The sequence below is a fragment of the Emys orbicularis genome, chromosome 1, assembly GCF_028017835.1.
Source record: "Emys orbicularis isolate rEmyOrb1 chromosome 1, rEmyOrb1.hap1, whole genome shotgun sequence".
NCBI lineage: Eukaryota > Metazoa > Chordata > Testudines > Emydidae > Emys > Emys orbicularis.
The window spans coordinates 89,284,365-90,327,006 of record NC_088683.1 but is presented as its reverse complement, the minus strand read 5'-3'; the positions used below and the strand labels follow the sequence as shown (position 1 = coordinate 90,327,006).

The window sequence follows — 1,042,642 nt, the reverse complement described above, 5'->3', positions numbered from 1 at the left end:
AGGAATTCAGTTGCTCCGTCCTTACCTCTTCATTGGGTGGTGGGGGAAATGGGGCAGGGGTGGGGGAAGCAATCAGCAAAGTCTTTTGTCCTCATGTTCCACAATGGTTCATCTGCCGCTGATGGGTCTTTTTTTGTTGAATAAGAGATAATGCCTCCTGTGGCAAACTAGTATTTCATACTTGATATTGCTTCCCTTCTGACTGGTGATTTGCTGTTATGGAGCAACAGTCATGGAACAAACATTATTACCTTATAACATCGGATACAGATGATATAAGTGAGATAAATACATACAGCAATTTACAAGTATTCCATAAAGTCTAAACACTAAGCAAATTTTGTAACTCTAATACTTATTTTAACAATACCAACACAGAAGTATGACATACTGGTTCCAGTTATGTATTTTCAGTGTTCAGCTGAGGCCTAGGGGCCTTGACATGAGCTGGCACCTGGTCTGCCAGCATTACACAGGCTTTACTTTATCAGGGCTGGATGTGTACAGTTGTTTTCTTTGGCCTCTGCTGCTCTGGAACAATCTTTCAACTTGGTTAACATTTAGCCCAGAGCAGCAAAATTAAGATAGCATCAAAGGGGTAAATACTGTGCAGTAATTAAATCCTTGACACACAGTGTAAATCAGGGATTCTCAAACTGGGGGTCGGGAGCTGTCAACCTCCATCCCAAACCCCGCTTTGCCTCCAGCATTTAAGATGGCATTAAATATATTTTAAAAAGTGTTTTTAATTTATAAGGAGGGGTCGCACTCAGAGGCTTGCTATGTGAAAGGGGTCACCAGTAAAAAAGTTTGAGAGCCACTGGTTTAAATGAATTTAGGTGAGTTGCAGCTTGCAAAAGGATGACAATTTTAGATTGAAGCAAAATATATTTTAAGTGGTTTCAACAGAGGGAATTAGTATGATAATGATAACAGAAGTGGCACAAAAGTCAGCACTGTTTCTGGGTGCAGTCAGATCTGCAATATTAACTCCTTCTAGCACAAGATGGTATGTCTACGCAGCACATTTTACTGAGTGGGAGCTAGCCTACCAGCTGGGGTCAACAGACAGGCTAGTGAGACTTCTGCTAGTGCTCTAAAAATAGCTGCATAAACAGTGCTTTGAAGTTGCACCTTGGGCTCTGAAATCCAGCCAGAGTCACAATGTCAAAGCACTGTCTACACAGCTATTTTTAGATGGTTATCACCAGCCCAGTTAGCCCAAATCTGTTTACCTGGGCTAGGAGGCTCTCTCCCACTTGCTCCAAAATGCCATGTAGACATACCCTGACAGTCTCCAAGGCCAGGGCTGCACTAGAAACTGTTGCCAGTACACTAATGAGAGTCAGGGTTAGGACTTTGTTTTTACATTTCTATATCTGCAAAACCCCCTAATGTAGATGCAATTATATTTGTCAATATACCTTATTTCATTTGAGGAACCAGTATAAGTTTGTCTCCACTAGGAGGTTTTGCCAGTATAGCTATACCAGCAAACCTTTTCTAGTGTAGACTAGGCCACAAACAGAATTTATATCCCATAAATTTCAATTGCCTGGCACATTCAGTGATGGAAAATTTAAAAGAAACAATAATGAGGAATATATAATGTAAGGCACCTATGTATTCCTTATAGCACTTTGCTTTCTATAGTTTATATCTGAAGCTCATCAAGATCTTTATATGGTCCTTTTCCCCCCCCCTAAATAAATTTTCTCATCAACAGTAGTGTTCAGTAACCACCTTAAAAATCATGTATCTCCTGTAATATTTAGAAAGCACTAACTAGAGAGAACTATCAAACAATGAGTGATTAGGCTATACAAATAGTAACCAAACAGAGTCTTGTTTTGAGGTAGAGTGTGAAGATGAATCCTTTTGACCATTTGGTTATACAATTATTACCACAGACACGAGGAGATAGATTCACAAAAGGACTTAGGTCCCTAACTGCATAGACAACTAAATCCCTCAATCAGGCCCCACTGAGATTCATAAAACCCCAACTTAGCTGCCACTGAATTCTGTAGGTGCCTAAACTTGCTCAGCACCCAAGGTTTTGCAGCAAAAAGTTCCCTAGGCACCTATGGTTATGCCCCTGTACATGTGCACTGCAGGCCCACTGTAGGTGTCCAGATGACCAAGCCCCAGAGCGATGCATGAACCAAGGGAAGATAGGGGTTTCTCCATCTAATTCATCTGCAGGGCCCAATCCGATAAGCATGCTCACAGCTTATCTACCAGATCAGTCCCAGACATGAACTTGCACAAAACAGGTGGAGTGGGGAGGGAAGGGGAGGACCCACCTCAACAGTGTTTAGAGCATTCATCTGGGATGAGGGAGACCCCCAGTTGAAGTCCCCACTTGGGAGAAGGGATTTGAACAGTGTTCTGTCACCCCCTCAGGTGAGTGCTCTAACCATTGGACTAGAGGATATTCTCATGTGAGGCTTCCTCAGTCTCTTCTGTTGAAGCCATTCCACTAAAAATTAACAACTAAAAAGCCATTGGAGCAGGGGAACTAGATCGTGGGTCTCCCATGTGAGTGCTCTAACCACCAGGCTACAGAGTCATTCTCCTGCTTGCAGTTTCTCATGCTCTCTCTGGGCCAGTGACTTTTTAAATTATTTATTCACAGTGGAACAGCTTCCACAGAAGAGATAGAGGGAGCCCCCCTCAGAATATCCTATAGGCCAGTGGTTAGAGCACTCACATGTGACATATCCCTTCTCCCCCTCAGGTGGAGGGGGGACATGAACTGGGGGGTCTCCCACATTCCAGGTAGAGTGTCCTAACCACTGGACTAAGAGTTACAAGGGTGCTACCTTCTTCCAGACTTCACTTCGAAAACAGCATAGGCGCCTAACTCCAAGAGCTCAGGAGAAGACACTTTCCTGGAGCCTGGACTTAGGCCTGGTCTGCACTACACAGTTAGGTCAACATAAGTTGCTTTGCATTGATCTATTTGTGCATGTGCCTATGCTCAAATTTGTCTCCAGTCAATGTAAGTGCCCTGTTATGGCAACCCAGTAAAACCAACTCCCTGAATGGCATGGAGCCATGATTGACACTGAGGTGAAGACAGTGCAAGCGTAGACACTGTGACCTGTTTTGACCCTAAAATTCCTCCATCACCTGTCCCACAATGTCCAAAAGTGACCGATGTGCTCACAATTGTGAACTCCACTCCCTAGCGGTCACAGAGATCAGAAGTGACATACACCCCGTGCATATTTTTTAAGCCTTTTCCTGGTTGCCCAGCTTGGTGAGCACACCTAGGAGCTTGTCCTTGTGTGCAACTGCGCAACCCAACATGCCAGCTCAATGCACTAGATGTGCTCCTGCCTGAAGTGTACAGGAGGCATTGGATCTCCTGGGCCTGTGGGGGAAAGAGGTTGTGCAAGCACAGCTATGGACCAGCTGTAAAAACATGAACATCAACAAAGAGATTGCACAGGGGATTTAGGCAAATGGGTACGACAGGGATCAGCAACAGCGCCACGTGAAAGTGAAGGAACTTCACTAGGCATACCATAAGGCCAGGGCGGCCAAGAATAGATCTAGTGCTGAGCTGTAGACCTGCCACTTTTACAATAAGCTGCAGCCATACTTGGCAGAGAGCCCACCAGCACCCCCAAAATCACTGTGGATACCTAGGAGAAGCCCAAAATAGAAACCCCAGCTGGGAACAGTGAGAAGGAGAAGATGGGAGACACAGAGGTCCAGCCATATCAAGGCTCTGGTGGAGCCAGGACCTGTTCTAGACTCCACCAGAGTCTAGCCAGTCCCACCAGCCAAGTATGGACAAGCCTGATGAAGGGGAAAGGGCCTCAGGTAAGGGTGTGCATGCAGTTTTCTTTACAATGTTTACATTTAAAGATGTAGCCCAGCCCAGCCCCAAGTTAACAAGACACAGGTACTGACTTTTCATTGTTTTATGAAAAGAGTTAGAAGTACAACAAACAGAGGTAGAGTTATCTGTTTTTCGTTCCCCTGTTGGGCTAGGTGGATGGGAGGGGGCATGCAGATGACTTTGTTTATATACATAGGGAGGTCCCTTTTATCCTGCTGAGAGATCTCAATGAAACTCTGCAGTCCTCTCCCAAAGGTTTCTAGGGCTGGCTGCCTTATTTCTTCCTCTGCATAGGATGCTATCTCACATCATTCCGTGATCATTTTGGCTGGCACCATTGCCATAAACAGGCTAGTGGTATACTGGCCTGGGCTGCTTCAGGACGCCAATAGCAGCTGTGGTCTCTGTAAATTTGTTACGGTCAGACGTGAGAGAGATCAGCAAAAATCACCACCACCTGTGAAAAACAGTGCCAATATCCAGTGCCATTGCCCTATGCTCTTATCCATGGATAGGGAATGAAATTTTGTTGCTGCATGCAATAGAAAATAATTTCGCACTCCTCACCCCTGGTGGGCCATACTCACCATGGCTGGGGTTAGAGAGTGGTGCTGTGCCGAGGTGCTCCAAGGCTGAAGTGTCAATAAACATTTCCTGTTAAACATGTTCATGGGAATAAGGGACTGGAGTTTTGAAACTTATTTTTCTCATTCTGTTGTGATTATAAATCTAGTGGTATATCTGTCTGTTTTTACCATCAGTTTCTGGCATAGTGGCTTTGAAGGGTGCTCCTTCCACACCTGCAGAAAATCTGACCGTGATGAGGAGGAGAAAGAAGTAGAAAGAGTAGGGAGGACATGTTCAGCAAGATCCTGCAAGGCAGTGCTGCATTGGACCATGAACAAAGGGCCTAGAGGGCGAATATGTCAAGAACATGAAAAAGGAAAGAGCAGACAGGAGAAAGGCCTAGGAGTCCCAATAAAACAAGGAGAGGACATGCATTAGGACACAATGGGTCTTCTCATGCAGCAAACCCCAAAGCTGCAAGTCCTGGCTGACCTGCAGGTCCAAAAATTCCAGACTCCCCACGCTTTGCAGTCCTTGGAGAATTCCATGGTCACTTCTTCCTCCCCACCCCCAACATACCATGTGGCATCATGGGCTGCATCCTTACCCCTACCACTCCATGCTGGGGGACAGCAAGGAAAATCACAACTTCATATACACTGACCTGTGAAAACCACGGTTGGTGTATGTGTAGCCATAATGGACTACATTTGTGCACTGAAATGTCCACCTCTACCTAGTTCCTAGGGCTCAAGGCATAACTCAGTTAATCTAGGCATCCCCACCCTTTCCCAGTTCCTAGGACTCCAGGTGAAAGGCACCTCACTTTACCCAAAGAACTTCCTTTTGAACCCCAGTTTATATACCTTAACAAAGATAAAACAATAAAGAAATGAGGATTTCACAACCACAACTGTGATAAGTGATTTTTTTGCCAGACAGAAAGCTATCAAACTAAGTTTTCTTTAACCATCTTAAGTTCTGTTTCTTTATCTGGTGATAGTGGGTGCTATTAGAACAGGACCGTCTTCTTAGCAGCCTGATATTACATTGTTTTAATGTAATTTAGATGGAATATGAGGATGTGACTTCCTGCTTCTTAGCTAATGGCTGCTGCTCTCTTAATATGGCTACAGGAAAAGGCCTTATCCTTACAGCACCACATAATTCATAGCTTCAGGAAAACACCCAATCATACTTATAAGTGTTCAGCAAGTACTACACAGTTCCTAGTAGCACCCAAAGCTCCACACCCATAGAACAGCCATAATTTTGCACCTATTGAGCTGGTAATTGAATCTTTCTTTGGTGCTGTTGAGTTGGCCAGTGTATGGCTTCATGAGCTGGGGGAGCACTGAGCAAGTGGTAGGCCAAATCCCCCAGAAGCACTATTGGCTTTTCAATATTCTAATGATAATCCCAGCCATAGGCGTGCGCAGCACATTTCTTTAGGGTGTGAACCCAGGGAATTTTTTTTTTTTTTTTAAAGGCGAACATCATAAAGGTTGGGGTGTGGGAGGGGGTGCAGTGTGCAGGAAGGGGCTCAGGGCAAGGGACTGGGGCAAAGGAGGGGTGCGGTGTGTATGAGGGGGCTCAGGGAAGGGGGTGCAGGGTGCAGCATGGGGCTCAGGGCAGGGAGTTGGGGGGCAGGAGGGGTGCAGGCAGGCGGATCGGGGCGGGGGGTTGGAGGGCAGGAGGGGGCTCAGGGCATGGGGTTAGGGGGGCGGGAGGCAGGAGGGGGCTCAGGGCAGGGGCTTGGGGGGCAAGGAGTTGGGGTGCAGGAGGGTAGGCTGTTTGCAGGCGGGCCCCGGGCTGGGGATGGGCGCTTGGGGCCAGGCCAGGCCGGGCCGAGGGGGCTGGGATGGGCGCTTGGGGCCAGGCCAGGCAGAGACAGCCGGGGCGGATCGCAACGGGGCCGGGCTGCTCCCGGAGCTGGACTCAAGGCCGAGGGAGTCGGGCCAGAGCCCCCGAACAGCGCCGGGGAGCTGAGCTCGCAGCCAGGCTCCAGGGGCCTGTGGGCCGGGCTTGCCCCCTGCTTCGGACCCGCTGGCTCCCGGGCCCCACTTAAGGTGGGCTGACCCCCCCGGGCAGTGCCCGGGCCCGTGGCCAGCGCTGGGAGCGCAGACGGATTTGGGGCCCTGGGGGCTGGAGGGGGGCAGCTGCCTTGGGGGCGGGGGAGGCTGCGGAAGCACCCCCGCGAGCCCCACGGGCCACCTTAAGCGGCTGTGTTGGTGCTGCCGGGTGGGAGGCAGCCAGCGAGCACATGGGGCTGTTAAAGCAGCCGGGCCCGGCCCTGGGGAAGGGGAGCCAGGTTCAACAGGAGGCAGGCGGGGGGGGGGGGGTGCAGGAGGGGTTCGGACTCCCCCGGCACCGCTTACCCACAGCGGCGCACTCCCTGCCTGCCTGCCCTGGCCCCACGCCGCACCGCTCACCACGTCCCCGCTCAGCCCCAGGGGAGGGGGGGGCAGCATAGGGCTCTGCACGCTACCCTTGCCACGCCTCCAGGTACCTCCCCCGAAGCTCCCATTGGCCGCAGTTCCCCGTTCCCGGCCAATGGGAGCTGCGGAGGGTGGTGCCTGGAGCAACCTCCCCGCCCCAGGGACATGGTACCCTGCCGGCTGCTTCTGAGAGGGCATTAGGGTGTGCCCAGGCACAGCCGGCACACCCCGTGTGCACGCCTATGATCCCAGCCTATATTGATATCAGAGAAGTGTCCCCGGTGATCTACCAAGGTTTACACAACCACAGAGAAGTAGCCCTTTCTACTGATGTACTCTGCGGTGAAGTGGACTCATACCAAAATAGACATATGCGTGCCCCACTGCAATTTGGGAACCCCACTGCTACAAATCCATCCACTGTATCCTTCACATTGCCAAGAGACACAGTCCTGTGTAGCCTGTCATTGTATGCCAATGGCCCCCATTTTGGATTTTCCAACTTCAAAATGATTTCCAACTGATCCAGAATGTGATTGCCACTTCCTTGTACACTGTCAATATAGCTCTCATTCTGTTGTCCCTGCACTGGAAGGCTGGGGCGAGCTTGGCACACAGATCCAGGAATTTGGCCTTTTGCATCTGAAAATCTGGCAGCCACTGCTTGTCGTCCCAAACCTGCATTATGATGCGATCCCACCAGTCACTACCCATTTCTCAGGCCCAGAAGTGGGGCTCCACCGGCTGCAGCTGTGCCACGAATGCCATCAACAACCTTGAATTGTTCCTGCAGCAAACTGTCTTTAAACAAATTGCCATATCCCACATTGTTGCAGTACTTCCTGAAAATCTGCAAATACAGGAGAATCATGCGTTCCATATTTGCAATGTTCATGAGAATAGTGCAGAGATCTGCAGCCTCCATGCTTCTGTCAGAGATGCCCGATACCAAAAAATGCTGCAAGGATTAGTGGGATTTAAAGAAAAGGCATAAAAATTGAAGGATATGGATAGCATTATAGAATGGAGAAAGTCGCATGCTGGGAATTTGACTCCTAGCTCCCAGAGATCCCTGAGCAAGTCATTTATATTAAACACCACATTGCCTTTTGGGAACTTTTTGCATTGTGTCGGATGGCAGTGCGTGGCACCTTGGGATATCTACACTGCACTTTGCATTGACACAAACACTCCTGGTGAGTACACACAGAGCCAATGCAAGCAGCAAAGTATTCACAAGCACGAGAGATATATAAACTTCAGCATCTGTACGCAGACATAACTTGCATCGACCAAAGTTTGTAGTGTAGACGTGGCCTGAACTGTGAGATGGCTGGGGCTTAGGACATGCTCCAGCACCTTGGCATCTCCCTTTGACTAGCTTAGGTTGGGCACCGCCTAGCATGCTGGTTTCTGTGAATCCCATTCTGAGGGACCTATCTTTCCCCATTCATTGTATAGGGATCCTAGTTGTCTAATCTAGACATTGTGGATCCCAGTGATTTTCTAGGTGCCTCAGTTTATTTGTGAGTGTGACTGGAGTCCTAAGGGGCCACACTGAGATTGCTCAATTAGGGCAAACTGAAAAGAATGGATCAGCTGATCCCCAAAACTGGTGGTTATTCTAATAGTTAAATTCACCAACCCAGCAACAAAACATCTTCTACAATACTTTACTGATTACACAGAAGCCAAAACACAGTGCCCTTAAAGCAACCCAGTCTATGGACTTCCTCCCAGACAGCCAAGTCAAATATGATGAAGATTACTGAAAATCTTGTTCACTCATATAAAAAAGTTCTACCAGTTCCCAAAGATTGCACATATTACCTCCTAGGTCAATGAATATTTCAGATCTTACCCAAATACACGCTTACAGCCAATTCTTATTAACCAAACTAAGACTTATTAAAAAAGAGAGAGAGAGAGAGAGAGAGAGAGAGAGAGAGAGAGAATGAATATTGGTTAAAAGATCATTATTCATTCAGACTTGAATATAATTCTTAGATCAGTTTCATAGTAGAGATGGTGGACTTCAGAGTTGCATAGAGTTCTTTCAGAATTAGTCCATAGGTTATAGTCCAATGTCCAAATATTAAATATCAGGGCGGTCCAGGGTGTAACTGGAGACCACAGTCTTGTGGCTCAAACTTCCCCTGACTAAGCTTAAGCAGATATGAGATAAAAAGGATCAAGTCCCAAGTGTTTTTATAGAGATTTTTGCAGTCTCTTGAAAGCACGCAGTCCTTGGGTGAACAATAGGCTTTTGAAGTAACCTTCTATTTCCTAAGCATCACCAGTAATTAGTTGCATTCATTAGTATAAGGTAATTATTCATTAAGCAGTTTATATACAGTTTACTACATACTGTAGTAAAAGTATAGACAATGAAATTATTACACTCAAGTTTCATCTAAATGTTAATATTTCCTTTTGAACTTTGAATTAACAGATATAGTAACAAACAGGAACCATCTGTTTACATAGTTAACATCTAACAAGATATAAGTAAACACATACAATTAGTATTACCTTTAGTTCTCTAACAATACAGGTTTGCATTTCAAAGCTCTAGTCTATTTAACAAGGCTATGTTAACTAGTGATAAGAAATAGCCCTAATTACCATTTATATACTTCTCTAACATGTCTTTAAAGGTTGAATTTGGGTCATTTAGCCTGCAAGGTGCTTAACCCCTTCTGACCCTGTGTCACAGTGAGTCTAGCCTGAGGTGTCTAACTGTAATTGTAAATTTGGAATTTTGAAAGAAAGTTACAGACATTCTAGACAAGTCATAGGTGGGGTGCATTTTTATAGTTTTGAATCAGCAATACTATATTAGAAATAAACACTTAGAGAATGATAAAAACATAAATTCCATTTTTAATTCTCTGTCTTTTCCTTTTTGTTCTGCTGTGCAGATGTGAGAAGGGCAGAGAGAGGTATATCTAGTTCTAACAGAGGTAAGTTCTTTGTTCTTGGTAACTGACGTTGCACTCCATATGCTTTATGGAAGTATGCTTATGAATGACGTAACTGGAATATGCTTTACGCTAAATACCCCTTGAATGGTGTCATTAAAAAGCTTGTAATCTACTAAGTGTGTTCATCCTATTTGTTTGCATGTATTATTTCTATGTCTGGAGTTAGGAGAATAAGATATAAATTTGTATCACTGATGTAAACATATTAAGTGGAGGCCATTAAGGGTGCCCCAGAAAAAATCAGTTATAAATGGCCTTAGTTACTTGAAAGCCTTCCTGTGTACGTGTGGGGCCAGCCCATGAGGAATGGAGACTAGGGGTCTTATAGTGACATGTCACCTGGTAATGAAATCCATCTTAAATCTGGTACTTTTCCATTTAGAAGGAGGGTTGGGGACCCAGAGAGACAAAAGATTCCTGTCTTGTGCCAAAGCTATAAAAGGGGGTGGAGCAGGACAAAGGGTGACTGCCAGTCATTAGAAAACCCCTGCTTACCACCTGAGATATCTGCTGGAACTAACAAGGACTGTATCAGGGGAAAGGATTGGGCCCAGACTAGGAAGGAGTCTAGTCTGTGAAAGAAGCTTATTGGAACATCTCCGAGGGTGACATATTACCTGTAATCAGTTTCTTAATGTATTAGGCTTAGACTTGTGTGTTTTTGCTTTATTTTGCTTGGTGACTTACTTTGTTCTGTCTGTTAGTACTTGAAACCACTTAAATCCTACTTTTTATACTTAATAAAATCACATTTGTTTATTAATAAACCCAGAATAAGTGATTAATACCACGGGGAGCAAACAGCTGTGCATATCTCTCTATCAGTGTTACAGAAGGCGAACAATTTATGAATTTACCCTGTATAAGCTTTCTACAAAGTAAAACGGATTTATTTGGGGTTTGGAGCATATTGGGAACTGGGTGTCTGGGTGCTGGAGACGGGTAATCTGCTGAGCTGTTTTCAGTTAAGTCTGCAGCTTTGGGGGCGTGAACCAGACCCTGGATCTGTGTTGCAGCAGGCTAGCGTTTCTGGCTCAACACGGCAGGGTTCTGGAAGTCCCAAGCTGGCAGAGAAAACGGGCTCAGAGGTAATTTCAGCACATTAGGTGACAGTCCCAAGGTGATCTCTGTGACCGAACCCATCACAGTAACCCAAAAGTGACACAGATAGAGACACAGAGCAACAATATTAACCCTTTCATTGCCTACAAGCAGACTATTTACCCCAAATACTGTAAGAACAATGGTAATGCCATTTCTTGTGGTTGGCAATTGACCAGATCTTGTTTCACTGAAGTCCATGTCAAACTCCCAGTGAGTACAATCCCAGTATGATGGATTTTATATATATATATTTTTTTCTAGTTTAACATAGTTTGCATTTTTGTTGTTATCCAGTAATGTAAGAAAAGCATTATAATATTCTCATCCCTCTTTAATATAACTGACTTTCTTGCAAATACTGGCCTTAGAAAATGATTGATATAAAATGTTTCCATATGATTCACAAATAGAGATCTCTTCTCTCAAGCCAGGATTGGCAGCAGAATGCAAGACATTCTGGTTTTAGACCAATCCTCTTTATGTGCTCCAGGTCAGTGACTTAATGACAGCATACTTAATCCTTGCTCTAACAGATCTACTTTTTGGTTCTTGAAGGGAGGTCACTGGAATTATCAGAAGTCTATTTTCCAGTTCAGCAGTTTCTGGTTTCCTCTTAACATTAAATGAAGGGCACTTTAAAATGTGGGTTGATTTCTTAACATGCCTCTCAACTGCCAAAGTAATATGTGCTATCAAAAATAATTAATTTAAAAAAAATCCAGAAAACAGAAACACACAAATGTTTTTTAAAATTATAATTGTGACATATTTTAGGTCTTTAGCATTCTTATACTACAGTCCAAACTTTCAGCTACCCATTGGAGTTCTGAGTATACAACAGATACACGTTATCATTCCCCAGCTTTGTCATTATTATATCTTATTGACAATATTCAGTACTTAGACTAGTGGCAGAGGGGCAAAATGTCAGAATAGCTATTGCTAACTTTTCTATGCTCACACTATGAAATGGGAAAAACGCAACTTAGTTAATTTAATTTAGACTGGCACGGTCTGGCTGTTTTATTAATGTTTTCCTTCCTCTCTCCTCACACAGCCAACTCAATCACTACCTCACATCACATATGCTTATTTGGTAGTGTTATACTGAACTCAAACTTATATTTTCACTCCTTTTTAGGACCTACAAAAATTGCAGTTTCGTCATCAGACTAGCAATTCCACCTACTTCAACCAGAACCTGTTACTCTATCTAGATTTCCTAAATTTCTAGGAACTAAAAGAATGTGATATATTTATTATTACTAATTAAAGACTATATACATTACATGACACATATGATAACCTAGCAATTTTAGTTAATGGAGTACCTATTAGAGACAAAGTAGTCTAGCAAGAATAAATACATCGAGAAAATAAATATAACTCTCAAATGGCTGCACCATAACAATCACCTATATAGCTACTTTGCTCACCAATGTTACCATAACCAGCAGAAACCACTGAGCAAACATCAGTCTCTAATTGAGAAAGTATGAATAGAGATGTATGAGCAACACACAATTCATCCCCACCTTAAAGACCGGTTAGCCTGCAATGTGGTATTCATTACATGACATTATAACTGACCAATCCCTATATGCTTGGGAAAAATCAACTGAAACCTTCTGTTTCCATGGCCTGTTTATTAAAAGAAGCCGTATTTATCTACTGCTGCACACCTGGAACTTCTCTCTAAAAAATGTAATATGTTGTAGGGTCTTTTCAAGTACACCAGTAATTTATTATGTGTAGTAACAGTAAATAGAGTAAAATGTCTCCAATAATTCAGGATTATTATTATTGAGATTCCTGAACATTGTAGTATGATGTGTGATAAAACTGATCTCTGCATTCCTAGAATATATTCTAGAAGTGCCATCAACCATTGCTGTGGTACTGTGGTTGCACTTCTAAAACTTGCCAGTTTTGCCATAGACAACTTTTGTACTGAAAAAACAACAAGGAGTGCTTGTGGCACCTTAGAGACTAACAAATTTATTTGGGCATAAGCTTTCGTGGGCTAGAACCCACTTCATCAGATGCATTGAGTGGAAAATACAGTAGAGAGGTATAAATACACAGCATATGAAAAGATGGGAGTTGCCTTACCAAGTGGTGGGGGGTCAGTGCTAACGAGCCAATTCAATTAAGGTGGAAGTGGACTATTCTCAACAGTTGACAAGAAGGGTTGGAAATCACTTTTGTAGTGCTAATGAGGCCAATGTAATCAAGGTGGACCATTTCAAACAGTTAACAAGAAGGTGTGAGTAGCCCACTTCCACCTTAATTGAATTGGCTCATTAGCACTGACCACCACTTAGTAAGGCAACTCCCATCTTTTCATATGCTGTGTATTTATACCTCTTCTGTATTTTCCATTCCATGCATCTGATGAAGTGGGTTTTAGCCCATGAAAGCGTATGCCCAAATAAATTTGTTAGTCTCTAAAGTGCCACAAGGACTCCTCGTTTTTTGCGGATTCAGACTAACACAGCTACCCAGGGGTGAAAGTAGAAATAGGGACTTACCGGTACCGGGCTGGGTTGGAGCCAGCTCTGGCCCCCAGAAGGGGCGGGAATGGGGGGGTCGGAGCCAGCCCCGGCCAGCCCTATACCAGTAAGTGCCCTTCCCCTCCCCCGCCGGGGTAGCAGCAGCAGCCGGGGGCTCCGGCAGCAGTTTAAAGGGTCCAGGGCTCGGCCGCCACTACCGCCCCGGGCCCTTTAAACCGCTGCCGGAGCCCCCAGCTGCCGCTGCTACCCCAGGGCTCCGGCGGCTATTTAAAGGGCCCAGAATTCTCCTGCCTCTACCGCCCCGGGCCCTTTAAATAGCTGCTGGAGCCTGCCGGAGCGGCGGCGGGGCTCCGGCAGCTATTTAAAGGGCCGGGGCCGTAGAGGCAGCGGGAGCCCCGGGCCCTTTAAATAGCCCCCGGAGCCCCGCTGCCGCTACCCCAGAGCTCCAGCAGCGGGGCTCTGGTGGCAATTTAAAGGGCCTGGGGCTCCAGCCGCTGCTGGGAGCCCCAGGTCCTTTAAATTGCCCCCTGGGGAGGCTGGGCCGCCTGGGTACGGCACACCGACTCTTGCCGGTACGCCGTACCGGGGTGTACCGGCTTACTTTCACCTCTGCAGCTACCACTCTGAAACCTTTTGTACTGAGGTATTCTTATTTAGTTAACTAAGGTGTTTCCCAAGGTCATCAGGATGTCTTTTTGTATATTTTTGAATGGGGAAGCTCTAGAATGAAAAGATGGGTTGTTAGAGAGACAAGGTAGGTGAAATAATATATTTTATTGCACCAACTTCTGTTGGTGAAAGCTACAAGCTTTGGAGCTTACAAGAGCTCTTCCTCAGGTCATATGGATTGTAGACAGATGGCTTGTTGACAGAGTAAATAAAGCGGTTAGAGATCACCTAGAGATTAACTATAATTTTAGGTGAATTGGCCTCCAAAGAAAGGAAGTAATCTATCTGTGTATTTAATCTCATTGTGTAGAGCCTCAGTAAGATTAAGAGAAGATCTTTTTTTAAAAGTCTGGCACTTGAGTAATTGTTGGGAAATTCAGGTTATCAGAGGCACAAGTATCTATAAGTGTTGAAGTAGTTTCTCCTTTAGTAGTTCTTTAGTGCAAAGTTTACAGGTTATAATTTCTTTGGGCCTTGCATATATTTCTTTTTCTTTTGGCATGGTGTTCCTGGTGTAGATAATTTTTTTTTTTATTTGTATGTTTCCAGTTGGAAAGGAATACTGTTTGTAAATAAAGGGTCTAAAAGCTTCATTTTGGTCCATTACTGAGATAAGCTGTATTAAAAACAGAACTGGAGGAGTATGAGGAAATTCCATTTTGCCTTGAAATATAACAAAATGGTGTATTGCTAGTGTGAATGAAATAAAAGAAAGTTTTCCTGCTCCACCCATGACCAATCATCAGGGCATTTGTGGGAGATGACCATGATAATATATATAATCATGGGCATAGACCAGGGGTCGGCAACCTCTGGCATGCGGCTCGCCAGGGTAAGCACCCTGGTAGGCTGGGCCACTTTGTTTACCTGCCGACACAGCAGGTTCGGCCGATCGCGGCCCCCACTGGCCGCGGTTCGCCGTCCCAGGCCAATGGGGGCGGCAGGAAGCGGCGCGGGCGAGGGATGTGCCCCATTGACTTGGGATGGTGAACCGCGGCCAGTGGGGGGCGCGATCGGCCGAACCTGCCGCGTTGGCAGGTAAACAAACTGGGACTCCTGCCCCATCCAACCCGCCACGTTCCTTGACACGCCCCCCACCCCGGGACCCCTGCCCCATCCATCCCCCCCTTCCCTGTCCCTGACTGCCCTCTGCCGCCCCATCCAACCCCTCCTCATTCCTGATGGCACCCTGAGACCCCTGCCCCATCCAACCACCCCTTTTCTCTGTCCCTAACTGCCCCTAGAACCCCTGACTGCCCCCCACCACCCCATCCAACCCCTGCTCCTTCCTGACTGCCCCCCGGGACCCTTGCCCCCATTCAATCCCCCTGTTCCCTGCCCTCTGACTGCCCCGACCCCTATCCACCCTCCCACAGCCCCCCGAATTTCCCAGCCCTCTTCCAACACCCCCTCCCTGCTCCCTTACCGCGCTGCCTGGAGCCGCTCGGCCGGGTCCGCTGGGCCGGAGCCGGGCCAGAGCCACTCGTCCGGGACCGGCGCCGCGGGACCCGAGCCGGGCCGGGGCGCTCGGCCGGGACTGGGCCCGGCGCCGCAGGACCCGAACCGGGCCAGTGTAGCGACGCAAACAGACCCTGCTCCCATTTCCCTACTTTGGGTGTAGGGTCACGCCGGAGCTGAGCCGGCGCCAGAGGCGCTCGGCCAGGCCAGAGGGAGCCGCGCTGCGCCTGCCTGAAGCCTTCCCCCCGCCCCAGCTTACCTGCTGCAGCTTGTTTTCAGGCTTCCCGCACTCACGGGAAGCAAGGGAAGGGGAGGAGTTCGGGGGAGGGGGGGTGAGCTGGGGGCGGGGCGACAGCTGCCGGAGCTTTTGTTTAATTTAAAAGCCCTTTTAGAACCGGTTGTTCTCAACCGGTTCTAAAGGGGTTTCTAAATGTAACAACCGGTTCCTGCAAACCGCTGGGAACGGCTCCAGCTCACCACTGTCAAGATGGCGGCGGGAGTGTGAGCGGAGGCGGCTCCGCTCCCTGACCCCGGGAGGAGGCAGCGCAGGGATGAGCCGCGTTCCCGGCCCCGTTTGGTTCCCGTGAGGCTCGCAGGGAGCGGCCGGCGCCCGGGCCATGGCGGGGATTATCAAGAAGCAGATCCTCAAGCACCTCTCCAGGTGAGTGCGGGGCCGGGGTGTGCGAGGCCCGCCGGGTTCCCCCTCCACGCTCGCCTCGCTGGGACCGGGCTTCGCTCAGCTCCTGATGGCGATGGGGTCTCATGAACGCCCCCCTCCGTGGGAGGGGCTGGGGGCGCTGGCAGCTGTTTTGTAGGATGGGTTTGAAGTTCTAGCGTAAGAAAAAAATCTCCTTGCTGGGTGCCAAGGTGCGGGCTCCTGGGAAACACCCGCGCGAGAGAGAACAGCCCTGAGGGGGGAGAGGAATTCGCGTTGGCTGGTAGGAGAGTCAGGGGATGAGTTACACTGGCGGGGTTGGTTCCCCTCCAGCCACCCCCAGATCCCTGAAGCATCCCCGTCCCCTCTCCTGAGTGCTGCAGGATACAAGGCGGCCGCGCAACCAGCCTGGCCAGTTGTCGCAGAGGACAAAGATCAGTCTGTGCCCCTCTGCTCCAGCATCAGTGTGTAGTTGGAAAAGCAGAAAGACACAGTGAGTGAGGTATTATCGTTAATTGGACCAACTTCTGTAGGTGAGAGAGACAAGCTGTTGAGTTTACACAGAGCTCTTCTGCAGGTCTGGGAAATGTCCTTACAGTGTCACAGCTAAATACAAGGTGGGGCAGATTGTTTGGCATAAATAGTTATTACGGATTTCAAGGGAAGTAGTTAGGAAGGTGACTAACTGAGGGATGTGAGAGGGAGAGCTGAGCTAGTCACTGGCCAGGAGAAGAGGGAGCAGCCGGGTGGGCTGTAAATTGTACTTGACACGTTGTATGTGGGAGGAGCAAGCAACAGCATGGCTGATGTCATGGAGTCCAGTGCGCACAGTCTTTGCTGCCTATTCCAGACAGCTGCACAGACACACCACATTTGTCTCAGATGACAAGGAATCCAGAACAGTGGTGAAATTTTAGTAGGTGCCGCAGCTCATGGGGCAAGTGAGTAATCTGGGATAAAAAAGTCCCTGACATAGAGAAGGATGACTATACTAGGGAGCTGGTTGAGTGAATAAAAGAGCATTTTGAAATCCGATGTTGTTAAGATGCAAAACACCTTTGCTGGTCTGTTGAACCCTTGACTTATCACAATCAAAACAATACATGTGTAGCCCCACATGGGTGTGAAATCAAATTCTTCTGCACATTTGCACAGCGCAGGAAGATGCTTTGTAACAATTCATGCCCTCTATGCCAGGCAGTCCAAAGGTTACAATTTTTGTACTGTCTCTGTGATTGTTGTTTAATTCACTTCATGGTAAAGACCAACTCTGTTGTAAAATATGCACTCAGTCCTGGGTGTGTACATGCATATGTACACAAACTTGTGTGTGAAAGATAAAAACTAACCAGAGGTGCCAGCTGTTATAGAATGTAGTGAGGCGATCTGATTAATGGGAGGGTTTTTTAAAATTCAGTTGAATAATTTGGTTTCACTGTTTTAAAAGGGGGAACCAAAAAGTTTCACTATGTAGTCAGAATCTGTGGTTTCAGAGTAGCAGCCGTGTTAGTCTGTATCCGCAAAAATAACAGGAGTACTTGTGGCACCTTAGAGACTAACAAATTTATTAGAGCATAAGCTTTCGTGGGCTACAACCCACTTCTTCGGATGCATATAGAGTGAACCATATATTGAGGAGATATATATACACACACATACAGAGAGCATGAACAGGTGGGAGTTGTCTTACCAACTCTGAGAGGCCAATTAAGTAAGAGAAAAAAAACTTTTGAAGTGATAATCAAGATGGTTCAGTACAGACAGTTTGATAAGAAGCAAGTGTGAAAATACTTACAAGGGGAGATAGATTCAATGTTTGTAATGGCTCAGCCATTCCCAATCCCTATTTAGCCCTGAGTTGATTGTGTCTAGTTTGCATATCAATTCCAGCTCAGCAGTCTCTCCTTGGAGTCTGTTTTTGAAGTTTTTCTGTTTTAAGATAGCCACCCGCAGGTCTGTCAAAGAATGGCCAGACAGGTTAAAGTGTTCTCCCACTGGTTTTAGAGTATTATGATTCCTGATGTCAGATTTGTGTCCATTAATTCTTTTGCGTAGAGACTGTCCGGTTTGGCCAATGTACATGGCAGAGGGGCATTGCTGGCACATGATGGCATATATCACATTGGTAGATGTGCAGGTGAACGAGCCACTGATGGTATGGCTGATGTGATTAGGCCCTATGATGGTGTCACTTGAATAGATATGTGGACAGAGTTGGCATCGGGCTTTGTTACAAGGATAGGTTCCTGGGTCAGTGTTTTTGTTCAGTGATGTGTGGTTGCTGGTGAGTATTTGCTTTAGGTTGGGGGGTTGTCTGTAAGCGAGGACAGGTCTGTCTCCCAAGATCTGTGAGAGTAAAGGATCATCTTTCAGGATAGGTTGTAGATCTCTGATGATGCGCTGGAGAGGTTTTAGTTGGGGGCTGAAGGTGACAGCTAGTGGTGTTCTGTTATTTTCTTTGTTGGCCCTGTCTTGTAGGAGTTGACTTCTGGGTACTCGTCTGGCTCTGTCAATCTGTTTTTTCACTTCAGCAGGTGGGTATTGTAGTTTTAAGAATGCTTGATAGAGATCTTGTAGGTGCTTGTCTCTATCTGAGGGATTGGAGCAAATGCGGTTATATCTTAGAGCTTGGCTGTAGACAATGGATCGTGTGGTGTGTCCTGGATGGAAGCTGGAGGCATGTAGGTAAGTGTAGCGGTCAGTAGGTTTCCGGTACAGGGTGGTATTTATGTGACCATCGCTTATTAGCACAGTAGTGTCCAGGAAATGGACCGCTTGTGTGGATTGATCTAGGCTGAGGTTGATGGTGGGATGGAAATTATTGAAATCATGGTGGAATTCCTCAAGGGCTTCTTTTCCATGGGTCCAGATGATGAAGATGTCATCAATGTAGCGCAAGTAGAGTAGGGGCACTTTAACCTGTCTGGCCATTCTTTGACAGACCTGCGGGTGGCTATCTTAAAACAGAAAAACTTCAAAAACAGACTCCAAGGAGAGACTGCTGAGCTGGAATTGATATGCAAACTAGACACAATCAACTCAGGGCTAAATAGGGATTGGGAATGGCTGAGCCATTACAAACATTGAATCTATCTCCCCTTGTAAGTATTTTCACACTTGCTTCTTATCAAACTGTCTGTACTGAACCATCTTGATTATCACTTCAAAAGTTTTTTTTCTCTTACTTAATTGGCCTCTCAGAGTTGGTAAGACAACTCCCACCTGTTCATGCTCTCTGTATGTGTGTGTATATATATCTCCTCAATATATGGTTCACTCTATATGCATCCGAAGAAGTGGGTTGTAGCCCACGAAAGCTTATGCTCTAATAAATTTGTTAGTCTCTAAGGTGCCACAAGTACTCCTGTTATTTTTTTGAGAATCTGTGGTGACACACAACATTGGCAGCCCTTCAGAGTGTGTGTTTATGATTAGAAAAACTGCTCTGGAAAGATAGCCTTTATTACTCTTTAGTTGCTCCTTATGTGTCTTTCAAGTCATATATGATTTACAGAATATGCGTTTACTGCTGCCAATAGTAATAAATAGCAAATAAAAAAAAAGAGAGAAAAACAAATATAGCTGTGGATGACAGCTGAATTCTCTTGTGCCATATGCATCAACAACAGATTTGTTAGCTAAACTCTGATGCAAAATCTTGGTTCTGTCTACTCCTCAAAGATTAGTAGTTGTAATGTACGAAGCAGAAATGATACTTTATTTTTTCTGATTTTTATAATTGCATTGATGATTGAGAAATCTTGTTATGACGTGAACATAATAGAACACTTTGAGAATGGAAATGGAATACCAAGATATCATTTGTACAGAATCAGCTCATTAACCATGAGCATACATGATATTGCAGGCCTTCATTTAGGGCGTGAGCCTCTGTGGTGCTTGGCTTCTTCAACTTCAACTGAAGTCAGTAGGAGTTGATGGAGTTCAACACATTGTAAAACCAATCCCATAATTTTCCTCAAGAAGCTGTTGTTCCATATGTAAAGATCAAGAAGTTTGTTGTTCAAAAGCTCTAAGTTCCTGTATACAGTAGAGGTATATTCTTTTCATAATACAATATTATATCTCCTGTTAGTGATGTGTTAATAAATTGTATGCACCATGAAAGGAGAAATAGAACCACAATCTTTGTATTTTACATTAAGGTCTTGTTTGTATTTGATACATGGGCATGCCTAAAATCAGCTGTGTGCACAGTAGTTGGTTTTATAATATAAATCCACATCCACATGCTAGGTCAGAATTGAGCCCCTAGATTATTATTTTTTTTTTTACTGTTCTATAATTTGCAGTCAGTTTCTAGTGGTTTGCAAAGATACTTATTGGAACACAACAGATCATTCAAACCTTAAAAGTTTGGGGATTTTTAAAAACTCTCTGATAAGGTATAGCTGACCATTTTAAATTTGTACAGATATGGGTTTTTTATTGCCCACCTTACACTTACAATATAGTAGACATATTGTTTCACAAAATCTGGACCCCATTCTCTCACTTGTACTAATTTGGAAATCAATAGGACTACTTGTGGAGGAAGACTTTGTTCAGCGTGTGTAAAAGGAGCAGGATTAGGCTTCTACTGAGCTGATACAGTTAAATATAGAGATCTGTCACGTCAATAAAATGGCTGATTTGAAATGTCAATAAAATGCTCAATGGAGAATAAATAAAAATTTCCATTAATATCAGAAATGTTTTCCCTAGGAAATTAAAATTTGTATATAGTGGGGTATGTATATATGATTGGCTATATAGCTTTATATAGGCTTTATAGCAAAAGTGGAATAAATTGTCTTATGAATAGTGATTTGCAAAGCAAATGCTAATTATCTGTCAGTCTCTAACTCTTAAAACTGTTTTCTGAGTGTGTTCTGTTTGTGGTTTTGGGGTTAATTAGAGATGTTCTAGCACTAGCAGTTAGGTGCACTAAACTTCAGGCTTCTTTCTCATAGCAGTTCTCAGTACTTCAGAGTTCTTTCTCACATATAACATACTAATTTGTTTGCTTTAAACGTAGGGAAAAAATTGCAAGTTACAAATCAGTATTTCTTAACCATTTTCTTAATGTGTTACAATAAAAAATTATTGGCTTACAGAGCTGTTAGGGTTGTCAAATCAGTTTTCCAAACCAGACACAGATAAGAGTAGACACAATGGGGCCCTTCTCTTGGCTGGAGCCCCTAGTCACTACCATAATTGCAATAAGGGAAAAGGAATCAGAATAGGTGCTCCTTTTACAGTTCTAGATGAGATGAAATCGCTCCTCCCTCTCTCTCAAGGTATCAATTCCAGAAGAAACAGAGACCTTGTCAGCTCATAAAGTATCCCAGATTGTCCTGTCGGGCTTAAGGAATAATGTGATTTGAGGTTCAGTAAGATTTATGCTCATTCAACCACTAACTTGGAGTGGAAAGTAAAGAAAAGTAAAAACCAAAACCAAATTTAAACTGGGTAAATAAAACCAACCTGACAAAAACAACCCCTCCTTTTCCAGTTAATTCTGAGTTTTATACAGTCTTAGCATAACTTTGGTAAATGATTTTAGGCCTTTTTCTTCAGAGTCCTCAGATAACAGTACCCTCATAAATAGGTTGTTACCGTCTCCTTTATTTTATTTTTTTTTGTAAATAGGCTGGGCTTGTTTGTTCCATTGTTGACTGTTTTCATTGTTTCATGTATTATACGGGAAGCTGGTAGTGACTTCTATCTGTATTTAGCTTGCTTAACACTTTCCATTATTACAAAAAGTTATGTTATTATTTTCTTTGAAAAGCTTTTGCAGCAGATCTTTGATATTTCGTAGGAGAATAACCCTCAGGCTACACAAATGCCTCTTCTTTGACCCATAAAATTCTATTCAGCTTTTACTATGATATAAATTTAAAGATTGCCATTTCCCTTCTCTCATTTGTGTTCCTCAGGAAAATGTTGGCAGAATGTAACAATAAAAACTGAATGAGCACTCTAAGGCTGGACCATGATGCTGCAACCTAGCAACATACGCTATTGGGAATGCCTGAGAGGTGCTAGAGAAGCTATAGAGGAGGAGGGCTGGGAGGAAGAGATCTGGGCACCACATGGGGCTGGAGCTCCCTCAGCCCTCCATGTTGGGTGGAGAGCTGATCTCGACCTTCTCTCACCCACCTTTTCTCCCAGGCCACACTCCAGACCCAGCATCTAGACCCAATAGTCCATGCCTCTTCTGGTGTTACCATATGGGTCAGGAACTCCCCCCCTCCTAGGGGTGGTGAGAGAGCTGGGCTCACCCCACCCCCAGTCTCAGAACGCACACACCGTCTCCCTCTAGTTGGTAGCAGGAGAAGGCTGTTATCCCAATGTAATCAGTCTCGTAGAAGTGGTAGAAGTTTGTGCTGCAGTTTTGAGAACTAAGCAGCTTTAATTATGCCCCCTGCTCCATATGCATCCTTAATTACATGTTCACATGCTGTGGTGTTCGCAGGACCCGTGTTTCATTCAATGCATAGGATGGATGCACAAGATGACAGAATTAAGATGACATAGGAAATACCAGATTTACAGTTGCCCAACTTTTGAGTGCTTGATTTTGCAACCTAAAATAATATTAATTTAACATTAGGGGGTTTTATATGAATATATTATGAAGATAACTGACCTAAATAGGTTGAAATAAAATGGTGAATGCAGACCTGAAATCAAACATGCAAGAGAAGTCTGATGTGGTTGAGGAAAATGAAAGAAGGATTGCCTTTGGGTTGCGGCTGTATTATTATAATATTATACCTTCTCTCTGCATTCAGATTGCTTCTGAACTGTAGAAATGTAGAGCTGGAAGGGACCTTGGGAGTATTAGTTCATTTCCCCCCCACCCCGCTCTCCCTGGTGCAGAGGCAGGATCAAATATACCAAGAAGACTCGTTTCTGCTGTGACACCCTTAAGAAATTAGCTGACTAATAACAGCAAGGTTGGAGACTCACTAGGGATAGCCTATATCTGATAAGGGGACAGTGTGGGGAAAATATCAACACTTAGCCAATCATAATCTTGACTACTTATATATTTTTCTCTTTTCTCATGTCCTTTGTCTGTTGATCATGCATTTGTTTTATATTTATACAATGTCTACCACATTATGGGTGCTACAAGGAATAAATAGTAAATAACTTAAATTCTCAGTTTTAATTATAAGGAAGTAATTTCCCTTATTATAGTACTACAGAATCACCATTGAATTCACAATATTTTCCTATGAAAAGTGTCGGAATTACCCAGAATATCCATCTGTGTCTTAGGTGTAATTAATTTGTCTATCATTGTTATCTAGATGCATAAATTGGAAAGCATAAATTCTCTCTGCAAGTACCTTAATTTCTTTGTTTATACTATTATTTTCATTGAGGTGGGATGTGCTTTAGCTCAATGAAGGAAACTCTTGGCCATTCTATAGCCACCCTTACTGAGGTAAATGAGATGAGTCTTCTGGTACAGTCTGAAGATAGTAAAATTTTGGACCAAATGCAGCTTCTGTATAGCCTTCACCATTGTTTCAATTGCTTTTCTCCAGCGTGGAAGCAATTAAGATGAAGATTGTTTACTAGGTCAGCCTATGAAAGGGCTGCCATCTTCAGGCTAGCTAAAAACGATAAAAAAAATATTTCTGGCTACACCTGTGATTTTCATATAATGGATTAGTGATACTCTTTGACTTAGCTTTCTCACAGTCACTTTATTGCTTTTAATATAAAACAAACTCCATTTATGCAGGGTGAGTTACTCTTCCCAATGGGGAAGGAAGAAAGTGGGAGAGAGGGAAGGAAAGACACACAGAGAGAATAAGCTAGACTGCTCTTTTTGTTTTTCTAATACTTATGAAGTCCTCCAATCCTATGGTGATAGGCATGGTATAAGAATCTAGCTAGATAAAGTCCAGTAAGATTCAGACTGCACACCACCTTGATCATGAGAGCGCAGATAGGCTCAGTAGTTTAGGCTGCTGCTAATGTTTCAGTGTTGGTCTCTTCCTATTGGTATCACTTCTCTTTTACTTGCATAGAACCATCTGCTTGACCGAACTCATTTTCTTTAATGTACTTACCCTATTAGGTCACTGAGACATCTGAGTAATGCCATTATCTACCCTTGATAATGAGGTGGAGAGCTGGCTGTCATCTACATGCTGCTGGCATCAAAGACCATATAATCTTAAAGTCTCCTCTGTTGGTTTGAAATATATGTTGAATATATGGGGAAAATCTTGATCTTTGTGTGATTCCACAAGTAACAGAGCTCTCAGGCTACATCAGTAGATCTCCTTAACAGATCTGGGTCTGAAGCTTGAGTCAGATGTGTCCAAAATACTGACAAGGGTGAGGTGTTGCTGAAGTTGGTTTTCTACCAGGTTCTCTATAACTTTTCCTAGAAAGGAAAGTTTAGTCATAGGGTGTGGTCTAACCCAGGCCCCCATCTTCTGTTGTTATGTGACCATATTAGTGCCTGCAAGATCCAAATCCTTTTGGGGAATAAGCTTTCATTTAAAATAAAAAGTTCTAGCATTTTGAAGTATGAAGAAAACCTTCCAAATTTGAATCAATGCTGTATTGTCTAAAGCAGTTCTGCCGCTTGTGCAGGGAAAGCCCCTGGCAGGCCAGACCGGTTTGTCTACCTTCCGTGTCCGCAGGTTCGGCCAATCGCGACTCCCAGTGGCCGCGGTTCGCTGCTCCAGGCCAATGGGGGCTGCAGAGGGCAACAAAAATGATTAGGTGACTGGAGCACATGACTTATGAGGAGAGGCTAAGGGAACTGGGATTGTTTAGTCTGCAGAAGAGAAGAATGAGGAGGGATTTGATAGCTGCTTTCAACTACCTGAAAGGGGGTTCCAAAGAGGATGGATCTAGACTGTTCTCAGTGGTAGCAGATGACAGAACAAGGAGTAATGGATATTAGGAAAATCTTTTTCACTAGGAGGGTGGTGAAGCACTGGAATGGGTTACCTAGGGAGGTGGTGGAATCTCCTTCCTTAGAGGTTTTTAAGGTCAGGCTTGACAAAGCCTGGCTGGGATGATTTAGTTGGGGATTGGTCCTGCTTTGAGCAGGGGGTTGGATAGATGATCTCCTGAGGTCCTTTCCAACCCTGATATTCTATGATTCAAAACAAAACTAAAAAGAAAAGGTATTAGCACACATTAAAGTGTGCTAAAATGCCTTTTACCCTATCTGGGATATGCAACACATAATTTTACACTTCTTAGATTTAAAAATATGTTTGCACGGTACCTTTAAAATCTTGAAAATATTAACTAATTATATTAGTAAATACATAGTGTGACAGTCTGTATCTCTATGTTCACCCTTTCTACAAGACTATGATAAATTTGGTACAAAATATGCCTTGTGAGGTATCAATTGAAAACTCATAATCTGCTGATCATTATTGTCCTGGTAAAATATGTGTGGCAATATTGTATGCAAAGATACAGTCGAATATTGTAAAACATATGTTCAAAGTTTAGAAAAGCAAGCAGTATCTAGTTCCTCAGAGACAAAAGGCAAACTGACACCCCAGCCAGGTGTCAACAAAATCAAATGGACTAGCACCGGTTAAGTGGTTTGACAGGAAGAAGGGAGTGAACGAGAAATTAACATGTTGACAAAGAAACAGCTGGAAGTTCCTGTCCCACAGACTTCTTGTTGCCTGAACCCCAGCTGGAGATGATTCTCAAAGAAGAGAAATACTATAAGAAAGGGGAGCAAACGCCTCAGATTACCTTTCTCCCCTCATCTCTACTCATGGCATCAACAACACTTGAAAGAAAAAAGGAGGCGGCATTGAACTGGGGAAAGGGTTTTGGCTGAAGGAATCTAGCCAGATTGCTATAAGCATGTGGTGAGAGAAATCTTTTTGCTTTAAATTCATTTAGCTTGTTAAGCTAGGTAGTTGAGATTTACCTTTTATTTCTTTGTAACCAATTCTGACTGTTATGACTCTTTCTTGTAATAATTTAAAATCTATCTTTCTGTAGTTAATAAACTTGTTTTATTGTTTTATCTTAACCAGCGTGTGTTTGGATTGAAGTGTTTGGGAAACTTCTCTTGAGATAACGAGATTTGTGCATATCATTTTCTATTAATGAAATGACGGACTTTCTATGAGCTTGTATCGTCAAGGAGGGTACTGGTCAGTACAAGACTCATGTTTCTGGGGACAAGTCTGGGACCGGGAATTTGTTGGTATCACTCTTCAATATAATTCATGGGTGCCTGGCTGGCTAGCTATAGCACTCATACAGTATAGCTGGGGGTGATTTACATGCTGGAGGCTGTGTGATACAGACCAGGAGTGGTTGCTTTCCCAGTGAAGCAGTGTAAAAGGGATCCCAGGTTAGAGAATTGTGGGGACACAGCTGATCAACTGTCCAGATTGTACCCTGGGTAATGTCACACATAATGTGCCTGCATTTTTTTAAATTCTACATCAGCTTTTTGTTTAAATGTAGTTGCAACTGTGTAGCATCAGTACAGTGATGGATCTTCTCATGACCGTCCTCCCTTTACACTTTATAAAAATTTGTCATTTCATTTTACAAAATGTCATAATGTGTAACGCCATAATTATAGTTCTCTTTATTTAAAATTCTCTCATTATTGTATCATTCCTCTTCCCCTTTAAACTTGCTCCCTTGTGTGTCCCCTGTGTCCCATTCCCTACAGCGATCCCTGCTTCCTGTGGTGGAGATTGATTTGCTGTGAATATCCTTACTACCAAAATGAGTGCCAGAAGCTCCTAAGAAACCATGGGAACTGACCACTTGCTTTCACCTGGAATAGGGGCCTTTTGCCTGACTTTCTTGCCCTCAGGTAATACCCACTTCCCCACCTTTTTTAAAAGAAATGTTAGAGGTGGTTATACATTTTTTTTTTTTAATATATAGTCTGTTTTGGGGAGAAAACTGTAAGTTACTAGTTGGATGCCTTTTGTGTGCCATCTATAATTCTGTGAAAAGCAGTAGTTTGTTATGCGTCTAGGTTTCAAAGAAAGATCCAAGGGTAAATCTGCAAAACCTGTTTGTGAACTAAACATACAAAACCACATAGCAAGTAGGTTTTATATGCCTACTTTCTGAACATAATTTTTTTCAGATGTTCCCCACACTTTAATGGTATTTTGGATTACTTTCTAATGTAGACTTTGGGTATGTCTACACTACGAGAGTAGTTCGATTTTAGTTAAATCGAATATGTGGAATCGATATTACAAAGTCGAACGTGTGTGTCCACACTAAGGACAGTAATTTGACTTTGTCAGTCCACACTAACGGGGCAAGCGTCGACATTGGAAGCGGTGCACTGTGGGCAGCTATCCCACAGTTCCCGCAGTCCCCGCTGCCCATTGGAATTCTGGGTCGAGCCGCCATTGCCTTCTGGGTAAAAAAATTTGTCGAGGGTGCTTCTGGGTAACTGTCCTCATCCGTCCGTCACTACCGCCCTCCCTCCCTCCCTGAAAGCGCCGGCGGGAAATCAGTTTGCGCACTTTTCTGTTCAGTGACAGCGCGGACGCCACAGCACTGCGAGCATGGATCCTGCTGCGACCATCGCTGCAGTTGTGGCCGTTGTCAACGCATCGCAGCTCATCATCGACCTTTCCCAGAGGCAGATAGAGAGAAATGAGGCGAGGAGGCTACGGCAGCGGGGTGAGGACCTGAACTCCGAGAGTAGCACACGCCTGTCTGAAACCACGACACCCAGTGCCGAGGACATCACGGTGGCAATGGGTCTTGTGGATACTGTGGAACGGCGATTCTGGGCCCGTGAAACAAGCACGGACTGGTGGGACCGCATAGTGCTTCAGGTCTGGGATGAATCCCAGTGGCTGCAAAACTTTCGCATGCGGAAGGGGACTTTCCTTGAACTTTGTGAGTTGCTGTCCCCTGCCCTGAAGCGCAATGACACCCGGATGCGAGCAGCCCTGACTGTCCAGAAGCGAGTGGCCATAGCCCTCTGGAAGCTTGCAACGCCGGACAGCTACCGGTCAGTCGCGAACCAGTTTGGCGTGGGCAAATCTACCGTGGGGGTTGTTGTCATGCATGTAGCCAAGGCAATCGTGAAGGTACTGCTGTCAAAGGTAGTGACCCTGGGAAACGCGCAGGCCATCATAGATGGCTTCGCCGCGATGGGATTCCCAAACTGCGGTGGGGCTATAGATGGGACTCACATCCCTATCCTGGGACTGGACCACCAGGCCAGCCAGTACATCAACCGAAAGGGCTACTTTTCGCTGGTGCTGCAAGCACTGGTGGACCATAAGGGACGTTTTACTAACATCAACGTTGGATGGCCGGGCAAGGTTCATGACGCTCGCGTGTTCAGGAACTCTGGTCTGTTTAGACGGCTGCAGGAAGGTATTTACTTCCCGGACCACAAAATAACTCTTGGGGATGTGGAGATGCCTACAGTGATCCTCGGGGACCCAGCATACCCGCTAATGCCCTGGCTCATGAAGCTCTATACTGGCGCCCTGGACACAGAAAAAGAACTGTTCAACTACCGGCTGAGCAAGTGCAGAATGGTGGTGGAGTGTGCTTTTGGCCGTCTCAAGGGGAGATGGAGAAGCTTACTGACTCGCTGTGATCGCAGCGAAACCAATATCCCCAGTGTTATTGCAGCTTGCTGTGTGCTCCACAATCTCTGTGAGAGCAAGGGGGAGACCTTTATGGCGGGGTGGGAGGTTGAGGCAAATCGCCTGGCTGCTGATTACTCCCAGCCAGACAGCCGGGAGATTAGAAGAGCCCAGCGGGACGCACTGTGCATCCGGGAGGCTTTGAAAGACAGTTTCCAGACTGAGCAGGGTCACCAGTGAATTTTAAGTTTGTGGACACAGAAGCTGAACTTGCCACCATTTCTTTACCCAGTTACCGTTGACTATCCTCTCCAGTTACATACCCCCTTCACCCCCTTCCCAAAAAATAAAATCTGTTCTGTTTTGTTAATGAACACCGTTGTCTTTATTACTGTTTTCGCGGGAATGTTTTAAACCTGGGACGCAGACTGTGGCGGGGTGCGGGTTTAGTGTTGTGAGGCAAATGATGCTTCTAAACTCCAGGAATGACGGGTTCCGCAGTGGTGGACTGGTTGTTTCAACAGAGCCTGCCAGCCCTCCTGGGCGGGACAGCGTGTATGTGTCAGCTATGTGACTGTCTGGCAGGGGGAGGAGGGTTACAGCTCCCCTGCTGCACGGCTCTGTGATGCATTTGATCTGTAACTGCCCTCCCCCGCCACAAAGTCACAGAGCAACCCCCCCCCCCCCCCCAGAACATGAAAACCACCTCCCAGATTGACCAGGGTCACTAGTCACTGCACTGGGTATGTGTCCTGATGCTGGACCTTACCCCGCCTCTGTACCCTGGTAAAGGTGACTGTCCTGTCCAATTACCAAGCCCCTTCCCCTCCTTCAGACAGACTGTCCTCCAAAAGAAAATCATGGAAACAGTAATTAACAGAAACGAATATTTTATTATGAACCACACAGGAAACGCGGGGGTTGAAACTTGCACGGGGGCTTCTGTGAGGTGTGTAGGAAAGGACTTTTGAAATTTTGGGGAATGAGAGTCTTCTAGTGCTAGAGCAGTCTGCAGGGGTTGACTGAAAGTTTTAACGGCCCTTGCCGCCCCTCCTCCTTTGTACTTTGGGTGAGGGGGGTGTGGGACTTGGTGGCGGGGGAGGGCGGTTAGAGATAGACTGCAGCGGGGCTCTGTCCTCCTGCCTCCGGTCTTGCAGAACATCCACAAGGCGCCGGAGCGTGTCCGTTTGCTCCTTCATTAGTCCAAGCAGCTTTTCAGTAGCCTGCTGGTCCTCCTGACGCCACCTCTCCTCCCGTTCCATGACTGCTCGGTGCATTTGTGACAAGTTCTCCCTCCACTGTGTCTGCTGGGCTGCCTGGGCTCGGGAGCAGCTCATTAGTTCTGAGAACATGTCCTCCCGCGTCGTCTTCTTCCTCCTCCTAATCTGCGCTAGCCTCTGGGAGTGTGCTGACAGGCTGGGTTGGGAGACAGTCGCAGATGTGTCTGTGTGAATGGGAAAAATGGAGTGAATTCCTGAGACAGATAAATGAAGTTGTGTACAAAGAACCTAGTCTTTCTCTGTGAACAAGACCATGCACTGCACCTCTCACATGCGCACTCAGGACAAGGTCGAATTTTCGGCCCTCGCCTTCAGTGCCTGGGGTCTTGCAGTGGTCTTGCAGTTATCTGAGAAGCGTGGCAGGACACCTGAACTTCTGTAGCGTGCAATCATGGTAAGCCGTAGACTTCTGGCTGCTTAACACTGTACTAGTAGCACTGGCCTCCTTTCACATTGAAAGCAATGCCAGTCTCTGCTGCCAGCAATCAGGACAGCATGAACTATGCCCCTGTCCCACCCCCTCGCGGCTGTCCCAGGGAAAGATCCCTGTATGCTGCCCCTCTCCCTCCACCGCGTGGCTGTAAAGCAGTCCCAATACTAACATTCCCCTCCCTAATTCAAAGCAGGGCGTCATGAGCGACATCACCCTGCTGAGGATCTCGGAGTCCCAGAGGGAAAGGATGCTTCGAGAAAGCCTTCAGAAACCAGGGCCGTTTGCCGCCATGCTCTGCAGGGCAATGATACCAGAGTACCTGATGGTGTCGTGGCGCGGAAACGTGTCCTACCACGGAGGGCCCAATAAAATCGCCCTACCCAGGAACCTGATGAACAGGGTGGAAATGTACCTTCATGAGACCTACGAGGAGTTCTCCTATGAGGATTTCGCCTCTATCCCCGGCCATATTGACCGGATTTTCGCGTAGGTGCACTGGGACTAAAGAGTGGAACGTCTTGGGCAGCAGAATCATGACTTACCGGACATTGTAAAAAAATTTTTAAATACTTGGGACTAAATTGTGAAGAGCCTAAGGCAGACAAATCATGAAAAACCCTTTCTTACTATTGTAAATATTCCAGTTTTTTTGCAGATTATTGTTTACATGTTTAAGCACTTTAGGAAAAAGCCATTGTTAATATTATAAATATTTCAGTTCTTGTAAAAATAAATGTTTAGATATTTAAAGCACTTATTGCTTGATCCTTCCCCTGATTCTGTCTCCGGGGTAAGGGATGGGGACGGTTGGTAGGGGATCTCGGTAAGGGTGATGAAGAGCTCCTGGCTGTCGGGGAAATCAGCGGTGCCAGCGCTGTCGACTGCCTCGTCCTCCTCATCTCCTTCTTCATCTTCCCCGTCCGCTAACATGTCCGACGAGGAACCTGCCGCGGACAATATCCCATCCTCAGAGTCCACGGTCAGTGGTGGGGTAGTGGTGGCGGACGCACCTAGGATGGAATGCAGTGCCTCGTAGAAACGGGATGTGTGGGGATGGGATCCGGAGCGTCCGTTTGCCTCTTTGGTTTTTTGGTAGCCTTGTCTCAGCTACTTGATTTTCACGCGGCACTGCGTTGCATCCCGGCTGTATCCTCTCTCTGCCATGGCTTTAGAGATCTTCTCGTAGATCTTTGCATTCCGTCTTTTCGATCGCAGCTCGGAAAGCACGGACTCATCGCCCCACACAGCGATCAGATCCAAGACTTCCCTATCAGTCCATGCTGGGGCCCTCCTTCTATTAGATTGCACGGCCATCTCTGCTGGAGAGCTCTGCGTCGTTGCCAGTGCTGCTGAGCTCGCCACGATGTCCAAACAGGAACTGAGATTCAAACTGCCCAGACAGGAAAAGGAATTCAAATTTTCCCGGGGCTTTTCCTGTGTGGCTGGTCAGAGCAGCCGAGCTCGGACTGCTGTCCAGAGCGTCAACAGAGTGGTGCACTTTGGGATAGCTCCCGGAGCTATTACCGTCGATTTCCATCCACACCTAGCCTAATTCGATATGGCCATTTCGAATTTAGCGCTACTCCTCTCGTTGGGGAGGAGTACAGAAGTCGAATTTAAGAGAGCTCTATGTCGAACTAAATAGCTTCGTGGTGTGGACGGGTGCAGGGTTAATTCGATGTAACGGCGCTAAATTCGACATAAAAGCCTAGTGTAGACCAGGCCTTTCACCTACTTGTGTCCTTTGTATTACTTAATGCTCATAGACTTCCTGTAGTTGGTAGCAGGGATGCATTTAGCTATATTGAAAGAGGAATTGACACTGGATCTCGTTTATATTGGTGGAGATTTGATGGGGTAATTTAATTTTGTTAAAGAAATTAAAGTTAACTCTTAATGGAACAGTGTAGATATAATGGTCTGTTCAAGAGAATTCTTTCATTAATAAGCAAGATTTGGTGCCTATACCTCCAGTTAGCATGAATTAGTTATCTGTGTAATACAGGGGCAGGCAAACTTTTTGGCCCGAGGGCCGCATCGGGTTTCGTAAATTGTATGGAGGGCCGGTTAGGGGAGGGAGTCGTGCCCCGGCCCCCACCCCCTATCTTCCCCTCCCCCCCCCCCCGGACTCCTGCCCCATCCAACCCCCCCGTTTCCCGACAGCTCCTCTGGGACCCCTGCCCCATCCACAAACACCCCGCTCCCTGTCCCCTGACCGCCCCATGGACCCCTGCCGCCCCATCCAACCCCTCCTCTAATTCCTGACGACCCCCCTGGGACTCCTGCCCCATCCAACCACCCCTTATCCCTGTCCCCTGACTGCCCCCAGAACCCCTGCCCCTGACTGCCCCCCGCCCTCCCCATCCAAACCTCCTCTCCTTCTTGACTGCCCCCCGAGACTCCTGCCCCCATTCAACCCCTGTTCCCCGCCCTCTGACTGCCCTGACCCCTATCCACACCCCTGCCCCCGACCACCATCCCGAACTCCCCTGCCCTCTTTCCAACCCCCCCGCTCCCTGCCCCCTTACCGCGCTGCCTGGAGCACCGGTGGCTGGCGGCGCTAAAGCCGCGCCGCCCGGCTGGAGCCGGGCTATACCACTGCTACCATGCAGCACAGAGCACCTGGTCAGGCCGGGCTCTGCAGCTGCCCTGCCCCAGGAGCTCACAGCCCCGCTGCCCAGAGCATTGCGCCGGCAGCGGAGCAAGCGAGCTGAGGCTGCGGGGGAGGAGGGACAGCAGGGGAGGGGCCGGGAGTAGCCTCCCGGGCCAGGAGTTTAGGGGCCGGGCAGGACGGTCCCGTGGGCTGTAGTTTGCCCACCTCTGGTGTAATGCCATATATGGGGAGACTGCCTCCCCACTTCCTCCAAAAGTGAACTTATTTGAAACTGTCATGCTTTAAGGACCTGAAGAGAATGTATAATGGAAACCATAGTGAAACAGATAGTCCTAGTTGCTTTATTACAGTGAAAGAATGGCAGCAGTTTAGAGGTAACACATGCACATGCTCACACTCAAACGCATGCCTTTTATTTTTCAGTGTAGAAACACAAGAAGCTAGAATTTTTCATCAGTGAAAGAGATGAAGAGATGTATCTGGAATACAGCTGGGCAAATTTTTTTAGCCAAATAGTTCATTCATCAAAAAATGCAGTATTGGATCCACCAAAACTATTTGTGAATTTGACACACGTTTGCTTAATAATTTCAGCACACCTCTCTTACCCCTCCCCTCCAAAAATTCAGGCTAGATTCACAAGGGTACTTAGGTGCCCTCCTAAAAATTTGAGGAGGTGGTGGTGTCCCCTTACACTCTGTAGCTCAAAGGTTAGATACTCGGGATGTGGAAGACATGGGTTCAAGTCCATAACATGCCTCATTTAGAGAAGGAATTTGAGCTTCGGGGTCTTATGTTGTTGGTGAGTGCACTAACCACTGAGCTTTGGGGTATTCTGGGTTAGGATTCTCTGTCTGTTCTGTTGAAGCTGTTTCACGTTGTATAAATTAAATATGCATGGCAGCAGGGACTGGAGCCCAGGTGAGTGTGCTAACCACCAGGCTATGGGCCAGACAGAAAAAATGACCCTAATGAATATTTAATTATTTATACAGAATGGAACAGTTTCAACTGGAGAGCTTGAGAGAGACTCTACTCTAATACCCTATAGCCTAGTAGTTAGGGCATTGACCTGCAACATGGAAGACTGTAACAGTTGGCCCACCTCTCAAGCACCACCTCTGTTTCCCATCTTCAGGGCTCCATAAATAGACTCCACTGTTCCTGAATCCTTAAAATAATACTTTTGTTCGTCTAATTTCTTTATATATAATTCAAAAATAACACTCAGTCCTGGGGCTTCTCTCAAAAGAGAATGCTCGTCTCTCCTCAGCCACTCCCAGGCCTTCCCACTTGGAGTCTTTTGTCCCTAGTACCTCAGTCAGTCCTGGGGCTTTTCCTCTTTTCCCTGGAGGTGATCCGAGCCTTCCAGATTCACTTTGGTTTTCCCCTGCTTTTTGCAGGCCAGTCCTAGCCCAACCTGGCTGGAGTCTCATTCCTCTGGTGTCTCAAACTCTCCTGCATCCTTCTGCTTTGCTGCAGCTTCATTCTGGCTATGTCTACACTTGTGAGGGTGTGTAGAGTACAGGCACTGCACATGTAGCTTCATGCTACAGTGAAAGGCTGGCTGTATCCAGACTAGACACTGTAATGTGTAGCTAAAGGCCACAGTGAAAACACCTCCAGCAATGCAGGGAGGCAGTGGAACACTACTCTGCTAAAAATAGCAGTGTAAACATGGGAGGTACTGTGTGGGTCTGTAGAGAGCCATGTAGGGTATATATCATGGGGATTCAGGAGTATAGGGCACTCTGCTCTACTTGCCTAAACTGCGTCTCATTGTCTACACTGCTATTTATACCAGGGTTAGCTGGGCATGCAGCATCTGAACTGTACACGCTGTTATAAGTGTAGGTGTACCGTAAGCCACAGCTTCCTCTCATGTTTCGTGCTGCTGTCTCCCCATTTATAAGGCCCAGATGCCTTCCCTTAAGCCCTTTGGGCGGCAGGTAATAAATTACAGGTGCTTTGGACCCTGTTCACTCTGTTCTGTGACAGACAGCCAAGCTCAAATCCCTACTGGCAAAGTGGGAACTTGAATCTGGGTCTTCCACATCTCAGGGCTATAGGATGTAGGGGCAGCAGCAGCACCACCACCACTACTGTTTCTTTCTTCTCGTTTGGTTTTGTGTTTGTCATTTCCATATTTCCCTTGCTTTTAATAAATAAATAATGGAAAAAAACCCTTAAAATGCCTTAAAGCAAAATGAAGCATTTAGGGTCAAACGAAGCATTTCATTCAATACAAAATGATTTTTGTCTGTTTTTTGTTTAGTCAGTGAACCAAAAAATTCATTATTTACACAGCTATAGTCCAGAATCTATACACAGCCCATCTTCCTCAGATACTGCTGTATCCATCTGAATCACTTCAGCACTGTCTTCATCATGATAGGCAGAGAAGGGGAGAAGTAGTGTTGCCAACACTTAGGATTTTATTGTGGGTCTCACAATATTTGTTGGGGTTCTTTTAAAGCCCCAGCTCTTGGAGTCTTCTGGTTACATGAGACTCTTGGCTTTCATTTAAAAAAAAAAAAAAAAAAAGTTCCTGGTCTTCATAGCTATGGAGAAAAGCCTGAAAGTGGGAACCATAAAGCAGTGGCTCTCATCCTTTCCAGACTATTGTACCTCTTTCAGAAGTCTGATTTGTCTTGCGTACCCGAAGTTTCACCTCACTTAAAAACTACTTGCTTACAAAATCAGACATAAAAATACAAAAGTGTCACAGCCACACTATTACTGACAAATTGCTTATTTTCTCATTTTTACCATATACACCTCTACCCCGCTATAATGTGGTCCTATATAACGCAAATTTGGATATAACGCGGTAAAGCAGCGCTCCGGGGGACAGGGCTGCTTTACCTCGTTATATCCGTATTCATGTTACCGCAAGCGGTTCCTCTGTGCCCACCTGTTACTTGCTGCGGCCCTCACCGCCCCCCCCCCCAAGCTCACCTCCGCTCTGCCTCCTCCCACGAGCGCTCCGCCTCCGCCTCCTCCCACGAGCGTGCCGCAGCTCTGCTTCTCCTCCCTCCCTCCCAGGCTTGCCGCACCAATCAGCTGTTTGGCGCGGCAAGCCTGGGAGAGAGGAGAAGCGGAGCTGTGGCGCACTCGTGGGAGGAGGCAGAGTGGAGGTGAGTTGGGGGGAGGGGGCGCAGAGGAACTGCTCCCCGCCCCAGCTCACCTCCGCTCCGCCGCCGCCGCCTCCTCCTCCCACAAGCATGCCGCTCAGCTCCGCCGGGAGGGGAAGGGGCAGCAGCGCAGCCCCCCAGCGTGGCAGGGGTGGGGGGGCTGAGGAGCAGCAGCCCCATTGGCCCCCTGCCCCAGCAGCCCCATGCAGAGTGAGGTTTGCCTGGCTCCCCGGGGAGGAGGAGGAGGAGGCTCCCCCCCGCCCGCAGCTGCCTGGCTCGCTAAGCTGAGCCTCGCTTGGTGCACGCTGCCCAGGCAGGGGTGGGCTCTGCTGGGAGGGAAAGGGGCAGCAGCGCGGCGGGGGGCGGGGCTGAGGAGCAGCAGCCCCGTTGGCCCCCGGCCCCAGCAGCTCCATGCAGAGTGAGGCGGCCGTGCGGCGGGGAAGACAAACACCTCCTGAACCGTCCTGGGTCTGGGTGAGCTCTTGCTCCTGGGCTGGTGATGCAGGAAGCCGAGACCTTCCCTCAGAGTCAGTATTGAATCAGCGCCGAAGCATGACGCTCAGGGGACACTGTGCCACCATCTCTCAGAGGAAGCTTAAAACCAACGTCCTGACCATGTGTGATCACTAAAGAGTCCCTTTCCTCACTGCTTAACCCTCCTGTCCTGGCCAGTGTGGGCGATTGCATCCTGCTGACCCATCTTGCCCCTGCAGTTGTGACAGGAGGAGACATTTTTTCACTTTGTCGCCTCTGTCACACCGTTGTGGTGCAAATTGGCTGCCAAGTTCCACCCCAGAAGCAGCTGCATTTCAGGCTGGGATGAATGGTCTCTCTGTCTGTACGTATGTATTCTATAAAGCACAACGCATGAAGTGCATCAATGGCAAGTACTGGTATCCTGCTGGCATGATAGCCAGGGCACCATGATACTGTGTGGCACTGTTTGCATCTTTAGTTGTGATGATGCCTCACTGCAGGACACTATTGTGTGTCCTGGGGCACAGTCATTATGTGACACCATCACAATGCACTACATTAACATGCAGCTCTTTAATGGCTCATGCTCATGGGACACAGGACATTTACAACAGTAGAATCATAGGACTGGAAGGGACCTCAGGAGGTCTTCTAGTCCAGTCCCCTGCACTCGTGGCAGGACTAAGTATTATTTAGACCATCCCTGACAGGTGTTTGTCTAACCTTTATTAAAAATCTCCAGTGATGATGATTCCATAACCTCCCTGGGCAATTTATTCCAGTGCTTACCCACCCTGACAGGAACTTTTTCCTAATATCCAACCTAAACCTCACTTGCTGCAATGTAAGCCCATTGCTTCTTGTCCTATCCTCAGAGGTTAAGAAGAACAATTTTTCTCTCTCCTCCTTGTAACAACCTTTTATGTACTTGAAAACTATTCTCATGTCCCCTCTGTCTTCTCTTTTCCAGACTAAACAAACCCAATGTTTTCAATCTTGAATCATTTTTGTTGCTCTTCTCTGGACTTTCTCCAATTTGTCCACATCCTTCCTGAAATGTAGTGCCCAGAACTGGACACAATACTCCAGCTGAGGCCTAGTCAGCCTATTACTGTCCTGAGACCTCCAGGTGAAGCGGCAATCCAACTGTATGGAAGCAGGTGACATGCGTTCAATTCCCAGCTCTGCCAGTGACTCCCTGGGTGACTTTGAACAAGTCACTTAGTCTGACTGTGCCTCTGTTCTCCATCTGTAGGTACGTCTACATTGAAGCTGGAGGCGTCATGCCCAGCTGGAGGAGATATACTGGTGCTAGCTCGGATCAAACTAGAGTGCTAAAAATAGAAGTGTAACGGCATGAGCACCAGGAGGGGCTAGTCACCTGAGTGCTTATCAAGGGTCTCAGGTGGGATCACACTCAGGATGGCTAGCTCCTTGCACCACTGTGGCTCCATTTCTATTTTTAGCACACTAGCTTGATCAGTGCTAGCACGGGTATGTCTACACAAGCCGGAAATTACACCTCCCTTTTCCAGTGTAAACATACCCCAAATCATGGGGATACTTCCTTTCATCCACCCTCTGTAAACTCTTTGTACTCTATATGTACAGCTTCTAGCATAGCGGGGCCCTGATTTCACGTGAGGCTTCTAGGCCCTACTGGACTTGTTATTAATAATAATTAATATGCCACCAAGAAATAAGGGAACCATTGGCTGGAAACCAAGAGTGCAGCACTACAATAGGCACCTGTCACTTGGAAGTTAACACGGCTTCCAAGCTTTCAGTTTTCTTACGTCAGGACATCCAAGGAGACCTCGACAGAACAGTACAAAAGCCACAATCTGGTGGGCAGAGCTCCTGGTGGCTCTGAAGCCCAGCTGGTGCCAGCGGAGGAGGTGGAGAAGGAAGGAAAAGTGGGGAGGGGGGGAGAATGTTTTTTTCTCGTTGTCTCTCTTCAGCGGCATCTTTTCTCCATGAGCAGCGGCAGCCCGGGGAATGACTCTGCCACAGCCAAGCCGCCGCTCTGCTCTGGGGGCGAGGGGTGACAATTACAAACTACTGTATTCTGTGATTTACTTTCTAGAATCTAAAGTATATCTAAGTATAATCTAAAGTTCTCCTGTGAAATGCCGGCTGTGCAACCCTTCCATGGCTGGATCATTCTTGTGTTTTTATTTTAAGTACAACTAAATATGTATAACAAATTTAAAAGTATGTAATTAGTAATTTGATATGTCGGGTGGCACCTTTTTTTATGTGTTCGCTCCCCCTGATGTTAGAACCTGGCTACGCCACTGGAGCTGCAGCGCGCTTGTGGGAGGAGGCGTAGCGGAGGTGAGCTGGGGCGGCGGGCCCCGGGGAGGGCCGCAGCAAGTAACAGGGTGCACAGAGGAACCTCTCCCCGCTCCAGCTCATCTTCGCCTCTTCCCCTGAGCGCGCCGCCGCTGCTCCGCTTCTCTCTCCCCCCCCCCCCCCCCCAGGCCAAACAGCTGATTGGCGCAGCAAGCCTGGAAGGAAGGGAAAAGCGGAGCGGCGGCGGCGCACTCAGGGAGGAGGCGGAGGCAGAGCGGAGGTGAGCTGGGGCGGGGAGCGGTGCCTCTCCGTACCCGATATAACGTGGTCTCACCTATAACACGGTGAGATTTTTCGGATCCCGAGGACCGCGTTATATCGGGGTACAGGTGTAATTTTAAAATAAATCGGAATATAAATATTATACTTACATGTTAGCATATAGTATATAGAGTAGTATAGACAATAACTTGTTTATGTGAAATTTTAGTTTGTACTGATTTTGCTCATGCTTTTTATGTAGCCTGTTGTAAAACTAGGCAAATATCTAGATGAGTTGATGTACCCCCTGGAAGACCTTCGCATACCCCCAAGGGTATGTGTATCCCGGATTGAGACCCACTGTCCTAAAGGTTCAAAATCCAGTAGGTAAACACCCCCCCCCCCTCCACACACACATTTACTATTTCTTAATAACTTGTGATTTGGGGGAGGGAGGGCTGATGCATTATTTTTGAATACTTAGGGTTGGCAATAATGCAACTTGGACACATGGTGTGGGAGCCAGGAAGGAGGAGAAAAGAAATAAGGGGGAAAAAACCCAAACCTACCGCATACACAAGAGAAAAGAGTGTCAGGGAAGAAAAACATCCATCCTGCCAGAGGCATATTTATGTAATAAGATTCTAGTCATGTCACTATGAAGCCTGTTATGTCTGTAGAGTCAGTGTGAAGAGATGGAAAAATATGCAAGTGTTGGTGAGAGCTCTCTTTGTTTAGAATATCACCAGATTCAATGATCACTTGCATTTGTGGTCTGTTACCATCCAATTTTTAAGTTCTCTGCCATTTTCAAATTTTTATACACATGCTTTTAGGAATTACACCTGTACAACTGCACAGGCTTTCAGCTACTACTTCTCCAGTAAGTCACAGACAAGCTTGCTATCTGCAGAAAAAGCCAGTGCTTCACCGTTCTCTTATTAATTATTTCATAATTTTAAATTCTTCAGACTTTCCCCACTATCAATCCTTTTCTGTGTGAAATTGTGTCTTAGCTTTAGTTCAGGAATGTTATATTTTGAGCAGAAGTTAATAAACCTTCAAGTACAGTCCAATTGTCAAAATGTGATCAGTTTATTATTTTTGCAGTGCCCAAAGGTGCTAGCTGTATTACATAAATTATATAAGTTTGGTAAGGTATCTGTTTTTGTATATAGGTGAAACTTAATGTTCATAGTGTCCTGTAGTCATTGTGTTCATTAAGTTCCTTATCTATAGGACTACTATATTTGTAACAGCCCAGCTGGATTTGATAACATCTCTAACAATTTCCAGGCTTTCATAAGTGAGCTGTGAAAAGACTATTGTGGGATAGGAAGGACAATTAATATGCTTGTGTGAGGACTTCACATTAAACGAAACAAAAAGAAGTAGATTGAACAGTGTTTTATATTTTTAAAAAGTGATTCCCATTCTTGTAGTGTAAGTGCCTCATTCATGTGTAGGCATTGGCTGGTATCTTGGAGATCTGCAATGTGACAATTAGATTATAGCCATTGGTAACAGCAGCTGTTTCTGCTCCATCTATTTGTATCTGAAGAAGAACCAATATAGTTTTTCATATACAAACCATTCTACAAATATTACATGGAGAAGTGGGGTTTGTTGTAATGGGGGAATTGATATTTGCACTGAAGCCAAAAGATGTGGGAGGGAAGTCAGAATATATTAAGCATGGGGACAGGACTCCTTATGCTAGGATGTAAATCTGAGGGCAGTTTGGATTAGTTAGGTCTCCAGAAAGTAAGTTGAAGCAGCAATCTACATGGAGGCCTGCTCTGTGGTAATTAAAATGGAAGTGATTATTTGAAAAGGGTCAGTTTCTTTGAATGTAGAAACAAAGGATGAAACTATGGTCCCATTGACATCAGTGTTTTGCAACTGACTTCAGTGGGGACAGGCTTCATCCAGTGTGTGCAAAATTGAAGCACAAGTTATTTTAAAGGAAAATCATGGAGGTGTAACCCACTGGCTAGCATATGTTACGTATCCACCTGAGCACCTGATTCAGAGTGGATATGGTTCTCTTATAGCTCTGGGATGGAGGGACACATACTTTTAGCTTTGGAGGTACCCAGTTCAATCTCTGGGATGTTAGGATGGCAGCCATCATAAGCGAGACTCAACTTGAATTCAAACTGTTGTGGGCATTAAACTCTTGAGACAAGCTACCTCCTGTCCAGTGTAACCCACTGGTGAGTGTGTTTTATTTCTGTGTCTCTGTACCCAGTTCCCAGAGAATGTGTCTCTGTTACAGCTCATGGCTACAGAGCTTGGCCCTTAGGAGTTTCAACATCTTGAGTTAGCTTTCAGTTCTAGAGGTTCCCTGTTCAATCCTTGGCAGTTGGCCAAGACGGTGGCCATCTCAAAGGCATTTACCCTTATTGACATTAATGTAACACATTTATATTGCATGACAATGTGATACATTTATTAATAAATTGGCCTCCAAAGACCTGCCAACATTTGAACTTTATCAATCCCTGTTCCTCTGGGGAATGGAATTTTTTTTCCATTGCCTGTAGACGTTCCCAACTGTACATGAACATAATGAGAACCAGGAAGTCTTACTATACCCAGAGCACGTAAGTGTGCCATGGTGTACCAAGTACCCTGACACACATGTCCATTCCTGACACTCTTCCTGATCAGTTTTCTGTAGGGTGGATTTTTTAAATGTAAATTGGATTTTTCAATTAAATTAAATAACTTTTTCTTTTTTTTAAAAAAAAAAGCCTATTTAAAATTAAATTTGAAATTATGACAACCAATGCTAAGGCCTAAACTAAGTATACTTAGGCTTGGTGGAATTTATTTTTTTATTTTTTTTCTAATTTCAACAACTTCATTTTAAAGATTTTTTGATTTATTTATTTTTTTAAATTTTTTTAAGCTGTGAAGGATAGGATTGGGGTTAGGGTCAGGGCAGTGCTGACAGCAGGATTGAAGGGGGCTCCTTGTGCAGCAGAGATGCCCAGGACACCGGGGCGCAAAATGCAGGGGTTTCCATTGTATACAAGGTTTTACAATTTGGTTCAATTGCTCTCAGCACCCCCACTGTACAAATTGTTCCACCACCCCTGGACCTCTCTCTCCGGAGTTTCAGTGCACAATCACAAGGGAAGAAGGAAAAGGTGTGGCACATCTTTGATTTGATATGGGCCCTTAAGATTTGTTTAGACAGCACTGAACATTTGTGTAGAGTGGACTTGTCATTTGTTCTATCTGAGGGTCTTGATCTATCTGGCCAAATGGATCAGATCATGTATTCAGCAGGTCTTCAGAGTAGATGAGACTCAGATGCCCAGATGTGATCCAGGCTCACTCCACTTGGGCAGTCTCCTTATTCAATCTGGAAGGTGAAGTTTAAATTGATGAATTATGCAAAGCACCTGGCATTCTCTCCAGACCTTCACTAACCACCAAAATCCACGACTCTCTACATCTAAACATCAATTTTGATGGGTTGGTTGAGGGCTTAAGTTACCACCCCCATTCTTATCTGTTGTAACAGATCGCATGTCTCCTTTGCTTTGGCGACTATCTTGCTCTTTTTCGTCAAAACTGGGAACACATAATTACGGACAAGTGAGTGTTGGAGCTCATTCTACAGGATATTCTATCCATTTTACCTCCCTTTCCACCTCGCTCCCTATCCCACTTCAGGGACCATCTCACAAGCACCTTCTATGACAAGAAAACAAAGCTGGGTTCTATAGAACCTGTTCCCACACAGCACAGAGGGGATTCTACTCCAAGTATTTCATAGTACTGAAAAAGAACAGCAGTTGGAGACCCATTCTAGATCTAAGATCACTGAACAAATTTGTAAAGGTTCAGCAATTCAAATTGGTAACTCACGTAGCAATAATTCCATCTCTGGACCCAGGGGACTGGTTCTGGGCCCTAGATCTACAGCAGTGGTGGGCAACCTGCGGGCCACGTGTGGCCCATCAGGGTAATCTGAATGCGAGCCACGAGACATTTCGCTGACGTTGACTGTCTGCAGGCACAGCTCCCTGCAGCTCTCAGTGGCTGCGGTTCGCCGTTCCCAGCCAATGGGAGCTTCAGAAAGCAGCGGCCAGCACATCCCTGCGGCTTACCACTGATCTATAGGATGCTTACTTCGATATTGTGATCCACCCAACCTGCAGAAGGTTACTATTCATTCTGGGTCAGGATCGCTTTCATTACAAGGCGCTCCCATTCGGTCTATCATCCATTCCCAGAGCATTCTCAAAGGTCCTTTCTGTGGTAGTGGCACATCTTCGCAAACAAGGAATGAATGATGCTCTTCCCATACTTAGCCAATTGCCTGCTTAAAGCATACTCCTTCAGTGAGGGTTTGATGGGCACACAAAAGGCCATGGACCTATTCCTCCGACTGGGATACAATTGAATGTCCACATTAATTCCAAAGCATTCCTCTCCTCACACAGGTTCAACACTATGGTAAATTTGACCTGGACTGTCAAGATCAGCCCTCACACGTCGGCCAGAAATTGTCTCCAGCTACTGGGACACGTGACTGTGAGCACCTTTGTAATAAATCACATGAGACTTCACATGCACTGCAGAGTGGCTCAGAACAGTCTACTTATCAAGCAAACCCAGCTTAAATAAACTTCTCTCGATGCCCTCGATAGTCAAAAAGTCCCTCAACTGGTGAAAAGACCCTCACAATGATCGTTCAGGGGTTCCCTTTGCTAATCCCCTCCCCAACATTGGCATTAACATTGGGTGCATTCTTATTCGGATGGGGAGCCCACCTGAGCATCCACGCTATTCAAGGCAGGTGATCTCCACTCGAGTCCACTCTACATATCAATTTGCTGGAACTCAGAGCAGTCAGAAATGATTGCACGCATTTCCTCCCACTGACCGGGGCAAGCATATAAAGAACATGATGGATAACATCTCATCTATATATTATAGAAACCACCAGGGAGGAGAGAGATCACCTTCCTTCTGTGCCGAAGCAGTGAAATTTTGGAATTGGTGCATTCGTCACCACATCAACATCTCAGCAGTTTTACCTTCTGGGTATACAAAACACCATGGTAGATACTCTCTGCAAACACTTCTCCCAGGTTCATGAATGGGAAATAGACCTCTTCATTCTCCATCACACATTTCTGTGCTGGAGCATCCCAAAGAGATTTATTTGCCACAGTCAAAAACAAGAAATGCTCACAGTTCTGCTCCAGAGCCAGTTAGAGTCACCACTCTCCTGGAGATATCTTTCTCCTGCAATGCAACAGAAGTCTCTTGTATGCATTTCCACCAATTCCTCTAATACCCAAGGTCCTGATCAAGATAGAGGGAGAAAAAGCCAGGGTTATACTTGTAGTTCCCACGTGGTCAAGACAAACATGGTTCTCCTACCATACTTAGCTGGCTGTTTGCCAGCCAATCACTCTGCAACCTGTTCCTCATCTCCTCTTTTAGGGTGCTGGCCAGGTCCATCATCCCAATCTCCAGGTTTTCCAGCTCAAGACATGGCTGCTCAATGATTTGAGGGGTTAGAAATGAGGATGTAAAGGTGGTGCTTTTACATAGCAGGAAACACACTACTTGTGACACACATACATATCCAAAAGTGGAAGCGATCCAAATTCTGGAGTGACTCGAGGCACATTCCTCCAACATCCTTTCCATTGTCATTTGTGCTAGATTACATTCTAGAACTAAAAAGGTCAGGATTGTTTCTGAACTCCGTAAAGGTGCACCTTGCAGCTGTCATGGCCTTCCATCATAAGATAGAGGGTTATTCTGTTTTTGCTCATCCCACAACAAGAAGTTTTCTCAAAGGTCTGGGTAGCCTTTTCTCAAAATCAGCTGCCCCACATTGGCAGGGGATCACAACTTTATCCTCAGGTATCTTACAAGACCTCCCTTTGAACTCATGGCCACCTGCTCCCTTCCACACTGCATTTCTAGCAGCAATTACTTCTGCTCAAAGAGTGGAAGAGATAAGGGCTCTAATGGTGTACCTCCCTTTTACAATCTTTTTAAAGACAAGGTCACACTATGACCACCCCCCAAATTCCTACCAAAAATATCTTTGGACTTCCACATAAACCAATTAATCCACCTCCCAGTTGTCTTTCCGAAGTCACGAGACAAAAGAGATGCGACATTTCACACACTTGATGTCAGGAGCGCATTAGCCTTTTATTTAGATAGGGCTAAGCCCTTCAGGAAATCTCCCAGACAATTTCTCTCCATTGCGGACAGATCTAAGGGATCTCAATTTCCAAAGAGACTCTAGATGGATATTGAGCTGCATTTCCTACCACTATTGGTCTCACAGGGATATTAGAGGAATTTTCAACCTTCTTCTAGAGTATGAACTCACTCCACGAGATTCCTTGTCCCTTACATAGCCTTCCTCCAAAATGTTCCAGTCACAGAAATATGTAGAGCCACAACCTGGACATTTGCTCATACATTTGCTGAACATTATGCAGTTACTCACGATTCAGCATCCAATACCATATTTGTCTCTAATGTCTTATCCTCAATTCTTAACTTAACTCTGAAGCCCCACCCCTTCATTAGGGGTACTGCTTCAGAGTCGTGTAGAGTGGAGCATCTATAGGGACACTACTCGAAGAAGAGGAGAAGGTTACTCGCTCTGTGCAGTAACTGTGGTGGTTCGAGGTGTGTTCCCCGTGGGTGCTCCACTACTCGCCCTCCTCTCCTCTGCTTCCGAGTTCATTCCAATGAGTTTTGTGGTAGGAAAGGAACTGAGGGTGGTTCGCCCGTTACAGCGCTATATAACCCTGGTGCAGGGCATGAGACGGGGACAGCGCATGTGCAAGCCGAACGGACACTTCTACCTAAAATCTCTGCGCTGAGGCACGGGATGCAAGCATGCCTAGAGTGGAGCACCCATAAGGACACATCTCAAAGAACCACAGTTACTGCACAGGGTGAGTAAGCTTCTCTTCATAACCTTGAAAATAATTGTGGTCACCTTTACAGTAGCTCCAGGTTTTGTTTCTGAATAATAGTTATTAAATAACTAAGAAATAAAATTATAATTCAACCAGAAGCAATTTGTCTAGGTTTATCTACATTTAAAAAAAATGAAGTTGCTAGGTAATCACAAACTTGACATATTCAGAAAAGAAATCTCTTTTAAAAAATCTTTAAGGAATGAACAATCTCTCTCTCTTTAAAAAAGAAAAAACAAAACACATCTCTGTAACTAAATGGGTTTCAGTTGGAGCACTGGGGAAGTTCCAGAAGACTAGAAAAAACTAATGTGCCAATTTTTAAAAAGTGTAAATGGGATGACCTGCGTAATTAAAAGCCTGTCAGCCTGATATCTATCCCAGGCAAGATAATGGAGTGGCTGATATGGGACTCAGTTAATAAAGAATTAAAGGAAGCTAACGTAATTAATTCAAATCAACATGGGTTTATAGAAAATGAATACTGTCAAACTAATTTGAGATTTTTTGGGGTTGAGATTACAGGTTTGGTTGATAAAGGTATTAGCATTGATGTAATATACATAGACATCTGTAAGGCATTTGACTTGGTAACACAAGACATTTTGATTAAAAAATTAGAATGATATAAAATTAACATAACACACATTAAATGGAATAAAACCTAGCTAACTGATAGGTCTCAAAATGTAATTGCAAATCTGGAATCATCATCAAGGTGTGTTTCCAGTGGGGTCCCACAGGGATTGGTTCTTGGCCCTACACTGTTTAACACTTTTATCAATGACCTGGAAGACAACATAAAATCATCAGTAATGTAGTTTGAAAATTACACAAAAATGGGGAAGTGGAAAATAACAAAGAGGACAAGTCACTGCTACAAAGCAATCTGGATTGCTTGATAAACTGGGTGCAAGGAAACTGTGTTTCTATATGGCTAAATGTAAAAGTATACATCTAGGAACAAAGAATGTAGGCCATATTTACGGGATGAAGAACCCTCACAGGAAACAGTGACTATGAAAAAGATTTGAGGGTCATGGTGGATAATCAGCTGAACATGAACTCCCAGTGTGATGCTATGGCCAAAGGAGCTAATGCGATCCTGGGATGCATAAACAAGGGAATCTTGAGTAGAAATACAGAGGTTATTTTATCTCTGCATTGGCACTGGTGTGACTGCTGCCAGAATACTATGTTCAGTTCTGGTGTCCACAATTCAAGAAAGATGTTGATAAACTGGGGTGGGGGGTTCAGAGAAGAGCCATGAGAATGATTACATGATAGAAAATATGCCTAATAGTGGTATATTCAAGGAGCTTGATCTGTTTAGCTTTACGAAGAGAAAGTTCAGGGGTGACTTGATTACGGTCTATAAGTCTGTACTTGTGGAACAAATGTTCAACAATGAGCTCTGCAATCTAGCAGAGAAAGGTGTAACTTGATCCAATAGCTGGAAGTTGAAGCAAGACAAATTCAGACTGGAAATAAGGTGTACATTTTTAACAGTGAGAGTAATTAACCACTGGAATAATATAGCAAATATCGTGCTGGATTCTCCATCACTGACAATGTTTTAATCAAGATTCGCTGTTTTTCTAAAAGATGTACTCTAGGAATTATTTTGGGGAAGTTCTACAGAAGGTCAGATTAGATTATCACAATGGTCCCCTCTGGCCTTGGAATCAGTGAATCTAAAACTGTTTTTTGCATTCTTCTTAGTCTTGAAAATATAAAGTTGTGCTTAAACTGGTAGGCAGTGGTGGGATTCTATGTGGTTATGATGTCTGGTTGAGTGACATGATGTCTGGTTGAGTGACATGACTGGTTCTTAGCCCTATGCTGTTTAACACTTTTATCAATGACCTGGAAGACAACATAAAATCATCAGTAATAAAGTTTGCAAATTACACAAAAATGGGGGTGTGGAAAATAACAAAGAGGACAAGGATTCCTCAAGGAATCAATTCTGAAGCACTTAGAGGAGAGGAAAGTGATCAGGAACAGTCAGCATGGATTCACCAAGGGCAAGTCATGCCTGACTAACCTAATTGCCTTCTATGATGAGATAACTGGCACTGTGGTTGAGGGGAAAGCAGTGGGCATGTTATTCCTTGATTTTAGCAAAGCTTTTGATATGGTCTCCCACGGTATTCTTGCCGGCAAGTTAAAGTAGTATGGGCTGGATGAATGGACTATAAGGTGGATAGAAAGCTGGCTAAATCGTCGGGCTCAACGGGTAGCGATCAATGGCTCCATGTCTAGTTGGCAGCCGGTATCAAGCGGAGTGCCCCAAGGGTCGGTCCTGGGGCCAGTTTTGTTCAATATCTTCATTAATGTTCTAGAGGATGGTGTGGACTGCACCCTCAGCAAGTTTGCAGATGACACTAAACTGGGAGGAGTGGTAGATACGCTGGAGGGTAGGGATAGGATACAGAGGGACCTAGACAAATTAGAGGATTGGTCCAAAAGAAATCTGATGAGGTTCAACAAGGACAAGTGCAGAGTCCTGCACTTAGGACGGAAGAATCCCATGCACTGCTACAGACTAGGGACCGAATGGCTAGGCAGCAGTTCTGCAGAAAAGGACCTAGGGGTTACAGTGGACGAGAAGCTGGATATTAGTCAACAGTGTGCCCTTGTTGCCAAGAAGGCTAATGGCATTTTGGGCTGTATAAGTAGGGACATTGCCAGCAGATCGAGGGACATGATCATTCCCCTCTATTCGACATTGGTGAGGCCTCATCTGGAGTACTGTGTCCAGTTTTGGGTCCCACGCTACAAGAAGGATGTGGAAAAATTGGAAAGAGTCCAGCGGAGGGCAACAAAAATGATTAGGTGGCTAGAGCACATGACTTATGAGGAGAGGCTGGGATTGTTTAGTCTGCAGAAGAGAAGAATGAGGGGGGATTGGATAGCTGCTTTCAACTAACTGAAAGGGGGTTCCAAAGAGGATGGATCTAGACTGTTCTCAGTGGTAGCAGATGACAGAGCAAGGAGTAATGGTCTCAAGTTGCAGTGGGGGAGGTTTAGGTTGGATATTAGGAAAAACTTTTTCACAAGGAGGGTGGTGAAGCACTGAAATGGGTTACCTAGGGAGGTGGTGGAATTTCCTTCCTTAGAGGTTTTTAAGGTCAGGCTTGACAAAGTCCTGGCTGGGATGATTTAGTTGGGGATTGGCCCTGCTTTGAGCAGGGGGTTGGACTAGATGACCTCCTGAGATCCCTTCCAACCCTGATATTCTATGATATCCCATGTCCCTAACAGGAAACTTAAACTGTTGAATGTGTGTTGGGCATTTTGGTTTTTGTTAAGCAGGGTAGTGTGCTTATAAATTTTGATACCCCCAGAACATGATGTAACAATCAAACAGGGAAAGTGACTGCCAGGTATTTTCAGCAGTAATTGGAGATTGGTGGGAAAAAAGCATGAAAAGAAAAACAAACAAACAAAACCCTAGCTTAACAGGGAACCTGACAGTTTTCTTAGGAACCAGTCTCTCCCTGTTCAGAGAAAACATATGACCTGTACCTGGCATGGACACAGCAGCGAAGTGGTGATTCCTAGAATGTTTTCCCCATCCTTCTGGCAAAGTCCAACAAGTGACAATCTGCTACTGAAAGGACCCAAAACACGTTCAGTGGACGTGGTGATGTACTATCTGAAGCTGTAAAATGAGAGTCCAGGTTGTGAATCAAAAACAAACTTCTATGGCAGAAAGTTAGGCACTCAGGCCCTGATCCAGCAAAGCAGATAAAACGTGCTACGTGTGATATAAGAACTTAGGTAGATAGGTAAGTTTCGCCAAGCACCCCTCGGCTTTGCCATTCATCACTAGGCTATGCGCTGATTGGCACAATCACATGGGCTGTTATGCTGATTTAAGTAAATTATTATGCCTTTTAATAAAATAGTAATATGTACAGTATGTGTGTCATCTTTGAGATTTCTCAGTTTTAAAAATATACAGAAGACCTTGCAGTGTAGTCGGATCATGACACTTCAAAGTATACTCTGACAAAAAAGCACTTATGGTAGGATTTATAATCCTGTCTTTGAATTGCTACATTGTAAATACACCAGAATCCTATGCAACAAAACAGTTTCTACCATATGTTTTTGATAAATTCTGAAATTAAACCCTAATGAATGTTTTAAGAATAATTTATACAAGATTTTTGTCAAGCCTAAAGTGCAAATGAAGTCAGAAAAGTGACTTTGTAAAAATAAAACCTTCTTACTCTAAAGATCTGCCACCTGAATTTATTCATAGTCATATCTGCTTATTTAAGGAAAAAATACATTTTCACTCGTTTTTCTCCTGTTAGCCCTACAGAGCCAAAACAGTTCAAAGGAGAATGAGCTGGATTCTGTTCTGGCTCATACAACATCAAAAGAATTGTTAGCTAAATTCTAGGTACAGAATCTTTATTCCTGATGACAGACAAGCCAGAAAGAACACATCTTAATTGTTGAGTCCATTTGTTTACTTGTAAATGAGCAGATTTGATATGGAAGTCATCGAGGGACAAATAACAGTGAAACCCCCCGGGCCATTTTTACCATGTCAATTTTAAGGTCAAACTGTACTTTGAAGCCTGTTCTTTTCAGTTTATTACTTTGCTGATTTATATAAATTGTGACCTATGACATGGATAACTAATTGCTTTATGTGACATTAACTTAAGCTTTAATGCATATTCTCTTTTAGGTTCACCAAAAACCTGTCACCTGACAAGATCAATCTGAGCACACTAAAGGGGGAAGGTCAGCTGACCAATTTAGAGTTGGATGAAGAGGTGCTTCAGAACATGCTGGATCTTCCAACATGGCTTGCTATAAACAAGGTCTTTTGCAATAAAGCAGCTATTAGGGTGAGCATTTTATTATGTTGAAACAGTAATTAAGGAAGACTTTCTCCCTTTTTCGTCTTTTCTGCCTTCTTAAAACTTATTTTCAAGAAGTCTGAAAATTGCTAATTCTGAATTTCATAATGTTAAAAATTTGTTGTAGGGGTTTAACAGTTTCATAAAAAGAAGATGGAGGCATTAGATGATAGAAAATTTTGTTAATTGTTATCCCTCGTAAGACTATGACCGAAGCAATGAAAATGAGCAGTGATTTAATTTATTTTTTCTTTATCCAAGTGGAATTTTCCTCATACACACTTTGAAATGGAGCAAGGGAGTATATATTTTTGCAGAGAAAGCTACTGGAGTTTCCTTTGGCTATGTCATACCATCTGCTTTAATTGTTCTTTGTTCTTTTGTGTGTTACAGTAGAACCTCAGTTACGAACACTTCGGGAATGGATGTTGTTCATAATTCTGAAATGTTTGTAACTCTGAACAAAACGTTATGGTTGTTCTTTCAAAAGTTTACAACTGAACGTTGACTTAATACAGCTTAGAAACTTTTCTATGCAGAAGAAAAATGCTGCTTTTAACCATCTTAATTTAAATGAAACAAGCACAAACCGTTTGTCAAATCTTTTTTTTTTTAAACTTTCCCTTTATTTTTTAGTAGTTTATGTTTATGTTTAACACAGTGCTGTGCTGTATACTATTTGCTTTTTATTGCATACTTCTGGTTTCCAATAAGGTGTGTGATTGACCGGTCAGTTCGTAACTCTTGTATTTGTAACTCTGATGTTCTACTGTATTTTTTCCTGCCACTTTCTTTCATCTGGTATCACTTTTTTTTTTTTTTTTTTTTTTAAATCCTTTCCTATCCCTCAGAGGCCATATATTATGGTGACATACTCTGGCTGAAAACTGGACATAACTCTGGAGCCAGTGGACAATGCTCCTTCAGTCTTTCTTGCTAGGAAGTGATGTGATACACAACCCTACTACTATCCTCTCTCCCAAACCATGCTAGAATGGGAATTGAGAAAGCAAGCTATCGTGATTTATATCGTAACATAGCAAATGTGGGGTTTTGTTTTTAAGGAAGGAATGTGAAAAATGGTTGGACTTTTCTTGTGTCTGGCAACACAGAATTAAAGAGACAGATTAATTTTTTTGGTCCTTTTTCCTTTCTGCCACCAGTAGCTCCTAAGCTACCTTTCCTTGTGGCCACACGACTTTGTGTGTTATATGATGTATATTTCTCACATAAAATTATTTATTATTTGTACTAGCTTCAAAAGATCATATGCAAGTCAAGCAGTTCAGTGTAAATTTTATGTTTATATCTAGAAAATAAAAATGATAAACAGATATCTTGATTACTATGTATTTTCTTCAATGTTTGTTTGATTTGCTTTAGCATAATGTTTTATCTTTCAGATACCATGGACAAAATTGAAAACACATCCAATCAGTCTGGTAAGTTCTGAAATCAACCCAAAAAGTATATATAAGTTTCCAGGAATCACATTCTGTATGTCACTCTGAAGCCTAAAATGTCTGAGTCATTGTGAAGTGATGGAAACAGCTACAATCATAGTTGAGAACTTCTTTTGTTCAGCACAGCACCAGGTTGAATCATCACTGGGTTTTGTGGTCTTTTACTGTCCAATTTTTAAGTTCTCAGCCACACACCTCTCCCACCATAACACAAATCATATACAAATAAACACAGCCACCTACAGAACAACACAACCAGCATGCACAATAACCTCAGACATCACTCTGAAGACTAGAATGTCTGTTGAGTCAGTGTGAAGTGATGGAAACAGCTACAAGCATGGTTAAGAACTCCTTTTGTTTAGAATATCACTGGAATTTGTGGTCTGTTACAATCCAATTTTTAAGTTTTCTGCCATTTTCAGCTTTTTGTACACATGACTTTGCAAATAATACCTGTCATGCAGTACATGTACCCCACGCGGGCTCAGCAGTCAAAGGGTTAATAGTGGTACTGTTGGCCAGTGCTAATTGGTAGCCTCACAGCATCTGGGAGAATAAAAGGTCTGGGAAGCAGAAGGGCACGGGGGCCACGGGAGGAGTGAGCAGGCTGGAGAAAGGAACTCCTGTCAGCAAACTGCTAAAGAGCCGCCCAGAAACAACACTCCAACAAGGCATGAACAGACCAACAGTTGAAGAGCCTGCAGAGGCCCAGGAGAAGGTAGGAAGGAGCTCAGGCCACTGTCAGAATCTGTGACCCCTGGTCCTGCTTTTCCGGCTTGAGGGCCTTGAGCTGGAACCCAGTGGAGTGGCTGGGTTCTCCTACCAACCCCCGATGGACCCGAGATCAGAGAGGATTTTCCAGATTCTGGGATAGCCAGAATAGACTGACAGCCCCACTGAGCTGAGTGGGCTGGGGCTATGCCCTGGTTGGCCTAGAGGGGCACTGTTGCACTGACAATACCGACTCACAATACCTTTTCGATAGCGTGGGCTTACAGATAGTAGTTGTAAATACGTTCCTTTTTAAAAAATGTTTTACAGTTTCCCTGAGGTTATTTAGAAATAATTTAAACCTTAGCTGGTGTGTACAGTGTGTCCTTTGATTACCAGCAGATGGAGATGACAAAACATTCTGCTCTAATAAATTTGTTAGTCTCTAAGGTGCCACAAGTACTCCTGTTATTTTTGCGGATACAGACTAACACGGCTGCTACTCTGAATTCTGGCGACTGTATCCCTATTCTATAAAAGATGAGGGTCTCTAGGTTGTTGCTTGATTCCCATTAGAAAAACTGTTTTTTCTATAATTTCAGCTTTACCTGAAATATGGATATTTGTCTTTTAGTCTCATTGCAAGTTCCTGCCTTCTTCTTGTCTGACTTTATTCTCTAAGGCCCTTTCCACACTACGACTGTAACCTAGCCCTGGGACCCAGTGACAGCATGGTTGTCCCCTGACCCAGTTGCAACACAGTTAAAACATGTCTAAGGCTTTAGCCTGGTTTTTAGTTGTAGTCAGAACCCAACAAAATTAGGAGATGCATAGAACTGGATTGCTGCCATTTGTCAGTTCTCCATCTCTTTTCTTACAAGCCTCTCAGGAGACATTGGAGAAGCCAGAACTAGACTAGCTGACAGTCACTGGTTCTCATTATTCAGTTTCCATCTGAGTTTATTAATAGAGGTACTTCTTCAGTATTTGTATAAGTTGCCTGCAAACATATTTAATGAATGGGAATTGGTAGGAAAAGTTAATAATTCAATGATAGAATGTACCAGGAACTCACTGGTTCTTCTAGAAAGCAATGTATTCACCAGGATGGGACACTTCAGGCTATTGGCCGAATTCTGCCCTCAATTACATCACCACAACCTCATTATCTTTGGTGCATGTGTGTAATTGAGGGCGAGTGTCACTGGGCAAGGCTCCTCTCTTGCTTTCTCCCCTCAGAAACTGCACAGACTCCTGTGGTTGTGCCTTCACCATGTCCTTTTATTTTAAGTTCCCGCCATTCTTTTCACAATGATCCCCGTGCAACAGTCTATTTACAATGTTAACCTAGCTTTTGGCCCTCTCGCCAGGGCCTAAGGGAAACAGAGGTATCCCTAGTTTGAGCCTCTGTGTGGCTAGGCTTGGCTAGCTCTGTTCCTCCCTCTCCCCTCTTGCACTTCCTTCTTGTGCCTCTTCTTGTCAGCCATGGGCTTATGAGGTAATTGACTCAGCCAGCCAGCCTGATTGACTAATTACCCCTTCAGCTTTTTCCAGGGGAACTAATTAATATCTAAGTGATCAGAGTGCAGGCTCACCTGTTTGCACCCTGCACTCTGTCACAGCAAGGTTGAGCTTAAGTAGCCTTCATTTAGTTGGCATACTCTGTATACATGATTTAGGTAGCTCGAGTAGTTAGTGGTGTGCTTGCCAGAACTCAATTGTCTTTTGTTAAAAACAAAGGCTTTCAGGAAATCAATCTTTTAATATGGTAGCAAATGTTTTAAGTGCCTTTGCTCACGATTAAATTGCCCTTTCTATTTGTACTTGTTAAGCAAAATAATTTCAAGGAGGACTCTTGCACAGACTCTGTGTAGCAGTTTTCTGTTCTAAAATAAAAATGATTACCAGCCCTTTTAGTGGAGAATGGGGAGGAGGCATCAGGCATCTATTTGAGAAATCCCATAGTCAAGCTCTATTGTTTATTTGTATTGCAGTAGCCCAATCAAGTCGGGGCTCCATTGGGCTGTGTACTATACAGGCATATAGTAAAATGCAGTCCCTGTTTCAAAGATCTTATTACCTTATTTTAAGAAAAGGCCTAAGAAATTAGTGAAACAAACAGAAGGGGCAGGGAGGCTGAGTTAGATAATTATGTTTTTACTTTTGTCATAAAACGATTGTGTGTGCATTAGGAGTTTCTTTTGTTTTTGTGGGGTTTGTTTGTTGTTCATTGAGCGAGGTGAGCAATTAGCTGTAGTTTCAGCTCACCAGATCAGCTAGCAGCACACTGTAGGCATCATAGTAGATGAGTCTTAAGGAGGAATCAGGTAATAAGCTTATGAATTTTTGGGGAGGAGGAAAGGCATTCCATGTATAATGGGGAGCATGGAAGAAAAGTGCAAAGGTGTGAGAACTGGACAAGTGGGAGATAGAAGCTGATGTAAGTGTGAAGGCAATGGCTGATTGAGATAATTGAGCCATTCGGTACAACAATGCAAAAATGTGAAGGAACCTGAAGGTAAGGGCAAGATGTTTATATTTGTGGTGGAAATGGCGAGCAAGTGGAGAGACTTATAATGGGTGTGGTGATGTCAGAACAATGGGCCAAGAAGATAATCTTAACAGCAAAGTTTTGAATGGATTTAAGAGGAGGCAAAGTTACAGTAGCCAAGGCCAGAGGGAAAGAGGTTGCAGGAACCGAGTTTTAAAAATAGGGATTCTCCTTAGCCGTTATTATAAATTTAAACCATGACCGTTTTTAATGTCAGGGGGCAAAGAGACTGCTTCTGCATTTAGATGGTCTCTTCCTGGGAATAACTCATTGTGGGTTTGTTTTTTTATCATTTGTTAAATTATTTGGCAAGGTGTAATTGTGCTATTTTATTATATCCTTCAATATCAATGGGATTTGAGTGCCTCACTCCTTTAGTCTCCTTTTTGAGAAGTCCAGCCTCAATAATGAAAAATAATGGCAAAGATGACCGTTAATCTTAAATATTTTATTCTCAAAAACTACCCATTATAGCAAATTTATTGACAATTCACCTCTGTCAATTTTCTTAGATACAAAATGTTTTAAAGATATCAACAAAACGTCTAGCGGCCACTGATACATTTCAACAATAGACCAGCTTCAAACACTTTCCAATAAAAATGTCTGAAAAGAAAAACACACTATAGAGAAAATTCAAAGGGCATAAAAGCTAATATTATGTGAACCTTCACCCTGAAAGACTGACTGTATAGAGAAAATCAAATGTCTTCCTCATTTTATACTCATTCAGAATTCAGCCTTTGAGAAATATACTACAGTGTGATGAATAGACTATTTCCCTGACTAGAAGTCAAGAAGTATACAAAGTTTTTATATATGACCGCAAAAGTTTAGGAGAGTTGGAAAAAAATGATATCTGATATAAGCACTGTATAAACAAAAGTCCAAAAATGTAAATGGTTATGTATTCTATTAAAGGTTTTCTAGTAAAATGCTATGGACAGAGAATATTTATGAAAGATTTTTACTTAATGTTCTTACTACTTTTTAATTATGAGGTATCTAAGTTATCTATTAATCTACTGCAGTAAATTGAAATTTGTACCAAATTTCTTTGGTTTTTTTCAAGTCTCTGGATAAAGTAATAATGGAAATGAGTACTTGTGAAGAACCACGTGCCCCTAATGGACCATCACCTATAGCAACTGCATCAGGACAGAGGTCAGTTGTAGTTTTTAAATATTGACATGCACTTGATACAAAACATTTAAAATTATTGGATCTGTTCTCGTGAACCAGCGCAGGTTGGAGGATGTATGTGCATCCGAAAGCTGGTTAGATCCATTCGTCTAAAGGTAAAGTATAATAACCTTTAAAAATATAGAGTCAGGGCCTGCTTGCTTGGCACCCCTAAAATCAGGCCACTTATTTAGGTGATTTAATGTAGATTTAGATGTAAAATGTTAGGCACCCAAGCTTGAAAATTTATCCTAAATATATATTGCATGTTGTAGTTCATAGGATTGTTTAATCCGCGTAATGCATTTTAGGATGGAGGAATAAATCTCAAGCTCCATAAGAACAACATACTTTTGGATAGGCCCAAGGCAAAATGGCTTTAATTATTTGGAAAACAGATATGCTGCTTTCAAAATATTAACTTTTGTCTAATAGATAGCATTAAAGACCAGATTCTCAGCTGGTGTGATTGTTCATAGTTCTGTTTTCTTCAATGACTACATCAGCTGAATCTGGCCGAAGAGATTTGATGTATAACCCAGTCTGACTAAAATATCAGATAATTGGTGGGACAGGGAGCCCCAAACTTGTGGGTCTCATAATTTCTAAATCTGCCTGAAAGAGGAGACTGTAGTAGAGCTCATGGAAGTATTCCTTGAGTCTTCATGTTAATATGGCACCATTAGAAGGTAAAATAGAGAGTAATGTTGTGGTTACTAAACTGCATAGGCAGTTATATTGAGCAGAAAATGTCTTGACTACACAAGGGGGTAGTACAGGGTCTAATCTGAAAATGTTCTGACTGCTGAACATAATTTGAAAAGGGCCAACAGGGTGAAAGTGTTAGAAACTCAATTAAGAGCTAGAACTAGTTAGATCCTCGGAGTACATTCAAATAAAGAAAAATTGAATAACAGTCTATGAACTCAGCCTATTTGATTTTGACATTGAAGATTCAATCCATGCAAAAAAGAAGGAATGACTAATAATGGATGTGAAGGGCAGGAACTTAATTGGGACTCTTCAACATCTGTGACAGAATTATTGCAACTGCCAGGAAAAGAGACCTACGTTTTGAGAGCAACAGAATAGATTTTAAGGCCAGAAGGAACCATGACGATTGTGATGGGTTCGGCCCGGGGTGCCACCTGAAACTGGGGTACTGCTGAGCCCTCTGACCCGCCAGCCTGGGCTCCCTTTCACACTGTGCTGCTGTGACAAGCTGCAGACCTGCTCCTGGTCCTACACTTCCATCAGCATTCCCACAGGCAGGGACATACCCAGCTGCAGTTACATGCAGGCTTCCTGACCAGCCACTGCATGAACCAACAACAGAGAGGTTAGAGCCAGGATAACCACCAGCTTCCCAGGCATGCACTCCCTTCTGGAGTATAAACCCAAAATTATACCATCTTGCTCTGCACAGGGAACTGTACAGCGTAAGCTCCCAGAGTTCATCCCTCCCTCAATGTGGAGAGGAAATGCAGCAGCCCCTTGAGCTAAGATTCCCAAGCACTTCACTCCAAACTTACTGGTTTAGGTTAAAGCATAAAATAAGTTTATTAATTACAAAAGATAAATTTTAAGTGATAGCAAACAAATCCAAGCAGATTACCTAGTAAATAAACAAAAACACAAACTAAGCTTAAGATACTAGAAAGAGAGGATATGAATTAACAAATTCTCATCCTGGCTGATGATACAAGCAGGCTGGCAGATTCTCAAGGTACAAGCTGCTGTTGCTTTGCAGCTTGAAATCCCCAGGTTTTTCATACACAGGCTAGAAATCCCTTTAGCCTGGGTCCAATACTTCCCCCAGTTCAGTCTTTTTACTTAGGAGCTTCTCTGAGGTGTTCTGTTGTGGGCAAATGAAGAATAATGGATGATGTCACTCCCTGCCTTATATAGCTTTAGCATATGGCGGGAACCCTTTGTCCCAAACTCAGTTTGTGGAAAAACACTGACATCCCAAGATGGAGTCCACAGTCTTGTGGCCTAGTCACATGCCCTGGCATAACTTGCTGAGTCATAGCAGCCATTACTTATAGGTTGTCTGGGGAGGTTTACCGGAAGGCTAAGTTCTTCGAGGAGCCATTGTCTTTGCTGTTGGCCCATCAGCACTGTCTGGCTTCTTCATTGTTGTACCAGAAAGGCTAGTTGTGGGTGTCACCCAGAGTAAGCACATTTGAAATACAGTTACATAGTCAATATTCCTAACCTTAGATACAAAAAATATGCATGCATACAAATAGGATAATCATATTCAGCAAATCATAACTTTTCCAATGACATCTCACGTGACCTGTCTTGTGCAAAATGCATCATAATTATGCCATAATAATATCACTGTGAAGAATATGGGATACAGTGTCACAATGATCATCTACTCTGACCTCCTATATCCCACAAACCATAAAATGTCATAATTAGGAAGAATCTGGGAAAGATAAAATAGTCCTTCATATATGAAAACGTGGAAGCCATAGTTTTGTATCTTAGCAACTTCATGTGACGCCAAAAAGGGAAACATCTCACCCAGAGGGTATGTCTACACTACGAGAGTAGTTCGATTTTACTTAAATCGAATATGTGGAATCGATATTACAAAGTCGAACGTGTGTGTCCACACTAAGGACAGTAATTCGACTTTGTGAGTGCACACTAACGGGGCAAGCGTCAACATTGGAAGCGGTGCACTGTGGGCAGCTATCCCACAGTTCCCGCAGTCCCCGCTGCCCATTGGAATTCTGGGTCGAGCCCCCAATGCCTTCTGGGGAAAAAAATGTGTCGAGGGTGGTTTTGGGTAACTGTCGTCATCCAACCGTCACTCCCGCCCTCCCTCCCTGAAAGCGCCGGCGGGAAATCGGTTCGCGCACTTTTCTGGTCAGTGACAGCGCGGACGCCACAGCACTGCGAGCATGGAGCCCGCTGCGACCATCGCTGCAGTTATGGCCGTTGTCAACACCTCGCACCTTATCATCCACCTTTCCCAGAGGCAGATGCTGAGAAATCGGGCGAGGAGGCTACGGCAGCGCGGTGAGGACCTGAAGTCTGAGAGTGGCACAGACCTGTCACAAAGCACGGGACCCCGCGCCGAAGACATCATGGTGGCAATGGGTCATGTTGATGTTGTGGAACGGCGATTCTGGGCCCGGGAAACAAGCACGGACTGGTGGGACCACATAGTGCTGCAGGTCTGGGATGAATCCCAGTGGCTGCGAAACTTTCGCATGCGTAAGGGAACTTTCCTTGAACTTTGTGAGTTGCTGTCCCCTGCCCTGAAGCGCAAGGACACCCGGATGCGAGCAGCCCTGACTGTCCAGAAGCGAGTGGCCATAGCCCTCTGGAAGCTTGCAACGCCGGACAGCTACCGGTCTGTCGCGAACCACTTTGGCGTGGGCAAATCTACCGTGGGGGTTGCTGTGATGCAAGTAGCCAACACAATCGTCGAGCTACTGCTCTCAAAGGTAGTGACCCTGGGAAACGTGGAGGTCATCATAGATGGCTTCGCCGTGATGGGATTCCCAAACTGCTGTGGGGCTATAGATGGAACTCGCATCCCTATCCTGGGACCGGACCACCAGGCCAGCCAGTACATTAACCGAAAGGGCTACTTTTCAATGGTGCTGCAAGCACTGGTGGACCATAGGGGACGTTTTACAAACATCAACGTTGGATGGCCGGGCAAGGTTCATGACGCTCGTGTTTTCAGGAACTCTAGTCTGTTTAGACGGCTGCAGGAAGGTATTTACTTCCCGGACCACAAAATAACTCTTGGGGATGTGGAGATGCCTATAGTCATCCTTGGGGACCCAGCCTACCCGCTAATGCCCTGGCTCATGAAGCCCTATACAGGCGCCCTGGACACTGAAAAAGAACTCTTCAACTACCGGCTGAGCAAGTGCAGAATGGTGGTGGAGTGTGCTTTTGGACGTCTCAAGGGGAGATGGAGAACCTTACTGACTCGCTCTGATCTCAGCGAAACCAATATCCTCATTGTTATTGCAGCTTGCTGTGTGCTCCACAATCTCTGTGAGAGCAAGGGGGAGACCTTTATGGCGGGGTGGGAGGTTGAGGCAAATAGCCTGGCTGCTGATTACACCCAGCCAGACAGCCGGGCGATTAGAAGAGCCCAGCAGGACGTGCTGTGCATCCGGGAGGCTTTGAAAGCTAGGTTCCTGAGTGAGCAGGGTAACCTGTGACTATTAAGTTTGTTTACAGAGAAGCTGAACCTGCCCCCGTTTCTTTACCCAGTAAATGTTCACTATCCTCTCCAGTTACATACCCCGTTTCCCCCCTTCCAACACACATTTAAAAATAAAATCACTTGAAATTTGTTAATGAACACCGTTTTCTTTATTACTGTTTTCGCGGTAAAGTGTTGAACCTGGGACGCAGACTGTGGTGGGGAGCGGGTGTAGAGTAGTAATGCAAAGGACGCTTCTAAACTCCAGGAATGACTGGCTCCGTACTGGTGGACTGGTTGTTTCAACGGAGCCTGCCACCCCTCCTGTTTGGGACTCTGTGTGGGGGGGCTATGTGACTTTGTGGCAGGGGGAGGACGGTTACAGATCCCCTGCTGCGTGGTTCTGTGATCCAGGTTAAGGACCGCTGCATAAGATCTCTAACCGCCCTCCCCCGCCACAAAGTCACATAGCCCCCCCCCCCCCCCCACGAACATGAAAACCACCTCCCAGACTGACCAGGGTAACTAGTGACTGCAATGTGTGTGTGCCCTGCTGCTGAACCTGCCCCCGCGTCTGTACCCTGGTAAAGGTGACTGTCCTGTCCAATTACCAACCCCCTTCCCCCCTTCAAACAGAGTCTCCTCTAAAAGAACATGATGGAAACAGTAATTAACAGAAACGTATTTTTTATTAGCAACCACACATGAAACCGGGGGATGAAACTGGGACGGGGGCTTGGGTGAGGCGGGAAGGAAAGGACTTATCAAATTTTGGGGAATGACAGCCTTCTGGTACTTGAGCAGTCTGCAGGGGTGGAGTGAGAGTTTTCACGGACTCTGCCGCCCCTCCTCCTTGGGACTTTGGGTGAGGGGGGTATAGGACTTTGTGGCGGGGGAGGGCGGTTAGAGATAGTCTGCAGCGGGGCTCTGTCCTCCTGCCTCCAGTCCTGCAGAACATCCACAAGGCGCCGGAGCGTGTCCGTTTGCTCCCTCAGTAGTCCAAGCAGCGTTTGAGTCGCCTGCTGGTCTTCCTGCCGCCACCTCTCCTCCCTTTCCATGTGTGATCGGTGCATTTGGGACAAGTTCTCCCTCCACTGGGTCTGCTGGGCTGCCTGGGCTCGGGAGCAGCCCATAAGTTCCGAGAACATGTCCTCCCGTGTCCTCTTCTTCCTACGCCTTATCTGCGCTAGCCTCTGGGAGTGTGATGCCAGGGTAGTTCGTGAGACAGTCGCAGCTGTGGGATGGGAAAAAGGGAGTGAATTCCTCAGAAAGATAAATTTTTGGTTGAACAAAGAACATAGTCTTTCTCTGTGAACAAGACCATGCACAGCACCTATCACATGCGCACTCAGGACAAGGTCGAATTTTCGGCCTTCGCATTCAGTGCCTGGGGTCTTGCACTGCAGATCAGACAAGCGGGACAGGACAGCGGAATTTGGGTAACAGGCTGACATGGTAAGCCGTAGAGTTGTGGCTGCTTAAAACTTTAATAATAGCACTGGCCTCCTTTCACGTTCAAAGCAATGCCAGTCCCTGCTGCCAGCAATCCGGCAAGCATGAACTCTGCCCCTGTCCCACCCCCTCGCGGCTGTCCCAGGGAAAGATCCCTGTATGCTGCTCCTCTCCCGCCTCCACCGCGTGGCTCTAAACCGCCGGTTACAGTTCTGTAAAGGAACAGGCAAGCAGTCCCAATACTAACATTCCCCTACCTAATTCAAAGCAGGTCACCATGAGCGACATCACTCTGAGGATTTCAGAGACGGAGAAAGAACGGATGCTTCGGGAAAGCCTGCAAAGACCAGGGCCCTATGCCGCCGTGCTCTGCAAGGCGATGATCCCCGAGTACTTGCTTGTCTCCTGGCGCGGAAATGTTTGCTACTATGGAGGACCCAATAAGGCCGCTCTCCCCAGGAACCTGATGCAAAGGCTTTCCAATTACCTCCAGGAGAGCTTTGTGGAGATGTCCCAGGAGGATTTCTGCTCTATCCCCGGACATATAGACCGGATTTTACTGTAGCTGCACTGGCAGGGACTAAACAGTAGAGCGCCTAGGGCAAAACAATCATGCTAAACCGGACATTGTTAGATTTTTTTTTTCAGTAGTTGCACTGCCAAGGACTGAAACGTTAAGCGCCTAGGGCAAACTAATCATGCAAAACCCATTGTTAATATTGTTAATATTCCTGTTCTGTTAAAAATAAATGTTTACATGTTTAAAACACTTACTGACTGATCCTTCCCCTGATTCTGTGTCCGGGTTAACGCCTGGGGACGGTTGGTAGGGGATCTCTGTAAGGGTGATGAAGAGATCCTGGCTGTCGGGGAAATCAGCGTTGTAAGTGCTGTCGACTGCCTCGTCCTCCTCATCTCCTTCCTCATCTTCCCCGTCCGCTAACATGTCCGAGGAACCGGCCGTCGACAATATCCCATCCTCAGAGTCCACGGTCAGTGGTGGGGTAGTGGTGGCGGCCGCACCTAGGATGGAATGCAGTGCCTCGTAGAAACGGGATGTCTGGGGCTGGGATCCGGAGCGTCCGTTTGCCTCTTTGGTCTTCTGGTAGCCTTGTCTCAGCTCCTTGATTTTCACGCGGCACTGCGTTGCATCCCGGCTGTATCCTCTCTCTGCCATGGCTTTAGAGATCTTCTCGTAGATCTTTGCATTCCGTCTTTTCGATTGCAGCTCGGAAAGCACGGACTCATCGCCCCACACAGCGATCAGATCCAAGACTTCCCGATCAGTCCATGCTGGGGCCCTCTTTCTGTTCTGAGATTGCATGGCCATCTCTGCTGGAGAGCTCTGCATCGTTGCCAGTGCTGCTGAGCTCGCCACGATGTCCAAACAGGAACTGAGATTCAAACTGCCCAGACAGGAAAAGGAATTCAAATTTTCCCGGGGCTTTTCCTGTGTGGCTGGTCAGAGCATCCGAGCTCGGACTGCTGTCCAGAGCGTCAACAGAGTGGTGCACTGTGGGATAGCTCCCGGAGCTATTACCGTCGATTTCCATCCACACCTAGCCTAATTCGACATGGCCATGTCGAATTTAGCGCTACTCCCCTCGTTGGGGAGGAGTACAGAAATCGAATTTAAGAGACCTCTATGTCGAACTAAATAGCTTCGTGGTGTGGACGGGTGCAGAGTTAATTCGATGTAACGGTGCTAAATTCAACATAAACTCCTAGTGTAGACCAGGCACTAGGACATACTATCTGCTTCCCATTTGCTCAGTAAATAGAATATCATTGTCAGGAATCAGGGTCTGTAGCAGAGTCAGTCTTCGGGCAAGCTAATGAAAGCACCTGGGTTATAGTAGTCTGTCTAACTGGTTACACTACCTGATTGGTTGGAATAGTCAGCAGACCGGCTCTTAAGCCCAACAGCAGCAGCAGTTCAGCAGCTGCTCAAAGCATTCGCCCATGGCTGAGATAGTTCCTGCTCCTGCCTTGTTCATAGTCCTGCTCCTGCCTTGGACCCAGCCTTGCCTCATTCCAGGTAACCTGGTACTGATCTTCGGCTCCAATCCTGACCTCTAACTCCAGCTCTGATTCTGCTTCTGATCCTGAGCTCCTGACTCCAGCTCTGACCTTGGACTCTGATGCCTGCGGTAACCACTAGGTCCAATGCCTATGTCAGGGTTCCTTCCCCACTCTGAACTCTGGGGTACAGATGTGGGGACCCGCATGAAAGACCCCCTAAGCTTATTTTTACCAGCTTAGGTTAAAACTTCCCCAAGGCACAAATTCCTTCCTTGCCTTAGTATCACTGCCACCACCAAGTGATTTAACCAAACATTCAGGGAGGGCCACTTGGAGCTCTACCTTCCCCAAATATCCCCCCAAGCCCCTATACCCCCTTTCCTGGGGAGGATTGAGAATAATATCCTCACCAATTGGTACAGGTGAACACAGACCCAAACCCTTGGATCTTAAAAACAATGAAAAATCAATCGGGTTCTTAAAAGAAGAATTTTAATTAAAGAAAAGGTAAAAGAATCATCTCTGTAAAATCAGGATGGTAAGTACTTTACAGAATAACAAAAGACTCAAAAACACAGAGGATTCCCCTCTAGGCAAAACTTTAAAGTTACAAAAACAGGGATAAACCTCCCTCTTAGCACAGGGAAAATTCACAAGCTAAAACAAAAGGTAATCTAACGCATTTCTTTTCTGCTATTACTTACTATTTCTGCAGACTAGATGCTTAGTTCAGCTATAGCTAGGGAGATGTATTTTCCCCTGCCCTGTTTCCTGGCTGGCTCCGAGAGAGACAGACACAAAACCTTCCCCCACAGATTTGAAAGAATCTTCTCCCCTTATTGATCAGGTGTCACGCAGGTTCATAGAATATCAGAATTGGAAGAGACCTCAGGAGGTCATCTAGTCCAACCCCTTGCTCAAAGTAGGACCAATCCCCAGACAGATTTTTGCCCCAGATCCCTAAATAGCCCTCTTAAGGATTGAACTCACAACCTTGGGTTTAGCAGGCCAATTCTCAAACCACTGAGCTATCCCTCCCCTTTACAGGTAAAAGAGGAATTAACCCTTTACAGGGTAAAGAGGGATTTTATGCTACCCTTAGCTGTATGTTTATGACAGCCTGCTCTAACCACTAGGCATGACCACCCATGTCCTGGTTTCTGACAGTTTGAGCAGCCCCAACACAGACAATAAGAGAACTAGAACTTATACCAGGGGTGGGCAAACTTTTTGGCCTGAGGGCCACATCTGGGTATGGAAATTGTATGGTGGGCCATGAATGCTCACAAAATTGGGATGTGGGGTGCAAGAGGGGGTGAGGGCTCCAGCTGGGGGTGCGGGCTCTGTGGTGGATCCATAAATGAGAAGTTCAGTGTACGGGAGGGGGCTCTGGGCTGGGACCGAGGGGATCAGGGCCGGGGCATGGGAGGGGGTCGGGTGCAGGCTCCGGGTGGCGCTTACCTCAAGCAGCTCCTAGAAGCAGCGGCATGTCCCCCCTCCGCGGAGGTACAGCCAGGCAGCTCTGCATGCTGCCCCGTCCGCAGGCACCGCCCCTGCAGCTCCTATTGGCCATGGTTCCTGTCCAATGGGAGCTGCGGGGGTGGCGCTTGGGGCGAGGGCAATGTGCCGAGCCCCTTGGCTGCCCCTATGTGTAGGAGCCAGAGCGGGGACACGCCGCTGCTTCCGGGAGCTGCACGGAGCAGGGCAAGCCCCCACTCCCACTCCCCGACTGGAGCGCCAGAGCGGGGCAAGCCCCGGACTCTGCTCCCTGGCGGGATCTCGAGGGCCAGATTAAAATGTCTGAAGGGCTGGATGTGGCCCTCAGGCCATAGTTTGCCCACCCCTGGCTTATACAGTGTACGTGGATTCTTCAAAGGTCAATATCTCTATGGTGGACATAGTGGGAGCCCTATAGACATTGCAGGCCCAAGTTGCTGCACTACAGGCATAGAATGCAGTCCTGCAAGTTCAAGCCGTGGAGCCTTCAGCTCTTACCCCTGCTCCCCACAAGGCCAAAGTCCCCCTGCTTGACAAGGTTAAGGGTGATTGCAACAAATTTTTGGGGTTCCTAAATCAGTGTCAGCTCCTATTTCTGCTATGCTCGTAGTCCTACACCACTGACCATGACAGAGTGAGGTTATCCACTTTCTTACTGGGGAGGCCCTACTTGGGCATCTCCACTCCTGGAAAAATCATGTCCACTTCTGGGACAATTTGAGGCTTCATTCAAGCTATGGCAGTGGTTTTTGATGACCCAAGTGGCAAGCTCCACAGCTACCATTGGCCGGGAACCACGGCCGCAGAGCCGCCTAGCTGCGGCTCCGCCTAGGAGCAGCAGGGACATATCGCTGCTTGCGGGGAGCTGCCCGAGGTGAGCACCGTCCGGATCCGGCACCCCGAGCCCCCTCCCAGAGCCTACACCCCCTCCTGTGCCCCAACCCCCAGCCCTGAACCCCCTCCCATACCCAACTCCATCCCTCTTAGTTAATCAGAATGTTTTACTTACCGACACCCCCATTCCCGCAACGATAAAGCTTTTATTAGAGGGGTAGCCGTGTTAGTCTGGATCTGTAAAAGCAGCAGAGAGTCCAGTGGCACCTTATATACAGGTATAATTGTGGTCCCAGTCATTTAATTGGATCTGCTTATGTCAACTCCTTTAGGGTGTGGCTACACTGAACCTTGGAATGGGCCTCCCAGCTTGGGTTGACAGACTTGTTTGAACATAACTCACCTTAGGGTGCAAACAAAAGTCGGTGGACCCAGCTTGGGAGGGTCACTCCCAGAAGCATTAGACATATCCTTAGAGATCCGGCTTACCTTGACAGGGGATTTGCCTGCATCAATCTGGTTGCAGGGCTGGGACCTACATTAATAACCCTTATAGGTTCTATTTACTATTTAGAGCACTGTAAAATAATAAAAGGCTGCAAACTACTTTCATTGTCTGAGCTGACTGAAAGCTTTTGTATTTAAAAGGAAAAATAGTGAAAAGTAAATTGGATTTTTAAAATTCTTTAACTTTTAGTAATGCAAGGCATTATTCGTAACACAAATAAGAAAATTTCCTTTAAAAACAAGTTTTAACAAAAGTGTCCCTTTAATCCTGAAATTCAGCTGCTTGAGTATATGCACTTAACCATTTTAATATATAAATTGTGCTTAAAATATATATTTTAAGCACAATTTGCCTATATTATGCCTTCCCATCCTCACCTCACTCAAAAAAGCATAATATATAAAAGTAATTATAGCTTTAATAAGCTTTGTTGTACAGATAAATATTAGCAAGGCTAATATGCTATTGTGGTGGAATAATGTTAATTCATTTGACATTAATTTTTCCTTAAATATACATAAATAGAAGCTAGGTTGGTGAATAATCTGAAGACTACTGTAATATTTAAAATGGAAACTTGCATGCGTTATACTTGATTGAAGTTCAACTGCATGAAAAATTGTTTCGTCGTTAATTTTAGATTAGGACCATATAATAGAGATTATACTATATTACAAATTTTTCAGAGTTAAATATTTTTAATGAACATTTATAAATGGGATGGGGTGCACTACAAGTTTTGTATTGTATGGTATGTTTCATGTCTTATTGCTTAATAAGTATCACTTTATGCACTAACATTAGATCTGTAATTTAAATCTTGGCATTTCACTTTCCAGCGAATATGGCTTTGCTGAAAAAGTGGTAGAAGGAATTTCTGTTTCTGTGAACTCCATTATAATCCGGATTGGAGCGAAAGCTTTTAATGCTTCATTTGAACTTTCACAGTTGAGAATATATAGTGTAAATGCAAACTGGGAACATGGTGATCTAAGATTTACTCGAATACAAGAATCTCAGCGTGGAGAGGTAAAGAATACCTTTTGCTATTTGCTTCTGTCAACTTTGTAGTAAGGAAGGTAATTAAATTGTGACTTTATGATTTTAAACAATCAAAGGAATGTGTCCTGGGTGTGGCTGGAGCGCTTGTGCACTCCAGCTAGTCTCAGCTGCTCCCAGTTACCCACAGTCCTGGGGGCAACCAATTGTAAACTAGAGCAGCCTCTAGTTTATAGAAGCCTCTAGTTTATAGGTTGTTTATAGAAGAGTGGAATCTATCTGTGAAGGTAGTGAATATGAGATATGGGGGTGTGCTAAAGAAAGATCTCTTAATTGGACATTTCCTTGCTTTTAAGGATTTGCATGGGTGAAAGTTCTCCTTAAGCAACCTTAACTCATTTCTAACCAAGTTATTTCTTTGTAGGAATTTACTAGTATACTGTACTCTTAATAGTCAAATTAAACCATTCCAATATCTCCTAATTGCTAGTTCAAGTAACAAGGTATTAGAATTTTTAAAAATTATTTGAGTACTAGATTAATGGATACCCTTCTTGTTTTCTGCCCAGTACCCAAAATAATAATGTGCAATTGAGCTCAAAGTTAGACTAAGAGTAGCAACTTTATATTGAAAGATGATTGTTTCTGTAACGTATGTTTGGTTATAAGTCAAGTGGACTTAATATTTTGAACTTTGACCATATTGTTTTATTTAGAGTTGGTTATTCCCAGCTAAAAAACTTTCAGTCAGAGTTAACGTGACTGATGTCTATCATTTACCTAAGAGCAGAAACCCAAAGTGAACATAGTAATGATCTTAAAAACCCAACAAATGTTATCTGAGAAGATCAAAATTAGTCATCCAGACAAATTTTAACTCCCCTTTTTTACTCTTTACCCAGTGTACCTCTTGTAGCTTATATGTAAATTAATTACCTGTTAATGAGAGTTTGTATCTATATGTGTGGATGTTTGAAATCCACATTATTTGCTTAAAATGTATGCTGAGCTGAGGAATTCTTTAGTACATGGCTTTTGTTGTATATGAACCTTATATACACATGTACACTACTTTATAATCCTAGTTTGTAGACTACCTAATTTTTAGTCCAGGCATTAAGAGGTTCATAACACTGAACAGGGGTTTTGAATGTATCATTCCTAAGTCTCTCCGTATGAAAACAAACACTTTTACATTTAAAATCCCTTATACTTACGGGGAATTGTCCTGAACAAAATTACTTGTATGTAAGCAATGAAAATGCCTGTCTATTCCATTTGCTCTAAGTGTTCTTAAAGAAGGTAGGAGTAGTTTTCTGCATCTTCATCTGATTCCTTGCCTGCTGTATCCCTCATCAACTCAGAGTTATACACTCAGTGGGATCCATAATGTATGTAGTAATTCTCTTTAATTAAAAAAAATTCTGCCATCAAACCTCTCCCCTTCCCCAAACTAATCAACAGCACTAGAATTGAACATTTTGAGACCACTTGAGGAGTCCAATCCACAGAAGAAACCAGCATAAGGCCTTTAAAAACTAAATGCTATAGAAGTGAATGAACAGACTTTATAATTAAATTCACTATGAAAAATATAAAAATAATCCCTGATCTTAGAGGTGACTGTGTTGGTGGTTGCAAGGGAGGGATAGCTCAGTGGTCTGAGCATTGGTCTGCTAAACCCAGGGTTATGAGTTCAATCCTTGAAGGGGCCATTTAGGGATCGGGGGCAAAAAAAAAACCTGTTAGGGACAGTACTTGGTCCTGCTAGTGAGGGACTGGACTCAATGACCTTTCAAGGTCCCTTCCAGTTCTATGAGATGGGTATATCTTTTCTTTTTTTCTTTTTCTTTTTTTTTAACTTGAAGGGTCAGAGCTTTAATTACCAACAGTTTTAGTCAGAAAATGGAACATGTCTTTTCTGTTGCTACTAAAACTCCATGAAATGTTCTTGTTCTTACTGGCAAATAAATTGGCATATTAAATTAACAGGCTTTGTTTTGTTTTAGGTATTAACTTTTAAAGAGATCAACTGGCAAATGATCAGAATAGAAGCAGATGCAATCCAGAGTTCTCAGCATGAAATAATGAGTGCTCCAGTTCGACTGATTACTAACCAATCAAAAATCAGGGTTACACTTAAAAGAAGGGTAAATTTGAAAACTTGTGAATCTGTGATATGTTTATAAATTCTTTCATTTGTTTTTGTATTTGACATTTATTTTTACAAAACACTCTGTATAGGTAGGCACACAGCAGAGATTCTGCACTTGGACTACATAAAATATGGCACTCTATAAATTTAAGATATTTCATCTTATTTTTCTGAGGAAGCATCATCAACAGAATAGTTTACCAAGCTCTGATTACAGTAGTTAGACCTATGCAATGGACAAGAAATAGAGCAGGCAAAATGCGAAGACCATGGGGTTATATAGGTTTAGCTAATGGTCTAATTTGGCCTGTATTGCCTTTATTTGTGTTGATGCGTAATGAGGAAAGAATTCAGCTTTACTTCTCAGGGTTTAGGTTGAGTATGCAGGGTAGGCAGTTAGAAAACAGCATCTTTTTATTTGTAAATTGAGCATATTTGATATGAAAATCCTTAAGAGACAAACATAGAACTTCATAATACTATTTTACAGTCATTTTTACTTAGTAGGCAAATCACTCTTAAAATGAAATATTAATGTAATCTTATGGGAAAAGTGTCACATTTCTTGTGTACCACGTCCTTTGCATTTTAACTTATTTCTTTTCAAATACTCATTTCTTGCATCAAATGCAGTATTCCCATTTAGTTTTTAAAATTCATTTTCATTTATTCAACAGTTAAAGGATTGCAATGTAGTGGCATCAAAACTGGTTCTAATACTAGATGATTTGCTATGGGTTTTAACTGATTCCCAGTTGAAAGCTATGGTACAATATGCCAAATCTCTTAGCGAAGCAATAGAGAAATCAACTGAACAAAGAAAAAGCTTGGCTTCTGAACCCACACAGGTAAGCTAATTGGTTGACATAGTAAAGTTTTTTAGTAAATACAGATACTCTAAAACACCATAATAAACAATTTGTTGGTTTAATTTATTTTGGAGAGCTCTTAGGTTATTCATTTTTGATCAAGAGTATCAGATTTTGCATCTTAAATCATGCTAAAAGTTATCGTAAGATCTGTCAATTCTGAGTATCATGACAAGGAAGTAAATTCTATTTATTAAATCATGTATATGGAATATTTAGACTTCTGTATTTATTTCAACGGTTGATTAAATGTGGTGTATAGTGTTGTGTTTACAATGGGAACCATTTTCTGCTTTTGAATTCCAAAATATGTTTAAAGAGAGACTTACACACTAGAGCAAATTTTGAGAGAAAGGGAGGATACTTACACAAAATTGAAAAGTACTGGTACAGTTTTATTTCTCTTTAGTGTTAGTGAAAAATTATGTTTTAATACGAGCTTTTCCTCTAGCAACCTAGCCTCTCTTGTTTGAACTTGGAGTGAAATCATAAGTCTATATTTGATATCGTAATCTGTTACCATGGAAGTGATAATGATGTCACAAATAGAATATTGTATTATGCTGAAAACCTCCACATCCTATAACATACATAGCAAGACAGACTAGCTGGGCTTTGGAATCTTTTTCCCTTCTTTTGCTGTTCATGAAGAAGCAGAGAGACTTCTCTAACACCACTACTGTGGTCTGAGGTTGAAGTAGCCAAAGTGTCCCTCAATGAAGAATAATGGCCAGTGAATCTGCATACTGACAAATCCACATTCACGCTCTTCCATCCAACCTTACTGCATGGACATGTAGCAGGCTGGCACAGGGACGAGTTGGGGAACACGCTCTGTACACCAGCTGCATTATTCATTTATCGCCCTCTCTCACCATCATACAGCAGAAATCCTGCTGAGTTGGGGGCCTTCTCAAACAGAGTAAGATTTGGCCAATCAGCTGTGACTGCAAAATCAGGTAGTAGTAGATGTGCTGTAAGAGAGCAAGCTCTCAAGCATAAGTAGCACTGATAAGTGGTAGACGTGATAAGAAAAAAAAAAAAAAAACATAAAAAGATGTTACTATGAAGGCTGTTTAAATGAAGTTGCCGGCATTGAGTACTTGCAGGAAATGCAGTGCCTTAATCAGTAATTAGGGGTGAGATTTTCCAGGGCACATACAACAGTTGGGCATCTATCTCGCATTGACTTTCAGAGGGAGTTGGGAACCTAACTGCTACTTGTGCTAGTGAAAATCTCCCCCTAGAATTGTTTTTACATTTCAGTCTTAAAATGTTTCAAGTTCATGCTTTAAGGAAGAGTTTCTCTAAAGTTATGTGACTTAATTTTTTCAGAGTTCCACCCCTGCACCCACCTCTCAGCAAGTGAAAACACACCAGGCTTCAGCAGCACTTGATCAGAATGATGCAATTGTAAAACTGTTCAGTGATTTTGATGTTAAGGAAACTTCGCATCACTTAGTAATTTCTCATTTGGACCTGCATATATGTGATGATATTCACTCTAAAGAAAAAGGTAACAAAAATTTCCTTTTCCAAAATTGTTTATATCCTCAAACTTATTGTAAATTAGAAGACAGATTGAGAAGTCTATTAATGTTTGTGTTATTTAATGTTAAATAACCAGAATAAAACTATATACAAATGTACATCCAAAGAGCCACATAGTCATTTTTTCTATTGTATAGCAGGCTGCTTTATATTTAATGAACATAGAAGAGATTAATAGTAATTAAAGAATCAGGATTTTTCAAAAGTATTTCCTTGATAGTAGCACCAGAGTTTCCAGCTACAAATTTATTGGCCTTATCTTAGGCATTGGGAGCCCATCCTGGCCAGTTAGGCCAGAATACGCTCCTGCAAAGTTATTTTTGTGATACCTCATTTTTTGATCCAATACTTTTGGCCATGGTGATTCACTGTAATGAAAAAGTGAAAATTTACTGATGTAGGTCAGGCATCTACATTGCTAAATATTGCCTTCTTTTACAGAATCAAACAGAAGTATTACAGGAGGAGCTATGCAGATTTCCTTTAGCCATTTAACTGTGGACTACTATCCTTTTCACAAAGCAGGTATGTGAAATATTTATTAGTATATTTATTAATTGTATTTTGGTTTTAAAGATAAAAATTAGTCAAATGTACAGAAGACATGGGCAATAATATTTCTACATACAAGTATTTGAAATATATACTTTTAAGGTCAGTTCAGTACATTCATATCCATTACATATGGAATAAAAATACTGAGAACTGAACCAAAATTTTATACACTAGCTATTTAAAGCATAACTCTTTTGTTTAGTTACTGTAATCCATTTCATGTGAAGAAAGACGACACCAGGATTTGAATGTATTAATTTGAAATTTAAGGGAGAGCAAAGTACAATCTACTAGATGAGCAGTTCTCAAACTTTTTGTTGTTGATTCCTCACTTGATTCTACAAATGTGGTACAGAGATTCCCCAGAATTTCTTTAGTGCACTTAATTTTGTTAGTGTGCTCCTATGGAAATGCAATGAGCTTGCCATACAGCCATCATATTAAATCATGGAAGAATTGATTGACTGGCACCAGAATTGAAGCTTGACTTGCTAGTAGTAAATTCCAGACTAGGATTTGTTGCAAATCATTTTTGGCTAATAGATTTTTCCAGAAATCTAAACATTAAAAAATCATTTTTCTTTAATGTCCATTGTTAAATTTTGGCCAAAAGTTACCTTTAAATTTGGGATTAGCTACAGTTTGATATAGTGGACCTTCTTACATGGACTAGGGCAAGCCGTTCTTTTCTATTGTTTGTCTTGGAGGAGAAGAAATTGAAAAATTTCTGTCTGAGCTACAGTTATATTAAAACAGAAATTCAGTATAAGCTGCTGGATAAGAACTGATACTGTTGTGTTGGAAGGTGTTAATGGCCGCCATCAGTCACAGACCTGGTTAAAGTCAATGGATACAGGAAGCATCATTCGTTCAGGCTAGATGAAAGAGGAATTAAATGCCCCTACTGAAACAGTAGAAGCCAAGACATTGACCAACATGGCAGGTCCTGAGCAAAAGCTAAGCCAGAAGTTGGGGCAATTGATAGGTTGTAGCTGTGTGTCAGAGGTAGAAAGGGACCAGAACAAGCCAAGAGAGAGTAAACTGACAACAAGAGAAGCAGTCGTGAACATGTCCCTGAGAGGGAGCAGCGACAGTGCTCCTTGGGGCACAGGAGTTGTTGGAAAGGCAGGCTGGAAATCAGTGTTCCCTCTAATTTTTTTCCATCTATGTGCGGAATGAATTTTGGTATGTGCACCATATTGAGGTAATGTGCGGATGTGCGCCACCAGTAGAAACAAAAAACCTAGATATAATATGTATTTTTAAAAGTTACCATAGGGATAATTACTCCAGCCAGGACAGGTTAGGCATTTTAGAACTCACTACTCAAAGAATTAAATTTAAGCGTAAGAGAGAAATAAAAATTATGAAATGCATAGACAAGTCAAAAAACTAAATCAAGATACTTTGAAAGAAGTATCAAGTAACAACAGCAATCATGCCAAGTATGTGTTGGGAGGTGAGTGTGAAAGAGTGTGTGTGTGAGAGAGAGAGAGAGAGAGAGAGAGAGGGACACACTGTTTGTTTGTGTATGTGACAGAGAGAGAGACACACTGCCCCTTTTAAGTATGCTGCTCTTTTAAGTAGACCGGCACTCAGCAGTCTGAAGCCTTCTTGTTCAGACACAGCAACAGCTGCCAGCAAGCTCTCTCCGTCCTGAGCCCTGTCATGTCCGTCTGCCCTGCTCTATGGAGATGGAGTGCAAGGGAGGGGGACACCCTGACTTCAGCGCCCCTCCCCCTGCTCTGCACAGCAAGCAGGAGGATCCCGGGAGCAGCTGGCCCGGGGCTCCAAGGCAGAGGGCAGGAGCAGCGCAGCAGTGGGGGGAGGACACCTGAAGTGTACGGCACTTGATAGCCTGTTGGGCGGCTGTGCAGATTAGAGGGAATTTAGCTGGAAATTGTGATCAAGGAAACAGCACTTTGTGTACATTCTTTGTAGATGGCACTAAAAAAATGCCTGCCTCATATTATCAATCTTTTCTCTTAATGGATACAGTCTAGCAAGGCCCTGAATATTGCCTAACCGCTCAAGTCAAGGAGCAATTCTGTTCTTGAGGTCAGTGAGGAGTTTGACAATTAGTGCTATTACTTGCCATTTACATTACCGAATAGTCACAAGATTTAGTGTGATCACATTCTGAAGAAAATCTGAAAAGTTTTCAAATGTTTTTTCAGTTAGAAATATATTTCAAATGGAAACTTTGTATTAGTTTTGGGCCACATATGTCTCTCTCTTGTAGAAGACAACTGCAGTCACTGGATGCATTATAGTGATGCCACCAAAACCAGAAGTGGATGGGCCCAGGAATTATTACATGAGTTCAAAAGCAATGTTGAATTGCTTAAACAGGCTGTGAAGGATCATAATATAGATACTTCTACTAAATCCCCACCTCATGGTTCTCCTCCAAACACACAAACAGGTACTTTGTCTCTGGTCACAAGTTTTATTGCTTACGTTTAATGTTCACTGGAGGCACAGTGTATCCTAAATTAGGTTGTTATTTTAAATGACTTTGCCATTCTTGTTTCCTACAGGCAAGGAACACCAGATACCTAAAGGAACTTCTAGGGCTTCTTCTGTATCTCCCCAACAACCAAAGGATAAACTCATGTCTAGTCCTGTTGTTGTTAGACTTGCAGATTTCAATATATACCAGGTATGGTTTTTTTCCCCCCAGTTGGTGAATTTGGGGTCGCTTTGTCCCTTGACTGCTTTACCTCTGATGTATATTAGCCATAATTTTTAAGGGCCTGATTCAAAGTCCACTGATGTCAATAGGACTCTCTCCATTGACTATATCGGTTATTGAACTAGACTCTTATGGCTTGCTCTTGTTTGATATTAAAATATGAATATCAATGGAATTTTTGTCATTGATTTAATGAGAGTAAGACTTTGGATCTGCGAGGGATCTGCTGTAATATAAAGACATCACCTACAGATGCTGTAGTTTAGAATCTTATCCTTTCATTGTGTCATGCGGAGTATTCAAGGGATTCACTGTTTTAGCATGTAGTTTTAGATTTCTCATTTTTAGGGTTTCATATTCTCTGTTTAAATATATGCTGAATTGATTTTTCGGTGTAATGTTTAAACTGATTTAACATTTCATTATTAATATTTTACTTCAAGTGATATCTTTTTAATGAACTTCTTGACATTCATTTTTTTTTTTGTTATTTGCTGCTGTTTTAATTACTCTCTCAGGTCCAGATTCACTCTCACAGGCATAGGAAGGGGGCAGCTGCACCAGAAGAGTACTTATCTCCAGGAGGCAATGGTATTGGGGCGGTGCTCTGCTTGGGAAGGCGGCTTTAAATTTCAGCTGAAGTCCCATAGTAATCCTGCCAGCAGAGGATGCCTGAGGCCTGGTCTACACTAACCCCCAAATTCGAACTAAGGTACGCAACTTCAGCTACGTGAATAACGTAGCTGAAGTCGACATACCTTAGTTCGAACTTACCGCGGTTCAGACGCGGTCCACACGCGGCAGGCAGGCTCCCCGTCGACTCCGCGGTACTCCTCTCGCCGAGCTGGAGTACCGCAGTCGACGGCGAGCGCTTCCGGGATCGATATATCGCGTCCAGACCAGACGCGATAAATCGAACCCGGAAGTTCGATTGCCAGCTGTCGAACTACCGCGGTAGTGTAGACCTGGCCTGAGATGTGTGCTTCGTGAATGCATCTTCCAGCCACTCTAACCTTGCCCCTTTCCAGGCTTTGGGTGCTATGCCCGCTCTAGTCTCCCTGTTAGAGTGGAGGTTGCAGCTTGCTACCAGAATCTCACATTTGGAATTTAAATTTTTTTATACACTTCAGTAATTGCATAATTTTATGAAATGTTTGTTTCTTAGTTTGATAGAAGTTTTAAATTTAATTTGCTTCTTTTCAGTTGCTTTACTCTCTCTTTTTGCCCTCTCTCTATTATTACTTCACATTGTTTTTGTAGGACAGCTAGGAAACTACTTATTTTAAGTTGATGTATTTGTGAAAGTTAAGTTTTGTATTTATGAAATTGTATTTTGCCATGGTATTATTTAGAATTATTATAGGTATTAATACAGACGTGTATGAAATTTAAGATATCTGAACTGGGTGAGAGAGGTTTATACAATTTTACTTGTGTATAATTTCCAACTATACTTCTGCAAAATCAATAAAACAGAAACCAACCAGGATTCTATATTTAAACACTTATTTTGAAGCTATTTTGAAGGTAGGAAGCTGACATACAAAAGCACTGGATGCGAGCGTTTTTAGTTTGGCAGACATTTCTTAAGTTAGTCCACACCCAAATCTTAAGCAATCAGAAGAGCCAGATAAATTATGTACCAAAAGTAACACTTTTTTATTGTTGCATAATTTACTTTGGAGGCAATTAATGTAAAGTTTGTGTAACATTTATATTGTTAAAAGCACAAGTGGAGAGATGTCGTTCTACTAGGACTTGATTCTGCTACTGTGTGGACCTCGGGGTGTTGCTGAGCCCAAAGAATCCTGCAGTAGCTTACTGAGCACCCTGCTGAGCAGCATGTGATCCAAAGCTTGTCCCTGGAGAGATGGTGCACAAGCTGCAGTGCACATGGCTCCAGAACAGTGCAGAGAGAGGGGAATTTTGTCTGTAGTCGCCTCTCCAGCTGGCTGAGCTGGGAACACCAGGGGCTGGCCATCTTTCAGGCAAACCCCTTCTCTGGCAGACCTGCCTGTATTTTGGTCCGTGGTGTTCTTGGTGAAGCTGCTGGGTCCCTACAGGTCCTTGCCTGATTCTTGTCTGTGGATATCCCCTTGTCTGCTGCATGCACCTGCTGCTTCCCATACACACATGCACAGGGACTATAGTGCCATGCCCTGACTCCATCCATCACCATGCCCCTTCTGGCCTCTGTGTACTCTCTTGGAGATGAGTGTATGCAGACTGCCTCTATTACATGATAGTCATGTATGCATTGCTCTCTGTGATGGGTGCAGTTGGGAATCTACATCAGTGGGGTTACCATGCCAGTGCTCAGTGTGTTGCAGATCCCGTCTGTGAGGTTGCACTATCCCTTGCACCACTGGCAGAATCAAGCATTTTTAATGACTCACAAAAATAGTTACATATTGAAAAAACTGAACATTTTGTCATTTGTCTTTTGCAGGTCTCTACAGCAGACCAATGTCGTTCTTCCCCTAAAACTCTGATTTCTTGCAATAAAAAGTCACTTTATCTTCCACCAGAAATGTCAGCTATTCATATTGAATTCACTGAATACTACTATCCAGATGGAAAAGACTATCCTAGTAAGGTTTTTGTTCTGAAAAATAAATCTCTTGCATTATTTTCCCTTTTGCGAAGCCTAATGGTAGCTTGAGACCTAATGGAAATATTGATTCAAGTTTGACATTCAAAAACGGTGAAAAGCTTTTTGCACTGAATTAATTATAAAATTACTTTTGTGAACATAACACTTCACCATTTTACTGATGTTTGCATTGATTTTTGTAAATACTACGTTTTAAGTACAAAAATGTGCATGACATTTTTACCAAGAAATAAAATACTGATTCTACAATATATATACATTTTTTGCACTCTTCTGCTGTACAAAAGAAATCAAGCTATTGCAGACCTACCAAAGATGTAACAAAAGGTCTGCTAGAGTTATTTTAGTAACATGTGACAGGGTTCAACATTCTCTCATGTAAGGAAATCCCAACAGGCTTCCTGGGGATGATGCTCGGGACAGAAGCTCTTCTTTGGCCCTGCCATTTTCTTTTAACTGTGGTGCCCACCTCCTTTTTATTCTATTTTAATTTAAGTTTTTACATGCAGTGATTGGGACATCAGAGAGAGTTAGGAGTGATACACTTAGGCTCCTTCAGTCTACCCTTTCCCATGGCCAAAGGAGTGGGTTTTCCATTTCTTCCATGGCAGAAAGTAGAGGAGATATCGCTCTGCATTATTAAGCTAAAATAAATGTTGTTTGCTGTAATTTTGTTTTGTCTCTTCCTTAGTTCCATGTCCGAACCTTTATGTGCAACTGAATGCTCTGCAGTTCACTCTGGATGAAAGAAGTATTCTTTGGCTAAATCAATTTGCGTTGGATGTGAAACAAAGTCTCAATCAGTTCATGGCCATGTATAAATTAAATGACAATTCAAAATCTGATGAGCATGTTGATGTTAGAGTGGATGGACTTATGTTAAAGGTACTGTATGGAAAGAGTATTTGGGGATTTTTTGGAGCAAAATACATTCTCTTTATCTCTGAAAAGAGTTATTAGCCAAGTAATGAAAAAAGGAGAATATGCTTACAGAGTATGATGGTCTAAGGAAAGATGTGTGAGGCAGAACAGAGGACATGGTGTAGCAGACCACCATTGCTTCTGGACATAGCCCCTCGATGCAAAGTAGTCAGTAGGTTTGGCTAAACGTCCCATTGGCAACAGGCCATCCTGGCATTGCTGAGAGTGGAAAGTATGCTTGGATCACATACTTACGGTTCAGATCTCTGTGTGCGCAGTTGTACCTCTAATATGCAGATAACAGTAGTAACTTGCCATCATTTTTTAGTTGTGAGATCTACAGCTTTTTGAGGGGTGTCATATGTTATAAGAGTGTCTTCTTGACACGTGTCTGATCATGCCTTTTTCCTGCTCTTTGTAGAACTGCAGCTGTTTGACGGTGATCCTTTAGCATTGTGGCTCTTGAGGGGAGAGTGCAGGTTAAGCAGTTTTGTTATGCACAGTGAGAATTTTTCCTTTTTTGTAGTAAGATACTACAGACTGTACTCCCCTCCACATCATGAAGCTGTAAAGGCCTTATGAAATTGATGTACTAGAGAGATGAACTCCTGAGATATAAAGATATGATCAGTTATCAGTTTGACTGTGCACTTTTGAAATTCATTTTAGTTGGCTTTCAGCTGAGAAACAAACAAGATTTCAAAATGCAATTAAATTGTCAGAAATGGCACCGCATAATAAGTTTATCCCTGTGAATGGCAAGGAAAACTCAAAGAAAAGGGGAAACAGACTCCATAACTGCCATTTTTACAGATATTGCAATATTTAAGGCTTATCCGAATGGGGAGGTAATGCGCTTTACCACGGGGTGATTTCTAAAGCATGCTAATGTGTTGCACTTTAAATTGTTCTATGTAGACCCTGCTAATGCGCTTTAACATACTGCTATTTCAAACAATATTACATTAAAGTGCACTAGGGAACCGTTAGTGCACACTAGCAGGGTCTACCCGGACCAATTAATGTGCAACACCTTAGTGCACTTTATAAATCACACTCCTGTAAAGTACATAACCCCACCATGTAGACAAGCTCTTAGTATGAAAGTGTGATGCTTTAAATGAAACTTCCTAAATATGCATTTAATATGTATATGTAATAATAGATATTGTAAGTTACACAAATACTGATTATGAAAATGTACTTGTGGCGTAATGAATACTTAGATCCCAAATTTGTAACCCAGCATCCAGTTAATTACATGAGTAACTTTACCCACATGAGTAATTCCATTTAAGATAATAGGACAAGTTACTTATGTGCTCCACTGTATGATTCCCTAAGGCCTAACGTTGCAAATGGATTCAGCCATAAAGATCCATAAAGTAAAAGCTGTGTTATCTGGCACTTTACCAGCCGGAAAGCTCTATAAACCGGCATTTCTGCTCTTCATTGAAAGTTTGGTTTATAGTCTGGGTGGCGCCAGGCTGGCAGGTTCCCTACCTGCCTCCACGTGGCTCCCCAGAAGCGGCAACATGTCCCTGCTGCTCCTAGGTGGAGGAACAGCCATGAGGGGTTTGGAGTGTGGGAGGGGGTGCAGGACTCAGGCTCTGGGAGGAAATTTGGGTGTGGGAGGGGGCTAGGGGCAGGGGGTTGGGCCAGATCTGGGCAGCGCTCACCTCGGGCGGCTCCCCGCAAGCGGCAACAGGTCCCTGCTGCTCCTAGGTGGAGGAACAGCCATGAGGGGTTTGGAGTGTGGGAGGGGGTGCAGGACTCAGGCTCTGGGAGGAAATTTGGGTGTGGGAGGGGGCTAGGGGCAGGGGGTTGGGCCAGATCTGGGCAGCGCTCACCTCGGGCGGCTCCCCGCAAGCGGCAACAGGTCCCTGCTGCTCCTAGGCGGAAGCGTGGCTAAGTGGCTCTGCACGCTGCCTCCGCCTGTAGGCGCTGCCCCCACAGTTCTCATTGGCCACCGTTCCTGGCCAATGGGATCTGCGGAGCCAGCGCTCAGGGTGGAGGCAGCGCGCAGAGCTGCCTAGCTACACCTCCGCCTAGGGCAGTGGCTCTCAACCAGGGGTCTGGGGCCCCCTGGGAGGGCCGCAAGCTGGTTTCAGGGGGGCCGCCAAGCAGAGCCAGCGTTAGACTTCCTGGGGTCCAGGGCTGAAAGCTGAAGCCCCATCACATGGAGCTGAAGTCCAGGGCCCTGAGCCCCAACACCCAAGGCTGAAGCCAAAGCCTGAGCAATGTAGCTTTGTGGGGCCCCTGTGGTATGGGGCCCCAGGCAGTTGCCCTGCTTGCTACCCCCTAACACTGGCCCTGGCTTTTATATGTAGAAAACCAGTTATTGTGGCACAGGTGCGCCATGGGTTTTTTATAGCATGTTGGGGGGCCTCAGAAAGAAAAAGGTTGAGAACCCCTGGCCTAGGGGACATGTCATCGCTTGTGGGGAGCCACCCGAGGTGAGCGCCACCCGGATATGGCACCCCGTGCCCCAACCCCCTGTCCTGAGCCCCCTCCTGCACCCAAATTTCCTTCCCCCTTACTTAACCGGAATTTTTCACTTACCGGCACTCCCCACTACCCCAACAGGCCAGATAACAAAGCTTTTACTGTACCTAGGTGGTGTCCCATTGATCCCACTGGGATTATGTGTGGTGTCAGGGATCTGTGTTAGCAGATCCTGATGCAAGATCAGGGTCTAAAATATTATTTCCTTTTTTACACGTGGACTGTAAAGATGTGCAATTCAAGATTATTCTAGCACACTGTGGAATACTTCAAGGTTTAAGAGTTCTAATAAATTTACTTTTATAATAGCAAAAAAAATTGTTAATGCAACATTAAGGCTGAGATGTTCAGCTAACTTTAAAACAATTGAACAGATTTTTCATTAAACTGTCTAGGTTAGCTCAGAGGTGATTTTGTAAAGCATTAGAAACTTCAGCCCAGTGTAACCATCCTGCATATTTCAAAAAAGGAAAGCCAGAGGCCCTGTCATGGACATTGCATGGACATTGAGATTCATGGCAATTTTCTTATGAACAGATTTGTGTGTCATGGCCTTGGTCGAAATTTGGGAAACCCAGATGAAAAGCTGCAGAACCAGGAGCCTGGCCTCTCCTGTTCTATATTAGTGTACATGTCATCCTACAAAACTTTAACTTCATTCATTTATTTTACCTCACATAACTATTGTTTTCTTTAAAACTGTGTGTACCTTTATAATCTACTTTGTAACTAGATGAATATATTTTCTATTGCAGTTTATCATTCCCTCTGAAAAGAAACCTGAAATCCATAAAGATCAGCCACGTGCAATTTCTATTCAGAGTTCTGAAATGATTGCTACAAACACAAGGCACTCGCCAAACTGTAGACATTCTGACCTGGAAGCCTTGTTCCAGAACTTCAAAGATTGTGAATTTTTCAGTAGAACTTTCACCAACTTTCCCAAATCTCATGACAGTTTTAATCTTCTGCACCCAATCTTCCAGAGACATGCTCATGAACAAGATACTAAGATGCATGATGTTTATAAAGGTTATATCACCCCAAAGCTAAATAAATATACACTAAAAACATCTGCTGCAACTGATGTCTGGGCTGTGCATTTTTCCCAATTTTGGATAGATTATGAAGGAATGAAAAGTGGGAAAGGCCGACCAATAAGCTTTGTGGATTCATTCCCACTCTCCCTTTGGGTTTGCCAGCCAACGAGATTTGCACAGTCACAAAAGGAACTCTTTTCTTATTATCGGACACCTTTTAACATTCCAAGAAGTGACTCTAGTGACCTAGCTAATAGACTTCAGCGCAAAAAACGTTTGAGGGAATATTATAGCACTGAGACAGAGCCCTTGACCAATGGCATTCAAAAGCTTCATCCTTCAGACAGCACTTCGGGAGTTCTATCTGCAAGTTCTTCCTCTGATGCAGATGTACATGTCCTTGTTCATATTCAAAAACATGTGAGCATGCAAATCAATCATTACCAGTTCCATTTCTTATTGTTGCTCCATGACTCCCTTGTATTGCTCCTGGAAAACCTAAGGAAAGATGTAGAAGCAGTGACAGGCAAACCTGCCCAACAAACAGATGTCTGCATTGGGATCTTACTTGAAAGTGCAGAAATAGCTCTATTGCTCCATCCAGTGGCTCAAGCAAAACCCTGCAAGTCTCCAGTTTTGGAAGAAGAAAGTCTCATGGCAGAAGATCTTTCACCTTTGGAAAATGAGGAAACTCTTGTATCAGAGAGTAAACTAATAACTAATGATATAACACAGACTGATAGTGTGGATATTAATTATGTAACTGAGTCCGCGAGCACCGAGGTTAACGAAGTCATTTTGATGGACCCCCTTCTTTTTAAATCAGATAGTGATATGGATTTTCAGAAGGGAATATCATTTTCAGATGATGCATTGGATACGTGTTTGGGGAAAACAAATGAAGATGATTGTAGTGGACTTTTTAGTAGGAGTGATTCAGAAGAAGTTTGTGTAGCATTAAGTGACAAAAGTAGCTTGTATTCTAGGGATTTGGTGAATGTTTTAAATAACAGAGAAGATTGTATTGAGTTATTCATTGATAAAGAGGATGACAAAAATATTTTTTCAAATAAGTTATCTGATCAGAAAAGTGGAACTGAAGGCTCTCCTGTTAAAGTGGCAGACTTAGAACCAGAAACAGCCTTGCAATCTGAAGAGCTTGAAATCAACAAAGAAAAAGTGTCTACAGTTAGAATGCTTGCAACCCAGTCTACATTAAGGTATAAAAGATTTTATATTTTAATTAGTGAGTTCACTCTTTATGTCCCAGGAAAAGTTAGTTGATAGTACAAGTCAAATAAAATTAATAATTGCCAGAGATCAGGGATCGGCAATCTTTGGCACGCACCCCGTCAGGGAAAGCCGCTGGCAGGCCGGGATGGTTTGTTTACCTGCAATGTCCACAGATTCAGCCAATTGCAGCTCCCACTGGCCGCAGTTCGCCGCTCCAGGCCAATGGGGGCTGCGGGAAGCGGCGCGGGCCGAGGGATGTGCTGGCCGCTGCTTCCCGCAGCCTCCATTGACCTGGAGCAGTGAACTGTGGCCAGTGGGAGCTGCGATCAGCTGAACCTGCTGATGCTGCAGGTAAACAAACCGGCCCGGCCCGCCAGTGGCTTTCCCTGATGGGCTGTGTGCCAAAGGTTGCCGATCCCTGCCATAGATAATAGAACTGAGAATTTAGTAGTTCAAAACAGATATCATTTTAAGCATTAATAAATTCTGTAGATATGCAGTGACAGTGGAATCCCCCAATAAATTAGGGTTAAAAATTGAACATTCTGTTAACTAAACATTTAATTGTTTACAGAATACTGTATTTTCATATTCTTGAATAAATAGTTGTGAAAAATATAAATAATTGATGCATGTCTACAACATAATTTATAGAGCACGGTGAATGAATGCTCTACTTTGTTTACCTCTATTTTTTTTCCCCCTAAGGCAGTGTTTCCCAAACTTGGAATGCCGCTTGTGTAGGGAAAGCCCCTGGTGGGCCAGGCCGGTTTGTTTACCTGCCCCGTTTGCAGGTTCCGCCGATCGCGGCTCCCACTGGCCGCGGTTCGCTGCTCCAAGCCAATAGGGCTCCAGGCCAGTGGGAGCCGCGATCAGCGGAACCTGCGGACAGGGCAGGTAACCAAACCGGCCCGGCCCGCCAGGGGCTTTCCCTACACAAGCGGCGTTCCAAGTTTGGGAAAGACTGCCCTAAGGATTACAGAATTATTTTGTATTACATACCAATGTTTCTTTAATTTTGTTCCTGTGTTGGAGGATTTTGATTTCTTTTCTAGAATTCTTTTCATTTTAAGTAATAATTTCCTAATATCTTTATATTAAAAAGTGGAAAGCCTAAGGATCGCTGCCAGTCCAACCTCCCTGCATTCTCTGTTTCTTATAAGAACATGAAGAGAAGTCCATCACAAGTCTCTTTGGATACCATTTCTATTGATAGTACGATGTTAGAAGAACATTTGCTAGAGAGTGATGGAAGTGACAGCCAAAGCTTTATGGAGAAAGGTAAACAAATTTAACAAAATAATTACATACAATACATGAAAGTATTATCTAATAGTGTGCTAACAGGATATAGTGGGCTAAATCCTGTTTGGTTTACTCAAGCAGTTCTATTTACTGCACCAGTTGGTGGCACCAAATATTTTCCTACTTAGATGAAAGATATAATTTAAAAATAAACTGACAATTGACTCGGTTATTACCTCTTTCAAGGATGGTGGTTGTGGTGGTTTTTGTTTTGTTTTGTTTTTTTTGGAGGAGGGAACCAAATTATAGTGCTGTTTGTAGGACCAGGAATTCCTTGGAACTACTCCTATTAGTGGACTGTAGGCCAGCAGTAGATGTTTGCAGGATTGGACTCTAAATTATGGTGTTGTTTTACCATTGCAAATGTGTATCAAGATATTTGGTTTTAAAAATGAGGGGATGGGTAAGTGGTTTTCTTTGGCATTAACACCAGCAATGCTAATAACCAAACAGACAGATTTGACTCTCTCCTCATGGTGCAGTTTGTATTTATTGGCTGAATTCTGCTATCAGGTGGATGTCCAACTTCTGATTATTTCAGTGGGAGCCATTTGTGGGTATCTGAGGGAAAAATTTGGCCTGATGTTGAATATCTGTTAGTTTTAGATAATCTGTAGTACTGTGGGGTTATGTAAATTATGATGAGCTTCTAAGAGAAGGCCGATGAAATAATTTAGTTAAAAAGTAACACATACAGTAGCAAGACTCTAAAAAAGTCAGTTTCCTCTGTACTCCTATCTTCCATCTGGATAGAAAAGTATTCTCAGCCCATATGTTCTTAACAAAATAAAGCTTTAACAAAAGAAAATAATATAGCCTGCCTGAGTATTTCTATAAACAGAAGAACTGTAGCCACTTACACTAAAGGCTTTGAAAATGTATCTATACATATTTGGCAGATCAGTAACTTTTGGAGGACTTTAACAAACTTCTCACAGGGTGAAATTCACTTCTGTTGTGGAAGACCAGAGCAGGGCCCTTCTCACCTCTCTAAGGTCTGGCCTACACTAGAGGGGGGGATTGACCTAAGATACGCAACTTCAGCTACGAGAATAGCGTAGCTGATGTTGACTTATCCTAGTTCGACTTGCCTCGCGTCCTCACGGCGCGGGGTTGATTGCCGTGGCTCCCCCGTCGACTTTGCTTCCACCTCACGCCGAGCTGGAGTTCAGCAGTCGACGGGAGAGCGATCAGGGATCGATTTATTGCGTCTACACTACACGCAATAAATCGATCCCCGATAGATCGATCGCTACCTGCCAATCCAGCGGGTAGTGTAGACATACCCTAAAAGTACATGAAATGGCCATATAGGGGGCTTGTACATCCCCTCTGCACTGTGAAAGATCTCTATGCCAGCCCATGTATACTGGCATGGAAGCCACAATGAATTGGCTGCATTAGGCAGGAAAGGGGTCATATGTTCATGTGGATCCAGTATCCTGTGTAAAAGACATGGAAGAGCTATAGGTGCTATTCCACCCTACAGGCTGGAATAGCAAGCAGTCCACACCATGGCTGCATGGGTTGAAGGGGTGGATTTCATCTCCCTTATTGCTCCACCGTCATACAGTCTGAATACTTGGACTCTGTGTAGATGGAGTGGATTTCACCCAGAGAATATTTTGTGTGTGAGAGATAGATAGATAGATCAATAAGAACATAGACAAATTAAGAAATTTCCTTTTGTGTTGCCAGTGCTAACTAACAATCAGTTTGCCACATGAGCTTAGTGACATGACAAAAATCAGTATACCTATTATTTGACTAATTTATTTTATTAATTATAAAGTTTTGTTTATTAATAATTATCCAAATAAAAACTTTTATAAAAGGTTTAAATATTATTACACATAGTATCTTAATATTAATGCATGAACAATTCAGATTACATTATATTGACCTTTCATATTTTTCTGATGATATGCATATGGAAGCTATCACAGGCATGAATTACCAAAGGCCAGCAGAAAGCGTGCAAGACGAAGTCACAGGAGTTGACAATTATGGTGGGTCATCTCCAGATGCCATCAGTGCAGCTTCAGAGAGTGCTCAAGAGACTAATGAAGAAATGGTAATGTTATTGAAATTCATTAAAGGAGCAAGTTTAGTAAATTAAACAGTAACTGACATTAAAGTGGTGCTGAAATATTTGTTTTTTATTTTAAAGGTGACTTGAAAATAGTTTTTAAAATTCATTAGCTATGTAGATTTATATTCTGAATGCTCCAATAACAAGTAAGGGTGAATGTAAACACATAATTGATTTTAGATTTTTCTTCTTTTTAGGGTCTCTGAAGTTGAAGATTAACTACTTCTGTTCCAAGTAATGCCCAGTATGTACTATGCTGGTGGCATTACACCCACTTTGGAGACCTGGAGTATGGAGATGTCCTCTTGAAAGGTCAGTTAAGTGGCTTTTTTCTTTTTTAATATATGGCATGGTTTTGTGAATTTTTTTAACATGAATATATATATAACCCAAAGTGTAGAACTTATTTACTGTAATCTTTGTGTCACCATGCCCTGTAGTTTAATTAAAAAAAAAAAAAAAAAGCCACTTTTCTAACCATCTCCCCTCCCAAGGCAATCTCCATGCACTGATAGAGTTCCATGGTGGTTGCATCTCCTCTTTCTATTTAGCTGTCCATTTATACCATGCTCATCACTGTGGTTATCTGAGTTTCTTGCATAGTAAATTATTATCATAATTCAGAGTAGTAATCTGAGGGTACAGGACACCTAAAAAAGAGAAACATGCTTTTGAAATCAGTTTTGTGCAGACTTCCCTCCTACACTCCCTTTGGAGACATTCAGCATATAACTCTACAGTTGCTGAGTTTTTAAAAAACATTTGCAAATTATCTTTTTAAAGAAAACCTTACTTAACAAATGATTAGATATATACACTTATGAGTAAGTAGCTTTTTGGGTCTGTTTTCAATAATAGTCTTGACATTTGTGCATGTAAATAATAAAGAATGTGTGAAAACAGAATCTGTGTGTGCAAATTAAGTGTGTGCAAATTCCATTTTAACTTGTAGTTTTCTATTTGTAGAAGATGAGTTGAGGCCCCTTAGAAAACTTGGCCCATAATAATAAAAATAATTAGCATATATTTCAAAAAGTGGCACCAAGACTTGACGTTTTGAACCTGTTGACTACATTTGTTGCTTGACAACAAGGTATTAAAATTTAATAAAATAAGAGGAAAGGGCAGACTAGTAGAAGAGCACAGTGCATTACTGTGCAGTGTCAGAGTTTGGGACTCTAGCTAGGGTTCCTCTCTCTGGCTTTGATTCAGCATTTGAATGGTGTCAGCTACTCACATGCTTAATATAAGGCACATGCTTAAGGTACTATAGGTTGTTGTGACCCTTCTGGCTATTTCCAAATCAGTATTGATGGGCTGCAGGGGGGAATAGCATCTGCTTTTCATTGTGCATCAACTAGTTTATTATAGGGTGGAAGGTAAGGAAATAAAAAGAGAAAAATAACTGTTCTTTGGGTCTCTGAGTACCTCTCTGGTGAGTGGGGGGAAAAGTGGGTGAATAAGGAGCTTGAATTCCAAAATGTTTGTTTGAATTGCATTGATACGAGTTTCCTTTTGTAATATTTGAATGTTGTAATTTAAAAAAAAATAATTTATAATCTCAGTTGTATCTTAACTTGTTGATAGATGTCTGTTGTGGTTTTTAAAATCTTTGGCGTTAATGGTGAAATTGACATCAAAGGTGAAGACACAGAAGTATGCCTTCAGGTGAATCAGGTGATACCAAGCCAGTTGGGCAATATCAGTGTTCGACATTATCTTTGCAACAGAACTGTGGGTAAGAATTAACAAGAGATTTCAATTCCACTCTCACTATTGAATTTGAGTTGAAAAAACATTTGTTTTTACTATGAAAGTTATTGGAAGTTTTATGGTTGTCTTCCCTCTAATACATAATCATATAAAAATATCTGTATTAGTCTCAAACTTAAAATACCAAAAAAGCCTTGTGATTCTATTCCAATTACCTTCTTTCCTAATTATCAAGCAGTGAGTGGGAAGGGAATAAAAATAGAACTGCTCAGGATGGTGTGAGTAAAAAAACAAAACAAAAACCAAATGAATTACATTGAATTCTGCTGATTCACTTTTTATCAAATATCCTGCATTAGATTGTTGATATTTTATAAAGCTGGAACTTCATTATTATCACTCTCTAACTTTTTTTAATTTGAGTATTTCTTGGTCTGGTGAGCCTTCAATGAGAGCAGATCATTCTTTACTTCAAAATAACTTTAAAAATTCTAGTCTATGGAAATACATCTCAACACCCACACTTCATGTTAATTTTAAATTTCTTATTTAAGGAAAGTTACTCTCTAGCCCTGTACCTGGAGGGATGAGGTGCAATTATATGATTTTCTTTTTTTTAAAAAGCTTGATAAGATTCTGATGCTTAAATGCTGCAGCTATGAAAGATTATTATAGTATTGCATTGCCATTTAACAACACATTAATCATGCTTTTGCAATGAATATGTCTACCTGGTCCAGAATCACTTTTGCAGTAGGTCCAAATAGGTCTCTATATCTGGAGCTGTACACATCAAAATAAATAGAACTCTGTAGTGGTATGTATCTCTTGAATGTATCATGTGATCATCATTGGTACCTTATTTCAATTGAATTCATTGCCTCTGTCCATAAATCAGATGCACAATTCCATAGAGATCACTAGTTCTGTGGAGCATGGCTTTGCTTCTTTAGAGGCATCCTCGGGTACATTGCAATGAAGGAAAATCCCGTGGAGCTCGGGATATGTATGAGGGTGTAAACCTTGATAAAAGCAATGTAGCAGAATGAGCTGGAAGATACTTAGAAAGTTACTTTCTTGGCAAATGCATAGTCAAGTATAGTTGGGGAGAATAAGGGATAGCATAAGGAAAGGAAATGAAAATAGAAATAGGAAAATAATTATGATCCAAAATCTGGTTCCTGGTTAGTCGTACTTGAATGACTTTAAATTAAATCCACCTGTAACTGTTTCTGATTTCCCAGTTTGAAATTGTTGGAATGTGCCTAGAGAACTGGGGAGGTTTAATTGAAAACATCTAAATTAATATTAAAAATAATCCCTCTGTTGTGAAAAGGATAAATTTGAAGTAAGGGCCACAATCTCTGCATAGTTCAATTGACTTCACTTGAGTTATATCAGTAAGCATACTTCAATTGACTACCATCTGAGCATCTGGCCCAGTAAGTCTACTCTTTAGTCATGATACTCAATGTGAATAGTATAGTACAGCTTAAAAATATTTGAGTGCAAGCCTTACAAGTTATAGCTACATAACAATCAGCCAGTAAACTGATTCAAAAGGATTTTAACTATTCTTTTTGGTACTAGTTATTTTTAGTATGTTAAACCTGAAGAGATAATAAGTAAGGAAAAGATCTATTTCTTTTGCATAGCAAATGGATAAATAGTGAAATTTTATCTAATATTTCTGACCATCTTCCTCTTATAGAAATGCCCAATTCAGAGTGTCAGTTGCCCTCTAGTGGGTAGAGATATTGAGACTAATAATCAGAAACTGCTGCTCTATTTTATTAGTACACACTCCTGTTCCCACTGAAGTAATGGGAGCAGCATCTGGCCCTTTATTCTAGCTATTAAATTGTTTCAGTTTTCTCAGTACCAGTTACTTTCTTTTTTACACATTAAGGCTTCGATTCAGGAAAATATCCCTTCTTCAAGTGGTTGCACACTTGTATTCCACTCAGATTTATTCATGCCCAGCACACCAGAGCCAGAGAGTTTTCTGTAGCAGTACCTGTTGGGGTGGCACACATGCCTGGCACATCCTTGTGGCCTCTCCTGAGGCTATATAAGGGCTCTATTGCCCCGACCCCTCTCAGTTCCTTCTCACCATCTGTGGCCTGAGTCAGAGCTACCTGTGAGGTTTACCTCACATTTTTTTTCTTTTGATGCCTCATACGCTTGTGGTGGCGGTACAGCAATAATGCTGGTGCTGGAACTGTGTCAGCGAATTCAGCTTTCTGCTTTTCCTGTAAATAGTTAGAACCCAGTAGTTAGGTTTCCTTTATTGTTTTAACTAGTTATGAATTAGTTTTTGGTGTGATGCACCGATGGCATGCAGTGCTCACCGAGCTTTAAGCACTGCTTGTCTTGAGAGGTGTCTATTCACAATAGTGACCCCTCCATGCTCTGCCTTTTGTGCCTCAGTAAGGAACATATTAAAGAGAGGTGCAGTATCTGCCATTCTTTTCAAAAACAGAACACAGATATCCAAAAATGTAGGCCTCAAGCAACACTTTATGAAGCAAGCACTGAAACCTGCCTCGGAGTCAGGGCCTTCAACTGCACACCCTGCCTCTTGCATGTAATCTGTTATGGAGGCTGCAGTGATCTCTGACAGATCCCTGGACTCAGACTCTTTTCCTTGGAGAAAGAGAGGTCAGTTGTCTTCAGGGCTTCCCGGAAAGAGGACCCATAAAACATATTGGAGCCCCTCCAGACTGAAGAAATGTGGTGGTGGTTCTTCTTTCAAGAAGGACTGGAAACATTGTCGGGACTCCTTGGGTACTCATGTACAACTGGGCCGTCAACCTGTCTCTCCCCAGCACTGCAGCGGGAAGGTATTGGTACTGTACCATCAACTCTGGTACTGGCTATGGGATAGCTGTTGAGTCCAGTACAAGAGAGACAGTTCCAGCACCAGCATTATTGGTGGTACCACCATCACAAGTTTATGTGGCATCAAAAGTCTGTCTCTGTCTTCCTCTCATGGATTCTTCCTGTGGTACAGGAGTCCTTTGAAGTGAAGGCATCTCCTGCGGCTCCCAGCCCATCTGGATCTTTGGCTCCAGTACAGAGATTTAGTGGTATCAGTGCCGGTATCAGCCAAGAAACATGACAAAGACTAAATCCTGGCATCATCTTCAGCATGGATGCATATCGTGTTGGTACCAGTGTGATCTTCGTCTTTGGCATCGGCCTTCAATCAACAAGTCACCTACTTCCATGTGTAAGTGTTGACAAGTGACAAGATTCTGAGATTAGTAGTGGCAGGTCAACATTATCAATACACAGTACTTCCTTTTGTCCTGTCCTCAGCCCCACACATATTTATCAAGTATATGGCAGTGGTGGTGGCCTACTGAAGGAGAAAGGGGATTTGTGTCTTCCCTTACCTAGATGATGTGTTAGTGCAAGGCAGATCCAAGCACCAGCTTCTCTGCCATGTCCAGCTTATCTATCTTTTCCGTCGTCTAAGACTCATGCTGAACAAGAGAAAGTCCACGTTAATTCCCACAGAAAAAATCAAATTAATTAGGCTCTACTCAATTCTACATATTCGATGGCTTTTCTCCCACGGGACAGATTTCAGACTATTTACCAGTTATGCGCCTCTCTCAAGTTATACCCCACCACCACAGTCCAAGAATGTCTAGCGTTATTAGGCCACATGGCCTCATATACTTAAGTGACCCTGCATGCCAGGCTATGCGTGTGCATCCTTCAGGGGTGGCTGAAGTTAGTCCATTGACTGAACAGACACCGGTTGTACAAGTTGATCCAGGTTCCTCCTGGATTCCCAATAATGGTGGATGGATAAGAAAAACATATGCAGAGGTGTGGTGTTTGCTTGCCGCCACCTGATCAAGACAGTCATTACTAATGCCTCTCTGATAGGGTGAGGTGCTTTCAGAGGTGGGTGTAGAACCCAAGTTTTATGGATAGAGCAAGTAGCAGCTCTTCATTTCAATATCCTCGAGCTTCGAGCATTCATAGTGCTTGCTGTGCTTTTCTCCCTCACATCAAGGGCTCACCGACAATACAACTGCAATGTACTGTCTGCACAGACAGGGAGGGGCATGATCTGAACAGCTTTGTCAAGAAGCGATGAAATTCTGGCACTTTTGCATCAGGTAGGACATTGCTCCCATTGCTGCTCACTTACCTGGCTCCCAGAATCAATTGGGTGACCATCTCAGCAGGACATTCTCCTGGAATCACAAATGATCCCTCAAGAACAGAGGGCTGAGGACCATCTTCAAAGCTTGGGGTATTCATCAGTTGACCTATTCACAATGAAAGACAATAAGGAGTGCCATCAATTTTTCCCTCAAGTGTGGGAGCTTCAGGCTCTAATGGCAGGACCTCCATGTGTGTTGTTTTCCAAGATAAAGAGCCTTGAGGCCTCAGTCTACATTTTTAACCAAAGTAGTTCCAGTGTTCCATCTCCGCAAACTATACTTACCTGTTTTTTTTCCCCCCTGAAGCTGCACTCAAGTAGTGATGAAGAGCGACTTCATACTTTGGACATAAGGTGAGCCACTGGCCTATTATCTGGACAGAACCAATCCTTTTAGGTTATCTCCTTGGCTTTGTGTCTCATTTGCTGACAATAGGAAAGGTAAGGCAGTTTCAGCACAGTTCGTTTCCACGTGTATTACTTCCATGACGGCATTAAACACTCCTTTCTGGAGAGACTGTTAGCCTGAACCCTCATTGAATGGGCCATCTCAGCAGCCCTGCAAATGTCCAGCATGGAGATGGCCCTAAGAAATACTACCATTTGGTCCTTCTGTGCATATTTTCATGCATTGTTATGCCATCATGACTGCTTCAAGATCTGATGCAAATTTGGGAGAGCAATTCTGCCATCACTATTTAAGTAGACTCCAAGCCCCACCTCCTAATAGTACTGCTTGTGAGTCATCTGAGTGAAATACATGTCTGCAACCACTTGAAGAAGAAAAAACGGTTACTTATCTTTATTGTGACTGTTCTTTAAGATGTGGTTTGCATGTATATTCCACAACTGCCCATCTCAAAGAACAAGAGTTACGATACAGGTAAGTAATCATTTTGTTCAGGAGAGCACTTAGTTAAATGTGTTAAATACTCTCCTGAACATGGATAGACTTAAGTGCTTTCCTGAATCATAGTCTTAAGTAATTTATTAAAAACAAAACAAAACAAAAAATAGCTTGCGATGGGCTTGGTTTTGTATTTACTGTGCATACAGATCTCCCACTGAAGACAACACAAGTTTTGCATGCAGAAAGAATGCAGGATCCATATATAATAGATATATATATATAGTTATGTCTATTACAAGCTACTTGTATGTACCGTTTATTGCTCCTTTTACTACTTTTAAATTATAAATTAAGAGATGAGGGGAAAAAGGTGATAGAAAATTGCTCACAATACATTATGCGTATGCACTATTATAATTCTGATTTATCTCAAGTATGGGGTTTTCTGAATAAAAAAATGAAATTGGTTAATTTGTTGGAAAACTAGTTATGTTTCTATTCCTCTTGTGATTATGTAACTACAATGCAGGTAGAAATGATTGCATAATGATTGCTTATTGGAGTGCCTTTTGTGTGCTCTAAAATTTTAATCCTAATTTTGTTTTCTTCTACACTAGGTTCAGATCATAAATCTGTGGCTGGACCAATTAAGTCATCACCTGAAATTAATTTGAGATGGGAAAATGGGCCAAGTGCTGTAGTACACTCTCTGCTGGCTGTAAAAAATGGCTTTCTACAGTGTCATGTGGAGAATTTTAGTGCTGAATTCCTAACATCTTCCCTCATGAACATTCAGCATTTTCTAGAAGATGAAACTGTTGCAGCAGTAATGCCTATGAAGATTAAAGTTTCTAATACAAGGATTAATTTAAAAGTATGTTAACTAAGAGCCATTTTGCTTCTCTTAACTGTTTAGACTGTATGTTCTTGTTTCTTTGCTGATAAGTTAGTAATCTGGATATAGTTAACTTCAAAGAAACTCATATCGTATTCTTTAAAGTCTTAATTGGATATTTACGATTAGATAACACTAAAGCAATTTTAAAAATCCATGAACTGGGTTAGCTCAATGGCTTGCCTAGAGGTAAATTTGGTGCATGACCAAACTGGTTATAGGAATTAATGTTTTATACTTTGTGTCTTTTTTTCCTTTACCATGTCACGGTCCCCAGAATAGCAGCAGCTGGGAATGTAACAGATAAGGTGTTCCAATTTCCCAAGGGTAGAGTGAGCCTTTTGTTGCTTTGCAGTAACACCTGCTTTCCAATCAAAATCAGCATTAACAGAGAAGTAGGCTATAGGCTCATCAGCCCTCCTTCGAGGATAGTTGTGGTAATGAGAGCTTAGCATAGAAGGAGGAAAGATGTTATGAGGACTCAAATTCAATCCAGCTTGCCTACTAACGAGCCCAGATTTCATGTTTTACCCTACCTAGAAATATTTACTAAATAATACAAGCCTTTTGCACTAGTGTAGCTTAAAATAGCAACATTAAGAGAACACTGCAGTGCAGTCTCCTAGTTTTTCCCCTAAAACACTTAAAGCAGACAATGATTTCACTGAGGGGCAGCCAGAAAGGCTGTTATAAGTGTAAGGAAGTTTGTTGTTGCTGGGTGTGGTTTTTTTTTTTTTTTTTTTTTTTTTTAATAAGAGATTTAGGGTTATAGTGTCACTGCTGCCAAAACCCAAAATAAAAAACCCTCAGACACAAATGGCCTTGGAAATTTTCAAAACAGTGAGAGATGCAAGGGACTCAATTCCCAAATTTGGGACCCAAGATAGGGGGTGCCTAATTCTACATTTGGGGCTCAAGCCTAAACTGTGCCACAGTCAGGCTTAAATTTAAGCGCTGCTTTAAGTTGCACCAGCTAGGGCGGTCTCCATTCTGCCAGCTCAAGGGTGCGGCAAAGTTCTGATTCCCACCCTGTTCCAACAGCTCCTTGTATGGTGGCCTTACACTATCTGAGGATTGTCTGTGCTAGGGAAATTTTCAACTGCTTGCTTAGGCAATTTTTAAGTGCCATTTGTGCCATTGGAGCAGCACAAAGGGCACTTAGTGAAGGCTTTTGCAGCTCAAATTGTCACTTAAGCACCAAGTTGAGTGCCCAGATTCAGGAATGACTGCTTTAACATATATTCCCCTCATTTTGAAAACTGGGCTTCTGTATTTTCCTGGCAGGGAGGGCAGGCTCAGGCAAAGGTTTTTTTTTTGACAAAATAGTCAATTTTGTAGGTAAAGACTGTACATTAAGCTGTTATTAATAAGAGGTTATGGGCAGTGAAGAATTCACTGTATGTGCAACCCTCACCAAGTCACCATGAAGTCAATCAGTTCTTCACTTTATGGCTGGATTGCCCATTTAGTGGGATATTTTCTTTGCACTGAAGTTGGCACACTGTTTCCTGAGTGAGTTTTGAGGGTTGTTTTTTTCATACTGCAGTCTGTGCTCTTTGAAAGAGCCGTCACACTTTAACAATTTGTTTTTGTTATTTATCTACTGATGCTGATAATGCTGTTGATATGTTTTCTTTCTGCTGGCATTAGACAAGTTACTCTGCTTGACAGGAACAGTGAGCCGTAATTGAGGAGAAACCACCACAAGCAGTTTGTGAGGTTTCTTTTGTTTTTTGGCTGCAGTGGTATCGCTGAACTATGACAGCTATCATCCCAATTTAAATTCTTAAAAAAAAAAAAAAAAATCTTTCCCCAAAGTATGGTAGGTGCAGCCCTACTGTCTTTAAAGAGTTCAAGGGACAATCAGATGAGAGATTATATAGCACTGGTTTGTTAACTCCATTTCTGGTGAGGGCTCCTGTACTAAAGAATGTCTTGCTTTGCTTTGTTCTCATTGAGGTTTTCTAGTCAAACTATATATGCTGACTTCAGTGGGCTTTCATCAGACATAAATTTGTCTCTTTGTGTTTCTGTAGTAATTTTAATGGTACTGACGTTTTGTAGATATCTGATTAGAAAATTCTGTCTGAATGCACTTCTAATGAGAGGGGTTTGGGGGTTTCATTAAGTCCGTTCAAATATGTTTAATTGAAGTTTTTAATTAGCTGGTTTGATTTCCTACCATTGATAAAGAGAGACAACATTAAAAATCCTATTTTTATTACTTTTATTCTGTAGGATGACAGCCCACGTGATAATCTCTCAGCTCCTGAACCAGCCCCTGTAACACTGCATATTGACCTACTTTTGTTAGAGAGGAATGACGATGGCTCTTTTTGCATCAGAGGTGTGTATTGATACATTCTCCCCAAAATCTAACATGTTAACAATTGAAAGTACGTGCTGCTATATTTATGTAATGTTTCTACTTTGTGTGAACATTGTTTTGAACATGTAGCTAGTAATTAAAAGTGAGTTACCCCACAGAATTGCTAATTGCACTGTGGCTATGTCTACGCTATGAGCGAGGGGTGTGATTCCTAGTTTGTGTACATGTACTGGTACTAGCTCAGAGCTAGTGTGAATATAAGAGGAATCACACCCCTTGCTCATAGCTTAGATGTAGCCACAGTGTACATTGTACATTAAAAATGAAACTTAATACAGTCTAGCCAGGGAAAACAATCCCTAATAGCAGTGTTTTGACTGTGGCCCTGGTCCTGCAAGTCAAACCAATGGATGCATAGTGGTTCATATCACTTCATAGTACATGTATTCAATTCCAGATTCATTCAGAGATGACTAAACACAATTTAACTGTCTAAATGTTGCAGAGAAGTGGTGACTTGTTATCTCAGCTATTTCTTATACATATATATTACAGGTAACTACATAATGAACAGCTAAGTACTGTTATTTATTACTATTTATTTGCATTGCAGTAGCACCTAGAATCCACAGCCCCATTGTGCCAGATTCTGTACATATAATAAGGAAATAAGTTAAAGCATTGTATGACAGAATGCTGAACCAGCACTCTCATCACTGATTAACCTGTTACCCTTCTGGGAGGGGGCTGATTAAGGAGAGGAGTCCCTGATTACCAGATCAGTTTGGAGCTCACAAACTAATTAGCCCATTAACAAGGAGAGTGGATAAAAGAGCACAGGAAGAAAGTGGGAGACAGAGAGAAGCAGAAGAGAGAGAGGGAGGCTGGGCCTGACAAAATGGAGTTCTCTGGGAGGAGGAGACACCTTTTCTCCCCCATCCCTTTTGGAGAAAGGACAGTAAAACTGGATGAAATTGTAACTGCTGTGACTAATTGAATGTGGAAGGTGGTAGAGTAAAACACTAAATAAACTTAACGGTGGTATCTACATGAGGGAAGACCTCTGAGCGATCTGTGTGAAGCAAAGAGGACAGGAACAATAGATACCTTATCAGATGTAGTTTAAAACAAAAAAAATTCTCTATCTAGAACAAGTATCTGCTTGTGATTCTGTGTATTATGGAGGTACCATAGCAGATTCATAGGAAGGATTGCATTGAGATTTGCATCTAAAACTGGGATTTAACCTCTCTGTTACATATGAAAAACATACCTGTGTGCATACACTCATTTGTGTGCAAACACGTAGTTTGTCTGGGTGTGTGGACATACACTATATACACACAAATCATACTGCATAACAACATGCAATAAAGACTTATATTTAGAAGATGGGTCTTCACCACTTACCTTGCACAGATACTTAATGAATCCACCTACACAAAGTGAGGATAGCGTGCATATTTTTGTTTTGTTATACATCATCTGGTACATTAGAATTATGCTTCTTAGTCATCTTAGATGCTTCAAAACTGAAAACTGTGAGTGTTTATTATTGTATGTGCAAATATACAATTCTAAGGTCTCTTTCAATCATTTTGTATTCTTCTCCCCATTCGGTAAAATGTATTTAAGTTATAAAGTGTTCTCATGTTTCCCTATTCCTTTGGTATAGACGCCTCAGGTGTAGTGGATGCCAATGTGGAGGTCAAGTACCTTCAGCAATGAAGAGATGTGTGTATCTGTATACATAGTCATGAATCCTGAAGTATGTTTTTTTTAATACAATGGCAAATTCATATCATTTAGAGAGAAATGTTTATGAAGATTTAGATTACTAAAAAACTGCACCTCTCATTTTGCCCTGCCTGCAAGTACGTTAAACACACGAGTATATCTTTAATCATATTAAATAGAAGAAAGTTTCTTTAATGTTAAACTTGGAAATATTTAAAATTGTCTTGTGTTAAGGCCTGGTCCAGAAGGCTTTTCACATCATGTCTTCATATGTAAGTACAGGCCCCATCCTGACTGGAACCCTTGGGGTATGTCTACACTTCAGTTAAACCCCCACGGATGACTTGGGTTCATGGGGCTTGGGCTGCGGGGCTGTACAATTGCAATGTAGACACTCAGGCTGGAGCCCAAGCTCTGGGACACCATGAGGCAGGAAGATCTCAGTCTAGGCTCCAGCCTGAGCCTGAATGTCAACACCACAACTTTATAGCCCCGAAGCCCAAGCCCCAGGAACCCGAGTCAGCTGACATGGACCAGCTGTGGGTGTTTAACTGCAGCCTAGACATACCCTTAGGCACTATTGTAATACTGTTATTATTAATAAATGTGTAACAGACAAAACTCCCATTGACTTGAGTGCAAGTTACATGCATGTGACAATCCCAGTCTAAAATATTATTTAGATATACTTTTTGAATAGTTAGTTTCCTTATGTTTAGTTAACTAATCATTTAAAATAATTTTTCCATTATGATGATTTTTGACATTGTTCATATTTACTATTTCTTTCTTTAAGCTGCCGTGTGTGTGTGTGTGTGTGTGTGTGTACACACACACACACACACACCTTTTTTCTCCCTTCTAAAATATATACCTTTTATTTTAATGTGATATTGACAAGAAGATGTAGGTATACTTATACTTAATGTTAAAATTGTACTTGTTGGCCATTTTAATTCAATATTAACAAGATTAAATAAAAACTAAACATTTCAAACTTCCTGCTGTGTGTCTATGAAACAGATAATCAACCACTAAGCAATGATGTGTTGAACTACAAGAAATCGAGTGCTACAATGCAGCAAGTGAGTGGCGTTACCAGAAACAAAACGCAGGATTATGTGTCTCAAGCCACACAGACTTCTCCAGAAATCCCCAGACCTTCTACATCAAGATGGGCTACAGCTGATTTCCTCAAAGAGGAGGTAATGATAAACCTAAGTTAATTTTATTTTAACTTTATTAAATTGCATTGTAGTAATAAACAATCAAAACTGTTTAATTGTTACAGATTATATATTTTGACTGTTAGAATATCATTTTGCTTGAGAAACTTGTTTTTGTGTGAACTTAGAAACAACAAGGCATAGACACCATACTATGGTTAAATGCAGAGGATGCAACTTTATTTAAAACTACTGTCTAATTGGGTTACCCATCCCAAAATAGCCGACAGAGTTGTTCCAGTGTGGATCTCAACTGGTACCAATGTCCCAGGTATACCACAAACCTTAGGGGGAGTGTGAAGGCCATTGCCCCCTCTATACCCTCAAGCCTGCCCAGAGAGTCATCCTTCACACCAGAGGTAGGAGGGTTAAAATGAGATTGAGCTTCACCATGCAATATGTGTGCCCAAGACTCATGCCCAAACAGCTCAGTCACACCTTTCCTAATCCAGCCACACCAGAACCTGCCAAAGTTGAAATTGTGATTTAAACTTCCCAAACCAGACCTCTTGGATGCTGGGTGGCAGGTGAGAACCCACTCAGCAGTTTGCCATATTGTAAAAATCCCTTCTTAGACCCCAAAACTGGCAATCAGCCTAGCCCATGGCGTCACCAGAGATCCAGCTACTAGATTAAGAGTGGGACTGACACAAGGAGCCCACAGTGGCCACCTTTCCTTGGCAGCAAACTGTTGCATCAACCCCCCTCCTGCTGCACTATCAGCAAATGTGAGCTAATCTTCTAGGTCCAGAACATGTCTCCACTGCATCCTACACCATCACAGCTGCACCTCAGCTAGCAGGGTGAGCATCTGCGCCCAGCATTTGTAAATGTTACTCTGACAGGAGAAAGTTGCCAGTACACAGAAATACTAATACCTTTCTTTTTCAATTTAATAATTTCAGCTTATTGAAGAAAATGAATGCCTTAAACAGGAACTAGCCAAGGCTAAAATGGCTCTGGCTGAGGTCCACATGGAAAAAGACACTCTGCTTCATCGTATAAAGAGGATGACTATTGAACATCAACAGTAGTGGATAATGTATTCCAAAGATTGCACTGGAGTAAGAAGGGCTGTATTTAAATACTGTTTGTGAATTAGTGGAAGAGTCTTTTGACATGAGCATAGAACAACGTATTTGTGGAATAAATACTATTCTGAGAATTTACGAAGGATTAGGATTAGACACTGCAGTTGTGTTTTTCTGTTTAGCCCTGTTTAAACTGCAGTGATGCAGGAAAAATCAGTTTATACTGTACTTTACTAATTTTCCTAACAACAAGGATATGATTCTCTTAATTTTAATAATATCGGAGGAAAGTTATCTGGGGAACAGATCTGATAATGAGATAGTTCAATGGGCAAGGGAAGATGTTTACATGAATAATTGAGTAAAATGTGTGCCATGCATCATTGATATATGGTATCTTTATTCGCTAAGATAAAATGATTTTTACTGTTAACAAATATTTTAAAGGAGATTACATTTGCACTATAAACTGAATGGAACCCACTCTCTGGCCATTAAAACTTAATATAATTGGCCTCAAACTGGCCTAAAGTCAGTGTAACTGGCCCAGGCAGGATCACCAAGTTTAAGAGTAATCTTCCTGTGGCATAGAGACTTACACTGCTCTCTTCCACTGCTGGTATACCTGAGTAAAGGATTGGGACCTTAGGACAAGGATCGTAGTATTGGATACCCCTACCAGGCGAGTCCTTGGCTTTCTTGTGGATATTGCAGTCTGGTGTAATTCAGATCATCACTTAAACTGTTCTCCCCCATGCAGAAGGACTTGTCATGCACAGCGACAGCAACGGATCAGGGGTCTGTGCAAGATGAGCTTTAGCCATCTTTACACACACCCCTGACCCATGTGCTGCATGGATCAGCCACGCCCAATGTATTTAAATATGTAACTGTTCATTTGTTAAAACAAAAACTTACTAGGATTAATAAATTGTATATTACTGTGTTTGAAAAAAACTTTAGAGAATCATTAATTACCCTGTTGAACTTGTGAAGTTACATGAAAGTGTAATTATGCAGTTTAAACTGTGGGTGATTTGTACAAATTGAACTATAATTTTCTGCTAAAAGAACTGATACAAATGTATAAATAAAAAAGCACAGAATACAGACTTTTAGAGTGTGCTTCTATCAGTTTTAACAACAACAAACAAAAACATGTACATTCCTTTGAGTCTTTGTTTTTGCTAGATGTAATTCACTGAATAATGTAACTAGTGACCTTGTTGCATCTGGCAACTGAAGACATTTTAATTGATACTACACTTGTTGTTTCTGCACCATAGGTTATTTGAGGGAAGTTTTGTTTGCAGATATGCAAACAAATCTATCATAGTCTTTAATATCCTATGGTTTGACTTTGCATATTCAGACTATTGAACTGTTTTTAACTAAAGTTTAATGTAAGACATCTTGGAGTCACTGGAAACATCTGTTCAGTGTGCAGTGGCAGTCATAAAAGCTAGCAGAATGTTCGGAACCATTAGGAAAGGGATAGATAATAAGAAAGCAAATATCATAATGCCACTATATAAATCCATGGTACGCCCACACTTGAATACTGCATGCAGTTCTGGTTGCTCCATCTCAAAAAAGATATATTAGAATTGGAAAAGGTACAGAGAGAGGCAACAAAAATGATTAGGGGTATGGAACAGTTTCCGTATGAGGAGAGAGTAAGGATCAGGATTGTTTAGCTTGGAAAAGAGACATTTAAGGGGGGATATGATAGAGGTCTATCAAATTATGAATGGTGTGGAGAAGGTGAATAAGGAAGTGTTATTTACCCCTTCACATAAACAAGAACCAGGGGTCACACAATGAAATTAACCGGCAACAAGTTTAAAACAAAACAAAAAAGGAAGTACTTCACACAACACACAGTCAAGCTGTGTGGAACTTGTTGCCAGGGAATGTTATGAAGACCAAAACTATAACTGGGTTCAAAAAAGAATTAGATAAGTTCATGGAGGATAGGTCCATCAATGGCTATTAGCCAAGATTGTCAGAGATGCAATCCCATGCTCTGGATGTCCCTAAGCCTCTGATTGCCAGATGCTGGGACTGTATGAAAGGGAATGGATCTTTCAATAATTGCCATGTTATGTTCATTCCCTCTGAAGCTTCTGGCATTGGCCACTGTGGGAACACGGGATACTGGGCTAGATGAACCCTTGGTCTGACCCACTATGGCCATTCTTATGTTCTAATACAGAATTTGCACTGATAAAAATAGTTGGTTAGAATCTATGATTTTTACTAGGAATTTTTAGGAAAGGGGTACATTGTACACTATTTAAGAGCCCACCTCCTGAAACCCTTAGCTGGTGAAGCCTCCACTCTACAGTGGAAGTTTTGCCTGAATAAGAATTTAAAAATGAATTCAAGACTGGACACTAAAGGAGAAACTAAATATAAATCACAGGATATGTATTAGGATAATGAAGTGTTGATAGTATAGTCTGAGACTCAACTCACCAGCTCTTCAACTGGTATAACTCTGCTTAAAGTTAATGGAGTTAGGCCAGTTAACACCAGCTAAGGATCTGGTCCAAATATCTGAGAGAGAGAGAGAGAGAAATGTAGAGTGCTTGCTAACGTGCTGCTGGGTTTTGGAGGAGTACTTTTCTGCATTAAGGTATTGTTAATTATAAACCATAAGAAGGAATAAACCAGCAATACCAAACACATCCTTGCTAGCACAAGGCAATTTCTTTCACTTTAAAAAGCTACTTGTGGCAATACTGAACATTGGCACTCTGGCCCTGTTTCATTTGCATTCCAATACTGAATATTTAGAGCTAGTTCACAGTAATGGTCAGTGTCTGGGAACAGTTTAAAAGATATGGGTATTGTTGTTTGTGGTGCATTCTACAATGTACTTGATGTTAGAATCATAGAATATCAGGGTTAGAAGGGTCCAACCCCCTGCTCAAAGCAGGACCAATCCCCAGACAGATTTTTACCCCAGTTCCCTAAATGGCCCCTTCAAGGATTGAGCTCACAACCCTGGGTTTAGCAGGCCAATGCTCAAACCACTGAGCTATCCTGTTACTGGAGAAGGATAACATCCTGCCATTTAAATCCATATTTTCTACTGAAATCATGTATAGGGAAAGTTAGCTTGTTAATTTTTGAAATGACAAAGTTTAAAAACCTAAGCCTTAATATGTTAAATTATAAATGGCAATTGATGGCCTCAGATTAAGTACAGAACTGTAATTCATGCTCATGCCTCTGCTACCATTCGTAAACCACTGAAGTCCTAGTCTTAAAATTTGTATCAGCAGCAGAGCCTCTTGAGCCTTTTATTCATTGAAGGACCATCTATTATCCTTAATGCAGGCGATGGGGGTGGGCGGGGGGGAGGGGTGTGTGTGAACAAAATTCACACTGAAAATTGACTCCAGAAGGCTCATGGCTGAAGTGTTGCCGCAACTTTATTTGCTGTTTTTCATGTGAATTTAAATTGGCCTCAAATAAATTTAATGCTAATCCACCATCTTTAGAAATAGTGTTGAATGCCCAATAACTAGGCTAAGAGTTACAGCTTAACTCACTTTTAGATCCCATGCCAGCTGAAAGAACCATCCTAGCATGTACTATGCTTATGATATTCACACCAACCATGGCGCCAGATCATTGATAAGCAGCGATTTCAAACAAACAAACAAAACAAGTCTTGCAGAATTCCTTGCAAAGAGGCACACCAGGAATGCAGCTTCCTGGGTCCACCCACTGCCCCACAGCTCTCCAAGATAACTCTTTCCTTTACTGTCCCCTGAATTCATGCAACAACCCAGATTGCCCTGCCACCCAACTCCTATGGCTCTTCCAGTCCTCCCTAACAACTTCCATGACTCTCCCCATAAATCCTGGGTGGTTGGCCCTGCTCCTTAAATCCACACCTGCTGTTTGCTGCAACTATTCCAATCCTTTGCTGAATTTGTAGTGCTAACAGGTAGACCTAGCTTCTGAGGGCCTCATAATTCTCTTGGAATCACATATTTGACCTCTGTTGGCTAATTCCAGATGACAGCAGGTTTCCTCTGGCTGATGTGACATGTCCTTTAAATTTATTCACTATTAGTCTCATTGAAGTCAATGATAATACTCACATGAATAAACATGTCAAGTATTTTCAGGGTTGTGGGCATAGCACATGTGAAGAGATTACAGGAATCAGGAGCAAACAAGCCACAATGTGACCGGATTTGGTGGGAACTAAAGTGAGTAAAAGGACTTTCCTTCTCAGCCTGGTCCTTTAGCACAGAATGCTAAAGAACAACTTTAAGTACGTTCATTTACAGCCAAGTGCTGATGCATTAACTCTCCCTTTTGAAAACAATGTCTGTTCCATATTGTACAAGTTGAAAATGGTCTTAGTAACATGTCAACGAATAATGAAGAGCAATCAATCAGCTCTAAGTATTTGCTGAAATCTGTAAATCCATCCACCTCCAGCTGGGGCCATGCAGGGCTGGCTCCAGGGTTTTTGCCGCCCCAAGCGGCGCAAAAAAAAAAAAAAAAAAGCCACGATCACGATCTGCGGCGGCAATTTGGCGGGAGGTCCTTCGCTCCGAGCGGGAGTGAGGGACCGTCGGCCGAATAGCTGGACGTGCCGCCACTCTCCGGAGTGGCCGCCCCAAGCACCTGCTTGGCAAGCTGGTGCCTGGAGCCGGCCCTGGGGCCATGGTGTGGGGCTGTACCACAAGACAACCTTACCCTTTCCCACCCCTAACCTTACAATTTGAGTTGGAATAGCAGCCCCGGGTCTTTTGCATCAGTTGTTAGAACCCCTATAGTCACAGAATCATGGACTTCGTAGCAGAGCTGTGAGGTGCTGAACTGGAGACGCTCTCCAGTCCATAGTATAGAGACTGATCCATCGTGAGGATTAATGATGTAGAACAAGTCTGCACTAGTGTAAATTTCACCCTCTGTGGTTTTGTACCAGTGTAGGGCCTGATCCTGCATTCCTTACTTAAGTATAAAACTCCTACTGAAGTAAAGAACCAGAGTTCATACACATGATTACCACACAAGGAAATACATTTAAATAGGTGCTGTATTTATAAAGAAATGTGTAGCCAAAGGCTAAGAAGATTGTTCTCACTTCAGCTGAAGAAGAGGATCACAGGGAATCAAGCCTAATTAAAACATGCCTGAATGTTGATCCTGGAATTAACGAGAAAATACGCTTAAGTTTGAGCTATATATTGCATATATACTCTTATATTCATAAACTGCTATAAATCAGCAGTAACTCCATTAAGGGCAGTGGCGTTACACTAGTTTTCCTCTTGTGTAAGTAAGAAAAGGATCAAACCCTGTTTCTTTAATTTCTCTTGGCTGTTAAGTAAATTCTGGGTATCTTAATGGACAAATTATTTGCCAGATTTGATGGGAAAAGTTCACAATTTTAATGATAAAAAAATATTTTAAAAATATTTTAAAGGTGAGGATAACTTTTTTTCCCCCCCCAACTTTCAGATTCCGCCAATCTTTTAGTGCAAGTTTCAAGAATGTGCTATAGTGTTCTTTTGGGTAAAACAAATGGCAGAGCTAAATTGTCCAAAAACATCCTTCTGTCAGCAGGTGCAGTCTCTCCCCAAACAAAGCATTCCAAAAGAAATTAAGGCTATAGACAGGTGTGTGATACCAGACTGTAGAAAGGATGGTTCATAGAGAATAACTAAGTTACCCCAAAACATACCCAACCTGATCCAATCCCAGCAAACCTGGGCAACAACATAATCCTATTCCTATTTTGCTGCTTGTTGTCGTCCTGCCATATCCCCTGCCTTTCCCTCTGCTTTCACTCATTTTTATATCTAAACTTAGCAAACGTTAAAGCATGTACTTACCACATCTTTAACCAGCAATAATTTCAGTGTTAAATATTGTGTTGGTTAAGAAAACTTCACAGCATCATTTGGGAAGCAAAAAAAAGGGAAACCCCACAATTAATAGACATTTTAAAATGGTTGGAGTCCATAGACAGAGCATAGCAGTTACTACATATATCTTAGGTGGTGAGTAGCACAGCTGAGCCATCTGTTTGCACAGGAAAATGGTCTTGGCAGGAAAAGAACAAATATGTGAACTGGTTGGTTCATACGTTCACCCAGCACAAAGTACTTTTTGAACCACCATGACTTGATTCAGTCGAACAATTTGTTAGTATCTCATAAATTGACCAGGAGGCCTACTGAAGGAAGTGATACTCTGGTCCAGTAAAAGCTAAATAGGGAATACCACCTTTAACAATTTGTCTTGGGGAACAAACTTGCAAGTCATGACATTGTCATCATATCTCATTGCAACGTCATCATGCAATGGCCCAGTGTTACTGTTGTGAAGCAACCTCATCACAACGTAATGACATTGTACTGGTCAAGAATTATGTTTCAGAACATTGGAATGCCTTGTTGAAACTAGAATTATCATGCAAAAATTTGGACACTTTTGAAGGAAAAATACAGCTAGACCAACTAATTCTTAGCAGTAGTGACTGTATTAAGGTATGCTTCTCCCCACGTAACACCCCCAAGTACACATAAGTACCATAACCTACAAGATATCCTATCTGAAACCCCCACTGGATGGTAGTACAAGAAATCATGTTGTATTACTGCTTCATTTACTTATGGTTACCATATACTGTCACTGCTTGACTTCTTGTCTTGTAAGCAGTCTTGTTAAATCCATGAAAATCTTAGCATGCACATTTTGAGTTTTTATCTTGTGGCGATGATTAATTTTTATGGTAATATTTAAAATAAGGACATTTTTATATACGCTTCTTTTATTTCTACTTTTTCTGATATGCTCAGTTTTGCTCTGCTCTTTAAAATATTTTGCCAGTTCATATGGGTTTCTAAGAAAAACTTCAGTTCTTCTTCGAGTGCTTGTTCACGTCCATTCCACATTAGGTGTGTACGCGCGCCGCGTGCACGAACGTCGGAAACTTTTTCCCTCAGCGGCTCCCGTCGGGCCCGCAGGGTCTCCCTTCCCGCCAGAGCGGCGCCCCGCCCCAGCGTATATATACCCCTGCTGGCCCGACCCTCCCTCAGTTCCTTCTTACCGCCCGAGGCGACGTTGGAACAGCTCTTCTCTCACTCGAGAGTGTCCCTTAGCATAGTCATTAGCAGTAGTTATCAGTTAATTGTTTAGTAAGTGTTAGAGTTAAGTAGTTATTTAGTTGTTACAAAGACCAACCAAACTCTTGGTGATAGGGGTTTGGTCGGCACCGGCCCTGGGCGGCGGGGCATGCCGCATGCCCAAGGCTTCAAGGCTTGTGCCGCGTGCCGCAGGCCCATGCCAGTGAGCGACCCGCACGAGTCGTGTCTCCGTTGCCTGGGGGAAGCTCACCAGAAGGAGCGCTGTAAAATTTGTAAGGCTTTCAAGCCCAGGACTCAAAAAGAGAGAGACTTTTGCCTGAAACAGCTCCTCATAGAGATGGCGTTACAGCCCTCCGCTCCCACGGCACCGTCGGCATCGGTCCGCGACCCGACACAGGCGGTGCAGACTAAACCTACGGTGCCGCCTCGGCCAGATCACGCCCGGCACCGGTCTGCTTCGCCGGCCAAGCCCAAGAGCCAGCCCAAGGCCCGGGGTCGCTCCCCGCACAAGAAGGTGGCACCTACGAAGACCACTAGTGCGCCCAAGGCCGTACCGGCCCCGGCACAGGTCCCGGTACCAGTGGCTCCGGCGCCGAAAGGCCCGTCGAGCCCCGGGACAAGCGCGTCGAGTGAGGAGGAGGAGGGGCTGGAGGAACTGTTGGAACAGCCCTCCACCCCGGACACATTTGAGGCGGCGAAGGACCTCATTGAATTGTCCTCCGTCAGCACACTCCGCGCCAAAGACATTCCGCCGAGGCTGCCTTCCAAGGGCAAGCCGGCGATGATGCGCCCATCGCGGTCGCCATCTCGGCACCGCTCCCGGCGCCGGTCCCGGTCGAGCTCCGCCTCGGTGGACTCCCGGCTTCCCGCCGCGCAACGGGCCTCCAAGCAGACGGGCCCCGGCGCGAGCGAGGCACCGTCCCAGCAACCCGGCCCGAGCAGGCACCGGGACGCTTCGACGGTGAGGACCCCAAGACCGTCCTCCCGCAGCCGTTCCCGGTCCCGCGGTCAACGGTACCGTTCTCGCTCCAGATCGGTACGGCGCTACTCACGGTCCCGGTCCCGACGGCACCGCTCCCCGACATCGGACCGGCACCGCTCCACGGCACCGCCGTGGCCCTCCAGGTCACCGTCGCTGGCGTCGGAAGAGAGCTCGGGGCTGTCGAGATACAGTCGCAGAGGGCATGCCGCTACACGGCACGAGGCCTCTTGGCCACCGCACTGGAGCCATCCGGGACAGTGGCCGTTCTGGACCCCGTGGGCCTATCACCAGCAAGGCCCGCCATCCAGAACTTCGAGGTCGGGCCCTTCAGGGGACCGGTCCCGCTCCCCACGGTGCCGCCCCACCTCCCGTGCGGAGGCGACGGTCTCCAGACCACCTGAGGCCGAGAGGGCGGACTCGGCACCGAGCCCGGCACCGTCCGTGACCCAGGGCAGGGGACGCACCCCGGAGGGTCAGCCCGCCGAGGAGGACTTACAGGAGGATGAGGACGCTCAAAAGGCCATGACCTCCTCCTCCTCACCAGATGAAGCCGTGGTGGGCACAACAGTGTCCGGCCCTCCCCCAATTGACCACCGGGCACACCAGGACCTGCTCCGCCAGGTGGCCCTCAATTTGGGGTTGCAGGCGGAGGAGACGGTCGAGCAGGAGGACCCCATGGTAGACATTCTCAGCCCGGAGGGTCCCTCCAGGATTGCTCTTCCGTTAATAAAGACTGTACAGTCGAACTATAAGACTGTGTGGCAGACGCCAGCCTCCTCTGCGCCGACCGCACGGGGCGTCGAGAGGAAGTATTTTGCCCCATCCAGGGGGTTTGACTTCCTCTTCTCCCATCCGGCCCCATGCTCGCTGGTCGTTTCGGCGGTCAACGAGAAGGAGCGGCATGGCCAGCAGGCCCCGGCCCCCAAGGCCAAGGAGGCGAAACGATTAGACCTATTCGGCAGGAAGGTCTACTTGTCGGGAGGCCTCCAGTTGCGGATCGCGAACCAACAGGCGATCCTCAACAGGCATAATTTTAACTCCTGGGCGTCGGTGTCTAAGTTCAAGGAGGCCTTACCTCAGGGATCGCAGCCCGAGTTTGCGGCCATTGTGGACGAGGGAAAGGCGGTGGCCAAGACTTCGTTACAGGCCTCGCTCGACTCGGCTGATGCGGCCGCCAGGACTATCGCGTCCGGCGTGGTAATGAGACGCTCAGCGTGGTTGCAAGCGTCTGGTCTTCCTCCAGAGGTGCAAAACACCCTCCAAGACCTTCCGTTTGAAGGGACGGGGTTGTTTTCGGAGCAGACTGATGCCAGGCTCCATGGCGTCAAAGATTCGCGGGCTACCCTCAAGTCCTTGGGGATGCATACCCCTGTGACGCAGAGGAAACCCTTTAAACCACAGCCTCCACAGAGGCAGTACCAGCCTCGCCCTCGACACGAGCCTTACCGTAGGCGGGGCAGAGACAATAGGCGTAGGCGCAACAATACGCCTAACCAGGGTCAAGGCCAGGGCAACAACAACAACAAGCCACGGCCGGGCAATAAACAAGGATTTTGAAGACGCGATCGAGGACAGCGTACCGATCTCTTCCCTGGATCCTCCCCTGTGTTTCAGGGACCGCCTATCCCGTTTTTTCCGTGCCTGGTCCCATATAACATCAGACCATTGGGTCCGCCGCACGGTAGAGTCAGGATATGCCCTCCAGTTTTCCTCGCCCCCCCCCCCGTCCCTCTTCAGGGACCCCTCTCACGAGCAACTCCTTATGCAGGAGGTACGGACCCTCCTCGCTGTAGGGGCGGTGGAAGAGGTTCCTCCAGACCTCAGGGGAAAAGGATTCTATTCCAGATACTTCCTCATTCCCAAGGCAAAAGGGGGCCTCCGTCCTATCCTGGACCTTCGCAAGCTGAATAAGTACTTGCAAAAACCACGTTTCCGTATGGTTTCCCTCGGTACCATCATTCCCTCCCTGGATCAGGGGGATTGGTACGCTGCCCTCGATATGAAAGACGCTTACTTTCACATCGCTATCCGCCCGGCTCACCGGCGGTTCCTGCGCTTCACTATCCAGCAGCGCCATTTTCAGTTTGCGGTCTTGCCCTTCGGCCTCGCAATGGCCCCACGTGTCTTCACGAAATGCATGTCCGTGGTGGCGGCCTTCCTTCGAAAGCGACGGATGCGCGTCTACCCATATCTAGACGACTGGCTCCTAGCGGGCCGGTCAGAGGCAGAGGTTCACGCCCATGTGACATTGGCGCTACAAGTGTTCCGCGATCTCGGCCTGTTGGTCAATGTGCCCAAGTCCTCACTAGTCCCCACACAGAGACTGGAGTTCATAGGGGCAGTCCTGGACTCGGTGGCAGCACGGGCGAGTCTTCCCGTATCGCGTTTCCTGGCAATCCAGGAGGCCGTGACCTCCATTCAGAGATTCCCCACGACTACGGCCAGACGTTGCTTACAGCTCTTGGGGCACATGGTGGCATGCACCCACGTGGTTGGACACGCCCGCCTCAGGCTCCGGCCTCTGCAGCTGTGGTTGGCCCAAGTATATCGCCCCAACAGCGACCCATTAGACATGGTTGTCACGATCCCGGCTCGGGTATCGAACGCCCTCTGTTGGTGGCTCGACCAACAGCGGGTCTGTGCGGGGGTCCCGTTCGCCGCCCCACAACCAGTTCTGACGTTGGTGACAGACGCGTCGGACCTGGGATGGGGGGCGCACCTAGGGGACCTACGCACTCAGAGCTTGTGGTCCAGGGAGGAACAGTCGCTTCACATCAACCTGAAGGAGCTGAGGGCGGTTCGCCTCGCCTGCCAGACCTTTCACGCCACCATAAGAGGGCACGGCGTGTCAGTTCTGACGGACAACACTACCGCTATGTTTTACATAAACAAGCAGGGCGGGTCCCGGTCCTCTCCCCTCTGTCGCGAGGCGCTCCTCCTCTGGGACTTCTGCATAGCCCATTCAGTACACCTCCAGGCTGCATATCTCCCCGGGGTCCAGAACGGATTGGCGGACCGTCTCAGCCGGTCCTATCTCACACACGAGTGGAGGCTGAGGCGGGACATCCTCCGTTCAATCTTCCTGAGGTGGGGGTTTCCCCAGGTGGATCTGTTTGCCACCATGGACAACAGCCAGTGCCCACAGTTTTGCTCCTTCCAGAACCGCAGTCCGGGCTCTCTGGCGGATGCCTTCGCAATCCCGTGGGGCGGGAGCCTGCGGTATGCCTTCCCCCCGTTCCCGCTCATCCACAGGGTCCTTCTAAAGACCCGCAGGGACAGGGCGAAGGTCATTCTCATCGCCCCGGCGTGGCCACGTCAACACTGGTTCACAACTCTCTTAGAGCTGTCCGTGGCCCCTCCGATAACCCTCCCCCTCCATCACGACCTCATAACACAAGATCGAGGTCGCCTACTCCACCCGAACCTGCCATCGCTGCATCTCACGGCATGGCTGCTCTCTGGCTAAATGAGGCGGAGCACAGATGCTCCCAGGAGGTCCAGCAAATCCTCCTGGGTAGTAGGAAACCCTCCACAAGGGCAACCTACCTGGCCAAGTGGAAGCGCTTCTCCCTCTGGGGTGAGCCTCAGCGCGTCCAGCCCTTGCGGGCCTCGATACCGATGATCCTGGATTACGTGCTGAGCCTTAGGCGCCAGGGCCTGGCCCCCGCTTCTATTAAAGTGCATCTAGCCGCCATATCGGCGTTTCACCCGGGGGAATTGGGGCTGTCCGTGTTTTCCAACCCCACGGTGGTCCGATTCCTCAAGGGGCTGGATAGGATGTTCCCCTACACTCGCCCACCTATACCCCCGTGGGACCTCAACCTGGTCCTCACTAAACTCATGGAGCCCCCCTTCGAACCCCTGGCCTCGTGCTCCCTCATGCACCTTTCATGGAAGGTCGCGTTCCTCGTGGCTGTCACCTCGGCTAGGAGGGTGTCGGAGCTGAGGGCCCTCACCTCAGAACCTCCTTATACTGTTTTTTATAAGGATAAGGTGCAACTTAGGCCTCACCCTAAGTTCCTCCCTAAGGTGGTCACGAGTTTTCACATGGGGCAGGACATCTGTTTGCCGGTGTTCTTCCCCAAGCCCCATACGGACCCTCGCCATTGTAGCCTGCATACCCTCGATGTGCGGCGGGCGTTGGCTTTCTATCTGGACCGTACCAGGCCTTTCCGCAAATCGACTCAGCTATTCGTGGCCATTGCGGAATGGATGAAGGGCCAGCCTATTTCAACGCAACGCCTATCGGCGTGGATCGTGCTTTGCATACGCACGTGCTACGAGCTCGCCAACGTGCCTGCACCTCCGATCCGGGCTCACTCTACTAGGGCCCAAGCGTCCTCGACGGCCTTCTTGGCGCAGGTCCCGCTTCAGGAGATCTGCAAGGCAGCCACCTGGTCGTCGGTTCATACCTTCACAGCCCACTACGCGATCCACCATCAGACCAGAGATGACGCGATGGTCGGCAGGGCGGTGCTTCAATCTGTTATTCCTTGACTCCTACCCTCCTCCAATGGTAAGCTTGTGAGTCACCTAATGTGGAATGGACGTGAACAAGCACTCGAAGAAGAAAAGACGGTTACTTACCTTCTGTAACTGTTGTTCTTCGAGATGTGTTGTTCACGTCCATTACACTTCCCACCCTCCTTCCCCTCTGTCGGAGTCACCGGCAAGAAGGAACTGAGGGAGGGTCGGGCCAGCAGGGGTATATATACGCTGGGGCGGGGCGCCGCTCTGGCGGGAAGGGAGACCCTGCGGGCCCGACGGGAGCCGCTGAGGGGAAAAGTTTCCGACGTTCGTGCGCGCGTACACACCTAATGTGTAATGGACGTGAACAACACATCTCGAAGAACAACAGTTACAGAAGGTAAGTAACCGTCTTTTCCTTTGCCTAGATTTATTTAAAAATATATTATCTTATACATTATATTCTTTCTTACAATAAAATATTCATATTTACAGCACTTCATCATCTCTGCTGTTGAAATGCAAAGTCTTGGAAACTTGTTCTCCTTCCTTTCTCATTGCATAGATAAGCCACTTTGCTTATACATTTTCAGTTTCTTTGTTTAGCTTTGTAGCTAGCTGGAAAATCTTTGTTTTTTCATTCCACTCAATTCTAATGGAAGGTATGTGTGTAAATCCCCTATGCTACTTTGAAAATGTCAGACACATTAACCTTATAACTGACTACACTCACCACCACTAGATGGCAATATAATAAGGTAGTTTACTATTAATATGAGCATGAATGGAAAGTTATGTGGGGGTCATTTCTTTCTAGATCATGTTTGGTGTCTCAAGAACTTCCAGGGAGAATGACTAAAAAGGAATAAAAACAGCCCTTGGGAATAGTGTCTAAAGCAATCTCCATGAAATTTACCAAAAAAAGTCATAATTTCAAATAATAAAAAAAATTTAATTCCCACTCCACCACAACCCTATGCAAGTAGCTGGAGAAAACAGTATAAAACGCAGATGCATTTTCATCCAGGTTAGTATTTAATCTGGTTGGCTCCTTTCCTCTAATCTCTTTAATAACAAAAATATCTCTGGTCAAGACGCACACAACAGTAATAATCTACCTAGTAGCCTTTAAGGTCATTGTAACTGGAGAAACATCTTGTAGATACAATTTCCGATATCTTGGGAGACGTGACGGGTTTGGTCACAGAGACCCCCTTGGGACTGTCACCTGACCTGCTGAATTTACCTCTGAGCCCATTTTCTTTGCCAGTTTGGGCCTCCAGAACCCTGCCTTGTTGAGCCAGACACGCTACCCTGCTGAAACACACACCCAGGGTCTGAACCACACCCCCAAATCTACAGACTTAACTGAAAACTGCTCAGCAAGTACTCCTCTCTCCAGCACCCAGACACCCAGCTCCCAATGGGATTTTACCCCAAATAAATCCGTTTTACTCCGTATAAAGCTTATACAGGGTAAACTCGTAAATTATCCACCTCTATAACACTGATAGAGATATATGCACAACTGTTTGCTCCCCCGGGTATTAATCACTTACTCTGGGTTAATTAATAAACAAAAATGATTTTATTAAGTATAAAAAGTAGGATTTAAGTGGTTCCAAGTAATAACAGACAGAACAAAGTAAGTTACCAAGCAAAATAAAACAAAACACTCAAGTCTAGCCTAATACATTAAGAAACTGATTACAGATAAATCTCACCCTTAGAGGTGGTCCTATAAGCTTCTTTCACAGACTAGACTCATTTCTAGCTGGGCCCAATCCTTTCCCCGGTACAATCCTTGTTAGTTCCAGATCAGGTGGCAACTAGGGGATTTCTCATGACTGGCAGCCCCCTTTGTTCTGTTCCACCCCCTTTTATATCTTTGGCACAAGGCGGGAATCCTTTGTCTCTCTCTGGGTTCCCACCTCTCCTCCTCAATGGAAAAGCATCAGGTTAAAGATGGATTCCAGTTCAGGTGACATGATCACATGTCACTGTAAGACCACCTTCATTACCTAATAACTGGAAGACACGTACACAGGAAAGCTTGCATGTAAAAAAACCCATTCACAGTTCATTGATTCTGAAGCACCCTTAATGGCTTCCACTTAACATGTTTACATCAGTAATACAAATTATATCTTATTCTCCTAACTCCAGACATAGAAATAATACATGCAAATGAATAAGATGAACACACTCAGTAGATCATAAGCTTTGTAATGATACCTTACAAGAGACCTTTTGTATGAAGCATATTCCAGTTACATCATATTCACACTTATAAACATATTTCTATAAATCATATTCACACTTATAAACATATTTCCATAAAACATATGGAGTGCAACGTCACAGGAGATATTGCAAAATACACTGGACAACAAAACAGCTGCAACTGTTGACATAATTATTGAGTCGAGCTTGCTAGAGAAATCAGGCATTTCAGGCAAAATGCATCATAATATGATGAAAATCCAGAAAAATCTGTTACATCTAAAACAAGACAAATGCACCATCTTATAAGATACTTCTTGGTGATAAATGAAATAAACATTTCACCAGAAAAAAAATCTATTTAGAGAATTCTTGAGTTTTTTAAAGATGACCTTGTGACATTGCACCCCATAATGCTTCATGGAAACATGCTTATGAATGTATATATGACATATCTGGAATATGTTTTATGCTACATATGCCATGTAACATATCTCTGCAAAGGTTATGATCTACTGAATATATTCATCCTATTTGTATGCATGTATCATTTTTGTATTCGAAGTTATGAATATTAGCTGTATACATCTCTACCTCGATATAACGCTGTCCTCGGGAGCCAAAAAATCTTACCGCTTTATAGGTGAAACCACATTATATCGAACTTGCTTTGATCCACTGAAGTGCACAGCTCCACCACCACCACCACCCCCCGGAGCACTGCTTTACCGCGTTATATCCGAATTCATGTTATATCGGGTCGCATTATATCAGGGTAGAGGTGTACTTGTTTGATTTTAAGTAAGGCATTTGGTCAGCTTCTTAAGAAAGGAATTTGCAAGTTAAGTGCCCAGTCAAGAAACACTTAACAGACAAGGGAACCTTGGAAGACTCCAATCCACATAAGAAGTCTACCTGGGGACGTTCAAGGTAGCATGTAAGCAATGGCTGCCACTTGTAAGGAACTGAGTCATGCGTGGACATGTGACTTGCCCATGTGACTCCAAAACTCCATCTTGGAGCTGGATTCTGCATAGGAGAGAGGAGAGGGTCTCTACCCACAAGAGAGTCTATTTAAGCCCCTGGAAGACCCCTCCATTTTGTCTTCAGCTGGCTCAAGAGATAGCCTCTCCACCCCCAAAGGATACCTGAAAGAAACTGGAACAAAGGACAGTAATCACAGGGGTGTGAGTGATTGCTGGACCCAGACAAAAGGAGGCTAGTCTGTAAAAGAAACTTACTGGAACATCTCTGAGGGTGAGATTTCATCTGTAATCACTTTTTTACTGTATTAGGCTTAGACTAGTGTTTTATTTTGCTGGTAATTCACTTTGTTCTGTCAGTTATTACTTGGAACCACTTAAATCCTACTTTTTGTATTTAATAAAATCACGTTTTACTTATTAATTAACCCAGAGTATGTATTAATACCTTGGGGGGGGGGGGGGAACAGCTGTGCATACCTCTCCATCAGTGTTATAGAGGGCGAACAATTTATGAGTTTATCCTGTATAAGCTTTATAAGGGTAAAACTGATTTATTTGGAGTTTGGACCCCATTGGGAATTGGACATCTGGGTGTTGGAGACAGGAACACTTCTTAAGCTGTTTTCAGTTAAGCCTGCAGCTTTTGGGGGATGTTCAGACCTGGGTCTGGGTTTGTAGCAGACTAGCATGTCTGGCTCGAACCAGGCAGGGCACTGAACCCCCAAGCTGGCAGGGAAAACGGGCTCAAAGGTAGTTTCAGCACATCAGATGGCAGTCCCAAGGGGGCCTCTGTGATCTAACCCGTCACAGACCTAGACGAGGGCTTAGCTACCAGGTCTCTAAAAGCGTAATCACCAGCTTTTCAGTGTTTAAATGGTGAGTACAACAAGGATTCTGGTGAGTTGACAACTAATTGCTGTGAAAGTCCTCAAAGCAGCATATTAAACCTATTAATCATCTGTGGAGCTTTAATTTAATCCTGAACCCTACTGGCCATGTACAAACCTTTTCACTAACATCTGACAGTTTACAAATTCAAATGAGGACCTGAGTCAAAAGCTTTCAAACCATTTCCATCTGAAGAAATATCTCAAAGTGGTGATGACCTGAGAAGTGATGTGAAACTTTTCTCTTGCAATTATCAGAAGCATTTTCAATTTAGATGACAGAAAAGGTGTCCTTCAAAATTATAATGTTAACAAGAATTGAAGAGATTCCTTGAAATGGGAATGGAGAAACTGTTTCAATGGACAAAGACAACAGGGAGTTAATCTCATTGCCTTTGAATTTTACAGCATAACGTGCCATATAGTTGTCTCTTGGGAGTTAATGCCCTCAGTAAGGGGCATAAGTGGAAAACATAGAAAAGAAGGATTTGAAGTTCTTCCAGTGGCTCCATAATCCCACTGATGGGTATTGCGCTGACTTGTGGGGCCTAATGGTAGAACCTTCTCCAAGCAGCATCCATTAGACCATCTGTGCACTCCCTCCTACCTCTCCCCTCAGCATCTCCAAATGTTTTGACTGCTAGACTTTATAGGGAGGTGCAGCACTCTCGACCAGCTCAGTTCCTTCCAACCGCTGTGCAAGAAAGAAGTGAACTGTTCTGGTCCCTTCAGATCCGTTTTCTTCAGTTCTTAGTGTCTTTATAATTGTTTTAGTATAGTTATTTAGTGATAAGTATAAGTTAGTTAACTTAGTGGGTTGTGGGTTATGGCAGAACAGAATAAAAAAGAGGCTGGGTATAGGTGGATGGGCCTAGTGGGCAAAGGAGTGGATGGCCAGGCCTAATGGACAGAACAACGGGCAGCCAGGCCTTGTGGTTGGAGCCAAAGTTAGGAAACATGAATTGGAGCCAAGGGTCAGAGATGGGGGTCAGGAACCAGGAGTCAGAGCCAAGGGTCAAACCCAGAGTCAGGAACCAAGCGGGACAGGAGCAAGGCAGGAACAGGGTTGGAGCAAGGCTGGGAACAAAGCAGGAGCAGGATTAGAGCAAGGTTGGTAACAAGGCAGGCACAAGAGTGATTGCAATTATGGTAATAAGTATTGAGCAGTTGTTGATTTAATGCTGTTGCTGGGTTTAAAAGCATGTCTGTTGGTTCCTCCAGGCAATCAAGCGATCTGGCCAATCAGGTGATTCTGCTGCAAGCCAACTGTGATTTAGCTGTGAATCCTCTTCTGCTCAATAGTGAGGTAAAGCCAGCTGGTCCCAGGCTCAACTGTAAGCTCTACATCCTGACACCAGGATTCAAGAGATATGCTGCATGTCCAGCTGTCTTCCTGGTGTTGGAAGACCATGTTAGATGCCTGAAGTGCTGGGAAGAGAACCATTCTCCTTCTGGGTGTTCCATCTGTCACACTTTCATACCCAGAACTCACAAGGAGAGGAAGAACATTTTGCAGGTGCTTCTCATTAAGGAGGCCCTTAAAGCTAAACCTTCCGATTCTGGGCATGCTTCACATCCAAGGTCTAAGAGGCTAGTCTTGGCTCCTGTGACTTCCATCAGAAAGCTGAAGCAGCTTAAAGGTTCAAGGAAACCAGAACCTTTGTCAGGTCCAGCTCCAGATTCTGCTACTCAAGCACACAGGGCTTTGAAATCACTGGTGTTGGAGAAGGGCAGACTGCCTGCTATGGAACCGAGAGCCACGTTGTTGGCTCCAGCTGTGTCAGTTCTGAAGAAGATGGCAAGGGAAAAGACGGTCACTGTTAGTAGTGCCAGATCCTACACGTCAGATTTGTTAGATCTGACTAATTCTGACAGGGTCTCTACAGTTCTGGCTCTGAAACCTGGGCCAGCTCCAGTTTCAGCTTCGAGGATCAAGAGGGTGGATCTGAGTAGTTCACTCAATCCTGCGCTGTTCTGATCTTCAGCTCTGGTTTCAACCTCTGCTCCAGTTTCGGGTCTGTTTTCAGACCCAGAGAGGATTTTTATGTTGTACACAATTCAGCTTCTGAGTGTTTCTTGGATCTGAGTGAGGGTCTCAAGGAAGAGATAGGTTTCATTGGTTCCAAGGTTGGCAGCATCTTCAACTGAAAGGAGAACAGATTATTAGTTTTTCTCCTGATCCTTCTTTACCTCCTCCAAAGACTCCTACAGGGTCTCTATAAAGGCTCTCCCAACCATTTCTCGCCACCCTCCAGGTCCATTGCTATCTTCAGTGCACTCCATCATGGATCCGAGGCCAGATCCAGGACTAGAGGAGGACAGAGGAACAATAAAGAAACTTGTTTCCTCCTGGTTCATGCTCCCTTTTGCTCCTCTTCCTGCAGGTATGTTCCCAGATCCCAGTTGCTGGGGAGACTGGCAGTGTTGGGCTCCATGGCCTTATTGGATGCTGCCACAGGAATTTTTCAGTTGTCCTCCTTATGGATGGAGAGGTGATGTTTCATCTGCAAAGGATCTGGTAGTGGAAAAATCCTTGGATCCAGTTCCAGTGGATCCGGTCTGCATCTCAGACAGTGGTGCCTGATAACTGTCTGAAGAGGAAGATGAGGATATAGCTCCACTTTTTGAAGAAGACCATGCTGACACACACTACAATCCTGATTTGTCACCAGATGAGCTTGTGAGAGTGGCTTCTGCCTCTTCCCATTCTGAGGATGCTCTGCAGTTCCATGGCCTGCTGGATCACATGGCTTCCACACTGAACTTACCTTCAGTAGCTGTGGAGGAAATCTCCTATCTGGTGTTCAACATTCTTGGGGCTACTCCAAGAGCAGGATATTGTTACCAATTCTTGGTGGTCTGCTGCAGCCTTAATGGTCTGCAACTTTGATGGTCTACTACAGCTGCAGCCCACTCCTGCCTCTTGCCAGCCTATTTCCAAGAGGGCAGACAAATTATATACCCTTGGAGGGGTTTTCATATTTTCACAAACATGCTGTACCTAATTCACTGGTAGTGGGGTTTAAGTCTGGACAAGCACCTTCCATTCCTACTGTTAGAGAAAGGAAGATTTATTCTCTTGGGAGAAAGGTGTTTTCCTCTTCCTCTCTTGATATTAAGGTGCCAAATTATCAAGGAGTTATAGCCCACTATCAATTTAATCTATGGGAAAAGATGGCACTGTTTGTGCAGGTTTTGCTGGATTACAAAAGGAAACTGGAAAATGGAATTTTAATGGAGGATCAAAATCTGACAAAGCACACTCTCAGGGTTTAATTTGAAGCCTCAGATTCTTCTGCCAGAGTGTTTACTTCTGCAGTTACTCTGAGACATGCTTGGCTTCACTACTTTTCTCTGGCTCTGGATAAAAAAATTAAAGTAGATGCTCTCCCCTTTGAAAGGGAAAGACAGATGAGTTGCTGGAAAAGCTGAAGGAGAGAAGATCAGTGGCTTGCTCTTTGGTCTTGAGTTCTATCAGGAAAGAAACCTTCTACTCTTTCTTTTCATTATCAGAGACAGTATCATCTGCAGTATTCCTTGACTTATTTTTGTCAAATCAAAGACATTGGCAATGACACCAGCAGGCTATGACTTTCCAGAGCCAACAGAAGAACAGGTCTTTTAAATCAAGGCCTAAATCTAAACAATCTGCTGCTTCCATGTTGTCTTTGTTGAACATAAGGCCTCAAATTTGATGGGAAGATTGAGAGTCAAGAACTAATCAGCAAGTATCCTTCTCTTTCTCTGTTTGGAGACAGGCTAGTCCATTTTATCAACAAATGGGAGACACATTACATCAGACAAATGGATCTTAGAAATTATAGAAAAGGGCTAAATCATTCAACTGAGAAATGACCCTCTTTCAATTCCCCCTACCAACCCCTTTTCAGAGAACCTTCTTACAAGGCTATTCTACTTTCAGAAGTGCAAAAATTGCTGCTGCAGGTGCTGTTGAGAAGGTATCCCATCACCGGAAGGGTCAGGGGTTTTATTTGAAATACTTTCTGGTACAAAATAAAAGATGGGGTGCGGGTGTTTGTCCAATTTTAGATTTAAGGAATCTGGACAAATACATTTGGAAGTTTTGATTCCCTATGTTATCTTTGGCCCCCATAATCCTTTCACTTTCAACTCTCTGGATTGGTTTGTGACTCCTGTTTAAAGGATGTATATTTTCATGTTTCTATTTGACGAAGTCATCGAGAGGACCTTCATTTGTGGTAGCAGGATGCCATTTCCAGTACCAGGTGCTCCCATTTGGTCTATCCATAGCACCAAAAGTATTCACAAAGTTTCTCTCTATGGTAGCTGCTCATTTGAGAAAGCAGAGTATTTTTTGTTTATCCATATTTAGACAATTGGCTGTTGAATGCTATTGTTTGTGAACATCTAGTAAGCCACATTGCCTATACAACCACTCTTTTTTCAGCCCTGGGGCTGCTTATGAATGTCAAAAAGGTCAAATCTCTGAGTTGGACAGAGAATTTTATTCATAGATTCCATATTGGACTTGGTAGCAGAAAAAGTCTTTTTACCAGAGAACAGATTTTTTAAAATAGTGCAATATGTTTTAAACATTCAAATATGTCAAATTCAGAAAGTAATTTTCTTCCTGGCTCTAATGGCAGCTACTACTTATGTGACTCTATTTGCACATCTCAGAATGGGGCCTGTGCAGCTATGGATGTCTCAGGTCTACAGGCCAAACCTGGACAAACCTCAAATATGCTTTGAGATATTCTGGACTCGTTGATGTGCTGGTCAGTCAGAGCAAATGTCCTCAGAAGCATCCACTTCAATCCCTCTTCACCATTTGTGAGGGTAAAGCAGATGCATCGAACTGTGGTGGGGATGGGTGGGCAGTGCATCTGAGTCATCATACAGTTCAAGGTCATTGGGCTTCTTAGGACAGGGGCTTACATATAAACGTCTTGGAGTTAAGAGCCATTCTTCTGGCCCTCAGATCATTCCTCCCATACATACACAGGAAGATTGTTGAAGTAGTGATGGACAATACATCCTCTATAGATTACATCAACAAACGGGAGTGCTCACTCTGCTCAGCTATGGTGCAGACAATCAGACTCGGGACTGGTGCATCCTCCCCTACCTTTACCCAGCTCCCTGCAGTTAGCAGGACAGAACAACATGATTGCAGATCATCTCAGCAGGGACAGTTCTCAAATAAAGGATCAGGGCACCCACTGTGATATGTTCACTACGAGCCTTAAAAAGGAAATGTCACCTCATCTCTTTGAGAGCAGGAAGAGACAATCAATCCATCTCGATGCTTTCCTTCTGCACTGGGGAAGGTGCTTTCTGTATGCTTTTTCCCCCCTTTCTGTTGATCCAGAAAGTGGCCAGCAAGATTCTTCAAGACTGAGCAAGGATATCTCTGATTGCCTTGGGTGGGCCACATCAGTAGTGGTTTATGGATCTGCTTCAACTGCACAATGGGGTCCTCATTACATCTTCCTCTGTCTCAGTAGCTGGGCAGGATTCTTATCCAGATCTGCAGTCCCTTCACCTGACAGCTCGGGCAATCGGACTTCGACACAGTCTACTCTTGAACACACACATTCCTCCTTGGTGCAGAATGTGCTACTTAATTCTAGAAAACAGTCTACCAGAAAGTGTTATTTTTTGAAATTGTCCAGTTTTCTGTATTGGATGCAGAGACAATCAAATTCTTGCGTAACATGGTTAAAAAGTTTATGAAGGGATTATCTAATATATATCCCCCTATGATGGCATATTTTCCCAGCATAGGCCCTCAGTGGTAAATCAGATGGAGAAGTAACTATCAGAATTAGACATGATCTGATGAAAAATACTAGCATTTGAAACAAAACAAACTGACTCAGAATCTAGAGCAAGGACAGCAGAAGAGAAAAACAATGGCAGCAGGATAGAAAAACAACAGAGCACTATTCTAATTTAGGGATCTAATTTAGTAGCCAGGGAAGCATAAAGCAACCACTGGGGTGAAGAAGACTCTGGTGGTGCACCCTGAAAGATGGGCAGGATTTGAACTGTCAGGGAGAGAGTTCTGTGGTGGAACATAGTAAGGGAAATAAGAGACTTAAAAGGGCAAGGCTGAGGAAGGCGGAAGTTGATTTAAGTTCATACTTTTATGCTAGGACTTTGTTAGGGCCTTCCAGGGGAGTGCCCTAATGTAGGGATAATACACCCTTTTTCTTTTTTTCAATAAGTTAATTCCCTTGTTTTCCATGAGTTGCCCCGTGTAACTTTTGGTTGTCCTATGATATTTATTCTGCCTTTTAACAGAGAGAGAGAGAGACCCCACCCTTTTTGGTGCCATGTGCAGCCCAAGAAGTGGGCTGGGTGCAAAAAGTCAGTTGGCTGTCAGGTCGCAGATCGCTGCTCAGGGACTGCTCGGGTGGAGCAATCAAGATGCTGCTGTCTATTCCACCACTTCAGAGGCAGACTAGGCCCTTGAATTGTACTTATCCATACGCACTGCCCATTATAGCGGCAGCATACTGCACTCACTCTGCCCAACTGGGGTAGTTTGCTCAACCTCTGGAAGAAGAACAGAAGACTAGGAGAAAAAATTATCTTGTGAAGGGATGTAGTGCAGCCAACTGAGGTCCACCGGAGGAGCCGGAGCCTAGCTGTACCTAGATATTGAAACGTCCGGAACTTGGAAGTTGGGTGATTGTGAAACCTTATCTCCCCCCCCCCCCCTCTTTCTCTCCTCTTTTATTCCTGCCACTATCATTTGCTTGTTAGGGACTTGGTAACCGCCAAACTTATTATCTTTGTTATTAAGGTGTTAGTTAATAAATGTTATCTGGTTTACGTTATTTACCTGTCAGTTTTGATTCTAAATACACCCGGAGACAGATACAAAAGGGTTTGATCCTGTAAAAAGGGGTGGGATTTGGGGCCTAGGTTTCATTTCTCCCCTGAATGTTATACATTTTAAGTAGCCTGTCTGTAACACTACAAGTCCTAACCCTGAAAGAAGGATCAATGTAGAGAGGTTGTGGGGAAGAAGTCTGCCAAAGGCTTTGTAGGAAGGAGCCCAGGAAGATAGTGGAGATGTTGACTGCTGTTTATAGGGTCCCTGGGCTGGAACCTGTGTAGTGAGATGGCCCAGGTTTCCCTACCAGCCACTGGCAAGTTGGTATGAGTCCAGAGAAGGGTACAAGGATGTTGAAAGCCCTGAGGCAAGAGTGTGAGAACCAAGGGCCCAGAGTTGGGGTCACAGACCATCATGTTGAGGATATTGGACTGTTTTATGTTGGATTTTCTGCTACCCCAGAACGGATGGACTAAATCATTACATACCCAGAGGGACGAGTTAAGGGAAGAGAGACCAATTCAGTGATGATACAACTGTCAGCAGGAGTGCCATACAGGGGACAGAGCCACCATGCCACACCTGGCCACAAGGATGCACTCCTCCAGTGAGTGAGCACCTTCACAACCTCTTTGAGGGATCCTGTCCCTCCTTGGGATCTTAATTTGCTGTCATTTACACTCAGAAAGCCGCCTTTTGAACCCTTGGCTGAGTGTTGTTTGTATTATTTATTTATTGAGGTAGCTTTCATTATTGCCATAATATCAGCCAGAAGAGCAAGTGAGTTAAATGGCTTGATGGCTGATCCACCATTTACATCTTTTCATAAAGATAAGGTGGTTCTTAGATCTGATCCAAAGTTTTTGCCAAAAGTAGTTTCTGAATTTCACATCAGACAATTAATTTGCCAGTATTTTTTCCCCAAGGCCACATACTGAAAACATGGAATCTGTTTTACATATTTTGGATGCAAGAAGAGTTCTTGCATATTATTTAGACCGAACTACAAGTTTTTGAAAATCATCTGGATTGTCACTTATGCTAAGAATCACATGGGTCTTTCCCTAGACTGTTTCTAGATGGATTAAACAATGTTGAATGTGACACATTAGCAGAAACTCCTGTACCTACAATGGTATGATCTCATTCCACCAGAGCTGTGGTCGTATCTTTTGCTTTCCTTAAGCAAGTCCCTATTGCTGAGATTTGCAGGGCAGCAACTTGGAGTTCTGTCCACATGTTCACTAAACATTACGCTCTCCATTTGGCTTTAAGGACTGATGCTAGATTTGGTATGCAATCTCTATTCGGTTAGGACTGTGTTTCCTCCTCCAGCTCATTTTCGGCACTGCTTATCAAACTGCCCATAAATGAGAATATGCAGAGCCACTTGAAGAAGAAAGTAAGGTTACTTACTTTTAACCAGAGTTGTTTGAGATGGCTCTGCATATTCACAGTTCCCTCTCTCATTCCCCTCTCTCTCCAAGTTCTTTCTCTGGGTTGGCAGTGGATGGTGGAGGACTCTGTATTCCCTTATATAGTCTTGCCCTCACAACATTCAGAGATGCTGAGGGGAGGCATAAGAAGGGAGCACAAGCACTCTAATGGATGCTGGTTGGAGGTTGTTCTACTGGTAGGCACGGCCAGGTGGCGAAATACCCATAAGCGTGAATATGCAGAGCCATCTCAAAGAACTCCGGTTACAAGTAATATTCATATAATCTTTCAACAAATTTTAAATCACTTTACGCAAAATAGGAAAAGGGTATTAAACAGCTCAGTCAAAAGTGCACAGTCAAACTGTACACCAAATTCTGAGGGCCTCCCTCAGGAAAACACATTTCTATCTATCTGTCTAGGTTCATATATGAGCCTCATCATCATTGTATCTGAATGCTATTAAATCTGTGAGAGTTTGCCTGAGTAAGGAATGAGTAAGGGCTTCAGGATTTTACCCAATGACAATAATCAGTGATTTAAAAACAGTGTCATCTCGTACCTTATGATGAATGTATGAGACACACACAATCTACAACTCGTATAGTAAGCAGTAGCCCACTCCAGAACAACAAAAGCTTCAGTGAGCATATCACTGCCGTGATCCTCACTTAATTGGCTCTCCAGTCACTTTGGCACCAAATGCAAAGTTCTGGTCCTAGTCATCAAGACCTTAAATGACGTAGGACCTACATAAGTCAGAGACCACCTTCCTATCGGTGAACCCCATCCTCACCAAGCATCCTGCACTTTACAAAGATGGTACAGTTGGAGAAGCTCTGGGTCAGCCTGTTGGGCATTGGAGGCAGAGCATTCTCATTGATAGAGACCTTGCCTGAACAATAGCCAAGACCCACCTTTTCACTAAACCAGTGTGCTTGATTGAAGTATTTGGGAAATCTCTACTCAAGTCAACAGGGCTGGTTCATATTCATTACCCTTTGTTGGAATGACAGACTAAAATTATGAGCTTGTACCATCCAGTGGGCTACTGAACAGTACAAGATGCACATTATTGGGGGGAAAGGCTGGGACTGAGGGATATGCAGGTGTCTCCCTGTATTTATTCATGGATGCCTGGGCATAGCATTCATGTATTCAGCTGGGCATGACTTTACATGTTGGTGGCTGTGAGTGAACAGATCCAGGAGGGGTTTGCTGTTCTCTAGCAAAGCAATGTAATGGCCATGTGATTATATGCTATGCAGATGTGTACTAGGGACTTTATAGAACAAGTAAAGCCAAGGTGCCTTCCCTGAGTAATTTAACATCTAATTTTAGATGTGAAGAGATTAAACTTTCCTCTTATCTTACTGGCTAGAACGTCAGGTCAAGATGAAGGCATATTAACATGGTGATGAGGAAAACTTACACTGCTATTGCTTGTGCTGTGTATCTCCTCTGTACATCCATAGCTAACCTTCAGTCTCCATGATAGGCGGCCAGATGCTCAATGCCATTAGGCTTGCTGCACACCGCTCTGGGGGCCAGATCCTCAGATGGTGTAAACTGTCATAGTTCCAGTGAAAGAAGCTATGACAATTTTCACCAGCTGAAGATCTGCCCTACTAGCTGTACAAAGCAGATTTAAAATTAGCTTAAGTAGCCAGCTGAGGATTTGCCCTGTGTAGAGGAATCTTCTAGTGATGTAGAGCCATCATAGCCAGCTCTATTCCATTTTCCCAGCCATCTCCCAAGTATAAGGGCGTGTCATGGGCATGGCTGAAACTCTGGGGGTGTGGCCAAAGTGCATCTGTGATCCAGCAAATGTTTACTTGCCAGAACAACAGGACTAAAGCAGCCGAGTGTCACTTAGAGCAGTCCTGAGGCTTTTTTTAAATTAAGGTGCATGTTGGACTGACCCTAAGATCAGGAGTCATAAAGGTGACTGAGAGTCACACCTCTACACAGGATACCATGCCAAAGAGAGCTTGGCCAGGCCCAGGAATCTACTCCAGATTAGCTAGCTTCTACATTCTTGCTCTTTAAAAAAAATTGCAGAAATTAGAAAAGACTTATTTGATCATCTAGTTAATTACACAATCCGTGTAGGATGGTTCCTTATTGAATATTTGCTATTGCTTTGCCCATGCTAGTTTTGAATACTTCAGATGATGAGATTTCTACCATTTCCACTGAAAGTCTATTCCCAACTCTCACTGACACACTTTTGGAAGTTTTCCTAATTTCATTTTGCATTTTTTCCTATTTTAGATTTTTCCCCATTATTCCCAATTATACCACCTTATACCATGTAGAGAGTTATGTCCCTTCCTTAATCAACATTAACCAAAATGTATACTTTTGAATCTTTCTTCATAAATCAACAGTTCCCTCACTCCCAGTTCCTGACTCATTTTGGGTCAAGTGATGCCCATAAGGCACAGTCTTGCATGTGGTGAGGTATCAAGCCACACCCTCTGCAGTGGGGGCTTTAAAAAGATTCTGCCTCAAGGGTTTGTGTACAGAGAAATTTGGTGTACTAACCACCATTTGATCATCTAAGCACATGTCCAGACATTCAAGTGCACCCAATGGCGATCACTCCACCCTGTGTATTAGACTTGATTTGAGCAAGGCTAATAACCATGTAGTTTTCCACTATCTAGTCTCCACCAGTGGAGAGGCAGTGAGGATGGGAATCACTGGCAAAATAGCCCTAGCTGTGCAAAGAGTCCTTTTACTACCATCCCACAGTGCACCAGTTACTGCTTAGGTGGCTTGTCTGGTCTCCTTTGAGTACTCTGCTATGCAGGTATCATGTTTGTCCAAATACATTTCTACAAATAGTGCCGCACACACAAAGAATCTCATGTGTGTTCTGTCTTGATGGTAATCTATTTATTCAGCTCTGTTCTATGCCATTCACTGCTAGCATGTCTCATGGAAGGCTTTCCTCTGAATGTACATCCAGCTGGCCAAAAGCTGATGTGTGGCATGGGTGCACAGATTTAAAATGGAAGACAAGCCGGGGACAAAATGTTTTTAAGTCACATAGAAACTGCAATGTACCAACTGAAAATATAGGAGATTTGTATTGCAATAAGCTACATATTGGGTAAGTTTTTACAGTATACTGTATGTCAGCCCATGTGCTGGACTGAGGCTTTTAATCAGCATGCTGCTCTTACCTACCAGCAATCACATTTCATTCTGCATTTCCATTTAATGCATGAAAAATTGTCAGGCATATTCTGAGAGCAATGTAATGTAAAACTAGCACAGCACATGAGGGCTGTGGGAATAATTATACTGTTCATTCGACCCGCTACAATACACCAAATGCATGTAAAGAAATCTAGTGGATATGCTCATTAATTTTAGCCTTTATTATTTAGGCAAAATTGCATAAGGTACAGCATGGCTGATGGAGACACCATTGCTACTTACATCAGTGTTACCCCATCTGTTCACTTCCCAGTGGTTCAATTCTCTAGTGCAGGCACAACCATGGAGCTCCAGGGCATGCAGGAACAGCAAACTCACTACTATTAGAGCCTTATAAGGAATGCAGCACATTTCCCATTGTATGTTTAGCCAGCTCTGCTCGCCAATATTTGAGGAAACAGGGCCCTGACCCTTCCCCTTTGGGGTGTCTTGAGCCACAATGGGCACACACAAAGAATAGCCTGCAATTGCATCCTGCTGCTGTGTAGGGTTACAAGGGTAGGGGGGATAATTTTCTTACATGCCTTCCTTGCTTGTACACCTGGAGGAGGGCATAATTTGAGCTGTTTGTTGAATTCCCTCCACCCTTCTGATAATGAGGTGCCCAGAACTGAATGTGAATTCAAGGCATGGTCTAATCAGAGCTGTATAAACAGAAACTATTATTTCCATGCTCCATTATATAACACTTCTGGGTATACCATCAAAATGGCATAGTTTTTTCCCCATATGGTATTGCAAATTGTGAAGGGACACGCCCTCACTCTGGTGGAGAGGAGTCTAATGAGCTCTTCTGGGCCTGTTGAGCTCTAAGAAGGCACACCTGCAAGGCTTGTTCTGCCTGGAGGGGGGTGAGTTTAAGAAGGGAAATTCTGCCAGCTGAAAGGAAGACAGAAGCAGGCCTCACTTATCCTGAAGCCACATGGTGCAGCTGCACTGCAGTACTCCCCAAGAGGCGGGGCTGGAGGTATACCCCATTAAAAGACAATAAACCTGCTGATTGACTAAACCCAAAGGGTGGAATCCAGGAAGACTGCCTGATAGCCAGACTTTCTTTGTTTTCATACTGAGCCCCCTCTCTCATAAGGGAAAGAGAGAGACGAGGACCTCTCTTTTGTCTATTTGTTTTATTCAGAGAAGCCCTCGTGTGCTACGAATCTGGAGGGGGAACATTATAAACAACTGGAAGCAGGGTCTGCAGGGAACCCAGGAAGCCCCTGACCCCCATAAATGGCAGAGAATGCTGGCATAAACATGCCTTATACAAAGGGTTAAAATAAAGCCTTAGAGGGGATAGAGCTCAGCTGCTACATGCAAGATGGAACCGGAGTGGTGGTAAGTGGTTAGTGGAGATGCAGCAGCAGCAGCAAGCAGTTCAGCAACAACAGTTCCAACAGCAATTCCTGCAACAGTGGACCACGCAGCATTAGATTCAGACCACACAACAACAGCTACTGAAAGAACTGATGGCCCAGCAGCAGGAGTTTCAAAAGGAAAGCAGATAGTGACGGCCCTATGGCCTCAGGGTGGCCCAATGGGTCATGCTTCCGCCAAGGGGGTTCTCCCGCCAGTGCCAGTGAAGCTAACCAAGATGGAGACAGATGATGACCCTGAAGCCTTCTTAGTTACATTTGAGAGGGTGGCAGTAACAGACTGGTAGCCCCCAAAACAATGGGCTTTGATTCTGGACCCATATTTTATGGGTAGTTTTTATGGGTCCAGTGCACGTGGCCTGTTGTGATCTGGACTTGGAGAGGGAAAACTACTACAAACAAGTAAAGTCTGCCATTTTGGATTATTTGGATATTTCCAAAGAGACCCACCATCAACAGTTTAGGGCTGAGATCTACCCCAAGGGGGCAAGACCTCTTTGTAGCACAACTCTTGAGAGAACACTGTTGGAAGTGGCTCCATTTGGAAGAACAATCGAGGCCCTCAGTGGCCAAGACCATTGTGACAGAATAATTCCTAAAGATATTACCCACAAAAGGCAGAAAGTGGGTACTCTGGCAGCATCCGGGAATGTTATCAGAAGCAGTAAGACTAATGGAGTATTTTGTAGAAGCCAAAGGATCACTAGAGGCAGAATCACCCAAGCATCAGCAAGGCAGGGGACAGAATGGAAAGTGACCTGGGAGGGTGAGCCAGCATCATTAACAGGGGCCTGACCCTGAAGGAGTCCTTCCAGATGGTCAGACCACCCCTTAAACCAGAAGTAGCCCCAGGGAGGCAAGGCAGTCGGGCACAGATACAACACTGTCGGTGGGCTGGCCAGGCACCTCAAAGGGAGCAGGACTCACAGATCAGGGTCCAGCTCACCCTCACCTAGGAAAGGTGCCAGCAGTGCCAGCCCATTAATGTGCTATTCCTGTGGACAGACAGACACATAAAGTGGGAATGCCCTCTTTTGAAATGTGAATATGCTCAGGGATGGATGGCAGAAATCTGGGCATGGAAAGACTTTCCTTAAGTTGATGGTACTGGTGAGGGTCCAAGGGAAGATGGTTCAAGGACTCTTGGATTCTGGCTGCAGTCAGACGGTGGTTCAGGCCTCCATTGCATGGGGTGACACCATTCATAAGAATACGATCCACCTGAAATGTATACATGGTGATGTCAAAACATACCCGAGCCAGCATCTAAAACTGACAGTGGGAGCCCATGCTGCAGTGGTAGCGGAGTCCTAGCTGAAAAATTGGCCTACCCCATAATCAGAGGCCAGGACTGGCCCTTTTTCTGGCAAGTCATTAATGCACAAGCCTGGGTAGTGAGCGAGAATGCAGGGCCATTGTACAGCCAGTGCCCCAGAGCTTGGTGAGCTTTGGGTAAGCCGATGACCCTGAAGGAATGTCCTGAGCAATGTCACCAGTGACTACCCCAGGGAAAAAAGAGGTAACCAGTCGGGACTTGGAAACTCTCCTACAGAGTGGGAATTTTGTCCAAGAACAGTGCAACAACCCTACATTGAGCCATACATATGAACAACTGGGCTTCATAAAAGATGAGGTAACAGAGCCTCACTAACGAGCAATATCTGCACTTTTCACTCAAGAAAGAGTGCTTGTGTCAAATTGAAAGGGATAAGAAAACTGGGGTGGTGAGGGCCAAGTTACTGGTGCTGCATGGCTACCACTGGGCTTTATTGCAGCTTGCGCACAATATCTCATGTGCTGGACACCTAGGGAGAGAGAAGACATTGCCTTGGATATTATCCCAATTCTACTGGCTAGGCATGCCTCATGAGGTGAGAGAATGTGGTTCCTCCTGCTCAGCTAGCCAGAAGTAAAGGGATCCCTAAGGCATCCTTGGTTTCTCTGCCCTTGATTGAGACACCCTTCAAGAGAATCAGAGTGGACATGGCTTGGCCCCTAACATTGGGGCATCAATACATATTAGTGATTGTCGACTATGCAACCAGGTACCTGGAGGCTGTGCCTCTGCTCTTCGCAAAAGCTATGGTGATAGCTCCAGAGTTCTTGAAGCTCTTCTCACATATGGGATTTCCCCGCAAAATATTAACAGATCAAGGGATTAACTTCACCTCCCAGCTGGTAAGTGAATTATGCTCCCTTCTGAAGGTCGAGACCCTGAAAAACTCAGCGTGCCACCCACAGACCGACAGCCTAGTTAAGCAGTTTAATAAGACGTTGAGACGCTTTGTCAGTAACAATCCCAAACAGTGGGACTGGCTACTCCCACCACTCCTGTTTGCCACAAGGAAGGTCCCACAAGCCTCTACAGGATTCTTCCCATTTGAGTTGCTTTATGGTGACCAACCATGAGTAATCTTGAACTTGTTGCAAGAAGGCTGGGAGGAACAAGATGTGGGGGCTTTAAGTGCAACCCAGTATGTCTTACAATTAAGGGAACAACTCATAAATATATGGCTATTTGCCAGAGAGAATTTGAGAAAGGCCCAACACACACAGGAAAGAAATAATAGAGGAGCATGACAACGGACTTTCCACCTGGCTGATCATATCCTTCAGCTACTACTCTCAGCTGAATCTAAATTAATGGCTCTATGGCAGGGTCCATTTGAAGTGGTCCGGCAGATAGGGCACATGGACTATGAGATAAGACTACTAGGAGGAGAAAGGAAACCAAAATCTATCATGTGAATCTTCTCAAACCTTGGAAGACATGGGAAGCTCTGCTGATAACTCCCTCTCCGACAGGCCCTGAATTAGGACCCCAAGTCCCTGCAGCCAAGAACCAACATAGTACCAGGGGGTGAGGGGCTCTCCCCCATGCAAAGGAAGCAACAACTTCAATTGACCAAGGACTTCACAACAGTATTCTCCACCTGCTCAGGGAGAACGCAGTTGGTCCAACATCACCTAGAAACCACCCCATGCCAGCTAATCAGGGAGAACCCTAGACCACTGCCACAGAGGATGTGGGGTACAGTCTGAGAGGAAGTGCGAGAGATGCTGGAGATGGGAGTAATTGTAAATCCAAAAGTGAATGGAGGAGCCCCACCAAACGGTTTGGTTCGGTTCTGCATTAGCTTTAGGAAGGTTAATTCCATCTTGAAATTTGACACATACCCAATGCCAATGATAGATGAGTTACTAGAGTGGCTGGGACCAGCAAAATGCCTGAGCTTTGTCAACTTAATAAAAGGTTACTGTCTGAACCCTTTATCCCATTGTTTGAAAAAGAAAACAGCTTTTTTCACTCCTTTCAGACACTTCCAATTCAAGACTATGCCTTTCGACCTGCACGGAGCTGCCAAGACTTTCCAACAGATCATGAATAGGATCCTCAGCCCCCACCATCAGTATGCCTCAGCCTACATGGACAACTTTGTCATCTGTATTTCTACCTGGGAAGACCACATGCAGCAAGTAAAGGTGGTGTGAAAAGCCCTGAAAGTGGGACTAATGGTCAGCTCTGCAAAATGTAAGTTAGTAATCTATTTGGGGAACTGTGTAGGAAGCACCTGTATGAAACCAGTGGTCAACAAGGTACAGGCCTTAAATTACATTCCCCACAAGAGGCAAATGAGGCGTTTTCTTGGCCTTGCAGGATATTACTGGAGGTTTATCCCCAGTTTCACCTCAATCGCAGGCCCTCCTTATGGACTTCATAAACGGCAACAACTCTAAGGGTATGTCTACACTTACCGGGGATCGACACTGCGGCAATTGATCCACCGGGAGTCAATTTAGTGGGTCTAGTGAAGACCTGCTAAGTCAACTGCAGATTGCTCTCCCATTGACTCCAATACTCCACCGGAATGAGAAGCGTAAGGTAAGTCGACAGGAGAGTTTCTCCCATCGACCCAGCACAGTGTAGACACCGCAATAAATCGACCTAAGCTATGTTGACTCCAGCTGCGTTATTCATGTAGCTGGAATTGCGTAACTTAGGTTGACTTAGCCCTGTAGTGTAGACCAGGCTTAAGAAGATCCAATGGGATGAGAAATACAAGGAAGCTTTTGGTAAATTGAAAACATGTGCTCTTCAGCCCTGATTTTTTCTGGGGGTTCACACTGCACACAGGTTTCTCGGATGTTGGACTCAGCGCTGTACTCTCACAAGACTTCAGAGAAGGAGAACACTCAGTCCTATATGTAAGCAGAGTCTGGATGAGCTCCCCCCTGACATCTAGTGGTGAGCTGTGGAAAAAGACTTCAGTAGCTGATCTCTTTTGCATGGACACACCCACAGTGCCTAGGTACTAAGCATGATGGGACTGCTTGCCCAAATGATCACTTGTAGCTGGTGTTGGATCCCCAGTCTCCTTGTTATTGGGGCAGGAGTAATAAAAGGTTGCTATCCTTGTTGTGTGAACCGAGGGCAGCAGAACTGTACCTGGCATACCTCAATGAAGGGACTCACCCTCAACTGAACAGCACTTGCTAGGCAGGGGACATGGGTTCCAAAGCCCAATGAGTTGAGAGAGGGCGGGGATAGGTACTTGCATCTGGTGGTATGGGCCCTGGACACCATTTGACTGTTCCTCTCTCCATAGTATAATAAAAGAGCTAATTTAGACTCAATTGAGGGTCTTGTTATGTGCTGCAAAGCTGAAATCACTGATACCTAGCTCTAAGTATTAGACCTATGTTGGAACAGTGTCTCTATTGCAAGAGACTGCCCCACTAACAGCTGAAATCACTGAGAGCTGTGTTAAGTGTGTGTGTGGGGGGGCCCTGAAGACATCTTGGCGAGTGGGCAGAGAGGTGTGACAAGTGGCTAGTGGGGGGTTAGTGGAGAGGTGTGACCAGCAGGGAGGCTGGTGGAGAGGTGTGGCAAGAGGCCAGCAGAGAAGCTGATGGAGAGGGCCAGAGCAGAGCCCCGCAGAGGCGTGGCAGGCGATGAGCAAGTGCCCAAGCAGTGCAGCATGTAAGGTGCCTCCTTACCCCTCCCCCCCCACACACCTTCCAGGGTGGGAGGTGAACTCTGCAGATGAACCTCTGAACTCTGGGGCTGCACTGGCCAAGGACAGCAACTGTGACTAGGGTACAGAGAAGGGATGGGCACGTTAAGGGGACCTTTGGGTTGCTGGACTTAAGACCATGAGGGGAAAAGGACACTGCCTAACTTACTTGAGGGTAGGTCTTTTGCTCATGGTTTGTGTTTATGCGCCCTAGTTGCAGTGTTTTCCCAAATTAATGCTGAGTTAATTTCTTTCTTTTATTAAAAGGTTTTGCTACACTCAGACTCTGTGCTTGCGAGAGGGGAAGTATTGCCTCTTAGAGGTGCCCAGGGGGTAGTGTGTAATTGTCCCAGGTCACTGGGTGGGGGCTCGAGCCAGTTTTGTGTTGTATTGTTGAAAAGGAAACCCTAGATACTGAACCCGGCCCTTGTTGCCGCTGGCTTCATCTGGCAGAAGGGTTACATATACTTGAGTAGGAAGCTGTTTCCTAGAGAAAAGGCTTACTCAATTATTGAAAAGGAGGAATTAGTGATTAAATGGGCTGTGGTTTCCCTCAGGTATTACCTGTTCGATAGCCCTTTCTCCCTCATCACAGATCATGCTCCCCTATATTGGATTCACACCATGAAAGGCATAAACGCACATATAATGCAATGGTACTTTGCACTACAACCTTACAATTCCGGAGTACAACACTGGGCAGGAAAGGACCATGCTAATGCTGATTTCTTTTCATGGGAGATCAGGGATGGAGACAAACCACCCCAGAATTCCCTTTCCAGCTTGAGGGGTGGAGTATGTGAAGGGAAATGCCCTCACTCTGGTGGAGAGAATTCTAATGAGCTCTTCTGGGCCTGTTCAGCTCTAAGGCACCACCTGCAAGGCTTGTTCTGCCCAGAAGGGGCGGGCTTAAAAACAGAAACCCTGCCATAGGAAGGGGGAGTGAATGGGAGGAGAGCTGCTCCACCTCAGAGACTGCTGACAGCAGAGACCCACCCGCCAAGAGGGAGACAGCAGCAGGCCTCTCTGCTTCCGAAGCTGCATGGCCCAGCTGCACTACAGTACAACCCACGAGGAGGAGCTTGAGGTAGACACCATTAAAAGTCAATAAACCCACTGACAGACTTAGCCCAAAGGGTCAAATCCAGGAAGACTGCCTGATAGCCAGCCCCTTTGCCTTTCTTTGTTTTCATACAGAGTCCCTTATAGAGAGAGTTTCTCTCTCGTAAGGGAAAGAAAGGGGAAAGGACTTTTCTTTTATCTGTCTGTTTTATTTAGAGAAGCCCTTGTGTACTACAAACTGAGGGGTAGAACATTATAAACAACTGGAAGCAGAACCTGGAGGGGACTTGAGGGAGCCCCTACCCCCATTTTTATCTATGTCTGTTGCACTCAACCACCTGCATGGTAGGTCTCTTAAAACTATTGCTTTCTAAGTGTCTCCCTTTAAAAAATGGTTGTGGTTATTTTTCTCTAGCTGTATTAGCTGCATGTGTCTAATTTTAATTTAATCTAATTTCTCTAGGGGTCTGATCCAGCAAAGTGCTAGGTGTCTTATCCTGAGAGGTGCTGACCATTTTCATTTATTTTCTCTATGGAAGACAATCCAGCCATCTCATGGCACTTTCTGTGTTCTGTTTCGAAACCTGCTAGAAGAGCAGGGTGTATATACAAAGCTAGGCTTTGCTCACTGCGTATGGTGGTCATTTGGACCTCACTGTGCCTGTTTGGTTCCTTCATATTATGCTTGTTGTGAAGAGACAAAAACACACAATGCTTTTCAAAGTCTTTGGGGTGATATGCACCACCTTGGGACTGGAAGTATTTGGGGAGCAGCACCTTTAATACCTTGGGCACAGGGGCAGCAATTGTCCCTGACCTCATCCAGGGTATGCAATGTTGGGGAGAGGGACAACAATAAATTTTTTTTCATTGCCAAAATTAACTTGATAGGTTGTTTAATTATTTGTAGCTGTCTTTCATAATGGCTGCCAGCACTCCTGATTGAGTTCTTTGCATTTCTTTATATAATCTTGTGTTGGAGAATTGATGAGACCTTACCTATTGAATCGTTAGTTTTAGTGATATGCTTATGTATTTTATGCAACTGTTTGTTTGATTTTATGTTATCTATAATTTTGCTTGTATATAAAGGGGAAAAAGGAGGGAGAGAGAGAGAGAGAACCCAATTTAATCTGCCTTCAAATTGATATATTAAAGGAAGAAGGGGAAGTCAAGGAATTATATTCTGTCCTGATGAGATAACAAAACTGTGTAATCGTGGCAGTGTAAAAACAATTAATAAAAAAAAATGCCCCAACACACTTGTAACAGTGATATAATATATGGAGATATACCTATCTCATAGAACTGGAAGGGACCTTGAAAGTTCATCAAGTCCAGCCCCCTGCCTTCACTAGCAGGACCAATTTTGCCCCAGATCCCTAAGTAGCCCCCTCAAGGATTGAGCTCATAACCCAGGGTTTAGCAGGCCAATGCTCAAACCACTGAGCTATCCCTCCCTTGTACCCACCAGCCTCTGGCCCCAGCTGCCTCCTCCTTCGGCCCCCAAATCCAGGGCTTAATGGATCCTGGGGCTTGCTGAGAAAGGTGGTATTAACAAACATGCAAGTATCACTTTTCACAGTAGACTTACTAGCTGTCTGTGAAAAGTGATACTTGTATGTTTGTTAATATCACTTATCACTTTTCATAGCCTCCCAGGTAGCTACTAAGTATGCTGTGATATTAACAAATATAAAAATATCACTCCTGAAGGGGAAGGCAGCATTATTTTGATTACTGAGTCTGCCAAAAACCCCTACAAATATAAATTACAATGATTTGGATGTGTATATTTCATTTTTTTCCCTAAAGTTAATTAAGTATTTTAGGGAAAAGTGTCAGTGCGGCCACCAGTGAGAGTTGGTGGCCGCAGTTTAAGGCCACCAAAAGATTTGTTGTGAGAACCCCTGCCCTAGACACTTATCCATGTGTAACCCTTCCATTACATAATTTGGCCCAAATTCCTTATCAACTTTTCTTTCTAATTTTTAGAATAATTATTTTATATTATATCTGCTAACACAACCTAATGCTCTGTTTGGATTTTTTTAGTGCTGCTGGACACTAGGCTGATGGCTTTAATGGGGCACATTCTGAACTCAGTTACATCCAAGGAATCGCATTGAATTTGCCAGTGTCAATGAGGGCACAATTCGGCCCACTGATATTTCCACACTTGTCCTCTATTTTTTTCCTGATCAGTCTCATGGATGGTATTTTCCCTTAGCACATAGTCTGGGGGGAAATAAAATCTTAGGACTAATTATGTAACATTTGTTTACACTGAGTCATATTTGCCATCTGCTGGTTCAATCACCTAAACAATCCAAATTCTTAAAATCTGGTTGTTCCTTAGTATTTGCTCTGCTTCCAATCTTATTATTATCTGCAAACATGCACATTTTGGCCCTGATGTTGCAATGAGCACCACACAGACAGACCTCTGAGCCAGTGTGGAACCCCATTGACTTCAAGAGAGCTCAGCACAGATGGAAGAGCCTGCCAGTGCAGAGTTTATTGCAGGGTCAGAGCCTTTGTTTTCAGTACCTTCATACACATCATGTGCCACATTAGCCACTCAGATAGATGCAATCCCATTGCCTAATGGAACTAAAGGCTACATTTGGCCAGCCGTGTAATGGACAACAAGCCTAGATTTAGATGCTGGAATATGGGAGTTACTCCATTTATAATTACTTTCAATGTTGGAACTGGATGACTCAGGTGTTTGGTAATAAGCTCTGCATTTTATTATCTCTACTTCAGATTGATGGTTCAAATGTGACCCAGATCAGTTGTGACTAAGGGCTCAAACTGTAAAGCTTAATTCATGTATTTATTTATACAAAAATAAACTTTAATGGAAACACTGTCCTGAGTAAAGGCTTGCAGAATCAGGTCCTAAAATGTATGTTGTTTATATCAAACAATGGTATGTATTCAGTCAGGAAGGCAAGAACTATAGCGAGTCTCCACACCTAATAATTAGATGCCCTATTAAGTGTTCTGCTACTATTCTGGGGGAAAACATGACTCATCATTTCACATCCTAAAAAATTTAAAATATGTAAGATTCATTTTTTGAATAGAAACTGGATTGTATTTGTTTAAATATGCTGTGAACAGCTATATTTGCAGCATTATGGATGGGCTGTGATTCCAAATGGTATATTTTTACAGTTACTGGAGAGTTAAGCAAAGATATAAACTTAAATTCATTTTTTAAAAGTTCCAATGTAATTAACTAAAACATATGAAATAAAACAGTTATATGAGCTACTATATATGGGGAAAAAACATGGCTTCCTCGAAGAGCAGTATTCCCCACCAAGGATTTAATCTAACTCCTTTTGAGGTCAACGGGTAAATTTCCTTTGACTTTAACAGAAGCTGGATAAGGCCATGAGTACTTAATATGGTCTCCCTCAACATACTAACTTAATCTCTTGCCTACCATGATATGTTATTTTTGGTTGTTAACTAAGGCCTTGACCCTGCAAACACTTGCATGCATAAATTTACTCATGTGAGTTTACTGGATCAGGGCTTAATTTATGACCTGATCCTGCACCCATTGTTAATGGGTGCTTTGCCATTGCCTTCATTGCAGGACTTCTAAGGGGCGTTGTCTTATTTGCCTGTAACACCTGTGTTGCTACAGAAATAAATACTGAAGGTAATCTACTAAATCAGTTGGGGGTGAAAAGGCTATTAATTGGCTTTTCATATATAAACAGTATCAAAGAGTGCATTAGACAAGGATGAGCTAATGATTTGGGCAAGAGAGCAAATTTTCCATGTAACTCATAAAACTCACTGGAGTTGTGGAGAAAAATTACCCTAGCTGCCAAGGCGGGAGAAAAATCATCATCATGGAAGAAGCCTCCCATTAAAAACACTCAGTGTCAGCTCCACTAGCACCAGGACAGTGGAAGATCAAGTCCAAAGGGGCCCCAGTTCCATCAGTGTTCCCCCTCCTTTGACAAACGTGAGACAAACTCAGTGGACCCCTGCTGACTCAATGAGAGAAATCCTGACCCCAATGAAGTCAGTGGGAGTTTTGCCATTATTTACCCCCCACCCCAATCTGCTGTGTGGCTCATAGCTATAGTGTCCCCCCCATGGGCTCATGTCTGAATCCCAGCGACCCCTCTGTCTGCGGTGTCTGGCAGGGAGCTGGATGTTGCCACCCCAACTCACGCGCTCCTTACCGTCGGTCCCATTTGCAATCCTGAGCCCCTTGCTCTCTCCCTCTCCCCACACAAGCGAGGCAGCCCCGCCCCACCACTGGGGGGGGGGGGGGAGGTGATGCTGCCCTCTGCCTCAGCAGCACCTCGTCCCCCGCACTCCAAGCTCCAGGACTCACCCAGCTGCAGTTATCCCGAGGCCACAGCAAGAACCACCGCCCCTTCCCCTGACTGAGCTGCATCGGGAACACCTGCTTCTATCACCTCCGGTAGCGGTCACCACACAGAGCCACTGCCTACCGCTGTCTGTGACCCCTCCCCTCCCCTCCTTGCACGCGCAGCGTCTTGTCTTCAGCAGCCGGTAACGGTCCCGCCGCGCGTGGCCCCGCAGTGGAGCGCGAGGAGCTCTTGCTCTTGTTGCTGGGCGGGCCGCGCCAAGCGGCTGAGGGGACACAATCCCCAGCGCATCACTGGTAGCGGTACCAGCAAGGCGAGGCGCTGGGACTGAGGATCCGGGGAGGGGGTGGGACCAAACCCAGCCAGCCACTCAGAGAGAGAGATCTGTGTCTCCCCAGCAACGGGCCTGGCTGGCCAGGGCTGCGCCTCCTCCCTCCATCCCTCCCTGCTGGTCATTATCTCGTATCTTCCTCCCCCCCACCCCCATAGGCTCTGAGCCCCCCCTCACTCACCCTGCAGGTTGGGATTTGGTGTGTGTGTGGGAAGGTCTTTTATTGGCCTAATTTCCTCCCCCTTAGTCCCCCCCCCGCTTTCCTGCCACACTCCACCCAGAATTGAGCTAGTGTAACTAGGAGGTGATTCTCCTGCTCCCTCTTGCTGCTGCTCTGTAGGGGCTGCAGGGGTCTCCTCTCTGCCCAGATTTGAGGCAGGGCTTTTAGGCAAGGAGGAGATTATCTGATCGAGGGAGGGAATTTTTTGAAGGGGTTTAGCTATATCTATAGTATTTTGCGAGGGGGGAGGGAGTGTTTGGTTACTGACCATGGGGAAGGACCAGGAACTGCTGGAAGCTGCTCGCACTGGGAATGTGGCTCTCGTGGAAAAACTCCTGTCGGGGAGGAAAGGAGGGATCCTGGGCAGTGGATCTGGAGCTATTCCCCTATCCAGCTTACTGAGGTAGGGACATGATTCCCCAGCAGCTGCTAGGGATATTAACCTCCTCCTCCTCCTCATCACCATCATCACCTCCCTCATCCTCATGCCTGTATTCTTCATAGTAACCATAAATTGTTCACTCTTGCTAACAACTACAATGTGTCAGTGTTTAAAGTCACAGCCATTCATTATATTAAAATAGTAATTTTGAATTCCCTGCTTTCAATGTGTCAGCAGGGTACTTGTTTCTGATATATTACTAGCATTGGTGCAGAATTTATGCATTTATTGGGTGGATTGCTTTGCACAATGGTGTAGTCACTCTCACGTTTCCTTTAGAATGTTATCTTTTCTTCTTTGAATGCTTTTTTAATATGTGATTCAGTTGTTAATAACAGAGAAGCTATTGTGTGTTTGTAGTTATATGGAAAAAGCCACAACTTACCCCACACTTTCACCCATAGTTATTACTGTCACATTTAGAAGAAATTAACCATACCATGATAATGAGTCTATAAAATGAAGAAAGTGAACCTTTTGATGGGAGGTCATCAACACAGAGTAGGTGTAAAACTTATGGAGCAGGTTAGGTAATAGCAGTGGTACTTTCAAGGTATCTGGATTTAGTGGAGTAAAATTGGGATACTGGTCATATCTAGCTGGAGTCAACTTTAGTCTTTAGTCATATGTCATGCAGTGTGTAACAGGGCTTTTGATGTTAAGTTTCATCATGTTGCAAGTGAGAAGTGCATTATCACAAGCATTTATGACATTTGACATTTTTCAAATAAGAAAAGGTCTGCAGCACACAATCTGCTGCCAGTGCTATACACTACACTAGACACAGCACAGCAAGGTAGAATGAATTGAAACACTATTGACCTAAAACTTGAACTAATCATTAAATGTGCTCTACTGGAAGAAAAGAAGCAGACCCAGATTAATGGAAATTCTTTAAATGAAAGGCAAGAAAGGTTAACTTACTTGAGATTCTATTGCCAGTACATCTCTATTTTCCAGGGCCCAAGCCACTTTATTTATATTACATGTGATATTCTCCATAGTAGGAATTGTAATATTCCTGTCAAATTATACCAATTTAACTCTATTTTAAATTTATTTTAAAATTGTTATGGCAATAAACAACAGTTTAGATACCCACACAGTTTATCAAAGTTCTGTGATGCCATAGTGGCCATAGCACAATTAACTTTTATTTAATTACTACTATGTTGGCCAAAGTTAAAATACATTTGTACAATTACTTTTGGTATTGTAATTGAATAGCCTGCTTAGCAAGAAAAATGTGAGACAATTGGTTGAATTTAAATGATACGCATCACTTATTAAAATGTGATACATATTTCTTTGTAACAACATCATTTTTCCCAGAATGAAGTTCATTTCAGTGCAATGATTATCCATTTATGAACCACTTCAAATGAATATATTTATGTAGTTAATTTTTTAGAGCTGTCCCCTCTGCACTTCTGTTGCACTGTTACTTTCTTATTGTAAATCACAAGTCCTATAAATCTCTGCAGGAAAGTGTGTTTGCTTGTGTTTTTCTGATTATAGAAAATGGGTATATTAGGTTCATTTACAAAGTGGTTTGTGTAATGTACAAATGGATATAATAGAAAACTGGTTAATGGGTTATGGTAGTAATTGATTATTAGTGACAAAGTAAACATTTCATACTGTATAAAGTAAGAAATGTTCTTTCTCTACAGTAACAACAAGGAGTCTGGTGGCACCTTAAAGACTAACAGATTTATTTGGGCATAAGCTTTCGTGGGTAAAAACCTCACTTCTTCGGATGCATAGAGTGAAAGTTACTTTCTCTACAGTGGGCACCTTGGTTTGTTTTACTGTAATGAAAATAAAACTAGTATATTATTGTGACTATGAAACTTATAATGTTATGTCTCAAAACAAAGCAATGGATAAGCATTTTAAATCTTTAAAAAACAAATAATTGTAAACAGGAAACTTTAAACAATTTCAGAAATAAAAATACAACATACAACAATTTAAAAAAAATTATGAAAGAATTAAACAGTGAACTGATAGATACAAGTGCAAATCTATGGACTCAATCCTGCAATCACTTACTACTGGGCATAGCATTTTCTACAGTGAATAGTACTATGACTTTGTCACCTGGACTACTCATAGTACACCTCTACCCCGATATAACATGACCCGATATAACACGAATTCGGATATAACCCGGTAAAGCAGTGCTCCGGGGGAGGTGGGGCTGCGCACTCCGATGGATCAAAGCAAGTTCAATATAACGCGGTTTCACCTATAATGAGATAAGATTTTTTTGGTTCCCGAGGGCAGCGTTATATCGAGGTAGAGGTGTAGTAAGTAGAGCTGAGCAAAATTTTTCAACCAAAACTTTTTTTGGTGAGAAATGTAGATTTGGCAACATAAAAACATTTTGCAAATTTGTGTCAGTTTTGCCACGTTTTGGTTTAAAAAAAACAACAAAAACATTATTAAAATTTTTTTATTTCAACTTTTTTTTTTAATGAAATGTTTCAGTTTTTTAATTCTAAATGGCTTTTTGTTTAGATTTTTATTTTAGAAAAAATTAAAGTGTAAAAAACGCTCCAAATCAAAATAAAATATTTCAGGTCAAATGAAATGTTTTGTTTGACACAAAAATAATTTTTTACAACTTTTCAATTTGCCAAAAGTTTCAAAAAAATGCTGCGGGACCCCATCAGGCACTTACCTGCTGGGTTGCCCGGTGGAGCCTGGGGCCCACAAGTAGCAGCTCCGTGGTCCAGCCAGTCCTACTGTCTCCAGGGAAAGCAGAGAACAATTTGAATCAGCTCTGCCATCTGATTGGACTGCAGAGTGAGCATGTGACATCCCATCATCACTCCCTGATTGGAGGGGGAGGGTGTAGTGGAGACACATTAGGCTGCCCACAGAGGGGTGGAGACGTCCCCCCGCAAACATCGCTGCTCGCCCCCTCCATCCCTGCACTACAGCCGGTGGAGCTGAGGCTGTACAAGCAGCCGCCCAGGGACACACTGTGCCCCACACCCCAGCCCAGCTGCCCACCCTCTGCTGGGGGGGGATCCAGCACTGGGAAGCGGGCATGGTTCCAGCCCTGGATCAGCTTCATGGTCCGCCTATTGACTACCCCTGCTTTAAGCCATCTCAACATGTTTTTATCCACATCTATCTAGAAATGGGGTCCAATTTTCTTCTAATTTGTATGATTGCTCTCTATGTGATAGGCTATTCTTTCTTTTGGCTGCTAACTCAGACAGTTCCGAATACCACTGCTATATTGTAGGCATAAGCCTACTCTTCCATTTTTTGTAGAAGAATGTGCTTGGTGATCATTGCAGCCCTCAAACACCAAAGTCTTTGTGGTGGAGCTAAACCCAGTTTAGCAGGTAACTAACCGAGGGTATAACTTTTGACTGAGGTGTGGCTGCTGAAATTGAGCACTATTTTAACTCTTGTGTCCACTTCTTTCCACACTTGCCTGGCTGTTGGACAATCCCATAGGATATGTATCAAGGTTCCTTTTTCTTTCTTCAAGTGCCAACAGTCATCAGAGGATAAGGCCTTTATCTTGTACAACCCCAGTGGCGTCCAATTCATTTTGAAAAAATCTTTTGTTATAACAAGAATATATTGAGATCCACAGAGGTATTTCTAAAATTATGTAATATGCCGTTGCACTGGGATTCTTTTAAGGGCTGTGATAAAGCCCCTTCCCATGCTTTCACCAAGAACTCCAGACTAATGGAGTTTCTCTTTATTAACAAAATATACATAGTGGACATGGACCTGGGGAGTTTATAAAGTGTTTCTAAAGTTCCTAGCAGTTCTGGGGCCTCTGGACAAAATGGATAAATTATCAGGTGTCTTAGTTGTAAGTACTGCAAGTCCACTTAGGAAGGCAGGTCATAACATTGTTTTAGCGATAGAAAAGGGACAAAGGCCTCATTATTGACCATCTGGGAAATCTACATGATGCCCATACTCAGCCAGTTCTTCTAATTTATAGGTTTGTTCCCAATTTGCAAGTCTGGGTTGAGCCAAATGGGTGCTTTTGCATGACTGTGAGGGTGAATTTGGTACCTCATGGCTGGGACAGCCCAGACCCTTGGTGCAGCCACCAAGGTAGTCACCTTATTTTTCTCCATTGGACAAAAGAGAAATTGAGGGGACCAGCAGGGGGAATAAGATGTATTAATGCATGTTCAGTTTCCACCCACATGGGTGTAAGGGTATTCACATGCTGGAACCGGTTTGACGTCTATGACATCATAAAAGTTGAATAGTAATTTTGTAGGTTGGGAACCCAAACTCCCCCTTCTCTATAAGAGTTGGAGTGTTTAAAACAATAGGCATGGGAGTTGACCAGGGCTCCACAGGAAGGCTCTAATAATGCTATTTAATTTTCTAAAATAAGATTGTGATACTGTGGGTCTCAAACCCAGGTCTGTGAGTTCCTACACAGCAATTACATCCTGGCCTCCACCCAATGGCTACTGGAACCTGGTGGACCAAGGAGCTAGTAGGACTACAGCCTCAGCCAAGGCACCACACACAGGATCCCTGATTGGAGGATTGCCCAGCTTCACCAGTTGGTCCAACCATGATATTTAAGCCAGAAGGAGGAACAGGAAGTTGTCTGTTGCTGCTGTATTGGGTCCTGTTTGTGCCTGCATTCTGCCCACAACACTGTTCCTGATTCCTGCTCGGGTCCTATCTTACCCCTGCCTTTGCTCCTGGTTCCCACCCTGCTCTGTGGCTGTGCAGTGACCCGGCTAGGCTAGGCTATGGTAATTGTAAGAAGAGTCAAACAAAAAGGATTATTTAAAATTTTTAGCTCTTTATAAGGGAAAACCCAAAAGTTGTACCAGGAGGTTAAATAATATAGAACATTACCAAGTACTTGCCACATATATTAATAAACTATAGGTTATGAACACAGTAACCTTTGCGAGCTTGTACAGGCTACTCTTCCTTGTTCTGTGCAGTTAATACCAAATACATTGTTATTAACAAGAACAAAAGAAGTTACTCAACAATATACCAGGTCACTTTAGAGAAGCATGAACTTTTCCTCCCCTTGGTTGTAAGTCCAGCTCTACTCTTGCTGTCTGATTCTTTGCTTCTCTTCAGCTGGAAGTGCTCTGCAGATTCAGTGTTTCTGTGGCTGTACCTCTTTGCACAAGTTTATCCACAAGCAGAGTTTCTTCAACCCAGGGCCAGCTCCAGGCACCAGCCGACCAAGCACGTGCTTGGGGCGGCACCTTAGAAGGGGCGGCCAATATTGAGGTGGCGGGGGGCGCTCGCAGTGTTTCTGTTTTTTTGTTTCGGCTGGGCAGCGCAGCGCTCGGAGGGGTGGGGGTTTGGCCAGCCTGGTGCGGTGTTCCGGGGGTTTGGGCGGCCTGGTGCGGCGCTCGGGGCGGGGGTTTGGCCGGCCTGGCCCGGTGCTCGTGGGGGGGCGGGGATTTGCGCGGCCCGGCACGGCACGGCGCTGATGGGGGGGGCGGCGGCGCGGCGCTTTTCTTTTTTGCCTGGGGCGGCAAAAAAGTTAGAGCCGGCCCTGCTTCAACCAGTAGCCCTCCTTTGTCCTATTAGGCACCTTTGACCTGTGTTCTTTCAATAGATGTTCAAAGAGTCATTCTCTCTGTTTGTTTACTTTAGGTCCTCCGTGAGGAGCTTCTCATTTACTGTTTTCAGGATCTGTTTTCATTTTAACACAGCTTTTCGAGCAATTTGCTTTTTCACCAATTATATTTCCTTTCAGTTTTTCCACTTGATACTCTCTTGGCAAATCTGTAGATTTTATTTCCCTCTGCTTCCCTTCTTTAATAGTGTCTGCTCATGTACCCAGGTCTATTTTTTTTCTGCTTCTCCTGACATGAAACCTTTCCTATTTTCTTTCTTTCCATCTTCTCACTTCCCAGTCCCCTACTTTTATTCTCCTATTCTTTTATCACCTCAGCTCATACCCGAGCTCTGGTTCATCAGCCAGCTCAGCATCTAGATTGTTCTCCTTCCCTCCTTCTCTAACAGCTTTTTCCAACTGTCTCCTTCGGTTGGATTCCCAGACCCCTACCCAGCTTGAGCTGCCCTCTCATTGACCATCTCTCTCCCCAGGATATCATTATGTGCTGCTGCATCACAGCTGCCGCAGGTGCCCATGCCAGGGTTACTACACCTGATCCTTGCCTCTCCTCCAGTTCCTGCCTTTTATGCCTCGCTTCCAACCATTAGTTACCAGTCCTGGTTCTGACCTCTAGCTCCGACTTCTGACTCTGGCTTGACCCTTGACTTTGTCGTTTGGTATCTGATCCTGGTTCCAACTCTCAGCTTCGATTCCTGGCTCTGACTCTGGCTTGACCCCTGGCTCTGGTAATCAGCAGTTGACTTCTTTCCCCTTCTTGAATGCCTGCTCTGTCCACTAGACCTGACTCCTGCTCTGACCACTAAGCTACACCACCAATGTCCCATTCCCTAACACTTTGCTTGGACTGCTGTTGCGGAAGGCCCTGCAGAATGGAACCAGTGAGGCTTTCTTCCCAAAGGGAACCTGAAAACACCGAGTTGGTAGCCTGCCTCCAGGCGGACTGCCAGGCAACACAGGCCCATTTTACCCAGTTGATGCAGAGAATCAGGTTGTATACCGTGCAGAGAAAGCTGGCCTCTGGACTGCAACTCCTCGTGCAGGGACCTGTGACTCTGTTGCTGGAACGTTTCAATGGGCGTGGCGTGAAGTTCTGTGGGTTTATAAAGCATTGTTGTCTCCAGTTCCTACTTCAGCTGCAAGTGTACTCTTCCGACCAGGCCAAGGTAGGCCTGGTACTCAGCCTGCTAATGGGGGAAGCACTGGATTGGGTATGCCCCCTATTAGAGGGCAACAGCCCAGTACTAACCGGTTGGGATGCCGTATGGCAGGCAATGTCAACATTCTTCAACAACCTCATTGTGCCTGCATGGCTGAGGATGTCCTCAGGATGCTCTGGCAGGGGCAGGGTACTGCTGCTGCCTATGTAGCTTACTTTCGCCCACTGACATAGGACACAGAGTGGAATGAGGCAACCAGCTATTCCATTTTCGATGGGGTCTGAGTGACAAGGTCAAGGATGTTCTGGCTCCAGTGGAAACTCCAGCAAGCCTGGACACCTTTATCGAGCTGATTGTACAACTTGACAACCAGTTGTGGGAGCTGTGCAAGGAGAGAAGGGGGTGGTTTCACATCCCCTGTGTCAGCCACAACCATGTGTCAACTACAACCATGAAACTCTGTTCAGCGTGTTAAGCGGATACAGATGGACTCTGCTCACTGGCAACTTATCCCAAAAGAAAAAGACAGATGGTGACACCTCAGTCTATGCTACTATTGTGGTGAGCCAGGCCACTTTATCTCCATCTGCCTGACTTGAAGCCCAACCCAAAAGATCTGAAGGACAAGCCAACCCAGGTCCAATCTTCACATGAAAGTAAGGTATAACCATGAGTCCCAAACACAAGTCCTGAGAGGGACACGCACTGGATGCCACCAGGAGGTGCCACAACTCCAAGTGCCTGTTAGGCTATGGATCCTGGGCCAGCATCGGCAACTGCCCATGCAGTGAGCCCTCATTGATTTGGGCACTAGTGATAATTTTATGGATGAGACAACAGCCCTGACCATGCAGGTTCCCTTAAAATCAAAGAGATGAAAAGAAAAATGCAGACTCTACCTCCCCATCGGGATTATGATTGTCCTATAGACTTACAGCCCAGGGCAACAGTCCCATTCAGCCAGGTTTATGCCATGTCTGAATCTGAGCTAGTAACCTTATGTGCATACCTTTGAGAGAATTTGGCCACAGGTTTCATCTGTAAATCCACCTCACCTGCTGGGGAACCTGTTCTCTTTGTGAAAAAGAAAGATGGCAGCCTCCTTCACTGTGTTGACTATTGAACCAGATAACAGTTAGAAATCTGTACCCGCTGCTCCTGATCCAGAGCTGTTGGACTGAGTAGGGGGCCACTTGAATATTTACAAAACTAGTCCTTCAGGGGGCATATAACCTTGTGCGCATTAGAGCTGAAGACGAGTGGAAGGTTCTCAGACCTGCTATAGCCACTTTGAATTTTTAGAGATAAGGCCTGACAAATGCCCCTGCTACATTCTATCACTTCATTAATGACATGTTCTGGGACATCCTACATCAATACATAGTAGTATGCCTTGATAATATACTTATTTTTTCAGGCAATCCCAAACAGCACACAACTCATGTTTGAACTTCCTGGAGGGGCATCGCCAACATGGACTGTATGCCAAATTGAAAAAAGTGAGCAGTACTCTGAAACATCTGCAAACTGCAGTGCTTTCAGGGCTTTACAAATTTCTACCGCTGGTTCATCTCAAAATTCTCAGGGCAGATCGGCCCTTGAACCCGTTCTGTAAGAACACCCAGTTCAATTGGATTCAAGAGGCCCAAAGAGTCTTTGAGCACCTACAACTTGCATTTACCATTGACCCTTACTAGCTCAACCTGGTACCACATAAGTCTTCATTGTGGAAGCAGATACCTCCAACCTGGCAATTGGAGAAGTGCTCTCCCAGAGACCTGGGCCCCAGCAAGTGATGCACCCATGTGCCTTTTATTCTAGAAACGTCATTCCCATTGAGCAAAATTATGAAATCCTAGATAAGGAACTCCTGGCCATCAAGACTGCCTTCAAGGTGTGGTGACACTACCTCGAAGAGGCCCAACACGTATAATAATGCCGAACACACCTCTTTGGGACAAAGCCTATTTTTTGCGAACTAGGAGTTCCACCCGTTTCCATCCTGAACTATGCACAACTTCCCCCAACCTGGCAACGTCGGAATGGGTACAACTGATCCATTGTATTCAGGGGGAGCTAAAGATCCACATGGAGGAAGCAAATAGGAATACAAGAGGTATGCAGACCAGTGATGACAGAGAGGCCCCAACTTTGCTGTAGGTCAGAAAGATATGGCTCTAAGCAAGACATCTCCATACTGACAGACCATCCCATAATCTTGAGCACCAGTTCTTTGGCCCATATTGAATCTGTTGACAGATCAACCCTGTCACCTTTGAACTCCTCCTTCCTCATTCTCTCAGAATTCACTCAGCATTTCATGTATCCCTGTTGAAGCCATATGTGGCTAACCCTTTTCCACACAGGACCCAGCCACCTCACCTACTGGTGCCTGTTCAGGACCACAATGAGTAATAATGTTCACAAAGTCCTTGATTCTAAAACTAAGCGGGGAAAGCTGTGGTACTTGATTGATTGGGAAGGTTACAGGCCTGAAGAGCATTCCTGGGAGCCTGCTGAAAAAGTCCATGCCCGCAAACTGTAAAAACCTTTCACAAGAAGCATACTGAGAAGACCAGCCCATTGACATCCTGAGGGTGTGTGTGTGTGTGTGCTGGGATGTCCTGGGTCTCAAACCTAGGCCTGTGTGTTCCCAGACAGCTGTCACATCCTGGCTTTCACCCAATGTTTGCTGAAACCTAATGGGCAGAAGAGCTACAGGAACTACACCTCAGCCCAGGCACCACCCATGGGATCCCTGATTGGAGGATTGCCCAGCTCCAACCATGCTATTTAAGTCAGAAGGAGTCACAGGAAGGTGTCTGAGTAACTAGGTGATTGTCTGCTGCTGCTGTATTGGACCCTGCTTGTGCCTGCATCCTGCATTCTGCACCGAACCCTGTTCCTGGTCTGTACCCAACTCCTGCCTTTGCTCCTGCTTCCCACCATGCTCCTGCTCTGTGCCTGATCCTTGCCTCTCCTTGGGTTCCTGCCATTATGCCTCACTTCCAACCATCAATTACCAGTACTGGCTCTGACCCCGGCTCCGACTTCTGACTCTGGCTTGTCCCTTGGATCTGGCATTTGGTATATGACCCTGACTCTGACTCTCAACTTCAGTTCCTGGCTTTGACTCTGACTTGACCCTAGCTCTGGTAACCCGCAAATGACTCTGGTGCTGATCATCAACTTCATTCCCCACCCTGGACCCATGCTTTGTTCAGTAAACCTGACTTCCTCAGAGCTCAGTCCTGGGAACTCAGAGAAATGTCTCTTTTACTATGGGCCACAATATTAATAGCTTTGGGCATTAATATCATGTCATTACCAACCAACAAACCAGCTGGTAACTTCTCAAGAAGCCCCACTTTCAAAGTACCACTTAAAACTTCCCCTTCCAATTCAATGTAGGCTAAAGACACCATTGTTAAATAGTCCTAAAGCTGGCAGGTTTACTTCCTCTCCTGAAATCAAGGGACTCTTCTGATTTACAATTCTCCTGACCAGGGAAACCTGAGCACTAGAGTCTTCCCACCCCTGGCACACTTTGCTAATTACTTTGGCCATTTTTATAAATTCTTTGTCTACCTCCAAGAGGTCAGACCTGACAAAGTTAACCAAAGTTCCCTTTGCCACTACTGAAGTCTCTGACTCAAAGGTAGCTGCATTAACCTGAACAGATCAGGGAGTGAAATTGGACATCCCTCCCACATTCTTAGGGCATTGCTTTTTCATGTGATCGAGGGACCTACATGACTCACACTTTCTTGAGCTCCTTTCTTGGGCTGGGGTCCGATAACAGGGTTATTGGGAAGACACCAGTACTGGGGTGGGGTAGACTTCATTCCCTCACCCCCTCCCTATTCCCAGGGACAAACCAGGAACCCACTCTTACTGCAGGGTTTTGCCCTTCCTTTTGGGGCTTGCACGCCCTGTATAATCTCATTTGTAAGTACAAGTCAGCTATTTTGGCAACTGCTTCCACTGATATTGGAGTTTTCTCCACAGCAGTTAACATGTCCTCAGTGCACACTTTGCCCATACGTACGTGCACAAGAGAGAGAGAGTGCAGACCTCAATGAACTGCTTCCGAGCAATTAGATCTATCAGCTAGTCATGAGTGTTTGTCCCTTTACTCTTTATATATTTTTTCAACTAATCCACCATTTAATGCACATGTTTTACAGGACCTAATGTATCAACCTTCTTGAGTTTCCTGAATTTGAGGTGATATGCCCTGGTGTAATTTGAAACTTTTTAAACAGAGACATTTTAAAAATGTAGTTCATAGCCTCATTTACATCCATATCATTAAACATCTGTAAAGTTTTACAGTTAGCTTGGAGATCAAAACAGTCATTCTCCAGACAGCAGGGATGTTATGTACACTGGAGATCCTTTCGAAGGTGCTTAAATATTCTTCAATGCAATCAGTCTTCCTGTAATTTGGGCACAATTTGTCTCAGTCGTCTGGTCTTTGGAGTGGAGGAGTACCTGGTGCCTGAGGGATCTCTCCTTTTTCCAGTATGCTTATGGCATGCAGCCTCTCCTTTCTTGGGTTTCTGCTTCCCGGGCTTTGCACCTTTTGGCTTCCAGCTCCAAGGCTCTCTGATATGCAGCTATCTCTGCTGCCTGTTCTCTGTCTGCTGCTGCCTGTGCTCTCTCCACTGCTGCCTGTTTGTCTGAAGCCACCCACATCTGGTATTCCTAGTTCTTTGATGCTTTAGCCATCTCCAAGCTGCTCAGCTTTATCTGCAGAGCTCTTTTCACTGCGGGCAGTGCCTGCATTCATCTTATCTTGCTTCATAAAGGAAAATCTCAATTCCTCAATGTTTTTCCCTGCAGTGACTAAACCCTGATCTGTGCATTGCTCCTCTAGCTGCTGCTTATTCAGTTTGGAGTATGTTTCTGGTCTACTCATTTTGGGGTTTTTCTTCATTCTATTTCCCTTACCCAAAATAAACAAATAGAAAATACCTCACTTTTTCTTTGCCTGTTCCCAGTTGTCTCACTTGTGAAACTCTTAGGCTTTGTCTACACTGACAATTGAATGGCAAAATTTTTGTCATTCACAGGTGCTTAAAAAAAGCCCCCACCTCACCCCCGAAAGACAAAAGTTTTGCCACGGCAAGTGGCAGTGTAAACGGCTCATTGTCGGCAGGAGCACTCTCCTGTTGACAACGCAAACCCTGCTCGTAGGGGGTGGAAGTATTTTGTTGGCAAAAGTGCCGACAAACAGCGTTTACACTGCCCGACTTTTAGCGACACGGCCGTGTCGCTAAAAGCTGTGTAGTGTAGACAAAGCCTTAGACTCTAGTTTACAAGTGCTTGGAGTTCTGATCCTTAGCTAATCCGCAAAGTGGATGTAAGATCCTGTCGACTATGCCATTGTGACACTTCATAGGTGTACCCAGTGTTATGAGGCACCTCACCAGCACCATCCCTTAGCGTGAGGGAGTCTTGTCTGTGCCTGTTGTGGATCTGCTCCCAGCACAAGCACTATCTACCAGGCCTCCACAGACCTCATTCTCTTTGTACAGGTTAGCGAAAGGCAAACACCAATCCCCAAGTCCTCAGAGCGTTCCCTGTCATGTGCAGCCCCTTATGCACTGAATTACTTCTGGGGGAATTCTGCACCAAAAAATTAAAAAGTCTGTGCACAGTATTTTAAAATTCTGCTCATTTTATTTGTCAAAATAACACTATATAATCATGCCAGTTTCAAATATTTTTGTAATTTATTTCAAAATACCTATCAGCAAGTATGTCTGTAACAATACAGATACACACAAAAATTCTCTCAGGAGCAGTGAGTTAAAGAAACCTGTAGGCCAACCCAGTTCTGTTTCTCTGCCCCCCTGCTCCCAGAGCCCAGTCGGGGGCCAGACACTCATACCCTCTATCCTCCTAGTGCCCAGGGATCCAGAGGGAGAAACAGCCTGATGCTGGGTCCTGGGCTTGCACGGAGTTTCCTGAGTGCCGCTGTTTCCTTCCTTCAGGATGTGCTGGGAACTGCAGCTGCCGGGAACCCTCCAGCTCCCTCCCCCTGGCAGTGTCTTCTATTTGTGAGCTGGGCTCTGCCAGATCCAGCAGCCCCTAGTGGCAGCCAACATCTCTGCAGCCCATTTCTTTGGGGAGAAAAGGAAATTCTGTGCACACAACATTAGTTTCTGCAAAATTCTGCATTGCGCAGTGGTGCAGAATTCCCCCAGGAATAACTGAATGCTCACAGAATTAGTAGGCCTGCTGTTCCTGAAAGGACAGTACCTACCAGCTTGTACGATTCAACTCATGATCACCACTTTAACACCACGACACTTAGTTATATGTATAGTGAAAACAAGAATACGTTTATTTTTAAGGCTATGATTTTTTCACGGAAGTTGTGGAAGTCATGGAATCTGTGACTTCCAGTGACCTCTGTGACTTCAGCCCGTAGTGTTCGGGAGCTGCAGGGTTCTCCTGCCACCTGTGGCAGCTGGCGCCCCCACACCCAGCTCCCGGCTGCCGCGGCCGGCAGGGCCCCCCACAGCTCCTGGCCAGAGGGGCCCCTCCGTGGCTCCTGCAGCTCCTGGCTGCCACAGGGCAGCGGGGGGAACCCTGGAACTCCAGGGGCCCCCACTGCCTGTGGGGTTTGGAGCTCCAAGCGGGCCTTCGCAGCTGCTTAGCCACTCCGGGCGGTGTGGGGACCCCCAGCTGAGCTTCCCATTTTGTCACAGATATTTTTAATATAAGTCACAGAGTGGTCACAGGCAATAAAGAAAAATGCATGGAACCCCATGACCTGTCCGTGACTTTTGCCTATGACCTCTCTGTGACTTTTACTAAAAATATCTGCGACAAAATCTTAGCCCTATTTATTATCAAAGAACAGAGATTCAAGTGATAGTGAGAATATTGGAAACAAATGTTTTTTCTTCAAGGAGTGTCCCTGTGGGTGCTCCGCTTCAGGTGACACTGCATCCCCGCACCTGCAATCGGAGAATTTCAGTAGCCGTACTCGTTTGGGACTCACATTCGCTGTCCCTGCCTTGCCCCGTCTCTCGCAGTTACATAGGGCTGTGCGATCAAACCCCCTCAGTTCTTTCTCTACCATCCTTGGCTTGAGATGGAATAATCAGCAGTGCCTCTGAGTTTGCCTTTATCTTAAAAATTAGATTTAGCTTTAGTAGTTTTAGAGCCCAGTTAGTCAGTTTAGCCATCCTTCTCTTTCTTGTTTGTTTATTTATTGAAAATTTCTTAGTGGATTAAGTATTATTTCTTTATTATTCCCAGTTACCCCCTGTAACAACGCTGGTCCTGGTGGGACCCAACTGAGTGTGCCAATTCAGGACAAATTGCTTAAAGCAGGGCAGTTACAGCCCAAGGCTGGGGGTTTTCCACCTCTAAGGCAAACCAAACCAGCCAGACAGAGAGGACTTTGGTTTTGCCCCACTGGCTAACCACAAGTCACACAAGCAATTCCCTTAGACACTCCAGTTTCCCAGTATCACCACCAGTGCCACTCGTTATGGGGATGAATGTTTATGAAAACCAATACCCCAGTAAAAGAAAAAAGGTTCTCTTGATCCCAAAGGACCAAGCCCCAGACCCAGGTGTGACGAAGTGGGAATGTCCTTAATGTTTTCTTTGAATACCGAGTGGGGAGTATTGACCTGGGAAGGTTGCAGGGGAGTTTTGCTGGACTGTCTGCATTGGGGATGGGAGACTTTCCTTGAGGGAAGATACCTGAGCACGTAACATGAGAACCCAGGAGGGGGGTTGGAGGCCAGGTGACACCTTTGCCCGGGAAACTGGACAAAGGCTAGGGGGAGGAGCCGGGGGGAGGCTGAGTGAGATGGCTGGAGGGAGTTTCAGTTTGGAGCTGGCTGGGAAAATGGAGGGGAGCCCAGATGGGGCTCTGGCCTCCCAATGGGGCTCTGGCCTCCCAACGGGGTTCTGGCCTCCCTGCCTCCCCCCCAAGATGGACCTAACTGAGGGGGTCCTGTTGTCTGTACCTGCAAGACCTGTCTTGGACTGTGTTCCTGTCATCTAAATAAACTTTCTGTTTTACTGGCTGGCTGAGAGTCATAGTGAGTCGCAGGAAGCTGGGGGTGCAGGGCCTTGTCTCCCCCAAACTCCGTGACACCAGGTCAATATACAAATCAGATCTTACCCACAAATCATGCCGTTGCCAATCCTTTAGAATTTAAAATCTAAAGGTTTATTCATAAAAGGAAAAAAATATAGATGAGAGCTAGAATTGGTTAAATGGAATCAATTACATACAGTAATGGCACAGTTCTTGGTTCAGGCTTGTAGCAGAGATAGAATAAACTGCAGGTTCAAATTAAGTCTCTGGAGTACATCCCCTGCAGGGATGGGTCATCAGTCCTTTGTGTAGAGCTTCCATTTGTAGCAAAGTCCCTCCAGAGGTAAGAAACAGGATTGAAGACAAGATGGAGGAGCTGCAGCAGCTTTTTATATTCTCTTGCCATGTGGTCTTTCTTTCTTTGTTCCAAAGACAAGCATTCCATCACATGGCATGGAAAAACCTCAGAGTTCTGTCCATAGGCAGGTCCCTGCATACCTTGCTGAGTCACAAGGCATGTCTGCCTTCTCTCAATGGGTCAATTGTATATCTGATGGTCCTTAATGAGCTATCAAGCAGGCTAGGCAGAGCGGACACCAACTTGTTTGGGATGTCACCCAGAAGCATAGCATAAGTTTGAAATACAGACAGTATAGATCCAATATTCATAACTTCAACTACAAAAATGATACACACATACAGAGAGCATAATCATAACCAGCCAACCATAACCTTGTCTTAGACACCTCATTTGACCCCCTTTATACAAGATTTGGTGCCATTACAGGACCTTGGTTGCAACCATGTTCTATATGGTCCCAGTTCAAGTCAATAACGACACCCCCTTAGCATAGTATAGATACCCCCCTCCTCCCATGGGGGAAATGTTATTTTTAGGGGATCTTCAGGTTTTAAATGCTGCCTAACTTGCCAGGAGTCAATCCTGATCTCCAACGGACACTCACAGTGTGTCTGCTGTCTCAGCGAGACACACATTCCACAAAAGTGCTCAGATTCCCATAATCTTAAAACCTGCACCAGAAAAGCAAGGGATCTTAAGCTAAAACTTCTTTGGATGGAGAAGTTTCTGCGCCCGGCTTCCAATCCAGGATCATGGATCCCTCCTGGACACTAGTCTTCAGCGACAGCATCTGACAGACGTTCCTCATCACCCTCACAGAGGAAAGAACACTCCTCTAAAAAAGTGACAAAAAATGGGCTACAACCTTTCTGGGAATCAACTAAAAAGAGACGATCCCGGACTCGTCAGGCATGCTGGTTACAGACCGGGGCCCTCTGGGACCATGACAGACAAAGACCCTAAATGGGCAGGCTCAGAGAGGAGTGGCAAAGGGAACTTACCCTCCCTTTCATGGTACTTCTGGAGCCGCTCAAACATGCAGCACTGAGAAACTCAACAGCGCTGCTGTCTATGGTGCCACTTTCTGCCTCGATAGCGCATAGCGCTCAATCATCGGTACCGACAATCGATACTGCAATTTCATCGGCACCACCAACAACGTCCTCCTCAGGACCAACGTTCTCGGTACCACAACAATTTCTCCAGCACAAAGACCTACTAGTCTGTTCAGCACTGGAATCTACCCTCCTCAGTACCAATGTTACTACAGCATGCTCGATACTGTGCCAAGTTACACCACCATCCAGATCAGCTCCTTCTTTCTCCAGCGATGAGGATGATGAGGAGGAAGGGGAGATCTACTCATCATGTCAGTCCACGCCTATCCAGACAGCCACCAGACTGGGTTCACCAGAACAACCTGGATACCAGCCCAGAATCGAAACCCATGGATGGTATAGACATCCATGGATACCACCACCAATGCCATTCCCCACACAGTGGCCCTACTGGGATCCATGGGCAGTGTACCAACAGCATTACTCTAAGTCTGCCAGTACCCACAGGGAGAGAGTGAGACAGTCTCCATTACCCTCAATACCTGGACCCTCTGAGCCTCCAGAAGAGGCACTCAAAGGGCTGGAGCAGACTTCAGATCAGGAGGTCACTCCAGGTACCAATTTCTCCTCCCCCCTCCGTGATGGGTGATGATTTTAAACAATTCCAAGAGCTATTTAAGAGGACTGTGAACTCATCAGAAATATCACTGAATGAAGCTGCAGAGTCTCAACACAAACTGTTGGACATTTTACAAATGTCAACTTCATCCAAGATTGCTCTCCCTATAAACAAAGCGCTTGTGGACCCAGCCAAGACCATCTGGCAGACCTCAGCAACAATTCCACCCGCTTAAAAAAGCAGACAACAAATACTATGTCCCCTCCAGTGGAATGGAATTTTTGTTTTCACATCTCACAACAAACTCTGGTGGTAGAGGCTGTGAATGAACAGGGAAGATAACATCACTCCAGATCCACCCCATATGATAGGGACTGGAAGCGGTTAGACCTCTTTGGATGTAAGGCCTATTCGTCAGTGACCCTACAATTCAGGATTGCCAATTACGAGGCACTGATGGCCAAATATAACCATTCAAATTATTCAAAACTGTCTGAATTAATTGATTATCTCCCTGAGGACAAAAAAGAGCAATTTAAAGCAGTCATCTTGGAGGGTTTCCTTCTTGGCCTTACAAGCCTCACTGGACATGGCAGACACAGTGGCAAAAACCATCACTACGGCTATAGTCATGCGATGGACTTTCTGGCTCCACTTCTCGGGTTTCCAAAGAGGTACAATCCACTGTGGAGGATCTCCCATTGGAGGGACTGAAGCTGTTCACAGCTGAGACTGACGAGTTGCTTCACACTCTAAAAGATTCTAGGGTGATTCTTTTATCTTTAGGTATCTATACACCTACACAAAGAAAGAAGAAAGGGAAATATTACTCATTACAACGAACAATATCTGCACCATATGTACAATCACAGAGGCAATATGACCCACAGAAACATAGAGGCCTACAAGACGTAGACCACTCCCATCTCAGCGATTGACATCCCAGCAGCCCTCCTTGAAACAGCAATTTTGAGGGTTTGGTCGAGGACCTGAGATGCCTCCCCCATTTCCAAGTGCTGGAACCATCTATAACCATCCATCCTTTTGGAGACAGTCTGATCCCATTCCACCCAGCATGGTAGACTATTACGTCAGACAACTGGGTATTAGAAATCATTGAGACTGGCTATTCAATCATCATGTCCATCTCCCCTACCCACTCTCCCTCCCTGTCCCTATTCAGGGACCCTTCTCAGGAGCACCTACTACGACAGGAAGTAAACCATCTCCTGCACTTGGGTGCCATAGAACCAGTGCCAACACAACACAGAGGAAAGGGCTTTTATTCCCATTATTTCTTAACCCAGAAAAAAACGGAGGATGGAGGCCCATTCTTGACCTATGGAAACTCAACAAAGACACAACGGTTCAGGATGGTCACGCTAGCAACGATAATCCCAGCAGTAGAACAAGAGGACTGGTTCTCGGCTCCCAACCTCCAGGATGCATATTTTCACTTTACAATACACCCATCACACAAGAGGTTTCTCAGATTTGTTTTGGGACCAAATCATTACCAATACAAAGTACTTCCTTTCAGCCTGTCTATGGCTCCCTGGGTGTTCTCCACAGTTCTTGTTGTGGCGGCGGCTCACCCCATATTGCCCTACTGGATGACTGTTTACTCAAAGCTTCCACCTGAGAAGATGCCTTAGAAGCTACCCAAAAGACAACAACTCTCTTCACACAACTAGGTTTACAAGCAAATAAGTACAAAATCAATGCTGACACATGTACAGAGACTAGAATTCATTGGGGCTGATCTCTATTCACTGGAGCCACCGCCTCTCTACCTGCACACAGATTTGTCAAGCTAGTCAATCTGATCACTACAACACAAACCAGCCTGCAGACATCGGCCAGGACCTGCCTCTAACTATTGGGCCGTATGTCAGCAACGACATTTGTCGTGAAGCATGCCAGGTTACACATGCGTTGCCTTCAGGGCTGGCTCAGGACAGACAGTCCACTCAGACACAGTCTAAACAGGTGTCTTACAATGCCAATCAAAGTAAAAAATGCTCTACACTGGTGAATTCAACCCCACAATGTTTGTGTAGGAGTTGCCTTTGTACAGACCCCTCCATCAATTATACTTACAACGGACACTTCTCTGCTAGGTTGGGGGCACACTTTCACTACCACACAATCCAGGGCAGGTGGTCTCCCTCGAAGTCAACATTGCACATCAACTTACTAGAACTACGAGCAGTCCACAATGCATGCTCACACTTTCTGCCCAGGATCAGGAACAAGACCATAAAAGTGTTGACAGACAACTTTGCTTATATGTTTTATATTAATCGAGAATGGGGGGCATGGTCACACTCCCTATGCACAGAAACGGTGAGATTATGGAACTGGTGCATCCACCACAACATCAATATCTCAGCTTCCTAGCTGCCAGAATGCCAGAACACCACAGCAGACGTGTTGAGCAGAAAATTCTCTCAGAACCATGAATTGGAAATAAACACCACAGTACTACAGACAGTATTCAAATCCTGGGGTTTCCATCTATAGACCTTTTTGCTATAGGAACACTAAGTGCCAACACTTCTGCTCAAGAGCAGGATTGGGACACTGATCTCTGGGCGATGCTTTTCTCCTCAAATGGGAGGTGACTCTACTGTATATGTCCTCCTCTATCCTTCTCGTATCCAGGGTCAAACACAAGATAAGGACCAACCAATCCAGAGTCATCTTGATAGCCCCTATGTGGCCCAGACAAACCTGGTTCCCTTACCTGTTGAAGATGGTGGTATGCCACCATGCACTCTTCCCCGTCTTCCACATCTCCTGTCTCAGGGTGCAGGTCAGGTCCGCCACCTGAACCTGGAAAGACATTGTTACTCCATGGTTCCAGGGCAATGAAATAACCTGTTCGGAGGAGGTAAGGGTCATACTATTAAACAGCAGAAGGGCTACTACACAATATACTTACCTGCACAAATGGAAGAGATTCCGCATATGGTGCCAGAATAGACAAACAGTGGCTACTACCTCTGCTTTACATTAGTATTAGATTATATACTGGAACTCAAGAAATTGGGCCTATCAATGAGATCAATTAGAGTACGTCTTGCATCAATCATGGCTTTTCATTACAAAGTCAATGAGTTCTCAGTCTTTGCCCACCCTACCACTAAACAATTCCTCAGGAGTATTCGTAATGTCTATCCTGAAATAAGAGTCCCTACTCCACCCTTGGATCTTAATCTTGTGCTATGTTGCCTTATTGGGCCCCCTTTTGAACCTTGGCAACGTGCTGACTTATGCACCTCTCAGTCAAGGTGGCTTTTCTCATCACCATCACATCGGCACAACAAGTAGGAGAACTTGGGGCTCTCATGGCACACCCCCATACACAATCTTCTTCAAAAACAAAGTTACTCTAAGACTACATCCTAATTTTTTACCTAAAGTATCTTCCTCATTCCACTTGAACCAACTTATCCATCTTCCATCGTTCTTCCCTAAACCTCATGGGAACAAACGAGAAGCGATGTTCCAGACCCTGGACATCAGAAGGGCACTAGCATATTACATTGAAAGGACTAAACCCTTCAGAAAGTCGACAAAGTTCTTCCTTTCTATTACTGAAAGATCTAAAGGAGATGCCATATCCAAGCAAAGGCTCTCAAAATGGATTTCTGGATGCATTGACCTTTGCTACCATTAACAGGAACTACAACCGCCACCAGGGACCTGCAAACACTCCACCAGATCGCTTTCCATGTTGATAACCTTCCTCAACAATGTATCTATCATGGACATCTGCAAAGCAGAAACCTGGGCATCAGCCCAGACGTTCACAGAACACTACACAGTAGAGCAGGACTCGACATCAGACACTTTGCTGGGACTTACTGTCTTATCCTTCAGAAATTCAACTCCGAAGCCCCTTCCTTCCAATGAGGGGCACTGCTCTAGAGTCACCTAAAGTGGAGCACCCACAGAGACAACCATCTCGAAGAACCTCAGTTACCGCACAGGATGAGTAACCTTCTCTTACATATAAAACAAAATCATAATGTGCTTTCCAGAGATAAAACTTAACTAACAATTTACTCTCCTGTCTAAAGAAGCTTATTTCACTCAAAGTTCTCTCCAGAGTTTTCAACTGGTTGAGAACTGGCCTGGTTGAGACCCCTCTTTCATGAAGTAAACTTGTCCATTTACTTCCTAGGTGAAGGGTGCCAGGGTCCTTCTTTGTCCCCCAAATATACTCAAGCCAACCTTTGATGTGCACTTCAACCTAGGTTGCCCCCACACTGCTTGTTTTTCCTGTTATTTTTCTCTTTTTGAAGCTTTCACAATGCTTTGTTGGTATTCGGTTTAGACTGGTGAGAAGAGACACATTGTGAAAGATGCAATACTTAATTTACATGTAAACATCCAGATAAAATTTCTTTTCTGACAGACAACCAGTTTTTCATGTTTGCTTGTGAACAGCCCCTAGACACAGATTTTGATAATATAATTTTCAGTGTAGATACGTAACTCCTTACACAGCATCCGTACATGCATTTTGCAATAATATTGATGACCAGCATGACACCAGCTTTTATTTGAGACCTCACATGATACTCTTTAGTGAACTAGAATGTACATACTTGGCCCAAGAGTTTCTTATAAACCCTCTGCTCCCCTTTACCAAATTGCATTAAGAGGTTCTTGGGTCACACAGATCTTGTTACATGTTTTTAGAACTTAATTCATGGTGACAGTAAACATAACTTGACAATACCCACTTCACTGTCTCAGGTTCCTTTTCCCTTTAAGGATTGTGTTCTCCTTTCTCCCTCTTCCTTGTGGGAGCTCAGCCTTCTCCTAGATGTAGGTAGGAGGGACAGCGGGGAAGAGGGCTTCCTAGCTTATTGGTTGGATTGCAGGTTAGAAAGGAAGGCTTATAGGCTTCTGTGCACCCAAGGGGAGGGTTATAAGCTCTTTCCCCTACCCAGGGTTCCATTCTGCTCAAAAGTTTTCCCTACTCTTCCTGCCATCTTGCAATAGAGTAGGTGATATCACACTAGTCACCTTTTTGGTAACAGAGGAAATGTCACGCTGTCTGAAGTGGCTTACAACTGTGAGTGCCATCTTAGGTCAGACAGTCAGAAAACAGGGCAGACACCCCAAACTGGTGGTATATTCTATAATTAGATTTCACCAAGCCAGTAACAAATGTGCACTCCTGGACCACTATATTAGTCTTACCATAGAGTCACAAACAGTTCCCTTAGGCTCTCCTGCCTGCCTTGCTGATCAGACAAACTGGACTTAGTGATACTGGTCGCTATACCAAATAGCGCATCACATTAGGTTACTCCCAACCCCAAAGGGTCAGTCACTTACCCCAGGTCAATGGATACTCTCGATCTCATACCAAAGACAATGCTGGCAGCCAATTTCTCTGGTAAACTAACTAAAGATTTATTAGCTAAGAAAAAGAAATGAGAGTTGTTGAGAGTTTAAAACAGGTAAAATACATTAACAGGTGAGTCTAAGTTTGTAAGTCCAAAATGATAACAGAGATGTAGTGATCTGCTAGCTTTCCAAAAGTCTTTTCAGGGTTACACAAAATAACTTTGTGGACCTCTGTCTTGCATCTGGAACATTACCTTGTGCATGTCCAAATAGCTCAGAGATACAGGATCGATCTCTGGATCCATTCTTATAGCCCCTTTCCACAGAAGGCAATTTGGCAAGTGTTTTTATTCACACCATGGGCACTTCCTTTGTTGATTAAATGCAAACAGAGTCTATGAACTTCTATTGTCGGACACAACGACCCAGGCTTTGAAGTTCGCAATCTTTTACATTTTCAAGGCTCCAATCTCGTATGATGGGTAAACATAATGTAAACACAATGTGATAGTCAGAAACAATCCTCCATTAGTTTTCATGAAGTTTACACATCCAGTACATTCACATCTTAACACTAACACACACTTTAATCTAGGGTTATCCAATTATCGGGTATACATAATGTAATGTGACAGTAAACGACAGATTATAGATAAACAAAGACAATAACATTAACATTTCTTTGATATTCACCCACAAGTGAATTAGTCTATGGCTTTGATCTGAGTTGGCGTGTCAGCATCACAGAAAATACATGACCTTTTGTCTTTGTGTTACATACATCTTTATAAACCAATGTGTGGGATAATCTATTATGTAACAATCTTTCAAATTATCGGTCATATCTATGGTAATAAAAGGTGTGCCTTATGAGAGTTTGAGAACCACTACAATATAACTGTAGAATGAGGAAGGTGGTTCGCTAAATGAGGTGGATAGGTACCTAACTAGGAGGTGAACTTTTGAAAATCTGGAACCAGTTGAGGATGCTGAGATCTTTTGAAAATATGGTCCTGTTTCCATTGATTTTGAAGTTCTGCTGAATGGTGTCTTCAATGGTGGTCTAAAGATGCAAAGACTTAACAAATAATAGATAGCTATAAGGCCAAAGACAAACCAATTGCAGGTTTTATTTTCAGAGTAATGCAGTTAATTGACTTTCTCCCTAAGAAAACTGAAGACTGTCTACAATGAGAGGACTTACACTGCATACTTTGGGATACATATTTTTTCCAACAAAGAAAAAATTAGTTAAAAAAAATGTTAAGGTTGCTTAAGAGGAAGCCCTGGCTTTAAAAGCCCTTAAGTGCAAGCAAATATCCACTTAAGGTACTTTCTTTAACATAACACACACATTTTCACTGACAGACTCCATCAATCTGTAAAAAATGTTCCAAATATCTCCAACATGTACAGCAGGGATCGGCAACCTTTGGCACGCGGCTCACCAGGGTAAAGCACCCTGGCGTGCCGGGCCGGTTTGTTTACCTGCCGCAGCCACAGGTTTGGCCGATCGCAGCTCCCACTGGCCATGGTTCGCTGCTCCAGGCCAATGGGGGCTGCGGGAAGCAGCACGGGCTGAGGGATGTGCTGGCCGCCGCTTCCCGCAGTCCCAAAGGTGCCAAAGTGTGCCAAAGGTTGCCGATCCCTGATGTACAGTAACACAATACATACATTACTTTCCTCATGATCACACTATAATTCAAAACACTTTCAATACAGAGTACTTCCATTTGGTCTCTCCTCTGCTCCCAGAGTGTTTTCACAGGTTCTATTAGTGGTAACGGCTTACCTTTTCAGAGAAGAAATCCTGATATTCCCATGCACGAACAAGTGGCTGCTGACGGGACACTCCTACAGCAAGGCCTTTGTGGCCACTCAGAAGGCCTTAGATCTACTTTTCAGGCTGGATCTGCAATTAAACACTGAAAAGTACACCTTGACCTCAGTATAAAGATTGGACAGGACCGAGCCACTTTGAAAGTCTCCCAGATTGTTTGTGTCTATTGCAGACAGATCTAAGGGATCTTCAGTTTCCAAGCAAAGACTCTCTAGATGGATATCTGGCGGCATTACCTGTTGTTATCAGTCTCATAGTCTCCAATGTCCTTCAAGAATATGAACACATTCAACGAGATCTCTCTCTACTTCAATAGTCTTTCTTAAGTATGTCCCATTGCTGAAATATGTAGAGCTGCAACTTGGACCTCGATATATACCATTTTTGAACATTATGCAGTAACCCATGACTAAGCTTCCAATGCTATGTTTGGCTCTACTGTGCTATCTTCAGTTTTGGACTTAACCCCTAAGCCCACCCACTCTCATTACCAGGGTGCTGTTAGGAAGTCATCTGAAGTGGAGTATCCATGGAGTCCAGGGGCGACAAATTCTTCCTATAAGTGGGGGTGGGGAGGTGGGCATGAGGCCCCACCCTTTCCATGGCTCCACCCCTGCTCTTCCTCTTCCCCCATGAGGCCTTGCCCCCCCGGAGCTGGGCCGGGCAGCCTGGGCCCTCCACTTGTCTGGGATGGGGGGGCCTGAGAGCAGCCCCCGGCCCATATCCCCGCCCCCCAGGTCCACTGCCAGGGCACACGGAGGGTCTGCGGCTCCCCACAACTGCCCGTGTGGATCTTACCCTGACTCGGCTCTGGCATCCAGTCTGGTTGGGGGTGGGGCCTCGGGGGCTGAAGAGCCACAGCTGGGTCATGGTAACAGCCACCCCTGATGGGGTTACTACTTGAAGAAAAGCAAGGGGTTACTCACACTGTGCAGTAACTGTGGTTCTTCGAGGTGTGTCCCCCTATAGGTGCTCCACTACTTGCTCTCCTTTTGAATTCTTTACTGTGGAGTTTTGCGGTAGAGAAGGAACTGAGGACGGTATGTCCATGCAGCTCTATATAGCCATGATGCTGAGCACAGGGCCAGATATGGCATATGTACAGGCTGAATGGGCATTATTATCTAAAATCTCTGATGAAAGGCACATGAAGTGCATGCACCCTGGAAGTGGTACATTCATAAGGACACACATCTCGAAGAACCACAGTTACTACAAAGGGTGAGTAACCCCTTTTTTGTGCTCCAGAGAGCTTTTGAGATCCTACAAAGCCTGAAGCAACCCTAACTATGGAACTACTGTCAGTGCCTCCGTAATTTTACTATAGAGTCATTTATATTTTGAATTAAGAAGCTGGAAAACAAGGGAATACTATTTTTATTTATATATAAACATATATATATAAAATAAAATAAATAAAATAAAGAAGCAAGTACATTTTCTAAAGAAGCTGTCCAAGTGTTATATAGGAAGAAAAAGTATAGATAAAATGTACTGAATGCTTTTTACTTATTTCCAAGTATTTTATGACTTTTACCTATACGCATTTGTTGTACAACCATACAAGCTACCAATATATAGGATATGAGACTGTACTCTACAGATGAATGATAGTTCTGAAGGTTAAGAGATTATGATTAAAATTCTTTTAAATGTAATTGCTGCCTTGTTAATGTTCATTGGTTTCCATTTTAAGGTACCACTAAATATGACTAGTTGATCTTTACATCTAGGTCAGTGCTGTAGGTAAAAACAAAACAAAACATTGGAAGTACTGACCCCAGGATCCCAATTAAATCTGGTTTTCTCAATATCATCACTGTCACTTATTTTTAGTGTTCTATTTTCTCAAGTAATTATTTATCCACTTCCATATCCTGCTTGGCATCCCTGTAGCTAATTTGTCAAATTATGCACATAAATAATTTGCAATCGCTTTGCTTCCTGTATTGTACACATATATCGCAGTGTAATATCATATGTAGTCAAGTGGCCAAGTGATCATTCAGGGACTTTCTTGCATAATGGAGATAAGTAACATTTCAGTGCACCAAATATAAATGTTATATATAAACTAAATTAATTATATTAATATATGTATATGTTATCAATCAACCTTCTTTCCTGTTATGAGAAGGTTTCCATTCTGAGCTAGATTGTGTATTGGACTATGTGCCTGTGTAAGGGAGTAAGTAGTCCCCACCCCTAACTTGTGTGCTACCTGGATATTGGGTCCAGGAGCATAGGAGTAAGTGGGGCTACTCACCCACTTACTTCCTCCCTGGAACAGGTGGATAATGTGTGGGAGGCAAGGAATAATTGTGTAATCTACATTGGTGCTCCTCTTCCCAACTCTCTGGCCAGAGTAGCTGAACCAGCATATGTGAAGGGGATGAGGGAGGTGAGGGGGAGAGGAAAGGGGAAAGAGTAGCTGTTGGTTCAGGTAGTAATTTACTGCTGGTATAGGCCAACACTAAATTACTACCTTCCCAAAGCAAGAAGGAAGCCGGGGAGGAATTGTGACTCAGAAGTGGGTGTCTCTGAGTCACACTAACATCTGGGGCTACTCCATCGTGCTTGCAGCTTAAGGCTGATATTCAGGGCTGGGAGCACCACCTATTATTAAGGTTCCCTGATACTTTCCATTATAAAGATGCTGTTTTCAGTTGCTGCTAACTTTGCTAAACTTTAACCCATTTGGGTTGAAATTTCCATGCTGGGTGTCCGCCTAAGTCTGTATTTTTTGGAAAAATTTCAACCAAAAGAGGTCAGCCATTTCCAATAACGAAGCCAGGAAAAAAAAATTTGTTTTGCCCAAGTTAAAACATTCTGGCAACCTTTTCTTTGGGAAGCTCTAGTGATATGCTTTGGATCAAGGATCTGAAACATGGCAGGGGGTGGTCTTTGTATCAGGAATGTGCACTTTGCCATCCCTGTAAAAATCTGCCTAAATGTGGCCAACTTAAAAATCATAACAAAAAAAAGAAAAATTAGTTTGGACATGCTCAGTAGAGACTTCTTAAATTTTATTAGCTAAATTCCCCAAAGATTCTGCCTGCACTGGGCATTCTCTAGCTCAATAGTCTCCAACCTTTTTATGCCCAAGATCACTTTTTGAATGTAAGGGCAACCCAGGATCTACTCCGCCCCATCCCCAAGGCCCCGCCCCCTCACTCCATTGCCCCCTCTCTCGGTCGCTCGCTCTCCCCCACCCTCACTCACTTTCAGCGGGCTGGGGCAGGGGTTTGGGGTTCAGGAAGGAGTGTGGGCTCTGGGCTGGAGCCGAGGGGTTCGCAGTGTGGGAGTGGGCTCCGGGTGGAGCCTGGGGCAGGGGTTTGGGGTGCAGGAGTGGGTGAGGGAGTGCAAGCTCTGGGAGGGGGGTCAGGGCTGGGGCAGGGAGTTGGGGTGCCGGAGAGGGTTTGGGATGCAGGAGAGGGTATGGGGTGTTGGCTCTGGGACTGGGCTCAGGGCTGGGGTATGGGGTGCTGTCTCCGGGAGGGGGGCACTTACCTCAGGTGGCTCCTGGTCAGCAGCACAGCAGGGCTAAGGCAGGCTCCCTGCCTGCTCCAGCCCCACTCAGGCACCTCGGCACCTCCTCCCCATCACGAGCCAGGTCACCCTGCCAGCTAGTAGTGCCCCACATGGCCACGCCAGTCCCGGAAGGGGCCAACGCACCTCTGCGGCCCCTGGGGGCATGTGGCTCTGCGTGCTGCCCCTCTCTGCAGGCACCACCCCTGCAGCTCCCATTGGCCACAGCTCCCTGTTCCCAGCCAATAAGAGCTGTGGGGGCGGTGCCTGCAGGCAGGAGCAGTTCGCAGAGACCCCTGCCCCTCACCCACCCCACCCCCTGCGGGGCCATGCTGGCTGCTTCCAGAAGCAGCGTGGGGCCGTGGCAGGGAGCCCTGCTGCACCACTGTGGCCAGAGATTGTGATTGACTGGGAGAGTCTCCAGAATCGACCAGTCGATCGTGATTGACGGGTTGGTGACCACTGCTCTAGCTTCAAGCTGAGCAGAAATTTTCCCTGCAATTGTTGCACGCTGTTGTGGGCTGTGCAGGATCTGGGGATCTGAATGGGGAGCCTGTCCCTTCTCTGCACTCAGTGCCCACATGGCTGGGTCCAAGCAGTGTGTAAGAGGGAGCTGCCTGAGTTGAATGCAGAGTGGAGAAGAGCCAGACCTGTGGGATGGGGGCAGGGAGAATAGCTTGGGACAAGGAGTCTGGGGAGGGAAATAGATTTGGAGTTGGGGTGAAGGACGGAGACTGGGAGATGAGGTGGAGAATGGGATTGACTGGGCAATTAGTATGGGACTGGAGGACAGGCAGACCTGGGGAGCTGGGAGGGAGACTGGAACTTGCTGGGCAAGCAGATTGGGGCTGAGAATCAGTAGGGTAGGGAGAGGAAGACAGACCTGATGAGGAGTGAGAGTGTGGGGGCAGGGAAAGAAGTGGGGCTGGCTAGGCAAAGAGACAGGACAGGCAACCAGGGCATGAGATACTGAGAATATGTCTACACTGCAATCAAAGGTGTGATTATACCCAGGCTAACTCTAATCTAGCTACTGTGGCTAAAAATAGCAGTGAATACTCAGTGGTGCAGGCTTTAGAATGGGTTCTAGAAGCCTTCACAGAACACTGTGTATATTCATGTTCGTAGTCCATGCCAGGGTCCATGCCAGTGCATCTCCACTGCTATTTTTAGCCATCTGTAGAGTGGTCACAACTGTCCCTCCATCCATCTGTGAGGGAGGCCACACCCCCTCGCTACAAAGCCTCTGGAGGAGCACAGTTCAGGGGGAATTAGCACTGAGGCCTCCACCACTCAGCAGAGTAGAACAGTCAGTAACCTCAGCCCAGGCCCTCAGGCAGGACAGGGGACCAAACAGAGGGCTCTGGCCTGCAGTCATGGCAGAGCAGTAATGAGTCTAGGGGCCCAGGCCCTGGGGCAGGGCAGCAAACAGTTAGGAGGCTCTGGCCTATAGTCAGGACAGAGCAGTAATGAGTCTATAAGCCCAGTCCCTCAGGCAGGGCAGGGCACCAAACAGTTGGGGGTCCTGGCTCTGGCGGACCATTGACAAACACAGGCCTTTTGGCCTAGAGTGGGGAGCCTGCCACCTCCGGGTGGGATGGCAGAGGGTAGGAGGATCTGGGCCCACCTGCCTCCACCGGGTCCAAGCCCAAGGCCCTAACAGTGGCGGACTGGTCCGCCTCTGGGTTAGCAGGTAATCCGGCTGCAACACGCTGGCCAGCTGTCAGTCAGCATCGCAGCCAAACTATATTCAGCTTCCCTGGGCCACTTCCTACACTCTCGCTCAGGGGGGTACCTGGGTTCTGGAGTCGTTGTTTGTCTCGCTGGGGTAAATAGCTAAAGGCAGCCCCAACAGGTCCTCAGTTTCTTCAGTGACCAGCAGCTCCAGCAGTCCCTTCAGGTCTCGGGTGCTGAAGCGGCCATCATTGCATCTGAGCTCCAGCAGCAGATGGGGGACATCCTTCTCCTCTGGTGGCTCCTCTCCAACTGAGCTAGAAGGCCCACCTTTTATATTTCTGGTTCCTGTACCACTCCTCTGCTTCCAGAGGGGCAGGCGTGGATGTCCTGACTCTGCTCACCAGGGGGCGGTTGCGTCTATCCCTTTGTATGTCTGGGAGGGAGGCCACGCTCCCTTGCTACGCCATGATAGCTAGTAGTTTAAAACTAGCACAGGTATGCATACACAAGCTGCAAGCACACCTCCAATTGCAAGGAGTCCAAGGAGGAAGACTGGGACAGGGAGCCAGTGGGGAAGGGAATGTGGGTGAGGTGGGCGGTCACTAGTGGTCAGGGTGGAGATGAGAAACTGATTAGATGAGGAACTGGAAGGGGAGGAATTGGGACTTGCTGGGCATGCAGACTGGTGACAAAAGGCTGGAGGGAGCGGGAGGTTGGGAATGTCAGAGCAAAGAGACTAGCACTGAGTGATGGGTGGAGGAGTTTGGGAGTCCAGAGGGGTGAGAATAGGACTTGCTGGATAAGGCAACTTGCACTGGGATGAGAAGCAAGAGGAATAGAGACTGGGACTGGCTAAATTAGAAGAATGGGACTGGGAGGAGGAGCCAGGAGTTGGGAAGAGACAGAACTGGGACAAGGACAGGTTGGAGGGGACAGGTCATATTTATAAGGGGGCCACTTTAAGGTTACACAGGCAACCTTAAATCTCCCATTTACTAATTTTTGAATACTTGACTTTGCAACTTTAATAATGTTCTTTTAACATAGATTTTTGTTTGTAATATATATTTATATTGCAAATATGGCTTAATTATATGGAAGCAAGGTAAAGAAATGGAACATAGTGTGATGGATTTGGAGCTGCCTGTAATAATGTATGAATACTGTATCTTGCTGCCTGCCTCTAGCCAAAATCTCTGTAGAGACCAAGGAGGACTTAGGAATGTTGATAATGGGAATATTGGAGTGTATTCCATTTGATATTTTGTTGGGAAATAATGTTACACAATTGAATCAGACTTCTGTTCTGTTGCCTGAGAAAGCTAAGTTGGGGTCAGAAGATCAAGTGCTGATTGCTTGTCACAGCAGAAGGTCATTTGTCAAAATGCAAATGATGGAGCTCGAAGTGTGGGGGTCTTTTCCCCCCCTGCTTGTGAAAAGAGAGGGAATAATTTCTGGGGAAACAGCAAAGGATTATCTCCAAGAGAGAGGATGGTTCTTCATAGTCACACAGCCCAGACACCCTGAGGCAGTGGTCCCCAACCTTTTTCGTCTGGCGGGTGCCAGATGGTGAGCCACGGAGGACCGTGGTGGCGGACGAGCATCCGCCAAAATGCCGCCGACAAGCGGCAACGTCAATAGGCGTCGCCGCCAAAATGCCGCTGACAAGCAGCGTCATCCAGAGGCGTCGCTGCCGAAAATCGGCAGCATTTCGGCGGCGATGCCTCTGGATGACGCTGCTTGTCGGCGGCATTTCGGCGGATGCTCGTCCACTGGCCAGTACGCGGGCGCACTTAGACGCCCCGGCGGGTGCCATGGTGCCCGTTGGCACCTGAGGCATGCCAAAGCTGGAGAATGGGGAGGCTAGGAATTACTGCTTGGTTAAAACCATCTTTAGCAGGGATTAGGCCTGTCCTGACCAAAGGGAGAAAAAACCCAGCATACAGTCTCGATAGTTAGCACATAAAGCATAAGTGATCAGTGCCCACCTCAATCTCTAGTAGGTGAAAGGAAGGGGGAAGTGGCCAGTTCAGGTCCCCGCTGCAGAATCAGAAATTTTGGGGTAATGCTGGTATGCAAGGGCACATAAAAACGTCCCATGTATGCCTAGAAGCATATTCATCCAGTTTGATTTAAAGAGGGGAAATATGTGATGGATTTGAAGCTGCCTGTAATAATTTATAAATTTATGTTGACTGGGTTATTCTGATGTTTAGTGTATTTATATTTAATTATATATCCGTAAATGAGAGCGAGAGAGAGAGAGACAGACAGACACAGACAGAGAAAAAGTTAATTCAGTAGCAGGAGTATCAGGAAATGCAATCAGGAAGGGGACGGTAGATCCAGATATACTATACTTTTCAGCAAACACCCGAGAGACAACGTAAGTGCCATTCACTTTGATACCCTGTCTCAGTCCCCTGTGGAGTTCACCAAACTGGTTTTGGCAGCACATCTAAGCCTGGAAAACTGGTAACAAAGAATTCTACCTTTATTTAAAGATAGGGCTTCTAGGACAGGGGAGAGAGAGTTGAGGGGAACAAACAGACACAAATCTCAAGATTGTAGGGCTCTGGGGTAAGATAGGTCTACCTAAGATTCTAGGTAAGAGACATATATGTAGACCTCTTGTTTTAAAATCATTTTCTCTTATGCAATGCTTTGTCTGTATGGTTAAATAAACAATATATTAGTTTTAAGAAGGCTGTTTGGGGTCACTAACCCACTGGTCACTGGCTCTTAAAAGAAAGAACTGCAGGTTCCAAATCCAGGTGGACCTGCTGGGTGAGCACAGTTGATAGACAGGGTACTGTACCCTGGGACCTGATCTAAGAGTGGGGGAATTGCATGATTCTTCTTTGAGAGATTACACATATGCATTCCATTCTTGGTGTGCATGTAGGGTGACCAAACATTAAGTGTGAAAAATCGGGACAGTGGGTGGGTAATAGGAGCCTATATAAGAAAAAGACCCCAAAAACGGGACTGTCCCTATAAAATTGGGACATCTGGTCACCCTATGTGCATGTGCTCTGCACACAGTCATCAGAAATTTTCCCCTCAGTGGTACCCATTGGGGTGGGTTGAGTGTGGTCTTTTGCCATGCGCCACTGCATGCTAGTATAAAGGGCTCAGCAGCCCCCGAGCTCCCTCAGTTCCTTCTTACTGCCCGTGATGGTTGCTGGAATCATTTGGCTTGTCTTAGCAAATGCTCGTGGTGTGTTCATTGTAAATTAATTGTAGATAGTTAGTAGTGTAGATAGTGTAAGTTTTCTTTTCTGGCCCCAATTAGGGTTCTTTTCCATTACTTGGTACCAAAGGATGCCTCGATTACTGGTCTTCTGCAGTGGCCACGCACAGGAGCTCTTGGCTGCAATCCTCAGGGCTTCCACAAGAGGTCCAACAAACTTTACAGGACCTGCTGTTTGAAGGGTCTTTGCTGTTTTCAGAGCAAACTGACTAAGCTCCACTGCTTGAAGGACTCTAGGGCAGCTCTAAAATCTTTGGGGTAGTACACTCTAGCCCCATCCAGAAAGCACTTCCACCCATAGCTGACCACTGTGACTCTACCCTTTCTCCTTGGCAGAACCTGCAGAGAAAGAAGAGCAGGCATTATAGACATACAGACATAGACCTCTTCCTTCTTCTGCCTCTGCATCAATGCTTGCTCCATCTAGACACCTAGGAGGTGCTAAACAAGAATTCTGATAGAACGCTCAAGGTTGCCATGCTTGTTTCCAGGATGCGAGATTCCATTTTCCCCAGGTTTGGAAACTGCATTTCCCACTTCCTCAGTGTTTGGCCTGGATTACCTCAGACTACTGGATATTAAGCACTGTGGAAATGAGATATATCTTTCAATTTATTTCTACCTCTCTCTCCCAGTCCCTCTTCAGGGACCACTCTCACGAGGCGCTCCTAATCCATGAGGTTCAGTCTCTCCTTCAGGTAGGAGCAATAGAAGAGGTTCCACAGTATCAGAGGGAAGGGGCTTTATTCCTGTTATTTCCTAATCCTGAAACCAAAGGGAGGTGGTCTCAGACCAGTTTTAGACCTGTGCCAGCTCAACAAATATCTCAAAGAGATAAAGTTTTGCATGGTCACACTGGCTTCCATTATTCCCTCCATGGATCCTGGAAACTGGTATGCTGCCCTCAAATTAAGAGACACCTACTTTCATGTGGCAATTTATCAAGGTCACAGAAAGTTTCTCAGGTTCATAGTGAAGCACTCTCATTATCAGTTCACTGTATTGCCTTTCGGCCTGTCAGCATCTCCTTGGGTTTTCACAAAATGTATGTCTGTGGTAGCGGCATTCCTGAGGAGACTAGGAGTATAGGTCTACCCTTACCTGGATGACTGACTAATCAAGGGCCAGTCCAAGGCTCAGATTCTCTCCAGTGTTAAACTCATCCAGTCAACCTTCAAAGTTCTACGTCTACTGATCAACTTAGACAAGTCTACCCTTTGTCCAGTGCAGAGGATAGAGTTTATTGGAGCAGTCCTGGACTCTACTCAGGCCAGAGCTTCCCTTCTGGGTACAAGATTCCAAACAATTTGATCTCTTGTGGCAGATCTCAAGGTTCACCCAATCACAACAGCTCAGAACTGTATGATACTCCTGAAGCATATGACTTTGTGCACATATGTTGTCAACATGCTGGGCTGCACTTCAGAACTCTTCAAAGTTGGCTGACCTCCATTTGTTCACCAAATTGCCACCATCTGAACACTGTGCTCACTGTTTCCTTGCAGGTACTGACTTTGCTAGAGTGGTGGACAGACCCACTCAATGTTTATGTGGGCATTCCCTTTGTCCGCCTTTGGCCTTCACTGACACTGGTGATGGACGCATCTGTCCTGTGGGGGGGGAGCTCATCTGGGCCCCCTCTGAACTCAAGGCTTGTGGTCTTCAAGTGATCTCTTTCTTCATATCAGTGGCAGAGAGCTAAGGGCTGTTTGCCTCGCCTGTCAGGCCTTCCTATTGCACATCAAGGGGAAAAGCTTGTTTGTTCTCACAGACAACAATGCAGCAATGTTTTACCTCAACAGGCACTGGGGCGCTCACTCTTCCTTGCTTTGTCAGGACACAATTCACCTATGGAACTTTTGCATTGCTAATTCAAACAATCTTAAGGCCTCTTACCTTTCAGGGGTGCAGAATGAGCTCGTGGATCGCCTAAGCTGATCCACCCGGGTATAGCCAGATGCTTTTTCCAGCAGTGGGGGATTCCCCAGATAGGCCTATATGCAAGCAAGGTCAACAGGAAATGCCAACAGTTTTGCTCCTTAGAAGGCCACAGTCCTGGTTCCATCACATATGCTTTCCTGCTACCCTGGATGAACAAGCTCTACTATGCTTTTCCCGCAAGCCCACTTCTACACAGAGTGCTGCTAAAAATCAAGCTGGACCAGGCCAGCGTTATATTAATGGCCTTGACAGCACTGGTTCTCCACTCTATTGGATCTGTTTGTGGCAGCTCCAATTTTGCATTTCCCTGTTGGGCTAACTGATGGCACATTCCACAAGATTGCAGGAACCACAATGGCATTCCTTGCGCAAGTCCCTATCCAGAACATTTGCAGAGCAGCAACCTGGTCTTCAGTTAACACCTTTGCATCCCATTATACCATTACTCAATACTCAGAAATTATGCTAAATTTGGATGATTTGTACTCCAGTCCTTGTGCAAATGAACTCTGATCCCTCCTCCTGTGTTATGGCTTGTGAGTCACCAAGAGTGGAATGCATATATGCAATCACTCAAAGAAGAAAAAACAGTTACTAACCTTTTATAACTGTTGTTCTTTGAGATGTATTGCACATGTCCATTCCTCGACCTGCCCTCATACCCCTCAGTATCAGAGCTGTCTGGCAAAAAGGAACTGAGGGAGCTCGGGGGTGGCTGGATCCTTTATAATGGCACACAGTGGAGCATGGCAGCCGAGGGCACTCAAGCCACACTGACAGGTACCACTGAGGGAAAAATTTCCAGCAACTGTACACAGGGTGTGCACACCAAGAGTGGAATGCAAATGTACAACACATCTCAAAGAACATTTACAAAAGGTTAGTAACCATCTTTTCCACTCCAGGGCAGGTAAAGGTATGTGGTCTAAAACTCTGTAAGGGTCAGAGATGGGTCAGAGATGCAGCTAACTTTATAACTATAGCACATACCTTGAAGAAATGTATGATATGTTTTGAATGACTATGAATACATGCAAGGATTAATATTAATGTTCTCATTTGAAAATCTATTTATAAATTATATAACATTATGAAAATAGAGTCTATACTGGTAATAATTACTCATTTTTTACAAAATTACTTTTATGAAGAAGATGCAGTAACCTCTTCATAGTTAAGGTTGCAACCAGTTTTCTTGATAAAATCTCTTTGTAACTCTGGCAGGAGGACAATGGGGGAATGAAATAGGGATTCACAGAAACCATTGTCCATAAATTTGCTCCTTTCTGCCATTTAAATAAGGGAAGGAGGTAGAATCACAGAATCATAGAATATCAGGGTTGGAAGGGACCTCAGGAGGTCATCTAGTCCAACCCGCTGCTCAAAGCAGGACCAATTCCCAACTAAATCATCCCAGCCAGGGCTTTGTCAAGCCGGGCCTTAAAAACCTCCAAGGAAGGAGACTCCACCACCTCCCTAGGTAACGCATTCCAGTGCTTCACCACCCTCCTAGTGAAATAGTGTTTCCTAATATCCAACCTAGACCTCCCCCACTGCAACTTGAGACCATTGCTCCTTGTTCGGTCATCTGCCACCTTTGAGAACAGCCGAGTTCCATCCTCTTTGGAACCCCCTTTCAGGTAGTTGAAGGCTGCTATCAAATCCCCCCTCATTCTTCTCTTCTGGAGACTAAACAATCCCAGTTCCCTCAGCCTCTCCTCATAAGTCATGCGCTCCAGACCCCTAATCATTTTTGTTGCCCTCCGCTGGACTCTTTCCAATTTTTCCACATCCTTCTTGTAGTGTGGGGCCCAAAACTGGACACAGTACTCCAGATGAGGCCTCACCAATGTCGAATAAAGGGGAATGATCACGTCCCTCGATCTGCTGGCAATGCCCCTACTTATACAGCCCAAAATGCCGTTAGCCTTCTTGGCAACAAGAGCACACTGTTGACTCATATCCAGCTTCTCGTCCACTGTGACCCCTAGGTCCTTTTCTGCAGAACTGCTACCTAGCCATTTGGTCCCTAGTCTGTAGCTGTGCATGGGATTCTTCCGTCCTAGGTGCAGGACTCTGCACTTGTCCTTGTTGAACCTCATCAGGTTTCTTTTGGCCCAATCCTCTAATTTGTCTAGGTCCCTCTGTATCCGATCCCTACCCTCTAGTGTATCTACCACGCCTCCTAGTTTAGTGTCATCGGCAAACTTGCTGAGAGTGCAGTCCACACCATCCTCCAGATCATTAATAAAGATATTAAACAAAACCGGCCCCAGGACTGACCCTTGGGGCACTCCGCTTGAAACTGGCTGCCAACTAGACATGGAGCCATTGATCACTACCCGTTGAGCCCGACGATCTAGCCAGCTTTCTATCCACCTTACAGTCCATTCATCCAGCCCATACTTCTTTAACTTGGCAGCAAGAATACTGTGGGAGACCGTATCAAAAGCTTTGCTAAAGTCAAGGAATAGCGTTATGACATGAACAGATATTAATGCTGCTCAGCCTGAATTAATTACCACAATCTGAAATACTCTTTTTTATCCTGAAATAATAAGCTAAGAACAAAGACTATGATATGTTCTCAATACATTGCAACATATTTTTGTCTCAGGCTCAATAATTATATTAGCAAGGTTACAGCACTCTGCCATTTAGGGCGAAGAAGTAAATGTTGTAAATTAAACCAGTATTCTTATTCTTATCTAGTAAAACAGTGGGATATTCAATAGAACAGATGAACAAATACACTTGTAGAACAACTAGCCAAACATCTGAAACATTAACCCTATAACCATGTAATACTTTAGACCCCGATTCAGGAACGCACTTAAGCTTGTGCTTAACTTTGTGTGTTTAAGTCTCATTGAAGTTAATTTGTATATAGAGCATCAGTGAAAGCTTTTTATGCTAGATGTGCAACTATTATCTTATTTTTATTTTTTATTAATTTTTTAAATGAAGAGATGTGTCATTGGGTATCATGATTGTAGTGTGCTAAGGCTTAGGCTATGTCTACACTACATCTTTTACAGTGGCGCAGCTGCACTGCTGCTGCGGTGCCGCTGTAGCACTTCTGGTGAAGACACTCTAAGGCAGCAGGAGAGAGCTCTCCCGTTGGCTTAATAACTCCTGCCTCTGTGAGCAGTGGTAGCTATGTCGGCGGGAGAAGCTCACCCATCAACATAGAACTGTCTACACCAGAGTTTAGGTCAGTATAGCTTACCGTCACTCAGCAGTGTGGATTATTCACATCCTTGAGTGATGTAAATTATACCAAAGTAATTTGTAGTGTAGACATAGCCATAGAGATTTGAATTGTGCTGGGTCTCAATGTTATCTACACTTTTTATTGACTTGTCTGTTAATGTTTGCATAGTAGTGAGGAAATACCTTGAGCAAACTTAACTTCACTTAAAGTTTTTGGTGGAGGAATTAGGTTAAGTGAGCGATTAACACTGTCCAAGATAATATAATTTATAAATCACTGACTTTAAAAAAAGGAAATGCTTATTTTATAGCAGTTATGATACATATTTTCTTTTATGTCTAATTTATTGAAAACTGATAGTTTAAAACAACCTGGACTTTTATAGATAGGAAGAGCTATATCTTAATTTTCTATACTGAAAGTGTTATCAACTATAACATCCAAATATTGGTTAGAATTTGAAGAAGAAGACTTCTTGAGTGTTGACTTCTGAAAAGAAGATCTAGAAATGCTGAAGTGAGAGAACTAGCTATCCTCACCAAAGTATCTTCATCAATACATTAGGTTCTGTTCTCCTGTGCATAGGCCAGATACTGTTAGGACTAAGACTTGCATGCTTCTCTAGCTGGAAGAATACACTCATCTCCCTCATTCTTTCTTCAAAATTTTGCACTTCTGCTCAGACAGAGCTTGGTAGTTTTAGTATTCTTGCTTCTCTTAAAGAAAATGAATTTTACTGTACTTACATTTCAGCTTTCATTGAAATTGGCCTTCAATGAGTTCAGGTAATTGAGGAAATTCTTTTTAAAAATGTTATTTTCAGTTTATTTTCTTTTGATCACAGTGCGCAGGAGTGTTCAACTAGTTATTAAAATCTTGGGAAAAAACAAAAATAGACTTGTCTACATTAGTGGTCAAGAACACTGATCTTTAAATCCACTCTGAAAACTGACAGGGAAAAGCAGTAATGGCCTGATTTTATCACCTGAAAGACTGCACATCTAACAGTTCAACTAGTATTGCATTGCAGTGCTAGCATTGGCTATACCTAATATATATCTACTTTCCTTATGTCTAAGTGGTTCTTTGATTTAGTCTGGAAAACAGAAGACTGAGAGGGGACATAACATTTTTCAAGTACATAAAAGGTTGTTACAAGGAGTAGGGAGAAGAATTGTTCTTCTTAACCTCTGAGGATAGGACAAGAAGCAATGGTCTTAAATTGCAGCAAGGGAGGTTTAAGTTGGACATTAGGAAAAACTTCCTAACTGTCAGGGTGGTTAAGCACTGGAATAAATTGCCTAGGGAGGTTGTGGAATCTCCATCATTGGAGATTTTTAAGAGCAGGTTAGACAAATACCTGTCAGGAATGGTGTAGATAATACTTAGTCCTGCCATGAGTGCAGGGGACTGGACTAGATGACCTCTTGTGGTCCCATACAGTCCTGATTAATAGATTTTTTTGGACAATAAATGCCTACTGGCTCGCAGTGTTATACTGAATATAGATCTAGTTTGTACCACTTAAAATTGGCTGTCAGGCTTTAGCTAACACCATATTTCTTTAGCACAGCATTTGAGGAGTAAGGCACTATTAAACAATTCACATTTCATTCATACCTATTGTTCTTGTTAAGTGCTCTAGAGTGGCTCACAAATGTGTGTGCCAACCTCAGCGCAGACTGCTACAAACCAGGGCACAAACCCCAAATTGACTCTGTGTTCTATAATTAGATTTCACCAACCAAGTATCAAGTGTGAATTCCTCAAGCATTATGACAGCCTTAATATGGAGACCGGAGTGCCCATGGGGACTGTCTATCTTGCCACCTAGGCAAGCCTGCCTGTGTGATAAATGGTCCCTTACACCAAAAATCACAATAATATTCAGGTTACTCCCAGTCCAAAAGGACCAGTCACTTACACCAGGTCAATTGTACCTTAGATCTCTCACCAAAGACAATGCTTGTAGCCAATCCTGTAATAAACTAACAAAAGATTTATTAACTAGGAAAAAGAAATGAGAGTTATTTACAAGGTTAAAGCAGGTAAGTAAACACAAACAGATGAGTTACAGTCTTAGGTTTCAAAAAGCAATAGAAGCTGCTGTAATGTGCAAGCTCTATATGTCCTTAGGACTAACCCAGACTAAGCTTGCTTATGCTTAGAAATATTGCCCTCTCCAAATTCCAAGCAGCATAGTGATACAGTTCCTTCTGATCAGTGATTTTTATTCCCTTCCCTCAGAGTTCAAACTGTGATGGGATGAAGGTTTGTGCATGTCCCCTCCTCATGGGTGTGGGGGGAGCAATCAACAAAGTCTTTTGTCTCTGATGTTCCACAATGGCTTGCCTAGTGTCTATAGGTCTTCTTTTGTTGGACAAGAGATGACACCTCTTGTGGTAAACTAGTATTTTGCACTTGGTTAGAGGGGGGGGGGCGGGGAGCGGGTTCCAATTTCATAGCAAACATTTATATAGTTACAAAGCAAATACTTAAATATTAACTTATAACATGGGATACAGGTATTATAAGTGAGAATAGTGCATGCAGCAACTCACAAGCATTTCAGAAAGTCCAAACACTTAAAACTTTCTTAGAAACTTTACAACTATTTTAACAGTGCTAACACACAGGTGAGCTAGACTGGTTTCCAGCTATGCATTTGCCAGTGTTCAGTGAGGCTTACGGGCCATGGCACGAGCTGGCACCTGGTCTGCCAGCGTCACAGTACTCTTAGAATATATTTTTGTGTACTCCTTTTGTTCACTATACTTTTGCTTTATACACTTCCTAATCCTCTGAGAAACTTTATGCAAGAATTTTCTGATTTTTTTGTTTTTCATATACTTGGGCCAACTTCCCTCAAAGTATTAGTATTAAAGTATTAGACTTTAATATTAGCTCTTATAGTCCAGTTGAACCACTTTCAAAGAAGACTAGCAATCTTTTGAAGTTATTGAATTCTGTAATGACACTGTTACTGCACCCATTTGGGCTAAATGTCACATCAATTTTTTTATCCTTTACTTTGATCGTTAAGTTCTTTCTTTTTTTAAAGAGCTCTGCCAGTTCCCTCATGTATTCCACACTTCATAGTTAGTAGTCAACTGTCCTGTCAGTTCTTTGATAACATAGATTTTCCACTACAATTTGAGTTCCTTCTTATAAAACTTCCATAAAAAATTTGCAGCATTTACTGATCTACCTGTTTCTTTGAAGCACTGATGTCACTTATATGTACTCATGATTTAAGGCTAAATGTCCTTCCTGAAGAAAACTAGAGCAGGAGTAAAAAGTGCTTAGAAAACATTGCAAATGAACTTGAATAGGTCGCTTCCTTGTAGCAGAAACCATGCTGCCTTTGGGGAGGGGTGAGGGCATGACCATGAAAGCATGTGTTCCTCTTGTGGATTCTGGAACATCAGTGAAGAGAGCCAGTCCCTCCCCCAAGAGCATAGCTTCCTCAAAAGCCATGATGCCATTGGCTCTCCCTGATATCCATATGCCCAACCTTCTCTCAAGGGGTGTGCATGCATGTGTGTTTAAGGCACTAGAGAGGGAGTTAATTCTGGTCTAACCAGTATTAAAATCCCCTGGGTTGTCAGGGCACTATCCTGCAAAGACTATACTGTTTTCTGGCTCCATCGCTCCTGCTCAAACTTTCAGTTCTTCTTGGAGTGATCGTCCATATATATTCCACTCTCTGTGTGCATATGCTCCAGCTGCTTCAGATTGGGAAATTTTGGTCAGCAATATCACTTGAGTCTGAGGAAGTGTCTTGAATGTCCTTGTGGTCTGTACCAAGGGCATAGCAGGCCCAACTGCCCCTCAGTTCTTTCTTACCACTTGTAGCTGCTAGATTGAACCCTAGGGTCTGCATCTCACTACACTTTTTTCTGAGCTTTAGTGTAGATATTTGTATATTATAATGTTACTTAGGTTTAGTAGTTAGGGTAGCTTGCCTGCGGGCAATTCTTTCACAGTTGAAAGATTTTTGCTGGTACCATCGTTTAGCCAGGTCCAATCCTAAATCCATGGGATTAAGAACTGTGGGTAGCTCTCTTAATGATGGTCACATTGGATGCCTTGTCTGCCTTGGGGAGGGTCATATCCCTGATACATATTCTATTTGTAAGTCCTTTTTCAAAATGCAAGAGAGGTGTGCTATACACTATTACTGTTAGACTGCTCCATGCAGCGTGCCTCTGATCAGGGGAAAGTAGACCGCCTGGACCACCTCCATCTAATTCCAGAAATGCCCCCATGAGCTCCAGATCATCATCTATCTCCCAAGCCCAGTCTTCTAAGACTGCTACAACTGCAGACTCAGTAGGACTGTTAAACCTTGAGAGAAAAAGGAGCATTGCTCCTTGAGAAATACAGGGAGTCATCCCTGTCAGAAGTCCACAGCAAGAACAGGTTCAAATCACCTCACTACTCCCACTCTAAGGGGACTTCATGACCCAAATTGGGTACTACTGGAGCCCTGTGGGAGCATAGTACCATATCTTCAGCACCATCTTGGGAATCGAGACTTCCTGGCGTGGATACTGAGTTCACTGTACAGATCTCTACCTCAACACCACCCACTTGTGCACCAGTCCCTACGGTACCACTCACCTCGACACAAACTACTTTGGCATCATTCATTTTGGCACCGCCCGCCCCAGTGCAGTGTACTTCTGCACGGAGGTTTACTGAACTGTTTTTCTCTGTACCAAGGACCTTTGTGGTAGCAGGAGAGCTCCTTGTGAGGAAGAAAGCAGAGTCTCTTGTGCTCTCCGTGGTGCTGAATATTTTCACCAAGGCAATAACTACCACTGCTGTGGTAATACCAACTGCCTCTATAGCACTGACTAAGACTCCTGGCATGGCACAATCAAGTCCCCCATCTAGGATTGCCCATCCTTTGGATGAAGAGTGTTCCTCCTCACCCGATTTTAAACAGAGTGGTGAGGGATCCCCTATAAATTTCACAAATTTCATTTTATTCTTATGGGTTGGAAAGATGGTCAAGGGATTCCTGTATGTCCCAGTCGTATAGGGTAATAGAGATAGGCAAGTGTCTTGCTAACCTTCTCCCTGGCCCTTTTCCATACACCATTCAATCATGGCCCTATTGGAATCTTTGGGATTTGCACTACATGAGACAAAGTACCTTGCACTTTCTAAAGTGAGAATTTACTGCCCTTGACCTGCCCAGATAGCATGGGTGTCTCAAGTGGCGATCTACCAATCTGATCAACCAGAATAGCTGTCTGAAAAGGGAGCACTCTCAGATGGAAGAACAAACCAGGCTAGCTGCTATATTTTCATCCCTGGATGAGGCAGTGGTTCCAACTATACAGTCTTATCCCAGTGATTATGAGAACTTTCAAGATTTGCTCAGGTGTATAGCGGATTCTCTAGAAATCCCAGTGAGGTGGTAGAGGAGAACTCCCACAGACTTTTGGACGTACCCCATACCTCCTTACTTGGTTGCCTGGCATTACCCATAAATGAAGCCTTGTTAAAGCCAGCACAGTTTATCTGACAGAATCCAGCATCAGAGACACCTACCTCTAAGAAGGCAGACTAGTGGTATCAAGTATTGGTTATAAGTACCTGTATGCTCATCTAAAACCAGTCTTGCTGATGGTTGCAGTGGCTAATGAAAGAAACAGGCAACCACCAAGAATAATACCAAAAAATAGAAAGCCAAAGTGACTCAATTTATGTGGAAGAAAAGGCTATTCATCAGCTACCTGCAATTTAGGATCTCTACATACCAGACGTTGTTAGCAAGATAGGAATTATCATGAATTCTTGGATTTTGTTGAAAAACTCCTGCAGGAGTGCAGGGAGGAATTTAAGTCTTTGATTTTGGAAGGAAAGTTGATAGCCAAAACACCCATCCAGGCAGCTCTAGATGCCTTTGACACCACATCCCATTCTGTGGCAACTTGTATCATCATGAGAAGAGCATCCCGGCTCCAATCTTCCTGATAGAGGTGCAGTTGATGGAGGAAGATATTCCCTTTGTGAGTCTGGATCTTTTTAGTGCAAAGAGGTATGAGGCTTTTCATTCACTCAGGGACTTCTGGGTCATGCTTTATTCTCTTGGAACACACACACACACACACACACACACATACACACACGCAAGGAAAGCCTGCATCAGGCAGAGATCATCACCCAGTATCTTTTACAACCAGAGGTCCACTGAATGTCCATGAATGTGGCAGTGCTTTCAAAAGAGGGAGATATTCAGCCACAATATCATCCAATCTCATGCTGCAACTACCTCAAAACATTCATTTTGATGGGTTGGTTGAGAGTCTCTATACAACCATGCTGATAGATCTTTACCCCACCTTCGCTACATTTGAGGACCATCTTTATTTCTTTCAGGGAACATGGAAACTGATAACATCAGTTTACTGGGTTCTAGAAATAATTTCCCTGCAGTCCCATATTGCTCCTATCTCTCCCTGCCTTCCCTCCCTTTTCACAAAGTCTGTTAGAGCAGGAAGTGGAATTGCATCTCCCTCTGGGAGCAATAGAGGAAGTAGCAATCCAATATAGGGAAAAGGGGAATTAGAAAATAATTGGAATAAAAACCAAAGAAAGGAGGATGATCCCCTATTCTGGAGTTGAGGGGACTCAGTGCCTTCATTCATCACTTCAGATTCAGAATGGTAACCATAGCCTCCATAATTCCATTGTTGGATCCACAGGTCTGGTTTGTGGCTCTTGACCTGCAAGATGCTAACTTCCATATCTCCATGCATCCCAGGCACAGAAGCATCTAAGGTTTCAAGTAGGACAAAACCACTATCAGTACAGGGTGCTACCCTCTGGGCTGTTGTTCTGTCCACAGCAGAGAATTTTCACCAAATACAGAGTTCTGGTGGTAGCTCATTGCAGAAAATAAGGAACAACAACTGGCCAATCTAAGGAATGTCACATAAGCAAGTGGAGAATTATATTAATCAAATTCTCCATCTTTTCAGTGAGCTAGGCCTGAAAAAAAGAGAAAAAAGAAAAATAAATGTTTGACTCCAGCACAAAGAATAGAATTCATGGATAGACACCACCACAATCAGAGCTGATTTGCATGAGGACAGATTTGAATCCATGACCACGCTTATCAGCCAGCTGCAGCATCAGCCATATACTTCAGTGAAAAGGTGTTTGAGTCTCCTCAGGCACATGGCTTCTTGTACATACATCACACAGCAGGCCAGACTTCACCTACACTGTAAAAACAGCTGGCTGAAGTCAGTGTACCTACCAAATAGACACCATATAGACATATCAATGCTAGTTCTTCCCGCGGTCCTTTCCTCCCTGAATTTATGGAAAAATCCCAATCAGGTATGCAAATGAGTACCATTCTCCCCACCTCTTCCCACCAAGACCCTAGTGACCAACACATATCTTGTAGGGTAGGGAGCTCATCTGCACCACCAATAGGGTTTGGGTCTATTTACCTATGAGAAGAGATTGGACATAAATGTATTAGAACTCAGGGTATTCATTGAGTCTTCACGGCATTTCTTCCAATGATTAAAGAATTCAGTCATCAAATTATGATTGACAACATAGCATTTGTGTTTATATACACAGACAGGGAGGAGTTTGTTCAACCTCTCTATGCTAGGAGACTGTTCTGGAATTGGTGGATCCACCATCAAGTCTCTCACATAGCACTCCACCTCCCAGGTCTACAAAAAGCTCAAGGAAATTGCCTGAGCAGACAGTTCTCCAGGGGCCACAAGTAGACTGTCAATGAGTCCATAATATGAAGCATCTTACAGGAATGAGGTCAATCATCAGTAGACCTCTTTGCGATAGACAGAAACAAGAAATGTCACAAGTTCTATGCAAGGGGAGGCCTAGCCCCCAGATCCCTATCACACGCATTTCTCATTTCATGGTCTCCAGGTATGATATATACTTACTCTCCAATCCCACTGATCTTGAGAGTATTGAGGAAGATCACATGGGATTTAGCCACAGTCATCATGATATCATCAGCTTGACCATGGCATTTTTGGTACTCGGAGCTGATGATCTGATCAATTCGTTCTCTTTACCTTTTCTGTCAGACTTAATCTCTTAGGATGATGGGGACATCCTGAACCCAGATCCTGCTTCCCTCCACCACACAGCCTGGATATTGGATGGATTACTGACAGACAGATCCTGCTCTGTAGATGATCAAAACATTTTTATTCAGAGTGGGAAGGATTCCTCCAGGCTAACATATGCTGCCAAGTGGAAGATATTCTCAGTATGGGCTGAGCAACATCACCTCCTATGAACACTCAACTCCCAGATATCCTGGATTTCTTTGCCAATTTTAAAGAACTCAGGACAATCTGTTTGTTCTGTTTGGGTGCACTTAGCTGCTGTTTCAGCATATCACCATCATTACCCCAGGATGCACAATTTTCTCCTATCCAAGTGTGAGCATTTTCCTCCCTGGGACCTCAGTGTGGTCCTAGTGGGTCTGATGGACCCGTTTGAGTTCTTGGCAACTTAATCTGTTACATTTATCCATAAAAATAGCATTTTTAGTAGCAATTACATCTGCACTGAGAGTTGGGGGAAATACAGGCTCTTATGGCATTCAGCCAATAAACTCTGCACATACATGACTGCACAGCAATATTATATATACTGCACAGGTCAGACACTGCTGCTCATATCTCCACTGTGCAGCCCCAGCAGCAATTTGGCATGGCCCTTTAAGAACTTGCTGTGTTCTGTTCCCTCCTCCCCACATAACAGAGTGTGTGGCCTCACCTCCTCAGTGGAAGCACTTCCGGTCTCCGGGTCACACACAGCACAACTGGTAAGAGGCTATGGCTCTGGGGTGCCCCTTGTGCAGGAGCTCAGGTAACGGAGCTGAGTGGGCTCTCCACTGCCATCAGAGGTTCTAGAGCTGCAGCCTGACAGGGCCAAAGCACCACCCCCACCCTCTGCCCAGCAGGGGGTTTCCAGGGGGATGGACATGGACACTAGGGTGACCAGATGGCCCGATGTTTGGGTCTTTTTCTTATAGAGGCTCCTATTACCTCCCACCCCCTGTCCCGATTTTTCACATGTGCTTTCTGGTCACCGTAATGGACACACACACCATTTTGTGTTTGGGCAAATGTAAGCCCAAAGAAAATTTAGAGGGAATATTGACTGCAGGTCCTCCATATACAATTTTCCATAAAGATAAGGTCACCTTTAGGCCCCATACCAACTTTTTCCTAAAGTACTTTAATTTAAACCAAATGATAAATTTATCAGTTTTCTTTCCCAAACCACATTCCAATCAGGGGAAGGCTAGATTAGTCCTTTGTAAATAATAATAGTACTCTGAGAAAAGTAGACTCTATAGCCTATGCAGACAGGTTGAAGGGGCAAGCTATTTCAACCCAGAGACTCTCAAAGTGGGTGTCTAGCTGCATTTGACTATCATGAATAAGGCTAAGATTCTGTCATGGATATTTTTAGTAAAAAAGTCATGAATAGGTCATGCGCAATAAAGAAAAATTCTCGGTAGCCTGTGACCTGTCTGTAACTTTTACTAAAAATATCCATGACAAAATGGGGAGCTGTGGAGTCCCCACACTGCCTAAGGTGGCTGAGCAGCTGCAGGGGCCCTGGCTCAGTGCTCCGGGGGCCCCCGCAGTTCCCAGCCACCGCAGGCTGAAATCATGGAGGTCTCTGGAAGTCACCGATTCCATGACTTCCACGACCTCCGTGACAAAAATCATAGCCTTAAATATGAACTAGCCAGTTTAGATGTGCCAGGTCAGATTAGTACTCGTTGTACTTGAGCTCAGGCAGCACCTGCAGCTTCCTCGAGAAGCATACCTATCTCAAAAATATACAGAGCCTTTACCTGGGCTTCAATCCATATTTTTTACAAAACACTATTCCCTACTTGCAGCATCAAGATCTGATGCGTCTTTTCACAAAGCTGTAGTGCAGTCTTTGTTTAGGTAGACTAATCACTCACTTCCACCTCAGCAGGTCACTGCTTGTGAGTTGCCAAGAGTCGGATATATATGGATGATCAAAGAAGAAATGATTACTTACCTTACAGTAACGGTGGCTTTTTGAAATGTTTTCCACGACCCACATTCCACAGACACCATATCTCAAAGAGCTATGGTTACTGTAAGGTAAGTAACTATTTCTTTCCCAACTACATGATGTTTGGGCCTTGGGGCTTTTGTGGGCTCTCAGGAAACAACATGTTTCAGAACCATTCTGCTACCTTCAACTTTAGCACAATTTGAGGTGGATTTTCCACTTAATTTCCCCTCCCTTTGTAGTATGGAAAGGAGGGAAGCATGGGACCCTTAACTGCTCTATGTATCTAAAGTATTACTACATCCTTATGGAATAATCAAGGACTTCACAATATTAGGTGCACTGGTCATAGGCTTGAGTTGGTCTGGCAATGAACAACACTCGAGATAGTGCTGAGATGGGATCAGTCTATCAATCCATTCTTGTTCATAACAAGGTTTTTATATTTATACAGTAATTTTCATCAGCTTAAATGACTTGTGTCACAGTGTGTGTGCTTCTTAATAGTCAGGAGAAAAGTATTTGTTTCACCAAAACAGCTTAATGAAGCATTACAGCAGAGAATTGCCTGTTAAGTATTTCTAGCTCCAGTTTTCTTTTTTTCCCTACAATCTCACCACTCTTATTTTATTTCATCAATATTTCAACATTAGCATCCAGTAGCACTAAACTTGTATGCAACGTATTGCCATTTTTTCTAATTTCAGTTTAGCAGACCCCCAAAAGGGAGTGATAGTGCTACTTTGAGTCAGTTTCTTTATGGATTAAATTGTTTTTCGTCTTACTTGCAATGAGCTCTCAGTATTGTCACATTATAGTATGAGGATATCCTTATGTCAAGCACAGTTACTTAAGCTGAAAATATAAGTACAACATTTGCAGCTAAAGTCACAAGGAGCATCGTATGAAACAAAATCAGAGAAGGAAAAAAAGCAAGGAACATTGTCAGTTGAAAGAATAGATGATCAAGTAAGTAGGAGGAAGAATATGGCAACAAGCAGTAATAAGAGAAGGTGAAGCTTTTGTCTAGTTACAAAAAGATTGGTGTTTTGGCCTTGGAGAAACAGATAAGTATCGTCAGATTGAAAATAGGTCAAAGCCAGACATTAACCCTACCAGTAACCAAGGAGAATGGCGTGAAATGAAAGAAAGAAGGGGCAAGTAAAACTTACTGGCGACTTCATAGTGTTGAGTTTGGATGGAGAATTTTGTGTGATTCAGACTAAAGAAATATATTTGGATATTATATTGTCCTCTGGGGACCAGAGCTGCTATTATCACAATCAGTGGAAAATCCCAGGAATTTTCCATTCTTATTATACTAAAGTTCATGAGGGAACAAAATCCAATTAAGAAAGTTGTGAGAGGAACATAAAGTATTTCAGACATTTGAAAAGGGAATTTAAGAACAAAATGAGACAGTATCTGATGACAGTTGCAAATCAAGAAAGAAGAATACTGACACTATGAATTACTGATAGTGAAGAGGAAGGTTTGGATATGTAATCATTAGAATGTCTTTTGTGACATAAGCTTGCTTGCATTAAATGGGCACCATCTAGGTTCAGAACTGGGAAACCTTGTTAGTGTACTATAGGCAAAGACGACAATAAAAGCCTTCACTTAACTGAAATGGTCTGGTGTGGACCTTGAATTTATAATGGAAGCAGGAAGATGGAGTAGTTTTGTTCCACAACATGAAGAATATTAATGTGCTAAAGGGAAGTGCAGGGAGCATGGGGAAGAACAACATCGATGGCGATTATAATCTAGTGGGCTATAAAAAAACTTTCAGTGATGATTCTGATAGCTAGGATGGAATATAGATAAATTAATAGTTTATTTAAACCCAAAAGAAGCTTTATGCAGGGGTGTAATGGCCCTCACTCAGGGTCTGGTTGGGGAGCATGGCCTAGTGGTCACGGCCACGACCCCTGAGTGCCAAGGGGGTTGTGGGGAGGTGGGGAGCCCAGGCTACCAGTGGTCTGACAACCAAAGCTGCTTAAAGCTGTCCTCCCTGGGCCTTTTCCTCTTGTCTCCTTTCCCCCCCCCGCATCAACTTAGTCCAAGACTTTCCTCTGTTGGGGCAATCCAAACTGAAATAAGTAAGAGGGGGTTACCAATGTCCAGGGTCCACAGGCGGGGGAGAGGGAGATACGTCCCTCTCTGATTGTCTCTGGGGTGGGTCCAGCTGTGTCAGAGTCTTTAGGCTCGGCTATCTGATGAGTAACAAATATGAATGATCATAGAGGTTCCTAATTTATATAGAAGATTTCACACACACAAACTATATTAAAATAATTAAGATTGCAAATTAAAGCATTCAAAAGTTAGGAGATGCCAGAATTAAGGTTGCCTATTGCACAGACAACCTTAATTTGCCCCTTTTGTGTGTATGCTTTATGATCCAGTCTTTAATTACATGATCACATACTATTTTTTCCACAGGACCCAGACATCAGTCAGTGCACAGGATGGAAGGTGCACACTCAACGAGCAGCTATTCAGTATTTTGTTCTCTTGTTGTTCAGTGTGTGGCCCTATGCCGTATTTACTCCACACTATTTAAACCCTGCTCTGAAAACTAACTTATTGATTTCCTCATTGGCTTTTCTGTGGTGCTCATCACTATAGTATCTGAGTGCTTCACAAACATTAATTTATTTTCACAGTAATCCCTGTGAGATAAGGTGTTATCCCCATTTTACCGATGTGGAATTGAGGCACAGAAATGTTAAGATCAAAAGTATTACTAATGTTGGATGCCAAATTTGAGACTGGGACCTGATTTTTCAGCGTATTTAGCATTATATAGTACTCTGTATGTTCAAAGCACAGCTCCCATTGACTTCAGTTGCAGATGTGAGTTCTCAATACTTCTGCACATCAGACCCCAGGGTCTCAAGTCAGGCATTCAAAAGATGAGGAACACCACTTACTACTTAAAGTCATTTGCCTAGCATCACATTGGAACTCAGTGACAGAGGCAGGGATAGAATCTAGTTCTCCAGGGCAGAATTCAATAGCCTTAACCATGAGACCATCCTTTCTCTTCCAGCTCTCCCTTGCCTCATTCAGTACACACATTCCAACTTGGTCCTACATACAGCAATCTTCTTCATAACCCAACTGTGATACTTCCCTAGAGCAGGTCCTGTGCACTGAATGATGCAGGGGTCCTGTGGAAAAAAATAGGAAGCAATCCTGTCCTAGTTCCCCAATGCCAATCTGTTGGAAGTGGACTCAACCACTGGATCCCTTGCGCTGCTAACACCCTGGGTCCTGGTGGTGACTGGTCTCTGTTCGTAGCTCTGGGTCTCTCAAGCACACTCCTAGGTGCAGACTCCAGGAGTGACACCCTTCTAGATAGTGCGACACCATAGTCTAGCCACCTTAGACCCCTGAACCAATGCCACAGCCCTCCCAAACCCCTGTTTGCTTAGGCATGTTTCCACAAAGAGTGCATCTGGTTGTTGGAGCTCTGGTTTATAAACAAACCCTTCAGGAAAGCAAAGAACACGGGATTACCAAAGGAAATTCTTAGCCACATACAATTTACTCTTGAAAGCCCACTAGAGAGTTACAGACCTTTGAAAAACAGCAAATTAGTGAATGCAACCTCCTTGGTCTAATCTCATCCCTTTTGTGAGTTTAAGGTCTGGTCATGGGTGATGGGTGAAGCTTCCCCTTAGGGAGGCTAGCTCCCTGTCCCACCTCTTCTGGCCAAGGCCACATCCCCATTAGCTGCTCTCAGCCCCTCTTTGGCCCTGGCTGGGGGGGTGGGGCTGAGAGCCCAGTCAGGGCCATGGCAGGGGGCTGAGAGCTCAGCCCCAGCCAGGGTTGAGCTCTCAGCCCCAGCTGGGACCGCAGCGGAGCTCTTGGACCTGGCCAGAGCTTTGAGCCTGGAGACCTCTTCCATTCTGCCCCTTCTGCCCGCGGTCCCGCTCATGGCCCCACTCCATTCTGCCCCTTCCCTCATGGCTCTGCCCCCATTCTGCCACCACTCTACCTCTTTCCCAAGGCCCTGCCCTCCGCTCACTCTTTTCCGCCCTCCCCCACCCCCCGCTGCAGCCCTGAGACTGGAAAAGCTCTGTGGCCGTAGCAGGGAGAGAGCTCCTCCAGCCCAGGGGCTGTGGTGAGGGGAGACTTTTTTGGGGACTCCAAATTGGCTGGTAATCTGAGGCTGCCTCCCCCCACCCTCTGGCGGCGTGAGGTTTGGGGAGGCTTAACTTCCCCAGCCTCCATTACTTGGTCTGGTCAGTGTCTGTTGCTTGGTCTCCCTACCCTCACTCACTCATTTTCGCTGGGCTGGCTCAGGGGGTTGGGGTGCGGGGGATGGGGAATTAGGGATCCAGCTGGTGGTGTGGGCTCTGGGGTGGGGCCAGGGATGAGGGGTTTGGGGTGCAGGTGGGGGCTCCAGGCTGGGTGGTGGAGCCAAGAGGTTCAGGGTGTGGGAGGGGGCTCTGGGCTGGAGCAGGAGGTTTGGGTGCGGGGGGGTGAGGACTCCAGCTGGGGGTGCGGGCTCTGGTGTGGGGCCAAGGATGAGGGATTTGGGATGCAGGAGGGGGTTCCAGGCTGGGACCAAGCAGTTCGGAGGGCGGGAGGGGCTCTGGGTTGGGGCAGGAGGTTATGGTGTGCAGGGATGAGGGCTCCGGCTGGGGGTGCGGGCTCCGGGGTGGGGCTGGGGATGAGGGGTTTGGGATGTAGGAGGGGGGTCCAGGCTGGGATCGAGGGGTTTGGATGGTGGGAGGGGGATAAGGGCTAGGGCAGTGGGTTGGGGCGCAGGGGGGCAGGCTCCGGGCGGTGCTTACCTCAGGCAGCTCCCGGAAGCAGTGGCATGTCTCCACTCCGGCTCCTACGTGGAGGCACGGCTAGGCAGCTCTGTGCGCTACCCCATCCGCAGGCACTGCCCCCGCAGCTGCCATTGGCTGTGGTTCCCGGCCAATGGGAAATATGGAGCTTGCATTTGGGGCATGGGCAGCACACAAAGTCCCCTGGCTGCCTCTATGCCAAAGAGCCGGAAGGGGGACATGCCACTGCTTCTGGGAGCCTGCCTTAGTCCTGCTGCACTGCTGACCGGACTTTTAATGGCCTGGTTGCCTTGCTGACCAGAGCTGCCAGGGTCTCTTTTTGACTGGGCATTCTTGTAGAAAACTGGACACCTGGCAACCCTACTTAAATATAGTCTTTGACCCCTTTGGCCATATGTCCAGGCTGTGGGACTGCCATCCCTTCTCCTTGACAGTTATGTTTAGATAGTCATTGTTCTTGTGGATGGGCTGGTAATTGAGAGACAATCGGAGTTGATGGCCCTTGATGGCCCCCTCATTGGCAGCCCTCTCCCAGGATTCCTACACCTTAGCATGAGCACAACATGGTCTAGAATAGACTGACCTTATCAAGATCAGATTGGTTTTCCACAGTATCTTGGTATTTTTAACCCAACATGGAGGTTACAACACAAAGTGAAAATTACAGTGAAAGATACAATCAAAATGGCAGTCACAAAACATAACTTAGTTCACATATATTCCCAACTTGTTACCCATGTAATTAAAGACCACATCATAACACATATACAGAGGGGGCCAAATTAAGGTTACAATGGCTCCTTGTTCCCAGTCTCCTTTTCTAGACCATTTGTTTGCCCCAACTTGTTGTCTCCCAGTGTCCCCTGTTTCCCTTCCCAGATCCCAGTCCCAGTCTCCTTGCCCAGCCAGTTTGTCTTCCCCCTGCATCCCAAGTCCAAGTTTCAATTCCCTCTCCTCCTGTGCCAGCCTCCAATCCCAGTTTTTGTCCATCCAGTCATGCTCCTCCCTGCCTTTCTACGTCCATCACAGAAAGGTGTAGTTCTTACCCTCTCTGCATACAAATCAGGCAGCTTTCTCCTCCACAGTATCTGGGCCCAGCTGGGGGATGATTGAGAGCACAGAAGAGATAGATGTCCTGCTCTCAATTCAGATGTCTGGACCTGGTATGGTTCACAGCAGCTGAGAGCTGCAATTACAGGGAAAATCCTGCTCTGTCCCAGGCTGGAGCATGTTCAATATGCACAGAATCTTAAGGGAATTTAGGTGCTAAAATCTAAGAAATCTCTTCTGAGCATGTGCAATCTACAATTCTCATAAGGTTTTAACTTGGCCAAATTTGTGCCAATTTTTCATGGGAAAATTAAAAGGCATGTCACTTCTACAAAGGCCAATTTCAGGTCCAAAGCATGGTGGTACTAACGCTTCACAGAAAAGGTTTCCAGAATTTTGTAATATGGGCAAAACAATGTATTTCCCTTATTTTCTTTCTTTGATTTGACAACCATTTTTCCAAATGTGTCCAAAAAGAAAGACACCCAACATAGAAAATTTCAGCCCAAATGATTGAAGTGTGCCAAAATTATAAACTACTGAAAACAGGGTCTTAATGGGAAGTGTTGGTCAACCTTGATAATAGGAGCTACCAGCCCCACTTATGATGACTTTACCATCCAGAAAGTAGACAAACCAGCTAGAGAAGTAGTATTCTTGAATCTACACCTCTACCCCGATATAACGCTGTCCTCGGGAGCCAAAAAATCTTACCACGTTATAGGTGAAACCGCGTTATATTGAACTTGCTTTGATCCGCCAGAGCGCGCAGCCTCCCCTCCCCCCGGAGCACTGCTTTACCACGTTATATCCGAATTAGTGTTATATTGGGTCGCGTTATATCAGGGTAGAGGTGTACCTTTTATGGGTAGGGAGAAATTGATTGAGAAAATGTGAGATATCTTAAGAAGGTTGGCCCAAGAGACCATGAACTACTTGAATTCAGTATAGTAGGATGAACAGATTCACAGAGCAAAGTAATATATGGGTATTACACTCAAGGAAAACAAATCCTGGAGAACAAAAAAATCTGGTGAGTAAAGTGTAATAGAAAAAGTCTTAAATTCAACTAGTGTGGAAAAAGGCTGTGGAATCCTAAAAACATTGTTAAATGATGGACATTTCAGAAACGGAATAATGCAAGATGCTTCCAATATGGCTTCACAAAAAACCCTCAAAACATTGTAATAGAAAAAATGAAGAACCCATAGAAGACTACTTAGCCTGTAGAGGCTAGCGGGAGAAAGTTAAGAGCAGCAAAACAGCAATAAGATGATGGTCCACAAAAGGATTTAAGGAGGAATAAAAGGACACTTACAAATGTGTCAGGAGGGAAACAAAGAAGGTAGAAGGGAGAAAGCAAATCCATCAATAAAAGAAGAGGAGAATTTAATTAATGTTGACTCAGAATGGCTGAGATATTGAATTCCTTTATTAAATCAGACTTTAACATGAAATATACATTTTAAAAGTTTTTGAGCAACTGATAAGGAAAGAAGATACTGTAGAAATATCCGTTGATAAAGATGATGTAACAGAATACAATATTTGAATATTTTTTTATTCTGAAGGATAAGCATCCTATGGTATTAAGGCATTAGCTAGGAAACCTACTCTGACATTTATTTTTGAAATATCAAGGAGAACTGGGAAGATACTGAAATATGAGAGCAGCAAATATGATACCAATTTGCAAAAAGGCAAAGAGATCCTAGAAGTTGCTGTCCCTAGAATAAATATTCAATTAGATTTATTATTATTAGGATTATAAGAAAAATAATCACTAATTTTCTACGGATTGAGCAATTAGCAGCAGTGATTTATGAAGAAAAAGTTGTGCCAAATTTGGGTGCATGTAAGGATAGAATTATAAAATTAGAGGGGGAAGAGTATACAGCAGGTATAATGTATTTGGATTTTAACTTATAGTGATGCAGTAGCTCCACTATAGTTAAGGTTGCATCACGACATCTGTTTCAAGGTCAGCCTAAGTCCTCTAAAGTTGACAGTCAGATTTCTTTGAAATTTGCTATGCCTAAGGAGGGTGCAGGGCAGGGATAGTGACCCATATTTGGAGTCATCTGAGCCAATGGTTCCAGAGATATAAGCCCACCAGAAAATAACCATTTTAAAAAAGTTTCTAGGTGGGGTTTTTTGCCTAGAGCCAGAAATCAAACTATTGGTGCAGGTCAAAATGGTCTCAATCTGTTGAGTTTTACCCAAAGTAGTGCATGGTGCCCACTAAATCTCTGGGGAACCCAAATTGAGAACAGTATTTAAGAAAATGTAAATTTTTACACTGTGCTTGTGCCAATACAGAAAAAAAATCTAGAGTGTTTCTGTTCCTGCCAATTTATATTCTTTAAACTTGACACTTAAGAACTCTAATATCAGATTGGTTACTCAGATTGCTTTGAAATTTGGCGTGCCTCATGGGGGAACAGAGTAGCATTAGTGATCCAAATTTGGGATCATTTACAGTCTTCCTAATAAAACAGTTTCCTTTTGCTGCCTTGTAGTGTTAAACTGGGGCTATGTACACACTATAGATTAGGTCGGTATAAGTTACGTTGCTCAGAGGTGTGAATAAGCCATCCCTCTCAGTGACCTAAGTTACACTGACCTAAGTGCCAGTGTGGACAGCGCTATGTCGACAGGAGAGCTCATGGGGTCTGGAGTAATTAGGTTGATGGGAGAGCTCTCTCTCTTTGGCTTAGAGTGTCTGCACTAGCAGCACTAGAGCGGTGCAGCTGTGCTGCTGTAAGCTCTGTAGTGTAGCCATAGCCTGAGAGGTACTAATAATGACTGGCTGAATCACAGACCTCTTGATGGTTGTGCAGAGGCACCGACTTCCCCAGTTTCTAGTGGGTGCTTGACACTCGCTCTGCCTCCACTCCACCCCTTCCCTCAAGCCCTCACCCCTCGCCCTGCCTCTTCCTGCCCTTGCCCCGCCACACCTCTTCCTGCCCCTGCTCTTCCCCCTCCCCCCAGCACCTCCTGCACGTCATTGAACACCTGATCGCGGCAGGAGGGAGGCACTGGGAGGGAGGGGAAGGAGCTGATTCACGGGGCTGACAGTGGATGCTGAGCACCCACCATTTTTTTCCTGTGGGTGCTCCAGCCCTGGAGAACCCACATATATAAGGATAAGTTAATCACCATACCCTACATAAGACTAAAGGAGTTTTGAACTGAGTGGCTGGAGGATGCTACAATTTGTGAGTCATGAGTGGCAATTTCACTTTGGGAGGAATGTAATCAAAGTATTTGGGGGGAAAATTAGACATGTGAATGCTTCCTGGGAGGGGAGGGTATTAGGAAGCAGAGTGGGGAAATAGGGCAAGAGGGACTTGGGGCTGCAGTGAAGGAAGGGGGGGTTATGGTAGGCAAGAGAGGTTGGAAGCACTCCAACTTCCCAGAACTCTCACCTCTGCCAGTGTACCGCACCCTCCTGCTCCCCAGCCCCTCTGCAATCCACAGCTAGGCCAGTGCACCCCAAAACTGCATGAAAGCTATTAATGAGCGTTGGAAGAACGTTAATTGGGAAAGCAGCCTTTAATGCCTCCAGTGAAGGTGGAAAGCAGCATATTCATTAGATTTTCAGACAATGCTAAATTGGCAAGTGTTGTGAATAGTAGCAAGGAAAGAGAAATGATAAACATACATTGAGATTAAGAGCATGGGATGAAACTAGTAAAGTGAGATATCTTGGCAAAATGAAAGCTAATGCATCTCTGGGAAAATAATCTGAAATACATTTTCTATGGGAGGCGTAAACCTTGAAGGCAATAATGCTAAAAGAGATTAAGGGATGATATTATACAATTGGCTGCAAAAACAGTCAATGAAATTAACTGCGTATGCAACGGTATCATATCATGCAGAGGAAGGTAAAATAGACACTCATTTTATATCTCTGGTATGACCACATGTGAAATGCCATGTAGAGCTGGCAAAGTTGACTTAGTTCAGGATAAAAAATAATTGAGAACAATTTTAAGAAGTTAAATATATATTGCAAAGAGATGCATACTGCACACAATATTTGAAGCATGTGAACCACAAGGATGGAAAGGAATGACTGATAATAATACCAGGGGATATGACCAGAGGTAATGAGAGTAAATTAAGAAAGAAAAGTTAAATATCATTAAGAACTTTGTGAGGGTGACATTTATTAGTCTGTGTAAAGTCTTCAGAGGGAAGTGGTGGACCCTGTGTAGTGTAGGATGTTTAAAACTAGACTGGACAAAATACTAAAAAAGGTACTATGAAGAACATGGAGTATATGACTTAAAATATCTTTTCCATGTGCAATCTCTATGCTAAAACTGTGATGGTATACAACAATCAATGACTTAATGAGAACCTCTCTCTATAAGTATAATTTAAATACCTGGTAAATTTAATTAGATCAAAACTTAACCAATATGTATGCACCTAGGGGGAAATAATTTGCTAAATAATAGGCAGTCATTGTTCATTAAACAAGAATTCCTAGGTAATCTAAATATATTATTTGATAGAGCAACAAGATTAGTGGATAAAGATGTGATGAACATAGCATAATAAATATCTTGGTGTTAGTCAATTATTTTATACTATTCCATATGGCATTCTTCTAGGGAAACTAGAGAAATCTATTTTCTGGGTATACAATTGGCCGGAGTCAGGCAGCTTAGAAACCTAAGTCGTTTTCTTGTCAGAATGAGTTAGACACCTGCCTTACTCCACACAAAATGGCTGAAGGAGGAGGCAGTGTTGCTGGTGCCTACATTATAGCTTTTTACCCCAGTGACTAGAGCACTCACCTGAGCTATGGAAGACCCAGGTTCAACTGCCCTCTTTTGCCTGATGGGGAGATAGGATTTGAGCTGCGGTCTCCCACCTCTCAGGAGAGTGCTCTAACCACTGAGAAAATAAATAGAGCTGGCTGGAAAATGGAAATCCCTTCCTGCAAGGGGTTTTTAATGTTTTGTCCCAGTGTGGAATGAAAAGAATTACAAAAATGCAGCACTTTTGTGGAAAAGGATTTCCATTTTCCAACCAGCCCTACTTATTTATTTATTTTGATTGATTTAAAGTGCTGTTTTACACTGAAAAGTGCCTCTGTATAAATGGCATTGTAAAGTAGTGAGCCTTGCACCATGTCGTTCTCTGTTGTGTTGCACCATGTGTAGCTTCGAGCTCTCTGGCTCCTCAGAGAGGCTGAGGGACAGAGTCAAAGAGCTCAGCCTTGGTACTGTGCCTGCTCCTGCCTTGCCCCCAACCTTGCCTCTGTCCTGCCCCTTTTTTCAATTTCACTGCTAGAAGAAGTTGCAAGTGGGTTGTGTTCTTAACAAGGGCTAGTTTAATGAAAAAAACAAAAACATATACCCTAGTTTCTAGCAATATCTTCCTTACTTTAATCTACATTACCTGGGATCTAATTAAAAAGATAGCGATACTGAAAGAAAACAAAAACATCTCAAAGTTCAATTTTCATTTTGTATAGAATACAAGCTAGTCCTGAAATGTTTTGCACCCTCACTATTATTATTATTTGTATGACTATAGTGCCTAGAAGCCCTAGTCATGGACCAGGACCCCATTGTCCTAGTGTCAGGAATCAGGGCCTGCAGCAGAGCTAATTTCTGGGCAACCTCAACAGTACAGCTGCAGCAGACTGCCTGATTGGCCATGCCACCTTATTGGCTATAAGGGCCAGCAGGCAGCAGCAGCAGAAGCTTGCTGGCTTCTCAATGCTCATGCCCACCACTGTGCCTGCTCCTGCCTTGCCCCCAGCCTTCCCTCTGTCCTGCCCCTGCCTTGAACCCCTCCTTGCCTACTACCCAATTTACTCCAGTTCTTGCCCTCTGGTTTGACCCTTGGCTTTGTCTCCTAACTACTGACTCTGGCTTGACCCTTGGCTCTGGTACCCAGTTCCTGTCCTCTGGTATGACTCTGGCTCCAGGTATTGACTCTGACTTGACCCTTGGCTCTGGTACCCAGTTCCTGCCTTCCACTTTGACCCTTGGGGTTGGTTCCTGTCTACTGACTCTGGCTGTATGGAGTGTGATGCCTGACTCTAGCTCTGGGGCCTGAGTGCCCTCACCCTGGTTGTCTGACACTCCAAGTAAGGCGTTTACACTGGCTTGTTTCCAGATGTTGAGAGTAGTAGGCAGTTCTGTGCCAGAAAGGATGGTTAATCTAGATACTGCCTTACCCTGCCTTTGATCTGCAGCTGGCTTCCCCTCCTCCCTGTCCTGAGTAAAAAGCTAATTCCAGTTCCCATTGCTGCCCGGACCTCATTTCAGGAAACACCAAAGGTGGGCAATTCTGAAAATCTGCAAGGAAAATGATGAGGCAGAATAGGCATAGAGCCCAGAGTACCTTTGCATGAAAGAATTCAGCCACCAGGAGAGTGAAGAAAGGTGAGGAGCAGATGCATCTCCTCCTTCCTTTTTTGATTCTTGCTGGAGGAGGTAAATTAGTGAGGCAGTAGGCATCTCTTTCAAAAGGAAAGGAGATTAAGAGAAGAATAAGATTAGGCAGAGATAGTATGTGAGAAAAAATTGGTAAAAGGGATGGGAGTTGTGTTAATATAGAATTCCAAGAACAGATACACTTGTCCTTTGGGATTTAAGGGTTAAAGAAACAGACATCATCACTGCTGTCAGACTTCAAACCTAGCAATTATCCTGAAGCCAGCTGTCCATAAAATTCCATTCTAAATTTAATATCCTCTAGAAAATGTTATCTTTCTGAATTAAAATGATTTGCAAAAGACCTGGTAAAACATAGCCAACTAATATATCCATACAGTCACAAAAAAACCCATCATCTTTACTACACCATATCATGCATTAGCCCTCACAGAGTATTTATAATTGTATTGACGATATTCTTGTCTTTTCTCCTGCACCCTCTTCTTCCTGCTCTGTTTCCCTTTTTAAAGTTAAATCTAATCTAAGTCTCAACCCTACAAGCACTGGGCATGTGTTTTAACTTTATGCATGAGACTAGTCCCATTGACTTCAATTACATTACTCACATACATAACTTTATAAAATAAAAGTACATTTGGGTGCCTACAGAAAACTTGTTTTGAATTTTCAAAGTTCTTGCTTTACTGTATAGTGCCACTCCCCCACCAGCATGACCTACTCTCATTCCTATATATTTTGTACCATGGTATTACTCCGTCCCATTGATTATTATTCCGTTAAGTTTCTTTGATGCCTATTATGTCAATATCCTCATTTAATACCAGGCACTCAAGTTCCCCCATTTTAGTATTTAGACTTCTTGTATCTATATACAAGCACTTATACAATTTGTCAATATTTAATTGCCTTCATGTGATATAATTGAATGGGACTCTTTTTTGTTTGATTGTTTCTTTTCAGTTCCTACCTGTACTTTATCAGCTCTCTCCCCTTGACTAGGATATAGAGTATCCCCTCCCTTTAGGCAGGGGTTCTCAACCTTTTTCTTGCTGAGCCCCCCCCCTCAACATGCTATAAAAACTCCAGGGCCCAGTGAGGGTGGGGTGGGGAAAACTTGGGGCTCCGGGCCAGGGATTGGGGGACCCTTGGGCATAGGCATAGTTTTACTTCTATTTTGGGGGGGCAAGGGCTGGCAGGGCTTGAGCCAGCTCTACATTGCGGGGTCCAGAGAGGAAGCGCCACCTCCACCCCCTGACTCACTCAAGAGGCCACCCAGCCTGTCTGAGCTGTGGGAGGATGCAACCAAAATATAACTCAAAGGAGGGACTCAGTTCAAAAAGTTTGAAAACCGCTCAGGGTGCAGGGAGGGAATAGCTAGGGGCTGTGTACGGGTCGTGGGGGGAGCTCCTAGTGCAGCTCCAAGCTTCAGCGGGAGGGGGGAGACGCTGAGGCTCCTCTTCAGCCCCCCCCCCAGCCCCTCTCCCTGGTGGAGGGGGGGGGCTTACCGGCTTCAGCCCCGTGCCGCTCCCAGCTTCAGGGGGGCTGGCGTGTGTGTGCCGGTGTAGTGGCACAAACTGCTACACTACACTGGCTTCAGCCCCACGCCGCTCCTGACTTGGGAGGGGGGGCACCGGTTTAAGCCCCGAGCTGCTCCTGGCTGGGGGTGGGAAGGACGCCGCCTTCAGCCCCGCATGGCTCCCAGCTTCAGCGCCGGGGCACCGGATTTCAGCCGTGGGGCCCCGCAACTCCGCTGAAAGGGCTCGTGGACCCCCAGGGGGCCACGTAACCCCGGTTGAGAACCGCTGCTCTAAGGGATGTCTCTGTTCAAATCTCCATACCTGTTGGCTTTCCCCCAGCCCTTAGTTTAAAAACTCCTCTCTGATCCTTTTAATTTTACATTTCAACAAACTGGTTCCATTTTGATGTAGGTGGAGCTTATCCTTCCTGGCTCCTCCTTTCCCAAAAGATTCTCCAGTTCCAAATAAACCTAAATCCTCCCTGCCAACACCATCATCTCATCCACGCATTGAGACTCCGCAGTTAGGCCTGTCTAACTGGCCCTGTGCATGGAACTGGAAGCATTTCTACCATGGAGATCCTGAAGAGATTCAATCTCTTACCTAACAGCCGAAATTTAGCCTCCAGGACCTTTCTCCTACCTTTCCGTATGTCATTGGTACCTACATGTACCACGACAACTGGCTCCTCCCCACCACTGACCATAAGTCTACATAGATGTCTTGAGAGGTCCGCAACCTTTGCACCCAGCAGGCAATTCACCATGCAGTTCTCCCACTCATCACAAACCCAACTATCTATATTTCTAATAATCAAATTCCCCATTACTATTACCTGTCTCTTCTTAATAACTGGGGTAGGTATCCTCAGTGCAAGAGTATATCATGACATGATCTGGAAGGAGGGTCCCAACTATGAGATCATTTCCCTCCACTGCAGTTTGTTCTCCTTTCCTGAGACTTTCATCCTCTTCAATAGTGAAGAGGCTGTCAGACTGTGTCCTGGAAAATCTCATTTATGTACCTCTCAGTTTCCCTTAGCTCCTCCAGTTCAGCCACTCTGGTCCCAAGAATCCATACTTGGTCTCTGAGGAACATGAGCTGCTTGCACTGAATGCACATATACACTTCCTGCCCCCACTCGGCTGCTGGACTTCTGCTTGCATTACTTTTACTCTTGCAGGGTTTTTGTTTGTTTGCTTTTATTCCTTGTTTTTTTGGGGGAGGAGTGTGTGGGGGGGGGTATTGCCCTGAATTTAGAGTATGTTTGTTACATGTATCTGGCTCCCTCTCTAAACTCTCTTGCAAAACTCCCGTTTGCTGCTCCTGGTCGCTAGCTCCTCTGGTTGCACAGGAGCTGGCTTTTTAAACCTCTGTTCTCCCAGAATTTCCCCCCCCCCCCTTGTCAAGGGATACTATAGGGATTAGGGATCAAAGGACAGCAGGCTAGAGCCTCATTAGTAAGATCTCAGCCTAGCCTAGCAGGCCACTTGGCTCAGCACACAGCCCTCAAAACAGACCACACTATAAACTTGAATCAAGCAGGCACATGGCAAGCAAGCAAGCACACAACAAACTAAGAGATACAAACTCACTCCAAGGGTCATGTAGTTACTCCTCCTTCCCCTGGAGAACTCCTTCACAAAACTCCCGTTTGCTGCTTCTGTTCACTAGCTCATATAAGAGTATTGCATTTTTAGAAGGAGTGTGTGCACAAATTTTCTGTGCATCCACATCACATACCCACTCTTCTGATATCTTTGCATTGATCTGTTTTACTGGTATTTTTCTTGATGTGGATGGAAGATCAGTCCATCTGAAGAGGTTATGAAATGGTTGAACAGAATGAGTGAGGGAGTCAAGTTTGAGTTTAAATATAACCATCATGAATACTTTCCGAAAGTGAGGCAAGCTATGTGAGTGGCAGGTATTTTTGGATAGTTAATTCTAGATCTGTTGTGAATAAGCTTTAATAGTTTTGAATTGTCTGGTCTCTCTCAAATCTAGCATGTCTGATGTCACTCAAAACTAGCATGAAACACTGAGATTACTTTCTTATCCCTTCTACTTCATTGCCTGACACAGAAGACATAAGATCTCTACTCACATTTTTCATAAGTTTTCCATCACACACCAGCATAAATGTATTCTACAATCATCTGGATGGAAACAGACCTGTAATATACCTTCTCATCCATTCTCCTGCATTATGGATCCAATTCTGAAAAGCACTTAAACACGTGATTAACTCTAAGCATATGCTGAAGAACAACACTATTCAGCCAAGCATTTGAGCATGTGCTTAAATTCATTGAAGTTAGTGGACTTCAGCATGTGCTTAAAGTTAATCTTGTTTATTGAGGTTCATAACAGGATTTCAGTAGTCTTATGCCATTTCCAACTGACAGTTCTCAAATTTAGCCTTGAATACCTCCAGAGAAGGTGCTTCGGTAACTTCCTGTGATGTAACCACCAATGGAGGAAAGATTTAAAAGGACAACGGTAGCCCAGGAACCTGCAAATGGCACCAGGAAGCAAGGCTGATGCTAAAAACTGTGTCAGGAACGGTAATGCCTTTGTGAAGGTTGCTTTAGCAGCAGTGGTTTGGTTTCCCCCCTCTCTTTGGGAGCTGAAAGCCCTAAAGAAATTGAACAGGACACTAAGAGACAGAGGAGAGTCTGCTAAGCCAGTGACCATGCCCCAAACTGAGGAGCTCCATTGGGCTGGATGCTTTGATAAACCCCTTGGGCCCTGGGACAGGACCTGGTGGAGTGGGTGGGCTGTGGTCCCCCTACTTTGCCCCTCTCCCCATTCTTCTGTAGTGACAACCTGGGGGTGATTGAGGCTCTAGTTGGGCCCCCCTCTGGAATGACTAGGCTGGCAGAAACCATAAGGCCGTGATCTGACCACTATGCCAGCTGGTCATCAGACCTTCCCTTTCCCTTGACAACTTGTTTCACTAGAAATGGGGGGATTTTGTTTTTGGATTTTTTGGGAACACAACACATTAATATTCTGTGTGGCTGATCAAGACCTATGTTCTCATTTATTACCTGATCTGTTTACTTTATTAGTAATCTCTTCACTGTGTTTGTGCAGTTAGCGATCTTCCTTTTTCTTCTTAGCAGACAGAACATGCCCAGTTTTTTCATCCTTTTGTCATAGGTCTTATTTACAGACCTTCTGTCATTTGTTTGTTGCTCCTATCCTACTTTCAATTCTATTTTTAAAAAAAATAAGGTATCTAGAACTGAATATAATATTCCATTTGAGGTCCAACTATAATTTAAATCTACTAAGTAATTATTGTGATTATTTTACATGTAATAATCCAATTAGTACAACACCCTTTAGGCTTTTTTTTGGCAACAGCATCATGTTTATTCATATTTATTGTATCATTAAAGGAAGGATAGGTCTGTTGTTCTCAAACTCAGAAGATCTGTCAGTTTGTACTTCTATCACTGACTTCTTTTGTAGTCTTGGGCAACTAACTTAATTCCTCTGTGCCACACCTGTAAAATGGGGATAATTTCTTTCTCACTTCCTTTCTCACACCATTCTTCTGTCTTGTCTCTTTAAAATGGGAACTATTTTATTGGGAGTAGGGTGATGTAATAGGGTCATTGGTGGGGTAGTGCCACCTCCCTGTGGGCAAGTCTTGCAGTCCAAACCCTCTTTTAATCAGTGGTGTGGTGAGGTGGTCAGTGGTAGGGGAGCCCTGGCCTGCCTACTCCACCATGCTCTGACCCAGAGCCTAGGAGGGTCTCCAATGGCTACCAAAAGTGCCCTCCAAGTTACCCTCCTTGGATTACTTCCTACCATCTGCTTTTCTCCTCCAGCTACCAATCCAAATTTAAGGTGAAAAACAAAAGAAAAGGCAATGAAACCATCAGCCCCAACCAGACTCAGCATAGTCTGTGTCCCTCAGGGAGGCTTCTCCAGCACCCTTGTCAGGAGCCTTCAGGGTAGATCTGTCCTCCTCCCCATTTCTGAGTTGGGTTGCTCCCTTTTCAACCTTTCCTCCAATTGGAGCATGCTCTGCAGGGCTGGAGGGGTGGGGGTACCTGGGCCCAACACTATCCTTTAACCCCTTCTAGCCTAGGGTGGGGTTTGTATACCCATCACAGGGTGTTTCTATTATGTGTATGTGAAGTATCTAGCACAATGGGATCCTGACCTTGGCTGGGGTCTTTAGAGACTATTATAATACAAATAAATTATAACAATTATAACCCTTGGATGCTTCTGTGTGGTAACTACTGCCTAGTCAGTACTCTTTCCTCATTCTGTATTTGTGCATTTTATTTATTCTTCTTATGTGACCAGTTTTACAGTTTTCTTTATCAAATTTCATTTTATTGATTTCAACCCATTACTCTAATCCTATCCACTAATAATTATTTTCTTTGTTTGATTTTTTTTTAGCCAATTGTATACCCAGCTAAAATAGATTTCTGTAGTTTCCCTAGAAGAATGCCATATGGAATAGTATAAAATAATTGACTAACGCCAAGATATTTATTATGCTATGTTCATCATATCTTTATCCACTAATCTTGTTGCTCTATCAAATAATATATTTAGATTACCTAGGAATTCTTTTTTAATGAACAATGACTGCCTATTATTTAGCAAATTATTTCCCCCTAGGTGCATACATATTGGTTAAGTTTTGATCTAATTTACCAGGTATTTAAATTATACTTATAGAGAGAGGTTCTCATTAAGTCATTGATTGTTGTATACCATCACAGTTTTAGCATAGAGATTGCACGTGGAAAAGACATTTTAGGTCATATACTCCATGTTCTTCATAGTTCCTTTTTTAGTATTTTGTCCAGTCGAGTTTTAAGCATCCTACACTATACAGCAGCCCAGACTTAGGTGCCTAATTCCCTGAGAGAGGCAGGGTTTAGGATACATCCCTGTCATGGGCATCTCCCATTGGCTAGCATGCTGGCTTTTGGGGATCGCATTCTTAGGCCAGATCTACACTACAGACCTATATCAGTATAACTATGTTGCTCAGGGGTGTGAAAAATCCACACTCCTGAGCGATGTAGTTATACCAACCTAGCCCCCCATGTAGACAGCGCTGTGTCAACATAGCTACAACATCTCAGGGAGATGGATTAACTATACTGGCAGGAGAAGCTGCTGTAGCACTGTACATGAAGACAAGCTCTTAGACACCTATTTCTCCTCATGCATTGTATAGGGAGCCTAGGTGGCTAACTTAGGCTTTGGTAGATCACAGTGTTGTTCCAGTGATTTTCTAGGTGCCTAAAAGCTAAGCGTTGCTGTGCGTCATAATGCCTAAGACCCTTTTTGGATCCAGGCCTTAGTAACCAAGGAGGATGTTAAACAGCATGTAACTAACGTGGATGTTAAGAGTTCAGTGACGAGATCTCTGGCACTCTGACGTTAATTTTTAATGAATCATGGAACACTGGGAGAATTCCAGAAGACTGGAAGAGCGCTCATTTTGTATCAATATTCATAAAGGGCAAGCAAAATTACTTGTGTTAGCCACAGAGAGTCCTGGGGCACCTTTAAGACTAACAAATGTATTGGAGCATAAGCTTTCGTGGGTGAATGCCCACTTCGTCGGATGCATTCACCCACGAAAGCTTATGCTCCAATACATCTGTTAGTCTTAAAGGTGCCACAGGACTCTCTGTTGCTTTTTACAGATCCAGACTAACACGGCTACCCCTCTGATACTTGTGTTAGCCAGTTAGCCTGACATCAGTCCCAGGCAAAATAAGGGAAAAACTGATATGTGATTCAATCAGTAAAGAAATAAGCATGGGAATATAATGAAATGCCAGCCAATATGGTTTTATGGAAAATAGGTCTTGTTGAACAAACCCGATTTCATTCTTTGATGAGATAAGAAGATTTGTTGATAAAGATAAGTGCATAGATGTAATATATTTAAAACTTTGTAAGATGTTCAACTTACTATGCACTACATTCTGATTAAAAACCAAACACTATAAAACATCAAAGCACACATTAAATGGATTAAGAGCTGGCTAACAGACAAATCTCAAAATGTAGTTATCACTGGGGAATCATCATCGAATGAGGGTATTTCTAGTAGAGTTCAACAGGGATCAATTCTAGGCCCAATGCTATTAAATATTTTTATCGATGATCTGGAAGTAAATATAAAATCACTGCTGATAAAATTTGTGAATGATAAAAAGACTGTAGGAGTGGTAAATTTATGATGAGGACAGGGCAGTCATTCAGAGTGATCTGGATCTCCTGATAATATGGATCTATTCAAAATATGTGTTTTAATATAGCTAAATGCATGGCTGTACATGTAGGAAAAAAAGAATGCAGGACATATCTATAGAATGGGTAGGGTGACCAGACAGCAAGTGTGAAAAATGGGGACAGAGGGTGGGGATAATAGGCGCCTATATAAGAAAAAGCCCCAAATATCGGGACTGTCCCTATAAAATCGGGACATCTGGTCATCCTAAGAATGGGGGACTGTATCCCAGAAAGCAGTGACTCTGAAAAGGTTTTGGGAGTCAGTGGATAAGCAACTGAGTATGAGCTATTGTGATGTTGTGGGGAAAAGGGCTAATGTCCCTTTTGGATGTATAAACAAAGGAGTAGTGAGTAGGAGTAGGGAGGTGATTTTGCTCTTATATAACACATTGGTGAGACCAGTACTGGAATGCTGTGTCCAGCTCATGTGTCCACATTTTAAAAAGAATGTGGAAAATTGGAGGAGTGCAGAGAACAGCCAAAAAAACATTTTGAGGGCTGGAAAATATACCTTGCAGTGAGAAACTTAAATTGTTCAATCTGTTCAATCAGTTGAGCAAAAAGAAAATCAAGTGGGGTAAGTACCTTCAGAGGGAGAAAATTTTGGGTACTCAAAGGCTCTTTATCTAGTGGAAAAAGGCATAATAAGAGCAATGTCTGGAAGCTAAAGCCGGACAATTTCAATTTAGAAATAAGGCACAAATTTTTTGACAGTGAGTGTGATTAATCATTGGAACACCCTACCAAGGGAAGTGTTGGATTCTTCATCTCTTAATATCTTCACATCAAGACTGGATGCCTTTCTGGAAGATATGCTTTAGTGAAACACAAATTATTATTAATTCATTAAAGAAGTAACTGGGTGAAGTTCTGTGGTCTGTGATATACAGCAAGTCAGACTCTGGATGTGAATTAAACTAAACCAAATTAAGGCCTCTTTAATTATGAATGAGAGTGTTCATATTGGTTTACAGCAGTTTAACAAAAGCACTTTCAATTTACACCTTTAGTTTATTCAGATTAACTTTCCTGAGTGTCCCCATGTAGACAAGTCCCTAGCTTTGGTTAGGTAAATGAAATTACATCCTTAGTTATACTTGAGCTGTCCTATTGAAGGCAACCTGGATTTGCACAAGTTGAAGTGAAGACATTATTTGGTCAGAATAACCTTGTATGCAAGAAGCTCAACTCAATGCGATGTCATCCATATTCTGTACCAGATTTTTCTATGTAGTTTTAAGATGTAGCTTCAGGTACAATATATTGCAGTAATCCAGCGTAGAAGTGATAAAGGCATGGATTACTCTAGAGAGGTCTGCATCCAAAAGAAAGGGACACGGCTTCACTGCCTGTATTATTAACACTCCAAAGTACAATTATTTCAATAAATGAAAGAATGGGCAAAATAATTTTGCCTGATTTTGAGCCCACTTGAATATTATGGGAATAAACAGAGGAACAGAACTTGTACCTTTTGGAAGTTCCATTGAGAACTAACATAACATCACTTCTGGCTGCGGCTGAGAGCTTTGCACAGACATTTCACCTCCTCCTCCCAACCAAACATGGACTGGAAGACAAAAATTCTGACTCTGAACATTCACTCACACATGTGTGCATACATCCATGGCCCTCCACGTCATGCTTCCATGAAAATAGGAAGGGGGAATGTGAACAGGTGGAGTTATTGAGCTGCTCTAAACCGATCTATTCACACTAGACCAAATCCTCATCTAGCATAAATGGGTAGCTATTTACACTAGCTGAGGATCTGTCCTACTATATTTAGTCCAGACTTAACCTCTTCCTATGATTTGGCTTCAGTGGTAACTCAAATAATAATGACAAACAAAACTTAAAACTCATCCTAAATTATCTCCCCCAAAGGGTCACTCAGATCTCTCTTATGTCCAAGATGGAATTAATGTGCAAGGCCTGTCACAATGAGTCAGTAGGAAACATCTCCATATAGGATTCCAACTCCAGCTAATAGGGTGGTTTAACGGAAGAATCCTTTATGCTTCCCCAAATGTTTAGTCATATTTTAGGGTAACGAAAATGGATGAGGCAACTAATAACTCCAGAAGATGATGGATTGGATGGGGTATTAGTCACCAATTCTTCCCCCAAATGACAACCAAAGGCAAGAGTGTGGAAAAACAGAATCTGTTTGAAAAGGAAGGTTTGGAGGGAAGAGATATTGGCATTTTCACCTGTCCCTCACAATGGAAAGAAAGAAAGAAAGAAAAAGAAAGAAAGAAAAATGGATCTTTGTTCATTCCTTCTTCTTCTGAAAGGGGGTAGAGAAGGGAGTTAGGAGGAAAGGTACGTGAGGAGAAAACTAGAAAATTTGCAAGTCTCTTATTTTTTCCCTAAAGTTTTGAGTTTCATAAACCTCAAACTCATTTAGTGCAACTTCAAAAAATATTTTTAATGGCTCGACAGGCTTGTGAACCTTGACGTTTTCATTTATCCCTATTTTAAAACAATCCAGTAAGTTTCTTAGAAAGATTATATTTGTTTCTGTAAAATTCAGTTAGCACTACAGATGAGTGAAAGTTTTCTCTGAGAATTTTGGCAGTAACAAAGTTAATATTTTTAGATATATTTAAAGTGGTAAAACTAACATTTGAGCTCCCTTTTTTCTGAAAAAAAAAATCTTTGTTTAAAGGGGCTTTTCCCCATTATATAAAAAAGAAAGACCAGACATACATCTTCATTGTGTTACTTACTTCAGAGTTATTATTTATCCTCAGATTATTTCTGTGTTCATGTAACTGTCAAAAAGAACAAAGGAAAAAGAAAAAACAAAACATTATTTAGTCAGACTGGTCTCATGCTGGTCTGGTCTCATATCTGTACTAGTATCTTCTGTTCTTGAATTATCTTGAACCATAGACAAAGTAAATTAGCTGATTCAACTTCAATAGTATATATAATTTACATCTGGTAAGATTGTACCAAATGCTGTAGTAAAATGCAAAAGAAAGCCTTTGTAGTATCCTCATGTTGAAATCTTGAAGTGTTGTTTTCTATAGTAGATATATTGACCTTTATATTGTTTCGTACTTGTAGGAGGTTTGAGCTATTTATGTCCTGGTTAGTAAGTCTCTGAATGGGTTCCTGTACAAAAGTGAAGTACCAGTATTTTCTTCTGGAGGAATTCGAAGCTTTTTACCAGAGATGTTAAGAATGTAATTTCTGTTTGGCATAGCTTAATGTCTAGGGACAAGACTGATTTCCAAATACAGGTAATGCACTTTTGGCCTTAGGAAGAGACAAATAAATAAACTTACTGCCCATTTATATTTATCCAATTACAAAGTCTTCCACAGAATGTAATATACAGAAGATTGTCACACTAAATTTGTGGGTGTGAGATTTTGTTTATAGCATCTACTATATTTAATTAAAATGAAGTTTAAGATAGAGTCACATCATATAGTTAGTATGCAAGGAGAGATGTAGTTTCCAGTTCTGAATTGTATGTATATGGGCTAAATTGCTGTCTGTGAGCTGCTGTTTTCTTTTTCCTTTTAACTTTGATCCATGGGCTGTTGTATAAATTTAAGATTACATACTTCCCTTAACACTATCTTTTATTATTTAAGTGCCTTATTGTTACGTTCAGTATCACTCAGTAGGACCACTACTCTTTTAGTTTATTGCTTCTTTTCCTTCCCCATCTTTCTCAGTTTGTCTCTTCTTTCCTTGTCTTTGTATGTCTTCCTCCTCCTTTCTTTTCTTTATATTTTCCTTCCTGCATCAATGTTCAATCCCACCCATATGGGCTTCACTTCCACCGCAGTCTTCATTCCGTGTGCTAAAATGAGCAATAACATATTAAATATTGGCTTCTATGTGTCATCTGTTGGCTTTAGATTGTATTGAGTTGAATGAGGAGTTTGCTCCTCTCAGAGCAATTGTTTCACACTGTGTCCAGGCTCAGGGAAGACAACACAGCATCAGTTTACGTTTGGTTCAAGTGTGGAAGGTTTTCTTCCTAATCATGAGGGCTACACATTTTTTAAAAAAATGAAAGCTTAGAGTCCACATAATCTGAATATGTCAACCAGGTAACATAAAGACATCAAGCAGCTTGGCTAGCACTTCATCTACTAAGCAGGTTTTGTTTGTTTCTGGATGTTGTGTTTTTGGATGTTGTGCTAGGGGGAAAAAAAGAGTGTTTACCTGGAGGGTTTCAGATACCTCACTGCTGCTTCCTTACTCAGTGTCCTTCCAAGCTTCTCTACCACACATTTAATGTCTGTGGCCTCTCTTAGATTTAAAAGGCCCACATCTTCCTTTTCTATTTTAGATTTAGTCGACCAACTTCACCGCTGGTACAAATGGGTTATTTATACTTATTTCATGCCTGCAGTGAGTTTTGCCCAATAGCTAAATTATATAATGTCTCTGAGCCAGGGAGCAATAAATTGTGCTTGAATGGCCAGGTAACAAGAATGATCATTAAGAATTGTCACACTCTCACCTGAGACTGGCAAATGAGTTGATTAAACCATCAGTCAATAGGAAGGAGATCATTATCTCAATTGTTTAAAACAAAAAACAAAAAAACAACAAGCTGTCAAGAAACAGATGATACTCTGAAACAAGCAGATCAGCCTGGTGGAGACTCCTGTTGAATAGAATGGAAGAAAAGTCTCTAGATTGAGATCTTCAGCAATGTTATGAAGCATTGGATTGTAAATGAGTTTGTAGTCATTTGTTTCACACAGTTATTACATATATTTGAATTCTCAGATATTTTAAGTGAGCTCACCAGTTGCAGCTGTTAGTCTTTGGAGAGAAAAGCATGTACTAGCTGTATGGTTTGTCTTATCCCAGTTCAATTTTAAGCCAAATACTTTAGTTTAAGTTACACACAACGTATCAAAGAAAAGGGAAAGAGAAGCATGAGTTTTGCTATATAAATAGGATGATATTATGCACAAACTGAGATGTGAAGTTTCTAATCTGCCCATTTCCATTGCCTAACCTTGTGGGGACATTTTTTAGCATTTACGTCTAAAATTCCTCTTGACATTTAAAAATAGCCCCCAAACCTTCTTCTTAAATCAATTCATTTTGTGTCCTGAGTTTGATATTAAACTTGTGTCTCCTACATGACTGCACTGTACTGTCAAAGAAATATACAGTTGCATGTCTCTGTCCTGGGAATCCATTGCTCCATCAGCCTTTGAACTGCTGTTTTCCCCCCATCTTTTCCTAATGTTAGAGGTGGGCAAGAGATATTTTGGGTTGGCTTGTTTTTTTCATTTCAATGTGGTTTGTCTGTCAGTGCTTTCTGCCTTTCTATAACCACATCTGGTGAATTGCACAGACTTTGCATCCCTTCTATTTCCATGCTCAAAGATGAGTTAGCCTCAGTAGCTCTCTCTGCAGACTCTTTTCCTGGAGAAGTGTTTGTCTGTTCTTTATCTGTCCACACTGCTCTCCATCTGGCAGGGTGAGAGTCTTTGGGGGAACACTTTGATGAAAGCTGGGAATCCTATCCCTATCCCTAGCTGCTTCAGGGTCCCAGCTAACAACATCAAAAAGCTCCTGTTCTGTTCCCATGTACGGCTCCTTTCACCCTTTCACTTCAGTCAAGAGCTCCCCCCAGAGTTCCTCAGGGTCTCCAGCTCTGGGACAATCCTCCTCCGCCCCTCAGTCTATAAGTGGTTCACTAACTCAACAGCTCATATGAATCTGAGGATGAGCCTGATTAACCCTTGCCCCCAAACTGCTTAAGGTGCCAGCTCCACCTAGACACCCTCAAATCATGTCACACTGTGTTCATATAGCTCCCTGCAAATCCCCACCACATGGACATCCCTGGTTATTGGTTCTTTAGACAGTTCCCCCTTTTGCCTGTCTCCTCACTTAAAACACCAAGGATGGGCTCTCTTTTTTGAGACCCTTCATGTGAGGGCCATAAACACCATCCTCAAAGAATAAACCAGTTTTCTGAAGATTCACCTAGATAATACAAATATTTGTCCTGATTCTCAGCACATGAAGGGAAATTATTCTCCTACTCTAAGCATCCGAATCATTCAGGTGATTCAGGTTGCCTATTGCCAAATGCAAATGTGGAATTCTTGGTTGAACTGAACTATTCTGCTCTCAAGATACCTGAACCAACAACCCAAACTCCCCTTGTCCAGGGCACCCTCAGAATGAGATGTAGGAAAGAGATCTTTTTTTCCCCAATATTGCAATCCAAATGAAAGGGCCTGTATTATTTCCCTCTGAATTCCCCCAATAATTGCTATCCAGCCAATTATCTTTTCCATCTCCTCCTTCAAATCCCTCCTCAAAATCCAACTTTTTCAATAGTTTTTCAAACAATGACCACTCTCCTGTATGAATGCTCTCAATTTAATACCCTTTAAAATAATAACAAGAAATGCATATTATATAAATGTTTTAAGAATAGCAGGAACTAATGTGAAACCTCCCATCCCACCCGAGCAACCTCGTAATCTTATTTTGGGTATTGCTTCCCTCTTGCCTCTCATACTCATATGCACTTGGAGAGTGGATTGTGAAATGGGACCTGCATTTTAATACTAGCAAATGTAATGTCTCGAAGTTATAAATCATAAAGCAACTATTATGTATCTTAGATTTTATCCTTCCCATTAGCCACATACTATCAAAAGTCATCATTCTTTGACATGTGACTTTTCTGATTGTCAGTAGCTACAAGAACTTTTTCAAAATATTCCCTATGGGATATTTGGTTTTTGGAACCCCAAAGACATGAGTCTTCTCTTCCCCCCCCCCACCCCCAAAGAAAAATTTAGTAAGAGGACTGGATCAGAGCTGGTCATAGTATTTCAGGACAGAATCATGTACTCTTTTCTGTAGCCTCTGGCCGCTGCCAGACAAGATATTTCTTCATCAGAATCACACCATCCACAATCCGAAAGGTACATGTAAAAACACAGTATTGCATTATATCCTACCTCGTCATACTCAGTTTAGATTATAAACTCTTTGGTCTAGGATTGCGCTACCATATGTAAAGTGCTATGAATACATATGGGACTACATACAAATGATAAATACAAATAGTAATAAGGGCTTCATCATTTCTTCAGGAGCTGTGGGGCCAAGAGTGGAGGTTGGAAAGTAAAGTCCACAGTGCCTCCAGGATGGCTTCTGTTTCATTGTGTTAGTGGGCTCCTTGCTCTATGGTTTCTTAAAATCAGTGGGATAGAGAGGGAGATATGCCTCCAAATTCCAGTCCCCCAAACACCTCCTTCAAGAAGAACACTGTGACATTCCTCCCTTGCTGGCTGATTCCCACAGACTTTTTCACAGATGGGAGTCTGATACAGACAGGCTTGTGAACTGTCCTACCAGTTCTGCTTCATATGGGAGCATGGATACAAGGTAACAAGAGCACTAACAGTCTATTTGATTAATAGATTAGACATAATCTAAAATTTTGTATAACCAAATTTACCATGTATCTTCTGCTGGATTGCTGATATGGTCATGGTCAATAAGACTACAATCTAACAGAGCATTTACAGTAGTTATGGACTTGATGGTCTTGCAGTATTATTTGGAGATATGCAGTAATAATGGGTTCAGCATTCATAGTTCACCGTTTTTTTTGTAGACCCCAAAAGCAGGGTGTTTATTATAATACATTTATTCAGTAATTATACGTTCAGCATTAGTTCATAATATTTTTACAGACCCCAAAAGTATGATGTTCTTTTTAGATAAATTTAGTAATAAGCCATTTGTAGGCTTTGTTTCAGTCTGGGGTGGTATTATCTCAACATGAGCCAGATCTCTCTCTTGTAGTACATACTGCTGTGCCATTTGAACATCTGAGTCTTGGCTTTCATGCCTACATTTGATACGTGTTTTTTAATAGAAAAGAAACAATAACCCATAATGGATCTGAATGAAAAACTTGAATGTTAATTGACTGCAAAGCAGATTCTGTGAATGTTTCCTGCTGCAATTACAACATTTTGCCTTGCAAGTTGTATTATAAATTTGTTAGTTTAATAAAAGACATTATTATCTACATTTGTCTTTTTCTGGGTCATCCAAATGGTTATAAGCATTTTATGCACAACATTTTATTGGTGATTTGACAGCTTTGACCTGCAAATCTTTCATTAAACAGTACTGTATTATTATTTTAGAGAATAAGTTATGAGACATTTGTGAAAGTCTTGTAAACCACCCAAAATACACTGAAGAAACCTAGTGACACCTATAAACCTTTAGTTTCTCCTTTTAACTTATATTATTCAGCTTTGTTCTTAAAAGGGGTTTTCTGCTGGTAGGATAATCCAAATCATGCTCACTAGAGTAATAAGAAACATGAGGCTCTGGGTGTCACTGAGCTGCCTCTGGCCTCTATGGATGATGCAAAAGCAGGTCAAGCATGTGCTCTGTAGCATCCTTTTGCCTCAGCAGTATTCCAAATATGGGATATGGCTCACTGGAGAGATGGAAGAGATCTATCCTACACTCGTTATTCAGGGAAAGCTCTCTTTATCTGCTCCCTTTTTCAGCTTGAGTATGGAGTATAGGATCTGGCCCCAAATTACCCTAGTTTATTACATTTCATGCCTGGTGTAGTGAATACTTTTGTCATAGAAGACACTTTGTGCTCTATGCGGTACCACCGTGAATTTACCAAATTATGACTATTTGACATATTAAGGAATTACATTTTGAAAATTTTTGTGGAGATTGTAAAGATGACATTTTAGCTTATGCACTATGTCTGATCTATTTTATAGCTGGCAGATTGTAATCTGATATTCAAGTCTCTTAGAAAACATGGTCAATGACTTGGTTTAGATCAACTCTAAATGATTGTAATAATTAACTTCACATAATGTCAGTTCAATTAAAAGAAATGAACAATGAATTATTAAATTAAGGATGTCTGATTAGGTATTATTTGCTATTTTATGCAAGAATCATAACTTGAATGCCGAACTGACGTACAGATGCAATTATATCTACTGAATTGTCATTTATTCAACATTAATTTCCATTATTTTGATGTGTCATTTACTATATCTTTCTGTTTTACAGATGCCTGTCCTAATTTTCTTTGCTTAGGAATGGTGGTGTGGTGTTAATAAAAGGGAGCGAGGGTTAGCATTGGTTGGGACCACATACGGTGTGAACATGTGCTGTGAACTTTTCCATACAGTTTTTACAATGCACCTGTAATATGTAACACTCTGTTACTCCAGAGAAGACACTACTAATTGTGGCAAATATTGTAGTGTTTTTGCATCATGGTTCAGTGTTAAGTCAGGACTAGTTTGAGACCATTCTGCTCAAGGGCCATTTTGAATTATTTATAGCCCTGGCAGTGTATTCCTTAGTAGGCTACCAATAAGGTCTGCTCAGCTGTGGCTCATGACCTCCTTGGGGCTACAGAGGCTGAATAAGTGGGGAACTGTTATTGGAAAGAGTAGGAAAGCTCACATGCCACTTGTATTTTAATAGATTTCTGGTATTGTGGATCTTGAAGCCTGCCTCAGGATTCTTATATAGGCAATCAACTTCCGCGACTTCACCCATTCATTGTCCTCTTGGGCAACAGGCCTAAGCAACACTGCTTTAATTAGGAGATATGGAGGCTTGGGCATGAGGTACAAGGTTGTTGTGGGTGCTTGAACTAACATCCTTCAGATTTAAAAATCTGGGGTAAGACTTTCATCCCCACTCTGGTCCTTGTATGCTAGATAAAGAGAATTTCCCTGATGTAGGAATTAAATGTCACAGTCTGTTTTCTGAAGACCCCTTTGCAAACCTCAAAATAAAGGGTGCCAGGTTTGGAGCTGGAAGTGGGAGGGGTGCGTTGGGTGCTGGAGGTGGCAAAGGGTATTTAAAGCCAGCTTAACTTCACTGCCCATAGGCTGCAAGTTATGTGCTGTACCTTTTAGTGTACATTGCAGTCACATGTGATTGCATCTCATGTAGACATACCTGAGTTAGCTTTAATCTCGCTAGCTCAGATAATGAAGCAGTGAAGCCATGACAGCATGGGCTTCAGAGCTGGGTGTCCAAGCACACCAGGAACCCTGGGTAATTACTTGGTCAGCTAGCCAGAGCAGAAGCCTGAGATGCCATGGCTTCACTGCTCTGATAACCAAGCTAGCTAGATTAAAGCTAGCTTGGGTATGACTACATGAGCTGCAATCGCATGCCATGATTGCAGTGTAGACATTCCCTTAGAAGCGTAGCACAGAATCTCACCCCTGTAGTTTTGTGTCAGAGTAAAGGGCCATTTACTCTGGAATTCAGTTACTCCACCCTTAGTCCAACAGTGCCACATTTCTTCTTGGGTATTCTGAGGGAGCAAAGGAAAAGCCCTGTCCTACACAAGTAGTTACAGGATTGAGTATCCATTACTTTCTGAAGAGTGCTAAACCTCCTCATAACCAGAACCTCAGGATTCTAGGCCCCGTCCAATCAAATAGCATAAATGTTCCACAGTTCTTAACTAGCTATTTGGAGGATATCCTTGTGGAAGAAATATTAACATTTTCCTGTCCCTGATGGACCTAATCATGAAAACATGATGGTTCAACATTATACAGTGGAGCTACAAAATCATGTTTTGAGAAAGCCAAACATAATTCTCTTCATTGAGCTTTCAAATGCATCACTATTAGGAAGTCCCATCCCTTCTAATAAAAAATAAATCAAGCCTGTGCCACTGTGAGAAAGAGGGAAGGGATTTATTTCAGGTGATGTCTGATATGAAAAATGTCAGAAGGCTTATGACTCATTCTGGATCTTATCTATGTGAACCATGTGACGGGTTCAGTCACAGAGATCCCTTTGGGACTGTCACCTGATATGCTGAAATTACCTCTGAGCCTGTTTGCTCTGCCAGCTTGGGACTTCCAGAACCCTGTCTTGTTGAGCCAGACACACTAGCCTGCTGCAACACACACCCAGGCTCTGGTCCATGCCCCCAAAGCTGCAGACTTAACTGAAAGCAGCTCAGTAGGTTACCTGTCTCCAGCACCCAGATACCCAGTTCCCAATGGGATCCAAACCACAAATAAATCCATTTTACTCTGTATAAAGCTTATACAGGGTAAATTCATAAATAGTCCATCCTCTATCTCACTGATAGAGAGATATACACAGCTGTTTGCTCCCCCAGGTATTAATCACTTACTCTGGGGTTTATTAATAAACAAAAGTGATTTTATTAAGTATAAAAAGTAGGATTTAAGCGATTTCAAGTAATAACAGACAGAACAAAGTAAGTCACCAAGCAAAATAAAACAAAACACGCAAGTCTAAGCCTAATACATTAAGAAACTGATTACAGGTAATATGTCACCCTCGGAGATGTTCCAATAAGCTTCTTTCACAGACTAGACTCCTTCCTAGACTGGGCCCAATCCTTTCCCTTGGTACAGTCCTTGTTAGTTCCAGCAGACATCTCAAGTGGTAAGCAGGGGTTTTCTCATGACTGGCCACCCCCTTTGTCCTCCTCCACTCCCTTTTATAGCTTTGGCACAAGACAGGAATCTTTTGTCTGTGCTTGTCCCCACTCCCGCCTCATCAATGGAAAAGTACAAGGATTAAGATGGATTCCAATATCATGTGACATGGTCACACATCACTGTAAGAGCCCCGTAGTCTCCATTTTTCCTGGGTTGACCCACACATACACAGGAAGTCTTACAGGTAAATAAACCATTTACAACCAATTGTCCTAGTCAATGGGAGCCATCAAGATTCTAAACCACCATTAATGGCCCATACTTTGCATAATTACAATAGGACCTCAGAGTTATACTTCATATTTCTAGCTTCAGATACAAGAATGATACAAGTCTTGCATCTGAAGAAGTGAGGTTCTTACTCACGAAAGCTTATGCTCCCAATACTTCTGTTAGTCTTAAAGGTGCCACAGGACCCTCTGTAGTTATCTGACAGAAATTTAGGGAAGTCAATATTTATTTATTGATGTAATTACAAAACTAATACATGTATATTAAAATGTACATAGTCAAATATATTGGATTGCCTCAGTCTCTCCCCACCCCGGTATGTTTCTCAAATGCCTGTCTTTTTAGCTTGTAAAATGTTGATGGCAGGAACTATGTTTGTATAGCATGTGGCACAATGAAGCCCTGAACTGGTTGATGTTTTGGGGTGTTACTCTAATAATAATAGTAGTACCTGGTAATATGTATTTCAGACTTCTGAAAGATGAATATTGTGACCAATTCAAGTTATTGCCTGTTTGGTCTGGCTTTGGCACTGCATGTTTTTACAAAAAGGTTAATAGTTGTTGAAGGTAGTTAACATAGAATAGGAGTTAACATTTCCCCCTATCTGGATGACTGGATGCTCAAGGTCACCCCTCTTGAATGGATCCAAGGAACTGTCTGACTCATCACTGGCAAACTGGAGTTACTAAGGGTTACTATAAACTGAGCAAATTCCCAGCTTGTCCCTACAGACAACTGGAATTTGTTGAAATCCTTCTGTCATGGCTCTGATGAAAGCCTACCCCCTTTAGTCATTCAGGGTATATTGGACTTGACTTTAAGACTAAGACAAAGCCAGCAGATATTATCCAGAAACATACTGTACTATGAATATTGGGTATTATAGCCACATGGTATCTAACAGCCATGCTTCCTGTTGAGACATCCGTAAATGTCAGAGGTCATACACAAAGTTACCCTATCTGTGTGACAGAGTTCCTTTAACAAAATATGACTTTGTGGGATTTCCTGCATCTTCATGCTTATTTTTACATAATTCAGCTAAACTGAAAATGTGCCTCTTTCATTTTACCTTTAAAGGGCCATATTTTAATCTCAGTTACACTGATATAAAGCTACTATAATTCCACTACAATGGAGTCATATCCACCTAAATAAAGTTATTCCTGAGTTAAGGTACACTGGTCTAACAGAGTTCAGAACCAGACTGAAAATATTTGCAACAACTTTTGTCCAGACTTCCATTCATTAGTTTTAACTCTATCTCAAGTACTAAATTAGAAACACCAAGTTTTCTTTTCTTTTCTCCTCCTGCCCCCTTACCTTGCTTGCCATTTCCCCAAGCAGAACATTTCTGGATTTAAAAAAATACCTATCAATACGTAAGCTTTCTAATTTGTTGACTTGTAAAACACAGCTCAAAATTGAATACAGTTCTTATATTGCTGATGTTCTAAGTTCAGATTTGTCATGTAGGCAAAAAGAAAAAAAATGCAGCTTCTGCGGCAGTGTACTATACATTTTTTAGACTGCAGAGTTTAACCTTCATGCGGATAGAGACAACAGATTCTTGATTGACCAATCATATACTGCAGCTGTCTTTTGCCTTATATAAGTCTATTTTGCTTGCCAATAAGAATGACAGCTCTGATTGATTTTAGGCTATGTCAACTGAACTAGCAAAGTGTTTACAAAAAATTCTGTCAATTTCAATAGATTTGCAAGTGTGTGTAAGTATTTCGTTTTAAGGTGGCTACATGAGAGCTAGTAGATACCAGTTGTTTCTTTTTGATTTAATTGAGATTGCTTTCCATTTTCTAATGGGATATCAGTCATTTTACCATCTTCGAAGTTACAACATCGTTAAGAGAGAAGATTCACAGCAGAAAGTTTCCTGAATGTTGTAAGCCATTTAAACCTATGTAGTGTTGATTTTTTTGTATTCTGTAAACAGATCTTAAGCAATTTAGACAGAAAATTTAAATACAGTGATGTTCTTCTATAATGAAGGCTTTTTTTTTTTTTTACTGAATAATTAGGATCTCTAAATTTAGGGATGATTGGTGGTATGCTCCACAAAGAACATTTTTGAGATTTTTCAGGAAGATTGATGTACATAGAAAAGACCAAACATTTTTTGAACGATAGTCCTGAATTCTGAAATCAAGCACAACAGGTATGGCAGGAAGATTCTGTGAATATTAACAAGGTTATTTTGTAGATAAATTAGATTAGAATGATCTGGCTAAAGCTGGGCAAAATTTTTCAGCCAAAGCTATTTTTCACCAAAAAATGCACGTTCAGGTTGACCGAAATATTTTGTGAATTCATATCAAATTCACTGAATTGTTTCAGTTGAAAAAAAATTAGAAAAATCTTTAAAAGCCTAAATGTTTCATTTTGACATTTTCACAACAAAACCTTTTAATTTTTCACTTTTTTTCCCACTTACATTTTGAAATTTACTTAATTTTATTTTTAAAAAGTTTTACAAAAGCACAAAAATGAAGCACGTTGTTCAACTGAAACAACTTTTTTTTAATGATTTTTGAGAACAACTAGCAAACTGAAAAAATCAGTTATTCGCACAGCTCTAAATCTGGCCCCATTTGTTTAATTTGTCTCTCTACACCCGTGGGACCCTCCTGTCCAGCCCCTGGGCCCTCGGCCCCTCCCCTGCTGTTCCGCCTCCCCCACAGCCTCAGCTCACTGTACCGCTGGCACAACGCTCTGGGCAGTGGGGCTGTGAGCTCCTGGGGCAGCGCAACTGCAGAGCCGCAGCCTGACCCGGTGCTCTGTGCTGTGCGGTGGCATGGCTGCCTGTCCTGGTGCTCTGGGTGGTGCGGCTGTAGTGCCGCCAGCCACCCGTGCTCTAGGCAGCGTGGTAAAGGGGCAGGGGAGTTCGGGGTGGTGGTCAGGGAGCGGGGGTGTGAATAGGGTCAAGGCAGTCAGAGGGCGGGGAACATGGGGGCAGGGGTCCCTGGGGGCAGTCAGGAAGGAGAGGGGGGTTGGATGGGGCGGCGGGGAGCAGTCAGGGGCAGGGGTTCCGGGGGGTGGTCAGGAAGAAGGGGTGGTTGGATGGGGCAGAGGTCCCAGGGGGGGCAGTCAGGAATGAGAGGAGGGGTTTGATGGGGCAGCGGGGGGCAGTCAGGGGCGGGGGGTCCAGGGGAGGTCAGTGGACAGGGAGTGGGGGTGTGTGGATGGGGCAGGAGTCCCGGGGGGGCCGTCAAGGGGCGAGAAGCAGGGGGGCTTGGATAGGGGGCATTGGCCAGGCCACACCTGGCTGTTTGGGGAGGCACAACCTCCCCTAACCGGCCCTCCATACAATTTTGGAAACCCAATGTGGCCCTCAGGCCAAAAAGTTTGCCCGCCCCTGCTCTACACTCTTCTGTTCCTAATGAGCAGCTCAAGTAAGTATGTTGTGTGCTGGAGATCTCTATGGAAGCTGGGAGGAAGACAGTATCTCCTGTGAGGGAATGGTTATTGTATCAGCATAATGATGGATCAACTGGCTCTGTCCTTCTTCCTTTCCTCATCTATCCCTTTTCCTCCTCCAGGTTCCTGCTACATATTGGAATGAAGTAAATCCCACTGAACACAGATCCATGTTGGGAAGGGGATGCAGACCCCTGACCAGTGTCAGGTTATCATATCTATCCACTGCCCAGTGGAGCTGGATAATTTCCTTTGGCATCAGGGACCTCCATGGCCAAAGAAATGGGGAAGCAGGATTTGCCTTTTAACCATTAGAGTCAGGGTGTCCAATTCTGCTCTCATTTACACCAGTAACTTCATTTACTTCAGTCAGTATACACCAGTATATCTGAAAGCAGAATTTGGCACAGGGAATATGTGGCCATATCAGCAACTATTTTTAATAAATCTTGGTAATATTTAAAACCCAAATATTCACAAAAAAATACAGTGGGAGCTGCAGAACCTTATCAAAATCAAGCACTTTATTAAGTTAACACTTTAGGTTAAATTGTACTCTCTTATACCAATCAGGGCCGGCTCCAGGCACCAGCAAAGGAAGCAGGTGCTTGGGGCGGCCAATGGAGAGGGGTGGCACGTCCGGGTCTTCGGCGGTGGGTCCCTCACTCCCTCTTGGAGGGAAGGACCTGCCACCGTATTACCGCCGAAGTATAAAGCGGCGCGGTAGAGCTGCCGCCGAAGTGCCGCCGATCGCGGCTTGATCTTTTTTTTTTTTTTTTGGCTTTGCCACTTGGGGCGGCAAAAAATCTGGAGCCGGCCCTGACACCAATATAAATTAACTGAAGAGTTGCGCCGAAATCAGTGTTCTAACAGAACAGTGTTTTGCCCCTTCCATCCAATCCTGCAATCCTTACTCTGTCTTTACTCAGGCAAACTCCCATTGTCTTCTATGGAAGTTTTGTCCAGGTAAGCTCTGCAGGATTTAACTTACCTGACCATATCTCTATAAACAGAAAAAACAATCTACAAAACATATTCTTGCTGAGCTCTTTATGGCTTCATCATGGGCAGTATACACGTATGATTAAATTCATGCAGGACATTCACCCATTCAAGGTGCATCAAGAGAACAGTCCCTGGATCCAAGAGCTCAGAGTTCTTCTCAGTTGTGACAGGCTTTTACATAGGCTGCACAAGGAGGGGATTGGTGGCTTCCTGCACACTCCACCTCAAACATAAGCCCTGCGTTAGGGTCACTTAGAACATGATCTTTCACTTTTTAAAATACTTTGATATTTAGCATTCTTAGAATCATATTAAACAGAATTTGTCTAGCAATCAATCAGACATCCCTCATAAATAACAGTGGTGTCCTCTGATGTCCCACCCTTAAACTACATATGACCAAGGATTGTAAAGAAATCCAGACTGGAGGAAAGTAGTAGATCAGGAGACTATTTTGTGACCTGGATTTGAATGATATCCTTAATCCAGTAATTTATTTGCAGACACATTTTTTTGGTATTATTGTTACTGATACAGCTAGAAAACAGAAATCAAAACAGACTAAACATGTGCCACACACACAATTAATATTAATTGGACCAATAATGACCTCCCTTAGAAAAATCCAGGCCGGGGAGCGGCAAGAAATTGCTGGAGAATCTGTTAGATTCACCTCATTGAATTTCCCTCCCATTCTACCCAGTGAAGGAGGGAAATTCTAACCTAGTACTAGTGTGAAGTATGTTATAGAAATTATTCTAGTCCCTAGGCTTCTAGGGAAATCCCATGATTGTAGCACAGAGAGATGACCACTTTCAAGTGGTCTCTTTCACCACTGGTAGCACAACCTTTGGTTATTGGCTTTCCTACATGTGGATATAGTCATCCTGCCTTGAGCAAAATTATCACTGCAAACAACATTATCTCCCAGGTGGATTTTAAAGCCCAGATCAGCGAGCTTTCCTTTCCCTCTCCTAGTATAGATTGAATGGGGCATCTGACTCAATATTTCCTAATAGAAAGGCTGTGATATTACAATCAATACTTTGTTCCAGTTATTTCTTTTACTTACTGCCTGCAGGATTTCACTGAAAAATGTTCCAAAAAGAGGAAAATAAAGAAGAAAGCATAATGTCAACAGGGACAAAGTATTAACTCTGAGGGACTGTCCCTCCCTAAGTGCACAACTGCTCTCTGAGCTTTCCCTAGGGAGAGTCAGCACTTACAAGATAGCTGGTTGGGAATTTTTGACCAAACTTTTTTTTTTACACAAAATGCTGCATCATTGAAACCAAAATGGTTTATGAAACAGGATTGATTTCAACTAATCTTCCTACTCGAAAAAATATTGGGAAAAAAGTTTTGAAATTGTTGAAATGTCCTGGCTTAACATTTTCAAAACAAAAATTTGTAGTTTTTCATTTAGAATTTCTATGAAATGTAGACTAAAAAAAGTCTAAAAAGGGGGGAAAAGTTGAAATCTATATGAAATGTGTCAAAACTATCAAAACAAAATGTTTCAATTGACCCAAGCTAAAAAAAATTTTGGTTTGTCAATTCCCAAATTTTTTTGAGATTGTGTCTTTTTGTCCTGATTCAAGGCATGAAATTTTATCAAAATCTCAAAAATTCATGTGGGATGGGAAACCTTCCTACCATGCCCACTTTGCACTGTACCACACTCAGGGTAGTGCTTAAAGCAGAGGTGGGCAAACTATGGCACGCGGGCCACATCCGGCCCGTGGGACCCTCCTGCCTGGCCCCTGAGCTCCTGGCCCGGGAGGCTAGCCCCCGGCCCCTCCCCCACTGTTCCCCCTTCCCTGCAGCCTCAGCTCACTCCACCGCCGGCGCAATGCTCTGGGTGGCGGGGCTTCGAGCTCCTGGGGCAGCACAGCTGCAGAGCCCGGCCTGACCCAGTGCTCTGTGCTGCGCGGTGCGTGGCTGTAGCGCCGCCAGCCACCAGTGTTCCAGGCAACGCGGTAAGGGGGCGGAGGGGTTGGATAGAGGGCAGGGGAGTTCGGGGTGGTGGTCAGGGGGCGGGGGTGTGGATAGGGGTCGGGGCGGTCAGAGGGCAGGGAACAGAGGTTGAATGGGGGTAGGGGTCCCGGGGGGGCAGTCAGGAAGGAGGGGGGATTGGAGGGGGGGGCGGGGGGCAGTCAGGGGACAGGGAGAAGGCATGGTTGGATGGGGCAGGGGTCCCAGGGGGGCAGTCAGGAATGAGAGGAGGGGTTGGATGGGGCAGCAGGGGGCAGTCAGGGGCAGAGGTTCTGGGGGCTGTCAGGGGACAGAGAGCAGGGGGTGGTGGTTGGGGCAGGGGTTTCAGGGGGGCCATCAGGGAATGGGGGGGTTGGATGGGGCAGGAGTCCGGGGGGGGCATCAGGAGGTGAGAAGCAGGGGGGGGTCGGATACGGGGCGGCAGCCTCCCCTAACCGGCCCTCCATACAATTTCTGAAACCTGATGTGGCCTCAGGCCAAAAAGTTTGCCCACCCCTGGCTTAAAGGCATCATATAACCTGAAAGTAAGAAAGAATTTTAAAAATGTAAAACCATAAAGAAATAATAAAAAACTTAATTTAGATTTCAACAGGTGACAACAATATCACAACAAGAGGCTAGAGTGGTGTCTCAATTTCAAAGAGTCCCTTTGTCAATCTATATTTTGGTTTGATGATGATATATATTGAAATAAGGAAAAACTTCTAACATTTATCTTTTGGACTGTTTTCTCAGTTTTCAGTTATGGTTATTTTTGATTCATTTGGCTTTTTAACACTCTATCTGTGTGTGCAGCAGCCCTTTACAATATTTCAGTGAAGATTTAAAATAAAAAGGATATTTTCTGACTTTGTCAGTTCAAAACTTCTAGTTGAGCTTGCCCACGAAGAATCGCACTATGCTTTTCTTTTTTTTTTTTGGTCTCTTGGCATGCACAACTTTTGAATACTCTGCATTGTGTATAAAAACATGTTTATTGGACTATATTGTATGTGAAAATTGTAGCTTGTCCAATTTCATTCACTAATGGCATTCATTAAAGCTTTTAAACCTACTTTCTTGGGAAGCAATTTGAAAAAACACCCCTAAAATTAAATGAAGTAGTCGAATTATATAGAGAGCTATGAGAAAAAGAAAGAAACTAGCTATTCTTTATGAAGAATAATAAATTTTATTTAATATTGGATTTCTCAAAGCTGCCACTGAAGGAGGAACTCTAAAAAGTTTAAAAGACATTTAAACTTTTTGAGCACTTTATCTGGTAACAATTCATAAAAAGAAACTTTGAAAAGACTCATATATAATGGACTAGAAATTGAAAAAGTGATATATTAAAATAATTGTGGATAGGGTGACTAGATGTCCTGTTTTTAAAGGGACAGTCCCATATTTAAACCCTCCGTCAGGTGACCTGACTTTTTCTTAAAAATGAGCAAATTGTCCCATATTTTCTATCTCCCCCCATCAGTACTGGTGGGTCCTGCTGCTGGCTGGATCCCTGCTCCCTAGCCGCCCTCCCATCAGCGGGGAATCCAGTGGCTTGGACTCCCAGTCCAGTGGGTGTGCAAGTCCAGTGGGTGTGCAAGGCTGGTGGCGGAGTGAAGATGCAGCGCGTGAGGCTGGCCGCTCCCCCTGCTGGTCTGTCAGCGTAGTCCCTGCTGCATGCTGGCTCTCAGCCAGCAGTGCCCCACTCCCCATCCCGTTTCCGGCTGGCACTGGCTGTTCGTTGCGAGCTGTGGTGGCTGGTGCGTGCAGGCAAGCGCCAGGCAGCGGCCAGTTACATGTCGCCTCTGTTGCCCACCCATCAGCCCTTTATGTGCTCCCGCTTTCACTGTCCTCTCCCTGCTTTGCCCCTTCACTACCCCAGCCCCTCTGGTCCTCCATATCCCTACTGGTCGGGCTCGTCCCGCTCCCAGCGCTTGGCGGAGAACCAGCACCTGGTCAGAGCACTCAACTCACCAGCAGCCTGGCCAGCAGGCTCCTTCCTTCCCCCACTGCCACTGGGCAGGCACCCTGGGAAAGCCCAAGACAACTCCAGCTCAGGGCGCTGGCCATGAGGTGCTGAGACCTGCATGCGCCAAAGCCCTGCACAGCGCTGGCACAGGGAAGCCTCTCCGCCCCTCAGCTAAGCTCTGGAGTGGCCGGAGGGAGGGGTAGCAATTTCCAGCCGGTTCACGCCCCGAACCTGCAGGCTCCACAGCAGCCCCCAGGGCAAGAGTTTACCACCCTCTTCACCCCCCACCCCTCCGCCCTGGGTCCTGCCCCCAGGGAACGTGGGGCAGCTCTGTCCTCTAGGCACCCTCCCCTACTGAGCCACCTCTCTGGATAGTTTGCTGAAGCCCCTGCAATCAGGTTCCCTGGGCCCTGGTGCACAATGCATTCTTAGAGATTAATCCCTTCCTGCCCACACTGTAGCCAGGGGTGACACGAGGCAGCTGGCTTATGTTGGTGGCCAGCAGTAGCCTGGAGGTGTTAGCTGCCTTTTGACACTGTGCGGGCAAGAAGGAACAAGTTGCTTCCAGCCATGGGTGGGGATGGGGAGAGAAAAGAAGAGGTGAGCTCTGCAAAGACACGGGCCAGGTCATCCCTTGCCCCACTCCTTCTCCCCTGTGACTGGAAGCAGTTCCCATCCCTTCCCTCCACACAGTGCCAAAAGGCTGTTTCTGGCCACATTCTGGTGTGAATCCTGGGAGAAATCTGGGGAGTAATGTGACTCTGCATGCCCCCCACGTGTTGCCTCGGGAAGACGTGGCACCAGGTACCAGGAGAGGTGGGTCTGTCCCAGGGGCCCAGGCAGGCATGGAGGGCGGAGAGCGCTGGGCAGGGAGGGGAGGATCGGTTGGTTGGTCAAACCCCTGTATGAGAGAGGTGTATGGGAGTGTGTGTGTGTCACCTCTCCCCATGTGTGTGTGGGGGAGAGGGGTGTGTGTGTCAGCCCTCCCTGTGTGAACCCTAAAGCCTTAAAGATAAGAAGAACAATGAGGAGTCCGGTGGCACCTTAAAGACTAACGTATTTATTTGGGCATAAGCTTTCGTGGGTAAAAAACCCACTTCTTCAGATGCATGGAGTGAAAATTACAGATGCAGGCATAAATATACTGACACATGAAGAGAAGGGAGTTACCTTACAAGTGGAGAACCAGTGTTGACAGGGCCAATTCAATCAGGGTGGATGAGGTGTCAATACATAGGAAGGGAAAATTGCTTTTGTAGTGAGCCAGCCACTCCCAGTCCCTATTCAAGCCCAAATTAATGGTGTTAAATTTGCAAATGAATTGTAGCTCTGCAGTTTCTCTTTGAAGTATCTTTTTGACGTTTTTTTGTTGAAGTATGGCTACTTTTAAATCTGTTATAGAATGTCCAGGGAGATTGAAGTGTTCTCCTACTGTTTTGTATGTTACCATTCCTGATGTCTGATTTGTGTCCATTTATTCTTTTACGTAGAGACTGTCCAGTTTGGCCAATGTACATGGCTGAGGGGCATTGCCGGCACATGATGGCATATATCACATTAGTAGATGTGCAGGTGAATGAGCCCCTGATGGTGTGGCTCATGTGGTTGGGTCCTCTGATGGTGTTGCTAGAATAGATATGGGGACAGAGTAGGCAATGGGGTTTGTTACAGGGATTGGTTCCTGGGTTAATGTTTCTGTGGTGTGGTGTGTAGTTGCTGGTGAGTGTTTGCTTCAGGTTGGGGGGCTGTCTGTAAGCAAGGACTGGCCTGCCTCCCAAGGTCTGTGAGAGTGGGGGATCGTTTTCCAGGATAGATTGTAGATCGTTGAGGATGCGCTGGAGAGGTTTTAGCTGGGGGCCATACACGATGGCCAGTGGTGTTCTGTTATTTTCCTTGTTGGGCCTGTCCTGTAGTAGGTGACTTCTGGGTACCCATCTCGCTCTGTCAATATGTTTCCTCACTTCCCCAGGTGGGCATTGTAGTTTTAAGAATGCTTGATAAAGATAAGGTAAATAAAAAGAAGCCAACTATGCAGTATTTCTTTTTAATGGGGGCTCAGTCAACTTGATGTTAATTTGAACATTTGTACTGCATAGTTCTGATTGATTGCCATTGAACTTGCTTGAATATGAGTAATTTTACCAAGTGTCCCACATTCAGCATAGGGAAATGTGGTCACCCTAATTGTGGACAATGTGGTATCTATGTATCAAATAAAAGAGGGATGAGAGCTAGTGGGCTGCACCACCTTATCCCTCCATTTAAGGTCTTAATTGGGACTCCAGGAGCAGCCTCAGCAGATACTACAGTATTAGGGGTTAGGGACACATGAGGCACAACCAGAGCCATCCCTGCCACATAATAAGCTCAGACCCAGTAACGTGCAGGGGCATTGACACCTGAAGTGCCACCTTCCTCGTCCTAGCCATGTGGGCCAGAGAAGAAAGTAATTCCATGGAGGAGCTAGACCCAGGGACCAGAGAAACTTAAGCTGGCAAGAGCAATCTAGTGAGCAATCTTAGCAGGGATCACTGGCTACCGATGATGTCACTTGACTGCTTTCTACAGCATTTACTCTGGACATTTTTATTCCTGTGCTGATTGCCTGTTTGCTCCAGCTATCTCACAGTCTTTTCACCTCAGCCTCACTCCACCCGCCCTCCATGTTCCCCTCTTTCCTTCCTTCCCTCCCTCTTCTCTTCTGCATTAGTCCAGTTACAACCTCTGTATTCTAGGTTTCCTCTCCCTTCCTTTGTCTTTCTGTTTACCTAATTCCCTCCTAACAAAACCCCAGCCAAAAGAATTATAAAATAAAACAACCTGCTATCAAGCTTCCTGCCTCCCCTAAAAAAACCCAGCAACATGGAACTAACATGATTTTTGCAAACCTTTACTCTGTAATTCTGCTTATCTCTTTATATCCTTTTCTCTTACCTTTTGTGTAGTCTATTTAGATTGTAAATATTTGAGGGCATGGACTATCTATAATTCTGTTTGTACAGTGCTTAACTCAGTGGGGGCTCATAAGCTTTACTGTAAATAATAATTAATAAAGTGGTGCATAGGTCCTTGTTTGGGTCCTTTCCACAAGGGTGAATGAAGTGACTGTCTCTAAATAACAAATAAAAGCAGTGAAAAAACTGCTATTCACTGTGGGCTAACCAATTTCTTTCATACTTTTATCTCCAATATGATCTATACAATGTATTCATAGTTGGAAGTACATTGAATTTGATTCAGCTGTAACTCATAAAGGAAGTGAGCAACTTGGTGAGAATAGTGAGTTAGTAAGAGTGTAAGTCATGTGTCAGTAAAATGCTGCAAACATCAACATACCCATGTGAAACCCACAGGACTGGTTGTGATCATGATTTTCAAGCTGTCACAACATCTTTCAGTGAAACTGTAAAAGCTTTAGCAGTCAACTGAGAATGAAACATGGTGAAAGACACAGCTTGAAATCCAGTTCCATTCTACTCTTATCAAATGACAGTCTCTAAAATATTTGGACATTGTGAAGATTAGATTAGTGCCAGAGTTGAGAATGCCAACTTGCAAACTGTTATGATATTGAAGGATGTGGGCACTTTCATTATTTTATCACTCATCTCTGAGAATTCATTTACTGTCCACATTTTAATACGACCTCTTTCCCTGCAAGTGTAGCTGTGCAAGTGTAGGGCCTTATGTGGACCTAGAACTCTCTTGAATGCTAGCTGGGGGGTCCAGCTAACATGAGAGAGGACATATCTCATTGTTGTCGTGATCCCCTGGACACTAGGGGGAAGTGTACACTGTTTTGTTTTTGTTTTTTGGTGTAGGTTTATAGATTATAAAACCAGAAGAGACCATTATGGTAATCTAATCTGCCTGCTGGAAAGCACAGGCTTCTCTGAATTAATTCCCATTTGAATTAGAGCATATCTTTTAGAAAAAACATCCAATCTTAAATTAAAATTTTCTAGTAATTAAGAATCTACCAGAACGTTTGGTAAGTTGTTCCAATATTTAATCACCCTCACTGTTAAAATTTTTCTTTATTTTACTTTACTTTATTTTATTGTAGTCTAAATTTGTCTAGCTTCAACTTTCAACAGTTAGTTCTTGTCTTCCCGATTGAAGAGCCCTCTATTATCAAATTTCTGTTCTTATGTAGGAATGTATAGATTGTGATCAAGTCATCGCTTAACTTTCTCTTTGATAAGATACATAGATTGAGCTCCTTGGGTCTTTATCATTAAGGCATGTTTTCCAGTCCTTTAATCATTCTCAAGACACTTCTCTGAACCTTCATCAGTTTTTCAACATCCTTCTTGAAGTGTGGACACCAGAAATGGACACTGTTTTCCAATAGCAGTTGTACTGGTGCCAAATATAGAGGTAATATAACCTCTGTACTCCTACTCAATATAACCCTGTTTATACATCCAAGGATCACATTAGACTTTTTGGCTACTGCATCACACTGAGAGCTCATGTTCAGCTGCTGATTATCCACCATGACCCACAAGTCTTTTTCAGAGATACTGCTTCCCAAAATAGTCTCCCATCCTGAAAGTATGTCCTGCATTCTTTGTTTCTAGATGTCTGACTTTACATTTGGCCTTGTCAAAATGACAATACAATGTAAGAATATAAACAGAATAATTCCCTCTCAACCACATTTAGTCATTTTGTTCTTCACAGGAACTCTCTGCTCAGCCATCCAGTCCTCCAAATGCACCTCATAGTTTAAGGGGGAAATTTTGTCCTTTGTACAGATAGTAGCTAAAAATTGCAGTACTATACACCACAACCATAACTGTCCCCCTAGGAATGCCAGCCTTTCATCATTGTGTTCACCAAACTACCCACTCCCAGCACACCAAACTATTACTCAAAGCACCCACAACTACTAGAGTTGGGAGAAGTTAGTATAGTTAAGGGGTTTCTGTAGAGGGGAAAGTTGAGGGGGACAGCTTCATGCTGTGATGTATGGTCTGTACTGTATGGTAGGTTGTGGTAATGGTAATTACTCCTGGGAGAATTCTGCACCACTGCGCATGTGCAGAATTTATGTCCCCTGCAGATTTCTTTGCTTCCCTGCAGAAAAATGACTTTCTGATGGGGAAGCAAAGGGAAGACACAAGATCAGTCATACAGCCCTCCCCAGCAGTATGTTTTGGGTGCCCAGGACAGCCGGCAGAGATGTAAATCACTGTGGGGCAGGGGATGGGACTGGGGAAGACCCGACTGGTGCCTCCTATCCTGCGCTGGGCTCATCTGCTATTCCCATCTGGGCTGGGGAGGACAGAACTTTCTCTTCCCCTGGCTGCACAGTATCCAGGTCTGTGTCAGAACCACCCCAGATTTCTCCCCTGGCTGTAGGAAGCTCTGCAAACTGCCCTCCTGCACTTTCTGCATCTATTGCTCCTCAGCTGCAGGGGGAGGGATCACTGTACAGAGAGCTGCTCCCCCATACACCCAACCCCCTTGCATCCAGACCCCCTCATACCCAGACCCTCCCGCTGATTCTCACTCCCCCCACACCCAGAACTCCTCCTGACAAGCCTCACTCCCCCTGTACCTGGACCACCCCAACAAGCCACCTGCACCCGGATCCCTACCCTAACGAGCCCCAACCGGCTGCACCTGGATCCCCACCCCACTGAGCCCTACTCCCCAATATCTGGAGCTCCCCACTGAGCTCCCCATGCTGAGACCCCCCTGCCAAGCTCTATCCCTTCACATCTATACCCCACCTGCTGAGCCCCAACCACCTTCACCTGGACCCCCCTGCAGAGTCCCATTACCACTGCACCCAGAACTCCACAACAAGCCCTTGTGCATCCAGATCCCCCCCGCATCCAGATCCCCCACTGAACTGCTCACACCCAGAATCCCCCATACAGAACCCTCTCAACCCACACCTGGATCCCCCCACACAAAGCCCCTCCACACTTGTATCCTGCCTTGCTGAGCTTGCATGCAAACACCTGGTGCACCTGGCACGGAGGAGCAGGGCCCCCCGTGGGGTGTTTCTGGGGCAGGACCGGTCCTTGCGCTGTGTCAGGGTTGTGTGCAGCCTCACCGCTGAGTCCGTGTCCGGGGGGGGGGGGGGGGGAGCTGCACAGTGATCTCCCATCTCTGTACAGCCAGTGGTCTGTGCTCTCCAATGCCATGATAGAGCCTCCACATTTATTTGAGAAATAAAATTTGCAGAATTTTGCAGAATTTTAAAATACTGTGCGCAGAATTTTTAATTTTTTGGTGCAGAATTTATAATTTTTTGGCACAGAATGCCCTCAGGAGTATGGCAAGGTGCAGGCCTGTGTGTGGAGGAGTATAGAGTATAGTGTTAATTTCCTTGCTTTTGTGTTAGGTATGTTGCATGTGTAGCGACACTTACTTCACAATGAAGATTTTCTGGTGTATTAATATATACAGGATTTGTGATATGGCTCAGTTAAAATGGTTAAATCAGCTTTAACTTTTGGAATTTCCTATCGCAAATGCTTTTCTTGCAATTTTAACATTCTAGAAATGCTGGGTTGTTGGGTTTTGTTGGTGTTGCTTATTTTAATTTAATTTATTCAGCCTTAAAAAAAGCTTTTTTGGTTAATATTTTACATCTGCTTGAAAAGGTCAATTCTGTTTACACTCAGAGTAAATGCCATCAAAAGTCTTCATATTTCTGCCAATGCAGTTGAAGCAGCACAAGAAACACAATTAAGTTCCTTTTTGCTTCTCTTCAGGAAATAGTTAATAGGAGAAATTCATTGTTGGATTCAATTACACCGTTTTTATTCAGCATCAATTAAAGCTTTACTTCCTTGAAAAAAGTAAAGTCTTCAAAAAGGAAATTTGCTTCATAAAATAAAACTACAATTTCATTATATTTTAAAAAGTATTAGGACAGGCTCAATAAATTTCATAAAACTCACTCTTAAATTAGTTAACAGCAAGATTTTCCAGACTTTACTAATGTTTATAAAACCCTGTGAAAAGTTTCTGTTTGCTAAATGCACAGAAGAAATTTGGAATAGCAAGCTTGAGTAGTATTAAATACAAACACACTTAAAGACTCATTCTTCTGTCAAGGAATATTCTTTCCTGGAGACTGAATGGTAACTTGATTTGTTTCACATTCCCTTTAGAGACAAAGAGTTGTCTTCCATAAGACATAAGCTATTAAATGCTTCTCATATATAGGTATCCACTGGTTTTATCACTATTCATGGGTTAGACTTGCTAATTTCACAAGGAAGGCAATTTGTGCTCCTCCCCTTCCTTCTTTGAAATAGGACTTCCTCTGCGGGACTGCTGCAGCACTGCTCTCCTGTACCGTTTACTCTAACCCTGAGAGCAGTTTTAAACTAACTACTGGACACACCAGAGAGCTTTAGAGTGTGAGAATTTCCACTCACAGACTGCTGGAAACTTCAAGTGAATTAGATTTTCAGTAATTGGAGCCTTTTGATCTTTCTTTTAGGGCAACCTGAAGATCCTCTGTGCTGAATCTGCACTAATTCTGGCTCCCTCAGTATCTATGTGTGTCAGTGCAGTACAGCCTAAGCCAGCCTGTCATGTCACCACACTTCCCTTGGGCTTCCTTCAGCAATATAGCAGAGTGGTCTGACCAATAGCGACAGCTGGCCTGCGCCAGTAGACTACATTCTTTCTGGCTCCCTCCAACAGTGTGGCTCAACCCAACCCACCATGTTATCACATCTTCCATAGGCTTTGTACAGGAGTGTAGCAAAAGTAGTCTAGCCATCACACTAGCCTACCTGTGCATACAAATGACTTTAAGCCTGCAGCAGTAGGTCAGTATTAAGGGAGAAAAGTGGCCCAGATATGACATAGTTGTAAAGCCACTGTAGCATGCCTATCTGAGCAAGGGAAGGTTTCCAAACACCAGTGCTACTGCACAGCAATTCTAGTCTCTCAGTCTTAACCTCCCCTTTGTCAGAGGATGTTCCTCTCTTAGTTCAAGGTGTGCACGGATTGTGTTAGCAGCAAACTGCTGTAGTTGTAGAGGAGTTTAATCTCATTAGAATGTTAGTCAAGACAAAGACCCCAAGGATTATTAACATCTTGTCCTTGAAGAGCCTTCCACCCATGAGGAAGGAGAAGTAGGAGTTTCTCCCAAATATTTCATGCCTTCTGCAACTAGTCGAAAATCCTATGGGAAACATGAAGGCCAATAGGCTTGAATCCAAGCTAATTCCTTATAGAAAGATAATTCTATTTTTAAGAGAACCTTTAACCAAAAGGGGAAGGAATCTATTGCAGATTATTTTAACTGCTGCATTATTTTCAATATTGCTTTTCAGAAGACCAAAGATAAATCAATCAATAAATAACAGCATTTGGAATGAACTAGTTCAGATTGTAACCATTTTCCTTTTTTCTCAGAAGTGATCCTGATAGACCAGGGGAAGGAAGAGAAAATATATACTTCAGAGGTGCCAGCCCTCCCTAATTTTCCACAATCCCTGGTGTTGCTCAATAACTGCCCTATGTGGACCCTGCTGGACTACGTTAACATGCTCTAGGTACCTCGAGTATGCCCCCAAGGTCCACAGGGGGCAGTTAGAGCACAGGCTAGTAAAACCAGCAGCCCAAGCCACACTGACAATTGCCATGGCTTGCTTCCTGTCAGACCCTCACTGTGCAGTCTGCAGGAGAGGAGAAGCCAGAGGGGCAGGAGGAGACAGTGGCAGAGGAGAAGAGTGGGAACATGAGAGATGAGGGAGAAGAGGATTAGGATCATCGCAGGAAAGTGGCCAAGGCCCAGGACTGGCCAAAGAAATTAAGGTCCCTTGGTGGCATAGGAGAGAGGCTTTCCCAGGGCCGATCCTCCCCTTCTCCCTTTTTGGGGGTGGGGGTCGGTGGCACAATAGGGGAGGTGATCCAGACCTCCCCCCCCCTTGGCAACATACAGGGAGGGGAGGGGAGAGGAGCGAGGAGAAATCCTGGTTTCTCCAGGGGCAAGGGAAGTGAGAGAGGAGGGGACTGGGGCAGAGAGGTCCTGGTTTCTGCAGGGGGAAAGAAGGGGAGGAGGTGGGGGGAGAGAGAGGTCCAAGCCACCTCCCTAATTCCTCTCTAATTTTTTTCTTAAACAGCCCTAAAAGTTTCAGAGTAAGGTTGGCATCTCTGACATCTAAAGTGTCTGAATAATTTACTGCTGAAAATGTATTTAAAGAAAGGGTCTCTCCACATAACCTAGTATAGTGGTTCTCAAACTTATTTGATCGTGTCCCCCTTCTTTGTGTCTGTAGTCGTTTACATCCCCACCCCGCTCCTGCCACACAAGTACATATACAGCCACCCAGCTCTGAAGGCAGAGTGGGGAGTGGTGGTGGCTGTCTGGGCACCCAACTCTGAAGGCAGTGCCACCAGCAGCAGCAGCACAGAAGTAAGGGTAGCAATACCATACCATGCCACCCTTACTTCTCTGCTGCTGCTGGCGACAGTGCTACCTTCAGAGTTGAGCGCCCAGCCAGCAGCTGCTGTCCTCTGGTCTCCCAGCTCTGAAGGCACTTGGAGAGAGAGAAAGAGAGAAAGAGAGAGCAAGAGACGGTCTGAGACCTGACTTGAAAACGTGACCTTTTCAATCCAAAACCAGACTTTTTGATACAATTTCATTTCACAAAAATGTTTGAAAGGTTTTGTTTCAATTCCATTCCAGAACAAAAACAAAATATGTAACCTTGAAATCATTGCAAAATGGAATTATTGTCCTCTGGTCAACTGTACTTTTGAAAACTTTAACTATGGCCCTTGGTACACAGTCTGGCCTTAACAACATAGGCCCTGATCCTACAAACAAGCATGTGCTTTACTTTTAGCATGTGAATAGTCCTATTGACTTCAATAGTTTTGTATTTAAAGTACATAGTTTGTACAATAGTTATGGATTTCAAGTACTTAAAATACATATGTACTTAAATATAGGACATGTTTAAGTGTTTTCAGAATAAAGGCCTTAATAATAATTCTAGATTTAGCTGTATTTTGAATATGATCTTTCAGTGTTGCGTAAAAAAACTAAAAACAGTAAAATATTAAATACTATATTCATAGCTGTAAAAATACAGTTACTAATCATCCCCCACCTTTTAAAGGATATATTTGGCCTAATGAATATGTTGATTTCAGAGAAGAGAAATTAAATGGCAAGAATTTGTTTTTAAATTATTCCATCATTCATCAGTTGTCTCTAAAGCAAAGTAATAAGCAATGAAAGATAACCTTTAGGGAAAGTAATAAAGCAAAAAAGAGGAAAAGTTAGTATCCCTTGAACAACTATTTATTGAATTGAACCATAAAAATAAGGAATCAAATAGGTTGAGATGAAAACAATTTTTGGAATTAGAAATACTCTCTCTTTTTTTCTATTGAATGGAAACAATTTTTGTTCTTTGATTTGTCTGGAGGCTAAGCCTAAGTACAGCCATCAGTGACAAATCAGTGGATATGTCATCTTTAGAAGAAAAGAATTAGCATCTAATAATGTTTCTTTTGTCAAATTTTTAATATGCCAAAATTCCTTTCAATTCTTCCTTCTTCAGGAAGCTGAAATTAACTATTTTAATTGACGGGTCCAGAGATAAAGGTGACTCTTATAGCTGCAAGTTGCTCTCATGACATATTGAGTAACATTTTAAAAGTGGCTGGAGTTCCTATTATTGGACACACAGTGAGAATCTCTGGGTAAAAAAGAATAGACATAGTGCTTTGTATGTATAATGTTAGAACACAGGAAAATTGAAATACAGTTTTATAATTCTTGAAAGACACCAAGAAATATATTTTGCTTCGTAATAACTTCCAAGAAGACATTTAAAGCCTGAACCTGCAAGGGGCTGTGTGTCCTCAATTCCTATTGATTTCAGTGGGAGGTGAAGTATTTAGCACTTCATAGAATCAAACTGTCCATAATGTATGGTGCCATTTATACAGAATGGCTATAATATTCTTCTTGGAAAAATACAATTATTTATAATTCGGAACTAACTAATCATTCAGGCACAAATACTGGAAAAAGACTGAAATATGGAAATAGGTAATCTCTAGTCAATAAATACAGACCTTAATATAAGAGTATTAAAAAAAATATTAGACATATCTAGCCATTTCTACAGCCATGTCTGGTGACTTTGATCATAGCAAACGCGGAATTTGTTTTTTTAACTGAATTGCTTCAGACCATTTTCTTTGAAAACACAGCACATAATTCCCTAAGGAAATAAAGCAAGAATATTGTTTGTCTATGAAGGCTGAAAATTATGTTCATACTCGGTATGAACCAGGACAGCTGCTTAAGTCTCATAATTCCATGCACTGAAAGTTAAAACATTAATTTTTGAAAAGTCTATATTGGATAAAGTAATATAGTACTAAATGCTTCCACAATTTAAAGGGACATAATTTGAAATTTAATCAATTAAAAATGAATTGAAAGTACTTTCGGGTACTGCATTGATTTTTGTAGTTTTACAATCATATTTTCCTACTTTAAAAAAAGTTTTTTCCCCTCCATGTTGTTTTTTGAATAACGGAGGTAATCAACAGGGAAACTGACTGTAAAGGACAAATAATGAAGCTGACTATACACAAATTACTGTCAAATGCACAAAGTTAGCATGCTGAATAAATAGAGAAAATATTTTTTACTGATTTTTTGGTTATATAATCTTAAGAGTTATTTGTCAAAACAAGAAGTACATATAACAGGCAGAGTGTGATTTTTAAATTGACAGTATCTCTTTAAAGGAGGTTATTGGCAACAACTAATCTCACACTAGTATAAATTAGGAGTAACTGAACTGAAGTCAACAAAGTTATACTGGTGAAAAACTGGTGTATATGAAATCACAGTGTATCTCAATATATTCAGTAGAGAATTCCAAGTAACAGAACCTTATTACTGGAAGAAGAGATCTAACTGGAATTACAGAATAGTCATTAATCTTTAAGAATTGCCCTACATGAAGTTCAAGATTGCTATAAAATGAACATATGCAAAATGATTTTTATAAATAAATATGTCATCAATATGTCGCTTTCCACATACAAAGCATTTCTAGATAATTTGTGCCTGATAAATTAGCCACTTACATTGCAGGAATCTTTACATTCATATTATAATTTCACCTATCTTCAAACATTTTTGTTTGCCATTACGAACAATAACTTCACAATTGTGTTTTATTTGCAGCATCTGGCGAGGCCCAAATATAAACTGCACAGACAGTTCGGGTTACACTGCTTTACACCACGCAGCTTTAAATGGACACAAGTAAGTGCCATGTGCCCAATATTTATGACCGTATTTCTCTGGGTAAACTTAAAGCTTGTAGCATAACACTGACTTCTTCTTTGAGTATTGTCCCTATGGGTTCCATTTCAGTTGTTCCTGTACCCCATGTGACTTTGATCAGAAAATTTTGGTAGCAGTGCCCAGTGTTCCCTCTAATTTTTCCCACCCATGTGCGGAATGAATTTTGTTATGTGCACCAATATCGAGTATATATAGGGCAGTGTCAGACGAACTGCCCTCAGTTCCTTCTCAATAGCTTCAGCCTCACATGGAGCAACTTGCAATATGCACTTCTTTACAAGTCTGATTTTAGAACTAGTTTTTCCTATAATTTAGTAATTATATATTGACCTCCTTAGTTTTATTTTTTGTTAGTGTTTGAGGGGATTTTTTCCAAGATAACTTTCATCTCCGCCCCATGCCTGCCCTTGTTTGAGGTCGCCCCCTCCAACTCCCTGAGGGGTTTCTCCTTCTTCTTTTGAAGGAAATTATTTTCCTTGCTTGGGTTATGCCTGGATCCCAAGGTTTTAAGCATTGCCTAAGTTACCAGCAGTGGGTATTACAGCACCAGCCAAGGACCTTCTCAGATCCAATGCAGTTAATGGAGAGCTTTCTAGAGGCCAAAGGGTTGCTAGTGGCAGAATTTCCCAGGGCCTTGACATCACACAGGTCGGACCTGAGAGAGACCTGGGAGGGCAACATCTAGTCAGTAACATGCACTCTAAGGAGTCCACCCCCAGGGAAGTCCTCCAAGATGGTCAGACTGACCACTAGGCCGTGGGAAATCCAGGGGGCAACTTGGTTGGGCTTGGACATGAGACCACCAGTGAAACAGCCAGTTATCTCAAGCAATTGGCCGCTACTCCATGGCCGAGTTTACCCCAAGCTAGGAAAGATACTGTCAGTGCCAGCCCCATAGCTTAATAATCCTGTGGGCAGACAGGGCACATCAAGAGAGATGCTATCTTATGGAATGTGAATACATCCAGGACTGGACTGCAGAAACCCACCTATTGAAAAGGGTTCTCCCCAAGTTGATGGTGCCAGTGATGGTCCAGAGGAAGGGAGTTCAAGGACTCTTGGATTCCACCTGTAGTCAGACAGTGGTCAGTGGTCCAAGCCTCCTTAGTAGGAGATGATGGCACTCCTAAAAGTTTGATTCACCTATAGTGTATACATGGCAATGTGAATACTTACCCCGACCAATGTTTACAACTGACCGCGGGGGGACATACCAAGGTTATAATCTTAGCTCTGGCTGAGAAATTGGCCTACCCTATAATCATAGGCTCGGACTGGCCATTTTTTGGCAAGTTATTAACGAACATGCCCACCGAGTGAACATGGGTCCAGATTGGTCATTGCAGAATTAACCCCAAAGCCTGGTAAACCTTGGGAAGTTGGAAGACCCTAAGGAGGGCACATCACAAGCAACATGGTCATAAACCCTGTAGGGAAGGAAGGAAGGAAGAGGTAATCAACTCCCAGGGTGGGAGTTTTGTGGAGGAACAGAGGAATGACCCTATACTTAGAGAAAAGGAGGCATTAGCAATTAAGTGGGCCATGGATTCCCTCAGGTATTTCCTGCTGGGCAGTCCCTTCTCCTTGATCATTGATCGTGTTCCTCTATGCTGGCTCCATACCATGAAAGATCTGAACCCGCATATAATATGGTGGTGTCTCATGTTACAGTCCAACGGCATCAGGGTGCAACATCAGGTGGGAAAGGACCACACTAGAGTCAATTTTTTTTCTGCGGGAAATCGGAGATGGAGGTGACCTGCCTGGAGACTGTCCTTATCACTTGAGGAGTGGGATATGTGAGCTGGCATGCCTTCACCCTATTGAGGAGGAAGCTAACAAGCTCTTCAAAGAAGGTAGCTAATGAGCTTTTCTGGGTCCAGGCAGCACTAACCAGGCACACCTTCAGGGCTTGCTTGGCCTTAAAAATAGGGAAACCTGCCACAGAAAGGGGTGACAACTCGGGGAAGACTCAGAGACTGCTGGTTCTTCTTTGAGTGATTGCTCATGTCCATTCCATTGTAGGTGTGTGTGCTCTCCACATGCATTGGTGCCCAAAGTTTTTTCCCTCAGTGGTATCTGTAGCTACTAAAAGGAAGAGGGGTGTCTAAGGATCAACTCTAACCCTGATCAGCACAATAAAAAGCCTGCCAACAAGCTGGGCTCCAAAAGGTGAATGAGAAACTGCCCAAGAGACTGAACACTTTTCTCCCCCTTTTTCCTTTCTTTACTTTGATCCCCCCCATCCTTGGGGAGGCGGGAAAGACCTTTATTTTGTCTGGCTATACTCTTGTATACCCCAAGCAAGGGAAGGACTCTGTGAGTGCCAGAGAAGGGAAGCAACCCAAACCGTGGTCTGGTGGGAACTCAAGGGGTCTCCACCCATCACATGGACAAGTGTAAGACTTCCTAAAGACAGGCGTTCTGCTCTGCTGACAGGACTCATTCAGTAACAGCCTCTAGACTTGTTACAAGTATGGGGAGCTGTAGTGAGTACCCACAAGTGGTATCTGGCTGGGAGAAAAATGTCAGGCAGCACTGGAGGGGACAGACACAAGGGGTTTTTGCCTCTGAGCAACGTAAGTTATATCGATATAAGTGGTAGTGTAGACATGGCCAGCCTCTGTTAGAGATCATTTAGAGGTAATTACAGCTTTCCATTCCATGGTCAAAGGACTCTCAATCTTTGCTCACCCCACCACTTCTTGATTTATTAAAGGATGATCAAACCTTTTACTGCATCTTAGACAACTGACCCTGGCATGGGATTTAAGCTTGTTCCTCAGTGCCCTGATGAGACTTCCTTTTGAACTATTGGATCCCTTCTACACCTCTCTAAGAAAATTGCATTCATAGTGGCTATTATATCTGGTAGGAGAATTGGAGAATTAGGAGCTTTAATGACTGACCCTCTACACCACCTATTATAAAGAAAACACCCTTGCTTTTTACCTAAGGTCACTACATATTTCCACATTAACCAGGTCACTCAGCTGTTGGATTTCTACCTCAAACCTCACCAAACTAAAGATGAAGCTTCTCTTCATATCCTAAATATCAAAAGAGCATTAGCCCTTTATTTGGAAAGGACTAAACTCTTTAGGGCCTTCCCCAGATTGTTTGTCTCTTTCACACATAGAGTTAGTGGAGCTCCTGTCTTGACCCAGAGACTTTCTAAGTGGTTCTCTCAATATATCCTCTCTTGTTACAAGGCTACTAATATCCAACCTCCTCCTTGGGTCATAGCCCACACCACTAGATCACAGTCTACCTCTACAGCCCTATCAAAGAATGTTTCAATTGCAGAAATATGCAAAGTTGCCACATGGGCTTTGATTCACACCTTTTCTAAATATTATGTTCTAGTTCACACCAGGGTATTTGTTGCCTGTGGTTCCGCAGTTTCCAGTCAGCCTTAGATCTGTCTCCGAAGCACCTATCTCCTTAGAGGGTACTGTTTGGGAGTCATCTGTAGGGACAATACTTTAAGAAGAAGTTACTTATCTGGTACAGAACTGGAATTCTTTGAGATGTTTGTCCCTATGGATGCTCCACCACCTACCCTCCTTTCCCTCTGCTTCAGAGTTTTTGCCTTATGGACTTTGCAGTAAATAAAGAACTGAGGACAGTTTGTCCGACACTGCCTTATATATCTTCGGTATGGGCCACAAAGATAGCAAGGGCACATGTGCAGACTGAATGGATACTGCTACCAAAAGTCTCAAATTAGAGGCACATGTGCACCTAAATGGAACACTCATTCTCAGAGAACTCCAGTTAATGTACTTCTCCGTCTTAACGTGGGTGAAAACAGTCTAATAAATTGACTTAACAAAAATATTTGAATTAAACTCCTTTCCCAAGTGGCATATATACAGAAGAATTTCTGAGAGTATATGATTGGCGCTGAAGAGACAATATCATGATCAAACAATTAGAACAGGAAAATGAGAGTCAGAATCAGAGTTTTGGATTCTGTTTTGATTGTTCCACTGTCTCTTGTTTGTCTTTGAGCAAATCTCTTAGCCTCTCTGCATTGATTACCCCATTTGAAATTGGGGCTATTAATACTGTCATGTCTTTTCATAGTTTGAAGAAGAGTTGGACATCAAGACTGGAGATAAGGGCCTGATCCAAAGCCTATTGAAGTTAATGGAAAGACTTGCATTGACTTCAGTGGGCTTTGGATCAGACCTAAATAAAATAACATAGACCCCGAATTATTGTATTCCTAAGTCTATTTTGTTCACAAATAGTTACACTCTTGGCTGAAGACAGGTGAAGTAAGATAGGAAAGACAGGGTATTTATTATGTGTGATTAATTGTATTACACAAACCTGCCATTTCTCTAATATTACTATAGATCATATTCATCTTACAGTCCATAAGTGCTAATTTTATTTCTAAATTAACAGACACAAGAGAAAATAATGCTAAGGTCAGTATTGAGAATCCTCCAAGTTTCACTCCTGGAGCTAGGTTCAGAATAGTCAATTACTGTCATTTATCTCCCTGGAATTAGCCCAAAGTAATTAATGTAGTCCACTAAACTTTGAAAAAACAGAAACATCATGGGCCTTTCCTTATGATTTATTCCTTGTGCAACTGTGTATTCCCAGTTGTCAGAAGACCAAGGCTTAGCTTGCAAAAACTGCCCAGTTTTTTTAGTGTAGCTGTGAATATTTCAGAAAATATGGGAGTATTGAACACAAACCATCGCTTTGCTACTTTAAAAAGTGAAAATCTGAGCAGAAGCATAAATGTTGCAATGATATGCAGAACCAGCCATAGACTTCAGGCTAATCATAATAACATATTAGCATTCTCCAACATAAGGAGGGTATGATGCCTCTTTAGGTCTATTTACATTATCTATTTAGTTAGTGTTTTCATATATTACACTATTTTTTCTTTCAGAGGTTAGGATATTATTTTCAAACACAATCATTGTTAACCTAACTCTACTTCCATTGAAGTCAAAGGCAGGTTTAGACAGGATTTTTTAAAAATAGGATTACAGCAAAAATGGCTAGAATTTGAAACTTGAAAGTTGGTATAGACATAAGGCACAATCCTATGGGGTATAAGTACCTCCTGACAGTTGCAGAGCATCCTCAACTCCGACTGACTTCAAAATCAATTCTGAGCATGCTCATTATAATTTGGTAAGAGTTAGGAATACCTAATGAAGCCTCAGTTTCCCCGTGACCACTCTGAGAGATCACAATGCACATTTATGCTGCCCATTTTGACAGGCAAGAGGACAGCTGCTTCCTTGAGCAAAGGGATGAGCAAAGCAGGAGCGTCTGCTGGGAAAATGTATGTGAGGGAAATTGTAAATATCACACTGGTACACACAGGTTTCAAAATTGTCCAAAAACACTGCCTGTCTTATCATCAGGGACAGAAAACAAAACAAGAGTGCATTTTTTCTGAAGATCCTGTGATTGGGTATCTGCATATTTGTTACATTCAATAGTATTTTCCAAATATCCAGCTTTTACTATTTTTTCAAAAAAGGAAATATCTCTCTGTGTTGAAACAAAAGAGTTGTCACAATGTAAACCTGTTAAAAACAGTCTCCAGCCAAACAAAAAACAACCATTTGCAAGTGTGGAAATTAACTCTTCCCCCCTTCCCATTCACCTCAATAAATTTTTTTGTGAATTTCACATGTAAATGAAAACAATTTACAGTAAAATTAAACAAAGACAATGTCTTTTTTCCCTTTTAATTTTAAATAGTAAAAGAAATGAAATGACAAAAGGTACATGAAAATGTTAGGGTTGCAAATTAAAATCACAAATAGTCAGAAAATTAAAAAAATAGCATTTTCTACAGCAACATTAATTGGCTGTATTGCAGATATATTGCATTGTCTGTTCCTGCCTTTTTCTGGTTAAGCTTGTAGGTTATAATAAATATATTAGTATTTACTATAAAATATACAGGATGCACAATGGAGCCGAATCAACATTGTTACTGGAGTCTTAATTTTGACATTTTCTGATTGTTTGTTTGTGATTTTAAATATGTACCTTTAACATTGCTTTAATGTGGTTATTCACATTTATATAGAACATTTCTCTTAAACTCCTTTAAAGCTATTTTTTTAGCTTTAGTCCATGACCTCTGATTCTTGTGTCCTATCAAAACAGCTTTTATCCTATCAGTTTCATGGCATCCACAGTACATACTCTTCAAATGAGCTGTTAGAAAGACATCCATTCTTTACATTTTTGATAGATGTCTGTAGTAAGTTAAGGTTACCTTGGCACTCTTTGAAAGAGTAGAAGATAACAAACAACCTTGAACATCAAAGTCTATTTTAGTAAAAGAAGAAACGTTGGCCAGAACATAGAGGTTATTTACCACCAAATGCGTAATATGCTATGTTAGACCTCACAATAACTGCCCTATCAGTAGCAAACTCAGTACTTTGTAAAGTGCTGTGGGAGACCTAGATCATGAAAAATGCCTTCAAATCAAATTCAGAACTATTCTAATTACACTTTTTTACCAGTTCATTCTATCATTTCTATCATTGTTCTATTCTGTACCTTTTATATCTCACCAATCATCTTTTTTTACTGCCAGTGTTCATCATTGTGTACTGCAGCCTACTAGTAGTCTAATAAGTTATTCAGGGGATGATATAATACATTCCTTTAAGATGTCATTTATGGCCATCCAATATTTCTATTGTACGTCCTTATTTTCTATTTGAAATCATTCTTGGTTATGTTTGTTATCACTCCCAGGTCTTTTTATTGCTTAGTGTTCAGTTAAAAGTATACTCTTTAGGCAACTTTTACCCCCTTTGACTTCATTAATTTGTATCTGCCCAAACTGCAACTTCTGAGCTATCCATGCTCATAAACACTATAGCTTTCCCTGAATTTTGATTTCATTGTTCTACATCATTTGCTGGTTCATCTGATTTGGAGAAAACAAAAGTATAAAATATGTATTTATTTACTACTACATCTTAGTTGTATTTTGATCAAAATATTTTGTTTATAGAATAAATATTGAACCTAATCCCAATTGCTGCAGTACTCCATTCATTATCTTCTATGTTTTTTAACTTTTTACTAGTACAGTATGCTACCCTTTAAACAGCGTATTATATTTTCTCAGTCGAGTGGCTCTACTGTTGTCCTGAAGCACAACTCCTAGGTTAACTATGCCCATCAGCCACTTGAGGCAGTTCAAGACACATTTTTGTTGGATGTCAAAGTGTTGGCCTCCTAAGAGCCCACATCATGCCAAACCTCTCAGCCATTTGCTTCCACCAGGAAGTAGTTGAAACACAGCAGTGATTGGACTTGTTTCTTGGGTCCACCTCTTTTGGATCAAAGAAGTAGTAGGGCTAACCTTGCTTCCTGTGGCCTTTTTTCACAGTTTGACCTTCTCAGTGGTAGGTAAAGCCCAGCTTAAGATGTCACTCAAGACTCAAGTGCAACGGTCCATTAGACTGCACAGCCTTTATTTGGCCTCCCTGTGCCAAATTTGTCATGTCTTCTTCTGAAGGCAGCAGTGCTCTTTCAGTGGCAAGATATGGGTGTATCTCAGTCACTGGTAGGTTTTCTCCCTCCTTCGTCCAGTCTCTCTGACAGTATGCCATTGTTCTTATTGCAGTGTTTGGGACAGATTTAGGGACCACAACTATTTCCTCAGGGTTTACATTTGCCTGTATTTTTAGTCAAGTCCTAAGTTCTTAATGTATTAAATAATGTTTTTTGCAGTCTGCTTTGAAAGTACTCCTAAGATTTTTGATACTGCCAGTTCTTAAAGACAGGGCTGGCTCAGGGTTTTTTGCCGCCCCAAGCGGCGAAGGGGGAAAAAAAAAAAAAGCGCGATCGGCGGCACTTCGGCGGCAGCTCAATGGCGCCACTTCATTCCTCGGCGGCAATTCGGCGGTGGTTCCTTCGCTCTGAGAGGGACCGAGGGACCCGCTGCCGAATTGCCGCTGAAGACCCGGATGTGCCGCCTCTTCCCATTGGCCGCCCCAAGCACCTACTTTGTTCGCTGGTGCCTGGAACCGGCCCTGCTTAAAGAGCCAGTGTTTGCTTGCCAAGAACTGCCTCTATTAGCTTATGGGTGTAGTTAACTTATTAATTATTCAGGGCTGTCAGAAGATCATTCCATCCATGAGAAGACAAATTTAAAGGTAGGACACAACTGATTTATTTTTTTGCATACTTGCTAACTGTAGCTCATACCTTACTATCATTTTTAAGCAGAACTTCCTATTGAAATCAATATGGAATTTTGCTCAAAAACCAGTGGCTTAATATAGCACCTTCTATTTAATCTCTTATTATAAAGTATGGTAAATCCCTACAAATTACAATTTAAAAATGCTAACAGGAACAAGATATAGATGAAAAAATAATAAAGTTGTTTTGTTCCTCATTGATCTTGGGACATGGAGAGTAAGAAGCCAAAAATGAAAACAGGATTTCCAGGGAGATTAGTAAATACCCAAGTGTGGTATCGTTAGATGATCTCTTGCTATGGGACTCTGTGGAGGCAATGTCATGAAGAAGAAAAAGGGGTTACTTACCAAGAGTAACTCTCGTACTCTAAATAAACTGCCTTCCACTCTTGCACTGTGCTTCAGAGCTCAACTGATAGCAAGACTTCTGAAGGGGAAGAGGAACTAGGGAGTGGGATTCTTATACCTTCATTCTGTGCAATATAAGTCTGGAGGGACATGCATGTGCTCTCTTACTGTCAGCTACTGTTTTAAAAGGTTCAGTGACTATGTGGATAGGCTCATGTGTCTTACAGTGTGTCTCTGTGGAGGCAATGCATTAAAAGAACCAGCATTACTGCCAGTGAGTAACCTCTTTATTCAGTCAATAAAATAAAGAAGAAACATGAAATTCAGCATTTTGGTCTATGTTTTGCAATCTGTATTCAGCTCTTAGGCAAATTAATTTCAGTAGGTTTGCATGAATGACTGTGGGATTTGGCTCATCTGTTATTAAGAATAAACATTTTGACAATGTGTACAAACTTTATAAAACAAGCTGTCCTCTCAATTTTTAGCTTTTTTCCTTCCTTCCCCCCTGTTTTCCAGGGATATAGTTCTCAAATTACTTCAGTATGAAGCATCAACTAATGTGGCAGATAACAAAGGTTATTTTCCTATACACTTGGCTGCTTGGAAAGGAGATGTAGATATTGTGAAGATTCTCATCCATCATGGGCCATCACACTCCAGAGTGAATGAACAGGTGAAGTGATTAAAAATCTTTGTTTATGTCATCAGAAAATAAAAGTAAGTATTGTTTAGGTTTGACAGAGTTATAGCCAGATTCAGCAAAATATGTCTGTTTTCCATGCAATTTAATGCTCTAGAAACTTATTTTGGGTTTGGTAAAGTCTTCCATGTTGCATGTGCAGAATATATTTTCTGCTGAGTTGGGCATAGGCACTAAAGAAACTATATTTAAGGAAGATTGAGACATTGCTATTTGTTTCTAGAGTCCTTTTGAAGGCAAAACTTAAGCTTTCACAGTACAATCAAGTATAATAAGCAACATACTCACTTATAACGTATTCACTTCCCTAAAAACTTTTATGCAGTAAATTACAATATTTTCCTATCTATTTGGAATGTAACATAAGACAAATTTATTGTGCATACATATACTACAAACAAATATGGTATGTGTATATATATGTGAGTAACAGGGGCTAAATGATCCATCCCTTCAGCTGCATGGCAAATGCTGGCAAAAAAGATATCATAGTAGGTAGGGGGCAGGATCTATTCAACAGGCTGTTAACTGGTGATATAGCTGCTGCAAGACCCTCTGTGGCTGTTATGCATGTTTCATAATAGTTGCACTTGTGGGATTAGTGGCCAGACAGCAGACGATCCTTGAGCAGAAACCATATCAACTGACCCCCAGGCTCAGGTATTTTCCTAATCCCACCAGAGCTGTAAATTAGTCTGTCTAATGGCACTACCTGGCCAGGAAACCTCTCAGTGCCTTACAGTATAACAGATTCTCTAGACTCCCAGCCTGCTCTGGAGATGGTTCCTGTTCCTGCCCCAGCCTTGCCTAGGCCCCATTCCAGCCTTGTCCATGGGCTGTTCTGATCGTGCTCCAGATCTGTTATACACCTGCTCCAGCTTGCATCTGCCTCCTCACCCCCAGACCCTTGGACTCTGACCATCCATCTTTGACTTTTGGCATGTATCTGGACTTCAGCTACAATACTCATTTGGCTTTGTCTACGGACTCTGATTTCAGTTTTGACCCCAGCCTGTGCCTGGACCCTGGTGCCAGCACTGCCCTTATCCCAGTCCGGACCCCTATGTCTGGCTTCAATCTCTGCTCCATCCACAAGGCCTGACTACCTGGAACCAGCACCTGACAAGGACAAGACTAGTTGAGTTACAGGATTATCACACTGTCAATGTGATGCACTCTTCTGCAGTGTGAGTGCTGCTTCTATGAAAGAAAGAAGCAAGGCAATCTCTATGGCTAAACCTGGCCACCATCTTGAAGACTTCTCAGGCTTCCTTATAGTTCCTGGGTTCTTTGTCAGCACACTTTGAGAAGTAGGGCTGGTTGGAGAAGATGTTGATTTTTTTCATGAAAAAATTAGAAAGAAATGGAAAGTTTTCATTTCATTAGAAATTTTGTGTTTTTTTCATTTTTAAGAAAAACATTCAAAATGAACTAAATGAAAATATTCATTTTGCTTCAAACTGAAAAATTGCATGTCTTTTTTGGGGGAGGGGGAATTCCTTCCTTTTCTGAATGAAATAAAAATTGCATTTAATTTGTTATTAAATTTTTCATTACAAAAATCAAACCAAATGAAAATTTTTCATGCCAAAAATTTTGACCAGCTGTACTCTAAATCTGCTTCCTGAAGTAATGATTTGCCAGGAGCTGCTGCCAGTGCACAAAGGAATAATGAACAGCTGCTGGCCTTACTGAGGCTCTGCAGGTCCCTGCCAAAGGGCAAACCATCCCTGTTAGCCTGCACAAAGGCAAGAAGAACTCACTTGCTAGAGAAGAGGCCTCCCTGAAAGAACAGATGAGTCAGAAGATGAGGTAAGAGTTGTCAGCCCCTTTCAGTCTATGTCCCTACCCCCAGCAGTCATTAGGTGAAGTAATAAATGCTTCATGAAGGCTTATGCTTTTTAAAAATTATTTTTTCTATCCTCCAGAGAAAAATCCTAAGAGTCTGGCTAAGACCTTCCTTGGAAACTTCCGTAACTTTGTTCAGACAATTATTTGCCTCAGCCCCTAAGACTAAATTCATAAGTATACGTGCTCAGGCTTTGGCACTCCCTAAGTCTTGTTGTTTTGTTGTGCCACCAGCCTCCCCAGTTTCCTCCTCAGGAAGGTGAGGTGTCAGATTGAGCCTGAGGTGCAGCCTGCTGATTTAGCAAGGAATCTCAAATGAAGACTGGGAAAATGGACTGAGGACTGTCTGAGCCTATGAGAGGAAGGCCAGAGGAGAAACTGGATCCTTCAGAGCCACCCTTTTCCTGGGGATGGAAAAGCAAGAAAAAGCTTGCCCTGTGCCTGAAATTTTATGTAGACAGCATTTACCTTCATGGATGACAAACAAGATTGTTCAGAAGATGTAACTGTCACAATGCCTGGAGTGGCTCACAGCTAAGAATGCCAAACTCAGGACTGACTGTCAGAAAATAGGGCAGACACCCCAAAGTGGTGGTATATTCTATCATTAGATTTCACCAAGCCAGTAACAAAAGTGTACTCCTGCATCACTATATTAGTTTTACCTTGGAGTCACAGACAGTCCCCTTAAGCATTCCAGCCCCCTTTTACCATCCAGACAAACTGGACTTTATTAAGAAAGGTTATTAAAACCAAATTCACCACGCATTAGGTTACTTCCAGCCCCAGAGGGCCAGTCACTTACCCGCAGGTCAAGGTATACTTCAGATCTCACCAAAGACAATGCTGTAGCCAATCCTTAGTAACTAAACCATAGATTTATTAGCTAAGAAAAAAGAGAGAGTTATTGAGAGGTTAACGCAGATAAAACTACATTACAGTGGAATCAGAGTTGTAGTCCAAATGATACAGAGATGTAGTGTCTGTTTGCTTTCCATAAGTTCCTCAAGGTTTCCCAAAATAATTTTGGGGTCCTCTATCCAATCACATAAGATTCCCCCGTCAGAACCCAAGCAGTCTAGAGATGAACAATCTCTCCCAGGATCTAGTATTTTATAGATCTTGCTCACAGCAAGACAAGCTGAAAACAGTTTGGCAGATGTTCCCAGCATAGCATGTGTCCATAGATTTCCCAGTGTGGGACACTCAATGACCTACTCTTTGACACTAACCTTCTACTTCCCATGCATATACATGTAATCCAGTTACACAGATTTACATAAGGTAATTGCCAGCCATTCATTATAACAGAGATAGATAAGTGAAAACAATACAGGTAATATTCATTGTTTCATGCAGAGTATACACATCTTTGATCTTAAGGTTAATTAAGTACAGGATACAGACAGATGAAAACAATACAATCATCAATACATTTCCCTTGATTTCTTATCAACATCAGGGAATGGGTTTATGCCTACCAATTCATTTAACATCTCTTTGATATCCACTCACAAGTGAATGGGTACAATTAACACTTCTTTGGGGTTGTGACCTGGGCCGGCTAGCTATAAGCGCCACAGTAGCTCCCTCAGGAATTTACAGGTTCTTCTTCGAGAGATGTCCTTGTGGGTGCTCCACTCCAGGTGTTGGTGCGTCCCTGCGCCTTTGCTTGGAGATTTTTTGCAGCAGTACTCATAGCGGCCACGCATGCTCAGAGGCTGCCCCCCCGCTGTGAGTCTAGGTTGATAGTACGCATGCGTGGCCGGTCTCCTCAGTTCCTTCTCTACCGTCCCCGGCCTGAGACGGAGCTCAGCAGACTCGTTAGGAAATCCCTCACTCGTGCTACAATTACCCTTCTAGTAACTAGTTTGTTGTCAGTTCTTTGTTAGTGTAGTTAATTACCTCGTTTATCTGTTACAAAAAAAACAAAAACAAAAAAACAAAACAAAAAACTTTTTTCTGTCAGCCGCAGCCGCTTCGGCCATGCCGGGCTCCACAGGCTTCAAGCGCTGTTCTACATGTAAGGAGGCTATCCCGCTATCAGATGGCCACTCAAAGTGTATAAAATGTTTGGGGGAAGCCCACATTCCCCCAAAATGTGCCCACTGCTGTAAACTCAGTTCCAGGGCACGGAAGGACAGGGAGCTTAGACTTAAACTGCTCCTCCTGCAAAAGTCTATCGGGTCAGTTTCAGACCCAGGTGCTGAATCCGGCTCCGCTACCCGCCACTGCCCCCCCGCCTCAAAAAAACTGAAAAAATCTACAAAGAAGGGACAGCCTTCTGCACCAAAGAAGGTTATGAGGCACAAGGTTTCTTCAGGCAGATCAATGGTCTCCCTGCCTGTGTTTCCTCGCCTCAGCAACTTTGATGAGCCGGGCTCCTCAGGAACCGCGCGAAAGCCGCCTGAGGCTGCGGCGGCGGCGTGAGGCTCCGGTGCCGAGGCATCAGGCTTTCAGTTGCCTTCCTCTATTATGGCACTGTTCGGCACCGCGACGGACGCGGTGCTGACATTTTACAACATGCCTGATCCCCTGCAGGCTGATGTTGCCCGCCCGGCACCGACCGCGGCACCGACAACCGCGGAGCAGACTGACAGGGAGATCACAGGCAAAACCCCTGCTCAGAGAAATGTTCCCGCATGGCAACCTCCCCCTGCACAGCTTTCACCTCACGCAGAAGCCTCACCATTTCAATTTACTCAGACAGCAGATCTATTGGTATCACCTATCCTGCAGTCTCCCCTGATGAATGCCTGTTCTTCTCCAATGCCTGAGTCAGGATCTGAGCAGCCTTCCTCCAGTGAGGAGGAAACTGATCCACAGGGAGTTTTTTCTCCATATCAAGACTCCCACTCCCAGACCCCAGTCAATAGATGTTATAAGAAAACTACCTCATCCTACTCTCAGGATCCTGCCTCCTGGGGGGTGAACCCCTGGATGGCACCACCTATGCTCTACCCACCACCATGGCAATATTGGACACCATGGGCATCGTACCCTCGAGAATACGTGCGCTATGGCAATTCGACCAGGCGCAACACCGGTCTAGCACCACCACCTGACGAATCTGCCAGTGACACGAGACACCTGGCAGCACAGTCACACTTCCAGGATAAACCTAGCCCTGCTCCTATTCCAGCAGAGCCGGAGCTAACGCCTGAAGAAGCCTTACTTCCCCTTCCTCCAACACCGTCGGATGACTACGCAAAATTCCAAGACCTCTTTAAAAGAGTTGCCAGTGACTTGAGAATTAACTTGGAGGTAGTCACTGAACAACAGCATGAGCTAACGGACATCCTACAGCCCTCTTCTTCCTCTAGGGTGGCATTACCAATCAACGTAGCCCTTTTAGAACCCGCTAAGTCCATCTGGCAGACTCCAGCTACAAACCTACCTACCTGTAAACAAGCGGACAGGAAGTACTTTATCCCTCCAAAGGGTTCTGAATTCCTTTTTACCCACCCGGCACCAAACTGATTGGTAGTAGACGCCGCGAATCAAAGGGCCAAACAGTATTCCCGTTCCACCCCAGCCAACAAGGACAGCAAACGCTTGGACCTCTTTGGTCATAAAGTATACGCATCCTCGACCCTACAATTTCGTTTAGCTAATTATACTGCAGTCCTTGCAAAATGTGACCACAAAAACTATAATAAATTAATGGATTTTATTGACGACATTCCAGAACAGAAAAAACAACAATTCACAGCTTTGGTTTCCGAGGGACAAAGCATATCACGCACCACTCTTCAAGCGGCCTCGATGTAGCCAACACTGCAGCAAGATCGACCGCCACAGCAGTAGTCATGCGACGGGGTTCATGGCTCTCCTCCTCTTTCTTTCCTCGAGAAGTTCAGAGCACCATTGAAGATCTTCCCTTTGACGGTGACAAACTTTTTGCTTCTACCATGAACGACGTGTTTCATTCAATGAAGGACTCAAGGGCAACCCTCCGGTCTTTAGGTCTCCAGACACCTATGACCAGAAGACGGCAATATAGATACCAACCGTACCAACGTCCACGCTATCCCGCATTTACACAACATCCCCATAGACCACAGGAGCAACAACAACAACAACAACGTCAAAGACCAAGATTCCAGCGTCGTCATCCCAATTCTGCAGGGGCGCCTCAACCCCCTCCAACTAATAGGCAGATTTGAAGCCTTGGTCGAGGGTTTAGAAAGCAGCGTTCCCACTTCAGCCAACACACCTATCTTTGGACACCGCCTACGACCATTCTCCCACCAATGGAAGAACATTACCTCCGACAAGTGGGTCATAGAGGTAGTTACAATTGGATACGCCATCCCCTTCCTCTCCTTGCCTCCCACCCACCCACCCTCCCCGTCCCTCTTCAGGGACCCCTCTCACGAGCAGCTACTCCTCCAAGAAGTGCAACATCTCCTTCATCTGGGAGCAGTAGAAATCGTGCCAGAACGACACAAAGGGAAGGGTTTTTACTCCCATTATTTCTTAACAGAAAAGAAAAATGGGGGATGGCGACCAATCCTCGACCTCAGGCGGCTCAACAAATTTGTCAAAAAGCAAAAGTTCAAGATGGTTACCCTCATCACCATAATCCCAGCGCTGGAGCAGGGCGATTGGTTTTCTGCCCTCGACCTACAAGACGCCTATTTCCATGTCACTATACACCCGGCCCACAGACGCTTCCTTCGATTTACCCTCGGCTCGACACATTTTCAATACAGGGTTCTCCCCTTTGGACTGTCCACAGCCCCCCGTGTCTTTTCCAAGCTCCTAGCCGTAGTCACTGCCTACCTCAGGAAACAAGGGGTCATAATATTCCCTTACCTCGACGATTGCCTCCTCAAAGCCTCGACGTTTGACGAAGCTCTCCGGTTCACGCGGCTCACCGTCGATTGTTTCCTATCTCTCGGCCTACAAATAAACAAAAACAAATCCACATTACGCCCCACCCAGCACCTGGAGTTCATAGGAGCAGACCTCGACTCCCGGACGGGGTTGGCATCTCTCCCACCCGACCGCTTCAACTCCATAAGCCAACTGGCCACAAAAATTCGCAACAGTCCCCAGGTGACTGCCCGAGACTGCCTACAAATACTAGGTCACATGGTCTCGTGCACTTTTGTCGTCCAGAATGCACGCCTCTACAAGAGGTGCTTCCAAGTGTGGTTGGCCACGGTTTACAGACCGAATGTGCACCCTCTAAACAAGACTCTCTCCCTACCTGTCCGAGTCAAAGATTCTCTACACTGGTGGACAGTTCACTCCAACCTCTGCTCTGGAGTCCCTTTTCTTCAGCAGGCTCCATCACTCATCCTGACCACTGATGCATCTCTGACAGGCTGGGGTGCACACATGTCTCACCACACAGTACAGGGGCTATGGTCGTCAACCGAGACCTCCCTGCACATAAATGTCCTAGAACTTCGAGCTATTCGCAATGCGTGCCGTCACTTCCTGCCACTAATCAAGAATCATCACGTACACATAATGACAGACAACATTGCATGCATGTTTTATGTAAACAGGCAGGGAGGAGCTCGATCCCATTCGCTGTGCACAGAGGCTATGAAGCTCTGGAATTGGTGCATTGCGAACAACATCCGGGTATCGGCTGCCTATCTTCCCGGAGTAATGAACACCTCAGCGGACGAACTAAGCAGATGCTTCCCATGGGACCACGAGTGGGAGATAGACGAGAAAATCATTCACAACGTATTCAGCACTTGGGGTTACCCAACCATAGACCTTTTTGCAACTACAAAAAACAAGAAATGTCCCAATTTTTGCTCCAGAGCAGGACTGGGCAAACATTCCCTGGGAGATGCATTCATGATCCCATGGCACCGAAACCTACTCTATGCGTTTCCCCCGATACCGGTTCTCAACAGGGTCCTGATAAAAATACGAACAGACCGGGCCAAGGTGATCCTAATTGCCCCGTCGTGGCCCAGACAACCGTGGTTTCTGTTCCTCACCAGAATGTCAATTCAACCACCAATCTCCTTGCCTCTCATTCCGAACCTCCTATCACAACAACATGTCCGCTTTCTCCACCCCAACCTATCCATGCTTCACCTCAAAGCCTGGTTCCTACATGGTTTTCCCAAAGCGAACTAGATTGCTCTGAACAAGTTCAAAGGGTGCTCCTACATAGCAGAACACAATCTACTCACACCACCTATCTACGAAAGTGGAAACGATTCACACATTGGTGTTCCGCTAAACAACTTTGTCCCACGTCAGTATCTCTTTCGCTCATACTTGACTATCTATTGGGCCTTAAGCAATCCGGCCTTTCTTTCAGCTCCATCAGGGTCCATTTAGCTGCTATTACAACTTTTCATGACAGAATTGATGACACGTCTGTCTTTGCTCATCCTATCACCAAGCGTTTCCTCAAGGGACTCCAAACCCTATACCCAGACATTAAACCACCTACCACCCCATGGGACCTTCATCTAGTACTGTCTTGCCTAACTCAACAACCATTTGAACCCCTAGCCACGTGCTCCCTTTTACACCTCTCGATGAAAACAGCATTTCTAGTGGCAATTACCTCTGCCAGACGGGCAGGAGAAATAGCAGCTCTTATGGCAGACCCACCATATACGCTATTTTTTAAAGACAAGGTTACCCTCAGATTACACCCCAAATTTCTTCCAAAGGTGCACTCGTCATTCCACATTAATGAGCCAATACACCTACCGACCTTTTTTCCGAAACCACACGCGAACTCGTTCGAAGCCTCAATGCATACACTAGATGTACGCAGGGCCTTGTCCTTCTATTTGGATAGAACCAAACCTTTTAGAAATTCTTCCAGACTTTTTGTCTCCATTGCGGAGCGCTCCAAAGGTACGCCTATTTCTACCCAGAGACTTTCGAACTGGATTTCTCAGTGCATCCGGTTGTGCTATCAGATGAAGAAAGTTACACCTCCAGACGGCATCAGAACACACTCCACTAGATCTCTGGCTGCCTCTGTAGCATTCTTACGCAAAGTTCCCCTGGCTGATATCTGTAAAGCAGCCACCTGGTCCTCTGAGCACACATTTGTTAAACACTATGCCCTTACTCAAGGCCCTCTATCTGACATATGTTTGGGCAGGGCTGTACTATCCATGGCGTTCCTATCAGATCCGAAGTCCCTACCTCCTTAAGATACACGGCTTTTAAGTCACCTGGAGTGGAGCACCCACAGGGACATCTCTCTCGAAGAAGAGGAGGTTACTCACCCTGTGCAGTAACTGACGTTCTTCGAGATGAGTGTCCCTGTGGGTGCTCCACTACCCACCCTCCTCCCCTCTACTTCGGAGTTGGCGGGCCTCCGTTGTAGAGAAGGAACTGAGGAGACCTGCCACGCATGCGTACTATCAACCTAGACTCACAGCGGGGGGGCAGCCTCTGAGCATGCGTGGCTGCTATGAGTACTGCTGCAAAAAATCTCTGAGCAAAGGCGCAGGGACGCACCAACACCTGGAGTGGAGCACCCACAGGGACACTCATCTCGAAGAACGTCAGTTACTGCACAGGGTGAGTAACCTCCTCTTATTTGACCTGTCAAGTGGATTTTATAGTCCTGCACTGGTCAGAGATAGATTATTTAATCTTGGATTCCAATGTCTCCTTCAAGGATTCCTTAGATAGAATGGTGGTGGAAGTTACCAGAAAGATTTTTTTTTATCAAAGTCCCATTCACTTCTTGGCTCCTAATGATTCTTCCTACGTATTCAGATCTTCCATCTACTGGTTGATCAAGCGGAATCTAGAATTTTGTGCCACTATCCCTAAAAATGATGGGAAATCTCTCAAAGATTTTGCTTGCAATTAATAGTTTAAATGAAATCAAACACCCTGCTCTCCTTCTGACAGCTAACACATTAAGCTCGTTCCTGATGGCATAGGTGGGGAGACCTTCCCTTCTGGAATCATGGTCCTCAAAGCATCCACTTTTGGGGTAAAATATTTACCCCACTCTTGGGGTAAATAAAAATATTTTATCCTCTCAGAAAACAAGGTTTCCCTCCCATGTTATAAAACTCAAACCTTCTGGATTTTACACTAAGGGTTACTACTTTTCCATCCCTGAACAAGTGACTTATCCAGTATTAATATCTTGTCCCTTAGTGCAGTAAATGACATGGTAGACGATGGGACAGTGAGCACTTCCCCTCTAGTGTCTAGTATTCTGAAACATTCACTTATTGAGACTCCCATTTGGTCCTTAGTTTCTCCCTCTTGTACTAGAGAAACTAGGTAAACCATCATTTTAAGCCATTCGGTGCAACAGACCAACATCTTTTTACCTTGGAAGTGGTGTTTCTAGTACCATTTAAATAAACATATTATGTGCATTATTATAGTGCCTCTGGACCCTGATCAGGATTTTGCTAGACACTAAGAAGACACAGTCCAGACCAAAAAATCTTACAATCTAATTAGAAACAACTTCAGCTATGAAGGTTGTGGAAACTGTGGCCTTATCTTGCCATCCACCATAGTTAACTTTTCACAGGGTTAAGGTATTAGTTAGGACTTACTCCAGTTTTCTTCCCTCAGTTTTGTCCCCTTTTCATTTGATATTTCCTTCCCAAATTTCTGACTCTGTCTCCAGGTAAAGATAAAATGTGGCACAACTAAGATTTGAGAAGCAGCCTTAAGTTTTACTTAACCAGGAATGAATACTTCCATAGTGTGGACTGACTGTTTGATCTTTTATTAGCTGTCTAAAGAGGGAGAGAGGGTGTAAAGCTATGTCATAGCCAGCTGGAACAGATCCGGTTTTCAAGAAGCCTGTGCAGCAGCTGAGACCCTGTGCCAGATCAGAATTTGGGCCCATTCCACTTGGGTTGTTGCCATCCCCTGCGCAGAAAGAGGAGAAATGATAGTTGATGAGCTGTGCAAAGCAGCAACTGAGCATTCTCTTTCCATACCTTTACTAAGCACTAACAGCATTTTCTCACATCAGTCAGGCCTTGGCTACACTTGCAGATGTACAGCGCTGTGAGTTAAACCTGACTTTATGCAGCTGAGTAGGGAAAGCGCTGCACTCTGTCCACACTGACAGCTGCCCAGCGCACTGTCGTGGCCACATTTGCGGCAATTGCAGTGCTATTGGGAGCGGTGCATTATGGGCAGCTATCCCACAGAGCACCTTTTCCCATTCTGGTGCCGTGGGTTGTGGGAAGGGGCGTGGGTGCGGGGGATTCTGGGTCCTGTCCCAATGCCCCATGATGCATCGCTTCGCATCCCAGAAATCCCTTTGTTTCCGTCCACCTTTGGCGCCATCTTTCAACGGTTTCTGTGCAGCGCAATCTGTCTGCGGGAAATGGAGTACGAACTGCTGAGGCGTATGCTGACGAGTCTTGCCAGCACGTCACGTTTGGCTGTCGAACTATTCCTTAAGATCCAAAGTGACAGTGAGAGTGAGGGTGAGGAGTCTGACGATGCTATCGAGCCACGTAACGCGTACGACACGAAATTGCTTGTGGCATTCACGGACATGCTCAGCACCGTGGAATGCCACTTTTGGGCTCGGGAAACAAGCACCGAGTGGTGGGATCACATCGTCATGGAAGTCTGGGATGACGAGCAGTGGCTGCAGAACTTTCGGATTAGAAAAGCCACTTTCATGGGACTGTGTGAGGAGCTTGCCCCCACCCTGCGGCGCAAGGACACGAGATTGAGAGCTGCCCTGCCAGTGGAGAAGCGGGTGGCTATTGCAATCTGGAAGCTGGCAACTCCAGACAGCTACCGGTCGGTCGCAAACCAGTTTGGAGTGGGAAAGTTGACCGTTGGAATCGTGTTGATGCAAGTTTGCAAGGCCATTAATCGCATCCTACTCAGAAGAACCGTGACTCTGGGTAACGTGCAGGAAATAGTGGATGGCTTTGCACAAATGGGGTTCCCTAACTGTGGAGGGGCGATAGATGGGACGCACATTCCTATTCTGGCACCACCCCACCTAGGATCCGAGTACGTTAATCAGAAGGGGTATTTCTCTATGGTTCCCCAGGCGCTTGTAGATCACCGTGGGCGTTTCATTGACATTAACACAGGCTGGCCCGGAAAGGTGCATGACGCATGCATCTTTCGGAACACTTGGCTGTTCAGGAAGATGCAGGCCGGGACTTTTTTCCCAGAGCGGAAGATCACGGTAGGGGAAGTTAAAATGCCCATTATGATCCTTGGAGATCCCGCTTACCCGTTAATGCCGTGGCTCATGAAACCCTACACAGGGAGCCTTGACAGCAGCAAGGAACGGTTCAACTACAGGCTGAGCCGGTGCCAAATGACTGTGGAGTGTGCCTTTGGCCGTTTAAAGGGCCGCTGGCGATCTCTGTATGGGAAGCTGGACTTGGCCGAAAACAGCATCCCCGTGGTTATATCCGCGTGCTGTGCCCTCCATAATATTTGTGAAGGGAAGGGTGAAAGCTTCACTCAGGCATGGACCTCCGAGGTTCAACACCTGGAGGCTGAATTTGCACAGCCAGAGAGCAGGGCTATTACAGGGGCCCAGTGCGGGGCTGCAAGGATTAGGGATGCCTTGAGGGAGCAATTTGAGGCTGAAAACCAGCAGTGATATCTGGTGCCCTGCATGGGAGTGAAGTGCAGTAGTTCCAATCTTTAGGAATCAGTGTTTGCTAAGCAGACAAGCAGACTTGCAGTGCCTGTTTATTTCCTGGGCTAAGGAGCCTTTTACTTTATGCAATAATAAAGAATGTTTTCAAAGCCAAAGAATCCATTTATTGAAAAGAAAAAAAAATTATTTATTGAAAAGAAACAAGGGGGTGGAGTGGGGAACAGTACAATCACAGATTCGTGTATGTCCTGTCTGGTGTGCTGTGCAGTGAGTGCTGCACTTCAGGACAGCTATACTGCATGGTGAGGGGGTTGAGTGCAGAGGGTAAGGATCGTGGTTTTCAGGGCTGGGTGGTGAAGATACTGGTGTTGGAGGCAGCGGATGGTGTGAAGAACACGGAAGTTGGGGAAAGTGGGTTGGAGGTGACAGTGGGGCACAACGGAAAGAGTTTTGGGACAAGGGCTGGGGGGGGGTGGCGTTTGCGTTTGCGGTACTGCTCCTCTTTCTGCATGGCTACCAGCTCCTGGATAGCGTCTGCTTGGCACTCCAGGATGCTTATGAGCCTATCAGTGCTTTGCTGCTGGTGCACGGTGCTTTGCCGCCGGTGCGCTGCGTTTTCCTGGCGGATCCTGCTTTCTCTCTCCCTCCAGTCCTGTGCTTTCTCATTCGCTTTAATAGATTGCCGCATCACTTCTTGCAGCATGTCTTCTTTGCTTTTTCGCGGTCTCTTCCTGAGTCTTTGCAGTCTCTGAGCAGGCGATAAGAGGGACGGCTGAGGTCTCAAGGTTGATGCAGCTGTATAGGCAAAACGCAACATTTAACAGAGGCAGCATTGTTTATACCAGACAGAGTAATGATTCCCCCCGCACTTAAGGAGTAGAAAACACACAGGGTCTACACAATAGCATAATTTTCCCGTCCGAAACAGAGCACACATATCCCACGGGAGCCTCAAAATGGTGAGTAAGTGGGACTGATTGTTTCAGGGGTGCACTGTCCTCTGGGTTTCTGTGCCTTGGGGAGAGCCAACAGCTTCAGGGGGCACCTACACTGAACACTGTCCCAACATTTTCCACAGGAGTTCGTCCTGGACGATATCTCGCTGCTGAGGGTGACCTGGGAAGCAAGGGAGGGTCTTCTACTGCAATGCGGCTTCCGCCCTGGCCCATATGCAACTTGCCTGTGTGCAGCAATGGTCCCCCCGCCCCTCGCGGCACAGTGGCGCGGACACATTAGCCTGGCTGGGACAAGGACCACGGTGGCTCTCCCGATAAACCTGCGCAAGCGCATTGCACACGTTCTGGAAGAGACATTCGAGGAGATTACCGAGGCCAATTACCGCGATGTGATAAACCACATCAATGCACTATTCCGCATCTCAGCATTCATGCCTAACCCTCCTATCCCAAAGAGCCCACACCGAAAAAATTCCTTCCCGAAAAAAAACTCGCTTACCGGGAACGTGCTCTTCTGTTTGTCCTCCACCAAGTACCAGCCGCTGTGACTGGCTACCGTCCTCCTGGCTCGAGAAGAGCTCCTGGCTGCATGGCTCCAGGGATTCCTGGGTGTCTCCATCTGGCCCACCACCATCACTCCCGTTTTCCTCCTCCTCCTCCTCTTCCTCCCCCCCCCCCCCACACCGGCTCTGAAGTGTCCATGGTGGTGCTCGGAGTGGAGGTGGGGTTAACCCCAAGTATCGCATCCAGCTCTTTGTAGAATCGGCAGGTCGCGGGGGGAGCACCCGAGCGGCCGTTTGCGTCACGGGCTTTGCGGTAGGCACTCCGCAGCTCCTTTACTTTAATCCTGCACTGCAGGGCGTCCCGGTCATGGCCCCTTTCCATCATGTCCTTTGATACCTTCCCAAAGGTATCGTAATTCCTACGGCTGGAGCGCAGCTGGGACTAGACAGCTTCCTCCCCCCAAACACTGATGAGGTCCAGCAACTCGCCATTGCTCCATGCTGGGGCTCGCTTGGCGCGTGGAGGCATGGTCACCTGGAAAGATTCGCTGATAGCACTCCACACCACGCCGGGCTGAGCAAACAGGAAGGGGATTTTTAAAATTCCCGGGGAATGTAAAGGGTCGGTCACATGGTTGGTTACCTGAGGCCAGGGCAGTAGAGTTTGAACTGATGACCAGAGTGGCTAGAACAGGCATTGTGGGATACTGCCGAATAATTCTGGAGGCCATTCACAGAGCATTGGGCGGCCACACTGGCACCGCAGCGCTGCAGCGGCAGCGCTGCACTTGCTATTCCTCTCGGAGAGGTGGAGTCCGTGCAGCGCTGCAACCACGGAGATACAGCGCTGCAAATGCCTTGCCAGTGTGGACGGGGAGTGAGTTATAGCGCTGGGGGAGCCTTTACAGCACTGTAACTCGCAAGTGTAGCCAAGGCCTCAGAGTGCTTAGAGCTGTGCTTCCATTTCTTTCGGGATGGAATGGGAATGGAAACGCAGTCTTCCTATTCTATGTCCCTCCCCTTTCCCTGTGCCCTCTGCTCAGATTAATTTTAGGTGTCCTGGCTGGCCCTCCCCCAGGGTTTGTGGTATGCTGCTATATGGAACCCATGGTTTGTGTTGTTGACTACAGAGAAATGAATTTTAAACCCATTTAGATGATTATTTGTGTGTGTGTGTAGTCTGTGCCATCACAGAGGCCCTCCCTAAGGAACATTTATTGCAGCAGACACTCACTATTAGCAAGAGTAGGCTAAGAACTTTTCTTTCAGATAGAGACGAATCAAACTGGAGGGGAATGGGGGGCCTAGAGAGTTCAAAAAATCCTGTAATTTAGTTGTTCGTTATTTTGTCTACACCTAACAATCATGGAATCCCATGCTGTCTTGGCCAAATCACATACAGCTAATTTATAGGTAACTGGGATTCAAATAGTTATTAGGCCTCACAAACTAATGCTCAAACATATGAAATGAGATTAAATATAATTCTGGTGCAAATGGCAGGTAGTAACAAAATAAGAATACTTAGGCTTGTGGAGGAAAAATAAGATTTTGAAAAACAAAATACCAAGTGGGATACATGATATCTGTTTAGAAATTCTTGATAGGAGTAACAAGGAGAGAGACCAATTTTTAATGTGGTACAAAGGGATGTAATTAGAAGTAATCAGGTGAAAATAAGAAAAAAAATCATGGTGCGATCGATCTGTTAACAGTCCCCCAAGGAAAGAAGTGGAAGCACTATAGTTTGACAGGTTTTAAAACTGATTGGAAGGAGCACTAGATAATATACTGTAGGGAACAGGCCCTCATTGGCAATGGATTAGACTTGACAACCATATACTGTAGATCTTTTCCAACTCAAATATCTATGCGTCTATGGATTTATATGGCAAATTGCCATATTATTTAATGTTCCATGCAGCATTAAGTCTTCCATGCAGCTTCTTCTTCCCTTGGAAGGAGAAGTAAGGCACAATCACAGCCAGGTAGCCAATGGCAGTGTGGCAAGGCAACTGATCTGGCTATGCTGTCAGAAAGGTAGGGGTCTGAGTGAAGCACAGAGAGGATGGTATTTCACATAAATGCCTCAAGATCTGTGGAGTTGAATATATAATTTCCCACACATCCTCAGACTCTTCCTTGTTTTATAGCCATGCTCTCTGCCACTTCTTGGCCATCACATATCTCACCCACCCACCCAAAGTCAGTTTTTTGCATGGCTTACATTAATATTTTCTCTTCTCTGGGTTTTTCTGCACAAAGGGATAATTTTGCCCATGATTAAAAATTGTTTACATTACTTTTGTAACATACCCTTACTTGTTACATAGTTTATTGCAATGTTATGTAAAATAAATATTTTTGAAAAGAAAACAATATTAAAGAACAGAGCAAGAATCAAAGATGTACAGCAAATGAGAGCAGCATTTCCTACATAATAGTATTACATGCACAAAACATATCAATTAATAGATTTCATATATGGTATTATAAGTAAGCAGAAGTATTTGCTACAGATTTAAAATATAAACTGCTAATATTATAGAATCATATCCAGCATTTTAAGCTCTGAATGCCCCCTACTGTTCCAGTTATATAAAACTATGTCTTAAAACCAGTAAGGAGGCCAACAATTGCATGACAATCATGGGGGAGAGGGAAATGTAGACTGACAACTCTCCAAAATAAACATAGATCAAATACTTTAGGGCAAATAATATATGATTAAGATTAGTGAAGGCATTATTTACATAGATATATTTTAGCTAATGTGAAAGGTATGTAGATTGAGTTACAAAATGTAAGAGGGTTGATATTGCAAAACAGAAAAATGTTTAAACCAAACTGATGTGGAATGCTGAAAATGTTTAAACTATAATTTGGCTGTAGACTGACAAATGAGAGATCTGGATTAATTAATAAATTAATGCATCATATATCATTTAAAACTATAGGTACTATAAATTATATAATTGTCAATATATGTTCAGGCTAATACTTTCATCAATATAGTTCCATCTATGCAAGCATTTCTTGTGGCGATTATAATTTCTCATAAAAATATGTACATATATTCAGAAGCCAAAATATATTTTAAAAAAAGTTAACACGCACCAAAGGACAGCCACCAGATGGCTCAATATGTAAATGTGAGTAGTGCAAGAAAAGCATGAAAACATAATCAGGTATAAAAAATGAAAGATATGGAGGATGACTACCTGGTTCAAAATTGTGATCTTTCTACATTCTTTGACAAAATATGAATATTAACACATTTAAAGAAATGATTTGGACACTGATGATGCTTCTAGGTAATTTTCCTCTCTACAGTCTGTAACTGTCTCTGCCCTTTTCTCTGCATCTGACACAGACTTTTCCAGAACTTTATGCATTTAATTTAGAGCAGCATGCTTCAGTGCATCAGATTGTATTTTTTATTACAAAAGTCATCTTGTTTTATATTTCTGTAGTGCCTCTAGTACCTGTTCAAAAATTTGCTATAAGGTGAGGAAAAGGAGTGCTGGATGTCCTTATTGCTGTAATAACATGTTAATAATTAACTTTTGATACATTTATTGGGGCCCCTGAATCATCAGAATGAGGTATAGGTATTACATGTTCTTATTAATGTCACTTCAGTGACTTTAGTGGGTGCAAGGATCAAGCCCAAAATAGGCTAAGAAAATGTCTTTTTTGAATTCTGTATTTAATAAGAAAAATTCTATTCTTCCCACCACCCTCCATTTTTAAATGAAGATGTGGGTTGTCTTCTCCAAAGCATGACCTCTGCTGCATTCAGGGTATGCATAAAGCAACTTGAACTGCACTTACAAGAGCTAAGTGTCATTGATTAAAAAAGCTCGGTATCTTAATATGAGATAGCTGCTGCCCTAAAGGAGAGAAGTGAAGAGAAACAAAATATCTTGTAACAAGAAGAGTAAATGGCCCTCGGCTCTTAATTAAATGATTATTTAAACATATTTATCTTCTTGCAACTGGCATTTGTAGCATCTGGTAGATTATTCTGGAATTTTACTACATTTCTGTTGTAAACATACTTAGTCTACAGATACTTAGTTCTCTTAAATGTCCTTGTGCTGGTTTGTTTGATCTTCTATTCTGGCTAACCACTGGACTTAGGTTTTCTTACTGGGAACTGTCCAAGGCTAGTTTATGTGAAAACAACCTTTCACCATTCTCTCATGATCTCTAGATAGCCCAAATCATCCCTTTTCCAACCCACCCCACCCCCGATTATGTTCTCCAGAAAACTATGATAAGTTAATGGAAGCCACATATATGCATCCAAGAGCAGAAAATAGTTGTGGAAATACAGACATTTTCTTAATTGAAGGTTAACATTATTCTCATCTCTGTATTTAAATCACCCAGTGGTTGATCTGTCATAAAATATTTGTAGTTTTCTGGGCAGACCAGGCCTTAGCAGGTAATGGAACCCTATTCCTCGACAAAGCGAGATAGTCAGCAGAAAGTTCAAACAGCTATGGAAGCCCCTAAATAAACAAACTGAAAGAAGCACACAAATCTTTGTAAAAATGTAGACCTCATATTAGAGAGCTCAAATAAGCAAGCTCTCAAGGTCCCACTTTCACAACTCTTTACATTTGCTCTTGGCTGGAATAGTTCGGTGAATGAGAGTTATTGGAGGAGTGAGGAGAAGATTGGGTCTTTAGTCTGTTTTAAAATACTCTGGATTTTTAATTAAAAAAAAATACTTGACTGTATTGGGCATGGGGTGAGTTCTGATTTATGTTTGTTTTTGGATAGAGGCGGGCTGTTTGTGTGGAAATACATGGGCTGTACATGGGCCCTTTCACTGCTCTTCCTTAGTTTACTGGTCCATTCCTGAAGCAAGGAAAGAAGAAGGGCAGGTGTCTTTCTAAACTTACTGTAAAACAAAGTCTGCACACCAAAAGAGTCAAAAACAAATACCTTTCTATGGCATGGCTTTAACAAAGAAATTAACATCAAACTTAAGAGTTCTCTCCAGTCATAGCTGCCCAGAGGGTTCCTACTACAGGATTAATCAGCCATTACCCCTTTTTAGAAAGACACTCCCGACTCCATTATAACCAGATAGAGTAAGAAGCCCTTTGCCTGAGTGACTCAGAAGGACCTGCTTAACTTTTTCCAGCAGGATCAACACTTGATAACAGGGTGGAGTGCTCCAAGCAAGCACTGTCAGCCTGTTATATGGCAGGAGGTGAATGTGGTCCATTTAGGATCACCCATTTATCTGTCTAGTATGTGTACCAACTCATGCTTTTGATGTCTCTAAGTCCTTGTTGTCACGTGCCTCAGTGGTTCACAGCCATGTTAGATTTTTACTTACCATTCCTATGGTAAACATGAGGGGTCTCTGGGGCAGGAAGTTTGTAAGGATCCCCTTGCAAAGTTCCTTCCCATTATTTCACTGGAGAGCAAGGTTTGTCCCACCCTGCCTGGTGGATCTCAACAGTTTGGCACGTGTCATAGAAGGTCAGGGCTGTTTGTGTGGATACCCAGTGCTGCTTCACTGGCTCGAGTTCCTGGTCTCCTCCCCCCCCCCCGCACTCTCCCCCTTCAACCACATCCTGGCAAGGCTGTTCTCAGGATCCTCAGGAGGGGGCTCAGTGGAAAATATAATACAGACCCAGGCTGTATTATTTTTTCCACCTGAACTCCATGGGGCTGGAAACAGTAATCCCCTTTCCCTCTGACCTTCCCCCTGTTTCTCTTCCAGCCAAACCAGTCTCTACACCCTCCCCAATATCACCTCGTAGAGTGCATTCTCTGGCATCCAAATGGCAGGGAAACAGTGCTGTAGAGGTGGATGACCACCCCCACCTTTTTTCTTCAATGCACAGATCTGGTGGGATGATTCAATCCTTGGTGATGAGCATGCCATTGCCAGCATGTTTTCAAATACAGTCCACACCTTATGTAGAGTCCAAACTCCTTCCTTCATGGGAGTTGATTTTATTAACACAGAAATGAACAAAAATACATTAAGTTCAGCTCAGATCTTATCTCCAGGATGGGCAGACAAGCTGGGTGGAACTACTCTATACAAATCCTGTCTTCTCTCTCTAGAGAATCTCTCCCACCCCTCCTACATTCAGAGTATTCTGACTCTGTAAGAACCCACTTAATGTTCCCCACTAGCAGGGGCGGCTCTAGCTTTATTGCCGCCCCAAGCACGGCAGGCAGGCTGCCTTTGGCGGCATGCCTGCAGGAGGTCCACGGTCCTGCGGATTCGGCGGCATGCCTGCGGGAGGTCCGCCGGTCCTGTGGCTTCAGGGTACCCGCCGCCAAATTGTTGCCGAATCCATGGGACCGGCGGACCTCCCGCAGGCATGCCGCCGAAGGCTGCCTGACTGTCGCCCTCGCAGGGACCGGCAGGGCGCCCCCCGTGGCTTGCTGCCCCAGGCACGCGCTTGGAGCGCTGGTGCCTGGAGCCGCCGCTGCCGACTAGTATCACTATTTGCTTGCAGGATAGAGTATTTCAGGGAAATACTGAAGTCTGTCAAATTAGATAGATATATATTGTACAGGGTTCCAAAATAGGTTGGAACTCTCTCTTTAAAATGTAATTATTCTGTCTCTCATTCATGAATGACTCCATCCGCTGATATTTTTTGGTGGGGATGGGGGGTTATTTTGTATTATTAAGGTTAATTAAAGGTATAACACAGTATATATATTACCTGTTCTGTCAGCAGATATATATTGTTTAATTAATATCAGATCTTTTCCAAATTGGATCTATTTCTAGTTCAGCAATGACTATTTTTTTAAATTTCAAAATCAGTTTGTTTTATCTTTAATCCAAGTATAGTTTTACTTTTGCCAGTGGGCACATGGGTGTTTATGCAAAAAATGTAGAACAATATTTTTCAGAGAACTGTGGTTTACAGAAGCTCTTATTTAAAACTAGTGTTTTAAAATCTATTTTTCTTTAAATATGTTCTCATATAACAATTCAGGTCAGGTATTCATTATGCAAAAGGAGTTAATTTTCATCCCATCCTACAGTATTAGGATTTTGGACTAATTGGTATCTTTAGATACCTATATGTTTGCCGCTGAACACATTTTGTTTGAATCATCCTTAGGAAAATATAAATAGCCAGATCATTAGGGATGTGTGAACTGCAGATGATTTAATGAAAATGGAATTGAATTGTTTTCAGACAAATATATCAAAATATTGACATGAGATTCCAGATTCTTTTATATATCATCCATGAATGACTAAAAAAGTTATAACCCTTCAGATTAAAAATTCAATTGTATATTTGATGGGTAGCTATATCTGATTTATAATTTTATGTTAAACTTCTGAACCTTTATAAAATTTCTAGGGCCCACATTTTTAATATTATCCATACAAAATGTGGATGCAACTACACATCTAATTTCTATGTGAAACTACTTCCATTGCATATGCAAATAAGGGAATTGCATGCACAATGTACTATAATTGGCTATTTTATTGCAATTATCTGAAGTGCATACATAATTGCAGTAAGTGTGCGTGAAAATTAGGCTTCAATTGCCTGTTTATTTTAGTGCAGTTTTGTTCACAACGTTTTGAAAATGTAGGCCTGTATGAATAACTCGTACTTGTGGTTTGGGGTATGATATTGGGGACAAACTGTTTACAAAGGTTTTCTTAACCGAGACTTGTATCACCAAAGATGCACAGGGAGTCATTAGAGAATACAAAGGATCTCAAAAATCTCAACCATTGTAGTTTGTCCACAAGACAGGAAGAGTGCAGTCAAAGAGGATATTGCTTATTCTCTATATTGGTTAGGAGGTGGACCCAAGAAGGTGTTTGATCCAAACTGGTTGTGGAAGACGAGTCCCCCAGTTATCAGCTCACTTTAGCATGCATGCTCCACCTAGCTTGCACACCAGATACCTGCTTGGGGTAAAAATAAACAAAAGGTTTATTTAATAGACAAACCACATATTCAAAGATGAAATAGTAAGGGAGAGCTAACATATACAAGTTGCACAGTAAATAAGCATAAAGACGCAGCCTCAGGCTTTGCACTTCTATATTAGATAAAATCCCTTTTCTAATACAAGTTGCCTATTGCCTTTGCACATTTTGCCAATCTACCCCCTAACTGTAGGGTGGAATCTAGTGTTTCACAGACAGTTTCTGGATAAAAGCTTCAGTTTCTATTCTCCTTTTTGAAAGGTTTCTCCCCCCCCCCCCCGCCCTTTCTCCCCTCCCCCCCGTCTCCTGGCATGATGACTCATGGTTATTCAGATTGGGGAGAATTCCCAGTTGTCTCAATAACTTTCCATTAACTCTAATGGCCCATCATTTGTCTTTTCTTGGATGGTACAATGATAGGGGCTTGGAGCTAGTCTTGTCTCGTTGAAAAGGCCGCCCCTCCCTGCCTAACTGCCCACCACCCCGCTGTGAGATGCGGTGAAGCTGCACTACAAATTATGAGAATGGTTTTCTGTAAACACAAATACATAAATCATAACCACAGTCTGTATACATATCTCATAATAACCATTACGTTTAGAACATTAAATGCATTCATAAAAGATCTTACTCCACATATTTTTATAGCACAATAACATTATTGGGTTCAAACCCCCTGTTCTCCCCTGGGGGTGTCTGGACTCTGATTATCACACAAAGATCTTGCCACAAAGGTTTATAGTTGTCTTTAGCAGCAATATTTATAGTGAGATGCTAAATGATTAAAATGTTATTTAAACAATTTTCATTTTCCAAGTTTTCTCTGTATTTCTCTACTATCTTAATAAACTTTGGTTTTATTTCAAATGACCCATTGTGGCAGGGCAGACTATTAAGTTAGTGTGCTGTTAGAGCATTTCTCAGCAAAAGATCTTGAACTGTAATTTCAGAGGAAGCTGGGTCAAGAGAGAGATAACAGGTCTCAGCAGATGGTCAGGGGCAACATGCACTGAAATTCCTTCCACTAGCAGTGTGGTAAGGAAGATAGCTGGGGCCAGAGTGAGCAGAGCTGAATTGCTGGAGGGTCACCAGACTTGGTTAGAGACATTCTTACTAAATTAGTAACACTTTGGTAGATTTGTTTCCCAGTGTTTAAATTGAATCATATTTCAAACCTTTTATTTACAATGGGTTAGTAAAGGCAGAGTTAGCATTCTGTGTTGTTGAACATGAACTTCTTAAGATTTTCTTTTTTAACAGAACAATGAAAATGAAACGGCTTTGCACTGTGCAGCTCAATATGGACATTCAGAAGTAGTTGCTGTTTTACTGGAAGAACTAACAGACCCTACAATAAGAAACAATAAATTAGAAACTCCTTTGGATCTGGCAGCACTATATGGGCGTCTGCAGGTAGTGAAGATGATCATCAATGCATATCCAAACCTGATGAGCTGCAATACTAGGAAACACACACCTTTGCATCTTGCTGCACGTAATGGCCACAAAGCTGTTGTACAGGTGCTACTAGAGGCTGGAATGGATGTCAGCTGCCAAGTTAGTGTCCTATTTTCTGCCAGTCTTTATATATAAATGAAGCTCCCAGTCATTTCTGTTTTAAAATACATTTATGTGGCATTTTTAAAAGAAATCATGAAATTCTGCAAGGTCATGTATAAAATAGACTAATATTTACAATCTACTGCATGTACTTAACTGGATACTATAGCCCTGATTCAAGAAAGTGTCCCTTGCTTAAATCCCATTATTTTAAAGTTAATCATGTGCTTAAATGCTTCACGGAACCAGGGGCTATGAAATTAATTATATAGTATGGGCCAGATCCTCATCTGATATAAATTGGCATAGCCCCATCCTCAGCTGGAGTAAATTACTTTACCTCCCTTGGCCTCAATGGCACTATGCTGATTTACATCTATTGAGGCTATGGTCCTTTGTGCTAAACAGAGTATGGAAGCTAGTCAATAAGTTTGCCTGAGATTTTGCTTTAGATATACAGATAATCAGTTTATTCAACATACATAGATATGAAGAATATATAAGAATGCTAAAACACAACTTAAGCAGAGAGCTGTTGGCAAGTTCAACTGCATCCACTGGTTTGCCTGCTTCACTAGACCTCTTTGGTTGTCACACGTTTCTAACTCCACCAGTTAAGTGAAGGTTGCCTTGGAAGCTGTTTTGTTTTGTAGGAATGGTTAGAGCCACATAGCTTCAGTTTCCAGTGGTCTATCCAGCTCTAAAGACAAAGATATGGATGCTCAGGAGTTGAATTTTCTGATTTCTTATTACATAAGCCTAGTACAAAGCAATATTCACTGCACCAAAATTGTACTGCAACAGATTCCTGAAACTTCTGACTCAACATAATTATTTCCATATTTAATAGGGTGCCAGTTTTAAATAAAAAACTACAGGGAGGCATAATATATACAATACTGTAGCAATAAACCATGTACATCCACTCTTCAATGCGGGGAAATGATCTGGCTTCTAAGTTAAAGAGTAGGAGTAGAAATGTACTGTTTGACCCTGTCTTACCTAATATATGTGATTTCTCTTGTTTTGTATGGCTGGACTACGTTTGGGGTAAAAATAATGTTTTTATTTCAAATATAAAATTGCTTGCTGGCTGCCAGGATTATCCTTTTTAGTTACACTATTTGAAAGTAAGAAAGCTAGAGCAAGGAGTAACACATCCCTCCAAAAAGTATTTCTGATTATATATCTCCTTTTGCATCTCCAGAAAATGAATGGGGAAGAAACAGACTGAAACTGCATTAATGCTGGCTTGCATAAGAAATAGTATTTTGCTCTGAAAATCATCCCTGTTGTAGAGCCATATATATCAACAGAGTTACGTCAAGGATGAATTTTTATCCAATATCTCTACAAGATATGGGATATTCCCTTGTTATATAACTGGAATAATTTCACCACTGTTTTGAATTCTCCTAAGTCAATTTTATACAGTTTCACCATCAATATAATACGTATTCACTTTCATATAAATATCTAATTATAATGTATAAAATACTTTATTGAAAACATTCTTCAGTTTATGCCTACTTCACCCCTTGACTCTTACTGTTGCTGATTCTCAAACAAGTTAATTAAATTTCTTAAATGTGATCTCTCATTTTAAATCAGTGCTGTTTTTGAGCATTTTGCAGATGTTGGAGTGTTCTACATGATGTCATACTAGAAACACTGATGACAGACAGTGTTTAAAAGACTTTAGTTTCTTAGTTTTGACACTGATCCTCTTTTAAATATAGGTTTTACTTTAGTTTCTTGCTAGCCTTTGTATAATAACTCACCTGTTTTTAGTGAGGAATGAAAAATACTCACTACTTTTTAATGTCATTTTGTTTGCCATCTATGTTAGAATCCTACAATTGCCTTTATCTTCAGGTGCTCTAATTTTTCTTAACCAGTTTTGAAGCTACCCTTAGTTTGTTTCACTTTCCACGTTATGTGCTGGGTCAATTTCTGTTTCTGCCATGTTTGCTCTTCTCTCCATGGTGAAGCATTTATTTATTTCCCCAGCAATATCCATCTTCTCTGTCAATAAATTCCCTTCATTCTGCATCCTGGTGCATTGCCAAGTTGGATCTGTCTATATTCTTAACGTATTACTTCTGTAACCTCTGAATACTTTTTTGTTGATAATTACTATCAGATCATTAAACTGAACAGAGCATACAATACCAGTCTGTTACTTAAAACTGAACTCAGCTGTTTTAGTATTCATTAAATTGCTCTGCATCACTAATTGGGAGAGAACAATATAAAAAATGTAACCCCGTGTGGTAAATTAAATTGTACATGTTCATACTCTTTAAACAAATTCAGCTTTATCAGCAGTAAAGAACTCTCAGAATGTAGAGACGCAATTATAGAAGTATCTGCAATCTTCTTTGTGTTTGTAAACATTTATTTGTGTAAATGGAAGGTTTACTTTAGCCATTTTATTAATCTCTTCTGTACTCCCTGACCACTTTTAATCTTAGCAAATATTTGGGCTAATAATAGACAACATTTAATTTTGGATTGAATTAATCACACATTTTATTCATTTCCCAGGTCTTTCCAATGTCCTTCAGTCTGAAATTATTTAGAAGTGGGCAATACAAATCTGCTTCAACTGTTTATGCTTTGAAGTTTTCATTTTAATTGAAACATATGAAAAATACACAGGTTTTGGTGAGTGATAGACTTTGGGCCCTTAGTCTTAAATGACATTGCACAGTACAATGTGTTCCATGCAAGGATTATTTGCATAGTTGTGAAGGCCCTTCACAATTTAACTACCTCTGTTTATCCAATCTGTTTTCACCTTCCCACTCTGTTTCATTAATGATGGCAACGTCCATTGCCTGTCAGTCCATTTCTCCCACAAACACCTATGACCCAGCCTTTTTTCTGCCACTTGTATGTGGAACACACTCCCTGAATCAACTTGCAAAGCTACCGCCCTGTACTTTAAATCATCTCCTCCAAACCACATCCATCATGAACTGCCTAATGATAAGGACTGGGCACGTTGCCTATTAGAGATTCATTAAAAAATCTCTTCTTTACTTATATATTAAAACTAGGGCTGTCAAGCGATTAAAAAAATTAATTGCGATTAATTGCGCTGTTAAACAACAATAGAATACCATTTATTTTAAATATTTTTGGATTTTACTACATTTTCAAATATATTAATTTCAATTACAATACAGAATACAAAGTGTACAGTGCTCACTTTATATTTATTTTTGATTACAAATATTTGCACTGTAAAAAACAAAAAAAAATTATTTTTCAATTCACCTCATACAAATACTGTAGTGCAATCTCTTTATCATGAAAGTTGAACTTACAAATGTAGAATTATGTACAAAAAAACCTACATTCAAAAATAAAACAATGTAAAACTTTTGAGCCTACAAGTCCACTCAGTCCTACTTCTTGGTCAGCCAATCACTCAGACAAACAAGGTTTGTAACAATTTGCAGGAGATAATGCTGCCTACTTCTTGTTTAGAATGTCACCTGAAAGTGAGAACAGGCGTTCGCATGGGACTGTTGTAGCTGGCGTTGCAAGATATTTACATGCCAGATGCACTAAAGATTTATATGTCCCTTCATGCTTCAACGACCATTCCAGAGGACTTGCTTCCATGCTGCTTGATAACAATCCAAAGCAATGCGTACTGACACATGTTCATTTTCATCATCTGAGTCAGATGCCACCAGCAGAAGGGTGATTTTCTTTTTTTGGTGGTTTGGGTTCTGTAATTTGCGCATCAGAGTGTTGCTCTTTTAAGACTTCTAAAAGCATGTTCCACACCTCGTCCCTCTCAGATTTTGGATGGCACTTCAGGTTCGTAAACCTTGGGTCGAGTGCTGTAGCTATTTTTAGAAATATCACATTGGTACCTTCTTTGCGTTTTGTCAAATCTGCTGTAAAAGTGTTCTTAAAATGAACATGTGCTGGGTCATCATCTGAGACTGCAATAACATGAAATATATGCAGAATGCGGGTAAAACAGAGCAGGAGACATACAATTCTCCCCCCAAGGAGTACAGTCACAAATTTAATTGGCGCTTTTTTTTTTTAACGAGCATCATCAGCATGGAAGCATGTCCTCTGGAATGGTCGGTGAAGCATGGAAGTGGCATACGAATGTTTAGCATATCTGGCATATAAATACCTTGCAACGCCGGCTACAAATGTGCCATGCGAATGCCTGTTCTCACTTTCAGGTGACAATGTAAATAAGAAGCAGATAGCAGTATCTCCTGTCAATGTAAACAAACTTGTTTGTCTTAGCGATTGGCAGAATAAGAAGTAGGACTGAGTAGACTTGTAGGCTCTAAAGTTTTACACTGTTTTGTTTTTGAGTGCAGTTATGTAACCAAAAAAAAATCTGCATTTATAAGTTACACTTTCACGATAAAAAGATTGCCTTATGGTACTTGTATGAGGTGAAAATTGAAAAATACTATTTCTTTTGTTTATCATTTTTACAGTGCATATATTTGTAATAAAAATAATAATATAAAGTGAGCATTGTGTATTCTTTATATTCTGTGTTGTAATTGAAATCAATATTGAAAATGTAGAAAAACATCCAAAAATATTTAATACATTTCAATTGGTATTCTATTGTTATAAATGTGATTAATCACAATTAATTTTTTTAATCTTGATTAATTTTTTTGAGTTAATCACATGAGTTAACTGTGATTAATTGACAGCCCTAATTAAAACACTTAACTAATAAAAAATCTTGCAGCTCACAAGTGAGCCTGCAAATTGTACACCTAGGTGATCTTTGTATTGTGTTCCTGTAAAAGTTATAAAAGTTTTCTTTTCCGTCCCTCCCGCGTTGTTTTCCATGACCACCTGTTATGTATTCTCTCTGTTTAGCTATAAACTACTTGGAGCAGGGACTGTCTTCTACTATATACCTAGTACAATGGGGTCTCAATCCCGATTAGGGCCTCTGTATTTACTGCATGGAAAACTGAAATCAGTGGATTCACTCCAGATTTGAATGATGTAAATGAGAGCAGAATTTGGTCCATTGTGCTTATGAAATATGATTGGCATCCTTTGCACTAGATATTACTTTAGGAGGATTTCTAGCCACACTAATAGCGCTCACTTTTGGGGTAACATATGCTCCAAAAGGATATAAAAGCCTGCAGGGAATAAGACAGAGAAAGTTAACTGTAAGTCTTGACTTTACTTGCTATAACATCGAGAATAAAAGTGTGCTACTATATTTGCATTATCAGCTGTAAAAGAAAAAGGTCTTCACATTTGACACTTTAAAAAATTCTGTTTTATTTCAAAATAATGCGGTAGCAAGAGATATTTCCAGTTTTTGCCATTTATGTGGAACTAAGTTTCTTGCTATTGCAAATCTGAGTAACCCTCAGTGTTAAGTTTCATGCTGTGTTGCACCTGAAAGGAATATGGTTTGTGTCACAAGACTGGTACATTCTTATAGTCAGGAATAACAAAAGTCAGTAGTTTAATGCACAGAATAAACGTATTTTTTCATTGAAAGTCTTTCTACCATAGCATAAGAGAAACTCACAACACTGATACCCCCTTCTACTCAAATACACCCCTCAAGAAAAGTAAAAAAGAAACAACAACAACAGATTTAAAACACACACACAAACAAATCTTTCCCTAAGTAGAGTTTTTACCTTGAAAATGGAGAAGAACCAGAGATTCCCTGGGGTCCACTAGGGATTTCACTATTGCTATTGATTTTGTATGGAAGGCACCCAGATACTTTTGTGATGGGCAGTTGTATGAAGATAGATTAATTTACTTACCCTAAGTTTTGTTGTCAGACCTGCAATTTTTACTCAGGCAAAACTCCCAGTGATTTCACTAGGAATTTTGCCTAATAACTGCAGAATCAGGGCCATGTTTATTTACTGCATCTTGTTTATATATGGTTATTAAGTGATCTTTATCATAGAACTTTCTCTACTCTTGTATGTTGCAGCCCTGTATGAATGATTTTTAATAAATATTATTGGTAATTATTCTTGCCCAGACAACAGTCTTTTAATATAGTTAAGAGAGCAAAAAGTAAATGTTCTTTGTCTAAATATATTACTTTTTGAAAGGATTCCTTGGTACGTTAGTGTTTTTAATGCATCAATATTGTTCTATTCCAGACAGAAAAGGGGAGTGCACTTCATGAAGCAGCCTTATTTGGAAAGGTGGATGTAGTACGCATTTTGCTAGAAACAGGTATACCACATTTCTCATGTGATTTCTAGACTATCAAGTGTCCTTCATATTTCTGATTTCAAAAAGTGCTTTCTTTTTGATCTGCTGTGCTAGCCTAGATGCTTGGGTATAGTTCCTCCTTGCCAGCAGGTAGAGATTGTATGTATGTTGAGACTTTTTGGTGATGTCAACTTTGCATATTAGGGGCTCATCAGCTTCCAGAGAACATGGAGTAGATCACCGAGACATGGAAAGTTTCTAGCTGCACACTGGTGTTCAGGTGCTGCTGCAGCACTGTGTGATGCACTAACTGCCTACTCATGCAGTGAGCCAGCTCTCCTGCTCCAGGGCCAGGAAGTGACCATTCTATCTGGCTTCCACATACAAGACAGACCCTAAGTCAGGTTCTTCACCCATCCAAGTGGGTAGCAAACCAGGAAGTAAAACAGGTACAAGGTTAGGCTGAGACCATCTTTCCTACAAGAATCCCTCAATTGTGAAGGAGTCCCAAGAAGGGCAGATTCCTGAGACCCCCTCAACTGTAAGGAGATTTAGGCAGATCAAAGCAGATCTCTCTCCTCAGAGGATTCATGCTTCCTTCAGATGGATTGTTAAAGAGTTTCCCCCTGCTTTTTCAGGTACCTCTCACCCTGGCACCCTACCTGCCCCAGGGATTCCAACTCATCCTACAAGCCCCTCAGTGTCTGAACCAAGAAATCCCCTTGTGCAACCTAGCAACACTACCTATGCCCCTAAAGCTCAGAACTGTTTGCTTATGAAATATGATTGGCATCCTTTGCACTAGATGTCACTTGAGGAGGATTTCTAGCCACACTAATAGCGCTCACTTTTGGGGTAACATATACTCCAAAAGGATATAAAAGCCTGCAGGGAATAAGACAAAGTTGACTGTAAGTCTTGACTTCACTTGCTATAACATGGAGAATAAAAGCCTTCCTCAACCCTTGTATTTACATATACACAGAGTGAAGCATGTATGACAGTCTAAATTAACTTTATTTTAGATTAAGCAAATACTACAGACAAGAAGGAACAAAAGTAACATCTCCACTCAAAGACTCAATGTTTGTGTGACTCAGTTTATATCAAACTAGATGCAAGTTTGAGAACAAAATGTCTGTTGTGCTGTACACACAGGAAGAGAGCCAAAAATGTTTGGATTCAGCACACAAAAAATAAAGGACATCAGCAACAAGTCCCCCATCCCTCTCCATCCACAGGAGCTCTGATGGTCTGAAATCTGGGGTGGTTTGTGTGGAATAGGCTCACTGTTTGAATATAGCCCAGATATAGGTAGCTCTATTTTGCTATGCCACCTAAACACAAGTTTAGCCTTAGCAAAGAGAATGTGTTTGACTTTGTTCTAGTGCTCATGTGCTTGGTACCCAAAGTGTTTTGTAATTTCTGTAAGGGTAGAATGCTAGTATATTTGTTGTTGATGTGTTGGGGCATCATTCAAAGAGACCAGAGATAAGGTATACACAATGTAACCTTATATACCTTAACTCTTTGTATCCTGATTTTCAGAGGTTTAAATTTAGTAACTCTCCACATTCTGGAAGAGTACAAGGCACCATTGGGAAACCTTAACTTTGCATTAACAAAGTTTTTGGGTATTTAATTTGTATGTGTGTGTGTGTGTGTGTGTGTGTACTACAACCCAACTCTCCTTCTCCACTACCTCTCACTACTTGGTAACAGTTACTCTGACCACAGCATGCAGTGGTTTCATATTAATTCCATCATTCCTCCTGCATCATCTCCTCATTGCTTGTCTCTCTGACTATCCAGCATAGCCTGATTCTCCCTTCTCAGCTCTCCTCCACAGGGAGAGACAGGTGTTAGTAGCCATTTTGCAAAGCTTGATGTACTACATTTATAAAGTGAGACATTTTGGGTTATATTTTTCTCTTTCCACAGTACATCGTTTTTTTATTTCAGGAATTGATGCCAACATAAAGGACAGTTTAGGTAGAACTGTTTTAGATATCCTTAAAGAACATCCATCTCAGCAGTCACTACAAATTGCTACACTACTTCAAGGTAAGTCATGTTAAATCATATACTAATCATATGAGAGATAAATTAGAATAAAGTTACAGGTAAATTAAAATGTATACTATTCTATTCTTGTGTTAATCATGACTTTCTTGTGATTAAAAAGACTGCAGTTCATGGTTATTGTTTGGAAAGCACACACATTTCAATGGTCACATTTTGTTGTACCATGTTTAAAATTTCACCTTTTTCTCCCTCTGATAACAAAATGTAGAAGTCACACTTATTTGATATATCATTTGCACTTAATATTACATTAATATTTGTAAAATTAACTTTTGGTAATATCTCACTTCAGTTTTATTGTTTGTAGTGTTGTAGCCGTGTTGGTCCCAGGATGCAAGACAGACAAGGTGGGGTAATATCTTTTATTGGACCAACTTCTGTTGGTGAAATAGACAAGCTTTAGAGCTCCACTGACTTGAAGAAGAGCTCTGTGGAGCTTGAAAGCATGTCTTTTTCACTACAGAAGTTGGTCCAATAAAGATATTAACTCATCCACTTTGTCTCTACCAATTTCATTAAAATTTATTACTTTAAAGTACTGCAGAACTGGTTGGTCAGTACATTAGTAGTAAAACTGATTGAAAGATGAGGAAGCCAGGCCCGTGCCAGTGTATGCAATGCCAGCACTGAGTCGGGGCAATCAGCAGTCTTCACCAACTCAAGCTTTATCTCTGAGAGTTTGTGCTTCACAGGATTCCTGGCTGGCTTTGTGCTGGACACTGAGAAATCTCAATGGGGTGCATACAGAGGGTCTGAAGGTACTCCTCACATTTCCTCAATACACAGGATGACATCTGCAGGCAAATTTGGCATCCTTGAACATCACTGTTGACCCTAAGGCAGGCAAAGCAATGAACATAGCTGCCATTATGGGCATAGTTGTTACACACAGAAAATTTGAAGCCTCTGAGCAGCCTTTGCTCCTTTAAAGACATACTTGCCAGAACAGATTGGATGGCAGAGCAGCAAAAAAACATTAAAACGGATTTCATTCTTTTTGGTGTTTAGAATTCAGAGCAGGCATTGATGCACCGAAAGACATGAGAGACACTGGAATGCCTTTATTCAGGGGCTGATGTACCAAGTAAAACAAGGTTTCATAGTTCAGGAGCACTTTGAAGAGAACTGGCTCATGCATGGAGCTGAGGTTACAAGAATATGGTTCTAAGGAGATGAGACAGGCACCAGGTTTGACACCAAAATGCCAGAGAAAAAACACAGGAGTGAATGTGCCAAGGTATGCACTGGGATGCTAAAGCATAGGCTGAAGTGCTTGAGGCAATCACTTAATAAAAAAATATATGCAACCATACTGAATTGAGCATGTATGGGTAAATATGAAAAGAATATACTGATCTTCAGTAACATAGTTGGAGCAATGCAAAAATGAATTCTCCAACAGGGAACTGCTTTGCCAATTACAATCAAGAAATGAATGGAACATTCAAAGGTCAATATTTATACTTGGCAAATGATAGTCTATAACATTCAGTTGCAGGGTCAAGCTCATGTTCCACCCTTCTACAGCCATCCTCTCTAGGGTCAAAAACTTAAATAATTGAAGGAGTTCCATCAGTCTCATTCTAAGGAACTAAGATCCAAGAACAAGAATCCTGCCCAGATGGTATCTTAAAAAAATTATAATATCACTGTCATCAGCACAATTACAAAATTTGCTGCTAATTAGAGATGGTCGAAATTTGAAATTTCAACAAAAAATGGAAAGAAAAATGTAGATCATTCAAGAAGAGGATTTAGGTGGCATGGGACCTTCACGTTAAACAGCACCTGCTTGAACTGGCCTTGAGGCCTGAGCCAGTACCGAGGCCTTCTTCGGGCTACAAATCGCCCTCCGGTTCAGAAAGTGCTGCTGCCTCCTGTTCTGAGGCAGGGGCCTCTCTGAAAAGGCACAGGAGTCATTCTTCATTGTCGCAACAAAGAAGAAGTTGAGTAAGACCAATCGGGAGCACTATCGGTCCCATGGAAACCCTTCTACCTCCCATAAGAAGAGCATGGACTGGCACGGAGCAGCTCTGACATGTGGGATGGCACAAGTGCCTCTGAACCTCCCTCAGTACAGAGCAGGGAAGGCAGATACCCCATACCGTCAATTCCAATTCTGGCCTCTGGGCGTCCGTTGAGTCCAGTACCAACGGGAATGATGCCAGTGCTGACAGTGTCAGTGACATCAGTGTATCAGGTTGCAGAGGACCTACTCTGCCTTGGTCCCATCCTCACCATTCTGGGCTTCATCCGCCAGAGTGGAGAGGTCGGGGCTTGAGCCCTGTGGGGTGGAGGGCTTGTGGCTTCTGCCCCAAGTGGCAGGAGGTGGGGCTCAGGGCTCCAGGATTCAGCCACTGGATTGGGGAGCGGGGCTCGAGGCTTCAGCCATGAGGGACTGGGGACTCAGGACTTTTGCCCCGTGGGGCATTGGGGCTTGGGGCTTCTGTCCCGCAGGGTGCCAGGGCTTGGGACTCCGGGCTGCCAGCATTAGCCCCGCAGGGTGCAGGGACTCAAGGCTTGTGCCCCATGGGGTTTCGGGGCCTGAGGTTTCTGACCCATGAGGTGGGAGGGCTCCTGCTTTAGCCCAATGAGGTGGGGGGGGGGGCTTGGGGCTTAGGGTTCCCGGCTTTAGCACTGCGGGCTAGGGTGGCTCAGGGCTTCTGCCCTGCGGAGTACCGGGGCTCAGGGCCTTCCACTGCTCTGGCAGTCGACTTTGCTGTTCTTGTTCCCTCCTATCCTGATCCTTCCCCAGTTCATTGCCCAGGCATGGCCAAGGCAGCACTAGTTCTTGGACCTTCTTGCTCTGTTGGTTCAGTTTCACAAGCCAATTCCTCTCCTTCCCGACCTCCTCACACAGGACCGTGGCCACACCCAGCATCCGGCAAGCAGCTCCCTGTACCTTACGGTGTGGCTGTGAATGACTGAATGAGGAGGAACAGGATAGCTGCTATCCAACAGGTCAAACTTAACAGTAGGAAGCCTTCCACTAGAATCGCCTACTTGGCAAAGTGGATAAGGTTTTCTATGTAATCCTTGGCCCGTGGGATCCATATGATGGGGGCTTCCATCCTGGATATCTTGGAGTACCTGCTTCAGCTGCAGGAATCAGGCTTGGCATGCAGTTCTCTGAGAGTTAACTTGGCAGCGATATTTACGTTTCATCCTCCGATGCAAGGGAAGTCGCTTTTCTCCAACATCAGGGTGATGAGATTTCTGAAAGAAGTTCTCTGTCTACATCCTCCAATCCAAGAGCTGGTCCCCTTTTGGGATCTGAACACTGTGTTAACAGGTCTAATGGGGCCTCCACTGGAGCCTATTGCATCCTGTCCGCTGCCCCTCCTCTCTCAGAAAATTGCATTCTTGATAGCCTTTACCTCTGCCAGGAGCGTGTGTGAGTTACAGGCCCTGATGGTGGGGCCTCCTTAATATGCAGCTCTCCAGGGACAAGGTTACACACCAGCCATACCCAAAGTTTGTATCCAAGCAGGTTTCTCAGTTTCATTTAAACCAGGCAGTGTATTTGCCTGTATTTTTCCCCAAGCCACATTCTTCCCCACAGGAGCAACATTTCCATGTGCTAGAGTATAGACACTGTCTAGCCATCTATCTGAACAGGACTGAACAGATTCATGCTTCGCCTCGCCTATTCTTATCATTTGCAGACTGCATGAAGAGACAAATGATCTCTGCACAGATGGAAAACGTCTTGCATCAAGACTGCATATGAGATAGCATCGGCTGTGTCTTGCAGCAGATATGCATGAATTCAGAGAGACTGCAGACAGCATCAGTGGCATTCCTCAATAACATTTCCATATTGGACATTTGTAGGGAAGCCACATGGTCATCCGTACATTTACGGACCATTATCCAATCATTCCTTCTCCCAGAGTGGACGCTAATGTTGGAAGAGTAATCCTGCAATCCTTACTCAAATAGACTCCGAGCCTGGCCTCCAGTGTGGATACTGCTCACTAGCCACCTACTTGGAATACACATCTGCATTTACTCGAAGAAGAAGAAATGGTTACTTACTGTAACTGTGGTTCCTCAAGATATGATGCAGACGTGTGTTCCACAACTCCCCCTCTGTCCCCTCTGCATTGGAATCTTCGCCTGGACATTCAGTGCCAAATAACTGAGGGGAGTCAGGGCGGCACCACCTCATATAGCCTGGGGAGGTTCTACTGGCATGAGGTGTGAGTGCCTCCCCTCTACGGGTACTGCTAGTCAAAAGTCTCCACCTCCAGTGTGCGAGGCATGCACACACCTGCTTGGCATACACTCTACATCACATATTGAAGAACCACAGTTATAGTAAGTAATCGTTTCTGTTCAGGAGTGAAAGTCTTACAAGATGTTCTTCCAACAAGTGAAAATCACTTATCTATAATACTGCTTCTCAAGGAACGTAATCTTGAAGGATTCTCACATACTCATCCACCACCCTTCAGGGTCTGGAGTTTATCTTATTTTTCAGCTGTCTTGATACTTGCAGAGATTTTGATTTTTTTTCTCTGAGGCATATTTTTAAACACAAGTTGATCATTTTACATTGGCTTATCATTCTGGGACCATCGCCTGTTGAAGGAACATGCAGAATAACACTTGAGAAAAGAGCAGCGAAAGTTCTCTTTTTAAGGATTCTATTATTATTATTAATATAACCTAGAAGCCCAGTTATGGACCAGGACCCCATTGTGCTAGGCACTGTACAAACACAAAACAAAAAGATAGTCCATACGGTATCAAAAAGAGCAGTGTCAAATCTAAAGACAAGAGACAACAGTTGCATATAGACAGATGGGGGAGTACCAGGAAACAACGAGATAACATGGGTCAGCATGATAGGCAGTGGTCTCAGCACATCAACAATGTAGCCATTGTTAAGTGTTTTGTAGGCATCACAGAAAAAGAGTTTTAAGGAGGACTTTGAATGAAGATAATGCATTACTTTTACAGACATCTGCAAGGTGCTCCTCCCAAGCTGGAAGGGCAGCATGGGAGAAAGTGCAAAGGTGCTTATTTGAAAATTTAACAAAAAGATGATTGGAGGCCAGCCACACCCATATGTCTCTTAAGCTATGTCTACATTATGAGCAAGAGGTGTAGTCACGGGGTCCATTCCTCACTGCTGGACCTGTTGCCTCCTTCTGGTTAGTCTGGGGATTAGCTCAAGGCCAATGCACACCATGGCTCTGGCTCTTTGCACACCATGGCTCTGGCTCTTCTTCTGTCCCACAGCCCCTCTTTCAGCCTCAGGAACTGCTACATCCTTTTCATTACTCAGCCCTCCATCTAGGTTGCTCTCTGTTTCCCCCTTCCAGGGTGGGGGCATATAACTGTTCAATAGTCCAGCTACTTCCTCAGTGGCGAGTGTGGAACCGGGCCTGCCCACTACTCTGGGTCCTGACCCAGAGACCATATGGATAGCAGTCTCTTGCTTCGACTCTTTAAATTCTCCCTATGCTGCTATGTCTCCCTTTGCCACTTCCCCATGGCCCCCGTACCTTCTTTGCCCTTGCCTCAGGGCATTCAACTACCAGTCCCAGCAGCCAGCAAGGAGCTCCCTGGTTCCTGCCAGTAGTTGCTCTGTCCCAGGTGCCGCAGGTCTCTCAGCCTGCTAGAGACACAGTCCTCACTCCTTGACCTCTCAGCAGTGACTGACTCTGCTCTGTCCTGCAGCTCTTCTTATATGGGCCTATTGGCCCCAGATCAACTGCTTCGTGCAGACCTTCTCTGATTGGCTGTGCTCCACACAGCCTCTCTATGGTACTTGGAGGACTCACCTCCACTGCTCCTTTCTGGGGCATGGTACGGTAGGACCCCAGGGCCTCCCTTAACCCCTTCCACTCCTGTGTGGGGTGGACACCCCATCAGAGGTGTGATTCACCTGCTTTGTATGCACATATTCATGCTAGGAACTGTAAATTGTGCTAGTGTGAATGTAAATAGCAACATAGTGTGAGTGTAAATAGCAGCATAGCCGCAATAGCACATTTAGCAGGAGAAGAGGCAAGGCAGAGCTGAACCACATACAAACCCACCTGAAACCGGTGAGTATGTACTTGGCACAGCTCAGCCATGCCCCTGCTGCTGCTTCCTATGCTACAGAGGCTACACTGCTTTGTATTTTAGCCAGTGTGAGTATGTGTACACAAGCAGAAGAATCACATCCCTAGCTCATAGTGTAGATATAGGCCTTCTCTTACATGAATAAAGAGAAGGCCTGTCATTCTTGACAAGATCATGGTACTCCTGCAAGAAGGTCTCCAATATTTGAAAATCAAAGACGAAAGTTTCTGTGGGCACGGTGCCCTCTGTTATCATGCAACCGTTCCCAAAGTGGCTTTTGAGAATTTGTGTGTTTAAAACAAGTAAAAGATGTTGCATATAAGAATTTGGAAGAGATTCTAGTAGTGGTTGTGATTTTTTTACCTCACAGTCTTTTCTATCATCTTGATTAGTTCAAGCTCTTGCAGTGATAGTTTTATTGTGTCCCTCATTTGGGGTCTTTGTTTCACTTTGTGTTCAATATTTGAGGCTTGGGTGGTAGAAGAGTCTGCCCACATCTGCAAAAACGTCTGCCCATTTTGTGCTAGAAAGAAAACTGATTAAATCACTTGCAAAAGCAATCAAATACAAAATGACCAAACTCCACATCTGTTTAAGTATTCTGTTGTAGTTATTAATCCTAGATGGATTGATTAGAAATGACAGTTCAATTTTTAAATATTTCTCATATGCTAGATGGAGTCATTTTTTGTGGTTTGTATAGATGTGAGTTGCATAGAACTTCAGAGTTAAAACAAAAATTGGAACTACTTATTGCAGTTTAGTTGTCTTCACTTGCTGCTGAACAAATGCCTTTGTAGGCATTCTCCATTCAAACAATAAAATATCAGGATTTGCCAAGTAAGGCCAGTTTACTGGATATTTATTCAATGGATATAGAAAAATGATATCATTAAATATTGAAGTAGTTAACAGTGTTGGCATTTAGGGAATTATAATTAGGCTTTGAAGATGAAAGGAATTCTGCCAAGGCTGGGAGACCTAAAATTAAACCAACCAGCTGTGTTTTAGTTTTAGCACATGCTAATATGACGCAGGTGCATGTTGGACCATCCTTTAACTCTTCTCTGCAGCCTGCCCTATTCTATATTAGAATCCTTCTCTTTGACTAATTCAGGCAACAGGATTCTTGCTATTATGAAAAAAGGAGAGAGTAAGCAGGCAGATCAGAGAAATGACAAGAAAAGAATGTGTTTTCCCACAAATGCAAAGAAAATCAATTTTCTTTGGCTTGGTGTAGGATTATACAGTACAACAGTGAGGCTTATTCTACACCTCTTACCCTTTACTCTCATTGTAAACAATAGGACTGCTTCCAGAGTAAGAGACTATGCAACATGAGCAATGGAGGGCAGAATGTGTTCTTGAAATTGCAGATTTCTTTAAGTTGCAAATTCTATGTATTATTATAATTATTATTATGGTGATATTATGGGGATAGCTATGCTTACCTTGTTTTATAAGTGCTTTGAGATCTACTGTGCTACAGGAGATAATAATAATAATAATAATAATAATAATAATAATAATATCTATTTTCTGTAGTGCCTAGGAGCCCCAGTCATGGACCAGGACCCCATTGTGCTAGACACTGTACAAACACATGACAAAAAGACAGTCTCTGCCCCAAAGATTTTGCAGCCTAAGAACTTGTCTACATGAACAATATATTTGCGGCACACTGGGGTGTGAATCTACTCTGCATTAGCCTCCCGTGATCTAATTGTCCATGTGCACCCTGCTGATGAGCATTAATGTTTGTTAATGTGCTTTGATCTAGTCCCATTTCAAAGAGGATTAGCTTGACAATTCTTTTTTCAGCCTCTATGTAACATAATGTGTGTATGTATGTGTGTTTATGTGTATACACACACACATATATACAAGTATCGGGGGTAGCCGTGTTAGTCTGTATCCACAAAAACAACAAGGAGTCCGGTGGCACCTTAAAGACTAACAGATTTATTTGGGCATAAGCTTTCGTGGGTAAAAAAACACTTCTTCAGATGCATGGAGTGAAAATTACAGATGCAGGCATTATATAATGACACATGAAGAGAAGGGAGTTACCTCACAAGTGGAGAGCCATATATACAGCAAGCGAGAGAGAGTTGAGTTCTTAGTGTTGTTAGGATAGTTAATAAGTTTAAGTTCTGTTAAAAAGGATTTTCTTACTTGTCGTTTCCCTGTTTGTGGGTTTTCTATTCACGGTACTGAAGTATACCCTGGTCACTGGATTTCAAGCTTCTTCCTCCAGGCCTGTGCAAGTGAGCAGACCTGCTCAATAGCTCCTGAAATGCTTGAGAGAGGCAAACACAAACGACTATGCCAGATTTGTAAGCTGTCCAAGCCTAGGACGAAGGATAGGGAGGCTAGGCTGAAATTCCTGTTAATGGAGATGGTGCTCAGGCCATCATTGGAGCCGTCCCAGTCTAACTCAATGCCAAGTGCTGCAGCTTCAGTATGAAGTTCACCTCCAGGGTTAGCAGAATCACGGCACCATTCTCCCTTGCCTGTACCAAGAAAGAAACACAAGGCTTCCAGATAGGCACTTTCCAAAGGAAGATCTACACCCTCTAAGTCTGGTAAGAGAATCAAGAAGGAGTGGAGTAGAGTGCACCTGCAACCTAGGCACTCCTCCTCCAAATCTGTGCCTACGTTGGCACAGTTGGCTCTAGAGCCACAAGGGACACTGTTGAGTCCAGTGCCGAAAAAGGTACCATCAACTTCTTCAGCACCGCAACAAGAGACTATCTCAGTGCTGATTACCACTGAGGCTTTTGTGGCAGCAAGAAACCTGCTTCGTCTCAGGGTCAGGTGATTCCACCTCTGGTACCACAGTTGCCTGCTTCTTGGACAAGCAGTCTCTCAGTACTTTCCAAAGGGAAGCCTGCTATGATGGCGTCCCTCCGCCCATCTCCTGGCCCCTGGCACCAACTGGATCTGCTCCACCATGGTCAGATGAAGGGGAATCCTCCTCATCATAGTTGAAGGTGGGGTCATATATATCTCAACCCCAAAGCAGGACCCACCCGTCTCCGCACAGATCCTCTCTTCCCAGTTACCACCATGATCCTTCAGTGGCACCTTCTATGGGAATGAAGCCTGGGCAATGAGGTCCTGCCCTTGGGGGTTTCCCTGAACATCCAGATCTTTCCCACATCATTCATACTCACTGGCCTCATCTAGAAGGGCCGAGTCTACTCACTGAGCAACTCCGTCCCCAGAATCCAGTAATGGTCATGGTACAGAGCATCAGGAGGAGGTTCCAGAGTGACAGCAACAGCTGGTAGAGGAGATTTTACCTCCCTCCTCCAGTCTTGGCTTCATCTTTGTCCTCGCCAGACAAGGCCCTTTCGTCTGGCACAACTTCACCTCCTCCTCATGATTTTAAAGTTTATCAGGAGTTGCTAAAAGAGAGTGGCTGCAGACCTAGATGTACAGGTCAAAGAGGTTAGGGAATCTTCACATCACCTTGTCACGTCACATCACATTGACATTTTATCATTGTTGGGTCCCTCCAGGATAACTCTGTCAATTATTGAGGTGATAGATTCTATAAGGCTCTATGGCAGTCTCCAGCTTCATTGCCTCCCACCTCAAAAAGAGCAGAAAGAAAATATTATTTGCCCTCCCAAGGTTTTGAGTACCTCTGTACTCACCCACCAACAGGCTCATTACTCATGATGGCGGCTAATGAGAGAGAGTGTCATGGGCACCAGGCTACCACCCCGAAATACAAGGATGCTAAAGAACTGGATTTATTTGGCAGGAAGATTTATTCAACACAGCAGTTGTGTATCACTAACCAACAGGCTTTGCTGGGGTGGTACAATTTTAATTTATAGGGCTCCATGGAAAAGTTCAGAGAGCTGCTTCTGGAGAATGCTAGACAGGGTTCTCGTCCCTAGTCAGTGATGGCAGGCTAGTCAAGAGAACATTGCTGAAGGTGGGGCTCGACGCTGCAGAATCAGCAAGTAGAATCATGGCTTCTTCTTCGAGTGCTGTCCTGTGGGTGCTCCACTCTAGGTGACGGTGCATCCCGGCACCGTTGATCGGAGATTTTCAGTAGCAGTGTCTGGTCGGGACGCACGCACTCAGTTGGTATCTCCCGTCTTGTTGGAATCTTCCTGAGTGCGTGCGTACCACACCCTCCTCAGTTACTTCTCAACTGTCCTTGGCTGAAGACGGGACTCGGAGCAGTGCTGCCTTTTCTTCCCTGGTATCTATAGGAAACAGTAACAAAGAACATAGAAATAGTTATTAGTTACATCCCAGTTGTTTCCCTTCCCTTAGTATAGTTACATAGTTAGTTACTTAGTTTAAAAAAAAAAATTCGCCTCAGGCTTGTCTCCCGTTGAGACACTCTCCCCTACCATTTCTAATTCACGATGCCAGGGGTTTCAGGATTCAAAAGGTGTGTTTCCTGTCAGGACTCCATGCCAAGGTCAGATGTGCACTCACGTTGTGTAAAATGCCTCAGAGAAACTCACGTCCCCGCAAAGTGCCTCCATTGCATGAGCCTCAAGTCTAGGGCTCGGCGCAACGGACCTGTGGCTTAAAATGCTGCTGATGGAAAAATCCCTACAGCTGCTTTCGGAGATGGGGAAAGGTAAACCGGCTCCCACATGCTCCCCAGCGAGATCTGAATCAGTTGGGGGCATTGCTTCACCCTCCCTGGAGTGGAGGAAAGAAGCACAACAGTCTCAGAGGAGAGACTTTAACAAGGTTAGGGGCTCTCCCACGAGATCCCTACCCTCTGTGCTGACAGCGCCAAAGGCAGGCGCCTCAGCCTTTTCTAACACCTCAGCCGCAGCTCTGACAGAGCGCAGAGGCAGGGACCTGACCTCCCGTGCCGGGAAGGTTCCCGTGGCACCGGTCCCCTCAGCACTGACAACGGATGCGGTGCCGACAGCATGCTCCTCCTCGGCACCGAAAATGGACACGGTGCCGACAGCGTGCTCCTCCTTGGCACCGAGAAGAATGTTGGCACTGAGCCTGTCTTCCACCCAGGCACCAGCAGCGAACCCCCTGCAGGGCACCTCCAAGCGGTCCGCGGCACCGCTGTCAGTTTCACTTTCTCTCGATAATGCACTAGAGCACAGAGCAGGCTCAGCGTAGCCCAGAGAGCAGGAGCAACAGTTTCTCACTCAACGTGACCTCTCAGTGCCACCTGAGCCTAACTCTCCGCTCCTAGGTACACAGGGCTCACTTTTTGAACAGCCGCTCTCTCCACCTGAACTGGCTACCTTTACTGACAGCAAGCTTGATTTACAGCAGCAGGCGGAGTTCTCGTCTCCTGCTTCTCCTCCTCCACCGGAACCTTTCCCACATCAGGTCACAGCTCAAGGCCACCAGCCTCAGTTTCCCTACTTCACCCCCCTGTCGGCGGCACCTGGGTTCTCCTACCCTATGCCTTGGCCTCAGTGGTACCCTTGGCCACATCCTCCTACCAATCATCCTCCTTCTATGCCTTAATCTCCAGCTCTGTCCACTTTTAGGGCGCCTGAGCACCCTTTTGAGACTGCGAGCTACGCACCATATCCTGACTCACCGACCCCTAACTCTCCATCAGCCCCGGACGGAGCCCTCTTCCCTCCGCCTCCACAGAACGTGGACGACTGTAAACAATTTCAAGAACTTTTCAGGAGGATGGCACTCAGTCAAGATATCCCCTTAGAAGAGGTTCAGGAGACACAACACAGACTCCTCAGAATCCTTCAACTGTCTGTGCCCTCAAAGATCGCGCTCCCTATAAACGAAGCACTCCTGGAACCAGCTGACACTCTCTGGCAAACCCCAGCTTCTTTAGTACCAACTTGCAAAAAGGCAGAACGTAAATACTATGTCCCGCTAACTTCCTATTTTCTCATCCACCACTGAACTCTCTTGTCATGGATGCAGTCGCACAGAGGACGAAACAGTCAAAATATCGGCCCACCCCGCAAGACAAGGACCTTAGACGCCTGGACGTCTTGGGTCGCAAGGTTTATTTGTCTTCCAGTCTACAATTCAGAATTGCAAACTATTCTGACCTCCTCGCCAGCTACGACTTTGATAATTACAATAAACTGTTTGAATTTGCCTCCTACATTCCAGAGGATAGGAGAGCAGACTTCAAATCAGTCCTGACTGAGGGCCAACTGATTTACAGAACGGCCCTACAGGCATCTCTAGACACGGCGGACACAGCAGCCCGTACTACTGCAACTGCTGTGGTTATGCGCAGATCTTCATGGCTCTCTGCATCCGGCATCCCTAAAGAACTGCAGACCAAAGTGGAGGACCTCCCCTTTGATAGGGACAAACTTTTCTCCAAAAAACCTGATGAACTCCTTCACACCATGAAAGATTCTAGAGCGACACTGCACACCCTGGGCATTCACCCATCTCTTCCCAGGAGACAACGATACCAACCCTATCAAAGACTATGCACACAACGGTATTATCGTCCTCAACCCAGACCATACGACATAACTAGGAATCACGCTAGACCCCCTAAGCGCAGACAAAATCAAACTCAAGCAACGATCTCCCGTCCATCGGGGAATAAACAACAATTTTGAAATGTTGGTCGAGGGTCTGCACGACCACCCCTTGATTCCACCGCCTACTTGCTCATTTGGCCACCGCCTCCAGAGTTTCCAACATGCCTGGCAGCGGATTATACAGGACCGCTGGGTCCTCGAAATAGTTCAGTCCGGTTACTCTATCCCATTTATATCCTACCCTCCTACCCTTATCCCTTCCCTGTCGCTCTTCAGGGACCCTTCCCACGAGCACTTACTTCGCACAGAAGTGGCGCACCTTCTACAACTAGGTGCAGTGGAACCTATGCCGACACAACATCAAGGAAACGGTTTCTACTCCCATTACTCTCTGATTCAGAAAAGGACCAGGGGATGGAGGCCTATACTAGATCTAAGCCGACTGAACAAATTCGTGAGGATACAAAAATTCAAGATGGTCACACTGGGCACAATAATACCTGCACTGGATCAAGGGGACTGGTTCACAGTCCTCGACCTACAGGACACTTATTTTCATATATCAATTCATCCAGCTCACAGACACTTCCTACAATTCACAATCGGTCACAACCATTATCAATACAGAGTTCTTCCTTTCGGACTCTCCACAGCGCCGAGGGGGAGGGCGGAGGAGAGCGCGCCGGGGCCCCTTTCAACTGTGGGCCCGGCGCCATGGCGCCACTGGTGCCATTATAAATCCGGTATTGCCACTTCAAGCTACCCGTTTCGCCATCTCCCTCTTTCACAGCCTAGGCCTCCAAATAAACATCCAAAAATCCACCCTGACACCTACACAACAGATCGAGTTCATCGGAGCTCATCTCGACTCAATCCAGAGCAGGGCCTCGCTCCCATATCACAGATTCCTCACTATCACACAGCTCATACACACGCTCTCTATTCGTCCCAGGACACAGGCAAGAATCTGTCTACAGCTCCTTGGTCACATGGCAGCCACCACATTCGTGGTTCAGTATGCCAGGCTACACATGAGATGTCTTCAGGGCTGGTTCAATTCCAATTTCAAACCCAACAGACACACTTTAGGGACGCTGCTAACTCCTCCTCCCAATGTTATAGCTTCCCTACATTGGTGGACAAGACCAGAAAACCTCTGCACGGGGGTTTCCTTCCAGCAACGATCCCCAATGCTCATGCTCACCACGGACGCTTCCCTAATCGGTTGTGGAGTGCATCTAGCGGGACGCAGAGCACAAGGCCGGTAGTCCACATCAGAGACGCACCTACACATAAATCTCTTAGAGCTCAGAGCAATGAGGCGAGCATGCCTTCACTTTCTTCCCCTCCTAAAGAACAAACCTATTCGGATCTTAACAGACAACATAGCATGTATGTACTACATCAACAGACAAGGGGGATCCCGATCACATTCCCTTTGAATGGACTATGGAATTGGTGCATACAACATCAAATACAAATCATTGCTTCCTACCTACCAGGCTGCCACAACACTACTGCCGACGCACTCAGCAGGCACTTCTCGACAGAATACGAATGGGAGCTGCACCCTGCAATACTTCAACAGCTCTTCTCCCTCTGAGGCACCCCGTCAATAGACCTCTTTGCCACAACCCAGAATCGAAAATGTCCCCTGTTTTGCTCCAGAGCGGAACTCAGGACTGCATCCCTAGGAGACGCGTTCCTCATCCCATGGAACAACTCTCTCCTGTACGCCTTCCCACCAATCCCTCTGCTACACAGGGTTCTTCGGAAGATCGTAGACGACAAGGCCCGGGTCATCCTTATTGCCCTGGCTTGGCCGAGACAGACGTGGTATCCCTACCTACTCCGCATGTCCTCCCGTCATCCACGGGCTCTCCCCAACAGGCCAGATCTCCTTTCCCAGGACAATGGATGGGTTCTTCACCCCCAGCTCCAAAAGCTCCACCTCACAGCCTGGTTCCTTCATGGTTCCAAACCCATGAACTAGCCTGTTCCGAGCAAGTCCGATATGTCCTCCTGCACAGTAGAAAAGACTCCACTCATAAAACTTACCTGCAGAAGTGGAAGCGTTTTGCCCTCTGGTGCTCACGTAATCACTTAATGCCAAATATGGTGACTCTCCCTAACATTCTAGGCTACCTCCTGAAACTAAAACAGGACGGACTTTCGCTCAGCTCCATTGAAGTGCACCTGGCAGCGCTTACCACCTTCCATGACCTATTAGAAGGTTATTCACTCTTTACCCACCCCACCATAAAACCTGAAATTTACCCAACGGCGGCTACATGGAATCTTAACCTTGTTCTTCACACTCTCATGAAACCTCCATTCGAGCCCTTGGCTACCTCCTCTCTTCTCCATATGTCCATGAAGGTAGCTTTCTTCAGTTGCAATAACATCGGCAAGGAGAGTAGGTGAAATAAGCGCCCTGATGGCCCATCCTCCCTACACAATCTTCTCCAAAGACAAAGTCACTCTGAGACCACATCCTAAATTTCTCCTAAGGTGGTATCTACCTTCCACCTCAACCAACCTATATACTTACCTACTTTCTATCCCAAATCTCACAAGACTCCGCACGAGGCAACCCTGCATACTCTCGACATCAGGTGACCAATCGCCTTTTATTTAGACAGGACTAAGCCATTTTGTAAGTCCCCACGACTCTTTGTCTCCATTACCGAAAGGTACGGCTATCTCTAAACAACGTCTGTCCAAGTGGATCTCTGACTGAATCAGATCCTGTTACTGAACGCAAAATATTCAACCGCCCAAAGTCATTAGAACTCATCCCATTCGAGCTATGTCGACATCTGTTGCCTTCTTACATAATGTACCCATTCCTGACATCTGCAAAGCGGCTACATGGTCATCTGAACACACATTTGCCAAACACTATGCTCTCACGCAAGACACTACGGCAGACACCATAGTAGGCCATACAGTACTATCTACAGTACTCACTGCCGCATCTCCAAAGTCCCACCAACCATAGTTGCTACACATTCACCTAGAGTGGAGCACCCACAGGGACAGCACTCGAAGAAGAAGAGAAAGTTACTCACCTTGCAGTAACTGAAGTTCTTCCTCCCCTCTACTTCAGAGTACTAGTATGATTCTCCACAGTAGAGAAGGAACTGAGGAGGGTGCGGGATGCACGCACTCAGGAAGATTCTAATGAGCCAGGAGATACCAACTGAGTGCGTGCGTCCCGACCAGGCACTGCTACCGAAAATCTCCGATCAACGGCGCCGGGACGCACCGTCACCTAGAGTGGAGCACCCACAGGGACACACATCTCGAAGAACTTCAGTTACTGCAAGGTGAGTAACTTTCTCTTCTGCAGCGGTCATATGTAGATCATCCTTGCTGCAGTCTTCTGGTCTTTCCTATGAAGTACAGAGTACTATTCAAGACTTGATATTTGAGGGTCCTTCTCTGTTCTTGGACTGGAGGAACAGCAAGCTCTATGGACTTAACAACTCTAGAGTCACCCTGAAGTTCTTAGGTCTGTACACTCCTGCCCCAGTCAGGAAACACTATCAGCCACAGCAGACTCACCGTTTTTTTTGCTGATCCTTCTCAGCGGGATCTATCAAAAAAGAGATCATAGGGTAATAGGTGTAGGCCTCCCGCTCCTGCTGCTTCAGCTCTGGCTCTGGGCCCCTGAAGACACCTGGGAACTGCAAAGCAGCCATTTTGATGGGCCAGTCAGGATTGGCAAACCAGTTTTCATATGTTCAGACCCAAACCTCTCATTTTTTCAAATCGTCTGTCCCACTTCCACAGTGCTTGGTCTTTGGAATCCGTGGGGCTTTCCCCACCCTCCAGATCATATTTCAGGCACTCCTATTCAGTGGCATCAGAAAGGCATGTGGCACCAACCCACTGGGCAGCACCCACTACTGACACCAGTATTGAGCCGGGTACTGGACTCCAAGAGCCAGTTCAGGACCATTAAGATCAAGAAAGGGAGGAAGATCATCTGCAGCCAGTGATGGCCTCTTCCTCCTCATCTGACAAGGCAGTCTCAGGAGGGGCATGCTGCCTCCACCAGAAGACTATAAGGGCACCAAGAATTGTTAAAGAGGTTTGTGTTAAGTCTGTGCATATTAATGGAGGAAGTAAAAGAATCCTCTCACTGCTTGGTCAATATTTTAGCCACTACAGGTCCTTCCAGAGTGGCCCTACCTTTCAGTGAGGCCATTATGGACCCAGTTAAGAGGCTGTGGCAGACCCCTGCATCCCTTCCCCCAACTTCAAAAAGGGCTGAGTGCAAGTATGTACCCACCCAACGTTATGTATTCCTTTACTCCCATCTCTCCGTTTCATCATCTGCTGCCAATGAGAATGAAAGGCAATGGCATTAGGGCACAATGCTAAAATCAAAAGACTCAAAGAAGTTAGATCTGTTTGGTAGGAAAGTTTTATTCTACCCAGGGTTGCAGCTCAGGATTGCAAACCATCATGCACTTTTGGGCAGGTATGATTTTAATGTATGAGACTCCATGCTAAAATTTAAAGGCATGCTCCCAGAAGAGGCTAAGCAGGAGTTCTCCTTGCTAGTGGATGAGGGATAATTGGTGGCAAGGTCCTTGCTGCAAGCTGCTCTGGATGCTGCTGACTCAGCTGCTATGTCCATGGCTTCGGCAATGGCCATCCATAGGAGCTCCTGATTGCAGTCCTCTGGGCTCCTCAGGAGGTCCAACAGACTGTGCAAGACATGCCCTTTGAGGGATCCTCGCTTTTTTCGGAGCATACAGATGCTAAGCTCCATGATTAAAAGGCTCGAGGGCAAGCCTAAAGTCCCTTGATTGTACACCCCAGGCCCTTCCAGGAAGAACTTCTGTCCTCAGCAACCCCTCTGGTATTCTGCTCCAGCTGTTTGTGAAAACTTGAAGAGAAAGAAGAGTAGAGATTATTGCTATAGACCACCTCCTCCTTCTACCTCTGCATCGATGCCTGCCACACCTAGAAATTCAAGGGTTTCTAAGCAGGTGTTCTGAAGGGCTAGTCAAGGATGCTGTATTAGTTCCCAGGATACCAGGCCCCATTTTTCCTTTGTTTGCAAACCACCTTTCCTGTTTCCTTAGTGGTTGGTCCCGTATTACCACGGACTGTTGGGTATTGAGCACAGTAGAAGTAGATACACCCTCCATTTTATTTCCGTCTCTCCTTACCACCTCCCTCCCCCCCATCCCTGTTCAAGAACCTGTCTCATGAAGAACTTCAGGTCCAGGAGGTTCAATCTCTTCTTCAGGTGGGAGCCATCGAGGAGGTTCTGCAGAATTTTAGACAGAAGGGTTTCTACTCCCGTTATTTCCTAATCCAGAAAGCTAAGGGAGATCTCAGACCTATTTTAGACCTGCGTCAGCTCAACAAATATCTCAAAAAGATAAGTTTTACATGGTCACCCTGGCACCCATTCATCAGTCTCTGGATCCTGGAGTCTGGTATGTTGCCCTCCATTTAAGAGACACCTACTTTAATGTGTCAATATACCAAGGGCATAGAAAGTTCCTCAGATTCGTAGTGACACACTCACATTACCAGTTCATGGTGCTTCCATTTGACCTATCTGCAGCAACTTGGGTGTTCATAAAATGTATAGCCATGGTAGCAGTGTTCCTCAGGAGATTTAGGAGTGCAGATCTACCCTGAAATGGATGACTGTCTAGTCAAGGGCTGGTCAAAAGCTCAGGTTATATCCAGTGTTCAACTCATTCAATCAACCTTCAAGGCTTTAGGCTTACTGATCAATGCAGACAAGTCTAACCTTAGCCTGGTGCAAAGGATAGTGTTCATAGGGGCTGTCTGGGACTCTATCCAGGCCAGAGCATTCCTCCCAGAGTCGAGATTGCAATCTATTTGATCTCTCATATCAGACTTCAAGATTCATCCAATCACAACTGCCTGAAACCATATGAGTCTCTGTGATGATCTCTGCTCGGGGGTTGGTTGGCAGGATAGCATCTCCTAGTGGTTATGGCTTAGGCCCATTACTTGCAGGGGCGGGTTTTGGTAGGGGACCCCGGGCCCTCCCACCCCATTCGACTCCAACCCAGGGCCCTTTGAGGGCTATCAGTGATCTGACAGCTGGGGATATTTATGGTCTCCCTCACTGGGCCACTTCCTATCACCTTCCCTTTCCCCAATCCTCCCACCGCAATTGTTCAAGAGCTGCTGTCTGGGTTAAGGTGGTATGAATGGTATTCGCTCATCACAAGGCACCTTCTGGTGGCTGTGTGTAGCATGGGTAGCTCTTCTTCTTTCTCAGATGGCACTGCTTTCTCCCGCAGTATGGCCCACCCTCCTGGGCCAGATCAGTCCTATGGCTTTCCCTCATGGGGGTAGTACAAGAAAAATAAAGAGCATTAATAAAGTCTGGAGTTTGTATGAGAGGGACAGGGGAATTCTTCCCTCTCAGGCTTTTTCTGTAGTAGGTCCTCCCTTCCATCAGGGTGGGACCTTTGCGCAGTTGTCTTAGGAAGAAATTCTGCCTTTCCTCAGCTGTTCTCTGCTGGAGTTGCAGGTTGCAGGTCTGCTCTCTTCCCTGGTCTGCCACCAAATGAGCTTATCCCCTGCCTTTTTAACTCCTCCTCCAGTTAGTGCATTTCCTACAGGTGTGGTGGGGACAGGGCTGGCTGAGCCCAGAGCAGTTGCTTAACCCCTTGTTGCCCAGTGTGGGGTTTGTACACCCCATCACAGGCTCCTAAGACATATGGCCTTGTGCACATATGTAGTACAATTCGCAAGGCTGCACCTCAGACCCCTTCAGACACAGCTGGCCTCAGTGTACTCACCACTGTGCTCATGGTACCTTTGTGGGTTCTAATTTTGCTGAATTGGTGGTTGGATCATCTCAAAGTTTGTATGGGCATTCTCTTCCTCCACCCTCAACCATCAATGACTCTGGTCTCAAATGTGCTGGCTCTAGAGTGGGGAGCTCACCTGGAACCCCTCCGAACTCAGGGACTTTGATTCTCGACAGAGCTCCCTCTTCATATCAACATCAGAGAGCTCAGGGTGATTAATCTTGCCTATCAGGCTTTCCTACCTCATATCAGGGGGAGAAAACTGTTTGTCCTTACAGATATCACAGCAATGTTTTACCTCAATGGGCAGGGAGGAGCTCAATCATTCCTCCTGTGTCCGGAAGCAGTTCACCTTTGGGAATTTTGCATAGCCCATTCAGTCAACCTCGAGGCTTCTTACCTTCCAGTGGTGCAGAACAAGCTAGCAGACTGCCTGAGAAGGTCATTTTCCAGTCATGGTAAGTGGTCTCTTGGTCCATATGTAGGCAGATGCATTTTCCCCAAATAGACCTATTTGTGAACAAATGCAACAGAAAATGCCACCAATTCTGCTCCCTCACGACCACAGTGCAGGCTCCATCACAGATGCCTTCCTGCTACTCTGGACTGGAATGCTTTACTATGCTTTCCCCCCAATTCCACTCCTACAGAGAGTGCTACTAAAGATCAAGCGAGAACATGCCTGGGTTATATTTGTAGCCACAGTGTGGTCCCGCCAACACTGGTTCTACACTCTACTGGATTTCTCAGTGGCAACTCCCATCTCACTCCCGTTGCACCCAGATTTGATCTCTCAGGACCATGGTTGGCTGCTCCACCCAAACCTGCAATCCATTCATTTAACAGCCTAGAAGCTTCATGGTTAAATCCCAAAGAACAGGCTTCATTGGAGCAAGTTTGCCAGTTCTCACTGAGCAGCAGAAAGCCCTCCACCAGAACTACCTATTTGTCAAAATGGAAGCTGTTGTGAATCTGAGCTAGTCAAACCAGAATCTCACTGATGCATTTGTCTATCCAACAAATACTGCTGCACCTGAAACAGCAAGGCGTAGCAATTTCCTCTATCAAGGTTCACCTGGTAGCAATATCAGCTTTCCACCCTCACGTGGATAACTGTTTTGTAGACAAATAGAGTCCTGGAACGATTGTACCCTCAATTAAGGAAGCCCGTTCCCTCTTGGGAATTGAACTGGTTTTATCTAAACTTATGAGACTACTATTTGAGCCATTAGCAACATGCTCCTTACTACACCTTTCATAGAAGGTGGTTTCCTAATTGCTATCACTTAGGCGAGAAGGGTCTCTGAGCTGCATGCTTTCACATCCAAACCACTGTACACTGTCTTCTTTAAAGACTTATTCTCTCATCCGAGTTTTCTCTCCAAGATAATTTCAAATTTTCATAACAATCAATCAATATACTTATCTGTGTTTTATCCAAAACCTCAGACAAATAGAGATAAGCAATGGCTACACACATTGAATGTTAGATGACCACTGGCATTCTATATAGACATTATCAAAACATTTCGGCAGCTCACCCAACTGTTGGTGGCTGTAGCGGACAGAATGAAAGGTTACCTCTTGGGTAACTTTTTGTATCTGTGCTTGTTATGAACTGGAAGGTGGTTCACTACCAGAAAGCAAGGTGCTCACTTCCAAGGTGGCAAGCATCTTCAATGGCATTCCTAGCGCAGATTCCTCCCCTGGACATCTGTAAAGCAGCAACCTGGTTGTCAGTGCACACTTTCTCCTCCCTTTAGGCCGTCACCCAATACTGAAGAGATGCTGCCAAATTTGGTCAAGCTGTACTACAGTCTGTGTGTACATGAACTCCAATCCCTTCACATATTTAACTGATTGGGAGTCACCAAGAGTGGAATGCACATCCACAATCATTTAAAGAAGAAAAAACGGTCACTAACCTTTTGTAACTGTTGTTCTTCGAAGTGTGTTATTCATGTCCATTCCATGACCTGCCCTGCTACCCCCTACATCAGAGTTTCCAGAAAGAAGGAACTGAGGGGTTGGTTGGGCCCTTTATCCCGGTGACAGTGGCGTGTGGCAGCAGAGGACACTTGAACCGCCCCTATGGGTATCATTGAGGGAAAAAATTCCAGCATGCACACCAAGAGTGAAATGGACATGTGCAACACATCTCAAAGAAGAACAGTCACTAAAGGTTAGTAACCATTTTTTTCCACGTGGCCTCTGAGGGAAGGTGTTTTATTCCCAATATTTCCTAATTCCAAAAGTGAAGGGGTGTGTGTGTGTCTAAGACCAATTTTAGATCTGTATCAACTCAACACATTCTTAAAAAGGATAATGTTTGCATGGTCACTCTAGCTTCTATTATCCCTTCCCTGGATCCTGGGGACTAGTATGCTGCCCTTGACTTAAAAGATGCCTACTTCCATGTGGCAACCAATTAAGTTCACAGGAAGTACCACTGACTTCTGGCAAATCAAAACCATTACCAGTGCACTGTACTACCTTTCAGCCTGTTTTTACAAAGGTCATGGCAGTAGTAGCTGCATTCCTTCGAAGAGCAGGAGTGCAGGTTTACCCCTACCTAGATGACTGGCTTGTCAAGGTCTGGTCCAAATGGCAAGTGCAGAGCAGTGTTGCTGTGATGCAGTTAACATTCAATGCTCTGTGTTACTCAACACAGAGAAATCTCTTCTGTCCCCAGTCCAGAGGATAGAGGTATAGGAGCTGTACTGGACTCAGCTTAAGCCAGGGTCTTTCTTTCACACTCCAGGTTCCAGGCAATTTGTTCAATTGTCATTGGTTTGAAGGCTCACCTGGTCACAACAGCATGCTGGGTCATATGGCCTCTTGAACTTACATGGTTCAATATGCCAGACCACAACTCTGCAGGGCTGGCTGGCATCAGCCTACTCTCCAAGCTGCCATCAATTTGACTCTGTGGTAAGAGTGGCCTCTCATGTCCACACCTCCCTAGATTGGTGGACACATCAACCCACTGTATATGTAGATATTCCATTTGCCCGCCCACAACCGACTCTCATGCTAGTGGCAGATGCTTCAGCCCTGGGATGGGAAGTCCACCTTGGTTCTCTAAAGATGTAGGTTCTATGGTCCTCAGAGGTCTTAGCTTTATACATCATTGTAAGAGAACTGAAAGCTGTCAGACTGGCTTGCCAGGTATTTCTATCACAGATCAGGGAAAGCAGCCTGTTAGTCCTCACAGACAATGTGGCGGAAATGTTTTACCTTGATAAGCAGGGGAGAGCCTGCTTTTCTCCATTCTGTCAAGAAGTGACTCTACTCTGGGAGCTCTCAATTGCCCACTCAATATATCTAGAAGCATCTTACCTGCCAGGCATACAGAATGACCTAACAGACTACCTGAGCAGATCGTTTATGAGTTATCACAAGTGCTCTCTTCGCCTGGTTGTGGCCAGATACATCTTGGGTTTTTCCCCAAGTAGACCTATGCGACAAAGTCCAACAGAAAGTGCCATCAGTTCTGCTCCCTATGGGGCCACAGTCTGGGTTCCCTGACAGATGCTTTTTTACTGGTGTGGTCAGTCATGATCCTCTAAGCTTTTCCACCAATCCCACTCATTCATAGAGTATTGCCAAAAATAAGACAGGACTAGGCCAGAGTCAGACTTGTAGCCCCAGCAGGAGCCCAACAGCACTGGTTCTCCACTCTCCTGATGCTGTCAGTCAAACCTCCAATCACTTCCACTGGACTTGGACCATAATCTCCCAGGATCATGGTTGCCTTCTCCACTCAAGCCTGCAATCCCTTCAGTTAACAGCATGGATGCTCCATGGCTAGATACTAGAGAGCAGGCTTGCCTGAAAGGCATTAAAGACATCCTACTAAATAGTAGAAAGCCTTCTACAAGAGCGACTTACCTTACTAAATGGAGCATTTCTCCATCTGGGCTCATCAATATGGGGTATTAACATCCAGTTCTTCAGTTCAACATATTCTGGATTACTTGTTATACCTGAAACACCAACATTTGGCAATTAGTTCTATCAAGGTACATCTGGCTGCTATTTTGTCCTAAGGTGGACAATTGCTTTATTTTTTCCAATGTCCATAAGATTTTTAAAGGGCTTAATCAAATTATACACTCATGTACAAGACCCCATTCCCCTTTGGGTTCTAAACTTAGTATTGTCAAGACTTATGAGTCCCCCATTTGAACTGTTGGATACCTGCTCTCTGATGCTTCTACCAATGAAGGTGGCTTTTCTGGTAGCTCAGCCAGAAGTGTGGGAGAGCTGCGGCCATTAATGTCAGGACCTCTATATACAATCTTCTTTAAGGATGAGGTTTGCCTACATTCTCATCAGAAGTTCCTCCCAAAGGTGGTTTCCTCTTTCCACATCAACTAGCTAATTTAAGAACATCAGAATGGCCATACCGGGTCAGACCAAAGGTCCATCCAGTCCAGTATCCTGTCTACCGACAGTGGCCAATGCCAGGTGCCCCAGAGGGAGTGAACCTAACAGGTAATGATCAAGTAATCTCTCTCCTGCCATCCATCTCCACCCTCTGACAAACAGAGGCTAGGGACACCATTCCTTACCCATCCTGGCTAATAGCCATTCATGGACTTAACCTCCATGCATTTATCTAGTTCTATTTTAAACCCTGTTATAGTCCTAGCCTTCACAACCTCCTCAGGCAAGGAGTTCCACAGGTTGACTGGGCACTGTGTGAAGAACTTCCTTTTATTTGTTTTAAACCTGCTGCCCATTAATTTCATTTGGTGGCCCCTAGTTCTTATATTATGGGAACAAGTAAATAACTTTTCTGTATTCACTTTCTCCACACCACTCATGATTTTATATACCTCTCATACCCCCCCTTAGTCTCCTCTTTTCCAAGCTGAAAAGTGCTAGCCTCTTTAATCTCTCCTCATATGGGACCCGTTCCAAACCCCTAATCATTTTAGTTGCCCTTCTCTGAACCTTTTCTAATGCCAGTATATCTTTTTTGAGATGAGGAGACCACATCTATACGCAGTATTCAAGATGTGGGTGTACTATGGATTTATATAAGGGCAACAAGATATTCTCCGTCTTATTCTCTATCCCTTTTTTAATGATTCCTAACATCCTGTTTGCTTTTTTGACTGCCGCTGCACACTGTGTGGACGTTTTCAGAGAACTATCCAGGATGACTCCAAGATCTCTTTCCTGATTAGTTGTAGCTAAATTAGCCCCCATCATATTATATATATAGTTGGGGTTATTTTTTCCAATGTGCATTACTTTACATTTATCCACATTAAATTTCATTTGCCATTTTGTTGCCCAATCACTTAGGGTATGTCTATACTACCCACTGGATCGGCATGTAGTGTTCGATGTATCGGGGATCGATTTATCGCATCTCATCTGGGTGCGATAAATCGATCCGCGAATTGACGCCCGTACTCCACCTCGGCAGGTGGAGTAAGCGGAGTCGACGGGGGAGCCGCAGCAGTTGACTAGCCGCCGTGAGAATGGCAAGGTAAGTTGAACTAAGATACTTCGACTTCAGCTACGCGAATAGCGTAGCTGAAGTTGCGTATCTTAGTTCGAACCCCCCCGCTAGTGTAGTCCAGGCCTTAGTTTTGTGAGATCTTTTTGAAGTTCTTCACAGTCTGCTTTGGTCTTAACTATCTTGACCAGTTTAGTATCATCTGCAAACTTTGCCACCTCACTGTTTATCCCTTTCTCCAGATCATTTATGAATAGGATTGGTCCTAGGACTGACCCTTGGGGAACACCACTAGTTACCCCTATCCATTCTGAAAATTTACCATTTATTCCTACCCTTTGTTCCCGGTCTTTTAACCAGTTCTCAGTCCATGAAAGGATCTTCCCTCTTATCCCATGACAACTTAATTTACGTAAGAGTCTTTGGTGAGGGACCTTGTCAAGGCTTTCTGGAAATCTAAGTACACTATGTCCACTGGATTCCCCCTTGTCCACATGTTTGTTGACCCCTTCAAAGAACTCTAATAGATTAGTAAGACATGATTTCCCTTTACAGAAACCATGTTGACTTTTGCCCAACAATTTATGTCCTTCTATGTGTCTGACAATTTTATTCTTTACTCTTGTTTCAACTAATTTGCCCAGTACTGATGTTAGACTTACTGGTCTGTAATTGCTGGGATCACTTCTAGAGCCCTTTTTAAATATCGGCGTTACATTAGCTATCTTCCAGTCATTGGGTACAGAAGCTGATTTAAAGGACAGGTTACAAACCATAGTTAATAGTTCCGCAATTTCACATTTGAGTTCTTTCAGAACTCTTGGGTGAATGCCATCTGGTCCCGGTGACTTGTTACTGTTACTGTTAAGTTTATCAGTTAATTCCAAAACCTCCTCTAGTGACACTTCAATCTGTGACAATTCCTCAGATTTGTCACCTACAAAGGACGGCTCAGGGTTGGGAATCTCCCTAACATCCTCAGCTGTGAAGACTGAAGCAAAGAATTCATTTAGTTTCTATTGGAATGAAAGGCAGTCAGGAGTGCCTGTCTTCATTTTCAGCTTCTCATTACAGGAAAGTCTATCAAAATCATGTCAGACAATGTAGCCTGCAAGTTTTATATTAACAGGCAAGGCAGAGCAAGATCCACCTCTCTGTGTGTCAAAGCAGTAAAGATATGGAATTGGTGCATAGTCCATCACATTCACATTTCAGCAATATACCTTCCCAGAGTGCAAAACTCCCCTGGCCAGTGTTCTCAGCTGGCACTTCTCCCAGGACTACAAATGGGAATTGGATCCATGAATACTGGATGATATATTTTGAACAAGTGGACCTCTTCGCCACTGCCACAAACAGGAAGTGCCATCTGTTCTGTTCAAGAGGGGATTGAGACCCCCATTTCCTGGGGGATGCCTTCCTTTTATCTTGGTTGAAGGGTCTGTATTACATGTTTCCCCCAATGCCTCTAATTTTAAGGGTGATGAACAAGATCAGGCAGGATAAAGCCAGGGTTATCCTAATAGTCGTAACATGGCCAAGACAAACATGGTACCCTTACTTGTTTAAATTGTCTCCTTGTCTGGCAATCAATCTTCTGTGCATCCCTTGTCTCCTCTACCAGGATGTCAGCCAAGTACTTCATCCCAACCTATACATTCTCAGTTTCCAGGTGTGGCTCCTCAGTGGTTTGCAGGGATAGAATCTACCTGTTCTGAAGAGGTACAGCAGGTATTTTTAAACAGCAGAAAAGAAGTTACCCATAATATTTACTTTCAGAAGTGGAAAAGATTTAACTATTAGTGTGAAAATCAGCAACTTGCACCTGAATCTTCTTCACTTTCACTTATCCTGGATTAGCTGCTACAACTGAATAAAACAGGTTTATCAAGTAGCTTAATCAAGGTTCATTTGGCTGTGATAACAGTTTTTCATTCTCTAGTGGAAGGGTTCTCAGTGTTTTCTCACCTTACAACTGTAAGATTCATTAGAGGACTGAAGAACCTCTTCCCTTAAGTAAAGACTCCCACTTCAGTTTGTTATCTTAATCTAGTTCTCAGAGGTTTCACAAGACCCCCATTTGAACCAATGGCAATCTGTTTCTTACTGAACCTGTCTGGGAAGATTGCCTTGTTAATATCCATTACATCAGCTCTCAGAGTTAGAGAAATCAGGGTGTTGATAGCTGATCCTCCCTTACGGTATTCTTTAAGGACAGAGTTTCCCTATGTCCACACCCTAAATTCCTACCTAAGGAGTCTCCTAGACTATTTATCTCCATTGTGGACAGATCTAAGGGATCCACTATTTCTACACAGAGACTATCAAGATGGATTTCAGAGTGTATTATCACTTGTTATGTTTCACACTGTGATGGTCTTCACTTGGTCAGGCCTTAGGCCCTTTGATATGCAGAGGGAGGGTTTGGTAGGGGAGCCTGGGCCTCCCACTCCATCAGGCTCTGGCCCAGGGCCCTGTGAAGGCGACAGGCAGGTCTAACACCCAGGAGCACCTTAAAGCTGCCCTCCCTGTGCCACTTCCTACCATCCCCTATTGTCCAAAGTTCACAATCTGTAACAGGAGGCTGTGAAGGGGGACAGCTGATCACTTGGCACCTCTGAACATCCGGGCATGGCATAGTAGTTCTCTCCCTCTTGGGGTGGTGGCTGCCTTCTCTCATGCCCTGGCCCTACAGCCATATCAGTTCCAAGTCTCTCCGCTACTGGGGTATTCCATAAACAAAACACAGGAGGCCAACACTTGATTAGTAGATGGGGCGGGGGAGGAATGCCTCCCTCTCTGGGCATAACAGAAGCAGGTCGTCTCTTCCATCAGGGAGGGACCTTCAGGCAGTTGTTGAGGGGAGAGCTTCTGTCTTCCCTCAGCCCTTTTCTCACAAGCTGCAAGTTAGATATCCTTTCTCTTCCCTGGTCTGACCACAAGTGAGCTTTTCTGCTCCCTTTTAACTCCTCCTCCAGTTTGTGCATCTCTTGCCAGTGTGACAGGGCAGGGCAGGCTGAGCCCAGAGCAGCCCTTAACTCCTTGTTGCCCACTGCAGGGTTTGTATACCCCATCACACCCTCATTCTATAAAGAAAGGGGAACATATGACAGTCCAGCTAGTCAAGAGAGTTTATAAATGTCAACCAGGAAACATACACTTGTAAAAATCTTCAAAGAATTCTGAAAGATAAGATGCTTTACTTGGCGTATATTATTTCCTTGCTAAGCCCAGTCTTTGCCTCAGAGGGTTACTTTTAATGTTGGGTTTTATTATTTATATTATTATTGTTGTTGTTGTTGTTATTACTAAATTTCATAACCAGGCTAAATTAATATGTTGCTGACAATGGATTTTAAATAGCTTGGGAAGATTTCACTGTCAAGGAAATAAGCCATTATTGATTTACAGAATAACTGCCCACATTACAAGTGAGATGCCAGTGAGTTAACTTCTTGTGGTTCTCTTCTATATGTTACAATATGTGTAATTATCTCCTCTTGTTATTAGTGTATCTGCATAAGCAGATAACATGAAACCAAAAGGGTGAGGAGTCAAAATATCTTTGTCTAAACTAAGTCTAAACTATCTTTGTCTAAACTGAATCACTTAGAAAAATGAAGTCATGTAGCACAAGTTAACTTATTATGTATTGTTCTTATTTAATATTTGTATTACAATAGCACAGAGAGGCCCCATTCAGGATCAGTATCTCATTGTGCTAGGCAGTGTACAAACATGTATTAAGACAATCAGATATATACAATTTGTACATTTGCACATCTGATCATCATTCTAGCTATAATAAACTGGCTGATCTCTCATAAGCATTGCAGCAGAGTTGAGTCTTGAGGAGAGATTTGAAGGTGGAAAGGGTATGGATCAAATCAAGGAGTTAGAATACTGCATTTTCTAGACTGCCAGCTAAAATAAAGTTTAGGAGGATGTTGTGCATGCATGTGCATGTAACATGGTATATTTGATCCCCAAAGTGTTAATAAGCAATAATTTTTTTTACATTCATTAGCTTATTTTAATAAAAACAAATAGCAATTTAAAAAACAAAGATTCAAAAATGTCTTTCAACAATAATAATAGAATAGAGCATTTGATGTGTGCATTTTAAATACAGAAAGAGAGGGGGGTAAATCATTGCAGAAGCCAAAATTGATTAATTCTAAAATGAGGTTTTAATATTTTCAACAAATTAAATGAGGTGACTGGTTGGCCATTATGATGCTTTGCCAGGGCCGCTCTATGTATTTTGCCGCCCCAGGCACGGCAGTCAGGCGGCTTTCGGCGGCATGCCTGGGGGAGGTCCGCTGGTAACGCGGATTCGGCGGCATGCCCGAGGGAAGTCCGCTGGTCCCGCGCCTTTGGCGTACCCACCACCGAATTGCCGCCGAAGGCAGCGAAGAACCAGTGGACTTCCCGCAGGCATGCCGCCGAAGGCAGCCTGACTGCTGCCCTCACGGCAACCGGCAGGCTGCCCCCCACAGCTTGTCGCCCCAGGCACGCGCTTGGTGCGCTGGTGCCTGGAGCCGCCCCTGTGCTTTACAATATTTAAAATAAATAACACTGCACAGCAGTTATTTGTGAATGATTGTGCATGGGAAAATGAAAAATAGAAATACCTTTTCATGAGAAAAAAGTTAACATATTTTTGGTTGGAAAAATTATGAATTTAAGAGTTGTGGTGTGTGTGTGTCTTTTTAATTACAGAATACATAAAAACAGGAAATGCAACCATTTTGGAGGAACCCACACAGGAATGCCTAGTGCCAGAACATCAGTCTTGCATTTTATCCCCAGAAGTTTCTCCATCACAAACGACTAAAAGTAAATATTTCTGTTTTATGACTGCAGAACCTATGCCAAAGATTATCTCTCTAATAATTTATTTTATACTACTAATAAGAGTTTATTTTATACTAATATACATTAGAGAGAGAGGAAATAAAGGAAGATATTGACATTAAGAAGCTTTATTCCTCAGGGAGACTAATGAGCTTGCCTCCACACTCCAATAAATAGAATAGCTGATTTTCTAATATTTGCAGTATATACCATAATGAGTGTTATGTAGGAAGTAAAGAGCTACTAATGGACCATAATACATTATAATGAGTCTGTCTTATCTCTTTTTAATTTGTTTAATGTTAAGTTACACCTTTCACACCAAAGCAAAATAGAAACATGCTCTCTGTGCTACAGGGCTCTGCTGGCACTTCCCCTTTAAGTGCCCAACACAGTTTATTCTTTCTCTCCCATACAGCTAGCTTCCCCTTTATTCCCCCCCTCCCCGTAAAGATCACTTTTATATGATGCACTCCCATTCTCCATGCAGAGAACTTTTACACCATGACTTTCTTGTACCATAACCATTACTGTGGTCCCTGGGTGCTTTCTCCTCAGGTTAAACACTCACACACACTGCACAGGATCAGAGTTTAATACTTCCCTTCCCCCTCATCCTCTTCCACAGTTAAGAGCTCTCCTGTTATGATGCCCTTCCACTCTCTGTTTAGAAATATCCCTTCTGTAGATGCTCCCCATAACTTTGGTAGAAACAACCCTAAGCCTGGCTCTTGTCACTCCAAAAAGAAACATTCCCCTAAGTGAAATTCCAAAGTACTCTCTAGCAATAAAGCTTCATCTTTTCACTTTTACTGCTTTCTTCCCCTACAAGAAGGATCTAGACCCACCAGAAAACTCAACTTACTCCTGAGGGCCAGATTCTGATATTCTTAGTCATGTTGAGTAGTACCTTACTCCACAAGTAGCCCCTTTGACTTCAGTGGGATCATTCCTAGAGTAAGGTTCTATTTAACAAAAGAGAATATTAGAATGTGGCCTGAAATTAATTAATACAAATTTAAGCATAAAGTTTCCTTTCTTGTTAATAGTAAGATCTTGGTCTTACATTTTTTGTTTCCACATTCAGGATGTGAATAATGTAAGAAAAAATGATTCATTTTGTTTGTTTAGTTTTCTTTAACTGGACTTTTGAAAAAAGGCACAGAGACATGGTTTTAAAATGTTTTTAATAGTGATCTCTCTAATCTTCATCTTATTTTCTTTATTACAACATGCATTTTTATTAACTTCTGTTTTCTAATCAGAAAGCGAAATATGAAGGATTAAAAATCCTGATTCTGAACCATGTTCTACCCATAATTTTGTTGCAAAAAATCCCATTGTAGTTAATGGGAGTTTTGAATATAGAAAGTCCATGGATTTTCAAAGCCAAATGGGAGAATTTAACATACAGCTCCTGTATGTACTCATGCTGAATAGCACCTTACTCTGGAAGCGGTCGTACTGATTTCAATGGACTACTTTCAGAATAAAGTGCTATTCAATGTGAGTAAGAATATTAGAATCTGGCTGGCCCTAATTAATTCATGGTCCCCATTGCCTCATCAGCTGTGGACCTTGCATCACTAAAGGCAGCCATTAACAAAGGAATAACATCTTCAAAGTAAAGAATTTAATAACCAGACCCTTAATCCTGCAATACCCTGAAACTCACCAAATTTGGATTTTTGGTAGACTGCTAGAGGGAGCAGGTTCTAGTATTATTTGTTTTTCACTGAAAACATCTTGTCACAAATCCCAGAGAGTTTGATCCCAGGGACAGACAGATGGAGTCTTATAGAACCTAGCCAACACCTTAATTGCCCACAGATATAAACAGGTAAGCAATGCAAAGCATTTTGTGTGGTTATAGCAGGTTCCCCATTCTAGAGATGAATGTTGGCGTTCTTCACTAGCTGCAGTTTTTCAGGTTTAGAGGGCAGAGAGACGGTGGAGTCATGGCCAATGCCCCATCCACCCCATCCACAGTGGCACACAGTGTACAGGGGAAAGCAGAGGATGAGCTAAGATGTGAAAAAATTATCTAGGTTATATCTGCCTCTCAGTGCTCATCTGATGGCTCCATTACACTATCCTTTATTCAGGGCTGTCTGTCAGAGTCAAGATATAGACTATAAGGCATGCAATGTAAGGAATAGTCTTAGTACCATTATATCTACCCCAAGATTCAAAAGTTTTGCATTACTTTTTAGCAACAAAAATCCCCCTTAAATTCTAATTATTCTGACTAATTCTATCTATTTTTTAAAAGGTGAAGCTGTGACTGGAGAGTTATCAAAGCTCTTAGATGAAATCAAACTGTGCCAAGAAAAAGAATATTCTTTTGAAGAACTGTGTCATACAATATCAGACCACTATCTGGACAATTTTAGTAAGATATCAGAAGAAGAATTTATGAGCAATGGAATCCAAACTAAACTTATAGTAAGTAAGATGGGATATCAAATTAACTTTTTCAATTATATTTTACATTACTTATTGTACATTTAAGAATTAAAAAAAGGAAGTAATATAAAGAAGACTGATATAAGAAACCTAAGTATCTGTAAAAGTATATAGTGTGTGTGTCTTACAAATATAGGACCAGATTATGAACTCCTTACTGGTGAGCAGTTACTCACACAATGACTTCAATGGCACCGTTTTGGTGAGAAACTGCTCGCCAATGTGAGTAGAGGGTTTATAGTCTAGCTCATAGGCTGCATCCTGCAAATAGTTACAACAGAGCATAGAGCTTTCTATTGTGAGGAATACCTCTGAAATCAGTCAACTATTATACCTAGTACTAAGTGCTCACAGGACCATGCACAAAGTACTCAGTCCTGTAAGATGCTGAGCATCTTCAACTCCATCCTCATATAGGATTAAAAATATATGGGTATGCAAAGGAATTAATAGCATTAAAGGAATAGGATCTGGTACTGTACCTCTTTATTGACATTAGTAGCCATTGACTTCAATGATTTTAGATAGGAATTTGACTTAAATAGGACTATTCCTGTGAATAAAGGTTCCCAGGATTAGTTTCTTATTGTACAGTAACAAGATTGCTTCCTTTAAACCTGATTCTGCCACAGTTATTTATGTTGAATTGTACCCTACTCATTGAGTAAAATCAGTGGGACTACTCATGGAATAAGGTGGCTGAACTAGGCCATTTGTGTTCTCAAAGGAAACAAAGTCAGCTGCCACCTTCATATAATACAGTTCTAATATAAGAATTTTAACAGCTATGGTAAATACAAAGGTAAATACAAACAAAATATACTGAAACAGATTTTCTTTCACTTTACTAGGCAGTGGTATCCCTTTGATGGGCTAATTTGATAAACAATATCATACCTTGGAGGCAGGAGGCTTTGGAGGACGTAGTGGCTGTTCTATAATACTGCCCTGCTTCAGTTTCCTGTGGGAAAAAGTCTCTTTACCCTAATGGGCTGCTGTTCTCTCTTCAGCTATCAGTTCCATTTCAGATTCATAACAATATAAGAATGGCCATACTGGGTCTGACCAATGGTCCATCTAGCTCAGTTTCCTGGCTTCCAAGAGTTGCAAGTGCCAGATGCTTCAGAGGGAATGAATAGAACAGGGCAGTTATCAGGTGATCCATCCCCTGTTGTCCACTCCCAGCTTCTGGCAGTCAGAGGTTTAGGAACACTCAGAGCATGAGGTTGTGCCCCTGACCATCTTGACTAATAGCCATTGATGGACCTAGCCTCCATAGACCTACCCAATCCTTTTTTGAGCCCAGTTATACTTTTGGCTTTCACAACATCCCCTGCAATGTGTTCCACAGGTTGACTGTGCATTGTGTGAAGACATACTTCCTTATGTTTGTTTTAAACCTATTAATTTCATTGGGTGTCCCTGGTTCTTGTGTTATGTGAAGGAGTAAATACATTTTCCTATTCACTTTCTCCACACCCTTCATGATTGTAGAGACCGCTATCATATTACCCCTTAGTTCTTCTCTTTTCTAAAATGAACAGTCCTAGTCTTTGTAATTTCTCCTCATCTGGAAGTGTTCTATACCGATAATCAATTTTGTTGCCTTTCTCTGTATTTTTCCAATTCTAATATATATTCTTTAAGATGGGGCGACCAGAACTGCACACAGTATTCAAGGTGTGGGCATACAATGGATTTATATAGTGGCATTATGATATTTTCTGACCTAGTATCTATCCCTTTCCTAATGGTTCCTAATACTCTGTTAGCTTTTTTGACTGCTGCTGCACATTGAGCAGATGCTTCCAGGAAACTATCCACAATGACTCCAGTATCTCTTTCTTGACTGGTAACAGCTAATTTAGACCCCATCATTTTGTATGCATAGTTGGGATTATGTTTTCCAATGTGCATTACTTTTTATTTATCAACATTTAATTTTATCTGCCATTTTGTTGCTTAGTCACTCCGTTTTGTGAGATCCCTTTGTAACTCTTTGCAGTCAGCTTTGAACATAACTATCTTGAGTAATTTAGTATAATCTGCAAATGTTGCCATCTCACTGTTAGCCCTCTTTTCCAGATCATTTATGAATATGTTGAACAGCACAGGTCCCAGTATAGGTTCTTGGGGTACCCTGCTATTTACCACTCTCCAATGTGGAAATCGACCACTTATTTCTACCCTTGGTTTCCTGTTTTTTAACCAGTTACTGATCCATGAGAAGACCTTCTCTCTTGTCTAATGACTGCTTACTTTGCTTAAGAGCCTTTGGCGTAGGACATTGTCAAAGATTTTCTGAAAGTCCAAGTACATTATATCAACTGGATCGCCCTTGTGCACATGCTTGCTGACATCCTCAAAGAATTTTAATAATTGGTGAGGCATGATTTCCCTTTACAAAAGACATATTGATTTACCCCAACAAATCATGTTCATCTATGTTTCTGATAATTCTGTTGTTTACTATAGTTTCAACCAATTTGCCTGGTACTGAAATTAGGCTTACTCACCTGTAATTGCCAGGTAATTGTAATTCATAAGGTGTCAGTCCACTCAGTCTCTCCCTGGCTGCCAATCAGTCTGGGAGTACTTTGTCCCCAGTGTTCATATAGATTCATGGATTCCAAGGTCAGAAGGGACCATTGTGATCATCTAGTCTGACCTCCAGTATAACACAGGCTGGAGAATTTCCCCCAAATAATTTCTAGAGCAGATTTTCTAGAAAATCATCCAATCTTGATTTTAAAATTGTCAGTAATGGAGACTCTACTGTGGTAAATTGTTCCAATGGTTAATTACTCTCACCATTAAAAACCTATGCCTTATTTCCTGTTTGAATTTGTCTAGCTTCAACTTCCAGGCATTGGATCATGTTATACCTTTCTCTGTTAGATTGAAGTGCCCATTTTTAAATATTTGTTCCCCATGTAGGTACTTACAGACTGTAATCAAGTCACTCCTTACCCTTTGTTAAGCTAAATAGATTGAGCTTTTTAAATCTGTGAGTATAAGGCATGTTTTCTAATCCTTTAATCATCCTTGCGGCTCTTCTCTGAATCCTCTCCAATTTATCAACATCCTTCCTGAATTGTGGGCACCAGTATTACAGCAGCAGTCACGCCAGTCCCAAATACAGAGGTAAAATAACCTCTTTATTCCTACTTGATGATCGGATTAGCCCTTCTGGCCACAGTATCACAGTGGGAGCTCATGTTCAGCTGATTGTCCACCATGACCCCCAAGTCTTTTTCAGAGTCACCTCTTCCTAGGATAGAATCCCCCATCCTGTAAGTATGGCCTACATTCTTTGTTCCTAGATGCATACATTTAACCACATCAAAATGCATATTGTTTGCTTGCTCCCAGTTTACCAAATGATCCAGATCGCTTTGAATCAGTGACCTGCCCTCTTTATTATTTACCACTCACCCAATTTTTGTGTCAGTTGCAAACTTTATCAGCTGATTTTATGTTTTCTTCCAGGTCATTGGTAAAATGTTAAATAGCATAGGACCAAGAACTGATTCCTGTGGGATGCCACTGGAAACAAGCACCTTCAATGATGATTCCCTGTTTACAACTACATTTGAGATCTATCAGCTAGTCAGTTTTTAATCCATGTAATGTGTGCAGTGTTAATTTTATATCGTTCTAGCTTTTTTAACAAAATGTCATGCTGTACAAAGTGAAATGCCTTAGAGAAGTCTACGAATATTACATCACCACTGTTACCTTTATTAACTAAATTTGTACTATTATCAAAAAAAGATATCAAGTTAGTTATATAGGATGAGTCCCCAATTATCATTCACATTTTTTCTGAGTAAATTCTTCCACACAGCTTATTTGGCTCATAATTGTTTTCAGCTTTGTGAAATTGGCCCTCTTAAAGCACCATATATAATTCAAATTTGATCAAGTCATGATCACTTGTACCTAAGTTACCATTAATTTTCTGTGATAATTTCTTCTTTATCTGTTAGAACAAAGTCTAATATAGAATTCCTTTGTGTTGGTTTCAACACATTTTGAGTTAGGAAGTTGTCATCTATTATGTTTAGAAATTCCAATGATATTTTAGTACTGGCATCATGAGACCTCCAGCATATGTCACTCAAATTTAATTCCCCCATGATCACACAGCTTTTTATCCTATATGTTGTAGATAGATGTGCAAGGAAGCAGTCACTCTGTTCCCTAGTGAGATTTGGTGTTCTGTAGTAGACACCAACTAGTAATCTTCTGCTTTATTTATTAAGACATTGCTCCAAAAGCATTCAAGATAATTTTCTTCAGAGCTATAAATGATTTGGAAACAAGTAATGCCACTCCTCCTTCCCTTTTGCCCACTCAATCCTTCCTAATTAGGTTATAACCATTGATTTTAACAGTCCAGTTGTGCAGATCATCCCACCAGGTTTCAGTAATCCCAACTAGATAGAATTTATATTCATAAATGAGCAATTCCAATTCCTCTTGTTTGTTACCCAGGCTCCTAGAATTGGTGTATAGGCAATTAAGGAATTTCTTCTCTTCATGTCCTTTGGTTCCTTGATTAATTTTGTGCTTAATTAAAGACTGTATCACAATGCATACACACAAGAAGGCCAAATTAAAGTTACAGCTTAATTCTAGATATTCCCAACTTTGAGTGCTTGACTTTGCACCCTTAACTTCCTTTTAATGCAGTTTTTTGGATTTAATATTAGTTAAAAGTAACTATTAAAACAACTGATTTGTTAATCTAAATTCATCTACCACAAAAATATCCATAGTACAAGTTGTTGCTTGCAATTCCTTGCTAGCACTCTTCACCTAGTTAATGGCCTACCTGAGCCTTTATTTGAAACCCTGGCTGTGGGATGTTGTTCAGATGAGCCTTTCCAGGAGGAATTGCAAAAAAGAATTGTAACTCCAAGGCACCCTTCTGAGTCACAGTTCCCCCTGAGCTCCTGTGTTGGCCAAGGGAGGGGAAATATGTTGAGTTGGCCTGTTGTCAGACACAGCATACTCCCTTCTCTATGTGTTGTGATAGGTGAAGTCATGGCTGTTCTTACTCTACACTGCTTTCTGCTCATTTGTTCACACTGGGGCATTGCAGCCCTGTTGAGTATACTCTCACTCCACAACCCCACATAGACTCTACATCTAGGTAAGCATTGGATGGCTGTGCAGGTGAGTTAGAAGGGCTTTATACTCCCTTACTGCCCTACAAAGGCACCTAAGTCCATGTCACAGTTATCAGATAACACAATGTTTGCATCGGAAGAAATTGCTCAAAGAATAATTGAGATTGACTAAGCAACAAGGAATGAAAGGAACACTGGACTGATGCTTATTTGAAAATGTATAATAGAAATTTGAGTAGAAAAAGACATAGGGCAAATCTTTCACACTATGTGTAGCCTAAGTAAACAGGTTTTGCATGTACAAGCATTCCTTTTAGGAGAAAATCAAGGCTATCTTAAGCATGATTGAATAGATTGGTGTCAGTGACAGCCTTTGACAATGAGATTTCCTAGTTTCTGATGTATTTCACTTTTCCTTAGAAACAGTATAATTTTAAAAATCTTTATTTTCCAATAGATGGCAGTCTGGCTCAGTATTTTAAAGAACAAAAGCAGCCATCTTATATAAGAATTTTTCAACTTATAATTTTTTTCATCACTGTGTTAAGGTGATAGGTTTTTAAACAGAATTTGCTGGACAAATTGCTTAGAAATAAAAAAATCTTTATTTCTTTTAATGAGAAACTCTATTGAGGTAGTAAAAATGAATAGCATAGGTATATAAGAAGCAAGCTAAAATCACAGGGACAAATTTAGGGGTGTTGTGTACAGTAACTTACATATCAGTAAGTGGATGCTAAAGGAGTCTAAATGAATCCAAGGGAAGCTAAGGATGTCTACTTGTATTCCAGGGAGCCAGAAGAAAGGGATGTAGCAAGAGACCTAATACAGGGATGTAAACCCACACAGGCACACCCGCAACATTTTTTCCCCCACCCCTTCTGTATGTATATTGCTTCAGTTTAGATGCCACTTTCCTTAAACTCTAATATATAGCTTACACCAATACAAGTTTCTGTGCAGGCTTGATATTGCTGCTCACATTTTTAAGCTCCAGAGTCAAAATAGAAATGTGCAGTATTTATAATAATGGATTTGTTTAGCTATGCTTATGTGAGAGCAAGAGCAGAGAAAAAATACAGAGGAAAGGAGAAACAGTGCAATTTTGTCCAGACCAAAAATAAGTCATGTGAGTGCCCTGGAACTATGTGTGTACGTTTTGTTTGATATGGGTAGCCTATAGGGTTACCTATTGAGGTCCCTCAATCAGGGTTGGAAGGGACCTCAGGAGGTCATCTAGTCCAACCGCCTGCTCAAAGCAGGACCAATTCCCAACTAAATCATCCCAGCCAGGGCTTTGTCAAGCCTGACCTTAAAAACCTCTAAGGAAGGAGATTCCACCACCTCCCTAGGTAACCCATTCCAGTGCTTCACCACCCTCCTAGTGAAAAAGTTTTTCCTAATATCCAACCTAAACCGCCCCCACTGCAACTTGAGACCATTACTCCTTGTTCTGTCATCTGGTACCACTGAGAACAGTCTAGATCCATCTTCTTTGGAAGCCCCTTTCAGGTAGTTGAAAGCAGCTATCAAATCCCCCCTCATTCTTCTCTTCTGCAGACTAAACAATCCCAGTTCCCTCAGCCTCTCCTCATAAGTCATGTGCTCCAGCCCCCTAATCATTTTTGTTGCCCTCCGCTGGACTTCCTCCAGTTTTTCTACATCCTTCTTGTAGTGTGGGGCCCAAAACTGGACACAGTACTCCAGATGAGACCTCACCAATGTCGAATAGAGGGGAACGATCACGTCCCTCGATCTGCTGGCAATGCCCCTACTTATACAGCCCAAAATGCCGTTAGCCTTCTTGGCAACAAGGGCACACTGTTGACTCATATCCAGCTTCTCGTCCACTGTAACCCCTAGGTCCTGTTCTGCAGAACTGCTTCCTAGCCATTCGGTCCCTAGTCTATAACAGTGAACGGGATTCTTCCGTCCTAAGTGCAGGACTCTGCACTTGTCCTTGTTGAACCTCATCAGGTTTCTTTTGGCCCAATCCTCTAATTTGTCTAGGTCCCTCTGTATCCTATCCCTACCCTCCAGTGTATCTACCACTCCTCCCAGTTTAGTGTCATCTGCAAACTTGCTGAGAGTGCAGTCCATGCCATCCTCCAGATCATTAATGAAGATATTGAACAAAACCGCTCCCAGGACCAACCCTTGGGGCACTCCGCTTGAAACCGGCTGCCAACTAGACATGGAGCCATTGATCACTACCCGCTGAGCCCGACGATCTAGCCAGCTTTCTATCCACCTTATAGTCCATTCATCCAGCCCATACTTCTTTAACTTGGTGGCAAGAATACTGTGGGAGACCGTATCAAAAGCTTTGCTAAAGTCAAGGAAGAACACATCCACTACTTTCCCCCCATCCACAGACCCAGTTATCTCGTCATAGAAGGCAATTAGGTTAGTCAGGCATGACTTGCCCTTGGAGAATCCATGCTGACTGTTCCTGATCACTTTCCTCTCCTCTATGTGCTTCAGAATTGATTCCTTGAGGACCTGCTCCATGATTTTTCCAGGAATTGAGGTGAGGCTGACTGGCCTGTAGTTCCCCGGATCCTCCTTCTTCCCTTTTTTAAAGATGGGCACTACATTAGCCTTTTTCCAGTCAACCGGGACCTCCCCTGATCACCATGAGTTTTCAAAGATAATGGCCAATGGCTCTGCAATCACATCCGCCAACTCCTTTAGCACCCTCGGATGCAGTGCATTCGGCCCCATGGACTTGTGCTCGTCCAGTTTTTCTAAATAGTCCCGAACCACTTCTTTCTCCACAGAGGGCTGGTTACCTCCTCCCCATACTGTGTTGCCCAGTGCAGCAGTCTGGGAGCTGACCTTGCTTGTGAAGACAGAGGCAAAAAAAGCATTGAGTACATTAGCTTTTTCCACATCCTCTGTCACTAGGTTGCCTCCCTCATTCAGTAAGGGGCCCACACTTTCCTTGACTTTCTTCTTGTTGTTAACATACCTGAAGAAACCCTTCTTGTTACTCTTATCATCTCTTGCTAGCTGCAACTCCAAGTGTGATTTGGCCTTCCTGATTTCACTCCTGCATGCCTGAGCAATATTTTTATACTCCTCCCTGGTCATTTGTCCAATCTTCCACTTCTTGTAAGCTTCTTTTTTGCATTTAAGATCAGCAAGGATTTCACTGTTAAGCCAAGCTGGTTGCCTGCCATATTTACTATTCTTTCTACACATCGGGATGTTTTTTTCCTGCAACCTCAATAAGGATTCTTTAAAATACAGCCAGCTCTCTTGGACTCCTTTCCCTCTCATGTTATTCTCCCAGATTGACAGCATCCTAATGATAGGGCCCCAACAGCTGGGCAGAAAAGCAAGAGGAAACTTGGGGCAAGGAGATTGCTTTTTGCAGGATCTTTACTGCCTGACAACCATGGTTTGGGCAAGGGCTGTACCTCTTTCCTCATGCAGCTCTGAAACTGTATCTCACTCCTGAACTACATCACTTTTCCCTATTCCAATTTATTACTTTCTTGATAAAAGACTGCCTTTTGTTTCAAATATTGTAGTAGCTGTCTGATGGGTAAATGGGGATCTAATATGGGACAATCTTTATTATTTTTATTTATCACATAACCTAAGTCTCTATAAGTGAAAGACTAATTCATTAATCTACTGTGCTACCTGATCCTGCCACATACTGCTTTTGAGATAGTCTGCTCCAATCTGTCCTTAATTCTTTCATATCCATGCCGTCAGCTGAAAAGTGGGGTGTGTGCACACACACAAATTAGAATTTTAACCACTGATATTGCAAACTACTCAATAATGCATAACCTTGATGTGTTTTTATGTAATGTGAAATTCCATAAACAACACAATGACGGACTGTAATATTATGGCTGATTGAATTATTCATAGTCCCCTTAAATATATAGGCTGTTCATATCTCTTGACCCCTCATTTGAACTCGACTTTGGTGGTTCTTGGCTTTTTCTGGGGGCTATATTTAGGCACCTCGTTACAATTAGCCAGATTTCCAGAAGTGTTGAACATTGTAGTCAATATAGCTTCCTGGGCATGATGAAATTGCAAATCAGGAATTCTTTTGCAGGTAAAGGACACCTGTAATAAGAACAGGACAGTGGTCAGACACAGACTGGGAAAGAGTACAATTAAAATAAATAAAAGTATCATATTAACAGAGATACAGAATTATAGACGTTAGAGCAAGAAGGATCCTATTTGATCCTCTAGTTGACTCTGCGGCCAGGTCAGGATTATTCCTTGCAGTATGTTTTCTTATACTGTGTCCAGTAATGTGTCCCAAGAAATGAAGTTCCACTACTTCCCTTGAAGGCATTCCATGGTCTGATAGATCTCATTTTCAAGCATATTTTTTGATACTCAGTCTAACTTTCCCTTTTCTTAATTTCATTCCATGATTCTAGCAATACCCTCCTCTTTCCCCATATTACCCTAATAATTCCTCTTCATCCTTGATAATTATACTCTTTAAATATTAGCAAACTGTTAGGTGACTAATTGTCACTTATTTAAGCTTTTAGCTCTATTTATATTATTATAAATGTATACACACACACACACACATAAATTATATATATATAATAAGCTTTTAGCTCTATTTATATTCTTTCTGTAGCTAACCAGGCCATGGGCAGTCAGGCCTAGTGGTTGAAACATGAATTTGGCCTACTAGTTAGAGCTGGGTGTAGAGTGAGCAGAGTCCAGGAAGAAGCCAAGGGTCAGTATTGGAGGGACAAAAGCCAAATGCCAGATCTGGAGGGTAAACCAGAGTCATAAGACAGAGGCAGAGCTGGGAACCAAAGCCAGAAGTCAGAGGGGATCATGGGCTGGAACAAGGGTTGTAACAAAGCCAGAGCAGGGACTGGAAGCAGGATGGAGCAGGAGTTGGAACAAAGCAGAGGCAGGCAAGGGCATAGGACATGTTGAGCAGTCACTAAACTGCAGTGAGCGCCAGGTTTAAAAGTATAGCTGCCAAACCAGCAGCCAGTCAGGAGCTCTGGCTACTCCATCAGTTCCAAAGCAGTGCAGCTGGGCTCTTTGGTTGCCTAGAAGCAAAGTTAGTTAGGGAGCAGGTCAACAGCTGGTGTGGCTCCTGACACTTTTTTCTTAAATCAATCTAATTTTCTAATATTTTTTGTTGTTCTTCTTTAAACTCACTTTACTTACCTGTATTTTCTGGTTCTGTGATATCTAGAACTTGAATGCAATATTCCAAGTGTGGTCTCATCCAGCTCACAGAGAGAAAAGGACTATCTTCTCCCTGTTATGTGTCATAATATCTCTACATTTGAAGACCCAAATAGGGCTGATAGTGGTGGTTTCCTTTTTGCACAGTCAGTCTGATTTTCATCTACATGAATGCCACTCAAATGGTAGGTCTACACTGCAATCAGAGGTGAGACTTGGAGTATTCATAGACATATCTGAGCTAGCTTTGATCTAGCTAGCATGAATAATAGCAGAAAAGTCACAGCAGCACAGGCTAGCAGCTTTAATACATGCCCACGGTCCTGAGCAAGGTTGTTCGGCCGATACTGCTCCTGTACTGCCATAGTTTCGCTGATATTGCCTATGTCTATACTGGCGCTGGAGTATAATTTTTCTGAGCTAGCATGGTAAAATAGAAATGTAGCCACAGCAGCACAAGCAATAAGATGGGTTAACCGCCCCAAGTATGATCCCATCTGAAATCCTAAAGATTTTGGTATCAGTGTCTGTTCAGCCTACACATATCCACCCTACATATCCTCATACCCCGTAACAAGGCTATATAGGTCTGCACAGGCGAACCGCTCTCAGTTCCTCCTCAACCACCTTTGGCCAGAGATAGAGTTTAGTGTATGCCTGTTTGCTCTTTATATTAGTAGTTAGTATTAGTAGCTAGGTCTTTATTAGTAGTAGGTTTAGTACAGCATGTCAGACATCTGAAATTCAGGATGGTGTCCCTAGCATCTATAATTCCCTACCTGGAATCTGGGGATTGGTTTGAGACCCTTGACCTCAAAGATGCCTACTTCCACGTAGTGATTCATTCCTCTCATGTAAGATTTCTTTGTTTCACATTTCAATCATAATCATTACCAGTATTGGGTACTACCCTTTGATCTGTCTTCCGCTGCAAGCATGTTCTCAAAAATCATGGCAGTTCTAGCTGCCTACCTCCAACATCTGGGAATAACAGTCTTTCCTTACCTCGACAACTGGCTCTTCAAAGATCAGTCTTATCAGGAAGTGTCATTGGCAGTTCAAACAATAACTTCATTATTTTGAAGTGTAGGCCTTCAGAAAAATCTTGAGAAATCAATCTTGACACCTATTAAGCAAATACTCTTTACAGGACCGTTTCTGGATTCTATAACAGGCAGAGTGTATCTCTCTCCCAACAGGTTCCTTGCTCTAAAGAACCATATGCAAATAATTCAGCTTAGTCTTGAAGTTCCAGCAAGGACATGTCTGCAACTGCTGGAAGTCATGACAGATTATGTTTTTGTGACACACAATGCCAGTTGCATCTTTAATGTCTCCATGGGTGGCTCAGGACACTTTATGTATCCAACAAACACAGTCTGAACAAACAGATGTCTGTACTCCGAACCAATCCTTGGCTGTGTCTCAGGATGCAGGTCAGACACTTCATTCCAATCTGAACATTCTGCAACTAGAAGCATGTTGTTCTCAGCACTAGAAGCATCCTATTCACTGGGAGTACAAAATGTACTTTTAAATAGAGGAAAGGAATCTAAAAGACACACTTACCTTCAGAAATGGAGAAGATACATCTGTCCAGTTGTCTCTTTGAAAAATCTTAGATTACCCATTGGAATTGAAAAGTTCTTTTCTATGTGTTCCATTCAAGGTTCATTTAGCAGCAATAACAGCTTTTCATGTACCAATAGAAGGTTTATTGATATTCACTCATCCATCTACAACGAGATTCCTGAATGTGAATCTTTTTCCACAGATTAAAACCCCTATGGTGCTTTGGGATCTCACCCTTTTTCTTAACCAGCTCATGAAACAGCCACTTAAACCCCTAGGTATGTGCACACTGCTACATCTGTCTATGAAGACAGCCTTTTTGGTGGCCATCACTTCTGCTCAAAGCGTTGAGAAGATAGAGGCGCTAATGGTGGGCTCTCCATTTACTGTGTTCTTCAGGAGAAGGTATTACTCTGACCCAACCAAAATTTTTACCTAAGGTTTCTTCTGAGTTTCACATTAACAAAACTATTCACCTTTCAGTTTTCTTTCCTAAGCTGCATCAGTATACACAGGAATCTGCCCTCCATACACTACATCTTAAGAGGTCATTAGCTTTTTACTTGGACAGAACTAGGCCATTCAGGAAGACCCTAAAGTCTTTGTTTCTATTGCAGATAGGTGTAGGGGAGCCTCTACCTCCATGCAGAGACTTTCTAAATGGATTGCTGGATGCATTATTGCTTGTTTTGGGTCTTCTGAGGTTCCACTTCCTTTAAGAGTGACTGCACATTCTACTATACCACAATCTACATCTGTAGCCCTACTCAAGGATGTTCCAGTTGCTGAAATCTGCCAGGCTGCAACATGGTCCTCAGTGTATGTTTTCCACCCATTATGCTTTTGTTCATCTTGCAAGATCAGATGCTGTAGAAAGCTGTCCAGTTCTTTCTTCTGTGATAGACTCTGTTCTGAAACCCCCACCTCCTAAGGGATTACTGCTAGGAAGCCACCTGAAGTGGAGCACCCACAAGTATACTACCCTAAGAAGAAGGAGAGGTTACTCACTTTGTGCAGTAAAAGGAGTTCGTTGAGATTTGTGTTCCTGTGGGTGCTCCACTACCTGCTCTCCTCCCCTCTGCTTTGGAATTTCTTTTGTGGGACTTTGCAATAGAGAAGGAATTGAGAGCGGTTCACCTGCGCAGCCCTATATAGCCTTGGTATGGGGCACAAAGATATATAGGGTGCATGCATGGGCCAAATGGGCACTGCTACCAGAAATCTCCAATCAAAGGTGTATGGTGCATGTGCACCTGAAGTGGAGCACCCACAGGAACACACATCTCAAAAAACTCCAGTTACTGCACAAAGTGAGTAACCTCTCCCTATCAGAGCTAGCTAGATCAAAGTTAACTCAGGTATGTTTATGGCTATGCCTACACTATGAGTAGTGTTCCGCTTTTTCAATTTTTACTGATTTTCACTGATAATTTACCAGTTTTTTTATTAAAGGAGTTTGTTTTTTACTGATTTACACCCATTTATGAATCCACTCAGTATTTTTGGGGGTGCTTATTTTTGTTAAATGCTAATGCTTTACGCGATTGTTGTGTCCTACAGCTCTGAGATTGAAGCAGTTCCGCAGTGTAAAACACAGAACACACACATGGCGGAGGTTGGAAAATCAAACAATGTTAATATCGCACTATGATTGCTCACAAGGAGATGCTGCTCACCTATTTTTTTGCATCTGTTTAGTGCAGTGCTGAATTTAAACTATCCATTCTCTACAGATAAAGATAAGGTAAACATGTGGCAAAAATGCAAATCTATGCCTGAATACCAACAAGAAAATCAGTGCTTAGAAATTTTCAAGAAAAGTAAAGACAGAAGTGAAGAGGGCGCATTGTGCTGCAAGTACTGCAGCACTGAGGTCAATGCTTGCGCTGACAGAATAAAGGAGCATGTTGAGAGCAAGCGACACAAGAAGCTTAAAGAAGAAAGTGAGCTTCAGGATAAACAGTCAATATCAAGAGCTTTTGCCAGGGCTTTAATGAAAAGAAGAAACAGCACAATTGTGTCAATGAATTTGTGAATTTGTCCTAATGCAGACAACCTCACTCGTAAGTATCTGAAAGAAAATGATGCTTTAGTATCTAAACTGATGGAATGAATTGATGGAAATATGGCATCTAGTCTAATTTTTAACAAGTCTCCTGATGCTTTGGACCACCCAATTCTTGGTCTTTTGGTTTTGTTTCTTGATCTCAAAGTGAACAAACCTACATTGTTTGTGCTGATGTGACATTCATCTCCTTTGCTGACACTCGTTTTGTCAATGCAGCAATAACTGACATGTTTGAGGCATACCAACAAACTTGGGAATATGTGGCCACAACTAACACAGATTCTGCTTCCTACATGGCTAAGTTTGCACAGGAGATTAAACTCAATCAGAAACCGAAGCTGCTATATATTACCTATCCTGCTCATCTGATTAACGTTGCGCTGTCACCAGCTACTGCTACAGAAGAAATGAAAGATGTGAAATCTTGCATCATTGGATTCAGGGCCATTTTCAAGCATGCAAACAAGTTGAAGTCTTTGTTTTATAGAGTGCAAGATGAGTGCAGAGCTGACAGACGATTACCTATCCCTGTTGTGCTACATCGGTGGATGAGCTTGTACTTCACTGCCTGTCATGTAAATAATGCGTGGACTGTGCTAATGTGGACTGTGGATGATTTCCTAGATCATCCTGAGTTTGTTGGTTCTAAACTGTGAAGAGACTGGCAAATAACCAAAATGACCACCAGATTTTGCACACCAAAGTAATATTCATTGTTGAAAATACTGGAGTTTTCTCTGACTACTGCCAATACATTTGCCAATACAGATGTTTACTGGATCCTGGTAACCAAAATCTCAGCTGAAATGAGTACAAAAGCTGCAGGAGAAACATACAGTGAGAAAACCCAGCTGTTTCTGGAAATCCTTCCAACCCCGGAACATGAGAAAACCAAAAAAGTGTTCAAAATCTTCAACACAATGCTCAGCAAGAAATGGGAGACAACTGTGGCCCATAATCTGAACCCTGAAGTGTTTGGTGCTGAAGTTTCCTTTTGGAATGTCATCCAAGTGTAGCACCCCTTCCTCAAGGTGAATTTTGTGGCAGACTATGACCATTATGCCAGAGTGTTTCAACCATTTGCCATTAAAGATGAAATTTCAAATCTGAAAGGGGAATTTACTACTTACATGCCTAACCCTGACAATGTGAAACTGGATGTGCTGGCTTTTTGGAACAGTCATCAGAACACACTTCCCAACTTCAGCAAAGTGGCACTGTGAGCTTTGAGTGTAGCCCCTGGATCTATTGATGCATAGCACTTATTTTCAAAGTTGGACTACCTCCAAGACAGCAAGAGGCTCAACATGAGTGAGGATACTTTGAAGAAAATTATGCGAGCGTACGCAAACCAGGATTTCTGGAAAACTACTAGCTCTAAGAGAGATTTAAAAAAAACTTTGTACATAAAAAAGGTTTCAATTATACTGTAGTAAACTGTGTATATTGTGAAAGGATTTTTTTCTTTTTTCCTGGATTTTTCCTGATTTTCTTTATTTTTATTATTTTTAACCCAATTTTATCCCAGTTTTAATGTTTGGAAAATAAACACCAAAAGATTTCAGGATTTTTTTTTTTACAAATAAAAACTGAAAACACAGACCGCTAACTATGAGCTACGGGTTTGACTCCCTATCACTGAAGTAGTGCAAGTATAAATAGCAGTGTAGATGCAGAAGCACTGGTAGAGGTAGCAGATGCACAGTTGCCACGTCAGTGGTTTGAGTATTGGCCTGCTAAACCCAGGGTTGTGAGTTCAATCCTTGAGGGGGCCACTGAGGAATCTAGGGCAAAAATCAGTACTTGGTACTGCTAGTGAAGGCAGGGGGCTGGACTTGATGACCTTTTGGGGTCCCTTCCAGCTCTATGAGATAGGTATATCTCCATACTGAGTATATACCAACTGGTTTCAGGGTGGTTTGTACTTGGCATGGCTCAGCCATGCCTTCACTGCCCCTATGAGTGCTACTGGAGCTACACTGCTGTTTATACTCATGCTAGCTGGATGAGCTTCAGTGCAAATGAGAATCAGGCCCAGGATCCTGAATAGCTAACCAGATCAAAGACTATTCTACCTCTAATAATTGGAAATGAACCAAGAAGTATGGTTGAATTAGAAGAGCATCAATGCTTCTTCTCACTTCACTAAAAGTAAATGTCTTATGAATATATGATTCATAGTAAATCATCTCTTCTGGCCTTAGGTCAATCTTCTATCTCTATCTTCTATCAATCTTCAGTCACTGCCAGTGCTATGAGCGTCCGTGGAGAGATTAGTAAAATATAAGTTTTGGAAATAAAACTGATTTTAAAATAATTCAAACCTGAGATGTACGCTGCTGAAAACTGCAATTGTACAGACACATTCTTTTCTCTGCCTCCTTCCTAATCTTATATTTGCATGTATGTTGTGCCCACAAATTTAATTTCACTGAAACTCTACTGCATATACAAAATGCTAGGTACTTAGATTTGCACACCTAACTGCATGAAAAGTCACTACCTTTAGATATGTGAAATGAACTCAAGCTTTATAAAAGTACAGCTCTATGGAAGATTTTTGCCCTATAAACAATGAATTTTATAGCAATTAAAGGATTCTATATAATGATCTGGAATATAAATTGACTAGTGAGCTGCCCAAATTTCCTGGTTACAGAGTAATATTCAGGATAGTAAAAAATGTAAGATTATAAGACCTACAGAAGGATTTAATGGAAGTGGGGGATTGTGAAACACAATAACAGATTAAATTGAATGTGGTTAAATGCTAGGTAATGAAGATTGGAAGCAATCATTTAAACTACTTGTACACAATGAAAGAATCTGTAAATTCTCAGGAAAAATGTTTAGATTTCATGATAGATATCTCAGTGATTATGTCTGCTTAATATACAGCAATTCAAAAAAGGGAATCTGATACTGAGATGTATTAAGAGAGAGAATTTATGATAACGTTGTTGTATACATAGATCATGCACTTTCACTTTGAATACTCTTTCACTTTTAGTTCCCTCATCTCTAAAAGCAAAGAGGTGAAATAGAAAAGGGCCAGTTAAGGGCATTGAAAATGATTAGAATCAATGTGTAGTTCACATCTAAGATGAGGTTAAAAAAGCAAGGATAATTTAGTTTTGAAAGCAAAAGATTAAGAAGCGATATGATAGAAGTGGATACAAATAATGGATGGTACTGTACTGTGAAAGCCAATTGGTGACTCTCGTTCAATCTGCTCTATAATACAACAAGGAACTTTTGATGAAGTTAAAAGACTACAAATGTAAAATGAATACAAGGAAATAGTTTTTTTAAAATTATGCAACGTACAATCAGCCAGTGGAATTCACTGAATCCACAGAATCTGATTGAGGCAAATGGTTTAGTGATATCCATTAAAGGATTCAATATTTTGGATGATTAGGAATAACAGTTAAAATAACACTAGCCAGGCTAAAATGTCACAAAGTCCATATGTGTCACAGAATAAGGTTATTACGATTTGGGGCCTGTGCCAAGGTGAATAAGGTTGCCATCTGGCTGGATTTTAATTTGCCTGGCTGGTTTTTGTACTGCCTTGCAGGTGCTGGTGAAGATGTGCTGGTTCTGTTTTGTATTTTTTTTTCCTTCTCCCTACCTCCCATGATCCCAAGGTGAATGGGGAGGAAATGCATTGTAGGGGCTTCCCATGGGCCGGTCCCTTTAAGAGTTAGGCCTCCCTTGGAGGACTCAGCTGCCTTCCCTTCCATCCCAGTATGCTCTAGGGTCAGCCAGGTACTCCAGCTTCCATTTCAGTAGGAGAAAGGAGGTGGGTGGGTTTGTTGCTGTGGGTTCCCCTTCCTCTCTGGCTGCTTGTGAGTTTGTCAAGGGTCTGGAGCTGCCTGCCTCCCCAGCAAGACAGGGGCCAGAGTGGGGCAGGAAAGGTAATAACCAAAGAGGCCTTGAACCACCCTCGGCTCCCCACCTGAACCACTGCCTGTGTGAGAGGGCAGAGGAGAGTCAGGCTGGTGTGGAGAGTGGCAGTAGCCAGTTTTTCTGTGTCTCAGAGGTGGCAACCCTACAGAGGAAACTGAGACAAAAGTTGCTGCAGTGCCACAGCCAGTCAGGAGGGGGTGTGTTGGGGCAGCAACTTTACCACAATCTGACTTCCATTTAAGCTAAACTTTTCTTGTCTCCTCCTTCAAACCTTGTGATTTACCTGTGAAGATCAGACTCTATAAACTGTTTGTGCTATTCCGGGATGCTTGTGTTATCTAGATGTCTCAGCACGTGAAATTATCCAAATAGATATGCATTCAAATGCATTGCCAGGTAGGGATCCAGCAACAAGAAGGCGTCACTAAACTAGGACTACTTTAGGACTGAATCTATAATGGAATTTGCGAAGTGGCTGCTTGGAGCTTGATTTGAACACAATTCTTTTTATGTTGGAGTCTGGAGATACCCAATTCAGGAGAACAGTCCTTCAGTCTCTTTTTCTCTTAATGTTCCTCAAACCTCTTTCTAGGGGATTGACACTGCTATTCTTAATGAAGGAAGACAAAAGGTTAATTTACAGTAAATAGAATTCTCCACTAGCGTTGCTTCAGCAGTTCCACACTTGTCTTCCCTCTTTCCGTGTTTCTTCAAGAGTTTAATGAAATTCTTTCAAAGGACAAGAACTGAAGGGCATTTGGTAAACCGAATTCTCTTCATAGCCTCCGTTTTTAATATACTTGGACCCATGACAAAAGCACAAACCTATGCCCCAACTGCTTTGAATGGTTCTGTGGCATTATGTGTAAGCTAACACAGGTGTATAGATTTGCCAGTCTGCTGAGCTAATAGAGTACCTTCAGACAACTCAGGGTCAAGAGAACCTTCCTTTCTCATCTCCTTCTCTCATCTTTCCTATTTTAGAAAAGGTCTGAGATCACCTGGTATCTTCCCTTGTCAGTGCAAGATTGTGCCCTATAGTATGTTTTCTGGTGCTTTGGTCAGCTGCATTTTAAATTTCTCAAGCAATGGGGTTTCCTCCTCTGTTGGAAGACCATGTGACACTCTAATTGGTCTCACTGTTTATTGAGAAACAGTATACATTCAAATTTCCATTAGTACATGGCATTATCATGAGAAACGTGAAATTGATTAAACAATACAGTTCTGCTGTGTTTTGGTGGAATTCAGAATGGATTTCTTTACCCAAAAAATTGTCAGAGAGAAGGTCAGTGTATGCAATGATATTACCAAATGTAATCTCCTTTTATTACTTGGGACAAATTCTATATACGCTATCAGATTTCCGCCCCCCCCCCCCCCAGGGCAAAAGGACTGCTCAAGAATAATGTATTAGTTTGGTCTTTTATTCTGGATTCCAGTTCCGGTTTACCAATAACAGGTCTCCTTCTACAGGCATATGCTGATTATCATTTCCACTCAAAATAAAAATTATGTCCTTCCCTCCCAAACAATGGAAACGTCATATTTAAAATGCTTTCCTCATATGGAAAGGTCTATCCACTCTCAAAACATAAGACTAGTACTCTTAAAATGATATTTTTTAGAAGATACCACCTAATTACAATTCATCTAGGAGTCTCGGTTTCTAATGCACATGATATTCCCCCATAGAGAAGAGTTCTGTGTAAAGTCATTACAATATAAGTACTTCAGATCAAAGAAAATGTTTGTCTTTATGGTTGTAAAGCACCATGTACCTTTGGGATGCTTTAGAAATGATTAATAATATTTTATGTACTCAATCCTATTTGTTTTTATTGCTGCATCCTACAGGGCAGATATTTTTATTAAGTTAATTACTGTGGTTCTTGCATCTCTTTTCAAAGAAGATCCCACGTTTTCAGAACCTTACAATAATGCATATATATGCAGTAGAAGACTAAGCTCTGCTCTTAGTTACACCTGTGTAAATCCAAAATAATTACACCAACTTCAGTGGAGATCATCTAGATTTTCACAACTGTAATGAAGAGCATAGTTTGACCTGAGATTATTTTTGCCAATATGCAGTATGTTTGTCTAACTGAGATGCCTTATATTGCCCAGTCCACTCCTTCATAACTGCTACTAACAGAAATTTTGCATCATTGGCAAACTTCCTTCCTTGTCTGAGAAGTTTCCATTTATTATGATTCTGTTCACATTCATTTAACAACTTTTTATATACCCTGCAGACTTTGCCCCTTATTCCATGCTAATTTATCCATTTTCAGACAGTAGGTTTAATTATGATAGTTCTTCGAGTGTCATCTACATATTCCCACTCTTGATTATGTGCTGACCAATCCTGTTGAATGGTGCAGCCTTCTACTAGCAATGCCTCTCTGAGCATTCATGCATCCCCATTGGGTTCCTCCCATTAGTGCTTGAGCATGTTCTGAGGGCAGGGCTATAAAAGGGAGTGCAGCAGTGGTTACTGCCTCAGTTCCTTCCAACTACTACCACAGACAGATGTGAGCCTTCTTCAGGATTCAAGATCCTTAGCAAGTTAGATAAGTGTCTTCTGTTTTCTGAAAAGAGTTAGTTATCATAGTTAGTATTCAAATTAGTTTAGTGTTATTCTTAGTTAGAATGGTAGATCTGAAGAACAAGAAACAGGGATTTATGCCATGTGCATCATATGCTGCAGTTTTTCCAGCATCTGACATCCACACTCAATGCCTGAAATACTTAGGAGAGGGGCACGCACATTTACACCATGAGCCAGAAAGAAGAGGCAAAACAGATTCCAGGCCCTCTTTCTACAGGAAGCCCTGTCGGCTAAAACCTCTGGATCCAAGGCTCCGAGTAACAGAAATAAGAGGCTTGGATTGGCTCTGGGACCTTCAGGTTCCAAGAAGTCCTCTTCATCTAAGTCTTCAGTTTTGGCTCCAACCTCAAGATCTAAAAGGACTGACCAATGAGCAACATAAACCTTGGACCTGCTTCCTAATAAGGGTACAGCTGGTAATGGAAACAGGCATAGACAATATGCATTCCATGCTTGAGGCCTCTACGGAATCAGGAGCTTCAATTCCAAAGAAGAAGAAGAAAGCCAAGACCAAGCATGTTTTTGGGCCTGGCATTGTCTCCTATTCAGGAGACTCATCGGATTCTTCTGTCTTGGATCTGCATGCTCTTGATCTGACCAGAGCCTGATATCTCTCTATTTGGTCAGGCCCTAAAAAATCGATAGATCCCTCTATTGTATCAGCACCGATACCTTCAGTGGTGGTTTTCACTCAGGTATTTGCAGAACCGCATTTATTGGATCTATTTTTCACTTCTCTGGCAGAAAAAGGAAAGGTTAAGATAAGGATCTGACATAACACTTTTTCTCTCTGACAAAAACACAGCATAGATATCTCATCACATGGATCTTCTGTGATGCTACTGCTTCCTCCCCAAACACCCACACGTTCATCTAGAAAAGCTATCTCACCCTTGTGAGATAGGGAGGGATAGCTCAGTGGTTTGAGCATTGGTCTGCTAAACCCAGGGTTGTGAGTTCAATTCTTGAGGGTGCCACTTAGGGATCTGGGGCAAAATCAGTACTTGGTCCTGCTAGTGAAGGCAGGGGGCTGGATTCAATGACCTTTTGGGGTCCCTTCCAGTTCTATGAGATAGGTATATCTCCATATATTATTATTTATTGTCACTACTTGTGGATCCCTACCTCTGTGGTATCACAACTGGTCCCTTGTCAGATCCTGACTTGGATTCACATTCAGAAGAGGAGATGGATACAACAGTTTACCTGGAGCATCAAACACAAGGCTGTTTTCATGACACAGGCAAGTTCACGTTTCCTCATGAGTATGAGATGGTACAAGACTGGCCATACTCCAGGGTTTCCATTTCAACCTCCTTCAACTGCGATGACCTTGGGTTCATATCAAGGCAAGGAAGCTTCAGAAATTCTGAGGCATTCAGATCTGAGGCATTTGGAGCAAAGCAACTTTTCTGAGAAGACAAAGGATTTTTGTGTATCCATATTTAGACAATTGGCTCCTAAAAGCAGATTCCAAACACTATCTGGAAGTGGACACTTGATTCACATGCTGTCTGTTCTGGAGGTTGTAGTTTTGGATCAATGAAAAGAATTTTCTAAGAAAGCCCTGACAGAGTATCCCTTTCATGGGAGCATTTCTAGAATCCAGAATAGTAAGGGCTTACCTTCCAGAGGAATGTTCCTGAAGATGTCAAATATCATTCAGTTTTTGCTTCAGAATCCATCTCAAAAAGTGAAGTTCTTCCTTTCTCTCTCAACCATGTGTGTCACACCCTATGCGAGACTAAAAATGAGACCTCTTCAACAGTGGGTGGCAAGAAACTTGAAACCTGCAATAAATGACATGAAGCTAATAATTACTATTCCAAACAAAATCCTGAAAAATCTCTGGTGATGGATGGATTGGGACCATGTAATGAAGGGAGTGAGGTTCAACCCTCCCTCTCCTTACATGATAATTACAACAAATCCCTCAAAAACAGACCGAGGTGCACATCACAGCAACCTTGTAACAAAAGGACTTTGGAATCAGCAAGAGTCTTACCTTCATATAAGTGTTCTGGAGTTAAGACCAATCTGGATGGCATTCAGATCTTTCCTCCCCCAGGTGAAATGATATGTGGTTCAGGTAGCCTCAGACAATATGACAGCAAACAGGAAGGAGCCTGCTCTTCACAGCTTTGCAACGAGGCAGTAAAGCTTTGTAAGTGGTGAGTGGTCACGAGGTGTGTATATAGCTCTGCATGTGGTATCATAGCTCTGCATGTGGTATGCCCTCAACCAGTTAGCAGACCAACTAAGCAGAGAATCCTTCCAGATGCACAAATGGTCCTTGAAAGACATAAATCTAGGACATATTTGCTCTGTGGTGTATTCCAAATATAGACCTATTTTGGCAAAATGTTCAACACCAAATGATGTCTGTTTTGTTCAAAGGCAGGTGTGGACCCATGGTCTCTAACAGATATTCTCATCCTCAGTTGGGGTACAGATCTGATGTATGCTTTCCGACCATTCTCTTTAATGTTGAAGGTTGTGAAGATCAGACAGGACTCAGCCAAGGTGATACTTATCACCCCAGTATGTCCAAGACAGCAGTGGTACAAGGACATGCTCCTTCTTTCAAAGGGAAACTACAAAGTACTACCACCGTGACTGGACCTTCTGTCACAGCAGCAAAGGAATGTGTACCATCTGATCCACTCTCATTACATCTGACAGCATGGTCAATAGGCATTTGAAAGAACTAGAGAAACCTTTCTGTGTACATTTTCACAGTATGTGTTACTAAATGCAAGAAGATTTTCAATTTGAAAATGTTATAAGTTGAAATGGAAAAGATTAGCATTATGGGTAGCTAATAAGGATATTGATCCTGTGTCAGCTCCTATACAATCCATATTAGAGTATTTGTTGGTTCTAAAGAACAATGATTTATCTGGTATGTCAATCAGGGTACATTTAGATGCAATTGCAACATTTCATATACCAATAGGTAAATCTGTATTTCCGCATGATATCATTAAGAGATTTCTAAAAGGTTTACTAAGTCTTTATTCCCCTATTAGAAAGCCTGTTCCTGCTTGGAATTTAAATGTAGTGTTTTTACAGCATATGACTCCTCCTTTCGAACCATTATGTATGGTGGGACTCGGGCCCACGTAATGCAATGTAGACACTGAAGCCCCAAGTTGGGACCCAGGAATCGACAATTCCTAACCTGGAGTTCAAATGAATGTAGATGCTCAAGCCTTAAGTTACCAAACTCAGGTTCTGCTAACTCAAGTTGTACTAGTCCCGGGCTTACATTGCAGTATAGATATACCCAAAGAGTTTACAATCTAAGGAAACTCAACAATTTCAACAGACCGTCAGATTATCCATGGATATTTTACAGGTCCTGGGGACAGTACTGTATTATTTGTTCATCTGTATTTTACTGTACATTTGAATGTACTGTGTGATCAAGTGGCTGAAAAAAGATGTTGAGTATTAACCCTCCAGTTTCCCAAGAATCCATGACAACCAAAATTACTGTGAAAGCTTATATAGTCTAAAGGGCAAATCCTGCCCTCTCTGTTGTTCTTCTTATTAAGGTCCTTATTTATCACCTACATTCTTTTTATTTTAAAAGTATGTAGTATTGCTAGTTCTTACAAATTGATTGAGAGACATAGATTTTTTGAAGCCTTCAGAAGGGGCTGTCATGATGTTGCAAGGAGCTCTTCTGTTCCCGTGATTTTCAGGGCTAGGTATGCAGGCAGAACTCTGTGCAAGAGCCTCGGGGCAGAGGACATGACTGCCTGCCTCTATGTATCTGCCTTAGCAGAGAGCAAGCTGAGCAGCAGGAGGTAGGGGAAGGGGGAATTGTAGAAAGTTGCTGCTGGTCCAGGCTCAGGTTGCTGCCTGCCATCCCATTGCCTCAGAACTTCTCCTCTACCCAGGACCAGTAGCACCACTAACCCGAATCCTCTGTGACCACGTCAGCAGGGGAGAAGGGGACTCAGGGAAGTGGTATTGCTGGGACCCAGGCAGAGGAGGAGCTCTTGGGCAGTGGGACAGAAGAATATTTAAAATAATAAAGAAAGAGAATAATTAAAATAAAAATTATTTTAGCTATATAATTTGGACAATTAATTATAATGGGATTTTTAAAATTATTTTTGTAGTAACTACATAAATATATATTATCCAGTAGTCAAAATTATAGGAAGAAAGTAGAATAATTATATATATATATACACACACACATGTATAAGGATTATAAATATCATCACTGCACTGAGATATAGAAGCTCTGCGTGGGTTAGAGTTTTCAAGCAGTTAGCCAGGTGATTTGATTGATTTGATGGTGTAAAGATCTCACATGTAAAGGTCTCTGCAGCTCACATAAATATTTATTAAAAATAATTGGAAAACTTGGTACACAAAGAGAGTATTTTATGTTTCTTGGATGTTCATTTTCCAGCTCCATTCTATAGCACTTGTACAGTAGATTTTAAAATAATGATAATTTAGGAAATTTGTGGCAGTTCCCCTATCTATGGGGCGAGGAGAGGATAAGTGGACTCTTCATCTGAGTAGCCAGGGAGAGGTGTGCATTTTTGTATGCATTGGGGATTGACTTTTCAACCTGAAATTATCATACACACATTGTCAGAGATGTGGAGGGGAGTTAAAAGTCAAAAGACTGAAAAACATGATTAGATTTTTTTAAAATCATGATTTTTGGCATCCAAATCATGGTTTTTGATCGCTTGAGATTGTCAATAATGCATTACATAATACGGTGATGAGAGGGTGCTGTGAGCGTTAGGCTGCCAGTGTGTTTTGTGCTTCCAGTCCAGAGCTCCACTTTCCAGAAAGGAGGAGGATGTCTGGTTTTCAGTAGCCTTACTCAGCAATCACAGTTACTTCTCAAACTCACAGGATTTAGGTACCCCATTACAGGGGGTAGACCTCAGCAGTAGTGGCTGCAATTGACGCTGTGGACCAGCAGGTACTGCTCTGTGGTCTGTGTAGTAAGCAAAGGATTCCTTCCTCTCTCTAATACTGTGGAGAAGCCTGAGACCCCAGCCTGTTTACTGAGACAAAAGGCTGGGTTAAGAATTTGGCCCTGGGCATCATCCTTTGCTAGTTACACTTTCAGCTACCTTACTGTGCTGGGCAAATAGTGAGAGCTCTCACTCAACTGATTCTCAGTTGTTCCCATGCACCAATTTAATATAGTCATATTTATCATGTACAATACAACACAGCAAACCCCAACCAACGTGTCACTAATGGAATCAGAGTTAATACAGCATAAGTGTTCTTCAAAGTCTTTTTGACTATCCATTCTTATCCAGCCTTCATCTTCAGATGACTAACCTGTGACTCTTTTGAATAGCTTTGCCCATTCAGACATGATTTCTCCGAGACCTTTATTAGAACAAAGACTTCTTAATCAAAAACAACTGCACTTTCAGTAGCACATTTCTGTTGAGAATATGTATTTTAATCCAAAAAATGTGTGAGCAATTAGGAGAATAATAAAATGGTGACTGCTGCCCACTCACTTATCGCATAATTTTCCCCTGCTTCTTTAATTTCTGTTCCCTGCTGCTGTATTTCATGAACAATAATGCATTTTCTATAAGCTCCGTCATTCTGCCACCCACCTATCCATCCTTTCTTTCACAACTTAAAGCAAAGGGAAAATATACATTTTCCAGCTAATTTGCTTTTAAGCTGTGTTGTGTTTTACAAATGTTTGTATGAGGATAACACTCAGATATTATAGTGATGGGGGATATATAGATACATTCTTAGGTGTTTTACATGAAATGTTTTGATTTTTTTGCTGGGTAACTGCATTATAAAAATATTATAATTATGTTGACCCCAAATTATTTTTTCTCATATGTACTAAAACTAAACAAGCTTCAGTTTTTTCCTCACACTTGATTAATATTTCAAAAAATATTAACCCTTGATTTCATTTTTCTTTAGGCCCTGATACTCTTTATTGCTAGTCTCTTTTTTATGGTAAATATTACACTGGTTCCACACAGTGAGTCAAATTTTGGCATGATTCTTTCAGAGTGAACACTCAGGCCTTGATGCAGTGAGATACTTAAGCTAATGCTTAACTTCAAGCACATGAGAAGTCTGATTAACTTCATTGGAACTAGTCATGTACTTCAACAGAGTCCCCTACAAACACTCATTTTCTACTACATGTGTGGGCACTTACACTGTGCTTATGCTTGCTAGCTGAATTTCACCCCAGGGCTTGGTCTGCAAGGTGCTGACCGCTCTGTCATTGATCCAGCAAAGCTTTTAAGTATATGCTAACATTAAGCATGTGAGAAGTCCCATTGACTAGAATGGGACTACTTACATGCTGAAAGTTAAACATTTGCTTAGGTATTTTGCTGAATCAGGGACAGTGCGCAGAACATTACAGGATTGAGCCCTTAATACTTAATCCTGCTTTTTCAGATCTGAGCACAAATGGAGTATCTCCTTCCCAAGATACTTACGAAAGAAAATTCCACTGACTGCACTCACTATGTCATCCTTAACCAATACCTGCTTAATATAATCAAAAGATAATTACTTTACTAAAAGCACTTCAATGTGCCACCCAGAGATAAATCTTCACATTGTTTATTAAAATCCTTCTTAAATTCTTCTAGCGGTTGAAAATCTTGAGTAACGTATTAGTGCACCCACATCAAGAATTCAGAAGCTTCCTTTTAAAATTCTCTTCTACCATACAACAAGAGATTCTGTGCAGGTTTACAAAACTTAGAAAATGTAAATAAAAGTTATTCTGGACAAGTACCCTAAACAGTTTATCAGCAGTCCTTCAACTTTGGTACACTGCAAATTTCTTTCTGTATGATCTCTCATACTTACTGTATCTTAAAACACTTTTGGAGTGTTAAACAAAACATTTGGAGCCAAACTAATGAGTAATAGAGGAAGTGAAAAATTAAGGAGAAAAGATTTCTGCTGAGATATATTCATGTGCCCTTAGCATTTAATACACAATAATAAATCAGCACACTAGAAATCAATTTCATTGTAGAAGAATTCATATATGAGAAAAAATAGTGTTTTATACCAAATTTAATTTTACTAAATTGATACGCTGTCACCTTTAGAGAAAGGACCATGGGCCAAATTCAGCTGTGGTGTAAATACATGCATCTCAGACTTCAGTGGTGTTAGATCTGCCAATTTGTCCCTGCATTTAGTTTTTAACAAATAAAAAGTTGTTCTCTCTTGTAAATGTGATAATTGATTTGCAGTTTAAGAAAAGGAAACTCTTGCATTTTTACACTTGACATTTCCCCACAATGATTCAGTAACAGTTTGTCCACTAGGCTTTTTAATAGATGAAGATTTTGTCACCTTGAACATATCGTTTCATACCTGCAGTAAATAGATTCAGAAATGTTTTCACTTTCACTATATATTACACAAACTACATTAAAATATGACATTAGGTTAAGGTTGAAAAGTCAAGCACTCAAAGGGCTTGTCTACATTACTCACTGGATCGCCAGGCAGCGATCGATCCAGTGGGGGTCGATTTATCGCGTCTAGTCTAGACATGATAAATCGACCGCCGAGCGCTCTCCTGTGGACTCCGGTACTCCACCAGGGTGAGAGGCGCAGGCAAAGTCGACGGGAGAGCGTCAGCCGTCGACTTACTACAGTGAAGACACCATGGTAAGTAGTTCTAAATATGTCGACTTCAGCTACGTTATTCACGTAGCTGAAGTTGCATAACTTAGATCAATTTCCTCCCCCTCCCCCCAGTGCAGACCAGGCCAAAGTTAGGAAATGCCAGAATTAAAAATGCCCATGCAACCTTTATTCATCCTTCTTGTGTGTATGCATTATAATACAATCTTTAATTACATGATCTCTTACTAGTTTTTCCATAGAGCCCATGCCTCATTCAGAGCACAGGTGGATGGTGCTTGCTTAGTGAGCAGCTATTCAATATTTTGTTTTTTTCCTGATTGTTCAGTGTTTGGCCTTATTTACAGCACACTATTAAAATTCTGCTCTGAATACAGAACTAATAATTTCCTCGTGGACTTTTTCTATGGCACTTACCACTACAGTATCTGAGTGCTTCATAATAATGCATTTATTTTCAAAACACCTCTCTGGGGTGAGGGATTATTAATATAATCATTTTACAGATGGGGAACTAAGGCACAGTGAGATTAAGGTAAAAAGTGTTCACTAATTTTGGGTGCTTAATTTGAGATGCCTAGGACCTGATTTTTCAGAGTACTTAGCATTATATTGTATGTATACGTTCAAAGCTCCCACTGACTTCAGATTGCAGCTGTGAATACTGAGCACTTCTCCAAATCAGACCCCAAGGTCTCAAGTTGGGCGTTCACAAAATTAAGAACACACAATTACGGCCACCTGTGAAAAGTTTCGTTTAAGTGATCTCTCCAGCATCTTCTAGGAACTCTCTGGCAGAGGCAGGGATAGAATCCAGTTCTCCAGAGCACCATTCAGCTCCCTAAACCATGAGAGCATCCTTTCTCTTCATGCAATCCCTCGCCTCATTCCCTGCATGTGTATGGCTCTGTGTGGGGAGCTTACCATTGCTGCTGTGATGTTGCTGGAGGAGGAGGCTGCTGCTGCTGCAACTGAGCTACCCTTGCCTTACTGCTTGGGAGGGGGGGAACTATGTGGAGCCCCTCCTCCCCCATCCACTCCCCCTCTGCTCCTGCTCCAGCTGTGGAAGTCCATCTGCTTGCTGGACTGCAAGCCTGCATGCCTGCCTCCACTAACCTTCTCTGGGACTGTTGCAGCAGACTTTTGCAAGCACATGTGAGTTCACATGACCCCCACCCCGGACTTTCCCTCCCCTTCAGTTTGCCTCCTCCTCTTCCCCCTGCTTGCCCACAGCCCCACCCCTTCATGGTTTGCCACCCCCCCCCAGTTTCGTGTGTAGCCCCTTTCCCTTGCAGTTCACTGCTCTTCCACCCGGTTTCACATGGTCCCCCTCCTTTCCTTGCATTTGCTGCTGACCCCCCTCAGTTTGTTACATGTTTGTTACCTGCGTCCTCTGCCTCACCCAGGACTCCCATGCTTGTTTGTTTGCCTGTCTCCCCCACCCCAGCCGGGCCCCCTATCTGTTAGCTTGCCTGCCTTCCTTAATGTGCCAGGCTCCACCTGGTTTGTTCCCTGTCTAGGCCCCTTCCCCATATTGTTTGTTCCTTGCTTCCCATGCCCCCATCTAGCCCCGCTTGCCCCCATGCACCTGCACATCTCTGTGCTTATGAATTCCCCCCCACCCCAATTTTGTTTGATACCCCATTCACATCACCCCCTCACACCTACATCTGTCCCTCACACCCAGTGCAGCCAACGGAACTGGTTTACCCAAAACTGCTGGTTGTGGTCCCCACCTTCTTTTGTTTCACTAATTCCCCTCAGTTTCTGTTTGCACCCTTCTCCCCCACATGCAGCTCTGAGGGGAAGAGCCTCCAGACTCTGTCTTCCCTGACCCACTGTTCCATTTATTATTCCTATCCGCACCCCCTCTGGGGGCTGTATCCATCACCTGCCACATGTGAAGCTTCTGCTCCAGTGCCGTCATCCATAGAGGGAAAATGGAGACTGCAGGAGGGGGATGATTTATTTGGGGATTGGTCCTGCTTTGAGCAGGGGGTTGGACTAGATGACCTCCTGAGGTCCCTTCCAACCCTGATATTCTACGATTCTATGATTCCATGACCCTCGGCCTCTGTTGTTGCCCCACCTCAGCTTTCTCCCCCATCTGCCCTTGCAGCAACACCACTGCCAGTACCATCAGTGCCTCCAGTGGGGTGGCGGCAGCAGGCACAGGAAGGGATTCCACTGCCAAGCCTCCTAATACCATCAAGGGAGACCCCTTGGCCAGAAGAAAGGGCCAGTGGAAGAAAAAGGGCAAGAGCACAGCCCAGAAGGCTATTTTCATGGTGGCGGCCACTACTGTAGTGACCACACCATCAGCCATGGCTCCCCTTTCCTCACCATCCTTTCCACCTCAACCCCCAGAATGTGTGACCAGGTTGCCGTGGCCCTTCCTGCCACAGCATTGCTATCTGTCATGGCTCTTCTGCCCACCCCTGCTGCTGTTGCCACTGCTGCTGCCTCCTCTGTCATCAATGACAACCAGGGCCTCTTCCCCACCCTGACCAGGAGGCACAGCTGCCTCACCCTATGTTGAAACCTACATGTGGGCATTGGCACAGGTGGGGGAACCCTCAGCCATAGTGGTGGCCTCCAAGGTGTACGGGAGGTCATCTTCTTCCTGACATCAGAGGTCACTGTGCAAGGAACAGTGAAGAAAGACATCTTGATGGGGAGCCTCTTTGTCCCTCTTGAGACCCTGGAGGATCTGGGAGTACAGGTGGTCCTTACCTCCATCCCATCCTTCCTCTCCAATGCTGCCCTTCTGCTTCCTCTCTCCATCTTGGGGAAGTTGGTCTCCACTATCAGTCCTCTCCTGCTGGGCTGTAAGGACCCCGCCCTCTGCTTTGTCCTCTTGTTCTGCTAGCAAGTACCATCCAGCTGCCGGTGGTGGTGCATGGTGGGAGGGAGACTGGAGGGCCCCTTTCTAGTGCCCAACCAGGAAGTTCTGTACTTGGTTCAGTACTCCTCGGGGGAGGCTTGGTGCTTCCTTTACTGGGCTTTGGTGCAAGTCTGGAGAGACTGTCCCTCAGCCTGGCAAGGAGGGATGCTGGCTGCCCCAAAACCCAAGAGAGTGCCAACCTTGCCACCACTGGTGATCCTGCCCACCTGGTTCCCTCTCCCTCCAACACCAATCAACAATCCTATTCAGGCACCAGGGATGCCCCCCGCCCATCTCACCCAGCTGAGCGGACAAAACCTGCTGCTAATAAAAGCCATTGGTTGGGACCATGGAAGAGGGGGTTACTGTGACATCCTGGAGCCCTGGAGAGGGCCCATCTCAGGGAGAGACCATACCTTTCCGTTGCTCCATGTTTGCCTCCCCAGCCCCCAACCCCATTGCCCTTGCCCCCTAAATTCACCCTCTCTGGCCAGCCACCGGGGGAAGAAGTGGCAAAGATAAGTCATGGAACCAGCACTTCCCTCTTGAGGAGGGGGAGGAGGCTTCCTGTAAAACATCTAGGGGGCCCACCACTGGACCTACTTCTGCCCACTCCCCCCACCCCAATAAATTTCAGCAGGTGGAGCTGGTTGAGGAGTCTTTGGCAGGGTGATGTTGCCCTCCTCCCCCATGGAGTCTTTTATGGATGAGGTCTCAAAGGGAGTCACCCACTTCTCTGTCATCTGTCCCTCCCCCCCCCCCCGCCACATTGGAGATGAGGTGGAACTCCCAATGGATGCTTATGGGAAGGCCCCCATTTTGGATGGTGGAGGCCTCCAAACAATCTTCAAGGAGCTCAAGGCTCTGGGTCTGATCTCAATGCAGGTAATATTCATATGAAATATTATGCACAGTTTTGTAATTGCCCAATTATTTTGTCAGATGCATACAACTCCCACTGACTTCACTATCAGTTGAAAACACATAGCTGGTGATGTTGTTTGGCCTTTAATGTATTTTGCTGCTTGTACACTGCCATCAAACAGGAATAATGCAGTCTTCAAGAGGCAGGGATCTTTGTATCAATGTTACTGTAGTTTCCAAGGGGTTAAATAAAATAATGTAGAAATACTGGCAACTTGGGGGAGGTGGAGAACAGAGTTAGAGGACAAATGTCTTATAGCTGGATGACTCTTGCAGCCCAACCTCCAGCTCTGAAACCGTTGGTACAACTGAGTAGTCAATCATTGTTCCTAACATGGCATCTGTTGCAAATATAAGTTAATAAGTAGGCATCAGAATTATGTGATGAAAAATGCTAAAAAGCTCTAGTACCAAATCAAACATTTTTGCTGACACTGAATTTTTCTGATGGATACTGATTTAAAGTCAACATATTAGCCATGCTTCTACAGACTGAAGGTAATTATGCTAAAATGGAGATAATATAAGCAGAGAGACAGTTTACTGTTTGGTTTTAGATCTCAGCTGTGTGGCATGCATTGCCATATCTCTACTGTGTACACAGTAGCAGATTCTTTTTTAGCTACAAAGTGGTCAAAGATCAGAATTTCATGCTGACTATTTTGAGGGAAGCAACAGAGAATCAATCTTTATTATAGGAATTTTAACTGAATGTGATAGAGTGAATGCTGGACTAAGATAAGGAGTTAATGGAGTGCCTTGGAACTAGGTGATTAAATCAGGTCTGCCCACCAACACCTGCCACAATTATCAACCTAAGCAGGTGGGACCACCAGCTGTAGTTAATAACTGAGGGAAAGACAGCACATAAAAGGGAGTAAAGCAGACTTATGGGTAATAGATACTTTTTCTTTGGAGAAGTTCTGTCTAAGTAGTGAAGTAGATATCCAATGGCTTTGACTAATATGAGAGAAGGTCCAAACTTTGGACTGTTATTATACAAGGTGAGAAGGATTCATAGATTCATAGATTCTAGGACTGGAAGGGACCTCGAGAGGTCATCGAGTCCAGTCCCCTGCCCTCATGGCAGGACCAAATACTGTCTAGACCATCCCTGATAGACATTTATCTAACCTACTCTTAAATATCTCCAGAGATAGAGATTCCACAACCTCCCTAGGCAATTTATTCCAGTGTTTAACCACCCTGACAGTTAGGAACTTTTTAGAGTTCCTAACTAAACCTAAACCTAAATCCTAAACCTCCCTTGCTGCAGTTTAAGCCCATTGCTTCTTGTTCTATCCTTAGAGGCTAAAGTGAACAAGTTTTCTCCCTCCTCCTTATGACACCCTTTTAGATACCTGAAAACTACTATCATGTCCCCTCTCAGTCTTCTCTTTTCCAAATTAAACAAACCCAATTCTTTCAGCCTTCCTTCATAGGTCATGTTCTCAAGACCTTTAATCATTCTTGTTGCTCTTCTCTGGACCCTCTCCAATTTCTCCACATCTTTCTTGAAATGCGGTGCCCAGAACTGGACACAATACTCCAGTTGAGGCCTAACCAGCGCAGAGAAGAGCAGAAGAATGACTTCTCGTGTCTTGCTCACAACACACCTGTTAATGCTTCCCAGAATCATGTTTGCTTTTTTTGCAACAGCATCACACTGTTGACTCATATTTAGCTTGTGGTCCACTATAACCCCTAGATCCCTTTCTGCCGTACTCCTTCCTAGACAGTCTCTTCCCATTCTGTATGTGTGAAACTGATTGTTCCTTCCTAAGTGGAGCACTTTGCATTTGGCTTTGTTAAACTTCATCCTGTTTACCTCAGACCATTTCTCCAATTTGTCCAGATCATTTTGAATTATGACCCTGTCCTCCAAAGCAGTTGCAATCCCTCCCAGTTTGGTATCATCTGCAAACTTAATAAGCGTACTTTCTATGCCAAGGAGAGACTGTAGAGGCTGCCCTGAGAGGATGGAAGACCTGGGTTATGAATCGAGGGGAGTGTTTTTATTTTTATTTGGACTGACTGTAAATTATAATTGAGAGAAGTAAAGAGACTGTTTTGTTGAGTCCAGGGATGCAGAAGTTTGGATAAGTAAAGAGTATTTTTCTCCTTCCTTCCTCTTCCCACTGACCTTTGGGTGCTGGTTTGTGCTCTTAGGTGCTGGGAATGGCCAATTTCTGTGATGATCAGTGTGCACACTGGCCAATATAAAAAAAACTCTCATGGAGACAGAAAACCATGCTTATAACTAAAACACACATGTTTAATGAAGCTATGGCTTCTCTAGTATGTTGAAGAGGATGCAGATGAGCTTCCTGGTAGATGGACATTCTATGCCTACCTTCTGGAGGAGTAATTCTGGGTGCTCAATATCTGAGATGATCCGGAGTCAAATTCTGGCCCCATTAAAATCAATAGTAGTTTTGCCATTGATTTCAGTAGGGCCAGGACTTCACTCTAAATATTTTACTGTTATGAATATCCAATACTTATTTCATGTATTGGTAATCAAAGCAGCTGGCTTCTTTGAGGCTTTTATTAAACCTTTGTACCCATTAATCTCTTGTGGTTTTCTTTCTGGCTATTCCATTCTGGGCATCTTGTACAATTTCTCAAGGTTTTTCATTCCTTTATTTATTTTCTTTATTTTTTTAGTACATATCCTCTTCTGATCCTGATAAACCTTTTAGGTTAGGATGATTGGTCTTCTGGAATTTCAGCATTTCTATTTAGGATATTAACAATAGGTTACACCTTAACTCAATTAATTTAGGATCCCTGACCTAATGGCTTTACATTTTACTAATTCTTTTCTGGTGGTGACTGCTATGTATAAGAGTCTCCTTCTTGTTTCTATTTTAATCTTTTGTAATTCAAAACTATCCTTTATGAAATGGAAACATTTATGGAGGACTTATGCTTCACTAAAGATACCCCCCCCAACAACAACTATCTGGATAGTTGGAGTCACCCAAGAGCACTAATTCATTTATTCTAGCCATCTGGCTAGTGTCCGTTAGACTCTATTTGTCATTATTTGCTCTTTGATGGGGAAGTGTAGAAACAATCTGCCTAGAAAATATTTTCCATTTCCTCTGATTTTTTTTTATCCATAGCATTTAATTCACACTACTATGGGCCTGACTTACCTCAATTTCATATTTGTTTTACATAAAGTAAATCACCCCTCTCCTTCCTCTATTATATGTAAACAATTTATATTAATCTGTGGTTCATTAGCATTTCATCTACTTGTCCCACTGTATTTCTGTAATGGCTAAGTGATCATATTCTTTCTCTACCATAATTCCCATTCATCCAGTTTATTATGCATATTCCTTGCAGGTATGTTAAAGGAGCCTCTCATTTTATATAGTCTTTATATTTTTTATTTAGATTAGATTATGTTCTGTGAATTACTTTCACTTGCCTATGAAGTTAGACTAGTTTGTTGCATTCTTTCTAGTTATCGGGTGCTGTTACAGTTCTTTGCCACTTACTATAGGGGGCATCTTTAATTTTGGTCTTTGGGCTGGGAATGCTTAAAATAACTTATCCCCTTTGCATGTAGTAAACCACAGTTATTTTAGTAGTGCAGATAATTGGGCACATCGGTGGGCTTAGACTGCCACCCCCCTTAAAGATCAGTGAAAGATGTAGAATCATAGAATATCAGGGTTGGAAGGGACCTCAGGAGGTCATTTAGACAACCCCCCTGCTCAAAGCAGGACCAATCCCCAACTAAATCATCCCAGATAGTGCTTTGTCAAGCCTGACCTTAAAAACCTCTAAGGAAGGAGATTCCACCACCTCCCTAGATAACCCATTCCAGTGCTTCACCACCCTCCTAGTGAAATAGTGTTTCCTAATATTCAACCTAGACCTCCCTCACTGCAACTTGAGGCCCTTACTCCTTGTTCTGTCATCTCATACCACTGAGTACAGTCTAGATCCATCCTCTTTGGAACTTCCTTTCAGGTAGTTGAAAGCAGCTATCAAATCCCCCCTCATTCTTCTCTTCCACAGACTAAATAATCCCAGTTCCCTGAGCCTCTCCTCATAAATCATGTGCTCCAGCCCCCAATCATTTTTGTTGCCCTCCGCTGGACTCTTTCCAATTTTTCCATGTTCTTCTTGTAGTGTGGGGCCCAAAACTGGACACACTTCTCCAGATGAGGCCTCATCAATGCCGAATACAGGGGAATGATTATGTCCCTCGATCTGCTGGCAATACCCCTACTTATACAGCCCAAAATGCCGTTAGCCTTCTTGGCAACAAGAGCACACTGTTGATTCATATCCAGCTTCTCATCCACTGTAACCTCTAGGTCCTTTTCTGTAGAGCTGCTGCCTAGCCACTCGGTTCCTAGTCTGTAGCAGTGCATGGGATTCTTCCGTCCTAAGTGCAGCACTCTGCACTTGTCGAACCTTCACAGATTTTTTTTTTTGGCCCAATCCTCTAATTTGTCTAGCTCCCTCTGTATCATATCCCTACCTTCCAGCGTATCTACCACTCCTCCCAGTTTAGTGTCATCTGCAAACTTGCTGAGGGTGAAATCCACACCATCCTCCAGATCATTAATGAAGATATTGAACAAAACCGGCCCCAGGACCAACTCTTGGGGCACTCTGCTTGATACCACCTGCCAACTAGACATGGAGCCATTGATCACTACCTGATGATCTAGCCAGCTTTCTATCTACCTTATAGTCCATTCATCCAGCCCATACTTCTTTAACTTGCTGGCAAGAATACAGTGGGAGACCGTATCAAAAGCTTTGCTAAAGTCAAGGAATAACATGTCCACTGCTTGCCCCTCATCCACAGAGCCAGTTATTTCATCATAGGAGGCAATTAGGTTAGTCAGGCATGACTTGCCCTTGGTGAATCCATGTTGACTATTCCTGATCACTTTCCTCTCCTCGAAGTGCATCAGAATTGATTCCTTGAGGACCTGCTCCATGATTTTTCCAGGGACTGAGGTGAGGCTGAGTGGCCTGTAGTTCCCTGGATCCTCCTTCTTCCCTTTTTTAAAGATGGGCACTACATTAGCCTTTTTCCAGTCATCCAGGACCTCCCCCGATCGCCATGAGTTTTCAAAGATAATGGCCAATGGCTCTGCAATCACATCCGCCAACTCCTTTAGCACCCTCGGATGCAGCGCATCCGGCCCCATGGACTTGTGCTCGTCCAGCTTTTCTAAATAGTCTCGAACCACTTCTTTCTCCAAAGAGGGGCTAGTCGCCTCCTCCCCATACTGTTCTGCCCAGTGCAGTAGTCTGGGAGCTAACCTCGTTCGTGAAGACAGAGGCAAAAAAACCTATTGAGTACGTTAGCTTTTTCCACATGTATAGTCCTCTTAACAATATAAGTGAACCTGCTTTGCTGCAAATTCACTCTCCCATCTTTTCTACTCCACACCCTCAATCTTGTTCTTCACTCTTCTTTTATAGCTGAGCAGTATAGCTTTGGGATCATCAGCTGCACTGTTTATGCCTTCATTTCCCAATCTAAGACTCAGAAGTCAAGTCATTAATGATTTTGCTTAGTGTGTTACCCTCTTATTTAGAAGTAGGTAGTGATTGGAGATAAGGAGGGGGAGAGTGTTGCACAAAGTTCGCCTTATTGGTTCAAGTTTCTTGAACTCAAACCTTCAAGCAAACCTGCAGGTATCAGTCAAATTTTAGTTCTGGAGCCAAGTGGCAGAGTAATTGGCAAACACCAAGTAAAATTAATTGTTACACCATATTTGGAGCACAGTGTCCAGTATTAGTCACCTTATCTGAATCAAGAAATGAAGTTGGAGAAAGTAGGACTCAGATATGAGAAGTTGAAGATGAGATGTTATGATTAAAGCACTTAAAGCTGAGTAGTTATTAAATTAATTTTGACTTGTCTGAGGTCAGTGGACAGGCTGGAACTAGAAGACTAGAATTGGACACAGTTATTTTATTATGCCAGCAGAGGAGGGAGCTTTTTATTATATCTTCTAGGGAATATTTCTATATTTTTGGAGTGGCATAAGCAATCTGCCATAGTTATGAAAACAAAAGCAAGTGTTCCAAAGCATGTGATAGGCATTGTTTATTATATAAATCTAAATTTTTGTGATTAGAAGTAGATTGTCACCTTTGGGGAATAGGGGGCAAGCTTTGTTTGTTTTTGTTTGTTTTTAAGGGAGTGCTTTGTTCTTTGTCACAATGGTTAAAGTTTATATATTTCCAATGTAAACATATAGGATAAAATGACAGATGGTGGCATAACAATTCTAGATAGCAAGGCCCCGGGGGCTGTTTCTGATCCTGCACAACTATATAACAATAGAATTCCTTCATGACCCAAACCCTGCAAAGTTCACCCAATCCTCTTAATAATCCATGCAAAAATGCTGTTGCTATAGTAACACATTCTGTAGCACTACTTGACTGTCAAAATAACCTCATAAAATAACAGGTTTAGAAAATGAATCTTAAAATGCAAAGTAAACAAACATGCGCTCTTAAAAGCTCCCTTCCTCTTCCCAACCAACCAATAAACAAAAACAAAACCCCCCACCCAGAGTGTGATGCTCTAGTCTTGTAATGGGTGATACAGTGAATTTAAACCAAGGGAGTAAAAACTGGTGGAGAGCAATAAATTCTGAATTTAATCTTGTGTCAATGGGCTGGAGTCTGAATTTAGGATTACTTACTTTCTTTAGGCTACAGTGGAACTCCCATTTGTGTTTTTGGGAGGTTAGCATATAAAGCAAAGGTTGAATGATACTTAACTAAATTTTTACTTACTGTATGACATATATTGGTACAGTACCTTATTGATACTCAATATCAGTCAGTGGGAAAAATAAGTTCATCATCAGAACTACTGCTATTTCTGTCCTGTTTCTTTTTTTCCTCCATTCTTTCTCTTGCTTTTTGTCAGTGATCCCTCTGCATTTTCTTCCAGAGAGCAAGTCCCACCCATTTCCCCTTTCTGTCTGCTCAAATGATCTTCAGTGAACTTGTCAATGTTGAGATTTGTATCATCTCTCACCTTTAGAGTTGATATCATGTGGGGGTGTGGGAAGCCATACTTGTCAGTCATTGTCTCAAGCTGCTTGCAGACTCAGGCAGACAGACTTACATTGGTTTACACTCTGGTCCAACTCGCATTTGGAAAGTATTTTTGCAAGCGTGAGAGCTCCAAACTTTTTTCTGCTAAATGAAAGTTTATAATCTGAATGCTAGTGGGGCCACATAAACATATCCTGCACGCTGGAACTGGTCCAGGGGCCAGGTATTCTATACACGTGAGTTAGACATGAGCAAAATAACCACATGGGGCATGGAATTAAGATGGAAGTGTGATTCAGGAGAGTGCTCTCCTGTCAATGTAATTACTCCACCTCAACAAGAGGCCGAAGCTATGTTGGCGGGAGAGCGTTTCTCACTGACATAGCGCAGTGTAGACACTGCTTTAAATCAATGTACTTATGTTGCTTGGGGGGGAGGGTTTCAAGTTACATCAACTATAGCAGTAGTCTAGATAAGCCCTTACAACTTTATTTAGTGTAACTTTGTTCTAAGGGTGGGATTTTTCAGAAGTGTTCAGCATTGACCTATATCATCTACTGAAATAAATGATAAAACTGTGATTCACTTCAGTGGGATCAAAGGTAGGCTAATACAGTATAACTTTGAAAATCTACCCTACAACCCCTTACTAAGGAAGTGGGCAGGAGGTAGGATCACAATCAAGAAAAGGGGGATGATCTGTGTAAATAGAAAAATGCCCACCTTTTCTCACAACAACCATTATAGAATCATGACAGAGTTTAAAATGAAAACATACAATGTGTTACAAATATCCTCAGTGGCTCCACAATAGGCATAATTTTGACTCTGTGTGCAACAAGAACTTGAAGCAGGAAACAAAATGGTAAAATAGAATCACTTTCCCTGAAACCCCTTGCCCTTGCTGTTTAGGGCAAACAAACATAGCAGGTTTTTTTAAAATGAAAAATCAATAAGTATTGTTTACCATACATAACAAGTTACCATTTTTCATCATTGGTAAACATCAAACTAAAAATGAAATCCTAAATTGTTATTAAATTTCTACTACTTCTCTGCAAAAGCCACTGGCCAATCCAAGCTAAAATGGTTGTAGTTATATATATTTAATATTTGGCTATAGAAACAAGATCCCATTATCTTGTGGTGTTTCTGCAATATTCTACCTACTGTACAATTTCTAAGAGCAGTAAAAATTTAATAATGTTAGTTTTCATTCTCTGCAGGCTATAGTGAAAAATAGTAATGTAAAAGCTAAAATTTAAATTAAAATATACTTTATTTTTCAATTGAAAAGTCTGGTGCTGTACATTATACATAATCTGAATATTTGTAGACTGAAGGTGAGTAATAAGAGTCTCTGTCTCTGAACTCCTATTTAAAATATAGCTTACTGTAGCTCATCACATATCTTTTTTCTTTAGGTAATATACTATGTTTTACTGATTATTGATTGAATAGATGCACTATATTAAGTTGAAAATGCAGTATATTTATCAGTTTCTGGAAATGTGAAGTTTCTCAATCAATCTTAGCATTTTTAACTATGGTAAAATAAAGCAAAATGTTTCTGCATAATGTTCTAGTAAACTTAATTTTCCACAGAGGCCTTCATCAACAAACCTCTCACCAGGGGAGGAGGAAGAGGAAGATGCCCGGGAAAACAGTTGTGGTCCTGCAGGTTTATGGGAGGCACTAACACCCTGCAATGGATGTAGGAACCTTGGATTCCCCATTCTTGCACAGGTATTTATCTTTCTATCTTAAAATCTGTAAGCTATAGAGCAGTGGTTCTCAAACTTTTTTTTGCGGGCCACTTGAAAATTGCAGAGGGTCTTGGTGGACCACTTAATGATCTTTCCAAATGTTGTTTGTACCATTAGCTAACAATTGTAAAGCGCTTTGGATAAAAGCGCAATATAAAAAAAACTTAATAATGAACATTTTTTGTTCTACAAATAAAAGCACACAACTCATATTTTAATATCAGTAGTCTTACCTTTCTAATGTGATGGATGTGCCCTTTCTCCCCCGCTGTGGCAGCCCCCAAGCTGGGGCTGTGAAGGATGGGGGGTCTCTCCCTCTCTCCCCTGCCGCGGCAGTCCCTGAGCTGGGGCTGGGAAGGAAGGCCATCTCTCCCTGGCAGCTGCAGCCCTGGAGCTGGGGGAATTGCCTCTTTCTCTGGCCACCGCAGCCCTGCACGTCCACATCTTTCCTGAGGTGTGGTGCCCAGAACTGGACATAATACTCCAGTTGAGGTCTTATCAGTGCTGAGTAGAGTGAAAGTATTATTTCGCATATCTTGCTTACAACATTCCTGCTAATACATCCTAGAATGTCTGCTTTTTTTGCAACAGTATTACATTGTTGACCCATATTTAGTTTGTGATCTACTATGACCCCCAGATCCTTTGCTGCAGTACTCCTTCCTAGACAGTCATTTCCCATTTTGTATTTGTGAAATTGATTATTCCTTCCTACGTGTAGTACTTTGCATTTGTCCTTAGTGAATTTCATCCTATTTAATTCCCATTATTCTAGTTTGTCAAGATCATTTTGAATTCTAATCCTGTCCCCACAAAGCACTTGCAACCTTTCCCAGCTTAGTGTTGTCTGCAAACTTTATAAGTGTACTCTCTATGCCATGATCCAAATCATTTATGAAGTTATTGAATAGAACCAGACACAGGAAAGATCCCTGCAGGACTCCACTCAATATGCCCTTTCAGCTTAACTGTAAACCATTGATAATTACTTTCTGAGTATGGTTTTCCAAACTGTTGTGCTCTCACCTTATGATCATAAGACCCCTGCACCCCAGACAGCTACCGGTCAGTCGCGAACCACTTTGGCGTGGGCAAATCTACCGTGGGGGTTGCTGTGATGCAAGTAGCCAACGCAATCGTTGAGCTACTGCTCTCAAAGGTAGTGACCCTTGGAAACGTTCAGGTCATCATAGATGGCTTCGCCGCGATGGGATTCCCAAACTGCGGTGGGGCTATAGATGGAACTCACATCCCTATCCTGGGACCGGACCACGAGGCCAGCCAGTACATTAACCGAAAGGGCTACTTTTCAATGGTGCTGCAAGCACTGGTGGACCATAGGGGACGTTTTACAAACATCAACGTTGGATGGCCGGGCAAGGTTCATGACGCTCGTGTTTTCAGGAACTCTGGTCTGTTTAGACGGCTGCAGGAAGGTATTTACTTCCCGGACCACAAAATAACTGTTGGGGATGTGGAGATGCCTATAGTGATCCTCGGGGACCCAGCCTACCCGCTAATGCCCTGGCTCATGAAGCCCTATACAGGCGTCCTGGACACTGAAAAAGAATTCTTCAACTACCGTCTGAGCAAGTGCAGAATGGTGGTGGAGTGTGCTTTTGGACGTCTCAAGGGGAGATGGAGAACCTTACTGACTCGCTCTGATCTCAGCGAAACCAATATCCCCATTGTTATTGCAGCTTGCTGTGTGCTCCACAATCTCTGCGAGAGCAAGGGGGAGACCTTTATGGTGGGGTGGGAGGTTGTGGCAAATAGCCTGGCTGCTGATTACGCCCAGCCAGACAGCCGTGCGATTAGAAGAGCCCAGCGGGACGCGCTGTGCATCCAGGAGGCTTTGAAAGCTAGGTTCCTCAGTGAGCAGGGTAACCTGTGACTATTAAGTTTGTTTAAAGAGAAGCTGAACCTGCCCCCGTTTCTTTACCCAGTTAATGTTGACTATCCTCTCCAGTTACATACCCCGTTCACCCCATTCCCCCACTTCCAACACACGTTTAAAAATAAAATAAATGGAACTTTGTTAATGAACACCGTTTTCTTTATTACGGATTTCGCGGTAAAGTGTTGAAACTGGGACGCAGACTGTGGTGGGGAGCGGGCGTAGTGATGGAAAGAACGCTTCTAAACTCGAGGAATGACAGGCTCCTGCTCCTAGAGCGGTCCGCAGTGGTGGACTGCTTGTTTCAACGGAGCCTGCCACCCCTCCTTTTCGGGACTCTGTGTGTGGGGGCTATGTGACTTTGTGGTGGGGGAGGACGGTTACAGATCCCCTGCTGCGTGGCTCTGTGATCCAGGATAAGGACCGCTGCATAAGATCTCCAACCGCCCTCCCCCGCTACAAAGTCACATAGCCCCCCCCACACACAGAACATGAAAACCACCTCCCAGACTGACCAGGGTGCCTAGTGACTGCAATGTGTGTGTGACCTTCTGCTGAACCTGCCCCCATGTCTGTACCCTGGTAAAGGTGACTGTCCTCTCCATTTACCAACCCCCTTCCCCCCCTTCAAACACACTCTCCTCTAAAAGAATATGACGGAAACAGTAATTAACAGAAACGTATTTTTTATTAGCAACTACACAGTTAGGGGATGAAACTGGGACGGGGGCTTGGGTGAGGTGGGAAGGAAAGGACTTATCAAATTTTTGGGAATGAGAGCCTTCTGGTACTTGAGCAGTCTGCAGGGGTGGAGTGACAGTTTTCACGGCCCCTGCCGCCCCTCCTTCTTGGGACTCTGGGTGAGGGGGGTATGGGACTTTGTGGCGGGGGAGGGCGGTTAGAGATAGACTGCAGCGGGGCTCTGTCCTCCTGCCTCCGGTCCTGCAGAACATCCACAAGGCGCCGGAGCGTGTCCGTTTGCTCCCTCATTAGTCCAAGCAGCGTTTGAGTCGCCTGCTGGTCTTCCTGCCGCCACCTCTCCTCCCGTTCCATGTGTGATCGCTGGTATTGCGACATGTTCTCCCTCCACTGGGTCTGCTGGGCCGCCTCGGCTCGGGAGCAGCCCATAAGTTCTGAGAACATGTCGTCCCGTGTCCTTTTCTTTCTCCGCCTAATCTGCACCAGCCTCTGGGAGACGGATGCCGGGGTAGGTCGGGAGACAGTCGCAGCTGTGGGATGGGAAAAAGGGAGTGAATTCCTCAAAAAGATAAATTTCTGTGAACAATGAACATAGTCTTTCTCTGTGAACAAGACCATGCACAGCACCTATCACATGCGCACTCAGGACAAGGTCGAATTTTCGGCCTTCGCATTCAGTGCCTGGGGTCTTGCAGTGGAGATCAGACAAGCGGGGCAGGACAGCGGAATTCGGGTAGCAGGCTGACATGGTAAGCCGTAGACTTTTGGCTGCTTAAAACTTAAATTATAGCAGTGCCCTCCTTTCACGTTCAAAGCAATGCTCCTAGCGTTGGCCAGTTCCTGCTGCCGGCAATCCAGCAAGCATGAACGCTGCCCCTGTCCCACCCCCTCGCGGCTGTCCCCGGGAAAGATCCCTGTATGCTGCCCCTCTCCCGCCTCCACCACGTGGCTGTAAACCGCTGGTTACAGTTATGTAAAGGAACAGGCAAGCAGTCCCAATACTAACAGTCCCCTAATTCAAAGCAGGTCACCATGAGCGACATCACTCTGCTGAGGATTTCCAAGAGCTTGTTAGATAATCTGTGCCCTGCTGTATTTCCCAACAAATGTCTGGGGAGTTGAAGTCCTCCATCACCACTAAGTCCTGTGGTTTTGGATGATTTTGTTGTTTAAAAAGTCTCATCCATCACTTCTTCCTCCTACTTAGGTGGTCTATAGTAGATCCCTACCATGATATCACCACTGTTTTTACCCTTTTATCCTTACCCAGAGACTTTCAACTGGGCTACCTCCCACTTCTCTATCTTAATCTCAGTGCAAGTGTATACATATTTGATATACAAGGCAACACCTTCTCCCTTTTTTCCCCTGACTGTCATTCCTGAACAATCTGTACCCTTCTATACCAGAATTGCTGTCATATGAATTATCCCACCAAGTTTCTGTGGTGCCAATTGCCATATTTGTGATTATTCAATAGTATTTCTAGTTCTTCCTGTTTATTTCCCATACTTCTTGCATTAATATACAGACATCTAAGATGTTTATTAGATTTCCCCACTGTATTTCCTCTTGTGTCTCCTTTGTCTGGGCTGCGATTTTCCGTATTGACCCCCAGATTCTGACCTCTCACCTAAGTCTCCATGTTTTGGATTTACCTCTGGGCTTTTATCTCCTGCCCCCATTAAACCTAGTTTAAAGGTTAGCCAGTCTGTATCCGAAGATACTCTTCCCCTCCTTTGACAGGTGGACCCCATCTCTGCTCAGCAGTCCACCTTCTCAGAACAAGGTCCCATGGTCAATGAAGCTGAAGACCTCCTGTCGACACCATCCGCACAGACAAGTATTTACCTCTAGGATGTGTCTGTCTCTGCCCAGATGATTTGGAGTGATTTCATAATTTAAAAATAATAATTTTCCATGCCTATTTTTAACATAAGACAAATGTAAGGGCTATTATAGTAGCAATGAAATTGGTTCAAGATTGTTTTCCAGATATGGGCTGGTCCCTTTTCCCTTTTAATAGAGAAGGTTCAGTTCAGGATTTACTTAAACTGGAAGACAGTAATTTCCTGAACTAGTTTGCTTCTTTTACACTTAAATTGTAAAATATTAAGCAAATTCTGTTTTACTAAAAATCATCTGTCACTCACTAAGAGGATTAAAAGGCTCTTTAATTGTGTACACTTAACTCTGTCTCCTTATTTTTGCCCAACTCCTCCATTAGGTCCCAAAATATGTCTAGACAAGTATTATATAAAAATGAGCTTTTGTTTCTTCTATTTTTTTTCCTATCGGACTAGAGGGGGGAAAGCCAAAGGGTAATAACATTCAAGAAGATACAGGGATGAGATCTGTGGTTGAAATGACAATATACTGTATCTCAGTATCACCACAGAAATGTCTATGTTGGTATTAATACTGCACCTCTCTATCGGAACATCTGTAATTCTTATCCAAATGTTTCCATGCTCTAAATAGGGATCAGCACTGCCTGTGCACAAAATTCATAAAAGGAGAGTGTTTATCAACAGAAGAGGCTGATTGCCTTGATAAACCCCTATTCTAAATTTGGCCAAACTAAAGCCCCTGTCAGACACAAAAGAAACCACATCTCTAGTGTGTAATCAGCTACCACAGGTAAAGAGCCACTAGAAAGATTGATGGGCATACATTTATTGCTACAGATATGGGTGTCTGCTGATGGCAATGTTGCTTACCACATAATGACTGTGGACACTTCCTGAAAGGTATGGCTGTAACTCTAGAGAGATGTGCAAACCTTGCTCCAAGTTAAATGTTTGTACTTTGTATCTTTGACGTATCCTTTGTATGCATATCCACAATTGACATGGCCCAAATGAAGACTATCATAATTCACACGCTTATAGTGAGCCTGGGAAAACAGATGGACTTTGGAGTGTGACTTGGTGTGCAGATCTGGGCTCTGGAAAAACAAATTCCAGAATTGAGGATTCCTCACTGAGAATTTAGAGCTGTTAACTTAGGCACCCAAGTTGATTTAAACTATTGCAATAGCTAATGAAGAGAGAAAGAAACTGTATCCAAGGTATCCAAGACACAAATCATTGAAAGTTTTTTAGATTTAAACTAACACCTTGATTTGGTTCCTCAACTTGTGATGGGTTCAATCCAACTCCTATATTTCTCATGTAACACTGCAATAAGAAGTGTTCTTACTAGTCATGTCAGCACATTTGACATGTCAAAGATTCAGATGTCATTATGAAGGCACATACAAATATAGGAATAAAGTATTTGGCTTCATCCTTTTAAAAATGCACACTTTTTTTCCAGAGAAGCCAAATAGGAAGAATGGTCTGTCAATTACTAAACACCATCAGTTAGTCCATTTTGCATTTCTGTTCTAGCTGGGAATAAATCTTAACTGTTCTAGAAACACTGTATTTATAGATTAAAAGGGGAATGGCATATAAAAGTTGATTTCTACTTTAGATAGGCAGTTGACAGAATAATTCTAATTAAAAAGGTAAATCTTGAGTGAGATGAAGACAGTGTTTGTCCCTGACCTAATGAGCTAGCAGTATTAAGGGAAAAGGATTGACTTCCAAGTTCGCGACTTGTTTGGTTTCTTTACTGTATTTGTATTTTAATGTAGAAAAAGAGTTTGGCTGGCTGTAGTTCTGAGCATGCAATAGCTAATATCATATCCATGCAGAATTCTGCTGCAAAGATCAGTTTCCTAGCTCAGTTTGACCATGTCACCCCTCGCTTTGAATCCCTCAACTGGTTCCCCCTTCTCTATCGCATCAAACATAAGCTACTTTTATTCACTTTCAAGGTCCTTTATATTCAGTCCCCACCTATCAGCTCTCATTTGCTATCAATCTGTCGATGCTTGCCTCCAGTCAGCCTACGATGACAGCCTTCACTACCCACTTGCTCAATTTCAGACAAGCACCTTTGTGCTTTCTTTCATGCTGCTCCACATGCTTATGTGGTGCTCATGTAAACATCTGCAAAGACACCTAGTTATCCACCTTCAAATCCTTCCTCCAAATTCTCCTGGAGTCAGGCTGTTGGTATGCAGGGACCATTACTTGTCATGCTGACCAGTATTATCACATTGTATTCTTGTACTCCCCAATCTGTTGTCTTTTATTTTAGACATAGGTTGCAAGCTCCTGGGGCAAGGACCATCCCTTTGTTCTGTTTTAGCACAGTGCCTAGCAGGGTTGTGGTCCATAACAAGGTGTCATGGGTGCTACAGTAATACAAATTAATAATAATAATTTCTGTTGTACTATGTATAGGTTTTAAAAATATCTGACAATAATAACTGAACTCTCATGAAAGTAGCTCTTGTGCCACTAGCATGGAAATCTTGCAGTAGCAGCGATGTAGTTGTCTAAGCACTTCTCTGCAGAGATGTTTAGTCAGTGAGGACATAGCAGCTCCCTACCCACTCCAGTTCAGTGCAGGAGGGGAGGCCCTTATCCCCAGCAGTGTATCTGCATAACAGAAACCTTCCTTTACCCCCTTCTAGACCCTGAGATAATCTTAAATAAAATAAAACCCAAATTAAAAGTTGGCCAGAGGATGAATTCAGCTTACAACCCAGAGCTCTCAATCCCCACAGCACTCTAAACCTCTAGTCCCAAAGGGTTTGTTGGCATTTGTTTACCCTGATGCAAGTTTTTTGGTATGTTAGTACCAGCCTTTATACAGGTACAGCACTGATAGCATCTCTTCCTGCTGCTAGTATGGAGCATCTGTAATTAGAGTACTCTCTAAAATAACTCTTAACAGTTTAGTGATTGAATTTAATACTGGCTCTATCTAGCCTTCAAACAAAGTATGGCACTAATGAAAATTCTGCCTGTCCCAAGAGCCAAGCTTAAAGAGAAAGGTACTGTACACAGAGTTCTGTGTTAAAATTGACTCAAAAGTGGGAAATGATAAAGAACTTTTATTTTTTATTATCTGGAGAAATCTCACTCCACTAGATCAGTGAGTGAAGGAGAGGACACTGGAAGGAAACCCTAGTCAAATAACCATGAACCATGTGCCTGTTAATGTTTTGTACAATTGAGAACAAAGTAGCCAGCTGAAACAGGGAATCTTAAATCAAGAACATGCGCATAAGTGTGTTAAAAATGTGGCAATATCTATTGGCTGAACTGTTCCCAAATATAGGGAAATATAGAACCCCAAAGTGCCTTTTCATACCTAGATTAACATTTATATTTGATCAATAGGAGTATTTCCAAATGAGAGACAACTGGTCTGCTGGCTTGGTCCCCACAGGTAATGGGTTAACTTTGAGACTATGGCCTATTTTTCAGAGGTACTGACTACCCGTGGTGCTCCCATTGACTTCACCTGATGTTATGGGTTCTCAGCACCTTTGAAAATCAGGACTGTTGTCTTTATATTGGAGTGTACAACACAAACCCTTTTCTTCTAAACTTTTTTGTGAAGAGACACGTTTTTTCACCCAGCTGCCCTTCCAATAGAGCTGCAGTGAAGCGTTATTCAGGCATGTAGCAACAACCCAGCTGCACTAACATGCCCTTCCAATAGAGCCTGCAATGACTCAGCCCTCAGGCATGTGGCAGCAACCTATCCCTGAGTCGAGCCTGGGTCAGATGACCCCCAGGCTCAGGTATTTCCCCAACCCTGACAGAGTTGCAAATCAGTCTGTGTAACAGCACTACCCAGCCAGGAATCTTCCTGCTGTCTCGGACTGTATCAGACTCTTGAGACTCCCAGGCTAGGTCTACACTACAGCGGGGGTCCGACCTAAGATACGCAACTTCAGCTACGTGAATACCGTAGCTGAAGTTGCGTATTTTAGGTCGGCTTACCTAGCGGTGAGGACGCGGGAAAGTCGACCGCTGCCGCGCTGCCGCCGACTCCGCTGCCGCCTCCTGCCGAGGTGGATTTCCGGAGTCGACTGCAGAGCGATCAGGGATCGATTTTACCGCGTCTTCACCAGACGCGGTAAGTCGATCCCCGATAAACCGATTGCTACCCGCCGGATCGGCGGGTAGTGAAGACAAAGCCCCAGTCTGCTTTTGCTCCTGGTCCTATTCCACCCGGCCCTTACCTTGCCTGAGCTCTCTTCCAGTATTGTCCTTGCCATATTCTGACCTCACTCCAGCCCTGTTACTGACCCGCTCCAGCCTTGCCTCTGTTTCCTGACCCTCCCCGGACTGTCAGACTCTGACCACCTGGCTTCAACTTCTGGCTTGCACCTGGACTTCAGCTATGGCACTGGTTGTCTATGGACTCTGATCTCAGTTCTGAACCTGGCTTGTCCCTGGATTTTGATTCTAGTGCCCCACCCTTGGCCCAGTCACAACACTACGTCCAGTTTTGACTTCTGCTCCAACAGCTAGGCCTGACTGCCAGGAGACAGCGCTTGACAATCCTGCTCTTAACCATCAGTGCAAAGTGTTCGTAAACAAGCCACAGATTTACAGCAAATAATTCTTCCTCTGTAGGGAGAACCTCTGCTGGCATAGAGCTGGCAGAAGCAGTATAGTCACCTCCTACACTGGCAGCTCCTCCACCCCTTGACATAAGGGAGAGGAGAAGATGCGAGGGAGTGTGATGGAATTGAGTTCTGCTAGGATCAGTCTTCCGCTGGTGTAAGGGACCTTACACCAACAGCATAAGTTAAAGCAGGATCCCTGTAACCACACAACTCAGAACATAGGGTTCTTCTTCGAGTGCTTGCTCATATTGATTCCAATTAGGTGTGCGCGCACCGTGTGCATGATCATCGGAAAATTTTTACCCTAGCAACACTCGGTGGGTCGGCTGAGGTGCCCCCTGGAGTGGCGCCCTTATGGCGCCGGATATATGCCCCGGCCAACCCAGCGCCCCCTCAGTTCCTTCTTACTGCCCGTGAGGATTGTTGGAACTGTGGAGCGCAGCTTAGCTGATCTCCACTCTCCCTAGCATTCGCTTTAGTACCTGTTAATAGTTTCTGATTAGTTGTTAATAGTTTGTTATAGCTGTTAATAATTACTTAGTATAGTTAGTTAGTTTAATTAGTGGGAGGGAACGGGGTCTTCTCCCTTCTCCCCTATCCCAGTACCCAGGCCCATGCCTGGGTCTCCTGGCTTCAAACCCTGCTTGGCTTGCCAGAGGCTGATGCCAACGGGAGACCCCCACGACTTTTGCCTAAGGTGTCTGGTGGAATCCCACCAAGCAGACAAATGCCGCATTTGCAAAACCTTCAAGCCGAGGACCAGGAAGGAGCGGGACTTTAGACTGAAGCAGCTCCTTATGGAGGCGGCACTTAGCCCGGTCCCTTCCTCTGCGCGCCGAGACTCAGCACCGTCGTCCTCAGTGCGGAGTGCCTCAGCGGCACCAACTGGTCGAGCACCGCGTTCGGACTCTACCAAAGACTCGCCGTGACAGAACTTCCCGGCACCTCCACCACCACAGCGCAGGTCTCTATCTCCGAGCCAGAAGAAGAAGCAGCCCAAGCAGGTGCTGGCCACTTCTTGTTTGTCGGTGCAGCAGCCGCCGTCGCTTCCCGCACCGCAGTTGGAGCCACGTCCATTGCCGGAGCGCATAGGACAAATATTGGCTCCTGCACTGTCGACTCCGGCGCTGCAAGGGCCGTCGAGTCTGGTGAACGTAAGCTTCCCGGTGCACACCGCAGTTGAGCTGAGACTACTCTCCACACCGGAGACCTTTTCAATGGCGCGGGACTTGATCGCGCTCACAGAGCCGACTCCTCTGCAGCCGGCAGCACCTCCGGCACGGACGGTGCTGTCGAAGGGAAAGCTGTCCCTCATGCGACCACCGTCGCTGAGTGAAGAAGGACAACACCGGTCCCGGTCCCGATCTTCTTCCCGGCACCCATCACGGCATCACTCGCAGTCCCAGCACCGTTCTCGCTCTCGGCGCCGGTCGTACTCATGACGCCGCTCCAGCTCGCGGAGATCCAAATCGCGTTACGGCTGGCACTGATCAGACTCCCGGCACCGCTCCCGGTACCGGTCAGAGCAGCACTCGACCCAGAGCTGATCCCGACGCCAATTTCACCGGAGGTCGCCATCGAGATCCAGATCAGGCTCCTGGTACCGATATGACTGCAGGCATTGATCGACATCTCGGTACCATTCTGCCTCACGGCACCAGTCCCCAGCACCATGGCACCGTACAGCACCGGGCTACTCGGCACCGGTGCGTACAGCACCACCTTGGCCATCTCACTCTGCCTCTGCGTCGTCGCACTCTCAAGATGGCTACCACGCCCAGGACCAGGGCGAGGGCGGTACAGGCCAGTGGCTAGAAGAAGGCCAGGACTCGGGGCACAAACCCCCACAATGATCCTTTTGGACCCTCTGGGCATACCATCAGGACCAGGGGGCTCCTTCGGGGGCTTCCCGTTCCGCCCCTTCGGAGCCCCAAATACTGGAGGCCACTGTGTCTCGCCCCCCGCCCCCGGGAGGCTCTGAGGCGACTGCTCCAGCGCCAATGCAGGCCCACGCTCCTAGCGTGATGGACCTTGAGCAACAAGATCCTCCACAAGAGGACCTCGTGCAGGATCCCTTAGTCCCGGGGGTATCTTCCTCGCCCGATGAGGCAGTGGCGGGGACTACGGTTTCGGGCCCTCCTCCTATGGACCTCCGCGCCCACCAGGAACTGCTCCGCAGAGTGGCGCTCAATATGAACCTCCAGGTAGAGGAGGTGGTGGAGGTAGAGGACCCTGTGGCGGACATTCTGTCCACGGAGGCACCATCCAGAGTTGCCCTCCCCATCATACAAACCATACAGGCCAATGCCAAGACAATCTGGCAATCACCAGCCTCTATTCCACCTACGGCCAAGGGGGTGGAAAGGAAGTACTTTGTCCCTTCAAAGGACTACGAGTACCTCTATATGCACCCCCAACTGTGCTCCCTTGTCATGGCTTTGGTCAACGAGAAGGAGCGGCACAGTCAGCAGGCCCCGGCGCCTAAATCGAAGGACGCTAGATGCCTAGACTTGTTTGGGCGCAAGGTGTACTCAGCCGGAGGCTTGCAGCTCAGGGTGGCCAACCAGCAGGCACTCCTGAGCCGACATGACTATAATTCGTGGCACTCTATGGAGAAATTCAAGGAGTTGGTTCCACAGGAGTCCAGAGAGGAATTTGGGGATATAGTAGAGGAGGGCAAGAAGGTGGCCAGAACCTTCCTACAAGCCTCTCTGGACGCGGCAGACTCGGCAACTAGGACCCTGGCCTCAGGCATAGCCATGCGCGCCGCATCTCGTGGCTGCAGGTCTCTGGCTTACCACCAGAGTTACAGCAGACCCTCCAGGACCTGCCCTTTGATGGCCAGGGTCTATTCTCCGAGAAGACAGACTCAAGGCTGCAGAGTCTGAAGGACTCGAGAATTATCATGCAGTCTCTGGGAATGCATAACCCAGTAACGCAGAGAAGGCCCTTCAGACCACAGTCTCAGAGGTCATACCTTCCCCCTCGGCCGAGACAGGACTTCTTTAGAAGACGTGGCTGAGGTGGTAAAAGGAAACTGGACACCAAGCCAGCGAAGGCCAGGGCCCTCCCAAGCCATCGGCAGGGCCTAAGCAGAATTTTGAAGGTGCGCCCAAGGACGGAGGACCAGTCTCCATTCAGGATCCTTCCCCGCCTTTCCAAAATCGTCTCTCCCATTTCCTCCATGGGTGGTCCTACATAACATTGGACCGTTGGGTCCTACACACGGTGGAAAGGGGATACTCCCTCCAATTTGCTTCCCCCCCCTCCTTCCCTGTCCCTCTTCAGGGACCCTTCTCATGAGCACCTCCTTCTACAGGAGGTCCAATCACTCCTGGCTTTGGGAGCGATAGAGGAGGTTCCGGGAGAGTCAAGGGGCAAAGGCTTTTATTCCCGCTACTTCCTAATCCCCAAGGCCAAGGGCGGGCTTTGGCCCATCCTGGACCTACGTGGACTCAACAAATTTATGGTAAAGTTGAAGTTCCACATGGTCTCACTAGGACCATTATTCCTTCCCTAGATCCTGGAGACTGGTATGCCGCCCTCGACATGAAGGACGCATACTTCCACATTGCGATCTACCCTGTGCACAGATGCTTCCTTCGCTTTGTGGTCAATCAACTGCACTTTCAATTCACTGTCCTTCCTTTCGGCCTATCCACGCCCCCCAGGGTGTTTACCAAATGCATGTCTGTGGTAGCGGCCTCCCTTCATTGACAACGGGTCCAAGTGTTCCCATATCTCGACGACCGGCTTATTCGGGGTCTCTCCAGGGATCAGGTGCAGTCTCATGTTCAGCTCACCATGAACATGTTCAATTGGCTGAGTCTCCTGCTCAATGTCGCGAAATCCACTCTGGTATCAACCCAGAGGATAGAATTCATAGGAGCAGTATTAGAATAGCAGTATTCATAGCCTAGCCCGGGCAATTCTGCCGGAAGCACACTTCCAATCCCTGGTGAACATCATCCACAGCCTGCAAAGCTTCCCGAACTCGACCGTGAAAACATGCCTATGCCTCCTGGGACACATGGCCTCTTGCACGTTTGTGACCAGGCATGCCAGGCTGTGACTACGTCCACTCCAAGCCTGGCTATCAACAGTATACCACCCAGGTCGGGTCAGCTTGAGCACGGTGGTTACCATCTCGCCTGGGGTATTAGCCTCTCTAGGCTGATGGCTGGGCCCCAAATCAGTGTGCGAAGGGGTACCATTTCATGCCCCGCAGCCCTCTGTGTCCCTAGTCATGGATGCGTCATCCCTCGGATGGGGATCCCACCTCGGGAACCTCTGTACACAGGGGCTATGGTCGGCAGGAGAGTTATCCCTGCACATCAATGTACGGGAACTCTGAGCAGTGCGCCTGGCGTGTCAAGCATTCTGAGAGCGCATTCAAGGCCATTGTGTTGCAGGCCTCACAGACAACACTACGGCCATGTTTTATATCAACAAGCAAGGGGGAGCCTGGTCATCCCCCCTCTGTCAGGAGGCCACTCGTCTGTGGGAATTCTGCATAGCCCACTTGATCCATCTGGTGGCGTCGTTTCTCCCAGGGGTCCAGAACACCTTAGCCGACCACCTCAGCAGATCATTCCAGGCTCACGAGTGGTCGGTTCACCCGGATGTCATCCACTCTGTCTTCCTGAAGTGGGGCTTTCCCCTGATTGACCTATTCGCCTCTCACGAGAATCGGAAATGCCAGGTGTTCTGCTCTCTCCAAGGGCGCTCTCTGGGTTCCCTGTTGGACGCATTCCTAATTCAGTGGAAGGATCACCTGTGCTATGCCTTTCCTCCATTCCCGCCAGTCCACAGGGTCCTAATCAAGCTGCGCAGGGACAGAGCCTGTCTGATTCTGGTCGCCCCAGCGTGGCCCAGACAGCCCTAGTATACAACTCTCCTAGAGCTGTCGGTGGACACCCCGATTCCACTCCCGCTGTGGCCAGACCTGATCACTCAGGATCACAGTCGACTCTGTCATCCCGACCTGCAATCTCTCCACCTCACAGTGTGGATGCTGCATGGCTAAATCAGTCTGAGCTGTGCTGTTCTCACTCGGCCCAGCAGATCCTTTTGGGTAGCAGGAAGCCCTCTACCAGGTCCACATACTTAGCCAAGTGGAAGCGTTTTTCCTGCTGGTGCGCCTGGCATCATATGACCCCCCTATAGGCATCAGTACCTGTCATCTTGGAATACCTCCTATCCTTAAAGCAGCAGGGCTTGGCAATATCTTCCATCAGGGTGCACCTGGCAGCTATTTCGGCTTTCCACCCAGGCGAAAACGGTCGCTCGGTCTTCTCCAATCCCTTGGTCAGCAGATTTCTCAAGGGGTTGGAGCGCCTGTTCCCACGAATTCGACAACCGGTCCCTACGTGGGATCTTAACCTGGTCCTATCCAGACTCATGGGTGTCCCGTTCGAGCCGATGGCCACCTGCTCGCTCCTGTACCTTTCCTGGAAGACAGCCTTCCTCGTAGCTATCACCTTGGTGAGGCATGTGTCTGAGCTCCGGGCACTCACATCGGAACCACCATATACGGTGTTCCACAAGGATAAGGTACAGCTGCGACCCCACCCGACCTTCCTCCCTAAGGTGGTGTCTGCCTTCCATGTCAACCAGGACATATTCCTCCCTGTCTTCTACCCGAGGCCTCACGCCTCTCGACAGGAGCAACAGCTGCACTCCCTAGACGTTCGCAGGGCCTTGGCCTTCTACACTGAGCGAACGAAACCCTTCAGGAAAACGTCACAGCTGTTTGTTGCTGTGGCAGACCGGATGAAGGGCCTTCCGGTCTCCTCCCAGCACATCTTGTCCTGGATCACATCATGCATCCGTGCGTGCTATGACTTGGCTGGTGTCCCATCTACACACCTTACTGCCCACTCCACGCAGGCTCAGGCTTCCTCCTCTGCTTTCCTGGCGCATGTGCCCATTCAGGAGATATGTAGAGCAGTGACGTGGTCATCGCCGCCCACTATGTTATAGTGCAGCAGTCCAGGGGTGATGCTGCATTTGGTTCAGCGGTCCTTCACTCCATGACATCTCACTCCCAAGCCTTACCTAGGCTATGGGGTCGGAGTCACCTAATTGGAATCGATATGAGCAAGCACTCGAAGAAGAAAAGACGGTTACTCACCTTTGTAACTGTTGTTCTTCGAGATGATTTGCAGAATTGCTGAGCACTCACAGCTGCTACTGAAGTCAATGAGAACTGTGCTTTGAAGATATAAAGTGCTATATAAAGCTGAGTAGTCTGAAAAATCAGGTACTAGATGTCTCAAATTGGGTAGCCAAAATTAGTGGACACTTTTGACTTTAATGCTGTAGTTCCTTATCTGTAAAGTTGGAATAATAATACCCTCTCGTCTCACAGAGGAGTTGAGAAGATAAATTCATGAATGTTTCTGAAGCACTTGGTTACTATAGTGATGAATGCCATTAAAAAGTCCATAAGGAAATTCAGAGTCTGCAGACAGAATTATTAATAGTGTGGAGTAAATAAACATGGCCCACCTATGGAACAGTGAGGAGTAAAAATATTCTGTAGTCAGAGGCGGCCCTAGACTAGTTGCCAGTAACTGGTGCTCTAGGCGAACCATGCAATCGGTGCCCCCAAACCCCAAGGGCAGATCTAGGCTGAGGTTTTTGGTAAACTGGGAAACATTTTGCCCCATTTTTCCTTTTAATGTTTTTGAAGTGTTTTTTTTTTTAAACGGAGGCTTAATTATTCAGTTTGTCTGTCCGTCCGTCTGTCCAACCAATGTTTCTGAGATCACATAAAATAGAGACCCAACATTTTCAGATTTGTACACGACAGCTAGATGATATTTCAGTCCGATTTCAAATAAAAATGCATTAAAAATGTTAATTATAATTTTTATTATTACAAATCCAAAATCATCATTACCACCACATCCAATATAGAAAGAAATAAGAAAACTCTTCAATGAACTTTAACCAGTATTTACAAAACACTCTGAATAAAAAACACTCTGTGCTCGTAAAACATGACTTTTCTTGCTTTAAGTTTTGAAAATTCATCACTACTTCTTTTAGATCCAGTTTTCCATCTATTTCATGCTCTATTGACATTGTGGCAAGTCCAACAAGTCTCTCTTGCACCATTGTTGAATGCAGATATGTTTTTATCAATTTTAAGTTTGAGAAGCTACATTCCCCCCTAGCTACGGAAACTGGCAAAGGTAAAAGAATGCGTAGAGCTATAAAAATGTTTGGAAAACTGTCTGAGAGTTTATTTTCACAAACAAACTTTATTACTTCTTCAGGAGTGGAATGTTTCTTAAGTCGTCTTGAAAAAGCCTGAAGCTCACTACACAAATCTGTAGTATCAATGTATTTTGAATTTTCATGCGTCAATGCCGACTCCAGTTTTATACAAAATTCTCTTATCTGTTTTGCTGTTTTCTTTTGCAAGCTGTGGATATCATATAGAAAGCCAAATACTGACGCAAGCTGCTGCATTTGTTGAAATCTTGTCAACCGAGTAAATAGCAGTATCAAGGACTGAGAAGTAGAAATTCACTTTGAACCTTTTGTTTTGGGTTCTGAATGGGTGTGTCTCGTCCTTCATACGAAAACTGCTGTTTCTTTTGCTGAATGTGAACTGGCTCTGGTTCAAATTCTGTCGGAAGTCTATTTCTTCAGCAAGCTCGAGAGAATCTACTAGTGTTCTTTTGAACCCTTCATCACTTCTGAATTCCTTCAGAATATTTTTAGTTTGCTGCAGTTTTTGAATAGCAGAATGTATGTTCAAGTTCTTTTCCTGAAGCTGCTTACTAGTGAGGTTAATCTTGAAAAGGATATTATACCACAAAATGAGTGAAGTCACATATTTGAACTTGGAAAGGCCATTTTCAAGAGCTTCTGCATCTGAACGTGCCATATTGCCAGATGATCCAGTAAAGGTAGTATCAGAAATTTCAATTAGGGCATCATAAATGTTTCCAAGTTCATAGCGAAGAGGCTTCAAAGCATCAATGCGACACTCCCATCTTGTCTGACAGTTAGAGAATTCACATGGTGAGTCAGAATCTCCCAACGGCGTGTTGAGCCTGAGAAAAACACATAAACACATTGCACCAGGTCAAAGAAACTGCTTGCCTCCAAGCAGCATCATTGACAACCAAATTCAGAGAATGCACACGGCAAGGAATGAAAAAGGCCTTAGGATTGATTTCCATCATTCTCCTTCGCACACCATTGTCTTTACCCTTCATATTACTACCATTATCATAGCCTTGGCCACGTAAGTTTTCAACAGATAATGACATTGTTTCAAGCTCTTGTAGAATAGCTTCAGTCATAAATGCTCCAGTCGTCTCCTTCAGTGGCTCCAAAACCCAAAAAATGTTCCTTTGAGCACTTCAAGATTATCTTCATCTGCAGACTTTTCCATATCCACAAAACGAATGATCATCATCATTTGTTCAACACGACTCACATCTGGTGTACAGTCCAGTATTATTGAAAAGTATTTTGCAGAATGGGCAGCTTCTACAATTTTCTTTTTAATGGCATTTGCTAGGATTTGAATCAGATCATTCTGCATATTTTTTCCTAAATAATGAACCTGTGTTTCATGATCAGTTATTTTATGTAGATGCTCCTTCATGCTGGATCAAACAAAGCTAGGTATTCAACAAATTTTAAAAAGTTTCCATTACTTGGAGTGTATAATTTTTCATTTCTACCGCGGCCGCAGAATGCTAAATTTTGCCCACCGAGAACTCTCACTAAAGCAACCAGACGCTCTAATATTTGTTGCCAATATTCTTCTTTTTCCTGGACCACGCGTAAATTTTCTTCATCGATAGTTTTTCCTTTTTTCAATCGTAATTCAAGTTCTTTCCAATTTTGAAAACATTCCAAATGTTCTGTTCTGTTCTTTCATGTGAAGAAAGAATTGAAGATATGTTTTTCCAGTCCTTCGAACGATTTTCAGTAAGTGATGTACCAATTGCTTGATTTCTAAACAACATGCCGCAAAAGCAAAAACACAGAGTCCTTTGACACTGAATATTGTAACTAGTTTCAATGAATTTCTTCCCCATTAATGAGTTTCCTCTTGTAATGCTGAGCAGAGAATTTTCTTTTATTTCCATCTTTAAGGAAGGGAAATTCATGAACTTGTTCAGGTCCATGTTCCACGAGAATTTGCTGCACACTGTCATCACATCTAGGCCATGAAGTGGAGTCCCCATACTGTAACTTGTTTGTAACTTCCTCATCCTTTCTTCCTTCTATTTCATTTACTGCAATTTCTGCATGTGTCTCTGAAGGTGAATAAATTTTCTCCACTTCCATATCAGTCTGATGCTGTGAGCTGCCTTCATCTAGAAGTAAGCTTCCATCATCTTGAGTTTCCAAACCTCTTTTTTGTGGATGTGAGCTACCCTCATCTCAAAGTAATATATCTTCATCTTGATGTTCCAAACTGCTTCCATGCGGATGTGAGCTAACCTCCTCTCCAAGTAAAATTCCTTCATCTGGATGCTGTGAACTGCTTCCATGTTTATTTGGATTAAAGAGAAGATATTTCAGGAAGGATCCCTGCTGTTTTGCCTGGTCCTTTTCCTTTTCAGCCTTTCGTTTACGATACTCAGCTCCTCAGGGTTTTCTTTTTCCTCTTTCTGCCATGGGGCATTTGAATATTATGTACTGTGTGCCTGACTGCAAGCATTATAGTGTTAAGGATGGCTGACACACCACATGTTTGGCGATTTAAATCACATTGCAGTCATCCCAACATGTCTTTTCACTGCTTAAAGGTTCAATGATTAGTAACATACTCACTTACCTATTAAAACAGTTAGTTACAGTGTTTACACGGAAACAAAATGACCTTTTTCAACGTTATAACCTGACACCGGTTGTTTGGAAAGAAATCCCCTACCCGTTTGGAGTGTGACGTCATCACTTTCATAGCCTATTAAGCGTTAACGCTGTTACTTTTCTTTTATGGACCTTATTTATTATAAGTGAACCAGTTATAACAAAGAAAAGTTCATAATTATACAGCCCGATAATAACGCTAAGGTTTAATAATGCTTAAAGATACTCACATTTTGGATTTATAATGCTGAAAGACGTTATTCTTTATTCTTTGGTACCAAGAAACACAATTTTCCACAGTATTCACTCAATTCTTAACCATCTACCTGTGACATGTGTTAAAACGACCGTTTGACATGTATCAACTCGCGATATCTCCACTCTACATGAATTTCTGGCTATACGACCTTGACATATATTCGAGTTAGGTATCACTAGCATTGCAGCTCTTGCCGCTGGCATATGTGTTTCATTGTGGCTGAGTTATTGCTTATCAAAATTGTGGAGTGGGTCATCTTGACCCTATGTCGCAAATTGAAAAAAAAACGGCTAAAATATTATTTATTTTTGCAGTAAATAAAAGATTTGACATATTAATAAATTCTCATAAATGTAGAGAAATGAATTATAATTCATATTCCCTCCATATGCGCACAGGAATTGAAATAATGATATCTTCATTATTTTATTTGTATTTTTTTCATCTTTCATTTTTTTTCATTTTATTATTTTTTTAATTTGATTTTTTCCTTGAATTTGGTGCCCCATTTAACTTGGTACACTAGGCAACCACCTAGTTCGCCTATATGGACGGGCCGCCCCTGTCTGTAGTTGCTCATTGAGTACCATCCATTCTGTGCACTCAACAAGGAAGGGATCCTGTGGAAAAAATAGTATGTGATCATGTAACTAAAGATTACGTCATAATGACATGTGCACAAAAGGGGCAAATTAAGGGTGCAGAGGCAACCTTAATTCTGGCATTTCCTAACTTCTGAGTGTTTGACTTTGTGCCTTTAAAGCTCTTTTAATGTAAGTTATTCTTCGAGTGATTGCACATGTGCATTCCACTCTTAGTGCATGCACAATTAGTGACCCCCTCTGAAAAACCTGATTTAAGTACCTTGCCTAGTATCACATAGAAACTCTATGACAGAAGCAGGGATAGATTCCCATGCATAGTCGCCAGAAACTTTTCCCCTCAGTGGTACCCGAATTTGTAGGGATTTTAAGCCTCATAAAAAGAAAGATTGTGAAGCCAGGCTAAGGTTTCTACTCCTTGGAAGCAGCCTCGAGACCTCCATCTGAGCCAGGTCGGTCAGACTGGGTACTAAGTGCCTTGGCGTTGGTAAGGGGTGTGACTCCTACCGTACCTCAGTCCCAACACTGCTCACCATCCCCAATGCCTAAGAAGAAGTATAAGAAGCAGATTGCCAAAAGGGGAAGATCCCTGGCACCAAAATCTGCTAGACATAGGGATAAGAATAGAGTGTGGTCTAAGTCTAAGCACTCCTCTGCTTTTTTACTGCAGAAGACTGCACCGTTGACTCTGGTGCCTAGGCAGATTCAGTTGAATCTGGAGTGAGAAGGAGCTCCTTCCATATTTGAGGCACTGCATCATACTGACACTGTCTTGATACTCACCATGCTGAAGATGTTTGCACTGGTAGGGACCTCCTAACTGTTGATGCTGGTATCGCTGGCAGTACAAGAGTCAACACTATCGATACCAAGGGAGAACCAGCAGGATTGCTACAACACTCGGTACTGTGACAGCCTCATGCACCCCTGACAGCTCGGCCTTCAGTACTGTCACAGTGGAAAACCTTGATGGTCACTTCTCTGTAGGCTTCTCCACCTCTGCTCCACTTGCTGGCACCATCTGGAACTGCACCTCTGTAGTCAGTGGAAGAAGATTCGTCATCTTTGAATCAAAGGTTGGGTCCTACATTTCCCATTCTTGGAGTCACTCTCACTACTCTTCCTCCAGACATTTCCACCGTTCTATGGATCCGGTAAGAGGAGTACCATTGAGTAATAGGGTAGGAGGTCCCTGGGGGCCTACACCCATTTAGTGACCTTTTTGAAATCTGTGGGGTTTTCCCCCTGTTTCCAGATAATTTTCCAGGCACTCCTATTCGGTGATCTCAGAAAGGCGTGTGGCACCTACCCACCAGGCAGCACTCATTCCTGATTCCAGTACTGAACTTGGTTTCGGTCTCCAACAGCTAGCTCAAAGGACCCTGCAGATCAAGAAAGAGAGGAAGAGCATTTGCAGCCAGTACTCTGGCCTCCTCTTTCTCCGCCCCGATGAGGCAGTCTCGGGGGAGGAGAATATATCACTTCCCCCAGACTACTATAAGGCTCACCAAGAATTGTTGAAGAGGGCTGCCTTAAGTCTGGGCATACGGGTGGAGGAAGTAAAATAACCCTCTCACCACCTGGTTGATATTTTAGCCACTGCAAGTCCTTACAGTCCTGTCTCTCAGTGAAGCCATTATATGGACCCAGTTAAGGGACTGTGGCAGATGCTTACATCCCTTCCCCTAACTTCAAAGGGGGACCAAGTGGAAGTATTCTGTAACCATCCAGGGCTATGTGTTTCTTTACTCCCATCCCCCGCCCCGACCCCCTGGAGTCCCTGGTGGTATCTGCTGCCAATGAGAGGGAAAGGCAGAGACATCAGGGTGCAACCCCAAAAATCAAAAAACTTAAAGAAGTTAGACCTGTTTGGTAGGAAAGTTTATTCTACTAGTGGGGCTGCAGCTCAGGATTGCAAATCAGCAATCACTTTTGGGCAGGTATGACTTTAACCTATGGGACTCCGTGCTGAAATTTAAAGATGTGCTCCCAGAAAAGACTAAGCAGTTATTCTTGCTAGTGGATGAGGGAAAATTGGTGTTGAGAACCTTGCTGCAAGGTGCTGTAGATGTGGCTGACTCAACTGCCAGGTCCATGGCTTTGGCAGTGCCATGTGTAGGTTGCAGTCCTCTGGGCTCCCACAGGAGGTCTAACAGACTGTGCAGGCTCTGCCTTTCAAAGGATCCTCTCTTTTCAAGCAGATTGATGCTAAACTCCAGGTAAAAGGGCTTAATGTCTGTTGGGTTGTATACCCCAGCCCCTTCTAGGAAGCACTTCAGACCTCAGCAACTCCTTCAGTATTGTGCTCTAGCTGTCTGTCAGGACCTGCAGAGAAAAAATAGTAGGTGCTATTAGCATAGACCACCTCCTCCTTTTACCTCTGTTTCAATGCCTGCTCCATCTAGACATTTGAGGGTTCTATGAGTACATTTTTATGGGAGTTTCAAGGATGCCATACCAGTTCTCAGAATGCTAGATCCTGTTTCTACTTTGTTTGCAAATGACCTTTCTCATTTTCTCAGTGCTTGGTCATGTATCACTATGAACCGTTGGGTGTTGAGCACTGAGGAAGTGGGATACAACTTTCAATTTATTTCTACTCCTCCTTCCATTCTCCCTCTTCATGGACCCCTCTCACAAAAGACTTTTGGTCCAGGAGGTTCAATCTCTCCTTCAGGTGGGAGCCTGTAGCAAAGCGCAGACTCACCCCCGCAGCGCCTCCTGCTGATCGTCCTCGGGAATTAGCTCTTTGACCCAGGAGCACCCTCTGCAGGCCGGTGATCCACTTGCCGTTGGCCCCCGTGTCTCTCCCAGGACCCCGGTGCCCTTGTCTTGGGTGCTGCCCCCTGGCAGTAACCCACAGTCTTACTGGCTTTCCCCACCCCAGGGGAACCCCCACTCCCTATCCTCACGTCACCTCAGTCGTGGCTACTGCCAGTCTCAGTTTTAGACTGCAGTCCGCCCCAGGGCGCGGGGGCTATCAGCCAATCATCACAGTCAACAAGGGTTTTGAACTGGCTGCCTTTACCCACCCTCCGGCTGCCCCTCTGCAAGCCCAATACCTAGGAGGCCTAGAACTAGGCCCTGCAGCGTGGGGAGTTGCTGGCCTAGGGCTTCCCAGCTCCTAAGGCCTTTCCCCAGCCCTGCCTCCCTCTAGGTCCCCTGGGTGAGTTCCCCAGCAGCCAGGCCTGTCTCCCTCACAAGTCAGAGTGAGACTGCTCCCTCGGGCTTCCCTGGCCTTCTTATAAGGCCCAGTTCCTTAGTTTGGGGCATGGGCCCAGCTGCAGCCACTTCCCCCAATCAGCCAGGGTTTTACCTTGCCCAGTCCCAGCCCTCTGCTGGGAGCTTTTCCAACCCCTTCAGGGCTGGAGCGGGTGCTCACCCCGCTACAGAGCCATAGAAGAGGTTCCTCAGAATTTAAGAGCGAAGGGTTTCTATTCCCATTATTTCCTAATCCCAAAAGCCAAGGGAGGTCTCAGGACTATTTTAGACCTGCGTCAGGGCAACAAAATCTCAAAAAGATAAAGTTTTGCATGGTCACCCTGGCATCTATTAGTCCCTCTCTGGATCTGTGGAGACTAGTATGGTGTCCTCCATTTAAGAGAAGCCTACTTTCATTTGTCAGTATACCAAGGGCACAGAAAGTTCCTCAGATTCGTAGTGAAGCTTTCGCATTACCAGTTACGGTGTTTCCATTCAGTCCATCTGCAGCTCCTCGGGCATTCAAAAAATTTATGGCTATGATAGCAGCGTTCCTCAGGAGACTAGGAGTGCAAGTCTCCCCTTACATGGATGACTGGTAGTCAAGGGCCGGTACAAAGCTCAGGTTATAGCTATTCATCTAATTCAGTCAGCTTTCAAGGCATTAGAACTACTGAACAATGCACACAAATCTATCCTTTGCCCAATACAGAGGATAAAGTTTATAGGTGCTGTGTTGTACTCTACCCAGGCCAGAGCATTCTTCCAGACTCAAGATTCCAATCTATTTGATCTCTCAAAGAAGACCTCAAGATTCATCCAATTACAACAGCCTGAAACTGTATGAGGCTCCTAGGGCACACGCAAATAGGAACGAGCACCAGCTGCACACACTTTGGATGTTAGATGAGTTCTGGCATTCTGCACAGACAGGACCAAATCATTTCAACAGTCCACCCAACTGTTTGTGGCCATAGCAGACTGAATGAATCAATGAATGAATCCAATCACTGCACAGAGAATTTCATCTTGGATATTTTCTTGTATCTGCACATGTTATAATCTGGCAGGCCTCTATCCTCCAGACAACCTGACTTCCCACTCCACAACATCGCAAGCATTCTCAATGGCATTCCTACCCTGGACACTTGCAAAGCAGCAAGCTGGCCATTGGTGCACACTTTCTCCTCCCATTACATCATCATTCAGTATTCAAGAGATGATGCCAAATTTGGTCAAGTTGCACTGCAGTCTGTGTATACATGAACTTGGATCCCACTGCCTTTTTAACTGTTTGGGAGTACAATCACATGCAATCACTTGAAGAAAAAATGGTTACTAACCTTTCATAACTGTTGTTCTTTGAGACGTGTTGCCCATGTCCATTCCACGACCTGCCCTCCTATCCCTCGGCATTGGAATTTCCAGAAAGAAGGAACTGAGGAGGCTTGGGGTTGGCTGGACAGTAGCAGAGGGTGAACGAGTTGTCCCGACGGGTATCACTAAGGGAAAAAACTTCCAGCAACTGTGCATGGGGTGCATGGGCACCAAGAGTGGAATGGACATGTGCAACATGTCTCAAAGAACAACAGTTACAAAAGGCTAGTAACCCAGGTTTGGTTTGGTTTGGTTTCATTGCATGTAATTTCCTAGGTTTTTGAAAAAACAAAGTTAAAAAAACAAACCAGAAATTCCACCATGTGGCGTTATTTTGACACTTTCAGGGGTCATCAGCTGGTTTGGAACATTTGATCCTCTGACACTTGAGTTAGCAGAGTAATTGATAGAGGATGACAACCTACTATTGCTGTGTTGACCAGCACTGGAGGGGGATGAGACATAACTGTGAAACTGAGTGGCAAAAGGTATTTACTGACAGCAGAAGAATGCTTACACTCAACCATCTTGTGTTCCATTCCAAGCTATAGAACTGAAAGTGCTCCAGTGATTACAGATCCTTTTGCCTGTTCTCCCCCTGCTCCAAAATTTGACCCATTTTGCCCCAAGCCCTCCGATCTGTCCTTGACCCGGTCCTGTCTCTTCCTCACCCCAGCTCATTGTCCCAGTCACATTCTTCTTGCCTACACAGTCCCAGTCTCTATTCCTCAACCTTCTTGTCCCAGTCCCCATTTCTTTGTCCAGAGAGTACTAGTCTCCCCATCAATGCTTGCTGTCTCAGTCCAAATCTCCCATTCTGTTTTCTTGCCCAACTAGACCCAGTTCTCCCCCTCCTCCATCTCTGCTCCTTGTAAGATTTCTGTGCCACAGCACAACTGGTTCCCAGTCCCACCCAACCTCTCACCGACTCCCAGTTTCATTGCCCAAACAGTCCCAGCCTTCCATCCCTCTGGTTCCAATCCCCATTTCATTGCCCAGTTAGTCTCCAGCTCTGTCTCCTTGTCCCACTAGTCCTAGTCCTTCCCAAATCCCAGTCAGTTTCTCTTTCCCCCTCCACCTTGGCCTCCACTTCCAAACTCCTTGTCCTAGTCTACTCCTTCCACCACCCTTCCCCATCCCCAGTCTGGCTTTTGTCCCCTCTACATTTGTGAGGTGGCTTCCTTGTCCACATTTTCTGGGTACCAGCAGGGGGGTAATTGAGAGCACAGCTGAGATAGTTGCCTGGTCCCACCCCAGTCTGGAGAACTTGGAGCAGCAAGGGAAAGTCTGCCTTTATCCCATAGCCCTGGGCTGGACCATACTCAGTTGTCCTGTGGGCATGGTGCATGCTCAATGAAGACAATCTTCAGAGATTTTTTAGCTGCTACATTTTAAAGTCTCAGCTGAGCATGTGAAAACTAAGATTTTTCAAAGGCTTGTAATTTGGTAATAGCTGGACATATTTTCACAGGGATGTCAAAAGGCACATCCTTGACAAAAGATCCACCCCCTGCAAAATTTCAAGTCCCTGCTTCAAAGGATGACGGTGTGCTAGAGCTTCTATTGAAAACAACGTATTCTTTCCTAACCTCATTCTCAGAAATAGATTAATATTGTGGCTTAAAGTCCCCCCACACACACACCAATCAGCCTGAGGCAGACACTCAGCATGAAAAACTTCATCCCAAATGGTTAATATTTGACAAAGTTGTGCGCAACTGAAAATAGGGTTCTGTAATAGGAAGTGTCAGGCAACTTTAACTTTAACTTTACCAGCCCCACCTATCATACATATTCTCTACAGTTTTAGGGGCTTCTGTGTAGCCTTTTGTATTTTCATTGGGTTTCACTGTCAACATCTAGTATATCTTTATTGATGTAGGGCTAGATTGTGGACTTTAGGCACAGTCTGAGTGGGGAAAGGCAAGTAAAATGCACCACTGTAGGAGGAGTGCCAGAAGACACTATGCCTAAGAGACATGCTTCTGAGGAACAATTTCTGCCAGCTTCCCCTTGCTCCAGAGAGTATTAATTTGCTCCTGGCCAATACCAGCAGCAAATGTCGAAACCTCACATAGTGGCTGGCACGTGGAGAGGGGGAGGGCATGGCTAATGCTCTGACTGTCTGTCTTGATGTGCAGGGGAATAAGTAGGTGTTATGCATCTGGACTCAGGCTCCAGGAAGCCAATGCTTTGCTGTAAGATAGGGGTTCTTCCTCTGCCTTATTCTTCTACTCGGGTATAGTCCAAGTTATAAACTAGCCCTTAGTCCTTTTCTATAGGGTCTCTAACACATGCATTTTAATAATTTAGTCATTAGATTCATAGAGATTAAGGCTAGAAGGGACCACAGATCATCTAGTGTGACCTATATATTGCAGGCCACCAACACTAATTCAACCGAAATTAGACCAAAATATTAAGCTTGCAGGAGACTAGACTATTTATTGTACATTTTCTTTTGAACCAAGCAGCACAGCTCTAAAAAGCTTACATGCAGATTTCATTTCTTTTTCTTGATTATGAATAGTTTATAGTTGATGTACTTATACCCTGGTCTGGTGAGCCACACAAACATATTATGCTAATTGCATGAGGAGCTGGGTTTGACTGTTCAGTGTTGCACAAACTGTTTGTTTAGAATCTTGGTAGATCAACCTTATTGCAATATGTTCATTGACTGCGCTGAATTAAATACTGTACATTTAGCTTAAAAAATTTGACACTTTCCCCCCACATTTGATGTGATATGCAAGTATTAAGGTCCTATTTGTTTAAATGTAGCAGCATGAACTTAATGCTTCTCTAGAACACAACGTCTATAGTAGCTGCTGTTAAAAAGCTGAATTTAAATAGAAGTGTATAGATCAGTCATAAACTACTTCTGAGTTCACCATAAACAGATACAGCTGGAAAGTTTACCTACATATTTTTATTAAGGACTATACATATGTAAATGTCAGTTTTACATTTTTCTAAGACATATCTATATGGTGATTTGGTGAGCAGCAAGCTGGGGTATAAATCTACAGCGCTCACCTTCCATGCATTAAGTGGCAGCGTGGCCCCCGCTGCTGTGCAGTAAAAGTTCTGTAGTTTGAAAAATCAGCAGATCAAGTGCACTACAAAACTACTAGCATGTGGCAGCAGGGGCCACACGGTCACTTAGTGAGTGGCAGGCTGATGCGCTGCAGATTCACACCCAAGCTTGCTGGGCACTAAATATCACTGTATAGACAAGCCCTTAGATGAAGTGCTATTATAAGAGAGCTTTACATAGCTTTTATCATTAAGACTAATAACAAAGCTGTCTGCTTATATAACTGTTTCATTCCTTAGGAGCAGTAATACCTGAAAATTTTGGCGCAAAGTTAAGATGTGCTACACTTTCATATATTTTGCCATGGAAGTGGAATTTGCTCCAGGTGCCTCATTCTTGGATTTAGAGGAAACAATAAGATAAAATGGACCCTGACTTCATTACCAGGAAATAACAGAAGTCATGCACAATACTTCTCCATGCATTTCTGTATAGTTACAGGCTGTGATGGGGGAGAGTGATGCTGACAAATTTATGGCATTGGGAATATTTAGACTTCAGAGTTTGAGGCATTAATTAATAGGCTTATGTCTCCTGTCCTACTTTATCAAGTCTGTGTTTTCATTTAGATCACTGCAAAAAAAGGGAATGGGATTTCCTCTCTCCAACTGAAGCAAATCTCCCCCTCCCATCCCATATCAAGATACATCTCTTTCCATACTGCTAGGGTTAATGCTGGCACTATGAAAAGTGTGATATTGATAATGATTGTGTTGCAATTTTTCCATTCTAAAGACATTTCAGTTTACATGGAAAATGATTAAGGAAACCAGGTCAGAGGATGACTCATTTGTCACATATCCATCAAATCAACTGATGTATGTTGCTGGACTCTAGGGAGTATCAGTATAAGGGTGATTTATTGGTTGGTCTTCATTCTTCTTGTTTACTTTAGCATATTCTTCCACATTAAGTTTTTCCCCTTACTATTTTCAATTGCATTTAAAATAATTTTTTAAAGATTTGATTTGTCTGAGCCTCCTAGCCATCTCCTTGTTAGTCTGCTGAGGTGCACTGGGTAGCATAAGAGTTGAATGGGTTTTCATGGTCCTCAGTGAAAGCAGAAATAGAGAACACAATAATTGATTACTATTTTTGGCTAAAGTGCTTGAATGGATTGTACCCTAGCAATTGTGTCATCACGCTACTGACACTATCTCTTAGTGTATTTAATAGAAACACACTTCGGGTAGATTAATACAGAAACAACTAAGACTAACATTTCTTAATGCTGATGATCACAGAAGTCAGAAATGGAAAAATCGCACTACCTGGGAAAATATATATTAACTAATCAGGAAATCTCTCCTCTTGTTTAGTGAGCCATACAACTAATACCAGCAGCAGAAAACTTCTGTGGGTGTACTTTATATTCTTGATTTGACAAAAGAACAGGAGGAGTCCAAGTGGTACTGTAGCTAAAAAGCCATCATTACCTATATAAGGAAAACAAAGTTCTGAACAAAGACACTTTCTAAAACATTCCCAGGCTATTTCCTAATCATAATAGCTCTGGTTGAGGCTTACTACTTATGCATCCCCAGGAGAGAATGTCAATTGCAACTTCCCGAGATTCACTTCTGGAGGAAATCACTTTCAATACCAGATACTCCCTTTCTGCCTCTCCTCAGTTCTTCGAGTATTTTCAAAAGTCTTGATACTCTATGGGACCAAGAAACTCACAAATTTTCTGGATCACATGCTTATTGTGTCCATTGTTCCAGAGAGGAGTTTGCAATCTAGGGACACTAGACATTTTCCTTACTCATGGCTTCATCATAAATTTGAAAGAGCTTCTCGCAAATACCAAGAGACTGAGAGCGGAAATCACAAATATTTGCAGTAATTTTGTTAATTTTCATGTGTTTCCCAACTTTGAATGCCTATCTAGAATTGCAATGACACTTTTTCTCACTGCCGCATCATGCAAATGCAACCGAATAAAAGGGTTTTGATTCTGTATTTACCATCAATCTGATCAGTTGCCAGAATGTTTATTTTTAGTTGAGGTATGAATGAGAGGTCACAGTCCCTGCATAGAAAAGGGGAAAAAAGGGATTCACGTCTAAGAGTGCCAGGGACCCACTATCCAATATTGAATATTATGACTGATTTTCTCAGGTTGTCAGCCTGTTGCTGCATCATTAGTAATAAAGATTCCACAATCTGAACACAGTTACCCATTCTGTTGATGATGTGGGGGAGAGAGGAGAATCCAGTTCACCTGTTCAAAGCTGTATTGAGTCTGCAGTGTTAGTAAACAAACACAACACAAACTTAACACACATGACACCAAAGACACACATTTCCTTCAACCCAAACTAAGCTATTTGTCTTTCTGACTTCTCATGGATGTCCAGCCATCAACTTCAGCTCAACATGGCCAAAATAAACACTTTCCCCTTTCTTAGTCACTGGGGACAACACCACCAGTCACCCAAGCCTATAACCTGGATGCCATTGACTCTGCCCTTTCCTTTCTCTAGTTCCACATATTCAAGTCACATCCAAAATTTTGCAGATTCTTCCTACAGAACATCTCAAAGATCCAGCTTTTCCTCTCCATCCACCAGTTAAAATTAGTCATTCAGGTCCTCATTATCTGATGTCTTAACTAATTGCAGTTTCTTCCTTTCTGGTGTTGACAAATTCTATCTTACTTTCTTACATTTGTTCAGACTACTGATGCAAAAATAATCTTCCTGACTCATTACTTTGACCACATTACTATCTCTCTTGCACCATCCTCTGGCTTCACCTTTTCCATTTCATTAAGCACAAACTGCTTGTCTTCACTTTTAAGGCCTTTCATGGCCTACACCCTCCCCTCGAAGCATCCCTTATGTGCTATTAAGCTATTGACCTCCTGTCTCTGCTCTGCCAATAATACCATCCTTGATCATCCATTTGTGAATTTTCCAACAACTTTGGACTTTCTTCTATGCCACCCTTATGGATCAAAGGAATTCCTGTAAAAATCCTCAAATCTCTCCTTAAAACTCACCTCTGCCATGATGCCTGCAAAACAATTACAATGGCTAAGGAGCTAGTGTGCTGTGACTCCTGCTTATTACATAATCATATCTGTCTCACTGTTTCCTTGTACTCACTCCATCTGTTTTCTCTTTGCTGGTCCCTTTCCCAAAGAGCTCACACTATCCTTTCATTATCTATGCTCAGCCATGTAACACAATGGTCCCCTGATATCAACTGGGGCTTCTAGGCATTTCTACAATATAAATAACCACTGTAGTAAATGTTTTTGCAAAGTCACTTTTCTGACAGTAATTGCATTTTAAATTGATCTCCATAATGTCCTACCTTTTCTAGTCTTCATCTAAGGAGATGCAACCCTATTAGCTTAACTGAGTTTGTTCTAGAGTCAGATTTTGTCCAAAATCTTTACTCCTTTTTTCTTCAATTGATAACATGTTGTTGGCTATGTTGTATTTAAGCGTTTGGGGATATAGTTTATATGAAAGATGTGAGAGGGTCAGATCTTCCACTGATGTAAATTAGCGTAGCTCCATGGAATTTGGGGCTATGCCATTATAAACCAGACAAGACAATCTGGCCCTAAGAAGTTCAAGGTACAGTATAGACTTTAGATATTACTCTTATTTTCAATTTGATGCCATGGATTATGATAGTTTGTCCAGCTCACAAGAAAAAATGAATAAATGGCTGCTGGGCTGTCTAATTCACAGAGAGATCAAATGAGACAGGAAGACATTTATAGGAGTATAATTCTTCACTGTCTTCTTTCCCTGCTAAATTGCTAGTTATAGCTTATTAAGATAATTATACCTATTACACTAGTGTTGTATCTGCCAGTTCATGTAAGTAGCCTGAACTACTTATCATGGTAGGGAATGGAGACAGGTGCCAGAGAGTGGTGGGATTAGTACAATAAACTCTTCTACCTAATGGTGTTCTCATTTGCTGCAAGCCAGTTGAACAATTCTTTCTAGCATGCACTTAATCTGCCTTCAACTTGGCAGGTTCTCCATTAGCCTTATGAAAATTGTTGCTAAACTAATTGTGTTATCTTTGTAATTTTATAAAATTAGTTTATAATTTTATTTAAATGAATTTCATCTGGGAAACTACAATATCCATAAAAAATTAAGATTATTTTTTCGTTGAACTCTTGCCTTAATGGTGTTTCTTCTACAGTTCAAATTAAACTGAAGGTAATTTCAAGAACATACCACCCACACATTCAAGCAGCTACTGAAAAGTGCAATATGTATTCTGCGCAGAAAGAATCAGCAGGTGATGATTATACCTTGCTGAACAGTGATGTAAAATCAGCATATTGAAGAAAAAAAGTTGTGGCTTATTTTAATGCTACACTACGTTGGTTGTACTTTTTGAAAAAAGAATGAAACTAATCACTGACTCCTTGATTTAAAATATAAAAATCCAGTTGTATATGCTTTCTGATGTACTGTAATATATGCATTCTACTGTAGCAATTAAAAAAAAATCTATGGGACATTTAAGACACAAATTGAATGCAGAAAATATTCTGCAAGATTTTGTAAAACACAGTAACCATTGTCACTGAATTATAAATACACTCACTTCAGTCATCTTGTGTAAAAAATCACATGAACATTTAAGGTCTAAGTTAGAGCCCTGCAGTGGGACTGGGATTCTGCAGATCCCGCAGGACCTGTTGCCATAATAGCAGGAGCAGGATAAAAATTCAACAAACAATGTGGGAGCAGGTGGAAGTGGTAGTGGGCATTGTGGGGTGGGATGGGAGCAGAATTAAAAAAATAGTCCCATGCAGAGATCTAGTCTAAATTGCCCCAACACAAGAGCATTTGTAGTAGGCAGTAATGTGGATGTACACTACCCCAGCAGGAGCTCCAAGAGCACTGTGCCTTCAGAGTAGAGAGCCAACATGGGCACTGCACTACCCTTGGTTTGGATACAGATAGCTTCCTCTCCTCTCTTGTCCTCTCCCCATACTGACTGTTGCGCAGGGGCTGGGCTTTGGATCTGTTTCCTTCCCATCACTTTTGAGAATGCTAGTGATGGTAGCTGTGCTGACCTTAGAAAAGTACAAGAACAGCCAGTGTGACCCTCCCCCCCACACCTTTGCACTCCTACACGGGGTCTGGAAGGCTCATTATGCCCTCTCACCTACACAGAGGCCGATCACAATCTTGACTCAAATATAAAGGTCAAATCTTGACCACTGGATTTGGTTCACAGTATGATCACAATGCTAATGCAATATCAATAGATAAAAGTAGCCAAAAAATATATGGGAGATGAGGTCAATCTCATGGAGGCAACTTAGTATGAGAATATACATATAACTTAAAAAACAAGTTGAATTAAACTAAAACGGTCTTATTTTAGGTATAAAAAAGCCAAGTGAACAAATAAGCACCAGGACTGTGAACTATTTCAAGTAGGTCAAGCGTATACACTGAAATTAGAATGCGATGAATCTCTAATTCTTTCTAATTTTTGTGAATTACTGGGTGTTTAAGAGTAACAGTCAGTGTTCAGCAGATATTAAATCTGAATCCAGATACTGACGTGGCATGGTATAGTATATAACTGTAGTGGTAGTTGTATGGGGAGGATGCCAAAGTATACTTTAAATGTCCATTTTCATGTGTCGGTAGTTATATTAAGTACTGGTTGTTACACAGAATTTTAAAATTAAGTTACATAAGTATAAATCTACGAAAGTAGCCATATTTCTTCTCCACATCAATTCTGAATCACAAATTGTCATGTTTGTAACTGAAATATGATAAGGCACTCAACTTTGAGGATATTCAATATTGTAATAAATATGTTTTATTTATGATACTGTATAATTTGCAATTTTGTGGTAAACAGAATGAAATGTTTTCATAGAATGTTTTTGCTTTCTGTACAGTTTTTTGCCTGACAAGTAACGGGAAAAAATCTACATTACATTTTAATATTGAAGGTTAGAGTCATGGATAGAAAATAATTTTGTATGCATACCACTTCCACTTTGTACTTAACACTTATGCTTGAATCCCAGCAGCTCAGATTTGGGGCTATTAAGCCATCAAAACTGTCAATTGGAGCACTGAAACTTCCTTAGTGGTTTGCTGGTTCAGCTGCGCAACTTTGGCTAATAATTAGTTTACAATTCTGATTTAAGGTAGAGGTATCTTGTAGCTATTGCTGCTGACTGGATACTGACGTGAGTGAAGAGCCACTGGCCAAGAGACTAGCATTCTGGGTAGTTGGAACTGCGAGATAGCTGAGGGTGCTGGTACCCAGGCAGGAGTAGCACTGAGGTTACTGAAGGTATTGATAATTAGTTTCTGGTCCTATTGGGCTATTGGAGATGCTAGTGTAATGGTTGCAGATACTGAGCAGCTCCCAGTTAATCAGCATTGGATTTTTTGGACATTTTAACACTTTTGGGTGTCTTTTTTTGGTTTGGCAGCGTTCCTTTTTTTGCTGGTGGGGCAAATATATTTGAGAACCGTTGATGGGGAAATATTGAAAACTGTTGGGTAGTTTGTGTTTCTTTTTTCAGGAATTATCAGGATTTGAGGGATCCTGGCTCCAAACAGCAATAAGAATAAAATCCCCGAGAAGTCCAAAAACTGACTGGAGTTGGTTGACAATTTTCTGGTTGCAATATTGATGTTTAAAGAGGACACCTTTGTATTCTGGAACTTGCTGTAGATCCTGTTCTACTGTGCAAAATGAGCTGTCCTCTGAGGGGTTATTGCTATTCCTGCCTTTTCAATTTCACTAAAAACTGTTCTCACAGCTTTTATTACTAGAGACAGCTATTCTGACACTAAAAATTGATGACTTAAAGTAAAGAATATGCTTAAGCATTGTGCTGATTTTGGGGTGTCAAAAATTTCTAGAAGCTTTTTTTATGTACTAGAAATTGCAAGGACTTTCTAAGATCAGAAAATGATTCTGTTAAATTAGTTTCTTCCAGTGTTAATAAATGAAATATTACATTAGCTCATAAATTAGAAGTTACAGAAAACTATATTGAAGTCAAGAATCTTCCAGATTCGAGATGTCAAAGAAAATTATGGGCGCCTACTTTGTTGTTTGGTTTTATATTGAGGTATGTTTGGTCTAATTATTGATTCAAAATTTGATCCACTGATTCTAATGGGGAAAAGTCTTTTGAATTCCAGGCTCTCAGCCCTATTTATAAAGCTGATTCAGCAGGGAAATCAAGGTGGTGCTTCCAAAGATGAATGTTATACTTAATTTTTTTTTCAAGCTATGATGGTGATTTATTATTTATTAGGGCTGTCGATTAATCACAGTTGACTAATGCTATTAATGCAAAAAAATTAATCGCGATTAAAAAAATTAATCGCCATTAATTGCAGCTTTAATCTCACTGTTAATCAGTAGAATACCAATTTAAATGTATTACATATTTTTTTATATTTTTCTACATTTTTAAATATATTGATTTCAATTACAACACAGAATACAAAGTATACTGTGCTCACTTTATTTTATTATTTTTATTACAAATATTTGCATTGTAAAAATGATAAACAAAAGAAATAGTATTTTTCAATTCACCTCATACAAGTACTGTAGTGCGATCTCTTTATGGTGAAAGTGCAACTTACAAATGTAGATTTTTTTTTGTAACATAACTGAACTCAAAAATAAAACAATTAAAACTTTAGAACCTACAAGTCCACTCAGTCCTACTTCTTGTTCAGCCAATCGCTAAGACAAACAAGTTAGTTTACATTTACAGGAGATAATGCTCCCCGCCTCTTATTTACAATGTCACCTGAAAGTGAGAACAGGCATTCACATGGCACTTTTGTAGCTGGCATTGCAAGGTATTTATGTGCCAGATATGCTAAATATTTGTATGCCCCTCCATGCTTCAGCCACCATTCCAGAGGAAATGCTTCCATGCTGATGATGCTCATTAAAAAAATAATGCAATAATTACTTAGTGACTGAACTCCTTGGGGGAGAATTGTATGTCTCCTACTCTGTTTTACCCACATTCTGTCATATATTTCATGTTATAGAAGTCTTGGATGATGACCCAGCACATGTTTTTCGTTTTAAGAACACTTTTTCACAGCAGATTTGACAAAATGCAAAGAAGATATCAATGTGAGATTTCTAAAGATAGCTACAGCACTTGAACCAAGGTTTAAGAATCTGAAGTGCTTTCCAAAATCTGAGAGGGACAAGGTGAGGAACATGCTTTCAAAAGTCTTAGAAGAGCAACACTCTGGTGCAGAAACTACAGAACCTGAACCACCAAAAAAGAAAATCAACCTTCTGCTGGTGGCATCTGACTCAGATGATGAAAATGAACATGCATCAGTCTGCACTGCTTTGGATCATTATAAAGCAGAACCCATCATCAGCATGGATGCATGTCCTCTGGAATGGTGTTTGAAGCATCAAGGGACATATGAATCTTTAGCGCATCTGGCACGTAAATATCTTGTGACGCCAGCTACAACAGTGCCATGCGAATGCCTGTTCTCACTTTCAGGTGACATTGTAAATAGGAAGAAGGCAGCATTATCTTCTACAAATGTAAACAAACTTGTTTGAATGATTGGCTGAACAAGAAATAGGACTGAGTGGACTTGTAGGCTCTAAAGATTTACATTGTTTTGTTTTTCAATACAGTTTTTTTGTACATAATTCTACGTTTGTAAATTCAACTTTCATGATAAAGAGATTGCACTACAGTACTTGCATTAGGTGAATTGAAAAATACTATTTCTTTTGTTTTTTACAGTGCAAATATCTGTAATAAAAATATTAAGTGAACACTGTACACTTTGTATTCTGTGTTGTAATTGAAATCAATATATTTGAAAATGTAGAAAACATCCAAAAATATTTAAAATAAATGGTATTCTATTATTGTTTAACAGTGCGATTAATCATGATTAATTTTTGTAATCGCTTGACAGCCCTATTATTTATATTGCCACAGAGCTTGAAAATGTTGTAGGAACTTTCCAAACACAGAGGAATACTCATTCATGCCTTGAAGAGCTTACAGTCTTAAAATGAGTAGTAATAATGAAAATGAAAGATAGTATTAGTTTTAGTGTGACAAAAAAGGGGATGTTTTCCTTTTGAAACGGATCCATGTTTTCCTTGATATCACCAAAACAACCCACTAAAGAATTTGTGGACTCCTTACTATAAAGGAATATTTATGCACTAGTTAAATTGTCGTTCTAATTAAATTTACTCTTGATGATTTTAGATGGTTGCTGTGCAATGCCTTTCTGCTGGAGCTGGTTGGAAAATTTTCAGTAGAACAAAATTTGAATGAGAAAGAGGGGAATTTCATGAAAATGTTGGTAATTTCCCCCCCAATTTTTCTGACCAGCTCTACTTTCTCGCTATGGAACTATGTAAGGCCCAGATTTAGTAAAATATTTCAGAACATGAATAACCCTATTTATTTCAATTTAGAAACACATATGCTTAAAGTTAAGCACATTCTTAAATTGCATCACTGAGCCCAGGCTTAAAGCTACAAAATCATTAGCAAACTAGTTACTGGTATTTTAATGTGTTCTCTTTGTCTGGGAAACTCATACGGTACTCATGGTCACCACCTATTTGAATTTAAACGGAGATCTCTCAGCTTTAACTCAGAATACTTGACTATAGTCACAGCACCCAGTACTCTGCAGCAAGTGGGACCTAAATTCTGTGACAAGATTGCTGGACTTTAATGCAGATAGAGAGGAAATTCTGCAGTAGCTTTATTTAAACTTTAAAATGTTCAAGACTGGGATTTTTTAAGGGAGTTTTCAGGAGATAGGCACCCATCCCCCATCAAATTTCAAAGGTATTTGGGTGCTTAACTTTCTTAGGCTCCTTCAAAAGTCCCATCCTTTTCTAATTAAACATACAATATTAAAAATATACAAATACAAATTATTTCTATTCAAGTCTTCTAACATTGTTTCCCACATTTTTATTTTCTGCTATGAAAAAAAACACATAACTGCATCATAGGAATTATCAGTGTGAAAATGAAAGTTTTGTTATTTGGGGAGTCATGGGAGACAGTTTGGGATTGTGGGGTATTCGTATTAGTTGGATGTTTCTGTTAAAATGATGAGCAGTGAAATATTTTAACAATGTTAACATATATAGTCATCTTTAAGTTTCAGATTTAACAGCTTATTGAGGTGAATGAAACAGTTCACACCTAAGAACATAAGAACATAAGAACATAAGAAAGGCCGTACTGGGTCAGACCAAAGGTCCATCTAGCCCAGTATCTGTCTACCGACAGTGGCCAATGCCAGGTGCCCCAGAGGGAGTGAACCTAACAGGCAATGATCAAGTGATCTCTCTCCTGCCATCCATCTCCATCCTCTGACGAACAGAGGCTAGGGACACCATTCTTACCCATCCTGGCTAATAGCCATTTATGGACTTAGCCACCATGAATTTATCCAGTCCCCTTTTAAACATTGTTATAGTCCTAGCCTTCACAACCTCCTCAGGTAAGGAGTTCCACAAGTTGACTGTGCGCTGCGTGAAGAAGAACTTCCTTTTATTTGTTTTAAACCTGCTGCCTATTAATTTCTTTTGGTGACCCCTAGTTCTTGTATTATGGGAATAAGTAAATAACTTTTCCTTATCCACTTTCTCAACATCACTCATGATTTTATATACCTCTATCATGTCCCCCCTTAGTCTTCTCTTTTCCAAACTGAAGAGTCCTAGCCTCTTTAATCTTTCCTCATATGGGACCCTCTCTAAACCCTTAATCATTTTAGTTGCTCTTTTCTGAACCTTTTCTAGTGCTAGAATATCTTTTTTGAGGTGAGGAGACCACATCTGTACACAGTATTCGAGATGTGGGCGAACCATGGATTTATATAAGGGCAATAATATATTCTCAGTCTTATTCTCTATCCCCTTTTTAATGATTCCTAACATCCTGTTTGCTTTTTTGACCGCCTCTGCACACTGCGTGGACATCTTTAGAGAACTATCCACGATGACGCCAAGATCTTTTTCCTGACTCGTTGTAGCTAAATTAGCCCCCATCATATTGTATGTATAGTTGGGGTTATTTTTTCCAATGTGCATTACTTTACATTTATCCACATTAAATTTCATTTGCCATTTTGTTGCCCAATCACTTAGTTTTGTGAGATCTTTTTGAAGTTCTTCACAATCTGCTTTGGTCTTAACTATCTTGAGTAGTTTAGTATCATCTGCAAACTTTGCCACCTCACTGTTTACCCCTTTCTCCAGATCATTTATGAATAAATTGAATAGGATAGGTCCTAGGACTGACCCTTGGGGAACACCACTAGTTACCCCTCTCCATTCTGAGAATTTACCGTTAATTCCTACCCTTTGTTCCCTGTCCTTTAACCAGTTCTCAATCCATGAAAGGATCTTCCCTTTTATCCCATGACAGCTTAATTTACGTAAGAGCCTTTGGTGAGGGACCTTGTCAAAGGCTTTCTGGAAATCTAAGTACACTATGTCCACCGGATCCCCCTTGTCCACATGTTTGTTGACCCCTTCAAAGAACTCTAATAGATTAGTAAGACACGATTTCCCTTTACAGAAACCATGTTGACTATTGCTCAAGAGTTTATGTTTTTCTATGTGTCTGACAATTTTGTTCTTTACTATTGTTTCAACTAATTTGCCCGGTACCGACGTTAGACTTACCGGTCTGTAATTGCCGGGATCACCCCTAGAGCCCTTTTTAAATATTGGCGTTACATTAGCTAACTTCCAGTCATTGGGTACCGAAGCCGATTTAAAGGACAGGTTACAAACCTTAGTTAATAGTTCCGCAACTTCACATTTGAGTTCTTTCAGAACTCTTGGGTGAATGCCATCTGGTCCCGGTGACTTGTTAATGTTGAGTTTATCAATTAATTCCAAAACCTCCTCTAGTGATACTTCAATCTGTGACAGTTCCTCAGATTTGTCACCTACAAAAGCCAGCTCAGGTTTGGGAATCTCCCTAACATCCTCAGCCGTGAAGACTGAAGCAAAGAATCCATTTAGTTTCTCCGCAATGACTTTATCATCTTTAAGCGCTCCTTTTGTATTTTCATCGTCAAGGGGCCCCACTGGTTGTTTAGCAGGCTTCCTGCTTCTGATGTACTTAAAAAACATTTTGTTATTACCTTTGGAGTTTTTGGCTAGCCGTTCTTCAAACTCCTCTTTGGCTTTTCTTATTACACTCTTGCACTTAAGTTGTGCACCTCAGAATTATCAGACTGCCTGCAGATTCAGTAAGATAAAACCACATCCATTTACACTTAGTTCACATTTTCTATATATTCTTCATAACTATAAGGCCTAGAAACATTTTTAATGGAAGCTTGGATTCTGGAATAGAGCTCTGTGGCAAGGGCTGGTTGGTAGCAAATTCTTTGGTCAAGAAATTGCAGAATGCCTAAGGTATAGTTCTGAACAGAAATGATCAGACTTACGCATAGTGGGAAAATACAATGGATTTCTTGTAACAAAGAGCAAATGTGTTAGAATGCTATATGAAGATCTGCCTACTCTAATGCCTACACTTCTGTTAGTCTTAAAGGTGCCACAGGACCCTCTGTTGCTTTCTACTCTAATGGTGCAGCTCTCATTGACTGTTGTAATAGCCCATCGCCCCTACTTATTTGATAAATTGGGAATATTGATTCTACCTTATAATGTGTCTTTACTCTCTCTGTATTGTATTCATCTCTGACTGCTAGATTAATTTTTTTAAAAGTTATCATAAATATTCACCAAAAATATTGTGTTAACGGCAGACATTTAAATAAAGATCTGTGCTGTAATTTAGGGATTTCATATACATTTTAAATACCCTGTAAGATGTTTAGAGGATAACTTCAGGATAGTCTATTTCCATCCAATTTGCATCTAATTGTCTATGCAATAATTGAGTATAAATTAAAGGTATTACTCATAACAAATATGTTTATTCTCATGTTACTTTTTGTTTGACTTGACTTTCAAAGAATTAAAAATTTTAGTACTTGAAAGAAAAATATTTTGGAGCACATCCTTGTTCCTGTTGATTCAGTGTGGGAGCATGTGTAGGAGTAGTTAATTTAAAGGAAATACCTTGTTATGCTTGGCTACCCTATTGCAGTACTAATTTGTTAAGCTGAATATAATTAGATTTGCATTTCCTCAAATCAAACTGGAAAAGTAATTAATGATGGGGAATCCCTCTTTCTGAAAAAATAGTTTTTACTTGCAACTTTTAAATCCAGTGACCATATCATCAGTTTGTTGGTTGCTGAGAGTGAAAGAATTTATAAAATACTAAGGTTAATTGAGAACAAGCTGTACTGTTTCCCCACACAAATGCAGACATTTATACAGAGTAACAAACGATGGAGTAACAAACTTTGTGTTGCAGAATGCTTGAAGGAACAGGGAAGTGCTTCAACCATCCCTCACTACTGAGGTCATCTGCCCTTCTTAGAAGCCCACCCCAGCATTTCTGGACTGTTTATCCAAAGCCCAAAAATATATGAAGAAAAGCACATATATTTGTAGCAGTCCCTCAGAAAATGAAGAGTAGTTTTTCTCCTGACAGCAGCAGCCTTCCTAAGAGACTGCCCTCTTTATGTGTGCTTTTGAAAGTTAGGTGCAGCTGCCCTTTAATCTTTATGTGTGTGTGCGTGCGTGGGGTTGGGGGGAGCGGGGGGAGTCCTCCGGACCTTAGCTTCCTAATGCCCAAACAGATGTACTTCCATTCACTAGAGAAATTGGCTCGTGCCCATACCATGTTTACAGGGTCCTCGTTGATATCCCAAAAGATATGTACAACTTGTCAGAGCGCCATCTAAGTACTTGTATAGATAGACAGGGATTAAGTTACTGTATGTATTCCTAGTTTTCTAAATAAACAGTAATATGTAGGATTTAATAATTTTATTCTAAATCTTTTTCTGTATACTGATGAGTGTATTTTATTTATATTTTCTGTTAGGGAAAATATTGCACGTTTAAAGATTACAGAAGAATAAACAATTACCTGAAATAAACATTGTTATCCATTTCCATGGAACTAATATTTTAGTTAATCTTATCTTTTCAAGGTCTTACTTAATCTTTCCATACACTTCTCTATCGAGTGATCTGCTTTTTGTTTAACGTCCGCTAATGAAAACAAATGCAAAAATGCTCAGATATCTAGTTTGGAAATGCTATTATTGCTTTTTGATAGCCTAAATTAAGAATTATAGTTTGAAACCAGTTGCTGTATTTTGCAACATTAATATACATAATCATCAGCATTTGCATGAAAAAAATTATTTAGAGTTTTAATAATATATTATTTGTAACAGTAAGTTATTGCAGAAAGCTCTTTTTCGTTGTCTCCTCTTTGTATGCATGAGGTGGCATGTAGGAGTCTACAAACAATCTAACTGAATTTTAACATTTATCAGTTAGAATTATGAAACCTCTACTCTCAAAATGATGGGGTCTGTTCTATAGAGATCACTCCTCTTCTGTAGTTAAAATTGTACTGGCATTTTCAGAACTCACTCCTGTTTTCAGATACTTATAACTAGAGCTATGCTTTTGTTTTGTTTTGCAGAGGTTTGTGCAAACATTCTTTGGTTTTAATTTGCAGGGATTCATCTCCACGTAGTTTTGCTTTGAGATGTTAGGTTTGAATGAACTTAATACCTCTAAGAAAACTCACTTGTTTTCTTACATGTTGTGGCATAGAAGTCAAGTGCAAGCATGTTTTGGAGTGCTATATAAATAATCTTCAGTTTTCGAAAATGCAGAGTCATGCGTTAACCCAACTTTTTGTGAACAATTTATGAACACTTCTATGAACATGATCTGAATTTCAAATTTATAACAATCTGTAGCAAGATGAGTCTTCTTGTTCAGAGTTTTGCTGGGAACATTTCTCTCAGCTCTTCAGAAGCCAATGTATATTTACAAAGCCTGCTCCAAGTGTGGGAGAGGAAGAAAATTCATTTCAGCTAATCTTTGGGCATTAATTCAGTTTGCTGCCTGTGGTGTGGCAATGTTGGTTGGTTGCCCCTTCTTAGGGTGCTGTCTTTGTGTAATTTCTTAGCAGTTTGCTGGCAGGAGTTCCCTTCTTCAGCCTGCTTGCTCTTCTGGCAGCCACCCCACCCCTCTGCTTCCAAGCTCTTTTATTCTCCTAGTTGTGGTGAGGATGCCAGTCAGCCTTGGCCAATGGTACCTGCATTAACCCCTTGATTGCTGGGCCACCATGGAGTACATACACTGCCACAACAAATCCAGTGGTTCAGCCCTTATGCCTTTCCTGAAACGGGTATGACAAACTCTTTTTAAACGAGTACTATGAATTCTTGCTGCAAGCCAAAAGCAAATCCTGCAGTCCAAGTGATTGCCCCTAACTGATGCCATATCACCATCGGGGTTCTCTCAAATTCTGTTATACAGCAGGAAATGAACCTTATTACCAATTCTGTGATAAATTACATATTCATGTAGCTAGCTGTCATAACAAAGTACATCTAACATAGTTTGACTCAGTTATAAAAATGGTTCTAATTACAATATTACAAAAATTACTTGCATTAAATTACTAACAATAGATTTAAAAAATTCTTGTTTTTACTATCCATAAAATTACAGCAACTCTGCTACTTTCAGATGAATGGAAAGCCACTCATAATGAATTATTTGCTATCTAATTATGTTCTTGGGTTATTTTGAAATTGGAAATATTTTATATCATTTTTACTTCTACTATTATAACCATTTAAAGGTTTAAGAAAAATTATCCTGAACATCATTGTAACTGGAAAACAGATTTTCTAAAGATATCATGTAGAATGGATTCCTACTCTTGGGTCTTGGCTCCCTAGCAGGAGTTATGCTAGCACGTGTGTGCAGGAACATTTAACACCCAGAAAAAAGGGAACCTTTCTCAGATGAGTAATTCTGATCTTCTTCTAATTATATTGTCTAGAACTAATCAATATTTACGACTGTATCTCTAATTTAATGCAGTCTTAATTATCTGATAATATAATCTAAAATTAGTATTTTACCTGCTTTCCCATTCTAGCCCAATGACATCCCTCACCAGATAAGAGTATCGTCATGCAATAGTATTGTTTGCAACTACTTCTATCCCCATAAGTTCTTTAATTAATTTCCAAGTTAAAAACATAATGAGGAAGATTCTATCCACTCCTTATAGAAAAACAAATCTCTCCCCATATTTCTGCAGTAACTGTGTATTGTGGCACTGATAATCCCTGAGAGATATGCCTAGACACTTTTGGAGCCACTTCTCCTGACAGAGAATTTTATTTGTAAATTTTATTTTGTAAATATGTTGTCTGGGTAAAGTGTAGGCTATTGATTGATAACGCTCATCGAACTGTGCTGCTTGTGGATTCCAACAGCAAAGAAGCTCACCTGACATGTAAGTTAAATATTAGAAATGGCACTATCAATCATTATAAGAATTTTGGCCAGTAGATGATAGCAAGTGAAGAAATTTTTTTTGAACTCAGTGACATTTTCAAGAATAAACATGGTTAAGAACATCCACACACCTATTTGTAATGCTTTCTAGGAGTACCCAGGGCTGGGGCACCTCGCTATCACCTGCCTTTAGTGTGAGGAAGCTTTGTCTATGCCTGCTCTGGGTTCAGCTCCCCAACTCCACCGGCCAAGGGCAACACAAGCACTCCCCTCTAGGCCTACTCAGTCCCCTCTCTCTTTCTCTCTCTACAGGTTAGCAATAGGCACTCTCCAACCCTTGAGACCTCTAAGCGTCTCCCTGGAGCATAGGTGCTGGAACTAGGAGTGCAGGGGGTACTGACGCATCCCCTGACTTGAAGTGGTTTTCATTATATACAGGGTTTACAGTTTGGTTCAATGACTCTCAGCACCCCCAATATACAAATTGTTCCAGCACCCCTGCCCTGGAATGTCTATCCCCTGTTCCAAGGGACATTCACAATAACCACAGATTTGCTGCTCCCAAAGAAGCAGTACACCTCAGTTTACCAGTTTCACCTCAGATCACCTCTCTGTTTAACACACAGCATGTGGATATGTTTATAGTGAAAATAAGCAAAAGTTTGTTTAACAAAGAGGAGAAATTCAAATGATAGAAAGTAGAAATATTGGAAACAAATAAAAATCTACCTATAAAAATCATAACATGTATTTTAGAACTTAGATTACTACTTTGAGTGATTGTACATGTCTGTTCCACTGTAGGTATGTGTGTGCCCTGTGCACAGACACTGGAGATATTTTCCCCCTCAGTGGTACTCATCACGGTGGCTTGGGTGCCCTCTGCTGCCACATGCCACTTCATGCTGGTGTAAGAGAATGGAGTTGCCTCTGATCCCCCTCCATTTCTTCTTATTACCAGTGATGGCAGTTGAAGCGATTCCAGATTTGATTAATTCAGGTACTTTCCTCACCGCTTCTTTATATATGTTTCTAAATTAGTAGTTTGTTAGTTATAGTTAAAACTGTCTAAACTGACTAAAATTAAAGCTAGGTTTCTGGGGAGGGGGGTTGGTCTCTTTTTGACCATTTTTTCCTCTTTCAGGACTGGTATGCCTTTCTTGCTGGCATTTAACTCTGATTGGACCTACACAAAGCCTATGCTGGTCAGGGACCTGCATCCAACCTGCCTGAAATGTTTAGGAGAATCCCACATCAGTGACATATGTCCCATCTGTAAAGGTTTCACGCCCAGCTCAAAAAAAGATAGGGCAATGAGCATTAAGTACTTGCTTATGAAAGCAGCATTTCAACCCCCATTGGAGTCGTCACAAGGGGAGAGTGTCCCAATTGTATGAAGCGCCCCACTGGAGATGTCTGCTTCTCCTTGATTTCGTTCTCTGCTACCAAAGAAAAGATTCAGGCCTTCCTTGTGTTCCACTTCTTGCTCTTGTGTGTCTATACCAAAGCAGGCCAGAGGCAGGGACACCATGAAGTGTTTGGGAGAGAGGCCATCCCTAGAATGCTCATCACCTATCAAGAGGGAATGGCTGCCTCTGGAGCCTGACAGGTCTGTCAACGCTGTCCCCTTGTGGCAGGGTGGAGTAGGTCCAGAGGCCCCCTGCTGGAAGCCTCACGGCCCTGCATCACCCTGTCCCAGAATAGAGCAGCAAGAAATCCTCCAGGAAGCCTAGAGTGGCTGCAGAAGAGCGGCCAATCAGAGGGGCTGATGGAGCTCGAGGCGTGAAGACTGGGAGACTGGCTGGCTGAAGGACAGCTCACTGTGGCGAGCTCACTGCGGACAGGACTGAAGCCCAGGGAAGGCTGCTGAAAACTGGGCGCCTGGCTGGCGGGAAGAGCAGGAGGACCAGCGGAAGGTCAGTGCAGGCAGGCTGAAGCCCAGGGGTACTGAACCCAAGGCTTGGCCAGACCAGGTGAGGGTACTGAGATGGGCTCTGCTGGTCTGGTTGCAGCAGGACACCAGCTGAGGGTACCCAGCTGGATGGTTGAAGAAAGCAGTGCCTCGGGGAAGAAGCCTTAGAGATACAGCCCCATACCAGGGCCGAGAAAGAACTTGGACTATATACCCCGGAATGGGGGACAACGTGTGTGGCTCGGCCGGAGGGATGAGCTGCCAAAGATCAGGTGAGAGAACTAGCGGCTGGGAGGTGGTGGTGTGTGCTTGCAAGAGGCAGGTGCCACCCTGATGTAAGACCAAAAAAGAAAAGCAGGCTCACACCTAACTGAGAGAAAGGGGGCCACCACGAGAGGTGGGTGTCTTCCCTCTCCCCCCGTGAAAAGAACTGTGATTGCAGGTATATTGGCCAGAGAAAAGGGGGGCACACACAAGAGGTGGGTGCTGACCCCATTACACCCCTTAAAGACATTTGTGGAGCCAGAAGACAGTGCAGATCCCAAACACTCCAGAGGCATGTGCACCTGCAAGAGATTTGCTTAGCCTCTCGGTACCGCTATCACTAGCAACTTAAGGCCTCCAACCAGTGCTGATGCCTGTGGCAGATACCTCACCACACCAAGATCCTATGGTACCACTACCCAAACCTCTGCAGAAGCCTGTCTTGTTGAAAGGAAAACCTTCCATGATTTTCTTGGTACTGCCATCCCCGGGCTCATGTACCTTTCATCAGTCCCATCTGAATTGGGCCCTCCTCTCTCAGAAGCATCTGAGTTCTCCTCAGACAGAGATGAGGTTCTCTGTATCCAGTAGAGGACATGGCACATACCCCCCAATCAGAGTCAAGGCCCTGGGCCATGCAGCAATGCCGACATTGGCCTCCTGCTAAAGATCAATGGCCCAGACAAGGATGAATCCTAGGCCCATATCAGTCGCCATTGTGTTCACTGTCAGGCATTCCCCTTCAACCATCTCGGGCACAGCTGTGGCGGGCACACTGGAGACACCAGCACCGAGAGCACCATCCCCCAATAACCAGTGCGGAGACCAGTACTGGTCACTGAGAGGACCATTCTCTTGTGCCCACTACCGAGACTGGTACTGAGTATCCAGAACTCACTCAGGCAGCCTCCCACTGCAAGTTATGGACCAGACACCACCTCAGATGCCTGTTGTGTTCTCAACACCAGATGAGGTTATTGAGCCGTCAAGTCATTTACCACCACTGGAGGACTTCAGAGCCCATCAAGATATTTTAAAAAGAATGACTTCTGTACTTGACATTCAGGCAGAAGTGGTGTCCAAAATCTCTCTCAGGTTGGTGGACATCCTGGTTCGGTGACTCTAGCTAAGGTGGCTATGCTAATTTAATGAAACTCCCATGGAGCTGGTCAAGGCTTTTTGGCAGACACCCATCTTCCTGCCTCCACCTCCACAGCAAAACAAGCTGAGAGGAAGTACTTTGTCTCCTCTAAAGGGTCTGAACATTTTTACTCTAACCCCCCTGCCTGGATTCTCTTGTGGTGGCAGCCACCAATAAGCGGGAAAGATCAGGACGAGAAGTTTCCACACCAAACGGCAAAGATTTGAAGAGGCTGGATCTGTTTGGTTGCAAGTTTTATTTTTCAGGAAGCCTGCAGTTCAGGATTATAAACTAACAGGTGCTCCTGAGTAGATATAACTTCATCTTCTGGGAGAATGTGACTGAATGCACCCCTATATTCACACTTTACACACTATTGTAATAATCTTTGTACTAAATATGCCTTGTGAAGTATCATTTGAAAACGAATAATCACTGGTTGTTAATATCATGGTGAAATGTATGAAGCAACATTATATGTACAGTTATGAACATAAGCTGAAATAACTGAAATGTTGTTACCAGACAAGCCTGAGGAGTGGATAAACCAGTTTCTCAAAGACAAAGGATAAGCTGATACCTTTAGCCAGGTGTCATCAATATTGATGGGTAATCACCTGTCAAGTGGCCATTCTTTGGTAAAGAAGGGGGGGCAGTAACAAACTGATCTGCATTTTAGCCAACAACAACATGAAACCTTTTTCACCATGAGACTCCTTGTCTCCATCCTCACAGCAGGAAAACTTTATCTAGAGGTAACCCTCAGGAAAATGTGCTGCAAAAGGGGACTGGCGTGTAAAGTGAGGGGCAAAACACCCCAAAGGAATCTCTCCCTTTCCACCCCTCTCTCACTCACTTAAGAAGACAAAGGAAGAAGACATCTGACTTTGGGAGAGATCCTGACCTGAAATTTGGTCAGCCCAGTTGCTGAGAGCATGTGGTAAGAATTTTGTCTTGAACCAAGTCTAGTTTAAGTTTTAGCACTAGAAAGCACTTTTATCTTTTTCTCTTGTAATCATTTCTGCCTTGTACTTGTACTCACTTAAAGTCTGTCTCTTTGTTGTTAAATAAACTTGTTTAATTCTTTAATGAAATTAATCCACTGCTGCATTCAAACTGAATTGTTTGGGTAGCTCCATTTAAAATAGCAAATTGTTGAATATTGTTCCCTAACAGGGGCAACGGATCTAAAATATCTGAACTCTCCAGGAAAGGGTTGGATAGTGAAGAACACACATTTTGGGGTAAAATTCAGGACTGGGAGTGTGTTGGAGTCACCCTGTAAGTGTTAACCAATGCTGTGAAAGCCAAAGTGTGATTGAAGTGTTGCTGGCAGGCTGCAGCTATACACAGCCACTCAGGATGTGACCTACATGCTGTTTGTGAGGGGGCCCAGGTTGGCAGCTACAGCAGCAAAGGATTGTGAGGCACTCCAGCTTGCAGGGCAAGTGGTGGCGCAACCCCTCACTGGTCTGGATTGCACCCCAGAATGTCAGAGAACATTTAAAAAAATTCAAAGACCAGTTACCAGATGACTGTAGACACAAGTTTTCAGTAATGGCTGAGGAGGGCAAGCTGGTCATTAGGATTGACCTCCTAGACAGTTTGGATAGTACAGATTTGGCTGCTCAAACGATGGTATCGGCCATTACTATGAGAAGGTGTTCATGATTGCAGTCATCTGAGCTACCCCAAGAGGTCCAACAGACTATCTAAGACTTCCCTTTCAAAAGCATCTCTCTGTATTCAGAGAAAAGTGATGACAAGATTCATAGCCTCAAAGATTCCAGGGTGATACACAAATCCTTTTGGATCCCCCAGAGATTAAAAGAAATCAATTTCATTCATAGCAGCCATATAGAGACCAGAGTTTTACTCCCTGATACCAAGTTCCAACAAGAAAAAAAGGAAGGGGTTATAGGAGGCAATCTCTACAGCCCTCCTCTTCAGCATCTGTAGGCTCATCCCATCCAGCTGCCTCTTCCAAACAATCATTTTGACAGGACAGTTGAGGACAGCATACCAGCTATCTACGTTCCATCTGTTCCCCATCTTTTATGTACCAATCACTTATGAAGTGGGATAAGTGCCTGGGCTCACATAACGTCAGACCAGTGGGGCTTAAGCATGATAGAACAGGGGTATGCCACCCAGTTCATTTCTACCCCCCTTTCCCATCCCTCTTCAGGGACCACTCTCACTAGTTTTGTCATCCCTAGATTGGTGGATGGACCCTCTGAAAGTTTCTGTGGGGGCTCCCTTTCTCCCCACGCTACCAACCTTCATGCTTGTCACAGACGCGTCTTCTCTATGTTAGAGAGCTCATATGGGGTTACTCCAGACTCAGGAGTCTCACTCTTGAGACTCCTTAGGTCATCTCAAGATCTAGAATCTCACAAGTATCAAGAAGTTAACTGTGGTACAGATAGCCTTCTTGGCCTTCCTCCCCACATAGTGGTGAAAAAAATCTATTGATTCTGACAAATAATTTGGTGACCACGTTTTACATAAACAGACAAAGAGGAGAACAGTCAGACCAACTCTGCCAGGAGGCAGTCTGCCTCTGGGATTTCTGTATCACCCACTCAATCTCAAAGCTGCTTACTTTCCGGGGAAACGGAACATGTTAATGGATCAGCTTAGCAGATCCTTCTTCCATCAACACGACTGATCATTATGTCTAGACGTGGCCAGGTTCATCTTCCAATTATGGGGGACTTCCCAAGTGGATCTTTTTGCAGCAAGAACTAACTGAAAAGACCATCAGTTCTGTTCCTGGGGAGGGTTCAGCACAGGCTCACTTGACAGATGCTTTTCTCCTATCCTAGAAGAATTCCATCCTGTATATCTTCCCTCCAATTCTTTTACTTCCCAGAGTCATATTCAAAATAAAACAAGACCATGCACTCCTCATCCTTATAGCACCAGGGTGGCCTTGTCATCACCGGTACTCGACCCTACTAACCTTGTTGATTGAGCCTCCTCTGCCCCTTCTGTTGGATGCAGACATAATCTCCCAGGACCATGGGTGCCTGCTCCATCACAACCTCTGAGTTCTCCATGTCACAGTGGGTATGCTTCATGGCTGACACCCTTTGAGAAGTCCTGCTTTATGGATGTCCAAAACATGCTTCTGATAAGCAGATAACCCTCAACTAGAAACATTTACCTAGCTAAGTGGAATTGCTTCTCCATTTAGTCTCATAGGAAAGGTGTATCTCCAGAGTGGGCACCCCTGGACCTCATGCTGAACTATCTTCTAGATCTAAAACAGAGTTTGGCTATTAGCTTTATAAGGGTGCATCTGGTATTTATTTTGGCCTTCCATGTCTGGATGGATAATAGATCTCTTTTCTCCAATCCCATTTTTACCCAATTCCTAAAGGGTTTTGTACCCTCAAGTAGAAGATGCCATCCCTCCTTGGGATCTGAACTTAGTCCTAGCAGAACTGATGGGACCTCCCATCGAACCCCTTGCAACTTGCTCCCTCCTTCATCTCTCTTGTGGCAATTAACTCAGCCAGAAAGGTGGGTAAGTTGAGAGCTCTGGTGTCAGAATCCCCCCATACAGTTTTCCATAACGTTTATCTCTGCCCTCACCCAAAATTCCTTACAAAAGTAGTGTCTAATTTTTATATTAACCACACAATTTATTTGCCCACATATTTTCCAAAACCCCATATGCATAGTGATGAGGAAAAGCTTCACGCACTGGATGTCAGCTTTCTACCTGCAGCGTACTAAATCTTTCAAATCCTCTACACAACTGTTCATAGCAGTTGTAGACACAGTTAAGGGCCAATCAGTCTCCACTCAGAGAATCTCTTCTTGAATCTCTTCATACATTTGCTTATGCTCCCAACTGGCTAATACCATCCCACCAGCTAGACTGTTGGCACATGGAGCTTGGCCAGCTGGAACATAGCCAGCTTCTGCAGCTTTCCTGGCCAATTGCAGACATTTGTAAAGCAGCAACTTGGTCATCAGTCCACACGTTTGTTTCTCATTATGCCATTTCCCATCAGACCAGATACAATGCCAGTTTCAGACAGGTTATCTTACAATCATTGTTCAGATAGACTCTGAACCCACCTTCAAGGATGTTTGCTTGTGAGTCACCTACAATGGAATTGACATGTGCAATCACTCAAAGAAGAAAATGTGGTTAGTTATTTTTCCATAGCTGTTATTCTTTGAGATAAGAACATAAGAATAGCCATACTGGGTCAGACCAAAGGTCCATCTAGCCCAGTATCCTGTCTTCTGACGGTGGTCACTGCCAGGTGCCTCAGAGGGAAAGAAAAGAACAGGTAATCAAGTGATCCTTTCCCTGTCGCTCATTCCCAAGCTCTGGGAAACAGAGGCTATGGACACCATCCGTGCCCAACCTGGCTAATATCCATCGATGAACCTATCCTCCATGACTTTATCTAGTTCTTTTTTGAACCCTGTTATAGTCTTGACCTTCACAACATCCTCTGGCAAAGACTTCCATAGGTTGACTGTGCATTGTGTCATTTTGTTTGTTTTAAATCTGCTGCCTATTAATTTCATTTGGTGACCCCTAGTTCTTGTATTATGAGAAGGAGTAAATAACACTTCCTTATTTACTTTCTCCACACCAGTCCTGATTTTATAGACCTCAATCATATCCACCCTTAGTCGTCTCTTTTCCAAGCTGAATAGTCCCAGTCTTATTAATCTTTCCTCATACAGGAGCCGTTCCATATCCCTAATAATTTTTGTTGCCCTTTTCTGAACCTTTTCCAATTCCAATATATCTTTTTTGAAATGGGGCGACCACAGCTGCACACAGTATTCAAGATTCATACCATGGATTTATATAGAGCCAATATGATATTTTCTGTCTTCTTATCTATCCCTTTCTTAATGATACCCAACGTTCTGTTCACTTTTTTTACTGCTGCTGCACATTGAGTGGATGTTTTCAGAGAACTATCCACAATGACTCCAAGATCTCTTTCTTGAGTGGTAACAGCTCATTTAGACCCCATCATTTTATATGTATAGTTGGGATTATGTTTTCCAATGTGCATTACTTTGCATTTATCAACATTGTATTTCATCTACCATTTTGTTGCCCAGTCACCCAGTATTGAGAGATTCTTTTGTAGTTCTTCGCAGTCTGCCTGGGACTTAACTATCTTGAGTAGTTTAGTATCATCTGCAAATTTTGCCACTTCACTGTTTACCCCTTTTTCCAGATCATTTATGAATATGTTGAACAGGATTTGTCCCATTACAGACCCCTGGGGGACACCACTATTTACTTCTCTCCATTCTGAAAAACTAACCAATTATTGATATGTTGCACATATCCATTCCACGACCTGCCCGCCTTCCCCTCTCTCAGAGTCTGTCCAGTATGAAGGAACTGAGGCTCCATTCTGTCATACCAACATGCAGAAGTGCACAGCGACAGAGGGCGCTCGAGTCACCCTCATGGGTACTACTGAGGAAAAATCCATGTGAACGGGGCGTGCACATACCCACTGTGGAATGGACATGTGCAGCACATCTTTAATTAACAACAGTTATGGAAAGGTAGGTAACCATTTTCTTATTTAACTAGATACTGTTATGTCATATAGAACAAAGCTCACCCCAAAGTCCTTCCAGCGTTTTTCAGCAAAGTCTGTCTATGATCCTTTTTTCATGGGACAAAACACACTGCCAGCTTCTGCTCTAGGTAAAGGATACTGTATGTTTCTTTGCAACCCCAGTTATATCAAAACAGTGCTTTGATCTTTATTCATAGACTGCTGTAAGGGACCGAGGCATAGGCAGTCAGGCCACGTGGTTACTGCTGGGCTGGTGCCATGGAGTCAAGGGGTGATCACGAGGCAGTGGTTGGTTAGCAGGGGTCAGAGGAGTTGTGACAGCTGAAATCAGTAGGGAAGAGTCAGGATCAGTCAGGCTGAGGTTGGAGACCAAAGATCAGAAATAGCTACTAGGCTGGAGTCAGGAGATAAGAGTCAGGATCAAAGTTAGGCTCAGGTCAGAGATCAAAGATGAGAAAGTGCGGCGAGGCCTGGAGCATCAGCAAGCCAGATATCTGCATGGTTGCCTCTCCAGTGTTAAATAGTAAGCATGGGCCAATCAGAGGGCCACAAGGGGTTGTTGCTTTGGCACCTTTTGGGTGGTACTTTCTGCAGCACCTAATCTCCAGAGTGCTCCTGGGGGGTGTTTCTGCATGGCCTCCCAGAGGCGATGTGGGAATGTCATCTGTCCCAAGCTCCGCAGACCCAGGATTCTTACAAACAGACACGCTCCTGTTGTGTGTGTTCCTTCCTGTAGATTTTGCAGTTTTGGTTAGCTGGTGGCTCAGTATGCATATAGACTTACATTGTGGGAGACACAATAGACACAAACCAGACAGAGAGAAGCGTTTACTACCCCCTGGCTGAACAGAACCTGTTCAAGGCATATCATCTCTGGTGTCCTGCCTTTAACTTCAAGGCTTTAAGAACATAATTTCCAGTATTGATATATTACTACTTAAATATTATCCATACACACATTCCCCAATGATTATGATGACCAGTGGGCTCCTGTTTCTTGGTAGAGAACTTACATGCCACTCTTTGGTGAATTATTGTGCAAATACTTGGCCCTGGGGATCCCATAAAACTCTATCCCTCCTTGTGCTCTCTGCCAGTTGGCACATATTGGTTACTGTGTCACACTATCCCATTCCTACAAGGATGTCTCAAGGCTAAGTGAACTATTTCCTTTAATCTTTGATTTTTATTATGTGTCATACGTAAAATATGGAGGCAACATTTAATTACATTGAAGTCATATATCAAAATAGAGACTTATGCACGTGTTGGACTAGTCAGTTTTCAAATGACAGAGTATGCTATGGCCTTCAATGCCTAATAATCTAGAAGGAGTTGAAAGTAAGTGTTCATAAATTTAGAGTCCATAAATTATAAATAAGATATTATATGGTGACTCACGACATAATTATGTGAATTAACATTGTGTAGAAATTGTGAATGAGTTTTAATACCACATTTTTAGGAAGGCAGTATATCTGCTATTACTTTCCTGGTAGTAATTCCTGATTCTACTATTTCCCATGTTCCATAAGAGACTAAAGAGGCTTCAATTGGCTTGACTTCTATAGGATAGGAGACAGAGAGTATAAAAAGCCTACCGCCAAATGAAAAGTCTTTCTTAATGTCAATTCAGACTAGAGGCTCCTTAACTCTCCACAGTTGGTGGTGGGTTTTGTTTTTAAGGTCACTTTTTAAGAGCACTTGACCTTACCCATGGTCCTAATTCTGCAGCCCATAAGCATATAAAATTTGTATTATTAAAATGGGAGTTATGTGCCCATAAAGAATGCAGGAGAGTACAGTTTGCACTGAACATCTAAGCACAAAGGCATGACAAATATGGAATAATGAAGTCTTAACTCCAAATTTCCTACTTTGAGGATATTACCTGAGTTGTATAACATTATTTTTTGCATTTTTATGTGTTTAATTTGCCTTGGAAGGGTTTTATACAGAGTACTGTCAAGTGAACCTGTCCTAAACTTACATTTTAAAATATTTTATCTCCTGATAATGTTCACAGTATCAGCCCTCCAGAACAAGAGCTGCCATGTTTAATATCTCATCTTCACAGTGGCTGATCCGTTACCATAGATTTAAGTGAAAAAAATTCACTCCTGGAATATACTATGAAAAAATAATGTTTTTAATGGATTTATTAACAATTTTGTCTTTCCACACCATTTTGTACTGTCAAAAAAGCAGTTTTCATAGGTAAAAGCTACATATTCTACTAAAGATGCCAGCTGTGAATGATGCAAAAGTAAAAAATCCTTAAAAGTGGAACAACTCTGTTCTCTTTCCAGTTATCATTTTGCTTTGTACCCTCTTCCATGCATGTTATGAAGTTTTGAGCCCACCGGCTCACACAAATAGAAGCAACAGGTGAACCAGAAAGATAAGATAATTTTCACACATGTCCAAGAACTAAAACAAAGCTGACATGATATGTATGATTTTAGATAACTTTTAAGGATCAATCAAGAAGAAAATCAAGGAAAGTGTGGGCCCCTTACTGAATGAGGGAGGCAACCTAGTGACAGAGGAAGTGGAAAAAGCTAATGTACTCAATGCTTTTTTTGCCTCTGTCTTCACAAACAAGGTCAGCTCCCAGACTACTGCACTGGGCAGCACAGCATGGGGAGGAGGTGACCAGCCCTCTTTGGAGAAAGAAGTGGTTCAAGACTATTTAGAAAAGCTGGACGAGCACAAGTCCATGGGGCCGGATGCGCTGCATCCGAGGGTGCTAAAGGAGTTAGCGAATGTGATTGCAGAGCCATTGGCCATTATCTTTAAAAACTCATGGTAATCAGGGGAGGTCCCGGATGACTGGAAAAAGGCTAATGTAGTGCCCATCTTTAAAAAAGGGAAGGAGGAGGATCTGGGGAACTACAGGCCAGTCAGCCTCACCTCAGTCCCTGGAAAAATCATGGAGCAGGTCTTCAAGGAATCAATTCTGATGCACTTAGAGGAGAGGAAAGTGATCAGGAGGATGGCATGGACTGCACTCTCAGCAAGTTTGCAGATGACACTAAACTGGGAGGAGTGGTAGATACACTGGAGGGTAGGGATAGGATACAGAGGAACCTAGACAAATTAGAGGATTGGGCCAAAAGAAACCTGATGAGGTTCAACAAGGACAAGTGCAGAGTCCTGCACTTAGGACGGAAGAATCCCATGCACTGCTACAGACTAGGGACCGAATGGCTAGGCAGCAGTTCTGCAGAAAAGGACCTAGGGGTTACAGTGGATGAGAAGCTGGATATGAGTCAACAGTGTGCCCTTGTTGCCAAGAAGGCTAATGGCATTTTGGGCTGTATAAGTAGGGGCATTGCCAGAAGATCGAGGGATCATTCCCCTCTATTCAGCATTGGTGAGGCCTCATCTGGAGTACTGTGTCCAGTTTTGGGCCCCACACTACAAGAAGGATGTGGAAAAATTGGAAAGAGTCCAGCAGAGGGCAACAAAAATGATTAGGGGGCTGGAGCACATGACGTATGAGGAGAGGCTGAGGGAACTGGGATTGTTTAGTCTGCAGAAGAGAAGAATGAAGGGGGATTTGATAGCTGCTTTCAACTACCTGAAAGGGGATTCCAAAGACGATGGATGTAGACTGTTCTCAGTGGTACCAGATGACAGAACAAGGAGTAATGGTCTCAAGTTGCAGTGGGGGGGTTTTAGGTTGGATATTAGGAAAAACGTTTTCACTAGGAGGGTGGTGAAACACTGGAATGGGTTATCTAGTGAGGTGGTGGAATCTCCTTCCTTAGAGGTTTTTAAGGTCAGGCTTGACAAAGCCCTGGCTGGGATGATTTAGTTGGGGATTGGTCCTGCTTTGAGCAGGGGGGTTGCACTAGATGACCTCCTGAGGTCCCTTCCAACCCTGATATTCTATGATTCTATGAATCTTGACAATATCTCTTTAATATGTCTTTAATATAAACATAGATTTTTGACAGGATATTTAGACTATATATGCTTTCTAGAGTCATTTCACTAAAGGCAGGTTATTCAGTCTAATTAAAATGAGTTCTAGAAATAGCTAGAGAATTTTTAAATAGTGTTATGCATTTGATGTGCTAGGTTAAAACCAAACATATTTCTGAATCTGAATTGATGTACAAAACTGTCTGCAATAGTAGCAGAGAACAGTAAAATTGGACTGCTTTTTTCCATAAATGAAGTAGATGGATAATATAAACCTCTGTTGTTATGTTATATTATCTGACAATGAGATTTTTGTCAACATGCAAGTGGGAAATAATATTTTTGTGATATTATGGGTTCAGCTTCATGGAAGAAACAGGAACTCCTGAGTTCTAATTGCCTTCTCCACCCACTGACTGATGATTGAAAAATTGAGCCTCTATGTGACTCAAAGGTGGTTTTTAATCCTGGATACCTCAGTTTTGGGGTGCCCAGTTTTAAACATCTAGAGCCTGATTTTTCAGAAGCCCTGAGTGCACTCATCATTCATTGGGAATCTCAGAAATTGAGGCCATGTTTGGAAATATGTGCCTTAATTTCTGTGTTTAATTCCATTTCTCTAAAATAGGGATAATGACATGTACTTCTCTATGGTGGTTTCCATTTTAAAAACATGCAGTATTTTTAAGTTTTCCTATATTCAGAATAGGAAATAGTGTGGTAAAGTAAGAAATAGCTTGGAGACATGTGTGAATTTGTGAATATTTGTAAAATGCTTTGAAGCCCTGAAAGCACTGTAAACAGACATGACAAAAACTCACTTTTCAGTGGTCAACAGCTATCACACACAGACCCAAGAAGATACCTAAGGCCCACCAGATCCATGGTGGAGGACTAAAGATTATTATGAAAGCCTACCAAACCATTGATCAAGTAGTCTGTAAAAGGAACAATTCTATTTCTGTGAAATGCTCAATTTTCACCAGTCTGACATAAAAACAGGTAGTTTGACCCAACAAGAAAGGTGCTACCTAACCTCAAACCACAGCAGATAATGGTCAATCCAAGACATGGATAAAATATTTTATTTCCTCAACTTCCAGTCCCAGTCCCATCCCTAACCCTAGAATATGAGTGTGGCCACCCAGGTGCGTGGTATTTGTGAAATTTTGAATTGACTTAGACTCATTGCCTACATGGATACTGAGCACAACTAGCCTCAGCAGCTACAAGACCAAGACAATTGAGGAGCACCATCAGTTCATTTAGGGACTTTGCAGTGCATTGGGGTGACTTGTATATTATTACTCCCAGGAGTCACATACAAGATGGACAGTCTTTTGCAGTGGGAAGCCTCTCACTTAGCTGAAAATTGCCTGGCAATACTACCTCCATAATTATTCTGTTTTGTTTATACTGAACTGACTATCCAGATGTGCAGCAAGTTGCTGCATATCAGATCCTGCAATACTGTTCAAGCAGCTTTCAGTGATACATGTAAAGTTGAGGGCCCCTTAGTTAAATCAAAATTATGGAAACCTTATTCATCACTAATCTTTTGTTAATCCATGTGAATCAAAGACTGGGATTCTGGTCTTCTGACACCTCAGCAGTTCCCAATAAAACTGAAATTAAGCCTATTAGGACATCACTGTCTTTAGGGGGGGTTTTCCTAGAGGATTGAAGATAATTTACTTACACAGTAATGTAAAGATCAGACATCTGCAGTCCTATTCTTCCCACACAGGTGTAAGTAACTCCAGTTGATTTCAACAAGGTCTACTCATCTCATGTGACAAGAGAATAAACTTTCAGTGAGCTTCCCTTTTCTCCAGTTTGTCATCTGTGTTCGTAAAAGCAGTAATAAGTGCAGTGTCTAAGTTCAAACTGAGACAGTAGCTAAGGCTGGATTTGAGCCATAGTTGCTTCTGACTTTCAGTTCTTGAGCCAAATTTATATAAGTGAGTACAACTGCAGCAGCGATTTGGCTCTTTACCGCTAAGCAGAAGGTCACACAGTCAGCCTTCACATTGGTGTAATTCTAAGTAATGCCATCTCCAGAAAATGTTACCGCTGGCAATGATGATTATGTGATGAAGATGCTGTAACATCACACACCTAAATATAGTGCATATACTTTGAGGTAGTACTCCTGAAAATGGCATCATAATATGATAAATTGACAGTAGAATGAATACAAACAATTGAGCTTTAAAGAAACAAAATGGGGATGGGGGTGGGGGTGGGAGGGAGGGAAATAAGCACAGTTAGAGATAAACATTTTGTGTACCATGCTTTGAATTTACTCTAGTGGATTTCAATTCTCAGATCTAGTCAAAGTGACTGGCATGCAGTAAGTTGTATAGAGGAGGTAGGATACTAGCTTTATAGATTAGTACAGGGACGGAGTTCCATCCATAAGGGCAGCATGGAAGAAAGCACAAAGGTGTTGGTGGTATATGTGGAGAAACTATCATTGATGCCAGACTCAATTGCCAGAGTATATGGGCATAGGGCCAACATGATAAGAGATAAGTGGATAAGTATATTATTTATGAGTATATTTTATGTATGTTATATTAACTGTGAGGGGCATGGTTGTAAAGGGTCTGGAAAGTGGAACAAGAAGCATGAACTGGAAACAGTAACGAAAAGGATAGTCAGTGAAGGCATTCAAAGAGAAGAGGTACTGTGTTTAGATCTATAGTTATGAAAGGTTATCTTGGCAGGTGTACTTTGTATAGATTATAGGAAGTTATGTGGGTATGAAAGAGGCCAGAAAGGATGCCATAATACGACTAGGAAATAATGTCCTGAAGTGGTTTTTGAAGTGTGGACAGATAAAAGGTTGGATTTCAGAAAATTGTATGGAGGATGAAGTGGCAAGATTTGGATGCAGTCTAGATGTACAGGAATTGGGAGGAATGAAAGATGACACTAGGTTATTAACCTGAATGATAGGGAAGATGTCAACAATGACAGAGAATGGAGTGAGCGAGTAGAGTTTTGACCATGTTAATTTTAAGAAGAGATGCTGAAGAGATTGGACAAAATGCACATTTGGATGGTAGGAGACAGGTCAAGAGTGAAATGGTAGATTTGTGAATCATCATCAAGACGATAGCTGAAATTACGTGAGTGGATGAGATCACCAAAACAGAAGGTATAAAAGGGGAAGAAGGAGCCAAGGATTGAGTCCCTTGGACACACCAACAGGATGGAGCGGTGAGGCAGATCCACCAAAGGACACACTAACACCTTCTTGTGTCTAGGATTTAAAGGTGCAATGTTATCTAGCTCTGTCTACCACAGTAATGGGGTCAGCACCCACCTCTTGTGCATGCCCCCTTTTCTCTGGGGGATAGTGCCTGCAAACACAGTTCTTTTCACTGGGGGGGGGGGCACCCACCTCTCGTGGATGGCTCCTTTTCTCTCAGTTAGGTGTGAGCCTGCTTTTGGTTTTACATCAGGATGGCAGCTGCCTCTCGCAAAGACCGCCCGGGCCGCTGGTTCTCTTGGTTGGTCTTCGGCAGCTCAGCCCTCCAGCTGAGCCACACACGCTGTCCCCCCTTCCGGAGTATACAGTCCCGAGTTCTTGTCACATCCCTGTTATGGGGCTGTAGCTCTTGGGCTTCTTCCCAGAGGCACTGCTTTCTTCAGACCTTCAGACCCCCAGCCAGGCCCATCTTGGTACCCTCGTTTGGTCTGGCCAGGTTTTATGCTCAGTCCCCCAGGATCAGCTGCCTGCACTGACCTTTTGACAGCTCTGCTGCTATTCTATCCAGCCAGCCAGGCATCTAGTCTTTGGCAGCCTTTGCTGGACTCAGTTCTGTCTGGTGAGCTCTCTGAAGTGAGCTATCCGCAGTCCTGCTATTCATCTAGCCAGCCAGGCACCTGGTCCTCCCTCATCAAGCTCCACACAGCAACTGAAGGTTTCTGTTCTGCTGCTTGCCTTTTATCCAGCCCTTCTGGCCCCTTATTGGTCACTTTAGCAGCATCCGGACCTAGTCTACCCTGCCACAAGCACCTTTTGAATGTCTAGTCCAGATCAGGAAAGTTGTGCTTTAGCACATGCTAACCTAGTCAAGATAACGTATAGCAGGCAGCCTAGCCTTTAGCTCAACCAGCTAAACAACAGTCAGCCTTTAAAATGTGTCTGCATTTAATCCATAATATCTTTTAAACCTAGTTAAGGCAGGAGAATCAGGAGAAGATGGAGCCCTGAAACTCAAGGCTCTACAGTGTCAAGAGCAACAGAGGTTTGGTTTGTATGTTGATATGATCCTATGAAGCATTGTTATTCACAAGACCAGAATTTGGGCCATAATTTTCCAATTGAGAGATTCTCTTAATATAATATTTCATTGTTCTGTTCTTTTCTTTCAATAGCATATAGTGATGTAAATTAGATAGTCTATCTCCTTCTTCATGGCTTCCTAACATTGCTTTTTTTATTTCTGTCTAGGAATCTATTCCCACATATCCAGGGCCGGCTCTAGCGTTTTTGCCGCCCCAAGCAGCAAAAAAATAAAATAAAATAAAAAGTTGCGATTGGCGGCAGGTCCTTCGCTCCGAGAGGGAGTGACGGCCCCTCCGCCGAATTGCCGCCGAACGGCCGGACGTGCCGCCCCCCTCTTCATTGGCCGCCCTGGGCACCTGCTTGCTACGCTGGTGCCTGGAGCTGGCCCTGCACATATCTCAATCTTTTTTCCTGTTTCTGCTCTTCACCCATCTTGCGCTCTTGGCCTAGATATGACACTTAAATCATGTAGTTGAAAAAAATGAAACAGCTAATCAATTGATGCTTAGAACCGTGCAAATTGTTTGGAGGTCTTCCAGTCAGGGGGACTGGTGTGCCCCTGGCAATCTTACAGCAAATGCAACACAGGACACTGCTGTCATGACTAGGAGCATCAAAGGCCAAATATGGTTGCTTCACTTGCTGCACCGCACTCTTGCTAATGCTTTTCCCACTGGTTGCAATATTTTTTCTATTATGTTGTTTATACATGTTCATCCTCTCTACTACACTACTAACTACAACATGTTGCTAGCTCACATAGCTTACTTTAGAACTTTATGAAGTTCTTATTCAAAATTAGAACTAATTCTGACAATAGTTAGCTACTAAATAGCTGATATGCAGTTATGTATATAGCTTTTCTATCAAATCCTAGACAGCTCTGACATTTCAGATTAGTTTATAGAGATTCAAGATTGAATAATCTCTAACTGGTTAAAATTCAACCCAAATACAAGTGAGATTTTGATTCTATGTATTAAAGATTACTCAATAGTAATGTGACTATCATTTTAATGGGATTTATTATGTGCATTTGTACATTTAGGAGGTATGTGGGACCAGTGTGGACTTACTACACACTAAAATTCCATGGGGGATGGGGGTGGGGAAAAGGGAAACAAAAGCTCCTAATACTTAAGATTACTGCACACAGCTTTCTATTTTAGAAATAAGTGAGGATTAAATGCTTGGTGCCTGAGACTTGAAAACAATTTTATGTGATTTGCTAACATCTAGCTATTTAAACTGTATGTAACTATGCAATTTCAAGAATGGACCTTGGCACATACAGAAAGGAACATATTACACCAACCATGAAGTCTTCCCATTGACCTCTTGTTTCAGCAGAAATTAATTTTATATTTGCCTTTTTATCTACATATTAATTGAGTTGAGGCTTAATTTTTTGAGTGAATTACTCATCTGATACTATTCCAGATGTCTTTGGATATTGGTTAAAGATGAATTTTTGCCTTTCCATATGTAACTTACACTGGCCTTTTTATTGGCATTATTTATACTATTAGAATATTAGGGTGAGTTTACTTGTTGGTAACTCAGCTTCCACCAACTTCACTAGTAACCCTACCACCTTTAACAATTTTTGCCTGGCACTTTATAGCAATCTTGCAACATGAGTTGCACATATTTGTCCTGAAAGCAGAATTTGCAAACTGGAAATGGACATCTTGGGCATCCCCAGGCACCTTAAGCATGGCCACTCTCCAAACAGTGACAACAACTTTTAGAACAGTGTTGGTGCCTGTGGGCCCCCAGGTAGCTTGTGCTGCAATCCACTCTAGGCAGATTTGTCATCACCATGCGCCCTGCACCCTGTATTATGCCAGCAGCAGATGTCATGTACAAGGGCTAAATTGAGCTCTCCTATTGTATTTGGTTGCCATGGAAAATAAATTTGTGCTGTCTGTCATTGTAAAATACAGTCATAAGCACAAAGGGGCAAATCCTTCCCCAGAGGTCATGGGAAAGAAATCCTTTCCTTTGCTATTGAGTAGGAGCATCTGATAACCCTCTGTGAAGGAGCAGTGGCCACTGGGTCTGCAATGCATCAGAACCATCCACACTAACCCCCTCCTCCTTCTTCAAGTTCCCTTGTGAGACTACTTGCAGGGAACCTCTGTGGAACAGAATGCCAGGGGACGCACACCCTTGGAATGGGCTCTCAAAATCTCCACCTTCCAGGAAAGCGGAATTACACGGTCTCGGTTGTCTCTGAGGACTGTACATCCCTGTGTAGGAGGGAAGACAGAGTACAAGCTTTATCTGAAAGTCAGGACAACAGTTATTTCTAAATTCAGAAGAAACCGTGTTGTTTGCATCCCTACACTAATTTGAAAGATTTCTTCTCTTCTGTCCATTCATTAATTTCATATTCACAAAACAAAACAACAATAATCCATTAGGATGGGAGTTAGCATAGGTAGAAGAGGTATTCTGATTGAAAGAAAGGAAACACTTTACTAGTACATTGCTATCATTTCCATAAGAACATAAGAATGGCCATACTGGGTCAGACCAAAGGTCCATCTAGCCCAGTATCCTGTCTTCCGACAGCAGCCAATGCCAGGTGCCCCAGAGGGAATGAACAGAACAGACAGTTACCAAGTGATCCATCCCCTGCCACCCACTCTCAGTCTCTGGCAAACAGAGGCTAGGGACACCATCCCTGCCCATCTTGGCTAATAGCCATTGATGGACCTATCCTCCATACATTTATCTAGTTCTTTTTTTAACCCTGTTATAGTCCTGACCTTCACAACATCCTCTGGCAAAGAGTTCCACAGGTTGACTGTGCATTGTGTGAAGAAATACTCCCTTTTGTTTGTTTGAAACCTGCTGCCTATTTTCATTTGGTGACCCCTAGTTCTTGTGTAATGAGAAGGCATAAATAACACTTCCTTATTTACTTTCTCCACACCAGTCATGATTTTATAGACCTCAATCATATCCCCATTTAGTTGTCTCTTTTCCAAGCTGAAAAGTTCCAGTCTTATTAATCTCTCCTCATACAGAAGCCATTCCATAACCCTAATCATTTTTGTTTCCCTTTTCTGTACCTTTTCCAATTCCAATATACCTTTTTTTGAGATGGGGCGACCACATCTGCACACAGTATTCAAGATGTGGGTGTACCATGGATTGATATAGAGGCAATATGATATTTTCTGTCTTCTTATCTATCCCTTTCCTAATGATTCCCAAGATTCTGTTCGCTTTTTTGAGTGGATGTTTTCAGAGAACTATCCACAATGACTCCAAGGGCTCTTTTGTAAACAGCTAATTTAGACCAAATCATTTTATATGTAATGTTGGGATTATGTTTTCCAATGTGCATTACTTTGCATTTATCAACATTGAATTTCGTCTGCCATTTTGTTGCCCAGTCACCCAGTTTTCTAAGATTCCTTTGTAACACTTTGCAGTCCCTTGTGCAAAATGCAGGATTTTGCAGGGTCCTGTGTGAGCCAAATCTAAGGCACCAATCCTGCAAAGACTTGTCTACGTGCTATATTTTTCTCACTGTGAATAATCCCTGTGACGTTGTGCAGTCTATATGGTTTTATAAAAACATGATAATAAGTAAATATAATGTAACTGGGATAGTTTTAGAAAAATATGGTAATAAGTGAATGTAACGTAACTGGGATATGCTTCATGCAAAAGGTCTCTTGTAAGGTATCATTACAAAGCTTATAATCTACTGAGTGTGATCATCTGATTTGTATAAATGTACCCCTCTTGTATCTAAAACTAGAAATATAAAATATAACTCTGAGGGCCTATTGTAATTATGTAAAGTGTGGGCCATTAATGATGGTTTGGAATCTTGATGACTCCCATTGTCTGCAGATGGCTGTGTTTACCTGTGAGTCTTCCTGTATGTGTGTGTGCTGGCAAGTGAGTAATGAAGTCTTGCAGTGACATGTGATCATGTCACCTGAACTGGAATCCATCTTTAACTTGGTGCTTTTCCAGTGAGGGGGGGTGGAAACCCAGAGGGACAAAGAGTTCCCGCCTTATGCAAAAGATATATAAAGGGGTGGAAGAGAACAGAGAGAGGGAGAGGAGCCATCATGAAGAATCCCCTAGCTATCACCTGAGCTGGAACAAGAGCTGTACCAGGGGAAAGAATTGTGCCCAGGCCTGGAAGGTGTCCAGTCTGAGAAAAAACTTACTGAAGCATCTCTGAGGGTGAGATTATCTGTATTCAGTTTGATTAGGCATAGATTTGCGCATTTTATTTTATTTTGCATGGTGACTTACTTTGTTCTGTCTGTTACTACTTGGAACCACTTAAATCCTACTGTCTGTATTTAATAAAATCACTTTTTATTTAGTAATTTACTCAGAGTATGTATTAATACCTGGGGGAGCAAACAACTGTGCATATCTCTCTATCAGTGTTATAGAGGGCGAACAATTTCTGGGTTTGCCCTGCATAAGCTTTATGCAGGGTAAAACGGATTTATCTGGGTTTAGACCCCATTGGGAGTTGGGCATCTGAGTGCTAAAGACAAGCACACTTCTGTGAGCTGTTTTCAGGTAAACTTGCAGCTTTGGGGCAAGTGATTCAGACCCTGGGTCTGTGTTGGAGCCAGACGGGAGTGTCTGGCTCAGCAAGACAGGGTGCTGGAGTCCTGAGCTGGCAGGGAAAACAGAAGCAGGGGTAGTCTTTGCACATCGGGTGGCAGCTCCCAAGGGGGTTTCTGTGATCCAACCCGTCACAATCCCATTGTCCTCAACTGGACATTTTACCATATTTAAAGCTAAGAACATGTGTAAATCTTGGAAGGAGTGGTATCAAAAGCACCATTTTGTATGTTCTTCATCTGGGGAATGAGACCATTCTGAGTTTAAAAAAATCATACTTGACAATTCAGGAGGCCCAAATGCAAAACTTGCCCAATTCTTTATTTATACGTGCCCTAAAGTGCGTTAGGCACTATACAGAAATATAAACAAGGATGCTATCCCACAGAGCCTACACTCTGAATAGACAAACATACCGACAGGATGGAAGGGTAAAAGATGTAACCGTTTTTTTCTTCCCCATTCATTGTTTCCTTTTCTAAATTTTATTTTGAACCCTATTTGCTTTTATTTCTCAATGGAAATTATTAATTTTTAACTATTAATGCTAGCCTGTTTGTTCTCTTGCATATATTCTATTTATTACAAATATATATATTTATTTTCTCTGAAAACCATTTCCTATATTCAGTTTATAGTTGTTTAATCCACCATTTTCCATGATGCTGCTTTTCTTCCAGCTTCTTCTTTATACTTCTCTTCCAATAATCATCTCTTCCCTGAATCTACAGCCCCCTTCTCCTGTATAAACAAACAGTTCACTGAAATTTGGTTCTGCTAATGTTAGTATGTGGAATCATGAAGAGGCTATGAAGGTACTCACGCTGCTCTTGCCATGACGCTGGTGCCGGAGTCTCTGCCTCCCAGTAGGTTCAGAATTATAATTTGCTTTTGAACTTCCATACGTATCAGGCAGAACTGAGTAAAGTAAAAACTGCAGAAGGTTCTAATAGTTTAAAGGGACAATCGATGCACAAATCTTCCACAGCAGAAATGGTCTGGTTATCTACAGCCATCTGTTTGCCTTGAGCTGGATGAAATATTTTTTAGTCTATGGGGAAATTGGTATGCCATGACCTCCTCTGTGTGGCACATTCTTACATTGTTTGCTGGGAAGTATTTTGCTTATGTGTGACTCTTATGAACACATGGTGTTTTCTGGCCTGTTGCATAGTTTCGTGTCATATCAGATTTATATGGTGTCTAATTTCTACATGCATCCATAGGGGTGACACAGAATAGCCAAACATTGTGTTCCTGTGAGAGATTGTCTTTGAATACTTTATCATATTTTGCTGGATTGCAACCACGAAATTAGAGAAATTCCTGTACCAGACTGCTATTTTCACTCATGTTCTGAACCAGCCAAGCCCTACTTAATTTAGTGGTTTTGAATACTGAGACCAATCTCATGATTTGGCAGAGTGAACATGTCATATCTTCTATCTGTTTGCTTCTTTCCAGCATTAGCAAATGTAGGGAGCTCATACTCCTAGAATTCATCACTAATATTTAAATATTAATTTAAGGCACAGCCTAACTCCCCTTGAAGTCCAATAAGAATCTTTTTATTGACTTCAGGGGGATTTGAATTGAGCCGGTAGCCTATAGATATCAAGGGATGCCTCCTATTTCTCAGGAAATCACAACCAGTAAGTATCCACTTCTAATTGTTTCTGTTCACAAAAAAAACCACACACATAAAAGAATAACCAAAGAGAGCCCTAGTGCCCATAACGCTAGCCATTCAGGATACTCAAAGGAAACTAACCTCTTCTGGGTTCTGCCATCAAACAATAGATCAAGTTATCCATGTGTTATATGTATAGTATAAACAAACTCACAAAATCCCTGAAAACAAAGAAATTCCATTTATTAACTCTATATAATTCTGTTTCTTTCACAAAATACACTTTTAAAATCTGATCAGGATGTATACCTGAATCAGAACTTAACAAAAAAGGTACAGTAAAAGCAACTGCATTAGAGCGCTTGCCATATGTCAAATGAAGAGTTAAAGAAATCCATACACAATCATCACAAATAATAAAAAAAATGTAATATTCAACAGTGAACTTTATTTATTTATTTATGATAGACTATAAGTAACCCCTTCTAGTGACTAAATTTAGGGTTTCAATAGGAAGTCATTTATTTAAACTGTTGAATTTTAAGTTCTATTTTTGAAAGAGTTATTGAATCATTTTCTTTTTTCCAGTTTTACTGCATCCACAAAGTCGCTTTTTATCATGTAGTTGCATTTCTACTTTTCAGGAGTCTTACCGAAAGAAAAGGAGCTATACACTGGAAGTAGTACCTTCTGCGTCTCTTGATGCTCATCCTTCAGAAAATGAAAACAACCTTTGTGATTTCATGGACATAGCAGTTACGAAGAAACCTTGTTCGTTAGAAATAGCAAGAGTACCTTCCTCAAGGACAGGTAAATCACCACTATTCTCTTATCTTATCACTGGTACAGTCTGATGATATGTATAATATTTCACTGTTGACTTATAATATTTGTCACTACTATAATGCCTTCCATCCAAGGATCTCAGGGTGATTTATACCATTAATGAACTTCTGTGAGGGATGTAAATATTATCCAAATTTTATAGAAGGAAAGCTGAGTCAAGGGTTAAATGACTTTCTAGATTCCCATGGGAAATCTGTGGAAAAGCCAGGAATAGAAGCCAAATTTCTAGAGCAAATTTCCCAGCCATGTGCAGTAACCTCCTCACCATCCTATTTTTACCATGTACTTAACACAAATCTGTAATACAAACAACAAAATAAATTTAAAAGGTTCTGAATATCTAACTACTTAACAATTAACAAAATAACCACCAGAGAATCAAATTAAATAAAGTACCTTTGAATTAATATATACGTATACAAAATAAAAGCCCAAAGCTCCCATTTCATATAGATGCAGTGAATAAAAACTGAAAGAGACATGAAATGACAGTCTAAAATATTTTTAATTTGACAAATTACTATGTGGATTACAAAGTTCTGAACAGCAGTGAGTTATGTTTACAAGATAATAATTATACTGAGTCATATGAATAATATTATAAACAAGGACTCTGTTTACATTTTCCAAAATTACATACTTCTCCCTGTTGCCCTTGTTTTGACTTTTCCCGTGTCACCACTTTGTACCCATTTATACCAGATTTACAAGGTATAATCTTCTAACTACAAATAATTGGAATGAGAGCATGTTTTGACAAGTAAGAAACCACAACAGTATATGGAACTATCGGGAACAACACCATTGACTTTTTGATAATCATAATCTTGTTCATGAATCATGGTTTTGAAAATACTGTATGTATGAATGTCAGATTATTAAGGGCTAGATCATGAGTTAATTATCTACTCTGAGCAAAGGGCAGCTCCTTCTTTTCCCTGCTGTTCCACTATGGATAAATAAGGCAAGAGTGATTGGAGCAGGTGGACTGGATCTTGGGGCTCCCACTTCCTAGCTGGGTGCCCTAACCTATAGTCCCTCTCTCACTCACTCACTCTCGTATTTATCCACTGTGGAACAGTCATCAGGCCAGAGAGAGAGAACGACTGTCATTCAGTGGGGACACAGGGTCCAGTCCCCATGCTCCAATCACTCTTTTGTTGTTTGTCCACAGTGGTACAGCTTCAACAGGAGAGATGGAGGGCGCCCCACACCCCAGGTGAGTTCTCTAACCACTAGGCTAAAATTGGACACCTCTTCCTTCACCATTCTGTGTGAGTGAGGCAGGTGTCTAACTTATTCGTATAAGAAAAACTTGGGTGCCTAAACCTCTGGACTCTGGGCGGCTGGCTCCCAATTGTGGATTGCTAAACAGAGATAGGCACCTCACTGCAATCCAGATGTAGGTGCCTAACTCCAAGGCCTGGTCTACACTACGACTTTAATTCGGATTTAGCTGCCTTAATTCGAATTAACGCTTGACCCGTCCACACAACGAAGCCATTTAATTCGAATTAAAGGGCCCTTTAATTCGATTTCTGTACTCCACCCCGACGAGCGGAGTAGCGCCAAAATCGAATTTGTCAATTCGAATTAGCGTTAGTGTGGCCGCAATTCGATGTTATTGGCCTCCAGGAGCTATCCCACAGTGCACCATTGTGACCGCTCTGGCCAGCAATCTGAACTCGCATGCACTGGCCAGGTGGACAGGAAAAGCCCCGGGAACATTTGAATTTCATTTCCTGTTTGCACAGCGTGGAGAGCACAGGTGACCACAGAGAGCTCATCAGCACAGGTAACCATGCAGGCTGATAATCGAAAAAGAGCACCAGCATGGACCGTACAGGAGGTACTGGATTTGATCTCTATATGGGGAGAGGATTCAGTGCTAGCTGAACTGCGTTCGAAAAGACGAAATGCCAAAACTTATGAAAAAATTTCCAAGGGCATGATGGAGAGAGGCCACAATAGGGACACAGATCAGTGCCGCGTGAAAGTCAAGGAGCTCAGACAAGCCTATCAAAAAGCAAAGGAGGCAAACGGTCGCTCCGGGTCAGAGCCGCGGACATGCCGCTTCTACGCTGAGCTAAATGCATTTCTAGGGGGGGCCGCCACCACTACCCCACCTCTGACTGTGGATTCCGAGCTGGGGATAATCTCATCAGGTACACCTGATGATTCCGTGGAAGGGGAAGAGGAGGAGGAGGAGGACGAGCTGGCAGAGAGCACCCAGCTCTCCGTTCTCCCCAACAGCCAGGAACTGTTTCTCACCCTGACTGAAGTACCCTCCCAAGCCTCCCAAGCCAGCGCCCAAGACCATGACCCCATGGAAGGGACCTCAGGTGAGTTTACCTTTTAAAATAGAAAACATGGTTTAAAAGCAAGCATTTTTAATGATTAATTTGCCCTGAGCACTTGGGATGCATTCGCAGCCAGTACAGCTACTGGAAAAGTCTGTTAACATGTCTGGGGATGGAGCGGAAATCCTCCAGGGACATCTCCATGAAGCTCTCCTGGAGGTACTCCAAAAGCCTTGCCACAAGGTTTCTGGGCAGTGCAGCCTTATTCCGTCCTCCATGGTAGGACACTTGACCACGCCATGCTAGTAGCAAGTAATCTGGTATCATTGCCTGACAGAGCCTGGCAGCGTATGGTCCCGGTGTTTGCTGGCATTCAAGCAACATCCGTTCTTTATCTTGCTGTGTAATCCTCAGGAGAGTGATATCGCTTAGGGTAACCTGGTTGAAATAAGGGAATTTAATTAAGGGGACTGAGGTGGCCGTTCCTACTGGGCTGTTTGCCTGTGGCTGAAAAGAAATCCTTCCCTGCATTTAGCCAAGTGCAAAGGGGGGGGGGAGGATTGGCCCAGAGCTTTTCGCGTTTTGCTAGCAGGGATCTTCCCTGATACCAGCCACGCGGTGGGGGGAGGGAGAAAGCACTCATCCCAGAGAATTCATGGCGGGTGGGGGGGGGTGTTAGTTTGGTTCCTGCAGGGATCTTCCCTGATACCAGCCACGCGGTGGGGGGAGGGAGAAAGCACTCATCCCAGAGAATTCATGGCGGGTGGGGGGGGGGGTTGTTAGTTTGGTTCCTGCAGGGATCTTCCCTGATACCAGCCAGGCGGTGGGGGGAGGGAGAAAGCACTCATCCAAGAGAATTCATGGCGGGTGGGGGGGGGGGGTTGTTAGTTTGGTTCCTGCAGGGATCTTCCCTGATACCAGCCAGGCGGTGGGGGGAGGGAGAAAGCACTCATCCAAGAGAATTCATGGCGGGTGGGGGGGGGGGTTGTTAGTTTGGTTCCTGCAGGGATCTTCCCTGATACCAGCCAGGCGGTGGGGGGAGGGAGAAAGCACTCATCCCAGAGAATTCATGGCGGGTGGGGGGGGGGGGTGTTAGTTTGGTTCCTGCAGGGATCTTCCCTGATACCAGCCACGCGGTGGGGGGAGGGAGAAAGCACTCATCCCAGAGAATTCATGGCGGGTGGGGGGGGGGGTTGTTAGTTTGGTTCCTGCAGGGATCTTCCCTGATACCAGCCAGGCGGTGGGGGGAGGGAGAAAGCACTCATCCCAGAGAATTCATGGCGGGTGGGGGGGGGGGTGTTAGTTTGGTTCCTGCAGGGATCTTCCCTGATACCAGCCACGCGGTGGGGGGAGGGAGAAAGCACTCATCCCAGAGAATTGGATGGGGGGGGGGTGTTAACCTTCAGCAGCAGAAAACAAGCTAACAGGAAAACTGCAGCACAACGGGCTTTGCTTGGTATGTGGGAAAGCAGGGCGCAGAAGCCTAAAGACAGTGGCTTACCATGGCAGCATGCAAGGTGAATTCTGTTGCCCCGACCTGCGTCTGTGATCTCTAGCAGCAAAGCCACAGGCACTCAATATTAAGAGGCAAAATGCGACCTTGCACAGAAATCACATGTGCTATGTAATGTGAATAGTATACACCGTGAAAGAGTATAAGCATTGTTCTGAAAAATGTATCTTTTAAAAAAATTCTCTCCTTTTTTCACTCCCTCCAGCAGGTGCAAATGTTTCAAGCCTCCCTCCTCCTTCCCGAAGGCTATCCCAGATAAGGCGTCGTAAAAAAAAGACGAGAGAAGAGATGTTTTCCGAAATCATGCAATCCACCAGGAATGAAAGAGCTCATCTGAATGAGTGGAAGGAGACGGTTTGCAAGTATAGGAAAGAAGCCAGTGACCGTGAGGACAGAAGGGACCAACGTGAGGAGAGGAGAGACGCTCGAGATGAGAGGTGGCGGCAGGAAGATCAGAGGAGTCGGGAAGCAACGCTGGGGCTGCTGCGTGAGCAAACAGACATGCTCCGGCGTCCGGTGGAGCTTCAGGAACGGCTGCTGGAGAACAGAGTGCCGCTACAGCCCCTGTATAACCCCCCTACCTCCTCACCATGTCCCATAGCCTCCACACCCAGACGTGTAAGAACACGGGGGGGGAGGCTCCGTACACCCTCCCATTCCACCCCAGTGGACAGCCCAAGCAAAAGGCTGCCATTTTTTTAACCTTTTTTTACTGGGCTTTTCCTTCCCGCAGATCCTCCTCCCAAACCCCACTCAGGTTCTGTGCCGCTACAGCCCCTGTATAACCCCCCTACCTCCTCACCATGTTCCATAGCCTCCACACCCAGATGTGTAAGAACACGGGGGGGAGGCTCCGTACACCCTCCCATTCCACCCCAGTGGACAGCCCAAGCAAAAGGCTGCCATTTTCTTAACCTTTTTTTACTGGGCTTTTCCTTCCCGCTGATCCTCCTCCCAAACCCCACTCAGGTTCTCTCCCTCTTTTTATAATCAATTAATAAAGAATAAATGATTTTTAAACAATGGTGACTTTATTTCCTTTGAAAGCAAGCTGGGGGAAGGGGGAGGGTGGGTTCCTTACAGAGAATGAGTCAATAAAGGGGGCGGGTTTTCAGGAAGGATAAACAAACATAAATTTCACACTGTAGCCTGGCCAGTCATGAAACTGGTTTTCAAAGCTTCCCTAATGCGCAGCGCTTCATCGTGTGCTCTTCTAATCGCCCTGGTGTCTGGCTGCGAGTAATCAGCAGCCAGGCGATTTGCCTCAGCCTCCCACCCTGCCATAAAGGTCTCCCCCTTGCTCTCACAGAGATTGTGAAGCACACAGCAAGCAGTAATAACAATGGGGATATTGGTTTGGCTGAGGTCTGAGCGAGTCAATAAGGATCGCCAGCGACCTTTTAAACGGCCAAATGCACATTCTACCACCATTCTGCACTTGCTCAGCCTGTAGTTGAACAACTCCTGACTCCTGTCCAGGCTGCCTGTGTATGGCTTCATGAGGGGTAGGCTGGGTCCCCAAGAATAACAATTGGCATTTCAACATCCCCCACGGTTATTTTCTGGTCCGGAAAGTAAGTCCCTTGCTGCAGCCGTTTAAACAGATTGGTGTTCCTGAAGACGCGAGCGTCATGAACCCTTCCCGGCCAGCCCACATGGATGTTGGTGAAACGTCCCTTGTGATCCACAAGTGCTTGCAGCACCATTGAGAAGTACCCCTTGCGGTTTATGTACTGGGTACCCTGGTGCTCCGGTGCCAAGATAGGAATATGGGTTCCATCTATTGCCCCACCACAGTTAGGGAATCCCATTGCAGCAAAGCCATCCACTATGACCTGCACATTTCCCAGAGTCACTACCTTTCGTAGCAGCACCTCCGTGATTGCTTTGGCTACTTGCATCACAGCAGCCCCCACAGTAGATTTGCCCACTCCAAATTGATTCCCGACTGACCGGTAGCTGTCTGGCGTTGCAAGCTTCCACAGGGCTATCGCCACTCGCTTCTCAACTGTGAGGGCTGCTCTCATCTTGGTATTCTGGCGCTTCAGGGCAGGGGAAAGCAAGTCACAAAGTTCCATGAAAGTGCCCTTACGCATGCGAAAGTTTCTCAGCCACTGGGAATCGTCCCACACCTGCAACACTATGCGGTCCCACCAGTCTGTGCTTGTTTCCCGGGCCCAGAATCGGCGTTCCAAGCCTATAACCTGGCCCATTAACATCATAATCTCCAAAGCACCGGGGCCCGCGGTCTCAGAGAATTCTGTGTCCGTGTCCATGTCCTCATCACGCTGGTCGCTGCGCTGCAATCGCCGCCTCCTCCTCCTCGCCTCTTTTTTCTGGTCCTGTGTAAGCATAAACTCCACAAGAAAGCGCGAGGTGTTTATAATGTTCAAGACTGCGTTCTGGAGCACAACGGGATCCATGCTTGATGCAGAATGGAGTCTGCAGAGTTCACTCAGGAAAAAAGGCGCGAAATGGTTGTCTGCCGTTGCTTTCAGGGAGGGAGGGGGAGGCTGTACCCAGAACTACCTGCGACAATGTTTTTTGCCCCATCATGCACTGGGGTCTCAACCCAGAATTCCAAGGGGGGTGGAGACTGCGGGAACTATGGGATAGCTATGTAAAAGCTACCCACAATGCAACGCTCTGGAAATCGATGCTACTATGGTAGCTTGGACGCAAACCACCGAATTAATGGTGCCTAGTGTGGCCGAATACATTCGAATTTATAAAATCGGTTTCCTAAATTCGAATTATATAAATTCAAATTAATCCTGTAGTGTAGACATACCCCAAGAGAGGGGTGGGATTTAGCACACATCTTTGTTGTCACCATCTCCCATTGGCTAGCCTAGGTGGCTTAGCGCCTAGTGTGCTGGCTTTTGTGGATCTCATTGTTAGGTGCCTATCTCTCCCCCATTCATTGTATAGGGAGCCTAACTTGGCTTTGTGGATCACAGTGTTCTTCCTCTGATTTTCAAGGTGCCTAAAACTTACACAGTTTGATGCTCAGCATTGCAAGATCTAAGTCCTTTCATAGATCCCACCCTCTGTTCTGTTCCTGACTCTGCAACAGGCTTGCTGAATGACTTAACCTCTCTCTGACACACCTTTCCCACATCTGAAATTAAGATAATACTTACCTTTCTCACAGCAATGTTCTGAGGCATTCATTAATTTTTCCAAGGATAATTTTGCAACTTTGGATTGAGGAGAAGTTCTATACTAAACAAAGTTTAAAAAAAGAATTCTTTCAGGCAATTTTTTTTTTTGTTAGGTAGACTGCAAATTGAGAGTTGAATTGCCTTTCTCATAATGGATCAGAAAGGTTAATTTGACTCACCTACTTTGGCTTTTTTCCTGAGTAAGACCTGGATTGCCTGTACTAGACACTTTTATTAGGCATTTTAATTTACTTATTGTCTATCTTTAAAAAGATCCATGTATGTGACATACTTAACCTTGTGAAATCATAAAATCATAATAGTTAATAAGGCAGACATTAATATTCTCCTTCTGATCTTAAGGCTGTAGTCAAGCTTTGTGAACTTTTATCAACATCCATTGAAAAGGTGTAAAAGTCTAATAAATCTCTAAGAGGCCTCAGGCACTGGATAATTGTGTTGCTAAAATAGTAAGTACTAGGCACCTGCAGTGATGTAGAGTTTGCCCATTTTACATAAAAATCAATTAACTGGTGTCTAAAATACCAGTAAAAGGTGTTAACTGTATTGTGTGAGAAAATGTAAATATGCTAAGTTCTGCTAGTGTGCTAAATGCTGTGTTAAACACTTTAAAAAGTCCACACTGTAAAATCTCAAGACTATTTAGCCCAATAGCAACATTTTATCCTGTAACAGTGGGCTTTGAGGATTTGTCAATTTATATTTCATAGCAATGGGAAGTTGAGTTGGGCCATTTGATTTAAAGTAGGGGATTTTTTTTTAAAAAGGTCACACCCAAACTCTGTGTTCTGCAGTAATGAAGATTGAGTCTGGTCTAGTCTCAAAAGGATTACTGTTTATAATTTTAGTTAGGGTGTGATTTTTTTTTTTAAACAAAATAGTTATATCAGGAAAAAACCTAGTGTAGGTGCAGTTAACTGATAAAAAGGTGACATATACTAGTATATTCCTATACTATATATACTAGTATATAGTGTGTGTATGTGTGTGTATATATACATATATACACACACGTATACTATATATTATATACACCTTCATACAAAATCTAGTTGCATCCACCCTAAGGTCAGTTGTACCATGTTAACTATACCAGAATAGTTAAAATGTTACAGGCTTTCTAATATGAACAAGCCCTGGGTGTATGCAGCAGAGAGGTGCCATCTGCGCTAGATTGCTGAGCATTTGAAAGACTACTATTTATCATTGTTAAAGCATTTTTGTATCCACATTAGTCTATCTCTTAGGACTCTCCCATACCGTACTGCAGGTGATTGGAGAAAACTGGTTTTGAAGGTAGAGATGGCTGCCCTGGGTCATGGGACGGCTTGATGGGCTTGTTGAGTGATGGAGACATGCATCTCTCTCTGAATCCTACACCGGGGATGACTCTGAGAAAGGGATGTCAGAGCAGTGACCTGCTGCTTAAATACATAAGATCTTTCTTTTTTTCTCTGTAATTATTGCTGAGAATGTCATATCTAGTTTATGAGAAGTGTACATCTAGGTATGTTAAAAACAGTTTATTTTGATTTAGTTCACTATTTCTGCTTTTAATAATTCTTGGTTTGGGTAAGATCACAGTTTGGGTAATTTCATGTAGTCCATCCTTGGAGAAAAGAGAACCTTATAACCTCCTAAGGAGAGGTGCTGAAGAGGGAAGAGTTTCTGGAAGTTACATCCTCCCTTTCAGTTTCAGTAGGAGACAAAGATGCCTGCTCGCAGTGCATTGTGCTGCTGGTAGGCTGCAGAAAGGAAACACAAGGAGAGAGGTTGAAGGATTAAGCAGGAAATGAAAGTTGGTGGTGGTATTGGTCACATACCCCAAAAATGTGTTTTTGGAAGAACTTTCTGTTCGTTGGTCCTGATAGACTCACAAGAATTTTGGAAATATATTTTAGAATTGTCTTTAGATGGCAATAGCTTGCATGAAGAGCCATTAATGAAACAAGGTAATGAGGTAACTACAACCAAGTAAATTTTTTGCTTATTTCTCATCTGTTCATAATCCACATTAGAGAGACTCCAACAAAAAAGCTTATGATCCATTGCTTTTAATGGATTATTAAAATATGTTAGGCCTGCTCAGGTGTCTATCTACCACATCAATAGTTCTAGTTGACTCTAATATCTGTAGATTATGTCTTCCTCATGCTGTTCAGTAAAAGTGAATCTGGGATGGGTTGAGAGCTAGCAGTGTATCTAATCACCTGTCTGCTATTTGTTTCTGTGCTCATTGCACAATACTGTGCTCACATATCTCTGTTGTGATCTAGGAGATAGCTGCTTAGAGACCTGGATAAAAAGCAGGGCCGGCTCTAGCATTTTTGCCACCCCAAGCAGAAAAAAAAAAAAAAGCCGCGATCGCAAGCGGCGGCAGCTCTACCGCCGCTTCATTCTATGGCGGCAATTCGGCGGCAGGTCCTTCGCTCCAAGAGGGAGTGATGGCCCTGCCGCCAAATGGCTGGACGTGCCGCCCCCCTCTTCATTGGCTGCCCCAGGCACCTGCTTGCTAGGCTGGTGCCTGGAGCCAGCCCTGATAAAAAGATAACCTAGCAGCATTAACTTTGTTATCCAAATTAAAATACTAAGCTCCTATATGGTTGCCAGAATCATTAAATAAACAGTGCCCTGACAAATAGTGCCATATATTGGTCAGACTGCCAACTGTCCTAGTATCCTCAGGATCAAATCCTCACAGTATCTGTCTTGAATATTTGAGCTTTGTAATCCTTTGAATGGAGACCTAGATAGTAAATACACATTATTAAAATATTAAGGAACTGATATCTACACTAGGTGGTGGAAAAAGTGAACCTGAAACAGGGGATGCAAAAAGCAATTCTCAGAATTCTCAGTGATCATAAGAAGGAATAGCACATTGCCAGAGATACAAATAACCCCCACCCCATATGGTCTGTTTTAGAGAACCTATGGTAAAGTGGACACTCTTAATCACCCATGCCAGGCCATTATGAAACAGCGATCATTCAAAAGTGTCATGCACTAATCTGGTTAGTAGCTCACTCCTCCAAAATGCTCCAAAGAGATTAGCTACAAATACAGCACCAAAAAGCACTTTGTTCCACTTGAACTTTCTAAATCAGTGATAGCAAGACATACAGAACTTGAGTAGATGAGCTGCTGTGTATTGCGACTCTCAACCGTGGACACCGGCTGACCTTCCCTCCAGGGGTCAAGAAAGTCCATCATGGTTGCATAGACATAAAAGTCAAGTTTGGCTATGATAGGTGAAAAAATGATAATCCCCAATCAAGCAGAGTAACTACCTAGTGTATCAGCTGCTCCAAACCCACCTTGGAATGAAATTGCAGGAAAACTAATTTGACATCCAGGTTTCTGAAGCAACTGATTCCTTCAGGAAACTTTTAGCTAATATGTGCCAATACTCCACAGATGTTGCAGCACTGCTGAGAGTTTCTTGGCTGCTACCAATATCAACTCTGAAAACCTGTCCACCTGGAAATTGTAGAAAGCATTAGCACTGCTATTACCATGCCACATCTTGATAAGAACAGCAGGTTTAACATGTCTAACTCCATTTACCACACCACAAGTTGTCACCAACCTTTTATCGGTCAACCAATTGCTTAATAATTGTGTGAACAATATCCTACTTCTCCATCCATAGGCGCTGACATTTATTTTTCACGGGAGGTGCTCCACCCCTGCTCTGCCCAAGACCCCGCCCCCACTCCACCCCTTCCCCCAAGGCCCCACCATTGCTCTGCCTCTTCCTGCCCCCACTCCTCCCCCTACTTGCTGCTCTCCACCCTTCCTCAAACCCCTCCCACAGCTGCCAAACAGCTTTTTGGCGGTGCTGCTGATCAGCTATGGGTAGTGGGTGCTGAGCACCCACTATTTTTTTTTCCCTGGGTGCTCTAGCCATGCAGCATCCATGGAGTCAGTGTCCATGTCCAGAATAGTTTGTCTGTTGCACAGTTAATCCCCTTACATGATCACTACTATCAGAATTGGAAAGAACTCCTAAGAGCATGTCAGTAACCACTGCATCCTTCCAAAACAACAAGAAAAATGATATAGCTCAGAATACTATGCACCTTGGAAGCACATGCCAAAACCTAGGCTTGTGTGCTGGTTCAGACTGAGAGTTTCCCATTTGACCCAACTGCAGGGTCAAACAGTATATCTTCCAATGTAAATAGTACCATTTCTCAGATTGCTCAGTGCCTAGCCATAAGCAGCAGCTTTTGAAAGTGGAACCCAGGCAAGACTGAGGTGGAGTAGGGGGGAAAGGAGTGCTCCAAAGAACTTGCCATTTCTGCAACATTCCTCGCCCACTCCATCCCCCGAAGGCACCTGCCTTCATATTGTTCAGTTGGTCTGCAGCCTTGGGGTCTGCAGAATAAGTGCTTCTGGATACCCCAATAGCCATGGCAGCAAAACACTCACTTTCATTTGTGACTGATCAGAAGGCCGCACCGCATCCACTCAACTGCCATGATGCACTATTACATGAACTATTTTTCTGGGAGTAGGTAGAGCTACTATACCTCCCATAACACCTTGAGCTTCTATGCTTGTACTTGCATGTGGACTGAAAGTGATGGTCTTAGTTAAAGACCTAGCAAATGAATTTAACTTTAATGACTACAGGATGGCTGAGGGACAAAAACACACTATATTTACAGAAACACAAGGCATTACCCACTCTGTCCATGTCTGTGGATACTGCAGATGCAAAGATATAGATGAGTCATCTGTGGCTCCAAGCCTAAATTCAGCATCACAGCACACCCAAAATCTTCTTTTCTCTTCTTTTTGTGTTTCCATGTGTATTCATTTCAAGCATAGTCTCTGTAGAAGTCAGGGAGATAATATCCATGGAATTATTCCCCACCACTACCATATTTTAATTCTTATTCTCTTAAGCAGATGGAATCCAAGATGGTTTATGAGACCCACATATGCTTTTATCTGATCTTGATTAGCCCTTTGAGCAGTTTCTGAGCTCTGTAGAGAGTATTTTGGTCTTAACAAAGAATCTCACAATTTACTTGTCCTCAGAGGTTAATTTATAAAGAGCTATGCTCTGCATTCAGAGCTCCAAAATATAAATCATCAGCAGAACACAATGTAATAGATTCCATACTAAACTCCTCCTAACTGGGTGACAACGATGGCACACTTCATTTTTGATCATGCTCACTACCATAATATAGAGTGCACATTTCCATATAAAAATATCCTAGATTAATGCACCGGAATTTGTTTGCAAGGAGAACTTTTAAAAATTCACACTAAATGTTAGTGACATTTGGTGGAGGTTGGGGATTTTTCCCATGAAGTAGCATTGTTTCTAAGCACCTATTCTCCAATAATATAACAGGTTTTCTGAATGTTCCCAAAATGATGCCTCAAGAACCTTTACTGGTCAGATATTCCCTTGAGTATATAATTTTTCTCCTTTTAAGAATTTGCTGACATTTGCTGAAATTGTTTTTCTTTTACTTTCTCTCACATTATCTTCTCTTATTTATAGGAGGCAGAACATCCTAGGGTTGCAATTTCTCTTCACTAATCATCTGAAATCATCCCCATTTATTTTGAATCATATTTTTTCAGTGCAAATACAGATTTTGTAATGTATCCTTCTGTTTTATTTGCAATGGTTTGTCTCTGGAATGAGTAGTATTGACTTTTCTGTGTACTTCTCAAGTTCTATAAAATCTCATATAAATTGTAGTGAGTAGTAGACAAGAACTGAATACAGATATACTTAATATTGTTCAAATACAGTAGAATCATAATGTAACTTTCACCTTGCTGTCTTCTCACATGCTCTTTACTTAAATTAGTGGAGTGTTTAGAGGAATACTGGCAAACGCTAATTTTCTTTGTCTTCTTGCATTATTTTATTAATTTTAAATGGTAAGTATTCTTATTCTGCTTTATTCCTACAATACAATTAAATGTCACTAATCATATTAACCAGCTTTTATTTGATCTATATGAGCATCCTTGCTATTGGGCTTGCAATTTCATCTGCCAGTTCCTTTAATATTCTTGGATGGAGATTATCCAGCCCCGCCCTGATTTAGTCCCATTAAGATGTTTGAGTTTGATATCAACCTCAGATGTGGTAATTTCTACTTCCATATCCTCGTTCCCATTAGCCACCCTGCCACTACCCCTAAACTCTTCATAATCCTTATTAAAAACTGAGGCAAAGAATTTGCTTAGGTGCTGGGCCATGCATAGATTATTTTTAATCTCCACCCCATCCTCAGTATTTAGTGGTCCCATTTCTTGTTTTCTTGTTTTCTTTTTATTTATATGGCTGTAGAACCTTTTAATATTGGTTTTAATTTACTTTGCAAGGTCCCAATCTGTCTGGTTTTTGGAAGTTCTCACTTTATCCCTACACTTTCTGACCTCCAGGAGGTAGCTTTCCTTGTTGATCCTTCCCTTCTTCCATTCCTTGTAAGCTTTCTGGTAAGACAGTTGGCAAAATATTGGGATCTTACTTGGTAACCCTTCCATTAAGTTACACAGAGAAAATGACAAAATTTCAGTTATTTGAGTAATGTCCCTGTGGGCACTCCACTTTAGGTGCATATATGCCCCTATGCCTTTGCTCAGAATTTTTGGTAGCAGTGCCCATTTCGCCCACGCATGTGCCCTTCACATCCTCATGCCCCATACTGAGGCTATATAGAGCTGCACAGGTGAACTGCCTTCAGTTTCTTCTCAACTACCTTCTGTTAGAGACTGAATTTAACATGCCTCTTTATTATCTGTTCTGTTCATTCCCTTTGAAGCACCTGGCATTGGCCACTGTTGGAAGACAGGATACTAGATGGATCTTTGGTCTGACCCAGGATGGTCGTTCTTATATTATGTTCTTATATTCTCTTTGCTGTGTGCCTGTTCCCTCTCTTATTAGCATTTTAGCTTTGATAGTTAGTTCTTAGTAGCAGTAGCTTTAATATCTTAGAGTTGTTGAAACGTTTCTTCCCCTTTTTCTTTTTTCTTTTCTTAAAAATATACATATATTTGGTTTTTCTTTTTCCCTTATTGAGGGGCTTGAACAAGTTTTCTTCTGGTGCGGATGCTGGGATCCCTGGGGTTTAAAGCTGCCTCTGATGTTGAGATGCAATCCCCATTAACAATGGGCATTCCCAGTGCATTCATTGTTTGGGGGACTCTCGTAGTCCCAGCAAGTGCAAGATCTGCACTTCTTTTAAGGATATACTCTTAATGAAGGAGCAACCCTTCTCTTAAGGGTACAGGCTCTTACTGATGGAGCAAGCCTTAAGACTGGCTTCTGATCATGTGCAGAGAACTCCCCTGACAGGTACCCTCCACCTCTGTCAATGAATGATCACTGAGAGCTTCCAAGGGGAAGATGGCATTGAAACCCCAGTCTCAAACACTCTCCACGAGTGAGGTGGTGATAACCATACCAGCAGTACTGAGAGCTTCCCACTCAAAATCTAAGGAGGGGGGTAAGAGGAGGAACAGAGAGTTCCTCATCAAAGAAGATCCAGTCAGAGGAGACCTCAGGTCCCAAGAGGAGTGCTAGTGAGGCTCTGAGCACTTTGGGTACCATGAAGCACACTAAGACTTCAACTAAGTCCCATACCTCAGTGGTTAAAGGCTCGGTACCAAAGACTACAATGACCAAGGGAACAGCTTCAATAAAATCTTTGGTATAACCAGTGCCTCTTTCTCCTATCCAGTCATCTCTTTCCACAATCTTGGATTATCTGTTGGAATTGAAAACATCAGGCCTTTCTATGAGTTCCATCAAGGTTTTTTTTAGCGGCAATAACAGCTTTCCATGTGCCAGTAGAAGGTTTGTCAATATTCACTCATCCGACCCCAACGAGATTCCTAAAAGGCCATATGATTTTTTTCCACATTAGATCCTCTACACCACTTTTGGATCTCAACCTGGTTCTTAACTGTCTCATGAAACAGCCCTTTAAGCCACTAGCTACATACTCACTGCCACATGTGTCTATGAAGACCTTTTGGTAGTCATCATTTCGGCTTGAAGGGTTGGGGTGATGGGGCCTCTAATGGCAGGTCCTGCATTTATTGTGTTCTCCAAGGAGAAAGTATCACTATGACCCATTCGAAGTTTTTACTTAAACTTACTTCTGAGTTTCACAATAACCAAACTATCCACTTTCTGTTTTTATTTTCCCTGAGCCACATCAGTTTACACAGGAGTATGCCTTTCATATGCTAGATGTTAAGATGGCCTCTTACTTGGACAGAACTAGGCCATTCAGGAACACTCCCTAGACTCTTTGTCTATTGCAGATAACTCTAGGGGAGCCTCTGCCTCCACATAGACCTTCTAAATCGATCTCTGGATGCACTATTGCCTTGTTATGGTTTTGCTGAGATTCCACCTCCCCTGAGAGTGATTGCACACTCTGCTAGATCACAGTTTGTCTGTGGCCCCACTCAAAGATGTTCCAGTTGCTGAAATCTGCAGGGATGTAACATGATCCTTGGTGCACACATTCTCTGACTACTGTACAAGGGAGTCACTTGAAGTGGAGCACTCACAGGGGAAAACCTTTCTCAAAGAACTCCAATTACTGCAAAAGATGAGTAACCTCTCTTATGCGTCAGAGTTCCTGTGGTACCTGCACCCCTGATCCTTTCATGGGCTCCTTGAGGGTAACTCACTTATGTCTCAGGACTTGAGCTGTCATGTTTCTTGGTGGGGAGTCCTGTGACGCACTGCCTCTAGATCTGAGCCTTAAACTGCAGAATCCTGCAATTTACTGTGATTATCTCAGCAGGTCTGACTTTAATTCAGCACCTGCACTCATGCTCTCTTAGGGTATATCTACACTGTGATAAAAGACCCATGGGAATGGCTGCAGCTGTTGACTTGGGTTTGCAGGGCTTGTGATGTGGGGCTATAAAATTGCAGTGTAGACATACAGGCTCAGGCTGGAGCCCAGGCTTTGAGATCCCAGAAGGGGGAAGGGCCTCAGACCCCAGGCTCCAGCCCAAGTCTGAATATCTACACTGCAATATTTAGCCCTGCATCCCTAGCCCAATGAGGTCAAGTTAGCTAACCCACGCTCTGAGACCCAGTGCCATGTAGACATACCCACAGGTATAAGGTTAACCAGTGATCACTGCCACCTTTCATAAATGAAAGAATTTATTCACAACCCAAACATTGCAGAGAAAACATGTTTTAAAAACAATAAACAGATTGTATGCAGGTCTAAGCTCATCAGGCATTCACCCATCTTCCATATGGAGACCCTGATGGGGTTAAAAACTTCAAGTAATTTCTGAGGGCCCTCTCTCTCTTTTCCATAGTTTCATTCAGTCATTGGACTGAGAGAGAGTGACCTCCCTCCCTGTGTCAGAATGATTGCTTTATACCGTTTACAGTTCTTTGAATGTCAGGCCTCTTGAACGAGGTCAAATAATTATATGTTGTTCTCCCCAAGGGGTGAAACTTCCAGAGGCTTGTTACTAGCATATGGATTTGCATTAATTCCCTTCCTCCCATCCCACTTCCTGAGATTTTGGTTGCTATCAGTAGAATAGTTTAGCTCACCCATTTAGCTTGGAATATAATCACTAGTCAGCGCATAAAGATACATATTAACATTTATAAATCCGATACAATAGTCTTTGAATACTCCATGTGTTCCCAGCATCATATCTGTCACACTGTCACAAATATAAGCACCTATTTCACTATGTGGCTCAGTCTACATATGTATTCTAATAGCAAATGGATGAGAAAAATCAAATTATAAAGAAGTCCAGGCCGAGGAATAGAAGACAAAGCCAACAGTCTCTCCCATCTGCTGTTCTCTGTTAACCTGCATTTTAAACACCAGAAGTAACCTGTAACTTGGACAAAAATTTATCATGTGAAATGTGACTGAAGATCTGAAATCCTCAAATTATTCTATAACTAGAGAGAGGCAAGGAGCTGCGAATGCAAAACATGATTTGACATTTTTAGTTCTTTGCTGAATTTGCAAAAAGGCAAAACCGTTTTTTCTCTGTTTCACTTAGCTATTTCTTGCCTCTAGATTAAAGCAGCATTTACCAGTTAAACTGTTTTGCACTAAGCAAAAATGAAACTTACTTGTCACAGCTGGGGTAGCAGTCAGTGGAAGCTTTTGATTAATACTGCTTCTTGCTGTGTCACATTTTCATGGGCTGAATCTTACCCATGTGATCAGTGATGCTCAAACTCCCAACAAAAAGAATTTGAAGAGGGAGAGAGCTCATGTAGGCTTCTTGGAAGAAAAGCATAAAAATCATGTATAGAATTCATGTTCATAAATTGAAATGGGTTAAAACTGTCTGTAATTATTATTTTGTTTTCACCATATTTATGTTTCTCAGGTTTCCTGAGAAAGAAGGGATAGTATGCAATAAGAAATAGTGGTGGTGATGGGTGCAATTACAATCTTATATAAATATGGAAACAGACCCATTTTTTAAATCACTGCAGCTGCATGCACAGATTATGTAAATGTGTGTGTCAGTGGCCATGTGTGCATTGTGGCCCCAAATTCAGCAAAACATCTAATCACATTCTTAGGTCCCAGTGAAATGTGCCTAAGTGCTTTGCTAAAAAATATTTAAATAGAATAGGGCCAGGAACCAATCCCTTTGGGACCCCACCAAGAACACCTGCCCAGTGAGTCTCCACTTACAATTACATTTTGAAATCTATCATTTAGCCAGTTGTAATCCATTTTGTGTGCACCATTCTGATTTTGTAACATTCTAGTTTATTAATGCAGTACCAAGTCAAATGTCATGCAATACCAAGTCAAATGCCTTACAGAAGTCTATTAAATCACTATTTATTTTTATCAAGTTAGCTTGACAATATCTGTTTTCCATAAAACCCATGCTAATTTCCATTAATTATACTACCCTTCTTTAGTTCTTTATTAATAAAGTTGCATATCAACAATTCCATTATTTTGCCTGGGATAAATGTCAGGCTGCCAGCCCTATAATTACTCAGGTCATCCTGCTTTCCCTTTTTAACTGTGCCAATATTCATTTTTTACCAGTCCTCTGGAATTTCCCCAAGTGTTTCAAGACTTATTAAAATCAGTATTAATGGTCCAGAGAACTTTTGGCCAGCTCTTTTAAAATTCTTGGATACAAATTAACCAGACCTGTTGATTTTAAATGTGTAACTTTAGTTGCTACTGTTTAATAGCCTTATGAGTTACTGTTGGAATCAAAAGTTTCATTTTCATGATGTGACTGTATCATCTGTGTGATAGGGTGCTATCAGCCACACCCTGATCACTGATAATGCGGCAGCCTGGAGAAGGCTGCAGGCCGAGCTGAGGGCAATTATATACTTTCTCTTGGGGGATTGTGAGCACCTGTGTGTCAATCACTGGGTTAACAAGGTAATTGGGGAGACTATCAGGAGAGGAAACAGGAAACAAAGCGGGCTGAGGAAGGAATCTCAGAGGGTGAACGTGGGCTGGGGAATGAGGGCTGCAGGGAAGTTTGTTCTTGTTATAAGTCTGTGTTGCATAATATGGGGATGTAAGAGAGAAATAAATGCACACCTTGGTGAAGGATAAACAGCCTGGCATGTGTTTGACTGTGGAACTACCTGAACTAGTTAGGCAGTGAGGTTCATCAGGCAATGGAGGTACCCTGTGACAATCTATTTTTTCCCCATTGCCATCTAGTAAATGGACCAGTATCATTGTTATAATTCTTTTTGTTCCTAATATACTTAAAAACTGGTTTCCTATTGTCCTTAACTCTGCTGGCTATAGAGTTCATCTTGTGTCCTTTTGCTTCTCTTATAAATTTTCTATAATTACTAGCTTCTAATTTCTATTCATTATAATCAGCTCCCCCTTTCCCCATGTGTGTTATATTTTTATTTTTTTAAATGCTGCTTTCACGTCCTCACTAAGCCACGTTGATTTTTTGTTTTGTTTTTTAAACTAGTGTACCTTCTTTCACAATAGTTGGATTTTGGCTTTTGGGTATTTAGTAAATTGTTCTTAAACAGTTCCCAATTTATCATTCACATTTTTATGTTTAAATATTTTCTTCTACCTGATTTGGCCCATAATCATTTTCAGCTTTGTAATTGGCCCATTTAAAGTACCAAGAGTCTGTGTATGTGTGTATATGTGTATATATATTGTGACAGACCCAGACCAGTGGGGGTACAGGAGTCTGGTAGAGGGCAAATATACTGGTCACTGGATGAGTAGTTTTCTGTTCCCTGAGTGACCAGAGCAGGGGCTGCACTAGAGTAATCAGGAACCTGCTAGAACCAGTTAAGGCAGGCAGGCTAATTAGGACACCTGGAGCCAATTAAGAAGAAGCTGCTAGAATCAATTAAGGCAGGCTAATCAGGGCACCTGGGTTTTAAAAGGAGCTCACTTCAGTTTGTGGTGCGAGTGCAAGGAGTTGGGAGCAAGAGGCACAAGGAGCTGAGAGTGAGAGGATGTGCTGCTGGAGGACTGAGGAGCACAAGTGTTATCAGACACCAGGAGGAAGGTCCTGTGGTGAGAATAAGGAAGGTGTTTGGAGGAGGCCATGGGGAAGTAGCCCAGGGAGTTGTAGCTGTCATGCAGCTGTTACAGGAGGCACTATAGACAGCTGCAGTCCACAGGGCCCTGGGCTGGAACCCAGAGTAGAGGGCGGGCCCGGGTTCCCCCCAAACCTCCCAGTTGACCTGGACTGTGGGTTCTTCCAGAGGGGAAGGTCTCTGGGCTGTTCCCCAACCCACATGGTGAATCTCTGAGGCAAGAAAATCCGCCAATAAGCGCAGGACCCACCAAGATAGAGGAGGAACTTTGTGTGTGTCTCTCTCTCTCTCTCTCTCTAAAATAAATAAAAATTAAATAAATAAAATTACTAGTTGGGACTTCATTCTGTTTCCTCATAACAAATATATCGAGTCATGATCACTTGCACCTAAGGAACCACTGATTTTTTAGTTATTGTGATTATAAGAACATAACATAAGAAAGGCCGTACCGGGTCAGACCAAAGGTCCATCTAGTCCAGTATCCTGTCTACAGACAGTGGCCAATGCCAGGTGCCCCAGAGGGAGTGAACCTAACAGGTAATGATCAAGTGATCTCTCTCCTGCCATCCATCTCCACCCTCTGACAGACAGAGGCTAGGGACACCATTCCTTACCTGTCCTGGCTAATAGCCATTAATGGACTTAACCACCATGAATTTATCCAGTTCTCTTTTAAACTCTGTTATAGTCCTAGCCTTCACAACCTCCTCAGGTAAGGAGTTCCACAAGTTGACTGTGCGCTGCGTGAAGAAGAACTTCCTTTTATTTGTTTTAAACCTGCTGCCTATTAATTTCATTTGATGACCCCTAGTTCTTGTATTATGGGAATAAGTAAATAACTTTTCCTTATCCACTTTCTCCACATCACTCATGATTTTATATACCTCTATCATATCCCCCCTTAGTCTCCTCTTTTCCAAGCTGAAGAGTCCTAGCCTCTTTAATCTCTCCTCATATGGGACCCGTTCCAAACCCTTAATCATTTTAATTGCCCTTTTCTAGTGCCAGTATATCTTTTTTGAGATGAGGAGACCACATCTGTACGCAGTATTCGAGATGAGGGCATACCATCGATTATATTATTGCCCTTATATAATTCTCAGTCTTATTCTCTATCCCCTTTTTAATGATTCCTAACATCCTGTTTGCTTTTTTGACCACCTCTGCACACTGCGTGGACATTTTCAGAGAACTATCCACGATGACTCCAAGCTCTTTTTCCTGACTTGTTGTAGCTAAATTAGCCCCCATCATATTGTATGTATAGTTGGGGTTATTTTTTCCCATGTGCATTACTTTACATTTATCCACATTGAATTTCATTTGCCATTTTGTTGCCCAATCACTTAGTTTTGTGAGATCTTTTTGAAGTTCTTCACAGTCTGCTTTGGACTTAACTATCTTGAGCAGTTTAGTATCATCTGCAAACTTTGCCACCTCACTGTTTACCCCTTTCTCCAGATCATTTATGAATAAGTTGAATAGGATTGGTCCGAGGACTGACCCTTGGGGAACACCACTAGTTACCCCTCTCCATTCTGAGAATTTACCATTAATTCCTACCCTTTGTTCCCTGTCTTTTAACCAGTTCTCAATCCATGAAAGGACCTTCCCTTTTATCCCATGGCAGCTTAATTTACATAAAAGCCTTTGGTGAGGGACCTTGTCAAAGGCTTTCTGGAAATCTAAGTACACTATGTCCACTGGATCCCCCTTGTCCACATGTTTGTTGACCCCTTCAAAGAATTCTAATAGATTAGTAAGACACGATTTCCCTTTACAGAAACCATGTTGACTATTGCTCAACAGTTTGTTTTTCTATGTGTCGGACAATTTTATTCTTAACTATTGTTTCGACTAATTTGCCCGGTACAGACGTTAGACTTACCGGTCTGTAATTGCCGGGATCACCTCTAGAGCCCTTTTTAAATATTGGCGTTACATTAGCTAACTTCCAGTCATTGGGTACAGAAGCCGATTTAAAGGACAGGTTACAAACCTTAGTTAACAGTTCCGCAACTTCACATTTGAGTTCTTTCAGAACTCTTGGGTGAATGCCATCTGGTCCCTGTGACTTGTTAATGTTAAGTTTATCAATTAATTCCAAAACCTCCTCTCGTGACACTTCAATCCATGACAGTTCCTCAGATTTGTCACCTACAAAAGCCAGCTCAGGTTTGGGAATCTCCCTAACATCCTCAGCCGTGAAGACTGAAGCAAAGAATCCATTTAGTTTCTCCGCAATGACTTTATCGTCTTTAAGCGCTCCTTTTGTATCTCGATCATCAAGGGGCCCCACTGGTTGTTTAGCAGGCTTCCTGCTTCTGATGTACTTAAAAAACATTTTATTACCTTTGGAGTTTTTGGCTAGCCGTTCTTCAAACTCCTCTTTGGCTTTTCTTATTACATTCTTGCACTTAATTTGGCAGCGTTTATGCTCCTTTCTATTTGCCTCACTAGGATTTGACTTCCACTTTTTAAAGGAAGTCTTTTTATCTCTCACTGCTTCTTTTACATGGTTGTTAAGCCACAGTGGCTCTTGTTTAGTTCTTTTACTGTGTTTCTTAATTTGGGGTATACATTGAAGTTGGGCCTCTATTATGATGTCTTTAAAAAGCACCCATGCAGCTTGCAGGGATTTCACTTTAGTCACTGTACCTTTTAACTTCTGTTTAACTAACCCCCTCATTTTTGCATAGTTCCCCCTTTTGAAATTAAATGCCACAGTGTTGGGCTGTTGAGATGTTCTTCCCACCAGAGGGATGTTGAATGCTATTGTATTATGGTCACTATTTCCAAGCGGTCCTGCTATAGTTACCTCTTGGACCAGCTCCTGCGCTCCACTCAGGACTAAATCTAGAGTTGCCTCTCCCCTTGTGGGTTCCCGTACCAGCTGCTCCATGAAGCAGTCATTTAAAGTATCGAGAAATTTTATCTCTGCATTTCGTCCTGAAGTGAAATGTTCCCAGTCAATATGGGGATAATTGAAATCCCCCACTATTATTGAGTTCTTAATTTTGATAGCCTCTCTAATTTCCCTTAGCATTTCATCATCACTATCACCGTCCTGGTCAGGTGGTTGATAATAGATCCCTAATGTTATATTCTTATTAGAGCATGAAATTTCTATCTATAGAGATTCTATGGAACATGCGGTTTTGCTTTAAGATTTTTACTTCATTTGATTGTACATTTTCTTTCACATACAGTGCCACTCCCCCCCCCTGCATGACCTGTTCTGTCCTTCTGATATATTTTGTACCCCGGAATGATTGTGTCCCATTGATTGCTCTCAGTCCACCAGGTTTCTGTGATGCCTATTATATCAATATCCTCCTTTATCACAAGGCACTCTAGTTCACCCATCTTATTAGACAGACTTCTAGCATTTGTGTACAAGCACTTTAAAAACTTGTCACTGTTTATTTGTCTGCCCTTTTCTGATGTATCAGATTCTTTTTTATGTGAATGTTTCTCGTCTGATCTGGCCCATACTTTATCCTCCTCCATCCTCTGCTCCTGACTATAACCTGGAGATTCTCTATCATTAGACTCTCCCCTAAGAGAAGTCTCTGTCCGATCCACATGCTCCTCTGCAGCAGTCGGCTTTCCCTCATCTCCAAGTTTAAAAACTGCTCTACAACCTTTTTAATGTTTAGTGCCAGCAGTCTGGTTCCACTTTGGTTTAGGTGGAGCCCATCCTTCCTGTATTTCTGATTAATTTCTCTTTATCTGTCAAGCTGAGGTGTAATAAAAAAATTCCCTCATATTGGATGCAACACTTCTTGAATTAGTTAACCGTTTTCTATTTTCTTCTTTTTCCTTTTTGCCACTTTTCCTGGTGAGGGTCGTGGCAGCAGCATGGAGAGTAGGGACCAGACCTCCTTTTCCTCTACTGCAGGTTCTGGCTTCTCCTGGGGATTCCCCAGCATTCCCAGGCCAGCTGGGAGATATAATTCCTCCTGCATGTACTGGGTCAGCCTCTGGGCCTCCGCCCAGTGGGACGTGCCTGATAGAGTTCCAACAGAAGCCTCCCAGGGGGCATCCTTATCAGGTGCCCTGGGGCCAGTTTCCTTGCAGAGGACCAGTCTGTTGTGGTCTGTCCCTCCTGCTGTCATTCTGGCATCACACCTGACCCTCACCATTCACTTCGTGGGTAGTGAGCCCACGAGATGGGTCCATGTCCACTTTTCTGGCTGTGCGTGGCTGGGTTACGTGGGTGGCCCAACCCCAGACACTCACCTGACACCACCCCCAGGGGTAGGTCCCGGTATCCCTAGCCCCATTTTGGGGCTTTTATGAGAGTCTTGAGGTGGATTGTTTTTAGTATGGAACCTCTCCCCAGACCTGTTTGCCTAGGGTGACCCTACCAGGAGCACAAGGCTCCAGATGACATAGCCCTAGGGTTCATCGGAACATGCAAGCCCCTCCACCACCACAAGGTAATGATCCTCAGAGGGATGTTAACTATAATCTTTAGAAATTCCAAGGACGTTTTTAGTACTGGTAGCATGAGATCTCCAGACTGTGTCACTCAGATTGTAGTCCCCCATAATAACAGCTTTCCCCCCCACACACATTATAGAAGGGTGTTTATAGAGCCCATCATCCTATTCTCTAGTGTGATTTGGTAGTCTGTAGCAGACATCAAGTATCCCATCTTGTGCTTCATATGTTAGAAAATAGATCCATAAGCATTCAAGGTCACCTGCTTCTGAGTTATCAGGAACATGGAAACAGGTAATCCCATTTTTTATATAGACTGTCATTCCCTTCCCCTTTTGCTCACTCATTTGTTAGGTTATAACCAGTGATTTTAATGTTCCAATCATCAGAATCTTCCCATTAAGTTTCAGTAATACCAACTATGTTGAATGAAATTTGCTCATAAATGAGCAATTTAAATTTCTCTTGTTTACTACACAGGCTCTGAGCATTGGTGTACAGGCAATTTAAATAATTTCTTCTCTTCCCTTCCCTTGGTACCTTAACTAATTTTGTGCTTGAAATCTTCATTTTGTACTAAATAAGTGCTCATTTGTTACTCTTTCTCACCTTCCACTGAATGCATTGAATGAGGCAGGATCCTGTGGAAAAAATAGTATGTGATCATATAATTAAAGCCCGTATCATAATGCACTTGCGCACAGGGACCAAATTAAGGTTGCAGAGGCTGTTTTAATTCTGGCATTTCCTAACTTTTAAGTGCTTGACTCTGCAACCTTAACATTCTTTTAATGTAGTTTTGTGTGTGTAATTAAGATGTGTTATGTTCTAATGACTCTGCTTAACATGCTCCTCCACGTATGTGCTACGCTGCACAGAAAGAGTTATTCCTAAACGTACTGTAGCATTTTCCCAAAGGTAATAAACGTAGAAATGAAGTAAGAACCTTTAATGGCACTCATACAACCAATTATCAAAACACGTGGGTGTGCATCTATCCCAATGTGTGCCCATAAACATAGTTTTATATGGGTAGAATGATCATTCCATTTCCATAGTACTGACAGTCTCTTTCTTTTACCAACAAAAATGTCAATCTGACATATTGTTAAACATTCCATTATGATTCATTATTTATTATTATTATCCATTAAACAACAATCAAAGGAAACATAGCTTTCAGGGTAGATTTGAACAGTTTTAGGCACTAAGTAGTGAAAGTGTAATTTTTTTCCTCATCAACATGCATAAATTCTGACCAGAACTGGGCTTCATTCACCAAAGTGTGATTACTATGCAGAATGATTTTGTTGTAGAGTTGACTGCACTGTGTTCAACGAAGCCACTTTTTCAAATCAAGGAAGTGATTCAGAGACATATAATTGTTTTTGAGGTTCTCTATATTTTAGAGTTTTTACATAAATGCTTTTTATCAGATTTACTTTTTTGTTAAATAACTATTAGTTAAGTTCTTTTGCTAGTTCATTTTAATTAGGGATGAAATGCACAGAGGTAGTATACAAACCAGTTTAGTGTATTCAATAACTGCATTTTTAAAAAGCCTCTCAACCATTATTCTTTCTGTAATTTAAACAGATATAAAACTGATGGTTAATTGTAAGTTAGAGCAGGTATATGGAGGATAATGTTGTCTTAAAATCTTATCTGATTACCATGCTTAGTAACAGTAGTAAAACTCTGTATATTTTGTCTCTAATTTATTTTAATTTAACAAGGTTCCAGTTTGTTCTGTTGGGGCCAAAATTGTGTAAGGAGGAGGGGAGTTGCATAGCTGGTGCATCCAAGAAGAGCCCCAGGAGGCATTTGACCTGAATTATCTATGTTTCCTGGGTACCCCAGTTGTGCAGGGAAGGAATAATTTGCTGCAGCCCTTTTCAGAGTGCAGGTTACTCCTCATGCCTGTGTACATCCAGCCAGCACCACTGGCTGGTGCTTAGGTGTGGCAGCATTATGTCCCTGTACACTGCTCCCATCACTTCTGCCTGGAGGGAGAATCTGCCATGTGGTTACTGTGTTCCTTTCACACACACCCCCCGAGCTAGGATACAGTTGCATTGACATGACTGCATAGGTGTGGTGAGTAGTAACTATATTTCTGCTACTTCCCTGCGCAGTTGTATTAGAGCCAGTCACAGTCTAACATTAAAAAGTTAGGGCCCAGTTCTGAACTTCTTACCCAGACAGATTTATTGTAAGTGTTCTCTGAGTAATGGCAGCTCAATTGGGCCCTCATTGTTTTAGCATAATTCACTAATATAGCTATCAATAATGTTAACTTCCATTCCCTGCTGATCTGAGTCAGTTCTGAACTAGTAACCTAAGGGTGAAATGCTTCATATCTCATTACCAATCTTTTCATTATCCAGACGCCTACAATTAAAAATGTTAATTTAGGATTCGTCTGAATTGTAAAGGAGATTGGCCTCAAAGGGCCACAAGATTTGGCAGTTAAGAGTGAAAGAATTTTCATTGTGTTATATCAGGAACTGACTTCTTACATTAGCATAAAAGACATGTTAGTAGAACTCTAAAGTCAACTTTTCTGTAACTTAGAAGGCAAAAATCTTGGCACAGTTTGCTTTATGGTGTTAAATTCAAAATATTTGTTAAAATATTTACTAATTACAGCAATGAACCACTTCTGTACATAATGAACAGATTTATTTGTTTTGTCTAGTGTTGGTGACTTGGTTTAAAAGCACATTGGTTCCCAGTGAAGGAAATCAGTGTTATATCTTGTAAAAAAAACTATTTTATTTTAAGTTCAATAATAACAAATCTTGTTTACTTCCATTTTCTCTGTTTCTCTCTCCCTTGCTGCATCTGCTATTCCTGATGGCAATGTGCAGTTTGCTACCAGAAAACTCTATTTCTTCCATTTCTTTCCCTACGTTTCATTTTTATTTTTATCACTTTTATTTTATGCAATAAAAAGTCATGAACCAGATTTTTGCATTTATTGCACACCCAAAACTCCCACTGAGTTCAGTGGTAGGCTTAGGTGTGCAAAAAATACAGGCTGAGGCCACCTCATGTGGAAATTTTGATTGCACAAGGAATATCACGCTGAAGGGATAGCACTGGGGATGCTACTGCGTTATTATAGATGCAAAATATTTTTACTAGATGGAATCATTAGCAACTTCAGACAGAATAACAAGTTAATCAGCATCTCCTTTCTCCCCAGAATGTCTCTCTAAATAGTGCTAATGTGGGAGAACTCTTCTGACAGCACATCAGAGAAAATGTGTTTTTCAGGATCTTCAAAAAGATCATTCCCTTTACTCTGCACCAGTCTGTACTACCATTTACATTGGGGTGGGCAAACTTTTTGGCCCGAGAGCCACATCTGGGTATGGAAATTCTATGGTGGGCCATGAATGCTCATGTAATTGGGGCTGGGGTGCAGGAGGAGGTGAGGGCTCTGGCTGGGGGTGCAGGCTCTGAGGTGGGGCCAGAAATGAGGCATCCAAGGTGTGGGAAGGGGCTCCAGGCAGGGGGTTGAGGTGTGTGGGGCGGGGAGCTGAAGTCTCCGGCTGGAGTTGTGGGCTCTAGAGTGGGGCTGGGGATGAGGCATTTGGGGTGTAGGAGGGTGCTCCAGGCAGGGACCGAGGGGTTCAGAGGGTGGGAGGGGGATCAGGGATGGGGCTGGGGCATGGGAAGGGGGATGAGGGCTTGGGGTAGGGCCAGAAATGAGGAATTCAGGGTACAGTAGGAGGCTCCAGGCTGGGGCAGAGGGTTGGGGTGCGGGGGGGGGGGGGTGAGGGCTCCGGCTGGGAGTGCAGGCTCTGGGGTGGGGCAGGGGATGAGAGGTTTGGGGTGCAGGAGGGTGCTCCAGGCTGGGATCGAGGGTTCGGAGGGTGGGAGGTGGATCAGGACTGGGGCAGGGGGTTGGGGCGTGGGAGGGGCTCAGGGGTGCAGGCTCTGGGCAGCGCTTACCTCTAGCAGCTCCCGGAAGCAGCGGCATGTCCCCCCTCCGGCTTTTATGCAGAGGTGCAGCCAGGCAGCTCTGCGGGCTGCCCCATCCACAGGCGCCGCCCCTGCAGCTCCCATTGGCCGCAGTTCACGGCCAATGGGAGCTGCGGGGGTGGCGCTTGGTGCGGGGGCAGCGCACGGAGCTCCCTGGCTGCCCCTAAATGTAGGAGCTGGAGGGGGGACATGCCACTGCTTCTGGGAGCTGCATGGAGCCACGGAACGCATGGAGCAGCGCCCGACCCCGCTCCCCAGCTGCAGCTCGAGGGACGGATTAAATGAGCTGGTGGGCCAGGTGTGGTGCGCGGGCCATAGTTTGTCCACCCCTGGTTTACATAGTACATCATATCACCCCATGCAGTGGAGCCCACCCTTCCGGAGAGGTGGTACCTAGAGCAGCCAGTAATAAAATAATTCTAGTGGAGCTAAGCAAACCCTGCTCCTCCCTTTCTCATCCACATACCATTCCCCTCCACTTATTGGAAGAGCTTTGAGTGATGTGTGTGTGTGTGTGTGTGTGTGTGTGTGTGTGTGTGTGTGTGTGTGTGTGTGTGTGTGTGTGTGTGTGTGTGTGTGTGCATGCAGAGAGTGACGCAGATGCTGGCCTGGCAGCCACAGTGCGCTAGCAGCTGTGACACTTGCAACAAGAGTTACAAGATTACTGCACGCACAGCCATCCAGCCACACAGCAAAATAATACCTGGCAACAGTGCAAAACAAACAACAACACATAAACCAACTGGCATAAAACATCTTTGGACCAGCAGCTGGCAAGGCCATAAAAAAAAAAAGCCAGCCACACCAGTCAAAAACCACCAAGGTGGCAACCCTAGTTAAGAAGGGAAATAAACTATAGTGGCATGCCACCTTTTTATCTGTACAATTGTGCCCACACTAGATGATGTAATGGTATAACTCTTTCAGAAGAAGTCACTTCCCTAGCTGGAATAATTCTCCTGGTTGAAAAATTGTATGTAGAGCAGGCTAAACCTTAACTAAATTGATATGCTAGTCTTAGACCCATTTAGTAATGTTGAAGAAAAGTGTTGCACTGGACATCTGCCCCACTTCTATAATGAGTTGTGACATACAGCCTACCACCCTTCATGCCATGCCAGGCATGAACAAAGCCCTTCCTGAACCTGCTGTGGGGAAGGCGGAAAAAACCCAACTCCACCTAAGCCAATCTGGTGGTAAGGGAAAAATTCCTTCCCAGTCCCACTAAAATAGGGGCAGCTAGCGCAATGCCCACAGCAGGGCTTGACCAAACCTGGTATTTCACCACCTAAAGAGAAATAATAGTTTCTTTATAGTCAAGGTTGTAGTTAGCTTTTCATTATAAGCTTGATTTGACCATCTTCTCCTTCCATTCTCTGTGACTTTGACAGAATTCAAGTGGTCTATCTGAAATTTCTGATGTATGATCCTCTGGCAAAGGAGAAATTTTTGGTAACGTTGGGCAAAATGATAAGATGTGACAGTTTGAAAAAATCAGAGGCATTTCATTTTGGTAAAAAAAAATTTTTTTTTGCAACATTGTAAACTAATGTCTCTAGTCTGGCTAAACTGTGCAAGGCCAGAGGTTTGGAGGGGATACGTATGCTTCCTCTGTCTTGGGGGACAGGAACACTCCCTATCCTGGTAACTACATGTGGTGAGTGGATAGGATCTGCCACTGTGGCTCTACATCACTGGAGGATTCACCTATGATGGGGGAATCTCTGCTCCCTGGATCCACCAGGTTTAAGTACCCTTTGCTTCAAGGAACCAGGCCCCCCGCTGGCAAAGCAGCCTTAACAGACTAAAGAATCAGGTCATATAACTCAAACTTTTTTTTTAATCTAAGAATTCTGCATTTGATTTAATTTTCTGTCACTGGAAATGATGCCTTTGAGTATTTTGCAGGTTTTGAAAGTTAATTTTTAAATTATTTGCTGTAGATTTTTGCAGCTCTTAAAAATCCCTGAGCTTTATGCAGACTTCATATAGTCTGCAACCTCAGTGGGAGACTGTAAGCTCCACTAGTTGATGTGAAGAATTTTTAAACGTCTCCAAGGTTCACTTCTAGATTTTAGTCTTTTAACTTTCTTGGTTTGGCTTTGAACTTTACAAAATCCACTGCTACAGCCTACAGAATTCCTTAAATCTGGAGCTTACTTCACTGGGTTGAAGGACTTAAAAGATTCTGAAGACCTAGAGTTTAAGAAATTGTGCTGCTGTTCTACCAAGCAGAAGATAAATTTGACGAGAGTACAGCAATGTTAGCTAGTATATGATGTTGTTTAATTTACATTTACTAACCTGGTAGAGAAAGTTATACATTACATGGACTGTTTTGTTCTTGGCATATCTATAAAAAAGAAAAAAGACTAAGGAAATTCCCAGGAAAAAAATGTTAAAACAGAATTAAAATTGTAAAACCTGTGAGAAAATCTTACTAGATGTTAATTATAAAAATACTTAAAATTCTAGATATTTTAAAAAGCTTGTGTATTTAGATAGGTAATGCGTACATCCACAGATACATTAGATATTTTTTATCATTGCTATAAACACTCATGCTTTAATATCATAAGCCGACAACTAACCGTATTTCTTTCATCTTCCTCTGAAGCATCTTGTCCTGGCCAATGTCAGAGAGAGAATACTGAGCTAGATGGACCACCGGTTTGACCTGATATGTCAACTTATATGTTGCCATGAAATTCATAGTACAGAATCAACAAATTATGTTAATTTTGACCATGTATCAGTGGCTATCCCTGTACGTGTACAACAACCCCTTACACTTAACCAGTATACCAATGCACAATTAACCAAAGTACCACAAGACCCCTTATGCATTTTTAATATGAAACAAAACCTCACTGTGAATACTTATACAAAAAATATTAAAATAATGATATTAAGGTTGTAAAGTCAAAATCAGAATTAAGGTAGCCGACACTTAACTATAACGTGAATATCTCAACCTTAACCAATAGTTACCAGACTTTGAAACGCTTAGTTGTTATTAAATTTCATCCTTATTTTAGAACTTTCAAGCTTCCAAATGTTTGGTTATTTTATAATTGCAGTTCTTTTTAGAAGGAGTTTTATTCGGTAACTGATACTTGTTAACACAGAATGAAGGTTGTACATATGTAATGTTGTCTGGAAACTACATTGCGCAGTTATACAGCAGACTGGATATAGGCGAATACTTCAGACTCTTACTTTCAAGACTGCTGAAGTTTGCTGATTACCAAGAGCAATCATTGGAGGCTACTATCAACTCTGCTAAAGTAGATTAGGATGGCTGACTCAGATGACATTTCTCTGGTTGCGTTCTGAAATGGACTGCAAATAAAGCATACCTCATCAATGCTTTCAGAACAACAAAGTTTGTCTATATATGCACTTTGCAAAATATTATACTATATACAGGGTAGAATTCAATGGCCCAGTCCTGCTCCCACTGCAGGAAAGGGGAGTTTTGCTATTAACATAAATATGAGCACAATCAGTCCCCAGTAACATCCTAGATTGTTCTCTTTGGGGGACGTTTTGCAATACAGTATCAATAGGATGTTCTATTTTTTAATGAATTACTGACGTAATCGAACATTTTGGCATCTGTAACCACATTCTGTGCTCTTCATTCACCTTCTAGAAAGCTAAAACTAGAATACCGAGACAAGGAAAATGTGCAAGGTTATAAAATTTCAGTTGTAGACACTGCAAACATGCCATGTAAACATGCAAAAGCCAGTGCGAAACACTCATAATTTTGAGGTTACAAAAAACAAATATAGGATAAATAACTGTAGCATTGTTTTGGAAAGTTCTATTAGGCATCTACTGCTTGCAAAGGCAGAGTACCAAAAGATTATTCAGGAAATAGTGTAAATGAACAATCATCTCTCATTAGTACTTAATGAGAGAGGTCTTTCCAGACCGTTGTCTGGCACTGCTAGGGTTATGCAAATTTGAAAAAATTGCAAGGTCTATTTTTGCAGGTGGGTGATGAGAGGAAATAAAAAGTTGATAATCATCATACCCAAACTCTCACAGATGATGCAGAAACAACTAACCAGACTCCCTGCTGCCACTGGAATGCACTTCACTAGTAATTAATTCCAAACACTATCTCAAAATAGCTACCAGATCCAATACCAAGCTGGTTATAGCTACAAGTGCTTTCAACAAAACAGTTGCAGCTATATATTTACTATCCAACTAGGAACAATGCTAATTCAGGTTTAAGTACATAGGAAACAAAAGAAATTCAAGAGAACAAATACATATAGTTTGGCGCAACCTGTTCTTCCCACATATCAAGTTTAGCTACTCACTGATGCTATGCCTGAGTCTTCAATGTGCTCTTTTTGCATTTTCTTGAGTAATGTTTCTGGCGTCTTTAGATCCTAAAATATGTAATTTGTCCCTGTCTTTAATTCTGAGTTTTGTATCCTGGGGATAGCTATGCATTGATGGTGTGTGTGTGAGGGGGGTGAGGATTCACCTATGGGGTTCTGCTAAGGAAGGACAGCTTTTAAGTCTGAAGCCCCGCACCAGTGGAGTCTGCCTGGAGGAGGTCCTGAATCAGTGAAACTTCCACCAGTTTGGGAACTGCTCTGCCCAATTTTGGGCCTGTGCTTGCTGGCTCCAGCATCTTCAGTGGCTTGGGCCACTGTGCCTCCATTCCAGGGTGTTTACTATTGCTGGAAACAGCAGTCTGACTTGCCTAATGGATCCCAAGGGATAAATCAAGCCCATGTTTTATGGGACTCCCACAATTTTTTTTTTTTTTTCAGGTAAAACAAATTTTTAAGCATAGCTTTGTCTGAGTGCAGAATCCTGTTCTTTTTAATCTCTGGTGCACTGAAGTCATCATTTTACTCATTTTCCCTTCGTAGCTGAATGTGCAATTCATTGATGTCTATGGAAGCCTTCATTATTGAAGGGAGTGGTTTCATTTTAGCATTCACTGTGCTTTGTCAATGACTTCATAAAATAGTGGTAATTTTTGTACTCAATTCCTATAGCACTGTACAGATAATTGTGTTGCAAATCATTAAGGCGAAAGTTTGTGATAAAATCTTTTCAGCTCTAGTGTGGTTATTTTCTTTTTTAAAATTTTTTAAAAAATCTTATGACTGCCTTTGTTCTGCAACATGCTGAGTATCAGGAATATGTAATTTCTAAATCTAAAATTCAGATGCGATCTAAAATGTAGACAAAACATATATGGCCAGATTCACCAATATACTCTAGTTGTTTTATACAACTCCAGAGACAGTGTGACACAAAACAGCTGGAAACCTGCTACCAGCTAAACCATATTTACATCTGATTTGTGTCACCAAAACAGCACACCAGTTTATCTGGCCCCAAGATGCTATATTTAAAAACATCAGTACAAAGCTGTGGAGAGTGTCTGATTTTAGCAATGTTGTTTGTCAAATATTTACTGAATTGGTTAGGCATTTTTTTAAACAGTATATTCAGGAATACTCAAGTGCAGCATTGTGTTTTAGAAAGGGCCTAGCTTTCTGCTTGGTACTGGCATACTTGTTGCCTACTTAATAATAATAATTAACAATATAATAAATAGGCACTATATGAGTGCAATGCTATCTGTCATTTAGTTATCTTGAAATACTTGGCAAAGATGAGAATGACCTTCTGGGTCAGGAGATTTTCAATGTACAGTTGTTCCCTCAAGTACATGAATAATGGGATGAAAATAAAAAACTGCTTCTGTATAAATTACATTAATACTTTGTGTACTACTGTTCATACAATAAGTTTTCTTTCTTCTAATATTGTAGCACATAAAAGGACACAGGCATCAGTGAATTCATGTTTTAATTGAAGTTGTAAGGTCTGGTTTCCACTTGCCTGATTTCTTTATAATTCTAATTAAACCATTAATGTGTTGATGTTTTCTTTTCATGTGTAACAGTTCATTTACATAGCAAGGGGAGAACAACATAGTTTGCAGCTGTAATAAAGAAGGCAAGCTATTTTTGATTTTTGTCATTCTGCTTTTTATAATTTTTGGGGGACAAATGTAAATTTTCCTAGATATAAGCAACCCTAGTAGGTGTAAACACTAAGCAGTCACCACTAGTATGAATGAGACCTCCATTCCCTCCCATGGCTTTTATTTCCTGTTGATCTCCTGGTAGCCTGTAAACTCTAGAAAAGGGTTAGAAATATTTCTCATATTGTTTATCATTGTAGTAATAATAAGTAAGTTCCATCTTCAGTTAGACCTTTGGAGATAGTGGCCAAGATTTTCAAAAGACTGAGCACCTATATCTCAGCTCCTAAATTACTCAAGAATATGAGAGCTGATGGGTACTCAGTACTTTTGAAAACCAAGCACAACTTATTTAGGTACCTTAATATGAACATAGAAGCCCAACTGTAGGCATCCATTTTGGCTCCCAAAGAAACATCCAGCTAAATATTAAATGCTATTAGAAGGGCATTTAATTAAATACACCACATAATCCAAGTTTTATTTTATCCTAAAGGTCATGGTGTATTTGAACGGATGTTGCAACGATTTGAATCGCTTTGGGTATTTATCTTGCAATTGTGTAAATGAAAGGTACAGATGAAGAAATTAACTCCCAACCTTATTTTCTTATGAAAAGATTAATTATGGTATTAATTCTTGTATGTTTACTTTGTTAGAGACGTGTTAGTGTATACTGAGAACTAAACAATTTTTTTACATGAACAAGATATCTGGATGACCATATTAATTATGTCTCAAAACTGTGAACTAGGGAGCAGAGAAGATTAGTGTCCCCACCTTTCTGCTATTACATAGAACAAACTGAGGTTATAAGGTAACTGTGTTGCCATAATACACTTACACTTCTGTAACACTTAGGGTCACAGAGGCATTTGACTTAGTCCTTCCTGACATTCTGCTTTAAAAAAAGCACTATTCAAAAATCAAGGTAATCCAGATTAAGTGGATTAAATACTGGTTAACTGACAGATCTCAAAGTAATTGTAAAAGTGGAATAATCATCCTGTGGGAGAGTTTCTAATTGGGTCCCACAGGGATTTGTTCTTGGTCCTGTTCAATATTTGTATCAATGATCTGGAAGAAAATATGAAATAATTGCTGGAAAAATTCCCACATAATGATGGAGAGAGCTCAGTTATACATATAGATCTGGACTGGCTGGTAAAGTGGGTTTATTTGAACAACATGCTTTTTACCACAGCCAAGTGCAAGTTGTATATGCAGGAGCAAAGAATGTAGGTCATAATTAATTGAGTGGAGACAATATCCTGGAATGCAGTGACACTGAAAAGGATTTAGGGATAATGGTAGGTAACCAACTGAATATGAGCCCCCAGTGTAATTCTGTAGTTTAGAGAGCAAATGTAATCCTTTGGTACATAAGCAGAGGAATATCAAGTAGGAGTAGGAAAGAAGCATTACCCCTATACATGGCATTAATGAGACCATTACTGGAATACCATGTCCAGTTCTGGTATCCACACTTCAGAAAGGATGTAGAAAAATTGGAAAGGGTTCAAAAAAAAGTTGCAAGAATAATCTGAGACATGGAAAATGTGCCTCATAGTGAGAGATTTAAGAAGCTCAATCTATTTGTTTTTGTCCAAGAGATGGTTAAGAGGTTATTTGGTTATGGTTTACAAGTACTTAAGTGGGCAAGAGATTTCTGAGAATAGATGGCGCATTAATGTATCAGAAAAAGACATAACTAGATCAGGTGGTCAGATGCTGAAGCTTTCTAAAAGAATGCTATATCAAACAGAAGTTATGGACTCAATGCAGAAATTAGAGGGTGAGATTCAATGGTATGTGTTATGGAGAAGGTCAGATTAGATCACAATGGTCCTTTCTCTTCTTAATCTCTGAATCACACCATATGGCTAAATTCTGTGCTGACATGCACCCCTGTGCAACAGCTCATTGAAATTAATAGGACTGCCTGGGATGTAAATCAGCAAAAAAAAAAAAAAATTAGTGTCTTTGATTGTTTTTTAATAATTTTGGTTATTATTTTTAATGTAAGAAAATATCTTATGGGGCATATTCTCAGCTGTGCTTCTCTTCCTTTGTTCTGCTCATGTGTCACAAAGGGAGCAAAAAATTACCACAAGCCCCTAACATGGGAGAGTTCATAGTGGGCACTGAGTCAGAAATGGCTTCTATGACACACTACCTATGACAGCTAGTGTGTTAGGGAAAGGGACAGAACATGGCTGGAGCATGGATTATCCACTGGAGGTTACTGGAATGCATGCTTGGGGACCATTAGCAGCTGGTGTGTGCTAGAACAGTCCCCAGACTACTATAACTTTTCCTGGAACTGGCAGAGAATCAGAGACCAATAACTGGCTCACTGTCAGTTTACTCTCCGGCTGCCAGCCCACTTTCCACTGGATGCAGCAGAGTCTGGCCCTACTGTTTCAAGGGTAAATTGCTTCCTTTTGTCATGAATTGCTGCACTGAAATTTATATTAGTTTGAATGTATTTACAGTTAGGGCTTTCTTAAAAAATACAACCTTCAAATATTTTCTTTGGTCCTATTCTCAGCAAACAGAAAGGGAAAGGAAATTAGAGCATTATAATTATGCAATAATTTATATTACAAAAGAAAATTAATTCAAGGCTTTTTATTATTAATGAAACTACATATCATATACTTAAACTTGAAAATCCCTTTGCTACAGTTGAATTGGTAATGATTCTCTCTCTCTCTCTGATGGAGAAAACCCATGTGGTACATTATTATTGGTCATCTGATGATTGGTCATACAGTGAAAATAAAAAGCTGTTTACAATAAGGACATTGTTTATAAGAAACAGCTACATATCTGATGCTTTATTCCCCTGAGAAAGGACAGAGGGTCTGAAATGTTGAGCTGTTGGGTTTTTTCAGGGTGCTTGTATAATTGAAATACATTGTTTGTAGAATTTAGTATCTAAGAATATAAGGTATTCCAATAAACACAAAAGGGCCTGATTCTTATCTACACTACTTCCAATTTATGCTGCTCTGGCAGCATGAAGAAGATTTAAAGTGGAATACTATATTTTTGCTCACTATACTATACTATATATTTTTGCTCATGCCCCTTGCATGACTACAGTGGTATAAACTGACTTTATTGGAAGTGAAGAATCAGACCCTAGAGACTGCACAGATTTTACATATACTGTAGGCCTGAAGATTGCTTTTCACTGCTCTGGCCCTGTAAAGCAGATTTTAAGTAGGGGTAAATTACGTTTACACTCACTTTAAGGCTTCTATACACTGCCAGAGCAAGGTAAAGGTGTTTTAGTGTAATTAAGAATCAGGCCCTATATGTATTTATCTTCCTAGAAATGTGTTATTATATCTCTCCCCTACTCCTCTTAACAGGATTCATACTTCGATGTGTGTATTTTCAGTGGTGAGTCTGTAACATTAATATTCCCTAACCCACAGGAGCATATGGGCCTCAGTCCAACATAGCACTTAAACATGTGCCTAATTTAAAGCATGTGAGTAGTTACACTGACTCCTGTGGGACTGCACAAATGCTTTAAATTAGGCACATGTTTAAGTACTTCACTGAATTGGTGCCTTGATGACCTTATTACAGCAAAGCTGAACAAAAAGCAATATGACCTGCAGTTGATATTTAGCCTTAGATTATTCTGATTATAAAAGCAGTATTAGGAACTGTAATGGGTAATTCAGAAAAATGAATTAAACAATATTTTTTCATTTTGTGTGCACTAATATTTAGCTACCATAGGGGGTGATATACACCAGCTTAAATGGAAATAAAGCATGTACTAAAAATATAGGATAAATATGCAGTATTTTCCTCACTGTCTGTGCTCAACAATGTTAATTTTTCAAAGTTGAAATATTGCTCTGTTTTCAAAAGTATTTTCTGATTTTAAAAGACATACTGAACTAGAATAGTAGTATCAGAGTAGGTTCATCAAAATGCTATTTTTATTCACAGATAATGCACCTCAGGTAGCAATTACTGCACCAGGAACTGGTAACCATAGAAACAGCTCTACAGGCCCAACACCTGACTGCTCTCCTCCATCACCAGACACTGCACTTAAAAATATAGTAAAAGTTATACGCCCTCAGGTAGGTCATCAGAATAAACTCTCTTGTTAATTGTTTCTGATTCTGTGAACAGTTGACTGTGTGTGCGTGCACATGTATGTATGCATGTACTCTGTCTCTAATAAGGACCTTTTGAATATATAAATGTAGATAATTAAAAAATGGAGAAACAGAGAGCTCCAAAACATTTTCTGAACCCAGAAAAAGATCTTGGTTATACATGGTGAAATTAAAACCTCTGGTATGATGGTCAGAGAGATGTACAATGTGTTAAAATAATTATACAACTATTTCTTGTTATAGAATTAATGACAAATAAAATCTTTGTTTAATGCTAGCGCTATATTTGGCTGCCATTCGTTTTCCTCCAAGTTTTTGTTCTCTTTTCATCCTTTTTCCAGGCCTCTTTCCCTCACTATATTTCTGTCCTCTTGATTCCATAACTTTTTGTACATTATTTATTTTACTTTCTCTTATATTATTGTTGAGTCTACATAACTTTAAACTTTTCCACATATTTCTAATTCTGTGTATAGAATAGATGAAAGGGTCTTATACCTGCTTATCACTACAGTACCTAAACATCTTCCAGTAGGGCATTAAGCAACATGACTAACATATGTCACAAGTTGTTTGTTTGTTCTCTCATCCTTTCTTCAGGAAGAAAAGCATGTGCAGTGATGTGTCTTGCTTTGGTTGTTTTAATTTTTTTTTAAGACACATGTTGCTATGTGTCTGTTACAGAAGGCAAGGTCAAAGAAATGTCTTCTATTTTGAGTAGAAGATGATGAGGTTTGTGATAATCTTTTAGTTTCTGGAGAATTCACTCCACAGGCTGGGATCAGCTCCTCCCCCCCCTCCCCCCCCAAATTCTGTCTCCCACATGAATGAGCTTTGCCCTTATTGTAGAGAATTCTGTTGTGCCAGACAGCAAAGTTGTTGAGTACAGTCTTCATCTCAGAGCTTTAGGTGGTCTATTAGCTAACCTGGGCCCAGGCAGTGCAGTGCCATGAAAATAAGGACCTAGACTTTGAACTTGATTCAGTAGTCCATGGGAAACTTGTGGAGAGAGCAGAGAGGCTGAAGACTTCATGCCAAGGTATATCATCACATTGCTATAGTCCATCTGAGAGATGACACAGACATGAATAACTGAGTCCAGGTCATCATCCACCAGGATGAAACTGAGTCTCCTAACCAACTGCTGCTATGTGAGATAAGAGTTTAGCATCAGCAAGGAATCCAAGATTATTCTTAAACTATGGACTGAACTGATCAATTGTGACTTGGTACCTTCAACCAAAGGAGATTGTACAATAGCTGCAGACTTTGCAACATGTTTTCCTCTATCCGCCAGCATCACCTTTTTTCTTGCTTGGGTTCAGCTTCAGCCAGCTGCTCTTCATGCATGAGTTGATGCCAACCAAACATTGGTCCATCTTGGTGGTAGTGGTGTGGTTGTATGTGATGAAAGATAGGTAGAGCTGTGTGTCATCTGCATATTGCTGCCACTTCAGTTGTCCTACCAATTCACCTAGTGGCTGCACACAAGGCTGGCGCTTCCACTAGGCGACCCTAGGCGGTCACCTAGGGCGGCAGGATGTAGGGGGTGGCATTTCGCTGCCCTCTGCGGAATTTCGGCAGTGAGGGGCTTCTTCGGCTCCGGGTCATCACTGGAAATTCGTCGGCGGGTCCTTCACTTGCTCCGGGACCCGCCGCCGAAGTGCCCCGAAGACCCGGAGCGGAAGGACCCCCGTCGCCGAGAACGCAGCTTCAGAGGAGGAGCTGCCGCCGATTACTGTGGAGGAGTGCTGCCGCCTAGGGCAGCAAAAACCCTGGCTTCGCTCCTGGCTGCACATAGATGTTGAAAAGAACTAGAGAGATAATTGATCCTTGTGGGACTCCATGGTGAGGATCTAGTGGTAGAGGTTCAGTTTCTCATCAGTACTCATTGGGTGCATGCCTCTAGGAATGACTCAAACCATTTTAACACATTACTCTGCACCATTGCCACCTCTCACATGAGAAGCAATATCTCCTGGCTGACAGTGTCAAATGCTGCAGATAGGTCCAGAAGGATGAGAATGGATGTCTGTCCTCCATCCATTGACAGCTGGAGATCATCTATTAGTGCCGCTATCGCAGTTTCAGTTCCATGTTCTGGCCTGAATCCAGATTGTACTATGTCTAGAATATTATCTTCTTGTCCTTTTTTGCCTTTTCCCAATTGTCTCCCCATTTTTCTATTTCTGTAGGCTCTATTTCTTTCTCTATCTCTCCCCCTCTACATCACAGTACTATTGAAGTACCTTCTTCCCTCTTAGTTGTTTTTTCTAGTAGGACGCAGGCAGACAGGCACTGGAAATACTGTTGGAACAAGTTGTTGTGTGATAGTTCATTGAAAATAGCATTTAAAAATCTGTTTTCATCATGATATTGCCAACAGATGGACCCAGAACATTGAATGGTGATGTTCTTGTGCTAGTTCATCTTGAATAGAGTTCATGGGGACTCAGGGGAGGAGTTGTTTGGAGTTAAATCAGAACCATTTACACAATCTCAGTGTATATGGTATCAGCGCTGCTCTCATCCTTCTGCAGAAGAAAAGGGACTATGGTCAGAACTTCACCATTCTTGTTAGAATAGACAGTCAAAATAACTTTAACATGACATTTAGCCACCCTTTTTGCTATGTAGAACACTTCAGTAGTGGGAAGTATGTAACCTATTGGTCAGTGTGTATTTATGTATCTGCCTCTGTGCCCAATCCATCGTGGAGATGGATCTGTTACAGCGCTCAGGTCCCCTTTCTCTTTTCTTTCCCCTATCTGCATTAGATCCCTATCTGCTATGTCCCCCCACCCTTCCTTTATCTTTCCATTTAGCTAATCTCCTCCCAACAAAACCCTTCCCTAAGAATTTTTCAAAAAGAAATTGTGGAACAAACATTATGTTTGCAAAACATCACTGTTAATTCTGGTTATATGTTTACTCCCTTTCCCCTGCCCTTTGTCTGTCTTGTCTCTGAAGATTGCAAGCTGTTTTGAGCAGGGACTATTACTCTGACTGTACAGTGCGTGCTTAGTACAATGGGGCCCTAATCTTGGTTGGCCTCTAGGCACTATCATAATACAAATAAACAATAATGATAATATATAATACACACAGATTAATTCATTTTAGGAGTATATTTTGTTCCCTGCTAGGGCTCCTTTACACCATTCTGACAGAGTAGAGAGGTTTTAAGGGGAACAGAAATAGCCTGCAGGGAACAGCCCCAGCACAAGAGTGGACTAAACTGCTATGCCACTTTTTTCCTCTTCTCTATCCAGCATAGGGACATAACAGGGGAGTGCCTGGATGGGGCGGCGAGTGCCAGAATGTAAAGCTCTCTGGCTGTTTTGGGCTATCAAGCTCCCCCAGCCCCGGCACTCAGAGCTGCTTTGTCCTTTTGCAAAGGCATACATCCGCCTCTGTCCTCTAGGAGCCCACTTTGCCACCTCCCCACCCAATCCCTTCTGGATCCTCACTTCTTTTATATTCCACTGCCTTCCCGAGTCCTCCATTCCCTCTAAAATCCCCCCCCTCCTTTAAGGCTCTTTTATTTCTGTTAGACTCCAGGCTACAGACAGCCTCCCTACGCAGAAAGTTAAGAAGCTGCCTCTGATATGTGTAGGCAGCAGAAGACAGCCCCCCACGGATTCCTTTGCCTGCAGACCCAGGTGCTGTGGAGGCCCTGATTTTCCTCTGAATCAAGCTTTTCTGGTTTTCCAATTTTCACCATAATCAATAGGCTTATGCCCATTGATGTCTAGAACATTCTTTGAAATTGATTCAAAGTTATCATGTTACATACAAACAAACAGAAAAATGGTATGAAGTTCAGCATATGACTGAGTGAAGATGAGAGCTGTGATTTTTTTCCCCATCTTATTCAGACAAATTCTGCCATGGTCTAACTCCATCAAGAATTACTTTGATGATTAAACTTTAGCCTGGAAAAGGAAGTACAGCTCCCGTTCATGAGTTATGCTTCTATGAAACACCAAGCTGTCACTCTGGAGTGTTCCCCTCAGTCTGGAGTTACTCACAGTCCTTTGTGCTGAAAGGAATGATTGGAAACATTTTGTATAAAATGCCATGTGACATCAGAGTTTTGAATATGAATGTTTCATATTTGTGTGTTTCATAGCACATAATTGCTGGTTTCCAAACACTAGCAGCGTGATTCTGTAAATGAACAAAGTCCCACTTTTGGAAACTGCCATAACATAGCTTTTCGTTTTGTCTGCTTGATTTTATTTGAACCCCTTATTCTTTTATTTTCAACTTTGGTTTTGTTAGAGTGATAGGAGCTCATTTACACTGAGCCCCCCTTACACTACTCTGGTAGTGTAAGAGTCCCTTAAAATGTAAATTACATTTATGCCCACTTTAAGACTTTCTAATATTGGCAGAGTGGTGTAAAGGGGCTCTGTTTAGACTATGATTTAAAGGTGTGTTGTTAGATTGTGAAAGATAGCTTGATCTAAGTAACACCTTCTAAAACTCTAGAGTCCCTTTTGAGCTTTATTTTGACCACTTACCATGTAACTAAAGTACATCTTGCCTTGTCTGCACTAGAGCTGTAGAAGGTGTTAGTTAGATTGATATACCTTTAAATCGTAGTCTAACAGAAACCTAAATGAGACTAAGCCCACATGTAAAGTCTTATGTGCATTAGTCAGCACACTGAACAAAGTACTCTGGATTTACAACAAGTCATTTGTTAATCAGCATTTGAATAGAGGTATGTCTACACTACAATTAGACACCTCTGGCTAGCCATTGCCAGCTGCCTCCCAGGCTCTTGGGGCTTGGGCCGCGGGGCTGTTTAAGAGCAGTGTAGCCTTGCAGGCTTGTACCACAGCCGGAGCTCTGGGACCCTGCAGCTCGAGCACTGAGAGCTTGAGTCAGCACTAGCCAGCTGTGGGTTTTTAAATGCCGTGTAGACATACCCTAGGTGAGCCACATTCTCTTGTAATGATGTCTCTATAATGTTCCAAGACACAGATGTAAGGATCAACCATCTCAGCATCTCCTTTTGTGAAATTTTTTTTTTCTTGGCCTAGCCATTTACTTATGGAGTCTTGGGCAATAATCATGAATTTCAATTCTGAACTCTCAGAGAAACCTTTTAAAATTCTTCATTTATTAATTATAATGTATTGACTGCTTTTTCTCTTCATATCTTGCTAAGATGGGTTTCACGTGGCTACCTGCAGTTTTGGTTTTTGGTGTCCAAAGTGTGGACTATTTAAAAATGTCTCATTATCTTCCGTGAATAAATGCTCATTTCATTTTATGTGAACAAGACTGTCCCTTGACATTGTCGTAAGTGATCTGGTATTCAATGAGTGGGTTTTTTGTTTGTTTTTTGAGGGGGATGGGAGGGTGGAATGAATTTCAGTATTTGTGACAGGTCACATTTGGATGCAGGGTGTTTTTATCCATCTGAATATTACTGGCTAAAATGGCCTTCCTCTCACAGTTGCTGTTTATATTGCTCAACTCCCAAATGACCTCCTAGAAGAATTCTTTTTAACATCTGTTCCACTGATTTTGGAAGTACTGTATTTAAAAGAATGGTAATCTCATACACTAGCAGCACATGGTGAACAAGTCTGAGTGCCAGCCATGGTCCGTCACAGCTGGCAGGGCTAGGAGCAAAGTGGAGGTAGTTTAGCTCTTTAGAGGAGAGAGCAAATTATTTCAATCGTTGTAGAGCCTCTCTGGCTGACACAATGAGTGGCACTGATTTACATTTGCAGAGGAAATTGGATCCAAATGTTGTACAGGTAGATGTGAGAGATTCTTCCCCACTCACACAAGCATGCTGTAGAAAGGTCTTTAAAAATGGCCATGGGTAAGCAAAAGAGACATTAGTATCCCAGACGACCATTTTCCCTCAAAAAATATGGCTAAAGACTAAGGACTTGATCATGCTTTATGACACTGCACATATTACCATGTATTCTGGGAAATGACTTACCATGCTTTTCCATCAATATGTGGTAAGCCATTTTGAAGATGCAGCAATTATCATTAATCTGTGTTACAGTATAGCTTAGAGGTCCAAACTGAAACCAGAGTCCCATAGAGCTATGTGATAGAAGAAAGGAACTATTATTTACCCTATTTTACAGATTGGAAACTGAGGCTCAGAGAGATTAAGTGACTTGTCTAATGTCACACAAGTAGTCTGTGGTAGAGCATATGACACTACCAACATCTCAGCTGAAACAGTATGGGTTGTATCTGAAAGATTTTTTGACATGTTAGCAGCCAGCTTCACAATTTTATTAACAGATAAACCACAAAGATCAATGTCACTATCTCCCAGCACCTCAAAAATTCCTAGTAAATGTGTAATCTAGCTATGATTTTTTTTCTATTTGTCTGACATTGAGTCGGGATTACTTGCAGGCAAAACTGCTGCAGAGAAAACTGGTGTTTACATTTAAATTTTTTGCTTGTTTCTTGCACTTTTTAAAAAAAATAACATAATTTGTTAGATACTGCTCTGTTGCCGCAGGCTGGTCATCCCATTCTCAGCATTACTCATCTCCACTGATTTCAACTTCCTTTAAGAGATTGACCAAAAATCATAACAGAATAGCAGGGAACAGATAAGAAAGCTTTGTGAAATATCCAGTGGAACAGCACTACATGTGTGGAAATATTCTACTGCCAGAAGATCCATTTTCATAGCATTTCATATCACAAGAAAGAAAGAAAGATATCTACAAAGGGCCAAGTTCTGTGAGATTCCCATTAAAGTCAAGGTACTTAGCACCTTGCAAGATAGACCCAAAGCCTAGGCATGGATTTAGGGTACATCTCCACTGGAATAAAAGACCCACAGCTGGCCCAGTTCAGCTGACTTGGGCTTGCGGGCCTAAAAATTGCAGTGTCACATTCAGGCTCAGGCTGGAGCCTGGGCTCTGGGACTCTTCTCCTCACAGGGTCCCAAAGATCGAGCTCCAACCCAAACCCAAGCATCTACACTGCAATTTTACAGCTCCAGAGCCTGAGTCAGCTGAGTGTTTAATTGCTATAGACATAGCCTTAGTTCCTGATTCTCAGACAGTCGTATATGTTTATGTGGAATTATTTTTAAACCTAAAGTGTTTACCCAAATCTACTGGGAATAGTTCAAAACCTTCCTTATGCTAGTAATACTGAAAGCAAGAACGCTTTCTGAAATAGTCAAAAAAGAAATAACAGGTATGCTATTAATGTCTATTTAAAAAGCTAACAATTCGCATACATATGATTGCAAGTAGAACAAAAAAAACCTTCCGTGGTATTCCAAAAATATGTATACGAGTCATACGTGTTTAGAAATAAAAGTATACTTTATAATATAATTAGTGGGGAGAAGGCTGATAATATCTCCAGAGCAGAATATTTAGAAATCCTTGTTTAGATACTCAGTGACTACTTAACACCATTAACTAAAATATTATTAATTGTGCATATTGTAATAGACCTTATCTTTTGACAACTCATTACAAAACATTATTCCAATTAGATGATTTTAATTAGAGCTGAGCAAATATGAAAATAAAAACATCTGTTCAATACACAGTAGTGATGAAAAAAGAAAACAAGCTGTTTGAGTGCATTAAAGCTTTGATCCATCCTTGGTTCAGCAAGGAACTTAAGCACGTACCTAAATTTAAGCAAGTCAGTAATCCTCACTATTAGTAGTGATCTGTTTACAGAATATTGCTTCTAAATAATACTTTCCTCTTGTTGAAGCTGAATTGCCTCTCCGGAGCTATCCTGTAGTTTTAGTTTTCTAATTCAATGTGTACATAAGAGTCAGTTATTCATATCTCTACAGTATATAGGCCCAAGCTTGTGCGGTACTGAGCATCCTCAACTTTTTGGAGTCTGATACTTGAGGATCAGGCTTGTTATAGGTAAATGGTTGAACAGTGGATCACAGAATATGTAAAAGCCTCAATGAATAATTCAGTAAACATTTTTCAGTGAGTATAGTGCATATAAAGTTTGTGAATGAATATGGCACTTTCCATAATCTCAGAGGCTAAAGATCCACTGTTAATCCTAATCCCATCCTTTACAAAGGAACCAATATCCACAAAAATGCAACACCTTTAGTGCATCAGAACAAAGTGGGTGTTGCCGGAGGTATAGATAGTACAACCTAGTGGTTGGAGCCAGGAGTCTATCTTAGTGGTCAGAACAGCACCAAAAGGAAGAGCCAAAGGTATGGCCAGGAGGCAAAGCAGTGGTCAGAGCCAGGAGTTCAGACATAGGCAGGGACTAGGGCTGGAGCAGAATTAGCAAGAATCAGAACAAGGGCCAGCCAGGAAGCAGGCCTAGTACAGATATAAACGTGGACTACATAGAACAGTCAGTGTGCTGCTGTTGCTACAAGGTTTAAATGATGATCTGTTGGCTCTTCTGACCAACTGGGGAGCACAGTCACTTAGAGAGCGTTTACTGGGCCCAGCTGAGCTCATTGGGTTGCCAGGTACCTGGCAGTAGGTTGCACCTCAGAACTCATTGCTGCTCGCTGGCTGAAATTAAAAAATGAGAATTGGGGGCCAAGGAAGAGGAGAGAAGCATCATTCGTACCCTACTTCACTCCCAACCACTCGTGTCAAACAAAGTGGTGGTCTGAGCAGGGCCGGCACCAGCGAAGGAAGCAGGCGCCTGGGGCGGCCAATAGAAAGGGGCAGCAGTCCGTCTGTTGTTGGGGCAGCACATCCGGGTCTTCGGCGGCGGGTCCTTCAGTGCTTCGCTTCCTCTTCGGCGGCACTTAGGTGGCGGGTCCTTCAATCGGAGCCAGCCCTGGGTCTGAGATAAAGCAGGGGAGGAGGGAAGAACAGCACAGGTTGATTGCTGACACTTGCTTACCTCATCCAGCAGAGGAGTCAGGGAGAGGAGGTAGGATAACAAAGAGAAGAGGCACTGTGAATGCAAAAGAGCAGAAAGCACCGTGGATGCACAATGCACACAAAAATACACAAAGGGACAATGGCAGCTGTGCCATCGTTGTGTGTGTCAATAACTTTCAGATGTCCAAGGAAGTATGCTAACACACTGTCAGGCCATCCTGAGGACTGAGGACGTGTGGACCAGCTGACTGAGCAGCATGCAGGAGGTCACACTGTATTAATTCAGAATCTCTTTAGTAGAAACAGAACTTACTAGGAATCTTTTGATTAGCAATAAAATTAAATAAATTTAGTTTGAGTTTATTGCCCTTATAGTAGAGAATAATTTATGGTTAAAGTAATGCAAACATTTATTTATCCTTCTTTCATTTTTTAAATTCCCATGATGTTATGAGGTCTCTCTTGTAGCTTCTTGGGACATATTTGCTGCTAAATACAGTATAATTACTGCCTGCTGCTCTGAATTAAGATATTAGGCGGCAAAAAAATCAAGATTATCAGTATGAATGCTGAAACTTGCTGCATTTTTATCTTTAATTTTTGTCATATTTATAATTTGAGATAAGGTTATATGAAATTGTAATATCCATAGCCATGAAAACATTAATGTAGATAATTAAAAAGACAGTGTTTCTTCTACTTGTTCATTTATTTTGATGTGTGAAGAACTAGTTATCTTGGAAGACTGGTAATAGGACAATCAAGTCTTTTCAACTCTAGGTTACTAGTTTGAATCAAACTCAGTTCAGTAGTGACTAAACGTTGTTGCCATCTGATGACTATTTGATGCTCTCAGTCCAGATCCTGATAAGCAGATGTACAATTAATACACAGCTCGCACTCTGTTGCTGCTAATCTCAGTAATTAGGTGAGAATGAAACAGGCATGTTGAAGCTTCCAGGTCAAAATTGAGGTTCATGGGAAGGCACAGGTGTGAAGCCTGAACCATCACTGTCTATGTTGTACCTGTTCTTTGGATAAACAGGGGTATTTTCTAGCTTCTGTGGTAATTCTGCACCTTTCATGAGCAAAAATTTCATTTTCTGATTATTTACTTTGTATTTAAATGGCAAGATTTACAATCTACCACTTTTCTCTATTTTTCATCTTACAAAATGCACATCTTTTTATAATGTAAGGAAATATGTGACTGCTATTTAAATAGATGAGTTGAGAAACCATTACGCCTAGAATACTTGCCTCTTCCAAGGGATCATAAACCTATAGATGGCTCTAAACTGAGAAGGGAGAACCAAGTTAGATATCTGAATTTGTAGTTGTTCTGTGTTGCTATTTTTTAGCATGTGAAATGTTGTGGGTCAAAAAGATACAGAAAATTGACTTGCAATGACATTGTTTCATTTTGGACTGCTGTCTTTATCAAGATTGTGATGTGGTACATATGAAAAGGGGTGTCTAGACTTTCATTGTTTCTCCACCACTGGCAATTTATAAATGAAAAAATACTTCTTTTAAAAGATATACTTTAGTTCACACAGGAACTAATTCAGGGAAGTCCTATGGACTGTGTTATTCAGACTTTCCCCTGAGACCATGCCTCATGACTCCAATATTTTGATCCTAAGCTCCTGCAGAGAAATATTACAGAGGATCTCAGTTTTCTCATAAAGAGAAATTTTGGCAGTTCTTAATCGCAGCAGATAAGGCTACCCTGTCAATTTTCATTCTCAGTACTTCTGCTGTGACTTAACTTTGTACTAGGTAGATTTGTACTTCTAGCCGCAATTAGCAAATATTAATGAACTATTAGCAGATTGTAATAGCTTGACGTTTTCTAGGACCCTGGATAAGAATCCTCTATTGTGCCACTATACTAATTGCTGCATGCTGGCAGGCGGTTCTTGTTAGCTCCAATCAGTATATAACACTTTTGTACTGGTGACCCCTTTCACACAGCAAGCCTCTGAGTGCGACCCCCCCTTATACATTAAAAACACTTTTAAATATATTTAACACCAGTATTAATGCTGGAGGCCAAGCGGGGTTTGGGGTGGAGGCTTACAGCTCATGACCCCCCATGTAATAACCTCGCGACCCCCTGAGGGGTCCCGACCCCCAGTTTGAGAACCCCTGATATAACAGAATTAGACTGTCTGCCTGCCACTCTAGGGAAAAGGGAATTAGAGGCTGAGATAGAGAAGGTTCTGCAGAAGAACCCTAGGATTAGAAACAAATCTTGTTAGGTTTAGGTTTAGTTGATTTAAAGAATAATGTCAAAGCCCAGGAAGAGGGTAAACTTGAGCTGTGTGTGTGTAGACTATATTCAAAGCAGAGTAGGAATGTTACCTGCTTACCCATCTGTTAGTATGTTAGGTGGATTTGCAATCCCAATGTTCTGCGTGCACAGGAATATTGAAGGAGTTCCAAAAATCAGTCCTTTGTGTGGCTGTACTGAAAGACTCCTAGCTTAGATCTAAGTGCTCAGGCATCTTTGCCACAGTAGGGTGAAAGCACCTACAGAGAGACTACTGAGGCTATAGCTACTATCCAGCTGCAGGTTAGGCCACCTTATGAAAGTAATCAGATTTATTATTAAATGGTTATTTAAAGCAGCAAAAAGTGTTCCCTAAAACCAGGAAAGCATCACCTGTGGTTCCCTGCCATGCGGCTGTGCCCATCCTTCCCCAACAGTTGTATAATGTGACCAAAAGGGAACCCTTCTGGCCTACTGTAATATCCCCCCTCTCCCCTTTCCCATACCCTTCCTTTGCCAATTGGGATTAATGATTGTGGGCCCTTAGTATCAGTGTGTGGGGAATTTAGGATGAGGACAAATACTAGGATCAGCAAGAGATCACTTCTTATCAGGTAAATCCTGGAGACTTAGGGTACGTCTATACTTACCTCCGGGTTCGGCGGTAAGCAATCGATCTTCTGGGATCGATTTATCGCGTCTTGTCTAGACGCGATAAATCGATCCCGGAAGTGCTCGCCGTCGACGCCGGTACTTCTGCTCCACGAGAGGAGTACGCGGAGTCGACGGGGGAGCCTGCCTGCCGCGTGTGGACCCGCGGTAAGTACCTTGTAGTTTGAACTAAGGTACTTCGACTTCAGCTACGTTATTCACATAGCTGAAGTTGCGTATCTTAGTTCGAACTGGGGGGTTAGTGTGGACCAGCCCTTAGTTGTGCAAAACACTTAAGTGCACGCACCCATCCCTTTGAAATTAATAGAATAGTTTTTCAAAGATTTGTGCATGAGTTTTGCGCTGAAACCTTCAAAGAAAAGCCACTGTAGTGTATGTTCTTCTAGACTAATACGTGGTAAATCAGCTGAGCAGTAACAGGCTAGCTGGTGGCAGTGTGGTGAATCTGCTGCTGCTCTTCTGACTGGCAACTGATATAGGACAGCCAGGAGGGCAAGGTTCCATGGCAGCTAGGAGGATGACTAGAGGCCTGGAAGAACAAAGATGGAGGTGGCTGCTCAGGGTGACTGAGTTGGAGTTTCCAGAGCTGCCTATGTGGGGTTGGCAGGGCCGACGCTTCCACTAGGCGACCCTAGGCGGTCGCCTAGGGTGGCAGGATTTGAGGGGTGGAAATTCGGTGGCGGGGGGTCCTTCCGCTCCAGATCCTCGGTGGAAATTCGGTGGCGGGTCCTTCACTCACTCTGGGACCCGCCGCCGAAGTGCCCCGAACATGTGGAGCGGAAGGACCCCCGCCGCCAAAGATCCCAGGCCCGCTGAATGCTCAGAGGAGGAGCGCTGCTGCCTAGGGCGGCAAAAACCCTGGTGCCGCTCCTGGGGGTTGGGCCTGTCTCAGTTTAAGAGTAACTAGAGTCCTGTATCTCATGTGAATAAACCAATTACACCAGACATAACTCCATGACATCAGTTTCTCTCAACAGAAGAAACTGACCTACTGCAAGGCCCCCAAATCAACCCCTGGTTGGACACGGGGCAAGAATATTTATCTGATGGATGAGAAACCTTCTTGCAACATATCCCTTTTAAACATAATTATGTCACTGGTGAATCTTATTTTAGCAAAAATAAATGGTGCACTTTTGTTGTATTTTTGTCCAGATCAGTAGTTTGGCTAAGACCCATACCATACCAGTACCAGCTATTTGATGCGGGAGTCTGTCCCCCTTCATGAAAATCTTCACGGCAATTAGTAGTCCTAGGAATGAGCCTTGCAAGCCATAAATTATTTTTTGGATTATTAAAGAAGTTAATTCCCCTCCAAAGACTGCAAACGAGTCCCAACTGGGTGCCTGTCCTTACCTACTCAACTTTTTCAGTTTTAACAGGACACAGTCAATTAATATTATGCCCAAAATTTTGCTATTGCACAAGAAAACTTTTACAAAACCTGAGCCAAATTACGTTTCAAGATTTTTTTTTTTAACATTCCAGTGGAAACAGTTGCTTTTTTGCAAAATACATTCTGTTTTCTGTATTTGTAATACAAACATTTCAATATTAATAACATCAAAATGAAATGGGCCATAAACAAAAGTGAAAATTACTTCATTGGGCTAGATTGTACTTTAGCATTTTGTGCTGAGTAAGGGGTCTGAGTAGCTACATGGCCTCAGGAAGAGCCATTGTTTCCTAGGGATAATCATCTGCTACTGGCCCTCACCAGGAGCAGATTCTTTTCTTCAGATGATCTCTACATATGCTGTGCTACCCTGGCATGTTGAGAGGCTAACCAAAGCTCCAGCTCCATTTTTGTACTTTCAGTTTTAATAATATAGAGTATTATGAAAATAGGGGAAGGAATGAGTGTTTCCAATATACGGCTTTTAAGCTGACATTGTCTCTTTAGTTCTAAATAAGCTTTTAAAACTTTGAGAGTCTTTGACTAATTAAGATCAGCCTTGCCTGTATGAATAAACATCAGAGGGGCTGCCTGACCATGCTGAGTGGAATTTATTTACTATTATTACTGGTTTGCTACTTTCTAGACATCAGTGAGATAGATCTAAATGTTTTGCAGAGCAAAAGTTCAGAGCCAGCTATCTAGCTGCTGAAAGGAGTGCACCTCTGTGTTTTAAAAAAGGATTACAATTAATATAGGCAAACCTGTAGAGAAGCATGTTATCTTCCTAAGGAAAAATGTATTCTGTGATTAAGGTGACAAGTATGCAAAACTGCTGTTCAGATTTTGGAGAAAAAGTTGGATCTAAGTCACCACAGCTTGTCTTGTCTTTGGCTAAATAAAATTTTTAGGAAGAGATGAACTCCAATTATGTGGGGGTGAATGTCAAATAATGAAGATGCGGGAAATAATCTAATGTCTGGGGTTACATTAGTTACACTTTGCACTCTTATTTTTTCAGCCCAAACAGAGAACATCAATAGTATCTTCTCTGGAATTTCACCGACTAAATCACAGCCATGACTATTTTGAAATCAACTCATCCATTGGATATGCAAGCTTTACTTCCAGTCCTTCAATCAGTCCAGCTAATTTTTCCATTGGATCAATTGAAGAGAATGAACTTTCAGGTACGAAAACAAATAATTTCTTATGAAGCTAGGGAAAGGAGAGGCATTGGATACTAAATCAATTGAGCAAGATTTCAGTTTTGTACTTGGAAAGGTTTTCATGAGAAAATAGAATATAGCTTGTTAATGTTCCATATAATTTTAAGAGAGTACAAATTGGCAATATTTGTACTGAATTTTTTTTCACAAAAGAAGAGTGATGCAGCATCTAGGTTTGACTGGTGGGGGGTGGGGAGAAAGTTTGACTGTGAAAGGGCGAACCTGTGTCTGACACTTTTCATGCAACTCTACAAGTGATCTCACAAAACCCTGCCACTATGATTAAAATATATTAGCTTTTCCTGGATTTTGTTTTTAATAAGCCTAGATTCTTTTTACATAATTGCAGAAAGCATTGGTATTATATGTGTGGAAAATACATTTAAGGTTTACAATTTCTGTTTGCATTGGAATACTCTGGTTCCAGAATATGAACTTTAGGTTAAGGGGAAATAAATTGAATTAGAAATGATAAATTTGCCTCAATAAAGATGGTGAAAGGAAGGCAAATTTCTTATTTCTACTATTGCAATAGAGTAATACTTCATTCTGTTTTAAATATACTGTAGAGAGGTTTGTTATATATAATGTTATTCCATAAACAAAATCTTTATTTAAAAGGGATTGAGGTTGGTTAAGTGTGAGATCGCCCTTCCTCCCAATGCAAAACCTAAGAAGCAAAGAAACGCCAAGTTATGGGATGTTTCTTAACTGTACACCAATGCCCGCAGAGCACATTTACACTGATAGTGACAGACTCTGTGTTATCATAAGGAACTTCCTTCTGCTTCTAACTGATAAGGAATCACACTACAGGCAGCACATTAATCTCCCTTGCAAGACCCTAATTATAAGTTCATGCTTCCCCCACAAACACATATCCATTCTAAATATTTTCTTATGTTACTGAAACTGTGATTAAGGTTTCACATTATACTGTGAAGACATTTTGAGTAGGGGGATGTTGTTAATATAATGGAAAGGATATGAACAAACAATCATTAAAAACTTTCTTTATCGCAACCTAATTCATTCAAATGTACATTTAATGATAGCTGACAATGAGTTGTTGTAATAAGAAAAGTTTGAAAGATAGGAAGCCAGACACTTGTTAGTAAATGGAGGTTAAAAAAAAAAAAGGTCAGATACAGGACATTTAAAGGTCCCATTTTTAAATCAGTTTCAATTAACTCATAAACTAAATAACGATTCTGTTGAAAATCCCTAGGGAACTGAATCTTTACTCATAGATTGTGTTGTAAATTACACTATATTTTCATACAAAACAAAGGGGTTGAATCCTTGCTTTAAGTTAAAAGTTGAACCCATTTTTAATATGTACAGCTGCTACCCTATCTCAAAAGTGTACTTAACATGCAATTATTTTTGTCTTACACCTATTCTGTGCATATTATATCAAAGTAGCAGATACTGACAGGTTAGCTTAACAATATAACTGAAACAGTGTACTGTGTTTTAGGTTTAAAAAAAACAACTACCACCATCACTCTGCTTGAGCTAGGAGTAGAATTTTAAATAATTTCATACACAAATTCTTACATCAGGAACACTTTCAATTAAACTAAAAATTGTTTTACTTTGTACTGACTAAAAAGAGAACAATACTTGGAAATGTAAATGTATTGGGGAAAATCTTTCTGATAAATGATCTACTTTCCCTATTAATTGGAAGTGCTTATTGTAAAGTCTTATTGTAGTTGAGTATTGTATAACTCATTTTTATAAGCTTCTTTTGTTTTAGACATATATCTGCCTCTGCTAATATACATAATTTAAAATCTTTGTGGTTTAAACTGTCTTTCACTTTACTAGCTTTTATAAAAGTGCATATCTTAAAATTACATTTTGGTTTAGTTAAGTATATTGGAATGTGGGAATATAACTAATATATAACAAACTGTCAATATTAAATAATAAAAATATACTGACTTCTAAAGGGAAAATGGTATGAGTCAAACAACTCCAAGATTTAAAAGCACAACAGTATTTGGAACACTATTAGTTTTGAAGTTGCACATCAGCCTATCACTCCAAAGTATCATAACTACTGTAACTGAAGGTCCATCATACTACAGGATGCAATATTGATACATTTCCATGTCCAATATTTTGTTGTTATATTTTTCTATTTCAGAACTAATTTAAGAATTTGTTGTTCTCAACTCATAGCAATAGTAAGAAAATGAAATTCTTTCCGTTTCCACCAACAGTTGTAACAGAATGAGAGATTCAGTCAAACGCCATTGCTGAACACTAATGGCATATAATTTATGTCTTTGCTAAGGAAACTCACACTTTGGTGAATTTACATGAATTGTTAACAGGGCCATTTGGTCACCAGTTGATCTGAAACACAAAAATAGCTTTTTATAACTGCAGGTGATGAGCTTTTGATTTAGTGTATGGCACATCTAGAATGATGCAGCACGAGAAATAACCTTGATGGTCAGCCAAACGTACATTTTATTATAAGGATGCAGGTGTTTTCTCTCACTGTCACACAGTTTACTCACCTGTCTATCGATATCTTTCTATTTCTTGATATATTTAAAAAGCCTTATACACCCACAAACAGGGCTAGATTCAGCCTTTGATTATGCTAACTAAAGCAGGTGTAATACAAAGTGTAGGCCCTCTGTCGATGGAAGAGCCCAAAACTTTCCCCCTCAAATGGAAAGGCCTGCAGCTAGCCAGTACAGATGAAGACCGTTAGAACTGTATAGTGCTGGCCAGGGGTATTAGTAGTATGGGTGACCGAAATCAGTACTGAAAACTAGGTCTGGCAAGAAAACAAGAATTCCATTTAATAAAAAAAAAATCATAAATTCCAACGCTAGAAGGGTCCACTGTGATCATCTAGTCTCACCTGCTGTATAAGAATCTGACATTTATTTTTATTACGTATTGGAACAAAACTGAGACCTTTTGAATTTTTTTGTAGAAAAAACAGTCAGAGAGACTGGCAAACCCACCCCCAGAATAGCCAGTATCCCAGTGGTTGGGCACTCACCTGGGATGTGAAAGACCCCAATTTAAGTCCCTGCTCTATCTGGCATCCCAGTTGAGTGCCTGAAGCACTGGGCTATTGGCTTTTTTGGGCTTTCTTTCTCTGTCTCTGACCAGAAATTCTATCCTGGACCTGAAACCCTTCCTAACTAAATTTTAATTAAAACTGTTACATTTTCATGAAGTTTTGTTTTTGAATCAGCATTGTCCAACAAAAACATTTTGTCAAAAAATTCCCAACCCCAATTTACAGAAAACCTCTAAGCACTCAATTATCATGAGTCAGGTCTCAAACTTCATAACATTGGTTTAAAAATCATAATTTTTAATCATAATCAAAAAGATATTTATTGGTTCTTTTTATTTGCTTTCTCGCTTTGTTTTAAGGTTTTCTCCACAACCATGACAACTAGAAATTTAAATTTTATTAAATGAAAGCTGAGAGTCTCATGCATTCTTGTGATTCCAGCAGCTGGGATCTAAGAAAAATTCCAAATATCATAAACATGTGACAAAATCGCGGGAGTTGGCAGCAGTGGGATGTTCTGATTCAGCTTGTCCCTTGGACAGTTTTTGCTCTGTTGGCTACCACAACTGCAACTTACAGCTCCCCTCCCCTGACAAAACCCTAATGGTGGGCACCAATGTAAACACTTCCTGCCTTCCCTTGAGGGTGACTTCTTCTCTCCATGGCACAATAAAGAACTCTCCATCCTTAGACACATCCTGGCACCTGTGGGATGAACAGAACCCATGTTGTTGAAACCTCAATACCCCCCTCTAAAAATAACAGATCTTTAACAAAATACAGTACCTGATTAGCAAGTCATAAAAAGGAAAATATTCCACAGGAAAGTATTCTTTGAGGCTCTAATTAACTTTTTCCTAAACCAGAAAGTTTTAGGATAATCAATAACAGGATCCAGCTCAACTTTAAATGCAAAGAACATCTTATAATATATTTTGTTGCTTATTTTTTCCTACTCAAAAACGTCAGTTATTCAGAATAACCAGGGAAAAATCAGACCTCTGTTCTTTTAATAACTCACCCTGCTACCATAAGTGAAATGCAGATTGTTCTATGGAGATTGAGATGAAAAGGGTTGCTGAGGTATAAAAGTTAAATAGATATTTAATCCTGTGTTTACAGGATTATGGGACTATCATCAACTGGAATTTATGATGGGTAGATAGACTAGATGTGACAGATTTGGTGATTGCTGCTGGCTTCCCCAGCATCTTTTTCCTCTGACAAATCTGTCTTAATCAAACACGAGTCTATTAAAATCTTCTGAGTACCCTTTCTTTCAGAAAATCTGAAAGATAAAGAATTTGTTGCTGTTAAATTGTCTTTTTTAGATAGCAATAATTGATTTGAAAAAATTTCATCTGTCTAATACTATAGACAAATAAAAATAAATGTTTAACCATTTTTACACATCATTGGACAAAAGTCTCCTAGCACCAAACAAAGAATGAGAGAGTTAGTCCAGTGGGGGGAAAAAATGGACCCTTTCTGGCAATCATAATTCTCTCTGTCTCCTTGAGGAAAAGGACAAGCTTACATATTCAGTTTTGAAAAAAGGACGTTTTATCAAACCAAGTGCATACATGCATTCATGAATATAGCAAGTCTATTCAAGCTCAGCAGAAAATATTTACTTTAATGGTATTTTTCAGTTATTAGTGTTCTTAAATGTTTTACCCCTGCCATACTACAAATTCTTTCTAATGATCAGAAGTTTGTGTACAACTGAAATGATGCTAAGCATGTCTCGAGTACTTGAAATAAGAGAGAAGAAATACAAAATTAATTAGAGTTGGATAATGAATTTCTGAAAACTTCTTGTTCAATGCTTTTAACCTGAATACTGTAGTTGCTTTAACTTTGCTTAGGATGTTTGTTTTATGTAGGATAAACTGTAATGTTACAGGTTGATTATAATCAGTACTTTTCTTTTAATATAGATTATTGTATAGTTTTATTTGCTGTAATAACTAAACTATATGGAGCTATAGTACTTTTTGCTTCTTTATTATGCTTTCATGATGGTACACTTCCTTTTAACCAGAGAACTGTATGGAGATTTTATGAAGGCTATATTTCTACATTTATCTCCAGTTATTTTGTTTTTTTAGTTTAGATTCATAATACAGGCCAAATGACCTTATGCTAAGCTCTAGGCATCTTTGACAGTTGTTTTAAAAGCACAATTGAACATATAAACAAAATCGGTAACACCCAATGGAACCTTTTAAATAAGATCTCCTTCCTCAAATACCCCCATTAAAAAAAAAGATTAGCTTGACTATTTGGGCTCTTTTCTACCATTAACATTTAAAATTGTTTATGCATTCATTAAATGCATTCAAACAATAAAATAAAATAAAAAACATCTGAACCATTCCTCATCCCAGATGGAATCTGAATATTTTTGAAGTTAATGAACATACATACAAAGTCCTTAACCCAAATCTCCTTACTAGATGAGGAAAAAGAGGAAAAGGCCCAATCCAGTCTTTTTTTCTTTAGGGCTAATCTGGTAGCCCACTTCCTCTACCCCACATTTTACTGCAATACACCATGATATTTTAATCCCTCAATCAGGCCATGCTAACTTGAACCTTTTAATTTGTAAATGCTGTGTGCCTTTCCCTCACAATTTATTCCCAAGAATGAACTGAGTGCCCATCTAAATCCAAGTATTCTCAAAATCTCCTTCTCCCTTCTCACACAGAAGCCACTAATCTCAAAGGGCTAAACTGTGCCTGATAGTAGCGGATTGTGAGGGGCACTATGGAGAGACACTACCTGAGGCAGGCATCATTTGTCAGAGTGGCAATGACTCTCCAAACACTTTGTGACGTCCCTTTTAAGGGCCTGTCAGGGTTCCCTCCCCACTCTGAACTCTGGGGTACAGATGTGAGACCCGCATGAAAGACCCCCTAATCTTATATTCTACCATTTTAGGTTAAAACTTCCCCAAGGTACAATTCTTTTTCTTGTCCTTGGACAGTATTGCTGCCACCACCAAATGATTTACACAAAAATTCAGGAAAAGGGTCACTTGGAGTCCCTATTCCCCCAAAATATTCCCCCAAGCCCCTTCACCCCCTTTCCTGGGGAGGCTTGAGAATAATGTGAGTACTGACCAGATCCTTTGTCTCTAGGACACTGAAAATCAAACAGGCTCTTAAAGGAAGAACTTTATTTAAAGAAAGTAAAAGAATCACATCTGCAAAATCAGGATGGAAGGTAACTTTACAGAGTAATAAAAAGATTTTAAAACACAGAGGATTCCCCTTTAGACTCAGCTTCAAAGTTACAAAGATAATCTAACGCATTTCCTTGCCCTTACTTACAATTTTTGTAATCTTAGATGGATCATTTCAGGTATGTTTTCAGGAGATGTTTTACCTGCCTGGTCTCTCTCTCCATCCGGAGAGGGAACAAAACAAAGAGAGCCCAAACAAAACCTCCCCTCTCCCCCTCCCCGCCCCCCAGATTTGAAAGTATCTTCTTTCCTTATTGGTCCTTTTGGTCAGGTGCCAACCAGGTTATTTGAGCTTCTTAACCCCTTACAGGTAAAGTGATTTAGAATCCCTCCTGGGAAGCTGTTCTATGTTACCCTTATCTCTATGTTTATGACAGGGCCCTTTGTAAAGATGGTTGGGAAGAGATACTCCTGGACTCTCTTTATATGGGCTTCATACCCAGCCCCCTGCATGTGTACAGCCATGTAAAGCAGAGGCACAGTCTAGCCCATAGGATTAGAGAAAGTGGGGTATCTTTGAATGTTTGTGACAGTAATACTTAACAAATGGAAATTCATCATTTTAATTACTTATTATTGCCTTCAGATCCTCCAATTTGGTAAGAACATCTTTTTGGCAAAGCAGGATATTATTATTTTTAAGGTCAATATTAAATCTAATTTTACAAAGAAGAATGTCAGGCAAAGCTCAATCTAGTAAGAGACTGCAAGATCCCTGAAGAAAATCTAATAGGAAGTCTGGTCTCATAAGTGAAGGAGGGTTAGCTCATTTGGAACTGCAAGATTCAATTCTCTCCTAAGGTGATATATTAAGCCTTTGCAGGAGCATTTTGCAGTATTATTATTTTGCAGTAGGTTTTAATTAAAAAGTTACTTCCTTTAGGTCTATAAGTCCCATATTTTTGAATGTCAAAAGAATCTTCAGTATCTTTTGGGTGATACATTAATATTTGTCTCCCACATAAAGTATATAGTAATTTATTACCTAGCTCTTCTAGTAAAACCCATAAGGTGAATTCCTTCTGTCAATGCCTTATATTCTTATCTCTGACTTAAATGAAGTCTGTTGTGAGCTGAGCTGTGTAACAGTTGCTCATGATTCCTCTGCACTGAGTATACTTGTGACCAGATCCATACATCTGTTCTGATTGTTAAACTGGTATTAAAACAGGTTGGTTTACAGCAGGCATATTCAAGCAGTGAAAGTATACTATCATTCGGTGTTTCTAATACATTTATCGCAGTTAGGGATGGGTGTGTAGATAAAACAAAAACTGGTATGAACATTTGACATTTTCCCAGATCAAACTCCTGAACCTTCTGACCATTGGTTCGCCTACAGTTGGAGCTGGGGGTGTGATTCCCGGCTCGAGTAGACACACTCAAGTTAGCGCTCAGTGAGATAGTATGCTAAAAACAGTAGCGTAGTCATGGTAGCACAGGCAGTGGCTGCCCCAAGCATATATACACCTGGGGTTCAGGTGGGTTTGTACTCGGGGTGGCTAGCCCATGCTGCTGCTCACTGCTGTTCTTGCTTCCACAGCAACACTTCTAATTTTGGAGTGCTACCTCGATGAGAGCGAACACAAGTATGTCGATTCAATCACCCCCCTAACGCCAACTATAGTTGTAGTCCATGTGAAGGTCACAGTCATGTTTTAAGTAATGTCAGTGTAGTTATGTTTTACTCAAACTTGCATGTTCGAGCATGCTTGATCTTTTTTCTTCATACTTACCATGAACCAAGTCAATCAGGAATCAAGGGCTGGCTACCCAAGTAAAAACTCCTAATGAAATGAGTGGAAGAACATTTCTTAATTTTGAAAGAGTGCCATGATAGATTCCAGGCCTTCATCCTAGGACAAAAAACAAAAGACCAGATTAGACAATGAAATATAGCATATAATGATGCAGGAGACAGTGCTTTTTCAGGGGCAGCTCAAGACTGTGGAAGAACTCCCACAGGAACGATGAGCCATCACAACCCTCACTACCTTCCACTCTAAATGCAAGGCCCATTTCTTTGACCTTGCCTCCTCTAGCATAAACCATAGCTCCGTATGTGTGTATTATATAAAAAAAATCCAAAACAAAACACTCCACTGCACACACTTCTACCTTGAGGAGAGTATAAGAGAATAAACCACATGTGACAGATAGTGGCCACATGGAATCACAGAAATGTAGGTCTGGAAGGGTCTAAAGAAGTCATCAAGTCCAGTCTCCTGCGCTGTGGCAGGACCAAGTAAATGTAGCCCATCCCTGACCGCTGTTTGTCCAACCTGTTTTTAAAAACCTCCAATAATGGAGATTCCACAACTGCCCATGGAAGCCTATTCCAGCACTTAACTATTCTTATAATTAGAAAGCTTTTTCTAATATCTAACCTAAATCTTCCTTGCTGCAGATTAAGCCCATTACTTCTTGTTCTACCTTCAGTGCATGGGGAGAACAACTGATCACTGCCTTCTTTATAACAGCCCTTAACATATTTGAAGACTGTTATCAGGTCCTCTCTCAGGAGTAAACATTGCAAGCTTTTTTATCTTTCACATTGCACTGCTGGAAGATACTCAGATACTACAGTTAAGAGGGCAATAAAAGAACCTATATAGAGCCTATGGCTACGTCTACACTACAGGGGGGATCGATTTCAGATACGCAAATTCAGCTACGGGAATAGCGTAGCTGAATTCGACGTATCTGATCCGACTTACCCCGCTGTGAGGACGGCGGCAAATCGACCGCCGCGGCTCCCCCATCGACAGCGCTTACTCCTACCTGGGCTGGTGGAGTACGCGCGTCGATTCGGGGATCGATTATCGCGTCCCGACGAGACGCGATAAATCCATCCCCAAGAGATCGATTTTCTACCGCCGATCCAGGCGGGTAGTAAAGACCAGCCCTGAGTATATATGGACACAATTATTATTATAAGAATCTCAAGCAAATACTTCAGTTGTATATGTATCTGTAATGCACAACTTCTACAATGAAGAAAAGAATAAGAGAACTGAGTTCAAACCTAAACTTGAATCAATTGTTAATCATTTCCATATTCCGAGTAGCTATGTACAATACTCAAATTTCTCCCTGTTGTTGTCTCAGTCAACTCTCCACTTGCTGCTCTTCTTGTCAAGCTGGAAGTAAAATAGCCCTGTAACTAGGTTGTCATGGAGTGGGAGCACTGCAGAGACAGATCACTCAGTCCAAAGGCAGCCAGCCAGCCTGCCTTGCATTGTTCTCTTACAATCCCTGTGGCCATTTGGGGAAAAAGATTGACCAAGCCTAATGAGGGAGCCTCATCTTAATTTCCTCAGCCAGAAGAGTTGTCAATGTGAAGTGAGGGCCTCAAGAGTGAAAGCTGCAAAACAATTAGGGTTTTTTTCAATTATTAACAAGTGTAAAGGCATAAAAGAGCCTCAGAGAGAAAAATAACCTTATAGTAAACAGTCTCAATTTCTCCACTATTGGTATGAGTAGATCAGATTTCCCTCTCCTCTTGTTTGTTGTGAATACATTTGAACAACCTTTCATTATTAGTTAGAAAATTCTATGGAATTTATATTCAATATATATTTTTCTCTAATTATCCTGCCTACTTATTCTTATTTTGATAGAATTTCTGATTCTTCCCATTGCCAGATTGTTTATAACTTTTTAAAAAGCTTTCTGCTTATCAGTTATGTTTGTGTGGCATATGTGAGATGACTGGACCAGAAAGAACTGGCAAAACCTGTTAATTTTTTTTTTTAAACACAAAACTTCAGTAGTATTTTTTTCAGGTGGTCAACAGAATAACTCAGAAAATCATATCCATCTATCTTTACATAGACTAACCAGTACTGAAACATGTTACTCTCGGTTCCCTTTTACTCTTAGTCCTTTTGTGGAGGAGAGCAAATCTTTCCTGTTCTTTCTCCCAACTCAGCTACACTGTTCTCATCATCTTAATGACCATTCACTGGAATCCTTCCAAGGGTAATGAATATGACTGAGGACTTTCATTTTTTTTTTATTGGTACATGAGTCAACCCCAAGGAGGGAAACAATTTTTAATGAACCTAAATAAGTGAACCAAAAGCTTAGAATTTCTTTTTAAAGGCCATAGAGCATTAGAGTCCAAAATTAAGTCAAACAGCTCACTACAACTTCTGTGCTTAATATAATGTGGGATATCAGGGCAAACTATATAGTACTTTTCTTGCACGAGCTTAATCCTTTTTTGAAGCACAGACAGACTTCTGTCTTTTCAGGACTTTTCAGAAAACATTACAAAGTCAAGGCTAAAGTTCTCTTTTGAGTGACTGTCCATCTATATATATTCCATTTATGGTATGCATGCACCTGAGATCAAAGTCTTTTGGCCAGCAGTGTCCATTGTGGCTCTGCATGTGTTCTGAGTATCTTCATGCCCCTCACTGAGAAGATAAAAGGTAACTTAGCACCTCTAGTTTCAAGATGGAGATGCTTGCTGACCATTCTTTATGTAGTGCTGTCTTTTGTTTTTCTTGTGTATAGTCCACCCCAGTTAGTAGTTAGTGTAAGAGAGATTTAGGTTAGTTATTTGTCCATTGGCAAAACTTTTTAATAGGTTTCTTTTTGAAAAACAGGAAGAAAATATATATGAGACCTGTCGTGTGACTGTTGCATTTCTTAATTTATTTAACATATGAACCAGCATACTCTGGCATGCTAATAAACCTAGCTCCAACTATAAGAGCCATTCGCATTGAAAATTTTTACAGACAACTACCAAACTCAGGCCAGCCATGCCAGTTTTCCATGAAAGGGAATATTGCTTCCTGACCCCAAATAAAGAGATCAGTGCTATCTAGTACTTCTGAGCTCAGATCTTAAATGTATTCTTCTTGGGTGTCACCTATATACAAGCCCATGAGAGAGGTCCATGAGGCCTCTCCACCTGCTTGCTGGCCTTTTATTTCTCTCCCCCCACAAGATGCCAGTTAGCTGTTACCAGCTTACATACTCCTCACAGGCCTGGATCAGGCAGGAGAAGAGAGGTTTCCTTTTGACTAGGAAAATTTTATATTTGTTATTTCTTGGTACCAAGGTGTAGGGATAGCGATTGAAATATTGCCCCTCACGAAAGGCTGCTATGTTTGTTAATGATGGGGACACAAGATGCTCATTTACTTGGGGAAATTATACATCCCTGGTAAAATGTGTGATGTGTGTCCTTTTCAAAAAGGATGTTGAAATCCCGGGCAGCCCACCTTCAAATGTTTTTAATGGACAGATCTATGAGATTGGCATTAGATCCCGGTGTGTATCACTGCTTGTACGTGGCATGCCCCTCTGCAGGAGTGCTCCTATCAGCACAAGGTCTACCAGCTCCCAAGCCTCATCAGTCAAAACTTCAGCTCCAAGCTCAAGAAAGTCCAATATGAAACTTTCTGCCAAAAAGGCACATAGCTTGGAGAAGGTTAGAGGTAGATCCCCAACAATTATGTTCTTTGATAGGATGGCTTCCCCATACCATTTGAGATCTAAGGAGACTTTGCAGTTCAGTGTGGTTACCATTGAAGATCTCGGTACCGAGGCTTTGGCAGTGAAACAGTATATGCAGACTATGGCTGCGCTGGTACTGACTCATACTGTCACCTCCGCTTAATTCTCAATACTATCAACCTCCAGTGTAGTTTCTTTGGCATTCCTTGGGACTGCTACTCTGATACTGATTATATCAGTACCAATAATAACAGCATTGCTGACCCTTCAGCTCCACTTTTTGCCCCACTGCACTGTACAGTACTGACAACATACATGGTACAAGGGGACCTGCAAGTCAGGCAAGAGCATGAGTTCCCATTGATTTCTTGGACTCTAACATCAATGGTGTCAAGACCATCTTCATCTATGGTACCAAGTACGTTTAGAACTGTGTTTCAATGATTGATACCTTGCTCCATTGCTCCACTGCTAGACCTAGAATGCTCCTTTTCATCATTGTCTTTGTCATCATCTGAAAACAGTATGAGATACTCTCATATATGCTCTTTCACAGGACGCTCTGATCTCTGATATTTTAGACTACTTAATCAAGCTTAAACTTCCCAGTCTTTCGATTTAGTTGTGGTTCACCCTGTGGCCATCTATGTGCTTATATATGCTGAGTTAGAATAATTACAGTTTTGCTGCGCTTTTGCTTTGATAGAATTTATAAATTCAGTATTAAATTTGAATGTGACTCTAAACTTGAGTCAAGTCTGATTATATTTATTCAAGTACTGATGTGTATTAGATTCCCTAATGTAACTTCCAGACCATTGACATGTTTGGTCCTATTAATTTTCAGTTGAATCTTATTTTTCCTATGTTTGCTATAATTTTACGTCATCACTTTTTTGATGGAAATACTAAAAGAAGTCAGTGAGTGTAGCCATAGGTTTTTCTTAGATTTAAACCTGTAAACTTTATTCTGTCTTTATGTTCTGTAACATATAACAGGAGGTATCAAGTGCTTTATTTTCTGAAAATATGTAAAACCAATGTGATGTGTGTTATGATGAGGCCCAAAATTTGCAACACATCTCTAAGATCTTTGTGAAAAGTGTCTCCCACTCTTTGCATTGATCTTGCATGCTCTAATTTTAAAATGATTGGTCTGTCTCATCTTTGGACTTCACAATGGGTTCTGCAAGGCCGGGATCCATACAGCAGGTGTGGGCAGAGACTGAGTTGGCCAAGTCTTGAGGAGAGGACACATCACCTCTCCACCAGACCCACAGAGATTCCCAAGGAAAGGTAATACTCTCTGGGTTATATTGTTTTTTCCTGCCCCCTCGACCCCCCACAAGGGGAAATCCTTTAAAAGGTGGCCTTTGCCTTTTGTGGATACCCCACACCTGAGAGTCACTCTACAAGGAGGCAAACCCCATCCACAAAATGGAAGAACATAGGGAAAACACCACAAACTCTTCCAGGTTTTATGGTGGGAAGGAGAAACTGTGGCCTTTGCTTTGGAAGGGTCCATGCAACTCCCCTGCCATCCCGCGTGAGATTATATTTCCAAAGTGGGGGTGAAGAAAACAGAAAAAGAAAAATGGAAGCAGCTAGCCCCAACAAGGATTGTTACATGTTTTCATTCCTTACCTTTAAAAAAATAATTGGATGCCCCAGTTAAAGTTTCCCCTAATCAGCTTTAATTTGTGTGACTAGCATCTGGCAGATTGTGACAGCAGCTGATGTTTATTGGGGTCATTTTTCATTGTCATAGTATTTTAATTTCTCCACTGCATTGGGCACAAGCAGTGTTTTCTTTTCCACCATAAATTGGTTTTCCCTTTCCAACTATTTTTTTTTTCTTGCACAACCCTAGCTGTTGTAACCACTGAAATACAAATTCTTCTTTCTATTACTGTTGGTGTTCTCTTGTGCTACTTCTGCAGATCTCAGTGTTGATTTATGACTGTTCAGTACTTGGAAACTTAATGAAAATGAGAGCAGTGAAACTAAGAGACTTACAGTACTACTGAAGTATTCATGTAGTGTTATTAATTTGTATTACAGTAATGAACAAAGACCCCAGTTAGGATTAGGGGCCCCATCATGTGTAGGCACTGAACGAACAAACAAAGGGAGATATTATCTCTACCCCAAAGATTTAATTTTGGAGACGACATCTTTTGAAAGTGTAATTCTAATCTTGGTAGGAAGATCCAGAGTTTTTCTTCGTCCTTGTTCCCCAAATTGTACACTGCCAACAATAGACGATAATACGAATGTGGTATTGGTTTTGTATGATCATGGACAGAATGTGCAGAGGCATACCATCCATTCCCCATTCATTAAAGAACAGTTTGCATTACTTACTAGTGGAGGTGGTCTTTCAATGATCTTGGGGTTCATTAAGTAACAAAGTAGTAAATGAGAAAGTAATAAAACAAACTGGAGAGTTACTGTGGTGAACTGCTGCACACAGCCATGCCCTGTTCCCAACCCCTGCCTCCAGGGCACATCTCCAAATTCCAGCACTCACATCACTGTCCCTTATGAGGGAGCATCTCCAAATCACAATCTTTCAAAAACGTATCTCTATAGTCTTCTTGAAATAGATTATATATTTTGTCATGTTGAGAACATGATTTCTCCCTGAAGGCAGCTCTTCTGCCTATTGGGCACTGGCACCCACATGGGCTCCCATTGAAGACACTGTGGCTTTGGGTGGGTGCATGGGCATCTACCCACACAAAACAGCTACAGGATTGGGAATCCTCTTGATTAAGTTGAAATCTGTTTTGGAAAATTCCAGCAACCAGATCTGTATGGAAAGCTAGTGCATTGTCCCAATTTGATTATCATAATTATTTAACTGAGTCTGGTTTAGCTTAAATTCAGTTAAATTGAATAAATTGTGGTTCAGTAAGTTTGAGAGTTATGACTAATTTGAGTATAGGAAAGTCTGTTTTAAGGCTTAACAATCTTAACAGATTGAGATATTCTTGCTGGCTCCTTGGGGGGAAAAACACACACACACTCTTGCTCATTTAAAATATATATATCAGACCTGTCTTGTTACTCTTGCACTTCTTAATTCATTTAAAATATAAGCATTAATAAATCATCCAGGAATAAAGTGGATAGATCGATCACAGTTTTAGAATAAACCAGTAATACAGTGCATTTTCTGAGACCTGCTACTGCTCAAAATAATTAAATGTACAATGTCAATTTCTTTTGATATTTAGTCTTCAGGTCTCTAAACTATATATTTCTTTTGATAAATTGATTTGTATCTAGAAAAATGTTGTCATATATGGGAGAAAAGTGTAACTGTTATCCTAGTTCTCAGTAATTACTTTACTAAAGCCATTAGCATCCCAGGCTGGCTTCCTAATGGATTCTGCTTGTCACTTGCCTTTCTGGATATTCAATGTTTGTGTCTAAAGGGAACAACAAGGAAATAGATACCAACTTTGCTTCACCTGGAGGCATATTAAAAAAATTGATAGGCAAATCACTAGTACTCTTCACAGCAAAACCACATTGGTGGGAGTGAGTTAATTTCTGTTGTACTATAGGGTGAGTAATAAGCTTCTTCCAGTGGGCATACTTCTCTTTTATTCTTCCTGTCAGCTGCACTGTATTCTAAATGATACATGGTTGTCAAGTGCCACTCCAGGCTTATGCAACCCACACAAATAAATACACTGAACACAGGTGTTTGGATTTAAGGTCACTGGCTGCAATACTTTTTCAAAATCAACTCCTTTAAAGCAAATTGTTAAAACAGTAAATAGTATCCAGCTTTGTCATAGCTAGCAAGGGTGGTGGTACCAGGGCTGGCCTTACCATGAGGCGAACTGAGGCGGCTGCCTCAGGTGCCAGACTGGGGGGGGGATGGGGGGTGCCACTAGGACCCAGAGGGTAGAAAATTGTGTCTGCTGCTGGTGCATATGTATTCTCTCTGCTCTAGATGCACAGAGATGGTGGAGTGCTGTGCTGGAGGAAGGAGGGCACAAGAAACATAACAGGCAGGTAGGAGAAAAGGTGAGAGGGAATAACAGAAAGCAGCAGGAGCTGCAGGGAGAGAGAGGAGGAGGAGCCTCTTATGTACCTCTCTAGCACCCCGAGGAGCCTGGACTGATTAACACCAGCTTCTCAGGGAGCTTCCTGTTTCCTGCTGCTTCCCTGAACCCACTTGAGGAGAACAGGTAGTCAACTGAAGTAGTAGGAGCCAGTTAGGCCCTTAAGACGCTGATATCTTTCCTCACTCAGGCCCTGCTACCAGCCTGTTTATTTGTCCCCTTCAATTGAGTGTTGAGAGCCACTATAGCTGGCACAGAAGAGCAGTCATGAATGAAAGAAGAAAACGCCCCCTGGGGCAGCATTCAGAAAAAGAAAAAAAGCAAAGGAAGCTTTTCTATCTAAGCAGGAAGGAGCTCTCCTGAGATACATAGACACAAATGTTCACAGTGAGACTTCCGGCCCCAGTGAGGATGTGAGTGGTGAGGAGATGCCTGATCTTCCAGTCAGTCAGAGTGCAGGTGACCTGGCAGCTACTGCAGCATCCATATCTCCATCTCAAATGGATGTAACCATGCACATTCCTGAAGAAAAGTGTAGATCAGAGAAGAGTGTGGTGGAGGCGCAAGAAACAGCTGCTGCTGAGATTAGTTCCTTAAGTTTATGATCCAGGACTGTGGACCCACTTGAGCAGTAGCCTGAGGGACTTCCTTGTACTCCATGGGCCACAGCAAGTGAAAAACTTCATGTTCCCCAAAGACAATGAAAATAGAAGTTTCCATCCAACACATTACTGGCGTGAAATCCCCAATGGCGACAAAGTGGAGAGGCCATGGCTTATGTATTCAAAAATCCAGAATGCTGCATACTGTTTTTGTTGCAAACTCTTCCAGTCTAATGTTCCAGCCACATTGGGTTCTACAGGAACAAAGGACTGGAAAAATCTGGCTAGAAATCTGGCATGCCATGAGAAGGCAGCAAATCACCAGAGAGCATTCCATAGGTGGAAAGAGCTTGAGATGAGACTAAGGTTAAAGGCCACCATAGATGATCAGCATCAAGAAAAGATTGCATCAGAGTCTCTTTACTGGCAAAATGTTCTGAAAAGACTCATTGCCATTGTGAGAATGCTTGCTACCCAAAACCTAGCACTGCATGGCCCTTCAGATCAGCTGTATGTGCCAAACAATGGAAACTTCCTTAAAATTGTGGAGCTGATGGCTGAGTTTGATGCTGTACTCCAGGAGCATCTAAGAGTCACCACCCAAGAAATGTACACACACCACTAACTTGAAAAAACAATCTAAAATGAGATCATACAGTATAGGCAACAAAAGTCAAACAGAAGATTGTGGCAGATCTGAAGTCAGCAAGATATTACTGTTGTTCTGAACTGCACAACTGACATTAGTCATACGGAACAAATGACTTTAATGGTGCATTTTGTAAGAACAACAGAACCTAGTGAAAATGTCCCTGCAATGGTGACCGTCAGAGAGCATTTTCTAGAATTTATTGACATTGATGATACTACAGGAGCTGGTATGACAAATGTGCTTCTTAAAAAGCTGGAAGATATGGGAATTGTGATAGCTGACATGAGAGGTCAGGGCTACGATAATGGTGCCCCCCCTTCACTCTGAGGCACCCCCCCGTGGCAGCTTCCCCCCCCCCAAGGGAGCCATGCGGCAGCTCCCCACCCCAGCTCACCTCTGCTCCGCCTCCTCCCCGAGCACGCTGCCCCCGCTCTAATTCTCCTCCCCTCCCAGGCTTGTGGTGCCAAACAGCTGATTGGCGCCGCAAGCCTGGGAGGCGGGAGAAGTGGAGTGGCGACCACGCGCTCGGGGAGGGGGCATAGCAGAGATGAGCTGGGGTGGGGAGCTGCCGCACGGCTCCCCGGTCCGGGGTGGTGGTGTGTGCCTCGGGGGGGGGGGGGAGCTGCTGCAGGGCTCCACACCCCAGCTCATCTCTGCTATGCCCCCTCCCCGAGCACGCCGCCCCCGCCGGCAATGACAATAATTGCATGGAGCGGCCGCTACGCAGGAGAGGGAGTCTGAGCCGCAAGTGTCAGCGCGCCGCCGGCAGCCCAGCCCAGGAACGCTGTAAAAAAAAAATTGGGGGCACCGCTTTTTGGCACCCCCAAATCTTGGCCCCCTAGGCAACCGCCTAGTTTGCCTTAATGGTAGCACCGGCCCTGGTGTTGACCTTGATATATCTGGAGCAATGGAACAACTGGACAAAGCAAAGTCATACCTACAGTCTTACCGGTCAGATGAGGGATTTCAAAATGTTCTGAAGAGTGCACAGAATTTGGCAGAGGAACTTCACACTGCAGCTATTTTTCCACCCATTCAAAAATACAAGAGTCACCGAAGAAGACATTTTGATTATGAGGCATGGGATAATCCCATAAGAGACCCCAAACAACAAGGTGCTAGATTGTGCAATACAGTCAGTTGAAGAACATTTCCTGTAGCTCAAGGAACACAGCAGTATATTTGGGATGTTGTATGATATTCCAAAACTCCTCACTATACCTGAAGAAGGCCTACACCAGCAATGCAGGGCACTAGAGACAGTGTTGAAGTCCATCCCGCGAGAACAGCTGTCTGTCCCCGAACGCCTTCCAGTGGCCATACATCCCAAAGCCCTCCTTATAGCACCACTCCCTCACCCAGCTATTTATCCTCACAATTCTGTCTGCCCTTTGCTGTCCTTCTCTAGGAACAGGCAGAATCCCACTGAAGATAATCTGGGCCTCAACTTCCTTAAGCGTCTTCCCCAGCCTGGCATAATCTCCCTTGATTCTCTCTAGCGAGAACCTAGCCGTGTCATTCGTTCCTACGTGAAGGACGATCAAGGGGTTCTTACCTGCTCCCTTTAGGATCCTTTTCAACCGCAGGTCCACATCCCGTATCTTAGCTCCCGGCAGACAGCACACCCTTCTGTTTTCTGGGTCCGCCCTGGTTACAGGCCTGTCTAACCGCCTCAGTAAGGAGTCCCCAATCACATACACCTGCCTTTGCCTAGGGGCAGCGCAATCTACCAGTCTATCCCCTGTTCCCTGCGGCCGTAAGTCCTGTCTGTCTCCATTTACCCTTATAGTCCCGCTATTGCCACCCTGTATCCCCCCGGGGCTGAGTATTGATGCTGTCTCCATCAACTCCTCCCCCCTGTCTATTGGACTAGCTGCCCTTCTTTTCTTCCTCTGCCTCCCACCATCAGTTACCACCTGCTGCGTCCCCTCCTCGTTAGCCAAACACCCAAACCTGTTCCTGAGTTCTATTTCCCCCTCACTAGCCCTCCTTTTCCTTGGCCTGCTTCTCACGGTCACATGCTTCCACTGCTCTTGTTCTCCCCCCGACATTCCCCCCTCACAGACCATAGCCCCGGCTTCCATCTGCACCCTTGAGCATTCCCCTTCAATTACCCCTTGCCTTTGCTCCATTAGCTGTTCAAACCCCCTTCTAAACTCTACCAGGGTCTCTACCTGCATCTCCAACCCCCGAACCTTTTCCTCTAACAGAGCAAGTAGGCGGCATTTCATACAAACATACCTCTGATCCGTTGCACCTGCTAGGACTATATACATACCACAGCTGCTACATGCTTTCATCTGCATTGCGTCCCCTGCTGCCTGGCTCATGGCTGCCATGGTCTCTGCCTGCAGCCTCTGGGGACACAAAGCACACCGACCACCGCGCCCTCCTGCCTCCCCTTCCACCTCCCCCTGTAAACTCCCACTTAAACTCCCCTGTTAGCCGCCCTGTTTGCCGACCGCTGCTCGCTGTTGACACATGATGACATGCATGATATTGATGCGAGTGATTTAGGTGATGAACTGAAAGCCTTTTCAAGATACATTTCAGCAGGATCAACTCCAAAGGCTGTTCTGGAATATATGTTCAAAAATAAGATGACCCATCCTCTTTCCAAATGCTTTTGTTGCTCTGCGCATACTTCTAACACTTCCTGTAACAGTTGCCAGTGGAGAACGCAGCTTCTCCAAGCTGAAGTTAATAAAAACACATCTACGCTCCACAATGACACAGGAGAGGCTGGTCGGCCTTGCAACCATCTCAATAGAGCATGAGCTGGCCCAGACTGTGGTCCTTCAGGAAGCAGTTCAAATCTTTGCAACCAAGAAGGCATGGAAAGCACCACTTTGATTATTAAAACAGATAAAAATGCTAGTGTTTACTATGCAGACAAGAAAAGCTACATTTGCTGTTCAGGCGTTTGAAAGTTAAGTGTTACTTAAAATTTTTGAACAAGGCATTTTAAGTTGTTAGTTCTCCTTTATTGGGGTAGGTAGCAGAGTAGTACCATGAGAGGAGTAGAATAGGAAGAAGGCAGAATTGAGACCTTTCAAAGTTTTGGCAAAAGCGAGGAGGCATGGGGGCATCATTTGAGCTCCCCGCCTCAGGTGCCAAAATGTTGTGGGCCGGCCCTGGGTGGTACCCCTATTTCCCTGCCTTTTGTGTGGAGAAAAATGGGCATGTTAAGGGGAGGGAGTTCTCAAACCTGTGCCACCACTGAGGCCTGTCATTCCCAGTTCGAGGCTGGCTTTGTTGTGCTGGGCTAACTTCCGTCATATACTGCAACGTGGTCACTGCTTTTTAAGTTGTGACCAAACATGAACAAACCACTTACCTATGCCCAATCACTCCATTCAACATATGAACCAGCATTCTCTCACATGCTAATACATCTAGCTACATCTATAAGAGCTATTCCCACTGAAAATTTCCTCAGACAACTACCAAACTCCGCCCAGCCATGCCAGTTTTCCATGACAAAATATTGCTTCCTGACCCCAAATAAAGTGATCAGTGCTATCCAGTACTTCTGAGCAAAGATCTTAAATGTACTGGATATTAGCCACTTTAAACCCTGCTTGGGCGGTACCCATTGTGACCTGTAGACAGGTGCATGAGGGAGATCCATAATGTCCCTTCACTGCTTGCTGGACTTTTATTTCTCTCCCCTCACAAAGTGCCAGGTATCTGTTACCAGCTCACAAACTCCTCCAAGGCCTGTGCCAGCCAGGAGAAGAGGGACAATAAAAGGGAAATAGATGGATGTCGAGCCACAAAGGAAAGGTAGCACTGAAATATCTGGTTTCTGGAGACCTGGAAAAGCCCTCCAGTCTCTGTAAATTATCAGGGAGACTTCTAAAAGTGGTAAAAATCCATTTGATTTTCATAGAGCAACCTGGGCAAAATACCATCCATTGTTTTTGTTGTAGTTTTGCAAATAGTTTTGTGTCACCCTTAAGGAGTGATCATAGAATCATAGAATATCAGGGTTGGAAGGGACCTCAGGAGGTCATCTAGTCCAACCCCCTGCTCAAAGCAGGACCAATTCCCAACTAAATCATCCCAGCCAGGGCTTTGTCAAGTCGGGCCTTAAAAACCTCCAAAGAAGGAGACTCCACCATCTCCCTAGGTAACGCATTCCAGTGCTTCACCACCCTCCTAGTGAAAAAGTTTCTGTCTGGGGATTGGACCTGCTTTGAGCAGGGGGTTGGACGAGATGACCTCCTAAGGTCCCTTCCAACCCTGATATTCTATGATTGAGATTCCACCACCTCCCTAGGTAACGCATTCCAGGGCTTCACCACCCTCCTAGTGAAATAGTGTTTCCTAATATCCAACCTAGACCTCCCCCACTGCAACTTGAGACCATTGCTCCTTGTTCTGTCATCTGCCACCACTGAGAACAGCCGAGCTCCATCCTCTTTGGAACCCCCCTTCAGGTGGTTGAAAGCAGCTATCAGATCCCCCCTCATTCTTCTCTTCTGGAGACTAAACAATCCCAGTTCCCTCAGCCTCTCCTCATAAGTCATGTGCTCCAGACCCCTAATCATTTTTGTTGCTCTCCGCTGGACTCTTTCCAATATTTCCACATCCTTCTTGTAGTGTGGGGCCCAAAACTGGACACAGTACTCCAGATGAGGCCTCACCAATGTCGAATAAAGGGGAATGATCACATTCCTCGATCTGCTGGCAATGCCCCTACTTATACAGCCCAAAATGCCGTTAGCCTTCTTGGCAACAAGAGCACACTGTTGACTCATATCCAGCTTCTTGTCCACTGTGACCCCTAGTGAATGTTGAGCATTCAAAACAATCTTTGTTTTATACAGTAAAATAATCACCAAATTATTAGGGCTTGGTTGACCCCAATTTAGCCCTCCCCTACCCAGTGCTGAGAGGATTATGGCCAAAGTGAGCTGTACAATAACAATCCCTGAAGGTAAAATGGCCTCTAGGGTGTCATTACAAGTCAGTGAAACTTACAGTATCTTCTAACTGCTATCCATGGACAGAGAAAAGAGGTATTATTAACCTCATTTTACACATGGAAAAGATAGTCCCAGATCCTCAAAGGTATTTAGGTCCCTAGCTTCAATGGAAGTTAGGATCCTAAATATTTTAGAAGATCTGGGCCAGAGAGATTATTCTTCTCAACCATGGGCAAGTCACTTAATGGATTAGAGATCTCCTGAGTCCCAATCCAATGCCGTAACCACAAGACAATCTTTCAGGAAATGCTGAACTGTTATATTGTATCTTCTTTCACTCATCAAAATTCTTCCGTATTCTGCAGCATATCACAGAGATTTCAATATCACCAATAGCAACAGTAGCCTAGGGGAAACAATTTTCCTTTTCAGCAGTGAAAGCACACCATTGTCACAAAAGCTGTGCTACGTCAATATTAGAACAATAGCATTTTGCCATCGTGCATTGCTGTAATCTTGACCAGGTATGCTCTATTACTGCACAACTTAGCTCTTTAGATTTTAGAGGGCATCTCTGTAAATTGAACAATGTCACATATATTGGACTATGGTACACTATCACTTCTTACTCTATGGATGATCATGGGTTATATTAGTACCTATTTCAATTATAAAAATACTCAGTGTAATTGCCTCTGGAAGTATTATAAAAAAGTTTCCTTTCTTCACCTTATGGGATTTGAATAAATCAGAGCTGCAGACCCCCTGAATCATTTTTGAGATTTTCAGTATAATTAAGCATATTGAGATTTTTCTCTGTATTGCTTTTATTGTAATGGTTCATGGAAAACTACTAGATTTGACTTTTATGGGAGTCCAAAGATGGAATTTGGTTAATGGCTATTTGTCAGAGCTAGCTAGCTATTCACTTTCGTGTGCTGGTGCAAGTGTGTAAAGGGATCAATCGTGCACTTAGCACTGGGCACAGTTATTACAAGTAGTCCCATTGCAACAAATGGGACTACTCAAGTAATAAGCACTACATTCGGGGCTGATAGTCAGCTGCTGAAGTCAATGTAGCTATGACAATTTACACCAGCTGAGGATCTACTCCTTACTATTTGCAGGACCAGGCTCCAACTCACTCTAACTCAGATTACAGCCACAGTGAGCCCTGCAAAGCTAAGTTGCTTAGGCTTCAGCCCCACATTGCAGGGCTAGAGGCCCTGGGTTGCAGTCCTGTGTGATAGGGCTTTGACTTTCTGCCCTGGGCCCAGCGAGTCTAATGCCAGTCATGCTTTGCGGACCCCCTGAAACCTGCTCGCAGCCCCCCAGGGGGCCCCAGACCTCTGGTCGAGAACCACTGCTCTACTTGATCCAATGCTTCTCTTGTACTGTTTCTGACAAATTTTTGCATTCTTTTATTTTTCATGTTCAATTTTATGTAGGCAGTGGAAATCAGAAAAGGTCCCTATGGTACTTGAATGGATTTCAGAAACTTCATTGTGTACCACCTCTGATGGACTGGTTTGTAGACTGAAAACTATTAATGAAATGTCTCTAAAAACTTTGATTAGATACAATGCTCTACAACACTCTGTTCCTTGAAGGCAAGAGGACTCCCTATGGGTGGATATAACCAACTATCCAGATGTTTTAGATATGGGCCTATGTTTGTGCTATTTATATTTTTAAGTCCTGGTAAATGTAACAGAATCTTTGACAGAACCTATATATTCTATTAAATTTAAAAATTATTTAAAATTCTGATTACTAGTCAAAACATATTTACTCTTTAGGGTAAAGTCCACTGAAGTCTATGGAAAGACTTCTACTGAGATGTAGTGGGCTTTGGATTGGATCAGACCTAGCACAATAAAATTACATGGGTGACAGTTTCTTTATCAGGTCAATTTTTTTCAGTAAAAAGTACTTAGAGGCAAATGTATGCATTCAAAAATACTGGGGGCACAATTCTAAACCAGATTGATATGTGAATATATGTTTGAAAAATTACTTAAAATTGGGTTTTGTTGGACTGGAATTGATGAGCCACAGGATTCTGTCATGCTCTATAAGTGTTTAAATCTGCATGCTTTCCATGTTTCTGAGGTTAAAGATCAAAATGGGGCATTTTAGCACAAGATATCGCTTCGGTTTCATATTCTAAAAATTGCTTTGAAGTACATGCCAGAAGCAAAAATTATTTCTGACCTTAGATGAAATAACTCATTTTCTGCAGCTTCGTTAGATGTGAAGTCAGTAATTGCTCAAGAAAAAATATATTTGTAAAACAGTAACATAAAAGCCCTAATGCCAGCTTTAGCATTCAGAACATTATGTGCTAAATTGCGGCATGTAGTCACAAGTCCTGCCCAAGGAGGAACATCAAGGACATTGTGTCTCAGGCAGGTGCTGTCTGCTCCAGTGCTTCTTTCATGTTTATGGGAGCAGAGGGCTGGTACAGAATGTTTCCTCTGGCAGGCCAGCCCCACTGTGCAGGTTGGTGCTGGAAAAACACGTAGCCATGGCCTCATCCTCCTGTCCCCAACCCCTTTTAACTACCTTCTTGGTAGCGGTGGGCGGGAGAACAGGAGCAGTCAATCTCTGCATTACCAAGAATACAAGGAGCAAGGGACTGCCATTGTGTGCTGTCCTTGAACAGCTGCACAAGCTTCTATCTCTGAATAGCTGAGCAAAGGCAGCACTCAGTCTGGCCCTGTGTAGATTTATAATGATCCCTGAAGATCTTTGAGTCCATAAATTTTGTTGGCAGCTTTTGGCAAGAGTAGAATTAAATGCTATTTGAAAGGAAACATACTAATTTTCCTCAGATCTTCACTCTGAAATACCAAGCCAGCATCTCTACTGCTGTGAGAGGCAGGGGTAAATTAGATCATACTGTGCTAGCAAGGCTCACTTGGAGTTTTCACTAAAAGGGAGGCCAGGACTTATCAGAATCCTGGGGGGGGCGTTCTGCTTGGGGATGAGGAGGCAGTTTTAGTTTTGTCAAGGTTTCCAGAAAAGCCCCACCAGCTGCTTAAGTTGGTGCTCTGAATCAATGCATCTCTCAGCCATCCTGAATACAAACCAGTGATGTTCAATATTTAGCTTACATTGGCCACCTCTGGCTTCTGTTAAAAAGTGGTTGCTTTTTGTCCTGACTCTTCATTGGAGTTTTTGCCATCATAAGCCCTGGATGAATCAGCCAATTATAGAATCATATAAGTGTGAAAATGTAGGATCAGAAGGGACCTCGAGAGGTCATCTAGTCCAGTCCCTTGCACTCAAGGCAGGACTACATAATAACTAGATCATTCCTGAAAGGTGTTTGTCTAACCTGTTCTTAAATACTTCCAATGGTGGAGATTCCACAGCCTCCCTTGGCAGTTTGTTCCAGTGCTTATTTACCCTGACGGGAAGTTTTTTCTATTGTCCAACCTAAATCTCCCTTGTTGCAATTTAAGTCCGTTGATTGTTGTCCTATCCTCAGAAGTTAAGGAGAACGATTTTTCTCCCTCCTCCTTGTAACAACCTGTTATATACTTGCAAATTGTTATCATGTCCCCACTCAGTCTTCTCTTCTCCAGACTAAACCAACCTAATTTTTTCAATCTTTCCTCATAGTCATGTTTTCTAGACCTTTAATCATTTTTATTCTGGACTTTCTCCAGTTTGTCCACATCTTTCCTAGAATTTGGTGCCCAGAACTAGACACAATGCTCCAGCTAACACCTTGTCAGCGCAGAGTGGAAGAATTACTGCTTGTGTCTTGCTTACAACACTGCTGCTAATTCATCCCAGAATGGTTTACTTTTTTTGCAACAGTGTTACAATATTTACTCATATTTAGCTTGTGATCAACTATAACCCCAGATCCATTTCCACAGTACTCCTTCCTAGGCAGTCATTTCCCATTTTGTATGTGTGCAACTGATTGTTCCTTCTTAGTGGAGTATTTTGCATTTATCCGTATTGAATTTCATACTATTTATTTAGGACCACTTCTCCAATTTGTCCAGATCATTTTGAATTTTAATCCTATCCTCCAAAGCACTTGCAACCCCTCACAGCTTGGTATCGTCCACCATCTTTATAAGTGTACTCTCTATGCTATTATCTAAATCATTTACAAAGATATTGAACAGGGCTGATTCCTGTGGGTCCCCACTCAATATGCCCTTCCAGCTTGACTGTGAACCATTGATAACTACTCTCTGGGAATGATTTTCCAACCAGTTATACACCCACCTTATAGTAACTCCATCTATGCTGTATTTCCCTAGTTTGTTTATGAGGAGGTCATGTGAGACAGTATCAAAACCCCTACTAAAGTCAAAATATATCTGAAACAAAAAAATCATTTAGCACTTCTGCCATTTACACACTTTCTGTTATTGTCTTTCCCCCCCCTCATTGAGTAATAGGTCTACCCTGTCCTTGGTCTTCCTTTAGCTTCTAATGTATTTGTAGAATGCATTCTTGTTACCCTTTATGTCTCTAGCTAGTTTAATTTCATTTTGTGCCTTGGCCTTTCTGATTTTATCCCCCCATGCTTTTGTTGTTGTTTTTTATACAGTATTCATCCTTTGTAATTTGACCTAGTTTCCACTTCTTGTAGGATTCTTTTTTGAGTTTCAGATCATTGAAGATCTCCTGGTTAAGCCAGGGTGATATCTTGCCATACTTCCTATCATTCCTATGCAGTGGGATAGTTTTGCTCATGTGTACTTAATAATGTCTCTTTGAAAACTGCCAACTCTCTCGAACTGTTTTTCCTCTTAGACTTGCCTCCCATGGCATCTTACCTACCAACTTCCTGAGTTTGCTAAAGTCTGCCTTCTTGAAATCCATTATCTTTATTCTGTGGTTTTCCCTCCTACCATTCTTTAGAATCATGAACTCTATCATGCTGAAAATAATCATGCTAAGAAACATGGAAATTAATCTTGATCCTCTTTTTGAGACTCCAGATTTCTAGGATGAGCAAAATGGACACAGGGTTCTGCTAAATGATTTAGAACACCATGTATGAGAGAGTAAAATAGAATAGAAACTGCTTATTCAAAATGTGAGAGGCATTTCTGTTTTGTGGCATGTGGCATTCATGTCAATGAAATGAAAGTGTCTAGGATAGTCTGTTATGGAATTATCTTTTTGATAATCTTTTTGTTCTTTGATCTATCAGCAGAAATATGCAGGTAATATCTGCTTCAGATTATCTTTATAACTGGGGATGACAACATGAATGTGCTTTAGAAAAGGTAATTACTAAGGTTGTGTATGGTAGTTGAATCCTTGAATAAACAAAACACACTTAAGTGTAGTCCCAAATGTGGTCCAAGTGTAGTTCTGCAAATATTTCTCATAACTAGATCAGCAAATTGAGAATACATATTTGTGATAGAGAAGGATTTGGTAAAAACTGTGCTTTCCTGATAGTGTGCAGAGTTTCTGAAAATCAAGTTAAATGTGAGACTCTCCCAGATGGTAAAATTTCACTCCAAGGAATTTAAATTGGTACTCAAAATGTCATTGTGTTCAAGAAGATTCTTTTGCATTTCTAAAGTGAAAGCTGCAATGTATTCTAATCACTACCACTTATTAGAAAGAAGAGTAAATGTGCACAAAAATTGCAGATATCAATTTACCCTCCTCCTTTAAAAAAATAAAAAGTGTCCTGTAACGTCTCCTGCTTTTCCTGTGTTGTAACCTACATAATGAGACATTACTTTCTTCTGGGAAATAGTAACAAATAAAAAAAAAAAAAATCTCTGAGAGACAGACATCAGCACTGTTCCGTTATGGACAGATTTCTTTCCCCTTAAATACCACGTGTCACAGTCTCTAGATGTAGGTTTTGGTCCTAAGAAGTATTTTTTTTTAATCAAACACTTTATTACATGGTTTGTAGCACCGAGTGAACATTTGATTACCAATAATCATCAAAATACCATTTAAGAGTATGATGTAATAGCTAATATTTTCTGTTGCCTTGAGGTCTTCTGCCTTTCTTCAGATTCCTTGTCATTTTAATACTTATTTAGTAAGTACTCTGTTTCGATATATTGTGTTATAACCAGTGCAATTTTCTTTTAAGTTTTGCATAATTTTTTGTTATCTCAAATTTGATATATGCATTATGCTATCTGTGAGTCAATGCAAAGTAAGAAATGCTTACTTGATTAAAATATTGAAATTTAGAACTTTGCTATGTGGTATGCAGTATTGACAGCTAATTCATATAACAGATGTCACTTCTTTCTCAAAATCAAGCTAATTATGTTGAAAAATATTAAATTATTTTTCAAAATTGAAATCTTGACAAACTCTTCTGAAAGAAAAATGGAAACGATTGTTCTGACATTAAACAGATATTTTTGTGTGCCCCTACATTAATATGCACCATTGTCTCACATTTGTTGCATAGTTCATTAATGTTTTGTGAAAAACAGTACTATATGGATATTCTTCTGTGTCCCATATTTTGGGTATGTAAAGGGAAAAACTATGAAATGATCGTGCTTAAATAAAAAAAGATACAAATTAGCAATTAAATTTGAGACCAAAAACATAACAGATAGTGCATGGGTCCTCAAACTTTATTGTAGTGTGTCTTGTGGACCACCACACCTCCCATTCAGAATTGTATAATGTTCCATGGCAGCTCCAGTAATGTCTTAGGTGGAAAGTATTGTGAAAAAACTTGGTTCGTAATTCTGTGTAATTAAAAAATGCTCTTTAGTTCATGTGTCCCTCCTATCTCTTCTGTTCCTCTCTTCTTCTTCTTCCTGCTTATGTTTCCCTGTTGCCTGGTCCTTCTCTCCACTGCACATGACTCCCTGCCACTTGGTTCTCTTGTTCCCTAGATATTTCTTCCCTGACTAGACCTCTTCTCTTCTTTGCCCTCTGCACACATTGCCTGGCTGCTTCATTCCTTTCTTTACTGTTCTGGTGGACTTTTCTCTCCTGATGGTCACTGGCAACTCCAGTCCCACCTGAGAGCAATTCCTGTTTCCTCTCCTCCTTCTCCTCGTAGTTGTTGCTGCGGCAACTAGTGGAGGCAGCTAGGGTAGATTCTCCCCTTTGTTTCAGGCTGCTAATACAGAGCCCCAGGCTCTTTTTTACAATGAAGAGCCAGGACACTTGTAGAAGCAGTTAGAAACGAGAAGCGCTAACACCATATGAACTGCTAGTTCTCAGCTGCCTGTGAGTGATCATTGTTACCAGCTCTTGTGATTTTATGGCAAGTCTCTCAATATTTCGCCCCAGCTCCTGGAGTCAAGTGATTGTGAGAATCTTTGCTTTCATTTTTGAAAAAAAGTTTCTAGCCATCATGCTTGCAAAGAAAAACTTGAAAACGTGACCTGAGTACACCCTAAAGCAGGGGTGGCCAACCTGAACCTGAGAAGGAGCCAGAATTTACCAATGTACATTGCCAAAGAGCCACAGTAATACATCAGCATCCCCCCATCAACTCTTGCCCTTCAGCCCCCAGCGCCTCCCACCAGTCAGCGCCTCCTGCCTGCCACAATCAGCTGTTTCCAATGCACAGGAGGCTCTGGGGAGGAGGGGGAGGAGCGAGGGCATGGCAGCCTTGGGGGAAGTGACGGGGGGAAGGGGTGGAGTGAGGGCAGGGCCTGGGGCAGAGCAGGAGGTTGAGCAGTGAGCACCCCTTGGCACACTGGGAAGTTAGCATCTGTAGCTCCAGCCCCGGAGTCAGCACCTATGCAAGGAGCTGCATATTAACCTCTGAAGAGCCGCATGCGGCTCTGGAGCCACAGGTTGGCCACCCCTGTCCTAAAGGCTCAGAAAACAAAAGAAAGGAACTGTTTTCTTTTTGATGTCTAACTTATGATTTTAGAGTACCTGGGGTTTGCAGTGCTGATTGGTACATTGACTACAGTTTGGGAATTGCTGAGATAAACTAGCCTGCAGTGAAAGAGAGAGAATCCAAAATGTAGAAGTGGATTTGTACTAGGATAAAGATCTATACCCTTGACTTTTGGAGAAATTCACTTCCAGAATTTAACTTAATGGGTCAGGCCAATCTCCACCAAAAAGTAGAGCTATCCCATGTTTCACATGACCACTGACAGCACCGCATTCTGAATGGAACTCTCAGACCAATGTAGCTTTCAGTATAGTTTCCCATGAACTCTTCATTTTTGGAAACAATCATTGAAAGATTTTAAGAATAGTAAACTGTTCAGCTGGGAACCTACCGTATATACTCGTTCATTAGCCTGTTGGTTTATAAGCTGATCCCCCAAGATGGTTAGGTAAAAATAGCAAAAACTGTATGACCCTTTCATAAGCCGACCCTATATTTCAGGGGTTGGCAAACTTTGGCTCCTGGCCCATTAGGGTAAGCTACTAGCGGGCCTGGACATTTTGTTTACCTGGAGCATATGCAGGCATGGAGCCCCTCGGCTCCCAGTGGCCGCGGTTTGCCGTTCCCAGCCAATGGGAGCTGCAGGAAGTGGCACGCCACTTCCTGCAGCTCCCATTGGCTGGGAACGGCAAACCGCGGCCACTGGGAGCTAAGGGGCTCCATGCCTGCATATGCTCCAGGTAAACAAAATGACAATGTATTAGATATTCAATTCAATGATTCCATAGAGTTTAAAATCATCAAATTTTGGTGTAGACCCGTTTATGAGCCGACCCCCCACTCTTCGATGCGTCACTTTTTTACCAAAAATATCTGGCTTATGAACAAGTATATACGGTATTCACTTTTTGGAACTGTAGCATATCCTGGCACCAAGTCACTGTGAGCTAGAAAATTAGAGATATATATTTTTGCAGAAATGAAACAATTTTTGCAAAATAAATATATTAGAGAAACATTAATTACCAAGAGCCCAATCTTCTTCCCGTTGAAATTTGGCCATTATTTAAACAGGAACTGGATCATGCACGAAAATAATACTTAATATGAAAAATAATTTACTGTACAAAAGAATTTCATCACTATCTGTCTCTCAGTAGTACAGATATAGTCAGACAGCCAGCTCTAAAAGGCCAGTTTTAAAAAAAGGATTAAAAATCCAAGACTAGATGTTGCCCTTGTCTTATGTATGAAGAGAAAGGAAAATGACACAGAACTGGGGAAAGGAGTGAAGAGCACGGGCAGGAGCAGGAAGGGAGAGAGGGGAGGAGAAATGATGGCTGTTGTGGCTTACTTTCTCCCATTCTGAAAAGCCACCATAAGAATAAGTACTTCCAAAGTACTTCCCCAATGCACACATTGAGCACAGACACTGCTCCGTCGAGCCCCCTCCTTGCCCCTCTTCTTTTTGGAGTGGTTAGAGTCATGCAGAAGAGCTAAAGGACATGAAAATTAGTTGCCTGTCAAACAAAATTATTATTTTGTTGTCAGGTACCTTTTTGTGGCTATTTTTAGTTAAATGTAGATGCATTTCTAAATGAAACATCATTCTGAAATGAAAAGCTGCCACATTGCTTTTTTTGGAAATTCTTTCCTGTTGTCTTTTTTTTTTTTTTTTTTTTTGAGAGGGGCTGACACTATTTGCTGAATTTGGCCTGAATTTTCAAAAGGTTTCAGTCAACCTGAAACTGTTTTTCAGCAAATAAACTATTAGATGAAAATTTCTTTGCCCAGCTCTAGTTGTGACTGATCTCTACACAGAGGACTCAAGGGGGGAAGCTCCTAGTACCCTCCGTCCTCTCATGCACCAATCCAGGAGCTGGTCACAGTCAAGCCTATGTAAGTAATTATGGTTTGCCTATCTAAAATTTCTGTTTATTGTAACTGAAGGTGGTATATTCTTCACTTTCTGTCCAGGACTATTATGTAATTAAATGGCAAAAAATGTTATCATATAGTTAAGGTTGTTCGGGGATAGCTTGTGCCCTTCCAGAATGTTGAGTTCAGCAAAATTCAAACCTCAGAAAACCAGAAAATATGGAGTTAAGGTAAACATCCATGTAACCTTAACTCTGCCCCCTGGATCTGGCAATAGGAATACTAGGAATTACCTGCATGCTCTTGAGCTGCATTTTCTGTGTGTGAGTTGTATCTGTATTGAATGATTTGAATGGGAGAAGATGGAGATTACTTTGAGGTGCATCTGTAAGAAACTGAGACGTGTATGGTCAGGCCTAGTGGTTGGAGCAGCGGTTGTCATTCCTAGTGCTCTGGCTGGACTCGAGCCAGGGGTCAGAGCAGGAATCAAGGACAAGCTAGAAAAAGGATGGATCAGGCACAGGCTGGGCTGGAACAGGAGCAGTCTGTCAGAACCACCAAGCAGAGGGGGATGCTCCTGGCAAGGTAGCGACGATGAGCAGACTGGAATGGCTGCTCTCATTGGGAGCTTATATCCCTGGCCTTGGGGTCACCTGGATAGAACTGTACCTCTGGATTGTCTGAGCCCTAGTTGATTGACAGTGCCCTCAAGTAATCAGGCTGAGTGATGACTCATCAGGCTCAGAGAGCACTCATCAGGATCAGAGATGACTCATTACAGCATCACAGAGCTGTGGTTGTGATATGAGGAGAGCAGGGTTTGTGCCCTCCCATGTGTGTAAGTAAAGGAAAGGGGAGTATGTTCATTGCCGGGGATGTTCTAAAGGCCAAAAGTATAACTGGGTTCAAAAAGAATTAGATAAGTCCATGGAGTCCATCAATGTCTATTAGCTTAGATGGTCAAAGATGCAACTCCATGCTCTTGGGCTCCCTAAACCTCTGACTGCCAGAAGCTGGGACTGGGTGATGGGGATGGATCACTCAATAAATTGCCCTGATCTGTTCACTCTCTCTGAAGCATCTGGTACCGACCCAGCCACTGTCGGAAGACAGAATACTAGGCTAGATGGACCACTGTTCTGACCCAGTATGGTTGTTCTTATGTATTTTAGCATATGACAAAGGAATTGGGTTTAGGACTTTATCTTCACTTAAATTATTGATGTAAACAGGGCTTTCAGGCATCGTGAATATCCATCCTCACTTTGACTCACTCTCCAGTATCTAATAGTTTTAGATTGTCAGAACATTAGCATAGCAGTGCAGTTGCTTATTCTGATGTGGGGTTGCTGGGATATTGTGACTGATTCCACCACTAAGTTGCTTACTTATATGGCATATCTCCCTCTCTAAAAGGAAATAAATGCTCTTACCCCATCTAGGCTTGCCAACTTTCTAATTGCACAAAACCAAACATCGTAGCCCTGCCCCTTCCCCGAGGTCCCTTCCTCAACTCACTACATTCCCCCTCCCTGGGTGGCTTGCTCTCCCCCACCCTCACTCACTTTCCCTGGGCTGGGGCAGGGGGTTGTGATATGGGAGGGGGTGAGGGTTCTAACTGGGCGTAAGGGTTCTGGGGTGGGGCCAGAAATGAAGTGTTTAGGGTGCGGGAGAGGGCTTTGGGCTGGGGCTGGGGTTGAGGGGTTTGGGGTTTAGGAGGGGGCTCCAGGCTGGGGAATGGGGCTGAGGGATTCGGAGTTTGGTAGGGGGCTGCAGGTTGAGGCAGGGGATTGGGGTGCAGGCTCTGAGGTGGGGCCAGGGAGGAGGGATTCAGGGTGCAGGAGGGGGCTCCGGGTGGAGGGGGGGCTCAGGGCTGAGGCAGGGGGATGGAGGGGGCTTACCTCGGGCAGCTCCCGTTCAGCGGCACAGCAGGGCTAAGGCAGGCTAGTCCCTGCCTGTCCTGGCACTGCGCTGCACCCCAGAAGCGGCCAGCAGCAGGTCTGGCTCCTAGGCAGGGCGGGTGGGGGCAGAAGGCTCTGCGCATTGCTCTTGCCTGCAGGCACCGCTCCTCCCTCCCCCAGCTGCCATTAGCTATGGTTCTTGGCCAGTGAGAATGCAGAGCCGATGCTCAGGGCGGGGGCAGCGCGTGGAGCCCCATGCCCCCCCCCCCCATGAGCCGGACCTGCTGGCTGCTTCCAGGGTACAGCGCGGTGCCAGGACAGGTAGGGACTAGCCTCCCTCAGCCCAGCAGCACCGCCGACCGGACTTTTAATGATCCAGTCGGTGGTGCTGACCGGAGCTGCCAGGGTCCCTTTTCAACCGGCCATTCCGTTTGAAAACCGGACACCTGGCAACCCTAACCCCCATCCTGTGGCATTCTAGCATGCAACTGCTTCACTGAAGTATACTCAGTTCTTGCTTCTTCTTCAAGTTGTGTCCCTATGGGTGCTCCACTGTAAGTGTGCTTGCATCCCTGTACTGCTGATCGGAGAACTTCGGTAGCAGTGTCCATTAGAACCGCACATGCGCTGTCTCTCCTTGTACCTTGCCATGAGGCTAGTCAGTGTGCTCAGGCTAACCTCCTTAAGTCCCTTCTCAACCACCCCTGGCTAGAGATGGAGCTATTTGCAGTCAGTTACGACATTGCTTTCAATTTTGCATTTCTGTAGTTCGTTAGCCTCCTAGTACTTAGTGTAGTTATAGTCATAGTTTTCCCTTTTTTTATCTTTTCTCTCTTAAATTAAAAAAAAAAAGACTTTATTTTCCCAGGTTTTTTACCTCATAGGCGACCCTTCCTCTAATGGGGTTTGCCTGATTCACTGGCTTCAAGTGCCTCTCTTGCAAAGAGGCGATCCCTATCACAGACAAGCACTCCCAGTGCATACTTTGCCTCAGAGAAGGACATATTCAACAAAAGTGTTGTTTCTCCTAGCAACTCAGGCCCAAATTTCTTAAGGATAGAGAGCTCAGTCAGAAGATCGTCTCCATGGGGGCGGCTCTCCGACTCTCTCCAGACCTGCTCCACAAGTCACCTGGCAGACATGAGTCTTCCCCACAGCCCTCAATGTTTAAAGGCTGTGGGTAGAAGAAAAAAGCCGCTGACCCCCCTCAGAAATTGTTGAAAAGGCAGAAAGCCTATTCCTGTTATGAGGGAATCTGAACAAGAGAAAACCCTGAAGTCAGAAGGATCAAGACCTTGAGTTCCTCAGCCAGGGGAGGCCTCGAGCGCCTCACCTGACAGATGGGGCTACCCTTTGCTGGAATCTATGTATACCCCAAAATGGATAGGCGTAAATGTGACCTGGCTGGAGGGCGGAGTCACAAGACAGTCAAACCAGTGCAGGCCCAGAGTGGCTGTCCATAGGGAGTGCCTGGAAAGAGGAGAGGATTTGATTTCGAAATGTTTTATAATATGATTATTCTGGATGCTGTATTTTGTTAGGACTGAGGACATTTTCTGAAAAGAATAAGTGTGAACTGTAGTGTGAACTGTAGCTTCTTGAACAAATTGATGCATTTTGGAAATAATATTTATATAATTGTTTAGTGTTAGTTCTTTTTCAGCTTTATTGGTTTAAAAATGCTTAACAAAAAATTGATAGTCTGATCTTCTAAATAATTTTGTGGTAATAGTAATCACCAATAAGATGAATACTTCTCGATTGCACTGGCCTCGTTAGCACTAGAAAAGTACTTTTCCCTCTCTTGATATTCACCCCTTCTTGTCAACTGTTAAGAATAGGCCACTTCCACCTTAATTGAATTGGCCTTGTTACCACTGATCCCCCACTTGGTAAGGCAACTCCCATCTTTTCATATGCTCTAATATTTATACTGCTTACTGTATTTTTCACTCCATGCATCTGATTAAGTGGGTTTTAGCCCACAAAAGCTTATGCCCACATAAATTTGTAGTCTCTAAGGTGCCACAAGGACTCCTCATTGTTTTAACATGGCTTTGTTAGCTATTTATAAGGAATGGCCTTAATTACGATTTATATACTTTTCTAATATGTCTTTAAAGGTTGAATTTGGATCATTTAGCCTGCTGGTTGCTTAATCCTTTCTGGCTGAGTGTCACAACTTAAATTTGAGTTAATGCTGTATTCTTTTGATGGTAATTTAAATATCAAGATTATTATATGGTCCTATCCTGAAAACACTGGAGCAATGATTTCAATGAGACTACTGAAGGAGGTAGGGTACTACTGAATGGGAGTAAGGGTGGCAGATTATGACCCAAGATAATCAAAACATTTGACAACCAATGGTTTCTCCTTTGTACACATGTTATAAAATAAATATGAATTTTAAATTAAAATGTATTCTGCACATTTAGAAGAGGCGCTCCTTCCAGAGGGCCTGATCTTGCTAACAGTTATACAGGTGTAACTTCACTCACCTGAGTTGTTCCACTGGAATTAATTTGGCTACTTGTATGCGTAAAATTACACACATGTGTAACTGTATGCTGGCTTGGGTCCCTATGCAGGAGATATGTCGGAATGCATTGTTTTCTCTTGGAAGAATTAACTAAACATTTTTTTCTACATTTTAATACTTTTGAAAACAGCAGTGATTACCATAAGAAAAATGCTGCCTGTTTGAGAGGTAATTATAAGGATATGGAACTGACAACAAAATTAGTGCTCTTAGTTTTTATCACATTATTAGCATCATCTACATGCAGACTGAATAAATCTGTTTTGTGCTGCTGCTGGCTAATTAGAAATATTAATATATTTATTGCAGGGAAAAATACTGATTGATCATAAATAAACCCCATTAAAAATTATTATCAGTAGTCAAATATAAACATCTAAGCAGATGGATATACCTGATGTATTTAGTTCCTGTTGTCTGAAAGTTTAACCAATTACATCCTAACCAGTGTTAGTCAAGGGTTTTGTTTCTGAGCAGTTTCATTTTATAGTCTGTTTTATAAAGCACTGTGTACATTTACAACACTGTTAATTATAATAAATAGGCAGAAGTCTGTGAAGAACTTTTCCATGCTATTAGTATATAGATGTTACAGAATGGTAACCTGACATTTCCAAAATCTAAACGGTTAAACTACCATATATCCAGTGCAGAAAAACAATGCTAGATAATTCTGACAGTTATAATTGCTTATTGCTAGAAACAAGTAACTTGGATCTAAAAATACTTTGCTTTACAGCACTTTGACAATCCATTTTATTTATAATTATTGAGAAGTAATGTAACCAGTATTAAACTGTGAAAGATGGTTAATATGTATAGCAAACGTAATAATTATAAATATGAAAGCAGTTTATCATATAAAGAAACTGATCCTCTTTAAACTTTTTAATAGGAGATTAAGGGCCTGATCTAGAGCCAGTCAGGAGAGTGTCCATTTTCTTCAGTGGGTTTTGGATCAAGGCCTAAGTGAAAATGTTTAACTTCAGGGCATTTATCAGTATTTGAAGTTTTCTCAAAAGTAGAATTATAAAAGCATTGTCTATACACACATTCCCCATCTCTCACCACCATTCATATCATCCCAAACTCATGGTCACAAAACCCCGATATCACACTCTCATGTATTCCTTCAATTCCCTTTTCTGTGTTCCTGCAACAATCGCAATGCAGACCCTTTTACCTGTGTTCTATATTCTCAGCCCCTTCGCAGTAGAAGTGCTATATTTTCATTGTATTTTGGGCCTTGCATTCTCATAGAGGGCCTGGACAATTTGGCTCAAGGAGAATACCAGGCACCATCTGTCTCTGATTTAGTTTCATTGTGTTATCTGAAGAGTAAAATCATCTGTCTTTTTAAAGTAAGTATATCCAAATGAAAAGAAAAATGTGTATTGTCTGCACACTTTAATTTAACCCCATTAAAGGGACACTTTTGAATAATTATATATCTGTCTGAAATATGTATATCTACTATATTTACAAGTAACACTTGTAATTACTAAAACTGAAAGGAGTTAGCAAAACATTTTTTCTAACTTCTCAGTTCACTTTGTACATTCAACAGCATTTTGTGTATTAATTTCACAGTTTTCCTTTTATAGTCAATTTCTTGCATGCAAAAATGACTCTTACAAACATCAGCATGGGAGCAGAAAAAGTCTTTAAACGTTTTTAAAAGAATTTTAGCATTCATGGCTAAATCGTCAGCTGATGTTATTTATTCCAGCTGAGGGCCTGGCCCATTATTTTTGGAAGAAAATACCACCTACCTCTTATATAGCACTTTTCAATAATAGATCTCAAAGCGCTTTACATAGAAGGTAAGTATCATTATCCCCATTTTACAGATGGGAAAACAGAGCGATACAGAGGTGAAGTGACTTGCCCAAGGTCCCCCAGGAGATCAGTGTGGAAGCCAGAAACCAAACTCCTGCGTCCCAGTACAGTCCTTTATCCACTAGGCCACACTACTGCCTTCTGATACTGTATCAGAAATTGGATTTCAAAAAAATCTGTTATAAACATTCAGCTTGACAGTGCCCCTGTAAGATAAACTACCTGGAAACTGTAATAATCTAAGTTGTTGTTTCTATCACATAAGGATTTTTAATTACAAATATGTATGCTGGTTATGCATCTAACTCCCTTTGAAAGTCCCAGTCATCATTTTAACCGAAACTGTGTCCCTCTAAGAAGTGTTGGTTTTGTCCCACTCACTTTTTTATCATCCATCATTTTCTTTCTCTTGTCGTGATTCAGCTCTGATGTTGAATGTTAATGAGTAAGAACTCGGTGCAAGCCAAGCATTCATTTTTAGTTTTGATAAACTGATTTCCACTGTTTTTTTTTTTTCTGGTTTTGAGACAGTTCTTTAGAAGGGATAATGTTACAGTTCATATAATTGGAGATTTTCCTGTTAGTGTACACTAGAAGGGATTAATACTTACAAGAGAGAGGTATTTTCTTCTTAGTATACCTTCATTTTAATCACTGGGTCTACTTATCTCTTCCACTTATGACATGACCTGGAGACTCCAACAGCCAAAAATATGATCTGTGATCAATCATGTAATGTTTGAAAATTTGTGTGGCAAAGCTTAGGTTGGTACCTAATTTAAGTTCCTTACCCCTCCGCTCAGTACTTCATTGATAGTGTTCCTTCAGGAATAAATGACCTTGGTATTGACCTTTTGATTGCTAGAATTCTTGGATGTTTGCCAAAATATGATAGATAATTGCTGTCTTCCAAGCAATTTGACTCCACTTGTGTGAAATGTGTGCAATCAACTATCTTTCTAAGACCTAATAGCTTCCTTCAGTTGTTGCTTGGACAATTGTTGCTTGATTACTGTTCTTACAAGGAAAAAATTAGCTTAGCTGCATTTTTTCTTCCCCTAGAAAAAGGGGTAGATGAATTTCTTCATTCTGGTGAAAGTAGAGTTGAAAGGAATTAATTACTTTATTTAAATGATCGATTTGTTTGATACTATAAAAGAGAGAACTTGCAGGAAAGCACCTATGGGTTTCTTATTCATCAAGCAAAGCAAGCTGTTACTCTTAAGGATGAGGTTAAATCAGGGGAATGGAAAATTGACATGACAGATTGAGGAGAAAGTTATATCATAGTGAGTGACAGAAATGCATTACGGTAGTCACCCATTGAAATTGTGGAAGGGGAGTTTTTTGTCAGAAGGGGACAAACACATAGATCTAGATATAATATCCGTAACAATAGCAACATGATTATTAACACCCTGAACAATATACATAGGATGTAACACCAATAGACCCTGTCACTGGTGGGTGGGATTGAACCTGAGATCTCTAGAGCTTAGTGCATTCGCCTCTACTGCGTGAGCTAAATGCCAACTGGTTGTTAACTAGAGCAAACTCATTAATCTCTCTCTTGCACTCTCTCTGCCACTATATGGGACAGAAGACCACACCAAGGAGGTGTGTGGGTTACATAGTTCCCCTAGCTGAGGAAGCGTGTCCCAAGCTTCAGAGACTTCCCTTGAAATCCTGGATGAGCTCCCACTTGTAACACTGACAGACCTTGGTCGTCATCAAACCTGGGGCCTCTGGAGCTTAGTGCATGAGCCAAAAGCCAAGTGGCTGTTAGCTAAGGCTGTAAAGCACACTCATTTATCTGTCTCAGTGTCACTAGATGGGACAGAACACCACACCCAGGAGGTGTGTGGGTTACAAGTAGACTAACCTTCACTGCATATTTAAGGATAAAAGCACGGACAAATTGACTGGAGTGGGCCCAGTGGTAGGACCTAGCATCCCATAGCACTGATTGCAGTGGAATTAAGGAATCCCTTCCTCACCTACCTATAGAAGAAACTCACTCCAGGGATGGACTAGCAAGTAGCTGTGGCAACATCTTTTCGCAGTCACAAAATTCTCCCAGATAGTAACTCCCCTAACTTTACTAGAACCAACTGTGCATATATTAAGTGCACATATGCTGGTAAATGGAGGGGTCTTGTGATAATGCTCTGTGGATTGCACCAAAGATACTTCTTGCATATAAAACAAAACATTGTATTTGTAATATTTTGGCATTAAAATTGGAATAATGATTTCAATTTGCGTTGTCTTCCTATGTTTTTGTCTTTCTTCCTTTTTCCATTTTGTTTTTTAGTGTTTTATTTTTCTTTCTAGAATCCACCATCTTTCTTCTTCTCCACTATCTGGTTCCTTTAACAATAATTTTTCTCCCCCTTTTCCCTCTTGTTTCTCTCCGTTTTCTCCCACACCTTTCTTTTGTTCATTGCTGAGAACTCTTCCTTCTGTTCAGTCCCCACTTTCTTCTTTCTTATCTTGTCTCAAGCTCTTTCCTTCCCTTCATCTAATCCTCTTCTCTCTCCACTGCCTGCCCACAACCTTCAATCACTAATTGCAAACAAAACATCTCAGGCACCCATGCACACTCTCACTGGACCCAACTACACTCTCAGGGTGCATCTTCACTAGGAAAAAAATGTTTGTTCTTAACTTGTGTTAGCTAATAGGAAGTAAAATCCTTGTAGACAAGGCAGTTTGTAGTTTTCACATGAGTTAGCAGATGAAGGTAAACTGTAGTCTAACTGGACCTGCTAACTAATGTGTAAACTAAAACTGCCTTATCTACACTAGGATTGCTAGTTACCTCGGGTTAGGAACACACCTTTTTTTCTAGTGAAGAAAAGGCCTTAAGTTATGTCCTCATTGCAGGCTAATTACAAGTTGGGCAATTGTGGGTAATCATCTCATAGTAGTCTCATAGGCGCCGACTCCGTGGGTGCCCTGGGGCTGGAGCAGCTCCCTGTGGCCCCGCCCCCCTGCTCCAGCTCGCCTCCGCCTCCTCCGTGAGCACGCCGCCGCGTCCTGCTTCTCCCCCCTCCCTCCCAGAGCTTGCGCCGCAAAACAGCTGATTCGTGGGGTGGGGAAGAGAGGGAACGCAGCGTGCTGGGGGAAGAGGCGGGGCTGGGGTGGGGATTTGGGGAAGGGATCCAATAGGGGCAGGAAGGGGGCGGAATTAGGGCAGGGACTTTGGGGATGGGGTTGGAATGGGGGCGGGGATGGGGTGGAGTCGGGGCAGGGCCAGGGGCAGGGAAAGGGGTAGGGGGGCGCAGGCACCCACCGGTGCCAGAGAATGTTGGTGCCTATGAGTAGTCTAACTCACTAGTTAGTTCTGTCTAGTTCCTCATGCTGCTGTCACACCTGTATCTGCACTGGTGATGTATCTGGGTCATGAGAGGCAGTACAGATACCTGGGTGCATATTTTGTGTTTCATAGTACTACAACTCACTATCCTGCTCCATGTGTGCTTTTGTGGGACAACTTGTCTGCCCACTCTGGGGATTGTGAGAGGAAACTATCTAGGGCCAGGAAATGCATTGGGCATATGGGTAAGACCTAAAGTGCTGTAGTGGTGTGCATTGTGTCCTAGTGCTGAAACTATAGATCCCGCTATCATAAGATCTGGGACCAACCGCTGCTGACTTTCATGGAGGAAATGTTTCTTTGGCATGTTTCTGCAGAAGCTGCTGCCAAGATACAGTGGTGGGTGTTTCCGATGCAGCTTTTTGCCCAGAGAGGGCAGAGGTAGTGACTTGCAGTTACAAGCAGAAGCGCAACAACAACAGACTCTGGTGGCATATTCATGGATACCCACATAGGATGTGCTGTCCAGGTGCATCGTGCCAGGGTGATCTCGAGGTCTGGCCTGTTTCGACATGGAAAAGCTGATACGTTGTTCTGCCTGTAATGACACTGTCATTATTGGGATGTCTGTGAAAATTGTGATTTTAGATGATCCAGTCTTATTTTCTGTTACCCTGGTTTGATGAAGGCTTATCCTGGGCAGGAGGCAGTTTAACTATATGCTGAGAAGGTGCAAGATGGTGGTGGAAAGTGCATTTGGCCACTGAAAGCAATGTGGCACTGCTTATGGTTTTGTAGTGTATATAATCCCATGCATGGGATGGGGGCTTGTTGTGTGCTTCCCACTATATGTGAGGACAGTGGTGGTTTGGGGGTCTCTTAGGGCACGTCTTCACTTCCCGCCGGATCGGCGGGTAGCAATCGGTCTATCGGGGATCGACTTATCGCATCTAGTGAAGACGCGATAAAATCGATCCCCGATGGCTCTGCCGTCGACTCCGGAAATCCACCGTGGCAAGAGGCGGTAGTGGAGTCGACGGCGGCGCGGCAGCGGTCGACTTGCCGCCGTCCTCACAGCCAGGTAAGTCGACCTAAAATACGCCACTTCAGCTACGCTATTCACGTAGCTGAAGTTGCGTATCTTAGGTCGACCCCCCGCTGTAGTGTAGACCTAGCCTTAGAGACTATCGCCTTGTGCCTGCTGATGCTGGTGCAGGGTCTGTTACAGCAAAGGACATAAGAGATGCCTCATGCACTCACATTCCTGCACTGAATAGAGAGTACTCAGAGGATAATTAATGGGACTGGCAAACTGGGGCTGTTGCCTTGAAATCAAATGTAGTGTTTGAACATGAATTAAAGAAAGAAATATGGTTCATTTGGCATTTTTCTTTTTCTTTACTTACATTCATTGAAGGTAAACATATGTAGGCAGTCCAGCTGCCCTAACACAGTTTAAAAATGGGAGAGGAGGAGGAACAATTGCAAAACAAACCTCCCAGACATAACACAAAACCTTGATGCATCACAAATAATGAAACTGCACATCATCAGTGTATCTGTTCTATTACCCACATTGGAATGGGCATGAGTGCAGCAGATACTAGTGATGCATTTCCATGGCTTATTGATTGCCTCAGTGACTGGCTCGCACAGCCATTGTTGTCTATAGGTTAGAGGACATGGTAAAACGGCTAAAACCTGTCCACATATTTTATAATATTCCAAATAATAATACAATGGCTGCACCCATCTTACTCAGCTGAGATGCTGTGTTCTCCTCTGGTTCTTCCATGAGGATCCCCTCAAAACCACTGTGCTCTTCCTGGTCCGAACCTCTTAAAAGTCCCTGTGACTTGGACTGAGGTCTTCTTCCAGGGGGGTTGCTGTTTGGAGGGATGGATTCTGTATCCTTGAAGACATCTGGGTTTCGAACCCACTCCTGTACTCGTTCCACAAAGGAGTCCATGCTGTAGTGGGGCTCTATGCTCAGGGATCTGCTCAACATGCAATCATCTCCTCATAAAATGGGGAGCTCATCAAGGCAGAACTGGACTTGTGATTGTTATCGTTGGCTTTCTAGTAGCTCACCCTGATATTCTTAATCTTCTCCCTTCATTGTTGTCTGGTACAGTTGACCCCATGATCAGCTAGTGGTTGTCAATGCTCATTGTTATACAGTTGAAGTGAAGGTTCCTCTTCAAGGATCCAAATCATGGGTTTTGCATGCTTCAGCCCAAAGATCACCCAAGATTTGGTGTCAGCCTCCAGCCAGATGACTGCATGCTGATACAGGGGCTTGTTAGTAGACAGTCTTCCAGAGACCAAAGATAACCAAAGCAGCAGAAGTAGCATGGGACTGAAGACCCTAAGCAGAGGCAGATGAAGGTAGTTTACTTCTGGTCAGCGCACAGATAGATGACAATACTGTACCCAAGATTAGGCACACACAGGGCTTGTGAGCAGGGATTGGTGAACCGTCATCTACCGATTGTTGTCATTGATCATATATTTTCACTGCAGTTTCTTTGGGTTAACAAAATATGAGAGAAGCTAACTCAGGCTCTGCCCTATCCCTCAGGGCATGGTGGCTGCCTTGTCACGTGGCACAACTATGGCATGACTGAGGGGTGTTGTATGAATGGGGAGTGCGTTAAAGAGAAAATTCCTGGTGGGAACATAATTAAATTTCCAATGAAGACAAAGCCTCAGAGTCTACAAAGAGAGCTACCCTTTGCCTAGGGAAAGAAACCAACGCAACATATCGCTAAGTATCCAGAAAGTCTTGTGGTTCTCCAAAAACATGTTTTTAAAAGAACCAGATACCTGGTTTTGCAAAAGTAGTTTAGCTGCTACAAAACCTTTCTATGACTTTTTATAATTTTCCCCAGGATTCCCAAGAGCTGTGATATTGACAATGTTATCATGACTCATCCACAAAATTGTCCATGTCAAATCCACAGCCTGAATTTATGGCAGATGAAATAAAATGGAATACTGAAAATAATGCCATTATTTGAAAAGAAAAAGTTGCATAATAGCATAATTAAACATGTGCAAGGTACATAGTGAAACTAATGACCCCATGCAATGCACTTCAGCTACAAAGACACAGGCGGAGACTGACTATTAAACAAGTATTTGAAAGCCTCGGTTTGCCCCTAGACAATGATTTACAACAGATGTGGGAGATGATGGAGGAGAGTGGCTGAAAGAGTCAGTGACTGCTAATTTCAATTTTTGTTAATCAAATGAGTTACTTAGCAGGAGATATAAGTGTAGTAGTGCTAAAAGTATGTGCAAAGTATACAAGTTTTGCTTGAATGCAGCCTAGTATATGGATAAAGTTCTTGATTTATCCCTTGCTTAGATGAGAGCCAGAAATATGTATGGATGGTTAGGAATAGGAATTTAGAATCCTTTAAGAGTCTTCCTTAACTGCTATTTTTGAGTTCTTCCACTTTCAGCTTCTTATATATGATACCCTATGCCTGGAATGCCGTCTTGATTCTGATGCACCAAACAATTTCAGTTTCAAATCCTTCTTTATAATCCTCTTGCTTTGCAAATTCTTCCAACGTTTCTCTTTAATAACATCTGCTTTGTAGAATTGATATCTGGTGTATCATAGAAATGTGAGTTACATTGTAAGCCCCTTCATGTAAGTGTCTTTAATACACTTTTGAAGAGCTATGCAAACTTTGAGGTAGAATGACCTAATATTAAAGAAAAAAACTGTAAGTCAGAAGACAGAGATTGTGTTCCTGACTCTGCCACTAGCCTGCTGTATGATCTTCAGTCTTAGCCTCTGTGTGCAGGAAGACAATACTTAATCACCTTTGCAATGTTCTTCAGAGGATTCTTTATATTGCAAAGGTGCTATAAAAGGACAAAGTATTATTTGTTATGTAAATAATGTGTTGTATATAAGTGGCATTAGCAGAAATACCACCTTGATTAAATCTTATAACTTGTTAATAAAGTAAGGTCTGGCCTTCTCAGAATTTGAGTGATCTCAACAACAACAACAAAATAGGGTCCTCCAGGAAGTTGATATTCAATATATACTCATCTTTCCTGTGAGTCAACAGTAAACTAAGGTCACAAAGTGGTTATGAGCCACTGTGCTGCTGAAGGTGCCATGGTTCAAATTTGGATGACCTCTTCTAAGCCAGGCTTATGTTTCAATGAATTAAGCCTAAATTAAGGCTAAGGATGTAGTTTCATTTCAAATCTGCAAAAGGTTTTTCATTGAAATGAATAATTTGCAATAAGTATGTCCGTCATCTTTTGGTACGCTACATTGGCTCCATGCTCTCAGAAGCTTGATCATTATTCCTTAAGTCTTATAAGGTCATCCTTGTTGAGATGTTTTCTATATCCTCCCACAATGCTATTAAACAGCTGTTTTTAGCGGTTAGAGTGATCTAGATTTGTATGGCTCCTAATTTCAGATTCCATTGAAGAATTAGTATGTTTTCTGATAGGTGAGACCTGTCTGAGAGGACATTTCTTGTCAATATTTGAGTGACCTGTATCGGAGTGTGAATTGCCCTCTCAATCTTCTCTTAAGAGTTCAAGAGTGCAGGGATTTGTCAAAGACTGCCCCCAAATTTACTCGTTAGAAAGGAATCAACTCACTCATATCTGGTTTATTACAAACCTCAGGTTAGACCATAGGTCCATAACATTCTGAGTCTCTGACAAGACCACAGCCATAATGGTTTATAAACACCTTGGGAGCTCAGGGGAGGGCAAAACAGCATATTTGAAAAACAGTTCATCTCCCACTACAGCCACAGTATTTCTAGGCAGCAAGAGAGACCCTCAGAAGTAAAGCATCAGGCCTGGGAACTTTGAGTCATAGAATCATAGAAGATTAGGGTTGGAAGAGACCTCAGGAGGTCATCTAGTCCAACCCCCTGCTCAAACCAGGACCAACCCCAACTAAATCATCCCAGCCAGGACTTTGTCAAGCTGGGCCTTAAAAACCTCTAAGGATGGAGATTCCACCACCTCCCTAGGTAACCCATTCCAGTGCTTCACCACCCTCCTAGTGAAATAGTGTTTCCTAATATCCAACCTAGACCTCCCACACTGCAACCTGAGACCATTGTTCCTTGTTCTGTCATCTGCCACCACTGAGAACAGCTGAGCTGCATCCTCTTTGGAACCCTCCTTCAGGTAGTTGAATGCTGTTATCAAATCCCCCCTCACTCTTCTCTTCTGCAGACTAAACAAGCCCAGTTCCCTCAGCCTCTCCTTGTAAGTCATGTGCCCAAGCCCCCTGATTGTTGCCCTCCACTGGACTCTCTCCAATTTGTCCACATCCTTTCTGTAGTGGGGGGCCCAAAACTGGATGGAATACTCCAGATGTGGCCTCACCAGTGCCAAATAGAGGGGAATAATCACTTTCCTCAATCTGCTGGCAATGCTCCTACTAATGCAGCCCAATATGCCATTAGCCTTCTTGGCAACAAGGGCACACTGTTGACTGATATCCAGCTTCTCATCTACTGTAATCCCCAGGTCCTTTTCTGCAGAACTGCTGCTTAGCCAGTCGGTCCCCAGCCTATAGCAGTGCATGGGATTCTTTCATCCTAAGTGCAGGACTCTGCACTTGTCCTTGTTGAACCTCATCAGATTTATTTTGGCCCAATCCTCCAATTTGTCTAGGTCACTCTGGACCCTATCCCTACCCTCCAGTGCATCTACCTCTCCCCCCAGTTTAGTGCCATCTGCGAACTTGCTGAGGGTGCAATCCATCACATCATCCAGATCATTAACAAAGTTGTTGAATAAAACCGACCCCAGGACTGACCGGCTTGATACCGGCTGCCAACTAGACATTGAGCCGTTGATCACTACCTGTTGAGCCCGACAATCTAGCCAGCTTTCTATCCACCTTATAGTCCATTCATCCAATCCATACTTTTTTAACTTGCTGGCAAGAATACTGTGGGAGACCGTATCAAAAACTTTGCCAAAGTCAAGATATATCACATCCACTGCTTTCCCCATATCCACAGAGCCAGTTATCTCATCATAGAAGGCAATCAGAGTCCACCCTACTGTCATTTGGGATGGAATTTAAGGGCCATTCTTGGGTCCAGGAGGTCTCCATGCCACTTCCTTCCAAGAAGGCTAAACCTTCTTATGACCCTGTTCCTGACGCTCCAGTTGATACTCCATCTCCCTTGACAACTTCTTTATCATGGGGACCCACCCTATCCTTATGGTGCATGAAATTGGCTAAATTTTGCAGCCAGCTTGAATATAGTCTCTTCAACTTCTGCATTTGCCATTGGATGCCCATCTGATTCAGGAAGACATACCTCTCCTCAACTTCATGCTTCTCTAAGAAGGTGATCAGACTAGATAATCATAATGGTTCCTTCTGGCCTTAAAATCTATTAATCTAAATGATTAGCTATTGAACTTTTTTTAGACATTTTTCTATTTATTTGGTATCTTAGAGTTCCAGCAAAAGAGCAGATTGGCTGTTCCCCTGAATCTCCTTTCACCAGCTGGGACCCTTTAGCTAATGCCTGCCTTTATCCTGCTCATATCCAAATATGTGCAGAGACTTCACCAGGTCCACTACGATGATCTGATAACTGTTTATACTCACTCCAAGTCAGGCTTTCTGGTTGTTAAGGTAATTTAATGAGTAGTCAAACCACTAAAGGGTTAGTTCTTCACCCTCAACAAGGATTTTAGGGAGAAAATTATATATCTCTGCCACACTTCAAATGAGACTTGAAAAATTATCAGCAAGTACTGATGTACAGTTTCTTGTCCTGGGACAGACAGCTTTTATTACTGAACCAGCTTCCAGAATTGGCAAAAAGACATGACAACAAGCATTTGAATTCTATGGGTTTAGTTTACACTAACATTTGTCTTTACATTTTCCGCCACTGTACTACCACTGGTGCAGCTCCACCAAAAGTAGCAAACAGCAGGAACTCTACTGTGGACAAGCCACTAGGATTCTAACCACAATCATCTGGACTTGGGTTTGGGTTTGAGGGACGTGGTGACTAAAATGTGGGCAGGTGATTTACATTAATGTTGACACCATTGCTAAAATCAGTAGAGCTGAATCACTGGAAATGCAAGGTGGAAAACTGGAAGAAAAATGCTATGGAAAATACAACATTAGTGGGTCTTAAATAATATTGTGACCTGTATGTCATGGAGGTTACTATTAAAAACAAAATGTAAATACTTTTGCGATATTTCTTTGCAACATTGTTCAAAATCCTCTTTGAAAGTCATGTATTTAATTTCTTGGTGATTGATCTTGTTTTGCTTTCTCTAATTAGGGTGACCAAACATCCCGTTTTTAAAGGGACAGTCCCATTTAAGCCCTCCTGCCATTGTCCCGACTTTTTCTTAAAAACGGGGAAATTGTCCCATATTTTCTGTCTTCCCCTCATCAGTACTAGCGAATCCTGCTGCTGGCCAGATCCCTGCTCACCAGCCACCTGCCCACCAGCAGAGAGTGGGGGGGGGCAGCGTAAGACAATGGGGGTCGGTGTGCAAAGCTGGTGGCAGGACGAAGATGCAGTGCACAGGGCTGGGCACTTCCCCTGCTCATCCATCAGTACAGCTCCCTGTCCCATTTCCAAATGGTGCTGGCTGCGAGCTGCGGCAGCTGGTGAGTATGGGCAGGTGCCAGGCGGCAGCCAGTTACGTGTCACCTCTGCTGCCCACCCATCCACCCTTTACATGGTCCCCCCTCGCTGTCCTCTCCCTGTTTTGCCCCTTCATCACCCTAGCCCTACTGCTTCTCCATATCTCCTCAGTGGGATTCATCCCACTCCTAGTGCTGTGGGGAGAACCAGCCCCTGGTCAGAGCGCTCAGCTCACCATCAGCCTGGCCAGCAGGCTCCTTCCTTCCCCCCCTGCCTCTAGCTGAGCTGGCGTCCTGGGAAAGCCCCAAACCCTCCAGCCCAGGATGCTGGCCAAGAGGAGCCAAGCCCTTCATGTGCCAAAGCCCCACACAGCACTGACACAGGGAAGCCTCTCTGCACCCCTCAGCTAAGCTCTGGAGTGGCAGTTGGGAAGTGATTTCCAGCCTGTTCGCACCCCGACCCTGCAGGCTCTACAGCAGCCCCCTGGACAGGGGCTTAGCACCCTCTTCACACACAACCGTGCCCTGGGTCCTGCCCCCAGGGAGTGCGGGGTTGCTCCATCCCCTAGGTACCCTCCCCTGCTGAGACACCTCTCTGGCCGGATTTTCTGAAGCCCCTGCAGTCAGGTTCCCTGGGCCCTGGTACACAAAGCATCCTTAGGGCTTAACATCTTCCTGCCCGCACTGTAGCCGGGGAACAGGAGGCAGCTGGGTTATGTCGGTGGCCAGCAGCAGCCTGGAGGTGTTAGCTGCCTTTTGACACTGTGTGGGCAGGAAGGGACAAGCTGCTTCCAGCCACAGGGGAACGTGCAGGGGCATGGGGTGGGGAAGAGATGAGCTTTGCAAAGACACGGGCCAGGTCATCCTCCCGCCCCCACTCCTCCTCCCCGGCGGCTGGAAGCAGCTCCTGTCCCTTCCCTCCCGCACAGTGCCAAAAGGCTGCTGCTGGCCACATTCTAGTGTGAACCCTAGAAGAAATCTGGAGTGGGGGGTGCATGTGACCCTGCGTGCCCTCCCACATGTTGCCTCGGGAAGACGTGGTGCCAGGTACCAGGAGAGGCAGGTGGAGAGCACCGGGGAGGGTCGGGTCAGTCAGTCACCCTCCCTGTGTGTGTGTGTGTGTGTGTGTGTGTGTGTGTTTCACCCTTCCCATGTGAACCCTAAAGCCTTAAAGATAAGAAGGTAAATAAAAACAATCCAAGTACACAGTTATTTTTTTTTTTAACGGGCTCAGTCAACTTGATGTTAATTTGAATGTTAGTACTGCATAATTCTGATTAATTGCCATTGAACTCGCTTGAATACGAGTAATTTTACCAGGTGTCCCAAATTCAGCATAGGGAAATATGGTCACCCTATCTCGAATACTACATAGTCTGAAATGTGTTCATAGTAGCTTGATAGTAATATTAAATATTACTTATTTTCTGTTATTCCAGATACAAATCTGAAAGGATAATAAACAGCAACATGGGTTTAAAATTAGGGATGTGTGAACTGATTTGGATACAATCAAAATATACCACAACCTCAAACCTTCTCCCATCATTATTATTATTATTATTATTATTATTACTTTTTTCGGTAGTGCAGGCAGGCCCCAGTGACGGTTTACGTTATATTTTGCTGGGTGCCTTACAAACATTTTAAAAATATCTTTCGCACCTGAGTGTGTAAAATATTAAAAACTCAAATCAAACCTAAACCCAACCTACTTTGTGGTCTAAAAACTTCAGCTACTTCTCCCAATTGTGTGTTTTTGGTTTTTTTTTTAAATTTTTCCCATCACATCTTTGTAATTCTGAGTTCTGGCTTGGAGCAAAAATGTTACTATACCACAAGATGGTGGTTCTTACAGTGTTTCTGGCCTGAATGGAAATGAAATAGACTGGAGACCTCATGTAGAACCCTCCCTTTGTGGACTCTGCAACCTATAACTGCAGAACTAGGAGCCATCAGCATTTACCAACAGTTAACTCTTAGTGTATCCCTAAGGACAGGGAATAACTATGATATCTCTGATGCTGTTTGGTCAATGTTAACATTGTAATGGTGACCACTGTGTGCATGTTCAATCTTATTGGAGCCAGTGGGAGCTGCATTTGTATATCAGAGGGGTAGAGTTCGACCCCAAGTTTGGATTAATGGTGAACATGGAAATGAACAAGTTATACTGAATCTTTCTTTGCAAGTAGTAAAAATGTGAACATACAACATTTGAATCGGATGGTATTCGAATAAGACCAATTACATTTTAGTAGAAAAAACTTTAGAAGCAGTTGCATTGTTTGTGCTTTGATGCAGGGAGCTGTCTTGTGTTATGCTCTTTGATGTGCCTAGTACACATCTGGGTGCTGTAAAAAATAATAAATAATAATGAAAGCTCAGAATTGGGTAGAAATATTTAGATACCATTTACAAATTTATTATATGCCTGCTTTTTCTTTATGCTGCCAAAATTTCTTTTAATCAATCTTTAAAATAAAGTTCATTTCCTCATGGAAGCATGTGGCATGTTCACCCCATAAAACACAGACTGCTAAATTTATATTTTTATATATGTGACTCTCATTAGAAAGTTTTCATTGCCACACAAAAGACTTATTTATGAATAACTGTTATTATATAGAACCATTGGAGAGAGGTACATTAAAGACCTCTAAATAACTAATGCATAGCTGGTTTAATCCTTTTTACAACAACATCAGACTCAAATGTTCTTTTTTTTTTTCAAATGTCATAGTTTGAACTAGTGATTTTGAATATAATAAATATGCTGTTAACCCAGTCAGTGTTATCTATAAAAGCCCTTAGGGATTTATTATTGGAATCTCCTCTGAAAGGTCATCAGCATCCTTGGGATTACGTTGTGTCTTCAGCATCCTTGGGATTACGTTGACTGTGCTCGATCAATTAGGTGATATACAAAAGAGGCCAAAATTAGGTAATTTCTTAACACTGCCATTATAGTATTACTCAGTTAATGTTTGATATTTGGAAATGCTTTTGTCTATTCAGAAATAGTTCTGTGTTTCTAGTAAGCAAGTAAAAAAGCAACTGCATAATGCCACTTTAAATTATCTATGTAAATATAACAGATTGCACTTTTGTGTCTGAAATACAACTTTAACTGCACAGCTTGTTTCATAATCAACATACCATGATGTGTGCAAGAATACAGACGGCATCTTACCTCCACTTGTTTTGTAAAGTGCTTTGAGTTCTATACATGGAAAGAACTATATAAGAGTTTATTTATGTTAGACAACTGCCATTTTCAAGGCCAAACTGGCATGTTCAAATGTTCTAAGTAAAGTTTTTTAAATCTCAAAGGTATAAAGTAATTTGTATAGGAGAGAGACAGCATGGCTCAGTAGTCCAAAAGATATCAAGTAACTTGCGTAGGGTGAAAATTGTTGGTATCTTTAATGCACCAGAATGCATCAGAGACTTTATAAACAACCGCTCCCATCGCCTAACCATGCAAAAACAGAATGGGAATAGAGTCTAAACTAGATACTCAGTCCAGCCAGGTCAAGGTTGATGTACAGTGACTTTTGTCTCCAAGGTTGTCAATCCTGCACTGTGGTTGATTAAGTACTTACATGGAAAAAAGAACTTCTGGTTTGCCATAGTAAGGAGTACAGAGAGAGTTCCTGGCTGGTATAGTGATGACTTATAGGTTGGAGAGAGGTACATCTGGCTGCAGGCTCAGAAAATAACCTTATTCTCTAGAAACCTTGAAAGATGCTGCGAGATGTTGATTCTTTGCTTTAGGGAGGGAGAGGAGAGCTGCATCATTCCATCCTCAGATGTGGAAGTGATGCTGAGTGCTCTCTGGCTTCTCTTGAGAAAATATTGCTGCAGGTAATTTCTTGTAGGCTTAATTTGCACATCCATCTATTGTGTTAACAAAATCTGTATTTGCATGCTCAAACAGCCATTTAAGGTGCTCATACAAGTGTAATTGCTTAAGCATTTAGATATTTAGAGGTATTGTACATGTTTTCACATGCAAGGATGTCATGTTTACAGGGCAAGCTGCGTCTTACACCCCTTTTCACAGTTTGAAATGTATCCCTCAGGTGACAGACTTCGCTTCCCTCATTTCTCTCCAAGATGGAACCCCACAGTTCAACCACTGTGGGACTGGATTTCTGGGTTGCATCCCCCCTGTTTACCAGTCATGTTAATACAGCGGCCCTAACTGTATTTGGCACTTACAGGAAACTTCTCTCCGGAGCCTGTAACTCCAAACCAAAACCACTGGGTAATTCCAAACAACTTTTTCAAACAGAAAAACAGAAGATTGTTTATTCACTTATGGTTACATAGCAAATAAAGAGAAAGTTAAAACACTGCAAGCCAATATGTGTCTGGTCTCACCTAAATGTTATCCTTTTCTTGCAAGTTTTGGTAAACTTCATTTAGCCCAGCTACCTCCATCTGTGGGCTGAGAAAGGCAAACTGCCCTACTGCAGTTTCTCTCTCTCTCTCTCTCTCTCTCGCCGAACAGCTGCTGCCTGATCACCACCATTCCTCTTACTATCCAGGCAGGAGTTACTAACAGCTCAGTGTTCATTTGATTTTAGGCTCAGGCCTTGGAAAAATAGCCTGTTCACCTGGAAAGAGACAGGCAGGTAGGCATGTCCCAATTAATAGTTCCCTCATTGTTCTCTTATAGACCCTTGGTATTTTCTCTATCATTGTTTCATGTCCTGTTTGTTTCCTCTTAATAGCCTCCTTGGATTCCATGCAGTCTGGCAAAATAATATCAAAGAAGTAAACTTAGGTACAGATAATATTCATACAAAATAATAGATATCTACCTTGTTCTCCACAAATGACCGTATGCACAAATTTGTATTCATTCATTTTACAGTGGATGCCTATATATTAAGATTAAATTCTCAAGGTTCAAACACATGCAGAATACTTAGAATCACAATTTTATAGGTTTGTTAGTTTTGCATAGAACTATCAAAAATGTAAAACATTTTTGTGAAAACTTGTCATTTCAGTTCCATTGATTTTTGAAAAGCTTTTTTCATTCATTTAAAAATTTTGATTTTAGGAATTTCAGGCAGTTTTTCCTCCACTTCTACCATCCTTACCTTCTTTTTTCTTTATTCCCCTTTTCCTCAATTTTTTCTTTTTTCCATTTGCCACTGAAAAGGGGAGATGGGGCAAGGGAGGGGAAAGAAAAATGATAAATTTAGAAAACTGCTATTTTTTCCAGTTTTATCCAGAAACTGGTTTATTTAAAAAAAAATAATTTTCAAAAACACTTTTGATTTTTCTTAAAAGGCCATTAAAAAAACTAGATGAAAAATTTCAGCCAGCTCTAGTTATGTATTGGTGCCCATCACTGTGGTATCTGATGAAAAAGTAGCTTTTGTGAAAGATCTCAGGAAACTGCGATCATATGATTTCCAATTTGTTCCAAGTGAAGAAAATGCTAATTAAAACAACTGTAATATTATATCTGCAATTATTTGTTAATTATGATTGATTCAATAAACTTCTGCCACATGCTCAATCTCTCCTACACGTTTGGTAGGTTAGAGCAATTTGTCAGAGCTAGCAGTTCATGTTCGGTTCAAAGAAAGCATTGGAACAGTTAGTCTCATTCAGGGCCGGCTCCAGGCACCAGCCCACCAAGCATGTGCTTGGGGCGGCACCTGGAGGGGGGCAGCGCAGCACGGCGCTCCGGCCCGAGAGCGGAGCCGCGGCGGGCTCTCCACCCTCCCCCCGGCGCTCTGGCCGCCGGGGAGAGCGGAGCCCCAGCCGGGCTCTCCGCCCTCCCCCTGGCGCTCTGGCCGCCGGGGAGAGCGGAGCCGCGGCGGGCTCGCCGCCCTCCCCCCGGCACTCCGGCTGGTCGGGGAGAGCGGAGCCGCGGCGGGCTCGCCACCCTCCCCCCGGCACTCCGGCTGGTCGGGGAGAGCGGGGCCCCAGCCGGGCTCTCCGCCCTCCTCCCGGCGCTCCGGCCGGTCGGGGAGAGCGGGCCCGCGGCCGGGCTCGGCGGCCGGGCTCGGCGCCCGGCGGGGGGGGCGGCGGGAGGCTTTTTTGCCCGGGGCGGCAAAAAAGCCAGAGCCGGCCCTGGTCTCATTTCAAAGCAGAATGATCCCGAATCGCTGCAGCAATAGGTTATAAAATCTGCAATAAAGGGTAAGTTTAACCTAGCTATAGATGTAGAGAGTTATTTTTTCCACAGTTATTTGAACATTCAAAATTAAATTTTAAATAAGCCATTTGAATCCTGAAGAAATGGACAGGTTTAACACCTTAATGGATTTCATCAACCAGCTGCAGGCTCAGCTTCAAACATTGATAAGAGTTTGTCTCAGACCTCTGGGTCATATGGCCTCTTGTACTAATATCAAACAGCATGCCAGATTTCACCTGTTTTCTTTGCAAGGGTGGTTGAAATCTATGTATCTGCCAAACAGACATCACATGGAAATGAGAATGCAGGTCCCCAGAGAAGCCTTCTCTCTCATTGTTAAATTGGCGTAAGGAACCCTCTCCAGGTATGTAAAGGGGTACTGTTTTCTCCACTTCTACCTACCAATACATTAGTGACCAATGCTTCTATGCTCTGATGGAGAGTCCACCTGGACTGGATCACATACAGACTCAAGATATCTGAACTCACAAAGAGACTCACCTTCACATAAACTTTCTAGTGCTCAGAGCTATTCATTTAGTGTGCACTGCATTTCTTCCCATGCTATGTGGACAAACAGTACAGGTCATGACATACAACACAACAACATTTTATGTCATGGACAGGGAAGACCCCAGTCATCCCTCTTTAAAAAGCAAAACAAAAAACCTGTCCCTAGAACTGGATTTGTCACCAAATCTCACAAGTAGCTCTGCACCAGCCAGGCTTACACAATGTCCTAGCAGACCAGCTTAATAGGCAATTCACAAGTGATCATGAATGGACTATCAAGAACTCAGTTCTGCAGAGCATCTTCTCCAGGTGGAGATACACATCAACAGACCTGTTTGCTACAGACCAGAACAAGAAGTGCAGAACATCCTGTTCAATGGGTGTGTGTGTTGGGGAGGCGAGGGGGGGGGGGTAGAATCCTGAGCCCCTGAGCCCAAGTTCTCTGTTGGATGCTTTCATCATCTTGTGGAGTCCAGGGATAACATACGCCCACCCACCAATTCCTTTAATCCTGAGGGTCCTGAGGAAACTCCGACAGAACTCTGCAATAGTGGTTAGAGCTGGTCAGAAAATGTTTTTCCTGTCCCATGAAAAATCTTGAGATTTCAAAAACCTTTCCTGTTCCACATCAGGCTGAAATGGCAACCTTTCAAATTTGTCATGAAAGAGAAGACACACACACACACACACACACACACACACACACACACCCAATGGCCCAGTGGTTAGGATGCTTACTTGGTATGTGGGAGACCCCTGATTCTTAATTATTCCACATGAGTGCCATAACTGCTGTGCTATTGGCTATTCTGCAGTGTCTCCCTCTCTCTGTTTTTTACCAGAAATTCCATTCTGGACCTGAGCAACTATAACAACAAATGTGGGTTTTTTTAAAGCAGATACATTTCTGTGAAAATTTTTAGTTTCAACAAATCTAATTGTCAGCTTAGCCCCAGATAACATTCCTGGTCTTACCCAATGTGATCGCCCAGCAACATTGCTTGTGACAGCATGGACACTGGCTGGTTAACTCCCATTGAAAGAAGCAGCTGAAGTTCAGAATATATTAGTGTACAGTAGGAAGGACTCTACTAAGCTGATCTATGCAGCTAAATGAAAGAGGTTCGGTGTCTGGGCAGCACAGTACCACCAGTCTTCCTTTCAGACTCCAATCCCTGTTGTTCTGAACTATTTTCTATCCCTAAAGAATGTACAGTTATACATCAGTTCTATAAGGGTATACTTAGCAGAAATATTAGTGCACAATCCCCCCATTCAGGGACACACCATATTTGCTTACCTTACAGCTGCTAGATTCCTTAAGGACCTAATTCATGTTTTCTCCTGGTCTGGGAAATCCCCCCTTCCTGGGATCTTAATATAGTTTTAGCCAATTTAATGGGTCCTGCTTTTGAGCCACAAGCAACATGCTCACTGTTTCATCTATTCATGAGAATGACCTTTTTTTAAAAGTAGGTATAACATCTGCCCAAAGGGTAGGAGGAATTCAGACACTTATGGCAGATCCACCTTACACAGTGTTCCATAAAGACAAAGTGACTCTTAAATGTCATCCAAAATCCTTTCCTAAGATTGTTTCAGATTTTCATTTGAAACAGAAGATTCACCTGCCAATGTTCTTTCCCAAGCCCCACTCCAACCAGGAGGAAGTCAGACTGGATACCCTATAATGTAGTTAAGGCTTTTTCATATTACCTTGAAAGAATTGAGCCATTCAGCAGCTTCCCTAGGCTATTTGTAGGGAAAGGTCAGGCAATATCTACCCAAAGACAATCTAAATGGATTTCTAACGGCATTACATCATGCTATGCGCTAGCTAGATTAGATCCATCCATGTGGGTTACAGCCCATTCCACCAGGATTCAGGCAGCTTCTGTGGTTTCCCTGAGAAACATACTGTCACAGTTACAGGGAGACCTGCCTCTCACCCCCCTCTGCAGTCACTCTCAAGTACACCCCTCAGGTGACAGGTTTTGCTACTTTCATCTTTCTCTGGGTGGAACCCCAGAGTTCTACCAGTCTTAGTCTGGTTCACATGGTAACAGACCCCCTGTTTCAACCAACTCTATTTGGCACCTGCAAGAAACTTCCCTCAAGGAGCAGTTGATTAAAGTGACTCAAAACAGCTTCTTCAAAACAAACACAATGTTTATTCACATAAAGATACGTAGCAATCAGAGAAAAGGATTAAAACAACCAAAGTCTATACACATCTGAACTTGTGTAAATCTTAATCCTTCCTTGCAAATTTTGGTAACAAACTCCCCAGCCATAGTCTTTGCCTCTGTCAGAGGCTCCCCATCAATGTCTCCCATAGAGCAGCTGCTGACAACTCACTCCTCCTCCTTTTCTGTAGGGGGTCCTTTCTATCTGGTGGCTCATCACCTTGGCAAAGCAGCTGTGTCATTTGTGTTGGATCCTGGAAGTCACCTCTTCACAGCTGATAGTATGGCTATTGTCTCTCAACTGTTTCTACTGCTGTTCCTTGTCTGAGTTATTGTGTTACCTTCCTGCTTGTTGTCCAGCAGGCCACTATTAAATTGAACCAGTACATTCCAATAACCCATTATAGCTATGGACTGATTATCTTATTAGCAAGATCCTATGTTCTCCACACATAACTGTTTCGGAAATTTGTAAGGCAGCTAAATGGGGATCAGTGCACACTTTCACCCAGCACTTAGTTGAAGCATGAAGATCTGATACCCAAGTTGGTAGTACTGTCCTGTAATTATTATTTGAACAGATTGCAAGCACCCACTTCCTGTCTCCGAGGTCACTGAGGCAGCAGAAGTGGAAATTTATAGACAATCACTCTAACAAAGAACAGTTACTTACCCTACAGTAACAGTGTCCTTTGAGATGTAGTTCCACATGTATTCCATGACATGCGTGCCTTCCTCATTACTACATAGTCCTATGACACCTGGATTCTGTGGTGGCAAAGAAACTGAGGGCCTGTTCCACCTTTTGTGCCCTTTGGTGGGGAGACATGAGGGCCTCTAAGTGCACAGGCATGGCCCCAACAGACACTGCTGGCTAAAGGAATCTAATCTTGGATGCATGGGATGCATGCATACCAGGAGTGAAATATATATGGACAACGCATCTTTAAGAACCATAGCCACTGTGGGTAAGTAACCATTCTTTTAGAGAACTTTACTCTTTTTGTCCAGAGAATCAATATGTTTTAGCCAGTTCCCTGATAATATATTTATGTAGCTTGATGGATTTTTTTTTTAAGGTAGATTAGAATTTTAACCATCTTTAGAGAGGGTCTGCATAGTTTTTCACATTAAATTTCATTTTGTCTTCCCTACACAATGCTTCATAGCCTAGGGGAATGTGCAGTGAGCAGCAAGTCAAAAGACTGTGATTTCCACTCCCAGCTTTTCCAATGATACATTTAAGCTAATGTTTATGGATATATGTAAATTAGTTCATTAAATTTGCATAAAATATCACATGGAGTTGCACAAAATTTGCAGCTATGGATACTGTGAAAAATGTTGGAATTTTGGTAATATTTTTATGATTCATATGCACACCTCAGTTTCCCTCTGTGCTTTGTACTGCTATGTACTGAGTGTAAAGGGAAGGGAGGAGATATTTGACTCACATATCCATCTGTTTGGAGATCAGAATCATTAACAAACTGAATAGAGCCTATGAATGTGAATGGAGGATTTGGAAAAGACAATAAAAACCTCAATGGCTGGGACATTCACATCTAGGAACAATAGCCAAGAGGAGGAGGTTCCCTCTACCTTTCTGCAGGGAAGCAGAGCAAAGGCCCTGAGCTAGAAAACAAAGGCGGAAGGTGTCAGGTGTCTGTGTTAAGAACTGGGCTCACAGAGGCATTCTGGAGACAAAGGGGACAGAGACAGTAGGGATGGAGCACAAGGAAGCAGGGAATGAAGAATGCCCTGTGTTGCACCTGGCTTCTGCCTTTCTCCTGCTAACCCAAGGACTTTCAAATTCTGTATTCCAGGTAACTAATTAATTGTTACCTTGTTTTTAAAAGGCTGACTGGTGTTGCTGCAGATACTGACTGAGAGCATCGTGCCCTGAAAAGGTGGGAAAAGTCTCTTGCAGGAGTCTGGGGTGGCTGGACTTGCTGCAGGGAGCCACAGAGAGAGACAGGCATTTCTGGTGCCTAAAGGCCCTGTTCTGGTGTTGTACAGGTCATGGGCCTGTCCCTGTGGGGATCCTTGGGGTCCAGCATACTAAAGGGGTACTCCCATGAGACTGGTTAAAGGTCAGGGTATAGACCAAACCCTGTGAATTCTGAACATGTAAGGGAGTATGTAAGACTTCTAGACCCCAGTCTGAAACCAGTTCTGAACACTGTTGGTACAGAGACATCTTTTGTGCTGATGGCTTTATTTCCTGCTACCTACCAAAAATCAACTGGTGAGAGAAATTTCTTAATGCTTCTTGGCACCAGAGAAACCTCAAGTTAATGAAGCCTTTTGGATTTGGGGCCTTATTTGTTTCTAGCTCTTAGAGGGGGCATTGATTCTTCTCTTGCCTGCCTTGTAAACATAACAGTAAGAGGAAACAGAGCATGAGGTGAGAGTCCATGTCTCATTGACCAATCACACTCTTGGAAAACTTCAGATGCTTCATAAACCATGGATCCAAGTCGCACCTGGGCTGATTTGGAAACCTTAGTCCTGGCTTCATCAGCTCCCATAGTGTCACCAGCTGTCCAGTCCCTAGGACCGTGGGAGGCTCTCTGTCTTTTGAAGGTCATATGAGATCATCAGCTTTGCCATAGGCTCCAGCTTCCTCAGGGTGTTCATTATTCATTGGCGTGATCTGGTAGAAACCCTCTTTTTGATCTGGAGGGATGAGCAAGACTCTTGTTCAGTAACTTGGTTCTGGGAGCCATTTAGGTGGGCCTTGTCACCATTTGGGATGTACTTTGGGGCTCAGCTAAGCAGCTTTTGGAGACAAAGGAGCTTCAGCCTCCAGACGGTACATGTTCTTTCTATTCAGAGGGTTCTCATGCCTCTTGTTGCAACCCTTAGGAGATTCTTTACTTGCCTTCAGATTAACCTTTGGGGTATGTGACCATATTAACAAAAGCCTCTCAACACCAGGAGACCAAAAGAGGCCAGCTCACAACCCTGTTGGAACTCACTCTGCTGACCCTTCCCAAATTGCTAGGGAGGAATGACCACTTTCTTCATTGCCACCATCAATTATAGACACTGTTTTTCTCTCTCCGCTCTGGTTACTTATCTGTTTCAGATGAAGAAGAGGTAATGACAATCAATCTTATGTTGGTCAGGATGGTACAGCATCTACCACTTTTCATTAAAATAACATCATTTTCATTAAAATAACATCTATTATCAGTGTAGTAGTCCCCTCCTGGTACCTACAGGCTATTTTATGAAGTGTTATAAAATCCTTGGAGCCAGACAGCACCATGATTCAAGAGAAGACACATCATCTCTTCCATATTTTGAAGACTTAATAGCAAGGGAAGGCAACCCTTCCAAGAGCTTGTTGTACCCTGCTAGTGATTTCTGGTTTACCCCACCATCTGCACCTGCAGTTGTCATGAAGGTAAATAACTTAAACCAGGTTCGTCAGCAGGCCTTTCAGTATTTCTTCACTCACCCCCCTTCTAGATCTTTGATGCATTATGAAGTCAATAAGTCGTCTCACAAACTGTCCCATCTGAGAAAGAGATTAAAAAGATTGATTTCTTAGGGAGTAGAGTCTACTCCTCAGGTACTCTGGGAATCAGCTGAAGTACACGCCTGAGTGGAAAATTTCCGTTTTGATGGAAATTTCCTTTTTTTTTTTTTTCCCCCCCCCCCAATCTAAAGCTGATGAGAGCCTTGGAAAGATGAAGGAAGCTAGATCTACTGAAAGGTCTCTCAGACTGACTCAATCTATTCAGAGGAAGACAAGCTTTACTTAGTCTTCCTTTAGATACCAGTTAGTACCCTTCATTGGATATTTTTTATCCTTCTTTAGAATTCTTAATATTACCAGCAGCAGAGGAGATGGGGTAAAGAGAAGGCACTTCAAACAGAGATGGAGTTATTCTGCTTCTAAACAGCCAGTCTGACAAGTTGCCCAGGACAGAAGGTTCAGTTTGTCTCTAATACCCAACCTTCATTTTGGAAACTGTTTCATCCATTTACTAGCTTCATGGAGTGGAATTATCACAGATTTTTAATTGTTGAAAATGATTTAGTTCAGATACCCAATCCAGTTGCATTCCATGCCATCTTCCAACTAACCCTCCACCCACATCTCCTTTTCCAGGGATTCATCTCAGGAAGCACTGGTCAAATCAGAAGTGGATTCCTTATTAAGCATAGGCTGGACAGAAGGATAGGCCTGGAGCAGTACAAAAGGAAGAGCTGCTTCTGAGTTACTTTTATTTCTAGAAAAAAATAAAAAAACCTTTGCCTCATGATGAACTTAAGGAAATTGACCAGTTACACCAGAAAGCATTCAAAGTTTGAACTTATTCTTGCCTTGAAAATGGTTCTGGACTCACAAACTAAAAAGTGCATATTTTCATACTGTAGTCAATCAAGACCACCTAAAATATTTTAAGTTTTTGCCTATGAGCTGTCATTACTAAGATTTACCCTTTAGTCTTGCTACAGCAGTAGGAGTGTTAACCAAGTGCTTGGCAGTAGTGGCAGCATCTCTCACATGTCATGGAATCCACATGCACCCATATCTGGACAACCAACTGTTTCAAACTCAGACATATCGAGTCTTGGGAGGAATCTTTGAAGCAAATATACAGTCTGTTTCAGTCCTTAGGTCTGCAGAAAAACGGGAAAATCTACCCTAACCAGAACATGTCCTTGATTGGAGCTATCCTGGAATTTGTAGAAGACAAGGCTTTCCTTCAAGATAAGACTTGTGGACACTGCTTAGCCATACTCTTCCTTAAAACATGGAATGTGTGAAACCCCCCCACCTCACCACCACTAGTTTCTAACCTCTATTTTGCCCATGGTGGTGGTTAATCTTGGTATCTACTTGGAGGAAGACTTATTCTTTATTTTCATTTGTTTTGTGATGATGGGTTATCAGTAAAGGGGCAAATTCATTGGACTTCACTGGAGTTGTTCACAGAAGAATTTGGCCCCAGGAGCACAAGTTGTCCACACTGGTATGCATCATTGGATTGATTGTTAAGTGCTACTGACCTTTCTTCCTCCATTCCTCCATTTACTACATAGTAAAGAATAAACTGCACTCTCTGAGCATAACTGCTTCCTACTCAACCTTCTCTCTCCCACAACCAAGACAAGCTGACAGAACTTCTTAATGCATTTATACTGTGTATTAACTTTCTGCAATATGCATAATATTTTGCAACAATTTTCACTCATTTTGCAAATGTTCTCACAAATTTGCAAAGAAAAAAATAAATGTTTCCACTTGCTGTAGTGCAGAGTTGAGTTACTCAGTCAGAACTTTAGCATCAGCAAGTTATTGAAATGTGTATTTCTCATGGGTGATATTGTGCAATATTTCATCTATCTGAAATGATGTGAGCTATGATGTGAGCTGTGATGAAATCCATGCACTGGATATCCAAAATCAGCTTTATTTCTTTATATCAGTGCTTCTTAAACTGCACTATAATGTGCTTGTTCATGATCTGCAGAATATTACATTTTCAAAAGTAATAAATGAGGGATTGTGGTGCTGGAAAATGAGATGGGGTAAAATACATTACAGGGGCATTGTAATTATTCCAGAAATAAACATCATAAACCTAGGAAATTTCAGAGTTATGTTTAAAAGTAAGAAATACAAACATATTACAATATGGAAATTCAAAGTTGGGATGCCCAAGCAACCTTATTCTGCCCTGTAGTGACAGGCAACAGACCATGACACGGGGGGAGAAGACCAAAGGTGTCTTTAAAAATCAGTTTACTATAATTCAGGACCACAAACACTAAAATGCCTTAATCATAATCATATGGTTATTGCATGGTATCATTAATTTATTAATGACAAATCATTTTTGCATCAATATTGAGGTTTCATATGTGCACGTTACAGGGCAGACTGCCATGTTGCCAGTGTTGTGAACTTGTAGGGGGAACACCGATACACAGATTCCTTGGGAACCGGCCTGTGATTGCTGTGAATCTTAGCCCATCCATATACTGATCTTTGCAGACTGAAGGAGCTATTGACCATGACTTTTGGCTATTCCATAGTGACATTGAATTTTGCAACCAGCAGGGTTGTGTAGTTTTTAATCTTTTGCCAGCATGCACACCTTAAAGATGTTAATCTTTTACCCTCTCTGTAACATTAGGGCTGCATGCTTTGACCAGCATTTGTCCGTTTCATATAAATGCATCAGTGCACTGTGACATGTAAGTGGAGTTTTTGTGTGAAGTCCTGTCCATCCATTATCCTTATGCTGCTGCCCTTATCCTTCCCCAGTCTCTCCAGGGAAGATTTACTACTTCATGAACCTGAACCCCAATTCTGAGCCCCTTTGGGAACTGTGTAAAGTAATTCTATTTTTTGTTTGGTTGGTTTACCTTCAAGACCATCCAAGGCAATTTTCTCGTTAATATTTATTCACTGCATGCTCCAAAGTATGGTAGGCTCTATAAATGGGACCACAGTCTATGGTCTGTAAAGGCCACTTTGCACTTTATGCAGCACAAAGTGGCTCTAAACATGCCAGAGATTTCCAGTAGAGAATTCCTACTCTGTTGGAGAAATCTCCACTGGCATAGAGCTGGCAGAGATAACATAGCTGACTTCTTCATCAGCCATCCTTCCATCCCTAATGTAGAAGAATCAGGGCAGGTTGAGGGTGTATCCACGATGGGAAGGAGCATTGGAGAGCTGAGCTCTGCTGTACTCAATCTGCTACAGGATCTTTGCACTCTAATTTATGCTGGGACTGGGCAGCCCTGAGTGAGTCTGGGTAGAACTCGAACATATTGGAGAATCAGGGTTATGGTCTGTACCCCAAAAAGCAAAGTTTAGAGAAGACATGACTAGGAGAAAACAAATAATAGGGAGGGATTGTGGGAAGAGAGGACAAGGGTTACTAAAAGAAGGGCATTGAGCAGCTTTCTAGAAGAGATGATCTAGTTCAACCAGAAATTATGTTCTTAATGCAGGAGTTACTGGGTGAAATTCTATGGTCATGTTATGCAGGAGGTCAGATTAAATTATTATAATGGCCCCTTCTGGCTTTGAAATCTATGACTCTAGGGATGTCATGAACAGATCTTGAAGATGAATATAACTCTACAGCACCTTTTTAACTGATTGATTTTATCGGTAATTTTTTTTTTTAATGACTGAGTTTATTTTCTGTAATAAGGGAAATGATTTTTTTGTGTGGAGAAGAGAGGTTACTAATTGGTTGGATTAAAGAGCAGGAGACGCAGGGAAGGATAAACAGGGAGGTCAGTGATGCAGAGAAGATGGTCATGAGTAGGGCCCTACCAAATTCACAGTCCATTATGGTCAATTTCACAGCCATAGGATTTGAAAATTGGTAAATTTCATGTTTTCAGATGTTTAAATCTGAAATATCATGATGTTGTAACCGTGGGGCTCCCAACTCAAAAGGGGATTGTGGGGAGGTCACAAACCTGTTGTAGGGGGGTCATGGGATTGCCACCCTGACATCTGTGCTGCCTTCAGAGCTGGCAGAGTGGGGAGGAAGGGACGCGGAGCTATCTGCAGCTGGGAGAGATACCCAAGAGCAGCCCTGCAGGGAAAGAGCAAGTCCTGTCCTTCCACAGCCCTGCCTGGACTAGCAGGTAGGAGCCCCCTTTGCTGGGGCGCTCCCAGCAGCACAGGGAGGATCGGACCCAACTCCACAAGTCTCCTCCAGCTGCAGGAGCCTCTGGTTCTGCTGCCCAGTCCCAGAGCATCCTGCAGCAGGTGGAGGCACCCGGAGGTGGGTCTAGTCCCTCCATCCCCCCAAGCGGCTGTGCAGGGGATGGACAAGTCCTGTCCCTCCATAACCCAGCCAGAGCTAGGAGCCCCTTTTGCTGGGGTGCTCCTAGGAACACTGGGACATTGGATTTCATGGGGAAGGGCTTATTTCACGGTTGTGATGCGTTTTTCATGGCCGTGAAATTGGTAGGGCCCTAGTCATGAGTGATGAAAAAGAGTACTAGTACATACCAGAAGGACAAAGACAAGGATCAAGATGAGGCACGAGAGAAAAATGGTGGCAGTAAATGCCGTTAGATAGATGTCAGTAGTGAACCAGTAGTTAGGTGGAGGAGTCCAGTCAGGTGCCAAAGTGCATCTAAAATGAAGGCTAAAATGATGTGGGATGGAGCAAAACAAAATATTATTGGTGGCTCAAAAAATCTGGTAGTGACCTCTGGAAAACTTAAGGGCTTCAGAAAGGCTTGTGCTGTCAGTGGCATTTGATGTTTGTGTATATAGCATTTTGGGGCACTGAGAGCAGATTCCCTTGGAGTCAGGTCCCTTTGGTTCTAGTGGGAGAGTTTGAGGTAACACAGCTGGACATTGCTGCTCCTTATTTGTGTTGCTATTGGTGACTAGAGTTTCACAGTAGAGAAAATACAAGGTTGTGCAATATCCCATGTTCTTGATAAACTGCTTAATAATCACATTACTACATCTCCCATGCAGATCCAGTGTACCTAGCTATAACATTTACTAGAGTGAGAACATACTGCAGCACCTCTTTAAAGAAATCTGCAGCTACCACATTGCCTTCCAGTAGCTGGCACTTGTTCAGAGCACTGTTGTCTGCCGTATGAAGTAATGGGTTGCTGTTCTATTGATTTTCCATTTCAGAGCTAAAATACTGGAAATTTGTGACTTTATCTGGCTTATCATCATGTTTTATCACCTTGAAAATACAAGTGATATCATTGACACGCAAAGTATCCCAGTATGTCAAAGCCATTTTTTTTGCCAGACAAGCTGCCATCCTCCTACCATCCTCCTAAGCAGGTGGCTCCAACTTGCATAAATATGTAAGAAAGCACAAGAAAAGCTCACTGGATACGCTACTAATATCACTGAAATTGGATTGCCAGGTTTGTCAACTGAGTGATTATGTGGAATTCAGTGCTGAGGATACAGTTTTGGATAGCTATTACACATGTGCAGAGTATATTGCTAAAAGCATCTTTCCAGATCAAACACAAGCAGAATTTGAATAGATTAGAAGCACAGGTGTCATAATTTGGTTGTTACCATAGCTATGCACAAATCTCTAACAGCAGATTTTTATTCTACATTAGAAACCCTTGCCATGGCAACAATAGTGCTTGTTAAAGATGTAACTTGGTAGACAGAATTTATCCATTACATTTTTGAACATTTTCCTTTCTCTTCACCCCTATTAATAGGCACTACTCTTTTGCTAAGTCTACTTCTGTTCTGAAATGGGCATCTCTTGGGATGCAAGTATGAATAAGTCAGTTATAATAAGTCAGAATAGGAAATTCACATAATGTATTTGAATTTAGAATACTCCTGAACTTTGTTTAATAAATTCTGCAGTCTCTGAGTGAGATTCAGAATGTCGCGTTAGTCTGATGAGGTATTTGTAAGTTACACCACTCAAGCAGTGTAAGCAGGAAATGGTAGTCAGCCAAAATCCATATTTGTACCACAGGAGGTGTACTGTGGTGCACCCATGTGTAAATAGGTGTTTAAATTGCAAACTGTTGTCTAAATCGAAAGCTGGTTGTATATACCCTAGTGATACCAGCAAAATAGCAATATGAGGCTGTGAGATAATGGCAAACCTAGATTATTCAGTGTCTGTAAATGGAAATATGTTCTAAAATGTTTTACATGCACTGCGCACACAGTAATATCATGGACACTTCCATAACAAAGGCAGTCAGATAGGCAGGCAATACATGCACTGCACCCAAGAATAACGATGACATCAGAGGTGCTGAAATAAGTACACCTATATCAGTGTTTCTCAAACTGGGGTCGCCGCTCGTGTAGGGAAAGCACCTGGCAGGCCGGGCCGGTTTGTTTACTTGCCCCGTCCGCAGGTCCGGCCGATCGCGGCTCCCACTGGCCGCGGTTCGCCGCTGCAGGTCACTGGGGGCTGCTGGAAGCGGCAGCCAGTAAGTCCCTTGGCCCGCGCCGCTTCCAGCAGCCCCCATTGACCTGCAGCGGCGAACCGCGGCCAGTGGGAGCCACGATCGGCCGGACCTGCGGACCGGGCAGGTAAACAAACCGGCCCGGCCCGCCAGGGGCTTTCCCTACACGAGCGGCGACCCCAGTTTGAGAAACACTGACCTATATGTATTTTTGCATTTCAGACATTGTTCATGACTGTAAGCTTGTGGAATGGCACAGCAGCATTAAAAACAATATCCTCTTCATAAGCAAGATCTCTTCCTCAAGGTTTTTTCTTCAGGATTAGAAAGAAAAGAAAATAGTTTAACATAAACAGAATTCCTCCAGGTGAGATTCAGCTGAGGAACTCAGCCTTCTCCAAGTATTCTCTTTCTTGGGTATCCCAAGGACCTGCTCGTATAGATCTTCCTCTGAGTTACCTGTGCAAAGGTAGGGAAGGCTGGGCTGGTGATGGTAACCCTCTGACAAAACAAAGCCCTTACTTCAATGCCAATTAAACAGGTTGAAACAACAATTAAAGATAGTTATAAAATACCGAGTGAAGACTGAAGAGCTTTAGAGGGGCCTAAGAAAACTAGGGCATTGAGCACATTGTGAAGAATAATTTTAACAGTTCATATGTGATGGATTTAAAATTAACTGTAACCATTCAAGAAACAATTCTAGGCCTCTATAGACAACTCAGTGAAAACACCTTTTCAGTGCACAACAGCAGTCAAAAAGCAGGGTGGATTGATTTAAAGCAGCAAGCAGGAAACCTTGATTTAAATTGCATTTGTACTTTTAAGTTATTTCCCTGAAGTAAGGTTGATTATCATTGGTTGGAAACCATTAAAACATATTGATCTGCAACTAAACATAGCCTTCACACAAAAGTTGGTGCTGCTTTTTGCTAACCAGGAGGATACATTATTTCTGTACACATTTATTTACGCAATTACATGAATTTAAAATTAAGAATCTGAATAAATGTAAGTTTGTTTATATTAAGTTAGAAAATAGTGAATGATGCATTTCTTATTCATAATGATTAATTTTTACTTGTGATTTGAAGTCTGCTCTGTTTGGAAACTCAAATGCAAAGTAAAAAGTACAAAAATAGCATATTTTTAATTAAATAAAACTACTTTAACTATGCTGGATACATATGTTTAAAAATGTTTTGCATTTAAAATTGATTTATTAAACAAAGGAAGTATTATCTGTAGTTAGTAAATTGAACTGATTGTTTCCAGTCACCATATTCTTCAAGCTTTTAAAACTAGTAGATCTCATCCTCTCAAACCCAGTTTTTATTCACAGACTGGAAGAGGAAAACAAGCGTTTCTGATTTTTCAACTCCCACTGGTATCTTAACTTTGAATCAACTAATCATTGAATTGAACTACATGCATTAACTGAAATGAAGAAAATATTCTCTCTGTACCTGCATAACAAGCTACTGCTGTCAAATCTGGTTTAGCACTTCAGCAAATTCTGGTTCCAAATACGTAGTGATTTCCATCAGTTCAATGGTTTGACTTTCTTTAAAACTTGGTTGCAAACATGTATTGCTTAATATTATTTTTGTATTTAATTTAAATAGATTATAATAAGGGTTTAGGTCTTAACATAAGTTGTCAATTTCAAATTTATTTTTAAATGGGTTAATTTAAAAAATAAATAAATCTGTATTTAAATTTAAAAATCAATTTTTAAATTTTTTTTTAAATAATCGATTTTATCCATCCTGAAGAGGGGCAAGCAAAATATTGGTATGTATAAATAATGGGATAGGAAATAATATGTAAAATATCGCATTTTGAGCATCCTTTATAGGTATAGTCTAGAATACTGTGTCCAATTTTGGTCATCCATCCAAAATATGATTAAATAGAAATAGGAGGGCTTTCAAGACAAATGATAATTATTAAGAACTATGGAAAGACCTCTTTCTGAGAGTGTTTGAAAAAAATAGGACTGCTTATTTTGGAGAGAAACAGAAAAGAGGGACATTATATAGGAGTATTTAAAATAAGGGAAGTATAGAGATGTTACATCTGGCACTCCTATATACCTTCTCTCATAATTCAAGAATATGGGGATGCACAATGAAGCCAAAAGGTAAAATTTAAAATTGATTAAAGGAAATACTGTTTTGTAGAACATATGATTAACCAGTAGAACTCTTTGTGGCTAAATATAATTGAGGCCAAGAGCTCAAAAAAGGGATTTAAAAATCAGACATTAATATGGATAATGAGAACATCCACAGCTATATTAGATGGAATAACATTTAACGATTTATATTACACCTCATGTTTCAGGCTAATGACTAGCTGTTTTGCGTTCCGAAGAAACTTCCCATATGGTCAGGTTATTCTGTGATTATCCATTACTTGCTTTCTTGTGCTTTCCTCTGATGCATCAAGAATCGGCCAGAGAGAGGATATTGTACTAGATAGAGCACTGGTCTAGTCCACTGTTGAACTTCCTATATTCCCTCAACAAAATGGCACTAAGCACCCACAATACTGATGCTATAGCAAAATAATGTATTACACACAAAGAACTGTGTTAAAAGATATATAAGGTTGAAAGTCAAGCTCTCAAAAGTTAGGAAATGCCAGATTTAAGGTTGCCTGATCAGACTGCTTCTAGTCTTATCTGTCTTTACCCTCTTTCCTGGCCTCAAGTGGTCTCTCTCCTGCTCCATTCCACCCCCTACTGTTTACCAGTCCCAGTTTCCTTGTCTGAGCAATCAGTCTCCTCCCCCCCAGTCACAGTTTCTCTCCCCCACCCACTCTGTCTCTCTCACCTCTTGTCTCAATCTATTCTCTTCCCTTCCCCTAGTTCAGCTCTTATCTTTCCTGCATTCAAGTCAGGCAGCTTCTTCATTCACACTGCTTGGGCACCAGGAGGGTGTTCTTGATAGCATGGGAGAGACATGCTCCCCGCTCTCACTGGTGGTCCCTGGCCCCACCATGGCCCAGAGCTGCCCAGAGTAACAGTTACAGAGAAAATCCAGCATGATCCCTACAGCCCTAGACTGAAGCATGCTCAGTTCCTCTGTGTGGAGGGTGCATGAGCAATCTGGTCAGCGTTAGGAGTTGTGGGGGCCTGAAGCATGCAGTGAGGATGAAATCTTCAGAGATTTTAGCTGCTGAAATCTGAAATGTCTCTACTGCATATGTGCAAACTAAGATTTCTTCAAAGGCTTTTAACTTGGCCAAATGTGGGCTGATTTTCACAGGAACAACAAAAGGCACTTGCCTGGCACAAGGGCCACTTCTCTGCAAGATTTCCAGGCATGGGGGCACTAGAGCTATTTGAAAAAGGTTGTTACATGTTGTTAAATGTCAGAACTTATTTTTCCCCTTGCCTTGTTCTTGGAAACAGTTGAATCATTTTGGCTTTAATATTAAAAAAAAAAAAATCAGCCGGAGGCAGACAGCCAGCATAGCAAATTTCAGCCCAAATGGTTAAAGTTTGGCAAAGTTATACTCATCTGAAAACAGTGTCTTATCATAGGAAGTGTTGCAGAGTCTTAACGATAGGCAGTGCTACTATCCTTGCTTATAATGCACACTACTAAAATGACATCCAGGTGAAGCTGTTATATTAAATATTCACATTACACTTCAGTAACATCAATGACCATAAGTGGTATGTAAAAACAAAAACAAAAATCTGCTTTTCAGTTCCTCTCCCATAATAAATCTTCATTGGGTAAGAAGTGAGCACTCTTCCACCAACGTTTTATGTACCAGTAGTTTTACATACCAGTGTGGCCGCCCCCCATTGGCTACATCAGATACGGACCCTGCTTTGATCTTTTGACAGACAAATGCAGATATCTACATGTGTGCATGAATGTAGTTGCTGTTTGTTTCTGTTTCTTTTGTGTTTGGACTTCATTAGTGAAAGATGGATGCATCAATACTACCAATGCTTTGCTAGTCATCAAAAAATTTACATAAAAAGATTCACATGTGAGGGAAATTCCCTACCCTCTGACAAAAGGAGTGGCTGTAAGAAGATTTGAATCTTATTCCTAATCACTCAGCTATTTTTAACCTGTGGTACCCCATACCCTTTACATTTGGGAAGCTATGTTCAATAATTTTGTTATTTGGGTAAACCTCACTAGAGGAAGTGTATGAAGGCTAAAATCATAGAAATCTTCCTACTTTTCTTGCACTTTGTACTTGAAAAGTACAGAGAAAAGAATTCAATGCTCAATACACAAAAGCACTTGTCAGGGCTTGTCTATACTGCCGCTTAAGTTGATGTAACTTATGTTACTCCGGGGGCTAATAAATCACACAGACTTTGGGCCTGCTGCGACTTCAGACATCTTTTCATCTCCTGATCTCCAGCCTCCCATCCTAGCCTGACTCTGACTCCAGCCTGATCCTGACCCTGATTCCAGTCTCTTACTACCTCTGATCTCCAGCCCTGGCCTGATTTTGATCCGGATTCTTGCTTATTGAACCTGGCTCTAGTGATTCCTTCACCTGCTGCTCACCAACTACGTTCCTGACATGTGGACCCCAGCCCAACTGTGACTGCTAAGCAAGACTGTCTAAGCTCCAGTCCCTTACATTTTACCCAGACCTACTTCCAACCCCCTCTGTGGGAGCCCTTTAACAGGTATATGAAAGGGGCAGGTCTACCATCACCCACTGGACCCCATGGGATACTAAATCTGCAGGAGCAGATCATGTAACTCCAAACTGTGAACCATCTGCTGTGGTCCCAAGTAGCGCAGCTCTTAGCAGAAAATCAGACACTTCACAAACAGCTAGCACAGTCCCGGGAAGAGAATACCATGCTCCAGGCTCAGGTTGGGCCATTGTCCTCTGAACAGGACCCTGCAGTACCACTACATGAACGTTTTGATGGGAACTGCCTGAAATTCAAGGGGTTTCTGGACCAATGCCATCTTCTTTTCCTGCTCTGCCCTCAAATGCATCCCACCGATGAGGCCAGGGTGGGACTAGTTATCAGTTTACTTGCTAGAAAAATGCTGGATTGGGTTTCTCCCCTGCTGGAGCAGGACAGCCCAGTGTTAACAGACTGGAATTCCTTTTTGCAAGCATTTTCAGCCATTTTTTATTATCCTCATCGCTCTCGCTCAGTGGAAGCTGCACTATGAAGGCTCCAGCAAGGGCCAGCTGCCTCATATGCTCGCAGTTGACATTGAATCGAACGAGGCAGCCCAACTGCATCATTTTCAGTGTGGACTTAGTGAGGAAGTAAATGATGAGCTAACCCATGTTGAGACCCTGACCCGTTTGGATGCATTCATTGACTTCTCTCTCTCTCTCTGCATTGACAATTGGCTGAGCGAGCAAAAGGAGGAGAGGAGGGGCACCCTGCCACTGCTTCACCCACACCAAAATCCCCAGGGTCCAACCATGAACTGCTGCAGGTTGATCTGGTCCACCGACACTAGATCCTGGAAGAAAAGGAACGGTGACAGCACAATAACCTGTTTGTTTGGCTTTTTTTTAATTGCAGAGCACCAGGACATGCCCTCACCTCATGCCTGTCATGGACCTCGACCTGCAAGCAATCAGGAAATGAGTGAGCCTAGGACATATGACAGGTATAGCCTTCCCACCACCATGGCACTATGCACTGAAACCACCCCCAGCCCTCAAGAGAAATCCAATATAGGACATGCAGGTCCTCCCCACACTTCCAAGTAGGAATAGAATTATGTACCATGGATGGGGCCAAGCCAATTCCCCTCCTCTGAGTCCTGATTGATTTCAGGGCTATTGATAACTTAATAGATGCCAAAGCTGCTTGAGCACTACAAATTCCCCTCCGTTTAAAGCTCACATTGGTTCTCATAGAAATGATAGAGGGGTCCCTCCTGTCCTTGGGGCCAGTGATACAGGAAACAATACTTCTAGAGGCCGTAATCTAGGGCTATTGAAAAGTGCTACAGTTCAATGTGATGCATTCTCCATGTTTCCCCCTAATTCTTGGCATCACCTGGCTGGAGCAGCATGGATCCTTGCAACTCCTGGTAAGAAAAGAAGATCAGCTTCTCCTCTGAATGCTGCCCCAAGTGGCCTCACCTGCCTATGTGCAGGTGGCCCCAACCCCCTAGTCCAGGACTCCTGCAGCCGATCAGAAGTGACAGCACCTGTTTGGGAATGCCAGATGGCAGCCGCTAGCCAGAAAGAGTCACTCCCAAGCCTGAGTCCCCATCTCCCTGAAAAGTATGGGGATTTATGTGGACGTTTTTGGGAAGAAGAGCGCAGACACACTACCTCCGCACAGGGACTATGACTGCCCCATAGACGTGGAACCCGGGTGAAGGTCCCTTATGGATGGATCTATGTAATGTCCAAGCCCAAGTTAGGAGCCCTTCATGCGTGTATCCAGGAAAACCTGGCCTAGGATTTCAGCTGGCACACCATCTCCTTAGCAGGGACTCCAGTCCTTTTCGTTAAGATAAAGGATGAAACGCTATGCCTTTGCATAGAATATCAGACCCTAAGCCAGGTGACGGTCTGAAACAGGTATCCTCTCCACATGATCTTGGAGTTTCTGATCTGCCAGAATTTTCACCAAACTGGACCCCTGGGGTACTTATAACCTAGTGCGCATCAAGGCAGGAGACAAATGGAAAACTGCCTTTCAAACCCACTTGGGCACTTCAAAAATGGAGTTATGCCATTCCGGCTGACCAACACTCCTGCAATCTTTCAACACTTCATGAATGACTTAATTAGAGACATCCTGGACCAGTATGTAATCAGCTATCTTGATGACATACTTGTCTTTTCAGATAATCCTGAGCAGCATTGTTACAATGTTCATTCCATCCTGGAAAGATTATGGACAGAATTCTTGGGTTACATCTTTTCCCCAGAAGGCATCAAGATGAATCCCCAGAAGGTGGAGGCTGGCTGCAGATGGGCCATGCCCAGGACCCGCTAGGAGTTACAGTGCTTCCTGGGCTTTGCAAATTTTTACTGATGGTTCATTCCAGGCTTCTCAGGACAAATAGCCCCCATTACCAACCTCATCCGCAAGGCTGCCAAAGTTGTTTAAACACCCAAAGTTGTTTAAACACAATTCTTTCAAATAGCTCAAAGTTGCCTTCACCACTGCTTCCATTCTAGCACACCAGCACCCAGCCCAGGTGTTCATAATGGAAGCTGATGCCTCCAAGGTGGCCACTGGGGCCATACTCTCTCAGAGGTATAGTCCACAGCAAGTGTTGTGCCCCTATGCTTACTACTCCTGAAAACTCACCCCTGCCAAACAGAATTATGAAATATTAAATAAGGAATTACTTGCAATTGAATTCGAAGAGTGGCACCATCGCCCACCCAGTGCAAGTTTTTTCTGACCATGAGAACCTTGAATATCTATGGAAGGCTCAAGCCTTGACCCAAAGGCAGCTCAGATGGGTGTTATTCTTTTCTCCATTCAATTTTGTCATCACCTATTACCTGGGAACCAGGAATGGGAAAGCCAAAGCCTTATCCTGAAAGGGGGAATTCCACCAAGGGAGCAAGGAGCAACCAAGAACCATCCTTTCTCCTAAAACTTTGCAACTTCCTTAGTGCCATAATATGCCAAGACCTGCTTGATCTAATCTGATCCACTTCACGGCGCAATCTGTTATCTCAGGAGGTGATGGAACAGCCTGAGCAAATGAGAGCCAGAACAAAAATGCAGTGCTCCACACAGGATGGGATCACCAACATCAATGAGTGCATATATGTTCCACCAGGGCCCCCTTGCTAGAAGTGCTCCATCTCTGCCATGACACTTCATGGCAGGCCACTTTAAGACTTTCCACATGGCTTTCTATTTCTTCTGGTGGCCCCATATGTGAACTGAAGTCCAGGACTATGTTGATTCCTGAGCTGTGTGTGCCCACTAAGATATCAAGTTTTAAGTCTGTTGGTGCCCTAGCACCTCGGAGAGCCCGCCTAGATTCTGGGCTTCAATCATGATGGACTTCATAGTGGAAGTCCTTGACTCTGATAGCCACACTGTGGTCTTGACTGCTGTAGACCAACTGACCAAAATGGTGCATTTCATTCACTGCGACAGCCTGCCCTCTGCTGAAACAATGGCTCAATTCCTGGTGGTTCAAAGGATCCATCTTTGTGGGCTTCCAGACCAAAGCCCACAGTTTGTTTCACGCTTTGTGCATGAAGTGGTCTGGCTCATGGAAGTTCGCACTTTTACCTCCTCCTTTTATCTTTCACCCCCAGACAGATGAGCAGACAGAGAGGGTGAACCAAGAATTAGAGCAATGCCTAAGATGTGTTTTCAACTACCATCAAGATAACTGGTTCTCCCTCCTTCCTTACTCCAAATTCTCATACAATGCCAACCACACCTCCATGGGGCAGAGTCCCTTCTTTGCTAATTATGGGTTACACCCTTGCTTCCACGCAGCCTTGCCAGCAGCTTCCCTGAACCCAGCAGCTGCTGACTGGATCCAGCAAATTCACCACATCCAGGAGGAGCTTAAGGACCACCTCAAAGATGCAAAATGGGACTATAAAGTGGTACACAAACCATCGACTCCAGGAAGGCTCAGCTCTCATAGTAGGCCAAAAGGTCTGACTTGCAGCAGAACACCTCCATACAAACAAGACATCTTGCAAGTTAGACCACCAATTCAGCAAATAAAACCCATCACCTTCAAATTGAAGCTCTCTTGAGCTCTTAAGACGCATTTTCCACATATCCCTGCTGAAGCGTTATACAGAGGACCTCTTTCCCAATCAGTCCCAACAGCTACCCCGCCAGTCCAGGTCCATGGATGGGTATGACGAATATATAGTCCATGTTATCCTCAACTCTAAACTGCAGAGAGGCAGACTGTACTAACTAATTGACTTGGGGGAGGAGGGGCTATGATCCCAAAGAACATTCCTGGGAGCCCACTGCCCAAGTCCATGCCCCTGACCTAGTAAAAAGGTTTAATCTAGACCACACAGATAAACCAGGCCCAGCACCCACCTGGAGGAAGGGTGCCCCTGAAGAGGTGTGTAACTAGGATGCAGGGATTAGAACCTTGGTCTGGAGAGCCTGGGACAGTTGATAGTCCCACAGTGCCCCCAGGTGGCCATGCCAAGTCACAGACAGTGAGTATTGTAAAGAGTAGGCACCACAGGAAGCCCAAGAGATCCAGAGTACCTTGAGCCTCTGATTGGCCAAGTGCCCTATTTAACCCTGGAGTGTGCCCCACAAAGTTGTCTTGGCAACCACACAGACTTTGGGCCTGCTGCGACTCCAGACTTCACCTTGTCTCTTGGTCTCTGGCTTCCAATCCCAGCCTGACTCTGATCCTGATTGCAGCTTCATACTACCTTTGATCTCCAGTCTCCTATATCAGACTGATTTTGACCATGACTCTTGCTTATTGAACCCAGCTCTAGTGATTCCTCCAACCCCTGCTCACCAATTACTGTCCCTAACGTGCGAACCACAGTCCAGCTGTGACTGCTAGGCCAGACCACCTACGCCCAGGTCCCTTACACTAAAAACCCTCAGAGTGAGCAGTAATAAAACCAAGCAAATATATACGTATTGGATTTATTTAGAGACTATTCAGTGTTCAACTCAAACGGGGAAAAGAAAGGATTGTATACAACAAACTATTAGAATATTCTATTTAAAGCAAACTATAGAAAGGAAAATGCCTAAAAAAAGAAAAGGCAAACTACCAACTAACACTTCTAAGTAAATTAGACAAAACCAGAGAGAGAGATCTCACTGTCATGGTTATTAGGTGCACAGTCAGAGTGTTCCTGCTCTCTCAGTAGAGTCAAGTAAGTCAGCTTATATACAGCTGCCACCTTCCGAATTTACCCTCCAGGTGACACCCCCACAGAACTCACCCAGCAAATTTCAAAAGTTGAAAGAAAATAAGGGGTTTGACCTCTTTTTTTATCCCCCAAAACAGCCTTCCTGATGTCCTTGATTCTGCAAACTCTATCACATCCCACGTCCTCTTCTTTGCCATAACATCCTACACCACCTCTGTTCCAAAATGCTCAGGTCTGCCTAACAGATATATTTTAGGCATCTGTTTTTCAAAGGAGATAAGACCCTGTTAAAGAACAAGTACTTATATTCTTTCTAGTTCTGCTTAGTATTGTGCAATAGTGTTGAGCAATGTGCTTGGAAGAGTAGTTCTCCAATTTTTTCAGACTATTGACCAGTGAAAGAAGAGGGCCTCTTGTGTTCAATCTCCTCTACCAACTCTCTAGATCTCCCACTGCTTGTTTCTCTAATTTTGTTTCATTTTATGGACCATCAGGAAGGTTTCTATGGACCATAGTTTGAGAACCATGATTTATGACAAGTTTTAGCAAATTGTAGGAAACTGATCGACTTTCTTGCAATTTATGATATGGTGATAAATTTTATTCCTTCTGATAGCTTCACTATGCGCAAAATCAAATTGACTTTTAAGGTTTTTACATAGTTTTTACGCTGATACAATTATTTCCATTAGGGGTGTGATATTTGGTTTGTTTTTTAACTGAAATAGTTATACAGGTACAATCTTAGTGTAGCCACAGTTATACTGGTATAAAAGCACCAGTAATAATAAGGTGCATCTTTCACTGCTATAACTGCATCCATACTAAGGGGGTGGTACTGCTTTAACTTTACCAGTATAGTGAAAGCAGTACAACTTTTGTGTGTGAAGAAGCCCTCAATTCTTTCTCTTGGCCTGTGTAGATACAGGTTTACAAGGGCAAATACATTCCTAGTGGTTGCTAAAAAAGTATGTTTTGTACTAAATCATACAGAAAGCTTATTGTTAAAAGAGAAGAGACATGGGATATTTTGGAGACAATAAAATGTATTTGATTTCCTATTCTTTTTTTACAATCGCTGCTGTTACTTTGAAACTCTTCTTGCAAATTTGCAAGAAATAAAAACAAAATCCAGAACTGTTCTTTTGCTGTTGTCAGGAAAAATGAATCCTAGTTTAGATGCAAAGTTATTAACTAGGCTGTAGAAAGAGTAATTATTGACAGTACAATATCTGTGTCAATCATAGTTGCACATGCATTTTACCACATAAAAGTGTACCCAAATAATTTAGTTTATACCAGATTGTATAGTTTGTACCTATTTCTTCTCAACAGCAAATTTAGAGAAACCATCAAGTTAATAGATTAAAATGACCATTAATACCTTAACAATTCCCCTTTCTGCTAGCTGTTATTTACAGCACTCCCAAGGTGCTCATGTTTATTTTCCAACCAAAGCAGACCAATTAATCAAATTTATCCAGAAAAAAACAAAGTGCAACTTTCTAACAGATTAACAATAAACCAGTGCATGACTGCTATTATAGGAAATATCAAGCTTCTGTTTCCATACATATTTAAGTACCAAAGAGCATACCAAAAATATTCCTGTGTTCAGACCAGTATGATATTTAAAGGTATTTGATGAAAATTATAAACAAAAAAACCCTTACTATTTTGCAGAGAATCTTTGTCAGCAAGAAACATTCACTGAAAACAAGCTTCCCAAAGGACACCCCGCTGAGCAATTTGCTGGTCTACTTCATGGGTCTTCACCTGCATGTGACCCACCTGAAAATCCACTTCAACTGTATAGTAAAGCAAACCATTGCAGCAATCCACAGGAAAGCAGTTTAAACAAGAACACAGTACAACAGGGACAGCTACAGCAGGAAAACAACCCTGATCCTCCAGCTAAGAAAAAAAAACCACAAGTTGTAAACAGAACTATATTTCATACTAAAATTAATCCATTAGAAAATCATACATTGGTTGGCACAAAAACAAGAATAGGCGAGCAATGGATTATTACTACTGGGGGATTTGTGGAGCGAGCGTGCACACTTGGGAGGATTCGATCTTTGCCAAAGACGCTGCTTGAAATGCATTTATCCAAAAATGTTTCAAAGTCTGACTCTAATCTCATCTCCTATCCACCTAATGGGAAAAAAGCAAGAAGCAACTGGAGTGAACCCACACCAAGCCAACAAAATTCTAAAGGAAATTCTGAAAGAACACCATCCTTCACTTCAGAATGGGAAGAAGTAAGTCTTTGATCACTTTACACACAAACAAATGCATAAAATTGTGAAGAAACTATTCTCTTATCAAAGTTACTGGGGGAAGAAATTATGAAGTGAATATGCCCAACAACAAATCCTCAGGGAATGTGTATCGTGGGGGTAATACATAGTGGTTTGACAGCTGGGACAAAATGGAATCCACTTTTGCTCTCAGTGCCAAACACTTAGTGGAGTCTATTGTTTCCATAGGAAATTAAGTCAACCAGAAGTAATCCTGTAACTTTCTGTGTTGTTCAGGAGAAAGCACATATTATATCCTACTAAACCTCTTCACTACTGGAATTTATAAACCTGATAAAATACTTTCACATTGATGCTCCTTGTTGCTATTTCTATGCTTGTTGATTATTTCCATTAGCCTCTTTAGGGCACCAGTGAATGCTCACAAGGGACAATAGAAAATGGCAGATATGAAAAATCTGTAGATCCCACTTTAAGTGGAACAAAACATGTTGAGTTTTCACAAGCCCTTGATGTATAACACATCCTCTGACAGTCAATCGCCCTTGTACACAGCACTTCATATATTCCTAGTCCTTACAGGAATGAGGGGTGTTGGAGGGGAGCTGTTCCTGGGGCTGTTTTGATTTGGGATGTGGGTATGCGTTAATGCTGCTTTTGTGGTGCGTTTGAAGGACATTTTTCTGTAGTTTCAGAATTTGGTTTAAAGTTTTCAATATTTTTATAGCGTCTTTACTCTAATTGAGTTTTTTCCTTACTGCTGTGACAAATGTTAAGCATATAACTTGTCCCCAGTAGACACTGAAGTTCCCATCTTATTGTGCTGAATGAGTTGGTAGAGGGGGACATTTGAAACTTTGCAACTGTTGTGTAGCTTCAGTCGCCTTTCTTTAAGGGTAGTATCTCTCCCCACACATACGCCCCCCAATTAATGACCTATAAAGAAGGCATGAAAGGTGTGGAGGGGTTTGGGGGTTTGGTTTGTTTTATTTTTTACACTTGTTTTTCAAAATTAGAAATTTATGTCCTATCTTTCCTGGAAGATTCTCTAATGACTAGTAAAGTGATGATATCACAAGATTCAAGAGGGTGAAAACTGAGCAGTTGAGAGGGGAAGGCCTTTTAGTCCCTGTTTAAAGATTCTTTTAAAAATAATGTTATCACCTATTTGATGTCAATGACTGACTAACATTATAGAGAGAGAACATTTTAGTTAAAGTTATGCCACCACTTCTTTTCAATTAAAATGTAAAAACTAACAGTGCATACCCTCAGAGATACCCATTAGCTTCTCTAGTAAAACCAAGGACAACAGAGATTGATATTCTAAAGCTTGTCTACATTCAGGTTTTATTTGTTTGCTTCTTTTGCATACAAGGGTTTGAAACTGGGCTAAGCCATTTTCTGGTGCAGGTCATTTTTTACACCAGTGCACCTCTATCATCTACCCTCACTGTTTGCACTGTAATGCTACTACATGAACTAACTCCAGTGGAGACAAGCTCCAGGGTATTTAAAAATATTAAAAAGGCAAAAAAAAAAAAATTGAAAAGAACCCCAAAACTTTCACACTCTCCTTTTGTCTCAGAAAAAAACTCAATTTTTAAAAAGGTTATTGCAGGTCACTTTTACAGCTGATTTAATAGGGTCCCAACAAGGTGGCTTGAATTGTCAAGGCTATATCTTCTCAATGAAAAGATGCTTAGAGTCACATTATAATCTCAGTCACTGGTATACATTTTAGGGAAATCATGAAGTTACTGAGATCAAAATTTGACCCTTTAAAAATGAAAACTTCATTTACCAAAAATTGTGTAGTGGTTCTAAAATTGCAGATGCTGGGATTTTTATATCATCACTCTGATTTTTCTCCTGTCACTGGTATTATCACATAGGAAAAAGTAGAACTCTTCTTTCCTAACATTAAATATATGAACAAACAAACAAAAAATTATTCTATTTCCAAACACTTTTTACTTATTGTCATCATGCTTTCTCACTTATTGTACCATGCCAGCCCTTGGACCCACTTTTTGGTTTTATGGTCTTTCTTGGAAGGGGGCAGGAGGAAGAATATAGGATTAAATTAATAAAGAATTCAAGGAGGGTATATAGTTAATCAAAATCAACATGGGTTTATTAAAAATAGATCCTGTCAAACTAACTTGGTGTCTCTTTTTTATGAGATTACAAGTGTGGTTGAGATAGGTAATAATGTTGATGTAATATACTTCTGTAAGGGGTTTGACTTGGTGCTGTGTGACATTTTGTTTTAAAAACAACAACAATTTAAAATTAAAATGGAACACATTAAATGGATTAAAAGCTGGCTAACTGATAGATCTCAAAATGTCATTTAGCAGGCGTGTTTCTAGTGGGGACTGGGTCGTGGCTCTATGCCCTTTAACATTTTTATCAATGATCTGAAAGAAAATATAAAATCATCACTGATAAGATTTGCAGATGACATAAAAATTGGGGAGTGGTAAATAATAAAGATGACAGGTCACTTATACATAGTGATCTGGATTGCTTGGTAAATTGGGCGCAAGCAAACAAGGTGTGCTTTAATACTGCTGAATGTATACATGTAGGAACAAAGAATGTAGGCCATATTTACAGGATAGGGGACTCTATTCTGGGAAACAGTGTCTCTGAAAAAGATTTTGAGGTTATGGTGGATAATCAGCAGAACATGAGCTCCCAGTGCAACGCTGTGGCCCAAAGAGCTAATGCAATAATTGGATGCATAAATAGGGGAATTTATGCATAGGAGTAGAGAGGTTATTTTACTGCTAGAATATGTCCAGTTCTGGTGCCCACAATTCAAGAAGGATGTTGATAAATTGAAGAGGATTCAGAGAAGAGTCACGAGAATGATTAAAGGACTAAAGAACATACCCTATAGTGATAGACTCAAGGAGCTCAGACTATTTAGCTTAACAAAGAAAAGATTGTTACAGTCTATAAGTACCAACATAGGGAACACATATTTAATAATGGGATTTTCAGTCTAGCAGAGAAATCTATAAAACAATCCAGTGGCTGGAATCTGAAGCTAGACAAACTGAGACTGGAAATAAGGCATTTTTTTAACAGTGAGAATAATTAATCAGTGGAACAATTAACCAAGGATTGCCATCACTAGCAATTTTTAAATCAACATTGGATTTTTTTTTTCTAAATGATATGTTTTTGGAATTATTTTGGAGAAATTCTCTGGATGGCTTGTGTTATACAGGAGGTCAGACTACAGGATCACAATGGTCCCTCTGGCCTTGGAATCTATGAAACTAGTAAAAACTTATAAATTAACAAATGTGCAAAGGCATCTTGCGAGGAATGCAATATGGCCTCACAACTCATATCACGCCACAGCACAATTATATTTTCCATCAGTAGGCTTGGAAAAACAAACAAACAAATAAATAGAGGATTCAGAAAATTACCCTACAATTTTAAATGAACAAGCAAGGTGATGCTTAATAACCCAAACCAATATCTCTATCCATTAGTGTGACAGATATGTCAATTTCCTGCAATATCTTTGGGAGATCTTACTGTATTAAGTTTACATATCATTGTGGGCCAGGGATTTTTTTTTATTGTTTTTATGTTTTCTGTGTAATGCTTTTTACCTTAAGAATACCTGTGCTTATTTATACTGGTCAATGAGGTGATTTATAACCACTGTCAATTACACTGTTCATAAGCCTTCAGAGAGAAAGCAAAGCACAGATGCTGGCCTCTTTAGGCATTCTGGCTTGCTGAGAATATCACAGTGTAGGCAAGGAACTGTACAGTCTGGAATAGCCACAGCGAAGTGGGAAAGAGAGGCAGGTCTCCACGCAAGAGAGGTGACAGCTGAGGAGCCAATAGCCTATAATGGGTGTCATGGACTAACAATTAGCATTGCTGTTTATATAGTGCACTAATGGTTTACAAACATCATCAAACAACTCGGAGCTTCATTGCAGCCTACAAATTAAGTTCCCATTTCATAGATTATAAAGGCAAAAGGGGCTATTGGGTTCATCTAGTCTGACCTCCTGTATAACACTGTTCATAGAACTTCCCTGAATTAATTCCTTAATAAATTCGAGCATATTTTTTAGAAAATATTTAATGATTTAAAAATTGCTAGTGATGGAGAATCCATCTTGGAAAGTTGATCCAAATGGTTAATTATTCTCACTGCTCAAAATTTGTGTCTTATTTCCAGTCTGAATTGGATCTTGTTATACCTTTGTCTGCTACACTGAGGAGTCTATTATCAAATTTTTGTTCTTATAAACTGTGATCAATTCACCTCTTAGCCTTCTGTTTGTTACGCTAAATTGTCACCATTTATATATCTTAACTTATTCATTATTTATATTACATACATCTAAAGTATGACAAAGTAGTTGAAAATATACTGATACGGTTATATGTGAATAGGAGTTTGTGAATAGGAAAATAAAAAGGAAAAATAAAAATTCAACTGTGAAGAAGTTGGCCTTTACATTTTTCTTTGCGATCTTATTGATTGTATTATTGTTTTTTATAACAATAATAATGCCCTAGTTTCTCTGCTTGAAAAATTGTAATAAAATACAATAGATGAGTTTGAGATATTTTTCCTGCTTTCTCTTTTGCAGATTGATAAAATAATGAGTTCCATAGATGCTGGAATTAACACTGGGCTAGAGGAGATGAATGATGATACTGCAGGTAAGAAAGAAAATCTTTCTTTTCTTTTCTAAATAATTGCTTAATAAGCTTGCTTTTAGGACCCCTAGGAAAATTGGTGATAGAATTCTGCTAAGTAACCCAATATGTTGAAATCATCTTATATTTATTTTAATACCAGTGGACAGAATTCATTTCATTCACTTTCACAGATGCAGTATGCCAGCTATTCCAGAATCATCACTGTAAATGGCATATTGGAATCATTAATGTTGTTTTGAAACCTTAGCAGAGAAAAAGTTATTGTCTTCAATAGGGAAAACATTTAAAACTCATTCAGATGAGTCTGTTGTCGACAATGTTGGGATCCCTAGTGTAGACAGCCCGCCAGCTGGTGACACTGTTTTAAGCACCATGTTATCTAACCCTGCTTGAAGCAAATCTTCGACACTGCCGAAAATGGTGCTGACAGCTTGTGCTGACAGAGACTGGTGTTAGCAACAGTGGGAAATTTTTCAAACTTTTCCTAGTATAGACAAACCTGAGGTATCTAAGTCATAGCTACCATGTTGACATGTCAGTATAAATCTATGTTACTGAGCTGAGAGATCAGATTTTAGAAATTATTTATCATTTCAACTCCCAATGCTGGTGGAAGAAAGAGTTGCATGGGGAGTAATTTGATCTTTGGGAAAGAGCTTGGTGCCACACCACTGTTGGAAAATCCCTGTTAGCTCTTTCATGGCATAACACGTGCCTATATTGGGCAGGGATTATGCATTTTATCATTTAGGTAAAATAAAACAGAGTATTCCAATAGCTAGCTATTTCATGGAGCAATACTGGTGTCTATACTAGAGAAGACTATGCAGCTTATTAATTAGGCAGAAGTAATTGCTAGTCAGTAAAAAGGAAATCTGGGAAAATAACAGACTTGAATGCAAATATGGTTACAAAAAAGTACATGGCACATGCAGATTTGTTTCTGGAAGAGAATGATCAGTATGGTGGGAAAACCAGGAAGGTGAAATTAAGAGAGACTGAAAAAGCATGTTGTGCTGACTTTCTAGAATTTGTATTGCTCTTAAGCAGAATTATGGGTAGAGGACCTCTAGACAAGGAATTGTTTCTTAAGCCATGGTAAGGCTTCTCCAGCCAGGATGACAATGATTGTTATTAGTTTGGACTATAGTAGCACTCAGAGACCTCAACCAAAATCAGAGCCTCAATATGAAGAAACACAAGAAAAGGGATGGGGGTGGGGGGGCTAGGGGAAAGGGAACAACAAAAGAAATGCTAAAAGGCACATAAGGTTACATAGCTTCATTATATGCAGATAGGCTCCCATCACTTCTTGTGACCAGACGTTCATTTTCCCTGTGATTTTTTTTAAACTGTCAGGTAAGCCTCCCAATAATTCTAGCCATCGAGCACCTGTGCTTTATGCCTTATCAGTGGCCATTATGTTCCATACTCTTTCCTGACACTCACATGTGACATTTGGTTCTCCAGCCCTTTCAACTGGCAGGAGATCTACTGTGTTGTTCACTCTTCTGTTCCAAAAGAGCCTCTGTGGGTCTCAGCTTCCTTCCTTTCAGTTTGCAGCTGGCTGACAACTCAGCTTTTCCTGTACCACCTTTTCTTTATCAGTGTAAATTCAGCTGAGCTCCATTATATAATTCCACCATCAGTGAAGAATCAGAAGTATACAAATGAACAAAGTAAGACTATATTTTTCTAATCTAACCATCTTTAATGCAAACAAAGCTCCCTTTAAAGAAGTGCCAGTCTCTTTCAGAGCTTGCTACAAACAGCATCACCATTACAATTTTCACTTTATAAGAATTCTCTGTAGTAACTGAGAGCTTTCTCCATCTAATGTCCCATCACCAGCTGTTAGCAGTTGCAGATCAGCTACATGTCATAGGCAGTTGCATCATACCATCATCTCCTTAAACTTATCATGCTCAGTCTTGAAGCCAGGTGGGTTTTTTGCCCCCACTGCTCTCCATGGAAGGCTGTTCCAGAACTTTACTCCTCTGACATTTAGAAATCTTTGTCTAATTTCAAGCCTAAATTTGTTGATGGCTAGTTTATATCAATTTGTTCTTGTGTCAACATTGGTGCTCTCCCTCCCTGGTATTTATCCCTCTGATGTGTTTATAAAGAGGAATCATTTCTCCCCTCACTCTTCTTTTGGTTAGGCTACACAAGTCAAGCTCTTTGAGTCTCCTCTCATGAGGTAGGTTTTCCATTCCTCGGACCATCCTAGAAGCCTTTCCCTGCACCTGCTCCAGTTTGAATTCACCTTTCCTTACACAGTACATTTGAAAAAGACTTCAGCTAGATAAGGTTACGCTTTTTAAAACACATACACAGAAAGAACATTGCTTGATTTACCTGCATCTTAGAGGGCTGTGATAATGGCACCTTTTCAAGAAATACCAGTGTACAAGACAGAAACTCCTCTAAAATCAAACAGCTGGCTTTTATTGTCATGCTTCAAAGAATGCATGCAGGGAGAGAGCCATCTAAAAAAGGAGTAAAGGGGAAAAAACTAGTTTAGCAGGGAGAACTCATCACAGAATCATCTTGTATATCCAAAAAGCATATAAAGAAGCAGCAAGATCTCAGTGATATTAAATAGTTCTTATTACATACTCTAACATTTCCAAGATCTTTCTTTCTTACTTTTACTTATTTTATTTATTTATTTATTTATTTATATTTGATATGATATGATTAAATCTTTTAAAGCTATTATATCTGAATGAGATTTAATTTGAATGCTAGCAGTATCTTCTACTTTGGCCTGTCTCTTTGCTCTGTTTTGTGTAGCTCCGATCACAACAAGGTGCTGGTCTGTGGCTGGGGCTACTAGGCACAGTAATACAGTAATACAAATAATAAATAATTAGAGATGAGTGAAAATTTTCAGACAAATAGTTTATTCATCAAACAATGCAGTTTCAGGTTGACTGAAACTTTTTGCAGATTAGTGTCGAGTTTGCCAGATGTTTGAGCTGAACCAAAAAAGTCAAATTTTTTCAGTAATGTCAAAATGAAATGTTTTGTTTTGACCCCAAAAATTTAGATTTTCAGGTGTTTTGACAAGAACAAAGCAAAGAATTCCCAAAACAGCTGGAGGAAGACGTGGTGTTGCAGCTGCTTTCCTTATAAGCTTTACAGCAGTGGATCGAGTGTGGGAATATGACTCTACAGCTTCGTAGTTAGGGCACTCACCTAGAATGTTGTAAGAGACCCAAGTTCAAGTCATGCACAAAGGTAGAAGAAAGCCATCATGTCTTTCCTCTCCCACTCCCAGATCCTGCACTGAACACAGCTCAAGCCTATATTTATATAGGAAAATTAATATAATACTAAGTGACAATTGTTTATATAATCTCATATTTTAAAATAGTGAATTTTCTAAATTTCATTGATATAGCAAATCTCTTGTAGTTTTATTTAAATGTCTTTGTAAGAGAGTTATAGAGATGCAGACTGAAAATGATGAATTACTAATTAGAGTTCACTGTAGAAGTCAGAAAGATTTCTGCGAATGTTACGTTCATTTGTTTAAAAGTGGTTAGGTTATTTTGTATAATTTTCAGGAAACATCAGTTTTCTTTTCTAGTAATTTAACTTAACAATCAATAAACATTCAAATAATATACACTCTGAAATGTAATATGAAATGGTACACTTCATTTTTATTTGTCTTCATTTATTAGTATGATATGGTATTTTCAATATATGTTAGTAGAGACAGCAGTTAAATGAAATTTACACACACATACACTTGGTTTAACAAGTATGAAAAGGTTTTTGATATTGCATAGTATCTCACTTTCATTGAATGATATTTTTGAGTATGAAATATATGACTTGCATTAATAATAGAAAGGCTAAATATAAATCTGCGCTGTGATGATTATTATGATAACGTGAGTTAACTGCAGCCAATCTAGAGGTGGAGTTTAATCAACTAAACAGCTGTTTTTTATTTTTGGCAGACAAGATACTTAAATTTGATTAGTAATATACATCCTGCAAGTCTTTAGAAAAGCAAATAAGCTGAAATATCAACCATCTGCATTTCCCTGTAAAATAATAATAATAATTAATAATAAGATTCAAATTCACATTTTCTTTTGCCTGATTATACGCACATTTTTCTACATAATTTTTTCTTTCAAGGAGTGCAGAGTAGTGTTTCCAGATTAATGAGAGATTCATGGTTGCCCAGCAGCAATGCAGAGATATGGGGCTCAGAGTTTGTTTATTTCTGAAAGTTACTTGAAAGGGAATAACTAAGAGACTTAGCCACTTTGGGGAGAAATGACTCTTGAACACAAGGAATAGGAAGTACATCATACTAGAAATTAGAATGCTTCAGGGATCTAGTATTTAAATGAGTGATGAGTTAGGCTAATCCTGGATGGTTCCACATCAAAGCAAGTTTGAAGAACATAAGAATAGCCATAGAGGGTCAGACCAGTGGTCCATATAACCTAGTATCCTGTCTTCCAACAGTGTCTGGTGCCAGATGCTTCAGAGGGAAGGAACAGAACAGGGCAGTTTATAAAGTAATCAATCCCCTGCCATCCAATCCCAGTTTCTGGCAATCTGAGATTTGGGGACACGCAGAGCATGGGGTTGCGTCCCTGACCATCTTGGCTAATAACCATTGATGGACCTATCCTCCATGAACTTATCTATTTTTTTTTAACTCAGTTATGGTTTTGGCCTTCAGAACATCCGGTGGCACTGAATTCCACAGGTTGACTGTATGTTGTGTTGAAGAAGTACTTCCTTCTGTTTGTTTTAAACCTGTTGCCTATTAATTTCATTGGGTGACTTTTGGTTCTTGTGTTAGGTGAAAGGGGTAAACAACATTTCCCTATTCACTTTCTTCGCAGCATTCATGATTTTATAGACCTCTATCATATCCCCCGTTAGTCGTCTCTTTTCTAAGAAGACCAATCCCAGCCTTTTTAAATCTTTCCTCATATGGAAGCTGTTCCATACCAGTAATCATTTTTGTTGCCTTTCTCTATTTTTTTTCCAATTATATTATCTTTTTTTGAGATGGAGCAACCAGAACTGCATGCAGTATTCAAGGTCTGGGTGTACCATGGATTCATCTAGTGGCATTATGATATTTTCCATCTTAATATTTATCCCTTTCCTAGTGCTTCCTAACATTCTGTTTGCTTTTTTTTGACTATGACTGCACATTGAGCAGATGTTTTCAGAGAACTATCCATGATGACTCCAAAATCTTTCTTCTTCATTTCTTTGCATTTATCAATGTTGTATTTTATCTGTCGTTGCCCTGTCACCCAGTTTTGTGATATCCCATTGTAACTCTTCGTAGTCCGCTTTGGACTTATCTATCTTGCATAATATTGTATAAACTGCCAACTTTGCCATCTCATTGTTTAACCCTTTTTCAGATCTTTTATGAATATGTTGAACAGCACTGGTCCCAGTACAGATCTTTGGGGGTCCCTACTATTTACCACTCTCCACTCTGAAAACTGACCATTTATTCCTACCCTTTGTTTCCTATCTTTTAACCAGTTATTGATCCATGAGAGGACCTTCCCTCTTATCCCATGACTGCTTACTTTGCTTAAGAGTCTTTGGTGAGGGACCTTATCAAAGGTTTTCTGAAAGTTGAAATATGCTGTGTCCACTGGATCACCCATGTCCACATGCTTGTTGACCCCCTCAACAAATTCTAATAGATTGGTGAGGCATGATTTCCCTTTACAAATGCCATGTTGCCTCCCCCAACATATCATGTTTATGTATGTATCTGATAATTCTATTCTTTACTATAGTTTCAACCAACTTGCCTGGTTCTGAAGTTAGACTTACCAGCCTGTAATTAGAAGGACTGCCTCTGGAGCCTTTTTTAAAAATCAGCATCACGTTACCTGTCCGATAGTCATCTGGTACAGAGGCTGATTTAAGCAATAGGTTACATACTACAGTTATCAGTTCCGAAATTTCATATTTCAGTTCTTTCAGAACTCTTGGGTGAATACCATCTGGTCCTGCTGACTTATTACGGTTTTATTTATTGGTTTGTTCCAAAACGTCCTCTATACCTCAATCTGGAACAGTTCCTTGGATTTGTCACTTAAAAAGAATGGCTCAGGTTTGAGATTCTCCCTCACATCCTCTGCAGTGAAGACCGATGCAAAGAATTCATCTAGCTACTCTGCCACAGCCTTGTGTTCCCTGAGTGCTCCTTTAGCACCTCAGTTGTCCAGTGGCCCCACTGAGTGTTTGGCACTCACAATCATCTTGGGGTCCACTTGGACATTTGAGGGACCTACGTGTGTAGAATAGGTCCCAGAGGTTGTGGTTCATTTGCAGTTTAATAATCATAAGTGTTATTGTGTTTGCTCCTGCCTAGATGTATTGAAAGAGGGTGTGAAATGGTGCAGGAAGCTTCTCTCTCACATTCCATGTACCCATACGAGAGGCATCTTCCCCTTGAGCATTAAACTTCTTGGCTGGCTAATGTGCTAGGTGGTGCTCCTTACTGCAAAAAGGCATATCCATAGCCACATTTCCCCACTACCATTTGCACCTGACAGAGTTAGGCTGTGGGTGTTTAGAATAGCACACACTATTCTTTTTTAAAAGTCTGGATTGCTCCTAGTCAAATGGGTGTGCTGCAGGTGAGGAAAGATTGCAACAAGCCACCTTTCCACTCTGCAGGGACCAAACACATTCTTGAGCACAAGGAGTGGGAGAGTAAAGTGGAGATAGTAGCACTAGGTTCTCCCATTGGGAAGGAATGGAGTGTGAGGGTGGGACCATGGCCAAAGAAGCTGAATGAGAGCAAGAAGAGCTCATGCTACATTCTATAAGACTGTAGCCTGTAGGTGAGCTTTTCAGACCCATGCTTCCCAGAAGCTAGGAGTCCAGCTTCCTCTCCTTCCCCCATCTGTTCTGCACATGCTAAATGATGGGATACCAATACTCAAACATGGAATCTTCCCTTCCTCCAGGGTGCTTCTGCTCGTAAATTCTGCTAGAATTTGGCTTAAAAGACATCAAACTTTCTTTGTATGAAGGAAGACTTGTTGGGCTGGCCCTTTTCTCTGTTTGCTGCCATATGGTTGCAGCTTTGGCAAAGCAGTCTTCCTCCAAAGCTGTTAATATTCTCCCTCCTCAATGGCAGAAAACAGATAAATTATAAGTACTTAATTAAGGAAGTATTTTAATTAGATATGTGTAGGCATGTTGGCATAAGGCTGTTTTCACAGTGGTTAGTTATATATCTGTAATGCTATACTTTAATTGTAGTTTAGTGTGTTTAGGTTATAGCAATTGCTTCCTCTCTTTAACTGACAGCATCGTTAAACTTAGCACCTTGATATAATGCATCCAGTTCATGTACTTTAATGAGAGGTGCTCTGCTCATCTGTATTCCTTTGTTTAGATTTACCATAACTGTCTGCTTCTCCCATTAGAGGGACAAGGTGGATGAGGTAATATCTTTTATAGAATCATAGAAGATTAGCGTTGGAAGAGACCTCAGGAGGTCAGCTAGTCCAGCCCCCTGCTAACAGCAGGACCAAAACCAACTAAATCATTCCAGCCAGCTGAGCCTTGACATGAGTCAGACCAGCCAGGTCAGAGCAATGTGAAATTCAGTCAAACATATCGTTAGATGTGGTCCTCTTGTAGTAATAGCATTGCCTGATGACTAGAAGAAACAAAGACAAATAAGAGTTAGGTGGACTTTGAGTGATGCTAAATGTTCAGTGAGCTTATAAACTTATGGAGAAGAGATTCCACAGGAACATTAAAATAATCTTGGCAGGACAATATGTACTTTAATTTTAGAGATGAATCTAGGATGAAGTCACGGTACCACTTTATCCTTATAAAAATGGGTATAAGGTGGACCAGTAACTAGGGCTTAAAGTTCATTTACTTGGCGAACTGAAATCATTGGCACCATGGAAATTATTAGTCACGGACCAGAACCCATTGGACTAGGCACTGTATGGACACAGAACAGAAGGACAATCCCTGCCTGAAAGAGCTTACACCATAAGTATAAGACAAGAGACAACAGATGAATACATACTGATAGATGGGGGGTACAAGGAAACAATGAGATAATATTAGTCAGCATGATAGGCAGTGGTCATAGCACATGAGCAGCCTAACTGTTGTCAACCTTTTTGTATGCATCAACCAAAGGAGAATTTTGAGGAAGGATTTGAATGAGGATAATGAGGTAGCTTTGTGGATGTTTATAGGGAGTTCTTTCCAAATACAGTGGGCAGCATGGGTGAAAGCCCAGATGTGCTGGTTTGAAAAATTAGCAAGTGGTCAATGGAGGCTTTCTCATTGGCCAATTGGAGGCAGGAGTTGACAACTCGATAGTGAATGAAAGGTGATAGGTAGGGTGGGGATAGACAGCAAAAGTGAAGACAAACAGCTTATGTTTGATGCACTACAGAACTCATACTAACATATTAGTTTGAGAGCGGTAACTTTGCAGCAATCTGCTGTCCCATTAAATAAAACACTAGACTATGTATAGTTGGGTTTTGAATTAATTCTCCCTATGTTTAATTTGTCTCAAATATATAAATATATAATTTCTATAATGTTTGGGGTTCCACCTAAATATATTAGTTCAATAGCAAATTTATAGTGGCATCTAAATAGATGATGATAACCATCATGAGTCCAATACTAATTTTTGTTTTACTGATATTGGGCATATGCATGACATGTATGTGCTTTCCTTTATGGGCTGAATTCATTCCAGATGTAACTTTGCTCTAATTTAGTGGCATTTCACCTGAGATTAATCTGATCTATGATGTCCAAAATGGGTTTAGGATGGCTTTCATTTACCTCGAAGTACCTGTGTGTTTACCATTAGAGGGTTTTTGAAGTCTGGATTTGTCACACTTAGAAAAAAGATTTCTTTCTTAGAGGTGTAATTTTATTCTCCTAGGAGCAGAGATTTTCCCCTTTTTCCCCAAGTATATTACACCACCATTTCAGCAAATGTTTTAGGAGGTTGTGGATTTATTTTTAGACATATGGCCCTGTCAGAAAGGTTTATGCTATCGCACACAATTCATTGATATAACATGAAGAGCTCCCCTGTAGGCTGGTTGCCTCTTCTTTTCATGCAGCTTGTAACTGGGAAGTTCTCCCAAAGTTTAGCAGCTCACTTGAAATGAGTTTCCTCCTGAGTAGTTATCTTTGGTTTGAGATTTTTATTTTATTATTTGCCACAGAAATGCATAGGTAGTTCATAAATATTTTTAAACGGGTAATGAAATTAGAACAAAGAAAACAGGGTAGATGGGTGAATTAATAAAGAGACTAAAATAATAAAAAGCTTCCTGTAGTATATTAATCAATGATATAGTATTTTCTGATTTTGAATACTCTGTTAATTTTTGGTCACAGCACCTTATAGTTTTATATTTTATATATTTTTGAGAGTTATCAGGCATACTCAGTGCTGTACAAACAAGAGAAGACCCAATTCTTGCCCCCAAAGAGTTTGCAGTCTGTCAGACACAGACAATAGTTCAGATGCTCATGGTACATATACTGAATGTCTAATCTCAAAGCAATTATTTTTTTTTTTTAATCTGGTTTTGGATTATACTTGAAAGTCTTTCCTTGAAAAAGCTATATCTCAGATTTAAAAGATCCCGAGAAAAGAAGAAAAGATCATTAAATATATGGAGGGGCTCACATACAGTATAGGGAGATATAATGCAACCATGAATTAAGTAAGCTTGAAAGGAGAATACATAGAATTTATGTGAGGGGTGTCATAACTATAAAGGGAAGGGTAACAGCTCTCCTGTGTACAGTACTAAAATCCCTCCTGGCCAGAGACTCCAAAATCCTTTTACCTGTAAAGGGTTAAGAAGCTCGGGTAACCTGGCTGACACCTGACCCAAAGGACCAATAAGGGGACAAGATACTTTCAAATCTTGGGGGGGGGAAAGGCTTTTGTGTGTGCTCTTTGTTTTAAGGGGTTGTTCCCTCTTGGGACTGAGAGGGACCAGCCATCAATCCAGGTTCTCCCCATCTTTCTAAACAAGTCTCTCATATTTCAAACTTGTAAGTAAAAAAGCCAGGCAAGGCGTCTTAGTTTTACTTTGTTTTCTCAACTTGTAAATGTACCTTTTACCAGAGTGTTTATCTTTGTTTGCTGTACTTTGAACCTAAGACAGAGGGGGGTCCTCTGAGCTCTTTAAGTTTGATTACCCTGTAAAGTTATTTTCCATACTGATTTTACAGAGATGATTTTTACCTTTTTCTTTAATTAAAAGCCTTCTTTTTAAGAACCTGATTGATTTCTCCTTGTTTTAAGATCCAAGGGGGTTTGGATCTGTATTCACCAGGAGTTGGTGAAAGGAAGGAGGGGGGAAGGGTCAATTTCTCCTTGTTTTAAGATCCAAGGAGTTTGGATCTGTATTCACCAGGGAATTGGTGAGAGGTTTCTAAAAGCTTCCCATGGGTAGGGAATGGTGGCAGCGGACCAGAACTAAGCTGGTAGTTAAGCTTAGAAGTCCTCATGCAGGCCCCCACACTTGTACCCTAAAGTTCAAAGTGGGGATACAGCCTTGACAAGGGGTTTAGTAAAAATAAATAAATCCCATGCTAAGGCGGGGACAGGAGATGGGCTGGAGCAGTACTGGGCTAGGGTGGCCCTGCACCTTAGGCACTGCCGAGCATACTTCTGAGGAGAAAACCAGCATAAAGGGAAGGAACTTCATCAGCCCCAGGCAGTGGGGAAGGACAGAGGCCATTTACTAGAGAAGCCCCACTCTGCATTAAGGGAAGAGGAAGCTTCTGCCATGAGACCTGGCTGTGAGTCCCCCACTCTTAGACACTCCCCAAGAGGGAGGGAGAACAGGGGTAGGGGCTTGAGAATGCCACGGGCATCGGCCCTAGAACGTGAGGATTTTGAAGCAAAGACTTTAAGTCTACAATGACCACACTCCAAACTCAGATGAAGGGGTAGCAGGAAGTGGCCATGGGGAAGGTGAGCAATTGGAGTGGTTGTCCGTAGGCCAGTGCACAGCATTTCACTTTCAGGGCCCTGGGTTGGGACTCGGTGGAGTGGGAAGGCCCAGGTCCCTCTATCTACTCCAGACTATAAACCCTGGTTCCCAATAAGGGCAGAGCTAGGGGTTTCCATCAAAAAGGTCAATCCAGGCAAGACCTTATCCAGCAAGCTGGGACACCTTGAACTAACAGAAATACTGGGGTCAGAGGCCTAGACCACTAGGCCTGCTGACGGATCCAACCACCCCGCTATAGGTGCACTCAGAGTTAATGGCAGGTAAATTTAAAACAAAAGGAAATACTACTACTTAATCTGTGAAATTCATTGTTTTAGTCAAATGGCCAAATTCTACTCTCAGTTAAACCAGAGTAAGTTCAAAGGAATCTATTGCAGTCAGGAGAGTTATTCTGTATTTGTAGTGATGTAACTGAGGTCAGAATTTGGCCTATATACTGTAGCTGGATTTTAAAAGGAGCTGGGATAATTTTATGACTAGTAATAACATTGATAATTAATGCTAATAGTAAGAATTCTTTGCTTTTATTTAGCACCTCTCATTGGAGGGTCTCAAAGCAATAAGACGGGGCTACTCAGTAGTCAAGCCTTAGGGTATCTGCTGATCACTGCAGACGAAGGAAGGAATTTTTTCCTCCCGTATTGAGCATTGCATGATTTATCAGGTGCATTATGGTGTTCCTTCACCTTTCTTCAAAGCATCAGACAACATAGGCTACTGCTAGAGACAGGACTTCAGACTTTTCTTGCCATGTCAGATCTGTTTTGATAAAGGTATCCCAGATACAACAGATGTACTGTAAGTTACATTTAAGTTTTTAATAAAGTGATTGTGTTAGTAAAAACAACAAGGAGTCCTTGTGGAACCTTAGAGACTAACAAATTTATTTGGGCATAAGTTTTCGTGGACTATAACCCACTTCATCAGATGCATGGAGTGGAAAATACAGTAGGCAGGTATAAATATACAGCACATGAAAAGATGGGAGTTGCCTGATCAAATGGGGGGTCCATGCTAATGAGGCCAATTCAGTTAGGGAGGATGTGTCCCATTACCACCAGTTGACAAGAAGGGGTGAATATCAACAGAAGGAAAATTACTTTTTGTAGTGCTAATGAGGCCAATTCAATCATGATGAATGTGGCCCATTCCCAACAGTTGACAAGAAGGTGTGAGTATCAACAGAGGGGAAATTATTTTTTGTAGTGACCCAGCCACTCCCAGTCTTTATTCAGGCCTAATTTGATAGTGTCCAGCTCTGCAGTTTCTCGTTGAAGTCTGGTTTTGAAGTTTTTTTTGTTGAAGAATGGCCACTTTTAGGTCTGTTATTGTGTCCAGGGAGACTGAAGTGCTCTCCTACTGGTTTTTGAATGTTACAATTCTTGATGTCTCATTTGTGTCTGATTTGTGTCTCTAAGCAAAAGAATAAATGTAAGAATCAAGGTAACAGAAGCAGAAATCTACATATATAGGAATTAATTACAAGAACTAGCATAGAAATACTGGGTGCCCACTAAAACTATTTAACTTGGTCAGACAATATATGAAAAAGGAGACCTCCTTATTGAGACCAATAACTTAATGATCTCCTTTTTATACTTGGTTTAAAATTGAAACATAAATGGGAATAAAAACAAAGCTCCCCCCACCATAATTACAGAAGAGGTATTTCACAATTTCTCCCAGTATTTGGCAAACAACAATTTAAATATGAGAATGTGAAGGTTATAACAGTGAAATATCATGAGATGCTTGTTACAAAGTATCTTGCCTAGCTCCTTTTTATTTTTAAATTTAGTATATTAAAATATACTGCCATTGTCTTTGAGACATGGATGAAGGTCAATGATACAAAACTGAGCAAAAGTTTTATGAGAATTTTTAAGAAGAGTGAGGTAGAGCCAGGGAGCATAGTCTAGTCATGGGAAGTGAGGGTATATAAGGAAAAGTCTAGGTTCCAAAATTGTTCTGTTATCTGCATGCATTTGGAATAACTCAGTTGGAAGTCAGTGGAGTTACTCTGGATTTATATGAGAGTAAATGAGAGCAGGATTTTGCTCATGCAGTCAGGGGGACTGGAACAATTTTTATAGTGGGCGTGCTGAAGGCAGAAACCATGTATTTGGGTTATTACTACTTCAAGGCAGTGGGCGAGGCAGCACCCTTAGTTCCAGCACCTATGCATGCAGTCAGTAATGTGAATAGAAGGCTAGGGGAGTAAAAGGTCTGCCAAATTTAGAGAATATAGGGCAGGGGAATGTTTGAGAATGTGGAGTCTGAATATGTTACAGATGGCAATCAAAAGCCAATACAAACACTCAAGGGGTGACACAGTTGGGATATGAGGCAAGAAATACGGTTTGAGCAGCAGTAACTTGGACAGACCTGAGGAATGCAATTTGAGATCTGAGAAGGCCAAGAAGCCAGAGATCAAGGTTGCAGAAGTGATTGCAAAAGATGATCACGCCATAATTGTAGCAATAGAGGAAGGGACGTATTTTGGGGATAACTTAGAGGAAGGAACTGCAAAATTTAGCAACAGCCTAGATGGTGGTGGTTGAGAAGAAGAAAGAGAAGTGGCATGTGGCAACAAGGTTGTGAGCCTGAGTGACAGGAAAGATGGTTAAATGGTGGGAGGAAATAGCGTGTGTGGGAAGGTAGAGACTATATAGTCAACTATTAATGTTGGAGTCTCAGAGGCTAATAAGTAACGTAAGAATTCCCAGAAGTATTACTGTATATCCAGATTTTATAGTTTTCTTCATCTAGAGATAAGCGAGTTGTACAAATAAGGCATGGGATGAATATTGCAAAGTATTCAGCATGTATCTCTCCAGCTTAGCTGTACATTGTACACAGATAGCTTATGTCACTTATTTATAGATAAAATATCCATATGAGTTTTCCAATTATTTAAAATGTGGGGCTATGAACTCTTCTCTTTATCACCACTAATATTTAGGAATTGGCCGACATATATGGGCCTGATTCTCCTCTGCTTTACATCTAGTACAGGGGTTCTAAAACTTCATTGCACCACGACCCCCTTCTGACAACAAAAATTACTAAATGACCCCAGGAGCGGGGATGGAAGCCTGAGCCCTAGGTGGGGGAGGGCCAAAGCCCGAACCCCACTGCCCCGGGTGTGGGGACCAAAGCTGAAGCCTGAGGGCTTCAGCTCCAAGCAGGGGGCCTGTAAACTGAACACAGCTGCCCAGGGCTGAAGTCCTCAGGCTTCGGCCCTAGGAGGTGGGGTTTGGGCTTCTGCCTCGGGCCCCAGCAAATCTAAGCCAGTCCTGGTGACCCCATTAAAACAGGGTTGTGATCCACTTTGGGGTCCCGACCCACAGTTTGAGAACCGCTGATCTAGTATATTCATTTACACCCATGTAAAGTGAATGTAAAAGTCTACCATATCAGAATTGCTACATTTTACCTGTTTTAGGTGTAAATGACTACACAAGGTGTGAGGCAATGGAGAATTAAGTCCATATGTTTGTAAATTACATGAGATAAAGTGTGGTCTTTGACATTCTTTGCAGAGAACATGACATGCATAATATATTGTATGCCCCTGAATATATCATTAGGATTATATAAATTTGATAGAACAAATTATAAATAATTGGACTATTGTGCTGCTGGCAAGTACATTGTAGAAGCCATGCCATCAGGGGCTCGTTCACCTGCACATCTACCAACGTGTTATATGCCATCATGTGCCAGCAATGCCCCTCTGCCATATACATTGGCCAAACCGGACAATCTCTACGCAAAAGAATAAATGGATACAAATCTGACATCAGGAATCATAACATTCAAAAACCAGTGGGAGAACACGTCAACCTCTCTAACCATTCAGTGACAGACTTGAAGGTGGCAATTTTGCAACAAAAAAACTTCAAAAACAGACTCCAAAGAGAGACTGCTGAACTTGAATTAATATGCAAATTAGATACAATTAACTTAGGTTTAAACAAAGACTGGGAATGGTTGGGTCATTACACTAATTGAATCTATTTCCCCATGTTAAGTTCTCCTCACACCTTCTATAGGTCATCTCGATTATCACTTCAAAAGTTTTTTTTTCTCCTGCTGATGATAGCTCATCTCAGTTGATTGGCCTCTTACAGTTGGTATGGCTACTTCCACCTTTTCATGTTTTCTGTATGTATAAATATCTTCTTTCTGTGTGTTCCATTTTATGCATCCGAAGAAGTGGGCTGTAGCCCACGAAAGCTTATGCTCAAATAAATTTGTTAGTCTCTAAGGTGCCACAGGTGGATACAGACTAACACGGCTGCTACTCTAAAATGATCTTATTGTCAGTCATGCCCTTCCTCTACCTCTTGGCCATTTGTGACTCTCACTTGTGTCATCCTAAATTTAGACTGACTTCAATGGGACTCTGTATGGGCAAAAGGGATTTCTGCCCACTCCGCGTTAATTGAAGGATTTAAGGCTTAAAACTGCATGATTTCAAAAGTCATTATTCTACTGAAGGTGTCATTTTTGGAGGAGAACTAAAACAGAGGTCCTTACCCACTTCTGGTCATCATTTAACTTTTCCCAAAAGAGAAGGTAGGGTAACTCTGGTGCCCTAGTCAATTGTATAATTTTTTAGCATCCAAAAGTGTGTTAAATGCCTCACAAAACAAGTAAAAACATGGATTATTTGCTGAAGAGCATACATTAGTACTATGTGGAGACATAAGGATCTACCAATAGGAATGTGATTGTAAGACTGAGTCCTTACGGAGAAGAGCACTGTCTACTACATCAACATATGTGGAGCTGGGAAGGAATTCTCCCCAGGCCAGATTGGTAGTGATCTTGCGGGCGGCTTCCCTTCCTCTGTAGTGTCGGGTGTCATTTGCTTGCCAAGGTAATCTGGGGATATCTCACTTAATAAGTTTCCTACCATTGCAGAGGCCTTGGGCATTCGTGTACCTCAGTCCTTCCTGTTCTCTGCCTGTGGCACATAATAGTTTAGTTTCCTGAGGGCTGTAATACTTTGGTCTAATTTCAGTTGTTGGGTTTAGTGTGAGGGTGCTGGTTGCCTGTGATATGCAGGTGGTCACACTAAATGATCTGGTGGTCCCTTCTGGCTTTAAAATCTATAATTCTATGACCCAGATCGTTAACATAAGAGCATGTTCATCTCATTACAATCAGCAGTTTACTGACAGTTTATTTCTTAATAAATCCTTGCAGCTGAATCCCCTAAGGTCCTGTGAGAGTTATACTTGCTGTGCCACTTAATGTCTCTGCTTCATAACCCATGGTGCCACAAAAACTACCAGAACTTTGCTTTTCTGGTAAATGTCACCTGATGCTTTTACATCTTAATTCAAGTTAGAACTGGTTGCATTATATAAGTCCTCCATAGTTCTTGTTGAATTATTCATTGCTAATAATGTTGGTGAAAAAATTGTGAATTATTCTTGAACCGAATTTAGTTTAAAAATATATATTTATTATTCATGACTAATCACTGGATAGTTTGGATGGATAAACTTTATTTTATTGTTTAGGAACTGTCCAATCTGAGTATTTGCTAGTTGTTGTGTCTCATTAGTTATCTGAGTTACTTAGTTATTTCTGTTTTCTGATTGGATGTCTGAAACTTTTTAAAGAGCATAATTGCAAAGAATAAATTCTCTTGTTCAGGCACAAATAACCTTATTTGCATGTGATTATGGTATTTGTATAAAGAGCAGCCATTCCCCCCAAAATTTATGCAAACACAAATCCATTCACCAGGAATGTTTGCAAACAGTTGAATAATAAGGGAATATGAATGTGGCTGAGTTAAACAGTGGCTCAGAATTTGAGTGAATGTCTACGAATGCTGATTTTGAGTACCCAACCAGCTCTAGTCTTGGGGTTTGTTTACATTAGAAGATAAGAATGGCAATACTAGGTCAGACCAATGGTCCACCTAGCCCAGTATCCTGTCTTATTACAGTGCCCTGTGCCAGACGCTTCAGAGGGAGAGAACAAAACAAGACAATTTATTAGTGATCCATCCCCTGTCATCTCTGACTGCTAGAAGCTGGGACTGGGTTTGGAGATACCCAGAGGATGGGGTTGCATCCCAGTCCATCTTGGATAATAGCCATTGATGGACCTATCCTCCATGAACTTATCTAATTCTTTTTTGAACCCCGTTATGCTTTTGGCCCTCACAACATCCCCTGGCAATGAGTTCCACAGGTTGACTATGCATTGTGTGAAGAAATACTTCCTTCTGTCACATGTTAATTTCATTGGGTGACCACTGGTTCCTATGTTATGTGATGGGATAAATAAGACTTCCTTATTAACTTTCTCTGCATCATTCATGATTTTATAGACCTCTGCCATATCCCCCCTTAGTTGTATCTTTTCCAAACTGAACAGTCCCAGTCCTTTTAATTTCTCCTCCACTAATCATTTTTGGTGCCCTTCTCCATATTTTTTTCAAATTCTAATATATCTTTTTTGTGATGGGGTGACCAGAACTGCATGCAGTACTCAAGATGTGGGTGTACCATGGATTTACGTAGTGGCATTATGATATTTTCTGTCTTATTATCAATCCCTTTCCTAACATTCTGTTAGCTTTTTTGACTGCCTTTGCACATTGGGCAAATGTTTTCAGAAACTCTCCACGATGACTCCAATATCTCTTTCTTGAATGGTAATTTAGACCCTATCATTTTATATGTATATTTGTAATTATGTTTTCCAATGGGCATTACTTTGCACTTATCAACATTGAAATTCATCTGCCATTTTGTTGCCCATTCATTCAGTTTTGTGAGATCCCTTTGTAACTCTTCGTAATCTGCTTTGAACTTAACTATCTTGAGTAATTTTGTGCCAGCGAACTTTGCCTCCTGTTTACCCTTTTTTTCAGATAATTTACTGGTCCCAGTACAGATCCTTGGGGGATCCTGCTATATAGCTTGCTCCACTGTGAAAACTGAACACTTACTCCTACCCTTTGTTTCCTATCTTTCAACCAGTTATTGATCAATGAAAGGACCTTCCCTCTTATCCCATGACTGCTTACGTTGCTTAAGAGCCTTTGGTGAGGGTTCTTATCAAAGGCTTTCTGAAAGTCGAAGTATGCTGTGTCCATTGGATCACCCTTGTCCACATGCTTGTTGACCCCTCAAAGAATTCTAATAGACTGGTGAGGCATGATTTCCCTTTACAAAACCTTTGTGACTCTTCCCTAACATATCATGTTCATCTATGTGTCTGATAATTCTGTTCTTTTCTATAGTTACAACCAATTTGCTTGGTACTGAAGTTAGGCTTGCCAGTCTGTATTTGCCAGGATCACTTCTGGAGCCTTTTAAAAAAATTGGTGTCACATTAGCTGTCTTCCAGTCATCTGGTACAGAGGCTGACTTAGTAATAGGTTACGTACCACAGTTAGTAGTTCTGCAATTTCATATTTGAGTTCCTTCAGAACTCTTGGATGTATACCATCTGGTCGTGCTGGCTTATTATTGTTTATGCTACAGACCTTACAATTGCTGACAGTAGGTGTCAACAATGGGTGCAACTAACTTGTAGATTTTCACCATGTTTTTTGAAAAGTTACTGAAACCAGTTTATCCATGCCTACATTTGGAGCTAAACTGTGTTCAGGACCAGTTTGGCTGTTGCTAACACCCATTGTCAACGAGGGGTAAATTCTACAGTGTGGCCAAGACTGTAGGGTCTTCGAACAATAAGCCAAGTTTCTGTATTTCAGTCTTGACTTTTATACCTAGTTCATTATTATTAGAGCTGGTCTGAAATTTTTGACCACGTTATTGTTTTTCATTGAAAAGTGCTGATTTGTTGAACCCAAAACTGTGAAACAGGTTTAGGTTTGACAAATTTCTCAACTGGAAAAAAATGTTGGGCAAAAAAAAAAGTTTCAAAATTGTCAGACTGTTTCATTTAGACCTTTTCAAAATGAAAAAAATGAGTTTTTCAGTTCAAAATGGTTTTTCATTTAGAAATGTAAGCTAATTAGACTGAAAAAAAGGTTTTTAAAAGTCTAAATCAAAACAAAATGCTTTGAAATTATCTAAATGAGATGTTTCAAGTAACCCGAAATGAAAAAAAAAAGTGTTTGTTTGTTTTTTATTATTTTTGAAATATTGACTTTTCGTCACAATTTGATCTTTTGGAGCCTAGGATTGACTTTGACCAACTAAATCAAGGTTAAATGTGCTAACCTGCATCTACACTATGAAAAAAGATGAGGATAAATTGGGATTAGCTCAAACATGTTAGCAAAACCCAACCTGAACTTGACCATCTTTCCTAGTCTAGACAAACTCAGAAGTGGGTTAGCTGCCTTGAGGTAGCTAGCTCAAGAAAGGGAAAAAAAACCTAACTCACTCCTTTTCCCCCTCTATTCTAAAAAAGGCATGAGAAAGGAGATGAGAGAAAAAGGAAGAGGGCACATATAGATGTGATAGATATTGTGAGCGATGAGACACTAAAAATCTAGGGCATGGCAGAAAAGGAGCCAGTGATAAAAGCTGTTAAATTGAGAAGGTGGAAATAAAAACAAATGAGGAGAGGTAGCTGAAAGAAGAGAGGGAAGCATAAAATTCCATTTGAAAGAACCGGAAGAGGAGGGGTCCTGAAAATAAGACAAAAGGAAGGTGTCCTTCCAAACTGACATAACACAAAAAAAATTCATTAGAAATATCTAAACGTTCCATCTTGTATAGATTTAAGATTCAACACCGCTAGACATGAAGTTGGCTACAGTGTCATACAGGCCTTTCTGCCAGTGCCACTGGACCTTATTAGAAACCTAAGCAGCTTTCAAGTTCCTGAATGTTAAGGCTACCATTTATTTTACGGCCTTGCAAACTTTCAGCCTGCATGCTTCACTGCTTCAGAAATTCCTGTGCAGGAATCATAGAATATTAGGGCTGGAAGAGACCTCAGGAGGTCATCTAATCCAATCCCTTGCTCAAAGCGGGACCAACCCCAACTAAATCATCCCAGCCAGGGCTTTGTCATGCCGGGCCTTAAAAACCTCTAAGGATGGAGATTCCACCACCTCCCTAGGTAACCCATTCCAGTGCTTCACCACCCTCCTAGTGAAATAGTGTTTCCTAGACCTCCCTCACTGCAACTTGAGACCATTGCTGCTTGTTCTGTCATCTGCCACCACTGAGAACAGCCGAGCTCCATCCTCTTTGGAACCCCCCTTCAGGTAGTTGAAGGCTGCTATCAAATCCCCCCTTACTCTTCTCTTCTGCAGACTAAATAACCCCAGTTCCCTCAGCCTCTTCTTGTAAGTCATGTGACCCAGCCCCCTAATCATTTTTGTTGCCCTCCGCTGGACTCTCTCCAATCTGTCCACATACCTTCTGTAGTGGGGCGACCAAAACTGGACAAAATACTCCAGGTGTGTCCTCACCAGTGTCGAATAGAGGGGAATAATCACTTCCCTCGATCTGCTGGCAATGCTCCAACTAATACAGCCCAATAGGCCATTGGCCTTCTTGGCAACAAGGGCACACTGCTGACTCATATCCAGCTTCTCATCCACTGTAATACCCAGGTCCTTTTCTGCAGAACTGCTGCTTAGCCAGTCGGTCCCCAGCCTGTAGCGGTGCATGGGATTCTTCCTTCCTAAGTGCAGGACTCTGCTCTTGTTCTTGTTGAACCTCATCAGATTTTTTTTGGCCCAATCCTCCAATTTGTCTAGGTCACTCTGGACCCTATCGCTACCCTCCAGCATATCTACCTCTCCCCCCAGCTTAGTGTCATCTGCAAACTTGCTGAGGGTGCAATTCATCCCATCATCCAGATCATTAATAAAGATGTTGAACAAAACCAGCCCCAGGACTGACCCCTGGGGCACTCCGCTTGATACCAGCTGCCAAGTAGACATCGAGCCATTGATCACTACCCGTTGAGCCTGACAATCTAGTCGCCTTTCTATCCACCTTATAGTCCATTCATCCAATCCATACTTTTTTATCTTGCTGGCAAGAATACTGTGGGAGACTGTCTCAAAAGCTTTGCTAAAGTCAAGATATATATCATCCACCGCTTTCCCCATATCCACAGATCCAGTTATCTCATCATAGAAGGCAATCAGGTTGGTCAGGCATGACTTGCCCTTGGTGAATCCATGTTGACTGTTTCTGATCACCTTCCTCTCCTCCAAGTGCTTCAAAATGGATTCCTTGAGGACCTGCTCCATGATTTTGCCGGGGACTGAAGTGAGGCTGTCTGGTCTGTAGTTCCCAGGGGTCTCTTTCTTCCCTTTTTAAAATATGGCCTTTCTGCCAGCGTTCTTAATTCTTTTTTGAGCATTTTGTTCAAAAATTCCTCTATGGTCCACTTCTACTACTTTGCAAGACAAGTGGTCCTGAGGACAGAGCCATACAAAAATGCTTTTAAAAATGTGTTTTAATTATAATGTTTTATGCTGCCATAAACTATAGTATAAAATGTTCTTTTCCTAAAAACAGTATCTCAAAATGCTTTACTGAATTAAATAATACATTCTGAATCAGGTTGTCATACCAAATTTGAAGATTTTTTTCTTAAAAGTAGTTAGAAGCAATGACAATAATTACTCATAGGTGGTGGGCATACTGTTACTATTATCCTTAAGAACTTCCTGAGAATCTCATGCAAGCAGCAGGAAAAACATTCTCAGTATTGCTTTAATTGCTGCCTCACCACAGCACTTTCTGAGAAACAGTCTCTTTCTTCCTCTGAAAAGACTATGGTTCACTTTCACTGAAGCTGGAGCATGAAGAAGTAAATTATACCTCCTATGCCCCAAGGAAGATTTCTCACAAGGTTGGCAGGTAGTTATGCTGCTGCCGCCCTTCTGCAGGGATTTCTATTAGAGGGAAGAATTTTAAGTTACACCTAGGGCTCCATTAAGACATGATCCTAGTGTTCCATTCCTCAAACCCCTGGGAGAACAACATGGGGCATGACCTCCACCCAGGAAAGAGCTGAGCTGGACTTCAGCTGTAACCTCTCTGGACCCAACACATGGTCCCAGCACATGGTGCCAGCAGCCAATCCTACTACACTGGGATAAAAGCCTTCTTCCCATTGTCAGCTAGTGTCCTCACGAAGCAGCAGTTTGTGTTGCAGCGCTGAAGGCTCAGAGTTCAAACCCATTGATGAAGCGTTATGAAATGGTTGTTAGAACTGTAGTAACAGAATTTGATTTTACCTTTGTTCTTAAAACACTCTCTCTCAGAAATTACAAACAAAAAACTACATTTAAAATAATATTATTTAGGTTGCAAAATCAACTGCTTGAAAGTTAGGAAAACATCAGATAATCTGATATTGCCAAGTATGCTTAATTCACCCCCTTTGTATGTATGCATTTTGACCTTTATTGCAGGATTACATACTATTTTCCCATAGGACCTTAGTCAGGGCAGAGGATGAACACACAAGGGGGCTGAATTAAGGTTGCACTCACAAGTGTAAATCTGGCATTTCCTAACCTTTGACAGTTTGAACTCACAGTCACAATCTTCTGTTAATGGTTTATGTACGTAATAAATATATATTGACATGATAAACAACAGTTTCAAATGAGTTGTTGTTTGGGTAAATAATATCTGAACAAAAGCAGTTCATATATACAAAAAAAGCCAACTAGAAAAAAGTACAATTCAGTCAACCTTTGACAAATCATCTAACAGGTTCCTAGCCAAAAGATTAATTATCCTAACAACTCATGCATGTAGGGGTGAAAGAAAAAGGAGAGCCAGAGTCCCTCATTTCTTCATCCTGGGTCAGAAAGTCCCAGGATGGATTGATTTAAATAATTGATTTTAATTGTTTTGCATTTGTGCGTTTTAATTATTTTCCTAAAGAAAGACTGGTTCTTATTGGCTGGTAACCATTAAAATGTATTGAATTAGTACTAACTATAACCTTTGCACTATATTTGGTTCTTATTTTTGCTAACCAGGATGATACACTATATCTGTACACATTTATTTAAGCAATTATATAGCTTAATTGATATTTATTCAGATTCTTAATTTTTAATTATGTTAGAAAATGGTGAATGATGCATTTCTTATTTACTAGATACCTAGCTCTATTTGGCCGGAAATTCAAATTCAATTAAAAATGCACAAAAACAGCATTTTAATTTTTTTAATTAAATAAACTGCCTTAAATGTGCTGGATACATAAACATTTTTCCTCATCAAAACAAGTTTTTCATTAAAAACTGATTTTATTAAACAAAAGAAATATTATCTGTAGTTAGTGAATTGAACTGAGTGTTTCTGGTCACCATGTGCTTCAGGATTTTAGAACTAGTAGATCTCATCCTCTTACACCTAGTTTTTATTCATAGATTGAAAGATGTGCTGTATTAATTTCAATGGAATATATGGGCCCAAAGAGTAAAAGGTGTTAACATGACCCAGTCACTGTGCTGGTCCAGATTGATCGTCTCGTATATGAGCCTGTCCCCTGTAGGAGCCTGCATTGGCCCCGCACCCTCCTTCTTCTTCCTCTCTGGATGACTCTACAGTACTGGCCTCTTCCTCACCTGTGCCCAAGGATTGTAAGTCATACCAGGACCTCCTAAGGCCTATGGCTTCCTCCTTGGGCATTAAGCCTGAGTTCGTGCAGGAGAATACACAAAAATTGCTGAGTATTCTCCAGTTATCAATTCCAGGGAGGGTAGCTCCCCTGATAAATGAAGACCTTTTGGACCATGTGGAATAACCCAACTTTATTATCTCATACAGCAAAGCATTCTGAGAAACAATATTATGTTCCTATGCAGAACTTTGAGTACTTTTACTCCCGTCCAGCCCCTAACTCTTTCATGGTAACAGCAGTAAATGACAGGTCACAGCAGGGGAGATATAAATCCACCCCAAAGGACAAAGAATCTAAGAGGCTGGACTTGATGTGAACAAAAAGTTTAGCCAATTTCTCCATTGCAGATGGATATTGCAAATCAGCATCTAAGTATGATTTCATCAGTTGGGATGCTATGTTCAAATTCATGGATAAGTTGCCAGAAACCTCCAAGAAAGAGTTTAAGGTGTTTATTGCAGAGGGCCATCTTATGGCCAAAACTTGCAATAGGCCCTGGCTGTGGCGAATGCTTCTTCCAGAATTACCGCATGAGCTGTGACCATGAGAAGGGCCTTGTGGTTGCAGAATGCTGGTATAGATCCTGATGTTGAGCAGAGTATTGAGGACTTACCTTTTGATGGTTGGTTTTTGTTTTCAGAGTAAACTGATGAGACTTTACACTCATTTAAGAACTCTCAGGTTACTTTGAATTTGTTGGATGTTTATATCCCAGCCACAAAGAGGCGTCACTTATGCACATTAACAGCTATGGCAGCAATACCTCTCAAAGCAGTTTTTCCAACAGTCATCCTTTTCTGTAAGGCAAAGATTTTTCCAAGAAGGGTCATAGGTCACAAAGGAGGAGAGCTTCTGGGCCCAATTTCAACCAGCCAGTTCGCCCTCTTCCAGTGCTGAGGAAGCAGCCATTTTGACTTGCATGTCTAGGACAGCATTCCAGTTGACCTCTCCATCCCTGTCTCTGTTCCGGGACAGGCTGTCTTGCTTTTCCAGTACTTGGGACTCAGTAACCATGGACAAATGGGTCCTAAGCACCATGAGATCAGGTTGTGCCATCCAATCTCCCCTTCTCATCCCCCTTATCACATCTCTCTTCAGGGATCCCTCTCACAAGCCACTTATCCTTCATCGGATATCCTGTGTGCTTCGGGAGCTATCGAGGCGATCCCTCTGCAGCATTGAGGGAAGAGAGTCTATTCCTGGTTCCCAAATCTAAGGGAGGAATGAGACCTATTCTCAATTTCTCCAGACTCAACAAATACATCAAATATGTGAGGTTCCATACAGTCACTCTAGCAATGATTCTTCTTCAATTAAATAACAATAACTAGCTTGCTGCCCTGGATCTTCAGGATGCTTACTTCCATGTAGTGATTTTTCCCAAGTCACAGGAAATTTGTAAGATTTGTCCAGGCAAGTCAATATTATCAGTACACTGTGCTTCCCTTTGGCCTCTCCTGGGCTCCTTGAGTTTTTACCAATGGTAGTAGTGACTACATATTTTAGGAAGAGAGGAATTCATGTCTTCCTGTACCTGGATGATTGGTTAGTGAGGGGCAAGTCCAAAAAAAAAAAAAGTCCTTTTGCGTGTTCAGTTCACATTCTGCCTTTTCAATCATCTGGGCCTGATCTTGAACAACAGGAAGTCAATGTTAATACCAACTCAAAAAAATTTAGTTCATTAGGGCCCTACTAGATTTTATGAGCTCAAGTCTTGTAATCAATCTTTAAGTAGACTCTGAGTCCCACCTCCTTCTGATACTCCCTGTGAGTCACCTGAGTGAAGTATAGATCTGCAATCACACAAAGAAGAGACGATTATGCACCTGCACTATAACTATTGTTCTTCAAGATGTGGGTGCAGACATGTATTCCACAATCCACTCTCCCTTCTCTGCATCAGAGTCTCAATTCTTGATGTTCAGTGCGAAGGAACTGAGGTGCTTCAGGGTGGCACTGCCCTTAAATATCTAGGGGAAGGGCTAAGGGCCACAGGGCATAAGCACCACCCCTGTGGGTATAGCTAGGCAAAGTTCTCTGGCTTTGATATGCTCAGTGCGTACACACCTGAGTGAAATATACATCTGCACCAACCTCTCAAAGAATAACAGTTACAGTACAGGAAAGTAATTGTCATTTTTTAACAATTGAATTGATTTTTCTATTTTGGGTTCTTATGCTGTGAAATGTTTAATCAGGTATTGCTTTTTAAATTTAGGAAAGTGGTAATTAATCTGTAATAACTATGATGGAAAAAATTAATATACATTTTAATAAATATATACCAACAAAAATACTGGAAATTTAGGCTACTTCCACCTTAATTGAATTGGGCTTGTTAGCACTTCCCCCAACTTGGTAAGGCAACTCCCATCTTTTCATATATATACAGCTTACTGTATTTTTCACTCCATGCATCTGATGAAGTGGGTTTTAGCCCACGAAAGCTTATGCCCAAATAAATTTGTTAGTCTCTAAGATGCCACAAGGACTCCTCGTTATTTTATGTAGAGTGGCTGTTATCACCTCTTAATGCCTTCAGGCACAACCTTTACCAGAGCCCCAGTCCAGCAAACTAGAGACAGAGCCCCAGCTCCACAAAAGTGCTTAGGCACCTAAACCCTAGACTTAGGCACCAAAGTCCCAGTTTTAGGCATCTCTCCAATCCATAGAACTCCCACTCACCTGCTGCCTAAGCATGTAGGTAACTAAACTCACTCAGCAACTAACTATAAAAGTTACCTAATTACCTATGTTTCTGCCTAGTGGTGTGGATCACTAGCAGAGATAGGCTCCGGCCTGCAGCCTGGACTTAGGCACCTATATCTGTGATAGGGGTGAGGCTCAGTGTATGCACCTCTCATTGGCATCTCCCATTTGCCAGTATAGGTGGTTCCCTGCCTAGCATGCTAGCTTTTGTGGATCCTAGTCTTAGGCTCCCATCTCTCCCTATTCATTGTATAGGGAACCTAGGCACCTACCTCAGGCTTTGTGGATTGCCATGTTGTTCCATTGATTTAGTAGGCACCTAAATGCTTAAGCCCCTTTATAGATGTGGGCCAGAGATATTTCCACAAGTTCTCAGGAGGAAGACATAGTGCAAAATTCTGTGATGACCTCAGTCCAGCAGTTAAGTCTCTTGGTGGACCCTGTACCTGGACAGAGCCAGTTGCAGGATCAGGAACATATTGAGCGATGTAAATTAGTCATGAGGTGCAAGATAGTCAGGAAACAGATGGATGTGGCAAAGATGCACTGATTTGACATTCTGCAGTACTGCAAAATGAGTCATAGGTTTTATCTATACTAAAAGAGTCCCCTGGTTCAAGGACATTGATTTAGTTAAACTAGTGCAAACCCCTAATGAAGACACACTGAAACCAGTTAAACCCTCACTTATAACAATTTAGTTTGTGTTGTTAAATTACCAATTTAGGTTAAATTGATATGAGCAAGGGTTAAGTGTGTCTAGATTAGGGATTTGCACCAGTGTAACTAGGCCAGTTTTTAAATCTGTTTAGTTAAACTGATCAACTTTTCTATTGTAGTCAAGGCAATAGCTCCTGTTACACAGGGCCGGCTCTAGGCACCAGCAAAACAAGCTGGTGCTTGGGGCGGCACATTTTTAGGGGCGGCATGGCCGGCGCCAGAATGCCGCCCCTAAAAATGTGCCCCGGCCGCCCTAGCTCACCTCCGCTGCTGCTGCCGCTCGCGCGCCATGGCGCGCGAAACAGCTGATTCGCACGCCGCTACTTGCCCTCCCTCTCAGGCTCTCAAGCCTGGGAGGGAGGGGGAGCAGCGGCGCGCGAATCAGCTGTTTCGCGCGCCGCGGCCGCTCGGGGTCTCCCCCTCCCTCCCAGGCTCTCAAACCTGGGAGGGAGGGGGAGATCCCGAGCGGCCGCGGCGCGCAAAAAACAGCCGTTTCGCGCGCCACTGCTCCCCCTCCCTCCCAGGCTTGAGAGCCTGGGAGGGAGGGGGAGAAGCGGCGTCCGCGCCGCGGCCACTCGGAGTCTCCCCCTCCCTCCCAGGCTCTCAAACCTGGGAGGGAGGGGGAGACTCCGAGTGGCCGCGGCGTGGGCGCCGCTTCTCCCCCTCCCTCCCTCCCTCCTAGGCTTGAGAGCCTGGGGGGAGGAGGCAGGGCTGGGGATTTGGGGAAGGGGCGGAGTTGAGGCGGGGCCGGGGGTGGGGTAATTAAAAAAAGGGGGGGGCGGCCAAAATTGTTTTTGCTTTGGGCGGCAAAAATCCTAGAGCCGGCCCTGCTGTTACAGAAGGAGAAGGCAGGTAATAGGAAAATGAGGCATGACTAGTAAAAAAGAGGGTCTGCCCAGTGAGAAAGTCCCACTAAATCTAAATTATGGACTTGCAAATGTCCGGAAGTCAGTAACTGGAGGGTGTAAGATAAAACAGCAACCCCAGAGACAAGCTGTAAAATCTACCTGCACCACTGTAGATCTCTCTAACACTCCAGGCAGCACACACAATGGACATGGACTATCTGTGTGAGCCTCTCTATGGTTCCTTTGTGCAGTGCTCTGAGCACAGGTAGTATACTAATGTACACCTTCCACTGCAGAATTGGTATTAATTTGCATAATGGCCATGTGAATAATGACAACAATTTGTTTAAATAACTTGAACTCCAAAGGCCTTTATTTATGTTTCCTAGGTCATAACTAGGACTACATGTGCACAAAATATAAAAACTAAATTTTATTGCGTTTTTCTTCTTCCACAAAAAGTAAGACAGACCAATAAAAAAGATTTTCGCCAGCCATTTCTATACAAATACAGCAAAAATTAAAATAATCAAGTTCAGTCCTGCCCAGTAGTGCAATTACTATCATATATTTTGAGAAATACATTCACAGTGATATCAAGACTTCTATTAAGAATTATAAAAATTGTTGTTTGTACTATTGTTGTGTTTCTCCCAGCATCATTAGTTCCAGGAGTCCAGCTAAAGAGATTTTAGAGAAAGAAATTAGAAGAAATTCCTCTGGATAAACTAGTTCAGAATAAATCAGTGTGACATCATTATTGCTAGATGCAAATGCTGTATATCATGGAGAGAAAGGGGATTTTCTACTGTGTTTCTAGCCCTGGAAGGTCATGAGATATCGTATCTTGACATTTGAATGGGTCAAGGAGTGAAACTTGTCAAATGAAAAGTCATTGGTTTAAACACACTTTTTATTGGATTGTATAGCTAACAACACCTTTAACTGTTAAAATTCAGAGATGTTAAAATCTAACCAACTTTTTAACACATATGGTATAGCTTACTTTAGCATTTAATTAAGCTTGGATGATGAAATTAGATTTGGTCATGATCTGGCAAATTAATGCATTGGTTCAAATGCTTATGCCTGTGCATATTCCCTCTGTTCTGACTTACACAGTTGTGAATCAGCTGTAACACCTTTGGAGTCAATGAAGTTATTCATGTGCAAAGCCAGAGGAAGTAAGGTGAACCATTATTTTCAATGCGACTCTGTATGAACATAGGTGTTAGCACCAGTATATCTGTCTCAGGACTGGAAGTTTGAGGGTGCCCTTTGTAATCAATGGGTGTCTTCCCATTGACTTCTCTGGATGCTGAGTTGGGGCTTTAGTTTATCGTACTTTCTGATTCTCATACATGAGCAAAGTGCTGCAACATTTAGGTTGTAAATGCTGCAGGGGAATGTTTAAATTCAAACTATTTGCATTGATTTTGTTTGTGTGTGCGCCATGAAAACATGTTGGTTTAATATTAGGTCTAGTAAAAATAATCTCTAACAAAACCTAACATGGTCATCCAAAGTAACAGAAAGCTAACCTACTGGCAAAAATTGTTGGGTTTAAATAATGCATCTGGTTAGTTCAAAGTTCAATGAAAGGAGGAAAGCCAAAGTCTAAGCACTTGAATAATGTTGTTCTTTAGCATTCAATTTATCATTTGTGTCTTTGACTTTTCCCTTGTATATTAAGAGAGAATACACAACCTCTTTGCCGTTCATTGAGACTCACATCTGTTATCATTCAACATTCATTTTTTGAGAAAAGATCTGTACTTTCAATTTTACTTTGTTAAAAATATCCCTTTAACTGTTAATTTGAAATGGTAACCTTTTCATGTTGAATCATAAATAGGCTAGAATGAAGGGTTTTTTCTGTCTAATAATATTTTACAGTTGAAAAATCCTGGAGATAGTAAACTTATTATTTTGACTAAAAGGTTGTTGCACAGTTTATGTCTTGTGGAGGGTTACAGGAAAAACATTCTAAAATGTATTCATTTGTTGTTGGTTCAGTAAAGAAAATGAATGATTATTTTCAGAATAATGTAAGTTGATCTACAGACCAGTATTTATGTTGTATTTAAAAGGGAACATGTAGTAAACCATGCTATATAGACTATGGTTAATGCTTTGCATTTCCTGATGTCTTTTGAAACGTAAAAAATCTACAACAAACAGATCTGTAATGCGTAACTGGTATGAAGATTCTATTCAGATTTAAGAGCTTTAGTTTGCTTTTGAATCTTTCTATTTTCTGCATTTGTTTTGACTGCTCTCATCATTCAAGATTGGCACTTGGATGAGTGTGTAGGAGGAAGCAGCAGCAGCAGGCTTACAGCTTGCAGACAAAAAAAATCTGCCTTATCTGATGGCTATTATTGAAAATGCGAGGTGTAGCCTAGGCTGGGTAATGAAGGGGAGCGAGCGAGGGGGAGCAAGGAGCATGGAGCTGCATACTGATGAGTGTAGGAGTACTTGATAAAAAGAATTCTTGCTGCTGGCAGTGCATTGCTCATTGTGGAGTATTCCAACAATCACATATAACGGCAAACAGCTTAGCTGACAGCTTGATATGCCTTTTTTTTCCCCACTGTATGACGTTATGGTCTATAGTAAAGATTAATAACTAAGAAATGTTGAGCTAGGATCAGATCATACTCTATAGACTGCCCTGTAAACTATGTTTTACTTCTGACTTTCTTCCTTGCTGAAAACATTAATCTGTCAAGCTGGCTGGCTCCTTTGATAACAACTTTTCCAGGAACATGATGTGGCAATGCCACCTCTCAGCCCAGGACTACCGCTACTATCCGGTGGATGGCTACTCATTGCTTAAACGCCTCCCTCTTCACCCTCTTACAGGACCCAGATGCCCTGTCCAGACAGTGGGACAATGGTTGGAAAATATTGGGCTACCTCAGTATGAGAACCACTTGCTGGCTAATGGATTTGACAATGTGCAATTTATGGTAAGAATCCTTCTCTGTATTGCTGTGTATAGGCACTGTAGCTGCTTTTTTTCTCTCTCTCTCTCTGTCTGTGTTTCTTATGTGATCTTAAATAGCTTAGAACTATTCTGCTTTGCACTGAAATCTGGTAGTGCTTCAGTTTTCTACATACAGCTGAATCAATATGTAAGGTGTTCTCAGGATAAACTTCCAAAATATACATGTTATGAAATAATATCTATAGCCAGGGACATGGCCAAAGAGAAGCTGGGGGTTAAAGTTCTCTCCCTCCCCCATATCAATCTCCAGGTTTTTTAAAAAAGTAGAAATGCATAATACTTGTACACCATCATTGGGAGGGGGCAATTCCCCCGTATGTAAAGGTTTGGCCACACCCCTATCTGTAGTACATCACATGATATTACTTTTATTTAAACATTAGCACCAAGTTAATTAAATAGTATGACATGCCATTGTTACAGGAAGATGTATTTTAATTATGGATAATTATTGAACAAATTATGCCAACTCTAACTAATTCTGGATGTCTTAGTAAAGTGGGGTTGTTTGGGGGGGTTTTAGGTAATCAGTTTATGGGATTCACTTGTTTGAACAGGAAAGCAAGAGTATTCCTTTAAATGGATACCAAAAACTTTCCTAGCTTAACTATAAATATTTCATTGAGATGAACAAAAGGACCAAATTATTTCAGATACCTTAGAATCTAGGGTATCCACATGTGGTATGGATGACAAACCTCATGTATACAATCTTTCCACTTGAAATTAATATGGCTAAGGGAGGAAGGTAATCTATAAAATTGCTACATAACCATGAATATACCTCTTCCAATTTTTATAATTTTTATTTGTGGTAAAACTATTCACCATACTTGTTGTACAGTACCAGATCTCATCACATTATTCTTTGTCCCTAATTAAGGTATTTTTCTCTGTAAATATTTTCATCCTTGGATAGCTCCAGAGCTACTACATTAACGAACAGCTTACATACAGTATGTAAGATGTACAAGTGGACTTTGGCATGAATATGTTATGATTACAAAGGCATATTTGTACATCAGTCATATTTTCCCCATTTCACATTTTTTGCCAGTACTAATGTACACTTATGGGTTATTGATAAGAAAATTGTGAAAGACCCATCTATTTTTATTTCCATATGTATTTTTGATTTTTCTTCCTGCCTCTACATGGCTGCTGTGTGTTCTTTTGCTTATACCAACAAAAATCTTAGCAGTTTTTGCTCCTCTTTTAAATGTTCTTGATTTTAAAAGCAAAAAAATTAGACCCAAATAAAAAATAAAATAAAAAAACCACAAATGTAATTTGTAGGCTTCATCCATCAAATACAAGTTCTTAAATGTATTTCATTGTAGCGAAACTTGCAACCACTAGTATCTTACATATTCTGTAGCTTTAGAATGACTAAAGCAGATGAGCATAAGTCATAAAAAGATTACAAAAGGGAAAATGTTCACAAGGGGCAGTAGATGGCATAACAAATGTGTAAAGATGCACCCACCAGAAGTAAACAGTGAGCCGGTAGGAGCTAGAGAAATTGACTTGGATTGCTTTCAAAACATTTACTAAAGCTGTAGGGGCCTGATCCAAAGCCCATTGGAGTCAATGTGGACACTGTCATAATTATGTAAATGTACCTGTTTCGGTATGAAGTTCTTTTAGTAAATACCCAAACCAAACTTTTTCAGGTACCATGTGGGTTAAGTTATGGCGTGGGTGTCTGTATGGTAACCAAAGCATTCTGGTCAGCTTAGTCTACTAGTTCTTTTCTAATTTAGTTTCTTCTTGAATACATATTACATGTAAAATATACAATTTCCACTGATGTTATTTGGAGTTCGGTGCATGTATGAATAAGAGATTAGACCCCTACATTGAATCTAGTAATTAAACATATTGCTGTGAAATAATATTGCAATGAAACAATAATGATATAATAACTTCTCAGTATTTACAATAATTTGATATGTTATGGTTTAGGCCACAATATATCAAATATTTTATTGCAGCAAAAAGTGATCATAAAATCATAATTTGCTGGTTTACATATTATTCTTTTGCATACATCATCATTACATAATGTAAGAGGTTTCTCCTGGCATAATTCAAAAAATGTTTATTGTCACTAAAATACTTTCATTTCTATCCAAAATTATAGAAGAAAATTAAACCTGGAATATAGATATTTAAATTGGAGAATAAAGGTCTGTTAGGGTAATAGGAAAAATTTGATATCTGTTAACCTTAAATGTGCTGTGTTACATTTTTCTATAATATCAGAAAATTGGTTTTTTTAATCAAAATTGTTTACATATTCATCTATTTTATGTAAGCTTATTTATTCAGTTGTAGACTTGGCTAAAATCGGTTGGCTGTCTGCTTTTGAACAATATTATTGTTTTAATTCAATGAAAAATCAGTTAGACATGTCTGTTCTTCATTCTGTACCATATTTCTGCTTTTGTTTTTCTGAAAGCACATTCTGACCTGCATTTATTCATCTGGTTGCCTAAGCAACAGCCACTGCACTCCTATTATATATGATGTAGTAGTACAAGTCTTACTAAATGTTTAGAACAAGAAAGGGAATATCATGATATAATTAAAATGTTAGAAATATCATACCATATCTGAGAACAAATATATTATATTTAGGCAACTCTCAGCAGCAAAATTCTACTAATTAAATTAACATTCTGGTAACTAAGGTAATTTTTAGATAAAAGGATTTCATGCTAAATAATTCATTAGATTCATAGAAATTATATCTTTAGTTTTATTCTCCCTTCAGCATGCAGGGAAGATAGGCACTTAACTACCATTAGAATTAAGAAGATTTACTCGCTCAATATTCTGTGCATTGACTCAAGAAATAAACTCTTTACCTATAAACTTTACCGTCTGAATTATTCTTTTACAGTAGTTGTCAGTTCACGTAGGAGTTGTTACAATTGTTTTAAAATGTAGCATTTAAAATCAATATTTGAAAAATTGCTCTTGCTTTTCTTACCAAACCTGTTTCTATTTTTAGAGTATTTGTGCACACAGCAAGCAAAATTCCTGTCATATTATTATAATAATAATAGAGCAGCAGCCATGTAACATTTAGTGGGACATACAGAGGTTCAGTACCAAGACTTGGCTCATAGCCACTTGTAGAGATAGAATCATGCTCAAACATATCCAGTCATTATTATTATTATTATTATTGTATTGTAATTTGTCAAACAAAGGGTTGTTGTATCTTTTTGGATGTACAAACTTACAGTAAAAGTTTGGTGCAGTGCTGTGGAAGTGTGGTAGAGACACTGATGACAGAGAAAATCTGACAATGTAAAGATTCATTTGCAATTAAACTGACTCCCAGACAGAGGAGGATTTATATCCTGACAATTAGATCAGTACAACTAGTTGTAAATTAGAATATGTTGTCTAGATCTAAATGATGAGGAAACCAAATGAACTAATGGACACCCTAATGAATGGATGAAAAATAAAATGAGATCATAGGGTAGTTGATTGGTTGGTGTCCTTGCATATGTCTGTTTATAACTTTGGAGATGGATCATAGACACTTTCATTGAGGATTAGGGAGATGGATGCCCACAGACAATTGCAACAGATCAGATCACAGTATCTATTGGGGACTGGTTCTGACTGAGGGGTTGCATATGACCATGCATTTATATATTTTCCTAATAATTTAAGTTAAGATGTTTAGATCATATCACTTGCATAATATTACAATCTGACCAAATTGAGCTCTCTGAGACCTATAAACATTATGTGAGAGGAAAGTGGACCAGACCACCAAAAAGAGGCAGAGTTCACAGAAAAATATGGGACATTTGATTTGTTGGACAAATTATTTTTATCTTCCAACACTTACTGTTCACTAGTATCCAACATTTAACACTCCATTAACTTTAATTGCCATTTTGACACTGGAACAATGGTTTGCCCAACATTTTATCCTTCCACTACATACATACATGGGCCCCTATTTGTCCAGGTACTTACATGGCCTCCAACACCATAGTATCTGACATCTCCCAAATATTGATACATTTATCCCCATTTCACAGATGGGGAACCGAAGCACAGAGAAACTGAGTGACTTGGCCAAAGTCACACAGGTTTGGGAACTGAACATGTATCTCCTGAGTACCCATTAAACAACAAGACCCTCTCTTATTATGCAGGAGCACAGGCATCAGCATTGTGACTACCTCCTACATATGTATATTGGGGGCAGATGAGAGTCACTGCATCCTCTCTTCTTCCTTCCCTACCCACAACAGATACCTTAGATCATGCTTCCAAATAGAGTTTATAGAAACTCCAATTAAAATTAATGGGATCTGCACCTCTGAAAATCAGACCACTTTACTTAGGTGATAAGATTCATGAACCCAAGCTTTAAAAATGTTTTCCTCAATTCCTAGTCACAACAGTTCAAATTACATCTAGATGCATCTGCAAATTTGCATTACACCTTTAACTTCTCTGTCACCTTTTTCCTTCCTAATGGCTGATTTACATGGGGGCTGAGTTAACTGCTGGAGTTATATTTTTGTTGTATTAAATGGTGTCTTTTTAAAATATTGTCAGGCTGCCTAGAACCAGACAGATGTTTTTAAAATATATTTCTATAAATCAAATAATTTTATCAGGTGTAAATGCAATATATTCTCTCTTTACTGTTTTCAACCCTTGCTCATTTTCAAAGGAGTAAAAATCAAGCATATCGAGATTAAGGAGATTAAGGGGCGACATGATAGTGGTCTTCAAATACTTGAAAGGCTCCATAAAATAGAGGGAGAAAAGTTGTTCTCTCTTGCCACAGAGGCTAGGACAAGAGACAATTGGTTCAAACTACAGCATAGCAGATTTAGATTAAATCTTAGGAAAAACTTCCAAACTGTAAGAACAGTAGGACAATGGAACAGACGGGCCTAGGGAAGTTGTGGAAGCTCCTTCACAGGAGGTTTTCAAAGGGAGGCTGGATAGCCATCGGTCTTGTATGGTTTAGACACAACAAATCCTGCATCTTGGCAAGGGGTTAGACTAGATGACCCTTGCAGTCTCTTCTAACCCTATGATTCTATCTGAATAATCTAACTCAGTTTTAGTGCAGTTTGCAATATGAGATAGTTAATTTTAGACACAGATTGCTTAATATACAGTTACTCTCAAAATATGTAACATCTAATGCAATTATTTAATGGGTCTACTTGTGTGACTAGGAAAATCAGGATTGGGCACTAATATCATTACTAGTTTAGGTAATGTGCTACAAGAGTGCATTGAGCTAAAAATATGCACTACTCTAAGAAAGAGGGATACACACACTTCTGTGTGTAAGCACAATTAGGTGTCACCATTGTGTTGATTAAAAAGAGTGAAAAATTTGAGACCACATGTTTAAAGAATTTTCTTGTTGTCCATAAGTATTAGTGTACACAAAATTAGCAGCAAGTATTTTCTGTGAAAGCTGAGTTGAAACAACTGAAATTCAGTTAACATGATACATTCAAGCAAGACTCTCTAGAGTGGCAAAAAGAACTGGAGACTGATTCTGCTCCCATTAGGTAATAACAATACCTAGCTCTTATACAATGCTTTCTGTAATAATAGGTTCTAGAGCAGTAGTTTTCAACCTATGGTCTGCGGAATGTTGTTGATACCATAAAATGGTGGTTTTCAATCTGTGGTCTGCAGATCCTGGGTGTCCACAGACTGTCTAAGATTTCCAAAGGGGTCCACGCCTCCATTTGAATTTTTGTAGAGGTCTGCAAATGAAAAAAGTTTGAAAACCACTGATTTAGAGTATTGATCAATGAGACATCAAATCAGGCCCACCGACTGCAATTCCGGGCCCCAGGGCAGAACAGTCAATGGGCCCCCAGCCCGCGCAGACGTGGTCCGCCTGACGTTTGGGTGGTGCTGCGCCTGTGCTGGATGGGGCCCAGTGAGTTGCCGTCTGCACTGCTGGGCGCACCCTTCCGGCACAGCCAGGGCTTCCACATGCCTGCCTGGCTGCCTTTGCTGCTGCCGGTACCATCCCGCATGCGCCTAGGAGCCCTCCAGAGGTGACTACTAGGAGGGACACAAAGGGGGGACACCAGCTAAGGGGGGGAAATGTGACCCCTCCTGTGTGACCTCTCACATGACTCCTCCCCGCCCCGAGCCCGGGGCACCTGCGCTCTCCCCATCCCCTTCTCCCCAACCCACATTACCTGGGCAGGGGGGCTCTGTCTTCCTGCTGTGCCGGCCCAGCTCCCCCTGGCTATACGGCTGCTCTTCTGGCAGCCAGGCTCTGGAGCCACTCGCGGATGCTGCCCGGTGCAGCACAGCAGCTGCCTGGGAGAGCGTCTGGCTGCGGCAGGCAGGGCTTTGGAGCTGTGCTCCGGCTCCGCTCCAGCTCCAGGCAAAAACCTGCAGCTCCACTGCTCCGGAGCTGCTCCAGCTCCAGGCTCTGCTCCAAAGCTCTGGCGGCAGCAGCAGGCTGCCTCCCCAGGCTCAGCTTCTGGTGACAGTGGCCGAGCAAGCCGGAGCCAACTCCCAATCCTCCTCAGCATGCTCAGAGTCGGCTTTTGTCCCCAGAAGCTGAGCCTGGGCAGGGAGAGGGCTGCCACTGTTGCTGCTCCCTGCCTTGCCCAGGCTCAGCTTCTGGGCACAGGAGCTGACTCTGAGCATGCCAGGGAGGGCTCCGGCTCGCTTGGCCACTGTCCCTAGAGAAGCTGAGCCCCAGGGCAGCTGTTGCACTGCACTGGGCAGCGTGGCCAGAAGAGGAGAGGCTCTGGTCCTGCCCCTTCCTCTCCCCAGCCGGGGCTGGCTGCTGGGTCGAGTGCCCCGAGCAGGCATCTGGGGAAGGCAGGCAGACGACCCTTCCTGCCTGCCCCCTGGCATCGCCTCTGAGCCCTGTGGCCTGCCTGGGCGATTTAAAAGGGCCCGGGGCTCCTGGCTGCTGCCGCCGCTACAGTGGCAGCGGTGGTGGCTGGGGGGCCCTGGGCAATTGCCCCCTTTGCCCTCGCCGTTGGCGGGCCTGCATCAAATGGTCAGTCTCAACTGGTTTATTAATCAAAGATTAGACATCTAGGATTAATTAGCATGAATACAGAAAGGTAGTATATACCGATTCGGGGTCCAGGCTTGTCCACTTGCACTGGTCCACATTGTTAACATTTTCATGTATATTTATACATTACTTGGTAACCTCATATTACAGTTTGTGGTTGGCTGCATTACTGAGCATTATCCAATTATTATCAAAGGTCAACATATTCCATTATGCTCTAAATTTCCTTTTACAAAGAATCATAACAACTTTTAGCCTATTTAACAAGAGCTTAACATGGGTTTAAAACAAGTGTCTTAACCAATCATTTCATTTTGCTCTTTGCGGTTGGTTACGTACTCAAATTTAACATTTTCTGCAAGGTGATTAACATTATTTTGCTAGCAGTTTCCCATTTCTCCTTTTACAATGTGTCTACCTGCTTCTCCCTTTCTTGTGGTTTTGGTTAATTTGTTATTCACTTAGCAAAAAAACAACCTTAAGCAGCTGCAAAAATAGGTTATAAATGGGTCATGCCCTTAGACACATTTCTGTTCTGTCAGTAGTATATTTTACGTGCATTTATATACCAATACAAAGTCAAATATATCTTTTAGTTCTTGTGACAAAACTTATGAGGGATTCTGGAAATGCTTAGGCCTACATGACATTTTCATCTGTAGCTCTCACAGCACTTTACAAAGGCAGGGAAGAACCATTCTCCCAATTTTATAGATAAGGAAACTGAAGTACAGGGAGATGAAGTAGCTTGCCCAGTGTCACCTAGCAGGCCAGAGACAGGAACAGACCCCAGCTCTCCTGAATCTCAGTCCAGTGTTCTTGCCTCTAAGCCAGCAGTTCTCAAACTGTAGGTCAGGACCCCAAAGTGGCTGGCATTACACTTACTAACTGGGGACCAAAGCCCAAGCCCCACTGCCAAGGGCCAAAACTTAATCACGAGCCCCACCACCCAGATCCGAAGCTGAAGGCCAAGGGTTTCAGCCCTGGGCGGCAGGGCTCAGGTTACAGGTCCCCTGCCTGGGACTGAAGCCCTGGAGCTTCAGCTTCGTCTCCCCACCACCACCACCTGGTGCAATGGGACTCGGGCAGGCTCAGGCTTCGGTCCCCCCTCCTGGGGTCGTGTAGTAAGTTTTGTTGTCAGAAGGGGGTCAAAGAGCAATGAAGTTTGAGAACCCCTGCTCTAAGCCACACTGTCTGCCACAGTGACATATTGTCATTGAAGTCAATGACAACATTCCCAGGGCTCAGAAGTGACTCTACCTGGAATAATGTGTGTGATGCTACTCCTTAGAATTTAGGAAGGATACAGAAAAACAGATGAAAATATAAAGAAAGACAACAAACATGAAAGTTGACAGAAGAGTTAAAACTGAGGGAAATAATGTATATAGTTCAGAAGACTTGAGGGACACATGGTGACTGTATATTTCAATTTATATTCTAGAATATAGATGAAAGAAGAGAAGTATTTACAGTGTAAGTTGCCAATAGGAATCTAAAGGAAAAGTTTGGCTATTATGTAACCTATCGGGGGAAGGTCTTACCATCAAGAAAAATTGCGCATTGTAGGAGATTTCAAAGGAAGCTGCTCAAAACACCATTATGGAAATATTCTAGAACAATATTGCCTGATAGGAAGGAAATAGTTGGGAGCTTGGGCCTACAGGTAAATTCATCTCACGCAATGATTAACTGGTAGTATTCACAGGCTACATTAAGGATGCAGCCATTAGGAGACAGCAGTACAGAGGGACTTGATTACAAGTAATTGCATTTTGAAAAATTAAAGGAGTTAATAGGTAAAGCTTAATGGCTAGAGGTTCTATAAGATAACTGGACATGTGCATAAGATCCTGAGAGATACTGTAATCAAGGCAGAGCAGATAACTATCCCCATACAAAATAAAATTAGGTAATATGAGGGGAAAGCTGGGTATACCAGCTGCTGCTTAGGGAGTGGAAGTGAAAAATAAATTAAATCTAAAATAAAAAAGAGAGAATACAAAGCATGAACAGGTAGTAAAAGCAGCAAAGGATATTAAGAGAAAAATTAAGCAAGCAAAATGATGTCATACTAACTAGGGAATTAAAATGAAATAAGAAAAACTTTATAAATATGTCAAGGTTAAAACAAATATTAAGGAAAATATGTGACTGCTGCTAAGTTGAGATAATAGAAGACACGGAGAATGTTCTGAAATACTGGAGAGTTATTTTGCTTTTTTTTGAATAAAGAATAAAGTAGGAGGCTGAGTGAAATACAGTAAGTGTTAATGAAGACCACTGGGATATTAGGGACACAGAATTTATAGGAGACAGATAAAAGAATACTTAGATAATTAAAACATGAATCATCAGGGTCAGATGATATTTCATAGATTCATATATTCTAGGACTGGAAGGGACCTCGAGAGATCATCGAGTCCAGTCCCCTGCCCGCATGGCAGGACCAAATACTGTCTAGACCATCCCTGATAGACATTTATCTAACCTACTCTTAAATATCTCCAGAGATGGAGGTTCCACAACCTCCCTAGGCAATTTATTCCAGTGTTTAACCACCCTGACAGTTAGGAACTTTTTCCTAATGTCCAACCTAGACCTCCCTTGCTGCAGTTTAAGCCCATTGCTTCTTGTTCTATCCTTAGAGGCTAAGGTGAACACGTTTTCTCCCTCCTCCTTATGACACCCTTTTAGATACCTGAAAACTGCTAGCATGTCCCCTCTCAGTCTTCTCTTTTCCAAACTAAACAAACCCAATTCTTTCAGCCTTCCTTCATAGGTCATGTTCTCAAGACCTTTAATCATTCTTGTTGCTCTTCTCTGGACCCTTTCCAATTTCTCCACATCTTTCTTGAAATGCGGTGCCCAGAACTGGACACAATACTCCAGCTGAGGCCTAACCAGAGCAGAGTAGAGCGGAAGAATGACTTCTCGTGTCTTGCTCACAACACACCTGTTAATACATCCCAGAATCATGTTTGCTTTTTTTGCAACAGCATCACACTGTTGACTTATATTTAGCTTGTGGTCCACTATAACCCCTAGATCCCTTTCTGCCGTACTCCTTCCTAGACAGTCTCTTCCCATTCTGTATGTGTGAAACTGATTGTTCCTTCCTAAGTGGAGCACTTTGCATTTGTCTTTGTTAAACTTCATCCTGTTTAACTCAGACCATTTCTCCAATTTGTCCAGATCATTTTGAATTATGACCCTGTCCTCCAAAGCAGTTGCAATCCCTCCCAGGGAAAGCAAAGGGCATACCCCTGACACAAAAGTCAACTCCTGCCAAATTTCTAGTTCCTGCTTCAAAACACAGCAATGCTAGAGCATTTCAAAGAAAAGGTCTCAAGAATTAATATGGGCAAAACAATGAATTTTTTCCAAACCTCATTCTCTGCAATGGCTGGATCATGGTGGCTGAATTTTCCTCCCTTTAAAAAGGTCAGCCTGAAGCAGATGCCTAGCATGGAAAATGTCAGCCCAAACAGTTAAAGTCTGGCAATATTATAAGTAGCTGTAAACAGGGTCTTATAATGGGAGAAGGAGCAATCTTAATAGGTGGTGCTACCAGAACTTCCTTTGATTTAACTCAAAATTATCTGGGTACCCAATCTTATTAATATTCATCCTCCCTCTGCCATTTCTTCTAATTGATTTTCTGACTGGCAAAGCCCCAGAGTCAAATTCACTGCTGGTAAATTCATTTGGCTTCACTAGTGTTGCACCTGCTTATACCACTAGTAGCCAGTTTGGCCTCCAGTCTTTTACTTAATCCACTTTTTATGGTAGTATAGTTTCAAGAAACAAGTAATGCAAACAATTTTGCAAAATTCAGGTTCTTTAATTATTTGCTAAGAATTATTTATGTATTCTTACCACTGAGACTTATTAGCGTCCCTTGTATAACTCCAGTTAGTGTACAGGTGAGATACCATCTCTTAACAACAATAAATTGTATTTCTCTTATGTTGTTTCTACTGAAGCTGATGCTAAATATAACTGTTAATAACATCTAACCCCATGTCTCAGTTGAAATCACAAGTTCCTGACTTTTATTAATAGTCATTTATGCACTATGGTACTGAATAATTGAAATCCAAGCAGACTATATCTACCACTTTTATTCATGTTAGCTCCTCAGAGAAGTTAATCAAATTTATTATATACAACTTCCCCTGCTTTAAAGTCATGTTAACAGTCTTTGACTGGACAGTATCAATTCAAAAGTTGTTATTTTGACTCCAACAAAAAATCTAGATGTGAGTTAGGCAATACCAGTAAAAAACAAGCATCTCATCAGGAAACAGCTTGGAGGAATAAGTTCAGTGCAAATACAAATGCCATAATAACAGATGCAAAACCTAGAGACATATCTTCATTGCTATGATGATCAATACCTCCCACAACACACCTTTCAAGATCCATGGGTCCTTTATATGCTTATCACAACATGTGGTGTTCCTCATCCAGTGCACTAAATGCCCCAATAACAACTACATGGGTTACATAAGACAATCACTACACTCTCAAATGAACTCATACATAAAAAAGATAAAAGACAAAAACTCCATGTTACCCAGGGGTGAACACTTCACAAAGCGATCTGATCTCTCAATCTTCATCCTCAAAGGAAACCTGCACAACACCACACCTTCAAAAGATGATCCCGGGAGCTTAAATTCATAACTTTGTCAGAAATTAAAAACCAATAAAGACACTGGGTTTATGGCTTATTGCAATAGTCTATCACCCACTAACCCTCCTTTGTTCTACAACTGCAGAGGTGTTATCTGCCCACTTCACCTTGATGGTCTCTTACAATTGTGGTTCTCAACCAGGGTTACGCAGAGATCTTCCATGGGGTATATCAACTCATCCAGGTATTCATCTAGTTTTACAACAGGCTACATAAAAAGCAATAGTGAAGTCAGTACAAACTAAAATTTCATACCGACAATGACTTGTTTATACTGCTCTATGTACTATACACTGAAGTGTAAATATAATATTTATATTCCAATTGATTTATTTTATTATTGTATAGTAAAAATGAAAAAGTATTTTTCAGTAATAGTGTGCTGGGACACTTGTATTTTTATGTCTGATTTTGTAAGCAAGTAGTTTTTAAGTGAGGTAAAACTTGAGGGTATGCAACACAAATCAGACTCCTGAAAGGGGTACAGTAGTCTGGAAAGGTTGAGTGCCACTGTCTTACAACATGCTAACTCCTCATGCTAAACAATCTGTTCCATCTTGTATTTAGCTGCGACACTGAGTACCTTTCCTAGACCTGAAGAAGAGCTCTGTGTATGCTCAAAAGCTTGTCACTCTCACCAGCAGAAGTGAGTCCAGTAAAATATATTACCTCATTCACCTTGTCTCTCTCATTGTTAGGTTTATATGTTAACAGTATGTTGATGTTAACAGTTAACACACTTCTCAGGCTGTCTGTTGTCTCCAGACAACACTTCATTAGATACATGTGATTCATGTTTTCAAGACTCTCTTCACTAACATGACGGCAAGAAATTGTATATTACCTCTTGGGTTTTCCTCTTCAAATCTCCATTATAAGTAGACCAAAATGGCATACCCTTAGGGAAGAATAGAAGTGCTGTGAGGATGTAGGCTATCTCCAGGTTATGTAAGGTATGAAACAAGAGAGAAAATGATAAATGCCTTTTAGGGGATGAGAAATTACTGAGAATAGAATTCTTGAATTGGAGGGAACTTTTCTTCTTTCACCAGCAGTGAAGGACTAAGTCAGTCATGACACATGTATGTAATTTGCACAGCAGCATAAAAAGTCGTGTCAGGTAGCTAATTTCTCAAATATTTACAATTTCCACGTACCTGAACTGCTCACATATGGGAGGAGGGCCCCACTTGTAGTGCAAAGGACTGAGGTATTAGTAGTGACTGCTGTTTTCGTGGTATATCTGAGATACTAGATACAGGAAATATGTGTAAAGGGGTGGAAAATTGAATACTGTGTGGTTGTGAATGAAGGGGAAAATGTGGACAGAATGAGGGGTTAGACTAACTGAACCAGGTGTGGAAGCATGATTTGGATTGGGAAGAACTAAGTGCTATAGGAAGAGAAGTAGATGTGGGAGTGGGGTGAGAGAATTGGAAGGGAGGAAAGAGTTTAGTGTAATGGGCACCAGGAATGGCCAGGAGCCTAATCAGGTATTCCTTCTCACATTTGAAAGTCAAAAGATTTATTGCTGCTGGGCTAGATAATTAAGACTATGAAAAATCTGTTTTGATGCTTGTAATAGTTAATATACTACATGAGATCAACTTAATAGCTTGTGATTTAGTTTACTGTAGGTGATGCCATGACACTTGACATTTTATTAAAAACAATGTTCTGGCGCAACAGTGAAACAGTAATACTATAATCAGGGTCCAATTTGTAGAGGAATTTGCTGCAGAATTCACCTCTCACCTAGCCCTTGCCCTAAATTGTTTTCCAAAATCTAACCTTTCATTTTTAAATAAAGTCGTTCTCTGATTGATGTATCCCATTCCAGGACTCATTAAGCAAGTCTATCTAGTTTGCTTCCAATTCTTAACCCTTGGATGTACATCATCCCAAAGAAGATGGGAAGGGAGATGGGAAGGAGGCTGAGCCATGGCCCAGCCACCCTAGGCCAGTACAAAGAGCAGGCCTAGCAGAACAGGAGACAATATGTTGCAAGCCTGAAGGGGTGCGATAGCTGCAAGTTCCCTCTGAGCACTGGAGAGTAACTATGCTCCAAATAACCAGCAGAGCTGAGCAGGAGCTATGTCCCTGATGATTATGGGCTCAGTGTTGCAATGCGTTTAACACTCAAGTCCCAGTTCCACAAAGCTGTTAAATAAAACAAGTTTAACTTTACTGACAGGGGCGTTGGAACAATTTGTACAGTGGGGGTGCTGACAGCCATTGACCCTAACTGTAAACCCTGTACATGATGGAAACCACTTCAAGCCAGGGGCTGCTGCTGCACCCCCAGCACCTCTAGTTTCAGCACCTATGTTTACTGATATCAGTAGAGCAACTCATGTGTTTAAAGTTAACCATATATTATGTACTTTGCTGGATCAGGATCTGACAACTAAGGATCAAACCTAATAGAGAGAGACGGTCAACTGGTTAGTGCTCCGTACATGCTACAAGGCACGTATCTACCTTCCTGGAGTCTCCTTCTCCAATGGCTGCTAGTACAATGATGTGGCCCGTGCACCAGTCAAATGCTAATTAATCTTTTATCAGAATGTGGAAAGATAGTCTCAAAAATATTATTGGAGAACAATAGCACGGTGTATCGACATAAAGCTCATGGGATCATATTACAGCAACCTTGTTGTTGCCACGGTAACTAGAGTGGGCCAGCAAAATGAGCCACTCAGCAGCTGAATTGGAAAGAATAAGAAAAACACAGCCCACTTCCTGTGTGAAATGAATTACAATAACAAGTAAAGAAAGAAAAGAAAATTGTCAACCCTTAATCAAATGTTCTTATATTTTTAGAAAGAGTATGGAGGAAATAGAGATCATCTCCATTTACCCCTTGGGTTTCAGGAACTTGGAAGGTAAAATTTCTGCACACACTGTGAAAGTAAATCACACCAGATTGTATAACAGAAATCTCAGGAGTGTGCAATATTAGATGGCAGCTCATTCAATCATACTATGTGTTGTGTCTGCCTTTAGGAGCAAAGGCCCAGATTTTTAAAGATATTTAGGTGTTGCTTATGCTCAGCATTGCAGCACCGAACTGATTTAGGAGCCTGAGTCGCTTCTGAAAATGAGACTTAGCCAAAATTCTGCTGGCTCCTAAGCCAAACTGAATATTTTTCCCATTGACTTTCATGTAAATAAGAGACAGCATTTCTCAGTTGCTTTGTGGCAGCTCTGTTGTGCTTGCAAACGTGATTATCTTTAATTTCTGTTTATTTCTTTAGTGTCAATGTTACAGATTACTGTAGGCATAGCAGAATATCCAGGAAACATAATTAAACATGCTAAATCAACTATACAGCAAAAGCACATTTTTGTTTCTAATATTTCTCATTTTCAGAGTTAATTTATCAGATTGTTTTTAAAAGACCTAAACATAAAAGAAAACAATCAGTTCAGTTACTAAATTCCTTACTGATGCTTATTATTTTTACTATTATACTATGGAACTCAAATTTGAGCTAGCCACTTTTAATAAGACATAGTCCGTACCCCAAAGAGTTTACAGTTTAAGTCCTTTATCTTGTGTTGTGATCATCACAAATGGACTGCTGCCTCTGCATGTATCACAGTGAGTTATCAGGGTCAACATTTTAGATCTGATACAACAAATTATAGCAAGGCCAGAAAGGACAAGTTTGATAGAAATAAAATGTAGTTATCTTAAAATGTGCACGTGAGTAATACTGTGGGACTTTTCTAGAGGTGAGGGGTGGTTTAAATTTATTACAGACACACTAGTCTCATCTTTATAGTTGAATTCCATTTTTCACTTAAGGCAGGGATTAAACATCTTTGTTATGTGTGAAAAATACAGTGTTTTCTACCCAAACTTACAGCACTTCTGAAATAAAGAATATTTTTTCTGAGAATTTGTTTATTAGTTTAACTTAAAATTATTTTAAAATGGGTCCTTTAAGAAACTTATAATCTAATTCAACCATCTTTTCCTTTGTCTCCAATTATCTTAATTATGTAATATTACAGACTCTTCAAAATTAGTTAAAATTAATTTAAATCTTGTGCATAATCTACTTTTGAAGAAATTAGGCTGTAATTAAACTAAATTATTAATGTTATAGCTAATTATTGTGATTATATAGGCTACATATAGCGTTAGATCAACAGTTCAGGTAATTCTTAAGTGGGTCACTGTGACATCAAAAGTAATTCATCTTTTCTTTATAAATAATTTACATGGAACAATTCTGTTGGTTGTAATGAGGAAGAAGTGTCAACGGTTCTCATTGGTTGATTACTTGGTCCAACTGTCACTGCTGTTTGAAGGTTTCTGGTTGATGCTAGTTTGGGCATCTGTACTTTGAAAGGCTCCTGAAGGCATTGCTGCCTCAGCTCCTGTGAAGAAACTTTGTGGGGGAAACCCTTAAAGCACGGACAGATTGGGACTCAGGAGCTACTGGGCTCCTCTCATCCTCCCTTTCACGTAGTGCTGACCTCACCAACATAGCCCTCTAAAACAATAAATTCTCTGCAATTGTAGGGCCAGATTTATTAGTAAACTTTGGTTGCTTGGAGTTGTTCTACTGGTGAAAAAAAACTAGAAAAACAGTTTAATTAGTCAGTGCACACTGGCTGCTTTGCACGGCATTGTATACAGGTGAAAATGCCCTGAAAAATATTTTTTTTTTTAAATGAATGTTGGTAGTACATTTCTTTAAACCGTTAGAAATATTGCCTGGTAACATGCTCTTCAGGTTTCTTATTTAGTGTTCATGAATGAATTTTTAAGAAATAGGAAATCCCAAGACAGAAAACTACAGTAAGTTGAAGTTAAGGTAGAGAGTATGTATCAGTATTGGTAACTTAAGGGTACAAGAATTACAGGTATGTTGTAATTATTCCAAAGCCAAAAAATTACAAAACCAGGAAAGTCCAAGTTAAGATTACACTTAAAAGAAATCCAAACATATTGAGATATAGAACTGTACAGTTAAGTCACCTGAAAAACCTTAACCTGCCCTGTAGTGACAGTATGGAAGAATATTTTTTTTAATCGGATGTCTTTATTAATCAATTTAATCTAATTTAGGACCACAAATGTTAAAATGCCTTAATCATAATCAAATGGTTATTGCATAGCATATTAAATCCATTTTTCCTCACCACATTTTACGTACACTCCATCTTTTACTCACAGCTAAGACAAAGTTTCATAGTTCTTCAGGAGGGTTTCTCATCAGCAAAAATTTCTATAGTAGCCCTAGGGATCTGATAAATCTTGACCTTCCAGTACAGGTCAAGCATTTCATTTAATAATGATTCTTACAGAGATCGTTTTCTATTAATGGTGACACTCTAGAGAGATGCAAACCTTTTTTCACCTACATTGAAACAAGCAAATTTCTGGTTGTTTGCCTGTTCTGATTTTGAAATGAATGAATGACACATTGTGTGAAATCTTCACATTAACAATAAGCAGTTTTGTGACTGAAAACTGCATTTACCCATCTCCTGCTCCCCAAATAATCTTTTCTGCCTTGTGGAAAAACTATGCCATGCCTGAATTTTACAGGCTTTCTGACAGAGGACTTTGAAAATGAAAAAGAAACAGGTGTTGAGTATTCAGGACATTCCTAAACATTTTGTGAGGTATCTACTGTTTTCCATCCTTGGAGAGTCAAAGACAGCACAATTCCCTAGGAGATTGTGCTTTAACTTCAGTAAATGTACTGTATTTGACTTAATAGCATTGGTGGCTGCTAGAAACTGCAATACAAGGTCAGGGGCTTACTAAAGAGTCAGTGTAGAATCCTAGGATGAGGCTAATCTCCTCTTCCAGTAAAGGGATTTAAAAAAAATAGCCCTTTGCCAAAAGGTGAGGAGTTTAGGGTCATGGTTGCATAATCTCTTAATTGCTCAATGTACTCCAGCAATATATATGTAGCTGGCGGATAGTCCCTTGGCTACTTGACTTTCCCCTCTTTTTTTCTCCCTGTGCCCAACATGAGCTGGGCACAGCAGAGAGTTTGTCCCAATGTATTTGCCCAACTATATTTGGAACCTTCTGTTTCTTTTTTCCCCATGTCTAACAGGCTTAGGTTTTACAACCTGTTCTCCATAATCCTCCATAAGGTCTCCAAGGACCTTAAGATCTAAAATGTCAGATACAGAGTTGTCTTTTGCTTTTTATTCATCAAGTTTCTGCCCACTTTTCACAAAGTGATGCATATGCATTTATCTTTGCCTCAAGATTTCTTTCTAGAGTTGTAATAGCATTGAGGACATTTTTATAGACTTATATCAGATGGAACTCTGTTAACAAAGGTAGAACAAGAGTAAGACCAAGAAGCTTCTGCAGGTGATCTACACCCATCCACCCAGTCTCTTGCAACTTCATTGATTCAGTATTCAGATGGCATAATGATTTCTCTGGTTGCTGTCTTTAAAGTTTCTCTGCCATTTTTATTTTAACTAACAGGACAGAACCAGACATAAGGAATGTTTTACTAAAATATTTCCATCAGAGAGAATAAGTGAAGAAAGATTAAAGATGCATATTCAAATTGAGCGGCAATGAAAAACACACACCCATGCCTGCCATTCTGAAATGCCCTCTTAATCATCATGTTCTGATGTCTTAAGAGGCAAATCTTCAGAAGGTTTTTATTCCTAAAGGATATAGTGAACATAAACTGCTGTACTGGTTCAGACCAATGGTCCATCTAGTCCAGTATCCTGCCAGTGACATGCTTCAGAGGGAATGAACAAAACAGGGTGATTTTGAGTAATCCATCCTCGCTTGTCCAGTCCCAGTTTCTGGCAGTTGGAGGTTTAGGAACACTTGGTGCATAGGTGGTTGACAGCCATCAATGGACCTATCATCCATCAACTTATATAATTCTTTTTTGAACCCAGTTATAGTTTTGGCTTTCCCAACATCTCCTGGCAATGAGTTCCACAGGTTTGCTGTGCATTGTGTGAAGTACTTCCGGCTTCCTATTAATTTAGTTGGATGACCCCTGGTTCATGTGTTTCATGAAGCAGTAAATAACACTTCCTTATTCATTTTCTCCACACCATTCATGATTTTATAGACCTCTAAAATATCCCACTCCCTTAGTCATATCTTTTCTAATCTAAAGAGTCCCAGTCTTTTTAATTTCTCCTCATATGCAAGCTGTTCTATACCCCTCATAATTTTTGTTGCTCTTCTCTGCACTTTTTCCAATTCTAATATATCTTTTTGAGATGAGACGACCAGAAGTACACACTGTATTCAAGGTGTGAGCATACCATGGATTTATATATTGGCATTATATTTTCTGTCCTATTATCCATCCCTTTCCTAATAGTTCCTAAAGTTCTGTTAGCTTTTTAGACTGCTGCTGCACATTGAATGGATATTTTCAGGGTACTATCCATGATGACTCTGTCTTGAGTGGCAACAGCTAATTGAGACCCCCATCATTTTATATGTGTAGTTGGTATTATGTTTTCCATTGTGCATTACTTTGCCCTTATCAGCATTAAATTTCATGTATCATTTGCTTGCCCAGTCACCCGATTTAGTGAGATCCATACGCAACTCTTCTCGGTCAGCTTTGGACTTAATTATCTTGAGTAATTTAATATCTTCTGCAAATTTTGCCATCTTGTTGTTTGTCCCCTTTTCCAGATCATTTATGAGTATATTGAACAGCACAAGTCCCAATACAGATCCTTGGGGGATCCTGCTATTTACCTCTTTCCATTGTGAAAACTGACCATTTATTCCTACCCTTTGTTTCCTATTTTTTAACCAGTTACTGATCCATGAGAGGACCTTCCCTCTTATCCCATAACAGTTTAGTTTGTTTAAGAGCTTTTGGTGAGGGACCTCGTCAATGGCTTTCTGAAAGTCCAAGTACATTATACCAACTGGATTATCCTTGTCCACATGTTTGTTGACGCCCTCAAAGCATTTGAATAGACTGGTGAAGCATGATTTCCCTTTACAAAAGCTGTGTTGACTGTCCCCCAACATATCATTTCTATGTATGTGTAGCAGGGTGCTGGTGCCAAGGCACCTAATTAGCCTCTGCTCAGCCAGCCACAATCAAGGGAAATAGATTGGGGCTGGGGAGAAGCCTGGTGCCTGGCCTTTAGAATTGGCTGCACCTGCGGGCCTGAGGATTCAAGGGCTATAAAGGATGGCTGGCAGCCAGAAGAAGGGGGAATGACCAGAGGAAGGTCAGTCTCCAGGCTGAGGGCAGACTCTGTTTAGGAGAGGAGATTATCAGGCCTGCAAGCTCTGTATATAGCATAACACTGGTGGTGGGAGAACGTTGTGGAAATAAAGCCATGGGTGCTGCATAACTAGGAGCCTCTCTGAGCTTTATTGGGGCAGCCAGTGGGCCCCAGGAAGAGGGGTGGGCAGAGGACTTGTCACAGTATGTATCTGATAATTTTGCTCTTTACTATAGTTTCAACTAATTGCCTGGTACTGAAGTTAGGTTTACCAGCCTGTAATTGCCAGGATCACCTGTGGAGCCTTTTTTTTTAAAAATAGGTATTACATTAGGTATCTTCCAGCTATCTGGTACAGAGACTGATTTAAGCAATGGCTACATACCATAGTTAGTATTGCTGCAATTTCATAGTGGGCATATTGTTGTTTAAAAGGAATCTTGAACCTGTTTGGTTTGTGTTTAAAGTGAATAAATACTGTCTACAAACCTAGAAATCTTTTGCTTAGTCTGGATCTTAGAGTATCTTTGAGCTGTTTAGTGCATTAAAGGTAGGCCATTACTGACAGAGATGGTGCTTTATTGCAACTCTACTGACCTAGTCTAAGTAAATTTATGTTTATAGAGCATATATACATATATTATATCCACATATATCAACCCTGGAATAAAGGGACATATTTGGAATGGCTATATTAACCATGGGTGGAGAATGTCATAATTGATATATATGGGTCCGTGATGGGGTATATTCAGCCTTTGCAGCTCCCTGTTGCGGGCCCACAGTCCTACTACGCTGCACCCCAAGGAGGAAAAGAACAGAGAGTGAGAATCCTCCAAGCTTGCCTAGAGTGGACTCTCCAGAGTGGCCATTTTTGAAACCAGAGAGACCTTGTCCTCCAAGGGATAGAGGGGCTAGCAACAGCCAGTCAGGGCCCTGCTGCCCTGACCTTAGCAGTTTAGTTCCTGGCTGTGACCTGAGAGGCAAGGAAGGGTATGCCTCTCTTGCCAAAGGAACTTGAAGGATAGACAGAGTTTGTTTTCTGGCTGCATTTTGTATAGCTGGGTTTGCAGGGAGAGGGAGGACGTAAAAACCTTAATGCTGAGATGAGGGTGAAACTAAAGGGGCTGGGTAGGAAAATGCCAGGAGAGTAGCCCCTCTGGACCTAGGCTGGTTGCTGGAGGCTCCATCATGGTTGGCACCTACCCTCCTATCATGGAGCAGCAGCCCAAAAATACCAAAGAGAAGAGGTTAGGCAGACCATACTAACAACCCGGTGGTATGTTTTCACTGTGGGAAGCTGGGGCACTTCAGTCGGTCATGTCATGTCATGGAGTATGATTTCCTAGATTGTGGGGTTACAGAACAGTGCAAAGCTCGGATCTCAATTTTGACCTGTGCCATAAGGCATTTGTAGCCCAAGTTGAAATCAGGGGGAGGGCACTGTGCCCAGTTTGTGGACTCAGAGTGTTCCCACAACCTTGATTCAAGAGGCCTTGCTCAAACCTAGCACCTTCCAATATGATGACAGTGTGAAGGTGACATATGTACATAGAGTTGTCCACTTCTATCCTACAGGTTGGTTGCAACTGAAGGTCAGTGACCACAAAGCAAAAAACCATACCTTTAACAGATATGCCCTTTGAAAGGACAGGGATCAATATTGTGGTCCTCTAGAAAAAAGCTGCATGGGGACAATATATTGGTCACAGTGGACTATGACACACAATACCCAGAAGCAGTCCCTGTGTGCACAGTAATGGCACATTCTGTAGTGAGGGAACTGCTGCAGCTTTTCTTTTGGGTAGGCGTACCCACTGAGATCCTCGCGGATCAAAGGATGAACTTTATGTCCTGATTATGAAGGGAAACATGAGCACTCCTAAAGGTTAAACCCCTCTAGACCTCCGTGTACCATGCCCAAACAGATGACCTGGTGGAAAGGTTTAATCCAATCCTGAAAAACATGTTAAAAAAATTGTATCTACGGAGACCCTTGCAATTGGGTCCAAGTCCTGACATACTGGTATGAGAGGTGCTGCAGGCATCAACAGGTTTTTTTTCCTTTTGATTTACTTTATGGTGGGAAACCCCAGGGAATCCTGGACCTGTTCAAGGAGACGTGGGAAGAGCAGCCTTCCCAAGACCAAAATGAAGTCCAATATGTGGTACAGATGCATGAATACCTAGTTCTTCTTCAAATAATGTCCCTATGGGTGCTCCACTCTCAGTGCGCATACACCCCTTGTGCCTCAGATGGGAGATTTTAGGTAGCAGTGTCCATTCAGCTTGCACCTGTGCCCCATGCAGCCCTGTGCTCAGCAGCGTGGCTATATAGAACTGTACAGGCAAAACACCCTCAGTTCCTTCTCAATTGCCTCAGCCTGAGACAGAGCCTCAGAAGTGTCCAAGTTGAGCTTACTTCAGCTATATTTTTTTTCTCTTATCTACTAGTTAGTTAGTACGTAGTGTTAGTTTTCTATTATATATATATATATATAGAGAGAGAGAGAGAGAGAGAGAGAGACATAATAGTTTAGCATAAGGACTGTTGTCCTTTTGTGTCCCTTTTTCCCCTCAGGGGAACTTAAACGCTGTGAGGGCATACCCAGTTCTGATATTAAGCACTGCCTTTCATACCAGAAGGCAATCCCGGTGAATGATTGACACTCCCAATGTGTCCATTGCCTTGTGGAGTCACATGTTCCCCAAAAGTGTAACTTCTGCCTGGCATTAAAATCGAGAGTCAGAAAGAACTGGGAATGTAAGTTTTGTCTCCTGATGACTGAGAGTTTATGCCAACTGGCTTCTGACCCCAGCCATGGGACCCACCCCATACAACAGTCTCTGAGCAAGTCAATTTCCTCAATTTCCTCAGTGCAGCCCTAGAGAGAAGCCATACGCTGGGCAGTAGTGGCACTATTCTATTACCTCCTGAGAGCCCCATTTGAACTACTCACGGACCACACTCCCTTGAAGTAGATACAGGAGATGAAAAATACCAACTCACGGATTACACAGTGGTAGCCGGCACTTCAACCTTATGTCTTTCAATGATGGTATCGCCCAGGAGTCCAACATGAGATCACAGATTTCTTTTCCCAAACAGGAGTGTGATAAATAAGAGGGGGGTAGCTCCTTTTTGTGGACACCCAGCCAGCCAGTTAGCTACAAAATCCCTGTTAGTAGCTATTCTCTACTTGCTTTATCTGTAAAGGGTTAACAAGCCCACAGGTAAAAGGAAAGAAGTGGGCACCTGACCAAAACAGCCAATGGGAGGGCTAGAACTTTTTAACATTGGGAAAAAACTTCCCTTTGTCTGTGTGTTGTGGTTCTCCGGAGAGCAGAGACACAGAGGAGCAATGCTGTAAGCAACTTTAAGCCAGGTATGATCACAGATCATCAATTCTTACCTCGAACCTACATATCTGAAGCCTCAGATATGTAAGTAAAGTAGGGAATGTCTAGAAAGATGCAATTAGGGTTATTTTTTTTATTTCTCATTGGCTTGTGGACTCCTCTGTGTTAACCCCAGATGCTTTTCTTTGGTTTAACCTTTAAGCTGAACCTCAAGAGAGCTATCTTGATGCTTAATTTTTGTAACTGTTTCTTTTAAGATCTAGCAAAAAGCCTAAGTTCCAAATGTATTTCCTTTCTTTTTGAGTTTAATAAAATTTACCTTTTTTAAGAACAGGATTGGATTTTTGTGTCCCTAAGAGGTTTGTGCATATATTGTTTAATTAGCTGGTGGCAACAGCTGATTTCCTTTGTTTTTTTGGGGGGGGTGAAAGGGTTTGAGGGTACCCCACAGGAAGGAATTCCCAAGTGCACCTTCCTGGGTTCTCAAAAGGGGAGGGGGGTTGCACTTGGGTGGTGGCAGCATCTACCCATCCAAGGTCAGAGAGAAGCTGTGACCTTGGAAGTTTAATACCAGCCTGGAGTGGGCCAGATTAATTTTTTTTAGAATCCTTGCGGGGCCCCATCTTCTGCACTCGAAGTGCCAAAGTGTGAAATCAGCCTTGACAAGGAGGGAACCCTATCCCTGGGAAGAGCCCCAAATCCTTACTACAGTGGGAGGTATGTGCTGATGGGTGCCCCCTGGACCTACTACACAAGGGGTTCTCAAACTTCATTGCACCACGACCCCCTTCTGACAACAAAAATTACTACACGACCCCAGGAGGGGGAATGGAAACCTGAGCCTGCCTGAGCCCTGCTGCCCTAGGTGGGGGAGGGCCAAAGACCGAACCCCACTGCCCTGGGTGGGGGGCCCAAAGCCAAAGCCCAACGACTTCAGCCGCAGGCAGGGGGCCTGTAACCTGAGCACTGATGCCCAGGACTGAAGTCCTCAGACTTCGGCCCTAGCAGGTGGGGCTTGGGCTTCTGACTTGGGCCCCAGCAAATCTAAGCCAGCCCTGGTGACCCCAATAAAACAGGGTCTGGACCCACAGTTTGAGAACCGCTGTACTACACCCTGCCCAAAGAAGCAGCAAGCTGAGAGGAAAAGAGCAGTGAAGGTAGGTCCTCCAAACTTTTCTAGAGAGGAGTCTCTAGATCAGCCATTTTGCAAACCACAGAGACCTGGTCCTCCAAGGGCTAGAGAGTCAGGACCACAAGAAGAGCAGGGGCAAACCTGAGGCTGGGAGTAGTGGAGGAGTTCACAGTGAGGTTCCAGGCCAGGGTCGATACCAAGGGTCAGAGTCTGAGTCAGATTTCAGGATCTGACTCAGGAGATCTGCACTGTTGCTTGTATGCTTCCTGGAATGCCCTTTGGGTTTAGATAGGGTGGGGAGCCAACCAAGAGCAATGAGGCTGCTGCCTGTCAGACCTCTTGAGACAGGACTGCCCATAGTCTTTCTCCAAGCAGGTCATGGGCAATGGAGCGTAAGCTGGTTCTAGCTGCTACTGAGTGGCAGCATAGAGCTGTCTGCTACCTGGCAGCTATGTAAGCCTGGGTTCTAGACTTGCTGAGCCTTTTATTGAGGGTCTAGCAACAACTAATCAGGGCCCCACTGGCCTAAATGAAAGAAACTGCCTGGCCTTAACAGGTCAGTTGCTGGCTGGGACCAGAGGGGCAAAGGAAATTGAAGGATAGCCAGAGTTTTTCTGGCTGCATTCTACATAGTTGGGTATTCAGGGAGAGAGAGGATCTAAGAACCTTAACCCTGAGATAAGGGTGAAGCTAATGAGGCCCAGGGAGGAAGCAGCAATGAATTGAATCAAGTAGTACATGGCTGATGTTTATAGGGTTCCTGGGTTGAAACCTGGAGTAGTGGGTGGGCCCTGGTTCCCCTACTGGCCACAGGTAAAGTGGCATAAGTCCCAAGTGGGGGACAGACCTTTGTTTGGGAGAACATAAGAACAGCCATACTGGGTCAGACCAATGGTCCATCTAGCCCAGTATCCTGTCTTCTGACAGTGGCAAATGCCAGGTAATTCAGAGGGAATGAACAGATCAGGTAATCATCAAGTGATCCATCCCCTGTTGCCCATTCCTAGCTTCTGGCAAACAGGGACACTTCAAAGTATGGTTTTGCATCCCTGCCGATCCTAGCTAAAATTGTTCAGGCTAAAATTCAGCCCGAACAAATGGCTGAATTTTAAGGGCCCAGAGTCAGGGCTGATGACCCTAGCAAGGGCAGAAAGACTGTTTATTTATTGGACTCTTTAATACCGTGGGAAGGAGTTCATTCAGACTTTGTGACTTGCTTGAGGGCCAAACCACTAAAGATCCACCAAAGCCAGTTGGTAGCCTACAGGGGGCATCAGAGGGAGAAAAGGACTGTGAGCATTTAAGAGGTGAGTGCCCTATTACAAGGTCATCCTAAATGAATGCCAGTAAAATCTTTATACTACACTATCGTGCCATTTGTTTATTACTTATTTACAGAAACTATTTTAGAATTTGAAGTGGGGATTAATATGATTTTTCATACCTCTCCATTTGAAAAGCCAGATTGTCTTTGTCATGAGTCCAACTGCTGTGTATAGAATCATAGAATATCAGGGTTGGAAGGGACCTCAGGAGGTCATCTAGTCCAACCCCCTGCTCAAAGCAGGACCAATTCCCAACTAAATCATCCCAGGCAGGGCTTTGTCAAGCCTGACCTTAAAAACCTCTAAGGAAGGAGATTCCACCACCTCCCTAGGTAACCCATTCCAGTGTTTCACCACCCTCCTAATGAAAAAGCTTTTCCTAATATCCAACCTAAACCTCCCCCAAAACTTCAATTGACCCTGACATGATTTGAACACGCAGCCGTCTAATCTGGAATCAGACGTGCTACCGTTGCACCACAAGGTCCTGCCTTATTCAGGACTGGAACTGTCTTACTCAGCAAATCTTCCTGTGTATTCAGAGTTCTATTGGCTTACTTCTGTGGAAACAAGTAAGATCTTACTACTGACAGGTATGCAGAACCAAAAGAGCTCTGGGAGAGTGAACTGCATTCTTTCCTGGCCTATGCATCATTAATAGCTGAGGCTAGACAAATTTACACTGGAAATAAGGCATACATTTTTAACAGTGAGGCTAATTAACTATTGGAACATTTTACCAAGGGTTGTGGTGGATTCTCCATCACTGACAATATTTAAATCAGGATTGGATGCTTTTCTAAAAGTTGTGCTTCAGGAATTTTTGGGAGAAAGTTCAATGGCCTGTGTTATACTAGATAATCACAATAGTCCCCTCTGGTATTGGAATCTCTGTATAGAATTGCTGTCCAGAATTCATATGCAAGACCTCCCCTTTGTCTTCAAATTCTGATCTGTTATACCTGGGTAATTCCACTGAAGACAATAGGTTTGCACACATGTAATTAAGGCATAATTTGAGGCTAGACATGGGACTGCCAAAAATCAGCATTTCAAACCTGATTAGACAGAAAAGCAACCTCATAGGAAAGGCTGTTCTCATAAGATTTCCAGCCCAGGTGCAGATTTAAAATGAATATCCAAGCCTTATGAGATTCATCCATCACTAATAATGCATATTCAGTGTGTTCACAGAAATGCTACAGTAAGTCATGAGTAAGTAATGTGTTTGCTTTATTGACGTGTTAGCAGCTTTGCTTGAAACATGTACTTCCTTCCAACACTGATTCACATGCAAAAAGTGTTTATTGAAGGAAAATGCAGCATAATATGAAAAATATTTGATAACTACTTTAATTGCAGGGAACTGTAAATAACTAATTTTACAAGTCTTACAATGCCTTAAATGTAATTTTAAAAGAATAATTATCAAACAGGAAATTGCTATCTTGATAGTTTGATGCAGATTAGGCCTGAAGGAAAAAGTGCAGTTTGAAAGTTTATTGTAAGGTGAGTTTTACGTTTTTAAACTTTGGATGGTTTATTTAGCAGTGTTTTATCTTAACTGTTAAATTAACTGAAGAAATATTTTTAAAACAAGAGTAGAATTTAACTTACATAAGCTTTAAAGCATGCTGGACCTTAGCTGGTGTAGATCACCATAGTTCTATTAAAGTCAATCACGAGGAAATACGTTAAAGGGAATGAGGTCACATTAATGTAGAACTGGAATAAGAGGGATCTGAATCTGGCCCACTACAAGCAGTCTTTACAGATCTTTCCTACTTCAATTCAAAGCTGACTATAGAACAGACATAAGAAACCTACAGCATCAAAGCCTTTGGTGTTTTCATTGAAGGTGGAGCAAATAACAATACCAATAGTTAAGATTGATTGCATATGTCTCTTCCAGTGTAGGTGTGTGCACGCCTTGTGCACAGTTGTCGGAGAACTTTTTCCAAGCAGTACCATTGGGGCAACTTGAGCACCCTCTGTTGCCACACACCTCTGCATGCTTGTACACCTCTACCTCGATATAACGCTGTCCTCGGGAGCCAAAAAATCTTACCACATTATAGGTGAAACTGCGTTATATCGAACTTGCTTTGATCGCCCCGGAGTGCACAGCTCTGCCCCCCTGGAGCGCTGCTTTACCGCATTATATCCGAATTCGTGTTATACCTGGTCGCGTTATATCGGGGTAGAGGTGTATAAGGACAGAGCCGCCCCGACACCCCTCAGTTACTTCTTACAGCCAGTGATGGTTGTTGGAGCACTTCCAGTCCTCTATCGCAAGTTTATTTCCCTCACACTTGTATATAGTCTTTTTGTCATTTAGTAGTTAGTTAGATATAGAGTATAGCCACTGTTAGTGATAGGTTTCAGTTTTTAGGTCCTTTTTGGACCAAATTTGATTCTTGGTTCCACCTTTTGCTCTTTATAAGAAATTGCCTGACTCCTCTCAGATGGAGCTCATTCTGTGATCAGGGTTTTGCCCCAGCCTCTCCAGCCCAAGGGCAAGCCATTTTACTAACAAGGCATTTTACTAACACATTACTAAATAATTCTATCTAACTGCATCCACTGTGTTGATCTTATTGTATGTGATGTTTTTTCTAACTTGAAGAAGAAAAGGTATGGGGGAGGGGGAAAGAAACAGATGAGGCACTGTATGCATTTACAGTAGTTACATTTTATGATTACGTCCTTGTCCTCAATCAAATGACAGAGGGTAGAGGAGAAAGTTTCACTTATGGGATTTGTTTTTAGTGGGAACTGCAGTTTCTCCATTGGCAGCACTGTCAGCACACTAGTAATTGTCCAGGAGTTCAAGGTCCTTTCACATTTTGTAGACCTGGAAATCAATGCAATCATCAGTAATTTATTATTCTTGTCATACTGTATGTTAAATAAAGTTATTCTCTTTTAAACACAGTTTAAAGGTTTGTTTCAGGATCTTTCAGATTTGAATATCTCCTTTTTCAGGGAAGCAATGTAATGGAGGATCAGGATCTGTTGGAAATAGGAATACTTAACTCTGGACACCGGCAAAGAATTCTACAGGCAATCCAGCTCCTTCCAAAGGTACAGTTTCTTTTATTATCTGGATTCCAGTAGTATCACCAAGAGCTTTTAATTCTTAAACACTTTATACCATTCTTAAATAGAAATGTGGACATTGTGAGCCTAATTCTCCACTGCCTTATGCTTTTCCTAGTCAATTACACCATGCAAAGTGGGTGTAAAATGCTACCATTCTGGTTTGGTAGTGATTTACGCCCACTTTGCACAGACTTAAATGACTACACAAGTGCAAAGCAGAGGACAATCAGGTCCCATATTCATGATGCTAATTATTTTAGAAATGATTATAGAAATGTTTGGTTTTTCAATATGTTAACACATAAAGCCAAAAACAAATTAAGTGGGGCTAGGGATGTAACTTAGGACAGCTTTTGCTTATAGATTGTTGCGTCACCTCCGTAAATAAATTTCTGTCTAAATCCCAGACCAATTTTTCTTAATATAGAGGTAAGATTGGAAATACAATTAAGTAACCCTAGAAACTCAAGATATTCCATTATGGATGCAATACACATCTTTAATATGTGGATTGGAGACTATCAGTAGTTGCTATATTTTATTTGTTTGTCCTGCTGAGTATATGAATTCTGCTCTTCTGATGTGCGATCCTGTAACTTGTACCCATTTTTCCAACGGACTTACGGTGTAGGATGCAACAGAGGGTCCTGTGGCACCTTTAAGACTAACAGAAGTATTGGGAGCATAAGCTTTTGTGGGTAAGAACCTCACTTCTTCAGATGCAAGAGGTGTTTAAGGTGTAGGATGGTGTTCGTTGCAGATTGAGAGTGTGTCAAGCATGTTAAGAGACTATGCTTGTATCTTTGGGATTTAAACTACATGCTAGATAGAACACCAAAATTTGCCAATGGGTAGTTCACAGCTGATTGCTAATACCTGCTTTTTGCTAGCTTTGCCTTGTGTGAGAAGATGCACTGGGCATATTGTGACCCTGCAGGTTGTCACATGATTTGGGAAGCCACCTAAAGGAATGATGTCAGGCAGAAGCTGGAGTTGTATTCTGACTGAGGCCAAGCAGGCTGCCAAGCAGGGCCCACATGCATATTGGCTCTATAGAAGATAGAGCAGGAACAAAGCCCATTGTAAAGTGTATGAGTGCGCTGGAGTCTGTGGACACCATGTATAGAATGATCAAGGTAAAGATGGAGCTCTGTATCCAGTCTCTGACCCCTACGGGGAATGTGTGCAGAGCAAATAAAAGATTTTTGCCGTCTGTGCAATGAAGATGAATTAGGTGAAATAGGCTTTCTGGTGCATGGATAGATAAGGAGGGGTGTGGTCTTGGGGCTACTTGTGAAGATAAGATGATCTGGCCTGTATTGAGAAGATGGACTGGAAAAGTGAGCTTCTGGTGCATCCTTGTATGTAGATGGTTACAGTCTGTATGTAGTGCAGCATGGTTAAAGATAGTGATATATATTCCATGGACTGTATTGGGAATATAGACGGAGGTAAGGAGGACTAGGAAATAGATTATTTTAGTTTATAGGCAGAGGGTTTGTGAGGTGCTGAATTAAGTTTGGTGTTTAAATTTTAACTGTGAATTTCTTGAGTTTCTGGCATTTTTTTAGCTATAACATTATTTTAACTTCATTTTTTACTTTTATTGTTAGCTCTCTACATTGAAATATTTTGTCTATATGTTTCCTTTTTTTTAGTGGGGGGGCATGCTTTTTCTTCATCTAACTCAAAAAAACTAACAGGATTTTGTAATATTATATGTTAGTGAGATCTGCACTTAATAAATGGGACTCATGAAGATTACAAGCTCTGAAGGCTAGACTTGAAACAGTATACAAGAAATGCCAAAATTAATTCCCACTATCCTGGTTATTTTTATTATTCAGCCCTAGATGTGCATGAAGTTCCTATGCTAAATCCCATCATCTGTTCCATATTTGCAAAACAAATTTGACAAAAAATCCACAACTTGCACAAATACAAAAAATGATAAACGTCCGTTTCTAATTGTGCTTGCTGTATGTGGAGCTAGAGATTCAAAGATTCTGCCACACATACTCCCATTGAGTAGTTACCTTACTTTAGAAGTAGGGACTCCCTGAGGCATGAGGTACTACTCAGTATGAGTAAGGATGGCAGAGTCAAGCTCTAAAGGAACCCTCGAAACCAGCTGTTTCTGAGAACAATGAGTCATGCAATTTCCTGGTAGAATCCACATTCTGTAAATCTGAGATAGTTAAATTCCTTTGAATGACTGGAATCAGTGCTGTATAACAGTCAGAGGGTGTTTAGAGGTTGCCAGCTGAGGCAAAAAATAGTCCAAAAAGATCATGTTCTTAATGCATCTTTAATGCAGAAATATTATACCAAAACGAAGGAGGATGGAAGCAAAAGCTATGCATCACAACTCTTTATTTAAATGACTTGGCAACACAAGAGAGCTTATACAGAAACAGTACGTCATTTTCTATTCAAAACCCAGGTTTTTTTAAGACAGAGCTGCCAAGGAAGCTATATGACCCATAAATCAGTATTATAACAACTCTTCTCTAATAGAGCTCATCCTGGTTATATTCTCAATAGCACACTGCAAATTTTGAAAATCCTTTCACGTCCTGCAGGGAAACGTACAGCGCTAGTATATTTGTTAATCTGTTGATGAGTCCAGCCCCATCATATTTTCAAGATAAGTATATACATTTTTAAGTGTTTTAAGATACCCAACCATGTAAGAACAGTAGGACAATGGAACAGACTGCCTAGGAGGCTGTGGAAGCTCCTTCACTGGAGGTTTTCAAAAGGAGGCTGGATAGCCCCCTCTCTTGGATGGTTTAGACCCAACAAATCCTGCATCTTGGCAGGGGTTTAGCCTAGATGACCCTTGCAGTCTCTTCTAACCCTATGGTTCTATGAGTGATGATAGATAAAAAGCTTTTAATTTAATTTACTTTTAAAACTTCCCTACTTCCATTCACAATTCTTTTAAAACTTCAAGGGGTTCTTGTGGGGCTTTTTTGTATTTCTCCTCCTGTGATTGTCTATAACTAGAACACCGAAGGAAGGGGAAGTGTTTTTTGAGAAACTCTTATGTCTTGACACTACTTCAAACCCAACTTCTTGCATCAGAAACTACTGGATAAGCTTAGAGAGTAAAATAACAAGTGACAAATCTAATGTTAGACTTTGAAAATGTTGTTTTTTTAAAAGCTTTCCTTTACCTGATCCAACCTTCATTTTTGTGGAAATAGGATTGGAAATGCATCAGAGAGCCAGTAGTGCAAAATGAAAACTGTCCTTTGATGCTTAGATGCTGGTTGCCTGCTGAGTAATGAAACTTTTGCATTTCTGACACCAATGAAAGATTTAGGAACTTACCTGCTAAAGTTTATAATACACCTCTACCCCGATATAACATGACCCAATATAACACAAATTCAGATATAACTCAGTAAAGCAGTGTTCCGGGGGGGCGGGGCTGTGCACTTTGGCAGATCAAAGCAAGTTCGATATAACGCGGTTTCACCTATAACACGGTAAGATTTTTTGGCTCCTGAGGACAGCGTTATATTGGGGTAGAGGTGTATTTTAGAATTGGAAAAAAAGATTTTTTTTTTTAAATAGACAAATTTCATTCTGTACTCCCCTATACTGTATTTATACCAGTATAACAAAGAGGATTTAACCTAGAATCTTTAAAATATGTTACTATTTTTCCCTTAGTAATGATTTATCTAACGAGAAATTGGTTGAGAGACTAGAGTATAGTATGGATATAACAGATAAACATAGTTGGAATCATCCAATCAGATTACTGCTTTCATAATGCCATTTTTTAATTATAGTGTTGGGTTGGAGATACTGGACCAAATTCTGGTCACTCACTGATGTACATGTGGAGTAACTCCACTGAAGTTAACAGAGTTACTCAAGATTTATGAGAGTCTAAATGAGAGCAGCCTATGGCTCATTACTATTAGTTTAGGGTGAGAAGGAAATTTCTGTACAATTATAACTTGTGAAATTATTACTTTACAATTGAAATATATCATACCTGGTCCTAGCTTGAGGGCAAATTTCTTAACAGAGTTTGACAAAATCTGGGCATTTGTTTCAGAGTGAAGGGAAATATATTAAATAAAGGGCCCAAAGAATTAAAGGTGTTAACATAGCCCAGTCACTGTCCAACTTTAAATAGTTTTAAACAAGTTTGGGGCTTGGTATACAGAGACCTTAGCCTGCTTAGCATGATGGCAAATGCACCATTAAACATTCTTTTAAAGTTTTATTAAAGATACAGAAAAGAAAGAATAACAGTTAAAGCATTTGAAATGCAAAGTATTAAATACAGTTTTTATTTTAACGTCTCTTGTTCCCTTTCCCTGAAGAGTTTTTTAGAAAGAAAGGCCCCTTGTTCAACAGTTTCTTAGATGGTATTAAAGATTGTAACTGCTGGCCTTTCTGGGGAAAGGAGAAATTAGTTGAGATGGGCTGGAGCTGTGGATGATGATGATACAGACCAGTCCTGTTTCCTATAAAGACAAAACAAGACAGTCACACACAAAAGGGGGTAGAAAAGAATAGCAAAGATAGAAAATGCAGCTTCTGTCTCTGGTGTTGCAGCCTCACTGCTGGAAAAACACAGGCCAACACATAGTCTTATCACTGATCAGCCACTCTGGCAAACTTTTACCAGCTGTTTTAGGGCATTGTTTTTAGTTGCCTCTTTAGTCACAGGCTTACAGCAATGTTGCCAGCTAAGCCAGACTCTTATTACACAAAAGAAGAGAGATAGGAAAGAAAAGAAATGAGGTGGGGAAGGGAAGGGAAAGGACACACAGGAGGGAGGAAGGGAGAAGTGGGAGATGAAGTCCCATCCCAGGTAACGTTTGGGATTTAACCAGTGCCAGTGGAGGTGGCGGTGTCATTTGGGTCCTTCTTTTTGGCCCAGTCTGGTCAAGACATTTTTCAGGATTAGGACGAAGAAGGTCCCCGGAGATAGTGGAGGTGGCAACCCAGATGATAAAGCTTGCTGCAGTGGTTATTGGCAGACAGTTGCTTCTGCTAATCTTTCCCAAAAGTCTTTTCTTTTTAAGAACCCCAAAAGGAAGTGTTGGGTGGAAGAGTCTGTCCTCTTAGTATTTTGTCCACCAATAGGCCTAATTTCTGACATACCGACTTTGGTCCATTGATTTCTGGTCTTCTGTTCCTCTTGATTACCAGTCACAATTTCAACACCGTTTTTGTGGGGTATTAGTAAAACCCTTTCTGTTTAAATTATTCAGTCTTTCTATCTCCTCCTTACATCTTTTCTTAATGATCCGTTATATAAAATTGTGACCATTTATGAATTTTTGCTCACTTTTTACAGTTTAGTTTACAATTAGGGTAAATTTGTAGGTCCAATTATCACAACATAATTACAAAATAGAAGTTAAGTTTTAGGGGTGGAATTTTCAAAAGCACTTACTAAGTGAATAGGAAGTACAAGTCCCATTTGAAGAGGGAATTCACACAGTGCACAGGTAAAAGGAAGCACAGACAAGTATAGAGATATAGCGGGACACCTAGTGCACAGCAGGCTACTGTGGGTAGATCTACATCCCAGCTTGCTGCAAACTAAATGTCAGCGTAGAAAAGTCCTTAATTAGGCACTTTTGAAAAATTTACCCTTAGGCAAGAATGGACCTGTCCAGATCCTTGATGGTTGGGACAAGTCATTTGATATGGAGAATGAGAAGCTAATGAAAGGGTTTGAAGGAACATTTGGAGGAACAGGATAGTCATGTGATTTTTTTTTAACTCCATTCTTTTGGACAGAATGGAGAGTGAGGTGAGAGGTTACAGCTGTCTTTGTTGGTAGTATCAGCAAGAGGCTAAGGACCAGCTGTGTCAAATTGTCCTCTTACTCTTAGAGGTGCTCCCTGCAGGTCAATGTTTGAGGCATGTTGGTGGTGCAGTGTGGGGAAGCCTGCCCTGCTACTGTCCTTACTATACCACTGTCCTTTCATGACCACTACAATCACATGGAAATGCTTTATAATGGCCACTAAACATTGAATCATAACAGTAGATCTGGAATTAACGTTCAAAACTGTTTGCATCAACAGCAAAACAACAAGTTTTCTCACCACTGTCTATTCACATCACTGCTAAAAAACACACTCACATTGTATGAAAAACAAAACAAACAAAAAGAACCTCCTAGCTGCAAAGACGCTGTTTGTAGCTTACTGTATTATATACAACAGGAATGGTGTTCATAGCTATCTAATCAAATTCAGTTGTATTTTTTAATGTGTAATTCCCTTAAAAAGGCACACAATATGTCCAAAACTAACAACAAAAATTGCAAATAAGTCACATAGCCTCTTAAATCAAATCTTTATTTCCTATGTTGTGTTTGGCTATGCCTTTGGGGAAAATACTGTTCTTTAAAAGACACCATACACACAGGATTCCTACTTTTGAGTCTTAGCTTCCTTGGGTAAGACATGTTGGAACTCCCCTTGTTCTCAGATTTTTTTGTACTCCAAGGACATCTGTAGTTGGATATGAGCCCTTTCCTGTGACCTATTCCAGCTACTATTGGCTCATTTCCCTTCAGAATCTTCAGTCATGCCTTTCTAACTGCAGTTAGAAGTTGTGCCCCAGATTTTTCCCAGTGCTGCTCCAGCTCTTTCTAGGACACTGTCTTACTTCAGGCAGTCCTCTTTATTCTGTATTGGTCTCTCTCTTCTCAGTTGTTCCAATTAATCAGCTTTCAACTGGTACTTAACCTTTTGTCTTGAGTTTCCTTTGAAGCTTCAGTTGTTTTTTTTCTTATTGAAGTCTGGGGTTTGAAGCAACTGCTCTTTGTCTGCCTATAGAAGTTCAGAACAGTTGCTTCTTCCAAATACTCTGCCTGTGATAGCTTTGACCAATGGCTTTGTCTTCCACTCTTGGGAGGTTTTTCAGGGAATAATCAGCAGGAAAATTCTCTCCATCTCCGCCTCACCACATAGAATGTGAGTTTTCTTTTGTGCTTTTTGGATAATAGACTTCCAGTCCAGAGACCCCTGCCACCAGATCCCTGGAGACATAACTCCAAACTTGGCCTAATTTGTTAAGGCACATTCTCCTGATCGATGAGTGGACTCCAGAATCTCTATAGGGTATCTCATTTATCTGACTGGAAGGATATGTTACAATTAAAATGTGCAAGAGCACTTAAGTCCTGAAGTATAGAGAATTGGTGGTAGTGAAGAAGAACCCAATATACCAATGAAGATTGCTGAACACTTTACTACCAGTCAGGAAAATACTCTGGTGCTCTGGCACCTCTGCCTTTGTGTGCCAGGGTTAGGCAGGTTTAGTGCCCTTTGTATCTGCCTCAGTGCATAGGCACCAAGCAGAAGCACTCCAGAATCTCTGCCTAGGTGCATCACTGTATTAGTGAGGAGATATCTAACTATAAGGGCCCCATAGAGATGAGGTGCTTCACGCTCATTAGAGCCATAGAAGTAAGTTGCACCTCTGTGCAACCACACCAGAGAAGTGAGATGCCTTGAACTTGGGGCACAGGCGTTATGGAGGTGAAATGCCTCTGCACTGGAACCTCAGCTTTGGAACATAAGTACTTTGGAGCCTCCATCTTGGTGCCGCGGTGCTGAGGTGCCTCAGCACATTGACGCCTTTATATTAGCACATCAGTACCACTGCAACTGGGTTGCCCTGGCTCTCCAGTAACTAGACTCTGGTGTGCATTGGCTTCGTGGTGATTAGGTAGGCTGGAGCTTCACATTGTATCTTGAGGAGGAGCACCTTAGAGTCTAGCAGTCAGAGCTTAGGTACCATGAATAAGAGGTGCTCCATCATGAAGCTATATTATATGACAGCAGTGGTGCCCTTCTATCCCTAGACATCAGATAGCCCAGCACAGTACTGGAGTACTAGTGCCTTTTCAAACTTCCCTAGTATTGTGTGCAGGAAAAAATGTTGTAGCACTAGCCATGCTTGAACTTGCCTGGTGTGTTCTGCTCTAAGGAGAAGTTTTGGAACATTGGCATCTACTCTCAATTCCCATATATCCTCAGTGCACAAAATTTGGATTGATGGAATATTATGAAGTTGTTTGGTAGGTGTGCTTAGACCTTTTTTATTATATTAAAAGAAACACATTTCTCCATATCAGAGTACTCATCCATGAGTTACCTTCAGGACCTTATTGGCATTAAGGCATAGTATCCAAGGGTGAGTTTTTGATGCTCTGACAAATCCCACATACAGTGACTCCATTAAATGCCCTATCTGACATGGGAGCCAAGCTGCTCTGCTCAACATAGATGCCTTGTTTCATTGCCTAGTTGCTAGCCCTAATTCAACTTTTCCTTCATTAGTCCCAGCTCAGCATATTAGAGGTGCCATTTTCTTCTTCGAGTGCTGTCCCTATGGGTGCTCCACTTTAGGTGTCGGTGCATCCTGGCACCGCTGATCAGAGACTTTTGGTAGCAGTGCCTGGTTGGGATGTGCGTGCGCAGTAGCCGCCTTGTGGTACTATTGGCACTCACGCATCCCAACCCCTTCAGTTACTTTTCAACCATTCTTGGCTGCAGGCGGAGCTCCAACGGCGGTGTCTTCAAATGACCTAAAATGGAGAAATAGAACAATTTAAATAGCAATTAGGGTTTAATTAGTTATAGTTAGTAGGTAGTGTAGAAATAGTCTTAAGCTTCAGTTTAAAACAATTTAGACTTCAAAAAACAAACAAACACACAACTCGGAGAGATCCCTCGCCTTTATTTATCCCTCTAGAAAATTAGAAAAAGATAATGCCAGGTTTGGCTGGATTCAAAAGATGCACTTTGTGCAACGACGCGATGCCCCTCTCAGACGGCCACTCATAGTGCGTCCGTTGCTTAGGGGAAGTGCACATTCCCCAGAAATGCACCCACTGCAACAACCTCAAAGCCAGAGCGAGGCGAGACAGGGATCTTAGAATAAAAATGATCCTAACGGAAAAATCCCTTACTCCTCCATCGGACACTAGCAAGCCCACAGGAAGAGAGTCTCCAGGCACCTCCTCCCTGGATAGAGCAAGTACCCTTTCCTCTCAGTCACCTCTTCGAGTGTGATGTTTTGGCTTTGTGCCATCCTTCTAAACAATTCTTGGAATTGTTTTGAGTTGTCCACTACTGTGGGTGGGCAGGGGGAGCATGACTGACTCATTTGGGGATGAAGAGGAGCTATGTTCTGGTGAGAGTTCCTGTGTAGTGTCTTCCAACTCCTCTATTGTGTCCTCAGGTGCCTCAGAGGGTCCCATGGCCATCTCTGTAGGGGGTCGTATCTGCTTTCTTTGAATCATAGAAGATTAGGGTTGGAAGAGACCTCAGGAGGTCATTTAGTCCAACCCCCTGCTCAAAGCAGGACCAACCCCAACTAAATCATTCCAGCCAGGGCTTTGTCAAGCCAGGCCTTAAAACGTCTAAGGATGGAGATTCCACCACTTTCCTAGGTAACTCATTCCAGTGCTTCACCACCCTCCTAGTGAAATAGTTTTTCCTAATATCCAACCTAGATCTCCTCCACTGCAACTTGAGACCATTGCTCCTTGTTCTGTCATCTGCCACCACTGAGAACAGCCTCGGTCCATCCTCTTTGGAACTCCCCCCTTCAGATAATTAAAGGTTGCTATCAAATCCCCTGTCACTCTTCTCTTCTGCAGATTAAATAAGTGCAGTTCCTCCGCCTCTCCTCATAAGTCATGTGCTCCAACCCCCTAATCATTTTTGTTGCCCTCCCCTGGACTCTCTCCAATTTGTCCACATCCTTTCTGTAGTGGCGGGCCCAAAACTGGATGCAATACTCCAGACGTGGCTTCACCTGTGCTGAATAGATGGGAATAATCACTTCCCTCGATCTGCTGGCAGTGCTCCTACTAATGCAGCCCAATATGTCGTTAGCCTTCTAGGCAACAAGGGCACACTGACTCATATCCAGCTTCTCATCCACTGTAATCCCCAGGTCTTTTTCTGCAGAACTGCCGCTTAGCCAGTCAGTCTCCAGCCTGTAGTAATGCATGGGATTCTTCCGTCCTAAATGCAGGACTCTGCACTTGTTCTTGTTGAACCTCATCAGATTTCTTTTGGCCCAATCCTCCAATTTGTCTAGGTCAATCTGGACCCTATCTCTACTCTCCAGAGTGTCTACCTCTCCCCCCAGCTTAGTGTCATCCGCGAACTTGCTGAGGGTGCAATCTATCCCATCATCCAGATCATTAATGAAGATGTTGACCAAAACTGGCCCCAGGATAGACCCCGGGGCACTCCGCTTGATACCGCCTGCCAACTAGACATCGAGACGTTGATCACTACCCATTGAGCCTGATGATCTAACCAGCTTTCTATCCACCTTATAGTCCATTCATCCAATCGATACTTTTTTAACTTACTGGTGAGTATACTGTGGGAGACCGTATCCAAAGCTTTGCTAACTTCAAGATATATTTATATATAATGAGGAGTGTGAATCCTTTGCAATTGTGATCTGTATGCCGACCATGGATCCCAGTGTGCCCATTGCATCAGAAATGGAAAGCATGGGAACATCCATGGGTTAGCCAGCCATGGTGGTATGTCTCTGTGAGGACGGTCCCTGGTACCTGTGTCGGATGGCTGGGGTTCGGTACTGGAAGGGGAGGAGTGTCTGGAGTAGAATACTCCCTCCTCCATGTCGTCCTCCTCATCGCTTGAGAAGTGTGGCATGGACGTCGAGTCCTGTTTTTTTCGGTCCTGATGGCACCGGGAAGCCGTCGGTGTTGAGAATGGGAGATCCTGGTATAGCGGTTAGCGGCATGTCTGGAGCTGAGGTCGTTGGTGCCGAGTAGATATGGTCAGGCACCTGCATCGGTGCCGCCCTCTTGTGAGTGGCTTTGGTTGGTGCCGATGATGGCAGTTTAGGTCTTGTGGATACTTGCTCCATAGGAGGCTGTATCGGGGGTGGCATTGTTGTTTTCGGTGCTATCAGCACCGTGTCCTTCCTGGGAGTGGTCAGTGCCGTGGAAGAGGAGGCTGTCTTATGCCTGACACTCAACTCCTTGTCTTTACTGTTCATACTCCTGGTGCTGGCAGTGCTGGAGGTGCCCAGAGCATTGAACGTGCTCACCCTGCTGGCCATCAGCACCAAGGGCAGTGATCTCGCTGGAGACCGTTTTCTCTTTAATGGTTCTCCCTGCGTTGGTGATGTTTACCTTTTCCTCCATTTGTTGGAGGAAAGGGTACTTGCTCCATCCAGGGAAGAGGTGCCTGGAGACTCCCTTCCTGGGGGCTTGGTGACTGAGAATCAACACCAACTATTAAAGATTCTACACCCAGCATCCACAATGAAAATAGTACTACCAGTGAACAATGCACTGATGGAACCAGCGGAAACAGTATGGCAAACACCAGCCACCATACCACCTACAAGCAAAAGAGCTGACAGAAAATATATGTCCCTATAATGAGGTGGTATGGTCCCCCGCCACCCCAGACACCAGAGTGGGCGGGGTCAGAGAGCTCCGAGCCTGCCTCCCAGAGGGTCAGGGGCAGGACAGGAAGTAGAAAAGCATGGACACCAGATGCCTCCGGCCTAGCTCCCGGCTGGGATACCCCAGCAACTGGCAGCAGACCCAAAGACTGGCCTGCCCGACCAATGCCTAACACTGACCGGAGGAGCTGTCAAGCAGCAGCAGACAGCCCAGCTTCAACAGCAGCAGCAGCTGGTCCAGCAGTTAGGGGCACAGCAGCAACAGCTGATTTTGGAGCTGGGTTGCCAGAACCGGGACCACCAGCAACAATGCCTGCAGCAGTTGGCGACTCTGCTCCCCCATCCTGCGGAACCCCAGCCGGGAGACGCCGCTGGGCCATCCAGTGTAGCCCTTCCGACCTGGCTTACCAAGATGGGCCCCAGCGATGACCCCGAGGCCTTCCTCGTGACCTTTGAAAGGGTGGCATTAGTTGCGGGATGGGTCCAAGACCAATGGGCCACCCTCCTGGCCCTGTATCTGACCGGGACCGCCCAAACCATGTACTGAGGGCTCTCGATGGAGGAGGCATGGGATTACACCCGGGTAAAGGCAGCGATCCTAGATGCCTTGGACGTCAGCCTGGAAACCTTCCGGCAGCGGTTCCGGAATCTGACATAACCTACGGGCGCCTGACCCCGGTTGGTGGCACAGGAGCTGAGGGAGGCATGCAAGCAGTGGCTACAGCCCGAGAGGCAAACCCCAGATGAGCTCACTTAGCAAGTTATTCTGGAACAATTCATCCACATCCTCCCGCCGCGAGGAAGGGCCTGTTTCCTCCGCCATCAGCCTGCGACGCTGGCCGCTGCCGTCACTCTGATGGAGGATTTAATCGTGGCTAAAGCCCCAGGGGGACTGGCTATTTGAGCCCACCCACCAGGGCCCGAGCGCCCTAACCTAAAGAAGAAGGGGAGCACCCGGACTGAACTGCAGAACCCTTCACGGAGCCAGGAGCCCCAGTATAGATGTGCCAAGGTGCCAGTTCAAGAAGTCCCAGCACCTCCTGAGCCTGGGGTCAGGGGGACCAATCAAAGCCCCCCAAGGGACCCAGTGGGAGCGTCCAGACGGCCTGGGCGTCCAAAGATCGGACCATGTTTCTCCTGCGGGAAATACGGACACCTGCAACGTGACTGCACTGAGATGGACTGCAGCTTCGGTCATGTTCTGAATTTCCACGAAAGCTTAGGCCTCCCGGCTGATCCGCACCTGGGGATGATCCGACTGCAATGCATCCACGGTGATGTACGGCCCTACCCCAGTGCCCGAGTCCGGCTAACCATGGATGGAGTCACACAGCTGATGATGGTCGGCCTGGCTCCTTGACTAGCCTACATGGTGATTCTGGGACGTGATTGGCCCGAGTTCCCAGAGGTCCTTTGCTCAAATTCCGAGAGAGGCCCTGAGGTCACCCCAGCACTGGAAGGGGGCTGCCCCGAGACCCGCTCCGAGGAGGGGGAGGAACCAGACCCCAATGACAGGGAGGAGCGTCCGAGGACCCCACACTGGGGCCCACTGTCGAACCCATGCTTAGCACCGACTTTTTCCAGGACCAAAGGGAGGACCTCACCCTCAGTCAAGCATATGAGCGGCTAACGGCCGTCGATGGGACCCTGATCAATCTGTACCGGGCAAAGCTGTGACCCCATTTCGAGTTGCACCACAACCGTGTCTATTGGGTGGAATAAGACCCCTGCACTGGAGAGCTCCAGACCCAACTGCTCATACCTTGATGTCACTGGCGAGCTGTAATGAAACTCGCCCACGACATCCCAGCTGCAGGGCACTTGGGCCATGAAAAGACCCTCGCCCGAATTCTTCTCCCAGTGTGCAGCAGGAGGTGAGGAACTATTGCAGTTCCTGTCCAGAATGTCAGCTAGCTGCTCCCCCACGGACACCCACGGCCCAGTTGATCCCCATGCCCATTATAGAAACGCCATTCGAGCGAGTGGCCATGGACTTGGTGGACCCCCTTCTGAAAAGCATTGCCGGATTTCAGTACATGCTGGTCATTGTGGACTATGCCACCCATTTCCCCGAAGCAGTACCGCTACGGAGCATCACCACCTGAACCATCGCTAATGAACTCGTGAAGGTCTTCACCCGCATGGGCCTGCACCGGGAAATCCTCACTGACCAGGGCAGCAACTTCACCTCCCGGCAGCTGCAGCAGGTGTGCGAGCTCCTGGGGATTAAGCAGCTGCGCACCTCCATATACCACCCGCAAACCGACAGCTTGGTTGAACAGTTTAACCGCATCCTGAAGGACATGCTGCACAAGTTTCCCCCAGAAGACCTATGCCGGTGGGATCAGCTACTCCCACCCTTGCTTCTGGCAGTCTGTGAGGTGCCCCAATCCTCCAAGAAATTTTCTCCCTTTGAGCTATTGTATGGACGTCGCCCGTGGGGGCTGCTGGACCACATGTGCAAGACATGGGAGCAAGCCCCATCACCAACCCAGGGCCTCCTGAAGTACGTCCTCCAGCTCCAGGAATGCCTCGCTCAGGCAGGAGCCCTAGCTCGGGAAAACTTGAAGGCCGCGCAGGATGCTCAGGCCCAAGCCTATAACCGGAACACACAGATCCGCGGCTTCAAACCCGGCGATCGGGTCCTGCTCCTCCTGCCCTCAAGCGAGTCAAAACTACTGGCCCATTGGCCAGGGCCCTATGAGGTGGTCCGAAAGGTTGGGCACGTCACCTTTGAGATCAACCAGCCCGACTGGCGCAAGAAAACTCAACGATACCATGTCAACCTTCTGAAGCCCTGGTGGGAGCAGGAGAGCCTATTAATTAACCCTTACCCACCGGAGCCAGAGCTGGGCCCCTGTTTACCCCTGACAGAGGACCCTGCGGGACCCCAGCTCGGGGAGACAGTTACCAAGAGGCAATGTAAGGAGACCCAGTGCCTCCTGCAGGCATTCCCATGAACCTTCACAGTCCAACTAGGCGCAGCCCAGTAGTGCTGGTACCCAAGCCCGATGGAATACAGCACTTCTGTATCGACTTCCGATGCGTCAACACCATTTCAAAATTCGATGCATATCCGATGCCCCGTGTAGATGAACTGCTGGGCTGTCTAGAGGAGGCCCGCTTCCTCACCACACTTGATCTGAGCAAAGGGTACTGGCAGATCCCCCTCGACCCCGCCTCCAGGACAAAGACTGCATTTGCCACCCCAACGGGCCTGTATCAATTTACTCAGATGCCCTTCGGCCTCCATGGGGCACTGGCAACATTTCAACGGCCGATGAACCGCATCTTCCAACCCCACCGAGACTATGCTGCAGCATACCTGGATGATGTGGTTGTTTACAGCCACCATTGGGAAGACCACCTAGAGCGGGTAGCTGCGGTCCTGAGGTCCCTGTGAGCAGCTGGGTTGATGGCCAATCCAAACATATAGGATGGCAAGAGACCACATATCTCGGGCACGCCATAGGGAGAGGAGAAGTGAAGCCCCTCGTGGGAAAGGTTCAGGCTCTGGCAGCCTGCCCGCCGCCCACCACGAAGCACCAAGTGCGCCAGTTCCTGGGACTTGCCGGCTACTATCGGCACTTTATTCCCCAATTCGTGTTCATTGCAGCCCCCTTGACCAGGCTTTTGACCAAGGACAACCCCAGGCATGTGGTTGGACCCCGGAGTGCGAAGACGCCTTTCAGACACTCAGAGTCTCTGCCATAAACCTGTCCTATATAGCCCAGACTTCGACCGGGAGTTCATCCTCCAGACAGACGCCTTGGAGGTAGGACTTGAGGCCGTCCTGTCCCAGGGGATCGATGGAGAACACCACCCGGTCTTGTATATTAGCCGGAAATTGTTTCCATGGGAGAAAAACTATGCGGTTGTAGAGAAGGAGACCTTTGCAGTGAAATGGGCTTGTGACGCCCTGCGTTATTACCTCCTTGGGGGCCTGTTTCATGTTGGTCACTGACCATGCCTCACTCCAGTGACTGGCCAAAATGAAAAATAATAATGTTTTTACTGTTCGCCATAGGGTGGGTAAGAACCACGTGAATGCGGACTTTCTGTCCGGCCTGGGATGTATGGTAGAGTCTGTCCCCGACGAGCGGGAGCCAGCCTTGGAGGGCAGGGGGGCTGTAACGAGGCAGTGTGGTCCCCTGCCACCCCGGAGAGGAACAAGCCCCTCCGAACACCAGAGTGGGCGGGGCCAGAGAGCTCCGAGCCCACCTCCCAGAGGGTCATGCGCAGGACAGGAAGTAGAAAAGCATGGGGCCAGAGCTCACTCGGGGCGCAGCTGCTGGAGAGGCCAGATGCCTCCAGCCTAGCTCCTGGCTGGGAGACCCCGGCAAGAGTGGCAGACCCGAAGACTGGCCTGCCCGACCAACACCTGATGCTGACCAGAGCCTGGAGGAGCTGTCAAGCCTGCCCCTCGCCAGTTACCCAGAGGAGCTGACAAGCCCGCCCCTCGCCAGTTACCCAGAGGAGCTGCCAAGCTTACCCCTCGCCAGTTACCCTGAGGACCCCATGGTGCTTGACCCCCCTGAGGATATTGTTCTGACCCAGGTACCTCTAGAGGGGGAGTGTGGAAGTAGCCCGGGGGCAGCCAACCCTAGTCTGGCTGCAGCATTGCCAGTGCCAATGTCAGTGTGTTGCGGACAGGACCCCCACTGACTCAGCAGCAGGCCTTCTGCCACTGCTAGGGCCCCGGGCCGGGACGCAGTGGAGTGGGTGGGCCTGCGTCCCCCCTGCCACCCAACTTGTGGGTGGCAGTCTCCCCCTCTCCCCGGCCCTTCGGAGCCAAGAGTCTGGGCTTGTTGTTAGGCAGGGGCTGAGCTCAGCCAGGTTGAGGGCTTGAGCCACTGACTCCTTGCCACCCCGCCCTCACTCCGGGCCTGGGCTTGGTAATTGTATAACTGTTGCTCAGCCCTGCCTGAGTGCCTGAGCCACCGCCCACTGGCACTCACCGCCCATGATTGGGCATGAATAACTGTTTTGTGGCATCTCCCTGGTCACCCCTGTGAGAGACTCCCACTACCAGACTGATTCCACACCAGTAACCATGAGGACATAACAAGGCGTTGTGGTCCCCCACCGACCCAGAGAGGGACAAGCCTGGCTAAGTCCCTCTACAGTCCCCAATAAAGGCATGGACTTTTTATTCTCCCACCCAGAACCAAATTCATGGGTGGTGGGTGCCGTAAATCAGACGGGTAAACAGCCCCAATTTAAGAACACACCTCAAGACAAAGACGCCAAGAGATTAGATCTTTTTGGCCAAAAAGCATACTCGTCAGCGACACTCCAATTCTTCATGGTGAACTATACCGCCCTAATGGCGAAGTATGACCACGACAACTACCAAAAACTCAACGAGTTCCTACCAAATATTCCAGAGGAAAAGAAGAAGCAGTTCCAAGCCATCGTGATGGAGGGACAACTAGTAGCCCGAACTGCACTACAAGCTTCCCTTGATACAGCAGACACAGCAGCCCGTACAATAGGTACTGACATAGTCATGAGGAGAGCCTCCTGGCTGCAAGCCTCAGGAATCCCACGGGAACTGCAAACCAAAGTAGAGGATCTCCCGTTTGACGGGGAGAAATTATTTTAATCAAAAACAGATGATGTCCTGCACTCAATGAAGGACTCCTGTGCCACACTCCATACTTTGGTTATATATACATCCCCAAATATGATATGATATGATTCCATATGATTCCAACAGTATAACAGGAACCATGACAACCCAAACCAATGATTGGCCGAGGGTCGACCTCCCACAACTTCCAGAGCAAATTACATCGAATACCCAAACTTTGGGCCACCAACTTCAACCATTTTACCTAGCGTGGGCATCCATCACCATAGACAATTGGGTGCTGGAAATATCATCAGGATATACCATCCTTTTTAACCTCTATCCCCCCTACCGACCCCCGTTCCCCATCCCTTTTCAGGGATCCTTCTCACGAGCATCTTCTGAGACAAGAAGTAAACCATCTTGTACAGCTAGGTGCCATAGAACAGGTTCCAGCAGAGCACAGAGGGAAAGGGTTCTGTTCCCACTACTTTCTAACACAAAAGAAAAACAGGATGGAGACCTATCTTAGATCTCAGGAAACTCAACAAATTGGTTCATACCCACAAATTCAAAATTGTCAATAATTGTCAATAATCCCAGCACTGGAAGAAGGGGACTGTTTTTCAGCCCTTGACCTACAAGACGCATAGTTTCACATCACTATGCACCCCACACACAGATGATTCCTCTGATTCACAGTAGGCAGAGACCACTTCCAATACAGAGTGCTACCATTCGGACTATCCACAGCTCCGAGAGTCTTCACCAAGATCCTGGCAGTAGTAGCAGCATCCTGACGCAGACAGGGAATCATGATATTCCCATGCTTGGACGACTGCCTGTTAAAGGGTTGCACTCAAACAGAAGCAACAAACTTTACACAGAGAACTATAATGCTCTTCCATACTCTCTGCCTACAGATAAACGAGAAGAAATTGACACTAGTTCTGGTGCAACAACTAGAATTCATCGGAGCTTACATAGACTCAGTAGAAGCAAAAGCTTCCCTACCAAGGTCCAGATTTTTCACAATGGCCTCTCTCATATCTATGATCATAAGCAGTCCGACGGTCTCTGCACGCACATGCCTGCAACTATTAGGACACATGGCTGCCTCTACTTTCATAGTCAAACCCGCATGACTGCACATGCAGTGTCTCCAGGGATGGCTAAGCACGGTATACATACCATGCAGACACAACCTAAACAAAATCCTGTCACTACCACCGAAAGTCACACAGTCCCTACAATGGTGGACAATCCTGAGCAATGTGTGCACTTGGGTTCAATTCCAACAAGTCCCTGCATCCATCCTAATCACCAAAGATGCCCCACTGATAGGATGGGGTGCACACTTGAACCACCACAAAATCCAAGGGAAATGGTCTCCTAAGGAGTCATTATTACACGTCAATCTACTAGACCTACGAGCAATTCGAAATGCATGCAAACACTTCCTACTGATGATAAAAAAACAAATCGGTAATGAATAATGACAGACAACATAGCCTGTATGTTCTACATAAACAGGCAGGGAGGAGTGCATTCTCATTCCTTATGCACAGAAGCTGTGAAACTATGGAACTGGTGCATTACCCACAATATTACTATTGCTGCATCTTACCTCCCAGGACAACAGAACATGACGGCAGACACGTTGAGCAGACAGTTTTCCAAAGAATACAAATGGGAGCTGAACAACAAGTAGCACAACACATATTCCGCATGTGTGGACTACCACACATCGACCTGTTCGCAACAGTACAAAACTGCAAATGCCGAAGCTTTTGCTTGCAAGCAGAACTAGGACCACACTCCCTAGGAGATGCCTTCCTCATCCAATGGAATGCTCCCCTCCTGTACACGTTCCCACCATTTCCCATTCAATGGGATCTCCTGTCTCAGGACGAGGGTTGAATCTTTCATCCGAATCTACCAAACCTCCACCTGAAGGCCTGGCTCCTCGATGGCTCCAATGAGACGAACTAGCCTGTTCGGAAGAGGTTAAAAATGTATTATTAAATAGCAGGAAAATCACCACATGCACTACTTACCTGCATAAATGGAAAAGGTTCACTTCGTGGTGTCATGACAAACACATCTGCACATACAACACCAATCCATGAGATCCTGGAGTACTTGCTACACTTGAAACACTCAGGGCTGTCCATTAGTTCACTCAAGGTAAACCTTGCGGCCATATCCGCCTTCCATCATAAGATTGACGGTTTCATAGCCTTCACACATCCAATTACAAAATGCTTTTTTGCAGGAATTCAGAACCTGTACCCTGAAGTCTGCAACCCTACAACAGCATGGGACCTAAACTTAGTCCTCAGAGGACTTACCAGAGCACCCTTCAAACCCCTTGCTACCTGTTCACTACTACACCTATCAATGAAGGTAGAATTCCTAGTTGCGATCACCTCAGCACGTAGAGTGGGTGAGATCGGGGTATTCATGGCTCATCCACCTTATACTATATTCTTTAAAGACAAAGTGACTATGTGACCACACCCTAAATTCATACCAAAGATACCCTCATCATTCCATATCAATCAACCTATACATCTCCCTGCGTTCTACCCAAAGCCACATGGGTCTACCCAGGAATCTGTTCTCCACACAGTAGATGTTAGAAGAGCACTAGCATTCTACCTAGAGAGAACAAAACCTTTCTGTAAGTCACCAAGACTCTTCATCTCCACCGCTGAACGATCGAAAGGCATAGCCATTTTGAAACAGACTGTCAAATGGATTTCGACTTGCATCCACCTATGTTATCAGCAACAAAAGATAGAACCCCTGACAGGGATCAGAGCCCATTCAACGAGAGCCGTTTCTACCTTGACTGCTTTTCTACATAGCGTCCCAATCAAAGAAATATGCCAGGCTGCCACTTGGGCTTCAATACACACGTTCACAAACCACTATGCAATAATGAAAAGCTCTGAGAGCAATGCAGTACTCGGCCTTATGGTATTATCATCAACTGTTCAACCTACTCTGGAACCCAACCTTCCATAACGGGGTACTGCTCTACAGTCACCTAAAGTGGAGCACCCACAGGGACAGCACTCAAAGAAGAAGAGAAGGTTACTCACCTTGTGCAGTAACTGAGGTTCTTGGAGATGTGTGTCCCTGTGGGTGCTCCACTACCCACCCTCCTCCCCTCTACTCTGGAGTTCCCTATATAAGCTTTACGGTAGAGAAGGAACTGAGGGGGTTGGGACACGCAAACGCCAACAGTACCACAAGGTGGCTACTGCGCATGCGCGTCCAGATCAGGCACTGCTACCAAACTGGCAAAACTAGGCATGCTGCACGGAGGGTCTGCCGCTGTATTCTCTAGCTCTTTGTTGCAGGTGCTGGATATAAAAGTTTATGACGATGTGAAATTGTTGTTTTAGATCATAAAATGGGGACTGGAGAGTTCATGGAATAAGTAATAAGCTACCTAGTTTATTATCTCTACTTCTGTGACTGAAGGGCTGTATCTCTCATTTCAATGAGTGAGATTTAATGTAGAGCAGCCTTATAGTAAAAACTGAGTTATGGATGGCTGTAGTAGAGCTGGGCAGAGAACAGTAATTCTGTTTCACAGAGGATTTCAAAGTCTGGTTTCATTCCGATTCAGAACAACCTCCCAAAATGTTGAAGTTCTCCATGAACTGGAATTGTCATTCTCCACCAATCTGTGCTAGGAGACCTGGCTCCAGGGCAAGCTTCCCCAGAAACTGGGGTGTAGAGAGGGTTCGTCAGGGTTCGTCCCTCTCTGGGACAGCGGGGAACCACACCGCCTCCCTTAGTCCTGGCTCAAGCTGTCAGGCAGGGGGCTGAGCAAACACAGGTAACAATTAGCAGTTAACAAGCCCAGGCCCTAGGTCAGGACGGGGTAGTAAAGAATCACAGCTCAGGCCCTTGGGCAGGGGCTGAGCAAACACAGGTAGTAGTTAGCAGTTTATATAGTCAACAGGCCCAGGCCCTGGGTCAGGGCGGGGCAGCAATGAGTTCAAGGCTCAGGCCCTCAGGCAGGGGCTGAGCAAACACAGGTAGATAGCACACCCACGCTTCAGGCTCCGAGCGGCCTGGGAGAGAGGGAGACTGCCACCCACGCGTGGGTGGCAGGGGGAACGCAGGCCCTCTCACTCCACTGCGTTCCCAGCCCAGGGCCCTAGCAGCGGCCGAATACCTGCTGCTGTGTCAGTGGGGATCCCAGCCGCAACACACTGACATGGGTTCCGGCTGTTTCAGCCAGACTCAGGTCGGCTGTCCCCCGGCTACTTCCCCTCTGGAGGTACCTGGGTCAAGGTGGTGTCCTCAGGGGGGTCGATCACCATTGGATCCTTGGAGTAGCTGGCGAGGGGTAAGCTCAGCGACTGTTGTGGGTAGCTGGCGAGGGGTAGGCTCGGCAACTCTCCCACACGCTGATCCACGTCGAGTGTCAGCCGGTCAGGCCAGTCTCCATGTCCGCCGCTGGTTGCTGGAGTCTCCCAGCGGAAGCTGAGCCGAAGGCATCTGGCCTCTCCAGCGGCTGCCTCTCGAGTGAGCTTTAGGGTTGGGCTCTTATACTTCCTGTCTGGCCTCTGACCCTCTGGGGGGCGGGCTTGGAGTGCTCTGGCTCCGCCCACTCTGGTGTCCGGTGGAGTTCGTCCCTCTCCAGGGCACCAGGGAACCACACCACTTCCCTACATGGGGACACTGGGTGCCCTACTCAGGCAAAGCACTCCAGGTGGACTGCCTCCGAATCAGAGCTCTCAGGGCTTCCGCGGTCCCCAGCTCTGGGGAAACCTGCCAGTCCCTGTTTTATGATCTAAGACAACAATCTCACATTCATCGTATAAAGTTTTATATCCAGCACGTGCAACAAAGAGCCAGAAAACAGAGTGACAGATACCCCCCACCCACCCCTGCAGTGTGCCTAGTTTTGCCTGTTCCTCCAGGAAACTGCAACAAAATAAGATCAAGATCATGATGTGCTAGGTGTCTGCCAAGTATTTGAAGTGACAGCATTGTATATTTCGGTGAACAGTACTCAGCTTTCAAAAGCAAACTAAATTTTTTCTACTGCCTTGAATTCAAATTACATTTCAAATAAACTGTAAAGAAATACAATTGGTTCAGGCAAGATTTTAAGTTCAGCAGTCTCTGCTTTTTAAATTACGTTGTCATTCACTTAAAACTTAAGCTCAAAAGCATTATGCTCCTGTCACTCTTGTTTTGTTCCCTTAAAGTAAAAATATGTATAGCAGAGAAAAGTAGGAGACTGGCTGCCAGCACTCACTGAATTAAAGTTTCAAATATACCATAAATTCTATGCAAAATATAAGGCCTTCTAAACCTCCTAAATCTTCTTTAAAATTTTCTACTGTAATATATGACTAAGTTAGCAATAGTTACACTTTTGTTTAATGATGTGATACTTATAATATTATTGCACATTGATGCTGTTGTGTAATTCATTTTTCTTGCATATGCAGTTTGATCCAGTACTTAGGGCTGTCGATTAATCACAGAAAACTCACACGATTAACTCAAAATAATTAATCATGATTAAAAAAATTAATTGGGTTTAATCTCAGTTTTAATCACACTGTTAAACAATAGAATACCAATTGAAATTTATTAAATATTTTGGATGTTTTTCCTACATTTTCATATATATTATATTCTGTGTTGTAATTGAAATCAAAGTGTATATTATTTTTGATTATAAATATTTGCACTGTAAAAATGATAAACAAAAGAAATAGTATTTTTCAATTCACCTCATACAAGTACTGTAGTGCAATTTCTTTGTCATGAAAGTGCAACTTACAAATGTAGAAATTTTTTTGTTACATAACTGCACTCAAAAACAAAACAATGTAAAACTTCAGAGCCTACAAGACTGCTCAGTCCTACTTCTTCTTCAGCCAATCGCTAAGACAAACAAGTTTGTTTACATTTACAGGAGATAATATTTCCCTCTTCTTATTTACAATGTCACCAGAAAGTGAGAACAGGCATTTGCATGGCACTTTTGTAGCTGGCATTGCAAGGTATTTACATGGTAGATATGCTAAACATTCATATGCCCCTTCATGCTTTGGCCACCATTCCAGAGGACATGCTTCCATGCTGATGATACTAATTTAAAAAAATGCATTAATTAAATTTGTGATTGAACTCCTTGAGGGAGAATTGTATGTCCCCTGCTCTGTTTTACCAGCATTCTGCCATATATTTCATGTTAGAGCAGTTTCAGATGATGACTCAGCACATGCTGTTCATTTTAAGAACGCTTTCACTGCAGATTTGACAAAACACAAAGAAGGTGACAATGTGAGATTTCTAAAGATAGCTGCAGCACTCGACCCAAGGTTTAAGAATCTGAAGTGCCTTCCAAAATCTGAGAGACATGAGGTGTGGAGCATGCTCTCAGAAGTCTTAAAAGAGCAACACTCTGATGCAGAAACTGCAGACCCAACCCCCCCAAAAAGAAAGCTGCTTAGCATTGTTATTGAGCAGAACCTGTCATCAGCATGGACGTGTCCCCCCTGGAATGGTGGTTGAAGAATGAAGGGACATATGAATCTTTAGTGCACCTGGCATGTAAATATCTTGTGACGCCAGCTACAATGGTGCCATGAGAATGCCTGTTCTCATTTTCAGGTGACACTGTAAACAAGAAGCATGCAGCATTATCTCCTGCAAATGTAAACAAACTTTTTGTCTGAGCGATGGTCTGAACAAGAAGTAGGACTGAGTGGACTTGCAGGCTCTAAAATTTTATATTATTTTATTTTTGAATGCAGTTATTTTTTTGTACATAATTCTATCTTTGTAAGTTCAACTTTCATGAAAGAGATTGCACTACAGTACTTGTATGAGGTGAATTGAAAAATACTATTTCTTTTGTTTTTTACCGTGCAAATATTTGTAATAAAAAATGAATAAAAAGTGAGCACTGTACACTTTGTATTCTGTGTTGTAATTGAAATCAATATATTTGAAAATGTAGAAAACATCCAAAAATATTTAAATAAATGGTATTCTATTATTGTTTAACAGTGTGATTCTTTTATATAGTTTTATATACTTGAAAACTGTTTTCATGTCACCCTTCAGTCTTCTCTTCTCCAGACTAAACATCTTTACTGAAATGTGGCGCCCAGAACTGGACACAATACTCTAGTTGAGGCCTAATCAGTGCAAGTAGAGTGGAAGAATTACTTCTGGTGTCTTGCTTACAACACTCCTGCTAATACATCCCAGAATGATGTTTGCTTTTTTTGCAACAGTGTTACACTGTTGACTCATATTTAGCTTGTGATCCACTATGTCCCCCAGATCCCTTTTTGCAGTACTTCTTCCTAGGCAGTCGTTTCCCATTTTGTATGTGTGCAACTGATTGTTCCTTCCTAAATGCAGTACTTTGCATTTGTCCTTATTGAATTTCATCCTATTTACTTCAGACCATTTCTCCAGTTTGTCCAGATCATTTTGAATTTTAATCCTGTCCCCCCAAAGCACTTGCAATCCCTCCCAACTTGTCTTCAAATTTTTTGAGTGTACTCTCTATGCCATTATCTAAGGGTACGTCCAGACTACCCGCCGTATCGGCGGGTAGCGATCGATTTATCGGGGATCGATATATCGCATCTCGTTAAGACGCGATATATCGATCCCTGAACGCGCTCCCCGTCGATTCTGGAACTCCACCGGAGCGAGCGGCAGTAGCGGAATCGACGGGGGAGCCGCGGCCGTCGATCCCGCACCGTGAGGACGGGAGGTAAGTCGGAATAAGATATGTCGACTTCAGCTATGGTATTCCCGTAGCTGAAGTTGCGTATCTTACATCGACACCCCCCTCAGTGTAGACCAGGCCTAAGTCATTGATGAAGATATTGAACAGAACTGGACCCGGAACTGATCCCTGCAAGACCCCAGTCAATATGCCCTTACAGCTTTACTGTGAACCACTCTCACTTATCACCTTATTATCTTCTAGGTGTTTGCAAACTGATTGCTTCATTATTTGCTCCATTATCTTTCTGAGTACTGAAGTTAAGCTGACTGGTCTGTAATCCCCCAGTTGTCCTTATTTCCCTTTTTATAGATTGGCACTATATTTGCCCTTTTCCAGTCCTCTGGAATCTCTCCCGTCTTCCATTACTTTTCAAAGATAATCACTAATGGATCAGACCAGTCAGTTCCTTGAGTATTCTAGAATTTATTTCATCAGGCCCTGGTGACTTGAAGACATCTAACTTGTCTAAGTAATTTTTAACTTATTCTTTCCCTATTTTAGCCTCTGATTCTACCTATCTATTGGTCAAAAGAAGATAACTCTGACCCAAAATTTAACATTTTTATTGCTGTCATAAAAGGTGCTTAATAATATTTCTAGTAATCCTTAGTCATTTGTATATTTCAGATGAAGCAGATTGGTAATGATGGCTACAACCCCACCTCTGTGGCAGAGTGGCTGGACTCAATTGAACTGGGTGACTATACCAAATCCTTTCTGATTAATGGCTATACATCGATGGACCTTGTGAAAAAAATCTGGGAGAGCGAATTAGTTAATGTAAGTTGATCTATTTGTAGCATGAAAAGCAATTCTGCAATGAACATACTTTTAAATACCCTTCGATGTGTCCCATTATAAATCAAAGAGATAATATGAAAAGAAATAACAATATAAACTGTTCCTATCTCTTATTTATTGTTAAAGATTATAGCAGGGGTTCTCAAACTGGGGGGTCATGAGCCATCAGGGGGTCATGAGGTTATTTTGGGGGGGGTCATGAGCCATCAGCCTCCACCTCCAAACCACGCTTTGCCTCCTGCATTTATAATAGTGTTAAATATAAAAAAGTGTTTTTTAATTTATAAAGGAGGTCGCACTCAGAGGTTTGCTGTGTGAAAGGGGTCACCAACGCAAAAGTTTGAGAATCACTGGATTACATATTTTATACCTGAGATTAATATACCTTTCATTTCCATTTACTTGGTCCTTCTCTTAATCATGCAACTAAATTGGTATGGTATGAGTGTTGGCTTCAGGAAGACTAACAACTCTTTTAAAGTATGTTTTTCCAAAAGGTACATGAAAACAAAGGTGATAACTATAAAACATATTGTCTCCAGTTTGATTGAGAAGAGTATAGCAACAATACTTGCAAGAAGGTTGCTTATAATTTATTTTTTCCATATACTCAGGCTAGATGAAGCATAGATAAAACAAACCTTGAATGTACTCAAGAAACTATGTTTAAGGAACAAAATATTTTAACTTTTCACTTCTGATTGTAACCTTGTTTTCTTATCTCTCAATTATGATAGATTTGGTGATGCACAAATACGTGGAAGTAACTGTAACGGTGTTATATATTGTCTGTAGAGCAAGTCCAATTTTGCACTGTTATAATGACTAACTTGACAGGAAAACATTATCATATATAACTTCCCCAGAGGTTAAGGTATCTACAACTGAATTGTTGTCTATTTGTAAAACATGGTTGCTACAATTGCTCCAAGCATCCATACAGACAGCTGAACTGGCCTGTAGGTGGTCCCCTGGCAAAGACCGCTTATGTCACACGGTTTCTGCCCTCCCCACAGAACCACAAGAAGTACTCCTCTCCCTGGTGAAGAGGGCATTGCCATAGTGCTTTTCTGCCCCATCAACCCCTGACTGCCAGAACAGTCCCTTACAGGCCATAGGCAGGCAAGCATAAGTTACAGTAGCTGCTCTAACTTATGCTGGGGAACAACTCCGTGAACAACAGGGTTGGGGAAAGGGAGGGCATAAGGATGGTATAAAGCCATCTTCCACTATCCCCTGAGCTGCACAGAGCACAGCTCAGATGCAGCCCAGAACAGGGACTTGAAAAAAGAGAATTCATAAATTGAAAGATAAAATTATTATGTGATACAATTTCTTCTCCTCACAATGGTCCCATGAAAATCCCATTGCATGTATTTATTAACATGAAAATGGATTGATGTAAGGACCAATTTCTCCACAGATGTTCTACACATGCATAATGCCCGTTGAATTCAGTGGGTATTGTGTGAACATACCTGAAGACAGTTTAGAGGCTAAACTGTCCAGATCCTAGCTCTTTGACTTTTTTTTTTTTTTTTAACTATAACTGTGAAGACTGAGACAGAGTCAAAGAAATAAAATCTGGAAAAACTTTATTTCAGAAGTTTACACAGACAAATCACCAGCACTGAGCTGAACAAGGTAATGGGTGGAGAACTTTGTCTCACAGGGCTCCCTGTCCATGCTACCTACTCTAAAATAATTATGCACTCTGAACACTTTGCCAAAATCAATTTGGCAACAAATTACCCTGTAGCTCCCCCCAGTGGCTCTTTAAACCTCATCAAAGGCTTCTGGCCTGATTCTGATCTCACTTAGGCTACGTCTACACTACCTGCCTGAATCGGCGGGTAGAAATCGATCTCTCGGGGATCGAATTATCGCGTCTCATCGGGACGCAACATTCGATCCCCGAATCGACGCTTGTACTCCACCAGGTAGGAGGTAGGAGTAAGCGCCGTCGACAGGGGAGCCACGGAGGTCGATTTGCCGCCGTCCTCACAGCGGGGTAAGTCGGCTCCGATACGTCGAATTCAGCTACGCTATTCGCGTAGCTGAATTTGCATATCTTAAATCGACCCGACCCCCCCAGTGAGGACGTAGCCTTAGACCAATGTAAATGAGAAGTAACTACACTGAAGTCAGTAGAGTTGCACTACTGTAAAACTCGTGTAAATCAAATCAGAATAGGACCCTAGAATTGTTAAAGATTAACCTTATGTCTCCTTTGAGAATTGTCCCTGCTCATTCCCACTTTGGCAGACACCTTCCGTGATGCCATCAGCTCTAGTATTATTTGAAAAGCAATAACTGTTGTGGCTACCCACCTCTTACCTACCAAACTGAACGCTGTAGATTCAGTTATACAAAATTTCTTACCCTAACAGTTCTCTGTTCCTAACCTTCTGCCATAAGCAGTAGAGGCTCAGAAGTGTCATCTCAGTCTATTCAATATACGTTTTACTAATTTCTTTTCTCTTTTCTTCTTTTCTTGTTAATTCTTGTAGATTAGCCTATTAACAACCATATAAAAATATAGTTCAGTGAGCAAACTTGTAATTTAGGTGAGTATCTACTGTTGTGTGCACTTGTAATTTTTTTTTTTGGAAAGCAGAAGTAGGTTAGAACTGTCAGACTTCTGAATTTTACTGTCTTGCTACAGAGCAGCTTTTATTCTGGTTCCAACATCAGTTCTAGCAATCCCAGTGCAGTTGGGTTACTATACCTAACAAAATGGATATTCCAAGAAAGTCTAAAGAGGAGGGCAGTTTGAGTCTTTGTCCACAGTAGAGGCCAACCCATTTAGCTACTCTAGTTCCTCACTCCATCTTGCTGGCACAAAGCAACTATTTTGATATGCAACTTAACAGCTATGAACTAATGCCTACTACACTGTCTGTTATTCTTTCCTTAACCTTTTCAAAATTCTCTCTCATTCCCTTGCACCACGGAGTAGAATTGCTTCAAATAGTTGAATCTTTGAAATAACAGGGGGGGAAAGCACTATTCACTTCTTCATGCTGGCTTCCAACTTCCTTCTCTATCCTCTTTCAGGGACCCTGTCTCTGTGATTTAGACTCTGTTAGATTCACTTCTCCTACATTGGAATCAAAGATTTATGACAGCCTCCCAATCCTCCTCTATTGTGAATTTCTTGGGATGGTGAGATAGGACAGAGCTCACATTGTTTTAACAGCCCTGACCTCGGCTTGTCAGACTTAGTACTCAGTTCTCCTTGCCCTGAAAATGGAGTGTTTGTGTTTGTGCTCTTATCTTTCAGATTTCCTAGTCCATGAGCAAGGTGAAATTCTATATCCAGATTTAGGTTCACTTTATCTAGCCTGGGTGGAGGTTTAGACCTTTTCTAGAACTCAGTCTGGTTCTCTGAAAAAGGTTAAGCACATTCTTCTGAAATCGCCTAATTTGTCTAAAATGATGACCTATGCTTTCAAGTGGAAATGCGTTTCCAGGTCGATTAATAACAAAATGTGCCTTGCTCTTGCTCAGTGTCTTTTATTCCGAACTACTGATTCTCCCTGAAGAAATCGTGTTCATCTTTCATCTAGATTCATTTATCTAGCAGCCACAGCAATAGTATCCCTACACTACAAGAATCTTCGACTTGCATACATTCTAAATGATTTCATATAGGGATGATTCATTTTTATCTTTATCCTGCATAATCATTCAGCTTCATGTGTTCTTAAATTTAATTCTTACCAGACTTCTATCTGCATAGTTTGAGCCTATGGGGAGTGCTCTTTATACCGTCTCTCCCAAATTGCATTATTGGTTTAAATTATTTCCACGAGGTGGGTAAGAGAAATTCAGGCACTTATGGCAGATTGATCTTTCACCGACATCAACAACAAGGAGATGGTGTTACTTTAAGGATAAATTTAGGGTGAGAATGTATTTTTACAATTTCTCTTGAATTCATCTACTAATCTCCCACTCTTCTTCCCAGAATCACAAAGCTTGCCTGGGAAAGCCAGACTGGATATGAGTCGACAGTGTGCCCTTGTTGCCAAGAAGTCTAATGGCATTTTGGGCTGTATAAGTAGGGGCATTGCCAGCAGATCAAGGGACATGATCATTCCCCTCTATTCAACATTGGTGAGGCCTCATCTGGAGTACTGTGTCCGGTTTTGGGCCCCACAATACAAGAAGGATGTGGAAAAATTGGAAGGACTCAAGCAGAGGGCAACAAAAATGATTAGGAGGCTGGAGCACATGACTTATGAGGAGAGGCTGAGGGAACTGGGATTGTTTAGCCTGCAGAAGAGAAGAATGAGGGGGGATTTGATAGCTGCTTTCAACTACCTGAAAGGGGGTTCCAAAGAGGATGGATCTAGACTGTACTCAGTGGTACCTAATGACAGAACAAGGAGTAATGGTCTCAAGTTGCAGTGGGGATGGTTTAGGTTGGATATTAGGAAAAACTTTTTCACTAGGAGGGTGGTGAAGCACTGGAATGGGTTACCTAGGGAGGTGGTGGAGATTCCACCACCTCCCTTAGAGGTTTTTAAGGTCAGGCTTGACAAAGCCCTGGCTGGGATGATTTAGTTGGGAATTGGTCCTGCTTTGAGCAGGGGGTTGGACTAGATGACCTCCTGAGGTCCCTTCCAACCCTGATATTCTATGATTCTATGATTCTGTGACTGCACAAATGAAGTTTTAAGTGCTGTAGGCTACCATTTGAAAAATTTGAACAAGAACAGATATTTTCAAAAACCAGTGGTTTATTATTTTTGAAGCGAACTCAAGGAAGGAAACTCAAGGAAGGAAATAATCTCTGTTTAGATATTTTCAATATGGATCACAATCTGCAGAGATTTTCAAAATGAATCTCGCTCTGCGCTCAGATTTGCTATGACCAGGTAGGTGTCCCACTAAGCAGTGTCAGTCTACTCTTGTAGAGCAAAGGCAGGTTCCACAGCTTGACTGAAAAATGCAAACCATATACTGCTGAATTTTGTACAGCTGCTATATGGTTATTCAGCTTTGCTCTCTGTAGTCTGGGCCTAGATGGGATGCTTTTTTTCTCTTTTTTTAGGAGAGTAGTCCATCAATCTACATTCAATTAAGAATTCCTAAGTTCTTTTCCTATGGCTATTTTTACTGCTTAATCTCCCAAGAGTGCCATCTTCAGAGGCAATTCTGGAAGGAAAATGAACAGGTTTTGACCAGTTACTTACCAGCAACTGGCATTCTCAGACAATATTACCTCCTGTGCTATATTTCAAAATAGTTAAAAGGAACTGAGAATGTTTGGAAGCACAGCCCTTTAGACTCTCTCAGAACATTCATTTCTGACTGCAAAGGTTGCAATTGCTTTTCAAATGATTGCAGGACTTTTGGTGCTGAGAAGTGCTTCCAAGATTGTGGGACTTGTGTAAGTAATATTCTCTGGGAACTCAAGTTATTGGTAAGAAACTTTCCTGTTAAAAATGACTGGAGTTTGATGAAAATTATTTTTCTTTCGGATAACTTAAGAGCTCAGAGGATGCTGCCTTCTTTTCTGTGGAACTCCTTCCAGATGTTTAGGAGTTTTTCTCTAGTTTCTGTAGGTTTCTGTTCTGACAACACACATGCTGTTGCCTGAGTCAAATTAGCCAAAGTTGAGCTCTGTGAATATGGATTTATAACAAATATATGTAGTTAAAAGTTAATAGATATCAGAGCTGGTTTAGTTGACAGTATTTTAAATGTAGGCAGATAACTTTAGAAGAGGCAGCCATGTTGATGTCCCTCATTGGGAGTTCTACTCTGACCCAAATTTTGCATTGTGATCATATGGATACATACATTTTTGCTTGTTAAGAAGGTTTGGTTCTCTGCTAACATTTTACACATTTGGGGCCTGATTGAAAGCCCACTAAAATCAATAGGAATCTTTCCACTTACTTCACTAGCATTTCAATCAGGCCTTTCCTGAAGGGCTGTGGTGGATTTGGACATGATATAATACCGATAGTGATGTTTTTTTTCTAGAAATCATGCTTTTAACATATAGAGACAGTACTTGTCCCACAGGGCTTTTACTCAATGGAATGTACCAATTTTACACTCCAGTAAATGATGGTGGAAGAAAGTGCAGAAGGCTCAGAGAACCCATTCACACTCACCCCTGCACAGGGGTCAACCACAGTCTTTGTATTCCCAGTGTGCAATGTCCAGGATAATTTAGACTAGGTGATAGTGCTTGATTCTGCAAAAGGAGTGAGATGCATACGAGGCCATAGACTGACCCCTTTATGCAACAAGCACAATCTAGGCACAATGCCTTCAGATGCTACTGCTTTGTGGGGTTGGGTGGGTTGTATTACATTATCACACACTATGGCTTAAATGTCATAAGAGTCCTTATGGTCTGGGACTTATTTTCATTTCATCTTATTAAGTTGCCTCTTTGAATCCAGGATTCCCAAAACTACATTAAAATAATACTTAAACCCATCAAAACAAGGTATGCAGATCTAAAATGCATATTTTTTCTTCCACTTTTCTCCCAACCCTCTTATTTTTGAAAATATGAAAAGCTTTTGCAGAATACACCACACAGCGTTTTTTAAAAGATTTTCATTCACACTTTATTTTTAGATGGTATTTGTTTCTTCCAAGGCTCCTATCTCTGCTCGAATGCCACTGCACTAGTAATGTGTGGGGCAGAGCCAGCATAGTAGCATTGAGGGAGAGGAGACTGGGTCCAGCAGAGATTAGACTGGGAAGTGACACTTCCCATCTCTCATTCACACACTTCTGGCTCTGACTCTCCCTACCAGCAGGTTCCTTCTCATTCAGACCCAGGACTATTACCTCCTCCCCCAAGTATCTTCGCTTTAGAAGGAGATGAGATCAATATAGCCACTTTTCAGCCCTTAACTCAACAGTTTCCCATGTTTTAAATAGTAGAGCCTAATCCAGATTGTAATTAATGCTTTGCAATTTTTTCCAGTAGTAAGAATTTCAAAAGATACTTCATTTATTTTGCACTCCTATAATTTAAAGGAAGTCTATCAAAGGCCCAAAATTTAACCTATCTAACTATTTTCAGTACTTTACAATTGTGATTTGTGATCTTGAAAAGTTTGCAAACAAGTCATTTTGTTCAGCTGTTCCAGTGTAGTACGTATATTGGACTCTTGGTTGCACACAGCTGTGCTAGATCTTCAAAGATTACAGCCAACGTGAAATGACTGAACCTGTCTATTATTCTCTGCAGATGTATATGATAGTTATATTAGGAACCAGGTATTTCTTGCCTGCCTAGTTATTATGGGAATCTTTAAAGATTTCTAGCAGGCAGCTTGAGTTATAGTTCTTTCAGCTACTAGTTATGTAGTCTATATATAGAGGTGATTAGCATATCTAAGAAATTCCTTTCAGTTGCATTTTGAGATGTTTTATATATAAAGAACCCCAAATGTATACATCCACATGTGGGTATATATGTAAATAACCTCAAGTCTGAAACAATAAATTCATGTATATGATTGATTTGGAGGAATGTGTAGTGGGAAAAGCTTCAAAATTCATTCAAATACATGCTCCCAGCTTGTCTGTTTGCAAACATCTGCTATATAAATAGTAGGACCAAATACCTACAGTTAGGCAGTTTTTTGTGGGTGTTTGACAATAGGATGGTTACTCATGCACATAAAAGATGACATTTGCAATCACATTTTCATAACACTGCAAAGGAATTGAATGACTTATCTTGGCATGTTTTTTTCTCGATGATGCTAAGCTGTGTGTATGAATTTGCTCTATAGCTCCTGGGAGTAATAAAATTCTATTGCATATATTAAATTAATTTGGTGCAAGCTGGTGCAACTGTAAACCCAAATGACAACTCTTAGATGACTAGTTCTTTTTGAAATAGTATTAATAATACGTTGTGTTCAATAAGCAAATTTTATGAAAACTATGTATATTGTAATTTGTTTCCCCATCCCCCTATATGGTTAAGTGTTCAACATGTCCAGGATACGTACTGAGCTCCTCAAAGATCTTTGTATTGTACTGGGTTGTTTTTTGGTTTGGGGTTTGGTTTTGTTTTTACGGGGGGGGGGAGGGGCTGTGTTGTGCGAGGATGGAAATGCTCAGCTACTGTACTCATATAGGTCAATTTCTTCTATTGGCTCTTGCCTTCTGGAATCCTTTTCTTCCCACTTTGAATAATGGTAATGGCCTTATCAGTCACTGAGTCCTTGAACATCTATGGTTGTTGCTGGTTTTTCAAAACCTATTGTTATGCTTTTAATATTGCTGTCTTCTGCCAGATGTCCTATTGGAAGTTAACAATACTTGATATCCCGCAGTCATGTGTCTAATGTGGCAACAAGTTACTTCACTACCTTTGGATTCTCTGCTGAGGTGATGCTTGTTTTATGAGTGTCCTGCGCTGACATTATCTCCTGTGGATTGTGATTGCCTCACCTGTTGTCTGGCCTGATGCACAAACTGTTTATCCTGCTCTTGATGGTAATACAAAACACCTTTTAAATATATCAGCAACTTTAGCCTGTGCTGTTTCTAAGTGAAGGTTAGGATACTGTGCAAGCCCTGGCAATTTTTCCAAGTTTTCCCCTGCACTACCATCTGTTCCCACTTCATCTTGGATCTCAACAAGGCTCAGATTCAGGGGAAAGTGAGTGGAAAAATAGTTCCTTTTGTTAATAAGAAGTAGTTTGTTCAGTTTTACAATATACATAGGAGGAAAACAGAAGGTAGGGAACGTTTCCACTGTGAATCTCATCAAAGGTAAGTAGTTTGCTGGTGAAATAGTGCAGTTCTTTTAATCTATCTTGTGCAGTTCTTCTTCAGAAACTAATTAATGAGACAATATATGTAAATATAACATAATCAGTTTACCGCTATATTTAATATTCTTTGGAGTTTGTCAATTTAATAAAAATGGTTCACTCATTCTGATAAAAGTTACAAATAACATGATCATTATAACAAGTTTGATTTAGCAAACCTTGTAATTGAAAATGTCATAGTTCTTTAAATTAGTTTTCAATTTCCCTGTGAAATTTTTAAATTTAAGATCGTCAGTAACATAACCATGCCTTATAACAATGCCTCCTACTCCTCTCCTGATAGGCAAATGTTTGTTTTTATATTGGGACTGTTTTAAAGACAAGTTGCAGGTTTTTTTCCTGTCTGTCTTTCCTTAACACCTCCACTCTTTCTAAAACATGTTACAATCAGGTACTGAAACTGCTGATTGGCAGCAATTTTAAGCAGTAATAATCAAAGCTGAGCAATGTTAGAATCTATTGTGTTTTACTTGCAGGAGCATTTTCTTATAATGGAACACTGTGCAGCACAAATGAGTCATTTATTATGTAAGATGTGTTTCTATTATAGAGAGTTTCTCTGTTTGTTGAAGCAGAGGGTGCCCTCCTGGAAATATCATAATGAAGTCTTCCATCATAGAGGAAAAAAATAATCTGCCATATCACCTAATCAGCTCTATTAAATCTCAATTTTTTCCTTCTGAAGTTTCAGCATAGTATCTCCATTCTAGGAAGCACAAGAGCAGGATAATAAACTCAAGAGCAACGTAAGCATTCCCACTGCCCTTAAGCAAGTAGAAAATTACTGGCCCCTGCCCCCCCACACACACACTTCACAGCCCACAGTCCCACAGACAATAAACAAATAAAATAGTTACCGTAGGCAACTATTTGTTCTGCCTATAGTATAAAGTAATTATACTTTACCTTCTTAACCCTTTTGGTATCAGTGAACATACACTGCAAATACAATAAAATGGGACATGCAGTCAAAAGATGTGTTCCCTGTCCAGCTATCTTAATTCACATTATTTAAGACATTTAATCACCAGAAAAGCTTCATGAGACACACATCTCCTTTTGTTCAGGTCCTAGCAAACATGCAGTCATACAACAGTATCCTTCAGTACCATAAAAAAAATTATATAATAGAAGACACTCCCTCTAAAATCACTGAACAGTGATTATTTAAGTTTTGTCTTTGGATTCAAAAGCCTTTTTATAAATTCCTTACAGTCAGGTAATGTTTGTGCTAATTTTGATGGAACAAATTGTTTGTCAGGTTGAGGATGCTACCTTCCATAGTTTTGGCTGCAGGCATTTAAAAATAGATTAGGTTGTGTGAAGACTGTATTTGAAGTCCATGGTAGATTATGTCAGCACAAATATACTGGGGCTAAAGTTATGAGCACATTTATACAGTGTTGTAAACCAATTTTGCTGCCTTTGTGTGGGAGAAACTTTGGTCAGTTGTAGAGGTCACAATGAAGAATCCCCAGTTCATTGGAAAGTGAAACCTGCAGAGTTTATTTATATAATGCATCCACACACTGCAGTACCACCCTTTGCTTTTACAGGGACATTGTCAATTTTCAGAGAGTGCTCCCTTTGAATAGCTTTCTCAGGGGGAAAAAATGTTTAAAACATTAAAAATAATGTTCTTCTTCGAGTGCTTGCTCATATCGATTCCAAGTAGGTGTGTGCGCGCCGCGTGCACGATCATCGGAGAATTTTTACCCTAGCAACACCCGGTGGGTCAGCTGTGGAGCCCCCTGGAGTGGCGCCTTCATGGCACTGGATATATACCCCAGCCGACCCAGCGCCCCCTCAGTTCCTTCTTACCGCCAGTGACAGTCGTTGGAACTGTGGAGCGCGGCATAGCTGTCCTCCACTCTCCCTAGCTTTTACTTCCCGGTTTAGATATTGTTGTAGTTAAATAGTTATAGATTTAGTGTAGTACAGTAGTTGATAGTTATAGATTTAGTTTTATAGGTGAAGTTAGTGGGCTGGAAGGGGTCCCTCCCCCCCTTCCTCCCGGCGTGCCACCCGGGCTCATGCCCAAGGCTCCGGGTTTTAAGCCGTGCTCAGCCTGTTCGAAGCCTATGCCAACGGGAGATCCCCACGACTCTTGTTTAAAGTGCCTCGGGGAGTCTCACCAGACCAAAAAGTGCAAGATCTGTAAGGTTTTCAAGCCTTGAACCAAAAAGGAGCGGGACTTTAGACTCAAACAGCTCCTTATGGAGGCGGCCCTCAGCCCGGACCCTCCTTCGGCACGCCAAGTTCCGGCACTCAGTGCCTCGGTGCGCAGTGCTCCGGCGGCGACTTCCAGTACTGCACCGCGAGGAGACGCGGATAGAGTCCCACGGCACCGGCCTTCGCTGGCACCGCATCCACCGCAAGCACCTCGGCGCCGGTCCCTGTCCCCAGGTCAGAAGAGACCTCGCAAACCGGAGGGAGCTGCCTCCCAACAACAGGCACCGGCACCCCCCTTACCAACCTCGGATTCGTGTCCAGGACTGGAGCGACCAAGGATACAGGCGCCGATATCGGCACCATTGACTCCGGCACCAGCAGAAGGGCCATTGAGTCCAGCGCGGACTGGCTCCCCGACCCGCACCGTGGTTGAGCCCCGTCTTCCATTGACGCTGGAGACGTTTGCGACGGCAAGGGACCTCATTGCCCTTACAGAACTGGCACTGATTCAGGCTACGGTACCGTATCTCACCCGTGCGGTGCAGTCTAGGGGCAAGCCAGCCCTATTACGTCCACCATCTCCGATCGTGGACTCTCAGCACCACTCCCGATCTAGGAGTAGGTCCCGGCGCCGCTCGCAGTCCCGGCACCGTTCTCTGTCATGGCACCGGTCGTACTCGCAGCCCAGATCTTCCTCCCGGTACCGTTCCGCCTCGCGGCACCGCCTCGGACCTTGGTACCATTCAGACTCCCGACGCCGCTCCCGGCACCAGTCAGAGCGCCGATCCCGCTTCATCGCGATCCAGGTCTGGATCTCGGTACCGGCATGACCATTGGCACCATTCTCGATCCCGATACCGCTCCCCGGCACCGCACAGAGACTGCTCTCCTGTGGGCTGGCACCACTTGGCACCGTTCCCAGCGGAGTCAACGCAGGCATGCTCCGCACTGCCCTGGCCCTCACGATCCACCTCACGCTCTTCCCAGTCGGACGGTGCCTCCCGCTCAGCCTATCCCGCACTGGGCCAAGCAGCGGACAACCTGGGTCACTGGCAGGATGAGGCCGAAGACCCTAGCCAGGAGCCTGCATAGTGGTCTTTCTGGGCATACCACCAAGCCCAAGGGGTTCCACCTGTGGCCTCCCGCTCAGCCCATTCAGAGCCCCAAGTACCAGAGGCCACCATCAGTCGTCCCCTCCCCGGGGGGTATGGAGGCGTCTGCGCCCACTCCTACGCAGGCCCCAGACCCCGGTCTAATTGATCCTGAACATCAGGACCCCTTGCAATTGGACCCGCCACAGGATCCATTAGCCCCTGTAGCATCTTCCTCATCTTCTCCAGATGAGGCGGTGGCGGGGCCAATGACCTCGGGTCCCCCCCCGATAGACCTACGTGCTCACCAAGACCTTTTACGTAGGGTGGCACGTAACATGGACCTCCAAGCAGAGGAGATAGTGGAGTTGGAAGACCCGGTGGTGAGCATCCTTTCAGCTGACGCCCCATCCCGGGTAGCGTTGCCGATCATCCGCACCATTCAGGCTAACGCCAAGACAATATGGCAGACCCCTGCCTCTATCCCACCTACTGCCAGAGGGGTGGAGAGGAAATACTTTGTTCCCTCTAAAGAGTATGAATACCTGCATACTCACCCTCAGCCGTGTTCACTGGTGGTGTCCTCAGTGAACGCAAGGGAACGGCATGGTCAACAGGCTGCAGCACCCAAATCTAAAGACGCCAAGCACTTCAATTTGTTTGGACACAAAATTTACTCAGCAGGGGGGCCTACAGCTCAGAGCCGCAAACCAACAGGCGCCCTTGAGCCGCTATGATTATAACTCATGGAACTCCATGGGTAAATTTAAGGAGTTGATTCCCCGAGAGTCCAGGGATGAGTTTGGGGCTTTATTGGAAGAGGGCAAAAAGGTGGCTAGGACCTCTTTACAGGCCTCTCTTGATGTAGCGGACTCTGCTGCTAGGACCCTGGCGTCGGACATAGCTATGTGACGCATCTCCTGGCTTCAGGTGTCTGGCTTACCGCCAGAACTGCAACAGATGAGCAGGGCCCGTTCTCGGACAAAACGGACTCTCGGTTACAGAGCCTAAAAGACTCCAGAACCATCATGCGCTCCCTGGGGATGCATGTCCCAGGTACCCAGCGCAGGCCCTTTAGACCATAGCCTCAAAGGTTCTACCCTCCCCCTCGTCCAAGGCAAGACTTTTACAGAAGACATGGACAAGGTGGTAGAAGGAGATCCACCGGCCACCAACCCGGTCAGAACCAAGGCCCTCCTAAACCATCGTCAGGGCCCAGGCAAAATTTTTGAAGGTGCGCCCGAGTATGGCGTACTAGTCACCACCCAGGATCCTTTCCCTCCATTTCAAGATCATCTCTCCCATTTCCACCATGCATGGTCCCTTATAACTTCAGACCGATGGGTTCTTTGCACGGTGGAAAGGGGATTTTCTCTCCAATTTTCTTTTCCCCCCCCATGCTCCCTCCCCGTCCCTCTTCAGGGACCCCTCTCACGAGCAACTCCTTATACAGGAGGTCTTTATGCTCCTGTTCATGGGAGCGATCAAGGAGGTTCCATCGGAGCTAAGGGAAAGGGGGGTTTACTCCCGCTATTTCCTAATCCCCAAGGCAAAAGGGGGACTTCGACCCATTTTAGATCTGCGCGGACTCAACAAATTCATGGTAAAGTTGAAGTTCTCATTGGGGACCATTATCCCTTCCCTGGATCCTGGAGACTGGTACGCCGCCCTCGACATGAAGGACGCGTATTTTCACATAGCGATTTATCCTCCACACAGGCGCTTCCTTCACTTTGTGGTAAACCACGAACATTACTAATTTGCCATCCTTCCCTTCGGGCTGGCCACGGCTCCGAGAGTGTTCACCAAATGTATGGCAGTCTTAGACTCCAGACTCGCCCACGCTCTCCTGCTGAACACTCGTTTTCAGACTATCGCAAACATCATCCGCAGCCTCCAAAGCTTCCCAACTTCCATGATAAGGACGTGCCTCCGCCTTCTGGGGCACATGGCGTTGTGCACTTACGTAACCAGGCATGCCAGACTTTGGCTTCGCCCACTTCAGGGCTGGGTATTAACGGTGTATCGTCCAGGTCGGGACAGCCTGGACATGGTGGTCACAGTTCTGGAGTCTGTCTTGTCCTCCCTCAGCTGGTAGCTGAGCCACACGTTGGTGTGCGAAGGGGTACCATTTCACGCCCCACAACCTTCCTTATACCTTGTCACAGACGCATCATCTCTGGGCTGGGGCGCCCATATCGGGGAACACCAGATGCAGGGCCTTTGGACCACGTCCGAACTAACTCTGCACATCAATGTACGAGAACTGATGGCAGTACGCCTAGCATGTCAGGCATTTCGCGGTCTCCTACATGGCCGTTGTGTGGCAGTCCTCACAGACAACACCACGGCCATGTTCTACATCAACAAGCAAGGGTGATCCCGGTCATCCCCCCTATGCCAGGAGGCCATTCGCCTGTGGGAGTTTTGCATAGTCCACTCGATACATCTGATGGCGTCGTTTCTCCCAGGAGTCCAGAACACACTGGCAGACCGTCTCAGCAGGTCATTCCAAACTCACGAGTGGTTGATTCGTCCAGATATCATCCACTCCATCTTCCAGAGGTGGGGGTTTCCCCAGATCGACCTATTCGCCTCACGCATCAATCAGAAGTGCCAAGTGTTCTGTTCTCTCCAAGGGCGCTCTCAGGGCTCCCTGTCAGACGCTTTCCTACTGCCGTGGAAAGACCAGCTGTTCTACGCCTTCCCTCCATTCCCACTGGTCCACAGGGTCCTGCTCAAGCTGCGCAGGGACAAGGCACGCATGATTCTGGTCGCTCCAGCATGACCAGGGCAGCACTGGTACACCACACTCCTGGAGTTGTCGGTAGAGCCTCCGATCACGCTCCCACTGTGGCCGGACCTGATCTCCCAGGACCACGGACGACTCTGTCACCCCAACCTGCAATCGCTCCACCTTACAGCGTGGATGCTGCATGGCTAACTCAGGCGGAGTTACTCTGCTCACAGTCCGTGCAGCAGGTTCTGTTAGGCAGCAGGAAACCCTCCACACGGGCCACCTGCTTAGCCAAATGGAAGCGCGTCTCCTGTTGGTGCGAGCAGCGCGCCACGCCCCCCTTGCAGGCGTTGATACCACTTATACTGGACTATCTCCTATCCCTAAAACAGCAGGGCCTAGCGATATCATCTGTCAGGGTGCACCTGGCAGCTATCTCGGCGTTCCATCCAGGAGAACATGCTTCCTCGGTCTTCTCTAACCCGATGGTCATCAGATTCCTAAAGGGCTTAGATCACCTATACCCACAACTGTGTCAACTGGTTCCGGCGTGGGACCTTAACCTGGTCCTCTCCAGGCTCATGGGGCCCCCGTTCGAGCCAATGGCTACCTGCTCACTCCTTTACCTATGTTGGAAGACAGCCTTCCTTGTAGCCATCACTTCAGCGAGGCGTGTTTCTGAAATCAGAGCCCTCACGTCGGAACCTCGGTATACAGTCTTCCATAAAGACAAGGTGCAGCTTCGCCCCCACCCTGCCTTTCTCCCCAAGGTGGTATCAGCTTTTCATGTGAACCAGGATATCTTCCTCCCGGTCTTCCATCCTAAGCCACACGCTATGCGGCAAGATCAACGTATGCACTCTCTGGACGTGCGCAGGGCTCTCGCATTCTATATCGAGCGTACGAAGCCGTTTAGGAAGACGACTCAACTCTTCATTGCAGTGATGAAAGGCCTACCGGATGAAAGGCCTACCGGTCTCCTCGCAATGTATCTCCTCTTGGATCACGTCCTGTATTCATGCTTGCTACGACTTGGCTGGTGTCCCGACGCCACGCCTCACCACCCACTCCACGAGGGCTCAAGCCTCCTCGACCGCTTTCCTGGCACAGGTTCCAATCCATGAGATCTGTAGAGCGGCGGTTTGGTCATCTGTTCATACCTTTGCCGCTCACTACGCATTAGTACAGCAGTCTAGAGACGATCCCGCATTTGGCTCCGCGGTTCTGCACTCAGCGATGTCTCACTCCGACCCCACTGCCTAGGTAAGGCTTGGGAGTCACCTAATTGGAATCGATATGAGCAAGCACTCGAAGAAGAAAAAACGGTTACTCACCTTTGTAACTGTTGTTCTTCGAGAGGTGTTGCTCATATCCATTCCAAACCCACCCTCCTTCCCAACTGTCAGAGTAGCCGACAAGAAGGAACTGAGGGGGTGCTGGGTCGGCTTGGGTATATATCCAGCGCCATGAAGGCTCCACTCCAGGGGGCTCCACAGCTGACCCACCGGGTGTTGCTAGGGTAAAAATTCTCCGACAATCGTGCACGCGGCACGCACACACCTATTTGGAATGGATATGAGCAACACATCTCGAAGAACAACAGTTACAAAGGTGAGTAACTGTTTTTTTAATTCAGGTTCTTCTGTTCCTTCATAGTTTTGAGAGATCTTTATTGTGGGTCTCAGCCCATCTAAAACATGCCTAGAACCACATCTTCCTCCATCCCCTTCCTCCTCATTGTATATGTTGCTACCTAGGCTTCTTTCCCTTTCAGTTGCTTTGGCAGGCAGCAACACAACATTCCTAACCACCCAGCTCACCTCCCTGCTCTATCCCCTGCCAAGGACTGGAAACCACCACCCTGGCTCCCCAACATGCTGGCTGCTTGGGCTTCACCAGCTCCTGTGCAGGGAGCCCAGTTATGAAATAGAAGAGTTATGAGTGGACTCTGGCTCCTGTGGAGGAGGACATGAGATCCTGAACTTTCCCAGGTGCCTTTCCCTGCCTCTTCCCAGCCAGATTTAGTAATGATGGAAATAACAAAGAGCTTGGCAACAATTTTAGTCACAGAGATAGTGAGGAAAAGACAGATTTTAGAGACCTTAGTTTTTGTTCTACAACAGGATTTGGGGGTGATAACTCCTCCCTCAGGTATCTACAAACACCAACATTGTTAGCATAGGTGAGGGCAGCATTTTGGAAATGTCAACAGTGGTGTAACAGGAAAGAGGAGAAGCTGTTTTCATTTTAGCTGGAAAAGGCCTATTGCATCCCCAGAAAGTGAGGGATTGTAGCCATCAATACATTTGAAATTTTGTCCATTTTCTTTAATGTCCTAAGCAATGAAGCTTCTGTCATTTCTCATGGGAAACTATTCCATATTCTAATAGACCTCACTGTTGGGAATCCTTTGATATTCAATCTGCATTTTCTTTCATTAATTACATTCCATTACCTCTAGTTCAGGGGTTCTCAACCTTTTTCTTTCTGAGGCCCTCAACATGCTATAAAAACTCCACGGTCTTGCATATGCATAGTTTTCTGCACATAAAAGCTAGGGCAGGTGTTAGGGGGTAGCAAGCAGAGCAGTTGCCTGGGACCCCATGCAACAGGGGCCACCGCGAAGCTAAGTTGCTCAAGCTTTGGCTTCAGTCTCTGGTGGCAGGGCTCAGGGTCCCAGGCTTCAGCCCCATGCAGTGGGGCTTTAGCTTTCTGCCCTGAGCCCAAGCGAGTCTAACAATGGCCCTGTTTGAAGGACCCCCTGAAACCTGCTTGCAGCCCCCCAGGGGGTCCCGGATCCATGGTTGAGATTCACTGCTCTAGTTATACCTTCTTCTGCAACTCCAAATAATAAATCTTCAATCTTAGCATCTACACCATTAAAAAATTTATTGTTCCCTTCCCTTAGTAGTCACAATGTAACCAAACTATGCATACTTAGCTCTTTTGATCTTTTTTTATCTCAGTTTCTCCAGCCTCCAGGTTTTGGGTTTTATTTTTTTAGTTCTAAACATTCTTCTCAAACTCATATAAAGAAGTTAAAATACTATTTTCTTCAGAAGCAATATATGGACTTAAAAATTCCTTTATAGTATAATTTGAACAGGAATTTAGGAAAGTGGAGGTAGAAGTGTGTGCATCTCCACTGATACACAGAACAGTACTCACATAATGAGTTTGCAGTATGGCTGGTTTAGATCTGTTTTTCTTAGTTTGCTAAAAGAACTTGAGAGAGAGCTTTCCACTTAGTCATGAAAAATGGCACCAATATGGTTCTAAGCATTGGGAAAATCCTGTACAATGTTAACTCTATGGCTGTTCAGGATCAGGAAGAAAAAATAAAATAAACATTTTGATTTGGGTACCTAGCCACTAGCAAATGGTACAAACACTGAAAAAATGTAGTCAGATTCTGATCTCATTTACACTGTTGTAAATCCATTGACGGTGGGAGTTACTCTGGATTAACAACAATATAACAGATCAGAATCTAGCAAAGTAGTATTTATATTTGTCTCCCATAGCAATTATTCCTAGTCAAAAAAGAAAACCTAATTACATATCCATTCTCCTAACTGCTATTTTTATTATACATACAGGAATCAGCCCAAGGTTTTGGCCATCCTGCTTTCCTCAGGGGTTACACATCCAAGATGCTACACTACTATTTAAAACAACATCAGAGTCAAAACTAAACATCAGGGGTAGACGCAGCTGAGCTGCCTCACAGCTGATCGGCCAGCTACATCATCAAAGAGGATCCCCCCTCATCATCCCCTCTTCATGCGTAAGCCACCTGAAGAAACAAAATGCACATCATAATAACTACTGAAAATACTTGTCCTTTCAGTAATCAACAAAGGAATCCATATACTGTACAGCAATAGAGCAAAATTTATGAAAATCTATATAAGTGAATAAAGTGAATTAAACATTCATGTTCCCCAACCCAGGATGTTTCTACAATGTTTTCAATAAATATAACTAAACACAAATCAGTTTGTGCTTCCTGTCTTATGAGTTCAACATCTGGAAGACCTATATTAACAATAACATTGATGCAGTACCTGAGGAAGATTGGATGGCAAAACTCTGGGCCGATTCCTAAATGTACATTATAAAAAGAGTAATAGAGAATGGATATGTATGTGTTTTCTTTTGTTTGAACTAAGAACAATTTGCTAGGGGGTGTAATAAATTTAAATGCTGTGGAACCTATTCTCTTTCTTCTTACTAATCCTATTAGCACTGGGATGTACAGTGGATCTTGGATGGGATCACATAGGTTAATGGTGTCTATATATACCATTAACCTATGTGATCTGGTTTGATATGCCATTTTGTTTTTGTTAGTTTGTGGCTCCCTGGAAAGTGGAAATACAAAATGTGAATTAGGTGGAGAAACGAGATTGAGGAGTTGAATGTAATAGTAATATTAAGTAAGCTTGTCATTTTGTCAAGATTTTTAAAATACAAGAGGATTTTCATAATAGATCTGACTCTCCTCCCACTTAAACTAGTATTATATTACAGTAACTCAGGCCTGGTCCACACTAACCCCCCACTTCGAACTAAGGTACGCAAATTCAGCTACGTTAATAACGTAGCTGAATTCGAAGTACCTTAGTCCGAACTTACCGCGGGTCCAGACATGGCAGGCAGGCTCCCCCGTCGATGCCGCGTACTCCTCTCGCCGAGCTGGAGTACCGGCGTCGACGGCGAGCACTTCCGGGATCGATCCCAGAAGATCGATTGCCTGCCGCCGAACCAGGAAGTAAGTGTAGACCTACCCTCAGTTGCCTTTAGTGGAGTAACTCCTGACTGACACTGGTGTAGGTAAGAAGAGAATTGTGTCCATAGTGTATATATATCCACTGCATCTTTAGAATCAATGGTATTGAGATCTAATATGCTCTCATGCTTAAGTGGGGGATTTAATATAGCAAAAGAGGGGGGGAAATCACACCTGAATAAAAATGAGCAAACCAACTGAAGCTAACCTATAACCAAAGTTTGCACATACATTCTTCCCAGCAATATACCTTGCAGAAGTTACATCTACCTATCAACAAATAAAGCCTTTTCATTTATTAAGTAAATTTTGTTCTTCACAGTAAGAAAAATAGTTATGTTCCTGAAGTCATGACAGTTTGTGTTACATCATCTAAGGCTGTATTTAGTTCTTATCTTAGCCTTTTAGTACTCTTGGCCTCAACCAGTCTATAATTGAAACACAAAATACCTTATTAATATCTAATGATTGTCTTTTCATTATGTTACAAATTACCATGCAAACCCCAGCCTGATGGATTAAAACATTCTCAAATTAAGTTTTAGATATGTTCAATTTGTGTTGTATGTGCCAATGTGATCAGTTCCATAATAAGTAAATCTCCATGTTAACCCAGCTCCCCAATATTTGTCATGTCACTGTCAGAAGACAAAATGATGCAGGTGCCTCGTAACATCTGTATGTTTTAAAAATAGTGGCATGTAATAAAATATTGAAATGTGTTTTATAATGGAGTGCTTCATAGTTATGGAACTCCTGGTCCTGAGAAGAATATAAGTATAGTGGTGATTTAGCATTGGGGCTTGCACCAGCCAGGCCTTCATATACCCACCCTGGTGATGTCCAGTGACTAAGTGAACTGTTCAGGAGTCCACTTACGTCATCTGACCTCATCTGCACTGGAATCATTCATTCCTCATCTACACGGTGTGACATGACTAGGATGAAAGCATGGAGAATAAGGAAAGGAGAGAGGATGGCTGTTGGGTGGGGTAGTAAACTATGTGATCATAACATAAAGCAAAGGTCAGGGTCAAACGTAGGAGGACATGGAAGGGGTTGTGTAGCAGGGTGGATACCTGCTCCTGCCTGGAAGGGCCTGGGATAGCCCAGGGAGCAGGCAGCGTGAAGGCTGAGCTGATTGGGGGAAGTGGCTGCAGCTGGGGCCATGCCCCAATCAGGCTTCAGCTGGCCCTATATAAGAGGCTGGAAGCCAGGCACTCGGGAGTCTCTCTCTGCGTTCAGGGAGAGAAGGGCCTGGCTGCAGGGAGCTAGACGCAGGGTACCTGTAGTGGAGCAGGGCTGGGGAAAGGCTGAGGAGCTGGGGAGCTCCAGCCTGGATAGCCCCAGGCTGCGGCCTAGTACTAGGCCAAGGGGTACTGGGGGTTGCAGAGGGCAGCCCAGGGCTAGGCCAAGGCAGCAGGTCCAAACCCTCCTTGCCAGTGATGAGTGGCCTATACTGCAGTCTGCCCCAGGGAGCGGGGGCTAGTTGGTGACTGGCAGTGGCCTAGTGCTGAGGCAAGGTGGGGATAGTGAGTGGGGGTTCCCCTGGGAGGGGAGACCTAGTGTGCGGGTATTGCCAGGGGGCAGCACCCAGAGCAAGGGGCACCGGGGTCCTGGGAGGGACACGGGGGCAAGTGCAGAGGACAAGGCGGATCACTGGCCTGCAGAGGGCGCTCCAGAGGCTGGTGAGCTAATTCCCTGGACGACCAGCAGGAGGCGCCGCAGGGGTGAGTCCGCTCCTCTTACAGGTTGTTATTAGGTTAGTTAGAATACCACAACAGGAAAGAATAAAAATAGGCAAGGGACTAACATACATGGAGTGTGTGTGTGTCATACAACACAGAGAGAAAAGGTTTATTTAAAAAAAGAAAAAATAGATGTAGGTTTATTTAATAAACAAAAAATTAAAGATACATAGTAGCAGTTAGTTGTGAAGTTCTATCACATGCAAGATTATTTTCCCATCTCCATTTTCCTTTGGTCTGTAAATGGAGTAGTTTGCAAGCTCTTGGGGGCAGGGAACTATCTTCATTCATTTCTTGAAAGCCATTAGAACACTATACAAGATATTGCCCACAACTGTAGACTGTACTGTTGATAATTAATCAATGTTTATATAATACCAAAACGGAGCTCTGGAGAAAACTGGAAAGACCAGACCATGTTTCAAAGCGTCTACCATGTATCAGACAAGACAAAACACAGGACCTCATATCAAGTGGTATGGCTTGCATGAAGAGTTCACTGGAGAGTAGACCAATGCAGGAAGGATGGTTTGAAGAAGTGGATTTTAAGGTGCTATGCTTGGTAGTAAATTTTTATTTTGGGTGGTGCATTAATCTAATTTGCTTTTTCACTGTAAAATTTGTGAATGGTCTTTGGAACGCTGATAAGGAGCAAAAGGGCAACTGCCTGCCTCCTTCGCTGCATTTCCTCAGGCATGCTCTTTACATACAGCTATTCCCATTGAATTTGAGTACACTCCATTTACTCTCATGAAGCAGGGTGCTATAAGCAAATCAGAAGGGATTTCATGTTTAGTGCTGCCCATTTACTTTATTTCCACAAGTAAGCCAGGTTTATTGCTCTATTTTGTAGCTCTAATATGTACTGTATTTCAGTTTAAGTATGCATTGGTTCTTTGTCTCTCTCTTGTAAGGAGCAAAGGGGTAAATTTTGTTCACAGTTCCGTATAGATCTGTGAACAAGGAAGTGAACATTTTTATTTGGATTTGGTAATCGTTTATTTGATTTGACTGTTCCATGTCACAACCTACAAGACAAATATACAGTAGAACCTCAGAGTTATGAACACCTCAGGAATGGAGGTTGTTCGTAACTCTGAAATGTTCATAACTCTGAACAAAACATCGTGATTATTTTTTCAAAAGTTTACAGCTAAATCAGGGATCGGCAACCTTTGGCACGCAGCCCGTCAGGGAAATCTGCTGGCGGGCCAGGCCGGTTTGTTTACCTGCAGCATCCGCAGGTTCGGCCGATCGCAGCTCCCACTGGCCGCGGTTCACCGTTCCAGGCCAATGGGGGCTGTGGGAAGTGGCGCGGGCTGAGGGATGTGCTGGCCGCTGTAAGATAGCTGACAGTTTGGCTTGTGTATATGCATTCATGTCAGAGTGTGTGTATATGTCCCTTTCTATCTATCTAATTTACCTACTTATATGGGTCATCGGTATTTTAGTAACCCAGGATGGATGTTCAATATATTACTTGTTATGCGATGCTCAAGGAGGTTTAAAATGTATGAACTATTTATTATAGTAAGGCAGTTTGAGGAGTATAGATGTGTAAAAACTATATACAAATTCAATAACATGAAAAGGGGGCATTATACTCACTAAACAAGGTGATGTAATTTAAACCATAGCTATCTGATCTGCTTCTTATGTTATGGATATCTGGCTCACTTCCTCCCTCCCCTACCTTCTAAAGTAGAATACTTCTCAGTTTCCTGCTTTTAAACAGTATTGAAAGCAGTAGTACTGACAAATCAGGAGCAATGCCATTCTCATGGGGTTTCTGACCTAGTCAGAACTTAGGAAGTTCACATTTTTTCAGTAGATTCACAGCTAAGATATTTAATACAAGTATTTTAGAGGCTGAAATATTTAACTGGACAGTCCCAGAATTCCTTTACACTGCAAAGGGTGTTTTATGCCAAAACCACACCTTTTCCAACTGATGCCCAAAGAGGGCATTGTTTGGCAAAATGCACCATTAAGATAATCATCCATGCACGCACTAGAATAAGAAGGCCAATTCAGGTTAAAATATATTCCAATCATTAGGTGAAATAACTGAAGTGTAATAATGCAGAGTCACTAGACAGATGGAAGGCTGCATGTTTTTCACAGACACAGCTGTTAAGTAAAAGGCTCAATGCAAATATTAACATTCAAGCACATCATGGAGAATATGGGACACTTCCCAGATGATTTTATTTCTATTTACAAAAAACTGGCTTGAGAGAGAGATGATTTTTCTCCCAAAGGTGTCATGCTTTTGGAAGGGAAAATTCAACTCTCTTCCTGAAACTATCTTCCAGAAGTTTCAAAAGCTAAGAAGCACATTTGTGCATGAACCAACTTGGAATTGTATCTTATGTAGGAAGATCACCTTTTGAAATTTCAGACATTTGGAATAAGCAAATTATTAGTGTTTTCTTTAAACTAGTTGTGAACACTCTGAGTCAAATTAAGCCCTGGCATAGGTGGGCCTTATGAAATAAATGGAGTTACATCTGTTTACAGTCAGGCTGAATGTGATTCCATGTGAGAAAACAGAATAGAAATTATTTATCCAAAATGTGAGAGGCTGGAAGTATTATGGCTGTAACATACTGCAGAATATAGCACATCTATTAGGGAAGTGGAAAGGATTGTCACACATCCGTTTTTTAGCCTTGCCATGCTATACAGTGTTAATTTTCATGGCATGCGTGGCACAAAATATAGCAACTACTACTGCTTGCTTTTGTACCCTAGCCTTTTAGTGATGGTAATGATGAATTGACAGTGTCCAGCACAGGCATTAATTGAGGATTAGTCTTATTTTGTATTATATGTTATATTTGGGGGGGAGAAAAGTGTAGAATAATCCAGTGTAGAACAGACTTTCATCTGAGCTGTTGTGTTATGCTTGTCTCATATCCCAAATATTTTCTGCCAAATCCTGCATTACTTACTTGGGAAAAATTCACATTCAGATAATTTGGGGCCTGACTTTCAGAGGTACTGAACATCTACAGCTCACACTGACTTCAACTGAAGATATGGGTGCTCAACAGCTCTGAAAATCAGGCTTTCTGAATTTTGCCAGAAGGAGTACTGAAAGCTGGCCCAAACTGTACTTCATACGATAAGTTCAAAGAAGGATGATGTTCTTTGTGAATTTAATTGCAGAGTAATCAGAGTCCATTCTGTGCTTGGCAGCAAAAATAAGACACCTTATACCCAAACACACACTGAAAATATAGATCCAAATGTGTCAGCTAGATTCAGTTGACTATGTGCTTCAGTTTTGCAGATATGAAAACCCTTCTTACCTGCAGAGCCATATAGTGAGCAGCAGGGCCAGCACTGGCTTTTTTGCTGCCCCAGGCAAAAAAGCCTCCGGCCGCGCCCCCCCAGCGCCGCAGGGGAGGGCGGCCGGAGCCCCGGGGGGAGGGCGGTGAGCCCGGCCGGGGCTCCGCTCTCCCCGGCGGCCAGAGCGCCGGGGGGGAGGGCGGGCGGGTGGCCAGAGCCCTGGGAGGAGGGCGGAGTGCCCGGCCGGGGCTCCGCTCTCCCCGGCGGCCAGAGCGCCAGGGGGGAGGGCGGCGAGCCCCGGCCGGGGCTCCGCTCTCCCCGGTGGCCGGGGGGAGGGCGCCAGGGGGGAGGGCAGCCGGAGCCCTGGGAGGAGGGCGGAGTGCCCGGCCGGGGCTCCGCTCTCCTCCCCGGCGGCCAGAGCGCCGGGGAGGAGGGCGGCAAGCCCCGGCCGGGGCTCCGCTCTCCCCGGCAGCGGGAGCCGGAGCGCCGCGCCGCCCCCCTCCAGGTGCCGCCCCAAGCACAAGCTTGGTGGGCTGGTGCCTGGAGCCGGCCCTGGTGAGCAGAGCTGGGCAAAAAATTTTGGCCAAAACTTTTTTCGGCAGCACTAAAACATTTTGCAAATTCATGTCTGTTTTGCCGTTTTGCCAAACTGTTCATGTAAAACAAAATACCAAAGTGTTGAAACATTTCATTTTGACATTTTTTAAATGAAACATTTTGATTTTTCAGTTTGAAATTACTTTTTGTTTGACATTTCCTTCAAATTTATTTTTAAAAAGTCAAAAATGTAAAATAATTCTCAATTGAAATGAAACACTTTGTTTCAGATTGAACCAAATTTTTCATTTGACCCAAAACATTGTTTTTACTTTTCACCTAATTTTGATGTGCTTGACCCCCCCCAAAAAATTTTTTTAATTTACACAGCTTTGGTAGTGAGATCTGTCACAGGCTCATAAGGATTCCAGTTTAATTCTGTTGTCCTAGTCACAGAAAAATCAGGAGGTACACATGTAAAACTCATCAACTTTAGGTTGCACCTCTCTGATTAGTTAACGGTTGTGAGGCAAGCCTGAATATGTTGGTTAACTGTTGTAAAAATAATGACTTAGAGCCAAACTGTCAAAATGTATCTTAAGCCAGGCTCAATTTGTGTGTGCACTAAGTTACATGTATGCACAGTTTGTGTACATTGTTGTCTGTCTATACCAAAAGGAGAACAGGAGACATTTGACATGAGTTTAATCAGGCTGCAGCTTTATTATTAGATGTCTGGGACTATCTAGCATATAAAAGTATACAGTGCAGGTAACCCCATGTTTAGTCCATAATTACCTGGGAGGCTTTTACCACCTTTTTCCATCTAGGTCCCTCCAGCAAATCCATTGCTGGGACCTTACCATCCCCCCCCCCCCCCCCAGGATGGTTAAGGTGGGCTATAAGAATGGGGGATTGGCTCCCTGCCGTACCAAACATAGGAGTCCCCAAACACCCCCCATTTGTTCCTTTAATTAACACCTCTTTTTAAGTCCTTTTCCACGCCATTTATCTGGTCACTGTATACCTTCCCTATGGAGTACCTGCACTGGACATCCACCCTACATTTAAAAAATGAGTTGCGACATACAGCCTACCGCCCTTCATGCCATGTCATGCATGAACAGAGCCCTTCCTGAACCCACTGTGGGGAAGGCAAAAAATACCCAACTGCACCCAAGCCAATGTGGTAGTAAGGGAAAAATTCCTTCCCAGCCCCCCTAAACAAGGGGCAGCAGCTAGCGCAGTGCCCACAGCAGGTCTTGACCAAACCTGGTATTTCACCACCTAAACGGGAGGGAGGGTGGCTCCTGCTTCAGCCTGCTCCGTGTAAAAGGAAGGCTTCAGGTGCAGAGCTGCCCCTTTTAAACCCTCATTCCTAGGGGATGAGTCAGGGACCACGCTGACCCTTTTGCAGCAGTTTTCATCTCCCCCTGCCATAAAGCACTGTTCCCTTTATTTGGCCAGCTAGCCAAATACTCCCCACACTGACCCCCATGCTTAAAGGTGCAGGGCGGTCATTGGTGACCATATTACTTATACAGTGCACAGTTGATGTGTGTAAATTGTTGGTGCCTGAATAATAGTGTGCAAAAATGTTGCCTAAGGTTGGGTGTGCACAAGTGGGTTTTTAAATGTGGCCCAGAACACTGTGTCAACTCTATTTAAGATCTGTAATAATTGCTTCTCTCTTGTCTCCTAATGTTCTGAACAAGAGAGTAAACACCATGCTAATGAAATTTACAGATGTTACTATAATTGGAGGCATTGCAAACACAAGTGAAGACCGAGAAAGAAAGTACAAAGAAACCTAGATGGACAGAAAATAATAAAATGAGATTCAACCTGGAAAAAATGAAAGTTATAAATATCTGTGGGGAACACATTCACATCACAAGGGGGAGGTGTCTAAAAAGCAATAATGCTAACAGTCTAAGGAGTGACAGTGGGTATCTTGCTAGACATGTGATAGGGCACCAAAAGAGAAATCAAAGTAGTTTTCTCACTTATGAAAAGTATCACAGTGCTGGAGCCAATTGTCTCTAATGTCACTACACCTGAAATATTTCATTTAGTTCTGGGCACCTCATTGTCAGAAAGATATTGACCAGAATCCAGACAAACAACAAAACTTGCAAGGTGATCAACGAAAATTATTTACAAAAAAGGTTAAAAGAGTTAAATATCTATATCTGTGTACAGATGCCCCGACTTACGCAAACCCGACTTTACACAAACCCGACTTACGCAAATCTGCACTTACAAAAAAAGTTCCGTAAGCTAGAAATAGGAGTTTGTTTGTTTTTTGCTTAATTGTTGGTATACATTTCTGACTTTCGCAAAGTTCGAGTTACGCAAGGCATTCCGGAACGGAACACTTGCATAAAATTGGAGAGTGTCTGTATATAAATCTTCACTATGCAGTGTGGAAGGAAAGTGATAAATCTACATATATGAAGAGTATAACCACTAAGGAGGAAGAGGAATTTATTTAGAACAGTACAAGGGGGCATGACTGAAAATAATAGGATAAATTAAGAAACGGAAACACTAAAATGAATTAAAGTAACTTCCTGACATCATTTATAAAGGCCATGAAGCAGTCTCCCAAAGCAAGTAGTGCATCTATTGGCACATATAAAACCAGAGGAAAAAACAATAGTGTGCAATAGGGGAATGGTCCTGCAATGGAAGGAGATGAACTAAAGACCTAATATGTCTTTTCCATCCCTAACTCTTACGTTTCAATGGGTGATATTATATATTAGCATCTACTATCGCCTTAAGGGAGCTTACATTTGCAATTACGGTTTACAAAAGGCATTAAAATTCACTGTAGTAAATGAAAATTCCACTAGGTGGTTCTGGTGTTCTTCTAACAAGTATCAAGAATTTAGAGTGTTCTAATTATAACTTCTTGCTTTTCCATCAAATGTTCACATCTCAAACGATGCTGCATATGTCAGAACCTAAAAATGTGGATATTTTCCAAATGGCTATATTAATATATGCTTCATAATTAATCTGGTTACAGGTATGTCAGTATGAGACAGCTTAGTATTGTTAAATTGCATTGGTGAGTTATAGTGTAATGCTTATTAGTTAAATCATTGCTTGAGCTACATTTCCCCCACCCCCCCCAAGTTCTACCTATGCAGCTTTGCTGAAGTCTGTAGTGTTGCATGGATGTAAGTGGAGACAGAATTTAGTCCAGTAAACATGACCATATCATTTCAGTGGACGTTGAGCCAGTTTTATTTTGTAAGACAGCATTAATCTGCTGTTATATTTAAATGACTGGCATATTTTTAGAGGATGCTGCAAATTCTACCAGCGTTAAAACCAGGGGATTTTCCCCTTTTATATTATGTAGTTTTTGGTGGCCCTTTTCTTTTCTTTTCTTTTCTTTTTTTTTGGTGCATGCAGTTAGAGCTAGATGACAATTTCAAAAATTTTGACAAATCCAGTATTCACTTGAATAAAAAATTGAATTTGCTTCAGTTGTGTTTGTTGCTCACATATATTTGGGTGAATGAATTGACTGTCTGGAATGTTCACATGAATTTTAAGCAAATATTAGAGAATAGTAATGAAAATAAATGTTGAGTATTTGCACCAGAAACTTGATTCTAAGACATGCTCATCCAGACAGGGAGCAGAAAACATGCTAGATGAACTATGTGTCCAGTCAAAATTAACCAGCAAACAGTAGCTCTCGTGTAGAATTTTGAATACTCACAACTAAATGCTTATGAACAAGTCACAGACCAAACATTATTTTATGTTCTTAACAGACAATGCAATCTACAAAAACAATTAGACCAAAAGGAGCACAACCAGCCCTTCCAATTTCACCTCCTCGGCTTCCTTCATTTCTCCCACCCCAGGTAGCTGCTGAATCCACTTTTTGAAGAACGTTGACACCAGTTCTCTTTTTTGATAGTACTTTCTACAGACATTTCAGACTTTGAGTAAAACAGTCTCTGTTAAAGTGCCTTTAGGCCAAGCTTCTCTTAGTTTACATTTGTGCTGCTTTGTTCTAGCAGCTGCAGTAGTTCATATGAGTAACTTCTCAAAACTATGTGCACCTTGGTTAAGTCACTTTTCATTTCTTTTGGTGAAATTCACCCATTCCCTCACAAAACCTGAGAAATCAGATTTGCGCAAGGTACAAAGCCGTAAGGTTACACCAGCTGGCTTCATCTGCTATGCCAGCTCATTCCCTCTGCCTCATGCCCAACAGCTCTCCTGAACAGGGACTAAATTTGCTGACAGCTTTGGGTGGGGGGTGGTTTTTGTTTTATTTTGTTTTTGTAAGGTGGATTTTGGAGGGACATTTATTTCAAGCAATGGACAAGACTGAGATTAGAGGCAATTTGCTGGCAAAGACGACATCAAAATAAACTGTCACACCAATCACCAGTGTGATGACATTCAACATGCAAAATAAACAAATATAAAAAGCATTGGGATGTGCTGATTTGGCCAATGTTCACAAAACTTCCTATTTTTCTGTACAAAAAGAGAAGAAACCTTAGAGAAATTCTTACCACAAGAAAAGGAAACAGTTCTTCTGATGCCACAATCCCTCTCTTATCTTGCAATAGCCAATTATCCACATCAAAAGTATAGAAAGTGTGTGAGATGAGATACTTTTTAACAATCCCCAGGGATGCAGGCAAAAAATACAACATAAATAGAGGATCAAATGTACAACAGATTATGATATGTGTGTTGAAATTGTGGCACTGGCAGACCTGGTGCCAGCTCATGCCAAGGCCTCCAGGCCTCACTGAACACTGAGAAATGCGTAGCTGGAAACCAGTCTGGTTCACCTGTGTGATAGTACTGTTAAAATAGACTTTAGTTATAAAAATGTGTTTAGTGTTTAGACTTGATAAAATGCTTGTAGGATGTTGCATATATTGAGCTCTCTTATAACATCCGTATCCAAGGGTATAGTTATATTGAAGTGTTTGCATTGTAAACCTCTAACTGTGCAACTCAACAGGAAAGAAGCATTAATTACAGTAAAGCTTGCACGTTACAGCAGCTTCTATTACTTTTTGAAACCTAAAACTGTAACTCATTTGTGTGTGTATGTTTTAATCTTTAAACTAGTAAATAACTCTTAGTTCTTCTTCCTAATTAATAAATCTTTAGTTAGTTTATTATAGGATTAGCTACAAGCATTGTCTTTGGTGTGAGATCTGAGATGCAATTAATCTGTGGTGATTGGTCCTTTGGGACTGGGAGTAGCCTGAATATTGTTGTGATTTTTGGTGCAAGGGGCCATCTATCACAGAGGCAGGCTTGCCTGGGTGGCAAGATAGGCTGGAATGCCCAAGGGGTCTGTCTGTGACTCCACGTTAAGGCTGTTATAGGGCTTGAGGAGTTCACGCTTGATATTTGGTTGATGAAATCTAAGTATAGAACACACAACCAATTTGGGGTCTGCGCCCTGCTTCTCAACAGTCTTCCCTGAGGTTGGCACTCACGGTCATGAGCCACTCCAGAGCTTGACAGAAATACCTTTGTGTCTTGTGTTATTTTAGAAGGACAATAAGACCACTTAGATGGAGAGAGATTAATGCAGAGAGATTAATTCTCCCGTAGCCAAGCCCTTTGTGTCCTGCAATTAATCACCCGATAACCAGTTTTAACACACAAATCTTGAAAGTTCATGCACTTACCAGTGCAAGATGTGGCAACTGAGATGGGCATTGGTGATAAATAGATCTCCCTTTGATCTTTGTGCTTCAAATGTCAACATATGCCCAGGGATCTGATGAGTTAAATGAGAATTGGATGTTACTACTTTAAAGATAATTTGATCACTATTGTTGTACATTATTGACTACTGGGGAGTATCATTATGACCAATGCTAATATATGGGGAAGTATGGGGAACCAGTAAAGGGGAGTACATGACGTGAGGAGGACCAGCAAGCCTGATCCACCATGCTTCACTTTAGACCACATGTTATCCATTGGACAAGTGAGTGGTACGGAACACTAGAATTCCAATAGCCATATTATAAAAAACCCACATGATGTGTGAAAGCAAAATAATTTTCAGCCAACACTTGGCGTTTAGAGTCTGTCTCATTTCTGGGAATAAAAACAATAGACGTGTTAAAATAAACAACCCTTTCATTGTGACTTTACCATCTGCACTTCCATAACTGGAATCATAGTCAGTAAACTGAAAGGTTTTCTGTTCTTTTCTTCTGGTATGCTCAATGCAATGCTTCTATTCTGTCTTTAATAATGTCTGTCATTGTGTACTATTATTACTAGAGTACCCACCTATTGTATGTAGTTTCCAAGGAGAGCATATGAAATGTCACCGCCAAAACTGGCAAATTTTGATCGTTTCTAACATTGTACAATCTTAGTGTGCCACTAAAAGTCAGCAAGTCTTTAAAGAGTAGCTTCACTCTGGATTCTGATCTCATACTTGTTTTTCAAAGCTGTAACTCCTTCATTAACTCCTTCAATGACACTTCTCCAGGTTTCCACAAGTATAACTTGGACTGGAATCAGGCCCATGCAGCGTACAAGCAAACTTCTGTGACTTTGCTGGCAGATTTGCAATAGTTGCTATGCAGGTGGTCCTCTGATTCCCCCCAGTTGATGATAATTGTCTGAGTTGAGACTTGACAATGTCAGACTCTCTCAGACTCTTTAGATGTGGAAAGAATCTGAACACTGACCTTGTTATCAGATTAAGTGGACATTGTCAATTTGAAAAACCTATTTTTTCAACCATTTATTTTTAGAATATTTGTCCTTTTACATCCTATTTGTCTATAGTTAGCAGTGTTTTATTTTGCAACCTTTTTTGGTGGCCCTTACATTTTAGAATCATAGAATATTAGGGTTGGAAGAGACCTCAGGAGGTCATCGAGTCCAATCCCCTGCTCAAAGCAGGACCAACACCAACTAAATCATCTCAGCCAGGGCTTTGTCAAGCCAGGCCTTAAAAACCTCTAAGGATGGAGATTCCATCACCTTCGTAGGTAACCCATTCCAGTGCTTCACCACCCTCCTAGTGAAATAGTGTTTCCTAATATCCAAACTAGACCTCCCCCACTGCAACTTGAGACCATTGCTCCTTGTTCTGTCATCTGCCACCACTGAGAACAGCCGAGCTCCATCCTCTTTGGAACCCCCCTTAAGGTAGTTAAAGGCTGCTGTCAAATCCCCTATCACTCTTCTCTTCTGCAGACTAAATAAGCGCAGTTCCCTCAGCCTCTCCTCGTGATTCATGTGCCCCAGCCCCCTAATCATTTTCGTTGCCCTCTGGTGGACTCTCTCCAATTTGTCCACATCCCTTCTGTAGTGGGGGGCCCCAAACTGGATGCAATACTCCAGGTGTGGCCTCACCAGTGCCGAATAGATGGGAATAATCACTTCCCTGGATCTGCTGGCAATGCTCCTACGTATACAGCCCAATATGCCATTGGCCTTCTTGGCAACGAGGGCACACTGCTGATCATATCCAGCTTCTCGTCCACTGTAATCCCCAGGTCCTTTTCTGCAGAACTGCTGCTTAGCCAGTTGGTCCCCAGCCTGTAGCGGTGCATGGGATTCTTCCTTCCTAAGTGCAGGACTCTGCACTTGTCCTTGTTGAACCTCATCAGATTTCTTTTGGCCCAATCCTCCAATTTGTCTAGGTCACTCTGGACCCTGTCCCTACCCTCCAGCATATCTACCTCTCCCCCCAAGCTTAGTGTCATCTGCGAACTTGCTGAGGGTACAATTAATCCCGTCATCCAGCTCATTGATAAAGATGTTGAACAAAACCAGCCCCAGGACCGACCCCTGGGGCACTCCCCTTGATACCGGCTGCCAACTAGACATTGAGCCGTTGATCACTACCCATTGAGCCCAACCATCTAGCCTAGACTGGAGTATGTATCTCAACAAACACCAATCTAGGAACATGCATGTAATTGTTTATCAGTTGATGGAGGGAAATTCTACATTGATGCCCACCTATTGCCCCATTCCTCCCTACAGCGTTTCTTTTCAAGTCCAGCCCCTTTTAGATTTTTTTTTATAGAATAGGTGCTTTTAAAAAAATTTACATTTTATTTTTGCTTCTTCCCCACTTTCTGATCACTGTCCTCTGTCCTGATAGTCTAGTAGGGACAGTTTGTGACACCAATCTGATCTTTATGTTCACATGTTTACATGTATACCTAATTGTGCCACCTTAAAAATCAACAGCGACCAACACACATACTTAACTATGGGCATTTCCCCCCTCAATTTTATTAAATTCCATCATAATCACTGTCTTGCTGTAACAACAGTTCATTATGAAAATGAAAATGCCTGGATCTCAGCAGGGATTTAGGAGGATGAAGTCTGGCAGCAGAGTGGAGGCTATCTAGTTTATTGCACTGAAGGGAGCATGTATGATTACCTGCCTTGTAGGCAGGTGCTGTTAGTGTGCATTCAGTGCAAGCAACTCGTGGCCACCAGAGACTGAGTCAGTATGAGCTCTTGATACCAGTATGGCTGAACAGGAGGAGTTAAGGGAGACAGGGAGGTACGTAGACAAGACTTTCTGCAACACAATAAAGTGGTTCTGGTTTCACCTCCCCAGTCTGACAGCCTCTATGCTGTTGAGGAGGAAAGTCTCAGGGAAAGAGAACACCAAGATGGAGTGGAGGGAAACAATCCCATAGTTGGGAGCCTCCTTCCAGATGTTATGGGAATCTCTCACACTGAGGATACCCCAGTTATTAGGAAGAGACAGGTAACAGTAATGGGGGATTAGATTATTAGAAATATAGATAGTTGGGTTTGTGATGACTGGGAGAACAGTATGGTGAATTGCCTGACAAGTGCAAAAATTACAGACATCTAGTTAGATTTATGTGCCGTGATGGGAAGAAGCCAGTGGGCATGGTACATGTAAGCACCAATGACATAGGGAAAATGTAGGAGAGATGTCCTGGAGGCCAAATTTAGGCTGTTAGGTTAAAGCTCAGGACCTCCATGGTAGCATTCTCTGAAATGCTTCCAGTACTACACACAGGGGCAGGTAGACAGGCAGAACTGCAGAGTCTCAATGCATAGATGAAACGATGATGTTTGGAAGAGGGAGTTAGGTTTATTAGGAACTGGGGAACCTTTGGCAAAGGAGGGGCCTATACTGGAAGAATGGCATGTAAAATTAAAAAGGTTGTAGAGGAGTTTTAAACTAAGGGCTGGGGGAAAAGCTGACAGGGGTGGAGGAGCACATGGTTCAGACAGACACATCCCTTAGGGGAGGAGTTATTAAACGATATTCTCTAGATCCTAGTAAAGAGGACAAGATAGAAGTTCATAAAGCATAGATAGGAACTGAAGAGAAGCAGTCAGAGTCCCATTCACTTACATCACTTGAAGGCAGATAATTAAATATTCACAAATTGTATATGTGCTTGTACACAAATGCTAGAAATCTAAATACTAAGATGGGTGAATTTGAGTGCCTCTTATTAAATGAGGATATTGATATCATAGACACAATAGAAACTTGGTGGAACAATGATAATCAATGGGACATGGTAATACCAGGGTACAAAATATATTTTGGAATGACAGAGTTGGTCATTCGGAGGGGGGAGTTGTACTATATGTGAAGGAAAGTGCAGAGTCAAATATAGTAAAAAATCTAAATGAATCAAACTGTGTACCATGGACTCTCTTAAATAAGATTATAGCAGTAGGAATATACTACCGACAACCTGACCAGGATGGCAATGTTGATTGTGAAATGCTCATACAGATTATAGAGGCTACAAAAACAGAAAACTCAATAATAAAGGGTGATTTCAGTTATCCCCATGTTGACTGGGTACATGTCACCTTAGGACGGGATGCAGAGATAAAATTTCTAGACACCGTAAGTGACTACTTCTTGGAGCAGCTTGTCCTGGAACCCACAAATGGAGAGGCAATTCCTAATTTAGTCCTAAGTGGTGCACAGGATCTGGTCCAAGAAATGAATATAGCTGAACTACTCAGTAATAACAACCATAATGTAGTTAAATGTAACATCTTTATGGGGGGGTGGGGTGGAGAATACCAAAGTAACCCACCTGAGTAGCATTTAAGTTCAAAAAGGGGTACTATACAAAAAATGAGGAAGCTAATTAAATGGAAATTAAAAGGAACAATCACAAGAGTGGAGTGCCTGCAAACTGCATGGAAACTTTCTTCAAACTCCATTAGAGAGGTTCAAACTAAATGTATACCCCAAATAAAAAAAACATTAAGAGGACCCAAAAAATGCCACCCTGGCTAAACAGAGTAAAAGAGATGGTTAGAGACAAAAAGACATCCTTTAGCAATTGGAAGTCAAATCCTAGTGAGGAAAATAGAAAGGAGCATAAACTCTGCTAAGTCAAGTGTAAAAGTATAATTAGCATGCCAAAAAAGAATTGGAATAGTAATTAGCAAAAGAAATAAAAACAAACAGCAAACAATAATATAAGTGCATCAGAAAAAGGAAACCTGCCAAACAATCAGTGGGGCCAGTGGATGGTCAAGGTGATTAAAGGAGCACTCAGGGAAGACAAGGCCATTGCAGAGAAACTAGGTGAATTCTTTGTATCGGTCTGCACTGCGGAGGATGTGAGGGAGATTCCTAGTCTTTTTTAAGTGACAAATCTGAGGAACTATCCCAGACTGAGATCAGTAGAGGAAGTTTTGGAACAAATTGATCAATTAAACAGTAAGTAGTTACCAGGACCAGATGGCATTCACCTAAGAGTTCTGAAGGAACTCAAATATGAAACTGCAGAACTACTAACTATGGAATGCAGCCTACTGCTTACATCAGCCTCTATACCAGATGATTGGAGGATAGCTAATATAACACCAATTTTTTAAAAAGGCGCCAGAGGCGAGCCTGGCAATTACAAGTCGGTAAACCTAACTGCAGAACCAGGCAAATTGGCTGAAACTATAGTAAAGAACAGAATTATCAGACACATAGATGAACATGATGTGTTGGGGAAGAGTCCCAACATGGCTTTTGTAAAGGGAAATCATTCCTCACTAATCTATTAGAATTCTTTGAGCGGATCAACAAACATATAGACAAGAGTGATTTAGTGGAGATAGTGTACTTCGACTTTCAGAAATCCTTTGACAAGGTCCCTCACCAAAGGCTCTTAAGCAAACTAAACAATCATGGGATAAGAGGGAAGGTCCTCTCATGGATCAGTAACTAGTTAAAAGACAGAAAACAAAGGGTAGGAATAAAATATTCATAAATGGTCTAGAAAAAGGGGGTAAACTGCCAAGTGGCAAAGTTTGCTGACATAAAATTACTCAAGATAGTTAAATCCAAAGCTGACTGTGAAGGGATCTCACTAAACTGGGGGACTGGGCAACAAAATAGCAGATGAAATGCAATTTTGAGAAGTGCAAAGTAATGCACATTGGAAAGTCTAATCCCAGCTATCCACACAAAATGATGGAGTCTAAATTAGTTGTTACCAGTCAACAAAGAGATCTTGGAGTCCTCGTGGATAGTTCTCTGAAAACATCTGCTTGATGTTCAGAGGCAGTCAAAAAAGCTAAGAGAATGTTAGGAACCATTAGGAAAGGGATAGATAATAAAACAGAAAATATCATAATGCCACTATATAAATGCATGATACACCCACACCTTGAATCACTGCATAAAGTTCTGGTCACCCCAGCTCAAAAAATATATATTAGAATTGGAAAAGGTACAGAAAAATGCAACAAAAATTATTAGGGGTATGGAACAGCATCCATACGAGGAAAGAGGATAAAAACTGGGACTGATCAGCTTGGAAAAGAGACGACTAAGGGCGGAGGGGATGATAGATATCTCTAAAATCATAAATGGTGTGAAGAAAGTGAATAAGGAAGTGTGATTTACACCTTCACATAACACAAGAACCAGGGGTCACCCAATGAAATTATTAGGCAGCAAGTTTAAAACAAGCATAAGGAAGTGCTTCTTCACCAACCTGTGGAACTCATTGCCAGGGGATGTTGTGTTGGCCAAAAGTATCACTGGGTTCAAAAAAGAATTAGATAAGTTCATGAGGCAAGGGCCATCAGTGGCTATTAGCCAAGCAGGTCAATGAAGCAACCCCATGCTCTGAGTGTCCCTAAGCCTCTGACTGACAGAAGTGAGGAGTGGATGACGGGATGGATCACTCGATAATTGCCCTGTTCTGTTCATTTCCTCTGAAGCATCTGGCCCTGGCCAGCCTTGGAAGACAGAATACTTGGTTAGATGGCACATTGGTCTGACCCAGTACGGCAATCCTTACATTCTTAACAGGGAGTTTTAATTAGTGTGAAAAATATTCCATTTTTGTCTCTCCCAATTCAGTCTTATAAGCATCAGTTTGAAAGGTTTAAATTTTAATTTGGACTCTAACGTACCCTTTTGACATTGTGCTGTAAATACCGCCTTAGCACATTATAGTGATTTACTTTATTACTGTATATTCCTCTTAAAAGCTGAACTTTTAAAAACTTGGGCACAGCAAGGATATGGTAGTGTCTAGATCAGCGGTCCCCAAACTTTTGAGGATTGTGCCCCCACTTACCCCTGTCTGTGCTCCCCCGGAGCCAGCAGGGCCGCAGCTCCAAGGGGGGAGCACGGACAGTGGCAAGGGGGGCCGAGGCTGGGGCCGTAGCTGGGCGGGGGGTCTAGGGCCGGGAGGCAGGTGGTGGAACCGCAGCCGGGCTGCGGTGGGGGCTGGCAGCCGGGCCATGGCTGGCTGCAGGTCCGCTCCTGGCCTTGCCCCCAGCCTCGGCCCTGGGCCGGGAATGGAGCCGTAGCCAGCAGCTAGGCTGGGAGCTGGTGCGGGGCCATCAGTGGAGCCGCGCCGACGCTGAGGACGGGGCCAGGCGCAGGGTCGGGAACCAGGACCCAGCTGGACCAGAGCAGAGCTGGGGACAAGGAGGAACTGTGTGGCACTCCCTTCCCGCCTATGTGGGGGCTGGTCCAGGCCCCGCCACACCCTCCTGGACATTTCTCCACACCCCCATAGGGGAGCCCACCCCACACTTTGGGGACCTATGGTCTAGATGCTTGCGACACACACACAGATAAAAACTCAGATTATTTGAAATAGTACAATTTGTTAAAGTGGTGTATCTAATTACCAATTTACATTCCATCAGTCTTCTGTTTCCCAACAGGCACGTATTCTGAGATACCACGATATGCTCCCTATGAGTATAGTTGCTTGCTTTAGTAGCAAACAGTAACTTCATTTGATAAGTTTACATTGATTTTGTAAGACAAAGTCTGCTACTTTTTACTTCTGTCAGCTCTGTAGAGCCAACCCAGTCATGGAAGAATGAATTAAATTCTTTCTGGTTTGCACATTAGCAGAGTCATTAAGTTATAATTGCGGAATCTTTGCTACTATTGATGATGCATGAGCCAGAAAGGAGTCAGCTTGACTTCCAGGTGCCAGGCTAAGTTTTCAGTACTGTCATTTAGAAAAATAATTTTGGAAATTGCAAATTAAGTCAGTATGAAAGACACAGAACTCCATGATCCAGTTTTATGGAGCTGCTTTGCGGATGGCATGGAACAGTATTTTAGCGGTAGCAAAGAAGAGAAAATAATGGGTTTTTGGCGATAGAGGGAGAAACAGCAAGATTTAGCAACAGCCTGGAAATATAAAGGGAAATGAATGATATATGATATCATGTTTGTGAGCCTGGGTAAACAGGGCATGGGGTGAAAGATTGACATCTCCTTAGATATACTACAATTTGATTTTAGGTCAAGGTCATTGTTTGTCTTTGTTTTTTACATGTTACAATTAGCTCATTGGCTAAAACCCAAAGTCCCTCAAATTGTCTAATCTGAACAGTAATTTGTTATATCCCTCACATGTTGTTTAGTCAGAGTATGATGCTAGGGTTTTTCTTGTGAGGCAAAGCACGGTGAAGTATTTCCTGTTGCTTTTGTTAAAATCCCTTGTTGTTTTATAGGGTTGGGGAAAGTTCTCCCAGAATATAATTGGCTGGATTTTTATACAAGTATGTTGACCATTTTTTGTACACTTTTTTGTATCAGTGAACAAAATATTTGGATCTTTGTGCAGTTTTCTACATGCGTGTGCAGTGACCTATTTGCCCATATCCTCTCCAGAAAATGTTGGGAATGTTAGACATCATTTGGTTGGTGATTACTGGAGTATAGATGTAGCATGTAGTCATTTTCTATTGAGAATCTCTACATGATGGAGGTAGTGATGTGTACATTTTTGAAGTGTATCTGCCCAAAAGTCATTTTAGAGTATCTTGAAATTCGGCATTTCATTTTTCCTTTCATTTCACTGTGTGTGGTAACTTAACTATTTCAGCTCTATTCAGAGCTTTATAAAGTATGGTAATATACTTATCTGGTTGTCTGAATCTTTTCAATATATTTTATAACTTTAACATGGGTTACTGAATGTCTGTCCATCTGTAATTGTACTGTGGTTGCCATTAGAAAGCCAACACCAACAGATATCACACAGTTACCACAATTATTTCCCATTCAATTTCAGGGGGGGAAATCTGGGTTATCCCCGATGAAAGTATGTGTTAATTGTTAATGAATCAGGCCTTTTTAATGGTTACTAATGTAATAATGTCAGAGATCTGAGATCCCCATGGCCAGATTTATGGAATACAGATGGAAGTGAACCATGGCTATTTGGGCATCCAGTAGTACTGAGGAGACCAAAAATATCCCAAGGCTGTGGCCTGATTTAACAGTCTGAGGGAAAATGCCCACAACAGTGAGAGATGCGACAGATGAGGCTAGTTCTTCCAAGTGTTTTTCTCTTCCTAGCAGTTTCACCTCAGTCTTGCCTGGGTTCACTTTTACCATTTGCTGATTTCAGCGAGGTTCAGAAACGCTGGGACATGGTGCTGTTTACATTTGGCAATAAAGGACATGCAGAGCTGCAAGTTGTCTGCATTCTGGCATTTCAGCCTGTGTTGGCTCGCCAGCTCGCCCAACAGCCTTTTCTAGATACTATTTATGGTGCAAGTCACCAGACATCGCTGTTACACACAATCTTACACGTTCTTTTTCTTAGCATTGTAGTTTTTTGAAGAAATACTGTATTGTTAGTTTGTTTTGTGGTTGTTTTTTTGTAGGGAGTGTTGTCGCAAACAGCAAAAGAATTTGTTCTTTGCCTTAATCTCTCTATCTGAATCCATGCTTGTGTAATTGTTTCTTGGGAACTGGGCATTGGATTTTGGACTGAGATTCCTGAAAAGGGGGGTTGCCTGTGTGCTGTTTGGGACCACCTCTAGTCAAAGGCTGATGTATAGTTTAAAATGAACAAATTGCATTAAGGAAATATCTAGACTCCATGTCACTGATTTCTCCTCAAAAGAGGAAACTGACCCACGTGGCCCTGGCATCTGCTATATGGCCCCTATTACTATGATATCTGGGCAACGATTCTTATAGGTATGGAATAATGTGGGAGAAAAGGACTGAGTTTTGTGGGTCTCAACAAGTGAGTGGTTTGGTTTGGAGGTGGAGGAACAGTTGTCCCTAACAACCCTCTGGGTTTGATCTGACAGGGAAGACATGAACGATATCAGGCCATTTCTGATCATCACTGCAACCATTTGGAGGTGGGACAGGAGTATTTGGTGATCAAAGTATCTATACTGCAGAGAGGCCATACAGGCTGAGTATGGATGTGTTTTCCTTGTTTCCCAGAGAAAGAAGGTAATGAGCAAAAGGAAGAAGACTTGTGTTTCTGGATTTGGTCTCTGTTCTGGATGGCTTCCTATAAAGCTATCTAGATGTAACTGATCTTCCATATGAAAGGACAATAATTCCTCTCAGTGGCCAATGGTATGTTCTGTAGTTGAGTGGGCCTAGTCTAGGTTTGAAAGTGATTTTACAGTCCAGAAAAATTCTGTGAGTCTTGACTTTGCTGTCTCTGCAGCAGAGAAGAGGTTTGTGCGCTCTCCTTCTTTCATGGCAATAACAAAGGTTTGTAGAAATTCTTTGTTCTGTATTTCTCTATATCAAAGTGTGCTTCTGACACTGAAGCGTGAGTTTTGTTTCTTCCTGTTCCTAGCTGCTCTGTGTACTCTCTCATGAAGATCCGACTTTTGTTCTAATTTTATTTTACTCTTGTTATACAATAAAGGTCATTTCTAACTGGGAGTACCATATATGTTTGTTCTTTCTGTATGTAAAATATTAATAAAAATTTGTCTGAACACTTCACAAATTACATTATATAGAAAATGCTGTTTAAATTAATTGTCAATCTCAGTTAACTCAAGCAATTAACGCAAAACAAATTAACTAGATTAAAAAATTAGTTGCGATTAATCAGTTTTAAATGCACAGTTAAACAATAATAGAATACCTACTTACATTTATTATAAATATTTTTGGATGTTTTTCTACATTTTCAAATATATTGTTTTCAGTTACAAAACAGAATACAAAGTCTACAGTGCTCACTTTATATTATTTTTGATTACAAATATTTGCACTGTAACAAAGATAAACAAAAGAAACCGTATTTTTCAGTTCACCTCATACAAGTACTGTAGTGCAATCTCTTTATTGTGAAAGTACAACTTACAAATGTACAAAAGGTACATTTTAGTCTTAGCCATCAAATGAAAGTACGATTGAACGACTCACATTTATTGGCTCTTCCAGTTCTAAGTAAGATTTCATGGTTATGACAACTTCTCAGTTTTGCCACTGCCAGTCCAAGCTCTACTCCCCAATCCAGAACACTGTGGTGTATGTGAAAATTGCTCAGAGGCTGGCCAGAGCTTGACCACAGAACTAAACAGTGCTAGGACAAAAGATAAAGCCTTTCAAGTGCACTTTAACAAGGTCTTGGACAACAACCAAACCTCCAGGCTGGGAAGGCACATCTGCTCTTTCCTAAATGAATTGAAGCAGATTCTGAAGCGTATTGCATCCACTGAGCCTCCCATGTTATTGAACAGCATCCAGGAACAAGCTGGTGGCGTGTGGTGGAGGGGCACAAGTTGGCAGCAGGAGCAGCACAAAGGTGGGGACTATGACAGGGATGGGGACTCGGAACGCTCCAGATTCTAGGGACTGACTATCAAAGCCCACTGCCGGGACTGGAAGAGAGAACTAAGGAGAAGGACCCTCCAGACAAGGTATTTTGCTCATTATTAAAATGCTTTTCCTGTGTGTGTTTTTGTGGGTCCAGCAGCCAAATTCATTGATTCACTGTGCATACTTTTTTGTCATTTTAAGTGTGGATATAGCCTCCAGTAGGAAAGAAAGTTGCCCTGCCCATCCATTTATAAGTCATCAGTAGGGCCCTACCAAATTCATGGCCATTAAAAACATGTCACAGACCGTGAAATCTGGTCTGCCCCTGTGAAATCTGGTCTTGTGTGTGCTTTTACCCTATGGCAAACAACCAGAGCATAGGAATCCTAGTGTGTTGTTAATTAATGCCTAGAAGACCAACTGCTTACGTAAAGGAACCATCTCAGCCCCGCGCAGGATCACTACCAACCTTGTGGTCAGTTTTCCACCTTTGCTATGAACCTGGTTCTGGGCAACTGCTATGTTTGCAACTGTGTTGTTTCTTCTGAGCCTAGAAGTACATAGGCCTCCCCACTGGTAATTGAATTGCATGGTTGCTGACACCAAAACGGCACTAGAATGGCACAATTTAAAAGTTTCAGAATAGACACAGGTTTCAGAGTGGTAGCAGTGTTAGTCTGTATCAGCAAAAACGAGGAGTCCTTGTGGCAGATCTGAAAGTGGCAATTCTTCAACAAAAAACTTCAAAAACAGACTCCTACGTGAAACTGCAGAACTGGAATTAATTTGCAAACTGGACACTATCAGATTAGGCCTGAATAAAGACTGGGAGTGGTTGGGTCATTACAAAACCTAAACCTAATTTCCCCAACACTAATTTCTCCCTTCTGTTACTCACACCTTCTTGTCAACTGTCTGTAATGGGCCATTCTCATTACCACTTCAAAAGTTATTTTTCCTCTCTTGGTATCCTGCTGTCAATTGAATTGTCTCGTTAAACTGACCTCATACTTGGTAACGCAAATCACATCCTTTCATATATTTATACCTGCTCCTGTATTTTCCACTCCATGCATCTGATGAAGTGGGTTCTAGCCCACGAAAGCTTATGCCCAAATAAATTTGTTAGTCTCTAAGGTGCCACAAGACTCCTTGTTGTTTTTGCAGAATAGACACATCCATCATTAAAGCCTATTCACAAAGCCAGATGTATTTATCACACTAAGCTACTTAGCAAGTACCAATGGCCTAGCTGGTAATTGCTATTAATGAATCAGCCCAGTTGCACTTAGGTGCTGGGACTGGACAGCTGTGTACTACAGGTAACAATTTATCTTTGTTTTAACCTTTCTCTGTTTACCAGGTTTCAGATCAGTAAGCCACTTAAACATCCATTCTGCCAAGATAGTACTGAGTTTGCAAGGCAAAGTAGCCTTTCCTCTGTTGTAGCTGACAAGGCCTGTCCACATCACCAGAGTGTCAGCACTTAACATCAGCTGATGTAACTCAATTATAAATCGAACAGGGCAGATTTGTCCAATACAAACAGATCTCTTAGACTGGTGCTGGAGCATCCAGAGCTGCAGTGTCTACCACTGTGCTCTCATTTAACATCTGGTCCCATAGGAATGAGTGTATGTAAGACCCTAGGCTGAACCCCACTCCAAAAAAGTGGTAAATATTAAGAGCCAAATCCTCAGATGAGGTAAATCAATATAGCTCCTGTACCCACATATCTTTCATGTATTTCATATCTGAAACACAGTCAGGAAATGCATTGCACTGAATATCCTTCATGCTTTTCATTTCTGTTCCAGATGCTGCTGTCAAAAGGGAGAAGATAGCACAAGACAACGAAGGCCACACGCCAATAAAGAAAGGCCAAAATAAGGGTCAGCTGCAGAACAGCGCTGCAACCTTCATAAAAAGAACAGAAGACTGGAAGATGGCATCTTCCTCGTTTTACATAAGGGGCCAAGAAGACCGTCTGATTTGCTAAAGGCTCTGGAGCAAGGGAGAGAGGAAGAGGAATAAGCAAGGAAAGGAGGAGGATGACCCTCTCTGGTTGCCTATTGAGATCAACTCTTATTTAATATTTGGTCCCCGAGGGATGAGTATATGTAAGACCCAAGACTGAACCATTTCCCACCCCAAAGTGGTAAATATTAAGGGCACCCAAGATAGCACTGCAAATAGAGAGAGGAGAATGGAGACTGCAGAAATCTACACAACACGAGGAGAAAGTGGGATGGATGAAAACTGAATTATAGTTTAGACTCTGTGGCCAACCATCAAATGATTGAAGACTTATGTCAAATCTGTGTACCAAAAAGCTCAGATGCAGCATGCCAACACCATTGCCTAACTCCAGCATTCGCTCTCAGGCCTCCTCTTCCAGGACCATAGCAGCGAGTCAGGATGCCTCTGCCCACCACAGAAGTGGTGAGATCAAGAACAAAGGTGAAAGGAGATTTTCATTAAACCCAAAGTGTTTATTAGCCCACAAGACACACAAATAACTAACATACTGACCCATCCTCCAAACTGCAAAGTAACATATCCCAAGAGTATCCACAATACAGCGCTTGTAAGAGATCAAAAACTATGTGGGAAATGAACTCCTCCAAGCCTCTACAAGCTCTCTTCACTGGCTCTGCTTCCTCCGAATCATTCTCAATCAAACAAAAATTTCCTTCCTCTACGCTGTCTTCCCTCCAGCTGCCCTGAGAGGCAGAAGAGTCTATATTTTAAGGACTTTCAAGCAATCCTAGCATGCTTTGCCATTTGCCATTAAACGACTGACATCCAGACCTTCTCCCCTCACTCCTGAAATGGCATACTCCTTCCTCACCGTTCAGTCTTCTCTGAATCAGGCCCTGAATCCACCCTTCAGGTAAGAGAGGGATAAACTTTTCAGGGCTAGCTTCCTGTCTTTCAACCCCTGGAACTGGGTACCCCAGGTTTTCTGTCACTGGAGGAAAGGGAAGCACTGATCCACCATTTTCTCAGACCTACAGTCTTGCGGCCTATGATGGAGTTCACTCACCAGAGTGGCACTTCCTGCTGGTTGTCTCAAGGATTAGCTCTCTCAGCTGGCATGCCATCTCAGCCCAGGAACCGCAGCGTCCTTTTCATGACTCAGCCCTCCAGCTGTGCCACCATACATGTCTTCCCCTTCTGAGGGGGGAATTAGTATCGCAGTCCAAATCCTGCCACATCCCCAGTGGTGAGTGGGGGAGGACCCGGGCCCACCTGCTATTCCGGGTCCTAGCCCAGAGACCCTGTGGATAGCAGCCTCCTGCTGCACCTCTTTAACCTCCACCTCTGCTGCTTCAATTCCCTGGGCCACTTCCCTGCGGCCACAGCACCTTATTCGCCTTCCCAGGGATTTCAGCCAGCAAGTCGCAGCCAGCCAGGAGCTCCCTCTTGCCCCCCCATTCCTTGCCAGCAACTGCCCTGTCCAAAGTGCTTCCTTCCTGCAGCCTGTTAGGAACACAGTCCTCTTTCCTTGGGCTCCCTGCAGCAACTGACTGTCTCTGGCCCTGCAGCTCCCTTTTATGTGACCCGCATTGGGCCCTGATTGGCTGCTCCCTGTTCAGTCTCCCTAGGCTGCTTTTAAGCCCTTCCTTTCTGGTATGGGGTGAACAGTCCGTCACAGGACTAACAAAACATGAACAGGGATATAAAGTGAAGCTGTTAGTGAGCACTCATTTGTTCTTTCCTGCGACCCTTTCTTTACTCCTCACTGACAGCTTGTCCTGTCACATTCTCCTTTCTGCCTTCTCTGGAGCAAAATCAGAGGTAAACCAGGAGACACAATCTGTGAGCACATTTAATGCTCCTGCTCATTTCAAATAGCAAAATTATGTGTCCGCATTACAAGGTTCCACCTACTTTCATACAGGTTGTGAGCTTTCATGTTTTGCAACCACTGTAATCCTTTTACTATTCATTTTGAGAATAAAATGTCACCCATGAAAAAAAATTGATCCACTGCACTGCCCGTTCTCTTTCTAAACTGGCCTATATTGTTTCTCTCTGAATAAGCTTTCCCCACATATAAGCTACCTGGCATTGTCCTCCTTCTCCTATAACAGTGCTGCTCCCAGGCCATCTTCAGAGGCATCTACTTGAACTCTGAATATGAAAAAAACCCCAAGCACTGAAGTACAAACTGCTCATGTATATTCTTTTTTAATGCTTTGCAACCCAGGTGTACTGACTTGCAACTCCCGACATGCATCACAGAAATAAGGAGGAGCTTCTTTCTCATAGTTCCTTAATGGAGGCAGCAAATGAAGAAGAGGCATAACTCTGCCTATAAGTACTAAAGTCCAAACTGAGCTCCCATTGCTAAAAACAAGTTTCCTCCTTCCTTCTGAGCATATCTTAAAACAAATAGTGCACAAGGCTTTCTTTCATGTGGGACAAAGTATATGGTGGGATACACAACTCCCTCACAAGGAGCTATCACATTAGTCTGTAGTTTGGGCTTTCACATTTTCATTAATTAAATTTGAGGAATGAGGGGGAAAACTATAGTGAAACTAGTGCTTCCCCAGAATAGAGGCTGCCTGCCTCACTCCAGGTTCTTTCTAATTGTAGCGTCTGCCCAACACCAGAAGCTTGTTAGCTTTACTGGAAATTAAGTGATCCGTCTCCAGAAGCACTTCTGCTCAGTCTTGTAGGTTATAAATTAAGGCTTCTTGCTAAATGAACAACTTTCCAAGACAAGTTGTTCTGCCCACTGACAAGACAAATATGTTACTGCTTCTGCTTTGTCCCAATTTGTTTGGGTAGGCAACAATGGTCATATTGTCCATAAATGATCACTTTGTCACTTATATTTTTATGAGCTGCTGGAAACCTAACCAAAAAATTCTTACAATAAACTCTTTGGGGCCAGGTTTTTGTGTTTCTATTTGTACTGTACATCATCCAGCACACTTTTGCCAGTGGCAACAATAATGACAGAATTATTCAACAACAACAAAAAAGAAAAAATTGACAAAAAATAGTCAATTAATATTCAGACAGCTCTAAAAAAATAATAAGTAATCTGAATTTGAGGAAATGTATGTGCATTTGCTATTCTGAATGAAACTACTTTTGCTGTAATATACTGTTAGTTTAACTAAGCTCACAAGCTTAGCACTCTGGTGGTGACTCTGACTAAAGCTTTGCAAATAATCCATAGTGAATAATGTATTCAATTAATTGTACCTCAGTTTCTGTATGTGAATTAGTCAGGAGAATCTTTCTATTTTCTCAGATGTATTCACTATTTGAAATATTTCATGGAATAATTTCTCTAAATAACTCTAGGTCTACAGATTGTTCACAATTGCAGGTATTCAAAATTCAAATATTGAGCTGTTTTAGAGACATACCATTGGAAATTGTATGTTTCTGTTCCAGGACTAGTTGAAAGAAACTCTTAAAATCAGATTTCTATTGTGAATATTCATATTTTCAAGTTCAAAATTTGCTTTGTGTGAATGTTCTCTAATAAATGCTTTAAATGATCTGTTTTTGCAAACAATCCTACTATTAATTTCATTCACTGCAATATGCACAGAAAGTAAACACAAAGGACTGAAAACCCAGCCAAAGTAGATTCACTGTGTTATTCAAGCAAATCTTAATGGAAATGTTGAGCTATTCTATGAGATCTAGTTATGACCCACTGATCAACCCAGATTTCCTTGGGCGTGCTCACCTGGAGGTTTCTCTGAGCTGCCAGGGTCGAGATGACCTAATTTTCTCTAACTGGAAAATGGGATCTCCTAGATCCTGAAATCTATGAACCCTTTGAAATAGAAGAGATAATCTGTGAGTTCTAGATAGCTTGTGCTGGGGTTAAGTGCAGGTCTTAATCCCCCTTGTGCCTCTGAGCATGTGTGTAGCCCACTTTACATACGAGCCCAAAGCGTTTAGCTGTTAGTAAAATTTCTAGTGCAGAAAGAATATTTTCTGACTTCAGTGGCACTACACTAATTTACACCAGCAAAGGATCTAGCCTTGATTTTTTTTTATTTATCTATTTAATATCACTTTTCAGGAAGCCTTCGTAGAATTTTGTAAAGCAAATAGCTTAAACATGTATGGACTTTTAAATATTAAGCTACATTGTTAACTAAGCAAATGTAATGTTGTTAGTGTGAAAATCACACACTAATCCCAACAGACTACAGTTAATAGAAAAGATATAGAATAAAAATAATTTGCATGGCTATAATTTTGTAACACCTAGCAGATTATAGGCAAAGCAGATGTTTCCCTTGATTCATTTCTTTGCTAAATTTGAACTACATATCTATCAGCTATTACCACATGAAAGGCATCTCCTGTGTAGTCTTGTCTCAGATACCACTTGATGAATCAAACATTAAAGGACTAGGGAAGACAGGGTATATGTAGACTTTTCAGGTGAGCAGAGAAATTCAGTTCAGATAATTTTCTGATTTTTTCCAAATGAGTTTATAGACTGGCTTCAAACCTTCCTGACTGATACTAGTGCTAACCTTGTTGGTAACATGTTTTACCAGTAACAATCATTTGCAAATTCTAAACAATATACGTCTCCCTCAGTGAATTAATTGTCTTCATGATCTAAGGCTAGAGGGCTAAAAGATGAACATCCAATTTCCAACTTAACATATGGGGGTTCTTTGTCTGTCTGTCTGTGTGATAATAAAAGCAAACACTAATGAAAAACAAAAAAACTAAACCAATCAGTGTCCACTACCCCCTCTGTGCCCTTTATTAGCAAAGTACAAGAACTCTAAGACTGACTGCAGGATAAAATTAAGACCTCTATCACTGTTCCTTGTCCTATAGGGCCACAATTAATTCAAAGATAATAGTTTTGATATGTGAGTAACTACATACAGTGATTAAAATTTAAGTTCTGGGCCACTACTGTGTAAAGTCTGCTTCTCTGTTTTGCTGATACATCGTATTGCCTCAGGCTGGTGACTTTTTGCCTGCTTGCCCATGACCCCACGGTATCATTTGATATAAAACCCTTCATTACATTTTGGTTAACCTGCCTCTACCCCTAATAATATGCAGCAAAGATAGAAATAAACAGAAATAGGTGATTGTGATCCCCACCGTGGTGCACCTGGTATGAAAAGAGCCATGTATGTAAAAATACTAATCATTACAGAATATTTTCCCAACCTCCATTAGGGCCCCATCCAGAAAAGAACAAGAGAATGGCCATACTGGGTCAGACCAAAGGTCCATCTAGCCCAATATCCTGTCTTCAGACAGTGGCCAATGCCAGGTGCTTCAGAGGGAATGAACAGAATAGGTAAAGTGATCTATCCCAGTCGCCCATTCCCAGCTTCCAGCAAACAGGCTAGGGACACCAGCCCTGCCCATCCTGGCTAATAGCCATTGATGGAGCACTTAAGCACCTGTTTATCTTTAAACGAGAGTAGTTCCACTTATTAAATAGACTTGAGTGGAACTACTCAAAGCTTAACTGATTTGCTGGAATCAGGCCTATGAGCATAAGAAGACAGTATAACGACCCAGATTTTCATTTTGGCCACTCCTGAACTGTAGTAGCTAGAGATAAATGCTTGTGCCAATCTAATCAGAGGCAATGATATTTTTTACAGCAAGTTTTAATAAATTAAGTAAAAAGTACCTAATAAACATTATTGTTTTGGAAGAATGCTTTGTTTATTCTGCTCAATGCAGCATTCTGAAATCTTGCAGGGTAAGAACCATTTCTTGATACGTATAAACTGCCAGTTATGTTGTAGAAGTATTTCTTTTTATGTTGGCATTTCTGAGCCTCCTATCATCAGCAAGAATCTTGTTTATTCAGTCAGATCTACCAAAACTGGTATCATTTACACTCCATTATCATTAACACTTATATTCTAAGATGCAGATTAACTAAAAGGTTAAAAGTTTTAAACATATCTGGCCAAATTCTGCCCTTTCTTACACTGATTTGATTCCAAAGTAGCTATTAACTTCATTCTGGAATAACAGAAATATAACTAAGGGCAGAATATGGGCCATAAATTCCATCACAGACTGCCCTTCTTCTGCTCATATATTTTCATTGCGGGTTTTAATTTCTGAAGCTAGCGGATGCTGTTTCTGGAAACTGAATGCAAAACTATTAAGACATTCCCTATAAACAAATTGATGTCTAGAGTGTATGGTGGATGCACTTAAAAAGTGACTCTGATTTTAAAGATTTTGCATCTATACATATTTGCTAAAAAAAAAATACTTCAGATAGCAATCCCATTTGACAACCAAAAGAAAAATTGCCATTTTCTCCTATACAAATTAGTTTAATGAAAATAAACACTAAGAAATCCCTTATGTTTTATGATGGCTTGTTCTTCTGCCTTTTTTTCAGGCAGAGGGACAACCATACCTAACATAGGACCCCTGAAGGAAAATCTCTAGAAATTCCTGGAAGCACTGCCACCTGTTGGATCATAGCAGAATGGGAGCCCTCAGATATGTACATGTTAATGATCCATCACCTCTGCTATACTTTCTGTAAAGAACAGAAGATACACACAGCCCTCCATTTGAATTTTGGGTAAGCCTCTTTAACATAACTTTTATGAAAAGATGTTGTTGGCTTACCTGAGGCCCTCTGGGATCACTAGCATGTGATCATCATTATTTGATGTTACTAAGTAAAAATGTAATAATAAAGCTAAATACCACCAACTGAAAACATTTTTGCATTTATGAGTCTCCTCTCCTCAGACAATTGCCAAAGCTTATTATCTATCAACATAAAAAACTTATGAATAAAAAACAAATATAAAAGCTATTCCTTCAATGAGTAGATAAACCAAAATCTAGTATCCCTAAAAGACCTCTTGAATAATAAAAAGTGTTGACAAAAGTTCCCATCCTTCTGGAAATCAAAAAGAACAAACCTAAGAGCTCAACTTCCCTTCCTCCCTTTCTTAAAGCAAACTGAAAAACATACCAAGACTGACTTGAGGCAGAATTAAATGACTGTGCAGTTGTTTTCACAGTACTATTGGAAATAAACTCTTATAGATACTAAGAGCAACACTACCTGTCCCAATGTAGTCACAAGATAGGTCATATTTGTTATGAAGCACCCGATACATTTTTAAAATGTGCTTCCAAAAAGCAAGATGAAATGAGAGTAGAAAGGTCACATTAGACAGCATCTGAGTGGCTTGTGAAAGGGAAGAAAGAGGGATGAATGACTGCTGTTAGAAGAAACACTCTGAGAAGCCTGTAATCATCATTGAAACAGTGATTAAAAATAGCACTCTCAGTCATGGTGCATCTACCAATCTCGAGGTAGCAGCTATTGTACTGGGTTGCATTCATATATGTAAAGCATGAAAGCAGCTCTGTGAAACACCTGCAGCAGGACTTAAGCAAACTGCCTCCTGCCGACAACTGTTCTGTAGTAAATCAGAGCACTTTGACCAGTTCTCCACAGTAGCAAAAAATCTTCCACATCATGATTGAACAAAACGTTGCTAATATTTTTCAAGGCAGAGCTTGATCTGTTCGTGAAATCTCTGTAAAACCTTCTCACCAGACTGTCTCATTCAGTGATGGTGCTCTCTAATAGAGCTGCGTACGTAAGTGAGCTTTCCGTTCAGAGACCAAACCAAAAAAAAATCTGAAAAAATATTGCTCCTGGTCAACCTGAAATAACAATTTTTAGTTTTTTCTGGCTGAAGTAAAAAACAAAAAAGATTAACAACACCCCCAAAATGAAAAATTTGAGATGATGGAATGAAATAAAACATTTTTGTGTCTTATAGTTAAATCTTGACAAAATTTTAAATGAAAACTAATTTCAAAATGAAAAGTTGAAATGTTACATTTAGAAAATATTGAAATTAAACGTTTCCCATGCCACCACCACCATTTTTCCACCCAAATCTATTTAGTTTGTCTGTCTAGATTCACAGACTGTTTCAGTTGACCAAACCCATATATTTTGGCAAACTAACTATTCACTGAAAAATGTTACCTAGCTCTGCTCATTAATTTATCCAGGCCTCTCTGTTACAATTTCTGGATCTGACCCCTGTGATTTTCATTCAGATACTTTACCTGATAATTCTTTCATGCATCTCAGACCTGGAACATTGGACTATCTCAATAGATCTCCATTGCTTTAACTGAGGTTGTCCCTTTTACTATCAATTCTAGGATTAAAATCCCCCTCTGCTGTACCTCCTAAAGTTTATTATTCTTCAGACCTTGTCTACTCTTCACAAATGCAAGGCTAAAAGTGAGCATACTACAGCCTCTAAGAAATCCAAGAAACTAGTTACAAAACATTAAAAGAAATCTACCCTATTTTTTTCTGTAAAAGGGAATAACCCACCTCTTGTGCCTCATCTTCATCCTCTTTCCCATCAGGTTCTGATTTTGACAGTACATCAAGACTGTTTAGGAAGACAAATGCCAGTTTAATTGAAAATATTACAAAAAACATATATAAGGAATCCTCTAATGGGCCTTTTAAATAAAAATCTCAAAGATACACTTGGTTTTCCAAATTGTGGCCTGGGAATGGTCTCATCACCAGCAAAAAATAGCTACCTGCAACACTTGGCAAAAGCTGTTATAAAATCTAAAAAGATACCATAGAATAATATTCAACTTTCCCTAAGGTAGATGCTTCTATTGCTCAGCTAACCAAGAAAACAGTTAATCATGGAGTATAATCTCAAAAGCGCCTCTGTGATGTTTTGGTGAATCCATGTCTGCTACAGTCTCAGTAAGAACTTCCTTATTCTGAATCTGAAAGATTTTTCTCTTCTCTCACATTCAAACTTTAGGATAAGCAAGTACAAAAGTGTTTTGAATCATCTTTTTTTCCATGTATGATTTTGTAAGTGATATTACCTGTTTTCCATCCTACAGTCTCCTTTATTCCAGTCTCACAAGAAGGAAATTCTGGTGAAAAGCCTCGGGAAATGACTCAATCGTCAAGAGTCATTTTTCTAAAACTCCCTTTAATAGCTAGAAATTTTTTAGAGATTATTTGGGCAATGCCAATAAGAATGCAAGAAAGGACAACTTCCTGAGGAGCCAAAGGAGAAGAGTTACTCTTGAAGCCAAAGGGATAAAGCATTTTTCTCTTCTAGTCAGATGAATAAAAAATAAAAACGAAGAGTTGCCAGCCCAGCACTGTTAGCCGTACATATGTTTTCTCACACCTGTACTGCTATTACTCAAATCAACAGCCAACTGTAGATTATTCAAGATGCCTACTCCATTAATTTTTTCTCTCTCCTTTCCCCTTATTTTGTAAGTTCTGTTCAACTATTCAGCCCAAACAAGAGATTAGCCTTTCTACAGAGGATCCGGAATCTCCTATCCCAAGTAGCTTTTGTTCTGATCCATTCTCAAATCACATCATGTAAGGGTTATTCAAGATACTGTCTATCCTTCAAGAGGATCTTAAACCTGGATGATTTAATCAAATATGTTCTGAGGCTTCACTTCCAGATGGAACACATTTCCTTTTCTCATGCAAGATGTTTCATCTGAGCATTTCTGCTATTCATAAGAGCTGAAGGTGGCCTTCTTTCTTGTCTCTTCCCTCCATTCCCTCTCCTCACATCACCTGGTCATGTGGTCATCATTTCCTCCCTTTGGAATATTATCAGATTTTTCCAAGCTCATGGTAAGCCTCATACAATATATTCCTTCTGGTTGGAGGGCATTCATGTGTTTTACTATTTATACAGCTGTGATGGGATTCCTGGGGTACAACCTGGACCTGTGGGACCTCTGTGTCCCCTTAACTCTGCAGCCTGGGCTGTCTCTCACAATGCTTTTCTAGTGACTAGCAGAAAACCTGTCCAGGTGCTATTATCACTCAGCCACCAGCATACAGAGACACACCCAGCTAAATTGCATGAATGCTCTCCAAGTCACTCATGAACTATACAGAGGGAAACACCAGCAAATCCCCCAAACCCCCAGCCTTGCACTCCAGAAATATATTGTCTTACCCAGCTCAAGACCTTCCCTTGAACAATACAAGCTCATTAGTTTGTCACTTCATCAAAGGATAATGGACATGCACCAGCCTTTGTAATCTGAGCAGATTCTCCAAGCACTTCAGACAAATTCACTGGTAAAGATAAAACATTAAAATAAGTTTATTAACTACAAAAGGTAGATTTTAGTGATTTTAAGTGTAGGCATAAAGGTCAGAGATAGTTATCTAAGAAAATAAAAAGTAAACATGCATTCTAAATCCTGAACTTTCAGACTAAGCAAGATTTTAATCAAACAGTTTTTCTCATCCCACTGGAAGAACATCTCACAATTGTTAATACGCGAGTTGAATTTCCTTCTCAGCCTGGAACCAGTCTCCTCAGTTCAAAGTCTTTATCTTCCCAGCATTCTTGTTGCCTTCAGAGTAGGTGGGGGAGGAGAGAGGTGGTCTCATGATGCCACTGTCCCTTATTTTATACTCTCATTTCATGTCTCTGGACAGATACTGGCCCAGGCATGTCCTGGTAGGCCTTGTTGAGTCACAGAGTTGAGCAATCCCCATTGTGTGGTGCTTTCAGGACTGTCTCTTACAAAATTATAAATCTCTTATTTACAATTCCCCTGCTGATCAATGGTCATTTCATGTCTGCCTGGGTGTGGGTCACCACCCTTTTAGTCACTGGAGAGCTAGCAGTGAGCATCTCCCAAACTCACAACATAGTTCAATAACAGCCATGTAGCATAAATCTCACAAATTCATACACACTAACGATATACATATTTTGACAGAACAATGACTTTCAGCAGATCATGACCTTTTATATGGTATCTTTTATGGCATGCTTTGTATTAAACCATGTACAAATTATGTACATATCACAACCATGTACAAATTATGAATATGGAGATTACAGGATGCTACTTTGAGGTACAGTGTCTCATTACAGTATTCTAGAAGTTGCCGCAGACTCCAGAAGTTCATGCCTTACAATCTATGGCTTTGTGATAAATTTTCAAAAGAGCTTTCTTGTTCTTACTCAAAACATCCTACACCAAGAAGGATCCAATCCTCCTTCAAATCAGGTTTCTCAACTGAATTTCTAGACCCCCATATTACCAGTTCTTCAAATGTTGAATCATCTGGTCTCTTGCACACTGGAGACATTTATAGAGCACTCAGCACAAGGGGACCCTGGATCCTGTTTCAGGCCTTTGGGCACTAATGTGATATTAATTCATCTGTAATAATAATAATAATAATAGTTCATTATGAAACATCTATAAGACTTCTTTATTTTCTCAATGAGTTGATTGGGAAGAAAATCTACACCAGAACATAGTCCTTCCCCTACTCTGTAGAGTCCTCCCTTCCTTATGCTGGTGGACAAATAGATACAGTCCTAGAATCCACTGAAGATCTTCCTTTCTCAAGAAATACCACTACCTCTAATCTGGTGGGGGTTCCCTAATAGGGAATGAGACAACTTTATCTACCTATAAATTGGTCTGGTCAGAGTGAGTGCAACCAGCAGACAGTATTATAGAAATTAGAGACAAGACAGGATTTTCTCTACCTTACATTTCCTTGTGTTTTGACCAGCCTAGCAATGGAGCCTCCCCAGTTTGCCGGAGCAATCTTGAGGATCCATGCCTCTCACTTTTTTCTTGTTTGTCTCTTATTTGTATGGATCCTATTCTCCATCTGAGCTACATTCACTCTCTTTGGAAATAGTCTCCAGAGAGGGTAGTGGGACGTAGTCTTTGTGCACTTCATGAGACTGGAATACATCCGATCAACATGCTATGGACCACCTCTGTGTTCAGGATGTGTGACAATATAGTACCGATGCATCCAAATTAGAAAAACCAAACTGAGAAAACAAAACTGCCTCTACAACTAAAAATATCTCAATGACAGCGATAGGCAGCCATATCAAGGCTACCTAAGAGTAAAATCAGTATTTTTAGATTCTGTAGTGACATTCTTCCCAGATGACTCCAGAATAAATATCTGTGATGAATACATGAATGATGATCCCACATGCTATGGTTTTCAACAATTAAAAAGTAGTAGTAATTTTGGCAGCCTCAAATTACAAAGATATTGGCATTGATGAATAACAGCCATCCCTTGAAAGCAGGAAGAGAAGCTTGAGAAACATTGCTCCCCATAGATTGGATCGCTAGGAAATCCCATGGACCACTCCTTCCACTCCTTCTGTTTGAGAGTTATGAGGATAGAAAACAGAGTTAAATGCAAACTTGAAGATGTCCATTAGAAAGGCGTGGGACACAGCTCAGTTTGCTCCCCATTTAAGAGAGAAATTATACTATTTTGACTTTTATCAGTTAAAAAAAAGTTTACAGAGAGGAGTAGAATAAGCCATGATCAGAGCTGTCCCTAGCCATTCTGGGGCCCTACGCAGCCCCCTATGGGAGAACGGGGGGTCAGGCCTCTGCGGGGAGGGGGGGGGGACTGGCTTGGTGGGCAGAGGGGAACTTCCCCCCAGCACTCACCGGTGGCACAGCTGGGGCCAGGTTGCTGCACTTCCTGCCGCCAGTGAGTGCAGACCCGACTCTGCTGCAGTCGTCAGGTGAGTGGAGCCGGGGGCCACAGGGAAGAGGCAGAGTAGAGGCTGAAGCAGCATGCAGCTGCGTAGGGCACCAGGAAATGTGGTGCCCCAAATTTCCTGGTGCCCTACGCAGCTGCATACTTTGCGTATGGGTAGGAACGGCCCTAGCCATGAGAGCAGACAAGCACATACTATGACATATACTATTTTCCTTCTGGGGGTAACATTTCAAACCCAGCTAAGCCTTCAAAAGTGGCACCTGATTCCACAATAACAGTGGCAATGCTGTGAAACCAACAAGGATCATGTAGTCCTTCCACTTTACTGTCTGTTTCCCAGCGGAAACGTATGGCTGTACAGGAGCACAGCCCAGATAGGCTAGTGTAACTGGACCCTTCCTTGAGACTTTGGAAAGTGAAAGAACAGGAAAGCAGTGAGCAACAGAGAAATAGAAGGAAAGAGAGAAAAGTGAGGAAAATTAAAAAGATAGTCAGAAATAAGATTTAAAGGGGGGGAAGAGGAGGTTGCTAACAGCAGTTGGACCAGATGTTAAACAAAACATCTTTAGTAAAACCTTCATCTGGAGTAATATAGGTGGAGGTCCTCTACCACTTCAAGTGCAATTAAATTTAAAGCCTTGAGGGACTCAGCAGCCTATTGCTTAGGCACTGGCATTCTCAATTTTTACTTACAAAAACTAAAAATAACTATTGCTCAACATTAGAGTGTTCCCTCTCCTTCCTGCACCCTTTCAATGCTAACCTTTGGGGCAGGAGATTCAGACAATTCTCTTTTAAGACCCCCTTGAACAACCTGGTCACCTTCATCTGCTCCCCACCGCCTCTCCAATCTGTAGTGTAACATTTGATATGTAAATTGAGGAAATGGATCAGAGAACACAACAGAATGAGCTTAGCAGATGAGAGGTACACCACGAGCATATCACCACTTACAGTAATGTGGAGGGACAGAAGTAACAACACATCCTGCAGATCATAAGATACCCATTAATGTTTGCTGACCAGGTAGCTCAGGGTACTAGCAGTAGCACGCAGCCTTTTTCTTCTACTTCTGGGTGAAGGCTTCTAGTCTGACACAGGTTGTTAATACCCAAAGTCGTTGTGTAATGGCTGTTTGGTGGTGTGTGTGAAATGAGTTTTATGGTCTCAGTTCCGGTTTCCACATAGGGCACAAATTGTCAATCGTGCTGGAAATCCAAATATAAGACCAGGGATTGAATGGACACAGAGGCAATATTGTTCTCACGTCCCTTGAGATGATTCCTCCAGAAATGAGTTGAAACACATTGTCAGGCCTGTTGGTATGCCTGTAGTTCCACTGCTTGTGCTGTGCCTGTTCTGTGAAGAAACATTAGGATGGGAGAATGGAAAAAAAAAAGCCAGGGAAGATGTTAAGAGATACTGATACAATGGGGAGTGGTTAAAAGAGAGGTGGGATAGCTGAGGTAAGCATGAACCTGAATAAAAAAATTAAAATATAATATTAAATTGAAGGAGAGTTTCTGAAGGAAAAAATATAGGTAAAGAACCGTTCATAGGAAACTAAATAATGAATTGCATCAAAAGGGGAAATAGTCTAAAAAAGAAATGAAAAATCGTATGAGATAAAAGAAACTGAGGGACACTGTAAAATGTATTAAACATAAAAATATGAGGGAAAACAAAAGCGTGAAAAGACTGAATAAGGTACAGATGCAATGGCCAGGGAGCATATCATCTGATGTGTAGATGCATTTCAAATGACTGTTTACACTCCTGAGAATAAATCATTGTTTTTATCAATTCTTATTTTCTCTAAATAAGTTATTCACAAGCACTGTACATCGGGATTGCTAAATCATATTTGGAGTTTTATGATATTTGGCAAAGAAGTTGGAATGTATTTATAGGTATGAAAAAATAAACATCTCTTTTCACATTTGATAACTGAAAATTTCATCTTCTGCTGAATATGAAAAAAAACTTTACTTTTTTTACTGGTGAGTGTGATGTTGAATTCCATATGATTTTCTGAAAATATGCTAATGAGTGTGAATATAATGTAACTGGAATATGCTTCATGCAAATGTCTCTTGTAAGGTATCATTACAAAGCTTATAGTCTACTGAGTGTGGTCATCCTATTTGTATAAATGTATCATTCTTGTATCTGAAACTAGAAATATGAAATATAACTCTGAGGTCCTATTGTAGTTATGCAAAGTGTGGGCCATTAATGGTGGCTTGGAATCTTGATGGCTCCCATCAACTAGGACAGTTAGTTGTAAATGGCTCTGTTTACTTGCAAGCCTTCCTGTGAGTCAGGCCAGGAAGAATGAAGGCTTGGGGTCTCACAGGACATGTGACCATGTCACCTGGTACTGGAATCCATCTTAGACCTGGTGCTTTTCCATTTAGAAGGAGGGGTGGGGACGCAGAGAGACAAAAGATTCCCGCCTTGTGCCAAAGCTATAAAAGGGGGTGGAACCGAACAAAGGAGGCTGCAGTCATGAGAAATCCCCCAGCTGCTACCTGAGCTGGAACAAGGACTGTACTGGTGGAAAGGACTGGGTCCAGACTAGGAAGGAGTCTAGTCTGTGAAAGAAGCTTATTGGAACATCTCTGAGGGTGAGATTTACCTGTATTCAGTTTCTTAAATGTATTAGGCTCAGACCTGCGTGTTTTGTTTTATTTTGCTTGGTAACTTACTTTGTTCTGTCTGTCATTACTTGGAACCACTTAAATCCTACTTTTTATACTTAATAATCACTTTTGCTTATTAATTAACCCAGAGTAAGTAATTAATACCTGGGGGAGCAAACAGCTGTGCATATCCCTATCAATGTTATAGAGGGCGGACAATTTATGAGTTTACCCTGTATAAGCTTTATACAGAGTAAAACGGATTCATTTGGGGTTTGGATCCCATTGGGAACTGGGTGTCCGGGTGCTGGAGACAGGAGCACTTCTTAAGCTGTTTTCAGTTAAGTCTGCAGCTTTGGGGTGCGTGGTTCAGACCCTGGGTCTTTGTTGGAGCAGACTGGTATGTCTGGCTCAACAAGGCCGGGTTCTGGAGGCCCAAACTGGCAGAGAAAATGGGCTCAGGGTTAGTCTCAGCACATCAGGTGACAGTCCCATGGGGGTTTCTGTGACTGAACCCGTCATAGTGAGGTAGAAAAAAAAAGATTCAGATATTATGGAGAACACTATTCTCTCCAACATTAAGGATGAAGCAAGGATCCCATTATAAATCCACCTTTCACATGTATACACACATTTTTTCAAAACAGAAACCGAACTATTTGATATTTAGTAGGCCACAACCTTATATAACACACATTTTTGTATAAATGTAGGTGAAATCCATCAAAATGCTGTGAATGTATTAATGTGATAAGTGTTCCAGGTTTTAACTTTTCCAGAAATGTTTCTGCTCTCCTTAAGAGGAATGCTGATGGAGAGCTCCTTCCTTACAGACTTTAGGTGTTTCATGACACCAGAGCTCCACTCCTGTGCACCTCCTAAAGGAGCTTCTCTTCTGACCAATTTGTGCACCTGTGGAGATGCACAAGAGGGGAACTTTGCTACACCAGACCTCCTGGTCAGCTTGAGTCCATGACTATGACCAGTAAAAGTGGAAACATGCATAGAAACTGTTCTACAAGTTACAAAAACACACTCAAAAGACTCTGTAATGCCAAATGAAAAGCTCCGTTAAGTTTGAAAGGGTGTCTACATTTTCTATTGCCATCAATCCAAAGAAAAGCACTCTCCAATGAAAGAAACATACGTTTTCAAATATTTAATATTTAAATATCAGAAAGTTTGGACATCAGTAATTAAGGTATCAAGTTAGAGCCACACTGCCAGACCTTCCCTATTCATTAGCTTGAACCTAGCCATTTTTTTTAACGAGAGGAATCTGAAGGAAAAAATTAAGTCTAAAGCCTTGTTTACACAGGAAAGTTTTACATAGTTTTAGAGATATAACCAAACTAAAAGAGTAAGTCCACATTGTTTTGTCTAATGTGGCTTAAGCTACTTTTCTGGTGAATCATATGCGCAAAGCATTCTGGGCAGGTGCAATGTTCTGCTGCTAGGATGAATGCATTATGGGTTGTTTATCATGGTGGATTCTTAGATACCCTCCATAACCTACTGGAATACTGGGACTTGGAGTTGAAGTCTGAAGGTTCCTTCCATGGTTTCCCAAAATTTGTCTGGGTTTTGCTAGCCAGCAAGTATTTTCAAACTGTTTCCATTTCAAATAAATTTTAAAACTGCTGTCAGGCAGAATAGAGGAAGCACTGCTGAGCGATAGCTTCCTGACCGTCATTAATATGAATAGGCTGCTCCAGATGTATTGGCAATCACACAATTGGGTGGCTTTGAAGGAAATGGAAGATCACTGCTGTCATGATGCTACATGGACATTGCTAAGGGAGGAGGAAGAAACTGAGAAGTTATTTCTGCATGATATTTTCCTGAACTGACTTCACTCAGTTGAGCACCATCAGCAGTGGGCCTGGCCAACCAGCAACAACTGGACAGGATAGTGCTGCAGACCTGGGATGATTAGTAGTGGTTGCAGAACTTCAAGATGGTGAAGGCCACTGGAAATCAAGATACCATGTGGACAATGGTTTCTGCCTGTAAAGACTGTGAGTCATGCATGGACATGTGACTTGCCCAGGTGACTCCAGAACTCCATCTCGGGGCTGGATTTGCATAGGAGTGAGGAGGGGGGGTCTCCACCCACAAGAGAAAGTCTATTTAAACCCAAGAGAGACCCCTCCATGGGGTCTTCAGCTGGCTAAAGAAGGAGCCTCTCCACCCCCCAGGATACTTGAAGGAAACTGGAACAAAGGACAGTAACTACAGGGGGTGTGAGTAATTGCTGGACCCAGGCTAAAAGGAGATTAGTCTGTAAAAGGGAGCATTCTGGAACTGGTGAGGTTCTTATCTGTATTCAGTTTGATTAGACATAGATTTGCGCATTTTATTTTATTTTGCTTGGTGACTTACTTTGTTCTGTCTGTTACTACTTGGAACCACTTAAATCCTACTTTCTGTATTTAATAAAATCACTTTTTACTTATTAATTGACTCAGAGTATGTATTAATACCTGGGGGAGCAAACAACTGTGCATATCTCTCTATCAGTGTTATAGAGGGCGAACAATTTATGAGTTTACCCTGTACAAGCTTTATACAGGGTAAAACGGATTTATTTGGGTTTAGACCCCATTGGGAGTTGGGCATCTGAGTGCTAAAGACAAGCACACTTCTGTGAACTGTTTTCAGGTAAACCTGCAGCTTTGGGGCAAGTAATTCAGACCCTGGGTCTTTGTTGGAGCAGACAGGAGTATCTGGCTCAGCAAGACAGTGTGCTGGAGTCCTGAGCTGGCAGGGAAAACAGGAGCAGAGGTAGTCTTGGCACATCAGGTGGCAGTTCCCAGGGGGGTTTCTGTGATCCAACCCATCACACCTGTGTTCTCAGCATTCTGCATGGCAGCGTTAGGGTGGGGTGTTAACATGAGCACAACAGAAAAAGCATTCTCCTGGAAACCTACCTGCTTATGTATCATGTCCAACACCTATTCTTGCACGTCCCTTTCTCTGTCCCATTGGTCCATGTGCTCCCATGACAACTTCTTGGCATGTTCCTTGTACTTTTCTCTCTCTTGTCCTGCTGCATGAATCCTTCCTTCCATTTTTCTGAGGGGGTTTTTGTCTCTGTTGAGGTCCATTCATAAGGTCTTTAAACATCTTCTTCCTCATCCTCTTTCTCTTTCTTCAGCTCTCAGCTACGGATACACACTCCTTTCCTGGTGGGCCATGCCATGCTAACAGACCAAAGAAACCAGACAAGTAGTTACTGTAACAATATTATAATCATCATGCCAACAATGATGAAATGTTACTCCTTTCCAAAATTTTCTCACTTTTGGAATTTCATTGTGTTGTGCTCTACCCAGTCTGGGGCGCACTTGGAAATAGTAAGACTTTTTAAAAGTTATTTCCCCTCCAATGTACTCCTTGCACCATGGTGTACCAGTACTCTTTAAATTACCATTATAAATTTTTGTGTAGGTGGATTCCCAAGAAACAGGCTAGTAATTGCATGTATACCCCTGCTATAGCTGTCCTTACACTGGAGGATATTACCTTGAGGTGTGTCCCCAAGAAGCAGAGATGAGTCTGGTTCAGAAAAGTAAAGGGACAACTGGGAATATGTTTGTGATGTCACACTCCATATTATTCATAGAAATATTGTTATGTTATGAATATGTTTTATGCAAGATGGGTATTGTGAGATATCATTGGAAAGGTTCTGATTTACTGAATGTGATTATCCAATTGTCATGCATATATCATTTCTGTATATAAAGTTAGTTATCTAGGTAACAATTACAACTGTGTGTGTACTTGGGAAACACCCACCAGACAGCAGGCCATCAGCCTTGATGGGCCATTAGGAAGAAACAATAAGACTTTAAAGATACTAATCTCTCTCCTTCCTGATAAGTGTCCTGGGACATCCCTTTGACACTAAAAGGAGGGGGAGGTCAAGACTGGGAAACAAAAGGTTCCCGCCTTATGTAAATTCTATTTAAAGCTGGGGAGTATGTTGATCTTGGTTTACTCTTCACTGAATCCCCACCCAAATGCTGGAAAGATCTGAGAAACAAAAACACAGAGGGAGAAGAGTTGAGCCCAGGCTGGAAGAGGGATCTGGTCAGTGAATATGGTGTCTGAAGATTTAAGCTACAAGCAGGGTAGCTAACCTTCAAGAATTTCTACATCCTGCCCAAAAGCAGCATTTAGCGTGAGAAATTACTTCTTGAAACCAGTCTGTTTAAGATCTTACGCTTAGTATGCGTGTTTTGTTTTATTTGCTTAGTAATTTGCTTTGTTCTGTTTGCTTAAAATCTGCCTTTTGTAGTTAATAAACTTGTTTTTGTTTATTATAAAACCCAGTTTGTGCAATTTATAACTGAGGGGCAAGAAGTTGTGCATATCTTCCTCCACATTGAGGGTGAATATATGAGCTTACGTCGTATAAATTTCTCTACAGAGCAAGACAATATTATTTTGGGTGAACTTTCCAGAGGGGAGCTGCATTTGAGTGCTGGGCAATTTCTTAGCTGAGTCTTCCCATAGAGAGCTGCTTGCAGACTCTGTGTGATTCTACAGCTGGTGCGTCCCTACTTGTGTGTGTGTGCTGCCAGAAGCTGGGGAGCCTGATTCAGCAAAACAGGGAGAGGGAGCCCAGGCTAGTGGAGCAGGCAGGCTCGGTGAAACCCCAGTACATCAGGTGGCGCCCTCGAAGGGGGGTCCAACCCGTCACAATGTGATGCATTGATACATGCCAGAATGGTGCCCTTCAAGCTGTTGCTGGAATGGAAGGCAAATGCTACCTATATGGACAGCCCCATGAAGGCAACATTGCCTTGTAATATGCATGCCAAACTCGATTACTATCTTTGACTAACATTCTAGTTTATAATACCAGCTGATCAGCACAAAGTGTGCTACAAATAAACAGATTTTTGCAGCTGCGATGCATGGCCTGTAATGAGTTTACAAATGCAATGTACTGCAACAAATGAGTGCTTGTTGAAAAGCCTTTTTAACCCTTGCAACTGCAAATGCCTTATAGAGTCTATGCAACATGAAATGCTTAAAAGAACCTTTTTAATCTCAAGTGCCCAGTTTACCTGGTTTAACTTTACATGTACGAAAATCTTAATATTTATAAAAGTTCAGGGCAATGACCAAATTGTGGTCGTAGGTGAATTTACTACTGGTGTATTTCTTGCTTTTTCTTTTGCTACAATAAAATTGCCTTGGATGCAATGAATTTGTCTTTTAATTTTTTATCTCTGTTGTGTTGCTGCCAAACTTGCATAGTGCCATATAGCCGGAGGCAGGGAAAGGGGAGGCAGAGGCAGTTGAGGGGTAGGGAACATCAAGCAGCATGGGGAAGGGGAGGGGATCAGTATGTTTGGGTGTGGGATTAAATATTTATTGGAGAAAAAGCCACTTTTAACTGTTAAATTTTCTGGCCTGGGCACCATGTTGAGGCTACAGGCACTGCACAGGGATGCACACATCTGCCTTCTGCAGTAGCAATATCCACCAGCCATGGCAACATGTAGCCAATACCAGAAGAAAGGTTTCCAGATGCCCCTAGGCAGACACAAATGGAATAGATAGTTGTAATACAGCCCTTTATGTGGTCCTCTCAGCTGTGCTGTCACTCTGGGTCTCGGGGGGGCATCTGCAGCTGGTTCCTGGCTGGCTCTATAACATACTGAAGAGATCTTGGCTAACTAAGGAAATTTCCTCCTGTTTTAGTCTGTGGCTGCCTGTGTGTTTTCAGTGCTGCAGGCCATTGGCAAAATGTTCATCATATATAGGGTTGTGTGGTGGCATTTCAGACAAAATCTGGTCCAGCTCCTGCTAGTATGCACAGGTACTGAGATTGTTATTGGAGGTCTTGGTTTTGTCTTTGGTGTTTTTGTAATTCTGCCTCAGCTCCTTGGCTTTGGTACAGCACTGACTCATGTCTTAGAAGTACCTCGTCTCCTGCATTTGCTCCAATAGCTGCTAGCAGATCTTGGGGTTCTGGTGACTACAAGAAAGATGAGACTGAATATGCGCCTCTCCCCAAAGGCAAGGAAGTCCAGGATCTCCTGATGAGACCACACAGAAGCACAGGCATTGTGCCTGTAATGGACTCAGGGCCTGTGGACTTCCCACAAGATGGAATCACTAACAAATGCACTCAGATATGTGCCAGCGTTTAAAGAGGGAAAGTTCAAGATGACCCCAGATTGTGGAGAGTGCATAGGTAACCAGACAGGCCATCCAGATGCCAAGCAATGCAGCGGGGGATAGCAGTGGGAGGACTACCTGAAGTAGTATTTGGAATGGGGATACATCCACACAAACCTTATCATGCTAACTCATTCTCAAATAGTTATAATGCTCCCATAATGGGTTAATTATAATGAGATAAGATGCAACAGAAAGCAAAACAACAGATTATTTGTGTGTGGAAGCCAGGCAGTTTATGCTAAAAAAACTTTCCTCAGGAGACAAGGCCTACATTTCAAAAAGAAGACATTTTTAATTACTGAAAAGGTTTACTTGTACCTTTTCAGAAAACTAACGCTCTAAGCATGTTGTAGCATCATCACATTTGCACATTATTTTTTTCTGCATAACAAAGATTTAATCCCCTCTAAAACTCCTCAATACAACTTTTGACATGGAGTCACCAACAACACCTCTAATTAAAACAGAAAATCTCTACAAAGTCTGGAGTAGCTGGTTACCAGAGAGGGTAAATCAAACCAATAATATTGAAAGTAAAAATATAATTCAAATAGAAAATAATTTGTTCATGAATAGCATTTTTAAAAATATCTCTTACTTTCTGACACTGAATATGCCATCTCCTTAGTAAAAATGTGAACAGCATTTTCAGTAGTTTTTTATATCAGCATCTAATCCAATATGAAAAATTGTAAGCAATAACTACGTTTTTTCTTTAATTCAGTATGGGCTTCATCTAAAGCCCATGGCAACAGTAAGAAAAGTAATATTAGCTCCTTAAACTTCATTAGATTATTATGTATTTAGTCTCTTTGAAGATGACATCTGAATCCTCCTCTACTGAAAGTTCCCTGGATCCAGCCTAAAGTGTCTTTGATTGTCTCCTAAAAAAAATTTAGCAAGTATAAGAAATTGGTCTGTTTTATCGGATATACATTGTTTACCTTAATATTTGTAATTAGAAAAGCTTCCTTGAGAAAAAATTATGTATATTCTTCATACACTATCCAGTTTATCATATAGCAATGTCTTTGTTGGTATGCTTCTATCTATCTAGTTTGTGATCTGGCCACTGTCACAGAAGTATCTGGGCATTTGTTTGTGAATTCTCTTCTTACTGCTCAAGTTAGTGCAACGTGGCATGGCAGGGTGTGTGTTGTGCTGAGACGCTGCTATGTAGGGTGACCAGATGTCCCGATTTTATAGTGACAGTCCTGATTTTGGGGTTTTTTTCTTATATAGGCTCCTATTACCCTCCACCCCGTCCTGATTTTTCACACTTGCTATCTGGTCACCCTACTGCTATGCCCAGGTCTGTTGTTTGAGTGTTGCTACCATTCAAGTCATAGGTGGTGACATTTTGCCTATTGCACGCCCTAGAATGTCTTACTGAGATTAGAAAAAGACCTTATATAAATATTACTATTATTCTAAACTAAATACAAGCAAAAAAGACATTTTATATAAAATAATTATTATATAGATAAAAACAGTTTCTAAGACTAAAATGAAAGTTAAAAACCAAATGAGTAAAATACTTGTTTGTTTTTAATAACTTTTCTTTTCTTATTTTTAGGTTATTTTCCTGCTATGGACAGCCCTTCCCCCTCCCCAAATGCACCAGCACCCCAAGGCTTAGCCATCCCTTAAATGAGACTTTGGCTTACATTCTTATCTCTAAAAAAAGCTGAATCAGGAGTAGTGTTCTACTCCTGATTCATTATATCCCTGTGACATACAAGGCAAACATGGGCACAGTATTTGTGTAATAAAGTGTGGCTCACAGCCACATCTCGGTTTCCCAATTTCAAATTGCCACTTTGTCTCTTTCTAAGAGTGTTTCCAGGACGAGACCGTGAACCCACTTCAGTGTGGGTTATTGACTTCTGGCCCAGGAAAAATAGGACTCCCTTCAGAGACCATTAATATTACTACTTAATCAGCCAAAAGAATTACTATTGGGTGACATGAGGCATTCTTTCTCCTTAGAGGCCTAAGCATGCTGTCTGCACAGTGTTTCCAGCCTGGAACTGAGAGACCAGGCCAAGAAATTGATTCCAGGTCTCATTTATGGTAATGCAGAGCACTGATCAGATGGCCATTGGGTCAGCTTTAGCCTCAAAGATTGATGGCATGTACTTGGTTTTAGGCAAATATTAAACAGTAGGATACAGCCTTGATTTTATTCTAAAGTGTTATCAGTCTTAGGTGACCTGTTCTTATTTTGGAGTCCTGTTGCTCAATTTCAACAATTATTAGCGCTGCATTGTTCTCAGTACATCCAAGCCAGTTATTATTAAGAGTCATTAAAACACAGCTCAGTAGTTAATTAATTTTGTCATCCAAAGAGATTATCATTCATTGAACAACATCCTTTTTTCCACTAATGAAATAATTTAACTCTAATAGTTAGGAAAACTGGCAAATAGGGGAGAATTCAACACAGTTGCCTTCTCCCACTGCAGTTCACAGGAAGAGGATTGGACCCTCTATCCCACCTTGAGGGAGAAGGAATGCCCTCAGCAGTTAAATCACTGTTTTAACATTTTTTTTTAAATCTTGCTTTTTTTCCTTTTAGTGTCTTTTAAAAAAATACGGTAGACTTTCACCTAGTACATCTAGGAAACAAGTTTCAGTGAAAAACAAAGTATCAGGGAGCAGGATGGTTTTGGATGAGCATGTTAGCCCTGTTGTTGATGGTGGTGGTGTAGGCATGGGCTAATGACCATTTTCTACTTCTCACTGTCAGGTTGCTTGCCTTGACCCTCTTTGTGGGTTTGTCCTACACAGTGCTGAGCAACTCCTGGAGCACCCTCAGCTCCCATTGACTTGCTCAGTTCCTTATTTGTTCAAGTTCTCTGGGAGCTGGAACCAAGGGCCCTATTGACAGTGGGAAACTGAAAGACGGGGTGGGGAAGAAAAAAGTATTTAATAAGAAAAGCTCTGGAAAGGAGATTGAACTGGAGTTGATATGGTTTTGTACTCTGGGTCCTAGAGCTATTTGTTATTTCTGATATTTGTTTGTATTTTAATTGCTTGCATGGAGAAAGAACATCCGTTATCTTCCCTTCCCCCTCCCCTGCCATGCATCTGTAAGAGAAAATGCCAGTTATTTTCTGATTATATGTAAGGTGTTGTCGATTAACCCTTTCACTGATGAGCAGAAGGATTCATTTATAATAACTTACACGTCATTTACAAAGTGCTATAATTATAGCCCACTGGTTCTCATACCTCTGCAACGCGTAAAAAATGCATTTGCTTTATTTTCAGAGTTTACATATACATTGCCAAATTGTGTCATCAGGTATAAGAGCACGGCTTCCACTGACTTCCATCAGGGCTTGAATTGGAGATGGTACATGGTGATATGCTTTACTGGCACGTCTGTATTTTAAACGTTAACACTGTTAACTGTTTAACTGCTCATCAAAGCAAGTAGAAAGGAAATGAAGACTCACATTATGAAGATCTACACAATCTACTCTGAGTGACAGCTCATTGTGATGCACAAATGGGTGGACTTGAGAAATACCTTCTTATTTTTATCCCCAATCCAGGAGGAGCTAAGCAGAGCCCAGCAGGGCATTTGAGCATTAGCAAGGGGGAGCCAAGCCAGAGGAGCTTAGCAGAGCCAGGGAGCACACTGGATAATAATTTCAATACCAGTACAATCTGTTGAGCATATTTTTGGCACCACATGGGCACAGCTTATTTTGTAGATGGTGCTTGGAAAAGAGCCACTACTTCCCCTGTCCTCCCCCTCTCCCCCCAACTCAATCTCTGACTTCCATGCAAGTATTACTAGTTATATGCCCAATGGTAGAATTTGTCCCAGTATGTTTGCTACGCTATCTATAGAATAGTGAAATGAGAAAAAATAAAGTTAACCTGTAAACAGGGGCAACTGACCAGTAATAATTACCCCAGTGTATCCTAGGGCTTGTAGGCCCCTAACAGTGGCCAATCCGCTAGGAGGTGGGGGACACAGTGGTGCAAAGTGCTGATGGCCTTCACTCTACCGGGATCCTGGAGCTGGCCACTCAGCCCCTATAGTGGGCAGTGCTGGCTAGAGACAGGTCACATTGACAGGGTGCCTGGATGATGTGTTAATTTAGTGCACACTCCCTACAGTCTCCACTAATAGGTCTCCTGTGGAGCCTCAGCCATAAATTAAAGCTGTCCTCCCCAGCAGAACCCAGAGGGGATGATGGCAACGTATACCCCACCCACTCTCCCTTGTGGGAGGTTCTCCTTGGAGCACATGTAACACCAACAGATCCCAGTCGTCGGTGGGATCGAACTTTGGACCTCCACATGGCTGTTAGCTAAGGCTGTAGTAGACTCATTAATCTCTAAGTGGTCTCGATGCCACTATATGGGACAGAGCACCACATCCAGGAGGTGTATGGGTTACAAACAGTTGCCCCAGTGCCAGCAGAAGCCAAGCAATCCTTGAGTAAAGTATAATAGAAAGTGTGTAGACTGGAAATGTTCTCTAATATCCTTGAAATGCTTTATAATGAAATGGATAGCAATTAAAATTAATATGCAGTAGCTGTTGTGCTGTAACTATTTGGTGTGACAAATGTTTCATATATAAGTTATTTATGTATAACTGTACTCTGTAGCTTGCTTAACACTTTATAATTCACTGATAGGCAACCCTTCAAATGAAATATTAACTAGGCCCAGGCATGTTCATATAGGAATGATATGAAGATAGTAAACATAAGACAACTATATGGTGCTAAAATGTAACTTGCAGATACTTCTAGGGAACAACATTTTGAGAGCCACGAGATTAATGGTTGAACACTTATTAATGAATTTTAAAAAGCCATTTTTTTCTTGGACTATGTTTGTCATATCAGTGCCAAGATAGGGAATTTATGTTTAAGTGCAGTTCTACTTTGAAAAATGATTCAGGGCTATATTCTGCCCTCCTTACTTACAGTGAGTAGAAAGTTCACTTCAGAAGATACTGTATTGCCATTGGCATCAGTGGGCCTACTCATGGAATAAGGTACTAATCAACAAAAAGTGTATCAAAATCTACCCTGAGTGGTTTTCAGAATAGAAATACACTTTAACATAAATACCCAAGAGTAAATTGGCATGACTGGGTTCCATATGTGGTGGACCACATTGTCTTCTGGTTTAAGCAAGTACCATTGCCACAGGAAGTCAGTGGGATAGCACCAGTGTAATGGCGGGTAGAATTTGGCACACCATGTTTCAGTGATTTCCACAACTGTGCTTAATTTACAGATAAGTTTTTCCAAGTGCCAGCCCTGCAAACTTAAACTGGAGACGTTCTTTTTTACATATCATCACCAGCAATAAAGGTTCTGCAAATTCTGTTATGCCCTCAGTGACTCCTGTACCATCCTAGTGCTGTCAGTAGGGTTTGCCTGGGTGTAACTGATTGGCACTTAATAAACAACTGTGTTAATGGTGCATAAGAATGAACAGAATCCAGCTCGCGCTCTCTTAGTTACATTGATTCTACATGACTAAGAGAAAAAGGAACTAGTAAAACACACATTTTGTGTGCTAAGGTCAGACGATACAACTCCGAATACATACAGGTAGCTGAACCGTTCACTAAGAAGGTGCCGTTTTTATAGCCTCTTTTCAGTGTAGACTTGCACTTTAATTTTAAAATGCCTTGAAACTCACAATAGATTACAGCAAGACAAGATTTTCTTGATCAGTTGTACCGTTTCTTGGTGACTAGCTTTCTCTTATCATAGAAATATGTTAGTGCAGGAAATACTGAGATTCTATCTTTCTCGAAGGATGAAAGTCATGATATTTCCAACCAATTATACTAGGATGTTATTTATATTTGGGAACTAATATGCATTACGTACAATAACAATTTCCATAAAATACTTGCTAAGGTACCAAATTCAGGCCAGTCCTTGAGTGGGTTATGTCTGGCTCTAGAACCAGATTGACCACCCTGCAAGTACAGGGAAATTGCAATTTGCAAATAGATGAGACCAGTCCAGGAAAGGGTGGGGCCAGCCACCCAGGAGAGGCGGTGAGTATATCCTGGGCAATATTTGCTGGGGAAGGGCAGCTCTATAGTCTGGTCAGGATCCCATAGATGTCTGCTGGTGACTGCTCTGCTACCTCACCCAAATTTGAGCCTACACTGGGTAGGACTATGCCCAAAACTGGGATTGTGGAAAACTTGCGCCACTGCACCTTGATCTGGTCCCAGCTATAGAGGGGCAAGTAGTGCTGCAAGATTGGTATTGGGAAGGGCTCTGCAATAATGGCCACGCGTTTTTTTGCTCCTATCAAAGCCAATTAAAAATGTTTTTTCAGGTATCTAAGTACACTACATCTGCTGCCGTCCCTTCATCTATTACTTTTGTAATTGTATCAAGAAAGGAATTATGTTGGCAAAAATTTATCGTTTGTTAACCCAAGCGGCCTGTTATTCGTGAATGTTTAGTAATTTTTTCTGTTCAAATTTCTAGTAATACTTAGGATTTCTATAGCCTCTTAGAGCTAAGAAAATCAAAGCACTTTACAAACATGAATGAATGAAGTCTCATAACACCTCTGTAAGATAAGTAAACATTAACATTCCCCTTTTGCAGGTAGGGAAACAAAGGAACAGAGAGGTGAAGTGACTTGTTCAAGTTTATACTGTGAATCTGTGGCAAAGCTGGGAATATAGAACTTGCGTTTCTTGGCTACTGGTTCTGCGCCTTAATCACGAGACTCCTGTAGGGTAATCAAACTTCAGTCTCTGGCAGAAGTAGCAGGGTGACTCCTCATTATACTGTCAAGAAGGGAGCTAAGGATAGAAATATTATTAGGGATAATAATTAGATGCATAGAACAGTAAATTGTCAGGTTAGTTCTTCTTTTCTGTTTGGAAAATCAGTAGCACATTTGCTTTTCTTCCCAATTGTCCAGGATTTTTCAAAAATAATTGCCAGTGTTACAGTAAGTTCATTAGCTAATTTCTTTAATGTCTTAAACATTGAAATAGCTGACTTGGACAATTTCTGTTTCTTGTTTTCTTTTTCAGGATACAAAGTAGTCTGTTGCACTTTAAATATATTGGGCTGAATTCTTTGGTTTGTCAAATTCACGTTGTACCACTTAATGAACTTAAAGCAGCTGGAGATCTCCCCTGGAGAATTCCACCACAGTAAAGAGAATCTCTGCCAGTGTAGAGCTGATGAGAGCAGCTCCCTGCCCATCTCCACTGTCTCGTACACTGAAACCTCCCTCTTGGCATAAGGGTGAGGGGGTGGGGAGGGGCATGGCAAAGCTCTGTCAGTAACATTTTGAATATCCTCAAGAAACACAGCTCTAGTGTCCAACTTGACTTTGTTTAGATGTCCTCTGTTCCTGCTGTAGGAATGAACCTCCAGGATGTTTTTGGCAAATGATCGTGGTGTGCGTGGCATAGCTATTAATCCTTGTTGCCAACCTCTTTCTATTTGAAATCTAACATTCTTCCCCATTAGCATTGGCAGTAACTGGTTGGCATTCTTGCTGTTAGGGTATCTTTTGCTCTAGTTTCTTGGAATATAGTTCTTTTGTATCTATTTCATAGTTAACTCTCTTTGGCTCAAGCCGCTGGTTAGATGTTGGCACTAGAGTTTTGTCCTTCTGTCCAAAGGTCTTTGTATTGGTGATCCTAATAAAAGATAGCTGTCCATCAGTTTTAAAATTGGTTTAGCTGATTCAATTTTAAAATTTATTAGAATTTTAGGGTGAAATTTCCCCATTTTTGACTAGAAATATATTGACAAATTGGAGGGAAACAAATAAACGTAGGGCTTGAAGGACTGATTTATGAGGAAAGATTAAAAATTAAATATGTATAGTTTGCTAAGTCCCAAACACTGTGAATACTTAACGTGTGTAACTTCACTCACATATATTAACCTGCATACTTGCTTAAGTATTTGCAGGATCAGGCCTACGTGGCAACATAAGAGTCTGCAAATAGCTATAGAGTGTAAAACACCAAGGAGGAATAAGGATGATTTAGTATGCTACACAAAATTATAAGGAGTAAAGGGATTAAATTAATACAGGAAAAATTTAGGTTGAATATCGGGAGGAAATTGTGTTATAAAGATGCATTAGGCTGTGGCATTGCTTCCCGATGGAAACGATAGAAGCCCCATCTGTTGGGACCTTTTAAACTAGACTGGACAAACACTGGAAAAAATATTGCAGGGAATAATCTTGTATTTGCAGGGAGTTGAATGGGATGATCAAAGAGATCTTCTGCATCTCTAACTTCTATAAATCAATTTAATATAGAAAAGTGTGAAATAATAAAGTGAAGGATGGAAAATGACAAAAGATATTAGCTTTAAATGGTCACAGCTGTGGGCACTGATAGGCAAAAAGATATGGACGTAATAATAGACTGAATTTTATAACCCTCACCTCAATATCCAGCAGTGTTTAGGAATGCAAACAGAACACAGGGATGTGTCAACAGAGAAGCAGAGCTAAAATCAGAAGCAATTACCATACAAAGAGCTGGTGAGATCAATCCTAAAGTACTGTGCACAATTTTTTGGGAAGGACAGTACAAAAATTAAACTGGTACAGATAAGTGTCTTGAGGGCTATACTTATTTGTCGTTTGATTACAGATTAGGTCTTTGCATATATTCTAATTTGAAACAAAGACCCAATGTTTTAATCAGTTATCTGGAATATAATCACTCCATGGGTATTTAAGAATTATTGCTGAAAACTTTATGGGACTAAAATAGTGATTTTAAAAACTCTTTAAAACAGGTCAGGCTAGGTGCAGAGAATGGAAACGTGTACAGTAGGCAAAAAAAGAGAAGAAAAGAACAGAAAGAAGACATTTGGTAATGATTAAGGAACTGGTGTTGTATATCAAATGGAGACAATAAGTTATGTAATAAAATGTATTCATCCAATTATCCAAAATATGACTCAATTACAGAAAGTTTCTGGGCAAGAATTTTAAAGTATTCAACTAATCAGAGCCAATTATTTGTATAATATGGAATATGGAAATTGTACTGGTTTGTTACTTACTCATAAGAAAGAATAGAACTCACTGAGCAACCAAAACAATTCTCTGGGTTTTCTTTACAGAATTTCCATCCAAATACAGAGGCCTGATACTATTTTAGTAGCATATGAGATCTGACAAGATCACAGTCCAAGATGATAAAGTTACAAGCTGTAAAAGGACAGTTCCAGCAGATTAAGATCTGCAATAGTCAGCAAAATATAAAGTGCTTCATTCAAGATTGTGATCCTGCATAGACAAGTTTGAATTCATTTGGATTTTCAGGAATTTTTAAAGAGATGTCATCAAGTTAAAAATCTGAAAATTGTTTCCCACTATTATATACTAACCAGAAAAGAATAGAGAAAAACATTAATGTTTCTATTTTTTCTAACAGGCAGTTGCTGTAAGATTTCAAAAGCATAACAAAACAAAAACACAAACTACTAAGGAATAAAGGGGCAATTAGAGATCAGGTAAACATATGGGTGAAATCTTGGCCTATTGAAATCAAGGACAAAATTCCTCTTAACTTCAACAAGGGCAGGGTTTCATTCATGGGTTTTAAAGAGTTGCATCACTCATGCAACCACCAGGAGAATAAAAGGGACATGCCCTTTTTACTATCTTGTTGATTTCGCCCTATGATGTTGATTTCCCCCCCACCCCCTTATTTTCTTCTATTCTTGTCCTTTTCTCTCTCACACACACATAGACACAACTTTTTATTCCCATGTAGTTGCAACTCCAAAAACAAAGAGTACTTGGAATGATATGGGCCAAATTCACTGCTGGTATAACTTGCTGCAACTCAATTGACTTCAATAGAGCGTCATCTCCTTACACAAACAATGACTTTGGCTTGCCTGTGTTAAACTAGGATAAATGGCTAACCAGCGCTTCCACAGTCAATGAACTTCTGTGCAATCTAATCTGTTTCTTTTGTGAACCCACTGCTCCATCAGGCTTGGAAAACAGCTGGGTTCTTCTACAGTGTCCAAACACGTGAAGCTTTTATTTCCTTTATCAGCCTACATTACCATGCCCTTTGGTACCACATGTATAAAACTGTATGTACATCTCCTCAGGGTTCTGCTCAATACTCAAAGCCAGTGGCTCATCTGAACTCTTTTCAGGCAATTATCTTTAAATGTTCTCCCTCTCCCTCCGGTTTGACCCCGTCTAGTAGGGAAAGGGTTTTCACAGAACCACTAGAGGCCGACCCGATGACTTCCCTAGCCTAGCTGTAGAACCCAGACTCCTTATCAGCACCAACAGCTATTGAGTTGGACCAACAACAACTTTATAGGGCTCTGGATCCCATACTCAACTCTTTGTGCTGGTGCCCCCACCCATCTCAGTTGGCTGATCAGTGTCTGGGGAGGTTCTGTTTCAGCAGGTACCTTGCTTCTTGGCAAAATTTTGCCAAGAACCTGCTTTATTCCTGACCTTTATTCCCTATACCTGACAGCCAGCACAGGATGGGTCATTCAGAAAGGAAAGAAATGTGGACTGTGCACCTGCACCTCTCGCAACCCTATCAACTGCTATACTGCTGGGCTCCTACTGCCTCCAGTGCTCCTGCTCTTTCCTTACCTCACTCTCTTGATGTTCATCCTCCAGTTTGTCTCCCTCCCCTCAAGTCTCCCTGAGGATGTCTCATCCCAGAGTCAGCCCTACACTGGCTCTCAAACCTCCAAAATCGCAATGTCCCTTTTGAATCAGACGAGGATTTGCAGGTTCTCACTCTTTTGAAATACCTTAAGAACTCCATATCTTCTAGATGTCCTTGTGAGACCTAGCAAGCTCTTCAGCCATCTCCATGCAAAGTTAATCATGTAAATGCTTCAGGTTTCAAGTACTCCCAGTCTCCTTCACTCTCATCCAAACCACCACCTCTAGCCTGTTCCAAATGGTGCCCATGGGAGTCTCCATGCCTTCTCTAGTCTTCCTTAACCAGGGACACAAACAATATTCCAAGGGAAGCAAGCCAGTCTCTTCTTCCAAGGATTCCCCCAGGCACCACAGATAGTAAACAGTGAGGTGGCAAAAATTGCAGATGATACAAAATTACTCAAGATAGTTAAATCCAAAGCAGATTACGAAGAGTTACAAAGGGATCTCACAAGACTGGGTGACTGGACAACAAAATGGCAGATGAAATTCAATGTTTATAAATGCAAAGTCATGCACATTGGAAAACATCAGCGAGGATGGTTAGTGATCTTGGAACATTTTTCTATCAAGCAGCATTATCTGACGATAAGGGCTGAGTTCTATGCAATGACCCTCAGTTTTCCAAGCCTGACTGACCAATAGATTTCCAATAGATAATAAAATTATCCATAACAGCAATAAAATTAGTTTCCTTAACTACAGTTTTGTCACTCTGAAATAGTAATCTGATGCTCCATCAGGACCTACCCTGTGTTGTTTGCTCTTGGCAACTTTGTTCAGTTTAACAGTGTTGATCAATGTCATTCTCATCAGAGGATTTTTGGTTGTAGAGAGAAGGGAATATCAAATATGCCCTGCTTGCTGCCCATTTTTCATTGAGAAACTATTATTTCTTCTTCGAGTGATTGCTCATGTCCATTCCATGTTAGGTGTGTGTGCTCCCCATATGCACCAGTGCTGGAAGTTTTTCCTCACTGGTATCCATAGGGGATCGGCTCTGGCACGTATATGCACCACTATAAGGGGTGCTTCCGGCCCCCTCCCTTCCTCCCTCAGTTCCTTCTTACCACCAGTGTCGGTGCTGAAACGCTCCCCTTGCTCTAGCAAGCAATTTCTGTTCAGTGGTTCTTTGAACTTTTGTGTAAATAGTTGTTAGTTAGTAGATAGTTAACAGTTCTTAATAGCTAGTGGATCTTAGCGAATAGTCCCCCGAGAGACTTAGCCCAGGGACGGGCATGCCCCATTCCCTGGGCTTCAAGCTGTGCGATCACTGTAAGAAGCCCATGCCAATCAGTTATCCGCACCTAAGCTGTTTGAAGTGTCTGGGTGAGTCCCATATTCGCAAAAAGTGTCGCATTTGTAAGGGATTCAAGCCCCAGACCAAAAGGGAGAGACATTAGACTTCACATACTCCTCATGGAGTCAGCGCTGGCACCGGGCTTGAAGCTGGCACATTCAGACTTGGTACTGAGTATGTTGGCATTGACGAGACACGCACCGGCACCGAGTTCCTCTCGGCGCCGTTCCATGTCACCGGTACCAGCCAAAAGGGATAGGAAGCACATGGAAAGGGGACACTCCCCCGGTACTTGTAAGACCAAGGACAGGGCACAGACGGAGTCCAGACAGACTTGGGCTATCTCACTGCCCCCGGAGCTCAGCCAGGCGGCAGCTTTGCCAACAGGACCCAGTCCACCCCACAAGCTGCCCCCCATTCCTGAAGGTGCTATAGGCACACAGTACCTTATGGTACCATCCATCCTGGAAGCCTTTCAGGCGACAAGAGATATTTTCTCTCTCCCAGTGCCGCCAACTCAATGGGAAGAGAGGCCCAAGGACCGTGCCCTCCACCCACTTCAAGGAGAAAGCTGTCAATGGTGCCCCTGCACAAATCACCCCAAAGGTCCCCAGGACTGTGCCAACAACCTCCAGAACTGCATTCCAGACCACAGATCCAAGACTAGGCAAGTTCCAGGCACAGATCACTGAACTCCAGGCACCGATCACCGGGGCCCGACACCAGTCACTGGACCCGTGGTACCGGGCCGCAGACACATATCGTCGGTCCCTGGAGCCCCGGAGCCAGATGCCAGAGTCCCTTCGGCACTCTCATGAGTCCCAGCACCGGTCGCCAGAGCTGCAACATTGGTCGCCAGAGCTGTGATGCCAATCGCCGGAGCCCCAATACCGGTCTCCGGAGCTTCATTGCCGATCACTGCAGCATCATGCTCACCAGAGCCAGTGCACCATGCATTGCTCTCCAGACTATTACTGGGCCGATACACATCGCTGACGGTTGTCAGAAGCACGGCATGGCTCAGCGGGCTCCCGGTACCGCTCCCCAAATGGCAGGCGAGAGGCTGCCTGATACAGTGGGAAAGCCTACCCTATGGTGGCAATGACATGGTCACCGGAGGAAGAATATTCCTCCTCAAGCCTGAGAGTGAGGAGTTGCTGGCCCCCACAGACCTGCCATCACCGGCGCAGCCAGCAGGCCAGCCTACTAGTGTGTGGCCACAAGATCAATGGCCGGGGCCCTGGCAGGGGTATAACCCACGGTCTTGTCCACAAGCTGTGGGACCTCAGACCCTGTGGTCAGTCTTGGGGGCATCGGAAGGGCCTTCGGCATCAGCGTCTTGCCCCTCTCCCCCAGGCTCACAAATCACGTTGGGCCAAGGGGCTCAGGACCAACCCCCTCCAGGACAGGTGGCGCCTCAGGCACAAGACACACAACCTATCCTTTCCTCAGGGCTGGCCTCCTCCTCCTCCTCATCGCCTGATGTGGCAGTTGTAGGCCCCTCGTAGACGATGTCCCAGGATGATGTAAAAGCCCACCAGGAGCTGCTTACATGGGTTGCTGCAAACCTGGGACTAAAGGCAGAGGAGATGTCTGAACCAGCAGACTCCCTGTTCGGCGTGCTGGCTGCAGCAGCACCAGCAAAGGTGGCCCTGCCAGTCCACGATGGGGTGGTCAAAATCATAAAGGCCCTGTGGCAGATCCTGTCATTCTTGCCATTTATGTTCAAAAGGGCAGAGCATAAGTACTATGTTACTGTAAAAGGGTTCAAGTACTTGTATGCGCACCCCTCCCCCGGGTCTCTAGTAGTCGCGGCTGCCAATGAGCATGACAGACACGGTCAACCTATCTCGACCCCTAAGAATAAAGTCACCAAGCAGCTAGATCTGTACAGCAGGAAAGTTTATTCCACAGCCAGCCTACAGCTTCGTATAGCTTATAGAGGTTTTTAAGGCCGGGCTTGACAAAGCCCTGAGTGGGATGATTTAGTTGGTGTTGGTCCTGCTTTAAGCAGGGGGTTGGACTAGATGACCTCCTGATATCTCTTCCAACCCTAATCTATGATTCTATGACCAGGCCCTGCTCGGCAGATATCATTTTAATGTGCGGCAATCCACAGCCAAATTTGCTGACTCGCTCCTGCAGGATGTTAAGCAGGAGTTCAATGCCATGCTGGATGAGGGCAGGGCGATTGCGAGGGCCTCCCTCCAGTCTGCCTCAGACGTGGTTGATTCCGTGGCCAGAGCCTTGGCATCGCCGGTCTCAATGAGACGGGCATCATGGCTGCAGTCGTCTGGCCTCTCAGCGGAAGTTCAGCAATCAATCCTGGAACTCCCGTTTGAGGGCTTGGCCCTGTTTGCTGAACAAACGGACAGCAGGGTTACATGGCCTGAAAGACTCTAGGGCCAGTCTTCGCCCGCTGGGGCCTGTACACCCCGGGCCATGCCAGAACGCGATTTAAGCCTCAATACACCCCGGGGTTCCTGAGCCAGGCCAGAGCAGAACCATACCACAAGAGAAACAAGGGCTATAGGTGCCACCAAGGTCAGCACACAGCAGCGGAAGAGCATTCAGGTTTGAGTCACGCCCCTCCTAAGAACAGGCAGTTATTTTGAAGGGATGCTCAAGGGTGACCTCCTAGTCTACAACCAGGATCTGTCTTGTCACTTATTTTCCCACCGTTTGTTGCCTGACCTCCCCACTTGGACTGCCATAACTATGAACATTGGGTCCTCAATACGGTGGCAGCGGTTTATACTCTACAATTTTGTTGTATCCCCCCCATCCCATCCCGCTTCCCTGTCCCTTTTCAGGGACCCTTTTGATGAGTAACTCCTGTGCCTGGGGGCCATGGAGGAAGTTCACACAGAATGAAGAGGGAAAGGTTTTTACTCCCGGTACTTTCTCATTACGAAGGCCAAAAGGGGACTATGCCTCATCCTGGACCTGCAAGACCTCAAAAGATATCTCAAGAAGTTTAAGTTCCACATGGTCTCCCTGGCCTCCATTATCCCTTCCCTGGATCTTGGAGACTGGTACCACTGCCCTTGACTTAAAGGATGTTTACTTCCACATATCAATATTCCCCGGACACAAGAGATTTCTACCGTTTGTGGTTGGGCAAACACATTACCAATTCACAGTGCACCCATTCGGCCTAGCAACAGTGCCAAAGGTGTTTACAAAATGCATGGCAGTAGCCGCAGCCTACCTCAGGTGTTGGGAGGTCCAGATCTATTCCTACCTGGATGACTAGCTAATCAAGGGCTGCTCTGAGACGCAGGTACAGCACAGTATCTAGGTGTTGCGAGCCACTTGTCACATCCTGGGCCTGTTGATAAACAAACAAAAGTCAACATTGGTTCCCATTCAGAGGATAGAGTTCATTGGAGCAGTCCTCGACTCTACTCAACCCGGAGCATTCCTACCACAAACCAGGTTCATGTCACGTCAGATCTGATTGCCCAGGTCACCGCATACCTGCTCACCACAGCTCAGGTCTGCCTCCGACTCCTAGGGCACATGGCCACATGCACGTATGTAGTCCAACACACAAGACTGTGGCTGAGGCCCCTCCAAATGTGGCTGTCATCGGTCTACTCCCCAGCCAGGCACCCCTTGGACAGGCTGTTCATGATCCCACCCCAAGTACTCACCTCCCTACAATGGTGGTGCAACCCAAACCCAGTGATGGAAGGGGTTCTGTTTGCGACTCCACGGCCCACAGTGTCCCTGGTGTCGGATGTGTCCAACCTCAGCTGGGGAACACACCTTGGTACCCTCAAAACTTAAGGGCTATGGTCGCGGAGGAGCTGTCACTTCACATAAACGTAAGAGAGCTCAGGGCCATTCGCTTGGAATGTGAGGTGTTCCTGCCCCATCTGTCTGGTAGGGTGGTGCAGACAACATGGCCTCCATGTTCTATGTCAACAGGCAAGGGGTAGCCTGGTTGTCAGCCCTGTGTCAGGAGGTCCTTCACCTGTGGGACTATCCACCTGGAAACCTCGCATCTCCCCGGCATCCAGAACACAGATCACCTCAACAGGTCCTTCTTTTCTCACCATGAGTGGTCCCTCCACTCGGAGATTGCCTGAATGCTCTTCCCCAAGTAGACCTATTCACTACCAGGCAGAACAGGAAATGCCACCAATTCTGCTCGCTACAAGGCCTCGACAGCCGTTCGCTGTCGGATGCATTCCTTCGGTCGTGATCAGACTATCTCAGGTACACCTTTCCACCGATCCCACTAATCAGCAGGGTCCTCGCCAAGATCAAGAGGGACAAGGCACGAGTCATCATGATTGTGAAGACCTAGCCTCGCCAGCATTGGTTCAGCATTCTCATGAACTTGGCAGTGGCGCCCCCATGAATCCTGCCCGACTGCCTGGACCTGCTCTCTCAGGATCACTGGCAATTGCTGCACCTGAACCTCACCTCTCTCCACCTCACAGTGTGGATGCTATGTGGCTGAGCTCTGAGAAGCAAGCCTGCTCCACTCAGGTCCAGCAGGTTCTTCTGGAAAGCAGAAAGTCCTCCACTAGAGCCATCTATCTTGCAAAGTGGAGGCACTTATCTTGCTGGGCTTCGGAGCACAATATCTCCCCAGTTGGTGCTTCTTTAGAAGCCATCCTGGACTATCTCCTGCAGCTACAGCGTCAGGGCCTCTTTGATCAATGTGCACTTGCGGCCATATCTGCTTTTCACCCGCACGTTGAGGGAAGATCAGTATTCTACCATAAGATGACGATAAGGTTCCTCAAAGCCTCCAGAGGCTGTTTCCTCTGGTCCAGGATCCTATTCCCCAATGAGACCTCAACCTGGTCCTTTCCAGGCTTACAGGTCCCCCTTCCGAGCCTCTAGCCTCCTGCTCTTTCTCACACCTGTTGTGCAACGTCACATTCCTGGTAGCCATTATGTTGGCGAGTCGAGTCTCTGAGATTAGAGCCCTCACTTCGGAGTCCCCGTATACAATGTTCTACAAGGACAAGGTGCAGCTGCGGCCACATCCGGCCTTCCTGACAAAGGTGGTGCCATACTTCCATGTCAACCAGTATATCTTCCTTCCAGTGTTCTGTCCGAAGCCTCACAAGATTTATTTATTTATTTATCTATCTATCTATCTATCTATTGTTATTTATGGAGATATACCTATCTCATAGAGCTGGAAGGGACCTTGAAAGGTCATCGAGTCCAGCCCCCTGCCTTCACTAGCAGGACCAAGTACTGATTTTGCCCCAGATCCCTAGGTGGCCCCCTCAAGGATTGAACTCACAACCCTGGGTTTAGCAGGCCAATGCTCAAACCACTGAGCTACCCCTCTCCCCCAATCAATGAGGAGTCAATGAGCTATCCCTCCCCCCTGATCAATGAGGAAGATCAATGAGGAAAGACACCTGCATGCTCTAGATGTCAAGTGCGCCTTAGTTTTCTACTTGGAGCGCACCAAGCTCCTCCACAGATCGATTCAACTCTTTATTGTGACTGTTGAGAGAATGAAGGGCCTCTTTGTGTCCTCTCAGAGGATTTCAAACTGGATCACCACCTGCATCCGCACCTCTTACAAGTTGGCGTGGGCTGTGCCTCCACCGATAGTGAAAGCTCATTCTACTAGGGCTCAGGGATCTTCGTCTGCCTTCCTAGCGCATGTCCCTATTCAGGACATCTGCAGGGCTGTGACGTGGTCTTCGGTACACACGTTCACCACACACTACGCCATCACCCAGCAAGCCAGAGATGACACTGGGTTTGACAGAGCTGTGTTGCTCATGAACTCCTACCCACCTCCAATGGTACTGCTTGGGAGTCACCTAACATGGAATGGACACAAGCAATCACTTGAAGAAGAAAAAATGGTTACTAACCTTTTGTATCTGTCATTCTTCTAGATGTGTTGCTCATGTCCATTCCATGACCCACCCTCCTTCCCTACTGTCGGAGTTCTGACAAGAAGGAACTGATGAAGGGAAGGAGCCAGCAGCGCCCATTATACTGGTGTATATGCATGCCACTCCAGAGGGCGCCAGAGCCGGTCCCCTACGGATACCACTGAGGAAAAACTTCCAGCACCGGTGCATGTGGCGAGCACACACACCTAACATGAAATGGACATGAGCAGCACATCTTGAAGAACACCAGTTATGAAAGGTTAGTAACCATTTTATCCTGGTGCTTCAAGATTTTATCTGGTTTTGTTTCATTTTAAGCTGCAACACTTATGCATATGTATGACTTTAAGCACACACATAGTACAGTACCACTGAAATCAGTAATACTATCATGCTTAAAGTTAAGTTTGTTCATCAAGGTTTGGAGAATCGAGGCCGTTGTTTCAGTATATTTGGCAATATGGCCTGGGGCAAGATGTACCCGCAGTTCCACAACAGTGCCACTAGAGGATACTATAGAGAAGGTAGTGAGGGAGACTGGGAAAACTGCAAAGGTACCCTGTTGTTCTGTTTCTGAGATGCAACCGAGACGTTTCCAAGCCTGACAGAGTACTGCATTCCCATTCAGTGGAAAGAAAACAAGAAAATGTGAATTTTATTTTTACAACTCTGTTTTTATTAGGTTTTTAACAATATATGTATTGAAAAAAGATGAGAGAGACTAGAAATACAGTAGAACCTCAGAGATATGAACTGACCAGTCAACCACACACTTCATTTGGAACCAGAAGTATGCAATCAGGCAGCAGCAGAGACACACACACAAAAAGCAATACAGTGCAGTACTGTGTTAAACATAAACTACTAAAAAATAAAGGAAAAGCAGCATTTTTCTTCTGCATAGTAAAGTTTCAAAGCTATATTAAGTCAATGTTCAGTTGTAAACTTTAGAAAGAACAAGTATAACATTTTGTTCAGAATTATGAACATTTCAGAGTTAGGAACAACTTCCATTCCCAAGGTATTTGTAACTCTGAGGTTCTACTGTATTTTAGTTCCAAAACCAAATTATTATAGCTAGAGAGAGAGTGGCGGCAGAATTTGATCTAAATTATAGGCCTATCAATATGGTATGATACTCCAGTCCATATATACTTATTCCAACAACTACTAATATGGGGGAAAGAAAACACGGATATGCTGGTTTGGCTGCTGTTGATTCTTACTCTGCAGATTGAAAAAAAAGAAGTCCAAGTTGCACAGCAAGTTGTATTCTCAAATCTATTATAAAAATAGTCCAAACTAATTAAATTTCCTTATGACAGAAACCAAAAAAACCCCAAAACAGCTAGCCTTAAAGTAAAGCAGAAAACAATACTCCACACTTTGTTTTGCAGGTAATAGGTTTTCCTCCTCTTAATTGTCTGCCACAAAGGGCTTGGGCATATTTACCAAAATATTAGCAGAGGGTTTTGTTGTGTTCTTTTTTTTTTTTTTTTTTTTGCTTTCTTTCTTTAGGCAGATGTAGCATGTGATTTCAGTCATGTCCTTTGCTTTTGACTAACTTCACAGTTGTGCTGACTGAAGTAGAAGCTCACGTAATGTGCCGATATCACACATTATAAGTGGCTCAACCTAAATTTGAACCCCAAATCCTCAGCCCTTCACTTTAATCACTAAACCACACTCCTTACTGATGGAGAGAAATGTTTGTGTGTCATTCCATTTCACTGCACTAGCTCAAACCTACAAGGATGTATATATGGGAAAAGGACAGTAATCTAGATAGAAAAGGAAAGATAAAATTAATTGAAATTTCAAAAGTACTACATTGTTTACATCAAAAAACTTAATTCAGGTTTTGTTTCCTCCCAAGTACATTTAATTGTTAGTCTTTTGTTCCTTCAGTTTGTCTTATCTGAAGTAAATAAATTATCAAAACTTATTTTTGTTACCATTGTCCTGAGTGTTTTGATCTCTATAGTTATAATGTATTTGATAAGACCGTAATACTTTAAATGGGGTATACACCATGCAATGAAAAATTATACACTTTATACTGTATTCATCCACAACAAAACTGCCTGTATCAGTGATGGACAGAATCAGATTGATTTCACACTCCAGTCTAGGTAAGCATCTTCAAAATGCTGATGATCCTAAAGCTACTTTTTCTGATATCCTAAAAACGGCTGTTGCATAATTATCAACTGTCAGTGCCACTGCACATTCTCAGACAGTGGTGCAAGTTGGATCTTCCTGCACTATATCAGAGGCCTGGTCTACACTGGGGGGCTGTGGGGGAGGAAGAATCGATCTAAGTTACTTTTTTATTTTAGTCAGCATTTTCCCACTGGTTTGCAGAAGCAACATCTGAATCCTTTTCTGCTGATTCATTACCAAACATTGTTTTTATAGTTGGAGTTTTCAGTCTGTTATGCTTTATCATCATTATTAAAGAAATTGCATCATTAAAATATTGTGGACAAGATTCAGAAAACCTGGCACAGAGAAGTGTAAATCGTAACTTCCCTGATCCAACTAAACTCCCTTGTCTGGAGGTGGGATTCACCCAGCAGATGAGCATGCTGGTTTCTGATGGGAAGTGAAAGCTTTATCTCTTTCTAGAAGGCCACAGAACTCTGTCAGTGGGAGCAACGGAGAATGGCTGAAGCAGTGTCCTCCCTGACAGCCCTAACTATGCCCCCTCCAGCCAGTGAAACTAGTTTTTTGAGATGTGCTGACTCCATATATGCTCATTCCCCCAACACAAGCAAAGGTAGCTACTTTGTGCTCCCTGCCCTCATGCCCTAGCAGACTGCCACCTTTCTCCAGGCTTACACTGGTTTTTCTCAGTGTCGACTCTGAGGTGAATCTGGCCCTATATATCTTTATTTTGTGTTTCATGTTGCATTGGTTTGAAAAATCGTTATAAAGCAAAAACACCACTTCATACTGCCTGAAATCAGAAATGTAAGAACTGTTAGAACTAGCCTTAATTCACTGTTTGTAAATAATATGATTGGCCTTTGTAATTAGTATAACATTGCTTTTGGAAGTATGTTTGATAGATAACAATGATGAAGACTATCACAAAGAAATGCTTCAAAAATTGCAGAGCTAGAATCTGTGATAATATGAACTGCTTAAATGATGACACTGAATTCTTTAAGATGAACTTGACTAAACCGAGGAGTGTGATTTCCACAAGTGTCCACAAAAAGCCCATCAGAAAAGATAGAGATTTATGAGATTTCCCAAGGAAATTATATGAAACCAGGGGATGAGGACAGTGGTCGAGAAATGCTCAATCTCCAGCACCAGAAGTACCACAAGACACTGTTCCGACTCCCCAAAAGAAGTCCTGGAACACTGTTCTGGAGCATTCCAGCATGACTTGAGCCCTGTATGAAACAGAATAGTTAGCAAATCCTCTCCATGAAGAGACAAAGTTGGCTCTCACTCTAGCTTCTATTATTATAAGGAGAGTGGTAGCACATACTAGAATTTGCTTTTGCTTTCTTTAAAAAAAACCTAGGAAATTACATCCAAAAAGCTATGTTAAAAGAATGTTATTTAGATTGCAAAGTCAATCACTCCAAAAGCTGGGAAATCCTAGAATTAAGATCGCCAATGCAACCTTTATTTGGCATCCTTGTGCATCTACGTTATGATATGAGAGATACTGTGCCAGAGACTCGATGGAAGACCACTAGGGACTTCGCTATCAATATTACATGGAAGGCACTCAGATACTATGGCAATGGATTTTTTAGTATAAAATCCTAAAGTAGGTGGATGGATGGATGCATCGTACATCTCTGTGGGTACATACTTGAGTGGCTAGCTAGAGTCACCACCACTGCTACCACCGGTTGCACTTCTATTTTTTAGCTTGCTAGCTTAAAGAGAGCTAGTGCATGTCTGGCTACCTAAGCTAGAAAGCATTCTCCCAGCTCCAGTGTAGACATTCCCACAGTCTTAAGTTACATGATGACATACTATATTTTCTGCAGTGTCCCTGCCTCATTCAATGCACAATTTGGACAGTGCCTAGTGAATAAATTAGAGTTGTGCAGTGAATGAGGGTCTTGTCTAGAAGGTTTGGAGTGAATGAGAAAAGAGCAATGACAGTCTTTTGGATAAGTCAGTTGAAAGCCAAGCCAAAAGGTGTAGCAAACCATCAGAGGGAATGTGGCAGGAGAAGGAAAGCACTAATAAATAAATGCATTTATATAAGCCAGGTTAAGTGCACAACTAGACAGTTCTGAGAAATATTTAAAATGAAAATTAAGGTATAAACAAATAAATAAGATAAATATCATAAACAGAAGTCTCTGCTGGCCAACTACCTAGTCATTCCCACTTAGCAATTTGCCTTTATGGATTGTGCTGCCGTTCTGAAATACAATCTAAGATGGCAACACTAAAAAGGAAATGAAAGAGGTGCAAACTTGGATGTTTCACATCTTAACTTGGATATCTGATCAAATTTCATTTAATAGATAAGTATTACAGCTTTAAACTGAAGTTCATTCAACTATGTAGGCATCTCACAATTCTCCAGCCCTCCATTCCATAGCAATTTGCACAGAAATGAGAAATTCAGGTGCCAGCCATACTAACTTGCAAGGGACTAGTATAGAGAATTCCCCTTCTGCTTTCTGTCTTCTTGTTCAATAACTAGACTTGGAAGGATTAGATATTTACTGGTAAATGTCAGTAAAAGTCACACGCAAACAGACAAAAAATATTTCCACTGATAAATAATTGAAATTTACAGATAAGCACAGTAAGAAAAATGCTGCTTGAGAACTTTAGAGTCAAAATCCAGTGATTTAGATTTTTTAATTAGGCTTGTTACAAATGGACTAGCAAATGAATACTAAAAACAGGTATGATTTGTTGATTTAAGGATATTTATTTTGTATATTTGATATGTGATGTTGACAATTTGTGGTTTAACAGTTTATAAAGCTTTAAAATTTTGAATCTCAATGGCTACTGTCATTAAATAATTATTGTTTGCCGGCCCGCCCCCCGCATAATTTCCTGCAACAGTGAAAATGTAATCAGTAAAAATCTAAAAAAAAGTTTCAAATAAATATTGATATTATCTGTCAAAAATTATTTTAAAAATAAAAATCAAATGCTGCCAAGTCCTTCAATAACCTTTGCTCTGGTTTACAGGTCCCAACCCCTGTGAATAAGGTCCTGGGCCTGCTCAGGAATTCAATGCAACCATTAATGAGTTAGTGAGTTTTTAAGGGAATTAATTTAAATTATATCCAAAACAAATTTTTAACTGAGAATTAGGTTTTATAAACCTACTGAATATTGATCACATTATATCAAAGTCTATAAACCTGTTTCTTTGTTTTATTTACTGCTGAAAGGGTTAAAAGACATTTGTCATCATCATCATGTTCCTATTACGCTTCTGGCGTTTAGGGCAGCGACAAAGCTCCTCCACTCCTGTCTGTTTCTGGCAAGTCTTTCAATGGTTCTCCAGCTCTGCCTCAGGTTTTTCAGGTTGTCTTCCACAGCTCTTCGCCACCTTTTTTTCGGGCGGCCTCGTTTTCGCTTGTCTTCAGGTGTCCATTTTATTGCTACTCTGGTGATGGAATCCGTTTCCATCCGAAGCACATGACCAATCCATTTCCAACGCCTCCTGGCAACGATGGTGCTCAAATCCTCTTGGATGCACTGTGTCAATAGATCTTGGTTTGAGATTGTTCTGGGCCAAAAGATACGGAGGATTTTTCTGAGGCAGGTTGTATGGAATGAAGGCAGTTTGGACATGCCATACTTTCTCATTCCCCAACATTCTGCACTATAAAGTAGTGTTGAAAGTACGCAGCTCTGATAAATCTTGAGTTTGGGTTTGGTGTTGTATTTTGATGATTTCCAGACTGTATTTAAGCTCCTGAAGGTGTTCCTGGCTTTATTGATTTTGTTCTGGATGTCCTGGCTTGTTCCATCATCCTGGCTGATGGTGCTGCCCAAGTCTGTGAATGTTTCTACATTGGTGAGAACATAATCCTCTATCCATACTGGTGATGGTGAGGCAATATTAAAGGTCATGATATCTGTATTATTGCAGATGATTTTCAGTCCAATTTTCTGGCTAAATGCATTGAGTTGAGTTGTTTTTTCTTGTATATGGTGTTGGGTATGTGATAGGAGAGCGACATCATCTGCGAAGTCCAGGTCTTCAAGGGATACGAAGAGTGTCCATTTAATGCATCTTGGCATGTCTTCTGTTGTACGCCGCATTAAAAGACATTATAGTATTGGAATTTCTTCTTTTATCTGAAAGCAATCTATTGCTTACACTATTAATATATAGATTGAATTATTATAATTGTTCATCTAATTGGATAACAAAGGAAAGATATTTAGCGATAGTGTTCATGAATCATGAGAGAAAGAAGCCAAATTATGAATGGTTCTAATTCCAGACTGATGAAAGAATGAAGATATGAAGTAAAAAAAGTTGTTTGTTTATGTGTTTTAATTCAAAGTTTCTCCAAAGATGTCCAAGTAATTCTTGTTCCATTAATAATTAAAAGACAAATTCTGACCTGATGTAATTCCACTGACATCAATGGAGTTACATCGAGAAAGAATATGGCCCTAAAATTTAAAGAAAAGTGTAAAAACTTTTAATAGTTGAATATATGCAAGAGGAGAGAATACTTGAGACGGGAAGTGCTGGTACAATGTTATTATGCAGATTATAAGGGACTGCTCACATAGAGCTCTTTACAGGACTGGGACATAAGTGGTCAATGTCATCTGTGGACTGGTGCTGAATTTTTTACACCATAATTTTAGCCCTTTAAAAAAGGATTCTGTCTCCAAAATCAGATATAGGTTTTACATCTGGCTCTGTAGCCTGTTTTTCATTTAATCAAGTCCATATTCATTATTCTCCATTTATATCATAGACACATGAATGTTCTTAATGTAACAATTTTTGAAGTAAAACATTTAACAAAATTAATGACTGGCTTGCTTATTAATGGTAAAGAATAAAATACCTGTTTCTTTTTAAAGTACAGTAGTAATTTATTATAGCTATTATAAAAAAGAGAAATTTGTCTCATATTTTGCTGCCTTTGAACAAAAGCTTTAGATTAATATATCTGTAGAATCATTTTGGCTGGAGGTGACTTCTATGGGGTCATCTGATACATCCTCTTGTAACATGCAGGATTGATTCAGTTATTTATAAACCATCCCCAAGAATAATAAATGGACTTCTTATACAATAGTTCAGTCTAAAATGGTAATGTCAAAACCTCCCTGGGTTGTACCATCACCTCACTGTTTGTATATTTATACAATCTTTCCTATTGTTTAACCTACATTTTCCCGTCTACATGCTAAATTAATTGTTCATTCTTTGATTAATCAGAAAAATTGGCCCACTTTATGACATCCCTTTAATTTTTTGTAAATAGTTACTGTTGTGTCTCTTTTGGCTAGAATGATGCTATTTAACTCTGTTAACAGTCCCTCATAGGTCTTGTTTTCCAAACCTTTTCATTTGTATTGCTTTCTGCCAAGCTTTCTCCAACTTGAACGCATCTTTTAAGAAGTATGGTCCCCATATTGCTCAGTATTCGTGATAGATTTTTCAGGGACCTATAGGAAATGGTATCTGAGGCTTAGGGAACCCAGTAAGCACGGAGAAAGAGGCCAAAGTGCAAATCATGGGGAGGACAATGAAGTGAGGGGTAGCAGTTGGAAGAGCAGTCTGGGAATTCCTTGCCATTGCCTACTGGCACCAGAGTCCAGTGGAACCACACACAAGGAATAGGTGGTGATACTCTGGCTGGCACATCAGCGATATGTATGTTATGAAGTCCCTGGAAGAGGGGTATTTTGTGCAATCACAGACTTAAGGCGAGCCATGCCTTAGTTTGTTATATATGTGATATTTCTATTACTTAAAACAATTAAATATAGCATTGCTCTCTTCTATATCAGCTTTGAACTCTTTACTTAGGGCTTGTCTACACTACAAAATTAAGTCGACTATCTAATTCAACCTTGAGCCTCCAAATTAATTAAGTTAAATGTGTGTGGCCACACCATGGTCATTGTCTCAATGGAGTGCGTCCTCACTAGCAGTGCCTGCATCGATGCACAAAGCAGTGCATCGTGGGTAGCTATCCCAAAGTGCAACTTGCCGCGGTGTGTTTTGGGAAGTTTGTGCAATGGGACCAAAACATTGTCGCAGGGGAGAATGGGAACATTGTATCAGCATCCCGTGATGCACTGTGCCCAACAGCAAACAACCCAGTGGTTTCAGTGCCTTAAAACCACCGGACATAAGCCATAACCCTAGAAGCATGGAGCCTGCTCAATTGTGCACTCTTGCTGTGAGCATCTCCGATACCTCATGCCTTTTCCTGCAGCATTTCCAGAGCCGAAGTAGGGTCCACCGCGTGGAACATAGCGATGTCCTGCAAGCAGCCCTGCTGCAAGCCATTGAAAAAAACAATTCACAGTTACTGCTGGCAGTCACAGAGCAGCTGCACTCTGATGAGTGCCGTTTCTGGTCCCATGAAACAAGCATTGACTGGTGGGACTGCATCGTTTTGCAGGTATGGGACGACGAGCAGTGGCTGCAGAACTTTTGAATGCAGAAGGGCACCTTCCAGGAACTTTGTGCAGAGCTTTCCCCTGCCCTGCAGTTCAGCAACACAAAAATAAGAGCTGCTCTGACAGTGGAGAAGCGAGTGTCGATCGCTATTTGGAAGCTTGCAATGCCAGACAGTTACCGGTCAGTGGAGAATCAATTTGGAGTAGGTAAATCAACCATGGGAGCTGCTGTGCTCCAAGTGTGCAGGGCCATTAATTAACTTCTGCTACGAAGGGTAGTGAGTCTGGGAAATGTTCAGGACATAGTCGACGGTTTTGCCGTGATGGGGTTTCCTAATTGCAGGGGGCGATAGATGGCACGCATATCGCCATCTTGGCACCAGACCACCTTGCCAATGATTACATAAACCGAAAGGGATACTTTTCAATGTTGCAAGCGCTGGTGGATCACGGGGGGCATTTCACCGACATCAGTGTAGGATGGTCAGGAAAAGTTCATGACGCGTGCATCTTTAGAAACTCGGGTCTGTTCAAAAAGCTGCAATCCGGGACTTTCTTTCCAGACCACAAAATTAACATTGATGACATTGAGATGCCGATAGTTATCCTGGAGGACACAGCCTACCCCTTGCTCCCATGGCTCATGAAGCTATACACCGGCTGTCTGGACAGCAGTAAGGAACGGTTCAACTATAGGCTCAGCAAGTGCAGAATGGTGGTTGAATGTGCCTTTGGTCATTTGAAAGGGCGCTGGAGAAGTTTACTAACAAGGTTGGACCTTAGTGAAGAGAACATACCCATAGTTACAGTTGCCTGCTGTGTGCTCCATAATATCTGTGAAAAAAGGGGGGAAATTTTCCGCAGGGGTGGGTAGTTGAGACAGATCGCATGGCAGTCGTTTTTGAGCAGCCAGACACCAGAGCAATAAGAAGAGCACAGCAAGGCGCTGCATATCCGCAAGGGTTTGAAAAGCCGTTTCAATAATGAGTCACAGTAATGTGAGCTGCTTGTCTGCATTGTGCTTTCCCAAACCTTCACCTGCCTTATATCACTGTCCCTGTAAAGCCAACCCCCCAACCCGAGCCCACTGCTTCTATTCAATAAAAAACATTTATTTCTCGAATCCATTTACTTTATTTAACAAACATAAGTAAAAAGGGAGAACAGAAAAAAAAGGTAACCTTGGGGAAAAGGGAGAAACATTTTCAGCTGTGTAACTTCATACCGCATTCCAGACCATCAAAGGACTGTGAATGGGTGCCTTCTGTTCCTTGTACCCTCCCCCTGAGTTAAGTGAAAGGGATAATGGATTTTTCGCCCATGCCTCGGTGAACAGTTGGGGGAGGGTGATTCTGCATCAGGCGATGCTGGCTGGCTGTCCACTAGGGTCTGCAGAGGGACTCTATCCTCCCGCTTCTGTTCCTGCAGTTCAACCAGACGCCTCAACATGTCTGCTTGGTCCCTCATAATCCAAAACATCTCATCCTGCGCCGCATGCTCTTGCTCATTGGAAACTTTCCTGCTCTCCATGTCCATGTCTAACTTCTTGGACAGTGAAATCCTCCACGCTCTCAGCTCTGTGTCAGCTGTCCTGGAGGCGTTCATTATCTTGGTGAACATGTCCTCCTGCATTCTCTTTCTCCTTCTAATCAGCAAAAGTCTGCTTTCAGGTGTTGATGACATGCCAAAGGACACATTTCCAGCTGTCAGTCATGGGAAAAAATAAAGGAGCCACTGTACATGAATAAAATGTTTCCATAGCAAGGCTGTTTACATAAAAAAACCACCCTTATTACACTAGGTGCACGCCATAACATAATCAGAATCCGTAACCGTTCACTGTGCCATTTTGCTGCTCCAGCCAGGGTGAGTAGCCCCCCCTCCCCCCCCAGATCATGGGTGACCACACTTTTAATGAAGTTTATGGCAGGCTCATGTCGGGAGCAGAGGTAGCTAGTCGAACAATGGCCCTTCCCCATAGCACCACGGGAAGCTGTTTACGAACGGGGCGGGGGGGTGGGGTGTTTTCACTCCAATTGAGAATCTCTCATGTGGGGCCCCAGTCCCCTATCAGCCACTTTAAACTACTTGCCGACCCATGCCAAGCACAGTAAAGGCACATTAGCGGCCGCGTGGTTTGGTGATCCGGAATGTGTGTGTGGGGGGGGGGTGTCTATATGCCCTTTTTTTTCTTGTAAGAGCACTTTTAATGAGAACTTCCCCCATTTCCCCTAGGCAACCCTATGTGATATCAGTCTCCTGAGGGTAACAGAGGTGGAAAGGAAGGAGATGCTGCAAGCGACTGGGTATAGACCTGGTCCTTATGCTGCTATGCTGTGTACCGCAATGATGCCAGGAGAATTAATTCAGGAGTTGCGTGGGAAAGTGTCCTACCATAGTGGAAGAAATAAGACTGCCCTGCCTACAAACCTTCTGCAAAGGATTGCAGAGTACCTCCATAAAGGTTTCCTAGAGATATCCATAGAGGATTCCTGGGCTATCCCAGTCCACATAAACAGTCTTTTCCGGGGGCCACCCTCTGCGTAGCTGGAGTGGCCTCTTGTAAGCAGAGACCCACAGCACCTCGCTTTTTCTTCACAGTAATCATGCAATACCACCAAATCTGTGTGCCCGCTAATGTTTAACTGGACTTTGATTGTAACTGTATACTCACCAGAGGTGCCTTCCCCGGCATTACGGTCAGCCACCATGATGTCCTGCAACCCACAGGGCTCCAGGGTTAAAAATATTTCCTGGCTCTCGGGGAGAATGGATCCACCAATTGCCTATCTCCCATTCTCCTCCTCCTCCTCTTCCTCATCCACCATATCATCCTACTTGTTGTCTCTAGACTCACACACCTGTGAGGTGTCCACATTGCTTGTGGGGGTGCTGGTAGGGTCACCCCCGAGAATCGCATGCAGCTCATTGTAGAACCGGCAAGTTTGGGGTTCAGCATCAGAATGACTGTTCGCCTCCCTCGCCTTCTGGTACGCTTGGCAAAGTTTTTATTTTCACATGGCACTGCTGTGTGTCCCTCGTGTAGCCCTTCTCCCCCAATCCATGAGCGATCTTTGCATAGATGTCAGCGTTTCTTCTGCTGGATTGGAGTTTTGCCTGCACAGACTCTTCTTCCCACACAGCGATGAGCTCCACACCTCCCGTGCAGACCAGGCTGGAGCGCATTTGGGGCGTGTAGTCTCCATGATCAGCTGTGCTCAAGCTGGCATGCTCCCAATGCTGATCAAACAGGAAATGGGAAATCAAAAATTCCCGGAGCATTAGCAGGGGAGGGGCTGTTTCCTGTGTACCTGGCTGCAGTGCAGCAGAGTTGAGAATGATCTCCAGAGCGGTCACAGATGAGCATTGTGGGACACCACCTGGAGGCCTATTAAGTACGAATTACGCAACGCTGCATCTGCACTACCTCGCAGTCAACCCATAAAAATCGAATTAAGCACTATGCCTCTTGCAGAGGTGGATTACAGAAGTCGACATTAGAGGCAGCTTAGGTCAGAATAAAGGACCCAGTAGTGTAAACACATACTGTCAACTTAAGGTGGCTTCCTTCAACCTAACTTTTTAGTGTAGACCAGGCCTTAGATTAAGTTTATATGTAATCCTGGAGGACAAAGTGACAATTGTTGGATCTTTAATTTTGGCCTGTACTATGCAAGAAGTCAGACTAGGGGATCATAGTGGTCCCTTCTGGCCTTAAAATGTATGAATTCTCTGAGGTAATATTACCTCCCTCTATTTTTCCAGTTTATATTTATGTCTTTAATAATTCCTCACTCTGTAAAGTACTTTACATTTGTAACTGATTCTCATTTTACTGATTTCACTAGAGCTGAGCAAAATGCAAAATTTCTGTTCCACAGAAAATTCTAATATTTCAGCGTTTGGCTTTGTCCCAATTTGGGACAAAACTTTGAAATTTTGAAAATTTTCAAGAAACAAAATATATAAAAAATTCAATTTAAAAATGCTGAAATGTCTCACTTCAAAAATTTTCAATCGGAACAAAACATTTTGGCATTCCCAATATTGAAATGTTTGGTTTCAGTTTGTTTCAAGTCAGTTTAACATTAAACTGCATTTCTCCATTTGTGGCACATTGCCTCATGGGAGTTGAACTTTGAGAGCCTGATGCTGCCGTCCTCTCCTATGTGCTACACTCCTTGGCCAGACTACTTCTCCTATGAGCAATTTACCAGGTATTTAAGTTAAACTTACTGGGAAGCAATATACTGTCCTGCAGTTTTCAGGCATGTTCCACACTATGTATTCACTAATCAGGATTAACTAAGGCCTCAGTCTTTTTGGTGGCTCTCTTTCAGTGCTTACCTCTTGATCACTGATTAGACTACTGATCTCCCTTGGTCTCTTTGTTTAATTCTCCTCAGTTTTGTCAAAGGTGGAATACCTATCATTAGTATAAGGTTAAAATATAAAAATAAATAAATTAATGGAGATATCCTATCTCCTAGAACTGGAAGGGACCTTGAAAGGTCATTGAGTCCAGCCCCCTGCCTTCACTAGGCAGGACCAAGTATTGATTTTGCCCCAGATCCCTAAGTGGCTCCCTCAAAGATTGAACTCACAACCCTAGGTTTAGCAGGCCAATGCTCAAACCACTGAGGTATCTCTCCCCCCAATGGCTCTGTCATGCATTGGGAAAGGTAAGGGAAAGGTGAAAGCTTCACTCAGGCATGGACCTCCAAGGTTCAACACCTGGAGACTGAATTTGCACAGCCAGAGAGCAGGGCTATTACAGGGGCCCAGTGCGGGGCTGCAAGGATTAGGGATGCCTTGAGGGAGCAATTTGAGGCTGAAAACCAGCAGTGATATCCAGGGCCGGCTCCAGGCACCAGGCAACCAAGCTGGTGCTTGGGGCGGCACCTGGAGGGGGGCGGCGCGGCGCTCTGGCCGCCGGGGGGAGAGCCGAGCCCCAGCCGGGGCTCGCCGCCCTCTCGCCACCCTGCCCCCGGCGCTCTGGCCGCTGGGGAGAGAGCCGAGCCCCAGGCGGGGCTCGCCGCCCTCTCGCCGCCCTGCCCCCGGCGCTCTGGCCGCTGGGGAGAGAGCCGAGCCCCAAGCGGGGCTCGCCGCCCTCTCGCCGCCCTGCCCCCGGCGCTCTGGCCGCTGGGGAGAGAGCCGAGCCCCAGCCGGGGCTCGCCGCCCTCTCGCCGCCCTGCCCCCGGCGCTCTGGCCGCTGGGGAGAGAGCCGAGCCCCAGGCGGGGCTCGCCGCCCTCTCGCCGCCCTGCCCCCGGCGCTCTGGCCCCTCTTGCCGCCCTGCCCCCGCCAGGGCTCGCCACCCTCCCCCCCGGCCGCCAGGGGGAGAGTGGAGCCCCCGCCGGGGCTCGCCGCCCTCTCGCTGCCCTGCCCCCGGCGCTCTGGCCGCTGGGGAGAGAGCCGAGCCCCAGGCGGGGCTCGCCGCCCTCTCGCCGCCCTGCCCCCGGCGCTCTGGCGCCCTCTCGCCGCCCTGCCCCCGCCGGGGCTCGCCACCCTCCCCCCCGGCCGCCGGGGGGAGAGTGGAGCCCCCGCCGGGGCTCGCCGCCCTCCCCCCGGGGCTCCGGCCGCCCTCCCTCCCCCCCCCCCCGCGGGGGGGGGGGGGGCGGCCGGAGGCTTTTTTGCCTGGGGCCGCAAAAAAGCCAGAGCCGGCCCTGGTGATATCTGGTGCCCTGCACGGGAGTGAAGTGCAGTAGTTCCAATCTTTAGGAATCAGTGTTTGCTAAGCAGACAAGCAGATTTGCAGTGCCTGTTTATTTCCTGGGCTAAGAAGTCTTTTACTTTATGCAATAATAAAGAATGTTTTCAAAGCCAAAAAATCCATTTATTGAAAAGAAAAAAAAATTATTTATTGAAAAGAAACAAGGGGGTGGAGTGGGGAACGGTATTATCACAGATTCGCGTATGTCCTGTCTGGTGTGCTGTGCAGTGAGTGCTGCACTTCAGGACAGCTATACTGCATGGTGATGGGGGTTGCGTGCAGAGGGTAAGGGTCGTGGTTTTCAGGGCTGGGTGGTGAAGATACTGGTGTTGGAGGCAGCGGGTGGCGTGAAGAACACGGAAGTTGGGGAAAGTGGGTTGGAGGTGACAGTGGGGCACAACGGAAAGAGTTTTGGGACAAGGGCTGTAGGGGGGGTGGTGTTTGCCGTACTGCTCTTTCTGCATGGCTATGAGCTCCTGGATAGCGTCTGCTTGGCGCTCCAGGATGCTTATGAGCTGATCCGTGCTTTGCCGCCGCTGCGCTGCGTTTTCCTGGCGGATCCTGCTTTCTCTCTCCCTCCAGTTCTGTGCTTTCTCATTCTCTTTAATAGATTGCCGCATCACTTCTTGCAGCATGTCTTCTTTGCTTTTTCACGGTCTCTTCCTAAGTCTTTGCAGTCTCTGAGCAGGCGATAAGAGGGACGGCTAAGGTCTCAAGGTTGATGCTGCTGTATAGGCAAAATGCAACATTTAACAGAGGCAGCATTGTTTATACCAGACAGAGTAATGATTTCCCCCGCACTTAAGGAGTAGAAAACACACAGGGTCTACACAATTGCATAATTTTCCCGTCCGAAACAGAGCACACATATCCCACGGGAGCCTCAAAATGGTGAGTAAGTGGGACTGATTGTTTCAGGGCTGCACTGTCCTCTGGGTTTCTGTGCCTTGGGGAGAGCCAACAGCTTCAGGGGGCAGCTACACGGAACACTGTCCCAACATTTTCCACAGGAGTTCGTCCTGGACGATATCTCGCTGCTGAGGGTGACCTGGGAAGCAAGGGAGGGTCTTCTACTGCAATGCGGCTTCCACCCTGGCCCATCTGCAGCTTGCCTATGTGCAGCAATGATCCCCCCACCCCTCGCGGCACAGTGGCACGGACACGTTAGCCTGGCTGGGACAAGGACCACGTTGGCTCTCCCGATAAACCTGCGCAAGCGCATTGCACACGTTCTGGATGAGACATTCGAGGAGATTACCGAGGCCGATTACTGCGATGTGATAAACCACATCAATGCACTATTCCGCATCTAGGCATGCATGCCTAACCCTCCTCTCCCAAAGAGCCTACACCGAAAAAATTCCTTCCCCAAAAAAACACCCGCTTACCGGGAACCTGCTCTTCTGTTTGTCCTCCACCAAGTACCGGCCGCTGCGACTGGCTCCCTTCCTCCTGGCTCGAGAAGAGCTCCTGGCTGCACGGCTCCGGGGATTCCGGGGTGTCTCCATCCGGCCCACCACCATCACTCCCGTTTTCCTCCTCCTCCTCTTCCTCCTCCCCCCCCCCCCCACCGGCTCTGAAGTGTCCATGGTGGTGCTCGGAGTGGAAGTGGGGTTAACCCCAAGTATCGCATCCAGCTCTTTGTAGAATCGGCAGGTCGTGGGGGGAGCACCCGAGCGGCCGTTTGCATCGCGGGCTTTGCGGTAGACACTCCGCAGCTCCTTCACTTTAATCCTGCACTGCAGGGCGTCCCGGTCATGGCCCCTTTCCATCATGTCCTTTGATACCTTCGCAAAGGTATCGTAATTCCTATGGCTGGAGCGCAGCTGGGACTGTACAGCTTCCTCCCCCCAAACACTGATGAGGTCCAGCAACTCGCCATTGCTCCATGCTGGGGCTCGCTTGGCACGTGGAGGCATGGTCACCTGGAAAGATTCGCTGATAGCACTCCACGCCACACCGGGCTGAGCAAACAGGAAGGGGATTTTTAAAATTCCCGGGGAATGTAAAGGGTGGGTCACATGGTTGGTTACCTGAGGCCAGGGCAGTAGAGTTTGAACTGATGACCAGAGTGGCTAGAACAGGCATTGTGGGATACTGCCGAATAATTCTGGAGTCCATTCACAGCGCATTGGGCAGCCACACTGGCGCCGCAGTGCTGCAGCGGCAGCGCAATACTCGCTATTCCTCTCGGGGACGTGGAGTACATGCAGCGCTGCAACCACGGAGATACAGCGCTGCAAATGCCTTGCCAGTGTGGACGAGGAGTGAGTTACAGCACTGGGGGTGGCTTTACAGCGCTGTAACTCGCAAATGTAGCCAAGGCCTCAGAGAGTAAATCTCTTGTCCAATTTCTTGTTTTTAAGATGATCAAGGATCAGGAGCCTTGCTGAAGTGTCAAAATACAAGAAGTATGTGCACACCCTATTTCTTAACAATCATGTTGTTCCCTTCTGTTTACTGCTCCGTCACTGTGGTCTCTACCCATCTGACTTCTCTGATGGTGTCTCTTATGGTAATTTGTCAATACCTTCTTCTGACGTCTTCATCTGCTTCAGAGTTTTCAGATAGTGCTCAAATCTATGTGTAAGGCCCTGGTTGTCATCGACGCCGGGACCTCTGAAGCTTAGTGAATGAACCTGTACTGCATGAGCTAAAAGTCAACAGACGGTGTCTCTTATGGTAATTTGTCAATACCTTCTTCTGACTTCCACATGTGCTTCAGAGTTTTCAGATAGTGTTCAAATCTATGTGTAAGACCCTAGTTGTCATTGAATGCGGGAACTCTGAAGCTTAGTGAATGAGCCTGTATTGCATGAGCTAGAAGCCACATGGCTCTTAGCTAGGGCGGTAGCAGACTCATTAATCTCTAGTTGGTCTAGGTGCCACTAGAGGGGGACAGAGCACCAAACCAAGCAGGCATGGGTTACACACGCACCTTCTCTTCCAAGGTAACTTGTTTGCATTTTATGAAGCGAAAGTTAGTTTTAGGAGGGTGCCATTCTTTCATAGAAGCAGCAAAGAGTCCTGTGGCACTTTATAGACTAACAGGCGTATAGGAGCATGAGCTTTCATGGGTGAATACCCACTTCTTCGAATGCATCACCCATGAAAGCTCATGCTCCTATACGTCTGTTAGTCTATAAAGTGCCACAGGACTCTTTGCTGCTTTTACAGATCCGGACTAACACGGCTACCCCTTTGATACTATTCTTCCATAGAGTTTCTCAGCTCAAGTTGGTAGGTATCTAATCCATATGTTTTTCTGAGGTGCCTATTGCAGTGATATTTAAGCACTGCACAACAATTAAAGACAGTCCTACATAGCAATATCCCCATGCCTCTCTTGTTCTCAAAATGCAAAATAGTGGTCACCAGGGTCACCAGGTTAGGAGAGTTCTCTCCCTCCCTCCCCCCGGAAGACAGTGAGCGTTCTATGCACATCTCTTCATTTTTCTTTTCTTTTCTTTTCTTCATTTCGCGCTCTATTAGGGGTGAGTGTGAGTGAAGCATCCTTCTCAGCCAAAGGGACAGGGCTGTCACCAAGGAAGGGCAAGTGGAAACACTATCTAGGCTGGCTCGTCTACTGAGCTCCCAGAGCAATTTTTTTTAAATTAGCAATAGCAGTTCCATGCAGTACCAACAGGGGGTACCTCAATCACCTCCCTTTCTCCCTCTCCAGCATGCTACCACTGGCAGGGAGGAATCTGAACCCAGGTCTGCATAAGGGAGACAAAGATATGTTGGACATGCACTTGAGTTGCCTCCCTCACAACTGGTCTCTCCAAGTGGTCTCAAGAATATGCTGAAGAAGAGAGGGAATGATTTTGACCTTTGCAGAAGCCCACACATGAGAGCTCTTGGAGTGGCAGCGCTCATTCTCTGTGATCCATCTGACAGGAATGGCTGAGTCAATAAGTGCTGTTCCATCCTAACTTCTTTTTAGGGGTAGTTTCCTGTTCTAGTTTATGCTGTGCAGTTAAATATTTCCCTAAATCCTACCCCTAAAACTTGCTTATCATGCCTTCTAAGGGACGGGGTGTGACTTAGAGATACAGCTTGATTTGGAGGGGAAGGACTGTGGGAGCTTCCTATGAGGAATCCTGGCTGATTCAGATTCGCCTCTCTCCTGTCACATTGGGCAGCCATGTTCATATAGGACGCTTAGACAGGGGTGAACGTAACTTAAAGGACTTACCGGTACGCCGGAGTCCTGAGTGGGGGCGTGGTCTCAGCCGGAAGAGGTGGGGCCTTTAAATCACCCCGGAGCTATCAGCTGCAGAGGCGGCTGGGAGCCCCAGGGCTCAGGGATAAATTAAAGGGCCCAGGGCTCCGGCCACCGCGGAGCTCCGGGCCCTTTAAATCACCGCAGGAGCCCAAAGGGTCCGGGGCTCCCTGCAGCGGCTGGAGTCCCGGGCCCTTTAAATCCCCACCGGAGCCCAGCCGCTGCTGCCCTGGGGCTCCAGCAGCTGGGCTCAGGCAGGGATTTAAAGGGCCCGGTGCTCCTGCCACTGCGGAGAGCCCCAGGCCCTTTAAAGCGCCGCCGAAGCCCTGCCACCGCTGGGATAGCGGCGGCAGGGCTCGGGCGGGAATTTAAAGGGCCCGGGGCTCCCCGCAGCAGCTGGAGCCCTGGGCCATTTAAATCACCGCTGGGGAAGCTGGTCCAGTCCAGCACGGCGTACCGGCTCGGCCCGGCTTACTTTCACCTCTGCCCTTAGATTATACAAACTTTTCATGATCAAAAAGGTAAAATGATTCCGTATTCATACTCACTCATCTATTGTCCACACCAAAAAGCCCTCTCCAGCAATACCACCACTATACAGCAGCAGAGAGTAAAATTTCTAAGGTTAGCAAATTGGGCTCTCATTGCCTTTCTATTCTGGAAATTTTAAAGAAAAATATAATCCAATAGTAACAAACACAAAGCTATCCCAAGACCAATAAAGAAGAGTGACTTTACTCCCACCTCTGGTTACCCATTCAGCTCTGGTTCAGATGCCTAACTTATTCAGTGCCTAACTCTTTCTCAGAGCAAACTCCAATTTAGTAGGACTAGCACTGTTGCTTTTTCTATTCTGGTTGCTTCTCACTGCTGTAAAGGTTTAAATTGGTACAATATTCCAGTACAAATAACCAGTACTTTATATCATTGAGATTGTTCCATTCAAGTCATTTTTCTATTGTCTCACGTCTTCCATGACTTTTCAAAGATAATTGCTAATGGCTTAGATATCTCCTCAGTCAGCTCCTTGGGTATTCTGGGATGCATTTAATCAGGCCCTGGTGATTTGAAGACACCTAACTTGTCTAAGTAATTTTTGACTTTTTCTTTCCCTATTTTAGACTCTGATCCTACCTCATTTTCACTGGCATTCACTATGCTAGACGTCCAATCGCCACCAATCTTCTTGGTGAAAACCGAAACAAAGAAGTCATTAAGCACCTCTGCCATTTCCACATTTTCTGTTATTGTCTTTCCCCCCTCATTGAGTAATGGGCCTACTCTGTCCTTGGTCTTCCTCTTGCTTCTAATGTATTTGTAGAATACACGTTTTCTTGTTTCTTTTTATGTCCCTAGCTAGTTTGGTCTCGTTTTGTGCCTTGGCTTTTCTAATTTTGTCCCTACATAGTTGTGTTAATTGTTTATATTCATCCTTTGTAATTTGACCAAGTTTCCACTTTTTGTAGGACTCTTTTTTGAGTTTTAGATCATTGAAGATCTCCTGGGTAATCCGGGGTGATCTCTTGCCATACTTCCTATCTTTCCTACGCAGTGGGATAGTTTGCTCTTGTGCCCTTAATAATGTCTTTGAAAAACTGCCAACTGTCTTCAATTGTTTTTCCCCTTAGACTTGCTTCCCATGGGATTTTTCCTACCAACTCCCTGAGTTTGCTAAAGTGTGCCTTCTTAAAATCCATTGTCTTTATTGTGCTGTTCTCCCTCTTACCATTCCTTAAAATCATTAACTCTACCATTTCATGATCACTTTCACCCCAAGTTGCCTTCCACTTTCAAATTCTCAACCAGTTCCTCCCTATTTGTGAAAATCAAATCTAGAACAGCCTCCCCCCAGTAGCTTTCTCCACCTTCTGAAATAAAAAATTGTCTCCAATACATTCCAAGAATTTGCTGGATAATCTGTGCCCTGCTATGTTATTTTCTGGGTAGTTGAAGTCCCCCATCACCACCAAGTCCTGTACTTTGGATGATTTTGTTAAAAAAGCCTCATCCACCTCTTCTTCCTGGTTTGGTGGTCAGTAGTAGACCCCTACCATGACTCACCCTTGTTTTTTTACCCCTTTTATCCTTACCCAGAAACTTTCAACAAGTCTGTCTCTTATTTCTATCTCAACCTCAGTCCAAGTGTATACATTTTTAATATATAAGGCAACACCTCCTCCCTTTTTTCCCTGCCTTTCCTTCCTGAGCAAGCTGTATCCTTCTATACCAATATTCCAGTCACGCATGTTATCCCACCAAGTCTCTGTGATGCCAACTATGTCATAGTTGTGTTTATTTACTAGCATTTTGAGTTCTTCCTGCTTATTCCCCATACCTCTCGCATTAGTATAGACATCTAAGATACTGATTTGATTCCCTCCCGCCCTCCCAGTTCTGTCTTGTCTCTCCCATATTTCTGCTATAACAGCCCATGCTCCCCTGAGATTCCGATCCTTCTCCCAGGTCTCCATGTTTTTGACTTATCTGTGGGCTTTGGTCACCTGCCTCCATTGAACCTAGTTTAAAGCCCTCCTCACTAGGTTAGCCAGTCTGTAGCCAAATATGCTCTTCCCCTTCCTCGATAGGTGGACCCCACATGCCAAAGCTCAAGAAGCCCTGAAACATATTTAGACACAACCTGTGAAATGGATCTCTGCCCCTCCTTACTGATAGAAGCAAAGATCAACTATCCTCACTACTAATGAAAATTGTTAATGCCTTCTTTAGAGAAGCACACTTGCCAAACTCACTGAAAAATACAACAGTCCCACCCAATCTTCAAGAAGCCAAAAGTGGACCCCGGTGACTTAACTACCATCCCATCTCCAGCTGCCCATTCCTGGACAAAATAATTGAAAAAAATAGTAACACCAAGCTTCAACATGTGACATCAGCCAACATCTTGGATGCATGACAATCAGGGTTGTAACTGAGCATAGCACAGAGACAGCCCTCGTATTACTGAAAGACTGCTTTCTTATGGCCATGGGAGCAGGCATGATCTCCATGCTCACATTGATGGACCTCTCTGACACAAGGCACTGCTGACTTGCCAACATGATATACCAGGAGTAGCTTGCCTCGCATTACAATGGTTTCATTCATTCCTTTCTTGCTCACCTGCAGTATCCCACAGGGATCCCCCCTCTTCTCTTCAATATATAAATGAGATCCCAGGGAGAGAGTGAGACACCACCAGCTCAGCTGCCAGTAATATACAGACAACACTCAGCTATTTCTCATTCACCATTGACACAACCTCCATCACTACTAAGTTACCCGAATGCCTACAAGAGATCAGATCTTGGATGGAGAGTCACTGGCTCAAGCTGAATCCAGGTATCAAAGTGATGATGGTTGAAAAGGGGAAAGATGTTGAAGAATTAGCTACAATACGGAAGAATTAGCAACAACATTGAATGAGTACAGCCCCCATTCGTCAAGTTGGTGCAAAGCCTTGGAGTCCTGTTTGACACTCACTAAGCCTGGAGGGCAAGGTAGTGTCAGTTTCTAAAAATGCCTTCCTTCACCTCCAGCTTGCTAAGAATCTTCACATCTTTCTAGGACCTGGCAATTTGTTACCTCCAGGCTGAATTATTGTAAATCACTATATTTGAATATGAAGATGGTGCCCACCCAGGCTGTAGCTGGCATAGAACATGGTTGCCCACCTCTTCCATGGTCTAGGTCATAGCGATCATATCAGATCCATGCTCATGTCCCTCTATACAATGATGGGGTCTAAATTAGCTGTTACCACTCAAGAAAGAGATCTTGGAGTCATTGTGGATAGTTCTCTGAAAACATCCACTCAATGTGCAGCAGCAGTCAAAAAAGCAAACAGAATGTTGGGAATCATTAAGAAAGGGATAGGTAATAAGGCAGAAAATATCATATTGCCTCTATATAAATCCATGGTATGCTCGCATCTTGAATACTGCGTGCAGATGTGGTCACCCCATCTCAAAAGAGATATATTGGAATTGGAAAAGGTTCAGAAAACGGCAACAAAAATGATTAGGGGTATGGAATGGCTTCCGTATGAGGAGAGATTAATCAGACTGGGACTTTTCAGCTTGGAAAAGAGATGAGTAAGGGGGGATATGATTGAGGTCTATAAAATCATGACTGGTGTGGAGAAAGTAAATAAGGAAGTGTTATTTACTCCTTCTCATAACACAAGAACTAGGGGTCACCAAATGAGGTTTAAAACAAATAAAAGAAAGTATTTCTTCATACAATGCACAGTTAATCTGTGGAACTCTTTGCCAGAGGATGCTGTGAAGGCCAAGACTATAACAGGGTTCAAAAAAGAACTAGATAAATTCATGGAGGATAAGTCCATCAATGGCTATTAGCCAGGATGGGCAGGGATGGTGTCCCTAGCCTCTGTTTGCCAGAAGCTGGGAATGAGCGACAGGGAATGGATCACTTGATGATTACCTGTTCATTCCCTCTGTCACTGGCCACTGTCGGAAGACAGGATACTGGGCTAGATGGACCTTTGGTCTGACCCAGTATTGCCATTCTTATGTTCTTATGTTCTTATTGGCTCCCAGTCAGTTTAAGGCCCTGGTCCTAATCTTCAAAGCGCTTAATGGATCAAGCCCAAGCTACACTAGACACTGAATTTCAATCTATTAACTACCGGCACAATGCAGATCACAAAACTCAAGACAAAGCACATGAGAGCTGAGGACAAAGCATACTCAATCAAAAGGATTCACCTATGGAAACAACTTCTAGAGGAGATGAGGCAAATTGAGAGATTGACCATCTTTAGCAATGGCATCAAAACGTTCCTCTTCAAAAAAACCTTTCCAGCAGAGCAAGAATGACACTCACAACATAGACAATCCATATACTATATTTAATATTTTATATTTTAAAAAATTATTGAAATGATACATTTCAATACATTTGTTTTCATGTTTCTGAAATAAAAAAAAACAAATTTCTATTCCACAAAAATTTCAACATTTTGATTTTTTGCCCTAATTCAGGACAAAAACAAATTTCAAAATGTTGGCATTTCCCATAGGATAGAAATTCCATTTTATGATCAGATCTACTCAGTATAGACTTGTTTCCAAAAAGAGGTCCAATCATGCAATCCAGTCTGCACAGGTACAAGAGTCTGCCCATGTGGATGCAATTACAGGATTGGGGCCTTAGGAAGCAGCATAAGATATTCAGTCAAACAGAATGACTCCCCAAAACCCCTTCCAGAATTTTGTATTGAATTAGGCCTAAAATTGTCAGGTGTTTATTTGGTAGATCTACTTACATAAATTCAGTCATTACATACAGAAGTTGATTTAAAAAAAAAATATTGTGGAATATATTGCCTGTCTGCACATCCATTCCAGTGTTTTAAACCACACACAGTAATCAGCAGTTACACAAGTGGACATTTATAATAAAAGTAACTTTGTTCACTTTTGTCAAACCTGTATTACTCTATCCAAAGTCAATATTATGCTTTACAATTTTTTCCAAAGTGTGGGTCAGCAAATTAATCATTAAGTGTCACATAACTTTTGTATTTATGCCATATCAGTTAGGGTTTTTTTGTGGAGGGTGGGGAGAAGGGAATGGTCTGCACCGTAAACACATTTTATTGTTATTAACACAGTAATGAAGTAAGACTTTTATGAACAGTAAACATTTACTGTTTGAGTTATGGTGCTTTTCAAAATGTTTCAGCATTGGTTTAAGACATAATTAAGTCTTTGAGGAATAACATTTCAAAAGGGCCTCAACCAAATGGTAATCCTGTACACAAAATAACTAATGTCTGCAATTCTGTGCACATACACATACAAAATGAGAATGCCAGCGAATTTCACTTTTGTTTTAATTTGTAAGTGAATTTAGTGACTCTGCAAATAATAAACTCAAGAGTACTGGCTTAGTGTGTGTAGGAGCTGTTGAAAGGTGGCTTCAACAGCTCTGTCACTGCACCTCAGCCCTGATCTGCTACATCCCTCCCTCCTTTGGGTCTGGTCTACACTATAGAGTTAGGTTGATGTAAGCTAACTCTGTAAGAATCTATATTTTTATTACAACGTTGCTCCGGCCAATGTAAGTTGCCCACTACACCGACCTAATAACTGTACCTCTGCAATAGGGGTAGTGCTTAGGCCGATGTAGTTAGGGTGACGCAGTGTCCATGTAGACACTGCATTACTTACATTGCCTCTTGACTGCCAGCCCCATGTGGGGCTCACAGCTTGAGCCCCCCTGCTCCACTTAGGTTGGTGCAAGTGCTCCTGGTGAGGACACGCCTCACTCACCAGCGGCAGGAGGATAGTGTGGACACCAACAGCCAATTGAATTACTGTGGTGACTGTACGCTGATCTAAGGTCTACACTACCCGCCTGAATCGGCGGGTAGAAATCGATCTCTCGGGGATCGAATTATCGCGTCTCGTCGGGACGTGACAATCGATCCCTGAATCGACGCTCTTACTCTACCAGCGGAGGTGGGAGTAAGCACCGTCGACTGGGAGCCGCGGAGGTCGATTTTGCCGCCATCCTCACAGTGGGGTAAGTCGGCTCCGATACGTCGAATTCAGCTATGCTATTCGCGTAGCTGAATTTGCGTATCTTAAATCGACACCCCCCCCCCCCCGTAGTGAAGACCTGCCCCTAGCCTGGTAGACTTAATTTTGTAGTGTAGACAAGGCCTTAGTCTTTCTTTTGCAGAGGCTGCAAATCATACTAAATTTTAGTGTGGTGACTTTGGATGTTTAGAAATTGAGAATATAGGGCAAACTCACTAAATTCACTTTTTTGTTTGTTTTATTTTAGTAAACCCAATATCTAAAAAGTTAGGCCCTGATCCTACAATCCACATGGGTGGACCTGTTGAGGCTATGTGGGTCCAATTGCAGAATAAGGGCCTAAATTCTTTAACCCACTAGTTCCTAGAGTAAACCTTGCATTCATTGGAATGGTACCAAAGTAACGTAATTTTCACTAGAAACCACATACATCACATAATTGCGCTTAGCTCATTATAGTAAGATATTTTGACTTGGCAAAATTCTGCTCTTAGATCCACTGGGCAGACCTTGATCGATAATGTGCTTGTCTTACATACATAAAACTTCCCTTGGGGGAGCAAAATAGATAATGTGCTCGTCTTACATACATAAAACTTCCCTTGGGGGAGCAAAATAACAGTGGAAAGCCACCATGGGGATCTGCGAGTGCAATTCTGCCCTGAGACATTTTTAAAAGTTAAATATTAAGGAAATTATCCTTTGTTTTATATTTCCTTTATTAGTGGATGCTGTTGGTGCTTGGGGGGATGCCTTTACTGAAGGAAACAATGCGCTGGGGTGGTTATTTGTTCACATTAACTCATGAATTTTAGATTTGCTAAGACGTATTTAAACAGTGATGTAAAACAAAGTGGCTGAGCTGAGAGGAGAGACAGGGAAGCTGTTTGGCAGCTGGTAGGAAGCAAAATGGTTTTCTCCTCCTCTCTGTAAGTTGCAGCCGCTGCAGCCAGTGACTTTCCCCTGGCCCTGCACTTTCGGGGTCCTGCTGTTCCCCGCTAGAGGAACGGGGTGACCTGTCTCTGGCCCGCCATTGCGGGGGGGGGCAAGTTCTACCTCCAACCCCACCTGTCTCCTCTGTGACCCCCCCCCCTCGCCCTGTGCCCCGGCTGCCCGCAGCCGCCCCGGCTTCTGCGCGGCAGCCCGCTGGTGCCCCAGGTTCAGGCAGCGGCGGCGGCCGGCTCCCCGGGGCGGCATGTGGGCGCCTGCAGAGCGGCCGCCGCCCCCTCCCCGCGCGGGGGAGACACGGAGAATAACCATAGTAACGGGATGCGAGCGGGGGCCGGCGGGGACGGGGGGCGCGCAGCAGCCAGCGCGGCGCCGGGACCCAGCCAGCCCCAGGGTGCAGCGCCCCCCCCCCACGCAGCCCAGCGCGAGAGCACGCGGGCGCGGAGCGAACCGCTGCCCCTGCCCGGAGCGCGCCGCGTGCGCGCGCGGAGGGGAACGGTGGGGAGGAGGGGGGCGGCGCGGGGGCGCGCGCGGCGGTGCCGGCTGGCTTGGGGAGGGGAGCGGGTGAGCGCTCAGCTGTGCTCGGCTCCGCCGCGCTCTCCCTGCCTCACTCAGCGGGGCAAGGCAAGATGCACAAAGGCGAGGGATAAAAGCTGCAGCATAGAAATATCCCTGAGAGCAGCGGCCTCCCGCCCACCCCAACCTGCCGCCGCCGCTCCTAGGTGAGACCGGGGGCCGGTGAGTAGCCAGCGCGCCTGAATTGCCATTGCATGGACCGCTGTTCCCCTCCCTCCAGCACCCCCTCCGCAGCCCCCCGGGTTTGGTGGGGAAGGGCGATTTCTGCAAATGGGTCAGGAAGCTGACCCCGAGCCGGGAGGGACTATCTCCCCCCCCCCCCCATTTGCTGTAGTTTGGGTTGATGATGGGGATTATTTTATGTTAACCTGTGCTGGCTATCTATTTATTTGCCCGCCTTGCTCCAGCTTTGTGGGGTTGCAAAGTGCAGGCGATCCCAAGGATCGGTTCTTTCCCCCCACCCAAATGCTCCGTCTTCAGGAATGTCGATCGTTCCTTGTTTTCAAAAAAAAATGAAAAAGGTAAAGCGAAATGTTAATCGCGTGCGATGTAGTTTCAGCTGCCTGATGGAGATGGTCCTGTCGTCTGGTGAGTTTTCATCACCTCTGAGTGGTACTGGGAGGAAGAGACACTGAAAAGCTTTATCTACACTGTGCTCTCTCCATGTATTTTTAAGCAATGATTAATCTTTTGGGGTGGGGGAGAGTGGGCATGTACTTTCAAGTGATACACCCCGGAGAGCTATAATATATCATGGAGAGCCTGCATTTGCTGCTTTCATGAAGGTTGTGTCAGCATTTACATTGTAAACCTCTATTTTCAGTGACTTTATAACTTGGATGTAATTTGCTCCGGACTAAAACTTGTCAAAGAAGGTCTCAGCTTCACAGCCATACTATGTTGCCCTTTTTGTTTAGACATTGTCAAGAAAATCAGTTCAGCTGTTTAAGGGCTATGAATGTGAGAAAGAAAGAAACAGCAATGTGTACAGGTTGAAATCATGATTCATGCTTTCATAATTCAAAAAAGCTTAGATTTTAAAAATAAAGTATAACAAGCCATTATTTTATATTCTGGAATTAAGGTTGTTAGTATTGCTATTAGCATATTATTTAGAATGCTACTTACTGCACATGTGCAGTAATGTTTTTCTTTGATGATTTTAAGCATGTGGACTAAGACATATTTTCATGCATCTTGCAAAATTCCTTTCCACTTTTGTACATGTATGTGAAGTGGTTGATTGCTGGCAATGCATGCCCACATACATGAAATCAATATTTAGTCCACAGTGCTCTGGACAGCAGCAATATTAACAAAATGAACCATAATGTCCAGTTTGGGGAACATTACTGACAAAACATATCTTATTGGTTCCTTTGGAGACATTCTGGTCTATTGTGTCAATGAGCCTCAAACTAGTCTGAAAGTAGCCTTTGCTGTCACAGTCAGTAACTGCTCTTTTGGATCCATGTTAAAAATCCGCATATTTATGTGCTACACTGTATATGAGAAATAATAAGATATAATATTCTGCAGAAGAGATAAGGTCAGCAGAATAGAATGTTGTCACAGTGTAATGGTTTCCAGTTTCTAAACGAATGCCAATACAAATCCAAGGCATTTACGTAAAATGAGTAGATGTTTATTTTCAAAGCAGGACGCCTTGATCCTGCTATATCTAATTACCATGACGTTATAAAACTCCATTCCGATGGTATCACAAAGTGTTTAACGGTGCTATAAAAGCAATGGAGATTTAGTTATTATAGCTGATGAATTTTGGTGTAGTAATTTGACACTTGTTCACTATGGGGGTCTTTTCTTTTTTATGTGGATTTGTAACTCACACAGGCCTCTTGATCTTTCAGTTTCTTACAGGTGTGCTTAACTTTAGGCATGTGGGCTGTCCCAATGATTTCCTCTGTTAACCATGTGTGCAAATGGTTGCAGGATTGGGACCAGCAAAAAAAAATAAAAATATATATATATCTATATATATATCAGTGGGGGAAAATAATCTTGTAATACTACTGATCTGTTAAATTTTGATTGATTTAAAGGAAGGAGATGTGGATAAGCCAATGCCAGACAAGCTTATCCATAAAAATGTAATTACAAAAACCTACTGTGCTTCTGTGTATTAATTCAAGGCATTTATGGGTCACCTATAACAATACATCTAAGCACTGTGTGGTAAAAAACAAAGTCAGATGGTTAAGGACTCAGTTTTCCTCTTTGTGATGCCATCTAAAAAAAAACCCTCCACTTTCAAATGGATTATTTTCCAAATTACTTAGAGGAATGAAGAAAAAAGGGGGTAGAAGATGCAAAAACAAGACAAGGGAACTCTAGCTGCGGTTTGCAGCCTTCCCTAAATGCAGCCAGTGAGAGAATAAAGTAAATCTCTGGGTAGTAGTTCTGTAACTGAGGATGTTCAAGAAGGATCATTGCCCCAGTTCAATTATGATTAAACTTAAGTTCCAAGAACAGGCTACCATTAATTGTGTTTCCGTGGTGGACGTTTTTATATATTTGTTTTCTTTTAAATTTTGTCAGCAATCTGGGTGGTACTGATTCCATTTTGTTTAATCTGTCAAAAGTACACATTTTTGAAAAATTCTTCCTGTGTATTTATCTGTTAAACCATAATGATAAGCATAATGAGCTGCAGTCTTCACGTATATATCAAATTTCCACAGTGCTCTGAAGTTTACTGCAATATTGTCAAGCCATGTGCTGAAGTCCCCTAGACAGTTAGTCATGGGAGATTTCATTTTGCATGCAGGATAGGGGTTGAATTGTGGGGGGGGGGAAATGAAAGGTACCTTTCTAAGTTCCATATATAGTCCAGACTTCACCCACTTAAGACAACTGAGAAACAAAACACCATTCTCTCTAGACTGTAGAGAGGTTCATATTGTTGCCCCTCTCCCATGATTTGCTCAGCCTTGATTAACAATGTTGAAAATTTAAATTATAATTAGGCTTCAAAGTTAGCACACCTCTGAGATAAATTGACCAGTTCATACCTCTATCAGAGTTATTGTTTCAGGCTGTCTGCAGACTCAGGCAGACATCAGTTTATACTTGATTCACATTTTGAAAGTTTTCTTCACAATTATAAGAACTAGTGAATGCTTTTTTTCATTGTAAAAAAATGAAAGTTAAATTCTGGAGAACAAATGACACCTCCAGAGAATTGCACCAGCCTTCTGAACCACCACAAATCAACACAATTCATCCATTGGTGTAGGCAGTAGCAGTTGCCTCTTGGTCCTCATGCCAACTCACATCTAGAACAAATAATCTTTAGTCCCAGGTGTTCAAGATGTTCTAGATCTTGTCACTGCCAAGGAAACAGAACTAGGGAAACAATTGCTGTCATGGTTTGATCACTGCTTTTATGGAGATTTATTGATCCTATTAATTTTCCTATTAATTTACCTGGAAGATAAGTCTTTTCTCATCCATTCCAAAGTACAGGTTGTCTGGTATATCTCTGCAACAGTTCAGCTCTACACAACCACCAGCATGCTCCTTCCTTCTGAACCATCTTCAGTAGGTCACCTTGATTTGATTACCTGTAACAAATGAAAAAGTGAGAAGAACACTAGGGAGTTGCTGTGAGAGGTCCAGCGATTAATCTGTCTCTGACATAAAGAGTTCTTATAATGCTGTGCAGCAGTCAGCATGGGGAGAAAGACAGATCTTTTTTCTTCTGCCTTTGTATTTGCGTAAACTGCACTAAATTGTCCAGCCTTAGGGATTGAAATCTCCCTCATGAGATCCGGAATAACAAGGTGAAGGTGGAAGAGGGCAGCCATACTGTAAACCCGTGTCCCAAGTGGAGAAACTTGCAACTTTGCAAACAGTATGCCTGACTTCATGTTAACTGTATCTGTGCCCATTCTTGCTGAGAGGAATGTCAGCTACTGTGAAAAAAGTATTATCAGGGCTCTGCTAAAGAAATCAGCTCTGGACTCCAGTGTCCTGAATAACTAACCTCCTCTTTCTAGGAAAGATGATTGAAAAAGTGATAGCAAACCAACTCCAAAAACATCTCAGATCTGACACATTCAGTTTTGGGTGACAGCATGGAAATGGCTCTTATTGCTATGGTTGATCTTCCAAGGGCACTGGAAAAAGGTCAGTCATCTTTGCTGACATTCCTCCATCTTCAACAGCCTTTGACATTATCAGTCATGAGATACTTCTTACACAAACTGCCTGCCATAGCAGGTGTGGATGGAAAACTTTAGAGCGATCCTGCTCATTTCTTTCTAGTCCTTCCCAGAGGGTGATGATGGATGTCTGCTCTTCCTGCCCTGGGCCCTCTTTGTTCAGGTGTTTCCATCTGGTTCACTTAGGAGATCTTGAGTCCCCATGTGACTGGACAGATTCTTCTCCATTCTCTTTTAAAATAGCAGGCCGCAGGGAATCAAGTGGTTCTACTCTTATTGAAATACTGAAGACCAGATACCATGGTGCTGGCACTTTTGTACTAATAACAACAAATGAAGTCAATGGAGAGTCTTGCGTGTTTGACTGCAGGATTTAGCCCAGTGATTAAATTCCAAAATACTTTCCTCAGGCAGTATTTTTTTGGGGGGGGAATAAAATAGTTTAAAAATCAGAGAAAAATAAGATGAGAAATATTAGATAAAGGAAGGTGAATCATTCTTTCACTTGTCCTGCTGTAGCTAAATATTAGCTTTGGAGCCGATCGTGTAATCCTTTAATTAGGTGAGTGGTCCCACTGATTGCAATGCAAGAGCAGATCCTTAATGTAGTCTGTAACACGAGCATGTATTACTTAGGACTCTGTCCTGCTATGATTGAAGTCAGTGGGAGTTGTCTCAGAAATCAGTGGGAATAGCAGACCTATTAGTGTATATGTGCTCCAAAGAGCATGGTCAAGGGCAGTTTCTTTCTTCTGATTCTATGTTGCAGTGGTGAACATCGTATTATACCTAATTTGTTTTAATTTCTAAGAGCTATGAATGATTGCAAACTCACAGGTAGAATAATGAGTCAAAGAAATGAGTGAGTGTTATTATCCCTGTATATGAAAATACAAAGTGAATGGCAATGTTCGTCAGAGTTTGTTGCTATATATCTAAACATTACCAAAATGTATGGGTGAAGAGCAGCTGTAGATTAAGATGATGTGTTTATAATGGTTGGACATCTGTTTGTTTGATTATGGGTCTCATCCTACTATCATGGATCCACAGGATTGGTGCTGTGCCCCCAACTTTCAAACAGTCTCTAGGAGGAACCCCTCACATGTGCCAGACTCCCCTATGGGTCTCATTCTTCCTGCAGGGTAAGCCATGCGGCTTCGCTGCCTCCTTAGACTGCACCTCTGGGCCTTCAGCACTCATGATTCACATCGTGAGCTTCGCTCAGCGAGTCCAACTGAGACAGACTCCTGGTGGAGACTTGAACACTCTTCAGGGATTAATACACCTCACCAAGCATTTGCAGCAACACTCACACAGCGTTGTCAAAACAGTAAGATTTATTCGTGAACTGGAACGCAGGATAGGAAGTCTTTACAGTAGTATAGAGAACTGAAGATTAAAGAGCATAGTTCATTCTGGTTAGCCCAGAGCCCAGCCAAGGTGCAGTGAACCCTTGGTTTAAGCTCTGTCTGTCTCTCCATCTGACTTCCTTGGTCATACTGCAGATGTGAGCCCTGAGTCCTTCCAGAAGTCAACTCTTATCTCCCCACCTCACACCTTCCAAGTCATTTGTTCTCCTGCTGGGGAATGTTCCTCATCCTATCTTCTGAGAGGTGGGGAGATCCAAATCCCTTGAGTCCTTGGTTGCTAGGTCTCAGTGTCTGGGCAATTGGATTTGCTTTTGTCTTCTAAAATGCTCCATTGATATGGGGATCTAGCCACAGACAGATAGGCAATGTCCACACCCTTGTCTCTTAGCCTGCCGTGAGAGCAAACAGTCCCTTTTCACCCCCACCACGTAACAGTGCAGCACACAGGGGAAACTGAGGCACAGACAATAGTACAAATAGTACTATTTTGTAAAAATAGTACAAAAAAATTCCACTTTGTCACACCTGCTTTCATTGAAGTCAATATCAAAACCCCCATCAACTTCAAAAGGCTCCAGAACGTTTTGCAGAAATAATCTAATATACTGATGTTTTATTCTACTTTATAAAGTCTTACATAGTTTCAAGTGTAGTTTGAATTCTTGAGTAAGCAACAATTTAGAAATAGTTAAAAATTAGAATTTAAAATAACAGAAGGTACCTAAGCAGAAAAGTCAAGTCTATATAGAAACAGTAAAACATTTATGCCATTTAGTTGTTTTGATATTTCATAGATCATACGAAAATGTAATAAAAGTACAATATTACCAATAATGCAGTCACCTAGAAAGCTAATTAAAACCTGATTCATCTGTCAAACATCTGTACTGTAATTATATGATAAATGTAAGTAAATCTATAACACTTTCCATTAACATTAATAAACTACCATTGAAGTCAGTGGGCTCAAAATGCATAGAAAAAGATTTTAGTAAAAAGTATTCTGTTAATGTTTAGTTAAAAGAGGTAGCACAATAGGCATGCTATGGGGTTACAATTAAACCACATTACCAAACTGTATGCACATAATTATTTTCCTTAAAAATATGAAAGTGAATTCGTGTTCGTGAAAGTGAGGGGAGAGTCTTAGCACTAGCCTGAGTCAAGAAACCAAGAAGAAAGGTTTTTCACAGAACTGTGTTAGTGCACCTCAGTCCTGATTGGCAGTGTTCTGTGTTACTTCATCCTCAGACCTCTTATAAGACTGATTATGTATTTATTGGCTTTCCAAAATACCCCAATAGAGACTCAGATGAAACAGCCAAACTCATTTTCACTTGCAATCTGATATGGGAACTCAAGTTTCTAGGGATGTACTTGCCCATTGCACCAATCTGTTCACTAGAGGATTCCACACCACTGATTAACTTTATAAACTGAACCTTGATGATAATTTTCATATCCATACATGATGGGAATAAATCTTTGAGCTCATATAATTTTTGTAAAGTTTCATTGATTCCAGGAATAAGAGGATGACAGCAGTGCAGGAATAATATGCATTATATAATTTTCTACTTTTACTCAATCTACTCTAGTTGTTTTGTTATAATTTGAGTAGGCATCTTTATGGCCATGTTACATAACAGGGGTAACAGGTGGAACTCCTGTTTAGAGTCTCTGCCTGTGAAAATTTTGAGAATGGCATTCAGTGATTTAGGGCTAGTACATAAGACCAATTTCAGAAATTCTGTTCAAGCCTTACCCATCTCAGAACACATCTATATTGCTCCATTCAATCCAGTCAAATGCTTTTCTCTACATTAAGCGTGATCACTGCACAATAATAACAAACAGTGATATGATGTTTTCTATGTTGAAGGCACTTCCAAAACATTCTCTAACACCACCAACCAACCACCATGTGATGTTCTGTAAGACTGGAATTCATGGAGCACATCAACTGCTCTATATTATCTGTAGCTGTTAAGTTTTTCACAAAACTTAGGTCTTAATGATGCCATTAAAATGCAGAGCTGCACAGCGAGGTTCAGGAGAGGGTCACTATCTTAAGTGGTGGTGCTTAGTGGCATTGGGCCAGATCCTCGGCTGGTGTAAATTGTCATAGCTCCATTTATTTAAATTGAGCAACAATTTGTGTAAGTTGAGGATCTGGCCCATTATGCCTTTGTCAAGCATACTATGCTTGGATATTGGTGGGAGGCGGTGCTGAGCAACATCTCTTGCTGTGTGTTTTTTAAAAGGTTGAATCAGCACTTCCCTCAGCAAAGCAGGTGCTGGTGGGGCAGCCTATCCAGGTGTATCCTTTCTGGGGCAGCAGGCATTGCATTAGCTCGCTACATTATGGCTGCCTCCAGCATGGGTGTGCTAGGGCAGAAGGGGCTGCCTGAGCCCTCTGCTGCCTCCTGTGTACCTCTGCTAGGGAAGCCGTGATCGTTCGAGGGACGTGATCGTTCCCCTCTATTCGACATTGGTGAGGCCTCATCTGGAGTACGGTGTCCAGTTTTGGGCCCCACACTACAAGACGGCTGTGGAAAAATTGGAAAGAGTCCAACGGAGGGCAACAAAAATGATTAGGGGGCTGGAACACATGACTTATGAGGAGAGGCTGAGGGAACTGGGATTGTTTAGTCTGCAGAAGAGAAGAATGAGGGGCGATTGGATAGCTGCTTTCAACTACCTGAAAGGGGGTTCCAAAGAGGATGGATCTAAACTGTTCTCAGTGGTACCAGATGACAGAACAAGGAGCAATGGTTTCAAGTTGCAGTGGGGGAGGTTTAGGTTGGATATTAGGAAAAACTTTTTCACTAGGAGGGTGGTGAAGCATTGGAATGGGTTACCTAGGGAGGTGGTGGAATCTCCTTCCTTAGAGGTTTTTAAGGTCAGGCTTGACGAAGCCCTGGCTGGGATGATTTAGTTGGGGATTGATCCTGCTTTGAGCAGGGGGTTGGACTAGATGACCTCCTGAGGTCCCTTCCAATCCTGATATTCTATGATTCTATGATTCTAAGACATAATTTAGTAAGACATAATTTATTTACTATTGAACCTGTCGTGGAGTAAGCAATCAACTAGAACTTCAGAGAAAATGTCTGTGTTTAATCAAGATACAGGCTAAAAATTTCAAACTTTGTTGCCTAAGGTTGGGCTCCACATTTTATATTTCAGCACCTAAATAGAAGTGGCATGATTTTTCAAAGGTGCTGAGTACCTGAAGCTCCAACTGACTTCAGAGGGACCTGGGGTAGTTTAGCATGTCTGAAATTCAGGACAAAGTCCCATATTTAAAATTTTTGGCTCAAGCTTGCTAACTCAGGTGATTTTCCCCTGGGCTACCCTCCTTTAAGTATATACAATCAGGCAACCTGTCTGGCTGGAGAATTTTACTGAAACCCTTTTGTGCTTCCATTTTGAAAATTAAAGGATAATGTTACAGATCATGTTTTCACAATAATAAAATAAGAATAACAACATAAAAATACTAATTTCAATAAAATCTTAGAATGTTTTGAAATAAAGTCTGGACTAATACATATTGTATAAAAAGTGAGATTTCAGTGACAGATTTTCCTCTTTGAACATTTTGAGTACATTCAAATGACATAATTAGGGTTTTTTTTAGTGTAAATATGTATTTTATCTTAATTTTTTCTTACTTCACTATGTCCTTGATTTCATTGATGGGAAACCCTGTACTGTGATTAATTCCTGGCTCAAAGTATCATTTGAGTCAACAGAAAATTGAAAAGCTTCCCTGTTTCTAATCAAGATAGGGTCACCATTATTTTCACAATTAGAGGACATCTAGGCCCTAGTCCTGCTGTCAACTGGTGCTGATGGTATTGGACACACAAGGTATCTAGGGGTTGTCAGTGCCCTGTAGCTGGCAGTCCACACCTGCTGGGGTCCCAATGCATTCGGCAAGGTGGTAACTGGTTTCCCAACCTACCTGTCCTTGTAGTGCTACATGTATCCTGCCTTATTGTTTTGCAAAGGGAACAATTCCCTGATTCCCCTTCACCTGCACAGCAGAGTGCAGCACTTGTTCCCGAAGAATGTTTGTTTCACTTTTATAAAAATATTTCCTTTGCAAAAAATGCTTAGAATAAAAATACTGTATAAAGAAACAAGTGCATTAGACATGGTGAACAGATACAAAACAAAAATGTCCATGTTTTTGTGGTCATACTGACATGTAATTTACATATTTTGAGTTATGCAATACTTACATAAAACAGTGTTGTTATTATTAAAGAATTAATTGCAGTATATTTATTTCTGGAGGTACAAATATGAATTTAAAACTTTGTCCTAACTAGTCTCTTTCTTTAAAGAGTTCTGCCCTTACCAGTATATTTTGATTTTCAGTTTAATGTGAGAATATTAAGTTCACATATCAGTCCTGTGTTCAAGTGTTGTGTCTGCTGTTGCTACTAGTGTTAAGAGTGGAAGTGTCTCCTTTATAAATTCTCATTTTTAGAGCATTTGTATTTCAGCCACAAGCAAATATGTTGATTGAAACTCTGGCATATTACTCCAAATTCAGCAGTGACATAAATAGTGGTGTCAGTTCGGCAAAAAGGTGTAGCTGAATTTTAAAAAAAGTATAATTTGCATTGGTTTGGGATGTTACAGGGATGCAAAATGAATCTAACTTTCATGTAGAGGGAGCACAAAGTGGTGATGTAGCAAGAAAAACATTGCACTGGAGAGTGTAAAATAAACGGTTTAGCGCTTGTAGTTTATCTTTATATCTTCCTTCTATACAGTCCCCTTCTGCTTCTTCAGCATGCTTCCACACACTGCATGCCAAATCTGTGCAAGTTACTCTGCTTTATATTGTATATACACTAACTCCCACGACCATATCTTGGTTTTTGCTCTGGACCTTTTGTGCTTCTCCAGTGGTACAAAAGGACTGGAAAGCTGCCCTATCAGGCCAGATGAGGTTTTCTTCCTTGGCCTAGGGGAATCTCTGGCTAGTGCAGAGCTGACTATACCAGCTCTGTGCCACATCTGCTGGTTCTGCTGCCTCACCATCAGCATGGGGGCATGTTGGGGAGAGAGTAAAGGTATTGCTGGAGCTCATTCCTAATGGGCTTTTATGAGGCAATGAAAGTTAGATCAGTCCTGATGGAGCTGTAAGTGATGTGAGTGTCATATCAGGCCCCAACAGCCCTGAGGATCAGGGGAGCACAAATATGGGTTAAAGAAGCCTTTGCACTCCAGTACCGATGCTGACGGAGATCTGGACTCTCAGTGTGCAATTTGCATCACCACTTTATTCAGACCAGCAGTTTCCATAGCTGGTGCATCTGCTTATGCCAGGTCTGAGTTTGCCCCACAAAGTCTTACCTGGGTGCTCATGTATATAACTTTTTAAAACTCACTATAGAATTTTTTAATAACAGAAATGCAAATAGTTTACTGATATTGGAGATCTATGTGCTGCTGTTCCTCAAAAATATCTTTTGTTAAAAGAAACCTTATGCATATTGTACGGTGTGGTATGTAAACTGTGTGCGGAGTATTTTTGTTTACACCGTAGAGACATTCCAAAGAGCTGTATGATGAATTCATAATGACATTCACAACAGCAACCACCCCTTCCTGCTTTTTCCACCCATCCCTAAAAACATGTGACCAAGCAGAAATTTCTGTAACCTGAAAAAGGAGAAGAGTAAGATTCCCAAGAAATTCATGATGGACTTTGCTATTACCAGTCTATTTGACATGGATGGTGTCAAACCCATGGGATTGGACAGATATAACTTTGGCCTGGTGTTTTTAGCCTACAGTCTGAATTTTCTTGCTTTTGTAAGTTTAAGTTGGTGCTTTCATGTAAGATGGTGATATTACTTTTGATTTACAGTTTGCTAAAATGTGTCATTCGTGCAATTTAACAAAAAAGTCAGATAATCCTAAACAGGTGGTTCTTTGAGCATTGCCTGTGTGGATCCACAGTCTTGCATGATGAGGTTGCTTATGTGCTGAATTCAAGCCAGAGACCTGAAGTCTGCTAAGGACTCTGCCTCTTGGTACTGTGAGTCATTATCAACCTCTTCAGAGCCCAGGAAGTAGAAGTGTAACCATGTTGCAGGTGAACCCCACCGCAGCAGACACCATCAATTTGGTCAACTTAACGTACCCTCTCCAAAACCATGCATATTATACATCATTCAAAAGCTTTTAAGATGAGGTATGATGTAGCGCTGTCAAATGATGCAGTTACCATAGATATGGGGATAAACAACGACACCATCAATAGGTTAAAATGGCCACTTTGAAATATTTGCAGTTGTTTTTCTGTTAGTTTAATGACTCTGTTATTTCAAGACATAAAATTGAATTTCTTAGTGACCTCAGATGTGTTGCAGAAGTCAAGAATGAGTGCATCACGGATTGCACACACAGGTCTGAAGCAACACTTGTCACTTAGGCACTGTTAACATGGATTGAAACATGCTGGTATCTGTTTGTTCCATTTTGGAAAGCAGTAAACAGCAAGAACTAAAACATCTGTATCAGGTGACCTAATTACTATGGTTCCTTTGACACCAAGAGACCCAAAAGCCATATTGGCAAATTCAGCATACGGAAGCATGCTTGTGTCCACTTCCTCATGAGTACTGTACAAATCTTGGACTTCTTCAACATTTCTATTGGTGATGGACTTTGCTACTCTAGCAAGAAGACGGTCTGTGTTGGGTGTGCTCTTGTGCTTGCATGTGCATTTTGAACCATATAGGAACAGAGGAATTTTACAAGTGGCTGCTTCTTGGATGCCACTTGAGAAACTTTTCTATGGAGGCACAGGGTATTCACTTGGTATTTCTTGCATCCAACCTTCAATCTAGTCCAATGCTGTCTTTCTGAAGTTTTCACAGTTACTGTAGTCATATCTATCAAAGACTTCAATTACAGAATTAGCTTTGTCAAATCCATCTAGGACCTGTCTCAAGTACTCATCAGCCAGTTCATCGAATGTGTGGAATTTGTCTCCAGGCATCATTTGTATGACAGACATGGCATTTCTGATGTAAACTCTGGTTTCTTTGTGGCATGCTCTTAGTTTGTGGATTCTTTCAGCTTGAGCTTCCAGCTGATGCTAGGATGACCAGACAGCAAGTGTGAAAAATCAGGACGGGGGTGGAGGGTAATAGGAACCTATATAAGAAAAAGACCCAAAAATCGGGACTGTCCCTATAAAATCGGGACATCTGATCACCCTAGCTGATGCCCTAATTCAGCTTTGTCTGTTCTTCTCATTGTTCCATCAGCATGGAAGAGGACATAGGCACAGGTTCTACTGGGTGACTAAGAACAGTTGCCGTTGAGATGTCATCTCTGCATCTTGCTAAGGACAGGGCTCTGCAGAAAACAATGTCTAGAGTGAAAGCTTCTGTGATTATCCCTCCATTGCTAGACCTATACTTGGCCTTCTTGGCCATATCAGCAAATGTTTTGTTGCCAGATTTCTTGACTGGGCTGAAGAAGCTACGTGTCCCATCAGAATCAAGTACACCTCTCATAAATCTCTCCATTTGTTCTTCGCTAACATCTGCTATTTTCAGTAGAGACTCTTGTACATCTGATGTTACATGCAGTACAGTAGATTTTCTAAGCACCTGGTGATATGACTCAGGGTCAAATGGGTTTGTCATATTGTGGATGATATGGGTGGTAAGAGCTGTAACATGCTCTTCATCTCTCTTCAGTGCAGAGGCAAGGACTTATTTGTGGATTCTGTTTTTACTATTACACCTTTACCCCAATATAACGCGACCCGATATAACACGAATTTGGATATAATGCGGTAAAGCAGGGGGGCGGGGCTGCGCACTCCAGCAGATCAAAGCAAGTTCGATATAACGCGGTTTCACCTATAACGCGGTAAGATTTTTTGGCTCCCGAGGACAGCGTTATATCGAGGTAGAGGTGTACTTTTTAGGTCGCTTCTTTCCCTCATAGCTTTTGCATATTCATAGTATGAAGCTGTGTATTGCCACTAACACTGACCTGTGCATAACTGTCACTGAATTAAAAAGCTAGTTTCTAGAATATTTTATAGCCTAGTAGTGCATACATAGGCAATTACAAATTAAAACCTTCTATCAGGCAGACTAGGGAGTTGAAGTGGAACTGGTTCGAGACAGTATTTTGAGGTGAGCTGGAACCAAACCTGAACCATAATGTTGTTCTATCTACTGAACCTGAACTGGAACTGAACTGGAAAAAAAATGGGTTACTGGTTAAATGTTGATGTTCACCATTTTTGCCACATGCTAAACAGCTTCATAATTTCTGGAAAAAAATACTTGCCCATACAAAACTAGTAAAAATCTTTCAATACATTGTTATTTGGTAGCTTTGACTAATAAGCACCATATTAAGGTGTTGAAATTAGCTTAAACATTACAAAGTTTAGCCATAGTCATGTTGCTATGTTTCTGGAACTATGCAAAAAATGACACTTTCTCATTTTGGAGAACATTGTTTCACTTTGCCTGTAGGCTTACAACTCCACTTGACAGCTCCACATCATACCCCATCTAAACCTACATAAAATAAGCTTTCAAATTATATTTGATGTGGGTGTATGGAGGGTGAGTACGTTAAACTCCAAAAATATGGTCCTTTTTAGAGAATTGCTGCATACCTATGTCATGACTGAGATCTTCTGGTTTTCTCTTTGGGGTGCTAATAGTAATAGACAATCTCCCCTTTGGAAGTCTTGACTCCTCTGTCAGAAGATAGATAAGAGACTTTGGAAGCTGAAAGATTCAAGAGCTGCTTTTGAGATCTCCAGGTTTCTATGCTCCATACTCCAAGAAACATTCTACCATCTTCTATTTCCAGAGATGGGGTCATCTAGACAGTGTAGAGATTAGTGGTCTTCTCAGATACAGCTAGCTTTTACTAAACAGAAAAGTAGATGTCTGAATCTGCCTTTGCTGGTTTGCCTCTTACCATGTCTAGGAGAAAACATTAGGTTTGACAGTTCTGTCAAGAGCCTTGAAACAAGTTTCACAAGAAAGTACTGAGGAACAAAATAATTTCTCTCCTCCAAATAGGAACATTAGAGAAGATCTCTTAGTTGTACAAAAATAAGGGGCTCTATTCAATTACTGAAAAGGGGGTTTATGTTGCAAACTGGATCCGAAGTTCTCAAAACTTTATGTCAAGCATAAATTCTATATGGTGACATTGGTATCCATATTTCACCAGGACTGGTTTGTAGCTCTCAACTTGAAAGAGAGACATTTCCACATCATGAGTAGCCTTGCTCATTGGAAACACCTCCGATTTTTGTGTGGGTGATTTGTCACAACCTGCCCCTTCCAGGGAACACACCTTGTTCAACACCAGTGTCTCTGGGTCATGGTTGCAGCCCTTTAATCTCTATCATCTTCCTCATAGAACACTGGCTGTTTTTCTTAACTGTATTTTGAGGGCCCTGCAGATGCTTTCAGAACCCACTGATTGATTATGCTTCTGACTTCTGGGTTTGAAAAACCACTAAACTTTAATTTAAAAGAGTAAACATAACATAAACATAACAGCAATCAGTAACCCTTCTACTTCTTACTCCCAGAGAAAGAGCCTAATCTTAGAAGAGTTTGGCACTGCTTCCCTTCCTGATCTCAGTCTAGCTCCTAGACCCCCTCTGTGACCTTGCTCCTTTTCTCCTCAGGAGCCAGCCAACGGTCTTTCAAATTCAACCCCCCTAAAGTTCCAAATGCAGTCTGAATGGATCTTCCATCCAAGAGTCCAACCCCTCTATGTCTCTGTGCACTCAGCAGCAAATGTTCTTTTTGGTGTTCGTCCCACAACATACTCCATCATACAGTTTTGCTTAACAACACTTACTTATAACAACTTCTCATATCATACAATTTCAGGTAATTAACATAGTCCCTACTCCCTGGTGAAAAAACACCAATTTCGTGTTCCAACCATTTGGGCTCTCCATAGCCTCAAGAATTTTCATTAAGTTCTTGACAGTAGTGCTATCCCACCTTAGAGATAACAAGTCATTAATAACTAGCCATGTTTTGATATTTCACTGACTCATAAAGGTAATTTCTCAAAATAATCTGCATGATTATTCCAGTCCCTGATCCTCAGAATAAACATTGAAAAATCTACTTGCATCCTGAAAAAGATAGTGGAGCTTCCAGGGGTGATTGTAGATGCCAGACCTGCAGGATGGATTCCAGAGAATTGTCAAGATACTTCTGGTATTTGACATCAAACAAAGATCTCAAATGTCTATCAGTTTCTGTCCCTGGCTTCATATCTTCCTGCACATATGTAATTCTCAAAGCCAGATTCCAGTTTAATCTATTGTAGGGTTGGCTGAGAACAGTATCTTGACTGCGTCTAGGTGAGATGAATTGACTGGTTACTGTGCCTCTTGCAATTTTGGGTTACCTTCTGTGGTGGATAGAATCAGACCATATCTGCCAGGATGTTCTCTTCAGCTCTACTCCATCTTCTACAATCATAGTAACAGACACTTCAGATCTGGGCTGTGATACAATCCAAGGACTCTGAATGCAGGAGGTTTCCAAACTCTGTAAAAGCATCTTGGAGGTGAGAACAGGTTGCTTGGCATGCAAGACATTTCTACCTTGTAGAAAGTGCATATTAATGGAAACCCTGACAAATAGCACCACTGCCATGTATTATGGCAACCTGCAGAGCAAAACTCCATCTCTGTCACTTTGTTGAGAAGCCGTGAAATTCTTGAATCGGTGTGTCCAACATTGCATCACACCCACAACTCTGCATATTTCAAGCAATGGGAATAGTCTGTCAGATGACCTCAGCAGAAAATACTGTGCCCAAATGGTTCAAGGTTGAAGTATTCAGTATCCTATTTCAGAAGCTGGAAGCCCTTCAGATAGACCTATTTGTCATAGAGGACAATGCAAAGTGCTGTCAATTTGCTTCAGGGGTACAGGAACATGGGGGTCTCTGACAGGTGCATTGCTCTTTGTCTTAAATGAACACTCCTTTATGGGTTTAGTCCAATTCCTTTTATCCCTAGGATTCTCCAAAATATTAGGGAGGACAATACCCCAGTGCTGCTCAGAAGCCCAGTATCAGCTCACTAGCTTTGGGTTTCTATTTTGGTAGGGTAGATTCAAATCCTTCTGCTCATTGTGCTGAATCTTCTGTCTCGGGGGCAAGGCCAAATTCTACAACCTAAATCCAAAGTCTCTGTCTCTGGCTGGCTGAATAATTTGAATTATGATTGTTCCTTTGAGGTGTAGCAAATTTTATTGGAAAGCAAGAATCCTTCTACCAGTAATACTTACTCTTCGAAGTGGAAATTGTTTTCCATTGGCGTGAGACAAAGGACTGGATGCCCACCAGTCAGCCCACAATTAATAGGATGGATATCTGCTTCCTTTTAAGTAATTTGGACTTTGTCATTTTAGAAAGAGTGCATCTGGCTGTAGTATTGGTCTTCTGTCTGTCTGTTTAGAACTACGTTCGTTTATCCTACAGAGAAATTCTTGAAGGATTTACTTAATGAGTTTGCTGTGCTGCATGAACCACTCCTGTAATGTGGCATTTCCCAAAGTTATAGAACCGCAATTTGAACCACTGTCAGGGTTACTTGCACCACCTCTCACTAAAGACTGCATTTCAGAGAGGGAGAACTTCATTGTGGGGAATCTAAGATACATGCATTGATCCTGACCCACCCTGTGTGGTGGTCTATAATAATAAGGCGGTCCTTTGCCCACATCTCACGTTCTTATCAAAGTTGGTCTCTGATTTCTACTGCAGCCAATCCCTCAAGCTATCTTTGTCTTCCCCCAAGTTCCATTCACCACCAGACGAAGCCAGACTACACTAGATATTGAAGGCTGTAAACTACCTTCTAAACAGGAGTAAGCCAATATGGATTGTTGGTAGCACTTGAAGATAATAGTAGGGGCCACTCAGGTTGCGCCCAGAGACTGTTCAAGTGTGTTTATATTCTGCATACTCTTGCTATGAACTAGCAAGACCTAGAGGGTGTATATATTCCTGTCATGATTGACCTAGCCAGCGTCACAATACCGACAGAGATTAGGGCACTTTTAACCACTTCCAAGGCAACTTTTACTGCATGTCTCAGAAATGTTTCCATTACAGATGCTGCTACTTGGAGTTGTGTTTATTACTTTCCATGGCATTACTCTTTTGGTTTAGTCTCTAGATCTGTAGTTCAATTTGGGAGAGTAGTCCTGCGGTCAGTCTTTAATTGAGTCCTCAGATCCACTTCCCTTAGGGCTTTGGGGCTGTTCGTTAATCACCTACAGTGGTGATCATAGCAGACAATGCTTTAATAAAAAAATAATGCTTTCTTACTCTAGTAACTGAAGCCCTTCAGGGTGATCATTTTCATGGATCCACACTCCCATTATTTCAGAATTTTCCTGTAGATTCTTGGTATATAAGTAGAGGAACCTGAGTAGCAGTAGGGGCCATGCAACCTTTTATACACTGGCTAGTGAGGGTGCATATGTGGGCCAAAAGACACCAGTAACTAGAAGGTTCCAAGCTTACCCTGCAGAAGTCACATCTTGACCTAGAACAGGGGTCAGCAATCTTTCAGAAGTGATGTGCCGAGTCTTCATTTATTCACTCTAATTTAAGGTTTTGCGTGCCAGTAATACATTTTAATGTTTTTAGAAGGTCTCTTTCTATAAGTCTATAATATATAACTAAACTATTAATGTATGTAAAGTAAATAAGGTTTTTAAAATGTTTAAGAAGCTTCATTTAAAATTAAATTAAAATGCAGAGTCCCCGGACCGGTGGCCAGGACACGGGCAGTGTGAGTGCCACTGAAAATCAGCTCGCGTGCCGCCTTTGGCACGAGTGCCATAGGTTGCCTACCCCTGACCTAGAATATGGATCCAAACCAGAAATCATCTTGAACGATTGTTCTTTCTTGGTTACTGAGGAATTTGCACAGTATAAAAAAACCACCATAATCTGTCAAAATGGGGATGAAATATAATGCAGTCAAGAGTGTGTCTTTTTTTCCTTCTTTTAGAACACTGGACATAATTTTGTACACCTGACAGTATGCTAAAAAAAGCTAAAGATTCTGTAAAGAATAGTATTGTGCAATGGTGCATTGAAATAAGAAAGAAAGGAATTGCATTTAGTGTTAATAAAGCTGACATTTTAAAGTTCCCATTGAAGCAACACTAAAAAAAAATCAGACTTGGTAATATTAATAGTATACACTCTCTCTCCCCCCTCCCCCCCCTCCACACTTGTGTCCATAAAATATTCCAAGAAGCACCTCAGCAGGAACATAAAGATATTGTCAGTATTGTGTAATGCATGTTTTATCTAAACCCAGCCTTTGAAGATACTTATAACACGAGGATCAAGCATATTTTATTTAAATTTTGAATTCCTGAGCATTGGAATGGATTATTTTGTGTTCTTTCTGAATGTTCTGTCGACATTCAGATTGTTTTTTCAGTGTAGCAGTGACTTTGCTCAGTTGCTAGGTAACAAGGTATTGCATTATTTGCAGGAGCAGTAGATGGGTTGCTATTCGTGGCAATGAGTTATACAAAATGTATTAGTATATATTGTAGCAGTAATAATAATTGAAGTTGCTGATTTTATTCATTCCTGTTATTAGAAAAAATTTAATTAACCCATTAGAATAGTTTCCCTACTGTAGGGAAGAAAACAGATTTCCAGTTTTCCAGCAATCTAGCTAAAGACACACTATGTATTTGGCAGACTTTCAGATAAGCTTAAGATAAAATTATATAAAATGCTACAATAAAGTGTTAAAAATACAGGGAATTTTATTAGGACAAGTTTTCATAGATGATTGTATTCGTTTTCTCTTTCACAGCCATGCTTGGTTTTCCAGCAACATTAAGTTTCCCTCTACAGATGAAGACCAGACCTGTCAGTCATTGGGTTAGAAGTTGGTTCATCCCCTCTGGCAGCCTGCCATTTCAGTTCTGCCTCCAAGCAGACTAGCCGGTGGCCTACAGACCTTTCAGTATTCTCCTTTCTTGCAAAGAAGATTGAAAACTCAGAATGGACCTGTTTGCCACCATGCTAGACCATATACTTTTACTCCAGACACAAGAACTTGAGAGAGCGCCTTGGATAGTCTCTCAGCCATTTCCAAAAGTTCTCTACTGTGCATTTTCTGATTCCACTATTATCTATGCTTAGGGGGACACCTGTGAGTCAAGTGATTTTTTCCCCATGATCCTGATGTTCCTCTTTCTCAGAGCTGGGAGACTCTTCTCTCATCCTCCAAAGTCTCTGCCTGTCAGGCAGGATCTGTTAACTCAGGGTCCAGTGCAGTTCTTAGATCCTGAAAGACCATTGAACTTCATGGCTTTTATGAAGAGCCAATTAAAGAGGAAAGGCTGTTTGGTCTAAGTTATGGAAGCTCTATTATCTTAGAAGTAATTGCCTATCGCATATGCCAAAATATGGAAGAAATCCGTGCATGGTATAAATCTAAACAATATTAAGCTAATCAATCAATATTGCCCAAATCCTTGATTTCCTCAAAGATGGATTTTCCTGGGATTGAAGTTAAACATACATTGCATGTATATTTCTGCTGTTTACAGCGTTCTGGGATGGACAAGCCAAGCCTGATCTCATTATCCCCTTGTCAATAAATTTTCTAAGAGCTGCAGCCATTCTTAACCCATTAGATCAGGGGTCGGCAACTTTTGCGGCTCGCCAGGGTAAGCCCCCTGGCAAGCCAGGCCAGATTGTTTACCTGCCGCATCTGCAGGTTCGGCCGATCACGGCTCCCACTGGCCACGGTTCGCCGCTCCAGGCCAATGGGGGCTGCGGGAAGCTGCGCGGGCCGAGGGATGTGCTGGCCGCCGCTTACCCTGTGCTTACCCTGGCAGGCCGTGTGCCTAAGGTTGCCGATCCCTGCATTAGATACATGCAAGTTAGCCTGTTGGAGAGTGAACATTGGTTTTAGACATTCTCACAAAGCTATCGTTTTGTACTGCAACACTCCATCTCCTTGTATTGTCTTTCTGTTAAAGTGGCATTCATGATGGTAATCACCTGAGCCTGGTGGCTCTCGATTCTAAGAACGTTATCTATGGGCTTGATACTTTTTTTTGTGTGTACAAAGACGAGCTATTCTAATGTACCTAAAGAAGATTAAAGTGATGCTTACTACTCAGGGGTGGAGGCAAGATTATTCTAACCCCACCAGAGCTTTAGATTAGTCTGTGCAACAGCAGTACCCAGCCACAAACCCTCCTGCTGCCTCACAGTGTATCAGACTCTCAGTTCCCAGCCTACTCTTGATCCTCTTCCTGCACCAGCCTTGCCCGAGCCCTGTTCTAGTCTTGTTGTTGCCCTGCTGTGACCTCGCTCCAGCCCTGTCACTGACCCTCTCCGGCCTTGCCTCTGCTTCCTGACCCTGTCCAGACCCTTGGATTCTGATCACCCGGCTTCGACCCCTAGCTTCACCTGGACTCCAGCTACAGTACTGATTCTGGCTTGTCTATGGACTCTGATCTTGGTTCTGACCCCGGACTGTCCCTGGATCTCAATTCCAGCACCACCTTTGGCCCAATCCCAATCTTACATCCGGCAACAACCTCTATTCCAGCCACTAGGCCTGACTCCCAGGCTCTGCTGCTGACCCCAGAAACCCAAGATTCCTCATCTTCCAGGTCAGGGTCCTTCTCCAACTCTTCATTGCCTGAACAACACTGGGGATCATTCTTGGAGCTATATCAATACTGAGAGCGACGCTGTCCATGTCATCAGGACAGGGGCTCCTGGCCCGAGGCCTACTTGCCTCCAATGCCTTATCCATACCCACAGTGGCCTCCCTGGAATCCTTGGGATGCTCCTTGGTCTCCGAGATCTCATTCTTCATCCCGCTCTAGAGTGAGATCACCGGTCCTGTAGGTGGTGAATGTTGAGACAAGTCTGGAGGCCCCGAGAGAGAAGTCTTGTCCGGCTCTGGCAGTTCAGGAACAGGATCCATCCAATCTTAAATCATTTTCTCCTCACTTTTCTGTATCTGGTAAATGTAATCAGTTATTTTAGGTAATACACTTAGGAATTAATACTTATCATTTTTTGTATTCAGTATAAAGATTACACTTCTTACTCTGAAAAAAAGTGTACATCTGTATAATGTCACTCTTCTGTTTTGGCATTTGTAATCAAATCTGGCCATTTGAGATGTCAGTCTGGAAAGCACCAACTTTTTCCTCTTAAAGTAGAGTTGTTTCATGAGGGAGAATGCTTTGATTTTTTTTTTCCGCAAGGACTCTGTTTAGTTTATGAAAACAAAGAGCAGAATAAGAATACAAAGCATATAGTTTTATATTTATATTATTTAAGGCAGACAGTGAACGTTGTGGGGCAGATCCTGGAGTGTCTGGCCAAACTGCATACAGTGCAGGTTGGGGTGGGAGTACGAAGTTTCATAAAGCTCTGCTTTGCACTGTCCTGATTTTGGGACTTGTGTGTAGGGCCATCATGGTCTTGTGATTTAGGGCATTGGATTTAGGACCCAGGAAATCTGGATTCAATTCCGGGCTATCTCAAAGACTTTCTGTGTGACCTTGGGCAAATCCCTTAATCTGTCTGTGCCTCAGATCCCCTTCTGTGTTTAAAAAAAGTGTAACCTTCTTATCTCCCACCCTCTACCCATGTGTGATCACCCTGCACCTGGATACACTGTGTCTACAAACAAATTCTACCAGTGTTGTAGCATGAAGTAGCCACACTGCATGAGAGGTTCTGGTCCTGGATAGAATTAAAGTATGTGCATTTAAACAAAAAAAGTGAGTATGTGATCTGTTATAAAACTCTCATGTGGGGATGTGAGATAATTGTCACAGGAAAATCAGGGTACAAAACTAGATTGCATGTAAAATAATGTGGTTATCAAAGATTATTAGTGATTATGAAAAGTAATTCTTCTGGCTACAGGGGAGTCAGAAGGCTGAAATGCAGCTGACCTGCCACAATTTCCTAGTCCCATTCTCCTTGGCAGTTGTCTCTATGGAAGCATCTTGGAGGTTGTGGAAGGGCCAAAGGCGTAGTCATGGCATGGTTATCAGATTCACAAATTGCACAGATCCAAGGAAACTGGCTGCACAATAGTATATTCTGTGTCTCTGCGTGTCGTTCCACTGGTGGTATTCTTTTAACCCAGATAAATTTAGTTTTTCACTGTTTTTCTTCCTCCTCTGTTGATTTCATATGTGGGCTCTTTTCAGGTGAGTCTGTTCTCCCTTTTTAAGGCCTTTGCATAATTTCTCTGAATATTGCAATCTATATTAAGGCATTGAGAAGAGAATAGACCCCCTAAACTTGGACAGTTTTCACTGACCTAAATTCCCATTTTACCTTTCATAAGCTATCAATATACAAAGACTCTGTGCTGCTGCAGTAAGATAAAACGTGGAGGTTTGTATTCCATTTTTCGAAGAAGCTGGATAATGGGCATAGAATGGATGCATGCAGCAGCCCATCAGAGTGGTTCTATGTTGTATTAATGTATATGAAAGTAAAGTTAAAAGAACATGTCATCTTTTGCTCTTCACGTTTCTTTAATCATTTTTTAGCCTGCTGTGAAATAAAACATCGCCTCATAATTTTCTTATTCTTAAATCACTTTGCTCAGCCCCACTTTCATTTATCTTGTGAATCAGGAAGCCTTGTCTGAGAGCATGTTGGAATGTTTGGAAGTAGTTTCAAACACAAATGTTAACACTGATTAGAAAAATATATATATTCAAGCACATATTTTGTGATGGCTAAGAGGAAGGGATTATATCACCCCTACACAGGAAAGCTCTGACAGGTTCACTTCAGGGTTTTCTATAGATGATTCAATTGGAGTGCTAGTTTGCCTCCCTTCTCCCCACAGAATGGGAAGGAATTTTGCGCTCCAAATCTGTGGATATCCCAGACTCTGTGGGGAACATGTTAATGATCTTGGGCCATCCATGAAGGGGTTGGGGTTGCTGCCTGAATACCCTGGTTCCCCTCTTCTGACATGGCAGCATTTTTCTTCTCAAGATCTATATCACCATGGTCTCCCTGCTTGCTTCTGCTCCAGCAACACACTAGTATTCACAGTTCAGACAGGGAAGGAACGAGAGCTCATAATGTACCGTGGAAAGCAGTGTCGGAGAAAAACTGAGTTCTCACTCTTTTGATTGGGTGCAGCAAGTCAGAAGCTTTATTCACTCTCACAGTGTGCAGAGGGAGAGAGCCAAGCAGGTCTCTCTCTCTGATACCTAATTACAACAAGCATTTATACCTTTCATTACAAAAATAATGAGGGACAGCTGTATCTTGTTATACATATGTCATCTTGGTATTTTACTTTAATTGTTTTGACTCCTACCGACAGGCAATATTTTCTATACCTTATCTATCCAAGGTCTTCTACACCTTATCTATACAAGGTCACAGGTCACAATAACTCCTCACACAGTACTATCTCACCCGCCTCTCACATTCCTCGCTTCTACAAATCTCGCGTTATCAGGCCTACAGTTAGCCTGACTCTTGCTAACAAACTGTCATGCATTGCAGTTCTTTTCTGACAGTTCCCTTTTCTGCTTCCACAACCCCCCCTTTTGTACTTTTAGTACAACAAACATTCTCAAACCTCTATTTGCATCAAGTCCTGGACCTCTGATTCTATATCAGGTGTTTCCAATTTAGCGGTTCTGATTGGATGTAATGACAATGCATGATTAGCATGAACATGAAAGGTATTACTATTATTACGTATTTTACAACAACAATAACATAATCCTAAGCTAATTAATAACAATACAAGCAATAACATTCCCATAGCAAAACTATAATGGGGTTGTTGTACAGCCTTAGTTACAAAGCACAATACATCATACTTAGTACATAAAGTGGATACTCTATAAGCAGTCTGAAAGGCATACTTTTCAACTTGATATATATTTTGAAGCATGTGAATTCGCCCTTGTATTTTAGAGATTTTCTGAATCTCTGGTAACAGTGAGAACAAATTCTGAAATCTATCAGGTACTAAACTAGTCCAATTAAAGGGTATCTGGAACCTAAGGGCTACTTGAAAAGCTCTGTCTGCAGGCCAGTAAATAATATGATTGCCTGCAGTGGTAGTGAGATTAAAATGTATGTCTTGTAATGTGGTGTCATTAACATACACACAGCTATCATTAGCTTGAAAAAGTAAGTGTCCTGTCAGTGTAGTTCCTTGTCCACTACCCTCCCAGCAAACGTAGTCATAAACCGTGACAACTTCTCCTGGCTTCAGTTTACGGTTACACTGAAGCTGTGGGGGTTCTAATGGCCACAATGTCCATAGACTACCTAACCCCATCCAAATGTCAGGTGTAATCCCAGGAGCACTGACTAAAAATCGATTGGGCATACCAGGTGGTCTAATTTCCCAGATGTCTCGGTGAATTATCCAATCCCACATGCATCCTCCCCATGGACCCGGCAGGATACGGTATGTGGGAGCCCACACCCCCCTTACCGGTCCATATGCTTGGAAGGAGCACTGAGAACGTCCGCACTTCCATCCAGAAAGTTTCCAAGTAAGTCTCCATGGCCACAGGTCAGATGGTACCCCTGATGTGTCTGTAAGGGCAGTGGGCCAAGCCTGATGTTCTAGATCTTTCCGAATGGACATCAGCTGGTCATTCAGGAAATCCTGAGTCTCTGAACATGCTAGATCCCACTGCAATGCCTTCCCAGCCTCAGTGATATTCAGTACCATCTCTCTTAGCAACTTCTGGGTCATAGAACTAAGGGCGGAAATAACATGTAACTCACCAACTCCAGCTTGTACCTGGGTTAGTTGTGCTCCAGAAACGAGGCCTATGGCCTTCTCTAGTTGGCCCAATTTCTCATCATGTTCCTGGTTCTTAAAAATATTCCAAACTGCTGCTGCACTATTGGCCCCATCCCACAGGGATCCGGTCAAGTCTCTCTTCTTTCTAGAGGAAATAACCCAAGCCCTCTGTTGTGCTAATCTAATGGCAGCCCCCTGTGAGCAATTCGGGTATGTAGAGGTAATCTGGAAACTGGATAAGGGTAATGAAAATTTAACAGTCCCTAGTGTAGTATTAATCACAGTCCACCGATATCCTACTACATCTTTCTTTGGTGTAGTACTATACCACATCTGTTGGTCAAATACCTTTATGTATTTCCGGGAGGCATTAACATTAATGGTATAAGAGGGGGTGTATTGCAATAAGGTACAGGTCACATTATTAGTCACTGGAATACTTTCTATGCAGGTAAAATTTCCAGTGGCAGAACAAACTCTTTGGGTATTTGTCTGATTATCCACTAATTGGGTGACCAAATAACAATAAGGGCCTCTCTCATTTAACACAGTACAAGTTCCAGGAACAACCATCATATCTACTTCATTATAGAACCCATCAATTGCAACTATTAATTCTTGGGGTTCGTTGGTAGTGATATTATGTATTTCTATCTCTACTGATCCATTTGTTTTCCATTCAATTATTCGCTCATATACATTATCCTGAACTTTAAAAAATAATTTCTCTGAACAAAATTCCAGTAAATCACTAAGATGTGAAAGCCTTGGCCACTGGGTTTCATTGGAATATACAGTACGGTTTGTATCTGGGTAAGTTACAGTGGTGGTGGCAGGGGTCAAGGGACTAGTGGGTGTAGTCCTAGTGGTGGCAAGGCGGTTTTGATATTCATCTTCTGAAAGCCAATTAGAAAGGGCAGTGCATCCTGAAGGTACCTGTCCATAAGCACAAAGTCCTGCCCCTGGAAAGAACCCACCCCACCACTGGACTCCACATTCCCAGGAACGGTCCCCACAGTTCCCTCCTTGCCAATAAACAATGCTCCGTCTCTTCCACCAGGGCCAGTTCTTAATGTCTCTGGTAGTCAGGAATCCCTGGACTTTGGTGGTTTCAGCAGAGCGGGTGTTTCTTCTTTTCTTCTTCAAAAGCAGTTGTGATTCACCATAGTGCAGGGGAGAGGTTACTAGCACTTCACCCTGTACTGGTGTGATTCCTGTAACAAAATTCAAAGGTATTGTAGATCTGTCAGTGGACAAGGGAGAGGTTACTAGCACTTCACCTTGTCCTTTTTCCCTGCTGTCCAGGAGGCACAGCAGATCTAGCAGGAGAAATAGGCTGATCAGCAGCTGGAGAATCCTCTCCAGGTGGAGGAGTCTTTTTGCAGTGAGAAGCATGGGTCCAGGTGGGCAGTCCTTGGCACTTCACAGCGGTGTTGGTGGTCAGCAGGACTTGGAAAGGGCCCTTCCAGCGTGGAGCCAGGGCAGTCTTTCGCTGATGGACCTTTATGTAGACCCAGTCTCCTGGTTCCAGCGAGTGGCAGGGTTGCACAGGATCCTTGGGTAGTGCTTCTTTCACCTGTGTATAAAAAGACTTAACACATTTCATTAGAGCCTGACAATACTTAAGCATTGTGTCATCCATTAAATGAATGTCCATCTGAGCTAGGGTCAGTGGGGGCGCAGTTGGCAGTCGCATCGGGCGCCCTGTCAGAATCTCATGAGGGCTGAGTCCAGTCTTTCGATTGGGAGTGGCTCTCATACTCATTAGTGCCAGAGGAAGGGCATCTGGCCACTTCAAGTTTGTTTCAGCACAAATCTTGGCCAGTTTATTTTTCAGAATTCCATTCTGGCGTTCCACTGCCCCGGCAGACTGCGGATGGTGGGGGCAGTGAAGGTTGTGTTGGATCTGCAAAGCTGCACATAACTCTTTTACAATCTGTCCAGTAAAATGAGTTCCACGGTCACTGTTGATACTCACAGGAATGCCAAATCGTGGTACAAAATCTTTAAGCAGAAGTTTCACAACAGTCCTGGCATCTGCTTTCCTGCAGGGAAAAGCTTCAACCCAATTTGAAAATACATCCACTAAAACCAATACATATTCATAACCACAACATTTAGACAATTGAATAAAATCAATCTGAATATTTACAAAAGGTCCCCAAGGGGGAGGGTGAGCTGCCTGCCCAACTTTAACAGCTTTACCAATGTTATGCTGCTGACAAATCACACATTGTTGACAGTAGTGATGTGCAATGACTGGGAACCCGAATGCACACCAATCTCGGTTAACTGCAGCAACCATCCCCCCTTTGCTCACGTGTGCCATTCCGTGGTATACACGAGCAAGATAGGGCATTAGCATCTTCGGTGCAACCAGGCGACCAGCTGGGGCACGCCAAAGATGATCAGGGTGTAGAATACAGCCATTAGCACTCCAAAAACGTTTCTCAGCTACAGGTGCTGCTTCCTGGATCTTGGCCAGATCCTCAAGGGAGGCTACTGGAGGCTGTTCAATCAAAGCACAAGTATATTCAGCCTGAGGTGCAGAAAGGGCCGCTGCTTTGGCTGCAGAGTCTGCCAAAGCATTTCCACGGGTAACTTCATCATGAGGGGTCTGGTGAGCCATACATTTAACAACAGCTATAGCTTTGGGCAATAAAAGGGCATCCAAAAGAGCAGATACATACAGACTGTTCTTAATAGGAGAACCAGTGGATGTAAGGAAACCTCTATACTTCCAGAGCAAACCATAATCATGTACCACTCCAAAAGCATAACGAGAGTCTGTATAAATTGTAACTGCTTGATCTTGAGCTAGAATGCAGGCACGAGTTAAAGCCACAAGTTCAGCTACTTGAGAAGAAAACACAGAAGGAATAAAAGCACTTTCAATAACAGCGTGTGCAGAGCACACAGCATAACCAGCACCCAATTTACCCTTAGAATCTCGCAAGCATGAACCATCCACAAAGTAAATAAGATCAGGATTTTGCAAGGGCACATCTAGTAAATCATCTCTCGGACGGGAGAGAACCGATGTCACAGACACACAGTCATGTGGTTCTCCGTCTTCTGGCCCAGGCAACAAGGAAGCAGGATTTAAAACAGGGCAACGAGCCAAAGTAATATGAGACGAAGATAACAAGACAAGCTCATATTTTGTGAGACGAGAAGTGGATAAATGCTGTGTCTTAGATTTTAACAAGAGTGCAGCCACAGCATGAGGAACAGCAACAATCAAAGGAGATCCTAAGACAATAGATTCAGATACTTGAACAGAAAGGGCTGCTGCAGCCACAGCACGCAGGCAAGGGGGAAATCCAGCTGCCACAGCGTCTAGGGCCGTGCTGTAATAAGCAATGGGACGGTGTTTATCTCCGTGCTTTTGCGTTAGTACGGCCAAAGCAAACCCATTACGCTCATGACAGAAAAGAGTGAATGGTTTAGCATAATCAGGAAGTCCCAGGGCTGGTGCACTGGACAGGCTTTGCTTGATAGCAACAAAAGCTTGTTCAGCCTCTGGAGACCAAGGAAGAGGCTCAGGAGTATCTGACTTAGTCAGATCCTGTAAGGGTTTAATCACTGTTGCATAACCTAAAATCCACTGTCTGCAGTACCCAGTCATGCCAAGAAAAGTACGCATTTGAGAAATAGTACCAGGCCTAGGCATATTTAGAATAGCTGAAATCCGAGAATCTGATAAATGACGAGTACCAGGGGAAATATCATGACCAAGGTAATGAACCCTGGGCTGACACAGCTGTAGTTTTTCTCGGGATGCCTTATGACCCTTAGCAGCTAAAGCAGTCAATAGAACCAAAGTATCAACTTTACAAGATTCAAAGGAAAGGGATGCCAACAAAAGATCATCCACATACTGTATAAGTACTGATTTACCTGGAAAAACCACATCATCCAGATCCTTCTTCAGGATCTGGGAAAACAAGGATGGGGACTCAGTATACCCTTGGGGTAACCGAGTCCAGGTGTACTGGCGTCCTTTATAGGTAAAGGCAAACAGATACTGACTATCAGGGTGAATGGGGATAGAAAAGAAAGCTGAACAAAGGTCCACAACAGTAAAGTGAGTAGCTAAAGGTGGAATGCAAGAAAGAATTGTAGCTGGATTTGGAACCACAGGAAATGAAGGCAAAACAACAGCATTAATCGCGCGGAGATCTTGAACAAACCGATAGGTGTTCTTTCCTGGCTTCTTTACAGGAAAGATAGGGGTATTACAAGAACTGGTGGTAGCAACAATAATACCCTGCTGTAATAAAGACTCCATTACTGGGGCTATACCTTCCTCTGCCTCAGGACGCAGAGGGTACTGTGGAACCCTTGGCAAAGCTTTAGAAGGATCAACAAAAATCTTAACCGGCTCTGCAGTCCGGATCTGACCCACTTCATTGGCATGCCGAGACCAGAGATAGGGGGGAACTTGTGATAACAAGTGCACAAGGTCAGGGCTAAGAGTTGTTGTTAATTTAGCTGGCTCCTCTATGTGGAGTGTAGCCAACACTAGATTAGTATTCTCATCAGGAACCTGTAAGAATACGCCATCTGGTGTGCAATAGATAGTACAGCCTAATTTACACAAAAGATCCCTTCCCAGCAGATTCACAGGAGAGGAGGGGCTGAGCAAGAATGCATGCTTGTTAGAGAGGGGCCCTAGTGAAATAGCAAGGGGTTTTGTGACGGGATGCGAAACAGGTTGATTTGAAATGCCAACGGCATTTACAGACAAAGTTGACAAAGGAACAGAAGGAAACTCCGAGGATCTTAGAGCAGATCTACTAGCTCCAGTATCCACAAGACAAGTAACAGATTGTCCTGCAATTTCACAATTTACATAGGGACCCTCTTGATTAATGGGAATTAAAGGATTCATGATGCAGTTACGTTCCCTCAGGCTGTCCTAGTAAGAGGTAGTTTGTGGGGTAAAAGTAGACGCTTCAGGATTTGGGAAAGGAGGTAGTGGGTTTCGAGATACTCGGGCTGGGCACGCATCTTTCCAGTGTCCCTCTTGGCCACAAATGTAACATGCATTGTGCCTGGACTGGGCAGGATACGAGGGACCTTTCCCTCTTCCTCGCCCACGACCTCGTCCTCGTCCTCCTCTCATTCCCCCACGGCCCTTGTTTTGATAAATTTCTAACTGCAAGGTTAACAGTTTAGTTTCAGTATTCTCTTTCTTCTGCTCTATGCAAGCTGTACAATGATTGGCGACTGTCACCAATTCAGAAAGGGGCTTAGTTTGCCAGCCTATGCAGATAGTTTTTAACTGCTGCTGAATCTTTGGTAAGAGCCCCTGAACAAAAGCAGCCCCTACTGCTTCTCTAGCATTTTCAGCTGGCTGAGCAATTCCTGAATGTTGTTTAAAAACCTTAGTCAGTCTATCCAGATAATCAGCTGGGGACTCCCCTTTATTCTGTTTACAGTAGGTAATCTTTGTCCAATTTGTCTTCTTGGGGCAGACCTCCGTAATAGCATTTAAGAGACGGTCCCTAGCCTCTGTCAAACCACGATCGATTCCAGGGTCGGCACCTGGCCAAGCTGCCTGTCTAGTAAGCCGTTGCCGAACTTCGGCTGGCATAATCATCCGTAAGAGTTGATTCATGTCTGCCCAAGATGGATTATAACACTGAACCACCATGTGGAGCTCCTCTCTAAATCTTTCTGGCTCCTCTCTGATATTAGGAAATTCCTTCACCAAGTTTCTCAGGTCTCCGGGTGACCACGGGGCATGCACTGTAACTAACCGTCCCGTAGTTCCGGGCAGTTCTCTTAAAGGAAGCTGGAATGCCTGTGCCACGCTTCTAGTAAAATAACGGGCACCCTCCTCAGAGGTTTCGGATGTCTCAGGAGAACTGCTACTGGGAAGATCAGAATCACTCCTCTGTGGTGGAGAGGAGGCTCCTCTCTCAGGAGGAGAAAGAACAATGTGTGCAGCTGATACACGTGGTGGTGAAACTGACACTGCCGGGTGAGATTCGTTAGCAGACACATTCGGCAGAGGGGGAGGAGGAGGCACGGGCTGCTGCTGCTGCTGAACGTTACTGAAAAAATCTACAATGTCCTCAGCAGTTTCCTCCTCACTCTCAGGTTTAACTAATTGGGGATAAAGAGGAGCAGAAGGAATCACTGGAGCAGAAGGAATTACTGGAGCAGAAAGACTGTCTGATGCTTTACATTTAAGTTGTAAATTATATACTTGGTGTCTTAACTTTTCCTGGGAGTCCTTTAGACTCCGCACCCGAGACTCGTGGAGTCTCTTTGTAGCTTCCTCCCACCAACAGACAAATTGCGCCCACTGCTTATCAGAGGCTTTTGGTGAAGTTAGGGTTTCTTTGAGATATTTAAGTTTATCTAAATCGAAGGTACCTTCTAGTGGGCATTGTTTAGATGGATTTTCACGCGTGTAAAGATTCCAACTATCTAAATACCTGCAGGTTGATGGACCATAATGTACGTACATAAAATAAGCTGGGGTACCCTTAGGGGGTGAGAGGGAATCCTTAGACTGTCCCCCACCCATTTTCCAATCACACACACAGGGAGGAGGATGCCCTGTCCGCGCTAGCGGCTAATAAACTAAGGATTTCTCCCTACAGGGTATTCACACAGGAGTGACTAACGAGGGTAACCATGACCTCCTACACCTCCCTTCAGCAAAGAGCGTCGGCTAATCTCAGAGAGACGGCGCCGCTTACTCTGTTGCATCCAGTGAGATGGTCAGACTGTCAGTGGCTCACACGGAGTGGAAAAGGGAAGGGAAGATGGGTTCACACACTCCTAGACCCAGGCAGCCTCCTCGCCGGACGATGCCAGGCCGAGTTAGCGTACCGTGGGTCGGATCTCCTAAAAGATCCTCTAGTTACCGGGCTTGCGTTAGAGTAGTTCTGGTCACGAGCCAAAAGACTTCGCAGAGTACTCTGGGCGTCTTCCGGTAACACTCAATTCACTCAATTCACACTGGTATACTCACACACACACACACTCAGCACCACACTTCACACAGCACCACACATTCACCAAGGCCTTCTCCAGGTACTATCCCAAGTACCTCAGGTACTATTCCCAAGTACCTCGATGCATCACCTGAGGCGGTAAACAACCCCTCTGTCCGGACTATGAGGCGGTAAAAACCCCTCCTGCTGAGGCAGTAAAAACCCCTCAACACAGGTGCAAACCTATGCACCTTGCATATGCATACAGGGGGCGGCAAACACTTCCCCTACGCCGCTCAGCATCTGACCTTGCTGCACAGTCAATAAGTTCGGATGGCGTGAGCCCAACAGGGACAGACGGCTCCACGGACAGTCCTCCTCCGACACCCCAATAGAGATTTCAAAAGGTCTCTTACCTCTATTGTGGCGCCATGGGGTTCGAAGGGGAACGATCCGTAGTAACTGCCGGTGCCTCTGAGGGCGTTGCCATCCCGGACGAGCCCCCAAATTGTCGGAGAAAAACTGAGTTCTCACTCTTTTGATTGGGTGCAGCAAGTCAGAAGCTTTATTCACTCTCACAGTGTGCAGAGGGAGAGAGCCAAGCAGGTCTCTCTCTCTGATACCTAATTACAACAAGCATTTATACCTTTCATTACAAAAATAATGAGGGACAGCTGTATCTTGTTATACATATGTCATCTTGGTATTTTACTTTAATTGTTTTGACTCCTACCGACAGGCAATATTTTCTATACCTTATCTATCCAAGGTCTTCTACACCTTATCTATACAAGGTCACAGGTCACAATAACTCCTCACACAGTACTATCTCACCCGCCTCTCACATTCCTCGCTTCTACAAATCTCGCGTTATCAGGCCTACAGTTAGCCTGACTCTTGCTAACAAACTGTCATGCATTGCAGTTCTTTTCTGACAGTTCCCTTTTCTGCTTCCACAGCAGGTAAAGATAATATTGACAGTGACCTTATTATTTTATGCTACTATGTCCCTGCTGGTGTGAGAGTCATGAGAGATGCTGCTTCATATAATGGCTATCACCCAGCATCGGTTCCAACAGGGTGGGTTCCAGAGAAAGGAGAAACATACCTCAAAGGTGTATATCTCCCTCTCACCCAGGGTCCCTCTCTGTTTTGCTCAACTCATCATTGTAACTGGAGGGGCACATGGGATCCAATAATGAAAATAATGCTGGAGGGTGTTGGTGGCTGCCTACAAGCATGCCTTTGATCTAAGGGCAGTCACAGACCTCATTGAAGCTTGTAGGCATGGCTAGCCACGCTTCATTCAGCCTTTGTTTAGTGATAGGGCCCGACCAAATTCACGGTCTATTTTGGCCAATTTCATGGTCATAAATCACGGTCATTAAAATAGTAAATTTCGTGATTTCAGCAATTATATCTGAAATTTCACAGTGCTGTAATTGTAGGAGTCCTGCTCCAAAAAGGAGTTGGGACGGGGGGCGCAAGGTTATTGTAGGGGGGGTTGTGGTACTGCTCCCCTTACCTCTGCGCTGCTGCTGCTGCTGGCAGCGGTGCTGCCTTCAGAGCTGGGCAGCTAGAGAGCAGCGGCTGCAGCCTGGGAGCCCAGCTCTAAAGGCAAAGCTGTCGCCAGCAGCTGTGCAGATGTAAGGATGGTATGATATGGTATTGCCACCCTTACTTCCGTGCTGCTGCTGACGGGGCGCTGCCTTCAGAGTTGGGTGCCCAGCCAACCGCCGCTGCTCTCCGGTCGCCCAGCTCTGAAGTTACCTTAGAAGTAAAAGTGGCAATACCAAGACCCCCCCCTAAAATAATCTTGTGACTCCCTGCAACCATAGGCACCGACTTCCCCTCTTTCCTGTTGGTGCTCGACCCCCCCCCCGCCCCTGGCCCCACTCCACCCCTTCCATGAGACCCCGCTCCTGCCCTGGCTCTTCTCACCCCTTCCTCACCCCATTCCAACCCCTTCTCCAAAGTCCCCGCCCCAACTCCGCCTCCTCCCTGCCAATATTCCAACTCCTTCCCCAAATTCCCGCCTCTTTCCCACCTCCTCCTAGGGTGACCAGACATCCCGATTTTATCGGGACTGTCCCGATATTTGCTTGTTTGTCCCGCGTCCCTACCGATGTTCGGTCGGGACACTGGACAAACAAGCAATTTTGCCCTCCGCTCCAGCGCACAGGCGGAGCCCGGAGGGGCTCTCGCCCCCCCCCGCCCCGACTCCCCCATTGGATCCCTCCCCAAATCCCCGCCCCCAGCCCCGCCCCCTCACTGCCCCATTGGATCCTGAGCCGAGCCTGGGAAGGAGACGCCCCTCTGTGTGCAGCAGCCTGGGCAGCCCTAAGTTGCACATGGGCCATGGCCGGGTCCGGGGCCACAGCGCAGAGGCTGCTCCAGCCCTGCAGCCCGCGGGGCAACACGGTGGGTCCGGGGGCAGCGCGGAGCAGGCAGGGCCCGGGTGGGCGGCGTGGGGGCATGGGTCGGAGACACGTGTGGGGCGGAGAGGGGCTGCGGGGCCGAGTGTCCCAGGCAGGGCAGAGTGGAGCAGCCCCTGCTGCGGGGCCGGGGCGACGGAGCCCGGGAGCGGCTGGGCCGGGAGCTGCAGGAGGGGCCCGGTCGAGTGCAGCAGCAGGAGGGTGGGGCGGTACCTGCAGGGGCAGCCCCGGGTCCGGCCTGGGGAACCGGCTCCCTGTACGCGCCCATGGGTGGAGGTGGGGGGGCAGTAGCTGCCTGCGCGGGGACTCCGACGGGACTTCACCTCCCGCCACGTGCGCACCGCACCGCCCCGCAGGGCGAGCTGTAGGGAAACCCCACCCCGGGGCGGAGGCAGCGGCAGCCCCGTTCGTTCCCCTGCGGGACCCGAGTGGGACGGGGGGGCTGGGGCCTGCTGCCCCCACTCCGGGGCCGCCTGCGGGATTGCACCAGCTGGGCACCTTCCCCTATGGGGGGAGGTGGAGACGAGGCGAGCTGGTGCGGGGGGGAGGGCGCTCCGGTGGCTTTTTTTTTTTTTTCTCCGCCGGCCTCCCCCCCGCGTCCCGATATTTCAGTTTTGTCATCTGGTCACCCTACCTCCTCCCCTGAGCGCGCCATGTTCCTGCTCCTCTCCCCCTCCCAGAGCGTGCTAACGTGGCCAAACAGCTGTTTGGCGGCAGCTGGGCAGGAAGCGCTGGGAGGTAGGCAGAGGATTGGGGATGTGGCACACTCAGGGGGGGAGGAGGAGGTGGGGCGGAGGGTGAGGGGAGCTTGGCTGCCAGTGGGTGCAGAGCACCCATTAATTTTTTCCCGTGGGTGCTCCAGCCCTGGAGTACCCACGGAGTCAGCGCCTATGCAACTCCCTTTTGGGTCAGGACCCCCAATTTGAGAAATGCTGATTTCCCCCATGAAATCCGTATAGTATAGGGTAAAAGCACACAAAAGATCAGATTTCATGGGGGGAGACCAGATTTCACGGTCTGTGAGGTTTTTTTCATGGCCGTGAATTTGGTAGGGCCCTAGAGATAGCTCCTTCCTGTTGCTGCTGCTGCTGCTTTCACAGGTCTCCTCCCTGATTTTCCACTCAAGGCACTGACCAGCAAGGCAAGGCCTGAGTAGAAGCTGAGCCATGTTGTCCGAGGGGTTTCTCTGGAAACTAATGGCAAACACTGGGGCTCGGGCATTGATTTGGTTACAGCCGTCTGCCTCAATGTGTGTGAAAGGAACTAGAAAGTGAGCAGACGGCAAGGGAAACTGTGTGAGAGCATGGTCCTGGGAAGAAGCCTGGAGAAAGCTTCTTTTGGGCAGAGTACTCCCTCCTCCCCCTTCCCATTCTTTCTCCTTTTGTGAGCGGCACTACATCCTGCTCTTCTCGCCTCTCTCCCTCCAGGTTGCTTGTATCTACCCTCTGCCCGTTCCCTCACCCTCACCGCTTCATTTGACCTGCAGCCCTGGTTCAACTCTCCCACTCACCAAAAGAGCCATTCATTTGATTTGTTCTTCACCAAACACTGCTGTCTCTCTGATCTTTCTTTGGCTGAGTTCCCCTCTCTCCAACCATCACCTGGTCTCTTTCAGCATCACCCATCAGTCCCCCCCCCGCTCCCCAACTCCCTGTCACTCACTCTTTCCATGACTTCCAGTCCATCAACACTGATGAGTTGTCTCGTCTCAGCCCTCTATCCCTTTTCTTCCGTTGATATGGTTGTTGATTTTCTCCATTCTTCTCCACTGTTGATTCTTTTGCCCCACTCTCTTATCACGAGGTCTGCCCTGCCAGCCCTCAGCCCTGGCTCACCCCTAACATCCACTCCCTATGCTGATGTTCATATGCTGCAGATCAACTCTGGTGGAAATCCTGTGACCAGGCTGATGTCGTCCATTACAAAATTGTTCTCTCCTCCTTCAGTTTTGCCATCTTCCTAACTAAGCAACTCTAAATGTCTAAATTAATTGACTCCCATACCTGCCATCACTGTCACTTTTTCACCACCTTTGACTCACTCCTCAAGCCCTCGTGACTCCATTGCTTTCTTGGCACAGGATCTTGCTGACTTCTTCCAAGAGAAATTGACAAAAATATAATGAGATCATCTCCCTCTCTTCAACTCGCCATCTCTTCTCCTTCTACAACTCTCTCTCCTTTATTGCATCAAACATAAGCTACTTGTCATCACTTACAAGGCACTTCTCAATCTATCCCCACTCTACCTATCATCTGTCTTTCACTACTGAGATGTCACCTCTCACCTTTGATCGGCCCATGAGGCTAGCCTCCATCACCCACTTGCTAAATTTTCAAGCAAGGACCTTTGTGTCTTCTCCCATGCTTCCCCTCAAGTTTGGGAGATGCTCCCTGTAAATAGTAGTAGGCATCCTTCAGTCTCGAGAGACCATGGGTATGCGCCCCTGGGAGGTAAAGAATTTACTCCATTGGTTTTATGGCAGCTGTGGCTGTGGCTGAAGAGACCCACTTGAGAGAGACAATCGCTGCTGTACCTGTCACATTTAAAAGTGATGTTTCGACCCATTGGGCTCTGCCTTCTGCAAGCTCTTTTTTCCTCTGCTAAGCTGGACTGCTTCCACTTGTAACTCCAGAGACCTTTGTTTAGCTCTTGTTTCCAAATGCTACGGTCTTGAGTATGATCTTCCCAGTTGTCCACATCCATGTCCATTTCTTTGAGGTCTCGCTTGCACACATTCATGAAATGCAATTTTGGGCGCCCCTTGGGTCTTTTTCCAGATGCCAATTCGCCGTAGAGGATGTCCTTTGGGATGCGCCCATCATTCATTTGGCACACATGCCCAAGCCAGCGGGAGCGTCTCTGTTTTGAGGAGTGTTTGCATGCTGGGTATGCTGGCCCGCTTGAGCACCGCAGCGTTGGTGACTCTGTTCCAAAGATTCAACGAGGATAACACACATGAAAGCTGTTGAGCCTCTTTTTCTGATGAGAGTATAAGGTCCATATCTCGCTCCCATACAAAAATTATCTCATTAACCTCCTTCAAGTCATTCCTTAAAACTCTCCGTGGCTATGAGGCCAACAAAAAACTTGACAGTGGTTAGGCTACTGATGTGCTGAGATTATTGCCTATCATGCTGACCAATATTCATAAAATTGTAGAAATGTAGGGCTGAAAGGGACCTTGAGAGGTCAAGTCCAGCCCCCTGTGCTGAAGTAGGACCAAGTAAACCTAGACTATCCCTCACTGGTCTTTGTCCAGCCTGTTCTTAAAACTTAAAACTCTACAATTCCACAAGCTCCCTTGGAAGCCTACCGGAGTTTATCACCCTTATAATTAGAAAGTTTTTCCTAATATCAAACCTAAATCTCCCTTGCTGCAAATTAAGCCCATTACTTCTTGCCCTAGCTTCATTGGCCAGGGAGACCAATTGATGACCGTCATCTTTATAACAGCCCTCAATCTACTTTTCTCAAGGCTAAACATGCCGGGTTTTTTTAACCTTTCTTTATAGGTCACGTTTTCTAAACCTTTTGCCATTTTTGTTGCTCTCCTCTGGGCTCTCTCTCCAATTTGTCCGCATCTTTCCTAAAGTGTGGTGCCCACAATTGGACAAAGTACTCACACTGAGGCTTCACCAGTGCCAAGTAGAGTGGGACAATTACCTCCCATGTCTGTTAATACACCCAGAATTATATTGGCCTTTTTTGCAACTGCATCACATTGTTAACTTCCATTCGATTGGTGATGCAGTATAACCCCCAGATCCTTTTCAGCAATGCTACCATCTAGCCAGCATTCCCTCACTTTGTAGTTGTGCATTTGATTTTTTTCACCCCTAAGTGTGGTATTTTGCACTTGTCATTATTTAATTTCATTTTGTTGATTTCAGACCAAATCTCCAATTGTCCAGGTTGTTTTGAATTCTAATCCTGCCCTCCGAAGTGCTTACATCCCCTCCCAGCGTGGTGTCATCTGCACATTTTATAAGCATACTCTTCACTCCATTATCCACGTCATTAATGCTGTCTCACTGTTTCCCTATACTCCTCTGTCTCTGTATCCCTCTGTTGTCTCTTGTCTTATACTCAGATTGTAAATTTTTTGGGGCAGGAACTATCTTTTTTTTCTGTATGTATACGGCCCCTAGCAAAATGGAGTCCTGGTACATAGATAGGGCTCCTAGGCACTATAGTAATACAAATAATAAATAATAACAAAGTACTGGAAAGTCAGACTTAGAAATTGTGAGCAAGGAAACTGCCCCCTGTTTTTTGTTCCTACTATGTTCAGGGAAACAGGCCTCTGTGTACATTTTGTGTAAATAAACAGGATGGCACCAAAGAAATGCCTAACTTATGTAATGAATTTCTATTCCTAACAGAAATAACCTGGCAAGCCCCCAAATACTGGCTAACCTCTTGGGCCAAGGGGCACAGTAATTTCCATCATGTCGTCTCTATAGTAATCTCCCTTACTCAAAAAGGAATATAAATATGTCATTTATTTGCATTACATACAAGGTCAAATGCAATACAGAAAATGACCAAAATAAAGGATTAGACAAAAAAACTTCACCTTTCAGCAAAAAGGAGCACACAATCAAATATCTTCCCATTATCCCTTAAAATAGAGCTAGTGACCATTTATTCTCAAATATCTTGTGTGTGAGTGTGAGACAGAGAGAGAGAGAACCACCTAACTCCATCCACAATGTCAGTGTTATGTCACGTTTGGTAAATGTGGCATGCGTATCATTTAATTTAAAGGACTATGAAAGACATACATGAATTACAGTATGCTGTCCTATATGTGTACTTTATAGTAACTCTTACCTTTAATGTGCAACAATTAGCTTGTGGCATGAAATAGTCTGATGGAACTATCATAATGGCTTTTGCCTCAACAGAACTGTTAATGATGGAACAACCAAAGGGTCAAATTGTGCATTCACTTATACTTGAGCAACCCCATTGTAAATCTGGTCTGCAGAATCTTTATTATTGCCAGTGATGTAAGAGCCAGAAAGAACATAACTTACTTTTCAGATCCTGTGTTGCATGTGCAAGCTGATTATTAGGAACACCTTTTTACTTGTAAATTTAGCAAACTTGACCTGGAGGTCATTGAGAAGCAATAGAACTGAAAAGTGATTATGTAAAAAGCATAGAATACACTCACATTTCAATGTATTCCCAAATCTCACAATGTTATTGTCAGTCTTGCAATATTTGGTATTTTTACAAATGGGATTATGTGAGAAGTTCAGCTTTCATGGGGAGTGGGGGAGAAAGAGGCTTCCAGCCCTCGTGGTTGCAGAGAAAAGCTTGAAAATGTGATGCAAGTGTAATATAAAGACTCAAAAACAAGTATTCAAATAAAGAGAACTCAACATTTATTTATTTAATAAATGGTGCCTAGCTCAAGTTTTTGAATGCTTGGGGATGGCACGACTGTACAGTATTGAAAAATCAAGAGATTTTTTGAAATAACAAATGATAAATTCTTTTTATTTGTCTTCTAGTCTGAGCCTTTAGAATTAACTTGCTTCACATTTTTTAAGCTTTTCCCTGTAACTATGGGTGCTAGAAACTTCCTTTCTTTTTACACCTCAGAACTGAAATTCTCATGCAATCTCCAGATTCCAAAATTTGGGGTTTTGAGAAAAGAGTCACTATAAAAAAGAATCACAATAAAATCAAGAGACGTGGCAACACTGATCAGCCTCACTCTCATGTAGCTATGTTGGCTCTGGCATGATAACACAATAAAAATACAAACTTCTTTAGTCACTAATGTAAACAGATCTGAGATTGATTATACTCATAAAGCAGTTCTGCTGAATAAGGAAGTGCCATAGTCAGTTTTCATAGTAGAACCACATTTTGAATGTGTCCCTTTCTGTGATACAGTGCACTTTCTATTTCTTTTGGAACACAAACGCTTGGGTGAAATCCTGGCCCCACTGCAATCAAGAGGTGTTTTGCCGTTGATGTCACTGGGACCGGGATTTCACCCTTGGTGACATGAAGCATGACTTGACAGAGGGTCCTGCAAAGAAATTTATATATAATCTCTGAACTACCTGTATGCATATAGGCTTGGAAGGATTAGAGTTTTATCAGTAAATATCAGTAAACATCAATTTCACTGTACACACGCAAACCGACAAAAATATTTTCATTGATAACAATCAAAAATTACAGATAGACAAAGTAAAAATAATGCTACTGGAGAGCATTTACTTTGAATATTTTGACACGTGATGTTGACAATTTGAATTTTAATAGTTACAAAGCTTTAACTTTTTGAATCTCAACATCTACTTTCATTAAATAATTAATTATTGTCTGGCCCCCTCCATAATTTCCGCAAACTGTTAAATTTAAATTGATTAAAAATAAAAAAGCTTAAAATCCATAATTTGCACAACTGTAAAGATTTTTACATAGATAAAAATTTAAAAAGCTTAAATATAAGCATTAATATTATCTGTTGAAGTTCTAAAAAAAATTAATTCTGCCATCTAGATATATAACATTTTCTGAAAAAATCTTGTGTTGCTAATGTAGCTATGCTTCAGATAATGTTAGTCTCTGTTAAAACGATAGTCTGTATACACTCATATGATAGAGTAATTCATTTAAAAGCAGGGCCTATATTTGCCGGAAGAAACAAGGAATCTTGGACCTAGAACACATGCATAAACCTAGCCCCAGATAAGGTACTGTGAGTTGAATGCTAACCATGTAAATCGGGCTTGTAGATCTCCTACATCCCTTCTACACCAGATCTATAATCCTCAGCTCCAAGGGGGAGGCAAACAAGCAGCTTTTCAGTAAGATGCATTGCCTTGCTCATGCACAGATTTCCACAGGCAATGGGGAGAAAAAAAACATTTTCCTTCTGCCAGCAGGATTTTGTCCTTAATGTTTGAGTTAATGAAATGTCTGACCTATTGAATTCCTTTTCTAACCATTACCTCACTTTAAAATGCATGAAAAGTGTAATACTACTAACATAGCAAAAATGATTTGTGTCTTGAGTGTTCATTCAGTGCATAATAAACTTGGAGTAGTATTTGGATAACTTTTCAGTTTGGGGCACAGAGATTTAGCCATGCAATTTTGATCAAAGTTAAAATGATAATAAAAATGTTTCCCATTTAATTCTAGATTATATTTCTCAGTAAATAAATACATGGGCCAGATTCTTGGCCCAATTTGTGTCATCCTAGTGATGCAAAGCAGCTTTAAAACTATGCTATTATCTTCCTTGCGTTTCTTTCTTTTAAAAAGACTAGCTTACGTATGAGATTTTGTTTAACTCTACAACTACCCAAATACTGTTAAACTAATTGTCATCTTGAAATCTGCAAGTTGTGGCTTTCCTAACTAGTCTTCTACTGATGCATCCCTGAAATATTTTATTCTTCGAGAATTATAAAACTTATGGTACCTTTACAAAGAAAAGAAAATGCCTTTCCTCTCATTATATTCTCAGAGAGTTTGTAATTTTGTCTCCTGTCATCTACCAATCCACCTTCCCCACAGCACTGGGGATGCATAACACACTATAGGCTTTCTACATTTTGCTTGAAAAATGAAAATTGCCTTGGTTTTAAACTTGGAGTAGACTATATGAACAACCCTATGCAAATCTTAATTACTAATTGCTCACTCACTATAATGTTGCACATCCAAGAAATATCTGAGACGGCCCTTATCCTGCCCATCTCTGCCCATTTTGGGTGGTGGCTAGTCCTGCTGCTAGCCAAACACAGGCACATATGTGCAGGGGTTTAAGGAAGGGGAGAAGAGTCCTTGCACATTTTCCCCACCCCTTTGTGTACACACGTGTGCATTCCCCCAGAAACCAGTACAGAATCAGCTCAAAGGAGTAATACGGCCTCAAGTTGCAGTACAATTTGCAGGGGTTCCTACGTGCCATGGAACCTCCCCTTTGGGGGATAGAGGAGGAGGAGTTAGGGGAAATGTGTGAGCATGGCTCCTTGGGAGAAATGTCTAGGACAAAATTTTCAAAAAGGGATACAGTCCAGCCTCTATTTTTGTCCATGCAACTTTTTGCATATGATTATTGTGCATGCAAATGATAGCATTTGTATGTGCGCCCTCAACGTCCATTCAGGATTGGCTTTGTACATGGACATATTGTCGTTTGTGTACATAAATAATAGTAAACAAATAGTTACATGCACAAGTGACTGCCCGTGCACATACAGAGGCCATGTTCTGAGGCTGTGTAAAATGGTGGAAATAATCATGACTGGTCCAGGGGAAAAACTACTCTCTCCCTTGCCATAATTTAAAGTGATCTGTGTGAAAAAGAAATTCAGCTGGTTTTTGGTGTATGGCTTCTTGATGTTTGTTTTGAAAAAATAATTCCATGGAAATTTTAAAGTGTAGTTTGTGTAATAAGGCGTCCTTCATTCCCTTTAAGAATTGTATTCTGCTTGTCAATTGTTTCACAGTTTTGCACATATTTTAAATGAGAGAGCTAGACTATGCCTCTTTAGCATTTAAATGAAGCCAAATAAGTATTCCACCAGCAAGCAGAAGGAAGGGGTGCTTATAATACAAAGGTGTAGGAGGAGATGGATAATCTTGCTGATACAAACACATGCCATGTTTTCTAAAAAATAAAATTCCAAACTATTGCTGTAGGTATGCTAAAGCTGCCTTGGGTGGCTTTGATATGCATGCCAATTCTTGGCCTTCACGTTTCACTTGCTCCTAAAATAATATGCTGTTAAATTAGAGTATTTTATTAGTATTTTCTGCATTATGCCGTTATACAGTTCAGTTTAGACACTGACAAAATGCAGCAGCCAATTAAGAAATTTTGCAAAAATCTCTTCATTGGTTGATACATTTTGACAAAGCTTTTCATATCTAAAAATTAAGGTTCACAACCTTTTAAAAATATATGACAGAAAATAGTGTTAATAAGTGCACTCATGCTCACTTTTATAAGGGATTATTTAAAAGCCATTCTGCAGAATGCCTTATATTGGTAAAACGTTGGATATACAGACGCCCGCCGGGTTACGCAAACCCAATTTACGCAAATCCGCACTTACGGAAAAGTTCCGTAAGCTAGAAATAGGAGGGTTTTTTGTTTTTGTTTTTGTTTTTGCGTAATTGTCAGGTATACGTTTCCGACTTACACAAAATTCGAGTTACGCAAGGCGTCCCGGAATGGGACACTTGCGTAAGTCGGGGAGCCTCTGTATACTATTTACATTTTATATGCATCAGTAATAATAAAACAGTAACATTGTTTTTAATAGTGAATTAAGGCATCCAAGGACCCAGTTCATAACAAGGATTTGTTGCAGTATTCGTAGCAGCAGCATCTTGAGTGTAGTAGAAGACTGATTATACACAAATTCAACTTTCAGAGTAGAAAGTGGGGGTGTTCACCAGTCTCTTTCACTTGTTAGCTGTATCTTTGGGTGCAGAATAAGAACCAAAGGTTGCCATGGAGGCCAAATCCATATCAAGGTGATCACCACAGTAAATGATGCATGCAAAGGGAATTAAGTACTAAGGTAATACATACATTCAAAATATTTATTATATATTATTTCACTATTTAAAAGGATAGCCTCAATTAACTCAAATCATATTTTATTATTAATCCAGCAGCTTGCCTTTCATTTTCTTTACAGTCTGTTTTGCCTTGCCACCCCATCTAGTCTGTGTTTTTTCTCTTACGTGCCTTCAGTTTTGCCTTTTCTCCCCTACTCTTCTGTATTGTTCAGCTGGTTGGGATGGCAAAATGAGGTATGGACTCAAATTAAATTGCTGAGCCAGGTGGGAGAGTGCAAAGAAAGAGAATGGACCAAGAATGGACTAAGCTGCTGGGTGAAAAGGAACTCGGGTGGGCTGCTGAGCTGAGTAGGAGAGAGAAAGTTTTAAAAAGAGAAAAGGTTAGCAGACGAGAGAGAAGGAACTGGAAACTGCAGAGAGGGGAGGGAGAGATTAAAGTAGTCTGAATAGCTAGAAGAGGCAGACAAACATAGTATTTACTGTGATTTACTGCATACATCTTATAGATGTAACATCTAATATCTTTCAAATCTTTATCTTTACATTTAGTTGTACCAATGCTGCGTTAGTTATTTCTTATCTGATCACTCTAATGATCTCCTTGCAGATCTTTCTGTTTCTTCTATGTTAATTATGCAGTGTCTTCACTTTTCTGCTACTCATTTATCATTGATCCCACAATTCCCATTTTACCTCCTTATTTCAGGGACTTACATTGGTTGCCTCTGAATTAGGTAGTTTCATTTAACATTTTATTTTTAGCATTTAAAGGTCTTCATGCATAAACCTATTTGTATGTTCAGAATTTTTCATGTACATGGGTTTTGGTTTACACTGCCTTTTCCTTTGTTGTCTGTGTACCTTTGCCTTTGTTCATTTAACACTGGTATGGGGGAAATTTCTGTCCTACGTGAGATCTCTTTACTAGAATCTCAGTTTATATATGTCCATAAAATAAGTTTGTTTTTTTCTGTTGTTGTAATGCACCTTATTAGTTGTAAGGTGTTGTGTATTGTTGACTATGTGCCCTATAAATTCATAATGAAGCATACAGAAATGTACTCAGTACACCCACAAGCAAACCAAGACCTTTCAATTTGTTCCCAGAGGTTAGATTCCAGCACTGCTACAAAACAGCTCTGAGCTGGAAGGGCGTTCTGGGGTGGTGACGTGGAAATGAGAACACTAAGCATCCCACTCTGCTTCAGAATTCCCCTATCCAGCAATATCACAACAAGCATGTTTTGAACTGGAGCCTCTATGTCAATATCCAGAGGGTTATTCCACCTGAAAGCTATTTCCTAGCTACTCTGGAGCAAATGAAAAGATTTGGGTGTGGTTGCACCATGTTCACTTCTGTGTGTTCTAAGTTAAAACATGCAGATTGTTTCCCAGTTTGAGACTCAAGAACTTTATTTTGCATCCTGGATGTTTTCTTTAAAAATATTCCATTGATATTACATCACATACTAAATCTCCAAGCATGATACATTTGGCAAATGATTTCTAACTGTACATGGTACACTGTGATGATAATAACTTCAGCTTGCACCTCCAAAATTGATCATGTACTCTTGGTTCACAGCAAGAGAGGATACCTGAATCTAGAAATCTCAGTGGGAATACTGGGACTCAGTAAAATACAAAAGATAGAGACTACAGTCAGAAAAGATGAACTGTACATTAATTCTATTAAGAAATGTATTAAATATTGAATGAATCCCTAAAAATCAGAAAATTAAACCTACCGTATGTCATAAGGGAGTTTAATATGATACTTTTAAAAGATATCTTAGCCTTCTCCTTAAATATTTTTTCAGTACTTGTACTTATACAACACAGTCACTTTCACTGCAGTGCAGAAATTCTGTTCTCTTGCGCTATTGAGTCTCCATGACATATCTGTAACAAAAAAAATATGAACGCAAATCAGGAGTAGAAATATTTTGAGCTCTACAAGTACAGAAAGTGTGTGTTATCGCAGGAGCAGCAAGAGCTTAAATGTCAGTTTTCTTGGAGTGGATTTATCCCATTTTCTTGAACTACACTTTGCTGCACCCTAAATATAAGAAATACATGGAGAATTTAAAGAAAAATAATGTAAATTGGATGTGCACAAGCATAATTGCGTATTTGAAACTATATTTAATTAATAGTGCCTAGATTTAGCCTTATTTATTTATTCCAAAAAAGAAGTCGGTTATTTAATATTGCAGTTCATATCGGCCATAAAATTTTAACCTAAATACACATGTAAATATGTCCCCAAAAGTTATACATTAGAACACTGAATGACTACCTAAATTACATTATTATTTCATCATTTTAACTTAATGAAGTCTTTTTTCTCTTTTCTTGTTATTCATACTGTCTCTGCACTTCTGATTCATTATTAATCATAGCTCATGTGGTGACTTGCTATAAAATGTTCATGACAGGTTGTTGGGATTTTTTTTTCTGTAGTGAGTTAATTTAATATGTACTGTAGCTTACATTTGTGGAGCGATGATGAGAAAATCTGTTTGGCTTCACAAGAATATTGTTGATTAATATTCCCAGTGCTGTATGTTCCACATATAAATTAATACTTTTTCGCCTTTCAGATTTATAGTTTCAAGCTCTAGCAAAGATTCACGTTCTGTTGTCTTGTCACAATAAATGCAGATCTGTAGGGGCATTATTTCCAGTCCAAAGACTGAATCTCTTGTGCTGTAGTAGCATTTGTAAACTAGGATTTATTAGAGAATGGACTGAAATCAATGACATGAGATTTAATAAGACAAATGTAAAATGATTGATGTAGGAAGCAACATATAGGAACGGCTGTAGGGTCATACACAGTAATACCAGGAGGAATGACCTGAGGGTTGTAGTAGATATTGAATTGAACATGAGTTAACAATGTCACACACACACACACACACACACACACACACACACACACACACACACACACACACAAAAGCCAATTCTATACAATTTTGTATACATTAATGGGAGTAATACGTAAAATAATAAGACCAATTATTCTACTCTTATGGTACAGTTTAGGTCTCTGTTGGGGTACTCCACGCAGTCCTAGGCTCTTTTTTATTAAAACAGTCACAATTACAGAAAATTCAGGGGAGATCAACATATAAGATACATGTTTGAAAAATAAGATAATGGTATCAGGAAAGGGCAAAGGAAAAGAAAATTGGTGTTGTACTCACTTTTTTTTTGCTGCTTTATCATGTATAACTGTAGAAGTCTAAAAAAGGGATTTTTTGCGGGGCGTAGTGGGTTTCTTTTTTAATCTGTTTGTTTTGTACATTAGAAACTCAGTCCTGTCTCGCCTGGAAGACTCTCTGATAACTGGAGAATTAGTGCAATAAGCATGTTCCATCTAGTGAAAACAAGACTGAAGGCAATTGCAGCTCTCTGCCAATATGTAGAGGGATGTTCATAAAGGAAATAATGATAATTTTCATAACTCAACAAGAAGAGAACAAGAAGCTACAGTGGAGAAAAATTGGGTTAAATATTAGAGGAAATGTTATAACTCCACAATAAGACTGGCTAGGCATTGGATCAAGGAAGTTTTATAAATTACAATATTGGAGATACTCAAATATAGGACTAGTTACTCAAAAAGGAATGGTTTGGTAATAATCCATCCCCCCTCCCTTCGTCGCTTGCTCTACCCCACCCTCACTGCCTCACTCATTTTCACCAGGATGGGGCAGGGGGTTGGGATGTGGGAGAGGGTGATTGTGAGGGCTCTGGCTGAGGGTGTGGGCTCCAGGGTGGGGCCAGAAATGGGGGGTTCAGGATGCAGGAGGGGATAGGGGTGCGGGAGGGGGTGAAGTCTCCATCTAGGTGTGTGGGCTATGGGGTAGGGCCAAGGAGGAGGGGTGCGGGAGGCGGCTCCGGGCTGAAACTGAGGGGTTTGGAGTGCGGGAGAGGGCTCAGGGTTGGGGCAGGGGATTGGGGCATGGGAGGGAGTTTGGGGTGCAGGCTCCAGGTGGTGCTTACCTCAGGCAGCTCCCAGGAGCAGTGACATGTCCCTCCAGCTCCTAGGCAGCTCTGTGGGCTGCCCCCACCTGCAGGCACTGCTCCCGCAGCTCCCATTGGCCACGGTTCCCGATCAATGGGAGCTGCAGAGCCGGCACTCGGGACAGAGGCAGCGTGTGGAGCCCCCGTGGCTGCCTCTACGCCTAGGAGCTGGAGGGACATGCTGGCCGCTTCCCAGGAGCCACATAGGGAGCCTGACAGCCCTGTGCCAACCGGACTATTAATGGCCTGGTCAGCAGTGCTGACCGGAACCATCAGGGTCCCTTTTCAACCAGCTGTACCAGTCGAAAACCGGACACCTGGCAACTCTAGTGCCTAGGCCCACTGCAGCCAATGGGGCACTGTGTGGATACAGAGGTCTGACCATGTGGAGCTCATTGCAGAATTGAGATAATGGATTTGATTCTTCTATGTGGAAGGGTTGGGGGCCAGTCTTCCTGCCATTGTCCTGCCTTCCTGGGACTTCACTCCCAGGATCTGCGCAGGGTGAGGAGTAGGAAGTGGGTGGGCCTAAGGTGGTGAACAAGACATGCACACCATTCCCACACAGCATCATGGAGATCAGAGTCTTCCCCCTTTAGGAGAGTCCTTTAAGAAGTATTTTTTCCAAAGGCCTCTGAAAAAGATCACAAAAAAGAGAAAGCTATGGCGGGGAGGGGGATTCTACAGCATTCTACGGTAAAAGCCTATTGCAGTAACTTTTTATAAGAGAAAATTGGGCTGGAAATCATTGAAAGAGAGGCTTTCCCATGATAATCCATGAGTTTGTGGTTTTGGCCTAGATGGAAATACTCCAAGAATAGCCCTTCTCACTGTGTGTCTGCCAAAACTCTGAAACACAAGAACATGCAAAAGGCATATATATATATATATATAGTTTAAAAATTAAAAGAAACAGTTTCATAGAGATAGACAAAGACTTGGGGTTGGTTGGTTTTTTGTTTTGTTTTTTAATTACCCAAAGGGGTTAGCCCATCCTTAATTGTAAGTCACAATCGGCCTCCAGTTTTGAAAGCACCTCAGTAAGTTCTGCCTAGTTTCTTCCCAGTTTGCTTCAAGACCAAAACTGTTTTTGCTTACGCCATGCTAATGTTGAAAGTTTAATGAAGAAGTCTGCATAAGATGTTTATGATTTTAATGGCCTTATGATATCAATTTATCTCAAATAGTGCAGGCTATGAACCTGTTGTGTTGGTATTTGTCACGTTACTTAGAGCCACAAGGGAGAACTCTCTTCAGCTATTGATGGATGAATATTTTTTGCCATTGTATTTGTATCCTTTTGTAACCCCTCTTCTCTGATAATGTTCACCTCAAGGCATGAAAGGAAAAGATATTTTGAGAAATGCTTTTGCTGTCCCCTCACTGCCCCTGGTGGAGTTAATCCAACTGTCCTGCTGTGCTCACAGAGTCTGTTTTCTCCCACCCACGGTGCTTCCTCCTCACAAATTAAGTGTCAAAGTACAGCATGATGCCAGCCTGTGATGTACGAGATTAACTGGCAGTGATGAACATTGTCTTTCAAGCTAGTAACTTCATGTAGTTCAGCTGATTCTCTAGGAACACTTCTGTGATATTTCGGGGTGTATGTGAGGATGATACTTGTCTTCTTCTTGCTGTGACTTCCCTATGTCAGCATATTGACATTGTCGAGGATGATTCTTCTTTCAAAATATACAAACAAGTTTCACATTTTTTTAAGCTCTTCCTTTGTAAAGTGACTACACTTATACTAGAATATTAATGCAGTGTTTGATCAAATATTGAATTCAGAGACTTAGCAGGTAAGGATGAGTAACAATGGCATTTTTTGGACAAATATGTCATTTGTTTTTTATTCTCTGCACATCACAGGTTAACACAAAACAGCCTGAATGCAGGCGAAAATTATCTTCACTGACAGTTTTGCTTGAGTAAGGCATGCAAGGTTTGGGCCCATACTGTTCGGCTTAGTTCGGTGCAGGGACCCAATCATTTACTAAATGGAAAATTCTCAAACATAATTATAATTAGGTTATCAACCAGAGAGCTGTCTGACCTGTAAATGTATCAGCAAATGGAAGCTACCCCTCCTAAATTAAATGACGTTTTTCAAAAGCATTTATTTTGATGATTAACAAAATTTGTCATGTTGGATATTTGATTTTCTCTGTGCACATTGAAGATGGCTTTTGTAGTGTTTTGTGTGATGTCACCGTGTTGATAGTTGATCGTATGCATTAAATTTTAATGTTAGGAGGAAGTATCCAACACTATATTGTGTTAGTTTTTTATTATGTTTCATTACCATTTTTACCATGATATATAATTGCATGATGTAAAAACAAACTTATATAATCAAATTTCTATTCTAATATATTTTTCACTATAAAATATTACAATCATTACCCTGATGTTAAAAAAAAAATATTTTTGTTCCATATGTATCAAATGTCTATTTTTATTATAGTTGTGAACTACAGTAAGTTGCTCTTTTTGTACCAACTGGCAAATCATTATTTGCTCCCTTTGGAATTCATTGGAATAATCATCATCATCAAATTATTTTGGCACTTCTAATATATAATTCTATTTAGTAATTCAGTGACCACTTATTAAAAGAATGCGCACTTTCCTTTTACCTGGAATCTGTAATCTTGATAGAACTGTGTCATACTTAGCAAATGCATCCATTTTACCCCAGTGAGTATCAGAGATTGCTGTAGAGATTCACATTTCATTTTTTAGATTTCACCACACTAAAGGCTGTTCATCCTTGTATACAGATTTCACATGCTTTGCTAGCAGCAAACTATTTGAAATACTGTCAAAGATTAGAAGAATGGTGTGGGATTTGTTATGTTGCCAGTGACACAAATTATGCTTTTAGATTATCTGTTATACAAATAATATTGCAAGGTACAATGGGATAACACGTTGGAACTCTGGGGTCTCTGTGTTAGCCCTACCATAGGAGTAGACCAGAAGAGATTCCCCAGGTCCATGAACCCATCTACTCTGCACATCTGGATCTGAGGGGTTGCAGACATTATTTCAATTGTCAGCAGGAACAGAAGCCAATGGGAGGGGTTAGCTACATAGCAATTCCATGTTCTAGTACTGGATGGGAGGTGGATTTCACCTGTATAACTGCACCCACTCCACCCACACGGAGCCTGAATAATCTGGCTTTGTGAGGATGGGAGAAGTGCATTTCACTGTTTGTGTCTATAAAACAGTTCATCATTAAGTGCTGTTTAAATAAAATGATAAATCATTTTTGGCCTTGTGACTCAGAATAAGCCAAGTTGATCATGATTCTAATAATTCTGGGGTGGAGAGGATATTGTTCAATGGGCTTTTTAAACATCTCAATTTAATGTTTTTGCAAACCTCAGATATAATCAAAATTCTTTTTTATACTCACACACTATATATATAGTGATTTATACAAACACCGTGTGTGTGTGTGTGTATAAAACAAGAATTTATATATTAAAAATATATAAAATCTTTGTGTGTGTTTTTGTTACAACTGTGGTTTGCAAAACTATGAAATCAAGATGTTTTAAAAAGTCCGTGAATGTGTTCATTAAAAACTAAAGTAAAAGTTGTTCTAAACAAATGATTCAACATGCAGACTGAGACCAGTCATCAGGGGATATAGTGAAAATCTTTAATGACCAGATCTAATTTAATAGAAATTAGGAGAAGACCATGATAAAGAAATGAGGGGAAAGCAGTGGATGTGTTATTCCTTGACTTTAGCAAAGCTTTTGATATGGTCTCCCACAGTATTCTTGCCGCCAAGTTAAAGAAGTATGGGCTGGATGAATGGACTGTAAGGTGGATAGAAAGCTGGCTAGATTGTCGGGCTCAACGGGTAGTGATCAATGGCTCCATGTCTAGTTGGCAGCTGGTTTCAAGCGGAGTGCCCCAAGGGTCGGTCCTGGGGCCGGTTTTGTTTAATATCTTTATTAATGATCTGGAGGATGGCGTGGACTGCACTCTCAGCAAGTTTGCAGATGACACTAAACTGGGAGGCGTGGTAGATACACTACAGGGTAGGGATCGGATACAGAGGGACCTAGACAAATTAGAGGATTGGGCCAAAAAAAAACCTGATGAGGTTCAACAAGGACAAGTGCAGAGTCCTGCACTTAGGATGGAAGAATCCTATGCACTGCTACAGACTAGGGACCGAATGGCTGGGTAGCAGTTCTGCAGAAAAGGACCTAGGGGTCACAGTGGACGAGAAGCTGGATATGAGTCAACAGTGTGCTCTTGTTGCCAAGAAGGCTAACGGCATTTTGGGCTGTATAAGTAGGGGCATTGCCAGCAGATCGAAGAACGTGATCATTCCCCTTTATTCGACATTGGTGAGGCCTCATCTGGAGTACTGTGTCCAGTTTTGGGCTCCACACTACAAGAAGGATGTGGAAAAATTGGAAAGAGTCCAGCGGAGGGCAACAAAAATGATTAGGGGTCTGGAGCACATGACTTATGAGGAGAGGCTGAGGGAACTGGGATTGTTTAGTCTCCAGAAGAGAAGAATGAGGGGGGATTTGATAACTGCTTTCAACTACCTGAGGGGGGGTTCCAAAGAGGATGGAGCTCGGCTGTTCTCAGTGGTGGCAGATGACAGAACAAGGAGCAATGGTCTCAAGTTGCAGTGGGGGAGGTCTAGGTTGGATATTAGGAAAAACTTTTTCACTAGGAGGGTGGTGAAGCACTGGAATGCGTTACCTAGGGAGGTGGTGGAGTCTCCTTCTTTGGAGGTTTTTAAGGCCCGGCTTGACAAAGCCCTGGCTGGGATGATTTAGTTGGGAATTGGTCCTGCTTTGAGCAGGGGGTTGGACTAGATGACCTCCTGAGGTCCCTTCCAACCCTGATATTCTATGATTCTATGATTCTAAATGAAACTAATAATTTTCAGTTGGAACATTAAAGATCGTCAGTTACAAGCACAAAATCAGTATTATTATTTTTATATAGAACTCAATAACATGAAGAGCTTACAATCTAATATATTTTCTTAAGACACATCTGATCCTACCACTGAAGTTAATGAGAATTTTGAAATCAGGTTGATGGCAGGATGGGGCCCAGAGTGTATATCAAAGATTTTCTATTGAAGTCAATAACCAAACTCCCAGTCACTTCAGTGAGACAGGATAATGCTTAAATAAATAAACATAAGATGCCTGAATCTGATCTTGCATTACCCCAGTTTTACAACAGTGTAACTCAGTTGGCCTCAGTGGATTTATTTCTAATTTACACCAGCACAGATGAGACCAGAATCAGGACCCATAATGCCAATACTTAAAGAAGACATTTGCCTATTGGCCCATCAGAACCCTTAGAATGCAGTTCTGCAGCTGAGTTATACTTGAGCCTTATTTTTCCAGGTAGATTATTTATCTCTCTTCTTCATGACTGACTTATAGAAACAGAATTTATTAGACAACCATCTGTCTTTGTGGAATGTTGTTGTCACCAAGACAACTTGACATCTGTTTCCAAATGGTTAATATGTACAGTAGAATAATGACACATACTCTGTATCATTTATAAGCCAGTCTCTCACCAGCTTGATGTACATGGAAGTAGTGACTTCCGCTGAAACAAGGGCAACCAGAAATATTATCTTGTTGTGTCCAGCTGTGTTTCAAGATAACAGCAGACTGGAGTATTCCTTTTTTGAATGCATACATCGTTCATGCACACCAAGGATCCTTCTACTGCATTAAGCATGCAAACGATCCGCTGATGTTTTGGGGTAAGGGTTGTGTTTAGGATGGGGAAGAATAAGGAACTAGCCACTCTACAGTACTATCCCCTGCAGGCTGCCTGGACTTCTGGGTAAAAAGGTGGCTAGGAGTTAGCACAGCATGGAGTTGTATGAATGTTCATTGTCTGTGGCTGTTCCTGCGAAGCTACAGGAGCACTCAGCTGATGACAGCATGGCACCTACATGGCCATGATTGATTTTCAATGCCACCATACTTCTAAGAGGAAGAGAGGCCCAGCAGAGTAGCATGGAGGGGCAGGTATCCATTGCAGACAACTCCTGCTTCCATGGATCTAGCGCAGGGGTGGGCAAACTTTTTGGCCCAACGGCCACATCTGGGTGGGGAAATTGCATGCAGGGCCACGAATGTAGGGCTGGGGCAGGGGGTTGGGGTGCAGGAAGGAGTGTGCGGTGTGGGAGGGGTGCGGTGTGCAGGAAGGGGCTCAGGGCAAGGGGTTGGGGTGCAGGAGAGGTGTGGGGTGTACAAGGGGGCTCAGGGCAAGGGGTTGGGGTGCAGGAGGGGTGTGGGGTGTATGAGGGGGCTCAGGGCAGGGGGTTGGGGTGCAGGAGGGGGTGTGGAATGCGGGGGGGCTCAGGGCAGGGGTGCGGGAGGGGGCTCAGGGCAGGGGGTTGGGTGCAGAAGGGGTGCGGGGTGCAGGAGGGATGCGGGGTGCAGGAGGGGGCTCAGGGCAGAGGGTTGGGGAGCAGGAGGGATGCAGGGTGCAGGAGGGGGCTCAGAGCAGGAGGGGTGTGGGGTGTAGCAGGGGGCTCAGGGTTGGGGTGCGGGGTGCAGGAGGGGTTCGGGGTGCGGGCTCCAGCCCAGCGCCACTTACCTGGAGCAGCAGTGGCATGCAGTGGGGCTAAGGTGGGCTCCCTGCCTGCCTGGCCCTGCGCCACTCCCGGAAACGGCCGGCACCACGTCCCTGCGGCCCCTGCAGGAGGGGGAGCAGAGGGCTCCGTGTGCTGCCCTCGCCTGCGGGTACCTGCCCCAAAGCTCCCATTGGCCACGGTTCCCCGTTCCCGGCCAATGGGACCAGTGGGGGGTGGTGCTTGCAGGCAAGGGCAGCGCGCGGAGCCCTCCCCCTCCCCCAGGGGCCGCAGGGACGTGGTGCCGGCTGCTTCCAGGAGCAGCCAGGGGCCCGCGGCACCACAGGGGTGCAAATCCTGCAGGCTGAATCCAAAGCCTTGACAGGCCGGATCTGGCCCACGGGCCATAGTTTGTCCACCCCAATCTAGCGGGTCCCTTCTTCACCAATTCCTAGGATCCCTGGGGTTGAGACACCTCACTCCATGCAAACCCTAGGGGCCTCAGACCACATGCCCTTGAGAAAGGAATGCCTCGCAAGAAATCTTGCAAAGCGAATATCCTTTTTTTCCTGCATCTATACCACCCTGCAGCAAGTTTCTCAGCAGGACAGAGCAGTGAGGCTCAGTGTAATTGTATCAGTGTTGCAGTTTACATATATATGTACAGTAACCATTGTTCAAAATTTAACGGTTCAGCCATATTTATTTGCCAATAAAATGGAAGTGATTTGCCCCATGTAATGGATACCAACTTTCAGCCTACGGCCAAGTTTTTTGGGTAAATTATAGATCAGGAAAGATGGATGTGTGCACTAGCAGGACTGCTGTACTTCTGTTTCTTTCAATTTTTCCTCAGGAAAGACTCTGCTGTGTTATTACTACTGCCTTGTCAGACCCTGTTATGACATGAATCCTGTGCTCTAATGTTTTAAAATGTATTTAAAAAAACACACTGGAGGAATATAAATGCTTTAAATTTTAAAAATGTAAAATATATTCCACTGTGTATATCAGGTTATCACACACATTCAGAAACTGCTATAGCTTAATGCTCTAATGGCTTACAAAGATGACTCAGGTTTGTCACGAGCAGTTACAACCAAACATGGTTTTAACTATATTTGAAAATAGATCCAAATACAAATTACTGTACAAGTCCCAGTGTGGTCAAGGCCTTAGTTTCAGGGTTTGGCAGATCTTTTTCTTATCAGCTCCAGTGCTGTGGTAGAATGTTGTAACACAGTTTGTATCCATACTTAATATGATCTCATACCATAAGATGATCATATCTGGAAAATGATCTAGATATTTTGCTTGGAGGTGCGCTTATGACAGGAGTTCTGCTATCCAGGCTGTGCAATTTATAGATGTTTAAATTTTCCAAATCTTTATAATACCAAACCCTGTACCCATCACCCAGCTGAGTAAGAGCATCTGCAGAGGAGAAGTAGGGGAGGAATCATTTCTACAGGCCTTCAACTACAAAACGGATTCTCTGGGTGTGGGTGTGGATTGAAATCCAATTCATTTTTACATTTCCAGGTCTCCTTTTAAGACCCTCATGACTGCACACTGGCTGATTCTTCTTCCCTGGATTCTTTCTTTTCACAAGAATCATAGCCTTACGCATGCATTTCTAAAGCACCCATTGCTGAATTCTGGAGGAACTGATTATGTCACTAATAAAATGTTAGTACTATTCTGAGCTCTATTTACTTTCTTGTACTGCTCCCAGCTCAGTGGCATCGGGATGCTGTTGCCTCCTGACTGAGTCAGTCCCCAGCCTTCTTACACAGGCATAGCTGTTAGTACTGCTGCCCTGTTCCAAGTAGGTGCCTGTTCCAAAGCACTCCAAAACCAAGTCAACACACTATCTAGAATAAAAAACCCACCCCCTTTCTAGGGTGTGGATTTGTTAATAAAGAAATTAAAAGTAACATAATATTCCGCTCAAGCCCTCTACCAAGGATTGGCTGCTCTTAGCGTTTCTAATTCAGGACTGCCCAGCCCAGATCCTAACTTCACCGTCTCTAGAGAAATGCTCCCACCTATCTTAGATCTGCCTGGGGTAAGGAGCTACCTGCTTCAGTGACTCAGCAGAACCCACTTATTCCTTTTCCAGCAGGATCAATTTCTGCTAACAAGGTGGGGTGCTTCAGGCACACTGACAGCCCTATTAAACTGTCCTTACATAATATTCACCAGAGTTCATAATTTTTCAGGATTTGTTTTCTTGAATTCTGTTAGCCTTTATAGTCCCCCCAAAAAAGTATTGTGTAAGTTTATGCCAACCTTAGCAGACATAACTTTTCCTTTTCCAGCATCTGTATGTATGTAGTCACCAGGGAGTTATCGTGCGTGTGTGTGTGTGTGTGTGTGTGTGTGTGTGTGTGTGTGTGTGTGTGTGTGTGTTTTCACACCTGTCAGCTAAATCAAAAATCCAAATGCAAAATGTAGTCATATTTTGTGAATTTGTAACATTCCCTAGTGGAATGAATGGAGAATATGGAGACATAAATATAATATTACTTTATCTCTGCCTACATTTTTTCTTTTGACAAATAACTTGCTCCACTCTTCTTGTAATTGTATTACACCACCGAGTATAAGTAAACTCACTACAATGGAAGTTATACTTAATCCAAAAATGTGATATGGGCTTGCACTCTTTTGTGGCATGTATCATGTTTGTTGGCAAAGTGAGAGGCATATCACACACATGCTTTTTTGTCTCTGATACGAAATTTACGCTATCTTAATGCCTTAAGCCAGTGGTTCCCAAACTTGTTCCGCCGCTTGTGGAGGGAAAGCCCCTGGCGGGCTGGTTTGTTTACCTGCCACGTCCGCAGGTTCAGCCGATCGCGGCTCCCAGTGGCCGCGGTTCGCTGCTCCAGGTCAATGGGAGCTGCTGGAAGCGGCGGCCAGTATGTCCCTCGGCCCGCGCCGCTTCTAGCAGCTCCCATTGGCCTGGAGCAGCGAACCGCAGCCACTGGGAGCCGCGATCCGCCGAACCTGCGGACGCGGCAGATAAACAAACCGGCCCGGCCCTCCAGGAGCTTTCTCTGCACAAGCGGCAGAACAAGTTTGGGAACCACTGCCTTAAGCTATTGTAGAGTGTCATGACACAATCTATATGATTTATCACAGCCAAACTGCAAAAACTCGTTTCACTGCCATGTATGAAATATACTACAATCTTTACTGCATAATGCTAAATTGCATAACAGTTATATCGATGCTATTAATTGACTGTAGAATTCAATATTTACCTATCAGTGTTACCTGATTTTGAAAATATTGATAGAGCACTAGATTGCTGTGTGCACCAAGTAAGTGCAAGTCTCTTATGACCTTTTGGTATGAAACATTAGGATGCTTGTAATATTATGCTGTCCTAGGCCTCATTCCCATTACATGCTATTGACCCATATTTCTGATATTTGACATTTTTGCTAAATACTGTCAGGGATCATCTATCACAGAACAATTTTTGAGATTATCTGTTGAACTCTCTTCTTATAACTCAAATGTATAAGGGCTTCAGATAATGACATTTCCTATTAGGAAGATGATCAATGAACCTCCAGGTAAGACAATTACGAGGGAGCCATTGTGCATTTTGAGACCAAAAACAAAGCATCTTTCATTAACAAAGTGATTAGTCCCTGAACTGTGATTAGATTTTCCTATTGGCCAAATATGATATGTTTCTGTAAGGTGCATCTTTAAACCCTTCCACATCCAGATTCACGGTAAGATCCACTTTTTGTGAAAGAACAAAATGTGATACAGGTTATACGGTGTTCCTGGTATTCTGAGATCGGTGCAGTTTTCAGATTAAGCCCACTGTTTTCAAAAGAGCATAATCAATTGGAGACCCCCCTCTCCAGAGCCCTGTCCTGCAAAGTTCCAGGGACTCATTCCTCCCCTGTCACGGTGTTCATCAGTTGCATGAAGCCACAGGAAGAGCAAGTGACACACAAGTCTGATTTATTAATTAGCGATCCTGCTAATGCTTCTTAGTCATCAGTTTCACTAGTCGTGGGGGGAGAGGCAATTTCTCAGCTTGCTAGGGCCAAGCCCATGCAAAGCTTTGAATATCGAGACAGAGACTTTGAACTGGACTCTTCATTCAATTGGGAGTCAGCAAAGAGACCAGAGCACTGGAGTTATGTGTTCAGAGTGACCTGTTGTGCTAAACAAATGATCTGCTACCTTTTTGTACCAATGTGAGTGTTTTGGGATGTTTTTGTCTCATTCCTAGATATGAAATGTAGTGATCAAACATGAAGGTCATGAATGTGTATATTACTTTGGCAAGGACTGATGTGATGGGGCCCAATCTTCAAGCAACTAACAAGTATAAGATGGGCTTTTTTCCCTGCCATTGATAACTGGGCATTCAAGCTTTGAGGAGTTCAAAAAGACCCCAAGGCTGCACAGTGATTTAACAGTCTGAGAGCAAATGCCCTCAGTAATGGAAGATGTTCTCTCTTTCTACCAGCATCACCCGACTAATGCCTTGGCTGAGCTTTAACAAGCAGCAGTTCTTCCAGGTGCTGCTTATGTGTGGTATTTTGCACTTGTCTTTATTGAATCTCATCTTGTTGATTTCAGACCAATTCTCCAATTTGTCAAGATTGTTTTGATTTCTAATCCTGTCCTCCAAAGTGCCAGCAACCCCTCCCAGTTTGTCGTCATCCACAAATTTTATAAGCATACTCTTCACTCTGTTGTTCAAGTCATTAATAAAAATACTGAATAGTACCAGACCCAGAACAGATCCCTGCAGAACCTTTGTAGATACGCCCTCCCAGTTTGACAGTGAACCATTGATAGCTACTCTTTGAGTATGGTCTTTCAACCAGTTGTGCACCCGTCTTATAGTAATTTCATTTAGACCTACTTTTCCCTCATTTGCCTTTGAGAATATCATGTGGGATTGTGTCAAAAGGCTTACTAAAATCAACATATATCACATCTACAGCTTTTCCCCCTCCCCCATCCATTAGGCCAGTAACCCTGGAAGGAAATTAGGTTGGTTAGGCATGAGTTCTTGAAAATCCGTGTTGGTTATTACTTATGATACCATTATCCTCTAGGTGCTTACAAATTGATTATTAAATAATTTGTTCCAGTATCTTTCCAGGTATTGAAGTTAGGCTGATTGATCTATAGTTTCCTGGGTCCTCTTTGTTCTCCTTTTTAAAGATAGGTTCTATGTTTGCCCTTCTGTGGTCCTCTGGACCTCACCCATCTTGGTCCTGTTTACATTTGATGTAAAGTGGATGGAGACTTTAGTGTCTCCTGCATACCGCTGGCGTTTCAGCCTGTGTTGTCTCACTGGCTTTCCTAATGTCTTCCTATATAACTTGAATAATATGAAGATAACAAGCTTGTGGGACTCTGCAGGGTGGCCTGCTGTGGAGGAACAGCTACTCACAATGACCCTCAGGGTTCAATCTGAACAGAAGGTTTTGTGGTGTTTCCAGTGGCCTCTGTAGCTGCAGGCAACCAGACTGTTAGATTCTCAACAATATGAAATAGCACAGACAGGACCAGCAGGCTGAGTGTAAATGTAGTTCCCCTGTTTGTGGACAGGAGGAGGTCAACTACCAAAGCAACAATAGATGTCTCTGTACTGTGCCCTGTTCTGACACCAGATTGAGTGGGATCTAAGATATTGGTTGCTGAGAGGTTGCTGACTTCTTGATCAGCTTGCTTAGAAAAGGGATGCAAGAGACCAGGCAGTAGTTTGGGAGATCACTAGGGTCGAAGAATGGTTTCTCAATACTGTCTGGGCCATTGCCTTTTTTAGTGTGAAAGAGAAATCCCCTGCATCCATGTCAGTGTTGACAGTCTCTATTAGTAGTGGCCCCACAATGGAAGGTGATGTGTTCAGGAAGAAAGGAAGCAATTTGAAGCCTGGAAGGATTCTGCAAAGGTGTGATTTTGCCACATCTATGACAGAGCAGAGGTTGGATCTCTGCCTCCTAGCTCATTGGCATAGATTTGTAGAAATTCTTTGTATCAGACTTTATTTTCTGCCACTGATGCTCAAGTTTTCTTACACCCCCCTTCAGCCCCCAGCCATATTTCCAACAACCGGGGGGGTGGGGAGGAGGGAGGTGAGAGAGAGAGAGATCTTGCTTTGATGCTAGAGCATCAATAGAAGTAGTCAGGGAGTTGTAGTGACTCAGTAATTATTCAACTCTTGATCAGCTATCGTTTTTTATAAATTAAGTTTTGGAATTTGGCAAGTCCAAATGTTTTTGGTCAGTCCACTGGGGGTAGTTGTTTTTTGTCTTGCTGTGGAGAGGGTTTTTATTTCTGTCTAGAGGAGGACGGGGTCTGACCAGGATTGGGGGGAATCAAATCTGTGTTTCTTATGTGCACACCCTGCCTGAGGATGTTGCTGACTCTGTGTGTGGAGTCTGAGATTGCTTCTGAGAATCCTATGGTGGAAAGTTATAGAAGTACCAACTTTTCTATTTGCTGTTCACTTCTTCCCTCTCTCATTTCTTTCCTCTCCCCTTTTCCTCTAACCATTAGTCTGGCCACTCTCCACTTTTCTAGCACCACCATTCCTCCATTTCAGTTGCTCCTTTATTCTCCATTGCTCACTCTTGTCTGCATTCCTACATTTTCTGTCCCAGTCTTTTCTTACTGGTTTTATTTTTTTCCTTTTTTCTGGTACTGCTGTTCCATCTGGAATTCAGTCTGTAATTCTCTCCCCTCCCCCCACTTTGATTTCTCTCTCCTCCCTACTCTGCTGCTTTACCTGTCTTCGCTTTCCATAACTGTACCTGTCTTGCTTTCCCCCCCATTCTATATCATTCTCGCCTCCTTTTACTCTCTGCATCCTCCTCTCTGACCTGTAACCCACTCTGCTAATCTTTGTACACCTTCCACTGCTCTCTCTCTATTTCTTTCCACTTGACCAATGCAGAGTACTTACCTTTTCTATAAACTTTTTAACAGGTATTTGTTTCTGACTGGTTCTTTGTTTAATGATTTTAATGAATGTTCTTACCTGAGCTTTTATTTTTTTTCAGGTTTTAAAAATCAGCTTGGTTGGCCACAGGAAACGTATTTTGGCATCTCTGGGAGACAGGCTTCACGAAGACCCTCCTCAGAAACCACCTAGGTCAATAACCCTCAGGGTAAGTTCCTAGCAAATTTGGTATCTTGTAAAGTCAGCAATCGTTTTATAAAAATCATATTTAAAAAAAAAACCCTGAAAACACAAAGAATTGTCACTTAGTATCTACGCATATAGAATGAGTTTTATCACTTTCCTTTTTGTTTGCTGCTCTGTAATGCAAGTCTGTGCTTTAGGGCATGTCTACACTTACCTCCAGAGTGATCGATCCAGCGGGAGTCAATTTATCGAGTCTAGTGAAGATGCGATAAATCGACTGACGAGCGCTCTCCCGTCAACTCCGGAACTCCACCGGAGCAAGAAGCGTACGCAGAGTTGACGGGGGAGTATCAGCAGTCGACCTACCGCAGTGAAGACACCGCGGTAAGTAGCTCTAAGTACGTCGACTTCAGCTATGCTATTTTCGTAGCTGAAGCTGCGTAACTTAGACCGACTTAGCTCGCCCCCCCCTCTGCCCCCCCAGTGTAGACCAGGCCTTAGTTACACAGAGCTAACTGAAATCAGTGAGATAAACATGTATTGATATCAAGGTGTTTCTGGGTATCTAAAGTTACTTGTCTTACTCAGTTTCCATTAATAACCCCACTCCTGCAAGCCTAGTCATGGTGCCTTTTAGGATTTTCCACATTCACTGATTTTTATATTCCTCCCATTGCAATAAATTCACTAGATTTCTAATCCCAGAAATTTTGCTTTCTTGATATCTATTATTCTTATTACGTTATGGTCTGGGGACCCCGTCTTTACTGTGTTGTGGTCAAGGTAGTTCATGTTCATTAGCACCTTTTACTATGACATTTTCATTCAGTTCTTCCCTGTTTGAGTAGATTTGATTTGAGTATTTCCATGGTGACTGCTCCTCTGATTGGAATTTCATTCTGGAATGGATTTCTAGTTGTCGGGCATAATGTGCTCTCTAGTTGTATTTCCTGGTGTTAGGAGGAGAAGGTAAAGCTAGAGTGGGAGCTGCTGCTGCCTTTTATAATCTTATTTTAACAGAAAATTATAGATTCTATGACCTCCCTGTTTTTACCCTTTTTAGTCTCAAAAGCTATATACAAATGCTTGGATTTAGAAATCTATAACCTGTTTTTTAATATTGTGCTAGCAAAAGTGTCTTTCAGTTCATGATGTCCTGCCCTAGAGAATTGCTCAAATATAGATATTTTTAGTTACATTTTTATCTTGGTTTGTTGTGTGAATGGTCTCCTGGCACACTGCAAGTGCTAAAATAAAAAAGAAATGGCCAATGGCTGAAAGTAGCACAGTCTCACTCAGTGGTTTCGATGCATTGGACTGGAAAACTATTTCTATAGGTGGGGATGTTTCCTCTTCTGCTGGTGGAAAAGCTTTAACATCCTATGTTACTAGCGGCATTGTGCATTCTCAGGGTACAGTGAAAAGTACACTAGATCTCCTCCTCATGTAATCAGGATGAGGAAAAATATTTCACTGCCCAACAGCTAGAATTACTAATGCAGACAGTAACTAAATATTATTCATCACTTAATGTACAGTTTTCTTCACTGGGAGTCCTAAAGGAAAGGACATGAGTTTGGATTAAGATTTTCTACTCCTTCAATAACTGAGGATACTGTACCATAGAAATACTCAAACAAAAACATAGGGTAGTGTTTACCTTATAATATGCACTAATAATTTTATTTCAAGCTGAAGAATAGTTTGGATATGGTGAGATGTATTTCTGCTTCTTTAGGAAGATCTGTTTGTGTCTAGCACATTGAAAGAACCGTTTTTTGTGTGAGGATTGTTCCTAAAAGGATGCCAATATAAGTCTTAGGTGGGCTAGTAGCCTCATACCACCACTTCAGTTTTTCTAGTTCCTACGGTAGCTTTAAACGTTATTTTTTTTAATGAAGAAAACATTGGTAAATATTAAAGCAAAAGTAACAAAGATACAGTATGAAATGCGGAGATTTATTACTCTTATCTATGACCAGAAACCTTCCATGGGAAGAGCAACCAACCATATTAGACCACCCCAGGCCTCCTTACTCTCCTCCTGGTCTCTCAGCAGCTTGAAATAGGGTGCCTTGATGCAATCCACAATCTAGTTTGGATCTGTGGAAAACTGCACCAAGAATCCACTTTAATTATTCCTCTAAAACAATAAGAGGTAGGTTTTCCTCCCTGTGCCAGAGCAGCCGTTTGCATCTCGGCATTATTGTATGGTACCTTTAGGCCCATTGTTGTTTAATATTAAATACTTCTATTATAGTTATGGTTCATACACACAAACACACAAACTGGCACATTCCCTGCTCCAAAGAACTTAATCTAAGAAAATTATCTCCTGGCACTGTTTCCTGGTGCATGTGATACCAAACTGGGCCATCTGCTCAACACCTAGTCAGAAACCAGACTGTTCCTGATAGTGAGGTTCATCTGTAACTGTATCTCCTGGTCACCCCGGATCTGGACAAGCACTCTTGTGAACCTCAGGCCAGCTTTAGGTATCCTTGCACGAAAGCTTCTTTTGAGACGTGATTCAAAAGCAGCTTGGGAAGCTAACACTGAAATTTGATGATCACACAAAGTGGATGCTGGCAAACGGGTACACACATGGAGACGGAAGGTGTGCTACCCAGTTGTGCAGGTGAGGGCTTCTGGAGAACTTGACCCTACAGCAGAGTCCAGAAAATTGATCAGAGTCCACTTAAGAAGTGACTAGCACATTGTGGGAGAGACATGGGAGGAAGAATTGATCCAGTGCAATTGCTATGCTAGTGCTTGCAGTCCCTACTAGTACAGCACCCGTGCAGATTGACATGGTGGTAGAGAGCATGCTGTTAGCTTTCCTACTAGCAAGTGGAACGTTGCTGGTAATATGAACACCTGGGCACTAATGTTTGCAATTCTGTGTTTGGATGTATGGTGTGTTGTTGGATACAACTCCCAAACTACTCCAGTGTAGACAAGGCCACAGTGTCCTGCATCTGTTACACACAAACAGTTTGGCTAGATACTGATACACTGATGTTTTCTGGAGCTCTTGGAGTTGTAATCTGTGCTCTGTTTCTCTCTCTAATATCCCCATATAAACTGTATTCTGCAGGGCCATTACAATTGTAAGTAAAGTATGTATCTTATATCTCCGCACACTCATTTTCTCTCCCAGCAAAGGGAGACATTACTGGAGTACAAATCACCTGGCTGCTCCAAAGTGACAGTATATTGCCCCTTACAAATAGTTCAGGCATCAATCATGCCTTTACCTGGACCCTGACAAGGGCTGGCGTGTAGCTGCATCATCCCAGCAGCAGCTCTGGGAGAGGACTTGACTCAGAGTTGGGAAATGGGGACGTAATTTTCTACCAGCCTATACCAGTAGCAGATTTCTTCCCCTTCCGCGCTGCCCATTCTCCACCCACCTCCATCAACTTCCACCTACACAGGAGGAATAGTGTCTCCATGGAGCCTGCTCACAAACCGGTGATGTGGGGAGGCCGTGAGGAAAATCAGGGTGCATTACTGCCCTCTACAAGTTGTGTAGGGCACGTCACAATCTAATACAATATAGCATTCACTCATGATAAATTCTTTCTTCAGGAAAAGCTCCTAAATTTTGTACTGACAATCGTTCAAATATAGTTTTAAACAGGTTGCTTGAAGACATAAAAATGGTATTCTACCATGCTACATTTTCCATTTCTATCTAGGAACCCAGCGGTAACCATACTCCTCCTCAGTTGTCTCCCTCACTTAGCCAAAGCACTTACACTACTGGTGGCTCCCTAGACGTTCCTCACATTATCATGCAGGGGGATGCAAGGAGAAGAAGAAATGAAAGCTATTTTGAAGATATTCCCCGGTCAAAACTGGAGAGGCAGATGGCACAGGTAAGGTTAAAAAGCTGTCCTCATGCTGTTGATCAAAGAATTAAATCTAGTCATTGCTGCATATTCAGATATTGGGGCCAGATCCAAATCAGGAAATGCAGTATCCATTTTTGTTGTTTTTTAGTTTCAAAGCAGTGTATACCAGATTTCTGAATCCTAAACTAGATTAGTTTTTGCACATATATATATATATATTTTTTTTTTCAAAAGTGTGTGTGTGTATTTCATTTTATACAGATTTTTAAATATATTGAGATGCCCCTAAATACAGGTAAATGCCTATGTGCATTTGAAAATCCCACTAGGTGCCTATTTGCATCTTTAGGCTTCTAAATACCCTTAAAAATGAAGCTCACAATCCTGCAAAGAGTTAATCTTATGAATGAGTCTTTTGCAGGATCAGGACCTACATTTTTAAACTCATAGTACTGAACCATTTTGTTTTGTTTTGTTTAAAGAAAGAAATACATAGTAGTAAGGAAAACAATGAGGAGTCTGGTGGCACCTTAAAGAGTCCAGTGGCACCTTAACATGGCTACCCCCTGATACTTGACAGTAGTAAGGAAAGAAATTCTGGAAAACAACTTCACTTATAGAGAAATAAGTTAGAATAGGACATAGAAAAAGATCTAGGCCTAGATCTTGCAGTCTGCTTGTTCTGGGCAGATCCCTGTAAAATGGATCCACACTCTCCTGTCTGAAGAAGGGCACCAGGGAGGCATTAGTTATTAGTGGGGATTGTTTATACTTCCTTCCAGGAGGCCAAGATATTGACTAGCCTTAAACAAGTAATTGCTAGGCCCTTGCTCAAGAAGTCATCACTTGATGTTAAAGGCATCCCTGTCCTGTTTAAAAGTTTCCCTTCATGGGGAAACTTAATGCAGATTTTCTGATAGCAGCCCAGGTGCTGCTGACATGCCTGTGGGATCTGGCAGAGCTGAATAGGGTTGTTCTTTGCTGACTCTATCCCATCCTTGTTGACGGGTTTTAGAGCGGAGTTTAGGAGTAGCTCCTGCTCTCTGAGAGTCCTCTTATAAGTGGTTCCTTGTGGTTCCATTCTATTGCCCTGCCTGTTCTATACAGACAGATGTACAAGCTCCTGAGAGGAAACTCCATTTTAGGCTGTGTTTTCATCAGTATCAGAAGACATTAGTTTCACCTCTCCTTTTCATGAAAAGGTGCCAATTCCTAGCACTGGCTGAGAGAGCGACCCAGGTAAAAATGAGCTGGCAGAACCTCACTATAGAAAAGACAAACATGATACAGGTTTGAAGGGAAACTAATGAGGGGTGTGACTGCTTCCTGTACTGAGTGTGCCCGCCCTTTTCTAAGGAACTTTGTAATCTTGAGGTTTATTTGGACATACTTAAAAGGTTTGTAATTCATTTATATAATGACTTATGTGCCCATCACCATAGCACTAAATGCATCTCGACATTAAATCAAACTGTCCACAAAAGACAGCATAAACCAGCCCCCTTCCCTGTACTCCTTCAACCAACCAGAAATAATGTACTGATGATTTTAAATCAAGCATATGCTTGACCAAAAAGATGTGTCTTGTACCACTCTAAAGGTCAATAAAGTTAAGCTATCAGCAAAAGTGCCTCAGGATGATCTCTGCTGCTCTTTGTGCATAGGGAGAAAGATACCAAGTCCTAAATCATGTAATGCTTTGCAGTGTAGATCAAAAATAAAACTTGGAATTGCACCCAAAAACAGATGGGAAGCCAGTGCAGTTCATGGAGCACATTTGTAACATGAACAGTTCACTTCACTAAGCAGGCAGGCTGCTACATTCTGCTCTGTGTGAAGCTTCCAAGTAGTCTTCAAGCATAGCCCAAAGTAGAGCATATTTCAGTAGTTCAACCTTAAAGTGGCAAAGACTGTGCAAATAACTGTGTTACGGTCTACATCATAGAGAAAAGGCTGCAATCTCTTTGTTAAATGCGTGTAGAGAAAAAGCAATTAAAAATGTAAATGAAAAATGAAACCCATCTGCTACCTGGGAATCCAAGAGCAGTTGATGAATTCCATTTGTTAAGGCAAACATTTCTAGGAAAGTGAAATTAGATTTTTTTTTCAAAGAAAAACTTGGCTGTTGTATCATTTTATCCTACTGAATTAGGGCTCTCATTCTAATCCAGAAACTGGGGAAAGTTGCCCGGTGTGCAAGCTTGCTTTCAAACATAAATCTGCTAGGCTTTCACCGTGAGCTGAAGTTTGACTGAAGTCCATGTGTGTGTGTGGGTGGGGGACATTTATCCCTGTACCTACTTAACCACTTTACCTACTGTAAAAATACTTCTTTGAAGGTCACAAAACTTGGATGTCTGAATATGAAATATCTCATTATTTATGGTTGAGTTGACTGATTTGTGCACATTTTATCACTTGGTTCACACTCCCCTCTTTCTCTTTCAGTCTCTAATGGGTTTTTTTTTAATGTACCATTTTAGCAGCCCAGCCTGCCTCCCTTTCGCTTTCCTCTCTTCCTCTCTTAACGTCCTGATCCTCCAGCAAGGTCTGAAACATCCCTTCCTCAGATACATAGGGACTTTTCAGGAAAAAAATAAATTTGCTTTTCTGGAAAGGCCATCATATGTGCCTCCTATCCAAAGAGAGAACAGGGCATTTAGTACCTCTCCTGCTTCAATGCATTTGAAAAACCACTTATTTTTTTTCCTGGGAGTTGGTACCCAGTGAATGCCCTTCTGCCCCTTCTCTCTCACTTTCTCAGTGAAAAACGAGGACTAGTCATCCTTCAGGATTCCTTCAGATACCAAATGAAAAAAGATAGCCCCAGAATGAAATCACAGCTTAGAGTGGTGGCTGTGTTAGCATCTGTACTCAAATCTGCTTGGATTCTCTGCCAGCTCTGCATTCGGTTCTGTGGTACTGGTGTATGCAGAACTCCCATTGACTTCAATGGGAATATCAATGACTCCATGTGGTGATCATCCTCAGTTTGCCCGAGTCATGCTTTTAAGAGGTTAAACTGGGCTTTGCTCAGCCAATCTGGTCTCAAAATAGACATATTAATTGAGTTTTTTTCTCATCATCTTGACATGTGTCCCAAATGCTTTGCTGAAATGAACTTTATTTAGAAACATAAATTCTAAATTTATGGAAGGGACCTCCTGGGTCATCAAGTCCAGTCTCCTGCTATCATAGGCAAATCCATTATTATGTAAGCCATTCATAAATTTATTACGATCAATTTTAAAACTGGTTAGTCTGTTGTCCCTGATACTCCTAGTGAAAGGCTGTTCGAGATCTTTAGTCTCTCCCAAAAATTCCTCTTGAAAGTAAAGCATTCAGTTTGATCCTAAGCATGGACACGCTGCGCTTTGTTGTATCTAGCATTCTCTTCTGATCCAAACATTTGTAGGTTCCTTTGGTTTGTGCCAGACTGACTTCTTCGCAAGCAGTTATTGAAAGCATCCTGCCCCCAGCTAGAGTACTTCTCACAGACAAGTCCTTTTTTATTCTACCACATGTTACTGGGGCTAGTTTGCATATTTCTTTTTTCCCTTAACCCTTTCTCTGCCAGGTTCCATTCAAGGGATATGCACTCCATCATAGAGAGATTCATGTACATAAGGACGGCAGGATCAAGTCCTCAGTGCTGTAATTTTGGAGGATTTTTTAGATTCATTTTTCATCACATATTTAATGGGCACATTTTAGCTTACATTGAAGAGAGGCTACTGGATGAATGACAGTTTATAGATTTATAGCTTACTAAAAAGAGTGCATGGCTCTGTCACACTGTTCACTTTAGCTCTTTTCTCAACTTTATTTGATTTTGTAACTTTCTGGTAAGCCTATTTTGAGCCTTAATTTAAAATTTAAAATCCAAAAAAAATATTTTAAAAGAATCAATGCACTCTAATTGTTCTGTCATTAATGACACATATTTTCAATATATGCTATGTATTAATCATCAAGCATGCTGATTATTGCATTAGATATCAACCCTCCTGCTTTTGTTAAGGCCATTTAATACTTTAGAAGATAAAAGATTTATGTCATTCTTCTAAATCATACCCGGATCTTATTTCTAAATATCTATGACTTATTTGCTTGATTGAGACAAGATTGATTAAATTAATTTAACACAGGTGAGCCTGCCACTACAGGAGGTCAAACTAGATGATCGCAGTACTTACTTTCTGGTCATTTTGTACTACAGGGAGGTAAAAAAGAGTAATGCAGAGATTTTCAAAGGCGCCTAAGCAATTTAGACACCCAAATCCTATTGAATTTCCTTCTAAAATCCCAGCCAAAATGTAAAATCTTGGAAGTCCTAGAGATTGCCAAAATGTAACACAGCTGATTATGAAAAGGACTTTGTGAAACCTATCAAGATAAGACAGACTAGCCTGTGAATCATTGGTATTGGAGGCAGAAGATGATTTAGTGCTGAGCCTGCAAGTTATAGATGAACGTGATCAAATCAGCATATTCAATGTAGCTTCAGTTACACTCAAGAGTACTAAACCTTGAAATTGGAATGGAAATCACTGATTCATTTGTTTGGGAAATGAATGAAACGATTCCTGAAGGTCAGCAAAAGGCAGCTTGTCACAGGCAAATGAACTCTTTTCAGAGGAGAATATTAATCTGTGTGCTCAAAGTGTCAATTTAGAAAATCAGACTAGATATGTAACTTCAGGATCCTTAGTTTGCCATAGGGGTCAAAGAAGCCTAACTGGGGTGATGTACGGCTAAATGGGGCTCAGATTCATCCAAGTGTCAGGCCCTTCTTCCTGCCTCCTCCAGTATGAGTGGGGAAAAGTTCCGCAGCTCCAAAATGTCACTGCCACTGAGCAGTGCTCGGCTCTGTTTGCCTTCTCTCTGACAGCTGGAGCCAAGCACCGATCAGTTTGCTGAGCATTACAGGAGATCATAGTGGTGGAAGCTGCTGCTTCTGAAGTGTAGTTGGCAAGTCTTTGGAGTCCAGTGCCTTCTCCAGTGGGGCCCACATCATGGTACATTTAATGATCCTGATGTTAGCTACCATCAATCCTAACTGATAAACTTTATAGAAACATCGTTTTTCCAGGGCAAAGACTAAGGGCCAGCTGAAAAGCTCATTGATGACAATGGAAAGAGTCCTCTTGAAGTTAGTGAGGTTAAGATCAGGCTCTAAAACCTCAAGAAGATCCGACATTTGAGGCAGGGAAAATCATGGGTGTGAAAAGGAAGCCTGGTTAAGTTCCTTAAGAAAAGCTGCTTAAGACTAAAGATTCTACAGACAACAAAGAAACTCTAACATCTAGAGTAAAAATGCATCAAAGATTGCAAGATCAGGACATTGTTGTTACTTCATTATTTTGGCCTTTGTGTATTGTAATAGTGTTGTAATGGGAAGAAAGACATTCTTTCATATCTCAAAAGGATGGGGAAAAATTTGAGTTCACATGTTCTTGGTCTAGGGAATTCACCGAAGATGGCACCCAGAGCTGAAGCCTATGTCCACTCCATTTTTAAGCCTTTCTGGGTTCTTTGTTTTCATTATTTGATTTGATGTTCTATTCTAGAACTTAAGGGCTAGGTAATGTAAGAGGATAATAGCTTGAATGTGCATTTGAAGTAAAATCATTCCAATGAGTGTGGTGCTACCGTGGAATGTGAAGTTTTGGTAGATCTGTAATTGATTGAAGGATTAGGACTACCACATAGGAGCCTATACCATAAGTAGAACTATACCTACTAGCAGCAACTAAATATTATCTCCAGTTAAGTAAAAGTGTAATAAAAGCTAGAGAGGGAGAAACAGGTTTCTTTGAAAAGAGCTGAGGGAGAATTTTTCAGCTCTTTATAGCTTGAACTTCCACACTATCTTCCAAGTGTTTTACGAATATTAATTTATCTTCACAATGTCCTTGAGGCTACCCTGGGTAAATATCATGTCCTCCAATTTACTCCTAGGGAAACTGATGCACAGAGAGATTGTGATGTGGCCAGGGTTACACTGCAAGTTTGTGGCAGAGTCATTAATAGAACTCAAACCTCCTGAAACCCAGTCATGGGTTTTAACCATGAGTCTGTAATTTTTGTTCGTTCATCTGTATTGTGTATTTCTTTTTTTCTTTCCCCCCACTCTCACCTTTGGAGGGATTTAAAGATTATGGAGGAAATTAAGGATTGAATGTCTAAAGGAGGAGACCAATGTGCAAGGTGATCATCTGCAAGAAGCAGTGGATTAAAGTGAGAATAATGTGTTTTATCAACAGTTGAAATTGTTGATGAAATATATTATGGCAAAAAGTACTTTACTATTGCAGTGGATTTAAGAAATGGTAAAATGAGGATGAGGCCAGTGTGGATGAAAATCTTTTGTTCTGCTTTTGTTTGCGAGTTTGACTTCTGTTTCAAAATGCAACCCACCCAGGGCCGGCTCTGGCTTTTTTGCCGCCCCAGGCAAAAAAGCCTCCGGCCGCCCCCCCCCCCGCGGGGGGGGGGCGGAGCCGGGGGGGGGCGGCGAGCCCCGGCGGGGGCTCGGCTCTCCCCCCCGCGGCCGGGGGGAGGGCGCCGGAGGGGAGGGCGGCCGGAGCCTTGGGAGGAGGGCAGCGAGCCCCGGCGGGGGCTCGGCTCTCCCCCCCGCGGCCGGGGGGAGGGCGCCGGAGGGGAGGGCGGCCGGAGCCTTGGGAGGAGGGCAGCGAGCCCCGGCGGGGGCTCGGCTCCCCCCCCCCCGCGGCCAGAGCGCCGGGGGCAGGGCGGCGAGCCCCGGCGGGGGCTCCGCTCTCCCCCCGGCGGCCGGGGGCAGGGCGCGGGGGGGAGGGCGGCGAGCCCCGGCGGGGGCTCTGCTCTCCCCCCGGCAGCCGGGGGGAGGGCGCCGGAGGGGAGGGCGGCCGGAGCCTTGGGAGGAGGGCAGCGAGCCCCGGCGGGGGCTCGGCTCCCCCCCCCCCCCGCGGCCAGAGCGCCGGGGGCAGGGCGGCGAGCCCCGGCGGGGGCTCCGCTCTCCCCCCGGCAGCCGGGGGGAGGGCGGCCGGAGCCCTGGGAGGAGGGCAGAGCCCCGGCGGGGGCTCGGCTCCCCCCCCCCCCCCCGCGGCCAGAGCGCCGGGGGCAGGGCGGCGAGCCCCGGCGGGGGCAGGGCGGCGAGCCCCGGCGGGGGCTCGGCTCCCCCCCCCCGCGGCCAGAGCGCCGGGGGCAGGGCGGCGAGCCCCGGCGGGGGCAGGGCGGCGAGCCCCGGCGGGGGCTCGGCTCTCCCCCCGGCGGCCGGGGGGAGGGCGCCGGAGGGGAGGGCGGCCGGAGCCCTGGGAGGAGGGCGGCGAGCCCCGGCGGGGGCTCGGCTCTCCCCCCCCCCCCCCGCGGCCAGAGCGCCGGGGGCAGGGCGGCGAGAGGGCAGCGAGCCCCGGCTGGGGCTCGGCTCTTCCCCCGGCGGCCAGAGCGCAGGGCGGCGAGCCCCGGCAGCCGGGGGAGGGCGCGGCGGGGGGGAGGGCGGCCAGAGCGCCGCGGGGAGGGCGGCGAGCCCGGCTGTGGCCCCGCTCTCCCCGGCGGCCCGAGCGCCGCGCCGCCCCCCCTCCAGGTGCCGCCCCAAGCACCAGCTTGGTTGCCTGGTGCCTGGAGCCGGCCCTGAACCCACCAATGCAAAATATAAATGTTGAAGAACACAAGACAGATGTAATGTAAGAAAACCCCAATAAGAACCTAATGAAATGTTTAAAATTTCACATTTTTAAAATGTATTATATTTTTAAATACTGAAAGATTGCTGAACTGTGAAGAACTTGAATTTACAGCAGAGGGAAAATGACTATATGAGATTTTTGACTGTATGATAAATATGTTACTGAAAGAATGTTGTCTTTTTGTATACTATTTGATCTGACTGTCATGACCCCAAAATTTCACCAAACTCACTTCTATGAAGCTCTAAATATCACCTCCTAGTATACTGAATATGGCTAAGTAAACTATAAAAAAGGAATTAAGAACTAACTCAGTAATGTCAATTTGAAAAATCTTAATATTTTCAAAAATGTGACACACTTTTGCTTTTTGAAATGATGCAGTGGGATGTAGATTAGATCTGCACACTGCTTCAGCATACAGAGTCCAAGAAGAATGTGCAACTTTAATAGTTGGTGTTAATGGTGCAATTAATGCCACAAATGCTAAACCAAGATGGGGACATATGTGATAATTACTCGTTTACAGGTTTTTTCACTTATACAAGCATTATTTTTGTAAGGGTGATCTGGAAGATCCAGGGAGAGTGGCAGTTCCTTTTGACAAAGTAACTCAGATCTAATAAAATAAAAAATGCAAAGAGTCCAGAGAAGAGCTGTAAGCTCCAATATCCAAATCTTTTAGCTCCCGGAAAGACTACGGCCCTCCATTGGAGCTATGGGTGCTTTTTTGAAAAGCAGTCCATATATTTTAGCTGCCTAAATATGGATAATTGGTGCTTGACTATAGGCAACCAAATTTTAATATTATGTCCTCTGATCTTAAATATTGGTTGTTAGTTCAGAATTTTGTGTCACATTGGCTGCCAGTCTCCACCTTAAATCATCACCTGCACAGAAAGTCAGGGTAGCTATGGTGAAATGTCTTCAGTCCCAAGATTATGAAGATTTTGTTTGTTAAATTCATCAAGATGTTGACAGTCTGTTTTTTCCTTGTATATAGTATTAGCATTGAGATGCATTCACACAGGAAACCCAGCATGACAATCTCCAGAGATGTCCAGTCAGGGAATAACTGACAGATGCAAAGATAACAGGCTGGGGAGCATTTGTGGGGAAAACATTAGCATAGGGGAAGTGGTCAGTCAGCAAAAAATTTGCTGTACACTGTATATCAGTGCACTAGTACTCTGAGCTGTAACGATGCATCTTTTTCTGAGGAAACTGGCGTGTTTTCTCAGATCACACAAGGCAGTAATAGTCTACAAAAACTGACAGGAGGAACCTTAAGCAATCTCCCCTGGAAGAAACCAGCTCCTGTTTAATGGGATGAAAACAAATCTGAGATCAGCTTGCAGTCTACCAAGTCTCTCTGCATGTACCAGCTCAACTCAACCACAGGCACAGTAGTTGAGTGGAGAGGAATTCCATCCTGGGGATCAGAGTCAAATGAAGGGGGTCTTCAGCTGGTTCACAGACAAACAAGGGAGTCCCTTTGTTCTCTTTATATCAAAGGACAACTACAAGGTACGTACTTCTGCAGCAGATGCCGGGAACAAGTAGTCATGGCTCAAGTTGCTTTCTTAAGAAAATGTCACTTCAAGATGGCCTGCACTTTTCTGCAAATCCTCCTCATGTGAAGAATTATCAGGAAGGCAGAACTCCCTCCCCCTCCATTTTCACTCAAAAGGGCTTGTTCGTGAAAGTAACCTTTGGGTATTCCTACTTGTGAGGTGCATTCCCCCACCCCGACCCTGTCCTGAGAGATTGGTGACCCTCTGGAAAGCAATGCATCCTCTCTCTGCTCTGAACATTTATTTTTATGAGATTATAAAAGCACCATGCAAGCCCAGGCATCCCATTTCATTCCTTTCTGTGGCCACCTGCAGCTCTAAGGACCTGCTCTCCATTCCCAGAATGATTTTCTGTGGGTTGAATCCAAAATTCCCTTAATTTTTAGTGCAAAGTTGAATTATAATTAGTTAGCTAGTTTGTGTCAATGTACATATCGTTTTTATTCTGGGTTCTGTAGACATGGGTAAGAAGGATGTATTTTATGCTTCATGACGGACATGCATACCCATTGTTTGTTGGGCCTGGGAGAGGAGCAGTGGAAACAATAGAACATTGCTGCTGCATGTTCATGCCAACTGCTCACCTGCCCCTCTTCCGCAGAATTCTTTCATGTGACTTCTCTTGGACTCAGCCGAAGGAATTGAGATAGCTGCATCTGCACAGCTCTTTTATAACGATGGTGCCGTAAAGAAACTGCTCAGTGCACAGGAAACCCACTCTACTTACAGTAATGCAAGCTGGGAACGTGCTGCTTTATTCAGCCACATGAGAGAGTGGAGGAAACAGCCACTAACTAAACAGGAAGGAAAGGAGGGGTGGAACATGGCTCCAACCCATAATATTCTGAATAACTCAGTTAACCCCTTGAGGGCCATTTTACTACAGGGTCCAAATATTTCATGCAGCAAGGGAGCACTCACATGGCCCCAGTCCCCTCTGGGGGACGGCTTTCTGGATAGCTCTCAAGCTCTGTTCCACCAGGGGGTTGCATCACACAAGCATGACTATGCAGAGGCAACTCGCTGCAAGATCCACAGTTACCCTAGTGTAGATATTAGGACCATGTTAAAAGATCATTATGATCATATTAGTCTGGCTTTCTGCATAGCAGACTGGACATTTTTCACCCCATGATTCCTGCATCAAGCACATGATCACTAGCTGATCTAGAACATATTTTTAGAAAGATATCCAGTCTCGATTTAAAGTTGTCAAGTGACGGAGAATTCACCACATCCCTAGGTAAATGGTTCCAGTGGTTAATTACCCTCACTGTTAAAAAACTGCATCTTATTTCTAGTCTGAATTTATTTTATCTTCAGCTTCCAGCCACTGGCTTTTGTTCTGCCATTGTCTGTTAAACTAAAGAGCTCTCTGCTTTCGGAAATCTCTTCCCCATGTAGTACTGTGTTCAAGTCCCCTGTTAACCTTTTGTTGGATAAACTAAATAGCTTGAGCTTCTATAACCTCTCGCTGGTGGGTTTTCCAGGGCACAAATCATTCTTGTAGCTCTTTTCTAAAACAATCTTGCCACCAATCTTTTTTAAAATGTAGACACCAGAACTGGAATCAGTATCCCTGGAATAGTCTCACTAATGCTGTGCCCAGGGGTAGTATCACCTCCTTACACCTACTCAATATTCCCTTGCTTATGCATCCAAGGATCCCATTTGCTCTCTTAGCCACTGCATTGCACTGTGAGCGTCTGTTCCAGGGATCGGCAATCTTTGGCACACGGCTTGCCAGGGTAAGCACCCTGACGGGACGGGCCAGTTTGTTTACCTGCCGCATCCGCAGGTTTGGCCGATCGCGGCTCCCACTGGCCGCGGTTCACCGCTCCAGGCCAATGGGGGCTGCGGGAAGCGGCGCGGGCCGAGGGATGTGCTGGCCGTCGCTTCCTGCAGCCCTCATTGGCCTGGAGCGGTGAACTGCAGCCAGTGGGAGCCGCGATCGGCCGAACCTGCAGATGCGGCAGATAAACAAACAGGCCCGGCCCGCCAGGGTGCTTACCCTGGTGAGCCGCATGCCAAAGGTTGCCAATCCCTGGTCTCTTCAGTCACAGAGACCTCCCAGTCCACACACACACACAGATGCTGAATAAAGGGGCTGCAAGCTACGTGAATATGCCCCATAGATCACAAGCACTGAGCATTATTCATTTTTCCCATGGCTCAGCAAGATGTGTAGTGTCTGTAATTACGCTGCGTGGATTAGATCCTGCTTTGAATAAGTCTACAGGACCTTCAGTCTCTCACGACTAGCCAAGGTTAATGCAATGTTGTGGTAGCCATGTTGGTTTCAGGATATTAGAGAGACAAGTTGGGTGAGGTAATATCTTTTATTGGATCAACTTCCGTTGATGAGAGAGACAAGCTTTTGAGTTTACACAGAGCTCTTCTTCAGATCACCTGCAGTTGGTCCCAGAAAAGATATTACCTTAGCCACTTTGTCTAATAGCCAAGGTTAAAGCATTTTTCAATTCCAACATTTATCATTTTATTTGAGGGTAGGGGGATGGAGTTACAGCAGAAATTGTATAAGGTGGTTGCCTATTAATCCTTCCCAAGTTCTCAAAATATTACAAGCTCACTTTCAGTATTTTATTAGATGCAGCCTCTACTTGCTGGGGGCAAAGGGCTGTTTGTCTTGAACTCCATATGTTGCATTTATGAGGGAAGTAGGAAGAAGGGAGAGAAGTGTATAACCTTTTTCTCTTCGCAGCCTCTCCACCTGTTCTCCCCTGTTAGCTTGAGTTAGAATGGTTCATAACTTGGTTGGGTACTGCAGTTCCGGCGGATATGGCACCTGGAATGTGGAGACCTGGGTCCTAATCCTGACTCTGCCATTGACTCCTGTGTGGGATGATGGACAAGTCACTTACTTGGACTGTGCCTCAGTTTCACCATCTGTAAAATGAAGATAATGAGGCTGGTGAAGTGCTTGCAAATCTACAAATGAAAAGCACGACCTAAGTGACAGATAAAAGTAGTATTTTTTAGAACACTTACACTCTGCACCAGTATTTTGGTTACACCGGTGCAGAAGTGTCTCAGGATTTATGGGAACATTCTCAGACAAGCTTTAGACGTGTTTTAGAGAGCAGGGGTACCATTTTTTTAACTTATGGAAATACTGGACTGCAGGAAAAAGGAGAGTAGATTAAAAGAAAACTGGGAAAGAGTGAAGTGCTCAAACATTCTGTGGCCACTACCTGAACAATGGATGTCTGAGAGGATTAAGCCTGACTGTCTGAAATAGTAGAGGAAGTTCACAGGAAAGAAATAGCTAGTAATATTTTTTTCTTTGTGTGAATATATTTTATGAAAGTAAGGCGATGTTGACAGAAGCAATGGAAGTTTCTTAACACAATTCTTCTAAAGGGTCCCAAGTTGTAATGGGACAATGATCTGGGGAACTTCCTGTATATATAATCTATCTGTATATATTTTGGGGGAATGTGATTTCATATGAATATGCATGTTTTGTTGTTTTGTTTGAATGTTAATAGTTTGCATTTATTTCTTTGTGCATTTGGTAATATTTATTAGGAATAACTGATGACATTTTTTCTGTCCTTCACAGTATCCCTTTGCAAAATGTTGCTAGTTGTTAACCTTTTCTCACAGAGCTCTGTGTCCCTGGTATTAAGTGCCCGAGGTTTTTTTGTTTGTGTACACTGTCTATTGTTCAGATAGGCTGTACATTTTGTTCTTTTCTTGTTTTGAGGTAACATGTTCTAGGGGACTGGGAACTGGTAGCTCCTGAATTCTAATCCCAACTCTCCTACTAACTAGTTTGTGACCTTGGACAGTCACTCTCAATCTCTCTTCTTTGGTCAGTTTCTCCATATTCAAAATAGAAATAAGCGAACTTCCTTAGCAGCTTCTCAGGGAATTCAATACTTCATTGATTAATGTTTGTTCAGCACTTTGAAGCCATAGAAGATATATACAGTAAATGCTAAATACTATTTTCTTCAGAGGCAGGAAAATCTTGGTTTCTGCATAAAACCCATTGTCCTTTATAACATTAATATTTCCACTGTGCCTAAATTTTCTATCCACTGAAACATCAATAGGCACAGAACTGGGTTATGAGAAGTGCTACATCCTACTGGACGTTGCAATAGTCATATAGAATGCTCTTTAAATCACTTTAGTGCCTCTTTTCAGAACTTTAAAAAAAAACATTTCTCTTAAGTCCTGATCCTGCAAATATTTACTACTGGGTGTATGGCTGGTTACTGTGAGTAGCCTGCTCACTGGGACTATACACAGGAATCAGTGTCATACCTGGTAGTAAGTTTTTGCAGTATCAAGCTGTTTGTCACTATGGACATTTTGTCCAGATTTTGTCCAAATCAGAACTCAATTAACAGTTTGATTCACACCTTGCTAAATGAGATATGTTCTACAGAAGATTGTATTCCATTACATAGAGTAAAGCTGGGCTGAGGTAATTCTTTAGGAGAATTAATATTAACTGTAAAAAGTACTTTTGTAGACTACTAATGCACTATAAATATAGTTAGTTTTGCAAAAGCATAGTTTCCTTCCTTCACCGAAGTGTCACTGTAGGCAGTCACAAAGTCATTCTGGAGTGCCTCTTCAGTGGAAGACTAGGCATGAGAAGATCTGAGAATATGGAGTAGATAAAAAGAGGAATCAAGTGACCAGAAAGAATACTCTGTGAAACAGTTTAAGAATATGTGGGCAAGAAGAGTATTTGGGGTTGCATTAACACCTGGCCCTGCTACTGGGGAAATGTATTTCAGGATAGTAAGTAGCAGGGTGAGTCTGAGGAGGATAGGAGGGCCAGAAGCAATGTCCTTAGGTGTGGGGATATGTTTTGAGGTGGACAGCAGAATCAGGATGGACAAGAAGGAAATTGGAAAGGTCAAGGCTATGTTTTCATTAGATATTTCATGACATCAAAGTGTAGTGTCCTGTGGATCCTGGAACTCAAATTATTAAAGTGGGATACGGGGCCTGGAGATATGACTTTTGGGAAACAAAATGGGGAGGCAAAAAGTGAACAACAGATATGGAAAGGTTTAAAAGATACTGATGGGGGGAGATTACATTTTAAACAAATATCTGTGGAAACTTGAGGGAAATAAAGACAAGTGAAAGATACTAGTTTGCTACCAGCCAGTCTGGGAGGACTTGCAGGTTAGCCCAGAGAAAGCCCATCTGCTTTTGCCAGTCACCAGAATGTTAGCGGTGACGTAGCCTGTCACCCTGCAAGGCATCCAGATTTCAGACAGCAAAAGGTAAGGGCAAGAGTCACTTTCTTGCGCACAGTTGTGTCTATTTGAATGCTAACTTTTTTGGACACTGATATTCAATTCTTGATGTTGCCTTTAGCTGCCAGCTATGCTGTGTATATTGTGGTTAAACTATTGATGTATTAATTGCTAGCTATTCTAGAGGCTGCAGTTGCATTCCTCATGTGTTTAGTGCCTTTTGTTGCTGCCTGCTCAGGATACTGTGGGCAGTTCCCACGTCTGGCGCTTATTTTAGTTGCTTGGCTACTATGAAATGTTATCTTAGCATTTCTTGTAGTGTCACAGTGGCTTTCTTGATGGCATCCCACTAAGGAAATATGCAAAAGGGGCCGACAGATGCTATGCCTATATCGTTCTGTTGCTTTTGCTACAGTTACTGCAATATGATCCTTACTTTACAGTTGTTAACGCAGGTTTCTTGTAAAATATTGGATGGACAGTATGAGACCAATGCTGCCCATTTGATTAACTTCAGAGGGATTCAGTAGAGGGCAGTATTTGGCCCTATATGTTTGAATGAAAGGGAATTACTATTGGAGGGAGATGGTGGATGATCACTTCACTTTACTATCTTGCATTTTCCTCTATTAATAGCTACAGTGCACATGGAATTTTAAAGTTATTTCACTATTACTAATTTTTCCTGATTTCACCCCCACCCAGAAAAATCTCTATGAACCCTCCCTCCCCAATGTGACTCAAAAACCAAAACACAACTGGCCTTTTGACTGGTAAAAAACAAACTGAAAGCAACCCATTTTGCCTCCTCTCTATACTTTTCCCATTTATTTATTTATTTTCTATTTACAGAGCTGGGTTTCACCAGCATTTATGATTAAATTATTTTTATTGTCTGCGCAGTGTGAAATCTCTTCTGAAGTCTCAAATAAACTATATTTTTTAAGTAAGTCCGAAAAATGTTGTGTCAGCAAATAAATGAAAACTGACTCTAAGTGCTGCCATTTTTAAACTGTTGTTGCAATCCTTTTCTTTTCATACTTATTATTCCTGCTTTTTGATGGTTGTAGTGCATTAATATTTTACAAGATGAGATGTAGTTTTCTGTTTATATTAGCAGTCCTCTGTCTGTGAGATATGGACCAACCAGAATGCAGGATTTCCTTTCTCATCGATGCATCAGGTTCATAATGTAAGATACTGTAATAAACAGCTACATTGTCACTGTATGGAAGTGTAATGTGTTGCCATGGTGTCGTTAGTACTTATATGGGTGTCATGTTGAAATTGCAAAATAATTTGTACTGTCTGCTGACGCGTGGGATTATGTATGTGTACATTCATTTATCATGGTGTGTGATTAGTTTTATGTTGATTGTGTGACGGAAGATGAAGGAATTTTTAGTTCTAGAGTTAAGTTAAAACTTACCTAATGGTAGATTCGATGTCTGTTCCAGCACTTTTTGTTTGCTCATTTTTTAAAAAGCAAGAATGTGTAAATTGCTTAGTTTGTGCACCCTGTTTTGTGCATCAGCCTTCCTGTTAATAAGTAGGATCTACATTCCTCATACCTAACTGATGAACTTTGAGATGATGCCATCTTTGCTGTGGCAGTAAGCCATTTCTTGTGAATTATGTGACCTTGATAATGCCCCAAATTGGTGTAATTTATGTGAAAAACTGTGCTATTCAAGTGATAGTAAAAAGTTATCTGTAACATGCTATACAGAACTCTCTCTGTCAATAGTTTACGTTTTCCCCATATATGATACTTTTAAAAGGCTCATGAAGGTCCCATACACATGACATGACTGCCATCTTGAATGACCTTTGTGATAGGAGGATATCTCAGCTACCATTCTTTAGAAAGTTTCAGTTTCTTCAGGCATACCAAGAAACTTTTCAAATCATTTAAAAATTTAACTTTGTTTCAAAAAACAAAGATTTGAAAGGTTCTGAAGTGGCCATAGGAAATCTATCTTCTGATAGTGGATATTAAAAAAATTGAACTGGATTTTGGCTGGTCCCACAGAACACTTAAAATTCCTCCAGGGACAAAAAATTTAAAATTTCAGCTAAACGCACTGTATTGTGTGTGCTCTTGTTTATAGTCCTGGTAACTAATGCATGGTGCTGGCACTAAGGCACCTGGCTTTACTGGTGGACAGTTACAACAAATGGTCCCAGTTAAAAAACAAAATTCAAAACCCTCTAAAACAGGCCTACTCTAGCTTTTCTGTGTCAATTTTTGTACCTTCCATATTTTAGAAAGAGATTATGAATGGTTTAGAGAGTTTATAAAAAATTGTTTGGGGATTACTTCTGAAATCTCTGTCTCTGCAGTCAGATTCCTTAGTTATCTTGAGTCCAGGGCCGGCTCCAGGCACCAGGCAACCAAGCTGGTGCTTGGGGCGGCACCTGGAGGGGGGCGGCGCGGCGCTCGGGCCGCCGGGGAGAGCGGGGCCACAGCCGGGCTTGCCGCCCTCCCCCCGGCGCTCTGGCCGCCCTCCCCCCGGCTGCCGGGGGGAGAGCCGAGCCCCCACCGGGGCTCGCCGCCCTGCCCCCGCCGGGGCTCGCCGCCCTGCCCCCGGCGCTCTGGCCGCCGGGGGGGAGCCGAGCCCCCGCCGGGGCTCGCTGCCCTCCTCCCAGGGCTCCAGCCGCCCTCCCCCCCCCGGCGCCCTGCCCCCGGCCGCCGGGGGGAGAGCGGAGCCCCCGCCGGGGCTCGCCGCCCCCCCCGGGCTCCGCCCCCCCCCCCCCCGCGGGGGGGGGGGGCGGCCGGAGGCTTTTTTGCCTGGGGCGGCAAAAAAGCCAGAGCCGGCCCTGCTTGAGTCAAACTGCAGGAGGGAAAAATTAAAACTAGCGTATGTGCAGCAATTCTAAAAATGCCCTAATAGTTATAATCTACTTTTTCAGTGTCACTTAATTAATATCCAATGAATCAGTCCTTTCTAGGGCTAGAAGCAAGAATGGTGTGTTCCACTGGGAAGCTGGAAGTCTCCCCATTCCCAGTGGTATAAAGTACTGTAGGAACATGAGATACCTGACTTAAAAGCTTTGACATTTATGGCTAGAAAATCCATCACTGACAAAGGATTGAATCTTGCCCCACTGGATCTTGGGTTGGGGTAATTTTGTGAGAGAAAATCCATATTTGTAGGGAGGAAGAGAAGGAAACATTTCTCTCTCAGGGTAGTTTAGGGAAAACAGACAAACAACAAAGTGGCTGTTGGAAGCTGCTGGGGGGGAGGGTATGAAATGTTAAAATAAGGCCCAAGGAGACAGACTAGTGGGCATGGGATGCTACCACAAGCATGTGATAAATTGCTCTGGTATGTGACAAACTAAAGACATGCGATGAATACATTTATCACATCTCTCCAATTCATCTCAGCTATATCACCTCCACATATATGGTGTGTTGTAATATGAAATATTTAGTTGTTTGGTTATCTCTGGGTCTTACAAATAAAAGTACTGAAATCAAAAGATTTATAAGAACATATGTGCTATTAAAAACTAAATTAAATGTGGTCGGTCCAGTGTCTTAGCTTACAAATGGAGACCATTGTATTATTTTTATAGTGGCTGAAAATGCATTAGGTACTTGTGAAGGGGCCTGAATCCCAATATATGGACCATGAGTTAGTATCCAAACTCACCCCTCAGGTTTTGCATTATTCGTAACTCAAACGTTTAAGCCTAAGCTTCCTCCTCAAGCCCTACAGTTTCCATTTAGGATCTCCTCTTGCCCAAAGAGCTGCTTCCACTCCTTTATATCCTGGATGGAATTAACAGGACTCCCCTGCCAACATGACTCAGCTATAATTGTCCTAAATTTCAGTTCAGAATTTTAGTGACTCGACAGAAAAGCCCTTTATTACTACACAGGGTCTTAGAGTCTGCCCTGTTACCCCACAGAATAAATAGAAAGACACGGTCCCTGTCCTGAAGAGTTTACAATCTAACTTTAGACATGATGGGACAAGTGAAGGTGAAAAGCAGGAGGGAGACGATGGAGTAAAGATAGACAAAGGCTACTGCTCTGTTTATACAGGCACGCATATTTGTTCCAGTCTAAGTATTTTCAAATAGTAACTGTTATTATTGACTTAGGAGAAATAGTGGGTATTGGCAATAGCGTTGTCTAAAATTATAAGGAGCTTGGTAGGAGGCAATCAAAAATAAATGAGATGAAAACATAGCTTCAGCTGAATATTAAAGAACACATGCTATAGTTACAAAAGAGCATTACAGGGCTCTGTGGGTAACATGCCTTCTTTTTTCATCAATCAAAAATAATCCACACTTACAATGTTTAATTTTTTGCCGCATTTCTTAGTAGTTGCTAACTCTACAAGAAGATGCTGATTGGAATACACAAAAGGTCTTCAACTCCAATGGTCTGTCAGTAACAGCAGGTTGCTGTAGCTCTCTCAGCTGTATTATGTATTTAGATCCACCATTCTAGTCCCGAGCACTTTTAGGGTAATTTTATCAATTATTTTTTATCTAAATTGAAAGGGAATAGGGTCTTTATTTCGATGATTGTACTTATTAATAGAGTGATTAATACAAAGGAATGGTATCTGCACAGTCCCCCTGCAAGTGTGTCATACTTGATCTTTATTGTTTCAGCTGAAGCTTATTTCTTATTTCCTCAAGATTGTCGCTTCTTAGCTTCTTTATACATTAGACCTGTCTGTTAGCAATATTCACTGTTTCTCCTGCCACTGCTCTCCATTTACAGACTGAAATATTGGTTCCTGACAAAAATTAAGGTTTTTTTAATACTTATACTTTTAATATCTTTTGTGCAAAAATAGTCCAAAGTGTAAATTAATTTACTTATTTTACTCCTCATTTAATCTCTTACTGCTATCTGTCTTCTGTGTATGGGAGTAAATCCTCTTAGGATCAGTGCAGCATGGGGGTCTAGAGACATGACCCAGTGTCATCTCTACTATGGGACTCCTGTTCCTACCTTATTAAGATCCTTTGAATAGCCAGGGTTCAAGAAGCAAGGATCAAAGGCTTTACCTTTATGGCTTCTTTACTCCATCCATCCTTTTATCAGGCCTGGTCCATGGCAATGTCCTCTTGCTAAATGCATGAGGCATGCCCCCTTGCTGAACAGTTTCCTCCTACAAATTGTCCAGCAGATCTTTAGTTCATTAAAAGCCACTATTGGCAACAACAAAAAAGTCTTAAGACAAGAGGATTTCAAGTGTTCTGACATCTAGGGGCCCTTGAACAATTGACTATTAGGGATGACATAAACTCTCCTGAAGGATTCAATCCTGCTCTCCTTGTAGCTGGTAGTAAATCCCCCATTGAATTCAGAGAGAAAAAAATCAGGCTCCAAATCCCTGCCCTTTCTTTTTAATCATATTGAATCAGCATTTCTGTAAAAGACGGTGAATATTCTCTGAACATATTGCAATATGCCATAACTGGAACAGTGGCAACACTGCTTTCCTTCCAAAATGTGAATGTTGCAGCTATGCAGTCTATACCACTAACTTCTGCAGAGGGACATTCCATATATCTGACTAGGTACATATAAGGTCCCTATTTTTGGAGTATCTAAGCAACATTAAATAGGCAGATTGTGAATTACTGTACTGTACCATCTGTGGATGGGAGGAATAATCTTGGCGTTAAGTGGCTTCTACTTGTTTTATGATGTGTACACTTGCTTTAAGTTATCACATTGGCAGGGTAATATTGATGTTTCCAGATTTACCTCTTGCTTTTCATTGCAAAGTTGTGCAAGTTTCTGTCCTTTCACTACTGTGTGACACATGAAAATGGATGTACCGTCCTTGTTTTGTTTACTCTGTCCTGTTTTAATTGATAAGGTGATGGTTTGCTAGACTTTTAAATTGCTCTTTGATTAGAATATTTCCATATGTTTTTACATCAATTAAGTGTTTCGATAACCTTTTAAAAAAGGAATCTTAACCCAATTCCATTTTTCTATTAATAGCTTAAATTACATGTTAATTAACTGCCAACAATTTGTTGCCAATTCCAACCCAAACCAAAAAAAGTATTGCAAAGATGGTAAATATCTTTGTGGATGTAGTGGTAGAGAAAACGGTAGAACAAATCAAAGTAGAAAATAATCACATAGGAGAGGAAAACGGAGAGAGAGAGAGAGATCTGTAGCAGAAAAAGAGAGAATTTCTGAAGGTCGATCGTAGCCCCAGAATTATACATGATGGGGAACATCTATGTCTGAATCATCAAGTTTGTGATGGCCTTTTGGACTGGACCTCTACAACCTTTTCCTCTGGGAGCAAACAATGACCCTGATGAAATAACTTAGGAGAAAACTACAATCTCACTGATTATCCTGGAGTGGGTTGGAGACTTATCTGGCCCTGAGAAAAATGTCAGAAGAGGGTAACAGAAAGAGACAGAAAGGTAGTCATTAATAGAAATGTTAAGCCTGAATGTGAAAAGGAAATAGTGTTAAATATACAGGCAGACATCAATAAAAGGTGATCAAAGTAAATGTATAGGTAGAGAGATTAAAGAGGAAAGCATAATATAGACTTTAATGATTTTAAAATGAGTAAAAGACAAACATAGCTCCTAGCTCAGGAGACTAAAATTTGGGGATAATAGGGAGAAACTAAAAATGATATAAAACAGTAAGAATTATTCACAGCAAAGATCATTGATACACACAAAACATTTACAGTAAATTAAGCAAAGGTCTGCTTATAATTATTTTTTGTTAACCTGAAAAATAATCATATTATGAATTTGCCTCATTCCATAGTGAATTGTTGATGCCTGTTGGTGGCAACAAATTGTCCTTGATTAGCTGGTGGTGGCTCACTGTCCTGGCACAAAATTTTACTCTTCAGAATCGTTTTTTGCTTTCTAATATGTGAAATTGTCCCTAATTACAACAGCATATTTAGCTTTTTAGCCTTATATGTTTGTAGACAGTAAGTATGTAAATCATATCAAGGTCTGAATTATTTGGATTGTTTGGGAAAATATACATATTATATTATCAATTAATGACATAAATTGGGGTAATAGGAAATTTGTTAGCTGTGTAGAAAAGTCTGCAAAACACAAAGCAGAATTATTTTTCTATGAATGGGAGGGATTTTTCTGTATCTTACGACTTTTCAAGAGCTCTCATTTTCATACATATCTTTCAAACTTAATCATGTTTTTGAAAGAATTCAAGTGTTTAATTATTTTATTTGAAAAGTAAACAAATTAAGTTCAAGCATCACTGAACTGTACAGAAGGTGACTCTTGGATTATAAACTAAACCATGAAAAGTACTATACAAGTAGTGTTCATATATTATATTATTTACATAACATAGGGATAGTAAGTACAGAATAAATGTAAATTAGATACAGCAATAGAGAGCTTACTTTATAGCAGATTTGCCTGCAACCTATGTTACTTTTAGAATAAATATGATTTTCAGACAGGAGACTGGGGAGAACCTTCAATTACTTTACGACCGCCTAATGAAGCGACAGCATCAACTCCAGTACAGTACTGGCAACATCACCCAGAGAAACTCATCTTCCAGTCATGTGATTATAAAGCATTTGTAAGTATTAGTAAAATCAGTGCTTTGGTTTCTCATAGATTGCATATATATGTGTTTCTGATCATGTTAAATGCTGACAGTGTTGAGTTTTTTTAATTTATAATATTTTCCAGTAACAGGAAGTCATTCTATATTTTTAATGGACCAAGGTATTTCCTCTGAAACAATTCCATAGTTAATAAATAAGAAGCAAACATCAGAAATATTTTTTGTTTTGATTCTCTGATGTATTACAGCCCATGCATCCATAGCAACTGAGAAATGATGCCATCAGAAAAAGGCTCAAGGGCTATCCAAGTGACAATGAAAGCAAATGGCACACTTTCTGTGACCATGCCGCATTCCCCAATCTTATAACACACGCTTTTATACACACAGCACACAAGTTCAAATTTTCAAATAGTAATGTATCTATTACAAAGATGTTACAAATGCAGGTAAAATTTCAAGGGCTCATGGCCCCATATCCTACATGTATCAGACAAAAAAAATGAAATCCATTTCACTTTTCAGCTTTTTTTCATATTTTTCCTTACAAAGTTTACTAATTGACAGCTATTTGTGTTTAATGAAACTTTTCCTCTCAAACCTCATCTTACCTTGCTCTTTGATCTAGCAGTCAAGTCAATCAAATATAACCATTGCCCATTATTTCCATGGCACTAGATGAAAATGTGCGTAAACCAAGGATCATAATTTTGTCCCTGCAGGATCAGTCAGAAGATAGGATATTAAAACACATAGGGCACCAACATTATTTTATGCACAGGCTCTCATTTGGGGTGGAGCAAAGGTGCAATGCCTCAGCTGTAGCTCCAGGAGGCTCTGTGACAAAATCTTCAAGGAGCCCAAGCTGTTGTCACTCTCTAAGAGGATGCAGCATTCCTTCTCCTTCACACCTGGCCACCTGTGCTTTGCCCTCTGCCTTCTTTTGGGCGGGAGCTCTTCATCCCCTTTGCTGTGAGCACAAGCAGTAGAAAGAAGTTGGATTTTCATCCTTATGAAATGCATCTGGCCACTTCTGCTCTTCAGATGGTGTGAGGAGTCTTCTCAGTAGCTGTTAGCCCCACAGGGTTGCTAGTGGGGAGAGTTGAGCATGTCTAATAGCACTTCAGGGGCTGGGACTGGCTTTCCCTTCTTTCCCTTGCCCTCCTTCTGCCACGGGCTCAAAATTGATGAGGAAAGAGACATTTTTTCCATGCCTGTCTGCCCATGTGAAAGTTTTGGAGGAAATGTCAAGTGGCTGTGCCTGTGTCTTGCTATCAGAGCAGCACAAGAACCACGTTGTGCTCTGCCCCTGCACAGGAGCAAAATAGGAGGGGCAGCTCCTGTGTGCCCTCTCCCTGGACCTGTACAGACAGGGAGGCCAATCTTCCCCAAACTGTAGATAAACAATGGGTGGGTCTACACTTAAAAAGCTGCAGCAGCACAGCTGCACCAGTGCAGCTGTAGCGCTTCAGGATAGACGCTACTACACAGATGGGAAAGCATCTCCTGCCGACATAGTTAATCCACCTCTGTGAGAAGCGATAGCTATGTCAACTGGAGAAGCCCGCCCATCGACATAGCTATGTCTACACAGGGGGTTAGGTCAGGATAACTGCGTTGCTCAGGGGTGTGGATTTTTCCAATACTGATGTAAGTTTATGGTGTTGAGCTGGCCTATAACAGCAAAGGGAGCACAGAAAGACATTAGCTGAGGGCTGGTCTACATTGAAAACTTACATCGGGGTGTGAGAAATCCATGCCCCTGAGAGATATAGCTATACCAGCCTAGCCCCCAGTATAGTCAACGCTAGGTCGATGGAAGAATTCTTCCGTCAACCTAGCTACTGCCTCTCGGAGAGGTGGATTAAATACAGCAATGGGATAACTCCTCCCATTGCTGTAGCAAGTGTCTACACTGAAGCAGTACAACACAACTGTACCAATTTCAGTGTAAGCAAACCCTAAGACTATATGCTTTAGTTTAAATGTTCTTAGATCAAAGCTTGTTCCAATATGAATGTTTTTCCCTAAGGGCCCAATCTTGCTTCCACTGAAGTCAATAACAAAACCCCCATTCACTTCACTGGAGCAGAATCAGGCCCCAGCTGGGACTTGATCCAAGACTTAGATAGAATCACATATGTTTAGCTTAAATGCTTCAATTTCAATTTATTTTATAATCTACAATACTTAAATGAATAAAACTAGGCTACCCTATATTTATGCAGTTGCATTGGGCTTGCTTACCTTTCTATCTTAGTTGTAATGCACCAGGTAATGGTCCTCAGTACTGTACTGTGCTCCACTACTATCTATCCTGAAATGTGTGTACATTTTTGCCTTTTTCCGGTCGGTATATCTGTGGCACACAGGTGTGAACTAAAGTCTTTAAAGAGACTCTCTGACTGTAGGCCTAGAAACAGTATATTTTAACTATCTGTGCATATCTATTGCTCACATCAGCTGCACATAGCTTAGCTTTACTGTCTTCTGCAACCCTATAATTATATACAGTGATGTGATTTTTGCAGATGGCTGCTTTAAAAGAAGTGGTAAATGCTTCATTTTGCAATCAGATGCAATTTTTTAAGATGGCACTCTGTAGTGCTTTCTGTTTAATTTGAGGGACTACTTGCTGGTACCACTTATAAGTTCTCCTTCTAAATTCATTTGTTAGTAAATGTTCCTGTTTCATACAGAATATGTAGTAACAACCTCCATTTGAAATTCCAGTATATCAAAAGTATATAGTAAAAAAATCCAAATCATGTAATATTTAGGCTACCTACTACTGTTCTGGTTTCCTCAGCTTTTTAGCAGTCTTTTGTAGATTTATCTTTGCTCTGGATTTTAACTACAGAAAATTGAATGTGTTCTTATTTTAGTATTTAGGTTCTATGCTGGTAAAAGAGCTTAGAGGCACAGAATCAACACAGGATGCTTGTGCAAAGATGAGGGTAAGTCAATACATGTATATTTTCATGTCTAATAATTGAAATAGTAGATACTGTTGAGTGAATTAAAGTTACCACTTTATAATGTCACATTATCCATCTATTTTTCACCGTCCTTGATATTACTTTGGTATTCAACAGAAAGTCCATTCTGCCCTTGATCTTGATTTTAAGTAATAGATGTTTTATGTAAATTTCAATTATCACACTAAGGCTAAAAGATTTGTATGTATATATTTGCTTTATGTGCCATGTTTGCTATTTATTCTTTGAAAATATTTCAAAGTACTTTTCATACATTTGAGCGTGCACGTTAGTGAGAATAAATCTTCTTGATTTCATTAATATTATGGCTTGTGCACAGTAATATAAATATAATTTACTAAATGGAAATATATATACTAGTGAATAATTTATTAACATGTTACAAAGTCATTATTTCCTAATATAGAGCACAGTCCTGCAATCACTTAAACATTTGAGTAACTTTACTTTCATTAACAGTCCCTTTCTGTTAATGAAACTACTCACGTATTTAAAATTTTTGCAAGATCAGGCCTATGGAGATAAATTCTTTTCTACCCTTTTACAGGAAAAAATGGCAGATATTTGCAAACTATTAAGAACAAGTTTTTGTGTTGACCTTGTGCCTCATTCTAGCTGCTTAGAGAAATTATTAGGAAGCCGGATTTAGATCCGACAGGCATAATACTATTAGAAACACAAAATATAGACAGCCTAGCTATACAATATCTATCCAATTGTAACATAGTTTATTATGTGCACATTACAATCAACTGTGTTCTCATACACATGGTAGTCTGAAGTGGTTAAGAAAAATGAAGAATATAATTATAGAGTAATCTATTGCAGATGAAAAACTACGTGCATGGATGAGTATAATCCATTCATTGGTTTATGGATCTTAGAGGCGTCGTGCATGATGCCTCTTCAGTGCAAGATTTAGCATTGTTATCTGCTGTGGAGCTAGAAAATGTATAAAACTCATGCAGTCAGACAACCATTTCCTTATTGGTTACATATCTACAGTACACAGGCTTTCACACAAGTTAGGCTAGCTAAGGGCTGACAGTAATTTATGCTTTATAAATGCCTGAAGATCTGTGTTTTTTCAACTGACTGCATACTAATAATTCTTACTCACATTGGAAACTCCCCCTCTTGGTGGAAATTCACTCTTTTTTGAAGGACCCACAATCACAAATGTGTGATTTTTGGGGCTGGAGAAAGGGAGAGTGTACTATCTATAATTTAGGTTTTAAGCCCCTCAAACTCAGTATTAACTTTGTTTTTCAGAAATATGCATATACAGATCTGAGGGCAGAATTTGGCACCTCAGTAATATGTGACATCCTCAATAAATTTATTATATTTGACAACTCAGAACAACATCAAAATCATTATAAATATGCTATGGTCAATTTATAAGTGCTTAAAATGTGCCATCATTTTGATTCAGATTTAAATTACATTCCTTGAAGATGAATCTTATGAAAATCAGTTGAATAGGAATTTTAGATTTTCCCTGACAGTAACATAGTTTTATTAGTAAGCTATATCGAACATAATACAATTAAATACTATTCTGTTGCTTTTTAAAATTAAAATCTTTTTAAAACATTTTGTTTAGACAAAATTCTGCTGATGGGCTTATTTTTCACGGCAAGGAATATTCGCATGAAAATAGAATCTTTCTTGTTTAGAATTTCACCTACTTGTGCTTCTTACTCTTTGGGCTTTCTCCTATTCCTATTGAAGTCAATGACAAAAAAAATCATTGATCTAAAAATCTTTTAATGAAGGAAATGGTATCTGGCATTCAAAAATTTCTCCCTCTGTGTGTAGCAAGGTGGTTCCCAAACTGTGGGCCAGTCCCCACAGGGGGCGGGGAGGGAGCACCACCCAGCCTCATTCCACCCCCAGCCGCAGCCCCGGCTCCACACCCAGCTGCGGCCCCAGCTGCCAGCCCCCACCACGGCATGGCCACAGCTCCGGCCCAGCCTCGACCCCCAGCCACAGCTCCGCTCCCGACCTCAGACCCACACTGAGCTGCGGCCCCAGCCTTGGCCCCCTTGGCCCTGTCTGTGCTCCTCCAGGAGCTGCTGCCCCGCTCCTGGCCCCAGATCATGGTGGGGGCACGGACAAGGGTTATGGAGGACTGTGAAAAGTTTGGGGACCATTGGTGTAGCCTAACTATTGGCATCTGTGATTTAGGGGGATCAGATAGTCCTAAGCCATCCTGGGTCCTAACCCTGTTACATTACTTACGTTAATTACTGTATTTTATGCACCATTAGGTTTATTTATTCTTCTATTATTAGGTCAAATTTAGCCGCATTAGGTCGATTTAAAAATGAATGCGTCCACACAACCATCCCCATTCCGTCGACCTAAAGGGCTCTTAAAATCGACTTCTGTACTCCTCCCCGGTGAGGAGAGTAGCGCTAAAATCGACTTTGCTGAGTTGAATTTGGGGTAGTGCAGACGCAAATCGACAGTATTGGCCTCCGGGAGCTATCCCAGAGTGCTCCATTGTGACTGCTTTGGACAGCACTTTGAACTCCGATGCACTAGCCAGGTACACAGGAAAAGCCCCGGGAACTTTTGAATTTCATTTCCTGTTTGGTCAGCGTGGAGAACTCAGCAGCAAAGGTGACCATGCAGTCCCCCCAGAATCGTAGATCATAGAATGTTTCTACGCTCCCCCTATCATCTCCGTCCCTGAGGTTATCGCAGATTAGAAGGCAAAAAAAACGCACTCGCGATGACATGTTTTCCGAGCTCATGCAGTCCTCCCGCACTGATAGGGCACAGCTTAATGCATGGAGGCATTCAATGGCAGAGGCCAGGAAAGAATTAAGTGAGCGCGAAGAATGGAGGCAGGACACGATGCTGAGGCTAATGCGGGAGCGAATGGACATGATGAAGCGTCTGTTGGAGCTGCAGGAAAGCCAAGAGTACAGACCCCCACTGCATCCACTGTATAACCGCCTCCCCTCCGCCCCATGTTCCATAGCCTCCTCACCCAGATGCCCAAAAACACTGAGGGGAGGCTCCAGGCACCCAACCACTCCACTGCAGAGGATGGCCCAAGCAGCAGAAAACAGTTTGATTTTTAGTGTGGCTACAATAAGCAATGTGGCCTTGTCCTTCCCTCCTCCCCCACCGCACCTGGGCTACCTTGTCCGTTATCTCATTTTTTAAAATTAATAAAGAAAGAATGCATGGTTTCAAAACAATAGTTACTTTATTTCGAAGTGGGGGGTGGCTTACAGGGAATTAAAATCAACAAAGGGGGCGGGTTTGCATCAAGGAGAAACACACACAACTGTCACACCGAAGCCTGGCCAGTCATGAAACTGGTTTTCAAAGCCTCTCTGATGCGCAGTGCACCTTGCTGTGCTCTTCTAATCGCCTTGGTGTCTGGCGCGAAACGATTGTCTGCCGTTGCTTTCACGGAGGGAGGGGCGACTGATGACGTGTACCCAAAACCATCTGCGACAATGTTTTTGCCCCATCAGGAATTGGGAGCTTAACCCAGAATTCCAATGGGCAGCGGAGACTGCAGGAACTGTGGGATAGCTACCCACAGTGCACCGCTCCGTAAGTTGATGCTAGCCACGGTAGTGAGGACGCACTCCACTGGGAGCTATCCCAGAGTCCTCTGATTGTATAAAATCAATTTCTAAAAATCGACTTCTACAAAATTGACCTAATTTCGTAATGTAGACATATCCTTATTTGATTTTCTATCGGGTACCAAATTCTGCTCACTGGTACAACCTCATTAAAGTTAGAGCGATTACACTGATGTAACAGAGAACAAAATTTGGCCCATTGCCTTTAACTCTGATTTTTCCTTTTACATTCGCTAAGAATCATAGAATATCAGGGGTGGAAGGGACCTCAGGAGGTCATCTAGTCCCACCCCCTGCTCAAAGCAGGACCTAATCCCCAACTAAATCATCCCAGCCAGGGCTTTGTCAAGCCTGACCTTAAAAACCTCTAAGGAAGATTCCACCACCTCCCTAGGTAACTCATTTCAGTGCTTCACCACCCTCCTAGTGAAAAAGTTTTTCCTAATATCCAACCTAAACCTCCCCCACTGCAATTTGAGACCATTACTCCTTGTTCTGTCATCTGAGAACCGTCTAAATCCATCCTCTTTGGAACCCCCTTTCAGGTAGCTGAAAGCAGCTATCAAATCCCCCCTCATTCTTCTCTTCTGCAGACTAAATAATCCCAGTTCCCTCAGCCTCGCCTCAAATCATGTGCTCTAGCCCCCTAATCATTTTTGTTGCCCTCCGCTGGACTCTTTCCAATTTTTCCACATCCTTCTTGGAGTGTGGGGCCCAAAACTGGACACCGTACTCCCGATGAGGCCTCACCAATGCTGAATAGAGGGGAATGATCACGTCCCTTGATCTGCTGGCAGTGCTCATACTTATACAGCCCAGAATGCCGTTAGCCTTCTTGGCAACAAGGGCACACTGTTGACTCATATCCAGCTTCTCGTCCTCTGTACCCCTAGGTCCTTTTCTGCAGAACTGCTGCCTAGCCACTCGGTCCCTAGTCTGTAGCTGTGCATGGAATTCTTCCGTCCTAAGTGCAGGACTCTGCACTTGTCCTTGTTGAACCTCATCAGATTTCTTTTGGACCAATCCTCTAATTTATCTAGGTCCCTCTGTATCCTATCCCTACCCCCCAGTGTATCTACCACTCCTCCCAGTTTAGTGTCATCTGCAAACTTGCTGAGGGTTCAATCCACGCCATCCTCCAGATCATTAATGAAGATATTGAACAAAAACTGGCCCCAGGACCAACCCCTGGGGCACTCCGTTTGATACCGGCTGCCAACTAGACATGGAGCCATTGATCACTGCCCGTTGAGCCCGATGATCTAGCCAGCTTTCTATCCACCTTATAGTCCATTCATCCAGCCCATACTTCTTTAACTTGCCGGCAAGAATACTGTGGGAGACCGTATCAAAAGCTTTGCTAAAGTCAAGGAATAACACGTCCACTGCTTTCCCCTCATCCACAGAGCCAGCTATCTCATCATAGAAGGCAATTAGGTTAGTCAGGCATGACTTACCCTTGGTGAATCCATGCTGACTGTTCTTGATCACTTTCCTCTCCTCTAAGTGCTTCAAAATTGATTCCTTGAGGACCTGCTCCATGATTTTTCCAGAGACTGAGGTGAGGCTGACTGGCCTGTAGTTCCCCGGATCCTCCTTCTTCCCTTTTTTAAAGATGGGCACTACATTAGCCTTTTTCCAGTCATCCAGGACCTCCCCCGATCTCCATGAGTTTTCAAAGATAATGGCCAATGGCTCTGCAATCACATCCGCCAACTCCTTTAGCACCCTCGGATGCAGCGCATCCGGCCCCAAGGACTTGTGCTCATCTAGCTTTTCTAAATAGTCCTGAACCACTTCTTTCTCCACAGAGGGCTGGTCACCTCCTCCCCATACTATGCTGCCCAGTGCAGTAGTCTGGGAGCTGACCTTGTTCGTGAAGACAGAGGCAAAAAAGCTTTTTCCACATCCTCTGTCACTAGGTTGCCTCCCCCATTCAGTAAGGGGCCCACACTTTTCTTGACCTTCTTCTTGTTGCTAACATACCTGTAGAAACCCTTTTGTTACTCTTAACATCCCTTGCTATCTGCAACTCCAAGTATGATTTGGCCTTCCTGATTTCACTGCTGCATGCCTGAGTAATATTTTTATACTCCTCCCTGGTCATTTGTCCAATCTTCCACTTCTTGTAAGCTTCTTTTTTGTGTTTAAGATCAGCAAGGATTTCACTGTTAAGCCAAGCTGGTCGCCTGCCATATTTACTATTCTTTCTACACGTCGGGATGGTTTGTTCCTGCAACCTCAATAAGGATTCTTTAAAATACAGCCAGCTCTCCTGGACTCCTTTCCCCCTCATGTTATTCTCCCAGTGGCTCCTGCCCATCAGTTCCCTGAGGGAGTCAAAGTCTGCTTTTCTGAAGTCTAGGGTCTGTATTCTGATGCTCTCCTGAACTCGACCATCTCATGGTCACTGCCTCCCAAGTTCCCATCCACTTTTGCTTCCCCTACTAATTCTTCCCTGTTTGTGAGCAGCAGGTCAAGAAGAGCTCTGACCCTAGTTGGTTCCTCCAGCACTTGCACCAGGAAATTGTCTCCTACACTTTCCAAAAACTTCCTGGATTGTCTGTGCACTGCTGTATTGCTCTCCCAGCAGATATCGGGATGATTGAAGTCCCCCATGAGAACCAGGGCCTGTGATCTAGTAACTTCTGTTAGGTGCCTGAAGAAAGCCTCGTCCACCTCATCCCCCTGGTCTGGTGGTCTATAGCAGACTCCCACCACAACATCACCCTTGTTGCTCACACTTCTAAACTTAATCCAGAGACTGCCAGGTTTTTCTGCAGTTTCATACTGGAGCTCTGAACAGTCATACTGCTCTCTTACATATAATGCAACTCCCCCACCTTTTCTGCCCTGCCTGTCCTTCCTGAACAGCCTGTAACATACTTAAGTTTATGCCATAAATGAACTCTTTATGGAGTCTGGCAGGTCTTGCTTTCGGAAAAGGATCTGTGAAAATTAGATGCCTGGAATTTTCCTTAGTGTGGCTTGTGATGCTTACCTTTGGCCTTATTCTGTTATAAGCAATTTTGATATTTCCTGGATGAATGTTACCTTCTCATCAGTAGATGCACAAGTTTGAAAAAGACCCATCAGGAGGAAAAGTGTCTTAGTCTTCCTTAACCCGTCATAGAATCAGGAAAATTAGGAATGGACATAACCTACTTAGTATGAGATCTGATTTATCCCCTGCCCATACTGGATTATTCCCTACAGTACACTTTCTAGTTGTTTGTGTTTCTAGTTCTGAACCTGGGGGTCGCAAGCACCAGATCCAAGGGAGTGGCAACTACTCTCTCTTGTGTATGTTGTAACATGGGGTTGCAGTATAGAAAAGATCAGAACCACTCTTTTAATAGGGACCTCTTTTTTGGTCACCCATTGTGCTTTTTAGGTTTTACATCCTAGTAAGTCAGGTGATGAATTTGTTGGGAAAAAATGCTTCAGAGGCTTCTGGAAGTGATTTCAACATGGCGCTCCCACCCTAATTTTGGATTGCTTGCTTCTGGGAGCTTATCGCTGCTCTTGCATTCATCCAGAACTATGGACATTTGGCAAGAACTGCACCCATGAGATGGATTACTTTTTTCTCCCATCCACATAATTTGATTGGACTGGATTTATTTTTTATGTCTGCATGTTCAATTTCAGATGACTTCTCTTACAACATCTCTCCCTCCTTCTGCAGACCACAGCATACTCTTTCCACACCTGCTATAAGGTGACCTTTGGTATTTCGAGATTAAATTTTTCTGTCCTGGCCCAAGATGCTTTTATTAATTATATTGAGAGATACATCCAAGAATGTAAGGACTTTCATCCCTCTCAGCATGAACTGGGAGATAGTAAAAGCTGTTCTTTTAGATTTATTGCCTTTGCTTCAAATCTCTGTAGGAACAGGAAGACAGAATACAATGCCTTTGCCTTTGAAAAAGAAGTCTCCTATCTAGAGCTGGGCAGAGTCCTGTTTCTACTCTAGGCTCACACTGGTGTCCACATATCTGAATTCCTTGAATATTGACTATGCCAAGAGGGCACTGTTATACTTACTACAATTCTGTGAGCACATAAGTAAGGGCACTACTTCACTGCCAGTAATTAAAAAACCCTAAAGTTGCACAGCCAAATCATTCAGATTCTAAACAGATCTATAGGGGCATTTGAGGATTTATATGAGAGGATATATTCTTTGGATCCCAGGACCTCTCTAGACAATAGGAAGACTTTTCTGGGTGTGGGGATATGAGGAATCAAGGTGCTAGGGTCCTGATTCAGCAAAGTGTGTGCTTAAATGCTTTGCTGAATTGGGATTTAAATACTAGGAGTTGGAAGTGTTACACAGCTCAGTCCTTCCATCATCAGTGATAAGGATAAGCAGAAGGTGGCCTTTCTCAGCGGATGTACCTTATATGAAATGGAGAAATGGAATAGACAGGGGCAGCGTGTCAAGGCCCAAATCTTTCCTCCTCGCCATGTAAAGAGGAGAATTTGGATGGAGATTGTGGCCTCTTGGGCTCAGTCATTCCTTCCCCCCAAACAAAAGTGAGATAAAGAGATCATTTCCTCTCCCCTACATGTGCCAGCCATTGGAGTTGGCAGGGCATGCGGAGGGGGGGGAGGAGAAGGCTGCATGTTAAAAAAGTCTTAGCAACGTATTTCCTAAGTACCCCTGCCACTCTCCCCTCCTCCCCCACTCCCACATGGGATTTAAGTAATGTCATTGCCTAAAATGTGGGTTCTGTAATTTCATCTGCTACAGCATGAAACTCACATATTAGAGCTGTGTTTGCATCTCAGAGGGCTAAGATAAACAAAATTGATTAAAAAAAATCATACTTGACAACTTGAGGCAAAAGGGCAGCATTTGTCAGATGCCTATAAAAAGTATTTAGCTCCGGGTGATTAAACTGCCTTGTGCAAAATATGATCTCAACCAGAGGCTGAATGTGTTTTGTTCGGGCTCAAACAAAAACTATGAATATGAAGAATGAGCGGGAAAATTGTTAGCAGCACAAGTCAATGTTCATCAAGCACAATGAATAATACCTATCATTATCACATCAGATGGCAGATTTGTACGTAGTTTGTCAGGTATTAACTAGAGAGTTTTTGTATTCTTTATTTTTTAAAAAACTTTATGAATCAGAAATAAATGGTGACTGTAGCTTACTCACATTTTTAGAGAGGTTTGATATGGCTTTTATTGCTGAAGATGAGCCAGAGTCTCTAGAAAAGCTTGTAAGGTAGGAGGAAACGTTGACAGCTGTACACTTGTTGAGCCCTGGGAAGATTCTGGGTGATGCTGTTCAGAATTTTGCAAGATCTACAATGATTAGCCGACCCCAGTCTTGTTGGGAATATTTAAGGAAGCTGACAATAATAGACTTTTCTTGATATATCTGAATAAAGTAGTAATGTCATTAATACCGAAACAAGGTAGAGACCTACAGCGATGTGCAAAGTACTATCCAATGTAATTCATTAATGTTGTGTTTAAAGTATTGCAAGAGTGCTTATGGGCTTAATGGAGGATCTGGCACCAAGATTAGGACATAATTTCTGAAGTGGTTTATAAAAGAATGAATTCTGAATACCAACTAATGACGTCTCTTCTAGCTAATGTGGCACATGAAAGATTCACACTACACTGTCATCATGATGCTGGATGTGGAGAAGGCATTTGACAGGGTGGAGAGGAGTTTGTTTGCTAATCTCAAAAAGCATAATTTTTGGTTAATAGTATGCATTTATTTTAGCTAAATCCAACAGCTTCTATTCTGTGTACTAATGTTGATCCCGATTGTCAAATTGGATCCACATAGGCTCAAGGAATCTGCCCGTGAGTCTGACGGCAAGATTGGGGCATAGTTTCTCACCATTTGAGATATCAATAGATCAGTGGTTCCCAAACTGGGGTTCGTGAACCCCTGGGGGTTCGCGAAATGTTACAGGGGGTTCTCGGGGAAAAATTCCCTAATGGCGGACAGAGCTGTCCTTAGGGAGCACGGGACCAGCAGCCCAGAGCCCCAGGACTTCCAAGAGCTAAGCAGATCAAAGTAAGCACATCTATCACTCTGAGGAGATTTAAACTTCAAGACTCCTTATAAGAAATAGAAAGGGAGGTGGATATTTTGTGCTGTTTTTAAAATTAAATAGGCGGCTAGTATTGTTTTTAAAAGTATTATGAAGAACAAGTTTAAGCTTTGTTGTAACGTGTGTTGTTTGCTTGAACTGCTCAAGACCTGAATGCTTGTATAAGAGGAACTCTTTGTATTGGCTTCTTACATACCTTCATGCTGTTTCACATCTGATACTTCTTGATGAAACATAGGAGCCTTGTCTTATAACAGGCTTATTCAAAGTGATACAAGCTACGAAAGTGAGATCTTGGAACAGAGTTGCCGTTTTCATAATGTAATAAAAATACTGTAATGATAAATAATAATTAATAGTGTGTACTAAGCATGTCATAAAAACAAATTTTATATTTCCAAGATCACTGCTTTTATAATTTATACTCAGGTAAAGGAGAAAATCCCTGGAAATATTCATTTTTAGGAGGGGGTTCGCGAGACTTGACATTTTGGTGAAAGGGATTCACAGGTTGTTAAAGTTTGGGAACCACTGTAATAGATGTAAGGCAGGGATGCTTCCAGTATCATCTTTTGTTTATTATGGCTTTGGACTTTTTTGCCATGGCCATTAGAACAAATATCTTATCCAAAGAGATTACATTAGTATTATATCCAATAAGAATATAGGTGATATTGTAAAAACTCATGGAACCAGAGAAGCTGGCTAATTTGATAGAATGTATGAAGTACTTTCAAAATTGCCTGGCTACAACACTAATTGAACAAAAAGTGAATGTTTGTTACTATTTTTCTCTCTCACACAAACAACATTGTCCAGCTGGACCACTCCGAAAGTCAGTAAGGATATGTAATCCCCAGAATAATTGTAAGTAAGGCACTTGTGGGTAAAATAAGGGATAGTGTGATTCCTGTACTGAAACACTAAGCTTTAGAGGGGAGGGAGGTGGAACAAATTGCCGCTAACAATGTAGAGTCACGTTCAGACTTTTTCAGAAAATGGTATTGACTCTACAGTTTAATTACATATTTGGTAATCTCCACCTATATCTTCAGATAGCTATTGAAAGCAAATACAGGCCATAATTAGCAGATTCGTTTGGGAAAATGGAAAACCTGGATTAAACTTTAAGATTTACAAAGTCATAAACTTGTACTCCCAATGTATGTATTTATTATGTTGCTAATGGCTTGGTATAATTGAGTAATCTCTTTAAATAGTATATGCAACATTCAGTTTTATTGGTTATAGAGGAAAAATCTGGAAATTAACATGATTTTATATTAGCCAGCATATTTTATTAAGTTGTTAACAAATGATAAAATATAATAAAATTATTAGTGTTTTTATTAGGGCTGTTGATTAATCGCAGTTAACTCACATGATTAACTCAAAAAAAAAAATAAACCGTCATTAAAAAAATTAATCGCGATTAATTGCACTGTTAAACAATAGAATACCAATTGAAATTTATTTAAATTTTTTTTAATGTTTTTCTCCATTGTCAAATATATCGATTACAATTACAACACAGAATATAACGTATACAGTGCTCACTTTATATTATTTTTATTACAAATATTTGCACTATAAAAATGATAAACAAAAGAAATAGTATTTTTCAATTCACCTCATACAAGTACTGTAGTGCAAACTTTTTATCATGAAAGTGCAACTTAAAAAAGTAGGGGTTTTTTGTTACATAAGTGCAGTCAAAAATAAAACAATGTAAAACTTTAGAGCCTACAAGTCCACTCAGTCCTTCTTGTTCAGCCAATCGCTAAGACAAACAAATTTGTTTACATATACGGGACATAACGCTGCCCACTTCTTAATTACAATGTCACCTGAAAGTGAGAACAGGCGTTCACATGGCGCTGTTGTAGCTGGTGTTGCAAGATATTTACATGCCAGATGTGCTAAAGATTCATATGCCTCTTCATGCTTCGGTCATCGTTTCAGAGAACATGCTTCCATGCTGATGATGCTCATTTAAAAAAAAACCCTAACTAGATTTGTGACTGAACTCCTTGGGGGAGAATTGTATGTCTCCTGCTCTGTTTTACCCACATTCTGCCATATATTTCATGTTATAGCAGTCTCGGATGATGACCCAACTGATTGGACTTGTAGGCTCTAAAGTTTTACATTGTTTTATTTTTGAATGCAGTTTCTTTTATACATAATTCTACATTTGTAAGTTCAACTTTCATGATAAAGAGATTGCACCAGAGTACTTCTATTAGGTTAATTTAAAAATACTATTTCTTTTGGTTTTTACAGTGCAAATACTTGTAATCAAAAATAAATATTAAGTGAGCACTGTACTCTTTGTATTCTGTGTTGTAATTGAAATCAATATATTTGAAAACGTAGAAAACACCCAAAAATATTTAAATAAATTGTATTCTATTATTGTTTAACAACATGATTAATCCCAATTAATTTTTTAATCGTTTGACTGCCCTACTTTATATTTTTATTACAGTAGCACTCAAAGGTCCCAGATTGGACTGAGATTCTCTTCTGCTAGTTGCTGTACAAACAAATAGAAATATATGGTCCCTCTCGAAGAGCTTACAGTGTAGGAACAGTGAGATGAAGGGAGATAGATGCCACCAAATATATGTTTTGTTTATGCATACATTTCTTTTTTTTTAATTACAAATAAAATAAGATACAACAAACCCCATCTGCCTCTCAAGCAATCATTAATAAGATGATTTTCAGGGGTATAATGGCCAGGTGGGTCTCAAATGAAATGGACTTGAATTGAGTTCATTTTCTAAGTAAACAACTGCCCGTGCTGTCACAGCAGGTGTTTATCTGGGTCAATGCCTAAATCAAACTATAGGAGGAAATGATTTATTGGTTGAGGACAGGATTTATAGTAATGTGGAAATCTATTTTCTGATTCCTAGAAGATGATTTTCAGGCCTCAGTCCCATATTTCATTGCACGCAGGAAGCGTAGAACATAACATAGACATAACATAGCAGAAATTAAATCTAGAGGATTTATAAGATATTAACAGCTGGGACACTGCATTATTAAGTATATATCCATGTTTGCCAAGCCCTTTCTAGGCTATTTATTGTGTGACTTTCCTTACATATCCTCTCAAAAATATATTCTACCTTAATGGAGTGTAGCTTTCCAATTAATTCACTTCAGTCTTTAAAGGTCACGTGGAAGAAAGAACTGAGAGTTCAGATCTACAGTAGCCATTGGGGAAAGATTTCAAATTCATAAGGACAGTCACAAATAAAAATAATGTTTAAAATTATTCACAGAGTACGTTGGACACCAACGCACCTTAAACTGTGCAAGGTCATTGACTAACAGATGCTGGTGATGTGATAGCAAAGGGGATTGTCTGATACAAATTCTATAGTAATGTCCTAGAATAGTGAATACTAAGAGGCAAATATGTAACATTGAGAAGATACGGGATTCTCAAATACCACACAAGTGTGAAAAATATGGTAGATTATTGTGGTATCTGAGCAGATGTCTCCAGATCTTTTCAAAGATTATTGAAACTATGATTATATTAACTGATAAATACTAAATGGGATTTAACTGTAATAATCAGTTATTGTTTTATTGTTATGCATAATTTGTTTCCATGTGTGTCCACATTGTGCTATGTCCTGTACAAATATAAAGGAAGCACAATCCCTCCTCGAAAAAGATGAACAGATGAACGGTAGAGAACATGCAAGTGGTCATAGTGGTAAATGACCATCTCATGGTAGCGTGAGGATTGATAACACAACGTTCTTTGAGTGTGTTTCAGTGTGGATCCCAGTCTAGGTGCATCAGTGTCTCGTGTGCATAAGATTGGATTCTTTTGAAAAACAACATCCATTAGGGCCACATTAGTGCCCTGTGACTCCTCATGCTCCTATGTGAGGGCATAAAGGGTGAAGCAGTCATCACCATCCCTGAGTTCCTGCTTACCATTCATGGGAGCGAGATGAAACCCAGTGAGTGTCCGACCCATTATTTCTCAAACTGAATTGGTGAAAAAAATTATCTTCACCCTTTGTTTTTCCTTGTTGTCCTTGATTGGGTGCTCTAAGTGTGTGGGCAAGTGTGTGTAAGTACAAGAAAGAAGAGACACACACAGCCTTTACAGCAGGGTGAGATGCTTTGCACCAACTGCCAGCCACAGGGTAGTCAGCAAGCTGTCAAGGTTCAAATCCTGCCCGTCCTGTGACAGACTCCCCCTCATCGATGGGCACAGCCAGTGCTGCCTTTGCCGGGGGAGAGCTCGGCATGCAGGTAGTTTTCTTCCAGAACCCACAAGTCCAGGGATGGTTGACTTGTGACATCTGCTCAAGCAATCTATGTGAGTCACTTCAGACTCAGAAGAAATGAAAACTGAAGTGAAGTCAAAAGAGTGAACATCAATCAATGCTTCCCCAAGCAGAAACCACATCCCTAATCAGTCAGAAAAGGGATGGCAACAAAGAGGACGCTATCAAAGCCAGCACGGAGAACCTCAGCACCGGCAACCTCAACACCAGAGCTGGCACATGTGCCCTGACACAGAAGCATGATGCGAAGAGAAAAAGCCACATAGTGCATAAATATAGTTTCAACCACCACACAGGACCATCCCACAAGGAGGATGTAAAAACATCACTCCCTGGATTAAGCCTCCAAATCTTCCACAGAATTGGGAACAGCCCAGAGTGGAGGATTCCCAGTACAAACATCGACAAGTGCCAACAAGCTTTTTGGTATTCTAAGCTCAACAAATCCAGCTAGGATTGTTCTCCCCATCAACGAGGACATACTTCAGCTGGGTAAGGAACTCTGGCAAACCCGAGCCAGTCTTTGTCCCACGTCTAAAACAGGTGGAAAAAAGAAATACCAGATGATCTTAAAAGGCTTTGAACATTTTTATACCCACCCAAATCCAGGGTCCTTGGTAGTATCCACAGTCCAAGAGAAATCCAGGTTCTCAGAGGGCACACCTTAGGATAAAACAAAGGCAACAGATTTGATAGCAGTGTTGAGAGCCACATCGGAGCTGATCCAAAGCCTCCCACTACTTTCGCAAGCCACCTAACCTCTTTCCACCATGTTTGATCCACTACTACATGAGACAAATGGGTGTTAACAATGGGCAATGATGTCTACCGTGTTCATTTCCACACCTTATCCCTGTCCCTCTTCAGGGACCCATCTCACTGTTACAAAAAGAAGTGACCTTGTTGCTCCTTCTAGGAACCATAGAAGAGGGACCTAAGGCAGTACTGGGGAGAAGGCTTTTACTTCTGATATTTCCTTATGCTAAAGTGGGGGGAGGGACTTTGTGCTATCCTAGACCTAAGGAGAATGAACAAATACATGCACTGCATCAGATTCAGAATGGTAATGCTTGCCTCTTCATACCATCTCTGCAGACTCAGAACTGTCTTGTGGCTCTTGAGTTACATGACAAATACTTCCATAAAACTATCTTCCTGGCCCACAGGAAGTATCTGAGATTCAAAGTGGGACCAAATCACTAGCAGTACAAGATACTGCCATTTGGACCATCTATGGCACTGACAGTCTTCACAAAATGCCAAGTGGTGGTAGCAGAATTCCTGAGGAGACAGAGCATCCACGTCCACCCTTACATGGACGACTGTAAAGCAAGTCCCAGCAGGAAGTGGCAGTGAGCCTAGAATATACTACCTCTCTGTTCAACCAGCTAGGTCTCTGGCTGAAATATGAAAAATCATGTCTTACCTCATTACAGATAGAGCTGATAGGCACTATGATCAACTTCAGAGAGAGAGAGTACCTGCCAAAGACAGGTTTCTGTCACTGCAATCACTGCTCAAGATAAAAATCAAACCCCACTACATGGTACAAACTTGCCTTGAAGTGTTAGGCCATATGTCAGAGTGTACATGTTTGACACTGCTTGCTGGACTTCACCTGCAGTCCCTACAATTCTGACTCAGGTCCATTTACTCTCCATTGAGACACTGCAGTGACAGGAAGGTCTCGTTGCTACCTCATGTCCTCACAGAGTTGATAGGGATGATGGAACCCAAAAATCTGTGGGAGGTGGTACTGTTCTCATCCGCCTTCCCAACAAAGATTGTGATCACAGAAACATCTGGGGCAGGGTAATGTCACCTGGACCACCCACAAATGAATGTGACCTAGTCCCCAGGAGACATAGGACTTCACATAAACATCCTGGAACTCAGAGCTGTCAGACAAACCAGTATAATGTTCCTACCTGTCCTCCAAAATTTCATAGTGCAGCTCCTAATGTGCAACATCTCCATGATGCCCTACATAAACAAGCAAGCTGATGCCCACTCATCACCCCTCTTCCTGGAAGCTATCAAACCCTGGACATGGTGTCACCAACATGGGAGAACCCTGTTGGCTCTTCCCCTCTCAGAAGTCAGCAATGACCTGGCAGACTTCCTGAGCAAACAATTGTGACCAATAATGAGTGATCCCTGCAGAGGTCCATCAAAGCCAATATTCCATTGGGGGAGAAGGGTCCCATGATAAACCTGGTCACTATCAAAGACAATGCCAAGTGCCAGAATTTTTGTTCCAGAGGGGCATGAACCTTGGGTCATTGCCAGACTCCTTTCTTCTGCAATGGAATCCAGACCTCCATTTGCCTTTCCCCCAACTTCCCTGATCCCCAGGTGACTTCCAAAATCAAAAGAAACAAACCCACAGTAATTCTCATCATTCTCCCTACTGGCCAATGGCTGACTGACTTAAAGATGCCCATTCACCCTTTGATTTAGTTCCGAAACTGCCTGATTCTCATGTCACAGCACCACAGTCAGATAGTCCATCCAGACACAAAGTCCCTTTACCTGATAGCCTGGATGTTGGCTGGTTACGTACCGTGGACATGGAGTGCTATAGGCAAGTCCCAGAGATCCTGATATAGACAAGGGAAAACATTCACCAGAGGGACTTATTTGTCAAAATGGAAGAGGTTCTTGATATGCAGAGCCAGCGTGGCTTGGACCCTCTGCATGCTTCAATACCAAAGCGCCTGGACTGTTTGCAGCATCTGAAACAGTCTGGCCTTTCATTCAGCTCCACTAAGGTTCAACTAGTAGCAATATCAGTTTGCCATCCACCTGTGCAGTCATGTTCCATCTTTCACCCAGAGCTATCAGAATTCATCAAGGGCCTGTTACGTACTTACCCACTGGTCAAAAGAACCTGCCCCTACCTAGTACCTCAGCATCATCCTCTCAAGGCTTTCAGGATGCTCCTTACTTCATCTCACTCTGAAGACAGTCCTTATGTCTCACCCTCTTATTAGGACATTTCATAGGACAAGGTGGTGCTGAAACCTCATCAAAGGCTGGTGGTGGTGTCAGAATTCCATCTGAATCAACCAATCAATCTGTGTGCCTTCTTCCTGCTGCAAGGCGGCAATGTAGAGTAACCCACTGACATTCATCAAACGCTGTGCCCTGGACTAGACGGCCAAAGCAGATGCCAAGTTCAGGAGAGCGGTACTACAATCTCTGTTTGACTAATGCAGCTGATACTACTCTTCCTACTATCCAGAGAGAGTACTGCTTGCCAGTCACCTATCATGGGATTTACACTGCTATCCTCAAAGAAGAAAGAAAGGTTATTTACTAATGAATGGTTCTTTGAGATGTTGTCAGTCTGGATCCTATAATCTGCCCTTCATCCCCACTTTCAGAATCCTCAGTGAACACAGGTTTCAAATTGCAAGAGAACTGAGAGAGGGTCATGGCCACTCCACCCTTTATGCCTTCCTGTTGGAACATGAGGATGCACAGGGCCTATGCATAGGCCTGACAAATGCTGGTATTCAAAAGAATCCAATCTTGCGCACATGAGGCACATGGGCACCTACAGTGGACTCCACACTGGCAACATCATCTCAAAGAACCACAGTTACTGTAGAGTAAATAACATTCATTCTTTTTGTTATTGTTGCTTTTCTTTAGAAATACTCTATCCCCTGTTACCTCGCAACCTTCATAGAATCATAGAATATCAGGGTTGGAAGGGACCTCAGGAGGTCATATAGTCCAACCCCCTGCTCAAAGCAGGACCAATCCCCAACCTTGACATGGAGATCAGCTAGTTTATGCAGGTGTTACATAGAACTGGCTCTTCAGGGAGGATTTAAATGCAGATAGTGGCCTTGCAGACCAGATCTGAGTGGGGGTGTTCTATCCGTAGGGGGCGGTACGGAAAAAGGCCAAAGGACTAATGAAGTGGACTAATGACATGTAAAAGCTGGCATCACTGGCAGATTAAAGGCGATGGAGAGGAAAGGAGTAGCATTGAAACAGACAGGATGGAAAAAATAGGGAGGGCAGAACTATGCAGGGCTTTGAAGGCAAGGACATAAAGCTTGAACTTGATGTATTTGAGGAAGGGAGTCCTGTGGAGAGACTAAAAGAGATGGTGATGTGATTGGACCAATGGACAGAGAAGATTAATTTAGTGGGTGTGCTTTATATGGATTAGGAGGGAGTGGATAGTGTTGTTAGGAAGGCCAGACAGGAGGCAGTTAAATTAAGATAAGAGACAGAGTCTCAGAACAAAAGATTTAGCTGTAGGGGTAGAAAGAACAGGACGGAAGTTAGAAGCTGGGTTGCTAGATGATTAAATCTGTGTTGTCATGTTTATGAATATTTTGTCTGGAACTAAGTGTAGGCTGGGTGTATTGCTTGCTATTCTGATGGATGGATATACAGAAGCTTTCATGAATTCACTGTCACGCGTTCTGTGAACTGTCACTGAATTTTATGAAGAAGCTCATATTTGACATCTTTTTCACACACACATTCCATTGGCATCAGTACTCTTTTTTTCCATGCTCAAGAGAAACGTGGATGGAATTAGTACCTTCATGCAGATTTTGCTATATTCTCTGAAATTTCCATTTAAACTTTCCTTTTTAAAAAAGGACGTTTTTAGCCCTTCTGGTTACAAGAATCTTTATCCAGTATAGATTGTCTTGTTCAGTCTGCCACCATTAATAAGAGAGATGCAACCATACGTGCGCGCGCACACACACACACAAAATATATATAGGGGTTAACTATGAAACTTGATTAGCAGAGACAGTTACCCTCATTGTTCATGGAAACAGACATAATTGCAGAATCTGGTTGGCTCTTTGGTTTTGAATTTCATGTCACAAATGTATAATTCTGTTTGAGTCCTGAGGGAGCAGGAGCCGATTAGAAGATCTGATCATTGGCCCTCTCCTTCAAGTTCATGATTATTTTGCTATCTACTGTTAACTCTACTTTTTTCTGAAACACATTATTTCCAGATACAGCAGCTATTCCTTAGTTTAGATCTGTGCTTATGATCTTATGTATATGACACTCCATAAATATTGGATTTCATCTTACTTAGTTGCTCTAATAATCTGTCTAGGTTACTTTGCAGTTTGATCTCTCTCACCGTTTACTCTTTCTGACTTTGGTGTTATCTCCATATTTGATTGCAGCTGAATTTGTTTTCCCTGTCCAAAAAATAAATCACTGATCCCACTTCATATTTTTCCCCATTTGTAGAGCTCACAATGAATGAGTACTCTCTGAACCCTATTTACCAACCAACTACTAATCCATACTACAATAGTTTTATATGGTAGAGTTTTGGCCCTACTTGTAGGTCACCTTACTAAAGTGCAAATGTATCCATTGCAGTCCTTTACTCTAGCAAATCAATATCTGTGTTGTAGGCTGTGTTGGCAGCTGTTTCACAAGCCCAAAGGATAGTCAAGAGAGAGACAAATATTTAAATTAAGTTTTGTTTTACTTTAATTCACATATATTTTACCAGCGGGAGAAAAAGAAGAAGAAAAAAATTGAACAGGCTACACTTGCCAGTGCAGAACAAACTGTTCTAACAGCTGTCTCATTTTTATTTCAGAAGTCTACAGAGCAAATGAAGAAAGTCCCTACTATTGTTCTATCAGTTTCTTACAAGGGAGTCAAATTTATTGATGCAACAAATAAGGTATGTGTAATTTTTGGACATCAGATTTTATTTCTCATTGTGCTAGATAGCTTATCTAGTAAAAGCCACATGGGGATCAGGGCTTGGATTCCCCCCTCCCCTTTTTTTTTCTCTCCTACCCTGAACAGACAGAGTACCTCTCTCACTCTCCAGAAACCCACTCCTGTGGACAAACAGAGCAGCACTGATGGCAGTTCTGGAGGGAATTGTGTCCAGTCTTCCCCCATCAAAGGGAAGCTCATCACAAGAAGGGTTTGGCAGGATGCCCCTCCTCACCTGGACAAAATCCCCCAACCTATTTTCCCCTTACAGTACATTATGCAGAAAAGTATGTGCTCCTCGCTTTTCAAAACACAAAATATCCCGTATGGGGGCTTTTCCCACCCCCTGTACGTGTACTAAAATTGTGGATTTTTATACAAGACCCAACGTAACAAAGGTCAAGAGGTATGAGACTGGTATAATCGTCTTCCAGCTTCCAGCCATTTTAAGGGAGTGTCATAGGTTGTGCCTGCCCTTTAGTTCTCCCCTCTGGCCAAGCGTGGCTCTGCTGAGGCGCGCCTCAGTTTCGCTTTAACTCAGGCTCCCTTAAAAAGTCCACACAGGCCAGATATACAGAATTTGCCCCCTTTGGAGGTATAATTTAGTACTTCCAGCCTGGTTTATAATGGTTTCAGTGCCTACACAGCAAGGGTACCGTTCTGCTGTGGCAGTGTCCCAAGGGAACTCTAGGTCATTGCAAGCAACCCCTTATGGAGTGAGAGGACTTTGTACAAAAACTAGATAAAGTGAAACTCAGCTGTTTGTTTTGGACCATGGAAATTCATGGGCTTACTTTCTTTCTTTCCTTCCTTCCTTCAAAGGAAAAATCTCAGTATAGATAAATGCCAAAAACCACGAGATTTCAAGTTAAAATATGCAAAAGACTCTCATGAGTTTCAACTAGTTTCAAAACACAAAGCTCTAAACCAGTGCAGGTTTACTCAATGCTGAGTCCAGGGTCACTTGAGAGCTTTACAAAGGTTAGCACAAGGGTCGGCAACCTTTCAGAAGTGGTGTGCCGAGTCTTCATTTATTCACTCGAATTTAAGGTTTCACGTGCCAGTAATACATTTTAATGTTTTTAGAAGGTCTCTTTCTACAAGTCTATAATATATAACTAAACTATTGCTGTATGTAAAATAAATAAGATTTTTAAAATGTTTAAGAAGCTTCATTTAAAATTAAATTAAAATGCAGAGCCCCCTGGACCGGTGGCCAGGACACGGGCAGTGTGAGTGCCACTGAAACGCGTGCCATAGGTTGCCTACTCCTGGGTTAGCAAAACTTTCAGTGAGCTGAACCTGTTTTCAAGCGTATAGCACACTTGAAACCGGATGAGTATTATGTAGCTCCTGATTTGTGGGTAAATATTTCACATAGTTCTAATATCTTTTGAGCATTAATCCCTTTTCATCTTTAATGCAACATTGGTAATACACCATGATCATATGGTAATGTATTACAGCTTTATTTGTAGGAAGCTAAAACCTTGCTTTTTAGTATCATTTTAATTCTGATAAAAATCTTTGTCTAGGCCAACAGTTCTCAAACTGAGAACAAAAGAAATATAAAGAAAACCATATTATTGTGTTTTGCCTAAAGCAACATAAAATCAAATGAACATTAAATATAATTAAGTATAAAGATTTTCATAAATGGGTGTCCATTAAGGCATAATAATTGTTTATTGTCATTTGGTATGAGTAATACATTATACAGAAATAGAAAGCAAATAATGTGCTGCAACAGTTTAAGATTAAGAGGATTATTTTGTGTCTTCAGTTACAATTTCCTTATTTTGGATTTTTGCATAATTTGAATATAAAAAAGTGTTGGAATGCTGCCCTTTTATCCAGAGTTTACTCACTCATTATTTCCTCAATTAGATATTAATAGGCCTTTCAGAAAACTTGCCAAGTATTCAAGTATATCTTGGCAGGTTAGAAGAAGACAGGGGAGAGTGATTCAAATGACCGAGTTACATATAATCTCCCCTCCAAAAAAAGAGACATGCTCAAAGAATGCTTTTAATTTGCACAGATGTTACTGACACAACATTTAGCCATAGATCTCACTGACTGTGACATTAGACATCATATATGTTATGATAATACTGTATGCTTAGTGCCAAAAAAACAGTGTGTAGCAGCACTATAGTATTTTGATGGAGTAGTGATGTCATCCTGCAGACAGGAATAGTCTGTGTTTGTGGAAATGCAGTAGCCACATTGAATAAGGCTATGATTTAGGAAAGCACTTACCCATATGGTGAAAACTATCCTTATTCGTTGACTCACTTTGAGCATGTGCCTTTGCTGAAATCAAGGCTTAAATCTATGACCATAATTCAGCCTCCTCTTTGGCTTCCTGGGTCCTCTGGCCTAAACAAGGTAAAGATACAACAGTATTTTTACACAGGTAAACGTTCATTATTTTCTCCAAAGCTTTAGACAAAGTCATCTTTTCATACATCAGGCAGACATGTCTTGTCTTTGCCTCAGTACCATTCTGTAGTTTAATTTGGCCATTACATACGTGTCCGTCTCTGCATGAACAGTTTAATTTCTCCATATCCCTCTTGTAGGATGGTCTTGGCAGTAAACTGAGATATATTGCCACATCTTTCCAAAGTAATCCTTTTCCTGAAACCCCTTTAACAGCTCCATGCTTGTACATTGATGAGTACTGTTCATTCTATTTGAGGTGGAAGAGTCAGATTGAATTTCTTCAAACTGTGCATGCAAAGATCCAGAGAATGCACCTGCACTGTCCTACCTTGTCCCATCTACCTGTGGGCTGCAGTGGTACTGATTGTTAGAACAGAAACAGCAGTATCAATGGGCATAGAAGTAGAAAATTAATAGTCTATTATAGTTATTCTCTCAGCTGTGTCCCATGAAAGATGCCTCTGCCACAGGATACCGTGGAAATTGTACAGTGCTCTCATTTGAAAAGCGACCCAGAACTGGAGGAAAGCTCCAGGATTTTGCAGTTTCCTGTAGGATTCACTATTGATGCTAGATAATACTTTGGATACTGTTGGAGGGGCCAGAATTCAATGGTCTGTGTAAGAAGCTGAACATGTGGTGTTTTAATCATATTTTAATTAAAAGACAAAGTACCTTTGAAATATTTTAGTACAGAGGATGACTATAGCCTTAAAATACTAAAAACAGATAAAGTTATTATATAAGGGACATCTTTACTTAATTCCTGTGTTGACTGAAAAATAGTGATACTTTAGTTCTTTTTTTAACAGAATATTATTGCTGAACATGAAATCCGCAACATTTCCTGTGCTGCACAAGACCCTGAAGACCTCTCGACGTTTGCATACATCACTAAAGACTTGAAGACTAATCACCACTACTGCCATGTATTTACTGCATTTGACGTGGTCAGTTTACGGAAGCTGTTTCATTTGACAATTTCCTTTATAAATCATTTTCATTAAAAATTATCAGTATAAAATTAGTAATAGTAAATGTTACATATATTGAAAAGGTTTAGAAAGAGCCAGCTAGGTGATGAAATGACACCGCTGCAGGATTACAAAGTATTTCTCTGAGATGTTAGCTCATTTCCCCTCACTTCTCTATGGAATAATTTTTCCTCTGGAACAAGTTTGTTCTTGTTTCTCAGCTGTTGATTCTAATGATCAGGTTTGGCACACAGCTTTCTCCAAAGCTATGTAATACATACAATTCCTTTAACTGGCTGCTATGGTAGTGGCTCATAAAAGTTCTTTACAAAAAGTTTGGTCACTCCTTCTGAAATCTCAGGGCACTACAAAGAAGTAAAAATCTTAAATACTCTCAAACTCTGATCTATTTCCATGAAATCAACAACATATTGCACAATTGGACTGATGTACTTTACGCTTTTGGGGCTTATCCAACAAGCAGTCGAGTAATTGGCTCGATCCAGGAAAGCACATAAACTTAACTTGAAGCATGTGAGTAGTCCCATTGAAGCCAATGGCACTGCGAATCCTGGAAATGAATGCATAGCTGAGCAAATGGTGTTGACAGGAGGGCTTTGGCTTCCTTGACCATGGGATGCTGTTCCAGGAAGGAGAACTGCTGGAGGGAGATGATCTAACATGTGCATCTTCACACACTGCATCTTCACACACTGATTCACCAACCTAGTGAGGAGGGCTTTAAACTAGGTTCAAAGTGGGGAAGTAGCAAAAGCTCACATGTAAGTATTAAAAAAGATGACCTTAACAGAGGGCTAAAGGTTGGGTGGGAAAAGAAAAATTACAATAGGTACATAGGAGCATCAAGAGGGATAACAGTGGGAGAAACTGCTCAACTTCTTAGGTGTCTGTACACAAATACAAGGAAACTGGGGAATAAACAGGAAGAACTGGAAGTATTAGTCCATAAGATAAATTATGACTCAATGGCATCACAGACGTTTGGTGGGATAAATCTTATGACTGGAATATTTGTATAGGGGATATAGTTTGTTAAGCAAGGACAAGCGGCGAAAAAGGAAGGAAGTGTTGCATTATACATTAAGAATATACACACTTGTTCTGAGATTCAGAAGGAGATGAGAGGCAGAGCAGCTGAAAGTCTCTGGGTTGAAGATAAAAGAGGACTGATCATGGTATGAGTCTTCAGACAACCAAATCAGGGGGAGGAGGTGGATGACACATTTCTAGAACAAATAACAGAAATATCTAAAACACAAGACCTGGTAGTAATGGGGGACTTTGACTACACAGAATCTGTTGGAAAAGTAATGTAGCAAAACACAAAATGTCCAGTAAGTTCTTGGACTGTAGTGGGGACAACCTTTTGTTTCAGAAGGTGAAGGAAGTAACCAGGGAGACAGCCATTTTAGATTTGATGCTAACTGACAGGGAGGAATTGGTTGCTAATCTGAAGGTGGAAGGCAACTTGGGTGAAAGTAATCATGAAATGTTAGATTTCATGATTCTAAGGAAACGAAGGAGTGACAGCAGCAGAATAAGGACAACTGACTTCAAAAAAGCAGACTCAGAGAACTGGTAGGTAAGGTCACATGGGAAGGAAATCTAAAGGAAAAAAGAATTCAGGAGATCTGGCAATTTCTTAAGGAGACAATATTAACGGCGCAACAGCAAACTATCCCAAGGTGAAGGAAAGATAAGAAGGCTAGTTAAGAGGCTGATATGGCTCCATCAGGAGTTCTTTAATGACCTGAAAATCAAAACAGAATCCTATAAAAAGTGTAAACAAGGACAAATTGCTAAGAATGAGTACAAAAGAATAGCATAAACATATAGGGACAGAATCAGAAAGGCTAAGGCACAAAGTGAGTTACACCTAGAAAGGGACATAAAAGCCAAGAAGAGAAGATTCTATAATTAGTAGCAAAAGAAAGATGAAGGAAAGTGTAGGTTCTCTATTTAGCAGGGAAGGAGAACTAATAATGTTCAACATCAAGACGACTAAGGTATTTAATGCCTATTTTGCTTAAGTCTTTACTAAAAAGGTTAAGGGTGACCAGATACTTAACACAATTAATATTAACAATAAGGGGGGAAGTAACACAAGTCAAAATAGAGATAGAACAGATTAAAGAATGTTTAGGTAAATTAGCTGTTTCGATGGCAACAGGACCTGATGAAAATCACCCTAGCATAATTAAGGACTTAGCTGAAGCAATCTCGGAATCATTAGCAATTATCTTCAAGAATTCATGGAGGATGGGTGAGGTCCCAAAGGACTGAAGAAGAGCAAACATAGTATCTGTCTTTAAAAGGGGGAACAAAGAGAACCTAGGGAATTATAGACCAGTCAGCCAGACTTCAATACCTGGAAAGGTACTGGAACAAATTATTAAACAATCAATTTGTAAGCACCTAGAGGCTAATAGGGTTATAAGTAGTAGCCAACATGGATTTGTCAAGAACAAATCCTGTCAAACTAGCCTAATTTCCTCCTTTGACAGGATTACTGGCCTAGTGGATGGGGGGGGGAACCTGTAGCTGTGATATATCTTGATTTTTTGTAAGCCTTTTGATACAGTCCCACATGACATTTTCATAAGCAAACCAGGAAAATGTAGTCTAGAATAGATTAAATTACTATAAAATGGGCGCAAAACTGGTTGAAAGACCATTTTCAAAGAGTAGTTATCAATGGTTTTCTGTCAAAGTGGGGGATATATCTAGTGGCGTCCTGCAGGGAGCTTTCCTGGGTCCCATACTGGGTCAATATTTTCATTAACAACTTTGATTATGGAGTGGCGAGTATGATTATAATATTTGCAGATGACAGAAGCTGAGTGGGGCTGCTAGCACTTTGGAGGACAGGATTAGAATTCAAAACAAATTGACAAATTGGAGAATTGGTCTGAAATCAACAAGATGAAATTCAGCAAAGACAAATGCAAAATACTGCACTTAGGGGTGATAAAATCAAATGCACAACTAAAAATGGGAAATAAGTGGCTAGGTAGTACTACTGCTGAAAAGGATCTGGGAGTTGTAGTAGATCACAAATTGAATAGGAGTCAACAATGTGATGCAGTTGCTAAAAAGGCTAATATAATTCAGGGGTATATTAATAGAAGTGTTGTATGTAAGTCACCAGAGGTAATTGTCCCGCTCCACTTGGCACAGGGGGAGAACTGTGTCCTGGTTTGGGTACCACACTTGAGAAAAGATGTTGATAAATTGGAGAGTCCAGAGAGCAACAAAAATGATAACAGGTTTAGAAAACTTGACCTCTGAGAGAAGGTTAAAAAAAAACTGGGCATGTTTAACCTTGAAAAAAAGAAGACCCAGGGAGACCAGATAAGTCTTCAAATATGTTAAGGGCTGTTATAAAGAGGGTGGTGATCAATTGTTCTCCATGTCCACTGAAGGGATGACAAGAAGTAATGGCCTTAAGCTGCTTCAAGAATGATTTAGGTTAGATAAATATTAGGACAAACTTTCTAACTATAAGTGTACTTAAGCCCTGGAATAGGCTGCTAAGGGAGGTTGTGGAATTCCCATCACTGGAGGTTTTTAAGAACAGGTTAGACAAAGACCTGCCAAGGATGCTGTAGATATACTTGGTCCTGCCTCAGTGCAAGAGACTGGACTAGATGACATCTTGAGGTCCCTTCCAGCCCTACATTTCTATGATTGTGTGTGTTTAAGATTTTTCCTGTATTGGGGCCAGAGTGCTCAAAAATAAGGGGCTTGATCTTGCAATGTTCTAAAAGTTATATCTTTAGATTTTTACAGTGTGTTCAATTAATTACACACTAAAAAGCTGAAGGTATAAAACTTTCTTTGCTAATATATACAATGACATGAAAATGTTTGTCTCAAATGTTTACATTTACTTTGATAAAATATATTCTATATTTAAAGAGGAGATCACATAGATAGCTGAACTACAAGGCTATACACCTCTCAAGAGATCCTGAGGACACCATGGTAATTAGCTACCACAGTGAATCTCAAGTGGTTTGTAAACTCATCAGAAAAAAATGGTTACTAACCTTTCCGTATCTGTTGTTCTTCGAGATGTGTTGCACATGTCCATTCCAATGTAGGTGTGTGCGTGCCACAAGCACAGTCACCAGAAAATTTTCTGTCAGTGGTACCCATGGGAGTGGCTCTGGCACCCTTTGGTGCCACGCACTCATAGCGCTGGTATAAAGGGCCCAGCCGATCCCGCACGTCATCCGTTCCTTCTTTCCGGCCAACTCCAATAAATAAGGATAGGAGGGGTGGAATGGACATGTGCAACACATCTTGTTGCACAACAACAGTTACAGAAAGGTTAGTAACTGTTTTTTCTTCGAGTGATTGCACATGTCCATTCCAATGTAGGTGACTGCCAAGCAGTTGCAAAGGAGGTGGGATTGGAGTTCATGGACATGCTGACTATAAAACAGCTCGAGCGAAACTGGCATTGTCCCTAGCCTGTTGAGTAATGGCGTGATGACTAAAGAACATATGCACTGATGACCAAGTCACCGCTCTGCAAATGCCCTGAGTGGGACCTAAGCCAGGAATGCTGATGATGATGCCTGTGCTGTCATGGAGTGGGCAGTCAGGATAGCTGGTGGCAGAACACCTGCCTGCTCATAACACTTATGAATGAATAATATGATCCACGACGAAAGTCTCTGAGCCGAGATAGGGAGACCTTTCATCCTTTCAGCAATCGCTATGAAGAGTTGGGTAGATCTACAGAATGGTTTGGACCTCTCTAAAGAACACTTGGGCACATCTAGCGTCCAGTGTGAAGACGTTCCTCCCTATTGGGAAACCACCTTTGGGAGGAAGCTGGGGTGAAGACGCAGCTGCACCTTATCCTTAAAGAAAACCGTGTATGGAGGCTCCGACGTGAGGGCGTGGATCTCCGAGACCCTTCTGGCCATAGTAATGGCCACTAAGAAAGTCACCTTCCATGAAAGCTATGACAAGGGACACGTTGCCAACGGCTCATACATTTTGAGAAGACCAGGTTTAAGTCCCATGGAGGGACGGGTTCTCGTATTTGGGGGTATAGTCTTTCCAGGTCCTTGAGGAAATGGATGGATATCTCATATCCCAACTTACCACCAGGGGGGTGGAACACCGAAATTGCTGCAAGGTGGACCTTAATTGAGGGAATCGCTAAACCTTGCTGTTTCAGGCAAAGCAAATAGTAGAGAATGTCCTGCAGAGACGACTGTGTGGGCAAGACTCCACGCTGGGAAGCCCATATGGAGAACCGCTTCCATTTTGAGAGGTACATAGCCCTGGTGGAGGGCTTCCTGCTCCCTCATGCCACCTGGCGAACCTGCTCCGAGCAAGCCAGCTCTCTGGGATTTAGCCATGGAGCTTCCAGGCCATCAGGTGGAGGGAGCTGAGGTTCAGGTGGACCAAATGACCGTGGCCCTGGAAGATCAGGTCTGGATGTAGAGGGAGCGGAATTGGAGCAGCCACAGAAAGGCCTAACAGGGTGCTGCAGGGCCACACTAGGGTAATGAGAATGGCGCGTGCCCGATCCCACTTGATTTTTAGCAGAACCTTGTGCATGAGTGGGATGGGGGAAAAGCATAGAACAGGTGATCTGTCCATGGGAGCAAGAAGGCATCCGTGAGCAAACCCGGGCTGTGGCCTCGCAGGGAGCAAAACTGGTGACACTTTCTGTTGTGCCTAGTTGCAAACAGGTCTGTCTGGGGAGTCCCCCATCTCTGGAAAACATCCCTCACGATGTCCAAGCGAAGTGACCACTTGTGGTGACTGGAGTAAGACCTGCTGAGGCAATATTCCAGTTCATTATGCCCTCTTGGAAGGTGATGAGGCTCAAAGTGAATTGAGTAAGAGGATAGCTTCCTGACACAGGGAGAAAGAGTGAGACCCTCCCTGCCTTTTGAGGTAGAACATGGCTGCAGTGTTGTCCATAAGCACCAGCCCAAAATGGAATGCTTGACAGGCCAGGCGAACTGCTGAGTTCTCTGCCATTGATGTGTAGTGAGAGCTCTTCTGGAGATCACAGGCTTTGAGTCCTGAGGAGCCCTAGGTGAGCTTCCCAACCTAGCGCTGATGTGTCTGAGACCAGGGATATTGAAGGATGGGGCTGTGCGAAGGGAACGCCCACGCAAATCACCAGTGTGTCCAGCCACCAACTGAGAGAGGCAAGAACCAGGGAAGGAATTGTGAGGACCGAGTCCAGATGGTGGCGGTTTGGCAAGTATACCAAAGCCAGCCATGTCTGAAGGAGCCTGAGGTGTAACTTTGCAAGCTGCACCACATATCTGCAAGAGGCCATGTGACCCAACAGCCTCAGACAAGAATGGGCTGTTGTAATGAATGGACTGGTCCCTGAGGTGTACTATCATCTGAGACCATCCTTCTGGGAGGAAGGCTCAGGTGTGGGTGGAGTCAAGCACCACTCCAATAAACTCTATCCTCTCTATTGGAATGAGGGTAGACTTCTGTGCATTTATGAGCATGCCAAAGGCCTGGAACGTGGAGTGAATGAGGTGGAGGCTGGACACTACCTGAATTTTGGACTGGCCTCTGACTAGCCAGTCATCCAGATATGGGTAGACTTGCACATCCTGCCCCCATCTCCTCAAGAAGGCTGCCGCTACCACCATGAATTTTATGAACACCTGTGGGGCTGACAACAGGCCAAATGGGAGTACTGCAAATTGGTAGTGCATCTTGTTCATGAGGAACCTGAGGAAACCTTTGTGGCCTTGGAAGATGGAAATGTGAAAGTAGGCGTCTTTCAAATTGAGGGTGGTATACTAGTCCCCTGGATCCAGGGAGGGAATAATGGAAGCCAATGAGACCATATGGAACTTTAGCTTCTTGAGGTAGCTCCCTCCCGTAGGAGTGATTGAACCTCCTGGGTCAGAAGTTGCTTGTGAGGAGGGTCCTGAAGAGGGATGGGGAGGGAAGGTGGGACGGGGGGTAGAACTGAACTGGTGGGTATATCTCACTTCTGCCATGCTCGGCAACCAACGGTCCGTAGGAATACGCGACCATGCCTGGAGGAAGTGGGACATGTGGTCTGCAAATGAAGAGGAAACAGGATCCAGAAACTCTGAGAGTGGTACGAGTACTCGAGCATCCCATCAAAATGTCTGCTTAGAACCCCCTAAATATCTGGCAGAGGCAGGCATTGATGCCGAGGAGGAAGAGGGCAGTGGTCTGTGTCTAACGGCCCTGCTCCTTTTCCTCTTTGGGTCCTGCCAGGCAAGCACTGAGAGGATTGCTGAGGCCTATAGTGCTTCCTTGAAGTTGCCGGGGTATACAAACCCAGGGACTTAAGGGTTGTCCTGGAATCTTTCAGACTGTGGAGCTTCACATCACTCTACTCTGAAAAGAGCGAAGCGCCCTCAAAGTAAGGTCCTGGAGGATTTGGTGAACCTCCTGCATGAGGCCTGAGGACTGGAGCCATGAGCTCCTATGCATGGCCACTACGGACCCTCACTATGGACTTCCCCTCCTCCACTAGTGAGGAGAACTCCAGCCTGACCTCTTGTGGCAGCAAGTCCTTAAACTTCAACATGGAGTCCCACATGTTGAAGTCATATCTGCTCAGGAGCACCTGTTGGTTAGTGATCCTGAACCGGAGAGTCCCAGTCAAGTAGACCATGCTACCAAACAGGTCCATCTTTTTTGAGTCCTTTGCATTGGGAGTCACCTCCTGCAAACTCTGCCGATCTCATTCACTGGCAGCAGACACTATCAGGGATCTGGAGGAGGTGGGGGCATGAGTATACAGGAACTCATATCCTTGAGCCAGAACAAAGTACTTCCTCTTGGCTGTGGGAGGTAGGGCAGCAGGGGTTTGCCACAGGGCATTTGTCAGGTCCATGATGGCTTTGTTGAGAGGCAGGGCCACTCTCATTGGGCCCACTGCGGTCAGAATGTCAACCAGACTATGGGAGGACTCCTTTACTACCTCCACTTGTATGCCCAACTTTTTGGCCACCCTATTCAGCAGCTCCTGTTGGGCCTTGTAGTCATCCTGGGAAAGTGACATGCCCGTTCTCGACACAGCCTTGTCAGGAGAAGAGGAGGAGGAGGCCAGCACCAGCTGAGGGCACCCCCTCCACCCCTGTACAGACTGGATCTCGCGGCGCCAGCTCCTGATACTCAGTATCAGAGTCCAGATTGGACTCTGCCCGAAGGGGCAGCAGAGCCCTTCCTTCAGAAGCCATTGAATAAGAGCACCTCGACTGCGGTCCCTGTACTGGGGGAAACGCCCACGAGTTCCAAGTGTACCGGTCCCTGCCAAGGAGGCCAAGAACCCGATGGCATTCCCTGGCTCGGGTTCACCACCGAGTAATGCCGACTTGAGGAGTTTCGGGGTCGACTCCTGAGTAAAAATTGCACAAATACGTAAAATCCTCAAAGAGTATATTGTGCATGTATTCTTCAAACACATTTCCCATGAATATAGATCAGTTAGATACATCAGAAACAATTCAGCTATGTCTGAACATGCTGCTGTAGCTGCTAAGACAGGCTGTGTTGCTAAGTGGTAAAATACAAAGGTTTAATTATTTTAAATAGCTGTTCAAGGCATTTAGAAGAAATGTTAGTTTTCATTATTTATTTGTATTGATTCATCTCTTAATGCTGAGATTTGATGTGAATAGGGAATAGAAAAAAACTTAAATTTATATTTAAAAATATTAGGCCTTGGTCAACAAGATGTGTTATTAATTAAAGAGGATGGAATTAATGAAAAGTGAACCAGTTAGAATGGCCCTGATTGAGTCAATATGGATTATTAATTTTCCCAATCCTTTGAAAAGCTCGAAATAGCTACAGTGTACTATCTCTTGTCAATAAGGCTTAACCACAAACATGTAGAATTCCAGATGTAGTAAATATAATTCAGTTTTTCTCTGCCTTCCAAGTAGAGACTAGAGATTCAGGATAATTCCAATATCTTCCTTATCATGGGGGAGGTTAAGCACTTATAATAGCTATTTTAAGATGTACAGATAGACTTTCATGTCTCGCTGTTTTAACATAGTATTCTCCTGCTATATAATTCTCACCAGGGTGCCGTCTGTTCAAATATTCTCTCTGTGTTATATTTTTTTTCTCAGGATGTAACATTTCTGATGCAAGCATAAGCTCAGTCAAAAAAAAGCTAAATATGCACAACGTAAACATACAGTAGATTGAGATCACCTTTTCTATTTAAAGTACAGTACTTGTTTGTTCCTATGGTAGCTTGCTCTTTCAAGCAGATTTTTGCCCATAGAAACAATACAGTCCTGGGCTACATACCACATTTATGGATAACTGCAGAAGTTGTTCTTATATTCAGCATATTACAATAGCTCTTTCCAGAAAATCCAACTGTGTCAGTAGAAAACTGTACATTTGTATTTATTTTTATTTCTAACTATATTTTGGCAACTATAAAATAAATATTACAGAGACACAATACTGAACTTTTGCCCCTCTTTTATCTTGTAAAAAAGGCTTCTTCTAATTTCACATTTTTTGGGGGAGAAGAAATCAAATGTAATGTAAGGAGAGGTAAACTACAAGATTTGCTATTTAGTGATATTTGATATTGATATTTAGTATTCAGGGCTGACTGTGTGCAGCTTAGCACACTCACATACAGAGTAATGTTTCTGCCTGAAAATACCCAAAACATCAGACTTTGAGAATATTGTACAAAGGTGGGACCTGATTCATCAGTACAACAACGGCTGCTTTGCACTGTCCAGTAGCACAAAGCAGCCCTCAACCTGGTTTCACTTGCCACTGAAGCATGTCCTCCTCCACAGAGGGATCCTCCAACAATAAAAAGTCACCATGGTAGATCCTATGCCAAATTCCCGTTCACCACAGGGCACAGGCCCTTAGCTCGGCTGCTCCGTGGCTCCTGGGGATAGAAAGCAGCCGGCACAGATCAGAATAGCCTTCAGCCTGCTCTAATTCATGCCAGACCAGACCAAAGCCTGCACAACATAAAGCCACCTTCTCCTTCTTTTGCATCCCTCTAGACTTGCACTGAACACTCTTAGGCTGGGTCAGAGAATTGGGCCCTATGTATATCCATATCACATGGAAAAGCAAGAGGAATGTTAAAGGTGACCTTCAAAAGGAAAAACTGGACTCGTTCTGTTTTATTGCTTCATTATGATGAATAAAGACAGCCTGAAAAATTTATTTAAAAAACAAAAAGTTTCCTGACTGTCTCTACATTAGAAATTCTGGGCTCGTCTGCCCTTGAAGACTCTTTTGTGACTGAGAACTAGGGAAATTATGAAATCCCAAGAGACAAGAAACTGAAAGTTAGCAGTTGAGCAGGGAAGGGATTTTTAGTCAATTGTTTAAAACTCCACTGTATTTTTGTTGGTTTTGCTAATACTTATTTTCACTCCCATATTTGGGACACTGGATAGCCTTATTAACCTGCCCCCGTCTTTCTACTGAGATGTGTTAGCTCACAGTAAGCTTTTAGAGAGACACATACATCCAGAAAAGCTTATCTAGTAAAACCAGGCAGCATTCCACCACACCAGTGAAGACCAGACTTGACAATCCTGAGCTTTAAGAAAAAGAAGTGAAAAAAAAATCTTTATGAAACAGCAGAAACCCTTCAGGTCCTCTTTATACAAAAAAAAAGGGGGGGAGGGGGCAAAATCTTTAAAAATAGTATTTTTCAATTCACCTCATACAAGTACTGAAATGCAATCTCTTTATTGTGAAAGTGCAACTTACAAATGTAGATTTTTTTTGTTACATAACTGCACTCAAAAACAAAACAATGTAAAACTTTAGAGCCTACAAGTCCACTCAGTCCTACTTTTTATTCAGCCAATCACTAAGACAAACAAGTTTGTTTACATTTACAGGACATAATGCTTCTTATTTACAATGTCACCTGAAAGTGAGAACAGGCGTTTGCATGGCACTTTTGTAGCCAGCATTGCAAGGTATTTACGTGCTAGACATTTGTATTCCCCTTCGTGCTTCTGCCACCATTCCAGAGGACATGCTTCCATGTTGATGGAAAAAAAACATTTAAAACAAAAAATATTAATTAGATTTGTGACTGAACTCCTTGGGGGAGAATTATATGTCTCCTGCTATATGCATTCTACCATATATTTCATGTTATAGCAATCTCGGATGATGACCCAGCACATGTTGTTCATTTTAAGAATACTTACACTTCAGATTTGACAAAACGCAAATAAGGTACCAATGTGAGATTTCTAAAGATAGCTCCAGCACTCGACCCAAGGTTTAAGAATCTGAAGCGCCTTCCAAAATCTGAGAGGGATGAGATATGGAGCGTGCTTTCAAAAGTCTTAAAAGAGCAACACTCCATGTGGAAACTACAGAACCCGAACCACCAAAAAAGAAAATCAACCTTTCTGCTGGGGGCATCTGGCTCAGATGATGAAAATGAACATGTGTCGGTCCGCACTGCTTTAGATTGTTATCGAGCAGAACGATTGTTATCAGCATGAACGCATGTCCTCTGGAAGGGTGGTTGAAGCATGAAGGGACATACGAATCTTCAGTGCATCTGGCATGTAAATATCTTGCGATGCCGGCTACAACAGTGCCATGCAAACCCTGTTGTCACTTTCAGGTGACATTGTAAACAAGAAGCAGGCAGCATTATCTCCTGCAAATGTAAACAAACTTGTTTGTCTGAGGATTGGCTGAACAAGAAGTAGGACTGAGTGGACTTGTAGGCTCTAAAGTTTTACATTGTTTTATTTTTGAGTGCAGTTTTTTTTTTTTACATAATTCTACATTTGTAAGTTCAACTTTCATGATAAAGAGATTGCACTACATTATTTGTATTAGATGAATTGAAAAATACTATTTCTTTTGTTTTTTACTGTGCAAATATTTGTAATAAAAATAATAATATAAGGTGAGCACTGTACACTTTGTATTCTGTGTGGTAATTGAAATCAATATATTTGAACATGTAGAAAACATCCAAAAATATTTAAATAAATGGTATTCTATTATTCTTTAACAGTGCAATTAATCACAATTAATTTTAATCGCTTGACAGTCCTAAATAAAACAAATATAAAATAGTAATAGAACAATTAGAATACAAGTGACAGGAGACTGTTGGGTCAGGCTGGCATGCTGAGGCATGTACATGTTACAACTTGAACTTCAAAAAAACAAAACAAGACAATCCACCTCTTCTGAATTCCTTTGTCATGTTCTGGACATACCCTGGCAGGATTAACTTACTTACTTTCCTTCTCAATCATCCTTGGGCGAAGGGTTGGCCACCAGCCATTGCAGGAGTCCCAAGTAGCGCATGGGTCCAACAGCTGTGCTTCCCTTCCAGGGAGCCTGAAGGGGGCTGTGGAGGCTGAAGTCCTCCACAGATATTGGGGGATCCACTGATTATTCAGTGGTGAACCTCCTGGTTATGCCACTGGGACCAAACCTGTTTCCCCCCACAAACACCCCAAGTGGAAACTCTGCAAGGGAACCTTGTGGCATTTCCACTCCCCTACTCAGGCATAGCACATGTAAGGCACTCATATTGGTCAACTTCAATACAGTATTCCCATTCCAGTATTGAATACACACTGTAAATGAGAAATCCCCAAAACTAACCCAGTTTGTAGCTAGATATTTTTCTGCAGTTGGCTTTTCCTGTTTTAAAAATCCCCAGAAGCCTTAATTCCATTGCATCCTTGCCTGGTTTCAAGGTGCTCTCTAACTTAATACATAATGTATGACTCCTTTCCCACTTACAGACATAATATTCTTTAATGTAGTATGGTCCATTCTCTCTACTAGGATATAGTTGAACATATTTACCAGGCACACCTCTGTTCACATGTGACTACTGCATGTCCAGCGCCTCTGTGGATTATTCAGGTTCTGGGCATGGCTGTTGTCCCACTATATAATGTGCTAAAGAGGAAAATAATTTGCAGCATCTCTTGAACTATTTTTAACTACTACTGGAGGCAGGGTCCCAGACTAGCTGGACATTTCTTCTGTCACTGCATGGCATATTCTATGTTCCCATCTACTCTGTCATCTCATAATTATCCAGTGCAGACTGTGTCCTGATGACATTGTATGCCACACTATAAAGTGCACTATCACAATAGTGCTGAACTTACTTTTCCAGGGCCATTATTCTACCCAGTCCTGTCAATTTATTCCTTATCAATATATAATCTTGACTACAGTTAATCCAATCTTGTGGGACAGTGCACTGGCATGTTACTACAGCAGTGCAGGATGTGTCTCTAAAGTCTTAATCTTGTGACATTAGCATAGGCACTCAATTGGGAGTCATAAAATGTATCATACGTTTGTGGCAAATATGACCAATGGGTTTCTCAATTTGTTGCCTATGTTCAGCTGGATTCCCACTAGATTGGCATAACGATCCCTTTAGGCCTTAAAACCTGTGAATTTTTGGTGGCAAACTGCATCTGCAGCACTGACCAGTTCTGACCAGGTTTCCCTAAGTCAAGTGGTTGGCCCTACTCTTGGGAGTTCAGGTAGGTGATTTCAGTGTCAAAGGTATGAAACCTTGAGCAGCTTGTCATGGTGGATGCGATCATAGCAACTGTGATGAACTGAGAAAATGTCTGTGTTATTTCTTATGAATGCTATGGATGAGTTGGTTTCTCTGTTCAATTTTTGTATTGCTGCCTACTTGAATGCAAAAGGTTAAGACAGACTGGAGCTTGAGGTTGGCCTAGGGGCAGGAACCACCACAAGTACTAAGATATAAGACAGCTTCAGGTACACACTTTCAAAGCAGCTAAGAGAACAATGACTGGGCCCTCAGCTAGTTACCTCGCTGGCTCCATCCATTTTAGAATGTCTTTACTTCCCTAAGGCTAAGCCGGGGAACAAAGTAGACCAAAAACCCCAAAGATCCTAGAAAAGGGAAGGGGAGGGTGAGTGAGCTGGGAGAACTGGCCCTGGGGGTGTCAATGAAAAAGCTGACACACTGGAAGAACTCATTCACAGGCAGGAGGCGCATGCGGCATGAAGTGTAAGCTAGTTCTCCCATCTCAGAGATGGGGAATAAGACAGACCTTCCTGAGCTATAGAGATAGAGGTTAAGATTAGGTAAGGAAATATGCATATAGGTCTCTTTGTTATTTTAAATCCACTTCTCGAGGCACTTTGTACATTTTGGAAAAATAAATCCTGCTTTGTTTTAAATAAGCTATTTCTGTATCACTGCAAACATATGCTGTTACAGTATGATTGGCACCTAGGGGGGTGTAACCCAGAGACCAAGTCAGAAAGTGTTTGGCTCTTGAGATCCCATCCCAAACAGAAGCGAAGGCGTGGGCATGTCACTTGAAAAGAGTGCACTCAGTGGACTGGAAAAGGGTCTTAGCAGGGACAGCATACCCAGGGATCTTGACAGCAGCTGATCACATTTGGATGGACAAATTAAAAAGTAAATTTTTCTATCTAGTCTATCACTGGACCATAACCAATGCTGGATGCTTCAGAAGAAGGTTTTATAATGAGCCAAATGCAAATCCGGGACCCAATTACAATTAATCTCATCATTTGCATGGATGCAACTGTCACATAAGGCAGTAGGAGTTGCACCTGTGCAACTGATGGAATAATTGGCCCCTTTTATTAGCAGAAGTGATTGGAGATGCACCTGCTTTCAGAAGGTCTGAATTTGGTACACTGTTCCTAAAGTGGGTGTTACAAGAGCAAGAGAGAGAATACCTTCACGACGACAGTGGGGGTTTGCCTTATGGTTTGAAGTAAGGAGATAGGATAAAATTATAAGGTCTAACTAGTGAAGGGCAGATTTTATATTTATGCAAATTGTGTATGGCTTCATTATTGTTTACTAGAAACTAGAAACATACACATGGTAAACTGAAGGCTTCACTAACCTTTTCAATGAGCTTGTGCAAATGTATGGCTGATTGGTTTAACATGGTTTCAACCTGAAACTGAATGAAGCATGGTGGTTTCCACTAAATTTCACTTTGAGATTTGGGTTTTGTGCATATCTGAAGCTCAAAGGTTCCACAGGGGAGTTGAACCCACATTACTCAAAACCAAAGGAAATGGTCACACTAATCCATTGAATCCAAATTCCCAATTCCCTTTTTGAGGAAGCACCTACTTTAACAAATATTTTATCCTACATTTTGCATATACTCAATAAATGAGCACTCATATTATTCTAGTTATGCTGTCACCCAGTGGTCTTAGTCTTAAAAATCTGACTTCTTTGATAACAAACACACAACAATGCACAGTAACCTCCCAGGATTCTCTGATATTCTAGTTCTAAATGAGAATCTGACCACCCAAGTGCCCTTTGGCCAGTTCCTGCAGAAGACAAAGCCTGAGAATGTTGCTCACACCATTTTCAACTTGCAGCCCAGTAAAGTGAAGGGTGCACTTGTAACATTTTCCTTCAGATTTTCTGGAAATGCTCACTGAAGTGGAGTTCCCTCCTGCTCCTTTGCTATTCTCTGATAGTGCAGCTCAGAGTGTTCAGAGACACAAGAGGAGGGAAGTAATGACTCAGACTGCAGATTTTGAAGAAGGGCATGTCAGGAGATCAGGCTTGAAGCAGAGCTGGCTAAAATGTTAAACAATGGAACAAGATGGGTGGCATCTTGAAGGCGAGTCAATGAAGGTTAGCTGGGGGATAAAGCACACAGACTTGGTTGAGGAAGCATGTGATTTGGCTCACCCTCCCCTTCCACTGGCTCAGTTCTGTGATCTGTCACTAAAATAAAACTTACAGGAATTTCCCTTGAATTATCATGCTGGAACACAGAATGAAACCACAGAGAAGAAATACAAGAACATCAATTTATGTATTGGTAATGTGGTGTCAGCAGGCCACACCAACCTAATCTGGTCACTGTTTTAATGTTTAGCAATTGAGAGATTGTGTACAATAACTGAATAATGCCTTTCACTAAGGCCAATCACACTTTGGTTGCCCTTTGATAGCTATACATTGATTCACAGACGTTGAAGATAGAAAAGATCTAGCAGGCCATCTTCAGTGTATTTGTATTATTTATATAGTAGCATTGACTTGTACAGTATAGGCATGTAAAAGTCTACCCAACTGCACTAGGCAGGATTGTCCTTAATTAATATTCATAAATGCTAATGTCTCCTAACTCTATTTTTGAATGTTTTGTTGTTGTTCCAGAATTTAGCCTATGAAATAATTCTAACACTTGGACAGGCATTCGAGGTAGCCTACCAGCTCGCACTACAAGCACGAAAAGGAGGCCATTCTTCAACCCTCCCAGAAAGCTTTGAAAATAAACCCACCAAACCAATTCCAAAACCACGTGTTAGTATTCGAAAGTCTGTGGTAAGTAGCAAATAAGAAAATCAAAACCCAGCTATACAAAAAAATATGTTGGCATGAATCTGATAGTAGTTTACATATTTGTTTGGTCAGAAAAGCACCTCCCAAGATAAGCTATGCCACATCCACTCATCACTCCAAAGTCAGTCTGCAAGGAGTTATAGAATCTCAGCATACCATCAATTTGCAACACTTTATCTCAGACCCTTCCATCTTAAGGAGTTGTATATGTAGTACTAGTCAGGCATCTCTTATGCTGTTATTCCACTGCTTGACGTGTTTCAGTGTTTATTTCCATGTGTTAATGTAGCTGTTTTAAATGCCATGGACTACAATCAGCTCTGATTTACAACCTGTGCGATCACATTGACTTCACTGAGATTGCGTCAAGGTGTAAATCAACACAAAATTTAGCTTGATGTATTTTAACCCTTTTTGTTTAGCTTTGATACCAGTATGAGACCATAACATTGATATCTTCATCTTTCAAAACTAACCAAAAACCAGACCTCTGAGGACAATCAAGTATTAGCACAATAATCCTGTTGTGTCTTCTAAGGGTACGTCTACACTTACCTCGGGGTCCGGCGGCAGGCAATTGATGTTCTGGGATCGATTTATCGTGTCTTGTCTAGACGCGATAAATCGATCCCGGATCGATCCCGGAAGTGCTCGCCGTCGATGCCGGTACTCCAGCTCGGCGAGAGGAGTACGCGGCATCGACGGGGGAGCCTGCCTGCCGCGTCTGGACCCGCGGTAAGTTCGGACTAAGGTACTTCGAATTCAGCTACGTTATTAACGTACCTTAATTTGCGTACCTTAGTCCGAAGTGGGGGGCTAGTGTGGACCAGGCCTAACTGAGTGCCTGTGACTTCCCCCAATACAGGATCACTGCAGATGCAAATCAATGACTGGCAAATTTTGAAGGCACAGAATTTTGGTTCAGATAAGGCCTTTGACAACTGAATCCTAATTTGACTTGACTGAACTTTCAATTATCTTCCTTTTCCTCCTTTCTTCATATTCTATCCTTTTACCTTTCTCCTCCCATCAGAACCACCTCATTCTCTTTTCTTCCTGTCTTTTGACCCTCAACAGTCTCCCTGCTTTCAAAGCTCCTCTTCTCTGGAACCCAACCTGCCTTTCTGATATTTTCTCCATAAGCCAAAACAGGTTCCCTGACCTGATCTCACTCTCCACAATTCCTAACAAAACCACTATCTATAGTGACATTCCACTTAAGAAGGAAAGGTCTTCAGTCTCATCTTTGGGTACTGGTTGTACTAGTCAAATATTATTTGGGGCATGTAGAACTTAAAGATGTCCCAGAATTAATTGGCCCTCACCATACACACAACGTCTTTCTAAAGACAGTCAGCAGCCCAAGAGATTGCTAAAATCTAGCTTGAGTAGAGCTAGTCAGGAATTGTCCAACTAAAGAATTCAATCAAAAAATGCTGACTTGCTTAAATGTTTCACAAAAACACTTTGGATTCAATTAATTTTTGTCAAATTATGGATACGGTTCTGCTGGGAACAGTGGGCTTCAAGGGTCCATGGTTCCTGGGCAACCATATGGTCTGGCCTCGGTCCAGGGACCCCGGGGCTTCCAGGCTCCCTGTAGTGGAGCAGGAAATCCTGGAAGTCCCAGCTTGAACTGTGACTCAGCTCCTAGCTCCAGCAGCGGGGAGCCTGAAAGCCCTAAAACCCTGGCTTGAGCCAGGGCTCTCAGGGTTTCCAGGCTCCCTGCTGCTGCAGTCAGGAGCATGAGATCCCTGGGAGCCATAGCACAAGATGTGACTCTCAGGGTATAGGATCCCAGCACTGCAGCAGGCAACCTGAAAGTCCTGAGAGCCCCAGCTGATTTGGGAGTCTGGGGGTTTTCAGGCTCTTTGAGGCTGAGCTGGACTCCCAGGGCAGTTAGCGCCGCAGGCTACAGGAATGGGAGTTGGGCAGGTCGGGGAGCCAGCTGGCCTGGGAGCTGCATGGCAGAGCTGCCCCAGATCCATGGCTGTCAGTATCCCCAGCTGCTGCTGACATGATTCATGTCAGTTCTACTGGTGGCCACCACTCAATAGCAGCAGGGAAACTGACCCATCCAACTCAGGCTGAAACTAAATTGCAAAATGTCAAAATTTTCTGTGCACTGGAAAGTCTGAAATGTGATCAGCTCTAATATTGAAGTCTCCGAAGATCTAATAAGCATCTGTCGGGACTGAAAAGAAGGCAGCCACATTTCTAACCTAAAATAAACATTGTTCAGATATAGTTTGGTTTTTGGTGAAGTTGTTATTTCATCTAAACTGATACCCCTTCCCAAATGAAGGCCTGATGGAACAATGAGCATGGCCAGTATATATGTTATTGATTTAACTCAATTTAAAACTCCCTTCTGAAGTGTGAAAATGGCACAGAGGTATTATTCTTCTTGGAGTGCTTGTCCCTACGTGTATTCCACGGTGGGTATGCACGCACTCCACACGCATGGAACCAGAGAAATGTGAAAGCAGTGTCCGTTGGTCCGCACATGCGTGCCTGGCTCACCTCGTGCCTCCAACTGAGGAGATAATAGATGGGGTGGGGCGACCACCTCCCCAGTTCCTTCTCACCACCACGTAGTTCGGTTTGGAACCTCCAGAGTCCAAAGCTTCAGCTTTCTCCTTTTTCTGTGAATATATGTACATATCTGTAAATAGTTTTCATAGTTCTGGAGTTTTAAAGTTTGTATCTGATCATTTTAGTGTTTCAGAGTTACTTAGTCTCCCTGACCTGGGGGTACCGCATTATGCCCAGGACTCTCAGCTTCAAAATTTGGGCTTCCTGTACGCGATTCTTCTTGATCAGCATTGACCACCAACACTGCTTGTAGTGCCTCAGGGACACCCACATCATGGCAAGGTGCAATACCTGCCCTTCATTCCCTTGCCAGATCCAGGAAGTGTGGGAACTTCACCTTAGGAAGCACCTAATAGAAAAGGCCATGAAGACTCAGTCAGACCCAGGCCAGGGAACCCCCAGCCCCTCATATCAGATTGACTCAGCAAGGAGTGCATCTCCTGCCACAAGGTCCGAGTCCAAAGTGAAGGAGTCTACCCCCACAGATCCTTCAGTGGGGTCTTTTCAGGAGAGCTGGGAGAATTCCCATAAGCATGAGGCTAAATCTTCCTCCAGACCCACTTCAAAGAAGTCAGATTCATCCCTGCCTAAACTGAGCAAGCTCAAACCAAGAGAACTTAGTATGTTCCAAACCATGACTAGAAAGCCCTCAAGTCAAGGGTGTCCATCAGCACTGGATTGTGATCGAGGACACTGGTGCCTCTGGTACCCCCCAAACACAAACCCTGGGATCCACCAGCACCGATGAAGACCAATCACCTAAGAGCATCAGTTAGCCACAGTACCATCTTTGTCTTCAGTAGCTGTGGCACAGACTGTGGTTTGGGTGGCCAGGACCTTTCTCACTCCAAGAAGAGCTGAGACCTACACTCCTCCTGAGGATATTTTCACTTTCCCCCAGACCCAGAGTCTCCCACACCATTGGGTCCCTCCCTCTTGAGAGAGGTTATAAACCTACGAGGGGCAGAGGTGCCAACTTCCCCTGTTCCCAGGGGGTGCGTGACCCCCGGTCTCCCCAGTCCCCACCCCCACTGCACCCCTTCCCCCAAGCCCCCACCCCTGCCCCACCTCTTCCTGCCCCGCCCCCGCCATGGCTCCATTCCCAGCCCTGGCCCCAGACCCACTCCCAGCTACAGCCCCAGCCTCGACCCCCTTTACCCTGTCCGCATCCCCCGCTCCGAGTCACACCAACACTCCTGGCCTCAGTTGGGCGGGAGCACGGACAGCAGTAAGGGAGGGCATGACCCTGAAAAGTTTGGGGACCACTGCACTAGAACAGTCTCAAGCAAGAAGTGGAATATTTCTTACAGTGTGGAGTGATAGAGTGGGTTGCTCTGCAGTACTAAGGGGGTGGTTTTTACTTGCCATACTGCCTAATATCCAAAAAGAAGGACGGTTAGAGACCCATTCTGGACCTCTGCCATCTCAACCTCTTTATTCATAAACTCAAGTTCCTTATAGTGATGTTGGCATCTATAATTCCATCCCTGGAAAAGGACATGTGGTTTACAGCTCTTGACATGGATGCCTACTTTCGCGTGGACATCCACCCCGTTCACAGACACTGTCTCGGATAGATTCATGGTGGGCTCTGACCACTTTCAATACAGAGTACTCCTTTTCAGCATTGCTACCTCCCTGGGGTAGTTACCAAGGTGTTTTCTGTAGTAGAAAACTATATGAGACATCGTGGTTGCACCATCATCTGCACTTTGACAATTGGCTCCAGGTCATGCCAAGAGGCCTGTCCATTGACTTTGACAATGCTGCAACTCCTCTCTTCTTTGGGGGGGTCAGCGTAAATGCTGAAAAAATCCATCATCACCCCTACACTGAAGTTAGACTTCATCAAGGCTTCCTTAAATTCAGCCACGGCAAGGGCGTACCTGCCTAGGACAGGTTTCAGGCTATGAACACTATTACGGACCAGGTCATAAGCAACCTACGAGTGCCTGTCAGGACCTGTCTCTGTCTCCTAGGCCATATGGCCTCATGTACTTATGTCATGCTATTTGCAAGACTCTACCCTCATTGCCTACAAGCATGGCTCCAAACTGTGTACTTGCCAAACCAACAATCCATGAAAACCGTAGTGACTGTTCCCACTAAAGTGAAACTGTCCCTCTTATGGTGGAAGAATCCTCACCAGGTATGTGTTGGTGTTCCCTTCCTCACTTCTGCACCAGACAGGATGATCATTACCTGTTGGGTTGGGTTATGCACATGGACAACCATAAAGCCCAAGTCACCTGGACATCTCGAGAGTCCAGGATGCACATCAATGTTCTAGAGCCATGAGCAGTTTTAAAAACTTGCAAAGCCTTTCTCCTGGTCATTCAAAGTCACTATGTCTTCATAATGTTGGACAACATCACAACTGTCTTTTACATCCAACAGGGAGGAGCGAGATCCATCCCCCATGTGCAGAAGCTGTCAGTCTGTGGAACTGGGGCATCAGCAATCAGATTACCCTGTCAGCAGTCTACCTATCAGGAAACCGGAATGTGCTAGTGGACTCTCTCAGCGGACACTTTTCTGTTGATTACAAGTAGGAGCTACACGACTCTGTGATTAACAATATTCTCGCTCTCTGGGAGACTCCCCCACCAGGGACTTGTTGACCTACCAAACAAACATGGAATGCAACATATACTGTTCCAGGGGAGCCATAGGTTGCCACTCACAGGATGATGCTCTACTGCTTCCATGGTCAAACCATCTGAATTATGCCTTCCCTATGCCACTACCACTCCTGTCTCGAGTTTTGCACAAGATTTGGCAGGACAGGGCACAAGTCATTCTCATTGTCCCCAACTGGCCCATACAGTTTTTGTTCCTGAACCTCCTACACATATTGTCTTGGGCACTGATCATTATTCCAACATTCTCGATCTGACCCAGAGGAACAGGAAGATCAAGTATCCCAACCCCCATCCGCTTCATCTCAGAGCCTGGTTTTTGGATGGGCATCATCCTTAGAGCAATCATGTTCTGAATCTGTACAGAACATCCTTTTTAACAATAGGAAGGATTCCACTAGGAAATGTTGCCTAACCAAGTGGAAGCGTTCTTCTGTCTGAGCACATCAACGACACACACCCCTAGAAGCTGCAGGTATTGCTCTCATTCTGGACTGTATCCTTTCCATAAAGACAACAGATTTATCCGTCAGCTCCTAACGGGTCCACTTGGTGGCAATCAGTGCATACCATCCACTTTCACAGGGCTACTCAATCTTTGCACACCCACTGACTAGCAGATTCTGGAAAAGCCTAAGCAGAACCTTTCCGCCTTAAAAAAAAAAAGGGGGGATACTCCTCAATGGGACTTGAATCTTGGTCTCTCAATACTCACCAAGCCTCCTTTTGAACTATTAGCTTCTTCCTCCATGTCTCTCTCATGTCCCTGAAGGGTGCATTCCTGGTAGCCATCACCTCAGCCGGATGAGCTTGGAGTGCTGATGGCGGATCCTCCTTTCATTATATTCCATAAGGACAAAGTTTCATTATGTTTACACCCTAAATTCACCCCCAAAGTAGTCTCTGAGTTTCACCTGAACCAGACAATTCACTTACCTGTGTTCTTCCCAAAACCACACACATACTCTGAAGAAAAGAGGGTCAGGGGTCAGGCTATAAAAAAAAAATCTCAAAATGGATCTCAGGCTGTATTTTGCTCTATCAACTGTCTAATCTTCCCCCACCTCCTGGGGTAAGAACTCATTCCACAAGAGCCCAAGCAATGTCTATGGCATTGCTTCAAGAGGTGCCTTTACTCAGCATCTGTAAATCACTTGTGTGGAGCTCTGTCCACATGTTTGCGAGACACTGTGCTTTGGTACAGGACTCCTCTGCTGATGCATCTTTTGGAACGGCAGACCTTCATTCGGCTCTGCCACCTATAGCCTCGCAACCTCCTCCTGGTTGAATACTGCTTGTCAGTCACCCACAGTGGAATACACTTAAGAACCAGCATGCAAAGAACAGAAGGTTACTTACCTTATAATAGCTGCAGGTTCTTCAAGATATGTGGTCCTTTTCTGTATTCCACTACCCGCTCTCCTTCCCCTTTGCTTTGAGTCTTCTCTGATTTGCGGTAGAGAAGGAACTGGAGAGGTGGTCAGTTCGCCCTGCTCTTTATCTCCTTGGTTGGAGGTAGGAAATGAGCCAGGGTGCATGCGTGGACCAATGGACGTTGCTTTCAAAATTCTCCAGCTCTGGTCACATGGAGCACATGCGCACCCACAGTGGACTACAGATAGGGACCACCCATCTCAAAGAACCTCCAGTTACTATAAGGTAATTAACTTGCTGTTTTGTGATGTATGTCAGAATCCTCTGCTTTGTAAAAGATTATCTTAAGAAAGAAAAAATGTTGGCCACTGGGGCTGTCATGTGGCTCTATACACCTCTACCCCAATATAACGTGACCCGATATAACACGAATTCGGATATAACGCGGTAAAGCAGTGCTCCGGGGGGGGCGGGGCTGCGCACTCCGGTGGATCAAAGCAAGTTCGATATAACGCGGTTTCACCTATAACGTGGTAAGATTTTTTGGCTTCCGAGAACAGCGTTATATCGAGGTAGAGGTGTATTTAAAAAGGTTAGAGCATGTCTCAGGATCAAGCCTTTAATAAACCTTAGTTTTAAGTAAGTGATAGTCCCGTATAGATTTCTCTGTGATGGTAAAACCATGGGATTTATTCTATGACCTCTTCAGTGGATGCAAAACTAGTACTTGAGATGTTTTGTACAAAAGTGCTGATCCAATTAAGTGTGTGTATTTATTTGTATTTGTTTTAAAGCAGATAGATCCATCTGAACAAAAGACTCTTGCCAATCTACCGTGGATTGTAGAACCTGGACAAGAAGCCAAAAGAGGAATTAATACCAAGTATGAAACTACAATTTTCTGATACAAAACTGTCCTCTGGTTCTTGTTGTGCCTTGCACTCCAAGTAGTCACAGCACAGCCTTTCCTTTACGGCAACGTTTCAATCCAGTAGAGAGGAAGACTGCACTGTAAGAGTGGCCTTGTAACTAACAAAAAAAAAGGCTGGTAATCATTTCTTCCTGCAGCACTGACAGGAGAATGACACTATATGAAGACTTTTAAATTACAGTCTGCAAGGAGAGTGAGGAAATATTTTTCAAGCAGTCCTCTTGTGACTCCGCCACAGTGCTTTCTTTGATTTCTTATTTTATGATTCTACTTTTTAAAAAGTTCTCTAAACTAACATTAATGCTGCCTATGAGTATGAGATTTGGTTGGTTATTAAATCTTGGCAGGTTTTAATTGAAATAGAATTATTAAATACAATATTTGTGAAACCCCTGAATGCCTAAGAATTAATTACTCTTTATTGTATTAAAAATAATAATAAAATAACAAGAAATTAGTTACCCCAATTTCTGTGTGTGCCGGTTTTATATGTAATCATTAGTGTCCTTTGATCCTCTTTAAAAAATAACCTATCACAGTGTGACAAAGGATGAGAATTTTATGATTAGTTAAAAAGAGGAATTAATAATGCACAGAAAATGTGTCTTGTATTAGATATTTTTATGGAAGAGAATACTATGGGAGAACATAGAAATATTTATGGGAGATGAAGTCAGATTAACTATGAAAGATTTTGTTTATTTTAAAGTTGACTAAACAATTGCTACTGTACCTTTAGCAAAATATCAATGGTGGATGCACTACTTGCTTCATCTGATGGGAATAGAATAGAAGCAGACTAGTCATTGCACTACACATACAACAATTTACACAGTTTAATGTTGCTATAAGTCATGAATTCTACTAGTATTTTTAAAAATCTCAACAGCGGTTCTAGAGAACATAATCAAAACTACAGATTTTGCTATCAAGGTTTCTGTCAAAGAAAGCTTGTTTGAAAGAAGTTCTTCTGCAGACATTTTTCTAAATAAATAAAGAAAGAGAAAAAAATTCCAAAGTAATAAATCTGTTTTCATGAAACAAAAATGGTTAAGCATTTGCTTGATTAAATGAAATTTACTTACATTTTCTTTAAAGTGTTTTAATTTTTTTAATGTCTGTGGAGTATTTGTATAATGCCATAATGTATATTTATGTAGAACTGAATTATAACGGTGCAAATATCATTATAGGAGAAAAATGACATTTTAATGTATATTGTTCTATCCAGTCAAATTGTGAATCATTTTGAAGTTCATTATAGCGATATTGATAAATTGTGTGGTTGTCTTAATGTTTTTTTATTATTATTATTATTTCATATCTAACTGAGCTTTTCAATTACAATCATCAATTGGTGAATTCCAAAAAAAAATTGATAATTGTATATGGTTTAATTAAGCCTATAGCTCTGAGTAATGAAAACCTTTTAATACAGTATTCAATTTACTTGAACAAATAGTTCCTTGTACATATTTTGCTTATTCACTGTTGATATGTATGTAGTAAATTGACAGTAAAAATAACTGAAAAATATGGTACCAAAAGGAAAATTGTATAGGAACAAAGTAAATAATAGCCTCACTGCAACAAATACTTCGATGTAAATATGCTTGGGCTTCCAGTTATAAATTTTGTAATTTTGTCATTTATTTATATCCTATAAAAGCACACAAAATAAAATGAAGTTGTACAGTCACTACTGCTTTGTGCGCCAGTCTGTTATTCTTGTAGCACATAAAGGGCCTGTTCTGAAGTCCAAGTACAAGTACTCCCCTTGAAGTCAATGGGTTTTGCATCAGACAGAGTGTTCAAGGGGAAAATGTGCATGCATACACAGGGTCATACATTCTATTGATTAAAGTTTACACAATTTTTGCGTTAAGGGCCCAGTTTTAGTTTAAAGTTTTACCCTTTTAAAGTCCTTAAATGTACTGCTTCTCAGGTACATCGCTGAGCCGCCAACTGGCTATCCCACCCTGAGAGAGGCCCAGAGGTGGGAGTTGTTGGAACACGTTGACTGCAGATGTAGGAGGTCGTACAGGGTGACCAGATTTTCAAGCTGAAAAACCAGGACGCCTGTCATGCAGGATAGTGACACAGCCCATGGGGACAAGGCAGGAGGAGTGTTTTAGTGGGGGTTCTGTCTAGAGGCAAGCAAAAGGATTTGGGAAGGGGGTGGAGCACGATGAGGGCATGATTGGTCGATGGCAGGGTGGAAAGATATCAGGGAGAGTAGGTGGGTGCAAAATATGGTGGATGGGTGGGTGCCAGATATCCAGGCTGGCTTGATGAGAGGTTGGATTTGTGCCAGGCAGACTTGAGGGTGACTGGCTAACTAGAAGGCAGAGTGAGTAAAAGGCTGCTGGGAGGGTAGGGACTGAGGCTAGGAGAAAGGCAGGAAGGCAATGTCAATGAATGAATGATGGTGACCCTCCCAATGCTGTAAGTGAGGCTAGGAGGCAAAGGCAGAAGTTCATAGCTCTAGGCAATGGTGGATTTAGAGTTAGTGGGGCCCTGTGCTCAGCTTCATTTCTGGGGCCCCTCCTTGGGCCCCAGCCAAAAAAAAGAACATTCTCTCTTACTTCCCTCCCACCCGTTTTTCATTCTTTTTTACTTCCTCCTCCGCCTAGAAGTAAATGAAAATAAAGTGAGGTGCCTTGATCGTTTCTGTAGTCTAACTTGTTTTTCCACAGACCACTTGAAAATCGCTGAGGGTCTCGGCAGACCACTTAATGATCTTTCCAAATATTGTTTGTACCGTTAGCTAACTATTGTAAAGCACATTGGATAAGAGCGCTTTATAAAAAAAAATGTAAAAAAACATTGGGGTGCGGGGTCTGGCCAGCACTTAGGGTGCAGGAGGGGGCCCAGGGCTGGGGCAGGGGGTTGGAGCACTTACCTGGGGCGGCTCCCGTTTGGTGCGGGGGTGCAGGTGGGGCTGTGGGGTGGGAATGCAGGAGTCAGGGAGGGCAGGGGGCTGGGCCTGGGGAGGGGGGCAGGGGATGTCACGGGTTGCAGGAGTCAGGGAAGGCAGGGGGCTGCAGGTGTGTGAGGGGGGGCAGGAGTCAGGGGGGCAGGTGGCTGGGGTGTGTGGGGGGGTGTAGGAGTCAGGGCTGGGGGGGCATGTGTGTGTGGGGATGCAGGAGTCAGCTGCTTTGGTGGCAGGGAAGCGCGGGGGGGGAGGGGCGGGAACACAGCACACTCGGGGGAGGCGGCAGGGGAGGGGAGAGCTTGGCTGCCGGCGGATGCGGAGCAGGCAGGACCAAGCTTCTGCCCCCCGCAGCTGCCTGGCCCTGGGCCCCTTGTCATTGGGGGGGCCCCGTGCCAAGGCAACCTGTGTTTTACTGTAAATCCGCCTCTGGCTCTAGGGCATGAGCCCCTTCACAGGGACTTTTGGAGGAAACATCATATCCCCTGAAACCTTACTACCAGGGTTTGGGGTGGGAAGTTGGACAAGGGTGTTACCGGGCCCCACATTTTCTAACAAGCCCCTTGAAGGCCCCCACTTGGCAGAGTTTACCTGTGCTCAGGGGTTCCTTGTGCGTGTTTGGCAAGGCTTCACTAGAGCCCAGAGAAACACCTATTGGGACCTGGCACGTTAGTTACCAGCGGTCCTTATCGCCTGTAGCTTGTGTGGGAGGGCAGCAGCCCTTCCTCTAAAAAGCCTGATGTTCTAGAAGAGTGCGGGATAATGCCCCTTTCATGGTTCCTCCCTCCCCCACAAGAATGAAGATGGTGGGGAGGGGTGAGCAGCCACAGCCAGAAGGCAACAGAGTGTGGCAAGCCACAGGGCCGGCTCCAGGCACCAGCCGAGCAAGCTGGTGCTTGGGGCGGCAGCTTGTAGGAGGCGGCATTCCGCCCAATCCCAGAGCGGCACGGCTGCTTTTGTTGTTGTTGTTGTTGTTGTTCCGCTCCGGCCGCCCTGTAGGGGGCAGCGGCGTGGAGGACGGGAGCACCCTGCAGCAAGCCCAGCAGGGCAGCCCGCGTCCTTCCCTCCCAGCCAACCGGAGCGGTGCGGAGCCCTCCCGGCAGGGGGCATGGCGGGAGGGGCCGCGTGGCAGCGCCCCGCTGAAGCCCTGGCCATCCCCCTTCTCTCTCTCTCCCCCCGCTCCCACCCCTCCCCCCGCTAGCCGGGGCACATCTGCAGGGCAGGGAGTCCCCCTGCACCCTGGCTCCGGCCGCGCCGCAGGTTTTTATTTTATTTTATTTTTTTGCTTGGGGCGGCCAGAAAGCCAGAGTCGGCCCTGGCAAGCCACTACCCTTTGAGACGCCTAAGGTAAGAGGAGAGTTTGGGAGCACACTCAGGCCAGTTTTGAGGGACAGAGAATCTCAGGATTTGGAGGCACTGATGCCAGGACTAACTGGGATACCGTGCTGGATGAGTTGGCAAAAATGTGGGGGGGAGTGGGTGGACACCGGGGACGGGGGGAGCATGAGTCAAAGTGAGGTAAGCAGGGGAGATGCTGGGTTTGAGGTAGCTACTTGGATGTGGCGGACTGGAGCAAGCATCTGGGAGCTGCTAGAATGACAGAGCTTGAGGAGGGAAGCAAGCTGCCAGGGGTTAGTTTTGAGACAGGCGGGAGCTGCTGTGGTGCAGAAACAGAGTGATGTTTGGGGTAAAAGGCGGGGCTGGGGAGGCAGGAGTGAAGGCAGGGTGCCAGTGTGGAGCTGGGTGAGGGAAGGTTATAGGAAGTAGGCATGATCACTGGGGCCCAGATCCACAAAGGTACTAGAGTGCCAGTGTGATCGGAACCGTGTTGGTGTATAAACTCATTTGGCAACTATGTTTTCAGGGTAAAAGTTCACTGGGTGCCTAAGTTTCTACCTTTGGGAAAGTGCAGTGGTGCCTCCCTCTAGGCATCAGAGCACCTACCTCCTGCCTAAGACCCAGTGTGATCTGTGAACCAGGCATTCCTCCACCTAGCTCACCTGGTGGCCCAAACCACAAGGCGTGCTCAGAGCTTGCCTACAGGATTGGGTCCCATTCAAAAATAAGGACGAGGTGGTGGTACTGCTCACCATATAACTTTTAGCTCACTGGTAGCACCCTCAGCTTGGCTGTGGGAGACAGAGGTTCAATTTTCCCTATCTGCCTGATGCAGAGAAAAGATTTGAACAGAGGTCTTCCAAGCCTCTCAGATGAGTGCTCAAACCACTGAACTATGGGCTAGCCTGATGGGGGAAGGGGGCTTCCTCAGTCTCTCCTGTTGAAGATGTTCCATTTTGGATAGATAACCAAAGAGTCATTGGACCGGAAAGAGAGAGCATGTGTGTCTATCTGCCTGGTGGTGAGGGCACCCACCTGGAAGGTCCAGTTCCCCTGCTCTGATGACTCTAATTATTTATACACAGTGGAACAGCTTCAGCAAGAGAGTTTGAAACAAGCCCACCTCTGAACAGCCCACAGCTCAATAGATAGAGCACACTCTTGAGAGGTGGGCAACCCCTGTTCAAATCCTCTCTCTCCCTTTCATAGAGAGGGGAGATGATTGGAAAATGCTCCAGGAGATTAGAGAGGTTATAAAAATTCAAAATAATGGGGGATTTCAACTCTCCTGATATTGACAGGGTACATGTCACCTCAGGACAGGATGCAGAGCTAAAGTTTCAGGACACCATAAATGATTGCTGCGTGGAGCAGCTAGTCCTGGAACCCACAAGAGAAGAGAATTCTTAATTTAGTCCTAAGTGGAGCACACCATGTGCTCTAGGAGGTGAATATAGATGAACTGCGTGGTAATAGTGACCATAATATAATTAAATTTAATACCCTTGGGGTGGGGAGGGACACCAAAGAAGTCTACCCAAGTAGCATTTAACTTCAGGAAGGGGCACTACACAAAAATTAGGAAGCTAGTTAAACAGAAATTAAAAGGTACAGTCACAAAAGTGAAATGCCTGCAAGCTGCATGGACACATTTTTAAACAATATAACAGAGGTGCAAATTAAATATATACCCCACATTAAAAAAACATAGTAAAAGGGCCAAAAAAATGCCACTATGGCTAAACGAAATAAAAGAAGCAGTTGGAGGCAAAAAGACTCCTTTAAACGTTGGAAGCCAAATCCTACTGAGGAAAATAGAATGTACCATAAGCTCTGTCATGGGATAAGTGGGAAGATCCTCTCATCAATCAGTCACTGGTTAAAAGAGAGGAAACAAAAGGTAGGAATAAATGATCAGAATATGATAGAGGTCTATACAATCATGACTGGTGTGGTGTGGAGAAAGTTATTTACTCCTTCACATAACACATGAACCAGGGGTCACCCAATGAAATTAATAGGCAGCAGGTTTAAAACAAACAAAAGGAAGAACTTATTCACATAACGCACAGTCACCCTGTGGACCTTGTTGCCAAGGGATAATGGGGTTCAAAAGGAAATTAGGTAAGTTATTGGAGGATAGGTCCATCAATGGTTATTAGCCAAGACGGTCAGGGATGCAACCCCATGCTCTAGATGTCCCTAGGCCTGGAGTGCCAGAAGCTGGGGTTGGACGACCGAGGATAGATCACTTGATGATTGCCTGTTCTGGTCATTCCCTCTGGGGCACCTGGCACTGGCCACTGTCAGAAGACAGGTTACCAGGCTAGATTAACCATTGGTCTGAGGCAGTATGGCCGCTCTTTTGATCTTATGATAATTGAACCTGAGTCTCCTACATCCCAGCTGAGTGTTCTAACCTCTGGGCTGAAAGGCATAAAGTCACCCCTGCCTCATGCAGCCATTTTGTATGTAGAGCAGCAGGCACATTTAAGTCCTTCTCACAAAAAACAACTTAGGCCCCCACGTTGCCTGTTTCCAAGAGAGGGGTTCCTGGCTATGAATAGCAAGCAGAGTGCGGTACCTCCCTACAGCTTGGACTAAGGTGCCTAACTGAGCAAAGGGAGGGAGTAAGGACACATCCCTCTCGTTGGCATTTCAGGTGGTGAGCTGATTACCATGCTGGCTTTTGTGGATTGCATTCTTCGCCACCTCTCTCGCCTTGTTTTTTTTATATAGGGAGCCTCGGGACTCTGTCAGGCTTTGTGGTTCCCACTGCTGTTCAATGATTTTTTTAAGCACCTGAAAGTTAGTCATTGCAATGCTGAGTGTTGCAACCCCTAAGTCAGGCTTTGTAGAGCCTGGCCTGGGGCTTTGGGATTAGGTCACTGACCTAGCCTAGGGGCTAGAAGAGCCATTGTTGCACTGAAGGTAGAGAGTGACCCTGTGTGCCTGCACACCCAACAACTAGGGGACACGGGCTGCAGCTCCTGCTGAGCCATAGCGTTGCACAGCAACACCCCTGTCCGTTAGCTCCCACAGCTCAGCAGCAGTGGCCATGACCATCAGTCTGTGACTGTGGTAAGGTAAGGTCATGCTGGATTTTTGTCATTATTTGCAGAAGGTAGACAGAGACTGGACAGAAAGTGGAAAGCAGGAGAGGGCGGCTTAAAGAGGTAAGCGAAGGTGAACCTGTGATAATAGGACGGGTCTGGATCAAATTGTGAACTCCATTTTGTACTAGATGACACCTGTACAACACACCAGGCTTTAATTTGTAAAATATAAAAAAGCCAAAAAATGGCTGAGAATTTAAACATTGGATGGTAACAGATCACAAACCCCAGGGATGATTCAACCTGATGATATTCTAAACAAAGGAGCTCTCAACCATGCTTGTAGCTGTTTCTGTCACATCACATTGACTCATGGTAGGCTGCACAGTGACCCTGATTATATAGCTTTTAACTTCCCTTTTGGATTATGTGCTGAACTCATGCACAGGTATCTGAGACCTTACACTGATGAGGCAATTTCACAGGTGTAACTGAGGGACTCTTTTTCATGTACAATTAATACACTGTAGCCTTTAACACCACAGGCACATCTACTTGTAAAATATTATGGAGACACCAGGGTAACTCGCCAGCATGGCTACTTTGCACTATGCCTGTTCAGGTGAATCTGGCCCTAAAACAGGGGTCGGCAACCTTTCAGAAGTGGTGTGCCGAGTCTTCATTTATTCACTCTAATTTAAGGTTTTGCGTGCCAGTAATACATTTTAACATTTTTAGAAGGTCTCTTTCTATAAGTCTATAATATATAACTAAACTATTGTTGTATGTAAAGTAAATAAGGTTTTTAAATTGTTTAAGAAGCTTCACTTAAAATTAAATTAAAATGCAGAGCCCCCCAGATCGGTGGCCAGGACATGGGCAGTGTGAGTGCCACTGAAAATCAGCTCACATACCATAGGTTGCCTACCCCTGCCCTAAAAGTTAAGATTGACTGTTGATGATTCATCATTGCTTCAAATTATTAGAAATATTACACAGTAAGATTCGATTTGGGTTTCTTGTCCAGTGTTTATGTATTTTTGACATTTTTAATCTTTTTAAAAAAGACACAGAAATTCCAAGACAAAAACTGTTAAGAACAGGGAAAGGGTACATTAGTTACAAAGTAAAATACATTACAGAGATGTTATAATCATCCCCAAAACAAGCATTATAAACCCTGGAAATTCAGAGTTAAGGTTAACATCCAAAGAAATCTAAAAATGCTAGGGTATAGAAATGCACAGTAAGGGCACTTAAACAACCTTAACTCTGTCCTGTAGTGACACCATGAGGAGAAGAAATTGATTAAACTGGTTTTTAAAAACAAGTTAAATTTCTGAAACTATGAACACTACAGTGCCTTATGCAATAACCACACTGCATTGCAGTTTTAAGGTTGTTTGGGTGTCCTGTGTTTTACCATACCTTAGCATATTTGAATCTATGTTCAAATTTAAACCTAGGAAATTCATTGTTATGAGACAACCCTATAATGTATTATTACCCCCAAATTACTGTTTGTACTCTTACCCTTATTTCTATTTTAACATAATTTTTATCTGGGAGTATTAATCTGGCTGTGGTTGGAGTTATGGTTTTGTGTTTGAGGGGGATTGTCAGGAATCAGATGTGTGAATAGTTCTGTGTCAGAACTGTAGAGAGTTTGTGTTGGAATGCTGGATTGTGTTTGGGTACTATGGCATCTGAGCAGAGATTGGTATGAATGGCAATGCTGGTGTAACTGCTGATCCTTCTCCCCTTCCCCCCCCCCCCCAATGATTATACTGATAAGGCTGCCTAAATGCATTTCCTAACTCTAAATTAAGAACAATTTTCTGTGGGAACATAGCTATTGTAACGCCCGGCTTTGCTTAATGTGTTGATATTTTCCTGGTCCTTATCTCCAGTGGCACTTGAATCTGATCACATTTGAATGACCTTTCATAAAATTTGTTACCCCAGAGTGCCTCAGCTGCTTAAATGCCATCCATGTGTGTGGGAGAGGGTAGATGGAAACAGTTTCTTGTCGCGGTGTCATTTTTTTTAGAGCACTGAAGAGACAACTTCCCCTCAATTGTTCCAGGGGTCTGCAGACCACAGGTTGGAAACCACTGAGAGCACACAAGAATAAAAGCTTTGTTCCTACTACAAAATAAGCAATGCTTTTGTTTTTACTGCTGCTGTCACTTACTGGAAATTCACCAGTCTAGAGCGCACCGCTGTTATGATTACAGGACTAGCTTCATCTCTGTCCTCTTTGTGGTTTCTGAATGCATCCTCACAATTCCCCCACTCCTACACTGGGCCATAGGCTAATGTAACCTGTGTATCAACCACCTTTACCCAGTAGGTCTGGCTGAGTTCAGTCACCTGCTGTTCTTCCCTTCAGAAGCTGTGGCCAGTGACACACACTGATCAGCTAGCCTTAAAGCAAAAGTAGTGTGTTTTTAGAATCCTTTTTCTCTATTTTTCAGTAGGAACAAAGCATTTAAACAGTCTACACACATTTCTATCGTATCAAGTCTGAAGTGCAATAGCAACTCTGCAGTAGCATCTCCTCACAGCACTGATTCCTCCACCAGCATAGTGAAGTGACCCAGTCTGAAATATGAACCACCCTTTGCAGGAATGTTGGGGGCCAGTGGCAAAGGACTTAACGGGAGGCACATAGGTGGCATAGGCAGCTTTGCCAAGTCTGTGGAACTCCACAACTCCTAGGACATCTATGGTTTTTTTTTCATAGATTCAAGGACTGGAAGGGACCTCGAGAGGTCATCGAGTCCAGTCCCCTGCCCTCATGGCAGGACCAAATACTGTCTAGACCATTCCTGATAGATATTTATCTAACCTACTCTTAAATATCTCCAGAGATGGAGATTCCACAACCTCCCTAGGCAATTTATTCCAGTGTTTAACCATCCGGGCAATTAGGAACTTTTTCCTAATGTCCAACCTAAACCTCCCTTGCTGCAGTTTAAGCCCATTGCTCCTTGTTCTATCCTTAGAGGCTAAGGTGAACAAGTTTTCTCCCTCCTCCTCATGACACCCTTTTAGATACCTGAAAACTGTTATCATGTCCCCTCTCAGTCTTCTCTTTTCCAAACTAAACAAACCCAATTCTTTCAGCCTTCCTTCATAGGTCATGTTCTCAAGACCTTTAATCATTCTTGTTGCTCTTCTCTGGACCCTCTCCAATTTCTCCACATCTTTCTTGAAATGCGGTGTCCAGAACTGGACACAATACTCCAGTTGAGGCCTAACCAGCACAGAGTAGAGCAGAAGAATGACTTCTCGTGTCTTGCTCACAACACACCTGTTAATACATCCCAGAATCATGTTTGCTTTTTTTGCAACAGCATCACACTGTTGACTCATATTTAGCTTGTGGTCCACTATAACCCCTAGATCCCTTTCTGCCGTACTCCTTCCTAGACAGTCTCTTCCCATTCTGTATGTGTGAAACTGATTGTTCCTTCCTAAGTGGAGCACTTTGCATTTTTCTTTGTTAAACTTCATCCTGTTTACCTCAGACCATTTCTCCAATTTATCCAGATCATTTTGAATTATGACCCTGTCCTCCAAAGCAGTTGCAATCCCTCCCAGTTTGGTATCATCTGGGATTTAAAGAACCAAAGCCCCTGTGCATTCCAGGGGTACAAAGGAGGAAACCCTACCCTGACTGAGAGTTTGAAAGTTTTGTTCCCTTCAATAGGTATTGCTGTGGAAAGAGATGATATGATCATAAGTTTGCAGATTTTTTACTTGTTACCATATGTTGTTATTAATACATTTCCCAAGCCAAATTAAAATTTCCTGGCCAGACTGCTAACTTATTACACAAAGAGTTAAAGGCCCTTTTTAGTGGCTTCCATAAGCCAATCAGTTTGCATCTGTCTCCAGCAGTCATCCCCTGAGAGGATCTTTCTTTGGGTACTGTGATAGTCAATGACATTAGAAGCTCTAGCAGAGATTTCTATCTTGCCACCCACCACAACACGTAACTTTGAAAGGAAGAACATTGTACCCTGAAGATTTGCCTCAAATGTATTGCTTCCAGTGACCAGCTATTGAGTCACAGCAGCAGTTTGACAGCTGACCCCCTCCAAAACCAGCTAAATGAGTTTTATTCAGTCCTTCTTTTCACTAGTTTTAGAGCAGATGAAAGAACATAGTTTTTTTGCTTCTGTTTGAGAAATTAATATAGTGAAGCACCTACCAGGTATTTTAATGTTTTAAAATAATTTATGAAAATGTAGGTACCTCAAAGTAGCAAAGAAATTACATTGTGCCTATTTTTAAAAAATGGATTGAAGCTTTCCTAATAAGTCAGCCAGAAGCTTACCTCACTTCTCTTAATCAGCATAAGTTTATATCCTAATATGTATAGTATTCACACCACTCATAAACTGAAACTCTTGAGCAATTCACATGTCGGACAACTTACTTTTAGAAGTTGCTTCCAATATCTGTTGTTCACACATCTGGATCTATAAGCCTCAACTGCAGCCCTGTAGTCCTAAGTGAACTGCACAGAACATCCAATCGAGTCACATGAACACACTAATGCTATTGCCTGTGCGCTGACCAACAGAGAGATGCAAACTTCAGAAGCTTTTTTTAAAAACAAAAACAAAACAAAAAACAGGAGGTAATTGCTCTGTATTCTGGAGATACAGGCCTATGGAAAGTTATCTATAATTGATCATCCGTTCTTTCCGCAAATGTTCTGTTAAAAAAACCACCACCACACACTAGGCATTTTCTAATCCTATGTTAAAATCATGTCAGCTCCTCCATATTGTCTATTACATCCCTCTCTAGGGATCGGTTGTTAAACCAAAAACAAATTTCCTCCTACTCCCCTAATCTTTCTTCTTACCCTTTGGAATGAGGTATATGAACATGAGCAAACACTCATAGTAATTTTGAGTTTTATTCTTTTCTTCATAAACTGTTCTAACTCTGACATGCCTGGGAAAAGAAAATTATCTGTAATGCGCTCTCTTTCTGAAGGTAGCAGTTCCATACTCTTGGATCCCTACTCCCGATGCATAATAATATTCAGAATGTTTCACACAGCTAAAGGCTGAGCCAGTAAACTGCCCTAAACCAGCAGGTTTTCAAGAATACAAACATTTAATAAACTTTGAGTCTAGTGGAGAAGAAGAATATGGATCTGCTATAATTACTACCAATTATAACTACAATAAGAATTACAGGTAAGCAATTTCCATTTTTAAAAGTGTAGTATAACAGATCCACACTCTTGTCTATTAGAATACTCCAGAAATACCTATACAAACAATTGTGTAAGATGAAAAAAAATTGCTTGTTCCCCTACAGCTACATTATAGCTTTGTTAGTAGGAGCAAACTACTTCCAAACAGTATATAATATTTACATATGCAGGTGTGTATTATAAAATATTAGATATACCACCTATATAGTATACACTCTCAAACAGCTGGAAAGTATAAATTTGGCTTGCCTCATTTTGAGCCAATTTAAACACCATGGGTTCAAAAGTTCAATCTGAGCTCCAACACTACTATTGAGTTTATGTTCATCTATGAAGAAACCGGAAAATGCCGAAGAGAAAAAATAGACACACAGACAGACTGTGGGGAAAAGAGCACAAAAGAGAAAGATAGAATAAAAGCCTCAATGTATAGTGTATAGAAGGAATCCATTTGTGACACCCTAGCTTGTGAGATGGAGTTCTCTCTAGTACACAGCATAAGCTTCTCTTCAGCTAGAAAAAAAATAAAAGTCTTCAATTGCTCTTGGGAGCAGGACCACATACACTGGGTTGAAGTTACAGGGAAACAAGATTAACAAGCTAATTAGTTTTGTAAACACCGCCACTCCAAAAATTAGTTTGAAAGTATCACAAGACACTCAGATTCTCCCATCCGTTACACACACAAAGGTTTAAAAGAATACCAGGTTTTTAAAAAAAATCCAAACTCACTAACTCAACAAGACACAACCCACAAATATAATATAGAAATCAGGAGCAATGAGCTACTGTCAACCAGGAAATACATTTTATAACACCAATAGCCAAACTTTGGTTTATATACCAATGCAGAGTATATATATGTAAAAATGATTTGTAAGTTTATGCAGAGAACACTATGTGCTGGCTCTAAAAAACTCTTGGATGGAAATGGAGCTGAGGTGCCTTTGACCACATGAGCCTTAAAATTATTAAGGACTATTAAGAAAAAAACATGGAAATATGTAACAGTCACTATGAGTTAACAGTCTAGACAGACAGTTGGAAATTTTTTTTTCAAAGAATCTTATCTTTGGGTAAGTTTGCCCTATATAACTGGGTTTGAAGCACTAAGGGAAACTGTTTATTGCCTCTCATCTTTGGCTACATCTGGGAGGTCCAGTTATTCCCCTGCTAGGAGTGGGGCATTGAAACTGCATTGAGAGAGCGAGAGTTAACAGAGCCTCAAAAAGGGAAAGCTACACATTGAGCGACAGAAGCTGAAGTACTGTGTAGAAGCCCTGTATTGACAGAGCCATTAAGGAAACAAGCATCCAGGTAGGGAAATTCTGCAGAGAGAGTGTTATCAGAAGCAGCTCTGGATTGAGAAACTGTTGGAACTCTCAAAAGCAGATATGGGGCAAGACCCGCACACTGCTCAGACCCCCTTCCGAAGCATGAAAGGGCCAGACTGGTGGCAAGGGGCTCTGAAAGCTCTGTATCCTCCTAGGGGAGAATTCTCCACAATGCCTACCCTGGGATGACAGCCATTAGACTGCTTCCCAAGGCCTCCCTTCCCCACGCCCTAGTGTAGGGATGTCTACGGGATCAGGGGCATGGCACGACAAGGGAAGAAGGGGCTGAAATGACCCCATCTGGCACAGCCTGCATCTTGCTTCTCGCTTTCTTATCCTGGCTCACTCCCTGAAGCCTGCTGGAGCACCATCTGCTAGAAGTGCCTCAGAAGGAGAAGTGGAACTGAGGGGACAATCTCCCCAACAATCAAATGCAGCCCTGTGACACGGCTGGGAATTAGACCAACACATTATTAAACTGAACTGTTAGTCTAATCATTTGAAATAAAATTTGGAATTTCCCTCAGGAAAACTCTGCAGTATGTGTGTGTGAGGGTGTCTCCCTGAACCACCAGTCCCCTGCTATCTGTGACTGACAGGATTCTTTCGGCCTCCAAGTTGCACACAAGTACTCAATAGATTTGGGGTCCTTAGCACAAAGAAGACATTAGAAGCAGTAATCAGTCTTATTAAAATGAATGTGTGATATAGAACATCAGATTAGAAAGGACAAAACAATGAGAAATGTAATTAAAGTGATAGTGCAAGTTAAGGCAATGTAAGGTTTCTTGAAAACACTGGTATTGTGGTGGGTTTGTCTAGCCTTCCTCCTTAGTAAGAAAACTCAAGAAAGCAAAGATTTGTGAAAGGGTTAAGGGCAGCGTTTAAAGATAATGAAGTGACAGAAAACCTCTGCAGCAGCTTAGATAAGGAAAGTGGTTTCTGAAAAGAATACTTAAAACACAACATCATCCAGAGACTGAGGATGATGATGTTATTGATTTTAGCTGACGATAAGGAGACTAGATAACAAAACTGGAGATGTTCATTAATTGGTTTATTAGTTTTGGAGGGAGAAATGTTTCTATTTGATCTGGCACTACAAGAGATAATGGGAGTACTAACGCTATCTAGATAAGTTGCTTCTGGCTAAATTTTGTTCCTTTTGTGTTAATTGGAATATAGCTAAGCATCAAGGAAAACTACTGAATTTGCTGAGCAAGCTGTATTTTCCCCCCTATATGTTGCTATAAAACTGTCTTTTAACTGCGTTATTGCTTTTCATTAAAAGAAATTGCTGGTATATTTGGCCCCTATTTCATTTTATTTTTTTTAGCAATATGATTTTATGTGAAGTAGCATGTAGATGTTATGTTCTCTCATTCTCCTTTCACAGCTCACATCTTCTATTTGTCTCCTCTGTTCAGAAACTTGAGCAACATTATTGACTCTTCTCTCATCAGCTATATTTACAAGGCTACCGATTGCCAGCTGTTGGAATTATTGTCAACAGAGGGCACCACCATGACACAAATTCAACCATAAGTTCCTTTATTAAATCCAAAGGCCAAATGGCGTTTATATAATTGCTCTAACCATGTCTAAAAGCCTAAATAATTACTACATCTAATCAGTAAAAGACATTCATAGACATTTGATTAAGATACTCACAAAAGGACTAGACCTTGGGGGTACTCTCATCCATGTTGGCTGGCTCCAACTTGGTTAGGGCAGGTACTATTAATGACCCCTTCAAGAGTTCACCATTTATACCTTTCAACGAACAGCAATGCCACTGCCAATTGCTGACTTCTGCAAAAAAAGAGTTTTGGGCAATTTGGGATTGGACTCTCTTAGGCCAGGAACAGACAAGAATATGACTGGGTTCCTTTCTTCAATATAGCATTGGTATGTTAGGGGTCAATAAAAGTTTAACACATCACAAAACTATTCTTTGTCTGTTAGAACAGGTTTGGACAATTAGAGGCTTCTTTTATCAGTTACATTTTGAACTCAGCAGATCTGCAGCTTATCTTGCCAGTTACATTTTTTTTCTTTAAGGCCTTCTCACAACTGCTATAGATCTTTAACTACAAAAGACGTATTTCCCTTCATTCCTACACCAATGCCTTGTTTGCCTATATGAACTACTGCTTTGACTCCACCTCTACAGATAACCTCAATCGTACCACCTTCTATTCTTGCCTTACAACTTCCTACACTTACTTTTCCAAGACTTAGCTGTCCAGGTTGCAACATGTGCAGAATGCTACAGCCTTGCCTTCATGCACAAAACAGTGTATCCCACATCATCTCCTCCCTCAAATGCCTACACTGGTTCCCTATTCATTTTAGGACCCAGTTTAAAATTAAAATCCTCCAGGGATTCACTCCCATCTCTCACAGACTTTGTATAGCTCTACTTTGTTCCTCACTTCCTCCACTAATATAGCACCAGGCTTTTTCCTGTCCCCCCACCCCATGATCTCACTGCTTTTAGTGTGAGTGCCTTTCTGTTGTAGCTCATGTGACACATCCTTCCTGTAGCTCATTACCTAATTGGCTGGCTGCTTTCAAATACATTTGAAATGCTGGCTGACTTTCTGTGCTATGCCTTTATGAGGAAGAAGCATGGAAGGTGAAGGTGGATTAAAGCCACATTTGCACCCTTGGGATTCTGGGCTGCTAGTATGGTCCCAAGTGTAAATTAGAGCTGCAAAGCGCTGCTGTAATTTATAGCCACCATCTATGGGCTGCTCTGTAGCCTGGAGCAGCCAAGAATCTCCTTTGCTGCTCAGTGCTCCAGCTTCCACTTGCTGCAGCATGGCTTGGGAGGGGCCAGCACAGGGGTGGAGTGGCATACTGGAGGCCAGAATCCCACCCCTTACCTTTTTATATTCCTTCAACCTTTGTTATTTAATGCTGACTTTATTACTTAACTTGCAAAGCATTATCTTATGCAGTTTGAAATTTCATTATATTTTATGTATTTAGATTGGTAACACACATGGAGAGATTATTTGTCTCTGCTTCTCTTTTGTGCATGTTGCTCGTGAAAAAGAAAAAGAATTTCAGCAAACTTTGCATTTTTTTCATCCTTGAACCCCCTGCCCTGCCCCCATGAAGTATAAACTGAAGAGCTCCAAGATTTAGTCACAAATTAGGCTGAAGCAGCCTGGATTGTTTTTTAATGCTTTACATATACATATTCAATATACAAAAAAACCACACACACTTCTCTTACATTTATTTTTAATTACATTTTTTTACATGTCTGACTGTATAACTTCATTACATTACCCGTATTCAATATTGCTTTAATACAGTCTAATTGCAGAAGATTATAGATGAAGAAATGAAAAAGTTTGGTTGTCATAGAAAAAACACCGATATTTTAAAATTTATTCTGAAATACAAGATGAACAATTATTGAAATTGAGAATTGGTAAAGACACTTTAACATGTTCAACATCCAAATACTGACATTAAAAAGGGTTTTGCAATTAGTTGCACAATAAGGAAATCACAGTTATTACTGCCTGAGCAAGTTAACTAACAGTCAGAATCAAACTAGAACAAGGCTTATTTTAAGTTTGATTAGAAATAGTTTGTTATTTAATTAAATAGTCACAAAATCTAAGTTAAGAAAAAAGGCAGCTAGTGTAGAATATCTCAGACACATTATACCTTTTACAGGATCAACAAATATGTTAAAAAAATCACATACTTTGGGGGCAAAAAAGATTCCTCTGCAGAGGATCCCCTGTAAACAAAGCTGACCAGGATAGCACACATTATCATCTTCATGGCACAAACTGGAGTGAAAGCTAAACTTAAACAAAAGGAAAAATTCTATATTTTTAGTCACACCATACACACCAGTATTTCTGAACAAAAGCCTTTTGACCCAATTCCATTCTCAGTTTAGCTGGCTATCATATCTTTCCTCCGACTAGAAAATGAGTACACAATCTCTACCAATGCAATTACCAATGCCCTTTGGCTGTGTGCCTAAAGGGAGCTGCAGCAAATTATCTTCTCCCTATGTAAGCCAAACTCACTACCCTTCTATAATGCACCTCATCTCCATAAGTCTGGAAAGCATGATGGTTCAATACAGTAGTACAAAGCAGTGCTGCTGTACCAGTGGAGAGCTACTTGATTCTTCTCTAAAATATTTTTATATTCCTCAAACCATTCCAAGTTTGTACTGAAAAATGAAATTCTAACGAAGTCATTAATTCTTTCCATTCTGTATTCATTAAAACAATGTCACACATGCATAGTAAAAGATCATAATTTTTGGTATTTTACAGTCACATTCATGACCTGAAAACATTTGCCACCAGACTTCTACAAACTACGATTTCCATGTATTATACTCCTATTATGTCTTCTGCTAACAATTATCTCACCCTATCTGAATAAAACTTAATATAATTTTACCAACAGTGTAATAAGGTGCATACTTAGTATGCAAATCAAAATTTAAGGACAAACCATTAACAATAATAATGCTGATCAAAAACAAGATTAAATGCATGCTCATTTGCAAAAATTTACATAAACATTATACATACAAACATTTAATGAATGCAATACTGAAAAACACTTCACAGTTTAATGAATGTCAAATAGATTAGAGGAATTTTGTTTCCAGCTCAAAACTCTGTGTATCAGTTGCATGAGTTTTAATATCCACTGTGCTCAATGGATTTATTCCAGCATCTGTAGCACATAAAGAATACCAAGATTATCAATGGTCACATATACTTTGAAACTAGGGGACACATATATTGACTTGAGGTTTGTTCCATTTGTGTAGAATGTTTGTAAGGATTCTCCAGTAGTTACATTCCACCACTATAAAAAGAGAAACATTTTAAATTAGTAGGAATAGATTATAAGAAGTTATAAAAATAGGTTTAGCATGGTGGGCCTAGTTGCCTGTCAAGTTTTCTTCCTTCATTCTGCATTTGAGGAAAGAGTCAACAATCTTACATAAAACAAGGGGTTCAGAGAGGGCCAAAAATTGTTAGAAGCCTGAAAGATGTTCAAATTAGAAGATATTGAAGAGATTGGGGCTGTTTAATTTAGAGGAGACATGATAAAGGCATATATAAAATAAATGGAAGAAAGAAGATTAAGTCAGATACCCCTGTTACCCCTCTCTTAGTACAGGAGCAAATTAAACTGAGAAATAACATTCAAAACTGAGGAGATATATTTTTATATAACATAATTACTGTGAAAAGATATCATTAAGGCCAAAAGCTTAGTTGGGGTCACAAAAGGATTAAACATTTTAAAAGATAATGAGATCATTATCCAATTACATTAGCAGAATAGAAAATTTGTTTAAAAGTATATAAATTCAAGTTTTCCAGGGCATAAATTAACCACTAAATACTAGGAATCAAGAAGAACTTTCCCATGGGAAGTTTATTCCATAATTATCCACAAACAAGTTTCTTGCATTAGCCAGTGTCAGAGACAGAACACTGGATTACATGGATCAAGGGTCTGGTCCAACATGGCAATTCCTAGGGTGCAGTTCTATGTTTCAATACTACTTTAAAATAATTTTTTCCACTCCCTCCCCTGCCCTTGCCCTCCAACATCTGCTGCCAACCCTAATATGTAGCTGATTCTGGAATTCTTAGCAAAGACAAAAGGCCCAACATAATTTTCATTAATGACTTGGATAATGGAGTAGGAGAGCATGCTTATCTAATTTGCAGATGTTACCAAGCTGGGAGGGGTTGCAAGCACTTTGGAGGACAGGTTTAAAATTCAAAATGACCTTCACAAATTGGAGACTTGGCCTGAATTCAAGATGATAAAATTCAATAAAGACAAGTGCAAAGTAATTCACTTAGAAAGGAACAATCAAATGCACAACTATAAAATGGGAAATAACTGTTTAGGTGGTAGTACTGCAGAAAAGATTCTGGGAGGTTATTGTGGACCACAAACTGAATCTGAGTCATCAATGATACAGCTGCAAAACAGGCTAATATGATTCTGGGGTGTGTTAACAGGAATGTTGTATGTAAGACACAGGAGGTAATTGTCCAGCTCTACATGACACTCGTGAGGCCCCAGCTAGAGTACTGGATCCGATTCTGGGCACCACAATTTAGGAAAGATGCTCTCTTCTACACTCTTTCCAATTTGTCCACAACAAAAATGATAAAAGGTCTAGAAAACCTGACCTATGAGGAAAGGTTAAAATAAACTGGGCATGTTTAGTCTTGAGAAAAGAAGACTGATAACAGTCTTCCAATATATTAAGGGCTGTTATAAAGAGGATGGTGATCAGCTGTTCTCCATGTCCACTGAAGGCAGGACAAAGTAGTAATGGGCTTAATCTGCAGCAAGGTAGATTTTAGATTAGATATTAGGAAAAACTTTCTAACTATAAAGGGTACTTAAGCTCTGGAGTAGGTTTCCAAGGGAGGTCATGGAGTCCCCATCACTGGAAGCTTTTAAAAACAAGTTGGACAAAACATCTGTCAGGAATGGTTTAGGTTCACTTGACCCTGCCACAGTGCAGGGGGCTGGACTTGACTTCTCAAGGTCCCTTCTAGCCCTACAGTCCTATGGTTCTATGATATCCCGTCATCTTCCACACATGGAACTCATACTAAAATCTTTGGAAGTTGTGTGTAAAAAACAGATAATAGGATACAGCTCAATGAATCTAACCACAATAGTTACTGTAAATCTCTAAAGGATTAAACAAACGTAGCCATTAGAAGTTCCTCCACCAATGACAAATTTCAATTTCCTGTTTTAACTTGCATCCTTTCAGAGGATTTTTACAGTATGTTTTCCAAAGTACAGTGCCACATTATTATTCTAGCCTGTAGGAGACCTAGTTAGAGACCAGGACCACATATCATCACCAACTCCTTTTAAACTCTTATGTATTTATGAAGAAAAAGTGAACACCCCAGTATTTGATGTTCAAATCTTACAAAATAAGGGTCCACTCCTGCAAGGTGCAGAGCACACAACTATTTCGTTTTGGAGGCACCGAACACCCAAGACTGAGGAGATCTGAGGATGTTCAGCAATGATCATGCCCTTAATATAAGAACATTTGTTAGCAGGGGTATTTTGCAAACATCAGTTTCTACTCTTAATCATAGTTCTGGTCATTTAAGATTTGTCACTTCTTCTTGGGTTGTTTTTATTTTCTTCTTCTAAGTAAAAAGAAACTCTATTGATTAGCCTATTAAATAGTTCTGTTACCAAGACATTTGTTTTACCATGCTAGATACAACATCAGAGAGATTTAGAAATGCTCATGAAACCATTGATCAGCATAACTGATTATTCAATTCCATTTTCTCTGGCATTGCAAATACAGTGGTTTATAGATCATAACTGGTTCAACATTTAAGATATATAGGAAAGCTTCCCACCAATGCTATATTCAAATAACTCAAAAGACACAATCGATTTTACTCAATTTTTTTTTTAAACCTTTGGACAGAAACGAAGCATGAAAAAATGTCATCCCCAAAAGAAATTTGAGAAAGTTGTAAGCAATCTGAAATGGGGGCTGTGGGAGGGAAACAGTTTTTAAAACTAAAATACCGAATATGACCAGGACACCGAGGGTGTCACCTTCCATTCCCGTACTTTAAATTAAAGCAGTATTTTGTGGGGCTTACCTTAAGATATCCTCCACATGACACAAGCATATTACTCTCAGGAGAAAAACAGAGATCTGTTACCCAGCCACCATGTGTTGATTCTCCTTCATCTACAGTAACAGGGGAGCAGAGATGAAGTAATTCACCTCTTGAGACATCCCAAATCTAAGAGAGACATAATTAATAATATATACAATCTATTAATGGCGTTAAATAAAAAGGAGTATTGCTGCAAGGATGACAGGATTTATTTTTTTCTCTTTTTAGTACTAGAGAAATCCAACCTTTACTTCAAACATTATATTTGGTTGCAAAGTGAGAGGGCAATTTAGATAATAACTCTTAATCTTATACCTTTATGGTATATGGAGGGTTTAATTCACAACTGACTCCCAGGAGACTAATTAGTAAAGAATGCCAACAATCTATAGAGCACCATAATCATCATCACTAGACCACCATAAAAAAACCACAAAGTCAACATGACAAATATATTTTCTGCTTCCAGGAAGTGAGGAATGGGCATAAAGCCATCTTACATTACATTTTCTTCTTTTTTTGTGCAAAACATAAACTTAAAACAAAACTCTCACAAGGAACCCCAAAAAAAGGGAATCCTTTCCTATCAATCCGTAAGTATATTTGTAAACCAGGAGTCCTCAAAATGGACAATCCAGAGTCCCACCACACAAGGAACATTGATGATAAAAAAAGAGTGCAAAAACAGATCAAATCCAGAGAGTACACATGCACATCTATTCTGAATGCTCTTTTCTTGTATTTTTGTAGTCTTTACCCTCTATTCAGTCTAATCTTTTAGATATTTTTCTAAAGCCTATAGTTTCTAGATGACTTTCAGCTCAGTTGTGCACCCACTACAAAATAATGCTGCCACCTTCATGGCAAAGGATCCACTATTTATTCCTGACCTGCAACATTCCCTAAATGGCATAGGGAAATTAGATAGGCAGAATATAATTACCCAAATTCATATCTGGCAAGTACACTCGGCTAAGCACCCCTAGAGTAGTTTTGACTCAATGTATTACTAAAATGTCTCCAAATGTACCCTTATTTCTCCATTGTCGTCTCCAGTGGCCAAGAATTTGTTATCGAAGGAGAAAGTGCAGCACCGCACGCAGCCTTTGTGACCATTAAGCTCATGAAGAACAGATGAACTTTCAAAGCTCCATATCTAAAAATGAAATGTTTAAGAAAAAAGTAAAGATAAGTCATACTTCATGGAAAATTTACACAATTTTATCTGTCCATGCCAACCAGAAACACGTGTTAACATAGGGATTAAAAATACTCAAAGTACATAAATCCCAGATTAATTAAATGTGAGAGGCACATATTTGTTAGGTATTATTTGAAAAAGTGTGCACAATTTTTTTATTATTACACATTTTAAGCTCAGGACCTGTCAGACAGAAAGTTTATGAAGTTATTAAGGAAAAGGAACTTCATGAATCAATACAAAGATATTTTATAAGATCAAAAAATACATCGGAAGCACACTCTGGAGTGTAATACAATGGAACATGTATTAAGCAGCCCACTCACAGGGCTGACAAAAAGTAATCTCAAAGGAGGTGGTCTTTTAATAAAGATGTCTATTCATTTTCTTTGAAACTTGAAGGGAACCTTAAATGATCTATTTATTTGTAAAATAATACTTAAAAATAAGTTCCATTTCTCAAAATATTTAGAAATTTTGAAATGTGGCTTTTTTCTGAACAGGAATCAAACCAGAAAATTTTGACACTCTTTGGAAGGAAAATTCTGAAAAGTAATGATTTTGAATCATTAAGAACATTTAGTTTAGACAATATAATATAAAAATATATTATACACAATTTTTAAAAATTCTAAACAAAAAGTCATTTTAAAATGAAAAATCAAAACATTTTGACATGTTGGAACCTGTTTTTCGGGTTTTCTTCCAAAACAAAATTGGAGCAAAACAGACTTGATTTCACAAAGTGTTTTGATTTTGAAGGAACTGCATATTCTGATGAAATACAATTTTTATAAAAATATTTGAATTACAAGTACTGCACAAAATAATTTTAATGTCTAAAAGCAGACTTGCAGACAATAAGGATCTGATTGCTAATTAACACTTGGACATACAAGGGGCAAAATACAAAGTAGGCCAACAATTTTCAAAAACAGAAGCCTAAACCGAGATTCACAAATCCATTTTTAGGAACATACTTGATTTGATGTCAATGAGGGTTGCTGGGTGTTCAGTACTTTTGAAAATGTGAGATACATCTAAATATTTAGTTATTTTTAAAAATCTTGTCTTGTAAAATGTTTGTAGCTAGTTGCTTAATGCTTTAGTTACAAAAACCCTAAAGCAATACACATAGCTATGCAAAATACTGAGCATGGACTGTGTATCTTTTGAGAACTAAAGTCAACCGTTCTCCTTAAGAGTGTGTGTAGTTGTCTCCAAGATAAATTCTGGGAGGTCTCTAAAGCTTTAGAAAGTAAAAACATAAGAATGGCTATACTGGGTCAGACCAATGGTCCATCTAGCTCAGTATTCTATCTCTGACAGAGGTCAGTGCCAGATGCTGCAGGGTGATTTCAAGTGATTCATCCCATCGTCTACTCCCAGCTGCTGACAATCAGAAGTTTAGGGGGACACAGAGCATGGGGTTGCATCCCTGACCATCTTGGCTAATTGCCATTGATGGACCTAGCCTCCATTAATTTATCTAATTCTTTTTTTAACCCAATTATACTTTTGGTCTTCACAACATACCATGGCAATGAGTTCCACAGGTTGACTGTATGTTATGTTAAGTAGTACTTCCTTCTGCTTGTTTTAAACCTGCTGCCTGTTAATTTCATCAGATGACCCCATTTCTTGTGTTAAGTGAAGGGGTAAATGACACTTCCCTATTCAATCTCTCTTACCATTCATGTTTTTTATAGACCTCTATCATAATTTCCCATTAGTTGTCTCTTTTCTAAGATGAATAGTCCCAGTCTATTTAATCTCTCCTCGGACTGAAGCTGTTCCATACCCCTAATCATTTTTGTTGCCCTTCTGAGCACTTTTTCCAATTCTAAGATGGGGTGACTTGAACTGCACACAGTATTCAAAGTATGGGCATATACAGATTTATATAGTGGCATTATGATATTTTCTTTTTTTATCTATCTCTTTCCTAATGGTTCTGTTAGCTTCCTAATTGCCACTGCACATTGAACAGATATTTTCAGAGAACTATCCACAATGACTCCAAGATCTCTTTCTTGAGCTAATTTAGACACCATCATTTTATACATAAAAAAGTTGGGATAAAACAGTTACATACCTTTTGTAACTGTTCTTCGAGATGTGTTACTCATGTCCATTCCATTCTAGACATGTGCCGTGCCCATCTACACAGCTGTCGGAGACTTTTGCCTTAGCGGTATCCGTAGGGCTGGCTGTGGTGCCACCTTGAGTGCCGTGCTTATGCATCAGTATATCAGGCGCCGCTGGCCCTACACCCCCTCATTTCCTTCTTGCCGGCAACTCTGACAGAGGGGTGGGAGGACGGGTAATGGAATGGACATGAGCAACACATCTCTAAGAACAACAGTTACGAAAGGTAGGTAACCGTTTTTTCTTTGAGTTCTTGCTCATGTCGATTCCATTCTAGGTGACTCACAAGCAGTATCCCTGGAGCTGGGCTCAGAGTTCACAGACATGCAGCTTGTAATACCGATCTACTGAAGCCAGCATCGTCTCGGGCTTGCTGGGTAAGTGCATAGTGAGATGTGAACGTATGTACAGACAACCAGGTGGCGGCCCTGCAGATATCTAAGATTGGCACATGGGCCAGGAAGGCTGCCGACGAGGCTTGTATTCTGGTTGAGTGGGCGGTTACGATCGCCAGTGGAAGCACCTTTGCCTGGTCATAGCAGAATCGGATGCAGGCTGTGATTCAAGAAGAAATTCTCTGGGTGGACACTGGACGACTTTTCAACGTACCTGCCACCGTGATGAACAACTGCGTCGACTTGCATAATGGCTTGGTCCTCTCGATGTAGAAGGCTAGCGCTCTCCTGACATCCAGGGAGGGCAACTTACGTTCCTCCTCAGACTTATGAGACTTTGGGCAGAAGACAGGCAAGAATATGTCCTGGCTTGTGTGAAATTGCGAAACCACCTTGGGCAGGAAAGCCGGATGTGGCTGCAACTAGACTTTGTCCTTGAACACCGTATAGGCAGCCCTGATGTAAATGCCCTAATCTCGGAGACCCTTCAGGCAGAAGTTATTGCCACTAGGAATGACACCTTCCAGGAGAGCAGAAGGGAACAGGATGCCAACGGCTCGAAGGGAGCTTTCACGAGCCGTGCGAGCACGATTCAGGTCCCACAGAGGGACTGGGTCCTGGACTCGAGGGTAGAGCCGATTATGACCTTTTAAGAACCGGACCATCATGCTATGAGCCAAGACTGATCTGCCCTGGAACGGAAGGTGAAAGGCTGATATAGCAGCCAAGTGGACCTTAACTGATAAAAGGGACAAACCTTGGAGCTTGAGATGCATAAGGTAGTCCAGCATCAGCTGCAGCGAGGCCTGCTCAGGCCTAACGTCTTGGGCTGAGGCCCAGCACGTGAATTGTTTCCAGGTGGCCAGGTAGGTCTCTCTAGTGGAGGGCTTTCTACTCCTAGTAGGACCTATTGGACTCAGGCAAACATTCCCGATCCTCAGTAGTTAACCATGGAGCATAGGGATGGAGATGGTTGAGGAAAAGATGGGGCAGATCCGGGGAGGTGACTGGGGCATCGCTCTCGAGCACACCCTCAAAATGCCTGCTTCTGGCTCCATCGTGTTCCACCCGGCCAGGTTGTGCAGGTGAGCGGGAAGAGAAGGGCAGCGGCAACTGAACCCATTGTCTCTTCTCCTCGTAGATCCCTGCCGAGGCTGCTAAGGCCTTGGCAGTGGGGGCAGTTGGAATGGCTGCCTCGCAGACTGAGGCATATGCATCCCCTGGGAGCAGAGGGTGGCCCAAGCTCTTGTATGGACGACTGCATCTCCTGGGACAGGCCGGAGGTCTGAAGCCACGAGCTGTGCCACATGGCCACCACCAAGGCAACCACCCTGGCCACTAAATCGGACTCATCCTAGGCCATCTGGATGGAGCACCGAGCTGCTGTGGTACCTTCCTCCACAAGAGCCCCGAACTCTTGGGCCATCAACTTGGGCATGGAGTCCTTAAACTTGTGGAGGGAGTCCCACTGGTGCTCCCTAAAGCTGTCTGGTGGGCTAGCACGGAAGAATCCCACCACCGTCTCGTTTGGAGTGGAGGACGATGACTGAACCACCAGGGAAGGGCCCGGGGCATCATCCCCTGCAGGGACAGGGGGTCTCGGGGTGGGCACCTGTTCCTCCACCGCAGTGCCCACTGGTGCTTCCTGCACCAAGCCTGGCGCCACCAGTGCCGATTGGGGTTTGTCCGACGCGGCAACCAAGGACTGGTGAGACGGGGGAATCAGCATAACCGGCATGCCCCAGGCATTCCAGTAAGGCCATTGCACTGGCCACTGGCCCTGCTGCCAGGTCAGCATTGCTGTGGTGGATGCACCCTTCAGAGCCTAGTTGCTACGGTGCTGTCTCGGCGAGGGGCTGAACTCCCTGCCTGTCCTGGAGAAATCCTCCTTCGGTGAGCAGGGTGGGGTCATCGACGTCTGGGTCTGTCGGCTAACCGTCGCCGTGGGCGACCAGGGCCTCGAATGATAAAACCGGTGCTGGGAGTAGGGAGTGTGTTCCCAAGGTGTTGGGGATGGTGGCGGCCAGCACAAAGATAACCGGTGCCGAGAGCGTGGTGGCCGCAACCGGTAGCGGCAAATCAGTGACCTGGGCTGACGTGGACACCAAGGACATGGCAACAAAGGGCTCTGCCTCGGCTCCAGAGACTGATGGCGCTCAATCGCCTTCTGGGAGGCCTTCATGGCTGGCTTACCCTTTGTAGGGAGCCTTCACTGGGTCCATCACTGCACACAGTGCCGGCTGCAGCGGGAGAGTCCGTTGCTCTCTGGGCGCTGGGAGCTGAGAGAGCATTGACTGCTCCATCAGCCTGGGTCCTCTACTGCTCCCCAGAGTCGGTGGCGGATCCCTTAGGGGGGTAGTAGGTCCCCTTGGGGACGTGCCCCCTTGCAGCTTCGGTGTGGGCGGGCGGCCCAAGCAGGGTCCTTTGCCCAATGCCCCAACTTGCTCAGTGCTGGGTCCCTCTTCTTAGCCCTGGTCTACACTACGAGTTTAGGTCGAATTTAGCAGCGTTAGATCGACTTAACCCTGCACCCATCCACACGACGAAGCCATTTTTGTCGACTTAAAGGGCTCTTAAAATCAATTTCTGTACTCCTCCCCGACGAAGGGATTAGCGCTGAAATCAAATTTGGGGTAGTGTGGACGCAATTCGATGGTAATGGCCTCCAGGAGCTATCCCAGAGTGCTCCACTGTGACCGCTCTGGACAGCACTCTCAACTCAGATGGTAGACAGGAAAAGCGCCGCAAACTTTTGAATTTCATTTCCTGTTTGGCCAGCATGGCGTGCTGATCAGCACAGGTGACCACGCAGAGCTCATCAGCACAGGTGACCTTGGAGTCCCAGAATCGCAAAAGAGCTCCAGCATGGACCGAACAGGAGGTACTGCAATTTCTGAATTGAATTCAATTTACTGCCACAGCAGGCCCTACAGATACTGCTAAGGCAAAAGTGTCCGACAACTGCACACACCTAGAATGGAATTGACGTGAGCAAGCACTCGAAGAAGAATATATTTTCCCTGAGTTAGCTCTGCCCCCTTGTCAAGGCACTTTACGGGGTTGGGGAAATCAAAGGACAGCAGGCTCATTAGTAAACTCTCAGCCTAGCCTAGCCGGACACTTGGCTCAGAACACACACCCCAAAACAGATCACACTATAACCTCGCAAGCACACAGCAAGTAAGCAAGCATACAGACAAATTAACAGATGGTCACCTGATACATATATATATAATATGATATTTTGAAATGCGTAGAGGTATTTGGAGTGGTTGTTTGCTACCTAATGAAGTTGGTCTTTAGCACAAATTCCAGGATACACTTACCTCATTGTGCAGATTTGTCAACATTATGTTTACTAACCTTGGCAGTTTTGTCAGCAGAGGTAGATGAAAACTTGGTGGCATCAGGTGAAATAGCACAAGAAAGAACAGCATCTTCATGGCAAACAAAATCTTCTTCTATTTTTCCAGTACAAATATTCCACACCTATAAAATATTATTAAAATTTAAAATGTACAGGCTACTTTTGCAGTTTTTGATCAATTCAATATCTATAAAACAGTTCTAATACAACAACATACACTGGACTAAGTACATCAAGAACATCCATATATAATAAAGGTTTGTGGCTCTTTACAGATATGCAAAATAGGAAGGGAGTAATAAGGAGTAGTAAGGTGAATAATTAGAAATACAATGAAAATGTAAATTTGAGCTTTAAAAAATGTTGCAGTTTATACTTTTGGTGCTAAATTACATACTGTAATGTAATGCAGAATTAACCCAACAGCAGAAAAAGCAAACTATAATCAAAATATTCAATTACTGTTTTTTTTATTGCCATATTTTCCTACTGGACTGACTCTAAAACCTTTGCATTTCCTGAATATAGCAGTTGCGCCTACTTTTAATCCTTGTTTACACTGGGTTTTCTAGCATCCAGTATAGCTACTCTGGTGGGGAAAAAATAAAAATAAAAATCACACTTTATACTGATGCACCACATCTACAAAAGGGGCTTGCTCTGGTGCGTGTGGCTGTATCACATAGTTTCCACTTCTAGGTAAAAACCTCGGCATAGACCGGGCCTAAGTTTCATTCTTTGAAAATTAAATATACAGTTTTGTTTTTTTTTGCTACCAATTAAAGACACAATGCACCTTCTGTAATTTGTCAATACAAAGATATTTTATATTTACCTTAACTGTTCCATCAAATGACCAGGAAAGAAGTCTTGAATTTTCCAAAAGCCTAAAATTCTTCACTGCTTCCTTGTGACCTTTTAAAAATATATATTCTTCTGACTGCCAATTCCACACCTGCTTATAAATATAAAATGTGTAAGCTTTTAAAACAAACAATGGGTTCTTCCTCCACATTGCAAATATAATTTAACAATGATTAACTTGTTCTTTTCAGCAGAAAATATCCATTGTCTTCCAGTCTATGTAAACTATCGAAGGTACCTGGCTTTGTTGCAACTCACCTTGGGTAAGCACTAATGTGAGCCAGTCACAAAAGTGTATTATAATGGCCAGCTGGTAGAAAGTTCATGTGAATGAAGTAACTCTTGAGAAAAGTCTGAATAGGGAAAAAGCCTCCCCAATAAAATTTGTATAATGTGACTTTCAATAACTAGCTACCATTATTAGTGAGTTTGAAAACTTCCCCTGCAAACTCAAATGTGGGGCCTAAAAACCTTGATTTCAACCAATAACTTTTCACACTGTAACTCAGATTTATTTTACCGTAAAGCAATTTTACTCAGATTTATTATACAGTTAAAATACATTTTTGATCAAATATCACTTTTTGTTTTAAAAGTTTGTATAGTTTTTTCTTTTTAATTTCAGCAATTGTGCATTAAACATTCAAAGGATGTTACTTTATTTACAGAAATTATTAAACAGCTCAAGATTTTTTTAAAATTATTTTAAACCTATAGCTTTCTGCACCAAAGAATAAGGAAAAAGAACAGGAGTACTTGTGGCACCTTAGAGACTAACAAATTTATTAGAGCATAAGCTTTCGTGGGCTACAACCCACTTCTTCGCTTTCGTGGGCTACAACCCACTTCTTCGGATGTGAAGTGGGTTGTAGCCCACGAAAGCTTATGCTCTAATAAATTTGTTAGTCTCTAAGGTGTCACAAGTACTCCTGTTCTTTTTGCGGATACAGACTAACACGGCTGCTACTCTGAAACCAAAGAATAAGGGTTAGCCAATAGCTAAGAAAAGTATGTGGTTGAAAATCCAGAAAATTTAAGTGCTAAATTAGCCACTAGAGGGAATCCTACAACAAAAAACAACTTGTCAGACAAGTTAAATAAAGGACTTAATAAAGTTTTCCTTTACTCAGTAATTCTTACCTCCACATGGGTGCAAAAAAGAAAAATACAAAAAAAGAAAAAGAATCAGACTTCAAGCTCAGTCCTAGCCTCCCATGTGCAAGTGTGCATCTCCGCATATTTAAGTCAGCTACCATAAAGGCACAATCAAGGGCCTGATCCAAAGTACACTGAAGTCAGTGAGTCTTTTAATTGACTTCAGTGTACTTTGGATCAGGTCCCAAAATTCGTAAATTACTAAATGGTTGAACTGTCTATTTTGAGAATCCATATTTCTTTGCAACTATGACACCTATTTCAGCTAAATTTTACCGAAAGGGTGTAATTCATTATTATGTGAACACAAAATAGAAAAATTCTAAAACACACAATGGTCACCACACTACTTTAGATTTTACTCAACATTTGGTCCTTTCTAGGCCATCAAGGAAGTGCTCCTTTTTCTGACTTGGTTCTTTTTGTTTCTGTCCAACAAGATAAGTATGCACAATTAATTACTTAAAAGAAGCAATTTGCTGTCCCCATTCTATACAATTTTTTAAAAATGCAACACCTATCGGTCCTGAACTAAGTAAAGTCTGAAAACTCTACATATCCATTGATATCAAAGACCCAAATTTGAATGTCAGTGGAGATTTATTTGTAACAAAATAAGTACTTCAGATTTTGTAACTTCAAATTATAAACCATCAGAGCTATTGAACTTGGTTAGTCCCTAATCCACAAATCAGACAAATTATATTGTATCTGTGGTTCTATGAACACGAGTGTAGAGAAGTTGTGAATGATGCCATTAGAAAGACAGCCAGCAAGTTTCAATGGTGGGGTTAGGAGAAGTAAACGAGATGACCTTGCTAACAGACATCTACATGCCAGTCCACATTGCTCAATTGTGATGGTCCTCCATCCAAATGGACCATGAGACTAACAATGGTCAACATGGAAAATGCATGGAGTGTATTGAGTCTGCACTATCTGTAGTGTACTTTTTTTTTTAGTAGCTTTGAATGCTCCAGTGTAAGTTTAAAACATTTTCCACACCTGTATAGTTGAATCATCAGAGCTTGAAATAAGGGTTTGTCCATCAGATGTAAACTGGCAATGTTGTACAGATTTCTCATGTCCAGTCCTGGATTTGAAAACTCTCTTATTTGACAATTTCAAAACCTTTATAAGGAAAATCAGAGAGATCATTTATGAAGAATTAAAATACAGTCATACATATAATAAACTGAGAGAAAGACATGTAAGCAAAACATCTGAAGTAAAAATAATGGAATACTATACAGTACTACACAAAAATGAGGTCTCAAATCTAAACCAGTGGGTGAGAAAAAAATCCATATGTTAGCCTGACCCTTGGAAAAAGTGAGCAGATAATCTACATGGTTAAAAATTGGCTATAAGTCCTTCAATTTCTTTTGGGTATCAGACATGTATGTACCAACCTATGGGTGAAATTTTATGTGTGTTCGTGTTTGTTGACTAATATATTCTGCGATAGCATATGTGCATCACATTACCAATATGCATTATTCGCATCATATAGATATCAGTACGTATTAAGTACATAAAAGTAATATAATAGCAGTTATATAGCCTTAATTGGCCTATGCTTTTTATATAACCCTGCCCACTTATGTTAAGTATTCCATAACCCCCTCCATTCACTGAAGTAAGTTTTGGTTTAAGCAAACAGGGAAGCTGTCAAGACCAGGACAGATGAATGCTTTACCATAGCAACAGGAAGAAAGTTAGTCTTGCAGACCAGTACTGAAATGTCCCAAAGGAAAAGGATAAAACATAAGATTGTTCTATCCTAGTACAGACCTAGGAGGTGCCTTCACACCCTTTGGTACCTGGAATATATGTATTCTTAACAAAGAGATGAGGGGTACACCATAGTACCAGAAAAACAAAGTAAAAAGCTAATTGGTTAAATGCAGTTTCAAATAACGTATACAGTACCTTGCAGTTGTAAAAAGGTTGGATATGAAAAGATGGCTTTAGGTGGTTTAGCTTTGGAAGCATATCTTCTAAGGTGAATGTAATAATGCTGCACAAAATGTCTTCCTGGAAACTGGTATCTTATAAAACCTTTTTTCTGTACTATATTATTATTGGCTTGTATCAATAAACCTAACTCACATAGTTTATTTGGTCTCTTAAATATATTTCATAACAAGCCAAAGTGTGGTCAAACTATTGACTATACAATTTATCAACATGTTATATGTTTCATGTTTTATGTTAACGTGATTGCAACACAGCAAATTAGCCTCTAAATTTATGTTATGCTCAGCAATTAACAGATTACAGGCAAGTGCAATTTTTCAAAATTTGTAGGCACTTGTCTCTGTAATGAGAGATGTGAAATGAGTCAAGCAGTCAACAAGTGTAAGACACTACTACTATTAACACTCTACTTACTCCTTTTATGTGAGCGGACAAAAGTATGGGGATAAATGCCAAGACAGTTCTGATATTTATAAACTGGATAATATATGTGTTAGTCTCCAAACATGCTTGGCAGCAGGGGAATATATTGTTCTCCCTTTTCCTAGTACCTCCAGTTGCATCAGGAATCTACTCAGGACATGAGGCTCTATTAAGTTCCAAGCAGTACTCTCTCTACACTGTGGTCTCCACGTTCTGGAACCCACTGTAGCCGTTCTGAGAGGGAGCAGAGGACAGCTAAAGGGGACCATGCAGGCAGCACAGAGGCATAGGCCCTCCAGTAGATCCCTAGATCCATGCAGATATTGGGGTCTGTGATCCAACATCTTGCTTCTTTTGCTAGAAGGGGAGAAAACCCTGATGACAGAATTCTGAGGAAACTCCTCACAGATTACCTCTCAGTTTTCCTTCCCTAAAGCCATTCCCACAGTTTTTTCCTCATGACAGGGAGTGACCTGGGTTGGTGTACTCATTGTTGGATAGGGGAACAGTTGATTCCCCATAATACAGGTTTATAATACCATTTCTTTTAATCTTCAAGAGTAAAACATACTGTGTCATCAAAAAGCAGTATCTGAATTACTTATCCTCTCTCTTTCTAGAATTTAAACAAGAATGTTACTTTTATGTTAAAGAAAGCTAGTCAAAAATCATTAGAAACACTAACCAGTGGATTTACTCAATACTGCCCAAAAATCAGGGTACAGTACCTTTACTGTTCCATTCTCCTCTCCAAATGCTGCATATTGAAGATCTTCACTTAGGCAACAGCAGCAAATAAGAGATTCCTGGGCTTCAGTCAGATAGTCAGTATGGCCTGTATTTCCATTAATTAGCTGCAACCAAAAATGTGGATTATTAAACTAGAGCAACTTTGTACAGCATCTTTACTTTAAAACACGACAAACCTACATCTTTTGTGGGACCACCACTGTTTTAGCATACCTACCTGAACATAGGATATAGTACATTCAGATGTGCTTTTCTAAGGGTACGTCTTCACTACCCACCAGATCGGCGGGTAGTGATCGATCTATTGGGGATCAATTTATCGCGTCTAGTGTAGACGCAATAAATCGATCCCCAATCGCTCTGCCGTCGACTCCGGAACTCCACCGCGGCGAGAGGCAGAAGCGGAGGTGACGGGGTGCGGCAGCAGTCGATCCCGCGCCATGAGGACGCGAGGTAAGTCGAACTAAGATACGTCGTCTTCAGCTACGCTATTCTCGTAGCTGAAGTTGCGTATCTTAGGTCGATCCCCCCCACCCCCAGTGTAGACCAGGCCTACCCCAGAAAGAAGTTATAAAAGCTGTATAAACTAGCTCTAGACACTTGTTCTTTGGACAAAACAAATTTAAGTTGAGAAGATTTTACAGCTCCTGCAAAACATTTTTCAAGTACATCAATACAGTCAGGATTTTACACACCTAGCAACTGGGTATGATTCAAAAAGGATTAATATACACATCTAGTACAGTAGGTCTTAACTACATGTCACCTCTGTCCACATCAGTTCAACTATCACTTTCATGTAATCTTCATGGAAAGATCTTTGGAATGCAATGATTTACAAACAAGTGAAAGCTTCTTTTAAACCAGTGGTCTCCAACCTTTTTACACCCAAGATCACTTTTTGAATTTAAGGGATATGGGGTGCTGACTCCGGGAAGGGGAGCAGGGCTGGGGCTCGGGGTGCAGGAGGCAGCTTGGGGGGCTGGCTCTGGGAGGGGGCTGGGTGGGGGGATGACATGTGTGGCATGTGGCTTTGCACACCGCCCCTCTCTGAAAGCACCCCACCCCTGCAGCTCCCATTGGCCACAGCTACCCGTTCTCGGCCAAAGAGAACTCCGGGGGTGGTGCTTGCAGGCAGTAGCAGGGGATACGCTTACCCTTACCCCCCCCCCCATTCCCTGGGCCGCGCTGGCTGCTTCCGGGAGCAACATGGGGCCGGGGCAAGCAGGGAGCCTGTCTTAGCGGCAGCCCCGCTGTGCTGCCAGAGATCACGATCGACTGGGAGATCCTCTAGGATTGACCAGTCGATCGCGATTGACCAGTTGGTGACCATGGTTTTAAACAGTCTCAAAGAAAAAAGAAAAAAAAAAAGCTTTGCTTACAGTAGTTTACAAACAAGAGGTTAGGGATTTATTCTCCCATGGATATGCAAAAGTAACCATACATGTGCATTGAGGAAAAATAGCAAGGTTTGATTCTTTTAACAAATGTTTTGATTTTGACATGGGCTGGAGACTGAAACCTTTCACTGGGGAAGGTTATTCTAAAGATGGTCACAGGCCAAAACCAACAGCATTTGTGTGTGTTCCTATATCGGTCCCTTCCTAAATCTATGGCAGGTTTCTGATTCTCATTGGTTAACCTCCTTTAGATAATGAACATAGGTAATTTGTTCAAATTGTTCACAGAAATGTTAGAAGGGCTTAAAAAATTCACTATCAGAGGCAAAGTGGAAAGTTTTCCTTGGCGTGCAAGTAGGCACTGAAGTTCATCTATTTCTGAAAATCAGAAGTCAACTCTTTTTTTTTTTAAAATGGCAAGTGGCTATCTGTTCACTGGGAAGTAGTCTAAGAACCAACACATTCATATGCCAGCCATTAGATGGAAAGGACTTGGTCACTCCTAACCTTGGACACAATTCAACTTGCAACCTAGAGGAGAAATATTCTATACTTGATAATCAAACCCTCTGAGTCATCCAATCCCACTTCAAAGTTTCAAAAAATCCAACGGTGTATTTCTAGAAGTAGAGAATACTGAATCACTATAACTACTGCATAGCTCTATATCCCTTCTTATAAAAAAGTGGAAACCAGGTATAAATGATATCAGAACTTGAGACTAAAACAGTTTTAAAGTCAATCATTGAAACAGAAAATCTCTAGAGTCTAACACCGCCTCTCAAAAAAAAATTGCAATTGTATAGGTAAAATAAGAATGCTTTTAAAAAAAATTCTTCTTGCTGGGGGAGGAGGTTTCGTAATTTAAGTTATTTTATTTACACTCCTTTCGAGTATTCCTTAATGAAAAGGGGATAAAAGCATGTGGACAGCAGAAGACACATTCTAATGTAAAACACTGCAAATAGTAAGATGACAACACAAACACATATAAGAAGAGACAGTACTGAGTAAACAGGTAGATAGAACCAAACAGACAAGCAAGATTGGGAAAAAGTTCAAGTATCTTATCAACCTTTTTCTCCATGAGGAATATGGTTATGCACTCAGATCCTCTAATACATAGATGCTCAAATGTCCAAAGACAGAAAAGGATGTTGGAAAAAAGGCCTTTTCCTATAAAGGTCCAAATAGTTGTAACAGATTTGCCCAATAGTAGGTAAATATTTGATATTTTCTTAAAATATAAAATAATGCAACCTAACAGTTTATGTCAAGTATACAACAGAACCTCACTTACCAACACTTCATCAATATACGCAGTCTCTTCCTACTTTACTGTAAAGATTTAGTAGCAGAGAGCTGCAATGAGAGCTCTATTATACCTTCCACTAATTTTACAACATATACTACAAAATATTATAACTAGACAAAATGCCTTGCAAAAGAACCAAATACATTTTGTAATGTGTTATTCTTGCTTTAAAACAAGAAAAGTTATGCTGCTTTTCTAATCTAATTGAACAAGGACTAAACCCTGTGAGGTACTGAGTACATTCCCCTCCCCTTGAAGCCTGCTGGATTTGCAAAGCATGAGCACCGTCACTGCAAAGTCCCTAATGAAGATGTTATATTAGTCTAAGGTATTATTGTAAGGTGGGCAATAGATATAGAGCAAATGTACAGTACAGATAAATCTGTACCTATGACTTCTGAAGTTACTTTGAAAATAAGATTTAATCTCTCTAGTTTTAATCTAGTTCAAACAATGACATAAAAAAAGCTATGAAAAGCTGTTATTTTAAGTTCTAGTGATGTAAATAGTAAGACTAAGTCACTACTTATATGTGATATCAATTCTGGTAGATAGGATGTGAAATTCAAGAGTTTATATAATTAAAAAAATTAATACACCTGCAGCGATGCTTATTGTTCACCCCAAGCATTCTTAGCCCACATACTCGGATATTATTTGGCCCAAATTTCAGAAGTGCCGACTCTTCACGTCAAGCTTTTAATTTTCTCTATTGTTCTTCTATAAAATTTTTAAAGTATTTTTTTTCTCCCAAACAAAAAAGTAATGCTGCAGGGTAAGTACTGTTGAGAGACAAAGCCTGGCTGCAGTAAGAAGTTGAGAGCTCAATTCTACTCTTTGAATTTCTGCTTAACATTGAACTGGCCTTACAAGTCACAGATACATAGATTCCAAGGCCAAAAGGGACCACTGTGATCATTTACTCTGACCTCCTGCATAATACAGGCCACGGAATTTCCCCAGAATAATTCCTTTTGAATTAGAGCATGTCTTAAAAAAAAAAAAAAAAAAAAAAAAAAAAAAGAAAAGAAACCAAGATCCAATCTTGATTTAAAAATTGCCAGTGAATCATGACCCTTGATTAATTGTTCCAGTGATTAATTACCCTCAACGTTAAAAATGTACACCTCATTTCCAGTCTGAATTTGTCCAGCTTCAACTTCTAGCCATTGGATCATGTTATACCTTTCTCTGCTAGACTGAAGAGCCCATTATCAAATATTTGCTCCCCAGGCAGGCCCCTTATAGACTGTAATCAAGTCATCCCTTAACCTCCTCTTTCTTAAACTAAATAGATTGAGCATCTTTGAGTCTACCACTATAAGGCAGTGTTCTTCATTACAAGGCCCGTGAGCCAGTGGTGGTTCCTATTGACCCTAAGAGCAGCTCTCTAAGTTCCCTCTAAGCTGCATGGCCATGCAGCAGGCTATAAGTAGCCACGCAGCAGCTCTAAAGGGCCATGCAGCAGGGACCTGGAGAGGAGAGAGGTAGGGGGTGGGTGGGAACTGGGGAGGGGAGCAAGTTGGGGCTTGCAGGGCTGCTGCAGGCCTCTCCCCCGGCGCTCCCTGCTGCTGGAGGGGGGAGAGAGGGCCCTTCCCCTGGAGCTCCGTGCTGCCCGCTGGCAGGGGGAGAGAGACCCCCTTCCCTGGAGCTAGCTACTGCCGGTAGGGAGAGGGCTGGGGGGAGTCCTCTGGCCCCAGTCCGGGGGCAGCCTGCCTGCACCCCAAACTCCTCATCTCCAGCCCCACCCCAGAGCCCGCACCCCCAGCCAGAGCCCTCACCCCCCACCCGCATCCCAACCCTCTGCCCCAGTCCTGATCCCCCTTGTGCACCCTGAACCCCTCATCCCCGGCCCTACTCTGCAGCCCTCACCCCCAGCCAGAGGGCTGAAAAGAAAACAGAGGAACAAATTGACCAATGGACATTTGGACTGCCTTACTAGAATTGCGATGACAGATTACAAATACTGCATGAACAAAGTCAAGGAGGAACAGGCACACTCTTGCTCATCCAGTTTTTAAAGTAAGTTTTGCATTATCTGCTCTTAAAAAGTTTACTCGCGTAGGTGCCTTTTTAATTCCATATATTTTCCTGGTTATTATTTTATAAAAGGAGTATCATTTTATTGTACAAGTAGACTGTTTTAGTTATACGAGTGGCTCTGTAACATTACATCATTAAAGAGTAGTAAGCAATGTGTTAATTTAGTAGTTGATGTGGCTCTCACACTGAAGATTTTTTGCCAAAGTGGCCCACGCTTCAAAAAGAGTGAAGAACACTGCTATATGGCATGTCTTCTAATCCTTTAATCATTCTTGTAGCTCTTCTCTGAACCCTCTCCTATTTATCAATGTCCTTGAATTGTTGACACCAGAACTGAACACGTTATTCCAGCAGCGGTCACATCTGCATCAAATACAGAAGTAAAATAACCTCTAGCTCCCTACTCCTACTTCCCCTGTTTATCGATTTATGGACCACATTAGCCTTTTTGGGCACAGCATTGCACGGGGAATCTCATCTTCAGCTCTACCCAGGGCCGACGAAGGGGGGGGGGGAAAGCCGGTACAAATTACCGGGGCCCGGCGGTCTGGAAGGGGGCCCGGTGCTCGGCTTCCCCCCCCCCCTCGTCGCCTTACCAGGGCCTGGCGGTCCGGAAGGGGGCCCAGCTTCCCCCCATCTCGCCGGCCCTGTTTAGCCAGTCCGCCCTTGCTGGGGGCCCAGAAAAAAAATTTTCACCGGGGCCCGAACCCGCTCTCGGCGGCTCTGGCTCTACCACAATGCCCAAATTTTTTTATGATTTGTCAATTTCTCTTCTTCACGAAGGGGCATATAAATTGGACCTCTGCTTGTAGGGTTGGGTCTCCTCCGCTGATCGGATGGAGGTAATTAGAATTCTAGATCTAGGTGAGCCTGGTCAGTACAGGACTTGCCCACCATCTTTCCTCTAAAACAGTTCTTCCATAATTACCACAGAAACTTGTTATATTTCAGAAATACATCTGTTAATTGTAAGTAAGTAGATCATGTGTTACCTTAGAAAAGAGTCCAGTTATGCTATTGCATATGAGTTGCTTGGACAAATAATGTTGGCAAAAATACATTAACACTTTCAACTAATTAGATTCACTATTCCCCCTCCCTAAAAAAAAATTTAAGGGTGGACTGATCAGAAAAGAGAATACATTGATCAGTAAGACTTTGTCCCATTCTCCCCTTTGTGCGTGTATATCTGCTCTACTTGTGGGAAATAACCAGTAGTGGAAAGAGCAAAATAAGGGAGTATGGATATGTAATACAGAGTTTAGAAGCACAGACAACTATGCTGGATAGTTTTAACTGATTTGAAGTCTCATCTACCAAAGGCAGCATCATCAGACCCCTGGAAGGTGAGCTTAATGTTTTATAAAAGGAATGTAGAGTTGAACTAGATATCTACCTTGCATTTCTCCCTTGCCAGCCTTTTCCACCCAGGAAGATGTGGCTGTTCTGGACAAATATCCTCAAATCATGTCAGCCTTGCATGCGTCTTTGATACAGTTACAGATTCTTGTAGTGAAAGTATTCTTATGAGTGCATTTTGGCTCCTGCATCTCATGTTCCAGCAGAAAAACAGGACCTTGGCTTTTCAGGTCTGCTAAAGAAAAACCTTCAGAGCCCTTCTGATATCTAATGTGTCAGAGTTGTTCTCTAATGTTTGCATCTGATTAGAAAGACAGCAAGGAACATCTGAAATAAAATTTCTCTTTACATGTGAAAACTTCTAGTTTTCTTAGAAACACTTCCTGTAATTAAAATCATATAATGAGTCTGACTAGACAAAATCCCTAACTTCTTAATGTGTTCAGTTGTAATGGCTTCCAGGATGGTGCCCTTAAGTATGAGGACGCATACGGTCATTGAATTTAAGATATTGCATTGGTGACAGCCTATTGAATCTTGCATAATTCATACTATAATCACCCTTTCTGTGCACTATTCCACAAACTCATTTCAGCAAGAGAAGCACATTCTGAATGTGATTCTTCCCAAGAAGTTAGGAGAGTACTAAGGACCCAACTGAAATTACTTCTTTCCCCAACTGACTTTGCTTAACAGCCACGTTGTGCACGACTTGGGTTTTTCAGATATTAATGCATCACTGGGCCATAGCTTATACGATTCTTTTGTAACAGAAGGTGAAGGAGTGGATGTGCAGCACAGTGAGTAATCTCAAGAGCACTACAGCTTTCCCTGTAAATGTGACCCCAGGAGCTCAACTCTGTTCTAGTCCTCAGTGATCTTCTGTATCACTCTGGTCAGTGATGGAATAGGGGAAAATCACACAGCAATCTTGCCCATTCTTTAGAAAAGGTGCCAACAGCTGCCACCTATAGTTCATTTGCCTTAACAAGTACCTCATCTTGTAATATATGTATTATTATTACAGAAATCTGCTGGCTAATGTAAACAAGGTGATGAGTGGCTTAGCCAGCTTCAAGGGAATCGACTGAAACAAACTTCACTCTCCTGGCTATGACATGTATCTGATCAGGTATTCTTCTGTTACATTTACAATTCCCTTTAGGGCCATTGTCCTGGACCATCATTAAAAAAGACTAATGAAACATTAGCATTGCTTCCCTGTGACCTGTAATACAGATGTCAGGTTATTTGTTTGGGGACATGACTCCAAAAAAGGATCCCAATGAGAGCTCTATGGCTATGTGTGTCCTCTAGCAATCAACATCTCTTGCAAGCATGTTATCCAGAAATGGACACAAGTGTATTCCTTGGTGAATGTTCTGGGCATTATTACAAGGATAAATTGGGACCCCTTGTATTTATAATGGAAGGATGTGTCTGAAAACCTGAGGAAACTTCTAGTGGCATGTGGTGATTTGATATGACGGTAGGCTTCTCCTTGAGGCCTACTGACTTTAAAAAAATCCTATGAATGGAACACTCATTAGCATGGAAGAAAGTTTCCATTCACAATCCCTTAGATCTGGTGCATTTGTCGAGGTCCTTAGATCTGACAGTTCTGACTCCTTGCAACTTCTTCAGAATAGAAGTGAAAAAAATACTTTCTGATTCTTTCAAAGACCAAATGCAAATTCTTTTTGATTTTCTCCAGGTCTCATTTGTTTGTGGAAGATCTTTTCCAGGCTAGGAGGAAGCAGGAAAGATGCCTTCATCAAATGAGGGGATTTCAGATTCTGGCAGATGGTAATATGGAATGCACTGTGTCACTTGAGGTGGAATGACCTGAATTCTGAAGGTCCCCTTTCTGCATCTTCCCTCAGCTCAATCATGATTCCCTTCCATTGGTTCTACAGTATCAGTACGTACATAGGAAGCACCTGCAATGAGGATGCGAGTGAGCACTTGTTTGCAGAGGACTACACTGCCACTTTGTCAAGGAAAAACTGGTAAGAGGCAGATTCCACCAGCTGCTTCTCCTGCTGGTCTGCCTTCCAAGTGAAGAACTATAAATCTCTTTTTACTAAACTGGTAGCTATGAAGCAAAATGGATAACTGGAAGGTGTCCAAATGGCATGAGCTACGATGAATGATGCGCCAAAACCAGCGTTCAGTAGGGTTTGTGCACGTTGTCTTCTGCAACAAACTGTGTTTTAGTTAAGTGTGCCGTGAGAGGGATGTCCTAGAGAAATAGCTTGTTAAGGTGAAGGAGTGCAGTTACATAGTGAAGTAGGTGATTGAGGCATGGTGTCACCTCTGCTTCATAGCATCTGCAAAGTCAGGGCTCTCTTTCTGTCTACTTGATCCCTCAGAAGATGGAGTCAATGGAAATAACTATCTGACCTACTACAATCACAGTGGCATCAATTTTGGCCCTATGGTAGCATCCTATCAACTTTTACCAATGATCAGATGGATGTATTACCTTCTAGACAGCTGGTCCCATTCAACCCTAGGAGTGGATGTTTCTAGGTGTGATGTTTTTCCAAACAGGATTCAGGTAACTCTCACTCCTTCAGGGAGGAGTCAAATCAGGGTCAGCTGAGGAATTTTCTGAAAGCCTCCTCATTTTTATTTACTCTCTAGCACCTCTGTTGGAATGAGCAAAGAGAAACAAGTCAAGGGGTAGTATATTCCTTTTATTGTTGAGACTGCTGATGGAGAGTGTCCTTGGAGCAATATGTACTATGTACTGAGTATGAAAGGATCTCCATGCACAGCTGGATTAAAATCTTGCAGCTTTTCTGTAGTCATGTATCAAATGCAGCACACTTCTGGAAGGCATCCATGGCATAGGCGGAGGGTGCCCCTGCAGTAACCTGTACTAGGAAATGGCCAAGAGGAAATCTCTGGGTTGCAGAGGGTGATCTGCCAGTTTTCCTGCAGCGATAACTATCGAATGCAGTATATCCATGGACGGAATGGGAAGGGGTGCCAACTAATGAAACAGAAGACAGAGAAGCTGCTTGGTTGATGCGGAGAAGTTGGTGGGCTTGCCTTGTGAGAATTTTCACCTCATTTACTGAATTTCTCCTCTGCCATACTTTGCTGTATAAAGTATGATGCAAATGACTTTCTTTTAATGCTTTTGTTGGCTCTGAGCCAAGAATTCTGGTTCTGCTGGGTTCTCTGGAGGGGCTCCAACCACTCCCACGGGTTCCATGTCCTCCTACTTAAACAGTCCAATAAAAGGGGATGGGGCACAGCAGCTCTTAGTAGAAAAACATATGGTACCTTTGGACGAAAGGGAAGAGGGCCAATTGCTTCATTATAGGCCTTTTAATTAGCCTTGGTGCAGGTTCTCCAGGCAGAGGAAGACACAGACAATTTGGTGACGAGATGGAGGAGGGGGAAAGACAGAAAATAGAAGAGAAGAGAGAAAAGGAGGGGAAAAAAGTAGGTAAAAGGTCCCAGCAAAGAGGAAGATCCCTTTCTGGGCTCTTGACAGACTAAAAGGTAAAAAGGATGGGGTACCTAAGATTCCATGTTTCCTCCTGCAGGGGCAAACACTTCTGAAGGGAAGTTGTCAGGGAGGTTCCCCTTCAGCCAGGCTTGCACAGATGGAATGCTGTAACAGCCTCCTTTAATCAGAAGAACGGACATGACCCAGATATGCCCCACGCAAAGGAGAGCAGCAGAACAATCAGTTTCAGCTATCCCCTCACACTACATATTATGGGCAGCCAGAACAATTTGTTCACCCAGGAAGGGCTGCCGGGCCTCCTGCCAGCCAATCATGGCCTGATACAAAGCAACTGAAATAATTGCTCTCCTGGTCCAAGTTAGGTCTAGATAACACTGGTTAAAACTCTGGAGACCTATCTTCATTAGCACTCACACTACTGCCACCACCAGTAAAGCTGTAGTAGTGGGAAATGTGAAGAGAAAAAGCTACTGTAGACAGAGCCTAAAGAATTTTAAATAACCACTAAAACAGAATACCAGACTAAAAGGATCACTGGTCTATTGCAACATGACAGTTCATGTGTGTCTGCATTTTATGTGCTATGCCACATTTTTTGGAGGATAGAAGTTATTAAGTATGGAAGAGTTTTATCAGTCTCTCAATTACTTCATTTACAATTTAGAGATTCATGGAATTGATCTGAAGGCAACATTTGGCTCTAAAAAAAGTAAAACTTGAAAGAAAAAGTCAGTGGATATAACGTCACATACAAATGTTTTTGACTCCTTTATCAAGAAACACAGAATTCTACTTTCCATTTGAAATGTTATGGTTAAAATGAAAATCAAAAAACCAAAACATTAAAAAGTCAGAAGACAAATGTACATATATGTACACAGACAATAAGACTCAAACAATTATACTTGAAAATAAATGTTTAATGAAGACTAATTATAGGTGAACAAATAACTTAGAATTGGGGGAAGATGCTGATTCCTCATTATTTCATTCACTGCTCTCAGATAAGAATATTGATAATGCTGACATTAGATAGTTGTCATTCACCAGCAGAAAATTTTTAGAATTTGACAGTCTGAATTACTACACAGGAAATGTAGATCACCTTGCTGGTGCCATGCAATATGGGCGTTCAGTTTTCACAGTTATAAAAGTTAGTGCCATTGCTTTAAAATACATCACTTCTGCACATCCCACAAGAATTTATGCTGAAGGACCAGTGAAGTCATATACACAATTGTCTACTGAGTAAAAAAAAATTCCCCCTTGTCATTCCTGAAGCTTAAAATTTTTCAATTTGCTTTGGGTAGAAAAGGCATTTTACAGGCTGAAAAAATACTTTCAGCTACAAGGATTACCTCATTCTTTCTCTTCCATGGCCTACAAACACTTAGTGTATCCCCAGAAAGCAAGATTTTTAGATAGTTTGCATTAGGGTCCAGTTTCCTTAGTGCCTCTGCATGCAGAACTCCCACAGAAGATACAAGTTGCACATAGACTCATAGACTTTAAGGTCAGAAGGGACCATTATGATCATCTAGTCTGACCTCCTGCATGATGCAGGCCACAAAAGCTGACCCACCCACTCCTGGAATAATTCTCTCCCTTGACTCAGCAGTTGAAGTCCCCAAATCATGATTTAAAGACTTCAAGTCGCAGAGAATCCTCCAGCAAGCGACCCCTGCCCCATGCTGCGGAGGAAGGCGAAAAACCTCCAGGGCCTCTGCCAATCTACCCTGGAGGAAAATTCCTTCCCGACCCCAAATATGGCGATCAGCAGAACCCCGAGCATGCGGGCAAGGTTCTCCAGCCAGACCCACATTGACCATTGATACTAATTACCAGCGATGGCACGTTATTGACCTATTGACTAAAATCACGTTATCCCATCAAACCATCCCCTCCATAAACTTATCAAGCTTGATCTTAAAGCCAGAGAGGTCGTTCGCCCCCACTGTTTCCCTCGGAAGGCTGTTCCAGAACTTCACCCCTCTGACGGTTAGAAACCGTCGTCTAATTTCAAGCCTAAACTTCCCGACGGCCAGTTTATATCCATTTGTTCTCGTGTCCACATGGATGAGCAGAATTTGGTCCATAATGGGTATTATACCTAAGATGCTGTTAGTGTCCCGCACAGCAAGAAATAATTCAGAAAGGGTTAGTGACAGACTGTTCCACCCTATTTTGTCAGATGTACTGGGGTCTTGTGAACACATTCTGCAGCTACTTCTTGTCCCTAAAGAAACTGCCGAGAAAAGTCTAAATTATTTAATTCTGCTCACCCCACTATTTATGCTCTACTTTCAATTTACATTTGTTTTAGAACTTTTTTGATACTCCAGGATTTTATAGCTCAAGGATTAGAGATATGTCTAAACATGCCAAAACTATGAGAAAATCTGGATCCAAGCCTTGTGGCTTGGGTCCATCTTTTTAAAGGATGGATTCAGGATCTATTAGAACAACCTGCATTTCAGACATAGATACATAAGGATGATGCAAAAATTTGTATAGGGAAGGCCATTGACAACTTAGTATATTTAAGTAATTGTCTGATCTGACTTCTAAAAAAAAATAAAAAGTTAAACTGCAACATACTTACATGAAAGGAATTTTTGACATTTAATATGAAAAACATTTTGACAAATTCTGAACAGACAGCATTTTGTAACAAAAAATGAATATAAGCATTTTTTCTTGTAAGCTACTGTAGTTAAGCATGTCAGTATTTTAAATTAGCTACACTAGCCACTTGATGCATCACTTCTACAGGATGTCACATCACATAACTGATATAACTTGACATAAAATTATGGAAGGATACATGCTAATTCAAAAATATTTCTATTACAAAAGTGAAGGCAGCTACATGTGTGTGTTTAAAGTATTTGGTATTCTTAGTTTCACCAGTGTATCAACAACAATTTGTATTTTTAGCCCATACAGAAATATTGTACCCAAAATTAATAAAATATAAGGTATACACCTAGTTAAGAACAGTTATTTTATAACAGAAAAGGTCCTCTACCCTTCTCCATGCAGTCAGCTTCAATCTGCATATCTTCCTTTTCAAGGGAAAAAGCCCACAAACGTTAACAGGTCTTGCTCATTAAAATAGCCATAGCTCCTTTGTCTGGACCTAATGTATAGTAATTCAATCATTTAAAGAGTAAATTACAGAACATTAGCCATTTACATGCCAGATCCAAATGCTTAAAATCAAAAACAAAAATAACTTAATTCTTAATGTGCTTTTCCTGTAGATTACAGGGACCCTTGGGCATATTATTGATTTATGAATTGAAGTCCATACAGAAATACACTTACTTGTAGATGTTTCTGATTGAGAATTGCTAAAACCATCACTTCATCATCCTGGAACACAACATCTAGTTCACGTTTTAACACAACAGCAGAGGACTTGCACACCTTACTTGACTCCCAAATCTGTTAAAGGGAATAATGTATCAAAGGTTCTATAAAGAACAGGATATAAAACTTTCAGTCAATAAATAAGGGTACATACAAAAAGTAAGTAAGAAACTCATAAATGGAATCATTTTAAATCATTGAGAATAACTGCTCAACACTTTTAATGGTTTTCAGTTATTAGATTACTAGGTAGGGAAGTACAATCCAAATAGATAAAATGCAATATTGATATTTTTCCCATACTGACTGACTCCCCTATACTTCTACTCAGAGAAGTCACATGCACAAAGTTCACCGGTTCCTAACTTGAAATCAAAGAAAAGAATTTTTAAAATGAAACTACCAGCTATTGCATTATATATTTCATTTGCATAAGAAATTTCAAGAATATGAATACTGATTATTGAAGTCAGGAAAGAAACAACAAGGAAAAGAACAGGGTCACCTCTGCTAATGGTAGCACTGCAGTTTATCACAGGAATGTAGGGATCAAAAAATATAGCACAGATATTATACACAAGTACATATCCTAAACAAGTAACAACATGTAAATATGCCCATACAACTGGAAATAAGTTACCTTACCCTTATTGTCTGGTCATCCGACGATGTCAGAAATAAAGATCCATCAGGAGAAAATGTCACACAGTGAACCCAACTCAGATGTCCTCTGCAATCAGCTACTTTTAAAAAGGATTCTGTATTCCATAACTACAGCAAAAATATAACAAAGGAAGACCCCAACTATATCATCACCACTACATTCTAAGTACGAAACACAAAGCACATACAATAGTACCTAAGAACATACCAATTTTTTCTACTAGTATTTGCTTTCAGTCCTCATCCTGAGTATACTAACTGTAATATGGAGTTGTCTTCTGCGGTCACTATTTACTATAGATATTTATTCTTTGAAAGATCAGCCTTCTCAGTTGTATAACTAAATCAATCTAATATATGTAGTGCTCAACTGTAGACTTAAATGTATCAGTTTTAGAAAATATGATACTCAAATATTTTAGGACTAGAATGGATAAAGTAAGTATTCCATCCACTGCAGTAACTCCTCACTTTAAGTCGTCCTGGTTAATGTTGTTTCGTTGTGATGTTGCTGATCAATTAGGGAACATGCTCATTTAAAGTTGGGCAATGTGCTTCTCCTAGCCTACAGCACCTCAGCCTCCTTGCTTGCCTCATCTCCAGTGCCAGTGGGCTGTGCCTGTGTGGGGTAAGGCAGGGGCACCTCCCAACTATAGTACTGTACTGTATGTACAGTATGTTTGTAAACACACAGCATGTGCACACTACTCCCCCCCCCACACACACAGCATAGTATTAAATTGTTTATTTAAAATTGTTTAAAATATATATAATGCCTTTTGTCTGGCAAAAAAAAAATCCCTGGAACCTAACCCCCCCTATTTACATTAATTCTTATGGGGAAATTGGATTCGCTTAACATCGTTTCGCTTAAAGTCGCATTTTTCAGGAACATAACTACAACCTTAAGTGAGGAGTTACTGTACTTAGTGTTTTTCACTTGGCTGAATCATCAAAAGCCCTGTAGTGTACCGGTATATTGTACAAGAGTCTTTTATACCATATTATCTCTTGAAGACTGAGTTTTTCTGATTTATTTTTCTTTTAACATGTACAGTTAAATAAAATGTTCATTTTGCGACTTATGTGAAAATATAAAAATAAACGATGTTCGAAATGAAAAATATGTATAGTTCAAAAACAATATTTCACCATTCAAAATTATACCTCTAATAAAATGAGTAAAAAAAATAGAAAAATGAATTTAAAATATTACATTATGTGCTAAGAATACTAAAGTAACTAAGTACATTTTGCGCGCACACACACATGTGCAGTTATTGAAAAGTTCTAGCTCTCCAAAACTATGGAGAAAATGGGGTGTCTAAATCCATTATAGTATCCCAGGAGTACTATTTAAATTATGTTAACAAGGATAGTCACTTACCTCAACAGAATAATGTGATAAAGCAACTGTTACCAACTGATTGCCAGGACAAAAGTCACAGTACTGGATTGTACTGTGGTGACTTATAAGGACTTCTGCTAACAAGTCACTGGTTATAACATCAAGAAGCTGCAAACATATACAATTCTAATAATTATATTGTATTATCATGACTATTACTTAGCTGCTCAATAAAAACTATAAGATTTATATGTACTTTACTGCTGGCAAGTAATTAACTATGATCATTAGTAGTAGTTTAAAGCACTCAACAACATGTATTCACCAACTGGGAAGAATGTGGTTCCTTAAATTAACAGACCCACTCCTTTTTCAGAGACCTTATAACATCCAAGTATTTAATTAAAGCATATTTAAATACACACTTTAATACAAAATAATTACTCCTGAAGGAATTTGGCACCAAAAAAAAAAAAAAAAAAAATTATGTGCACAATATTTTAAAATTCTGCAAATTGTATTCGTCAATAAATAAATGTGGAGGCTCCAGCATGGCAGTGAAGAGCACAGGCCACTGGCTGCACAGAGTGGGAGATCACCCTGAAGCCCCCCTCCTTCCCACAGGACACAGACTCGGTGAGGCTGCACCTGACCCTGACACAGCACAAGGGCCGGGCCTGCCCCAGAAACATCCCAGGACCCTGCCTCTCTGCGCCAGGTGCAACAGGTGTGAGCAGGCAGGCTCAGCCCAGCAGGATCCAAGTGTGGAAGGGCTTAGTGTGGGGGGATCCAGGTGTGGGGTGAGAGGGTTCTGTACAGGGCAGTCTAGGTGCAGGCAGCTCAGCGGGGGGGTCCAGGTGCAAGGGGGGGGGAGAGATCTGGATGTATGGGCTCATTGGGGGGTTTCGGTGCAGGGGCAATCAATGGGACTCTGTGGGGGGGGTTCAGCTGATGGTGGCTGGCACTCAGCGGGGGGGGGGCATGGAAGGGTTTAGCGGGGTGGGGGTGTCCAGATACTGGGAGATTGGGGCTTGGTAGGGTGGGTGTATGGGTGCAGCTAGTTTGGATTCAATGGGTCTGGGTGCGGGGGACTCATCAGGGTGGTCTGGGTGCAGGGTGGGGCTCAGGAGGAGGTGTGTGGGGTGGGATTAGGGGGATCTGGGTCCATAGGGGCTCCGGATGCAGGGGTAAGCCTCGGCGGGGTGGCGGTTCAGGTGTGGAGGCTCAGCAGTGGAGTCTAGGTATGGGGGCATCCAGAACACGGGGGTTGGGCGGACAGGGGAGCGGCAGACAGGGGAGCAACTCCCTATACAGTGATCCCTCCCCCCATGGCTGAGGAGCAATGGGGCATGAAGTGAGGGGTGGAGGGGCTGCAGAGCTTCCTGCAGCCGAGGGAGGATTCTGGGGGTGCGTCTGCCCCAGCCGCTCCTTGCAGGGGAAGAGCAACTCCCATCCGCCCCCAGCTTAGCAGAGACTAGCAGCTGAGCCAGGCACAGATTAGGAGCCACCAGCCAGAGCATCCCTATCCCCTGCAGTGGTTTACCTCTCCGCCGGCTGCCCACGCTGCTGGGGACAGGTGCATGACCGCTCTTGTGGCTTCCCCATCAGAAAGTCATTTTTCTGCAGGGAAGCAAAAAAATCTGCGAGGGACATGAATTCTGCACATGTGCAGTTGCACAGAATTCCTCCAGGAGTATAGAATATTAAAAATATATAGTATTTTTGACCTCAAAACATGCTACATTGGCTTTACAGGTACTCTTAGAACACTGTGTAAATGAATATTTTTCTTTTAAATATTTGTATGATGCAGCCAATTCTTAAAGGAAACAACTTTACATTAGTACTGGCTCCATCAACTATAGTCAACATGCTGTAAAACTAACTTTTCCTCAGTCGTTTCATTTTTTTCAAATCACCAATTATTATTAAATTAAATCTGGTAAGTAGTCCATTATATAATGTTTATTAAATAAAATTAAAGCCATTTTTGAGTTGTACAACTAATCCTGAAAGTATCTTATTTCTGCATACCAGAACTCAAAGGCTGAATGCTTTATCAAAACTCTAACAAACAGAAGGCTAATCCTACGCCAATTTTTAATCCTGAACTACTTTAATAACCCAATTGTAGGAGCCTGAAAAAAAGAGTTTATAATACTAATTATCACATAATGGCAAAATTAGACTTTGAATCATCTCCTGACTCAATCCACAATGATTTGACATCTTTTCTAGCTTCCCTCAAATGCCTTTAAACAGACTACCATAATTTAGTAGTTCACACAGTTATGCCTGTCCCTTCATGGAACACATTTACAATGTTACCCATGTGTCTCTATGCCCACTAGTCGCAGGGTGTCACACCTACGGCATGCTGGCCACTTTCATCCATCTGCAACTCCCTCTGTGCACAAAGAGGACCTGGCCTGCTGATGCTCCTCCACAGATTATTCAAAGGGGCCATGAAGGAGGCGCAAGCTTGTGCAGGGTTAGGGCTTTCCTCCTCCTGCTGTTGTCACCAAGACTTTCAAACTAGTTTTACATACAATTAGCTGCTTTGCTTCCCCTCCACTGCAGCTACCACAGAAGGCTCAAAGGAGGGGCAGCTTTTCAAATGTCCAGGGAGGCTCCTGTAACTCAGGCCTCCAGGGCTCTCTAAAAACTATGCTGGTGTCTCTCCACAGTCCCCAGAGCTCAAATAGAAGATACTCATCCAGAAGTCCTGGATTCAGTCCCTACAAATGACCTAATCAAGGATGTTGGCTATAGTGTCTGTAACCGTAGAACACAATCTGCTTCCAGAGCTAGAAAGAAAAATCAAGAACCCTGATGCCCAGCGCTCCTCTGTGTTGCACAAATATTATGTAACCCTCTGGCAGTGTGTTGCGCCCCCTTCGTGGGCTTGTCCACATATCAGCATGCTTTCTCTCTCACCAGTTATTCCAATGGCTAAAGTGGAAGAGGTCTCTGCAACGCATAATTCAAACCCTGCTGGGGTGGGTGTCTGTGTGTCTGTGTCTGAAGTCCCTGCAGTAATTGTTGTCATAATTTATATTGCAAAATATTGTATTTAAACAGGAATTTGGATTCTGTGTTAGTATTTGTCTTGGTGCTGTAGTTTTAGTGTTGGTATTTTGGTTAATGGAAGCTGTCCTTCTAAGACAGATGTTGATAAATTGGAGAGGGTTCATAGAAGAGCCACAAGAATGATTAAAGGATTAGAAAACATGCCTCACAGTGATTGAGCTCTTTGAGCTTAACAAAGAGAAGGTTAAAGGGTGACTTGATTATAGTCTATAAGTATCTATATAGGGAACAAATATTTAAAATGGACTCTTTAATTTAGCAAGGAAAGATATAACATGATTCAATGGCTGGAAGCTGAAGCTTGACAAATTCTGACTAGAAATAAAGCATGTATTTTAAATAGTTATAGTAATTAACCATTGGAACAATTTACTAAGGGGCACAGTAGATTCGCATCACTGACCATTTTTAAATCAAGATTGGATATTTTTCTAAAATACATGTTCTGAGAAATATTTTGGAGAAGTTCTATGACCTGTGTTATTCAGGTCAGACTAGATCAGGGGTTGGCAACCTTTCAGAAGTGGTGTGCCGAGTCTTCATTTATTCACTCTAATTTAAGGTTTTGCGTGCCAGTAATACATTTTAATGTTTTTAGAAGGTCTCTTTCTATAAGTCTATAATATATAACTAAACTCTTGTTGTATGTAAAGTAAATAAGGTTTTTAAAATGTTTAAGCAGCTTCATTTAAAATTAAATTAAAATGCAGAGCCCCCCCGAACCGGTGGTCAGGATCCGGGCAGTATGAGTGTCACTGAAAATTGGCACGTGTGTCATAGGTTGCCTACCCCTGGACTAGATAATCAAATGTTCCCTTCTGGCCTTGGAATTTGTAAGAACAGGATGTGGCAGACAGCATGTTTGACATGCAGTGCAATGCGTGAGAGATTTTGCCTCTCTCTTCAGAGAGGGGAGGACCCTGAATTTGTGAACTCCAGAAAGGATAGAATTTGATTTAATAAATTTATCTTTCCAGAAAGCAAGCCTTGTTCTCAAAGGCCTTAGGGCACTGCTAATGAGCTACAGCACTTTTCACTTTTAGATTACCAGTCTGAATCCTTCCCACCTCAGCAGGGATTAAAAATTGTTCCCATATAATGGAAGTTCAGTAGACCCTACATTAGATGTGTTTGCAAGTCCCAGTTCCAGCTCTACTGTCAAACTCATCACTATGTTCTGAGACTAGATTAAGATCTTCATAGTAGGGAATTCTCTTACCACGTGCTATGCATTGTACAGACACAATGAGGGCTTGATCTTGGTTACGTCCTCACATGAGAACTCCTGCAGCAGGGGCCAAAACTGTCTTATTCACTACAAGTTTTTGAAAGTTGGCAATACTTTTTACACACACACTGGAGATGGGCAAGAGATCAAAAATCAGAAAGCCGACAAAAAACACATGGTTTAATTTTTTTAATTCACTATTTTGGATCGGGTCTGATTTTTTAAACTTTTGAGGTTTGCAATACTGCACACTTTGTAGATACAGAACCGGATTTCTAGAGGTTCTGAGCACACGTTAACAGGAGCTGCAAATGCTCAGCACTTATGAAAACGTGGTTCAGAATCTTAAAGAACACAGCAACCTGCAGTCTAAACATATTATTCCACTTTTCTCAAAACAAAAGAACCTTTTGTTTGATATTAGCGGAATACTGTGGGCCAAATACTGCCATAGATTACATCTGAACAACACCAATGGCTTTAGTGAGGATTACTGTCCTAACCAAGAACACAATTTTCACCAAGCAGTTTTAACTTTCAGGTTAATTTATAAAGCTCCATACAATTTCTGAATAAGCTGTTTTATAAATTTGAAAAATCAGAAGTCAGAATTGCTTCCCCTCCTTAGTACACTATATTTCATTCCAAGTCTTCCAGCCATTAGGGTAGTTCTTACCACCAATCCTTAGAACAGCATTTCCCAAACTTTGTAAGTTGGACCCTCCTTTAGGAAAATCCCTGGACTCTTGCCATATATTGCTATAAGGCGTACAGATGTTAATTTATACATCATCTGCACTGTCTGCTCCTAGCTAGTTTTTCAGACCCCACTTTGTTAAGTGCTACCTCAGAATATGAAGAAGAAGCTGGTCATAGCTCCTCGTACCTCTCTACTCCCCCCCATATATCGGGGCTAGTGAATCTTGATCTCCAGGACAGTTGCACTGTAGGAACGAGCATAATTCAAACATTTTTTTCTCCTTATATTATAAAATGTTCCTGCTATCCTCCACTAACGATTTGTACCCAAAAAACCCCACACATGTTTTGGCAACAAAGTATTTTTTTAATTTTACTAAGGTAAAACAAAACAGACCACAGGAAGAAATAAGAGTTTGAATATTATGAAGTACTTACTAAAAGCCGATTTTTGGCTGCCACCATTATTGTAGCACAATTTGCTGACCAGGAGCAACACTTCACTAACACTTCCACATCATCTTGGTGTTCATCTGCATTTCTGAAGAAGTCTTTTATATCAATAGTTTTCAGTTCATTTGCTGAACACACTTCCCAAAGCTTCAAGAACAAATATATTAAAATCAGCCTTAAAAATCAATTAGTGTAAATGACAGAAATTAGCATTAACTGATTACAATACTGATTTGGTTATTAAAAAGCACATACAATATTTTTAATTTAATTTTCAAGATCAACTGGAATGTTACTGTACATTCATGTATGCAAACAGGTCAGAGGGAAAAGAAGATAGCCCCTCTACACTACTGTGTTGAGATTTATCAGAAGGGTAGCCGTGTTAGTCTGAATCTGTAAAAAGCAACAGAGGGTCCTGTGGCACCTTTAAGACTAACAGAAGTATTGGGAGCATAAGCTTTCGTGGGTAAGAACCTCACTTCTTCAGATGCAAGTAATGGAAATCTCCAGAGGCAGGTATAAATCAGTATGGAGATAACGAGGTTAGTTCAATCAGGGAGGGTGAGGTGCTCTGCTAGCAGTAGAGGTGTGAACACCAAGGGAGGAGAAACTGCTTCTGTAGTTGGATAGCCATTCACAGTCTTTGTTTAATCCTGATCTGATGGTGTCAAATTTGCAAATGAACTGGAGCTCAGCAGTTTCTCTTTGGAGTCTGTGTTGAGATTGCACTTGAATGCATACTCAGTTCTGGGCATTTCTGTACCATAAAGGTATTGTAAAATTGGGGGAAGTTCAGAAAAGAGCAACAAAATTATCGAAGGTCTGAAATGTTGACTTTTAAGGAAAGATTAAAAGATTTTATATGCCCTACCTCACCTGCCCTCCACCCCCAAAAAGAGACGGGGGAAACATAATGTAATACACTTTAATCTTTGTTGCTTATGAAATGCATTTAGTTATAGGTTATGTTTAGCTATTAAATATTAAAATTGCACAAAGCAGTTTTCCCTCAAAGTTATTATAAGCATATTTCAGATAAAAACCTAACATTTCTGGGTTTAAAATGCAAGACTATTTTATAATCCCTAACAGAAAGAATGTTTTCTTTTATGGATTACATTTACTGTAGTTTTTCATGTGCACACGACAAAATAAAAACAGCATAACATACTTTCCTGTAGGCATGTTTAATATATATGTCATTATGTACAAGACTATTTTGTATTAAATTAAAATGTTTTGAAGAAATTTCCAGTTTGGAAATTGAAAAACTTTGTACTGAATGTCTACATAAACATATTTTACACATTCCACAGGGACTTAGTTGCAATTTTTCCATCAAAACTTTCATATTCAAATATTACACTTGTGTATCCATTTGCACATTTTATATATATTTTTCCTATCAATCTATTTTTTAAAACTATGTACACAATCCCTTCAGTGGGAAGCACTGAGGCCACAGTAAAACTACAGGCCAGCTACTACTGACTTTTTGAAACCAAGAAAATACAATTGCCTATGGTAACCCTCTACCTTATCCTAAAATTCTACCAACCAGATGTACTATCAAACTCCCTCCTTTACCTGACATTTGTCCAACTTTTGTCGAGATGCTCACTAGCAGAAACTATTAGTGAATGGTAGTTTAATAAACATCACAGCCAAACTTTGTGAGCAACTTTTTTCTTTTTTACAAAAATTATTTACCTAGATTTCCCTTTATGTCTAAATGAGAACATTTATCATCAACAATGAGCTCCAAAATAGAAATAAAGCACACACAATTCTAGACATAAATTTAAGTAATAACATAACAGTAGTAAAAACAACAAGGAGTCCTTGTGGCACCTTAGAGACTAACAAATTTATCTGGGCATAAGCTTTCATGGGCTGAAACCCACTTCATCAGATGCAGTGGAAAATACAGTAGCAGGTATATATACACAGTACATGAAAAGATGGGAGTTGCCTTACTAAGTGGGGGGGTCAGTGCTAATGAGACAATTCAATTAATAGTAGAATACCAAGGGAGGAAAAATCACTTTTATAGTGGTAATGAGGATGGCCCATTTCAAACAGTTGACAAGAAGGGGTGAGTAACAGTAGGGGGAAATTAGTATGGGGAAATTAGTTTTTGTAATGACCCATCCACTCCCTAATTTGATGGTGTCCTGTTTGCAAATTGATTCCAGTTCTGCAGTTTCTCGTTGGAGTCTGTTTTTGAAGTATTTGCTGATACACACTAACATGGCTAGCACTCTGAAACATAACAGTAGTAGTCACCCAAGTCCTGTGACGGAAGTGAGATTTTTATTTGCAAGAACTCAAATTAACTTTACCTGTAGAACAATAAACACAGATAATCCTCCACCCCAGAGTAGTTACAGTAACTCCTCACTTAACGTTGTTTCGTTGTTACATTGCTGATCTATTAGGGAACAAGCTCCTTTAAAGTTGCACAGTGCTCCCTTATAACATCCTTTGGCAGCTGCCTGCTGTGTCCACTGCTTGCAGGATTCTCTGGAAGAGCAGCCCCTCCTCATGGGGATTAGAACCAGGGGGTGCTGGGAGCCCCCCTCCCCAATCAGCTCTCCTAAGTTCCCCTGTAAGGTATGTGGCTTGGCAGCTGCCCAGCAGCAGTTCAGGTGTCCCGCCCCCCACTGCCATGCTGCTCCTGCCCTGCCCTCTGCCTTGGAGCTGCTCCTGGGAGCTTCCTGCTTGCTGGGAAAGGAGGGGAGAGAGGGTGCTGATATCAGGATGTCCCCCTGCTCCTGCCCCCCCCCCGCTCCATACCCCCTCTCCACAAAGCGGAGGAGGGGGACAGGGCTCAGGGACAGAAAGGAGGGAGCTTGCTGGAAGCTGTTGCCTCCTGTCTGAACTGGCTGATCTCTCTCTCTCTCTCACTCACTCATGCACACAATCCCTGCACTTTGGAAAGTCAGCACCTGTGCAGCCCTGCATGTGCTGTCAGGAGGAGGGAGTGGTGCACTCCAGCTGGATAGCGTGGGCTCATCATCATGTTCAGTTTTTGCAGGGAAGTGTTTGCAGCTACTGCCCTGCATCTATTGTGTTTCCTCCCTCCTGCCTCAGGCCATGCTGCCTTGTAGAGTGTGAGGCTACATTAACAACAGAGTATTAACCCTTGAGGGCTCAGCCAAGTGCTAGTTCATTATTTAGCAGCAAGGCATTCCCTGGGAAATATTCCACCCTCTTACTCACCACCTCAACCAAGCTTCACAATCATTCATTCCTGTGTACAATATTAAACTGTTTGTTTAAAATTGTTTAAAACTTATACTGTATATGTATATAAATGTCTTTTGTCTGGCAAAAAAAATTCCCTGGAACCTAATCCCCCCATTTACATTAATTCTTATGGGGAAATTGCATTTGTTTAACATCGTTTCGCATAAAGTCGCATTTTTCAGGAACATAACTACAACGTTAAGTGAGGAGTTATTGTACACATATAAGTGACTTTGACCTTGACTATACTGAAGTAGAGCACTGGCAAAAAGGGATCCTCCTTTTACTTTTGAGCATACAATTCCACAAATAGCAGACAATGCTGCACAGTATAAACTAAAAGAAAGAGGCAGATTAGACTGATTTTTCTGATACAGTAAAAGATGTGGCTTTCACATCTTCTACTATGTGCTCTCACGAAGTGAAATCACAGGCTGAATATTCACAGGTTAAGATGTAGAATTTGAACTTCCCTTGCCAGAAAGATGAATGATAAATGAAGGTAAACAAATAGTTCTCCAGCACTGGAGTCTTAAAAGAAGAAAATATATTGAAACTAAAGTTTATGTCACAACATACCAAGTGCTTCATTGTAAATGCAAGAATTCAAAAATACAGACTGAAATTTCTTAGAATGAATATTTGTCCATGTCAAAAAATACATACTGGATATAAATGGAGTCCTAGTAAACTAGGCACATTTTTCAAGGGTAGTTTATTGTACTGAAATTATTATTCTGAAGTGTGACCATGATTAAACTGCTCTCAAGATGGACTATATGACACACAAATTAGATCTGTCTGCAGCAGGCAAGTTTAACTTTACGTTGTGTAAGAAGCTCAGCACAAGGGGGACTGGTATACCGAAATGAGATACTAAAAGAATTATGTATGTAAACTTGCACTGAATGAGTTGATGTTGGAATAGTTTGCTGGCACTCATTCTTTGTGAGTATTTTGCTTTTAAATGTCCTGCTTCTCTGAAGCATGCTACAGAATTAACAATGCCCACCTGGCTGGCTTCTTTGTATATTTTCTCTGAGCAGCTATCCAAAGTGATTGTTCTTTGTTCCCACAGAAGCATACAAGTAGCACAGAAGCATCAAGGGATCCTGCCCCAATCACAGCAGCAAGGGGTGGAGACAAGAGAAAAGCTAAGTCTCCTCTCAGCTGGCACAGTGGTGGAACAGAAAAAGGAAAGATGTGGGAGAAAGACAAGAAACAGCAACAATTTTTCCCTAACAGCTGGGAGAAAAGGGCAAGAAGTAAGCAAGCAACAAAGCTTTCACTTCTTCCCAGCTGCCTAGGTTTGGGAAGAGCACCAAATAACCACAAGCCAAAGCGGACATGAAAGATGGGGACTGTTTTATGGTGAGACTACTTCCAATCAGGGAGAATTCTGGGTTTCTGGCCAGGATATTGTACCTGGACCCAGCTAAGGAGGATACAGACAATCAGTCTCTAGACAGTATTTAAACCCACCAGCTAAAAAGGATTCTGGTAAATTTTTCAAGCTCGGTCCCCAGATCTCATTGATCCATTCACCAAAAACAAACTAAACCACTTTTAACTTTCAGTTTTTAACAGCAGCATTAGCAGCTCTTTAACATTCCTGATTTAGCTTCTCTTATGGCAAGACAAAAGCTTCTTTGAACAGTGATTCTAAAAAGGTACAAGCTTTAGGTTGTAATTAGCAACTGTACCTCCTTTTTTAAAAAGAAGAAAACATTACAGTATTGGGGAAAAGAGCTATCCTAACCAAAAAAACCCCCAAACTTCTGCTTGAGCTTATTTGTGTAAAATTACATTAAATTCAAGAATACAGTGAATGTTAGTCATTCCTATCATATTGAAGATATATTTTTATGTCAGATCTCTTTTCCAATCAATCTAAATCTTCTATTATACACATATGATTTAAAAATGTATCCCAAAAATTATTCTCTCAATTAGAAAAGTTACATGACAGGAAGGATCGTGAAGATAAAGAACTAAAAATGAGACACCCTGGGTTCTATTTCCATCTATGACACAGAATTATTCATTTAATGAGTCATTTAACTTCTGAGCCTTGGTTTTTCATCTTTAAAATAGGAATGCCACTCAGCTACCTCACAGTGAAAATACTAGGCTTAATTCATTACCATTTGTAAAAGGCTTTAAGATTCTTGAATATAAGGCAGTATTAAAATGCAAAGTATGTTATAAGCCAATAATATAAATTTCCATTATAAAAAACAGACTGGTTATTTACAAAGCATACCTTTAATGTTCCATCTGCTGAGCAACTAGCCACATATTTGTCATCTGGTGAAAATCTGCAGTGGCTGACTGAATTTAAGTGACCAAACATTGTATTTCGACAATGCTTTTTGTTCAAATCCCAAAGCTGCATAAAAGGTAAACACAACACAACTGCTGTTTAACCAAAAAATGATCTAAAGCTAAGAACATCAAAAACTTTCTACCAAAACCAGGAATCCACGTTCAAAAACCGAAGAAAAGCTTTAATTCAGATTTTTCTTCATATTCACAGCAACACAGGGAAGCCAGTGGCAACACTCATTTAATAAGTTACCTGAACTTTTAGGCTGAGATTTTCAAATGTCTTACCTTGATCTACCAACTCACGTGAAAACTAAAAATTGCCTGTCTTCACTAGGATTTACCTCAAGTTTTTAATTCACTTGAATTAACTAACTCAAACTAAGAACACGCCTTTTTTCCCCCTAATGAAGACAAGGCCCTTGAGGGAGGGAGGGAGAGAGAGAAGGGTATGGAAAGTTTGCCTTGATCCCAATGCTTCTCAAACTACCTCCCCTTTTATCTTATCTTCCTCTTGTCTTCCAAGTTCAGGAGCAGTTTATTAACAATTCTTAAACTCTCTCTGATCCCCTCAAATAGTCTTACATCCTATTAATGTACTCCATTGAATCCACCCTTACACCAAGGTCACTAATGACCTGGTAACTAAATCAAAAGGACACTAATTTTTCTTTGTCTGCTGACTTCTGAACTTTTTGATCACACTCTCCTCATTTCTCTGAATCTATGATCTCTCTCGATTCTCATCCTAACTGGCCTTTCAGCATTACCTTTAGCGGCTCTTCTTAAGAGTGACTTGGTGATTCTGGGTGCCCAATTTGAGATACCTTAAAGGGGCCTGAATTTTTAATGAGTGGGTAGGTGTTGAGCACTTTTTGAAAAATCAGGTCCCTTTAAGGTGTCTCAAAAATTGAGGCTTACAAAGTCACTAGTCACATGAAAAATCTGGCCACTATCCTAACACCTCATCTATTCCCATGGTTTTTACTACTTTTATAGAGGAAACGTCTAAATCTATCACTGCAACCTGTCCCAACTCTCAAGAGTCCTCTCAGACATATCCTCTATGATGTCCAAGTGCAGCCTCTCCAAAACTAAATCTCTTCTAAACTTTGTCATCTGCCTCTCATCTCCATCAACAACTACAATTTACTATCAATTCTTATTTTCTGCAACCCAGGTGCCATTTGATTAGTCCATCTCCTTCTCATTTCCAGTCTCTTAAGTCATTTGGTTCCTCTTTTTATTATACTTATAATCCAACCCAATATCCACCAGCCCAATTGCTAAAATAATCTTCCATGCATTGGTCATTTTTGCCTTAATTACTACAGTTTTCCTTTCTGAATTTTTCCAATTCACTTCTTCCACCCACTGCTCCCAATTATTCCAAAATGCAGTTGCTAAAAACATCTATTTCTCTTGCTACTTCAGCATAACCCTCTTCCCCCCTGAGTCTCTTCAATAGCTTTCCGTACCCTCTGACATCTAGGCAAGGATCAGGATTTTGAATTAGAAGATCATACATAATCTTTCCTTCTCCAGACTTTCTGCTCTTATCACTACTCCATTCCCAATCTTTTCCATTAGCCTTTTCCCAAACTCTCATCTTCATACCTTTTAGCATACTGTCCCCTACTGCTGGGGCAGCATCCTTGTTCTCTTCAGCTAAGTGCCACTCCATTTCCTTGCTAGCCCCTGTAAAAACCTACTTTTAAGAATTCTACCTACCTCCTGATGAATTATCACTATATTCTTCCTTACCTGCATTGTTGTCATGTGTCGTGTCATATGTTTGTCTTATCTAATAACTCACATAGTCAGCTTTTTGAGTCAAGGAACTTGTTTTATGGTATTTATAAACTGCATGTACACTTGCAACAATTCATTTTTAATAGTAAGCAGCATAAAAATAATCTCAGCATTTCCCACTTACTTTGATATAAGTATCATTTGAGCAGGTGGCTAAGAGAAGTTGATCATTTGTGTTATTAAACTGGCAGCAGTTGACCTGTTCTCCATGTTCTTCGTATACCTGTACAAGCTGACCTGTTCTTGAGTTCCAGATCTAAACAGAATTGATTTAAACAAACAACCAAAAAAACTGTTTGAAATATATTCTATACAGTTTTTAAAAACAACAGGGTGTGTTTTTGTTGGATTTTTTTTTTTTTTTACAACTATGCTGGAACATTTAATATAAATTAAATGCACTTTTCTCATAAGTTTGTAACTATTTAACAGTATTTCTCCCAGTAATATCTGAAAGAAGATGGGGAAAATGTGAAATTAAAATGAAAAAATGAAAAATATTGTTATGTCCAAGTAATAACAATTTGTGGAGAGAGGAAAATAGAGAGGATGCTTTTAAAAATAACAGTGGTCAGACAATAAGCTTTTACTAAAAATGTGATCACAAGAAGATGCTTGGAAGTAACTTTTCACATCAATTTACTCTTACCACAAATATAGTCTTTGGGTATTACTAAAATGGACAGGCCTGCACCTTGTTGAAACATTTGAAAAACTGAGGTGATGTTAGAAAAAATTCTTGAGTAAAAGATTTGAGTTTCATATATGATCCCACTTCAATACTAAAGAAATATACAGAAGCAGCCTAAAAAACCAAACAAGACAAACAGAAGCAAGTGAAACAATACTGGCAACAAGCATGAAGGAAGCTATTATGATACTGATGTCACTCATGTTGTAATGATTCTGTTCACACACACTCAGATATTATTATGCTCCAGCCAGACTGCAGAATCCTCTTATAAGAGACTATGATAGTAAATTATGCTTTACACAAAACTATGCTTTACATTAAGCACATCTAAAATAAAAGCATGTCTTTTACAATATTTTCAAGTTGAAAAACAGTACCTATAATACTTGTTCTCCACATAAGGTATACATAAACAAAAGATCTTAAAATTGGCTCAATTTAAATTGGTTCAAGTTTAGAAACAGAACTACTTGTTCTACTCAGAGGAAAAGTGCTCACCACCATTGCCTTACCTTAACTTTTTTATCCACTGAACAAGTTGCTACAAATCTGTCATCTGCAGAGAAAGCGCAACAAAGTACTTCATCATCATGAGCCTTTATTTCCAAAAGCTTCTCTCCACTTTTCGCTTTAAACACCTACATAGGCAGAGCATAACAAACACTGAAATCTTATGCCTACAGTACTCTGAGCTAATTTCAAAATAGCAATTTTATGCCTCATGCAGTATATGTTCTCAATTTTCTTATTTCAAGAGTTCCTTATATTAAAGGGAAAATTGCCAAACAGTTCATGCTAATTTTTTTTTACCTTGAAAATGTTTATAATCTCATAGAATGTGTGCCCAGAATTTTAAATATCCATTCTTTACGAAGTTGGAGCTCAGATCAGAGATCACGGGAACAATAAGAATGCTGAAAGTGAAATCTGGGTGAGGGTGATAATTATTCTTAAATATATTGTCAGAGGTTACAATTTAGGCTTGAGATGAAAAACAAATAGTGATGGGAAGATTGTGTGTGTGGTGACAGACAAATTAGAAAAATATGAAAATAAATTTATCTTTGGGTACAATTGTGTTTCTATTCAGGTTCTTCACTATTTAGTGTACAAAATTTTGAATGTATAAAGGACACAATCACTTGGTTGTCAAGTGGTAGTACTCATATTTTAATTTTAAATCCCAAAGACAAAAATATTTTATATATATTGATATTTTTCCTTTTATCCTCCATGTAGATAACGGTTTCCTGGAGTCTACATTAACATGAGGAATTCTAGGTCTATAGAACACGAGAATCAGATTACTTGGTATATTAAGGATTTTTTCTAGTAACAAATGATTTTGAGGAAGAAGGGAAGACACTTCAAAGTCTTATTGAGGAAGACCCTACAACAAAATCTTTCATTCCTGAGTTTCCCTGATTCAGAATGGGAAGAAGTAGGGGGAAAAGAAACCATATACTTTCATCATCTTGCCAAACATTCTCTCATTTACTTTTATGATAATGCAGAACCCTTGCTTAATCTAGACTAAACTTCCCTACTCATAGCTATTGAGCCTCAACAAAAAATTGTTCAAGTGAATCTTGAGATGCCAACTGAAGCAGGTCCAAGGTAATTTATATTTGTTTTTTCTACGTTTTCTCTTTCTTGTTGAGTTGAAAGGGAATAAGAATGGTAATGAAATAGATTTTAAAAAATAATCTAATCATGAATATTATGTTTAAAGTGCAAGGAAATCAGAATTTGTAATAAATTCTGAAAATTTGGATTTCCCAAATCTAAGGACCACCATATTTTGGTTTCAGATAAGATCTTTAGGTATTGGTTGTGGTGGAGGGTACCTGAATAGTAGTGTATTTCCAATTTTTAAAAAACCTTTTCCATAGAATTAAATTAACAAGGATTAGAATAATTATCAGCAAAATTTAGGCAAGTTCCCTTTCAAAGGCTATTTCATTCCATACACAGCTATATTTTCCCTCCACTACACTGGGGGACAAGGACAAGAAACAGGCAAAAGATGCTGAACAGAGGAATGAGATAGCCAGGGACTGGAACCTAAGGAAAAATAAGGAAGATGCACAGACAACTTAGAGAGAACATAAAACAGATTCATACCAAAACCAAGAAGAGACAGGTCTATGTGATGTAGGACTCCACTCAGAAGAAACAATAGGCCTGTGACCAGACCAGATCCAGAGAACAGAAGAGTGTGCTGTCACCCAAATTCAAGAAAGATTAATTTAAACTGGAACAGGTGCAGAGAAGGATGATAGAAGACTGGAAGAGCTTGGCTGAGAGGGGATATGATCGCTCTCTATGAATACATTAGGGGGGTAAATACCAGTTTAAGCTACAGAACAATTTTGGCACAAGAACATATGGGTATATACTGGGTATATACTGGCCATGCAGAAGTTCAGGCTGGAAAATAAGAGGGTTTCTAACCATAAGAGCAGTCAGGTTCTGGAACAGCCTCCCAATAGAAGTTGTGGAGGGAAAACAACTTCATTAGTTTTTTTAAAATGTTTAAGATGCTTCATTTAAAATTAAATTAAAATGCAGAGCCCCCCGGACCAGTGGCCAGGACCCAGGCAGTGTGAGTGCCACTGAAAATCAGCTCGCGTGCCGCCTTCGGCACGCGTGCCAGAGGTTGCCTACCCATAGTTTTACAATTTCCATACGGATAACTGGTACTAACCAGTACAGGGTTCCTCCAGCACTGGCAAACTAATTTTCCATTTTTAGGAAGGTTAAGGTGAATTACAGTATCATTTGTTCTACATTAATAGGCAAAGCATTTTTGTGTGAGATTAATTTAGGCTTGGTTGACACTTAAAAATTAGAACAACATAGCTATGTGTAGAATAAATACGAAATTAAATAATTAGTTTTAGCTTAAGTTTGGTTAAGAAAATGTGTGTTGTAAAGAAAGGCCCTGACTAGCAAATAGAAGGAAGGCCTTGAAAACAGTGAGTTAGAAGGCCAAAATGAATGGAGTAGAGAGGATGTCTGGTTCAAAAAATAATTAATGAGATGAGAGAGTTTCTAAAAAGAAGGCCTCTGACCAATAGGGGTGACTGAAGACAAAGAGAAATGTGTCTTTAAAGGAGCCAACATGGACCTTCCCACTCCACATAGCAGGCTTTATTTTTAAGATAATACTATCTGAACCCAGGTGCAACAAAAAAGCTGTTGGTCAGCAGGAAGAAGAGGAAGAGATAAGGAGGAAAAAAAGATTGTAAATCTCATCTGGATTAAAATTGAAAATTAGAATCAACAGTCTCAAATTAGGTGTTAGCTAAAGAGGTAATTGGCTATGACATCATCTGTTTGTTGAAGGGAATAAAAAAAAAAAGAGGTTATTAATTTTAAGGTTCTCTGTCAGACTATGCCTGATCATGCGGGAGCACACCAGGATGAGATGGTTTTCCCTAGATCTGGCTTATTTGTCAGCACATGCTTATGAATATTTTGTTAATGTGTTGGCTACAGTGATGGCTTATTTTTAGGCTGTTAGCCACGTTTAGAGCAATTGTATAAAATACCACATGACCTTTGGACTTAAAGGAATTTATGGTTACATTAGTGTCTGGTGGTCTCACATTAATATTAATAATTGATATTATTAATACTTCCACCACTATGTCACTCAGGGCTGGAAAAATTGAATCCCCTGGCCACCATAGTTAGGTGGACCTAACCCTCTGTGTAGCCGTGGCTAGGTTGATGGAAGAATTCTTCTATCAGCCTAGCTACTGCCTCTCGCAGAGGTGGATTAACTACATCAATGGAAAAATCCTGTCCTTTGATGGTGGAAGCATCTTTACTACAGAGACACAGCTGCAGCACCATAACTCTGCTGCTACAGATGCTGTATTGCAGACGTGCCCTTAGGCAACAAGATCCAGGGGTGTACTTAAAGAAAAACAAACAATCTAGTATAGACATCTCTATATTACACTGGCTATAGTTGCATTTAGGGGATAAAAACCCTTGAACCATATAATCCTGTATCCTTTTGAATAAAAAGATGACTCAATATAAGTTATACAGTTAAAATAATTTAGGCACTGTTGTCTATATCTTTTTGAATTATTTCCCTCTGAAGTACTCTAGTTTCTTGGCATCCTTGTACAGTAAAACAAAAATAGAAAAACCTAAGTACTATTTTGTCTGGATTGTCTTATATATTTTAGTTTTGCTTACATTTATGTATTTTACCTGTAAGGTTTTATCAGCGCCACAAGAAGCTATTCTCTGTCCATCCTTGGAAAAGCAGGCATGGTAAACTGCATCTGTATGGGGACGGACAACCAAACGGGAGAGGTTCTTCATGGATTTTTTATTTCTACAACACAGAAATAATAGTCAATGATTTAAGAAAAATACTAATACGTGAGGTTTCTTCTTTCAATCTAATCCACCCAAAAAATGCCTGTACATCTAGGTTTTGCAGAACACTTTAATACCTTTCACTTTTGTCTTCCAGATTTCAGGGCATAAGAGTAACACATATTGCAACCTTTCACATGCACTATAAGGGCTCGGATAGCTATACGATCTGCTCATCCAAAAGTGGGATAATTTTTGTATGAAGAGTGAACAATCACCTACGTGCTAACTTGTTGCTCACTAGTAGGGCACTTTCCTTCCAAAAGCATATTTAGGACAAGTACAGAATCACAGAAGTGCAGGACTGGAAGGGACCTCAATAGGTCAGTTAGTCCAGTCCCCTGCACTCAAGGCAGGACTAAGTAATAACAAGACCATTCCTGACAGGTGTTTGTCTAACTTGTTCTTAAAAATCTCCAATGACTGATATTCCACAACCTCCCTAAGCAATTTGTTCCAGTGCTTAACTACCCTGACAGTTAGGAAGTTTTTCCTAATGTCCAACCTAAGCCTCCCCTGCTGCAATTTAAGCCCATTGCTTCTTGTCCTATCCTCAAAGGTTAAGAAGAACAATTTTTCTCCCTCCTCCTTGTAACAACCTCTTATGAACTTGAAAACAGTTATGTCCCCCCCCCAGTCTTCCAGATTAAAAAAATCCAATTTTTTCAATTTTTCCTCATAGGTCATGTTTTATAGACCTTTAATCATTTCTGTTGCTCTCCTCTGGACTTTCTCCAATTTGTCCATATCTTTACTGAAATATGGCACTCAGAACTGGACAATATACTCCAGTTGCGATCTTAGCGCTGAATAGAGTGGAAGAATTACTTCTCGTGTCTTGCTTACAACACTCCTGCTAATACATCCCAGAATGACATTCACTTTTTTTTGCAAGTGTTACACTGTTGATTCTCATTTAGCTTGTGATCCACTATAACCCTCAGATCCCTTTCCACAGTACTCCTTCCTAGGCAGTCATTTCCCATTTTGTATGTGTGCAACTGAATGTTCCTTCCTAAGTGGAGTACTTTGCATTTGTCCTTACTGAATGTCAGCCTGTATACTTAGACCATTTCTCCAGATCTTTTTGAATTTTAATCCTATCTTCCAAAGCATTTGCAATCCCTCCCATGTATGTCTTCTACAGGTGATCAAATCCTAGCTTCCTTCCCAAGACTTATCTCCATACATGTTACATTATATATATATCTGTATTAGGGTGACCAGACAGCAAAAATCAGGACAGGGGTGGGGGGGTAAGAGGAGCCTATATAAGAAAAAGACCCCAAAATTGGGACCGTCCCTATAAAATTGGGACATCTGGTCACCCTAATCTGTATCTACCTATCTTCTTATCATTTCTTTCTATACCTACATGAATTACTGTTTTCAGCATTAAGAACCAAACTTGGCAGTGTACAGTTTAGGTATAGAAGTAAAAAAACAACAACGACCACCTACCCCAATTGAATTAATCTGCCATATTATCTTTTTGGCCTTTTTGAAATAATTTTTAGATTTACAATTCCTCAAATAGCTGCATTTCTTTTTCTTATAAAAATCATAATGCTCTCTAAAAATGTTTGTGGATTAATTGTACATAGAAAATAGTTTTCAGAAGAGTTGTTTAGTTTCCCTGTATGCAAGAAACCAGTGTATCAAGACGGTTTGCAACTACTTACATCCATTCCAGGTAAAATGCTCCTTTAACAAGTTCTTGCTGAGCTTGCAGTTTGGCTTGTTGATACACTTCTGAAGTCTCTGGTTGACACAGCCCTAACTGTATGATGTTAGGAAACGGCTTCCTTCCAAGAAGGTGTCCATTTAAAGACAGAAATTCCTGAAAGTTTTCACGTACTATGCTATCCTGTGAACAAAACAGGTATGTTTGATAATATAGCCAGAACTGGACATGGACATTTTTCAAACATATATTATTCATATTTTTGCATCTTGCATAATAATTCTAATCTTTCATAAGTGCAGTTTATATTTAGTCCTGGAGCAAACAGATTTAATAAAATGGAATATTTGGAAGTAACCTATGTATTACACTGATTCCCCCAAAATAATGGGCCAGATACCATCACTTTTACTCACACTGAGTAGTCCCTTAATCCCAAAGCAGCTCTCTTAAAGTCAACCAGTTATTTCACAGAGTAAGGGTGACAGAATCTGTGGGGATGTGGTGACTACAGGAACCCTACACCACAGTGTTACTTCTTACTAATTATAATTATTCAACATTTTTACAACTCTACATAAATTATGATTTATTTTCAGTCTTCACATATATACATGCTCTATTTTTAGTTAATATATGACTATATGGTCTGTTATTCATCTATATATTAATGTCCAAGAATTTATTTTTTCTTCCCCAAACTACAGGCTTTACTGTAAGGCAACTCCATAGTTCACCACTCTTTCCTTTGGCCTCTAACCGATTAATTATTTTTTAATAACCTGAAATCAAACAGAAAAACAAGGTATGGATAGAGACTATTAGTCATTCATCTTAAAGTAACATACCTTCTGATCCAATATATGGCTATATTCTACATATTCATGAATCAAATGGGCAGGCCCTACCAACTCTGTTTTTGCTTTTATCCAATCTAGAGAAAACATGAGAGCACAAAGTTCCTGTAAGAAAAAAAAATAAGTTTAATGCACACATTTATATATGCAGTAACTTTTTTCTATCTATCTATCTATATATATAAATTGCTGTGTCTAGTATTTTTTAAATGTGTACAGTAAAAATCAACATCCCTCTAAGGCTTCAAAGCTTAAAGTTTGACAATAGATGGAAATCAAAGGAAAAAAGAATATTAAATATCAATATTAAAAGAAGCCATGAAATCTAAAATTTATTACTGGCAAAATTTATGAACAGGCCTCATCAATTACGAACACTTAAAGAGAGAGTCAGAGACAGCTATGTAAGATCCTGAAAGAGGGATCCTCAGCCAGAGCCTGAAGTTACTTAGTATTGTGACATATGGAAACAGAGGAAGGATAAACTTCCCAAATATTAGTTTTAGTTAAATGGTCAAGAACAAGAATATAATCCAACAGAATGTCCTACAAAGATTGACAGAGAAGACTTTTTAAAGCTTTCATAGTCCTGAAAAAAATCAAAAGTATAACTACTATGCATGAAGCTGCCATTGCCAAACTTTAAAGCAGTTTCAGGATAAGACAACCAGAATGGATGGAATAAATTCTGTCTAGCAAAAGGATTAAGCTGTTTCTAACATCACCTCTATTGTGCATTAACCTGATTACCCAAGAGCACCACACTATATAAAACTAATTACCTCTTTTTTAGCAGAGAAAAAGTTTATAACTTGAAAAATTGGTCGACAGACTTTAATGCCCCTCCTATAGTAGCAAGTGTTACCGCCACTTCTAAGCAGTGAAATATTTATAATAGTGAGGGAGGAGTGGAAGGGAAATATTCTATAAAGTAAGTGAGATGAAAACCCTAATCACTTCTTTGAAGAATTGTAATGCCTTGTATCCCAGATATGGACACAGGACATTTGTTTTGAATGTGTCCTAGCCAACAAGTAACAGATCTTTAATATATTAAAGAAATGTTCCATTACAAAAAATAAAAATGAAAAGTTATGAAAATTATATTTTATGTAAATTACATACGGCTGACCAGCTGTTACTTTTTTCAGATTCAATCTCTTACTAATCTTCTTCCAACTGTCCCCAATTTACCCTAGCAGATTATTTTTGTTACTTTCTGGTAGCACCAGTCTGCTAAGTGCTGTAGAAATGAAAGACAATCCTATGCTTCAAAGTTTACAAAAAAACAACAACAATTTTTTTTTTTTTTTTTTTTTTTTGCTTTAGCACAAATAGAGTTTCAAAAGGATACAACACGAATAAGGACCCTGCAAACAAATTATCTCTTTCTTATATAATAAAAATAATTAGAAACATAAAACCTGATAGAAACATTTCTAATTTTGAAACTGACAAAAGTTCAAAATTCAAAAACAAAAAATGGGAGAAGCTGATGTAGTTTTCATAAAGCGTCCCCTTCCATCTTTGATCCAATTATAGAGCTAACTGAAATTTTTCATATTTTGAAAAAAATACAAATAGGAAGAAAAAATTAAACAACAAAATTTCTCTTTTTGACCAGTGTTAACAGAAAACAAAATCCAGTAAGTAAGATAGATGAAGGCATCTATGTAGACATCCCTCAACTCCACATCCACAGAATGGCTCACATACAACATATAACAAAACTATGGTGAGAGCAAAAATTAAATCTGATGAGACAGTTAATCTAAACTATTTCCCCTCCCTAAGGATTTCCCCCTACCCAAAACAAGCTACTTGTAATGGAAAAAAGAAGCAGTATGGCAAATCCAAAGTATTTAAAAATCACAAGGTAGGTGTCCCAGTTCAGGACAACTGCACCTGTATTTCACCTCAGTGATCCATCAAGGGGCATGCATTCTCTGGCTTCCAGTTCCCCAGCTGTTGCCTCTCTTGGGTGGAGACCTGCATCTCTCTCCCTTCTGACCAGGGTATTTCCAGGCTGCACAGTTCTCTGCCTTTATTGTATTATTCTCAGAAAGGGACTCTGCATAAGCAGTTTTGCTTACTTTCTTTTCAGAGAGTAATAAGAGAGTGATTGTCAAGAGTTATAAGTTACCATATAGCTCTTTCTATTTATTCCTGGGGCAAAGGCAGTAAGTACAGAAAAACCATGAAAAACCATAAGCGAAACTACACGCATGCTAATAAGCTTTCCAGAGATCACCCCAACTCCAACATGGGCTCTGTCAGGTGATTAGTCCTTAAAACCCACAAAGGGGTTTCTTCTGTGATCACAAGTTCATAACAGACCCAGCCAGTAGGCCAAGTCCTTCCAATCCTTCCCTAAGGATTGGGGTCCTCTGGTGGACCAGAGGTCCTGTCCGTTTGCTGGATCAAGAAGGCGGCCCTGAGTCTGTTTGAAACTAGGCTATTTTATCGAAAAATTCTTTCTTTGTCTGTGGTTCCCTGGAGAATCCAGTTTGAACTAGTATTTTCAAACCTCTCCAGTGGGTGGCTTCAAAGTGATGATAACCAAAGGAATTACATTAGCATACCCCCTCCTTCTAGAGAAGTTGCATATAATCTCACAACAATACAAACACCTGCATTTTTAATACAATTAACATTAACATTAATTCAATGAGATTTAACTTAAAGTTTGTCCACGATACTGTCCCCGTCACATTAGGCTCCCAAAAATCATGAAATTTTAAAATAATAAAAAGTCGGGGTTCTTTTCATTTTCCTTGATTTTTGAGCCTTTAGGGTTCATGTTATTAAGCTTCTCTCTGCAATTATGAGAAAGCTAGAAAGTTTTTAAATGAACAAAGATTTTGGCGTAACCACCTGATTCTAAGAGCTGGGGCTTGGTTTTTGTGGAACAAAACAAAACACAATGACAACAACAAAAGCCAACAAAAATCAATCAACACCACACCAAATATTAAAAGACTTGCAATGAAATCACAGGAGTTTGCAAGATTGAGGAAGAGACTTTTGTAGGAAATAGTTATGTAGGGAGAGAATACATGGTTGTGGGAGAAAGGAGAGAGAAAGTACGTGAGTCTGAACTTACATTCTGCATGGTGGCACTAGCCATGTGGTATGCTAGAAAGTTATACCAGTACATACAGTCCTCTTGAGCTGGAGTAGGTATATGTAGTTTATAATGTTTCTTGTACTGATTTACTATCTTTTTATGCAGCTCCTGCAACAATGAACAGCAACAAAATTTTCAATTAATACTATATCAAATCCTGGGCTAAAATATTTCTATTTGTTTTTGGTTTTAAAATATTTTATTGAATGAATGAACTCAAAATTTTAATTACCATCTCTATAAAAAGTGAAATAAGTATTTAAGTTCACTAAATGCACAATCTGAAAGGTTAATTTTTCTCCTGCAAAATTTTTCCACAATATCTTTAGGGTAGTTCCATGTCTAGGTCAGGACCATATTTTCACTAAAGGAAATCCCAAAGTTCTGGGAACATCACACCGTATTTGTCGAACATTGTAAATGTATAAAGCACTTTACAAAATAAAATCATTCTATGACCTTAGGAGCTCACATTCTATATGCACAAAGTCAACTATTTGCTTTTGTAGTGCAGTACATGACTATTGTGAGCATTTACCTTTTTTGCATTGCATATAAAATATTACTTTATGGAGGCAGGAGAAAGATATTTTGTCTTCAGGGAGAGAAGGGGTCTTGAATTTATGAAGATTCTTTCTTGCTTTTGAAAAGATCACTTTTAGCTACTTTTATCTTCTGAGTTCCTGGAAAATTTAGGGTGGGAGTTTCAAGAGAATCATGGGACCTATACTTTGAAGTCACCTAGGTTTTTTTCTGAAAAATCCCACCCTAAATTCTATGCCCTCCAAGTACTAGGCTCACTCACTATTCATTCAGTAGTGAAACTATGGCATCCCTAGATGTGAGATGATTTTTGGTGGGACTAGGAGGAGGATTTCATGTATGTCCCGCTCCAGGACCACCTGCAGTCAAACCTAGAAAAAGCGAGACAATAAAAGGCTTTCATAATCTGTACCTGTAAAAACTCAGTTTATAATTAATTTCAGGCCTCAGAGGATGCATTATTAAATAGCTAAACTCAAATTCTTCTTGAAGCTAGTTATCCCTCTGTGACAGAGTGCTGGGCAACAGTAGTTACACCAGCGCTCTGATCACTGGATCACCAATTAAATCACCCCAGAGTAAGCCTCCAGGGGAAAAGCTGTAAATTGATAGATTGTGGATGGGCAGGAGAGAGCAACAAGACTAATTAACCCACTACCCAGAAAGTAGAAAAAGCACAAGAAGGAAGTGCTCAGGGAGGGAGAGAGACTGGAAGGCTTTTCAGAGGCAGAGCCAGGAGAGATCACTCAGAGGGAAGATGCATTCTGTCTCCCCCATCCTTGGCTGAGTGAGCTGTTGCCAAGTATATGCTATTGTAAATTCTGAGATTCACAAGTTGTAAAGGTGGTGGGAAAGGACACTGTAAATAAATTACAAAAGGTGATCGAGAAAAAAAGATTTCCAAGCAGTTCTTGGTTAGAAAAGAGACAGGAGCAGGACGATGCCCTGTTCAGGGCCGGCTCTGGCTTTTTTGCTGCCCTAGGCAAAAAAGCCACCCACCGCCCCCCCCCCCCCCCCCAGCGTGGCAGGGGAGGGCGCCGAGCCCGGCCGCGGGCCCGCAATCCCCGACCGGCCGGAGCGCCAGGGGGAGGGTGGCGAGCCCGGCCGGGGCTCTCCACTCTCCCCGGCGGCCAGAGCGCCGGGAGCAGGGCGGAGAGCCCGGCTGGGGCTCTCCGCTCTCCCCCCGGCGGCCAGAGCACTGGGGGGAGGGCGGAGAGCCCCCGGTGGCCAGAGCGCCGGGAGCAGGGCGGAGAGCCCGCCACGGCCCCGCTCTCCCCGACCGGCCGGAGCGCCGGGGGAGGGCGGCGAGCCCAGTCGCGGCCCCGCTCTTGGGCCGGAGCGCCCCGCCGCGCCGCCCCCCTCCAGGCACCGCCCCAAGCACATGCTTGGTGGGCTGGTGCCTGGAGCCGGCCCTGGCCCTGTTACGCCCTTTCTCATCATTAGCTGCCAGAAAATAACGCTAATCTATTTTAAGTACTACTATGGGTTTATAGAACCAAAATTAATAATAGTTCAGCCTTTGCCTGACCTACTTTTAACTTTATTCTCCAAGTCATCCACTGAGCTTTGAACGTGATGACCATTCGGTATGTCCAAGATACGAATTTGGAAACATTATGCTCCAATTATGGAAATAAACTGGAAGTGAAATATGGGAAACTATTTTTTAAGATCTAAATTTAAAAGACTTTATGCTTGTAGTCAGCCTTGAGTTGTAAAGCCCTTGTAACTTGCATAAGTAACTCGTTGTTGATCTTGTTCTTTTGCTTTCTTTCCTCATTGTTAGTTTTGCTAAACGAGTGTGAGCTAGAAGGTGACGGGGAGAGAAACTGAGAAAAATAGACTATTTGCAATCACTATCTCATTCCTTCCCTAGGTTTCATTCAAGAGACCACCAATATGCACACACTTTTCTATTTTCTGCATTTAAAATAGATCAAAATAGAAGTGGTAATTCCAATTCTAGTGTCATCTTGACACTTCTTGATATCATGTAGTGATGTGGATATTGCATCATCTTCTACTAGCAATGGGTTATAGCCAGAGAAACAAGAGACAAGAGAAGAAATGTATTTGAAAGAATCTCATAACTCCAAACATGCCCACTGTCAGCCCAGCTCAATGTTTTCAAATTACTCAGTATCAAAATAGTCAAAAGTGATGAATGGCTGGGGGGGAAAAAAAACAAAAACGGTTTAATTAATTTAATAGGCATAGTTAAAATTAACTGTATTTAGAATCTATCTTTACAAAAATGGTTGGTTAACATTCTATAACATAGGAATGATTTTAGACCATAGCTATTTTCTGTTACAGAAGTGTATCTAACACACTAGGCCAGGGGTCGGCAACGTTTCAGAAGTGATATGCCGAGTCTTCATTTATTAACTCTGATTTAAGGTTTCGGGTGCCAGTAATACATTTTAACGTTTTTAGAAGTTCTCTTTCTATAAATCTATAATATATAACTAAACTATTGTATGTAAAGTAAATAAGGTTTTTAAACTGTTTAAGAAGCTTTATTTAAAATTAAATTAAAATGCAGAGCCCCCCGGACCGGTGGCCAGGACCCGGGCAGTGTGAGTGTCACTGAAAATCAGCTCGTGTGCTGCCTTCGGCACGCGTGCCATAGGTTGCCTACCCCTGCACTAGGCTGACCAATGTTAAAGAGTAAGTATAAACTAGAGTTGTGGTTACTGTACCTGAAGCTGATCGCGATTCTTCTCTGTGAGAAAGTCAAGTTGAAGATCATGCAAATAATAATGGAATGACTTCCCATTACGATCACAAAATAAGAGAGATTTATTAACAAATTCTTGCAGTATATCTTCCACTTCTTCAGTCTCCATATCCCAAAGAATACAAAGCACCTAAAAAAAAAAACATTTTAAAACATAAAAAGGGGTAGGACTAAGGAAGCAATATGACTACCCCAAAATTACAAGAGGTCACAAAATTACTTATTTCTTTGACAACAAAGAACACATTAATTAATGCATAAAACTTCCTACACAACAGACAAAACAATGAGGTCAGCAAAGTTAACTTTTCATACCAAACTAGGTTACAGATCAATCTAGGTTTACATAAAAATGCAGGATTTAGGCATTTTATTAGCACTAATTACCAAGAAATGCCTGAAGTTCTTGAGGAGGGATTTCAACCTCCAAAACAAGCACATATAGAATCTTTGCTTAAAATAACTAGAGGGAAAGGGAAGGGGAGTCTGATGTCCAAAAATATTTAGACTACTATTGGACCAGGTGGCAAGAAGTCAGTATATTTAAAATGCACAGGGGGAAAAATGACAAACATGGTAAGGACACACTCTAGATATGAGATTCTGAGAAAAAATAACAATAGGTTTTCATTTTTGGGAGAGGGGAGTAAGGCTTGTATTAGTTTACTTAATTTGTTGGTTGGAAAAGGGTAGGATTATTTAAGGAGGACTTTTTACCTGTAATAGTGGATTTATTTTTTATTACTTATATCTTGCAAATATTAGAATGACACAAACCAAGAAGTTAACCTTTGCTTCTAAAGTAAAGAAATACTTTTTATCAAGGTACAATCAAAATACGTCTCCCCCAAATCCTGCCTCTCACACTTCTTGCATGATGCACACCTATATAGCCACAGATCTCTGAAAGTGTTTCATTTGGAAACATGCCCTAAGAACCAACATTCTTAGTCTAATACTTTCTGAGACCATCTGACTGTCTTACACCTTCTCAGTAAGTGTAAAGTGTCTTGAAGTTTTGAAAGGGGATGGACAACATTCAGTTGAACTGCATCTAAATCGTTTCCTATGAATGCCAACTATCTTAAAAAGACAATCTAGGACTTTGGGTAGTGTATCAGACATAAGAAAGGCCATACAAGTACAATATATTTTCATTTAATAACAATCTAATTCATTTTCTAAGAGTAGGGAACACAAGTTTTAAATAGTAATTACTTTAATTGATTTTGTTTATTATTTTTACACACAAAGTCAATATTGTATATTTTTAGTAGAAGCCATATGCCATTAGTAATCAATTTCATTTAATAATCTTACCATACCTATGCAGTTTTGAAATAGAAGTCAACCTGGTTTAGTAGTCTCCTTTAAGACGCAAGCTGCACAGTGAGGTAATCAATGCATTTGAAGACAACGTTAAGATAAGTGAAAATATATGGTGTTCATCAAAAGCCGTGATAGGTAGCAGCACAGGCACCATTAACAAACACACTGTTTGGGGTTTTTGGAGGAGTTTGTGCCAGGGGAGGAAGATTGGGAGTGGGTAGACAGCCCACAAGGGAGAGAGCATGCGTATCCAGGCTAGGCACCTCCTTCACCCTTGGCTCTCAGGCTCTCATTGGCCAGCTGGGGTAGATCAAGGAACTGATTGGCCCAACGCTTGTCCTCTTCTCCCAATAATTTAAATTTCTTCCTGTGCTTTCAGGGCCTTTTGTCCCCTTTGCCTGCCCCATACTCCCTTCTCATAGTTGTAATATAGGAGCTGTTTTTAGAATGCTACAGATCTATCTGACTGCCAGTATTAGGATCAGGAAAGAATTTTTCCCATTGGGCCAAACTGGCAGAGGCACGAAGAGTTATTTCACCTTCCTTGTAATATCACGGAGGCAAGATAAAAGGAATAGGATGTGGAAGTTTAATGAGGAATTTATAGTAATGTTATTTTGTTACAATTTGCAACTGATGGCCAGCACAGATAAAGGCTAATCGGCCACATTGCAGAGGTAAATCTGTAAGTCTGTACTGGGACCCCCCAGGGGTCTGTACTGGGACCAGTCCTATTCAACATATTCATAAATGATCTGGAAAAAGGGATAAACAGTGAGGTAGCAAAATTTGCAGACAAAACTACTCAAGATAGTTAAGTCCCAAGCAGACTGCGAAGAGCTACAAAAGGATGTCACAAAACTGGGTGACTGGGCAACAAAAGGGCAGTTGAAATTCAATGTTGATAAATGCAAAGTAATGCACATTGGAAAACATAATCCCAATTATACATATAAAATGATGGAGTCTAAATTGGCTGTTACCACTCAAGAAAGAGATCTTAGGAGTCATTGTGGATAGTTCTCTGAAAACATCCACTCAATATGCAGCGGCAGTCAAAAAAGCTAACAATGTTGGGAATCATTAAGAAAGGGACAGAAAATAAAACAGAAAATATCATATTGCCTCTATATAAATCCATGGTACACCCACATCTTGAATACTGCGTGCAGATATGGTTGCCCCATCTCAAAAAAGATTTATTGGAATTGGAAAAAGTTCAGAAAAGGGCAACAAAAATGATTAAGGGTATGGAATGGCTTCCGTATGAGGAGAGATTAATAAGACTGGGACTTTTCAGCTTGGAAGAGAGACAACTAAGGGGGGATATGATAGAGGTCTATAAAAATCATGACGGGTGTGGAGAAAGTAAATAAGGAAGTGTTATTACTCCTTCTCACAACACAAGAACTAGAGGTCACCAAATGAAATTAATAGGCAGCAGGTTTAAAACAAACAAAAGGAAGTATTTTTTCACATAACACACAGTCAATCTGTGGAACGCTTTGCCAGAGGTTGTTGTGAAGGCCAAGACTATAACAGGGTCAAAAAAAAAAAAAAACCCTAGATAAGTTCATGGAGGATAGGTCCATCAATGGCTATTAGCTAGGATAAGCAGGGATGGTGTCCCTAGCCTGTTTACCAGAAGCTGGGAATGGGCGACGGGATGAATCACTTGATGATTACCTATTCAGTCATTCCCTCTGGGGCACCTGTCATTGGCCACTGTCGGAAGACAGGATACTGGGCTAGATGGACCTTTGGTCTGACCCAGTATGGCCATTCTTATATTCTTAAACTACACCCAGGATTTTGCTTGTGAACTTTGCTTAAGGAAAAGGAGAGACCAGAACTCTTCACAGATCTAGATACCACTTCAGTACCCCCTTATATGGGCAGGGCAAGAGGAATCAGAAGTGAGCTGAGGAGAGTCTGTCCCAAGTTATTGGTCATATGCGGGGAGCTATACAACCCCTCACTGGGCCCAGTGAAATACCTGGTATGAGAGAGAGAGAGAGAGAGATGAGGCACGTAACACTGGGAAGGAGTGCTAAATTAATCAAATAGCAGCCTGCCACTTAATTCACCCCTGTGTCTGCCTTCATTCATCTGCATGTTCTGACCAATGGTGATCATGCTTACTTACTCAACCTATCTCAACTGCTAACCACTTTTGATATGCTTTTTCAACTTTTGGCTAAATCAATTAAAGTCTGATTAAGAGAGCTATACAAGAGCGAGGTATTATATTATTTCAACAGCTCTTCAGTTACAACCTCTTTTGTTAAATATCAAACTAAGATGCTATTATATGATGATGGAGCTAGTCTGCTGCAGTTTTTTTTTTAAAATCACCATGGTGATAAATTCAATACACATTGATTAAAACCAGTTGTTTTTTTTTCTTTTAAAGTGAGGAGTTGTATCTTACTAACAACTATAAAACTTTTCAGTTTTGCTGTTATTACCTTAGTTGGCACCTTAACATCCTTTTGAAGGACAGAAAGATCTTTATAATAATCTTTAAAATTTTCATTTAACATTTCAACACTCATGGACATGGCTTCATCAAGTGCTTCATAATCATAAGATGATGATTTCCTTATTCTTTTAAATTGCTTATTCTGCAGCTGTCTGAGGTAATATTCCCAACGATTAGGGAAATCTCGTAATAATGCACCTATCAATGACACTACAAGAGGCGAACCTGAAAAACATGAAGAAAAAGGTTAAAATCTTAATGGAGATAAGCGGTTAAGCAATAGGATCCAATAGTTAAATATAGCTGTTGATGAGGAAGTCAGATCTGGTTCTTGTTTCTTCAACAAAGGTTGAGGAGGGTGGAGGCCAGGCGAACAGAATATGCTGTTTATGTATGTGCTTGTGATATGAAACTTTTGGGAATTCATCTGAATACTCCTTTCTGTATGTACTCTAAACAGATTGAGAAGGGGTGTAGAAAAAACTGTATAGTCAAAAACCAAGATAACCATCCATTTTGCTTACAAGCAGAGGTCCAGCAGTAACTTACGTTGTTCATTTAAAACGATACTGTATTACAGAATGTATGTCCCTTACTTTATTTCTATAAAGTAGAAACTAAAAACTACAAATATTTCTGATTATAAAATAAAAACTAGCAAACTACATACCTTTGCATTCCCCTACAATACTATCAGCCTCTTCTGGCAGATCTGTTATTTTCATATTAACAAACAGAGATAAAATCTCAAGTCCTTTGTCATGTGCTAATCCACTCTCCACAGGAATTTCATACTTATTGCCTGGAGATTTAAATTAAGTATAAAAAAAAAAAAAAAACTTGGTAAGAAGTATGTGAAGTATTTAAATTAGCTTGTGTGCAAGAGGTTAGAGGACTTCCAAAACAAAACTTTAAACAAGGTACATGCTTGGAGACTTGGCTCTTCCTTTTCTGTATGTATACTAAAGTACTTTTGCACAAGAGTGGTGGGAAAAGGAGCAGAAATTGCACTTATCAAAAGCAAACTGACATTTAATAATACTCAAATAATACTCAAAATAACTGTTACAGTGATAATTATTAGGCTATAGTTTAGTATTCAGGCCATCTCCTTCCCCACTCAATAAAGTTAGTATTTAAAACGTACTAAGGAAACATGGTGGATCTTGGCAGCTTAGGTAAAACATCACTGACTGTACAGATTTTGCAAGTGTGTTTTTTGTCATACCATAGGTATTTATGAAACTGTAAAATTGCTAAACAAGTTCCCATTCCAAAGAGTGAACATTGTAGAAGCCCAAATCTAAGACAACACAGAGGGGAGGATGGTCAACAATTTCACAGAATAAAGGAGGATTCTCAAGTGTCGAAGAAGTAAAGGGAATGCACTTGGCAAACATTAACTATCAGGCTGTTACATGCTTAAGGGAGGAGACAAAAGGCAGCACACCTAAGACAACTGGTAAATTTGAAAGGCAAGAACTGAAGGTCAGAGAGAGTAAGAAAAACAAATAGAAGGAAATTATATATAAATTTGTATAGGTTTGAACAAAAACGCATCCAAGAATTTTAAGAGTTCTAGTGAATGAAACCTCAGAACCACAATAATAAACCTAAATATACTGAGAGTAGGAGAAATATCCCACCGTTTACGGAAGGAGGAAATTAAGTTCAGCACCCGTCCTTGAGAAGTCGAGGAAGGAAGAATGAGAAGGTTACTGGCCAATCTGACCAATATCAATATTCAGGCAAAATCTGAGCACAAATTCAGTATATGAACATTTGCAAGCAGTATGCAATTACATGATGTCTCTATTAACAGGTGATGCCAAAACTTCAAAAGTAATTAGTAGATAATAGAAATATATTCAATATAGAACTGTGTTGTGGGAAAGAATTTCAAAAGTAACTAGTGATTTTGGGTGCTCAATCTGAGACACTTCAAGGGGTCTGGATTTTTAAAAGTGCTAAAAACTGACCCTCTGAAAGCAACTGTCTCAAGTTGCGCACCCAAAAACAAAGGCAACTAATGTAACTAGCAACTTTTTGAAATCTTGGCCCATATTGTTACTTGGTTGATATTTATGGTTTTTAGTATTATTAGCACAGATTATTAGAAATCAGGTGAACAACAGAAAAAATAATCACTTGCAGAACGACCTCCAAGTGGAGAATGCTATCAAGTGGGACTACAAAAGTCATTTGGGACTTAGTTAATATTTTCATTAAAAATCTTTAAAAAAGACAAATTAACTATGATCAAGTATTCCAATTCCAACAGAACAGACTAGCTGCAAATTGATATGGAGAAATCAGAAAGAGTAGATTCCAGGCAACAATGTCAGATTCAATACCAATATATGAATGCATACATCAATTAGTACTTTGTATAGCCTTGGGGAATATTCCCATAAACATTTTCCAAGTGCATTTGAGCAAAATCTAGAAAAAAACCACTCTATTTACAGCTACATTCTCACATGAAGGGAAGGCCCACTGAAGAAAAAACACAACCAGTTTGGTGTTCTCAGTGTCAACGTAACATATCATTGTCACAGGCTCACTTTTCCACTCACCAAGGCAAAAAGGGGCTAGGAGCAATCAGGAGCTGCCTATTCAGCCCATGAAGAAGGCAGAAGGAAGTGGCTTATACACTGTCCTCGTTCCTTTCTCCAATAACCCCTTTAAGTTGGCCAAAGGACTAGTATTTGTGTCCTTCATTGGGAATTACATCATGCCTTCAAACTGTATAAACAGTTTAAAAATATAAGGGCAGGAAGTAGGAAGGGTAGGATTCTAAAAGGCTTTTCTATTTCGCACACAAGACGACAGAATCTACTTCACAGGCTGTTAAATGTTTTCATGGTCTTTGTTAACAGCACACAGAATTTTCTATGCATATACTTATGGAATTGGAGTGTAGCAGGCAGCAACTCTACCTTGTGTCCCTTAGATCCCCTATTACTTCAGTCACCTGCACCTGAGAGAGGTAAAGCATACCTGAGGAATCATTTTTATAACCGAGGTGAAGGAGAAGAAAGCAGTATCCTTTCAAAAGGAACGCAAACATTTAAATAAAAATTCATTAGTTTTAAAAATATATATACATAATATCAAGACCTAGGCAAGGAAGAAAACAATCCTTACCAGTCACCGAGTCTGTCACACTCCTATCCCTACTAGTAATAAGAACTTGACATTGATTATCAAAAGCTTTTAATACCCATGAATCCCAAATGTCATCCAGAACCATGAGACACCTAAAACAACAAGAAAAAAAAAATCAGGGTCAACTGATCACTTTTCAAACAAATACTCTGGAAAGTTATTTCATTATTAAAATGCTATCTTTAAGAGGCATTAAACACTGCAATTCAGGAAAGAATGGCATGTTTTGAAGCCAAATATCTCAGAAAATAATTAAAAGATTTTGCCATTCATGGCTTTGTCAATAGGGAAAACATACATCTTTGCTTGTAATTTATGGCTGCATGTATTTGTCACAGCAGAAATATTAGGCAAGCATTTTGAGATTTTTTCTTTTTAATATCTTTCAGGATAGATAAATAAATGTGTTTGTTGGCCAAGCTTGTGAGGCCTTACACTCCTCTCAACAGCATTTCTCTATTTGTATAGGTATGTTTGTGAAGTGTAACTTTTGAACACCGCATCCAGTCAATTCCAAAATTTCAGAGAATGTCCTAAGCATCAATGGCCAGCACTCTTATTCATTTTGGAGAAAATCAGAATACTGAAAAAGGGGACTTCAATAAGAAGTGAGGTACAGAGTGTTAAACTATAATCACAATCCAATATGATGAATAATGTTGTCTTGTTAAGAAAAATATTCCCAGATACTGATTGGGAAAACACAGTCCAGTTTCACTTTTTACCGAAGGCAATTGGAATGCTTTATTTTCATCACCAAAGAGAAAACTGACAGATAAAAATGGAGTTAGACTTGAAATGGAGGTATCTTCACAACTAATGCTGGATCCTCTTTCAGAGGTAGCTGAACTCTGCTGAATTCCTGGCTAGAGAACGTCAGTTGTAGCATCAAGTCCTAGGTGAGGTCTGTCCGTTTGTCTTGAAATGGCTTTGTTAGTGCTCTCAAATCAACAGCCCCTTGAATAAAGGGGTGGTGATTAATCTCTCTCTTCCATGGACAATCAGGAAATAGTTCCACAGGTGGGTCTGAAGTTCCCTGAGATGCTGATTTATAAATTCCTGGTGGATACCAACTGCACCCTTGTTTCAGACTTCATTGAGGGAACTATGAGGAAACAACTCCAAGCTTCCTCTTTGTGCTCAGGAAAACCAGTATCCAAGTTTTCTGGGGAATGTATCTATCCTGTCATGCATGAACTGAATATTCAGATTCTGCTGCTAGTGAGAAAAAATGAGTTTAAGTGACCAAAGATTTCAGAAAGGCAGGTTAAGTGTGCCACTAAAGTTGATTATTGAATATGTCAACAAGGGGAGATTGCTGATCTTTCATAAAAATCTGCACTTCTCTTATTTGAAAGAATCAGGATAGCACTTCACATTTTAAACCTCTCGCACTTCACCAAGGAGTAGGAGTTGCTGTCATCACAAAGTAAAACAAAAATAAAAGTCAAGAATTAGTGGAATGACCCTTACACCAAAGCTCATTACTATAAAAGCTTCATGGAGGACTACACATCGGTGTTCAGGCATTTTCTTGGAAACAAAAATTTTGCAACATATGAAACAGTAAAGCAAAGAATGTGTGTGTGAACAGCCCTCTATTTTTCTGCCTGACACCATCTATGGAGCTTGCAATATTACTACTCCAACTAAATATAGAAGTCTCTGACTGCTTCCTCAAAGTTCATTTTTAGATACCTCTCCTGCTTGTTCTGGCACTGCTTTACAGAACAGCAAGTCTTCAGTACAATCAGAAACATATCTCAAACATGTCAGAAGCTCTGCAGCACCAGAGATGTTAGTTGACACTTCAAGTCAATTGCTGATTTGTCACTTTTCCTAAAGTTTGAAAGTAGTTGGGCTGTTGGATATACTCAACCATATCATTACTGTGACACAAAATTATTATTTGAATAAAGAACTACTTTAACTTTAAGAACCTGCTTCAGGCCAAACAACTTTTGAAACCAAGTCTATTGCTTAGAGAAGGATAAGATTTTCTGCAACGGTATATGCCTTACATTGTTGTGTGACACATGCAAGATATCTGAAGAACATTTGTCTGACATTTCCTGATGGAGCAATTAAATCTTGTTGATTTCTCCTCCGGTTTCTCTTTCAGTGACAGATATTTGGTTTCTGAATATCACCACCATTTCAAAGATTACATATTCTTGGCAGCCATTACTTCAGATCTGACCACAAGCTATGGTTTCAAGTCAATCAGTGAGAAACCATATGTAGTATTTCTACATTTTCTTTTTGCCTTCTGAACCATCATTGGAATAAACTATCACTAACTTTTTCACAAAAGACTCATCTTCACAAAAGGACTCCTCTTTCCATGTCATCCCACAGCCAGAACTAATCTCCAACATAGACTGAACAACGAAAGCAACAGGGTTGGGTAAGGCTTAGCGCTGCCCTGGGGTGTCGTGAACAATCACAAACACTCTGTCTAGTGTTCCTAATGACACATTTTGTCATAGTCTGTGTGCATAGGTACTTCATGGTGTACATCAGGGGTCGTCAACCTATGGCACGTGTGCCAAAGACGGCACGTGAGCCGATTTTTAATGGCACACTGCTGCCTGCCGGGGTCCCGGCAGTGGGCTGAGCCGGACCCCGGCAGGCAGCAGCGTGCCATTAAAAATCCTGCCCGACCCAGCCCGCTCTTCTCCGACCCCCGCCCTCTCTGGCAGGGGCAGGGAGTAGAAGCAAGCTTGCTCCTGCCGGCTGCTGCTGTACAGCAGGCTCCACCGGCAGCCAAGCTTCCCCCTCCCCTGCCTCTTCCCCAACGTGCTGCATGGAGCCCTGCCTCCTCTCCCTCCCTGCCGCCGATGGCCCTTGCGAGGGAGGGGAGAAGAGCAGCCCCAGCGCCCTCGCTGCTCAGACTGGTAAGGAGGCGGGGAAGGGAGGCAGGAGCGGGACCTTGGGGAAGGGGGTTAGGAGTGGGGCGTATCCCTCCAGCCCCCTGCCATGAGCCGCTCAGGGCAGGGGGCTGGGAGCACCCCCCCAATCCCAGCCCACCCCCCCAGCCCTCTGCCCTGACCCCTGCACCCCCCTTGCACCCCAGTTCCCTGCATCCCCCCACACCCCATGCCCTGACTCCTGCACCCCCTCACATGCCCCCAGCCCTCTGCCCTGACTCCTGCACTCCCCACACCCCCTGCCCTGACTCGTGCACTCCCCACATCCCCACCCCGAGCACCAGGTTGGCAGCGGGCTGAGCGGGGCCGACAGCCAGAATCCCAGACCGGCAGCGGGCCGAGCGGGGCCGGCAGCCGGGACCCTGGCTGGCAGGAGCCAGCAGACGGAACCCCAGACCAGCAGCGGGCTGAGCCGCTTGGCCCGCCGCCGGTCTGGGGTCCCGGCCCCGCTCGGCCCGCCGCCGGTCTGGGGTCCCGGCCCTGCTCAGCCCACCGCCGGCCCCGGGTTCTGGCTGCCGGCCCCGGGTTCTGGCTGCCGGCCCAGCCGCCGGCCCCCCTCAGCCCGCTGCCAACCTGGGGTTCTGGCTGCCGGCCCCTTGCCAGCCGGGGTTTCGGCCGCAGGCCCCGCTCAGCCCGTTGCCAGCCTAGGTGAACGGAACCCCAGGCCCGCAGCGGGCTGAGCAGGCCGGCAGCTTAAGATCTGCATTTTAATTTAATTTTAAATAAAGCTTCTTAAACATTTTGAAAACCTTGTTTACTTTACATACAACAGTAGTTTAGTTATATTATATATATAGACTTATAGAGACCTTCTAAAAAACGTTAAAATGTATTACTGGCACGCGAAACCTTAAATTAAAGTGAATAAATGAAGACTCGGCACACCACTTCTGAAAGGCTGCCGACCCCTGGTGTACATGATTAATGGGAAGTGCACTATTCTGCATAAAGTCCAGGCACAGAGTTACATGTTTAACACTATTTTATCAGCAGAATTTTCATATTCATACGCATATTCACATCCAGGACAATTCTACACTGAATCACTGGCAAGGGTTCTCACTTTACAACAGTAAGTTGATCTAAAAGGGATATACTACTACATAGTGTACATTATAAATCCTTTTACATTTTCGTGTATGTAATTTCCGTTTTGGCATGCCTTCCTGAATCCACCACACACAGTCTGGGAAATCCTGATATAGGGACTTTCATTTGAGAATCATAATATGTTTAAGAGTAACTCAACTTCTTGAAAATCTTTCCGGTTCTGCCTTACGTAACATTTCCTCACAATCTACAGCATTACCTCCAAGGATATTCAAAGACTAAGTTGGAAAGAATTTAAAGGGTGACCATGGTGTTACCTCATTTTACAAGTTTTGAAACCAAGGCACAAAAAGGTTAAGCAACTTGACCAAGATCATGTTTTTTACACATATAGCCTAATTCCTCCGACACATCTTTTATCCCACTAATAGTACCTGGGGTATTTGCGTAGTATCAGCAGACGAAGGCGATCTTTAGCCTCCTCAATATTAAGCGGTGGCCTTTGTGAAAGAGAGAAGTCCTGGTCTAGTCTACTACAAAGATTCTGGAGTTTCATTAGGAGCCCTGCCTTGTCTTGTTTTCCAACAGAAACCCAATGTACTCCTCCTGGGAAGCAATCTAACAAAGAAATGATGCAAAGTTAAAATTCATATTTTTAGTTGAAATATATTTGCTATGAGTGACAAATACAAGCAAAATTATGTCAATAAATTACTTTATATATAGCTGAGATGGGAATAAATTTTAGACTCTGATAAGCAGCTGTCAAACTAGATAAACATATTTTGAAATGTGAATAATACTTCCATAATTCTAAATCCAAATACATTTGTACATCACCTAAGTAAGAGTGAACTGCTTATGTCCTTATTTAAAATACTATCCAGGATGGAAAGATACTCTGGGGACCTTTTTCTATGAATTACAGCAATATCCAATGATCCTAGAGTATCAGATGATGATCAGAGGTATAAATACTGGATGAGATTTTTTAGAAATGCCCAAATCATTTAGAAGCCTGAATCCCATTTACCTGCAATGGGACTTAGGCTCTATAATAATTTATGAAAATTTGGTATGTGCATAAAGAAAGGGCATCTGTACCTTCCAAGAGATGGTGATCCTGTAGTGCTTCTGCTGTTAAAACAGACTTCCCACAACCTGCCATTCCATAAACAGTAACCCAACCTGGTTCATTTCTTAAGTTGTACAGTTTCTGTTGAATTGCTTTTACCAGCTTTGGACGAGTAACAAATACAACTGGTCTTTGTGGTACTCCACCTTCACAGAGGACTGTTCTCACTGAAATGTAAAAAAAAAAAAAAAAAAAAAAAAAAAAACCCACAACACACACAGAAACAGAAATAATTTCTAACTGATTTTTCCCCAGCTCTTTAAAAACAAAAACAAAAAAGCCACCACACACACCCCCGCAAAAAAACCCAACAACCCAAAACTTTTCCCCCCCCATCATAAAAAGTACTGGATCACCAGTTGCTGAAATCCACTGCTTGTCCCCAGAACAAGGGATCATTAAAAAGGGGATAGAGAATAAGACTGAGAATATATTATTGCCCTTATATAAATCGATGGTACACCCACATCTCAAATACTGCGTACAGATGTGGTCTCCTCATCTAAAAAAAGATATATTGGCACTAGAAAAGGTTCAGAAAAGGGCAACTAAAATGATTAGGGGTTTGGAACGGGTCCCATATGAGGAGAGATTGAAGAGGCTAGGACTCTTCAGCTTGGAAAAGAGGAGACTAAGGGGGGATATGATAGAGGTATATAAAATCATGAGTGATGTGGAGAAAGTGGATAAGGAAAAGTTATTTACTTATTCCCATAATACAAGAACTAGGGGTCACCAAATGAAATTAATAGGCAGCAGGTTTAAAACAAATACAAGGAAGTTCCTCTTCACGCAGCGCACACTCAACTTGTGGAACTCCTTACCTGAGGAGGTTGTGAAGGCTAGGACTATAACAGCGTTTAAAAGAGAACTGGATAAATTCATGGTGGTTAATTCCATTAATGGATATTTGCCAGGATGGGTAAGGAATGGTGTCCCTACCCTCTGTTTGTCAGAGGATGGAGATGGATGGCAGGAGAGAGATCACTTGATCATTGCCTGTTGGTCCACTCCCTCTGGGGCACCTGGCACTGGCCACTGTCGGTAGACAGGATACTGGGCTAGATGGACCTTTGGTCTGACCCGGTACGGCCGTTCTTATGAAAGGTCTTCCTCCTGACTACCACTTCACAGTCAAGTATTTGGATTTAAATGGAAATGTGGGACATGTAAGCCTTCATTTAAATAATAACCAACAAAACATTTCTTAAAATAAAGTTACTGGACATGAAACTGCACCATTTTCAAACAGAACCACTCTCTCCCCATCCCATATGCCAGATGAAATATGGAAACATTGGCTAGTGCCAGATCAAACTGCCTCAGGAAGTAGTACTTGAAGCAATATCCTTACTCATTTTATATAATTAAACTAGGATTTAATTCTTTATCTTCAAGAATAGAGAATGCAAGCGTTATACTGACCATACGAAGTAACTCCATCCATAGACTTATTTCCATTACAAGAGGAGATAATAGGGATCGCATCCTGAAGAAGAGCAGCCAGGTCTTTGTACCCTTCATGAAGCAGTGCGTTATAGAAGGATATGTATGAATAATTATCTTTTGCAAGAATAATTTTTATTAGCATAGCAGCTCGTTCTTTCTGTGTAGTCTAACAGAAGCAAAAAAAATAAAATAATCTGTTATATACAATCACAAAAATTGGGAGATCTATTAGGTCATCTAGTTCCAACACCTGGCTAGTTAAGGACTGTGCTTCTTATTGCCAGGAACACTTGCTGCTATTACAGGTCAGATAATGGACCTGCATTAAGACTTAAAGTTAGGTGTGTATTTGAATACCTTGCTGAATTAAAGTATGTAAATTGTCCCACATCAAGTTTAGGTACCTTCCTGAATCATGGCCTAAGACAGAGGTGGGCAAACTATGGCCTGCGGCCCGTCCTGCCCGGCCCCCGAGCTTCTGGCCCCTGGAGGCTAGCCCCGGCCCCTTCCCCGCTGTTCTCCCTCCCCCGCAGCCTCAGTTCGCTCGCTCCACCGCCCGATGCGGCCCTCAGGCCAAAAAGTTTGCCCACCCCTGGCCTAAGATGTCAGAAAACTATTCAAACGAGTATTCTAAAACATGTTGAGCAGTCTAGGAATAGGAAAGTGATTAAGAAGATATGCATTTTACCTGTGCTTTTACTTTCTCCTCCTCCTGTAATGTTAGTACTTCATCAGCAATCATATGATCCATAATGTAAGAGGTCTTGATGTCTCTTATCAATGCTTCATGATTCAGAAGCAAATGATTTCGAGATTTCACATCCATTTTTCCTCAGTGCAGAAAAAACAAGTTTGCACAGGAACATGAGCTAGTCAAGACATTAAGAAACTAATCAATTTCAAAATATATTTCCTTTTACAGAATGCAACTTAAGAAAAGTGGCAACAGTATTCCCAACATTAACTCCAGTTGAAATATAGCTGATCTTCAGTTAGTTTCATATTATGAATTGCTTCTTACTAGAAAGTATACAAGCAACCAACATTTCAGCCTACTACTGGTGTTTCTTGAGAACACTATAAAGATTTTCATATTATCGTCTCTCCAAAATGCTCAGATGCTTATGTCCAGCTGGGCTGATGAATGTAACAGATTAAGAAAACAGAGGGAAAATCCCACCTCCTGCTTCTGTCCATTCCCAACCACCGAACTCCTACCTAACTTCTAACTCATCCCCACTCCATTTCCCCATCAATCCTGTCTCCTGCTCCTATCCTCCCCATTCTCTTCCAATGCCTGGCTCCTACTGATGCTCCCCAACCTCCAGGCTCCTATCCGACCCTTCTGGCTTCTGCTCCAACTCCTCCACCCACCATTGCATCTGAGTCAGGCTGCTTCCTCTTCCACTCCATGCTGGCTGTGTGCCAGCAGAAGGCATCTTCTTTCCCATACTCTCAGTCTCCCTGTTCTCAGTTCCTGTGCCTGGTACCACAGCAGCAGAAGGAGAAATTGCTAACAAAGTCTTGTTCAGCTCTTGCAAACCCAGCATAGAGCATGCTCAATAGGTGCTCTATGGGGATGGTGCATGAGCAGTCGAGTTGCAGACACGAGCTGTGTGGGGATGGAGTATGCTCAGTGCAGATGGAATCTTCTGAGAATTTAGCTCCCAAATTCTACCAAGCCTCTCCTAAGCATGTACAAACTGAGACTTTTCAAAGACTTATGGATTTGGGCAAATTTTCACAGGAAAGGCAAAAGGCACAACCCTGACAGCAGGACAGGGCAAGTTCCCTCACCCTCCCCGGCCAAAATTCAAGTCCCTTCTCCAAAGCATGGAGGTGTTTGAGCTTCTTAACAAAATCAGTGAAATGTATTTATTTTTAACATCAGCAAACAACATACTTTTCCTAATCTCATTCTCAGGAACCAAAAATCAGCCTTAGGCAGACACCCAGTATGGAAATTTTCAGCCCAAATGGTTTAAGTTTGGCAAAGTTAAAGCCCCCAAAACAAAAGATTATCCTAGGAGTAGAGAGTTAAAGAAACCCCTGCGCCCAAATGGATCCTCACTGCAGGATCAAGGTATAAGTTACCCTAAAGTGGGAGAGATGGGGAGGAAGGCAAAGATCAAATTAATCAGTTGAGAGAATGCATTATATTAATGGTGTCTGTCCCCAATCTCTTCCCAGGGAGAGGAGAAAGTGCTCCCTGCTTCTCTGGGGGCAAATAGACCCCAAGAGCCACTTACCCGCTCATAGCCCCCACCCTTCTTCAGCTCACCCTCCCTCAGGATCCTTGTCCCAGGGACTGTTTCCCTCTCAGCTGCTCCTCCCACACTCACTGCACCCTCCCTCAAGGCACAGCCCTATGGCCTCACCTCTTCTTTTATGGAGATTGACAACCCACTGGCCCCCAACCGCCAACACCCCACCACCATAGGGTACCCTATGCTCCCCCACCATGCCTGGGTACCCTGCCCTCCCTGAATGGCACTCCTGGCCAAGGTACCCCAGGACTTCCCCATAAAAGCTTCTATTATCCCCATGTCTCTGTAGGGCGGGCACAGCGATGGGGACAAGTAGTGTGCACTGAGGCTGCCTCTCAGTGGGAAGCACAGGCCACTGGCTGCACGGAGGTTGGGGGAGAGGGGGTAAAATCACCCTGAAGCCCCTCCTCCCCCCAGGACACAGACTCAGTGGTGAGACTGCGCCCGACCCTGACACAGCGCAAGGGCCGGGCCTGCCCCATAAACACACTGGGGCCTTGCCCCTCTGCGCTAGGCGCACTGCGATAGTGAGCTAGAGGGACAGAGTCTTGCAAGCTCACCCAGCCCAGCCCTGCCCCCCACCCCACCCCAAGGCAGTGATTTATGTCTCTCCCGGCTGTTTCTGACGTGCCTGCTTGAGCAGGGCCATCCTTAGGATTTATGGTACCCTACTGAGTATTATTAAACTGGTGCCCCTATGCCCGACTTGCTCTTAGCAATACAAACATAAGCTTACAGTATTGGAAAACTTGCCACATGCCCTTTATTAAAACCAGTTTAAACAAATTAAATACACTATACTGCTGATGGACCATACTTGCACTAAAGAAGTAGTGCTATAGAAAAAATTTTGATTTATTGACAGAATGATCCAAATAATATATTTTTTTTTAATTTGTCAACATTTTATTGGAAATTTCTATGAAGCGGTATTGAAACAAGGATTTGTTTTTAATTACAAGCAATCTTTCTGGCTTTTTTGGCTGCAAAAAGAGTAATAACGTCATCGTATGACAAAGACAAAGTGATGTCTTGTTCGATTGCAAGAATAGCAAGACCAGTCAAGCGTTCCTGACTCATTGTAGAGCGGAGATAGTTTTTAATGAGCTTTAGTTTTGAGAAACTCCGTTCTCCTGATGCTACTGTTACAGGAATTTTCAGTAGAATACGAGTGGCAATGTACACATTAGGATATATGTCAACAAGTTTGCTGGTATGAATAAACGGTACAATGTCCATCACCGACTTTGCATGTGGCAACACTGATAATGTACTCAATTCTTCGTACAGTTCAAGTCCATTTAAATCAAAACTATCACCATGCTTCAGGAGGCTCTCTAGGTTCTTGCACTTTGTCATTAGCTGCTCTTGTTTTCCTATTTCATTGAATTTAGTTATGTCATACAAAAATCCAAACTGTTCATGGTGTGCTTGTAAGGTATTAAACCTTTCATCAACGGCAGATATTGCTTTATCCATCACAACATTAAAAAATTCAACCTCAAATTTCTTTTCTGGATCTTCTAATGGGCTCATCTGCTCCTTCATATTCCGCTTGCCATTTTTTCCTTGAAACTCATCACATTCAGACATGGAAATTTTGATTCTACACCGAGTGCCTCTGCAAACTCTCTTGCTGTAACCTGTGCTTCTCTGAATCCATTTTCTCTGTATTTCACTAAAAAGTCTTGTGTGTTGTTTAGTAAGGTAAGTGTTGAATCAAGTTGCATCACTGGACTCTGCGTTATTTTGCTTACACTTGAGATTTTAACAAGAATGTCATACCAGATTGACAGATGTTAGAAACTTTAAGCTGAATATTTTAGAGGCCAATGACTGTGCTTCACTTTTAGCTTTTGGATCTCTGGCTTCTTCCGAAATAGCAACCAGTGCTTCGTAAACTTCCTCAGATTGATATCTCAAAGTTTTTACACTTTCTATTCTGCTTTCCCAGCATGTCTCAGATAGAGGCTTAACGGTAACACCGACATGTGCTTTGAATATTTGCCATCGTTGAACGGAAGTGGAAAAGAGCTCGTAAATGCGTTGCAGCAAACCAAAAAAAGAAATACCTTCTACAGAAGACTTAGCCATATCACACAAAATCAAATTAAGGTGGTGGCATGCACAGGGAACAAAAAAGGCTCGTGGATTTTCTGCCAGCAATCTAGCTTGCACGCCGGAAATGCATCCTCTCATATTGGCGCCATTATCGTAGCCTTGTCCTCTAATGTTCATTATGGACAATCCCATTCATTTTAGTTCATCAAGGAGAGCTTGAAGAAGTCCAAAACCTGTAGTGTCCTCTACTTCTAAAAATGTGATAAATGATTCCTTAACTGTAATCTGTGCTGAATCACTAATGTCGACAAATCTCACTACTAACGACATCTGTTCCTGATGACTTATGTCCGGAGTGCAATCTAGAATTACAGCAAAATATTTTGCCAAAGAAACCAATGAAACAATTTTGTCTCTCACTTTACCACTCATTAGAATGATCAATTCATTTTGAATTCTTGACCAAACAGTGGTCATGTATTTCATTTTCAGTTACTCTTCAGAGATGTTCATTCATCACTATGTCAAATTTTCCCAGCAGTTGTACAAGGCCCAAAAAATTGCCATTTTGGGGCTGGTATAATTTATCAAACCTTCCTCTAAAAGCAAGACTGTTGTTGATAGATATTCAACAATAGATAATAGATGTTCAAGAACACAACGCCAATGCTGCTTCTCTGACTCCATCAATATTTGATTTGGGGCATCAAGAGTTGTCTGATTTTTTAATCTTACACTCAGCTCAGACCATTTGTGTATACTTTCAATGTGGTGTTGTGCCTTTTCATGTTGCGGTACACCTCTACCCCGATATAACGCTGTCCTCGGGAGCCAAAAAAATCTTACTGCGTTATAGGTGAAACCGCGTTATATCGAACTTGCTTTGGTCCACCGGAGTGCGCAGCCCCGCCCGCCCCGGAGCGCTGCTTTACCGCGTTATATCCGAATTCATGTTATATCGGGTCGCATTATATCGGGGTAGAGGTGTAATGTGCGACTAAGATTTTGCCAATCATTAATACCCACGGTCACTATGTTAAAATTGCAACTGTTGAAAATCTTGCACGGGAAACAAAATAGAGCATCCTTGTATGTAGAGTACACAAGCCACCGTCTGTTGACAATTTCACAGTTAGAAAGTCTTTTGTAGTAATTGTTTTCTGTGAATTTCCTACCTCTAATGTCTTTAGTATATTCAAGACCTTCTATTCTCACGGGGCCTTTCTCAAGTATAATGGTGCGTAATCCATTGTTTAAAGATTGCAGTCATGCACCAATGTCATCCATATCCCATGCTCGTACAGTTTCAACTGTTTAAATTCTTGTTTTGTGTCTGCATCTGTTTCAAATGATTGTTTCATGTTTTGTTGAGTTTCTTGAGCTTCATCTGCATAAAAATTTTCTTCAGCAGTTCTTTGATTTTCTTTGATGATCTTGATCAACTTCGTTGTTTTCATGACGTATAAACTTAAGTACAGAACCCTTCTGTGCTTGTATAGCTAGTTCTTTTTCATCTTTCCGGTTTTTTTTTTGTGATATGGAAAGTTGTTTTCAATATGACATTATAACTTATAAGGGTTTTTAAAGAAATAACTGTTTAAATTATTGTCAGATTATCAGAAATATTATTTAAAATAACTAATATAGGATAGCCATGAGTCTGTGACCTTGAGCTAGCGTGGAGACACCTCACAAGGCGCTCCACCCTGACTGAGACACAATAGAGTTGGAAACCCATGTCATTTTTACAAAGTCACTTTTTAGTTTTAAATATGTAGTGGGCGTCAGTCTTAATGTTAGTTACAACTCTATATAAACCTTATAGTGTAAATAGACCAATGGCATTATCCAATTTAAGCAGCTGGGTTTCCAAGCAGCAGGAAAATAGGACCCTAATTTTATTCCGAGGTAAAGCACAAAGTGACCAAAATGAAGTCAGCACAGAATCATCTCATCTGGCTTAAGATAGGACAGAAATGTTACAGAAGTCCTATCCACTGAAATTAGTGCAGCATGGACAGAGACAAGTTAATTTCTTTTTCCAACCTAATGTGCCCTTGTTACAGAAGGACCCTCTCCAGGTTTTGTCACTCATCCTTTCTGATAAACATGACACTGAACTTCACCAGTTCATTTTACATAGATAACTGAGTTGTCAGATGATAACTTCTGATCACTTGCAATCTTGACTGGATATCAGAGTACTGTGCTAGCAGAACGACTGCTTGAAGAGCCACTCTTTTCCATCAAGAGCTTATTGAGGAAAAAAAAAATTATTTGAGATATTTCTGTATTGCATCCATATCTCTAAGCTCTGCCTGTTCATACGTCTGACCTTAAAATTGTCCAGTCTTTAAATTGTGCCTTATTTTTGTTTGGAAAGACATTAGCAATAGCAGCACATTTTGGGCACTGCCAGAAATACATGATAAATCACTGCATCTAAAGTTCCATCAAAAACTGACATTTTCACAGCTCTAGCATAATCTGCTGCACAGACTCTTCACAAGGAAGTGTCCCTTGCCTTTTTAACTCATGTTAACCATGTATTTACTTTATGAAAGTTGGACAAAACGTTGTGAAAACTTAAGACACTGGCTGCCCAACCTCTGGACTGGCAAAAATTATACTGACTCACTGAAATAAAAGAAAATCTTAGTATGACATGTGGTCATTCTACACACTAGTAAGGAGATACGCATATTACAGTTGTTGGAGGTCTCTATTTAGCAGTAACAGGACTATAGGAAAGCCTGTCAACATTTTTTGTTATGCTGATGAAAACTGGCCCACTCCCACCCCCAAACCAAACTTGTCACAAATAATTGTCAACAACTTACTTTTCTGATTTTGGTTAAGATTTATTTTTTTTTAAATATTGAAATTGGATTCAGGATTGTTAGCAAGCATTTTTGGCAAACAAAGTTGTTAAATACCTTTATCAAAGTCATGTTCGATTGTTATTTAAAATGTCACCAAGACTCTGGCAAAAAAGGGAAAACCGGTCTATTCTGAACCCTGCGCAAAACATAAGGTTGAAAAAAAAAAAATGCTCAAAGCTGATCAATGGCAACACAGTACTGCTTTCATGCTTGGCTCACCCCCGGCCTGCTGGTCCAACAGCTGCAGTAGAGAAGGCGATAGGTGGAAAGCCACGGGACCCTAAAATCCACCTTTTGGGGTGCAGAGTGGCAACAGCAGCAGCAAACCCTCAGGTCAGGTCACACCACCGGGCACCACAGACCACGGTGAAGTGCGGCATCTTGGGGCCGCAGGACCCACAGCAGCTCTTCCTGCCCGGCGCGTCTCCATCCGATCCGGAGGGATCACTGCCAGGCTGCCACGCCCACCAGGCGAGAGACACGCTCCACAGCCCAGCCAGTTGTGTGCATTCCAATCAGCCTGTGCGGTCACTTGGAGCAGAGGCGCTCAGGCTGGCTGCCGAGAAAGTGAGGCAGGGGACTGGACTCAATGAACTTTCAAGGTCCCTTCCAGTGCTATGAGATAGGTATAGCTCCATATATTATTATAACCTGCACCACACCCAGCCCCCCCCATGTGTGTGTGTGGGAGGACGGGACACGTTATGATGGGCAGCAAAAAGATACTGCCGGAGCCACCAAGCCCTTCTCATCTCACGACGGTGGGGAGAAAGTAACACACAAGTGAGTTCCCCCGCCCCTTCCCAGAGACCTCAGCAATCAGTACTCTTCCTCAGAATGCACTGCCGCGCAGCGCATTTGGCTCTACAACCCGACCCCGCTCTTACCTGCTTGCTGTCCTGTCCCGGCGGTGGTGCCCCAAATTTAGTGGTGGCCTACACAGCTGCCTATGTTGCGTATGTCTAAGGACGGCCCTGTGCTTGAGACGGCTGCTGGGGAAGGACATGTGATTCCTCTCATGGCTTCCCTTTGCTTCCCAGTCAGAATCTATTATTCTGCAGGGAAACAAAGAAAACTGCCCATGCACAGTGGCACAGAATTCCCCTAGGAGTATTATATGGAGTTTCTTAAACCTTCCTCTGAAACATCTGGTTCTGGACACTATCAGAGACAGCAATACTGAAGTAAATGAATCACTGGTCTGCTCAAGTCTGGCAAATTCTGTTACTACAGGCTCCCCCTGAATTAACACAACGTACCACTCTTTGGTTTTCAATACTACGTAAGTGTGTTTAAAATAAATCATGAAATCTCTTAAATCAAAGTTTGGGCCTAAACTACTTATTTTAAATTAAAGAGTAATATTAATTAAATTTAATAATAATTTAAGTAAAGAGTAATATATGTTCTAAGTCTCCCCAAAGAGATAGATCTCCTTTCAAATACTTAGATCTCCATATTATGCCATCCTTTAGGTAAGGAATCAGGCATGTACTAAACAGAACACACAACTGTCCAATAAAGACAAAATAGTTCCTATTTATTCTCATGTACAATAAATACACTGAAGTAATATAAAAACCCAACCAGCATTTTCTTGCAAGTGATTACTACCACCAGGGTTCATTACATACACCATGAAGTACAGCTCCAACTAAAATAAAACTCAGACTGCAAAAAATATCCAGGCAAGAAAAACTGTCTCCAAAATATAAACAGAATTCAAATGCATATCCAGACACGCACTAACGATTCATGTGAGATAATTTACAAAGACGACAACAACCGCTCTGTAATCTCCATAGAACAGATCAGCAGGACCACTTCAGCTTCAAAAGTGCCTATCAATAGCACCCTCCAGCCCCAAAAGCACAAAGGCGACTTCCCAGGCACAGTTCGACAACGCCCCGCCCAACACGTGCCAGGTGCCCCTACCTCATTCAACTCCAGGGGCGTTTGGCCTCGGCAGAAGCTTCGCCCCCTTGGCTCCGGCAACGGAGAAGGTCTGACGCCTCCTACAGGGAAGTCGTGGAAATACGAAACTGAACACGGCCGGACAACTTTCCCCGGCCGGGGTCGCTCCCATCCGCCGGGCCCGCGACGGGGGCCCCGCGCCTCACAGGTTCCTGGGCGCCCGGCGGGTGTCACACGGGGTCACTGACCGCCAGGCTAAGGCGCCAACGGAAAAATGAAGCTCGTCGGCTCACTTCACACCCCCGCCCCATAAACACTCGCAGCCAGAGCGGCAGCAAGTGGGGGAGGCCGAGCCCGCTGCACCCCCGCGAGGTCCCCTCAGCCCACCCCGCCCGTGCCCCTCCCAGTCCCCCAGGGCAGCTGTGGGCGCGCGGTTACCTGGCCGGCAGCCCGCGCGGAGCAGGGTCTCGGGGAGGCCGTCGCCGGCTCAAAACAACAGGTTCAGATGCCGGACCCGGCAGGGGCAGGCACGGCGCCGCCAGCCCGGGGAGAGGCGCCCCGGAACCAGCGGCCACTTCCTCCTTCCGAGGGGCTGGTTGGCCGGACTGAAAGAACAGCTGGCAGCCCGGCAGCCGCCTCCCAATCCCCAGCAATGGGGAGCACTCAGCCCCCGACGGGCGGCCGCGCCCCTCAGACCGCCCCCCAGCGCCCAGGACCTCGGCACAAAGCAACAGACTCCACCCCCATCCCCAGCCGCTGGGGGCTCGCGCTGGCGTAGACGCGCCCAGTGCCGTAGCAGAGAGCGCGAGCGGCGGGCACGCGCCTGACGTGGCGCGCTCGAGGCTGCGGGGAGCAGTAACCGCCGCCAGGGGCGCGCGCCCAGGGCAGAAGTTTGTTTGAGCCGGACTATCCCGCGCCCGGCCTTCCCGAGCGACAGGTAACGGGGATCCGGGTCCGAGATCGGGGTACGGCGGAAGGCAGCTGCGGGGAGTCCGGAGGCAGTGGGCGGTGAGGGCGCTGGAAGGGATGAGGAGATCGGGGGAGTGATGCGGTGGGGGAATGGGGACGGCAGGGAGTGCGGGGGCTTTGCGGAGTGCCCGTAATGGGGCTGGGGAAGGAGCGATGGGCTGCTGATGGGAGATCCCGGGCGGTGACGGGGGAGTGCTGGGGGGCGGCGGGGCCGTTGGTGACGGCGGGGCACCTTTCAGCAGAAGAGGCTCAGCCCACTGAATGGCTTTGTGTGACTGATGATTTCCCCTCGCCCTCGGCGTTACAGTGAGGCCGTTGCTATCCTTAAAGCTGAGGGGTTGATTTTGTCACTTTTCACTTTCCTTCCGAAATTCGGTTTGGTTTGAAGTTTCCAGCACTCTCCTTGTTCTCTGCCCAAAGAAACTTTTTACAAGTTTAAAGAAAATCTGATATTTTTGTGCTGAGCGAAGGGATTTTTTTTCTTCATGCTTCACACACTAAGACACTTCTTTGCATTTGGGTAACTCACAAACATTTATTTTGACGCTTCATATTTCTGATGGACTTCGTCCTTAAGAAGTACCAGACGAAGTAAGTAAATATCTGTATAGCTATAGAATGTTTATATTTATTTATGGATATGGATTTAGGTCTCAGTCCTGCAAAGAGAAATGTGCAGAGCCCCATTGAATTAATATGCAAACTAGATACCATTAATTTGGGCTTGAATAGAGACTGGGAGTGGCTGGGTCATTACACAAATTGAATGTATTTCCCCATGTTAAGTATCCTCACACCTTTTTGTCAACTGCCTGAAATGGGCCATCTTGATTATCACTACAAAAAAAAAATTCTGCTGCTGCTAATAGCTCATCTTAATTAATTAGCCTCTTAGAGTTGGTCTGGCAACTTCCACCTTTTCATGTTCTCTGTATGTATATATAATCTTCTTACTATATGTTCCATTATATGCATCCGATGAAGTGGGCTGTAGCCCACGAAAGCTTATGCTCAAATAAATTTGTTAGGCTCTAAGGTGCCACAGGTACTCCTATTCATTTTGGGCCCTGTACGGGTGCAGTGGTCCACTCCAGGCACACAGCTCTGTGTGCAGGATGGGAGCTGTAGATATAAACACACTTGGAGGGGATAGCCCTATGATAAATTGCAAAACTATCATACCTCATACATCTTTGCCCACTTCACTTGTTTTTCCCCCACTAATCCACTAAAACTGCTTCAGACAATTTTTTTCTTTCAACTTGCCAGAAAAAAATTTTCTTCTCCCCAGACATGAAATTTTCCCCTAAAAAATAACCCCAACCCAAACTCCATGATTGACATGAGTCTGTTCTAGGTGATTTACTGCGTTTTTCTAGATTTAAAAGTGTGACTGTTTTAATACGTTGTGATCCCGAAAGTCTAGAAACACAAGTTTTGTGGCATTGGAAAGTAGAGATTGTCAGCTTCCTGCCTAAATCCAACAAGACTTGCCTTTAGCCCCCAAAAATATCTGAGATATTGGACTTTAAAAAGGTGACTTATTTCTAAACCAGCTTTTTAAATAAACAGTTGCACAAAAGGAAATGAAGAATTAAACTCTCATCTGCTGTAGCTACTACACTACTAATAGCTTCTCATTGGAAAAAAAATAGTCCAGTTCTAGGGGAATGGCTCAAAAAATACAGGAGCTTATTATGGAAATATTAATGCACCAGTTACATACCCAGCAAAATGGAGAACAAATAGATATTTGGTTACCATTTATTTGATACTCAAAATACATCCACCTGCAGAAAAAAAGTGCACCCCGTCCAATTTTTTTTGACTGTCTGGTCTGTTAAATGTGTAATTCACTGAGTTTAATAAAATCATTAGAAACAATAAGCCATAGCTATAATTATGCTCTTTTTGTAATATGGTAAAGTGTCACACCCTGTTAAATAGAGATATAACTATGTGTGCACTTTCCTTTCCCCACAGAAATGGGCTGCAGTGCAGTTAGGGGCCACTGGACCCAGCAGACCCCAGCTCACACATAGAAGACGCTGCAGGTGGGAGGGGGAGGGAGCTAGAGGGTTCCTGGCAGCTGCAGTTGCCAGCATGCCCTGAAGGCAGGAGAGGGCAGCATGCAGGAAACTCCATGCAAGCCTGGGAAGGAGCATCAGTCTGTTTCTCCCTCTGGATCCCTGTGCTCGGGGGGCCCCGTGGCTGAGCTCTGTGGGGGAGGGAGTGCAGCTTTCTGGGCTGGAGTGCCCTGCAGCTGGGCTCTGGGGGGATGGGGTTTGGGTGTATTGGCTGGGGGGCCCCCACGGCTGGGTGTGACGGGTTCCCCCTGGGGGTGCCACCTGGAACTGGGGTACCACTGAGCCCCACCAACCTGGGCTCCCTTTACACTATACTGCTGTGACCAGCCTGCCAAGCCCTCTCCCAGGCTCCAGCACACATAGAGGTAGGGACACACCCAGCTGCAGTACATACAGACACTGTGATCAGCTCTGTATGGGGATGCTACAGCTAAGGAACTGCCCAGCTACTGAAGCGCACACTCCCCTTTGGAGTGTAAACTCAAAATTATACCGTCTTGCGCTGCACAGAGATCTGTACAGCGTAAGCTCATGAAATTCGCCCCCTCCCTCAATGTGAAGAAAGATATGCAACAACTTTCTGCCCCAAGTTATGACTCCCACATACTGGTTTTAGTCAAAGCAAAAATAAGTTTATTAACTACAAAAGATAGATTTTAAGTGATTACAAGGAATAGCAAGATCAAAGCAGATTACGTAGCAAACAAACAAAACAGGCAAACTAAGTTTAATATACTAAAGAGATTGGATATGAGTAGCAAATTCTCACCCGTGGGAGATAAGCTTCTTCTAAGGCCTATTGTTTTCTCCTAATGGCTCATCAACCTGAATTGGCCCTTCCCAGCCAGCCATCTAGACTGAGCATCTTTTGCCTAGTTGGCGTTCCCCAGGTATAAACACATTTGTAATACAAATAGTCAATATTCCTAACTTTAGATACAAAAATGATACACGCATACAAATAGGATAATCATATTCAGTAAATCATAACCTTTCCAATGATATCTCACATGACCTATCTTGCATAAAATACATTATGATTATGTCATAATAATATTACTGTGAAGAATATGGGGTGCAGTGTTACACTGGGCTCGGGGGGAGGGGTTGTGGGGATCTGGCCCCCTGGCTGGGCTCGGGGGGAGGTGGGGAAAGGGGGCAGAGAAACAGGAACTGGGTTGTCATAGGGGTTTCTTTAACTCTCTACTCCTGGGAGAATTTTTGTGTGTCTGTATTGTTTTAGACATACTTGCTGACGGGTATTTTGAAATAAATTACCAAAATAATTGAAACTGGTGTGATTATGTAGTGTTATTTTGACAAATAAAATTTGCAGAATTTTAAAATATTGCATGCAGAATTTTTAATTCTTTTGCACAGAATGCTCCCAGGAGTATACAGGAAATAATGAACCTGGCTTTAGGGGTGGACATATTTAAAAAGTTATAATAGAAATATTCCTAAATTAGACCCCAAGATGATTCACGATCACATATTTTCTATGTCTTAAATGTTTATTCTCCCCTTTTGCGTGTGAAAGACTCAAAGAATAGTAAAACAACAAATTAGTCGATCAAACATGAGAAATCGTGAAACTGACTAAACATAGTGCTGTCTTAAAAAAAAAAAGTCTTCTAATCTCTTTTACTTACAGTAATCTTAAGAACATCTTGAAAACTCCAGATGCCTGTGCACCCTGAAGGAGTTGAAAGTTTTCCTGGACAATTGCCATCAGCTTATGTAGAATCTAAGCTTTCATTTTTTAAAAAGACATTAAATCTATAGTCTTAGTGCTATGAAGAATTAGACAATTTCTGCTATTCCGAAAGTATGGAAGGGGATAGCTATGTAATGGAAAAATGAATAGTTATCGTGACATTTTCTTGAAAATTATTAATGTAACTGAATAAACATCAGTGTGGTAGACATCAGCAGGAAGCAGTTAATTTTTAGTGCAATTGCCTAACTGCATATTTTGGGAAGTCTCTGTGTTAACTTGGAAGGGACTAAACATAACTCATTTTGCTTTCTTCTGCTAGATCTCTGCTTGGTTTCTGTTTCCTAAAGACTTTCTTAAAATGTCTGACATGAAGCAAAGAAAGAAAGCTGTTCCTTCATCGAAGCACAACGAAGATCCACAAAAGCAGAGCAATGATGGAACGATCTCAAGTCCCAGGAGCGGCAGCAATAGTCGGAATTCCTTTTGGATAGACTCACGGACAGTCTTAAACCTACTTTCCCTTGTTGCTTGTCTACTGCTGACCTGGTAAGTGATCCTCTAAAGGTAACTGGATACAGTTAGTTTCACACTTTCAATTTTACTCTTTCTGGTTTCCTCCATGTCATATACAATGGAATCCACTATATATGACATTAGTAGAATAGTGTCCAGTTCTGGTGTTCCCAGTTTAAAAAAGATAAAAATTAAAATTGCATAATTTTGGTTCTGCTTAAACTGTCCCACATCTGGGATAGGTATAGATTACCATTTCTTAGTTTTTGCTCCAGACCTCAGTCTCAACAGTCCATTATTACAGATGCTCTGGAGTTCTCACTTTAATTGCTGTACATTATTGTAACAAATAATGCATTATAAAATCTATGTGAGAGAAAATATTCTTCTACATAAATTGATTCCAAAAAGAGGATGCCTGGACAGCCTGCACTATCCCCATCTTGATTTGGGATTGATAAGCTTCCAGCAAATTAAGTTTCTTTCACTGCCATTTTAGGGCCCTCTCTGTTGTTTCCCATTTCATCCTGGTTCAGCTATAGTGGTGCTGCTTGCCTACATGTCCCCATCTGCAATCTCATTGTATTAAGACACTGTTACATACCCAAGGTACAATCCAGACAAATAAATAGCTGTGTTGCCCCTGCCCTCTAACCTGGGGTGCTCTTTACACTGCTTTGCTGCTGTAACCTCCAGTCTGGACTGCTCACAAACAGCCTCCAGCATGTAAGTCACTACCAGCTATGCCTGTGTGAGAGCTGCAGCCAGCCACACCTTGGCTCTCACCAGCCTGGGGTATAGTACAGGGTGACCCCAATACACTCCCAGTCTTAGATTTCCCCCCAGAAATATATGTCCTGTACTGTGCAGCCCTCTCCTAGATAATACAAGTATGTTACGTCTATTATTTCTTTAAGGTAAAAATATGATATTTTATTATTTCAAATAGTTCATCAGATACTTCAGTTTAAACACATTGGATTAGATAAAACAGTAATGGGTTAGATAAAACAGTAAAACAAATTTAACAACTACAAAGAGAGAGATTTTAAGTGAATCCAAGTAATGAGGCATAAAAGTCAGAAATGGTTACAAGAAAAATAAAGAAAAAACACAACTGATGCCCATCTTAATAAACTAGGTTAAATTCAAAGCAAAGTTTTTCTCACCACATGCCCTCAACAGTCTTACTGGCCAAACTTCTTAGGCCAGGATACCTTCTTCTCTTTAATGGCTGCTTCCTTTGTCCCTTCTTGTGCTGTGAATAGATAGAAAGAGAGAGACAGAGAGAGAGGAAGGGGTCCCTTTGTGGCATTTATTTCTCCTTTTTATAGTGTCAGTCCTCCTTCTGGAAAACATTTCAGGAGACAGAGGCTTGGCCTTCACTACAGACTTGTCAGTATAACTACGTCGCTCAGGGGTGCAACGCAGTTATACCAACCTAACTCCCAGTGTAGACAGCACTATGTAGATGTGAGGGCTTCTCCTGTCAACATAGCTAACACCTCTCAGGAAGGTGGAGTTCCTATGCCGACAGGAGAAGCTCTCCCTTTGGCATAGGTAGCATCTGCTCTAAGGCCTATATCAGCACAGCTGAATCATGCAGCTGCGCTGCTGCAGTGCTGTATGTGTTGACAAGCCCAGAATGCATATGTAAGGATATTCCCTGCTGATTTTTCCACCTGTTTGAACTCCCTTTGTCTCCCTTCCTGCTTGATGACTCTGTTTACTGCTTAAATGCTAATTAAGCAGAGCACATATTCTTTTGTTTGAGACTGACCTGTTCGCCAGCTTCTGCTGTGGTTTGGAACATGTCAATAACATTATACAGGAAAATAGTATAAACAATGCTGTCGCACATTTATTCAGGACTATATTGACCAGCAAATTATGAGTTTACGGATAATACCTCACAAAACCTTCTTTGTACTAAGATTATTACAACAGTGTGTAGGGTGTGGACACGGGTACATTCTGTCAAACCCACTTTATTACTATATGTTTAAGTTGTTGACTTGACAGAACTGGCAACCCTGAAACCTACCAAAAAAGATAATTTTAACTAAATTTTTTGTTGTTTAAGATAAATTTAATGCTTGAAAGAGGTGCTGGACTGAGAGCCTGGAGAATAAAGTCTATTTCTCCACAGAACTGGTACGTCACAGGCAGCAGCAATACAAACTTTCCCACAACCCAATAGCAATGGCTAAAATTAACACAAAATTAGAACTAGCTTGGCCCTTCCTAATTCAGAGTTCCCACATATGGTTTTGAGAAGTCTAGGAAGAAAAACAAAACAAGATAATTTGGCCAAACTTGACTATCTAATCAGCTAAACCATTTAAAAAAGTAATTTTCACTAAGGGCTTCCTTTCCCATGAAGGTACTTTTTTGTCCCACATATGTACATTAGGTCACAATGAAGTGGTTATGTAGGATTGTGATAGCTAATTGAGTAGAACACACACACACTCTCTCTCTCTCTCTCTCTCTCACACACACACACACACACACACACACACACACACACACACACACACACACACACACACACAATTTTAAATGCAAATTATTATTTTTTGTCCATTTCCTTATTTTGGTAATCTGTAACTCCAATATGAAGACAGACCAAACTCATTAAAAAAGCCCTGCTCTTTTCTAATGCTCTGATCATGCAAGGAGTTGTGTGAAGGTAGAACCTCTACATTCATGTGGTGCTCCTTACAGGATCGAGGCCTAAAACATTTAATGCATACCAATTATATTCACTAATTTTTTCGTGATTTGCAGGTTCCTATTTCAGCAGTCAGGCCAACTTGCTCACATGGAAAAAAAGTATCATTTATTACAGCTGGAAGCTGGAAAATGCCAGGATATGGAAAATAAAGTTAACTTAATTTCTGAAAAGGTAATAATTGGAATTTTAATTTGAGAACTTATATTGAACATTAGCTAAAATGTATTCGTTCATATTGATTTAGTCAAAGTTAACATGTGTTTTGAGATTATGGACATTTTTAGATGACCAGAATTACAATTTTATATCTCTGAAATTAGACTATTTTTGAATGTTTATTCAGTCATCGAAATGGGAGTCAATGGGACATCTATTGGCCATCAGATCTGGCTTCTGTTCTGTTCTAAACTCTTAAGACTATATTGCTTAATATCACTTATGTAAGTAAAAGCATGCAGACAGGTGGATGCTTGTATTGAGATACTAACATTACTAAAGAAATTCAGACCTCATTGAAGTCAACTGCATAACTCCCATCAACTTCAGTAAGGCCAGTATTTCACCCTGTGCAAAACAGCTACTTGAAAATGTTTCCCTTTACTTATATTTTTGTTTTTCATTGTTGATCTCTTCAGCAGCTTCAATACTATTTTCATTTGTAATTTCATAGCAACAAAGTGCTCAATTTTTATTTTTTTTGTCTAGAATATGTATGACATCATTCACCGGATGATTATAATCTTAAAGTATGTCAAGTTTGGGGCTTAAATTTGTCCATCCATTAACCATGCATATTAAGTAACTGTATCCTAATGTTTCTTTTCCAGAAACTTAAGTCCTCCCTGAAATTCATATGGCTCAATTTAGAAGTTTAGTTCTCAAAATAGTTCAGCTACATACACCTCTACCCCGATATAACGCTGTCCTCGGGAGCCAAAAAATCTTACCGCGTTATAGGTGAAACCGCATTATATCGAACTTGCTTTGATCTGCCGGAGCGCACAGCCTCTCCCCGCTTCCCCCCTCCCCCCGAGCGCTGCTTTACTGCGTTATATCCAAATTCGTGTTATATCGGGTCGCATTATATCGGGGTAGAGGTGTATTGTTTTAAAGAAATTTGGCAGAAATTCTTGTATGGTAAATTGGTCTTGTTCCCACTTCAGTCTATGTCTTCTATACTACTAATTTAAAATCTTAAAACTGCTTGTCAAGGCTGATTCCCCACTCTGACACTTCGAGTGCAGAAGGTGGGGGCCCGCAAGGATTTTAAAATTTAATACTGGCCACTCCAGGTTTGTATTAAACTCCCAAGGTTACAGCTTCTCTCTGACCTCGGATGGGTAGATGCTGCCATCACCCAAGTGCAAAAAACCCCTTTGAAACCAGAAACGTGCAGTTGGGAATTCCTTCCTCTTGGGTACCCTCAAAGCCCTTTCACACACACCCCTTCTCCCCTCCCCTCCCCGGGAAAGAGCTGAGAAAGAAAACAAAGGAAATTAGCTGTTGCCCCAGCTAATTAAACAACATATGCACAAACCTCTTAGGACACCAAAACTCCAATCCTGTTCTTAAAAAAAGGTAAATTTTATTAAAAACAAAAAGAAAGAAAATACATCTGGAACTTAGGCTTTTGCTAGATTTAAAGAATCCACTTACAAAAATTAAACATCAAGAATAACCTTCTTGAAGTCCAGCTTAAAGGCTACAAGCAAAACAAAAACATTTGGGGTTAGCACAGAGGAGTCCACAAGCCAATAAGAGATAGAAATAAATCTAATTGCGTCTTCCGAGACATTCCCTAATTTACGTACCTATCTGGGGTTTCAGATAACCAATCTCTAGGTATGCTCTGGTGGTTTTTCATACCTGGCTTTCAGCTTCTCACAGCATAACTGCTCACTGTTCCCCTCTTTCCTGGAGAAGCACAACACACAGACAGAGGGAAGTTTTTTTCACAATTTTTAAAAGTTTTAGCCCTCCCATTGGCTCTTTTGGTCAGGTGCCCACTCCTTTCCTTTTACCTGTGGGCTGGTTAACCCTTTACAGGTAAAGCAAGTAGAGAACAACCACCAAGAGGAATTCCATAGCCAGCTGGCTGGCTGGGTGTCCACAAAAGGGAGCTATCCCCCCTCTCTTATATCACACTGCTGATTTGCAGCAATGTGTTCTTTTCCTTTCATAGTGTTGTGTCGTCTGTTAAAAAAGTTAGTTTTACTCCAAGATCATTCCCTGTATGGTAGAGAAGATGATGAAAGCATAGCAAACCAAGTGCCTATAGTGCCATTTTAGCATTGATCTTAAAATGTTGTCAGTCACATAGGATGCAATTTGAATCTATGTACACTTCAGTCTAGAGAGCTAACTGCAAACCTGGAATTTCCTCTTGTGTGCAGGTTGGATAAAAATCAATGATATTTAAAAAATGTGTTGTTGTTTTTATTTAAATTGGATTTTTTTATTTAAATTATAGTAAATTTTTCTTTTAAAAAAATTAACCTGTTTAAAATTAAATCTGAATTTAATATGAAATACGTTAAGGCCTTACCTTATTATAATATTTTATAACATTTAATTAAAAAATGAATATGCTAAATCCATGAGCCTTTATCAAAAACTTGGAGTTAAAAACTGCTTTTCTGTATAAAGAGAGAGTCAGGGGGAAAACATCTAACTTTTGAGGTCAAGTTTTATAAATATAATAGGTAATGTATTAAGGGCTTGTTTTGTGTAATAATAAAATTTAGATGCTGTTGTGTGTTCAGTTAAATTCCAGTTACCATCCCAATGCAGCTTGAAAGAAATCTTGTGTAAAAATGTCTTTTATCTAGGTAAATAAGCAACATCATTCACCATTTTCTAAGACACTAAACATTTAGAATTAATAAGAATCTGAAAATAGTTAGCTACATAATTGCTTAAATATATATGCTTATAGTGTACCTCCTTGGTAGCAAAAAGATGTACCAAATCTAGTGTAATAGGCTCTATTTAGTTGTAAATAAATAGATATTCAAGGTTATATCAACCAATGGGAATGCTTCTTTCTTTAGAAAATAAAAGAAGTACAAATGGAAAAGTTGATTAAAATCAATTATTTAAATTGAGGCTTTCCACTTGGTGATTTAAATTGCTGATTTAAATCAGTCCACCCTGCTTGTGCAGAATTTTGGCAGTATAATATTTTTACAAAAGAAAGTCCTATTGAGGAAATTGAAACAAAGGGTTGGCTATCCAAGGATAATTGCATGTATTATACAGAAAAACATGAATAAATTTTCCCCTTCCCTGAAACTGTGTTGTAAAGATTATTTCAGTTGTTTCTAAACTGAAATATTTTTATGCTCCCTTTAGAGCTTCATTTGTGTTCCTCGATTGATCAAAGAGTATTACAAAGCTCTCCTGTGCTCCCTGACTGAAATTGTGGAACCCATTGAAGTCAGTGGCAAAACTCCCATTGACTTCACTGGGTCTAGGATTTCACCCTGTCTTCTGCCTGAGTTTAGGGTATTGTTTTCTTAGTGCTCTTATCTCCTGCTAGCTCACACAGTGAAGAACCACTAATATGTAACCCAATGTCCGGTTCCCTATATGGTAGTGCATTGTGGAGACACTAGACTGCTGATCTACCCCTTTATCACTTGGTCTTTTAGTAATACTCTTATTTGTATGATTTAATTCTAGGTCGCGATATTTGATTTGTATTTTGAAGGTATTTGTTCTAAGTTTGTTGCTCGATATTTTTACAGCAATAAGTTATGGCAGTCAATTTTTTATAAATAGAAACTGAGGTCCAGGTGACTTGAATGTAATAACTCTGGTGCTAAGTAACAAATTGACTAGAGTTACTAATTCCTAAGTAACAATACATGTGTGAAAACTGCCATAGAAATTCTCTTTATAGCTTTCACATGCCAGAAGAAATTGGAACAATAATATTTTAAACATAAATTATTAAAGTAAATAGGAAGATTGGAAATGTGTATCAAGTCAGGTGGGATTTCTCCAAGAGACTGACTGAGCCTTATGTATATATTATACTCCCAGTTGTATAAATATAAGTGCTCTTCCAGTCTAATATTAAGTAGACATGGACATTGTTTTGTGTTACAAATGCAGCTTGAGTCTTCCGAAAGTATCCTGCAGGAAGCTACCTCATCCATCTCTATGATGACCCAGTTTGAGCAGGAAGTGTCCACTCTCCGTAACATCATACAGGACATTCAGAACAGTGAGCAGACATTCTCTGAAAAGATGCAAAGCATTAATGACACATTCCAAAATGCTATGGACTCCTGGAAAAGAAGCCTAGATGAAATGAATGCAAACACTAGTAGTTTAAAATCTGAAGCAAAGTTCATACATACTGGAGTTACGGCCCAAATAAATACTGCTGATCAAAATATGAAGTCTCTTTCAGAAAGGTTAAAAGATTTAGAAGACAGTACAATAAGAAATATTAAAACATTAAAAAGACAGGAAGAAGATGAACTTTCTAGAGTTGAACAGCAGCTGGAGTTGGATACAAAGACAGTTGAAAAATTAGAAGAAGAGCAGAATACTTTGTTAGCCAGAGACATAGAGTTGAGTCAGAAGCTTACAGACTACGAACCAAAAGTTGAGGAATGCAAGACCCACTTGCCAACAATTGAAAATGCCGTTCAGTCTATTCTTAGAGTATCAAGTGAGCTGATAGGTATAGAGAAAAAAATGGAAGACTTGACAATACAGATGTTTACGATGGAAGATGAGATGCTAAAAACAGTGTCAAATATAATGGAAATGCAAACGGTTCTTGAAAGCATGCAGTATGACAACAGCATATTAAAACTGCAAAATGAATTAATTGTTTTAAAAGAAAAAGTATTTGACATTACAGTATCTTCAAATACAAGAGAAGTAGTACCTTTAGAATACAATCTAGAAAATGAACAGAGTGAGGGTGATGATCAATGAATTCAGACTCATTTTAAGTATATTACTTGACAGTATGGACAATATTTATAGCTCAGTTATGTTAATGTGTTTATAAACCAACAATAACCAAAAACGACTAGTCCAACAAACGTTAAAAATAGCAGGAGTCTTGTCATTGATTTTTATTGGCATTGTATTAGACCTTACATGCCTAAACTATACGAGAGAGGGAAAAAAAGCAAATGTAATGGGGTAGGGGGGACAGACTATTTTTCATGTATTTTATGATTATCTTGAATGTCCATGAAGTTCTTTTTTATTAAAATGAAATTTGAACCAAAGTATTTAGATGAAAGAACATTTGGATGTTAAATCAGTATTTTAAGCACAGTATTCTGTATTTAAATTTATATTCATTTTTTCTAATTATAGCTTTTTGCAAAGTTTTATATTTCATGCTTATGTATTAGCTACACTATAAGATATGAAAAATTAAAAACCTGTTTCTGAGCAGGTTCTATGAATTGTAGTCTGATTCTAACATACCATATTGATTATAAAAACCAACAGTTTCATAAATTTGGTTCCATTCAGTAAAATTAGATCACAATTACACCTCTTTTGTGGGGACAAAATTCTGTTCTTGGTTAATGTAATGGAATTATTCCAGATTTACACTGATGTACTGAAAGCAGAGAATTTGACCAGGAGTCCATCAATACTATTCCATACAGGAGATCCTAGTAGTCCACACACACGTGCCCCCAAAAAAGCTGTAACTGTGATCTAATTTTACTTACTGGAATAATCCAAAAGTTTTCTTCTGTCAGTTTAAATTCAGAAAGCGCTGTCCTTATTAGGACCCTTAGATTTTGGTCTGCATCTAAATATATTATTGTTTTCTCTACTGCAATAATTTTAATAATTATTAGGGCTGTCGATTTAATCACAGTTAACTCACGCGATTAACTCAAAAAAATTAATCACAATTAAAAAAATTAATCGCAGTTTTAATCGCACTGTTAAACAATAGAATACCAGTTGAAATGTATTAAATATTTTGGATGTTTTCCTACATTTTTAAATATATTGATTTCAATTACAACACAATATACAAAGTTGACAGTGCTCACTTTATATTATTATTTTTATTACAAATATTTGCACTGTAAAAATGGCAAACAAAAGAAATAGTATTTTTCAATTCACTTCATACAAGTACCATAGTACAGTCTCTTTATCTTACAACTTACAAATGTAGATTTTTTTTTTTTGTTAGATAACTGCACTCCAAAATAAAACAATGTAAAACCTTAGAGCCTACAAGTCCACTCAGTCCTACTTGTTCAGCCAATCGCTAAGACAAACAAGTTTGTTTACATTTACGGGAGATAATGCTGCCCGCTTCTTGTTACAATGTCACCTGAAAGTGAGAACAGGCATTCACATGGCACTTTTATAGCTGGCATTGCAAGGTATTTACGTGCCAGTTATGCTAAACATTCGTATGCCCCTTCATGCTTCAGCCACCATTCCAGAAGACATGCTTCCATGCTGATGATGCTCGTTTTTTAAAAAAAAAAGTGTTAATTACGTTTGTGACTGAACTCCTTGGGGGAGAATTGTATGTCTCCTACTCTGTTTTACCCACATTCTGCCATATATTTCATGTTATAGCAGTCTTGGATGATGACCCAGCACATGTTCTTAAAATGAACAGCACTTTCACTGCAGATTTAACAAAACGCAAAGAAGGTACCAATGTGAGATTTCTAAAGATCGCTACATCACTCGACCCAAGGTTTAAGAATCTGAAGTGCCTTCCAAAATCTGAGATGAACATGGTGTGGAGCATGCTTTCAGAAGTCTTAAAAGAGCAACACTCCATGCGGAAACTACAGAACCCGAACCACCAAAAAAGAAAATCAACCTTTCTGCTGGTGGCATCTGACTCAGATGATTAAAATGAACATGCGTCGGACCGCACTGCTTTAGATGGTTATTGAGCAGAACCTGTTATCAGCATGGACGCATGTCTTCTGGAACGGTGGTTGAAGCATGAAGGGACATATGAATCTTTAGTGCATCCTGCACATAAATACCTTGCAATGCCAGCTACAATGGTGCCATGCGAATGCCTGTTCTCACTTTCAGGTGATATTGTAAACAAGAAGCAGGCAGCATTATCTCCTGCAAATGTAAACAAACTTGTTTGTCTTAGCGATTGGCTGAACAAGAAGTAGGACTGAGTGGACTTGTAGGCTCTAAGGTTTTACATTGTTTTATTTTTGAATGCAGTAATGTTTTGTGCATCATTCTACCTTCGTAAGTTCAACTTTCATGATAAAAAGATTGCACTACAGTACTTGTATTAGGTGAATTGAAAAATGTTTTTTACAGTGCAAATATTTGTAATCATAAATAAATATAAAGTGAGCACTGTATTCTGTGTTGTAATTGAAATCAATATATTTGAAAATGTAGAAAATATCCAAAACTATTTAAATAAATGGCATTCTATTAACAGTGCGATTTATCGCGATTAATTTTTTTAATCGCTTGACAGCCCTAATATTTTTGCCTCAGTGGAAGGGTGTGTTTGTGAGAGAGAAAGAGAGAGAGATTAGACACGTACACACTTCACTTCCATTGAAGCATAGATAGTATAATTATTTGCAATATAGAAAACCCTAATACAGTTAGGTGCTGACCCAAAATCCAAGGGTCCTTGCAAGGACAGCGCTTTGAGTTTAAACTGACAGCAGAATAAGAGAACTTCTGGATTACTGGTAATAAATTATCTACATTTAACACAATTTCTATATGCTGGGCCAGATTCCCCTCTGAACTACAGAATTACAAGCCCCCTTAAACTCAATAGTAAACTCAATAGTAAACGTGGTCCCCTGTCATGGTGACAGGTGCTCTTTGAAAACGCCAGATTGCAATGCAGAATACCATACCACTTTTGCTAAAATATCCCCTCCTCTCCATTGAGATTTTATATTTGTTAATGGATTATACAACAGTTGGTCTTTAAATTTCTCTCTCTCCTTCCTTTCCTTGGCCACATGCAAGTGGCCTCCTCACTCCACACTTTATTGTTGACATTCTTAATATCATTGTGACAAATTGAGATACCCTTATTCACATTGAATAGCACCATTCTGCATGAACACTCTCACTGAAGTCTTTAGGACTAGTTGTAGAGTTTGCAACCTGAGTACAACATTATTGTTAGTAGCCTTCCATGATTTCAGTTTTTGTGAGTTTGCTAGCATCACTTCCTTGTCAGGTTTAACACATCTTCCCCCAGAATCTCCTTTTCCCATTTATACCTGCCCAACTCTCTGAAACAGACTATTTTTGTCACTGATTTTTTCCTACCCTTTATTACTTAAATTTATTGCTGAACAATAGGGATCCAACTTTTCATGAAAAACAAAAATTAAAAAGTTAATTCCAAGACATTTATATTTCCTTAAATAATTTTAAAAGAAATTAGTTTGTGCCATCTATTAACCCCTTTTCATGTCAGTATTGCCAGGTTTTAGTCCTTGTGTAAGGCACTTGAACTTGGTGCTAATCACACACAGGATCTAACTTACATTTAAAAATAAATCATTCCTTTTGAATGGCACACTGGTAGGCCTAAAGAAATTGTGACTTCCAATGTAAACTGTTGTATTCCAAAGTCAAAACACAACTAATATATAATCTCAGCTATCAGGAGGTGTTTAAGAGGCAAGACTGTTCAAACTTTGCCCAATCAAGAGCTGCACTGGCAGCTTACTGGAGCCAGAGAGACGTGCCTAAGTTACATGAACATTGTAGCCACCATTATTTTAAATGCAGAAATGTAACCTTCACAGATCTATTTAGATCAAACTGGAGCACTACACCCTGGGATTTGTAGTATGCAAAGGCCTTTCTTCTTATATTGAAGTTGAGGGCAGCTATAGGCTGAATTTTAAAACTCAAAGGTATGTCTATAGTGCAATTAAACACCCGCAGATGGCCCATGCCAGCTGACTTCGGCTCGGAGGGTTCAGGCTAAGAGGGTGTTTAATTGCAGTGTAGACGTTTGGGCTTGGGTTGGAGCCCAGGTTCTAGGACCCCACTATGGGGTAGGTCCCAGACCTCAGGCACCAGCCGTAGCCCAAACTGCACTTAAACACTGCCTTAGCCTGAGCCCCGCAAGCCTGTTTCAACTGGCACGGGCCCACTGCAGGTTTTTAATTGTAGCGTAGACATACCCAAAGTGTTCACACACTGGGTCTACAAACCACATTTTGACTACTCCTGATTTAAGACTCAGGATATCCAAAATGATAAGTGGCCTTGTGAGCTGCATATGCCCATAGAAGTTTGCGGATTAACTCTGCATGAAAGTGTTCTGGTCTCAATTTTCACATTTATTTATTTTACATAGCACTCTATAAAAATAATCTCTAATAAAGAGTTAATGCTGCACATATATGGTATATTAAACCTATTTGTCCCCTTAATAGAAAAAAAAATTTAATATACCTTGATGGTCACTTTTGTATCTATTTACTTTTCTACTCAATAAAGGTGTGTTCTCAAAGTTTCTCTGCCTCAGCTGGCACAAAGTCTACTTGGCTATCTAGATTGCTGTTCTCTTGTTTAACATTTTATGGGAAAGAATTTTTGCAATTAAACACAAGTTATTATACTTTTCATAAGTTTGGTTTTTTCAACTTAGAATTTTCTCTTTCATATAATTATTTTTGGTTAACAACAGTAAGAACTGAAATCCCATTCTCAGCATCTTTACACTGTAGATTTGGATCAACCCAAATTCCATTGCAGGCTAGAATACACAGTTGAACAGAAGGTAGTGGGCACTGGGTGTTACAGAGTTCTTAGTCTAGTAAACTAATGGACTTGCCTGAAAATCTAAAGTTTGGGAATCACAGGCTATACCAAATGATCCTACGTTCACAGGGGATGACCAAGGATCTTGACTAGAGATGAAATTCTGCCTGCACTGAATCAATAGGAGTTTTGCCATTGATTTCCATGAGGCCAGGATTTCACACTAGGTCTGCTAAGTATGAATTTGTGAAAATGAGATGGTAATTACAGCCAGATAAACTAGGCTTTTATCCCAGGAAAAATAGTACATTAAATAGTTTATTAGGGATGAAGTGGTGTAATACTCACTGGCATGGGTTCACTAAAAATTAACCATGTCCTATAAATCTGATCAGTTTAATAGAAAGAACAACAAAGAGGGTAGTTCAGTCTGAAAATTTCAGTTTGGGGTTTTATCACACAAGCAGCTGTTGAACAAGATAATAAATGTGGATATAATTAGAAATAAAGTTAAAAACAATGTCAGGATCAATGCTAAAAAAGTAAGCTGAATCAATAAGTGGTTGGCAGACAGCTGTCAGAATTATACATGGGGCCCATATCCACTAAAAATCACAATAATTAAATTAGATAAAAATTACAGTATCAAATTTATTATTTTAATTTTTAATTCAATAAAAACCTATTTGAATGTTTTCCTGTGCAATCCAAGTTGCAGAATTTCCAGCTTGCAACAGAATTGAGCTCGTGTGCCTCAAATGTAATCATTATAATTCATATAACCCCAACAGTGTGTTTTTACAGACAAGTAATATACAAGAACTTACAGACAAGGGAAAGATCGCCTTAATTTTCAATGTCAGCTCCACAAGGGTATAATAGCAAGTGATGCAAGTTTGAAAACAAAATACTCGTTTGTAGCTGTAATGGGATGTCAGGGCCCTACCTGAAGTATGGTCTTAAGGTCAACTTCTATAGATGTTTACTGTTGTCTTCCAATCCACATTACTCCTTTAGATTGTAAACTCTTTAGAACAGACACCTTCATTCTTTGTCACAGTTAATCAATTTTACACTGCTGTATACACAGTATGGTGCCATCAACAACTTTCTGTTCCTTCTACAATCTACATAACTTGTGCTACAAAATACTAATGCACAAATACTTTAAAATATATGCACACAAATATCTTGGGCCCCAATTATCCTTTTGTACAACTGTCAGTGTTAAGGGGGACAGGGCTGTTTTTAATACCAATACTCCATTGAGCCCATAAATAAGAGTCTGACATACATGGTGTCTTGTCCATTTTTACATTTTTGAAAGAGATGGCCAATAGAAAAATTGACATATAGTAAATCACCTTGATAAAAATTCACTATAAATAAAAATGTCTGCTAACTCTAAGTGCGTACTGTTTCAGTTGCATAATAGATAGCCATTTTCTACTGTTACACTGTAATGTTGGGGGAATATATTTTGTTACCTTTTTAAAAGACAGATCCCATTTTGATGTGGGCAAAAGGTGACAAAAGATGGTCTCGACTTGTAAACCGTTACATTGATTTAAAAATTGATGGACAAGAACAAGCACAGAACTGAATGTAAGGATTTGTGTAAAATTAGTTTGTTTAGGCTGAAAGGTGGTGACAAAATGACCTTCACATATTCATATGAAATCATAAATTTGCAAAATCTTCAGAGTCCTTGATATCTTCAAATTTTGGGATCTCAGCAAATAAACATCACCTTTGTCTATGACTTTGGGAGTGGGGGATATATGGTATACTCAGGCTGCAAACAGACCAATCAAGATGCCCAGGGGTCGGCAACCTTTCAGAAGTGGTGTGCCGAGTCTTCATTTATTCACTCTAATTTAAGGTTTTGTGTGCCAGTAATACATTTTAATGTTTTTAGAAGGTCTCTTTCTATAAGTCTATAATATATAACTAAACTATTGTTGTATGTAAAGTAAACAAGGTTTTTAAAATGTTTAAGAAGCTTCATTTAAAATTAAATTAAAATGCAGAGCCCCCCGGAACGCTGGCCAGAACCCGGGCAGTGTGAGTGCCACTGAAAATCAGCTCGCGTGCTGCCTTTGGCACGCGTGCCATAGGTTGCCTGTGCTAGACCATAGACACCAGATTGGTCATTTCCTAAGAAATTTCTGCTCCTACACTCCCTTACATGCTATCAATTCTGTTCTCTCTCTCTCTCTCATCATCCTTTTGCCTTCTTTCTAATTGTTTCTAAACTTTGCCACTTTTGGAATTAATTTAACTTTATGATTTCACCATCATACGCAGCATGACATGCTCTGATAGCAGCCGGCCTTTTTTCAGCATGAAGAAAAACCAGTGGGAGGAGACCAGAGAATGCCAACTGGATTTCCTCTTGGACTGGAGAACTAAATCATAGTCTACAGACTAAAGTATACCTGTTCGTAATCAACATGTCTGCATACTGTATCCTGCCTCACCCACAAATAAAGCGGTATATGGCAGAAGGTTTTCCTCTCGTCTCATCTTTTGCATGTTTGTCTGAAGAGCAGGAATAGATCTTTTAAAAACATCTGTTAAGACAAAACCCAAGAGTGGATTGAATCTTCTCTCATTAAGATAACTTTTAGTAAGAGCAGGAAACTGTTTAAACTATGTTTTCCCTCTGAAGGATTTTGCTGAATATCGTTTAAAAATTTGCCCCAAATGAATAATCATTTAACTTTTCAATTCCAAGTCTTTATATTTTCTGTTTTGTTTCTTTTTGTTATGTGAATGTAATAAATGCTCAAAAGAATTTTTATGCTGTGTTTGCTCTAGTAAAAACAGGATAGAGTCTCTTTACAGAAAATTCATGGATCACAATTAATTATTTTAAGTGGATGTCTTTCTAAAAGATATGCTATAGCTCAAACAGAAGTTATGGGCTTAATGCAGAAATTACTAGGTGAAGTTTTGTGACCCATGCTATGCCGGAGGTTAGAGTAGAAAATCATACTGGTCCCTTCCAGCCTTAAAAAATTATGAATCTATGTTATAACAGAAAAGGAGAATTCTAGTAATGCATATGAGCCTGTTGCCTATACTTATGTGGAAAAATGGAGTTAATCAGTGGAAGTCTGGGACACATGCATTGTGGCAGAAATACTGTTCTCTAAAGACCCAGGTCCATGGATCCATCACTGTTGATTAAGATTTCAGAACAGAAAGATATTTCAGTGAAACTTAACTGCAGTTTGACGTGAATTTAGTAGTTAAAATCTTGTGCTTATCTTGTGAAATACTTTTATTTGTATCTCCCTCTAGTGTGAAAAGACTCAAGACTTAATGGAACAACTGGAAGCTCTTCAAATAATTTCTCATGTTAAACATCTACAAGAGGATCTCTACAGCATGAAAACATGGTCTAAGAGCATAATCCAAAAAAAAGAAGAACTGCAGGAAAACTTAACAACTCTTTTTCATGCAGTTGTAAAAGTTGAGCAGAGTACAGCTTCTATAGCAAAAGATGTATCTCTAAAGATTGCAACAGTAAAAACTGACATAAGACGCATTTCAGGTCTAGTGTCAGATGTGACTTCATTGACTGATTCTCTGCAAGCACTAGAAGATAAAGTAGATAAAGCTGAAAAGAAGACAGTACAAAATATAGGTGATCTACTTACAAGCAGCATTGACCGGACTGCAAAGCTACGAAGTTTTGCCTCTGATAACGCAAAAAGAATTGAACAGATTAAAATCACATTGTCTGACTTGAGAGGTGATTTCAACAAACATTCAGATAGGCTTTTAAATCTGGAAAGTAACAGAGCAAAAGTTCTAAAGACAGTTACATTTGCAAACGATTTAAAACCCAAGGTGTACAACTTAAAGAAGGACTTTGCCCGTTTGGAACCAATGATAAATGAGCTAACATTAAGAATAGGAAGGTTGGTTGATGATATATTACAAAGAGAGAAAGAAATTGTTTTCTTGAATGAAAAACTGTCCAATTTAACTACTGTTCAGACTGAGATCAAGGATATGAAAGATGAAATAACCAAGATTTTAGATATGAATTAATTACTTTCTGAAACTATAGATGGCCTAAAATGCAGTAACATTTGAAGAGCGATAACCTAATCAAACTTGGTACTAAGACACTGAAAGGGACATTTAAAGGCTTCTTTTCAAAGCATACTGAAACAAATTTAGAGGTCAATCCTCCTTCTTTTGAAGAGTGACAAAAGTCCCATTTACATCAGAGGGACCCGGATCAGGTTCTTCATTAGCAAAGCAGGTTTTTTTTTTTCATGAACTATTTGTTTTGTATAACTAAAGTAGAATATTTTTACATAATTTTAAAAATGTAAACGATTTAATTGCTATTTTTATTCTTACCTACAAGTTTGCTTTCTTGTTTCAGATAGGCCTACAGATTGACAAGTGGGTCTTCAACCTTCCCTGCTGCTTTGAAGTCAGGGATAAAATTGTGGATTCCAGATTCAGGCTTAAACACAAATTCACAAAACTGCAGCTTCATTTGATGTTCCTCTCAAATAAATATCAACCCCAAGATTTTCCCAAAGTGTCTGGGGTTTCATTTTTGTTTTAAATCTATCAGTGTATTATGGATATAGAAAGGAGTAATGGCCAGAAATAAATTAGTGTTATCTCTGAAAAGGGAAGATGGTTAGACATTTTCCATGTTAAATGCACAGTATTATTTTTAGCAAACTAAATGGAATCCTTTATTCAGGACTGTAGTCACAACAGAGTGGAGCTCTAGGATTTCTTTCTACAGCAAAGCAGAACTGTATGTAGGGACAGTGTCATGAAAGAAATACTAAACCTAGCAGAGGGCCCTCATTCCAATGTCTTTGGGTTCCATGTCTGAGGTGCCTCTGCTCTTCATTTGTCCCCTACATGCACTATCACTTGATCTGTAAAGTGCTAGAATGAAGACCAAATTTAGCACAGAAGGAGACGCAGTCTAGGCTCAGAAACATCAGAACAGCCCCCATCCAATGTGATATTGCTCTGGTAAGAGAGAAGCATTTATGGAGCCATTGAGATTTGAGAGGGGCAGGTAAGAGTAAGAGATGGAAGAGGTGTACTAAAGACAAGAGAATGCAAATAGATGTACCAGAGGCGAGAAAATAAAAAGCCATGGTATAAGAACAGCAATGATTATGAAGGAAATAGATTGAGAGAGGTAAGGTACAGCTGTTGAGAAAATCCTTGTAAGACCAAGTCATAGCCAGAAGTCTTAGGGACTGCTAAGGTCCCCAGAACTTGATTGTTTAGCAGTTAGTAAGTGCTAGTTGACTTTTTTTGAAGTTACTATATATGAATGCACTGAAAATTCCAGTCATTCTCCTCCTATCTTTTCATTGGCTCTGTCTTTTTTATTCCATGTCCCTTCCCCTATGGTTGCTCCATCAAGCTTTTTCCTTTCACTGGTACCTCCCACTCTGCTTCCCTTATCTTTCCTTCAAATAATACTCTAAATAAGTTGGTTATTTTTCCTAGTCATACAATAAATTATTTTGAAATAAAGGTTTTCATTCTTTGACCCACTCCAATCAAAAAAATTTCATTGCTAGAACTAACACACACAGGATCAAAGCACTTGCTATCTAAAATATCCTTGAAACAACAGGTAAAAATATAAAATACCTGGGTTTGTTTGATTTTGGGGAGTTCCCATCTGTGGATTTCTTGTGCAGCGTTAGGTTCTCTCCTCTATAAAACCAATCATACATGTAGAAACCACCACCAGTGAAGCCACTACTCTCGTCTCTGGAGGGCACCAAAGTCTTAAAGGAATTAAGATTTTTTAAAAATGTATTTCAGGCAATCACTCTAAAAGGAGTCATACCAAAAGAAAAAGGTCCTTGCTCCCAACAGGACATTAAAATTGGGTATCTACTACCCACATTAGCTGGATCAAGTTATGTTTGTGAAGATCAAGTAAATTCCTAACAGTCATCAGAAGTGGGGTGGCAGCAGCCAAGTGTATAGTGAAACCTGTGTTAAGTGACTTTCTGAAAGAAAAACAGGTTGCTTAGTAGAAGTGATCTTTAACTAAAGGTTGATCAAAATATTAGAAGCTATGATAATTTTGTCAGGTGGTTACTCAAAGCAAAGGACTGCTTCTTAAAATATAATAGAACATGCATATATGGCAGATTTTATCAGGCTTTTTCATGTATATAGTCTCATGGCAGGCAGTAGTACTGGGAAATATTCCAAAGGCCACGATCTCCTCCTCAGACTTATTTCATCATTTGTATTCTAGTAGTACCTCCAAAATGCTAGGCACTGTACACACGCCAAAAGTGCAGCTCATACCCAAAAGACCTTACAACCTAAGCTATAAAGTGAGTGCAAAATTAATACACTGGGGACTCTTCTACAGGCTTTGTGAATAAGCTGGCTCACATGGGTGGTGAGAAAGATTTCAAAGCCAGAGTTTCACAGGCCACATGAGATCTATCAACAGTGTAGCAATACTATTCAAAGTGATAAATGCATTCTAGACCAAATATATTTATATGATCCCCTATCTTGTAGCATACATACAGTTCTCAATGTGAAAGTGGGAAATTGTATGGTCATGATGAAAAATTAGAAGTTCATTTGGGCCTGGTTGAAGGAATATGGACAAGTCAGCCAACCTCTGAGATGCTTATCTGAACATTTTGATATTTGCTCATTGCGGCTGGTAAGTGGAAAATAAAGAGGCTCAGGAGCTCCAGCCTGATAGATCCGGGGGGAACAGGGCATAGGCAACTATCTAGGCAGAAGAGCAAGCTCTCTGCAGGGGATCATCAGTGCGAATATTATGAGTTGAACCAGGCACAATAATGAAATGCTGAATACTAGTCTCTAGGGAATAGGTATCTGTCATGGTTAATGTTCCTGCTGGAGAATGGTTCTGGGCAGCGCTTTAACGTGGCTTATGTAGTTGCATCATAGCGCTGGGAGAGAGCTCTCCCAGTGCTCTAAAAAAGACCACCTCCACAAGGGGAGTAGCTCCCAGCACTGGAGCACAGACTACACTGGCACTTTACAGCGCTGAAACTTGCGCACTCAGGGGGGTGTTTTTTCACTCCCCTGAGCAAGAAAGTTGCAGCGCTGTAAAGTAATACTGTCTTAATGACTCCAGTATTTAATTAGGTTATGTGTAAGAGCACCTCTGCTTCTCAGGTCATTCAAACCTATGACGACTGAGTAGAACTACAAAATAAACCTATTTCCATCACTAAAGCTCAAGAGAGTGAGAACAAAAGACAAACCAAATGCAAGTTACTGAAAGAGCAGGAAACTTTAGAGCCAGAAGGGACCACCACATCATCTACTATGACCTCCTGTATAGCACAAGCCACCAATACTATCCCACACACTAAGCAAATTTAGTGAAGATAGTTGTCCTTATTGGAATGAATGGAATAAGCCATCACTCAAAAGTCATCCAGTCAGAGCACCTAAGATGTATAAAGAGATAAGGGCTCAATAGTACAAATAGAGAGCCATATGTAACCTTTTCAGCCTATGTCCCAATTGTGTTACAGATTTGGTTTCTGGAATACGCTGCTAGACAAGATAAACGTGCATGTGTGGGGGTAATAGTAGCTTACTGATTTTGCACGTTGCATCACCTAAAGCCATGTTTACACTAGCACGTTCGTCAAACTTTTGTTGGTCGGGGGGGGATAGGGAGAGGGAACACCCCCAACCAACATAAGTTTCACTGACAAAAATACTGTTGTGGACAGTGCTATGTCCCTAGGAAATGTTCTCCTGCCACTCACTGGTGGTGGTTTAATTATGCCAATGGGAGAGCTCTCTCCTGTCAGCATAGAGCAGCTACACAGGAGACCTTACAGTAGTGCAGTACAGCTGTAATGCTGTAAGGTCTGTAGTGTAGACATAGCCTAAGCTTACCTTTTGCGGATTCAATTTCATTCACACCATTCCTTCTGATCCTAACCAGCACTTTTCCTCACTCTTGGAATTATTTTGGAGTGTAATTTTATATGGACACCCAAACAGATTACTTCTATTACAAAAGTGTAGGAACATCCATATAGCAACAGCTCGATATTACCAGTAGAAAATTAGAAATTCAGATTAGTTGTAACAGCAAAAAAAACCCACTAAACTCCAGCCATGGATGGATGTAAATGGAGTATCCAAAAATGGGAGTTGTTTAGTTGTAAATGTTCTTGCCTGTGATGGAACGACATACTAGACACCTAGTATCCTACTACTGCAGACTATGCCTGAGAAGAGTCAGAGTAATCCTGCCAGAAGCTAAACTTAAACTAAATCCAGCTGGCCAGAACAATGCTCCTCCTGCAGGAAACTGGATAAGCTTAGTTTCTTTGCCTCCCACTTTAGCTTCTTTAAAAAGGAGTACAAGAGTGATGTTAGAGAAGTCTTACCCTCATTCCCCAGAATGCTGCTAGAATATTGTATAGGATGGCAGTAGGTAGATAAAAGTGTTTTCACTTCACCATAAATCACTAAGGGGAAGGGGGGAGGAAATATGATAGAGGTCTATAAAATCATGACTGGGTTGGAGAAAGTAAATAAAGAAGTGTTATTTACTCCTTTTCATAACAAAGAACTAAGGGTCACTAAATGAAATTAATACGCAGGAAGTTTAAAACAAACCAAAGTATTTTTTCACACAATGCACATTCAACCTGTTGAACTCCTTGGCCTTCACAACATCCTCTGGCAAGATTATAACAGGGTTCAAAAAAGAACTAGATGGGATGGTGTCCCTAACCTGTTTGCCAGAAGCTGGGGATGGATCACTTGATGATTACCTGTTCTGTTCCTTCCGTCTGAGGCACCTGGCACGGGCAAGGCGGAAGACAGGCTACTGGGCTCACTGGACCTTTGGTCTGACCCAGTAGGGCTGTTCTTATGTTCATTTACCTTATGAACCTCAAACTATTCTTGCACTTCCTAGTTTGGTAAAGATAGACTGTAATGATACATTTAGGATGTCTGGTATCAGTTACTCCAATGCAGCTTTATAATATATGTAAGGTCACAGAATAAGGCATTATGATGTGTCTTTAGTGAAGAAAATGACAGTGAATTTCATAGTGATGGGCAAGGTGATTTAAAGCTTATTTCTGTACTACCCATCACTCATATCCTGGTCATTAAGGGCACTCAGCATGTATTTTGTTACAATGTTAAGATGAACTGTGTAAGTATGTGTTCCTAACCAAAGGTTTTTGTAATATTTGCCAACATTTTATGTTACTCTACCTGTGACTCATTCTTCACTCTCAAGCTGCTACAGGGGGAAAAAAAAGAGTAGTTCAAATCTACCCTGTTCTTTAGCTAGTAACTTTAACTGGACCAAGTTTCTTCCAGTTCTCCCACCACCTCTCTTTTCTGTTGAAGTTTTGGAAGAGTATCATACAACAACAACTAAAATTTTCAAGAGATACTCATTCACTACAAGAACCAAGCTGGATGTTTATTATATTTTGTCATCATTGTGCACTGCATCATCTCTTTAGATAGAAAGGTAAATGAATTACAACTATCCATATTGTCTGTAACCAGACTGTTATTCTTAAACAGTACATACTTCCAAATAAATACTAGAAGCATTATTTAAGCAGACACCTAGTAATTTCAATACTGTGCTAGTGGAAAGCAGGTGTATTTGACAGGTACAGCATAATCTTTGATATACATAAAATGAAAGCAGTTTTCTGTACTTCTAAGCCAGCATATGCATAATCAAATCCGGTTGCCATTCCCATGCTAGCAACAAAAGGGGGAGAGAATTGCTCCCCTCTAGACAGTACACAAGAAGAGTGGAGGGGAGAACCCCTCCCCCGCCACCCTGGGTTCTCCACTCTACTCCAAGATGGGATTAGAGTTGCAAGTGCTGGAGCAGAGGGTGCTACTGTGGGTGGTTGATGCATCTTTAGTGGGGTGACGAGGCAGTGGCAGCAACAGCAAAGGAGAAGGAGGAGGACACTGGCCTATGACTGAGACCCCCTTCACCTCCCCCCTATGAATTTGCACCTGGGTGGGTTGAAAGAAAGAAAAATGCTCCTTACTAAAGTTGGGAATCACAGAAATAGGTAGCTGTCATACAGAGTCCACGCATCATATGGATTATGCACCACACCAAAAGCAAAATCTGGTCAACAAGCCAGCAGAAGTTATCTGGACTGATAAGTGAAAAAGACCTACTAGGTAAGGGGCTGATGCCACCTCTTCATTGCCATAGGGTGCCTCTATGCTGCACTTCCCTGGCTGCCATTTCAGTCAGGACTGCTGGCTGCTCAAAGCTATGGTGTCTTCGTTCAGATTATTATAAATTGATTCCAAGAGACTGTCCCACAGTCAGCAGCCCCCAGATCACTAGAATGCAAAATTCAAGTTTATGCCACCTTTGTATCCCTATAACTGCATTTGTGCTCTTCAGACATAGCTAGGGACATGATGCTTACCATTTCCCTCAAGATCTGAGAGAGACTTTCTTAGAGACCTTTATGAGATGCCAGTTCTTGCATTTCAAGAGCTTCTAAACTTTTGGCTCACTTAAGATTCAAGGTACAGTATTTACTCTTGCAAAGTTTTAAATTTACATGTATGATATCAAATGACACACTAATGACTCTAGTTCCCATTTATTTAAACAGATAGTGACAACAGAAGTTTTTGAACCCTCACTTGGGATAAGGGCACAACCAATAATTATATCAGATACAGAATTTTAGTCTCCTACATGATCAAATATATAAAAGTTCAATGAGCGAAGTTTCTCATTAATGCTGGTCAACCAGAAAAGTCAGTCCATGATTTGTCTATTCAGTTAGAGCAAGCTTCTTCTTTAGGGATTCTGGCATTTCAGGTGGAGGTGGACGAGGAAGTCTGAAATAAACCTTGACAGAATCGTAGATGAACCACTGTAGTGCAGTCAGCGTACCAATCATAATAATACGGGCAAATAGACCCTTCCATACCCCTGTTGAGTAAAGCACAAGCATTAGCAACTGGGAAAGATTATTATATATTAACGTGGACAGGAGTTTTAAGTTCTTACCTTTGAATCCAAGCCTCACTAGAACCTGTGAAGCCGAACTGCCCTTTTCCTTGTTCAGCACAGACACCACAGAGTCAGCAGGATGAGAAACAATGGCACAGAAAACACCAGCTGAAAGAAATTTATCAATACAGTATTTAGTGTTGCTATAGTACCATCAAAGGAACTTCCATTAGCACATAACTGCTGTTAAGGGAAACAGCAAAGGAAGAAATAGGGCCACATTTCTGTGCAAGTTATGTAGCCATGTAGCAGGGAGAAGGTGGCTGCCATAGCTATTAAATCCTGCCAGAGCTGAGTCTGCTCTTGCGTGGCTTAGGAGCACTGGATTGCAGTCATATGCAAGCCTCACCTCTTGTGATAACCTCTACCCTATCCCAACAGTGGGTCTCTGCAAAGCTGATCCCCTAACTGGGCAGCCCTGGGCAGTGCCGTACTGCTCCTGTGAATCTCCTCTGTAGTGCAGATATGGAGTTTCATTCTGACAAATTTAAGGGAGTCAATTATGTAATCACTTCCTCCTGCAAGTCTTCCTTTGCTGTGCTAAGCTAGTGCTCCTTCTGCCAAAATCTGCACCTCTTTCAGCTTAGGAGCCACAAAGGATCTCATGATTGCTCCTTATGTAAAGTGCAAATGTTCATGGCCTTTCATAATTCAGTTGAGAGTCAAAAAAACCAAGACCATTTTTCATTTAGCTACTCATTCTTTTCATAACTTTGAAAGTTTTGTAATTTTTCCCTACCTAACCTCATTAAGAGTATCAGAGTCCCTATTTTCAATTACAGAGTTTCTGGAATCACTGTAGTAAAAACCCAGGACATAATATTGTTCATACTTTTCTGACACTTCTGGAAAGAATCAGCATTCAAAGGCTTCCTTACCAATGTAGCCAGCTGTAAATGTGACAACCAATTGTTCTGGCTTGGAACATTCACTCCGGGGCTTGGGAACCACATACTTGTAAAGAGCTTCAACTGTACGTTCAAAGCAGGCAAATTTCATCATTGTGTATGGAATCTGTCTCATCCATAAAGGAACAACACCTTTGTAGAACCTTAAAAGTGGAGAGAGTAAGAATTGTAGCAAATGCTAGCCTACTTTGGAGTGCAATTCTACTCTGAAAAGAAACTAGACAGCACTGAAGCAGTTCCCATTTACTATCTCAGCGGCCTGTATATCTAAGTTGTTTGCTTATTTTTACAGTTAGGAAATCTAGCTGCCAGACCTGCAAAGTGAAGATGTGTGTTTCTGGCTCGTGCCATCTACTGAGAGGGAATTTAAACAATTGTACAGGCTCAAGTGTTTATCAGAAAGATAAGCAGCTGTAACAGGAAGGAGAAAAGTTAAGGTGATGACATTTTGTAGTCGTCATTTCCCTGTTGTAAGTGCAAGTTAATAACTCATGTCTGCATACCAGCCAAGTCCTGATAGTGAGAAATGACATGTAGATCTACAGCCATTGATATCAGAACACAAAAGGCAAATGTGCAGGTATAATACTCTCACATGCCAATGACTCAAGCATCTTTGACTGTACAACAAAAAGTTGCTGAATATCAGTTGACTGGAACTACCAGAAACTAAAGTTAACAAGCAGAACTCAGCACAAGAGATATCCACAAAGATGGATCTAAGGAGCATGTTGACAACATTAACTTGCTGACGTCGGCAGCCTCTGTTTTAGCAATGAAATGATTTCCTGATATTCCATTTTGATATACAGAATCTTCAAAGTACCCTTCACTACTTATGTACAATCTGACAAGGTAGAAAGCATCAAAGATTTTACTTAATGCTACAGCCACTATTAAGGCTAAACAGAAGAATTATTTTCCTTCGCTAATACGGATCAAGAACTTCTTATATTCCAGCAGAGAGAAACTGATACAGATACTTACGCCCATACACCTTCTTCTGCAAACATTTTTGGAGCAGCTTGTCTCAAAGTGTTAGCATATCCAGGCTGTGTCTGAATGCGAACCTTTGCAGCTTCCATTGGAGCCAGAGCAATATCAGCAAAAAACTCTGCACTGGCAGAGGCAGCCAAGTATAGTGACGTACGCCACAAATATGAGTTTTCCTGAAATGCAAATGGAACCAAAGATTTTTATACTGTATTATTTCAAACTGAACTCAGTATTTCCATTATACAGTAAAGTGAATTAGCTACACAAATATACAACAAACAAACTGGGTTTAAAAAAAAAAAATGTGGTAGACAACTTAAAGCTTACCTCTCCTAGTAGGTTGCCATACAGGACTTTGAACACTTCATAGAAACCAAATTTGCAGAGCCCTTGCATAGAATATCCAAAGAAAGTTGGAGCCCATCCCTTCGCCAGACCACGAAAGCCATCTTCTTTAACTGTAACTGAGAATCCATTGAAGATGCTTTTGTATTTTTGTGGGTCCACCTAAACAATTTGGAAAGTTATTTACATGGTACAGGCAGTAGGTTCTCACACACACAAGCAGTAAGTTTTCTACCCTCTTCCCATACCACCAGGATACAGATTTCTACACTAAATTACCTTTACTTATAATCTTAATGGTCATTAACTAGTCTCAATTATTAGGCTTGCTGCTGTCAGCTGAAATTCATAGTCTTCAGATACTGACATGAGAAGTTATGCTAATCCCAATTATTTTTACTGTTTGTTCCCCATATCTATAGTCTCAACAGATGTGGCCCTTTGACTACATTAGCAATTTTGCTGGATAGTGTTCCCACACTGGAAGGATTGTGTGGAAAATTTCTATGGGCATAACTGTGCTTATGCCAGTTCCCTGAACTAGAATAAGCAGTTACATCAGTATAACCATGTCCACACTTGAAGGATTATGCCAGAATAGCAATGTCACTTAAGGATGTGATTTTACTGGACATGGCTATGCTGGTATAAAATTTAAGTGTAGACTGAGCCCTAAAGCTCACCTCACCATTTGCTCAGCAACAGAAGTAGTATTTTTCAGTTACTAGGGGTTTTTTTGTTTGTTTGTTTTTTGGAAACTACAAATCTTGGGCCTAACTTGTTGCCCACCTCACTATAGACTTATCAAGGTCTTACCTTCCCTCTGTCTTATTTCCTGTTCTTATTTTTACTTCTGTATACCAGGAATACATTGCAGAAGATGTACATTTTGTACTGTGAAAATATGTTTGAGTGGTATTTCAGTAATAATCCAGTATTCAATTCTGTAATGTTCTGAGAGCTAGTCTAGCTTTTTAATGTTGTAAATAGTAAAGGAAGCCAATTTAATACTACTGCTACATCATGAGATTGTGATAAAGATTTAGAGGACGTCTATTTCTTGCTTTTGTGCATTTAACACTTGACATCAGCTTCTCTTATTTGAGACTCAGGGCAATATGAAAGAAGGAAATGCCACACAAAGCCACAAGAACTGATAGGGATGACTATGGGGTTAAGTGGAGCACAAATCTTAAAAAAAAAAAAAAAAAAAAAAGCAAAAAAGACACTCAATTTCATATAGACTGTCCATTTAGTTAACTCAGAAGTGTCAAGTATATATATTTAATTACTTTAAAATTCAGGACCTGATGCCTCTTTAGAGCCTTTTTTATGGAGGCAGTTTCAGAGTACAATGTTACAGAAGTGTTCAGTTACCCGTATACTTTAGAAATTAGGACTATTCCTCGATTTAGAGTAGAAGGAAGCTGACTTTATTTTAAGTAAAACATTTAACAAATTGCAGGTTTCATTTGGTAAAACATGAATATTTACTTGACTCCAGTGGTTTCAACCCAAACCATCTATAAGAGCTTACGATGCCTTCACCTGAAGCAACTAGCATTCAGTCCAATGCATTATAAGTTCACTGTATCTTTCATAATGGGATCACAACTTCCCAAAAAAGTACACCAACTTCCAGCCTTAAAGGAGGTTTAGAGATCTCTAAATCACATGCAATTCTAAATGAAACGATATCAAGATTGTTCCTTTAAGCAATCAGGAACTGTTGCACTGGCACAACGTTCACATCCATTTCTCCCAGTCTCAGAAGTTTTACCACCACTAGATGTCTGCTAGCTCTAGAAATACTGCCCACCTCACACAGTAACCTGAAAGCCAGTGAATTTCTAGCAGTTTAGAGATGTGCTTTAATCTACCTCACTCTTGGAACATAAGCCTTTGGCCGAACAGCCGCTTAGTTGTGCCATTAAACAATGAATGTATGATAATTAGATTTATATTTCCATGTAAGTAATTTAAACATTCAAATGGAATGGGTGTTCAGTCTCTTCAAGTCTACTTAATCGTGTTTTACCATTTGACTGTTGGCTTACAATGCGTTTTTCCTATCGTTATTGATAGCAAACCATGCAAGCATTAATTTGATCTTGCAACTCAAGTAATTCCAAGTTTTAGTATCATTTTAACATAAGCATTAGCTTCCAACTGCTATGCACTTTCCATTTGTTCATAAGAAAGGCTCAAATTAAAAACTCAATCCAGAATCCATGCACAGAAGTCCTCTGTACTAATTTTCATTTAACTCTTACATATGCACGTCATGTATCTCAGATGCTCTGAAGGTAATTGCCCCCTACTTCCAGAATGATAAGAAACAGGCATATTATTCCTATGCCCCCCAGAGGTGTTTCACTAGTTTTTAGTCACAAGATACTTAAGACAATTGGTGGGAAACTTTTGCCCTGAGTTATTCAAAAGCATGTTTCTCAACTGTAATTGGCTAAAACAAATCAAGGCTGAAATCTCAAAGTGGTTAGAAGTTTTCCCTATTCATCTAGGCTATCGTTCATCTGCATCACAAGGATGCAAAGTTTTTTATTAATCCAATGGATGTTCATTTAATCCAAAAAGAACATTAAAGCTTGATTATTTCTTCTTTCTACCTAGCACTAGTATTAAGGTATTACATTATACACCTTGTAAAACTCACATGACATACAGCCTCTGGACTAAATATGAAAATAGATTAAGTTAAAGAAGCTTTGGAGTCCGTTTCATTCAGATACAAACCTGGATACGACATTTCACTAAATCCAGAGGTACGACTGCAGTGTGCGTCAGGCCACAACTTAGGACCCCACCAAAACCACAGAGAGCATAAAACTTGAGCGAGCCATATTCACAACTGTATTCCTCTGCAGCAAAACATAAAGACACCATGCTTTTATATAAGCCCCATGCACAGCTGGAGAACATCCTGCTTGATGGATAACTTACTCCTCCAGCTTCTGTTAGCAGACATGTATCACACTTCATAACCATGCTTTAGGAGTTTTACCACATTCAACATGCAAAACAAACCTGAATTCTGCATTTAACCAGGTCTAGGGGAACCAATGCTGTATGTGTTGTGCCACAGCTAATAATCCCACCAAGGCCACAAAGGAGAAAGAATCTGCCTGAGCCATATGCACAGCTATATTCCTCTGTTTAATCAGAAAGAAAAGTGTTAAAGTTTGTACACTTAACTGTACAAGTCTGAAGAAGACACTGTTAGTATTTCATGTTTAAAATCCATTTCCAATAATCATCCAGCACATTATATTGGAAGTAATTGCCTTTATGATTTCTATCTCCCTGATACTGATACTAGCTGGCTAATGGGTTGCTCAAATACTACGGCACTGGCTCCTGGCTTCACTCCTAATTTTTTGGACGAAAGAAAGAGCAGCTAGGTTGAGTTCCAGGCCTGTCAACTTGAAAGTGTCCATTTTCATTCTCATTTGTCAAAGTTTTCACTGAGGGAGTTTGTCCTTTTAATGAAATATTGAGCCAACTATTTACGTTTTTAATTTAGTAGAGCACCTCAGTCTTTACATTTGAGTTTTATTTAGGTTCAAGCACAAATTTAACACAGATTGAAAAAAGCCATTTGAAGAGCTAGAAAGTGAAACAGTTAGGACTCTGGCCTGGTCTGCACAACACTGCACTGGTCATTAGACCAGGTTAGTTGAATCAGCGCAGCTTTGGTAAGGACACTTACATAAGCATGATTAAACATATGTAAGAGAACCCATATACATGAAGTCGCACTGGTTTAACACAATACCTCTAGTTCAGTGGTCTCCAACCTTTTTATGCACAAGGTCACTTTTTGAATTTAAGTGCAACCCAGGATCTGCCCCACTCACTCCTCCTCCCCCCCCCCCCCATCGCTTGCTCTCCCCAACCCTCACTTTCACTGGGCTGAGGGTTGGGTTGCGGGATGAGGTGTGGGTCTGGACTGGAGCCGCGGAGATTGGAGTATGGGAGGGGGCTCCGGGCTGAGCCAGGGGCAGGGGGTTGGGGTGCAGGAAGAGGTGAGGGGTGCAAGCTCTGGGAGGGAGTTAAGGTGCAGAAGGGGGCTCTGGGCTGGGTTTCAGGGTGCAGGAGGAGTTATGGAGGGCTGACTCCAGGAGAGAGCTCTGGGGCGGGCTCCCGCCAGGCGGCACTTACCTCAGGCACCTCCTGGTCGGCAGCACAGCAGGGCTGAGGCAGGCTTCCTGCCTGCCCCAGCTCCACACCCGGAAGCGGACATCACGCCCCTATGGCCCCCTCTCTGCAGGGACTGCCCCCACAGCTCCCATTGGCCGCAGTTCCCCATTCCCGGACAATGGGAGCTGCAGAAGCAGTGCTTGCAGGGAGGAGCAGCATGCGGAGCAACAAGCACACCCTCTCCCCCCTCCAAGGGGTCCCAGGGGCAGAAATACTCAAAGTAATCTTACATCCAAAAGTTACACTTTCAGAGTCTTATTCTGGGATGTTTCCTTCACATGAAGCCACACTTAAAGTATTTTCACCTTTGTTACTGTACAATAAAATTATTCCGCATAGAGACAATGACAAGTGTTCCAAGTAAACCGAAGAAGTGTAAGTCAAGAATCAGGGACAATGTCAAGTGGCATCCAAACAAAAGAAAGAGGAATGTTTACTCTAACCTATATATAATAAAGCAAATAACTTAAAGGACAACTTTCCAGAAGAATACACTGTGGCCAATACCACCTCTGCAAGAATAGGCAAGTACAGTTTCTCAGGAATAATCCAGAGTCTAGGTTAGAACAAAGTCAAAGGTACAACAGTTATTTTCTCAGGAACCAAATAAAGCCTCTCTGAAATGATAATAGGACAGAACTGATAAACCAGTACTAATATAAGGCATTCTACAAAAGTCATGTACTTCACTCTTAAGAACAGTCTTGACAGAGAAAGGATGATCTTATGCTAGGTGCACTTGACTAGCATCAAGATTAATGGATTCTGTTCCCAGTGTGTCTGTGTGCAGCCTTGGGAAAGCCACTGTTACTTATGCAGCTCAATTACACCACTTTATAGATATGGTTATACTTTTCTACATCCTGAAATATAAATTAGTATGCAAGGTGCTCAGTTACTCATCACTGAAGAAAAGCCTGTATTTATCTCTCTATGGCATCTCTTTGCAGCACATTAGTGTCTGTGCAACCAAGAAGGGAGAAAAGTAAATAATGAAGTAGGAGACCATCTTTTCTTTAAGAAAAGATGTCTTGGCTGCATATTCATTTTATATACTAAAGCCCAGCGTTTTTAACGGGCAGCAGTGCGGTTGAGAGGCTAGAGCAGCAAATCACAAATCAGAAGACCTGGGTTCTATTTCCAGCTCAGCCACTGGCCTGCCAGTGTCCTTGGGCAAATCACCTCACCTCTATGACTTAGTTTCTCAGTCTATAAAATGGAGATCGTGATATAAACCTCTTTGTAAAGAGGATGGAGATTTAATGAAGAAAAAAGTGCTGATATTATTAACCAGAAATTTTCCTTGATATAAAAGTGTCACTAATTTTTAATTACTATTGTTACACACACAAGATTAGGGTCATGACATGATAGAAATATTTTTCATTTGCCACACTGCAGAGTTTCACAGCACTTTATGTATAGGAAGATGCCTTTATATTGATTTCTTTAAAAAGGGAAAAAAAGCATAAATTAGAGATTGAAAATTTGGCTAGGATATTCAGCAAGAAGGGTGGTCCAGATTTCCAGTTTACATCCAATTATTTTTAAACATTTACAGAATTTGTAAGTCCTTCAAATGGAGTTCACATTACAGAAAAAAAATCCAAGCCATTCAGGATTTTCAATACATGCCAGATCTATTCCTTCTATTAGCAAGATCTTCCTCTTCCCTTTAAAAGCTCCGGTGGGGGCCATATGAGATTTACTTTCTACAGGTAACATGCCCTTGCTTTAATTTAAGACATGGATGGTGGGTCCAGTCTATGGTGATGTGTGCCAGGCAAATACCCAGAGGAAGGAATAAGTGACTGGCAGCCCGTGTAGTCTCTACCAGCGCTTTTCTGGGTGGCTGTGAACCAGCCGCAGCAACACTGCCCTGTGCCCCAGCCCAGTTTTCAGGGGCTCACGCACTGGAGAAGATGGCAGCTCTGGCTCTCCCAGAAGCGGGGGACACAGGCCTGCGGCCTGGCCGCACCAAGGTTACAGCGATAGAGCCGGGCCCAGAGGCGCCCCGAGCGTGACGCACTAGGGGTGACCGTGAGCTACCCGGGCGCAGGGCGGGGCAATCGGACCCTGAGCACCTGGGACCCGACACAAGCCGGGAAGGCTCCCCCGCCCCGTGCCCTTCCTTGCCCTCCAAACAGCACCGGAGAGGCCCGCTCGAGGCGGCCCCTCCCCGGCCAGGCCGAAATGCAGGGCGAGGGCGGTCCCCACCCCCCAAGCTCCGGCGGGCAGAACCCGTCCCATCCCCAGAATGGAGGGACGCGGGACGGCGGCAGCGGCCTCCCTTCCAGCTGCTCCATTTACCTTCCGCGACAGCGGCGGCCGCCAGGCTCCTCCTGGGGCTGGGCGGCTCGGCGGGGTCCGGGCGCTTCCTCACGCCGTCCTGGAGCAGCTGCAAATGGGGCGCGTGGAATGGATTTAGGCGGGCGAGCGGCGCGACGGACGAGAACATGGCGGCCTGGGGAGAGAGGCGGACACGGAGCAGGAGTTAGCAGGAGCCGCGCGCTCGCCGGGGCACAGGCCGCAGCCCCACAGCGAGCAGGACCCAGAAGCCCCGTCCCGCGCGCTCCGGGGACAGCACGCGCCAGCTCGGCCCAGCTCACTGACACTCACCCTCTAAAATGGCGGCGGCGGCGGCGCCCACTCAAGTTTCCGCTGCTCCACCGGCAGCTCCGCTCAGAGGCCGACTATCGACCCTGCTCAATGACTTTGTCCTTCTCCGGCGCAGGGGGCGGGGCAGCCGGCCAACAAGCGGCGATGTGATTGGCGGAGAAGCTCAGCGGACAGGCGTCACCACGCTGACGTCCTCGAAAACCCAACCCTCGTCTTCTCACGCATGCGCACTCCTTTATACCACTACCCCGCGGAAGCGTCCGGTGCAAGGGGGGCGGCGGGGGAGGGGCAGAGCGAGTCATTGACTTTCCTCGGACTATTGGGGCCCTGGCACTAGCCCAGCCTGCTGAGTGCGGGGGGGCTGATGGGGTGACGCTGCTGGCGTCAATGGAAGCGGAGCTCTAGAAAGTCCACTTCTGTGTCTATGCGGGGGACATTTTCCAGGTGGTTTTAAATCAGTCCCGCTAACCCGGGTTTGAAGGGGTTCCATCGTGACGCGGGCTCTAACGGGCCATCTCTGCGGCCTTGGCAAGTTGTGACATCCGTGTAGTTGGGCCAGATTTAGAACCAGGCTGAAAATGCCCCCCCCCCCCCCACACACACACCCCCAAGGCCCGTGCCAGGTACCTCAGTAAATGTACCTGATTGTTAGCTCCAGTGTCTGCCCCACAGAAGCCCCTGTCTGGCCAGGCCTCTTTGCAACTCCTCATCCTGAGTATGGAGAAAACCTAGGACCTTGCTACCTTGTATACTTCTGAACTGGACAGCCCCAGAGTTAGGAAATGTTGAGTTTATCATCGCTTTTGTGTTGTAACAATGCAATCATGCCTAGGGTGTTTACTAAGGCTGCCAGAAATAAGTTGCAAAGAAATGTCTCTATTACTTGATGTGTGCGAGTGTTCTTGGGAACCCCCAAAGCTAGAGCCTGAAGAGCCTAGTACTTGGACCACCACAGTATTCATCTCCAAGGTTGTGGTAAATCTATCACGGTACCAGATAGCTACAGATAGGTGTACACTCACAGCAATGACCTGCAATGGGGTCAGTTACAATATCTGTTATACATTCCCCTTCCCTGTCTTCTTTTATTGTCTGTTTCTGTTATCCTCTCATATTTCTTTCTGTCCAGTTTATATTACTTCACTCTCTGACCCTGTTTACACTAAGGGAAAAGGGCAATGCAAAAAAACCCCAGACAAACCCATAAGCTGAAACAACTTCATTTTGTATCCACAGCACCTTGTATCCACATACAACTGTCAGACATTTTAAAAGAGTTAATTGTAAGCAGTTGGTTCAGTGCCAAAACCAGGAGCCTCATTCTTCACTGCTTTGCACCTTGTGTGGTCATTTGCACCTGTGAAAAATCAGTGTAAAATTAGAATTCTCCACTCACATATACCAGTGGTAGTATTTTACATCCACTTTGTATTCACTTTTGCACAGATATAAATGACTACATCAGGAACGAGTAGTTCAGTTCCAATGTCTTTAGTTCATTTCAGGTCTGAAGCAATGCATTCTGCAACTATTTCTGCCCATTGTAAACAGGAAGCTGTAAGCATTGCAGCTGCACAATTTCAGATTGTCCTCCTGATCTCCTTGCTCCATCAGATCTCCTTTTGGTAAGCCACGCTTATGTTGGAATAAGAGTATTCACACGAGAGGTTATACCAGTGTAACTATATGTCTGTAACTTGGTAACATTTCCCCATATATACAAGACCTTATTCCAATGTCCAGAACATATCCTATGGATAAGAAACAACTGTTTAATATTAGAGGCCAACTGAGGTGATTAAGAAAAGGTCACGCCCAAAATGGTTTTGTATCACAAGGAAGCACTTTAGAGTTAACATTCTAGATTGGCTGTGGAACAGAAATCACAGTTATTGTGATTACAGAAAAATAGCGCATGGGCTTTAAATGAGATATATTTCCAGCTTTATATGGACCAAATCTATGTAACCTATAATAAAAGATATGCAAGTATCAGGAAAAAATGGATGAGACCGAGCTAGATTCCTTGACATATTGTACAGACTGAAAAATTCATAGTTAAAGCTGCCATAGAACACCAGCGTTGCAGCACAATTTAATGTCTGGTTCTATTAACAGAAGGTGGTGTTACATAAAGTAGGGGAAATATTCATTCATCTACTGTGAACTAAGTACACTGCAAGTTACTCAAACACTGAGAATTTCCTCCCATGTTTATTATTTTTTTGCCTCTACTGATAAATCTGTTTGGGATTTACTTTCTGTGTGTGTAGGATCTAGCCAATTTGCAGACCTCCTCATGCTTTATATATTTTATAAACAAAAAAAGTAAATATATATTGTAATTGTTATAGGTATCATCCTATTCTGCCTCAGCTAACCCTCACCTTCAAACTGGTGCACAATTAGGGTGACCAGATGTCCCGATTTTATAGGGACAGTCCTGATATTTGGGGCTTTTTCTTATATTGGCGCCTATTAACCCCCCCATCCTCGTCCCGATTTCTCACACTTTCTATCTGGTCACCCTATGCACAATAGCAAGTACTGTAAGTACCAAGCAGGAGCACAAGTACAGTTGTGTTTATTGTTATGTTTATTTTGCTAGGGGAATTCTCCAGGGAGGGCAGAAACAAAGGGAAAGGGAAGGGAATAAAAGTTACACAAATAAAATTAAAAATGGTGGGCACTGAGTATCTGATCCTGCCCCACTGAAATCAATAGGAGATATATCAGTGACTTCCATGGTTGCAAAATAGAGCCCTAAGAGAGAGTGAAAAATAACAGGTGGAGCATTGCATAAGAAAGAAAGGACAGAGAAGGGTGAAACAGAAATTCAAGAGGAAAAAGATGAGAGACTGCAAAGAGAGACAGCCAAAGAGCAACTGTTAATGGTAACTACTGATATTGATTTACTTTAACACGCACATAATTTGTGCTGCTCACAAAAAAAATGGCCTTTTGTGTTCAAAATGCATCAGCCTGACACATCACTATTTGATGACACCCTTCTTGCTCTCTGTCAGATACAAAACTATGCACAATGGTTGGTGAATCAGTTTTTTCAGTCCTTTTTCTGCATTACAGATTTTATTGTTTTGGAAGCAACATATTATGACACAGTTTAGTTTTGCGGATAAGGACAGACCAAACATTTTTTTAACTTATGAAACAACATAACAATCCTGTAAAGACTTGGGCAATAGCCTGGATCTGCAACATCATTTTAACATTTTGTCCTACCACTCACCCAATCCCATCTCACCCCTAGTACAAACTCTGTTATAAACACAGTGGCCAGAAGTGGTACCAGTTGTAGTACACAGGCAGGATGAGAGATAATTGCTAACCTTTCTTCTGAAAACTTCCAGCTGGTTTGATTTTAAATTCAATTAAATGTTAATTGCCTTAGAATCACAGTGTTGTTGTTTTCTGTATTTCTTTTGACTGGTGTAAATTTTTAGCTGTTACATTATCTGGAAATACTATTTTGCAGAGGTATGCTCCAACATGAGCCTTGTACTTCAATTAAAACCTTGCAGGTTTCTCCTGGGGAGTGGGGAGAAGGTAGGGGCATGTGTTTGTATTATTTATACATACCCCATACATTTCTTAGGTTTTAGGAGCAGATAGCTTTTCCTTCCATTATCAGGAGGGGGTATTGAGTTTTTGGGTATTTGAGCTGACCATTTGACTGCTTTAAGTGTGGATTTGGAAAGGCTGGTCAGTGAATTTGAAACATTTCTGTCTGTATCCGCATTAACTTTGTTTATTACAAAGGCATTCTATCAAAATGTAGATACAGGAAAGGAGGATACAGGAACAGCTATAATGCAAGATTTAAAATAAGATTCTTCTATTTGCTGTTCTTTGCTAAAATTCATATTCTGCTGTTACCTTTCACTCTTCTTCTTCCTCCTCCTTAAACAAGTTGATTTTCAGAAGACACCCCTCTCAGAGGATTTCTTGGTTGTTGACCAAAATAACTAAAATCATATGTACTAAAAATTTGATTGTCTTCAGAGATGGCCTTTGTAGACCTTAAAACTCCAGTACTGTATCTCATACCCCCATCCCAAGTTGAAATGTAAAGGGAAAATATCACCTATCATGTTGGGGGAGGGGGGGAGAGAGAGAGGGAGAGAGAATGTTTCTAGCCCTTGCAATGATAACCTTGACAATGTTAAACAATACAAGCCTGGGTCACTGATTTCCCTTGAGAAGGTTATTCACAGTCTCCTCACAGTGACTCAGGGCTGTCCTTTGGGAACTGGAAAAAACATAGTAATAGGTCCCTTGGTTTTTGGGAAGACCTCAGATTAGTTCACAGCTGCAGGAGGCAGTGCCACCCAGACTACTGCTGGTGGTGGTAGTGCTGCCACAAACACCCTATCAATCGAGGCATCTCCTCTGCTGAGCAGCTATATGACCTCCGGCCACAAACAGGGGCCTTTCTATAGGATGAGAGGCAGCATGGTCTAATGGGATAAAAATAGGATTGGGAACAAGGAACTAATCCCAGTTCTAACACAAATCCCCACTGTAGCCTTTGTGAAATCACGTATGTCAAACTTCTCAAGCAAGAGCCTAAAGTTAGGAGCCTGAATTCAGATACGCTGAGCACCCATGGTTCCTATAAGTAGGTCTGATCACACTGGTCAAAATTCCTGTACAATTAGGGACAGGTGACAAAAATGTTCTTTTTAATCCATGCTCCTGCCCTCGACAGAACTATGATGCTAAGACCACATATCAGCTTCACACTGATGCATTGCAGAGGCTGCCTTAAGCCCTAGCATTCAGAGAGATGAGTGGGATACGGCTGGTAGAAATTTTAGCCATTCCTTGGTATGGAGTGGTTCACACATCAGCCATGCAAGCTGCTGCAGTCCTGAGGGTGTAGTAACAGCAATGGCACAGCTCTGCTGCCAATCTGCAGCAAGTTCCCTTCATCTCACTGGCTCCCGGGGAACTTCCCAGTGTGCAGCCTGATTACCTCAGAAGTGCCTTAACTTCAGGGCAAATTCAGACTGCATTGCCTGAGCAAGATGACGTGTAGGTGAACAGCCAGCCAGAAAACGTGGTAGTGTCAAGCCTATCTTGAGTGAACCAGATTGGGCAGGCTCCAGTGTGCTCCAAGTAAGGCAAGGTCAGCTGAAATACAGCTGCATTCTGTGCATAGTTCAGTTCGTGGCAGGGGGAGAGCGTGACATGCAATTCAGATTGTGAGGTTTAAAATACAGCAGGCTGTTTTGTTTTTAAGTACATGGTAAAGAAAACTTTGAAATGAACTCTTCTATCCTGTAATGAGTTCTTGCATGTCCTGGTGTAGTCACATGTATCCCAGGAACTCTAGGAAACATAGTTTTATCCAACTAGGGAAATGCTGATGTTCTCACTCACAAAACGTTGGAATGGTTTAGTAACTGCTAACTGTAATGAGTATTAGGGCTGTGATTCTATAAGTTACAGATAAAACAAACAAACCAAACCAGATCCACTTAATTTATTAGGGGAAGTTTACCTGTTAAACATATTAATTTTGTCCATGATCACTCAGATTTAGTGTCTGATTTGATAAAATATGGTGTGTTCTAGAAAGTTGTAATTTGAGCTTTATAAAAAATCCATACTATTCTTTGCTTTCTTACACACAGAGCAAAGGTAGTTATTTATGTGATGAGGACATGAAAACATATTGACTTGTGATATCAAAAGCAGTAAGGTTCACAGTGAGAGCAGCTATATTAAATCAAAATTTTATTTTTATCCATTCAGATATGTAATGAGCAGGGCCAATATCATTTAATATTTTGTACATGTAGATTTCCATAAACTTATCTTCTGATTAGTAGAGGTAATATTTCAACTGCAAAGGACATTCAAATTACTTTTAATGTATTTACATTGAATATTATGTATTGCACTATGCAATTTGGTGGATCTATGACTAGGAAAAAGTGGACATCAGTATTTACAATATATAATTGGTTTAATTTAATACTATTCTTTATCATAGATGTCAGTAGGAAAGAGGAATTCTTGCGGAGTTTGCAGCTTAGTAGATCTTACATTGTGGGCTTTGCCAAACACGTGAGTTTGCAAACTTCCTCCTTTTAAAACTTTTTTTTCCTTCCAAAGGAACATGATTTTCTTGTTAAAGGAGCTCTGTGAAATGCATTCAAATCTATCTGCCCTAAGTAGCACACCCCCCACCTGTTGTATAAATACTTTTTAGACGTTCTCTCCTCTGCTCCTAGTTTTCCCACCCCATGAGTTTCTCTGTATTTGTTTTTCCTACTCTGCACCCTTCTTGCTTCATCTTCCTCCCTAATTTTATACTGCATTTTCCACCATGAAAAAAAAGGAGTCTTGCCTAGCTTGCATACAAAGTCAAGACGGTTATACCTTAAGTCAAGCTTTTGGACCCACAATGTTAGAGAGTTTTAAAGTTAGGTAAATGAGTTTGACCATCCCTAGTAATTTGAAAAATAAAGTTTGTTAGATGTTTATATGAAGCATATGGGTATTCTATTGTGCCACTTTTATGCCCATTTCAAAGTCAGTTAGACTTAGGGTATGTCTACACTACGAAATTAGGTCGAATTAATAGAAGCCAGTTTTATAGAAATCGGTTGTATACAGCCGATTGTGTGTGTCCCCACATAAAATGCTCTAAGTGCTCTAGTCGGCGGACCGCGTCCACAGTACCGAGGCTAGCGTCGACTTCCGGAGCATTGGACTATGGGTAGCTATCCCACAGTTCCCGCAGTCTCCGCTGCCCATTGGAATTCTGGGTTGAGATCCCAATGCCCGAATGATGCAAAACAGTGTCGCGGGGGGTTCTGGGTACATGTCGTCAGGCCCCTCCCCCTCTGTCAGAGCAACGGCAGACAATAGATTCGCGCCTTTTTACCTGGGTTACCTGTGCAGACAACATACCACGGCAAGCATGGAGCCTGCTCAGCTCAGCTCACCGTCACCATATGTCATCTGGGTGCCGGCAGACGTGGGACTGCATTGCTACACAGCAGCAGCAGCTAACTGCCTTTTGGCGGTAGACGGTGCAGCATGACTGGTAGCCTTCATCGGCGATCTAGGTGCTGGCAGCCGTAGAGCTGCATTGCACCAGCCCTTGCCTTTTGCCTTTTGGCAGTAGATGGTTTATTACGACTGGTAACCGTCCTCGTCGTACAGCAGTGGCTGGAACTCCGTATGTCCCCCAGTCCCCCATCCCCCCAGTCATATTCTGCTGCCTTCACAATGACGATGATGGCTATCAGTCGTAGTATGCCATTTTCTGCCAAGCGCCCTGTTGGATCATTGCACATTAGCAGAGTCTTCCCTGAGCAGCAGATTGTGCAATAGGCCTGAAGGCCATCGTGATCATAACTGCCAAGCGCCCAGTATTTGCTGCCAAGCACCCAGAAGATGCCGAGGGCTATCAGTCATGCTGCACCGTCGTCTTAAGATGTAAAAAATAGATTTGTTCTGTATTCATTTGCTTCCCCCCTCCCTCCGTGAAATCAACGGCCTGCTAAACCCAGGCTTTTGAGTTCAATCTTTGGGGGGGGCCATTCTGTGTGACAGTTATTTGTGTTTCTCCCTGATGCACAGCCACCTTTGTTGATTTTAATTCCCTGTACCTGTACGCCATGTCGTCACTCGCCCCTCCCTCCTTCCCCTGGTCCGTCAGATACTAGTTTCGCGCCTTTTTTCAGACCAGACGCCATAGCTAGCACTGGGATCATGGAGCCCGCTTAGATCACCGCGGCAATTATGAGCACTATGAACACCACACGCATTGTCCTGGAGTATATGCAGAGCCAGGACATGCCAAAGCAAAACCAGGACCAGCCGAGGAGGCGATTGCAGCGCGGCCACGAGAGTGATGAGGAAATGGACATGGACATAGACCTCTCACAAGGCACAGGCCCCAGCAATTTGGAAATCATGGTGTTCCTGGGGCAGGTTGATGCCATGGAACGCCGATTCTGGGCCCAGGAAACAAGCACAGACTGGTGGGACCGCATCGTGCTGCAGGTGTGGGACGATTCCCAGTGGCTGCGAAACTTTCGCATGCGTAAGGGCACTTTCATGGAACTTTGTGACTTGCTTTCCCCTGCCCTGAAGCGCCAGAATACCAGGATGAGAGCAGCCCTCACAGTTGAGAAGCGAGTGGCGATAGCCCTGTGGAAGCTTGCAACGCCAGACAGCTACCGGTCAGTCGGGAATCAATTTGGAGTGGGCAAATCTACTGTGGGGGCTGCTGTGATCCAAGTTGCCAGGGCAATGAGAGACCTGGTGATATCAAGGGTAGTGACTCTGGGAAACGTGCAGGCCATAGTGGATGGCTTTGCTGCAATGGGATTCCCAAACTGTGGTGGGGCCATAGACGGAACCCATATCCCTATCTTGGCACCGGAGCACCAAGCCACCGAGTACATAAACCGCAAGGGGTACTTTTCAATGCTGCTGCAAGCCCTGGTGGATCACAAGGGACGTTTCACCAACATCAACGTGGGCTGGCCGGGAAGGGTACATGATGCTCGCGTCTTCAGGCACTCTGCTCTGTTTCGAAAGCTGGAGGAAAGGACTTTCTTCCCGGACCAGAAAATAACCGTTGGGGATGTTGAAATGCCTATCGTGATCCTTGGGGACCCAGCCTACCCCTTAATGCCATGGCTCATGAAGCCGTACACAGGCAGCCTGGACAGTAGTCAGGACCTGTTCAACTACAGGCTGAGCAAGTGCCGAATGGTGGTGGAATGTGCATTTGGGCGTTTAAAAGCGCGCTGGCGCAGCTTACTGACTCGCTCAGACCTTAGCGAAAAGAATATCCCCATTGTTATTGCTGCTTGCTGTGCGCTCCACAATATCTGTGAGAGTAAGGGGGAGACATTTATGGCGGGGTGGGAGGTTGAGGCAAATCGCCTGGCCGCTGATTACGTGCAGCCAGACACCAGGGCGGTTAGAGGAGCACAGCATGGCGCGGTGCGCATCAGAGAAGCTTTGAAAACGAGTTTTGTGACTGGCCAGGCTACGGTGTGAAACTTCTGTTTGTTTCTCCTTGAAGAACCCTCCGCCCCTCCCCCCTCCCCCGGTTAACTCTACTTCCCTGTAAACCAACCACCCCACCCTCCCCAACCCTCCCCCCTTCGAGCACCACTTGCAGAGGCAATAAAGTCATTGTTACTTCACATTCATGCATTCTTTATTAATTCATCACACAACTAGGGGGATAATTGCAAAGGTAGCCCGGGATGGGTGGGGGAGGAGGGAAGGAAAAGGACACACTGCAGTTTAAAACTTTAACTCTTATTGAAGGCAAGCCTTCTGATGCTAGGGCAATCATCTGGGGTGGAGTGACTGGGTGGCCGGAGGCCTCCCCACCGTGTTCTTGGGCGTCTGGGTGAGGAGGCTATGGAACTTGGGGAGGAGGGCTGTTGGTTACACAGGGGCTGTAGCGGCAGTCTCTGCTCCTGCTGTCTT

At 42.5% G+C, this 1,042,642-nt stretch overlaps 5 protein-coding genes and 2 non-coding genes across 23 annotated transcripts; 3 read left to right on the top strand and 4 right to left on the bottom strand.

Moving 5' to 3' along the window:
• Positions 1-16,203: 16,203 nt before the first annotated feature.
• BLTP3B (bridge-like lipid transfer protein family member 3B) lies at positions 16,204-102,125 on the top strand. Its single transcript, XM_065404449.1, has 22 exons — positions 16,204-16,247; positions 48,271-48,312; positions 51,038-51,203; positions 52,619-52,657; positions 57,016-57,107; positions 68,464-68,653; positions 70,633-70,773; positions 71,456-71,626; positions 72,983-73,163; positions 73,640-73,723; positions 75,996-76,178; positions 76,294-76,415; positions 78,898-79,039; positions 79,754-79,947; positions 83,244-84,748; positions 85,867-86,042; positions 88,004-88,140; positions 89,746-89,896; positions 95,522-95,778; positions 98,038-98,146; positions 100,889-101,070; positions 101,997-102,125. Exons 1-22 carry the CDS (start codon positions 16,204-16,206, stop codon positions 102,123-102,125), a joined length of 4,437 nt encoding a protein of 1,478 aa, XP_065260521.1.
• Positions 102,126-142,919: 40,794 nt separating this feature from the next.
• Positions 142,920-896,738, top strand: ANKS1B (ankyrin repeat and sterile alpha motif domain containing 1B). Of its 12 annotated transcripts, none has more exons than XM_065423479.1 (28): positions 142,920-143,053; positions 243,332-243,412; positions 252,544-252,700; positions 275,825-276,121; positions 282,283-282,358; positions 284,300-284,401; positions 314,005-314,121; positions 316,412-316,584; positions 357,246-357,386; positions 425,347-425,512; positions 463,566-463,702; positions 477,958-478,126; positions 525,895-525,906; positions 557,468-558,048; positions 562,689-562,761; positions 593,588-593,694; positions 622,520-622,618; positions 648,094-648,246; positions 820,611-820,718; positions 824,398-824,577; positions 840,158-840,229; positions 846,500-846,628; positions 849,502-849,577; positions 855,993-856,000; positions 869,253-869,339; positions 872,641-872,778; positions 889,040-889,207; positions 896,631-896,738. In XM_065423479.1, the coding sequence occupies exons 1-28, from the start codon at positions 142,920-142,922 to the stop codon at positions 896,736-896,738; spliced, it is 3,849 nt and encodes a 1,282-aa protein (XP_065279551.1). The 12 variants fall into 12 exon arrangements, with proteins under 12 accessions (XP_065279551.1, XP_065279550.1, XP_065279553.1 ...); XM_065423478.1 differs by having other exon boundaries at positions 840,155-840,229; positions 896,628-896,738; XM_065423481.1 differs by lacking the exon at positions 840,158-840,229.
• Positions 619,950-620,021, bottom strand: TRNAW-CCA (transfer RNA tryptophan (anticodon CCA)). Its single transcript has one exon. It is a non-coding gene; the product is annotated as a tRNA-Trp (tRNA).
• An 18,644-nt stretch (positions 896,739-915,382) lies between the features above and the next one.
• On the bottom strand, positions 915,383-986,910 carry APAF1 (apoptotic peptidase activating factor 1). 5 transcript variants are annotated; one of them, XM_065423525.1, is made up of 27 exons: positions 986,773-986,910; positions 986,100-986,250; positions 984,992-984,997; positions 984,605-984,802; positions 983,935-984,118; positions 979,500-979,612; positions 977,023-977,154; positions 976,339-976,577; positions 972,504-972,671; positions 969,235-969,366; positions 966,123-966,236; positions 965,273-965,457; positions 963,420-963,546; positions 959,702-959,827; positions 958,620-958,751; positions 956,622-956,747; positions 951,092-951,253; positions 945,676-945,804; positions 944,271-944,396; positions 943,581-943,700; positions 930,631-930,756; positions 928,505-928,630; positions 926,316-926,435; positions 925,477-925,602; positions 919,400-919,525; positions 918,349-918,495; positions 915,383-915,529 (listed from the first exon to the last, which is right to left on the bottom strand). In XM_065423525.1, the coding sequence occupies exons 1-27, from the start codon at positions 986,908-986,910 to the stop codon at positions 915,383-915,385; spliced, it is 3,726 nt and encodes a 1,241-aa protein (XP_065279597.1). The 5 variants fall into 5 exon arrangements, with proteins under 5 accessions (XP_065279597.1, XP_065279596.1, XP_065279599.1 ...); XM_065423524.1 differs by lacking the exon at positions 984,992-984,997 and having other exon boundaries at positions 986,061-986,250; XM_065423527.1 differs by lacking the exon at positions 945,676-945,804.
• Positions 986,911-999,947: 13,037 nt separating this feature from the next.
• On the top strand, positions 999,948-1,017,049 carry IKBIP (IKBKB interacting protein). Of its 2 annotated transcripts, XM_065423661.1 has the most exons (4): positions 999,948-1,000,004; positions 1,000,304-1,000,530; positions 1,003,288-1,003,405; positions 1,007,351-1,008,187. In XM_065423661.1, the coding sequence occupies exons 1-4, from the start codon at positions 999,948-999,950 to the stop codon at positions 1,008,185-1,008,187; spliced, it is 1,239 nt and encodes a 412-aa protein (XP_065279733.1). The 2 variants fall into 2 exon arrangements, with proteins under 2 accessions (XP_065279733.1, XP_065279734.1); XM_065423662.1 differs by lacking the exons at positions 999,948-1,000,004; positions 1,007,351-1,008,187 and adding an exon at positions 1,016,294-1,017,049 and having other exon boundaries at positions 1,000,373-1,000,530.
• Positions 1,017,050-1,022,448: 5,399 nt separating this feature from the next.
• SLC25A3 (solute carrier family 25 member 3) lies at positions 1,022,449-1,033,233 on the bottom strand. Its single transcript, XM_065401995.1, has 8 exons — positions 1,033,151-1,033,233; positions 1,032,842-1,032,995; positions 1,029,068-1,029,192; positions 1,026,296-1,026,475; positions 1,025,960-1,026,141; positions 1,024,943-1,025,115; positions 1,024,062-1,024,172; positions 1,022,449-1,023,983 (listed from the first exon to the last, which is right to left on the bottom strand). The coding sequence occupies exons 2-8, from the start codon at positions 1,032,987-1,032,989 to the stop codon at positions 1,023,823-1,023,825; spliced, it is 1,080 nt and encodes a 359-aa protein (XP_065258067.1). The 5' UTR covers positions 1,032,990-1,032,995; positions 1,033,151-1,033,233; the 3' UTR covers positions 1,022,449-1,023,822.
• On the bottom strand, positions 1,025,463-1,025,705 carry LOC135873121 (small nucleolar RNA SNORA53). The gene has a single exon (XR_010561072.1). It is a non-coding gene; the product is annotated as a small nucleolar RNA SNORA53 (small nucleolar RNA).
• Positions 1,033,234-1,042,642: the final 9,409 nt, after the last annotated feature.

Excerpts from the sequence above, each read along its gene's own strand:
- BLTP3B (XM_065404449.1), top strand. The coding sequence starts at position 16,204 with ATGGCGGGGATTATCAAGAAGCAGATCCTCAAGCACCTCTCCAG. Across the intron at positions 68,654-70,632 it reads AAGAATCTCAGCGTGGAGAG|GTATTAACTTTTAAAGAGAT; the intron begins GTAAAGAATACC and ends GTTTTGTTTTAG. Across the intron at positions 73,724-75,995 it reads CTATCCTTTTCACAAAGCAG|AAGACAACTGCAGTCACTGG; the intron begins GTATGTGAAATA and ends TCTCTCTTGTAG.
- ANKS1B (XM_065423478.1), top strand. The coding sequence starts at position 142,920 with ATGGGGAAGGACCAGGAACTGCTGGAAGCTGCTCGCACTGGGAATGTG. Across the intron at positions 143,054-243,331 it reads CCCCTATCCAGCTTACTGAG|CATCTGGCGAGGCCCAAATA; the intron begins GTAGGGACATGA and ends TTTTATTTGCAG. Across the intron at positions 357,387-425,346 it reads GATTCCCCATTCTTGCACAG|GAGTCTTACCGAAAGAAAAG; the intron begins GTATTTATCTTT and ends TCTACTTTTCAG.
- APAF1 (XM_065423524.1), bottom strand. The coding sequence starts at position 986,910 with ATGGATGTGAAATCTCGAAATCATTTGCTTCTGAATCATGAAGCATTG. Across the intron at positions 972,672-976,338 it reads ATGTTAAGGTGCCAACTAAG|GTGCTTTGTATTCTTTGGGA; the intron begins GTAATAACAGCA and ends TTTTTTTTTTAG. Across the intron at positions 969,367-972,503 it reads AGAATCGCGATCAGCTTCAG|GAGCTGCATAAAAAGATAGT; the intron begins GTACAGTAACCA and ends TCATTGTTGCAG.
- IKBIP (XM_065423661.1), top strand. The coding sequence starts at position 999,948 with ATGCCTGTGCACCCTGAAGGAGTTGAAAGTTTTCCTGGACAATTGCCA. Across the intron at positions 1,000,005-1,000,303 it reads GACAATTGCCATCAGCTTAT|ATCTCTGCTTGGTTTCTGTT; the intron begins GTAGAATCTAAG and ends TTCTTCTGCTAG. Across the intron at positions 1,000,531-1,003,287 it reads GCTTGTCTACTGCTGACCTG|GTTCCTATTTCAGCAGTCAG; the intron begins GTAAGTGATCCT and ends CGTGATTTGCAG.
- SLC25A3 (XM_065401995.1), bottom strand. The coding sequence starts at position 1,032,989 with ATGTTCTCGTCCGTCGCGCCGCTCGCCCGCCTAAATCCATTCCACGCG. Across the intron at positions 1,029,193-1,032,841 it reads GGCCGCCGCTGTCGCGGAAG|AGGAATACAGTTGTGAATAT; the intron begins GTAAATGGAGCA and ends GTTTTGCTGCAG. Across the intron at positions 1,024,173-1,024,942 it reads ATTTACAGCTGGCTACATTG|CTGGTGTTTTCTGTGCCATT; the intron begins GTAAGGAAGCCT and ends AATTTCTTTCAG.